The following is a 900,612-nucleotide window of genomic DNA, read 5'->3' on the forward strand; positions in this document are numbered from 1 at the left end:
AAGTGTCTCTTGCCTCTAAAGCAAAGGATGAAGTAGAGGTGGATGGGAGTGGAGTGGGAGGGAGGGAAGCAGGGAGGGAAAGACAGTCACAAGATCTACTTACATTAGGCTTGTGTTTTATTATAGGCACACACACAAACTAATGAATATACTCCCCTATTTCACTTCCCCTCAACTTTTTAAGTCCTAAAATTTCCCAAAGCAATACTCAGCGATCCTCTTCAGCCACCAGCCATCTCTCAATGCTCCAATTGGAGATATTAGAAAAGAAAACAAAAATGGCCAGGAATCTTGGGAGGCCAGGTCCTGAAGACCTAGGTGGCTGCTTGCAGTGGTGGTAGCCTCATGCCTTTCAGCTTAAGAGCTGCTGGGTAACTCTCTTGAGCTTGGGCTAATCCTTCCATCACTGCAACCAGCCTCCTGATGTCAGCTCTGACCTCACTCAATTCCTCCATCACTCTCATCATCACCTGGCCAAAAGTTTGCTCATATATTGGCTCCTGGTCTAGAGTGGGTGCATTAGTCATTGAGGCAGGCTCTGAGCCAAGGGTTGCTCTGCAGAGGATGGTGGAGGTGTCGAGGGGTGGCATTGCCTCCCTTGCCCCGCAATGACTAGCCAGCCTCAGGATGTGTGTCCCAAGACAGAATAGGGAGGAGTCCCTACTGTGAATGGGGAGAGGGATGTGTGGTTGTGCAGGCCCAAGGCTTCCCCTATGGGAGACAGTGGCTGGACTGTCACTGCTGGGTTCACCATTAGTGGAGTTGGTGGTGCCTCCTGCTTTCCAGTGGTGGCCACAGCTGTGTCAACTGCAGGAGGGGGCCACATGTTTCGCTTCCTCATCTTCCTTCTCCTCATCTGAGTTGGAGAATTCTGTGAAGAGAGCAAAAAGCATGTATGTCATTCCATCAGCTGGTATACTCCAGGGTGTGATGTGCAGCAACATACAAGCAGTTAGAGGACATTCAATTAGTGGGAGAGATGGAGGCGATCGTAACTGCTCCTAGCAGTAGGTCACCCTGTCCTATAGGCGCTGGTAAGACCATAGATAGGTTCCTCGAGGAAAGGAAGCTTCAGTACAGTAGTGTTTTATAACATGGTGTTTAGCTAGTGAAAAGGGGCTAGGAAGTATTATTATTATTATTTTTAATTTACATTCTGTTTTTCAAAGTGAATTACATTCAAGTACTGAAGGTTTTTCCCTGTCTTCAGATGGCTCACAATCTGGCTTTTTGGTTCATTGCCCACTGCTTTAACCATAGGCTACTTCTCCCTCCTAGGCTCAGTGTCTGGGTACTTAAGTGGCCTAGATAGCAAAAATACCAAAATGCAGTATCTAGTGTATGGGTGTTTCTAGGATGGGGAGGGGGGCATTAACTTTCCAATCTTTGATTCTTAGGAGTCAATTCTCACACCCTCTTGAGTTCAATACTAGGCTTGTGGGTGCTTTACAAGTCATTCTTCATGACAGTACCGGCTGTGACCTAGAGGATAGACAAGGATAATAAAATTATTGTGCATAAGGGTTTCTTGAAGCTGTAGGTAGAGACAGGGTCTTGCAGAATGGCAGGGCAAAAGTGCAGCAGGTGATGGAAGCAGGAAATAGACAGATCATATTGACATCTCCCTAATGGGCATAATGAACTTACCTCTGGCCTCCTTCACCTTGCACACAGCCGATCTAGCCACTCCCCATGTCTGAGTCACAGCTCCCAAGCCTTTTTCATGAGGTCCTCAATCTACACAGAGAAATAGAAATACAAAGTTATTTGTTCAGTGTCTCTGGTTCTGTGACCTCCAGATTCTTTTATTTCAATATTTCAACTGAAATCCTGAGTTGATAGCATGGCTCTTTGCTCTCCCTTCATGCAGCTAGATTTGGTGTCCTGACATCTGCCCAAAACAATACACCAGAAAAGGGACATTCCCTGAAGTGCCAAGGTACCTAGTTTCTTGAGAGAGCTAGCAGGCAAGTTCAGCCATTCAGAAAACCCCATTCGGATACATCGTCATTTAAAAGGGATAACTCTGGGACCACAGATAGCACCCATCTTTGGGGTGTAAGTTTAACTGTATGACTGGCCCAATTTTCTCCCTTCTGGAAGAGGACAGTGCCATAGGGAGCAGCAGTATAACTTGAAACATATCCCTGAGGATGTTCTTTCTCTTATTTGGATGTTTACTATAATTATGAATTTTGGCAAAAGTTGTGCCTTGTTAGCCTAGCCTAATATTTAACCCTTTCAGTATAATAAATTAGGAACACATATACATTGATCATGCCATTAATTATATATAAACTAGTCACAGAATCAATATATGCCTGTTGCCTCTTAACCTGCCAGAAAGCCACATTGGCCCCCATTACACCCCTGCAACTTTACTCCATCCCAAAAGCCCCAATTGCCCCCCTATTGCCCCCAACCTTTCCCTAATATCTCCACCCAATTGCCCTCCATTGCCCTCTAACCCACCTACCCTACCCATATTCCTAGTTCCCACAATGTACTTACCCTTCAGGGGTAAGGTGCATCTCTGTTATATTGGCCTGGAGGCCCCTCCAGGCTTTGTCTCATCCACTACCAATTTCTCCGGACCCCAGCAATGGCGAACAGCAACTTCTCGTTTCTCACCACAAGGGACACCAGCCGTGCCATGCCCCTAGCGATGAGGTTGGGCTGTCTTGCTTGGGGGCATCTTGAAATGAGTCTGTCCTGGAGGAACCAGTTCACGTGCATCGCAAAAAAGCACATGTGCATATGTGCCATATATGCAAACATACGCATAAATATTTACACATGTAGTGCACATATGCACGTGCTTGATATAAAAGGTACAAATATTTTATAATCTGCGCATACATATGCATGCAGATTATAAAATAAGAGTGTACATGCAGTTGCGTGGACAATCACTAAGGAAAGAGCTCATGTCAGGAAGATGACGGGAAAGGACTTTGCACAGAAAGTGCAGGGATGTGGAATGAACTGCCAGGAGAGATAATGACAGCAAAGACTGTAAAGGAATTTATTCAAAGATAACTGCACAAATAGTTATGAGGATAAAATGTAATCGTTGAGTGCCTAGGCAGGTCACACAGTGGGGGAGTTGACCAGATGGGTTGCTCAGCCTCCGTGACTTTTTATCCTTAAGATATTATTTAAGTGCATGGATAATTAACACTGGGAAAAAAAGATTTTATACTAACCAATTTAAATTTTCTCTTCTTTTCCCTTCTCATGGTCAGCACCAGAAAATAGAGGGACTTGGAAAGAAAGAAAAGGCTGCTGTACTGACATAATTTTGAAAAACAATGTCCTCGGGACCGTCCATAAATGAGGTCACATGCCCCATTAGAACCAGCCTATAAGTCTTCTTCAGCTTTCATTTGCAACTACTTGGAGGGGAGATTCCCCATCTTTAGCCTCTCCTGTCTCCCTGCTAATGCAGCCATTACAGCAACAGTCCTCAGCCAGGGGCCACAGATCACAACTCCCTCCAGAAGCCAGTATGTGTAATCTACAGATCTGGCCCCAGCTGTCACCCTTATGTGATGGCTGGGACTCTCACCTCCCACTCCCCAGTGGCTTCACAGCTTCTTCATCCCAGACTGGTTTCAGACTTGAACCCAGATCTCCCGCATGGCAGCGCATATGGCCAGCCCTGGGCGGGGTTTTCTTGATCACAGTCATGGATGAAAAATGAATGAGGACAATTTTCACAGTCATTTATTTGTGTGGGTAAAAACCATCTGAAAATTGCCCTCCCTCATCAGGCAGTCTTCTAACCACTTTTAGAGGAAGTGTTCCTAGGGAGTTAGGGGTGGGATGTGGGTGAAAGCATATTTAGTTGGGGGGAGGAAAATAACACACATAGATTGGATTTTCAGATCTACACATTATTTTCAAGGAAAAAAGAACCCGCACAAAAAATAAAGGGGGGGAGGGGGGGTGGGCAAGTGACTGTGTATATTCTGTAGCCATGGCAAGTTTCAAAATAAAAATACATAAGGGCTTTCACTTTGAATACTGGTGCAAAGTTCATGGGCAAGAAAAGCAGATAATCTGAAACTTGCTCCCCAATAATTTAGGAGAGTGGCTCCCAAACCTGCCCCAGCCAGTTGGGTTTTTCAGGATATCCGCAATGAATATGCATGAGATAAATTTGCATGCAATGGAGGCAGTGCATGTAAATCTATCTCATGCATATTCATTGCGGATATCCTGAAAACCCGACTGGCTGTGGGTCCCCCAAGTCAGGTTTGGGAGCTACTAATGTAGGAAAATCACAAGGAAAGTTAAAAAGTCTCAGATCCAATCAGGGACTTACCAAAATTCTCTGCTATTTCTCCAGATCATTTTATTTAAGTATAAACATTTAATAATCAAATTAAACATCTTCATCTTTTATTATTTATGGAAATGCTTTACATTTTCTCTTTCTCTACCTCAGTGTTTCCCAAACCTGTCCTGGAGGACCCCCCAGCCAGTTCGATTTTCAGGATATCTATAATGAATATGCATGCTATAGAGGCAGTGCATGCAAATTTATCTTATGCATATTCATTGTGGACTGGTTGGGAGTCCTCCAGAACAGGTTTAGGAACCTCTGCTCTACCTTGTTTCAGGTATGAGGTCTTCCTATGGTTATCTTACATGTGAGGAAGCACAATGCATCTGATTGGCTGATTGATCTTTTCTTGAAATATATAATGTAGCAAGATGGTCTGGGAAAAAATGTTGTCTCTGTATCTGACTGAACATTTCACTATTGCATAAGTCCTCATAAGAGTAAAGGGACTTTCCCCCCCCCCCCCCCCCCCCCCCAAAAAAAAAAAAAGAAAATGTGCCCCTTACTAGTAGAGTTGCCCAAAACCTTATGGCCACAGTAGTGTGACAGTAGTGTAGGATTTGTGGTCTTGACAGACCCTGACTTTCAGTAAGTGGGAGTGTGTTAGGAGGTTTGACACTCACCAGTGAGAGGGGGTCTTAGTTTAAATTTATTTATATTTATATATTGCCTTCTCTTCAAAAACATCCAAGCCGTTCACAACAGCAATTCCAAAACAATATACAATAAAACAAATTAAGATTATATATACTTAATTGATCACAAATATACAATAAAACAAATTAAAATAATAAAACCAAATATCAAAAACAGCCTACTCATAAAAATATTTTCATAATGCAGCTAATACTCTCCAACCTAATCTTCCCATCAGTTATAAAATGACTTAAAATGCCAAGTTTTTGAGCCTTTCCTAAATAATCTTGCTGTATTTGCAATTTGACCAGGAGACTGCTCTATTACTCAGGAGCAATTACATAAAACGCACATTCTGAAGTGTGATTCAAGCAGACTTCCTTTTTTCCTGGAATTAAAAATAATTTCTACTGTAAAGACCAAATCTGACAATTCAGTCTATTTTTGATCAATTTCTAGTGTAAATACAATGGCTCTAACCCATGAAGAGCTAATAACCTGAAATAAAATCCTAGCTTTAATCGGAAGTCAATGAAGACTTTTAAAAGCTTGAACGTCAGAATCTCTGGTTCTCAATCCAGCAATTATCCCTGCTGCTGTATTTTGAATTATTTGTAATCATTTCAACATTTTTTTTAGGTAAATTAATCAAAAGTGAATTACAATAATAAATCCTTGGCATAAGAAGAAATATTTTATTTTTGACAAATCAGAATGTAAAAAATATGGCTGCAATTGATGAATCAATTTTAGAGTGCCATATGTAGATCTGGTTATTGACCCTGCCAAGGTTAATTTAGAATCTAATAAAACCCCTAAATTCTTTGCTACATGACAGATTTATAGATTCATACAAGCCTAAGTAGCCTGTACTCGTGTATATGCTACTTTACAGACACTGCAAGTACCCACATTATTTTCAGTTTCACGCACACATTTACTTGCCTGAAAAAGAGGAGGTCTTGGGACATTCTAGGGTGGGGCCAAGAAGTATGCATGCAAATTGCCATTTTAAATGAGATTTATGCAAATATATTAGGCAACTTATTTGCATATTTTACACTTCTTATCTAGCTCAATTGATATTAGACTTGTCTGTTGTCTGCTATTTTTCAGTGGGAAGTCTGGGTGAATTGGGGGGAGTTTAGGATTAAATACTAGGAGGGTCTCCATTAACTGGAATGGACTGGGTGAACTACTGGAGGTGTCGGCAAACTGGTGATTTCAAGTACGTGCACATATTTTAAAATAAACCTACTTCCATATATACATCAGGGTTTTACGCAAACAAAATTATATTTTTTTCATGTGTAAAATATACGTGTATGATTATAAATAGGTAGAAAAAGTATGCATTTTCAGTGCATTGCTGATATTCACACAAAAACATACATGCGTATGTTGGGGGTGGAAATATGCAGAGATCAACCATAGTATTTTATAACCTGTGCATATCTGGTCCATGCAGGTTATATGCATTTGTCCCGTACACGCAAATATCAGCATTGCGGGGTCTGTTCTTGGCCGTGAGCTTCCCCATGAGTCCCTGTGCCCAGGCCAGGCTTATTGGTGTTCTGTGTGTGTGGACTGGGCAGATAAACAGAAGAACCCCAGTGAGGTAAACCCTAAGGGACTTGAAAGAGACTTCTTTCTCCCTTATGCTGGGCCTCCTCTTGGCTGTGAGCCTCCCCATGAGCTCCTTTGCCCAGGACCAGATTGGGGCAGTGGCTACACAAGAATGTAATCTGAAGGTTTTCTAAGGCACTGAAGACATCTTATACCTCTCAATTCACCAACATTACAAAAGCGACATGCTTATAAAAGGACAATTTCTCTCTTAACTACATCACTCATCTAAATAGACTTCAGTGATATCACCTTCCAGACAACTTCATTCACCTCCATAATCTTTGATAACATCCCACTCCAAACCAGTACAAGACACTGATGAGGGCTTGAACTGGGCCCACCCTTGAGGGTAGTTCTAATTAGTAGACTAGCTAGCAATGTAGAGTGAGTCACAGCAAAACAGAAAAAGACTGCAGTGAACAGCCCTTATTGCCAGAGCCCACAATATCAGGATTGTGGTGGACCCAGTTAAAAGGGGTTGCTGGGAACCAGGAAGTTCTCAGCAACCAAGACTATTCATCCTGCTTGCCACTGAAACTTCTGCTGCAAAGACCTTGCTGCCAAGTTTTCTGCTTTCAGATTCTTTGTTGCAAGTTTCTGCTCTCTATCTGGGTGCTATCAAGCTAGGGCCAAAGTACACTGCAAAAATCTCATCTTTGTGTACCTTTCCACATTCCAAATCATATAATATGTTCACTGATGTGTACTGTGCTGTTCGTACCTCTGACTGTGTATGTAAAACTGGCTTCCAAACCCTAGACCACCACCAAAACCTCTCCTCGAGTTTTAGTTGACCCTCCTACAGTAATATAAATAGTTGCCTAATATAAATGACACCCCAGAGGCTCTCTCTCTCTACTCCACTCTTCCCTCTCCAGCCCAAAACAGGATTTACAATAAATATCACAAATCCTGTTTTGGGAATATCACACAGCTTAACACCAAGAAAAAAGGTGTAGTTATTTCCAGCGTTAAAATGTGCAATTACATATGTTATACTATCACATGCAATGTTAAACACCCCTCATTTTCATAAACCCCATCCAAACTCCTCCCCTTTGAATAAATTTTCAAAATTTGCATTTGTAACCCACTTTAGTAAAAAAGACAATGACACCGAAGAACTGCCAATTGAGTGCTGTCTCTTTAAGAGCTGTAAGCACACAGCCAAGCTGTAGTCAGTTTGGGACATGTGCAAACAGATCATTGCTTCCTGAGCAAGAAGGAGGAAGTTCTCTGCTCTGCCCTGAAACTAAAGAAATTTGTCTGTTTTAATTAATGATCCATGCTGTGAAGGATTAGTCATTTGAATTGCCAGAGACTGAGGGTTCCCTTTGTAAGGAAGGTTCAGCCTTTAGGACCAGAAGAAGCCCTGACTTCATCTCCCGCCCTTCAGCATTCAAACCACTTCACAGTAGGACACAAGCTGGGACTTTGAACTAAATGCAAAGACTGTGTAAAGATTGGAGATAGCTGCTGAATTATCACCAGTTGAAATCTTTGAGCAGTATTTCATGTCTAAGCTACTACAGTGTGCATGTGTTGCGGAGTGAGCAGAAACATATAGAAACATAGAAATGATGGCAGAAAAAGACCAAATGGCCCATCCAGTCTGCCCAGCAAGCTTATCTGTTACTCTGACCACTGAGGTCAGGGCCTTTATTGGTAACTTTTTGGTTCCAATTTCCTTCCACCCCCGCCATTGATGTAGAGAGCAGTGCCGGAGCTGCATCAATGTGAAGTATCAAGCCTAAATGGCCAGGGGTAGCAACCACCGCAATAAGCAAGCTACTCCCACACCTATTTGTTTACCCAGCCTGTGCAATTTAGTCCTTGTTGGTTGTTGTCTGAATATAAATCATCTTTTCTTCATTCCCTCCTGCCATTGAAGCAGTGAGCTGCGCTGTATATGTATTCAAAGTGAAGTACCAGGTTGATTGGTTCAGGGTTGTAACCGCTGCAACAAGCAAGCTACTCCCATCTGCTATTTATTCAATAAAGTTTAATGCTGTTATATGCTAATGTGGTGTGTAACTTCATTATTGGTGTTGGGCTATCAGTTGAACTGCAGATCTCTACACCCTTAACCTTGTATAGTCTGGTTAACCCTGAAATAATAAACTACAAGAAACCAGTTTCACACATATATTACAAGGTTACACATTCACATCACGAGATGTGAAAAATAACACATGCGTTACACCCACGATAATGCCATAACACGATTTGAAAAATGACCCTGTTACGATGTCTCGCAGTTAAGCAGGTTACAAATTTTATAAATAATTCAAAACAAAACTGTAACTATTTCAGAAAAGTCCCAGGTTATTCATCCTCTCTGCATCAAGGACTATCTACTGGGGTTAGATTTAAATTTGGCCATAAATATGCACAGCTGCTTTTATGATTAAACGATTGCATGAGCAAAACACACAACCCGGGCTGTATGGACACTTCTACACCCTGGGTACATTGGGAAACAACTAGTACAAACGTGCTCATTTACAATTTCGCCAAACCCCACAGAAATCCTCAATCCCCTGCGCCTTACCCCCCCCCCTCTAGAAATCCCCCCCATCATCCCCCTTTCGTCATGGGTTCACGTCTAATAGCTGCTTTTAAAAGGTCTCGTCAACTTAGCTAAGTTGAAATATTACATGAGGATGTCCAGTATAAAAACGATTTCTAGGGCTGGCTCGGTGGCATTCCTGGCTAGAAAGGCGATGAAATGTGTCACTATCAAACATGAGATGGGAGACCAAGAAAGGATACTTAATTAGTGACTAGGTAATAAGTAATGAAACAGTTATAAGGTGCTAGGTGCATTACGATGGGCAAGATGAATGGATCGATAATGAAATGCTACAGATGGTAACATCCAGAAGAGCCTGCAAAGGCTGCCCTTACAGAATTACGCGGTGTGACGTCAGGTAAAGAAAAGCTAACAGAAAAAGTTCATCAATAATTGTAATAAATCACGCAGCATCGCACAAGAGGACACGGTTTGTGCTTTCAGACGTCTTTCCTTAAGCACTTCCATTTACGCTAGCTCCGGGGCTACTGCGCATGTGCAAAATCCGGGTTCCTGCCGACGGGCCTGTCGGAAGCTTGTTGCGGACGTGGCAGAAGCGCGCGGGGCTGACGGGAAGCTTGCGTGAGACGGGAGAGCAGCCCTTTCTCTGCGCTCTACTTCCGGTAGGAACTAGACGCCAGTTTGGAATTTGGAAGGGGTGTCGCGGGTGGGCTGGAACCGGAAACCGGGACGTCAAGCAAACAGGGTGAGTGCTTCAGCGGTGCCGGCATTAGAGGCGCCCGGTAAGTTGTCTTTCGAGGACCAGCCTGCCTGGGCAGAGTTTTTCCCGGGTGGTAGCCTCGCCCGCGGCCTTGTCTGGGAGATGCAGTGGGAAGGGAAGAGTTTATCCCTGCGTCTGGGCCTCGGATGGGGGATTCAGGGTTCCTGTGCTGTTTGCTAGGCTATTCAAGGAGGATTCTGTACCTGAGAGCACTTTATTTATATGTGTAAAGTCTCTTATAGGGGTTCAACGTGGTACACTGTAGGACTGTGATAGAAGATTTACACATTATGGTCATAGCTGCATTGTAGAGAATTCATCGTAAGAGTTGACCTCTGCACTGAAGGGATGCTGGAGGTAGTCACGTGATGCACTGTACATATAGGGTTCTGTCTTCCCATAGGTTGTTCAAGTTCTATGATTGATTAGCTTGATGAAAGACCATATTTCTGTTAGGTCCAGCTCTCATTGTACTTCTCTATGAATATCTAGAGGATAGTGAAAATATACTACAAGCCTGTAATCGTCAGCTGAACAGTATAAAACAAGGAAGAAATAATATTCATAATGTGTGTTTATTTAAAAGACTTCTGGGCCACTACCAGCTTTGCAATTCACAATGTCCAGAATAGAAACTTGTTGTATAGGTAATATATCTGCACCATTACTTGAGGTTTCCACCCCTCCTTCCATCTAAAAATGTTTGTTTTCGAGTGGTAGCTGTGCTGAACTCCACTGACAACATCAGCTCTCTTTGAAAAATACTTTCTTGTGGAATTAGTGATAGACTATTTTCTTTTAGACTTCATGGGGAGAAATCTTTTTCATTGGTTGCTTTTTCTGTGGTTAAAAAAATCCTCTACAAGATCCTTGTACAATCCATCACTGTATTTGTATAGTATGATAAAACTATCTATAGCTTTTTTTTTCAAAGCAGATAACTCCAATTGAGAAAGTTACCAGCGTATATCAGCTCTTGCTTCTCCATGATTGCTTTAATAATCCTTTTCACTTTTTTTTCTACATTTGAGTACATTTGGAGGATAAATGCTCAATACTGAATCCCATAGTTCAAATATGGCCTTGCTTCTAATTCTATAGTTGAAGAATTGCATATTTATTGCTTCCATATTCCTGCCCTGGTCCTTGCTAAATGCATCAACGTATGCTTAGCTTAGTATGCTACTTTGAGTTGTGCATTCCTTACCAGCTTATCATGTTAAAGGGGCTCTTATGGAAGATAAGGCCATTGCAGAAAGACTAAATGAATTCTTTGCTTCTGTGTTTACTACTGAGGATGTTGACCGTACTGATAGCCCGGTGGCAACGGCAGCAGGGAAGGAAGAGCAGCGGGAGAGACCGGGAGCATGCGACACACCTGCTGGTGCTTGGCAACACACCGGTGTGTCGCGACACACTGGTTGTGAAGCGCTGTCCTAGGGTACTGAAGGAACTCAAATAAAATTTCTGATCTGTTAGCTAAAATTTGTAACCTATCATTAAAATCATCCATTGTACCTGAAGACTGAAGGGTGGGCAATGTAACCCCAATATTTAAAAAAGGCTCCAGGGGCGATCCAGGTAACTATAGACCAGTGAGCCTGACTTCAGTGCTGGGAAAAATAGTGGAAACTATTCACAAGATCAAAATTGTAGAGCATATAGAAAGACATGATTTAATGGAACATAGTCAACATGGATTTACCCAAGGGAAGTCTTGCCTAACAAATCTGCTTCATTTTTTAGAAGGGGTTAATAAACATGTGGATAAAGGTGAACCAGTAGATGTAGTGTATTTGGATTTTCAGAAGGCGTTTGACAAAGTCCCTCATGAGAGGCTTCTAAGAAAACTAAAAAGTCATGGGATAGGAGGTGATGTCCTTTCATGGATTACAAACTGGTTAAAAAACAGGAAACAGAGAGTAGGATTAAATGGTCAATTTTCTCAGTGGAAAAGGGTAAACAATGGAGTGCCTCAGGGATCTGTACTTGGACCGGTGCTTTTCAATATATTTATAAATGATCTGGAAAGGAATACATCGAGTGAGGTAATCAAATTTGCGGATGATACAAATTTATTCAGAGTAGTTAAATCACGAGCGGATTGTTATACATTACAGGAGGACCTTGCAAGACTGGAAGATTGGGCATCCAAATGGCAGATGAAATTTAATGTGGACAAGTGCAAGGTGTTGCATATAGGGAAAAATAACCCTTGCTGTAGTTACACGATGTTAGGTTCCATATTAGGAGCTACCACCCAGGAAAAAGATCTAGACATCGTAGTGGATAATACTTTAAAATCGTCGGCTCAGTGTGCTGCAGCAGTCAAAAAAGCAAACAGAATGTTAGGAATTATTAGGAAGGGAATGGTTAATAAAACGGAAAATGTCATAATGCCTCTATAACGCTCCATGGTGAGACCGCACCTTGAATACTGTGTACAATTCTGGTCGCCGCATCTCAAAAAAGATATAGTTGTGATGGAGAAGGTACAGAGAAGGGCAACCAAAATGATAAAGGGGATGGAACAGCTCCCCTATGAGGAAAGGCTGAAGAGGTTAGGGCAGCTTGGAGAAGAGTCGACTGAGGGGGGATATGATAGATGTCTTTAAGATCATAAGAGGTCTTGAACGAGTAGATGTGAATTGGTTATTTACACTTTCAAATAATAGAAGGACTAGGGGGCATTCCATGAAGTTAGCAAGTAGCACATTTAAGACTAATTGGAGAAAATTCTTTTTCACTCAACGCACAATAATGCTCTAGAATTTGTTGCCAGAGGATGTGGTTAGTGTAATTAGTGTAGCTGGGTTCAAAAAAGGTTTGGATACGTTCTTGGAGGAGAAGACCATTAACGGCTATTAATCAAGTTTACTTAGGGAATAGCCACTGTTAATTAATTGCATCAGTAGCATGGGATCTTCTTAGTGTTTGGGTAATTGCCAGGTTCTTGTGGCCTGGTTTGGCCTCTGTTGGAAACAGGATGCTAGTCTGACCCTTGGTCTGACCCAGCATGGCAATTTCTTATGTTCTTATGCCTGGATTTATTGTATGTAGTATTTATCCTTTTGGCTAGGCATTCATTCATTTCTTGTCCACATTGAACCTGGTGTGACACCAGGGTATCTAGATCCCTATGTGGATTGTTGGACATCTGTATAAAGCATAGTGCCCTAGATGAATGTCACACAAGTCTTATAGTTTCGTTATGCACAATAGGATCTTTAAGGACCAGACCTTTAGGAAACCTATTTAATCTATTGGATGTAGTTTCTTGATGGATACTTCTCTATTTTAGAATCATTTTGGAACAACAACCAGGAGGCTGTTATACGTGGAGATATATTGATCTCTGCAGGTAGAATCTACATTAGAACCTGCCTTTGTGACTCCCACAGCCAGTTGGAGTCTAAGAATATTTATGATGAATACACATTAAATAAATCCCCTAAATTGGGGTCCCATAGTATGCAAATTCCTCTTGAATTCTGTTTATCCTGAAAACCAGGTAGATCACTAGCACAGGTTAAGGAAATCCTGATTTTTGCTGAATGGTCTTCATTTGTGTTAATGTAGATATTTTTTTAAATATCTAGTTTTAACCATAATGCAGTAAATAACTAGAAATAAGTCAGTCTAGGTTTCAGAGTTGTGTGGAAAAGCTAAACTTGTATTCTGAATCAGGCAAATCTTTTAAAGGTAGATGTGTAGATGATTTTTGCATTTTAAAGAAGGTACAAGTGAATCAAATCACATTAGAAGAGCAGAAATGAAAAGTTATGATAGTCTGCTTGTAATCTATATTCCATTTAATACTGGAAGTCGGGAAACACATTGTAAAAGAAAAGTAAAGCACACCTCAAAATTTGTATTTGGCTACAGAACTGTTAAACAAGGGATAGAAGTATAATGTTTGCCCTGTCTTGTTTTATAAGGCAACAAAAGAAAATTACTCCCTCTGTTTTGTCTTTTCAAAGTAAAACTTGGCCCATGGTACACCTTTTTTAAGAATATCATTAACATTTCTACTAGTTTTGGAGATTAAGGGAATACTTGCGTTGATCTTGAAAATATTTGAAGATTGTTCAATTATGGCTTGCAATAATTTCTTTGACATGGTGTATGAAAGATGTACTTACAATCTGTCTGCTTTGCTTTTGTTTATGTCAATAAAAATATTTGAACTAAAATATTTTAAGATGTTAGTATTTGTTGTAGTTGAACTAGATGCTCCGGAAACTCCTGAAACTTTTTTTTTTTTAAAGGAAGTACTATATGTAATTATGTATTATGAATCTTGTTGTTTTATAGGGATTACAGATTATACCTTACAACCAATTTGCTCCATAATGAGTTCAGTTTCCTTAGCCATTGAGCTGACTTCTGGTCTAGGGCTTCCAGAATCCTGTTTTCCTAAGCAGAGGAAGATCTGTGTTGGAAGAAACTTAACTTTTTTTTTTTTTTTTGCATGGTGGGGATATGGAAGGGGGAGAGTGATAATATTTTAATATTTCTAAATATGCTAGAATAGGGTCTCTTTCCCATCTGCCTAATGGTAAATATCAGCTTTCAGTGATCCTGAAATTTATGGAAGCAATGAAAAATTTTGAGCAGATAATTTGAGCGCCTACCACATAAAAGGAAGATTTTTTACTTTTTAAACCAGCGGTTCTCAACCTGTGGGTCGCGACCCCGGCGGGGGTCGAACGACCGAAACACAGGGGTCGCCTAAAGCAGGTCCCCAACCACCGGTCCGCGGACCAGTACCGGGCCGTTGGGGTTTTTTGCCGGTCCGTGGCGCCGCGGCTGCTGCGGGGAGGCGGGGCGAAGCTGGAGACCTGCCTCCTCCAACCCCAAAAGGGAAGAGACCAGTGGCGTAGCCACGGGTGGGCCTGGGTAGGTAGGTGCCCACCCAACTGGTAGGTGCCCACCCAACTGGCGGGGATGGGATCCCCGCGACAGCGAACAAGAGAACCCACGCCTCGCGCACCATCACGGCACACATGGGGAAGCGCTGCTGCGGCCGTATGGCCAACCGGTCTTCCTGTTCGGGGGAGAGCGGAAGCGCCGCGCGCAGCTTCCGCTTCCTCCCCCCAATGCAGGAAGATCAGCTGCCTCTCCTGCTGCCACCCGTTCTCCTGCTATCTTCGGGCCAAACGGCCGCCGATTTTCCTGTTTGGGGGAGCGGAAGCGCCGCGCACAGCTTCCGCTTTCTCCCCAAAGCAGGAAGATCAGCTGCCTCTCCTGCTGCCACCGGCCTCCTGCTATCTTCGGGCGTCGGGCGGTATGGCCCGCCGATCTTCCTGCTTGGGGGGGGGGGGGAGGAAGCGTACGTTGTGCGCTGCGCTTCCGCTCCCCCCCCCCGACAGGAAGTTCGGCGGGCCATACCGCCCGACGCCCGAAGATAGCAGGAGTCCGGTGGCAGCAGGAGAGGCAGCTGATCTTCCTGTTCTGGGGGAGAAAGCGGAAGCTGTGCACATGCTTGAATGTGTATGTGTGGATGAGAATGGGAGTGTGTGTGTGTGAAAACTGGAGCCTGGGTGTGTATGTGGGTGAGAATGGAAGCTTGAATATGTGGGTGAATGGGAGCTCGAATGTGTGTTTGTGTGGTTGAGAATGGGAGCCTGGGTTTGTGGGTGGGTGAGAATGGGAGCTTGAATGTGTGTATATATGGGTGAGAATGAGAGCCTGGGTTTGTGTGGGTGGGTGAGAATGGAAGCTTGAATATGTGGATAAGAATGGGTGCTTGAATGTGTGTATGTGTGGGTGAGAATAGGACCTTAAATGTGTATATGTATGGATGAGAATGGGAGCTTGAATATGTGTGGGTGAGACTGGGAGCATGGGTTTGTGGGTGAGAATGGGAGTCTGGGTTTATGTGTGTGGGTGAGAATGGGTGCCTGGATGTGCGTCTGTGTGTGCATAAGAATATAAGCTTGGGGAGGGGTGAGAAAGTGAGAACTTGTATGTGTGTCTGCAGAGAATGTGAGCTTGTTGGGGGGGGGGGGGGGGGGGGAGAGCATATGAGAGTGACAGCTTGAGTGTGTGAGAGGGAGTCTGTGAGAGAAAGCGTGTATGTGTGTGTGTGTGGAAGGGAAGAAGACAGTAATAGAAGAAAGACACTGAAAAGGAATTAGGAAATGAGCTATAAGGGAAAAAATGGAAAAAGAGACCAGGACCAACTGATTAGAAAAATACAAAGATCAGACAACAAAGGTAAAAATATATATCTATATTTTGAGATGTTAGCAATTTAAATATAAGCAACACAACCTCTCTCTCAAAATTTATGGACAGGTAGGAGCCATGTATAAAATCGTAATAATAAGAAGGCTAAAGTACCACAAATCACCGTGAATTATGTTTGTATCATTAAGTAAACCTCATACTTAGGTGTAGATGTGAATGCTATGCTGCATAATTTGGCATTATTTATCAGTAAAAAAAAACAACTAGTAGACCTGCATGCCTACAGCCTACTCTTGTTAACCTTGTGCCCACCCAAAAAATCAATTCTGGCTACGCCACTGGAAGAGACATGGCCCAAAAAGCTAGCGCGTCGCAGTAAAGTATGTGGCTGGAGCCGCGCAGGCAGGAAGGAGGTGTATCAGCCACTGCAGGTGCTCCTCCTACTTCCTTCCTGCCCGCCCTGCCTCGGAAGACAAATGTTGCCGGAGCCACACGGGCAGGAAGGAGGAGGTGCGTCAGCCGCGTGGGTAGAAGAGGTGCTTCAGCCGCGTGCAGAAGAGGAGCAGCGGGGCCGGGAAGACTAGGGCCGCTGCAGAGCCCATCCTGTGGCAACCCGTAAAGAAGAGGCCCAGAGGTGAGAGAGAGGTGTGTGCGAGTATGAGATGAGTTGAGAGATTGTGTGTGAGAGTGAGTTGAGAGACTGTGTGTTTGCAGAGATAGCATGTGAGAGCCTCTGTGTGTGTGAAAGAGACAGCATGTTAGAGTGAGAGCCTGTGCTTGAGCAAGGCAGCATGTGAGGGTGTGAGAGAGCTTGTGTGTGAGACTCAGACAGCCTGTGCCAGTGAGAGACTGTGTGTATGAATAATTGCATGAGAGAGAGAGCATGTGACAGTGAGAGCCTGTGTGTGTATGTGTGTGTGAGAGAGAAATGCACGTGAGAATGAGAACCTGACTGTGTGTTTGAGGGAAGAAGACAGGTGGAGAGAAAAGAAATAGAAAAAAAGGCAATATAAAAGAAAATGGCAAAAAAATAAGAAAGGGAAGCAGATGTAAAAAAAAAATAAATTACTTTTTACTGATTGGTACATGTAATCTTTGGGAATGTGCAAGAGTAGCACTTTCTCTATGGCGGATCTCACAATGTATGAGATCAGCATGGAGGAAGTGGAAACCCACGGGGCCTGCACAGAGGAGGCAGCAGAATGGGCTTCAGTGCCAATAGCAGCAATCAGCGCCTCCCCAATAGCCACGTGGCAGTAATTAGATTAATTGTTTGACTCAGCTGGAGGTGACAAAGTATGAAGTGGGATGTGAAATCAGCTTGATCTGGTGGAGAATTAGGATTGCTGTTACACATGAACTGTATTTGGCAAACATTAAGGGAGCCAGGATAATCAATTGAAGCCTGCAGCTGAGGACTGATTCATTATGACTCATGTAGAAATTAGTGCATTTTCCAGATTAGTCTGCATAACACAATTCTCAACATTCAGCATTATTTCTGCTGCATAGAGTTTTATCTGAGAGGCTCTGAGGTTGTGAGGGAGCCAGTAAGAGTGAGAGCATGAGTGTGTATGAGAAAATCCAGGGGAGTAAGAGTGTGTGTGAGTGGGGGGGGGGGGGGGGAGAGTGTCTTACACCCTGAGAGTGTATCAGTGTCTGTGAGAGTGAGAGGTTATGGTGGGTATAAGAGCATGAATGTGTATGTATGTGACAGTGTATGTGTGAGAGAGAATGGACATGTGAGTATGTGTGAGAGAGAGAGGATAACCTCCTAATCCTCGACAATATCAGGGTGACTGGAAATCAAGAGCTCCCATGTATGGACAGCAGGGGCTTTTTAAAATCCTTATTAGTTTTAATTATTGTGTGTTATTTGATATATGTGCTGTTTTGAAATATTTTATTGGTGTTTGGGAAATTATAAAATGTATATGATTTTAATTAATAGAAATTCTGTTTATCAGTAATTTTAAAATATTCTTTTATTAGTATGGTTTTACTATTATAACTGATGCTTTATGTTTAATTTTATTGTTTTATGAGGAATGGTGGTTCTGTTTATAAATGTCATAATAAATAAGTATGCACTAAAATCCAACCCCATCCATAACCCCGCCCCCATATGACCAAAGCCCCGCCCTCGCGGGGCGAGGGCAGGGCGAGGGGTCACCGCAACATGAGGAACTGTATTGCGGGGTCACGGCATTAGAAAGGTTGAGAACCACTGTTTTAAACCAATTTATGGATGATAGATCAATCTTGGGGATCTTATCCCAGGTAGAGTCCGTCTGTAAATCTTAATTGTTAGAAGTTGGAATGATATGAGAGCAGATGGACAATACTATGCATGCTTTTCTCTTATATGCTTCCTCTAAGCTAGGGCTTTCTCCAACCTGTGCAGGTGGCCCTTGATGTGGGTCAAGTTTGGATATCTGTGGTGAATATGCATGAAAAATTTGCAAATACTGGGTTTTCAAGGTCTACAAATTTATCTTGTGCATATTCATTCATGGGTGAGTTGGATGAGATTGCTTCAGTGGGAACGGCACTTAGTTTGAGAAGGCATTGCATGTACAAAATCCAGAGTTCTAGGAATCCAGCTGATTACTTGAGGGAAAACATTAGATCTGTTGGAACATTACTGAGCTCTGTACAATCAATATCAGTGGAGAGTATGTCTGTTAGTCCAGGCAGCCACTATGATAGTATTGCCCTTTTTCGCACACCCCTGCCCTCACAACCATTCAGCAGAAAAGCAGGGACATCATTTAGACCACACCTTTGTTCTTTGGGTGTAATGGTCACAGCCAACTTAATTATATAATTTTCAACATAAACAAAAATTGCTAACCTATTGTACCCGAGTTTACACCTCCACCGATCATCAAGTTGCCCTCCTTGCCACCTGCTGTGGCTCCCAGCAAGGTGGTGGGTGTTTGTTTTTTTTTATTTTACTGCTTCCCCCCCCCCCCCCCCCATGATGCCAAGCAATCTAACTAACATGGAAATCTCTCTGCACTCGATGTGTTGGGGCTAACTAACATTTGGGCTGATACAGTACAGTGCGCTCTGACGGAGCGCACTGTTAGCCGGCATTTGGACACATGTTTTGTATGCGCTAGCTTTACCCGTTATTCAGTAAGGGGTAATAGCGCGTCCAAAACGTGCGTCCACCCCCCCCCCCCCCCCCCCCCCGAAACTAATAGCGCCCGCAACATGCAAATGCATGTTGATGGCCCTATTAGGTATTCCCGCGTGGTTCAGTAAGCAAAATGTGCAGCCAAGCTGCACATTTTGCTTTCAGAAATTAGCGCCTACCCAAAGGTAGGCGCTAATTTCTCTGGGCACTGGGAAAGTGCACAGATAAGCAGTAAAAACTGCTTTTCTGGGCACCCTCCGACTTAATATCAGGGCAAGTCGGAGGTCCCGAGTGTTTAAAGTAAAAAATTAAAAAAAAAAAGTTAAAATGGGCCGGCGGCTGTCAGGTCGAAGACCGGATGCTCAATTTTGCCGGCGTCCGGTTTCCAAGCCCGTGGCTGTCAGCGGGCTCGAGAACCGATGCCGGCAAAATTGAGCATTGGCTGTCAAACTCACTGACAGCCGCCGCTCCGGGTCAAAAGGAGGCGCTAGGGACGCGCTAGTGTCCCTAGGGCCTCTTTTTACCGCCGGGCCTAATTTAAATAAATTAAGATACTGAATCGCGCGCACAGGAGAGTGGCCTGTGTGCACGCCGGCCCTCTCCCGCGTTTTTACTGTATTGGCCCGATTAAGAGCTCTCTAAGCTTGTCCTAATAACATGCCTGATCAGTTATGACGACATTAGCTAGGGATCACCCACAAATAAATCGCCCCATGCACCCCACCCACCAGTCAATGTCACGAAAAATTGTCCTGCCTTATTTTTATTTTTTTTTATTGGTTTTGCGTAACTGTGGACATGGGGGTGGGGCGGTCTGAGGCATGGTGAAAGAGGAAGCGCTAGAATCAGCACGGGGATTTAAATCCCCTTTTTCATCATCCCCAAGCGACACTGTCAGCCCCCTCCTGCCAGACTCATCACACAGGGAAATAGGGGGGGCAGGATGTACGAACCCACAACCGCATTGGGCTAGGGGCGGCCAGGCATGCTCTGCAGTGACTAGCTAAAAGCGGGCTCTGGGCACCTGACACAGGCCCGTTCACTAGTCCGGGCAGCTTCTATGATAGCATTGCCCTTTTTCTCCCCCCCCACCTCCCCTCACAGCAGAAAAACAGGGGCATCATTTAGACAACACCTTTGTTCTTCGGTTTAACAGCCGCAGCCGGCTTTATTATTTCATTTTCACCTCCACCCATCACTGCCCCTCTTTCCCATCCTTTTGTGGATCTCAACAAGGTGGTGATGTTAGTATGTCTGTATACATTGGGTTCTAAAAAATCAGCTTATTAATAGTCAAAGATCATGATTCAAATAGGCAGAGTAAGATGCAATTGTTTGCTGGTGAATTCTCCTCTTTGGAGTACATTTCTTTTGGTATGGGGATTCTGCGATTAAATTTATCTTGGTTGTATCTGGGGCTTGGTTTAATTTAGCATAAAAGTGCAGTGGCATCCTTACACACTCAGGTTTAAAATAAAGACACCTAAAAAATCAGGTATTCGTTTTCAGTCTCATCTGAACCATTATCTGTCTCAAACCATACTTTTATAAAAATAATTAGTAGTAAAGCCTGTCCAAGGATGGGGAAATACTGTTAAGTGTAAGAAATGCGTAATTGAGATGTGTGGTAATTAGAGTGCAGACTGAACTCGGGTATACTGTATGGTAGTAGAGAGGGATTTGGACATTTTCAGAGGGTGGGGTTGGGGGCAGAGCTGGAGAGAGGGACCAAACTCAGTTCCCATATGTGGTAGGAGAAAGTGGGTTGGACAATATATAGAGATTGGGGTGGAGCTAGAGACTACAGGGCGAGAAGAGTGGAGTTCAGTATTCATGTAGAAAGAGAAGGGTGGAGATGAGTACAGGGAGAGAGAGGGGAGGAGATTAATTTGTGGGACAACTTTCCTGTTTGTTATAGTTAAACTCTAACGTCACAAGTATAATGAGAAGTTCCACCAAGAATTAATTCAGCCAGCCTTCAGCAGTCTGCAGGTTTATATGGAGCTGAAAAAAACTACACCACCAAGAATTCTTCTGCCCTCCTGCCATATTTTCCGTGTCGATAGGACAGCAAACAGAAAAATTAAGGAACATGCTCAGTGAGTTCATAAGCCGCCTTTCCTTTCGGAAAGTAGGGTAAGAATTAATGGGCAAAGTGAAAAAACTCCAAATACTTTCTGAAAAATCACAGTCCAAGCTGTTTAACCCGAGCAGCGGTATGCGGAAAACAAACCTCAACACAGTCCATGTTTCATTACACCATACATTCTTCCATTCAATGCTTTTATGGCAAGAAAAAGATGTTATGACGCTCTTGGAGCTCCTTGATGCAGAGAGCAACTGAAATATGAATTATGTTGGGGTTTGCTTTCCATATAATGCTGCTTCGTGGGAGATAGCTTGGAATGTATCATTTTGGTAAAGTTTGGTTTGTTTTTTTTTGTTTTGTTTTTTTTTTAATTTGCAGTTTAAATATTCCAACAATTCTTCTTATGACATTACTCAAGTAGTATTTCAGCACATACAGTACAGTTTGTTAGTAGAAAACTGTTCTAAAAATATTTACGCTAATTGTACTGTTAAAAAGCCTGACAATTCAGAAGAACTGAAAGCAAGTTTCAGAGCATGCGAAGTAAAAGCCATGTTGCTCACATTGGCACACTGCGTGCCATCTAGGCTCTCAAGACCTTTATTAAGAGTGGACACACAGTGAGTGTTCAGTTTAGTGTGTGAGATCCTAGCCAGGAAAGGCCTTTTAGGTTAACACCAGAATCCTGAAATGGCTTATGAATTCTAGAAACAGCCAGCATTGCAGGTGGACTTATGGGGTTTTTTTTTAACATGTAAGAATCATGACTGGGGGTTGAAAAGGAGGCAGTCTTAATATTTACCATGCTCATTTCTTTTAGATTATGAGCCTAGATTTGTGAGGGGAAGTAGGGCACAGTTGAAAAACCTATGATAACTTAAACTAAATACAACAGATCAAGAAGTAAATAAATTCATGCCCAGCAAGATAGCACACATGCAGTGGTATTCTTACACTCTCAAGTATAAAGATAAAGGAACATGCATAGAAAGGCAGGAGGGTACTATTTCACAGTCTCATCTGCACCAGTATCAGCAGCTATCCCAAACCATATTTTTATATAAATATTTATTTGCTTACCACCACCATGAGCTTCATGAGTATGAAAAAGAAAATTGGACATATAGTTAAAATGAGTGCAATACCTTTCTTTGGAGCAAAACTTGAAAGTATTTAATCTCAGAATCTGCTTGTCCTTGGAAACCTGTTCTAAATCTGCACTCATCTGCTATCAACTTATCACTACGGTGATGTGGTTTATTGAATAATAATGCAGCTTGCTGATTATTTTTGTATTCAGCTGTGAAAGTGGCAGAATCCCAAGCATTGTGCCTTTCTGCCATTCTGCTTGCTGTGATTAACGCATGTGAATAGACCAGCGTGGTAACGATGCAGTAGGAATAAAAAGAACTTCTAGATAATTGAATTGGTGGTTATTCTTCTTTTTTTTTTCTTGTTTTGTTTCTGCTTAATATTGTAGCTACAGGGTTGTTTTATTTTTATTTCAAAGCTCCTCCTGTATAAAGACAGTCTTCTTGCTATGACGTTTTATAATTTGGGGACTATGGTGTTGACTTTCGTAAGAAGCCCAGGGAGGCAGTACAGAAATACATGTAAAGTCTGACTGAATGCAGCACAAACAGCTGAACAATGGGCTCTGGAAAAGAAATGTCTAAAAATGCAGTGCACATAATAGTCTATATCTTTTACTCCAAAAGTGTTTAAATGTAAGACTTTATTAGGACAAAATTAAATGTAGACTAGGGTTAATATTGGAAAAGGGAAAAAGTTGTGCAAAATATTAAGTTGGTATTTAGAGGAATCTAGCTAGTATTGCTGCTTTAAACATAGCTAATGTTTCCCGTACCATTGGACACGGGTTGGACTAAATTTAGTACAGTGCTACTTGGCATGTAGTATTTCAGTAGTTATGAAATATCAGAAAGTCCAAAGTACTGGGTTGCACATTTTGGTCTTCAGTTTGCATGGGTCACACAAGATTTATGATGTAATAAGTATCATGAAAGCTGCTTAATAACTGAAATGGTATATAAATGAGTACATGACTACGGTAATTTGTAGATGATTAACAGAATGTGTATAATGTAGTGTGTGTGTGTGTTCTGTGCTCCACAATGCGGAGTGATTTCAGAAAGTTTAGTAATGTAACACAACTTGGGATATATTAATGCCATTGAAATGAGGGTGGGGCAGAGGTACTGGGGAGTTTTGCTTCTGAGGTGTGATTTTTATGTCATACTTTCACATCTTGTTTATGAAGTCACAAAACAGCTTGTGTATCCAGTCAAATTGCAACCCATTTCACACGCCAATCCAGTGATTCCATTGCTTCCAATCATTTTACAGTCTTAAAAAGAAGACTGGCACACAGCTGGATGCAAGGCTACAATTATAGTTCTTAACTTGACACTAGATTAAATTATATCTTGTAATAGTCAATTGCCTATTAATTATTCTGTATTGTAAATTGTACTCTTCAGACTAAAGTATCCTATGGTCTTGGGCAATGTTTGATTGGTGCATTGTGTCCATAGCAGTATTGCAGCGTACTTTGTGAAGGTGTTTATGGTACATACAGCCGGTAGGGAGGAGAGGACAGTGCTATGTTCAGCAAAGTGGCACTAATGTTTAATGTCTCATACTGCCCTTAGGGAAAAAGATTAGCCAAGTTTGTCTTTTAGCATTAGAAAAATTAAGCTATACTTCTATTGTACATAGACACTATGTACTTTTTATGATACGTTTGCAATAAGGTGACTAGTAACAAAAGTACACACATACTTTCCAGCCCTTTCACTACCTGCATGATTTGTGTTTGAAGATTAGAATTGCTATGCAGATAACTTAAATGTATACATGTACATTTTTTCTTGGATTGACGGTGCAGAATACATTTGTGTGCATTACATCTCTAAAGTGTAATGTATGCACGTAATTTTCTCCCTCATCCAAGCTGCATTCCCCCAGAACACCCCTTTTAGTGTGGCTAAACATACATATGTAGTGAAAGCTCATGCATACTTTGTTTTTAGGTGGCTGGAAATCCGCTTGGGCAGCTTAAGCCATTCTTTGTAGCCCCAGTTTTTTACCCATATAGATCCTTGCCAAACCTTTGAAAATGTATCCTTTTTTATTCAGTGGCAGATTTGACTACTTTTAGAAATGGCGAACCAGCAGGCTTACGGGTGGGAGAGGTCTGTCTTCCAAGACGCAGCCGACCTGGGGGAAAGAGTGCCCCTGCAATGATGCAGCTGATGTTGGTGGAAGTAATCTTATGGTGCCAAAATAGTCAAAGCACCGAACTTCCTGGGTGGCCACCCCCACATTTATTACTAAGTTGCCTTTGTCTGGAACTGTGGTCTCATGCTTAGGGTAATAAACTATAGGAATTGAACTGTATTTTGTGGAAATGTATGCCCATATCATGAATATTCATTATGGCTACCCTGAGGGGTGAGGCAAACAAAAACAAAATTAAAAAAAAATATATCTATAATCATTTGTCTAGTACAGTACTGTCCATGTGACACTTTCTAACAGTATTTCCTCCCTTACAGGTGAGAGAGTTCGGGGATGTACACAAAATGAATGTCAATCAGCAAGCTCATCTGGGTGCTCATTATGGGCAGCCTCAGCCGGGATATCAAGGATACCAACAGCCTGGTTATGGAGGGCAGCCAGTGCCAGAGGTTCCTCCCACTCATTATGGGACATATAATGGTCCAGTGCCAGGATATCCACAGATGGCCCCACCACAAGGTATTGTCTATGTACGATGAAGCATGTTTGTCTCTGTTTGCTTATAACTTGAACAACCAGTCCTATTTATTTATATTTTGTATACCGATATTCTGTACTCAATCATACCAGTTCATAAATATCAAAAATAAATACAATACAAAAATACATAATAAAACTCATGCAATATACAAAAATCTAAAATTAGAATAAAACATGTCATAACAATTAATAGTTAAATTGAAAATATGAAACAGATAATAAGAATAGAAATAAAAGTATAAAATAACATTGATAAAACATAATGAAAATAAAATAAAAGCAGTAGTAGTCTCTCCATATGTTCACAACACAGCCTCAGATAAAAGTCTAAAATATAACACACTCACTTAATCTCTTCTCCAAAAGCCTTTGTAAAGAGCCAGGTCTTAGGATCTTTTTTTAAAAGTTTGATAATTAGGTTGAAGTCTCAATTCACTAGGACGAGAATTCCATAAGCCTGGGCCTGCTATAGACACTGCTTGCTCTCTAACTTTAGTCAGATGGGCGGATTTTACCCATGGAATTAGCAAACCCTTATTTGCTGATCTTAAATTTCTCTGAGGTGTGTGAATTCATAAGGATGCATTCAACCATTCGGTATTAGTATTATTGATGGATTTATGTATAAGGCAAAGCACTTTATAATCAATTCTGTTTTTTATAGGTAACCAGTGTAACTCTTTTAGCGTGAGAATAATATGATCAAATTTCTTTACGCCAGTTAAAACCCTGGCGGCAGCATTTAGTGTATGTAATATCAGGGAGACCTAAAAGCAAGGCATTACAATAATCCAATTTAGAAGAAAAGTAGTGCCTGTAAAACTGTTCTAAAATCATTAAAATGCAAAAGTGGTCTCAGTTTTTTAAAAATGTCTTTGATCACATTACTAATATTTGTTCTCATGTTTAATTCTGAGTCCAACGCCACTCCTAGATCTCGAGCTGAATTCACTATAGTCAGAGTTGCAGAATCCATATATGATGACATTGTTAGTTACTGGTCTGTTGGTTAAATACATTAGTTCGGTTTTTTTATTTAATACTAATTTCATATGTGAAAATAATTGCTGAATGGAAGCTAGATATATACCCCAGCGTTTTAAGGTATTTTCAATAGAGTTGTTTATAGGAAGAAGAATCCGGACATCATCCAAATAAATATAAAAAGTTAAGCCTAAGCCTGCTAATAGTTTACAGAGTGGAAACATATAAACATTAAACAATGTAGCAGACAGTGACGAACCTTGTGGGATTCCCGATGTAAGGGAAATATTATCGGACTTGGATGTTCCAAGCTTAACACGATAAGAGCGGTCACAAAGAAAAGATTTAAACCAGATACTCCAATTTCTGTAAGTCTGTCAATTTAATATATTATGATTAACAGTATCAAATGCTGCGGATATATCTAGCATAATAGGATTGACCTGAGTCCATACCTCTAAGAACAGTATCTGTCAGTGCAATTAAGTGTTTCAGTACTAAAACATTTTCTAAAAGCAAATCGGGATGGCTATAAAACATTGTTTTCATCAATAAAATCTGCTAACTGCTTCTGAGCTACTTTTTCAGTGCACTTGGCTAAAAAAAAAAAAAGAGGTTTGATTATAGGTCTGCATTCTTGTTTTTTTTAAATTGGTTTTACAACTGCAGATTTTAGGCTGTTTGGGAATTTTCCTTCTTCAAGAGAGAGATTTACAATATCAGCAATAGGTTTGGCAATATTTGATACCATTTTTAATTGTTTAATCGGGATTGCATCTAGTGAATGACAGTTTGTTGTATTACTGAAACTTGGTTGAAAAACTCTGATCTAGTGTTGATCAATCAGATGCCATCACACAAATATGATATTTTCTCCCTTTCCAGACCAAAAAATAGAGGAGGTGGCCTAATGGTAAATCTAAGAATTAAAACTAACTAAAGTCCAAATAGAAATTGCTCCCTCCTTTTGAGATTGGCCTATTTAAAAATAATCTCTTTCAATTAGTGCTAGTTTACTGCCCTCCAGGTCTTCTACAGCATAACTGTTCACCTTTAGTGGACTTTTTATTGAATATCATCACTATTGACATTCCAGCTGTAGTTTTAGGTGATTTCATCTTACATGTAGATAGTTTCCCACACTCAATGGCCTGTGAGACATTTATTGATATTCTATCAGCAATAGGTTTAAAATTGATAGTTGTTAAACCCACTCATAAAACTGGCCACATTTTGGACTTAATTTTTATTTTATCAGTTTTTTGAAGCCTCTCACCAGTGACATACCAGCCAATCCCATGATCTGACCATTATCTGATACATGCCACCTTGTCGATCAAAGAGCCTATAACAAGCAATCCAGAAAATAATAAGGTGGTTTGATTTTCGCAACATTATTAATTTAGATAATTTAATTGAACATCTTCCAGAAACTTTAGCTAATATAGAATTAATCAACTCTGATAAAGCAGTAACTTACAGAAGCTTGCAGATAAACTTAGCCCCGTAATATAAAAATAAAAAATTAACAAGAAACAACCTCAAAGATCTAAAACTAGAGCTTAAGGAACATGCTTGGCAGAGAAATTCCTCGATACACTCACTCTCTGAATATCGTGTATTACTTGCCAGATATAGAAATCAAATTACAATAGCCAAACTCGACTATTATGCTAAAAAAATTCATGATTTCAGTTTTAACCCTAAGGTGCTCTTCTCTTTTGTTCAGGATCTCATTAAACCAGAAAATTCAAATTTTGGACATGAAAACACAAAAGCTAAATGTGACGAGCTTGCCTCGTTTTTTTAATAACAAGGTGCAAAAACGAATAACCACCATTCCCCCAGACATCAGATCAGTCCTACACACTGTACTTGATTGGATGTTGGGACTTTGCTCTGTCCTGGGTTTCTTCTTAACTTTCTCACTTTTACCTTATCCTCTCTTGGTTCTTCCTCCATTGCTATTGGTCGGTGTAACTTAAGGCTCTCCCCTAGGCCCTATTCTCTTTTCTATCTATATTTCTTCCCTCGGTGCTTTGATATATTCCCATGGCTTTCAGTACCACTTTTCGGCTGATGACTCCCAGATCTACTCCACCACAAATCCAGTCCCAAATTTTACCCTGCTTATCTGACGTTGCTGCCTGGATGTTCTCCCATCACCTTAAATTTAACATGGCCATGTTAGAACTCCTTGTTTTCCTTTTCAAATCCACTATCCCTCATCCTTCTCTTTATGTGGATGGCATTCTTATCCTCCTGGTTCTCTCGGCCCATGACCTTGAGGTTCTCTTTGATGCCTCTCCTTTAAGCACATTGAAAACACTGCTATTGTGAGTCTATTCTTCCTCTAACTTTGCTAAAGTCTGTTCCTTCCTTTCTGAGCATTCTACTAAAACAATCATCCATTCTCTTATCCTCTTCTGCTTAAACTACTGCATCTTGTGTTTTTGTAACCTCCCGCTGAACTGCAATCTATTCAGAATTCAGCTGCATGACTTTCTATCTTCAACATTTCTATGCTCATGTGAACCCACTTCTCAAGTTGCTACTCTGGCACCTTTTCTACTTGTGCATACAGTTCAAGCTTTTCTTTCTCGCCTGTAAATACATTCGTGCTGCAGCTCCTCATTAGCTGTCTTTTCTTCTCTTGCCGTACTCCTTCCCTTGTGAACTCTGTTCACCCCGTAAGTTGCTCTTATCTGTGCCTTCTCCACTGCCAGCTCCTGACTACGTGCTTTCCAAATTACTGTGCTGTGCTTGAAATAAACTTTGTGAGACCATGTCTCATGCTCTCTTTCTGGCCTTGTTCAAAGCCAGTTTTAAAACTCACTTTTTTTTTAAGCTGATTTTAAATCTTAAATACTTCTGTACAATAAATACACTTCTCACAGACTCTTGTCTGTCAGGTATGTTTGTCGACTAGATTGTAAACTGGAGCAGGGACTCTCCTCTGTATCTGTACAGTGCGGCGTTTGTATAGTAGCACTTTAGAATCATATAGGAATATGCAGCCAAAACATGTTTCATGTCATTTTTAGCATTTTTCCAGTTTCTTTTGTTAATTTTTAGTGTACACTAAATCAAAATAGTACGAACTATTTTGATATAGTGCGTGCTAAAATGAAAGTGTGCATTAATTTTATCAAAACAAAAAAACTACCGCATTTATAAATAGTAGAATGAAGTATATCTGCTTATAACTCAAAACCAACCAGTTCTATCTGCTGTAAAAGAAATTACGTCATGCTACCTGAAGAGAATTTTAGCTCTGTTATTTTTGATTGGACCTTTTTTGGGGCTTCTGTTGGCTAGCTGGGTTGCTAGTGGAGTGTGGAGAGGCAAGCAGGTTTACCCTCTGTTCCTGGGGGGGGGGCCAGATGGGAATGGAGGGAGGCAGGCTGGCCGACTGATTATAACTTCTTACAATCACTTAAAAAAAAAAAAGTTAGGTTCCTGGATATAATGAGCAGGAATATAAAACAAATTGCAAGCTATCACTATTTGTTTTATATTAATGGTTTTAACCCTCGGGACTCTTGGGGTTGAACTCTAAACCACATGAAGAACAGGCATAATTACTAGTGAATTGCATCTGAGATCAGTAAGTATCCCAGGTAGGGATCAAATTTTCTCATGGCTGCTTGTCCCCACAATCATGATAGGAGTTCTTTTACAAACATCTCCAACGTATAGGCAGAACCTGGACTAACTTCATACATCTCTGACTAGTTTTTGAGTTATCACAGACCTGATGAAGAGAGGATTACATTTAAAACTAGTCGCAGACATGCTTTTTTAATGGACTAAACTTAATTATCACCTGAACTTGTATATTGACCCTTAATGCTACATAACTAGGAACCTTGGTTTTTAGATTTTATTTTTCCTGGACATTTTATTAGTGTTTGCTATAACAAACACAAATGGAAGAAAGAGTGAAAGACTCATTTTTTTCCGCTGATTTTCTTCCGTTTCTGTGCATTTATTATAAACACTGATAAATTCCAGGGAAAAATAAAATAACTGAAAATGAAGGTGCCTATACATATCCAGGTGGATTAACATAGCAACCATAATAGTTTCAGAATCTTCTAACAAAGCTTTCTCGTCACTAATATTACTATTTAGTTATTCAAGGACCCTTTTTTTTTTTATAGCAATTGGGTTTGCAAGAAAGGTGTAGTGGAGATAAATGAGAATATTTCAGTAAAAATAAATAAAATGCATCTTGGCAAGACATAAAAACACACATTGCTGTGTGCCACACACAATATAATAGGTATTGGAGCCTCAACAAAATTTGCTTCTCAAAAACCCTGGTTTCTTTCAACATGTATGTACGACGCTCTGTCATTGTTTTTGTTTCCTGTAAACCGACGCGATATCCTTGGATGAACGACTGTATATAAAAACCTATAAATAAATAAATAAATGTCTGCTGTACCCACAAGAAAAGACTGTGACTTATGTAATCTCAAACTTCGCTATTGATTTTTGTGAAAGCTTGTATCCCCATTCCTCTTGACTGCTCATATCTTATGCAAAGGGAAAACAAATGTTGCTATTAAGCAGCTTTGTCCGAAAGTAAGGTGATTATTATGTGCGTAACCAGATTGACTTGGGCAGGTTTGAGTTTCCTTCGTGGCACTTCTGCTGTTTTATTGAAACATGAGAGTTGTGGAGATGGACAGCATGGTGAAGCAGTAGTGCTTTGTGACTTCATTCAGGGAGCTTGATCTTGTATCCTGAGCCTCAGGCAGGATGGGACCAAAGCAGAATCTTTACATCCAGTCTACTTATACGTCTTATTTAATTGTGATCTTTTTCTCTTTCCCTTTCCCTTCCATTAAGGACCTTTTGTGTCTATCCCCATGTTTGAATTCTGCCACTTTTGGCTCCTACCACCCTAGCCTGTTCCAGGTGTCATGTTTTTGGTAAAAAAAAAAGTATTCTCTCTAGAAACATAGAACATGACCAGCAGATACAGCCCATATAGCCTATCCAATCTGACCATCCACATCTCTTGCTTAGATTCTGTAGTCCCTTCCTCTCCCTCTCCTGTGCACTCAAATTCTGATACTGTCCTCATATCCATCACCTCCGCAGAGAGCTGTTCGTGTATCTTTCACCCTTTCTGTAAAGAAATATTTCCTTAGATTACTCATGAGTTTATCCCCTTTAACACTCATACCATGTCCCTTTTGTTCCATAATCTCCTTTTCATAGAAAAGTCCCCCTCTTGTGCATTTATTCCTTAGAAGTATTTAAATGTTTTTATCATACCTCCCCTTTCCTCCAAGGTATGTGTGTTCAGATCTTTGTCAGTCTCTCTCAGCCTTATTATGAAGACTGTTGTCCATTTTAGGAGCTGTGCTGTGGACCAGCTTTGGTTTATATCCTTTTTGAAGGTATGGTCTCCAGAACTGTACACAGTACTCGAAATGAGGTCTCACCAAAAACAGAGACAATATCGCCTCCACTTTCCTGCTGACTATGCCTCTCCCTATGCACCCAAGCATCCTTCTGGCTTTTGATGTAACCTTATCTGCCAGTTTGGCTACCTTAAGAGAATCAGATATCACCCCCAGATCCCACTCTGTTTTGTGCACAGATGATCTTCAACCCCCTGCCCCATTACTGTACTGCTCCCTTGGGCTTTTGTAAACTAAATGTATGACCCTGCATTTTTTTTTTTTTTAGCATTAAATCTTTGCTGACAGACTGTAGCCCAGTAGTTCCCAAACTTGTCCTGGGGGACCCCCAGCAAGTTTGGTTTTCAGGATATCTGCAGTAAATATGCATGAAATCTGTATGCAATGTAGGCAGTGTATGCAAATCTCTCATGCATATTCATTATGGATATCCTGGAAACCTGACTGGCTGGTGGAGGTCCCCCTGGGTCAGATTTGGGAACTACTGTTCTAGACCATTCCTCAAGCTTCACTAGATCCCTCCTCATGTTTTCCATACCTTCCATGACATGGGATGGAATGGGTTAAATAGGGAATTCACCTTTTGGTATTATCTGCAAAAAGAACAGACTTTTCCCAGTATTGCTTAAGAAAATGTTATAAATCACAACAAATTGGCCCAAACACAGTGTACTCCAGAAATCTTAAGTACAAGTACAAAATATCAAAAACGGTTTGCTGGTAACTCCTTATATCAATACAATTGGCCACACCAATATTAATTAAATGTAATACATTTTGTAGTTTTGTAGGACCAATACGCAAAGAGTCTGTATGTCAATCAGACCCACCATGGAATGGTCACATTACTTTATTTTATATTTAAACTATTTTTATAATTTTTTTGTATATTATGTCTTAAAATGTTCCATACTGCCACAGGAGACTCAGTGCAAAACAGACTAATAAGCCATTTTGGTCAAATAATCCAGACATCAAAACAACCCTAATAAAATATCCATTCAAAAGAACACAGTCACAGTACTTAACTCAAGGTAAGATCCCGACGCATTCGCATTTCAAACCAATGGTTCTGCTTCAGGGGAAACACCAAATGTACGTCATCTTCAAAGAAATCATCACATTTTGCAGAAACAATCTTCTCTCAGTGGCATAGACAGTGGCTTTGGCTGCTTAAGTCCTTCCTCAGCTGTCTGCTTTCAGACCTGCAAACTTAGAAAACATGGTGAACTAACAGGGCTTTTATACCTCCTCCAGATGTGACATCAAGCTGACCATCCAATTAGATCATCTCATCTCCCAACTCTTAGTAAGTTTTCAATCAGGTAGCCTCGAGTCTTATGCATGTGATGAGTTCTCAATGTGAGGTCATTTGTGCACCCATCAGATAATGAGAGAAAGAGACCTACTAACACTTGTAGTCTTCAACCAGGTCCGTATAGAGGGTCCGTTAGGTAGTCTCATCTCCCAACTCTTAGTAAGTCTTCAATCAGGTAGTCTAAAGTCCTATAGTAAGTGCTCAATCAGATCGTCTGAATGCCCATAAGATGATATATAGAAAGAGATTATTTGACCAAAATAGCTTATAAGTCTGTTTTGCACTGAGTCTCCTGTGGCAGTATGGAACATTTTAAGAATAATATACAAAAAATTCTAAAAATAGTTTAAATATAAAATAATGTGACCATTCCATGGTGGGTCTGATTGACATACAGACTCTTTGCGTATTGGTCCTACAAAACTACAAAATGTATTACATTTAATTAATATTGGTGTGGCCAATTGTATTGATATAAGGAGTTACCAGCAAACCGTTTTTGATATTAAGAAAATGTTAAACAGAACCAGACTATGGACCGATCCCTGTGGCATCCCACTAGTTAATCCTCTTTTCCTTGGCATCAACTCCATTTATCACCATCATTTGTGACTCTCACTCTGCCAGTTTCTAACCCAGAGCTTCCAAAATCTGTCCTGGGGGACCAGTCAGGTTTTCAGGACATCCAAAATAAATATGCATGAGATACATTTGCATATACTGAGTCTCTGTGATCTGCAAATTTATCTCATGCATATTCATTCTCAATATTCTAAAAACCCAACTGGCTGTGGGGGATCCCCATGACAGGTTTGAGAAGCCCTGTTCTAACCCATTCAGTAACTTCAGGACCTATACATGATGCTCAGTTTGTAAGTCATCTATGTGGAGCCATATCAGAGGCCCTATTGAACTGAAGTACTCTGCATCTGGCGCTTTCCCCTGATCTCTCTGGCCACACAGTCAAAGAACTTGATCAGGTTCATCTGACAAGACCTACCTCTGGTAAAACCAGAATGTAATGGACTCCAAAAACTGTCTTAGCAACAACTCCATTAATTTCCTTGCTGCCGAGGTCAGACTGTAGTTTTCAGACAACTACTTGCTTCCACTTTTGTAAAGAAGAATTACCTCTGTTTCCAGTTCTTTGGAATCACTCTTGACTCTTTAAAACAAAAAAAAGCATTGAAAAGGTCAGACAGAATGTTGCTGCCAGAACTTCCCTAAGTTCCCTTAATACCCTCTGATGAATCCCGCCCGGATCCATTATTTTTCCAACTTTGTTTTACTGGTGCCTTGCATGCACAGTATTATGAAAATTGTTTGAGGTCTAATTTGCTTCCATTCCTAATTGTGGCAGTTTTCTGTGGTCTTACTCCAAGTTCTTCTTCAGTAAATACTGAATCCTGTTGCTTAACTATCTCGACCAGTTTATAACTGTTTTTCTGATTCGCAGACTGGCTGGCTTGTTCATCAGTCTTCTGTGTGGAACAGTGTGAAAGGTCTTACTGAACTCCAGATAGTCCCCATCTACTGCAGTCCCCTGCCACTGGTCAGCAGAGAAGAGAGACTGGAGGGGATGGATAAAAAGTGATAGGAGAGATTGGAGGACATTAGGAGCAAAATTTAAACGGGGGAAAAAAAAGGCAATGAAGAGTGGGAGGAAAAAAACATTTCAAAAAACTATAATTTTTTTTTTCCCCTGGCTCCTAAACATTTGGGCTAATGTCCACATTTTCTAAAACTTTCTCCACTACTGCATATCAGTCTTTCACTATGGTGACTTCTCAGCTAATAATTTTATTAAACTACAAGCATTTGTACATGTGACTTTACAGGTTGTTCTGCCTTCCTGTCTGTAGAAAAACTGCTCAAATATACGGTATATAAAAGGTCTAAGAATATAAGTGCCATGCTGGCTCAGATCAAGGTATATGAAACCCAGCATCCTATCTCTTGACAGTGATGAGTCCGGGACACCAGTACCTGGCAGATCCTCAATAGTTAATCTATTTCTCGTTTCTCATGCCCAAGGCTTCCTAGCCAATACCTGTTTATGGATTTTTCGTTCAGGAACTTATCCAGTCCTCTTTTGAACTTCACTATGTTAAGTTGACTTGACCATATTCTTCAGCAGCAGATTCCATAGCTTGATTGTGCGCCGAGTGGAAAAAATACTTCCTACGATTTTGTTTTACATCTGCTGATTGCTAGTTTCATGAAGTGTCCCCTAGTCCTCGTTTTGTTTGAAAGGGTAAATAACCATTCCCTATTTAACCTGTTCCATTTACTCATGATTTTATACATTTCCATTATATTCCCTGTGTTGTCTCTTTTCCAAGCTAAAGAGTGTAATCTGTTCAGCCTTTCTCCTTAAGGGAGCTTTGTCCATCCCTTTTATCATTTGTCACCCTTCTCTGTACCTTTTCTATAAGTCTGCCTTTTTTGAAATGGGATGACCAGAACTGCATATCCTTTGTTCGGTACAAGACAGTGTTGTGTTGAGGATTTTATCAGAATTCAAGCGAGCATGGGACAAGTACAGAGAGGAAGGGACTATAAAGCTGAGCAATAGATGTGGGGGCAGTATGGTCTTTATCTGCTGTCATGTTCTGCTTCTGTGTTTAATTCTGATATGACAAATTTTATGTTTGTCAAGAGAATAAGATTTCCTTTATTTTCTTTTCTTACTACATGCATTTTATGGGGGGGGGGGATTGTTTCTGAATTGTTATACCTGTATTTGGTTATGAATTTCTTGTTTTATCTATCCTTCCTACTGCCTATTTATTTTACCCCCCCGCCCAGTTACATTCTCCTTGTTGAAATGTATTTTCCAAGCTTTAAGTTATTATGTGAACCGGTATGATGTACCCACTAATGCCGGTATATAAAAGTTTCTAAAATAAATAAAAAAATAAATAAAAGTGACAGATGGCACTGGGCTTTTCTTGAGTCAGAGATATTGCTTCTTTAGTAATTATGCCTAAATGATATAGGGTTAACAAAGTGTAAATTGGTTTTACTGACTAATCTATGTTTATAGGGAGGGTAGTTTGACCAAATCCTGAAAAAGCAGAAATTAATTCAAACTGAAAATGTTAATTTAATTTTGGCCCAACACTTGATGCAAATGTTTCTTAGCAATAGCATCTCCCTTCCTGATTATTAAAAGCTGAGGCATAGGTTTACAATAAATTATAGACAGATATTTAGAGAGAGAATCTAATAAACCAAAACGTAAGAGCAATGTAGAGCCATGCACTGTTTATGGCAATTGCTCTTTTGGTGCATCCCTTGGGGCTCAATGCAAAAAGCTGAGCATTGAAATTCACAAGCTAATTTTTTTATTTTTATTTTTTTAACAGTAAGCTAATAGTATGCTAATACATCAGGAGTTTAAAAAAGTGCACAAAAAAGATTTTATGCATAGCAAAAACATGTTTTATGTGCAGAAATTGTTTTCCACGCATAAAGTGTAATTTATGTGCACAACAAATGTTCTGTGCATAATTAGGAGCAGAGTTGGGAGTATAGCCATTGAGTTCTTAACTTGGGTGCCAGGACCTGTTCTTTGGGATTTATGCACAGAAAATATGCTTTGTGCACACAAACTGTGTTCAGCGCAGAAAGCTTTTTCTGTGTGCATAACGTAGCAGTTCAAGCAATCTTAAGGGTAGGGAAACATCCTGCTGCGAGTCTGAGGCCAATCAGAATCTGCTTCTTAGACTAAATATATGCAAGCAATGCAAAGTAATATTTGAGACCATAGATCAAGACCAATTAAGAAATGCCCCACTAAGGATATATCCAGAAGCCTGAGCACTAGTAAGATATTGGTTTTTCTGCCATTCTGGGTAGATGAGCATCCATTGCTCGCCTTCTTCCCCTTCCCTCTGCTTTGTAATATTCTAAACCAGCTCCAAAACAAGGGCTTGGTTTACTAAGATTTTTCTCCTGTTATCTATAGGAAAAATGCTTAGTAAATAGGGCCCACATTGAGACGTTTTCTTCCTTAATATTCATCTACTTAGGTCCCCATAGTAATACAGTGAATGACAGCAGATAAAGACTGAAATGGCCCATCCGGTCTCCCAGCAGTGATTTTTTTTTTTTTTTTTTTTTTTTTTAAAGATATGTTAGTGATAGAAGGAAATGCAAGAGAGGCATTGTGAAACTCTGAGGTGAAGGGGAGTAATATGTAGAGGCTGATGAGGAAAAAGCAAAATTGCTTAACAGATATTTGTTTGGTGTTCACTTTGGAAGGTGCAGTAGCAGGACCACACAAATAAGATTGCATGTGAGATGAACTTCAATTGATTTTCAGAACAGTGTGTTCATGAGGAGCTAACTAAACTTATAGATAAGGTGTTGGGGCTGGATGGGATACATCCGAGGGTATTGAGGAAACTTTAAAAAAGAAAAAAAATAGTACCTGCAGCTCCACTGGTTGAACTTTTCAATGCTTCTTTAGAGTCTGGATGTGGTTCTTATTCATAAAAGTGGCGATAAGGAGGCTAGGAACTACAAGCCACTTAATCTGACTTCTGTGATGAGCAGATTAATGGAATCGCTGCTAAAACAGAGGGTACTGCAGTTTTTTGGAATCCAATGGATGCATGATTCGAGGCTGCATGGTTTTACTAGATGTACATTTTGTTAGATGAATCTGATCAATTTCTTTGAGTCGGTGACCAGAGGAAGACCGCTAGACATAGTGTACTTGGATTGCATGAAGACCTTTGACACGGTTCTGCACAGAAGACATAAATTGTGCGTCCTTGGAATGGAACCTAGAGTGACTGGGTTAGAAAATGACTGAGCGCGAGGTGACAAAGGTGACAAACATCCCCCTCTAAGGAGGGGGATGTTACTATTGGTGTGCCTCCGTGATCAGTCCTGAAACCAGTTCAGTTCCTTTCAACATTTTTGTGTGTAATATTAGGAAAAGATTTGTCTATTTGTCGATAATACCAAAATTTGCAATCTGTTAGACAGCCAGGAAGGTTGGAAAACATGAGTAGAGATCTAGGGAAGCTCAAAGAATGGTCTAGAGGCGAGCAGCTAAGACTTTAATGCTAAAAAAAATACAAAATATGAATTTAGGGTGCAAAAACTCGAGGTAGAGTATTGGAAGTGAAATTCTTCTAAGAAGCGTGGGATCTGGGGGTGATTGTATGTGAAGATAAGGTGGCCAAACAGGTGAATAAAGCAATAGCAAAAGCCAGAAGAATGTTTGGCTGCATAGAAAGAGGAATGGTCAGCAGAAAAAGGGAGCTGATATTGCCCCTGTATGGATCCCTGATGAGACCTCATTTGGAATGCGAGGTATATAACTTAGCGATGGTATAGAAAAGATTTTAAATAAACAATTATGAAGATCTCACCTTCAAAAGGATATAAACCAGTTTGAGTCGGTCCAGAGGATGGCTACTAAAGTGATCAGTGTCTTTGTTCTAAAGCATATGAGGATAGATTGAAAGATCTAGAGCAGAGGTTCTAAAACCTGTCCTGGGGGGATCCCCAGCCAGTCAGGTTTTCAGAATATCCACAACAAATGTGTATGAGGGAAAATCTGCATGCTATGGGAGGCATTGCAAGCAGATTTCTCATGCATATTCATTATGCATATCCTGAAAACCCAGTTGGCTGGGGGTACTCCAGGACAGGTTTGGGAACCACTGCTCTAAAGGAAAAGGAAGATTAAAATATCTCAAAGGTTTCAATGCATAGGGAGATGAGTCTCTTTCAGTGGAGAAGGATTTTTTTCTTTTTCTTTTTTTTTTTTTTTACAGAGAGGTCATAATGGTCTTGAGTCTGGGATCCGTATACCAGGGTTCCTTCTGAAACCTTGCAGTCATGGACTCTAAGGGCCAGATTTTTAAAGGCCTACGTGCGCCGGGCCTATTGTCAAAGGCCCGGCCACATGCGTAAAGCCTCGGGACTTCAGGGAGGGGGCAGTCCGGGGGGGCAGGGTGGGGCGTGGCTAAAGGCCCCCGGCACAGTGGCCATTTGCCGCTGTGCCGGGGGATTGCATGCCAGCAGGGTGCCGGCAGGCGCAACCTGCGCCTGCCCTGAGGCAGGCGCAAAAGGTAAGATAAAGTTTTGGGGGGACTAGGTTAGGTTAGGGGAAGGGAGGTTAGTGTAGGGGGTTGGGAAGTTCCCTCTCAGTCCGCTCCGAAATTGGAGCGGACTGAGAGGGAACTGAGGAAAGGCTGCAGGTGACGGCGCACGCAGAATGCACAAGTGTGCACCCCCTTGCGTGCGCCGACCCCCGATTTTATAACATGCTCGCATCTGCACACGCATGTTATAGAATCGGGCGTCCATGTATGCGCGCAGGGTAGTGCACACTTCTTTGAAAATCTACCCCTATATCTGGCCACTAGATGTCGCCCTTATTGATGACCACAACTTTCCCACCCTCTTCCTTGGGCTGTGGACACTGCCTCTGTAGCACCTCCAGCTATCTGTGGGTGCAGAAGATCTAATCCAGGAATTGAAACTGGGTTACCTTATGGCCAGCACAGCCAATCAGTTTTCATGGTTACCGTTGATTTCCTGGCCACTAGCTTTCTCCCATATTGGTCAAGGAGAAGCTGTTGCGGTTCTCTCATTTGGATGGCTACTATAGGTTAGGCCATGAGGGAAGGAGGAAAAAAGTACAGACTAATCTGTTTAGTTGCAGTACATGGGCCTGTTTTTCTTTTCTTTTTTTTTTTTTAACCTAATGAAAACCTATTGATAACATTTTTAAAAAGTTACAACATTTACTTTAAATAATGTCCTCACATGTAATTTAGATAAAACAGTGTATGATGCTTCCAAGAATGGATGGCCTTGCTTCATTGTCTGTCGTGGCCTGCGCATTAATGTGGTGACACAGCCATTTCTGTCACCACCTTCCCTGATTGCTTTTTCTCATTCTTCACTTAGCTGTTTGTTCTGTCTTTTCCAGCTTACTTCCCTCCTTCAGGATTCCCTATCAAGGACTCACCTGATTCTTTCACTCCTGACACTTCCCCCTCTGTCACTCCTAATTATATAGGTAAATGGTATTATTTTTTTCTCTGTGTCTGTGTGTGGCCATGTCTGTGACTATAAAAGCATATGACAAAGGTAATCAGTCATTAGCCTCTAAGTCCCACTCAATCTGAATTTAAGTATCCATTCATATGGCTAGACCTGCTTTAGTTAATAATTACAAGTTCTTGCCGTTTTCCCATACCTTTTCTCCTTGATTTTAAATTATTTTTAAGCATCTAGTTCCCCCTTTAATCTGCTGTAAAGAGGCTGTGAATGTTTGTGAATTTTTTTCATGTCTGTTTAGCACTGTTTTGGTCTGCCAGCTTAACAGGCTAATTATAGGATGGTGCTTGTATAGTCCACTCCAGTGAATTATGGAATGATTTTCAATCAGAAACCTTCCTATCATGCACTGGAGCTGACCCAACTGACCGACTTTAAACAGGTGGGTGACAGTGGAAATAGTGCGTGTGGGAAATGTCAATGGAAGTAAAATTTCTTTTGGTATCTCATGTCTTTCCTTTAAAAAAAAAAAAAAAAAAGAGGAAGCCATTGTGGAGGACGTGTGCAAGGAACTTATGCATCTGGCAGTTTGCTGGGATTCTGAGAGAGAGACAGTGTTGTGTTCTTGTACCTCTCCTTAGCTCCTGTAACTTAACACTTGGAGGATATGGAGGCAGTGTATTATTTCTCAGCTTGCTCTTAAGCTGCTTGCTATCTCCCTTGCCAAGTTCAACATATTGTGTTACTGCACTGCAGGATTCAGATTTTTCTGGAACTATTTCTGCTGCTGCTGATTGACCAGGCAACTGGTTTTTGTTTTTTTTTTAAAGGGGTATGTGTCTTGTTTCATCACCAGCCCTTCAAGGAGTAAGAGCCTCTGCTGGGAGATGAACTTGTGTGTTGCATATGATGGTGCAGATTACTATCTGCTGCCAGAAATTCTTGCCCTCTGTGAGTTGCTCTCCAGGCAACTGAGTGTGCATACAGTAAATGACACCTAAAGATGTGAACGTTGTATATAATACCATCTTTGTATATGAAATAATTTGACAATATTGTCATGGGAACATTTAGAAATGGTAAAACATTTATCAATTTTTATTTCTATTTCATCAGGCCCAGTAAGAGCACCACCCACATCAGCGGCACTTTCAAGTACAGCACCTACCATTCCTACAGGACGTCCAGTATATAGTCAGTATGGACAGGGAGATATGCAGAATGGACCTGCAGCTCCAGCTAGTCAGCTGCAGAGGTAAGTGTACTTCTAGACATAAGAACACAAGGCTTGCTATACTGGGTCAGACCAAGGGTCCATCAAGCCCAGTATCCTGTTCCAACAGTGGCCAAGCTAGGTCACAAGTACCTGGCTAGATTCCAAGAATAAGCAGTGGATTTCTGACAGAGCCAGAGTAGCAGAGACTTTGGTTATCTTGGGGGAAAATTCTCTTTCAGGGTAGTTGTAGCAACAGCAACTGCAGTCTTTTATATTGCTGTGCATGGCTTTGTGTCTTGAGCTTAGCTCTTGCTTTGGCTGACTGAAGTGGGAGAGCTGCTTTGGCTGACTCAATCATTTTATGTATGCCATGCTGCTGCTACTCGCTGCGTGCCATGACCTGAAGCGGGGACTAGAATAGTGGTTCCCCATTCTGCTTAAATCTCTTTGACGGGCTAGATTTTGCCAAGCCGCAGCCACTCTTCCTCTTGACCCACCATCTGTCTTGCTTGTGAACAACACGAGCGCCACAGTGGCTACCTGGTATGCAAGTCATGTATTTATACACTATATCAAATAGCTAGTAACCCAAGAGATACAGACAAATTACACCGTGAAATACTGAATTTTTGTTCATTCAAAGACCTCATAGAAAGGCATACTTAAAGTATGCCTTTCTATGAGGTCTTTGAATGAACAAAAATGTTTTCCTGGCTATTACCCACCTGTTAACAAAAGTTTTGAGAGAATAGAATTAGCAGTCCTGTATTTATGGCATGTAGCTATAATAGTGATGGTTGCATTGTGTCTGGTGTTCTGTTTATGAGCACTGTCTTTGCAGCCTCCCCAGCCCAAGAAAGGACACTTATGGGGAGACAAGCTGAAAAGTTCAAAGCAGAACCAAAGAGTTGGTAGCAAATAGAACTGGCATATAACCATATTTATCTTTTCAAACTCTTCAGATTTGCATTCTAGAAACCCTAGAGTGTCCTTTAAGTTGTGTTGAACTCTTGTTTTCTTGATGGCATAAAACATGGACATGGTTATCGTCAGGGCTGAAAACATCCCAGGTGCCAGGTCACCCAAGAGCCTACATTTTGGTTCCTAATGCTTGTCCCCCCAGCATGAAAGAGCTGCTGCAGCTGAGGAGTTACTGCTGGGGCTGTACAGACACTGCCGCAGCTAGTGTGCGAGAGAGAGCTGCACCAGAGCTGGGCTGAAGAGCTGCTACTGCAGGATCACATTAGAAGAGAAGCTGAAGCTGGAGTAGGGATAGAAAGGAAGGGGAGAGAAGAGAAAGCCCATGCTTAAAAAAGCTAGAAAGTGCTATAGAAAAAAGAGTCTTTCCCCCCCCCCCCCCCCCCTTAAGAATTTTATCTGGCTCCAAGGTTTTCAAAAAAATGTTCCACTCCTAGTTATCAGGCTGGCCAAAGAGTCATAGGTTTTATGCATAGGTTTTGGCTGAGAGGCAGAAAATTATAGTATTTTCAAGTCAGAGATCCTGTAAATCAAAAGGACATCGCATTAGTGACACCTGACTTTCTTTGTGATTCAGTTGAAACGAAAAAGTTTATATATGTGTTGAATTGTTAAAAACAGCTTGTGATATGTAAAAACACAAAAAATGTTCCTTTGCCATTCACATAATAGGGCAAAAACTGTTATCATATTTTTCTATTACAGTTAAACATTCCCTTAAATCACTCATAAAACTTTATAAGTGAGCTTTTCCTTTCTCTTCTCTAAATGTTCACTGAATGTTTTTTGGAATTCTCCAAGGAGAAGCAGGATGGTAGTCCTCACACATGAGTGACATCATGGGACGGGTGACATCATCAGATGGAGCCCAGCACGGAAATCTTTTGTCAAAGTTTCTAGAAACTTTGGTACATTGAGCATGCCGCAAACCACATGTTCACATGGGGTTCCTCTTCAGTCTCTTTCTTTCTGCGAAGCTGCTGCCTCGCTGTCATCGAGCTCGCGCTTCTTTTTGCAGTTTTTTTTTTCTCTTCCTGCATCGCGAAGGATCCCTCATATTTTTTTGGGGTCCTCTGTCTGCGATCTGGTAAGTCCATCAAGCTTTTGCAATTGATCGCAGACAGCTTCATCACCCTATGTCTGCTGACAATCGACCATGCGCCATGTACTTTTTGCGATGTCCATCTCAGACCCCCCACAAGGTCTGCGTCCTCTGCCTGGGGGCGTCCAATGATGTTCTCGGTTGCGACCTCTGTTCCCAGATGACCCCCTAAGGGCCGTCGGGCATGTCTTGATGAGATGGAAAAGTCATTCAGGTCCAAAAGATCGTATCTGTCATCGACTTTGGGGACCTCTACCCCACTCGGGAAGGAGGTTTGTCTCGACTCTGTCGGGATCGCCCCCCCACAACCGTTCCCCAGCCCCGAGTTAGGAGCTGGGGACCAACTGCAGTCTTTGTCGTCCTGTTCCTGGTTGGATTCCTCGCCATTGCCATCTGTTCCGGGCAAAGACCTTGGTGACCATCGAGATAGATCGAAGAAACATAGGCATCAGTCATTGTCTTCTAAGCCAGACCATGGCTAGGCATCAGCATCGGTGCCTCCTCTGAAGCGGCCTTGCTTGGAGGAAACTATTCTCTCCGACCCTTCTGAAGCCTCCACGTGGCCTTCACCAACATAAGTGGAGGGCTCTGTGTCCCCCAGTGCTCTAAGGGACATCCCAATTCCACCTCCTCAAGCCATTTTGTCCTTGGCTGCCTTTGAGGAGGAGTTGGAGAGGCGCGTGTGGTTGGCGGTCGACTGGGCCTTGCAGCGCTTCGATCCTCTGGTTCCACCGGGACCACCACCACCGACTCCACTGGTGCTTTCGCCTTTATTGGAACGGCTCGATTTGCTGCTCCGTGATCTACTGACGCAGCTGGCACTGATGCCCCAAGCCCCTTCGCTGCCACCGGCCCCCATCCCGGTGAGTGACTTCTCAGAGGTGGAAGGGCCATCTGGTTCAGTGGCATCTCAGGGACACATGGCACTCTGCCACCTCCCAGCTATACCAGGGCTATCTGGCTCGGTGCTGTCGGTGCCTTTGGTTCCCCCAATTCCCCCTCTTCCCCCCCCCCCCCCCCCCCCCGACACAGTTGGACCCGTCGGTGCTTCTATGGCCTTGAGGTCCGCCGTTGCCTTCTGTTCCTTCTTCGGTGCCTACGAGGCACGTGCTTCGAGCGCTCATAGGCGATCGACCACCCCCCCCCCATTGCATTCCCGGAAGGGCACAGTGAAGGGGAGGCCCCTTATGACCCCTGGGAAGGGGAGGCATCCATGTCCTCCACTGAGGAATCGAAGGATCTGCCTTCAGAGCCCTCTCCACCGGAGGAGCAGCGGAAATCTCCCCCGGAGAATCTTTCCTTCGCTGGGTTCGTAAAGGCCATGGTAGAATTGGTGCCAAGGCTTAGGATGCTTGAGATTCTGTAATTCAAGGATGCTCCGAAAGAGGTAGTGGCAGTACTGGTCCATGACATCTTCAAGGAGCTGGTGGCCCGCCTTTTGGAGCACCCCATCTCTGTGCCACCAGTGAACCGTAAGACAGACGCCATCTACCTAGTCCAGCCTGCCACTGGTTTTGAGCGCCAACAACTACCCCCATCAGTAGGTGATGGTAGAATCAACCTTGAAAAAGGCAAAGAGGATCTGCAACCATGCCTCAGGCCCCCTGGGGCGGGAGCATAGTGCCCTTGATGCCCTTGGATGCCGGATTTTTCAGGGCACAACGTTAACTACCCGAATTGCTTGTTACTAATTATATTTGGGTCAGTACTCCCGGAACCTGTGGAAACAGGCCCTTGAGTTTAGTGAACACCTACCACAGCAATTCCAGGAGGATTTCAAAAAATTTGTTCAGCATGGCCTTGAGTGCAATAAGCATGAAGTCCGCTCTGCTTATGTCTTCTAGACTGCAATGAGAGCTGCTGCGGTGGGCATCGGGGGTCGGCGGATGGCCTGGCTATGTGCCTCAGATCTATGCTCTGAATTATCAGGAGACCCTTCAGCAATTGTCAACTAGTACCTCTGACACCCAACTGCCCAAGAAGCCCCCTCTGCAATACCCGAAGAGGCCTTTTTACGGACCACGCAAATACTACCCACCAGCATCGAGGGCCAGGCCTCAATGGCCTCCTCCCAGAGCAAGGCCAAAACAACCTCTGATGCCCTGGACAACCACCATTCCACTGCTGAACCCTGCCACGGGGTTTTGACTGATGGCCAGGGAGCATGAGCCAGCCTCTCAGCGGGGCACTGATTTCCCCCCCCCCCCTCCCTCCCGGGGGGGTCAGCTCCAGCTGTTCACAGAACAATGGACCTCGATCACATCGGACCTCTGGGTCCTGCCCATCGTGAAACAGGATTAGAAGTTGCATTTCCAGCAAGTTCAACCCTGCTCACCTCTGTGACCCCGGTGGAAAGCAACAGAGGATTTACAGATACTTCAGGTAGAGCTCTCTGCCCTCGTACTGGCTCGAGCGGTTGAATGCGTTCCGCCCAGTCAGCATGGCGAGGGTTTCTACTCCAGGTATTTTCTAATTCCCAAGAAAACCGGTGATCTCTGGACCTGAGGGCCTTAAACCGCTTTTGGTAAAGAAAAAGTTCAAAATGGTCTCGTTGGGCACTTTTGATTCCCTTTCTTAAAGCAGGAGACTGGCTCTGCTTCCTCAGTCTAAAAGATGCATACTCCCATATCCCCATCTTTCAGATGGGTTGGCAGTACCTGTGATTCCTTGTCGACGGGAACTACTATCAGTATCACGTTCTGCCCTTTGGCCTGGCGACTGCGCCCCGTGTCTTTACCAAGTGTCTGGCAGTTGTTGGAACCTATCTTCAAAGGCACTGTATTCATGTTTTTCCATACCTCAACGATTGGCTTATCAAGAGCAACTCCAGACAAGGGGCAAAGAGTGCTCTGTGCCTCATGGTCCAAATTTTGGAAACTGGGATTTCTGACAAACGATCTAAAATCCCTTCTCCAACCATCCTTGCAGCTGGACTTTATTGGAGCTCGACTGGACACTGTCCAGCCAAAGGCTTTTCTCCTTCGGGATAGGACAGACACCGCACTAGTGGTCTCCAATTGCTCCTATATCTCGGCACACCAGTTTCTCTGCTTGTTGAGCCACATGGCAGTGATGGTGCATGTCACCCCCTTCGCTTGACTGCACATGCGCAGAGCACAGTGGATGTTGCATTCCCAATGGTGTCAGGCTTCCCAAGACTTGCATACGCGTGTCCTAATCACCACACTGTTACGACAATTCCTCCAGTGGTGGGCAACCCCCCTCAAATCTGGAGTGGGCACTCCTCTTTTGGAGCCCTCAAGTCCAGGCTACCCTCACCACAGATGCATCTTGGACTGGGTGGAGAGCAGATGTTGCAGGTCTCCACACCCAGGGGCTTTGGTCTGCGCAGGAATCCCAATCCTAGATCAACTTCTTGGAGTTGCGAGCAATTCAGTATGCCCTACAGGGTTTCTGAGAGCAGCTCCTGAACAAGGTGGTTCTTGTTCAGACTGACAATCAAGTAGTTATGTGGTATCTGAACAAACGGGGGAATGGGGTCTTTCGCCCTCTGTCAGGAAACAATCCACATTTGGTCATGGGCCATCAACAGTGGCATCCTCCTCAGGGCAGTGTACCTCCCAGGGGTGGCCAACACCCTAGCGGACTCCTTTAGCAGTGCCTTCCAACCTCATGAGTGGTCCCTCAGTCAACAGATAGTGAACCGGATCTTTGCTCATGGGGGACCCCTGACATAGACCTCTTCATTTCCTTGGAGATCAGGAAGATGGAATGCTTCTGCTTCCTAGGCCGGAGGAGTAGCGGATCGATGGTGGATGCTTTTTCGATTCACTGGGGCACTGAGCTGCTGTACACTTACCCATCCCTTCCTCTTATCTCGAAGACACTCCAGAAGCTTTAGCAGTATCAGGGCTCCATGATCCTGATCGCCCCTTTTTGGCGACATCAGGTCTGATTTCCGACCCTGCGGGACCTGACCTCATGCCCCCCAATACAGTTGGGGATGGCTCTGGGGCAGGCTGTCACCCCAACCTCCAGGCCCTGGCTCTCATGGCTTGGATGTTGACTGGGTGATTGTGCAGGCTCTTGGCCTTTCGGGAAGGCGTATCGTGTATTATCCTGGATACAAGAAAACCCTGCACCAGGAAATCTTACAATCTGAAGTGGAAGCGGTTTTCAACTTGGTGCAAGGGACTCATTCTGGATCCCTTCTCTTGCTCCCCACCCATGCTCTGACTACCTGTTGTTCCTCTCTGAATCTGGCCTGCAGACCACATTGGTGAAGGTTCACCTGAGTGCCATTGGGGGCATACCATCGGGGTATGGATGGCATGGCGATCTCTTCTCATCCGCTTGTGGGGCGATTTATGAGGGGCTTATTACAACTAAAGTCCCCCACTTGCCTTCTGGTGGTTCCCTGTGTTCTCAACATCGTCCTGTCACAAGAAATCTCCGTTTGAACCATTGCAATCTTTTGATCTGAAGCACCTTTCTTGGAAGGTTATCTTCTTGGTTGCGGTTACATCATCTCGCAGAGTCAAATGAACTGCAGGCTCTGGTGTCGTACCCACCTCATACAAAATTTTGTCATGACAAGGTGGTCCTGCGAACACACCCAAAGTTCCTTCCCAAGATGGTTTCAGAGTTCCATCTCAACCAGTCCATTGTGTTGCCTCTTTTTCCCCCAAGGTCTCACGCTCACCAGGGTGAGCGGGCTCTGCACACACTAGATTGCAAGAGAGTGCTGGCTTTTTACTTGGAACAGACAGCACGTCACTGCTTCTCTACCCAACTTTTTGTCTCCTTTGACAAAAACAGGTTAGGGGTCGCTGTCTCTAAGCAGACCTTATCCCATTGGCTTGCGGACTGCATTGCCTCCTGCTACACACAGAACTAACGCAGTATTTCTTAGCATACAGATAGGTGGATCCAGAGCAAGTGGGTTATGCACCTCTGGAGACGGAGCAAAGCTGACATCATGGTATATATATCCCTGCACTGACTTCAGCCCGCCAGTATTCTCTGTCCCATCAGATGGTGGATGTGCATCTCCCTATTGGGATTGCTGAAAGCTTTAAAAGGAGAAAAGAAGGAAATTTATTCGCCCCACTGTCCTGTGATGATACCTTATGGACTCTCCCTCAGTTGAAAATTCCTGAGGTGATATCTTGTATCCCTCCTTCAGATGAATGCCTTGGTTCAGTAATTGGTTTTCAGCTGGCATGGGCTTAGCTGTTTAAAAAAACAAAAAAAAAAACCAACCTATGAAAGGCAAGCAGCCTTTCCCTGCAGCCAGAGACTAACTCTGTACTCGGCCAGGATGGGCTGAGCTTAGGTAAGGAGTTAAAAAAAAAAAAAGTAAATAAATAAAAATAAATAAATAAAGAGGGGAAGTTTGTAGGGATTCCTCCGATTTTTGTGCTCTGCGCGCTGATCCAACGTTCATTCCCTCCTCTGGGGAGCTTAGGGACGTGGGCAGTTTGGCGGGTTGAGCAACCTTTTTGGCTAGGCCCTGCTCTCAGGCTTTTCTTGTTCACCGCTTGGTAGGCCACAGCAGCCTTTTGCCAGTTTTTTAGGCTGCCCTCTTCAGTTCAGTCAGTTCGTGCTAGTGTGCCTAGTTAGCTTGGGGCATCTATCTGGGCGTTCACACGCACATACTTTTCTACGCATGCAATTTGAGCAGCCTTGTGGGAGCTCAGTTTTTGGACGCTTATCGAGGCACAGTGTTGAGCGCCTAGTTTTGCTTTTTGTTTTTGCGGTGCAAATACAGCTGAACACACGCTTCTCAGACACTTCTTAGAGTGTACTGACGGACTAATGGCACCTATAGCAAAAATCCCTAAGGTCCTTACCCTCTATGCTACTTGTCATATTCGGGCATCTCAGTCTGGCATTCCCTTTAACTTGTGTCAGCACTGTTTGGAGGCTCAGGGGGAATTGCCTTTGTCTGATTTTACCAAGCCTGGTTCTTCCCAGCGGGACTGGGAAACATGCTGCCAGAAGGCTCGCCCGACTTTGGAGCTTCCCTAACTGGTTCATCAGCAAGGAAAGGTAGTTCAGGGAGTACAGGACAGATGCCCCTTGGGTTTGGCATGGATCCCTCTGCCTATCTTGGGTAGAATTTTTTCAAGGACTGCAGTCTTTTCTTCACGCCCTTTCCTTTGCCAATCTTAACAGGTCAGGGTGCAGGCAGCAGAATCCTGCTAGACCCAGATGGCACACTTGAAGCCGATGCTTATTCTCTTGAGGATGGGGAAATTCCTCTGCGATTGGAGCCATATAGAACTATGTTGTGGTTCTTTCATAGAGATGAGTTACCAGTTCTGATTTCCCAGACATTGCTGGGAGTACCTGGGGCTCAATCCATGTCTGAGCCAAAGAAAGATACCATTTTTATTTCTTTGCGTAAAGCCTCATGTTTCTTCCCTATTATGGAGGCCATTCAAGAATTGATTGATCTTGAGTGGTGTCCCCCAGAAGCTAATTTCAAAGGGAGACTAGCCTTGGAAGGACTGTACCCCCTGGATCCAGCTGCAAGAGAGCAATTGTGCTTTCTGAAAGTGGATGCATTTGTGGGTGCTGTTACCAAGGATGCACAGGATAGGAGAATTGAGGCCATCCTTAAGCAGGCCTTTAAAGCAATGGCAATGAATTTGCAGATAGCTTCTAATTATTCCCTGGTGGCTTGCTTTTGTTTACTTCTCTCTCAAGAGATCGATGAATCTGATGTGAATTCCAGGGCAGTGATGGAATCAGCAGCCGCCTTTTTGGTAGATGCGAGCTGCGATTTGGTCTGCATTTCGGCAAGAGGGGTGACTTTGGTAATAGTGGCTAGGTGTCCGTTATGGCTGAGAAATTGGTTGGCTGATGCAACCTCCAAGTCTTACCTTATGAAATTGCAATTTAAAGGCTCGCTCTTGTTTGGGAGTGAGCTGGAGAAAATGGCCAATAAGTGGAGTGAGCCCCAGGTTTCTCAGTTGCCAGAGGATAAGAAATAGACACCACACTTTTTTGCCATAAGAGGTCTTACTAGGAGATCCAAACATTTTTGTAGAGAAGAGCGGCCTTTCAGAGGGCTCGACATTTGGGTGGGTCTCAGTCCTTTCATCCCAGCAGCCCACACAGGGCACAGGCTCAGGTAGTGGAGCCACCTGAGCCTCCCAATGAAGGTGTGCAGACCCACCCCAGGAACAGGAGATAGGGGATCACCTCTCTCTTTTATCAGAAGTGGATTGAAATCACGTCAGACCAGTAGGTTCTGGAGGTGATACGAGATGGTTATGTGCTGGAGTTTCGTAGTGTTCCTCGGGACATGTTCATGATGTCTCCCTGCAACTCTCAGCAGAAGAGACAGGCAGTGGAGTGTACATTATCAAGACTCCTCAGTCTGCGGGCTGTGGTACCAGTGCCCATGACTTCAGAAAAGATGGGCTAATATTCCTTTTATTTCATTGTGCTCAAGAAAGAGGGCTCTTTTCGCCCCATCCCGATTAGGCAGGTTAGGGTTCATTCCACTAGGGCTCAAGCAGTGTCATGGGTGGAGGTTAGATTGTTGTCTCCCAACGATATTTGCCAAGCTGTAAATTGGTCCTCTTTACACACCTTTTCGAGGTATTATTGCCTGGATGTGCAGGCCCAGGAGTACAGAAACTGTGTGCGGTGTTGATCAGAACATCGGCAGCTTCCCGCCCTGTTCGGGAGTGGCATTGGTACATTCCACTTCTTCTGGATCCACCTGTCTGTATGCTAAGAAAGGAGAAATTGCTACTTACCTGATAATTTCCTTTTTCCTAGCGTGTAGCCAGATGGGCTCAGGACCAATGGATATAGTGTACTCCTGATAGCAGATGGAAGACTGAGTCAGATTTCAAAGCTGAAGTCAGCCTACATATACCCGTGCAGGAAGCTTAGCTCTTCAGTATTTCTCAGTCTCTTAAGCAGATTCATTTATTTTAGTTATTTAAAAGTTTTTATATACCGCACCGTGGGGTAGAAGTCTATCCGTCTAAGCGGTTTACAATAAGACATACACAGTATCATAACATACATCATTTAAAATCCATCACATTTACATTAAATTATTAATCGAGCAAACACCGTAAGGTTCAGAGTAGAAAAGTTCGTTAAGGTATATTATAAGCACATGTGAAAAGGTAGGTTTTTAGCATTTTTTAAAATTCTTTATGATTTGCTTTTAAATGGATATATTCTGAAAGAGAGTTCCATAAAATCAGACCTGCAACTGAGAGAGCTCATTTTCGGGTTAATGCTAAGCTGACAGTTCTTACTGAGGGAATTTCCAGTATGCATTTATCTAAGGAGCGGAGTTGTCTGGTGGGTCTGTATATTCTCAGTAATGAGCACAGCCAGAATGAGTTGGAGATATATAGTAAATTGTGAATAATAGACAGAATTTATATGTAATGCGGTGCAGTATTGGAAGCCAATGTAGCTGCTGTAATGTAGGTGTAATGTGTTCTTTGCGAGGCACATTAAGTAACATTCTTGCTGTGGCATTTTGAACTAGTTGCAACGGTTGTATTGTAGATAGGGCTAATCCAAGATATAAGGAATTGCAGTAATCTAGGGTTGTGAGAATCAGAGCTTGTGTAACTAAACGAAAGTCAGATGGTAGTAGTAACGGTTGAGGTTTTTTTTTAACATATGTATTTTGAAGAAGGATTTTTTTTACTATTCCTGATATATTGTGAGTCGTTGATAGTCTAGAGTCAATGATCACGCCTAAATTCTTTGCATGGGATTTTATAGGTAATCATTGCTTCTCAAATGTGAGGTTTGAGGCGGCTGATAGTTTGAGTCCGTTGATAGATAAACACCACCAAAACAGAGTTTAATTTTAGCCTGTTATGAGAACCATATTTTTTGTTAGGTAGAGTTATAATAAAGTTTTGGACCAGAATTCAGCAAAAGGAATGGTAAACTGTATGTCATCTGCATAGATTTTAAAGTTTAAGCTTAATCCAGCTAGGAGACGGCATAGGGGTAAAAGGTATATGTTAAACAGGGCTGAAAGTGCCGAGCCTTGCAGTACGCCTGTTTTTGTAGTGTACCAATCAGATTTAGATTTACCCATTGTAATTCTTTGTGGGCGATTTGCGATGGACAAGAACCATTGTAGTACTGTACCATTAATGCCGATCTGAGATAAGTGTAGTGTCCCTATCTAAAACCATGCTGGTTTTAGATAGGGACACTACACACACTAGAATAGTGATAGAAACTTTAAACCAAAGAAGAGAGAAAACTTACCTCTAGAAGACGAGCCTCGCTCTCCTGCTGTGATACCTAATGATCGAGAATTCCTGAGGTGATTTCCGAGATCCCTCAGAGGCAAGCCTCAGTTCGGTAGCCGGCTCCTGGCATGGACTTAGCCCCCAGGGCGGCTGAGAGGCAGCGGGTGTAGAATCGAGCACGGCGGTGAAGGTAATTCCCTCTCCCCCCACAGCCAGAGACCGCCCGGCACAAGACCGGGAAATGCTGAGACCAGGTAAAGTAGAAACCTCTCAAGTCTCCGGTCTCCGAGGCTCGAATAGCTGCACAGATCGTCCCTTCTGGCGTCTGTTAAATCGGGTTGAGCAGCCCCGTCCGGGCTAGATCCTGATCCGGTGCGAGGGTCCACACTCGCGGAGACCCTCCGGGGGGGGGGGGGGGGGGGTTCGCCATCTTGTCCGCATGGTCGTGGGTGCCATTTCCCTGCCTTGACGCCGTATTGCCCACTCAACTGAGTGGCGTGCACGATAGCCTGCGCGCACATCTTGCGCATCCAGCACGCACATCATCGATGCAACCGGAGCACACAACTAGGCCTCCTTGCGCACGTAAGAACGCGCACAGATGAGTTTTGAATCACTCCACGTGCACAAATCATGGTACCGCCGACCAAGATAGCCAAGGGACAAGCCCCCTCTGCCCCACCTGAGAGCTGCGCAACCTGAAATGGCGTCCGCTTCATGCCAGCAGTGTGAAGAGGCTCAGGGGGAATTTAAGCAAGGCCCCCCGCAGCCATTAGAGGGATCCGGATCCACTAATGATAGTACCCCAGACCTCTGTATCTCCAACTCGGCACCTACACAGGAGGGCACCTCGGGGGGCCTCCACCATAACCCCACCTGGATTCAGTTTGGACCCAGGAACCTTTTCCTGGGTGGAATTCTTCAAAGAGCGGCAAACCTTTGTTCAGGCGCAATTGGTACCACCTGTGACACAGTCCCAGTCTCCACCAGAAGCACAAGACCTTCCAAGCACCTCTTGGACCTCTCGAGACGTGCCCCATCTAAGCAAGAGCCTCCTCTCAGGGGATACAGACACCTCGGAGGACAAGACTGACTCCCTGGAGGAAGGGGAAATAACCCCAGGGATGGAACCATGCTGCGATTCTTCTCCAAAGACAAGTTTCCAGCTCTCGTGTCTCTGACCCTGAAGACGCTGGCCATTCCAGGCATGAGTACCACGTGTCCCTCTGCCAGGCCTCATGCTATTTCCCAATGTTGCAGGCCGTACAACAATTGCTTGACCTGGAATGGAATGCCCCGGAGGCCAGCTTCAAAGGAGGACAGGCCTTAGAAGCCTATACCCCCTGGAACCCACGGCCAAGGAACTCCTACGGTTCCCAAAAGTAGACGCCATGGTCTGCATAATCTCAAAGCGCACGACCATCCCAGTCTAAGGAGGAGCGGCACTCGAGGATGCCCAGGACAGACGTCAGGAATCCATCCTTAAACAGTCCTTTGTAGCAGCTATGACCCTGCAGATCGCTTCGTGCTGCACCGTAGTGACACGTGCCTGCTTGCTTCTCTCCAGAGATGCAACCATGTCCGCTGAAATGTTGGAACCGGCGATATCCTTCCTTATGGATGCGACCTCAGACCTAGTGCGCACCTCAGCCATGGGCGTCTCCTCCATAGTGGCATCCAGAAGACAACTATGGTTCCGAAATTGGTCAGCTGACGCGACCTCCAAAGCGAACCTCACAAGATTGCCATTTAAAGGATCCCTCTTGTTCGGAAGCGAATTGGAGAAGTTAGCCAACAAATGGGGCAAATTTCCAGTACCTCATCTACCGGAAGAGAGGAACAAAAGGAAACCAGTGCTCCTCCCCCCAAAGAACCAAGGGCAGAGGGAGCCCAGCGCTTTACACTGTACAAGAATACATACTACCAAGCACCTCGCCCCGCAGGCAGGGCCGAGTCCTTTCGGAACAGACATAACAAGAGGGGAGCAGGCTCAGGTACAGGCTCCGGCCGCACCCCACAAGGAGAATCAACAGACCCATCCACAGGAAGAAGCCATAGGGGGTAGACTTACCCTCTTCTACCAAAGATGGGTCGAGATAACGTCGGACAAGTGGGTCCTAACCATCATTTGAGAAAGATACTATCTGGACTTCCACAGCATCCCTCCAGACAAATTTGTGAGATCACCGTGCCACTCCCTCTCCAAGAGGACGACAGTTGAAATCACACTGACAAAGCCACTCAGCCTAAAGGCGATAACCCCGGTGCCCATGCACCAACAAAATACTGGTCACTATTCCATCTATTTTATCGTTCCGACCCATCCTGGACCTCAAGACAGTCAATTGTTACCTGAGGGTACCACACTTCCATATGGAAACCCTACGCTCAGTTATAAGGGCAGTACAGCCGGGAGAATTCCTGACTTCACTGGACCTATCCGAAGCCTATCTCCACATCCCGGTCCATCACGACCATCAACGCTTCCTACACTTTGCGATACTGGATCATTACCAGTTCCGGGTGCTACCCTTCGGACTAGCTACTGCTCTTCGGACGTTCACCAAATTCATGGCAGTAGTGGCAGCAACACTGAGGAAAGAAGGAATCCTCGTACATCCGTATCTGAACGATTGGCTGATCAGGGCAAAATCTCCAGAGGAAAGTTACCAGGCGACCACCAGAGTCAAGAATCTATTGCAGAATCTCGAGTGGATCGTCAACACAGCCAAGAGCTGCCTGCAGCCCTCCCAATCGCTAGAGTACCTGGGAGTCCGGTTCGACACCAAACAAAACAGGGTTATTCTTCCCCCTACAAGGAGAAGGAAACTGATGGACCAATTGCAAAAACTGTTGAACTATGCTCGCCCCAAGGTATGGGACTACCTCCAAGTTCTCTGTCTCATGACATCAACCCTAGAAGTCGTCCCATGGGCAAGGGCCCACATGCACCCACTACAAATTTCCCTTCTGTCACGATGGAACCTGATGTCCCAGAACTACTCCATTCGCTTCCAGCTACCGGCAGACCCAGCTCCAATGGTGGCTACAGGAAGACTATCTGAGCAAGGGAGTAAGACTATCCACACCGACCTGGATCTTGCTCACCATGGATGCGAGCCTGCGAGGGTGGGGAGCCCACTTCCAGGAACTGAAGGCCCAGGGGCAATGGGACAAGGAAGAGTCGGGATGGAACATCAACCGACTGGAAGCTCGAGCTGTCAGACTTGCCTGCCTGCAATTCAGTCACAGACTCCGGGGCGAATCTCTGAGTCATGTCGGACAATGCCACAACAGTTACCTACATCAACCGCCAGGGAGGAACCAGAAGCCAACAGGTGTCCCTGGAAATAGATCCCCTAATGGCATGGGCGAAAGCAAACCTACAAGGGATCTCAGCCGCCCACATCACAGGAAAAGACAATGTCACTGCAGTCTACCTCAGCAGAGAGAGCCTAGACCCAGGGGAATGGACGCTGTCAACCACAGCCTTCCAGTTGATCGTAAACCGCTGGGGAACCCCAACCATGGATCTCCTGGCAACCCGGTCCAACGCCCAAGTTCCCAATTTCTTCAGCCGCAGAGAAGAACTGCAATCCCGGGGAATCGATGCCCTCGTCCAGACCTGGCCACAGGAAGTCCTGCTGTACGCCTTTCCCCCATGGCCACTATTGGGCGGGATCACACGCAAGATAGACCACCACAGGGGGCTAGTACTTCTAATGGCCCCAGACTGGCCAAGAAGGCCATGGTACGCAGACATGTGAAGACTTCTTTCAGGGAACCCCCCTATGCCTACCTCCACACAGGGACCGATCTTCCACGAAGACCCAAACTCTATTCTCTCTTACGGTATGGCCATTGAGAGGACTCTCCTGAAGAAAAGCGGATACTATAAGGCAGTGATTGACAGCTTGCTCTGAGCACGCAAGTTTTCCATGTCTCTAACTTACATATGATTATTCGAAGCCTGGTGTGAGGACTATGAGATCCTTCCGCTGATAGTCAAAATCCCCATGATCCTGGAATTTCTGCAGGACGGCTTGAAGAAGGGGTTGTCTCTCAACTCCCTCAAGGTTCAGATGGCCACGCTGGCCTACTTCAGAGCCAAAGTGGACGGCATCAGTCTATCAACCCATCCAGATGTTCCCGCTTCCTGAGAGGGGTCAAACAAATCCGACCACCCTTAAAGTGGCCGGTGCCCCTATGGAATCTCAGTCTAGTACTAGACTTCCTAGCGGGAGCTTCCTTCAGACCTACTCGCGGTCTGTCACTACGGCTACTGACCTTGAAGACCTCATTCCTAGTGGCAAAATGTTCAGCCCGTTGCATCTCCGAGCTTCAAGCCCTATACTGTCGAGAACCGTTCCTCGGGTTCACTCTGGGATCCATTCAACTAAGCACGGTCCCCTCTTTCCTTCCGAAGGTGGTTTCTCAATTTCATCTTAACCAAACCATATCTCTACCATCTCCAGATGAACATAAGGACTCTGAAGACTCACGCCGTCTTCGCCACCTAAACGTCGAAAGACTCCTAGTCTGATACCTGGAAAGATAGGAATCCGTACGAAAGACGGACCACCTATTCGTCCTTCACAGCGGGAAGAAACAAGGGGAAGTGGCCTCGCGGGCAACCATAGCCCGCTGGATCAAAGAAGTAATCAAGGCGGCCTACGTAGAGGCAGGGAAGCCTCCGCCTCTACAAGTCAAGGCTCATTCTACAAGGGCCCAGGCAGTGTCCTGGGCAGAAATGAAGATGCTGTCACCCGCCGAGATCTGTCAGTTGGCAACGTGGTCCTCCATACAAACATTCTCCAGGTTCTACCGCCTGGATGTCCAGACCCGGGAGGACACATCATTTGCAAGGGCAGTACTAAGTGGGCCACGGGCAGCCTCCCACCCGATTCGGGAGTAGCATTTGTACATCCCATTGGTCCTGAGTCCATCTGCTACATACTAGGAAATGGAAAAATTACTTACCTGATAATTTCATTTTCCTTAGTGTAGACTCAGCATCCCACCCATGGCTGCCCCAAAATCAGGAAACCTCGGGGTGACAATCCCTGAGAGCAAGACAAACACGGGTAAACCAGATATTACCCCTAGTTCAAGATGCCCATAGTTGCTGGGTGTTGGCGTTATTTGGTTGTGCACTGGTGGTCTCCAATTTGGAAATCAGTTGAACCAGTCCTAATTAATCAAGTTAACCAAGTTAATCAAGTTCTTAGAGCACACATATATTCACAATTGCTTTTCGAGGAGAATACTGAAGAGCTAAACTTCCTGCACGGGTATATGTAGGCTGATGTCAGCTTGAAATCTGACTCTGTCTCCCAACTGCTATCAGGAGTACACTATACCATTGGTCCTGAGTCCATCTGTCTACATTAAGGAAAACAAAATTATCAGGTAAGTAATTTCTCCATTTGTTTCTGTTCAGTTTAATAGCATACATATTTTGCTATTAAAATAACGAGTTTAATAACGTCTTTTCCAGTTTTATTATGCCTGGATCTACTAATAAACCTTCTATAAGTATTGCTTTACTTATCTGAAGGATTTTCAAATATGTTTGACTTAAGTCTAGGACCTCTCTCTAAAATCACTGTATCTTTGGACAGTCCCAGAAATGGTGCCTAAGGGTATCTGCACCAAACACATTTTAAACAAAAACTGAGACAGGCGTGCAGTGGAGGAAGTGGGAATATATACATGTGGCTGGAGAGGATACAATGTATTGGGATCTTGTACTAGTGCTGCCTAAGTGGCTAGAGCAGGGGTCAGGAACCTTTTTGGCTGAGAGAGCCATAAACGCCACATATTTTAAAATGTAATTCCATGAGAGCCATACAATATGTTTAAAACTAAATACAAGTAAATGTGTGCATTTTATGTAAGATCACACTTTTAAAGTACAATAAGTCTCTGAAAATATTACACCAGGCCTTAAGACACCAATACATCTCCTATTAGGAAAACGGACCAAGTCAGGCTGCTATAGAGTCCTACACAGAAACTACACGCCAGCAGAAAACCTCACCTGAATCACGTGCTGTCCCTCACCTAACATAGAATAAAGAGACCAAAACGCATAACAAGAAGCATGCAGACAAAAACTGAATTGGAAACTGCAACAAGCCAGAGTCTCTGTATGCAGTGTAACAAAGGAAAAAAGAAACATCACACATCCTTATAAAACAAATCAAGAAATATAAAATCATCAGCAGTAAAACTGTACTAACAAAAAGAACATATTTCGAAACAGCTGATGAGTGGAATATCCAATAATTAAAAACTCATATAAAACATTTCCAGATACCAACAAAATATTTCAAAATAGCAGACACAAAGATCCAGTAATGAAAAATAATAAGGATACAAAAATTTTTTTGCTCTGCATACCTGGGAACGTTTGATATCCAGGTGTCCTGAGATTGTTCTGAATTAGCAGGAGGTGGGGTGGTTTGCTTGGAACTTTCTCCTCTCTCAGTCACATACCAGCGCTCTCTCTCACACTGGCTCTCAATGACACACCTATACACACATGCTCTCAGTCACTCACATATACAAATGTTTTTTCTCTCTCACTTATATAGGCTCTTAATTACACATTTACACACATGCTGTCTATCTTTTCACGCTTACACACACACAGGCTTTCAATCACATAAATACATGCTGTCTTTTTCTCTCACACACAGACTCTCATTCACATGCTTACAAACATGTCCTCTCTTTCTCTCATTTACACACAGGCTCTCAATCACATACTCACATGCTCCCTCACCTAAATCAGCTCTCAATCACACACATACACACATGGTCTCTCTCTCTCATTTAAACACAGGCTCTCAATCACATACTCACATGCTCCCTCACCTAAATCAGCTCTCAATCACACAGACACACATGGTCTCTCTCTCTCATTTAAACACAGGCTCTCAATCACATACTCACATGCTCCATCACCTAAACCAGCTGTCAATCAGACACAGACACACATGATCTCTCTCTTACTTATACACACAGGCTCTTAATCATACATACACATGATCTCTCTCACACACAAAGGATCTCAATCATACACACATACTCTTTCAAACAAACAGGTTTTCAATTACAAACTTACACATACAGGTTCCCAATGGTAACTTACATTCATGCTCTCTCTCTCACAGGCAGGATCTCAATCACAGACATACTCTCTTTCACATATACAGGCTCTCAATCATTCACATACATGCAATCTCTCACTCACACACACAGGATCTCAAACACACATGCTTGCTCGCTCATTCATTCACTCTCTCTCTCCCCCTTCCCCCCCCCCCCCCCCCCCCGGGAACTCGCGGGCAGCAGCAGCCACCTCCCAACGCTAACCTCCTTCATTTTCAGCCCTCGCGGAGGCGAAGGCGGAGTCCCATCGGCCGCGGTTGAAGATTTTCATTTTCCTCCGAGCCGCGCTGCAGTCTTCTTCCTGTCGGACACTAGCGTGCCTGCGCGGGAAGAAGAGAGCACCGGCGTGCTCTCTTCTTCCCGCGGCCCGGAAGAGGAAGTGGAGAGCATCGGGTGCCTGCGCGGGAAGACCCGCGCAGGCACCCGATGACTCCAGCGCTGGCACCCGGCTGACACCCGATGACTCCCGCGCAGGCACCCGGATGACTCCAGTCGGCGTGCTCTCTTCTCCTCCCCCCCGCGGCCCGGAAGAGGAAGTGGTGAGCATCGGGTGCCTGCGCGGAAGAAGAGACCACGCTAGTGTGGTCTCTTCTTCCCGCGCAGGCACCCGATGCTCTCCACTTCCTCTTCCGGGCCGCGGGGGGGGGGGGGGAGGAGAAGAGAGCACGCCGGTGCCGCTGACTCCAGCTGTCCTGCCGCGTTCCGTCCGGGCTGACAGCATTTTAAGCCCGGGCGGCGGAGGACCGGGGAGCAGCTGGGTCAGCGGGGAACCGCGAAGTATGGCGACACGTGTCTGCGAGCCAGATGCAGCCCTCAAAAGAGCCATATCTGGCTCGCGAGCCATGGGTTCCCGACCCCTGGGCTAGAGGGACAGAGTTGGCATCTAGGTTTGTGGCAGGGACTGATCCCTGTGTTAGTGTCACTGTTATATGGTTGAAGTTAGGGTACTGTCGATAAATCAAGATGGGGCTATCACCTGTAAAGCTTGTAAGAAGGTGATGACATTGTATAGGATGGGTTCTAGATCCTTCACATATTTGAGTGGTTTTACAAGAGAGCTGTAGGTGACAAGAGGTGTTCTGTCTTTTTTTTTTTTTTTTTTTTTTGGTATGTTGTTTTGAGGTGTTTGTTTTTTTTCCTGCATTGGGTGGATATTGCAGGTTCAGAAATGTATGTTTGTAGCTCCTTGAAATACAAGTACCTCTCAGAGGGGATGATGTTTTAATCAAGTGTTTAAAATAAACCCCCTGAATTGCGATAGGTATCACTTATGTATACATTTAAATTGGACTTCTTGAAGGTGTGTGGTTATACCTCCTTTTATTCAGCGTCGTATATCTTTCTGTTTAATCTCTTCTGAAACTTTTGACCACTGATGTGCTAGTTGAGTTTGAATCATTTTTATTTCTTTGGTGTTGGTAAATTTTATAATTTCATGATGTATGTCCTACATGCTCTGCCACTCCTTAAGTTCTCAGTCTCTCCCTGAGGCCTCCAATGTTGTCCTGTCCCCCCCCCCCCCCCCCCCCCCCCCTTCTTACCCACATTCAGGTCAATACAGTAAAGTGCGGCTGCGGTTACCCCGCTCCTAACCCGCTTTCTACTCACTTTCCGGCGGCGTTAGCCCTTTCTGCGATACACAATCCCCTTTAACCGATTCTTACTGCCTCTTTAAATCACCGGGTAACCCCTTCCGCCCGCGGCATGTATATTACATGTAAACGATTGAATTAGCTATTCCCTACCATACAGTATCATGCGCCCCGACTATCGCTTTTTTACCCTGCCATTTTGCCGCGCGTTTAACCTGCTAACTTACCACCTACCCTTACCCCTGCATTAGAGGCAGTGGTAAGGGTAGGCGGCAAACTTACCCCCAGTCCCCCCTCACCTGCCCTGGCTGCGCCAATGGGTGCTGGTCTCCGGGGCAGCCCCAGTCCTCTCCCCCCTCCTCCCGAAGCAACAAAAGCGGAAAAAATAGAAAAAATAGAAAAAGCCAAAAAAAAAAAAAAAAAGTAGCAACGAAGTGGACGGTTCTCCTACGCTCGGGATTGCCATTCCTCTCTCCCCCTCCTCCTGAAGCAAGGCGCGTAAAGCAGCCTTGCTTCGGGAGGAGGGGAGAGAGGAATGGCAGTGTAAAGCAACGACTTACTTTTTTCGCAGCCCTCCTTCGGAGACGGACATCGGCGGAGACGGATCGCGGCTCCCCTGCCTCCCGGAGGCGAAGATGGATGCCTGCACGGGCGAAATTTGAGCGGCCCAATTGCACGCACAGGGGCCGCTTTCGCCCGTGCAGGCATCCATCTTCGACGGGAGGCAGGGGAGCCGCGATCCGTCTCCGCCGATGTCCGTCTCCGAAGGAGGGCTGCGAGAAAAGTAAGTCGTTGCTTTACACTGTCAGTCCTCTCTCCCCTCCTCCCGAAGCAAGGCTTCTTTTCGCGCCTTGCTTCGGGAGGAGAGGAGAGAAGACTGGCAATCTCGAGCGTAGGAGAACCGTCCACTTCCTGGTACCTGTCATTTCAAATGTCATTTGAAATGACAGATACCAGCGTGTCCGTGAAGCGTTAGGCCAGCGCACCCAGGATACTGTATAGCGCTCTATACAGTAAAATGGGTTGCACGGGCCTAACGCTTCATGGATGCTTCTTGGACGCGGCTTGCATTTGCAAGCAATTTAAATACAGTATCAAGCGGTAGGTGAGCCGGACTGTGCGTGCGGCAACCACGGGTGCACCCGGCACTAACGCAGCTCTTCCTACCGCTCCTTACTGTATCGGCCTGCTTGTCAGCAGCATCTGGCTTGTGAGTCTGCTCCAAGCATAGTGGTGGCTCCTGTTCAGTGCAGGACTGCGGTAGCCTCATGCCACTAAAGCTCTTCCCACTTGACTCTGTTTTTAAGAGCAGTGGTTCTCTGGGCTCAGGACCACAGAAGTTGATGCAGCAGGCAGAGTTTTACGGGCTAGCCACAGGGGCACATCAAGAGCGTGCACTTCTTTTCCCTGCAGCAGCAGCAGCTTCTCTCTTGTGTATGCACATCCTGTTTAGAAAGGCATCCGTAGAGAAGCAGCTGCGAACTGCAGTAAAATGTGTTCTCACTGTGTCCCTTTGACACTGGGCTGTTGACTGTCTCTGCCTGTTTTTACAGCTCTGTGTTCTGCGGGCTTGTCCAAGGGTTGGACTATTGTACTGACTCACTTGGAAATTTCCCAGTGCCCTGATGTTTAAATCCAACCATGCACTGAAATCTTTAACAGCTCTGCAATATTTTTCCTCACTGCTTGTGCATGTACCATTTGATCCCCAGTAACTTGCCATTATATCCACTATTTACTTTCTCGTCCATTTTTTTTTTTTTTTTGCTTGTGTGACAAACTTATTTTTTGATAATTCTACAAGTTCTGATCTTTAATAAAGCTCCTTAATACTATCTCTTCTCCTCTGTATGACAATAAATGTCTTACAATGGTATCTTACACACATATTGCTAGTGGACTCTGCATTGTATGTATAGATAAATGTGTATCATGGGGATAACCTGTATGATGCAGCAGAATGCATGGGGGTAACCTGTTCGGTGCGACAGTTATTTATTTATTTATTTATTTTTGGTTTTTATATACCGGAAGTTCCTGTATACAATACATATCACTCCGGTTCACATTTAACATGGATAACTATCGCCGGGGAGGCGGTTTACATGGAACATATTGTGAATAATGAACGGGATAATAATGAATAATAGTTACTGCTATAAGCCACTTGCTGGGCAGACTGGATGGATCATTTGGTCTTTATCTACTGTCATTGCAATGTTACTATGATTACCTTATGAAAAATTTTTATTGTGCTCACTCAGCAGGGAAACAGTGTAATTTTGTTCCACTTTTTCTCAAACAGGCCCACTGTTTCCCAGCCTTATGTGCAGCCAGGCACAGCACCTCCAGGAGCTAGCCAACCAGCTACCTTCCACCAGTATGGTCCCCCACCAACTAGCACTCCTCAGCAGCAAATGACCACTCAGATGGCAGGAATGCAGATTAGCAATGTGACAGCATCTGCTCCTCCTCCAGCTGGGATGGGTTATGGTAAGTTCTCACTTGCATATGTAGGTTGTAGGCTTCTCATCTACAATGTTAAAGTAGGAGGGAGTTTCAATATTATGTTGATCTATTGTGAAAGTGCCTTTCTCCAACAATGTTCATTGCGGGTATGTTACCACGTTAATATTAGCTTTTGCTGGTTAGCTGCTCTTAGAATGTCAAACAAAAGGTATGTCTCCAGTGTGTAAAAAAAAAACAAAACAAAACGACTTTATGCTAATATTTTGGCTGAGGGTCCCTAACCCAAGACATTTCATGTAAGCTTTCTTGGATAGTGATTGAATCATTGCTACAACCATGCTTAAAACCACATAAACCCCACCCCATATTTAGCATACAAAATTACCTAGGTAAAATAAGTGTTAATGTTATCATAACCACCTGATTGAAAAGAAGTCAATTTTTATATTTAAAGAGTCCCACCTATGAGAATGGACCCCATAAATATGCCATTCTTTTCTTCCTGCTAAGACCAGTCTATATCAGAGGGATTTCCTGTTCTACAGCTGTCTGAGAGAGGACACACACTCCTCCTCCCCCCCCCCCCCCCCCCCATTATGACCTCATCACTGATTAAAAGGGAGGCCAAGTTTTAATGCAGTTGCCAGTAGTCTCTGTCTCCAGCAGTTGTGGACACAAGAATGTGCAAAAAAGTCTCCCAGTACCAAGGTTAGGCCTTGGCCTGTGTGAGTAACCAGTGCTCTTGGGCAATAATCCTGCAGGGCTGATTTTCCCAGGGGAGCTTGCCTCCCAGGTAAGCCGTGGTTGCAGGCATCCTCTGTGTTGATCCTAGTTCCCCCTAAGGGACTGGTTGATCATCCGTAAAGGTAGATTTCCAGGTCTGTGGACTTGTGTAACCAGATAGGTCAACCCTGTTCTTGGGTCAGAGGGTGCTCAAACCCTTTGCCACGCCTGACTTTTTTTTTTTTTTTTAAAGGGAGCCATTAGAAGAGAGCTCCTCCTGGGAGGCAGGACTAAACACCAAAGCAAAGCAGGCCTTTTGAGCCCCAATGGGGGCATTGGGAAGAGGGGAAAGGAGGCTGCAACACTCACGCAAGTGGTGGCAGTAAGATCTTCTGGACAGTAAAGCTGCTGGTAAAATTAATCTTGTCCCTAGCTTTGCAGCCTTTAGCACCAAATGATTTGCGATCACAATCTCAGGCCAGCATCCCTGAGCATCATAGAAGCCGCTTCCTTCCTGGATCATGTGGAGCCTACTGGAGACCTTGCGATCTAAGCCCCAGATGAGCCCAAAGCAGATGCACAGACCCAGGTTGCCATAATCTTTACATCTCATCCCTTGGAGGCATCTTCTGTGGACAAACAGGTTATAAAGCCCCTCATGCTTGAGGCAGTGGCACTAGAGCCACAGATGGAAGGCCTATCGGGCTGTCATGAGTTTTTGCCAGATTTTATGGTAATTGCATACCAGGCCTTCTGTGTAATGTGGAGGTAGGTGATAGAGGCTCTCTTCCTTATTCCTGGACCAGGGCACCCATGGATTGGAGAGAGCTGACTGCTAAAGACTGAGGACTGGCCTAAGGGCTTCAGGGTATTGTGCTATTACAGCCACACTAAAGTCTAGTGAAACTTCAGGTCATACCACACTGATGAATTTTGAGAAGAAGGGGGAATATTCCTCTGAAGAGGCAGAATCAGCTAGGAGAAGAGACTACTGAGGCGGAATATGATATTGGTCTATAAAAATCATGAAAGGAATTAAACAGGTAAATGTGAATCAGTTACTTATTCTTTCAAATAATACAAGGACTAGGGGGCATTCCGTGAAGTTAGCAAGTAGCACAATTAAAACAAATAGAAGAACATTCTTTTTCGCTCAACATATAATTAAGCTGTGGAATTCATTGCCAGAGGCTGTGGTTAAGGCAGTTAGTATGGCTGGGTTCAAAATAGGTTTGGATAAGTTCCTGGAGGAGAAGCCCATAAACTGCTATTAATCAAGCTGAATTAGAGAATAGCCACTGCTTATTACTGGTTTTAGTAGCATGGGATGTATTTAATATTTGGGTACTTGCCAGGTATTTGTGGCCTCTGGATTTTGGTCACTGTTGGAAACAGGATGCTGGGCTTGATGGACCCTTGGTCTGACCCAGTATGGTAACTTCTTATGTTCTTAATCTACGGTAATAAGGATGTTTTTGATGAATTCTGATGTCTTGGCTGCTTTCGAATAACCAGGGTTAAGACAGATGATCCATTGGAGGGAGAGTGTATGCTAGGCATACGTAAGCCCCAGAAGTACTTCCCCTTGTATGAGGCTCTCAAGAACATGGTTTTAGCTGACTGGGACAACCTTCTAGGGAAGCTCAGAGGAGACAGTCTTAAGCAGGTGTATACCTTATCATTAGAGCATAAATATGACCTCTTAAGTAAATATGTAAAATAAATTTCTAGGGTGGACCCCTAAAATTGGCAATAACTTGGGCAACCATTCCAGTGGAGTGTGGGACAGTCTTCAAAGAAAATTGAAGCAATCCTGAAATAGGTCTTTACCACTATTGCTATGGCAATACAAGCCTCGTAAATGCAGGGGATATGTTGCCTGAGCAGTATTATGCTGGATTCAGCAGCTTCCAGAGAGTGCAGAAACAATGCATTTAGAATCCAGGATGGCATTACTAGTGGACACCTTGTTACAACCTAGTCAGGATGTTCTCCCGAGGGGTAGCAGCAAGGAGGTAGACCCTGTGTCTAAGGCCCGCCTCTGGAACCTTCTCTTCAGGGTAGGTCTGTTATTTGGAGAAGACCTGGAAATATTGTCTGATATTTTTGTAGATTCAGACCAGCCAAGAGTTCCCCCACCCCTCAGCAGACCTCTTAAGTCTCTGAAGCTCATTCCTTTCACGGGACAAAGAAAAGCTAAAAGTGACTCCACCACGGGGGAATCCAAGATGGCTGCACGCTAACCTGTGGTGTTTCGGACTCTCCTTACTCCCTTAAATTTCTTCTCACTATATACGACTTGAAGTACCTGTAATGTAGGGAAGAGGAAAGGAAGGGCCAGAGCGTTCCTCGAAGTCTCGGAGGGTTTGCCGTTTTCAGGCCTGATGGACCAGCATATTATCTGGAGCCAGGAGCTTACATTGGGCTCCATGGAGCCATCCTTGGGAGGTCAGCCGAGTGATGTTCCATCGCTGTCGACCCCCGGATCCTGAATCCTTTTCGCTGGAGTCGTGTCTGGCTGCTCCTCAACTGGGTCCCCCCGCGGGAGAAGCTGACGTGATCAGCTTGCTCCCGTCGCACTTTGATGATGAGATCAGCTGGCAGCAACAGCGTCGGGTGGAGCCAGCATGGAGGAGCAAGCAGGAGGAGCAGTTTGCCGGTTAAATAATGGAAGCAAATCTCTGCCGAATATTTTCCCGATACTATTGATGGCTGGGCAACCTATAGCATTTGCATCGAGGTAATAACTGTTCCTTTAATAAAACCTCCTAATATCACTTTAGATATAATTTGGGAAGCTATTGCAAATCTTTCGAATCAAGTTTCTCAATTTGTTTCTCAACAATGTGAACTGGCTAGTACATTTAATTCTCCTCAATCCCAAATTTTGGAAATTAAGCTCAAGTTGAAGCCTTGGAGTCCAAGGGGACAATTATGCAAAATTCAGTGGATACTATCTCGGCTGGTCATTTGTTTTTAGAAAACAAAATGGAAAATCTGGAGAATAATATTTGACGATGCAATCGCAGGGTCCTAAACTTTCCTGCGAAAGTTTTATAACACCAGTTGAGATGCTTTGTAGATATTTCTTAGAAGTATTATTCATTAAAGAAAATTTGCTTCCACCTATTTCAAAAGCTTATTATTTGCAAGATAAGATATCATCTCAGTCGAATAATAGGCCTGCAGATATTGCTCCAACTGATATGTCTTATTTATCCTCTTTCCTTGAGAGTTCAACAGAAGAGGGAATTACATCTTCAACTTTAATTGTCACTCTTGCCTTGGACTCAGATCGGGACTTTGTATTTAAAATGTTTTTTTCGAAAGAGACACACATTGTTCTTAGGATATAAGATTCGCATGTTTCCGGATGTTGCTAAAGTAACACAATTGAAAAGAAAAAGTTTCTTGATAATGTGCCCTGCAGTAGTTAGTTTGGGCGCTATTTTTTGGCTATATTTTCCCTGTAAATATGTTTTTAAGCATTCTGGGGTCAAATACTCCTTTGTTGATGCATTAGTTCTTTAGCTCATGCATTACTCATGTTTATGCCCATCAACACTGTTCTCTGTTACCTGTATATCCCAATTTAGCCTACCCTCTTTTTTAGCTATTCCTTACATTTATTCACGTTATTTTGACGAGTTATTGTTGTCTATTTAATATTTAATATTTATGTTCTTATGTTCAGAAACTGTTTAATGTAACGCCTTAACCGTGACAGTTTTGTTCTATGGAAACCGACCTGATTTGATATTTGTATCGAATGTTGGTATATAAAAATCCTAAATAAATAAATAAATATGTTTTCTTTGACCCATCCCAGCTTAATTCCTTTTTGAATGATAAAATAAGACAGGATTCATCCTCCATTATGACTAGCTCTTAAATAATGTGTTCTGACATTAGGAATTAGCTTAACACTTTTAGTGTGGTGAGGCCTTTTTCTTAAATTTGTTTATTTTGCTTCACATATTTTCCATTGGAATATAAGATCATAAGAAATTGCCATGCTGGGTCAGACCCCAAGGGTCCATCAAGCCCAGCATCCTGTTTCCAACAGAGGCCAAACCAGGCCATTACCTGGCAATTACCCAAACACTATGAAGATCCCATGTTACTGATGCAATTAATAGCAGTGGCTTTCCCTAAGTAAACTTGATTAATAGCCAATTATGGACTTCTCCTCCAAGAACTTATCCAAATCTTTTTTTGAACCCAGCTACACTAACTGCACTAACCACATCTTCTGGCAACAAATTCCAGAGCTTTATTATGCGTTGAGTGAAAAAGAATTTTCTCCGATTAGTCTTAAATGTGCTACTTGCTAACTTCATGGAATGCCCCCTAGTCCTTTCACATCTACTCGTTCAAGACCTCTCATGATCTTAAAGACCTCTATCATATTCCCCCTTATGGTGGTCTAACAGGGTATTATTGAGATCTATGTAATTCTGATATTTTTTTCTTCTAATTTGTTTGGTCTCTCTATACCATTTCTTGTCAAGTTGTTTAACTTGTTAACTGTCTTAAAATTATAAATAAAGAGTTTAAAAAAAAAAAAAGTGACTCCACCACAGTAATGGCTAGAAACCGCCAGCCCCATTCACGCTTAGTGGTCCTCTCCAATGTTAATACCTGTAGATGCTCCTGTGTTAGTTTAATCAGGAATGGGCCCATATCACCACAGACCAGTGGATATTGGATATTTGTACAGAGAGGATTCTCCATGGAGTTGGCCATGCCCTTCCCGGGTGCCTTAATGATCTCCCCATACATTTCACTCAGCATTTCCGCCACCAAAAGAGAGGCTATAAATACTATCCTTTTTGACACTGCAGAATCTGCAAGCTATCATCCCATTGCCACCTCAAGAATGGGGCCAAGGGGCGTATTCAATTTATTTTGTAGTTCCAAAGAAAGGTGGATCCTTTTGGCCTGTCTTAGGAATGGAAACTCTGAAGCAGAGTATGTGGAATTCTCTGCAGTAAGAAAGGGAGAATTCCTCATTTCCCTAGATCTGTCAGAAACTTATTTTAGCGTTTCTATCTGGAGACCCTATCAGAAACTCTTTCAATTCTGCATACTAGGCAAACACTTTCAGTTCCAGGCACTATCCTGGGCATGCAACCGCTCCAAGGATATTCACCAAGGTGATTGTAGAAGCGGTGGTGCTACACAAGCAGGAAATAATGGTTCACCCTTACCTGAACATTTTGGCTCATGAGAGCCAACTGCTTTCAGGAGAATCACCTGGCGTCAGCCATTGTCGGCCAGCTCCTGGAACTTCTAGGGTTAGTTGTAAATTATACAAAGCAACGGAATGCCCTCTCAGCTCCTAAAATTACTAGAGGTGCTGTTCAATACCAAGGTCAGTCACGTTACCTTAACCTATAAGAGGTTTGCCAAATTGACCACCTATTCTTTCAAGTACAAAGAATACCCACAGTGTGGCACTACCTCCAGTTGTTGGGTCTTATGACATCTACCTTGAGTTTAGTCCTATGGGCCGGGGTAAACATGTACCCACTATAATGGTCTCTCCTTATTCACTGATCTCCCATCTCACAGGACTACAAATCCCACCTCTTGCTATATCTAGAGGTAGGGAAAATTCTGGATTGGTGGTTAAACCCTGCAAATCTCAGAAAGGGGTAGAGCTAGAACTACCCACGTGGATTATCATCATCTCGGACACCAGCATACACAGATGGAGAGCTCACTACCAGGGCCACATTACCTTGGAAGGCAAACGTCTCATGTATCCTGAACTTGCATCAGAAAGGGCTAGACAAGGGCATAGCCATCTTTTCTCTGAAGGCATAAGTGGCAGCCAAATCCTGTTATAGGTGGACAGTTAAGGTTTTCAGGTAGCCACACATCCAGACATAGTTCTGCATTTATGTGGGGTGAAATGCATCCACCTTCTGTTTAGGCCAGTGTTCCCTCTGTGAGATCTCAATGTAGTGGACCTTCCCTTTCAACCATTAAAATGGGTATCCACGAAGGATCTCTTCCTGAAGACTGTGCCTTTCTCAGGCTATCCATTCTGCTAGATGTATTTCAGAAATATAAGCTATTTTGTGTAGGGACTCCTATTTGGTTTTTTTCCTCCAGATGCAGTCATCTTTATTTTTATTAGGATTTATGAATCGCCTATACCAGTACTCTAGGTGATGTACAAATAAAACAATCACAACAAATACAAATAAAATAATTAAAAAAACAAAAGACTTCTAATCATAAAAATTCACAAGAGTAACATAAATGTCCATAATCCAGAAAATGAATTACCTTCCAACCAGTTATATTTTTCCTGCCCAAGATGTGGTTTTTTTTTCAGTTAAATCAGCCTCTCTCCCTCCCAGCCTTTAGAGACAGCGAGGATCGGAAGGATGGCAGGAAAGCTCCATCTCAGAGATGCACAACAAAATACTATTAAGATATCTGAAGTTTACTAACTGCTTCTGAGAAACAGACAGGCAATTTGTATTGTATGGAGGCTCCTGGAAAGGAGAAGCAGCTTCCAAGGTCACACTGGCCAGATGTGTCAAGGAAGAGATTTCTTCAATCTAGTTACTCAACAGATTGTTCCACATGCATTTCACAAGGGCAGAGGCTTCTTAAATACCCCAGCTGAAATTTGTAATGTGGCCACTTGGATGTCCTCACATTCCTTTGAGATTCTGTAACCTAGACATGAGGGCCAAGGCTGATTCCGACTTATGGGGCAGGAGTTCACTTCCTCCCACCTGACAAGTACTTCTGGGTACCTCCCTCTGGTATAGACTGGTTTAGCAGGAGGAAAAGGAATGTAATATTTAACCTTTACCTGTTAATTTCCTTTCCTTGACTCCTGCTAGACCATTTGAGGCCCCAGCTTAGAACACAGTGGATGCCAGGAAGTAAATGTGTCCTTGAGATAGGAGTCGTCATTTCTCCCTTTTTTTTTTTTTTTCTTCCTTCTCCCATCATCTGTGAAAGGGGGAGGGAGGTTAGAATCTCAAACTCAGTCTGTGGCCTCAAAAAAAAGTGACAAACAGGCTCAGGGGAAAGTTCCCCCCTTTTGTATTTCTTTCAGTTGCTTAGAATAGGATTTGGTGGTTGTCTCACTACTCTGGCAACTTTCTTCTACCACACCTCACTTATAGCCAGCGATGTGGTCATAAGGAAAAATAGGGGTGTCCTGTCTTCAGCAGCTATGGGAAATCCCTCTGGTATAAACTGGTCTACCAGTTTTCTCTCGTTGACCAGGAGTCCATGAGAGAAAATTAACTGGCAAGATCAAATTTTACATTACATTTTCAATGCATCTTTAATACTAAACAATACCCACCCTTCCTTATAAATTTAATTCCAAAATGAACTGTATCACACTTATCAAAGTATGATAAAAATATCATTTAATAGTATCTAAACAAAATTAACAATAGTTCTAGAAAAAGTATTGATTGGCAATAAGTAACAAACTGATTCAAAATAGATTTTTCTTTTTTTAATAATCAATTAAAATTCCCAGTTATAAAAAGGACTAAATCACTTACTGTGAATAATAAAATTTACTTTTCAGTCCCTTTCTCTTTTGGGTTTTGAGATCAGATAATTGTTTGCTGGTAACCTTTCATGCAGAGAAAAAGATCCCACCATTTTAATACCCCACCTTGGATTTCTGATTTCTCAGGGAGGTTTCATGGCAGGAATGAGTATTTGGAGGCAATTTCAGAATGAAATTTTCAGAGCAAGTCAGCCTAAATGACTCAAAAGAAAAATTGAAATGCTTTACCATATATTTGTATAGTGTTAAAACCTATTGCTTTCTCTGAAGATGTGCAATAAATGGAGCTATAATGATCGTTTAATGCTCATATAGCTTAAAAAGCAGACATGTTTTCATATGTGTGTGTTTGGTCTTTTTTTGGTTCTCTAACAGGTTCTTCCACATCCCTACCTCCGGCTTCAAGCATGTTTGCTACTACAGGCCCAAGTCCATACACACCCTACTCATCAAGCCAGAGCCCTTCTTCTGCTAATCTACCCCAAGGATTATCTGCTACCAGCATGCCACAAGGTCTCAGCACAACACAGCCTGCTTTTTCTGGTCTACCACCCTCTCAGCACCTGCCCACTCCACATATCTCCACTTTCCCTGCAACTCCATCTTCAGTAGGGTATCCTCCTGCCCGTTTTCCCCCTCCTTCTGGACCCCCACAGCCAACTGCAGTGCAGGGGCCACCACTGCCTGGACACGCCCTTTCTGGACCCTTAGTATCCCAGCCTAACCATGTCTCTCCTGCACCAACTCAGCCAGCCATGGCAGGATTTCCGCCCGCCCCTTCAATGTCGGGCCACCAAGGACCACCACCTCCCTCGCAGCTGGGCCACCCCCTGCAGCAGAATGGTGAGTCTTTGCCAGGCTCCTCTGCATGAACTGCTCTCCCTCCTGAGTCTTGACAGTGAGCTAAGACAGTCCATTCAGCATCTCTAATTTTCATAGCCTAAAAAAGCAGTGGAAAGAAGCAGCAGACTAGACTTGATGCTTAGAAGAAGGATTTTTTGTTTAGAAGGTGTATTTTAATAATCATATGAATCTGATTTATGAAAAGTATTTTGATGGGTACAGAATGAAAGAAAGCTTTATATAAAGCCATTTCGATGTAACTATATAGAAAATGCAGAGAAACGCAATGTTGCATGTGAAATGTTTTGTGGCTGCTAAGATTGTATGACAGATTGAAATAAGAGGCTGTGTAAATGCACCTCACTGTTAGATTAGATTATCTCTCTTTTTTTTTTTCCCTTTACAAGTAAGGGGGGGCTCAGAAAATGTGGTAGCAGATGCAGACTTTAATTTTTTTTATTTTGAGTAGCTCTGTCATGCCTCGTGCATCATAATTACAAACGTGCCGATACAGTAAGGGGTGGTAGAAAGAGGTGCATTAGTGCCCGGCGCACCCGCATTTGCCGCACGCACAGTTCGGATCACCTACCGCTCGATACTGTATTTAAATGGCATGCAAATGCAAGCCGCGTCCATGAAGCGCAATCCATTTTACTGTATAGGCGCTATACAGCGCCTTTACAGTATCCTGGGTGCGCTGGTACCTATCATTTCAAATGTCATTTCAAATGACGTTTGAAATGACAGGTACCAGGAAGTGGATGGCTCTCCTACAGTCCTAAACCAACCCAATCCAAGCCCCAGCAGAGAAACGAAATTTAGCCGCCCAGTCCCATACCAACCCAATCCACAGAAAAAAAAATGCTTCTCGCACTTAGCCGCCCAGTCCCAAACCAAACCAATCCAAGCCCAAGCCCCAGCAGAGAAAGACGAAATTTCACAGTCCCAAACTTTCCCCCAGTCCCCGCTCACCTGCCCTGGCCGCGGCCACGCAAGCCCCCAGCAGCAGCAGTAGAAGGGCGGCGAGAGAGAGCGGCTTCAGCAGCCCCGCCGGCGAAGATGAATACGTGCACCCCTGTAGGTCCAATATGGGTGCTCAAGGCAGCAAAGGCACATGCGCACACGCCGTGACCGGCTGGATGTCTGAGGTCACAGCGTGTGCGCGTGCGCCTTTGCTGCCTTGAGCGCCCATATTGGACCTACAGGCGTGCACGTATTCATCTTCGCCGGCGGGGCTGCTGAAGCCGCTCTCTCTCGCCGCCCTTCTACTTCTACAGCTGCTGCTGGGGGCTTGCGTGGCTGCGGCCAGGGCAGGTGAGCGGGGACTGGGGGAAAGTTTGGGACTGTGAAATTTCGTCTCTCTCTCTGCTTTGGCTTGGATTGGTTTGGTTTGGGACTGGGCGGCTAAGTGCGAGAAGCATTTTTTTTTCTGTGGATTGGGTTGGTTTGGGACCGGGCGGCTAAGTGCGAGAAGCATTTTTTTTTCTGTGGATTGGGTTGGTTTGGGACTGGGCGGCTTTTGGTGGTAGAATCAGATAATTACATTCTTGTGAATACAGACAGTGCAATGGAATGTATGGGATCATGCTGAGCCTTAAATACCAAGGTTAAAGCTTTAAATTGAATATGCTGAGCAACCAGTGAACCACACTAATGCAAGGGTCATGGTAGGCGGTAAATTAGTAGGTTAAAGATGCGGCATGATAGCAGGTTAAAAAGGCGATAGTCGGGGCGCACTTTACTGTATGGGAGGGAATAGCTAATCGGATCGTTTACATACATATACATGCCGCAGGCGGAAAGGGATACGCGTCGAGTTAAAGAAGCGGTAAGGATCGGTAAAAGCAGATAGTGAATCGCGGGTTAGACTTACGCGGCGAAATTGTGAGTACACAGCAGGTTAGAAACGGGGTAACTGCGGCCGCGCTTTACTGTATCGGCCTGTCAATTTGTAGGGCAAATGAAGTACTATTACTGGAGCTGATTTTCCACAGTTTCTGAAAAGAAAGTGTAATGTATTACTTTCTATTTTTAATAAATATACATTTTCTTTTGGCCTGGAAATTTTCACTTCCTTTTTTGGACCTCGAGCTCAGCTGGAAATGGCTTCCTTTGGTGGCGCCATGAGACTTTATTCACAACTATCCGGGTCCCCCCCCCCCTCCCCCCCCCCCCCCCAGTTATGTCACCTCCCACCTCTGCCCAACCATTGCAACAATGGTCTTCAGTGAGGGACAGCAGATTTCAGCTTCCTTGAACACAGTAACATGGATCCAGAGTCTGGCCTCAAGGTGTGACCATTGTACAATGAGAGGGATACCGCCATCTCCCTCTTCTCCTCCACTCCTCAATCCCTGTGCATGCTGCTTCCAGAGCATTATCAGTCCCAGTTGGCCCTGGGAGCAGAGTTGCACTGGGAATCAAAACCAAGTCACCAGGCCAGCCAGAAATTCTAAAGAATTCTACAAATATGACTCTTGTCTCTATTTCCCTTACCTGAACTTGATGTTATCTATTTGCTCCTCTCTTGTAGAAGTTAGTCTAGCGTTGCAGGTGTCTCCTTTGTAAATGAGGGTGGACCCTCGGTTAAGTATCTGTCCTCATGTGCAACATAAGGTGTTTCTCCTTGTGACCTTGCTAGGTGTGGAGCAGGGAAACTGATGTGCATGGAAAGATTAGTCCTGGGGGAATTCTGCATTACTGCGGAGTGCCATATTTGTGCAGAATTGCCATTTTCTGCGCAGAATTGCAAAATTCTGCGTAGAAAATAGCAGACCCTGGCATGCCGCGAACGGAGCACGCGAAGACGAAGGCCCCGCGTGTGCCTTGGGACATGCTCCGCTTGCGGTGAAGATAAAGGCCCCGGTGACAGAGAATGTGTGTGTGAGAGGGGAGGGTGAGAGAGAGCATGGGAGGTAAGAGAGCGGGGTGGGGATCCTTGAATGTGGGGTTCAGAGAGAGGGAGACTGTATGAGGATATTGTGAAGTAGTGTGTATATGTAAGAGATTGGGAGCTCGTGTGTATATGAGGGTGCTAGCCTGTGTGAAGGGATTGTGTATGTGTGAGACAGAGCCTATGTGAAGGGGTGCATGAGAGAGAGATATAGGTAGCCTGTGTGAGGGTTGTATGTGTGAGAGAGAAAGGGAGCTTGTATGGATGTGTATGCAAGAGAGAGGGCCCTGTCTGAGGGGGTGTATGGGTGTGTGTGAGAGTGAGTGAGGGAGCCTGTATGAGGGTCTGTGTATGTGTACTAGAGAGAGGGAGGGACAGAGAGCCTGTGTGAGGGGCAGTACTGAGAACGGGGTCAAACTCTGGGATTGGCGATAGAGCGGAAGGGGGTTGAGCCTAGAGGTGGAGGGGAGAGATACTGGCAGGTGGAGGAGTTGGGGCCTGAGAGGGCAAAGTGGCCAGGGGAGTAGGGAGAGCGAGTGGAAGGGGACACTCTTACAGTGAATTTCTAGGGAAATTATGCTCAAAATATTTAAAATTCTGCATCTTTAAGAAATAACTTTTTTCTGTATTAATTTAAAATGTAATTTCTTAGCGTGTAGCCAGATGGACTCAGGACCAATGGGTATTGTGCTCTCCTGATAGCAGATGGTAGACAGAGTCAGATGTCAAAGCTGACGTCAGCCTACATATACCCATGCAGCATGCTTAGCTCTTCAGTATTTCTCAGTCTCCCATAGCAGATGCGGACACTATCCAAAAGTGTAACATTTACAAAAAAGAAGAAAATTTACCTTTAAGAAGAGAGCCCTGCTTCTCCTGTGGTGAAACCTAACGGACCCCAGTCCTGAGGTCGATTCCATAAGGCTCAGAGGTGAGCCTTAGTCCGCCGGCCGATTCCCGGCGTGGCCGTTGCCCCCAGGGTGGCTGAAATGTAGCGGGTGCAGATTCGAGCGCAGCGGTGAAGGTATTTTCCTCTCTCTCCCCCCCCCCCCCCCCTTCCCCGCATCTGGAGACTGCCAGGCACGTGACGAGTAAGCGCCGAGACCAGGTAAGGTAGAAACCTTTTCCTCTTAAGTCTCCGGTCTCCAAGGCTCGAACAGCCGTACCAACCTTCCTCTGAGGTTTAAATCGGGTTGAGTAGCCTTCCTCTGGCTTAAGCCCCGATCTGGTCGAGGGTCCACACATGTGTAGATCCTCCGGGGGGATCCCCATCTTGTTGCCGGGGTCGTTGGCGCCATCTTCCCCCCTCACCGTCAGTACACGCGGAGCAGACCAAAGGCCCGAGGCGCCTAACTTGACCGTGTCTGTAGGAATACACACTTAACTGCGCGCACATCTGGGTTGTGCACTCAGCGGCGTGCACAACTAGGCCGCATGCACAACTGTGCGCATAACTGCCACGCGCACAAAATCCACCTGCACGCATAACTTGTGTGTATGTACTGCGCATAACTTCTGCGCTCCCGACATGCACAACTAAGAGCATCCACGCACATAACTCTCGCACGGACAAATCTTTAAGCCCTACACGCGCACAAATAATGGCACCACCATCCAAGAAGGCCAAGGGACCCTTCCTTTGCCCAGCCTACCACTTGAGAGCTGCGCAGCCTGAATTAGAATCCCTGCTGTGCCAGCAGTGCAAACAGAACCAGAGAGAGCCCAATCAAGACCTCCCACAACCAGGAGTGGGATCCGGAACCACTGATGATGGCACCCCGGACTTAACTATGTCCAACACGGCGCCCCCACAGGAAAGTTCCTCCGGGGCTACCACTACAATCCCTCCTGGCATCAACATGGACCCAGGAACCTTCTCCTGGGTGGAATTTTTCAAAGGGCTGCAAACCTTTGTCCAGGCGCAACCAGCCCCGGCTGTCCACTTGCCTCAAACTCTGACAGCACAAGCACTTCCCAGCACCTCCTGAGGATCTCGAGACATGCCTCTCCTATCCAAGATCATCCCAGATGGGGAGCCAGACACCTCAGAGGAGGAAACAGACTCCCTGGAAGAAGAGAAAATCCCCCTCAGGGATGGAGTCATACTGGACCATGCTCCGATTCTTCCACAAAGACGAATTACCAGCCCTCATGTCCCAAACTATGAAGACACTGGGTCTCTCCCATGTTGGTGTACCTCCATAAAGCCTCATGCTATTTTCCTATGTTGGAGCCCATCAAGGAACTGATTGACCTGGAATGGAATGCTCCAGAGGCCAGTTTTAAAGGGGGATGGGCACTAGAAGCCCTGTACCCGCTGGAACCCACGGCCAAGGAACTTCTACGCTTCCCTAAAGTGGACGCTATGATCTGCGGTGTCTCAAAACGCACCACAATCCCTGTGGAGGGAGGAGCAGCACTGAAGGACGGCCAAGACAGAAGGCTGGAAGCCATCCTTAAGCAGTCCTTTGATGCCTTAGCAATGACGCTACAAATTGCCTCCTGCTGCGCCTTGGTGGCACGTTCCTATTTGATCCTCTCCAGGAACGCTACAAAGCACGGAGAAGCGATGGAACCTGCGGTCTCCTTCCTCACCGATGCTACCGCTGACCTCGTGCGCACATCATTCAGGGGAGTTGCCGCCGCAGTGGCGGCCAGAAGACAATTATGGCTCTGAAACTGGTCGGCTGACGCGACTTCCAAGGTGAATCTCACAAAAATGCCTTTTAAAGGATCTCTTCTGTTTGGAAGCGAACTGGAGAAGTTAGCCAACAAATGGGGTGAATCCCCAGTACCCCGATTACCTGAAGACAGGAACAAAAGAACATAGCACTCCCCCCCCCCCCCCCCCCCCCCCCCCCCCGAAGAACCAAGGGTAGAGGATTGCAGCGTTTTAAACCTTACAGGAACACACAGTCCCAAGCACCTCGTACTTTAGGAAGGTTTCAGTCCTTTCGGAACAAGCACATTAAGAGAGAAGCAAGCTCAGGGGCAGGCTCCGGCCATGCCCCACAATGAGAAGACACAGACCCATCCACAGGAAGAAGACACAGGGGGCAGACTTACTTCGACCCATCTTTGGTAGTAGAGGGTAACATCGAGCTATCATTCGAGAGGGGTACGCCCTGGAATTCCAAAGCATCCCCCCAGACAAATTTATGAGATCACCGTGCCACTCCCACTCCAAGAGACTGGCAGTGGAAACCACGCTAGCAAGACTACTCAGCCTGAAGGCAATAACTCCAGTGCCTACGTCTCAACAAAATACTGGTCATTATTCCATCTATTTTATCGTTCCCAAGAAAGTAGGAACATTCCGACCCATCCTGGAACTCAAGGCCGTCAACCGTTACCTGAAGGTACCACACTTCCGCATGGAAACCCTACTCTCCGTTATGGCAGTGCAACCAGTAGAATTCTTAACCTCCCTGGACCTATCCAAAGTCTACCTTCACATCCCTGTCCATCAGGACCACCAGCACTTCCTGCACTTTGCGATTCTGGGCAATCATTACCAATTTCGAGCGCTACCCTTCGGACTAGCCACCTCTCCCAGAACCTTCACCAAAATTGTGGTGGTAGCGGCTGCACCGAGGAAAGAAGGAGTTCTGGTACATCCTTACTTGGACGATTGGCTGATCAGAGCAAAGTCGTCGGAAGAGAGTCGCCATGCGACCACCAGAGTCAAGAACTTACTTCAAGAACTCGGGTGGGTCGTGAACACAGCCAAGAGCTGCCTACAGCCCTCCCAGTCACTAGAATACCTGGGAGTCCGGTTCGATACCAAGCTGGACAAGGTCTACCTTCCCTCTCCAAGGAGAAGGAAACTGGTGGGTCAACTGCAAAACCTGTTGAACTCAGTTTGCCCCAAGGTTTGGGACTACCTTTAAGTCCTCGGCCTCATGACATCAACTCTGGAAGTTGTTCCATGGGTAAGGGCCCATTTGTGACCACTACAACGCTCCCTATTGTCACGATGGAACCCAGTGTCCCAGAACTAATCAATTCGCCTCCAGCTACTGACAGAGGTTCGGCATCAGCTTCAATGGTGGCTACCTAAGCAGAGGCATAAACCTACCCGCACCGAAGTGGATCTTGCTCACCACTGACACGAGTCTGCGAGGGTGGGGAGCCCACTGTCAGGAACTAACAGCCCAGGGACAATGGAACAAAGAAGAGGCAGAATGGAATATAAACTGCCTGGAAGCTTGAGCAGTTAGACTAGTCAGCCTGCGATTCAGCCACAGACTCCGAGGCGAGTCTGTTAGTCATGTCGGACAACACCACAACCATGGCCTACATCAACCGCCAGGGAGGAGCCAGCAGGTGTCTCTGGAAATAGACCCTCTCATGGAGTGGGCAGAAATAAATCTGCAAGGGATTTCGGCCTCCCACATCGCGGGAAAAGACAACATCTCAATGGATTATCTCAGCAGAGAGAGCCTAGACCCGGGGGGAATGGTCAATAGCGGACCCAGCCTTCCAGATCATAGTGAATAGATGGGGTCACTCCGCCATGGACCTCCCTAGCAATTTGTCACAATGCCCAAGTCCCCAGATTCTTCAGTCGCAGATGAGAACCACAGTCTCGAGGAATCGACGCTCTCGTCCAGAACTGGCTAGAGGAAGACCTCCTGTATGCCTTCCCACCCTAGCCACTACTGGGCAGGGTCATTCACAAGATAGAGCACCACAGGGGACTAGTCCTACTAGTTGCCCCGGATTGGCCAAGAAGGCCATGGTAGCGGACATGCGAAGACTATTGGCGGGGTATCCTGTGCCTCTACTGCCATACAGGGACCGATCTCCCACGAAGACCCGGCTCGATTCTCTCTTACGGTATGGCCCTTGAGAGGACTAACCTAAAGAAGCGCAGCTACTCAAAAGGAGTGATTGACACCCTGCTCCGAGCACACAAGTTCTCCACATCTCTGTCTTACATATGGATCTGGAGAGTATTTGAAGCCTGGTGTGAAGACCGCGCCCTCCTTCTGAGGACAGCCAAGATTCCTACAGGACGGCATGCAGAAGGGGTTGGCTCTCAACTCCCTCAAGGTTCAAGTCGCTGTACTGGCCTGTTTCAGGTCCGAAGCGGACGGCATCAGAGTATTAACTCATCCTGATGTCTCTCGCTTCCTGAAAGGAGTTAAACAACTCTGGCCACCTCTAAAGTGGCCGGTGCCCCTATGGAACCTCAACCTAGTACTAGACTTCCTAGCAGGGGGGAGTCCTTCAGACCAACAAGCAGCCTGTCCCTATGCCTCTTGACCTTAAAGATTGCATTCTTGATTGCAATATGCTCAGCTCAGCGCATCTCCGAACTTCAAGCATTATCCTGCCAAGAACCATTCCTCAGGTTCACCCCAGGCAGCATGCAGCTGCGTACAGTACCATCCTTCCTTCTGAAAGTAGTTTCCCAGTTCCATATGAACAAGACCATATCCTTATCACCAGATGAACACAGAGATTCGGAAAACTCACGCCTCCTTCGCCACCTGAATGTCAGCAGAATCCTAGTCCGATACATCAAAAGATCGGAATCCTTGCGCAAAACTGATCACCTGTTCATTCTTCACAGCAGAAAGAAACAAGGGGAAGCAGCATCATGGGCGATCATAGCCTGCTGGATCAAAGAAGTCAGGTGGCGGCATGGTCCTCCCTACACGCCTTCTCCAGATTCTACCGCCTGGATGTCCAGGCCAGGGAGGATACAGCCTTCACAAGGGCAGCACTAAGTGGGCCAGGGGCAGCCTTCCACCTGGTAGGGGAGTAGGTTTTGTACATCCCATTGGTCCTGAATCCATCTGGCTACACGCCTGGAAATGGAGAAATTACTTACCTGATAATTTCGTTTTCCTTAGTGTAGACAGATGGACTCAGCATCCCGCCCATGGCTGCTCCAGAAATAGAGAACCTCGGATATCAATCTCGAGACTGTACGGGTAAGCCTCAGCCTACCTTTATGTTAAGACACCTGCAGTTACCTACGTGTCGGCATTTGTTTCAGTGCACTGGCGGTCTCCAGTGCCAAAAGTTTTTATATATACACTTGCTATGCTATTATCCCTGTAGCCACAGGGGTCTCCCTTCAGTCTCTTTTTTTCCGCGCTGCAGTTTGCCTCGCAGTTAGGAGCTCTGTGAGAATTCTCTCACTATATTTCCTCACGGAAAAACTTAGTTTACTTCACAAAAAAAGTTCCCTCATAGGGGTCTCCCATCGCGACATTGTTTTTCATCACTCAATGAGTAAATTCCACCGTCTTCAGTTGGTTCCTGCTACCCTGTCCTCAGTGTTCGCAGGCCATCGCCTATTTTTGCGGCCCCTTTTTACCATCATGGCAACGGGTTTTAGAAAATTCCCAGAGTGTCCCCGTACCATGTCGATTACCGACCCGCATGATGTCTGTGCTGTGCCTTGGCTCATCACACAACGTTCGTCGATGCCCAAGCTGTACTCAAATGACCCCAGAGGGCAGGCGGGCCTGCCTAGGCAAGATGGAGTCCCTTTTCAAAATCAAGACAACTCCATCGACATCCACCCAGTTGTCACCGGCAGGAACATTGAAAAAATCCATTGACAAACCTCGCTGGGAGCACCCAGGCAGTGGTGACCATCCGTCACCGACAACATCTAAGACATTGGCATAGTCTTCCTCTGTGCTAGAGAAAGACCAGACCGAGCACAGAGGGAAACATAGTCACCAGCACCCATGCGATTCCACTCCCGGTGCTGGCACAGACACCGCATCGGCCTTGATGGCTATCAAGCTGACTGTGAAAAGGACATGGGTAGAGGAGCCTCCAACCTCCTCTTCACCCGAAATACCAAGGCGATCCCCACTGATATCTGTGCCAGGTACTGAGCCCCCACAAACTCCTGTGGAGGTGCCAGTAACGCCTAGCCTGCCTCCCCCTGTAGCTGTGTAACCAATACCAGCTTCCAGGGAGGAGCTGGACATACTTGTCCGACAGGCGGTCCTCAATGCCCTCTGGGACCTACAGCCACCATCGATGCCGGCCCCCATACCGACACTGGAATCATCGATATTTACACCGCTGCTTGACCGCCTGGACACACTCATCGGTGCCCTTCCGACCCAGCCTGGGCCACCAATGCCAAAACAACCTATTGAGCCTCTGAAAACACCAATACCCATTCCAGGGCCCTTGGAAGATGAAGGCACGGACTCCAGTCCTCTTCCAGCACCGCTTCAACGCGGTGCTGGAAGAGATGCTCATGATTTCCCTTGATGCCATCAATGCTACCGCAATCTTCATCGGTGCCACCGCATCCTCCATCGAGGGATCCATCGATGCCAACACGTCCTGCAGTACCAGCTTTTTTCCCTCCCTCGGGATCTCAGCCAGAGACCCTGTATGACCCATGGGAGGATGTTGACACAGACACTTTCTACGAAGGACATACTATTAGAACCATCTCCTTCGGAAGAAAGGAGACTGTCTCCCCCAGAAGACCTCTCCTTTGCTAATTTTGTAAAGGAAATGTCAGAGACAATCCCTTTTGACCTGGTCACAGAGGAAGACACGTCATAAAACATTGGAAGTCTTCCAATTTGTTGATGCTCCCAAAGAAATTAAGGCTATTCCCGTCTACAGGTACTCTTGGATCTCCAACATCATCTATGGGAGAACCCTTGCACTGTCCCACCAGTAAATAGGAAGACAGATGCAACTTATCTGGTCCAGCATACTCCAGATTCCAAAAGCCACAACTACCCCACCAATCAGCGGTAGTTGAATCCGCACAGAAAAAGGCCAGGAGACCTCGCCCTCACTCTTCATCTCCCCTTGGAAAAGACTAAAAATTCCTGGATATTTTGGGTCTCAAAATCGTTCAGGGCTCTATGCTAGTGTCACGCATAGCTGCATATCAACTATACATGACACAATATCAGAGGAATCTCTGGAAGCAAGTTCAGGGAATAGTTGACGCTCTTCCCCCAACAACAACAAGATAACCTCAACACCATACTACACAAAGGCCTTGAGGCTGGAAAGCATGAAGTAAGGGCTGCTTACGATTCCTTTGAGACTACTTCTTTCTTATCAGCGATGGGAATCAGCAGCAGAAGGTGGACCTGGCTTAAGACATCTGACTTGCGAACTGAAGTCCAAGACAAGCTCGCTGATCTGCCAGGTACCGGAGAAAAACTATTTGGCAACAAGATACAGGATGCAGTGGCTCAACTAAAAAACCATCACGAGACTGTGCGTCAACTGTCCACAGTTACTACAGAGGCTTCCTCTTCTGCAAGAAGGACCACGAGAAGGGACACCAGAAGACAGTTTTATTGCTCACGCAGGAACTACCCACTTACATTTTGCGTGAGACCAACCAAACCACCTCAGAAAGGACATCCACGACAGCCCAAGCCATCCAGGCCTCAGCCTGCCCAGCAAACCAGCCAAGCCTCTGGATTTTGAAATCTATCCCGAGAACAGCAGCCACTCCACAAATCCAAAACCAGACTTGCCAGTAGGAGGTCGGATTCACCACTTCATAACCAACTGGCTCAGCATTACCACAGACCAATGGGTTATATTCATCATAACCCAGGGATACCATCTCATCTTACTCATGGTACCCCTGGATTCACCACACAACCCTTCTAGAGTCTTCTGAGTGCAAGGGCTGTGGAAGGTGTTCCCCGGGCAGAGGGTTCTACTCCACTATTTTCTCATTCCAAAGAAATCAGGCGGCCTCTGCCGCTCCGCAATCTCAAATTTCTGCAGAAAGAGAAATTCAGAATGGTGTCCCTGGGGCACCATGCTTCTCCTTCTGCAAAAAGAAGATTGGCTCTCTTCTCTGGATCTTCAAGACGCTTATGCTCACATTCCAATATCCCCACAGCACCGCAAATACCTGCGCTTTATAGTGGGACATCAACATTTTTAGTACTGGGTGCCTTTCGGACTTGCCTCGGTACCCCGTGTATTTACAAAGTGCCTAGCAGTGGCTGCAGCCCATCTATGCAAGAACAGCATACACTTGTTTCCTTACCTGGACAACTGGCTAATCAAGAGCCAATCCAAGCAAGGAGCGCTCAAGCTCACTATCAATCTGTTACACTCGTTGGGATTTCCCATCAACTACCAAAAATCCCACCTGACTCCATCTCACTTCCTTATTTTCATCGGAGCAGATTGTGACACCACAATCACAAAGGCCTTCCTGCCCAATGACCGCACACACACACTCTCCAAGCTAACTTCGTCTCTGTGTACAAAAGAAACAGCCTCAGCCCATCAATTCCTAATGTTGCTGGGCCACATGGCTTCCATGGTCCACGTCACTCCTATGGCCAGACTGGCCATGAGAATAACTAAATGGACTTTGAAATCTCAATGGCTCCAAACCACTCAACCTCTTTCATCCCAGATTCATGTAACCCACCAGCTACGTCTATCGCTTCTCTGGTGGACAAACAAAGCCAACTTGCTGACAGGTCTACCCTTCCAGCAACCAATTCCACAAGTGACCTTAACCACAGACGCATCCAACTTGGGTTGGGGAGCTCGTGTGAATAATCTTCAAACTCAAGTACTTGGACACAGCTCGAAGTAACATTTCAGATCAACTTCCTAGAGCTTCGAGCTATACGTTATGCTCTATATGCGTTCAAGGACTGCCTTTCACACAAGACTGTTCTCATACAAACGGACAACACAGTTGCAATGTGGCACTTAAACAAGCATGGCGGCACAGGCTTTTATCTTCTCTGCCAAGAAGCTGCGCAGATCTGGGCCGGGGCCCTTGCACACTCCATGTATCTACGGGCCACTTATCTAGCAGGCATACAGAATGTAGTAGCAGATTGCCTCGTCGACAGTTCCATTCTCATGAATGTTCTCTGGATCCTGTGATAACGAGGAGAATCTTCCAGCGTTGGGGTCAACCAACAATTGACCTCTTTGCATCCGAACTGAATCACAAAGTGGACAAATTCTGCTCCCTGCACAAGCAGCAAAACACATTAGCCATGAACACCTTCGCTTGCCCCTGGAACACAGGCCTCCTATACACGTATCCCATGATACCGCTGATAGCCAAAACTCTTGTGAAGCTACAACAGGACGAAGGGTCAATGATACTCATAGCCCCGTATTGGCCTCGACAAGTATGGTTTCCCATGCTTCTCGACCTCTCGATCAGAGAACCCATTTGCCTGGGCACAGCACCCACTCTCATAACTCAGAACCAAGGCATGTTACACCATCCGAACCTTCAGACTCTATCCCTCACAGCCTTGATGTTGAAAGCTTGATCTGCAACCGCTCAACCTTTCAACTGATGCCTCTCAAGTGCTTGTAGCTTCATGTAAGCCTTCCACACGAAAATCTTATTGTTCTAAGTAGAATAGATTTACCATATGGTGCACGCAAAAAGGTATCGACCCTTTTTCCTGCCCCACTCCATCTCTTTTAGACTATCTCTGGCACCTTTCAGACTCTGGTCTCCAGACTTCCTCGGTGAGGGTACACCTGAGTGCCATCTCAGCTTACCATAAGGGAGTAGGGGATGCTCTGGTAACAGCGCAACCCCTTGTGAGTCGGTTTATGAGGGGCCTACTACAACTTAAGCCCCCTCTATGGCCACCAGTCACTGAATGGGACCTAAATGTAATGCTTACAAGGCTCATGCGCTCTCCATTTGAGCCTTTGCACTCCTGCAATGTTAAATTTCTTACATGGAAAGTTCTCTTCCTAGTAGCCATTACATCTGCTTGAAGGGTTAGTGAGTTATAAGCACTTGTCACATACTTACCCTATACAAGGTTCCTACATGACAGAGTGGTCCTCCTTACTCACCCTAAATTCCTTCCAAAGGTAGTAACCGACTTTCACTTGAATCAGTCTATAGTCTTGTCCACCTTTTTCCCAAGGCCTCACTCTCACCAGGGTGAGAGGGTTTTATTTATTTATTTATTTAAGGTTTTTTTTATCTACCGACATTCGTAGGAACATCATGCCGGTTTACATAGAACAGTATTAATAGGAAAGAGAAATTACATGAAACAGGGACTTTGATAACAAGTGAGTTGAGGGAACTCAAGAGAGAAAATAAGTGCATAAGGATAAAAATGTAACTAAAAAAAAAAAAGATAACAATGTAACTCTACAAAGTAGCAATAATATCACAAAAAAGGATGACAATTTAATTCAAGAGATATAGTAACGAACAATATATCACTTTGAGCGCAAAAAAGAAAAAAAAACTGTGATGTTACGGGACACTTAAAGTAGGCATTGAGTATAATATTGAGAATGAAAACAGATTAAGGGTAAGCTTGTTTGAACAGCTTGTTTTACACACCTTGGACTGTAAACATGCACTTGCATTTTACCTAGACCGCACTGCAGTCCATAGGAAATCCACCCAACTCTGTTTGTTTCTTTTGACCAAAAACAAACTAGGAGTTGCAGTGGGCAAACAAACTTTCTCCAACTGGCTAGCAGACTGTATCGAATTCTACTATGACAAATTAGGCCTTCCTCTCCAGGGACAAGTGAAGGTGCACTCAGTAAGAGCTATGGCAACCTCAGTAGCACACTATTGTTCAGTACCAATTGCTGAGATCTGTAAAACTGTAACATGGAGCTCTCTCCACACATTTGCAGCACATTACTGCCTGGACAAGGAAGGACGTCAAGACTCTGCCTTTGGCCAATCCGTCTTGAAGAACTTATTTCCAGTGTGATCCCAACTCCTTCCACATCCATCTGCTGTGATTTTCAGGCTGCCTCATTTTTCCCAGCAGTGCACCAGTTGTTGTGCCTGTTGCACAAGTTGTAGGCTGTTGGTCCAAATAAATATGTCAGCCTGTAGCTTGCTAATCACCCACATGTGAGGACTACCATCCTGCTTGCCCTGGGAGAAAGAGTTGCTTAACTTTAACAGGTGTTCTCCCAGGACAGCAGGATGTAGTCCTCATGAAACCTACCTGCCACCCCGCAGAGTTGGGTCCGAAATAGTTTTATTTTATTTTTTGCTCGTACCTTTTGCTACAAATGAGACTGAAGGGAGACCCCTGTGGCTACAGGGATAATGGCATGCTGGGCATGCTCAGTGTGCCAGTCAAACGTTCTAGAAACTTTGACAGAAAAGTTTTCCTTGATAGGGCTCTGTGTGCTGACGTCACTCATGTGTGAGACCTATATCCTGCTGTCCTGGGAGAATACCTGTTAAAGGTAAGCAACTCTGCTTTCTGTATAAGCTAAGAACAGTTATTTTTTAATAAGCACTGTAAATTTCGTGCACTGAATGCTCAGTGATTTCTCTTTGTACTGCCATAGGTGATGTAGTCAACATAGGCCAGTCTAGCACCAATGTGTGTGTGTGTGTATAGCCCTGCTGCGATTTAAGCAGCATATAAATACAATTTGATAGGATCCTAATATTGTGGGATCTCTAATTTCTGTAAAATGATAATCTTAATAGGACCAGAGAGAGATAATAATAGATCTCTATCTATATCTAGGGATGTGTGTGTGTGTGTGTATTTATGTATGTGTATATATATATAATGTAGAGTTATTTTAATTTAGTTTAGTGGCTATAACAAGTCTACATCCTCTTCCAAAATGTTCATCTTGTGTTGCCTTATAGCCCAGAAGTAAAGTACATTAAACCAGGGTTTGTTTCATGTATCCACACATCCTGCCCCACAACTGCCAAGAGGAAAATATATTCCAGAATTCCTGTTGGTTCTCTCTGCTGGGTAGTGCATTTCAGAGCAAAAACCCAACTGTGAGAACCAAAGAGTTGCCAAAAGAACTCCTGGACACATTCGTGGAAAGGCACAAACTTGGGGATGGGTATAAAAGAATTGCAAAGTTCTTGAATATCTCTTGAAGCACAGTTTAGACAATTATTAAGAAGTGTGCAAGGTGATGTCACCACTAAGATCCTGCATAGATCAGGCCATCTCTCCAAAGGGAATGACTGAGCAAGGAGACGGATTAGAGAGACAACCAAAAGTCCAATGGCAACTTTGAAAGAGCCACAGGCTTCCATGCCCAAGACTGGTGAAAGTGTGCATGTGACGATATTCTAAGCACTCCACAGATCTGGCCTGTATGGTAGGCAGCACAAGAGAGAAAATCTTTTTAGAATCTGCCCCCACCCTCTGGAACTCCCTGCCACTGGACATCAGGCTTGTGCCTGACCTCACCTCCAGGAAAACACTAAAGAGATGGCTGTTTGTAGAAGGATTTGGCCCATAGCTGAAACTATCCTGACAGTTCCCCTCCTCTTAAACTGCATGGCTTGCAACACTGGCTCTACTGTATTGCTGCCCTATTTGTTTTTCCTGTTCTTGCCTCATTGTGTTAGGCCAGCACCCCTCTGCTAAAATTCAAAATCTACCTCAACCTTTCCAACTGCGCTGTGCATGCAGCCTTAAACTCCTTCCTCCCCCATTATTCTCTATAAATTACATCCTTAGTTCCTACTACCTCACCTATCCTGCTTGAAGTATAGTTTGGTTTGATGCTATTTATTGATGTACTTTATGCCTGTTGCTACATGCTTGCTGTCCCTTTGCGGTAGTACTTTATGATCATTGTAACCGTGTCATCTTGATTGCTACCATGAGTTTTTCACGGATGTATACTACTGTCTATTTTTGACCTTTCCATTCTGTAATGCACTCTGACTTCAACTGTTGGAAGAGCATGAAACAAATTATCAAGAGAGCCTCCCTTGAATCTCATTTTGAAGTGTGCAAAGGAACACTCAGATACTGTAGCCATGTGGCAGACATTGTGGTATGAAGGTCCTAAATGCAAAGTGATACATTTTGGCTCAAACTCAGCACAGCATATTACCTAGAGAATACCATCCCTACTGTGAAGCATGGTGGCGGCGGCAACATGTTATGAGGATTTTTCTCATTAGTAGGGACTGGGGCACTTGAAAGGATAGAAGAGACAATCTATGGAGGAAAGTCCTTGGGTAAAACCTGCTGCTAAAACTGGGAAGAAGTTCACCTTTAAGCATGACCATGGGACTGAAAGCACGCAGTCAGAACCACATTGAAGTGGCTAAGGAAGAAAAGGGTAAATGTCCTGGCATGACCTCAGTCCAATTGAGAATCTGTGGCCTGACTTGAAAATTACTGTCCATCAGCGCTCCCCAAGGAACTTGACAAAGCTTGAATGGTTTTGTAAGGAAGAATTGTCAAATATTGACAAAGCTGGTGGAGATCAGTCCCAAAAGTCTCATAAGCTGCAAGTGCTGCCAAAGATGTTTCTACCAAATATTCTCTCAGGGAATAGCCTCTGCTATAATTGACATCAGTAGCATGGATTCCACTTAATTTTTGGGTACTTGCCAGGTTCTTATGGCCTGGATTGACCACTGTTGGAAACAGGATGCTGGGCTTGATGGACCCTTGGTCTGACCCAGTATGGCAATTTCTTATGTTTTTATGACTAATCTAATTGTGGATTTCAGTTTTGTTTTTTGGATACATATATACTTTGTTTCCTAATAAAATGTTTTAGTCTTGAAAGCTGTGGAGGATGGTGTATTCATGAGTAGAAAATCCTCATTTAAATGCATGGAAGTCTGAGTTTGACAACAAAATGTGAAAAATGTTCAAAAGGGTGTAGACTTCTGATAGCTACTGCATGTGTGTGTGTGTGTGTAATCTTCTTGTAATCATAATTTTGTAGAAATTGTGAATCCCAAAGTATTGGGCCCCTTCCATAATATCTAGTGATACAATGGATTAGTGGACTGTGGAGGGGATCGGCAGAAAGTGGGGAATTTGGAGGTTTGCTGGGGATGGGGGGGGGGGGGGGGAGTGCTGTAATTTCCTGCTACTGGATGTTTGGCCTGCAATTTAGGAATATGTATGTATATCTGTGTGCTTGTATGCACACACAGAGCAAGAGATAATGCAACAAATCCTGTGGCAAAACCACAATTCTTTGATAGAAATTAAAGGAGAAAATGTATTAACGACAGTGCAATGCCAAAACCATATAATCTGCAATGCTATCTTTTTGTATTCTATCTAATAATTAACTCTGACAAACACTGTTTAAGAACCTCAGTTTAAACAATGCGGGTAGAAAAGGGAACATAGCATTAGTCTGTAACCTCCATGGTAATCCTATTTTTTTTCTGTGTAGGAGGATCATTGGATAGGACCTGAAGTTGTGCATAGTGTTGATATAATTGTTTTAAAGGACTTGCTTTCTGACTTGCTAGGATAGGCTCCTTTATAATATCAAAACAAACATTGAAATCTTGTGCTTTTGAAACTTATGAGGATGGTGATCTTCTTAAACTTAAGTCATTTAAACTGGGAGGCTTCTTTGTAAGAAGATAATTTATAAATTGATAAGCTTAGCAGGAAAGTGCCCAGGGCTGGGAAACTAGTACTGTATTTGGTGCCACTTCAAATCGTTTCATGATGGCGTCTTTGTTTCACAGGATCCTTTGGACAGTTCAGGGGCCCACAGCCAGGCTATGGAGGCGCATACCCTGGAGCCCCTAACTATGGAAGTCAGCCTAGCCCTGCTAGTCAACAACCACCAGCTCCTCCTCCTCCTCCTGCACAGAAACGCCTTGACCCTGATTCCATCCCTAGCCCTGTAAGTAGCTGCCTGGCCCTAGCAACAACTTGATCTTTCTCACTTGAAATGAGTTTTGAAAGAAACGGGCTGATAATTAAACTGAATAAGGTATCTTACTTGGTTTAATTTTTCAGTTTAATTATTCAGGTATCAATTAATATTACAATTCATTCTTACTATACATTTTAGATGAACGAGTTTTAAAATTAATTAAAAGCAAAAAATTCAGATTTGGTATGTTATATAACATAGGGGATTTTTTTTTACCTAGTGTACGCATTTAATTCTTTAAGTTGTATTTCTTGCTTCTCCAGTTCATTAAATTTTATACAGTGAGGAACACCTCCCATCTAGCAATACTGTATAGCATGTTTGAGAATGATGTAGGTTATGTGATTATGTATCAGTATGTTAATATAATTTTATGAATCTCCGTGACTGAATGCATTTTCTGAAATAGCGCTGGATTCTGGCTGTCCTGCACTCATACTCATAACATAAAATATTCCATGCTGGGTCAGCCCAAACACTCATTGAGCCTAGCATCTTACCTTCTGACAGTGGCCAATCCAGGTCACAAGTATCCGTCAGATCCAAAATCCTTGTTGCTCACTTGCAGAGATAAGCAGTGGCTTTCCCGAGTCTACCTGGCTAATAGTGGTTTATGAACTTTTCTTCCAGGAATTTCTCTAGATTCCTTTTAAACCTAGCTGTGCTGGATACCTGTTCTACTCCAGTCATCTCGCCAGCTGCTCGACACTGTAGCGTTTATACATTTAGTGATGCTTTTAGGCCTTTCAAATGATCTGTACTCCCAGCTTTGAGAACTAGGTGCCTCCATTTCCTAAATATAAATGCTTCCCCATGGATCTCCTAAATGTGTAGTGCCTACTTTTACGGTGACTAAATTTAGGCACCTTAAAAGTGGGTGGGGCAAGGTTCAGAGACAGGGGAATGATGTTATGCACTTAGAGCTGGTTTCTGGTGCTAGGCACCTAATTTAGGAAAGGAAATAATTGTCCTAAATTTAGAAGTCTTGGTTTAGGCTCCAAAAGTTAGTAAAGTGCCTATTTTCAGCCCAAATCATAGGTGCCTAAGATTAGTTGAAAATAGGCATCTAATCTAGGCACCTAAGTTGAGGTGGTCACTCTCGTGCCCTATGGCTCTGTTAATGTGTCCCAGACTCACATTTGGTCTGAAATTGCTCCTCCAGTCCAATCCACTTGCCTTGCTTGATTTTCAGAAATCCTTCCTTTGGTAGTGTCCCATGTGATCAGTTTCTTCATGCTATACAATTTTGTACAATTCAGAGTTGTGATCCCAGTCTTTTTCTGGAACTAGGGTGTTGTAGTTTTTACTCAGGTGAGCTATGCCTTACTGTATACATGTCCCACCCAACCACCAGATAGCACAAAAGTGGAGAGAGTTTCCTGTGTGATCTGCATTTCTGTCTTTGGTTTTTTGGGGGGTTTTTTGTTTGTTTTTTTTACTTTTTCTGGGTTTGATGTAAACCATTTGGTGCATTGTCATTATCTTGTGCTATTATCGACCTCTTGCCTAAGCTTACGTTCACCTCTTTTTAGCTATTCATATGGCAAGTCTTAGTCTGCATATAGTCGCTGAAGTAACTCTGCAAAAGAGGGGAGAGGTGCTAGATGGGTAAAAGATGAACTGAAATGGAAGGTACCAAGGAAGCAGGAAAAAAGTAGCTTCCAAAAATAAGCCAAAAAAAAAAGGGAAAATCACATTTTTCTCTGCTCCTCACAATTTTTGCCTGGCAATCAAGTTTTAAAACATTTCCACCCACTGCTAGTGACTAGCGGATATGTGAAAGATGCATATCAGCTGCAGTAAGATTCAGCCAATGGAGCTGAAATGCTGGTAGGGTATATATTGCCAAACTAATGTGCTGTTCTTCTGAAACTGAAGGACAAACTTTAGTAATTTTTCTCCCCTCCTCTCCTGAAGTGTGCCCATGCCTCTGTTCTGGAACTGTGTGCGGTCTCAGTTGGGGGTTGGGGCTGCCTTCATAGTGCTGCCATCTCCTGCAAATAAAGCTTGAACAGTTCCTGGTAGGTTTGTGGTAGAATTCTTGAGCGTTGCTTAAAGTGGCTATAGAAAGTACACCTTTGAACATTTTTCACATTTTGTTGTCCATGCATCAGACTTGCATGCATTTAAATAAGAATTTTTTTCCAGCAATCAATATACTCTACAGTTTTCAGAGCTAAGATTAAAAATGTCATGGAGTATGGCATTTATCATGTAAATATAGTTCCATATTTACCATTGCAGAATGTGCTAATCGAATACTATCAGAAACAGCAAGAGTAATACTGTTAATATCAGCCTCTAGTTTTGTGGTGAAGCAGTAAGTATTGCTGCTTGTATAAGAAATTTTAATGACAAATAACAAAGAAAAATCATCAGAAGTATGGACTGGCAAGAGGCAATCTGTAGGATACTTCAGTCTGTTTGGATGTCTTGTATACAGTTGTGCTCATAAGTTTACACACTCCTGGCAGACTTTGTAAGATGTGTAACATTTTAAGAAAACATGAGTGATCAGACAAAACACATCTGTTATTTTTAATGTTTCAGATTGTGCTATTCTGTGAAGCATAATAGATTCATCATTAAACCATAACAATAAGAGGAATAATAAAATGCTCCTGCTCAAAGTTTGCATACCCTTAGTTCTTAATATCATGTATTGGCTCCTTGCATCAATGATGGCTTGCAGTCTTTGCAGATAGTTGTGAATGAGGCCCTTTATTTTCTCATGTGGTAAAGCTGCTCATTCCTCTTGGCAAAGAGCCTCCAGGTCCTGTAAATTCTTTGGTTGTCTGGCATGATCCGCATGTTTGAGTTCCCCCTAAAGTGGCTCAATGATGAGGTCAGGAGACTGTGATGGCCACTCAAGAGCCTTCACTTTCTTCTTCTGCAGCCACCGAAGTCCTTATGTTTTGGATCTTTGTCATGTTGGAAAGTCCAAGTGCAATCCATTCACAGCTTCCTGACTAATGAGTGCAAATTCCCTGTACGTACCCGGATCGGTCCAAACTCCCTGGGTTTTACTGCCCCCCAGCAGATGGAGACAGAGCAGTTATCAAAACAAACTCCGGCTATATATAGGATGGTGCCACCTACAGTCCGGCAATATTCCTGTCTCCAGCAGATGGTGGAGGTGCAAAGTTGGTTTCTTCTGCTTAGTTAGTTTAAGGGATTTTTTTGTCTTTTGTTTCTGACTTATTTCAGCTTTATTTAAAAAAAATAATAATAATAATAAGATAAGGAGCTTGTGGCAGCACAGTGATCGGTAGCCTCCCAGGGGGTCGTTAGGTTCTGAGAGAACCATCCCCCACTGGTCTGAGGCAGCTGCTTCACAGCTGCCTCAGACCAGTGGGGGATGGTTCGAGGGCCCTACTTATCTATTTAGCAGCTTGGATGCGACACTGGGGAGCCCGGTTCACGCCACCCGATGGGATCAGCACTTGGACCACTGCCAGGCAAGTTTTTGAACTTCAAAACTTTTCTTTTTTTTTTTTTTTTGTTTTTCCTTGGTCATGCGGCTCTCCCTCTCTCAGAGCAGCATTATTTGATTATTTGCAGATTTAATTTAATTTCATTCAGTTTAATTTAATTTAGTTTCTCTTCGTTTTTTCTCTCACGATGCTGCGTTCTTCATTTTGTCGCTCGTGTGGGTCAGCCCGTGCGCATCTCTCCCGGGAGGGCCTTTGCTCAGATTGCATCCGGGGGGGGATGTGTTCGGGAGCCGTAAACAATGTAGAAAATGTCTGCCTGAGTCCCGGTGGGGACAGCTGCTGCAATTCAGGCTGAGACTGATCCGATCCCACTCAGCTCAGCGCGGGAACGGAAGCCATTTTAAAATCGTTTAGAGATGCGATTCCTGCAGCGCTGGGGGAAGGGTGTTTTACCACCTCCCCTTTCTCCTCAGCAGGTTTTTTTCAAGGCACAGGAAACCTTTACTACCTGATTCCCCTGCAACGGAGGTTAGCCCGAGGGGGTTTCTGACTCCTCCTCTTCTTCCTCTTTCTCCTCACAATTTGTATTGTTGCTCCATAAGGCTTACAAGGAGAGAAAGCTAGGAAAGCATCAATCTGGTAAAAAATGTGCTTCTCTGGGGTCTAAGCCCACTGCTATGAAGTGGTCCAGGTCAAGGGGGGCTACGGAGCCCTCTCGGCCTAAGCGTCTCCGTTGGACAGGGCTCCCTCAGCCTGATACGGACACTTCTGGACAGGATACTGATCCGGAGGACCCTGATCTTCAGCCCAAGCCTCCACAAGGAGTGGATGCGGACCCTGATTTACAGTCCCTTGGCACTTTGAGAGGTGCGCAGGTTAAAAAGGGGATGACCCTAAAGTGATTCGCCTCTTTAGGAAGGAAGAGTTGGGTCCTCTTATTCCTTCTATTTTGGCTGAGCTGGGCATTGAAGGTCCCCCAGAGGAATTCAAATTGGGAGCTATGGATCTGGTATTGCTGGATCTGAGAGGCCCTGCTTCTTTTCCCTTTCATTTCTCGGCTATGAACTTGCTTTTCCAGGAATGGGATACCCCGGACCTGGGCTTGAAAGTGAGTAAAGCCATGGATAAGCTATATCCTCTGCCAGAGGATGCTTTAGAGCTGCTGTGAGTGCCCAAGGTAGATGCGGTAGTGTCTGCAGTTACCAAAAAGACCACGGTTCCTGTTACTGGGGCTACAGCACTCAAGGACCTGCAAGACAGGAAGTAGGATATTTGAAGTTTCAGCACTGGGAGTGCGAGCGGCTATATGCAGCAATTTTGCCTTGCGAGCGGGACTCCGCTGGGTTCAGCAGTTACAAGCCAATGTCTGTGGAGGAGGCGGCCCATGCAGGATGTCTGGAAGCTTCTGTGGCCTACAGTGCAGATGCACTACATGACTTATTGCGGACATTGGCCAGATCCATGGTTTCGGAAGTCTCTGCTCATAGACTCCTGGTTGAGAAACTGGTCAGCAGACGTCTCCTCCAAGTCACAGATGGGGTCTTTGCCTTTCAAGGGCAAATTACTTTTGGTAAGGACCTGGAAGATATGATCCATTCTCTGGGAGAGAATAAGGTTCATAGGTTACCGGAGGTTAGACCAAAGTCCAGAGGCTCCTTTTCGTTCCAGGCTAGATTCCAAGGAAATCGAAGATTTCGCCCATCTAGAGCGCCCACGGCCTCTTTTCAGCAAGCTCCTAACAGGCATCAGACCTAGTCCCAGTCCTTTCGGGGCTGCCGATTCAGCAGGCCTGGTAACTCCCAATCTGCTTCTGGAGCTAATCATCACAATGAAGGGGCGCCGGTCCATTCCTCGGTGCCGGAGATAGGGGCAGACTGTTCTTGTTTTTCGAGGAATGGACCAAAGTAACGACAGACCAGTGGGTCCTTACCGTGATAAGAGAAGGCTACAGTTTAGATTTTGCACGGCGTCCTCGGGACCGATTTCTCATCTCTCCCTGCAGTTATGAAACCAAGTGAAGAGTGATGCAGGACACTTTATGGTGTTTTCTGCAACTAGGGGCCATCATCTCAGTGCCTCCAGAGGCAAGAATGAAAGGTCATTACTCCATTTACTTCATAGTGCCAAAAAAAGAGGGATCCTTTCGGCCCATTCTGGATCTGAAAAGAGTAAACAGATGTCTCCGGGTCCCACGGTTTCGCATGGAGACGCTCCGGTCAGTCATTGCCTCGGTGCGCAAGGGAGAGTTTCTAGCATCCTTATGCCTCACGGAAGCGTATCTTCATATAGGCACTCGTTCAGACCACCAGAGCTTTCTTCGGTTTTTGGTACTGGGTCAGCATTTTCAGTTTCGGGCTTTGCCCTTCAGTCTGGCCACAGAGAGGGTTTGCTGGTGCATCCTTACTTGAACGATTGGCTGATTCGTGCGAAATCGAAAGCGCTTGCCCAGGAGGCAATTCAGAGAGTACTTCAGCTCCTGCAGTCGCTGGGCTGGGTGGTCAATCTCACCAAGAGCCAACTGGACCCCACTCAGTCGTTGGAATATTTGGGTGCTCTATTCGACACTTAGCAGGGCAGAGTATTTCTTACCACAGAACGCATCTCCAAACTGCAAGTCCAAGTAAGAGGTTTAATGCTCAAGCACCCACCCAGAGTCGGAGATTATTTACAGGTTCTCGGGTCGATGACTTCAACATTAGAACTGGTACCCTGGGCCTTTGCTCATTTGAGGCCTTTACAGTCCGCCTTGCTTTCCTGATGGAACCCAGTCTCCGAGCTTTTTCATCTACCTTTGTCGCTTACGGAGGCAGCGCGATCCAGTCTTGATTGGTGGTTGGTGACGGACAATTTAACCCAAGGAGTACCCCTGGAAGTGCCCAACTGGACAGTGGTCACCACGGATGCCAGTCTCTCTGGTTGGGGGGCAATATGCCAAGGGAAATCGGTGCAAGGACTTTGGTCTCCCGTTGAATTGCTCTGGTCGATCAATCGGCTGGAAACCAGGGCAGTATGGTTGGAGTTGCAAGCATTCCATCCTCTCCTCCATGGCAAGTCGGTCAGAATTCTCTCAGACGATTTATTTATTTAAAAGTTTTTCTATACCGTCATTAAGTTATTTACCATCATAACGGTTTACAATAGGGCACAAATAGATAAAATAGTAAGAAAAAACTTTACAATGAAGGTGCCATTAATAATCGGTAACAATTGAATCGCTAGAACTATTTGAATTCTGACGTAAGATGTCTATTGGTACCTGTCTCGTGGGTGGGTACCTACGGTTTTAATTTTTAAAACCTTAACAGTGAGGACCACGGGTGGCGTACATCAATCACCAAGGAGGAACCAGAAGTCAACCAGTGGTGATGGAAACTCACCAATTGATCAGCTGGGCAGAGCAAAACATAGAAACATAGAAACATAGAAATGACGGCAGAAGAAGACCAAACGGCCCATCCAGTCTGCCCAGCAAGCTTCACACATTTTTTCTCTCATACTTATCTGTTTCTTTTAGCTCTTGGTTCTATTTCCCTTCCTCCCCCACCATTAATGTAGAGAGCAGTGATGGAGCTGCATCCAAGTGAAATATCTAGCTTGATTAGTTAGGGGGTAGTAGGGGTAGTAACCGCCGCAATAAGCAAGCTACACCCATGCTTATTTGTTTTAACCCAGACTATGTTATACAGCCCTTATTGGTTGTTTTTCTTCTCCCCTGCCGTTGAAGCAGAGAGCTATGCTGGATATGCATCTAAAGTGAAGTATCAGGCACATTTGGTTTGGGGTAGTAACCGCCGTAACAAGCCAGCTACTCCCGGCTTTGTGAGTGCAAATCCTTTTTTCCACATTTCCTCTTGCTGTTGAAGCTTAGAGTGATGTTGGAGTCACAGTAACCAGGTGTATGTTTATTGAATAAGGGTATTGTGTCCAGGCAGTAGCCATCATTCTGGCGAGTCACCCACTCTTCATTGGCGGCCTCTTGACTTTATGGATCCACAGTGTTTATCCCACGCCCCTTTGAAGTCCTTCACAGTTCTGGTCTTCACCACTTCCTCCGGAAGGGCATTCCAGGCATCCACCACCCTCTCCGTGAAGAAATACTTCCTGACATTGGTTCTGAATCTTCCTCCCTGGAGCTTCAAATCGTGACCCCTGGTTCTGCTAATTTTTTTCTTATGGTAAAGGTTTGTCGTTGCCTTTGGATCATTAAAACCTTTCAAGTATCTGAAAGTCTGTATCATATCTCCTCTGCTCCTCCTTTCCTCCAGGGTGTACATATTTAGATTCTTCAATCTCTCCTCGTACGTCATCCGATGAAGATCCTCCACCTTCCTGATCGCCCTTCTCTGTACCATTTCCATCTTGTCTTTGTCTTTTTGTAGATACGGTCTCCAGAACTGAACACAGTACTCCAGGTGAGGCCTCACCAAGGACCTGTACAAGGGAATAATCACTTCCCTTTTCTTACTTGATATTCCTCTCTCTATGCAGCCCAGCATTCTTCTGGCTTTTGCTATCGCCTTGTCGCATTGTTTCGCAGACTTCATATCATTAGACACTATCACCCCAAGGTCCCTCTCCTGCTCCGTGCACATCAGCCTTTCCCCCCCCATCGAATACAGTTCATTCGGATTTCCACTCCCCATATGCATGACTTTGCACTTCTTGGCATTGAATCTCAGCTGCCATATCTTCGACCACTCTTCCAGTTTCCTTAGATCCCGTCTCATTCTCTCCACTCCTTCCAGCGTGTCCACTCTGTTGCAGATCTTAGTGTCATCCGCAAAAAGACAAACCTTACCTTCTATCCCGTCCGCAATGTCGCTCACAAAGATATTGAACAGGACCGGTCCCAACACCGATCCTTGCGGTACACCACTTAAAACCGCTCTCTCTTCAGAGAAGGTTCCATTTACCATCACACATTGTCTTCTGTCCGTCAACCAATTTGCAATCCAGGTCACCACCTCGGCACTCACTCCCAAGCTTTTTTATTGACCAGTCTCCTGTGCGGAACCGTATCAAAAGCTTTGCTGAAATCCAAGTATATGATATCGAGTGCTCTTCCTCGATCCAATTCCTTGGTTACCCAGTCAAAAAAGTCAATCAGATTTGTTTGACAGGATCTTCCCCTGGTGAATCCATGTTGCCTCTGGTCCATCAATTCTCCAGACTGTAGATAGTTCACTATTCTCTCTTTCAGCAGTGACTCCATTACTTTTCCCACCGCTGAAGTGAGGCTAACCGGTCTGTAGTTGCCAGCCTCCTCCCTGTTCCCGCTCTTGTGAAGCGGGACCACCACCGCTCTTCTCCAATCACTCGGCATCACTCCCGTTTCAAGGGATCTATTGAACAGGTCACACAGCGGACCCGCCAGAACATCTCTGAGCTCCCTCAATATCCTTGGATGAATCCCATCAGGCCCCATGGCTTTGTCCACTTTCAGGTTCTTTAGCTCTTCCCACACATTTTCTACTGTAAAAGGATTTTCATCTATTCCATTTCCTTCCAGTTTCTTAGTAAGCATAGCAGCGTCTCACATCGCCAGCATGGACAATGTGCAGGCAGACTTTCTCAGCCATCACCGCCTAGATCCCAGGGAATGGGCACTAGCGGAGACCGCATTTCATCTCATATGCGAGGCATGGGGCACTCCCAGCATGGACCTAATGGCAACTTTTTGGAATTGCAAAGCACCGCAGTTCTATGCTCGTCACAGAGAGTCGAGAGCAGAAGGGGTAGATGTCCTAGTGCTGCCCTGGCCCACCAAGGTTCTGCTGTATGTCTTCCCGCCTTGGCCATTGATCAGCAAAGTGCTCAGGTGGATAGAGATCCATCCAACGGAGGTCATCCTGGTAGCTCCGGAATGGCCAAGACGTCCCTGGTTTGTGGACTTTCTCAATTTCATGGTGGAGGGGCCCCTGCAGTTTCCAGTTCTCCCAGACCTGCTGCATCAAGGGCCCGTTTGGAAGAAGTCGATCGCTTCTGTCTAGTAGTATGGCTTTTGAAAGGCAAAGGTTAAGTCGCAAGGGCTGTTCTCCGGCCGTAGTAGCTACGCTTCTCCGATCACATAAGACGTCTACCAGTCTCACATATGTTAGAGTATGGAAGGTTTTTGAGACTTGGTGTCTGGACCGAGAGGTCATGCCTACCAGGGCCTCGGTGTCGGATATTCTGTGTTTTCTACAATCCGGTCTTTCCAAGGGTTTATCATGTAGTTCCCTCAGAGTGCAGATGGCGGCGCTTGGTTGTTTGCATGGCTCCGTCCAGGGCATAGTGTTAGCGGCACATCCGGATGTAGTTTGTTTCCTTAAGGGAGCAAAGCACTTGCGTCCTCCAATTTGGCATCCTTTTCCGTCCTGGAGTCTGAATTTAGTTCTCACTGCTGTTTGGTCGGTGCTTTTTGAACTTTTGAAGAGAGAGACTCTAAAAGATCTTACCTTGAAGGTGACTTTTCTGGTGGCCATTAAATCGGCTCATAGGGTGTCGGAACTCCAGGCGCTTTCCTGTAGGGAACCCTTTTTGCGGATTTCGGATTCAGGCGTTTCTTTAAGGACTGTCCTGTCTTGCCTGCCGAAAGTGGTTTCCTCCTTTCATGTCAGCCAATTGGTGGAGCTGCCGGCCTTCACGGAGTTAGACCTTTCGGAACCTTTGGCTGGCGACTTGCGGAAGCTCGACGTTTGCAGAGCTTTGCTTTGTTACCTAGAGTTACCAATGAGTTTCGTGTGACGGACCATCTTTTTGTGCTGTGGAGCAGTCCTAAACGAGGACGGCAGGCGTCCAAAGCTACTTTAGCTCATTGGCTAAAGGAGGCTATTTGCTTCTCCTATCTCCTTCGTGATAGATCCCTTCCTACGGGTCTGTGTGCCCACTCTACTCATTCGCAAGCGGCGTCTTGGGCAGAGTGTCAGATGGTTTCACCACAGGAGATTTGCAGGGCGGCTACATGGAAATCCCTGCATACTTTTGCGAGACATTACAGACTGGATGCCCAGGCTCCAGTTTCAGGAGGATTTGGAGAGGGAGTGCTTCGAGCGGGCCTCTCCAGATCCCATCCCAGGTAAGAAAGCTCTGGTACATCCCAGGAGTCTGGACTGATCCGGGTACGTACAGGGAAAGGAAAATTAGTTTCTTACCTGATAATTTTCGTTCCTGTAGTACCACGGATCAGTCCAGAATCCCGCCTGTCAGAGACATGGAAGGAGGAGAATCCGCTCGATTCTTATGTATTTTGTTTTCAGATTGGCAGAGATTTGAATTCTTTGTTCTCAAGTGATTCTCAAGGTTCAAGTCCAGGTCCCAGGAGGGTTCAGTGGACCGGTTTGTTGCTTTTATTGTATATAGTTATGATGGTTTTGAAAGTTCCATTCTGCTTTGACATTGAGTTATACTGCCAGGCTGTAAGTGGCACCATCCTATATATAGGTGGAGTTTGTTTTGATAACTGCTCTGTCTCCATCTGCTAGAGGGGGGGGGGCGGCGGCAAAACCCAGGAGTCTGGACTGATCCGTGGTACTACAAGGACAAAAATGATCAGGTAAGAAACTAATTTTCCTTTCTTTTCCAATATTTTCTGATAAGATGCATTCATCCTGCCATCAATTTTGACTAAATTCCTTGTGTCACTATAGCTCACACACCCCAAAACAGCAGAGATCCACCTCCATGCTTCATGATAGGGATGGTGCGCTTCTCTTCATAGCGTTTATGATTGACAATAAAGTTCAATTTAGGTCTGATCACGCCAAATTATTTTGTTCCAGAAGTTTTGAAACTTCTCTAGGTGCTGTTTGGCATATTGTAAGCCAGCATTGGTGCAGAAATGGCTTTTTTTTTTTTCTGGTAACTCTACTATGCAGCCCATTTTTGTTCAATTATCACCTGATTGTGCATGCTGAAACTCCCACGCCACTTTGTTTGAGAAGCCTGTATTTCTGTAGAAGTTGCTTGTGGGTTTTTCTTTGCGTCCCGACAAATTGTCCTGGCAGTTGTCTCTGAAATCTTTCTTGGTCTACCTTGGTATTAACAGAACCCATAATTTTCCACTTCTTGATCAGAATTTGAACAGTACTGATTGGCATTTTCAAATCATTGAATATCTTTTTATATCCTTTTCCTTATTTTTAAAGTTGAATTACTTTTGCTCGGAGATCCTTTGACAGTTCTTTTGCTTTCCCCATGCATCAGTAACCACCAAAGTCTGTGCAGCCCTGGATGAAATGAGCTAAGAAACTCATTGACTATTTATAGATAGACACTTATCCACACCTGTGCCTTATTTGATTGTAATATCTACCCTTCATTGCCATCTCAACCTGTGTGTATCAACTTGAGTGAACATAATTGGGATTTAAGATTTCTCCTATGTCCGTCCCCTTTACGCTCCATTTGATTTGCTATCACATTTACACTTGTTTTCTCATATTTATACTTGTTCACTTGTTCTCATATTTATTCTCATATTTATACTTTATTAGACCCTATGTTTTAATATAACGCTTTAGCTGCTACTGTTATGTTGTTCTATATACTCTATTAGAAGCTTTGTTTTATTGTAACGCCTTAGCTGCGATTGTTTTGTTATATTGTAAACCGATATGATTTGTTAATTGTACAAGAATGTCGGTATATAAGAATTCTAAATAAATAAATATATTATCAGCCTAAACATTCAAGAGTGTATAAACTTTTGAACAGGACCATTTTAATATTTCCCTTATGGTTTGTAGATTGTGCTTTTCTGTGATGCATAATTGTTTTAATTTGAAACATATTAAAAATAGATGTATTTTGTCTGATCACTCATGTTTTCTTACAAATTCTGCCAGGAGTATGTAAACTTATAAGCACAACTGTATGCCTGAATTCTAAGCATATCAGCAGAAATTAGATGCTAAGTGCAAATCTACAATCTTCATTCGTTGTAAAAACGGGAAAGGATTTTGTTTGTACAAAACCAAAATGAAAAAGTTTCTGACAAGCAAAGATCCAAAGTTTCTTGAGAAAAGGAGCTGAAAATGGAGGTGAAGCTTTGAGGAAATATGATCAAATTGCATGTTATGATTATAGTTGGTTCTGTCTAACAGAACTTATTTTGCCCCCTTCTGTGCATATTGCAGGAATAAAATTTCTGTTCGGCATACACACACTATTCTACAGGCACACCAAAGAATCATTTGAAATTTAAAGTTTAATGTCATTGGAAAACACATATGATTTGAGTTAAAAAAAAAAATCAGCACACTTCGTTCAGCCGATCATATCACTGGATGAATCCTATCTGCCTGTTGTGTTCTCATGCAGAAGGATGTCAGCAGACTGTGCCCCTGCTCTAAAGTGGACCAGAATCCATCAGCATATTGAACATGTGAAAACTGATAAACCTAGTATAGAAACAGAGAATATGATAGCAGCTCAGGCCCATCTAGTCTGCCCAATTTACTTCCTGTTACAATGTCTGTGTCAAACCAGCCCTGAACTTGAATCAAAAACTGAAGCAAACCTTTATCTTTGTTTCTGAACCAGAACAGAACGTAAACCATTATATGAAAATCTCTAACTCTGAACTGAAACAGACCTGCAAAAAACTTCAAATTGCTGGTTCAGGATAGGGTTTCAATTAAAAAAAATAATAATAATAAAGAGGGGGGCTCCAAACTAGAATGAATTGGAATGAGCACATAAAATCAATGTGTGGGAAGATCTGCATTTTGCATTTGACAATACAGTAAGCATTTCAAATATATCTGTTTTGTTTTATGCATGCTTCATAGTACTTTTGTCTGACACCAGTTTTAACAGATTTACATCTTTTACTTTGCTCTTTCTTTACTTTGTAAATGATCTATATAATGTATACTGTATTCAAATTTTCTCATTGAGCTAGAACTGAGCTGGTTGGTTAATATGTGTCGAACTAGTTCCTGAATTTTTGAATTGTCCTGAATTGAAACCAAATCACCAAAACCTCAGCTGCAACTGACCCTGAATTGGAACCAAACCAAAAATGTAATGGTTTTGACTCCCTGGTCTTAGAGCCTAGTTTAGGGTTTCCCTTCACTTCTTCACAGCTAAGGATTCTTGTGCTTCTCCAATGTTTGCTTTAATTCTATTACTTTTTTTTGCCTCCAGGGCTTCACCTGGTAGTCTGTTCCATGCACCTACCACCGTTCTGTGAAAGAATGTTTTCTAGATAAGGCACCTATGAGTGTAAAATACATCACCTTTTGAAACACAGATGCCTGTTTGCGCAGTTTTCTGCCATGTATGAGCACTCTATCACTTCCTCACCAGCAAGCAAAGGAAGCCAATGGCATTCTATACTGATTAAATGCAAATCTCCCAAGTATGAGCAAACATTTTTGTAGTTTGCAGCTTAGTCAGAATCGTAGCTGCTGCCTGTGTTGGGGATATTTTTCCCCTATGAATTAATGTTTGTAAAAAGTACCAGATGTTGTTAGGACTGAAAACCAAAGTCTTCCGTTTTATCTATAGAGCAGATACAGCTTAGTCCGTGTCCGTGCAAGTTTCCCCACACAGTTTTGCCAGTGTGCAACAAATTTTCTCTGGAGGGCCCGTTTCTGAGGCCGAAAGACTGATTCTGTTTCCATGCGTCTGTGATCTTCAGCTTCTCTGAGGCTGTAAATAGGTGCTAAATTGCCATTCTTTTTTTAAACTATGTCCACTGGCATTTTACCACAACCAACAATTCATTTCACATGGAGAACATAAGAAACATGGCAATAACTTTCGCTGCCAGTGTGAGTTGGATTTGAATTGGTAATCTAATGACAAATTTTGTATGCCTTTGCTGGCTTTTTTGAGTTATCCAGTCCCCTTAGAAATGCTTCATTTTGTTAATACTTTCTTTTGAAATGATAATTATGGTAAATGCAACTGGTAAACACCCAATTCTAACAGTCATCTAGACAAATATACTGTTGGTTAATTGGTATTCACTGCTTCTAAATTAACTCTGAACTTAACTGCTTAGTCACAGCAGCTAAACTGTGGACTTTTAACAAATAAGCAGAGTACTATAGTCTGAAAGATTTTGAAGTTTCATGTCTGCTCGATCTCTTAGGTCATTAGCTTTTTCTAGATTCTTGTAGGTATTTCTTTGAACTGTTTTCTTGATGTCTTTGCATTTTCTGTCTATGTTCATATGTGGTTCCTTTTCAACCAGCCAGGCCAGTCCAGTCGGATTAGTTATGCCTTCCAGCTAGCAGATGGATTCAGACTAACAGGTTTGCTATCACCACCAGACTCCCATGCTGACCTCAGCCTGCCAATATTCTGTCTCCAGCAGATAGAGGGCAAGCATCCTTTGCTGTGAGCTGAGGTCTGGTGAAGAAGATTGAAATTTGGATGGAAGCTCCATGGTGTGACAGTCTTGTACTCCCTCCCTTGACTGAGCACAGCCAGTGGACCAAGGACATTCCAGTTATTGGAAAAGGTTTTCCCAGCTGTGGGCTGCTGGAATTACCCCTCTTCCCCCTTCCCTCCCCATGCTTGTTCTCTCCTCTTCTGCAGCTTCTCCTACCCTTAGAGGGCAAAAGAAAGGCTCCCTTCTGGTTTTTTCCTCCCTTCTCCTGAGCCCAATGGCTGTGCCTGTTCCTGCTTGTTAAAGCTGTTTAAAAAAAAAAAAAAAAGGCAGAAGACTGGTTTGCCATCTAAGGGGTCTATAGGCTAAGGCAGGAGAGACAAAGGAAGAAGCAATGGCATCTCTTCAGGTGTGCAGGAATCACTCAGTAGTTTGCAGTATGTGTGGTTTGTGCTATTAGGCACTCTGAGATGGAAGCTTCTATAAATCTTGTGTGGAGGAGAGGGGGAGTCATCTGCCCTGGGAGGGCTGCATCGACTGGGTAGTCTGCAGCCCATTCCCACTAGCGTGTTTGCTGCTGCAGTGGCAACAGTGGCTATACTGAAATTGGAAGAAGGTAGTAACTTAGAGCAGCATGTAAAAGGGCTCTCCACTGCTCTTATTGTGGGAGTAGAGAATGTACAAGTGGACTTCCTTGATCATGACAGGCTGGACCTTTGAGGATAGAGTATCTCAAGAAGCATTTTCCCAGATTGTGCCCAAATGGGAAGAACCAGTGATGGATTTGACAGCCAGCAGGTGTGAATATTTTTGACCAAATGAAAGGAAAGAGATCAATCTGGTTTGGATGCCCTAATTAAAACTGGCCAGTTCAGGGTTCCCTAAGTGGCCTTTGGTAGGTGGTGTTTTGTAGAATATTTCTGGGAATCAGAAGCTAGAGATATTGATTGCTCCCAATTGGCCAAGATGTCCTTTAGTATGCAAATATGGTGAAGATTCTAGAGAGGATCTGCTATTGTTGCCTTGAGACAAGTGTCCACTGTTCAGGGGCCAGTATTTCAGGAAGATCTGTCTGTTTTGTCTTTCAGCTTGGCCCTTGTCAGAGAAGGGACCTTCTCAGAAGGTTTTAAATACCCTTTCTTGGTACAAGAAAGTTCACATCCTTGGCATATGTGGGAGTCTGGAAGTTTGTGGATTGGTACTTGATTAAGAAGATCTGAGCTAGAGGAACTTCACTGCTGGTTATCTTAGAATTCTAGCAGGGAGGATTGGATAGGGGTTGGCCCTTAGCTCCCTAAAGTGCAAGTAGTAGCTATTTCCTGTTTCGGAAACCAGTTGATGGGCAGACCTGTGTCTCATCCAAATATCTTTCCTTCAAGAAGTGAATCCTGTTCAGCCTTCACTAAGAGAATTGGTACCTCCCTGGAATTGGAATTCGGAGGTAGTGTCATACCTGATTGGTCATTCTTTTGCGAGGCATCGCTTAAGCTGCTTACTCTTAAACTGATGTTTTCTGGTACCAATCTGTTTCACCAGATAAATTTTGGAGCCGCTGGCTCTGTATAGAGATCTATTTAGGGGTCTTTGGATGAGACAGCGTAGATCCTCATGGTTCCTTCCTTCCTTCTTTCCTAAGATGGTCTCACTTTTTCTTTTTTTTATCTTAACCAGATGTTATGTCTCCTTTTCTTCCCAAGGGACTCTTGGAGAAGAGTATGATCAGTTTAGTCATTTAGATGTTGGCATCTTCTTTTGTAATTAAAAGTCACAAAGTTTCATAACCTTGGAGTATCATTTCTTCGGTTTAGAAGAGTTGTAACAAAGCATAAGAACATACTGAGTCGGACCAAAGGTCCATCAAGCCCAGTATCCTATTTCAAACAGTGGCTAGGCCAGGTCACAAGTACCTGGCAGGATCCCAAGGGGTAGATGGACTCCCAGCTGCTTATCCCAAGAATAAGCAATGGATTTCTGCAACTCTACCTTTGTATAAAAAAGTTGTTAAATAAAATAAATAAGGTAACCATTACTGACATTCGTGGGTACATCTTATCAGTTTACAAGGAACTAAGAGAAATACAGCGAACAGGATGAACTTTTCCTCCAGGAAAAAGTATCGATAGCTGTTGGAGTAAAGAAGGGATAGGGGAGGCTTACATATTCAAAAGATTGCCACTTCGCAAGAAATTGAGGAAGGGCATAAGTGGCTTCATGGGCAGAACTTCACTTGGTGTTGCATTGGAGATTTACAGAGTGGTGACCTGGTCTTCCTTACTTGCTTATTATTCTTGAGCTTCGAGTCAGGGAAGAGGCTTCCTTTTGGTTTGGAAATCCTGAGAGCGGGTTCTGCAGTGTTCCACCAAGTAGAAGGATAGCATCTGGACTGGATGACGAGGAAGGAAAAATTAATTCTTATCTGATTTCCTTTTCTTGAGTCCAGCCAGACCAGTCTAGGACCATCCCTGTTCTGCCAAGTGTATTATTCTCCTGATTCATTTTCAGTATAACTGCTTGTGTGCATTTGCTGGATGTTAAGCTAATAACCTGCGTTTCTTGATGAGGGTTATGTATGTCTAGTTTCTTGTTTGTTTCTCCCTTGGAAGCCCTCTGTTTTTGGGGTGTTTTGTTTTGTTTTTTTTGAATGGCAGGTGAGGGAGAGTTTAGTGTATTAAAGATATTAAAAATATTTCTTAGCTTGTTACATAGAATACTGGCAGGCTGAGGTCAGCATAGGAAGCCTATAAGGGGTGTTGTCAGCAAATCTGTTAATCTCTGTCTCCATCTGCTGGTTGGGAGGCATAACCTAATCATCTGGACTGGTCTGGTTGACTCTAGGAAAGGAAATTTATTAGGCAAGAATTAATTTCTCCTTTTTGTTTGGCCTTTATGAAGAGTTGCTAGCCTTGAATAGTTTCAACTTCTTTGATGAAACCAGGGGTCATTCAATGAGATTCTACAGAAGTAGGTTTAAATAATTCAGTGCAAAGCATTCTTTCTGCTGAATAGATTGAGAGACATGTTTTGAAATAGTTTGGATGAGTGCCCAGATGTTAGCAATATAACTCTACAGCCACACTTTTCAAGAGACTGGTTGATAAGCACCAATCCAGAAAGTTGCTCAGATCCGGAAGAATTATTTTTAACTGTGAAGTAAGTGGACTTGATACCAAAGCGTTATCTTCCTATGGTTTACCAAAAACAAATATGAAGAAAGGGTAAACTCAGTTGACAGTGTTTTCTTTCAAGCAAATTTAATACTATAAATTTAACTCCTTACTATCAGGCCGATACAGTACGGTGCGCTAGGCTGAGCTCACCGTTTAGCATGCGTTTGGCCACGTGTTTTCGATGCATGTCTATTACCCCTTATACTGTAAGGGGTAATAGTGCATCGAAAACATGCGGCCAACCCCCCAAAAACTAATAGTGCTCATCACATGCAGATGCAAGTTGATGAGCCTATTAGTTAGTCGCCCAGGATACTGAAAGTAAAATGTGCGGCCAAGCCACACATTTTACTCTCAGAATTTAATGCCTGCCCTTAAATTCTGAGCAACCCAGAAAAGTGTACAGAAAAACAGAAAATATTGCTTTTCTGTACACCCTCCGACTTAGTATCCTAGCAATATTAAGTTGGAAGAACCAAAACTTAAAAAAAAAAAAATTTTTTTAAAATCTGCCCGCCGGTCAGTGGTTAGCAAAACAGATGCTCAATTTTACCGGCGTCCGTTTTCTTAACCCGTGGTTGTCAGCAGGTTCGAAAACCGACACCAGTAAAATTGAGCATTGGTTGTCGGACTCGCTGACAGCCACCTCTACTGCTAATAAGGAGATGCTAGGGACGCGCTATTGTCTCTAGCGCCTCCTTATTAGCACTACCTAATTTAAATACAGAATTGCGCGCCCAGGAGAGGCGCCTGGGCGTGCGTCAGGAGAGCAGGCGCTCAAACCGGAGCACCCACTCTCCTGCATTTCTTACTGTATCGGCTGTAGTCTTCATTTTTAATTTTGGGGAGACACTGATGCTTCTGTTTAATTAAAAGCATGCTTAAGTACAGCAGCAACCTATGGGAGAGTATGTATCAATGTTAGTGCAAAAAGTTTAACACATTTTACTTTTTGCGGTCTGGGATAGTGACATTTTTTTATTTTATATTCCGCTTTTGACATGACAGATCTATAGAATAACAAGTTTGTGGCATAATTCTACCACAGAAAAAAAATCTTTGTGAGGACTTATATAAAGTTTCATATTCAGTAAACCAGGGAGCCAGATAACTTGTCCTGCTAAATATAATCGTTAAAAGTTACGAGGTTAACTATACCTGGATAACTTTGGCTGTGGCGCTGAATATATCTGGGTAAAGTAATCCAGGTAAGTTGATCTGGACAACTTTAGAGGTTAGAGTCTTTGCCTGAAAGCAGCACTTTAGTAGCGTATAGTGCAGTGTTAGAGGATGCCACAGGAGTGTGGCCACATATGCTACCCACTCCTGGCGTAGTCTGGGAATTATGAGAGGTTTGTGGGAAAGGATGGAGATAGGTGTGCAAGGAGGAGGGAGCCTAGAGCTACTTTTTTAAATTTAAATCTTAGGCCGGGGTGGGAGGATGGTTGGGGGTTGGTGGCATCAGGCTGCTATTGCCCACAATGTTTTTTTAAATTCTTTTTTGGGATGTGGTGGAGTGGGCATGTGGGATCGAGTGTTTATGCCCCCGCATAAGGGGTGGTGGGGCATTGAGCTCGCTGGTCGTGGGTGTGTAGGTTTTTTGTGCTTAACTGGCTAATATAATCGGTAAAGTTCTGAGTTTTCTGGGTATGACCAGATTTGTCTGGCTAAACTTAGCCAGATAATACTAAATATAGGCACTACCTGGCTATGCTTAAACCCTGCTCCTAGAATGCCCCTACGCTGCCTCATTTTAATCTGGCTAAATTTTAGCTGGGTACTGATTTACCTGGTTACAACTTAGCCAGTCAGCAGGGGAAATGTTAATGTTAGTCTGGCTATGTCCCCCTACTTAGTTTTTAAGATAGTTTTGTTATGGCAGAATTTGAAGTCTGTATTGTAGATTTATTTTGTCTGATGAATTTCAGGTTATGATCAAGATTTTTATTAGGGTTTGTTGCAAATATAGGGACCACTTTTTAGTTTTAGCTAATGCGTTGCATTCTTGGTAGACTCTGAGTTCTCTAAGCATCCACGTTAAAAAAAATAAAAATAAAAAAATAAAAAATAAAAATGGTGGGTCTTGCATGGCTTCAGAAGGGTAGGGATGTAAAACCATAAGAAAACATTGAATGAGAGGCACTCCCAAAAACAAAAGTATAGTTAAAAGCCCCATTGTCCCTCATGCATGGGGAATAGCTGTGCCAGTTAATCAAGTAACCTGGTTATCTGAAAGCCCTCTGCTTCCTGCTCCAGGCAGCAGCAGAACAGGAAGGGAAGGAGTGAAGCTGGCATGGACAGCACAGCAGAAAAAAGCTGCTTTGCTCCCTAATCTAACCCCCTTCCACCTCCTTTTCTTTGCAGGGAAGGGAAATGGCAGAACAGAGAAACTATTCTGCTGCTTAATCCAAATCTCCTGTCATTTTCCCCTCCAAATTCCTGGTGTTACTTGAGCATTCTGGATAGTTAAATGCTGATAATGGGGCTTTTACTCTGTCATTTTGGAAAGTACTTAGTGTCTAAAAATATATGGTGGAATAGCTTATTTTCTCTATGAAAAAAATATAGTTTACAGCAAGTAACTGAAGTTGGGTTTAGCAAGAGATCTGCATACTCTAGTGTTAGCAATAGTAGTCTGTACAGTCAAATTCTAATTTTTTTTCTTTTTCAAGGTTTTAAAAGTTAGATTTGGTTATCTAGTTCAACAGACAGATATGGTGTGGTGTTGCTTCAATATGTATGAGCCTGTTTGAGATATTAAGTTACTAATATATCTGATCAAGCAAACTTGTTGAATTATTTTAAAGATTATTTAAAAACGAAATCTCATTTTATAAAGCTAGAAGTCTGAAAAATAGATAATTGCTTCTTAGAAATTTATAAATGTGGAGCACAGACAGAATGGTAGGAGGAAATGGGCTTATTTCAGTGAGTTTATACTGGTAGAATATGTGGCATTTACATCCCTAGAAAACAAATCTCACCATGACACTATACTCTAGACTTTTGTAAAATTTACAAAACAGAAAAATGTTTCAGTGCATAACTTTTAGTGTTGGCCCCTCAGCCTACATGATTACAAACTGATGTTGCGTGTGCCGGCCGCGGCCAGGCCCTCTTACCCCCTGCTGCCTACTCCAGCGTCTGGCTCCACTACCCTTGTGGCTGTGGGCCACCATCTTCGTCCTCAGACTGTCCCCGATGCTCCTGCTTCCACCACGGGCTCCTGTGCTCTGTGGAGAGATGTCTCCATCCAGCGCCGCATGCATCTCAGTTCCTTATGAAGTTCCCGCAGCAGGAATCTAGCCGCGGCCCCAGATGATGATGTCATTGAAGCTCCGGTATAAAAGGCCGGACTCAGCTCCTGTTAGTCGCCTTTGCAACAGGTCTCCACGCTGGACGTGTACTTCGTTGCTTCCTGGTGATTCCCTTGTGTTCCTGGTTCCTGTTCCCTTCGAGTTCCTGTTCCTGGTTTCGTCTTCTCCGTTCCTGTGCTTTGTGCTACTCAGCTTATCCCTATGGACTGATCTCCTGGACACGACCACTGCTTTGTCTGACTACGCTATTGATCTTCTCCTAGACCCGACCACTGCCTTGCCTGACTACGCCACCTACCTCCAGCCGGCCCTGGTACCCAAAGGCTCAACCCGCGGGGAATGAGGGCTGGTATTGGTGAAGCCCCAGCCGGCCTCCATCAGTAAACCCACTCTGCCTGCCGAAGGTGGGGTCCCGTAGGGCCTCACCTACAGGTAGCATCAATCCCACCTCTGCCCAAGGGTCCACCTCCCGCGCAACAGGTTGCAAAGGCCATGGACTTGGCGGAGCCATATGCCCTCCAGGCTATATTCCTGTCCTGGCTTCAAAGGTACAAGAGCAGCAATGATTTCTTGAGGCATTGGCCGACTCCCATTGAGCGTGTGCACACCCGGCTTGATGCCCAATCCGGTCATCCAGTTCCAGCACAGCACTGGTTTCCTCCAACTAACAGTTGTCTCCCTCTACCCCAGGGCCTTGCTGGCCCTACTTGCTCTGCCTCGTTTTAATGGTGACTCTAAACTCTGCAGAGGGTTTAGCAACCAATGCTACATGCAGTTTGCTCTGCAGCCCTCCATCTTCCAAGATGAACTTACGAAGGTTACCTTAATCTTGTCTCGTTTGGAGGGGAAGGCGTTGGCCTGGGCCTCGCTCTTATGGGAGTGCTCAGATTCACTCCTGCAAGAACTGTCTCGCTTTGTGACCGTATTTCATTGGACCTTCTTCGACCCCGTGCGGCACACTGTGGCAAGTGCTAACCTTCTCCACCTAAGGAGCCTGTTTAGCTACACGATTGAATTTCGGACTTTAGCTACCAGGCTCTCTTGGCAAGAAGATTGCCTACGAGCTATCTACCTGGATGGACTATCTCCTCTCCTCAGCTGAAGGACAAGTTGGCAGCTCGGGAGCTCCCTTCCTTGCTTGAGGATCTTATTGATTTGACTGGCCGAATCGACCATCGTCTCCAAGAAAGCCATTGGGAAAATTGGATGCCCAGGAGGTCTACTCGGGAATGCTCCCGCTCACCACCGACCACCAGCCCTGCCGGTGGTAGGGTTTCTCCAGTGGCCAAAGCAGAAGAACCCATGCAGTTGGGCCATGAGCGGCTGTCCCCGGAAGAGCGCCTCCGCCGGAGACAATCAGACCTATATCTGTAATGTTGAGCATCTGGCCATCGTCTTCAGACATGCCCAGTCCATCCGGGAAACATCCGGGCCTAAGTTCAGTAAGGAGTCCTGAACCTGCCCCTCAGTTGTCCCTACCAGTTACACTGACCTGGGACTCCCAGTCTTCCCAGTCCTTGCTCTGATTCCGGAGTAGGGGGAAATTTTATTCTCAAGGACCTAGTTCAGCTATTGGGTATTGAAACCCGTCCTTTGGAAACCTCCTTCTGTATTGCTTTGATCTATGGTGAGCCACTACCTGGCCGGATCTCCTTGATTACAGAGCCAGTTCGCCTCCTCACCGGCGCCCACCATGTAGAAGAGATCGAACTCCTTGTCCTAAAAAAATCAAAACATCCGGTAGTCCTAGGACTACCTTGGCTCCAATGTCATTCACCCCAGTTTGACTGGGGGTCTCTCCAGCAGATTGAATGGATTCCACCTTGCCACCAGATTTGCTTGAAAATGTGGTACCACCTACTACAGTTCCTCTGGCAACCACCTCCTCTGGCATTCCGGTGCCTTATGCAGACTTTGAAGATGTCTTCTCAAAGCAGAAGGCAGATATCCTTCCACCTCTTCGGAGGTTTGATTGTCCCATCGAGCTCTTGCTTGGAATGACGCCTCCTCGAGGGCGGACCTCTCCTCTGTCACTGCCGGAGAATAAAGCTATGATGGAGTATATCCGAGAGAACCTAGCCAAAGGGTTCATTCAACCATAGACATCTCCTGCCGGAATGGGATTTTTCTTCGTCACGAAGAAAACGGATCCCTAAGGCCGTGTATCGATTACCGCGGCTTGAATGCCATCACTCGTAAAGACAAGTATCCATTGCCGTTGATCTCAGAACTGTTCGACCGCTTACAAGGAGCCTCCATTTTCACCAAATTAGATCTACACAGAGCCTAAAGCTTGGTACGCATCCGTCCTGAAGGTATCTGGAAAACAGCCTTTAACACCAGGGACGGGCATTACGAATATCTGGTGATGCCCTTCAGCCTTTGTAATGCTCCGGTAGTATTTCAGCGGATGATCAATGAGATCTTCAGAGACCTCTTGCACGTTAAGGTTGTAGCATACCTTGATATCCTTGTCTTTTCTAAGGATCTCGCTACACACCACGCGGATGTGCACATGGTCCTCCGACGTCTCCGCTTGAATCATTTCTTTGCAAAGTTGGACAAGTGCCTCTTTGAACAGTCTAGTTTGCCATTCCTGGGATACATAATCTCGCAACAAGAGTTCTCCATGGACCCAGAAAAACTTATGGGAATCCAAGACTGGCCTTGGCCTTTGGGCTTCCGAGCTTTGCAACGATTTCTCGGATTTACAAACTATTACCGCCACTTCATTTCCAATTATTCGACCTTGGCAGCTCCTCTCACTGCGATGACCCGTAAGGGCCGAGATACTCTGAGTTGGACCCTGGAAGCCCTTAGTCTTTCAGTACCTCAGAGGCCTTCCTTGCTGGACCATGCCTTCGTCATCCAGATCCAAACCACCCCTTCCTGGTCGAAGTGGATGCCTCAGCTATTGGGGTTGGGGCGGTTCTGAGCCAACATTCATCATCCGGGTCCCTGGTCCCTTGTTCTTTCTTTTCTCATAAGTTCTCCCCTGCAGAACAAAACTATAGTATTGGAGACCAAGAATTATTCACTATTAAACTAGCCTTGTGGAATGGTGCCTTTGGTTAGAGGGCACTCAGCACAAATTTACGATTTTCACCGATCATAAGAACCTTGAACACTTGAGTCATGCCCAGCATCTCAACACCGTCAAGCCCGATGGGCCTTGTTCTTCTCTAGGTTCAATTTTGAACTCCGGTATCGCCCAGCTGAAAAGAATCTCTGGGCGGATGCCCTATCTCGTTCTTTCGAACCCGGAGATGTTCCTGAAGAACCCGGTCATATCATTGATCCAGCCTGTATCTGCTTGCCTGCGACTCACCCAGTTCCAGCTGGGAAAACTGTTGTGCCCCGTCGCCTCCGTGAAAGAGTTCTCCGATGGGCACACAATTCTAAGTTTGGCCACCCAGGACGAGCACGAACCCTTGCTCTGCTCTAGTGATTCTTCTGGTGGCTCACTATGGTCTCTGATGCTAGAGTGTACGTCGATTCCTGCAATACCTGCGCTCAACAAAAACCTCCGGTCGGTTGACCTTGAGGTTTACTCCAACCACTTTGAGCTCCCGAAGAACTGTGGATGCATCTTTCCACGTATTTCATTGTGGACTTGCCGCCATTTAAGGGTGTCACAGTTACATTGGCCACCCTCCAGTCTTCAGATACAATGGATGATTTTAATGATAGGTTACAAATTTTAACTAATAGATCAGAAATTTCATTTTTTAGTTCCTTCAGTATCCTAGGATGCATACCATCCAGTCCAGATGATTTGCTACTCTTTAGTTTGTCAATCTGGCCTACTACATCTTCCAGGTTCACAGTGATTTCGTTCAGTTCGTCTGACTCATCACCCCTGAAAACCATCTCCGGAACTGGTATCTTCCCAATATCCTCATTAGTAAACATGGAAGCAAAGAATTCATTTAGTCTTTCTGCAATGGCCTTATCTTCCCTAAGAGCCCCTTTAACCCCTCTGTCATCTAATGGTCCAACCGACTCCCTCACAGGTTTCTTGCTTCGGATATATTTTAAAAAGTTTTTATTAAGAGTTTTTGCCTCTATGGCCAACTTCATTTCAAATTCTTTCTTCACCTGTCTTATCAATGTTTTACACTTAACTTGACAATGCTTATGTTTTATCCTATTTTCTTCAGATGGATCCTTCTTCCAATTTTTGAAGGATGTTTTTTTGGCTAAAATAGCCTCTTTCACCTCACCTTTTAACCATGACGGTAATTGTTTTGCCTTCTTTCCATCTTTCTTAATGTGTGGAATACATATGGACTGCGCCTCTAGGATTGTATTTTTAAACAATGTCCAAGCCTGTTGAACACTTTTAACCTTTGCAGATGCACCTTTCAGTTTTTTTCTAACTATTTTCCTCATTTTATCAAAGTTTCCCTTTTGAAAGTTTAGTGTTAAGGCTGCATATTTACTTATTGTCCCCCTTCCAGTTATTAGTTTAAATTTGATCATGTTATGATCACTGTTGCCAAGTGGCCCCACCACCGTTACCTCTCTCACCAAATCCTGCATTCCACTAAGAATTAAATCAAAAATAGCTCCCCTCTTGTTGGTTCCTGAACCAATTGCTCCATGAAGCAATCATTTATTACATCCAGGAACTTTGTCTCTAGCAAGTCCTGATGTTACATTTACCCAGTCAGTATTGGGGTAATTGAAATCACCTATTATTATTGCACTGCCAAATTGGTTTGCTTCCCTGATTTCTCTTAGCATTTCATCATCTGTCTGACCATTTTGTCCAGGTGGATGGTAGTATACTCCTATCACTATACTCTTACCCAACACACATGGGATTTCTACCCATGTAGATTCTACTGAGCATTTAGTCTCTTGTATGATCTTTATCCTGATGGACTCTATGCCCTCCCAGACATAAAGTGCCACATCCCCACCAAATTGATCCTCCCTATCATTGTGATATAATTTGTACCCTGATATAGCACTGTCCCATTGGTTATCCTCCTTCCACAAGTCTCTGTGATGCCAATTATGTCAATCTCTTCATTTGCTGCTATACAGCAAATTGGAAATAGCCTAGTGGTTAGAGCAATGGGCTATGAACCAGGAGACCAGGGTTCAAGTCCCACTGTTGCTCCTTGTGACCTTGGGCAAGTCACTTTACCCTCCATTGTCTCAGGTACAAACTTAGATTGTAAGCCCTCTGGGGATAGGGACATACCTACAGTACCTGAATGTAAACCGATGTGATATCTCAGATCAAATGTCGGTATATAATAAATAAATAAAAAAAATTACTCTCCCATCTTACTTCTTAGACTTCTGGCATTGGCATACAGACATTTCAAAGTGTGTTTTTTGTTTATTTTAACAACCTGCTTTTCAATTGTTTGGGATAATTCGGAAATCATTAGCTTTGGTGATTTTTTACATATAGGCATATGGACTGTTTGCTTTTAATGGAACCTCTCTGTTGGGATGCCCTAACTCTCCTGTTTCATTAGTATCCTTCATGGATACATTTCTCCGAACCATGCACTGCTGAGTGTCTGCTTTCCCCCTTGTTCTAGTTTAAAAGCTGCTCTATCTCCTTTTTGAAAGTTAGTGCCAGCAGCTTGGTTCCACTCTAAGAACATAAGAAAATGCCATACTGGGTCAGACCAAGGGTCCATCAAGCCCAGCATCCTGTTTCCAACAGTGGCCAATCCAGGCCATAAGAACCTGGCAAGTACCCAAAAACTGTCTATTCCATGTTACCATTGCTAATGGCAGTGGCTATTCTCTAAGTGAATTTAATAGCAGGTAATGGACTTCTCCGCCAAGAACTTATCCAATCCTTTTTTAAACACAGCTATACTAACTGCACTAACCACATCCTCTGGCAACAAATTCCAGAGTTTAATTGTGCATTGAGTGAAAAAGAACTTTCTCCGATTAGTTTTAAATGTGCCACATGCTAACTTCATGGAGTGTCCCCTAGTCTTTCTATTATCCGAAAGAGTAAATAACAGATTCACTCTGGTTAAGGTGGAGCGCATCCTTTTGGAAAAGTCTCCCCAAAAGATTCCCCAATTCCTTACAAAGCTGAATCCCTCTTCCCTGCACCATCGTCTCATCCACGCATTGAAACTCTGGATCTCTGCCTGCCTTTTGGGGACCTGCACGTGGAACAGGAAGCATTTCAGAGAATGCCACCCTGGAGGTTCTGGATTTTAGCTTCCTACCTAAAATCCTAAATTTGGCTTCTAGAACCTCTCTCCCACATTTTCCTATGTCGTTGGTGCCCACATGTACCACGACAGCCTGCTCCTCCCCAGCACGGTCTATAATCCTATCTAGGTGACGCGTGAGGTCTGCCATCTTCGCACCAATGGGTATGAAGTAAATTGCGTTAATGGCTGCTTCCTTGTCTTCAGGGAAATGTAAAAGGGGCAAGCTTGAATCACTGGGATTTTTTGTTGTATTAATTGATCCAGGGTGAATACGTCTCCCTGCTGAATATACTTTTTGCAATACTGCCCAGTATATAGACGTTTTCAGTTGTTACAGGCTACTTGGTACTACTTGCTGTTTGACTTGGAAAATGTTGACCATGTGCACAGAGTACAGCTTGCTTTTTTTTAAAGCAAAATTAGGACCATAGGATAGTGTAGTTTTAGTAGTCATATTGATCTTGGAGGAATTGGAGTCCTTAGTAGGATATATATGATACCTTGTAAAGGACCAACCAAAAAGATGATATAAGCACAAGAGTTTTGATGGACTGCGGTTTGTTGCTTCTTCACTGGTGTACTTCAGAATTATAAAGTCAGTGTACTTAATCTTTCTACATTTTTTTGGTTGCATATGGAGGAATTCAGACATGAAAAGGGACCTTTAGTCAGAACCAGGAGGCTCATTTAGGAGTGTTGTATGCTTCTATCTGTTGGCTTTTCTGTACCTCCTGCTCAGCATCAGGCAAATATGAAAAACTGTTTTATGCAACATGGTTTGCTGTTGTCACAGATTGATTCTCTTCCCCGCCCCATTACCAGGACAATGCTAAAAATGAGCACAGTGTTGGCTCTTTACAGTGGTGCTTCATGAAGGTGTGAACAGAGCAATTAAACAATGGGCAAATAATCTTAACTTCTAATTTAAACAGATGTTTGTGTGTTGCATCTTGTTGCATGAGATGTGGTCCAAATGTATTTATCTGCTGTAACGCAGAAGATAATACAGGTTTGGGCAAGTGGAAGTAACAGTTACTTTTGTTCTTTCTCTTTCAAACTTTTTTTGTGGCACACTGCTTTTTTTTTTTTTTTTTTCTATTTTTTAAAGCAACTAAATGAGCTGCCACCCCAGCAGAAAACAAGACACAGAATAGACCCAGATGCAATTCCTAGTCCAGTAAGTGCAGTGTGTCTGTCTCTCCTGTTGTGTTTGTATCAGTGACAGTAGTGCATGCCTACACCTTGGACTCCACCTTACTAATCCATTCTAACCTCATTGTTGTGTGTCTCCCTCTACCCTGATTGCTCATCTTCTCCAGTCTCAGTAACTACCACCAGAAGCACCACATAGTATCGGCCTTGGGGTACTAGGAATTTAGTGGCATGGTCACTTTTTTTTTTTAAACAGATCAACAAGAATGTTTCTCCTAAGACGGATTGCCCTAAAAATAAAAGTAGTATACCAATAGCAAGAACTACTTGTATGCATATTGCTTGAAAAGTTGTAAGAGGTTTAGTTCGTGTGGAAGGTGTATGAGATGGATATAGCCAGATTGCACTGTCACACACATCCTTCAATTACATAGTCTTGAGAAAGTCACATGACTGTGCAGAAGATTCTAATGTGCTCAAAAAAATCCTTTCTGCATCAAAAGTTAATATTCTGTTTTCATGGTAACCAACTCCTCCCCCTTAAACACCAGCCTGTATTTCTTAAAAGCATTGTAAATGGTGATAAACTGTACAGTGTTTTGAGTAAGTTATTTATTTCTAATTCAGATTTGACCATCTTTCAGAAGCATAGGTCATAAAGGAATAGAGTTAATGTATTTTTCCATTCTGTTATAAGATTTCATGAAAACTTATGTGGACTAGACTTCTGTAGTTCAAAGGGGAAATGTGATTTTAAGATGTGACTTCTTGGAAATATTGTCCAGATTTCCTATTCATCACTGCTTTCTCAATATGGTAGTAACCTTACACTGTCACACTGCAACCCATTCCATATTTGTGTGTATTGTCAGATGTTTTTCTTTATTCATGTGCCCAAATGTAGCACATCACATTTATATGCAGTACAATAGCTGTGTGTTTGACAGTATTCCGTAATGCAGGGCAATAGTCAATATTTTGCTGTTTGGGATGCTTGTTGCTAGGACATTCATTCTTGAACTGAGTTCCTAGAAGGGAGTCGTGTACCATATTATATAGAAGAGAAGGGAGTGTATGAACATTCAGTATTCTGTAATACATTTATTGTGTGCTGTCCTTTACCCAGAGGAGGAACCAAGCTCAAGGGAGCCTGGCATTCTTGCATTATCTGCATTCCTGCTATGCTACTGATTTTAAATTGAACATTGGTAATCATTTTCATAATTTGAAGGTATATATATAAAGAATGTGATTGCTTTAAAATATGTATATGCCTTGTAAAATGCTTGAGGGGAAAATTAGTTTTCTCTGAGGACAGAGCTTAATCTGTTACCCCTCTGAATATCCTTTCCATTGGAAATCAGCTGAAGCTAGGTGTATGATTTTTGTTGGTCGTCATTAACTCCAGCTGATGCAGCAGTGTTAGGAGGTGCTACAGTGCTCTGGAAAGGATCTTTCTAAATCTGTAATGCAATTCCTAAGCATTTTCCTGAGTCCATCTGTGGGCATGAGCCTGGGGTGGGGGAGTGTAGTAGACCACTGTAAGTGTCTCTGGGAATGCTGAGTGTATGTACTGTATGTTATTTGGTGAAAGCAGGCCAGCAGCCTTGATGTGGGAGGCTTTATTTTAGTTTACATTGCCACACACCCTACGTATGCAGCGTAACCTGTACTTAAGAATACCTGGTTACTGAGACTGTCAACTAATTGCACCAAATTCCCTATCACAGATGCTGAATGTTCAGTGTGTATAATAAGAGCATCTATCTGTTAAGAGGAGGAGCTGACTTTTGTTTCTCTGTATGATTATAAATTTATACTTTGATCTGCCTTATAATTCAGTCTTTGATGTTTACCCTATGTCTGTGGCACCTCATAGTGAAATATCACAACCTCCTGAGTAGTTTTGTTTGTGTTGCGAGCTTATCATCAATGGATTTAAATACCTAAATTACCTCCTGAAAGGACCACTTTTTACAAATATTTTTAAGTAGTTTGTCTTCATTCTTCCCTGGAAAATATTGGAATGTTGGTTTGTAGCCATAAGCCTTTCACATCCATCTGCCATCCCATTGCTCCATTAAGGAGATGCCTATAGTAGTAATCATATTTGCCTCTATCTTGTGTACTATGAGGATGAAAATTCATCTTTGAAGCTATAGAGTGCACAGGGATATTACAGAACAGTGCAAAGGGTTGGGAAAGTGAATATGAAAGAGAAGAACAGAAAGCATTCCACCTTATTCCATTGATGATAATAAAACCATCCTGCATCATTTCCGAAAGTTTTTAAGCCACCCTCATTAAATTAGTGAGCCTTGAGCTTTTACCACTTGTTAGCTTTTCCTGGAGATATATTTGTATCCATCATAACTGTGCTAGAAATTCAAACTCTCTTCTATTCTAGATTCAGGTGATTGAAGATGACAGAAACAATCGTGGATCAGATCCGTTTGTCACTGGAGTGAGAGGACAAGTCCCACCATTGGTTACCACCACCTTCCAGGTCAAAGATCAAGGTAAAAATGTGTGACCTAGCTAACTGATTTTTTTTTTCCCAGCATTGCAGGTTCCAGTGATGGCCCAATATACTAAAAGGTTTTCCCATTTTGTGTGTATGAGAAAAATGTTTTGTACTGAGGGTCCATTTAAGCAGTATTGTAACTAATCTGAGAAGGCTACCAGGAGGGGGGAATTTGAGATAAAGATTTTTTATGAGCTAACTCTATCTGTAATAGCATTAGTAGATGATGGCAGCAGGAGATCCAGCCCAACCTATCCAGTCTGCCCAGTTCTTTCTGTCCATACTGCCAAGGATATATCCCAGGAAAAACTTCAGGGAAAATATCAGACCGCATATTACAAAAAATGAAGTAGCATTGTAAGCCTTCTGGGAACAGGGAAATACCTACTATTCCTGAATGTAACTCAGCATGAGTTAAATTAATTTAATAAATCATAAAATAAGGCACATGTTTTTGAGAAATTAAAAAGTACAATAATGTGGAAGGAGACAAATGTGTGAAAAAACAACAACCTGCGACTATCAGATTTAATGACTTTTTGTACTTTTTTTTTTTTTAATTTCTGTGGAGAGTTGTATCCTTATTATATGGATATCATTGAAAGAGATGGACTTTCAGCAAGTGCATATATCTATAATCAAATATCACAAATTTAGTCTTATTGCATCTCACTCAAAGTTCTCCCCTATCCTGACTGTGTCTGGTCCGTTGTCCTATTGAGCCCAGCCTCCGAGGGGAAGGGAAAAGATGGGTACAAATTTGCATAAAGCATGTATTCTACCATGTAGTTTTTCCATTTGCTGTTTGTAGTTTAAGGGAGTAGCTGTATATGAATACTAGCTTAGCATGGGATGCTGTTTTTTTTTTTAGGGGTTTTTTTTATTTATCAATTTCCACATTATAAGTCAAGAATAAAATTGGTTTTGAAAAAGCACCAAAGGAAATTCCATAATATGTCAGTCCACAATATACAGGAGGCATGCGGTAAACAAAGCTAATTTGAGGAGAAAAAAAGAAACAAACAGAAATGGTCATTTATTACATTCGTTGCGAGAGAAAAATCCTTCAAGTTGACAATAGAGGGGAAGGTGTTGAAGTAGGATCTCCAGCTAATCCTCTCCTGACACCCAAGAAGGTAGTAAACTGGGGAAGGTAAAAACAAATAGTAGTTTGGACCTCAATATTTAACCCCATACTTGCAAAGGTGGTGGTGGTTCCAGGGAGAAAGTGACTCCAAGCTGCAAAACCTGAGGATGCATAAAAAGAAATTGCTTTCTTTTCCTCCAAGTAATTTTAGCTACTACTGGGAAAACAAACTTTTGAATTAAAAAAAACAGAATATCTTTATAACGGGAAAAAAATTTCAAAACCCATTCCTTATCTGGTACCAACACAAATGTAAGTGCAGAGAATTCTAACAAACAAAGAGCTTCGGTGCGAACATGTATATCAAAACAGCACAGTCACAAATGGTATCGCTTGTACACATCCACAAGTGCTCTTCACCAACCAACAAAATTATTGTATAAGCTGAGACCACATCAGCAAGCTTTCGACGTGCTTAGTGTCAAGCTAAGCCGTCCGGTCTTCTCTATCATTTGTGGTCCGGCAAGGAAAATATGATTAGCTCTATCCAGTGTTCACAAAATATTCAAATCTTTTGTCTATGCCCGTGTTACTTCTATTACTGCTTGATGCTTATAAATCTCCAGATGTCAATTTAAAGTTGACTCGACAGCGGCCGTGTTTCGCAACATAGTTGCTTCATCAGGAGCCAATGTAATATAAAGTCTATAAACAAAGAACAGAGGCATATCAATATACTTTTCATTTTCCAAAACAATATAAGAGTACTAAGCTTTTTGATTGGTGTTGCAACCTTATTGAGAGGAACGCTGAGTCTCCATCAATCACTAACTGTGTCGGGCTAGAGACCGCATCAAACTAGTCAGGAAAGTTAAATAGCCCACTATTTTAGGGCGTGATGACATCATCAGGAGTCGCATCTCCTTGGTTACTAGACGCCATGATTGCAGCGGCAAAGCTACTAAGTGAAGAAAAGGTCAGAAAACAGATGGGCTTTGCAAAAAAACATTCAATTCAAGCATATTATTCAAACCAGCTGGGTGGACTGTGTCTAAGGTATGTATCCATTTGTGAACACTGGATAGTGCTAATCATACTTTCCTTGCCGGACCGCAAATGATAGAGAAGACCGGACGGCTTAGCTTGACACTAAGCACGTCGTCGAAGGCTTGCTGATGTGGTCTCGGCTTATACAATAATTTTGTTGGCTGGTGAAGAGCACTTGTGGATGTGTACAAGCGATACTTTTTGTGACTGTGCAGTGCAGAAAATTCAACAGCTTCAGTTTCCTTGTTCTCCAAGGCTTTGGACACATCTAAAAAGTCAAAGGAAGTTTAAGGTCCCCAACTTGGCCCTCATAACCATCTTGTTTAACTGGTAGAACAAGATAATAAGCTTAAAGGCACCCGCTGCTCTTCCCCCCCCCCCCCCCCCCTTCTCCCTTCACCTCAGCGAGACAAACACTGCTGCCGTTCCTGCCCGGGCTATCAGCACATTCAAGCCCCGAGAGGAACAGCAGCTTTGTTTGTGGAAGCTGGCAACAGGAACATGACCTTTTCTTCTTCCCGCCCCTGTGGCCTGAAGAGGAAGTGATGTTTACCGGGCACGCGGGAAGAAGAAAAGGCCATGCGTGTGTGCTGCTGCTGCAGAAATTGCATCCCAAGGCTCTCCTGGGCCCCGCTACACTCAGCAGTTTGCCTGTGCTGCGATCATCGCGGCACAGAGCAGTCGGCTGAGAATGTGGCCGCTGGGATTTCCTGCTGTGCAGCTGTTGGGGAAAGCAGTCCATCATCCGCCCGGACCCGAAGATCGATGCTGGCTGGTCACTTTGCCAGGGACTGCAGGAGTATGGTGCCGCTGCCCCCCTCCCCCCGTCCTGGCTCTGACCTCCCCTTCTCTCACCAGTGTAACACCAGCAAGAAAACATAAAAAAAATAATCAAATTGCAAAAAAATAAAAGGCTGAGGTGGGGAGAAGAAAAAGCATAGAATTACATTCTAGGATGACTGCTCTGTGCCGTGATAGCAGCTGAGTGCTGCCTTCTTACCACTGCGGGGCGGGGAGGTCATTCCTGCTGCAGTTTCTAGCCTGTCAGGACTCTGCTTTTAATAGCAGCATACCGGCTACCTTGTGCTATAGCTGCCATGTGTGCTGTGGGTGGGGGTGGGGGTGTGAGACAGTGAGCCAGCATGTGTGTAAGTGTATGAGAGAATGTGTGTAAGAGAGAAAATGTGTGAGAGCAAGATACTGCTCAGGAAAGTCACTGATGTGTGTGAGAGAAAGAGACATTGGTCAAGGAGGTGACTGTATGTGTGTGAGAGAGAGAAAGTGTGTGTGTGTGAAATAGACTAGTCATGGGCTCTAAGGAAGAAGAACATGAGGACAGAGCTTCAGCAGCCCTTGCTGCTTCTGATATATGCTATTGGCCTACAAGGGAAAGGAATAGGAGAGTTACTGGAGAGGGTAGTAAAGGTGGCTTTTTAAGCTTATCTTTCTTGATTGACTGCCATTTTTAATTATTGGTGTTTGGAGAATTTGTAATAATTTTGAAAATGTTTAATGATTGGATGTTGTTCCATTTATCAGTTGTTTTGAAACATTTATTATATTCTAGTTTTAGAATTATTTTATATTTCTCGAGGAATGTATACGAAGAAATGTGGAGACAAAAACTGAACTGGAAACAGCAAGAAGCCAAACTCTGTATGCAGTGCAACAACACAAAAACAGCTTTATGGTCACTTTATTCTGTATTTGGTGAGGGTCTGTGTGTTCTGCGTGTGTGACCCAGCTAAGGGTGTTCTGCGAGCTTGTAGTTTCTTGGTAGGGATCTATAGCAGCTTGACTTGTTCTGTTTTCCTAATAGGAGGTATATTGGGTGTTTAGGGCCTGGTGTAATTTTTGCAGTGCTGCCTTTTCATAGGTGGGGTTATTACTGTTTGAGTTCCATAATGCAGGTGTAATTTTCTGCGCATTAATTTATGTACATTATTGCAGGTCCTGGAAGTCTGTTAGGTGCTATATTTCTGTTTTGCACAGAATGCAGAGTGGCTTTTTTGTGTTTCCATTCCAGTTTCTGTTTCCATATTTGTAATTTGTGGTCTTTCTGTACTTGGTGAAGATCAATTCTGTGTGTGTGACAGAGGTGAAATATTTTACTAGCATGTAGGCATTTGTATCAATATTATTTGTTGTGTTTTCTCAATAGAACATGCATTGATGGTAAATTACTATTTTTTCATAAGGAGGGCTATTGCACCTGGTAGGAGAGAGTGTTTATGTTGCTGTTATTGAGATGACACCAGAAATATGAGCGGGGAATGTCCTAGTTCTGTAGCCATTGTTAGGGGGTCAGGGTGGATCCTGTAGATACAGAGTATATGTTTATATTTAGCCCCGTGATGATCATGTGTTCAGTGTGTCATGCATGTGAGACCCATCTGTCAGAAAAAAGGTTGAGAACCACTGCGCTATAGGACCGTCAATGTGCGCAGTGCATCCAAATTGTGCGCTCTACCTATTTCACTCCCAAATCAGACTCCCAGGCTTGCAGGTGTTTAGCTATATAACAATTATCCTTATTTATTTATTTTTTATCATTTGTAATTTATTAGAAGCAAAAGTAACAGTAAGTTGAAAAAACATCATGAACATCCACCACAGTGGTAATCGTCAAATAAACAATTCTGTACATAAAGACACCTCCGCCATTGAAGTACAATTGCTCCCTTTTCAAACCTGGTTCCCCCCCCCCCCCCCCCCCCCCCCCCCGTCCCTCCCCATGCTCTTGACTGATATTCAGATACAAAAACCAATGCAAAACGTATATGTGTTCATTATGGAGTAGCAATAATCAATACACCTATGCGATAGGGCCAAAGTTCCCTCCGCAACTTCAGCATTGCAGACTGTTGCGAGCACTACTGGGCCTTAGGGCGTTGGATGATCATGTTCCTGTCGTCTTCCAAGCTTCGTAGGCCGCCCATGTCTTATGAAATTGGGGAAGACGTTTGTGTTTGCATGCCGTTATTTTCCCCAAAATATAGATGACAGACCACCCTATTTTGGACTTCCGAGACATGCGGTACAGTGGTGGTCTTCCAATATTTGGCCAGTGTGCAGCGGGCTGCAACAAATATATAATATTCCAAATGACCAACTGGAAGAAGATCAGAACAATTATCCTTATTTAATATAGAATATATTTTAGAGATCATGCCTGTGATTTTACGGGCATGTGTACAGTACCCTTCAAAAAGAGAGCAGTCCTTCAGAAGGTCCCTTTTGACTTCTGCCAACACTACAAAATGTTTCAATTGTGCATACCCCAAGAAGTCAGATTGCAGCACCCCAAAATTATCCCTTAAGTGCTGAAAACCAGCTCTCTCCTTTCCAGACCATACCTAACCTAATCTGCATAGCCCTCCTTTCTCCCAGTTACTAAAAATCTTGTGGTCCTGTCCCACTGGGAAGGAAGGGTTACATCTAATAGGAGTCATGTAATATACTCCATTTTCCTAGTTATTCTACTTCTCCACTCTTGTCAAATCATTAGAGTACAGGACAAACATGGCCATTTCCATATCACTTCCCTTATCCCACCCCGACCTAACCAAAACACATATTGTATCGGTATTGAGCCTATTAACTCTTGCTCAATATCAACCCATTGTTTCCTATTTCTTTTCAATATGACTTTCTATTATCGATAGCAGTTGTGAGGCCAAGTAATATTTCACTATATATGGGACTCCCAATCCCCAATATATGTTAGATTTGTATAAAACCCCCCTTTTGCCACCCTGGGGGGGGGGGGGAGGGAGGGATTCACCTTCTCCAAATAAAAGTGAAGATCTTCTGCATATTCTTAAAATGGGAATCAGGAATAATACATGGAAGAGTCTGAAAAAGGTAACAAATTCTGGGTAAAAAATTCGTTTTCATAGTGATCACCCTACCTAACCAAGAAATTGTGTATCTATTCCGCTTTTCTAAATCCTGAGGTAAAGATTGTAATAAGGAAACATAATTACATGTAAACAAATATTTAAAGTCAGTGCTAATATTTAGTCCTATATATCTAAGCTGCTTCTTGCTCCACTTGAAATGATGATCTTTCAGACATTGAGACCTAACATTAGTAGCATGAAGTGGTAATAGCTCAGATTTATCTATGTTTATCTTGAACCCGGAGACTAATCCAAGTTTCAACTATTCTTTTACCACTGCCTTTAGAGAAGTTACCAGATTGCCAATGTGAACGTATCATCTGCATATAATATCTTACAAAGCCTTTTCCCAGATTGTATACCTGAGATATTTGGAGATCTACGAATAACTGCTGCTGATGGTTCAACACTTATTGCTAATAATAAAGGTGAAAAAGGACACCCTTGCCTCGTACCTCTCTTCACTAGAAATGTTTTTTTTGAGTATCCTCCAATTATTTTTAAAGAAGCTTCAGGATTTTTATGTAGCTTTTTTATCCATGTCAAGAAATGCCTACCCAGCCCCATCTTCTTCAGAACAAAAAATAGAAAAGGCCAATGGACTCTATCAATTGCTTTCTTTGCATCAACAGCTAAAAACACCCCATACCTATACCCCACCATACCTATTCCCAGGAGAACAAGATGCAAAATACTGGTATGGAAATGCTCTAGATCAGTGGTTCTCAATCTTTTTTTCAGTCATGACACACCTGACAGATGATGCTCATGTGTGTAACACATTGCACACTTATTTATTTATTTAAGGCTTTATATACCGACTTTCTTGATACAGATCAAATCAACTCGGTTTACATCGAACGAAGCAGAACTATAACCAACCATATAACAAGTGACAGTTTGAGGGAGCATAAAAGTTACATTCTAACAAGGTTGCCTTAACTTGGAGAAGGAAAATAAGAGGGGGAGAACGAAGATAGATTACTATATACAATAAATAAAATACTATTTACAATGGCGAATGGGAGGGAGGCACTAGGGATGTGCAGCAGGGACGGATTCGTCCCATTTGGGATTTGGATTTGTAGGGGCCCAAATCCGTTGCATCCGTTCTCGGGGGGGGGGGCCCCCGATCCATTCATATGTCAAAAATACATTTGTTCCCCCAAAAAAACCCCATCCCAACTCTTTAAAGTTATTTAACTACAACCCTCTTGACCCCCCCCCCCCCCCCCCCCAAGACTTGCCAAAAGTACCTGGTGGTCCAGCGGGGTTCCTGGAGCCGATCTCCTGCACTCAGGCTGTCGGCTGCCGGTATTCAAAATGGCGCCGATAGCCCCTGTGACATAGTAAGGGCAAAGGTGGGGGGGTCAGGAGACCCCCAAGACTTGCCAAAAGTCCCTGGTGGTCCAGCGGGGGTCCTGGAGCGATATCCTGCACGCGGGTCGTCGGCTGCCGGTATTCAAAATGGCGCCGATAGCCTTTGTCCTTACTAAGTCACAGGGGCTATCGGCGCCATTTTGAATACAGACAGCCCGAGTGCAGGAGATCGTTCCAGGAACCCCGCTGGACCACCAGGTACTTTTGGCAAGTCTTGGGGGGGGGGGGGTAGGAGGGTGGGGGCCTATTCGTTGGTGATCCGTTGTATTCGTGGGGGTTCACCATATATTTCGGAACCCCCACGAATACAATGAATATGGCATATACGTTGCGGATTCACAATACGTCAAAAACGAATGCACACCCCTATTGCACACTACATTTAACAGCTATACTAAAAACAAATCATCTGTTTTATTGTTGAAAATGATGGAGAAATATAACATACTCTATAATTACAATAACTGCTTATAAAATATTATGAAATGTTATTTTTTTCACAAAAAATGTAATCTTGTCTTACTGCATCAGTGAGACATCTGGGACTGATATGCATATACAGCACACAGTTTTTCATTACAGACAAACTCTCATGCATTTCATTGTCAACCTCAGAAAGTTCTGACCTCTTCTGGAGCAGAGTTAAGAAATTTCCCCTTTCAACTCACCATACAAAATATATATTCAAATTCTGATATCCCCTGCCAGCCATTTTGCGAAATAGCTTGAAAATCTGCTAAATAGACATTTATAAATTATATAGCATACCAAAAAAGTACTAATACCCAGGACTTGAACAGCAACAATCTTACCTATGAAAAAGCAAGACTGCAAATATAGAACACAGTACACTTATTGTAAAAACAAAGAAAGCCAGACTGCTCTAGATTCCTACACTGAATCTACACCCTAGTTAGCAGAATCTCTCACATCTGTCAAACATGCAGCATGCAGACTGACTCATATCTAATACAGAATAAAAGAACATAAATTATAAACAAGCATACAGAGAAACTGAAACTTCAAGAAGCAGGGGAGAGGGGTAGGTGTGGCAGGATGGCAGGGCAGGATACAGCATGCCTGCAAAATGTCTGGTTTGGATTGGTGGAGGCAGTGATTGACAGGGTTGAGGGAAAAGCAGATACAGGGAGCAGTGATGTGGAATTTTAAGCACCAGCTCCTTACTCAGCACTCTCCTCAAGCAGCAAGCACATGTGGCTGTTAAAGCATAGGCTTGCTATGTCAAATTTTTTTTTGTAAATGGCATTTTATTGAAATTGTCTGACATCTTTATAACGGCTATGTCAAATATTTGGTGACACACCTTCCATCCCTTGGTGACACTCCAGTGAGTCCCGACACACTGGTTTAGAACCACTGCTCTAGATGATAGTAAACATTCATCCCTCTAAGTGAGTTTCTTGTATGAATGCCACAGTAGTATTAAGCCTGGTTAAATCCAAGAAAACATAATTTGGTGCTTAAAAGGAGAGTTCAATCCCTTAACATTGAGTCACAAACTTAATATGCATAGCCATTACCACTCTCCCCGTACCTCTGCTCCAAATATCCATTGGGATCCCTCACTGTCTCAGTTGTCCGCTCACTCCAGGCAACATTTCTTTGTATTTTCTTACCCTCTATACCTATATCAGACCTCATCTTATATTTCAAACCCACCCCCACCCCCTTCCATCTCACTACCCAACATTCCCTAGTCTACTAACACCTAGTAGACTCCTCTACTCAGAGGAATGAGCATTCCACACCCAACCCTTCCACCATCAGGTATAATATTATATGAAGAACTTCACCCGATAATACATTAAAGCTAAACAGATAACCTCAGCACTTACATATGATCTCACCATGAATGAAAATGATTAACAATATTTTGTTTAACCCCACTCATACTCTCTAGCAAATGGACAGCAATTACCATTCTTATGGCATTATAATACCTGCCTGGATCATGTAGAAAGGAGTATTTGCTTTTTTTGAGCAAGCGTAGAAGCTTGTGTGAATGAATCCCCCGAATTCCTCCTTAATTGTCAACCCCCTTTGCCGACACGCTGCCATTTTGGTGGTTCCATTGCCATCTTACTTCCGCCTGCCTTTACTTCTGACGGGACTGAAATACTCGAAGCTTGCAATATTAAATAAGCTGCTTCTACTTTTTTTATTCAGAAAATCACCGCACTTATTGTAATCGTCATACCGCAGGGATACAGCCACTTATAACGGATATTTTCACGTCGCAAAATCAGTCACATCATGCAGATCCCTCCTTCGCTTCAACATGGCAGGAGAAAGGTCATTATAGATAGCAATTGAGTGGCCTTCCCATGATATAGTCCCCATCTTGTGAGCTGCCTGCTTTACTTCCTCCTTTAATAAGTAGCTGTGCAGCCAAGCAATAATATCTCGTGGGTAATTTTGAGGAGAAGAGCCTAGCGCTCTGTGCGCCCATTCTGTCACAGTGTCAGAATCTCCACACTTCTCACTCGACTCTGTATTTGCAGAATTTTCTCCGATTAGTTTTAAATGTGCTTCATGCTAACTTCATGGAGTGCCCCTAGTCCTTCTATTATCCGAAAGAGTAAATAACATTCACATTTACCCTTTCTAGACCTCTCATTATTTTAAACACTTCATTATTTTAAATGGCCCCGTAGATTTTACCCATACCTGCGTTGCATTTGCAAAATCTTCTGATTCTGGCAATCCTCTTAAGCTATTAGACCGTCGTGAGTGGTTTTCCAGATCCTAGAGTTTAGTACTCAAATCCTCATTTGTTTTTTTTCAACTCCACCACTTCTTTTTGCAAATGCTTCACTTGGGTGGATTGCGCCTCAATCTGCACTTCTATGACTTCCACCCGCTTGCCAAAAGCATTCAAGTCTGCTTTAAATTCAGAGATTGTCTCTCAGAGCTCATCCTTAAAGGAGCGAATGTCAGTCTGGATCTCTTCAAACCATTTTTTAAAATCATTCTTGGTAAATATATCACCTTTACCCGCATCTGTGTAAAGGCTACTATTGGCAATACCCATGTCTGCCTCTTTCTCCATATTCTCAGGCGCTGTACAAGGCCCAGAATCTAGATCCATTACCATTGTAGGAAAACTGTTTTAAATCCAGTTTTTTTGCGGCTCGATATGGCTTTCACAGATTCCTTCTCTTCGCTTCACTTTAGCTGATGTACCTTAGTGAAGCAAGGACAATAAACGCTAAAATTGTGGGGAAGGTTGAAGAGCTCTGGATTTAGACATCCATCTTGCTTGGATGACATCACTCTCCCCCCCCCCCCCCCCCCCATGGGATACTTTTTATAGGGAAAAAAATTTTCACTAACTCATTGAACCTGTGAGTTGACGTGGCTTGCACTCAAACATACCACAATTAGCAGAGATACTGCATTTTTACTTTTTTTTTTTTTATTGTTTGCAGTTTTATTTTTTGTATGTTCATTTTTGTTGGTTTTTTTTTTTAATTGAAAGTTTTATTGTTTTGGATGTCAATGATACATAAACACAATGTGCTCACAGGCACAAACTTCTCAAAATTGCAAACTACGTTACAATGTAATGTTGGCAAAATTCTCCATGCTTTTTACTTCTCTGTTTCTCCTTCTAGGAAATGCAAGTCCCCGATACATAAGATGTACATCCTACAATATCCCTTCTAGCTCAGATATGGCAAAGCAATCTCAGGTTCCACTGGCTGCTGTCATCAAGCCGCTGGCCACGCTGCCACCAGATGAGGTGAGAAGTATCCTAATGCTAGAATCTTCAAACTGTCAGGAGTCCTCGGGTAGCTGATGGGAAGGTTTTTCTGCCTTTCCCCCACAGGGTTGCAATTTTGCAGGATAAGTGTGTCTGTCCTTCCCAGAATCTTACCTAGCTGGCGCAGATAAGGAGGGGCAGAGGGAACCGGTAGGTTAGAATTGGCTGCAGAGTGGGAGCCAGGACAGAGCTAAGGGACTTCAGTGCCATCTCTCAGGCAGGGGTGGAGGTGCTGCTGGAACCTGTGGCAGTAAAGTTACAAAAGATTTGGCAGGGGAATCTGGAATACTTGCTATCCATAGTACCCTTGACTGCAACTTCAATTTCAAAAAATGTATTAGCTCCACCCTGAAAGACTGTTATTACAAACCCCATGTCATTAAAAAAAACTTCAACCCCTCCTTCACATAAACGATTTCCGCACTGTTCTCCAAGCAGTAATCTTCTCCAAGATCGATTACTGCAATGCACTCCTTCTTGGCCTTCCTGCCTCTCTCAAACCTCTGCAGATGCTCCAAAACTCCACTGCCCGTATTCTCACTAACTCTCGAAAATGCGATCACATCACTCCCATCCTAAAAGACCTACATTGGCTCCCCATCTCTTCTAGAATTCTATACAAGACCCTCACCTTAATCCACAAAACCCTCTACAACCCAGACATGCAATGGCTAAACAAATCCTTATACTTCCACACTCCCACCAGACTCGGCAGATCCTCTTGCACCGGCATACTATTCATTCCCCCCGCCAAACACACACACCTCAACTCCACTAAAAACCGTGCTTTATCCATTGCTGGCCCCCATCACTGGAACTTGATGCCCCCTGATATTCGACTTGAGCTTTGCACCCAGACCTTTCCAAGGCAGAATTTCTGATTATCAAGCATTCCAACAGTGGTGATGTTCCTGCCAGCATAGTTTTGAACAGCATTCAATTTTCTATGTCACCCCATGTTAAAAGTTTTTGGTGTATGGCTGGATTCAAATTTATCATTTCATCAGCACATTAAAAGCATAATCAAAAATGTTTGGGGGTTTTTTTTTTCCAAACTTGAGGATACTGCATGGCCTGAAAAATCTACTTGAATTAAGTGACTTCAGGTTGGTGGTTCAGGCATCAGTGCTTCCTATCATTGATTATTGTAATGCCATATACCTTTGATTTCCTGAGTCAACTCTAAAACCTCTTCAACTCCTTCTCAATTCAACTGCAAGTTTAATTGGTGTAGTGAAACAGCTCTGATCATATTACTCCTACTCTGATTCTTCTTCAGTGGCTTCCAGTGCATTTTAGAGTACATTCAAAGATATCGCTTATGACCCATAAACTACTCAGAACTGTCTTCCCTGGGCAAACGCACTGTTACACATTTACCACCCCACGAGCAATCTTGGATCTCAGGAAAGAGAGCTTCTTGAGGTGCCTTCAATAAAAACAGCTAGATTAGCATCCACAAGAGACTGTGCCTTTTCTGTAGCTGCTCCTAATTTATGGAACTCCATACCTGCATCCCCAAGACTTGAAGAATGTCCAAAGAAATTTAAAACAGCTTTAAAGGTTTTCCTGCTGAAGCAAGTGTTTAAGTAGACCCTATATATATTTGGTAGCGTCTCCTGCATTATGAGGTCCCATTCCCATGCTTTGTAGCCACGGCGGGTACTTAGGAACAGATTAGCAGTTCCATAGGCTGTCCTGATTTGGTGAGCAACGTTTCTTGTTTTAGGCTGGTCAGGATTGTCTATCTGTGATTTTGATTTTGTTTTATGTTTATATTATTTAATTGTATTCATTATTACGTATGTATGAATGTAAATTGAAAAGAGCCCACCAACAAAAGTGATCAAGAAATGTTAAACAAACTTATGTATTTTAACCGTGAGATCTATTTTCTTCATCCTATGCCTCTGGAGGAAGCTAGCATAGCTGATTATCCTCCCTCTCAGATAAACCTTGAATGCCTCCCATTTTAATGCAGGCTCATAATCACACACTGGATTGTATTCGTTATATTAAGCAATAGCATCTTTCATCAAACTATGAAAGTGCTTGTCCCCCAACAGTGAAGTGATTAACCTCCAGGAAAAGGATTAAGAGCTATTGTCCCTAAATAAAAATGGCAATTGAACAGGGTAGCGATCAGAAACTTTTCTGGGTAATATATCACAGCTATGGACATGAGGTAAAATTCAGAAAGCAGAGGTAATAGTCTGTTTTACTATACATACCATGCCTCTGTGAGAAAGAAGTGTAATCCCTGACCCCCGTGTGCTGATCTCTCCACACGTCTACCAAGTGCAGCATTTCAATTAAATCCGCAGGTCCCAGGATATTTTATACTATATCATTAATATTCTCTATCAGGCTGTACAGGTTTCTAACCTTTGCTGTCTGGCTTAATTTTCTGTCTTCTTTTTTTCCTATTTCTGATGTTCCCTGTTCCTTTATTTTCTGTCTGTTTGGCATCCATCCTTTTTTCTTTTCTCTTTCAGTTATGAGTTCTTTCATTGTCTACCTTTTCTTCAGCAGTGGGTATTTTTTATACTTTCTTCCTTCTATCCCCCTTTTTTCTCTTTCTCCTTGTCTCATCTCCCTATTTTTCCCTGCCTGCTTTTTTTTTCTATTCCTCCTTCACCTATGCTTTCTGCTCCATTCCTCATATTCCTCCTCTGTTATCTCCCCAAAATCTATGGTCACCTCACCCACCATCCTTGGATCTCTTTCTCCTTGCTGCTTCCCTCCAGGTCCCTTTTCCCTCACTCCCCCCAATCTTGGGTCTTTTCCCCTCCTCTGATCCGTAGTAGGATCTGGCCTCCCTTCTCCCTAATATGCTCTGTCTCCTGCCCCCCTCCATGCTCCAGCTGGCACAAGGAGCAGCACTTAATATCTCGTTGGCTTCCTCTTCCACGTGGAGCCAGTCTCATGTTATGAGCCATGCGGATCTCTGTAGATCTCCTGGCTCAAAGAACAAGACTGGCCCGGTCAGCAGGAGAAGCTGATGCTGTGTTAAGCACTTCTGTTCCTGCTGATCAGGGTGGAGAGACAAGTACGCGATAAAGAGACAATCTGCCCTGGGGATTGGGTGGAGGACACGGCAGAATGTTGTACCAGGATCGAGAGAATGGGGGAAGAAGTTATGTGTGTCTTGCCTACTGGAATTGGGGACAAGAGTTGCTCCTGCCTGGATTTGGTACACTATTTGGTGGAGTCGGGACATAGGCCCTGTGAGCCAGTGCTTTGTGACATCCCTAATCAAGAACCAGCAATATATACAAATGCATCGCTTAACCTTGTATATAACGAATGTTTCGCTAAACTTTGTACATAACCTTTCCCTTTGTGTCATTGTTTTTACTCCTTCCCTGCCCCCTACCTATGTCACTCCTAGTTGAATCACTCCTTCTAATTTATCTAGTTTTTGCTTTGTTACTGCGTTCTATTGTTTTCTGTTCTTTGTAAAGGCAATGCCTATATATACATTGGTTGTAAGTTACATGTAAACCGACACGATGTGCAAACGGTTGTCGGTATATAAAACTGTTTGTATAAATAAATAAATAAATCCCTGCCAAAGATTAAAAAACTGCTGGAAAAGCACTGTAGCCAGTGTATTTTAGTTCTTCTACTTCTCCCTACTCTCTTTCTACTCTGGCAGTTAGTGAAGAAGTAAGCTATTTTATTTTATTAAATTTGTTTCATGCCTGATCAAATGAATGCTCCAGCAATCACAATAACATAAAACAATAATTAACACTCAAACAAAACATTGTGCAATACAGCAGACTATCTGCTAAGTTGTTACTAGCATCATAGTCAGTAAAACAGACCATAGAGGAGGAGATGATCTCAGATTCAATAAAGACCTGAAACCAATTAACATATTCTCTTAAAATATAAAACCTAATTAAATACTACAAAATTCAGCAAACAAAATTGTAGAAGACCAAAGCTTGTCCTACTCTCTTCATACCTAAGAAAAGGCCTGAGTGAAGCTTAGGACTTTAATCCCTTCTAGATTGAAAGGTAAGAATCCAGATTCCTCATATCCATAGCGTGCTTATTCCCTAGTGAAGGACCGGCTCTGCCATGTGTAACAGCTAGTCTCTCATCCTTGATTGATGGTTCCAATAAAAGAATACTCTGAACATCTCTGTAGTTGCACAGGAATATAGCCTTTATCTGTTTTAAATACAATGATCCCTGTCTCAGAAAAGTTTTATATACAAGGTTCAGAAGTTTAAATCATGCCCTGTGTTCCAGGCTTTTCAGGACTGGAGTTGTATGCTCCTTTATGAAACAACCTGTTACAGTTTGGGCAGTAACATTAAGTCTGACGATTTCAGTATCTGATTCAGAAGCTGAAACTCAAAAATATATATGTATTTTTATTTTTACATGTCTTTATACTACCTCCTCTTTCAATTAGAAATTCCCAAAGCTGCATACAACATTAAAAATAAAAGTCAAAACAATCAAAACACACAAAAACCAAAACCAGTTTCCTTGTATGCGTTCTGCAGGCTGATTCAGTAGCACTCCTATATTCTGGGTCAGGGTTTCTGCTTTCCTAGCCGGCCAAGGCTACAATTGCTTGGAAGCAGCATTACCAGCCCCTGGAGGAGAGAATCTATCATCATGCAGTGATTTGGCATCGATGGTTTGTGACTCCCAGCTAAAGACTGCAGCAACTAAGCTGAGTTGGAGGGAGAAAATATAAAACAAGTGCAATCTTGGTTATTTCTCTTTTGATGTGTCTTTGATTCTATCTGATTTGCAGGCTTTATTTTAGTTCAGCTTTAATAATTGCTTGACTGCGTTTGTGTTTTATGATGGTACAGTGTCTTATATTTTCTTTCTCTTTGTATATTATATTTTTATTTAGATTGTAAACTTGCTTTGGGCATGATTGTCTGGAAAAGCTGTTTATAAATCAAAATAAAATAAGGATGGGAAACTTATGGAATCATAACCAGAAGAGGCTGCTTGTCATTGATCTGAAAATCCAAAGGCACAGAAAATGCTGAGCCATAAGTCTGTGTGTATATGTTTGCATGCCCTTTTTTCTGTTTTTTAGGACATTTTGTATAATGTGAATAAGGAGCTTGTTTACGAGGCCAGCCATTAACATAGTTGTGACTTGGGTTCTCTTGCTGGTTGAGAGATGGAGGAGAAATCTGTTGCATAAGGAATTTTGATTTTTCCTGTAGTTGCTCTTCCTGAAGTTCATGATATTCTTGTCGGTTCAGTGTGCTGCGGCAGTCAAAAAAGCAAACAGAATGTTGGGAATTATTAGAAAGGGAATGGTGAATAAAACAGAAAATGTCATAATGCCTCTGTATCGCTCCATGGTGAGACCGCACCTTGAATACTGTGTACAATTCTGGTCGCCGCATCTCAAAAAAGATATAGTTGCGATGGAGAAGGTACAGAGAAGGGCAACCAAAATAATAAGGGGAATGGAACAGCTCCCCTATGAGGAAAGATTAAAGAGGTTAGGACTTTTCAGCTTGGAGAAGAGATGGCTGAGGGGGGATATGATAGAGGTGTTTAAAATTATGAGAGGTCTAGAACTGGTAGATGTGAATCGGTTATTTACTCTTTCGGATAATAGACTAGGGGGCACTCCATGAAGTTAGCATGGGGCACATTTAAAACTAATCGGAGAAAGTTCTTTTTTACTCAACGCACAATTAAACTCTGGAATTTGTTGCCAGAGGATGTGGTTAGTGCAGTTAGTATAGCTGTGTTTAAAAAAGGTTTTGATAAGTTCTTGGAGAAGTCCATTACCTGCTATTAAGTTCACTTAGAGAATAGCCACTGCCATTAGCAGTGGTAACATGGAATAGACTTAGTTTTTGGGTACTTGCCAGGTTCTTATGGCCTGGATTGGCCACTGTTGGAAACAGGATGCTGGGCTTGATGGGCCCTTGGTCTGACCCAGTATGGCATGTTCTTATGTTCTTTTGTTCTGTGATGCACCCCATCCCTGCCAGACAGGAGGTTCAAATCTAAGTCTCTTGTATCAGTATTATGGCTAAACCAGATGGTTTGCCCAAAATATCACTTTTGCAAATATTTAAAATGCACACTATTTTGTCCTTTTAAAAAGTAAATTAAATCTTTTCTTAAATATCAGTTTTCAGTATAATTTTTATGCTCATTTCCTCTTGTTTTCTACTTTTCATTTGTGTACTTACTAGAAAGCACAAATTATTAGAGCAGTAAATATGTGATGCTCTGATGGACATGCATGTTATAGTGAAAATGTATAAAGTGAATGATGTTACGGGGATCAAAAATGGATTTTAAAATGTGCAGATTTTGCGTATTACATCTAGACCAATTTGCAATCTTTGAAGGGTATGTCGTGTTCAGATTTAGTCTATTTCCCATCTCCTTTGTTCCCTGCTGCCAGCAGAAAGTAGTCAAGCTTAGAGGTGCCATTGGGATGAACTCATTGTGATGCCATGATTGTTTTGTGGGGTGGAGAAGTGTAAGCTTCCCTCCACAGGCAACTGATAGCTGAGCCTGCAGTCATGCAGCTGCTCTGAGGAATTGGAGCCTGTAAATGAAACTGGTAGTATTGTACTGTGCACATAGGAGGGAAGAGAGAGTTGTTCTGCCAGAGCTCAAATGTTAAGACTCTGCACCTGCTAGAGAGTCTGAGCAGAGAGCAGTGTTCTAAACATAAAACCAGCATCACTTTTTTTGGGATTCTCTCAGCTCCATGGTGTGATAAGTGGGGGGATTGTAGATTTGAGGGGCTGAGGATCAAGTACCTTTTTTGGGGTCTAGTCTTGGTACAGGAAGAGTGGGTAATTTGTGTTATTTTCTCTTGCATTTAACTAAATGGGAGAGTGTTGTGAGGAAGCAAAATGCATCTGAGTCTGTCATTTATTGGCTTAATGGATTAGATTACAGTGCTGATGGCAAGAGAGGTGTAGAGCATGATTGCTTTCCATTAGTATTTGCTTGCAGTCATGGATACTGGCTGTGATGTATAAAGGAAGATGGTCTGACACACAATAGGACAAGAGCAATGGGAAGCCTCTTTTACTAGAATTAAAGTAAGTGTGTGGTCACCAAATTATTTTTTTTCAGCTAATCTGAACTTTAAGAAAAAAGTGTTATAGTACTGCTATAAAAAGATTTTAAGAAGAAAAAAAAAAGTTTTCTTTTTTTTTAATCTGACTCACTTTCCTTGACACCTAAGTTTCCAGTTTAGATGGAATATGCTCCGTTCTCTGAGGACAAGCAGGATGGCAATCCTCACACATGGGTGACCTCATTTGATGGAGCCTAGCATGGAAAACTTATGTCAAAAATTCTAGAGCTTTGTGTCTCTCTGGGGCATGCTCGTGCATGCCTATACCACACATCCGTACAGGGTCCCTTCAGTGTTTCATTTTCTGCGAATCCCTCTCATCATGGTTTTGTGCCTCGCGCTCCTGTTCTGGGCTTTTGGAAGTTTTTTGTTAGAATCGCAGCATCATTCATTGTGGTTCCCATGGTTTTCTTCCTTGTTTTCCCTAGGTAAGATTTTTCAAATGTTTCTTTGTCTTCATTAGATTCCCTTAATTGCATTACAGTGGTGTGTAATCTGTGCTCGCTGGCCATTGAGCCACCATCACCATAGAGTTTGATTTTTGCCTCACTTTTGTTTTGGCTGAGCATGAATAGTGGGTTCCAGTCATACTTCCAGTGTGCGAGGATTATATGTTACAGACCCCCATGATAGATGTATACTGTATTTGCAGGTTTGATTTCCGCGAATGTTGCAAATATGCAATCATGACTCTGAAAGGGCACCAGTCCTGACTGGAGCTCATGGAGAAGCAGTTTGGGCACTAGAAGATAGATAATCGACATCAAAGGACCTCTGAGCTGCATCAGGAGGACAGTCTGTTCCCTTACTGCCATCAGCTGATAGGGAACCTGGAGGCAGACCTTCATCTGACTCTTCCGGATTGGCGGCAGGTTCTGCCTCTTTGATACCAGCATTAAGGAGTTCCAATGCTGGGCATCGAGGGAATCCAAAGAAGCATCAGTCTCAATTGGTGCCCAATGCTGAGAGCAAGGACGGTCTGGCATATGCCAAGAATTCCCCTAAGCGATCCTGTGGTGAGCTCATCTAAGCAGGCTATGGATTCACAACAGCTTCCACTGTTCCAGGTGTCAGCCCAACTTCTCAGTTCCTAGAAGGATGTGGTCACCCCTCATGCCTCTCATTTGGTACTGGCATCAGCAGTTGTCAAGGAGGAGTTGGATAAAAAGATTAACAAACATTGGAGAAAGTGTTACAGGGCCTTTGTGCCCACGGCTTCATTACTCTTCAAGAATCTGCTCAATTCCTTTTGATTCCCGCTCCAATGCTGATACCTGGAGGAATATCTGAGTCAGTGATGGTTGCCCTACCGATGATTTCCAGCTCCTCTAAGTAGGAAGTTTCCCCATACTGTCTAAGCTCCTTGGGATCCTGGCCAAAACTGCCAAGAGCACTGGTCTTTGAGAATTTGGCTGATGATTGAGCATGGAAGGATCACCACTGGCAGACCAGAGTGAGTCTGACTCTGAATATTCTTCAGGGTGTGTCTATGACTCTGCAAATGCTTCTGAAGAGATGTCAATTCCTTTCCTCTACCAGTGAGAAGGAAGACCATCTTGATCTCCCCCTCACAAGTTTTGTTAGGAAAATGGCTAGGCCATTCCATTTACGTTGCAGATGGAAGATGAGTCCAGGAGTAAGATGCTTGATATTCTCTGTGGTTCCTGTCAACAAGAAGGCAGATGCAGTTTATCTCGTCCAAAAAGCTTCCACCTTCAAGGAGAGACAGTTGCTACACCAGTCTGTGATAGTTGAATCCTCTCTCAAAAAGACCAAGAGGTCCAGAACTCATTCCTTTGTGCCCCCGGAGAAGGAGTCTAGAACCCTTGATGCCCTTGGGAGGAAAGTTTTATCATGATGCTATTTTCAACCCCTGCATAGCGTCCTACCAGCACTTTTTATGGTCAGCATATGTGGGATGTGCTGAAGCAAATGCAGAGGGTGGCGAAGCAGCTTCCTCTAAAAGCAGCAAGGCGCCCACCAGTCACTGAGGGACAAAAAGTTAGTGTGTGGAAACCACATGGTTCGTTTGATGTTTTCAAGACTGCATTGAGAGTCTTAGTTTTAAGGATTAGAACCCGCAGACTCACCTGAGTGTGGGCTTTAGATCTCCAGAAGTGCAGGATAGACTTGCTCATATCCTTCAATCAATCTTCAGAGTTAAGAGTGAAAGATGTGGTAGCAGAGATCACTGCATAGCGGTCCAGCAGCTTTCCACTGACACTCAAGACTGGCCTCCTTCAGGAGGTATGCAAGAACTGGGCAGAAGAGGCACTTTTCCAGCTGAGAAGGCTGCCCCCCTCAGCCCTTCCAAGGTAGCACAGGGTACCTAAAACCCCAGACAGCAACCAAGTCAACACCTGAGAATAGGGTTTTGACTGGGTCGCAGAGAACATAGCCAGTATCTTGGTAACTGTGCTGGAGAGCCTTCCAGTTGGAGGAAGCTTGCAGTTTTATAAACCACAGCATAATCAGAAAAGGGTACAAATTAAACCTATTGGGTCTCCTGCCAAATCAGCCCCTGGATCCCAGTTGAGGTCACTTGCTGCATCAGGAACTGATTTGTATGGCCAATGCTGTCGAGCCTGTTCCACCAAGGCAGAAAAAGCAGGGATTTTACTCCAAGTATTTCCTGATTCCAGAGAAAATAGGGGGGACTACATCCCATCCTAGTCCTAAGGGACTTGAACAAATTCGTCAAAAGAGAAAAAGTTCAAAATGGCTTCCTTGGACACCTTAATCCTCTTTCTTCAAAAAGGGGTCTAGCTGTGCTCTCTCGAATAAAGAATGCTTACAATCACACAGAGATTTTTCCCTAGTCACAGGAAATATATCATTCATAGCGGGAGACTGTTCCCTCCAGTATCGCATTCTGCCTTTTGGGCTAGCATCTGCCCCACATGTTTTCATAAAATACCTGGCCATGGTGGTGGTGCACTTACACAAATTGAGGGTGCACTTGTATCCATATCTGGATAATTGTCTTGAGCAGGAGCCGAGGAATTGATGCGTATGACCATCCAGATGTTGGAGTTACTAGGGTTTGTTGTCAACTATCCCAAGTCTCGTTTCAGCCCATCACCTCGGAGTTTATCAGAGCTTTGTTAGAAATGTTTTGTGGCCTTCCTTCCACAACAAAGGGTTGTCGCCTTCATGTCTACAGCAGGAGAGATGCAAAAGTATAGGACTTGTTAAGGCTGTTAGGCCTAATTTCGCTTCTATGGCACGTTTCCACATGAGAACCCAATGGATCTTGAAGTCTCAATGGCTGCAAGCAACTCGAGACCTCTGAGACTGCATCCAGATCACAAGATTGCTCGGGGACTCCCTGTCCTGGAGATGGAACAATTCCAATTGGATTGGGGAATCCTTTTTCAGCTTTCTTCAGTACAGATTTTCTTCATGACAGATGTGTCCAGCATAAATTGGAGAGCTCATGTAGATGATCTCTGCATTATGGTACTGTTGTCAGTTCAGGAAACAACTCATCAGATTTCCTGGAAACTTCGGGCAGTCTGGTACACTCTAAAGGCTTTCAGGTATTGGCTATACAATAGTTATCCTTGTCCAGATGGACAACCAAGTTGCAATGGCCTACATCAGCAAGCAGGGAGGTATGGGATCATATCTCCTGTGTCAGGAGGCTGTCTCAGAGGATGTGGAGAATGACCTTGTGAATAGACTGAGCCAGATCTTGGAACCCCAAGAGTGGTCCCTGAACCAAGGGGGTAGTGAGTCAGACATTCCACCACTGGGGCACACTGGTGGTGGATCTGTTTGCATCCCTTTGAAACAGGAAGGTCCCACTTTTTTGTTCCTGAAAATGAGCACATTGCAAACTAGCTTCAAACCTCGCCCTGAATCAGGGCATGGAGTATGGGAGAGGTGTATGCATATCTTCCAGCTCCACTAGTGGCAAAATCTCTTGGAGCTCAAAGAAGACAGAGGAACCATGATTCTCATAGGCTCCTTTGACAAAGACATCTGGTTCCTGCTCCTTCGAGAGCTATGTGTCAGGGAGCTTGTCAGATCTCATAACTCAGGATCAGAGCAGGCTAAGCCATCCCAACATCAAGTCCATGGTGAGCAACTCACCACTTGGATATTGAGAAGTTAATTTTGCAACCTCTTGTTTTAGTCTACTGGAAGGATTCCACTAGGAGATGTGTGGTGGAGCAAAAGACCCTAGATCCTCTCTCCTCTTCTACACAAAAACTGCTTGATTACCGTCTACTGTCTTACTCTGTAAGAGTTAACCTTAGTGCTATTGATACCTCCCATCACCATGTAGAAGGTAAGCTTATCTGTGTGCAGCCTTTATTTGTCCGGTTTATGCAGGGCCTGCTTTATTTGAAGCCTCCCGTCAGGCCTCCTGCTGAGTCTTGAGATCTTAACATAGTTCTGTCCCAGATGAGAAAGCTCCCTTTAAGCCACTGCACTCCTGTGACCCCACAGTACCAGACCTGGAAAGTTGTGTTTTTGGTGGTGGTCACTTGGGTGCACAGGGTCGGTGAGCTCCAGGTTCTAGTAACTTATTTGCCTTATACCAAATTTTATTATACTTGGGTGGTCTTATACACACATCATAAGTTTCTGCCTAAGGTGGTGTCAGAATTCCATCTTAACCAATCAATCGTTCTTACATTTTTTACCAGGCCACATGTCCACCAAGGTGAACAATCATTGTACAGTTTGCACTGCAAGAGAGCCTTGGCCGCCTACCCAGAGCGGACTGAATCCCATAGAAAATCCACCCAACTTTCCGTTTCTTTTTAGACAAACGGACTGGGGATTTCAATTGCAAAAAGACTGTACCTAATTGGCTAGCAGATTGTATCTCCTATTATGCCCAGGCAGATCTGAGTCTGGTGGACTGTCAAGGCTTATTTTGTCCGAGGCATGACAGCGTTGGTGGCTCACTTGCGATCAATCCCCATGAAGGAGATTTGTAAGACTGCAACATGGATTTCTGTCCACTCATTCTCATCTCTCTACTGTTTGGTTGGTGCAGTAGTAGGTTTAACCAGTATGCTCTCTGGAACTTGTTTGAGGTGTAGAACCCAACTCTTTTCCCTTCTAGTCACATTTTTGTTCTAGGCTGTCCCTCATAGGTTAAGTATAAAAATGGAAAAAAAGTTTGTTGCCAAAAGTACTGTTGTGCCCGTTGGCACTTGTTGTTTTCCCCTTTTTCCCTTGGGGGCAACCTGTAGCCAGGGATTCCCCAACTGTGAGGACTGCCATCCTGCTTGTCCTTGGAGAAACAGTTGTTTACCTGTTATAGGTGTTCTCAGAGGACAGCAGGATGTCAATCCTCATGAAACATGCCCACCTCCACCCCTTGGAGTTGGTTTTACTGTACATATTTTTAATTGCTAAATATGAGATTAAAGTGACCCCATGTATATGTGAAATGTAATGGCAAGTGTGGGCATGATCAGTGAAGTACAATCAAAGGTCTAGGAATTTTGACCCAAGTTTTCCATGTCAGTCTCCCCCCCACACACACACCCAAGTGATCAAAAATAAAAGTAGCAGGACACAGTGATCAGCGTGCACCTCCTTCACCCCCATCCCTACTGAAGTTTACAAAATGTGCTCTGTGGCTGAGCCCTTCCCCCCCCCTGCCCTTCTTCAAAAAAGTGGGACGACACCTCGCCCTCTCCCCAAGTTCCAGAAGTATCCTTGTACCTCTGCAGGAAAAGCAGCTTTTACCTTCTCCTACGGGATGAATAAGCAGCAGTGTAGCTAACAGGTATCAGCATGTTGATGTTCACTTATTCACGTCGCCTAAGCCAGTACTGGTCAGCTTCACTGACAGCTATTCAGAACCAAGCGGGTACAGGAATACTTTTGGGGCTTAGGGGGATGGCGCCCTCCTTTTTTTTTTTTTTTTTTTGGAGAACGCAAATGGGGGGGGGGGAATTGGTTGTGAGGCATCTTTTTTTTTTTTTTTTTTTTTTTTAAATTGTGGGAGGGGCCTCAGGCTGCTATGGCCCACCTTTTTTTTTTTTTTTTTTTTTGTTGTTTTGGTGGGGGTGGGTCACTATGGCTCATTTTGTTTTAAATAAAATATTCAGTAAGCCAGAGAGCAGCAAAGTTCCCCAGGTAACTTTATCTGGGTATCTGTAGCCAAGTGAATTCAGTGGGAGACGCTTCCTGGTGAATATTTTTGGATAAAGTTATCTGGATAACTTTACCTGGATAATTTTGCTTGCTGAATTATTGAATATGGATCTATTAATAGATACTAATGCTGTAGGCTAGGTGGCCTCTGTCAAAGAAGAGGGAAATTATTTTTCTTTGTCTGCTGACAGTACTACTCTCAGATATAGAGAATTAACTTTAAAAGAAACGCACATGACTGTGAAGGTTTAAAAATGTTTAAAAACTGCCACGTTAGCAGCAAGATAGATCTGGCTTGTGCCATTGACTACTTCTCAAGGCCCCTGTATGATGTTGTGAGTCAGAGGCAGTGGTAGCATTGCAGTAGGAGGTGAGCAGATTAGTCTTTATCTGCCCATCCCATGCAACTCTGTGCTGTTACAGTACGAGGCTCATTTCTGCTGGTTGATGTCCCTTTTGTTCCCTCCTAAAGGTTCCGCCATATGTGGTAGACCATGGAGAAACGGGACCCGTACGCTGCAATAGATGCAAAGCTTACATGTGCCCTTTTATGCAGTTTATCGAAGGTGGAAGAAGATTCCAGTGCTGCTTCTGCAGCTGTGTCACAGAAGGTAAGCTAAATAAAAACAAAACAAAAAAGTCTCCAGAGTCCCTCTACCAACATTTCCCTGTAGTTCATAATCCATATAGCTATTCATGTTTCATTATATATATATATATATATATATCTAACTAGATAAACGACGCTTGACCGACGTGCCGCAAATGCGCAGTAGAGAGCAGCTCTACTGCGCATGTGCGGGCGAGCACGTCAGTCTTAGGAAAAAAAAAACATGGTGGCGGGCGGCGGCGGTAGCGGCGGTGGCGGGCGGCAGCGGCCAGTAGCGAGGGAGGGAGGAGAGAGAGAGAGGGAGGGACGGACTGAGTGGGAGGGACGGAGAGAGAGAGTGGGAGGGAGTGACTGAGTGGGAGGGAGTGACTGAGTGGGAGGGAGTGACTGAGTGGGGGGGAGGGAGGGAGGAGTGGGTGAGTGTGTGGGAGGGAGGTAGGGGGTGGGGAAGAGTGAGGGGAGAGGGAGAATGAGGGAGAGGTGAGAGTCAGGGATGTAAGGGGGAGAGGGATGTAAGGGGGAGAGGGAGCTTAACGGCTTGTATATATATATACAAGCCGTTAAGCCCGTTAAAACGGGCTACATTAACATTTTTTTTTATCATTTATTTATTTATTTATTTAAGGTTTTTATATACCGGCAATCATGAGAACATATCTTGCTGGTTTACATGAACGGGAGTGCATTAAATACATCAAACTAGAACTGAGGTGACCGAAGGTACAGTTACAATTAACAAGGGTAGCAAAACTTGGTGAAGAGGAAGAAATAGGAAAGAATAAAATGGTTAAACGATATACAAGTCAAATTACAAGTTATGTGCAAATGCATGATTAATGGCTGAATGTTTTAGAGGAGTCCTTGGATTGTGTCCTTGGATTGTGTCATTAAATTGTGTCTGGGAAAGCTTGCTTGAATAACCAAGTCTTAAGTCTTTTCCTAAAAGTTAGGAGGCAGGGTTCTAGTCTGAGATCTGTGGGTAAGGAATTCCACAGAAGGGGGCCAGCTGTAGAGGTGGCGCGATCTCTTAGGGTAATGTGTCTAGTCGTTTTCGCAGGGGGAACTTGGAGTGTGCCTCTATAAACATCTCTGGTAGGTCTTGTCGAGTTGTATACTTGGAGAGGGAATTGAAGATCGAGGGAAGTGCATTGATGTATAGTTTTGAAAATGATACATATGGCTTTGTACATGATACGGAAGTATACGGGTAGCCAATGTAGCTCTTTCAGGATGGGTGATATGTGGTCTCTTTTTCTTGTGCCTGTTAGTAGTCGGGCTGCTGAATTTTGCACCATCTGTAATGGTTTGGAATAGGAAGAAGGCAGACCTAGCAATAGGGAATTGCAATAGTCTAATTTTGAAAAAATGACTGCCTGGATGATCGTTCTGAAGTCTTGAGCATGGAAGAGAGGTCTTATCCTTTTCAAAACCTGGAGTTTAAAGAAGCAGTCTTTGGTTGTTTTGTTGATGTGTGCCTTGAAGTTTAGCCGGTTGTCCAATAACACTCCTAAGTCTCTAACTTGTGTTAGAGACTTAGGAGTGTTATTGGTAGGAAGAGCAATGTTAGGTGTATTGTTCTCAGGAGAGATGAGTAGGATTTCTGTCTTGGAGGAATTTAAGATGAGGTGAAGGCTGTTGAGTAGTTGTTTGATTTTTTGGTGGCATGATTCCCAGTAGTCAAGAGTTTTAGAGTATGAGTCTTTGATGGGGATGATGATTTGAATATCATCTGCGTATAGGAAGTACTTTAGATTGAGGTCAGTGAGAAGTTGGCAGAGAGGAAGCAGGTAAATATTGAATAGAGTCGGAGATAATGAAGAACCTTGTGGGACTCCTATGGCCGAGTCAAATCTTGAGGATTCCTTGTTTTGGAGTTTAACTTTGTAGCCTCTGTTATTGAGAGAGGTTTTGAACCAAGATAGGACGGTGCCGCAGATTCCTATGGACGACAACTGGTTTAGGAGGATGGCGTGGTTGACAGTGTCGAACGCTGCGGATAGGTCTAACAAGATCAATAGGAAAGAGTTTCCTTTGTCAAGGCCCAGTAAGATATGGTCTGTCAGCGAGGTGAGGAGGGATTCTGTGCCTCGATTTTTTCGGAAGCCGTGTTGTGGGGTGAAGAGAAGAGTGTTGTCTTCGATGAAATCTGAGAGTTGAGAGTTCACTAGTTTTTCCATGATCTTGGCGATGAATGGGAGGTTAGCTATGGGGCGGAAATTGTTAGGGTCCTTCGGGTCTAGGTTAGGTTTCTTTAGGAGCGGTGAGATTGAGGCCATTTTGAGATCATCTGGGAAGGTTCCTTGGGCTAGAGAGCAGTTGATGATATTTTTCAATGAGGTGGCTATTGTGTCTGGAACAGATAGAAGTAGTTTGGAGGGGATGTGGTCTGCAGGATGAGACGAAGGTTTCATTCTTCTCAGGATGGTTTGTATTTCCGTGGAAGAGACGGGTTCAAAGGTGTTTAAGCTGACGTTTTTGTGGGCAGGTTGTTGATATGTCTGGAGGTCGGCTGTATTGGAAGGCAGTTGTGTTAGGAGATTGGTGATTTTATCTTGGAAAAACTGAGCGAGTTCTTCCGCTTTGGGTTGTGCCATGTTGCCGGGGATTTCTCGCGGAATGGTTTGAGTGAGGCTGGAGACATAAGCGAAGAGGGCTTTGGCGTCAAAGACCAGGTTGTGAATCTTAGAAGCATAATAGTCTTTTTTTGATTTTGAAGTGAGGGATTTGTACTGGTATAGTGTGGATTTGTATGAAAAGATGGTGATGTCACAAGGGGTTTGCGCCAAGTCGCTTCTTTTTTCTTAAACTTTGTTTTAGTTTTCTGAGTTCATTAGTGAACCAAGGTTGTCTGTTGGATGCATTGGTGTGAGATTTTTTTGTAGTTGAAGGACAGAGCTTGTTGGCTATGTTTTCTGTTATGTTGTTCCAGGAGCGAATGGCAGTGTTCGGGTCGGTGAGGTCTAATAGGGGGAGCTGTGAGACCAATTGGTTGTTAAGGTCTTCTGGTGAGCATCGCCTCTTGTAGTGGAATGAAGGAGAGGGGATGTAGGGAGTGTTGGATTTTTTCAGCGTGAATGAAGTAGAGATGAGAGTGTGGTCTGACCATGGAACCTTTTTGTTCTTCAGATTGGATGTAGTCGTAATGCCTTGTTGACGAAAATCAAGTCCAGAGTGTGACCCGCTTTGTGTGTGGGTTCGTTGACTAGTTGTTGGAATCCCATAGCAGACAGGGCTGTGATGAGTGTTACGCAGCTGTTAGATGGTGAGGGATTGTCTATGTGCAGATTGAAATCTCCTAAAATGATTGCTGGAGTATCCAGGTTGATGAGCATGGTGGTGATTTCAAGGATGGGGGAGACATGGATTCTAGGAGTCCCGGGGGTGCGTAGACAAGAAGGATTTGAAGATGTTGTGAGGTGAAGAAGCCGACTTCCAGTTTAGAGTTAGAGCTGAAAGGATGTTGGGAGAAGTTGAGGCTTTTTTTGGTAGCCAGAAGGATACCACCTCCTCTTTTTTTCAGTCTCGGGAGTGAAAAGAAATCATAGGTTTGTGTAGGTAGTTGGTTTATTAAAGCTGTATCTGAGGGCTTAAGCCATGTTTCGGTAACTGCACAGATATCTGGCTTGGCGTCGGTGAGATAATCATTGAAAATTAGGGATTTCTTCGTTAGAGATTGTGCATTGAAAAGAGAGAGTGAGAAGAGGGAGAGGCCTAGAAGCTGGGTGATTGGTGTAATCAAGATAGGGGTGAGGGTTTTTAAGTTATTGTGAAGGGCTCGTCTGGTAGATGTTCTTTTAGGTAGGAGGCGGTATTGTAGAGTTGGTATTGGAAGAGCAAGAGACATTGTGGATGGTTAGCTGGCTGGCGCAGAGTGTAGGCGGAAGGCAGATGGGAGGATAGGCTGGGATTAGGAGATAAATAATTGGTTGGTTAGTGCTCTGGAAGAACGCTGGAAGGTTGCTTGCTGAATGGGCGCAGACTGGTTGCTTGCTGAATGGGCGCAGACTGGTTGGTTGCTGAATGGGTGCAGACTGGTTGCTTGCTGAGAGGGCGCAGACTGGTTGCTTGCTGAGAGGGCGCAGACTGGATGCTTGCTGAGAGGGTGCAGACTGGATGCTTGCTGAGAGGGTGCAGACTGGATGCTTGCTGAGTGCTTGCTGAGAGGGTGCAGGATGGTTGCTTGCTGAGAGGGCGCAGACTGGTTGCTTGCTGAGTGCTTGCTGAGAGGGCGCAGACTGGTTGCTTGCTGAGAGGGCGCAGACTGGTTGCTTGCTGAGTGCTTGCTGAGAGGGCGCAGGATGGTTGATTACTTAGAGGGCGCTATATGGGCGCTGGATGGTTGCTTGGCGGAAGAGAGCTGGAAGGACGTGAGCATGTTGGATGCTGGTTGAGCTCTAGTGCGGTATTGGTGTGAAAACTGCTCGGGGAAGCGAGGGTCGAAACGAAGGGGCAAAACAAAGGGACAGGCCCCTTTGTCGTGCTCCTTCGTGCGCGCGACGCCAGGGAGAATGGTGGTTTAAATACCCCGCCGGTCGCACCTGTGACGTCACCGCCGCGACGTTTTTTGTGGGCGGTTCGGGGCGAAGGCTCGCGGCTCGGCTCGGGGCGTACTGGCAGCGTGGGCTCGTGGTCCGGGTCGAGGCCGGCTGGAGGCGAGGGTTCGCGGCTCCGATCAAGGCCGGCTGGAGGCGGAGGATCGCGGCCTTTCAGGTAAGTAAGCAGCTGGAGAGAAGGGCCGGCGATCGGCGAGGGAGCCCGATCGGGGTGAGCGGAACAGGAGGATCATTTCCTTCCCCCTCATTCTCCCTCCCACCTCCACCACTCTCTCCCCTCAGTCACTCCTCTCTCTCCCCCCCTCCCTCCTCCCCTCAGTCACTCCCCCCTCCTCCCTCCCTCAGTCACTCCTATCTCCCCCTCCCCCAGTCACTCCCCTCAGTCACTCCCCCCTCCTCCCCTCAGTCACTCCCCCCTCCCCTCCCTCCTCCCCTGAGTCACTCCTCCCTCCCCCCTCCCCTCAGTCACTCCCCCCTCCCCTCAGTCACTCCCCCCTCCCCTCAGTCAGTCACTCCCCCCTCCCTCCCTCCTCCCCTGAGCCACTCCTCTCTCCCCCCTCCCCTGAGTCAACTCTCTCTCCCCCCTCCCTCCTCCCCTCAGTCCCTCCCCCCTTCCCCTCCTCCTCTCTCCCCCCAGTCACTCCTCTCTCCCTCCTCCCTTCAGTCGATCTCCGCCGAAGACCCGGAGCGGCGGCGGCATGTGCGCGAGGGAGGGACAGACTTCCTGGAAGTCTGTCCCTCCCTCGCCCGCATGCCGCCGCCGCTCCGGGTCTTCGGGCCGCCGCTCCGGGCCGCCGCTGCTCCTGCCCGGGTCTTCGGGCCGGGGCCGCCGCTCCGGGTCTTCGGGCCGCCGCTCCTGCCGCTCCGGGGCTTCGGGCCGGTGCCGCCGCCGCTCCGGGTCTTCGGGCCGCCGCTCCGGGTCTTCGGGCCGGTGCCGCCGCTCCGGGTCTTCGGGCCGCTGCTCCTGCCGCTCCGGGTCTTCGGGCCGCCGCTCCGGGTCTTCGGGCCGCCGCTCCCGCCGCTCCGGGTCTTCGGGCCGCCGCTCCCGCCGCTCCGGGTCTTCGGGCCGCCGCTCCTGCTGCTCCGGGTCTTTGGGCCGCCGCTCCTTCAGCGCCATTTTTATTTTTAAGAGGCACACTGTGACCGACGTGCTCGCATGCGCGGTAGAGCTGCTCTCTACTGCGCATTTGCGGCACGTCGGTCAAGCTTCGTTTATTAGGTAGGATAAGACTTATGTTATTGTATTAGATACTATCGGGCCGATACAGTACAGTGCGCTCTGGTGGAGCGCACTGTTAGCCCAGGTTTGGCCGCGCGTTTTCGACGTGCTAGCTTTACCCCTTATACAGTAAGGGGTAATAGCGCGTCGAAAACACGCGGCCAACCCCCCCCCCCGAAACTAATAGGGCCCTTAACATGCAAATGCATGTTAAGGGCCCTATTAGTTATTCCCGTGCGATCCAGAAAGCGAAATGTGCAACGAAGCAGCACAATTTACTTTCAAAAATTAACGCCTGCCGGCGCCAGGGAAGTGTACAGAAAAGCAGAAAAAACTGCTTTTCTGTACACCCTCCAACTTAATATCATAGCGATATTAAGTCGGAAGCCCCAAAAATTAAAAAAAAAAAAAATTTAAAATCGGCCCGCGGGTCGGAATACGGAAGCTCAATAATGCCGGCGTCCGTTTTCCGAACCTGTGGCTGTCAGCGGGTTTGAGAACCAACACCAGCAAAATTGAGCATCGGCTGTCAAACCCGCTGACAGCCACCGTTCCTGTCAAAAAGGAGGCGCTAGGGATGCACTAGAGTCCCTAGCGCTTTTTTTACTGCAGGCCCTAATTTGCATAGGCCACCCTCCTGAATTGCGCTCGCCGGCTCTCCCGTGCATTTTTCTGTATCGGCCTGTATGTAATCTATGATGTGCTTGCATAATTGACCCCCAGTTTATAGGTGCAGCACTGCCTTTATCAAAATGTAATTGCTTAAATGCAAAACACCCTAAGCGAGGTACAAAATGTAAACTGTGTTGCTGGAATGTTGATTTTTATTGTAATGGAGTAATTATTGTTAATGACTATTCCAGAATAAAAAATTTGGGAAAATAAATGTAACATGCATAATTTAACATTGATGAATAAACTGTCATTGCAATAAATGATTTAAATAATCAAAATGCTAGGTTATTACCAGCTCAGAAATAGGCCTGTTTGAAAAGACAATTTTTTAGCAAGACCTTAAATGTTTTTAAACAAACTGACAAGCCCATTGCCTCTGAAAAAGAGATCCACAATATAGGAGCTGCCACAGAAAAAACACATTTTCTAATTTCAATGAGGTGAGCATGTCTTATTGAAGGGGCATCAAGTAAGCCTCTCTGCGAAGATCTTAAGGATCATGGAGGTCATTAGGTCCTAGAAGAGTCAGAATTGCTTAATTTGAACACCATTATCCCTACTTTATATTCAATGTGCTGCTGAATTGATTGCCACTGTAGATCCATTAAAACTGGAGTAATATACTCTCTAAGACTAATTCCAGATATGACACACGCCACTCATATAGGTACATAGATACGTGTACATGTTCTATATTAGTGTATATATTGTATAAATATTTTCACAATATTGCCTTGCTGGTGTATAATATATATATATAGCACAAACAAAGTGATACATAAATAAAATGAACATGCTGTCAGTACTTTTCATCTAGTGCAGCTGTTCCTCTGCTGAATCGTTTGGTTAAATAGCAGTACAGTATGAGACACTGCCTTCAAAATACCACCCTGCTCTGTCCTCCATCTGTTAGTCTTGGATCTTTCTTTTTGGAGGGTAGTGAGGAGAGAGGGTGTGGTAAACTATTTTATCATTGATATTTAATATAAATAAAATTGTGTAATCTCGAATATGATGGCATCAGAGCAACTTTCATGGTAGAGGATGGGGGAGATACTTGTTGCATAACAGCCATAAAGTGTAAATCTGCCCCTGAAGCTTTTTCATTAATGTTAGGTTGCATCTTTCCTACATTTCTTCCATTCACTTTCTCTACTGTTTATGCCACAGCTGAGGTCAAAAGCATGATAGTAATGTAGAATGCACACCACCTGCACCAAAAAGGGTCTGACCTGGCAATTCAAGTCCCTCACATGGCCAAGGACTAAATAAACTTTTTTTTTGTTTTCTGTTTGTAAATACTGTCACTTTTCCCCAGCAGCTTCCTCCTGATCCTTGTGGAGCTATGGTCACGAGCCTTTATTTACAGTTACTCTGTCCCATTCCTCTCCCCTCCTATCTAGCCCAACCATTCCATCATCAGTCCTGTGGCTGAGAGGCACAGGATGTAGTTCCCTCCAGAGCATGGCACAGGTATGCTTTTAAACAATGACTGAGACTTCCTCTGTCCTCAGAGCTATCGTCCGAATTTTAAATCAGCCACGCGTGCAAATACCGGCACTTAAACGCGTGGCCGGGCCCTGCGCGTGCCACACGTGTAAGCGCTGATACGCGCACAAGTGCTGGGCCCTGAAAAAGGGGCGGGCCAGGGGGGCATGGTCTGGGCAGGGCGGGACAGAGGCCGGCCAGGACAGCGGCCATTAGCCACTGTCCCGGGGAAGCGCGCGCTGGCAGATTACTTCTGCTCCAGAGTAGCAGTAGGTAAGAAAACAAAAAAAAAAAAGTAAATTTCAACAAAGAAATTAGGGGGTGGGGAGGAGAGGGTAGGGAACGGGGGAAGGCCTGATTGCGTCGCCGCGCATAACTTACTAAAATTCACCCCACCAACCATGCGTGCACCGCCCGCACATGCAGATTTTTAAATCCGCCGCACATGTGCGCGCGGCCCACGGATTTTATAACATGCGCGCGCATGTTATAAAATCCGCCAGTCCATGTGCACACGCCGGGAGCCACGCACACCTTTTTTAAATCTACTCCTATGATTGCTGACCCAAGGAGTAGAAATCTTGTCTGAGAGTTAACTGGAAACATAAATCTTATTCTATTTGATTTATGTTCTGCCTTTCAGGCACTTCAAAGCAGCTTACATTCAGGTACTGTACATATGATGACAGATAAGGACTATAAGGTCCATGTAGTCTGCCCAGTTTACTTCCTAGTACAATGCTGTAGTTCCCAGTTGACCCTCGCGTTTTTGCAAGTAGAGCATCCTCTGTGCTGGCACGCTTTCTTGCAGTCCCATTACTACTTTTGCTTCCATCACTTCCCCTGGAAAGCCATTCCATATCCTCCACTCTTTCCGTGAAGAAGAAATGTTTCCAGATTTTACTACTGAATCTGCCCCTTGTAGCCTTATGTCATTCCTTTTTGTTCTAGAACTACCTTTTGGCTAAAAAAAGGTTTGTTTCTTGTGCATTATTTCTACCATTAAGGATTTTAAAATCTCTCTTATCATTTCTCCTATAACTCTCCTCTCCTCTCTAGTCTATAGATATTTAGATCCTTAACCTTTGCACCATTTTCTAGCCCTTTTTTTTGTCTGCCTCTGTCTATATCCTTTAGGAATTAAGGCCTCCAGAGCTGAACTTGCTCTTCCAGGTGAGGTCTCACAAACAATCTATACAGACATTGGTTCCCTTTTTCTCATAGTTATTCATCTCCCTATGTACCCTAGAATTATTCTTGCTTTGGTCACCGCCTTGTCACACAGTTTCACTACCATGATCATCAGATCAAATCACTCCAAGGTCTCTTTCCTGGGCTAGCCCAGTGGCAGAACTGTACATTGCTATGTGGAAGGTGCCCAGTTTGATCTTCCAGTCAAGGCTTTCACTCCCCGGGTTGGCTGGGAGGATGCTGTGGAGGCAGCATTCACAGCTCCCAGGGAGGGAAGGTGTTGCGGTTATTGCTTAAGTGTGACATCTGTGGCTGGATTCAGAGCCCATGGTTGCAAGGTTCTGGAAGAAGTCTTGATGCATGGCCCCTGGCCTAGGAGACCATTGCTGCAATGAGCAGACTGGGTATATTGGGAGAATATAAAATAGGGGAAAATTCCCAGGGTAGTTGCAAATGAAATCTCTGGTTTTGATTTGAGGTGGCAGAAACTGCAGGATTAAAGTGTTTCTTGCTTGGTAGACATCTGTATATCACCCCCGACACTCACCATCACCACCACCACCATGTAATGCCATCCTTAGTCTTCTGTATCCCAATGCATGACCGTGCACTTATTTTGCATTGAAACTTAGCTGCCCAATCAGCCACTTGTTAAACTTTTAGATTTCTCCTCATCCTGTCTATTCCCTCAGGAGTGTCCATGTTTTTCAATCTTAGCATCATTTGTAAAGAAAAATACCTCTTGGTACTAAGATATTAAACAGAACCAGACCTAGGAGAGATCATAAGAACATAAGTTGCTATACCTGGTCAGACTGAGGGTCCATCAAGCCCAGCATCCTGTTTCCAACAGTGGCCAATCCAGGCTACAACTACCTGGCAAGTACCCAAACACTAAGTTGACCATAAAGGCAAAAACTCACAATATAAACTTTTTAAAATATGTCTGAAGCAGAAAGCCTGCAAGGGAGTCAGTTGGACTGTTGGATGATCAAGGGGTTAAAGGACACTTAGTGAAGATAAGGCCATCGCGGAAAAATTAAACTATTTCTTTGCTTCAGTGTTTACTGAAGAGGATGTTGGAGAGAGACCCGTTCTGGAGAAGGTTTTCATGGGTGATTATTCAGATCAACTGAACCAAATCACTGTGAACCTGGAAGATGTGGTAGGCCTGATTGACAAACTGAAGAGTAGTAAATCACCTGGACCAGATGGTATACACCCCAGGGTTCTTTTCTGAAAGAACTAAAAAATGAAATTTCAGAACTATTAGTAAACATTTGTAACCTAAGGGGCATAGAACAGCTGAGGTGGGATACGATAGACATCTACAAAATTATGAAAGGACTTGAACAAGTTAATGTAAATCTGTTATTTACTCTCTCAAATAATAGAAGGACCAGGGGGCACTCCATGAAGTTAGCAAGTAGCTCATTTAAAACAAATTGAAGAAAATTATTTTTCAGTTAGCGCATAGTTAAGCTCTGGAATTCATTGCCAGAGGATGTGGTTACAGCAATTGGTGTAACTGGGTTTAAAAAAGGTTTGGATAAGTTCCTAGAGGATAAGTCCATAAACTGCTATGATGGTAATTAATAAGCAGTAGTAGCTTGTGATCTATCTAATGTTTGGGTACTTGCTAGGTACTTGTGACTTGGATTAGCCACTATTGGAAACAGGATACTGGGCTTGATGGACCCTTGGTCTGACCCAGTATGGCATTTATGTTCTTATGTAGATCCCATGCTACTAATGCCAGAAATAGTAGTGGCTATTCCCTAAGTCAACTCGTTTAATAGTAGTTTAAAAATTCTCCCCTCTCTCCCATATCTTCCAGTACCTCCTCATTACTTCCAGCATTTGGATCACACAGGGAAGCGAGTGGACTATTATGAGATCCCTGAAGCACTCCACTCATCACCCTTATTTCAGTTTATTTGTGAGTTTCCTGTGCAGGAAAGTATCAAAAGCTTTACTGTAATCAAAGTACATCACATGCTCTTGATCTCAAAAGATTACCTTCTTCATCTGAGTCAATCTGCCTCGGAGCCTGCTCTCTGCTGGGGTCAAGTTATTTTTATTATTCTTTTCTTTCGCTTATTATCTATTTATTTTTCCAGCACTATGACTGAGATTCCCTCCTTCCCCAGGGCTGTGGGGGATTGCTGTCCACAAAATTATCCTCACTCTCCTGGCCCAGGGAGCAGGAGACATGCCTGGGAATTGAATCTATCAGACTACTCCCAGTGCATTGATTTTAAATTTGTAGTTTATTTGGTTTTCCTATAACAATCTTCCTCATTGTGGATGCATACCAAGAGTGCATTATAACTCTTGGTATATACATGTTTGCCTTTTGTTGGTTTTCCTTAAGTTTTTACTTAGGGAATAGCCACTGCTATTAATTGCATCAGTAGCATGGGTTCTTCTTAGTGTTTGAATAATTGCCAGGTTCTTGTGGCCTGGTTTTGGCCTCTGTTGGAAACAGGATGCTGGGCTTGATGGACCCTTGGTCTGACCCAGCATGGCATGTTCTTATGTTCCCCCTTTGTCCCAGATGGCATGTGCCTATGGTTTTTGGGACCCTCACCAGTTGGAGGAGTGCCTCTCCTCTGGGCAGTTTCAGCACCACTCATTGAGTGGCAGGGGCAATCTGCGTAGTGACAGCCAGCTTCTCTCGTTTGCTGGGCGCCCTACCTGGTCTAACCTAGTCCCAATGCTACAGTTCACTCACTTAGTAAAAGTGTTATGATCTGACATTTTCTTTTTTGAATGTGAGATATTGCAAATACAAGTTCTTGTTTTTCAAGTACTTTATGAAATATATTTTCTAAAACAACAAAAAGGTCATTTTAGATATGTACATTTCCAAATGCATATTAGTCTTCGTGCTTTTTAAAGGTAAAGGAGGTAGTTGGCTATTAGAGTAAACAAAAGCTTTTATTGCCCCAGTTAAATTTGCAATTTGTATTTCATTCTGGAAACAAAATAAGTTTTTAAAAATGTTAGACTGCAGGGTCCACATGATTTGGGCGCTGAAAAGAATGCTGTCAGTTATCAGAAGAATGCACGTATTCTATACTGATACATCCAAAATATGGACAGCTGAATAGTAACTTCAGAGGAAAAAGATTTTTAAGCATTAAACCCAATTTGAGCAAAAAAACAAGAAATGAGAATCCAGAGTAAGACCAATGAGAAGTAACATGGGAAGGAAACGAGAAGACTGTGATAGTACTGCAGATTTATAAAATGACTTCATTAATGCAAGCAGTTAGTAACAGAAAGCTAGCATATTCATTTATATCCTAAGCTTTTGCGCATCAGTTTGATCTGGTCTCCTGTGCATAGTGTGTTGGGTTTGGGGATTTGGATTTCACAGCAGTCATAGTATCCATGAGTTTTAGAGAATGCAGTATAACCCTTAGAAAATCTGTTTGTGAAAGGCTAACCTTTGCCGAACACCTAAACTTGCTTGTATAGGATTCACTACAACTTTCTGTAACACTCATGTTTCTATTTTTACTCCTCCTCAGTATGACCTGCAGACATCAGAGATTTACACCTGGATGTAATTGCTGATAAGATGTTTGGAATTTTTTCTTCCAGTACCTTCTCATTACTTCCAGCATTTGGATCACACGGGGAAGCGAGTGGACTATTATGAGAGGCCTGAACTGTCTTTAGGATCTTATGAATTCTTGGCAACTGTTGATTACTGTAAGGTAAGACAGTGAGATCTCTGATGCAATGTCTTCATATCAGGATTGTGGTGCACCTATGAGGTAAACTTCAGTGAAAGCAATCAAGAATGAAGAGGAAAATGCATCCTTCTGGTTCCCGAAAAGCAATGGTTAGGTTTTGAGTTCCCTAAAACACTGGCCACTACCGAGTAGTGTGGTGTAGTCTGCTGTAGCATTTTCTCTGTTCCGAATCCTTAGACCAGAGCAAGGATCTTGCTCATACTCCATGATGGCCTGCGCCAAATATGCATACTTTGGCGTTATAAATGTGATATGCCCTACTGGATTCTTCTATACCTAGAAAATTAAGGAACATGAGTGTAGCTGTAGTTATTTCTGAGATTTATTTTTTTTTTAAAAGCTGTGCAAATGCTTCACAGAATGGTTTGACCTAGGTGGGGCAGGATGCTAGCTTTGGATATTTTATTCTTTTTATGGTTTGTTTGTTTTTTTGTTTTTGTTTTTTGGGTCTGGAAGTTGCCTGCTCCTAGGCTTCCAGCTCAGTCTGGCAACATGAGCCTTCATTCACAGCTACTCGAATTGTTTCCCTATTTTATAGTCCCTCCCATCTTACTGTTTGTCCGATCATTGCAGCAGCAGTCCTGGGCTGAAGGGCCATGCACCAGGACCTGCTAGCCTAAATTCAGCCAGTGACTCCCAGGGTCTGCGAATGCTGCCTCCACAGCATCCTTGGTCCCAGCTGACCCAGGAAGCGGAAGACCCGATGCAGAAATTGAGCCCATGTCCTCTGCATAACAGTGGGCAGTACTGGCACTGGGCCAGCCCTATGTATTTGTTTTGTTTATGGAAATTTCAGTAAGAGGCTCATGGAATGCCCTGGCTTTATGGAGCTTCTTGTGTAGCCGCCTTGTGATTGCTTGCTTGCTTGCTTGCTGTGCTCCCAGTCTGAGTTGATTATGAGAGATAGTAAATGAACTCCATGGGGAATTCAGCGCACGCAGTGGAGAAGAAGATAACCTCCATAAGCTTTCACCTGGAGTTTTGCCTGGCTGTTTGCTTGTAGGATTCAAAAAAAAAAAAATCTCACCTGCAGGCTCTTCCTTGTTGCTCATAGCAAATAAAGTACCTGCTCTTGTGCAGATGCATTTTGGACCCTTTTAGCTATGTTTAGGGTATATGGAGTAAAAAAAAAGAAAAGTTTTGTGTGTGTATGCAAAAGGCGATGGAGATGGGAGCACTAAAAAAAAGAATAGGACAGACTAACGTGTCTGCCTGAAACAGGCTTACCTGTGCTGTGTAACTGAAGTGCAATATATTAGCAGGAATGTCTTCACTATACTTCCTCAATATGCTAGTGAATATCACAGCTATGATTTTTTAGTAATATGTTCAAAGGCATTGGCCCAATCAATTTACTGAGTCTGAGAATTTTGAAGGAAATATTTTATTTTACTTGACAAAGATGCTTTTAATCCCAGAACTATCAGTTGAAAATCCTTTTTCTTCCAGTTTTTAGTATTCAGTTTATTTGCCAGTTGTGTCGCTCCTGTAATATGGATTTGCAGATGACCCACCTGCTCCCCCCCCCCCCACACACACACACACACACACAGTTCAGTCTCTCTAGGAGGGATACATGGGTGCTGTATGTGTACAGAGCCTTAGAGCTCTGAAATCATTCATGAAAAATGATCACTGAAACACAAATTTTAGTCCTAAAATGACTTATCCCAGATTTTAGTCTTTAAAAAGAAATTCACATGAAGCTTGTTAAATGCTCCCACCCCAACACACGTTTGCTATATATTAGTACACTGCATGAAGATCCATCTGTTACTGTATTGTATGTTTTGTAAATATTGTTGCCTGAATAAATACAAGCATTAACCCTTTTTGCTGTCCCTTTGGAGGTGGTTTTGATATGGAGCAAAAGTGTCAGTTATCTGGCCACAAAGGCCATTACGAGAAAACATTTCACTTGGTGGGCCTCAGTTGACTTCCCTCTGCCCTGGCTCCCAGACCTACTCTCTCTCATAAAGCAGCCCAAATCTTTCTGGTTTTTGATCTACAGAGCCCTCCGTTCGGAAGCTGCTTAAGTGCTTTAACAGTTACTGTTCACAGGCACAAAAAATATATACATTAGAGCAGGGGTTCCCAACTGTTTGGGGATCATGGACCCCTTTTCAACCTCCAAAAATTTTCATGGTCTCCCACATGCTTCTCAATTTTTGCATGGCATTTAGAGAGGTTAGTGTAATAACAAAAAAAAATAATTGTATGTATACCAGACTCATTCATAATATATAAAACTTATTAAATAATGCTTACTGATTATAAACAGAATACATATAATTGCAGAGCACAGCAGTAAATGTGCAAGAATGTACTTGTATTCAGTAACTTACATAATGTAACTACTGGCGGCCACACAGCTGGATCTGTCTGGAGCAACTGGGGGAATGGACTGTTTTGGGGGGGGGGGGGGAGAAAGAGAGAGACTGGCAAGGATGGATTGTGGAGGGAAAGAGACAAACTAGCAGAAATGGATTATTAGAGGGGGATGAGAGAGAGATGGATTGCTGGAGGGAAGAGCGTGAGAGATGATTGGGGAAAGGGAAGGAGGTATGTTTGAGACAAACCCACATCACTAAAAGGGAGAGGTGGAGAGAGGTTTGTACATATTTTCTTCCCAAACCCCCCGCCTCCCCATGGTATCTCTCTTTCTTAAGAAAATAACCTGTAATGGGGAAACCACCTTGATAGTTTGATCAGTGTGGGAATCCACTGGCTCTCTCCACACCTGCCTCTTTCCAAATTCCATACATACAGAGACAAGAAACCCCTGGCAAGTTTCAAACATCTAGTAAAGCTACCACTAAAATTATTCAAGAGCATCAATCCAAAAAATCTTCTATATGGGAATGAAGTCTGTAGTCAATACAGGATAGAACAGAATCCCAATATAAAACCCTGCACCTCAAGTTCCTCAATAACCTGTGTTCACAGAGACTCCCTCAACAAATGATGCAGAGCAGAACAAGGACATTTCCCCTTACCACTCACCAGAGAAAAATAATATTCAAATTCTGGTATCACCTCAGAAACAGCAACTCAAACTCCCTCCACTACAAGGATCATTGTATAATACAAAATCCTGCAAAAATATTCTTAGAACCTATAGGAAACTAGCCATACCATTATACCCTAACTGCCAGACTCAAGCAGGAAGGACCAGGCTCTAAAACACAGATATGCCTCCTATTAAAAAAATAGGCTGATATAGATCCCTATACAGAAACTACAGGCTAGCTGAATACTTTACCTCATGCACATGCAGAACACAGACAGACCGTCCCCAAATATAGAAGAAAGAGATCACAAAGTAGAAATACAAATATGAAGACAAAAACTGAACTGGAAAGCACAAGAAGCCAGACTCTGTGTACAGCAATGGAAAAACAGAAACATTACTATTTTTCATAAAACATCAAACAATACAATCAATAAATATAAAACATCAATCATAATAGTAATACCAATCTAATAAGAATAAATATTTCAAAACAGCTGATAAATAGAATAACATCCAACTGCGGGTTATACAGTGTGCTTTGCTGAGCGCACTATATTGCATCGAACCCCTTAAAGAGGATTATCACGAAGAGGTAGAAAACCTGAATTCTTGTCTCCACCAAAGAGTGCAAAGGATGCTCCAATTTTCTGAACATACATTTTTTTGGTATGGAAATAAAGCTGGCAAATTACTAGCAAATGCTGTAAGGGTTTGGAAGAGGAAGACCTACATAGAAAAACTGAGAACAGTGCATGGAACATGGGCTACTAACAGAACAGAGATATTTGAGACTTTGCGAAAGTTTTATAAGTCTTTATATTCTGAAGATAGGTGGGAGGGGAAAAGGAGGACGTTTTTTCCAAAACATTTCTATCCCAAAAATAACTAGCACAACAGCTAGATTTTAACAGGCCTATACAGACTTATGAAATATTAAATGTGATAAGTATGAGCAAGCAGGGGAAAGTATGAGACCCAGATGGGTTTTCTTATGACTATTATAAAATCTTAAAAGAGCAAGTAGTGGGTCCTATGAGTAAATTCTATGATGATGCTTTAGAGAAAGGAAAACTCCCAAGGGAGTTTAACACAGCATACATAACAGTGCTAGCTACATCAGGGAAAGTCCTAGCTTCCCCTTCCTCTTACAGGCCTATCACTGCTAAATTGTGACCTGAAAATCTATACCAAAATTCTAGCAGATAGATTAAGCCTAGTGTACTCCTCCATCATTACAGCTAGTCAGATATGTTTTGTAAAAGGAAGAACAGCAACTACTCATATTACTAAGTTAATCACAGCAATGGTCTATTGCAAAATCAGCAAATCCCAGCTATGGCTGATTTCATAAAGGCCTTTGATCGAGTATCCTGGCCTTATATGTTTTCAATGTTATCTAGATTTCCAGGGCAATATCATAAAGTATCCTACTTTAATATGATAATCCAATATCACACATTCTAGCCAGTGGGGCCAGATCCTCTGCTTTTCAGAAAAGTAGAGGGGTTAGACAAGGATGCCTGCTATCTCCTCTGTTATACATACTATCTATAGACCCACTTCAAAGGAAAATTGAGGAAGCTAGGTCAATAACAGGGTTAGAAGTCTGAAGCACCTCCTTTAAAGTGGCAGCATTTTCTGACAACATTCTGATTTACCTTACAAATCCACAAGTGTCATTGTATAGGGTACTTAAATATCAATCCCAGTTTAGAAATTTTGTGGGGTTAAAGATAAATCAAGACAAATCTGAAGCACTGAAGACTTTCGGCAATTTAAAGCAGCACTTCTCAACCGGTGTGTTGCGACACACATGGTTATGACTTCGTTTTTGGGTACTTGCCAGGTTCTTATGGCCTGGATTGGCCACTGTTGGAAACAGGATGCTGGGCTTGATGGACCCTTGGTCTGACCCAGTATGGCATATTCTTATGTTCTTATGTGTGTCGCCAAGCACCGGCAGGTGTGTCGCGTGCTCCTGGTCTCTCCCGCTGCTCTTCCTTCCCTGCTGCCGTTGCCACTGGGCTATCAGTACGTTCAAGCCCAGTGGGAACGGCAGCGGTGGTAGAAGAAGCAGTGGCACCTGCGGCTGGCCTTTTCTTCTTCCCGTGACCCCCCCCCCCCCCCCGTGACCCGGAACAGGAAGTGATACGCGGTGTGTGGGAAGGAGAAAGAGCCGTGCCGCGTGGAAAAATAGCAGCAGCAGCCCCCGAGCAATCGAAACAGCCGGGTAATCGGGAAAGGTGACAGCAGCATGAGCCTCCTGCGGCCAATGGGATTCTTCTTTCTTGGGCTGGAGGAGGAGGCTGCAGCAGCTACCATTTGTGCTCGGGGAGGGGCGAGGAAGTGAGTGAGAGAGAGAGAAGCAGCCAGCCAGCCTGTGTGTGATTGAGAGAAACTGGTCAGAGAGCTGATGTGTGTGTATATGTGAGAGACAATGAAAGTGACTGCTCAGGGAGATGACTGATGTGTATGTGAGAGTATGAGACATTAGTCAGGGAGCTGACTGGTGTGTGTGTGTGTGTGAGAGAGAGAAAAAGCATGGAAGTGAGAAAGCATGGGCGTAAGAAGCCTGGTGTTGTGGTGGGGGGGGTGTGAAAGAAAACATGGGAGTGAGAAGCCTGATTATGTGAGAGAGAGCATGGGAGTGGGAAGCCTGTGTGTGTGCATGCATGAGAGAGAGAGACTGGTTGGTAAGGTGACTGTGTGTGTGTGAGAGAATGTGATTCAGGGAATGAGAAGCCTGTGCACGTGGAGAGCGAGCATGGAAATGAGAGAGAGACTGGTGTGTGTGTGTAACAGAGAGAAAGTGATTATGGGAATGAGAAGCCTGTGCGTGTGTGTGAGACACAGCATGGGAGGGAGAAGCCTATATATCTGAAAGAGAACATTGGAGTGGGAAGCCTGTGTGTGTGTGTGTATGCATGAGAGAGGTCAGGTGACGTGTGTGTGTGTGAGAGAGAGAGAGAGAGAAAGAAAGTGATTATGGGAATGAGAAGCATGTGGAGTACAAACCTTATCCTCTCTCTGTCATATACATACATTCTGTAACACACAAATATTCATTCTCTCGCGCACACACCTGCTCATTCCCACATCCTTTTTCTCTCTCAAACGTACACAGGCTTCCTCAAACTCGCACATATGCTCTCAATCCCACAGGCTCACTCATGCACACACACATACACACACACACATATATTTATTTATTTTATTTTATTTGCTTTTATATACCGATATTCAGCAATGCCATCACGTTGGTTTACATATAAAATATATATGTGTGTTTTCACTCCCACCGGCTACTTATTCATAAACACATACTGTCACACATACTCCTACAGGTTCTCTTTCACACACACAGTCTTCCACATATATCTTACATACACACATTCTCTCTTACACACACTCTGCCTCGTACACATTCAGGTTCTCATTCTCAGAGGCTCCCTCACACACAGATGCTTACTCCCTTACACACACCATACATAAGCTCTCACTCTGAGCCTCCCTCTGTCTTCTGGACCTCTTCTTCAGCTACCACAGGAGGGGGTTTGCAGCATCCTGTCAGGCCTCTCCTTCAGCCGCTGCAGCTGCATTTCCTGTGGACACCCTGTTATGGTTTGGCGGACACCCCCCTAGGGATTCATGGACCACTGCGCTAGAGGCATTTTGAATACAAGACTTGAGCAGAAATTAATCAAGCTAGCTAATTCAAAGACTAATTTTGAATGGAAAATAGGACTAGGGGCATTCCATGAAATTAGCATGTAGCACATTTAAAACTAATCACAGAAAATTATTTTTCTCTCAGTGTACAATTAAGCTCTGGCATTTGTTGCTAGATGATGGGATTAGTGTAGTTAGTGTAGCTTGATTAAAAAAGGTTGGATAAGTTCTTGGAGGAAAAGTCCTTTAACTCTAATTAATCAAGTTGACTTAGTGAATAGCCACTGCTATTACTGGCATCAGTTGCATGGGATATACTTAGTTTTTGGGTACTTGCCAGGTACTTGTAGCCTGGATTGGCCACCGTTGGAAACAGGATGCTGGGCTTGATGGACTCTTGGTCTGACCCAGTATGGCAATGTCTTATGTTCTTATCTTTTAAAAAAACAATCCCACCTTTTAGCAACATACAAATAGCAATGTACAGATGATACCTTTTTAAAATCATTTGAACAAATCTAAAGAAGAGAAATTAGTCTAAAAAGGTTTGCTGTCAGTACTTTCAAATCTGACAATATTTGAACCGTTTGGGTTGGTACAGTTAATACAACTTGCACATTTAATGAAAAAGGTATATATAGAATGTTTTAAATTAAGTTGTTTGTACATTATATTTCCTGATTAAAAAGACTGACACAGAACTTGCAGAAAAATGGGAAAGAAATAGGAATGCATGATTCAGATGGAAAATTAAATATAATATAACTAGTTAAAAATGTTAGTACAATACACTAGAAATGAAATCAATGTATAAAGAGAATATACTATACCCCTCAGAGAGAACATGAAGATGGAATGTGTCTTAGGGGTGCAGTAGGACTCCTGGTAGATTAATACTTATGTTTTGGGAGTATGCAACAATTTTAGATTTTATTTTTTTTTAGAGGACTTTTGCTTACTGTTATCAGGCCCAAGTCTTTGCAAGAGAAAAGTGTTCTGCTAATTTTGTATACATGGCTTTAATCACAGCAAACAAATGCGTTCACCCAAACTGGAAGGTACAATTGGCAGCCTTCAAAACATGTGCTAGAGTCTCCTTTTAACAATTGAGAAGGCAGCGTACTATTTCAGAAGCAAGCCAGATCTTATTTTAGCATGGGAGCCATTATTGGCCTATTTTGACATGTACTGGTCATGCTGGGAGCAAGTAAAACTGGATTTCTATATTTTCTGTCCAGGTATGTTTTCCCAGTAACTATCTTAGGAACAGGGTATTTTTTAATACCCTTCTCATCCAAGATCAATGTTTGTATTGAACAAGTGTTGGCTTGTATAGTTGTTGTGTATGTCTTTCAAAAGTAATAAGAGATTTCTTCAAAAATATGCAGCAGTTATTACCCTTAACAGAAACATGGGAGTAGCCTACATGGAATGGCAGTTACTACCTTAACATAAGGCTTGCGGGTAATCTGCGTGGAGCAGGAGTTATAAGTCAGCTCGCTGGGCAGACTGGATGGACCATTTGGTCTCTTTCTGCCATCATTACTATGTTACTATATATATGTTAAATAAAAGTAATGGGAAAATCCCAAGAAATGTCCTTGCACAAAATGTAGCTAAAGTTTTATATTTTATGATTAAAAATAATTAATTGGTTAAACATTTAGACAAGCCAAGTAATTAGTTATGTTGGTTTAACGGAAAAAAATAGCCATTGTTCCTGTTAACTTCATTCATGATCGTGCTTATTAATTGTGGATATTATGCTTTCTCAACTCTTTCATGCTGCTTTAGCAATTTAACTGATGATATCAGCACTAACAGATATCAAAGACATGGGAAAACCTAGGGCCACATCTCACCCAGAGGATTTCAGAAAGCAAAAAAGAAAAACACAACACTTGCTCTTCAAAAGAAATTCGGGGCGACACTGAACCTGATATTTCCATCCCTACTCTTTGCCTGGTTACCTGACTAATGTCTGCATTCTTTTTATAGGGTTCTTTCTGCCATACCACTTCATTGATGGCCAGGTTCCAGCCCCTAAATTATAGTGGGCTGGGCAGAAAGTATCCCTGAAACAGCCTGTCAGTGCATTTGTACGTTTCTTGGCACTGAAAGTTAAAGAAAAAACAAATTGCTATAGAGCTCCTCCTGAGTTTAAAAGGGAGAAAGGTACTGTGAGAACAAAATATGGATTGGATGTACCCAACAGATGCAGATCAATATTAGATATACCTTTAAAAAAAAAATACAAATTTAGCTTGGGAGCAAGATGGTCCTCTGCTGAGACCACGTGTGGGCATAGTACTGAAATCCTTTGAAAGTTGTTTGCTTTTTTTTTTTTTCTTTTCTTGAAATGGTCAAGCATAAAAGCAAAACCAGTGTTGATCTGACTGAACATCCAGGCCTATTTGACTCTTTCAGTGTGCAGCCTAGTGCTTCATCTGTTCATGGTGGGAGCTCACTAGGAATTATGGCAGCAACAAGCAAACCACTGCTCCCTTGAGCTGGATGCTTCCTTGTCCTCCCGAAATAAGGTCCGGCCCTGTGGATCCAGCGAATGGTTTCATCGTGGAGCACACGCCCGCCCTCCCCTCCATATAGTGTGCCCAGCAATGATGTCAGAGAGCCAATGGGAGGGGGTCTTTCACTTGGCTTGCTCAGGGTTATCATCTGAACTTTCTCTCCATTCCACCGGGCTCCCCACCTCTACAGACATGAACATCCGATCACTCCATCCTTCTGGAACAGGAGGTCTCCCTCCTCCTCCAGTCCAAGGCAATAGAACCAGTACCTTACTCTCAGCATGGCCTAGGGTTCTATTCCCGGTATTTCTAATCCCCAAAAAATCGGGGGGGGTTCATCCAATTCTGGACCTACGTGCCCTCAACAAGTACCTCCAGCGAGAGAAGTTCAAAATGGTAACCTTGAGATCTTCTACAAAGAGGAGACTGGCTCTGCTCTCTAGATCTCCAGGACACATACACTCATATTGCGATAATTCCATCTCATCGCAAATACCTGAGATTTCTAGTAGGCCCAAGCACTATCAGTACCGAGTGCTTCCATTTGGCCTTGCGTCTGCACCACGAGTCTTCACAAAATGCCTCGTCGTAGTTGCAGCCTTCCTCAAGACTCAAGTTGTCCACGTCTACCCCTATCTAGACAATTGGTTAATCAGTGCTCCCACTCAGCAAGCTGCTCTGTCGTCCCTGCATCTTATTTTACACACTCTAATTTCACTCGGATTTCTCGTCAACTACGACAAATCCTACTTAGTACCATCTCAAACCTTATCGTTCATTGGGGCAGACTTGGACACCTTGCAGGCAAAGGCTTTTCTGCCTTAACAGCGAGCTCTCACTCTCGTGTCTTTTGCACACCAGCTGCAGTCTCAGTGCTCCACGATTGCACGCCACTTTCTCATCCTCCTGGGACACATGGTGTCCTCAGTTCAGGTCACACCAATGGTCCGCTTGGCCATGAGAGTCATACAATGGACTCAATCCATTCAGCCCCTGTCGACAATGGTCCACATAACCGACTCACTCTCTCAGTCTCTAGCCTGGTGGAGAAATCAGGTCAATCTCCTCCAGGGCTTGCCCTTCCAGGCTCCAGATGCTCAAATTACTCTCACCACTGATGCTTCCAACCTGGGCGGGGAGCCCATGTGGTCGATCTGCAGACACAAGGATCTTGATCTCCAGAGGAAGCCAAACACCAAATATATTTCCTGGAGCTACAAGCAATCAGATATGCTCTCAGGGTATTTCAGGATCACCTCTCCAATCAAGTCATCCTGATCCAGACGGACAGCCAGGTGGCCATGTGGTACATCAACAAACAGGGAGGGACGGGCTCCTACCTTCTGTGTCAGGAAGCTGCACAGATATGGGCGGAGGCCCTCTCCCACTCGATGTACCTCAGGGCCATCTATTTGCCGGGAGTGGACAATGTGTTGGCAGGCAAGCTAAGTCGCACCTTTCAACCGCACTAGTGGTCTCTCAACCCCTCAGTAGCGAACTTGATTTTCCACCAATGGGGTTATCCTCAAATAGACCTCTTTGCGTCTCCTCAAAATCTCAAAGTAGACAAATTCTGCTCTCTTACTCGTGGCCAATACTGTCAGCCAAGAAACGCGTTCTCCCTATCATGGGCAACAGGTCTCCTATATGCATTCCCTCCATTTCCACTTCTCTCGAAGACTCTCGTGAAGTTACGTCAGGACAAGGGAACTATGATCCTGATAGCACCCCACTGGCCGCGCCAAGTGTGGTTTCCAGTACTTCAGGATCTCTCCATTCGCAGGCACATTCCCTTGGGAAAGGACCCGCTTCTCATCACTCAAAATGACGGGTGCCTACGCCACCTCAATCTTCAAGCCTTGTCCCTGACGGCATGGATGTTGAAAGGTTAATCCTTCAGCCACTTAACCTTTCTGAACCAGTTTCCCGTGTCCTGATTGCTTCATGGAAACCTTCCACGAGAAAATCGTATTCTTACAAATGGACCAGGTTTACGTCATGGTGCTCTTCTCCGTGCCTTGACCCCTTTACCTGTCCAATTACGAAGTTTCTGGATTGTCTCTGGCACTTGTCAGTCAGGTCCAAAATCTTCCTCCATCAGGATGCATGTCAGTGCGGTAGCCGCCTTCCATAAAGGTGTCGGGGATGTTCCCATATCTGTACAACCCTGTTTTTTGAAAGACTTACTTCACCTCAAGCCTCCTCTGCGTCCTCTGGCCCCTTCTTGGGACCTCAACCTAGTTTTGAGTCGGCTCATGAAACCACCATTCGAGCCTCTTCATTCCTGTGAGCTTCGATATCGCACATGGAAAGTGATTTTCCTTTTGGCAATCACTTTCACTCGCAGAGTTAGTGAATTATAGGCTCTAGTTACCTACCCACCTTACACTAAACCTCTGCAGGATCACGAGGTACTCTGCACTCACCCTAAATTCTTACCTAAGGTAGTTTCGGAGTTTCATCTCAATCAATCCATTATACTACCTACCTTCTTTCCCAGGCCCCATTCCAATCCAGGAGAAGAGGCTCTGCATACCCTTGACTGCAAACGGGCTCTAGCGTTCTACCTAGACCGTACAGCTGCCCACAGGAAAAGCACTCAATTGTTTGTCTCTTTCCATCCTAACAAACTGGGGCAGCCTGTGGGTAAGCAGACTCTCTCTTCTTGGTTGGCAGACTGCATATCCTTTTGCTATCAGCAAGCGAGCATTCCACTTCAAGATTGTGTTAAAGCACACTCTGTGAGGGCCATGGCAACTTTAGTAGCACACCTACACTCGGTGCCGCTTCCTGACATTTGCAGGGCTGCCACCTGGAGTTCTCTCCATATCTTTACAGCCCATTATTGCTTAGACAAAGCCAGAAGACAAGATTCTATCTTTGGCCAGTCTGTCTTGCGCAACCTATTTACAACGTGACATACCAACACCCTTCCGCCTGCCTGGTGGGGTTCAGGATGCCCTCGGCCAAATTTTATCCCAGGCCTAATGCCTTGCCATGCCTGAGTACATTTGGTGCATACCCGACATCCTCAGCTCGGTACTCACCCATATGTGAGGACTACCATCTTGCTTGTCCTGTGAGAAAGCAAATGTTGCTTACCTGTAACAGGTGTTCTCACAGGACAGCAGGATGTTAGTCCTCATGAATCCCGCCCGCCGCCCCGCGGTGTTGGGTTCGTAACGTTTTCTTTTATTTTTCGGCACTACCTGTAGTTTGTTTTTTTTAACAAGACTGAAGGGGGACCCCTGCTGGCTGCAGGGTTAGTGCCATGCTGGGCATGCCCAGGAGGGCCAGTCAAAGTTCTGGAAACTTTGACAGAAGTGTTCCGTGATTGGGCTCCATCCTGTGATGTCACCCATATGTGAGGACTAACATCCTGCTGTCCTGTGAGAACACCTGTTACAGGTAAGCAACATATGCTTTATAAAATAGGCTGAGCGTGTGTACAAGTGGGCACGCGCATGTGCACACATATCCCACTTCTGCCATGTGAGACGGGGATTTTAAAAAGGGCACATGTCCACATTGTTGCCAGTTTCATCAGTTTATTCCCAGTTCACCCAGGCAAGGGGTGGGACTTCCAACCCCCCCCCCCCCCCTCCTAGTTTAAAAACCTCCCTTTCCCCTGCTAACCCCAACTCGTAAAACCCTGCTGACATAGCTAGATTTTTTTGTTTTATGGCTTACACATCATCCATAGCAGAAGTAAGTATTTATGAGCTCATTTCATTCAGAAATCCGGGGACGCCTGGATCACACCAATGTCCCACCTTTTTTTTTTTTTTGGAACTTTTCATTTGTTGCCAGCGGGAGATTTTTGCACTTATACGGGTGGCTTTTAAAATCCAGTTGGCACTCGCCAGCCCAACATATTCACATATCTCCTCGTTTTGGTGCGCATCGGGCTTTTAAAATTTGCCTTTAAGCAATTAAATGTGGTTAAGGAGAAAGTAAAGAAAATTGAGCATCAGGAAGAATGTTGGTTGGGGGCAATGTTTTTCTTAATATAAGTGAGGGATTGCAAAATATTAGGCATCATATGTTCACTAATTTTCTGAAAATACCAATGGCGACTCTCACAGAATTGTTCAGATGATATATATCTAACGTTTTTAAAACTTTCTCCAGTCCCTTCCTCCTCTGTCTTGAATCTGTCTCCCTCTCTTTGTAAAGACTGATGAGGGACAATCTCGAACTTTATAAGTATAGTTTTGTTTTTGTTTTGTTTTTTTTTAATGTTGGGAAACAACTGCAAAATCAGTCTTCCTAGATGTAGCTAAATCCACTCAGTAAAAGTGTTGGCAATTTCTTTTGTTAAGAAAGAGTCCTTAACATTGGACAGATAGAAATATCTGTCACATTTTAATGAGCTTGCTCATTTAGTGGCAATTTTGAGTAATAAATGGGCTCAGGACCCACTTGCTGCTGATTCTCCCGTTTCAGCTCTATAGCGGCCCTGATAAGATCCTGATGGCAGATAGCAAGCCAGTTTTTTTTTTTCTTCCTTTTTTTTCTTAGTGACTTTGCTCTCATATTAACTTGGAATTGTATACTTACCTCTTAATTTGGTGGACTAGTTGCACCGATGAAATAACGTCTTTTATAAAAATATTGTATTGTACTTTATTGAATTACATTAATGCTGTTATGAAGATGTTTTACTTGGTATGTAAAAGTGATGGTGATAAAAACAAGTTTAACTGTTTCCTAATAGCATTGTTGTCCACCTACAACTGGTATACAGGCTTATAAAAGGACAATATTGGTGATTTGCTGTTTCTTGAAGGACAAGTTTTGCTTTAATCATTTACAGGTGAATTTTCAGATGTTGCACATGTAAAAAATTAGCACTTGCATAAAATAGCATATACGCAAATGCATACTATTTTCAAAATTGCAACTTATACACGTAAATTGAGGTCCATGAGTAACTTTGCGCGTGTGTAAGTAAGGGGTGTGCCGGGGCGTTCTGAGGAGGAGCCAGCATCTATGTGCATAAGTTGCTATTTTAAAACCTGCCAAAGTGATGAGTATATATCTCTTACCTGCGTATATTTAAGTCTGCTCAGTATCTGATACAAATGATTGTAAACGTCCAAGTGGGTAGAGGATCTGGGTGAAGTTGGGGGATTTCAGGATGAATATCCAGGAGGGTTTTCATGACCTGCAGATGGACTGGGCAAACTGGTAGACTAAATAATGAAACTGGTTATTTCATTGCTGCACATGTGTTATAAAATATCCTGGTTTAGGTGTGTAAAAGCCTATTTACTGGGGCTAAAAATTTCAAATTAACGCAATAAAAATCTACATGTGTATCCTTGTAAAATTGGAAGTACAAATATGGGGGAATGTAAGTTGCCCATACTTATATAGCTAATTTCCAGCTTAGGCCTGGATTTATCAAAATGCACTAAATATCACATGCGATAGGAAAAGGGGTGTGTTTTATGGTAATAGGCAGTTTATCACAATTTGCACTAACACCTATGCGAAGCGCTATCTTAGCAATAACTTTTTCACACTTTGCGATAAGTGCCAGAATTGATGTAGTTCTTCCATACAACCACTGGGGGGACCATGTTTAAGCTCCTGGAGAGCCAGCCTAGCTGGAGGGGAGAGAGAGAGAGAGAGAGATTAGCCATAATGCCCTCACAATAGATCGGTATTTATATCTCTATGGGAGGCCTACCTAGTAACTCGAGGTGAGGTTTAGGTATTAGCGTAGGGGTTAGGGGCCACTTTGACATTCAAAGTGAGACGTACGAACAGCACAGTGCTCTCTTGTGAAGATTTGATGACCTTCGAAGTGAGGAAATGTTCTCTCAACCTAGCTTGATGTTACCTAGGTTGAGAGAACATTGCATAAATCTCATCTTTGGCTGAGTTTCCTCACTCCGAAGGTCATCAAATCTTCACAAGAGAGCACTGTTCTGTTCATATGTTTCACTTTGAATGTCAAAGTGGCCCCTAACCCCTACACTAATACCTAAACCTCACCTCAAGTTACTAGGTGGGCCTCCCATAGAGAGATAGGTATTTATCTAGTGTGAGGGTATTATGGCTAGTCTCTCCCCCTCCCTCTCCCTCCTCCCTCCCTCTCCCCCTCTCGCCTTAACGCATGCGAAAACGCCATATAGCACTTTGATAATGACCCCCTTAGCTAAGTAGTATCTTTCCCACCACTTATGATGGACAAATTTGAACTTAATTTGAATAAGTAGTGATACTTATCCAGCTTTATTTCGATTTATCCATCTAATCAGCAAGCCTACATAGCAAAATAAGTCTGAAAAGCGCTACTTGTTTGTCTAAGTAGCACTTTTTGGACTTATCCAACTATTTGCCGCCACTTAGCTAGATAAACCAGCATTTATCTGGATAAGTCCAAACTTGTGCAGCTCGTGGTCTTTACATACATGAGCATTTGCGCATATGCACTCGTATTTTATAACCTGCGCAGGTTATAAAATACAGTATCAACTTTGCTTGCATCCATACTAGGGATGTGAATCGGGCTTCGGACGATTGAAAATATCGTCGATATTTTCAAAATCGTCAGAAATCGGGGGCTCTTCAAAACGATAGGAAAACCCCACGATATTGATCGTGGGGGTTCCCTTATCGTTTTGGGGGAGGGCGGGAAAAACGGCACACAAAAATAACCCCTAAACCCACCCCGATCCTTTAAAACTAACCCCTTGGCTTCCCCCACCCTCCCGATGCCCCAAAAACTTTTTACAGGTACCTGGTGGTCCAGTGGGGGTCCCGGGAGCGATCTCCCGCTCCGGGCCGTCTGCTGCCACTAATCAAAATGGTGCCGATGGCCCTTTGCCCTTACCATGTGACAGGGTATCCGTGCCATTGGCCGGCGCCATCACAAGATGGCGTCGGCCATCCAGTGCTCCTACCATGTGACAGGGTCCGGCCAATGGCACAGATACCCTGTCACATGGTAAGGGCAAAGGGCCATCGGCGCCATTTTGATTAGTGGCAGCCGACGGCCCAGGAGTGGGAGATCACTCCAGGGACCCCCACTGGACCACCAGGTACCTGTAAAAAGTTTTTTTGGGGGGTTGGGAGGGTGGGGGAAGCTAAGGGGTTAGTTTTGAAGGGTCGGGGTGGGTTTTTTGTTTATTGGCTCGGGCGCAGCCGATAAACAAAACCGCGATCGGGCCCGATGCAAAAAAAAACCCACATGTGAATCGGAACCGGAATCCGAACCGATTCCGGTTCCGATTCACATCTCTAATCCATACACATGCGTAAATGGGTGGACACATATGGTTTCGAAAGTTGGGCCCTTAAGTTTTAATATTTTCTTTTTTTTTTTTTTTCACCCTTGCAGAATAATAAAATTCCTAACACGCCTGCTTTTATCTTCATGATTGATGTATCGTACAATGCTGTGAAGAGTGGTTTGGTCATGCTGATCTGTGAAGAGTTGAAGTTGCTTCTAGATTACCTACCCAAGTAATTATGCCCTTTTAGTGTTTATATTTCTCTAGGCCATAGCAACACAGAGTCCTGGAAACGGCACCAGTTCGGGATGGAGGTACATTGGCATAGACATGTTGGCACCCATTACTGGTACAATAAGGGTGGCTATTGGTCATGATTTTGTGATGTTATCTGGGACCTGAGCAGTATTAATGGGTTTATTCCAGGGGTCCCTGAGGCCACAGCTCAGTATTGGTTTTCAAGATTTTCACAACGAATATGCATGATCTATTTGCATACAATGGAGACAATACATGCAAATCCCATATGTATTCATTATTGAAATCCTGAAAAAACAACTGGTGATCTTCATTGTTTGGCACAACTGTCGGGGAGAGGAGATAGATAGAGAATAGTAAACTGCCAGCAACTCTGAAGCTTATCAAGGAAGTTCAGCAGTGCATTCAGTACAGTTCAGAGCTTCCACTGTTGAGTGGTGAACTCTTTGTGTCATGTAATTTTAAACAAACTTACCCATTCAATTCATGCACTGACCACAGTGTCCTTTCAAGTGATAGTTGCAAAAAGGGAAATTAGTTTAAAGTTCTGAGTCATTCTTATAGAAGCTGTACAATTGTCTACATTGGGCATTTAGTGGGAGGGAAGGAAAATTAAAGGAAAAGTTTGTGTTCCTTTATTTTTAAGTTTAAATTTCTCTCTGTCAAGGGTAACAGCATCTCCATTTTTTACACGGAAACAGATGCAATATCAGAGTTAGCTTTTTGATCCTTGTTTTTACTGTGGCCCTTGATCGTTTCTCCAGGGAAGGTAACATGGAAGAGACTGTGATCCGAGTTGGCTTTGTTACCTACAACAAAGTGCTTCACTTCTACAACGTGAAGAGCTCACTGGCCCAGCCGCAGATGATGGTTGTGTCTGATGTGGCAGACATGTTTGTGCCGTTGCTGGATGGCTTCCTAGTGAATGTGAATGAATCCAGGGCGGTTATCACCAGGTAACCCAGTCTGTGGATCCTTGGTTGACACCTTCTGCCAATATCTTATCCTATAGTCCCTGGGGAACCTGCATTAACAGCTATGATGCTATATCATTTTGGACTTGTAGAGCATCTTTCATTGAAGCAGGAGTCCACTACCCTTTAAATACTTTAGAAACATACATGCAGCCACTTCTGGGATGGATGTCACAGAAGTTTTTCAACTCAGGAGTTCCATATATCTTTTGAGTTTTTGAGAAATAAAGTGATCCTTCACAACTAGTTACAGCTGAATAAAATTGCATCACAGGGAAGTAAAAGACAATTACTAAACACCAGCATGCTGTTAATCTGTGATGCTCATTAAAAAGTGTTTAGTAGCTTTCGTTCTTCCTGGGCCTCTCTGTTTTCAGTCTTTAGCTACACTTGAAGCAGATGGGCAGACACTCCATTGAGGAGTGATGATGGTGTTTAACATTTGAGGATTAAAGTGTTCAGTAATTCAGCCCTCTACGGTCTTTAATGGAATGTTTGACAATGGCAGTTTGTCACTTTTAATGCAAGACGAGTCCTAGCTGTGCAGAACTGAATTAGCCTCCTCTGTTCAGGTATCTGAGGAATGTGTAGGTTAGTTACCTTTTCATGGACAGAGAAGGAAATGCCAAAGGACGGAAGTTTTAAATCAGCAGGTTCATTTGGAATGGAAGAAACTAGCACAAGACAGTCAAATTGTGAACCTTGTGTTAAATTTATATGAGACTGTCCCATATTTTTTTATAAGACTGTCCTGAGGACTCAAGACCCATACTGCTGCTTTTTTAAATTAACATCTATAGTATATCTGAATTCCTTAAAGGAAAAAAGTACAAGTTCCTAGAGGCCAAGTTCATTAGCATTTATTAGTCAGACGGATTTGAGTGTTCTCGCCTCTTTATTCTGGGAATGGACAACATGGGAATAAACTTTCTTATTAGGATCTGCTGGGTACTTCTAGTGATCCAGATTGACCACTGTCTGAGATGGGATACTGAACTCAATGGACCACTGATCTGACCCAGCATGGGACTTAAGTACTCAGCTATTTGAAATCCAAACACACATTACCCCTCTGTATTTTGTCTGTAAAGCAATTGAGAGACCAAAATTAATCTACATTACCAAGTATATTGACATATTAAAACAGCACAGACCTTTGTGGGAAATAAGAGAATTGAACTGCCTGCAGGTACACTGACCTACTGCATTTGATTGGTGCAGTAGGGACATTTTGTAGCCTAGCATTGCATTCTCAAAGGCTTTCCCAAAAGGTAAACTTATATTTGTTCAAATAGTAAAATTTGTGAGCAGGAGTTGCAGCCTCTGAGTGGGTAACCATATGCTCATCTTTTTAGTTCTAAAAACTAATCTTTTTGTTTTCCATCCTGTGCTAGCTGTTGATTTTCTGCTTTCTTTGGGAAACTCAGCTTAGTGTTCTCTTCTAATCCCCCCACAGTTTGCTGGACCAGATACCTGAGATGTTTGCAGATACAAGGGAAACAGAAACTGTCTTTGCTCCTGTGATTCAGGCAGGCTTGGAAGCACTTAAGGTGAGAGATTGAACTAGTTCTGCTTCTATAGAAATTCAACATGGCTGATCTCATGTCCCTTTCCATTTCTATACTCATTTGGTACTGTATAGTAATTTATTAATTTAGACATAATTTTCTCTCTATATATGTTTACTTGTTCCAAGCATATTTTTTGCCTGATTCTCAATCTATTGACAAGCATAAATTGGCCATAAAGTATAGGCGATGTCATCTGATGGTGCCAGCAGGGATCGAGCTCTTAGAATTCAGATAGTTTTGTGCACAGTTACTGCCTCCTGAGTCCCTCAGTTTTTCTTCAAGCTATTACACAGATGTATATCCCAGTCTCTCTTCTAAAATTGTTGGCCTTGTTTTTGCCTTGATTTTGAATTGGCAAATCCTTTTTTTTATCGCTGCCTCGGCCTAACAACTTTTCAGTTTTACTAAAAAATAAATAAATAAATAAATTTCAAAACTAACCTTTTTTTTTTTTTTTTAATTTAAATTAAAAACAAAATTGAGAAACCAAAAAAAGCCTATGGTTAGCGGGTTTAAAGCCTTAGGGGTTGATGTTGCATATCCATTAGACACCCATGCTGTCTACTCCTGGGCCCAGATACTTTCCAACTGTCCCAGTTGTGTTTGGATGTCCCCAGGGCAGTGCCTTACCATGCCTGGAAGATGGGAGGCCCTGTGGAAGGCACCATTAGTTAAGATCCCCTAAGCCTTTGCACAAGGGCGGGTTGTGAAACTTCTCCTCTTGGATCAAGGCGTCTTCAGACTCTGCACCACAAGAAGTGGCAGTTGAGACTAGACTTCCTCTGTCTCCTGCAAGGGAAGGCACCTGTAACTGCAAAGAGCAGAAGATGGCACCAAAAGAAGTGCCAAGAAGAGCTCCTAAATGACACCAGGGATCTCCTTCAGGGCGGTGCTGAAAAAGGCACTGCTGTTAGGGGCTTCACTGGGGTAGATCGCTCCTTGATGCTGAGAGTTTCCTCAGCACAGTTATCCTCATCCTTCTTGGCACAGAAGATCCCAATGGTGCCAAGCAAATTGTTTTACCCAGACCAGCACTATCTAGAGTGCTGACTTTCTCATCAGCGTGGAGCATATTTGCATATTCCAGAACACAGTCCTCCCTCTTGGCACGGGATTCCACAGTGCCTTTGATCTCATTGGAATGGAGCGCTTCGGCACACAGGGGCAGGCATCCTTCAACCTTGGAATGTAGGGCATTGGCACAGAGTGGCTCTACCACAATGATGAGCAAACTGGCACTGGTCAGGTCACATCAGCACAAGTTGCACAAAGTGCATCAGAATTTGCTGCTTCTGTAGTTGCAGTCTCTGCGCCCCCAAGCTCCTATTCAGTGTTGCCTGTGGCATGTTTCTCCTCTGACTCCTGGTGAAGAATTTTTGTCTCAAGTTATGAAGACCAGAGAGGACAGTTAGTCTGTCCTATCCAGGATGCAGGAGCTTTTCCTGCAGAGACTACAGGAAGTTCAAACTGGTACTCAGGAATCGCTAGTGGTAGGAGTGAGTCATTTTCTTGACCTTTTCTTCCCTTAATAGACTGGAAGAGGAAAAAGTGGGATTAGCTCATTCAGACTCTTTCTTGGATCAGCAGATGTCTCCTCCTCAGTTTCCTTCATCTGGGTCTTGGCTGAGTGTCCATCCATGGTCAGGTGAGGCAGAATGTGGGGTATTCCTAATGGACTTGCCTCAGCATATGTCTCCTCTGGAAGACCTCAACTATTCTTGCTTTCTGAGCAAATTTCTGAAGATGTTTGTTAATATGAAGAAAGAGCAGATCCTGAGAAGTATTTGACTTGTTGCAGACTCTGCATCCATTCTGATGCAAAGGCTTCTCAAAGATCTGCAAATGAGGATGTGGCAAAGACTCCGATATCTTATCTTCTGGTAGCCTGACAAACTGATTTGAAGTATAAGAACATAAGAAAATGCCATACTGGGTCAGACCAAGGGTCCATCAAGCCCAGCATCCTGCTTCCAACAGTGGCCAATCCAGGCCACAAGAACCTGGCAAGTACCCAAAAACTAAGTCTATTCCATGTTACCATTGCTAATGGCAGTGGCTATTCTCTAGGTGAACTTAATAGCAGGTAATGGACTTCTCCTCCAAGAACTTATCCAATCCTTTTTTAAACACAGCTATACTAACTGCACTAACCACATCCTCTGGCAACAAATTCCAGAGTTTAATTGTGCATTGAGTAAAAAAGAACTTTCTCCGATTAGTTTTAAATGTGCCCCATGCTAACTTCATGGAGTGCCCCCTAGTCTTTCTACTATCCGAAAGAGTAAATAACCGATTCACATCTACCCGTTCTAGACCTCTCATGATTTTAAACACCTCTATCATATCCCCCCTCAGTCGTCTCTTCTCCAAGCTGAAAAGTCCTAACCTCTTTAGCCTTTCCTCATAGGGGAGTTGTTCCATTCCCCTTATCATTTTGGTAGCCCTTCTCTGTACCTTCTCCATCACAATTATATCTTTTTTGAGATGCGGCGACCAGAATTGTACACAGTATTCAAGGTGCAGTCTCACCATGGAGCGATACAGAGGCATTATGACATTTTCCGTTTTATTCACCATTCCCTTTCTAATAATTCCCAACATTCTGTTTGCTTTTTTGACTGCCGCAGCACACTGAACTGACGATTTCAATGTGTTATCCACTATGACACCTAGATCTCTTTCTGGGGTTGTAGCACCTAATATGGAACCCAGCATTGTGTAATTATAGCATGGGTTATTTTTCCCTATATGCATCACCTTGCACTTATCCACATTACATTTCATCTGCCATTTGGATGCCCAATTTTCCAGTCTCACAAGGTCTTCCTGCAATTTATCACAATCTGCTTGTGATTTAACTACGCTGAACAATTTTGTGTCATCTGCAAATTTGATTATCTCACTCGTCGTATTTCTTTCCAGATCATTTATAAATATATTGAAAAGTAAGGATCCAGGCTTCCCTAAGGTTTAACATAGTCCAGCTCCAGCACCACTCTGTTATGGTAAAGTTGGCATTTAAGCAAGTGAGGTGCATGCAGGATCACTACAGTGCACATCTTCGGAAGGATCTATAGGCACTGGACACATTTAGGAAGGTCTTCCAGGGATCCATGCTTACCCCTCAGATTTCAGCTCACCAGTTGTTTATGGTAGAGGATTTACAGCAGTATGTGCACAAACTGAAACCTTTAATTGAATCATCAGATCCTGGGCAAGCAGAATTTCTCTGAGCTGAGAAGGAGCATAAAACGCATTTCTTATGCTCTGCATATGTGGCCTTCAACACCGCAGCCAGAAATTTTGCAGTCTCTCTAAGAACCAGGAATCTTGCATGGTTGCGAGCAAGTAACCTCAATGAAAATGTACATGAAATACCTGGCAGGTATGCTTTGTTCATGGAAAAATTATTCAGGGACAAGATAAAATAGATGCTGGCTCTGATTAAGAAATATCAATCCACTCTGTAGTCACCGTCTGCGGTTTCAGGAGACCAGCCACATCCTACCAGAGGTAAGAATTTCACCTACAAATGCCCATTTTTCTAGAGGTGCTAATCCTAATTGAGCTCTTTCTACTCTGCTGCAGTAGCTGCCCATTAGAAGATTGCAGAGGGAGAGGCATCAGCTTAAGCCAGGGACCAGTTTTTTGATATCCCTGAGGTTCATTTCCCTGCCGCCTCTGGTGGAGTGGGGAGGAAGATCCAATCCTTCCTTCTGAAGTGGGACTGCATTGCCAAGGAAAATTAAGTCCTAAAAATTGTAGAGTATGTCTGCTGCTTGCACTTCTCAGGCACAACAAGATCAGTCTTCAGTTCTGAACCCTCTCAGTTTGCTCAACTGAAGGTGGAAGTAGCCTTTCTTCAACAGATCAAGCTTGTCCCACCACAGGAATCTGGCCAGGTGTTCTATTCTTGGCATTTCCTAATCTTCGAGAAGTTAGGGGAGGGGGGTTGTTTGAGGTGGTCCTGAATTTATGGAAGCTGAAGACATGGTTGGTCTGGAGACGTTCAAAATGAACTCCCTCCAACAATGTTTGCCTTTCATTCAACCGAGGGATTGACTAGAGCCAAAAGATGCTAATGTGCACATTCCCATTCACCTCACCCATCGCAAATTCCTCAGATTAGTGGTGAAGGACATGTACCAGTACAAGATGCTACTTTTTGACTTTTTACAAAAAGACGTATTTGCCAAAAAACATTTGTAATCTTAAGGGACCTTCATACAAACCCCTCACTGATATCTTTTAGAGCCTTACATTATGCTCTATCAATAAATCAAAGGGGTAATCCTTTAATCATTGGTCTACGTTTTTAACTATTTTTTTGACAATTTTTTTGAAACACTTTTAAATATTTAAAAAGTGCACTACTTCCCCGTTTTGTTTTGAGAATAATTCATGCCCAACACGGTACCATGTTTTGCAAAATGCTGCTTCAGGGGCTAAAATCAGCATACATTCAGTCCAAGGTATTCCTTCTTTTAAGTCCCACTTTACTCTTATTTAATGAAGGGACTAATTATTGGGAATTATTCTCAAAACAAAACAGGGAGGTAGTGCACTTTTTAAATATTTAAAAATGTTTCAAAAAATTGTCAAAAAAATCATTAAAAACTTGGACCAATGATTAAAGGATTACCCCTTTGATTTATCGATAGAGCATAACGTAAGACTCTAAAAGATATCAGTGAGGGGTTTGTATGAAGGTCCCTTAAGATTACAAATTATTTTTTTGACAAATACGTCTTTTTGTAATTTGATTATTAAATCGTATTGCCTGTTAAGGCTTTTTTCCTATATTACTGTTTGACTTCTTGGCAGTTCCAAGAGTTCACAAAATGTCTTTCATAGATTCCCTGCCAACAAAGCTATGCAACTTAGTGTTCCCATAGCTGGATGATTGGCAGGTGACATGCTCTAGTCCCTCAGCATGACCATCATGCTTCTCCAGTTCCCTGAGGTTCCTGGTCAATTTCTCAAATACTAATTTGGTCTTGTCCCAAAGGATACCGTTCATAGAAGCCTGAATAGACTCTGTTCAGGAAAAGATGTTTCTTTCTGATGAAAGTGCTACACTTATGGGACTGGTTCAATTCATTGTAGAAGGAACTTCACAATAGCAAGGTCGATCCTTGTTCTCTTAGGTCACATGGCTGCGGAGGTGCACATTGTTCCTCTGACTCGTCTGCATATGTGGGATCTTCAGTGGGTCCTCTGAGGCCAGTGAGATCAATTGTTCCAGCCATTATCCCACCAGATCTCTATCTCTCAAGATGCAAATGTCCCTCCAATGATAGATGAACCCAACATTTTTGACAATGAGTTTGCCACTGTTTTAGCTCAAGTGACCCTGTCCACCAGTGCCTCTACCAGAGAGTGGGGAGCGTACACTGTAGCTTTTCGGATCTGCTTGGACACAGGGAAAAGGTCCCTAGTGGAGAGCCACCTGAAAATCAATCTTTTGGGGTTATGAGCCATCCATTATGCACTAAGAATTTTCTCCCATCTGCTGTCAGATGATAGAATCTTGATCCAGATAGACAACCAGATGGCCATATTCTATGTAAACAAGCAAGGGGACATGGGTTCATATGCACTCTGCGAGGAGGCCTTCCAAACCTGCTCATAGGCCAGTCATCACAATGCTCATATCCAGGAAACCTACCTACTAGGAATTCAGAATACATCAACTGACGATCTCAGACAGTTTATTTATTTAAAGTGTTTTATATACCGTTTTAACAAAGCAATTTGACCAAAATGGTTTACAATATTGATAATAAAAAATAAAATTAAAATTATAATTAAAATAAAACCACTGTTTCATAATCCTTAAATGTTTAGAAATAATTTAAAGTAGAATAAATAAAATAAAAATGCAGTTGGAGAAAAATACAATAATTCGTAATTATTTATTTATTTAAAGTGATCCTTGGATCAAGAGGTCACAAACAACTTGTTCAATTGTTAGGGAACACCTGTGATCGACCTGTTTGCCTTGGAGGACAGCAGGAAGGTTGAGAAGTTCTACTTCATGTATCCAAGCAATTATAGATTAGCTCCTAAAGATTTTGAGCTAGACTGGAGTGATGAAAAAAAAACAAAAAAACTTGCCATACTGGGTCAGACCAAGGGTCCAACAAGCCCAGTATACTGCTTCCAACAGTGGCCAATCCAGGTCACAAGTATCTGGCAGGATCCCAAGGGGTATAGATTCCAAGCTGCTTATCCCAAGAATAAGCAGTGGATTTCTGCAACTCCACCTTAATAATTTATGAAGTTTTCCTCCAGGAATTGGTCCAAACTGTTTTTAAATGCAACTACACTAATAGCTTTCACCACTCCTCTGGCAACAAATTCCAGAGCTTAATTATGCGTTGAGAAAAAAATATTCTCTCTTATTAAGTTTTAAATGTATTACCTAGTAACTTCATTGTGTCCTCCTAGTCTCTGTACTTTTTGAAAGAGTCAACAACTGATTAACGTTTACTCGTTCCACTCCACTCATTTTATAAACCTCTATCATATCTCCCCTCAGCCGCTGATTCTCAATCCTAATCTCTTTAGCCTTTCCAAATAGGGGAATTGTTCCATCCCCTTTATCATTTTGGTCGTCCTTCTCTATACCTTTTTTAATTCTGCTATTTCTTTGTTTGAGATGTGACCAGAACTACACACAGTACTCAAGATGAGGTTGCATTATGATATTCTCTGTTTTATTCTCCATTCCTTTCCTAATAATCCCTAACATTCTGTTTGCTTTCTTGGCTGCTGCTGCACATTGAGCAAAAGATTTCAACATATTTTAAACAATGACACCTACCCCCTTCCCCAAAATGATGCCCAGGTCCTAACAAATTTAAAACCCTCTTCCCTGCACCATTCTCATCCATGCATTGAGACTCTGGAGTTCTGCCTGCCTCTGGGATCCTGCATGTGGAATGAGGAGCACTTTTGAGAATGCTCCCCTGGAGTTTCTGGATTTCAACTTTCTACATAAAATCCTAAATTTGGTTTCCAGAACCTTCCTCCTCCATTTTCCTATGTTACTGGTATCCACATGTACCAAGACAGCCAACTTCTTCCCAGCACTTTCTAAAATCCTATCTGTGATGCATGAGGTCTGCCATCTTTGCATCAGGCAGGCGAGTTACCAAGTGATCCTCACGTCTAGCAGCCACCCAGCTATTAACCTTCCTAACAATCGAATCACCAGTACAACAGCCGTCCTAACCCTTCCCTCCTGAACATGTGCCCCTAGAGACTATGCTCAGTGTGAGAGAATACTATATCACCTTGAGGGATAGGTTCAAGCTACAGGCTTGCTTCCTGCTTCATCAAAGTGATGCTCTCCTTTCAGGTGAATTTTCTCCTCCAAGGCAGCACAGGGGCTGCCAGATTGGAGATGGGACTTCTCTACTATTTCCCTAAAGGTCTCCTCTATATAGCTATCTGTCTCCCTTAGGTCCTCCAGGTCTGCCACTCTTGCCTCCAGAGATAAGACTTGTTCTCTGAGGGCTAGGAGCTCTCTGTACCTGGTGCACACATACCTCTCACCAGCTGGGAGATAATTATTCATTGGTACTTGGTGCAAATGACTGGAAAGCCTCCCTCTTGCTGCTGGACTACTTTCTTCATCTTACTTTAGTTGAGTGTTTGGTCTATGCTATGTGTACTCTCCAGTTCTTATTGCCAGAACTGTCCAGAAGGTCCTTCAGGACAAGGCGAGGGTAATACTTGTAGCACTGGCCTGGCCATGGCAAATGTGGTGTTCATCTGGCCATTCGCTATCCGATTCCTTGAGGATGTCTCGCTCTAATCACACAAGAAGATGGCAGTCTCTGCCAGCCAAACCTGCCATTGCTGGCCCTCATGGTATGGATGTTGAATATGGAGTAGTCTTCTCCTTATTCCTTCCTAGGAAGGTGGAGGATGTGCTGATTTCAGCCAGAAAGCCTTCAAGCGCAAAATCCTAGTTTCAAGTGGAAAAGGTTCTCGACATGGTGGGGAATCAGCTAACTAGATCCCTTCTGTAGCCTGAGGAACTTGCTTCAATATCTGTTCTTCATCTCATCTTCAGGATTCAGCACCTCTTTGGTTAAGATTTATATCAGAACCAGAGAAGCATATCACCAGCAAGTGGAAGAAGCTCCAATCTCTCTCCATCTTTTAATGTCAAAGTTCATGAAAGGTCTGTCATTCTAAGCATCTGGTCAGTAAACCCTCCAGTTCTTTGGGAGCTCAACTCCCAAAGAACTGGAGGGTTTAAAAGCTCTCAAGTTAGCAGACTTGAAGTTTCTCACATGGAAAGTGCTTCTTGTTGTCACTTTGACACGAAGAGTAAGTGAATTACAAGCTCTGGTTTCATATCCACTATACCTGATTTTTGTTTTCTTCACTCCGTGCACTACAAGAGAGCCATGGAATATTACTGAAGCGTACTCCACCTCCCTTTCAAATGTCTCAACTATTTGTGTCCTTTGAACCCAATAGATTGAGAAGGGCAGTTGCCAAATGAACTCTGGCTAGTAGACTTTATAGCTCACTATTGTGTACTGGTTGACTTACCAATTCTGTCAAGACTCATCAAATGAGAACCATGGTGACTTTTAGTGGCTCATCTTGAGGCCATGTCAATTGAAAACGTATGCAAAACTGCTACTTGGTCATCTATTCACACCTCTGCCCCACTACTGTCTAGATGACATGTCCGGGAGACTAAATTTGGACAAGCAGTTTTGTGCAGCCTGTTCATTCTGTAGTCCTCGTGCCTCCTGGATTTGGCCTGGTTGTCTAAGTAGTTGCTTCACAAGGGAACTTTAGCATGGGACTTCCATGCATCATGGCTGATTTGTACTTACTTGACAATGGAGAAAACAAGTTTGCTTACCAGTACACCTGGTTCTCTCTAGACACCTGATGAATCACCTATACTTAACACCTGCTTGCCCCATTGGAGAGTCAACTACCTCACTAAAGTTTAAACTCAGGAAGAAACTGAGGGACAGACAAGGCAGCGACTGCATACAGAAACTCCCACACATGCTCAAATGCTTTATCTGAGCTCTGAGAGCTGGATCCATGGAGAAACCCTATTGACAGGCAGGCAAACTTGCTTTCATTGTTTCCTGAAAGCAAAGGGAATGCCAAGGTCCATTTCACTTGTACAGTCTTCAGCAACATGAAACTAAGACTCATCCTCTGTCAGGATTTGGAAATTTTCCACCTATTTACATAAGAACAGCTAGCTAATGAGTATAGGCTAATCAGGACTTCCACTTTTGTTTTTCAAATTGGTCAGACTGTGCATGCTTTGCTGCCTCTCACATTTTTAGACATAAAATAACGTGAAATCCAATATAAGGATTGAAACAGCTTTCAAGGAGAAAGCAGGCAAGCTGCCCATAAAAGGACATGGCTGAGGGCCAGTTCCAAGTTGGTTCTTCCACTCCCTGCATTGACTTGGGCTGGAATGCTGTGGAGGCAACATTCACAACTTTCAGTGGGAAGGATATCTTGGTAACTGTTCAAGGATGACGTATCTGCTGGATTCAGAGCCCATGATTGCAGGGTTGCAGAAGGAGTCCTGGTGTGTCTGGCCCAGGACCGTCACTGCAATGACCAGACCAGGTATATGTTGGGTGGGGGGAGTGAATGAAAGCTTATGTCGCCAGGATCCCAGCCATAGTTCTGTTTGAACTAGAAGTAAAAAGGAACATGAGGAAACAGCTGGGTTAAAAGAAAAATGCTTTAAAAAAATTGTTTTGGAAGTAGCAGAATTAGAGTTCCCTTTCAATGTAACTTGACTTGAAGAAAAAAAATCAAGTTACATTGTGTGCTATTCCTTTTTTTCTTGAATCTAAAGTATACTCACATGAGAATATCACTTCAGGACAGGAATTCTCACTTATGGCTTTAAAGATAGCAAGAGCTATTGATACTATGGAAAAAACAATTTTAAACATTTTGTTCCCTTTATAACATGTCGAGTACATAGTGACAGATATGGGAAAATCACCTTCTGAGAGCTGTCATTTCTCAAAAATGTGCTGCTTGCCTACAAATTTCTGAAGCTGAAGTGTTTTGTGTGAAATAGGACTTTATTTAATTTATATTCCTCATTCAAATTATTATTCTAGGCTAATTACATGTAATTGCAAAACAATTTATATTAAAATACACATACATTAAATACAAACACTAATCATATTATGAACAAAATAAAACAAAATAGACATTTAAAATTATTTAAAACAGATTCATAAAGTGTAAAATCTCTCACTTTAATCACACCCTCTGATACCTTTGTACTCATCTCTCTCTCTCTCTCTTTCTCTCTCTCAATACGCCCATTTAGATCTGATCCTGTAATTTCAATATCACTTCCTTCTAGTCTCTGCAATGCTAGACCTTTCTTGGAACTTTTTTCTCTTGAACACTACATCCCAAGTTCCAGGGCCAGACTTTCTGTCATTATCCTGCTTCTTACTTTTTGTCAGTCATTTTGGTTTTCATTTTCTTGTCCAGCACAATGACAGTTCCAGTTCTTTTTGTGGTGGTGCAATATTTTAAAACCTCCTCTAATCTCTTGCTCAGTTACCTTTCCATCTGATCTCTCTCCCCAGCTTATCCATGAGCTCCTGGATATTTTTAGTTATTGTTCTAATGTTCTGTTGCTATTGGGCTCTTCTGTAATTTTTTTTTTTACCTAAGTCTGCATTCTGCAGTGGCAAAAAAAATAAAACCAGGATTCTTTGCACCCTGTATGTACTAAAAAAAATGGGGGACTGAGAGCCATTTTGCTAGGCAGGGTAATAGTAAAGGTTTTTGTTTGTTTTTTTTTATTAGTCTTATCACCTAACACCAGACCCTCCACCCCCTTTATCCTGGCATGCATAGGCAAAGGTACTACCATAATAGGGTTATGCTCTTGTTGAGTTGACAATGTGATTCCTATTTTTTAAACGCTGATTCAAATTAAGTTGAAAATGAAACTGCAACACAGTTATTACCAACTAACACTATATTACCAACTTGGTACATGTCAAGTCATTTTGTCCTCAGTGAGTTGCTAAGCAGAGGCCACAAGGTCCATGGCCAGGTTCTATTTAGTAGAGCCCCAAGTACCACTAACTATGAGCCTCTGTGCCTTTTAAGGGAGCAGGTCTTACAGGGTGCTGCCACTTGGCCGAATGTTGGAAAGAAGGGTGCTCTTTCATTGCAATGCATCTGCTATCCATTCCTGAGACCCAAATCTTTTAAGGGGCTTCCAGTAGCTCTGCTTGTCCTGTATTATAAGTCACTTATAATTGCTTTGCAATATTTGTTTTATAGGCAGCTTAGGAGAATGTTGTTTCTGTGTGCCCCTGATGCAAGCAGTCAGCCGAAACGTGGCATATCTGTTCTGTAATCACATTTTGAGTTAATCTGTTTGTTATATTTTGTTATATAACGCTGGGTGCCATTACATGTTAATTTGTTTTTTACAGTGATATTTCATTTTCTTTTTTAGTTTTTTGTTATCATTTTGGACATATTTTAGACTATCTTCCTTGTGTACCATTGTAGTTCGCTACCTATTTAATTATGGTTGCTTTTGGCCTCATTTTCCTTTTCAGGTTTCATGTCAGCAACTATAACTATTTGATTGGTTAACAAGCCCTCTGAGCTCTACAGCTGAGACTCACGTGCTGCTCTTCACTTTTCCCCCCTGTAGGCTGCAGACTGCGCTGGCAAGCTCTTCATTTTCCATACCTCACTGCCCATTGCTGAAGCCCCTGGGAAGCTAAAGAACAGAGATGACAAAAAGCTGATCAATACTGATAAGGAGAAGGTAAGAGAGATGGATTCAAGAAGCCACCTCCAAAAAAAAAAAAAAAAAAAAAAAAAAAAAAAAAGCTTGAAAGGAGAAAAAGATGTATCTGGACAGCAAAGCTGATATAGCTGCACAGCCTCCTGTCTTGGGTCAGCTCTTTCTCATGCACCCACGTGTCAGATGGTTTCAGACCTCTCTTCCATCCAGGACTTGTTCTTGTGGTAATGATGGCTATGTGTTTGGCACTACCTGCTGTGGACTAACAAGTGATTGTCACTAGTCCCTGAAACCGTATAGTTAACGCTGGTGTAGCCAAGAGATATGTGACAAAACATTGATAGGAAAAGCAAACGTTGTTCATTTGGATGCCAGAGGATGCACTCCTGCGTGTCGACATGTTCCTCGGATAACATGCCTGCTGGCAGGTTGGGAAGAATAACCACACTGACAGGCCGATACAGTAAGGAGCGGTAGGAAGAGCTGCGTTAGTGCCGGGCGCACCCGCGTTTGCCGCACGCACAGTCCAGCTCACCTACTGCTCGATACTGTATTTAAATAGCTTGCAAATGCAAGCCGCGTCCAAGAAGCGTCCGGGAAGAGTTAGGCCCGCGCAACCCATTTTACTGTATAGGTGCTTTATACAGCGCCTATACAGTATCCTGGGTGCGCTGGTACCTGTCATTTCAATTTGGGCGCTCAAGCCAATGGCTAGAGCCAGCGAAGCGCATGACGTCACGGCGTATGCTTCGCTGGCTAGAGCGAAGCGTACACCGTGACGTCATGCGCTTCGCTGGCTCTAGCCATTGGCTTGAGCGCCCAAATTGACGGGCGTTCAAGCCAATGAAAGCACATGAACGCACGTGCGTGACGTCACGGCGTACGTCACGCACGCCCGTCCATGTGCTTTCATTGGTTTGAGCACCTGTGCACTACGGGCGTGCGTTCGTCCGTCTTCGCCGGCAGGGGCCGCTGGAAGCCGCTTTCGCCGCCGGCAGAGAAAGCTGAAAGAGCTGAAAAAGAAACAAAAAGTAAGTTGGTTACACTTATTCACATATTTAACATGTCTAGTCGCTTCGGGAGGAGGGGGTTTTAGGTTTTACATATTTTACATGTCGAGTCGCTTTGGGAGGAGGGGATTTTAGGTTTTCTTTTGGGGGAAAGTTTGCAGTCTACCCTTACCCTGCCTCTAACGCAGGGGTAGGGGTAGGCGGTAAATTAGCAGGTTAAATGCGCGGCTAAACTGCAGGTTAAAAAGGCGATAGTCGGGGGGGCGCGCTACTGAATGGGGGGGAATAGCTAATCCAATCGTTTACATCTCATATACATGCCGTGGGCGGAAGGGGTTACTCGTTGATTTAAAGAGGCGGTAAAAATGGGTTAAAGGGGATAGTGATCGCGGGTTGGACTAACGCGGCCAAATTGTGAGTAGAAGGCGGGTTAGAAGCAGGGTAACTGCGGCCGTACTTTACTGTATTGACCTGTGAGAGAGCACAAATACAATGTTTGTTTAAAAAAATAAGTATGGTTCCTTTTAAAGCCCTTCCCACTTAATCATTTTTAGGGAAAAGAAGAGTCTGTTTTAGGGTTAGGCCATTAGATAGGTCTTATTATCTAACCATAATATTCAGTTCTGTTTACCTATGTGCATGGGGGTAATTTTTAAAAGGAGTTAATTGTGTAAATGTAACTACTATTGTGGCCATTTTCAAAAGCTATTTTTCTCAAGTAAAACACAGTTTTTAAAATCAGGCCCATGGTGTATACCTTAGACAGAAGCACCACAAAGTACTTTACTTAACAAAAGAATAAAACAATATTTACAGTTGCAAACAAATATAATACAATTACAGTCAAACAATACCAGTTAATAAAAGTTAAAGTAACTTGTGTCCCTTCAGTCTCTGAGCTAAGCATATCCGTGTTCCCAGTAGATCTCAGATTTTTCTTTTTCTGTTGCTAATCTCAGGTGGCTCTCAGCACACATGGGCACTACTGAGAGCTGACTGCTTCTAAAGAAAAAAAATGTTAGAAATTTTGCTCATTAGAAGAAAGCTGCATAACCAAATTGGATTTCTATGCTATTTTGGGATACTGGGGTGGATAAGCAGACAGGCCTGAAAACTGTTCAAAGAAAGGCTTTATTTCGGCAGTCTCAAGACAACAGAAAACAAATAGCAGTAAGCAAACTACCACCATGCTGTAGCTTCACTTGAGCTTCAGTGTCTCTTTCACACTTATGATACTGGTTATTTTCAAAAGTACTACAGGAGTCCATAAAAATATAGGAAAATAAATAGTTATCTGTTCTGTAGTAATACTTATTTTTATTGCTCTGTTGGATGGATGCAACACTGTACAATGGTGATAAGTATTTAGGCAGGGGTAAGTCTCTGCCATAAAGGGCTTATAATCTAAACTGGAGTTTGACTGGCACACTGAGCATGCCTAGCAATCCACTATCCACGCAGTGTCTCTCTTCAGTCTCTTCTTTTCCGTGGAGCTGTCGCCTTGTGGTGGTGGAGCTCATGCTCGTTTTTGCAGGAAACGTTCCACGAAGTGGTTTTTTTCACTTCCCTTTTTCCTGCGCTGGGTCTCTCCTCTCCATTCCCCGGTTGTTTTCTCATTGGTCGGGAAGTTTTTCCTCTCCTTCAGTGTCCATCTGTCTTCAAGCCTTTGCGGTCTTCTGTGCACCTTATGGCGGCGTCAGGCTTCCGTCTGTGCCCCCAGACTATGTCCTTAACAGATCCACATGAAGTGTGCATCCTGTGCCTGGGGGCATTGCACAAGGTTTGAGGCTGCGACTTGTGTGCTCAAATGACCCCAAAAGGCCGTCTCACCAGGCTGGTCAAGATGGAGAATGTCTTCGGATTGAGTAATTCTGATCCTTCCACTCCGGCATCGATGCCATCAATGCCCGTGGGGAACCATTCATCCTTGATCCCTCGGGGCTACTCCTCCCCCGGGGTGAGAAGGGCGCCAGGGATCGGCCTATGTTTGTCTTCTCCAAGTTGCAGACTTCTGGATCCTCATCCTCTGCGCTGGGGAAAGACCAGGCCGAGCATCGTGGGAAGTCTCGGAAGCGCCGTCACCGGTCTTCGTCCTCGCACAGTGCTGGGCTCAGGCTGGCCATGGCACTTGCCCCTGAAGCAGCCCCAACGAGAGGAGGCCCCATCCTCCCTCGAGTCCAGTAGCCCGAGGCTGTCCACACCGATTCCGGTATCTGGTGCAGACCCTCCTCGGCATCCTGAGGAGGGACTGACCTCGCCTCTTCCCTCTCAGCCTGCCCTTTCATCAGAGGCTTTTGAGGTGGAGCTTGAGCATCAGATGCGCTTGGTGATGGAACACGCTTTGTGTGGTGGGGAGCCAGTGCTCCCGTTGATGCCAGTGCCTTGGTTAGAACCGTTATTGGACCAACTCGATGTCCACCTGATGCAGCTGTTGCCAGCACCCTGCGATCCCTTGGTGACCCGTCGGGCACAGAAGCGTGGGGCGTTCAAGCTAGTCCTTGCTGGCAACTCTTTTGGGGATGAGGGCCTGTTGGTGCCTTCTGCACCCCTGGGGCCCCACCATGTCCTGGCCGAGCTGCCTGGGCCAGTGCCTGGACTCTCGGGTCCCCTGCTACTCACAGGTCTTCCGGTGCCTCTACCCCAGGATGCTCCCAGCGCTCCCTGGGTGGTCTCAGCGAGCCTGAGTCCCCTTGTGACCCTTGGTGAGGTGATACCTCCAGTGACTCATCAGTGGATTCCGATGTCTTCCTTCTGATCCATCTCCATCGGAAGAGCGGTGTCGATCTCCACCGAGGACCTAACCTTCACGGGGTTCGTCCAGGCTATGGCTGAAGCCATACCTTTTCAGCTTAAGACTGAAGAAGATGCCCGCCATAAGATGCTGGAGATCCTCCAGTTTGTGGATGCCCCGAAAGAAATAGTGGCGGTCCCTGTTCATGAGATCTTCCGAGAGCTGCTTCTCCGGCTATGGGAACACTCCCTCTTCATTGCCCTGTTGAACCAGAAGGCCGATGGGGTGTATCTGGTGCAGCAGGCCACAGGCTTTGAGAAGCATCAGCTTCCCCACCAGTCAGTGGTGGTGGAGTCTGCGCTGAAGAAGGTGAAGATGTCAAAGACTCATGCCTCTGCTCCCCCTGGCAAGGAGCGCAGAGCGTGGAATGCTGTGGGTAGGGGAGTGTTTTGAGGCTTCATGTTGGTAGCCCGTATCGTCTCCTACCTTTTATACGTGACCCAATACGCCTGTAACCTCTGTAAGCAAGTCCAGGATGTTGCGGATGGCCTGGCCCAGCAGCTCCAGGAGGCTCTTATGTCCATTGTGCAGCAGGGCCTTGAATGTGGGAAGCACGAGGTACGTGCTACCTATGATGTCTTTGAGACGGGTTGCAGCTGTCTGTATTCCTGCAAGGAGTCTCACTTGGCTCCACGCCTTGGACCTTTGTCTTGAGGTTCAGGAGCAGCAAGCTGATTTACTCTGCACCGGGGATAACCTGATGTAGTCACACAGCTGAAAATCACCATGAGACCCTCCAGCATCTGTCGGCAGCCATCTCTGCCTCCCCATCCTCCTCTAAGAGGTCCTCCCGACCAGAGCCAAAGAGGCCTTTCTAAAGGCCAAGGAAGTACTGCCCTCCTGCCCCTTACTCCTGCCCACAGTAGGCAAGCCCCAAAGGGACAGGTCCCAACAGCAGTGGGGCCCCAAGCCTCAGCCAGTGCCCCAGGCTAGCTTGGCTACAGAGTTTTGACTGGTTGCGAGGGAACGTAAGCCAGTGGTCTCTACAGTGCCAGAGGACCCACTGGTCGGAAGCCGTCTCCAGTTCCTTGTGGACCGGTGGCTGTCCGTGACTTCATATCAGTAGGTCCTGGCCATAATCCATCATGGGTACAGGCTGAATCTTATGACTGTTCCATCAGATTAGCCCCCGTGTCCACGTTGGGGTACCATCTCACATCCAGAACTGCTCCTAGCGGAGCTCTCTGCCCTTCTAATGGCCAGGGCAGTGGAGCCCGTTCCTTGGGCAGCAGGGATGGGGGTTTTACTCCTATTACAACTTGATTCCAAAGAGAACAGGAGGCCTCCATCCCATCCTTGATCTGTGAGACTTGAACAGATTTCTAAAAAGAGAAGTTCAAGATGGTATTCTTGGCCAACTTGATTCCCCTCTTGCAGAGATGGGACTGGCTTTGTTCCCTCAACCTGAAAGACACCTGCACCCACATTGAGATCCTCCCAAGTCACAGGAAGTATCTCCATTTTGTAGTGGGCTGTCAGCATTTTCAGTACTGCGTGCTCCCATTCGCCCTGGCCTCCACACCATGGGTCTTCACAAACTGTTTGGCTGTGATGGGAACCTATCTACGCCAACAGGGGATCCAGGATTTTCCATACCTAGATGACTAGCTGGCCAAGAGCAGCACCTAGGCGGGAGCTACGCTGGACCATTTGGGTTTTGGAGTCCCTCGGGTACTTGATCAGTTACCCCGAAGTCCCTTCTCCATTCCATCATTAAGGCTGGATTTCATGGGAGCCATGTTGGATGTGACCCAGGTGAAGGCCTTTTTGCCCTATGACAGGGTACACACGCTCATGTCCCTGGCGGAGGAAGTACAGCAACACCAGCCGGTGTCTGTGTGATGTATGCTGCAGCTTCTTGGACACATTTCTGCGACCGTCCCTGTCACCCCCTTCACCTGTCTGCATATGTTTCAGGCCCAGTGGTCCCTGCGATCCTAGTGGCGCCAGGCCACCCAAGGCCTTCAAGTCTAAATCCAGGTTTCCCCCTCTCTCAGGGCTTTTCCTGTCTTTGTGGAGAACCCCTTCAAATCTGGAAATGGGCGTACTTATTCAGGCTTCTCCTGCCCAAATTGTGCTTACCACGGATGCATCCCACCTGGGTTGGGGTGACCATGTAGTTGGCCTCCACACCCAGGGTCTCTGGACCACCCGAGAAGCTCTGTGTCAGATAAACTTCTTGGAGCTGCAGGTGATCTGGTACGCTCTGTGGGCCTTCTGGAATTGGCTATCCAACAAGGTGGTTTTCATCCGGACCGATAGGTAGCCATGTGGTATATCAACAAGCGGGGTGGGGGGGCACCAGATCCTTCCTCCTTTGTCAGGAGGCAGTGCAGATCTGGGCTTGGGTGCTGACACAGCGGATGTTGCTCCGGGCCATGTATTTGGCTGGTGCAAAGAACGCCCTGGTGGACAGGCTAAGCCGAACTTTCAGGCCCCATGAGTGGTCCCTGAAGGAGAAGGTGGAAGATCGGATCTTCTGTCTCTGGGGAACTCTGGACGTGGATCTATTTGCCTCCCCCCCTCTAACAGGAAAGCTCCTCTGTACTGCTCCCTGTCCAGGTTGGACGGCAAGCCAGCCACGGATGCCTTTGCCCTTCACTGGGAGACAGGCTGCCTGAACGCATATCCTCCACTCCCGTTGGTAACAAAGACCCTCTTGAAGCTTCATCAGGATGGGGGGGGGACTATGATCCTCATAGGCCCCCATTGGCCGAGACAGGTTTGGGTCCCACTCCTGCAGGATCTCTCCCGGCGGGACCCGATCCATCTGGGGACTGCCCCAGACCACCTCATGCAGGATCAGGGCAGGCTGTGCCATCCCAACCTCCAGCCTGGATATTGAGTGGTTGATCTTGTGGCCTCTTGACCTCTTGGAGGGAAGTGTCTCGAGTCCTAGTGGCTTCGTGAAAGCTTTCCACCAGGAAGTCTTATGCTTTGAAGTGGAGGAGGTTTACTGTCTGTTGTGAGCAGAAGGGTCTCTACCCCTTCTCCTGCTCTTCCCAGCAACTCCTGGATTACCTGCTGCACATCTCAGAGGCTGGGCTTAAAACCAACTCCGTTCAGGTACATCTGAGTGCCATAGGCACTTACCACCAGGTTACCACCATGGTTTGCTGATCTTAGGTACATCTGAGTGCCATAGGCACTTACCACCAGGTTACCACCATGGTTTGCTGATCTTAGGTACATCTGAGTGCCATAGGCACTTACCACCAGGTTACCACCATGGTTCGCTGATCTCAGTGCAGCCCATAGTAGGGCGATTCATGCGTGGGTTGCTTCATCTGAGGCCTACTCTGATGCCGCCCACAGTTTCCTGGGATCTTAATGTGGTGTTGGCCCAGCTGATGAAGCCACCGTTTGAACCGCTATGCTCCTCCACTCTCAAGTATTTGACCTGGAAGGTTATAATCTTGGTAGCGATCACATCAGCACGCAAGGTCAGTGAACTGCAGGCCTTGATGACTTACCCACCCCACACAAGCTTTTTCCATGACATGGTGGTTCTGTGCACGCACCATAAGTTCCTGCCAAAGGTGGTGACAGATTTCCATCTTAACCAATCCATCGTCCTGCCTACTTTCTTCCCTAGACCTCATTCCAACTAAGGGGAAAGGGCGCTGCACACACTCGATTGTAAGAGGGCCTTAGCAGTCTACCTGTACCAGATGGCAAGGCACAGACGATCCTCTCTGCTCTTTCTCTCTTTTGATTCTAATAGGCTGGGAGTGGCTGTTGCTAAGCAGACTCTCTTCACCTGGCTAGCAGACTACAGTTCCTTCTGCTATGTCCAGGCGCGACTGCAACTGGGGGCCACGTCATGGTTTATTCTGTTAGAGCCATGGTGACTTCTGTGGCTCACCTGCATGCAGATCCAATAGGGAAGATCTGCAAGGCTATGACATGGAGTTCTCTCCACACTTTCACAGCTCATTATTGTCTGGACAGGGACGGCCGCCGAGATAGCATATTCGGCCAGTTTGACCTCAGGAATCTTTCAGCTGTGAACCCAAGCTCTCTTCCTGCCTAAGACCCCTGGTTTGAGTTCAGACTGTCCCCACTGTTACCACCAGCACCTCTGTTGTTTTGCCTATTGGCACCTGATTTGGTGTCTGCTGGTCCCATTGTTTTTCGGGTCCAGTCTGTAGCTAGGGATTCACCCACTTGTGTGAGGACTACCATTCTGCTTGTCCTAGGAGAAAGCGAAGTTGCTTCCCTGTAACAGGTGTTCTCCTGGGACAGCAGGATGTTAGTTCTCAGGAAACCTATCCACAACTACTCACGAGACTGAAGAGAGACCCCGTGTGGATAGTGGCATGCTGGGCATGCTCAGAAATTTTCTGTGCCAGGCTCCATCTGATGTCACCCACTTGTGAGGACTAACATCCTGCTGTCCTAGGAGAACACCTGTTACAGGGAAGCAACTTCGCTTTACCTGGCTATATTCAGTCTTTATCTGACTAGATTCTACCTGGCTAATAAGTTAGGAAGCTAGAATTTAGCCGGATAAGTTAGGGGCAGTCCAGGGGCATAACTAGGAGGAGTTTTTAATCTGGATAAGTTAACCGGCTAACTCCGATATTCAAAGTTAACCAGATGGCTTAGCTGGCTAAGTCTGGTTGTGTCAAAAGAGCTGTCCAAAGGTTAGCCGGCTAACTATAGTTGGCTAATTAAGATAACCAGCTATATTTAGTAGTGTGGCTGCACTGTTGAATATGCCTCCAAGGTTAGCCAGATAAGTTTATTTTCCAGACTGTGTGTGAATATTCACCTCGGTAGTTGCAAAACTTTAAGTTGCCCAGTTCCCTGATTACTGCCTCCTCAGGTTCAGAAAGTTTTCTAATGGTCATGACTCCTTATTTTTGAGATACAGAAATCCTGTTTTGAAAGTTTTTTTTTTTTATTTTTATTTATTTAGCTCACCCCTTTTCATTAGTAGCTCAAAGCGACTTACATTCAGGTACTGTAGATATTTCCCTGTCCCCTGAGGCGGTGGAAAATGAAGGGGCTTGTGCTAGGTCACAAGAAACAGCCCTTGCCAGCGGTAAGGTGAACCAGAGGGAAACTGGGAGTCTAAATTGAGGAAAGCTGATTTTGAAAAAGTGAGTCTTTAACAGAGATTGTAAAGTAAGATGAGACGGTGAATCCTAATTCTTGGGCCACACGTACATTGAAAATCCTAAGTGGAGCACAGAGAAGGAAGTAGGCTTTCTTAATATTGCACAGTCTGAGTAGCAAAGATCCTGTTTGAGCCCTCGCTATACAGGAGTATAAATATTCAACTAAAAAAAACCAATTTGTCCTCTTTAGCTTTCTCTTCATCTATGTTCTGCTGCCAATCCCTCTATTCTATCTTGTCGTCCTCTCTGCAGACTTTATTCCAGCCTCAGACAAGCTTCTACAATAACCTGGCCAAGGAGTGTGTGACTCAGGGTTGCTGTGTGGACCTGTTCCTATTCCCCAACCAGTATTTGGATTTGGCAACATTGGGTGTCGTTCCTCATCAAACAGGAGGGTCTATTTATAAGTACACCTTTTTCCAGGTAAGCACTTGGTTTGGTGGCCAAGACATGGGTTTCTGAGCAGGCATGTCACGTCTGTTTTTGTATTTTTTAAAGGAGTCCTTCACCTGACAACTTTTTACTAAAGCACTGGTTGACAAGTGCCTTTTTAATGTGTTGCATCAGAATATACATTATTGTATAGGATAATTTATATGATCGCAGTATCCATTTCCCAGAGAGTTTACAACTGCAGCACAGTGAGCCTAATGTGGTATCCCACTGATTAAGATGGTACACTCTCATTCTACCAGCACTCTTTCTAGGCCGCATGTCTGTAAGATAGAAGCAGCCCTTCATATGCTGGATTGCAAAAGAGCTGCTGCCCTTCTACCTGGAGCAGACTAAAGCCCTTAGAAACTGCAATGTTTTTTTTAATTTTTTTTCCGATCCCAGTACAACCTTTCCATTTGGGTAGCAGACTGCTTCTTCTGATATGTCCAGGCAGGATTGATTTTAAAGGGGCATGCCATTAAACCACCATCTTAGAGCCATGGCACTACCAATGCAGTCTTCCTCCCTTGAGGAGATCTGCAAGGCTGTGACATGGAGTTCACACATTCACATCACATCATCTGAACCCAGCCTCCTTTTGGGATGCTGGGTTTGAATTGTCCATCATTAATGGCCTAAGGAGGAAAGGAAGAGTCCAACTTCCTTTCCTCCTTAGGGCTCAGTTTTAAGGTTTGGGGTTCTGTTTAAAAAAAAAAATAGAAAAAAATGAATCTTACTAACAAAAACCATAGGGGTTTTTTTGCCTATTGACAATTAATCTTCTTCTCCCCTTTTTATTGAAGACTACCCTTTTAATTAGAGAATCCCAGTTATGTAATAGGTGAACTTTTGTCTTCAGAGAAAACAGAGTTGCTTACTTTTTAACAGGTATCCTCTGAAGACAGCAGTTCACGAGTTGCACAAATCCACATAATTCCCCCTTTAAGTTGCCTCTTCCCTGTCTTGGCTAAATGGTAACTGAAAGCAGCTGCAGGGCCTCCACATTGCGAGAAGTCTCTACATGCTTAATCAGGCCTTTCAGTCTTTCTGGAAGATACATTCCACTCAGTTTCACAAAACATGACGGCAGAAAAAGACCGTATGGCCCATTCAATCTGCCCATCCTTCCAGTCAAGTTAGCATTATAATTCCCATCACTTCCTTAGAGATCCCCTGTATTTATCCCATGCTTACTTGAATTCAGATATTGTTTTTGTTTCCACCACCTCCACTGGGAGGCTGTTCCATGCATTCACCCCCTCTCTGTAAAGAAATATTTCCCAAGATTACTCCTGAGTCTACCCTCTTTCAACCTCATCTCATGACCCCCCTTGTTCTAGAGCCTCCTTTCCATTGAAAAAAGGCTCACCTCCTGTGCATGCAAACCTTTGAGATATTTAAATGTCTCTATCATATCTCCCCTATCTCGCCTTTCCTCTAGGGCATACATGCTTTGATCTTTAAGTCTATCCCCATATACTTTAGAACGAAGACCACTGTCCATTTTAGTAGCCACCCTCTGAACCAAATTTCCAGAACTGTACGTAGTATTTCAAGAAAAGTCTCACCAGGGACCTATAGAGGTGCAATATCACCTCCCTTTTTCTGCTGATTATTCCTCTCCCTATGCAGGCAAGCATCTTTCTGGCTTTTACTGTCACTTTATCCATCTATTTGTCCAACTTATTATTTAATTATTTATTTTTTAAAACTTCTTAACAGTTTATCAACATTAAGTGGTTTCCAAATAAAACATCCATAAATATAACAAATATGAGCTTAAGATCATCAGATACAATTACCCCCAGATCCTGCTCTTCCTTTGTGCTTAGAATTTCACCTAAATACTTACCTTTCACTTAGGTTTTTGCTTCCTAAATGCATTACTCTGCATTTTTTACTATTAAACCTTATGTAGCTTCCAGACCTTTGACTATTCCTCAAGCTTCACTGGATCCCTCCTCATGTTTTCCATTTCTTCCTTGCTGTCTACCCTGTTACAGATTTTAATATCATTAGCAAAAAGACAAACCTTTCCCAACAACTCTTCCATTATGTCGCTCACAAAAATGTTGAACTGAAATGCTGTTTTCAGAGAACATCTGTTACAGGTAAGCAGCTTTGCTTTCTCAGGTAACAGCAGCTCAGCTAAGACACACAACTTATCCTCTGCTGTTTAGAGGATTTTCAGTCTTTGCTAAGCAATTAAACCAAGTGTTATTTGATTAGTCATTGTGTGGGTCCCTTATTGTACATGCCAAGAAGCTTTTTCTAGAAATCTCTACAGCTGTTCCAATAACATGCAATGAAGGTTATGTGGTTATATATCTGGCTCAATAAAGCTGTTGTCATCTGAGAATGAATATTACATGTAAGTAATTTTACTCTTTACCATGAACTCGATTAGAATCCATCAACTTTTTTTTTTTAAAGGGCGACATAGAGAATATTCAATTGTAAATTTTAATAAATGCCAACAAATCTGAGTTGTTCTTGTAATTTATCAGCAGTTCTGTTCATACCCCAGATTAGTCCAGACAAGTGGGTTTTGCATCCCTTCCAGCACATGGAGGCAGAGAACAAAACATTGGGACACTGCTACATAACCGACGGTGCCACCGGCAGTCCCTCAGTATTTCTCTATCTTTAGCAGATGGTAGAGGTGTGGAAACCTGCAGTTCTGACTTTGGAGCAGCTCCTCGAGGTGTTAGCTTCTTTTGTGGGCCATCCCTTGAGTGGAGCCGGGTGAACGGGGGGAGTTGGACCCCCCCAGGCTGTGCTAGCCCCCATGGTACTGGAGACTTTGATAGCCAGGGTACTGTCTCCCTCTGAGTCTCTGTGGTCTCCTGTCAGCTGCTGTCTTGATAAAGGGAAGTATCCTTTTTGTTCTTCTGATTACCTTTGTTTTTAAGTTTGTTTAAAAAAATAAAAAAGAGAGAGAAGCGGACATGAGAGAGTGTCAGCGGTGCGTGTCAGCCAGGAAATTTGGTCAGCGGTGCAGAATGGGACGGTTGGACAGCAGGAGCTGTTGAGGACCGCAGGAGGAGGAGGGGCAAATGCCACGATTTGTGTGGTTTTTTTTCTCCCCGATGGGGAAACCTGTGGCTGTGCGACTTGATTTTTGGCATGTTCCTTGGCCCGCCTTGGCTCATACTTGCGACATTTGCGAGCACGCAGTACTGAAGGGGCTCCCTCTTCATGCGGCCTGTTTTGGTAGTGGCGTGTTTTTGGCTTTGCGGACGTACGACCGCATGGCGCCATGGTGGAGAAACCGCGTGTGGCGGCGTGCGGGGCCTGCGGGCTCTGGTCGGGCCGATTCTATTCCTGCTCTCTCTGCACAGGCTGTGCTTTGGGAGTGGAGGGATCCTCACTGTGGGGAGGGATTCGAAGTTGTTGAAGGCTTCCCGCGGCTCAGGAGCTGCAACGGTATTGCAGGGGGGGGGGGGGAACATCTTCTCTAGCCAGGCCTGCAGAGGATCATAGTCTGGGGGTTTTCTGGGCCAGGGCATCGGCCATTCTCCTCCTTCTCTCTCCTGCGGTGCAGGATGCTGAGGGTGACCATGAGGGAAGCAGATTCAGGGGTCAGCCTCCTCCCACAGGAGGCAGGCAATCCAGAGAATTTCTCCCCCCAGAGTTTGTCCTGCTACTCCACAGGGCCTTCCTGGTTAGGAAGGATGCGGGAGTCAAGGGATCCAGGGTGCATTGTTCCGGCTTGCCCAAAAGACAGAGGATGGCATCGGTGGGCGGTTCTGGGGATTCATTGAAGCGCCCAGGACTGCACCATGCCGGAGCGGACGAACACTCAAGGTACCTGGATGATTCGGTTGAGACACCGGATCCTGCTTCGTCGCAGGGGGCAGATCCAGCAGGGAACCCAGTGGGGGTCAGCTGCCGGATCCTGATTTGAATAAGGATGATCCGGATCGCGATGAGACCATACCGGAGGGGGATGACCCTCGGGTGATCCGGCTATTTAAGAAAGAGGAGCTGCGGCCTCTCATTCCTCAGGTGTTGGAGGAATTGGGGGTTAAGCGAACTCAGGAGGAGTGAATCCGGTCCTGGATGGACTGTGGGGTGTGCCTATGGCTTTTCCATTGCTTAAGATACAGAAGCTGATCAGCCAGGAGTGGAATTTCCTGGAGGCAGGCTTAAAGGTTGGTAGGGCTATGGTGAAGTTCTATTCTTGGATGGAGGAACATTTGGAGTGCCTAAATATGCCAAAGGTAGTTGTGGCGGTCTCTGCAGTGACCAAGAAAACCACAATTCCAGTTGCGGGTTCGGCTACGCTTGAGGATGTTCAGGACCGCAAGTTGGAGATTCAGTTGAAGCGCGTGTTTGAGGCGTCTGCTTTAAGCCTTCGAGCCGTGCTGTGTGCCAGTATGATGTAGCAGACCTGCTTATGCTGGATTCAAAAGGCACAGGAGCAGGCGTCTAGCAGGATGATCAGTCCCGTCCAGTTGGCTCAGCTGGAAGCTGGTGTGGCTGATGCACTTTACTATTTGGTGCATTACCTCCACCAGGGGTGTGGTCTCAGCAGTGTCAGCGCGCTGGCTTCTGTGGTTATGCAATTGGTCGGCGGACACGTCGTGCAAGGCCCAGCTGTGCAATCTCCCCTTCAAAGGGAAATTACTGCTTGGGGAGGAGCTGGATCAGCTGATGAAGTCCCTCAGGGAGTCCAAGGGAAACAGGCTGCTCGAGGATAAGAAGAGCTCTAAGAAAGTATTTCCTCCCCAATCCTGGTTTCGGGATTCAAGGAGGCTTCGTCCCAGAAGAGGAGCTGCAACCTCTGGGTCGAAGCAATTGTCAGATCGTCAGCAGCCCTTTCGGTTCACCGGCAGATCCTCCAGAGGCGGCTCTGGTCAGAGGACCGGAGGAGTAAGTCCTCGCAATGAAGCCAGGCCCGTCCACTCCTCACTGGAAGTGGTAGGGGGCAGGTTGTCACGTTTTTACGAGGAGTGGACCAAGATCACTGTGGACCAGTGGGTGCTGGAGATCTTGAGAGGGTTATGCCTTAGAATTTTCACACCCAGTCAGAGAGGCCTTTCTGGAGTCCCACTGCTCATCTCACAGCAAAAGGGGCACAGTAGAACAGACTCTACAAAGGTTGCTAAGTTTAGAGACCATCTCTCCAGTTCTGCTGAGCGAACAGGGATGGGGGAAGTACTCCATTTATTTCGTGCTTCCAAAGAAGGAGGGCACTTTCCAACCCATTTTGGATTTGCAAAAGATAAATGTAGTCTTGCGTGTACCACATGGTACACGCAAGACTACAGATGGAGACACTGCGTACCGTAATAGCGGTCTGCAAAGGAGAATTCCTCATGTCCCTGGATCTGGCTTCAACCCTTGGTTTGACATTTGTCCTGGGAAGACGGGATAGTTGCGTTTCACTCTAGTTTGGCTTGGGTACAGGTCAATACTGAGGGACTGCAGGTGGCACTCGGTTATATTAGCAGTGCCTCAAAGTTTTTATTTTCTGCCTCCATCTGCTGGTAGGGATGAAAAACCCACTTGTCTGGACTGATCTGTGGCACTTCAGGAACGAAAAATGAGCAGGTAAGAACCAATTTTCCTATATCTCAGTAAAGCAGACCACAAAAGCATCCTGACATCGATGTTTCCCCTCTGTGTTTGTATCATGTGAAACCATTAAATTTACTGATGGTGTTTACTTGCATGAACTCCCTACAGCAGAAGAGCAGCTCAGACTAGTGCTAATGCTGAGCATGTGGTGGATCAGGGATGGACATTTGTTTGACTGAACATGTTCCCTTTTGCCATATTTTCTGTAGTTTTTTTCATTCCTGTAACCTCTGAAGGGGTTCTTAGCTCTCTGCACATAAAGATAAATTTGAATAAAAGTGCTTAGCAAAACAGCTTGATGCTATCTAAGATATCTTTCTAAATGACATCCATAGTTACTTTCCTGCTACATCTCAACAATTTGATAACAGGTAAACTACCCTAGTGCTTAATAAAGAGAGAAATTAAAATCAGAATGTATTTTTTGGGAACGGTGGCGTGGCGCATTGAAGGTTCTCCATTTGTAGGCAAGAACCCTGGAAATATGTGCAAACTGATCATGAGGTGTGATCACAGAACAGGATTGATGAGCTGATGTCATGGAAAGCTTTTTATTAACTATTAACCCAAAATAATTATACCATGAGCATTTTTCTAAATGGAGAGAGCTGAAAAGAAAATTGGTAGTGTCTGTCTGGTTTTAAATAGGAAGTGATTGGCGGTGTTCTCATTAGATCCGCCACCCAGATATTAACATGCAAATCATGAACACTCAGAGCAGACTTGGTTATACCTCGATATTTCTGACCAAAATAGTTTTTTAAACATTGTGTGATGATGTGTGTTTTCTTTTATATGTTCATAGGTGGAGACAGACAGGGAGCGATTCTTGAATGACCTGCGGAGAGACGTCCAAAAAGAGGTTGGATTTGATGCAGTGATGAGAGTCCGGACAAGCACAGGTGTGTGGCATTCCTAGAAGAGTGAGTGAGTGAGGCAGAGTTAACCTAACTTTATTATCTGAACTAAAACTTTTACATCTTCATCAGTGATAAAATCCCGTATTTTCAGTGGAGACAAATACTGATGTAGAACTGAAGTATAAATTTAACAAATCTGCCTCACTTTCTCAATGCCTGATACTAATTTTTATATTCCATTTTCAATTGCTTAATCTGGTTGGTAGATTTGGTCTTTTCTGATTTAAATTTCCTATGCTTTTTTAGAAATTGTGTTTCATGTAATAGACAAATGTAAACATGTTTACAATATATAATATGAAAGGACTATTTGAGAGATGATTCACACTCAGATGTTCACATTTTCTGTAACAAAGATACAAAATATGTAGTGAATTTAAAAACTTTTGTTTGTCATTTCCCTGTTAGGTGCCCGATAGTACTTTCACAGAAAGTACTATCGGGTAACATTCACAGAAATGTTCACAGAAAATTCACATAGTAACATTCACAGAAAAAGTACAACTTGTGCAGTGACAGTGCAGGCATCTCCCACACTGTGTTCCCCTTTTCTCTTTCAGAGGAGCCACCTCTTGGGCAGAAAAGGGAATTACATGTTCATGTCCATTTTAGTCTTGGTCTTCTTTCCTGAGAGGTACTAACAAAGGTGCCAGTCAGTTTGTTTGTGCTGGTGATCAGTTCACTGAGCCATCAGGTTTCCCCCAACCTGCCTGTGCATAGATATGTATCAGATCAACATGTTTTGAATCTAGTCTCCCCACCCTATCTCAGCTCCCTGCTAGAGTGCCCCAGTGACTGTTTTAGTCACCAATCTGTTTACCAAGTTATTTAAGTTATATAAGATATTATATTCGTATTTGTATAAGTTACCAATTGGTCACCACTATGTATAAGTTGTTTATCCTGTAAACCGGAGTGAAGGCATCCCGCTATACTTCGGTATAAAAAAAGCCTCGAAATAAATAAATAAATAAATAGTCTCAAATCTTAATGAGTGTCATTTCTAGGGATCCGAGCAACTGATTTTTTTGGCGCATTCTACATGAGCAATACGACAGATGTGGAGCTGGCGGGGCTGGATTCAGAGAAAACTGTCACAGTAGAGTTCAAGCATGATGATAAGCTGAGTGAAGACAGTGGGGCTCTCCTGCAGGTAAGACTGACCAGCGGGACCAATGGTCCATAGTGCTTACAAGTAAAACAAACAGGGTCTGGGGTAGATCTGTAAACCCACTAGGTCTCAATGGTGCCTTCATTCTCTTTTATTTCAGAATAGGTGCAGCCCTAGATATGTTTATCTAGTTTAGTCTTTAAAGGAGGTCCATGTGAAGTTCAGATGGGCTTCCATTTCATGTTATCACTGTATTTAAAGAAAAATTGCTTTTCCCTGAACGTACCCAAATTGCTTATAAATAACTGGTGTCTTTGGACAGCAGGACAGTTAGTCACACTTGTAGAGTGATATCATCTGATAGTACCAAGAGCAGAAGTAAATAGCTCTAAAACAGGGGTGGGAAAACTTATTTATTGTACACAGGGCTCTCGCACCAGGGGCCAAGGATTTCCCCACGCATGGAGCTCCTGTTAACTAGTGGAGAGTGGGGGCATCTTAATAAAAAAAAATATATATATATATATGTGTGTGTGTGTTTATTTATTTTTAAAAACATGTTTTGAAAAATCACACACACTACTGGATAGTCAATGCAGAGCAAAGGTGAGACAGGATGGAATACAGCCTGGGTCTGCAGCTATAAGGGTTTCTAAGATCTGCCAACCTAAGCTGAATTCCACCTTCTGAGTCAACTCTACTCCACACTGACTGGCCAGTAGTTAGTTTTGGGCTTCATTAATACTTTTATCCCTGACCAGTCTCCCTGTCTCTCAGTACCCCCACCCAGCCCTTATGCAGACTTTTTCTTACCACCCTGTTTGACTTTTCTCTCAACCCTCCCTGTCCCCAGCATTCTCTGTCTGTCTTCCTCTCCAGGCTCCTCCATACTGTCTTCTTAACCTTCTTTGCCCCTGTTCTTCCTCGCTAAGAACATAAAATATGTCATACTGGATCAGACCAAGGGTCCATCAAGCCCAATATCCTATTGCCAAGTACTTGTTTCTTGGTTGGCCACTGTTGGAAAGTACCTAAACATTAAATGAATAAATCCAAACTGCTAATTCTTATTCACTAATAATAGTTTATGCTCTAGGAACTTATCCAAACCTTTTTTTTAAACCCAGTTACACTAACTGCTGTAACCACATTCTTTGGCAATTAATTCCAGAGCTTAATTATGCATTGAGTGAGAGAATTTTCTCCAATTTGTTTTAAATGAACTATTTGCTAACTTCATGAAGTGCCCCCTAGTTCTTGTATTATCTGAAAGAATAAATCACAGATTTGCATTTAATCGTTCAAGTCCTTTCATGATTTTAAAGACCTCTATCATATCCTCCCTCAGCCATCTTTTCTCCAAGCTGAATGCCCTAACATCTTTAGCCTATCCTCATAGGGGAGCCATTCCATCCCCTTTATCATTTTGGTCACCCTTCTCTGTACTTTCTCTAGTGCAACTACATATTTTTTGAGATGCGGCAACCAGAATTGCACACAGTATTCAAGGTGCAGTCTCGCTATAGAGTAAGAACATAAGAAAATGCCATACTGGGTCAGACCAAGGGTCCAGCAAGCCCAGCATCCTGTTTCCAACAGTGGCCAATCCAGGCCATAAGAACCTGGCAAGTACCCAAAAGCTAAGTCCATTCCATGTTTCCATTGCTAATGGCAGTGGCTATTCTCTAAGTGAACTTAATAGCAGGTAATGGATTTCTCCTCCAAGAACTTATCCAATCCTTTTTTAAACACAGCTACACTAACTGCACTAACCACATCCTCTGGCAACAAATTCCAGAGATTAATTGTGCGTTGAGTAAAAAAGAACTTTCTCCGATTAGTTTTAAATGTGCCCCATGCTAACTTCATGGAGTGCCCCCTAGTCTTTCTATTATCCGAAAGAGTAAATAACCAATTCACATCTACCCATTCTAGACCTCTCATAATTTTAAACATCTCTATCATATCCCCCCTCAGCTGTCGCTTCTCCAAGCTGAAAAGTCCTAACCTCTTTAGTCTTTCCTCATAGGGGAGCTGTTCCATTCCCCTTATCATTTTGGTAGCCTTCTCTGTACCTTCTCCATCTCAATTATATCTTTTTTGAGATGCAGTGACCAGAATTGTACACAGTATTCAAGGTGCGGTCTCACCATGGAGCGATACAGAGGCATTATGACATTTTCCGTTTTATTCACCATTCCCTTTCTAATAATTCCCAAATTCTGTTTGCTTTTTTGACTGCCGCAGCACACTGAACCGACGATTTCAATGTGTTATCCACTATGACGCCTAGATCTCTTTCTTGGGTTGTAGCACCTAATATGGAACCCAACACTGTGTAATTATAGCATGGGTTATTTTTCCCTATATGCATCACCTTGCACTTATCCACATTAAATTTCATCTGCCATTTGGATGCCCAATTTTCCAGTCTCACAAGGTCTTCCTGCAATTTATAAGAACATAAGAACATAAGAAATTGCCATGCTGGGTCAGACCAAGGGTCCATCAAGCCCAGCATCCTGTTTCCAACAGAGGCCAAACCAGGCCACAAGAACCTGGCAATTACCCAAACACCTAGAAGATCCCATGCTACTGATGCAATTAATAGCAGTGACTATTCCCTAAGTAAACTTGATTAATAGCAGTTAATGGACTTCTCTTCCAAGACCTTATCCAAACCTTTTTTGAACCCAGCTACACTAACTGCACTAACCACATCCTCTGGCAACAAATTCCAGAGATTTATTGTGCGTTGAGTGAAAAAGAATTTTCTCCGATTAGTCTTAAATGTGCTACTTGCTAACTTCATGGAATGCCCCCTAGTCCTTCTATTATTCGAAAGTGTAAATAACCGAGTCACATCTACTCGTTCAAGACCTCTCATGATCTTAAAGACCTCTATGATATCCCCCCTCAGCCGTCTCTTCTCCAAGCTGAACAGCCCTAACCTCTTCAGCCTTTCCTCATAGGGGAGCTGTTCCATCCCCTTTATCATTTTGGTTGCCCTTCTCTGTACCTTCTCCATTGCAACTATATCTTTTTTGAGATACGGCGACCAGAATTGTACACAGTATTCAAGGTGTGGTCTCACCATGGAGCGATATAGAGGCATTATGACATTTTCCGTTTTATTAACCATTCCCTTCCTAATAATTCCTAACATTTTATTTGCTTTTTTGACTGCTGCAGCACACTGAGCTGACGATTTCAATGTATTATCTACTATGACGCCTAGATCTCTTTCTTGGGTGGTAGCTCCTAATATGGAACCTAACATCGTGTAACTACAGCTAGGGTTATTTTTCCCTATATGCAACACCTTGCACTTGTCCACATTAAATTTCATCTGCCATTTGGATGCCCAATCTTCCAGTCTTGCAAGGTCCTCCTGTAATGTATCACAGTCTGCTTGTGATTTAACTACTCTGAATAATTTTGTATCATCTGCAAATTTGATAACGTCACTCATCGTATTCCTTTCCAGATCATTGATATATATATTGAAAAGCACCGGTCCAAGTACAGATCCCTGAGGCACTCCACTGTTTACCCTTTTCCACTGAGAAAATTGACCATTTAGTCCTACTCTCTGTTTCCTGTCTTTTAACCAGTTTGTAATCCACGAAAGGACATCGCCTCCTATCCCATGACTTTTTAGTTTTCGTAGAAGCCTCTCATGAGGGACTTTGTCAAACGCCTTCTGAAAATCCAAATACACTACATCTACCGGTTCACCTTTATCCACATGTTTATTAACCCCTTCAAAAAAATGAAGCAGGTTTGTTAGGCAAGACTTCCCTTGGGTAAATCCATGTTGACTGTGTCCCATTAAATCATGTCTTTCTATATGCTCTACAATTTTGATCTTGAGGATAGTTTCCACTATTTTTCCCGGCACTGAAGTTAGGCTCACTGGTCTATAGTTACCCGGATCACCCCTGGAGCCTTTTTTAAATATTGGGGTTACATTGGCCACCCTCCAGTCTTCAGGTACAATGGATGATTTTAATGATAGGTTACAAATTTTAACTAATAGGTCAGAAATTTCATTTTTGAGTTCCTTTAGTACCCTGGGATGCATACCATCCGGTCCAGGTGACTTGCTACTCTTTAGTTTGTCAATCTGGCCTACTACATCTTCCAGGTTGACAGTGATTTCGTTCAGTTCGTCTGACTCATCACCCCTGAAAACCAACTCCGGAACTGGTATCTTCTGAAAATCCAAATATCACAATCTGCTTGTGATTTAACTACTCTGAACAATTTTGTGTCATCTGCAAATTTGATTATCTCACTCGTCGTATTTCTTTCCAGATCATTTATAAATATATTGAAAAGTAAGGGTCCCAATACAGATCCCTGAGGCACTCCACTGCCCACTCCCTTCCACTAAGAAAATTGTCCATTTAATCCTACTCTCTGTTTCCTGTCTTTTAGCCAGTTTGTAATCCACAAAAGGACATCGCCACCTATCCCATGACTTTTTACTTTTCCTAGAAGCCTCTCATGAGGAACTTTGTCAAACGCCTTCTGAAAATCCAAGTATACTACATCTACCGGTTCACCTTTATCCACATGTTTATTAACTCCTTCAAAAAAGTGAAGCAGATTTGTGAGGCAAGACTTGCCTTGGGTAAAGCCATGCCTCTGTATTTGCCATTCCCTTTCCCTTCCTAAAAATGCCTAACATTCTGTTTGCTTTTTTGACCACCATAGCACACTGAGAAGACTATTTCAATGTATTATCACTATGACAGCTAGATCTCTTTCCTGGGTGGTAACTCCTTATGTGGAACCTAAAATCGAGTAACCACAGCAAGGGCTATTTTTCCCTATATTCATCACCTTGCACTTGTTCACATTAAATTTCGTCTGCCATTCTTCTAGTCTTGCAAGGTCCTCCTGTAATTTATCACAATCCACTTGAGATTTAACTACTCTGCATAATTTTGTGTCATCCGCAAATTTAATCCCTCACTCCTATCCCATGACTTTTTAGTTTTCTTAGAAGCTTCTCATGAGGGACTTTGTCGAATGCCTTCTGAAAATCCAAATACACCACATCTACCAGTTCACCTGTATCCACATTTTTATTCACCCCTTCATAAAAATATAGATTTGTGAGGCAAGACTTCCCTTGGGTAAATCCATAATAGCCGTGTCCCATTAAACCATGTCTATCTAAATGTTCTGTGATTTTATTCTTTAAAACAGTTTCCATGATTTTTCCCAGCACTAAAGTCAGGCTCACTGGTCTATAGTTTCCCGGATCTCCCCTGGAGCCCTTTTTAAATATCAGGGTTACATTGGCCACCCTCCGGTCTTCAGGTATAATGGATGACTTTAATGATAGGTTACAAATTTTTACTAATGGATCTGAAATTTCATTTTTGCGTTCTTTCAGAACCCTGAGATGTATACCATCTGTCCAAGCGATTTACTACAGTTTGTCAGTCTGGCTTATTACATCTTCCAGGTCCACTATAATTTGGTTCAGTTCTTCTCCACATTCCTTTCCCTGCTCCTCCTGCCTCCCCACTACCCTCTCTTGCCCTTCCACCCTCTACACTGCACCAGTATCCCTTACCCAACCCCCCTTTATCTTCCCCCCTTTCTATTGACGCTGAACATACCTCCTCCTGTCTGATAGGCTCCCCAAAACTCTCTTCTCCTTCCAGTCCCATAGATGCTTCCATATAGAGAAAAATCCTCTCCCTTTCTAGTTCCTCTTCTAGAACTCTGAGTTTGTCTCAGGCAGCGGCCAGGTTGGGGAAATTCAGGACTGAAGGGGAGAGGAGGAGTTCAGTGATAGTGACAGATTCAGGGCTGCTACAGATGGCTTTCAGCAAGCATGGAACAAACACTCCCACCCCCACGCCTGCTCCACTGCTCCTCCTGCTTCTGAAGAGATGCTTTGCAGGCTGCAGTTAAGAAAAAAGGCATCAGCCGGAAGAGGATATCAGCTGACGCAGCTGGACCTGCCATGTACACATCATTGAAGGCTGAGGAGATTCTCTTGACATTGAGCCTTAGTGATGATGTTGCTAAGGAAACTCTGAAGTTCCTATTCATACCCCAGATCAGTCCAGACAAATGGGTTTTGCATCCTTACCAGCAGATGGAGGCAGAGAACTAAAAAGCTTTCAGGCACTGCTACTTAACTGATGGTGCCACTTGCAGTCCCTTAGTATTTCTCTGTCTCCAGCAGATAGTAGAGATGCAAACCTGCAGTCTAGTTTAAAAAAAAAAAAAAAGTGAGTCAATAGAAATCAGATAAAAGAAGATTAGAAAAGCTCCCTGAGATGCTAGGTTCCTTCATGGGCCATCATTCAGGTCGAGCGGGGGGTTGATTTAGGAAAGCCAGGGGTCCTGGTTCCCTCCTTCTGAAGTCTTCTCCCCCAAGGATTCAGTCAGCAGCCTGCAGCAGGTATTTCTTTTTGGTCTCCTTTTCCCAGCTGACTGTGTCTTTAAAAAAATAAAAAAATTTGCAGTCTAAGCCTGCTGGACTTTGGCATTGTAAGCTGCTGCTAGGTGAAGGGGAGAAAAGTTGTGTGCCGGGCTGCCTGTATTGGCGACGCTAGCTGACATGATTCGAGCCATGGCCAATAGCAGGCAGGCCATGCTGCGTGTTCTCCTTAATGGCACCGACTTCGGAATGCACTAAACTGTCAGGCCTGTGGCGCCTGCTCGTGGCTTAATTCGACTGCGTGTTACACAGATTGTGCCGCGGGAGGGAGGGAGCATCTTTGGGACCATTAGCCGACAGGAGGGCTACCTGATCCCAGGGTCCTGTAAGAGAGGCTGCCAGGGGAGATTTTGCCATGACAGGCAGGAGGGCTACACATGGCAGGAAACAAGCGCCTGCTCGGAAGCCTCAAGATTCCCATCCCCCTTTGTCTCTGGTGGTGCAGGCCGGGGTTGAGGATCAAAAGGAGGAAATCCTGGAAGTGCCTGATTGTGAGGACAGTGATGGAGAGGAATTCACCATGGATTTTGTTTTACTCATGCTTACTTGGCCAGGAAAGGTGCAGGGAGTAAACTGTCCCTGAGTCACAAATTGCAGCAGAACCCAAAGAGGTCGAAAGGGTCCCAGGGGACCTTCTCCGCCAGTTGGGTCTTAACCATCCTGATGTGAATGGTGATTCTGAGGATTTGCAGGATGATCCAGGGGATGATCTAGCAGGTGTGGATACTGCAGACAAACCTAGGGATGATGCAATCTCAGGTTACCCGACTGTTACGTATGCCAGGGCCTGGGATTACCAGCAGGTTCTGGGTTTTAAGGCATCTATGCTAGATTTAGTACCATGGGCCTTTGCTCACATGCATCCGCTTCAAAGGGTGCTTCTGTCTCGTTGGGATCTGTTGGGGGAGTTTCCTCAGCCCTTACCACTACAAAGGGTCTCCAGATCCAATCTGTCATGGTGGCTGTTGTGATCCAGTTTGGAGAAGAGGGTGAATTTGGAGATTCTGGACTGAGTGGTTGTGATCATGGATGCCAGGCTCAGAGGTTGGGGGGGGATGGTCTGCCAAGGGCAGACAGCCCAAGAGTGGTGGTCGCCAGTAGAGATGACCTGGTCTATCAACTGTTAGGAAACTAAGGTGGTTCGCAAGGCTCTGGGGATGTTCCTCAGGTTCTGGGTCGAATGGTGAGTGTTTTCAGACAATACAACGATGGTGACATATGTCAATCGCCAAGGTGGGATGAAGAGTTGAGGAGTGGCTCTGGAGGCCCAGGAATTTTGTCTGGGCGAAGCAGTACCTATGGGGGATTGCAGCATCTCGTGTTGCAGGAGTAGACAATGTTCAAGCAGATTTTCTCAGGAGGCAGCAGTTGGATCCAGGAGAATGGGAGTTGTCGATGGAGGCCTTTGATCTCATATGGGCCAGTTGGGGCAAGCCCCAGCTGGATTTGTTGGCTTTGTGCAGCAATGTCAAAGCAAGGAGATTCTTCAGTTGCAGAAGAGAGTCAGGATCCAAAGGGATCGACTCTCTAGTTCTACCATGGGCAACAGGGATTCTGCTGTACGTGTTTCCTCCGTGGCCTCTTGTAGGGTGAGTCTTACGGCGCATTGAGTTATATCCAGGTAGGGTGGTATTGGTGGCACCAGAGTGGCTACAGTGTCTGTGGTTTATGGGTCTAATTCATCTCACCGTAGATGGGCCCATCAGGTTGGCTCATCTGCAAGGTCTGCTTAGACAAGAACCTGTCTTCTCGGATTGGGTGGATCACTATTGAGAAGTTTAAGATCAAGAGGTTACTCAGAATCTGTTATAACTATGATGCTTCAAGCACGAAGACCTTCTACATCGCTTGCTTATGTTACTGTGTGGAGAGTGTTTGAGTCCTGGTGTGTTGAGAAGAGTTACATTCCGCACATTCTAGCCTTTTTACAGCAGGGCTTGACTAAGGGCCTTGCCTATAATTCGCTTTGTATACAGGTGGCAGCCTTGGGATGCTTCGTGGAAAGTTGCAAGGGGAGGCTGTTGTCATCTCACCCAGATATCTTATGGTTTTCTCAAGGGAACCAAACATCTGTGACCTCCAATACGGAAGATGTTTCCCTCTTGGACGGGTCATTAAAGGACCTGACCTTAAAAGAGTGTTTCTTGGTAGCAATTTGTTTAGTTGGAAGTATTTCTGAGCTGCAGGCTTTGTCCTGTAGGGAGCAGTTTCTATGGATTTCGGACTATGGAGTGTCTCTGCAAATGGTACCCTCCCTTTTGCCATAGGTTGTTTCGTCTTTTCATCTCAACTAGACGGTAGAATTTGTGGCTTTTCCGAATTTAGTGGGGGAGAGGCGGCTTGTAAGGGAACTGCATTTCCTGGATGTTCGTCTGACAGTGAGCAATATCTTAAGGCTACAAAAGGTTTCTGGTGGTTGGATCACCTTTTCGTCTTGTTTGGAGGTGCAAAGAAAGAAGCCAAGGCTTCTAAAGCCACGATTGCTCATTGGTTGAAGGAGACCATTTTTTTCAACCTGTCTCTATAAGGACCTGACTGCCCCGGTGGGATTACAGGCACATTCGACTAGAGCGCAGGCAACTTCCTGAGCGGAGTTTGTTGGTATCGCCACAGGAGATTTGTAGAGTGGCCACATGGTCAACACTTTCACTAAGCATTATCACCTAGATATGCAGGCGCTGGAGGAGGCGAGTTTTGGTGAGTGTGTTCTGCGAGTAGGTCTTTTGGGTTCCTGCCCAGTATCGAGGAGCTTGGGTACATCCTACTTGTCTGGACTGATCTAAGATATGAACAGGAAAGGAAAATTGGTTCTTACCTGCTAATTTTCGTTCCTGGAATACCACAGATCAATCCAGAGACCCATCCCTAGATTCCGAAAGATTGTATTGTTGGAGTTAGTTCCGTAGAGCAGAGAATTTGTATAAAGTTGGAACCTTGGACCTAATGGTACTTGTTTTTTTCGGTATCCTTGGATGTGAGGGCTTCGGTTCAGGGGGCTCTAATCTGTGTTTCTATGTTTGCCCTAGGAGGGAAATCTTTGAGGTAATTGATGGCTCTACATTGGCTTGAGTCCAGGTCAATACTGAGGAACTGCAGGTGGTACTCTCGGTTATGTAGCAGTGCCTGAAAAACATTTTAGTTCTCTGCCTCCATCTGTTGGTAGGGATGCAAAACCCACTTGTCTGGACTGATCTGTAGTATTCCAGGAACGAAAGTTAGCAGGTAAGAACCAATTTTTCTTTAGTGAGCAGGCTGGACCTTGCATTAACTTAATTAATATTCTTCATGGACAAGCAGGAAAATTAGTCATATTTTTGGGGACTCCCAAGCTGCAGTAACTAATATTCCACTCTCCCCAGAATCCCATTGAATATGTGTTTATGGGAAGAATTATCGCAAACTTTATTATTTATTCATTTTATTTTTTTACATTTTGAAAAGATTTTTCAGTCCTGATTGGCCAAAGTTACTGTTCCTTCAGGAGTCAGTATTTAGGGCAATAGTGGGAGGTAAAGGTGTGTATAGAACTTCAAGTGGCCGATCTTCAATAGAGGCTGATTCCAGGTGAGTCATCAAGGTGGCCACGGTGCCAACAGTATGGGCATGACGTGGCCTTGCACAGATAAGCCTGCTTTGTCATACAAAATAGATATACAAACAGAGATTGTATAGCATTAGTGTGTTTAGTTACCTCAGTCCAAGTCTGTTGGAGTCATAAGACTTGGAATTGTGAAGTTTTGAGAGGTCAATATTCATCCTCTATCCATCTGAGCAAGTTAGCCAGATAAACACATCTGGTTAACTAGACATGTATTATATAGTCTATACTCCAAACAAACTTTTAAACAGTATATTTCTTTCTTTAAAAATTCTTCAATAATTTAAGAACTATGTAACCTCATCCCCGTAGGTACAATTTGACACTTAATTGTCAGAGCCTGTGCAGTATCAATGTTTTCATTTTAATCATAGGTCACATATATGGATCTTGTCCAAAACTTAAAACTTTGCAGTGGCAACACTGATTTTTTTAGCACAATGTACAATCCTTTTTATAAATGTATCTCTTTTATAAAAATGCCACAGAAAATTTACCTTGGTCTCATTAATTCATCATCTTTTCTTAAAGCTGCTCCCAGGAAATTATTAACCAGCTAACCCAGTTTTTTGTGGCATTTTTATAAGAGACTGTGAAAGATTATATTTATAGGTTTTGCCAGTTAAGTGTCAGGTTGTACTTATGGGGATGAGGTCATTTGGTTCTTAAATTATTAAAGAAGTATAACCAATTCAATGGTTCCCTTCTCCATCCCAACCTTCAATGACTAGCCCTTACAGCCTGGATATTGAAAGCAAAGTAGCGATGGCTATGCTACTTCTTCCAAAGGTTAAAAAAGTTATGCTGGAAGCAAAAGGACACGCCGCCAGATGCTCACATAATTGCAAATGGAAAAGATTTTCTATTTGGTGCTTTGTTCAAAATGAAGATCCCTATACATATACAGAATCAACATTACTTCAATATCTCCTGTGCCTCTCCAGTTCACATTTGAAAACAAATTATCAGAATTCATTTGAGTACAATTGCAGCCTATTATCATTGAGAAGTCCTGCCTATAGCCATCACCCTATGGTTTCTAAATTAAGGAATTATGTCATCTAAAACCTCTAGTCAAAGTACCCCTTCTTCATGGGACCTTAATATTGTTCTTTCTCAGTTGATCAAACCACCGTTTGGCTATTGCAGAATTAAAATGGATTTCCTTAAATTGTTTGTTATAGCTATAACATTAGCATATAGAATTAGCTCACCAGGCTATAGTAGTATATGCTCCATGCACTCAAATTTTCCTCAGTAGTTATTCGGAGGGATCTCTCAATTCCATTTAAACATGTCTATTAATATACCGATATTCTTTCCAAAGCCTCATTCAGCCTCGGCAGAACAAACACTTCATACATCAGATTGCAGAAGAGCCTTGCTATTATATTTGGAACAAACAAAACCTTTCAGAAAGTCATCTGTTAACTATGTCTTAGGAGATAAATAAGCAAGGATATTCAGTAAAAAAGCAAACACTTTCATTGTGGCTATCTCAATGTATTTCCTTCTGCTTCTCTAAAGCAGAAATTGTGGCTGCCTCAAAAACTGGCCTGATGTTAAAATAGAAATCCAGTCCTCAAGGATCCCAAATCAGTTTGGGGCAGTATAGCTATGTACATTACCCCGTTTTGTAGACTAAATGTATGTAGCTATATCTAATGAATATTCATTATGGATATCCTGAAAAATAGACCTAGTTATGGCCCTTAAGGACAGGAGTTATGCACCTGTTGTGTTCATTGACTTCTGTTATCAGGGAATCACTTAAAACCCTTTGCAAGTCCCAGCTAAAAACTCACTTGATGGGTTTGCCTATACTGGCATTATGGCACCAAAGAGTCACAGTAGCAAATGATTTATTATGCAATATTAACAAGCATGATGAGAAGAAATACATCATGGTCTTTACCATCGGCCCCCCGATGCAGTTATTGAAACATGGCCAATGTCTGAGCATCTTGCTGGACTTATAGATGGACTTCTAAGAAGTTTTAATTGCATAAAAAAACATTTTAGAAAGTGTTCTTTCAAAAAAGCTGTACCATAGACTATGATTATATATAAGACAAGACATTATCCTGCCAATGACTGGCTAATAGTACACCTGATTTGTTTTGAGAGGAGGGGTTTATGTCTGTATTTTCCGATTTTTTTTTTTTTGTCCCTCAATTGACGCATCTTTAACGTATTTGCCTATACTGAGACATAATCCCTCCAATCTCTTTTCTTTTCATTTTTTACTTGGTTCCATTGTATCTTTGTAAATCGCATAGTTCAGTTTCCTAACACAGTCTTTGAAGCACACCTAGCCGCTCTGGTTTTCTGGATAGCTACAATGAATATGCATGAGAAATCTGCATAGACTGGGTTTCCTCCTCTGTGATATCTCCTGCGTATTCTTTCTGAAAACCAGAGTGGTTAGGTGTGCTTCCAGGACAGGACTGAGAGCCACTGGCAATTTTTCCAGAGCAATGAGATTGTGAATTATCCTTGCTAGGGTGCAACCAAATGAACACTGTAATTTTAAAGCCACCAAAATTGACTTGAAGTTAGAATGATCATAAAGCTGAAACCAAATACCTTTATCCAGGCCAGACTGAATTTATTGCCTTAAAGTATGGTTTTCTAAATAAAACTCTTGAACTCCTCAGTGTTGCCCAGGACAGGTGCACTTGAAGATGCAGAAGAAGATGGTGTTTAACTGAATATTTCTAGGCACTCCAGGTCACAGTTTAGAAGGATTTTCTTACTTATTGTCTCAGCCATCGTTTCTTTGTGCTCTTTACTGTAGTGCGCTGTTCTGTACACAAGCTGTGGAGGACATCGACGGCTCCGCATTCATAATCTCTCCCTGAACTGCTGTACTCAACTTGCTGATCTTTACCGCAACTGTGAGACTGACACACTCATCAATTTTTTTACTCCAAGTTTGGTAAGAAAGTAATGCTGCAATAAGTAGATTTGTAATATTCTGTTGTCTTATCATTTATATCCTACACACCATTTGTTTTCATTTTCTTGAAAGAACTGTTACTGAAAAATTGTTAGATTGGCATTCAGGATGAAGAAATGTGAATACTAAAACCATACATCATGTAATATTTACTAGTTATAATCTGGCCCAGTGGCAGTGCATGTTTGCATGTGCGTATTCGAGGATTCTTGCTGCTTTCTGATTTTTGGGTCTGTTTACTCATGGGGAAATTCTGCACCATGTGAAATTTGTACTAAATTATCCTCCCATGCAGAACTTTAACATTTCCCACAGAATTTGTCCTGGAGACAGGAGGCAGTAATAACAGCATAGGCCCTGCGGCTGAAAGGAGACTGTGCAGCAGTGCACATGTGGGAAACTGGGATATAGTGTCCTAAGAGATGGGTATTGGAATAACAAACTTGATGCTATTAGAGAAACTTCAGTGTGAGGTCTCTGTCACTATTGCATCCTGCCATACAGGTTCATCCAGTAGGTCCCTAGCATTTGCAAGTGTTGGTTCATCACACCTGGTGGACAGAGGTTGCCTGGGAAAGGAAACTAATCTAATGGATGAAAATTGAGGGAAAATGCGTGTCAAAATGACATTCAGTTTGGCTGACCTTTCAATTTTCCCTGTGTTTTCTAGACTGATTGTGTTGTCCTTAATAACATCTTATGTCAAACCTTGTGTCTTTAGATGGTCTATGAAAAAGGTAGAGAATAGTAAAAACAAATTTGGTCATTTCAAAAACAGCTTTTCTTTTCAGTTTCAATATAACATGGACCCACCCCATTGCTTGGGCTGCAGTGTTATATACTGTGGCATGGGAAATTTAGGCTTAAATCCTTTGTCTGTGTGCGCTGTGAGGGTGGTGCATTCATACCCAGGGAGAGAGGGGAGATGCCTTCTGTAGCAGTTTCTGCCAACTAAGGAGTGGTGTTTCTGTGCTTTTTGAAGGAAGCACCCCTCCAGCCCTTTGGGCAGCAAGATTTCATAAAGCCATCCAGAAAAATGAAAGGCTAAAAAGAAAATAACATTACAGCCAGACCATATCTTATGTTATCTTTTCTTCTCTCACTTCCCCTCTTCGCCCTTTCTATATTTCTGTGGATAAAGCAGTCATCCTCCAATCCCCTCAGCCCATAGCCTTGGGATACTCTTAGATTCTCTCTCCTCCTATAACTTCACCAATATTCATCCCTTCCTTTCTGAACACACTACCAGATCCCTTGTCCACTTATAACTTTCTATTTAGACTACTGCAACCTACTTCTCACAGTGAACCATCTATCCACTACAATCTCTCTAAAATTCAACTACATGATGTATCTTTTGTGAGTCGCTACAGCCATATAACGCTGCTTCTCATTGGCTCCTTAATGTCTGCATATGGTTCAAGCTTTTCTTACCTAGAAGTTTATCTTGCAGATCCTCACTACTTCTCCTGTCTTCTTTTCCTACACCCTTCCTTGTGAACTCCACTCATTGGGCAACTCACTGTCTTTGCCCTTCTCCATCTGCTGCACCTTGTGCGTGGAATAGACTTCCTGAGTTGCTGCATCATGTTCCCTCTAGCCCTATTTAAATCCAGCCTAAAAACACACCTTCTTTTAGAAGCTGCTTTTAAATCTTAACCCTTGATTATCCTGCTTACAGTCATATTGATTTTAATTGTTTTCTTTATAAATGAAATTCACAATGTTTCATGTCCTGTATGCTGCTTGATTAGTTTGTAAGCTATACTGAGAAGGGGCTTGTGTTTTTGTACAGTGCTGCACCATACTAATAGCACCATAGTAGTGATTACTAGTAGTTAATACGACAGTTGCTCTACATTTTCAAAATGTGTTTTTGTGAGGATTGCTGCTCACAATTCGGAGTTTACATCCACAAACCTGAATACTTAAGAGATCTTCTTTTTCCTTTTCTTGCTCAGCTTATCGTGGCGTTCTGAACAATCCAACAAAGACTGTCCGAGACACACTTATCAATCAGTGTGCACAAATCCTGGCCTGCTATCGGAAGAACTGTGCAAGCCCCTCCTCTGCTGGCCAGGTAGCAGCTTGTTCATGTTTCCTGCTGTTTGGTTTCATTACAGAAGTCCTTTTTATATGCGATATTTATGGTTCTGTGTGTGCAAAACTTCAGTTAAAACTCCCTACCCCCTTCCCTTGCAAGAATCCTCAGAATAGTCAGAACATAGAAACAAAGAATATAACAGCAAATAAGGGCTTTCCTGTTCGTACCCCGGATCAGTCCAGAAAAGTGGGTTTATTCATCCCTACCAGCAGATGGAGGCAGAGGAACAAAATTTTGAGGCTCTGCTATATAATCGAGAGTGCCACCTGCAGTCCCTCAGTATTTTCTTTGTCTCCAGCAGATGGTAGAGGTGCAAACCTGCAGTCTGGAATTTTCAACAAAAAAAACCAAACAAAACCCAAAACAGAATTCAGCTCCCCAAGGTTTTAGGTTCCTTCATAGGCCATCCCTCGGGTAGTGCAGGGCGAGCAGGAAGTTGGAGATCCTGGTTAAGCTCAGCCCTTGTCTAGGGGGGGAGGGTTCATCACACCTAGTGGACAGAGGTTGCCTGGGAAAAGAAACTTATCTAATGGATGAAGATTGGTTCCTTCACCCCCTCGGGTCCCTGGCACCCTCAGCGCTCAGCCTCCTTCAGAAGCAGGGAAGTATTGTTTTCTTCCCTTCCTTGGCCCTGTGTGTATGTGTTTGTAAAGTTTGTTGGAGGGGAAAACAAAAAAGGTTAAACGGAGCAAGTTCTGAGGCAGTGTGAGCAGAGGCAGGGTAAGGGTGCGTGAAGGAGGGAGAGCGAATTTGCTTCTCGGTCGAGCCTGGGGGACAGTGCCCGATTTCCCCCCCCCCCCCCTTACATCAGGGCTATTTTTAGGCCTGATGGGGGTCAGCATTGCCGCCTCCCGCGCAGCAAAATTTGTCGCAGCTGTGGTTTTTGTCGTGGGGGCCTCAATTCAGCCGCGTTTTGCTGTGAATTTGTTTCTGGGGGACTGGGACCTCCAGGGGGCATCAGGAGCACAAGGTTGGCTGGACCAGCTCCAGAGGCCCTGTGGGGGGTTAGAGGAGCTGGTGGCCATTTTCTCTGCATGTGCTGGGAAGCCAGGCTGCTGTTTCAGAGCCTTGGGGACTCCCCTCCCATGTTGTTTCCCACGGAAGAGGACTTTGCTGATGTCAGGGGGAAGGAAACAGGTGCAGGGTGACACAGACCTGGACTTTTCTTCTTCCGATCCAGGAAGCTTTTTCAGTGGGTTTTGTCCTGCTGCTCCATGAGGCCTATTTGGCTAGGAAGGGAGCGGGGACCAAGAGGCCTTTATCCAGGAAGTCCCAGGCAGCCAAGAAGCAAAGGCAAGCAGAGTCCGGAGGGAGCCTGCGGTCCTTGGGGTCTCAAGAGGTCCGCAGTGGAAGAAGACACGTCAGAGGAGATGGATGATCCAGATCCGATACAGGGAGAACCAATGGATCTGGGCAGGGACCCTTTGAGCACCTTGGTGGATCCAATGCAGTACCCGGACGAGGTACTGATTGCGACGGACCGGGAAGATCCTCTGATGGTCTATCTGTTCCATAGGTATGAGTTGGGCCTGCAAATTCCCCAGGTTCTGGATGAGCTGGGGATTAAGGTCACTCAGGAAGATTCAGATAATGAAGGGGTAAACCCAGTCCTGGAAGAATTACGGGTGCCCCCTGAGGCTTTTCTGTTGCCTAAGATGGTGAAGAAGTTGGTGGATTGGGAGTGAGAATCTACCGAAGCGGGCTTGAAAGTAGTCAGGGCTATGGCTAAATTATATCCCTTGCCGGAGCAGACGTTGGAGTCATGGAAGGGTTCTGAAGGTGGATGCTGCAGTTTCCCCAGTTAACAAAAAAACAACCATCCCAGTGACCGGTGCTGCTGCTTTGAAGGATATTCAGGATCGGAAACTGGAAAACCTTGTTAGGAGGCTGTTTGAGGTTTCAGCTCTGAACCTTTGTGCAGTGATCTGCAGAAGTCTGATGTAGAGGGCCTGCTTATGCTGGGTGCAGAAAACGCACGATAAGCGGTCAGGAATGACCATGGAGGCAGCTCAGGCTGCCCGCTTGGAAGCGGGAGTAGCCTATGTGGTGGATGCACTGTATGACATGATCCACAAGTATGGTCTCGACTGTAGCGGCGAGGAGACTACTATGGCTAGGGAATTGGTCAGCAGATGTGTGGTCTAAGGCCCAGTTGTCTAGCCTCCCCTTCAAGGGAAAGCTGCTGTTTGGAGAGGGTTTTGAGCAGCTCATGAAGCACTTGGGGGAGTTGAAGGGTAATAAGTTGCCTGAGGACAAGAAGACCCTCAAGAAGTTTTTTCCTCTGTGAGCTCGATTCCGAGAAGTGAGGAGGTTTGACGCTGGCAGGAGCCCTAGGCCGGCGATGCAAAAACAGAGTTTGGGCAGACAGTCCTTTCAAGCTCAATGAAGGCCTCCGAGGGATGGTGAACCCCAAAGGGGAGGTGGAAGTAAGATTGGTCAATGAAGGTGGGCTGGTCCACTCCTCTCCAGAAGCTGTTGGAGGGAGGCTGTCCCTCTTTTACGAGAAGTTGACCAAGATCACGTCAGACCAGTAGGTCTTGGAGGTGGTGAGAGATGGCTACAAATTTCTCGTCCGCTTGGGGACACCTTTGTAATCTCCCGCTGCGGTCTCCACAGGCAAGCAAGAGGCGGTGCGGGAGACATTGCAAAGACTACAGTTCCTGCGCGCCACAGTTCCAGTGCCCCTCTGGAGAGGGGACAAGATCGGAACTCCATGTACTTCGTGATGCTAAAGAAGGAGGGGACTTTTCGGCCCATTTCAGTCTGCAGAGGGTCAATGCTACCATCCGGGTGCAGCGGTTTTGGATGGAGACATTGCACACGGTGATAGCAGCAGTGCGTAAAGGGGAGTTTCTGGCATCGTTAGACTTGACGGAAGCCTATCTACATATCCCCATTCGAGCCAAACACCAGAAGTTCCTGACGTTCATGGTTCTGGGGGAACATTTTCCAGTTTCTGGCCCTTCCCTTTGAGTTAGCAACAGCACCACGCTCATTCACAAAGGTGATGGTGTAGTGGCAGCGGCGGCACTCAGGAAGGAAGGAATCCTGGTGCACCCGTACTTGGACTATTGACTAGTACATGCAAAATCGGAAATGGAGTGTGGTCGCTTAGTTCAGCGGGTCCTGCAACTCATGGATTCATTGGGTTGGGTGACGAACCTGGCAAAGAGTCATTTAAAGCCGTCACAGTTGTTGGAATATCTGGAGGCACACTTCGATACCCGGATAGGGAAAGTGTTTCTGACTACAGAAAGGGTAGTCAAATTGCAGAATCAGATTCTTCAGCTGCTGCAGCTGTCTGTTCCCAGGGTCTGGGATTATTTACAGGTCCTGGGTTCTATAGCTTCTATGCTAGAATTGGTCCTATAGGCCTTTGTTCACATGCGTCCTCTGCAGAGGGCTCTGTTGTCCTGTTGGAATCCACTTTCGGAGGAATTTCAGCTTCCGGTGCCATTGCCAGAGGAGGGCCAGGTCCAGTCTCTCGTGGTGGCTGACTCGGCACAATTTGGAGAAAGGAATGTACCTAGAAGTGCCTGACTGGGTAGTGGTCACCATGGATGCCAGACTGTCGGGCTTGGGGGCAATTTGCAGGAAAAATCTGCCCAAGGTCAGTAGTCATTAAGAGGCGAACTGGTCCATCAATTAGCTGGATACCAGGGCAGTGCACGAAGCCTTACTGGCATTTCTCCCACTCATTCAAGTCAAGTCGGTACGAGTGTTCTCAGACAGTGCAATGACAGTAGCATACATCAACCATCAGGGTGGAACGAAGAGTCATCTAGTAGCGCTGGAGGCACAAGAACTGTTTGTGTGGGTGGAGAAACATCTAGTAAGGATAGCTGCTTCCCATGTGGCTGGAGTGGACAAACGTGCAGGCAGACTTCCTCAGCAGACAGCATCTGGACCCAGGAGAATGAGAGTTGTCAGCGGAAGCCTTCACCTTGCTGCAGGCAAGGTGGGGCAGACCAGCGGTAGACCTCATGGCGACCGAGAAATTAAAAAATCTTCTTTCCCTTCACTTCTTTGAAATTAAGGATTCTCTGAGTGGAAAAACAGGTGTAATCATAAATAAACTAATGGGGGGAACCATAAGACAATTAAGGAAATCCTCAGGATTACTTGTGGTCTGATTATAATTGAAAAAAATTGAACATGGAATAAGATTGAAAAATGGCAGCCCTACTGCACTCAAAGTGCCACCTTCTCTAAAATAATCCTAAATTAAAAATATATAACTAAAAGACTACACAGTATTAGGCTTGGCAGCTAAAGAAGACATCTAGTTTTGCTAGATAGAATGGAATGGAATTCACAGGAAGTAGAAAACCCCAATGCTATTCCAGGTAGAAATGTGATCTTATAATCTGAGTACTGGCCTGCAATCCATAGCACTATTTGTATGCCAGTTTAGATCCTCTTTTCCACTAACTCTGATCGTGGGGAATTTACTGGATCTCCCTGTGCCCTAGTTTACCAAATTGTAAGTAGTTGATTCTTTCCTTTTCCCTTTGGAAGGTTATTTGCTGTCTGGGCATAATAGATATATGGCCATGCCGTTCACTCCATGGATGGATGGATGTACTATGAAGGGCAATTCTATGTTCCTGGGCATCCACTACTAGTGTAGGAGTCACAATAGTAAAGGGTTCCACATTTTGAGGAAGCTGCTGGGCCAGCTTGATAAATCAAAAAGGCACTTAGAGGGACATGGCCCTTAATCCAGTGCAAACTGCAAAATGAAATCCAATGCAGAGTAATAAAAGCATGCACATAAGAGAGAGAAGTGAACCATGTATGAGCAATAAGGCAACCAGAGCCATGGCTACAAATATGGTGATGGTAAAAGTTACTATGTACGTTTGTGTTAGCATTGGGTCCTTGTTCCCTTTGATTTCTAGTAACATATTTCTTGTTAGTCTAAAGTGGTATGTGTATTATTAGTGTGGGGACAGTTTGCAGAGCACCTTAGACATCAAACTCTGTTCCGAGATAACTATTTGGAAGCCTTAAGCTTGCCTGTGGCAATAAGACTTGTTACCAGAATGGCCATCATGTGTGAAATTTAAACTTTGGAAACAAAAGCATAACTTTTCATTTGGGGGTTTCTTTGTGTTTTTATTTTCATCAAACTGCTTTGGTTGTATATTTCCAGAGTTGATTTTGCAACTGATTGGTGGGCAAAGGGCTCATACTGTTTGGCTGTCCTTAGATAAATTTCTGTCCAACGTACTTTTGCCAAATAGGAAGCAGAATGTCTTGGCATAGTATTCAGACTGTAGGGGGACAGGGTGGAGACATTGTTTTTGTGGCATTCACAAACTTAGATTAATGCATCTGTTCTTCTAGCTAATCCTCCCCGAGTGCATGAAGCTTCTCCCTGTCTACCTGAACTGTGTACTAAAGAGTGATGTGCTGCAGTCTGGTCCAGAGGTAACCACAGATGACCGTGCCTACATCCGTCAGCTGATCTCCTCTATGGATGTGACGGAAACCAATGTATTCTTCTATCCCCGGCTTCTGCCCCTGGTAAGTGCCTTCTGCTCTTAGTAAACCTAATGTTTAACTGTTCAGAGTTACTACACTACTTTTGATTATGGTCTAATGGATATTCCCCCCCCCCCCCCCCCCAGAAGTTTATTGTATAGTTTTTTTTAAATTTCATTTGAGAATCCAACTCTTTATACATTTTAACCACACTTGCTTCCTCCTGTCTCACATGTACTGTTCTCGCTCTTACTTATTTCTTATTTTCACACAGTTTTCCATTACATTTTTGTGTTCAGTCGTGTCTTCCCCTCACATTTCTTACCAGCTCTTGTTGGGCACTTACTCATGCTGACATTGTCTCCTTTGTGGGCACAATTGTGGAGCCAAATAGAAGCTGCTTCCTCTAGTTGTTTTTAATGAGTGCCTTTGATACTGAAATTGCTTGATATAATATGAAAGCATGTTCTATGTTGAGCTGGGATTTTTTTAAAACTTTCAACAGAGCAAAGTGGACCTTGACAGTGACTCATTACCTGTGGCTATCCGTTGCTCAGAGGAGCGTCTGTCTAAGGGTGAGGTGTACCTGTTGGAAAATGGACTCAATCTGTTTGTATGGGTGGGAGAAAAATGTGCAACAAGCCCTGATCCAGAACCTCTTTGGGGTGTCATCCTTCAGTCAGATCGATTCTAGCATGGTGAGTGAAATAAGAGATGGGGTGAGACTCGCAAAAGAAATGTTTTACTAATCTACAATAAATAATGAAGAATGTAAAACTACACAAAATCCTGTATTCTTCAAATGCATTGCCATGGAAAGATTCTGATTTAATAAAGATTTTAGCCTCATTGCTACAACCCTGACATAGCGAATTCATGAGTGTATAATTCTTATATATCCATGCCTTTTTCTTTGTCTGTACTGCCAAGGCTCACAGTTTTCCCTCTAATCTGATGGCTACTTATTCTTGCTATTTTCTCTAGCCATTCTGTCCATTGAACAGAAAAGTGGAAGGAGCCATGAATGCAAATTCAGCTGTTACAGAGGCTGAGAGGGGGTAATAACTGAGGGCAATCTCTGTGGGTGCTACCATGCACAGATTTAGAAAAGTTACTTGTCGTCATTCTTTGTGAGAATGAGTTCGATGGAGCCTCCTTAAATGGATAAAGATTGAGACAGCTCATTCTCGCATCCAAATGCATAAAAGTAATGTGTTGGGGATTCACTTTAAAAATGTGCAGTTGCTTCATAGCTTCAATGTCTCCATCAGAAAAAGTTTCTTGCCAATTTGCAAGGGTAATGGAGGCCTAATTTATTTATTTTTATCTGTAGAGTTTACTGCCGGTGCTGGATAATCCTGTGTCTAAAAAGATGCGTGGTATAATTGATACATTCCGTGCACAGAGACCACGCTTCATGAAGGTAACAAATCCATTTCCAGCTTGTAAAACTCTAGGTTTCTCCAATCTCGCCTCTGACAGAATATACTCCTAGCTGAGATAGATTTACTGAGCTATTTGAGGAGCTCATTATTAGAGGTGCAAGGTGCACTGCTGGTCAGGATTGCAGTGTATTGGCAGAACTGTGTGGGAGGGCATTTGGTGTTAACCGGCAGCATCCTTTGCTATTCTATAGAGGTTTATTTGCAAGACTATTTGCAAACTCAGTATTAGAATAGGTCAGTGTTGAAACGCATATTGGGTGCTCAGCATTGCAATAATACTTGTTAATTATAGGTCAGCAGTGAGATGTTGGCAGAATCGCACAAGGAACTCCTTGCCTGAATCTTTGCACAACACCTAGTTTTGAATGTGACTATTACCATTGAGTGAGTGCCCAAACTCTCTTCGTAGCAACATTAATAACCGTAAATTGCTTGGAAAAGTAAAAGATAATGGACATGTGATGTGCCATACTTGGTCAAACCAAAGTCCATCAAGCCCTGCATCCTGTCTCTGACAGTGGCCGGGCTGGGTCACAGTAGTTGATCAGTTTCTTGTATTTCACTCCTAGCGATAAGCGCAGGGCTTTCCCAGCCTTCCTGGCTAAGAAATGTTCTTCAGGAAATTGTCCAATCCTCTTTTGAACCCCTCTGTTAGTTGCCTTGATCACATCCTCTGGCAACATATTCTATAGCTTGATTGTGTGCTGAGTGAAAAAGTACTTCCTATGATTTGTTTTAAATCTGTTTGTTGCGAATTTTGTGGCATGTCTCCTAGTCCTAGTGATTGAAAATATAAATAACCATTCCCTATTTACTGATTCCACATCACTCTTTTTTTTTTTAATTTATATTCCGCTTTTTCAAGCACTTCAAAGCAGATTATATTCAGGTACTATAGGTGTATCTTTATCCCCAAAGAGCTTATAATGTAAATTTGTACCTGGGGCAATAGAGGGTGAAGTGACTTGCCCAAGATCACAATGAGCAGTAGCGGGTTTGCAGCCCTCTTTTCTAACCTCTATGCTACTCCTCCACTCTGCTTATAAATCTCAGTCCTGTGCCCTTTGTAATCTTTTTTTCCAAGCTAAAGAGCCCTAATCTGTTTAGCCTTTCTCCACAAGGGAACTTTTTTCCTCCCCCTTCGTTTTTGTTGCTCTTCTCTGTACCTTTACCATGTCCAATATGTCTTTTTTTAAGATGAGGTTGACCAGTTTTTATTGATTAGCAGAACTGGTGGTATAGCAAATTCTCCAAGGACAAGCAGGATGGTAGCCCTCACGCATGGGTAACATCAGTAGATGGAGCCCCAATGTGGAAAACTTGTGTCAGAGTTTCTAGAACTTTGACTAGGCACACTGAGCATGCCCAGCAGGCCCTATACCAGGCATTCACGCTGGATCCCTCTCCAAACGTTTTCCACAGAGCTCGGTATGACTGAGCTTACTTTTGGCTGTTTTTGGCCTTGTGGAAAACTGTCCTTTTTCTCGCGTTTTCACATTTTTTTCCATGCTATTCCGTCACCGGGTCCCTCTCGATGTCATTCCTGTAGTGCTCCTAGTCAGGGTTTTCGACAATTTGGGTAAGTTTCCTTTTGCGGTTGATTCTCTATGGCAGCAGTGCATCGCTGCCCACCAGCCATCATAGCCCCACTGCCCTCCTTTTCAGTTCGTGCCCCTTTTCTTTTATCTGACATGGCCAAGTTCGGTTTTCGGCAATGCCCCCAATGCCCGGGGGCATCGCATGACATCCGGTGTTGCCGCTTATGTGCCCAGATGACCCTGAAGGGACGTCTGCTTTGACTCGACAAGGTGGAATAGCTCTTCAGGTCGAAGAAGTCTGAGTCGTCGGCATCAGCATTTGGCAGCATCTGCATCAAAGGGCCAGGACCACATTGATAGACACGGAGCCATCGATATCGGCAGGACTGTTGGTTCTGTCTGCAATCATCAGACAGTGGCACCAGAGACCAACCATCCTCTATCTCCTCCAGGCTGAGGACGTCAGGCTCCTTGTCATTGGCCTCTGCACTGGGGAAGGACCAAAGAAAGCTGAAGAAGCATCAGCACCGGTCCCCATCAATGCACAGTGCCCGGGCACAGAGATGGCTTTTGCCATGATGCCCCTGAAGCGATCTCACAGCAAGGCATGCCAGTCTTCCATTGGTTCCAGGGGTCCACGACAGTCTCCACCGGTCTTGATGTCAGTCATCAATTCACCTTGTGGGTCCGAAGAGAATCTGGCCTCCCTTCCTTCCTCCTAGTCGATGTTGGCATCGGCAATGTTTGAGGAGGAGTTGGAGCGCCAAGTCCAGCTAGTGGTCAACTGGGTGCCACAGGGGTGTCCTGTGGCACCGACACCAGACTTAGTGCTGCCCATCCTTGTACCACTTCTGGAGAAGCTCATGGGATTCATCCATGGTGTGAGGACTACCATCCTGCTTGTTCTCTGAGAAAACAGAGTTGCTTACCTTTAACATGGGTTCTCAGAGGACAGCAGGATGTTAATCCTCATGAATCCCGCCCGCCACCCTGCGGAGTTGGGTTTCTCCTATTTTTTATTTCAATTATAATTCTATGATACAACACTGGAGAAGGACCCCATATGGAAGCGTGGTATAGGGCATGCTGGGCATGTTCAGTGTGCCTGGTCAGTTTTAGAAACTTTGACATAAGTTTTCCGCATTGGGACTCAGACTGATGTCACCTATGTGTGAGGATTTAACATCCTTCTGTCGTCGAACACCTGTTACAGGTAAACAACTCTGCTTTATCCAATGGAAATTTAAAACATACAAAAGCATTTGTATAAATTAGGTGTATAGACTATAACAATGTTTCCCAATTTTTCCAAGCCCAAGGCACAAGATTCAAATAACTTTATTGGCATAACAATTTGTGTTGTCAAAATAACATAACAGAATAATAAACTAAAAGGGTAGGAATAGAAGGTAAAAATTACAAAATGATTATCTATCAAATAAAGGTACATGTTACAGAAACTACAACTTCAGGGACATCTACATTAATAAAAATATTGGTGTGGCACACCATCCTCCACAGAGTAGACAGTGCAGACAAGGAGAGGACTTATGGGCAAAAGAAGAGCTAGGGAAGCACTCCACCAGTCTCTCTTCCAAATTCTAAAACAAAGGAGAACGAGGGCAGAGATACACATGAAACTGTTGGAATGGACCAGCTCCTTCTGCATATAAATGTAGTAGAAAGGAGAAGTCTGTGTGGTCTGGGCAACTGGCTCTGATAGTTACCTTGGTTGCCACATATAGCTGCCATATCTCTTCCATTGCTGCTGCTTGCAACACTCAAAGTAAATTTATTCACTGTTCAGTGCACACTCTTCAGGTCTGACTTAGCCTGGGGGTAAAACAGAGACTGGAAGGACTCAAAGGAAGGGGGAAAAAGAGGAGGTGTTGTGAACAATGTGTGTCCTGCACAAAGCAGGGTCCAGTATGTTGCCCATTAATTCCTACACTCCAAGGTTCATGCTGTTGCTAGGAAGGAGAGAAATCTGTGGACTACACATTTTCTTGGTATGGAGCTTCTGCACATTTAAGAACATAAGATAAGCCATACTGGATCAGACCAAGGGTCCATCAAACCCAGTATCCCACTTCCAACAGTGGCCAATCCAAGTCACAAATACCTAGTAAGTACTCAAATATTAGATAAATCACAAGCTACTATTGCTTATTAATCACCGTAATAGCAGTTTATGGATTTTTCATCTAGAAACTTATCCAAACATTTTTTTAAACCCAGTTACACTAACTGCTGTAACCACATCTCTGGGCTGAGGATGCAGCAGAGGTAGCATTCACAGTCTCTTCGGGGGGCATCATAGTTATGATGCAATGATAAAACAGAGTAGTTGCATTTAAGGCATTGATTACAGAGCTCTGCGAAGAGCCCCCAATAGACAACTGTTGCTGCAAGGACTGGATTAAAGAAAGTTAAGCAGAGATATAGAATAGGGAGCAAATCTCCAGTAGCCGCAAATGAAGGCTCATAACACTGGATCCCATTGAACTGGCCATCCAAAGTAGCAAAAGGAAAACCCCTTTAAGCACACTTCAAAAATAAAACAAAATTCTAACAAAATAAGCAAGCAGGATGGTAGTCCTCACATATGGGTGACATCATCAGGATGGAGCCCAATCACAGAACACTTTTTTTTCAAAGTTTCTAGAATTTTGACTGGCACCTACTGGGCATGCCCAGCATGGCACCAATCCTGCATCCAGCAGAGGTCCCCCTCTTCAGTCTCTTTTTTTTTTTCCCACGTAGCAGTAGCCACGCAGGTTAAGGAGCTCTCTAGAGATTCCTGACAGGAATTTTTCTCACGGAATTTCTTTCCAAAATTTCAAAATATTCTACCCCATACGGGTCCCCCTATCAATTCCATAGTCCGCGGTCGTAAGGTAAGGCTTTACCCTCATTTGCGGTCGATTCCCGTCGAGTTTTCCCTTCGGGGCCTACTGGCCATCAGCAGCACCGCGGCTAAATTTTTGTTGCAGCCATGGTGTCGGGTTTTCGTCGGTGCCCCGATTGTCCTTGGACAATGTCCATCACAGACCTGCATAGGGTTTGTGTGTTGTGTTTGGGATCGGACCATGATGTCTTAACTTGCACCAAATGTGCCCAAATGACACCAAAGGGCCGTAAAGCCCACTCAGAGAAGATGGAGTTTTTTTTTCAGGCAAAACCACTGACTCCATCGAGCGCTTCAACATCATCTGAGCCGGTGCCAACGACCTCTGCCTGCAGCGGGTCACCGGTGCTGCCCACCCGACATCAACTACTCCGAAGGTGTAGACTTCTTCCTCTTCGGCTCTGAAGAAGGACCAAGGAGAACATCGTGAAAAACGTCGACACCGTCATCGGAAGGCTCCAATCCACTGATCCAGGCAAGCCCTCTGCATCGGCGTCAACAGAGCCACCGACAAAGAAATCCCGTCCAGAGAAGGCCCCATCCTCCTCTGCGACTGGGTCACCGAGGTGTTCCCCCACCTTCATTGTGCCAGGAGCCACAACTCCACTTTCACCGGTGGACCCTCTGGCTACGCCAGTGCTGCCTCCTACTCCGGAGCTGGGGTTGCACGCCCCAGGCTTCCACGAGGAATTGGATCGGATGATCCAAGAGGCCATCAGAAAGGCACTGCAGGGCTTCCAACCTCCATTGTCGCTGGCACCGATGCCAGCCCCAGTTGCCAACCCAATTCCCATGGCGCTCGCACCGCTACTTACTTCGGCCGGCTGGATGCGTTGATCAGTGGCCCTTCCACCCGGTGGGACAGAGGATAACAGTATGTTCCAAACACCTTCCACCCCAATTCCTTTGTCATCAGAGGACGAAGAAAGAAACACAGAGGCCGGAACCTATGCCCGGGCCGTCTGGGATCTTACCACTGACTCGCCCATCGGTGTCACCGATTCCATCGGTACCTATCCTGCTATCGATACCGCATCGTCTTCAGTCGGTGCCACCATCAAAGCCGTCTGTGCCTCCTCCGATGCCGTCGGTGCCTAGGCCTGATCCTTCAGGAATAGCACCATTACTTCCCTCTGGAGATACTATGGCAGCCGGTGATCAACCTTACAATCCTTGGACCGATGATTCTTCCCAGGATACTGATGATCTACCTTCAGAGCCATCTCCCCCTTTGTAGAGAAGACATTCTCCTCCAGAGGACCTGTCCTTTATTAATTTTATAAAGGAAATGTCTGAAGCCATACCATTCCAACTTCAGACAGAAGAGGACTCCAGGCACAAGATGCTGGAAGTCCTCCAATTCATAGATGCATCCAAGGAGATCATGTCCATACCTGTTCATGAAGTCCTCCTGGACTTGCTGAAGTGGAATTGGGATCATCCAGGCTCTGTACCACCGGTGAATCGAAAAACAAATGCCACCTACCTGGTACAAACAGCCCCTGGTTTCCAAAACCACAGCTGGTTCACCATTCTGTGGTTGTAGAGTCAGCCCAGAGAAAAGGCATGACGTTCTAAGCCTCAATTCTTTCCATACCTCCAGGGAAAGAACAGAGGTCCCTGGATGCATTTGGCTGTGGTGTTTTCCATGGCTCAATGCTTATTTCTCGCATTGCTTCCTACCAGTAATACATGACCTAGCATAACAGAGCCCTATTTAAGAAAATCCAAGATTTCTCTGAGTCTTTACCCGACCAGCTTCAGGATCAACTCAATGCCCTGGCTCAGAAGGGTCTAGATGCTGGCAAGCATGAGGTCTGCGCTGCCTATGACATTTTTGACACTGCTTCTAGGGTGTCCGCAGCGGGGATTAGTGCATGAAGATGGGCCTGGCTGACGTCCTCTGACTTAAGACCAGAAGTCAGGACCGGTTGGCTGACCTGCCCTGCGCTGGAGATAATCTCTTTGGGGACAAAATCCAGGAGACTGTAGCACAGCTCAAAGACCACCACGAGACGCTATGCCAGCTTTCGTCGGTGCCTTCTGATTTCCCGTCCACCTCTAAAAGGACATTCCGAAGAGAGACTAAGCGGCCGTCCTTCAAGCCATGGAGATATTATCCTCCTGCTACTCGAGGTCGCCCCTCCAGACCTTACCAGAAAGGTCAGGCCAGACAATCCCGCCCTCAGAAAACTCAGCCAGCCCCTCCACCGGGCCCAGCTGCTGGATTTTGACTCCTCGCTGGAGAGCATAAGCCAACCTCCTCTACCGTCCATACCCGTCGGTGGTCGGTTATGCCACTTCACCAACATATGGCACACAATCACTTCAGATCAATGGGTACTCACTGTATTGACTCAAGGTTACCACCTCAACTTCCTGACTGTACCGGCGGACCCCCCACCTCGGCTGACGTGGGGATCATCCGACCTCTCTTCTGGAGAAGGAGGTTTCAACCCTCCTGACGTCCCGGGCGATAGAGCCAGTGCCCCTCTCCCAGCAGGGGCAGGGTTCTATTCCTGGTATTTCCTCATTCCAAAAAAAGTCAGGGGGCATTCATCCAGTCCTGGACCTGCGTGCTTTAAACAAGTATCTTCAGAAGGAAAATTTCAGGATGGTAACCTTGGGCTCTCTACTTCCTCTTCTGCAAAGAGGAGATTAGCTTTGCTGTCCGGATCTTCAGGATACATACACACATCTCGATCACTCCGTCGCACCGCAAATTCCTTCGATTCCTAGTCAGCCCCCGGCACTTCCAGTACCGAGTACTGCCGTTCGGCCTAGCATCTGCACCTCGAGTCTTTACCAAGTGCCTCATAGTGGTTGCGGCCTACCTGAGGTGTCAAGGCATCCATGTCTACCCTTATCACGACGATTGGCTGATAAGGGCTCCAACTCAAAGGGACACACTAGCCTCCTTACGTCTAATTCTCCATACATTGCTGTGTCTCGGGTTTCTGATCAACCAACCCAAGTCCAGTCTAGTTCCATCTCAAGCCCTATCCTTCATAAGAGCCGACCTGGACACCGTACAGGCAAAAGCATTCCTCCCTCAGGATCGAGCTCGAACTCTCATGTCACTAGCGCAATGCTTCCAGGATCAACATTACACAACAGCTCATCATTTTGCTGGGTCACATGGCATCCTCTGTACAGGTCATTCCAATGGCACGCCTCGCCATGAGTCATGCAATGGACTGAAGTCCCAGTGGGCTCAGGCTTATCATCCAGTGTCCAGCATTGTTCACGTTACCAAGCAGCTCCTGGCCTGGTGGATGCGGCTCTCCAATCTCCTTCAAGGCCTTCCCTTTCAAGTTCCAGAGCATCAAATTATCCTGACAACGGGTGCTCATGTTGACAGCCTGCAGACCCAGGAAACCTGGTCTCCAGAGGAAGCCAAACATCAGATAAATTTCCTGGATCTTCGGGCGATCAGATATGCCCTCAGAGTCTTTCAGGATTGCCTCTCAAACAAGACCATCCTGATTCAAACCAACAATCAGGTGGCGATGAGGTACATCAACAAGCAAGGGGGAATGGGCTCCTACCTTCTGCACAGATATGGGCGTGGGCTCTTTCCCACTCGATGTACCTCAGAGCAACCTACTTGGCGGGTGAGGACAATGTTCTGGCGGACAGGTTGAGCCGGACATTTCATCCGCACGAATGGTCTCTCAACCTTCGGTAGCGGACACACTCTTCCAACCTTGGGGTTATCCACAAATAGACCTCTTTGCATCCATCCACAACCGCAAAGTAGAGAACTTCTGCTTGCTCACTCGCAGCCGCCACTCAGCCGAAGGACGCTTTTGCCCTCTCGTGGTCCAACGGTCTCCTCTATGCATACCCTCCACTTCCACTCATATCGAAGACTCTCGTGAAGTTACAAAGGGACAAGGGCTTATTGATTCTGATAGCCCCGCACTGGCCACACCAAGTCTGGTTCCCAATCCTCCGGGACCTATCAGTTCACCGGCGCATCCCTCTAGGGGAGGATCCGCTTCTGATAACTCAGAACGACGGGTGCCTATGCCACCCCAACCTCCAGGCCCTGTCCCTCACAACCTGGATGTTGAAAGGTTAATACTCCAACCCTTTTACCTTTGGAGTCTGTATCCCGAGTCCTGGTAGCTTCATGAAAGCCTTCCACGAGACGCTCTTATCGTTCTAAATGGAAAAGGTTTACGGTCTGGTGCACGTCCATGTCCATAGACCCCTTCACTTGTTCCACTGCGAAGTTTCTGGACTATCTCTGACATCTGTCAGTCAGGCCTGAAAACTTTCTCTATAAGGGTGCACGTCAGTGCGGTAGCCGCTTTCCACAACGGCGTGGGAGATGTCTCTTATTTCGACACAACCCTTAGTCACACGCTTCATGAGAGGTTTGCTCCACCTGAAACCTCCATTGCGCCCTCCGGCCCTCGCTTGGGACCTTAACATGGTCTTAGGACGGCTCATGAAACCTCCATTTGAGCCTCTCCACTCCTGCGATCTCCGCTATCTCACCTGGAAAGTGATTTTTCTTCTCGCTATAACATCCACTCGCAGAGTTAGTGAGTTACAGGCATATTAATCACCTACCCGCCTTACACTAAAATTCTATATGACAGAGTGGTCCTCCGTACACACCCTAAGTTTTTACCAAAGGTAGTGTCGGAATTTCATCTTAATCAATCCATCATCTTACCTACTTTCTTTCCAAGGCCCCATTCAAACCCAGGAGAACAGGCTCTACAATCCCTGGACTGCAAACGTGCTCTAGCCTTTTATCTGGAGCGCACGTCAGCCCACAGGAAGTCTACTCAATTATTTGTTTCTTTCAATAACATCAAATTGGGAAATCCAGTAGGGAAAACAGACCCTTTCCTCCTGGTTGGGTGACTGTATCTCCTTTTGCTACCAGCAAGCAGGCATCCCCACTACAAGACCGTGTAAAAGCACACTCTGTTAGGGCCATGGCAACCTCAGTGGCACACTTTCATTCGGTGCCACTTATTGACATTTGTAAGGCTGCGAGCTGGAGCTCTCTCCATACCTTCGCAGCCCATTATTGCTTAGATAAGGTTGGCAGACAAGATTCCATTTTTGGCCAGTCTATTCTACACAACTTATTCTCAGCTTAATTACCCAACATCCTACCAGCAACCCATTTAGGGTTTTCAGGATGCCAGGGAAAACAGACCCTTTCCTCCTGGTTGGGTGACTGTATCTCCTTTTGCTACCAGCAAGCAGGCATCCCACTACAAGACCGTGTAAAAGCACACTCTGTTAGGGCCATGGCAACCTCAGTGGCACACTTTCATTCGGTGCCACTTATTGACATTTGTAAGGCTGCGAGCTGGAGCTCTCTCCATACCTTCGCAGCCCATTATTGCTTAGATAAGGTTGGCAGACAAGATTCCATTTTTGGCCAGTCTATTCTACACAACTTATTCTCAGCTTAATTACCAACATCCCTACCAGCAACCCATTTAGGGTTTTCAGGATGCCATCCTACCCAAATCCACCCCTGTTGTTGTGCCTGTTGCATGGCTTTGGGTGCATTTGGTGCATTGCTTGGGCATCCTCAGCTTGCTACTCACCCATATGTGAGGACTACCATCCTGCTTGTCTTGTGAGAAAGCAGAGTTGCTTACCTGTAACGGGTGTTCTCACAGGACAGCAGGATGTTAGTCCTCACGGAACCCGCCCGCCACCCCGCGGAGTTGGGTTCGCTTGCGATTTATTTTATTTTTCGCACGTACTTCTTGCTATACACAAGCCTGAAGGGGGACCCCTGCTGGATGCAGGGTTGGTGCCATGCTGGGCATGCCCAGTAGGTGCCAGTCAAAGTTCTAGAAACTTTGACAAAAGTGTTCTGTGATTGGGCTCCATCCTGATGTCACCCATATGTGAGGACTAACATCCTGCTGTCCTGTGAGAACAGGTAAGCAACTCTGCTTTATGCTTATGCTAGAACTAATAACTGAATTATTCATAAAAGCCAAATATATGTAAACACTGCCGAGATTTAGAACTATGTAAATGTCTTCTGTAGGAAATCACACTAATACAGAGAACTAAATTAAAATTATTGCGTTTCAACTTACTCATAAGGTATCATTCTCTCCCATCACGTCAGTTAGTATCTACAAACCCACCCACCTATTTATTAACAACCCCCCCCCCCCCTTGCTTAACTTTCCTGGCTCCTCCTAGCTTCACTGCTGGACTTCTCACTTTTATGCACACAATTCATAGTCTACCCATAAAAGACAAAATATAAATAAAAGAATATGATTATTGTTAAGAGCCACTACTGAGTATCTTTTTCCTGCAAGGTACAGAGAATAATGCCTAGGTTGGGATAGGCAACTCCAGTCCTGGAGGTCCACAAACAGGTCTGGTTTTCAGGATATCCACAATGAATATGCATGAGAGATTAGCATGCACTTATTTCATTGTATGCTAATATATCTCTTGTATATTCATTGTGGATATCCTGAAAATTAGACATGTTTTTGTGGCACCTGAGGGCTGGAGTTGCCTCCTATGGCCTACGTGGTGGTCTGGATCTGAGCATCAGGCAGTGGTGACTTTTCCTTGGCACACCTGATCAGGTCTGATGGAACACCAGTTGGAAAACAATGAGCTATAATAGGGTTGATACTAAAGAGGGGATGGGATCTTGCATGTTCAGCTATCCAGTGCAGTGGGGGAAGATGACAAATACTGTCTTGGATAAAGAGTGATATCCTGCAGGTGGTCATGCTGTATGGCTGAGAGATGGGATATATCCTTGACAGTGTGGACAGGAAATACTAGACAAATTGGATGAGTCAGTTGGCAGTTTTCTAACATTAACTATGTTACTGGGATATTGAATCATAATTCTGAGGTGGATATTTTATGCACTTTACAAAATGTATACATTTGGAAGGCAGAGTTTAGAACAGGGTGCAAAAAGGGATCTATGTAACTCAAAGGCTCATGTCCAGTAGCTCCTTTGGAGATGTCACATGTTGAGCCAATAAAAGGTATCACAGCCTGCAAAGAATACAAGTTTTTAAGTGAGCCATACATAGTTGTGTAAGACTTTTCAAGATACAGGGAACTAGTAAAACCAAAGCATTGGTTATAACTGTTCTCAGTTGGCAAGCATGGCTGAATTAACCATGACTGATGGGTGATATCATCTGATGATGCCAACCAGATCAATCTCTCTGAGCTCATTAGAGTTTTTATTCTACTGAGCATGTGCAGGAGTTCCCCTGTGTGCACTCTGCCTCATGAGCCCCACAGTCATCTTTTTTTTCCCAAGCTTCTGCATAGATGTGCACTTGGCTCGCTTTCGCCCTCTATTTTCTGCCTTTTGGCACTTTCTCTTTTTCAACACTGCCTCAGTAGCCCCTCAAACATCACTCTACTAAAAAAAAATAAAAATAAAAATGTGCGTGTAATATTTTTGGTTTGTTTTTTTTTAAGATCCAAGAAGGCCATGTTCAGTGGCCAAAGACTCTTTTCTAGAATGGGGCTTCCTCAATGCCTCCATACCAAGTTGAACATAACTCCACCACTGAAACAGTGAACTATAGATATAATCAATCACACTGGGACTATATTGTCCCATCCCTGTACTGTATTATATTCTCTAAAATTATTTTTACAGAAGATATTTTTTTGTTATATATGTGTAAATTTTAAGGATAACATCCACTGTGTTGTCACCATAAGAAAACTTTAAAACATTCTTTAGTGAAATTTCAAAAAGAAAATATATTTAGAAGTCGGTTGAGGTTGGAAGTTGATGATTATACCCACCTTCAGGTGGGTATAATCATCAACTTCCAACCTCCTCCTTATTTTACTTTAACTTTTTTTTCCTTTTTTTTACTTGCTGATGTCCCAAAAGAAACACTTTAAAGGCATCCATTCTTCTATAATTTACCGACAAATTTTTTTTGCCTTTACTAGAGTCTTTAAGAGTATAATCCCATCAACCCTGTTAATAATCCTGGATAGATGTAAAAAGTCTGAAAGACCTGGATAGATGTAAAAAGACTGAAGAAAGAAGCATCAAGACTGGTCTGTGTGCTGAAAAAAACTACAGCGGTGGAAGCCATAATATCAGCTATTAAGAAACACTGGCATGTGTTAGCACTTCATGAATGTCTTAAAGAATTACCTCTGTTTGCTACAACGCGGAGGATGAATATTAGAGACAAAGTAGTGCATTCACAATTACCACAAGATAGTCCTTCGGTGGAAATTGTAGGTCATGTGACATGTGGACATTGTATTTGGTGTCAGCAGTCTATCACGGGTAAAGAGTGGGTTGAACTAGTTACAGGCTACAGAATTTGGAGAAAGTCGAATACAGACTGCAATTCTATGAATGTCATTTACGCTGTGATTTGTCCTTGTCCTAAAATTTATGTAGGACACACTACTCAACCTGTGAAAGTGAAATTAGGGGAACACAAATCCCGGTTTAATACAGCTAAATTGACAGCCCCCATGGTCCAACATTTAACGGATGCTGGACATGACTTTTCTGATATGAAGTGGATGATTTTAGAACAAGTTAGTCTCATTGCGGGGCGGCGATCCTAATACCAGACTAAATTATCATGAGGCTTTTTGGATATTCATTTAAAGTCTTCTCCTCCCCATGGGATGAATGACTAATTGAATTTGGCAATGCTATTGTAAGTTGCAAGGTATGTTTGCAGCAGAGTCTATGATTGGCTCTCCCTTGGCTGGTTCATGATCGGTTTATATTCATCAGGTTTTCCTGGATTGGTTGAATGAAACATCCAGAGTGATGTATAAAAGATGCGACTTGTGCAGGATCAGTTCACATCCCCGGCGTCTTCTTTGAAGAAAGAAGGTATATCAAGTTTGGCTGTTTGAAGGAATGCAGGAATATGGCAAGGACCCGTTTTTGCAGCACTTACAGAGATTACATCCGCTGAGGAAGGACGGTTTGTTTGAAACATGTACATGTTGGGACTTTTTACATGGTAGGAGCAATGGACAGACGGCGCCATCTTGTGCTCCTACCATGTGACAGGGGCCAACCAATGGCACCGGTAGCCCCTGTGACACAGTAAGGGCAAAGGCTATCGGCGCCATTTTGAATACCAGCAGCCGACGGCCCGCGTGCAGGAAATCGCTCCAGGACCCCCGCTGGACCACCAGGGACTTATGGGATGGGGGGGGTTTGTTTTTCCAACTTTAATGGAAAACGAATCCCGAATGCCACTAATGGACGAATCTGGTTTCCCCCTATGAAAACGGATGCAACGGATTTGGGTCCCGGCACAACAAATACCGAATAGCAACATATCTTTTCCCTCTACACATCCCTACCAATATTACTACCTTTTACGATGGCGCTATTGGGTGCAAAAGCCGGCAGCGATAACACCACGGTGGTGCGATCACTGCCGGCTTTCGCAGGCCCGCCCCTCGCTTCGCCCCCCGTTACCGTGGAATTCAAAAACCTGTGCGCCGTAGGAAAATCCAGCCCTATGTGAACAAACAAGGATGCACAGGTTCCTCTGCAGGAACTTATGAATATTTGGAAGTGGGGTTGCAGTCAGAATTTTCTCCAAGCAGCTTACCTTCCTGAGATCTCCAAGATACTGGTGTTTTTTGCCACCTTCACTAGTGGTTCTTGTATCAGGATGTCAAGACAGGCTATTCGGCCTTTGGGGTTGCCCATCAGTGGGCTGGTTTGATTCAGAAAGCAACAGAAAAGTTGTCAAATTCTGCTCCATTCTTTAAAGCAAGTTCAGATCTGCTTCAGAATTTTTCTGCTCAAATGGGATACAGATCTGTATGCATTTCCCCTACTTCTGTTGGTGAAGAGGACATTGTATAATGTACTTAAAGGCCAGGCATTTATTCTTAGTACACTAGCTTGGCTCAGATGAATGTGGTTCTCTTATCAGGTGATAAGTCCACCCACCAGTCTCCTTGCGATAAGGTCTGGCTTTATTAACTTAAGAGGAGGGTCATCCAAGCTTACCCTCCTTCAACTTGATTGCATGAATGTTGAGCACTCAATAGTCGTCTTTTCATTAAGGAGGTTGAGGATATTGTGATTTCAGCCAGGAAGTCTAGCAAAAGGGTGCATGTCTTTAACTAGAAATATTTCTCATATTGGAATCCAGCAGGCTTCCTGAAACCATTTAACTGTACTCGGGGCTTAATTTGTAGGGATGTGCATTCGTTTGCAACGAAATAGGAAATAAAGACAATATTTCCTATTTTGTTGCATTTTGGGGGGTGGGAGGGGCTGATGAACTGAGGAAAACCCACAATTTTGTGTGGTTTTCTTATTGGGTTTTTTTTTTTTGGGGGGGGTGGAGAAAGGGCACAGTAAAAAAAAAAAAAAAAAAAAAAAAAACCCACACCCCAACCCTTCAAATTTATTTAATTGCAACCCCCCCCCCCCCAAAAAAAAAACTTGCCAAAAGTCCCTGGTAGTCCAGCAGAGTCCCGGGAGCGATCTCCCCCTCTTGGGCCTTCGGCTGCTCTAATCAAAATTTTTTAAGATGGTGCTGGCAATCCATTGCTCCTTCCATGTGACAGAGGCCGACCAATGGCACCGATAGCCCCTGTCACATGGTAAGGGCAAAGGGCCATCGGCACCATTTTGATTACTGGCAGCCGACAGCCTGAGAGTGGGAGATTGCTCCCGGGACCCCTCTGGACCATCAGGGACTTTCGGCAAGTTTTGGGGGGGTCGGGAGGGTCGGGGATTTTAATTAATTGCATTTGAAAGGTTGGGGTGGGTTTGGGTTTTTCATTTTGGGGCAGCCGAAAAAAAATCTGCCCGAACCATGGGAAAACAAAATTTCCCTCGGCGGGCTGATAACGAACCGAATCACATCTCTATTAATTTGTGGAGGAACGGCCTGGAACGCAATTCCACCACTTCTTTTCAGACTTAAGAGGCAGAGTAGTAGGTGTGTTCTGTTCCAGCTTCTCCCCTTCAGGCAGCCTGCAGGAAAGGAGAGAAGAGGGAAGCCTGGAGCAGAAAGAGCAGAGAAAGCCACTTTACTCCCTAACCCAGCCCCTTGCCGCTTGGTTTTTTTTCCCTCCCGTCTTCTACAAGGAACAGGAGGAGAAGGGCTGAAACTGAAGTAGATACTGCAGAGTAAAACAGACCCAAAAAGGGGTTGAATTAACTCAGGTTTGAAGCTTATCAGCAATAATGCCAGTTATCAAAGCCTTAACCAAGTTTCAAACATGTACTAATTGAACACCTTTTTGGGTCTGTTACCAGGGCTTAATTTCTGGCAGAACAACAAAGAATGGTGTTCTGCTACCATTTTTCTGGCAGTAAATCCGTTCTGGCTCTCCCCCAGAAACAGAGCAGAGCCTCCTCCCCCCAAGCTTCAGAGAAAGCAGAGCAGAGACTGCTGGAGCTGCTTACCCTGAGACAAGAGCAGCCATATGGCCTTGATTTTTGTGCAATTTTCAAGCGCAGTTGGAAGGCCATGAGAGAGGAGGGGAAGGGATGAAGAGACACAAAGTGAATTCCCATCAGTCCTACCACTGCTGCTACTGGGTAGGTGGGAGGGGGGGGGGTGGGGTGTGAGAGAAAGCTCATAGCCAGCACCTCCTCCAGCTCACACCCAGCCCTGGCTCCACTCCCACTTTGCTTCTCCTATCCCCACCCCCATCTGCTCTACAATTCCACTTCATTTTTTGTCAACAAATTGTCTGCCTGTACTCCCAAAGATCTGTGTTATTACTTGTTCACTCTCTCCTTATCGGATCTCAATGCATCATCAGTCAAGGTGCATCTTAGTGTCATCGCTGTTTATCGCCCTCAGGTGGATAGGAATCCAATCTCTATTCATCCTCTGGTATCAAAATTCAGGAAGGGCTTGTGACATATGAAGAATTTGCTTGCAAAACTACATGTTCCATGGGATCTCAATGTCATCTTAGCACAACTGATGCATCCTCTCTAAGAGCTGTTGGAATAATTTTCCTTCAAATTTCTCACATGGAAAGTGGTATTCCTAGTCACCATCATTTCAACTAGAATACTCAGTAAGCTACAAGCATTGGTTTCTTACTCTCCATGCCTACGGTTTTCCACAATAGGCTAGTACTCCACCTTCATCCTAAGTTTCTGCCTAGTGGTTTCTGCATTCTATTTGAATCAAGCCATTGTTCTGTCTACATTATTTGCAAGATCTCATGCACATAAAAGGGAGAAGGACTTCCATTCACTGGGCTGAAAAAAGGGGCCTTAGTCTATTATCTGAAGAGCATTCAACCATATAGCAAGGCTCCTAAACTTTTCATCTCTTGTGATCCCAGTGGACTAAACATGGATGTTGCCAAACTCATGTTGTCTAACTGGCTAGTAGACTCTTGTGCATTTCTATGATCTAGCTGATTTTCAGATAAGACTCTGTCAGGGCTTATCAAGTGAGAGCGATGGCTACCTCAGTGGCTCATCTAAGAGCTATATCTATCAAAGACATTTGCAAAGCTGCAACTTGTTCATCAGTTTACACCTTCACATCTGATTGCTGTCTGGACAATATATACAGAAGTGACAGTAAATTTGGACAAGGGTTTGCGCGGCCTGTTCACACAATAATTCACTTTCCATGGAAAGGTCGGACTGCTTTATTCAGAAAGTGCTCCACTACAAAACCCTCAGCTTGGGACTCTCCACATGTCATGGTTAATTCAACACTGCCTGTTGAAAGAGAAAGCAAGTTTGCTTTCCATAAACGGGATTCTCTGTAGACAGAATGAATTAGCCATGCTTAATAACTTAATACCAGTGAGTTGACCACCCAGCTAATGAGGCAGTGTGTGCGCAGGAACTCTGACATGCTCAGTAGAATAAAAGCTCTAATGAGCTCAGAGATGGGTCTGTTCTATGCCATCAGATAATTTCATTCACATGTCACGGCTAATTCATCTTGCTGTCTCCAGAGAACCCCGTTTATGGTAAGCAAACTTGCTTTCATGGATAAAGTTTCTTTAAAATCAAAGAGAAATATATAATTTTTCTTAGCTCTACTACTAGGACTCTGACAAAGTCTATTATTGGATCTAAACAAAGCATCTCGAAATAATTTAAAAATAAACATAACCACAGTTGTTGTTAATTTCGTAATAGGAGGAATGTATGCAAACTGGTATCTAGGACACTGAAAAGACAACTAAACATGAAGGAGATTATTATTCATTCTGAAAACTATTGTCTTGCTAATATCTCTGGAAAAAATGTGTATTCATCTAATTTTGTAAAGCTATCTGTATGTTTTCATTCTTTTCCCCCTACATATCACTCCCAGCCCTCCAGAAGTATATCTAAATTACTTTTATGTTCAGACACTAAGGGCCCTATATACGAATCCTTTCTCCCAGTCACAAAATGGGAAAACTTAGTACATAAGCCCTTAGGAGTCCTTTGGAAATGTTCCAAATTTTAATTATGTAATACAGCCTTTTTCTCCTCGATCTGAACTTGTGGAAAAAAAAAAGGGTTGAATAAAATAGTGATTTTTTTTTTTTTTTTTGTTTGTTTGTTAACAGCTGCTGATTGTGAAACAGGAAGATAAAATGGAGCTTCTGTTTAAACACTTCTTGGTGGAAGACAAGAATCTGAATGGTGGTGCTTCATATGTAGACTTCCTCTGTCACATGCACAAGGAAATCCGGCAGCTATTAAGCTAGAGACGGCCATAGTGGTGGACTCCTGCAGTGACATTTCAGTTTCCTCCACTAACAACCTGGACATATCGGCTGAGCTCCCTCAGCTAGGACAGCAGCAAAATTCCACGGTTTTTAATAAAACAATACATCCACGAAATTACTCTTTCAAACCCCTCCAAGAAAGACAGAAAGCACCCCAAAGTGTGTAAACTTGTGGTGGGGAATGCTGCCATTCTCAGGTTGTTCAGTTGTCCCTGGGGTCTTCAGGATCGCCTCACCCATCCCCAGTGTTTGCTAATCCTGTTTGTAATGAATGTAGTGTCTCAGTTCAGAGTATATGATTCAGGAAAAAAAAAGATCATTTTAAAATAAAAATACAATGACAATTGCTGTGTGTATGTGTGTGAGAGGAGGGAAAGCCAGGTGCAAAGGAGAGAGGGTGTGTGGGTGGGTGTGTGTGTGTGTGTGTGTGTGTGTGTGTGTGTGTGTGTGTATATGGCTCTGTATCAGTTGTGTGAAAAGAACACGAGGAAGGCAGTTTTGACCTTTCCTAGTCTAATATATTCTTTTTAGAGGACAAAGAACAAACTGCACTGTGGGGGGAGGGGGGGGGGGCAGGGGGTTGTGCTGTAGCGAAGGTTGGTTCTTTGTTTTCCCCATTTTACTTTGACATGAGAACTAGGACAATAGATGAATTCTCCCTCTAGATTCTTTGTACTAGAGTCTTTATAATGCAATATATAATATAATAAAGGCCATTCAAAATGATGTCCAGAAAACAGCTGTGGAGTGTGAATAGAATCTTTTTGTTTTCATCTTAATGTTCATTTTGTAGTATCCTCTAATTTGTCAGCTTCTTCCAAGAACAATATTTTGAGGGCATGACAAACTTTTTACATAATGTTACCCCCTCCATTATGGGATTTTTTTTTCCTGGCCTGCTTTTGGCCTTGGTCCAACCCATTTTATAATATGTGATTTACTGCCCATCACGAGTTAAGTATCCATATTTATAGTCTAATAAAGCTAGACTATGCATATTAGTTTCAGTATGCTAGTAGCAAGGCCTAGTAAGAGAAAATTGGGTCAGACTGGCTTGGAGAATTCCGGGCTGGTGGTTTTAACTTAGAACACAAATGCATGAGCAGTCAGGACCAGGCTGTGGGGTGATGGGGACAAATTTATATTACTGACTGGTCTCCAACAGAAGTGTTTATCTCATGCCACATATCAGAACTTCTGAAGATCTGAGCCATGGCAAAAGAAGTGCAAGGGCTACAGGATATTTGTTTCTGCACTTTCCCTGCCCAATGCAGCTGAAGATGAAACACCCCTTCTTTACTCTGTTCTGTAACCCTCAATCCTTCAGCAGACAAAAACTGTAATTTAATTCATTTCTGACAGCCCTGACCAATGTTTTCTCCCAAGGAAGCATGATGGCAGTAACAGAACTGTTGGCATTAGGGATTATGAGTTTTGGGAATTCTTAATTTGTAAGATGCAGAGCTCAGTGGGACCTCTGAGCCACTGCCAGTGCTGACTCTCTTTTGCTATCAGCAAATCTGTTTCCACAGTTGGCAGACCAGTTTGAGCCTTGCAAAATAGAAATTCACAAAACCAGAAGCCCTACTTGTAAACATACTGGTAAAGGCTTTTAAATGTTAAGCACAGAATCAGATGTTTTTATTATTCAAATGTTTAGGGATCAAGAGTTCTGAAAAAGAGGTTAACATGCTGTTCTAATGTGTCAGGTCTGTTGGTGTAAGATATCCTTTGTTAAGGGAAGGGTAGAACAGAGTAATATTAGCTCAGAATAGCTTGATACAACAATTATAGTTTGATGGCCCTAATTGGGCCATCACTGTAAGATTTATCTGTTATGAGAGCCACCAGGGATCATCCACCAGTAAGATTTTCTGTTAAATCTGCTGTTGTCCTTCCTTCCTCCTCTGTGTTTTTATCTGTTTTTTGTTTGTTTGTTTTTTTTATGTTGTGCATTTGCTTTTTGCTATGAGGAAAGGACAATGATTTCTGGGACCTGTACAATTACCTCAGATGGAGAACCTTCTTCATTCAGCACTTCTGGACATCACTGCATTCTTGCCAGACTCCGGAAAACAATTTCATAGCTGGCTGTCAGTATTCTCTCCCTTAGAAATCCAGGCATCCTCCCTCTTAACAAGCAAAGAAGACTCCTACAGACTACTCACAACAAAAGGGGCTGGCAGCCCCTCGGACTTCCAGAATACTAATGCCTAGTATTAATTGTTTTACAGGTTGAACAGGGAAAATATATAAATACATATAATCAAACCTTTCATTTTCTTCACATTTTTCAAATGCATCTTTTAATTTGTAAAGAAATAAATGAAATAAATTAAGATGTATTTTAGTTGTTATCAAATGAATCCTGATTTCTTTTCAAGTGCTGGGGAGGTGAATGGTTGATCAAGGGGTCCAGTTGCAGAGATATATATCTCTTGAGTGCAAGACTGTATGCAAATGTTTCCTTTATTGGCTTATCTGTCTTCTCTGTGTGCTTCATATTCAGTGCTTGTCAGATTTATACTGTTTAATTTTTAAAGTTTTTGAGGAGTTAATAGAAGCAGCAATACTAGAGGCAAAATAAGCTATTGCAGATGGCTGTTAGCACAAATTAAATCACAAAGGATAGATTAGCATTTAAAATTTCAAAAGTTCCACATTAGCCAATCCCTCCATTTTGTATCTAAGTAGATTGGGCTGTGTTTATTTAACAGAACCTTGAGTAGGTATCATGCTAATATATATAAGCATATAAATATAGTGCCAGCTTTTGAAGACTAGAGTTGAGGAAGTGTGTGGCATAGTCAAAAAGCAAATGAAATGTTAGGAATTATTTGGAAAGGAATGGAGAACAAAACAGAGAATATCATAATGCTTGTGTATAGATCCATGCTGAGACTGCACCTTGAGTATTGTGTGATGTTCTGGTCACCCCATCTCAAAAGACAACAAAATGATAAAGGGGATGGAAAAGCTCCCTTACGGGGAAAGGCTAAATAGATTAGAGCTCTTTAGCTTGGAAAACAGACTACAGGGGAGCTATGATTGAAATTTATAAAAGCATGAGTGGGGTGGAACAGGTAAATGGGGAACAGTTATTCACCCTTTCAAAGAACACTGGGATGAGAGGAAATGCCATGAAGCTAGCAACCTGAAGATTTAAAAATTAAAGTATTATTTTTCACTCTGCATACAATCAAGCTATGGAATATATTGCCAACTAACAGTGGGGTTCAAAGGAGTATTGGACAAGTGCTGAAGGAAAAGTCCATAAACAGTTATTAGCCAGGTAGACTTGGGCAGGTTAGTGCATTTGCGTGGGCATGATATAAGAAGTAGATCAACTATTGGGGATCTGCAAAGTCTTTGTAACCTGGACCAGCCATTGTCTGAAACAGAATGCCGGGCTTGATGGACCTTGGTCTGACCCAGCCTGGCACTTATGTTCTTATAGGTCTCTTCAGGGGAAGTTAAATATCAAATCCCACTCCAATTATGGGTTTGAAGGGGATACATGCTTGGGTAAGTACTACTTCAGCATTTAGGTATAATGAATAGGTTCCTGAGGCAGTATTGCCAGAGGGAAAAATAGAGGGAACTCTCAGTCCCTCTGACCATAGTTATGAACAAGACGTCCCCTAGGTAGTATTCTTAGAGAAAGGTTAAAAGTTTGCATGAAGTGTGGGCATTGTTTAAAAATACCATATTGAAAGTCCAGATCAAAAATATTCCATACATTAAAAAAGGTCAATGAAAGACCAAACTGCCAGCATGGTTAAATGGTGAGATGAAAGAGGCAGTTGAAGTCAAAAGGATATCTTTCAAAAAATGGAAAGCAATCCAAATGAGGAAAATAGGCAACAGCATAAGTACTGGCAAATGTAAAATGAAGCAGATGACGAATGTGTAAAGAAGCTTACCATAAAGACAATAACCATGACTAATCACTTTTTCAAGTACATTTGATGCAAGAAACTTGTGAGGGAGTCAGTTGGATCATGAAGATTACCAAGGGGCAAAAGGAGTATTCACGGATAACAAGGTCATAGAAAAACTAAATGAATTCTTTGCTTCAGTCTTTACTGAGGAGGATGCTGGGGAGATACCCACATGACAGATGTTCTTTGATGATGGTTCCAAAGAAATAAAGTAATCACTGTGAAAATGGAAGATGTAATTGAGCAAATTGACAAACTAAAGAGTAACAAATTACCAGGGTTGGATAGTCTTCATTCCAGAATTGTGAAAAAAAATCAAATATGAAATTGCAGATAAATTACAGATTACTAGTGACAGATCAGTAAAGCAGTCCTGAATGGAGGGGGGCCAGTGTAATGCCAACTTTTAAAAAGAATTCTAGGGGAAGATCTGGGAAATTATAGATTGGTGAGCTTGATGTTGGTGCCTGGCAAAATAGTAGAAGCTGTTCCTAAAAACAAAATTGCTGGCCATAGGAAACGTGGTATATAAAAGGAAAGTAGATAGCCAAAGCACACAGAAATCCTACAACACTGTCAAAATTCACAGCAGAAAGTTCCTTGTGCTGGGAGACTTGTTATCAGAGACACTAATCAGGTAAATCATTTTAAGGGGAACATAATAGTTAAATGCCTTCCTGGATCCTCAGCTGGTAGAAATGTAAGCTAGAGAGTTAATGTGATTAATGAAGAAAGTAAAGATTAAAACTGATATCCATTTGAGGACCAATGACCTTGCTAGAAAGAGCATCCACACAGTTTAGAGAGATTTCAAGACTGGAGAAATGGACTGAGCCCATGACCAAAATTGTCTTTTCAAAAGTGTTACCTGGTCATGGAAAGGGAAAGGCTAAGCCTGGGCCATATCAACAACTTCTATACATGGCTCAAAACATGGTGCACGGAAGAAGGTTTTGAATATGTTGGGGGCTGGGCCCAGGTATGGAACAATAAAAGATTATAGCTTACATGTGTCAGTGACAGGAAAAAGGACCATAAGGGAGAAATTCAAATCATATAGCATTAGGCATTTACTGTAAACTAGACGATGGGGTGGCAGAAGGAAGTTGGAATGTCATCTCCAACATATACATGAATTAATGATAATTAGCAGAAATTAATAATAATCAGCTTAGTATAGCCAATAAGGTGAGCAGGAAAAGCAGCAAGCTGGGGGAGAAAAGCTGGAATGCTATGAGTACAAATGCTCATAGTCTGGGCAATAAAATTCCAGATCTGCAAGCCCTAATGATGGAAGCAAACTTAGGTATTATTGCTATTACAGAAACATGGTTCTGTGAGACTCATCAATGGATATAGCCATCCCAGGCTACCACCTATTCAGAAAGAACAGAAAAGACAGAAACGGGGGAGGAGTAGCTCTTTATGTTAAACAATATTCGAGCATCTGAAATACAGGGACATGTGGGTTGTCTTGAAAAAAAAAAAGAAGATGGCGCTTCCATTTACAAAAGTATGGTCTATCGTCCTCCAAATTAGACCAAAGAACTGGACAAAGATTTAGCAGAAGGCATCAAAAAGGTGGGAAAGAAGGGAGAGGTGTTGCTTGTAGGAGATTTTAATCTACCTGATGTGGATTGGAGTATCCCTGCTGCAGGTTCGACAAGAAGTTGAGAGATAGTGGATGCCCCTCAAGGGGCTATGCTCAAACAGATGGTGATGGTACCCACAAGGGGGAAAGAGATACTCAACCTAGTGCTAACAAATGGGGATAATAACTGATGTCCAGGTAGGAGCACTAATGATCATCAGATGATATGGTTTGATGAGGAGTAGCCTAGTGGTTAGAGTAGTGGACTATGAACCAGGAGCCCTGGGTTTGAGTCCTGCTGTTGCTCCTTGTGACCTTGGGCAAGTCTTTTCTCAACTGCCATCTCTTAACTCTCTCATCATCTCAACTGCCATCTTTTCTCAAGGTCCATCTCAACTGCCATCTCTCCAAGGAACTAACTCAGCTCGACCTTTCAAACGCAGATGCAGTCATCACTTCTTGGATTAATATCACCACAAAAGTTGCAGATCAAACTTATCCTACCTCCACCAAAGTCCTACACCCTTTGTCTGACAACAGAAAACCTTGGTTCACCCCAGAACTAAAGGCCCTCAAACAAGACCTCAGAAGAAAAGAAAGCTGGCGAAAAAAACCGTCCACCTCGTCATTAGCTGCCTACAAATCCCTACTTAACGCCTATAGGATCGCCATCCTCGGATTGAAGAAAGATTTCTTAGCTAAGAAAATCCACCACTTCATCTTTGATTCGAAAGACCTCTTCGCATATGTCTCAGTGCTCACCAAACCATCTCCCCCCACCATTCCGGATGACCTAGCTCTCAACAAAACCACAGAACTGGCAAAATACTTTGAGAAAAAAAATCACAAACCTAACTGCCTCGCTCTCCACTTCCTTTGCAATGCCTCCTCTCACCCTCCCTTCTTCGCCGCAACAAAATTCAATGCTCTAAGCTTTTGAGCCAACATCTTCCCTGGAGATAGAAAATATCCTCAAAAAACTTAAACCAGCTTTGCATCCTTCAGACCCAATACCTCCTAACCTTCTTTTCAACATCCCAAACACCAACTCAAAGCCAATCTTGGAAATCATTAACCTCTCCTTAATGCAAGGCCAAGTACCAGACCAACTAAAGCTCGCCATTCTCAAACCTATTTTAAAAAAACCTAACTTGTCTCCAACAGACCCAGCCAACTTCCGCCCAATAGCTAACCTTCCCATGATTGTTAACTATTTTTTCCATGATTTTTGCAAACAGCTTTCGGAATACCTGGAGGAACATAACATTCTCTCCCCCTCTCAATATGGATTTCGTAAAACATTAAGCACAGAAACACTTCTTATATCCCTTGCAGACACCATCCTAATAAACATGGAAAAAGGACAAACCTACCTACTTGCACTCCTCTATCTATCTGCCACTTTTGATACGGTGAACCATGCCATCCTCTTAGAACTTCTAACTGACATAGGCATCAAGGGATCTGCTCTCAGTTGGTTCAGATCCTTCCTGTCCAACAGGTGCTTTAAAGTCAGGATAAACAATAAAGAATCTCTCCCCGTCCACTCCAACCTGGGTGTTCCCAAAGGATCTTCCCTCTCACCCACACTTTTCAATATCTACCTTCTACCACTCTGCCCACCTACTTACTAAGCTAAAACTATCCCACTACCTGTATGCGGATGACGTCCAAATACTCATCCCGATCACAGAATCTCTACAAAAAACTCTTAACCACTGGAACAAATGCCTTCAATCAACCAACCACCTTCTTTCCACTCTCAACCTGGTCCTGAACACCAACAAGAAGAGATTCTTATCATCTCTCAAGAAGACCTCGCCACGCTTCCTATCTCACCGTCCTCTTCCCAATCAGCCAACTCAATCATAAATCACTCTCCATTTGTTAGGGACTTAGGCGTTATCCTGGATAACCAACTCAACCTTAAGAAATGTGTGAACACCACCACTAAGGAGTGCTTCTTCAAACTGCAAGTCCTCAGAAAGCTAAAACCACTCCTTCACTTACAGGACTTCAGATTGGTACTGCAATCCACCATCCTGTCGAAACTGGACTACTGCAATTCCCTTCTTCTTGGTCTCCCGGCCAACTCTATCAAACCTCTTCAAATGGTTCAGAACTCAGCTGCCAGGATTCTCACCAATACCAAAAAAAGGGAACATATCACCCCCACCCTTCAGAACCTCCACTGGCTACCCGTTAAATCCAGAATCCTCTTCAAAGTTCTCACGATCATACATAAAGTTAAACACAACCTCGCATCTCTCAATACATCTATACAACTAAGACCACATACCTCATCTAGAAGAATCAGAAGTGCCTACAAAGACACGCTGTATGCCCCCCAAGCGAAAACATCCTTAAGAAAGCGCTCCATATCGACAGCAGGACCCCATCAATGGAATGCGTTGCCTCCTGACCTCCGGCAAGAGCCTTGCCCATCTACATTAAAAAAAACAAACCTTAAAACATGGCTATTCAGCCAAGCCTTCCCGGACACTTAATATTTCCTCACTTTCAGCTTGACACTTTCAAGCTGACATTCCACTCGGACACTACAGTCTAGCTCTGATTCTGTGGGTTTTTTTTTTTCCCAGTTATCAACTCATTTGTTTTGTTAATCTGTTATGACCCTGTTCCACGGTTAATTGCCCCCCCCCCCCCTGTTCTATGTATCGCCCCTGAGCGAATGTTGCAGTTGCATTATAAACTGATGTAATATTTATCTTTTACAGGAACGTCGGTATAGAAAAGTTAAAAATAAATAAATGAGTCACTTTACCCTCCCTTGCCTCAGGTACAAATTTAGATTGTAAGCCCTCTGGGGACAGGGAAATACCTACAGTACCTGAATGTAATCCACTTTGAAGCACTGAAAAAAGAGTGAAAAGTAGAATATAAATAAAATAAAAATAAATAGCAGCCAGGAGAGAAAGAAGTCAAAGATCCAAGGTTTGGATTTCAAAACTACAGAATTTGGTAAAATGGGAATGTAATGGAGTGAGCCTGTTTTCCCCCTGTTGCATGTGCAGGACCAAGCTAGATGCCTGGTCCACCTTAAATCCCTCAGAGAGAGAGCTCTGTGGGTGGGACCAGCTGGGTTCAGGAGGCCCCTACCTCTCCAGGAGAGGCAGCTCCTGTAAATCCATGCTGATCCAAAGCCCAGGGACTGGGAAATGTACTGCAGAGGTAGGCAGTCATTCTTCTGTTGAAGTGCTGTTACTTTGAATAAAGTAAAAGTGCATTTGAAAAAAGGCTGGAGACAGTGTGGGTTTGTGCCTTCAGCCAGGGAAATGCCACTCAGTCTCCCACAAGGGACATACCTTGAGCAGAAACTGGGAAAAGATGGGAGAGGTGGATCAACAGTGGAACAAATTAAAAGGAGCTATTTAGCCCCATTGGAGAGGAGGAGAAAGGAGCCCTTTTCTCACCGGGGGAATTATCCTTGATGCCTACAGACCCCAGGACACCGCTGCAGGCTTCTCCACTGACTGTGGCAGCGGTAGCTGAGATGCCAATGGGAGAAGTCACCGAGCGGGCTCAGACGGGAGGCGCCGTTGGCAATGGAGCAGAGGGAGGAGTCAACCAAGCCCTTGCTGAGTCCCCAGAGAGAGGTTTGGAGGAAGAGGGACTCAGATTCTCGGCAACACCGAGCGGCAGATACGCCGGAGAAGGGCAACGGTTTGGCTCATTTACCCCGAGGAGAATTGTGAAACCAGCAGTGGTAACACTCGAGACCCTTTGGGACTTGGTTGCAGGGAATGAGACGAAACTTGATGAACAAGCCTTTAGGCTGGAGATAGTTACAAGACGAATGGATAAACTTGAATTAGACCACAACCAAGAGAAAATGGATCAAACGAATGCTATGGAGAAGGTAACCAAAGAGGTTAAAAAATTGCAAGATTTAAGTGTGGTTATAGTGAATAAAAGACTTTCGTCAATGAGAAGACTTGAGTCTGTTGAAAATTATTTAAGACACTTAAATCTGAGAATTCTTAATTTTCCAAAGGTGATGGAAGAGCTACCGTTTCAGACTTTTAAAACTTATATAATTGAGATCCTAAAATTGCCTCTAGATAAAGTTCCTTCATTAAAAAAAATATTATTCCTACCTCAAAAAAGCACCCCTATATTACCCAGTTTAGGGATAGATATGTCTAATCTGTCCAATTTTCTTGAAACTTCTGGGGTTGAAGTAATTGAGAGGTCTGCTTTTTTTGTTACCTTTTTCTCTGAAAATGTTCTTGGGTTCATTATGAAGAATTATTTTAAGAATATTAAGTGTTTATTCTTGGGTGGTCAGGTTCGGATTTTTCCGGATTTAGCAAAATCCATGCAAATGCACAGGAAAAGATTTATTGCCATGCGCTCAGAAGTTTTGGTATTAGGGGGTATCTATGTTTTAAGGTATCCCTGTAAATGCATTATAAAACTTTCCTGGGAAAAATATATATTTTTTAGCCCGGAACAACTACAGGCTTTTCTTGAGGCTCGGGTGCAACAACATGCAAGATATAGATGGGGGTCTATAATTTAAAATACATGAAGTTCTAGGCAGCTTTATGCTAATGTGTTAATTGTTTTCCTAATGTTCTCCTTAATTTCTTTCCTCTCCATTTTACCTACGTAAGAAGAGATACTGGATAGGATTAAGACTCATATTTTGTTTTGTTTGAATTGAAATGTGAATGATGTAATTATGAAACACTATCAATGTTAATCTCTTGAATTTCTGTGCAAAGGTTTTCTTTTGTATAAATTCATAAATCTTGATAAATTAAAAAAAGGAGCTATTACTAATGCAGCAAATCTCTATACAAGAAAAGTAAGCAAAAGTAAGAGGAAAAATAAACCTATTTGGTTCTCAAAGGAGATGGCTAAAAATAAAAGCTAAAAGATCAGCATTCAAAAGATACAAAGGAACCCAAAAAGAGAGTAGGGGAAGACTATCTGGTTAAATTGAAAGAGACGAGGAAAGAAATCAGGAAAGCAAAACATCAAGCGGAAAAAAGCATTGCGAAAGAGGTTAAATGAGGAGACAAAACTTTTTTCAGATCTATCAGCGAGAGGAGGAAGGCCAGAAGCGGTATTGTAAAATGGAAAGGAGGCAAGGAGTGATGTGTGGATGGAGATGAAGAATAACAGAAATATTAAACATACTTCTGTTTGAACTTTACTAAAGAAAACCCTGGACAAGGACCATTGCTACTTGACAAAAGCACAAATGCAAATGGGGTAGAGGCATCCCCATTTACAGAAGAGAATGTATGGGAAAAGCTAGGAAGACTGAAAGTGGACAAGGCCATTGGGCCAATTGCAGTACATCCTAGGATACTAAGATCTCAGAGGTGTGCTGGTGGGTCCACTGAAAGACATGTTCAATAGAACCCTGGCAATGGGAATAGTGCCACAAGACTGGAGAAAAGCAATTGTGGTCCTGCTTCACAAAGGTGGTAGCAGGGAGACTGGAAACTACAGGCCAGTTAGCTTTATCGCAGTGATGGGAAAATTAATGGAGACTCTGCAGAAAGATAAGACAGTGAACTATCTACAATTTGGGGAATTGTTTGACCCATAGCAACATTATTTCAGTGGAGCAAGGTCCTGTCATTCAAATCTAAATGCTTTTTTTGATTGGGTGACTAGAGAATTAGATCAAGGAAGAGCACTTGATGTGGTTTACTTGGATTTTAGCAAAGCTTTTGATACAGTCCCTCATAGGAAGCTCATGAATAATATGAGAAGCTTAGGAGTGGGTGCTAATGTGGTGGAATGGATTACTAATTGGGTGATTGACAAGAAACAGCGAATAATAGTAAATGGAATCTAGTCTGAAGAGACAACTGTGTTAATGGAATCCCTCAAGGATCGGTTTTGGACTTGTTCTGTTCAATGTCTTCATGAGTGATATTGCAAAGGGATTAGAGGGAAAAGTTTGTCTTTTTGCAGATGATACTAAGATCTGTAAAAGAATGGATACACCTGAAGAAGTAGAGAGAATGCAACACGATTTAAGAAAGCTTGAAGAGTGTTTGAAGGTTTGGCATCTAGGTTTCAATGCCAAGAAGTGCACAATCAAGCACCTGGGTTGCAGTAATCCAATTGAACCATATGCAATAATGAATGGAATATTTATATGCATGGACCATGAAAGGGACCTTTGGGTGATTGTGTCTGGAGATCTAAAGGCATCGAATAGCAGGTAATGGACTTCTCAAAAAATGTATCCAAACCTTTTGTAAACTCAGCTACACTAATTGCACTAACCACATCCTCTGCCAACAAATTTCAGACCTTAATTGTGCATTGAGTGAAAAAGAATTTTCTCCAATTAGTTTTGAATGTGCTACTTGCTGACTTCATGGAGTGCCCCCCTTCTATTATCCAAAAGAGTAAATAATAGATTCACATTTACCCATGATTTTAAAGACCTCTAACATATACCCACTAGCTGGCTCTTCTCCAAGCTGAACAGCCTTTCTCATAGAGGAGCTGTCCATCCTCTTTATCATTTGGTTGCCCTTCTCTGTACCTTCTCCCATCGCAATTATATCTTTTTTGAGATGTGGCGAGCAGAATTGTACACAGTACTCAAGGTGCAGTCTCACCATGGAGCGATACAGAGGCATTATGACATTTTCCATTTTATTCACCATTCCATTCCATTTGGAAGTCTTCAAAGTGTTCTCTGTCCAGTTCTTCCGTTTGAGTTGGTGGCCTGTAGATCGCACCAATAAAAATAGAAGCACCATCTTCTTTTTTTAGGATGGGCCATAAATGTTTCTTCTGTACCCCACACCCCTTGCAATTTAGTTGCTTGGATATTGTTTTTGATATAAAGAGCTACTTCTCCCCCTTTTCTGTCCTCTCTGTCCTTTTTTATGGGCCGATACAGTACAGTGTGCTCCCACGGAACACACTGTTAGCCGGCTTTTGGATGCGCTAGCTTTACCCCTTATTCAGTAAGGTAGGTGCTAATTTCTCTGTGCACCCTTCGACTTCATATCATAGCGATATTAAGTCGGAGGCCCCAAAAGTTTAAAAAAGTAAAAAATTAAAAAAAAAAAATTTCAATGGGCTGGCGGCTGTCGGGTCGAAAACCGGGACGCTCAATTTTGCTGGCGTCCGGTTTCCGAGCCTGGCAGCTGTCAGCGGGCTTGAGGACCGACGCCAGCAAACTTGAGTGTCGGCTGTCAAACCCACTGACAGCTGCCGCTCGGGATGCGCTAGTGTCCCTAGCGCCTCTTTTTACCGCTGGGCCTAATTTAAATAAATTAAGATACTGAATCGCGCGCACAGGAGAGTGCCCTATGCGCTCGCTGGGAGAGCAGGCGTTCACCTGCTCTCCCGCGTTTTTACTGTATCGGCCCGTTAGCAAGTTATAGCTGTATCCCAATCATGAGAATCAGTGAATCATGTCTCAACAGCATCCCACCCAACATGACTTACACATACACTTGGCACTAATCCCTTCTATCTCAAACACATGAACTCTGCCCCCTAGCCTTGTTCCCCTCTCTCTCTCTCACTCAGAGACTGACATAGGAGCCAATTCTCCTCTCATCCCCCAGCCTTTCTTCCCACCCTCCAATTATCTCTACTCTGCTCCTCCTAATCTCCCCAAAAGGATCTATTTTTGCTCTGTCTGCTGCAGGCTCACTCCCCCTCCTCTCCTGTTCCCTGAATACTAGCTGGGAGGGGAAGATCCGAAGTAGGAAGCAGAGGACTGTTCTCTGCCGAGTGAGATTCAACACCGCTGAAAGGCAGCAAATCTTCGGCCAGCCTGCTGCCCTAGCCACAGGCCTACTGTGCTTTTTGACAAATCCAGGCCTGGATACACACACACTAGGGAAAAAGCACAGGACTACGTCTACTGCCAAGTCCAAAAGCAAAGCATGTTCAAGCAGCATTATCTGAATTATCAGGAAGGCTGCTCACCCTGTAAAAATGTTGCTAGCAGTAATTTTGTTATGGGTTTGACAGTTACTTGGTTTTGATTGGAGAGGAACCAGCGTGACATTTCCGACCCCTAACAGAAACATGGGAGTAACCTACTGGCGTGGCAGTTACTACCATAAGGAAACTTGCTGGGCAGACTGGATGGACAATTTGGTCTTTTTCTGCCGTCATTACTATGTTACATGGCCTAATTAGGAAGGGCTAGCATAGATGCAGCAATGGGAAATCTTGCCTTACCACTCTAATGGATCTTTTTCAAGGTGTTAGTAAAGATGTGAGTAATGAAAAATCTGTGGCAATAGTGTATCTGGCTTTTTGGAAAGCATTTGACAAAGCCTCTCATCAGCAGTCTTGGGGTAATTGGCAATGTCTTATAGTGGATTGGTAACTGGTTAAAAGAGAGGAAACAGACTAACACAAAAGGTCAGTTTTCCCAATGATATGCTGCAGATATGTTTTTTTCTTACCGTTCCTTATTGTTTATTCCTTTCATTTCTCGCTCTTTTGCCCTTTCCCTCCTGATGCTCTTGCCCCCGCCCCCCTCTTCCGTGTTCATTGTAATTTCTGCCTGCTTTAGTTATTTGTAAACCGGCGTGATGTGTCCTACGAATGTCGGTATATTAAAAGTTCTTAAATAAATAAATAAATGAAGAAAAGTAAATAGTGGAGTGCCTCAAGAATCTATACTGTTTAACAGATCTGATTTTCCACTGATATAAAATTAGCCAAAATTGTTAAAACAGAAGTGGACTGTGAGGAACTGCAGAACTCTACACCCCCTTGAATATTTTTCATGTTTTTGTTGTGTCAGTGCAGCAGATTTGCAGGCTTTTAAATGAGGATTTTGTTTCCACTCTTGAACACCCCACAGTTCACATTTTTCATGGCCAAAAATGTTTTATTGGGTGACAAAGCATAAACGTATCCAAAAAACAAAATTGAAATCCAATTGGATAAGGCTCCCAGCCACCCCCATCACTATTTGGTAGAAGCATCTTTGGCAGCAATTGCAACTGTGAGCCTTTTGGGACAGGTCTCCCCCACCTCTGCACACCTCCATTTGTCAATATTCAACCATTCTTCTTTACAAAACTGTTCAAGCTCCGTCAAGTTCATTGGAGAGCAGTGATAGACCATAATCTTTGTTATTCTACACATTTTCAACTGAATTGAGACTGGGATTCTGCCTGGGTCATGCCAGTTCCTTAGCCATGTCCATGAAGTGTTGGCTGTGCGCTTCCGGTTATCGTGCTGCTGAAAGGTGAACTTCTGTTAAGAACATGAAAAGTGCCATGGTGGGACAGATCAAGGTCTTTCAAACCCAGTATCCTGTCTCAACAGTGGCCAGTCTGGGGCACAAGAACCCGTCAGATCCCCAATAGCTGATCTATTTCTTGTATCTCACTCCCAGCGATAAGCACAGGTTTTCCCAAGTCTACCTGGCTAAGAACTGTTTATGGACTTCTAAACCTCCACCACCTCTGTGAGAGGCCACATAAATAACATTACCTCTCCATTGTGTGATGTATAATAAGCCCACACAACTAAAAGGCTAGGGAGGAGAGGCTGAAGCAGAAAATAAAACCAACATACAATAAAATAAAATGTACAATTGCAAGTAATACAAACAAAATCAGTGCATGAACATTTACATGTCAAATTAAGATTCTTTATAGGAAACAGAAGCACATGATTTTAGAATTAAAAAAAATGTAACATTGGAACATAAATAAAATCAGCTTTTTGTAAGTTATAACAGAAAACCACTAACCCTGCTCTGAAGCTCAGTTCAGTCACAAAAAGTCACAGTTACCATCAAAATTGGGGCCAGACTATAGCAACATAGACTTGACAGCAGAAGACGACCAAACGGCCCATCCAGTCTGCCCAGCAAGCTTTCACACTTATTTTTTTCTCATACTTATCTGTTACTCTTGGCCCTTAGTAACTTTTTGGTTCTATTTCACTTCCACCCCCACCATTGCTGTAAAGAGTAGTGCTGGAGCTGCATCTAAGTGAAGTATCTAGCTTAACTGGTTAGGGGTATTAACTGCCACAATAAGCAAGTTACTCCCACGCTTATTTGTTTACCCAGCCTGTGCGATTCAGTCCTTGTTGGTTGTCTGAGTATAATTCCACTTTACTTCATTCTCCCCTGCCGTTGAAGCAGTGAGCTCCGCTGGATATGTATTCCAAGTGAAGTATCATGCTTAATTGATTTGGGGTAGTAACTGCCGTAACAAGCAAGCTACACCCATGCTTATTTGCTTATCCAGACTATGTAAGTCAGTCCTTGTTGGTTGTTGTCTGAATATAAATCATCTTTTCTTCATTCCCCCCTGCCGTTGAAGCAGTGAGCTATGCTGGATATGCAGTGAAAGTGAAGTATCAGGCATTATTTGGTTTGGGGTAGTAACCGCCATAACAAGCAAGCTACTCCCCTCTTTTTTGTGAATGCAAATCCTAATTTTTCACATTTCCTCTTGCCGCTGAAGCATAGAGCAATGTTGGAGTCGCATTTACAGTGTGTATGTTTATTGAATAAAGGTATTATCTCAAGGTAGTAGCTGTCATTCCAACAAGCCACCCCCATATTAGCATAAATTAGCATTTTAGCATAAATTCTGTTAAATCTCACATGATCCAATCCTTTAGACAAAACTTCTCCACAATCCCGATGGGTGATGAAGCAGAAGCTGATGCATGAGAAGATTTGATTTTAGTGCTTCAGTGGGTCTGGTGATCAACTTGCCTCATGGAGACACACTCACAAAAAAAAAAAATTCCCTCTCTACTCTAAATAAAATCTCAACAAATCTTCCAAAGCTTCTCTAGAACTAAATTAGCCTCATACTAAATATGTGCAGGTAGTATTCTTAATGAGGTCATCTAAAAAAAACCAATCAGAATATCTGTAAATCACTTTCCTTTCCCTCACTACAAAATAAATGGCTCTCTCAATACTAAGTAATTTTCTTCAGATGACTACAAGAAAACTTCCAACTACCTCAACTTTTTTTCTTTGTTGTCAGCAGCCAGCAAACTGGAAGCTGGAATTAAAGCTTCACTTCATGCTACATCTTTCTATCTCTCCCGCTAAAACAAAAGACAACTATCTTTTATACCTCATTAAAAAGGCTGATTAATATTTAATCCCTTGCCACTCACTGGCTCCAGGCAGATATTGCCCACCCAAGCTCTGATGCAAGGATCTCTCATTCAACTGTTCAAGATTAATTTAGCATTTCATGGAAAATTAATTACAATAAATTCTATTGTCCTTTTTTTCCAGTCATGTCCACTGGGTGTCAGTGTAATCTAACAGCTAATACAGCACTAGCTTTCAGTCAAAGGTCCCCCTTGCTGTGCCACAGAAAGTTTTCCCAAGGACATCATGAAGGTAATAAAACATCACAAGTAAGCAGGAACCCCAGTCTCCTACGATTCTGTGACTACAGTAAGGGCTGCAAAATTTGGCACTGGCTGTGGAATTGGCCAGTCCTGACTAAACTGCCATGGGAGTCCAGGGGCCCTCCTGGAAGAGAAGCATTGAGTGGCAGTGGGACAGCACATGACTCCTCTAAGAGCCCCTCTCCCTCCCTGGAAGAAAAGCAGTGATGGCAGCGGGACAGTGCACTCTCTCTCAGAGGACAAGCAGGTTGGCAGTTCTCGCACATATTTATTCATTCCTTCAAAGACTTGTAGAAAATCAGTGAGGCAGCTGGAGGAAGAAGAAGTTCATCCTTATCAGAGGAATAGATTTCTGCCAAATCAGGAAGTTAAATGGCTACTGTGATCCACATCTTGCAGAAATCCAAAGCAGGAGCAGAAAGAAGGGAAGTAGCTGGGAACCAAGTACTGGAAGAGGAAGTCGGCAAAAGCAATGATGTTTTCTGATATATGTCACCTTTGTCTGATAAAAGGTACCAGGAACTTCAGTGCATGGATGAAGAGCTTGTGTTAAGCGTGATTTACATTTATTCATTAGAGTGGCATAGTGGAAGCAAGGTTCAAATCCCGCTTCTCTCATGCCCTTATGACATTGAGAAAGTCTCTTTGCCCACCATTGCCCCAGCTACCAACTCAGACCACCATAAGTCCTTTCTAATATGATAGAAATGTATAAAATCTTGGTGGGGTAGAACTGGTAAAGAGAGAACATTTATTTATCTTTTCAAATAATTCTAAAAATAAGGAGACACTCCATGAAAATAACCAGCAGATTTAAAACAAATCATAGAAAGAACTTTTTCACTTGGCGAACAATGAAACTGTGGAATCTGTTGCCACAGAATGTGGCCAAGGAAATTAGCATAGTGGGGTTTAAATGAGGTTTGGACATATTCCTGGAGAAAAAGTCCATAAACAATTAGCCAAGTAGACTAGGAAAATCCCTGAAGATAAACAAGAAATATATCTAGTCCTTGGGACCTGTTGGGCACTTGTGAACACCATAATTACTTGACTATACTACAACGTTACTATCTGTAAAACATCTTGAACTCCCTAGCTGGAAGGTGTGCCCTAAATAAACGATAATGATAAACTGGGCTCAATGAACCTTGGTCTCAGCCATGGCATTTCTGATGTTCTGGAGCAGGGACCTACCTAGTGCACCTGAATTGTAATTTGCTTTGAGCATGGATTTGGAAAGTTGAGTATTTAAGTCCAAATTCAACCTGGAGGGATAAAAGACTTCATAAACTGGGATGGCCTGTACCTGTCTCAAAGGGGAATGATTGTCCTACATAAAAAGAGTTTAAATTAACTGATGGGGTGGCAGATGGAAGCATGCTTGCCACCCTCAACAAATAAATGAGGTAAGTGAAGCAGAAGGTGGTTCAGTTAGGTCTTACCTGCTAATTGGCTTTCCTCAAGTCCTGACAGACCAGTAACTTGTGGGATTCTCCCTCTCACCAGCAGATTGGGGCAGAGTGCGAAAGCTTTCTCTCTGACGTCATCACCATAATGGCCGGCCCAGCAGAGGGGAAGTCTTTTGCCAAAGTGTGGCTTGTTGCTTGAATTCTTTTATCCCCACCCACCCCCTTTTTTTTTTTTTTTTTAATTTAAGCAGACTTATCAGCTCGTTACCTGGCTTGCTCCCGTCTGTCTTGTCCTCCCCAGGGTGGCATTTTCCCTAATACTATAGGACACTGGTTGCCTAGTTTCTGCAATAAGGGATCCAGGACACATCACAAAACAAAAGAAAATGGTAAGTGGAGAACAGCAGCCTTTGCATTCAGCTGTGCTCCCTTGTTCATTATTCACGTGCCTGTTTATTCTTTTCTTACAGGCAGGATCTAGACTGGTCTGTCAGGACTCTAGGAAAGCCAATTAGCAGGCAAGACCTAATTGAACCTTCCTCTTCATCCTGCCAGACCAGTAACCTGTGGGATGTACCTAAGCTGTACTTGCCCCTGCTGGGATTTCTAGTGCTGCTTCCAAGACCCCAATGCCAAAACTCATCTCCATTTCTTGAAGATGTAATCTACAGTGTTTTGTAAAATGTGGACAGGTGACCATGTGACCGCCCTGCAAATGTCCTTAGGCATAACTGCTCTGTATTCTGCCCAACATGCTGATTGTGCTCCCATGGAATGCGCCCTTAGCACTTCCGGCACTGGTTTGTTCTTCGTTATACAGGCTGTTGCTATTGTCTCCTTAATCTATCTCGCGATTGGGGCTTTGGACACTGCCTGCCCTTTGCTAGGTCCTGTGAACAAAATAATTAGTCTCTTTGACTTCCTAAAGCCATTGGTCATGTCCAGGTTCTTTAAGAGGCATCTGCGAACATGTAGGGACCTCAAATCTCTGTTTCCCTACACATTCCGCCTTCTTAAATCCAGGAAGCAAGATGGGCTGATTGAGATGAAATTCTGATACCACCTTGGGTAGAAAGGTGGGTACCAGTCTGTCACTTTTTCCTTGGAAAAGGATAAGTACGGATCCCTGCATACAGTGCTTGCAAATCAGAGATCCTTCTGGCCGAACACAGGGCCACTAACATCGCTGACTTTGGTTCAGGTCCCATGGTGGTACTACAACCTTCCAAGGAGGTCTCACTTGCTTTACTCCCCTGTATTCCTCTGCAAGGCCCCCTGAGACACACACTCACTCCCACCTGCACCCTCAATGTGTTAACCGCTAGGAAATAAATGGAGTATACCTCCAAGCCTTCCCGACCAGGCGTTACTGGAATAATGGCTTGCAGTTGAACCAACCTGTCTTAACAACTGCATGACTGCGTCTCCCCTGATCGCCTTATATGGGGGAGAAAACAAAAATCTTCTAAGGGGAATCTTAATTCTGGGTGATATCCAGGACCCACTGGTCCTTTGTTATTTTGGCCCACTCCTGATAAAAGATCTGCAATCTGCCCCCTACCTGGGAAACCTAAGGGGCCTCGTGGGTTCCCTTCCTTTGGAAATCTATTCCCATGAAAGGGCTGAGATCTGCCCGGGATCCTGACTGGGCGAGAGATCTGGCCTCTACCACCCCTCTCTGTCTGTACTCCCTACGCCACTGTTTCCAGTTGCCTCCCCTCACAAAGCCTCTGGACTTTTCTTCAGTAACCTTTGAGGCCTTGATCCTCCCCAGTCTTTGACCATCTTCTCTAGATCTTCTCCAAACAGGAACCTCCCCTTAAAGGGTAGCTTTCCTAATCTGGTCTTGGATGCTAAATCTGATGCCCAATTCCTTAACCATAAAAGCCACCTAGCCATGACCTCTGTTGCTCCTAACTTCACTGAAACTCTAATAAGGTTATAGATAGCTAATTCCACTAGGGCCGGCCCCACCCTATCCTCTGAGGGTGCTGCATTTTGGGCCCCTGGATCTCTTGTTGAGACCAGATTAGAAGGGCCCTGGCTACATAACCTCCACAAATAGCTGACTGGAGGGCCAGGGATGAAAGCTCAAAACCTCTTTAGTAATGTTTCCACTTTGCTGTCCCGAGGGTCTTTCAGAGCTGCTCCACTTTCTACTGGTACAGTGGTTTTCTTTGCTATTGCTTAGAGCACTGCATCTGCTCTAGGCAGATCTAGAAGCCTATCCTTATCCTGCTGTTCTATTAGATATTAGACACAGCCTCTGCTTAGTTCTATGGCTTCTAAGCCTAGACTCCGGGATCTCCCGCTCGGCCGTCAGCATATCCTGGATTGCTGAATGCATGGGAAAGGCTTTGCAAGGTTTCCTAATCCCTTTCAGAATAGGATCTCTCTTCATTCTAGCCTTGGGCATTTCCTCTTTCAGACTTAGGATCTGCGAGGCTGTGCAAGGTGGTTGTGTGGAGGTATATTTTATATTATGTCATAGAACACACAGAAACAAGTATTGCAAAAAACAAAAAACTTAGTTTACTAAATTTTGTAAATATATGGATAATAAATTAGCAAAGTAATATCAACATTGAATACAGTATCACAGTAAGCTGTACATAAATCAATACAGGTAAATAGGAGTCAGACAGAAATAAAGATAGAACATTAATCAAAGAATAATAAAAAAACAAAAGAACAAACACCTCCCTTATATGCTCTCCTCATATAAGCCAGCATTCATAGGAAATCCAGATTACTTTTACGGGCCCGGAGACTCTGAAAAGAACCAGCTATTCGCTCTCTGTTCCCTCAGCTCATCTAATTAGAATAAGCAAATGCTATGCTTTATATATTTCTCTGCAAGTTAAGTATTTCAAAGGCATTTCAGTACCAGTCCTTTGATCTCCCATTTGGTAAAAGACATCAACTGTTTAAGTTATCAGCTCATTGGTATGGGTACTAGTCTATAGAATTTGATCTTCCCAGGTGATAAATACCAAGGGGTAGATTTTAAAAAATAGCGCGATCGCGTACTTTTGTTCGCGCACCAGGCGCAAACCAAACTACGCTGGATTTTATAAGATACGTGCGTAGCCGCACGTCTCTCATAAAATCCGGGATTGGCGCACGCAAGGCTGCCGATTTTGGGCAGCCTGCGTGCGCCGAGCCGCGCGGCCTGCCTCCGTTCCCTCAGAGGCCGCTCCGAAATCGGAGCGGCCTCAGAGGGAACTTTCTTTCACCCTCCCCTCACCTTCCCCTACCTAACCCACCCCCCAGCCCTATCTAAACCCCCCCCACCTTTATCCATGGATTTACACCTACTGGAGGCAGACGTAAATCCACGCGTGCCAGCGGGCCGCTGGCGTGCCAAGACCCGACCCGGGGGCTGTTCTGGAGGGCACGGCCCCCCAAACGCCGCGTCACACCCCTGAAACGCCGCGTCATTTGGCAACGCCCCCGACACACCCCTTTTTAAAAGCCCCGGGACTTACGCGCGTCCCGGGGCTCTGCGCACGCTGGCGGCCTATGCAAAATAGACACGCCAGCACACGAGGGCCCTGCTCGCGTAAATCCGAGCGGATTTACGCAGGCAGGGCATTTAAAATCCGCCCGCAAATGTCTTAGTCTTTGATGTCCCAAGAGATACCAGCTCTTTATCAGCTCATTGTTGCCAGAATGTTTCAGGAATGCAGGAAACAAATGGTGATAGTGTTATGCCTTTGAACAATCCCTGCACTCAAATCATATGCAATATATTGATTCATACTCATCAATTATTGGAACCTGTTCTGATCCATAGCTGTTTGTTCACAGTACAAGGTCTTCCAGAGATCTAGCTAACGTGCCTAAAATTATCTTTCCACAGAGGCTTTTGTAATTAGGGCCCCCAGCTCAGGCCCTAGCCTTTGGTTCTTCCTCACCTAAACAGACCCATGCAATATCAGGTGCTCAGGTCAGCACGCTGCCTAACACATGGTTGGACATGCTAAAATAACCCCTGATGCAATACTGGGATTAGCGTGTCCAAAACGCAATGTCCAGTCGAGCACATAGCTAATAACACTCATCACATGCAAATTCCATGTAGATGAGGCTATAAGCTATTACCCTGCAATGCAAAAAGTTGCCATATGGCCATGGCACCTATTTTAGCACTGCAAATTAATGCCTGCCCGAGAGCAAGCATTAAAGCATGTGGCACTCAAGGGCTGACAAAAAAAAAAAATCCTGCTTTCCTCATGCTCTTTATCATTTTGGTTGCCTTTCTCTGTACCTTCTCCAATGCAAGTACATCTTTTTTGAGATGCCGCAACTAGAACTGCACAAAGTATTCAAGGTGCGGTTTCACCATGGTGTGTTAGAGGCATTAGGACATTCTTTTATTCACCATTCCCTTCCTAATAATTCCTAACATCATTTGCTTTTTCAACAGCTGCAGCACACAGCTGAAAACTTCAATGTATTATTCACCGTTGGGCCAATACAGTACAGTGCGCTCCAACGGAGTGCACTGTTAACTCGCCATTGGACGCGCGTTTGACGCACTAGCGTTACCCCTTATTCAGTAAGGGGCCGAAAACGCACATCCAACCCCCCCGAACCTAATAGCACCCGCAACATGCAAATGCATTTGATGGCCCTATTAGGTATTCCCGTGCGATTCAGAAAACAAAATGTGCAGCCAAGCCCAAAGGCAGGCGCTAATTTCTTCGGGCACCGGGAAACTGCACAGAAAAGCAGTAAAAATTGCTTTTCTGTGCACCCTCCGACTTAATATCATGGCGATATTAAGTCAGAGGTCCTGAAGTTTCCAAAAGTAAAAAAAATAAATAAATTTTGAAGTCGGCTCACGGCTGTCGGGTCGAAAACTGGACCCTAAATTTTGCCAGCGTCCGGTTTCCGAGCCCATGGCTGTCAGCGGGCTCGAGAACCGACACCGGCAAAATTGAGCGTCTGCTGTCAAACCCACTGACAGCTGCCACTCCAGTCCAAAAGGAGGCGCTAGGGATGCGCTAGTGTCCCTAGCGCCTCTTTTTGCCTGTTCTTACCACTAGGCCTCATTTGAATAGTGAATCGCACGCACAGGAGTGGCCTGTGTGCGTGCCGGGAGAGCGGGCGTTACTGTATCGGCCCGCATGACACCTAAATCTCTTTCATGGGTGGTAGCTCCTAATATGGAACCTAACATAGTGTATTCACAGCAAAGGTTATTTTTCCCAGTTTCACAAGGTTCTCCTGCAATTTATCACAATCTATTTGTGATTTAACTACTCTGATTAATGTTGTGTCCTCTGCAAATTTAATCACCTCACTTGTCCTTACCCCTTTCCAAATTATTTATAAATATATTAAAAAGTACTGGTCCAAGTACAGATCGCTGAGGCACTGTTTTACCTTTTTGCACTGAAAAAGCATGACCATTTAATCCTACTCTTTATTTAACCAGTTTGCAATCCACAGGACGATTGTGGAGATATAAGGGAGCACAGAAAGAGGATACAGAAAAAGTATTTATAAAAAATGGAGAGGGAAGATTAGACAGCACAGGTAAGGAAGGGAAAAAAAAAAACATGCGGTAAATCAAAGTGCCAGAAGAAAGTACCAAAGTGGGATTGTAGGTTGAGAAGGGAACACGAAGCTGGTGTGGAAGGTGACAAAGAAAAGCAGAAATGTTAATCAAATACTCTTGTAAGTACTTATTGAAGAAGGGGAGTAGTGAAAGCCCCGGGTGGAGAGATGAGTGCATTTACAGGGGGGGGTTTTGCATGGAACTAGCAACAGGAAAGAGGCCAAGGCATTGGAGCCGAGCAGCACAGCAAGCCAGCAGCGCAGGGAGGGGAGCCGGACCCCGACCCCGACTGGGGAGGGATTGGTCACCGCGCACCCTTTCCTGCTCCTCCTCATCCGGTTTCAGGCTGAGCAGAGCCCGGCGCGAGATGCCCTGCTCCCCGCTCTGGTCCGTCCTGGCCCTGGCTCTCCTGTCCGCGGCGGCGGGACAGGAGAAGCCGGAGGAGGAGGAGGAGGGGCTGCTCCCCGAGCCCTGGGACGACGACGACGTCGCCGCCGCCTTCCAGACCAGTAGCGTCTTATCCGGGCTGGAATCCGGGGCCGCCGCCGCCTCCTACCGGGGCCCCGGCAACAGCGACCGCCGCAGCAACAAGGAGCTGCCCATCCTGCTATGGTGGAGCGAGAGCCTCTTCCCCCACTTCCCCGGCGAGACGGAGCGCATCGACTGCCCGCGCAGCTCCTGCCTGGCCACCAAGGACAAGCGGGCGAGGGGCCACGGGAGGACCGCCGCCCTCCTCTTCTACGGCACCGACTTCCGGGCTTACGAAGCGCCCCTGCCCCGGCTGCCCCACCAGAGCTGGGCGCTCTTCCACGAGGAGTCGCCCATGAACAACTTCCTGCTCTCGCACGCGCCCGGCATCCGCCTCTTCAACTACACCGCCACCTTCCGCAGGCAGTCGCACTACCCGCTCTCCCTGCAGTGGCTGCCCAGCCTGGGCTACCTGCGGAGGCCGCCGCCGGCGACCCTGGCGGAGAAGCGCGCCTGGCGCGGCGCCGGCCACGCGCCGGTGCTGTACGTGCAGTCCCACTGCGACGTGCCCTCCGACAGGGACAGATACGTGCGGGAGCTCATGAAGTACATCCAAGTAAGTGGCGGGGGGGACGGGGCGCCCAGCGCGCTACTGCTTTTCCAATAAAACAAAACCGCTCCAGGGCGGCTTTTCTGTCCCTCGCTAGCACGCAGCCGGCCTCTTCGGTGACGCCTTGCACGGGCACCTCCCAGCTTTGTTTGTCAGCCACGCCCCTTCTTACTGTACCTGAAGGAAAAGCCTCGGCGTTTACGTCACAGCGCGGGTTTTGGCCTTTTTTTGCCGATTACGTCATCGCACTGGAGGCAGGGCCCTGCCTGATGATGTCAGGACGTAGAGACTAGGGTTTGAGGCCAACAATAGGGACATGAGTAGTGGAAAAAGTGACTTGTGTAGTTTGAAAAAGTAAGTGGCAAGTCATAAGTACATAAGATTTGCTGTACTGACTCAGATCAAAGGTCCATCAAGCCCAGAATCCTTTTTCCAACAGTGACCAATCCAGGTCATAAGTACCTGGCAGGAGTACTTAGATAGATTCATGTTCTTTATCCCAGGGATAATAAGTAGATTTATGCAACTCCTCCAGGAACTTGTCCAAACCTTTTTTAAATGCAGCTACACTAATAACCTTCACCACATCTTCTGGCAATGAATTCCAGAGCTTAATTATGAGTTGAATAAAAAAAAAAAATTTCTCTTGCTAGTTTTAAGTGCATCACCTAGTAACTTCATTGTGTGTCCCCTAGTCTTCATATTCTTTGAAAGCGTAAACAACCATTCCATTCCACTCACTACTTTATAGAGTTCGCTTAAATCTCCCCTCATCCACTTCTTCTCAGTCTTAACCTCTTTAGTCTTTCCTCACAGGGGAATAGTTCCACCCTCTTTATCATTTTGGTTGCCCTTCTCTATACCTTTTCTAATTCAGCTATATCTTTTTTTGAGATATGGTGACCAGAACTGCACACAATACTCAAGGTGCGGTTGCACCATGGAGCAATACAGAGGCATTATGATATTCTCTGTTTTATTCTCCATTCCTTTCCTAATAATTCCTAGCATTCTATTTGCTTTCTTGGTTGCTGCTGCACACTGGGCAGAAGATTTCAATGTATCATCAATGATGACACCTTGATTCTTTTCCTGGTGACTCCTAATATTGAACCTTGCATTGTGTAGCTATAATGTCGGTAATTTGTCCCTAAGTTCATCACTTTGCACTTGTTCACATTAAATTTCATTTTCCATTTGCATGTCCAGTTTTGCAAGGTCCTCTTGCAATTTCTCACAAATCTGTGATTTAACAACTTTGAATAAATGTGTGTCATTGGCAAATTTGATCACCTCACTCGTTATACCCATTTCCAGGTCATTTATAAATATATTAAAAAGCAGTGGTCCCAGAATGGATCCCTGGGGCACTCCACTATTCACCTTTCTCCATTAGGAAAATTTACCTTTTAGACATAGTCTGTTTTCTATCTTTTAACTAGTTCTCAGTTCACAATAGGACACTGCACCCTATCTCATGACTTTTTAATTCCCTAAGAAGTCACTCATGAGGTACTTAGACAAATGCTTTCAGAAAATCTAGATATATTACATCAACTAGCTCAGCCTTACATTTTTTGAGGGTGTAAATAAACATGTGGGTAACAGATTGATGAGGCAAGACTTCCCTTGGCTAAATCCATTAAACTATACCTATCCATATGTTCAGCAATTTTGTTCTTTATGATAGTTTCTACCATTTTGCCTAGCACAGACATCAAACTCGCTGATCTGTAGTTTCCTGGATCATCCATTGATCCCTTTCTAAAAGTTGGCATTACATTGGCAATCCTCCAGTCTTCAGGTACCATAGACAATTTTAATGATTAGTTTACAAATTACTAATAGCAGGTCCACAATATAATGTTTCAGTTCTTTCAACACTCCGGGATGTATACCATCTGGTCCAGGTGATTTGCTACTCTTTAATTTGTCAAATTGCCCTATTACAGTGAAGACTGAAGCAAAAAAATCATTTAGTCTCTCTGCTATGGCTTTGTCATCCCTAAATATCTCTTTTATCCTTTGATCATCTAATGATCAAACTGACTTCCTTGCAGGCTTTTTACCTCAAATGTACCTGAAAAAGTTTTTATTATGACTTTTTGCCTCCCTTCTTTTCAAATTCTCTTTGCCTTTCATATCAATGCTTTGCATGTAACTTGCCCTTGCTTATGCTGTTTCCTGTTTTCTTCATTTGGTTCTCCCTTTCATTTCTTGAAAGAAGTTGTTGTAGCTATTATAGCCGCTCTCACCTCACCTTTTAACATTGCCGGTAGTCGTTTAGCCTTTTCTAATGTGTGGGCTATATCTTGGCTGGGCTTCCAAGATGGTATTTTTAAACAATGTCCATGCCTGATGTAAATTCTTAACTTTTCCAGCTGCTGCTTTCTGTTTTTTTCCTAACCATTTTCCTTATTTTATCATAATCACCTTTCTGAAAGTTACATGCTATCGCAGTAGATTTCTTTAACATCCTCCCTCCATTTGTTAAGTCGCATTTGATCATGTGATCATTATTGCCAACATTGTTACCTCTCGCCCAAGTCACTGACGTATTTCACAATCCCAGTGCAAAAAGTTTCAGTGACTTCCATCTCCAGGCAGGGATGTGTATTGTCCTTTTAATTGTTTGGTTGCTTCTGGGGTTTTAGCCTACTTTCCTATAGTGAAACTGGCCTTCTAAAATCATGCTATTTGTGTCTGTCTGTTTCCCTCAAATAACTTTTGAACTGCTCATCCAGTTTCATTCACATTTTCTGCCACAGATAGTAAAGCACCCAGTGACCCTTTTCATATTTATTTATTTGCAGTTTTTATATACCGACATTTGTTTACTAACCTCACATTGGTTCACAATTAACAGAAACATTGCAGCTGTGCCAACTAGAACGAACATGTGCAACAGTGCTTTACAATAAACAATAAACTTTACAATAAACTTGTCTTCAAGTCTTCAGAGTCCTCTTCATTGTAGAGGCCCAGATTTCTGAGTTCCTGGTCTTTGAGGAACTTTTTCCAGCCTGTCATATGCCTCCCAAATCCCCTCCACTAGAATTTCTGGGTTTCTTTCCTTAAGTTTCCTGTACCACTCAGGTGGGTTCAGTTTAGTTGTGTTCTCTGGTAGGACAGAGCACACTGTGATGTCATGGAGGATTTTGAAAGCTGCCCTGCTGCTATTTAGTAATCATAACCATATGCAAATTTAAGTCCCAAAGAAGGAAACAAGACATCATGAAGTGTTCACACATCTCCTTGTTTTGTTTCAGGTCAATCCAGTAAAGTGTGGCCGCGTTTACCCCGCTCCTAACCCGCTTTCTACTCACTTTCCAGCCGCGTTAGCCCTTCCTGCGATCCACAATCCCCTTTAACCTACTCTTACCGCGTCCTTAAATCCCCGGGTAACCCCTTCCGCACGCAGCATGTATATTACATGTAAACGATCAAATTAGCTATTCCCTACCATCCAGTAACGCGTGCCCCGACTATCGCTTTTTTACCCTGCCGTTTTGCCGCGCGTTTAACCTGCTAACTTACCGTCTACCCTTACCCCTGCGTTAGAGGCAGGGGTAAGGGTAGGCGGCAAACTTTCCCCCAGCCCCCGCTCACCTGCCCTGGCCGCGTCCATGGGTGCTGGTCTCCGGGGCAGCCCCAGTCCTCTCCCCTCCTCCCAAAGCAACAAAAGTGAAATAAAGCGAAAAAGCGAAAAAAAGAGTTGCAAGGGAGAGAGGACGGGCAATCCTACGCTCGGGATTGCCCGTCCTCTCTCCCCTCCTCCCGAGGCAAGGCGCGAAAAGCAGCCTTGCTCCGGGAGGAGGGGAGAGAGGACTGGCAGTGTAAAGCGACGAAGCGACTTACTTTTTTTGAAGCCCCCCTCCGGAGACGGACATCGGCGAGGAAGACCGCAGCTCCCCTGCCTCCAGCTGCCTGTGAAGATGGATGCCTGCACGGGCGAAAGCGGCCCCTGTTCGTGCAATTGGGCCGCTCAAGGTGTGACGTCACGACGTTTGGCGTCACAGCGTGTCCATGAAGCATTAGGCCCGCGCACCCAGGTTACTGTATAGGCGCTGTATAGCGCTCTAAACAGTAAAATGGGTTGCGCGGGCCTAACGCTTCATGGACGCTTCTTAGACGCAGCTTGCATTTGCAAGCTATACAAGATCGAGCGGTAGGTGAGCTGGACTGTGCGTGCGGCAACCGCGGGTGCGCCGGGCACTAACGCAGCTCTTTTTACCACTCGTTACTGGATTGACCTGTTTATTTGTTTTAACATTCAGCCTGGAACTTGGTTCAGAGGATTACTTTCTGTTTTCCTGCTGACTTCCGTTTGTGGCCTGTTGAATGTCAGTAGGAGCACATCTCACAGTACCTAAGTGCATAAAATGCGGCAACTTCAAGCCAGTGAAGAAAACAAGTACTGTAGGAATCTGGAGGCCACAGTTCATTGCATATATCTGGTCTGCAAAGGTAATCTTATTTTTCTTCAGAGAAACCAGGAAGGAGTGCTGTGCTGTGCTCTAATTAACTGGATCACTTTCCATACTGACCTGTGTTTTCAGGTCTGCTGAATAGCTAACTCCTATTTTTTTTTCTCTCTCTCTATTCTAAACCTAGAGAGCAATTTATGTTGACAGATCATCATTGTCATCATCTGAGTCTTTAGACTTTTTTAAAGCATCAGTACCATGTAGGCTCTTCAAAATCTCATCTACGGCTGTTTTTAAAATGTTTTTTTAATCTTGATTTTATTTGGAATAAATGGTGTGCTCCTTTTCTTAGGTCTTGCCATCCGGCTTTCTGTTTTTTTGTAAGCCTCCCTCCTCCTTTGCTCTGTGCTGTGGATCAGTGTGATGCCTGCACGAGCACACCAGCATCCAAAAAAAAATAATTTACTTTGATTCATAACACCGCGAGCGACTCATTAAGAGCTTTCAAAAACACAAAACCTCAATATTGCCTCACTACAGATCAGAATGCCAAAGAGGGATCTTAATGATATTATTTTAACTGAATTATGTAAGGATTGTGGTTTGCAAGAGCCGCTGCTTTAAAATACAGTTTTAATATAGAGGACCAATAAGATAGCTATGCTGACACCATTCCTTGGAGATGGATAGCACGGAATTGTGGTACATTTCTTTTCTGGGTCTCTCCTGGGAAAAGATGGGGTGTCAGAGAACAACCAGGAGACCACAAAAGGAAATGAGGAGCAGCCTAGTGGTTAGAGCAGTGGGCTATGAACCAGGAGACCAGGGTTCAGGTCCTCCTTGTGGCCTTGGGCAAGTCACTTTACCCTCCATTGCCTCAGGTACAAAAACTTAGATTGTAAGCCCTCTGGGGATAGGGAAATACCTACAGTACCTGAATGTAAACTGCTTTGATGTGCTGAAAAAAGTGTGAAAAGCAGAATGCTGCATTTTAGTACTGTACCCTCACTGGGAAGAATTTAAGCCAAGCTGACTGTTGATGCCCTGGATGAAATACTGCGTGCTTTCCTATACAGAGTAAAAAAAAAATTAATAAGGGAATAAAGTAGCTGGCTGGTGTTTTTCATATCCAGGATCTCAAATGCATTTCAGTGGCAAAATAGCAAATACAAGGACTTCCCAGTGTGTCTTAGAATAGGCCCAGTCTGCAAGAAAGATGGTTCTGTTAATCTCCATTGGTGTGTATGTTTTTATACAAAGCACCAAGCCTGCCCAGGAGCTATCCTGAAACTCCCTCCTGATCCACGGACTCCTGCCATGCACTTGGAAAATCCCAAGGGCCCGATCCATCCAGGCCTCTTCCCACAGACAGAACCGGAGAAAAGCTTTAGTGCATGGGCCCTGAGAGTAGTAACTGTAAACCTTTTGTAGTAGAATGCATGCACGCGTTTGGGGATCATACACTTAGGGGTGTATGTGCTAAAGCACAATATTTCTGTAACCATTTTTGAGTAACTTTTTGGCAATCTGTGCGCGCGAGTTGTCAGGCCAATAAAAGTTTCCTGACCGAATGGGGGGGGTGTGTGTGAAATGATGAAAGATGGAGTGGGAGCTGCCCCCCTCCACAATTTATTTCCGGGGGGAGGGGGGGTTCTGCGGGTTTGGCTCCCCATCCCATCCATCGCTGAAGCGGGTACCAGGGCCTCTGTTTCTGCTCTGCGAGGTTAGACCGAGGGCAGCAGACCTGCTCCTATTTGCTATGCCACTTGTCACTTCTAGAGCGATACAGAATCGGGTGGATTTTAAAAGCCCTGCTTGCGTAAATCCGCCTGTATTTACGCGAGCAGGGCCTTGCGCGCCTATTTTCCATAGGCCTGCCGGCATGCACAGAACCCCGGGACTCGTGTAAGTCCCGGGGTTTTTTGTCGGGGGCGTGTCGGGGGCGGGGCCGATCGACGTGGCGTTTTGGGGGCGGGACGTGGCGTTTTGGGGGCGGGCCCGGGGCGTGGTTTTGGCCCGGGGCGGTCCGGGGGCGTGGCCGCGCCCTCCGGAACCGCCCCCGGGTTACGCGCGTATCTACTAAAATCCAGCGTACTTTTGTTTGCGACTGGTGCACCAACAAAAGTACGCGAACGCGCATTTTTTAAAAATCTACCACAATGTGTGCCTGCTCCATCCAGCTTTCCATCGAGACAAGCCACATAGACATTTATCATAGACCACCCAGTTAAAAAAAAATTTTGTAACACCTTTATCTGGGAGAGCCAGGACCTAAGGTTTAAAAGCACCCTCTGAAAGCTGGGATTTTAGGCTGTACTATGCACATAGTCAGAGGGGAGCATGATAGTTCGGGACAGCTGTCCAGGCATAGGGCACTGCAACGTGGTAGGCGCAGCATGGCCATTGCTCTCGTTATGATTCCTAAATGGAGGAGCCCCCCCTAATACCTCTGGCTGTTGGGTGATGCACGGACGGTTGCTGACCCGTTTTGGCATAGCTGAGGGATCTGTGCTATTAAGGTGCTGCCTAAAACCTAGTACAGTTAGTGTACAGGGTGAAGATTGTGTGTACTTATCAAAGTTATAAAGGAGCTTGTTCTTGAAGCCACAAATGTAACGGAGACACATTCAGAGTAAATCATAATAGAAAGAGCCATGGCTTGTGCACTGTTCTGGAAAAATCTTTATTTAAAAATTGTGCATACAGTGCAAATCAGCCAAAGCCACCAGGCCAGTTCACAATAATACATAATAGCTGTAATAAGACAACTGTTTGAGATCCTGCCAGGTACTTGTGACCTGGATTGACCTCTGTTGGAAACAGGATACTGGGCTTGATGAAGTCTTGGTCTGACCCAGGGTAGCAAGTCTTATGTTCTTATGCTCTAAATAATTATATGAAAAAATGCAGCAGCGTACCAAATCCTGCACCTCATCCCTCTCACACAGGCCGATACAGTAAAGCGCGGCCGCGGTTACCTTGTTTCTAACCCGCTTTGTACGCACAATTTGGACGCGTATGTCTAACCCGCGATTCAGTATCCGGTTTTACGCGTCCTTACCACTTCTTGGAATCAACGAATATCCCTTTCCGCCCGCGGCATGTATATGATATGTTAATGATTGTATTAGCTATTCCCTCCGATACAGTAACATGCACCCAGATTATCGCCTTTTTAACCAGCTATTTTGCCGCATCTTTAACCTGCAAATTTACCGCCTACCCTGACCCTGGCATTAGTATGGTGAACTTAGCCGCCCAGTCCCAAACCAACCCAATCCACAGAAAAAAATGCTTCTCGCACAAGGGGGAAAAATTATTACAAAAAATAAAGCAAGGCGCAGGGCAAAAATCATTTCTGTATTACGCTCGGGCATTGGGGATTGCCAGCTTGACAAGCGTCAGGCAAGCCCCAGCAGCCGGCGATCAGTGGCAGGGAGCACAACAAAACACCTGTGCGTGCAGCTCCGATTTTCCGCCTCCTTCGGACGGGCAGGAGAGAGACGAAATTTCACGGGCAAACTTTCCCCCAGCCCCCACTCACCTGCCCTGGCCGCGGCCATGCAAGCCCCCAGCAGCAGCAGCAGAAGGGCGTCCATGGGTGCCGGTCTCCCGTGCGGGCGCGCTGACAGCTCCGGAGCAGCCCCAGTCCTCTCTCCCCTCCTCCCGAGGCGCGCACCGCGGCTCCCCTGCCTCCCGGGGGAAGCCGGCGGCGAGAGCGGCTTCAGCAGCCCGGGGCGGATCGGGCGCTCCCCATACGAGGCGGCTTCCAGCAGCCCCTGCTGGCGAAGGTGCATGAACGCATGCCTGTACGCCCAATTTGGGAGCTCAAGGCAGCGAAGGTGCATGAACGCAAGCCGTGACCTCGGACGTCCAGCCAGGCGCTCAGCTTGTTCCCTTCACACCATCCTTCCCTCCCCAAAGCGCTAGAAGCTAAATGCACGCCTGGAGATTTAGTTTCAAATGTTCTTCAGCAATGCAGCTAAGGTAAATTTAACTCGCGTGTTGTAATGAGGTCATTATCAGCATATTTTGAAAAGACAGGAACATTACAGATGAACGTGGCTGTGTAATTTGTAACATTGCTGTGTTAGTACATCAGCATTAACCGATGCACATTAGCTGTAACACTTGCCGCTTCTCACTACTTAGATCCCAGCAGAGTCAGCGCTCTACAAAAGCCATTGGCAAAGAGGTCTGGTATTCTGAGGCTGCTAGCCGACAGGCAAGGGCCAGACTTAAAATCAGAAATCAGCTGTTGGCAGCAGTGCTGCTATACAAGTTCCCAGTTCCAGCAGCTCCCCTATCAATAGTGGGCTCCTTATGTGTTGTAACCTATTTTAGCAGAGCCCCAAAATGTTTGGATGACTGGATACGCTTTTTAGAGTGACTAGATTATATTTCATCCCAGAAAATAGAAACATGTTTCTAAAAGGCACCTGGAGCTAGTAAAACCAAAATGCTAACAAAAAAACAATCACTGAACGAGTATATTACATGCAGGGGTGGAAAAATAGTTAGAAAACCAGGGTGTCAGTCAAAGTTTTTAGGAGCAAGGAAAAGGAGGGGGGGGGAATTTCCCCTTATTAACGTTTCTAGTTTTGCTTGCAATTTTTTTTTGTAGCTTTATTTTTGCTCTTTTGTTTTTCTTTGCTTTCCCTTTCCTTCCTCCCTGTTCCTCTCTGCCTCCCCCCAGCCTCTCTTCTTCTGTGTGGCCTGTCGGTGGTAGGGAGCAGCCCTGAGCCACGGTAGTGGAGGTGCCTCGCCTCCGCAGCCTGGGACAGTGGCCGCGGCTCTGACCGCATGCGCTGGTGGCTTTCCTAGCAGTGGCAGTGGCTCCTCTTCTCACAGGCTGCAGGGCCAGTGGAAGGCACCACATAACTAAAGTTAGATGCCTAGGATTTCCCCGCCCCCCCCCCTGGTGTATATGGTTGCCTTTAATAGCGTGAGGTAGAGAGCTTTTCTCCGGGAAGCAGTACTGTCTGCTTTACCCTTCTGGGGACCTTCTTTCCTCTTTTAGTTGTAATCCTAGATGTCCTAATATTTATTTAATATACCTTTTTAGAAAAAGATGTCTACCTTATATTATGGCCACATCTCTCTATATTTATTTATTTATTTTTAATCTTCATCCTTGAATTCACTTTTCAACTCTTCACCAGAACTTTGTGCTGTAGTATAAGTCCAATGAGTTGAGACTTAAGGAGCTAAACTTTGTATATCCTGAGGGAGAGGCATTAACAATGCTCAAGAGGCAAGCATTTTTTAGTGAATGGAAAGCTGTACAACAAGAAGCCGTGATCTAAGGTGGGAATCACACAGAGGAGGACATCGTTAATGGAAAGAGTAGGTGCAAACAAAGCACGGGCCATGAACGGAAGCAGCGGGGATGACAGCAGACTGGCGGTACAAGAAAGCGAGAGAGAATTGCAGAGCAGCAGGCGGAGGGGTGAGGTAGTGGAGATGAAGGAAAGTCCCTGCTTCTACAATAGGGAGAGTAAATGGCGGACAAGATGGGGCCTGGTGAGATAGTAACCGAGAACCTGACAGCAGGTAAGGACAATGAAAGCCATCCAGCCTGCTCAATGTGCTTCCTGTCACAGTGACCTAGGCCTCGGCTGAGCTCCGACTTTTGCCTCTGCAAGTAAGGCTCCTCTGTGCTTCTTCCAGGCCTTCTTGAACTCTGCTGCTATTTTCTATTTTGGCCTCCTTTACCTCCCCGGAAGGCTGTTCCATGCATCTTCTAGCAGTGCTCTTGAGTCTTTGAGGCTCACATCACAACCCCCTTCGTGTGCCATCGACTACTGTGTAACTAACTGTGGATCTGCTTTAGGGAGTAAACTAGCCAGAAGACAAGAGTGATGATGATAACCCCACTAGGATTCAAATGAAAAAGAAAGATTAAAAAGTACATATTAAAATAATCACATTATTTCTCCCACACATTAATATTGTTAGAGAAAGGTTAGAAGATAAAGAAGGCAACGTGTGGGAGGAATCATTTGAGTGCATTAGGTTATTTGAAGTGAGTCTTTTGTTTTAAAGTGCTGGTACCATGGTGCTGCTCACATCCAAGAGAGAGGTTTTCTTTGACAAAAAAATATGTGCTGCTGCTTTATCAAAGGGCTGCTTCAGCAGTGCTTCTGGTATCTGCTTGCTGGAACATCTGATGGGGAAGGAGGCTCTTTGGAAACTACCCGTCCTGTGTGTGGTTGTCTGGGAGTGCTGGTAAAAGTGTGCATTTCATGCCATAAGGGGCACGCTTTGACCACATGTTGTGGGGGCAGGGTGGAGATTGTATTTTCAAAAAGCACAGGTTTTAGTCGAGGAGAAAAAGTACTCGTAGAAAAAGGAGAAACATGTACTGCAGGCAGGTTTTTCCTTGGAAGTTTTCAAGGGAAAGGCCCTGCAGACTTTGCAATATGAATATTGTCCTCTAGGTATAGCAATGCATATACTGCGTTCTCCCCATATGCAAATATATCTCATGCATATTCACTGTGATATCCTGAAAGCTTGTTGGGCTCTGGAGTCCTGAGACCAGGTTCGGGAATTGGCATGCTAGGGCTTGGGAAGCGTAGAGAGAGCCTGACATCCAGTCCTCAGATCAGTGTGGCTCTTTTCATGTGCAACAAAGATTTGAAAATATGCAACATTTTGAGAAATGCTCTCTGTCTCTCTCTTTGCCCTGTTTTCCCCTTCTTTTCTCTTTCTTAAGCATGGGATACGTGTTAGACCATAGCACTGGAGAGCGTACGAATTTCTCTTATGCCAGTTTCTAATCCTGCCCGTAACCTGCTCTCCACACATCAGTCCAGATGTTGGACATTAATAACAGTCAAGTGTTCTGAAATAGATGGACTAATAAATATGAGAGAGAAGGAAAGATGATTGGGTTTAGGAATAAAAAGAAGGTCCCTGCCCTAATGTTTGAGATCGCTTGCTATGAAAACCAAATGAAGAAGAATGTTTGCCATTATAGTACATAAGTATATTTTGGGGTTTTTTAGGTGGATTCTTATGGCAAATGCCTGACTAACCGGGAGCTTCCAAACAAGAGGCTGGAAGACACATTCAACTGCCACTAGCGAAGATCCGGCATTCATGGCCTTTGTGTCCCGCTACAAGTTCCATCTGGCCATGGAGAATGCCATCTGCCCGGACTACATGACAGAGAAACTGTGGCGGCCTATGCACCTGGGGCGCCATCCCCATTTAACCGGGGGCTCCGCCATCTGTGCGCGACTGGATGCCCAACAACCTCCTCAATCATTCTGGTGGATGACTTTGACTCCCCAAAAGCACTGGCAGAGTTCATAGAGTCTTTAGACAGAGATGATGCTGGGTACCTGAAGTACTTGGAGTACAAGAAGCCAGGGGCATTACCAACCAGTTCCTCTTGGAGAGCATGGAGCAGCGGGAAATGGGGAGTGAATGACATGAGCAGACCCAACTACCTGAAACGGCTTTGAGTGGCTTTGTATGTGACAGGAGAACAAGCGAGTTGCTGCAGAGAGGATCCACAGGAGGTCCCCGCAAAAGACGCCATCCCCAGAACCCCACATAGCAGACCCCAGCCACATGGGATGCCCCATGCCAGTCCCTGGGTTTGGAAATTCTGAGGAGCTCCCTGAAAATGACAGGTATTAGATGTTAAAAACCTGCATGTCTCTCATGCTAGTGTAAATCAGCACTGCTTCATTGGGTACAGAGAGCAGGGCTAGATAATCTCCCTGATGGAGCTAGATCAGCTATTTTCTGCTTTCTTGCCCCCAGATTGATATTTTTCCTTTAATCGATTTTATATTATATAAATATACACACATTAGATAAACAGGTAAAGCCACTTTACCTGTTTATCTAATGTGTGTTCATTAGATATGTGAACACACATTAGATATGTGAACACACATATATATTAGAAATGTGTTCATTCAATACATTTTTTCTCTCAGTACCTCAGGCCATGCTATTTGACATTAATCCTGGTTAATTTGTATCTGTTTCTCTTGATTAAGTACTTGCTTACTACAGTTGTGTGCAAAGGTTTAGGTAGCCCTGGTCAAATTGTATATTTCAATGAATCTCCAAGTCAACAGAAGCTGTCATAACCTCTATATAGTACCAAGTTAAATGTGACATCTTTCTGCAATTTTTAATGCATAATTACTGTTTATTGCTGATTTTAACAGATTGAAAATAATAAAACAGTGAATATGGTAGGTGCAAAATGTGGACACCCTTCCAGTTGATTCATTTCTCTTTTTTAAGTTGTTTAAACAGTGCTTTGTAACTTCCATTTCTTAACAATCTCCTCCTCAAGAAGGGAGGAGTTAGCAATCTGTTATGCTTCGACTCCTGAGGAAGGGAGGAATTAACAATCTGTTATGAATCTGCTCCTGTGGAAGGAGGAGTTAGCAATCTTGTTATGAAACTGCTCCTGAAGAAAGAGGAGTAACAATCTGATATGCTCAGCTCCTGTAGGGGAAGTAGTAAACAATCTGTTAGGGTTAGACTGTGGAGTAGCAATCTGTATAAATCTGTTGCTGAAGACTCCTGATAGAGAGGGAGTAGCAAACTGTTACCAGCGGAGTGCTTGGAGAGGGCACTTAGCTGTAGAGGAATGTAGATAGGTGGATCCTTGGGCCAATGGCAGATGACTGCGCCCCGGGAGGATATCCTGAGAGGGACCACTGGCTAGGCTTTACGGAGACAGACACAGATAATTCTTTTATTAGACAGGTCAATAGAACCACCAGAGGTGGCAGTAGTGAGCTGATATGCCCGGCAGGGCTGAAGTCCCTCAGGTACTGGAACAACGATCCCAGGGTTGCTGAGCTGTAGAGAAACTATAGATAGTGAGTAGACAGGGTATGCAGTATACATAGCCGGAACTAGATGACAAAACTCACATAAGGTCTTTAGGAAGCTCAGTAGCTGGAAAGGGTTAGGCCCTCGAGTAGCAAGTACCTGGTTCCAGGGAAAGCTCTGAGAGAGCGATGGTAACTCACAAATGTCTGTATCTGTGATAGCTTCCAGGCAGTAGAGAATCTTCAGAGTGTTGAGGAACATGGGCCCTCGAGGAGCGAGTACCGGTTCCTATCTGCAATCTGAAAGTAAAGAAAAGAGCGAGGCCCCCGAGGAGCGGTATCTCCGGTAAGTCCGAGGAGGCAGAGTAGCTTGGACGAATCCTTAGCGAATCCTTGCTAACTAGTTAGCGAATACTGAGACCTTTTATATTGGAAGCGGGTGACGTCATCTCAGGGGACACCCCCGAGGTTCGCGCCCTTGCTGGTACATCATTCGGAGACATGCACCCTACGTCATCAGGAACATGGCGGATCCGTAGCGTCGAGCCAGTCCCAGGGATGCCGGAGGGAGACGGCATGAAGACGCCATGGCAGCTAACCATCCATCAGACCCAGAGGGAGTCGCCACAGAGGTAAAGAGGGCGGAGTGAGGGCGTCGAGCAGCAATGGACGCAACAACGTTTCTGACAGTTAAAAATGCTAGCTGAAAGCATTTAGAGAGCTTTTTAATAGCCCTCCCCTGCTTTGTAAAAGTGAATTATCTTCATTTTCAACTGCCCAGACAGCTGCTTAGAGGAGCCCATGGTTGTTGAAAGTAGACAGATGATAAAATCAGATCCTGAGACATTAGAAGGGTCAGAATAAATGTTTAGTTAATCAGGGTGAAAACAATTCCATGGTTGAAGGTCTAAAAAAAATCAATCAATTTTTTGGGCTTTATTGACAATTGGAAGGGTGTCCAAACTTATGCACATGCCATATTCACTGCTTTTTATTATTTTTAGTCTGTTAAAATTAGCAAATAAATTGTAATTTTTGCATTACAAATTGAATAAAGATGTCCTGTTTAACTGTTATCATGAATCAGCTTTTGCTCTCTTAGTGATTCATTGAAACACAATTTGACCAGGGCTGCCTAAACCTTTGCACACAGCTGTATCTGAAGTGGCTTTATCAAGAGGAGTATAAGTAATGAGAGCCAGGAGTGCCTGCTCCTGTTTGGGAGTTTTTGTTCAGGCACCAAGTTCTAATTTAGATAGCACTGTCGTCGTACACAGTGTGACACAAATGATGGGAGATACAAACACACTCATAGTCTTTGATTTTAAGTTCCATTTCTTAAAAATCAGACAAATAACACCTCTTAGTGGGATACTAGTAGAATAAAGATGGAAATTGTTTACTGTGGGGAGGTCAAAAAGCTGGGTGAAGACTGCTGAGAAAAAGCAGAGGGCATCAGTTTTTTGTCCTATAAGGTCCCCAAACTCAGTCTAGTCTTGCAGGGATATTTCCTCTCTTATTTATTTACAGTTGTGCTTATAAGTTTACATACTCCTTGCAGAATTTGTAAGATGTGTAGCCTTTTTAAAAAACATGAATGATCAGACAAAACACACGTGTGTTATTTCTAATGTGTTTAAAAAATTGTGCTATTCTGTGAATCATAATAGTTTATATAATCCTTAAACAATCATAGCAATAAGGGAAATAATAGAATTGTCCTGTTCAAAAGTTGCATACCCTTTAATGTTTGGGCTGATAATATATGCTCAACCTGTGTTATGCACAGGTAGTGATAACCATTGTTATGCACAACCTGTGATACCACAGGTTGTGCATAACAATGAAGGATAGGTATCCACAACCTGTGCCTTGTTTGATTGTAATTAGTGTCTGTGTATAAATAGTCAATAAGTTTCTTAGTTCTTGAGAAACCCTTGGTGCATGTCATCCAGGGCTGCACAGACTTTGGTGGTTTCTGAAGCATGGGGAAAGCAAAAGACTGTCAAAGGATCTGCGAGCAAAAGTAATTTGAATTTATAAATCAGGAAAAGGATATAAAAAGATATCCAAAGATTTTAAAATGCCAATCAGTACACTTCAAACTCTGATCAAGAAGTGGAAAATTATGGGTTTTCTTAATATAAAGCCACACAGGTCTATCCAGTACCGAGCGGTAGGAAGAGCTGCGTTAGTGCCTGCGGCACCCGCGGTTGCCGCACGCACAGTGCAGCTCACCTACCGCTCGGTACTGAACACTAATTTTATTTAAATGTGAACCGCATCCGTGAAGCCTTAGGCCCGCGCAACCCATTTTACTGGATAGAGCGCCTATACAGTATCCTGGGTGCGCGGGCCTAAGGCTTCACGGACACGCTGGTATCTGTCAATTTCAAAGTGTCATTTGAAATGACAGATACTAGGAAGTCGGGTCCGATCGGATGCAAAAGTAAGTTGCTTTGCCGCTGTCATCTCTCTCCCCTCCTCCCGCAGCAGGGCGCGAAAAGCAGCCTTGCTCCGGGAGGAGGGGAGAGAGATGACAGTGGCGAAGCAACTTACTTTGGAATCCGATCGGACCCGACAGCGGCGAAGCCAAAAAAAAAGCGAAAAAAACAAAAGGTAACCCTGACCCGACCCGACCAGGACCCGACCCGACTTACTTTTGCAGCCGTCCGGCCATCTGTAGAAGATATCGTTGCTCCCCTACCTCCCCGGGAAGATGGCTGCCAGCACGGGGGAAAGCGGCCCCTGTGCATTCAATTGGCTGCTCAAGACGTGACGTCACGATGTTTGACGTCACGTCTTGAGCAGCCAATTGAATGCACAGAGGCCGCTTTCCCCCGTGCTGGCAGCCATCTTCCCGGGAGGTAGGGGAGCAACGATATCTTCTACAGATGGCCGGACGGCTGCAAAAGTAAGTCGGGTCGGGTCACCTTTTGGTTTTTTCGCTTTTTTTTTGGCTTCGCCGCTGTCGGGTCCGATCGGATGCAAAAGTAAGTTGCTTCGCCGCTGTCATCTCTCCTCCTGGAGCAGGCTGCTTTTCGCGCCCTGCTCCGGGAGGAGGGAAGAGTGAAGCGGCGAAGCGACTTACTTTTTGCTTTTAAGTTTTTTTTTTGCGCTTCGGGAGGAGGGGAGAGGACTGGGGCTGCCCCGGAGACCGGCACCCATGATCGCGGCCGGGGCAGGTGAGCGGGGGCTGGGGGAAAGCTTGCCACCTACCCTTACCCCTGCCTCTACCGCAGGGGTCAGGGTAGGCGGTAAGTTTGCAGGTTAAACGCGCGACAAACGGCAGGGAAAACTAGCGATAGTCGGGGCGCGGGTTACGGGATGCTAGGGAATAGCTAATTCGCTCGTTTGCATGCAATATGCATGCCGCGTGCGGAAGGGGTTGCCCGGGGAATTTAGGACGCGGTAGGAATAGGTTAAAGGGGATTCGGGATCGCAGGAAGGGCTAACGCGGCCGGAAAGTGAGTAGAGAGCCGGTTAGGGACGGGGAAACTGCGGACGCACTTTACAGGATAGACCTGACAGTCAGGTAGACCAAGAAATAAACTGCCAGGAAAATTTGTCGAGATGCAACTTCTAGTGAAATACAGGCTTCTTGAAAACAAAGTGGTGTGGGTGTTTCTGCACATACAATAAGGAGATACTTGAAGAAAAATGGGCTGCATGGTAGAGTTGCCAGAAAAAAAGCAATTGCTGCACCAATGGCACAAAACAGCCTACTTACAATATGCCAAACAGCACCTAGAGAAGCCTCAAAACTTCTGGAACAAAATAATTTGACGTGATCAGACCTAAATTGAACTTTATGGTCACAACCATAAACGCTATGAAGAGAAGCATACCATCCCTACCGTGAAGCATGGAGGTGGATCTCTGCTGTTTTTGGAGGGGTGTGAGTGACAGCAGCACAGGGAATTTAGTTAAAATTGATGGCTGGATGAATTCAGCACCTTATCAGAAACTATTGGAGTTCAATTTACATTCATTAGTAAGGAAGCTGTGCATGGATTGCACTTGGACTTTCCAACATGACAATGATCTGAAACGTAAGGCCAAGCCGACCCTTCAGTAACTGCAGCAGAAGAAAGTGAAGGTTCTGGAGTGGTCATCACAGTTCCTGACCTCAACATCATTGAGCCACTTTGGGGAGAACTCGAACATGCAGTTCATGTGAGACAACCCAAGAATTTACAGAATCTGGAGGATTTTTGCCAAGAGGAATGAGCAGCTTTACCAGATGAGAGAATAAAGGGCCTCATTCACAACTATCACAAAAGACTGCAAGCCATCATTGATGCAAAAGGGGCCAATACATGATATTAAGAACTAAGGGTATGTAAACTTTTGAGCAGAACCATTTTATTATTTCCCTTATTACTATGGTTTATTTAATGATTGTGCTATTCTGTGATGCTTAATAGTTTAAATTGAAAAAAATTAAAAATAAGAGACGTATTTTGTCTGATCACTCATTTTCTTAAAATGCTACACATCTTACAAAATCTGCCAGGGGTAGGTAAACTTATGAGCACAACTGTGTATTCCACATTTCAGCCCTTCAAAGCAGATTACATTCAGGTACTGTAGGTATTTCCCTAACACCTGATGGCCTACATTCAAAGTTTGTGCCTGAGGCATTGAAAAGTGAGTTGACTTGTGAGCAATAGTGTGAAATACAGTAGAACAGCAAGGATAGCTGATAACCACAGGCTGCCTCGGTCTCCTACATCTTCTGGAAGACTCCCAAACTACCTACCCTTTTCTTCGGTCCTTTACTTTTTTATTTATTATTTTAGATAGTGCCACTGGACTTGCACAACACTGTAAAATGGTGATAAGTATTCAGATACAGTAAGTCCATTCCCCGAAGAGCTTACAGTCTAAGGGAATACCTGAGGCAATGGGAGATAAAGTGAGTGCTGGCGGGTCTTTGAACCCTGACTTTCCCGATTCTCAGCCCATGGCTCTAATCACCAGGCTACTCTTCCAGCTGGCCTAAGACATGAAGGGTCTGCCAGCGGACACTCGGGTTCCCCACCCGCTTCTGGACAAGCATATGGGCAGCATAGTAATGGAGAACTCACGTTTACTGTCGCCTCAGCGCCTTTTCTTTTCATGCTTTCTTTCTAAACACGGGGGCAGATGCAATATCGAGCACGAAAAAAACATGCATGCAAACCCGGATGCACATTTTTTTCAATGCGCGCACATCCCCCTCTCCTGGTGCCCAGTGCTATAGGCAAATGAGCTGCCGCGCTAAAAAGGAGGCCTTAGAAAAAAACATTGTGTGTCCCTAGCGCGTCCACGGTATCGAGCACCCAGGAGGTGTGGCTGTGTGTGGGCTAGCAAAACGGATGCTCAATTAACAAGCCAAGGGTTAGGAAACAGATACTGGTAAATTGAACGTCTGTTTTCCTAACCTGACTGCCGGGAAGATTATTTTCTCTCATGCTGTTTCCTGTGATTCCTCCTTTTTAGTATTGGGATGATACTAAGTAGGAGGAACCACAGAAAAGCAGTCATTTCTGATTTTTTTGAGCCCTTGATGCGCATCAAGATTTAAATGCCAACTCGGGGGCTGGCATTAATTCTTGCATGTAAAAACGTGCATGTTCACTGCACAGTTATTTTTTGTATTGGGGGCATTTACATGTGATGAGCGCTATTAACTATGAGCATGTTTAGCCATGCATTTTGGACACGCTAATTCCCTTTTTTTTTTTTTTTGCATCGAGTGTTAGCCTAGCGTGTCCAAAACTCGTGTCCAGTCACGGACTAACTTGTGTGCCAGCTTGAGCACACGATATTGCATCAACCCCAGAGAGGGCAATAAAGAAAAGCATTTTCCTGGGCAAAATGCATTATCGCCCACCCTCCATGCAATGTAAAAATTCCCTGCAGGGTTTGCATCAGTGCTGGGTACTCTATTTCCCCCGAAGTGCATACAGTGGGAGAGGAGAGAGGATACCAACAGTGCTCACGCACGCTCTAGCGCTCTGCAGCTAGCGCTGGCAGCAGCCTGCTCTGGTCGGTCCCGAGATGGGAGGAAGAGATGGAAGGGTGATAGCAGTAATGGGCGAGGGAAGTCAGAGGAGTAAAGTGGCAGCGAGAGCTGGAGGGGGTCAGTAGTGGAGAAGGAGGGGAGGGCAAAATGGAGAGGAGCCAGCGAAAAAGAGGTGGTGACGGAAAGAGGAGAGACACAGGAAAGAGAAATGAAAAAGGTACGAAGAAAGCCAGAGGGGCAGGTGAAAAAAGAAAGAGCCACACAGGAGAGGAAACATGGAAAGGAGAATTATGGAAAAGAAGGCAATGGAAGACAGACAAGAAGAGAAGGGCCACAGCACAAAGGGGATAAAGCTCAGAAAACAACTTAGATTTTAGCTTATGTGAGTTTTACCTTTTTAGGTTGCATGTACAATAATTAAATATTTGTATTAAGTGATAAGGGATCCCATTTTACTCTTTTGGGGACACACGGAAGCCGATTCACTAAGTCGTATAAAGTTTGCAAGGTGACCCCCTGGTTAACTTGCAAACGGGCCGATATAGTAAAAATAGCGGGAGAGCGGGCGAGCGACTGCTCTCCCGGTGCGTGCACAGGGCACTCTCCTGTGTGCGCGATACAGTAAATTAATTTATTTAAATTAGGGTCCGAAGTAAAAAGAGGCGCTAGGGACACTAGCGCGTCCCTAGCGCCTCTTTTTGGACAGGAGTGGCGGCTGTCAGCGGGTTTGAAGGCCAACGCTCAATTTTGCCGGCGTCGGTTCTCGAGCCCGCTGACAGCCATGGGCTCAGAAACCGGACACTGGCAAAATTGAGCGTCCGGTTTTCAAGCCGTGGGCCCATTTTAATTTTTTTTTTTTTACTTTTTTAACTTTTGGGGCCTCCGACTTAATATCGCCATGATATTAAGTCAGAGGGTGCACAGAAAAGCAGTTTTTACTGCTTTTCTGTGCACTTCCCTGGCGCCGGCAGAAATTAACGCCTACCTTTGGGTAGGCGTTACTTTAAGAAATTAAAATGTGCGGCTTGGCTGCACATTTTACTTTCTGTATTGCGCAGGAATGACTAATAGCGCCCGCAACATGCATTTGCATGTTGCGGGCGCTATTAGTCTCGGGGGGGGGGGGGGGGGGGGGGGGCCGGGGGGGGGGGTGGGTTGGACGCGTGCTGTACTGAATCGGCCTGTATGTGAGCTCACAGAAAAAAAATGCCCAGGCGCCCGAGAGTGCAAAATGCCCTGTGCCTGTTTGTAGTCTCTCGGTTCCACCGCAGTAACCAGCCTAAAGTGACAGGGTCAGAAGCACAGGGCAGGGAAGAAATATTACAGAAGCCCCCTCCCCCTGCTTCCAGCTCACCCAAAAGCTCCCTGGTAATTGTCTCTTCTTTCAGTTGGAAACAGATGTGGCTTCAGGATTACTGGCAGAGCCTGGACCAGAGTGAGGCCCTCACTGCAATGATCCACCGAAACGAGTCAAACCTGGGCAAGTTTTGGGATTACATGCATGAAATCTTCATGAAAAGGAACAGGCTGCTCTGAACGTCGTACGGCGCGTGCCACCCGTGGGTCTCCTTACCGGCCCTGCAAAAACCCTATAGCTACCACATTTTAATGAGGGATTTTTCTCTGCATTGTCCCATCGATGGGGCTCCAGCGCTGACCTCCTAGAAACTTCACTTCCCCTGTTGCTGAAATGGCCGGTTAACTCGTGCGCTTGCCTGGGCTGCGGTGAAAACCGTACATTGGCCTGACCTGGAAGAACAGCCATCTCCAGGAGTGAGTGGTAAATTCAGTTCTTTGCATTGGTTCTGATCCTGTACTTGGGGGCTGCTTCCACCGCAAATGAACTGCAGCCTAAAACCTGGAGGGCTGACCTGCTGCTGGCTGATGGGGGAATGTCTGTCTCGTGCTTACTTTTCCTAGTCCTCTTCATGGACTGCAGCCCAGACCCCATGCACAGAGAAATCACATTCTCTTCTGAGGTGAGGGGAAAATGTAGTCCTCCTGTCTTTCAGGTCCTGGGCTTCATCGTAGGTTGACGTTCAACCCTTACACAGAAGCACCCACCCCTAGGGCAAGAAGCGGATTCAGGGGTTCTTTTCACTCAGGTAAATCAGGGCCTTTGGACTAAAAGTGTCAAATGACTTTACACCTGGAGCGTAGCTGGAAACCTTAAAGGATATTTCTGAAATGTTTACCAAGTACAGTATTATTCTATGAAAGATATATTTTCACTAGCTGCTGCTTGTCGGGCTCGTATTAAACACAAATTGTGAATAAGGACTTCACACAGAGAATAGGACAGGGGAAAAGGACCGTAAGGCCCTTCCAGTCTGCCCTATTTGCTCCCTGTTGCATTGCCGTAGCTCACAGTTCTCTCTCTAAGCTGAGCACGTGAGCGATTTGCTCGTACATTTCGGAGCATCGCTCGCAGGTTTTACATGGTTGCTCACGTACATTTTTCTTGTGTTATTTACAGAAATGCAATGGTACTCCTGGCACTGAAAATGATTTAAAAAAAAAAAAAATTGTTCCTCACATGAAAAAAAAATTGTGCACACACCTCGTCACTCCTTGAGAGGAAATATTGCTGCTGCCCCCACTGCACCGTCCTTGGGTGCGTGCGCCTCAGGCCAGCATTTAAAGGGCCCCCGTGGTGGGGAAAACAGGAGCGGCGCTCATCAGTGTCGTCAGCACGAGTCGGGGATTTAAACCCAGCCCCAGTGGCGTAGCCAGGGTCTCTGGCACCCAGGGTCTAATGCATTTGTGTTGCCTCCCCCGCACCCCTCCTTCCCATCATCACCGCCACTATCCTCCTTGTAGAAATGCTTAAGGTCACAGAAACAGCAGACGTTTCAGATAACACCCTCTTCTCACCTTCAATCTGTGTGCGGCTGAAAAAAAAAATGTGAAAAGGGCGCCCCCTACAGCCTGGCGACCTGGGGGTTCTGAACCTTCCTGCCCCCCTCCCTCGCTATGCCCCTGCCCGGCCCGTGCCCCCAGCTGGTGCCTCGGCAATAGGTCTCCTGCGAGCCTTGCCTGCAGCGTGCATTGCTTCTCCAGTCCCGTTCCCCCGCCTTGTCTTGTCTTCTGCCTCTCATCGTTGCCTTTTTCTCTCTCACTCGGATTGCCTCTCGGACCTTGTTTTGGATACTGATGTTGGCTGACCTCTGCCTGTCCTGACCTGACCTGGTTCCTACTCCGGCTGACCGCTCTCCTTGGGAACCCTCACCTAAGTCCTGCCAGCCTCAGAACCCAAGGGCTCAACCTGCAGAAGAGGCTGGTAAACTTGAAACCTAGCGCTTGTCCCAGCCTGAGCGAGTCTGCCTACTGTTGGTGGGGGCCCAGCTGGTTCACTAGTCGGGAATGGCCAATCTCACCTCAGCTCAAGGGCTCACACTCCAGGAAAATAAGAAAAGTGGTATGAATTTTAAAAAAAAGTAAAGAAAACAATACTATCTATTCATAACACTAAAGTCCTCCAAAAAGCGAGGGTCAGAGCTAAAAGAACACAAGAAAATTTGATCTGGATATCTATCTATAAGAAAAAAAGCTGGATTTGCCTGAAGTTGCACAACACAGGTCAAGAAGAAGCAGGAGCACACAAATCCATTGCCACCCCTACGAAGAAACCAGAGGATCGGGAGCTTGCTTAGTACCCGTAAACAAAGATAACTGAGAAAGGTCAGAGATAAACATAGGGGGTGCTTTGATAGTTAGCAATGCATTTGCAAGGAAATTTTAAGACAGAACAAAATGCAAAACTTTAAGATGAAATAACAAGAACTGCCTTCTTCCTCCTTTTTGTGTGGCTTTTGCCACATCAGGAAAAAAATCCTGATTTTGAGACCTAAAAAGGATGTCTGTGTTTAAAGGAAAATCTCAAGATCCAGTCTTGATCAGCTTCAAGCAGGAAAGTTTCTCTCAGAGTGGCTGAAGTACCAAGAGACATAGAGGAACTTTTCTCAAGAACGCTCAGAGAGTAACATTCGACGGTTCCAAAACCAGTTCCAGATTTCCTCCAGAAGTCTCTCCTTCAGGCAAAGGCAGATAAATAAAAAAAATCATTAACCAGCAGAGGCATTGCTTTCACTTTCATTTTTAATATATCTACCAGATATGTTTTAAAGATTTCAACCACAGAAATTTTCAGACTTTGGAAAATGAATTTACCTCTCGTTTCTGTATTTAATAACATTCTCAAAACTCTGTAACTTATTTTGCAAATCAAAGTTATCATTAATAAGAGAATATTCTTCTTATTACAAATGCTGAATTTTAGATTCCAGGTCCTCCGTTTTTTAGTATTAATTGATGAAGCTGATCCCCGAGTACTTAATCTAGTTGCAAAAGAGGATATTTGCTGAGGTAGTGAAAAAAAAAATTGCCCAGACAACATCTTCCCCAACCCTTCAGTGGCCAGCCACAATGATTCCATAGAAATAGAGAGATCTGACAACTGTGATGGGTAGCAGACTGTTCTTCCATCGCCAAGCTTAGCACCACTCCCGATTCAGATGTGCTTCTCTTCGGGTTGAAGAACAGCTTCGCAACGGCGCCAAAGGTGGTAAACGCTGCTGCGGCCCTGGTTCCATCCAGGACACCTCCTGCTACACCGTCAATGAAGCGTGACAGCATCGCGGCTTGTTCAACACTGTCAGCAATGGAAAGTCTAGAGGGGAGATCCCTTACTCCTCAGGACTCTATGCCTATTTGGCCTGGGAAGCCCACAAGTAACGTGATCCCATCTTCCAAAGACCCCACACTGAAGAGATTAATTGTCAATTGCTCCTGCTGCATAAAGCGATCCATCGGGCCAGAAACCAACCCTCTTCTCCACGAGGTAAGGTTCCAACAGGGTAGTAACAAGAAAAGCAGCAACAGGAGGAACTCAAGGCTAATCCACCATCTTGCTTCACCCTCACCTTTCAAATATTTAAATGTCTTTCTCGTTCTCTCCTCCGAGGCCGCTCCAAAATTGGAGCAGCCTCGGAGGAAACTTTCCATTCACCCCCCCCCCCCCACACCTTCCCCTCCCTTCCCCTACCTAACCCATTCCCTACCTTTATCTTAATAGTTACGCCTGCCAGAGGGCTGCTGGCGCGCGATACCCCGGCCCGGGAGCCGTTTCGGAGGCCTCGGCCATGCCCCTGAAACGCCCCCAGGCCAGAAACATGCCCCCGGACATGCCCCGAAACGCCGCGTCACTCCCGACACGCCCCCGACACACGTCCCTTTTAAAATCCGGCCCAGAGAGCTCCTCAAGTCTCAGCACATAGGACTTTTGATACAGACCTTGCTTTGTCATGTGCTTGGGCCTTCTCTTTACTGATTCTGTTCTGTCTGTCTCCTTTTGGTGGTTTGGCCTCCGGTACTCCAGGAGAGGTCTCACCAATGAGCTGTACAGAGACATTAGCACTTCATCCTTTCTACTCATTATTGGCCAAATTTTAAATTCCCCCTGTGCGCAAAAAACGGGGATTATGCGTGTGGCCGGGCTTTGTGCGCACCACACACATCTTCAAAGGGACTCGGCCACACGCATAACCCCTGTTACATGCTGAAGTGCCAGGCCCAGATAAAGGGGCGGGGAAGGGCGGGGCTGGAGGTGGCCGGTACAGCAGCCATTTGCCACTGTACTGGAGAAGGGCATCCTGGCGCAGGCAAGTTGCTACTGCTCCATTGGAGCAGTAAGCAACAAAACAAAAAATAAGAGAGGTAAGAGAAAGGGTTTAGGGGGTGGGAAGTGGAAGGGAGGTTAGGGTAGGGGGTAGAGAACTGGGGAAAGCCTCGATGCGTCGTGACACGGAAATTGCAATTATCTACACCCTTGCGCGTGCTGCACGCATATACGCACATGGATCACAAAATCCACTGCGGATATGCGCGTGCCGCTCATATTTTATAACGTGCATGTTATAAAATACGCACTTCCATTTCTTTAAAGACACGCTCTCAGGGCCATCGACTGCGCTAATAAAAATGGCGCCAGCCATCCAGTGCTCCTACCATGTGACAGGGGCCGGCCAATGGCATGGATACCCTGTCACATGGTAAGGGCCATCGGCGCCATTTTATTAGCGCAGTCGATGGCCTGAGAGCGGGAGATCGCTCCCCGTGCCCCCACTGGACCACCAGGTAATTTTAAAACGTTTTTGGGGGGGGTCGGGAGGGTGGGGGAAGCTAAGGGGTCGGTTTTTAAGGGTCGGGGTGGGTTTTTTGTTTATCGGAACGAGCGCAGCCGATAAACAAAAACCCAATCTGGCTGGACAATAAAAATTTTAAGATTTGAATCGGAACCGGAACCGATCAGATTCCGGTTCCGATTCACATCTCTAATTTCTACTGGCAGAAGATCCCGGAAAGCTTTTAACTTTAGTGTTTCCCTCGAAGAGAGTTCCCATGTTAGTGCCTCTGATTATGGAGTCACCCAGCACTATGAGCTTTTTCTTATGGTTATTGATTTTATTATGGAATTTCTGCGTGCATTGGGTTTCTTCTTTCTTTTCAGATACTACTTCAGTCTGCATTGCTAGAGCTTCTTCATTATTTAATACAGAGAAGGTATTTCGTACTTTGTGTCACTCAACCAGTTTCTCTTTTTTTTTTTTTTGACCTGGCAGTTTCCTCCTGCTTCTTGTTACTTCTGGGATCCTGGCACTATGAGCTTCAGTCACTACTACCCGGGGGATATTGCCCCTACTTTATATTCCTCTCCTCACACTGATACTTGGCCTGGTTCATTGCTGCAATGGTCCTGCTCTGGCGGCCATGCACTAGGGTTTCTTGTGGAATTCTGCAGTCATGGGCTCTGAATCTGGCCATTAGGTGCCACCCTTAAGTGATTATCATGATTCCTTCCACAGCATCCCCAGCTCCAGCCATCTCGGGGATCTTCCATACAACACTACCACTGGACCGGCCCACTCAACCAATTTCTAATCCAGTCAATCATGTTGCAGCCCATTCACTGTTCATCTTATTTAGGAGCCTCCTAAGTGAGACAGTAGCAAAAGCTTTGCTGAAATCCCTCATTCAGCACATGCTCTGAGCTAATATTCTGGTACCCATTCAAAGACAATTGATCAGATTTGTTTGACCTGATTTTCCATTGGTAAAAGCATGCTCCCTCAGATCCTGCAATTCACCATACTTCATTATCCTTCCTTTTAGTACAGTCTCCATAATTTTCATACAGAGGTAAGATTAACTGGCCTGTAGGTTCCATCCTCTTCCCTATTATCACACATGAACAAAAATTGTTCCAGGGTTAGTCATATCCTAGATCTGCACCTGAGAAGAACACCAAGGCTATGGAAGTGAGAGATAGAAAGGCCAGGGTAAATGACCTTTAATACATACAGTGTTTGATTACAAGCTGTAATCCACAGTGGAGTGGATTTAGCTTCTGTCTACTTGGAAAATCTCTCTTAAATGTTGAGATGGAGGGAGTCATAAAGTTTACATGTGTTGCAGCATGTCTACATTTTGTCTTTCAGCCTTGCATTCACATCTGAAGGAACCCTATATGGGCCCTCAAAAGCTCATATACTAAACACCTTTTATTTATTCCTAGTTTTGCTGTGAAAATTTACACACGCATTTTTTTTTAAATCAAAACTATGCATCTATATGAAAAGCCTGCCCCCTGGCAGGCCTCTCCCGAATGTGGGTAAAAGGTCTTATTCATGCATTTTTTATAAAAGGACAATTCCATGGGTAAAGCACTGGAACTGCCTTTTAAAATTACACTCTCTGTGTCCCTGGAGAAAAAAAAGCTTAGTATTAAGGTGCGATGCAATAATTTTTATTCATGCAAAGTGCTTAATAATTTTGTTGACCAAAGACCCTTGTTGCAAGAAGTATGTTTGTATGCTTTATGCTAATCACTATCTGCATTTGCTTCACAACAGATTCTGGTCTGCACGGTTGTGCTTCATTATTGATCCCTGCACATACACTACGATCACATCCTGTGCTCATTACATTGTATGCATGCTAGAAACATAGACACGTGATAGGCCATATGGTCTTTTTCTGCCATCTAGTCTGCTTATCCACATCCACTAATTAAACTTTATAATCCCTACCGCTCTCTCAGAGATCCCCCTATGCTATAGCCCTGTTCCTGCCACAGCACTCTGTGTGTAGTATGGTCTACATTACAGGCTGTATCCATACCATTCAGTAGGGATGAAAAAGTCCTGTCCTCCGAAGTAACTAAAATTTTATTTCTGGTACCTTCAGAGGAAAAAATGCTGCTGCAGGCCCTGCCATTCCGCTCAATAGGAAGAGATGTCTGCATGCACCGGGCAAAAGAAGAGCAAGCGATTGTTGGCACAGGTCCGGTTACGGCCTAGGGAAGATTAAGGAGAGTGTTGTAGGTACGACCTGAAGAAGACAGGAGATGTGGGAAGCAATGCACATAGCTCTAAAGGAGTGAGAGGGTTAACATTTTAAAACATGAACTGTTTTTAAATGACTAAAGTGAGGGAGGACACTTTTATAACAGCCCGGTTAAGGCTGCAGTCTGCGTGTAGAAACTGCACTCAGAATTCAGCCTGAAGTTTTAAAGCAGACTTGCACATTTAAGTCCACTTTAAAAATGATGGGATGCATGTAGTACCCTGCATGGCTAACATGTTCGGGAGCAAGTGCAAATGGATATTCGGACCTTAATGCTCAGACTTTTTTTGAAAATTGAAAGTATGTCTGTAAACCGGCGCGTCCATTAGACGAACTTCGGCGATCGCCTAGGGCACCGAGACGTAGGGGGCGCTGAAAAACAGCCACGTGGTGCCGCAAGCGGGGCCTATCCCGCTCGTGGCAAACAGAAATAGAGACTGTGTGCTTCTCAGGGCAGCTCGCGGCCCTGAGAAGCACGCAGTGTTGCACCCCCCCCCCCCCCCCCCCCCCCTCTGTTTCGGCTCCGACTGTTTCTATTTCTCTTTGCCGTGAGAAGGATAGGCCCCGCTTGCGGCATCACGTGGCTGCTCTTCGGAGCCCCCTACAGCTCGGCACCCTGGGAAGCACAAAGTCGGCGCCAAAACAGGTAGGGGGCCCGGCAGCGCAAGGGTCGCCTAGGGTGCCCAATACCCTTGCACCGGCCCTGCTGGTAACACCTCTTTCTAGCATGCGTCAAACTACGTGTGAAATTGCATTTGTGCTTACTTTTACATTTATAACTGCCTGGGAAATTTCCAAAGGCTGATGGCCGTGTGTAAAACCAGGCGTTATGCACATAGATCCTTTTGAACATTCGGCCCAAAGTGGGTCAACCGTTTAACAGAGAGCAGGAAGGTGAGAGGCAGGCAATCTGACAGGAGCATCCACCTGGGACTCCCAGCCTGAAAGGCAGTGTTGAGCTGGTCTCTGGCAATGTGGAAGGAGCCTCATGCGAGAAGTCGGCATGACCTCACATGAGCCGCACGATCTGGACCAAGACGTGGAATGCACAACGGGGTCCCACAGGCAAGAAGTGGCAAAATCAACCCTGGGCCTGACTCAGTCCCACCGGGCCCTGCAGCAGCTTATATTAAATGGAAGACTAAACTGTGAAACTTCCTACCTACCAGTTAATTGTTAATTATTTTACATTCCTCTTAACTAAATTACAAAATTACTGAAACAGCCAGAGTAAATTGCATGTAAAGTTCAATCCTTAAGGTGGAAACAATTTCTCTGGTCACAGAAGCATCATTCTGGTATCTGAGAAGGTTCTAGCTTTAGATTGTATATTGTAGCACAGTCCTTTCGCTGCGATGTAGCTCTTATGTTATGTAATGCTCCTGGGAAAAAAGTAAGATGAGCGCAGTTTAGTGGAGGAGAAAATGGCTGCCACTGTTCTTGCATTGTGGGAAGCTTGGGCTAATGGCTTAAGAAAACTAAACAGCAAATTAGGAGATGGAATTGGCAGAGTTACCAAGCAACACGTTAATGTGGAAATGGTGGAGGAGAAACATGTGAGCTAAGCAACGAAGAACCTCCCCCAGCCCCCCACCCCCAACGCAGAGAAGGAGAACCCGATAGAGAAAGAAATCTGTAATCATGAAACTTGTGGGCTCGACTAGGCCTCAGCCTGAGTCCAAGCATTTTATTAAGACTGAGCATGAAAACGAAGCAACTAGAAAACCAATGAACACCTTACATTTTGTATTTTATCCTCCCCAAAGCTGTGCTGGACTGGCCAACCAGTGCACTGTGCAATAAAGACAAATATTTTTTTCAACAAAACCGAGGGGCTCCTGAGGCGTTTGGTATCATTCCTGTGCCACTGCTAGAGTACAGCACCACACAAAGAGGTTTCTTGAATCCAATGAGCCTATGCCACAGGGGGAGGGGGGGGGGGGGAATGTCAGCACAGGAATAGGAGGTATAAAAGAAAAAAAATGCCATAAATATCCCTCGTTCATAAAAATAGTGCAAAAAAATGCTAGAATGCACACAAAAGTAGTCAAGAACAATAAAAAGTTCAGCACATAGAAGGAATGTTTTCTTTATAATTTTCCAGGCTCCTAAAAGTTTTGACTGGTATTTATCTTTTTTATGGACTGTTTCTAGCCCAGCCAGTCACTATGCAGCAGGCTACCATAATGTGTCTTTGGGTGGTGTTTTACACAGAGACATCCTCTTTAGCCTCATGTATTGTCAGGACCTTTTATATGCACTTTTTTTTTTTTTTTTTTAACAGGAAATTATATTTGTAACACCTGTTTTCATGACTTTCCATTTTTTTAAATAAATAATTTTCTAGACTTTTTTCCCTGAGTTTACTTTGTATGTGTTGGAGAATTCAGTTTATTGTTGTTCTAAATTTAAAAAACAAAATTTCTGCATATGAAACACATTTTATCCACTCAGAGCATACTTTCATCACAAAAAAACCCCCCTCATTATACAGCCCTTCTGGCAGTCTCACCCACCTTCCTCCTCCCCCTTTGTAAATTTCCCATATGGTCAGGGATCTTACCCGCTAAGAGAAGTAACTGCTTATAAGGTTACCCAGAAACCTCTGCTTCCTTTTTCATGTACTTATTCCTGTATCCTAATCAATTTGCAGCTAATTCAATTTTTCTATTTTTACTGAAAACATTTCCCGCAAACCTTAAGGGGCTTATAGCATACACCAATTATTTGTGTCAGTTTTATCCTCCTCATTTCCATCCATATAGCTCCCACATTCTCATCTGTTTCTTGTCCCTTAGGATAGAATATTATTCAGGCCTAATATAAAAGCCCACTCAGGGTCCAAAAGTTGAGTAATTCTATTCTGATATTTCTATTCTGCCTTCTTCAAAGAGATCCAAAGCATTTTACAAGATCTGAAACAATACAGCATAATACCTCAGCAACAGTTACAATGCAATGTAATACAGTAGCTGTGAAATGTAGCATAATGCAATAGCAATAAATACAACATAATGTAATAGCAACATATATCAATTCTACTCCCCCTTTTCCAGCAGTGCCTGTTAATCCTGCTGGCATTGGTACAGAATGGCATGGGCCTTAATCCTTTTGGATCTGGTCCTCTGGTTCCTGTGGTGCCGATGGGCCATGTCTGGTTCCTCCCACTGATGTGGAGCAAGGCTTGCTCCTCTGGCCCTGGGCCTGTACTTCCTGCTGGCTTGCCCTCACAGAACCAAGATAGTGGGTCTCTGTTTATATAGCCCATTATCTTTAAACTGCATTATCATTTAATACTTGAAAATGTGTTTGCAGCCACCTCTGGAGTGCAAGAGTGACAAGAGACAGCAAAGTGGCAAGGACAGAAGAACAAGTGTTGTTATCACTATAACCCAATTAGAGTGGTCCTCACAGAGGCATGGGAAGGTCATAGAGCCCCATCTGTTATGCTTTTGTGTATTTTACTGAGTTTTAGATTTGTCACAAGCTGCCTTGGTAGCTCAGCATTTTTTATTTTTTTTAAATAAAGTACTCTTCAGCGAAATGTCCAGCTCTTGCAAATCATGCCATTCATAAAGGGTCTGCTATACCCAGGCTGTGGAACAGACACATACTACTGCAGATGATTTAATTGGTGCTATACACTGGCCTGCTTTCTTTTGACAAAAAAAAAACAATTTGCCCCTCTGGGTACCCCCTTCTATCTTCCAATTAACTCCATAGTGCCCAAAGATTTCCAGTCAAATAATCCTGTTTCTGACACCCATGCTCACACTTGTTCTGAAGAAAAAACACAATGGGAAAATGGAGGAATCCTGTACTGCCAAGGAGGGAATTATCCTAATAAAACAAAGACACAGGAAAAAAAAAATTGCTATCCATCCAAGAATGAAGTAATTGCAGAGCAGGACCAGACAGGCATGACAATAAGGTAAGAAAGGGTGAGGCGGCTCGCTGCAGCCTGATTCATTCCAGACTTATAAAAACACACACACAAAGTGGAATAGTCTGATCCATCCGCCTGGAGAATGGCTTCCTTAAAGGGAGGGGAAAAGGCAATGTGTGAGTTGACCGAATGCACCTCTTGCAGGATGTGAGAGGGGTTAATTGCATCGGAAGCCAGTTAGCTAAGGACTTTATTGCTTGGGCCAGCTGGGCCCAGCACTCCTTTCTCCCCCCCCCCCCCCCCTGGTCTCAGCAGACGCCCCTCCCCACAAAAACACTGCTAATAAATAGGTCTGCTCTGCTCTTCGGAGGTTAAAAGCAGCCTACGCCTGGAGTGATGGATTGCTCTCCTGAGCCCCGAGCAAACGTATCCTCTCTGAAAGGCCCTTCAGGGAGGGGTGGGCCTTATCTCAGGCTTGAGCAGGCCACAGACTCATCTTGCAAGTGCCAGCAGTGACTCATTCTTGGACGCCGGCTTAATACCCGATGCACGCAATTACAGCAGCGAGCCGCTGTCTCCGAGGACGGGATAAAGATGATCGATTTTCTCTTACACTTAAATGCATGATGTCAGTGCTTCAGCGTAGCCTGCAGTCCATCACTTTTACAACTTCTTTGCTGAGGAAATCAAGCAGGGAACTGGCACGAGTCGGAAAGAAACGTCAGCCAGCTGCTTTTAGTGAAAACTGTTTATCTGAGTGACCCAATACGTTTAAGGGCCAACTATGGACAACGTTAGACTCCAGCAGGTTAGTGCAAAAACATTTGTGACTGAGCAATTCGTGGTCCCTGTTCAGAAACCAGGGAATTTAGATTTCAGCACCATGCATCTATAAATACAGGAATATAGCAGGGCTCCACTGAGAGAGAGACTGGGCAGGTCCAAGAGAAAATACGAGATTACACCCACATAATAGAGCATATATCTTAAGAGAGGCTCCTAGAAACATCAATTTGAGTCATAAAAAGAAGGCGATAAGTTAATCTCCAAAAAAAAGTCATTGAACTAAGCAAACTGGAAAGAGAAAAGAGAACATATGCTCATTTTAAGGCCAAACAGAGGCTCCCTCCTACAGAAAGAGATCTGGCATATTGCAAAGGTGACCTTTGGAGATCTTGCCAATAAGAGACCAGCGCATTCTCCTCGGTGTCTATTTTGCCAAAGATTTGCAAAAGATTATTTCAGTGTTTCCTGGAGGACATGCAAGTGGGCTTCTGCTCCGTGTGGTAGCCAGAATATTTTACGGATGTAACATCAAATCGATGTGGTTGTAAGGAAATATGATGAACTTCTTAGGACACTGTCAGGTCATAGCTCTGAAGTAGACTGTGCCCCCTCATTCCCCATCCTAACTACGTCCCTACTACCCATACCTTGGACAGATATGTACAGGACTGGCCATGGATCAAGTGTTGCCCTGTGCGGGAGGATTCCCTCTCCAAATCCAGTTTTATTTATTTTCCACTTTTCTATAGTGCTCAGACTGGCTCACAAAGACGTGATGGAGAGGACAGTCAGTCCAACGTTCCTGCTAAAAAAATTTTGTGGGCTGTGTGTGCAACATTTTAAAAGCAGTGTACATATGTGTGCGCAGTGTTCTTTGACACGGTATTCCTAATTTCCTTTTCTCGTGCACGCTGTGTGTTTCCCATGTGCTTGTTTCATGCCTTGGGTGGTGCACAGCAGCCCTAGGAATCACCCTGCAAAGGTGGGAGAGGGGCTCTCTCCTCCCCTTACCTCATTTGGCCGATGCTGAGCCCAGCAGCTGCCAGTCTTCAGATGGGAGTGATCAGGGGAGCCAGAATCTGGGCCAAAGATCTTCAGGTGGAGCCACGCTTGAAACAGGAGGGAAAGTTAGCCCGGGGTCTGTGATCCGGGCCTGTGCCTTGTATAGGTTTCCTTGGGAACAGGAAGCTCATGTGGGTGAGGTTGCTGCAGGGCTTGTAAGCATGCACTGGCTCATGGGCACCTGCGCCGATCTTCCTTCTTATTGCTGCTGCATGGCCCCTTGGACATCTCGGCTGTTCCTGGGCGAGCTGCCAGTCATGTTTTACTATGAAATGCCTTATGTGCCTGCCAGTGTTTGTCAATGTTATTTTTTGACTTACACATGTAACATTCCTTGCAACAGAAAATTATGTGCCAAAGTTGTCAAGATGGCCTCCCCCCACCTCCCAGGTATGATCTTCCTAATTGTCCCCCCTCCCCCATCCCAGCACAATCCTTCCTCCCTCCCTTGCACCGGCGGAAGGAAAACAGTGCTTCTTACCTGTATCTACAGCTTCCTTTGCTGGCTTCAACCTGAAGTCTGTACTGTGCAGGACCCCCGTAGTCTCACAGGCCCTGCTGGCACTGCCTGGTTCAAATATCAGAGTGAAGGCAGATATAGATAGGAGGCCCTGCTCTTCTCCTGCCAGCTGGATGGAAGGGAAGGGGATCATTCTGGGAAAAGGAGAGAAGGGCATGGGTGTGTTGGTGTGGGAGAGGAGAGGAAAGGGGGGGGGGGGGCGGGAAGGCTGATTGGTTGATGCAGTTATTCCCTTTTCTCATGTGCTTACAGAGCAGTCTGAAGAATGACACCAGTGGGGATGCTCACAGTTCAAGGCACACATCCGAAGTCTTTCAGGGTAGAGGTTTTGAGTAAACTAGCATGGTTGTCATATGAGTACAGCTGGATACATAGGAAAAAAAAGTCAATAAAAGTTGTAGGGGAGACTAAATACATTTAAAACAAGCTTTCAAGAGCTAGTAAGTCACTACTATATTATATTACTCTAGTAAAAAGTATCACCTATAACTTATTTGTTATCCTTTCTGGCTAGGGTGTAACTTTTAAAATTGAACAGTTTCTACAATCTCTGTTCATGACAAGGCAGAGAAATAAGGGTAAGGAGATGAGTGCTCCTTTAACTGAGCCCTACAGTCATTTTTGGAACAAAGCATTGCAAACTCTCAGATCCTGAGATTCTTGGTTGGAACATTCAGTCAGAGCACTTCTGAGAGTGCAGAATCTTTCAGCCAATCTGCATATTGAAACAGGAGATGGACCAATGAATGAAACTTTGTAAGTCTATTGCAGTTCCTGATTTGAGGGTCCCTATGTAAGGCTAAAGATAAGAGTCTCTGCATCCACTGCTGCCATTCCAAGGGAATAATGATATGAGGTTAGAAGTACTCAGTCAGAACCTCACCCTACCTCTCTCCTCAGCCAACTCGGGGGCTTGTTGTCAGTAACAAAACAGAGTCCTTCATGCCCTACCATCTTACTGCTAATGAGTAAGACATAACAAGTCTGCAGTGCACTAAAAATGAAATTCACTCTTCTCTAAAATACATTTTCACTGGTATCATTTGATGAAGGCAGAAGAGCTTCCCTCAGTCTATATACATAACACAACAGGTACATGCTGTGTCTAAGCAAGAACGTACAACTACATTTACATTGCTTATATCCTATATTCAATTAGGCAGTTATGAACAGGAACGTTTTTGCATTTGAAACAGGGACAGATGGCAGAGGTTTACAGTGATGTCATTGTGATATTTAATGACAAATAAAGAACCTTCAAACTCGCCTTTTTTGTGCATGATCACACAGTGAGCCAAAAACTGAAGAATCTCGGAATTTACTTCTGAGCTTGCAACATGATATTCATATACAACATTATTAGAAATTACATTTTTTATTTTTGTGGCACATCATGCAAACACAATGATATCACTGCAGTCACTGAAACAGGCCTGAAAGTAGTTAAATGTACATGGGAATCCACTGCGACAAGATGTGTGTTTCAGCAATATACTGGAAGGAAATAGGATGTAAGGAAAGATTTGCTATTATGTAGAAGGCGTTGAATCCTGGCTTTAGCTGACAGGGCATAAGGATGCTGTGGTGGGAGGCTATCGCGGTGGGATTTCGGGTCGGTGTATGTATACTGGGTTCTCAAAGGAGCTGTGGTCTGGGCCTCCTTACTGGGAGCTGGCTTGGAGAGGAAGGGGGGAGGAGAGCACACGTGACTGTGAATGAAGGGTCATGTTCCCTGAGATTTAGACCTTCTGTCACAAATGGCTGTGGGATGGGGTTGGGATACATTCCAACTGATCTACAAATTCAGATGTGAAGGAAGGAGAAAACAAAACAAAAACACCAATTCCCTCCCCTGCAAAAGTCAGCCTGGCAGACCCGTTTCTTACATCGGAAAACCCCCTCTGGAGCTAGTTTGACAACCTAGCTCCAGGTCATAAGGAATGGATGGATCGGGTTTTGACCCTGCAGCTCCTATTTCTAAACATTCTTCCTGAGCCTCTGAAGCAGGAGATGAAAAACCAGGACCGATTCAGCTCTTCTTTATGACCTGAGGGAGATGGTCTCCTGATCCGGAGTTGCCACGGCCCTTCATACTGCTACGGTACTATGACTACCACTTCTCATTTCTCTAGCACCACCAGACCCATGCAGTGCTGCACAGATATACATTTACATACACAGTAGTACTTTTGCTTCCCCTGAAAATATATGAAGATCTTGTCTTGGGGAAGGAACTACATTTTAATCTACTTGCATGCCCTTCTTACACAAGCACCAGACAGAGTTACTACACTATCACCTCCCCTGACTCCAGCCCCTGGGAGGAAGGAATGGGGTTACTGACCTTTACCTGCCATCATTTAATACGTGGGAATAAAGGTTAACAAATAAAACCAAAAAATATATAAGGTGATACCTTTTTATAGATTCTATTCTGACCTGAGGAAGGAAGTATTAGTTTCTGAAAGCTAGTCAAGAAATGTGTTATGTTAGTCCAATAAAAAAGGTATCACCGTTTATATTTTTTTTGTTTTTATTTGTTAAGTTTTATTTCCATGTATTCAAGTGGCCTATCATGCCAATCACACTTTATTTCATTTTGTTACTAAAAAAAAATCTTTCATGTACATGGTGCCTGTCATTCAAATTGATTCGCTTAGGATTATTAATATCTATTTACAGCTGGATAATGTATGCACAGAAAGAGAATGTTTATAGCTGCCAAGTCACTCAGTTCCTGGAGGGAGATTTTAGGCCAGTTAGGGTTTTGACAAACACCATCCTGAAGCATTCTGGTAAATACTGCACTAATTTCAAAGAGCAGACGCAGAGACTATAAATACCAACATACAATGATTTGCAAGTTCGAAAAATCAGAAATCGTCTAGATTCCCTGCAGGAGAACTGGGAGCTCTGCATTTCATTTTCACTTGCAACTCCAGATCCTCAACAGCCGAGTGAACCCTGTCCTGTCCACTCCAGTCCAAGTTTTACACAGATTGCTTTGAAACAGGCCTTGAAAAACCCAGGGCTAGCTCAGCCTGAAGTCAGGCCTTATCAAATTTTTCCTTCCCCTGACAGTGATTCTGTATTATAAAGAGGTTAAAAGTGAAATGTTTGTTTGTTTTTATATCACCCCATTATGTTCCTTCATATATAAGTGCCTTATCAGTCATTATTATTAGTTATTTGACTAGCACATATCAGATGTACAGAGACACATAACGAACAGTCCCTGCTCCTTGGAGCTTACAGGCTGTTCAAGACAGATAAGCAAGACACAGCAAAAACAGTAGAGGTTTTGAGTTAAGAGAGCAAGGCCATGACTGAGAAGATTTAAGGTACGTGAGCTTAATTAGTAAGAAGCTTTAAGTAAAGTAGTAAAGAATCAACTTTTTTTTTTTTTTAGTTCAATAATTTTTGATTTAGTAAACAAAATAAACAAAACAAAAATGCACAAAAAAGAAATGGTGAGTACAGAAACATTAGTCTTCAGGAGAAACATTATTGATATAGAGGAGGCCAAATTTTCTTCACACGAACTAGTCGATTCATTTTTTTCTGCCATGCCCAGTTCATATTTATGAAATTGCGATATAACATTCCACCACATGTTAAAATGGAATACTGTAGTGTTTTCCCAATGAGTCATAATTAAATTTAAAGCAATTGAAACAGAAAATCCAAGAGCAAACTATGGCTAGCATTCATTGATTCTGTCAAACCTAGCAATTTCCAGATAATTATACGATATGACAATTCTTCATGAATTGGGAGAATGGAACAGACCCGGTCCCAACAGAGGCCCAAAAAGCCTGCAATTCACACAATAAAATGACATATGGGAAAGGGCTCCTCGGTCCACTTTACAAGTCCAGCACTGAGGAATAAGAACAATAAGTTGTTCTTATTCCTCAGGCTCTAATGAGAAAGTACTAATACATTGTAAACCTCTAGCCCTAAAAATCACAGAAGTCTTCTTATCATTGACAAACAAAAGACTTCCTAAATTACACCAAGTAGCACACAGATATCAAGCACTGTGATGGGTGTGCTCTCAGGATGCAGGAAGAGAATACACATTAAGGAGATGAACCATATAAGGATGTAGGAATGTAATAGAGATGGGAACAGGTATATAACTGTGGCTGGAACAGGAATCATTTGTCTGGTATTCACTTCTGCTAACTTTTTGGCTGAACAGCATAGCAGATTGGATATTTATTTATTTAGTGATTTTTTTATATACCGCGGCACGTTAATAACATCACCTCGGTTTACAATAAACAATTAGCAACAAGCTTTACAGACAATATTAACTAATGTGAACATATCATATATCATAACACATCATATATAAATTAAACACAAGTTAAGAACAAAGAACAATTAAACTAAAGATAATAAATTCTAAAGTTAATGGCAATTTTAAATGATAATTGGGAGTTAAGAGATCGGTAAAGTAAAAATTAGCAGCGGTATAAAGTCAATGGGCGGTGATTACTAGGCGAGTAAATATGGATCAAAGAAAACAGGGTTAAGTAATAGGCATTTCATAGGATATTAGTCCCTACAGAATCTTATCTTGTACTTTATTTGCCTGATTGATTTTATTTAGTTTTAATATAACATTCTGTAGTGCTTTCTTACATCTCTCGCTAATAAAGCGTTTGGCTTAAGTTTAAAAGGCTGCCTGAACTGTTTATTTAAGAAACGGGATTAACAGCACCTGTCCCCCTCTTGAGACTGGATTTTCCCCACTTCCACAGGGGTCCACACTGCATGATGTGCTATGAAAAAAAGAGACCGAGTAACTGAAACAGACAAGGAAACACGCATGGAATTGCTCCCAAAAAGAGACCATTGCTCTTCCTCCAATTCGCAGGATAATTCATGCTCCCATACTTTTTCCGTACACTAGCATCTTTCTACTCAGTTTTACAAACCGATGAAGAAAGAACCAGCATCTTATCGAATTGGCAAGTCAGCTAAAAATGTAATCTCTTCTCCAGAAGCAATCTATGTAAGAAAAGCAGAAGATGGGGTGAGGAGCGAGGGAAGTAAGTTTGCAAAGTAGACCAGATTGGAATTTGAAAAAGCTTTTTTTAACTACTAAAAAAACAACTTTCTTATACAAGCTCAAACAATCCACTACCATGAGACAGTCTCCAGGAACCTTGGTGTTTGACAGACATGGGGACTGTGGGAACAAGAGAAGAGGTGAGAGGCTGGAGAGCGCAGGACAAGTAAGAAACCTAATGCTCTGCTCCTTCACGAGCACCTCCCCATCTGTGTCCTACAGACTGACTGAGAGAGAGGGGCTCAGCCCTGGGGTCTCCATGTCTTGCTGGTACTGTGTACCTGATGTGCATCTGCTTATTGGCAGCACTGCTAAGCACACTAACCACTTCTCACTCTACAGCACTTTAAGAAAAGATCAATGTGGCCTTGAAAGCTCATCTAGTGTAACCTTTGTGAATCTAACCTTTTCTCCAGCTCCAACAATCTGACTGGCAGATCTCTGCAGTATCAACTCCTGCACAGACATAGCTGTGTCTCCCTGACTGTCAGAGGTTTCAATTCAGAGTACATGCTTTGGACTGATCAACAAGCTGCTTAGAAGTGCTGTAAAACTTCAGTTCTCCATGCCTTTCTGAAGGGAAAGGTTTAGGAGGTCGCTCTGTGTGTGTCTGTCCCTCTAATAACTGTTGGTGTCTTACCCACACCAAATATTCAGGACATGTCAGGGGGGGCGGGGACATGAGGACTCTGACAGGGATTTTTTTTTTTTTTTCAGATCCATGCATATCCAAGGTCCAGGATGCTCACCTGTGCAGCCTGGAAAGTAGGCCTCTTTAGTTCTGGGTGGATCCTCTTGTAGTTTGTATAGGTTCATTTGGCTGGCAAAAGTTTCAAACAGACTGTGCCTGGAAACTGCTGCCATTAGCTAATGGTGTCTGGATTAAAAGCCATCCATTTACCAGGTAGGATGCCATATTCAGGACAATACAGTAGAAATGGCAGACCATGTCGCCTGCAACACAGGAAGTACAATTAATAGAATGAGAGCGGTTCAATACTCAAAGACCTGCCGGGAAAGGTACACAGGGAATAACTTGACGGGTTATAACCCTCCTCCAGAATTTACCACGGAGTCACAGGGAGTTTCCTTCCCAAGGGAAGAAATACGTTTCCTAAATACGTGCTAATATTTACAACTTCCAAGGGCTGGAAGAGTTTTTACAAGGGGGAATGTTACCATTTCATGTCTGGCTCCAATCACAAGTAACCAGGTTTCAAAACTGAAGCGCAGAAAAGCAGAGCTGATCCTGTCCAAGTCTTTTACAAGACAATTTCTCTGGGCTCTTTTGCACTACCAACAATGTACCTTAGCTTGCGGTGTTAGAAACCTAGAAATCTCAGCTTTCAAAGAGCATAAATTATTTCACTGTTGTATAAAACTAGCCTGGAATGAGTAGCTATGGGCTAGCAATGGCCCCAAAGATGCCCTATACCTGCTAAAAAGATAAGTAATAGTAACTATCTCGACCATATTGCAAAGGGCATGCATTTTTGTATTCTTTTTTTGTTACAAAGAAGGGGGAGAACAGTTGCCTTTACAAAATGGCTGGTGAAAGTAGATGCCCAGTTTGAAACCAATCAGCTATTATTATTTATGCTTCCAGAAATAAGGAGGATGGAGAGCACTTTACCAAAGGACAATGCTAAAACAGATTAGATCGTAAGCTCCATGCAGCATGGGCAATCTCTTAAGTGCATCTGCACAGAAACTGTGTATGTCTAATAGTGCTATAAAAATGGTAAATAGTAGCATCCATTGCATGAGGATCAGCCTTACACTGGAGCTGAAACCTTATCTGACAGACTGAACAGAGTCATGAGATAAACCCAACTATATTTACACTTTCTGATCAGACAAACTTGCCATTGAAAGTGCACATTTAGCTGAGGGGGTGAGGGTCGTTTTGGCCTGGAAGTTTCTTTCTTCTCCGTTGGGCTTGCTTCCAACTACTGGGGGAGAGAGGGGGAATTTCCCCATTTTTAATCCTTTTCTTGTTAGCCCAGCCATCATAGCCATAGTCCTCAGCCAGCAACCTCTCAAACCCAGTATGCATTCATCCCAACTCTGACCACTAGATGTCACCATTGTGTGATGACTGAGATTCCCTTAGCCCTGGAGATGTGACACGTTTCCACAGAATCCCTAGCCATGGCCATCACGAAGGACTAAAACCAAGCTCAGGAATGAAACCCAGGTTTCCAGCATGGCAGTGTGTGTGGCTCCACCATGGAGTCATCACGTCAACCCCATAGTCAAAGCTTTCCATGAATTTTAGTATTTGAGAGTCCAAGTTTACAAATTTACAGATTTATTAGTAAATTGTGATAATTAAGATGATGCTAATCTCTGTATAATGAATTTTGTGGTATAATATAATAAACCTAGTCACTTTAGGTAACTAGAAAGAAAGATAAAGGGAAATTAAATGAAACTCACTTTCATCATAGTTGTGCTCCCTCTTAAGTTAGTCCTAGAAATATTATACAATTATTTAAATATCTTCCTAGAATTTATTTGAACTTTAATTTCATGCTAGTCCTATCTAGGGCATTAAATGTATTATTGCACTCACACACTCTGATCCTAGCTGGTAGGGTCACCATTTAACATTTAGAAAGGCCACATTACGGTTTTTCCAAAATATCTATGTCTTACACTTATAAAATCACTCCTCCAACAAGTGCTTTGGGTGCATACAGAAACAAATTATACAAGCGATTTTTAAAAAATCTGTTTATTGGTGAGTAACATAAAAAAAAATAACATGTCCAAAGCTTGACAACTTGCATAACAATTATACAAGCAATTTAAATATATGCACAACAACATGTATAGGGACCTACATTTTTCTAGGTAAATATCAGTTTGTTTGGGAGGACAGAGACCAGAAATATATTGCAGGTTAGGACCCTAGAGAATGGATTCTCAAACTTTTAATGAACAGGTCCACATACCTTCAAAATCACCGACAGGTCTGCATGAACTTTTTAATAACCTCTTCTCCCACTTCTCTCAATCCTTTTCCTCTTCTTTCCACCTTTCCCCTTCTGCGTTCTTGCTAGCATTTCACCTCTCTCACCCAGTGTCTTACGTCTTCCTTCCTTCCTTCTCCCCTCCCAACATCTTTTTTTTCTTCTTCACTCCTCCCAGTGTCCCCCTTCTCACTTGTCCCCTCCTCCCAGCAGGACACAGTTGACTGTGCTGCCCTTCCAGGTGGGGGTTCTAGTGTCAGCTCTGATTTTTCTTTCGAAGGCAACACTGGGCCTCCCTCCACCACAGCTCCATTAGTGACTCTGGGCCTCCCTCCACCACAGCTCCATTAGTGACTCTGGGCCTCCCTCCACCACAGCTCCATTAGTGACTCTGGGCCTCCCTCCACCACAGCTCCATTAGTGACTCTGGCCTCCCTTGCCGGTGGTGGCTGTAGCCTTCCTCCTCCAGTAAAATTCCAGCAGTGACTCCAGCTTTCATGATGGATCTGACATCCCTCCTCCACCAGTGACTTCTTTCTCTGGTATAGGCCTTCAGCTATGCTTTTAAAATTAGGGTGAAAATCAGAGTTGGATCAAAGGAGAGCGCTAGGCATAGTGTACTTTGATTTCAGCAAGGCCTTTGACACGGTTCCGCACAAAGAACTTATAAATAAATTGTGCGCCCTTGGTATGGATCCTAGAGTGACTGACTGGGTTAGAAACTGGCTGAGTGGGAGGCGACAAAAGGTAGTGTTAAACAGAATTTTCTCTGAGGAGGGGGTTGTTACTAGTGGTGTGCGAAAGGGATTGGTCCTTGGACCAGTTCTTTTCAACAATTTTGTAAGCGACATAACAGAAGGGTTGTCAGGAAAGGTTTGCCTTTTTGCCAATACCAAAATCTGTAACAGGGTAGACAGCCAGGAAGGAGTGAGAAAACATAAGGAGGAATCTAGCGAAGTTCGAAGAATGGTCTAAGGTCTGGCAGCTAAGATTTAATGCTAAAAAATGCAGAGAAATGCATTTAGGATTCAAAAGCCCAAGGGAAAGTTACAGTATTGGAGGTGAAATTCTTCTAAGCACAAAGGAACTGCAGAATCTAGGGGTGATTGTATCTGATGATCTTAAGGTGGCCAAACAGGTGGATAAAGCAATGGTAAAAGCCAGAAAGTTGCTTGGCTGCATAGGGAGAGGAATGGTCAGCAGAAAAAGGGAAGTGATATTGCCCCCTGTATAGGTTCCTGGTGAGACCTCACTTAGAGTACTGTGAACAATTCTGGAGACTGCATCGTCAAAAGGATACAGACAGGATGGAGTTGGTCCAGAGGGTGGCTACTAAAATGGTCAATGGACTTCAATCTAAAGTACATAGGGATAGACTTAAAGATCTAAACGTGCATACCATAGAGGAAAGGTGAGATGGGGAGTTATAATAAGAGACATTCAAATATCTCAAAGGTATATTCATGCACAGGAGGAGGTGCGTCTTTTTTAATGGAAAGGAGGCTGTAGAACAGTGATGGCAAACTTCAGTCCTCGAGTGCCACAAGCAGGCCAGGTTTTCAGGATATCCATAATGAATATGCATGAGAGAGATTTGCATACAATGGAGGCAATGCATACAAATCTTTCTCATGCATAGTCATTTTAGATATCCTGAAAACTTGGCCTGTTTGTGGCATTCGAGGACTGGAGTTCACCATCACTGTTCTAGAATGAAGTTTAAAAGGGGTAGACTCAGGAATAATCTTACAGAGAGGGTGGAGGATGCATAGAAGGATCTCCCAGTGGAAGTGGTGGAAACAAAAACAGTATGTGAATTCAATAAAGTATGGGATAAATACAGGGGAACTCTTAAGAAGTGAAGGGAATTATACTGCTAAATAAATTGGACAGATGAGCAGACTGGGTGAGCCATACGGTCTTTTTCTGCCATCATGTTTCTATGGGCCCAGATGTGCCATGGAAAAGGCATAAGTACATAAGATTTGCCATACCGGGTCAGACCAAAAGGTCCATCAAGCCCAGTATCCTGTGTCCAACAGGGGTCAATCCGGGTCACAAGTACATGGCAGAATCGCAAGAGGTAGATAGATTCAAAGCTGTTTATGTCAAGGATAAGTGGATTTCTGTAACTCTGCCTTCCTGATTATTTATGGACTTCTTCTTCTCCAAAAACTTATGCAAACCTTTTTTATACCCAGTTACACTAAAAATAGCTGTGCTTTGGAGGAGGACCTATAGAACTAGACAAGTACTCCATGTTAACAGAAAAGCCGCCAGCAGGTGGGCAAAAATCCCTTCTGATTTAACATAGCATCCTGTGCCTGCCTATATATTTTGTTTTACAATGGATACTTTGAAGAACACTATGCAATCTATTATTTTAGACGGGAAACATTCGTCTAGTTAAACCTGGCAGACACAATTGAAAGAATCATATTAGCTGTAACTTTAACTTTATGCTATGAAAAACAATAACCCCTCCCTTACTCTGCTCTCCTCCCCAATACCTCATAGTGCTCTAACTTCAATTAAGGGAGAGTCTACTACAACCTGCTACACAAAACAGCTAACTAAGACTTCACTGAAGGACGGTCAGCCTCCCGCCTGGCCCCGGCCAAAATTCCCCGCAGCGAAAACCAAACTTTACCTCGCAGCTGCCTTGGGCTTCTCTGTCTCCTCAGATCTATTTGAAATCACTGCCTGATACTCAGATCACTGTCTCCTCAGATCTATTTGAAATCACTGCCTGATGCTCAGATCACTATCTTCTCAGATCTATTTGAAATCACTGCCTGATGCTCAGATCACTGTCTCCTCAGATCTATTTGAAATCACTGCCTGATGCTCAGATCACTGTCTCCTCAGATCTATTTGAAATCACTGCCTGATGCTCAGATCACTATCTTCTCAGATCTATTTGAAATTACTGCCTGATGCTCAGATCACTGTCTCCTTAGATCTATTTGAAATCACTGCCTCCTGTTAGTAATCTGTTGCAAGGAGTTAGAAATCTGTTATTATTTAGGAGGGTTGTGAGTGGATCCTTGGACCGGTGGCAGATGACCACGCCCCCAGGGGGATGATCCCGAGAGGGACCACCAGTCAGGCTCAGAGTAGGAGACAGACACACACTAGTTCTTTTATTAGACAGTATACTGAACCACCAGAGATGGCAGTAGTGAGCTGCAATGCCCGGCTGGGCTGTAGTCCCTCAGATACTGGAACAGCGATCCCTGGAGGCTGAGCTGGAGAGAAACTGAAATATAGTGAGTAGGCAGGGTATGCAGAGTTCATGGACAGAACCTGATGGTAACACTCACACAATGTCTCATAGAAGCCCAGGAGCTGGAATGAAGTAGGCCCTTGAGAAGCGAGTACCTGGTTCCAGGGAAAGCTCTGAGAGTGCGATGGTAACTCACAGATGTAGTAGGCAGCGATGACTTCCAGGCAGAAGTGAATTCCAAAGAAGTCCTGGAACGAGGGCCCTCGAGGAGCGAGTACCGGTTCCAGACTGCAACCTACAAAGTAAGAGAGAGAGCGAGGCCCCCGAGGATCGGGTACCCATGGTAAGGCCGAGGAGGCAGAGTAGCTTGGAAAGACGTAGCGAGTCCATTGCCATTCCTTGCTAACTCGAGTTGTCAGCAATTCAGAGACCTTTAAATATCTGAAGCAGATGACGTCATCTCAGGGGGACACCCCCGAGGTTCGCACCACTCCCGGTACTTGAGGCGGGGCTGCGCGTGCGCCCTCAGGCATCAGGTCAACATGGCGGTTTGCAGCGTCGGGCCGGTCCGGGGACGCCGGACGAGGATGACAGGGAGACGCTGCGGCAGCCAGCCTTCCATTAACCCCGGAGGGAGTCGCCAATGCGATAAGGTGGGCAGAGTGGAGACGTCGGGCAGCGACGGTCGCAACACCTCCTCAGATCTATTTGAAATCACTGCCTGATACTCAGATTACTGTCTCTTCAGATCTATTTGAAATCACTGCCTGATGCTCAGATTAGTCTCTTCAGATCTATTTGAAATCACTGCCTCCTCAGATCTATTTGAAATCACTGCCTGATGCTCAGATCACTGCCTCCTCAGATCTATTTGAAATCACTGCCTAATACTCAAATCACTGCCTCCTCAGATCTATTTGAAATCACTGCCTGATGCTTAGATCCAGGCCAGCACTTAGGCTCTAACCCTCAGCATCTTGCAGCAAAAAGAAACGCCAGCGGTGGCTCTTAAATGTGCAGAAGCTCCTTACTGAGAACATATGTAGTCACACATGCTTCTCTCCTTCTTAGCTACAGCATAAACCACAGAGAGTGGGAATTAATGGGCAGCAAGCAGGACACAAATAACTGAGACCTGCTTTATGCAACACACACAATGCTCACATCAGCTGCTCCTCTTCCCCCTCCGAGTACTTCCAGCCTCTATCATATCTACAGGCTAATTAGGGGAGAGTATGCACTGAGCACTGGACGAGACTTCACTCTGAATGGTGGGAGCATCAGCAGCTCTGGCAGCCACAAGTGACAGCCAAGTTAACTAACTGAGCCAGGTGCCTGCACCACACCGATTTCTCTCTTCTCCTGCACTTGTATGTACAGTGAACTGATCTATTCCAATGGATTCATGTGTGTCTGTCCTCTCTTCCTTTTGGGAGAGAGACTGGCAGAGCTTTCAGTACTTCCATAGCTCTTCCTTTGGCCATATGAATCCTCTCCTTGTCTGTAGTGCCTGCTCTGTGGAGCTTGGTGTACCACACAACATTTTTGCTAATGTAGGTGTGCCTTGGGCTCAAAAAGGTTTGGAAACACTGAAATAAAATAAATATACTGGAGATCAGTAGGACCACAGACAGTTCAGTGCACACATACCTCCACCAAGCTATACCAATTTTTATTGGAGCGGAAGAGTAGCCTAGTCTAGTGTTTAGAGCAGCAGGCTACAAACCAAGGAAGCAAGGTTTGAATCCCCACTGTTACTCTTTGTGAGCTTAGGCAAGTCACTTTACCCTCCATTGCCACTGGTACAAATGGGTGGATGGACAGGGATGTGGGCCTCCAGGCATAAGGGCCAGTGGCAACTAACCCCTTATCTGAGGTTAAGGGAGAGTGCTATGGGTCTTCCAGCACTGCCCTGTTGTATGAATGATCAGTCCGCCCCAAGGTACAAACTTAAATTATAAGCCCTCTAGAGATTGGGAAATACATAAGGTTTGAAGGTTTAAGGTTTGTTTATTTGTATACTATCATATCGGTAAAACCATCATAACGGTGAACAATAAATTAAAGCATGAAAAATACAATAGTAAAATGATCAAAACATAAAACAAGTAATAAAATAATCCATAATCAATAAAGCATCATAAAATCATAAATACACTACCTGAAATGTCATGAAAGGTAAAATATAAATTATAAAAGAAATATAAATTATAAAAGATTTCAGGGTGACCAGAACTCAAAAGTGCCCTAGTATGTGTAAGGGACCTTTGATTTCCCATTACTATAGGAGTGTACCATTAAGCTGGGGAGGTTCTGTGTGGCAGTGAATGGGATAGGTTTGGGTTTTGCTCCCCCATATGGGAACGTGCAGATAGTGTGCCCGGGCTGTTTATCATCCCACAGAACCTGCCATCCTCAAGGGTTTTGTTAGAGTAGGAGCTCTCTGTCTTCTATGTTTTTCCTTCTGAGTTATGGGAAAGGAGTAAGGAAGTTCCTATTTAGGGGTCAGCCTCCTGTTGACTCATCTACCTGCCTTTAAAGATTGTTTTAGACCCTTAAGCCAATTTTGAGATTTCCCTGTGAGAGCGAATCCCCCTTGTTGCAGTGGATTGGGGCATCCCTGTATTCAAGGCTGGATGTGGGGGTAAGGAAGACCTGCTTGTGATGCGTCTCCTAACGAGCATTCACAGTGACAGTGACCTGCTGCAGAGGAAGAATATTTTTACATTAACTGTTTTGAGCTCTCTCTTATGTTGGAGGCACAGAAGCTTTATTCCACCCTTCCTGCGTCTTGTTTAAGTTTTCCCCTTTTGAATAATATTTTTTCCACTTGGAGCTGATAATCCATGTCACCTGGGAGTCAGCAGACCAAACCTTTGGAAGAGGGAAGTCTTACATCTAGGAAGATGCAGAGGAGTTACAAATTCCGTCTAAAGCAAGAGATCCCAGTAAAGTGCACTGATAGGAGAAACAAAGAAGAGACAACATAAAGGTAACAAGAACTGTGTTGCTATTGGGGGGAAGGTTACTTAAAAGTGTGAGAAGTGCCCATCTGGTACTGCCTAAGGATTTGGCTGCAGGGAGTTAAAAGTATTCAAAGAGAATTTCTGGAAAAGGTATGAAATCTGGGACTAAGTTCTGATTAAATATTGGGACAATATTATATATTCTGACCATTTCCAGTGGGAAGAGCAAGAAGGAACTAAACTGGAAGGTAAAAGAAAATTAAACTAACTTTAATCTGTAGAACTGAGGGAAGTAAGGAATTGGATGCTAGGAGTTATTCTGTGTAAATATAGGGCTTCCACTAGAAGTAGAGACTTCACTAGAAGAGGTGAGTCACAAGATTATTCTATCTATCTGCTGCCTTATTATTTATTGCTGCTAATCAATCAAATGAGAGAAAAGTGGAAGGAAGGTCAAATGATTGCCGGCACGGCTAAAACGTGAGGCAAAAGATTTTAGCCAAAAGATCTTCATTCAAAAAATCGAAGAAGGATCCATCAGAAGAAAATAGGATAAAGCATAAGCATTGGCAAGTTAAATGTAAGACATTGATAACACAGGCTAAGAAAGAATTTGAAAAGAAGTTGGCCATAAAGGCAAAAACTCATAATAAAAACATTTTAAAAATGTATCCAAAGCAGAAAGCCTGTAAGGGAGTCAGTTGGACCAGTAGATGATCGAAGGGTTAAAGGATCACTTAGGGAAGATAAGACCATCGCGGAAAGACTTGAAATCTACCTAATGTTTGGGTACTTGCCATGTACTTTAACTGGGATTGGCCACTGTTGGTAACAGGATGCTGGGCTTGATGAACCTTTGGTCTGACCCAGTATGGCATATTTTATAATCTTATGTTATTAAACAAATTCTTTGCTTTGGTGTTTACTGAATAGGATGTTGGGGAGATACCCGTTCCAGAGAAGATGAACTGAACCAAATCACGGTGAACCTGGAAGATGTGGTAGGCCAGAGTGACAAACTGAAAGGCAGTAAATCACCTGGACCAAATGGTATACACCCCAAGGTTCTGAAAGAAATTTCAGACCTATTACAATTAGGGCCAGAGTTTTTAACTTATGCCCGGGTGTAGATTTGTTTGCGCACCCCGGCGCGAACAAATCTACGCCCGATTTTATAACATGCGCACGCAGCCACGCGCATGTTATAAACTCCGGGGTCGGCACGCGCAAGGGGGGTGCACAGTTGTGCATCTTGCGTGCGCCGAGCCCAAGGGGAGCCCAGATGGCTTTCCCCGTTCCCTCCAAGGCCGCTCCGAAATCGGAGCGGCCTTGGAGGGAACTTTTTTTACGATCCCCCCCCCCCCCACCTCCCCCTTACCTTTTGTTTCCGAAGTTACGCCTGCCCAAGGCAGGTGTAACTTGCATGTGCCGGCTCGCCATCCCTGGCACAGGCAGCTGTGCTAGTGGACTTGGGACTGCTCCCCGGACCGCCCCCGAAACCCTGCCACGCCCCCTTCCCGCCCCTTTTTCGAAGCCCCGGGACACATGCGTGTCCTGGGGCTGGCCCGCACCACCAAGCCTATGCAAGATAGGCTCAGAGCACGCAGAGGCAGCTTGGGGCAGCTTTTCAGGGGTTACGCACATATTTTACCCTTTGAAAATCTGCCCCTTATTTTGTAACCTATCATTAAAATCATCCATTGTACCTGAAGACTGGAAGGTGGCCAACATAACTCAATATTTAAAAAGGGCTCCAGGGGTGATCTGGGAAACTATATGCCAGTAAGTCTGACTTCATGCTGGGAAAAATTGTGAAAACTGTTATAAAGAATAAAATCACAAAACATTTAGATAGACATGGTTTAATGAGACACAGCCAGCATGGATTTACCCAAGGGAAATCTTGCCTCACAAATCTACATTTTTTTTAAAGGAGTGAATAAACACTTATTTTCTAGGGTCTTCATGGACGCATAGCAATTGGAAGACTAAGCTGAATGGCTGATAATGTATAGCAGTTAGCAGCAGGTAACAACAGTTAGCAGTTGAAAGATCAAGCTGATTAGTGGGCTACCAGTATTTTATTTATTTACGAATTTTTAATATACCGACATTCGTAGAACACATCACGCCGGTTTACAATTAACTCAAAGAAAGGAAAATTAAATTGAACGAGGAGCGGGGAGAGGGGAGCAGACAAGAAAAGGGGAAGAAGAAATGGGACGTGAGTGAGAGAGACTGAGGGACAGCATAAAGTAGCATAAAATTTAAGTAGTATTACTTTTTATGTTTTATTTTTTTTACTTTTGATTTTATTAGTCTAATTTTTGTTTGTTATTGTCATTGATTTATGAGTCTATTTTGTATGTTACTTTTGTTAAACTGCATAGAAATTTTGATTCACGGTTTACAAATATTTTAAATAAATAAATAAATGTGGATAAAAGTGAACAAGCAGATGTGGTGTATTTGGATTTTCAGAAAGCATTCCTAAGTCCCTCCTGAGAGGCTTCTAAGAAAACTAAAAAGTCATGGGATAGAAGGTGATGTCCTTTTGGATTGCAAGCTGGTTAAAAGACAGGAAACAGAGAGTTGGATTAAATGGTCTGTTTTCACAGTGGAGTGCCTCAGGGATCTGTACTTGGTGTTATGAACCCTCCTGTAGAGGTGCTACGGGAGCTCCTTACCTCTTCCTGGAGGCTGCTCTAAGCCAGGGTCTCGCCTGCGAACTGTCCAGGATTTGCTCCAGGGCCTGGGAGGCCTCGTTGTCCTTGGGGCCTGCCTGAGGCTGCTTGTGTTTGCATGGACTTCCTGGTTTGAGCCACGCTCTTCCCTAGGGGCCGGCCCGCAGCACTTCTCCGTAGTTATAGGGCCAGCTAGGTGTGGGCCTGCCAAACTCCTCCCAGGGAGTCGCCGGTCTGCAGCCATATAAAAGGACTTCAACTTCATTCTGTCTTTGCCTTGCATCATCGTGACTTCCCTCTGGAGGCTCCTGCCTGCCAGAGCCTTTTAAGGGCTTCTGTTCTTCGTGGAGCTCCTCATCTCGTCTGCATTTATACTACGTCTTCGTGTCTTGATGTTTTGCCTAAGGTCCCTGACCATGTCCTGATGTTCCGCCATGATCTTCCTCATCCTTTTGTGTCTGCCTGCCAGGATGTTCTTCCCTGCGTCTTCTTCATGAGCTCCGGGCCTTCTGACCTGTTGGGCCTAGGAGTGGCCAACAGGTGGGACCCGTCCCTGCGCCCTGGAGCGTCTGTTCCTGCCAGCCTTGGGGGAAGCTTCGGATGACACCGGCTTCGTCACTGGAGTTTCTCCTTGCCTGGGTCTGCCTTGCACTCGTCCCGTTCCCAGTAGTGGGACAGAGTGGTCCGTGACCAGCCCATTGGGTCCACCCGTGAAGGTGGGCTGTGTAGGGCGCCCTGAGAGACAGTGCCAATGTCCTCCTGCCTTGTCTCATCCTGTTTGGATCAAGTTCCTCGTCATGCTGGTGATGCCGTTGCATCAGTCCAGTCTTGTCTGAGATGCAGTCGCATCAGTCATAGTCCTGTCTACGTGTCAAGGCCTCTGTCCGCCCTCAACTTCAGGCCAGGCCTGCTGCTCCAATGCCGATCAAGCGGCAGGTCCGAAAGGGCTCGGAACAGTCGGAGGACCGTTCCCCCTACCAACATCACATGTTGTTGGCTCTGGGAGCTTGCAGGCCTGGCAGAGGGTAAGACTGTGTTTAGCCATGCTGGAGCATGCCGTCAACCCTCGGCTCGGCCCTGGATTCGTCTGGGGTCGGGTTGAGGCCCAAGGGCACACTAAACACCCCCGTTCACAACAGAATGCAAGGCCTTTCGAGGCCGCTCTCAACACTTGGACCAATGCTTTTTAATATATTTATAAATGATCTGGTTAGGGGTACGACAAATGAGGTGATTAAATTTGCGGATGACACAAAATTATGCAGAGTAGTTAAATTTCAAGCAGATTGTGATAAATTGCAGGAAGACCTTGTGAGACTGGAAAATTGGGCATCCAAATGGCAGATGAAATTTAATGTGGATAAGTGCAAGGTGATGCATATAGGGAAAAATAACCCATGCTATAGTTACACAATGTTGGGTTCCATATTAGGTGCTACTACCCAAGAAAGAGATCTAGGTGTCATAGTGGATAACACATTGAAATCGTCGGTTCAGTATGCTGCGGCAGTCAAAAAAGCAAACAGAATATTGGGAATTATTAGAAAGGGAATGATGAATAAAACGGAAAATGTCATAATGCCTCTGTATCGCTCCATGGTGAGATCGCACCTTGAATACTGTGTACAATTCTGGTCGCCGCATCTCAAAAAAGATATAATTGCGATGGAGAAGGTACAGAGAAGGGCGACCAAAATGATAAGGGGAATGGAACAATTCCCCTATGAGGAAAGACTAAAGAGGTTAGGACTTTTTAGCTTGGAGAAGAGACGACTGAGGGGGGATATGATAGAGGTGTTTAAAATCATGAGAGGTCTAGAACGGGTAGATGTGAATCGGTTATTTACTCTTTCGGATAGTAGAAAGACTAGGGGGGCACTCCATGAAGTTAGCATGGGGCACATTTAAAACTAATCGGAGAAAGTTCTTTTTTACTCAACGCACAATTAAACTCTGGAATTTGTTGCCAGAGGATGTGGTTAGTGCAGTTTGTATAGCTGTGTTTAAAAAAGGATTGGATAAGTTCTTGGAGGAGAAGTCCATTACCTGCTATTAAGTTCACTTAGGGGCAGGGCCCTCGCGGCGCGCCTATTTTGCATAGGCCGCCGGCGCGCATAAGTCCCGGGGCTTTCGAAAAGGGGCGGGAGGGGGCATGTGCGGGGGCGTCCCCGAAACGACGTGGCGTTTAGGGGAGCGTGGCGCCGGCCCGGGGGCATGGTCGAGGCCTCTGGACCAGCCCCCGGGACCGGAGGACGGAGCGGGGCTGCCGGCAACGCGCGCAAAGTTAGTGGGGGGAGTTTAGATAGGGCCGGGGGGGTGGGTTAGGTAGGGGAAGGGAGGGGAAGGTGGGGGCAGTGCGAAGAAAAGTTCCCTCCGAGGCCGCTCCGAAATCGGAGCGGCCTCGGAGGGAACAGGCAGGCCGCGCTGGGCTCCGCGCGCGCAGGTTGCACAAATGTGCACCCCCTTGCGCGCGCCGACCCCGGATTTTATAAGATACGCGCGGCTACGTGCGTATCTTATAAAATCCAGCGTACTTTTGTTCGTGCCTGCTGCACGAACAAAAGTACGCACTCGCGCAAGTATTTAAAATCTGCCCCTTAGAGAATAGCCACTGCCATTAGCAATGGTAACATGGAATAGACTTAGTTTTTGGGTACTTGCCAGGTTCTTATGGCCTGGATTGGCCACTGTTGGAAACAGGATGCTGGGCTTGATGGACCCTTGATCTGACCCAGTATGGCATTTTCTTATGTTCTTAGGACCTTGTGAGACTGGAATATTGGGCTTTCAAATGGCAGATGAAATTTAATGTGGACAAGCTCAAGGTGATGCATATATGGAAAAATAACCCTTGCTCTAGTTACACAATGTTAAGTTCTATCTTACCACTCAGGAAAGAGATCTAGGCATCATAGTGGATAATACATTGAAATCGTCAGCTCAGTGTGCTGTAGAGGTCAAAAAAGCACACAAAGTGTTAGGAATTATTAGGAAGGAAATGGCGAATAAAACGCTGAATATCATAATGCCTCTGTCGCTCCATGGTGAGACCACACCTTGAATACTGTGTGCAATTCTGGTCACCACATCTCCAAAAAAATATATAGTTGCACTGGAGAAAGTGCAGAGAAGAGCGACCAAAATGATAAAGGGCATAGAATGGCTCCCCTATGAGGAAAGGCTAAAGAGATTAGGGCTGTTCAGTTTGGAGACGACTGGTGGGGATATGAGGTCTACAAATCATGAAAGGACTTGAACAGGTTAATTTAAATTGGTTATTTACTCTCCCAGATAATAGAACTAGGGGGCACTCCATGAAGTTAGGAAGTAGCTCATTTAAAACAAATTGAAAAAAATTATTTTTCACTCTGCACATAGTTAAGCTCTGGAATTCATTGCCAGAGAATGTGGTTATGGCAGTTTGTGCAACTGGGTTTAAAAAAAGGTTTGGATAAGTTCCTAATCAGTAAAGAATAGTAGCTTAAGATCTATTTAATGTTGGGATACTTGCCAGGTATTTGTGACTGGGATTGGCCACTGCTGGAAACAGGATGATTGGCTTAATGTGCCCTTGGTCTGACCCAGCATGGCATTTCTTATATTCTTATGTACATGTAAATATTCTTTACTATCAGTAAAGAAGTTGGAAACCATAATTCCTCTGCTGTGTGTTATTGGATGCTGAGGCTGTTTAATTATTGATGCTGGGAATTAAGGTCAGAAACAGGGCTTAATTGCAAAGAAGCAGGATATAAATCTTGGACTCAGATGAAAACAATCCGGTAGGGAGGAGATGAATAGAGACTTGGCGCAGTGGCACGGAAAGGGGCAGTCTCCTATATTTCTTTCTATGTGTCCCTGGGTGCCAAGCAAAAGATCTGTCCCGCCCAGAGGTTACATATGAGCAGTGGCGTAGCTGCCCACCCAGTTTGGACCCAGGCCCACCCAACTGGAACCGGAAGTGGAGCACCAGACCTGCAAGGCTGTCACTGGATCCCATCTCCGCGCGGCGAAGAGGAGGACCCAGGGCCGGCGCACCATTCCGTGCATTTGCAGGGCACACATGGGGAAGCGATCCTGCGGCGAATGGCCCACCGATCTTCCAATTTTTTGGGGGGAGGGAGCAGAAGCGCAGCACTCAGCTTCCGCTTCCTTCCCATCCCCCCCCCAAAGCAGGAAGATCGGTGGGCCATACGGCCAAAAGATAGCAGGAGGCCGGTGGCAGCAGGAGAGGCCAACTGATCTTCCTGCTTGGGAGGGGGAGGAAGCGGAAGCTGTGCGCGGGCTTGAATGTGTATGTGGGGGTGAGAATGGGAGCTTGGGTGTGTGTGTGTGTTTGTGAGAATGGGAGCTTGAATGTAAGTATGTGTGGGTGAGAACAGAAGCCTGGGTTTGTGTGTGAGTGAGAATGGAAGCTTGAATATGTAGGTGAGAATTGGAGCCTGGGTTTGTGTGTGGGTGAGAATGGGAGCTTGAGTGTGGGTGTATATATGGGTAAGAATGGGAGCCTGGGTTTGTGTATGGGTGAGAATGGAAGCTTGAATATGTGGGTAAGAATGGGTGCTTGAATGTGTGTATGTGTGGGTGAGAATGGGAGTCTGGGTTTGTGAGAGGGTGCGAATGGGAGCTTGAATATGTGTATGTGTGGGTGTGAATGGGAGTCTGGGTTTGTGTGTGTGGGTGAGAATGGATGCTTGAATGTGTGTATGTGTGGGTGAGAATAGAATAGGAGCTTAAATATGTGTATGTGTGGGTGAGAATGGGAGTCTGGGTGAAAATGGGAGTCTGGGTTTGTGTGTGTGGGTGAGAATGAATGCTTGAATGTGTGTATGTGTGGGTGTGAATGGGAACTTGAATATGTGTATGAGTGGGTGAGAATAGGTGCCTGGATGTGCGTCTTTGTGTGCATAAGAATGTAAGCCTGGGGAGGGGTGAGAAAGTGAGAGCTTGTAGGTGTGTCTGCAGAGAATATGAGCTTGTGTTTGGGGGGGGGGGGGAAAGCATATGAGAGTGAGAGCTTGAGTGTGTGAGGGAGTCTGTGAGAGAAAGCGTGTATGTGTGTGTAAGGAAAGAAGACAGTAGTAGAAGAAAGACACTGAAAAGGAAGTAGGAAATGAGCGACAAGGAAAAAATAGGAAAAATAGACCAGGACCAACTGATTAGAAAAATACAAAGATCAGATAACAAAAGTTTAAAAAAAAAATTATTTTGAGATGTTAGATATGCCATCTTTGGGAATGTGCATTTCTGCTACTGTGTAATTTCTCTGTAGTAGTAGTCCAGCTTGTTCTGTTATTCCCGTAGGTGATGTATTAATGTTTTAGGGCCTGGTGTAGTATTTGCATTGCTGCTTTTTCATAAGGTTGCTGTTATTTAAATCCTGAGAGTCAGTGCTGTGACTGTATGGAAAGGTTCTAGATGCCTCTTTCTTTGCAAGAGTGTGTGTAGCTTCACAAAATAGCAGTGCAGGGTTATTTTTTGCTGAGATGACACCAGAATTTGAATTTTTTTTTTCATGTTAGTTGTAATGTGAATTGCCCTAGCTCTGCGCTGCACCTGTTCTGATGATTAATTTATATTTTATTGTATTTATGAAGATTTCTGGTGTTCTGCAAAGATGATTCATGAAAGAATACATTAATTTTTGTTACATGATTGGATGTGATTTTTTTGTACTTGTGCATTTATAAACTGCAATAAATATAAAAAATTCTGATTAATAAGGAATTTTTAATGCTGGTAAGTGCTTGAAATAATTGAGGTAAAATGTTTTAAAGTTTCATGCATGATGCATAAAGGCTGTTGCAAATTACTTAGAAAGCCATTCTAGGATGCAATATATGGTATTATTTATCAATAAGCAAACAACCAGTAGGTCTCAGACCTGCATGTCTACAGCCCACTCAAAAAATCAATTCTGGCTACGCCACTGCATATGAGTAGTAAGAGCCTGCTGGGACAAATACAACAGAATGGCCTGCTAGCAGGAAAAAAAAGTTTTAGTATTTTACCCCTTCTTGTCTCTGGAAGCAAAGGAAAATTGGCCCGAAAACTACCAGGTAACCAACACGGGACAAGGCTGTAAGTAAGGGAAGGGCCAGGAAACGTGCAGCTCTTACGTCGGCCGCATCACCTCTCTGCCCCACCCCCTCACCTCACTCTGAGCCCAGCGCCCGCGCTAGTCCCGCCCCCTCGCGGACACGTGACTCCACGACGGCCTCTGGACCCCGCCCCCTGCCGTTTGCCTCCGTCTAATCGCTGCTTTGTGCTTCCTCCTGTGCCGGTTCCCGCGGTGGTCGTAGTTCTTGCGGTTTCGCGCCGGCAATGGCGAAGTCGGGTGCCGAGCTGCAGGCTTATCTCTACTGCCTGGTTAGTCGGCGGCTGGGAAAGCCCGTGCTGAGGCCTAGCCGGCCGCTGGTCCTGGCGGACAAGGTGGCGAACCGGAAAGCGCGGCTGGGAGGTGAGAGCCCTTTCCGTTCATCCTGACTCTGGAGCAGGCTTGGACCTTATTGCACACAAAGTCTTTCCCTGGGGCGGCTCCGGTTTTTGTTCCTGAGGCCTCTGAAGTCGTGCAAGCCGCGTAGGCTGTAGTTGGGCTGGATTTCATTTTCAGTTGTTGAAACGCAGCCCCTATCGGTGCTAATGTGGTGACTCTAAGATGCATTGTTTTTATTCCATACCTTTCCTCTCATTTAAAATATATTCTTGCTTGGAACTTTGGATCTATGATGAAAACAATGTGGGTCTGACACTGATTTTGACACCAGTAATTTTATGATGGCCCTTTTTATCATTCTTTTCATTACATGAACCTCAGTTTCTCGAAAAGCAATTTTTTTTTTCTTCAGTAAAAGATAACATTCTCATTTGTAAATCAACAGGTCGGAAGGTCTGGCGAGATGAGGGGCTAGGTAGCTGATACAGGGGAGGGATAGTGGAATTGAAGGGAGGGAAGGGGTTCCAGGGCTGAGAGCTCAAGTGGTGAGCCTGAGAAAAGAGACAGGAAAGGGAGATTGGGGCTGAGAGGTCGGGTGGGGAACTGAGAGGAGAACTTATAGTAGCAGTTGTTCCCAAACTGCGGGTCATGACCCTAAATGGGGTGGCTAAATTAGTTGCTGGAGTAAAGAGAAACAGGACTGCACCCCTCCCAGAGTCGACTTCCATTCCAACCCACAACTAGAGCTGCAGTGAATGTGAGTCAGAGGAATGTGACCCCCATCCCCCAACATAAACACACAGGCTTCCTGTTAGATTGGACACTTGTGCAGGGCATCTGGGGCCTATCCACATGGGATGGTTGTTGGGGGGGAGGAAGGGATGGGGAGATTGGAGGTCTGTTATTTTGTTTTGGTCATTGATTGGGGTTGTGAATTTTCAAGTGTTAAAATAGGGTCATTTTGTATGGGGAAACTGGTTTACAGTGAAGGGAGGTGGGTTGTGAAGAGAGATTAGTAGAGGGGTCTGGGATAGAGGAGAAAGCTCGGGGATGGGTAGGTGAGTTTGGGGGAGTGCAGTGGAAGTTCTGAGAAGAGAGTGTAAGAGAGGGGAGAACATGGAGTAAAAATCTTTATATTGCTTGGGGAGGGTGGGTAACTGAGAATGAAAAGTGACAGGCTGATGCAGTATTGGCTTGTGAAAAATGGGCGCTCATGATTGAGCGCCTGCTTTCCTAATGCGTGCCCACCTACCTCTCCTGGGCATGCGATGCAATAGGGTAATGAGCTGCCGCATGAAAAAGGAGACGCTAGGGGAAACTGTGCATCCCTAGCGCCTCCTCAGCATTGGGTGCCCAGGAGATGTGGCAGTTAGCATCCGTTTTCTCCAGCTGCTGGCACAATATACACGCATGATATAAACGGCCTGGACCATGTATATTGTGCTTCCAGAATTTTTTTTTTTTCCCAAGACTTTATTTTTGGCACGATGCTACTTTCTGTGGATCCTCCATCTTTGTATCGCAACAATATGAATAGGAGGAACCACAGAAAGCAGGATTTTTGTTTTTTTGGTTGAGCCCTTGACCGTGGCATGTCTTATTGCCAGCTCTCGGGCCGGAGTTAAATTTGCCACATTACAATGGGTGCATTGGCCGCGTGGGAATAGCTAATAGCCTCATCTACATGGAATTTACATGTGATGAGCGCCATTAGCTATGCACTGGTTTGGATGCGAGGTTTGGACGTGCTGATCCCGGTATTGCATCGGGCATAAGTCTTGCTCATCCAACCGCACATTTAGCGATGCGTTGACCTGACCTGACCTGCGTTGACCTGAGTGCCAGTGTTCAGAGTAGTTAAATCACAAGCAGATTGTGATAAATTGCAGGAAGACCTTGTGAGACTGGAAAATTGGGCATCCAAATGGCAGATGAAATTTAATGTGGATAAGTGCAAGGTGATGCATATAGGGAAAAATAACCCTTGCTGTAGTTACACAATGTTGGGTTCCATATTAGGTGCTACAACCCAAGAAAGAGATCTAGGCATCATAGTGGATAACACATTGAAATCGTCGGTTCAGTGTGCTGCGGCAGTCAAAAAAGCAAACAATGTTGGGAATTATTAGAAAGGGAATGGTGAATAAAACGGAAAATGTCATAATGCCTCTGTATCGCTCCATGGTGAGACCGCACCTTGAATACTGTGTACAATTCTGGTCGCCGCATCTCAAAAAAGATATAATTGCGATGGAGAAGATACAGAGAAGGGCTACCAAAATGATAAGGGGAATGGAACAACTCCCCTATGAGGAAAGACTAAAGAGGTTAGGACTTTTCAGCTTGGAGAAGAGATGACTGAGGGGGGTGGGGGGATATGATAGAGGTGTTTAAAATCATGAGAGGTCTAGAACGGGTAGATGTGAATCAGTTATTTACTCTTTCGGATAGTAGAAAGACTAGGGGGCACTCCATGAAGTTAGCATGGGGCACATTTAAAACTAATCGGAGAAAGTTCTTTTTTACTCAACGCACAATTAAACTCTGGAATTTGTTGCCAGAGGATGTGGTTAGTGCAGTTAGTATAGCTGTGTTTAAAAAAGGGTTGGATAAGTTATTGGAGGAGAAGTCCATTACCTGCTATTAAGTTCACTTAGAGAATAGCCACTGCCATTAGCAATGGTAACATGGAATAGACTTAGTTTTTGGGTACTTGCCAGGTTCTTATGGCCTGGATTGGCCACTGTTGGAAACAGGATGCTGGGCTTGATGGACCCTTGGTCTGACCCAGTATGGCATGTTCTTATGTTCTTAATGCATCGGACTGTGAGAGGGAGCCACGTTGGGAGTAAGTAGAGCTATTAGCTGGTTACATTTTTCAGGACAGGCTGATCTAGTCCTGCATTTATCCCATTGCATGCATTAAGCATTTTCCTTAAGAAAAATAGATGTTCAAGTCCCTGCATGATATGTTAAATAATAAATAAATATTCATTAAGTAAAACCAGGATAGCGATGTGTCCTGGAAAAATCAGCCAGTTGGTAACCCTGGATATGAGGCTAAGAAGCTCAGCAGGTTGTTGACCGCCATATTTCTTTTTCAGAGGCTACATGTCTCACTGAAATGTCACTGATGATGGCATGCTGGAAGCAGAACAATTTCAGCGATGCAGCTTGTGTCAAAGAAATCCAGTCTTTCTTTGATTGTAATGCTAAAGCCCAGGTAATGAAGACATCTTTGGTAATCTTTCATATGAACTGGAGAGAAAAAATTATGAAAGGGACCCTGTCGGGATTGGTGAAATAGGAATTTGTAGATTTTTAAGAAGTTAATCATTATCCTTGTTGTATTGGTTGCATCTAGTTAATTATGCATACATTTGTTTTTATATCTGAAGCCTTGTTTTATTTTTAACTCTGTAAACTGTAAATTTCAGTACTCTGTTGCACACAGTTTACAACCACACAGGCCAATACAGTAAAGTGCGGCCGCGGTTACCCTGCTTCTAACCCCTTATACTCACAATTTGGCCGCGTTAGTCCAACCCGCGATTCACTATCCCTTTTAACCCATTCTTACCGCCTCTTTAAATCAACGAGTAACCCCTTCCACCCGCGGCATGTATATGAGATGTAAATGATCGGATTAGCTATTCCCTCCCATACAGTAACGCGCGCCCCGACTATCGCCTTTTTAACCTGCAGTTTAGCCGCGCGTTTAACCTGCTAATTTACCACCTTACCCCTGCGTTAGAGGCAGGGGTAAGGGTAGGCGGCAAACTTTCCCCCAGTCCTCGCTCACCTGCCCTGGCCGCGTCCATGGGTGCCGGTCTCCGGGGCAGTCCTCTTTACCCTCCTCCTGAAGCAACGAAAAGCGAAAAAAGCAAAATTTGGGCGCTCAAGCAGCCGGCAGCGATCCCCTCGCGACACGACAGCAAAGTTAAACTTACTTTTCCCCGCAGCCCTCCCCCGGAGACGGACCGCGGCCCCCCTGCCTCCCAGGGGCAGCCGGCGGCGAAGACGGATGCCACGATCGCTCCCGGGTGGCTTCCTTACCAAAGCGCGGCCTCTCCTCTGCAGCTTCTCCGCCCTTCCGCCGTGACGTCCATTCGGGCCAGCAAAGCGCCGAACGGACGCTTTGCTGGCCCGTGACGTGACGGGCGCACGTCACGGCGTACGCCCGTTCGTGCGCTTTGCTGGCTTGGGGGCCCGAATGGACGTCATTTGAAATGACATTTGAAATGACAGGTACCAGCGCACCCAGGATACTGTATAGGCGCTGTATAAAGCACCTATACAGTAAAATGGGTTGCGCAGGCCTAACGCCTCACGGACGCTTCTTGGACGCGGCTTGCATTTACAAGCTATTTAAATACAGTATCGAGCGGTAGGTGAGCCGGACTGTGCGTGCGGCAAACGTGGGTACGCACGGCACTAATGCAGCTCTTCCTACCGCTCTTTACTGTATCGGCCCGACAATGAGGAAGAAAATATATCTACATTATCAAAGTAAGGAGATTGGCCTATTGTGCTGCACCAGTTCTTTAAAACTGCTGCAGAATCTGTTGATTTAAATTCCATATCTTTGTTGCTGCACCAGGGTTATATACACATGCTACTGAGCATACTCTGGCTCTTAATGGCTCTTAAAATGCTGACCAATCGATATAATTTATTTAATGACGTCATGTGATTTAGAAAGAAACATGATACTCGTGGTTGCCTAATGTTGGGTTTTCAGGATATACACATTGAATATGGATGAGATTTGCACACAATCTCATGCATATTCATTGTGGATATCCTGAAAAACAGGCCTGCTTGTGGCTATCCCGTCAATAGCATGGCTGAATTAGCCATGCTGTCTGGGAGCGTCGATGCGACCGGGAAGTAGGCGGAGTTTCGTAGATAGCAGAATGAATTAGCCATGCGATCCCTCCCACCTCCCTAGAACTACTCTACACCTTTATTGCCATACATCTCGCTTGGTTACGAAGAGACTGAGGAGAGAAACGGATTTGCGCGGGAAGACGACTGCGCAGTCGCATAGAGTTAAAAACTCTGTCACTACCTGAGAGAAAATCCACCTACTTCCTGGTCGCGTCGACACTCTCAGACAGCATGGCTAATTCATCCTGCTATCTACGGAAACCCCGTTTTACGGTAAGCAAACTTGCTTTTTTGAGGATTGGAGTTGGCCACCCCTGTTTTGCTATCTAGTTTGAATACTTTCCTGTAACTAGAGGAAATTATTTGCATAGAGCACGGGTGCTCAGACTGGCCCTCTGGTCACTCCTCTTGTAATTTCTCAGAGGCACAACTGAAAAGGAGCATTCCTATCAAGTTTTGTTTCTCGCGCGAATCAGTTTCTCTCCTCGGTCTCTTCTTTCCTTTTTTTTTTTTTTTTTAGGGGGGAGGAGTGGGTGTCATTTTCTCCTTTTGGTGTTCTGCTGGTCCCTCTCGCCTCCTTAGGCAGCATCCCAGGTGACTTAAGGAGCCATGTACCTTCAGCATTGTAATGTAGTGGCAGCTGTCCTCTCTCGCGATTTGTGATAAATGGACAAAAAGCAAAGGAAATCGAGAAATAACACCAGAAGAAAGAACAAATGATCATAGAAAAGTATTTTGAACCATACAGATAGCAGAATTTAAAGTTAAGCAGGGCTTGGTAGCCTATAGCAACATTTTTATGTAGGCCTAGTCTGTGTGTGCGCCATTGGCCCAGTGACCAACAATGTTTATACTGAAGAAGTGGGGCCATGCGTGAATGGTGCCCATGCTATGGTTAAAGAGGGCTTAGAACTGTAGTATTACTTTCAGTAATAGCGTTTTGTGGGTTGAGCAGCATTTTTTTTTTTTTTTTTAATTTATTTGGATTTTAGGTGAAATCCAGCACCGGTTTGGTAATTTTGTTTCTAGAATGTTCTTGTAGTATGCTGTAATAGCTGAGTAAATCACTCTTAATGTTACATTAGAAACTATTATGTGTCTTCGTTGTTTCTTTCAGGCAGAGCACAGGGCTACAAGATTAAGTGAGTCAGGACGCCTACCACCAAAACAAGTTAACAAACTGCTGAAGATGTTTCCAAACATCCGCCATGAGATTTAAAGAAGCAATGTGATTGTTCTGCAGGCACGTCCTGGACATGTTTGGAAAGTAGCAGGAGACGAAGTGCTACAGCAGACTGTGGCTTAAGTATTGCTGCAGACTGCCCCCATAATGCTGCTGGGCCTGTCTCTGCAGCTATTTCAGAGAAACTGACTTGTTAAGAAAATATAATGGGAAAGAAAGGGTGTTTACTGAAGAATTTCAGTCCTATGGGACAAGATGTAATAGCTTGGCTTCTTCTGGGAACAGTAATGTCTCCTACTAAAATTCTGTTTGCCACTTATTTTGAAGAAGAAATCTTGAATCCTAACAAAGAAATCTCCCTTTCTTTCTTTTGTTCTGGCTTGAATGACAGATTCTTGAATCATCACTTCGGTTCCTCCCCCTGACAGATGTGATGTAGGAAGTGTACTAGAAAACAAAACTCACAGATGTGTGAGGGTAGTACAGCCTTGTCTGATGGGTAGCAAGCCCAAATCAATATCTCTTCTGAGCTGAGTGGTATAGAGTTTGGGAGTGAGCATTTTAATTCTGTGCGTGCTTTTACTTAATGACAAATGGTAGGATGTGGCTTTTGCTCTTATTGTCTCTTACCTCTAAGCTGCATGGGGGGTCTGCAAAACACCTGTCCATCTGCTGGGAACATTCCAGCCATTTTATGGTTTGAATCGCATGGGGCCCTTTGCAATTCAGACCGCAAGACAGCTGGAGTGGGCCCAGAGGTGAGATGGGTGTCGGCAGGCCGCTGCACAGTTTAAAGGGACCATTCATGTTACTTGCATAGGCTTATTCTGGCCATTTATATGTGACATCTCAAAGTCAGACATCTTAGGTCTCATCCTGTTGTAGTGAAACTGTTACAGATTAATGATGAGCATTTGAAAGCCATCTGAGGGGTTTCAACACCAGGAATAAATGTATTTTAAGTTGATAGAATGTTGATTGGGTACCTAAGAGATAATGATAAAAGTAAAAACCTTGAGATGGGTTCCTTTTTGTTTCGTAAAGACTCGAGAAAATGTTTCGAGCCATATAAAAAATAAAGCAAGAATAGATGTGAGAGTTTGAGATCTTGCAGAAGCTGATGCCAGTGTAACCCCGCTTGTAAAGAGAAGGCCATAACATGAGACAAGGTAGAGGATGAATTAGGAGAAAATGTGCCGAGAGGATTTTCAGTTGTAGCTCTAGACCAGGAATTGCAAGATACAATGAGATGAGGCAGTAGATTCAGCAGTCATTACCTTGAGGAAGAGGTGGAACAATAGTTGATCTGCTGTTTCACATGAACTTTTAAAGGCTTGAGAGAACATAATGGGAAACCAGTGAGGAAACATTGGAAAAGTCTAATCAATAAAGAAACTGAGCAAGGTTTTGAAGGTCAGCTACCTGTGGATTTGTAAGATATGTGAAATCAAATCAATATGTTTCATCAGTGGTGCAACATCAAAAAAGACAAGCTAATGTCCAGAATAACTCCTAGATTGTAGATATAAACAAGGGAGCAGCATTACTGATGAAATGAGAGCTTTTTTTTTTTTTTTAGTATCTTATTATATTGGGAATGCCATATATGTGATGTGATGATACGTAAAGGGGATTCATAGCATGTGCCAAAAATACAGGCCTGACTTACATGCACAAACCATTTTCTCTACAGTTAACCTCATACAAACTCAATAATAATTCTGCTGATGGTAACATTGTCATAGCCATCATAATTTAAGGATGGAGGAGCAGTGAAGTGTTAGATGTGGGGTTTGGGATCATTTACTTAGTAACCGGATAGAGACATGTCCAGTTGCTGTGCTGAGCAGGGTGTCTAAATGTTTTCTAGGGTGCTGCTCCTTAGCTAGGCTGAAGAACTTTGTAATGTCCTTCCCATCACCAAGTTCTGCTGTAGGTTTTCTCCATAAGTAGGGTTTCTAAAATAAGCTCATTTTTATTTTTTATTGTAAATGAGTTTCAGGTTGTAGGTGCTCATCCTCTCTGAGAGAAAGCCACTCAGGCAGAAAACCTATCAAGCCCAGGCAATCTAAAATAGATTTCCAAGATGTGCACTGAAATCCAAAAATATATACCACCATACATTTTACAGTGCTACAGAATTTGCATAGAAAATGGAGAATCCACCAAAAGCCTTAGTGGCAATGTGTTCCCAAGCCCAGCTTCCGCTCCTCAGGCTGGCTAGGTGATTGCAGAGGCAGAATTCTAATGCAGGGGTGGAAAATCCTGGTCCCTGACAGCCACAAACTGGTTGGGATTTCAGATGAGAGGGGTAACGGTGGTGGGGGCCGCTTGGCAATAGTGATCATAATATGATCAAATTTGAATTAATGTCTGGAAGGGGGATAGTACATAAATCCACGGCTCTACCGCTAAACTTTCAAAAGGGAAATTTTGACAAAATGAGAAAAATAGAAAAAAAACTGAAAGGTGCAGCTACAAAGATAAAAAGTGTGCAACAGGCAAGGACATTGTTAAAAAAAACAAAACAAAAAAAAAACCATCCTTAAAGCACAGATCAGGTTTATTCCATGCATTAAGAAAGATGGAATGAAGGCAAAACGATTACTGGCATGGTTAAAAGGTGAGGTGAGAGGCTATTTTAGCTAAAATCTTCATTCAAAAATTGGAAGAAGGATCCATCAGAAGAAAATAGGATAAAGCATAAGCGTTGGCAAGTTAAATTTAAGACACTGATACGACAGGCTAAGAAAAAATTTGAAAATAAGTTTGCCACAGAGGCAAAAACTCACAAAAACTTTTAAAATATGTCCGAAGCAGAAAGCCTGTAAGGGAGTCAGTTGGACCGTTGGATGATCAAAGGGTTAAAGGGGCACTTAGAGAAGATAAGGCCATTGTAGAAAGATTAAATGATTTCTTTGCTTCAGTGTTTACTGAAGAGGATATTGGAAATATACCCGTTCCGGAGAAGGTTGATTCAGATCAACTGAACCAAATCACAGTGAACCTGGAAGATGTGATAGGCCTGATTGACAAACTAAAGAGTTGTAAATCACCTGGACCAGGTGGTATACACCCCAGGGTTCTGAAAACTAAAAAATGAAATTTCAGACCTATTAGTAAAAATTTGTAAACTATCATTAAAATCATCCAATGTACCTGAAGATTGGAAGATGGCCAATGTTATCCCGATATTTAAAAAGGGACCCAGGGGTGATCCAGGAAATTATAGACTGGTGCGCCTGACTTCAGTGCTGGGAAAAATCGTGGAAACTGTTATAAAAAATAAAATCACAAAACATCCAGATAGACACGTTTGATGGGACACACCCAGCATGGATTTACCCAAGGGAAGTCTTGCCTCACAAATTTCCTAAATTTTTTTGAAGGGGTGAATAAATATGTTGACAAAGGTGAACCAGTAGATGTGTTGTATTTGGATTTTCAGAAGGCGTTCGACAAAGTCCCGCATGAGAGGCTTCTAAGAGAACTAAAAAGTCATGGGATAGGAGGCGATGTCTTTTGTGGATTGCAAGCTGGTTAAGAGTAGGATTAAATGATCAGTTTTCACAGTGGAAAAAGGTAAACAGTTGTAGATGGGGAGTGCCTCAGGGATCTGTACTTGGACCTGTGCTTTTTAATATATTTATAAATGATATGACGGGGGGCAGAGCAAGATGGCCGCTACACACTAGGTCGGTGAGGAACGCCAAGGCAAGGCTGGTCGTTTTCTTCTTCTTAAATTGCCTAATATGCCCCATACGAAAAGAAAAGGGAGACTGAGGGGGGTGGACGATAGCTTACCCCCCTTAGAGCCCTCACAGCCGCGAATCGACGGTTTCTTCGCCGGGTCCACAGCCTCGACGCCGGTGAGACAGGTCGCTGGAACGGAGACGCTGGAGCAAGCGCACTCACCCTTGACCCTGGATATCTCGCTAAGTCCCGGCGAGCCGAAGCGGCTCGCACCCTCAAACAACAACGGTGTGGTACCGAGCAGTCCGGTCGCAGCAGAGGCTCCCCAGATGGTGAATCTGGGTGGAACAAGTGGGGCGACTCGAGGTGGTGAGGACATCGGAGCAGGAAAGGAGAAGGCCAGCCTGGGGAAAACTACAGAGGCGGCTGCTTCCAGCCCGATGGAAGGTCGACATCTGGGAGAGGAGATCTCCTTACTGCAAGGAGCCACCAGGAGGGAGCAAGGTAATATGGAGGAGGGAGAAAACCATTTGAGGGCAATGACTGCTGGTCTTGGGATACCTACATCAACAAATATAACATTGGAAGGGATATGGGCAGCTCTGAAATCAATAGAAACATCTATTAAATCTCTCTCCCAAATAACTTTGGATACAAGAGAACAAACTGTTACTAATAATAATTTGATAAGATCATTTAATGAAAAAATGGACGGTGTGGAAAGGAGAGTGGAGTCCATAGAGAAAATTCAACAGAAGCTGATAACTTCTGAAAAGATTGCAAATAAAAGATTAGAGGGAATAGAGAACTCTTTAAGAGCTCACAATTTGAGAGTTCTTAACTTTCCTGTTCAATATCTAACATCCCTTCTTGATATGTTTAAGATTTATATGCATCGCATATTAAAGATTCCAGAAGCAGCAACTCCTGCTATCGTAAAGGCTTACTACTTACAGCAAAGGGAAACTACAGAGCAAGCCGTAGCTGGGCCTCTAATGGAAAATCTGGACTTAACAAATTTTTTGGAAACTTCATTGGACTCTGAGATCAAAATAAGGAACCCTCTTCTTATTTCATTTGCTTTCCTGTCTGAAAGAAATTATGTTCTAAAATTATTTCTAAGAAATAGGCAGGTATCCTTTTTTGGTCATCCTATTTGGATTTACCCTGATGTTATTAAAGTAACTCAGGTGAGACGTAAGGAATTTTTACAAATGAGATCTGAGGTATTACAACTTGGAGCGAGCTTTGTGTTAAAATATCCAGCAAAATGCTGTATAAGATATAGGAACGTACAATATGTATATTTAGAACCAGACCAGCTCAGAACCTTTTTACGGTCATTATCCCTGGAGAATCCTATTACTGCTTCTGCGTAATAGAAATAAGGTTGTGTACTAGTGTGTAGCCACCAGATTTGTAACATTGAATTTGCTTATATGATGCTCCCTTTTTTCTTTCCTCCGTCCCCCTTAAAATTCTTATAATTTTGTTGTTGGTCATTATGTACTTAATTCTTATATTTCATTTATCTTGAATTATAAACCTTGTATGACAACTTCTTTACTGTACAAGTTTGATGTCTTGGGTATATTTTCAAAAATTTGGAAAATAAATGATATGGAAAGAGGTACTATGAGTGAAGTGAACAGATTTGCAGATGACACAAAATTATGCAAAGTAGTTAAATCTCAAGCGGATTGTGATGAATTGCGGGAGGATCTTGCGAAACTGGAAGATTGGGCTTCCAAATGGCAGATGAAATTTAACATAGGCAAGTGCAAAGTGATGCATATAGGGGAAAAAATCCTTGCTGTAGTTACACAATATTAGGTTCTTCTTTAGGAGTTATCCAGGAAAGAGTTCTAGGCGTCGTAGTGGATAATACATTGAAATTGTCTGCCCAGTGTGCTGTGGCGATCAAAAAAGCAAAAAATGTTAGGAATTATTAGGAAGGAAATGGAAAATAAACAGAGGATGTCATAATGCCTCTATCGCTCCATGGTGAGACCGCACCTTGAATACTGTGTGCAGTTCTGGTCACCGCATCTCAAAAAGGATATAGCTGCACTGGAGAAAGTGCAGAGAAGGGTGACCAAAATAAGGGGCATGGAACGGCTGTCTTATGAGGGAAGGCTAAAGAAGTTAAGGCTGTTCAGTTTGGAGAAGAGACAATTGACAAGAAAGTTGGTATATTAAAGCCTTAAATAAATAAAATAAATAAATATGATAGAAGTCTACAAAATCTTGAAAGGACTTGAACAAGTTAATGTAAATCGGTTATTTACTCTCAGATGATAGAAGGATCAGGGGGCACTCCATGTAGTTAGCAAGTAGCTCATTTAAAACAAATTGAAGAAACTTATTTTTTATTCAGCACATGCATGTTGATGGCCCTATTAGGTATGCGCGTGGGATACAGAAAGTAAAATGTGCAGCCAAGCCGCACATTTTACTTTAAGAAATTAGCGCCCAAAGGTCGGCACTAATTTCTTCTGGCGCTGGGAAAGTGCACAGAAAAGCAGTAAAAACTGCTTTTCTGTCCCAAAAAGTAAAAAAAAAAATTTGAATTCAGCCCGCGGCTGTCGGGCCGAAAACCGGACGCTCAATTTTGCCGGCGTCCGGTTTCCGAGCCCGTGGCTGTCAGCAGGCTCGAGAACTGACACCGGCAAAATTGAGCGTCGGCTGTCAAACCCGCTGACAACCGCCGCTCCTGTCAAAAAGGAGGCGCTAGGGACGCGCTAGTGTCCCTAGTGCCTCCTTTTACCCGGATCTACCGCGTCACCTAATTTAAATAGAGAATCGTGTGCACCGGCAAAGGGCCGGTGCGCGCGCTGGGAGAGCAGGCGTTCGTCCGCTCTCCCGCAGACTTTACTGTATGGGCCCGATAGTTAAGCTCTGGAATTCATAGCTAGAGGTGTGGTTACAGCAGTTAGTGTAACTGGGTTTAAAAAAGGTTTGGATAAGTTCCTAGAGGATAAATCCATAAACTGTTATAATGGTAATTAATAAGCAATAGTAGCTTGTAATCAGTCTAATGATTGAGTAATTGCCAGGTACTTGTGATTTGAATTGGCCACTGTTGGAAACAGGATGCTGGGCTTGACGGACCCTTGGTCTGAGCCAGTATGGCATGTTCTTATAATATGCCTTTGACTATACATTAGAGATTTGCATGCATACTGCCTCATTTATATGTAGGGTTGTCCTGAAAACCTGACTGGTTTATGGCCCTTGAGCGCTTGAGTTACTCACCTCCATTTGGGTAACAAATGGTTCCTCAGAGATTGTGAGTTAAGATACTTTTCATACAGCAGCAGACTAACCAGATGTTCTTGTATCTCCTCGGATAGACCACGTCTGCTAAAAATGATGAAAGTGAAGAAAATCCTGTAAAATGAAAAAAATACTTTGAAAAAATGTTTTCTTTCAGGCAGTTGGCTTTCAAAAATGACTGCTGTGAGTTTCTTCATTTTGCTTTTACCAGACAAAGGTTTTTCTTCATAAATGCATGGATAGGAGGGAAAGTGATCAATGAAAATAAAGTTGTAAAGATTTATGTGCACAGCCAGGAACTGCAATTAGAAAAGACCTTCGGTCCTTCCCATTTGTAGAAAGAATTTTCTTACAACCACGCTATGTTGTCTGACAAATCAGTGTTGGATTTTTTTAACTGTAAGATTATTTGAACTAATTCTCACCTAAGGCTGTTTTGAATGTTCAGATTTAATCCAACATGATTCTGTGCCAGATTTCTCAATATAGGAAGTATTTAATAATGCCAAGTCCCCCTCACAAACCTGACTGTTTGGCACCAGGGCTCTTAATCAGTGTCTGTGTGATGCTGGAGCAGAGGGTACGTTCCTTCATTACACAGCATGGCATTGTGTGTTTGAAGCTTCACAGACTTGCACTTGGTTGCTTATAAGTACAGTCTGTGGCAAGGTGGGGTTTCTAGGCTTAACTCAACCTTTTAGACTTCCAAGGTAGGTAAATGAAAAATATATTAGAACTGAGGTGCAAGAGCTGTTCAATGTGTTTATAAAAGGTTTCTAGTAGATGTGAATCTGTTATTTACTCTTTCTGATAATAGAAAAACTAGGGGGCACTCCATGAAGTTAGCATGTGGCACATTTAAAACTAATTGGAGAAAGTTCTTCTTCACTCAGCGCACAATTAAACTCTGGAATTTGTTGCCAGAGGATGTGGTTAGTGCAGTTAGTACAGCTGTGTTTAAAAAAGGATTGGATAAGTTCTTGGAGGAGAAGTCCATTACCTGCTATTAATTAAGTTAACTTAGAAATTAGCCATTGCTATTACTAGCAACAGTTACATGGAATAGACTTAGTTTTTGGGTACTTGCCAGGTTCTTATGGCCTGGATTGGCCACTGTTGGAAACAGGATGCTGGGCTTGATGGACCCTTGGTCTGACCCAGTATGGCATGCTCTTAAATATTAGATTATTCCTGATGAGGATTGCACAGCTAACGGTCTGGATCTCTGGGCACTGAAATTGATTAATAAACATGATCCACTTTTCTTATGTTGGAGAACTGAGCCCCGATTCTATAGTTATCTGCCACAATGATATTTTATAACTGAGCTAAAGAAAACAAAGCATAATAAATTACTGCATATTCCTGTTCATACCCAGATCAGTCCAGACACATTTTTTTTGCATCCCTACCACCAGATGGAGGCAGAGAACAAAACTTTGAGGCACTGCTACATAACCGTGAATGCCACCTGCAGTCCCTCAGTATTTCTTTGTCTCCAGTAGATGCTAGAGATGCAAACCTGCAGTCCAAAGATTAAAAAAAGACGTTTTAGTCGTGGAGGCTCCCTAAGATGTTAGGCTCCTTTTGTGGAACATCCCTCCCAGGTGGAGCTGGGCAACTGGGAGGTTGGAAACCCCTGTCTGGTGTTTGCCCACGGCATTCCAGAGGACCTGAAAGCCAGGGAACTGGCTCCCTTGAGGCCTCTGAGGTCTCCACTGCGAGCCGGTGGCCTGTCCAGGGAAGTACCCCCTTTATTTTGTCTAAGTTAAAAAAAAAATCAGACAAAAGGAAACAGGAAGTGAGTCCAGGATATGGCAGTGAGGGAGCCTGGGACGGCGGGAGCTGTTGGCACTGGTAGGTAGGGAGAGTATGGTGCTTGTTTGCCCTTTTGCCCGGGGAACGAAGGGAGGTTCTTTTTTTTTTTTTGGGGGGGGGAGCAGTATGTCAGCCGTGGTGCAGCCTTAGGATTCTCGTGTTTCTCTGATCGGGGCCGGGGCACAGCACTGCCAGTTCAGCTGCAGGTGCGGCCTGCCTGATGATTTTCCCACGTACCGGGCGGCGTGGCTGCCACATGGGCAGCCCACTTGAGTTTGTGCACTGCGCAAAGGCCAGCTGTGTTTTCGGGTGACCGTGTGCATTATGGCGCCAAAGTCGCGCATGGCATGCAGGGTGTGTGGCCTTTGGTCTGCTCAGTTAAATCCATGGTCCCTGTGCTCAGTCTGCACATCAGGGGACGAAGGTTCCTCTGCGAGGGCAGCCTTGGAGAAAAGAGCCCTCCGATCTTTGGGGCCATGGCTGCGGTCCAGGGGAGCCTTCGGGGTATAGACATGGTCTTGGGGGAGCATGGGCAGGAGTCCTCGGACTCCGGGGATTCTGAAGGCAGCCTGCTAGAGCAGGGCACTGAAGATACAGAGGATTTTTTCTCCGGAGTTCGTTATTCTGCATAAGGCCTTCCTGTCGAGGAAAGGGGCGGGGGGAAGCGTCCGGGAGTTGAGGCCTCCTCGTCCCTCTTCAAAGAGGCATAGGGTGGCTTCGGATCTACTGCAATGCCTAGGTTTGGAGGTTGATGCAAAGGATTTGGGAGGTTCGGATGATCCACAGGAGGACCTTCTGGATCAGCATGGTGTGAATCCGGACGTGGCTCTGAATATGGACCCGGATGCTAACAAGGATGATCCTGATCTTGATGTTTGCCATCTCGGAGGGGGATGATCCTCAGGTGGTCCACTTGTTTAAGGAAGAGGGGTTGCGTCCCCTTATTCCTCAGGTGTTGGGAGGTTAAGGTGGCTCAAGAAGAGTCAGATAATGAGGGTGTGAATCCGGTCCTAGATGGTCTGCATGATCCTCAGAGTGCCTTTCCCTTGCCTAAAATGATTCGGAAGTTGGTTAGCTGGGAGTAGGACTTCCGGAGGCGGGCCTGAGAGTCGACAGGGCTATAGCTAAACTTTACCCCCTGATGGAAGACGCACTGGAGTTCCTATGAGTGTCTAAGGTGGATGCGGCAGTTTTAGCGGTTACCAAGAAGACGATCATACCGGTAGCGGGTGCTACCACTCGGAAGGATTTTCAGGACAGCAAGTTGGAGATTCAGTTGAAATGGATGTTTGAGGTTTTCGCCTTGAGCCTCTGGGTCGTGATCTGTGGCAGTATAATGCAGAGGGCCTGCTTGTGCTGGGTGCATAAAGCGCAAGACCAAGCCTCAGCCGGAGATGTCTGCGTGCTTGGAAACTGGAGTGGCTTATGTCGCGGATGCGCTTTATGACTTGGTTCACACTTCGGCCAGGAGCAAGCCCACAGGTTTTTGAGGTTGCGCAATTGGTTGTCAGACGTGGTCCAAGGCACAGTTGTGTAATCTCCCCTTTAAAGGGAAGCTCCTTTTTAGGGAGGATTTGGATCAGCTGATGAAGATGAGGATTTGGAGCAGGTTGCTGGAGAATAAGAAATCTGGAAGAAGATTTTCCCGTCTCGCTCACATTTTCGAGAGTTACGTAGGTTCCACTCAGGCAAACCTTCCTCCAGCTTGAGAGTGAAGCAGTCATTGGGGCGTCAGCAGTCCTTTCGAGGTCCCCAAAGATCTTCCAGGAATGATAACGGTCAAAGGGCCAGTGGTGGAAGTCAGCGCAATGAAGCCAGGCTCACCCATTGCTCTGTAGAAGTGGTGGGGGGCAAATAAGAACATAAGTTATGCCATACTGAGTCAGACCAAGGGTCCATCAAGCCCAGTATCCTCTTTCCAACAGTGGTCAATCCAAGTCACAAGTACCTGGCAAGTACCCAAACATTAGATAAATCACGAGCTGCTATTGCTTATTAATTAAACGTAGTCTATGGCTTTTTCCTCTAGGAACTTTTCCAAACCTTTTTTAAACCCAGTTACACCAACTGCTATAACCACATCCGCTGGCAATGAATTCCAGAACTTAATTATGTACTGAGCAAAAAATAATTTTCTTCAATTTGTCCAGCTTTTATGAGGAGTGGGCCAAGATTACCTCAAACCGTTGGGTTCTTGAGGGATGAAAGACGGCTATGTTCTAGAATTTTTCGCGCCCTGTCAGGGAGGCCTTTCTGGAGTCCCATGTGGTTTCTTGAAGTAAGCGAGAAGCAGAAGACTGCAAAGGTTACTAGAATTACACACAGGAAGAGCAGGGACAGGAGAGGAACTCCATTTATTTTGTGGTTCCCAAGAAGGAGGACACTTTCGCAGCCCATTCTCAATTTGCAGAACGTGAACAGAGCTCTGCAGGTTCCGCATTTTTGAATGGAGACATTGCACGCTGTTATAGCAGCAGTCTGCAGAGGAGAGTTCTTGGCATTGGACCTGATAGGTGTACCTGCATCTTCCAATTGGAAAGTACCATCAGAAGTTTCTTCGGTTAATGGTGCTGGGGCAGCACTTCCAATTCTGGACTCTTCCTTTTGGCTTAGCCACAGTGCCACAGATGTTCACCAAAGTGATGGTCACGGTGGCGGCAACCCTACAATGAGAAGGGATTTTAGTACATCTATATCTGGACGATTGGCTCATTTGTGTGAAGATGGGTGCGTGCGGTCTCTTCAGCGAGTTATGGACACCTAGCCTTCGCTAGGTTGGGTCATAAATGTGGCGAAGAGTCACCTGGTACCGACTCAATCTTTGGATTATCTGGATGCTCATTTTGATACCCAGAAGGGCAGGGTGTTCAAAGTTATGAGCGCAGGTGATGTGCCTGCTTCGTCTTGCAGTGCCAAAAGTTTGGGATTATTTGCAGGCCCTGAGGTCCATGGCTTCCACATTGAATTTGGTTCCGTGGGCCTTTGCACACATGAGACCACTTCAGAGGGCGCTATTGTCCAGGTGGAGTCTTATGTCTGAAGAGTATCATCTGCTTTTCCTCTTCTACGAGAATCCAGGTCCAGTCTCTCATGGTGGCTGTCACGTCACAATCTGGAAAAGGGCCCATGGATGCCAGTCTCACGGGTTGGGGGGCGGTGTGCCTGGGACAAGCTGTCCAAGGGCTTTGGTCGCCAGTGGAGAAGTCCTGGTCCATCAATCATCTGGAAACAAGGGTGATCCAACGGGCCCTGGAAGCTTTCCTTCCTTGTGTCAGAGGCCGGATGGTATGCGTGTTCTTGGACAAAGCAACAACCGTGGCAAACATTAGCAAGGGGGGGGGATGAAGAGTCACGTGGTAACTCTAGAAGCTCAGCAGTTTGGGCGGAACACTATCTCGAGGGAATAGCAGGGTCCCATGTCACAGACACGGACAATGTGCAGTCAGATTTCCTCAGCAGACAGCAAATGGATCCATGGGAATGGAAGTTGTCCCCAGAAGCTTTGGATCGTATCTGTGCCACATGGGGTGTTCCCCCAACTGGATCTCATGGAGATGTATGCCAATGCAAAGATGGCAAGGTTTTTCAGTCGCAGAAAGGAGGTCAGCGTGGTGGGCCTAGATGCTCTGGTGTGCCCTTGGCTAGTAAGGATTCTACTCTATGCGTTTACTCTGTGGCCACTTGTTGGTCGAGTTCTGCGGCATATAGCGGCACATCTCGGGACGGTAGTGCTAGTGGCTCCAGATTGGCCATGGGTCGTGGATCTGGTTCATCTCGCAATAGAGGGATCCCTCAGGTTAGCTTACCTGACAAGGTTGCTTCGACAGGGTCCCATATTTTCAGATCGGGAGGTCTTTTGTCTCAAGGCTTGGCTTTTGAGAGGCAGTGGTTGCACATGAAAGTCTATTTGGAACCAGTTATTTCCATGCTCCTCCAGGCTCAAGAGACCCACTACGTCCCTGGCGTATATCAGGGTCTGGAGGGTTTTTGAGTCATGGTGTCTGCAACAACATTTGGACCCCCTCTCCATGGGCATTTCTCATTTCTTAGCCTTTGTGCAGCAAGGATTGTCGAAGGGACTGGCCTATAGTTCTTTTCACGTGCAGGTGTCTGCTTTGGTTTCCCTTGGGGGCCGATTGCAGAGGAGATCTTTGTCTTCTCATCCTAATGTGGTTTGATTTCTGAAGGGGGTTAAGCATTTGTGTCCTCCGGTTTGGAAGTTATGTCCGGATTGGAATGTCAATTTAGTTCTGCAAGTGCTGTGTGGCACCCCTTTTGAACCTTTGAAAAGAGTGACTTTGAAGGATCTGACTTTGAAGACATTGTTTCTGGTAGCCATATGTTCTGCCAGACGGATTTCTTAATTACAGGCGCTGTCTTGCAGGGATCCATTTTTACAGATTTCTAATGATGGGGTCGCACTGAGAGCAGTCCCCATCTTCTTACCAAAGGTGGTGACCTCTTTTCATGTTAATCAGACAGTGGATTTCCTGGCCTTTCCGGAGTGGTCTAAGGATTCCCCTCGGGATCAGGAGCTGCGTCTTTTGGATTTAAGATGGATTCTGTTGCGATAGCTGGAGGTCACGAATGGTTTTCGGCAGTTGGATCACCTTTTTGTGTTGTATGGTGGTGCGAAGAAAAGGGATAAGACTTCTAAGGCCACGATTTCTTGTTGGCTGAAGGAGGCTATTTGCTTGACTTATATTTGTAAAGGTTGCAGAATTCCAGTGGGACTGAAAGTGCATTCCACAAGAGCGCAGGCAGCTTCCTGGGCAGAGTGTCAGCTTTTGTCATCCCAGGAGATTTGCAGAAAGTATGGTGTGGTCCTCACTTCATACTTTCACCAGACTCTACTGGTTGGATGTGAGGGCACAGGAAGATGCGTCCTTTGTGAGAGTGTTCTTCATGTGGGTCTTTCGGGTTCCCACCCAGGTTAGGGGAGCTTGGGTACATCCCACTTCTCTGGACTGATGTGGGTATGAACAGGAAAGGAAAATTGGTCCTTATCTGCTAATTTTCATTCCTGTAATATCACAGATCTGTCCAGAGATCCACCCTGTCACTGCCGAAAGACTGAATTTCCTGATAGTCGATGTACAATTTTTCAAGGACTCTTGTACAGTTTGTACATACGTTGAGTTCAGATTGGGGTTTTTTTCTGGATGGGCTAGAGGTTCTAGTTCAGGGGATTCCAATCCTAAGTTCCCTGTTCACCTGGGAGAGTGTGTTAAGGTTTTCATTTTTGGCTTGGGTACAGTTCAATACTGAGGGACTGCAGGTGGCACTCGCAATTATGTAGCAGTGCCTCAAAGTTTTGTTCTCTGCCTCCATCTGCTGGTAGGTATGCAAAAACCACCTGTCTGGACTGATCTGTGGTATTACAGGAATGAAAATTAGTAGGTAAGAGCCAATTTTCCTATTTCTAACCTTAAGAACATTTTACATCTATCAAGCTGGGCTTTCTTTGGGGGTAAGTTAATACTGGTAAGTATCATCCAATCATGTTCATTGTATACACTGATGCCTACAACGGTCAAGAAGCTTTCTAAATTCATCATAAAAATTGTAATTCTGCAAATTAGTCACTTTAGCTGGAAACATTCAAGAGTTTGGCAATCCTTGTGATAAACTCTTTTTTGACAGATGGAATTAAAAATAAATGTTTTTATGTAAATTATTTCTATTTATATCCACCTCTTCAAAAATGTCCTAGGCAGATTACATAGAACATCAACTACATCCCTAAAACAAATACAGAATTTCAAAACATACAAATAATATAAAACATTTGTAAAAATTAAAATATAACCAAATAAGCAATTTAAACATATAGGAAGATAGTATTATAAAAATATAAAACATCTAAAACAGTTTATTAAAATCAACAAGCTAAAATTTAATTTAAAATTGACAAAAAGCTGCTAAACTTGAATATAATAAGGATAAAGTTGGTTATTTAATTAAAAGTTGATAAAAACAGCCATGACGTTGCTAATTCCCTAAACTTAAGATCATCTCCAACAACATGAGCTTCTTTTCAGAGGCTGTTCAACAATTTTTTTGGGAGGGACTGGGGGGGGGGGGGGGGGAAGAGTGAGTGGCCACACAGAAAAAGGCTTTCGTCCATGCTCTTGTAATTTTTCCCATGCAAGTGTAGGGACCTGGGAGAGAGGTTTCCTGATTTGACCTGTGTAAAATGAGATGATTCTTCAGGTAAGTTACATTTCCTGTAACTTCTGGATGCATATCTAGAAAACCTATGTAGAGCAAATTCTAATAGTCTAACCACATGGTTATTACAGTATGAATAAGTTGCTAAATTCTTCTGTGTTAGAAAGGGGTGTAGAAGATGAACGTTCATATCTGCAAATAAGACACAGTGAAACCACAGCAATCTGAGGATCATATTTAAATTAGCATCACCCATGATCCCTAAAATACAAACTTGTGCATTTAGAGGTATCATACCATCCAATGACAGTGAAGTGTTTGTCTCTATAAAAGCTGATTTATGAATCCATAAAACTTCTGTTTCGCATGGGTTTAATTTCAATTTATTAACTTGCATTCAGTCTGATATTTAGGTTAAACCTATAGGTCTTCTGCTCAGTCTTCCCTCAATAGTGAATACAAATGAAAGTCAGCATAAATTTGGAACTTTATACCTGACTCAGATTACATTTCCTAATGACTGAATATGAATATTAAAAAGAATGGCCAAGAAGATAGCACCCCAGATTACTTCAAAAAGGTAATTTGCTAGACTGAATTTGAATATGGCCAGAGCGGGAGCATGAGGCATTGACATGAAGTTTATTCCATGCATAAGGTGCAGCAAAGTGGAACGCACAGGTTTGGGAATCGCTGGTGGTGGAGCAGCTTTGAACACTGAGTATAATAAATACACATTTATTCCCTGCCTCACATTATGCTTACAAATTACCACGTTAAGACTTGCAAACTAAATTAGCACGAAACCAAAAGCAACGCTTGTGAAATCTTCCTCACCAGCTCATGAGTTGCTAGTCCATATCTCCTAGATAGGGGATGCTTATGGGTTTTCCTTCATTGATTGATTCCCTCTTCTTTTTGCCTCTCTTTCTGGTTTGAAGTCTGTTCTAGTCAATTGTAAAGTAAAGATTTGCTTTCCTGATTTGGCATTCTTGTTTACCAAGAGGTCAGTGTTCAAAATAATTTGGCTAACATTGGGATTTAGCTGGAAACCTGGGCTTTAAATATGTCCTCCCACTGACTGGCTAAGTTTTAGCCGGGTAAGTCATTACGCCAGATAAATAAAAGAGAGAGTGTGAGGGTATTCTTGGGGCAGGGCTTCAATGTAGCTGGAGAGTGCTGGCCAGCTAAATCTGATTGTGGTGGAGACTTGCCTAATCTAGAACTTAACATATAGCTGGTTAAGCCAGAAACAAACCTCAGCCAGCAGGCTCTATCCCTCCCCCCCCCCTTCCTGAAAAATGTGGGGGTGTAGCACCTGATCCTGCCCCTCCCACCCCTCCCCAAAATAAACACTCATGGGCCATAGCAGTCCAATTCCACCCCCCCCCCCCCCCCCATTCTGTCCTCCTGCCACACCTACCCCCTCCCCCCCCAAACCCCTCAGGTCAGGCCGGGAGCCACGGCTCTATCAGCAATGCTAGTAATGTGATGTGGACCCTGATGGCAGTGTCTGTAGCATATACTACTAGCATTGCTGTTGGAGCACCACTGGCTCCCAGCGCAGCCTGCAAGGTTTGGGGAAGGGGTTGCAGGTCAGGTAGGGGGTAACAGGAGCGCAAGGTCGCTTTTAAATTTGAATTTCTGGTGGGAGGGGGACATCAGGCCACTATAGCTGTTTAATTTTTTTTTTTTTGGGGGGGGGGGGAGTGTAGGGAGACTGGATTAGAATATTATGCCTCCACTTGTTTTTCATTCTTGTGGAGGGGGAGAGGCCCTAATGGCTGAGGGGTTTTGGGTTTTTTTGTGTGTGTTTAACCAGCTACCATACAGGCCGATACAGTAAAGTCTGCGGGAGAGCAGGCATTCGCCTGCTCTCCCGGCGCGCGCACAGGCCACTCTCCTGTGCGTACGATTCACTATCAAATTAGGCCCAGTGGTAAAAACAGGCAAAAGGAGGCACTAGGGACACTAGCGCGTCCCTAGTGCCTCCTTTTGGACCGGAGCGGCAGCTGTCAGTGGGTTTGACAGCTGACGCTCAATTTTTGCCGGCGTCGGTTCTCGAGCCCGCTGACAGCCACGGGCTCGGAAACACCGGCAAAATTGAGCGTCCGATTTTCGACCCGACAGTCGCGGGCCTACTTCAATTTTTTTTTTTTTTTAACTTTTGGAAACTTTTGGGACCTCCGACTTAATATCGCCATGATATTAAGTCGGAGGGTGCACAGAAAAGTAGTTTTTACTACTTTTCTGTGCACGTTCCCGGTGCCTGAAGAAATTAGCGCCTACCTTTGGGTAGGCGCTAATTTCTGAAAGCAAAATGTGAGGCTTGGCTGCACATTTTGTTTTCTGAATCGCGCGGGAATTCCTAATAGGGCCATCAACATGCATTTGCATGTTGCGGGCGCCATTAGGTTCGGGCAGTTGGACATGCGTTTTCGGCCCCTTACTGAATAAGGGGTAACGCTAGCATGTTGAGAATGTGTGTCCAATAGAGCAGTGGTTCTCAACCGGTGTGTTGCCACACTTCCCAGTCTCCTGCTGACCCAGCTGCTCCCCGGTCCTCCTCTGCCCGGGCGGAATGCGGCAGATTAGGTGGCGTCAGCAGCACCGGCATGGTCTCTTCTTCCCGCCCCCCATGGCCCGGAAGAGGAAGTGGTGAGCAGCGGCTGTGTGTGTGGGAAGAAGAGACCATGCGAGTTTGGTCAGCATCGGCCCGAAGAACAGAAGAGAGACGCGGCCGGAGGAATGAGCAGCGTGGCTCAGAGAAAAAAGATGAAGAACGTCAACCCCCGCGGCCCATGGGGCTCCTTTCTCCGCGCGAGGACTGAAAATGAAGGAGGTTAGGGTTGGGAGGAGGCTGCTGCTGCCGCTAGTTCCGGGAAGGGAGGGAAGGAGAGAGAGTGAATGAGCAAGCAAGCATGCGTGTTTGAGATCCTGTGTGTGTGTGATTGAGAGCCTGTATATGTGAAAGAGAGTATATTTGTGATTGAGAGCCTGCCTGTGAGAGAGAGACCATGTGTGTCTGTGTGTGATTGAGAGCTGGTTTAGGTGAGGGAGCATGTGAGTATGTGATTGAGAGCCTGTGTGTAAATGAGAGAAAAAGAGAGAGCATGTTTGTAAGCATGTGAATGAGAGTCTGTGTGTGAGAGAAAAAGACAGCATGTATGTGTGTGATTGAAAGCCTGTGTGTGTAAGCCTGAAAAGATAGACAGCATATGTGTAATTAAGAGCCTATATAAGTGAGAGAAAAAGTATGTGAGTGACTGAGAGCATGTGTGTATAGGTGTGTAATTGAGAGCCAGTGTGACAGAGAGCGCTGGTATGTGACAGAGAGAGGAGAAAGTTCCAAGCAAACCACCCCTCCTCCTGCTAATTCAAAACAATCTCAGGAGACCTGGATATCAAACGTTCCCAGGTATGCAGAGCAAAAACATTTTTGTATCCTTATTTTTCATTACTGGGTCTTTGTGTCTGCTATTTTGAAATATTTTATTGGCATCTAGAAATTTGTTATGAGTTATTAATTATTGGATATTCCACTCATCAGTGTTTCGAAATAATCTGTTCTTTTTGTTAGTATGGTTTTACTGCTACTGATTTTATATTTCTTGATTTGTTTTATAAGGATGGGTGATGTTTCTTTTTTCCTTTATTACACTGCATACAGAGACTCTGGCTTGTTGCAGTTTCCAATTCAGTTTTTGTCTGCAAGCTTCTAGTTATGCATTTTGGTCTCTTTATTCTTTGTAAGGTGAGGGTCAGCACATGTGATTCAGATGAGGTTTTCTGCCTGCGTGTAGTTTCTGTGTAGGGCTCTATAGCAGCCTGACTTGGTCCGTTTTCCTAATAGGAGGTGTATTGGTGTCTTAAGGCCTGGTGTAATATTTTCAGTGTTGCCTTTTCTTAGGTAAGGTGGTTACTGTTTAAGTGCTGGAAATTGGTGCTGTTTTGGTGTGGGAAGTTTACTATTTATGTAATTTCTGTTCAGACAGAATACGTATCTTTTCCTTGTGTCATTTTAAACAAAAATAATTACCGGACCTTTACTTTTTATTTCCGCCGTGAATTGTAATGAGCAGTGTGTCACACATGTGAGCGTGGCCTGTCAGGTGTGTCACGATGGGAAAAAGGTTGAGAACCACTGCAATAGAGGGTTAACAGTGTGCTCCGTTGGTGCACACTGTACTGTATCGGCCTGTTAATACTTAATAGAGCTGGTAACATTCTTATGCTGTATAGGTAAAGGTACCCAGATACCTTTGGCTGAATATATGCAGCAGACGTGTCCTGCTGAATAGCTGTGACAATTTAGCCGGGCTAATTTTCTTCCATGACTTAACTTACCAGGGAAGAAATGTACTTGGCATATGAAGTGCCTCTCGCCCTTCAGTCCTCACATTCTCCTTCCTAATCATCTCCCTCCCCCCCCCCCCCCCCCTTTTCCATGGCCTGTCCTCCATCATACCACTTTTGTCTCTTTGCAATTACACACATTTCATTAACCTTAGCTGGGCAGGTTTTTGCTAATTCGTTCAGCTGTAATTTGGGAGCACCCAGGTCAGATTGCCCCCGTTTGGTTCCATAAAGATGTACTTTAGCAGCATCTGCCTAGCACCAGCTGACTCAAAGGATGGCAGCCTTATTACAATCCCAACAGCAGCAGATAACCCCATAGCCGATCTCAGGTCATCGCCAGCGAGCATGCAGCTCCAGTATGCAAGGAATGACAGCAAGCAACAGCAGCAGCTGATAAGATGAGATTGCAAACAGAGCAGGCTCTCTTGGACAGAGGTCAGAAGAGCCACAGGCAATCTGCAGATGCCTAAATTGCTTTTGTCCAGATGTCAGATGCTACAGAACCAGCCTCCAGAAGTGGGGTTATTGCAATCAGGCTGAAAGTTCAAAATGCATTTGCAGTAAAAAAAAAAAAAAAAGCAGCCTGTCCTTCCCCTGCTCCAGTACTGTTACTGACAGGGTCAGGACCTGTGCCTACAATTGGACATTGCTGATGGAACTATGATGTCAGAAGAATTGACAATGATGGCTACCTGCCAAAAGTACAAGAGCTGATCAAGTTTTCTCTTCTAAAGGAGGCTAATAGCAATAAATTCCATGCAAAATAATGGCATGCTATTAATAAAATTCACTTACACCCTCCAAAGTAACAGTCAAGCTCCTTCCTGAAAGATGTGCTATAATACTGATCAATACACCTAGTCTGAAGTAACCCCAGATGAGGATATTTCCTGCCCATAAGTTATTGAGAAAGTTCTCTGCTTTAAAAGACCCCTTAAACTGGACATTCTTTGTCAACTAAAAGATTGATTACGGTATATTCTTTCCTTTTAAAAAAAAAAAAAAAAAAAAAAAAAAAGCTTATATTAGCCATTATTTATTTATTTATCAGCATTTCTTATCCGTCATACAAACAGTAACAATAGCCAGCACTTCTTCCCATCACTTCAGCTCAAACTGAATCTTAAATTGAAGCGTTATTGCCGTTAAACATAAGCCAGGTTTTTAATTTCTTATGAAATTTTAACAAATCACCCTGGTTACACTGTTGAGGTACTGTATCAGAGAACCCTTACCACAAACTGAGGCCCTTTTAAAAGAACCAGTTTATGGGCCAGAGATAGGCATTGGGCTTTTCCCTGGCTCCTTTCATCGTTGTTATAGAAACCGGGGCTTGCCCTCGGGAAGTGCTTTTCTCCGAGGCCAAGCAGGACGGCTGTTGGCGCACACGAGATGACATCATCCAATGGAGCCCGGCAAGGAAAACGTATGTGGGCATGCCTCATTGGGCATGCCCACATGTTCCATTCTACCACGCGTCCACACGGGGACCCTTCAGTCTCCCTCTTTTTCTGCCGAGCTCTTGTGTCACAGTTTTGGTGACTCGTGCCCTTGTTCTGGGCTTTTTCAGGTTTTTGTCACATTGGCAGGATCATTTATCATGAGGTCCCATGTTATGTTTTTTTTTACACTCCTTTTTAGCATCCTAGGTTTTTTTAGTCGTTACTCTTAAGTTTGTTTCTTTCATACTTGGTTCCATGGCAGTGCACCATTGGTGCCTGCTAGCCTTCGAGTAACCGCCACCATCAAGTTCAACTTTGCGTCCCTTTTATTTCGACAATCATGTCTAGCGGGTTCCGGTGATGCCCTCGATGCACAATGATTATATCTATCATGGACTATTGGGAATGAGAGAGTAAGGTACTCTGACACAATATCTATGACATCATTTATTAATGTGACATCATGGTAATATACGTTATTTACAGAAAGTTATTTACATACCACATGATTGCATATGCCATCCAGAACCCTTCGTGTCATCAGCCTTGTATCGAGGAGTCGTCAGGTCAGCAAAGGCGAGAAGGGGGTTTTCAGTGTCCAGCACTCTATACGTCTATAGAGGCAATATCTCCTACTCCCGCCGGACACTGGAAAGTCCTGCTCTTTTATACTGTGCCGTAAACAAGTGTGCGCGCGAGAGAGAAATGATTTATCATTATCCCCCCATGTTATGTGTCAACAGTTGCTACTGCCCAGTCGGACTCGTCCTGTCCCTGGCATGTAGGCGGTTAATCAGACCGCCTTATTCCTGACAGGGAGCCAGAAAGCTGAGCTGCACAACCTGTTTAACAAGAACATGTTTATCCTACATGGACCCTCATAATAGATGTACCCTGGCCTGGGGGCATCGGATGTCTGATCTGGCACCAGCACCACTTAGCGGTGTTTCAGGCATGTACTGGACCATTCTTTGAATACTAGGCATAGTGTCTTAGATGGACATTAGGGGGGGGGGGGCATTGCCTTCCCCATCCCACCAGTTTCCTTATTTTTCCCACTCAGTCCAATGTGTGCCAGCAGAATAAGTTTTGCATCCACCTGCAGCAGTGCTGCCAAGGCCTTTCAGACCCGAGAACAGTGTGGATGCAAAGGGATTTACAGCAAAGCCAAGGTAATGGTGGTTATTAAAGCAGAAAGGTGAGAGTTCAAAGGATAAATACTACAGTGTACTGGAAATTTGTTTCTTCCATGACTGAGGCTGGCAGAGGAAAGAAAAGGAAGGTGATCCATAAGAGCCAGGGTATAACTCTGGGAAAAAATGCAGAGTTTCAGAGGAAAGGTACCAGTTCAGGTTCTGTTAGAGATGAAGGCAGAATGATAGACAAGGTCTGCTAATATATGGAAAGGGTAGATGCAAAGTGATTCCTTTTTGACTGTTTTACTGGCAGGACCTGATATGTACTGGCATAGGCAGTGGAATGGGGTGAATCACCTGGGCTATGAATCGACCAAGTTTTGGCAGGGAAGCATAACTAGGATTTAAATAATATGTTTACAATGTCTGTTTCCAACAGTAATCAAACACTGCAATCTCCGGTCTAGCGGTGGGGCATGCAGCCATTGCCACTCACAAATTGGGAGACAGTGCAACTCCCAAATTCTTATTTATGTACCTGTTCTTTTGGCAGCGCAGGTACAGAAGAAGAACATGGAACCAGAAGCAAACTGCATGCAGGAGGATCTGTGCCTGTTACCTGCATGAAGCTGCTACTTCTTGCTGCTGCTGTCCTGTTGTCTCACCACTATCTCCCACCCACTGCTGCACAGTTTTTGCCTGTGGTCCCAAGTGAGTCCTGCAGCGGCCTCTGGTGGTGGTCCCCTTTCACAGCCGAGTCTCCCACTGTGCTTGCTGCTATCTTGCACTCCCTACTTTACAATCTGCCTACTGCCGTGGTGCTGCCAGCCCCATGAAATCTCAGAAAGAGACACCGAGGGTAAAGGGAGGCAGATCTGAGCAGAGGATGGGGGGAGGGATGACAGAGAAAGAAAGAAATAGAAAGAGGACTGGGGGCAGAAAGAGAGAGAGGAGATGGGAGCAGGGGGCATCAGTGGATATTGGTATTGGGCAGATGAGGGCTGGAGAGAAAAGTGAGGGGTTCAGGGGGGTTGCTGGGCAGACGGTGGGGAAAGAGAGAGAGAAGGGGGCAAAGCAATTCAAGGAGTGGGGTAAGAGGTATTATGCATGAGTTGCAGATCCCTTGTCTTGTTATGTAGCATAACACCTCCCATTCCCTGCAAGAACCACTATGGCAGCTTAGTGGCCCCAACAGAAGTGATGCTGGGGCCACTGAGCTCCTGTGGCCTGTTTCCTTCTCTTCTTACAGTAGCCGTATGCACCACTACATGTGTGGCTGAAAACATATGTCAACAAGGAGACGACTTGTAACAAGCAATGCCTACTGTGCTTTCAGAGTTCCCGTGGCTATGCACATGCATAAGAAGGCAACTTGATTATCAGTGGTATACCAACCTCAATCTGCTGCCTCTGGGAGGGAAAGCCTCAGCATAATGTATGAGATGAGTGTAAAAAAGAAAGGGAGGGGAAGAGATCAAACTAGAGAGGGGGAGGGAGAGAAGTAACGACCAGCCAGGATAACTGAGGTGGGGTATTACCTGCTTCTCTTGCACATAGTCAATCTAATGTGCCAAACATACTGACGAGGGATGCTCCCATCTCCGTGTTAATGCCGTATGTTGGAGTGATGCAGCGAGACCAACTGCTCGGGGTTTCCAGAATGCACGGGAGTGTCCACCTCAGGGCAAGTCCTTACTCCGTGTTAATGCACGATACACCCCACCAGGGGAGTCCTGGAGTGTTAATGCAGCCTCCACTGTAAGAGAAACCACCTCTGAGTGCTCCTGCAGCGATTCTCTACAGGGAAGTCATCTTTCTGTACTGAAGCAGCAGTGTGCACTGATTATATAATTAGGGAACATGGTACTGACACTCCATCAACTGAAGAGCTCAGGAGGAGACTGATGTTAGGTAGGTGCAAGGCCCTCTTCTTTCTCGTTCTATTGCAGCCCGTTGCAGTATTGCAATGGGTCTCCTACGTGCACACTAGAAGATGCGAATCGGTACTGAGAGAGGACTTCTGCAGTGCACACGACGGTTTCTGGGGGTTGCAGGTGTGTGTGTGTGTGTGTGTGTGTGTGTGTGTGTGTGTGTGTGTGTGTGTGTGCTGTTGCTGGAAGCTTTGCGGCTTGCCCTTGATTAGCTGATGACGATTTGGACAGATGTTCTGACCTCATCCCCCGCTGTGGCCAGTCACAGGGACGCATTTATAAGGGCTGCAGGAGCAAAGCTTGCAGGTTTGTGCAGGACCTTATTGCGGGGGATGGGATGATGTCCATGCAGGAATGCCATGCCTGCGGTGACTTTCGAAATCAGGTTTCAACCATCACAGCACCAGGTTACAAATAGGAAAGACTAGTTCACGGCTCTTTTTCTTCCCCCTGCTACATTTGTTACAACTAGACGCAGGCTTAAAAAAAGACTTTGTGACATCCATGGAGGATTGAGAGGATGAGATTAACTCCTGGGCGGGGGGGAAAATGAGAGATTTGAAAATATAGCCCAAGTATAGAGAGAAGGGAAAGAAGAAACCCATCACATCAATCAAAAGACATTTAGAAAAGAAGAGCGGGGGAGGGGTCGGAGTGCCAAAGGAGACAGATATAGAGAAGCTGAGATAGAGCCAGACTGAAAGAAGCATTCATGCCAGAGGAGGGAGCGGAGAGAAGTGCAGAGAGAGAGAGAGAGAGGGTGGGACAAGGAAAAAAAAAGGGAGGCGACAAATAGGCGGAGGGACCCAGAGAGAGAGAGAGGAAGAGGCGGCAATAAGGTGTGCTAGAAGTCCGGGAAGCTTTAAGCCTGCCGCCTGCTTTTTGCCCTTCTGGATCCAAATTCTAATCCTCCTCCAGGATAAGAGGGAGGGGGGAGGGGGAAGGATCAATGTGATGCTGCAGTTGTGAACTTCTCCCCCTCTTTCCTTGCCTTCTGAAGCGGTGCTGGAGGGCTGGTGCCGCTGCTGCCTGGCGGTTCCCTGAAGAAAGGAGCAGGGTGAGAGGAGGGAAGCAGCAGTTTGCCGCTGACGAGGTGTGGAGAAAGGAGGAAGCATGGAGCTCCTGCCAGCCCAAGGACTCCTGCGTGTGTTCGTAAGCCTGCTGCTGTTACCCTGGTGTGGCGGTACTAAGGTAGGAGAATTCATTGTACACTGCTGCTAACCGCCTGTATAGATCACATCTGTGCAAGTGCATTTTGTGCCTGCAGTCAACAGATACTCGGACCTGCAGCATCCCTGTGGCTCGGACATCTCTCTCTCTCTCTCACTCATGCAACATTTTTTTTGGCGGGGGGGGGGGGGGGGTTGGTTTTTTTTTTTAAATACGATGTCATTAAAAACTGAAATGCATTGCAGATTAATTTGCAAGTGGCTTCAGTTTTCCTGCTTGCTGCTACCACTGCGGGCCACTTCCTTGGCGCTGCAGCGATTCTCTGCCTCGCTAATCACTACTTTGTCTTGGGATGCAGGTAAGATGAGTGCACCCCAAGGGGAGGAGATGGGTACCTTTCTCTCGCTGAAACCTGCGCTCTTTCCTTTTTACCACCTTTTTCCCTGAAGAGAAAAATTGCTTGTGCATTCGTTTCCTCTCTCCTGTTTTTGTCTGTAGACGCATTATCTCCCGGGCCACTCGACCTACAGCAACCACCTTTTCAGGATAGGTCCCGTTTATAGGTATATAAAAGCCGGAAACCGAAATAGCCTCTTCCCCATGAAACTTACCGCTCTAGCCCAAAACTGGAAAAAAAAAATGTTAAGAAAAAAGTGCTCCTCCGAATGGCTCTGCGATGCTTTTCTTACTTGCGGGATGTGTTCTGGGTCAGCCAGAGCAGCTAAGGTTTGGGGAAGGACTCTCTTCCCTGGACAGGTTGTCAGAATGAAGTGATCACCCCCTCCACCCCCTCCACCCCCCGCCGTCTGTGCATCGCTGTCAGTGCGAAGCTCTCCCTCCAACGCACACGCGCTGCTGCTGCCGCCGCCGCTGCTTCTGGCATTTGAGAAATCCTTTCACTGATTCATCTTGAACTGAACACTTTCCGAGTTCAGCTTTCTAGGGTTTGTTTTCGGGTTTTTTTGTTTGTTTGTTGGTTTTTTTGTTTTGTTTTTTTTTTACATCATCGACTATATGTGCAATTTGCCCAGACGAGGACGATCAATTTGAATACACAATTTAATAACTGGATCTCCTCTTTATTCGGTCTGTTTAGAAAGGGAAAGGGCATTCGAGAAAGGAAAAAGAAAAACTACCTATTTTATGGGAATCATAACAGAAACTGAAATATACCCACTTCACTTTAGCAAACTGAAGACAAGATGGGTGTAGTTTCCTGGGTGTAGTTATTAAGTTCTCTGGAAATGCTTTTCAACAGAATCAGATTTTTACCATCCTATCCATGGGAATATATGTACTCGTAGAGGTTTCTGGGGGTAGGATGGGGCAGTCTTAAGACTCCCATTCCCAACTGTCCCCTTCAGCCCTGCTACATCAGTACCTTTTTAATATAAATGGGGCATCTGCAGATGAACATGCACATTTAGGGCATGGCCTCTAAACCAGGGGCTAGCCTGTTATAGTCTGAGGCTGCTAACACACACACACACACACACACACGCACACACACACACACCAAATTTCAGAATCTGATGTTCTGAACCTGATACCAAACTCTTACTGCCTGCTCAGAAATACTGCAACAGAGCGTCAAGTGATCCAAGTCCACCGGGCCCTGTCTCGTGCAATGCAATTACTTAGAATGAACAGATTTACTTCCAGAATGAGATGCTGCAAAAACAGGCCACCAGCTTTGAATAGTGAGAGGCTGCATGGTCCGGAGGTACCAGAGACATGATAATTAGTGGTAGTGCCTGCCTCCTGCTCTTCAGGTCAGCCAGAGCTGGGGATGCTGCAAGCTTCTGGGAATGAGTCCCAGCCATTGTGCAATAGCGACACCTACTGGCCAGGCTCAGGGTGCTGGGTCCAGGAGGGAACGGCAGGCTGTGGCCTCTTGTCAAAAAATATGTTTTTGCTGTGATGGCTGAGCCAGATGAGAGAGAAAAAAGTAAACCGCAGCCAGGCTTCAGAAAGGCTCATGATGTTGTAGGCGTAGCCCCAGTAGATTTCAGATCTGACGGAGCTAGGAGGAAGCTGTTGGACCTAATTAAGCAAAAACTGGAATTAAGTCATTCCATCCCACTATGGCTGCATGCATGTTCCTGGAATATTAATGGGTACCTGGTTCCTGCTTGAATGAAACATATATAAATACAACAGTTTCCTCTTCTGCAGGAACAGAAAATTGAGTTCAGTTTCTTTAACTCAGTGTGATGTATGCATTGCTGCTGCTGCTGTTGTTGTTGCTAGTTTTCAATTTTCATACCAGGGCTGCAGAATGAGCTAACACCGAAATGTCATCCACATGCTTATATTTCTTCATGATTCTGTAGAAAACTGAGCAGAACTCTCTATCACTTACAGCAGGGACGAGCAAAGCGGGGGCAGGCTTCCCAGTGGGGGGATGGGGCTTGAACAATCCTGGAGGGGACCCACTGGTTGCCAAATCAGGAAAGACAAAATGGCTACCCTGTTGAGTCTTAGTGCACTGGAGGCACTGCAGACTCAGGAAAGAGAGAGCTGCCAGAGCGTAGTGACATCATTGTAAGCATGCCATGGCTTAGCCATGCGTCTTTTTCAGTGGGCCAGGGAGAGGAGCTGCTTGTGCTCAGGCGAGCCTAGGTGGGGAGCTGCTTACTCTTTGGCAGAACTGGATATGGGAACCCAGGAAGAGCTGCCGCCCTCAGCCCTCAGCCCAGGAGGAGTTCTGCTGCTGCCGGGTTTCTCCCCAGGGAGAATGGTTATAGCTGTTGCCCGCCAGAGGAAAAGAAGTGGTGATGTTGTGGAGGGGAATGGGCAAAGAGGGCAGAGAGAATGAGGAAGGGAAGGGGGGCGGGGGAGAGGGAGGAGATGGGGAAAGAAGAATAAAAGCAAAGAGTATAAAAAAGTAAACTAAATCAAAACATGAGAAAATAAAAAGAGATGAACAAATTAAGAAAAATGAGAGAAAAATAGGAAAACATTTGTGAAAACATTAAAAATGCAAAAAAAAAAAAAAAAAAAAGGTTGCGTAGGGTGGAATGGAGTTTTTTTCATCTTTTAAAAAATGTTGGCTGGTACCAGCCCTTACCACTGTGGTGTGTGGCCTGTCTGCCCGTGTCTCTCTCTGTGTCTAGGGTTGCCAACTGGCTCTAGATCTTCAGTACAAGTTGATCCAGTCCTGGTTTTACTCCCCTGCATACAGGGACTTTCAGTCTTGCTTTCCTGTAACAGGGAAATCAGAATAAGTCCCAGCATGCGAAGGGGTAAAACCAGGACTGGTTCAACCTGTCCTGAAAATCTGGAGCCAGTTTGCATGCGATGCAACCCTAAGTGTGTGGGTGTGGTGTGCCTGCCTGTGTTTGTCTGTCTAGATATATTGTGTCCATGCCTCTTTGTGACTGTCTGTGGTGTGTTTGTGTGTCTGTCTTCTGTCTGAGAGTGGTGCATCTGTCTGTGTTTTTCTGTCTAGGTGTGGTATGCCTGTATCTCTTTGCCTGTCGGGCTGATGGGTTTCTGCCTCTCTGTGGGGTGTCTGTGTCTATGTTTGGAGTGTCTGTCTTTCTGTGTCTATGTTTGGGTATGAGGTAACTGTGTATGTCTCTGTGTGGGGGTCTTTGCAGGGCCAGCAGAAGCATTAGGCGGGGTAAGCGGTGGCCTAGGGCGCCAGAAGTGGGTGGAGCAGCAGGGTAACCAGTAAGGGTGGCAGTTTTGAAAGGAGGGAGGAGATGAGAAGTGGTGCGGGTGAGGCAAGGAGCTGGAGGGGCATTTTACGTTTTGGGGTATGTATTTCTTTGAGGAACTGGGGCCGTTTGTCGTGTGCGATTTGAGAGAGAGAGATCACGTGATGACAGTACCACCTAGGGCGGCTGGACAACCTTCTACCAGCACTGGGTTTCTGTGTCATTCTGGGTATCTGTTTCGCTCTCTGTCAGTCTGGGTGTGGGATGTCAGTGTTTGTCTACGTATGAGGTATCTGTTTCTCTCTGGCTGGCTGGCTGGGTACATGCCCATGTGTGTGTGCCTACTTCTTTCAGTAACTTGAAGAGAAACAAAATGGGGGATTTGAGCCACTGGTTGACAGTGTGGCTGCCTGGTGAATAGCCGTCAGGTATATATGTGTGTGTGTGTGGGTGTGTAGGTATACACATATTATAATGACCTATAAATTATAGTCACGGGATGGAGAAAAATTATAAGATATAATCACAAAACTCCTAAAAATGTGTCAAAATTAATAGTATCACCAACCTTGAACATTCAACATATAAAAATATAATGCTGTGAATGTGTAGCAAATTAATCATAATTAGTCAGGACCCTCATATTGAGGGGCAGCGTGTCTTGCAATTAGCTACATAGAAACATAGAGACATAGAAATGACGGCAGAAGAAGACCAAATGGCCCATCCAGTCTGCCCAGCAAGCTTTCGTACTTATTTTTCTCATACTTATCTGTTACTCTGACCGCTGAGGTCAGAGCCCTTATTGGTAGCTTTTTGGTTCTAATTTCCTTCCACCCCCGCCATTGAAGTAGAGAGCAGTGCTGGAGCTGCATCAATGTGAAGTATCAAGCCTAAATGGTTAGGGGTAGTAACCGCTGCAATAAGCAAGCTACTCCCATGCCTATTTGTTTACCCAGCCTGTGCAATTTAGTCCTTGTTGGTTGTTGTCTGAATATAAATCCTCTTTTCTTCATTCCCTCCTGTCGTTGAAGCAGTGAGCTATGCTGTATATGTATTCAAAGTGAAGTATCAGGCTTGATTGATAGCAACTTCTGTCTCTTGCCCTTACATCTAATCATTCGTCTGCCTTACCTTACAAACTTTTTGAAAACTTTTTAAATCTTTTTTTTTTCATAGCGCTGGAAACGTAACTCCAACTCTAACCAGGGGTTAAGTTTCTGTGCCAAAAAAAGGCCTGCCTGCCAGAGGAAGTCTCTCTGCATCAGGGGTGTGGCGGGAATGCTTAATGCCCTCGTTTGCATGGGATTTCCATCCAAGGGTGCTAAGTAGCAGTCCCGTTTGGAAACATGTTCTCTGCTCGCAAAACTCCTTGCTGCATTGTCAGTAAGTTTTGCCCACAGAAAACGCGCGCTGAAGGGCGTGCAGAAAGGTGCGTTCACTTGCACCTTTCTGCATTGGCTTGAAGGTGTTTTGCAAGAGATGGACAGGTTTGGCTGCCAGCAGATAAGATTATCATGCTGTACTATTATTGATTGCTGCTGCCCTCTGACTGTAGTGTGCTGGCCCAGGACCAAAATGATGACCAGGGAGGAGGGGTGTTGGGCGAGAACCTAAGTGGAGACTCACTGAGAAAGAGGGAGGAGGTGATGCCAATATTTGACTGGTAGGTGGCAAGTCTTCCTGGTTTTTCAGGGGCACAAAATGTGCTAATCATCCTAAATTTCATGCCTCTGTTTCCTGCTGTAGTCCACAGAGGTTGCTTGTGGAATTAGCTCGGTGCATGAGTATTCAACGCCCTAGGCATACCTTCAATCATGCACCCCACTTCCCCCAAGCTCCAGCACATGGTGATAATGGCTCTGGGACAGCGCCCCTCTGGGCTTCGCACTGGCTGGACTTTGCCATCCCCCAAACTTTGGTGCTCTAGGCAACCACCTAGCTTGACTAATGGAAGCGCCGGCCCTGTGAGTGCCACTTATGCTTGCACCCTGTTACACATTGACAGATTTATCCAGAATGGAAAGGGGATTGACTGAATGAGCTGGTACGTTACAGGCTGTTTCCTTCATCCTGCACTTAACCATACAGAGTAATGCCAGGTAGGATTTGGGCACAATTTCCAACAATACAGCAAATCAGAAGGATAGGGATGTGCTGATTGGGACATTTTCTTGAGAAAAATGACTATATGTAGCATTGAGGAAATGTTTGTTTATTGGGTGGGATTGTTTCACCTTTATGTGTTATTATTTTCTCTTTCCCCCCTCCTCAGGGTCTCCATGGATCCCAGGCCAGACAGAATCACTTGCAAGATACAGGTAAAAACATACTTCCGTCAATTCAGTCTTCATGAGCTCTGTCTCGTACTGTATCATTGAGCTAGGAATTACTCTGCTGCCTAGGAATTTGCATCTTCTCTACCTCAAACTTTCATTCTCACTTTCTCTAGCTCATTTGGACCAGTTTTATTTTGTCTCCCTGCTTTGTTATTCTAAAACATCTATTTCTCATAGATGTTGCAAACCATCACATTTTAAGCATGTAGAAGTGCCTGTAAGCAGAGCTCTAAGGATTCCTTTGTACCAACAGCAAAGGTCTGCCTGCTTGGTACAGATCCTTATTTATTTATTTGTTTGTTTGTTTGTTTGTTTGCTTATTTATTTATATTTTCTTACATACCCAATCCCAACAAAATTCCGGACAAGTCACAAAATCCAGTCTCTGCCAAAGGCACAACATGGGTTACAACATAATTATACAAATACAAATTCCATATATTTCATAACATCAACATTAAAATACCCACAATTGAAGCCCACTCCAATACCCATCACTAATACCCCACCATAAACCCCGATGCATCCCAACCCCCACCAGCTGCCCCAAGATGAATGCAGAACGCCAGGAATCTGAAACACGTCGTCTTTCTGTGCCGCCTGCCTTGTGGATTCTGGGGCAGATCATTAGCTCTCAAGCTGACAGACTTGGAGCAGGGATTGATGTGTTTCTTACTGTGAATGGTGTCTATTACTTAAGTTTCATGCTTCAGCATTTCTGGCTATAATCACAGGAATTAATTTATGCTGTTTATGAGAAGAAATGATAAAAGAATCACTATGTTTGATGATTTGTAATCTACTAGAAGTTATTGAACGTCAGCCTCAATGTTGGAAAGGGAGAGCATGCCTCACCAGAGGTTTGTGACCCTGGGCCATCTTTTGGCTACTGACATGTAGATGTGACCTTTTCCAAGGACAATATTGCAGTGATGGTTTATGCTAGTGGGCCAAAAAGAGCAACTATTGTATTACTAAAACAGTAATGCATAACACGGCATATAGTGACATGATGGCAGAAAGAGACTTCTCAGCCCATCCAGTCTGCCCCGCCATTTTTGTCCGCATCAATAAGGATATATCCCAGCTATCAGCCATAGAGTGTGACTGCTTGTAAGATCTCTCTCCTTATCCTGGACAGTTTTTATTTTCTCCCTCCATAGTGCTGCACTATTTTGGGTAGATGAACATACAAGAGCCCCTACTTAGTTCACATTCAGTACAACTCCCAATTCTAAACCAACATCTGACCTCCTAGGTCCCCCTGCCACCGCATGGCCTTCCAGACAAACCCAGCTACAGGAGTATCTGCGTTTCCACAAGGACTTCAAGTTATTACTGTAACTGCAGCCTGCCAGACAGACCTAGCAGTTAATTTAATTCTGTTATCAAAGTCTCTGTCTGCATCCTTTGCTCATCTCCCTAAACAAGTTTAGATACCTTCCAATTTTCCTGTTAATTTCACAACTCTGCCTCCTTCATGATAATTTTGTTTCTCCATGCTCTCCTAGGCATGATATCTGACCAGGCAGTTATAGCGCAGAGGAATAAAACTGCTATCCAAGTCTTTCCTCTTTCATTATTATGAGCCTGATTCCCTTCCAGACCACAAGGTTGGTGCCTCCTAGAAGAATCAGCATGAAAGGCTGAAGAGGCATGGTTCTCCCCTTGTATATTAAACTTACGATCAGTCGATCCCATTTTGATCCACATATTCGCAACCAGTGCATGTGCACTCCTTTTGGTGCTAATCCTAAATGCTCTCACCATCAACTTTCTACAGCTTGCTTCCTGGCCTAAAACACATAGGATCCAAACTAACTTCCACTGGTCTGCTGTGTCCTGCTCGGTCCCAGCCTTCCACTCTCAGGCAGTGCCCCGCCACCACCAACCTGTCTCTGGGATATTTAGCCTGCTGGTATCAGCTTAGCTACCCCCATGGACAGCGGTATCACTAGGTCATGCTTCCTCTGTCTTTTCACTTATTTTACAATTAAGAGTCTGCTAGTGTTTTCACCTCCACCACCTACTCCAGGAGGGTGTTCCACATATCTACCACCCTTTGTGAGAAAACGTATTTCCAGAAATTGTTCTTGAGTCTACCCCCTTGGATCTTCCCTTCTACAGCTACATACTGCAAATGAGTGGCCAGATATCTGGCCAAAGGATGAGTAACTTTCAGCCCCTGAGAATTACAAATTTAGCACAACTGCAAACTCTGGAGGATATTGTTGCTGTTGTACAATGGATCCATGTTTTAAATATGTGTTTTTCTATACTGGTCTCTATAAGTGCTCTGTCAGTGCAAAAATGAGACCTTTAGGTTGGCCCTGTGTGGCTGCTCTGTAATGTTATGTGAATAGCTGCTTTCCCTACTGTTGAAATGACTGATTGCTTGTTTAGTTTCTGCTTGGTGACAGTGGATTACATAGTGAAGAATGCGTTCCCCAGGAGCCGACAGCATTAAGACAGTGACCATCCTGTTGTCAGATGAAGTCAGCTCCTGGAGAGATCAGCCTGATTATCACTGAAAGGGCCTTTTAAAAGATCTGAGTTTCCAAAGTGATGCTCCTGGAGATGACATTTTCAACACCATGGACATGGACATATATCTGCACCTACCCTGTCACGTTTAAATATTTTATCTTCCAGTGGTACCCAAGTCATAGCATTTTTATTGAGCTAGATAAAGTTTCTCTCTCCCTTTACCTGCCTGGGGATGTGTATCATGGTGTTTTCGAGGCAGGGTATCATTTTCATATGTCTGGCACTCCCACCTTCATTCTGCCTGTCAAAGGGTGCCCCACATCATGCTATTGCAAAGATATGTATCAGTAAAATGGTTGAAATGATAATGAGAAGCAGTATTGCAGGTCATGTAGGAATATTCATTCTTCCTCTTTATTATTAGATGTTTTTTTGGGGGGAGAGGTTCTGAAATCTCTCTGTATTCAGTGTTCTTTTTCCTGCACCTAGGCATCTACAGTGTTCAGCATCTGATGTCCAGAAGCTTAATGCAAATATGTATGATAGACTTAAAGAGCTAAACATGTATACCCTAGAGGAAAGGCGAGATAGGGGAGAGGCTCTAAAACAAAGAGATGAGGATGAAAGGGGGTAAACTCAGGAGTAGTCTTGGGAAATATTTCTTTACAGAGAGGGTGGTGGATATGTGGAACAGCTTCCCAGTGGAGGTGGTGGAAACAAAAATACTATCTGAATTCAATAAAGCATGGGATAAATACAGGGGATCTCTAAGGAAGTGATGAGAATTATAAAGCTAAATTAATTGGATGGATGGGCAGACTGGATGGGTCATGTGGTTTTTTTCTGTTTTCGTTCTTATATATGGGCTGGACTAGTGGTTCACAGGCAATCTTTTAATTGCATCAGTAGCATGGGATCTTCTTAGTGTTTGGATAATTGCCAGGTTCTTGTGGCCTGGTTTTGGCTTCTGTTGGAAACAGGATGCTGGGCTTGATGGGCCCTTAGTCTGCCCCAGCATGGCAATTTTTTATGTTCTTATGTTCTTATCTTCCGCCATGCCTGATACTCAGGTATGAATCTTGTTCCTGACTCCTGCTCCTTGGGGTAGTCAGGTTGGAGGGTTCTGCAGAGGTGGCACTTTTGTAGCCCTTTGGAGGCAGAGACACTCTGGATCTGTTCATTCTCCAATACTTGCTATATCTAACCTTAGTGGAGCACTGGGGGTAACTGCAAGGGGCTGTCATAACTATAGAGTTGTAGAATGAGAGGAGGTCAGAAAAACACACATGGTCAAAACCCTTCTTTAGGCTATGGAAGAATACTCCAAACTGTCTGCCAGCAGAGGTAACTGGGTCATTCCTCCCTCTCCTCCACCAGACTGATAGGAGCCGCGTGGAGTATCTAAAGATAAATCATGGCAGGAGATTACAGAGATGAATGAATGAAAACCCTTGTAAATGTGTCGTGTATTGGCTGCTCTGTGTTTCAGGCTATTGCACTGTACACTTTGACACAAAAGACTCTCAATCAGATCTCTGACAGTGCCAATAGGGGCTTGGCCGCATCTTGGAAATGTAATGTACCGGGGCCATGGGTGGGAGTGAAAGCAACTGCCTCTGCAGTGTTAACCCCGCTAGCTGAAGAGCTGCATGGAGGGTTTCAGGCTCAGCTGGTGAGGGAAGCGGAAGTTACCTGGGCAAGCTGTCTGGGAAGAGAGTGTTAAAAATGCGAGGAAAAGACCAGGTTGGTGACAGTGTCGGTGCTGTGCCCTGCCATGTGGAGAGACCTGGGAGGCAGAATACATAGGCCCTGGTGGAGGGTGGGGAGAATCATAGTCATTGTACAGTGGTGGCCGGAAATAGGACCTCCAATATTGCAAGCTTCTGGAAGGAGCCTTGGTGCATGGCACTGTCACTGCAATGGGTGTATTAAGTAGGGTTGGGCGAAGATCTAAAAGAGGGGAAAAATCCCTGGGAAGTTGTGAATGAAGGCTCACGGCACCAGGATCCCAGCCCAAAGGAGCAGGAGGAAACTGCGGGGTCATAAAACAATGAAGGAGGAAAGTATCTACAGCAGTGTTCAGAGAGAGTTTTACAAAAATGTTTAAAAACTTGCTAAGCAGTAAATTTCAGAAGTTGAACCAGGTTGGCCAGCGCAATCCTCTAAATGTTATTTATTGACAATATAATTTGATTGTGTTACCCTTTTGGAAACAAGTTTCCTTGTCCTGACTAGATCTCCCAGTAATAAAGCTGAACAGTAACTGGTCTATGGGGAGGGAAGGAACAAGGTAAATTTGGGTCAGTAGTGAAAGCCGGAAAGATGCATTCCACTGTGACATCCGACTAATACTGATCAAGCAGAATCCTGCCCCCTGCTGCATTCAATGGGAAGGTGTAGCTCCACTTCATATCATTGTACTGGAGCAGGAATGCATCATTAATCCCTTCAGGAGAGTCAGCTCATCATTTTTAATGTTACAGTCTCAGGACATCTAACCTGGTGTATTTCAAAGCCAGGTTCACCAATTCCATAGGAAAAGCCTGTGATCGTGCTATTTAAACATGCGCTGTTCTGTCTTCTGTGTCCAGCTAATGGTGGCTTGTGTTCAGACGGCGTAGCATCTCTGGGGTATTACAACGGTTCGCTGTCGGTGACCGAGTCCGGCTCTGATTGTTTGAACTGGGCTGAGTTTCCGGATTACATCCAGCAATACCCGGATAAGGGCCTGGGTGACCACAATTACTGCAGAACTCCAGACGGCGGGACCAGGCCATGGTGCTTCTACAGGCATTACTCGGGGGCAGTAGGCTGGGCCCTTTGTGACTGCAGCCAGGGTAAGTGCCATACAAAGCCTTGTTTATAAGGTCTAGGTACTTAGGGAAAGGAGTGCAAAGCATGGTAGGGGGAGGGAGGTTCTCAGTATTTGCATAAAAGAGGGAGCAAAAGGAGCCATGGCTAGGGTAATGCTTTGTGTAAAAAGCAAGGTTAAAGTTGAAATCTGCAGGTGTCATGGTTTGGTGAACAGAGGGAGAAGAAGTTCCAGTGAAAATGAGCAAAGGAGAATGCCTGGAGATGGGAGGAACCCGATATAACAAACGGGCCGATACAGTACAGTGCGATATTAAGTCGGAGGTACCGAAAGTTAAAAAAAGTAAAAAAAAAAATTGAAATAGGCCCGCAGCTTGCGGGTTGAAAACCGGACGTTCAATTTTGCCGGCGTCCGGTTTCCGAACCCATGGCTGTGAGCGGGCTCGAGAACCGACGCCAGCAAAATTGAGCGTTGGCTGCCAAACCCGTTGACAGCCGCCACTCCTGTCAAAAAAGAGACGCTAGGGACGCGCTAGTGTCCCTAGCGCCTCTTTATACCGCCGGCCCTAATTTTAATAAATTAAAATACTGTATCGCGTGCACAGGAGAGTGGCCTGTGCGTTTTGGACACGCTAGCTTTACCCCTTATTCAGGACCGGTGCTTTTCAATATATATATAAATGATCTGGAAAGGAATACGACAAGTGAGGTTATCAAATTTGCAGATGATACAAAATTATTCAGAGTAGTTAAATCACAAGCAGACTGTGATACATTACAGAAGGACCTTGCAATACTGGAAGATTGGGCATCCAAATGGCAGATGAAATTTAATGTGGACAAGTGCAAGGTGTTGCATATAGGGAAAAATAACCCTTGCTGTAGTTACACAATGTTGGGTTCTATATTAGGAGCTACTACCCAGGAAAAAGATCTAGGCATCATAGTGGATAATACTTTAAAATCGTCGGCTCAGTGTGCTGCAGCAGTCAAAAAAGCAAACAGAATGTTAGGAATTATTAGGAAGGGAATGGTTAATAAAACAGAAAATGTCATAATGCCTCTATATCGCTCCATGGTGAGACCACATCTTGAATACTGTGTACAATTCTGGTCGCCACATCTCAAAAAAGATATAGTTGCATTGGAGAAGGTACAGAGAAGGGCAACCAAAATGATAAAGGGAATGGAACAGCTCCCCTATGAGGAAAGGCTGAAGAGGTTAGGGCTGTTCAGCTTGGAGAAGAGACGGCTGAGGGGGGATATGATAGAGATCTTTAGGATCATGAGAGGTCTTGAACGAGTAGATGTGACTCGGTTATTTACACTTTCGAATAATAGAAGGACTAGGGGGCATTCCATGAAGTTAGCAAGTAGCACATTTAAGACTAATCGGAGAAAATTCTTTTTCACTCAACGCACAATAAAGCTCTGGAATTTGTTGCCAGAGGATGTGGTTAGTGCAGTTAGTGTAGCTGGGTTCAAAAAAGGTTTGGATAAGTTCTTGGAGGAGAAGTCCATTAACTGCTATTAATCGAGTTGACTTAGGGAATAGCCACTGCTATTAATTGCATCAGTAGCATGGGTTCTTCTTGGTGTTTAGGTACTTGCCAGGTTCTTATGGCCTGGATTGGCCTCTGTTGGAAACAGGATGCTGGGCTTGATGGATCCTTGGTCTGACCTAGCATGGCAATTTCCTATGTTCTTATGTTCAAAACGTGCGTCCAACCCCCCCAAACCTAATAGCGCCCGCAACATGCAAATGCATGTTGATGGCCCTATTAGGTATTCCTGCGCAATACAGAAAGTAAAATGTGCAGCCAAGCCGCACATTTTACTTTCAGAAATTAGCGCCTACCTTTGGGTAGGCGCTAATTTCTCCAGGTACCGGGAAAATGCTCAGAAAAGCAGTAAAAACTGCTTTTCTGTGCACCCTCCGACTTAATATCATGGCGATATTAAGTCGAAGGTCCTGAAAGTTAAAAAAAGAAAAAAAAATTTGAAATAGGCCCGCAGCTTGCGGGTCAAAAACCGGGCGCTCAATTTTGCCGGCGTCCGGTTTTCGAACTCGTGGCTGACAGCGGGCTCGAGAACCGACGCCTGCAAAATTGAGCGTCGGCTGTCAAACCCGCTGACAGCTGCCACTCCTGTCAAAAAAGAGGCGCTAGGGACGCGCTAGTGTCCCTAGCGCCTCTTTTTACCGCTGGCCCTAATTTTAATAAATTAAAATACTGTATCGCGCGCACAGGAGAGTAGCCTGTGCGCGCGCTGGGAGAGCGGGTGCTCGCCCGCTCTCCCGCGATTTTACTGTATCGGCCCAAAAGAGAGCTGAGAGGAGCAAGGCTCCTACAGAGGACGCAGAGAGTGACATCACAACCATGCCTCAGGCACCTGTGCTCATACAATGCTCCAGTGCAGATGTAAGGGGCCCAAATGTATTAAAGCATGCTGACCTTAGCACAGGCTTTAACCCATGTTTTAGAATACATTTTTTCTGTGAAAATTTAACCCTGCTGTTTATCAGGGTTTTGCATGGAAAAAACATGTGCTACAATGAGGGTTAAAGCCCATGCTAGGATTAACATGTGTAAATGCTAATTTCCTGTAAATGAATTGGTCAGCTATTATTGTACAATACAGGGAGACATGCTAAAGACTAACTGTTTTGCTACATATTTTTTGTCATGTGAAATTTAACTCCTGAGTGAGAGCAGGAGTTAAAGTTCACTGCAGGATTCAGCTGCTGATTGGAAGCCTGGCACTGACTATAGTCTATGTGAAGGATAGCACTTTCACCAGTTCTTTCATATCTGCCCCCTCGTGGCTTCACTGTTTCATCACCGGCAAGAAAGTCAGAATTTGGCCATAATCACTCAGCAAATGTCAAAAGTGTACACTGATTTCACTTAGGGGGTAGGGTGAGATCACGCTGGATGGACCTACGGAGGATATGAATTTGGCTCTGGAGCAGATTGAGATGATGGTGAAAGACCACAAATTCCAGAGACATCTCATCAGCAAGAGCGATATTAACTGCAACGAGATTAAGGAACTGTACAAGGTATCTATGACAATCCCACGATAATGAGAGGGGCGACCTAGTCCCTATTGAGGGGGATCCTCAGGGGATACAGCTGGCAAGAAAAGAGATGCTGGGGTGCCTTTCATGTATGGAGAAGGAACACACACCACTGTGTGTGGACAGAAGGGCGAGCGAATCCAGGATGTCAGAGATACATTCACTTATCATCAACTTCCCTAATTTGGCACATAAAAGCTTCAAGGCAGAGGCAAGGCCAGAACTGAAGTTTTTTGGGGATTTTTTTAGGGTGGGGGAAGGGGGGGGGGGGTGAATACTGTGGTCAGCCCTTTGCCTTGTCCCTATCCTATGTGGGTCTTCATGGCAGTGGTTACAAAACCCTTTCAATTTCTGGCAACACTCTGAATCTCCTGTCTTTTCACTGTCTCCCTGACCTGACTCTGCTGTTTCTCACTCTGATTTATACAAGTGTTAATCTCAAAGGCTGCTGAACAGCAATTATGCAAACAGGCTTCCACCCAGCTCAGGCATTTGTAAACTTTGAAGGGGCTGAGAGGAGGAGGTATAAATAATTACCTGCCAAAAGTAAACAAAGACTTTGAGGGCCTCAAACTTGTACATATCTAGCCTAAGGGCAATGGTGTTTCCCATTCAAGTTAGCTTCCTTAAAGGCACGGGGATCATGGGCTGGCAGTGATTCCAATGCCTCCAGACCTTCTAACTCCTGCACCTTTAAGGGCATGACTCCGATGGGATGTGTCCCTGCTGCTAGGCTTGGGGGCTTGAGCCGAAAGTGAGGAGAAACAGGTCTCTGAGGTCCACCTGTGCTACACCTCTGTTTTGAGGGCCCAAGTATGAGGTGGAGAAATGTACCAATTTCCTGCAGAAGATGGTGGTGGATCTGGTGGAAAACATCTATTCCGTTTCTCCACCCATAAGAACATCATTGGAAATGGAGGCATCAACTTTAAAAAGAACCGAGAAGAATGTAACACCAGAATTAACCTCCTAACGGCGAATAGCAACTCTGAGATGATCATCAACACTGGCAGGAGAGCAGACCTTCAGGCTGCTCAGGATTGCATCTTGGCTGGCAAATGTTGCACACCTCGCTCACAGGTGCCAAGGGCCGTTTCATAGACACATTCATAGAGCCACTTTTTACTGTGGATTTGCAGTTCAATAGCAGGTAAATGGCTCATGATTAAAAAAAAAGAAAAAAAAAAAAAGAATGCTTTTTCTATTTAGTGTACTTTTTTTTAACCTATGGGACATTGCATGCCAAACTCCTGTGGGGTTTGCTAGTTCTGAGTAAAATAAACCTCGAGCTAAAATTTTGCTCTGATTATAGCACAGGTTTTATTACATCATCCTCAAGGAGTGGAAACTCTACCTGACAGAGATAACTTAATATCTGTTGCACGCCACAAAATGAGAGAGCTGATCCCTCTACATAGCTCTAAGGCATCAGCCCCAGAAAAAGAGGATCTTGTGGGAATGAGCAGGCCAGCACAGGTTAGAAGGAGCAGTTGAGTCAGCTTTGGATTTTCATCTGCCATTGCAAAGTTTCACACTCTTCAAATAAACCAGTTTGACAGGCACCCTGCCTGATTTTGGGCCCTAATGCTGAGCACTAGACCCCTTCTATATATTTTGGATGTTTTGTGGATCAGTAAGTAAATTTAGCAAGCGCTGGAACTTAGCATCATTACAGAATATTTCAATATAGTGCTGGTACTCTACAAGTGCTCTGCTGCCATTCTCATAATCATCCAACAGTGATGGACATGAGATTTTTCAAGACTTTTTGTTGGAGACTCGGGTGCATTTAATGAGTTGTTAGTACTGAAAACACTGGAAAATCTAGCAAAATGTGGAAAGGAGGGAGAAAACTTCCAGGAGGTTCCAGCAAATTGGGGAATGGAGGGGACAGAAGGAAATGCTGGAGAATACAAGTAAAAGCAGAGTGTGTTTAGCTAGTTTATTCTTCTGTTTGTTATACATTTTATTGTCCTATATGTTTTATTCACTCTGTAGCCCCCTTAGCATAGGATTTTGTTATAAATGGAATATAAATCTTCTTAATATAAATTAAGGGAGGAAAATACAGGACACTCCAGTAGAACAGAGGGAAATGCTGGAGAATTCTACGAAAAGTAGGAAGGGAGGGATATAGGGAAATGCTGAAAACTCCAGCAGATTAGAGGAAGAAAATGCATTTATTTATTTATAATTTACATTTTATACTGCCCCTCTTTAACAGCTCTAAGCAATGTACACTAAGTAGCATCAATATCAAAAGATGAAAAACAAAAACAAACACCACATTAACACAACATTATAAACACTTACAATAACATAATAGATCAAGCAATAAAACCATAGCATTCAGAAAAACAACCATGTCTTACAGTGCTTTCTAGAACAACAAATACTCCTAAATTAACCCCAGCTCTTTAGGCATAACTTTTCAAAGTGTTGGACTTACAGCAGAAAAAGATCTCGTCCTGGTTTCAGCTAAACTCTGTTATGGAAGAGAGTTGTAATGAGAGATCTTGGTTCCAATGCAGCATTCTCCTAGGTGTATAAGCAGTCACTCTCTCAGCTAAACAAGAAGGTGTTTTCAGATAAATAGCCTTATAAGCCAAAACCAATTCAGGACACTCCAGTAGAACAAAGGGAGAAAAATGCTGGAGACTTGAAAGGTGTGACTTCGCTAACTTTCCTGACAATCTGCTTAAAAATGTTTTTCTAAAATGCACCAAATTATACTAATTGTGCCTACCCTAGTCAGTCTTCTGCCCAAGGCATTTGCTTATATCACTACTTCACTTAATCTAACTAAGTTGTATTTATTGGGGGGGGGGGGGGGGGTCTTTTGTTTGAGAGTATGAAGTTTTTCTTAAGAAATTTCCAGAATGCATTGAAACAGATGTTGAAAGAGCAGAACTGGCTCAACTCATTCTTATGACCTGGGGTCAGGTGGTCACCTTAAGCGCAAGAATAGGACAAGAGAGAAACCTTAAGATAGAGCTAACCTTAAGCAAGTGACCACTTATTCCTGCAAATACTATTGTCTAGTCTTGAGGTGAGGTAAGCCGGATCGTGGAGATCCACAAATAGGTCTGATTTTCAAAACTGGATCGATTCCTAATGCAGGAGATTCTCATGAGATTTAGGAGACTCAGCATGCATGGAACATTTTGCTGTTTATCTGTTTCTTGCTTTGCTAAGTACAAACTCTCAGAGGTGAGGGATTTTTGGGTATATGATTGATTTATTTATTTTGGAAGGTGCTGTCCGGCTGACTGGAGGGCATTCTCACCTCAGTGGCAGAGTGGAGCTTTATTATAATGGAATCTGGGGCACGATCTGTGATGAAGAATGGACAGACTGGGATGCCAGCGTGATCTGCAGGCAGCTTGGCCTAAGGTAAGAACATGAAGCATGGTTTGATAAATTAGAAGTGCTGCAGTCAAGGAGTTACAACAGCAATGTAGCCACTCATCTTCTTTGACACTGCAGATGGTGGTAGGGTGAAGGAGAATTTGTCCGTGGGTATCCTGTTTGTCCCTTTTTCCACTATATATATTTTTCAAAGGATGCAATGACAAATTGTGAAAGCCAATAGGCATGCATCTTTAAAAGGTAGCTCCACATTTTATGTACTCAATCTAAAGTTGCCTCTAAATAATATAGAACTATGCAATCTTTTTTTAATGTTATCTTTCTTTATGCAATTTTCAATTTAACACATTTCAAGGGGCATGGTATTCAGCTGGCAGATAACTTATCCAGCTAAGTAGTGATTTTTAGATTTAACTGGATAAGTTGTCTTTCTAAGTTAGACCTGCTCTACTTCTACGCAGATATTTAGTGGCATGGCCGTGCTGCTGAATATCCATGTAACTTAGCCATTTAGGCTTTAATATCTACCTCAAGAAATTTAATCCTCTTGAAGGAAATCCTGTATACCAGCATACATGAGAGAAAGGAGAAAGGTCTGAAGTTGTATAGTGAAATTGAAAGGTGACAAAGATCAATGTGTGCAGAGCAATGAAGAAATGGCAGAAATATTAAACAAATACTTCAGTTCGGTATTCACTAAAGAAGACCCTGGAGAAGGACCGCCACTGGTTGACAAGACTGTAGATGGGGTGGAGTAGATGACATTTCGTTTACAGAAGAGAATATATAGGAGAAGCTAGGAAAATTGAAAGTAGACAAGGCCATGGGGCTGGATGAGGTACATCACAGGATACTGAGGGAGCTCAGATGTGCTGGTGGGTCTGCTGAAAGACCTGTTCAATAGATCTCTGGAAACGGGAAAGGTGCCACAGGATTTGAGAATAGTGGTGGTGGTCCTGCTTCACAAGAGTGGGAGCAGAGAAGAGGCTGGAAACTACAGTTCAGTTAGCCTCATGTCGGTGGTGGGAAAATTAATGGAGATGCTTCTGAAGGAAAGGATAGTGATTGACAGTGGATTGCTCGACCCAAGGCAGCATGGATTCACCAGGGGAAGGTCCTGTCAGACAAATGATTGATTTTTTTGATTGGGTGACTAGAGAATTGGATCAGAGAAGAGCTCTTGATATGATTTACTTGAATTTTAGCAAAGCTTTCGATATGGTCTCACTTAGGAGACTCTTGAACAAAATGAGAAGCTTAGACATGGGCGCCAAGGTAGTGGCGTGGATTGCAAACTGGTTGACTAACAGAAGACAGCATATAATGATAAATGGAACCTACTCTGAAGAAAGAATGGTGTTAAGTAGAGTGCCACAGGGATCGGTTTTGGGACCGGTTTTGTTCAATATCTTTGTGAGCGACTTTGCGGAAGGGATAGAATGTAAAATTTGTCTATTTGCAGATGATACTAAGATTTGCAACAGAGTAGACATGCCTGAAGGAGTAGAGAAAATGAAAAGTAAGTTAAGAAAGCTTGAGGCTTGCTCAAGGATTTGGCAGCTGGGATTCAATGACCACACCAAAAACTCACAAAGCCCAACAGGTCCTCTCTTAAACTAATCAACAGAAGGCACTATATTTTTTCTTTATGTACACTGATGTTCGGTATTTTTCATTAGGCTAAAACATAGATTGTTACAGCCTTACTAGTAAATATACCGTTTAAAAATTTTTTTTTATTTTTCTTCCATAATTTAAAATTCTCTAATCTTAGTTATTGACCATCCATAAATGGTATCCCTCAACCAATAGCGTTTTAATGATATGCTTAAATCAGCTCTCTCGTATACGGTCTCCATCAATTGCCTATGTTGACAATAGTTTATATTTAGATGTTTGAGTGGGAGGTTTCCTCTCCTTGTAAAGTCCATTCATTATTGCAAAGTTGGAACCGTCAGCCAGACACTGGCAGTGTTTTGACCATCCCATCTTCATTAGGGACTAAGAGAGCTATATAAAACAAATTCTATTAATATCTACATAACTTCAAATCACGAAACTATCTTTCGCCCGTGTACATAAACAAATCAAAACTCACATTTTGGTTGACTTGAACCTTTTCAAAACGCCATGTTGCTATCGGACAACAGGTATGGGATACTATGCATTATTTAAATGAAAAAAGGACCAATGACCTATGACCGTTTCAGTGCGAGGCTATTGGCAAGTTGCTAATTCACTAGACCTATCTTGTGTTATTAGTTCTCCATCATGTCCCTGACAGACTGCTCCCCCTATGGGAACCCATTGCTGGAGACCGATATAGTTCTCTTTCACGTCCTTTTTGCATCGCTGAACAAAATAGATCCCCTGAGGTATTCACTTTTGCGTCCGCTTCCGCCTGCTTCTGCATAGAATGAGTGACCCATGTTGATTTTTGGAGTGCAAGTAAGATTAGAGAACTTTAAATTATGGAAGAAAAATTTAAAAAATTAAAAACAATATATTTACTAGTAAGGCTGTCACCAATCTATGGTTTAGCCTAATGAAAAATACCGAACATCAGTGTACATAAAGAAAAAATATAGTGTCCTCTGTTTGTTACGTTTTGATTAGCTGGGATTCAATGCCAAGAAGTGCAGAGTCATGCATCTGGGATGCAGAAATCCAAAAGGGCTGTATGTGATGGTCGGTGAAAGACTAATATGCATGGATTGGGAGCGGGACCTTGGGGTGATAGTGTCTGGTCATCTGAAGATGGCAAAGCAATGGGAGAAGGTGATAGCTAAAGCTAGAAGAATGCTGGAATGCATAGAGAGAGGAATGACCAGTAAGAAAAAGGAGGTGGTGTTGCCTTTGTACAGGTCCTTGGTGCGGCTTCACCTTGTGTATTGCATTTAGTACTGGAGCCTGTATCTCAAAAAGGATAGAGACAGAATGAAGGCGGTCCAACAACAGCAGTGTCCTGCTGCACGGCTTCCCAGTGGCACCCACTATGCAATGGAGAGGCAAGGTCGGCCCAGCCGGGGAAAGTGAGAATGGTGTTTTATGGGATAGCCCGCAGACTGCCAAACACAACAAATAGAAAGAATTAAATTAAGCAAAAGCTAAATAGCAGCAGAAACAACCAGGACAGACAAACACAAAATGCCCTAAGCCAGAGAATGTACAGTTCCCCATTGGTCTTCGCAGGTCTTCAGACACTGAACCTCATCCTCCTGATGCTGGCCAGCCTTTTGAAGGTGGCCGTGATGATGTCAGTGGAAGGGGGTGGGACTAAATAAATAATGAAAGGGTAAAATTAAGGATATGCAGAGGAAAGATTTTCATTTTGGTTTGTTTATTTGTTTCATAGATCACTCCATTTGTTTCATTAGTTTCAGATGAAAAAACAATTTCATGTATTTGTTTTATTTATTTCCCATTAAAGTCAATGGGGGAAGCAATGCAGCCTATTTTGAGCTTCAAAATTGTGGCTTTCTAATTAATTCTAATGAAACTTGTGGGGAGACAACATCAAAAGGAGGAAGAGAACTCCAGTTACCAAGACTGTGGCAAAGTGGTATAAAAGTGGCATGAAAATCCTAAGACATCATGAAGAGGGAGCAAAGGTGCATAAAAAAACCCTAGGCCCTGATAGAGGGACAAAGTAGCACAAATAGTGACATGAGAAATGCAAAGTAACCACCCACAGTGGCAAGAACACCCCAATGTGTAGAGTCTGGGGCATGGCATCAAGGCAGAGTGGCAGAAAAAACCCCAAATGTGTAGCATAAGTGATATAGTAGCAAGACACCAAAAGTGTAGCATAAGGGGTATAGCGGCAAGGAAGAGTGGTAGCAAAATTCCCAAGGTGTAGCATCAGGGGCATGGATGACAGCAAGGCAGAATGGAAACAAGATACCCAAAGTGTAGCATCTGTAGCAGGACAGCAAGGCAGAGTGGCAGCAAAACCCCTAAGGTGTAGAGTCTAGGGTATGGCAGCAAGGCCAAGTGGTTCAAAGACCCCTAAGGTATTATATCAGGTATATGGCAGCAAGGTATAGTGGTAGCAAGATGCCAAAAGTGTAGCATATGTGGTAAAGAAGCAATAAAGAGTGGCAGCAAGACTACCAAGGAGTAGCATAAGGGGTAAAGCAGCAACACAAAGTAGCATCAAGACTGTTAATATGTAGAATCTGGGGTATGGCAGCAAGGCTAAATGGTAGCAAGACCGCCAAGGTGTATGATCAGGAACAAGGCAGTTTCACCTTGATTAATTCCTCCATACTGTCTACTTTCCCTCTTCTCCCACCTTTGTTGGTCTTGGCTACTCAGAATTTCTTGGTTGCTATACTTACTAGTCTCATTGCAGCACTTTTCAATGGGCCACAGACTTGAATGGTAAACATAAACAAATAAAACTAAAATTTTTGTTTAATTAATGGGCACCCTTCAATTGTTTTGAGGTCCTCGAATGAATAAAAAATGGTCTCATTCATTGCATTTTATCCATTCATTTCAAATGAATGCACATCACTAGTAAAAACAGAGTGAACAAATATAGAACGTGTACTGCTAACAGTATACATGTGGGAGTGACATTCTCAGGGGCGGCTCAAGGCAATGTGCTGCCTGATGCAGGGACCACATGCCGCCGCCCCCCAAATTTAAATAAAGTAACCCCCCCCCCACAAAGACTCACAAAACCCCTGGTGGTCCAGCAGGATGCCAAGGAGTGATCTGCTGCTCCTGGGCCATCAGCTGCCCCTAACCAAAATGGCGCAAGTGGCCTTTAGCCACCATATGACAGGGCCATTCCCCTAAAAGACTCCAGTCTAAGTGATAAGAAAAGAAGAAATGGCAGAGATATGGGGAAAGGAGGGAGGGTGAAGAAGGTGGGGAGTACTAATCTCAAGAGAGATGTTGTAGTGGACTTTATGGAAACTAGATTATGTACATACTAGTATCTAACACTATGTAAATTTATGCAGTATTACCGTCAGTATAGGCCAATCAGACATAGCCTGTGCGATGTCTTTGTGATGTCATTATTGCCAGCATTGTGGTGCCCAGGTGAGAAAAGGATTTGCCCCTAGAATGTAAAATAGAAGTAAAAGATTTTCAATTTTCTACTGGAAATGTATGCTTTGAACTTCTAAATCACAACCTGACAATGCAAAGAGTGGAATTTTCTTCAAAATGAAATAGAGAGCACAATGCAATCACCTTACCCAAATCCCTGTAAAAAATCTGTGTTTATTTGCCTTCTCTCTTTCCCTCCTCTTTGTCTGTGCTCTGTCTCCTCTCTGGGAGTCAGTGAGATTGGCATGGCAGTGAAAAATATCAGCTCTTCCTCTCAACTGGCCCTCACCCATCTACACACCGTGACCTGTCGTGGGGATGAGAACATGCTGCTGCAGTGCAGCTACAGCAAGGCCGTGACCAGAGGCTGTAACCATGGAAACGCAGCGGCAGTGACGTGCACACCTCCAGAAGGTAAATCCACAGGGTATGGGTCTGATTCAGGGACAGCTTCCTAAAGGCAAGGTTACAGAGCTGAGAGCTCCTGGAAGTATCAGTGATGTCTCCGTAATCTTGGCCCCCTGCAGTGCTTAGGGGGCCATCTTTTTCTCTGTAGTTCTCCACTTCCTGAGAAATTGCCTCATCATGTCCCTTGGGCTTAGTTCAATCATAGGAGGCATAACAGAAAGAAAAGATGAGGAAAGCAGCTATAAGGGCAGCTCCCAAATGGTATCAGGCTCTTCCTGGGGAGATGGGCTCAAATCCCACTGTTGCACCTTATGACCTTGGGCAAGTGACTTTACCCTCTTTTGTTTCAGGTCCAAAATTAGATTGCAAGCCCTGTGAGGATATAGAAATACCTATAGTACCTGAATGTAATCCTCTTTGATGTACACTTTGAAGTGCTAAAAACTGGAATATAAAAATCTAAATATCCCAACTCTTGAGGTTAGTGTATTACAAAAGGGGGACACTTCCTTGGTGTATCTCTGTTTGCTTTAATTAATAAATTCCTCAATCAATCAATCAACCAATAAATAAATAAATAAATAAATAAATAAATAGATTAAAAAGTATTTCTTATGCACCTATCTACAAATCTATTGCTTTTGTTTTGGATTTTAGATTCAAAGAGGCCAATATTCAAAGGCATTTAGCTGGATAACTCACAAGCTAACTCCAATATTATCCAGCTAACTCCAAATATTAGGAGACAGCCAAATAAGTTTTTCAGCTAACTCTAGGCACCCCAGGATCAGGTCTAAAGTTACCTGTGAATGTATCCCTGGATAACTTTAGACTTAACCGGTGATAGTCTTTAAAAAAAAAAAAAGTATCAATTCCCAGCCCCCGATCAATGTGTAAAAATGTACCTTGCTGGATCAAGAACACCACCCCCTCAAATCACCCCAAGTACTGTTTAAAAAGAAAAGTAGGACAGGTCATCGCCAGCCTCCCCAATTAGACAAAATCTGAAATCAATGCCCCACCTTCTCCTTCCCTCCCTCCCTCCCGCCTCCCCCAACCCTAATCTTCCCCCTCACCTGGTGCCTTTATGTTATGGTTAATGGTGTGTATGTGGATCCTTGGACACTGTGGCAGCTGACCTCGCCCACGGGGGGCAGTCCCGTGAGGGACCACAGTGTCAGGCTAACCTCCGGACAGACAAACACAGATTTGAATCTTTTATTAAACAGTTTATGGAACCACCAGAGGTGGCAGTAGTGAGTAGTGGTTGTAGAACCCGGCTGGGCGCGTCTCTCACAGAACGCTGGAACAGCGGATCCTCTGTAGAGCAGTGCTGTAGTGGAAAGAGACTGAGAGTTATGAGCACACAATAAGATTAGCATTCAGAGTCCCAAGTAGAAATAGGAGAGCTCCGAGACAGGAAGAGCAGGCCCTCGAGGAGCGAGTACCTGATCCCTTAGAGCAGAGAGACTCAGTAGCATTGTACTCACTAGCAGTAGCAGAGATTCCACTAGACGAGAGGTCTGGCACCGGAGCAGAAAGCAGGCCCTCGAGGAGCGAGTACCTGATCCCTTAGAGCAGAGAGACTCAGTGGTGTTGTACTCACTAGCAGTAGCAGAGATTCCACTAGACGAGAGGTCTGGCACCGGAGCAGAGAGCAGGCCCTCGAGGAGAGAGTTCCTGATTCCGGCAAAGCAGTACTATAGAGAGAGATGTTATCTGTACTCACTGATGGTGACTGTAAGTTAGTTTTTCCAAGTAGAAGGGTAGAAGTAGCAGACAGCGACACAGGGAACATGGGCCCTCGAGGAGCAAGTACTGGTTTCCTGATAGCACCTGAAAGAAGCAGAAAGGCCCCCGAGGAGCGGGTACCCCATTAGCAACCCCGAAGGGTAGTAAGAGTTCCAGGGAGAGGTGAAGTGGCAGAGTAGCTTAGGAACGGAGAACGAATCCCATCCGTACGAATCCTGTTGCTAACTCAACGAGCTAGCAAATACTGTAGGCAGATATACCCTGAAGTCGTGATGACAGAACAGGGGGATGCCCCTGAGGTTCGCGCCAACGTGAAGATAAAGATGAGGGCGGCATGCGCACGCCCTAGAGGTACCTTGAAGGAGAATGGCGGGAGGCAGCACCAAAGCCGGTCTGGGGACGCCGGAGAGAACGGCAAGCAGACGCTATGGCGGCCATCAGTCCAAGGTGAGCGTGAGGAGCCGCAAGTAGAGAGAGGTAGGCGGGGCGAAGCCGTCGAAGACCAACGGAAGCAACACTTTAAAACCCCCTTTCTTCTACTGGGATCACAGTATGCTCATAGCACAAGTCCAGCGCCTTTCGGTCGTCCCACTGAATATCTAGGATATTATCTGGCTAACTTTAGCCATTTGAGGCTTTTTTTGAATATTGGGCTCAAAGTGTTTTTGTAGAATGGCGAGGGAATGCTGGCATATCTGGAAACTTGAATGTTTTTGCTCACTCTGAAAACTAGGAGTGACCAAGCATTTAATACCTAGGGTGAGGGAACTGCTTTCACACAAAAAAGTAGAAAGTATTAATTTCAATATATGCAGTTTCCCAAATCCTGTAAATACATTTTTCAGATCTGACAAAATTATGGTTTCTTCTTAATTAATAAGTAACAGTTTTGTACAACAGTCTCATGATATACTACAATCCTGCTCCTTATTGCAATCCTCTTTACAATATCTCCCAGATAATACCATAAGTCCTGGATTTGGAGTTGACCCCTCTGGCAGCTGGTGCTGCTGCTGTCCGCCTCTTGGATCCACCTTCATAATAGTGGCAACCATGCCATCAGTCCCTTGCTGTTCCTAACAGAATCCAGTTCACACAGACTATAGTGCAGTGGAGATTGGTTACTTAGCCAGATACCACCAAACTCCTCATGACAGCAAGTATTCAAAGTAAATAACTATGAGGTTTATTAAAGGGTATACAGAAACTAAAAGAAACATCAATAGGTTATATTGCAAATATTCAGAAACTAATAAAGAAATCAAAGCATAGTGCACTATAGTGTTTTACCACTAGAGGTCACTGAAAAAAGCAATGCAGAGTACAATATACTATTTTATCACTATGGGTCACTAGCACTCACTTGCTCAACCCCAAGCTCAGGGAAACACAGGAAAACCATGTCTTTCCCTGCAGATGAATCTTCCACATGAAATCTCAAGTGTAGCGTATGCTGTTTCAGGTGTTAACCGCAGCAGTTCAGTTAATCAAAAGTATAATGTGTGCACTGCAAATTTAAATTCCACAGTCCAGGAGTCTCAATAATATCTCCTGGACTTTGAGACACAATTCTCTAGAGAAATAAATAATTTGCCGAGCTTTTAAACATGATTCCTAGAGAAATAATATCCTCTGGACCCTATCTATCCTATATAATAATATGCAGTGTTTGCTGTTTTGAGAAACACTCATGTACTTGTGGCATCTGGCCATGGTACATGCTTGTACGCTCAGCCTGTGGGGCTGTGTCAAGTGAATGGCCAAAAACATGATTGATGCTGACATGCTCCAAACCAGGGTCAGCAGCAGAGACAGACTGGGTAAGTGGGGAGAGAGACACTAGTGAGGGTATGAGGCAGAGGGATTAGTGGAGATGAGAATGGAGAAAGAGACTGATGGTGAGAGAGACTGGCAGGAATGGGATGAAAAGAGACAATGAGCGTGGTGGGATCAGAGTGGAGGAGAGACTGGAGGAAGATAGACTTGGGAGAGACAGAGGTAGAGGGAGAGACTGGTTGGGATGAAGGAGGGGTGGGAAAGCTCAGCATTAAGCAATAAGAATACCCAGGTCTCAGTTAGCGCACACCATAATACACAATAACACACAGCACATGAGCACACTCATTATGCCTTGGGTCTGCCAACATTTTGATGTTGGCAGACCCAAGTACAGGATCATTCTTGCCCTTTTTGGATAGGTTAAGTTGGGGGATGTGGGATAAGTTGGGGGCACAGGTGGAGAGCTTTTTTAAAGTTAGGGGAAAGGGTTCATTGGCAGGGGATGGAAATTTGCTTGTTTCTTTATAGTGTGTGCTACTGCAAAAATAAAACAATATTTTGAGGTCCATATTCAGGCACAGTCCGGGTAGCAACGTTAGCCGGATAAACTATCTGGCTAACTTTGAAGGTATATTCAATAGTGCAGCCGCACCATTAAATATAGCCAGCTAACTTTAGGACAGCTCTTTGACCCGACCCGACTTAACCAGCTAAGCCATCTGGCTAGCTCTGAATATCAGAATTAGGTGGCTAACTCAGCCGGCTAACTCAGCTCCTCCCAGTTACACCCCTGGAACGCCCCTGACTTATTTGACTAAAATCTAGCTGCCTAATTTATTAGCCGGCTTGAATTTAGCTGGATCAGTGCCCAAATATTAATTTAGCCAGTAAATGCTTTAGAGTATGGACCTCTTTGTTTATCCATCCTCAAAAGCATTATCTTGTCTTGTTTTGTTGACATTTCTTATGTTAACTGAAACAACTGCACATCCCTCATGTGCTCTTGAGAGTGGCGAGAGATAGCCTGTCCCTTCTGAGCCCACTGCTGGAAGCACACGAGGCAGCTTGCCCCTTATGCCCCTATTCGATGGTCTGGAGTAGTAGTTTACGTTGACTGCATGAGCCAGATCTGTTACAAGCCGGTAAGTGACAGACATGGCGGCTTGGGTCCCTTTGTTTTTCAGTCTAACAGAGCTCTTCTCTTCCTTTTTTTGAAGAGCAGGTTTAGAGGCCCCTCTTCGGCTGGTGGGAGGCAAGGAGCTCTTCGAAGGCCGAGTGGAGGTCTTCCATGATGGCAGGTGGGGAACCGTCTGTGATGATCGCTGGGACGACAGTGATGCGGAGGTGGTCTGCAGGCAGCTGGGTCTCAGGTAACCTTTAGGCTTTACAAACTAAAAATGAACCAATGCATTCTTAGCTTCAGTCACCGGAAGTGTGGGAGAAGAAGGGCTAAAGGGTAAATGAACTGCAGTACTCATTCTTTGTTTTTATCGGTTTATTCATATAAGCCCTGTTGGCTGAATTTGCTGTTATCTGGAAACCAATGTAATGTCTCGTGCGAATGTCGGTATAGAAAAATGTTAAATAAATAAATAAATAAATAAATTTTAAAAGGGTTACGCGCGCCAGGCCTATTTTAAAAAGGCCCGGAGATGCGCATAAAGCCCCAGGACACATGTAAGTCCCGGGGCTTTACTAAAGGGGAGGCCTGGGGCGGGGTCGGGGAAGTCTGGGGGCGGGGCCAGAGGCATCTGACAGAGCGGCCATTGCCACTGTGTTGGAGGATCGCGTGCTGGCAAGCTGTTGGTGCACACAACTTGCGCCTGCCCAGAGGTAGGCGCAAAAGGTAAGATAATAATTTTGGGGGGGTTAGAGTAGGGCTGGAGGGGGGAAGGTTAGGGGAAGGGGTGGGAAGCTTAGGTTAGGGGGAAGGGAACGGGGAAAGGCAGCGCGGCTTGGCACGCAGAAGGTGCATAATTGTGTACCCCCATGCGCGCGCCGACCCTGGATTTTATAACATGCGCCTGCCTGCACGTGCATGTTATAAAATTGGACATACATGTACGCGCACATGTAGGCCGCGCACGCTTCTTTTAAAATCTACCCCATAATCCCTTTTTCCAGATTCACACTTGGAAAGGGGCGCACCCTTGGGTGCGGCTGAGGCCGGGCAAAACTCAGAAAAGCCCCAGGGTTTTTCAGTCTGGAGGGAAGCAACTGTTCCTTGAGGGATCTGGGTTTTCACTCTCGCTCCTCACACACTTGTTGAATGTTCTAACCAAAAATAAACTTTAGTAAAGTCAGTGTTAATTTGCAGTGTAATGATTCACAATAATAGAACAAAACAAGCTCCACACTAGAATCCAATAAAGAGAGCTGTGAAATAATCACCAGTACAGCTGTTTAAACTGTTCCCTGGATTTCCCTTGTAAGATGAGGATTTCCTGGGAAAGGCTATGGGAGTGCCACACATTTTTTTTTCTCATACTTATCTGTTACTCTTGGCCCTTATTAGTAACATTTTGGTTCTAGTTTTACCTTCCACCACCGCCATTGATGTAGAGAGCAGTGCTGGAGCTGCATCTAAGTGAAGTATCTAGCTTACGGGCCGATACAGTAAAGTTAGCGGGAGAGCAGGTGAACATCCGCTCTCCCGGCGCTCGCACAGGCCACTCTCCTGTGCGCGCGATTCAGTATTCAAATTAGGATCGGCAGTAAAAATAGGTAAAAATAGGTGCTAGGGACACTAGCGCGTCCCTAGCGCCTCTTTTTTGAACAGGAGCGGTGGCTGTCAGCGGGTTTTGACAGCCAACGCTCAATTTTGCCGGCGTCAGTTCTCAAACCCACTGACAGCCACGGGTTCGGAAACCGGACGCCGGCAAAATTGAGTGTCTGGTTTTCAACCCGCAAGCCGCAGGCTGACTTCAAATTTTATTTTATTTTTTTTAACTTTTTGTAACTTTCGGGACCTCCGACTTAATATCGCCATGATATTAAGTCGGAGGGTGCACAGAAAAGCAGTTTTTTCTACTTTTCTGTGCACTTTCCCGGTGCCCGGAGAAATTAGCGCCAACTTTGGGTAGGCACTAATTTCTGAAAGTAAAATGTGCGGCTTGGCTGCACATTTTCCTTTCTGAATCGCGCGGGAATACCTAATAGGGCCATCAACATGCATTTGCATGTTGCGGGCACTATTAGGTTCGGGGGGGGGGGGGTTGGACGCACGTTTTCGACCCCTTACTGAATAAGGGGTAACGCTAGCGCATCAAAAACGCGCGGCCTGTTAATTGGTTAGGGGTAGTAACTGCTGCAATAAGCAAGCTATTCCCATGCTTATTTGTTTACCCAGCCTGTGCCATTCAGTCCTTGTTGGTTGTTGTTTGAATATAATTCCTCTTTTCTTTATTCCCCCCTGCTGTTGAAGCAGTGAGTTGCGCTGGATATGTATTCCAAGTGAAGTATCAGGCTTAATTGATTCGGGGTAGTAACCGCCGTAACAAGCAAGCTACACCCATAATTATTTGTTTACCCAGACTATGTAATTCAGTCCTTGTTGGTTGTTGCCTGAATATAAATTACTCCATTTGAAAGGAAAGTTTCCAAAACCTGAGACCTACAACCCAGTCAAATTTCCATTGGCCTCTGGCCTACAACTATCGCATGGCAGTACAGCTCTGCTGACTCCGGGGATCTGTGGAGGACTGAGAAAACTCCACCTTTCTGCTTGCAATATGCAACTATTCGATCTGTAGTTTCTTCAGATCCTGTGTATTGCCCTTAAGTATGGCTGCTATAAAGCAACAGCATCCAACTGAGCATGCTCTATGCCCTTCTCTCTCTCTCAAAGCTTCTTAAAGAGAAACTCACTGTGAAAACACACTTCATGTATTGTGGGAGGGGGGGGGGGGGGTTACCCTGACACATGAACTGCCCTGATGGTTTCTCCCTGAAGAAGACTCGTTTTAACATTCCTTTCCAACTTTAGGTTAGCAATTGGACCTGAACTGTCTAAGGCAATTTTTCCTGGGAGATGGAAAAGGGCAAACATAGGGGTAAACAAATTTTGAACTAAAAATTGTCTAGTAATGAAACCATTCCAAAAGAAAGATTAGGAATGTATTTGGTGTTACTTCACTGAAAATAGACTGTAAGACTAGATATTATATCGTGGCGATGTGTTGAGCATGGAGGATTCAATTACAATGAGCTGATCATTGATAGATCATGAACGGTCAACCCAAAGCTTGTGCTGAGTAATCCATGGTCACTAAGAAGGTCAAAAAATTACTTTAGAGGGCCGGCCCAGATGCTTAGTAGCAGTGCTGCAGAGAGGGGAGTAGGTTTAATTCTTGATTCTGATTTTCTGCTTCCCAAGCAAGCAGGGGCTAGGGATGCTGCGGAAGTGGTGTTCACAACCCCTAGGGGGAAGAGAGTCACAGGCATTGTACAATGGCTCATGATGATTGTAGGATTTTAGAAGGAGTCTTGGCGCATGATCCCCAGCCACAGGATAATTCTAGTGGGAGTGCAAGGCCAGGACCAATTATGCCAGACTGGGCCCCCACTCAACAGTGAAGAAGGGGGGGGGGGGGGCCTGTCCAGACCATCTGCCACTGTACCTGAAGCCTCCACCAATGCTGCAATTCCTGACCCACCAGTGCTCAGGAACAGGAAGTGATGTCAGGGGCAGGACTACCGTAGAATGCAGCAGCCTCCAAAGTGCAGGGCCCAGGTCACTTGACCTTGTTTTCCTCTCCCGTCTCCCCAAAGGATGGCTCTGTCCAGCCAAGGACTGCTCCTGCTGCTGCAAAGGTTGTACTAAAATAATTGGGAGGTAATACAAAGTGGGTATAAAAATCCTTGGGTGTTTGTATGCCGAGCTGGAAAGCCAAAGGAGCAGAAGGAAACGGCCAGGTTGAAAAATGTTAGAAACCAGAGCAGGTCATACATGGAATTCAAGCACCTCTTTTACCTTCACTGGAGGTTTAGTGAGACATGGGGCTCTCTCTGACTTCTGATGATCTGATCTTGGGCATTCATGAGCTGGGGGAGGGGCACATTATTAATTTCTTATTCTGCCTGTATTGTTTGCAGTGGGAAGCCGAAAGCCTGGGTGTGGGCTCACTATGGACAGGGCTCTGGCCCAATTCTGCTGGACGAGGTGGAATGCTTGGGGCGTGAACTGTCACTGGACCAGTGCAGGAAGAGTAACTGGGGTGACCACAACTGTGACCACATTGAAGATGCGGGGGTATCCTGTGACCCCTTCACAGGTATTCATTAACCATAGCAGTGCCGGCGATAAAGCAGCGAGAAGCTAGGCCTTCACTAGTAAGGTCCAGATACTGAGAAAATCAGACCCCCAAACTAACCGGTGTGCCGAAAATATGTTAGAATGTGCTTGACCTTCACACAAGTGACTAAAAATAACTGCCCGATCCTGCTCACACCATCCTTTCTCCAGGAACTACACAGCAGTGCATCGTAGATGAGTAGCAGAGATTTTAAGCTCGGGGAAACTCAAATGAGTAAGATCCCTTCCTTATTATGATCATCAAATGGCCATCATTCATTTATTTATAGATTGTTCTTTATTTTTTTTTTTTTCCCACATTGCTCACCTGCCTCTCGAGCCTCCTGCTTCTAGGCTGTGCAGCCCTGCTGGCTGTTTTTAGACAGGGGAAGTCTGAGAAGGAGCAGCCCTGAGCCCCCAGGATCTGCCTCCTGATAAATCCCACCCTGCTTCAGGCAGTTCCAGCGGCCGTCCTCCAGCTGAGGAGCAGGGATCGGGGCTCCCGCTGCAGCATGCTACCACAGCTGGAAGATCTCGCCTCCAACTGGCCCGGGGCAATTTACTCCTGCTGGGCCCCACATAGTGTCCATCCCCTCACCCAGCTCCCTGTTCTTCTGGTCCTGCCTTCTAGCTCACCACCTCTTCTCAGGCCCCCCACCCCAATCCCATCCTATCTCTCTCCATCTCCCCCGTCTGCCTTCCCTTATCACGACCTCCCCCCCCCCATCTCCTCTTCTGTCTCCTCCTTCTCCCTGTTCCCCCTCTCTCTCACCACCCCCCTCTCACCCTTCTGTCACTCCCTCCGATCTCCCTCCTCTCCTCCACTTCCAGACGGCTTAAATTTAACCTGTACACTTCAGAGAGTAAAGGAGAGAGGAGAAGAGAGAAGAAAACAAAACAGCATGGCCCTACCCACCCCCTCAAAAACAAAAAATGCCAATAGTATCATTTTCTAAATAGATCAGAAGTTAGAAGCAGCATGAGCAGAGCAGTGCTACATGTTAGTTACAAATGTAAATACATAATTCACCACTTTCAAAAGTCCCATATTACAATATTTAAATTGAAAATAGACTTTTTTTCTACCATTGTCAGTATTTTTTTCTCATTGACTGTTTTCATTCTCCCCTTTGTTTCCTTTTGTTTTTTCACCTGGCAGTTTATTTCTGCTCCGTTGGGGCTTCCAGCTCACTCGGAGCTAGGGCTGGGATCTAGGAGCTATTATTCACATCTACACAGGGAGATTTTTCCCCGTTTTACATCCAGGGCCAGTGCTAGCTTTTTCGCTGCTCTGTGCAAACAATTACTGTGTTGCCCTCCCCCCCCCCCACCCTGATTTATGTACTCACTGACCCAAGCCTGTCCAAAAAAGCCCAGCTCCCACCAGCAATCTATGGGGCGGATTTTAAATGCCCTGCGCGCGTAAATCCGGCTGGATTTACGTGCGCAGCGCCCTCACGCACCGGTGGCCTATTTTGCATAGGCCACCGGTGTGCGCAGAGCCCCGGGACACGCGTAAGTCCCGGGGCTTCGTAAAAGGGGCGGGGAGGGGGCGTGTCGGGGGCGTTCCTGAAATGACGTGGCATTTCGGGGGCGTGATGCGGCGTTTCGAGGGCGGGCCTGGGGGCGTGGCGCCGGCCCGGGGGCATGGTCGAGGCTGGCTGGCGCGCGCAGATTTACGTCTGCTTTTAGCAGGCGTAAATCTGCCAACAAAGGTAAGGGGGGGGGTTAGATAGGGCCGGGGGGTGGGTTAGGTAGGGGAAGGGAGACGAAGGTGGGGGGAAGGCGAAGGAAAGTTCCCTCCGAGGCCGCTCCGAAATCGGAGCGGCCTCGGAAGGGACAGGCAGCGCGCGCTGGGCTCAGCACGTGCAGGTTGCATAAATGTGCACCCCCTTGTGCCTGGTGCGTGAACAAAAGTACGCAATCGCGCAAATGTTTTAAATCTACCCCTATATTTTTAAAAACTGGCACCTGCCGCACTTTCCCCTGAAGGAAGCCATGGATGGGGGAAGGGTATTAGGTACCCTAGGAAAACCTTACAGCCTTGCACACATGCCCCCCTCCATTCTCAAGAAACAAAGAGGAAGACGGTCTAACAAAGCTGTGAGGAATCAAAACAAGGAATAGCCGAAAGTCCTTCAAAAATCTTTTTATTAATTGCCCGACTCTAGGCCTGAGTTTCGCCCATCAGGGCTATAAAAGAAATATATAATAAATAATTAAATAAAAAACTTAAATTCAAAAATCAAAACAATTAAAATACAGTTAAAAACACAGACGCAAAATCAGCTCAACATAAACAATTCAACTTCATAATAAAAGGACAATTAGAGAATTAATCATATTCTAAAAAACAAGATACAGGAGAACATAAGTTAAAATTACAGCAAGATAAAGATGCAGAAAAAATTAGTTATATCAACTAGAACAATGAAATACAATATTAAAAATTGATTTTTCACTATAATAAAAAAATCTATAAAAACATACCTTATTTAAATCAAGATTGGCTTATTCATAAGTATGTTCTGTCCATGGAGGTTCATCAAAACTTAAATGTAAATAATATTATTAATATAAAAAATGATATTAATAATTTCAAAAAATTAAATATAATGAAAGTAATAATAATATTATAAGCCATGGTTACCTCACAAAAGCGCAATTAATGAGCCTTCATGTTCACACTGTCCAATTGACTGCACAAATGGTTTGTATTCATCCACCAACGGAAGTTCTCAATTTTAATTAGAGCAACTTCTAACTTCAACAAAAAAATGCATACAAATTACAACTGATGTTCTGAAATAAATGACCCAATAAGGAATAAAAAAATAAAAACAAAAATAAAAACAAAAAACAATTGTATTACATTAATTCAATAACTAATGTGCATAAGTTAGTATATCCTGTAAATGTGTACTGGCTGTCTATCTATTTAAACTAGCCACAATTATGCAAATGATGATTAAGCTATTTCATTTAAATGATTTTGTAGGAGAGGAATTTAAGATTGGACCCCTTTTTTTAAAAAAAAACAAAACAAAATGAATGACCAATAAATGCAGAACGCGATATCATTGAAGACAACGGTATCGCTTTCTGCATCTATTGTTTTCCCGGGCCATATATTTTTTACACACATCGCCTCAATAAATTGTAATTAGAATGTGCAGTAGTATTTAAAGGCAATAGCACAGCATGTTTTATAATTTTGAATTAATGCCGGTAGTATATGGGTTGTTCATGTATCGTTTTCTCTGTATGGTTATAAGATTGATAACATTGGTCATTCATTTTGTTTTGTTTTTTTTAAAAAAAGGGGTCCAATCTTAAAGTCCTCTCCTACAAAATCATTTAAATGAAATAGCTTCACCATCACTTGCATAATTGTGGCTAGTTTAAATAGATAGACAGCCAGTGCACATTTACAGGATATACTAATGTATGCACATTAGTTATTTAATTAATATAATACAATTGTTTTTTGTTTTTATTTATTTATTTATTTATTTTATTCCTTATTGGGTCATTTATTTCAGAACATCAGTTGTAATTTGTATGCATTTTTTTGTTGAAGTTAGAAGTTGCTCTAATTAAAATTGTTTTGATTTTTGAATTTAAGTTTTTTATTTAATTATTTATTATATATTTCTTTTATAGCCCCTGAAGCAGCCCCTTGATGGGCGAAACTCAGGCCTAGAGTCGGGCAATTAATAAAAAGATTTTTGAAGGACTTTCGGCTATTCCTTGTTTTGATCCCCCTCCATTCTCTACACACACACACACAAATTAGGCATTTATAACAAATTTTACATGAAAAAGACCATTCAAAAGTACAGTCTTCTGAGGCAAACATATCACTTACAACGAGCATATTATATTTACATGCACTGCTGCAGTGCTAACCAGAAAACTGCAAAAACAACATTTGGAACTCCTATGGAATTAGAGATTTTGTAATGCTTGTTGGGTGTAGGCTTGGCCCTCAGAAAGGCATGAATAAACAGAATTACCAGTATAATACTGTATAGTAAAACTCCCATACCAAACACCCCTAACTGTTAGCACTCAAACAATAATAACCTTATCTATGAAAAGGCAACACTGCACATATTACAAGGATAGAACACCAATACACCTCCTAGTAGGAAAACAGATCGTTTTAGACTACTATAGATCCCTTCACAGAAACTACATGCCAGCAAAATACCTCATCTTGGTCACATATGCAGAACACAGGCAGTCCCTGACCAAATACAGGATAAAGAGTCCAAAAACTATAAACTGAAATGTGCAGAGAAGAACTAGACTAGAACCCACAACAAGCCAGTCGCTATATGCAGAGCAACAATGGAAAAACAGAAACAGTACCATTCTTCATAAAACATTAAACAAAATCAAGAAATATAAAACATCAATTATAATAGTAAAACTATATTCATAAAAAGAATAAATATTTCAAACTAGTTAATGAATAGAATATTCAAAATTTCCCAAACACCAATAAAATATTTCAAAACAGCAGACACATCAAACACTAAGCAATAATTATAACAAATAAGGATTTAAAAATCCCTCTTTTCATACCTGGGGACTTTTTATTTCCAAATGCCTGAGATTAATATAGATTAATGGGGGAGAGGAGGGGAGAGGAGGGGAAAGGCTCTCTCTCTCACACACACACACAAAACACAACACAAGCAGGCTCACATTTACACACACACACACACACACACACACATTCAAAGCAGGCTCACATTCACACATACTCATACACAAATCCCAGACATGTTCCCACTCATATACACACACACAACCCAGACAGGATCCTATTCACCAACACCCACACAACGCAGACAGATTCCCATTCACCCACACCCACATACACAACGCAGACTGATTCCCATTTACTCACACACACCCCAGGCCTACTTCCATTCACATACATACATATCCCCAAGGCAGACTTCCATACACATACATAGAGGCAGGCTTCCTTTCTCTCACACACACATCAACAGAGGCAGGCTTCTTTTCTCTCACACACACATCAACATAGGCAGGCTTCCTCTCTCACACACATATGCAGGCTTCCTCTCTCTCACATACATACATACATACATACATACATACACAGGCACACATGCTTCTTTCTCCCATACACAGGCAGGAAGGCTTCCTCTCCCACACACACATACAGACAGGCTTCTTTCTCTCATACACATACACATACATATACACACACACAGAGGCAGGCTTCCTCTTACATCGACAGACACACACATTTTCAGGCAGGCTTCCTCTTTCACACAAACATACACACAAGCAGGCAAGCTTCCTCTTTCACACACACAGACGCACACACAGCTATTCCATGGTTTTTCAGTGGTGGCATGGACTATCTTCTTCTTTGGCCGCCATTAAGTTGGGCACTGCCAGCTACTCTACTGCCTGTACTCTTTTTCAGCTGCTAGCAGGCTGGGCTTTGCTGGCAGCCCCATGGCCTCTCCTGCTGCCACTGTCTCCTAAGTATTCCACTATGTGCAAATGTACAGCATGCACACCCGGTCATACCAAGCCTGTTTACATCCCCTCCCAACTCACCTCCACCAGTCATTCTAGTGACAGTCCTCAGGTCAGGGCCATGAAAAGAGCCTCCTCCTGGAACCCTGCAGTCAAGGATCTTGAATCTGGCCACTAGGTGACACTGTTGCACAATAACTGAGACTCTGGATCAATCCATGTTGCAACTACAGCTTGAGGACTGTGTTCAGTTTTGGTCACCACTTCTCAAAAAAGATATAGCAGAATTAGAAAATGTATAGAGAAGGGCAAAAAAAAAAAAGATAAAGAGGACTGAATGGCTCCCCTAAGAAGAGAGGGAAAACAGATTAGAATTCTTCAACTTGGAAAAGAGATGGCTGAAAGGGGACATGATGGAAGTTTATAAATCATGGTTAAAGTGGAACAAGCAAAAAGAAGATGGTTATTTACCCTTTCAAATACTAAAACAAAGGGACAGAGAAGGAGAGAAAAATGCTGAGAAATGATAGGAAAAAGATAATATAGATGAAAAGAACAAAATTGCTGAACATATAGAAAGGCATAATTTAATGGGACAAAGCCAACATGGCTTTAGTTAGCCAAGGGAAGTCTTGCCTCACAAATTTGCTACATTTTTTTGAAGGTATAAATAAACATGTGGATAATGGTGAGCCAGTTGATATAGTGTATCTGGATTTCTAGAAAGCATTTGACAAAGTCCCTCATGAGAGACTTCGTAGAAAATTAGAAAGTCATGGGATAGGTGGCAGTACCCTATTTTGGATTGAGAACTGGTTAAAAGATAAAAAACAGAGAGTAGGACTAAATGGTAAATTTTCCCAATGGAAAAAGATGAATAGTGGAGTGCCCCAGGGATCTGTTCTGGGACCGATGCTTTTTAATATATTTATATATGACCTGGAAATGGGAACAAGTGAGATAATCATATTTGCTGATGATGCAAAATTATTCAAAGTTGTTAAATCACAAGAGAATTGTGAGAAATTGCAAGAGGACATTGCAAAACTGTGAGACTAGACATGCAAATGGAAAATGAAATTTAATAAGTGAAAAGTGATGCACTTAGGGAAGAGTAACCCAAATTATACAATGCATGGTTCCACATTAGGAGACACCACTCAGGAAAAGGATCTAGGTGACATTGTTGAAAATACTTTGAAATCTTTTGCTCAGTGTGCAGCAGCAGCCAAGAAAGCAAATAGAATGCTAGGGATTATTAGGAAAGGAATGGAGAATAAAACAGAATATCACAATGCCTCTGTATCGCTGCATGGTGTAACCTGTTCTTGAGTATTGTGTGCAGTTCTGGTCACCACATCTCAAAAAAGATATAGCAGAATTAGAAAAGGTACAGAGAAGGGCGACCAAAATGATAAAAGGGATGAAACAATTCCCCTATGAAGAAAGGCTAAAGAGATTAGGACTGAGGGAGAATGATAGAGGTCTATAAAATAATGAGTGGACTGGAACGCATAAACGTTAATGAGTTGTTTACTCTTTCTAAAAATAAAAAGACCAGGGGACACTCAATGAAGTTACTAGCTAATACATTTAAAATTAATAGAAAATATTTTTTTATTCAGCACATAATTAAGCTCTTGAATTCATTGCCAAGTGATGTGGTGAAAGCTATTAGTGTAGCTGAGTTTAAAAAAGATTTGGACAAGTTCCTGAAGGAAAAGTCCATTAACCGTTATTAAGGTAGAGTTGCATAAATCCACTGCTTATTCTTGGGAAAAGCAGCTTGGAATCTCATCTACCCCTTGGGATCCTGCCAGGTACTTGTGACCTGGATTGGCCACTGTTGGAAACAGGATACTGGGCTTGATGGACTTAGGTCTGACCCAGAATGGCATTTCTTATGTTCTTATCTAAGCTCTCTATGCTGTGGTACAATTATGCAACTTAAGCGTTATTAGTTTAATGGAGTGTCCCTTTGTTTAGTATTTGAAAGGGTAAATAACCATCTTTTACTTACTCATTCCAATCTAATCATGATTTATAAACTTCCATCATGTCCCCTTTCAGCCATCTCTTTTCCAAGTTGAAGAGCTCTAATCTGTTTCACCTCTCTTCGTAGGGGTGCCATTCAGTCCTCTTTATCATTTTTGTGGCTCTTCTCTGTACCTTTTCTAGTTCTGCTATATCTTTTTTGAGAGGCAGTGACCAAAACTGCACACATTCGTCAAGGTGTAGTTGCAACATGGATTGATACAGAGCCAGTAGGATATTCTCTATTTATCTTCCATTCCTTTCCAAATAATTCCTAATGTTCTATTTGCTTTTTTGACTGCTGCCACAATCTGAGCTGAACATTTCAATGTATTGTCCACAGAGGTTCTTTTCCTGGATGGTGATTCTTAATTCGAAACCAGGCTCTGTGTTTCTGTAGTTGGAATTATTTTTCCCTATGTATATCGCTTTGTTCTTGTCCACAATGAATTTAATCTGCCATTCAGATGCCCAGTCTTCCAAGGTCCTTTAACAACTTTGAATTATGTTGTGTCATCCACAATAGGACACTGTCTCCTATTTCATGACTTTTTAATTTCCAGAGGAGTCTTTCAAGAGGGACTTTATCAGGTGCCTTCTGAAATGCCAAATACATTTTATCAGGGGGTCCCAATCTCTTTGGGAGCGTGGACCCCTTTTCCACTTCCAAAATGTTCACAGCCCTCCACATGCTTCTCTTTTTTTATCTGCAGTTATGTGCCATACATAGAAAAATCTATTAATGTAATAACAAAGAAATAATTATATACCCACCGGACTCATTCATAATACATAAAACTTATTAAATAATGCTTACTGATATAAACGGAATACATATGATTGCAAGGCACAGCAGTAAATGTGGAAGAATGTACTCATATTCAGTAACTTATGCAGTGTAACTACAGGCGGCCACACAGCTGGATCTGGAGTGACTGGGGGGAGGGATTGGTAAGGATGGACTAGTAAGGATGGACTGGTAAGGATGGACTAGTGGAGGGAGAGAGACAGACAGCCTGGCAGGGATGGACTGGTGGAGGATGAAAGAGAGAGACAGACTGGCAGGGATGGGCTGGTGGACAGAGAGAGAGAGAGCTACTGGTGGGATGGACTGGTGGAGGGTGAGAAAGCGAGTGACTGGTGGGGATGGGCTGGTGGGGGGATAGAAGGGGACTGGTTGGGATGAATTGTAGAGCAAAGACAGAGAGAGAGAGAGAGAGAATGATTGGGAAAGGTGAAGGAGGGATGTGTGAGAGATGTTTGTGCACATATTTCCCTCCCAGCCCCCACCCTCAATATGGCATTTTTTTGAAAATTATTATTGCTGTTTTTAAAGAAAATCACTTGTGGCAAGGAAACCACCCTGTTGGTTTGATCTTGGCAGGGATCAGTGGCTCTCTCCACACTGCCTGCTATCAAATTTCATACATGCGGAGATAGGACATCCCTGCTCATAAAGCAAGAGGCACTGCTACAAATATTTTGCACCATTATTGCAAGGTGCTGGGCATGCATGTCGGTGGCATCTCTAGACAGAAGAACCTTCTAAGTAACAAAAAAGAACCTGGCCAATTTCAATCATTAAATAAAACTACTACTAAAATTATTCAAGAGCATCAATCAAAACTTCTTCTATATAGAAGTGGGACAAATCCTAATATAAAACCTGCATCTCACTTTCTACAATACCCTGCGTTCACAGAAACTCCTCCAACAAAGGGTGCAAAGCAGAACATTAAAAAAAAATATCCAAATTCTATTGTTACCTCAGTAACAGCAAATTAAACTCCCTCCACTATCAGAATCATTGTATAATACACAATGATGCAAAAAATGTACTCAGAATCTATAGGAAGCCTGCCATACCCTAACTATCAGATTCAAATAGTAACTTCCTTACCTATGAAAAGGCAACACTGCAAATATTACAACAGGCCCTAAAACACCAATACACCTATTAGAAAAACAGAACAAGTCGGGCTACTATAGATCCCTATATAGAAATTACTGCTAGCAGAATATCTTACCTAAGTCACACATGCAGAACACAGACAGACTCTTGCAAAATGCAGAATACAGAGACCAAAAGTATAAATATAAATGTGCAGACGAAGACTGAATTGGAAATCGCAAGAAGCCAGACTCTATACGCATTGCAATAATGTAGAAAAAGAAACATCACTGTTACTCAGAAAACATCAAATAATAATAATACAATCAAGAAATATAAAATATCAAAAATAATAAAAACATACTAATAAAAAGAATATTTCAAAACAACTGAGATATAGAGCATCCAAAAATGTAAAACTTTTATAAATTATTTTTAAATTTCACAAACAACAATAACATATTTCAAAACATTAGACACATCAAATAACAGACAATAATTAAAACTAATAAAGATTTTAAAATCCCCCATTCTCCATACCTGGGAACTTTAAAATAACTAACTTACTAACTAACTAACTAACTAACTAAATTTCCAGTCACCCTGATATTGCCATAGATTAGTAGGGGTGGGAAGAAAGGTTCACCAACTTTCTCCACTCTTTCATACACACACGCACGCACACTCCCTCTCTCTCACACACGTTCACACAAACACGGACCCTCTCATACACGCATCCTCTCTCTCTCACACACACACACTTCCTCCCTCTCATACACACATGCTCTCTCACACCCACACATGCTCTCTCATTCACACCCACACACACACTCCCTCTCACACAAACATGCTCCCTATCTCTCATAACACGTGCTCTCACACATACAAACATGCCCTCCCTCTCAAACACACATGCTCTCTTTCATACATATGATCTCTCTCTCTCTTATGTATACATGCTCTCTCTCTCATTCACTCCCTTTTGCTCATATACACCTACTCACAAGCTCCCTCGCTGTCTTTCATATAGGTTCTCTCTCACACACATGTTCATACATCCTCTCTCTCACCCAGGCCTCTCCTTATCTTTTTTCCTGGAGTCTGCAGTCCTGCTTGTCAGTATCTCATGCTGGCAATTCACACTTTCCTTCAATATATCTTTGTTTGATATCTAAAGCAGTTAAACTCAGGTGTTTCTTACTCACTCATTCCAACCCTTCCCATCAGTTTCCTGCTTTTGCTTCTAACTTCTGAGATAGTTATTTAGAGCAGCAATCCAGAATGGGGAATAAACCTCACTTTACAAAACCTCTCTTATCCATAAAATACTCACAAGGGTGTTTCTTGCACAAATTCTGATTTCATAAAAAAAAAGAAGCAAATACTTTTTTCAGTGTAAAAATATTACATGCAGCATTTGTCTTTTTATTTATATTATTTATTTATATTCCTAAACCTGCATGGCGAATTCTGCTTCACCTTCTCAGATAGTCATCCCGAAGCAAATGAAGCCACTATTATGGCTTGCAGTGTCACTTGCAGCCCCATTGGTACTATTAGAGAGACTTAGTTGCTGTGGTTCTCTTTTCTCTCTGCTTTTTCCCTTGCAGATGGCACAGTGAGGCTCACTGGTGGGAGCAGCCCTAGTGAAGGAAGGGTGGAGGTTTATTACAGTGGAGATTGGGGTACAGTGTGTGACGACGGCTGGACAGAACTCAGTGCCCAGGTGGTTTGCAGACAACTGGGATTCAGGTACAAGAAGGAAGAAACACCTAAGTACAACTCTTATGGAAGCCCTTGAACAGAAAGGGGTTTGATAGACAGAGAATGTAAATGAAGAAGAAAATAGTTTCCAGGGAGTTGAAAAAATGTGCACAGCTACCCCTCCCTCCCCTGCAAATCCCAGAGTGAGCAGAACCCAAAAGTTCCCAACTTACAGAAGAACCGGTTTCTCCACACTTATCATCAGGGTCAGTGCTATGGGGGGGGGGGTGTATGGGATAGAATCAGGGTACTTCCCTCTGCTGACATGTCACAGGGGGCATTGTGGGCCTGCCTGGAGGTGAAAGAAACAGTTCTGGGCTGGGCAGCCACTAGTAGTCTTCACAGAATGGCAACAGGAAGGTAATCAGCACAGAGTATATGAGCTGCCATGTGTTTAAAGGTCCAACAGCTGCCCAAACCCCTTTCTCCCACATGGGTTTCTTGTTTACAAGGAAACTTTGAGGGGTGGTGGAGGCACTGAAAGATCTATGAGAATGTGCTGGCTCACAGACCCCATGCAATTTTTCCCTCCTACTGTTGCTTCTCTGTGGATCTCTACCTGACTGGCCAGCCAGCTAAAACAGGTGAAGTGAAGTAGGAGGTAGGAAGGAGATGATCTAGCAAAGGATAATTGTGTGTGTGTGTGTGTGGGGGGGGGGGGCTTTTAGAAAGGAGAGGACCTGGGAAAAGTCCATGGTGAGGGGAGGAGAGAGAGTATCTGAGAAGGAGCCATGGGCATACTTGGGAACTTTGAGTTCTGGTTACTGTTACAGGTTTAGTGTGTTTGAGTGGAAAGATACAAAGCCAGTATTCCCTGGTGAGATTTGCTACTCCAAGACACAAAATACTCTGAGTCACTACAATTATGGATTCTAGAAATAAGTTTATTTTGTATCCGGTTATGCTTCAAAAAGCAATGCAGCAGAGATAATACATAGATATAGCAAAGACAATTTTTATAATAATAATACAGTTCAGTAATTTCCTATACTGTTGTAATAAGGACTCAGGAAAACAGCAGTGCTCTATCACTTCTGGAGTCTCTCTCTCTCTCTCTCTCTCTCCTAAGCCTCTGTTAGTTATACACTTTTTGTCTGCAAATCTGAAAACATGTTTTGAGAGACACATGCAATCTCCCAAAACATAGCCAGAGTGAAAAATAGTTTGTTTTATTTTGGACTTTAACTCCCTCACCATATAGCCTGTACATCTGTTGTTTACCTCTCCCTTTCCCAGACTTGTTTTATAGTCACATGATGAATGGTGAGTGAGAGAATATTCAAGCCTATTTTCTGAAATCATCCTTAGCCAAGCTTGTCAGATTTAGGATAAATACTTTTTCTTCCATTCCCTCCCCTGAGATTCCCTCACACATACTCTCTCACACAAACACCCTTTTCACTCAGACACACTCTTTCTCATTCTCTACCCCAACCCAGCACTTTTTCCTAACCCTCAGGCCAGACCTCAGCACGTTTCTTCTTCCCCCCTTGCCTGAGGGAACTCAAGCACTTTCTCCTTTCTCCCAAATCCAGACCCCAGCACTTCCCCCTTAAGCCAGACCCTGGCACTTTCCCTTCCTCCAGCCCAAGATTCCCTCTCATCCCTTTTTCTCTCTACCTCTCACCAGGTGAGTCCTTCTACCCCTTCCCAGGCTTGAACCAAGCACTTGTCCCTTCTCCCCATCCCTCCCCAGTGTGCAGAGTCCACTTCTATTTTACCAGTACGCTAGACACCTAAGGAGATAGTGGCCTAGGGTGAAGGATCTAATCAGCTTGTGGACCTTTGGGTTAATAATTTAGCAGGGTGGGCAGAGGGGCAAAGAAGACCCGGCTGAAACCTACACTCTCACCAGCCTCTAACCCACTCTGAAGATAGCATGTGACTGGCTTTCCTGAGTGATTCAAACCCTGTTGCCACTTCCTCCAGCCTACCTAGCCCAACTCAATTCCTTTCACTATTCCTTTGGCTTGCATAGGCCAATTCAGTCCCCGCTGCTTCTTCTTCTTCCTTCTTCTAGCCTATGTGGGCTAACTCCAACTTCCTTCCAGGCCATACTGCCTACAACGTCCTTTTGGCCCAAACGTCCTTCTGTGTAGGCTGATAACATCAACCTCTTTCTGGCCACAGGAGCTGTTGATTCTGCCCTCTTTCTAGCCTGCACAGGTTGCTGTTTCTGCCTTCCTCTGCCAGCACATCCATTTTCCTCAGTTTCTCCCTTCAGTCAGATGCAGGGCAGTATCCCGGAATTTCCCTGATGTCTCCAGAGATCTAGAGATTTTTCTGAAATTCTGAAGTCTCCAGGTGAAATCCAGAGAGCTTAGGGATGGGAGGGTAATAGGAGGGAGAAGAACCAGAAAAGGAGTCATGCTGAAATTAGGAATTTTAGAGGACAGACAAGTATATTTGTGCCCATAGTCTCCCCCTACCCTCATCCTCACATTTTTCTCCCTCCATTCTGATCCCAGTTCTCTTTTTCCCCAACCTGGAGGGTAGAAGGAGAGCTGGACATTTCTTTTATAATCTGCTGCTGGCCCACACTTGGATTTTGATAATTTTTCTATCCCCAAGGAACTTTTCACCCTAATCAACAGCCTCTCTTTCGTACCCCTAGTTACAACCTTGCATGGAGGAAAAGGGGTAGGAGCAGGAGGGAGAGGAGCCAGGGTCAACAAGGAGTTAGGAAAGGGTGGAGCTGGGGAGAGGGGGAAGAGGTAGGAGGAATAAGGGAGAATGTGAGGGGGAACCAGGAAGGCACCATAGGGGATGGAAGAGAGGATACAAAGGGGAGTAGGAAGGAGAGCAGCCAGAAAGGTACCATGGGGTAGATGGCAAAGGAAGACGATGTAGCGGATCCAGGGGGGAGGGAACCTGGGATTGTGGACCTTTTCTCAAATTTCCGTCCTGGTCCCCAGAATGTCTGAAACAGCGTTGATTATCATTTTAAAAGAACTTTGCTAGATCCTACACAAGTATCATAACATTTTCACTTACCACACATGGCGCCTTCCTTCCAAGCATACCTCATTCTCACATTTGCTCTCGCATATGAATACTGCCTGTAGCCACACTAAAATCATGTAGTCATACTCCCGCATTCAGATGTCTTAATCATACTCATACATCACTTAGCCAACAAGAAAAGCCAGCAGAACATCTTTATTTTTTAAATTTATTTTTATTGTTTATATGGTATTCTTTTCCAGGGTAATTTACAAGTAATTAAATGACAAAAAATAAGAATTTACTGGAAATCAATAATAAAAAAAAGTTCAGATTTACAACTTTTCCCTTTTTAGCTGTTTTTTCACGTGGCAAATCCCTCTTTGGGTCAGATGGGTCCCTATCATTGTCTTTTTGGTGAATGGAGATCGCCTTCCTCCCTTCTGAGGTGTCCTCTCCCTCCTTCAGTTATTCCTGGCAGCAAAGAAAGTTAATTTTTCAGGAATATTCAGTGGGATAAACATTCTGCTAAATATTCTTGTGTAAAGTTATCTGGCACTACGTACCCAGATAACCTTCAAAACTATCCAGCTATATTAAAATACAGCTAGTTAGGTTTGAAAGCTATCCGGTTATGTATTCCCGCTGAATGCCCCTGACAACTTATCTGCCTAACTTTAGCCGAATAAGTTGTTCACTTGCCACTTTTCTGAATATTGCCCTCACTGTACATAAATTCAATGAATTAACCAATTCTTTATTTCTTTTTTCCTTCAGTGGTTCTGCCAGCGTGGCATCGGACGGAGAGTTTGATGCCGGAGAAGGATTTATTCTTTTGGATGAGGTGGCGTGCTCTGGCTTGGAGGATTCTCTCTTGGACTGTCCTCACAGCAGCTGGGGGCAGCACGACTGCTCTCATGCGGAGGACGTGGGGGTCCGCTGCTCGAATGATAGCAATGATATCACCGACGTGCCTTCAGGTAAGCTGGCTGTTGAGCCTGAGAAACTGTGATGTCCTACCCAGTCTATGGATACTCAAACATGTAAAAAAAAAAAAAAAAGCCAAACCAAAAAAAAAATATAAATCCACCTCAAATTACAATTAGCTCAGTTAAGAAAAAATGAGACAATCCAGGTCATGCTATAACTGTTCGCTTCGTAAAGGAGAGTAGAGGTTGAGTGAACCTTTCTTAACCCTAAGTTCTATTTCAAACCGGTAACCCTGGCCTGAATCAACGAACCCCAAAAACAGACAAAATCCCTAACAGAACATCAGCTACCACCAGAACTAATTGGTAATATACAAGAATCTGCTTTATTAGTTCACATGTAAGTAAATGAGGGAAGGACAATTTGCAAAGGCAGTTACACAGGTAAATCCCTGGGGCTGAAAATTGCCTCCCCGCCCCCTTTTCCCTGTGACTAATGCTAGTTGCAGGAAAAAGGGACTGTTCCTGGGGGGAGGTCATGGGAAGAGAATTTGCAAATTCCCATATGGGCTTTGCCTGCTGGCAAAGCAGGTGCCAAGTTCACGGATATTTCTGTGCTCACGAATCTTGGTAAAGCTGATTTCCAAAGAAAAAGTACCTGCAAACCTTCAAATGAGCCGGGCTTTTGAACATATTGCCTCCTGTGCTTTTTATACAACTTTGTATTTTTTGGAAGTTAGCTATAAGATCCTTTTCAAAAAGCATGACTGGACCAGGAGGTGGCAATTTCATAAATAAGTCCCTCCCATAGAATGGAGCACCAACTCTTGCAGAATTCTTAAAGTGGAACTCTTGTCATAGAGGAGCAAATGGTCACACAGGTGATGACATCATAGCCTTGACCATTGGATATCTGACAGTGATGTCATCAGTGTGCAACCACTTCTATATTGGCAATTCGTTTTTATTATGATTTGTAAATCTAAGATATGATTCTGTACTCTATAAGAGAGTAAGAGGACAGAAAATTAGATTCTCTTTTGAAGTACTGCTGCGTGAAGCAGTGGGAGGGTTGTACCTAGGTGCATTGCAGAACACTTTAGGAAAGAAGAATGATACAAGCAGTAGCAGTGGAAGTGTTGTATTTCCCTCCAGCATCTCCCAGCACTAAGGTGAGAGCAGGAGAAGTGCACCAGTGTATTCTGAGAAAACTGCCCGGTATATTCCCAGAGCTCTCAACGGTGACATCACAGCTGATAACCGAGTTGTTCCACCTCTGGTTTCATATATTTTCTGATGCACCATGGGCATACGATTATGGTCAGTTGAGGCACTCCCGTGTTTCAATATGCAATTATTAGTGTCCTAATGTAATTTGAAGTAATATGGATTGAGAACGAAAAGGGACATCTGAGATTTGAATCGTGCGATTGATGGGTTAGGTACTGGACCACCCCGTCGATGCAGAGGAAGCCATGTCCTCAGCAGAGGTCCTCTCCAGGCATGGCTATCCTCAGTATCACTGGGAGAAGGAGTCTGTCCTTGGCACTGCTTATGCTGACTTTGCGCTGGTTATCCATGCTCTAGGACCCGCTGTGCGGCTGGTGAATGGAGAGAGCACCAAGGAAGGGCGGGTGGAACTTTTCCTAAATGGAGAATGGGGTAGTGTCTGCGACGATGGATGGACTGACAGGGATGCAGCTGTGGTTTGCAGACAGCTTGGATACAGGTAGAGTATTAATTGGTGCAACTTAGCAGTAAGAAATATGGGTGGGGATGGAGGCAGGGACCTCCCTGAGTCTTTGTGTTTGATTATTATAATCCTGCTCCCTTTGTAGTACAAGATGAATCTGTTCATGTCTCTATGTTTGCATATTAGTGCAATCCATTAGTAAGTGTGCATTTCAGCTTAGTTTGCAGATGTTGTGGTTTCTGCGCAAATATTTTGATTAGCAGTACAAATTGCTAATCAAAAAAAAAATATTAGTGGGGGTTGCTAATGAGATACCTCAAACAGTTTAATGCCTTGCTGGGTGTCTGTGCAGCTCTGCATTTGTATTGGACTGGGTATTTATATGCATTCATATGTTTGGATATGACTATATCTGGGAGATGTTTTCCAGCAGACTTTCATGTACATACAACATGAGAAATCGACAGAGGCAGACACCAAAATTGAAAAACACGTGTTCATCCAGTGCCTGCAGTGAGTTCCTCAGAGCTGGCAATCACATGAAACTTGCAAATTGCACAAAAAATGCATTCCCAACTCCTTCTGAGAACTTGACTCCATCACCACTGCCTGGAGCTTTCTAGATAAGTCTTTGTCCCAGCCTTGCTGCACAGGCCTGGCTGCCCTTTCTGTGGTTTTAACCCCTTCTGAGTGCTCTGACAGGTGTCTCAGCTGTTTTCATGGCCTGCCCAAGGCTTAGTTCTAACTCCATGACTTTGACTGGGTACTAAGATGGTATCTTGTGGCTGAATTGATGGGACAACACCTTCAGCCTCCTCAGAGATTCTGACCACCACAGTCTTCACCCCTCCTCTGAGTTCCTAGAACAGAGATGCACACTGGAAATGCAGGTTTTCTGCACACCAGCCAATGCAGTACTGCTACAGCATGGGCTCGCCCCCTACAAAAGATACCCAACAATGCACAGCTCAGTCTGAACTTTTCACTAGCCAGCAGTGCCACCAATGCTTACACATCCGGGCTACTGCGGTGACTAACCCGACCAAGTTGAGGACCATTTGCTTTATAAATAAACTGAAGAAAATGATATGTGGATATTCAAAATCAATTAATAGTCATCACTTTGAAGAAGCAAAACATATAGGGGTAGATTTTCAGACAAGCGCGAACAGCCTACTTTTGTTTGCGCTCCAGGCGCAAACAAAAGTACGCTGGATTTTAGTAGATACGCGCGTAGTCGCGCGTATCGGCTAAAATCCTGGATCGGCGCGCGCAAGGCTATCGATTTTGTATAGCCTGCGCGCGCCGAGCCGCGCTGCCTCCCCCCGTTCCCTCCAAGGCCGCTCCGAAATCGGAGCGGCCTCGGAGGGAACTTTCCTTTGCCCTCCCCTCACCTTACCCTCCCTTCCCCTACCTAACCCACCCACCCGGCCCTGTCTACACCCCCCCCTTACCTTTGTCGGGGGATTTACGCCTCCCGGAGGGAGACGTAAATCCCCGCGCGCCAGCGGGCCTGCTGCGCGCCGGGCCGCGACCTGGGGGCGGGTACGGAGGGCGCGGCCACGCCCCCGGGCCGTAGCCACGCCCCGTACCCGCCCCCAAAACGCTGCCGACACGCCCCCGGAACGCCGCGACGACCGGGCCCGCCCCCCGACACGCCCCCGACACGCCCCCCTCCGAGAACCCCGGGACTTACGCGAGTCCCGGGCTCTGCGCGCGCCGGGAGGCCTATGTAAAATAGGCTTCCCGGCGCGCAGGGCCCTGCTCGCGTAAATCCGCCCGGTTTTGGGCGGATTTACGCGAGCAGGGCTCTGAAAATCCGCCCCATATTTAAGGAAATAATCTACATGTAACAATAAATAAGGCCAACAAGATCATTAAAGATAATTTCCAAAGGCAAAATAACTTGGTTCAAAGACACACATATATTCATGACAAAATGTGAATGTTAAGCATAATGAGTAACAAACAGTAGAAAAAATGTGCATGTTACATAGCCACTGAGGGGCCGATGCAATACAGTGCACCTCTACAATGCACGTCCAACGCGGAGTGAGTCTAATAGCGCTTATCACATGCAAATTTTAGCGATCAGAAGTTAATGCCTGCCTTTAGCTGAGCGCTTCTAAAACTAGTACAGAAAAGCAGAAAAAACTGCTTTTCTGTATTACCTCCTACTTAATATCATTGTGATATTAAGTAGGAGGAAAAACTAAAGTAAATTAATTAAAAAAAAAAAAAAAAGTTTAAAAAAAAAGCGCCAGCAATCGGGTGCAGAAAACGGATGCTCAATTGAGAAGCTTCCATTTCCTGAACTCCTGGCTGTGCGGCGTTTTGGAAAATCAATGCCGATAAACTCGGCATCGGTTTTCCTAACCGGCGGACGGCTGACGCTTTCGGGCTTTTGTTAGCAAGGAGGCGCTAGTGGCACACAAGCGACCCTAGTGCCTCCTTGCTAACGTGACCCCCTAATTTAAATATTGCGAGGCACCCCCAGGATGGGCACCTGGGAGCGGGTGCTGACTGTTCAGCACCTGCTTTCTGCGTATAAATATATTGCAATGGCCCCAGAACAAATATGAAAAAGGCAATGAATTGAATACTAGGAAATAAACTATCCAATGCAGATTTTGGGCACACATTGAACTTGACATGCATTGGGGTAAAGTTGAAGGTCTTAAGCGCAAGAATCCTAATTGAATTGTATACTTTATTGGATACTTAGATAACTATTAATAGACTTACGAGTTTCTCAACCTCTTTTTGGTTAAGATCCAAGTGTAAGTCTGGGCTATGAATGGAGCATGGGGGCCTTCTTGGCCTTCTGGTTAAGACTGAAAACCTGTAAAATAGGGAAGGTTAACACCTTGCCACCCGGGGACATGAAACCATTGGATCTCTAAGCAAACTGGGAGGACTACCCCTTTACAAAACATCTGATTTTAAAACTCAAATATCCAACAAATTCTGTTTCTTCAGTAGATTTGTGATATATGTGATCTTCATTTTCTAAATGTCCCGAGGATAAAGGTAGCATTTGGTGGTGCTTTTACAAGAGTAATGGTCCTTTCCTTCTTGCTCATCCTTAATTCCAGTGGTCCAGCAAAAGCCAGGACAATGGCATATTTTGGGGAAGGGCAGGGACCAATCCATCTGGATAACGTGGAGTGCAATGGCACAGAGAGCACCCTGGAGGAGTGTAGGAAACAAGACAGTGGGATTCACAACTGTTGGCACAGTGAAGATGCGGGAGTGGTTTGCGACTACGTGGAAGAGAAGACCCAAGGATTCAAAAATACAGGTAGAAAAAGTTCTGAAACATTTGTCCTGTTACCCATAACAGTTTCAGCGGTGAGACAGTGGCACTGTGTTCCCCCCCCCCAGCCGGTGCTCTCCAGGTGCTGCTTGTGGAAGACTGGGACCAGGGGACTTGGGAGATGTGTCACTCACAGTCAGCGGTCCCTAGAGCAGGACTTCCCAAGCTTGTCCTGGGCAGCCTATAGGCAGTCAGGTTTTTCAGGATGTTAGCATAGACTGGGTTTCCAGTGTATGAAAAATTATCTCGTGCATATTCATTATGGTTGACTGTGTGGTCTCAGGACAGGTTTAGGAAGCCCTGTCCTAGACTATTCTCCTTCCCGGGGAGACTGGGTCTCATTACATCGAGGGCTCGTACACCCTTCATTACATGGACTCTTACTAGGAAGGGTAAAACTGACTTTTCCTGCATCCTATGTGCAATGACTACGTCAGGGAGAGAGTGTGGATGAAACTATGAACAAACCCATGCTCAGTGTTCTTATGCTAATTACTGTGAAGCAGAGGCATGAGCAGCCGTGAACTTCCCCGCAGTTAACACTCATGCACTGTTCTCTGCATCAGGGCCCAAATGGAAAAGCTGGAAATAGCTGTGAGGTCTTCCATGTGTAGGGCTTTAGCATCATTTGTCTTCTCTCACATCACCCTGATCTGAACCCCCTCCATTGCACTCCTAGAACATTTCCTAAGACGAGGGAGCAGTGAATTCTTGCACAGTCAGTATTCCTGCACTCTTTCTTGCTGCATATGGCTGCCAAATCCAAGGAAGAAAAAACACATCCACCCCACCCCCCCCTCCGTTCCACATTGCCTACTCTCCTCCACTTCCCCCAGCATCTTCGCACCACAGTGCCTCCACTTCAAAACCCTCCTGCTGGCCTCTTTCATACCCCCTTCACTGCCACCTCGGGCAACAGCAGAAGCAATCTATCAACCGGAAGTCTTAGGTTTTTTTCTCATTTATATTTCACCTTTTGTGACACTTCAAAGCAGATTACATTCAGGTACTGTAGGTATTTTCCTGTTCCCAGAGGGCTTACAAGATAAGGCTCTCCTTTACTAAGCATGTTTCCCATAGACTCAGTATGACAGAAAAGCCTTAGTAAAATCAGACCCTGCATTTGAGGTAATGAAGTGCAAAGTGACTTGCGCAAGGTTGCAAGGAGCATCAGCAAGATTTGAATCCTGGTTTCCCTGGTTCTCAGCCTGCTGCTCAAATCACTAGGCTTCTCCCCCACTTGCGAGGCGGTGCATGCTATGGTGGCTCCTCCTTAGGTTTTCTGTTTAGAATGGAAACCCAGGCCCAAGGAGTTGAAGGCGGCTGCAGAACTTTGAGCAGGAACTGTCCTCCAGTCCCCCTCTACTGTGTGGGTGAGAAGGTTGGCTCCTGGACCTGACCCTTTCCCATCCCCTACTTCTCTTACCTCCCTTCTCCTTGAAGGGTCCTGGCTTCTCCGTTCCCTCACCAATGCTGTCAGTCACTTTTTCCCAGCACAGATGCAGTGCCACAGCTTATCTTTCCAAGAGCAGCAGTACCAGACACCCTCAATGTGCCACCCTACCTCCTTTGCTATTTTTCTCACCACTTCTCCACTTTGTATTGTTTGCGCCTTCCCCTCCCTGTCTCCCCCTTCTTTTTTTATTGATCACCGCCACAATGTAAAAATCAATAGATATAATCGAAGCAGGACATAAATATGAAAACCTGTATAGGTAACACAGGCCCTCATAGTTTATATTTTCATACCAGTCCCAACCCTGCCCCCTCAAGTAATCATATTAAATGTAAAGGGACAAAATGTCTGCACAGGTCTAGAAGGAAGCAATGGCACAAGGAAAAAGTTTAATAAATGAAAGGAAATAATTACCAAATCTGACTTCCAGATCACACCACCTCTTGGGAATTCAATTTGATGGGGACACAAAGGTTAAATGCATTCCAGGATGTTCAACTAATAGAAATGCAAACTAGATGGTCAGTGCAATTATAGAAGAAAATAAGAACAGTGATATCAATGTTATCATCCATCTGGGAACCAATGACCTCACTATAAACGGTGTCCACAAGGTACAGGAAGATTTCCAAAATCTAGGGGAGAAGATTAGACACTTGTCAAAGACTATTGCTGACCTTCAAAAAAAACTTAAGACTTGGTTGTTTAGACAAGCCTTCCCCTAATCAAGTTTAGCACTGCCATAGCATAGCCTTGTCATAGTTCAGATGTAGGACTCTCTTAGTACCTACCATCTTTATAGTTCTATCAGTTTTTTTGAGCTCCTCCACCCTGCTTTTCCATCCTCCCAGTTTCATGCCCCTGTTTCATTGTAACTTTCTTGCTCCATTTCTGGTTATGGTTATCGTGTTTGTTAATGCCTCTGTTCCCTGTAAACCGATTTGATTTGATTTGTATCATGAAAGTCGGTATAGAAAAGCTTTAAATAAATAAAATAAATATTGCTTTTTCAGAAGTGCTACCAATTCATGAAAAGGAAAAGGAAAGGTTATAACATATAGATAATTTCAGTGTCTGGCTCAAAATCTGGTGTACGGAAATAGTTTTGGATACATTGGAAGCTGAGGCCATGTATGCAGCAATAAAAGATTATGTGGTAAGGATGGCCTACATTTGTCTGTGGCAGGAAAGAGGATGCTAAATGAAAAATTCAGATCATACATTAACAGGCATTTAAACTAGGAAGTGGGGGTGGCAGGAGGTGGCCAGTGAAATTGGAATGTCACCCCCCAAGCAATACAGGAAGTGGGAAGACAAAGTAACAAACTCAATTAGTTAAAAAAAACAGAAAAGGTGACTAGGAAGAGCAACTGGAAAGCTATGACCACAAATGCTCGTAGTTTGAGCAATAAAATTCCAGACCTGCAGGCCCTAATGGTCAAGGCGGTATTGGATATTGTTGCTGTTACGGAGACATGGTTCCCAGGCTATAACTTGTTAAAGAAGGAAAGAGAGGGCAAAAAATGGGGAGGAGTAGCTCTTTTTGTCATAAACAATATCCAAGCAACTGAATTGCAAGGACATGAGGTAAAGAAGATGCATTATGGACTATCCTAAAAAGAGAAGATGGTACTTCCATTTTTACTGGTGTGATCTACAGGCCTACAACCCAAATGGATGAACTGGACAGAGACCTGATTGAAGACATCCAAAAGTTGGGAAAGAAGGGAGAAGTGTTGCTTGTTCTAGATTTTAATATTCCAGATGTGGATTGGAGCATCCTTTCTGCGGAATCTACAAAAAGTAGAGAGATAATGGATGCCTTCAAGGTGCTTTGCTCAAACAAATGGCAATGGAACCCACAAGGGAGGGTGTGATCCTTGATCTAGTGCTCACTAATGTGGATAATATCTCTGATGTTCGGGTAAGGGCGCACCTGATCAGTAGGGATCATCAGACGGTATGGTTCGATATCGCAAATAGGATACAGAGAAGTCACACCAAGACCCAAGTTTGAATTTCATTTGTCAAAATGGGGATGTACCTGGAGAAAGAACTGGAAGACTGGGAGAAAATGGGTGAGGTGGATCAACAGTGGGCCAAATTAAAAGAAGCTATTATAAAGGCAACAATCTATATGTTAGGAAAGTAAAGAAGAGGAAGAGGAAAGAGAACCGATATGGTTCTCTAAGATGTTGGCTGAAAACATTAAGGCAAAAAGAACAGCATTTGAGAAGTATAAAGAATGTCAACAAGGAACAAGTCAACAAAGGAACACAAGGAAAAATATGTTAAAAATGAGGGAGACAAAGAAAGAAATCAAGAAAGCAAAAAGTGAAGCGGAAGAAAGAATTGCCAAAGAGGTAAAGAAGGAGAAAAACATTTTTCAGATATATCAGAGAAAGAAGGGAGGCCAGAAGTGGTATAGTGAAATTGAAAGGTGACAAGGAGCACTGTGTGGATAGAGATGAAGAAATAACAGAAATATTAAACAAATACTTCAGTTCGGTGTTCACTAAAGAAGACACTGGAGAAGGACCATTGCTGGTTGACAAGACTGTAGATGGAGATGGGTTAGATGAAACTCCGTTTACAGAAGAGAATGTATGGGAAGAGCTAGGAAAACTAAAGGTGTAGAAAGCCATGGGGCTGGATGAGGCTCATTGCAGGGATGCTCAGAGATGTGCTGGCAGGTCCACTGCATGACCTGTTCAATAGATCCCTGGAAACGGGAGTGCTGCCAAGTGATTTGAGAATAGTGGTGGTGGTCCTGCTTCACAAGAGTGGGAGCAGAGAGGAGGCTGGAAACTACAGGCCAGATAGCCTCAACTCATAAGGTGGGGAAATTAATGGAGACTCTGCTGAAGGAAAGGATAGTGAACTATCTACAGTCAGGAGGATTATTGGACCTGAGGCAGCATGAATTCACCAAGGGAAGGTCCTGTCAGACAAATCTAATTGATTTTTTTCAGTGGGAGACTAAAGAATTGGATCGAGGAAGAGCATGCTATGTGTTCTACTTGGATTTCAGCAAAGCTTTTGATACAGTCCCGCATAAGAGGCTTGTGAATAAAATGAGAAGCTTGGGCGTGAGCACCAAGGTAGTGGCCTGGATTACAAACTGGTTGGCGGATAGAAGACAGTGTGTAATCGTAAATGGACCCTACTCTGAAGAGAGAACAGTGTTAAGCAGAGAGTCACAAGGATCGATGTTGGGACTGGTTCTGTTCAATATCTTTGTGAGCAACATTGCGGAAGGGATAGAAGGTAAAGTTTGTCTATTGCAGATGATATCAAGATCTGCAAAAGAGTGGACATGCCAGAAGGAGTAGAGAGAATGAGATGTGATTTAAGGAAGCTTGAACAGTGGTTGAAGATATGGCAGCTGGAATTCAATGCCAAGAAGTGCAGAGTCATGCATCTGGGGTGCAGTAAATCAAAAGAGCTGTATGAGATGGGGGGTGAAGGGCTGTTGTGCACGGAGCAAGAGAAGGACCTTGGGGTGATAGTGTCTAGCAATCTGAAGACAGCAAAGCAATGTGACAAGGCGATAGCTAAAGCCAGAAGAATGCTGGGTGCATAGAGAGAGGAATAACCAGTAAGAAAAAGGAGGTGATAATCCTCTTGTACAGGTCCTTGGTGAGTCTCACTTGGAGTACTGTGTTCAATTCTGTAGACCGTATCTCAAAAGGGACAAAGTCTGGATGGAGGGGTGACCAAAGTGTTGGTGGATCTCCATCAAATGACTTATGAGGAGAGGTTGAAGGACCTAAATATGTATACCCTGGAGGAGAGGAGGTGCAGATCTTCAGATACCTGAAATCTTTTAATGATGCACAATTGACAAACCTTTTCTGTTGGAAAGAAATCAGTAGAACTAGGGGTCACATAATGACATTATTTAAAAATACAATCCTAGAGGCGCAGTCCAGATGTATTCCACGCATTAAGAAAGGTAGAAGGAAGGCAAAATGATTACCGTCATGGTTAAAAGGTGAGGTGAAGGAGGCTATTTTAGCCAAAAAAACATCCTTCAAAAATTGGAAGAAGGATCCATCTGAAGAAAATAGGATAAAACATAAGCATTGTCAAGTTAAGTGTAAAACATTGATAAGATAGGTGAAGAGAGAATTTGAAATGAAGTTGGCCATAGAGGCAAGAACTCATAATAAAATTTTTTTAAAATATATCTGAAGCAAGAAACCTGTGATGGAGTCGGTTGGACCACTAGATGACAGAGGGGTTAAAGAGGCTCTTAGGGAAGATAAGACCATTGCAGAAAGACTAAGGGGCGGATTTTCAGAGCCCTGCTCACCTAAATCCGCCCAAAACCGGGCGGATTTAGGCGAGCAGGGCCCTGCGCGCCGGTGAGCCTATTTTACATAGGCCTACCGGCGCGCGCAGAGCCCTGGGACTCGCTTAAGTCCTGGGGTTCTCCGAGAGGGGCGTGTCGGGGGCGTGTCGGGGGGGCGGGCCCGGTTGTCGCGGCGTTTCGGGGGCGTGTCGGCAGCGTTTTGGGGGCGGGTACGGGGGCGTGGCTACGGCCCAGGGTGGTCCGGGGGCGTGGCCGTGCCCTCCGTACCCGCCCCCAGGTCGCGGCCCGGCGCGCAGGAGGCCCGCTGGCGCACGGGGATTTACTTCTCCCTCCGGGAGGCGTAAATCCCCGGAGAAAGGTAAGGGGGGGTGTAGACAGGGCCGGGCGGGTGGGTTAGATAGAGGAAGGGAGGGGAAGATGAGGGGAGGGCGTTAGAGGATTCCCTCCAAGGCCGCTCCGATTTCGGAGCGGCCTTGGAGGGAACGGGGGTAGGCAGCGCGGCTCGGTGCGCGCCGGCTATACAGAATTCATAGCCTTGTGCGCGCCGATCCAGGATTTTAGTGGATACGCGCGGCTCCGCGCGTATCTACTAAAATCCCGCATACTTTTGTTTGCGCCTGGAGCGCCAACAAAAGTACGCCAACGCGCCTTGTTTGAAAATCTACCCCTATATGAATTCTTTGCTTCCGTGTTTACTAATGAGGATGTTGGGGAGATACCAGTTCCGGAGATGGTTTTCAAGGGTGATGAGTCAGACGAAATGAACCAAATCACTGTGAACCTGGAATATGTAGTATGCCAAATTGACAAACTAAAGAGTAGCAAATCACCTGGACCAGATGGTATGCATCCTAGGGTACTGAAGGAACTAAAAAAATGAAATTTCTGATCTATTAGTTAAAATTTGTAACCTATCATTAAAATCATCCAGTGTACCTGAAGACTGGAGGGTGGCTAATGTAACCCCAATATTTAAAAGTGGCTCCAGGGGCGATCCAGGTAACTATAGACCAGTGAGCCTAACTTCAGTACTGGAAAAAATAGTGGAAACTATTCTAAAGATCAAAATCATAGAGCATATAAAAAGACATGGTTTAATGGAACACAGTCAACATGGATTTACCCAAGGGAAGTCTTGCCTAACAAATCTGCTTCATTTTTTTGAAGGGGTTAATAAACATATGGATAAAGGTGAACCAGTAGATGTAGTGTATTTGGATTTTCAGAAGGTGTTTGACAAAGTCCCTCATGAGAGGCTTCTAAGAAAACTAAAAAGTCATGGGATAGGAGGCGTTGTCCTTTCATGGATTACAAACTGGTTAAAAGACAGGAAACGGAGAGTAGGATTCTCAGTGGAAAAGGGTAGACAGTGGAGTGCCTCAGGGATCTGTACTTGGACTGGTACTTTATATATATATATATATATATATATATATATATATATATATATGATCTGGAAAGGAATACGACAAGTGAGGTTATCAAATTTGCGGACGATACAAAATTATTCAGAGTAGTTAAATCACAAGCAGATTGTGATACATTCAGGACGACCTTGCAAGACTGGAAGATTGGGCATCCAAATGGCAGATGAAATTTAATGGGACAAGTACAAGGAGTTGCATATAGGGAAAAATAACCCTTGCTGTAGTTACACGATGTTAGGTTCCATATTAGGAGCTACCATTCAGTAAAAAGATCTAGGCATCATAGTGGATAATACTTTAAAATCGTCGGCTCAGGGTGCTGCAGCAGTCAAAAAAACAAACAGAATGTTAGGAATTATTAGGGAGGGAATGGATAATAAAACAGAAAATGTCATAATGCCTCTGTATCGCTCCATGGTGAGACCGCACTTTGAATACTGTGTATAATTCTGGTCGCCACATCTCAAAAAAGATATAGTTGCGATGTGGAAGGCACAGAGAAGGGCAACAAAAATGATAAAGGGGATGGAACAGCTCCCCTATGAGGAAAGGCTGAAGAAGTTAGGGCTGTTCAGCTAGGAGAAGAGACGGCTATGGGGGGGATATGATAGAGGTCTTTAAGATCATGAGAGGTCTTGAACGAGTAGATGTGAATTGGTTATTTATACTTTCGGATACTAGAAGGACTAAGGGGCATTTCATGAAGTTAGCAAGTAGCACATTTAAGACTGATCGGCGAAAATTCTTTTTCACTCAATGCACAATTAAGCTCTGGAATTTGTTGCCAGAGGATGTGGTTAGTGCAGTTAGTGTAGTTGGGTTCAAAAAAGTTTTGGATAAGTTCTTGGAGGAGAAATCCATTAACTTCTATTAATCAAGTTTACTTAGGGAATAGCCACTGTTATTAATTGCATCAGTAACAAGGGATCTTCTTGGTGTTTGGGTAATTGCCAGGTTCTTGTGGCCTGGAAACAGGATGCCAGGCTTGATGGATCCTTGATCTGACCCAGCATGGCAATTTCTTATGTTCTTATGTAACTCCAGGGAGGATGACTCAGAAGTAACATCAGGAAATATTTCTTCACAGAAAGGGTGGTGGATGCCTGAAATGCCCTTCCAGAGGAGATGGTGAAGACAAAAACAGAGAAAGATTTCAAAGGGGCATGGAATAAACACTGTGGATCCCTAAAGGCTAGATAATGGAAATGAAGAAAAGAGTGCATGGGGGTAACTTGCTGGTGTGGCGGTTGCTACCCTTAACCAATAAGCCTTCATACTGTTGATGCAACTCCATCATTGCTCTCTGCTTTAATGACAGGGGGAAAAGAGGAAAAGGGGAATTAGATTCAGACAACAACCAACAAGGATATTGAATTTTATGGTCTGGGAAAGCAAATAAGCATGGGGTAACTTACTGATGCAGCTCTTACTAACTTTAATCAAAGCCTGATACTTTTGATGTAACTCCAACATTGATTCTGCTTCAACGGCATGAGTTAATGGACAATTGGACTCAGACAGAAACCAACAAGGGCCCTGACTGTGATGATCTGGGAAAATAAGTATGGGGGTGACCTGTATGGCCAACAGATGCTACCATAAGCTAACTGGGCAGACTAGATGGACCATTTGGTCCTTTTCTGCCGTCATTTCTATGCTTCTATGTATGAAATGGCCTCCATATAGATTAAAATTGTAAGGGTCTGATACTGAGCTGCCATCTAGCTGCCTAACTTAGCCAGAAAAACTTATCTGGCTAACTTGGCTGAGATATTCAGTGGTGCAGCCATGCCACTGAAATACTCAGCTATATTAAAGTTAGCTGGATATGTTTATCTGGGCAATTTTAGGCCAACTGAATAGCAGTCCTAAACATATACGGCTAACTTAGCTGGATAATGCTGAATATCAGCATTTATCCAGCTAAAGTTAGAGGGACAAGTGGCCCATCCCACCCCTCACTCTGGGGCTGATGCAATACAGTGTGCTCAGTCAAGCGCACTGTATAACCCGCAGTCGGATTTGGATTAAATAGGCCCTAATCCACCCTAATGCAATAAGGGGATTAGCGCCTATTTAGCGCATTGCCGACGCGGAGTGAATGCTATAGCGCTCACCACATGCAATGCAAATGCATGTGAATGAGGCTATTACTCATTCACTCCGTATTAAAAAAAAAAAGAACGTGTGTCTCAGACGCACATTTAGCTGAGCACATTTAGCTGAGCGCATGTAAAAGAAGTGCAGAAAAGCAGAAAAAAACTGCTTTTCTGTACTTCTTAAGTAAAAGAAAAAAATAAACCTCGGCAGACGGCCGAGTTATGAAGACCGACGCCGGTAAACTCGGCATCGGTTTCCATAACCGGTCGTCTGCCAGTAATGAAAACGGATGCCGAATTTATCGGCGTCCGTTTATCGTCCAGACTTTTCAGCGCCCACTTTCCGCGCTATATATATATATTTTTTTTTTGCACCGGCCCCTCTGCTAGCTAACATTTTAGCTTGATAAAAGTTAGCTGGTGAAGTGAAAGCCGCTAACCACAGCTGGATATTCAAATGGCACCATTCAGCCAGCTAAGTCCAAACCTAGGGCCTCATTTACTAAGCATTTTCCCCATAGACCACAGAATGGGAGAAAAGCCTCGCTAAATGGCACTGAATATCAGGCCCTAGAAATCTCTTTACACAATCCACAGCCAACCAACCAGGGAATCCTTAGAAGGAAGATGAGTTTTCTTCCAGGCTGCCTCAATCTCACATTGAGCAGCCACTAAAAACTGGATAATTAAATTATCAAAGTTAGCTGCAGGTCTTGGTATGGGTGAACCCAGAAGAAATATTTTGTGCCGCCAAATTAGTTTAATCTTTTGTTATATAATAAACACAATACCTGTCTCTCCTTCTCCCCTTCACTCTCTGCCATCTCCTTGCTTGTGCTCTCTCTTTTTCTCCTCTTCGCTTTCTCCTTTTGCTGTCTCTCTCACCCTCTGCTCTCTCCCCGTTCTCCCCCCCATGAAGTCCCATCCTTTGAATTGTCCTCCTGCCGTCTCATCTTTGCGTTCCATCCTTTGTTTCCATCTTGTCCTTCTTCTTCTCCTCCCATGAACAATGTTGTGGATACTGAGCTGGTAGGTGGGAGGTGGACAAGTTTCCTCCTGCCAGCTCGGCTTTGGGAGGTTTGGAGAAGCAGGGCTCCAAATCACGTAGGCTATTACTTTTTTTTTTATTTTTTATTGTACACAGGAGGGAGGGGGGATCAGCAGTGGGGATCATGGAACATTGTTTAAAAGCCCTGCAGGCAAACGGAGGGGGAGATGGAAGAGATTTGGGGGCTTTAAAAAAAAAAAAATCATATAGGCAGCTGGAAGGGAATGCGGACAGAGGTTTGGGACTTAGGGAGGGTAAGCAATTGGACCACTTTCGGCCTGCTATTGCAGCATCTAGATTTGTCCGTTCAATTATAGCCGGCTAGCACTGAGTACCATCTAAATTTGAAGAACCAGCCTCTTGTTTTTTTTTCAGTCTGGCTATGTTTGTGCTCTCTATGAATTTGTCTCCACAAATTTAACCGGTTAAAGGGACCAAATTTTAAATGGGCCAGATTTACCCAGCTAAAATCCTATTTCAGCCAGGTAAATCCTTTTAAAATAATAACAGATAAGATCATTTGGCTCATCCAGTCCACCCGTTATTCTGGTCTACACGGCTAAGGATATATCCCAGCTGCCTCCTGTAGAAATGTGACTGTTTGTAGGATATTGCACCTTATCCAAGTTGGTTTTTCTTGTTTTTCTTTTTGGTTCTCTAGGGTAGATGAGCATACAAGCTCCCATACTTAATCCAACACCCAGCCCTACCACTAAGCTTTATAATAGCTACCAAAACTAGTGAATTTGTTGCCCGAATATGACTGTCTAGATCTCATGGCCTTGCTGGATGGTACCGGCCACCACTAACCTACCAGAATCAACCTGGTTGATTTCTGTGGCATTGTGACCTGTTAGTAGCAATCCGACTTCCTCATGACCTGCAGTGCCACTTAGGTTGTGCTTCTTTTTCTGCCGCTTGTTTTCCCCTCATCACCTCTCCCATTCACCTCTGCTTTTGAGGCAGTGAAAGGTGGGTGGTTTGCAATCCTGCAGCCTACCATCCAGATCCTAGTGCTACCCTCTATATCTGTCACAAGTATACCCAGATTCTGAGGCAGCACCGATTTCTACCATTTCTGATGGTAGATTATTCCAGGCATCTGCCACTCTCTCTGTAAAGAAGCATTTTTTACACGTTCTCTCTGAACCTCCTCCTATCAGCAGATTCCTCGCCTTACATGAATTATCTCGTACAGTGCTGTATATATGTGTGCATTCTAAGTGCTGTACTGTATGAATAATAATTTTCATAAGAACATCATTTGCATTTACTGTGGAAATTTTGGGAGTTTGAGGTCCTTCATTATAACTGACAGATTAAAGCTTACTTTAGAACATTTAAGAAGGAGAAATGGAATTGAAGCAGAAACAAAATAATGATAATTATATGCATATAAGATTTCTGTTCAAAGCTCTTAGCAGACAGATTACCCCCAAGCCCTCGCCACAGCGTACCACTTGGGAGCCGACATATCTGCTATACGGAGAAGGGGCAGTTCGTTTGTGTGACACCTAAAGATGCTGGATAACTTTGGGAAGCAAGGACTTGTGGTTCATGCTGTGCAGGGGATTCTTACTAAATGAGGCCAGCTTATTACCTAATTACACACGGTACTTCAGCATCCTGATTTCCTCCTTGAGTGGAGGATAGAACAGGCAGTGCTTTTCAGCAATGAAGACTTGTCAGTGTTTGACGTACTGGTTCAATGAAAACCAGGTTTGGACAGAGCTCCCAAGATGCCCCGGAGATTGATAGCAGCACCGACAGATTAACTTGTAACAGTATTACGATCAGAATTACGGCTGAAGTTGGGAAACAAGGGTGGTGGGGCAAAGGTGGCGGGGTGAAGGACAGGCATCCTTCTGTCGCCGTTCCTAGGGGTGAAGCCGCAGCATTGCACTCTGATCCTAGTCCATGGACCTGCAGCCTGTTTGCCTGGCTCGCTCATTTGGTGGACAATTTAATGCTTTCAGAATATTTGGCTTTCTTGAGCAATTGCATCTTTTGTTTTGTCAATGCGGTCTGCTTCTGAAGTGAAGGTGGCTGGTTCGATCTTTCAGGTGCTGCGTCTGCCGTGTGTGGGCTTCGCCTCTTGCGTCGTCGCAGGAAGAGAATCATCGGAGGAATCGAGTCAACCAGGTAGTGAGTGCCACCTCGGAGGTATGGAGGGCAGACCTTTTGGCAGTGGGCACTGCTCATTTATCCTGTGCTGGTGCTTTCTCACCTCTGAAAAGTAAAGGTACTGACAGTCTCTGAGCCCTGCATTGGATTTCCAACGTCTCCCAATGACTTCTTCTGCCAGATAGTATCCTAACTAATGTATGGCAGACCCTTGACTATGGGCTCTCCAGAATGATGCATTATGTGAAACATTTCTGCTCATAAGAACAGTGCTTGTTGGGTTACTGACATTTCTCCCTACAGAGGGTACAGAAGCCAGTCCATGGGTTTTCATGTAAGCTGTCAAGAACTGTTTGCTGCCTATGGAGGAATGACCTACCTGTTACATATTGTTGTTAACCTTCAAGTATCCTAGGGGCTTCCAAATTATGAAGATCCAGCAATAATTATTATTTATATTCTGCTTTTCAAAGCAGATTACATGCAAGTACTGTAGGTATTTCCCTATCCCCAGGGGGCTTACAATCTAAGGGGGTCATTTTCCAAGGAGGGCGGAGTTGGGGCGGAGCAAATGTAAAGTAGGGAGAATTTATTGTGTGCCGCAAAACAGCTGCAGCTCATAACTACACCTCTTTCATTTGTGTTACGTTGTGTGCTAGAGGCCAGTAAAGGTTTATTGCAGTTCATGATGTTTCCTAACAGGCCTGTTTCGGGGGGGGGGGGGGGGGGGTGGGGGGGGGAGAGAGAGAGAGAGAGAGAGAGAGAGAGAGAGAGAGGGAGAGAGAGAGAGAAAAAAAAAAAAAAAACCTTGCTATAGTGCCTCCTCCCTAGACAGGTATTTGTATCCCTATGGGAGGCCCACCTAGTAACTCGAGGTGGGGTTTAGGTATGAGTGTAGGGGGTTAGGGGCCACTTTGACATTCTACGTGAGATGTACGAACAGAACAGTGGTCTCTTGTGAAGATTTGCTGGCCTTCGGCATGAGGAAACTCACTCCAAGATGAGATTTGGGCAATGTTCTCTCCACCTAGCTTGATGGACACCAACAAGCTAGGTGGAGAGAACATTGCAGAAATCTCATCTTGGAGTGAGTTTCCTCACTCCGAAGGCCAGCAAATCTTCACAAGAGACCACTGTTCTGTTCGTACATCTCACGTAGAATGTCAAAGTGGCCCCTAACCCCCTACACTCATACCTAAACCCCACCTCGAGTTACTAGGTGGGCCTCCCATAGGGATACAAATACCTGTCTAGGGAGGAGGCACTATAGCAAGGCTCTCTCTCTCTCTCGCGAAACAGGCCTGTCAGGAAACATTGTGAACCACGATATATACTGGCAATGTAGCCCAAATTGGGCTAATAGTGCAACTTGCAATAAGAGCTTTTTGCATAGCTGATATCACAATTTGTGATACACATGCTTATTAGCATAAGGTACACCCCTTTTTGGTATCGCATGCGATACCAATGCGATATTGGAAAATGAGGCCCTAAATTTGCACCTGAGGTAACAGAGGGTAAGGAGCAGCAGTGAGATTTGAACCCTGGCTTCTCTGGTTTGTAGCCCTCTGCTCTAGCCACTGCTTAACTGAACCATGTCCAGTTTGTCCTGAGCATTCCTACTTGCAGAGGGCTTTCCTGAGCACTGACAGTCCTGCAAAGTGTTTAAAATCCCAATGTCAGTTGTCATTTGAAATCTGGTTGTGAGAATATTACACACACACACACACACACACACACACACACACAAAGACACCCAGAGTCTTACAGGGAGAATGTTCCCCCAGCTGGAGTGCAAACTGTTATGTTTACTGCACTTAAGAACTTAAGAATAAGCAGGTACATTGGTGCCATATACTTTGAATGTGCTAGTACTAGCAAGGAAATAGGCCTGCATATATGAATTGATAAACTGGGAATGAGTGCACAAAGCAAAGCAGCAACAGCAAACATTGGGTCCATGTTGTCCTCATTAAATGTGGGTGGAAGCAAGGAACAAAGATATTACTGTTCCTCAGTGTAAGGCAGAGCATCCAACCTCAAAACTATTTAAACATTAGAAGTACAGACAAGGGTCACTAAACTAATCAAGGGAACACAGACGTTTATGGGACCTTTTATTAAAGATTTATTTCATAGGAACAGAAAGAGGATAACTCCTGTGTGACTAAGGCCTTATGTGTGCTGAAAGGTTATCCAAACTGAGGGGTATTTAATTACACCATATAGATATGTCAGTGCATCTTACAGAGATCTCTGAGGTGATTTTTTTACTCATTGGAACAGCTAACAAAATAAGGGGGCATTTTCTTAGCTAAAGGTCAGACCAAGGGTCCATCAAGCCCAGTATAATGTTTCAAACAGTGGCCAAGCCAAGCACAGGTACCTGGCAGGAACCCAATGGGTAGATAGATTCCAAGCTGCTTATCCCAAGAATAAACAGTGGATTTCTGCAACTCCACCTTAATGGTTTATAGACTTTTCCTCCAGGAACTTGTCCAAATCATTTTTAAATGCAGCTACACTAATAGCTTTCACCACATCCTCAGGCAATTAATTCCAGAGCTTAATTATTTATTGAGTAAAAAAATATTTCTCTTATTAGTTTTAAAAGTAATACCTAGTAACTTCATTGTGTGTCCCCTAGTTTTTGTACTTTTTGAAAGAGTAAACAACTGATTAACGTTTACTGGTTACATTCCACTCATTATTATATAAACCTCTATCATATCTCCCACAGCCGCCTCTTCTCCAAGCTGAAGAGTCCTAACCTCTTTAGCCTTTCTTCATAGGGGAATTGTTCCATCTCCTTTATCATTTTGGTTGCCCTTCTCTGTACTTTTTCTTATTCTGCTATATCTTTTTTGAGATGTGGTGACCAGAACTGTACACAATACTCAAGATGAGGGTGCACAATGTAGCGATACAGAGGCATTATGATATTCTCTGTTTTATTCTTCATTCCTTTCCTAATATTCCCTACCATTCTATTTGCTTTCTTGGCTGCTGCTGCACACTGAGCAGAAGATTTCACTATATTATAATATAATTATAATTATCAATGATGATGCCTAGATCTTTTTCCTGAGTGGTGACTCCTAATGTGGAACATTGCATTGTGAAGCTATAATTTGGGTTACTCTTCTCTAAGTGCATCACTTTGCACTTGTCCACTTTAAATTTAATTTTCCATTTGCATGCCCAGTCTCCCAGTTTTGTAATGTCCTCTTGCAATTTCTCACAATCGTCTTGTGATTTAACAACTCTGAATAATTTTTTGTCATCGGAAAATTTGATCAGCTCACTTGTTCCCATTTCCAGGTCATTTATAAATATATTAAAAAGTGGTGGTTCCAAAACAGATCCCTGGGCATTCCACTATTCACCTTTCTGTATTGGGAAAATTTACCATTTAGTCCTACTCTCTGGTTTCTATCTTTTAACCAGTTGGCAATCCACAATAAAGCACTGCCCCATCCCATGCCTTTTAATTTCCTAAGAAGTCTCTCAGGAGGAGCTTTGTCAAATGCTTTCTGGAAATCCAGATACACTATATCAACTGGCTCACCTTTATCCAGATATTTATGTACACCCTCAAAAAATGTAGCAAAGACCTCCCTTGCCTAAATCTATATTAGCTTTGTCTCATTAAACTATACCGATCTATATGTTCAGCAGTTTTGTCCTTTATGATAGTTTCTATCATTTTACCTGGCACAGATGTCAGACTCACTGGTCTGTAGTTTCCTGAATTATCCCTTGATCCCTTTTTAAAAATTGGGGTTACATTGGCAACCCTCCAGTCTTCAAGTACCATAGATGATGATAATGATAATTTACAAATTTCCAATAGCAGGTTCACAATTTCATTTCTCAGTTCTTTCAACACTTTGATCCAAGTGATTTGCTACTCTTTAATATGTCAATGTAAATCCCAGTAAAGTGTGTAAAGACTTTTGAAAATAACCCCCTTAGAGTACTGTGTGCATTTCTGGCCATCATATTTCAAAAAAGATATAGTTGCATTGGAAAAGATACAGAGAAGAGAGACTAAAGTGATAAAGGGGATGGAATGGCTCCCCTACGAGGAAAGGCTATAGAGGTTGAATCTGTTCAGCTTGGAGAAGAGACAGCTGAGGGGGGATATGATAGAGGTCTACAAAATCATGAACGGAATATAATGGGTAATTGTAAATTGGCTATTTACTTTTTCAAAAACTACAGAGACTATGGGCACTCCATGATGTTAGTAAATAGCACATTTAAAACAAATCAAAGAAAATTTTATACAAGAATGTCGGTATATAGAAATTAAAAATAAATAAATAAATAAAAATTCTTTTTCACTCAGCACGCAATTGAACTCTGTGGTTAAGGCAGTTAGTGTAGTTGGTTTTAAAAAAGGTTTGGACAAATTCCTGGAGGAGAAGTCAATAAACTGTTATTAAGAACATAAGAAATTGCCATGCTGGGTCAGACCAAGGGTCCATCAAGCCCAGCATCCTGTTTCCAACAGAGGCCAAACCAGGCCACAAGAACCTGGCAAGTACCCAAACACCAAGAAGATCCCTTGCTACTGATGCCAGTAATAGCAGAGGCCATTCCCTAAGTCAACTTGAATAATAGCAGTTAATGGACTTCACCTCCAAGAACTTATCCAAACCTTTTTTGAACCCAGCTACACTAACTGCACTAACCACATCCTCTGACAACAAATTCCAGAGCTTAATTGTGCATTGAGTGAAAAATAATTTTTTCTGATTAGTCTTAAATGTGCTACTTGATAACTTCATGGCATGCCCCCTAGTCCTTCTATTATCCGAAAGTGTAAATAACCGATTCACATCTACTCATTCAAGACCTCTCATGATTTTAAAGACCTCTATCATATCCCCCCTCAGCCGTCTCTTCTCCAAGTTGAACAACCCTAACCTCTTCAGCCTTTCCTCATAGGGGAGCTGTTCCATCCCCTTTATCATTTTAGTTGCCCTTCTCTGTACCTTTTCCATCGCAACTAAATCTTTTTTGAGATGTGGTGACCAGAATTGTACACAGTATTCAAGGTACGGTCTCACCATGGAGCGATACAGAGGCATTATAACCAAGTTGACAAGAAATGGCCACTACTTATCACTGCATGATAGAAGCATGGGATCTATTTACTGCTTGGGTTCTTGACAGTTACTTGTGACCTGAACTGACCACTGTTGAAAACAGGATACTGGGTGGGCTTGAGAGAGTGAGAGACTGTGTGTTTGGGAGCCTGTGAGAGAAAGAGTGTGTGTGTGTGTGTGTGTGTGTGTGTGTAAGAGCCTGTGAGAAAGAAAAGGGAGAGGATGTGAGAATGGAAGCCTGTGTGTGAGAAAAGAGTTCAGGAGACAGAAGAAACAGAAAGAGAAAAGAGAGCCTGAAAAAAGAATTAGAAAAAGATAGACAAGTGAAAAGTGGAAAAAAGAGACCAGTAACAACTGATTAGAAAAAAAAAAGATCAGGCAACAAAGGTAAAAAAAAATTAAAGTTTTTAATGATTGGAATATGCCATCTTTGGGAACATGCAGATATTTCTTATATTTTTTTATTTTGCACTATCTTTAGAGTTTCAGTATTCAGAGTCTGGTTTCTTAGGTTTTCTATTTTGGTTTTATCTGCATGTTTCTATTTCTAATTTGTAGCTCCTTATATCTGTATTAGTTGGGTCTTTGTTCTGCCTATGTATGACTGAGGTGCAGTATTTCTGCTAGTGTGTATTTTCTCTGTGGGGATTTGTAGCAGTCCGGCTTGTTCTCTTTACCCAGAAGATGGTGTATTATTGTTCTAGGGCCTGGTGTAATATTTGTATTGTTGCCTTTTCATAAATAATGGTGCTGTTTGACTCCTGAGAGTTAGTACTAAGGAATTTTTAATGTTGGCAATTGCTTGAAATAATTAAATTAAAATATTTTAAAGTTTCACTCATGATGCATAACAGAAATTCTTTGTCAGGTGCCCTCTAAGCCATTATTTATGGATAAGGGTACAATTAGTGGGGCTCAGACCTCTATGTTTCCTGCCCACCCATGTTAACTTTGGGCCCCCCAAAAAAATCAGTTCTGGCTATGCCAGTGCAATTTGCCTTGTTATATCTTCCAGGTACACTGAGATTTGTTTCAATTCTGCTGAATCATCACCTTTGAATATCATTTCTGGCACTGGTATCTCTCTTGCATCTTCCTCAGTGAAGACCAAAGCAAAAAATTAATTTAGTCTCTCTGCTATGGTTTTGTCATCTCTAAGGCCCCCAAATTGTATGTGCATATAGCCAAAGTTTACAAAATATAATATAAATGTATTTATATTTAGCTTTTCAGAACTTCAGAGTTGATTTCATTCAGATACTATAGGTATTTCCGTATCCCAAAAGTGTTTACCAGGCCACAAGTGGGATTTTAACCCTGATTTCCCTTCTTTATAAACCACTATCTTACTCCTCCACCCTTCAGAGAAGAGATTCTCTACTTGGATAATGGTGAATTTATGGAACATAGCAACATAGTAGATGATGAAAGAAAAAGCTGAATTGCATCATCCAGTCTGCCTAGGAAGGATATGGTCTAGTAGTGGCTAGAAAAATGGGCTCATTTCTCCCACTGACATTACTTGTGAACTTGGGCAAGTTAGTTTATCTCTCATCTCCTCAGGTACCCAAATAGATTATAAGCTTTTTGGGGCAGAGATTTATAAAACCTGAAAAAAAATGTTCTGAACCACCTTGAGCTAAAATTGGGAAGGTGCTCTAGAAATATCACATTATTAGTATTGCCTTCCCCTACAGCCCCAGCACAGCCTACCCTCCTGCTCTAAGCCCCCAATACAAGCTTCTCTCCTCTCCTTCCTCTGCAGCCCCAGGAGCAACACAATCTGTCTCACCCCCTCTCCCCTCTCCCTTTCCCCCTAAGCCGCAGCCTAGGCTATCCATCCGAGCTCCAGCCCTAGTTGCAGCACAACCACCCATAAAAATCCGCTGGAGGATCTTATTTAGTACCCTTCCCCCCCAGTTCCAGCACAGCCCTCAGCCCCAGCATAGTCTGCCCTCATCCTCCCCGCCCCCAGCAGCCTCAACACAGCTTACACTTCCCCATCTCCAGAAGAGTCATTCCCCCCCTAGGCCAAGCTTCTCCTCCCAGCTCCAGCACAACCTGTTCCCCCCAGGCTGAGCCCCTCCCCTAGCCACACTTCAGCCTGCCCTCCTACCAGCCCGAGCTTCAGCCACTCCAGCCTCCAGATATGAGGCTCGTTCTTGAGGGCTAAGAGCACTTTTCACCAAGTGCACACATGCAACCTCTCACTAACTGCTAGCTAATCATACATGTGGCACTCGGTGCAAAAGACTGGATAACCCCCTCTCACTGCTGGACTACTGTCTGCATCTTAATTTTGTTCAGTAGTGAACCATTTACAATTTCTAAGGGAGTAGGCATGTTCAAACTAATCTAAAGTACTTTTAAATTAGTGGTTTATTTTATATGTGTATGTCAGTGATCCTCCAGAGTCTGTAATTAATTTACTTATAACTACTCGATTACATATGTTATTGACCCTTGTTTTGAACTAATTCCCTATTATTGTATCAAATAAATAAATCTGTTGTTGAAAATCCTTAGGAAGTGATATTTCAGCATATGCCCTCCCATCCTTTGCTGCTAGAAAGAAAGGGGATATGGAAGCTGGGCTGTGGGAGCTGAAGCCTAGATTGCTTATGGAGTTCTCTAGAGTCCTCTGCTGGGAGAAGTATGGTCTTTCAGGACCTCTGGTACTAGAAAGTGCAGGGACTATGAAAGCTGGAACCTAGATGGGTCATCATTTGCAGGGAAAAGTATGCAATTGAGCCCTGCAGTTTTTTGCAATTGGAATTAGTGTGGGGGCTGCAGGAACTGAAGCCTAGACACATCTTTGTGTCCTCTGCTGGGGCTGTTGAGAGAAATTTGCAAATATGCCTTCAGGTCTTCTTGTGCTAGAAAGATTATAGGGGCTGAGAAAGCTGCTTGGAAAAGTATGCAAATGAGCCTTCCAGTTTCCTGCAGTTGGAAACAGTGTGAGAGCTGTGGAAATTGAAGCCTAGACTGCTCACAGTGTCTTCTGGAGTCCTCTGCTGGGGCTGCTGGGAGAAGAATGCAGATGAGAATTCTAGTCCTCTGATGCAGACAGATACCACTTCCTCCTAAACACATAGGGGTAGATTTTAAGAGAAGCGCGCGCGGGGTACATTTGTGCGCGCTATGCGGCGCGCACAAATGTACACCTGATTTTATAACATGCGTGCACTGCAGCACGCATGTTATAAAATCCAGGGTCGGCACGCGCAAGGGGGTGCACACTTATGCACCTTGTGCGTGCCGAGCCCTAGGGGAGGCCCGATGGCTTTCCCCGTTCCCTCCAAGGCCGCTCCGAAATCCGAGCGGCCTTGGAGGGAACTTTTCTTCCGCTCCCCCACCTTCCCCTCCCTTCGACTATCTAACCCATCCCCCAGCCCTACCTAAATCCCCCCCTAACTTGATTAACATTTTATGCCTGCCTTTGTCAGGCGTATCTTGCGCGCGCCGGCCAGCTGCCGGCACACCATGTCACGGCACAACCACTGTGCCGGAGGCCTCGGTCCCGCCCCCGGACCACCCCCGGATTGGCACCACACCCACGACCCTGCCCCTTTTTCAAAGCCCCGGGACATGGCATGTGCGCGCCGCCGAGCCTATGCAAATAGGCTCGGCGCGCACAGGGGCAGGTTTTCGGGGTTACGCACAGGGGTAGGTTTTCGGGGTTATGCGTGTAACCCTTTGAAAATCTACCCCATAATATATATATAGAGAAATATTATACCTGCCCTCACTGATAAGAATATTTTTCAGCTACTAGTCATTGAAACTTGAGTGCTTGTGGGATATCACTTCTTATATAAGTCAGTTTTTGTTGTCTTTCTCCTTGGTTCTCTTCTATCCTGGGTAGGTGAGCATATAAACTTCCAATTTTAATCCAACACCTACCTTCCACCACTATCTTGATGTCTTACCATCAAACTTTGTAATAATATAAGCAAAGCTAATGAAGCTGTTGCCCAACCATCCAATATCCTAGGTGGTCACCACCAACCTACTGGCACTGACTCCATTAGATTCTGGTGACCTGTAATTTGCTGATGCCAGCTCAGCTACCCCAGGACCTGTGGTGGCATTAGATCATGCTTCTATTATCTGCCCCTTCTTTTCTCCTTATCACCTTACAGTACAGTACCTACTACCTAGCCTCTATTGATCTGCTAACAGCACACAGCTGATTTCTAGGGAATTGTAGCCTGCTAGTACTTAGGGATGTGCATTTTTTTGAAACAAAAGTGTAAAATGGGATAAATGGACCCATTTTTATTTTGTTTCAAACAAAAAACAATAAAAACAAATTTTTGTGACTTGTTCATTTTTGGAAAGTAGCATACATTGTAAACAAATAACATGCACTATTTCCCCAAGATGGAAAACCCTAAAAATGATAAACAACAAAAAATCTTTGAAAAACAAACAAACAAAAAAAATAGAACAAAATTGGAAAAAATTAGTGTGCATATCTTTAGTACCTACTTGGCTATCTCATGGCCTGCTGTGTTACTATGCATTGCTTCCTTTATTAACCCTTTGCTTTTTCCATATTATCTCTCCTTTGCCTCTGTTCCTACCACAGTCCTTTGTACCTGTCTCAATCATGCTTGAATTCTATCACCTCTGTGTAGGGTATACCAGACATCTACCATCATTCCAGTAAAGTAGTCCTTTCTCATTTTACCTCTGATCCTTCACTCTCCAAATTTATAGCATGACTCCCTTGTCCTTCTAATTCCTTTTCTATGGAAAATGTCTCCTTCTTGTGATTTCTGGAAGCCTATCAAATATCTGAAAGTTTGTATCATATCATCCTTTTCCCTCTTTCCCCAGCAAGTATATTTTTTGAGTATATCGAGCCTTTCTTTATAGATTGTGTGTCAGAGGACCTGTATCATTTTTGTAGCGCTTTTCTGAATTGCTTCCATGCTCTCAGTGTCTTTACAAATCTATGGCCTCCAGACCTCAGTACTATAAGGTGGAAGTGTAGCTCCCACTTTGGTGTTAGAACTGAACTGATGTAGGGGACACATTCAGTCACAAGCCTAAATCCCAGTTTTTCTAGCAACAGTCCTTTCAACCCCGGGGCATGGATTCTGCCAATGAGGGGGAGGCGTAACCTCCTGGCCCCAAGGCGTGCATGGGAATGGGAACCCACTTTTAGTCATTTTCACTCTCTCCCAGTTAGTACTCACTGTCTGTTGGCTCCCAGGCATGGTACCTTCCTTCTGGATAAAAGCAGGCAGGCCACTGGACGTGATGTTCAAATAACGTTTACTGTAACAAAAAATAACTGCATAGTCCATTCAAAAAAATAAAGTTTATGAATCTTTGCAATAACACAGATGTAGTCCAGATTGATAAACTAAAGAGTAGCAAATCACCTGGACTAGATGATATCATCCTAGGGTACTGAAGGAACTAAAAAATGAAATTTCTGATCTATTAGTTAAAATTTGTAACCTATCATTAAAATCATCCATTGTACCTGAAGACTGGAGGGTGGCCAATGTAACCCCAATATTTAAAAAAGGCTCCAGGGGTGATCCGTGTAATTATAGACCAGTGAGCCTGACTTCAGTGCCGGGAAAAATAGTGGAAACTATTCTCAAGATCAAAATCGTAGAGCATATAGAAAGACATGGTTTAATGGAACACAGTCAACATGGATTTACCCAAGGGAAGTCTTGCCTAACAAATCTGCTTCATTTTTTTGAAGGGGTTAATAAACATGTGGATGAAGGTGAACCTGTAGATGTAGTGTATTTGGATTTTCAGAAGGCGTTTGATAAAGTCCCTCATGAGAGACTTCCACGAAAACTAAAAAGTCATGGGATAGGTGGCGATGTCCTTTCGTGGATTACAAACTGGTTAAAAGACAGGAAACAGAGAGTAGGATTAAATGGTCAATTTTCTGAGTGGAAAAGGGTAAACAGTGGAGTGCCTCAGGGATCTGTACTTGGACCGGTGCTTTTCAATATATATATAAATGATCTGGAAAGGAATACAATGAGTGAGGTTATCAAATTTGCGGATGATACAAAATTATTCAGAGTAGTTAAATCACAAGCGGACTGTGATACATTACAGGAGGACCTTGCAAGACTGGAAGATTGGGCATCCAAATGGCAGATGAAATTTAATGTGGATAGGTGCAAGGTGTTGCATATAGGGAAAAATAACCCTTGCTGTAGTTACACGATGTTAGGTTCCAAATTAGGAGCTACCACCCAGGAAAATGATCTAGGCATCATAATGGATAATACTTTAAAATTGTTGGCTCAGTGTGCTGCAGCAGTCAAAAAAGCAAACAGTATTTTAGGAATTATTAGGAAGGGAATGGTTAATAAAACAGAAAATGTCATAATGCCTCTATATCGCTCCATGGTGAGACCACACCTTCAATACTGTGTACAATTCTGGTTGCCACATCTCTAAAAAGATATAGTTGCAATGGAGAAGGTACAGAGAAGGGCAACCAAAATGATAAAGCGGATGGAACAGCTCCCCTATGAGGAAAGGCTGAAGAGGTTAGGGCTCTTCAGCTTGGAGAAGAGATGGCTGAGGGGGGATATGATAGAGGTCTTTAAGATCATGAGAGGTCTTGAACGAGTAGATGTGACTCGGTTATTTACACTTTCGAATAATAGAAGGACTAGGGGGCATTCCATGAAGTTAGCAAGTAGCACATTTAAGACTAATTGGAGAAAATTCTTTTTCACTCAATGCACAATAAAGCTCTGGAATTTGTTGCCAGAGGATGTGGTTAGTGCAATTAGTGTAGCTGGGTTCAAAAAAGGTTTGGATAAGTTCTTGGAGGAGAAGTCCATTAACTGCTATTAATCGAGTTGACTTAGGGAATAGCCACTGCTATTAATTGCATCAGTAGCATGGGTTCTTCTTGGTGTTTAGGTACTTGCCAGGTTCTTATGGCCTGGATTGGCCACTATTGGAAACAGGGTGCTGGGCTTGATGGACCCTTGGTCTGACCCAGCATGGCAAGTTCTTATGTTCTTAAGTACACACTGACTGTTTTCCCTCTGCTGTTCTCTGAGCCAGTAATCTCTATGGAGTAGGGACTTTTGAAAAATCCACACTCCTCCGTGACTGAAAGTGGGCTCCTGGCAAAAAGGCCAGGTCTCAGTCTCTTTATTGGTAATCAAACTGCTTTTCTCAAAAGAACTTCTCCAGGCAGATGAAGAAGCCACCTCATTTCATCTGGACATAGGGCAAGCAAAGCACCCAGACTCCCTTAGGCTGGGGGGGGGGGGGGGGAGAGTTTCCCTCCAGAAATGGGATCAAGTCTAAAATCTTCTCTTCCAGAAAACTCTCTTCCCTTTTCTTTCTCCAGGCCAGGAGTGCCTAGCAAGGGACCTCTACAAAAATCTCTCCTCAGAGCATCGGCTCCAACACCCTCATACCCAATTTATAGGGTCAAGCTGACCAATCCCAGCCTTAGGAGAAGGAAACTTTTAGGGATGGTCTAAAAATTCCCTGTCTCTTAGTGCTGTTACAAAAAGGGGAAAACACTAGCTGGGATTGGAGTATCCCTTACAGAAGTCTCACTAGTGACTTACAGAAGTGCAATATTGCCTCTTTTTTCCTGTTGATGATACCCCTATTTTTACAACTGAGCAGACATCTAAAATGCTTACTCATACATATTTCTTGTTTAACAGTTTCTTGTTCTTGTGTTTATAAATGACAAATAGCTAGTGAATTTTTACACCTCAAATACAAGATTTTGAAATGTTAGCTCTGAAACTCATTTTTCAAAATCTTGACCAATGTTCCAGTTTTTCCAAGTTCCATTTTATTTTTCACATTTTTTGCTAGCACATTTGGTCATAGCTGTTGCAGAAGTGGACTCTTGGGCTGAGGTGAGGTTGGTGCTACCCACAGGGAGGAGCCCTGCAGGTCCTCACTGTTGGCATGCAGAGCTGGCTGGAGCAGAGACCCAACAGGAACTTCACCAATACCAGCCCATGTTCCCCTTAGGTTGAGCCTTTGGGAGCCAGGGCTGGCTGAACTTAGGCTCGGGCCTCTGTGCAGAGATGAATCCATGGACAAAGAGACAGTTGGCCAATAGGAAGGAAATAGGGTCAGTCCAAGCAGAGGTCATGGCTGGCAGCAGACAGCAAGACGAGAAGGAGGCCAAGGTCTGGGCAGGCAGCATTCAGAAAGACGAGAAGCAAGCAGAGGTCACAAGGCAAGTAGAGATACATGATGGTCAAGAAGAGGTCCAAAGTCAAGACAGGAATCCAATCCAAAGACAAAGCCAAGGGTACAAGCCGAGGTCAAGCCGAGGAGTCAATCCAAAGGAAGGAAGGAAGGCAGGATCGAGACAGCAGGAAGACAATGAAGACAGACAAGGGACTAAGAGACGAGGATTCAGGAACTCTGAAGATAAGGAACATAAAGGCAAAGGACTGGAACAGAAGCAGGAACCAGGAACGTCATGGCAAACAGCTACTCCAAGGAGTCTGACCTATTGCTGAGGCATCTGAGGCAGGGCAGAGCAGGCTTTATATAGTGGAAGGCCTGTGACATCATTCCAGGGCGCTGCGGTGAATTTTCCATCACGGGTCTTTTAAATGTGCACGAGCCACCGCGTGCCCATCTAGGGACACCCCGCTCAGCAGAGCGGCGTCCCTAGCATGATGCATCAGGCCTGCATGGCAACTGGCTACATCTCCGACTGGGGCGAGAGGGAAGAGTGGCCGATTGTGGGACGGGCCTGTGACCGGCCAAATGCAACAATAGCTATGACACTAATGGTGGAATTTTCAGACTTTTCAATCTGGGGCAAAATCAATGGGTATTTTTTACCTGTGGACTTTGCACCAAGTTTCTTGCAGCAGGTACAAAGTAAACATTGAAACATAAAAATATGGCGGCAGTAAAAGACCATATGGCCCATCTAGTCTGTCTAGCCATCTTATTTATGTAGCCCTTACAATTCCCTTCACTCCCTCAGAGATCCCCTGCATTTATCCCATGCTTTTTTAAATTCAGTTGCCATTTTTGCCTCCACCACCTCCACTAGGAGGCCGTTGCATGCATCCACCCCCTCTCTGTAAAGAAATATTTCCTAACATTACTCCTGAGTCTACCCCCTTTCACCCTCATCCCATGGCCCTTCATTCTACAGCCTCTTTTCCATTGAAAGAGACTAGCCTCCTGTGCATGGAAACCTTTGAAATATTTAAATGTTTCTATCATATCTCCCCTATCTTGCCTTCCCTCCAGGGTGTACATGTTTAGATCTTTGAATCTATCCCCATGTGCTTTAGAATGAAGACCACTGACCATTTTAGTAGCCACCCTCTAGACCAACTCCAACCAGTTTATATCCTTATGAAGGTGCAGTCTCCAGAATTGTACACAGTATTCCAAAATGGTCTCACCAGGGACCTCCACAAGGGCAATATCACCTCCCTTTTTCTGCTGACCATTCCTCTCCCTGTGCAGCTGAGCATTTTTCTGGCTTTTGCCATTGCTTTCTCTACCTGTTTGGCCACCTTAAAATCATCAGATACAATCACGCCCAGATCCCACTCCTCTTTTGTACTTAGAAGAATTTCACCTCTAAAACTGTAAATCTCCCTTGGTTTTTGCAGCCCAAATATATTGCTCTGTATGTTTTAGAATTAAATCTTAGCTGCCAGTCTCTAGACCATTCCTCAAGCTTTGCTAGATCCCTCCTCATGTTTTCCACACCTTCCTGGCTGCCTGCCCTGTTGCAGACCCATAGGTTTATTTTTACTTGCTTTTTTTGTGTTGATAGATTTTGCAAGGAAAATACAGTAATGCATTTAGACTTTAAAATAAAATTTACGTACATTATTTTCAATCTCACCCTAAACATGCTCCCAGGATCACCTTCCCTAAAAGCACCTAAAAGTGTGCATATTACAGATCACGTCAATTACTTTAGCCAGACTGAGAAAAGGCTTTTTGTGGGTAAGTCATTATTAACCAGATTAATTGGCTTTAAAAATTGTCCTCTAAATTTCAAAAGGTAGCAGAAAAATATCAGTGGCTATGTTAGACTCTAGGAAAAAGATTCATGAACTTAAACTCATCCACATGTTTGAGGTCAGGAAGGAATCATTTTTCATTGCTATACAATCAACTATAGAGTGTTTTATCTATTTATTTATTTATTTATTTATTTTTTGCTCTTCTGAGTTACACACATAGATAACTGTTAGGCAATTAGAAAAAGTCATGCTTCATGGACTTATGGCCTTTTGCCATCTAACCCGTTGTGTAAGTGTGTATACTGTCCTGCTATCTGACGGCGCTGGAGAGGAGTGAGTGGGGAAGGACGGATTATGAAACAGAGCACACAGAGCAGAAATCCGATGATTTCCTGCCACTTTTGCTGTTTCAGAGGTGGATGGCCTTGGCAGGCTTCGCTACGGCTGAAGGGATTCTACAGAGAAACTCGTTTACTGTGTGGAGCAACTCTGATCAGCAGCTGCTGGGTCCTGACAGCCGCCCATTGCTTCAAAAGGTAAATTAAGAGTTACCCAAAAGATGTGTCACCTAGTTTCATCCACCATGCGGGAGTGTTATTGAGGCTTAAATACAAAAGGAGATTGATCTTTACAGAATGAGATAGAGACATTGTCTTACTGAATAAGAACATGAGAAGTTGCCATTCTGGGTCAGGCCAAGGGTATATAGCTCTTATCACTAAAAATAAACATACACACCTCTACTTCTAAGTAAAATTACTGAGTAGCTGTAGGATTATTTCACAGGCTATAAACAATCCAGTTTATTATTCATCTAGCTTATCAGGGACAGGTTTAACCAGTCCTGGCTTTAAGCCACTTCATTTATGGACTTGTAAAGCAAAACTGCAGGTTCACGGATATAACTGACACAATACCTTTAGATATTTGTACCTCTAAGCCAGTGGTTTTCAGCAGATGTGTCGGGACACATTGGTGTGTTGCTGTTGTGAGGCCCTTGGAGGTGTGTCACAGGGCCAGCTGTCTCCTTATCAGCCCCGGTGGGAGTTGGGTTGACTTCTCTTATGTTGGGCCTGACAGGGAAGCTCCTCTCACTTCCTTCTCCTCTTTCTGGCCCAGTGGGAGGCTGTTTCTACTTTCATCCAGATCAGAGCGAGACATTGCCAGCTCCTGCTGTTCTGGGCCTGATGGGACACAAACTTTATCTTCCCCTGCTGAGTCTGGGAGTGAGGCTGCTGATGAGCTCTTCACCCTGTGGAGGGTGGGGAAAAGGAGGGAGGAAATTCTGGGCAGATAGAAGTGGAAGGGAGAGAAAGTGTGGGGGCTGCTGAGCAGGAAGGGATGAGAAACAGGGGGTCAGGGTAGCTGGGCAGGGAGGGGGTAGGAAGAGTCAAGCAGTGGAGGGATGGAGCGCAGGGAAGAGGATGTGGGGGGTCAGGAATGCTGGGCAGGGATGTGAGTGTGAGCAGATGATTGAAAGGGAGTAACTGGGAAAAGAGAAGGATGATGGAGACATGGAGGGAGAGTGATGGGTGCATCTTGGAGAATGTGCATTTCTTCTATCTTTGTAATTTGCTTAGTGTAGGAGGAAATGTATTTCTGTTTCTAGTTCTCCGGTTTTGCACTGCATGCAGAAAGGCTTTTTGAGGTTTCCATTCCAGTTTTTGTCTCCACATTTGTAATTTGTGGTCTTTTATTCTGTATTTGGTGAAGATTAGAACTGTATGTGTGAGTGAGGTGGGGTACTTTACTAGTATGTAGGCATTTGTATCAGTCTTATTTGTTGTGTTTTCTCATTCTCAATAGGACATGCACTGGTGGTGCACTGCTGCCTTTTCATAGGTAGGGATATTGCTGAGTTCTTGGAGTTAGTATTGCTATGGTAAGGCAGGTTTGCTACACATGTGCTGTTTTTTTAAGGTTTTATATTTTACAATGGGCCTGGTAGTAAGGGAGTTTGTGTTTCTGTTACTGAGAGAGCACCAGGATCAGAATATATTTTTATATGGTGAGTTGTATGGGGAAATCTCCTCTGCATCCATTGTTTGGGGACCTGGAGGGGGAAGGGGTTCCTATGGATGCAGAGTAAATATGTTTACATTTAGCCCCATGATGGTCAAGTGTTCAGTGTGTCATACATGTAAGCATTATCTGTCAGGTGTGTCCCAATAGAAAAAAAGGTTGAGAACCACTGCTCTAAGCCATTGACACTGAGAATTTTGTTTTAAACAGATTGGCATTAGCAGAGTAGAGCTATAAAGAACTTGCGCTTTGCTGTCCTGTCTGGTGATGTATTGTACATATGAATGCATAATGTATATGCCTATACCAGGGGTCTGGCCAAAACTTAATTTTTCTTAGGGGGTCAAGGTGGATGGGCACTGTGGCCAGGCCCCCTTCACTCCCACCTCCCATACCTTAGCCCCATCCTATGTGGGTTTTCAACATAGTGGCTACAAAACCATTTTACTTTCTGGCAAGACTCTGTATCAGTCTTTTCACTGCCTCTCTCTATTCTGTCTCTGTGGTCCTTCACTCTCCCTTTGTAGTTAAGGCAACTGCATTATACAAGTGCTACTCTCTCAGGCTGCTGAAAATCAGTTATGTAAATAGGCTTCCACCCAGCACAGACATTCTTAAACTTTGAAGAGACTGAGAGGAGGAAATATAAATTAATTACCTGCCAACATTAAAGAAAGACTTTGATGGCCTCAAACTTGTACATATCTAGCCCAAATGCAGTGATGTTTCCCATGCAAGTCAGTCTCCTTAAAGGCACAGGGTATCCTCTTCTGGTAGGGATTCCAATGCCCCTAGGCTTTCTAACTGCTGCACCTTTAAAGGGCTGACTCAGATGGGACAGGACCTTGCTTATAGAGGTGGGAGCCTAAGCCAAACCAGAGCTGGCACAGGCCTGCAAGGCCCACCTGTAGCCTTGCCTCTGGTATTTAGTCAATATATGCAATAAAAATGTGTGCTGTATCTGCAAATGCAGTCTATGTATGCATATATCTATATTCTATCTATATAGATATCTAAAATGTAAGAAATAAAAATTAATTCATTAATTAAATAAAACGCCCCAGGAGGATCCCCTCTTTTAGCCTAGCCAAATTTGGCTGCCTTCTGAATTTGCAGGGCAGTTCAACTTTAACAATACGTATATACCACACACGAACATACAGTTTGAAATCAAAGGACATTGTATACCAAAACATAAAACATGATTTATCAAATCTTAGCAGTATGGCCTTAAAGGGTAACATCGAGTGCCATACTGAAGAACATTAATATATACTAAACAGGCATCTGCAGTGTAACAAGCCTTGATTATAAGTAAAAACTGTTCTTGAAGGATTCGGTGTTTGAACTTGTTGCAGTATTCAGATTATTTCAAACAAGAAGGACATTTTTCCAGTGCTGTATGTGGCATAAACAGAAACTTTAAAATAAGGTTTTTCTTGCCAGTACTGATTAAAATCCTTGTGGTCAGCTGACACAGATTTAATAGGCAAACAGTTGGCTTGCTCTATATTCAGTAAGTGATGAATTGGCATTTTTTTCCCCTTGTACTAATTTAGAAATTATTAAATTGATATAACGTTGATAACAGAACAATGAGTGTGCTTATACCCACATTGTTCTGAGGCATTCCCGGGGCAGAGTTTGGTCAAGGGAGGAAACCGTGTGTGTTGTTCTGAAAAATTGAAATTCTGTGCGTTGATTCTGCTGGGACAATTACCAGCAGAGAGAAAGAAGTCACAATTCTCTGCGTTTCTGGGGCAATAGTCCAAGCAAAAAATGCCTCTTACTTTTGCTTTGATTATAAACTCCATGGGTAACAACTGACTGCAGGATTTAGAAAAGAGCAGGTAGTTTGATGGTTAATTTGTATGTACTGTTTATATTATAAGTATTCGAGGAGGATGAACCAGAAACAATAGACCTTAAGGGGCAGATTTTAATGCATACACGCGGGCGTACATTTGTGCGCTCAACCGATTTTATCACACGCGCGCGCAGCCGCACGCATGTTATAAAATCAGGGGTCGGCGCGTGCAAGGGGGTGCACACTAGTGCAAATTGCATGCGCCAAGCCCTCAGGGAGCCCCACTGGCTTTCCCCGTTCCCTCCAAGGCCGCTCCGAAATCGGAGCGCCTCGGAGGGAACTTTCCTTCCCCCCTCCCTTCCCCTCCCTGTCCCGCCCCCCAGCCCTAAAGAAACCCCCCCCCCCCCCGTACCTTTGTTTTGGAAGTTACGCCTGACTTAACTTGCGCACGCCGGCCAACTGCCGGCGCGTGATCCTCTTGTGCCGGAGTCGTCGGCCACGCCTCCCGGACCACCCAGCCATACCCCCGGACCATCTGCCCCACCCCATCCCGCCCCCTGCCCACCCATTCAGAAAAGCCCCGGGACATATGCACGTCCCGGGCCTTTACACGCGCCGCCGGGCCTTTTGAAAATAGGCCCGGCGGCGCGTAACCCCTCCTACGCACGTAAATCCTTGAAAATCTGCCCCTAAGTTTGTAATTAATAAATGGAGATGTGAGATTTATCCCCTGCCAAATCACATTGAATAAGCATCATCTTTCCTGTCTCTGATGTTTTTAATGGACAGGTTTGGCAGAGATGCCCGCCGCTATGCGCTGCGGGTGGGCGATTACCACACGGGCGTGGAGGACGAGTTTGAGAGAGAGTTACCTGTGGAGAAGATTGTTGTTCCCCGGAAGTACCATTCAAGCAGCAACGACCGTGACATCGCATTGGTCAGACTGCGGGGCAAAGAAGAGCAGTGCTTGGCCTTCAATCGTCATGTCCTACCTATCTGTCTTCCCGAGAGGGGGCAGAAATTCAGCAGCAGACAGGCCTGCTTCATCTCCGGCTGGGGTGACACAGGTGAGGGAACGCCGAACGTACTGCATCCTAGAAGTGCATCCACTGCAGGGCCATGTGCTCTTCAGCTACAGTAGGGCGGGAACTACTTTGCCTGCTGTAATATATGTGCTTTCTCCTTTCCCGTGCATGCTGGGGGGAAGGGGGGGGGTTTGCAATTAGTTTTGTCCCTGTTTTTCCCCTTCTTCAGGGAGGATATACTACTGAATGCTAGGCATGTTGCAGCAGCTGTATTTTGTGCCGAATCTTTAAGAGAAGCCCAGAGTAAAGGGCATTTATTTATTCTGGGAGGAGACAAGGATATTCCTGGGGAATTCTGCACAAAAAAATTTAAAATTCTGCGCACAAAAACTTAAAATTCTGCAAACTTTATATTGGTCAAAATAACACAATTTACATGACAGTCTAAGTAATTACATTTTAAATTAATACAGAAAAAGGTTGTTACTTAAAGATGCAGGATTTTAAATATTTTGAGCAGAATTTCCCTAGAAATTCACTGTAAGCGTGTCCCTTCCACTAGCTCTCCCTACTCCCCTGGCCACTTTGCCCTCTCAGCCCCCAACTCCTCCACCTGCCAGTATCTCTCCCCTCCACCTCTAGGCTCAACCCCTTCCACTCTATTACCAGTCCCAGAATTTGACCCCGTTCTCAGTATTGCCCCTCACACAGGCTCCCTCTGTCCCTCCCTCTCTCACACACACGCTCCCTTTCTCTAGTACACATACACAGACCCTCATACAGGCTCCCTCACTTTCTCGCACACACACACATCCCCTCATACAGGGCCCTCTCTCTTGCATACACACCCACACAAGTTCCCTTTCTCTCTCACATATACATCCTCACACAGGCTACCTATGTTTCTCTCTCATGCACCCCTTCACACAGGCTCTGTCTCACACATACACAATCCTTTCACAAAGACTAGCACCCTCACATACACAAGAGCTCCCAATCTCTCTCACACATACACACTCCTTCACAATCTCCTCATATAGGCTCCCTCTCTCTGAAACTCACACTCAAGCATCCCCCCCACCGTGCTCCCATGCTCTCTCACCCTCCCCTCCCCCACACCCCTCCCCTCATATAGGCTCCCTCTCTCTGATACCCACACTCAAGCATCCCCCCACTCCCCTCTCTTACCTCCAATGCTCTCTCACACCCTCCTGCTCTCTCTCACCCTTCCCTCCCCCACACCCCTCCCCTCTCTCACACACACATTCTCTCTCACCGGCATGCCACAAACGGAGCGCATCCTGTGAGTGCCGCGGGACGCGCTCCATGCGTGGCGAAGATGAAGGCCCGGGTGCACCGGCACAAGGGGGCCTTCCATCTTTGCCGTGAATGGCGCGTCTGGGCCTTCATCTTCATTCGCGGCATGCCAGGGTCTCCTCTGCTATTTTCTGTGCAGAAATTGGCAATTCTGCGCAGGGGGGGAATTCTGCACAAATTCTGCGCTCCACAGTAGCGCAGAATTCCCCCAGGACTAAAGGAGGCAGAAAAGCCTGAATCCCCATTGCCATAAACGTGATGGGAATTTGGTTACCTCACTTAACGTACCAAATTCAGAGAAATAACCGTTGAGGGCATTTTTCAAGGCCATTGACCAGGAAAAATTGGGCCTGTCTGAAAATTGCCGGTTTCTGCTGGCTAAAAGAGCATGCAGGCCTCCTCAGCATGTGCACTTTCAGCTGGACAAAAAGAAATGCTCCTGGGGTGTTTGTATCGGGAGAGGAAAACAACGTGTGTACATGAGATTTTCAAAAGTACCAGAATTATTTTACTCCCCTCCAACTACCTACACAAATAGCAGCTGTAGAGTATGCAGGCACTTTTTATGTGCGCACTGTACGCTTGCTAATTTTCACGGAGAAATTGGAAAAAAGGCTGCTGAGTGGCCTCTTGCTTCTCAAGGAAGCAAAATAAACCTCCTTTATTCATATTATAATACTGGCTCCTACTCTGGCCTGTAATACATGATCAGCTTCATTACAATATGCATGAGGCTCATTATTCCTTTCTGAATTTGGAAAATTGCTCTACTCATGTCAACATGTGGAAAAGAATGGAGGAAACATGCAGATCATGCATACACTGTTATATCAGCACAAGATAAAGATAAGAAGCTAAAAAAGCTTGCCCATATTTCACTCTCCACTCTGCCTCATTTAAATATGGTGTCAAACACTTACATGCCTCTGCTCCATAGGAAACAATGGGGGGAAAAGCAGCATGAAAACAGTCTTCCTATTCTTAAGACTGTGACACTAGCTGGTCATATGGCAAAGCATGCCTTTCTCTTACTCAGAAGATGCAATAATCAACACCTTCCTATATTTGCATGCCCTGACAGTTCACAAAAGTATTATGGACAGCAAAAGTAGGGATAGTAAGAAATGGAGTCCTACCTCACAATGGCTCCATCTTTCAAACCTATCCAGCATGTCTCTGTCCAAGGAAGACTCGCCATACCTGTATTTATGCAGGGGGCTTTGTCTTCATTTATCTTGCTCATGGCAAGACCCAGGAAATCTGGTCAATACATCTAGGAGACCCTGTCTACCTGGGATGCTTGTTAATCCAAGCCCTAGAGGGTGAGAACATTTTGGGATCCCATACTGAGGGGCGCTCACACACATAAAGGAGCATTTTGGAGAATAACTTTGGGACATGAATGTAACCAGAATTAAATGCAAATGGTGCCAAATGATTACCTTCGAAGATCTGCAGTAAAGTTTAACTTGGAACACCTATCTTGAGGATCCAATCTCTTTATTCTGGTGCCTACATCCATTCAGCAACATCCACCCAACAGAGAGTTTCCCATCTATACCTTGGACCCTGGAGGTCTATCCTCCCTCCTCCTTCAGAGAATCCATATCCCGAGGCTACACAGCTGTATTAAAAAGAGGCATTCTGAGGAGTGGTTGAACATTACATGTATACCTTTAATTTTTAAAAAATGGATATATTATATACAACTAACATGCAATCTTTATGCCAAGAGTGGCCAACTCCAGTCTTCGAGAGTCACAAATAGGCCTGGTTTTCAAGATATCCACCATGAACGTACATGAGATAAATTTGCATGCACTCCCATTGTATGCAAATCTATCTCATGCATATTCATTGTGGATATCCTGAAAACCTGGCCTGTTTGTGGCTCTCGAGGCCCGAAGTTGGCCACCCCTGCTTTTTGCCTTCTTTTGAGACTATTTTAAGTTCGCACATACTTTTTATCTACCTAACAACCAGATCTTGAAATACAAACTATGGCGGAAATTTTCAAAGGGGTTTCGTGTGTAAGCAGCATGTACTTATGTACATGCTGCTTACACACGAAATCGTTGTTTAGCCCTAATGCCATGCCAGGAGCAGTGAGTAGTCTGGGTTAAGTGGGGGGGAGTGCAGGCTGAAGGGTCCGGATGATCTTGAGATGGTCTGAGCAAAATGAGAATGTCCTTCACCTGAGCATCTTTTAAAATCCACTTACCTGCATGCGCTAAAGCCGACAAAATCCTAAGGAAGATATGTGAAGTACGTTTGCTCAGGTAGCCACTTAAAATTAAAAGCACGCTTATGTGCGGTAGGCGTATTTTAAATCACGCACGCACAATTGCGCGCGTGATTTAAAATCCCAGCATATGTTTGCTCCCGCGCCCCACATGCGCATGTACGGGCGCCCGCGTGCTTGTTTCAAAGTTACCGTCCCTGTTTGTCAGAAGAATTATTGAAAGTTTACCCAGGAATGCAAATCACTTATAACAATCAATGTTCATAGCAAAGATGGTGGGGGGATTAATACTTGAATAATTCAAATACATCTTTATAAACAATTTATATATCTAAAGCAGGTATGAGTCACTGCTAGAAATTTAAAAAGAAAGCTATAGAATCACACCCAGCCAACGCATGTTCTGCACTTTGTCTCTTTGGGATGAATTTTCAAAGCCATTACTGTGCACGGTTTTATGCACGTAAATGACTTGCTAGTGAACTTGCCAGGGTTTCAGTGCAAAAAGCATGCACATAATTCTGTTTCACAAGTATTTTCTGTATGCAATTGGGGGGGAGGGAATGGAGTTGGGATCTACTGTATGTGCATAGTTCAAAAGCATTTGCGCAAATCCACGTGTGTGAGTTACGCCATGCCAGGAGCAGGCATGGCGAAACTTGTACACGTGGACCTGCCAAGAACTTTCAGAGAGAAAGGATGCAGGCACTTTTGCTTTGAAAATGTGTGGCAAGCCAGCAAGGAAAAAGTACCCTGTGGCCTTCTCCATCTCTCAGAATCACCCTCCCTTGGTGGGCTGGCAAGTTTCAGGCTGCTCAGTATTGATGCTTTTTACCCACAGGCTTTGTGCCAGTTCTCAAAGGGAATGCACATTCATACTTTCCCTTCGAAAACTGTCCCAGGACAAGGGACCCGCTGAGGCTTCTGGGTACGTTAACCGCTTGGAAATTACATGCATAGATTTGAAAATGTAATCTCTGCTTAATTAGTTCCTCCCCCTGTCCTAAACGCACCCCTAGACCAGCCAACGTTTTCCCCCTGTTAGAAGTGCCCCACGCTGTTGATCTCCCACGTGTACCTTTGGCCAGGTAAGGGCTAGACAATGTTCGGTAAATTGGTATTTGTCCTCTTTAATACTTGGTGAGGGTTTGAAGTGCAAATAGCATTCCATGCAGACATCTGGATGTGTAAAGGAAACAACCCATGCCCCTCTGAGCCATCCGTTTGCAGGGCCGGCTTACATTTGTCAGGCATACAGGTGGGAGGTGTTTTGATCATTTGTAATGATTTTAAAAATCATAACTTCAGATACCCTTTGGAAAATATGAGGGGCGGTCAATAAAGAAGGTGTATTTAAGCATGGCATCTTTCTTGACACCCCCCCCCCCCCCATTAGACTCAAAAATGGGAGAAAACCAGTAAATCAGGCCCAGTGTTTTTCATATGTTGAGTTTTGTCTGTGCTTCTGTTTTGTTTTATTTTAGGAAAGACCTACTCCCGGACACTGCTGCAGGGGGCAGTCCCTCTTCTCCCAAAGGAGTCATGCGAGACTCGATACGGAGGAAAATTTACCAAACGCATGCTCTGCTCAGGCAACCTCTCTGAAGACAAGCGGGTGGACAGCTGCCAAGGGGACAGTGGGGGGCCACTCATGTGCCAAAGGTCAAGCGGCCACTGGGTCATTCTGGGAATCACTTCCTGGGGCTATGGGTGCGGTCAAAAGGACTTCCCCGGAGTCTACACAAAAGTCAGCAAATTCATACCCTGGATCAAGAAAGTGACCAAGCAACCATGAAAGTGCAGGACATTTTAATCTTTCCATTGAGCCCTACAGAAACTGTGCACATAGATGTTAACCGTAACTGTAAAACCTACAGGCCACAGTTCCTCATGTTCCAAACAGCTGCAGCTTCAGCCTTTTCCCAAGTAACATTCCCTTTTGTTCTGCTTTTGAGAAGACAAGGAGGAAAAGACTTGAAAACTAGAAACTCACAATTTTGTTGGACTCAAAAGGCCTTTGCAATGGGTAGCTGTCAAAATGTAAATCTTATCCCTTCGATTGGATCGTTGTGAATGAGGAGTGAGAACAATGCCCCCGGTGGGCCTGTGGTAGCACAGGATGTTTCCATGGAGAACACACTGGTTGGAACCCCCAATTGTGGCTTCTCACATCAGCTGCAGGGCTAGCACTTCCTGCCTCTGAAGAAAGGGGCTTCAGATGTCCCAGCTCCAGTTAATCTCTTCTCGTGTTGTGCTTGTGACAAAAAATGTAGAATACATCCAAGTGTTGTTTGGAAGATCTGAATTCCAAAACGTTATTTGCCCTGTAAAAATGCAAATATTTTATTTTGTTGACTTCCAAAATAATGGGAATACTTCCGAAAGCATCTTTTTTTTCCCTACTTCTTCAAAATAAAACTTAAGTGGCTTATTGGACACCTACTGTCACAGGAAAGCACTTGAGCTCCCCAAAATTCGTATGTTGCTTTTGGGTTCTTGATGCTCTTCAGCCCTGGTAGATGCTCCCAGGTTGCAGGACTCAGGATTGGCATAGGATATCTGAGCAGGGAGTAGGATATCCTATGGCAAAGAAAAGGATTAAGGGTGCTTTGAGTAGTCCTATGGTGCCTCACTCTTTGTCCTACCACCAGCACCCTATCTCCACCCATCATAAGGACAGGTCCCATTTAGGTCAGGAGGTGAAGGAGACTTTGGGGAGAAAAAAGGAAGACTGGGGGAAAAATCAAGCTGTGTTGAGCAGATGGGAGATGGATTTTGCCTAATTCCTAAAATTCTTCAGAATTGCAGGCCTGTTCACTATATGAGGTGAAGTAGAGGAGGCTTTTAAGATTCACAGTTGACTGGAACTATTGCATGGCTTAACATGTAAAATCATACATTTAGGAGTGAGAGAAAGGGAATGAAGGGAGAGAGAATCAGAACTAAGTAAAGAATGACACTTTTCAACAAAATAAAATAACACAAAAAAACCCAAATATGCCTGCTTGTTTTTGTGAATTAGCTGAAATCTCAGCACAGATCCTCACAGAGATGAGGGTGATGCTCGCTCTCTGAACTCACTGCATATTCTGGTAGGCACTTCTGATGTGTATTCCCTTGCTGTCGGCATACTGTGCATAGGTAAGGACGCTTGAGTGCCATCAGCAGGGCTGATAACCACAACCAAGCTTTGCAGACTTCTGGTCCCTGCCGGATTTGTTTGCTGAGCCCATGCAATATTTAAGGATGGAGCAATGGGTGGGGGAGAGCAGTAACTCTGAAAGCTCAAGGCATTCATAGGAATGTGCTGCAACAGACTAGCTCCAATATGAACAGTAGACTTTGAGCTTTAACTCTCTTTCTTGTGGTTCCACTTGCTGGGATTGTACTGCTTGGAACATGTTTTGCACTCAGACTTTCAGTCTGAAAGAAATCTTGACACCTGATTGACTTGAAGAGACATTCCAGTTGCTAACATTTTTTTTTTTCCTTTTCTCCTTCCATCGATCTCAATTGAGCCTCTTTAGGAGTTTAAGCCAGCCTCGAAGAGTGAATAAAGTAATACATTCATGCATTTCAATGGAGAATTAAGGCATGACCACAGAAAACAATGCTTACCTAGGCTTACCACATGGTCTGGGCAGGTCTGGGTTTGTAGGGGATTTGCAGTACAGAGTTTCTTTAGAAAAGCAGTGCTAGAAATGTATGGATACAGTGGGAAAAGGCTCTGAAAGACCTATACATGCAATGAGGGTAAGGGTCTGCAAGTTTGGGAGGGGGCGTGGAAATTGTTGTACAAGACTTTGTTTTACCCACTCGCAGGCACCAAGAATCCAGGAGGGAGAGAAAGCTGCACCACGGGACACAGTGGAGGTTCCTCTGTTTCTACTTTGCTTACAACCACCAAAAAGCCACAAAGAACTGCAAGGGTTTGGGGCAGGAAATGTACACAACATACCTGACAACTTTTGAAAAATCACAAGAGGGAAGATTCACCATTAGCACTTCTATTACCCTTCTCCTTACCTCCCCTCCCCCTGAAAAAAAAAATTTGGATTTTTAAAAATCCATATTTGATTTATTTTAAACAAAAATGCTGACTCACCTGTTATTTTTCATTTTCTATCATGACCTTCCTTCCTCCCCACTCCCCTCACTTTCAGCCCTAGGTGGATTTCTTTATTTCCTCTCCAGCACTTTGTCATGCAGCGCTCACTCTCACCGCCGCACATTCACTCTTACACCTTCACCTCTCACAGTCAGATCCCTGCTTCTTCACTCAGACACATCATCTTCCTTGCTCACACTCACTCGCAGCAGTTATATCAGTCTTTTCCTGTCTCTTACTCACACTTAGCACTCCCTCTCCTTTCTCCTGTGTGAAAGGCCATTAACCCTTCCCTTTACTATTACCTTTTCCTCCTGTGTTGCCTTGCTGTCTTTCTCTCTCTCTCTGCGACCCTTTTGCTCTCTCTGCCTTTGTTCTCTCTCTCTCCCACCTTTGCTCTTCCTCTTCTCCGACTTGTTCTTGCTCTCTGCTCCCATTTTCTTTCCGTTCCCTGCTTTGCTCTCTTTATTAAAAAAAAAAAATCTTTTTTTTTATTAGTCCCTTTATAAATTCTAGAATACATCAAAGATAACTAAACATCATTATTTGTTGTTTCATTAACCATGAGAACATAATGAAAAGAAAACCGGCTTGGACTACACAAAATATGATCAAATGATGGTAGTTCTCAGCTCAGGTGCAAATGCCAGCTGGCTCCATGTCATAAGGAATGAGCTAATCCGGTCCTGGTTGTACCATATTGCATGCAGGGACTTGTACTTCTGATTGTGCCACCTGGGACAATTGGAACTAGAGGTATAGCAGCAGAGGCGGAGAGTTGACCTGAGGGTTGACAGAACTCATCTCATGAAGTCCTAGGGTCACCCAATGGTAGTAGTTTTGTTCCCTTTTTGAGCTGGGGGAAGATCACTGAGCTTTTAGTCTATCAGGTGGAATCAATTGTTATTTTAGGGTTGTTTTTGTGGTCACCCCGTGGGATGATTGGTTGATACCCATGACAAGGGTTGCCTTGACAATTCCCTGCCACATTAATGATTGGGATCTGTTGTTGAAACAGATCCTGAGGCAAGTCCCAACAGCAGCTGCACATTCACCAAGTCCGTGAAATAATCAGAACTACAAGTCCCTGCATGCAGTTGGGTAAAACCAGGACTGGATTAGCCTGGTTTATGACAAAGAGCCAAGTGGTAACCCTAAGACCAGTCCTCAGGACCTATCTGGCCAGTCTCATTTTCAGAATATACATAATGAACATGGATGATGTATGGCTCCATAGAATCAAGGTGAGAAAATTAAAAATCCTAAATCTGAATAACATTTTTTTCCTATCCTTTGTTTTAGCAAAACCAAATATCTTGTCATGCTGACTGTTTAATTTTAATTTTAAAATATTTATATCCTGCCTATCCATAGCCTTAGGCAGGCTCCATAAAAACATACACAATTGAAATAAAAACAGAACAAAACCAAAAATATCATACAAATTACTAGTACAAGCCAGACACTAAACCAACATTACTGGGGAAGCTGCAATATCACTCATTAAGTGCTGGACTAGGGATGAATTTACATTAAGGAGTACATTTTAAAAAACAGCGCACAAGTGTACTTTTGTTCGCGCACCAGGCGCAAACAAAAGTACACTGGATTTTATAAGATACGCGCGTAGCCACGCGTATCTTATAAAATCCGGGGTCGGTGCGCACAAGGGGGTGCACATTTGTGCACCTTGCGCGCGCCAAGCCCTGCGCGCGCTGCCCGCTCCCTCCGAGGCCGCTCCGATTTCGGAGCGGCCTTGGAGGGAGCTTTCCTTCCACCCCCGCACCTTCCCCTCCCTAACCCACCCCCCCAGCCCTATCTAAACCCCCCCTTACTGTTATTGTAAAAGTTACACCTGCCTCTGGCAGGAGTAACTCGCGCGCGCCATCTCCCGACCCGGGGGCTGTTCCGGAGGCCTCGGCCGCGCCCCTGGAACACCCCGGGCTGGCACCACGCTCCCGACACGCCCCCAGAATGCCCCGAACGTCGCGCCACCCACCCGACACGCCCCCCTAGCGAAGCCCCGGGACTTACGCTCGTCCCGGGGCTTGCGCGCGCCGCTGAGCCTATGCAAAATAGGCTCGGCGCGCGCAAGGGCGTTTTAAAAGGGTTACGTGGGTACCTTATGTGCGTAACCCTTTTAAATTCTACCCCTAAGTGTCCCTATATGTTTACCTAAAGAAAAACTCTTTTAATCCATAAATCATCAGGCAATAGATTCCAGAGCACAGGACCAGGAACAGCAAAAGGTTGCTCCTTTGTTTCACAAAGTCTTATTTGGCAGTAAAAAAGGAATCTCAAGTAGGTTTCATCCTTGCAATTAAAGGTGATGCCCAGAATCTAAGAACATAAGAATTGCCATATTGGATCAGACCGAGGGTCCATCAAGGACAGTATCCTCTTTCCACTGTGGCCAATCCAGGATACAAATACCCAGCAGGATCTCAAATTGTAGATAGATTCCATGTTACTAACACCCAAGGATAATTAAGTATTGGCTTTCCCCAAATCTACCTGGTTAATAACAGTTTATAGACTTCTCTTTCAAGAACTTCTCCAAACCTTTTTTAAACCCAGTTACATTCACTACATTTATAACATCCTCTGGCAATGAATTCCAGAGCTTAATTGTGCATTGAGTGAAAAAGAATGTTCTCCAATTTGTTTAAATCTGCTACTTATTATATGGAATATCCCCTACTTTTTTAATTTTCTGATTCACATTTACCCATTCTATTCCACTTAGGATTCTATAGACCTCTAGTAAATCTCCCCTCAGCTGAATCTTCTCCAAGCTGAACAGCCTGAACTGCTTTATCTTTCATCATTGGAGAGCTGTTCCATCCCCTTTATCAATTTTAGTTGCCCTTCTCTGTATCACTGAACCAAGAATTTCAAAGTATTATCTATGATAATTCCCACTGCTTTTTCCTTGGTGGTAACTTCTAATATGGAATCTAATATTATGTAACTACAATGTGGGTTACTTTTCCCCATGTTAATCACTTTGCACTCGTCCATATTAAATTTCATCTGCCATTTGGATGCAAAATCCTCCTACAATTTCTCACAATCCACTTGTGATTTAACAACTTGGAATAATAAATGTTATCACCTCACTTGTCATACCCTTTTCCAGATCATTATTAATATATTAAAAAGCACCGATCCCAGTACAGATCCCTGAGGCACTCCATTATGTACATTTTTCCACTAAGAAAACTAACCCTTTAATCCTGCACTCTGTTTCCTATCTTTTTTTTAAATTTTATTTTTAATCATTTTAAATTATACAGCAAGTCATCCAACTTACTTACAGAAAATGAAATGCATTATACATCCGAAAAGAAAACAAATAACAAAGTATTACATTGCCCAAATTACAGTATAATGCATTCCCCTATTAAAGAAACTTTATAGGGGGCAGAAAATAGGAAGATTAAACAATTTAACATAATGCAAGTATTGGCTTTACATAGATTAATGACCATCATTCAGAAATATGATCCTTATTTTACGGCTTTAACCTGGTGGTAGCAATTACCCTCCTAGCATTTAAAAAAGATTTTAATTGCTCGGGGGTAAAAGAAAATATAACATTCCTTTGGGGATTTTACGACACACTTGCATGGGTATTTTAAAACAAAAGAGAAACCTAAAGCAAGCACTTGTGATCTCACTGTGAGGAATTCTCTTCTCCTGTCTTGGGTAATAGGAGCAAAATCAAGAAATGCACGAATCTGTGATCCCCTAAATTGGAGATCCGCATTTTTAAAATATCTTTTCATAATCTCAGTAATATCTTTCTCAGTTATAAATGATACTAATAACGTAGCACATTCGTAGTATTCGCAAGCTGAATCTTCTAGAAACCTAGTCAAATTGCCTTTATTCATATCAACAAGTTGTTGTGTTTCTCTATTTCTCGTGGATACAGGCAAAAAATATAGCTTGTTAACTGAAAGTGTTTCACCCTCTTTAAATTTCAACACTTCTGTGAAATATTTCATAGGGTAACATAGGGTAATTCCCCTACCATTTTCGGAAAATTGAGAAATCTTAAGTTTAAATGACGTGAATAATTTTCTAAGTATTCCAGTCTTTTAGATAATACATTTAGATCTTTTGTAATTTTCACATTACATTGTTGAGTTTTCCCCATTTCAGCTTCTACTGTTTCCAATCTCGGCTTGAATTCTTTTAATTGGGTATCGAAAATCTCCAAATTTTGTTCAACATTATCCAGATTATCTTGAAAATCCCCGATCGATTTTACTGTCCCAAATAGCTTCCAAAGTTATTTTATCCGGCTTACCAGGCATCTGAAAACGGGGTCTTAAAACTGACTCACCCGTTTTCTGCACCGGAGATAATCCTGCCAGTAAAACTTCTCGTCTGGGACCCGTCGACTCTCCTCCAGATCCCTCAGCTTCCCTCTCCGAAGTCGGGGTAGACGCCGGAGGCACCGAGGTTAATCCCTCGGCTCGCGCTGTCTCTGGACTCGCTGTGGACTGCGGTAGAGCATCGGCGTCCTTCGCCCTCTGGCCTCCTCCCACTGGAGTCGCGTCTGCTGCGTCACGGACATGCGACTCTGCTGCCTGAGGGCTCTCGGGAAGTGGAGTAATTTCGGGGCTATGAGGATCCGGGGGGGTGAGAGTGACTTCTCCTGGTAGAGCCAATGCTTCCTCAGTGGACTCCACAACGGAGCTTGCACCCCCCTTTTCAGTGGTCACTCCAGGTACGTATGATGTTATTAGGCGTTGAGTGGCCATAACCTCCGAATCTGAAGGAAAAATTTGGAGTTTGCCTTTCCTTTTCGCGGGCATGTTTGAAAAAATCTTAGCATGAATCAGAGCTCAGCGCGTACGTGTCTGGCTACGCCGCCATCTTGCCCCCCCCCCCCCCTCCTATCTTTTAACTAGTTTGCAATCCATAAAAGTACATTGCCTCCAATCCCATGACTTTTTAATTTTTTCAGGAGTCTCTCATGGGGGATCTTATCAAACGGCTTCTGAAAATCCAAATACAGTATACCCACAGGCTCACCATTATCCACATGTTTATTAACCCCTTCCAAAATGTAGCAGATTGGTGAGGCAAGACTTCCCTTGTGTCCCTTTAAACCTTGTCTTTTGTTAAACCTGTTCTGTGATTTGATGCTTCCTTATTGTTTGCCATAAAATACACTCTACCTCTTGATGGTTTTAATGCCCCAGTGCTGTTTGCAATACCCTGCACTAAGTCTTAGGGGTTTTGATGTCTCTGGGGTGGATTTTAAAAGGGTTCCGCACAAATATTACGCTCGTAACCCCGAAAATCCGCTCCTGCACATGCCTAGCCTATTTTGCATAGGCCTGGTGATGCGCGCAAGCCCCGGAACGTGCATATGTCCCGGGGCTTGAAAAAAGGGGTGGGGAGTGGGTGGGGTGGGGTGGTCCGGGGGCGTGGCGGGGCGGGGAACTAGGCCTCTGGCACAGTGGCCATGCCGGAGGATCGCGTGCCAGCACTTGGCCGGCACGCACAACCTACGACTGCCCAAAGGCAGGCGCAACTTATTCAACAAAGGTCGGGGGGTTTAGATAGGGCTGGGGGGAGGGTTAGGGAGGGGAAGGGAGGGAAAGGTGGGGGTGGGGGTGGAAGGAAATTTCCCTCCGAGGCCGCTCCGATTTCGGAGCGGCCTTGGAGGGAATGAGGAAAGCCATCGGGGCTCCCTTAGGGCTCAGCACGTGCAAGGTGCACAAGTGTGCACCCTCTTGCGCGCACCGACCCTGGATTTTATAACATGCGTGCGGCTGCACGCGCAAGTTATAAAATCGGGCATAGATTTGTGTGCGCCGGGTTGTGCACACAAATCTACGCCCTTGCATAGCTACTAAAATCTGGCCCTCTGTGTAGTTTGCAATAACTGTACTCTATGCCTTGTGTGTTTTGATGCCTCTGTACTGTTGCCATACCACATACACTGCCTTGCTACCATACCCCTGATGCTACACCTGGGGGTTTTGCTGACATTCTATCTTTTTCTCTATACCAGTAGTTCTCAACCGGTGTGTCGTGACACACCAGTGTGTTGCCAAGCACACGCAGGTGTGTCGCCACACTTCCCGGTTCCCTGCTGTCCCAGCTGCGCCCCCTACCCGAGCAAGATAGGTCCTCCACCTGGGCTTAAAACGCTGAAAGCCCGGACGGAACGCAGCAGGAGAGCTGGAGACAGCAGCATTGGCATGCTCACTTCTTCCCACGTCCCCCCCTGTAGCCTGGAAGAGGAAGTGGTGATCAGCGGGTGTGTGCGTGGGAAGAAGAAACCATGCTAGTGCAGGCAGCATCAGCCCAAAGAAAAGAGAGGCGCAGCCTGAGGAATGAGCAGCGTGGCTCAGAGAAAAACAAAGAACGTCATCAAACCCCACGGCCGATGGGATTCCTTGCTCTGCGAGGGTTGAAAATGAAGTAGGTTGCTGCTGCCTTTAGGGTTAGAAGTGGAAGAGGCTGCTGCTGCCGCTAGTTTGGGGGGGGGGGGGGGAGTGAGTGAATGAACAAGCATGTGTGTTTGAGATCCTGTGTGTGAGATAGCATGTATGTGAATGATTGAGAGATTGAACATGTGAAAGAGAGTATATGTGTGATTGAGAGCTGGTTTAGGTGAGGGAGCATGTGAGTATGTAAGTGAAAGCCTGTGTGTAAATGAGAGAAAGAGAGATAGCATGTGTGTCTGTGTCTGATTGAAAGCTGGTTTAGGTGAGGGAGCATGTGAGTATGTGATTGAGAGCCTGTACATGTGAAAGAGAGTATGTGTGTGATTGAGAGCTGGTTTAGGTGAGGGAGCATGTGAGTAATTGATTGAGAGTCTGTGTGTAAATGAGAGAAAGAGAGAGAGCATGTGTGCCTGTGTGTGACTGAAAGCTGGTTTAGGTGAGGGAGCATGTGAGTATGTGATTGAGAGCCTGTTTGTAAATGAAAGAGTGAGAGAGCATGTGTGTCTGTGTGTGATTGAGAGCTGGTTTAGGTGAAGGAGCATGTGAGTATGTAATTGAAAGCCTGTGTGTAAATGAGAGAAAGAGAGAGAGCATGTGTGTGTCTGATTGAAAGTTGGATTAGGTGAGGGAGCATGTGAGTATGTGATTGAGAGCCTGTTTGTAAATGAAAGAGTGAGAGAGCATGTGTGTCTGTGTGTGATTGAGAGCTGGTTTAGGTGAAGGAGCATGTGAGTATGTAATTGAAAGCCTGTGTGTAAATGAGAGAAAGAGAGAGAGCATGTGTGTGTCTGATTGAAAGCTGGTTTAGGTGAGGGAGCATGTATGTGATTGAGAGCCTGTACATGTGAAAAAGAGTATGTGTGTGATTGAGATCTGGTTTAGGTGAGGGAGCATGTGAGTGATTGATTATGAGCCTGTGTGTAAATGAGAGAAAGAGAGAGACCATGTGTGTCTGTGTGTGACTGAGAGCTGGTTTAGGTAGAGAGCATGTGAGTATGTGATTGAGAGCCTGTGAGAAAGTGAGAGAAAGAGAGACCATGTGTGTCTGTGTGTGATTGAGAGCTGGTTTAGGTGAGGGAGCATGTGAGTATGTGATTGAGAGCCTGTGTGTAAATCAGAGAAAGAGAGAGAGCATGTTTGTAAGTATGTGAATGAGAGTCTGTGTGTGAGAGAAAAGGACAGCATGTATATGTGTGATTGAAAGCCTGTGTGTGTAAGCCTGAAAAGATAGCATGTATGTAAATGTGTAATTAAGAGCCTATATAAGTGAGAGAGAAAAAGCACGTGTATGCGTGAATGACTGTGAGCCAGTGTGAGCGAGAGACAGAGAAAGAGGAGAACTACCCCTCCTCCTGCTAATTCAAAACAATCTCAGGGCACCTGGATATCAAACGTTCCCAGGTATGCAGAGCAAAACATTTTTTGTATCCTTATTATTTTTCATTACTGGGTCTTTGTGTCTGCTATTTTGAAATATTTTATTGGTATCTAGAAATTTTTGATATGTTTTTAATTATTGTTAGGGTTTGAGGTGTTGGAGTGGATTCTTGGGTACTGCGGAGATGGCCACTCCCACAGGGAGGAGCCCCTTGAGGAACTGCAGTACTAGGCTAGACTCTATACACGCAGACACAGAGAAGTTGTATTTATTGTACTGCTCGATGGTACTGCCCGGGGAGCAGGCAGCAGTGAACGTAATCCAGTGAAGTAGTCCAGGGGTCCTCAGCAGAGGAGACCAGTCTCACAGTCGAGTAGGTGATAGGCAGCGCAGCGTAGCAGGAACAAGTCTCAGATGTGGACACTGAGCGCTGAAGCTGAGACAGACTGTGAAAGGGTTAGTACTCATTGAAGCAGAAAGCTGTATTGTTGAAGGTCCTGGCAGGCAGAAGTAGTTCAGTGGCAGGCACCAGATTAGGGAGAGCAGGCCCTTGAGGAGCGAGTACCCGGTATCCCAAGATAGGTACCTGAAATAGAACAGAAGGGCCCCTGAGGAGCAGGTACCCAGGTTAGTGGAGAAATACCTCGAAGGGCCAAGAGAGCTTCCTGCGGCAGCTTATACCGGAGGCAATCCAATCCAATCCTTGCTAACTCAGTTTGTTAGTAAACGAAGGGCAGGCTAAATACCAGGATGCAATGATGACACTCGGAGGGGACACCCCCGAGGTTCCTGCCATGATGTGGATAAAGACGTGGGTGGTGTGCATGCGCGCACCCTAGGAGGCCCTCAGGAAAACACCATCGCCGTTGCCGATCCGGGGACACCGGAGAAAGCAGCATGAAGACGCGGCAGCAGCCATCTTCCCAAGGCTTGAGGAGAGAGAAGGAAGAAAGGTGAGGTACAGAGGTCGAAACCATCTGAGACCGACGGACGCAACAATACCCCCCTTCAAAGGGCCCCCTCCAGACCCCCTACCTGGTCTCGGTTTTTGAGGATGCGATCGATGAAATTGACGAAGCATCTCTTTGTCCATGATATTAGCTAAAGGCTCCCAAGAGTTTTCTTCTGGTCCATAGCCCTCCCATGACAGGAGGTATTCCCAAACTCTGCCTCTCTTTCTTACATCAAAGATGGTATCCATCTTATATTCGATGTCTTCTTCTGCATCAACAGGGGTAGGTTCAGGTGTCTTGGTGGAAAACTCGCTAAGGACAAGCGGTTTCAGCAGCGAAACATGGAATGCATTGTGAATCCTCATAGCTGGAGGAAGTTTCAGACTATAGGTGAATGAGCCCAACTGTCAGAGAATAGGAAAGGGTCCAAGAAAGCATGGAGCAAATCGAGCAGATGGAAGCTTAAGTCTCAGATGTTTAGTAGAAAGCCAAACTTTATCTCCAGGCTGGAATTCAGGAGCCTTGCTTCAGTGAGCATCATAGCCTTTCTTTGCACTTTGTCCTGCTTTTTGCAGCATCTAAAAAATATATAAAATATATAAAAAATATATAAAAAACCTGGACTTCCTTTCCAGCTACCCCTTTGTCAAGGAAATTTGGACCCATGGACTCCCAGGTGAGTCTAATGTAAGGGACGATCTAGAAGAGAATTCCCAGTTAGGGGTTTCCTTAAGTCCCAGGTCCTTACAACCCCCTTTACAACTGAATATAGAAACTGTTAATAGGAGCAATATGTTTAATGATGTAGTAAATTCTCCTGCTTTTGCCACCCCAATCCTAAATGGAAAAGGGAACGCAGCAGAAGGGAATACCCAGGTGAGATCAACTTTGCTGGGGGAAGGGGCAGCAGTGAGTAATACCTTGGTCCCATGTCCATCAATAATCTCTGATCTAAGTAATGAAGGTGAGGAAGGTAATGTGGAACCTGAAAATGTAACATTAGCAGATGTATGGAGGTTATCAGCAAAAATTGATAAAAAATTGTCTTGATTTGTATTTCAAGTACATACTTTCACTATTGAAGGTAGAGTTAAATTTGAGGATCTAGATTGTAGGACCAATATTATTTGGCCTTTAGCCCTTACCATGTGACAGGGGCTACCGCTGCCATTGGTTGGCCCCTGTCACATGGTAGGGGCTAAAGGCCACTGGCGCCATTTTGCTTAGTGGCAGCCAAGGCCCCAGGAGCAGCAGATCACTCCCGGGCCCCCACCTGGACTACCAGGTATTTTGTAAGTTTTCTTTTGGGGGGGAGGAGTCGGGGCTGCGACCAGGGGCAGGGCTGGGGGCAGCACGCAGGGGGGCGGCACAAGGCTGAAGGTGCCTAGAGCGCCCAATCCTCTTGCACCAGCCCTGGATTCAAGTCTTTCCGGATGTGTCTCGTGCAACTCAAACATGTAGAAAACATTTTCTTTCCTTTAAACAACAGGCCCTTGAAATGGGGACAAGTTTTTTCCTTAAATTTCCCTGCAAATGTCAGATAACGTATCAAAGTAATAAGTTTGTTTTTCTAGATCCCTCACACTTGGAACGTTTTATTAGGGATAAATCTCAAAATAATTGAGGATTGTAAAGGTGAAAGGTTATATAAGAATAAGTAGACACATAGTAGATTGGAACTCTCCTACTCTTCCTAGATGTAGGATAAATAACTGTTTAAATATATTTTGTAGATGGATTATTGGTATTATTTCTGGAATTCATGGATTATATCATTTTTGTTAATGTTATAACTCAATAAATAAATAAATAAATAAAATAGCGATACCGGGGCATGATCAGACCATGTAATATCATATATCTCAGCCTCTTGTACCCTATTTTGCAGTAATTTGTCTACTAACTCATTATAGTAAACACTTCCTTACCAATTCTCAATTTCAAAACAGCCCTCGTGCATCCACTATATGTGTAATATAATCAAAAGTAAGGCTTCGAGAAATGAGAATTCCTATGCCTGCATATTTCGTACCACATGTGCTAGCAGCTAGGTACTGGTGTGGATATTGCACAGATGATAGCACATACTCATGCCTACGCTTTACATGAGTTTCTTGTATAAGCACTATTGTAACTTTATGATGCTGTAAATCTCTAAAAAGGAGATTATGCTTTCTGTAAGTGTTCAGTCCCTTAACATTAAGGGACCACACCCGTATAGTCATGAGTATTTTAGTATGGATGGATATTGTAAAATAAAGAACCTAATAAGAATTGAGGTACCCCCCTTATCAAAAACATCTAAGAAATATGAGGTACATACACCCAACCCTCCCTTCCTGTCCCCCCCCCTAATAATCTGTTCACCTTGTCCCCACTGTGAACTACTCCCATCAATGGGGGTTAGCCACTCATAAGAGAAGCCCGTCCACTTGCATTGCTGTGCGCATGTTATAAAATACAATATCCGTGCGCATATGTACACCGGATTTTAACATCTGCACATGTATGTGCAGGCGGACCACGACGCGCGTGTGCAGGGGGGGGGGGGGAATTTTATAAAGTACGAACAGCGACACGAGTAGGCCTTCCCCGGGAGCAGACTGGGAGGGAACTTCCCTAACCCTAACCCTACCCTTCCTACCTTTTCCCCTCTCCTTCCTGACCCCTAACCTAATCTTACCTAGCCCTAATTTTTTATTTTAATACTTACCACTCCTGCCAATGCGTGCTTTCTTGTGACAGCAGCTAATGGCGCTGTCCCAGCCCGCTCCCCACCCCTCCCCTCCCCACCCAGACCACGGCCCCTCCGGGCTGCCCCTTTCAACAGGCTCGGCACTTCGGTGCGTAACAGGGGTTATGCGTGTGGCCAGGCCCTTTGTAAAATGCACGAGCAAGGCCTGGCCACGTATGTAACCCCTGAAATTTACGCACGTGGCCCTTTTAAAATCAGGCCTTTTGTGAGGATCTAATTACAATTTATGAAGGAAATCTTATAGTGAGTAGGGATTTTAATATCATTAGATCCCAATCACTACATAATTTGTCTGGATTGGGATTGATAAATAGGCATCATAGATTTAAGTTTAAAAAATTTGTTATTGACGCTGGAACTGACTGATGTCTGGCATTTCTTTAATCCCTCTAGACCTGGGGATTATACTTTCTTTTCTAAACATCATAACTCTTATTCCAGAATAGATTGTCTTTTGGTTGATAAAGCAATAAAATCTAGGGCAAGTAGAGCTGAGATAGGCACCATTACTTGATTAGACCACACGGCGGTCTGGCTAGATCTGCAGCCCACACAAAGAGACTTAGACAGATGCTTCTGGAGGCTTAATGAGAGTTTATTAAAAGACACTACAATCTGTCAACAATTGAAAAAGAATATTTTGGAATATCTGCAATTAAATGATGGCTATGAATCTTTTCCACAGATAGTTTGGGACTGCCTGTGGTGACTCAAGGAACTTAGGATGTGTTTTGGTCTATAGGACAATCTGTTCTGGGGTCTTGGCTTGGATGAAGGATATCCTATGCCAGTACAAACAGGTAATCAAGTATTATCACGGACCTAAAAGTCTGGGCTTACTGCTTCCCTTTTCCATCAGGATTCTAACTTAGCCTTTTTCACATACCCCTGAGGCTAGGACACTTTGTTCTCAGTGTCTCTTCCAGTATTTATAGCTATTCTCGCTCAGTCTTATTTGTAGACCTCTATTAAAGCCTAAGGATTGGTCTCCTTTCTTCCCTATATCCCCCTCAGTGAAACAGACTGAATGTGCTCATGGCTGGAGTTATACTGCACTCAGGGTTTGGAGTGAAGGACCGCTCAGCTGCTCTGCTTTTCGCCATCGTTGCTCAATTTGGGTTTAGTCTAACTCTCCTACCAAAAGAAATAAAACACTTTGAAACCATCTCCATTTTATAATCTTTTTTAATTCTTCAGTCACCAGTGCAGCTCACATTTAATTGGTAACCTTCAGACTCTTTAAGATTCACAATTAATGCATCTGATCAAGGTCAGCTTCAATTCCCCATACATTTCTATAAGAGCTCCCTAAACTATATACATTATGTCAGTTTTTTGACATAAAAAATGTAAGAAAACTAGCTGATATTTAATTGACAATAACAGCTCCAGTTCCCTGATGCTCCCTTTATATAATTCCCTATTTCAACTAAGTAGTAGAGAGGAGTCTGGTCTTTAACCAGTTATCACAGTTCAATATATTGGGAATAGAACACTGCTGATAATCAGGCCGATGCAATGTAGTGCGCTTGGCCGAGCGCACTGCTTAACACATGCTTGGACGCGCGTTTTGGATGCGTGTCCAAAACCCCAAGGGGGTTAGCGCGTCCAAAATGCACGTCCTAACAGGCATGTAGCTAGTAGCGCTTATCACATGTAAATTCATGTTGATGAGGATATTAGCTATTACTCCTGATGCAAAAAAAAAAAAAAATTCCCCCATGACGCGCACATTTTTACTCTCGAAAATTAACGCTTGCCCCGGAGCAGGCGTTAATGCTTGAAGAGCCCCTAAAGTTAACAGAAAAGCAGATATTAAGTTGGGGGAACAAATAAAAGGAGTAAGGAAAAATTTTTTTTAAAATAAAGTCGCCCATGGTCAGGTTAGGAAAACGGATGTTCAATTAACGAGTGTTCATTTTTCTATCCCGTAGCTGTGCACAGGTTAGCAAAACAAATGCTCACAAAATTGAGCATCCATTTTCCTAACCTGCACTGACAGCCACCTCTCCGGGGTGCCCGCTGACGAGGAGGTGCTAAGGGGGCACAATTTCCCCTAGTGCCTCCTTTTTACCATAGCAGCCCATTTAAATATTACATCAGGCACCCCGGAGAGGTGCGTCAGCGCACATTAGGAGAGCGGGCACTCAGTCATGAGCACCTGTTTTCTGCACACCGATATTGCATCAGCCTGAATGTCTCGCTGACAACTGCCTTTCTGAATGTTCTCCGGTTAATGCAAAAAGACAGAAAAAAAAAAAACCCTTCCCCTTTTAAATATTACTAGTATGGCTTATTTGGGAGAAACATATTACAGATTTTCATACCAGCTGTATCACCTGTATCTCTTAAGATAAGCACCCACTACCTGGTAGCTCTAATTTATGGGTTTCTCTGGGGAGTAGCTACATCTAACTGCTAGTTAATTTGGTACCTTGATAAACAAAACACAGTTTCTAAATTAGTGCCAATACTTAAGCTCCCCACATTTTCCCTTCAGTTAAGTCAGTGTTCACTCTTTCAAAAATCCCCACTGAATCAACTAGCCAACACTGCTTCAGCTAATTACATTCCAGGTCTCTATAAAGTAAAAATAAAGCTTTTATACAGATACCAGCAATTCAGTTCTTAAAAATCAAGGTATTGTTCAGCACAACTCAATTTTTACTTTTTTTTTTTTCCCTATGTGCTCTCCCACAGGATCTGTACCAAAACTATTTGTCTGTCTTTCTTAAGGTTCCCTTAATTATTGGAATAGTCTCTCTTACAGGCCGATACAGTACCGACGCGTAAAAAAAAGTGCGGCAGAGCCAAGCGCCCACGAGTTTCACACGCTCACATTTTAGTTCGCAAGCCGCTCAATTCAGTATTCAAATTAGATGCAAATCCAAGTGGCGGCAAAGGAGCGTCAAAAGCGCGCCTATGAAGCGGTAGGCGTTCGCAATCCATTTTACTGTATAGAGCGGTATACAGTGCCTATACAGTATCCAGGGTGCGCTGGCGCCATACCTGTCATTTCAAATGTCATTTCAAATGTCATTCCAGCAGGTAAGTGGATGATTCTTTTCTACAGACCCCGCAAGGACACCGGGGCCGCAGCCCTGAGCATCCGGACATCCTGGATCGGAGGCCACCCCCAACCTTCCACGTCCGGGTGCTTAAGGACATGCAAGGACGTCCGGGCATCTGTGAAGGTTGGGGCCTCCGAGCATGGACGCCCATGATCGGAGGCCCAGCTGCCTTCCAAATGTCCATAGCCGCTGCCTTGAGCGCCCGCCCGGACGTCCAAGGTCGGGGCTTCCATTCATGGACGATCCCGCCTATTTCCGGGCGTCCATGATCGGAGGGGAGGCCCCGCTGCCTTCCAACGTCCATGGCCGCTGCCTCGGGCGCCCAGCCGGACGTCCAAGGTCGGAGCTTCCGTTCATGGACGTTCCTGCCTCTTTCCCTGTTGGCCTCTCCAATCTGCCTTGTAGAATTCGCTTGCCGAGCATTTCTTATTCTGCTTCTCAACCGAATGAAAAAGATCGCCAGAGCCAATATATACATGTTGTCCATGATGCTGTCTGGTCCGAAGCTGACTGAACACCACACTAATGCCAGGGTCAGGGTAGGTGGTAAATATAGAGGTTAAAGAGGCGATAAATAAGCTGGTTAAAAACGCAATAATTTGGGCGCGCATTACTGTATTGGGGGGAATAGCTAATCCGATCATTAACATATCATATACATGCGGCGGGCAGAAATGGATACGCGTCTTTTTCGGTAAGCACTAAGGACGCATAAAAGCCGATACTGAATCGCGCGTCCATCTTATGTGCTCAAAACGTGCATCCAAAGCGGGTTAAAACCGTGCAACTGCGGCCGCGCTTTACTGTATCAGCCCCTTAGTGTTTTTCAGAAAAGGAGTCAAATGCTGAGAATGTCCTAGGGCTGGCTCTGGCTCTTCCTCCTCAGAGAACTGTAGGATAGGTGATTAAAAGATTTAACTGACAATCTGATGATACAAATTCAATAGTGTTAAGGGAGCAGTTGCTTACACTTTTTGTGAGGTAATCAATCAGTTTTATTGTAGCAGTATAAGTATACAAGATTTAATACGGTTTCTTTTATTTGTTTGTTTTTAAGTTTCTAAAGTTTACACAGCAAAGCACGGTTATGAAAAATGAGAATGACTCATGCGTTATCACCAAGTCAACTTACACTTGCCGAATATACAATGCCAAACTAACTAACCCAGCTGAAAGATTAATTAAGCCAGTTTATCTCACCCTCAGCATTGGTAGGTCACACTCCTGCAGTGAAGCGCAGCTCAGGAGTCCAGCAACCCAGCTAGCATATGACAGGAAAATAGAACCCAAAGGTCTCATATATGTCTCTATGAGGGATGCCAGCAGGAACAGGGCAAATAAGTCCTTGGCTTGCCAAAGTTCTTTCAGGGATTAAGTTAGCAAGGCACCTACTCTAGAATTAGTGGAGCAGACTATGCTGAGCACGGAACTCAGTCTTAGACTTGCTGGTTCACAGGTATAATGAACTGCAGCAGTCAAAGTTCTGGGGAAGAAAATCACCTGGGAAAATGTTTCTTGGGAAAAATTCCCTGGAAAAAGTCCACAGTCTGTATAGTTCAGAGTCTTTTTCTCTGCTTGGCACTTTATTGCATATTCAGTTCCATAGGATTCAACGTTGATCTTGATTAGATATCAGCATCATCTATAAATGCAGGATTGGTGGGATTCAAATGATATCATCTGAGTCCAGATGCATATGAATATTTTCATTCCTGGTAAACAGGTTAATCAGCGGACATTTGCTGAACAATTTGCTGAACAATACCCATTTCATAGCTGGTTTCATGGCTAGATACAAAGTTTTCCTCAAGGACATGCTCACAGTTCTTGTGTCATAAGAACATAAGAAATTGCCATGCTGGGTCAGTCAAGGGTCCATCAAGCCCAGCATCCTGTTTCCAACAGAGGCCCAACCAGGCCACAAGAACCTGGCAATTACCCAAACACCTGGGTGTTCTAGCACATTCTGAGGTGCAGACATGTCTGATAGGGAAGAACAATTGCAGTCTCTTCTCCTCTGTGTGATTTACAGTCTCATATGAAGTTGCCAAGATCATCACATGGCTGAAGACTCGATCTTTGTGTTGCTTAGGCCTGCACTTTTGTTCAGTCTGTGTGCATGGCAGCTACTTGCTGTGATTCTGACTCATTTTGATTCTCTTTCCTGATCAGCCTCTCTCAACACTAACTACATTGGAAGCTGGGAAATGTAGTCCCAATAGTGGCCATCTTAGTTTTTGTTAGCCCTATTTTATACCCAGTAGCTCTTGCCTTATGGTTTTATATTTTTTACCTTGCCTAGGGACTAACACAAATCCTACTACATCATCACATTACTTTAAGGTGGTCATTCAAGAAAAGCTGATTGTTTAGTCTGTTTGGAAAAAGAGAGATAAAAAGTGAATTGGTTCCAATTTAATGAACTCTTTTAGGTCTTTAGAGCAATTGCATAAACAGTCACCAAGTTGGAAACTGCTAGAACTAAATTATGCTTGCTTTTTGTTGCAAATATTACCCACCATTTGCACTTAACACAACAGCAATACTTTGAATATGGTATTAAGGTAAGTAGATTGTTAGGTTTAAAACTGAAGAAAAATTTAGCTCAAAACCAATTACCCAAACTAAAGATAGGCATGGGAACCAATAAGCCTTGATGTTTTTGATGCAACTGCAACATCACTCTCTGCTTTGACAGCGGAGGGAGGGGAGGAATGGAAAAGGGGAAATTGGATTCAGACGACAACCAACAAGGGTCCCAAATTTTATGGTCTGGGATACTGATACACATATAATTTATTTATTTAGACATTTTATATACCTTTGTTTATAACAGTTTACAAAAGTAACATTCATAGCTACAAATCAACAAATAGGGACAGGTTACAGAGGTAATATTCATAACAGGCACTAACGTCTATCAAATGTAATGTTCCAATATATTTGACCAAGAATCTGGGACATAGGCGAGGATTATAGACAGTACAAATAAAATAAAATAGAATAAAATAAAATAACAATTTTCGCATTTTAGTTGGTAAATTATATTGATTCTTGCATTCTCTCATTAAGTTTATTCCTCATGCTTCAATTATCATCTCCTGTCCTTCCTGTTATTGTAGTTCTCTCCATTCTGATGTTTCTAAGTTAGGTTTGTTGCACTGGAGGTGGACCCTTGGCCTGGTGCAAGATTGATACAGCCCTCCAGTCGGACCTGGAGAGCACCTGCCACCAGGAGGCGGATCACAGGAGGAAACAGAGGCTACTGGAGCTTCGCCAATAGCAACCTGGGGTTCCCTCAGATTGAGCCCTTGGTTACCCGGGCCGCCTGATCTTAGGTGGGCCTCGCAGGGTCTCCTAGAGAGGAAGCGCAGGGGAGTGCCCACCACAAACAGGGGTGCGCAGTCGATGTCCAAGCAAGAATGTCCATAGGTCGCAGGAGGCCAAAAGAGAGTGTCCGAGTGGATAGCGAGGATCAAGGCCAGAGTAATAGTCTAGAATGGTCAACCAAAGCAGGGGGGTCAGTACCTGTAGTCAATCTGGGAGTAGTCAGGTTAGGCAAAGGTCAAGTTCCAGGCAGCGGTCAGACAAGGTCAGTGGACAGGCAGAAGTCGGTTCCAGACAGCGGTCAGACGAGATCAGTAGACAGGCTGAGATCGGTTCCAGGCAGCGGTCAGGCATGGTCAGTGAACAAGCAGAGATCGGATCCAGGCAGCAGTCAGACAAGGTCAAGAGCAAGCAAAGTTCAGTACCGTGAGATCAGTCTGAAGGGTACTACCAGGGATGGAGAGACAAAAGAACAAGAGACACTGGAACAGGAGACACAGGAGAAGCTGGAACAAGAGACGTTGGAACAGGCAAACTAGAGAACACCGGAGTGTACGACCCAGTTGCCAAGGCAATGAGCTAGAGTCTGAGCCCTATCTTTATATGGGGCTCAGGTGACATCAGACTCGTGCGCCGCCTGAGGGTTTCCCACGCCTGGCCTTTAAGTTTGCTGGAGTTCTGCGCGCATGCGCTAAGGGGTGGGGCCAATGCTGAGGAGGACGCTGAGCCCCAGCGCGAGGAGCACTGCGAGGTGGATAGCCTGGGGATGCTCGTGGATGCCTCGGTCAAGCAGAGCTGGGATTGAGAGCGGAACTGGTAGAGGGTCGTGCCAGGTGAGCAGGCCCGGTCGCGGCACCAGCGCGGCCGGGAAGCACAACAAGGTTATAAGCATTTTTTTTTTAATTACATAAATTTCAATAAAAATTTATTTTTTCCCCCTGTCTCTCCCCAGTCTCACCACCCTGAAACCACCCGAGTCTCACCCCTCAACCCACCCATACCCCCCTCTCACCCCCCACACCCTCCCTCCCCTCACCCTTCCCTATACCCCCCGCCCACCTCTCACCTCATCGCCACCTATCTACCGTGCTCCACTGTATCTCCAGTTAAAACTCACAACCTTTATGTCTAAATCAAGATACCATTATTACCTGCTGTAACTGCTGTAAATAAGCTAATATTTTATATATATGTGTTTAATTGTTTAATAAGTTATCAATATAATCCACCATAACTGCAGTAATTAAGCTTTGATATATATCATTATATAATCTATTTATCCTTCATTAACCGCTGCAATAATCAACCATGTTCTAACCTCGTTAAGCAACCTCTCTTGTAAATACTGATACGTTCCTTGTACCTTTCTCAGCTGCTGTATTTCCTCCTTTACCTCTCTCCCCCCTCTCCCCCCCCCTTTTTCGCTCCTGCTCCACTCCCCCACTCCCTGTTTTTTGTAATTTCCTCCTTTCTCAAGTTTATTGTAAACCGGCGTGATGTGCTTGCACGAACACCGGTATATTAAAATAAAAAGCTGTTAAATAAATAAAAAAAGTTAACAGAAACAAGAACAATGTACTGTACAATAAGCACAACATTTGGATGAGTGTAAAGCATACAATCAATAAACCATATTTGACTCAAATTTCATGTGTTCAATTACATCACTGCAACCTACAGCAATGATACATTCAAAGCCACTTCTCGCCAGTTCCAATATGGATCCCAAATCTGCTTATAAGTATCCACTCTGTTCTGGAGCATATAGGTTAACCTCTCTAATACCACTATCTCGGTTAGTTTGGACCCAACAGCTTCGAGAAGGAATAATTTTCCATTGATGTGCAATCTGGAGATGTAGGTTCCCTAGAGTGGAATAATGTTTAATGTTTATATACCGCCTTTCCAATTCAAAGAATTAATCAAAACGGTTTACAGAAAACATACACAAATTTTCATAATTGAATTAAATTGAGCCGCCAAAAACAATCAATAAAAAATTAACAGCGTACAACATCAACACTTAAACAAATAATAAAACTATAAGATACATCAAATCAGTAAATTATTGAAATGTAAAGAGGTAACAGGATTGTATTATGATGGTAAGGAGAACAACAAAATAGTAATGATACCAGGGTTATGAAGTGGATAATGAGCTATAAGCTTTTTGAAATAGATACGTTTTTAACATTTTTTTGAATTGTGGAATAGAGGATGTGAGACGAATAGAGTCAGGGAGACCATTCCAAAGAATAGGGCCAGCCACTGAGAAGGCCCTCTTCCTGGTTAGTTCTAATCTAGCCAATTTAATAGTGGGTATGTCTAGTAAATTTTTTGAAAGAGACCTAAGCTGTCTGGCCGGTTTATAAATACGCAAATTTGAACAAAGCCATGTTGAGTTTGTGTTGTAAATTAACGCATGTATAATATTCAATACCTTATAATGAATACGGTATTTAATTGGCAACCAATGAAAAGAGAAGAGAATAGGGGTAATATGGGTTCTACGGGCAACTCCGGATAAAATCCGAGCTGCTGAATTTTGTATCAATTGTAAAGGAAAAATGGCCGAGTCTGATAGCCCCAAAAATAAAGCATTACATTAGTCTAAGCTGGAGAATATCAAAGACTGTAATACTGTCCGGAAGTCTTGAGAAAACAAATATGGCCGAATTCTTTTTAGTAGTTGTAATTTGAAAAAAGATTTTCTTGTGACACGAGAGATGTGATTTTGCATTGAAAGATCGGAGTTGATTATAACCCCTAAACTACTAGCAGAAATACCAATTGGGATGGAAATGCCCTTAAACAGTAATTGATGGGGTGGTCCTAGTGTTGAATTGGTAATAGATGATAGGTAAGTCAGAGTAGTTTTAGCAGGATTTAATTTTAATCGATTATGATCCATCCAGGAATTTATAGTAGTTAAATATAAGGAGATTAACGATAGTGTCTCTGACCAAGAAGATGTATAAGGAATTAGCAATTGAATATCATCTGCATAAATTCGCAAATATACATTTAAAGCTGCAAGAATATGACAAAGTGGAAGAAGATAGATATTGAAAAGCAATGGGGATAATGATGATCCTTGTGGAACGCTGGAAGAAGAAGAGTAGGGTTCAGATGCATGATTTTTTACTTTTATTTGTGAAAAACGATTTGTTAAGAAAGATTGAAACCAGGAAAGAATCGTAGCTTGAATTCCTAAAGACTTTAAACCTAACAAAGAGTATATGATGGTCCAAGGTGTCAAAAGCAGCTGATATATCTAAAGAGATAAGAATGTATTCTGTGTAAGATTCATGGGGGGTTCATGGGGGATTAGGAGTTCCTACCATCAAAGAGTAGTATGTGACTTTGCAATTGCAGGTTATTATTGATTGGCTAGTAAATTCAGATTTAAACAATAGGTTCAATTGAAGCAAACATTTTGGGGATCTACTCCATTAAAGACCTTTTTTGTAGATACCTAAGTGAGCATGTATCCCTGCTGTTATATACTGGAGGATATGGGATTCCTGGAAATCACGGTTGATTGGTAGAAAAATGTATTTGTTTTTGACTCCAATAGCAAATAAGCATTTTCCACTGGATTTGCAATCCAATGTATTTAGGACTTCAGACGATCTTGAATTTAGCCAATTAAACCACTTCTGGTAGCAGGGAAAATTTTTAACCATTGAGGCGTTGGCTGAGAAATACTGTTTCCCGGTAAGTGAAAAATATAGGTTCTCACATATGTAGGTAAGACATTTTATTTATGAGGAACAGGTTACAAGTGTGAAAGGGAAATCATTACTTTTAGGAATATGTGCTAAAACGAGTTTCTAAGGGACTCATTTCAAAATGTATTATTTGCTGAACAGAGAGTTGCCTATGAAACCTAAATGTGTCATAGTGTGGGAGAGAGATTTTGGTGAAACATGAAAGGGAGATCTATGGGATATTTGTTTTTTTAGACTTAAATGTTCAGTCTCTTCTCTTATTGTGGAAAATGGTTATAAACCTTTGTTTAGGTAGTATCTTACACCTGAAAGAAGAATTATCCCACTGAAGGAGATGGTTTCTGGAGAAAATGTAGTGGGGGTAGGTACCTTTTTATCATGTCCTGTATAGTGGGTATGTCCTGAGATCCAGAAATATTGGGATATGATGATAAATATGAATCATGAAATAACAACATGTAAAGTACTTAAAGATCTTAAAATATTTTTGGGGCTCCCTGATCGACATTTCCTCTAAAATGGTGAACTGTATTTCTAATGTGATTATAGCTGCAAGATGTGAACTTGCTGCCCCCTGGAAAAATGAGCTTTTGCTGAAGTTGGCTTCTCTACAATATTGTGTATGGAAGGTTTATGTTTTGAGCAAATTTACTGCATTAAAGAATGATTCTATTGATGCATTTTTTGCAGACCTTTTGAATAATGGTTTGACATTTGATTGGACTGATATTGCCAATATCTGATTTCTTCCCTTTTTCTCTTTTCTGGTTTCTTCCTGGGCTTAGATTATACATGGGCAGGGGTTGATAAGGGCGGGTGAGAGTTTGGTGGGGGTATATTGAAGAAAATAATTTAATCTGGTTATTGGCTGGATGACTGTAAGTCATTGTTTATTGTTGAAATATTTACAGCTGAATACAATTTAAATGACCAAGAGAGACTAATGACCAAGAGAGACTAATATGTAAAAGACCAAGAGAGGAAACAAAAGAAGCATGAAATAGGCAAATTGATAATTTTTTAAAGACTACAATGCTGATATTGTCCGTGTTGTGGCAGTACTGATCCAGGAAAAGAAACCAAACTATGCAAGATTCTGCCAGTAAAAAAAAGTTCAAGCACTGCATGCTAAGCCTGCCAGCTGATCCCATGTATGATTCTGATGCAATCCTTCAAAAATTGCCATCTCAACAAATTCTCGGATTTATAGTCAGAATTTCATGACAGGAAATGTAGGGTCAATCCCAGAATGGCTTAACTTGTGTTTTGCAAGACAAGAATTGCATCAAAATTAATTTGGCAAGTACATGTGTGTTGACTATAGTACACAATACTGTCTGGCAAAGAAGAAACCTTATCAGTGTTAGGATATGTGCGTATGTGGGCCCTGGGCCGAGGTGAGAGATGGTACTGCCCATGGGGAAGAGCCCCGTGAGCCTCATCGTCGGGAGGCAAGGTCTCAGCTAGGGGTGCGCAGAGCAACAGGTGCTGGAGAGAGAGAGGAGAGGGCAGAAGAGCTAGAGATGGTGACTCCAAGGGGTGGAGCCATGGAGCGTCAGCACGGGAAGCTGATGTCAGGTCTAGCTAGAATGTATTTAAGTCTTTATTAAAGAAACAGAGTGACACTGCCCGCGGAGCGGGGAGTGAAGCAGAAAGACTCACAGACATTGGGGTGCCACAGATCTGTGCAGTGGGGTATACCCACGGAGTAGTCCTCTGTAGAGATGAACAGTGATGGCCTGTAGAGCGGGGTACACTGATGAGGGTCCTCAGTAGCGTTAGTACGGCAGTGGTCCACAGAGCGGGATACACCAATGAGGGTCTGCAGAGCGTTGGTACAGCAAAGGTCTGCAGAGCGGGGTACTCACTGTAGTAGAGCGAAATTCCAGAGGAAGCCCCGGGGAACGGGGCAAGGAGTAATCCAAGAGGCAAGGCCCTCCAAGGAGTGGATAGCCAGAGACAAGGTAGGGTCCCCGAGGAGCAAGTACCCGGAATGTCTCTCATCAAGGAAGCAGGAGCTGGAACGCAGGTCCGAAGTGAGTGGATTCAGCAATGAGGGAACTCGTTGCCAAAACGTAGGCAGGCAGGGCCAGCCAGCTTAAATGTCCATGAGAAATGTCCATGAGAAATGATGTCATCCGGGGGGGAACCCCCCTGAGGTTCCTCCATGATGTGGATAAAACTTCCAGGGCAAGATGGCAGTCGGCAGCGTCCATGCTGTGCGGGAAGGCCCGGGAACTAGGGCGTGCAGGCCGTTGATAGCTGGCGGAGGCCGCCAATCTCCCCAGAGGAGTTGATGCTGGAAGGCATAAGGTGAGCAAAAGCGGTCGCAGCTGTCTGAGACCAACGGACGTAACAATCAGTACTCTCCTCCTCTCTTAATCCGCTGCTCTTCGACAAAGGGGTAGATTTTCAAAGGATTGTGCGCGTAAGATTACGGGCGCTACTCCTGAAAACCTACCCCTGCCTCCCCCTGCGTGGGCATTCCGTGGGCGGGGCGCAGGCCCGGAGGCAGGACCGAGGCCTCTGGAATAGTCACTGGGCCGGGGAATGGAGAGCCAGCGCGCGCAAGTTACGCCTGCCCAGAGGCAGGCGTAACTTCTTCAATAAAGGTCGGGGGGGGGGGGGGTGTTTAGTTAGGGCTGGGGGGCAGGTTAGATAGGAGAAGGGAGGGGAAGATGCGGGGGGCGGAAGGAAAGTTCCCTCCTAGGCCGCTCCGATTTCAGAGCGGCCTAGGAGGGAACAGAGGCAAGCTGCTCGGATCGCACAGGTTGCACAATTGTGCACCCCCCTGCGTGCACCGACCCTGGGTTTTATAACATGCGTGCGGCAGCGTGCGCATGTTATAAAATTGGGCGTAGATTTGTTCGCGCCGGGTTGCGCGAACAAATCTACGCCCGCGCGCATGTTATAAAATCTGGCCCATTGAAAGAAAATCAATTTCCTGGTCTGGCTTCTAGCTTCACTCGAGGTGGTGACCTTAGAAGACTACCTAAGCTTTGATCCTAAAGCATTAATCACTGTACATCTAGAGATCATATCACAATGGGTTCTTCCCACACCCTACCTCAACTGAAATCTCAGGGGAAGTCTTACACTTGTATAAACACTCCATGAATTGAATTAAAAAAAAATATTCAGGAAGACAGCAGTACAAAAAGGTGAGTGACTGCTTGAAAGTTTGAGGCTGGGCTTGGAAGCTGGTATGGCACACAATCGTGAATTTTGACAATAGGGCATGACCGGTACAATGGTATCTGGTGCCATAGGCAACCTTTGGCCTATTGCAATTCCCTCACCACCAAAGATGTTCCTACTGGTGCTAGCTCTCCACTCTTCTGCCACTGACAGGATGGGTTCTGCTGGCAGCCCCAGGCCTCCTCTCACAATTTTGCTGCATCCCACCCCCTTCCAAAGTGTGGCACACTAAGCAAGTTTGCTTAATTAAAACACCGGCCCTGCATCAGGGAACGTCTTTTAAAAATATGTTTCCATTTTCCACATTTCCTCCCCAGTCCCAACATCAATCCCCAACCCCATGACATGGATGTCAATAATTCAAGGATCTATGTTGGTCAAAAGCAGACAAGTATTCTCCACTTCAGGGACCTTTTACTGCTGGCAGAAACTGATCGCCCCCTACCCAGCACATCAGCTCTGCAGTATATTCAAACTTGGCTAGCTCTAAAGGAAGCAATATCTAGGCTGGTACCACAATGAAAGAACATCTTTTTAGCCTTTAGTTCATTAATAGACAGAATCAGTAGGATTCATGCAAGAAATCAAAAACTGATTAAACCCATGAATATGCATCTTCTGCGTCTAGGTATGCACCAACTCTTTATGCAGCAGCAACACTGCTCTAAACAGCCAGGGAAGAACTATTAAGAAAAGTCCAGTGAGCGAGCATGATCTAGAGAAAGTCATAATGAAAGGGTGATGGAAATATGATTTGATTCTGGAAGACTTGATGGATCTCAGGTTTCATGTCTCTAACCAACTATCTGCTCTTCTAGAACAACATGTAATCAGTACCACTAGGAATGGGACTACATTACAGCTGGGCTCCAGAGAAGGAAATGTCACTTTCTAGAATTGAGATGTTGAGGGCTATTCTATGACTTACAGGTCAGATCCTCTTTGTTTATGTGTTAAAAATCCATTTTTCACTGGATGGCCTGTGAAGTAGACAACAGTGCAACAGAGAGTGCGTGAAAGGATTCTTACTTTCAAGGCCAATATCCTACCTCTTCTGCACCGTGGAAATGGATGGAAATATTTCAGTGCCCTGGAGACTGGTATTGAATTTAGAAATTGCCCTAAGTCCAAGAACGCATCTTTTGGCTTTTAAAATTACAATTTCTTAAATGTTAATCCTTCTTTGAATTTTCTCTTTATTAATTTCAAAATCTTCACTAAAACATATGACCACAATAACAACAAGTATTAAGAACAAAACTAAACAGAAATTAAACCATAGTAGCTCACATCCCACCTGAAAAGTTGAAGTGCACAATAGAATGCGTGAACAAAAACTAGAGAAGATCAACATAGATAATCTTTTCTTTTTTTTAATTTTTTTTCACTGTCAGGTTAGAGCACTTTATAAAGCTGCCCTGACTTTGGTTATGCTTTACGGTTCCTGGACTGTGCATGGAAGGAGTTCCATACATGGCTGCAGAAGGCTGTGGGACATCACAATGCTTGGGTTTTCTCAACCGTTTTATGATCACTTGGTTTTCTTTCCACAGTTTGAGAGCTTCGTGTGATATTAAATCACTATCTAAAATGGACAAATAAATAGAATACAAAAATGCCACTTGAAGATATGCCTTTTTTTTTGGAAGCAGGGAATGTGATGACCACAAATATATTTCCCATGACCTACTTTTGTTCTCTGTTAGTCTTGTAACACCCGTCCCCCGCTTGTGTCCTCACTCTGCAGGGGGACGGGGGTAACTAGGTATAGTTTGTTCCTGAGCAGGGGGAAAATGTCATTTCTAGGCCTTAGGGTGCAATGATTTGGATTCAGGAAAAACAATCACCACACTCAAAGAGGTTTTCTTAAAATAGAAATTATTCAACACACAGGGCCGGATTTTAAAAGCCTACACATGTAAATCCAATGGATTTCCGTGCGAAGGTGGAGTTATCCGCACCAGGCCTATTTTAGAAAGGCCTGGCAATGCGCGTATGTCCCAGGGCTTCGAAAAAGGGGGCGGGGAGGGGGCGGTCCGGGGGCAGGGCGGGGTCAGAGGCTCCCAGTACAGTGGCCATTTGCCGCTGGGCTAGGGGATCGCATGCCGGCAGACTGCCGGTGCGCGCAACCTGCGCCTGCCCGGAGGCAGGCACAGAAGGTAGGACAAAAGTCCGGGGAGGGGGAGGAGAAAAGATAGCGGTCTAACATTGGCATTGCTCTGCTCGGCGCTTTTCCTCTAACTTTGTTTCTGCGATAATATCCTCAAAATGCCGGCGAAAAGAAAGGGGAAAGTAAAAATCTTTCCCTCGGAACCCCCTTTTTGTTCCGGGCAGCAAACGATTGTGCAATGCCTGGCAACGGCTTCACTTTTGGGTTCAGGAGTTCCGGCTGCTGAGGTGAGTGGAGGAGAGCTCACCACAGCCTCGGAGGAGGTGTTCCTGAGCCCGCTCGACATCAGACGCCCACCACAGGAGCGGGAGGGGCCACAGCAGCTTGTTGGGCAGAGTCCCGGTGTAGTTTGTCTTATTCCCAACACCAAGGGAGCCTCTGCGAGGAGCTTTTCCGCTCCAGAAGTGCTGGGAACTGCAACGGGAGGACCAGGACGGCTCTCCCTAGATGAAATACCTAATGCAGTAAGCGGTGGAGTAGAAGGTGAGAGGCTGTTGGAGCCAACAAAAACCTTTGTGTTGATCCAGAAACCAACCATAGTCAATTCAATCTGGGACCTTGTTATAAATATGGGCAATGCTATTTCTGATTGTTCTCTCAAGATTTCTACACTATCACAGCAGTTAGAAACAGTTTGAAAGAACAACCAGCTTCAAAACCAGGAAAAATGTAATCATATAGAAGAAGAGATGAAAGCAATTAAAGGAGTACAAAGCTCTTTAATTCAGGATGGTGATATTCTGAATAGAAGAATTGAGTACGTTGAAAACAGGCTGAGACATCTGAACCTGCATCTTCTAAATTTTCCAAGGGTGGTGGGGGAATTGCCACGTTTCATTCTAAGGAGATATTTCCTTGAAATCCTTGAATTTTCTTCGGAAGTGATCCCCCTCTTGGACAAAGTATTTTTTTACCATCTGGTTCAAGATCTCAAATACAGATACGGGCTGTTGATTTGAATAACCTTACTGATTATTTGGAGTCTTCCAACTATGAAGTAATAGAAAGAGCTACGCTACTGGTTAATTTCTTAACTGATAGTGACTTGAGTGCTGTGTATTTGTCTTTAAGAATCTTCCCAGACTTCTCCAAGACTACTCAAGAAAGAAGGAAGGGTTTCTTAGTCTTGAGGCAGGAAAGCCTGGCCTTAGGGGCGTCTTTTTTCTTAAGATACTCGTGCAAATGTCTGGTCAAGTTTAGGGGAGATAATTTTGTATTTCTCGCACCGGAACAGTTTAAAAAGTTTATTGAATCAAGGAAAATTATACCATCTGCTGGAATCAATGTTCTGACATAATTTTTTATGTAGCCGTGTTATACTATGTCATTTCATATATTTATTTCTTAGTATTCTCCTAGATTTAAGTCTGACTCCCCCCTAGATTGGGGTCTAATGGATACAATGATGTAAACTTAGGAAATAAATTTCTTTCTCCTGTGTTGTTCCTTTTCAAATAGTTGCTTCTTTGGTATATCATGTTTCTCTAGCAAAGAGGATTCTTTGTGAAATATATTTTGAAATTTCAATAAATAATAAACTTTAAAAAAAAGTCCGGGGGGGGGGGGGTCTAGATTAGAGCTAGGGGGCGGGAGGGTTAGGGGAAGGGGAAGGGGAAGGGAAGTTAGGTTAAGAGGTTGGGAAGTTCCCTCCCGATTTTGAAGCGACCTGGGAGGGAACGGGGGAAGGCCGCGGGCGTCGGCATACGCAGGTTGCACAATTGTGCTCCCCTTGTGCGCGTCGATCCCCGATTGTATAACATGCGCGCACCTGTGCAAGCATGTAATAAAATCGGGCATCCATGTGCGCGTGCTGGGTAGCGCGTAACTTTATAAAATCTTCCCTTTTGAGTCACAAACAATGATAGCATTTGATGCCTGTTTATTAGGGGCTAAGCATCAGTCTCCGTGAGTCCAAAAAAGAAAAATTATGGTTGAGTGAGCAGATGGTGTAGTGGACCTGGCACAGAGGCTGGAACTCAGAAACAGTGTGCAGGTAAGGCTGGAACTCAGGAACAATGGGGCCAATGCAATAAAACATGTGTAAACAAAATGCGTTCATTAGGTACACACATGTTTTGAACGTGTGCACAATCTGTCTTCGTTAAACCAGATGCAATATTTAAATTAATGAAAAATGCACGAAAAACGCGCGCATTGATCAAAACAGAGCATTTGTAGCACCATATATTTTATTGCATTGGACATCCAATATTGCATCCAAAGTGCGACCTGTGTATGTATATATCTGTCAAAAAGGCTTTTGTCAACTGTAATATAATAATAAAATGTTTTCAATTAAAAAAGTAACTATATTTTAAGTAAAAAAACAATATTTGAAACTGGCTTTGCTCCCCTAATGTAAATGACAGCATGTGCGTCATAATCCCATCTGCTGGGTATATAAATCACTGCCATGAGGCAAACTTTCCTTTTCTGCTGAGTTCAATTGGACCTGTGCTTGCGACAGACTGGTGTGAACTGGTCCCCTGAATTCACGCGATTTTGCATCAATTTCTTCATTTTCCAAAGGTAAGAGATGGTTGCTTTCTGTTTATTTGTATGTCCACAGACTTGTTCATTGTTTTTTTCATGTTATATTTTACTTTTTGTTGGCGTGGAGGAGTAATTGGATGTCCTTGAAGGTGTTACCGATGCTCAATTCTCTGACATCGATTGGTTCAAAATGTCCCAAAGCAAAGTCTTTTTTTATCGACATCAATTTCCTGCATGTCCACTTTAAAATATGAATGGTGGGCAGGCAGCCTCTGGGCACTAACATTCTTATCCAGCTTTTTTAATGTCCTTGTATTCTGACCCCTGGAAATCGCTTTAGCGATGCCCAGGTCTTGGAGGTTGATTTCAGGCCCAGGCCTTGGGTGTTGGTACTATACCCATTAAAGGACCCTACAGGCATATAAAAAATGGGTCATCTGTAAACAAGCCTTTTTTTAAAGGACGCCCAATTCATGTATGCCCAAGGGTTGGATTTTGGCACCATTAAAGCCTGATTTTTTCCTGCTTCCAGGGAAGCCATTGTAATTCCAATAATTGCCTGTGTTATGTTCTTATAAGTCCCTTTTTCTTATCGGTCCCTGCTCTCTGGGAGGCCTGTGTATTTGTCCTTCCTATGATAGTCTCTCTGGGAGGGCTGTGTCTTTGGTGCTCTTATAATATTCTCTTTTTCTATCTGTCCATGCTCTCTGGGAGGCCTTTTTCTTTCTGTCCATGTTCTCTTAGAGGTCTGTGACTTTGTTGTTCTTATGTTAGTCTGTTTTCCTATCTGTCTGTGCTCTCTGGGAGGTCTGTGTATATGTCTTTCCTATGATAGTCTCGTTTTCTATTTGTTCATGCTCTCTGGGAGTCCCGTGTCTTTGTTGTTCTTATGATAGGAAAACAGACTATCTGTCCTTTCTGTTTTCTCATGTATCATTGCTCTTTTTGAAATCACCAATAACAGGTATACAATACTTTTGTTCCCTGTCTCTGTTTTAGCAGCAAGCAAATGAAATGGAGAACAACGGTCATAAGCTGATGGCCAAGGTGACGGTCAGCTCAATGGAGGAAAATGAAAGTTGCCTCAGGACGACAGACAGGCAGCAGCACAGGAAGAGTAGGCAGGCCCCAAGTGGTCTCCAACATCCACTGAAGCGTGTACGTGATGTGCGCTTCTCTGATGTGGAGAAGGAGCAGCTGTGCTAGAGTGTGAGAATTACAGGGTGCTCTTCAAATCCAAGTCTTCCGCATCAACCAAGAAGCAAATCTGGGTGCGGATTGCACAAGAGATCAGTTTCCAGGGGATCAAGACACGGGATGTGAAGCAGATTCAGCACCGCTGGCGTGACACCCGCAAGGAGGTTAAAGAGAAGGTGGGCAAAATTGCAGCTTCACGAAAAAGGACAGGTGGTGGACCTGCTTGTTCTCTGACATTGACTTCCCTAGAGGAGCTGATCCTGTCAACTCTGCGCCCAGAGGTGGTGGATGGAGTGTCTGCACCCAACGGGTGTGATTCAGGATGACCAGAAGGTAAGATTTTCGAACTGACTACTGTGTTTGCATTGTTGATTTCTTTTTTTGGTGCTTGCGTGGTTAACATAACTAATTATTGACTGTCTTATCCTTTCCTGCAGCTGCACCATCGAACAACGTGACCACTCAGAATGTGGAGGATGTTTGGAAGGAGATTCAGACTCTCCTTTCATGCCGGAATTCATGTTCCTGGACATTTCAGATGAGCACCTCCCACTGAGAGCCAAGTGGTTGAGGAGAGCCAGCCCGAGGAAGGGTGGATACTAACTCTGCAGGAGGCCCCCCATGAAACACAGTCGGTGGAGACTACAGGGGCTCCAGTAGAACAGCAGGAGGAAGTGGTTGGCATGCCCATCATTTGCCTGGATGAGCTGGCTAACAACATGGTGACCAACACCAAGCGTGGGAAGCCTGCGAAGAAAAACACAGGAGATAGTGTCACAAGCTATCAAGGAGGAGCAAGTTTTCTCACCGTAAATGGTGTTTTCCATAGATAGCAGATGAATTAGCCATGCTGTATGGGATGTCCTCCATGCCATTAGGTGGTGGATCTCTCAAAGCTGAAAACTTATCTTTGACAGTGAGGCGCGCCTGCTTGTATGATTCCTCGCCGCCTCAAGTCTCCTCAGTCTGTATCAAAGCAGCTAAGTGAAAAACTGTCCGGGAAGGCAGGAGGGTCAGCATGGCTAATTCATCTATCTACAGAAAACACTGTTTACGGTGAGCAAACTTGATCTTTTCTCGTAGATATGCAGCATGAATTAACCATGCTGTATGGGAGTCCCCAGCTAATGTATTGAGCGCATAAAGCTGGTATAATGTACACCTGATGTAACCAGGAAAAAAATGCGCTCAAGGCGAAGACCATAGGCAGACAGTTTTATGAGGATACTGTCATAGTGGTTCAGATATGTGCAACTCGAGAACTGTGTCTGTTCCGTATATGTCAATCGCAGATGCTCGCAGCAGTAGCGGAAGGTTAACAGAATAGCAAGGACCCTGGGGTTGTGTTGCAAGTACTAGGGTAGGTTATTCATGGATATGGCCCAGTGAAGCAAGTACAGTGTGGACGTGGTGTGCGAAATAGGCTGTAAACAGGGTCTCTGAATTCTGTTGCCAAAAGAGAAAAGTAATTCGAGAGTCACATCAAGAGAGCGTCATTGAAGATAGGCGGTCTCGGGCATTCGGGTTAAAGGAAATGCAGAGCTGTGGGGCTCTGTAGTCAGAAGGATTGTGACGTTGTGAAAAAACGAATGTTTGGTTACAAATTAGAGTATGGAGGGTAAGCTCGCCCTGGTATACACTTCCCGTGCCCGGGGCACTGGATGAAGGTCAGATTTTGCACGTTCTTGACCATGCATTTTCCTTTTTTTTTTTTAAGGTCTACTTGATAGGAAGCCTGACGTCCTCAGGAGGGGGATGCTCCCAGCCTGGTTCCCACAGACAGCAACACCCAATTGTCGGGAATACTCTGTAGGATTCCAAACATCTGCTGTATGGGACATGGACTGCTCGAGTTCCCACGTTGAGACTGTTATAAAATCGGTGGTCGGCGCGTGCAAGAGGGTGCATATTTGTGCAACCTGTGCACGCCGACGCCCGCGGCCTTCCGCAGTTCCCTACCCCTATACTAACCTTCCTACCCCTTCCCCTAACCTTCCTACCACCCCCTAGCCCTATCCTAACCCTCTCCCAAATCCTTGTCTTACCATTTGCTCCTGCCTCAGGGCAGGAGCAAGTTGAGCATGCCGGCACCCTGCTAGTGCAGGATCCCCAGGAACAGCAGCAAATGGCCACTGTGCTGGGCAGCTCTAACCATGCCCCATCGCCTGGACTGCCCTGCCCCTTTCCTGAGGCCCCGTGGCCAGGCCTTTGAAAATTGGCCCAGCGTGCGAAGGTTTTGAAAATTTACCCCCTAATATATTCACTAATAATTTGAAAAACATAGAAAAAACATAGAAACTTTAACTAACCGCTCATCAATAATTTTACTCAAAAACTAAACTCATAACCAAAGCAAAAATACTTAGCTGAAACACAATAATATAAAATGCTGTTTGAATGCAGGGACAAGAGCCTGCGTCCAGTACCAATACCCAGTGTGTGATGTCATTGGTTACCCTATTCAAACATGGCTGCTCTCAGAGGAGCAGGAACCAGATAAAACATTTCAAAAGGAACAACTTTCAGCTAAAATGCGTTAGTGACACAGGGCATGTCAGACTGTCATGTGTGCTTTTGAATGGTTGCATGGTGCAGCGAGGGTATGGCTTTCTTTTATATACTTATTTCAAGACAAGATCAGCTATTAAAAAGACCAAACGTTCCAACCCAGTCTAAACCAGAAGCCATGGTGTAGGAGGCTCATTTACATTTTGTGTAGACGGGGCTCTCCCTTTAGAAGGGGGATGCTAGACTTTTATACAAGGGTAAGAGAAGCTGTGAATTCCTTTACAGGCAGCTGCTTCACTTTTCTTCAGACTGACAACTGTAGAGTTTCATGCAGCACCAAGCATCGTGATGGTTTTGTTAAAATGCTTTCTATTAGGCATTTTTGCTTCATGAATTTAGATATGAAGCTTCAACTTTATTTTAAAAGTTTTATTATTATTATTATTATTATTATTATTAGTGTCTGTTAATAGGTCATTATTTCTGAGTTTTATAGATTTTTCTACACAGGGACGATAACTTTTAAATGGGCGCACATGGTGCACGTGTTCGTCGGCCTGCGCCCAGGAATGCGGCCATTTTATAACATATGTGCGTATATGCGTGCATGTTATAAACTAACCTGAACGCATAGACATGTGCATTCAATTTTAAGTGAGCGTTCCCCTTATCTGCATGGACGTTCTTTTTCTCTGCAAATCCAGTGCTCCAAACACCATCATCTCAGGACTTCATTCAAATTAAAAAGCAAGTCTCGATTCTATATCTCAGATTTAGGCTCCTGGAAGTGGCTATTGGGGGCAAAACATGGACTACATCGGAGTTCTAAGAGGATGGTGTTTGTTAGGCATGTTGAATTTTCCTTCTTCCTAATAATTTTCTGTGTGAAGTTGATACCTGCAAGTTAAGTATTCATTTCAAAAGCTATTGGAGAAACAACTGTTTAATATGGAGTCCTGAGATGATGGTATTTGGAGCACTGAATTTGCCTTCTTAGTGGCAACACCTGTAAGTTTCGTACAAATTCTATGAGCAGTTAGAAAATTGAAAAAAATCTTCAATATTTGTTTATATCTTTTGCACTGATACTTGTAAGACAAGCATGAATTACAGCAGCAATTGAAAACATTTAAAAGTTCACTGGTATGAACATTGTTTTGGAAATATTAAAGGAAACGTTTTTGGGTTTTTTTTGGTATGTCATGATTATATTAAGGGCTTGGTTGCAGTCAACTATATTTATGGGAGGGTTTGACAAGAATACGGTATATGAACATTACCTTTTTCACTTTTCATTGCTTTTCAAGTATTTTGAACTTCAAATATTTTTTGGCATGGTTTGTATAAGATTATTTTGTTACATTGACTTAGTGGACTCTTTAGTTTACTTATTTATATATTGTGGTCTCTGTTAACCTTCTTGCCTTAGTATTTTTTTTGCAGACAACCAGTATTACCAGGTAGATGTCTCCTCGCCATCATCTCCATTGGAAGGCTGCTCTATGCATCCATCCTTTCTTGGAAGAAATAGTCCTTACTAGTGTAAGTGTCTGTACCAAAAATGACAGGAACATGTGTCCACTCGTGCCCCCAATCTCCCCCACCTCCGTTCCTCCCTTGTTCTCAGCATTTGAAAGTACACATGCTGTTACATGGCAAGTTTACTTTCACAGCAGACAGGCGAAAATGCGATGTAATGCAGCGCTTACAATTGGAAACAATTTTTAGCTATGAATAATGTGTAGAAATTTGCTGTCTTCACGCATCTCATGAGAAAACCATTTGGATTGTATTTTTGTGCTGATAAGTGTCAATCTTTGGTAGAACACTGAGTGTAGACTTTAAGGAAGCAAAAATCATATCGGTAAATGTCCTGAGAAGTCAGCACAAATATAGCACTGGAGTCCCCAACCACATGGCGCTTGGTGGCATAAATTCCGCCCAGGTAGCCCTTGTAGTTCAGGGAGGCCCAAGGTAGAAGGGGCCCACTTACAGCCACTCCCAGATCTTCTGGAATGGAATCCCTGCTATGGGGGTCCCTTAATTTAAATGTTTAACTCCATGTTCTTTCATTGATGGCACATACTTTCAGTCACACAGGAAGTGGCCCATATAGGTGCTGCAGTGGAAGGAGGAAACAGGCCACTGCAGGGTCAGGGCATGTCCTTTCTTCTACTGGTGAGCCAGTGTGAGCCTTCTCTTCTGTCTTGCACCAGCACTCCTGTTCTTGCCACAAGGTTACCAGATTTTTTGAAGATCAACTGGGGACATTTGTTCCCATGGTACTAATAGTGAGCAAACAGTTGGTAAATCTTTATACGGAAGCCACTCCCAGAAAATGATTTACCAACAGTCTCAAAACATGCAAAGTGCTGATACCTAAGAAACATTATTTAAATGTTCCTACTAACAAATACTAGTGACCCAATTTAACTCACCAAAAACAAGTAAACTCATTTTCTTAAATTCAGCTTTGCCCATACATAATTCCTCTCTATATGGGACATGCATGCAGATTGCAGACTATAATGCTTTGGAGTGGGTCCCAATATTCTTTATATTGATTAGTTAATGAATAAGTTCTTTCAGAAAATAAAATAGTTTCCCAACCTTTGGTACCTAGTTTTATTTAAGAACATAAGAACATAAGAAAATGCCATACTGGGTCAGACCAAGGGTCCATCAAGCCCAGCATCCTGTTTCCAACAGTGGCCAATCCAGGCCATAAGAACCTGGCAAGTACCCAAAAACTAAGTCTATTCCATGTTACCATTGCTAATGGCAGTGGCTATTCTCTAAGTGAACTTAATAGCAGGTAATGGACTTCTCCTCCAAGAACTTATCCAATCCTTTTTTAAACACAGCTATACTAACTGCACTAACCACATCCTCTGGCAACAAATTCCAGAGTTTAATTGTGCGTTGAGTAAAAAAGAACTTTCTCCGATTAGTTTTAAATGTGTCCCATGCTAACTTCATGGAGTGCCCCCTAGTCTTTCTATTATCCGAAAGAGTAAATAACAGATTCACATCTACCCATTCTAGACCTCTCATAATTTTAAACACCTCTATCATATCCCCCCTCAGTCGTCTCTTCTCCAAGCTGAACAGCTCTAATCTCTTTAGTCTTTCCTCATAGGGGAGCTGTTCCATTCCCCTTATCATTTTGGTCGCCTTCTCTGTACCTTCTCCATTGCAATTATATCTTTTTTGAGATGCGGTGACCAGAATTGTACACAGTATTCAAGGTGCGGTCTCACCATGGAGCGATACAGAGGCATTATGACATTTTCCGTTTTATTCACCATTCCCTTTCTAATAATTCCCTGTTCTGCTTCTCTCCATTTTTTCTTATTCTTTGTTCCACTTCTCCAGCGATGACAAGGGTAATCAGGCCTACATGGAGAACATGGGCATTCCAACTCACAAAGAATTCTTGTACAATATCAGAAATGGACCACAAATATTACTAATAAAAAGCTGGGAGAGCTCATTCCTGCAGTAGGAGCACCTAGATCTTCTGTCCTCACTGCCCGGGGAGGCCCAGCCCCTTGCCCAGGATACTTAAACTTCTCCTAGTAGACCTTGTCTACTTCTGGCTCTGCTCCTCACAAACTGACAGCCATTTCTGGTCAGCGAATCACTTTTGATCTCCACAGTCAATCACAGCAGATCAGCAAAGCATGCAGTATCAATCACAGCTTGGTCTCTCAGGAATGTTCAGCCTGCAGCACATGATCAGAGCTCAGAGCTGTTGGTGTTGTTCAATCACAGAGCAATCGTCTGGCCCGATGCAAAAAGCTGAACGTTAAAACTGTGCACTGAAATTCAGTGGTTTCTTAACGCACAAACAAAATTTTTTTTTTAGCTCCTAATGCAGTGAGCTAATGGTATGCTAATACCTCGGGAGTGAAAAAATGTGCAGAACAGAAAACGGGTGCAAAAGCTTAATGCACAGAAAATATGATTTATCTGCACAACTCATATTTTATGCACAGAAATCATATTTTCACATATAAAATATGGTTTATGTGCACAAAAAATTTTTTCATTGGAAAAAATAGTTTTTTGTGTGTGCAAATCATATTTTATGTGTGGAAAACATGCTATTTATTCACAAAGAAAGATTTCTGCTCATTAAATACTGAGTATAGGTCCTGGCACCAGAGCTCCAGCTCCCAGACTACCATTATTAGCTCTGGAAGCTTCACCTTGGGCTAGAAGTTAAGTTTCCAGCGCTAAGAAAACAAGAGGTAAGCCAACATACCTCTCTGCATCAAGGGGGTAATAGATAATGCCATCGTTAGTATGGAATTTCCATGCGAAGGCACTAACTTAAACATGCATAGTTGTGTGCATATTTTTGTGTGCATAAAACTCCATGCTGCATCGCCAATAAAGTTTGCGCACAACTGCTGGTTAAACTGTGCCGATTAGACCTTATAGTATTGGTCCCTTCCTGAGCAGTGCCTGCCCTCCAGGGTTAGTGCCAGGGGCGGATTGGCCTATCGGGGGATCGGGCATTCCCCGGTGGGCTGGTCGCTCCAGTCACGTGGTCTGCCATGCGCGGCCGTGACGGAGCCACGCTCGGCAGACCATGTGATATGTCCTGGGCCGGCCTGGGTGGCGAATCCCCGGGCCGGTCTTCCTCGGGAATCCGCCGCTGGTTAGTGCCATGCTTTCCAGGGTGATGCAGAGTTCTGGATGTGCTGGGTAAGCGGGAGCTTATTTATTCAGTCCCCGAGGCATCTGATGCCTCAGAGGAGGAGCTCACTGCATGGGAGCCTGCAACAGCCTCCAATTGCTGGAGACTCATCCTTAATGCAACAAGACTTGTCATGCGTTTTCCTCTGCCTGTTTTTTTCTCTCTGGTATCTCTGTTCTCTTTCCTTTTTGTTTTCCATTTCAGTTGTTTTTTTTTTAATTTTCTTCAGTGAATTCTTTATTCCTTTCCCTCCATCTCTTCTCCTGCCTCTCTTCTTGTATTATCACTCTCCTTTCCTCTCACTCTCCACGCTTTCTCCAAGAGCAGCAACAGCAGTCCTCCAACAACTACAGCATGTAACAGAAACTGTATCTAGTCTGCCCATCCACACCAACTAATTCAATTTATGATTACTACCACTCCCTCAGATATCCCCTGTATTTATCCCATGCTTTCTTGAAATCATATCTCCACCACCTCCACTGGGAAGCTGTTGCATGCATCCACAATCGTCTTGGTAAAGAAATATTTTCTTAGATAATGCCTGAGTCTACCCCCCTTTCACCCTCATCTCATGACCCCTCATTCTAGTGCCTCCCGTTGAAAGAGGCTCACTGCCTGTGAATGGAAACCTTACAGGTTATTTAAATCTCTTTAGCATATCTCCCCTATCTTTAAGTCTATCCCCATATGCTTTAGAACGAAGACCACTGACCATTTTAGTAGCCACCCTCTGCACCAACTCCATTCTGTTTATAGCCTTTTGAAGGTGCAGTCTCCAGAATTGTTCACAGTATTCCAAGTGAGGTCTCACCGAGGACCTATATCAGGGCAATATCACCTCCCTTTTTCTGCTGACCATTCCTCTCCCTATGTAGCAAAGCATCTTTCCAGTTTTTGCAGTCACTTTATTCACCTGCTTGGCTACCTTAACATCATTAGAAACAAACAATCATCTCCAGATACCATTCTTCTTTTGTATTTAGAAGAATTACACCCCATACACTTATCCTTGGGTTTTTGCATCCTAAATGTATAATTCTTGGCACTTTTTAGCATTAAATCTTAACTGCCAGACCCTAGACCATTCCTTGAGCTTTTCTGGATCCCTCCTCATGATTTCCATACCTTCCTGGCTGTCTACCCCATTGCAGTTTTTGGTATCATCAGCAAAAACAAACCTTTCCCAACAATCCTGGCAATCTCACTCACGAAAATGTTGAAAAGAACCGGCCCAAGGACCGCACCCTGCTGCACACTGCTAGTAACGTCCCCTCCTCAGAGTAAATACCATTTACTGCTACTCTTGGGCACTTCCTACTCAACCAGTTTCTAACCCATTCAACCACTTTAGGGCACTCAATTTATTAATAACTTACCTATGCGGAACAGTGTCAAAGATTACTGAACATAGAGACATAGTAAATCCAAGTACACTACATCTAACACTCTCCTCTGATCCAATGCTCCAGTCACCCAATCAAAGAAATTGATCAACTTTGTCTGACAAGATCTACCTCTGGGAAAACCATGCTTCCTCTGATCTTGCAATCCATCGGATTCCAGAAACAACACTATTCTCTGTTTTAGCAACAATTCCATTCATTTTCCCACTTCAGAGGTCAGACTAACTGGCCGCCTCTGTACTTAAAAATCACGTTGCATCTATCCTATGCACATATAAACAGCCCTTGACTCACTTTGTATTTCTCTTCTAAGCTGGCTACCTAGGACCTCTGCACCGACTCCAGGGCTGAGGGAGTCAGGTTAAATTCCCGCTGGAAAGATAGAGCATAGAAACTTATAACGGGGGGGGGCCACTATGCGCCACTCTTCTTCTCTTTGAAACATTGTTTGCTGTGAGTCCCTAATTGCCATCCTGCCCCCCTCCCCCCAAATACACACACTCTCTTGTTTCTGAAAGAATGTCAGCTGCTCAATCAGGAACAATTTTATCCTGCCAGCAGGAGGGGGGTGGGGCAGCAAGGAATTGGGGAGAAGGGGGATGGGTGGCACAGACTCAAACATTTTGATGTCCTCTTGTCAACCTCTAACGTCTGTATCCTTTTGGAGATGGACACAGTGTTCTAAATGAGTTCTTAGCCATAATTTATACAAAGGTATTACCATCTTTCTTTTTTCCTGCTGCTTATCTCTCTCCCAAAGAACACCCGCATCCCACTGGTATTGTTTGACAACTCTGAAGTCATCAAATATGCTCAGTATTTCTAGATCCCGCGCCTTGCATGCATATCAGGCACTACGCAGCTACGTTCCTGCACTATTCAGCACCTTTTACAGTGCATCTCGATTTCCAAGCACTTGCCCACTCTTCTGTTCCACCATGGCTCTCTTTTCTTTTTACACTTCCTCTGGTATGGATCTTTATCCCATCGTATCACATCAATATATGTAAAGCATAAATGTGACATGAAGAGCTGAAGAATGGTCTCAAGAAAGATTTTTAACAAGGAATGTTGGATTTAATCAAGATTGCATGCTGTAGGGAATAAAATATTTGCTATTTAAAGCAAAGACCTAGGAATCAAACCCAAAAAGAGTAAGTAAGAGAGGCAAGAAAACGGCAGCTTGCTACTTTGAAAAATCCCAGGCAGTAGTGCTGCATTAACCTTCCCTTTGTCCTGTACATACCAGAGAGCATGATGTAGCATGGAAAGTGTGAGAATTGCTCACTGAATTCTGCGCGCAGTTTCTTGACACGCACACTACAAATGTGCTTTTGTAACTCCTCCAATGCAGTAAGTTAATGGTATGCTAATGTTGTGGGGGTTAAACAGCGTACTGACTTGCATAATGTGCACACAAACCAGAGTTAAAATGTGAGCTCAGCCTTTTGCGTGGGCTGAATGCACATTCACTCGGGTGGCTCTACAATGCACACATTTAAAATTAAAAAAAAAAATAAAAAGCCCAATTGGGTTTTGTGTACAGAAAATATGATCTAAGTGCACAAAACAGTAGCCAATCCAAGACACAAGAACCTGGCAAGTACCCCAACATTAGATAAATCACAAGCTACTATTGCTTATTAATTACTGAAATAGCAGTTTATGGATTTTTCCTCTACAAACTTATCCAAATCTTTTTAAAACCCAGTTATACTAACTGCTGTAACCACATCCTCTGGCAATGAATTCCCTTTATCATTTTGGTTGCCCTTCTCTGTACCTTTTCCATCGCAACTATATCTTTTTTGAGATGCGGCGACCAGAATTGTACACAGTATTCAAGGTGTGGTCTCACCATGGAGCGATATAGAGGCATTATGACATTTTCCGTTCTATTAACCATTCCCTTCCTAATAATTCCTAACATTCTATTTGCTTTTTTGACTGCTGCAGCACACTGAGCTGACGATTTTAAAGTATTATCCACTATGATGCCTAGATCTTTTTCCTGGGTGGTAGCTCCTAATATGCAACCTAACATCGTGTAACTACAGCAACGGTTATTTTTCCCTATATGCAACACCTTGCACTTGTCCACATTAAATTTCATCTGCCATTTGGATGCCCAATCTTCAAGTCTTGCAAGGTCCTCCTGCAATGTATCACAGTCTGCTTGTGATTTAACTACTCTGAATAATTTTGTATCATCTGCAAATTTGATAACCTCACTCGTCGTATTCATTTCCAGATCATTTATATATATATATTGAAAAGCACCGGTCCAAGTACAGATCCCTGAGGCACTCCACTGTTTACCCTTTTCCACTGAGAAAATTGACCATTTAATCCTACTCTCTGTTTCCAGTCTGTTCTTGTTGTTCCAAAACTAGGTTAAGATCCAAAGGGGTCACCGGCGGTCTCAGTCTCAACATCCCTTTCATGAAGCATGAAATCAGGGAATGGTTCGATATTGGAAGTCCATTGTGTGGGTGATGATATGCAGCAATATCACTCACATGAACCGAAGCTGTTGCCAAGCCCAACTGGTAAAGAGTGTGAAGGTACTCTAGCAAGGTTTCCAGTGAGCAGGAGAATGGATTTATATCCTTTGCTTGGCACAAAGTTGAATAATGGTACCACTTTCCTCGATAATTTCTCCTTATAGAAGACTTTCATGATAATATGAGGATGACCTCAACCCCTGTTGATAAGTGCAGATGGTTTAATACTGTCCTTTCAATTTCCAAGCTGTGAGATGAAGTGAAGAATGCATGGGGTGCAGCAATATTCCCCTTTCCTTTGGGGGACAGGACAAATCTTTTGGAGATTTGTCCTGTCCCCCAACAAGATAGGAGGAGCGATGGACAGTCAAACTAGATAGGCATACCAAGGTTATCTCAGTACGCTGGAGCAATGAGTATCAGATCTGCGACATCCCCAATGCATTTCTGTATAGTACGAGAGATGAGAGGGATTGGAAGGAAAGCGTATAGAATACCCCCTGTCCACGGGATGAGGAACGCATCCTGCTCGAATCGTTCTCAGCTGGGATAAACTGAGCAGAATGCTGGAACCATTCTGTTGTGCACCGTGGCAAAGAGATCTATGCAGGGGAGACCCCATCTCTCGAAGAGGTCATCCGCCATGCTTTGGTTTAGAGTCTATTCACGTGGGTGGAACACCCTGCTTAGTCGGTCTGCTGCATAGATGGCCACCCCTGGAAGGTAGGTTGCTTGCAGGGAGATGGAGTAAGTCTCTGCCCATTTGAGGATCTGGATCACCTCCTTGCAAAGAGGCCATGAATCTGACCATCCTTTTTTATGCAGAACATAGCTATTTGATTGTCTGTGTGGATCATGACACGCTTTAGTTTGACCTGATTTGAGAAAGAGAGAAGAGCATTTCGAATCGCTCTGAGCTCCAGCAGATTTATTTGGCAATTGGTCTCTGACGGGGACCACACCCCCTGCATCTTTAGCCATCCCAAGTGTGCTCCCCATCACTTTGTTGGAGCGTCTGTGATCTGAACTAGCTGATGTGTCAGGCTCTGGAATAATGCTCCTATGGAGAGGGTGGGCGGGGATAGCCATCATGCTATATCCTTGAGCATGGCCTTTGTTAACAGCAACTTGGTGTGTAACGGTTGAGTGAACTTAGTTCACTGAGACTTTAACCCCCATTGTAGGTGCCGCATATGGAGTCTGGTGTGTGGTACTATATATATTGTGCTGCCATGTGGCCCAGTAGGATTAAAATCTGGCAGGCTAAGGGGTGAGTTGTACTATGCAGTTGAAGTCTTAATGACGGAATGGTTTGCATTCTGTTCTTCGGGAGATAAGCTCTTCCCCCGACTATGTTGATCTTGGATCCAATGAACTGCAGAAACTGCGTTGGCTGGAGGTTGGACTTCTCATAGTTTATTACGAAGCCTAGCGCTTCCAAGCAATTGAATGTCTCTTGTAAGTGAGCCCGCAGAAAATTTTAATCGTCCAGATAAGGGCATAGCTGGATCCCTTTCCACCTGAGGTGGGCCACTGCTACCTCCATGCACTTGGTAAAGACTCTCGGGGTAGACGATAGACCAAAAGGGAGCACTTTGTACTTGTAGTGGCGTCCATTGATTTGAAAACGTAGGTAACATCAGGAGGATCGGTGCATCGGAATTTGAGAGTGTGCATCCTGTAACCGTTGCCGCTCATGGGACCCAACCCGCGAGCAGCCCTTCACCTCTGTGCTGCTGCAGTGCCAGTCAGCCTGGTGCCCGACTGCCTTTCCTCCCCCTTCGCGGCCGCAACCGCCATGGCTTCCCTCTGCTGCGTGGAGCCGTCACCACCGCCGCCGTAGGAAGGGCCGCTGCAGTCTTCATTCTTTGCGGCATGGAGCCGCTGCCGGAACATTGCCTCCTCGCGGCAGAAAGCTGCTGCTGTCGCTCCTTTCTTCTCGACCCTGGTGCTGCCGTCGCTGTGCCTCACCTTGCAGCAGGAACGCCGCTGACGTTGCCTCTCTGTTCCTGCCTGTCCCGGGCCCTGCATAGGTGCACGTGCACCTCTTCATTATATTTAAAGGGCCAGCGGTGGGAAAAGCCCCGCGGCCCCATCAGATGATGTCATCAGCCTGTTTCTTCACTAGCCCTATAAAAGGCCCTGCTTCCTCTCCTCAGAGCCTTCGCATCGGATCTTCATGGACACCCATGCTTCTTCTGTCTGGTCAAGGTCCTCCATGGTCTGCCTTTGTCTAGATGGTTCTGTGTTCCATGTTAGATATTCCTGGTCTCTGTGGATGTTCCTGTTCTTCGTTGGAGCTCCTTCGTCATCTCTTCGGTGTCCTGATGTTCTTTGTTCCTGATATTCCAGCCCTGGCCCTGATGTTCCCATCTCCAGCTCTTCGTCCTGCTTCCAGGTTTCCTGCTTGTCCACCTTTCCTGGTGTGCCAAAGTCATGGTCTGTGACCAGCCCATGGGGGTTGTGTAGAGCACATCGTGACACGAGGCCTGTCTTCACATCTGCAGCGCAAGTCTCCGGAAAGCCCTTGCTTTTAATGCTGAGGTCTGTTCTTGAATCCAGAGTCTTGAATTCTGTTCCTGGTCTTTAGAGTTCCTTGATCCTGCGTCCGTCCATGTCCTAGACTCAAGCCAGAAACTGTTCCGCTTCAGCGTGGTCCGCGACCAGCCACAGGCAGCTGTGTAGGGTGCACTTCGGTGCAGGCCTCTCCTGAATCTTTGTCATGTTACTAGTTCCAAGTCTTCACCTTCTCATCTGGAGTCTGATTCGCTTCCAGAGTGGTCCACGACCAGCCATGGGCGGCTGTGTAGAGCGCGCTGCGGTGCAATACTCAACCTGTACTAGTGTCTGAATCTTCCGAGTATCCAGAATCCTTGTCTGAGTCTTCCAAGTTCCTGAGTTCCATGTCTCGTCTTGTTCCTGCCCTCAGCCTCTGTTTGGCCTCATGCACTCGTCATTCCCAAGTGGCAGGTCCAGAAAGGCTACCGAGTGAACAGAGAGCTACCTTTGAGACCAGCATTGCGTTGCTGGGTCTCACCTTTGCATGCAGGTCCAGTGGAGGTCTGAGCCTGCCTTGTTCCAGTTCCTCGATGTTCCATGTCTCAATCCTGGTCCAGCCTTTTTCCAGCTCCAGCCCATGCTTGGACGCTCTCACCTTCCACAGTGTGTGTCTTGGGGCTCCTCCCTGAGCTGCGCTGTGGTCCAAGGGCTCACATCCCTCTAACGCAAGCGACCGCACCCCCGAGTTCGCATCAGGATGCGAAGGCGGTCATTACACATCTTTTAGATCTATCGAGCACATCCAGTCGTTGGGTTTTAGAAAAGGCAGGAAGGACTTCAAGGAGGTCATCTTGAACTTCTCCCTTGGAATAAACTTGTTGAGGGCTCTTAAATCCAGGATTGGGTGGAAACCCCCAAATTTCTTTGATATGAGGAAGTATTGGGAGTAGAACCCAAAGTTGTGTTTGCAAACGGGCACCACTTGGATGGCATGCTGTTGAGGAAGAGAGGACACTTCTCCTGTAGAAGTGGTGCCTGGGTGCAGTTTTGCAGAAAAGGCATAAGATGTGGAAGTGGTGGGGATCTTCTTGAATTTTAACTGTTAGCCCTCGCAAATGATGTTCAAAACCCAACGGTATGATTTGATTGCTGCCTAAGAGTCGTAAATTGAGCTATCCGGCCTCCTACATATGGCAGCAGTAGTGGCTTGGCTATCCTCAAAAACTCTGAGGTGGCTTCTGGGGCACAGTCGACAGCTGTCTCTGTTGGTGCTGTGCTCTACATCTATTCCTGGGGAGCGCCGGCTGCGCTTGTGGTCTGGGCTGTGGAAAAGCCTGTGTCCAATAAGGGGTAAACTGCCGATACGGACATCTGTGGTAGCCTAGCTTTTGGTAGCTCGGATAATACCTCCTGGAAGCAGATGGTTGTTCCAAGGGGTGAGCCAGGGACAGAACTGCCACATTCTGATCCTTTAGCTGTGAGACTGCCTCCCGCAGCTTGTCCCCAAAGAGATTATCACCTTTACATGGAAGATCGGCCAACTGCTTGTGAACATCTTCCTGGATGGCGCTCGCTCTCAACCAGGCCATCCTGTGGGCCCCTATAGCCATCACCGACGTACGGGCTGATGTCTTGAAGGCTTCTTATATCATCCAGAAGAGGTGACAAAACTTCCTCCATGTCCATGAAGGGTTGAGGTAGCACCGCATTCATGGAGTCGCCCCGAAAATGGGGCCCTGATCGATTGCAAACGCTCTTAGAGATACTGAGTAATGTAAAACTGATGTTGCTTGATTTTCACAATCAGCATGGCTGCTTGGAAGGCCTTCCTCCCGAACTCATCCAGGTAGCGGTTGTCCCTTCCCAGCAGTGTGCTGGAATGGAGCCTGGATTTCTTTGCCTTCTTCATGGCCGATTCAACCACAATGGAGGCATGCGGTAACTGCACCGCATTATAGTACAGCAGCTTCCTCATCCAAAACTTCAGGTCTGTTTTCTGGATGTCGGAAGTCCCGAGAAGGGGGACTCCCAGGTTTTCTTCATGACCATGTCCAGGACTGCATGGGACAGAAGCACTGTAGGCTTGGATAGGACCTCAAAGATTTTTAGGATGTAGAGGACTTCTGCTGTAGGGCCTTTGTCTCTAGGGACTTTGAGCAGAGATCCCACATTCTCTATAAACAGAGTAAGAGAGGTCTTCAGGTGGCGAGGATGGCTCTTGGGGTTCCTCAGGTGGGTCGGACAGAATGCCCGTAGAAGATCCCAACGAAGAAGGTAGGGAATCAGGCAGTTCCGAGCTTGGCTGTGGTGATGATGGTGGGTGAGATGCTCTTTCTTCCTGGGGGCTATGTGGTCAAGGTGAGGATTCATCCCATGGGGACAACTCCTCCAACGAAATGCTTGGAGGCGGACGCAGTCCCTGATTCCAGAGAGGTGAAGAAATTGCTGAGAATTTCTGTGATCTAGGACATCACCTGAGAGGCTAGGCCACCTTCTGTGGTAATATTCTGCTCCTTTATCGTGGTAGCTGCAGTGGTAGAATGATGATACTTGCCCTGGGCTGACTGAGTTCTCTTGGCCCCTGTCAGTACCGCAGCCATGAGGATGCTTGATGCAGCCCCTCGTTTATGATGAGTTGCAGGTTCCAACACACTAGACGGCCTGTACCTCTTCGACAGAGGCTCCTCAAGCTGGGGTGAACGTCTTTTCCTTCAGGAGATGGACGATAGATTGGAGTATACTCTCTGCAAAGATATGGAGGAGACCTCTGACAAGGGAGAGTCTGGGGGCATTTCCACATCGGAAAACCCCATTTCATGTAGCTCCTCTGTCGTGAAGACACACTGAGGGGCTAGTCTCAGTTTTTCCCATCGACACAGGCTTAGTTTGAGAAGGTTTGCATTGTGGGCCCGCATTGCCACTGACCTCAGCGAGCAGGTGCGTCAATGCATGCTTCCACGCATTAGTATGTCATGCATCAAGATCGGTTGACTTCACCGCCCATGCCAGACCTTTATGGTGAGGATCGTCAGTCTTGCTCAATTGCGACGCGTTCTTCGACGTAGCCATGTTAACGTCGTGACCGTTTGTCAACGCTGTCTTTGGCATCTGGCCAGAAGGCGCCTATCCCGATGCCTGGTGCTTTTGCGAGTTGTGGAAGGCAGAAAGTGTCGGGGGCATCAGACCCAGTTGGCTCTGCTTACCCTGAGGCTCCAGGGAGGAAGCCCTTTTCTTCTTTGTCGGTCTGTCCATCTTTGGTCCCGGGGAGGAATGAGAAGAATGGCAATCCGACAGTGGAGCGTAGGACACAGCATCTTCTTCCCGCAGACGAGCGATTTTTTGAGCGAGCTGCCTCTGGTAAAAGTACTGTCCATCGTACTGATAGTACTTGAAGCCAGGTGGTTTAGGTGCCATGTTAGCACTGAAACGTGCTGGGTTTTTTTTTTTGTTTAAAAAGAAACTCCGAGGCGGAGAAAGAAATCTCCGTGTGTGTCTTGTAGCGTGGAAAAAAACAGATTGAGGGGAAGATGATGATCGTGTGGGGGGATACGCGTAGAGAAGCTGTGCTAGAGGCTCCAGAGGATGTCCCAGGCAGTATGGCTAATTCAGCCCTGCTATCGACGGGAAAAACTTGAGTTAAGCCAAGGCACCTTACTGCATTGGGAGGTAATAAATAGCTAATGCTTTTGTAACATGGGATTTCCATGCAAGGCTGCTGAACAGTGTGTACGGTTTTATGTGCAGTTTTGTTTGTTCGCAAAACTCCTTGCTGCGGGGGAAGTGACGTCATCCTAGCTGATGGCAGCATGGCTTTCAAGCTCTCCCTTTACCCGCGATATAAACAGCATAAATCATCTACTCCGATTCAACTTTTTCTCTTAAACTGAGCTTAAGAACACCACACATCTGTCGCAATGGCTGGGAAGAAAAAAAAAAAAATCGGTGGACTTCCAGCACTTTGCCTATCATAAACTGTCTGAGGCCGGTTCACAGGGGAATGGTGGGCATGAGGAGCTCGGCCATGATGGTGAAACAAGAGAAGAATATGATGAATTTAATATAGCTGTGGAGGAAGCACCAACTCGCGCAGATTTCCGAAATTGATTCTGTGCCATTCGCCAAGATCTAAAAAGCTATAAAATGGAAATACATGGAATGTTGGATGACTTTCGCAAGGAACTTTCTACTATAGGCAACAGAGTAGATGAACTGGATAATCGAATGGAGGGTCAAGTGGAACTAACTAAAGGAATGCACGATAACCTCCAGGAAATTCAGGAAGAGAATAGAGTCATGTGATCTAAACTCGTGGACTTAGAAAATCGAGCAAGGAGGGGAAACCGTCGGTTTCGAGGAATTCATGAAAAAGCAGAGAATGCGGACTGTGAAAACACTGTACGCCAATTTTGTCAATTCTTATTGACTCCTGAAGGGAGCGAAGCGAATTCTATCACACCGCATATAAAAATAGATCGAGTGAATCGGGTTTTGAGACCAGCAAGGGTGAATGTAACAAGAGATATAATTGTATGCTTCATGACTTTGCCCAAAAAGAACTCATTGCTAATGCAGCCAGAAAGCAATCGCGGTGGATGTGGGAGAACCAGGAGGTTTCAGTGTTTGCTGACTTATCCCAGGCGACTCTTCAAAACCGCATGGAGCTCAGAGAAATTACCCAATTTTTACGCACAGAAAATGTGAAGTATCGGTGGTTGCACTCACTCGGGCTTCTTTTTACCTGGGATGGCGTATCAACTCAGATTCGCTCTGTGCACGAGGTGGTGGCCATTTTACGAGACAGGGGATTCAAACCCATGACCGACTTGGGCCAGGGAAGCAAGAAGAACAGCACTAAAGATCAGAATCCCCGATGGCAGAGAGTTGGAGCTCGCAATAGCAGGCTCAAGCGAAGTTCGGATTCCTCTACAAGAGCTGCAACAGGCACATGACGTTTCTCTATTTTACTAAGTTATCAAAATGCTAAATTGCAGGTGTGCACTAAGAAGTACGTAGTGCTGTGCGGTGCACTTTTTTCTCAAGTTTAAAGTTTCACAATTGTTTCTTTACTCTGTTTTATGTTATTCTTATGCTTCATCATGTTAGTTGAACTAGAAGACGGGTTGGTATACTGTATTCTAGACTGGGTGGGGGGGGGGGGCGTATTGGTAGCTACTTTCTTCCTCCAGAGAGGTAGGAGAATGGATCTGCAAGGAGGTGCAGGCAGATCATTAAGGGGATGGGGAGGGGGAACAGGGGATTCTAATGGAAACCAACTAATGATAGGTAATCTATGTAAGTGGTTTAATTGTGGGACTGATAAGTATTTCGTGATGAGACCTTCAACACTAATCCGGTTCACTATATTGCAGGAGGAGAGGCACCCCCAGGCGGTGTTTTGCTGTGCTATAGTAATGAAGGTCCTCAGACACACTAGCTGATCATGGCTCCCATACGTATTGGCTCTATTAATGTTAAGGGGCTAAATACCCCGTTTAAACGAAGGCTATTTTTTAAAGAACTCACACTTCAAAATCTAGACATTGTTTTCACATTAGAGACTCACCTAAAGGCGAGACATGAAAGTCTACATAAGAACATAAGAAAATGCCATACTGGGTCAGACCAAGGGTCCATCAAGCCCAGCATCCTGTTTCCAACAGTGGCCAATCCAGGCCATAAGAACCTGGCAAGTACCCAAAAACTAAGTCTATTCCATGTTACCATGCTAATGGCAGTGGCTATTCTCTGAGGGGCGGATTTTAAAAGGCGCGCGAATAGCCTACTTTTGTTTGCGCTCCAGGCGCAAACAAAAGTACGCTGGATTTTAGTAGATACGCGCGGAGCCGCGCGTATCTGCTAAAAACCTGGATCGGCGCGCGCAAGGCTATGGATTTTGTATAGCCGGCACGCGCCGAGCCGCTCAGCCTACCCCCGTTCCCTCCGAGGCCGCTCCGAAATCGGAGCGGCCTCGGAGGGAACTTTCCTTTGCCCTCCCCTCACCTTCCCCTCCCTTCCCCTACCTAACCCACCCGCCCGGCCCTGTCTAAACCCCCCCCTTACCTTTGTCGGGGGATTTACGCCTCCCAGAGGGAGGCGTAAATCCCCGCGCGCAAGCGGGCCTCCTGCGCGCCGGGCCGCGACCTGGGGGCGGATACGGAGGGCGTGGCCACGCCCCCGGACCGCCCCGGGCCGTAGCCACGCCCCCGTACCCGCCCCCAAAACGCTGCCGACACGCCCCCGAAACGCTGCAACGACCGGGCCCGCCCCCGACACGCCCCTGACACGCCCCCTCGGAGAAACCCGGGACTTACGCGAGTCCTGGGGCTCTGCGCGCGCCGGGAGGCCTATGTAAAATAGGCTTCCCGGCGCGCAGGGCCCTGCTCGCGTAAATGCGCCCGGTTTTGGGCGGATTTACGCGAGCAGGGCTCTGAAAATCCGCCCCTAAGTGAACTTAATAGCAGGTAATGGACTTCTCCTCCAAGAACTTATCCAACCCTTTTTTAAACACAGCTATACTAACTGCACTAACCACATCCTCTGGCAACAAATTCCAGAGTTTAATTGTGCGTTGAGTAAAAAAGAACTTTCTCCGATTAGTTTTAAATTGTGCCCCATGCTAACTTCATGGAGTGCCCCCTAGTCTTTCTATTATCCGAAAGAGTAAATAATCAATTCACATCTACCCGTTCTAGACCTCTCATAATTTTAAACATCTCTATCATATCCCCCTCAGCAGTCTCTTCTCCAAGCTGAAAAGTCCTAACCTCTTTAGTCTTTCCTCATAGGGGAGCTGTTCCATTCCCCTTATCATTTTGGTAGCCCTTCTCTGTACCTTCTCCATCGCAATTATATCTTTTTTGAGATGCGGCGACCAGAATTGTACACGGTATTCAAGGTGCGGTCTCACCATGGAGCGATACAGAGGCATTATGACATTTTCCGTTTTATTCACCATTCCCTTTCTAATAATTCCCAACATTCTGTTTGCTTTTTTGACTGCCGCAGCACATTGAACCGACGATTTCAACGTGTTATCCACTATGACGCCTAGATCTCTTTCTTGGGTTGTAGCACCTAATATGGAACCCAACATTGTGAATTATAGCATGGGTTATTTTTCCCTACATGCATCACCTTGCACTTATCCACATTAAATTTCATCTGCCATTTGGATGCCCAATTTTCCAGTCTCCCAAGGTCTTCCTGCAATTTATCACTATCTGCTTGTGATTTAACTACTCTGAACAATTTTGTGTCATTGCAAATGTGATTATCTCACTCGTCGTATTTCTTTCCAGATCATTTATAAATATATTGAAAAGTAAGGGTCCCAATACAGATCCCTGAGGCACTTCACTGTCCATTTCCTTCCACTGAGTAAATTGTCCATTTAATCCTACTCTCTGTTTCCTGTCTTTTAGCCAGTTTGCAATCCACGAAAGGACATCGCCACCTATCCCATGACTTTTTACTTTTCCTAGAAGCCTCTCATGAGGAACTTTGTCAAACGCCTTCTGAAAATCCAAGTATACTACATCTACCGGTACACCTTTATCCACATGTTTATTAACTCCTTCAAAAAAGTGAAGCAGATTTGTGAGGCAAGACTTGCCCTGGGTAAAGCCATGCTGACTTTGTTCCATTAAACCATGTCTTTCTATATGTTCTGTGATTTTGATGTTTAGAACACTTTCCACTATTTTTCCTGGCACTGAAGTCAGGCTAACCGGTCTGTAGTTTCCCGGATCGCCCCTGGAGCCCTTTTTAAATATTGAGGTTACATTTGCTATCCTCCAGTCTTCAGGTACAATGGATGATTTTAATGATAGGTTACAAATTTTTACTAATAGGTCTGAAATTTCATTTTTTAGTTCCTTCAGAACTCTGGGGTGTATACCATCCGGTCCAGGTGATTTACTACTCTTCAGTTTGTCAATCAGGCCTACCACATCTTCTAGGTTCACCGTGATTTGATTCAGTCCATCTGAATCATTACCCTAATCAATACTATACCCCCTGTGCTAAAGGGGCTAAATATACAGGAGTGGGGATCTTATTTGCCTCACAGTTTATTTTTGAATGTATGCAGTTTATTAAAGACCCAGCAGGTAGATATTTATTATTGGGAATTCTCGTAGATGGGAGGGCATACACCCTCTTAAATATTTATGCCCCCAATACCAGTCAAGGCGCCCTTTATGATCAAATATCCAGCTTAATACTGACACATAGTGCAGGTCTATTGTTAGTGGGAGGAGATTTTAACTTGGTTAGATCACCAATGATAGATGCCTCTAAGGGGCATGTATCGGCGCCCCTAGCTTACAGAAGTAAACTGCAGGGATTAATTGACACCTGGCAATTACTGGAATCGTGGAGGATGAGATTCCCGCATACCAGATCCTATACTTACTATTCGGCGGTCCATAAATCATATTCACGGATAGACTATTTCTTGACGGACAAACGGCTGTTTAATCAGATCTCCAAGGCTGATATTGTACCCCTTGCATGATCAGATCATGCTCTAATTAGCTTGGAGATCCAGCTGGATAGCTACGACGCTGGTATAAGATTTTGGAGACTCAACGAGTCCTTATTACTGGATAAAGAATTCAACCAGAATTTAATCTCTAATATTCAAGACTTTTTTAGCAGAAATGATACAGGTGAAGTCTCTTCTCCAAGAGTATGGGAGGCATTTAAGGCTTATCTCCGAGGGATTCTAATCTCCAGGGGAACTTTTATTAAGAAACGGAATAATAGGGAGGCCCAGGTATTGCGGGACACTATCACTGCCCTAGCACGACAACATCAAGCCACAGGCAATACCAAGATACTAACCCAATTATCTCGGGTGAGGGAAGATCTCCTAAGGATGGAAACATCTAAAATGGCACACTGGATGCAGCTGTCCAATCAATCTTATTTTGAAGGAGGAAACAGGGCGGGGAAAGTGTTAGCTAATAAATTAAAAAAGATTCAATACCAGAATATTATCGCTAAAATTAAGGGGAATGGAGACAAAATACTAATAACACGGATATTCGGAACAGATTCCTCGATTTTTATGCTACATTATATAGCTCTAATAATTCTATTTCCCAGAATAATGTTACAACATATTTAGACAACCTTACTGTTCCGACTTTAAGTGATGAGGCCAGAATGGAGCTAGAGGCGGAGATTACAACTCCGGAGATCCTATACACAATCAAGTCCCTTAAGGTGGGAAAATCACCAGGACCTGACGGCCTTACAGCCAAATTCTATAAACAAATTGGTCCTTATATTGTTACGCAGCTGCAAAAAGTGTATAACTCCCTGAGGGAAGAAGGGTGTCTGCCCGGGGACGCTAACTTAGCAGGAATCACGATCTTGCCGAAACCGGGTCGGGATCCAATTAATTGCGGGTCGTATCGACCAATATCTCTGATTAACTTAGACTTGAAAATCTTGGCCAAAATATTGGCTGGGCGCATCAATAAATATATTACACAGCTTATACATCAAGACCAGGCGGGATTCATACCAGGGAGGCTTGCAGGGGATAACATACGCAAACTGCTGAACCTGATGTGGATGGCACACTCTAGTAAATTGGAAACTCTCTTTCTCTCCATCGATGCTGAAAAGGCATTCGATATGGTCCATTGGCCGTTTTTGTTTGGTGTCTTAAAAAAGATGGGATTTGGGTTGAGATTTTGTAGTTGGCTTAATAAGCTTTATGATAACCCCAGAGCCTGCTTAAACGGGGGATATTCTAGCTCTTTTAATGTTGAGAGAGGGATTAGTCAAGGGTGTCCATTATCTCCAGCCCTTTTTGCCCTCTTTTTGGAACCCCTGGCTATTAACATCCGCAGGAATAACCTGACACAAGGTTTTGAGGTAGGCGTAGACACTTATAACTATGTATTTTCGCCGATGACATTATGTTTACAATCAAATCAAAATCAAAAAATGGGACCACATCACCCCCATTCTGAAGATCCTCCACTGGCTCCCTATCAATTTCAGAATACTGTTCAAAGTTCTAACCATCACCCACAAAGCAATTTTCAACATCACACCTTTGGATCTCAAGTTCCCCCTCAGACTGCACTTACCATCCAGGCCGGTAAGAGCAGCATATAAAGACACCCTCCAAGTTCCCTTTCAAAAAACAACTTCAGGAATGAGAGCCCTCTCAGCGTCTGGTCCAAAACACTGGAATTCTCTCCCTCCAGACCTACGGCTAGAACACTGCCCGGTTACTTTTAAGAAAAGACTCAAAACCTGGTTGTTCAATCAGGCCTTTTCCCATTCAGATAATCCTCTGAATTAAATTCCTCCCCGTTCCTCAGCAGTATTTACACTTTTCCTATTCATTTATATCTCCTTAGTCAAAAATTTCATGTTCAGATTTGCTCCTCTACTTAGCTCCTGTTGCCTTCACTACGGTTCACATACCTAATCCTCACTCCACTAGCCGTTTATTATATTTGTACAGTGACTCCCTTATGCCCCTCTGTTCCAAGATTTCAGTTTGGTGCTATACCTTAGCGTCAACCCCTAGTTTTCTGTTGCTTAGTCCAAGACCTAAGCCTCTGCGATCACATATGTATTATATTTACGCTCTTTGAGACATTGTTTTCTGTACAAATGTTAAATGTTATTCTGCTTGTTTTTGGTTAATAAGATATTTTATTTTAGTTCTTTGTAATTGTTTCACATTTGAAGCTCTGTCAATGTTCAATGTAATTGCTTTCATTTACTGAAGCACTGTTTCTGTTCAATGTAAACCGAACTGATTTGTAAACCCTTACAAGAATTTCGGTATATAAAACTGTTAAATAAATAAATAAATCCCCCAATATTTTCTTGATGGCGATCGAGAAGGAAATCCAGCAATTTAGTGAGGCCTCCAGATTTAAAGTAAACTGGGAGAAATCAGAGATTCTCAATATTACTTGCTCCCCAGAAACAGTGGATGCTATGCGGCATGCCCACCCCTTCAAATGGGCTTCTCACAAGCTTAAATATTTAGGTGTTCAATTCTTAAGTCATCCTGGTGATTTTTTTAAATTAAATTATCCACCACTAATACACAGACTATACAGGGACTTGGATGTATGGAATGGACTGCCCTTGTCGTGGTTAGGATGAATAGCCACAGTAAAAATGAGTGTGCTCCCGAAATTACTGTACTTGTTCCACTCTATACCTGTTGTGATACCTAACAACATTCTCCAGAGATGGCAATGCAAAATCTTTAGCTTCATATGGAAGCGTAGACCACCCCGGGTGAAAAGACAAGTACTATATCTATCTAAGTTAGCGGGAGGCCTAGGAGTACCAAACCTTATTTGGTATTATGTAGCCTCCCAATTGAGACCCCTTGTAGTATGGCACAATTCACAAGACCCTAAACATTGGGCTCTAATGGAACAATACTACATGGCGGATATGCCACTAGCTGCAATACCTTGGCAGCCACGGAAAACATGTAGAGATTGCCCCAACATGCTGCAAACCACTAGAATTACTATGCAGATTTGGGATAGATGGAAGGCGTGAATTGTGGGAAAAAGGGACTATTTTCACCTTACTAATCTTTTCCACAATAAGACATTTCTACCAGGGATTCCCAACCACTCCTTTTCTGCATGGAAAGCTAGCGGGCTGACTCACTTAGAACACATTTGGAGTGTGTGTACACTGACTCCTTTTCCAACTCTTTGTAGTGATAATGGCCTCACGTATTGAGATAATTTGTCTTACCAACAAGTGACCCACTTTTACAGACGCCTGAATGTGGTCAATGTGTTGACATCTGGAAAAACACAGTTCGAGGGGTTTTGTTCCGCATCTAATGATACAAAAAAACTAATATCCAAGATCTATCAGATTCTCAATGCACCGCTTACTACTCAGGCCTCCTTTCTTAAACAATGGGAGGTCAATTTACCTTATGTACTGGCGGACGAAGCTTGGTCAACGATTTACCTCCAGATTAGCAAGGCCTCGGTCTCCTCAGCTATAGTTGAAAATGGTTATAAAATGCTTTATAGGTGGTATTATACACCAGACTCTGTAAGATGTTAATTCTTAAATCTGATAAGTGCTGGAGGGGTTGTGAGGAGGTTGGGACCTTTATACATATGTGGTGGTCTGGGGCTTGTATTGCTTCAATGTGGTTACGTTTGCAAACATGGATTTCAGACATACTAGAGGAACAATTTGAGCTTTCTATGGACTTTGCATTACTTCATTATATGGACAGCGAAGACTCGAAGGAGACTCAGTTCGGTTTGCAAGTCTGCATAGCCATGCGCATGGAGATTGCCAGTTCCTGGAGGTCGTCACAAGGGCCTTAATTTACAGCCTTTTTGCGCAGGTTGGACAATGTTTGTACAATGAGCAAATTCACAGAGCCTAAAAGACACAATTTCCATTCGTTTCATCACACATGGGATGTATACCTCAAATGGTGCACATCTGGCTCTGGCTGAGGATTTTCTGATGATCGGATGTGACAGTCTCAGGCTATTATAACCCACAGACTCATATTAGACACTACTAGTTGGTTGGGAAGGGGGGGGAGGGGGGAGGGGATTTAAATTTGGGTTAATAATGAAACGTGTGGTGCTGTCTTGTTCGCCGTTTGTTGGCATTGCATTGTTATTTTATTCATCAATAAACATATAATTACAAAAAAAAACCCTCCTTGCTGCATCTGGAGTAAAGTTTGTGCAGAAAAAAAAGTGCACGCAACTGAGGTTAAAACCGCACAGAGTCTGTTGAGGTCCGTATTACATTGGGTGAGATAGATTCTAAGCCAGAGACTCACAATATCTGCTATAAAAGCATGTTGGCAGCTGGTTAAGTCTCAATGAGAAATTCAAAGTTATGCTTTTAGAGTTTACTTACTGGATGCATTTCACCTCAAGCTGTTTTACAAATCCTGCAGGGTAAGAGATATACAGAGGACCCTCATGTCATGGTACCTGAGCATCACAAACTGGAAACATTTTGGTGCAAGGGATATTGTTGATGTGGTGTGAATTGCCTTGTATGGCACTGTGCAAACCAATTCATGTAATTACATTTTTCATTTCTATTCCACCTTTCATGACTGGACAGCCACGTCAAAACAGATTATAACAAGATGAGACTTTAAATAAATATTGATATTGATGTGTTTGTTTTAATTGATATTTATCATGCAGTGAATGGAATTTTAGATATTGTTATAATATATTTGTAGGTTTTATGTACATTTTTTTTTATTAGTTGCTTCTTACCTTGGGCATTTTAGCTTGGAAAGGTATATGCTAAATCTTAAAAAAAGAAAATAAATATCCCAACCATCCCAATGCACTCAGTTTAGACACGAATAACACAATACACCTAAACCTCCATTACCCCTTCATCACAGTTAACTTTCCTGTGGATATCTTCTACTTGTTGTCTGTTCAGTTTAAGCCTTGATGTAGCTGCATTAAAACAGAGCTACCAAGTGACCCACTTTCTGGATGGAGACTTTTGGGGTTGTTGTGGTTTTCCACATATCTTCCCCAGATGCACGGTGGTTTCTACAATATTAATTTCAAAAGAAAACAGCAAGGCCACAAATACTACAATGCATTTGGAAATAAGTTCAGCTGTGAGGAATGGACAAAAATCTCCCTTCAGAAACTGGGTGATTTGGCAGTCCCGATTTCAACAAACTGAAATTATTTCGACTTGTATAGATTTTTATATGCATATTCAAGCAACATCATCCTTCACTTATCTGAGGAAGACAGTATAGCTCTCCAAAGCTAGGCACAAATGTATTTAGTTACTAAAAAAATATAAGCTACAACTTTGTTTCTCAACCTTGGACTTATAGGAAATGGATTCCCTGGTCAAACTGCTTTCAGGGTTGCTTCCACCTGAGTACATTGAAAAGTGATCCCTTGCAAACTTCTCTCTGCCCAATTGAAGGCCACATTTTCTCCTGAATTTTAAACTTCCCATAATAAATAAAATCACAAATATTTCATCGGCAGACTAACCTCTTATGATGGAACCAGTGCTGAGATCCTGGCACCAGGAACCCTTTTTCACAACTATCTGGGGAATTTTTTCCCCTACTGTAATAGACCTCTTCCCGACCCAGCTGGTCCTAATGTAGTCACTGTTGCAACGGTCCTGAGGCCATGCACCTGTGCGCTTTCAGGAACCCTCTATCATGGGTTCTACATCTGGACACCAGCTGTCACTCTTGTTGATGCCCATGACTCCCTTCCAGGGGGTATGAATACTGGTTTAACAAAAGACCTGATCTGGGAATCAAACCAGGGACTATCCACAGAGCAATGCATAGTGCTGCTACTGAGCCATCAAGCCAGCCCTGATCTTTCAATTCATGTTTCAACATTTTTCATAATGAAAAAAATCCCAGAATGCTCTGAAACAGGTGTTGAAGCATAAGATCTGATCAGTAAGTCAACTATAACTTGAGGACAGCAGGCCAGATCAATCAGGGCCTTTGCAAGGGTATTAGGATTCCTAGGCAAACCTTACTGCCTTATGCCCTCCCTAGCCCCGCTCCCCCCCCCCCCCCACAGTCCTCTCCCACACACAATTAAAATGTATATATTTATAATAAAAGCAAATTTGCTTACCGTAAATGGTGTTTCCGTAAATAGCAGGATAATTTAGTCATGCTGTTTGGGTGACACCATCCGGTCAGAGGGACGGAGCTGACTCTCTAAGCTTGCAAAACTTTGGATGGTATGCCTGCGCAGCTCTTCCCATGCATTGCTCTGTGGTTATTTCAGTTAATGATAAAGCTTCCTGTTGCGGAGCAATAGATGGCTCTCCAGGGAGGAGGGCAGGTTCGCATGCCAAAATCATCCTATCTACGGAAAACACCGTTTATGGTAAGCAAACTTGCTTTTTTCCATTGATAAGTAGGTCTATTTAGCCACGCTGTCTGGAAGTCACAAGCTGAAGGTTGCATGTGCCATTATTCATGAAAGGCAACCCAAGCCTCCTATGGATAGCCCTTAAGTTCTTTGCAAGTGATGCAACACTGCTGATGCCAGCGCATTGTCAGCCGCTGACAGTCGGTCGAGAAAGTAATGGGAATGTGAAAGTATGAATTGTTGACCAAGTTGCTGCTTTACAGTTGTCCTGAATTGGAACATTATATAGGTGCGCTAACGAAGTTGCTTTCACTCTCACTTGATGCGCCTTAAGAACATTTGGCAGTGTGTGTGAATGTGATGCATAACAGAGCTGAATACACTGTGTTATCCAATTCGATAATGGTCTCTTTGGTACAGCTCTTCCCAGATCGTTTGGGTTAAAGGAAACAAAAAGGTAAGATGTACGTTAAATGCTTGAGTTCTTTTCTTGTAATAGGCCAAGGCCCTCTTACGGTCTATTGTGTGAGAAATGGTCTGATTTAGATGGAACGCAGATACCAACTTTGGCAAGAAGGATGAATGTGTACACAGTAAGACCTTGTCATGGTGGAATTGCAAGTATGGAGACTAGATCACTAAGGCCTGTAGCTCACTTACTCTCTGTGTTGATGTTACTGCGACCAGGAAGAGTTCTTTCCATGTTAGATATTTCAAGGATGTTGATTCCAGAGGTTCGAAGGGAGGGCCAAGACAACTGTCCAAGACAACATTTATGTCCCATGGAACAGGAGGTTTCTGCAGTGGTGGGCGAATATGTATTAGCCCCTTCATAAAGCGTGAGATTAGGGGATGCGACGATACGGAGGGATTGTTCCCCATTGTATGATATGCTGCTATTTAAGAACATAAGAAATTGCCAGGCTGGGTCAGACCAAGGGTCCATCAAGCCCAGCATCCTGTTTCCAACAGAGGCCAAAACCAGGCCACAAGAACCTGGCAATTACCCAAACACTAAGAAGAACCCATGCTACTGATGCAATTAATAGCAGTGGCTATTCCCTAAGTATAATTGATTAATAGCCATTAATGGACTTCTCCTCCAAGAACTTATCCAAACCTTTTTTGAACCCAGCTACACTAACTGCACTAACCACCTCCTCTGGCAACAAATTCCAGAGCTTTATTGTGAGTTGAGTGAAAAAGAAGTTTCTCCGATTAGTCTTAAATGTGTTACTTGCTAACTTCATGGAATGCCCCCTAGTCCTTCTATTATTCGAAAGTGTAAATAACCGAGTCACATCTACTCGTTCAAGACCTCTCATGATCTTAAAGAACTCTATCATATCCCCCCTCAGCCGTCTCTTCTCCAAGCTGAACAGCCATAACCTCTTCAGCCTTTCCTCATAGGGGAGCTGTTCCATCCCCTTTATCATTTTGGTTGCCCTTCTCTGTACCTTCTCCATCGCAACTATATCTTTTTTGAGATGCGGCGACCAGAACTGTACACAGTATTCAAGGTGCGGTCTCACCATGGAGCGATACAGAGGCATTATGACATTTTCCGTTCTATTAACCATTCCCTTCCTAATATTTCCTAACATTCTATTTGCTTTTTTGACTGCTGCAGCACACTGAGCCGACGATTTTAAAGTATTATCAACTATGATGCCTAGATCTTTTTCCTGGGTGGTAGCTCCTAATATGGAACCTAACATTGTGTAACTACAGCAAGGGTTATTTTTCCCTATATGCAACACCTTGCACTTGTCCACATTAAATTTCATCTGCCATTTGGATGCCCAATCTTCCAGTCTTGCAAGGTCCTCCTGTAATGTATCACAGTCTGCTTGTGATTTAACTACTCTGAATAATTTTGTATCATCCGCAAATTTGATAACCTCACTCGTCGTATTCCTTTCCAGATCATTTATATATATATTGAAAAGCACCGGTCCAAGTACAGATCGCTGAGGCACTCCACTGTTTACCCTTTTCCACTGAGAAAATTGACCATTTAATCCTACTCTCTGTTTCCTGTCTTTTAACCAGTTTGTAATCCACGAAAGGACATCGTCTCCTATCCCATGACTTTTTAGTTTTCGTAGAAGCCTCTCATGAGGGACTTTGTCAAACGCCTTCTGAAAATCCAAATACACTACATCTACCGGTTCACCTTTATCCACATGTTTATTAACCCCTTCAAAAAATGAAGCAGATTTGTTAGGCAAGACTTCCCTTGGGTAAATCCATGTTGACTGTGTCCCATTAAATCATGTCTTTCTATATGCTCTACGATTTTGATCTTGAGAATAGTTTCCACTATTTTTCCCGGCACTGAAGTCAGGCTCACTGGTCTATAGTTACACGGATCGCCCCGGAGCCTTTTTTAAATATTGGGGTTACATTGGCCACCCTCCAGTCTTCAGGTACAATGGATGATTTTAATGATAGGTTACAAATTTTAACTAATAGATCAGAAATTTCATTTTTGAGTTCCTTCAGAACCCTAGGATGCATACCATCCGGTCCAGGTGATTTGCTACTCTTTAGTTTGTCAATCTGGCCTACTACATCTTCCAGGTTCACAGTGATTTCTTTCAGTTCGTCTGAGTCATCACCCCTGAAAACCATCTCTGGAACTGGTATCTCCCCAACATCCTCATTAGTAAACATGGAGGCAAAGAATTAATTTAGTCTTTCTGCAATGGCCTTATCTTCCCTAAGAGCCCCTTTAACCCCTCTGTCATCTAATGGTCCAACCGACTCCCTCACAGGTTTCTTACATAAGAACATAAGAACATAAGAAATTGCCATGCTGGGTCAGACCAAGGGTCCATCAAGCCCAGCATCCTGTTTCCAACAGAGGCCAAACCAGGCCACAAGAACCTGGCAATTACCCAAACACCTAGAAGATCCCATGCTACTGATGCAATTAATAGCAGTGACTATTCCCTAAGTAAACTTGATTAATAGCAGTTAATGGACTTCTCTTCCAAGAACTTATCCAAACCTTTTTTGAACCCAGCTACACTAACTGCACTAACCACATCCTCTGGCAACAAATTCCAGAGATTTATTGTGCGTTGAGTGAAAAAGAATTTTCTCCGATTAGTCTTAAATGTGCTACTTGCTAACTTCATGGAATGCCCCCTAGTCCTTCTATTATTCGAAAGTGTAAATAACCGAGTCACATCTACTCGTTCAAGACCTCTCATGATCTTAAAGACCTCTATGATATCCCCCCTCAGCCGTCTCTTCTCCAAGCTGAACAGCCCTAACCTCTTCAGTCTTTCCTCATAGGGGAGCTGTTCCATCCCCTTTATCATTTTGGTTGCCCTTCTCTGTACCTTCTCCATTGCAACTATATCTTTTTTGAGATACGGCGACCAGAATTGTACACAGTATTCAAGGTGTGGTCTCACCATGGAGCGATATAGAGGCATTATGACATTTTCCGTTTTATTAACCATTCCCTTCCTAATAATTCCTAACATTTTATTTGCTTTTTTGACTGCTGCAGCACACTGAGCTGACGATTTCAATGTATTATCTACTATGACGCCTAGATCTCTTTCTTGGGTGGTAGCTCCTAATATGGAACCTAACATCGTGTAACTACAGCTAGGGTTATTTTTCCCTATATGCAACACCTTGCACTTGTCCACATTAAATTTCATCTGCCATTTGGATGCCCAATCTTCCAGTCTTGCAAGGTCCTCCTGTAATGTATCACAGTCTGCTTGTGATTTAACTACTCTGAATAATTTTGTATCATCTGCAAATTTGATAACGTCACTCATCGTATTCCTTTCCAGATCATTGATATATATATTGAAAAGCACCGGTCCAAGTACAGATCCCTGAGGCACTCCACTGTTTACCCTTTTCCACTGAGAAAATTGACCATTTAGTCCTACTCTCTGTTTCCTGTCTTTTAACCAGTTTGTAATCCACGAAAGGACATCGCCTCCTATCCCATGACTTTTTAGTTTTCGTAGAAGCCTCTCATGAGGGACTTTGTCAAACGCCTTCTGAAAATCCAAATACACTACATCTACCGGTTCACCTTTATCCACATGTTTATTAACCCCTTCAAAAAAATGAAGCAGGTTTGTTAGGCAAGACTTCCCTTGGGTAAATCCATGTTGACTGTGTCCCATTAAATCATGTCTTTCTATATGCTCTACAATTTTGATCTTGAGGATAGTTTCCACTATTTTTCCCGGCACTGAAGTTAGGCTCACTGGTCTATAGTTACCCGGATCACCCCTGGAGCCTTTTTTAAATATTGGGGTTACATTGGCCACCCTCCAGTCTTCAGGTACAATGGATGATTTTAATGATAGGTTACAAATTTTAACTAATAGGTCTTGCTTTGGATATATTTTAAAAAGTTTTTATTATGAGTTTTTGCCTCTATGGCCAACTTCATTTCAAATTCTCTCTTTGCCTGTCTTATCAATGTTTTACACTTACCTTGACAATGCTTATGTTTTATCCTATTTTCTTCAGATGGATCCTTCTTCCAATTTTTGAAGGATTTTTTTTGGCTAAAATAGCATCTTTCACCTCACCTTTTAACCATGACGGTAATCGTTTTGCCTTCCTTCCACCTTTCTTAATGCGCGGAATACATATGGACTGCGCCTCTAGGATTGTACTTTTAAACAATGTCCAAGCCTGTTGAACACTTTTAACCTTTGCAGTTGCACCTTTCAGTTTTTTTCTATTTTCCTCATTTTATCAAAGTTTCCCTTTTTAAAATTTAGTGTTAGAGCTGCAGATTTACTTATTGTCCCCCTTCCAGTTATTAGTTTAAATTTGATCATGTTATGATCACTGTTGCCAAGTGGCCCCACCACCGTTACTTCTTTCACCAAATCTTGTGTTCCACTAAGAATTAAATCTAAAATAGCTCCCTCTCTTGTTGGTTCCTGAACCAATTGCTCCATGAAGCAATCATTTATTACATCCAGGAACTTTATGTCTCTAGCAAGTCCTGACGTTACATTTACCCAGTCAATATTCGGTAATTGAAATCTCCCATTATTATTGCACTGCCAAATTGGTTTGCTTCCCTGATTTCTCTTAGCATTTCATCATCTGTCTGACCATTTTGTCCAGGTGGACGGTAGTATACTCCTATCACTATACTCTTACCCAACACACATGGGATTCCTACCCATATAGATTCTACTGAGCATTTACTCTCTTGTATGATCTTTATCCTGTTGGACTCTATACCCTCCCAGACATAAAGTGCCACACCCCCACCAAGTTGATCCTTCCTATCATTGCGATATAATTTGTACCCTGATATAGCACTGTCCCATTGGTTATCTTCCTTCCACCAAGTCTCTGTGATACCAATTATGTCAATCTCATCATTTGCTGTACTCATATAGATGTTATCACTAATCCGGAGGTGGAAAGCAAGTGCAGGAAGTCTACCAAGCTTTCAGGTGAACAAGTGAAGGGGTCAATTCCTTGAGCGTTGCACCAGTCAATTCCTGGAGCGTTGCACCAGTTCGAATATCTTCTTCACTTGAAGGCATAGGTTTTTCTTGTGGACAACTTTCTAGATGCTATCAGAACCTCATTAATGTGAGAAGGTAGGTGGAAATGTTTTAGCACTGCCCATTCAATCTCCATGCCATGAGTTGGAGGAAGGAATGCATTGGATGAATGAGTGTCCTGTCTTTCTGTGGTAGGAGTTGTGCGCTATCCGCCAGAAATATTCGTGGATGACTTGAAAGTTTTAGCCACAACGGAGATATGAATATCGTGTTCGCTTTGTCGAAAATGCACTTTTGTACCATCCAAGATATTAAGGGAATCAATGGGTATAAGAACATAAGAAATTGCCATACTGGATCAGACCAAGGGTCCATCAAGCCCAACATCCTGTTTCCAACAGTGGCCAATCCAGGCTTCAAGTACCTGGCAAGTACCCAAACACTAAGTAGATCCTGTGCTACTGATGCCTGTAATCGCAGTGGCTATTTTCTAAGATACTTGATTAATACTGCTTATAGTAAATAATATAATTCTTTATTTATTACCAGTTAAACTATTAGTTTTATTTATTTTTCACTATGTTAAATTGTCATCCATTTATACTGTTCCATATGTTCTACGGTTCCATGTAAAGCTCCACTCTCTGTTGAGCAGTTCTTTGTTTTATGTAAACCGGAGTGATTTGTAGTCCCTACAAGAACTTCGGTATATAAAAATTAAAAATAAAAAAATAAAATAATAGCAGTTAATTTTATTTATGTATTTAAAATCTTTTCTATACCATCGTTAAGCGGGTGCCATCACAACGGTTCACAATAAGGCACAAAAACTATGTTGTATAAAGTGTCTACAATTCTAACTCTTAAATAGGTGCCATCAAAAATACTGTAACATAATATCATAATAAATACTATTTGGTGAGTGTTATAAGTCATGTCTAGTTTTTTCTAACTCCGCTATAAGATTGGTGTTACTTAACTCTAGTACTTTGTTGTTTAAAATAAAAAGAAGAATTTAGAATATAGGAGAGAAGACACACTTTAAGAAGAAAGGTGTGTGTGTGTGTGTGTGGGAGTTTGCTTGACCGCAACTAACATTTCCCTGGGTTCTACTCTCGATTCTCTTTGTGATATGCTTGCTTAAATAGCCATATTTTTAAATTTTTTCTGAAAGTTTTGATGTCTCTTTCCAATCTGATTTCTACCGGCATGGTGTTCCATATTATAGGTCCTGCTAGGGATAGGGCACTGTCCCTTACTTGTGTTAATGGACTTCTCCTCCATGATCTTATCCAAACCTTTTTTAAACCTAGCTACTGTACATGGATGGGCAGTATATTGTATTTCCTGACCTTATTGGCAACCTATTCCGCCACCATGTGCTTTGGCAAGTCCAGCACCAGGAAGAAGCCGACTCCCCAGAGACAGTACCTGATTGAACTAAAAGCAACGATCCCCATTGGTCACCGGAAGTAGAAAACACACCCAGGATGCGTGTCAGACCATTCCTATTGGACATTGTAAAAAGTTTAAAAGTCACGGACACACAGCTCCGCTCTGAGAAGCAGCACTGAAAACCCCGTTGTAACTTGCCTGCTCCTCCGTGGAGCAACAACTTCCTCAATTTCTTGTTCCGCTTTTCTTTGTCTTTGTCTTTCTCTTAAATAAAACTTGCTTTTTAGATCAAATAGCTGCCTGAAGTTGCCTTCCTGAGTCCCGCTTACAAACACTACACTAACTGCACTATCCACATTCTCTGGCAACAAATTCCAGAGCTTAATTGTGCGTTGAACGAAAAATAATTTTCTCCAATTAGTTTTAAAGATGCTACTTGCTAACTTCATGGAGTGCCCCCTAGGCCTTTTATTATCCGAAAGAGTAAATAACTAATTCACACTTACCCATTCTAGTCCTCTCATGATTTTAAAGACCTCTATCATATCCCCTCTCCAAGGTGAACAGCCCTAACCTCTTTAGCCTTTCCTCATAGGGGAGCTGTTCCAGCCCCTTTATCATTTTGGTCACCTTTCTCTGTACCTTCTCCATCGCAACTATATCTTTTTTGAGATGCGGCAACCAGAACTGTACACAGTACCCAAGGTGCAGTCTCACCATGGAGCGATACAGAGGCATTATTACATTTTCCATTTTATTCACCATTCCCTTCCTAATAATTCCTAACATTCTGTTTGCTTTGTTGACTGCTGTAGCACACCGAGTGACGATTTCAATGTATTATCCACTATGACACCTAGATCTTTTTCCTGGGTGGTAGCTCCTAATATGGAACCAAACATCGTGTAACTACAGCATGGATTATTTTTCTCTATATGCATCACCTTGCACTTGTCCACATTAAATTTCATCTGCCATTTGGATGCCCAATCTTCCAGTCTCGCAAGGTCCTCCTGCAATTTATCACAATCCGCTTGTAATTTAAAGTACTCTGAATAATTTTGTATCATCTGAAAATTTGATTACCTCACTCGTCGTATTCCTTTCCAAATAATTTATAAATATATTAAAAAGCACCAGTCCCTGAGGCACTCCACTGTTTATGCTTTTCCACTGAGAAAAGTGACCATTTAATCCTACTCTCTGTTTCCTGTCTTTCAACCAGTTTGTAATCCACGACAGAACACCGCCTCCTATCCCATGACTTTTTAGTTTCCTTAGAAGCCTCTCATAAGGGACTTTGTCAAATGCCTTCCGAAAATCCAAATATACTACATCTACTGGCTCACCTTTATCCTCATGTTTATTATCCCCTTCAAAAAAATGAAGATTAGTGAGGCAAGACTTGCCTTGGGTAAATCCATACTGACTGTGTTCCATTAAACCATGTCTTTCTATATGCTCTGTGATCTTGATCTTTAGAATAGTTTCCACTATTTTTCCCAGCACTGAAGTCAGGCTCATTGGTCTATAGTTACCTGGATCACACCTGGAGCCCTTTTTTAATATTGGGGTTACATGGGCCACCCTCCGGTCTTCAGGTACAATGGATGATTTTAATGATAGGTTACAAATTTTAACTAATAGATCTGAAATGTTATTTTTTAGTTCTTTCAGAACCCTGGGATGTATACCATCTGGTTTAGGTGATTTGCTAGTCTTTATCTTGTTAATCTGGCCTACTACATCTTCCAGGTTCACAGTGATTTGGTTCAGTCATCTGACTCATCACCCTTGAAAACCATCTCTGAAACTGGTATCTCCCCAACATCCTCATTAGTAAACACAGAAGCAAAGAATTCATTTAGTCTTCCCTAAGTGCCCCTTTAACTCCTTGGTCATCTAACGGTCCAACCGACTACCTCACAGGTGTCTTACTTTGGACATAGTTTAAAATGTTTTTATTATGAGATTTTGCCTCTACGGCCAACTTCATTTCAAATTCTCTCTTAGCCTGCCTTATCGATGTTTTTCACTTAACTTGACAATGCTTATTCCTATTTTTTTCAGACGGATCCTTCTTCCAATTTTTGACGGATTTGTTTTTGGCTAAAATAGCCTCTTTCACCTCACCTTTTAACCATGCCAGTAATCATTTTGCCTTCCTCTCACCTTTCTTAATGCATGGAATACATCTGGTCTGCACTTCTAAGATTGTATTTTTAAACAATGTCCATGCCTGTTGTACACTTTTAACCTTTGCAGCTGCACCTTTTAGTTTCTTTCTATTTTCCATTGCCCAAGAGATCAGGAAATAATTCCGAGATATTCTCTGTTTGCTGGGAAGGACTGAGCAAAACATGCTTAGTTTTGCGTTGCTCTCTGACGTGAACAGATCTTTACACGGAAGACTCCAGCACTTGAAGAGAGTATCTGCTACACCCTGGTTTAGAGACCATTTGTGAGGATGAAAGATTCTACTTGTTGCATTCGTGCCTCTTCTCACCCCTCGCTCCACCCTCTCTACCTTGGAAGAGACTTCCTTCGGCTCTGATGGACAGATGCAACCGCAGCTTCTCTCCGCCTCTTGGTCCCGGTGTCCCCGGGCTGGCTTGACGCTATAGATCCGCCATGTTCCTGATGACGTAAGGGTGCACACGTGCTCCAGACTTTGTACCAGCAAGGGCGTGAACCTCAGTAGTCATAGCGGTTGCCATAGGTGGCGCTCTTCATCTACAATGTCTTCTTGGATTACAAATTGAGAATACTGCTACATTCTATCTACTTGGAAGTCGTGCTGAAGGACTACAGCACTGTTTGATTCCAAAGTAAAGTCATCTCTACCTCTCAGTTTTGTGTTGATCCATTCGGAGGTCATGCTGGAGGTTTAGAGAATTGCTGATTCGGAGGAAGAAGACATCACTAGCTACCAGTATTTCGATTGGCCTACTCGGAAGTCGTGCTGGGTACAGCATTGTTTGATTCTGAAGAAGAAGATATCTCCATTCATCGACTTTACTTAAGGATTACTCGGAAGTCGTGCCCATAACCTATGGTACTGGTTGATTCCGAGGAAAGAAGAAGAGGTTCTACTCATCAACTTCGTTGGATCATTCGGAAGTCGTGCTGGGGGTTTACAGCACTGTTTGATTCCGAGGATGAAGAATTATACATCCATCAGCCTGTTCGTTTTGCTGGTATTATCAACATCTCTCTTCCAGCATCCTGCGGAAGAGCGACATCAGAAGTGGATATTGGACCAATTTCTACATCACCACTTCCACTGAAACCTCAGTGATGTCCACAGCAGCCCATCTCATTGCTGCTGACGTCATTATACATTCTACTAGATTCTTCAAAATCTCATCATCATCTACATCTATCTGTGTTATATGAACTTGAACTCAAGACTTTGAGACCTTGTATGTTTGAAAAGAGACTGAACTTTGTTGGCCTGAAAAGGCTTCGACCCCAAAACCATCTTTGGGATCCTTAGACCTATTGGATAAGAGATGCTCATCAGTTCCACCTCGCGCATCTCTGGTACTTAATTTGGTACCCAAAGAGGAGATCGCTCTTTGAAGGGGGGTACTGTTGCGTTCGTGCCTCTTCTCGCCCCTCGCTCCACCCTCTCTACCTTGGAAGCAACTCCCTTCGGCTCTGACAGACAGATGCAGCCGCGGCTTCTCTCCGACTCTTGGTCCTGGTGTCCCCGGGCTGGCTTGACGCTATAGATCCGCCATGTTCCTGATGACGTAAGGGTGCACACGTGATCCAGACTTTATACGAGCAAGGGCGTAAACCTCGGGGGCATCCCCCCGTAGTGACGTCATCCATTCGCACTTTAAAGGGTCTTTGTTTGCTAACCTCTAACGAGTTAGCAAGGAACTCCAACAGGACTTGCTTCGGCAGTCCACGATACTTGCAACAACGATCCAAGTCAGCGAGGGGAATCCTTCCTCACTGCTTGGCCTTTTCAAACTTACCAGGAGTACCCGCTCCATGGGGGCTCCGCTCTCTCTTCTTGATTTCAGATTGCCAGAACACTCAGAAGACTCCTCATTGCCTGGAAGTGATCGTGGATGTGAACACAGTGAGTTCTATTACATAGGAATCGGTATTCGCTCCATGAAGGCCTACATTCCTATAGCTCTGAAGACTCCCTTCCGTCCAAGACTTTATCGCAGGTACGGAGATCAAGAGTTACATTGGCAAGATTGCAGATAGGAACCGGTACTCGCTCCATGAGGACCCATGTTCCTAGAATCCTTTTCAGACTTTCTTCTACTCTAGAAGCCATTTCATATACAGCAATTGTGAGTTCTTATTACAGACTGTTTGTGGGAACCAGTGCTCGCCTACGACTCCTGTTCCTGTACGTAATGAAGACTCTCTGTGGCATAGAGACCATTAAAGACATCTACTATTGTGAGTGTACCATCTTGTATCCAGTATACCCTGTCTACTCACTACTTCTAGTCTCTCTCTACAGCTCAGCGACCCAGAGATTATATTTCAGTATCAGAAGGACTTCAGCCTTGCCGAACACAGCGACTCACTACTGCCACCCCTGGTGATCTAGCTTCCAGTCTAATAAAGAACTATTTGTGTTTATCTCATATTCTAGCCTAGCCGGTGGTTCCTCTCAGGATCTCCTCCTGGGGGCGCTGTCATCTGCCATCGGCCCAGGGATTCACCATTTCCTCCAACTGGTCATTCCTTTCACTACTGTCACTCTGTGGGAATCAACCACTACAGACCACTAACTCCGCTCACAGAAGTATTATATGGACAGCTACTCCTCTTTCTTGCAGCATATATATATATATATATATTTTTTTATATATACAGATTGCTACTCCGTAGCGGAGGCATGATAGATTGCTATCTCAGTAGCGAAGTACAATATACCTATTGTTCTCTCCTCTCCTCAGAAGAGTATCATTATACAGATTGCCAACTCCTCTTCCTTGGAGAGTTGATCCATGACAGATTGCTACCTCCTTTCCTTACAGGAGCATCTTACAGCAGTTCGCTAACAGATCTACAGATAGCTAACTCCTCCCGTCTGGAGGAGCAGATCATGTTATATCGCTACTCCTTCCCCTTTCAGGAGAACAACAGAACAGATTGCTAACTCCGCCCTCCTGGAGGAGGAGGGCATACCAGATTGCTGACTCCTCCCCCCTGGAGGAGGAGAGCGTAACACTGCTTAATCTGTCTGCTTCCGTGTTTGCCAGTCCTGGTAAGTAGGATGCATGTAGGGTGATCCTTTCTGCCCATTCTCAAATCTGTACTGCCTCCTTGCCCAGAGTCCTGGAACCTGACCCTCCTTCTTTATTTATATTGTTCATTGCTACCTGATTGTCCTTGGAATCATCACACACATTCCTTGAAGCGTTGATGCAAATGTATGCATTGCATTATTTATCGCTCTTAGTTCCAAAAGATTTATCTGACATTGGCCTTCTGTTGGGGTCCATAGGCCCTGTATTTTCAAATGAAGTAGATGGGCTCCCCAACCCTTCGTTGAGGTGTCTGTTGCGAGAATTAACTGATGAGTGAGATTCCTGAAAGGAGCCCTTTCTGTCACGACTAAAGGGGTCAGCCACCAAGATATGTCTTTTAGGGACACAGAGGTCAGTCACCAAGATATGTTTCTTAGGGACACATGGCAGGAATCCTTGCTCCTATGAACTGAAGAGTCTGACAAGGGTTGAGATGGGACTTTTTGTAATTTATGATAAATCCCAGGTATTCTAGGCAACGAATTGTCTCCAGCAAGTGATCTTGTAGGGTTTGTGATTCGGAAAGACAATGAGCCAATCATCGAGATACAGGAAAATCCAGGTTCCCTGTTTTCATAAGTGAGCCACAACCACTACAAGACATTTTATGAAGACTCTTGGGGTAGAAGAGAGTCCAAAAGGAAGGACTTTGTACTGGCAGTGCTGATTGCCCACCTGAAAACAGAGGTAGCGCCAACAAGAACTGTGGATGGGAATGTGGGTATAAGCATCCTTCAGATCCAGAGAACACATCCAATCATTGGGTTGTAGAAAGGGAAGGATCGATTTCAGAAAAGTCATTTTGAATTTGTCTTTTGATATATTTGTTGAGAGAACACAGATCCAAAATTAGGCGAAGACCCCCAGTTTTATTGGGAATGAGGAAGTATTGGGAGCAGTATCTCTTGTTGACTGAGAGGGTGGGAGAGTGCGGCTTGCTCGCTGACATAGCAGAACCTGCGATTCCTGTTGTAACAAGAGAATTTGGGAAGGGTCCCATGGGGGCACTACCAGATGAGGCATTAGTGGACACTGAATGAAGTCCATTTTGTAGCCCTGAGAAATGATATTCAGCACTCATTGATCTGTTGTGACTGTGGACCAGGCCTGTGAAAAAAAAAGTTATTCTGCCCCCAACATGTGATGGGTGATGTGTGTGAGCATATCTCAAAAACCCTAATGAGGCTTTTGGGGTTGTGGTTGTTGCGGTTTTTGGGGTATTTCACTTCTTTGCCAGTCCTTTTGCTGCAGCTGCTGGCTTTTAGGCTTTGGCTGCTGATATGGTGGCACTCTGTAAAGCTGGTACTGCCTGCAGCACTTTCGTTGATAGGATCTTTTAGATGGCGAAAACTACTTTGTGGTGGTAGAAAGATGATCTCCAGGTGACATTAGTGATTGTACTGCCACATTCTGTTCTTTAATCTGAGAAACCATTTCCCTCAGTTTCTCACCAAAAAGGTTGTCTTCCTTACAAGGCAGGTCTGCCAGCTTGCCACGGACATGTTTGTGAATTGCGCTGGAGTCCAACCAAGCTATGCGTCTCACAGCAATGGAAGCTGCTGAGATCCAAGCCGAAGTGTCAAAGGCCTCACAGACAGTTCTAAGGAGGTGTCTTAAACCTTCTTCCAAGTCTCTTAAAGGCTGAGGTGTTCTTTGATCCCCCTCGCCCTTTGATATAAAGGGTTTCAAATTTTGGACACATTCATAATGATACTGCATAATATAAAATTGGTGTTGTTGTATATGCACATTTAGCATGGATCCCTGAAACATTTTTCATACAAAATCATCCAATACCTTGTTGTCTTTGCCAGGGGGTGTATTAGAATGTAATCTTGACTTCATTGCCTTCTTCATGGCTGATTCAACGACAACAGAGTCATGTGGGATCTGTACCGTGCCATAGTGAGTCAACTTCTGCATCCTGAATTTGAGATCCAACTTCCTTGATGCCCTGACCATGGTATGAGGGGACTTGCATGCTCTATCCACAACCAAATCCAACAGCTTATGTGACAGAAGAGCTGTTGATTCCGATGGTACTTGAAAGATCTTTAAAATAGCCATCATCTCTGCTCTAGGATTGGGAATTATGTGAATTTACACATTTAGGAGTGTGCCAACTTTCTCCATAAATCTGGAGTATGTGAGGTCCTCTGGTAGTGAAGAAGGTTCTGGGGGTTCCTCTGGCGGGTCTGAGGGGATACCTGTGGAGCTCCCTGATGAGGCTGATGGTGACTCATGAGGCTGATCATCTGGCTGAGGAGAAAAACGTGGGCTCATGTGAAGCTCCTGACTGATCTCCTCTTCTATAGGGGATGGGGATATTCTGATAGCGGAGAAGGATTCTCTTCAGATGGAATTGGAGAATGAGGTGATCGGGGATGATAATCTGTAGGGAGGATCGTGAAAAAGGACTTAAAAATGGAGGTGTGATCTGAGACACTGAATGGGAAGTTGACATAGCTGGAGTCCTTGGAGATGTTTCACCCTTTTGTGATGCCTCCTCTCCAGATAGGCTGTGAGATGAGTGAGATTTTGTATCCCTGCCCCCTGGTGGGGGTATTGTTACCTTAAGATGTCTGCATCTGGAACCCTGGGTCTGGGCACCGGAGGTTCTTTCAATGGAAGTCTGGGTATCTTCTGTACAGAATCTTGGACAGGAGAATGGTGGCATCTATGTCTCTGGAGGAGAGGCAGGAATGGACTCTTTGTCCAAGTGGGATAACAGAGAGGAGACATATGAGGATCTTAGAACTAGAAACCTTTCTCCTTTCTCCAGGTCCGAAAGATTAAGGAACTCCTCTGATATCTTGAATGGCTGCTCCCCTTGGATGGTATGCCTCGATGAAGTGTCGAGGGTTTTTTTGTGGCCAACTAAAGCATTAATGCACTGTGTGGATATCGCCCAGAGTATCCATGTGCGTTATCTGCATTGGTTTCCTTGATGCTTTTGTTATCTTGTCTTGCGTTGTAGTATGCAACGTTTTGAGATGTGTCAATCTCTCCAACGCTATCTCTTGCGTCAACTTCCAACACTTTCCTTTCGTCAACTTCTCCAGTGCCTTGGTCTGCGTTGATTGGTTTGATGCCTTAACTTGCATCAACCACACCGATGCCTTCTCTTGCCTTGAGTGCTCAGATGCTTTCCCGTGCATCGCTCGCTCCTTGGGGACCTCCGGTACTTGCATCGGGGCTCTCTTTACTGATGCATCCTTTGATGGATTTGATTTTTTGGATGGTTGTGGCATGCTGGGAACTTTCCCTACCTGGCTACTTTTGACTTCCATTGGTTCCATGGATGCTGATCACCTTACCAGGCTTGGCTTCTGCTGGGACTTTGGCCCTGGGGATGAGTGGGCAGAGTGGCCTTCAGCTGATGAAGACAGAGCATAGCTGCCTGAAGATTCTTGCCGGAGCCTTGAAATTTTGGCAGCGCTTTGGCGTTGAGAGTGGGGGGTGACATGTGCTCGCAGTGCTTGCAGGCTGATTGATCATGTTTGGGATCAAGGCACAGATAACAATAATTGTACCCGGTCACAGACAAGATTTTACTGCTAGGCGCTTTCGGCACTGTAGCATTTAAAAGTACTTTTGTTCAAGAACCTTTGAAAAATAAATTTTCCTGAAGAAAAAAATTAGAGAGACAGTAGACTGCGCTGCCATGAGAGAGGAAAAAAAAGAAACTGAAGTAACCGCAGAGCAACACGCGGGAAGAGTCACGCAGGAGTACCATTCAAAGCTCTACGAGCTTAGAAAGAGAGTATTGTCCTGTGACGACTGGATGATGTCACTCAGACAGCATGGCTAAATAAGCCTGCTTATCGAAGGAAAATATATATTTTACATTAAAAAGGACAAAATATAGTCACTTACAACAACATGTATATTATATTTCCATGCACTACTGTGGTACCAACCAGAAAAACTTGCTAAAAAGCAAAAAAGATATTTGCATTAGGTAGGCTTGGCTCTCAGAAAGCCATGAGAAAAGTGAATTACAATTATAATATAGTAAATCTTCCATTCCAAAACAGCACTAACTGCCAGCCTCTCAAACAGTAACAACCCATACTCATGAAAAGGCAACACTGCAGATATTACATCAGGTTCTAAAAGACCAATACACCGCTTATTAGGAAAATAGAACAAGCCAGGCTGCCTTGGATCCCTATAGAAACTACACACTAGCAGAATACTTCACCTCAGTCACACAAGCAGAATATAGACAGACGTTAACCAAATACAGAATAAAAGAGACCATAGAAACATGCAAACAAAAACTGAACTGAAAACCCCAAGCAGCCAGACTCTGTATGCAGTGCAATAACAGAAAAACAGAAATATCATCATTCCTCATAAAACATCAAACAATAAAATTAAGAAATATAAAACAATCATAGAAGTCAAACCATACCAATAAAACTACATAATCCAAATCAGCTGATGAATAAAACATCCAATAATTAAATTAATAATTATTTGATTATTAGGTACTGTTTTAAAAAAAATTAAGATCCTCCTTTTATTTCATTTCTTAAACAATATTAGTAAAGTTGTTGAAAGCCTTGTCTACTCAGCTGTTCTCGCCCTGTAACTAAATTGGGTGATCCTGACAAGAACCCCAGGCAAGCATAACATTGATATATGTAAAGCCCAACTACAACACAAACTGCTGAACAATGAATGAAGGATTGTTTTTTAAAGGGGGGGTGTAAGCATACATAATAAGGATGCATGCTTGTTATTTTCAGGGCTAGAATTCGTCACGGGCAACATAGGTACCTAGGTTGCCAAATTCTGAAAGTGCCCCCAAACTGGGATTTCCCCCGGTTGCTCTCAGATTCGAAGGGATCAAAACCCAATCCTCTGTCTATGAGCTAAATAATCTTAAATCAGGCTCTAGTTATTAAAAAAAAAGGAAATGTATCAAACTTACTAAGTCTGTCTCTTACATCAGGAGTCAATTTCCCACGGTCAACCCTAACAGAAAGAAAACCGCTTCTGGCATTAACTACTTGTGGTCTATGGTGACAGCTTTGTCAGCTCTCTGACTGCCTTAGGGAGGGAGGCAGGGCAACTGAGATAAGGAGCAATTCGGGGTGTGAGGGCTAGAGAGTGAAATTTCTCTGCTCAACTGTCCCTCCAGCTCACAAATTTCAGGCAACAAAAAATGTCACCCTTAGCATTTTTGAAACAGATGATCATAGGTAGAGGGCCATACAAACACTGACAATAAATAAACGGAAGAAATAAAATAAGACAAAAAAAAAAAAGAAAAAGCGATCTAAAAAGAAACGGGATCCCACAACAAGAAGATTAATCACATCCAAACTCTTCCACACAGCGTCCATTTCGGACTGCCCTAACCTTTCACACCCACCATATAACCATAGAGCAGTTCAGGGCGGAGCTTCTACTCTATGGTCTTTCGGGTGGCCGGGGGGGGAGGAGGAAGGCGGAAGTAGCAGAAAGCGGAAGCCGGGATCAGCTGATGGAGGAGCTCCAGGTGAAGCTGAGAAGGGGGGGGTGGGGGACGAGAGCCATCTTTATACGGAGAGGGAGCTGGGCAGTGGGGGGAGGGGAGGTGGGAGTCCTTGCTGCTGGCTAGTGCCAGCGAGCGAGAGGAGGGGAAGGGGAGCGGTGCTGGAGAAGAAGGGAATAAGTTCAGCCGTTGGCTGGAAGGAGGGGGGATCAGTCAGGAGGTGAGAGGGGTGGGGGAGGTTCTCGTCCGGGGGCGCTCATTCCGAAGGGAGGGGGGAGAGCGGTGGAGCGGGGGTTGAGCGCCGGAGGCGGCTTTTCTTTGTGAGAAAGGAGGGGGGAGAGCCGGCTGAGACTGCAAGGACGAGAGTCGGTCCCCTGACAGGAAAGAAGGACCGGGGCTCCCTGCTCCTTGCCAGGGGGCTTCCTCCTCCAATTTTAATTTTTCTTTGGGGGGGGGAGGTGGTGGTTTTTCTTTCTTTCGGGGGTGAAAAGCCAAGTGTCTGGAGCCCGAAACCAAGCACGAAACAATTAAAGCTGGCACAGGAATTTTTTTACACATTTTTTTCTAACTTTTCCCTTCAGTATTATTAGTATTCTGCCAAAGGCGAAGCAGTTCCTCTTTGATCCTGACTCCAGGAAGGCTGGATTTTAATGCCCCGGCGCTCTGAGCAGAGAGGAGACATGGAGCAGAATGGGGCTGCAGGAGATCTTCGGCCGCCTGCTTCACGTTAGGCAGGAGAATCCTCCTTCATGGGCCAAGAGAAGCCTTTTCCGAAGGGAGAGGGCTGCACCCCCTTATAGCCCTAAGATTGAAGCGCCCCTCATGGTCGGCTGTCACACATGAGGCCGAGGGCACCACGAAGCTGACCCAGGAGGGACGTTTCCAGGACGAAAGGGGTGCGAAGAATTTTGTCATAAAGATTCCCTACTCTGTGGTTTTTTTTTGTTTTTTTTTTAATTTTGAGGCTTTTTTACAAAGTAAACTTTCATTCCGGAACAGGAAGTCGGACAACAACGAGATTTTCATTTCACCCCTTTTGTTATCCGGATTAAGAAAACAAGACCAGATCTCTACTGGCTGCTGAGCTGGAAGTAAAACAAAATACCCTCAAAACTGCTAAAAGAATAAAGAGAGAGCCAAAGAAGTCTCTGGGAATAAAAACCTTTTTTTTTTTTTTTTTTAATGGTGCAAGACTAAACTCTTACAAGAAGGTTTAGTCATTCCATTGAAGATTTCCTTGGTTCATGATTTCCTACGTCTGGGGTTCTGATCCAGGTGAAGTAGTTCAGCACCAGAACTGTCACTACTTGTTGTTTGAAAAGTTAGGTTGAAACCTCGGGGGGAAGTTTAAAAATACTAGCTGTCTTCACAATGAATTGTATGTGTTAATTTATTTTTAAAGCCCATCTTGTATCCTGCCTTACTTCATTGACACTTGCTTTGTTTGAAAGTGGATTCCAACTCAAAAAGCCAAAAGCTAAAGTTCATAAAAATATTTTGCCTGTGTCCTGGAGCAAGTGCACTTTTAGGATTTTTTTTTCCTTTTCAATGGATCCCCATGTTTCTCTCAATTTAACTTAGGCAGCATTTCTCAATTTTATGCTCCTCCATATTAACAAGCATGACTGTCAAAGCCTTTACAATATTTGCAGTTTGTATATATATTTGTCATTTTATTTAACTACTACCCCTTTCTTGAACTCTCTAATTTCATTATTTTCCTTCACAAAATGTTTTCAAATCATTGGACAGCAGAGAACTTACATTTTGTAAATTAACACTTCCTTGTGAGGGGTGAAAGAAATCTCCTGTGTTGCAGAATGTTTTCAGTGGTTACAGTATTTGAGAAAAAAGCACAATTTCAGGAATCCTGAAGTAAGAGGTTTTTTGTTTGTTGGTTTTTTTTTTTCCAATGAGTGAACTAAATCTTTGGACAGAAATATAATCATTTATAAACTAAAAGACTAAAAACAAGCAAACTTTCCTTGAAAAAAAAAATGCATCATTGTCTGTTAGGCAGTAGCAAGTTTCTATGGAATGGCAAAAGTAAATAAGTTAGGCACATTTGGAGGACACAGTTTGTACAGCTTTTAAGGTGTTTTGTTTTGCTTTCCCATATTTTTTGGGGGTATTTTTCCTCATGTATGTTTTTTGTTCCTTTTCCCTTATAGTTTGGAGACCCACTAGCACTAGTTTTTTGTACACTTCTCCCCCTCTCCTCCCAATTCAGCAGTGTACGGTTTGGGGATTCTAGTGGGTTTGTCTGCCATCCCTTTTTTCCCCCCTCCTTTGTCTTTATATGTGATGGAACTCATGTTTGCTGAGTGGGAGGACGGTGAGAGGTTTTCATTTGAAGACTCGGACCGCTTTGAGGAAGACTCTCTCTGCTCCTTCATCTCTGAGGCTGAAAGCCTGTGCCAGAATTGGAGAGGATGGAGGAAACAATCTGCTGGCCCCAATTCTCCCACTGTCAAAATGAAAGGTGAGGACTGTTGTGTGTATACAGGGTCAACTTGAATGTTTGTTTGTAAATGAGATCTTTTATATTTAGGAATAGTGTATTTTACACAGTGCATAGTATTTCCCTTCTCCTGGCCACTCACATTCTCTGTACTTCCCTTTGTACACTACATCCTCTTTACAAGACTGCTTCTATAGCCATTATGTAAAAATCTGAAGAAAAGCAGATTGATGTATTTTTTTGGATATTTTAACTTGCCCCAGGATTTGGGTAGCATATGGGTACCCAGAAGGAATTCTTTGGCGTCCTGTAACAGCAGTCAAGAATCCAAAGTTAGCCTGACTTCTGAAGTGGTAATTTCATGTACTTTGATATCAGCCCTGGACATTGGAATGAGTGTTCAGATAAGAGGGCTTGTGAAAGGTTAATATCTGGAAATGTCTCCCCCCCCCCCCCCCCAAAAAATAAAAAATTAGAAGCTTAGTTATAAAGGAAAAGCAAGGCATATCAATCTTTTAGACAAATGCAACAAGATAATGAGGTTCAATTAACTTATTTATTTATTTTGCATTTTTATATACCGACATTCTTGTATCAGATACAAATCTTACCGGTTTACATTAAAAACAGAGTATGCAGGAAAATAGGTTTCCTAAGTCAAATACATTGAACATATTTAATAAACAAAGGATTACTAAACACTATGAAAAAGGTTAATTAACAAAAGAAATGACCATCTACAAGTGTGTTTCAGTAACAGGATGGATATAACTGAAAATGTGGTTTTGTGAGAAACATAATATAAGTTCTTGAGGCACATGTATGTATATGCCCCAAACATGGGCTTACAAAGCACTCCTAATCCCATCAAACACATGTATCAAATGTTCTGTAACTAGAGGCTCTTACCTGCATAATTTTTGGAATTCTCAAATAGTGGATTTTTTGGACTATCTTGGAAAAATCTTTTGTCTATTTCCGCTTTCTATATGGTTGTGCTTGTTTGACATTTTTGAGGATTTAGAAACAGGTCTAACAAAGAGGAAATGGATGTTTTTACAAAAGGCATTTTATATTGCAAAAAAGACTATTTTGAGCTGTTGGATAATTGCGGAAAGGCCTACTCCTCAATGGAAGTTCAGGCTTCATTTGCTTTTGATCTTTGAACATTTGAAAGGTTTATCTTCAAAAATAGTGACTGTCTTGGAAGTATGGTGTGAATGTATTCTTTCCTTGTCTCCCAAAGGGAGAAGTTTGTTTAATACTCAGAGGAGTGCTTCCCTGTTTGTTTATGCAATGCAGTGATACCATTGATGTGTTGCTTGATTTTGCAGATGAATGCATTTATCTATAATTTGCCACATGTACAATGGAAAGGGTGGTTTATTCTTCTAGGTGTGTAGGGGAGAGGGATGTAATTAGGACTCTCTTGATGTTAGTTGGGAGTGTGGTTTTTTTTTCTTTAGAAAAATTAATAAAGAATAGTTTGTTTAAAAAAAAAAAAAAAAGCCTGCAAGAGGAGGAGGCATCCTAGTAGTCTTGTTTACAAAGACTTATTTGCCCAGATGCGCATGTGCCTTTTGCTCATTTCCAGGATCCCTCAGATCTGAATGCATGTATTCTATTCAAGATGGAAATAACTCTGGTCAGGATGCTTCAACAGCCTCAGATCCCATTTATTCCTATGGATGTAGGCTGTCCTTTTTTTATTTAAAAAAACAAAACATTTTTATTCTGACTTTTCATAAAACTTTACTTGTAGCACAACATTTCGGTAATTTCTTATTGTATAAAAGTCCTCCCCCCCCCCCCCCCCCCCCCAATTTCATAAAATATGTATTCATTTTTAAAATCCCTGTAGTGGTCTGCTCATGCTTTCCACTTACCAAGATATCATTTGATCAATTCTTTATTAGTATTGGTGAACTGTAAAAATAAGTGCTTATTGCATGGACCCAAAACCTGCAAAAAAAAAAAAAAAAGCGAGAGATCTGGAAAATTTTCAGACAAGGATATATATTAGGCAAATCCATCTGTGCATCATCAGTACACAGTCGTCATATTCTGGACTAGAAATATCTCCTCTGCCTACCTAGTGCCCATATTTAAAGAAATGTCTCAAGATCCCATATCCCACTCAAAGAACAGTAGGCAAATGCTAAGGATGTCCACACACCATGCCACCCACAGTCATTCAGCATCAAATACAATACAGGTCTTCATTCCACTCATGGCAGTTCTGTAGTGATGGACAACCGCTCTTAAATTAGTTAATTAGTGGCAGGAAGATGAGCGTCTCTGCTGGAAAAAGTAGAAAAGTTCTAGTGACCTGTGAGTTGAACAAAGTTGGGAACATATGAGGAGAAGTGCTGGGTTTGAACAAGGAGGCTTGTCCTTCCTTTCAGTTACAACTTTTGAACCTATCCACCAAAGCCTTTGGATCTTCCAGATGACGTAGGATCTAGAGGGCAGATGTGAACCAAAGAAGGCGTGGGGAGGCAGGCATAGTTCTCTTAACATTGGCGTGTGGACCTCAGTTTACAGGGAACCTGCCCATCTGTAAGGAAACATCTGTATCTCCAGTAACCACTATTCTCCAAGCTGAAATGCTTATGTGCATGGCCCTGCACAACTGGAACCCTTTCATGTATAGCCGCTATCTGCCCATGCATTTCTAAGGCACTATTAGCATTTTTAAAACTTGTGTGCCCACACTTCTTGGCTGCTGGTCTTTTGCAGAGCTGCTGGCTTTCTGTGGTAAATTTGCATAGTTTTGCATAGTTTCACACCAATGTGTGAAAAAAATCAAATTTTTTAATTAAAAACCATTCATACTGTTTGTTTTTTTTAAACAAACTATATACAAATAAAAATGTATCAAGTACAAAAATCAAAGGTTTATCGATTTTAAGACTTATAAGTGAAATGTCACTTTTGTTTTGAATTGTATATGTTCTTGAGAAAGTCCTTGCCTTTTTTTCTGAGTATGTGAGCTGCTTATTCTGAAAATGCCCTCAGTATCAGCAGTTTATTATGCTGTTAATCACGCAGAAAGATATGCGCATGTATATTGGACACAGAATGAAAGATTAAAACTTCTGTTAATTCAACCCATTTTTGTAACTCCTCAGCAGAGGTGTCGGGCATCAAGGCTTTTATGAATTGAAATTAATGCCCCCTCCCTCATTTGTGAGACACCAGCAGTTGCAGACTTCCAAAACACATCCAGGTCTTTGTAAATGGTGTATGACTGGTCACATATGCAGGTGCAAGGACCTTGTATAAAGAAATCCTTCTATAGGGACCTCACTCCATCCAGGAGTTTTATCAAAATTATCTTTGTTTTGATAAAGATTTAAGTGATCTTTGAGGGATCAAACATTGACTGCTTTTCTCTGTCCACTCCAATTTCATCCCTTCCCCTCCTTCACTCAGGACAAGAGGGGGTGGGGGGTTTGGGGGAACAGAAGAAGGTTTCCTGCATGCTGTTTGCTGGAGCTGAGACTGAAGGCAAGCAGGCTCCCTGCAGCTTTGTTCAGAGGATTGAATTAAAAGGTGTTAAAGCTTTCAGGAATGTTGATTCTGTGGCAGAAAGACAATTATGCAGGTTCTACTGCTATGGCAAAATCGCAGGAGGCTAGGGGCACTGGTCTTGTTCATCATGAGATTAGCAACCAGTAAGGTCGCAAGTTAAAAAAAAAAAAAAAAAAGCTCATAGTGGTGCTGTCACAGACAAGTGATTGGCAGAGTGATTTCAATTAAGGGTCCCTACCTCTCATTAGTGCAGTCAATCTTTCTCCACTCCCATTGGTGCAGTGCTCACCACTGCATGTGCCAGGGGTCCTTCCTCCTGATGTGGTTGACAGTGAGGCCTCTTTCATTGCCATGCTGTCTGATTGACCTGCTGCCCCTGTAGCAATTGGGAGCCACCTCTTTTGCTCTGCTTGTGGTCCTTTAATGACCCTGTTGCAGGTGCAGCCTGTCAACCAGACTTCCAGCCCCTGAAGCTGCAGCCTAACATGGGCTCTGCCCTTCCTTGCAGGATTGGCACTGGGATAAAAATAAACAGGCCAGTAGGCCTGCAGTTCTGCTGTTGACCTGAAGTCAAACTTTAAAGAGTGCCACAACATTAGGTCCATACATACACAAACAATGTCTAAGCTCCAGGCTCACAAATAGTTAAAATAATCTGTCAAGTACTGGCAGCAAAGGGGGAGGTGGGCAGAAACATCACCTAATGGGAATCCATTTCTCCCCCAGCCACCCCCCCCCCTTTCTCCATAACCCCCTCTGTACTCCCTGGCAAAATGATGTGCTCAACAGTGGTGTACACTCCCACAGAAAACTATCAGGAACATTGTCGGTAACCCTTCTTCCTGACCTGTCTGTATCCTGCCTGTAAGGGTACCTGATGATAGCTGGTAGCATGACTCCACAGATGCTGTTTTCATGTACATTCTTCAGATGCTCTGTATGGAAGTTGGCTGCTGACAAGTATGGAATGACTTTTTTTTTTTTTTTTTAAATTTCCCTGGCATGATATAGCTCGCATCTGATGTGTGGAAGCAAGCTTCTTGCAGGTCTTGATTAGAATGCATCTCAGCTCTATATTTGACCTGCTGATTCTGTTGCAGTGTCATAAAAAAAACCATATGTACTGCTTCAGCTTGTTGGTTCTGATGAGCCTGAAAATGTTCCTTTTAGTCTTTTGTCAAGATCCAGTAATGCTGCATGTTTTTTTTTGCAGAAAGACAGACAACTTGCAGAACTTTTCTTTGGCCTGTCTCCATTTAGATAAACTGAGGATGTTACAACAGGAAATGAGAGATGGGAGTAAAGAGAGGGGTTTTCTCTCATCCAGAGTACTTTTTTTAAGTCTACTTCCAGAGGTAGTGCAGTGAGAAGGGATTTGATTCTGAGCTTGCCTGGAGAGTGGAGGGCATTGAAGTATTTGCAATAAAAGGTCTTCACTGGCTTCATAGTGAACACCCACCCCTGGGTCAGAGACTTGGATATCCATGTCCTCTAGAAATAAAGCATGACCAGACTTGATTGTTCTGTTCAATTATGTGCCATCATTTGGCTCCTTTGAATTAACATTGGTTACTTTTTATCCAGTAGGACTTTAGCAGTGTTCCACTGGTATCAGTAAAAATATCTTCTTATTGGGGAAAGCTTACTTCCAGGACTCGGGCAGGGAGTGATATTGCTCTCTGTCTACAGATGAAATATTTGCATGGTATCTTTTGGTCCTGTGGTTCCTCCTTGGAGCACTGGTGTGGATATTGGATAAGGTAAAATCAGAGAGAAAGAGTTCATTATGTAGAATGAAAATTTTGTTTTGTCTTGGAGGGAATCCTTCAGCTTAGTATCACTGTCTAGTCTGTTCTGTTTCTTAATCTTTGAGAAGGTTGTGCAAGATTTAGAAAATTCAGTCTGGATGTGTAGTATACAAAGGAGATAATCTTAAAGTTTCTTTGGTTAGAAAAGGACTTTATTACCTTCAGTACCCAAAGTACCTCAATGTAAATCTGCTTTGGAGTGCTTGAAAAAGCAGATTATAAATCAAATAAATTAGACTGATACAGCTATACTGTGATGCAAAGCAGTGGCTATTTTTCCTGCATAGCTATCTTGATTTCCTACAGCTTTTACATAGTGGTTTCTGTGTGTTTGTGTTAGACTATTTCACAAATGACAATATTCTTGTGGGCCACAAACGAACATTTGTTGCAGTCATTTTTTGCGGAATGTGGGAGGAAAGTGGTGTAAACAGGATTTTTGTTGCTAGGATCTTGAGACTTTCTGCAGTGGTAGAAATGTTCTGTGGTGGTATGATATCATATGTGATCTATGTAATCCCTTGATATTTCGGGGTATTGGTTAAAAACAATCTTAAGTCCAAATTGTTACAGTATTAAATGCTCATATTACATGCAAACTTGTATTTTAGTCTCCCCCCCCCCCCCCCCCCCCCCCCCCCCGGTCTTTCTGCTCTTTATATTCTTATGACTGTTCCAAACAGGAGGGTCCCCAGCTCAAGCATGGGGCAAATGTGGTCTTCCCAAGTTACAAATGGGTCTGCTTTTCAGGGTCTCCATAGAGAATACTCGTCAGATTTGGTCTAAGAGCCCACTTAATTTATACCTGTTCACCTGAAAACTGGAAGTATTTCTAGCTCTAAAGGACCAGAATTGCCTGCACCACCCCAGTTCCAGCTGGCTAAAGGTTGGAAGGGAAAGCCGCCTCTGTGTTCCCTTTAGTATCCTGCTCTGCTGGATTACTTGCCAGTATTGTGCTACCAGTTGTCTTCCTCCAGAGCTTGAATGTGTCACCTTCAATGTCCTTGAGCCCTTCCTGGCTCATCCGGTAGCCAGTGTGCAACTCTGTTGCCAAACCAAAAGGTCTTTAGATTTCTGGGCCCATTTACTGTACATACTGAATGTTATCCCAGTGTCAATGTTGTGGACAGCTGATTATTGGCTATTTATCTGTTTCAGGATGTGGGATTGGCTTATGGTTTGTTTCTTTGTTTTAGAATGATGATTGAACTGGGTTAGGTATATTTAGGGTTGCAAACTGGCTCCAGATTTTCAGGACAAGGTTGATCCAGTCCTGGTTTTACCCCATTGCATGCTGGGGCTTATTCTGATTTCCCTGTTACATTTCCTAAGGAAAGCAAGACTATAAGTACCTGCATGCAGTTGGCAACCCTAGGTATGTTGAGTATAATTTTTTTTTTTTAATTTGGCGCAACATACTTTAATGATGAATCACTATTTGTTTATTTGAAGGAACAGTCACAAAACTGTGCATGGAGAATACAGAAGTTTCTTGGAAACAATAGCTGTAATATAGTCCTGTAAGGTTAAGAAGTAGATTTTCACTGTGACTGGATAGTATTTTTTTTTTTTGTGGTAAAATTACGGAATGATCTGGTGCTCAAGGAAATATTGATTATAGTACTAGCTTTAGAAATTAGTTGAACACATTTTTAGAAAGAAAAGATATTGGTGGTGTAGTTAACCAGCACTCAGTTTTCCTAATGTTTATCCTAATTGGAGGGAATTTTACTGCTGAAGTTGGTTCCAGGTGCATACTGTTTGGATTATATGCAGAGATCTAGACTGCATGTAGAGATGCACTTGGGGTGTAGAAATCCAAAGGAGCTATATGAGATGGTGAATGAGAAGTTGAGGTACACCAACCAGGAGAGAGACCTGGGAGTGATTAATGTCCTATCTGAAGTGAAACAGCGTGACAAGGCAGTGGCTAGAGTCAGAAGAGTGCTGGGATGTATAGAGAGAGGCATAACCAGCAGAAAAAATGTGATCGTGCTACCGTACAGGTCATTGGTGAGGTGTCACCTGGAATACTGTGTTCAGTTCTGGAGACCTCATTTCAAAAAGGATGGAGGCAGGCTAGAGAGAGCCAACTAAAATGGTGAGGGGTCTGCATCAGAAGCCATATGAGATGAGACTTGGGGATCTAAAAATCTATATGGGAAAAGTAAGTTCTAGAGCTAGGGGACGTAATACGAAGCTCAAAAGGGGTAGATTCAGGACCACTGACAGAAATTATTTCTTCATGGAAAGGATGGTGGATACCTGGAATGCCCTTCCAGTGGAGGCAGTAGAGAAAAAATACTGTACAGGAGTTCAGAAAGGTATGGGATAAACACAGTCCCTAGGATGGTAATAAAGCACAGGGGTAGCAGGCATGGAGCAGTTAAAAGCCTAAAAAAATCCTTACTGAGCAAACTAGCTGAACCATTTGTTTTTTTTTGTTTTTTTTTTTCTGCTGTCATTTTACTATCTGGCCGATACAGTACAGTGCGCTCCGACGAAGCGCATTGTTAACCCTCTATTGTATGTGCATTTTCAACGCGCCAGCGTTAACCCTTATTCAGTAAGGGGCCGAAAACGTGTGTCCAATCCCCCGAACCTAATAGCGCCCGCAACATGCAAATGCATGTTGATGGCCCTATTAGGTATTCCCGCGCGATTCAGAAAGCAAAATGTGCAGCCAAGCCGCACATTTTGCTTTCAGAAATTAGCGGTAGGTGCTAACTGCTTTTCTGTGCACCCTCCGACTTAATATCATGGCGATATTAAGTCGGAGATCCCGAAAGTTACCAAAAGTAAAAAAAAAAAAAAAATAAATAAATTTTGAAGTCAGCTCGCGGGTCAAAAACCGGACTCTCATTTTGCCGGCGTCCGGTTTCCGAACCCGTGGCTGTCAGCGGGCTCTAGAACCGATGCCAGCAAGATTGAGCGTCGGCTGTCAAACCTGCTAACAGCCGCCGTTCTGGTCCAAAAGGAGGTGCTAGGGACGCGCTAGTGTCCCTAGCGCCTCCTTTTGCCTGTTTTTTTACCGCCGAGCCTAATTTGCATAGCGAATCGCACGCATAGGAGAGTGGCCTGTGAGCGCACCAGACTTTACTGTATCGGCCCGTATGTTGGATGACTGATAGGCCATGATTAGGTTGCTTTATGGATCCTAAGACGTTTTTTCATCCTTAGCAGCTTTGTAAATGATGCAACACGCTTAAAAGTCACTTAGCTATATTTCCCCAAGGTTTCATGCTTTTAAATATTTGAAGGGCGATTCCTGATGGATGGAGACCTTGAGCGGGCACTGGATGCTGCAGAAAGCATTGTTGGAGGCACTGTTCACTGAGCCATTACTGAACCAATGCTCCGATTTGGCATGAAGGGCATGGTTACTAATGCTGCCATGTTTTTCACATGGGATGTTAAACTGAAAAACCTCTTGCTCTCCAGATATTAAATATCCCCATGATATTCTGATGCTGATCTTGATATATAGCTGCATTCTGTCAGTTATACAGTCTGGTCTGCTAAAATTTTCTATAAGAAACAGTCTGTTTATATATCCTTTAGTAGTGTACCTTTCTCCCCAATTAATGTTACGAGTGAAGTGATCAATTTTCCAGATGATATAATTGTTTTGAGTCACTAAAATGGCAGTGGATCGTGAAGAACTGCAGAAGGACCTTGGGGAAACTGGGTTTCTGAATGGCAGGTGCTATTTAATGTGGACAAATGCTCAGTAATGCACATAGGGAAAAGTAATCCCGACCACAAGTACATGATGCTGGGTTCTGTGTTAGGACTCCCACCCAGGAAGAGGACCTCCAAGTCCTTGTGGATAATATTTTGAAATCTTTGGTTGGTGTGCGGCAGCGGTCAAAAAGACAAATCAAATTTTAAGAAATATTTGTAAAGGAATAAAGAACAAAATTGAAAAGATCATAATGCCCCTTGTATAGATCCGTTGTGCGATCGCACCTTGAATATTAAGAACATAAATGCCATACTGGGTCAGACCAAGGGTCCATCAAGCCCAGCATCCTGTTTCCATCAGAGGCCAAGTCACATGTACCCAATGTTAGATCACCAGCTACTGTTGCTTATTAATTACTATAATAGTTTATAGATTTAACCTCTAGGAACTTATCCAAATCTTTTTTAAACCCAGTAACACTAACTGCTGTAACCACACCTTCTAGAAATAAATTCCAGAGCTTAACTGTATGTGCTGAGTGAAAAAGAATTTACTTCGATTTGTTTTAAATGAGCTACTTGCTAACGTCATGGAGTGCCCCCGGTCCTTCTATTATCTGAGAGAGTAAATAACCGATTTACATTAACTTGTTCGAGTCCTTTCATGATTTTGTAGACTTCTGAGTGCATCTCAAAAAAGCTATAGTGGACATAAGGAATCTCCAGAGAAGTGTAACAAAAATAAAGAATGGAAAAACCTTATGGAGAGGGGCTAAACAGATTAGGGCTTTTTAGCTTGGAAAAGATCGAGAAAGGGCTGTGATTGGGATGTATAGAGTCATGAGTGGGGTGGAAGTAGAATAGATAAATAGGGAAAAGTTATTTACCCTTTAAGAAACACAAGGACTAGGGGACACTCCGTGCAACTGGCAGATTCCTAATAATTCATAGGAAATATTGTTTTCACGCCGTGTACAATCAATCTGTGAAATCTGTTGCTGGAGGACATGGTCAAGGCAGCTAGCATAGTGGGGCTCAAAAGAGAATTGGACAAGTTCCTGAAGGAAAAGTCCATAAACAGGTATTAGCCAGTACTTATCCCTGGGAGTGAGATACATGAAATAGATCAACTGTTGGGGATCTGCCCAGGTGGAGTGGAGGAGTAGCCTAGTGGTTAGAGCAGGGTTCAAATCCCGTTGCCTCAGGAACAAAATTAGATTGTAAACCATTCAGAACCTGAATGTAATCCGCTTTGATGTACACTTTGAAAGTGTCAAAAAGCAGAATATAAAATTCTAAATAAAAAATACTTGTGATCTGGACTTGATGGACCTTGCTCTGACCTAGCATGTCTTATGTTGTGGTGTTTCTGTGGGTTTTTTTTTTTTTTTTCTTTTTAAGAATGAGTGTACCTGTTCTGTTTTTAAAGTGTTACTAAGTTTCAGCTTTATATATTTTTTCATTTTTTAATAAAAAGTGAAAAAATACCCCTGAATAATCCAACAATTTAAACCTTACTATTTCCTCCTCTTTTCTGCATCCTCTTCCTGATTTTCTTTCCATTTTACCTGTCTCTTCTCTTTCCACCTCTTTTCCCATGATTTTCTTTTATCTTCCTTCTCATTTTGCTGTTTTCCACCAGGTCCTTTCTGTTGTCCAGCATCTTTTCATTTCTCCCACATGTCATTCATTGTTTCACAAACTTCTAACTTCCAGCTGTCTTCTCCTACTCCTTCCATTCCTCCCTTAATTTTTTCCATCTCAATATTTTTTTTTTAAATTTATAGTCCACTTTTGGCAGAATGAATTACATTCAGGTACTGTAGGTATTTCCCTAACTCCAGAGAGTTTGCAATCTAACAGGGTCACTTTTCAGCACGAGGTAATGACCACATTGTGGTGATAAAATGTAAATGAGGGGAAGGGTTTGGGTGGGATTTAAAAATTTTGGGCCTGGTGGCGCTGTGGGTGGTGATTCACACTTTTTATGGCCAGCAGTAGCGCCGGGAATAACTACACCTTTGCAGGGGCACTATGGGGGTGATAGTGGGCACTGCAGCAAGCGAAAACACACACCGCCATGATGTGGCCGGGTGCACACTATCGCCCCCCCCCCCCCCCCCCCCCCTGGCCTTGCTCTGGCTCTTCATTCCACTATATTTATAGAGGGATGAAAAATCTAGGCCCATGTTTGTTCCTGAGGCAGTGAAGGGTAAAGTGACTTGCCCAAAGGCATAGGGGAGTGGCAGTGGGATTTGACCCCTGGCTTCCCTGTTTTGGTAGCCTGCTGCTCTAATAACTAGGCTACTCCTCCACACATTCTCCATCTTACTTGCCTTTTCACCTCTCTCCATCTCTGGATCTTAACTGCATCTAAGCCATCTATCTTCTCTGTCTCAGTAAATTGCAATCCATCTTCCCCCTGTTTGATTCATCTTTTCAGTCTTTCTTAATCTCTCTCCCCAGTGCTGAGCCCCCCTCCCAACATTGTTTGGCAGACTGAGTAGTAAGGATTTTGAAAGCCACCACAGTGGTCCTCTGGAGCGGATTTACAATTTTGGCATCCATCAACAGAGTGCCATGGCAGTAGCATCCCTTTGAAGCTCTGCTGGCACGTGGCCCTAAAGCGGGCCTGGATATTTGGCGCCCTATGTTTAAATCCAGGCCTGATGGTCCTGCCATTGTCGTTTTCTGCTCACAGCACCTCTGCTGGTTTTCAAAGGCAGCGCTGCGAGTAATGTTGGTGGTAGGATCCCCCCTCAGGGACAATGCACGTGTTCTCCTGCAGTGTACACTATTGGCTCAGGAAATGGGGACTAGAGGTTACTGCTTCCACAGTGGGACTCGGCACCAGCTCATTCTGCAGGAGGAAAGGCCTATCGCATGGAGAGTGGTAATTTGAGGGAGAGAGAGATGTTCTATGCATATTCCTATGAACTTTTCAAATAATGTTAAGAACATAAGAAATTGCCATGTTGGGTCAGACCAAGGGTCCATCAAGCCCAGCATTCTGTTTCCAACAGAGGCCAAAACCAGGCCACAAGAACCTGGCAATTACTCAAACACTAAGAAATTCCCATGCTACTGATGTAATTAATAGCAGTGGCTATTCCCTAAGTAAAATTGATTAATAGCCATTAATGGTGGTACACACCACTGGTTGAAAAACTCTGTATTCTATATATTGTTAGGATTTAAAAAAAAAAAAAAAAAAAAAAAAAAAAAAGGTGGCTGTTTAGTAATTTCTTTTTTCACATATTTTTCTAGTGTGTTTGGTTGTATGAACCTTGTTGAACTTCATTTAAAGGCATTTCTGGGTTTCTCTGCTATGAACGCTGCCTCCAGAGCATCCTTAGACCTAGCTGGCCCAGATATGAAAGACCTTACCTGAGAATTGAAACCAGTGTTGCATGGCACTGCATAGCATCCATCACCAGTGAGCAACAAAATTAGCCCCTTGTTTTGTCATGTTAATAGTTCTCAGAGTAGGGGTGTGTGTGTTAATAGTGTGTCAGGATAGTTCAACTTGGCTTTATAGTTTTCTGACCTTACTGCATGCTAGATAATGTTTTCGTGTTAAGAACCTTGCTGGAGTCTTTTATATATTACATTGGAGCATCTCCTAACCAAGGTGTTTAAGGCCGTCAGCAGCTTGATTTAGGACTTTGCTATGTTTTGATTTCTGGCTGTAACTTTGTGCTAATCCATTAGTGTCATGCCTTTTAGTATGAGACTGAAAAAAGTGCAGACCTTTTGTTCCTTAATAGGTAGAGCGATGATTTGGGAAGGGGGCAACAGGAACTCGGATATTGACTTGCCTCATTTTTGTCTCTCCCTCAAAACTACATTTGCGCACTTTAGGCTTTTCCACTTATTCTATAATTTCAGCTTCCTTCCAAGGGTTAGGCTTTGACTTGAGTTTTCGAGGTTTGGGAAAAGGGCAGTTTCTTAATTATTTTTCTGAATATTCTTTGTCTGGAGACCCAAATGATTTCAATCAATTTCAATTAAAAAAAAAAAAAAATCTTCAGAAAGCAGGCCCTGTGGCTTTGTGATTATGCTTTATATACAAAGGACAGAAACACCCCTTTCGTACTCACCAGGTCTCGTAAGAATTGTTCTAATGGTTACAGTAAAATCCTATTGAGTGGGAGGGGAGAAAGGTCAGATCAGACTGCTTTGCACAGTAAGCGTTAAAAGGGTTGCACTGTGGGCAGTACTGGAGTAAGAATAGACAGAAACAGCTCAGAAAATAGACCACTGTGGGGGGTGAGATGGGGCACCATGAATGCTACAGGCTATTTTAAGCTGAGCTGCAGGCGAGCACAATGTGCCTCATTGATTAGGATTTCTCTCTCCTCCCCCTGAGAGAAACGAGGGTGGCATAGACAGGGGGGGAGAGAATCTATCAACCAGGGGAGAATAAAAGATGCTTTAGCCCCCTCCAAAGAGATCTTTGGGTGTTTCTCTTCGGACTGAATAAACAGGAGTTTTGCTGTCAGCCTCTCTTTGGCTAGCATCCAAATGTAGGGTGTGACTTACGAGCTGAACATGGCTCTTTACCTTCTGTCTAAGACTGAGAATCTGTACAATATGGGGGTTAATACCCAGACTCTCACTGGGGATATGATGAGGTAACAACCATTGTCAGGGTGGTATTTAAGCCACATGCAAAAAAATTAGAATCTTTTATTTGAATTTGATGTATTACTTAGTGTTTGTTGATCTAGCATTGTTAATGCATAAGACTTGGTTCTGAATCATTTGTTAGCCCATCACACTGTCCTGCATTACTTTAACTGATTGATCAGATGGCCACCTTCCTCCTCTCCAAACACTTGAAATATTGAGTAACCTTTGTCTAGACTCTGGTGTGAAGATTAACTCTGGTCCTTGAGGGTCACAAGCATGGTTTCAGAAGAGTTAATTTTTGCAAAATAACTTTGTTCTTGGATCAGGTATGTACTTAGATATATATGTATATTCATTGTGAACATCCTGAAAACCAGGCCTCTCTGCAACCTTGAGGATCGAGGGTTAGAATCCCTTTTCTAGTGGGTCAGAGATTGACCCCATTTAAAGCACTTTGGCTAATTTCCCTGTTAATTATACTTGATGACCAGATGCTAGTTTCTCAATCACATGAAAACCAAACTTCTGCTGACTGGTCAAACATTGGTCTCCTCTACCCTTCCCCCTTTCCTTGTGCTAACTAATCAGATACCAACTCCTGTGAAAGGGGAAAATGGCTTTTGAGTAGGTAGCTCCAAACTTGAGTTAAGGTGTGGGCATGATGTCCAGGAACTACCATTTCTGGAATGTGAACTCAGATCTGTTGGGAGTGTAAGCAAGAAACAGGTTGAGTAGGGTATGTGAGAACAGGCAAACTTAGAATTGGCATAATGTTCTCCGGCAAGCAGCTTTGGCAAGGTTTGTTGTTGATGTGCAGAGCAGCTGATTATGGTTTCTGAGCAAGGGGTCTTGCTTTGGGTTATGTAGATAGAAAGCCAGAATCATCTATTCTGTAGTACATATAGCTATGAAGTGCATGGGTAAGCCAGCCTACTGGCAATGTCAGATGTGACGGTCTAGTGTTGATGTACTTTGGCCTGACAGGTTGTCAGCAGGCAGTGCTGGATTAGTTGGAGCACATATGTGCAGACACACACACAAGTTACATACCATTTTTTTAAACTTTGACACACTGGGTTAGATGCATTTTAAGCATTTTTCTCTTGGGCACAAAATGAGAAATATCAAGTCCATCTGGCCCTAAATCTGTTAATATAAGCAATTTTATATTGCTTCGTGCAATGCTTTTGTTAGACTTGTTCTCGGTAAATAAATGTAATAAGTACATTGGCTAGTGAACATCTAGAAATTTGAGAATTCAGCTTTTTTTTTTTTTTCAGGGCGTATGCCACAGTGTATAGTTATACTAGCCAAATGTTGTTGTACAGCAGCAATACGCATTATTCTCACCTTCCGTGCTGTCCAAGTATAAATTGAACCTGGGGTTAGCCATTACAAGAGGTACTGAGCATGGAATACATTGACCTTGTGTGTGGGGTTTTGGGTTTTTTTTTCCCCATACAATAATGGTAAGGTGGGTTTGTTTGGTTTTTTTTTTTTTTTTCCTTCTCACAAGGGTCAGAACAATTTTTTGCCTTCATGTTATGGGTGGTGGGGCTTGGTTCTAGTTTCCACATTGGTTACCTGTATACATTTTACTCTGGAAGATATTCTGTTTCAGACCAGTGGGAAAAGTTAGTTTTCTAGTCTCATTACTTGCTCTTGAGATTTTATTTTTATTTAGCATGTCTTTTTCTTATAATCCACAGTCTCCAAAAAAAAAAAAGATCACAAAACAGTGGAGTGCCTCAGGGATCTGTACTTGGACCGGTGCTTTTCAATATATATATCAATGATCTGGAAAGGAATACAATGAGTGACGTTATCAAATTTGCAGATGATACAAAATTATTCAGAGTAGTTAAATCACAAGCAGACTGTGATACATTACAGGAGGACCTTGCAAGACTGGAAGATTGGGCATCCAAATGGCAGATGAAATTTAATGTGGACAAGTGCAAGGTGTTGCATATAGGGAAAAATAACCCTAGCTGTAGTTACACGATGTTAGGTTCCATATTAGGAACTACCACCCAAGAAAGAGATCTAGGCGTCATAGTAGATAATACATTGAAATCGTCAGCTCAGTGTGCTGCAGCAGTCAAAAAAGCAAATAAAATGTTAGGAATTATTAGGAAGGGAATGGTTAATAAAACGGAAAATGTCATAATGCCTCTATATCGCTCCATGGTGAGACCACACCTTGAATACTGTGTACAATTCTGGTCGCCGTATCTCAAAAAAGATATAGTTGCAATGGAGAAGGTACAGAGAAGGGCAACCAAAATGATAAAGGGGATGGAACAGCTCCCCTATGAGGAAAGGCTGAAGAGGTTAGGGCTGTTCAGCTTGGAGAAGAGACGGCTGAGGGGGGATATCATAGAGGTCTTTAAGATCATGAGAGGTCTTGAACGAGTAGATGTGACTCGGTTATTTACACTTTCGAATAATAGAAGGACTAGGGGGCATTCCATGAAGTTAGCAAGTAGCACATTTAAGACTAATCGGAGAAAATTCTTTTTCACTCAACGCACAATAAATCTCTGGAATTTGTTGCCAGAGGATGTGGTTAGTGCAGTTAGTGTAGCTGGGTTCAAAAAAGGTTTGGATAAGTTCTTGGAAGAGAAGTCCATTAACTGCTATTAATCAAGTTTACTTAGGGAATAGTCACTGCTATTAATTGCATCAGTAGCATGGGATCTTCTAGGTGTTTGGGTAATTGCCAGGTTCTTGTGGCCTGGTTTGGCCTCTGTTGGAAACAGGATGCTGGGCTTGATGGACCCTTGGTTTGACCCAGCATGGCAATTTCTTATGTTCTTATGTTCTTATGTAAACACACAAACAATGCACAGATATACCTACATAAACTCCTCACCGCTTTTTTTTTGCACTGTCTTTTGTTACATCCTCCTCAGATGGGCTGGTGATCCCCTTGGTGGAGCTGTCAGCGAAGCAGGTGGCTTTTCACATTCCATTTGAGGTGGTGGAGAAGGTTTATCCCCCTGTGCCAGAGCAGTTGCAGCTTCGCATTGCCTTCTGGAGCTTCCCAGAGAATGAAGAGGACATCAGGTACCAGATGATATGTCTGTATTGTAGATAAGGGTAATAAAATGGTGGGTTTTTTTTTTTAAACGTTCTTGGGGTAAAAGAGGAGCATTCATATTAAAAATAGTATTATTGTAGGGAAAAACTATACCCTGGGAGAGTTAGTAGTGATTGGGTGAAAGGCCATGCTGCCTTTTTTTTTTTTTTGTCATGTCTTAACTTCTGCAGTGCTGGTCTACCTGGGGAGCATCAAGTTTGCATTAATTTTACTTTGCACATCATGTAACATAGCATATAAGATTCAGAAAATGCATATTTTACTGTTCAGAGTTGCACAAATACATGTTGATGCAGGAGTTATATAGACTCTGTTCTAAATGTCTTAGTCAACATTTAATCATCATGCCTAAATATTATTAGTACTTGTTTTATCTATATTTGGGAAGGATGAAAGAATTAGTTCACATGAATATTAGTTTTGATGATAATTCTATATGAAGCACTACCCATGGTTCATTACTGACGAAATTCAAATTATCTTGATGCAGATGTTTGAGCAAGATGCCCTCAGTGTGAGCAGAAAACCCATCAAGGCATACAAGTTCTGGGGGAAACTTTTTATTGCAGGGTCCTGGGGTTTTCTGGTCCCCCCCCCCCCCCCCCCCCCCCCGTGTGACTTGTTTTACCAGATGAGTACTTTTGACATGGATGTGAATCCTCTCTGCTCTTTCATTTGTCCTGAGGCTTGATAGGTCCAGGGTTACTGAGAATGTCTGTTGATCATAATAACTATGAAGTCAGACAGCTCAATTCATTCTGTCTTAATTTCTTTAAATCTTGTTAAGTGGGAGTACATAATCTGCTCCTCATGCTGTCTGGTTCCACTGAATCAAGTTTTCTGGGCTGAATGCAGCTCAGGTGCCCATTTGAAATGGAGATGCAAGGGGAGAGAGGAGAACGAGAGTCACAAATGACAGGGCAAGGGGGGAGGGGGGAGAATAAGTTGCACAAAGCAGGCTCTTTTCTGAATAGCTAATCAACTTGTCTAATTTTGTTGGAGATTTTCAAGTAGTATTCCACTAGTCTGGAATGCTTATAGCTATTAGACACCTAGGGTTTTTCTTTATTTTTATCTGTCAGTGAATGAGACCTCGGCTTCAGGCTACCCTAGAGAGCGGGAGAAGAATAATTCAGCTTCTTACTACAGTCTCCATGGACATAACCCCCTCCAAGTTTGGGCTCTTCTCATTCTTGGTGTGAGAGATTTAAGAGTCTGTGTTCTGATGCTGCTAAAACTGGACTAGCAACAAGGAAACTGATAGCAGAGAAATGCTTGAGTTCATCCAGTCTGCCTGCTGCAGTATTGCAAAGCGTACTTGGTCTCTTGCTTTCCCACTACTGTGGATCTGTTCCTGTCCCATATCTTTCTGATATGCCTCTCTGCTAGGAGGCTGTTCCATGCATCAAGCCTTTCTGTGAAGAAATGACCCTTTCATATTTTTTTTTTAAACCACAAAACAGCTGCTTTCCTTTTAGGTACTTTTATTTTTATTTAACCCTTTTTTTTTATATACCTTTTTGTCAAAAAAAAAAGTCAAAGCAGTTTACAAGCTAAAAATCTAAAAAATACAATTAATAAAAATTGCATACAATAAAACTGCAACATAAGAGAAACCCCTGCCAGATTATCCTACTTTTACACATCACACTAAACCAAGTAACATACCACATTATGCCACTTTTGTAATCATACACCTTCCTAAAATGCCAATATGCTGTACCAGGCCCACCTATTTTTTTCTTTTATTGGCCTCCACTCCTTAACAGCCATTCACCTCAGGAAAATTCCATGTTTTTTTCTCGCTTTACAAAAACACAGGTAACTTATTTCTTGGTGAATAGCTGGTAGCTTATTCCAGAGGGGAGGGATCCATCACAGAGAAAGCTCTTACCCTTCTTTGTATACTCTTCACTGCCTTAAATGTGGGTTCTTTCAACAGTTGCTCTTGACTTTAATCACAAGCTCCTCCTTGGCTAATAACCACTTTTTTAATGCAAATATCCAGGGCATTCTCCTAATTTAAATATCAAAACACTGATCTTAAACTGGCTTTGCCTTAGCTGGGAGCCAGTTTGAGATGCCAAGTATCTTATTTACTGATACTCTCCTGAAGCACAATTCTGGCTGCCACATTTTAAGCAATTTGCAACCTGGGTATCAAATGTAGTAATCCTATTAACAATCCATAGCAATAATCTAAATGTGAGACAACCAGTTTTAACATTTTTCCCTCTTTTTTTTTTTTTTTTTTTAAAAGAAAGTTGGTTTCCTTACCAATTTTATTTCCTCTATACCAGATGAATTGTTTGTCACCTATGCCTCGCCCTCAAATCCAAATATAGCCCCAAATCTCTCAAGTTCTCCACAGTCAACACTCTAGAGGCCCATACCATATGTATTGCATACCTTTGTGGTATGTAAATGTCTTTTTAATGTCCCCCCTTTCCTTCAGGCATACAGATCTAGGTCCTTAAGGCGCATTTCATAGAACTTATGGCACATGGTGATACGAATCTTAGGCTGTTTTAATAACACCCTCTTAGGGGAATGCAGAAAGATGTGTTCAGCGGAATGTACAGTTTTACCCATAGCTGGGTGCATATTTTCTTCAGGTAAACCTTACTGCCACTACAGCAAGGAATTGTACCCATAGAAAATGTGCATGTAAAACTGTGCGTTTGTATGGAAATCCCATGCAAATGAGGGCATTAGCTATTCCCTCCCAATGCAGGGAGGTGGGCTGGAAATTTTAATTCCTGGTCAGAGGTGGAGTAAACTTTCCAATGCTAGGATAATGTCACAGTTTCTCTAGAGTTTGGCTACAGTGTAGAAAGCGGAAGGGGGGTGGGGGGTCAGAGCATCCCTCTCCCCTCCGCTCCTAAACTCATCCGCATGAGGCAGAACGAGAAGAGGATGCTGCAAATAGTAACATTTGTTGTGGCAATGTGTGTCTGTGTGTGGTGGGGATGAGATGCTTATCCCTTCTGTCATTCAATCCTGGCTGCGGCCAAGTCTCTGAGAGGGCTGCCTTTCCCCTTCTGAAGAGAGGTGTGGAGCGGGAGGGAGATTTCCCTGAGCCTCCCAGAGATGGGGACACCTTGCACCCGCAAGGCTTCACCTTCTGTCCGAGTGGCACCCGGTGGATTCCCCTTCAGATCATGGCTCCTCCATTGAACCCCATCTCTTTGCCTTTCCTCACTACCAGTTGGTACGGTCCAGCCCGTTCCTGGACCTGCTCTGTGATTCTTCTTTCTCACTCCCGCTTCCGTCCTCTCCTCGTTCCTTTGTTCTGAAGCGGAGGGTGCCCGCATGAGCCCCTCTTGTCGGCAGAATGAAGGCACCAAAAGCTGATAGTCTGTTTCTTCCTCCTTTTCCAAATTCTTTTGCTTGCTGCTTCCTTTTTTTATTTTTGGTTGGATCTAATCCCAGAAATCTCAGAATAGCCTCTTTCAGCACTGCAGTTCTCGACCTCCCTCATCTCTAAGCCTCCCTCCTTACACAGTGCTTGCTTCCCCCGCACCCCCGGCAAGTTAAAATGTGCACTTGGCCTATGCTGACTGTCTACATGTTGGTGTTTTTTTGTTTTTTTTTAAATTCCTGATGTATTAGCATATCAGCTTACTGCAATGGGCGTTAAAAAAAAAAAAAAAAAAAAAAATTCAGCACACAACTTCTTAATGTACAGATTATTGCACCGGCCTGTCTGTTTTTGACACTTTGTAGCTTTTCCTTAGAAACTCCTCTTCAGGTTGCTTTGCTGCTTCAGCAGCCTCACAAAACACTTTTCAGTGCTACTACAAAATAAAAAGAAGATAAAGAATATCCGGCTCCAAGAAGGCCACCTCAAATGTTTGTTTAGGATTTTGTGTGTGGTTGCAAGATGTCCAGTATAGAGTGCCCCAATATTTATTTTATAAATTCCTGCACCCAGACCACGGTGCAGCTGATTGCTATGACTGTGGCTGGATGTCACAGAGATCCCAGATGAACATAGCCTGGAAGATGGAAGAATTTTGCAGGTCGGTGATAAGTCAGTTGTTTTTCCTCTTGAAGCAGGGCCTTCTCCATGCTGAGTCGAGCAGGAGCTCCTTGATCAAAGTTCTCCCATTAGTGTCATCGGTTCCTAGATCCACCATAATGCAGGGGTCGAGCAAGACGCAAAAGTGTCATGATCAAGGATCAGTGAGCCCCTTAGTGCATGCCCTCCAGGGCTTATCTGTGCACAAGAAGAAAAAGCGCCATGTATTGGAGCCATTGGTGTCACCAAAATGTAAGTTGGGATTGGTGCTGTTGACATATCTGGTCGCGACTCCTGCATCTGCCAGCGTGCTGGGCCTTGATTCAACTGCTGTAGCCAGTTGCTTCATCAATACATCTAGATTTGACATTGACGACTCTTCAACCTACAGAACCACTGATGTTTGTGCACTGATGCAATCAGCAGACCAGCTCCCTGCCCCATTAGTGCATTTAATGCACTTGCAGTGGAAACATTCTTTGAGGGGGCCCTGAAGGTGATTTATTGTGCTTACCTACCTTCATTTTGATGTCGTCCTCTCTATCCCATCTCCTCAATTTTAGACTTCCTTTGGAGTCTCCGGATCAGATATGCTGTTGTGCCTCTGGTCTCCATGCAGCCACCAGTGCAGTTAACGCAGGAGGGGGCTTCGTAGATGGATGATCCCATCAAAGGAGGATACCTCTTTCCCAAGTCCCAGGTTAGAGGGGACAACATCCCTTAGACCAGGTAGCTGAATTGGTGAAGCCTTTTTTTTTTTTTTTTGCCTTACTGGCAATTAGTGATAAGGAGGGCACCCTTCAATCTTTCCAGGATGGTGAATTTGTTCCCTCAAGGGGGGGGTTCCTCTCGTCTTCACTCCTTGGGAGGGCTTGGTAATGAGCCCTAGCGCAACCATTTCTCTCTGTGGAGAAATCTAGCTTGTCTGAGGAGGGAGCATGGGACACCATTGTCCGGATCATGCCCTAGGAAGATTCCTCTGAGACAATAGATGACATGACCACCCCCAATCACATTAATCATCACTAGAAATGGTAGCCCCCCCCCCCCCCACACACACACTTCTGTACAAGATCAGACAATCGCAGACTGCCTCAGAGAATGGTCTGTCCCTCTAGTTGAAATACTAGGATAAGGGACTAAGGCCATCTAGTGGGGTCCCCACAAACCATATGGTTGGACAAATGTACTTTAGATATTTGAAACAGATCACAATTCACATACCAAGCATGTTTTGTAAGCCCACTGCACTATTTGTGGAGGATTTCAGCAATGAATAAGCTGCTCACAGAGGATATCCAGCATTATATTTAAAATCCTCCTCATAGTGTAAACCAGTCTTAAATGAAAAAATTGTCTAACTGGAATATTTGCTTTTAGATGTGGAGGATGAACATTGTTATAATGGAGTAAGTTATTTCTATCAGTTGGCTTCATAAATAAAGTGGTTGAAAAAACCCTAGTGTCATACCATACCCATGTGTCTAAAAATGGCACCTGATACCTATGCAGGGTTTTTTGTAAAGCATGAATTGGGAACCCAGTTTTTTTTTTTTTTTTTTTTTGTCATCAAATTCCAGGAAACCTTCCTGTAAACGCTTCAGATCATAAATATATCATTGATGTACCTTAACTAGAGGGGAATAAAACCTCCAAAAAGGATAGATCACGCTGTCTTCAAAAGCAGAAATATAAAGACAAGTTAAATCGGGGCCTGTTTGATTTGCTTATGCAATGTACCTCCCCAGTCAAAGTACTTTTCTGTATATTAGTTAGTTACCAAAAATGAGGTGGGAACCCCGTACAACATCAAGAGCTTCATGCTGAGAAATATTGGAATATAAAGACTGTCGAGAATAGCTAACCACACATCCATAGTCCTTGTAAATGGATACCACTCAATAACTCGGTGAAATGAGAGGAATCCTCACATAAAATTGAACCATGGGGTCAAAGGATTGAAGAAATGTAACCATAAATTTTGATAGTTCTAATACAGAACCCAAACTGGAAATAATTGGGCATCCAGGGGATGGCACCAACTTTTGTGTATTTTTGGCAACAAAAACAAGGAATGCAAGTATGTTCTTCATTAGGAAAGCTGCTTCCTTGTTAATAATGTTGTCTATAGATAAAGCATTACATACAAGACCTTCATTCGATCCAAAATAGGATCAATCAACAATTGTTCATAATATACAGAATCTGAAAGCTGTCCAAGAGCCTCCCACTGATAGTCCATGGAGTTCATGACTACCACACATCTGCTCTTCTTGGCAGGTTTAATTACAATGTTGTAATAGTTAGCCAAGTTATTCAAAGCTGCTTGTTCTGCTCTTGACAAATTACTTTTACCGCATCATAGTCCAGAAACTCTAAAGCGCATACATCATGCTCTACCATACATTCAAATGCCTGGATCATAGGATCACCTGAATGTGGAGGACACCAGGTGGAAGATCTAGATACCACCAAGACATCACTATCCAGAAGTATATTCTGAAAAAATAGCTTCAAATGTAGCAACCTAAAAAAAAAATCTACTCTCAATAATCTATGATATTTTCTGTCCGTTATCCACTTTGGTTTTTTTTCTTATTTTATCTAGATTCTCTTCTGAGCATGGATCAAGGTCCATCTTCTATTTATTTATGCTTTTGTTGCTTCTTTGTAGACGAGCAGGCATAAATAAGCCATAACACATTGGGTGACATCTGAAGGCGCCAACATGGACACAGCTCTTAAAGCTCAGATAAAGCCTTTCTGAGCATGTGTGGGAGTAAACTCCTTATTCTATTTTTGTCTGAGCTATTGCATGGATATATTCTGTGTTTGGTTTTCTTCTTGCCTCAGGTTTTATGAGTTTGCAAGACTCTTCTCATTGCTGCCTTAGCACCTCAACAGAATTTTTAAGTTGTACAAAAAAAAAACAACTGTAGAAACTGAAGGCTAAAAAGCCCCTGGTGAATGGGTTTAAGGTGTGAGCATCGCATCTCCATCACAGATACCCACATAATTTGTTATTGCTGCTTGGGTCTATATGATGATGCTCCCAACTGTCCCAGTTGTGCCAAATGTCCCTGAGAGTGCAGCAGTTCTGTACCTGAAAGATGGAAGCACTACAGAAGGCACCATCAGGTAAAACCCCAAAGACTTGGACCAAATGCAGGCAGCACAGCTGCTCCACGACCTGGAATGGTCCATGACACTGTGCTAGAACCTTGCTCCACGACACTGTGGCTAGAACCATGACACATTTTTCTTAGGAGCTAGGAGGCTTGTGTAGTTACAAGCAAATGGGCTCCAAGAAGATATTCACATCCACCTGTACGGATGCGAACTTGTTCGGTGACACACTGTCTCTTGGACTTTATCTGATCAAGGAGCCTCAATTCACTTTGCTATTACTGTTTGCGGTGACAGAAAACCAACCTGGACCAGTCAGATAAATCAGCACTTCATACAAACATCCATTTTTTCCAGAGACAGCCCTTCTGTCCTTTTCAATATCATTGACCTCTTCCTGCACTGCTGTAACAACTGCGCGCCAGAGGTTGATGGAAATAGTGGGCAACTGAAAGCCCAGCATCAGTCACAGTCTAAGCCAGAGACCAATTTTTAATGTTCCTGAGATCCACCACGTCTGGTGCAGTCCTTTCTGCCAGAATGAATTTGCATCACAAAGGACAAGTGGGTCCTGAGAATTATGGAGTATACCTACTACTTGTGCTTTTCGCATGCACTTCTGATCTACTGAAGATAGTTTTCAATTCTGACCTCTCCCAATCTGCTCAGCTGCCAGCTGGGAGTAGCCCCTCTCTCTTTCAGCAGAAGGCCATAGAGCTTGTTCTTTCTCAGGTGGTGACAAAGGGTTCTGTTACCAGTACTTCTTGATCTCCCAAGAAGTTAGGGGCACTGAGGCCCATTTTGGATATGTGTTAATTTGGGAGAGGTTCAAGATCTATTCCCTCCAGACAATTCTGCCCTTCCTTCAAATGAAGGGTTAGATGTATGCTCTGGATCTGAAAGACCTTTCTGCGCACATTCCTATTCACCCTACCCATTGGCAGTTCCTCAGGTTCATGGCGTGCACTAACAGTACAAAGTGATCCTGTTTGGTCTCCTCGCTGGTCTTAGTGGTATACGAAATGTCTGAGTTGTGGCTGCACCGCTTCATAGGCAGAGATTCCATGTGTTCCCATACCTGGACGATTGGTTGTTGATGGACCTGTCTCCAGCAGGCATGATCAAGTCCTTATGTATGATGGTCCAGTTTCTCCAAACCTGAGATTCCTGGTCAATTTTTTAAAGTCTAACTTGATCGTTTTCCAGAGGAACCAGTTCATAGGAGCATGGATAGACTCATTTCAAAAGGTTTTTTTATCTGCTGAAAGGGACTTTTTGAGGTTCCTCCTATAATAAAACCAAAAGTCGGCAAGGTCAATCCTTGTCTTTTTGGGTCACATGGGTGTGGCGGTTCATAAGGGTGTTCTGACTCACCTGCATATATGGGGTCTTCAATGGGCCCTCTACAGGTAGGTTCAGATGTTTCAGCCTTTATTTCACCTAGTCATTGGTAACCTCTGAGATGTGAGCATCCCTCCAGTGGTGGATAAACCTGGAAGTTCTGGCACTAAGTCTGTCACTGCACATCTCTATGCATCTCTTGACTGTGTCTACCAGTGATTCCACAAGAGGTTGGGGAGTGCACACCAGTTCTGCATTGACCCAAGGAATATAGACCCAAATGGAAAGTCCACCGGCAAATCAACCTTCTGCTTTTGCAGGTCATTTGATATGCATTAAGGGCTCTTTCTCACTTGCTGTCGGGCAAATACCTAAGGTACCTGAATGTAATCCTCTTTGAAGTGCCTAAAAAAAGTGGAATATAAATCAAATAAAAGAATCTTTATACAGACAATTAGGTAGCTTTTGTTCTATATAAATAAGGGACACAGGCCCATATGCCCTCTAAATCTGATTGTAAGCCTGTCTTCACAACTCATCTCCTGGTGACCAGGCATTTAGGACAGTTTCCCAACTAGTGTGCCTTCAGACCTGATCAGGTGTGCCATGAAAAAGTCGCCGCTGCTTGATACTCTGATACTTTAATCCAGGCCAGCACCTAGTGTCTGCTCTTAACACCTTGGGAGCACCACCGGTGTCTCTTCTTGCTAAACATTTAATAGCTCCTTTCTGAGCACATGTAATCATGCATACCTTCTCTTCCCAGCTACAGCATAAGCCCTCAATTGTGGGACTTAATGGGCAGCATGCAGGGCATAGATAGCTTGGCACTGCTTTCTCTTGTTATCCTTTCTTTGAGTCCTTCCAGTCTCTATCTCCTTTCCCAAGTTGAATGAGATGGGGAAGGGAATGTGTATAAGTGCTGGGAGGAACAACAGTGGAGAAGATCTGGCAGCCATGCAGCAGCCAGGGTAATTGAGTTGGCTGCCTGTACCACAATAACTCTTATTCTGTGCTTGTATGAAATGGGAGTTGGTCCATGTTTTTTTGCCCCTCCCCCCCCCCTCTCTTTGTGGGGCTGTTAGTGTATCTCTAGCTGCTGTTTTGGCAATGTGACTGAGCACTCCCTGCTCTTTCTAGGCTAGTGTGCATAAAACATTTTTGTTAAGTGTGCCTTGGGCTTGAAAAGGTTGGAAAGTGCTGATGCTGTTGGACAGTCATGTTAGTTCTACAGTTGCTCGCATAATCCATGATTCAGGAGGTTGCAAACGATTTGTTAGGTTGTAGGGGAAGTCCATTAATTGACCTGTTCATCTCAAAGCACAATGGAAGGTAAAGAAGTTCTGTTCCATATATCCAAGTGATTGCAGATTAGCTCCTGATGCTTTTGTGCTAAGCTGGCACATCAGTCTACTGTATAAATGCCTGCCAGTTTTTCTCATTGCCAGGAATGTCCATAAGGTCCTTCAGGATAAAAGGCTCGGCCTGTCCATGTCAAGTGTGGCATCCATACCTCCTCTGTCTGTCAGTTCAACCTTAGGTACTCTTGGGGGGGGGGGGGGGGGGGAATTCCATCTCTCATAACTCAGTTGGGCAATTGATTCTGCCATCACTGATCTTTACTGCGTGTTCAACATCCATGCCATGGTCACCTCCTTACATCTTCCTAAGAAGGTGAAGTGTGTGCTTATTTCAGCCAGGAAGCCTTAAACCAGAAAATCCTATAGTTTCAAATAGAAGAGGTTCTCTACATGGGGGTGAGACCAGCCTCCAGGATGCCGCCTTCTGTGGCCTTTTTGTCCTCAGGCCTCAGCATCTTTTCAGTTAAAGTACATCTCTCTACCATCATAGTATAGCATCAGCAAGTAGACTGGGCTTCAGTCTTTTTCCACTCTTTAGAATCTAAATTCACGTTGGGACTGTGGAGTTCCAGTCAGTAAACATCTGGTGCCTTGGAACTTCAATGTGGTTTTGATTCAGCTCATCAAACCACCTTTCAAACATCTAGAATCAGTGGATTTGAAGTTTCTCATCTGGAAACTTTTTTGTGGCTGTCCCTTTGGCATGAAGAACAAGCAAATTACATGCGCTGGTCTCTTATTCCCCATACCTGCGTTTTTTTTTTCACAAGAGTTGTACAAACTCAAAATTTCTTCCAAAAGTGATGTCTTGATTCTACAGTAATCAAGCTATTGTGCTGCCAGTATTCTTTCCAAGACCATGTGCACAAAGGAAAACTGCTGTCCATGCCCAGGACAGCAAGAGAGCCCAAGTATATTACCCGAAGAACACTCAACCTTATAGTGTTAAGTTTCTCAACTGTTCATGTCCTTTGATCCCAACTGATTGGGAAAGGAAGCTGCCAAAAGAACTCTAATTGACTAGTGGACTGTGTGGAGCACTCTTACATTCTGGCTAGCTTATTCTTTAGCTTCAGGGAAGAGCCTGATGCTTACCTTGTAAGAATCAAGGAAGGAGAGTCCTTCAGATTTCTGCAAAATGAGATCTACTGCTACAGGGTCTGGTCATGTGCAAGGATCAGCTCCTTTTTGTCTTATTGCATGGCCATTGAGATGTTGCTTCTTGAGAGGAAAGGATGTTCTGAGAGGGTTTCCATGCTTTTACAGGCCTGCAAGAGATCTGCCTCTCTAGCTTATGTGAAGAACTGCACATGCGCAGACACTGAACTTGAGAGCTGTTTTGGGTTGGTGCTGTTGTATGACACAACCTTGCGTGCTATGACTGATTTATCTTGTCTGTGGAGAACGTTGTTTACAAGTGAGCAAACATGCTTTATCTGCAGTTCTTCCCTAATCAATTCTTCCTGTAACTGCTGCACAAAAATGTGTTCAGAAAAAAAATTCCAAATATTGTGCTGGTTTCCCTACACACATTCTTACCCTTCATTTTTGTCCCATAATTCCATGTCTGCACTTCCCCAATCACTAACATAACTTAAATGTCTTGTTTCCCTGTCTTGTTGCCTTAGATATCTTTTTCTAGTTGTACTTTAGTTTGCCCTATTGCCTTTCTTGCTCTCCAGTGGTATTTTGTTTTTCATGGTATTCATCAGTATCATTACTTCCCATTTCTACATAGCTTTCTGAACAAGGAATAGTCTAAAATAGCTATATCGGTCATAATTCTGATAGCACTGTGTACATAATAGTGACAGTATGCAGGCCAGCTTCTTCCAGGAGAGTCTCCAGATCTGGGATTTTTTAAAAATTGTTTGAGCATTCATACATATTGCATTTTTCAAAGTTTGTGTGTTCCCCTTCCTGTAGCTTTGCAACTACTTTGTCCTACTTGTCATTTTTTGGTGTACTTAATGGTTCCATACCTTTTGGACATTTCTCTGCTCATAACATTCACTTTCGTTGAACAGCTTAAGTTTCCTGTTTGTGTGCCATTACCCTTAGTTTAAAATCTTATCAGTATAGGATCTGTTAATACAGGATTTTGGACTCTTGGATGCCCCAGCCCCGAATGAAGCTGAGTCTTTGCTTTGCATCAGCTCTTCAACCATTAAAGTTTAAGTACATATTTCCTAGCGTGTAGCAGATGGACTCAGGACCAATGGGTATAGTGTACTCCTGATAGCAGTTGGAGACGGATCAGATTTCAATCTGACGTCAGCCCTAGTACATATACCTCTGCAGGAAGTGCAGCTCTTCAGTATTTTCCATCTCCATAGCAGTTAGGGACTCTATGCATGCTAACACAGTGTTAAGAGTAAAATTTACCAAAGAAACCCAAATTAAGAAGAAATCTTACCTCTACAGACGAGCCTTGCTCTTCTGCGGTGACACCCGTTGGGTCCCTCTCCCAGTCAAGATTCCCGAGGTGATTTCCGTGATCCCTTGGAGGTAAGCCTCGGTCTGGCGGCTGATCCTCGGCGGGGACCTAGCCCCCGGCATCAGGTGAGGCTGAGAGGCAGCGGGTGCAACCTTGAGCGTGGCGGTGAAGGTATTCCCCCGCCCCCCCCCCCTCCCGGGCAGCCGGAGACCACCCAGAACAAAACTGGGAAGCGCCTAGACAAGGTAAGGTAAAAATCTATTTGAAAGTCTCTGAAGCTCGAGGAGACGCACAGGTCGCCAGCCAGGACCAGTGCCACCGGGTTGATCTGCCCAAGCAGGGCTAGACCCCGGTCAGATCAGAGGGCCCTCCCAAGTGGAGACCCTCCAAGGTGGTTGCCATATTGTCCGCGAGGTCGCAGTCACCATTTTGGTCCCGTTCGCCACTCTGTCCGCCATCTCGATCCGTGCGCGCAAATACTTTTGCGCACAACGTCGCGTGCACAAGCGAAGCGCATAGCCACGCGCCCACTGTGCCGGGCGCGTAATTTCGACCCGCGCGCACCAAACCCACGCGTGCAACTTCGCACACCCGAGCGCACAACTGTATTGTACGCGCACAAATCATGGCACCACCTGAAAATAAGCTCAAAGCTCAGGGCCTTTGCCCAGCATGTCACATTAGAGCGACACAGCATGAGGAGGCCATGGCCCTGTGCATACAGTGCGAAGAGGCCCTAGGGGACCCAACTCATGGCCATCAGCCATGAGTTGGGTCCCCTAGGGCCTGGAATCTATCCCCAGCCTTTCGAGCAGTTCGCCAGACCTAGCATCACACAGCGGGACTCCCCCCCCCCTTTTCAAACGGGGCTCCCCAGGGACACAGCACCCCCTAGTCTAGACCCAGCTTCTATCTCCTGGGTGGAATTCTTCAAAAGTCTGCATGCAACCTGGGCCTTCTACGATTCGGTCACAGGCCCCACCAGAGGACCTCAACATGCCAGGACCCTCTGTGCCCAGGGAAGTGATCCCACTGCCCAGAAGCCCCACCCTCGGGGACACAGACATCTCAGATGAGGGTCAGAACCCCTGGAGGAAGGGGAACTCCCTCCGGGGGCAGAACCCCATCGAGCCATGAGATGCTTCTTCACCAAGGATGAGCTTCCAGACCTGGTCACACACAGCTTAAAAGAGCTTGCCATCCCAGGCACAAATGCCTCTGGGGAACCTAAGACGAACCCATTTTTGGAGGGTCTCTGTCAGACCTCCTGCCATTTCCCACTATTACAAGCAGTCTAGCAACTAATTGACCTGGAATGGATGCCTCAAACGACGTTCAAAGGGGGCCGGGCTCTGGCAGCCATGTACCCTATGGACCCTGCCGCCAAAGAGCTCCTGGCATGTCCGAAAGTGGATGCCATGGTCTGTGCGGTCTCGAAGCGCACTACTATCCCGGTGGAGGGAGGGGCAGCACTCAAGGATGCTCAAGACAGACGTCTGGAATCTATCCTCAAACAGTCCTTTGATGTCTCCACTATGTCTTTACAGATAGCGGTCTGCTGTGCCGTGGTGACACGCGCCTGCTTAGCACAGACCAGGAACAACACTCCTGGGGAAGCCATAGAGCCAGCTGTTTCATTCCTCGCGAATGCCATTTTGGATCTGGTACGCCCAGCAGCTAGGGGAGTCTCATCCGCCGTGGCATCCAGAAGACAAATCTGGCTCCGAAACTAGTCAGCCGACGCATCCTCCAAAACGAGACTCACAAGGATGCCTTTCAAGGGAACGGTCCTGTTCGGAAGCGAACTAGAGAAATTATCCAACAAGGGGGGTGAGTCCCCACTGCCATGGCTACCGGAGGACAGGAATAAGAGAAACCAGTGATCCTTCCCCTGGACCTCCAGGGGCAGAGGATCACAGTGCTTCAACACATTCCTATCCATCAAGAGCATCAGCGTTTTCTACGCTTCTTGATCCTGGACCATCACTACCAGTTCCGGGCACTGCCTTTCGGGTTAGCCACTGCACCCCGGACGTTCACCAAGATCATAGTAATGGTGGCAGCAACACTGAGGAAGGAAGGAATCCGCGTGCACCATTATCTAGACGATTGGCTGATCAGAGCAAAATCCCCAGAGGAAAGCCACCAGGCAACCAACAGAGTCAAAACTCTACTGGAGAGCCTCGGGTGGGTGGTCAACACAAACAAGAGCTGCCTGCAGCCTTCCCAATCTCTAGAATACTTGGGAGTCTGATTCAACACCAAACAAGACAAGGTCATCCTGACACTGACAAGGAGATCAAAACTGATGACCCAGTTAAGAACCCTATTGAGCGAACTTCACCCCACAGCATGGGATTACCTACAAGTTCTCGGCCTCATGGCATCCACACTGGAAGTAGTCCTATGGGCACAGGCTCTCATGACCCCTGCAACGCTCACTACTATCACGATGGAATCCACTGTCCCAGAACTACACTGTACGGCTTCAGTTCCCGGACAGAGTTCGGGCCCAACTACGATGGTGGCTACAAGAAGCCCATCTGAGCCAGGGAACCAGACTATCCTCCCCAACCTGGATCCTACTCGCCATGGATGCTAGCTACGAGGATGGGGAGCATGCGGTCAGGAGCTAACCGCCCAAGAGCAATGGAACAAAGAAGAGTCGGGTTGGAATATCAAATCGCCTAGAAGCCCGTGCAGTCAGACTAGCCTGCCTAAGGTGCGGTCAGAGTAATGTCGGATAACGCCACAACAGTGGCCTACATCATCTGTCAGGGAGGAACCAGAAGCCAACAGGTGTCTCTGGAAATAGACCCCCTAATGTCATGGGCGGAAGTGAATCTTCAAGAGATCTCTGCCATCCACATTGCCGAGAAAGACAATGTCGCAGCGGACTACCTCAGCAGAGAAAGTCTAGATCCATGAGAATGGAAACTGTCAACCACAGCATTCCAATTGATAATAAACCATTGGGGAACACCGACCATGGACCTCCTGGCAAACTGGTCCAACGCCCAGATACCCAGTTTCTTCAGCCGCAGGTGGGAACCCCAGTCCGAGGGAATCAATGCCCTGGTACAAACCTGGCCACAGGAGACTGTTATACGCCTTCCCACCGTGGCCCCTATTGGGCACATCATCCACAAGATAGAACACCACAGGGGGCCAGTACTTCTAGTGGCCCCGGACTGGCCAAGAAGACCGTGGTACTCAGACATGCGAAGACTGCTGGCAGGGAACCCCCTGCTGCTACCTCCACACAGAGACCTGCTCCAACAGGGGCCGATCCTCCATGAGGATCCAGCTCTATTCTCTTACAGTCTGGCCATTGAGAGGGCTCGCCTAAGGAGGAGAGGATCCTCGGGGGCAGTAATTGACACCCTACTCCGAGCATGCAAGTTCTCCACATCCCTAATATACATAAGGATTTGGAGAGTATTCGAAGCCTGGTGCGAGGACCACAACATCATACCACGCTCAGTCAAAATTCCTGTGATTTTGGAATTCCTACAGAACGGGCTACAGAAGGGATTGTTCCTCAACTCCATCAAGGTACAGGTGGCTGCCTGGTCATGCTACGGAACCAAGAGCGAGAGCAGCAGCATAACCTCTCACCCGGATGTCTCCCGCTTCCTGAAAGGAGTCAAGCACATCCGACCACCCCTAAAGTGGCCGGTGCCTCTTTGGAACCTTAACCTGGTCCTAGACTTCCTAGCAGGAACCTCATTCAGACCTTTCTGCAGCCTGTCTCTCAGACTATTAACATTGAAGACAGCCTTCCTGCTGGCAGTCTGTTCAGCCTGTCGTATATCCGAGCTACAAGCACTGTCCTGCCGAGAGTCGTTCCTCAGACTCGCCCTAAGATCCATCCAGTTACGCACAGTTCCGTCGTTCCTCCCCAAAGTGGTGTCTCACTTCCATCTCAACCAAACCATCTCACTACCATCGCCAGATGAGCATAAGAATTCGGAAGAGGCTTGAAGCCTACGCCATCTCAACGTCTGCAGACTCCTAGCCCGATACCTGGAAAGGTCGGAATCCATACGAAAGACGGACCATCTATTCGTCCTTCACAGGGGGAAGAAGCAGGGGGAAGCGGCCTCGCGAGCAACCATAGCCCGCTGGATCAAAGAAATCATGAAGGCGGCCTACATGGAAGCAGGCAAGCCACTGCCTTTACAAATCAAGGCCCATTCTACTAGAGCCCAGGCAGTGTCCTGGGCGGAAACCAAGATGCTGTCACCTGCCGAAATCTGCAGGGCGGCAACATGGTCCTCTATCCACACCTTCACCAGGTGTGGATAGAGGACTACTCGCCATGGATGCTAGCCTACGAGGATGGGGAGCAATGAGACTACTCCATTACCGCATGGATGTTCAGGCTCTGGAGGACACAGTATTTGCAAGGACAGTACTAAGTGGGTCACGGGCAGCCTCCCACCCGGTTCGGGAGTAGCTTTTATACATCCCATTGGTCCTGAGTCCCTCTGCTACACGCTAGGAAATGGAGAAATTACTTACCTGATAATTTCGTTTTCCTTAGTGTAGACGGATGGATTCAGCATCTCACCCACGGCTGCCGTTACTCATGGAATTCTCGGGGGATATCCCCGGGAGCGAGTGATTCATGGGTAAGCCATGCTTTCCTTGATCTACGACACCCAGCCTACCGGGTGTCGACGTTTCTCAGTTGAGGGCATTAGCTGTCTCCAGCTATAGCCAATTCAACCAGATCAAGTCAACCAAGTTATAAAGTTAATCAAGTTATTCAAATATTCAGTCATACATATATCCACAATGCTTTTTGAGGAAAATACTGAAGAGCTGCACTTCCTGCAGGGGTATATGTACTAGGGCTGACATCAGATTGAAATCTGATCCGTCTCCAACTGCTAACAGGAGTACACTATACCCTTTGGTCCTGAGTCCATCTGTCTACACTAAGGAAAACGAAATTATCAGGTAAGTAATTTCTCCTTCCACTGTCAGAGAGGCATTACTCTCTGCAAAAGTTATGGATTGAGTCAATTAGGAATTTTCAGAAGGGTCTTACGCAATTTATGGAGTATCATGTCAAATTCTTACCCATACTGTTTTCCTCTTGGAAAATGACATCAATTTTTTCCTGCTGTTCCTTTAGATTCCTCTGAATAGTTAGCATAGGTCAGGGATGGTGAACTCCAGTCCTAGAGTACAGGCCATGTTTTCAAGATATCTACAATGAATATGCATGAGAGATTTGCATGCACTAGCATGCATATTCATTGTAGATATCCTGAAAACCTGGCCTGTTTGTGGCACTTGAGGGCTGGAGTTTGCCATCCGTGGCATAGGTAAATGCCTACCTCCTTTTTCAGACACTAAATCTATTTCTCTTTGTGGTCTCCACATCAATCCTGTATCTTTATTTTCTGTACAAGTGCCAACGGGGTTTTCTGTTTATGGCCGTGAAAGAACTATATATAGTGGAATTGACCACTGGAGGAATGAGGTTTACCCCTTGTCCTTCCTCAGTCCACTTTAGTCTGTCTATTTCACATCCTTCATTCCTCTGAGGCAGCAGGATAGATTTTTGTCAATCCTGGATAGAGGATGAGGCCTCTGAAATAAAGTAAATTGGCTTTCAGTCTAGGCATATGCCTGCATCTGATCATGTTTTCCAAAGAGTGTGTTTGAAGCTTGCTGCCTCACAGACATTGCACTTCCAGTTTATTTTCTGTTTTGGATTGATTCAAATGCTATAGTATATCCCTTTGTTAGCCCCCTCCTATCCTGTTCAGTCCTTGCTCAGTGGACGTGTCTATACTACTTTATCCTCTTTGTATTATCATCATATGTCATTCTGTCATATCTTGGTGCACAGCTAGTTTAGTTTTTGGCTAATAGGTTTCTGTGCCACTTGTTAAATGAGTTCTGAGCAAGAAAATGTTAAGTGTTGTGACATTCCACCACAAATTCAAGAGACTTTGTACAACAATTTAAGTTCTTTCCTCCCAGTTTAAATCTGTGAAAAAAACATATTTGAGTAAGGACCTAAGAGGTCTGTTTGCTACATTGTTGCAAGCATTTAATGAATAGGTTCCATTAGAAAGAAATAATGGGAAAAATGGTAAATACTGTATGTTCTACCTTAAGTAGAGATCAAGTATTCCCTGTACATACCGGATCAGTCCAGACTCCTGGGTTTTGCCTCCGCACCAGCAGATGGAGACAGAGCAAAACTTGACAGGCTGTGCCATAAATACCAGGGTGCCACCCACAGCCTGTTGGTATTACTCTGTCTCCAGCAGATGGTCCGGGTGTACTTCCCACAGTCTGATTTGATTTAAAAAAAAAAAAAAAAAAAAAGATTTACAGGGATTTTAGTTAGTAAGGGTGTTTTTTGTGGCTTTCTTCCTTTCAATTAAGTTTAAAAAAAAAAAAAAAAAAAGAGAGAATTGAGGAAGACGTTCATAGTGCCGGTCCTTGTCTCCCAGGGGGTTGTCAGGCCCTGAGTGGATCATCCCCCCCTGGTCGAGTAGATTGCTGGGACTAAGGGTCGAGGACCCTGGGTTATCTTACAGCCTAGCCGGGGTGATACCGGGGAGCCCGGCTCACTCACCCCAGCTGGACCGCTTCAGAACCCGATGAGGGACAGCTCAGAGGTTTAAAAAAAAAAAAATAGCAGTTTTTATTTAGCGGCGGCTTCTGGACTCTAGTGCGGTGGTGGCCGATTCGACATTCTCTCTCCTCCTCTCCCCTCCTCCTCCCGTGGGTTTAGTTAGGGTGAGTTTTCTCGTTAGCGCCGAGCATGCCACGGGGGTCGGCCTGCTTGGCTCGTGGCTCGGATGGTGTGCGCCTCTCTCGGGACTGGCTGTGTTCAGCCTGCTTACCCAGAGGTGAGGGTCCCTCAGGATCATCTCGGGGAGTGGTAGTGAGGCGGCGGATGGTCGGAGCGCTCAGCAGCACCCCCCCCCCCCCCCCCAAGCAATTGGCAAAAATCACGGGAAAACCCGCCATCTTGGCGCCGGCTCCCCTCGCGGCACTGTTCGCGGCGGGGCCCAGAGATTCCCCGCACCGCCCGGCCCCATGGCCTGTTTTGCCAGAGGGGGCAGCGAGGGGGGGGGGCACAGGCACAGATTCTGAAGACTCCGATGCTTCTTTTTCCTCGGGATTTATTTTGGCAATGCATAGGGCCTTTAAAGCCTGCAAAGCCTATAAGAGGCACTCACCTCAGTCAGGGGGCCTTTAGGGCCCATACCCCACGGACAGGGCTCATCCCTGCTTGGAGAGCACGGAGGGGCGGCCCAAATCAAAACGTCCGTTGCGGGCTCTTCCCCCTAGGGAGGACACAGAGTCCCCCTTCAGCTTGATGGATCAGGAGATTCAGGAGGAGCCCTCCCTGCCCCCAAGGGGGGGGGGCAGAGGGAGATGGCAAACAGGCGCAGGGAGCGGCAAGGCAGAGCCAGGCTTCGGAGGGTGATGACCCGAGAGTGATCTGCCTTTTCCGAAGGGACGAGCTGGCTCCACTGATTCCCGCCATTCTGGGGGAGTTAGGGATCGCTACGCCGCCCGAGGAGTCTCTGCTTGGTTCAATGGATCCAGTGTTGATGGGTCTGAGTGGCCCTTCTACAACATTTCCTTTTCACTTCTCAGCGACGGATTTTCTCTTTCGAAAATGGGATACCCCAGACTTGGGTCTGAAGGTCACGAAGGCTATGGATAAACTTTATCCCTTGCCGGAGGATGCTCTGGAAGTCCTGCGGGTGCCGAAGGTGGATGCCGCAGTCTTGGGGTAACGCAGAGGACCATTCCGGTCTCGGGAGCCACGGCATTGAAGGATCTTCAGGATCGCAAGTTGGAGATTCAGCTGAAGAAGATTTTCGAAGTCTCCGCTCTGGGGGCCCGAGCGGTAATTTGTAGTAACTTCACGTTACGGGCCGGTCTACGTTGGGTGTAACAAGTGCTCGCCAACGAGGGGATTTCAGAGGAAGAAGCCAGACAAGCGGGTCGCCTTGAAGCGGTCGTGGCTTATAGTGCGGATGCCCTGTATGACCTCCTTAGAACTTCGGCTCGTTCCATGGTTTCGGCCATCTTGGCCAGACGCCTATTGTGATTGCGGAACTGGTCTGTGGACGGAGCCTCCAAGTCTCGCCTGGGATCCTTACCATTTAAGGGCAAGCTCCTGTTCGGTAAGGAATTGGAAGACATGATCCAGTTGCTGGGCGAAAATAAAGGGTACAGACTCCTGGAGGACAGGTCGCGTTCCAAGGGGTCCTTCTCGTCCAGATCCAGATTTTGGGGAAATCGTAAGGCTCGTGCTCCTCGTCCTAGTACCCCTTCATCCTCCTTTCGTTCTGGAGGGGGTAGGCAGCAGTCCCAGTCCTTTCGAGGAAGACTATTTGGTAGACCCACTTACGCCGCTTCGACTCCCTGCGGTAAGTCAGCATAATGATGTCCCACCGGTCCACCCCTCCATGCTGAAGGTAGGGGGCAGACTGTCTCTTTTACGAGGTATGGACCACAATCACAACAGACCAGTGGGTACTCTCTGTGATAAAACACGGCTATACCTTAGATTTTGTTTGCCTTCCCAATCCAAGATTTTTCCCATCCCTGTGCGGTCACGCGGAAAAGTGGCATGCGGTTCAGCAGACTTTGGTCCGGTTGTTGGATCTGGGGGCAATTGTCCCAGTTCCCGCATTGGAGCAACGAAAAGGACACTACGCCATATACTTCATCGTTCCAAAAAAAGAAGGAACCTTCTGGCCCATACTAGATCTAAAGTACGTCAACAGATGTCTCCGGATACCATGCTTTTGCATGGAGACCCTGAGGTCCAAGAATGCTTCCGTGAGGCTGGGAGAGTTCCTGGCTTTGCTGGATCTCACGGAGGCATATCTGCACATTGGAATCTGGAAAGATCATCAGAGGCTCCTCAGGTTCTACATGTTGGGGAATCATTACCAGTTTCAAGTGTTACCTTTGGGTCTTGCGACGGCTCCCAGGACTTTCACCAAGATCATGGTGGTGGTTGCAGCGCAGTTGCATCGGGAGGGGCTGTTAATCCATCCGTATCTGGACGATTGGTTGATCCGAGCAAAGTCCGAGGCGCTTTGTCGTTCAGCGATTCAGCAGGTTCTACAGTTGTTGCGCTCCCTCGGCTGGGTGGTCAATACATCCAAGAGTCACCTCAATCCCTCTGTCACTGGAATTTTTGGGAGCTTTATTCATGCAAGGCAAGGTTTTTCTTTCCATCGAGCACAGTCACAAATTACAAGACCAGGTCAGGGCCTTGCTGCAGAAACAGACACTGACGGTTTGGGACTATCTGCAGTTGATAGGTTCCATGGCATCGACACTGGAATTGGTACTGTGGGCTTTCGCACACATGCGACCCTTACAATCGGCATTGTTTTCCCGCTGGAGTCCGGTGTCCGAGGCGGTGCATCTGGCTCTCCAGGCCTTCCTACCCCTGATTCAGGGAAAGTCTGTCAGGGTACTGTCCGACAATGCGACAACGGTGGCCTATATCAATCGTCAGGGGGGGGGTGGGGAACCAGGAGTCTTCCGGTGGCGTTAGAAGCTCGGCTGTTAATTCAGTGGGCGGAATGGCACCTTATCAGCATTGCCGTGTCTCACATAGCAGGGGTAGACAACATTCACGTAGACTGAGTCTGCATCAACTAGACCCGGAGAATGGGAGCTTGCGGATCGTGTGTTCCAGCTAATTTGCGACAGCCGGCCATGGATCTGATGGCAACCTTTCAGAATGCCAAGGCTCCACGCTTCTTTGCCCGCCGCAGGGAACCGGGGGCAGAGGGGGTGGCCGACATCGATCCGTCTGTGTGTTTTTCCCCCCTGGCCTCTGATCGGCAAGGTCCTTCGCTGAATAGAGTCAACCTACGGAGGTAATTATGGTGGCTCCTGAGTGGCCACGGCGCCCGTGGTTTGCAGACCTTCTCAATCTAGCATTAGAGGAATCACTGCGTCTTCTGGAGTTACCGAATGTACTTCATCAGGGGCCTGTTTGTTTCGATCAGGTAGATCGCTTTTGTCTAGCAGCTTGGCGTTTGAGAGGCGCCGTTTAAGAGGTAAAGGTTATTCTGATGGAGTGGTCTCCACTCTCCTACAGTCGCGCAAGACCTCGACTTCCTTATCATATGTGCGAGTTTGGAAGGTTTTCGAATCATGGTGTGTTGCACGGGCGATTCGGGCTACTCTGGCATCTGTTTCTGATATTTTAGCCTTTCTTCAAGGATTGGCCAAGGGCCTGTCCTGTAGTTCATTACGTGTGCAGGTGATTGCCCTCAGTTGCTTACGTGGTTCTGTGGAAGGGGGGACGCTGGCGTCACATCCAGATGTTGCCCATTTTCTTAAGGGGGCAAAGCATTTACATCCACCGCTGCTTGTTCCTTGTCCCTCCTGGAACTTAAACGTGGTGCTAAACGCCTTGTGTGCCCCACCGTTTCAACCACTGAAGAGGGCGACATTGAAGGATCTTACGTTGAAGGTAGTATTTTTGGTGGCAATCGCTTCGGCTAGACAAGTTTCTGAACTTCAGGTGTTATCCTGTAGGGAACCTTTCTTGCGGATCTCTGAGTCCAGAATTAGTCTTCGGACGGTTCCCTCGTTTTTGCCAAAATTAGTTTCTTCTTTTCAATTGAACCAGTCGGTGGAGCTTCCTGCGTTTTCGCAACTCGACAGGTCGGATCCCTTTTCCAAGGACTTGAAGAAGCTGGATGTGCGTAGGGTCCTTCTACGCTATATGGCAGTTACTAATGACTTCGGGTGTCGGATCATCTTTTCATCCTCTGGTAGGGTCTCAAAAAGGGTAATATGGTGTCAAAGACCACCATCTCACAGTGGTTGAAGGAGGCCATAAATTCCGCATATCTTTTAGGTGGTCGGCCCTTGCCTTTGGGTCTGAAGGCACATGCTACATGTTCCCAGGCGGCTTCCTGGGTGGAGTGTCATCAGATCTCCCCACAAGAGATCTGCAGAGCAGAGACTTGGAAATCGTTGCATACGTTTGCACGTCATTATCGGCTGGATGTCCAGAATCCCAGGGAGGGCAATTTTGGAGCAGGCGTATTGAGAGCGGGCTTCTCCGGGTCCCATCCCAAGTAGTTTAAGCTCTGGTACATCCCAGGAGTCTGGACTGATCCGGTATGTACAGGGAAAAGAAAATTAGGTCTTACCTTCGATAATTTTCATTCCTGTAGTACCAAGGATCAGTCCAGAGTCCTGCCCACTTCTGCATTAAGTCGGAGAGTCCGCTGTTTCTAATTCTGCTCTAATTCATTTGGTCTGTGAAGATTCTTATACCTGTCTATTTCTGTTTTCGGGTCAGGTTCCTTGTTGGAGCTAGTGACCTTCATAATACCCCACGGCAACTCAGATTGCTTTCTGATTGTTTGGGGGTTTTTTTGTTTGTTTTTTTTTTTTACTGCTATTGGGGGTCACATATAATTATTGGTCCAGAGGTATATTGTGTGTGTGTGTGTGGTGTTTGGTCTCTCTTTTTTTTTTTTTTTTAAATTTTAAAATTTCAAAATGGCTGACTAAGGAAAACACCAAGCGCAGAAGGAACCCCTTGCAAAATCAAATGCTGGTGTGGTATAAATAAAATGCCCCTGAAGCAGAGGTAAACAAAATGTGATAACTCATCAGGCTGAAGACCTCTGAAAGGACTATTTTAAGAGAAGTTATACCCTGTTTTTAAGAGTATAAATTTTTCTTTAAAAAAACAAAACAAAATGCAATATACTTTTGGACTAAGGATTAAATGAGACCCCCAAACAGTGGTAAAAAATCAGAAAGCAATCTGAGTTGCCATAAGGTGTTAGGAAGGTCCTGCTAACAAAAATATAATTTTGGTATTCTTTGATAAGATATGCCAGTAATTAACTAAAAAGAAATGTGTGTATGCTGTGTGGCCATAGGATTGACTTGTATGGCTGAAATTTTCTCTTCAGAGAACACATGTTGCAGATTAGCAACTTTGCTTTTTGTGGTGAATACATCCCTTACATAAAAGCTGTATTATAGACTTCAGAAATCAAATGTGCGCACTATTTTTTTTTCTTTTTTTAAGGAAGGAAGATTGTTTTTTTTTTTTGTTTTTTTTTTAAAGAGTATAAAAGTGAAATACATGGAACAGAAAATACCACACCAGAGGAAAAGAATATGGCAATGAACCCTTAGAATGGAAATAGTAGTAACATATAGCTGAAAAGTTGCGAGAATGGATTGTACTGCCTTCAAAAGAAGTTCACTTGACTTCTAACTCTTGCTTTCCATTAGAAACCTCCTCTGTACTGAATATTGCATTTGTTAGACTTTGAAGTAGAAGCTCACAGAGAAATCCTAATGTAAGTGAAAGCCTCTTTGCTTTCTGCTTTTTCTGTAGGTTGTACTCCTGCTTGGCGAATGGCAGTGCAGACGAGTTCCAGCGAGGGGAGCAGCTCTTCCGGTTGAGAGCAGTGAAGGATCCTCTCCAGATAGGTGTGTGGAAGCTTGACTTGAGTTTCTCATGAGTCCTGCACCTGTTAAAATGTACTTTCCCAGGCTCAGAAAAAGGTAGAAGAGAAGGATTTAAACTCTGAAATTTTCTTTGAAGCCTTATATTTTAAAGCTCATTTGGAGTCTGGAAGAGTGGCAGCCTATAAACTGAAATTATCTGCATATTGCTGATATTGGTGAACCCATAGTAAAACTTGAGTATAAAATTATCTATTTATACTCCTCCTGGAATAAATGTAATAGAGCAGGGCTTCCCAAACCTGCTCTGGTGACTCCACAGTCAGGTTTTTAGGATCTCCACAAAGATTATGCAGGGTTTCCAATGTTTGTAGATTTCTCTCTTGCATAGTCATTGTGGGATAGTCTGAAAATCAAATTGGCTGTGGGGACACCAGAACAGGTTTGGGAACCCTGTAATAGAGTAAAAAAGGTTCCATATGAAGACCACATTGTAAAATTATTTTATTTATTTAGACATTTATAAATGTCTCTTCCCGTTTTAAGAATCGCTCAAAGCGATGTACAAACAATATTATGCACATCAGCTAAAATAAAACTAAAACAGAACAAAAATATGCACATACAATTAAAATATCTCAATATTTTAATTATTTTCAAGTATCTGCTGTATACCTTGCCTAACAACCTAACTTTACCCTTTCAATATACTTTTACTGCTACTGATCAACCTGTTATAGCCCCTTCCATACACTTAAATTACTGTTCCCTTTACATACCCAGATCAGGCCAGACTCCTGGGTTTTGCCTCCCTGCCAGAAGATCAAGACAGAAAAAGTTTCACTGAAACTGTACATAACCCAGTGTGCCACATGTAGTCTCTCAGTATTTCTCTGTCTCCAGTAGATGGTGTAAAACCTGCAGTCTGAAGAGAGAGAGAGAGAAAAAAGATTAAAAGATTTCTGGATCCTCCCAGGGGGTTGTGAGGTGCTGGTGGGGCTATTCCCCCCCCCCCCCCCCTGGTTTGAGGTGGAGGAGCCAGGGGGTTGGTGACCCTTCTGATAGCTCGGTCCAGAGGTCTGCCGGGTGGACATCTGGTGGTCCCCCACAAGACAGTGGTGGAACCTACTGGCAGTTCTGCGCTGCAAGCCCGGTGGAGCAGGGAAGTATCCCTTTTATACAGTTTGCCCTGGGCTGGGTCGCTAAAATTTGCAGAAAGGACACCAATGCCGCGTCCCAGTTTAAATCTGTGAAAAAAACATATTTGAGTAAGGACCTAAGAGGCCGCCTAGAGCCAAAGTTCAGGAGAGCTAGGTGCTGGGGACAAACAGGTCCAAGTGCCTTTCTATCTGTGAGGCTTACTGTCTGATAGTAATTCAGTCCTTGTTCTCCATTTGTGTCAGCGCTGTTTAGATGCTCAAAGCGATTTGACTACTTCAGCTTTTGCCCATGTTGGAACATCCCTTTGGCCTATAGTATCTTGGAAGGGATTGGAGTGAGAGGTGAAGCGATGGTCAGTTCTCTTCCTCCCGTGTTCCTGAGGGCAGAAGCTTCTGCACGCGAGAGGTTGGAGAGATCATGTTTGGGCCTATGGACTCCAGTATAGATCCATCCTCATTTTCAGGGCCTGCAGACCTTATGCAGGGGTGCCCAGCGAAGGCAAAGCAAGCTACTTTGTAGGAATCGCATGCTCGGGCCTCCCATTTGTCAGTCACGGCGGGCAAATGCCGCAGGAAGGCTGGTAATGTTCAAGGGGTGTAGATCGTGAGACATCTGAGGATTCTGATGGGGAATTGGCTTTCTCACCTCTAGAAGTGCGAGAAATTGCATATGATTGAGAGCCGCTTCAGACTCTGCTCAGATTTTTTTCTTTCTTTTTTTTCACAGAGATGTCTTGCTGAATCTGTTGGCTCAGACCCTGACCATGCTCGGCATGGTCAGGGTCTGAGCCAACAGATTCAGCACTTACTGTGCACTTACTGTGGCTGGATGTCAATTTTTAAGTTGTCCTGTTTCTTTTTCCCCCCATACCCAATTCAAGAGATATTGGATTTAAAGAAGGTAAATGCAGCTTTCAAGGTTGCCCATTTCTGCATGGAAACTCTGAAGTCCAACTAAAGTCTGTCATAGCAACGGCACGCAAGGGAGATGCCTTGATAGAGGTGTATCTGCACATAGCCATCAGGCCAGAGCACCAGAGATTCCAGAGGTTCATGGTCCTAAGGGAACATTTTCAGTTTTGAGCCCTTTCCTTTTGGCTGGCAACGGCTCCACATACCTTCACCAAAGTGATGGTGGTAGGTGCGGCTGCATTGCAAAAGGAGGGTGGGTTGGTGATTTATTTAGTTATTTTATATGTTTATTTCCAAATAAAGATCACAATGGTTTACAACAACAAACATTTTATGGCAAGACTTATACAATGACTTGTTATAATCACATAACATACATAATATGTATGTTATGTGATTATAACAATGTTATAATGATGTTATGTTATGTGGCTTGTGTGCGGCGTAGGCCTCAAAGGGCCTACGCCGCACACAAGCCACGCAAGCAACCACAGCCCGCAATCAGCTACAGCAACCGCTCATCAAACCAACACATACACAGCAGCGCTCGAAACTCTTGAACCCACGTCCACCCTAGAAATAGCGAACATCCTTAGGAAGATAAAACCGTCCTCTCACCCCTTAGACCATATACCATCAAACCTGCTGAGTTCAATCCCTGACATCATTGCCAAGCCAGTTGCAGATATCATTAACTGCTCCCTCGCCCAAGGCCAAGTTCCGGACCAACTCAAGTTAGCATTGCTCAAACCTCTCCTCAAAAAACCCAACCTTCCCACCACAGACCCGGCTAACTACAGACCTATAGCTAACCTCCCCATTCTAGCTAAAATCATGGAGAAAATTGCTAACAGACAACTTTCTGAATTCCTTGACGACAACCATATCCTCACCACTAACCAATATGGATTCCGGAAGAAAAAGAGCACCGAATCCTTATTATCCACACTAACGGACACCATTATCTTCAATCTCGAAAAAGGCCAACCTTGTCTCCTCGCGCTTCTGGATCTTTCCTCAGCGTTCGACACCGTGAACCACTCTAGCCTACTACAACGTCTTACAGACATCGGCATCACAGGAACAGCTTTCAATTGGTTTAAGTCCTTCCTAGAGAACAGAACATACAAAGTTAAGATAAACAACAAGGAATCTCACCCCATCCAAGCCAAGATGGGGGTACCACAAGGATCATCACTCTCCCCCACCCTCTTCAACATTTACCTTCTCCCACTCTGTCATCTACTTACTAACCTCAAGCTCACCCATTTCTTATACGCGGATGATATACAAATTCTCATCCCTATCACGGAGACCATACACAAAACCATGGACTACTGGAAAAAATGTCTCTCATCCATCAACGATCTTCTAACCAGCCTCAACCTGGTTCTAAACACCAACAAAACGGAAATACTCATAATAGCACCGGATCAACCTGCCCCGCCAACATCCAGCAACTCTCCAGACACCTCAGGATATGCCACCGCACCTCAAGTCAGAGATCTGGGAGTACTACTAGACAACAGACTCAGCCTCAATAAATTCATAAATAACACTACAAAAGAATGCTTCTTTAAATTACAAGTGCTAAAGAAACTAAAGCCTCTTCTACTCTATAGGGATTTCCGCACAGTACTCCAAGCCATCATTCTCCCTAAACTAGATTACTGCAATTCACTCCTGCAGGGCCTTCCAGCATGCACCACCAAACCACTCCAGATGGTACTGAATGCCACTGCAAGGATACTTACAAACGCCAAAAAAAGGGACCATATCACCCCAATCCTCCAGCATCTCCATTGGCTGCCCATCAAATATAGGATTCAGTTCAAAACCTGCATGATGATTCATAAGGCCCTACATAACATCTCTCCACTCAACTTAACCTTCCAGCTTCAACTACACTCCTCTAAAAAACCAACCAGAAGGGCATACCAGAACAGAATGATCACCCAACCTGCAAAATCTACCCTGAGGAAACGTGCTCTATCTACAGCGGGCCCGTCTCTCTGGAACTCCCTACCACCGGACCTCCGCATTGAGCCGTGCCATACTACTTTTAAAGTGAAACTCAAGACTTGGCTCTTCCGTCAAGCTTTCCCAGAGAGCTAAAAGCAAGAAGAACAACAACCATCCTTGCCTTACAGCAATAATCTAATGTTTATATTACTTCAGTTATATGTTTCCAAGTTGTGTTCTAAGTTGATCTTAGTTGTTTTTCCCAATAGATTGTACTTTATTATATATTATCCGTTCATTAATTCGATATGTTCCATGTAAACCGCCTCCCCGGCGATAGTTATTTCTGTTAAATGTGAACCGGAGTGATATGTATTGTATACAGGAACTTCCGGTATATAAAAACCAAAAATAAATAAATAAATAAATAATATACATAGGCATGAACATTGACTTAATGTAATCAGGTGTGAGAGAGATCTATGGGGTGTTCTAGAGTTTTAACTAAAGGTACTGGGATAAGAGGTTAGTGGTTTATAAGATATGTTTCATATTTTTTATTTTGACGTCATTTGGGGTATGATGGGCTGTTCGTTTCTTTGACCTTATTGGTGCTTGTTCTGAGCACAGGTAGTTTTAAGTTGTCTTTATCGGTGTTTGCTCTGATTTCAGGTACGTTTTAAGGTAGGTGTTAGGTATTTTTAAATAACTATGTTTTCAGTTCACTTTTGACTTTCTTTCTGGGGTCAGTCATAGTGTCTCGGGCAGTAGGTTCCATAATATTGGGCCAGCAATGGAGAACACACGGTCTCTTATTTTTGTTAGATAAGTATTCAGTAATGTTGGCACAGCTAATAATCCTTTTATTCTGAGGTCTTGGAGATCTCTGTGGTTTTGTATGGTTGTAGTCCTATGGCTGCCAGACCTAGGTTATTATAATGGATAGTTGTATCTATTAGTGTTAATACTTTGTAGTGAATTCGAGATCGTACAGGTAGCCAATATAGAGCTATCAGTGAGTGCATGATAATATCAGATTTTCTTAATCCTGTTAAGAGCCTTGCTGCAGCATTTTGTAGAAGTTGTTGTAGCTTTATTAGATAGGTACTCCTAGTAAAAGAGAGTTACAGTAGTCTGTTAAGATGTTTAGGGTTTGCAGGACCGAGCGGAAGTCTTCGTGAGTCAGCAATGGTTTGAGTTTATGTAGTAGGCATAGTTTCCCATAGCCTATTTTAATTAATTTGTGCTTTTCCATTGTTAGGAATGCAGATAGATGAAAGCCTAAGTCTCATGCTTGTTCAGAGGGTGTAATTTTAAAGTTACCCATGTTTAGTGGATGGGGTGTAACTATGGGTGGGTTTCTTCTTAGCAGTATGATTTCAGTTTATTTTTTTTTTGTTTAGGGTTAGTTTGAGTTGGGATAGTTAATATTGTATTGCTTTCATTTGCGTCAAGATTGTCAGTGCTGTATTTTCAGCAGATTTGGTGCACGGTATGTAGAACTGGATGTTGTCAGCGTATAGGTAGAAGGTGATTCTTAGATCTGATAGTAATTTGCATAGAGGAAGCATGTAGATGTTGAATAGAATTGCCGAGACTGTTGAACCCTGGAGGACACCTGTGTTGTCTGACACCTTCCAGATCATATAGTTGCACAGTTGGAAAGTCCTTTTTGATAGGAAGGAGGTGAGCCACTTAACATTGGCACCAATCCTGCTTTTTATTCAGCTGATGGCATAGGAGGGTGTGGTCAACAGTGTTGAAGGCTGCTGTTGTGTCAATTAACACCAGGAAATATAATTCATCATTGTTAAATCCCCATAATAAGGGGTCCATTAAGGATATGAGTTAAGTTTCGGTTGAGCAATTTTTCCTGAACCCGAATTGGTTTGGATGATGTATGTCATGGTTGTCTAGAGACAGTCTTAAAGATGAGAGAGAACAGCTTTTTCAAGGACTTTTGAGAGGAAGGCCAGGTTGGATATTGGATGGTCCCAATCATTAGAACTGCCGGTTTTATTTTTTAGAATAGGTTTTATCACTGCTTGTTTCACCCTGTATGGGCCTATTCCTTCAGAGAGTGATTGATTATGGATGTGATTGCTGGAGTGATAATGTGTATTAGTTTTAAGGAGCTAGCTAGAATTGGGTCATGAGGGTGGCTTGCAGGTTTTATTTTAGAAATGATTTCACCACTGAATCTGGATGACTGCCTCATTTGTGCAAAATCAGAGAACTTCTGTCGATACTCAGTACAAAAGGTATTGATGTGCTTGTAGTCTCTATGATAGGTGGTGAACCTAGCAACGCTTAGCAGAGAGAGATTGCTGAAATTGCAGAATCAGATTAGGCTTCTGCTAGAGCTTTCGGTTCCCAGGGTCTGGGACTATTTACAGGTCCTGGGTTCTATGGCATTGACATTGGAATTAATGCTTTGGGCGTTTGCACATACATGGCCTCTGCAGGGGGCTCTTCTTTCCTGCCAGAATCTATTATTGGAAGAGTTTCATCTTCCTCTTCCTTAGAAGGGGAAGCCAGGGACAGTCTTTCATGGTGGGTTACTTGCACCAGTCTTGAGCATGGTGCGGAAGTGGGGGTTCCGAATTGGGTAATAGTCACCACTGATGCAAGCCTCTCCGGATGGAGGGCGGTATGACAAGACCAGTCTGCACAGGGCCAGTAGTCGAAACAGGAAGCCTTGTGGTCTATCAATCAGATGAGCGGTGCATTTCGTGTTGCTTGCCTGTCCGCCAAGGTTACACAGCCATCCAGTACAGATACTATCAGACAATGCAATGATGATGGCCTACATCAACCGTCAAGGTAGAACCAAGAATCAGGCAGTGGCTCGAGAGCCCCATGAATTGATTCTCTGGGCAGAGCAGTACTTGGAGCAGCTGGTAGCAACTCACCTTGCCGGAGTGAACAATGTTAAGGCGGATTTTATCAGTTGCAGAAAGTAAAACCCCCAGGGAATGGGAGCTGTCGGAGGCAGCGATGAGCCTCATTCACAGAAGACGGGGGTATTTCGATTAAAGAGAACACCAAGGCATCAGTTTTACAGCTGTTGAATAGAACACGGTACAGAGGGAATCGGAGCTCTGGTGCTGCTGTGGACTTGAGGGATACTTCTTTGTGTTTCCTCCCATGGCATTTGGTATACAAGGGATTACAGTGGATAGAGAAACATCCGGACAACGTGATCCTGATAGCTTCAGAGTGGCCACATCATCCATGCTTCCCAGACCTGATCTGAACCTTAGGGGCCATAGATGGGCCTCTGAGGTTCAGACATCAGTTGAATCTTTTCCACCAGGGCTTTATATTTTCAGGTCAGGCAGCTCACTTCTATCTTGCAGCTTTACTTCTGAGAGGAGACGTTTGAGATGGAGGGGATATTCCAAAGCAGTTATTTTCACCTTTTTGCAGGCTAGGTGACCTTCGACATCCTTGACATATGTGCAAGGATGTAGAAGGAGGATCTTTGAGTCCTGGTCTACTGTTGATGGATGCAGTCTCAACTTGTTCATGCTATGGTTTTGCATGTTTTGGCTTTTCTACAGAGGTCTCCGGGGTAAGATGTAAGGGTCCGCACATCCGAATGTTCTATGGTTTCTTCAGGGAGCTAAGACCTTGCGTCCTCAGGTGCAGAACATTTTGTCTATCTTGGAATCCAAATTTAGTCATTAAAGGATTGTGTGAGGCTCTGTTTCAATCACTAAAGAGAGCTAAGGTTAAGGACTTGACTCTTAAACTGGTTTTCTTGGTGGCTATTTGTTCAGCTAGGAGAATCTTGGAGCTCCAAGCACTGTTGTATAGAGATTCCTTCCTAGAGATGTCTGATTTGGAGGTACCTTTATACATGGTGCCCTCCTTTTCTCCATCTTAGACAGTGGAGCTTCCATCTTTTAATGGATTTGGATCCCTCTACGCCTCATGCAGAGGAGTTTAGGCTCTTAGATGGGAGGCATGCATTACTGAGGTATCTAAAGGTCACTTATGATTTACATAGATTGTATCACCTTTTTGTAAAATGGAGTGGGCCAAATATGTCATCTAAGGCTACAATTGTACAGTGGCCGAAGGAAGTGATCAAGTCAACTTACATTTTTAAAGGGTGCCCGCTGCTGGGGGGTTTAGGGGTACACTCAATGTATTTGTAGGCTACTTTCTGGGCTGAGTCACAACAGGGTCTCCACATGAAATTTGCTGGGCGGCTACTGGAAAGTCATTGCATACTTTTGCTAGGCATTATCACTTGGATGTCGGGGCTCTGGTTGGTAAGGGGAGCTTAGGTACATCCCAGGAGTCTGGACTGATCTGGGCACATACACGGAAAGGAAAATTGGTTCTTACCTGCTAATTTTCATTCCTGTAGTACCATGGATCAGTCCAGAGACCCGCCCATTTATTGGGGGAGAGTCCACCACTCATACTGTTGCTTTGTATATAGTGCGGAGTTGTTGGAGGTTTTCAGTGCTGATTGCTTATGTTTAAAATTTGGGAAATGAGCTTTCCATTATCTTTTTGGGCAACTTCACCTTCTGGCTCATTGGAGTAGGGGAGCAAGTTTGCTTAGAATTGTATGGTTGTTGCTGTCATCTTGGCTTGGGAACAGGACAATACTGAGGGACTACAGGTGGCACACTGGGTTATGTACCTTGTCAGTGAAATTTTCTGTCTCTCAATCTGCTGGCAGGGAGGCAAAACCCAGGAGTCTGGATTGATCTGTGGTACCTCAGGAACAAAAATTAGCAGGTAAGAACCAATTTTCCTTTACTGCTCATTAGCCATATTTTCAGCACTTTGAAATTTCAATAGATCTTGTTCTTCTCTTAGACACCCATGAAACTCATTCCACATCTTCAGAATTGCTATAGTAAAATCTTTTTTTGTAACCACATTTTTCTAAAAGCTTTTACTGGTGGTAGGTGCAGCTGTGATTTTTGATTCAATCTCCGTTCCCTCTCTCTGATACACCACTGAATTCGGCTTTTTAATTGCAGCAGTCCCAAGTAATGTAGCTTTTAAAAAAGCTACATGGCTTGGGATTTTTAAAAACGCACCTCTTGTGCGACCAGCATCCAATATAAATTTATCACTGACAGGTATGCTGGAACACTTCTTGTGCACCCCAGTACTACCTGTGCTGCCACATGTTGGACCACTTGCAACTTTCTTGTTAACCTGTTTCTCCAAAGATTATTGACTCCAATTTTAACTCTTCTGCCGATAGTAACCTCACCCCTTTTTAAAGAAGGATGAGAATTCTAGTCCTGTACCTAATTTCAACAATTCAGTTGTACTAGAATTCAACACCAATCCATTTTCTCTTAACCAATAAGCCACTGATAATAGACGTTCATTCAGTTGTAATACAACTAATGATTCGTTTCTTCCCAGCAGGGTCAATATCTGGATATCATCCACATAAATAAATGGGATGCACCCAAAAGATCTCAACTTCCCCATTGAAACCAGAAACAAATTAAATAGGAGTGGCAACAGAGTGGCCCGCCTTGCACAACTTCTCTACAAATTAGCTTTTACGACAAAACCCTTAGCTTAATTTTCTTTTTTTCTTTTTTTTTGACATATTCTCATTTCTGTTACTTTAAAACTTGTCTTGGAGCCTAACCAGTAACAACACTGAAGATTTTAATATGCAGGCTTGTGTGTGATGGCATAATGTGCTATTAAGGCAAATAAGCACAGTTGTGTGGAACAGTATTCTGTTGCATCCTATTCTGTATTAGCAGCATAGTACGCTGTCTTCATAACAAGCAGGCTAGTAGAGTTTGTGCTCAAAGCTGATACTATACAAACATTTTTTGAGCATCAAGACTTTGCTTGTTTTTTTTAACTTTTTTTTTACAAAGCAGGACCTTTGCAGTTGTAAAGACCTGAAATGTTTTCCATTTAGTTTCCAGTTTTATTCAACGGGAATAATTGAAATTAGCTGTCGTAACTTTGTGAAAATGTTGAGGAGCTCAGGATGTCTCAAAGGATTTGGCACAAATTCATAGACCCTTTCACATCAAATGAAGGATTTCAAATCTAGCTAAGGTCTGTAGTGACCAAAATATCTTATTGTCTGAAACCTGGAATGAGCTGGTGGTTTCTGTTCAGTTTGTATCACAAAAACTATTTTATAAAAATTTGGTACAGTTGTTAGTTTCGGCAGAGAGGGCAAAGATTGCATAGGCAGCCTGAATTATCCCCTCTCTAGACTGCTATATGTTGTGAGTGAAGCAGTTTGTGTGTGTTTGTAAAGCTTGCATTGCTGCTACCTATGAGAAATCTGTTGCTTGGTGCTGCTGTGCATATAAAGCTTGTACTGCTGTTGCTCATGTTGTACCTGTTTTTGTGGTAGGGCTGTCTTTTGTGTATGTATGTGTGTTTTGTAAAGTGTGCACTACTCCTTTCTGCAGCTTTCCTGCACTGTATTTGTGAGAAGTTTGCAGTTACCTATATTGTTCCTGCCCTGAGATGGGGCAGAGTGTGTAAAACACTGCTGCTACCTTTACTGTACCTGATCTGAGATGGGATAGTGTATAAGGCAGGAGTGAGAAACCTTTACCTCTGGTGTTAGGGGGAAGACATGCACTGCTTCTACCTGTGCTATTGTTCTGGGGTGGGGAAGCATGTGAGGGAAGCTTGCACTGCTGCTGCCTGTGCTGTACCTGCTATGTGGATAAATGGAGCATAACAGTTTGCAAAGCTGTCAACCCAGCACCTTTGTTAAGCTTTCGATTGCATTATGAAAATGCCCTTTTTTGTAGAAATATTGATTCCCTTAAGTTTTGCGCAGTTAACTGTATAGGCTTCATCTAAAGATTTATATATGAGCTTACTGTAATTCTGAAGGTTTTTGATGACACATTTTGCAAATTGGCTGTAAAGTGGAGAAACGTTAGATTACAATTGATGGACATATTTTTCCTACTGATGAAGTGAGATTATTAGGAGTCAAATTGAATTAATCATGGTCTATGGAGAGTCATATTTGTTCTCTTCTATGCATGGCTTAAAGTTGATTGTGTTTAGTGAGACAAAAACATGTTTAACCTTTACTGCATTGAAATCTGTGGTAGATGCGCTTGTCATTGCTTTCTTAGACTGATGCAGTGCAGTTTATTGGGGGTCTCCTAGTATGTCTGATCAGAAAGCTGCAAATGGTTCAGAATATGATGCAAGGATAGTAATGGGCTGCTCCCTTACTACTGAAATTACACTGGTTCCTAGTAAGACTTAGATATAAATTTATTGGTCTTTACTTTTTTTTTTTTTTTTCCCCAAACTTATTTATTGAAGTTTTGGAAACAGTGAGTTACAGAAAGCAAGAAGAAGAAACATAAGCTAATCATAAAGATCTAGAAAATATTGCCAACAATACATATTTCCAAAGACGTGAACATTCAACTCAATGCTTCACCTATATTCCCCCCCCCCCTCTGTTTAGAGTAGCTTTATCTTCTTAGCTTTCAATTCTTTTCTATATCTTTTAGTACATCATCTGTTTCTTGGCATATGAACCTATATAGTTCAAAGCAACCAATGGTCATGCATGAAACAGAGCCCAAACAGATTCTTGAATGGATGGGTCCTTTGTGAATAGGCTGCAGTTAACTAATTAAACTACATTTATTAAATTTGTGAAAAGCATTTCTAAACTCTATCTTTTTATAAATTAAGGATTGTACTCCTCGTTTCTGTAGGCAAGGAAAATAAAATTTCCCAGATTTGCAACCATTCATAGCAGATAGATATTCGAAAGTGAGAAGTTTAACCATACATGATTTCCACTGAGAGAAAGTAGGCACATTTTTTCCAACCCATGAAAATAAAATATTCTTCTTCACTATCAATAAGCTTCTAGCTAGGAAAAGGCATTGGTGTTTAGAAAGGGAATCCGCGAGGTCGCTGAAAACACCAAAAAGACACATTTTTGGTTGGTGGTAAAGAAATTTGAGAGATTCGCTGAATACTCTTAACTTTTCCCAGAATAGACATACTTTTTTGACAGATCCAGAAACTGCGTATGTAATCTCCTCAAGCTACTTCACATTTTAAGCATATAAAAGATGAACATAATTTTGCATGAAATGCTCTGTCCTGTGAGATGAAGGCTTGGTGTAAAAACTTAGTGTCTTTCTCAATACTACATTTTCAGTGATTTTATTAATGTATTGAAAGCATTTCTCAAATTCCTGTAGTGTCAGGTACAAATCTGGACAATTTTTCCAATTTTCGAAAGCAGCGTTCAAACTGCCATCTTTTTAGCTACTGATTGTAACACATTATTGAATCGAGCAGACAAGGATTTCTTTTTTTTATTACCAATTAAGATATCCTCCAGTGACCTGTGATATTGTAATCCTGGGTTATGTTTGAGATTTTCAGCCACATGGTGTCTGATTTGTAAATAGGCATAAAAATCACTTTGTAGCAACTAGAATTGGTTTTGGAGATCCTGAAAGCTGTGTAGAGTATTAGAATTCCCTATGAATAACTGTTGGAGTTGTATGAGCCCCTTCATTTTCCAAGTTTTAAAAAAACTGGATTTTCAATCCCTGGGCTAACTGCGGATTACCCTGTATGGAAATGTGGTCAATCTACTCTGTAATCGAGCTAATTTACACAACAAGGCACATGCCTTTTGACATGATTTTACAATTAACAGATCATTTACATCTCCAGGGATATCATGATCTTCGATCTGAAGCATGGCATTTACCCCTCCTAGTTTGACAGGTTTCATCAAGACTTCCAAAGAGATTTTGGCTTTTTTCCCATTCCATAAAAACAAAGTAACATGTTTATTTTATCTAAGATCCTTGCTATGTATCCACATTGGAAGCATTTGTAGCATATAAAGCCAACTGGGGAGAGAGTGTTTTCAAGATGGCGGCGTGAATGGTTGTGTTGATCCTGCTCTCTTTGAGATTTCCTGAATTACCTGGTTCAATAATCGGGTGTTTCTTCATTCTTTTGATATGCCACATAAACGCAAGGGGATGGTTCGGGTATACTCAGCAGAACCCGTTACCACCCCAGAGCAGAGGTTAATTTCTCAATTCGCCTTGCCGATACAAATGACGCCGGGGCTAAGCCCCATTGATGGAGCAAGGAGAGGAGACTTATTTTCGTCGGGGGATGTTTCGCTGTCCCCGCCGGACCCCAGACCACCTCCATTAGCTTCTTCACCGGGAGTGTCGGTAGCTGAGGCGGGAGACGGTTTGCCCGTCGGACACCTTTAGTCGGCTGGGATCTCCGAGGTTGAACTGGAAGCAATTGCAGTTTTGGGAGACTCGGCACTCTGGGATCCCATGAGTGGAGGGGCGGCTGGAAGCCCTGAACCCACCGTGGAGGAGGAAGGAGCACAGGGAGATCTCCCCAGAGCATCAAGAGTGCAGTGTGAAGATTTTCCTAAACCTGAGATGGTGACTATGGACTCCCTATGGGAGTTCATGGCAGGTATGTCGAAACTGCTACAGGAACAGACACTTTGGGTAGGAAATGTTGAGAAGAAATTAGACTTAATGATAAAAGAAGTGTTTAGCTTTACAACAGCAGACACAAACTGTGGAAGCAATTAAACAAGATGTTAAGAATATACAGGAGACTACTGGGGGCCTTGCCCACAAAAATTCCATCTTATTGCGAAGACTGGAAGTGGTCGAAAACTACTTAAGACATTTGAATATTAGAATTCTGAATTTTCCGAAGATAATGGGAGAATTACCTTTGCTTACATTGAAAAGATATCTTAAAAAGGTTTTAAAACTCCAAGAAGAAAAAATTCCATCATTCAAGAAGATAAACTGTCTCAGCTGTTACCATTCAAGAGAGGAAAGAGATAAAACCAGATTTTCTTAACCTGACCCAATATCTTGAAAATTCGGACTTGGAGGTAGTGGATAGAGCAGTATTGTTTGTGTCATGTTACTCAGAACAGGATTTTGCCTTCATTATGAAAGCATATTTCAAAAATTTAAGTGCTCTGTTCCATGGTCAAACAGTTCGACTGTTTCCGGATTTGGCCAGACCCACTCAAATAAGGCGAAAAGAGTTTTTGCTACTAAAACCCGAAGTAACAGCGATAGGGGCAAAGTTTTTACTCAGTTATCCATGTCGTTGTATTATAAAGATGTCTAATAATACCTTTGTTTTCTTTATTCCGGAACACTTGAAGCAGTTCTTAGTAAGCAGAAGGCAGAACAGCGCCACAAATTAATAATGGGGTGTGTAGGCTAATGTATCAGTCCGCCTATCTGTGATATTGTTCTTTTAATTATTGATGTAACGAGTTCCTCTAAAGATAGAAATTACTCTCTCCAAAATTTTTTTCAAGGTTTAAATAGTAATGTTAAGGGGGTCATGAAAATGTATCTCCTTTAAAAAATATATTTATTGTCACTATTGTAACCATATTTAATACAAAGTGTATTCTTTGTTTAGTTATTGTAAAACTTAGAAATAAATAAAAAAAACCAACTGGGGATGATCATCATTTTTAGCAGTTGAACTTTGCCCAACAAAGATAAAGGAAGGGTACTCTATTTACTTAAAGAGCGAACCATATTCTGTAATAATAATGGTGAAACATTAACCTCGTAGATCCAGTCAATTTTCTTAAGGATTTTAATCCCTAATTACCTCATTTCACCTTCAACCCATCTCAGTGGAAACTACATGTCCCAGTCAGCTTTTAAGCTATCACTAACTTCTAAAACTTCAGATATGTCCTGATTAATTTTTAGCCCTGCAAACCCACCAAATTTACTTTGATGTCATCAGCAAATGCAGCTATTTTAAAAGAATGGAGCTTTCCCACAAAACCTCAAACTGCAATATCATCTATCTTCCTTAACAGGAGATCTATAGACAAGATATAAATTAGAGGAAAGAAAGGACAACCTTGGTGGACCCCTCTATTCACTTGAAAATCAGAAGATTTATATCCATTAGAGATGATGATGATAGGTGATGGAGATCTATAGAGTATGGAAATGTAGGTAATCATATCGCCTATGAATCCGTATCTCTTCAAAACAGAAAACATGTAAGGGCAAAGGGACCCTGTCGAAAGCTTTTTTGGAATTGAAGCCACTGTTAGAATGTGACTGTTTACAAAGGAAATAGCTGTTACCAATTTAATGATATGTGAACTCGCTGCCCTGCCTTTAACAAACCCCATTGAATCCTAGAGATAATCGATGGGAAAACCAGGCCTAATCTGTAGTGAGAATTTTTGCAATTATCTTTAAATCACAATTTAAGAGAGATTGGCCTGAATGAAGTAGGTAGTGTTTGGTCTTTCCCTGGCTTGGCTAATACTGAGATGAAGGCTTTATTAAAAGCTGTGGGAAAGGATTCTTGCTTTAATGTTTCAAGGATGACATTTTTAAGGGTCTTTATGACTTGTGGACTTAAAATCTTAAAGTAATCATAGGTACACCCATCAGGTCCTGGGGCTTTGCAAGATTGTGCAGGTTGTCTAGTAAATCTTGTAGGCCTGAATAGGTCTGTTCAAAAATTCCAATTGCTGCTCAGTGACTTGTGGCAGTTGAAGATCACTAAAGAAATTCTTCTTCTTGACCACCTTCTATCCTCTGAATATAGAGCTTTGTAAAAATTCCACAGCATTTCACAAATGTCTACACTTCTCATGACTAGTTCTCCAGAACTACTTAACCATTCAGTGAACGTTTTCCTCCTCCATACCTTCACTGCATTTGCTAGAAGTTTCCCCCCTTTATTTCCAAAGCGAAAAAAATTGTGCTCTGAAAACTGTAGAGAATACTGAGCCTTCTGATGTAAATATGTTAGGATCCGGTAGTATTTTTACATAATACTCCTTACTTTGCTTAGTGGGAAACATTCTTAACTTTTCCTTTGCAATTTTAAGTTTAGTTTCCAACTGGAGAATAGTTTTATTCAGTCTAGCATTTCTCCCGAAGACGCATGAAATTATTTCTTCTCTTAGAACTACTTTACTTGTTTCCAAAAAAAGCATCTTTGTTTTTGATTGTTACTGTCTACAAAATTTGCCCAGGCATAAAAATGCCTGGAACTCAATATCCCCTTTCAGATAACTCAGAAATTTCCAGATTCTTTCTCTCCTTCCTTCTTCTGATACTTTAAAATCCAGCCAGATTATGGAGTGATACGATATTATTGGGAGGTCTATCTCCACCCTTAAAACTTGTGGGGAAAAAAAGTTTGGGAAACTAAGATGTAGTCTAACCTTGACGAAGAAGTTTGGGGTCTAGAGATGTGTGTGTATTCCTTTATTTCAGGATTCAAAACTCCAAACATCACACAAATACAATTCCTTGCAAAGATATATATAATTCCCTTCTCTTTAGATTTCCTTAAATAACTTGTGGCGACTTGTCCAGCAGAGTTTCATGTATACAGTTGTATTCTCCAACCATAAATAAAGTACCTCGTAAGTTAAAGAAGTAAATTAGCTAAATTGGTGAAAAAACAGTGGTCCTATTCATTGGGAGCATAGAGATTCCAAATGGTAGTGTCTCTTCCATGAACTTTCCCAACAATGATAATATATCTACCATCTGTATCATGAATCTTCTGTACACATTGAAAATAGACATTTTTATACTGAAGTATGGCTACTCCTGCTTTCTTCCCTTTTGCTTCTGGAAAAATAACATAATTTAGCCCATTCTCTAACTAGTTTCTTACTTTCTATGGCAGAGAGGTGCATTTCTTGTAAACAGGCTATTGAGACTATGCCTGTTCAAAATTTGCAAAACCTTCTTCCTCTTAACTGGAGAGCCTAACCCATTGACATTCCAGGAAGTAAGACAGAATTAGCCATTTACCTGGAAAGAATGTTTAGTGTTAAAGATAAGTAGTAATATAAAGTTGCAGGGCTCCCAGCCTAGCCCCACAACCCAGAAAAAGTTAAATGGATATCCAATACGACTTCACCTAGACAAATAATGTCCCATAAATCATTTTTTATTAATAGAAATGCAAGTTAAATTTAAGCAGCTTATTTTCCGATTAAACTAAACTTACCCTTCTTTGTCCCTTTTAACCCCTTTCTCTCTCCTACTTTGGCTAATGCTTGCTGCCCACTAGCAAGAATGAGGAACCTGTTGTGAACGAGTACCATCCCCCTATCTACTCAGTTTAGTATCAGCCCTGTGAATGCACCAATTAAAGTAAAAACTCGATCAAGAGGTTCTGAGGTGCATACCACTTCATACTTTCCTCAGTATCAACAAAAAAAATAAGGGTAATCATTGCATCCTTAAGAGATGAAAATTAACTTGCTTGGTTAAGAACAAGTAAACAAACCACCGCTCTGAAGCAGGACCAGTGAAACTTTGCTTTTAATAAAGGCAGCATAAAACAATCAGCAAAAGAAAAGAAACTAAGTGCTCCCAATTCAGTGCGCTTCAAATAAGTGCCATCTATTGCAGCCTCAGTCAAACAATCAGAGCTTGAAGATAATCTGAGCTCTATAAGAGCCGTCGCCGGTATGACCCTTATAAGTTGTCATTGCAGATTCGAAACTCCTTGCATTGGATACAGGGTGCACTACGCACTGAAAAAAGTAAAGGCTGTGTCCTCTAAGTAGTGTTTCCATTAAACTTCAGACCAGACCATGTTCGCTATATTGTCTTGTAAAATTAACCTGCTTGGAACGAGCAGTTGTGTAACCTTTCTTTGTTTACCTTCTGCAGCCCTCCTCTGTTTATACTCATTGCCAGAAGAAGTTCCATAGAGTGAGGTGTCCGGGATGTGGCTTTGTTCCTCCTCCTCCTCCCTTCTGTAGTTTTAATGATTGTTTGTTTATGCCAAGAGAACATTATGCTCCAGAGTTCCCTCAAAATAAGGCTTCTGGATCTTGTGAATAGCAATAACTTTATTGATCAAACTTCAATAACAGTTGAAACTCCTTCCAAATAAGATTGTAAAGAATGAGCCTCTTCAAGGCAAAATCAGGACAGCTTAGCAAGAAAGTCTTTTGCCACACTCACTTTATCGAAAAGCTGAAAGGAGCCCACATGCCAGATTCAGGCGAGCAGGGTACTGCAGCACACGCTTTTTTTTCCTGCTTTGTAAACAGCTCTGTGCAAAGTGGAACGAATTCCTTAGGTTGAAGAATAACTCTTGCCGAATAATCTTGAAAAATATGCACTGGTTTATCTAGATAGGCAATAGAGGGGACTTTGTGGTGAGCTTGTAAAAGTGGTTGTTCATGAAATTAAGTACCTTAGCTATGGTGATCCTTGGCTGATCATCCCCATAGCACTTATTTCCCAGTTGGTTTGCGCGTTTGATCCTAAGTTCTTCTGTCAAGTCGGGCAAATTCAGTACTTCAGGTAGCCATTTTTCCAGGAATGTAGCCATAGTTTGGTCTTCTATCGATTCAGCTAGTCCGATTAGTCTTATTTCGCCTAGACCTGTTCTCCAGATCTTCAGTTTATACTCCTCTTCCTTTCGCTTTTCAAGGGCATGTAGTTTGTTTGAAATCTATAGTAAGTCATCCTTTACTAAAGATATTCTTCCCTCTGCATTGTCAAGCCGATGTCTGTAATCGAAACTTTTTCAAATCAGATATTTGTTTGGAAATAGAATCCAGCTTGGTGTGTAAGGCTGCTACTACTGCTGCTGAGATTTCAGCAAAGGCTTCATTTCCCAGTGCAGATCTACTCACACTCTCTCTTGATCAGCAGCCATTTTTTCTGGGACCTCTTTGGTTTTTCTCGTTCCTTCTTACCTCCATTTAGGGGCATAATTGGCAATGTTTTCTGCATATATCTTGTCAATAGACATCTATTTAACCCTCCGGAAAGAGAATTCACTATTTGAGCCATGGATTGGTGGCGTTTGATTTTAGGAGGATGGCACCCGGAGCCCTCAATCACACGTCTGCCCAGGTTCACCACATCATGTGACCTTCTTGGTCCTTACTTTTAAGATTTTTACATGGATACGGCCCGCCTCATATGTTTTCTCATCTCTGGAAATCATCAACCAGGGCTTCATGTTCACAGCATAGTCATCAGCTTCAGATTCCATCGCCAACAATTTTTCGGCACATGAAAATACAAAAAAATGTTCCTATGACTATGCCCATGCTGTGAAAAGAACACCCAGTGCATTGAAGGGAGGAAACTGATCATCTACGATTTCGCTGTAATCTGAAGACCTGGTTGATCTCAGATTTATAAATGAATTTATCTTGACTGGCAACAGTGGCTCATGACTATTTTGTGTTATTTTATTGTAATGTATTGTAAATTGCTATGAAATCTTATGATAAGATCTATAATAATGATTCATACATTTTATAAATAAAAAAATAAATACATTGAGAACTTACTGAATTGACTTAAAATGATTTCCATTTTAAATATAATGGAGTGCGTAAGTATTTCTGTATGTGCCTGTCTCTCTAGAACAAATTTATGTGTTGAGAAATTGATTCTGTACTAGAAATTATTGTAAATAATTGAAAAACTAATAAAAATTAAGTCTGTTAAACTATTTCAAATGTCTAAAAAAAAAATGTATGGGGTGGAAAAATATTTATAATACTTGGAAACTAGCCAAACATTTTTATTCCCCCCCCCCCCCCCCCCCCCCTTATTTTATTTTATTTTTTTGCTTATTTTACTGCAGCTTTTTTTGGGAAGGGCAGTATTTGGCTTTTTTTTTTTTTTTTGCTGTTTATATATTTTGTCTATTTTTTGTATCTTTTCCTTTATTTCTTGCTTTCCTTGGGTTGTCCCTTTCCCTGTCCTCCAGGCACACACTCGCTACTCCCTTGTGCTGCTGCTTCCCCTCCCTCCAGCCTTTGTCCTTCTACATGAAGGAGCCCTAGGCTGTGGTGGTGGTGGTGGTTCTTGGACTCAGCCAGCAGTGGCATCTTTCCCTGGACCTGGCAGCTCTTCCCAGTTCAGTGCAGCACACCAAATTTTCCAGCCTAATAATGCATGTTACAACTATACGCTCCATTTTTCTTTTTTTTAATCCTTTCCATGAGATGCCTTCTACCACTGGCATGTTGTATCGCACACTAAAATAAGCAACTAAAGCTGGGTTTGATTTATAAAACTTTGTTTTTATGATAGTGGAACCTACTTTACTTTTGTAAGCAAAAAAAGCACTTCTGAGTTCTTTAAAAGGCTTCACATATATGTTCCTCTTCCTAATACAGGTCTATATTTGTATGGCATGGTATGCAGTAATACACACACTATGTAAGCAAGCAGTTAAGCAAAGTGTGCTCTCTCTTCCCAAACAGGATTCCATCTGAGTGCGACAGTGGTGCCCCCGCAGATAGTGCCTCCAAAAGGTGCCTATAACGTGGCCGTGATGTTTGACCGCTGTAGAATCACCTCATGCAGCTGCACCTGTGGAGCTGGTGCCAAGTGGTGTGCCCATGTGGTGGCCCTCTGCCTCTTCAGGATACACAATGTAGGTATTCATGCACCAGCAATAGCTAATAAGCGACTGTTGCTGACAGTTTGCAAGGGCTTTTTAAAGAATTCATGGGCCACCCATAGTTTGGCCCGAATGCTGCCGTGCAGGAGAGATGGGTCTGAGTCTCCTGGGCGTATCCTGCAAGATGCAGAATGCAGTACAGGGATGATCCATTTCATCCCCTGTAACGAAAAGGGGGCCAGGGCGGAGGGGGTAATCACTGCAGGTGCAGGAGCAGCTCTGAATGGTTCAGCATTTGAGGAGCTTCTCCTTCCAGCCCTCAGTTAGCATGGGGACCTGAATCACTTGCATTGTTGTCCTGGGAAGACCATGGATGTATATTCATTCTTCATCTGTCGGGTAAAGTGGTTTTGTAGTCTAATGCAACCGCTGTGCTCTTTTTCCTGTCCTGGCAGTCTTTGGTACATGAACTGAAGAGAGAAAGTGGCACTTAATTTTTGCCTATTGATTTAGACAACAGTTTACATTGCCCACAGGTCTTGCCAGATGTCCTAAATGACAGCAAAATACACACAGTTTAAAGCATCTAATAGCTCTAGGGCCATACTTTATTTATATAAAGTTTACTGCAGTGTGGATATCTGTTTCAGGGTATTAAAGCCCAAATGTGTGAGATTGGGGCTGGATTAGTGGCAATGGTGCACACCTGCTGTGCGGAGGTCAGGTCTTCCGCTGGTGGGAGTCCCAGTTGTTGTGCACCGGCACCATCTGATGGCTGGATATAACGTTCATGACTGCAGAATTCCAGAAGGAACCCTGCCAAGGACCTTTATGACTGATCTTAAATGAGTTGAGAAGGGATAGGGGGAAAAGTTCCAGGATGCTTGCTTATGGTGCAGGAACTTCCGCCTTGAGCAGGAAGAAACTACTGCACTTCTATTCACTCATCTCCTCACTATAGATAGTCCCATGGTTCCCTGGTGTGAAGTGCAGAAATAATTATAGAAAACTTCCCTTCCTAGCAGTAACTCCTTGGGCTTTTGTTTTTCTCCTTTTGTTCCTCCATGGCAACAGGCAGAATGGAGTTGTGCTTCACTGGTACCAATATTTATTTCTTTATTTAAAATCTTTTCTATACAGTCATTTAGTCCTGCACCATCACAACGGTTTACAGAGAGGCACATATATTTAAGTTTGGGTAATATTTTCTAACAAAGTGCCAATAAAGTTTGTTACATGTTTTAATAATATAAGCTATATGATAGGTGACATGGATCTTGTCCATTTATATGGACATACAGGTATAGTACTTTAAACTGAATTTATCTAGCATTAGTAGTTAAGTAATAGAGAAAAAATAATAAAATATGCAAATACGCATCTAGGTGACTTTGTGCTGTGTGTTGATGTTCTGTTGCCTGTTAGTGACTCCATAGGCTTTTATGCCTATGGCATCAAACTGGCTAAAAGACAGGAAACAGAGTAGGATTAAATGGACAATTTTCTCAGTGCAAGGGAGTGGGCAGTGGAGTGCCTCAGGGATCTGTATTGGGACCCTTACTTTTCAATATATTTATAAATGATCTGGAAAGAAATACGACGAGTGAGATAATCAAATTTGCAGATGACACAAAATTGATCAGAGTAGTTAAATCACAAGCAGATTGTGATAAATTGCAGGAAGACCTTGTGAGACTGGAAAATTGGGCATCGAAATGGCAGATGAAATTTAATGTGGATAAGTGCAAGGTGATGCTTGTAGGGAAAAATAACCCATGCTATAGTTACACAATGTTAGGTTCCATATTAGGTGCTACAACCCAAGAAAGAGATCTAGGCGTCATAGTGGATAACACATTGAAATCGTCGGTTCAGTGTGCTGCGGCAGTCAACAAAGCAAACAGAATGTTGGGAATTATTAGAAGAGGAATGGTGAATAAAACGGAAAATGTCATAATGCCTCTGTATCGCTCCATGGTGAGACTCCACCTTGAATACTGTGTACAATTCTGGTCGCCGCATCTCAAAACAGATATATTTCCTAGCGTGTAGCAGATGGACTCAAAACAAGTGGGTATAGTGTGCTCGTGCTAGCAGTTGGAGACGGATCTGACGTCAGCACGGGGTACATATACCCCCACAGGAAGTGCAGCAACTCAGTAATTTCTGTCTCCAAAGCAGTTTGGAGCTACCTTACGCTCGCTGAGCGTTTTTTCAAATTATAACGACTAAATTCTTAGCAGAAATCCTACCTGAAGACGAGCCCCGCACTCCTGCGGTGATACCCTCGGGTTCCTCCCCTAGTTGAGTTTCCCGAGGTGATTTCCGTGGTCCCTCGGAGGTAAGCGCCTGGGTCCGGTGGCCGGATCGTGGCAGGGGCCTAGCCCCCGAGTGAGAAGGGCTCGGGCGCGGCATAGAGGCAGCCTCGGTCCCGGTGAAGACTTAGCCCCCGAGCAAGACGAGTTCGGGCGCGGCTTAGAGGCAGCGGGTGCACTTCCTCGAGCGCGGCAGTGACGGTACTTACTCTCTCCCCCCGCAGCCGGAGACCGCCTGGGTCGCAGCCGGGAAGTGCCGAAGATCAGGTAAGGCATACATCTTTACTTGGTTTCCGAAGAGCGAGGACTAGCAGGGTCTGCATACGTGGCAGCCCGCCAAGGAGGTCACCATTTTGCCTGCCTGCTCGCCGTCGCCATCTGCCCTGGTTTGCCGCCTCGATCTAAGCGGGGCGACGGGCATGTATGTTAGGCGCCCGGGAATACTTGTGCGCCCATTGCTTGATAAGGCGCACGCTGATAGGCGCTCATTGATAGGAGATCAGACGCGATGGAGCTTATGAAAGCTCCTGTGGCCGCAGAGCCGGCACCTCCAGAATCAGGCATAAGAGCTCTAGGCCTCTGTTCAGCATGCCACCTCAGAGCCACACAGAGCGAGGAAGCAGACTCCCTATGTGCCCAATGTGAGGAGGCCCTGGGAGTTCCAGGCCAGGGCCGGTCTCAGCCCAGTTTAACTGCCAGTTCCTCAGGGAACACCCCGAACCTAGCAGGCCGCGGTGAGCAGCCAGGGATCCCCACAGACCTGGTGCCCCTAGGGCTAGAAGCTCATTCGCTCTCCTGGGTGGAATTATTCAAGGGGATTCATGCCTTCGTCAAGATACAGTCTGATCCCCGACTGGACCCATACGTACCGGATGACCCTGCCCCGGGACCCTCAAGACCTACGCAGATGACACAAAATTATGCAGAGTAGTTAAATCTCAAGCAGATTGTGATGAATTGCAGGAGGACCTTACGAGACAAAGATTGGGCTTCCAAATGGTAGATGAAATTTTAATGTGGACAAGTACAAGGTGTTGCATAAAGGGAAAAATAACCCTTGCTATAGTTACACGACGTTAGGTTCCATATTAGGAGCTACCACCCAGGAAAAAGATCTAGGCATCATAGAGGATAATAAATTGAAATTGTCAGTTCAGTGTGCTGTGGTAGTCAAAAAATCAAACAGAATGTTAGGAATTATTAGGAAGGGAATGGTTAATAAAACAGAAAATGTCATCATGCCTCTATTACTCCATGGTGAGACCGCACCTTGAATACTGTGTACAATTCTGGTCGCCGCATCTCAAGAAAAGATGTAGTTGCGATGGAGAAAGTACAGGAAAGGGCAGCCAAAATGATAAAGGAGATGGAACAGCTCCCCTTTGAGGAAAGGCTGAAGAGGTTAGGGCTGTTCAGCTTGAAGAAGAGACGGCTGAGGGGGGATATGATTGAGGTCTTTAAGATCATGAGAAGTCTTGAACGAGTAGATGTGAATCGGTTATTTACGCTTTTGGATAATAGAAGGACCAGGGGGCATTCCATGTAGTTAGTAAATAGCACATTTAAGACTAATCGGAGAAAATTCTTTTTCACTCAACGCACAATTAGGCTCTGGAATTTGCTGCCAGAGGATGTGGTTAGAGCAATTAGTGTAGTTGGGTGCAAAAAAGGTTTGGATAAGTTCTTGGAGGAGAAATCCATTAACTGCTATTAATCAAGTTGACATAGGGAATGGCCTCTGCTATTTCTGGCATCAGTAGCATGGGAGCTTCTTGCTGTTTGGGTACTTGCCAGGTTCTTGTGGCCTGGTTTGGCCTCTGTTGGAAACAGGATGCTGGGCTTGATTGACCCTTGTTCTGACACAGCATGGCAATTTCTTATGTTCTTATATTCTTAAATTGTGTTCAGTGTGTGAGAGTCTGGCCCATTGTATTCCTTTCTCTTCTCAAGTGTGAGACTTGAAGGATCTGTTAGCTTATTCTTCCACATTTAACATACCCCACAACTAGAAACCCTTAGAGAACAGCAAGAAGATTTGGTTTTATTGATAAAGGGATGGTAAAAGTTTGCATTTAGTTTTGCAAGCTGAAAAGAAAAAATGAATGAAAACGCACACACTCTAGAGAAATTGAGGTCAAATGTTGCCTGTTTGACCCTTTTGAATTGGGACAACCCAGGACCAACAGTCTGACTAAATATTTACTTTGCACCATTTGTGCTGACACAGACTTTTATTCGAAATGTGGTCACATTGGGCTGTGCATTTTCAAGTAGTGTTCTTAAATGTTTGGGAATGAGGTGAGCTATGATTTTTAATCCTATGATATTAAAGTTAGCACCTTTTATGGTCACTCAGATGTGTAAAATTGTATTGGGTCTATATGTACATGCCTGATTTTATAAAATAAATAAATAAAAATCATAGCAGAAGAATGAGATCAGCTGGCAGGGATTAGCACAGGTAACATGGAGTCATTTTCAGCTCTGCCCCTCCCCTACTTTCTTTCTACACCTGTGATATTACAAGTCATGTAACCCTAGTTCAGTGATATTCCCTTCCAGTCCTTGTGGGTTGTAAACAGGTTGGAATTCAAGATATCCCCAATGAATATGCATGAGAGAGGTTTGCATGCAGATTGCCTCAGTTGTATATAAATCTCAAATTCTGAAAATGCATCCTATTTGTGGTCCTCTGACTGGAAGTGAATACCACTACAAGTGCCATTTATGTTGTGTATCTCACTCAATATAGCTCTGCTGTCTTTCCTTTCTTTTAAAAATCAAAATGGATTATGCTCATATGCCAAAAAATGGCAGCAATCTTTTTAGATGTGTAGCACCTGGAAATACCTCTGTGTGAAAAACATAAACTTCACCATTAAAACTTAGTAGAACCATTCTTTACAGGAATGGTTATAAGTACTGAGTAAAGCAGCTATTTTAGGAGGGAGGGGTGGGGCTTCTTACATGTGATTTGTAGTCAGGTGTATATTTCCTTCTCCAGCTGTTGGTAGTACTGTGACAGGTACTGAACTCTCTCACCTGGCTGTTTCTGGCAGATTTTCCTTCTTTCGCGCCAACCCCAGCCTGTCCTTTCTGTGATTCTTAGATGAGACCTGATATACTAAAGGTTGTGGGGTTTTTTTTTTCTCATTTTGTATCTACAGGGAAAAATGCTTAGTAGATCCACCCATAGTTTGTATTGTGTGAGAGCTTTATATTTGAGCTGCCATGTTGTCTAGCTTACAGATGATATCTGTCCAGCTCTCAGGAAGCCTATCTTTCTCTTGCTTCAGGTATTGCTCTGTTAGGCCCTATGGCTATGGGTGGACAACTTCTTCCTGCCAGGGAAAGCTGCTGGGCAGCAGTTTGGGGAGTTCTGCAGAATCCATTGCTATTCTGTTCCTTAGTCAGAGCAGGTGGGAAACAGGTTCCAGCAACCAACTATTGTACTTAACCTGTGTCTATCTCTGCAGCAGCAGCAGCACACTGCCTCTTTGCACTATATGCTTCCAAACAGTAGCAGCCGTGGTTACAGGGAGTGTGGCACTTTATCCGTCCCTGAATGCACATAGCAGGGCCAGCTCCATATCTTCAGCAGTGAGCAGGCTGGGCTGTCCCAGCCATGTTTATAACAACTTAGTCTTCTGTGTTCAAGAGACTTCATGGAATGTAGATGAGAATAGGGCTCTAATGCATGTCTCACACTTCAAGCAAGAGACTGGCTTTACTAAAGCTTTCTTCCTTTGACTATGGAGAAAGAACTTACATTATTTTCTTTTAATTTAAAATATTTTAATTTTTTTTTTAAAAAATTCTATATTGCCAAGTCAGAAGATTCAAGATGGATTACAGAAGTAAAAATATTCATAATTAAAAGTTGATGAATTGGGCCCAAAGTGAGAGTACCTGGCTATTAAATTACATTTCCTTATTTGCACAAATAAGTCGCTTTCAATTATAAATAGGATGTGAGCAAATGAAGTTGACTGTTTTCTCTCTAATAGAAGAGACATTTGAGAAACTGGGAGGAAAGGTTAAATTAAAATTTCTCCACTCCAAAAATATGGCATATTTTGTGACCACTGAATTTTTCTCACATTAGATATAAAGGTCAATGAGCAGGTTGTAGGTGAAATGTTTTTCATGTCCTGAATAAACACATTTTTTACTTAATTTTCAAGAGAGATGCCTTGATGCCCTGCATCAGCCTGATGAAGGAAGGAAGAATATTACCTAAGCATACATCATGCATAGTTTATTTTGTATTCTTGATATGTTGTATGCCATCTTGTAGGCTCTGTAGAATAGGAGGATTATAAATTCGGAAATAAAATAAATACCAGATAAAGGGAGCATAGCTCTCAAAAGTTACTTACAAATGTATGAAGTTAGTCCTGTTAAACTAACAAAAGGTATCACCTATAACTTATCTTTTTCTATGTATGTTTGTTATATAACCATGCTACTTTTCACATTAGGCTAATTTATTGGGCTAATCCTGTGCAGGACTGCTGGGTTTGAATTGTTAGGCTCGTGGGTGTCAATAGAAATAGTTTGCTGTGGGCCTGCGCAATAGGTAGGATGATTTTCTGAAGACCATCAGTCACCATGTTGCACAAGAGGGGGGATTGTGACCATTCATGATGCCAAAAGGAACAAAATTTCAATACTTTCTGGAAAATGCAAATACAATTTCTATGACGCAAAAAGCCTTGAACAAATTCTTGATGAGGGAACAGATTCTCACACACTGAGGGAAGAATAATTATGCTGGGTTACATAATTCACCTTCTAAACAAAGGAGACTGCCTATATTCTTTGGCTCTAAAGGAAGCCTACACCCACTTAGAGCTGCATCCCAGTCATGGGAAGTATCTCAAATTTGTAGTAGGGACATTATGCACTGCTTTTTGCCTTATCCTCAGCAGTGTGGATATTGCTGCAACAAAGGCAAGACAATTTTTCATTTCTATGCAAGCTGGGGGGTTTGTGTGTTTCTATACTTGAACAATTTGCCTTTGGTCCAATCCCCCATCTCGGTGAATCCTTACAGGTATTAAAGGACTGAAAAGTTCCCTGCCACAAAAGTCAAAATGAAAAGTGTGCTAAGACTTTAATCATAAGCCCAATCCCTGCCCTCCCCAGTCAGACCTCCCAATGTGCTCAGCATGACCAGGAGCTTAGAACTAGTGTCTTTCCTGGTGCATCCAGTGTCACTCTGACGCAAGTTCTGAAATCCAGTTGCAGTGAGCACATGGGTATGGTTTGGCTGTTTTTTCTTTAGTCGTGGCTTCCTTTATGCAACCCTCCCACACAGGCCATGTTTGTGGAGTAATCTTGAAATTGTTGAACAACCAACAATTTCCCCAGTCTTGTCAAAGACCTCTAGTTCTTTTAAAATAATCTTAAGTATCTTGGTCACCTTCTGTATCAGTTTCCTTAATCCACACTACTGACTTTGAAGGAATGACCTGGTCATGGCAGTGTCTTGGAGGTGCTAAATTGTTTCCACTTTACAGTGATGGACCTGAGAGTTTACCAAGTAATATTCAAACAAATTGACTTTTTTTTTTAATAACCTTCCCAAATTTCTCTCTTTCCTAGTGTGTAGACAGATGGACTCAAGACCAGTGGGTTTATGCTCCCCTGCCAGCAGATGGAGATGGAGCAAGCTGATGTCATAGTATATATAATCCTACAGTGACCCCAGCCTGTCAGCATTCTCCGTCTCCACCAAGTGGTGGAAGTGCATCTCCCTATGGGGATTGCTTTGAGCTTTTTGAAAGGAGAAACTTGAAATTCTAAATTCAGGAAAAGAAAGCCCTGCTCTCCTGCGGTGATATCTAAAGGTCCCTCCCTCAGTTGAGAATTCCTGAGGCGATTTCCATGGTCCCTCTGAGGTGTGCCTTCGTCTGGTAACTGGGTTTCCCGGCGTGGACTTAGCTGCTAGTTCAGCTGAAAGGCAGCAGGTGCAGTAGCCGAGCACGGCGGTGACAGCAGATGCCCTCTTCCCCTGTGGCCAGAGGGGGTTTCAGGACTTCCTCTGGTCTCCATTCTTGGTGCGCCGTACCAATGTTCGTTCCAGCTCCCATTGGGATTGGGGAACTGGGAAGCCTGGTGGGTTCAGCGGCCCCCGGTGGGTAAGACCCTGCACTTAGGCCTTTTTCTTGCACACTGCGTGGTAGGCAGCAGCAGCCGTTTTCACGTGCTCTTGTGCATGTTCTGCTGCCCTCTATAGACCGTCAGTATGTGCAGTGTCGGCTCTCCGCACATGTTATGCGCCCTGTTTTGGGGGGCACTTTTTAGGTGCACAAACTTTTATTTATTTTTTTTTTTTTGCATGTGCCTTGCCTTGCTTTCTTCTAGGCACTTATTTTTGGGCACATTTCATTTTTGAGCGCAAGCTGTTCAGACACGTTTACCGCAGTGATGACACCGGTAAGCAAGAAGCCTAAGTGTCTTCCTATTTGTGTTGCCTGTCATATTAGGGCTTCTCAGCCTGACCTGGCTTCTAACCTGTGTCAGCGCTGCTCAGACGCTCAGGGCGAGTTGTCTTCCTCTGATTTTTGCTAAGCTTGGCTCTTCCAATTCTGGTGATGGGTTGGTCATGGCCTTGACTGGGAGGACACCAGATCTTGGTTCTTCTCTTGCGAGGGAGGTTCTGTAGGACCAGTTTCAGTTTATTCTGGGCTTGGTCTGGACCTGGCTGCTTTTTCTTGAGTAGAATTTTTTTCAAGGCTTTTTTCAGGCACATTCCTCCACCTCTCCCCCATTTCTGTCTGGTTAGACCCTCAGCTGGTGGCTCCTTCCTCTTCCAGTCCTATGCTTAAGTGCTAGTACTCACCTCTGCTCCCTGTGTGTGTTCCCGACAGGAATCTGGATGGCACTGATGGTGAGGTCAATCCTGATTCCCTGGAAGATGGGGAATTTCTCCAGGGCTGGAACCGTATCGTACCATGTTGCGGTTCTTTCATAGAGATGAACTGCTGGCCCTGATTTCCTAGACCTTGAAACAGCTGGGTGTCTCTGGTTTGGATGCTATGTCTGAGCTGAGGAAGAATCCCATTTTGGTTTCCTTACGTAAAGCCTCTTGTTTTTTACCTGTGATGGATGCCATTCAGGAATTGATTGATCTGGAATGGAATGCCCCAGACGCAAATTTTAAAAGGGAAGACCTGTACTCCCTGGATCCAGCTGTGAGAGAGCATTTGCGGTTTACCAAAGTGGATGCTCTGTTATGTCCTGTTTCCAAATGGATGACTATCCCCGTAGAGGACAGATTGGCCTTGAAGGATGTATATGATAGGATTGAGGCTATTCTTAAGCAAGCCTTTGAGGCAATGCCGATGAATTTACAGATTGCCTCCTGTTGTGCCCTAGTGCTTCTCTCTCAGGAGGTTGATGAGTCTGGAGGGAATTCGAGTGGTCATGGAGCCTGCTGCTGCCTTTTTAGCAGACGTAGGCTGTGACTTGCGAACTTGGTCAGCTGATGCTTCCAAAGCCAATCTTACCAAGATGCCCTTTAAAGGCTCGCTCTTGTTTGAGAGCGAGTTGGAGAAACTGGCCAGTAAGTGGAGCGAGTTTTCGGTGCCTCAGTTGCCAGCGCCCCTTTTGGTATGGGGGTCGTTTCTGGGGTTCCAGGCATTTTCATCCCTACAGAGGGACAGCCTTTTAGCGGACCTTGCCTTTCAGTAGGACTCAGTCCTTTCATCCTTGACAGCTCAAGAGAGGAGTGGGCTCAGGTGGTGGACCTTCCCGAGCTTCCCAATGAAGGTTTGCTGACCCACCTTCTGGAACAGGAAATAGGGGGATTCTTTCTCTCTCTTATCGGAAATGGGTCGATTGTCAGACCAGTGGATCTTGGAGGTGATACGCGGAGGGTATGCACTGGAATTTCGCAGTATTTCTCAGGACGTGTTCATGGTGTTCCCTTGCCACTCCCCACAGAAGAAGCAGGCAGTGGAGTTCATGCTTCAAAGGCTCCTCAGACTGAGGGCTGTGGTTCCGGTGCGCACATCTCAAAGTATGGGGTGATATTCCATTTATTTTGTTGATACCAAGAAGGAGGGCTCCTTTTGTCCTGTCCTGGATCTCAAGAGGGTCAACAGTCACTTGAAGGTGACTCATTTTTGAATGGAAACCTTACACTCTATAATGGTGATGCAGTCGGGGGAATTTCTGATCTCCTTGGATCTGTCAGAGGCTTACCTTCATTCGGTTGGAACACCAACGCTTTCTACGCTTTGCGATGTTGGGGCGCCATTATCAGTTTCAGGTGCTGCCTTTTGGTGTAGTCAATGCTCCCAGAACATTTTCCAAGATTACGGTGGTGATAGCAGGGGCCTTGCGAAAAGAAGGAATCCTGGTGCCACACATTTGGATGACTGGCTGATTCGAGCCAAGTCTCAGGAAGAGAGCTGCCTGGTGACACACAAGGTGATCTCCTTATTGCAGGAGCTGGGTTGGGTGGCTAGTCGTCAGACTGGTCTGGGTTCTTGAGTTTCTTAGGCATGCTGTCTGTGTTGATTGTGAATATATTAAAAATGAGGGGAACAATTTGGAGATGATGGGGGGGGGGGGGAACCACAACAAATTTGTGAAAGTGATTTTTCCCCCCCCCCATTTTCCCTTAGGAAGATTCATTAGCAAAAATGACTTGGTTTTCTGAGTGAAACTAAACGAGTACAAGCTTTGTAATTCTGGCATATGTTTTTGGGTGGGAAGCCCTGAGGGAATGATGGTGACTGTGTGAGCATGGTTCTTTACTCTGATCTCTGTATCACTGGAGTTTGGGAGGAGTTACTCATGAGCTGAGGGACATGTTAAAACCACATCAAGGATCAGGTGGAGGACTTTGGTTAGATTCAAAGAAGAAAAAAGAGAGCCTGTGTTTGAAATGAGAAAAGCTGCACCATGCTGGGACTGCTTAGCATTGTATTACATGAGGCTTACATAAGAGTTCATTGACACAGCAACATTCAGACCCTGAACACTGGGGAATCATTAAAAGGAAATGTAAGGATGGGCAAAGACATCACCTGGGGTTTAACGGTGCTGAAAAGAGAACGATGCCCATCTTGTATAATGGTTCAAATGTTCCCTTGGAAAATAGTAATGGAATATGTGCCAAATATTCCTGCTTGTAATGTGAATTGAATAATATGAAACCAGGTAATGGAGGAAAAATGACTTTATTTTTTTATTTTGGTTCCCTGAATTACTATAAACCACCGTAACCAGATTAGCGTGGGCGTTTAGTTTACGCATTGGTTGTGGTAGTATCTGCCCTGTATCAACTAAACATTTTATTTTTAAGTTCTCTTGCTTCCGGTTCTTGAAATGCTGCCTTCCCAGTTTTCTGGAGCTCCTATTGGAAGCAGGGTCACCAGCGACCTTGCACTCACTGGACTTGATAGGTTTATGCTGTATGTAAAGGCATTTGGGGACAGTCTTCTCATTCCGTGTGAGGGCATTTGTGGCACTCTTCCAAACATTCTCAGCTGTTCATGAGAGTGGCAGATAAGCAACTTAGAAAAAAAAAAACCTGACAACTCGTAAGGTTCAATTTTCAGCAGGGCACCTAACGTAAAAAGATATACTTGCAGTTTTTGGGGAGGGGAGGCTGACAGTTTCCTTTGGCTTCTTTTGATCTTCCCACTTAGACCTGAGGCTGAGATCCAGTGCCATGAACCTTTTTTCGCAAATACCTGGTGATCTCCTCTTCTAGCCCAGTCGCCATAGTGATTAGTCCTTGGCATCTTCCAGGACCCTGCAATCATGATCCTTAAAATCAGCCGCTAGGCAGTGCCATTGAAAGGGGAGCAGAAGCCCTGGACTGGAAATCAAACTTGGGTCCTCTGCATGGTGATGCACAGTGCTGCTGCTGCCACTAAACCACTGGGTGGCCTGGATGTCTTAAACCTGCACAATTCAACCTGATAACTGAATGCAAAATACCTGCATAATTTGAATATAGGACTGTTGTGCAGATACAAAGTATGTGTGCACCTTAAGCTGTTTTTAAATGAAGGTGTCTGTTTATGAAGCTCAGAAGTGGTTTTATAAATGTACCCACATGATGCCTTTCTTTGATTTGGCTTAAAGTACATGCGTTATAAGTGCGTGCTTTCAGGTGACTGGAAATCCACTTTTGCAGCTTCAGACAGTCTGCCCATGTAATCCTTCTATTGGGCCCATAGATCCCACTTTAAAAACATACACCGAAATGTTGTTTACTGGGCATATTGGTTTCTTTGCAGTGATGCAGGGAGTTTAACTAGCATACATTGGGCAGCTTTCAAAGTCCCTGGCCTCATTTTACCCCACAGTCTTTGATCCTGTCTTCAAAATAAAAGTACTCGTGTATCTTCACTATAGGGCCGATACAGTACAGTGCGCTCCAGCGGAGCACGCGATTGGACGCGTGTTTTCCCTTACCCCTTATTCAGTAAGGGGCGGAAAACGCGCGTCCAACCCGCCGAACCTAATAGCGCCCTCAACATGCATGTTGAGGGCCCTATTAGGTATTTGCGCACGATTCAGAAAGTAAAATGTGCAGCCAAGCTGCACATTTTACTTTCAGAAACTAGCGCCTACCCAAAGGTAGGCACTAATTTCTTTCGGCACTAGGAAAGTGCACAGAAAAGTAGTAAAAACTGCTTTTCTGTGCACCCTCCGACTTAATATCATAGGGATATTAAGTTGGAGGTCCCGAAGAGTAAAAAAAAATAAAAAATTGGAAGTCGGCCGGCAGCTGTCGGGTCGAAAACCGGATACTCAATTTTGCCAGCGTCCGGTTTCCGAGCCCGTGGCTGTCAGCGGGTCTGAGAATCGATTCTGGCAAAATTGAGCGTCGGCTGTCAAACCCACTGACAGCTGCTGTTCCTGTCAAAAAGGAGGCGCTAGGGAAGCGCTAGTGTCCCTAGGGCCTCCTTTTGCCCGTTTCTACCGCTGGGCCTCATTTAAATACTGTATCACGTGCACAGGCGAGTGGCCTGTGCGCGCACTGGGAGAGTGGGTGGTCGCCCGCTCTCCCGCGGACTTTACTGAATCGGCCTGTATGAAAATTATCATGGGGAAAAGTACGTGCCTGCACTTGCACCTGCTTTTTCTATACTTCGGTGGGCAATAACGTGCCTGGGTTTGAAAATTCAATCTCCACCCATTCTTTCTCGTCCAGGCTGAACATACTGCCAGAAACACCACCACCTGAAAGTGTGCATGCGCTGGGACCTGAGGGTACTCTTAGCCTGGTTAAGAGTGGGAAAATTTCAGCAGCACTTTTACTCGGGCAATTGCTTTTTAAGATTGCCTTCATTCTCTCATTACATTGGTTTACCTGTATGTTGAAGATACAAATTTAGAATCTGTGGTTATTTTACATAAACTTCTATATGCTGAGATGGGTTGTACAGTGGTACAACAGTTATGTTGGTATGTCCCAGCTTGAGATTTGAGGTCTGCAGGTACACATTTACTTAGGCTACCAGCAGCAGAGATCTATAAATTAGAGCTTGTGTAAGTGAGCCTTTTTTTACACAGGTCCCAAATTATGAAATGATCTCCCAATAAAAATAAGATCTTGGAGAGATATTAAAGTTTTTAGGAAGATGGTCAAGGCACACTATTTTAAGATGACATTTGAATAAATATGGTTTTATTAGTTTTGTTTGTATTTTGATTATATTTGCTGTTTATATTGTTTGGTGATTTTCTGAATGTATTTTACATAATCTGCATTGGATTTATGAATGGAAGCTGTGGAATAGAAAAATGTATAATTTAACTATTGCATATTTCTGAATGCATAATGGTTTGTTAGACCTACTAGCAACATCCTACTTCTTTGCAAAAGCAAATCTGGTTTCTTGCCTGCTGACCTGTTCTATCTCAGAGACAGTTTGTTTGCTGCAGTATTACTTGTACTTTATACAGCAGTAGTTCTAAGCTCCTACTTCTTTATCGTTAAATCTAGTTGATTTATATACTTCCCCCTCCAAGATAGAAATAGAATTTAAAAAATCATGTACTCAAGAGGATTTAATTACCACCTTACCCAATGCTTTAGAAAGCCTAGACACCTCCACTGCTGAAAATGCAGTTTTTTCTTGGAATAAGATCATGTCAGAGTTGGCTGTCATCTTATGCCCCCACGCTTAAGAAATGTATCACCCCATTTTCTAAAAACAAAGCACCATGGTTTAATTCTGAGTTAAACAGTATGAAAAGAGAATTGCATCACCTGGAAAGAAAATGGCATAAACATCCTAATCCTTCGTCCATAGCTTGTTATAGAAGTAAGCTTACCAAATACAGATCCAAAAATAAATTCATCTAAAGGAGACTTTTATGCTACAAAAATTCACAAATTTTAATTTAATCCTTGGATGCTCTTTTCATATGTCTCGGAACTGATGAATGTCAAACAGAAGATCATAATAGGCAATACGAAAAACAAAGCAAATGAATTTGCTAACATTTCAGTGAGATAATTCAAAAACTAATTAGCAATTTAGCCTGTCCTAGTCATAAGAACATAAGAAAATGCCATACTGGGTCAGACCAAGGGTCCATCAAGCCCAGCATCCTGTTTCCAACAGTGGCCAATCCAGGCCATAAGAACCTGGCAAGTACCCAAAAACTAAGTCTATTCCATGTTACCATTGCTAGTAATTTCTCTGCCCATTAATCCATGTCCTAAATGGTCAGTTTTTGACACTGTTTCATCAGAAACTGCAAATTTATTTAAAAAAAAATTAATCCCGCTGCCCATCCCATTGACTCCATCCCTATAAAAGCCCTTCAATCCGTCAATGATATCTGCCAGAGAGCTGGCTAAAAAATCAGGAACTCCTCTCTGGACGAAGGTAAAATTCCAGATTCATTAAAATGTGGGATGATCAAACCTATTCCAAAAAATGCATAGTTAAATACAGATACACTATCCAGTTTTCGACCAATTTCCACTCTCCCTCTCGGGCCGATACAGTACCCGCCATTGGATGCGCGTTTTTCCTTACCCCTTATTCAGTAGGGGCTGAAAACGCGCGTCCAACCCGCCGAACCTAATAGCGCCCTCAACATGCAAATGCATGTTGATGGCCCTATTAGGTATTCCCGCGCGATTCAGAAAACAAAATGTGCAGCCAAGCCGCACATTTTGCTTTCAGAAATTAGCGCCTACCCAAAGGTAGGCGCTAATTTCTTCGGGCACCGGGAAAGTGCACAGAAAAGCAGTAAAAACTGCTTTTCTGAGCACCCTCCGACTTAATATCATGAGGTCCCGAAGGGTAAAAAAAAGTAAAAGAAAAAAAAAATTTGAAGTCGCCCGCAGCTGTCAGGTCGAAAACCGGACGCTCAATTTTGCCAGCGTCCGGTTTCCGAGTCCGTGGCTGTCAGTGGGCTCGAGAACAGATGCCGGCAAAATTGAGCGTTGGCTGTCAAACCCGCTGACAGCTGCCGCTCTGGGCTAAAACGAGGCGCTAGGGACACGCTAGTGTCCCTAGCGCCTCCTTTTGCCTGTTTCTACCGCCGGCCTCATTTAAATACTGAATCGCGCGCACAGGCGAGTGGCTTGTGCACGCGCCGGGAGAGCAGGCATTCGCCCGCTCTCCCGCAGACTTTACTGAATCGGCCCGTCTGTTAGCAAAATTGATTGAGAAAGTGGTCAATCAACAGTTGATGGAACATTTAGATAATAATCACCTTCTCTATCCCGCTCAATTTGGCTTCCGTAAGTCTTTTAATACTGAAACATTACTGACGTCATTTCTGATATAATAAGGGGTCTGGACAGTGGTAAAGCATATTTTTTAAATTTTATTAGATATTTCTTTGGCTTTCGACAGTGTCAACCATGAAACTCTGATAAAGAGATTAGAAGAAATAAGTATAGCAGACACTGTCCTGGCATGGTTTAGATCCTTTCTGGCCAATACAGCATATAAAGTTAGACTAGATGGTACAGAATCAGATATAATTCAGCTTAGTTCTGGAGTCCCTCAAGGCCTCATCCCTTTCGCCTACTCTTTTTAATATTTATATGGCACTCCTTTGTAAATTTTTAGCAGGTATAGATTTAGTACATTTTATATCGCAGATGACGTGCAAATTTTACTTCCGATGGAAGGCTCTTTTGATTCCACACTAAAACTCTGGAATATGTATTTTAAGTCCATTCAGCGTTTACTCAATTAGATGCATTTGTCATTAAATCACTCAAAAACAGAAATTCTATTAATTTGTAATAAAATAAACGAAAGGGTATTAACAAACTAAAGCACTAAACAATTTCCAAATCATTACTAACTAGGTAAGAGATTTAGGTTTTATTCTAGACAAGGAATTCAATTTTAAGGGGGCTACAAATAAAATGATGAAGGAAGGTTTTTATAAATTACAAATTAAAAAAATAAATAAATTAAAACCACTATTACACATGAATGATTTTAGAACGGTCCTTCAGGCCCTGCTATTTTCCAAGCTAGATTATTGCAACACCCTACTATTGGGCCTTCCGGCTTCAACGATTCGTCCTCTACAGCTCTTGCAAAATGCAGCAGCACGGCTGTTAACAGGAAGTAAAAAGCATGACCATATTACCTCAATCCTAAAAGAACTTCATTGGCTCCCCATTTTCTATAGAACCCAGTTTAAATGCTTAACAATAATTCATAAATCAATGTATGGGGAAAAAATAGATGGTTAAACGCGGCTTTGCACATCCATACGCCTCAACGTAACCTACAATCCTCAGGTAAGGTCCTACTGTCCATCCCATCGCCCAGCCTGGCACACTTAAATATGGTTCGCGACAGGGCGCTGTCTCTCACAGGCCCAAGAATATGGAACGCACTACCAGCTGACCTGAGGCTGGAATCTCATCCATATACTTTAAAAAAACAAACAAAAAAACAAACAAACCTCAAAACATGGCTGTTCGAACAGGCTTTTTAACACTGAAGTCACTCTCTCTCCTTTCCCCCCTTCCCTTCCTGCCCTCATCTCAATTATTGATAAGTTATGTTAGTTGTTTAGAAATTTGGTATATTTTAATGATTGTATTTTAAAGTGATGATGTATTTTAGAAGCTGTTTGTTTTTATTTAAAATAATGTTTTACATTTTGGTTTGAATGTCTTAAATTGTAAACAGATATGAAGTTTTTTACGAATACCGGTATAAAAAAGTGTATAAAAAAATAAAAAGTTGCTATATAGTTATAGAAAGCCTTGGATCCAAAAATGTCATTAGTGGAGATTTAGCACCCCTGGTCACAGTGTCAATTGCATCATGGAAGTCCTGGGTGACTGTTTCACTTATTTTGGGTAGATTTTAGGAGTTTACATAGGAACAACTTGACTTTTAGTGTCTTATGTCTTTTCATTGCATTTTAAAATTTGTTACATGCATAAACTGCATTTTATATGCGTTAATTTAATTTTACACACAAGTTAATGCATATAAACAAACAAAATTTAATGCATATACCTACCGGTAGTAGATTCTCCCACAGTCCTGACTATACATAATAGTGTTGGTGACACAAAAATATTTCCAGTAATAATTTATCTAGAAAGGCTGAAGTGGAGATTAGAAACCATAGATGTATATATGTGCAGAGGTTAAATGATGATTTGCCAGTGCTATGATAGTCTGCCTCCTAGGAGGCAGCAGTATGTGCTGCTCGTATACCATCATCTGGTGAGAGAGAGAGTGTCTCTTTGAGCAGGCTGTCTGCACTTCAAGCCACAAAGGGATATGCTCTCTGCAGATGCAAAATTGGGAAAAACTGCAAATGCTTAAATTCAAGATCCTTCAGGCATGCTCCCTTGCTATCCCACACGTCTGCGTATATCTGTCTGCTGGAAGAACTTTGTCAGGGCCCTTCCATCCGCTAGGTTTAACATGCAGTGACATGGGAAGTTGGAAGAATATTCACTGGAGTTGAGCAGGGCTCCCCAATCTTGTCCTGGTAACTCTAAAACTAGCTGGGTTTTCATGATGTCTACAGTGAATATGCTTGAGTGGTCTTCATATACTGGATTTCATGCATATTCATTGTGGATATCTGGGAAAACTCAACTGGCTGTGGAGTCACCAGTATAGCTTTAGGAAGTTTTGGGATAGAGAATAGAAAGCCAGAGGTGAGGAGACTTTCTAGCAAATTGTGTAATAATAAAGCTATTGGATCATATCTTAGTTCATATTGTGAGAAGCCAGGAAAATTTGTTTTGAAGACAGTATGTTTTCACATTGTAGAAACTGAGTGTGTAAAAGAATGATTTAGCTAATAAACTTCTTTCATAATGAAAGAAATACATTCAAGCCAAAGACCATGCTCTTAGGGAGTGACTTTTAGCAATGGATGGACTTTTTGTCAATATGCATCTTCAGTCTCTCCCTCTTGGACTTTCCAGGAAATTATGATCCTTTGCATTAGAACAATGAGATGTTCTGCAATAGAGTACAGGAAAGGAAGTGGTTCAGTTGTCAAGGTTTCTGAGCTGGTACGCAGGCAACAGCTTCACTAATTTTGGTGGGTGTGTGATAAGACATAGCAGAGGAAATGGATGTTTAAGTACTAGCATGATTTAGCTTTTGTGGACTTGTATACACAGAGCTCAGCTCTCCTTTTTTGTTTCTTCTCAGGCATCTGCAGTTTGTTTGCGAGCACCAGTGTCTGAATCTCTGTCCAGATTGCAGAGAGACCAGTTACAGAAGTTTGCTCAGTACCTCATCAGTGAACTCCCGCAACAGGTAAAGGAAGATAGTACTATCTTGATACCCACTTCTTGCCACAAAAAAGGCCTTGGTTAGGTGGAATCTCAGATCAGATGTAAGTTTTCTCTTGTCCTTTTGGTGCTCCAAGCTGGTCACTACTGGGTTTACATCCCCATGAACTTGAATACAGTATGCAGCTACCCGAGATTATTCCCTTTTTGAATCCTTGATGTCTTTCTCATGTAACCTAATCAATGCAACTGACAGTCCTGGGCCAACATCACAGGCTGCACTCCACAAGCATCTTGAACCTGGCAAATAAGTGATCAGCTATGATAGTGAAGACTACCTCCCAGGAACTGCAAGTGCTGGCTCTATAGCATTCCTGCCCCTGTTGGTCCAAGGAGCAGGAAACAGGTTCAGGAAATGAACCTGGATCTCTTGCCTGGTAGTGGGCAGTACAGTACTGCTGCTGATCCCTCTGGTTGACCCTCTCCACTGCTGTTCTTAAAAAGATGTTGGGAATGGATATTATAAGCAGGGTGGATGATTTGCAAGAGAATATCTAAAATGGCTAGTTCTCACAGGACAAGCAGGATGGTAGTCCTCACAAATGGGTGACATCGAGGATGGAGCCCTGTACGGAAAACTTTTCTGTCAAAGTTTCAACAAGCTTTGACTGACACTGGCACACTGGGTGCACTGAGCATGCCCAGCCTGCAATTATCCCTGTGAGCCACAGGTGTCTCCCTCAGTCTTCTTTTTTCCGCTCTGCAGTCAGCATAGCGGTTGGAGCTCTGTGAGGATTTTTTAACTAATTACCTCATGGAAACACTTAACTTTTCACTTCAAAAAACACTTTTCCCTGCACAGGTCTCCCTCCGCGTACGTTTTTACGACGCTCGGTGAGTACTAATTCTTATTTTTCGGTCGGTTTCTGTCACTATCTTAAGGCTGTTAACTGACTGAAGCCTTCCCTTCCCCCATTTTTCAGTTAACTTTAAACAGCTTGCGAGTGTCTCTGTGACACTCTGCTTGCTTATGCTAGTGGGGTAGGGATTTTTTCCTTAACTTTAGGACCTCTGTAGCTTCAAGTCCTTCGTTCCCTGGTACCCTCACGCAGTCGATACCTATCACTACACGGGTACCCTCCTAAACCGCCCTGGGCTTTTATATGTCATCAGCGCCCCTCCCCCCACGGTGCCCTGATGCCTTTATCCATGTTTTTTGCTTTTCAGTGCTACCAGGCTTTTTTCCTCCTACGCACTGTTTTTTTCCCTTGGGCTTCCTCGGTGCCGTCCCTACTCGGATGCATGCCATTGACGCACACGCTGTTAGTCACTGCCATGCATACTCGGGTCGCCGCCACCGTTGCCCGAGACACTTTTTAACGATCCCAGGGTCACTTCATCGATGCCACCCCCTTTTTGGGGATGCCATCGATGCCCCATCCTCCCCACCGATGTCCGGCCCTTTTCCGTCGGTGGGCATCGGTGCCACATCGATTTCGTCGGTGGGCATCGATGCCGGATGGTCCCCTTCAGTGGACATCAGTGCCGGATGGTCCCCATCGATGGACATCGGTGCCGGATGATTTGTCCGTCGATGGCATCGGTGCCGGATGGCTTGTCCGTCTGGCATCGGTGCCAGGTCCTTTTGCATTGATGGACACCGATGCCCAGGTGTTTCATCCATGGGCATCTATGTTAGAATGCATCCATCGAGGGCAGTCGATGCCAGGCTGCTCCCATCTGTGAAATTCGATGCCCAGGTGGGTCCCATCGGTGGGTATCCATGCCGGCTCGATTCCGTGGATGGGCGTTGATGCCAATGCCAGCCTTATGGCTGGCATCGATGCCCATGCCGATTCCAGGACTGGCGTTGATGCCGGGATGGAATTCATCGACTGGGAGATCCATGCCATCGATTCCATACATGTCCATATCGATGCCACCGACACACGTGTCTGGGGCACCGATGCCATGTACACTTGGAAATCTGAGTCTGTCCAAATCGATACCGTCAACGTCTGTGGCCCTATAGTTGATGCCCGTGGCCATGCCACAAACGGCATAAATGCCCGCCTCCATGCATCGATGCCCTCGACACCTCCGTTTTCCTTTGGTGTCCTTGACGCCCTATTGATTCGACTTTGACTCAGTCGATGCCGGTATCTTTTTCAATAACGGCAATGTTTTTCGATTATTCGATTCCACATCGTTTCAAAGATACCTATGCCACTGCTGTCAGTGCCCGTCACTGTCATCATTCTCCTGGCCAGTCATCGACGATTTTTCATACCCATTTTGATGATATCCTCGAAGCCCCTTATGTTGCCTTCAATATCGTCAATACCGACATAGCACCGCCACATAATACCCTCGCCTCCTCACATTGCTCCACGCTTTGGGTTTTTTTTTAAGCCCCGTATTAGCTTAAGACACTCCATTGTGTCAGGAGCAGAGCAGGCGTGCTGACAGTTCATCATCGATCGCCTTCCAGGACGACGAGGGCTTCCATCTCGGCGCTGGGGAAAGACCGGGCCGAGCACCGTGGCACCCATCATCGCCGACATCGTGATCGTCCGCCGCTGACGCCATCCAGCACATCGGTGCCATCCTTCTCCAGGCTGGACAACGCTCGGGCAGAGCGACATCACCACTGCCATCAGCACTGTTCCTACAGTTTTGGAAGTCCTTGGTGATCCAGAACTTCCGGATCCAGGTCCGACGGCTTCTGCATTGGCGTCACGACACATCGAGCCGCTGTGACGAGGGAAGGGAACATGAGTTCCGTTAGGGCTCCTCTGTTCCTGGCGTGCCCCACCGTCAAGTGGTGTGGGACTATGGCCATCTGTTACACTTAGCAGTCTAAACGCCACTCACGCCTGGCCTGTCTCCTCTGTACCTGTGCCACCATACCGGGTTTCAGAGCGAGATGGACGTTTACGTCCCCGGCCTTACCCTCGAGGACTCCGGAGACAGTCTGAGTCAACAATCTTCACCGGCTTGTCTTGCGGCGATCCACGTCGGATGGTAAGTACCCGCTTCGGCGGCATTCCCATAGAGTTGTGTTCTCCCATTCGGACCGTGGTTCGAAAAGTTCTGGGTCATGTGCCTTTTAGAACTGTATTAGTGTCACATATCGCTATGTTAGCTATGTTAGCCACAATATCAGGAGAACCCCTCTATCTTCTTGGGATTGCAGCAGGGCTTCTTCTCTTGTCAGTAACAAGTCCCTGTGCCGACCAATGCTCTGACTCTTGGTTCCCTCCCAACCAAGGACCAGCTGCATTGGCTGATCTGCTAAACATGAGATTCAGCAACCATTGCCCCATGTACAAGTCCACCTTGAGGCCTGGCCACAGGTCTCAGTGTCTCCTTGTACAGCATACAGAAATGCGGGTACCACTTACCGCTCACACACCTGCAGGAGCCTACATGATATCCTCCATTGGGACACCTCCTGGTCTCCCATCTGGTCAGATATCAGAGCGGCCACCCCACCTTGTACCAAAGTCCCGGTACACTCCCCCAGGCGCTACGAAGTGCAGAGGGGAGAAGGGAGGGGGGTTGGGGAGTTTTAATTGCACTATTCTTTCTTTTAACAGAAAATAGTTACTCTCCGCACATCCTGGACCTAAGAAAATCCAACTTTCTTTAGACGTCACAGGTACAATGGTATCTTTGGTTACCATCACTCCATACTGCAGTAAGTACATTATTTTAATGTTTCTATGTGCTTTATGGTGAGTCAACATTACAACCCCAAGCTCTGCCGCTGGCACCAGCTTCGGTAAGTGAACTGTCTCTTGCATCACTGTTGGTGAATGCTGTTTTCTCTGCGGAGTGTAACATCATTCACTTTCCTTGCATAGACTACTGCTAACCACTTTCAGTACATGCAAGGAGCTCTCACTTTTTTCAGGACTCACTATACATTTACTAACTGGGATTACTGTCACTGCCATAAATCCCTTCTGTAACACTTCTGGACACCACAGTCTTAAGACCCTCTTGTCCAGCATGCGCACAGACATTCTGATACATTGTTATATGTCCCTGCGCATATTTTCCATAACCTCAGCCTTTCAACTTTTCATGGTTGGGCTATGGGGTTTCTTCCCACTATGCATTTTTCTCATAATTCAAAACTGCTATGGGTTATATTCAGTGACATTCTATACTCAATGGACCTAAGTGGTTTCATTGCTTTCGTCCCTGATTCTTATCCCAGTTCGAACTAGGACCTAGTCTCCTTCGACTCATGCTCGCAATTCCTTAGGGTTATAAAGTTTCTCCTGAAAGCTTTCAACCCATTATGCATCTATTGCACTCCAGCATAGTTTCTCATAAACTTCCTGGACGTTGCACCCATGAGTTATGCCCTTATGCCTTCCAATACTGCTTTTGCAACAATTCTTTGTGCATACAGACAGACAGCATAGGGACAATGTGCTTTCCAACTCATAAGCATGCATTACCTCTTAGCTGCTCTGCTAGACAGCTGCGCAGCTCTACCCTTGGCCCTTGTTCACTTCATGCGACCTTGGGCCACATATCTAAGAGATTTAATGAACGCTCTATCAGACCACCTCCACGTAGGTTCTATCCTCTCGAATGGTCTCAATTACATGTGTACAGGGCAAATCTTTTAACGCTGAGTTTAACTAAACTTTCCTCGGCGTCTGCATCATTCCATACGATGCACAGGTTCTGCTCCCTGCACATGTTTCCTATGCGTTCCCTTAGATGCCTTTTCTTCCATCAAAGGCCTCTTCAATATATCTCTTCTGCTGCCTCTCGTAGCCAGCATTCTTCTAATGTTGAACTGGGATGGGGTTCAGTATTCTTTTCCCCACTCCCTGACTGAGATCAGTATGCTTCCCATACTTCTCAATCCATCATATCAGTAACCTTTTATTCCCTCACCAGTCAGTCCCAAATCATAGACTTACTGATGTTCTTAGGTTCTGGTAGCGTCACATAACCTTCTAAACATAAATCTTGCCGTTTAATATGGCAGGCTTTACCTCCTGACGCTTAAAAAAAAAAAAAAAAAAAAAAAAAAAAAAAAAAAAAAAAAGAGGTATTACCCCTTTTACTTTTCCACCATTTTTTCTTACTCCCTCGGATTCTGTTCTCCAGACATCCTCCACATAGATACACCTTTCTCTTAGGAGGTGTATCGTTTTGGGAATTGGGTTCCCGTTTTCGGTAATCCTATCTGAGTCGGCTTACCATGGATTATCCACTGATCAAGCCGCCTCTATTTCTCTAATCACGGAATGAACATATATATTCTCCTTATAAGTCTCATACATTCTACGTTTGAGCCTTTCCATTCCTCTCTTCCACAGTTTGGCAAGGGAACTTCTTTCCCTCTTAATGTCATTCCTGCCAGCAGGGTCCGTGAGTTATGCACTCTTTCCATACTCACCTGACTCCATTCCTCTGCCACTGAGTAGTTCTACGCATTCAACTTTCTATCCTTTTCAGGTAGATGTTGTATCTCCTTTCCTCAGGAAATACTCTATTAATTTTTCCTAACCTCTCTCTCTCGCCCTAGGGAGAGAGTGGGTTTTCCACATTCCTGGACAGTAATGCTGTGCTTACATTCTATCTACATTGCACTGCATTCCATGTGAATTCCACTTGACTCTTTCCTTCATGCAAGGGTCAAGCTGCTACTTCCAGTGGCCACACAGACCTAATCCTTCTGATTAAGTGGTCTATATTTCCTTTCCTACCAACAAGCAGACATTTCACTACAACACTGTGGGTATCCACATACTGTTGTGTCCGTCTTAGCCTTAACAGCTTCCCTTTGGTTACTGCTGCTTGTACTTTTTTATCAGGTTGCAGCCTGGAGTCCTCTCCATACCTTCGCAGCCTATTATTGCTTACATTTGACTAGCCGGCATGCTCCATGTTTGGCCAGTCCGCCTACTCTTACTTTTTTCAATTCACTACCCAACATCCTTCCACGAACCCATTATGGTGTTGCGGATGCCCTCCGTTCCCATTTCCACCTCAGTCGTTACGCCTTTGCGCATCTGCGGTGTATCTGGTGCATTCCCGGGCATCCTCAGCTCGGTACTCACCCATTTGTGAGGACTACCATCCTGCTTGTCCTGTGAGAAAGCAAATGTTGCTTACCTGATGTAACAGGTGTTCTCACGGGACAGCAGGATGTTAGTCCTCACGAAACCCGCCCGCCACCCCGCGGAATTGTGTCTGTATACTTTTATTTTAGTTTCGCTTGCGCTTTTTAGCTATAAGACGAGACTGAGGGAGACACCTGTGGCTCACAGGGATAATTGCAGGCTGGGCATGCTCAGTGCACCCAGTGTGCCAGTGTCAGTCAAAGCTTGTTGAAACTTTGACAGAAAAGTTTTCCGTACAGGGCTCCATCCTCGATGTCACCCATTTGTGAGGACTAACATCCTGCTGTCCCATGAGAACACCTGTTACATCAGGTAAGCAACATTTGCTTTCCTGTATGTACCCGGATCAGTCCAAACACCTGGGTTTTGCCTCCCTTCCAGCAGATGGAGACAGAGTTTAAGGCTCCACCTTATAGCCTGGTGTTCCAACTGTGACTCTTCAGTATTTGTCTCCAGCAGATGGAAGTCGTGCAAAACCTGTGATTCTGTACCTGATCCAAAAAAAAAGATAGACAGATATTCTGGGAAGAGAAGAATAGTCTCCCAGGGGGTCAGGAGGTCCTAGTGGGACTATCTGCCCTGGTTGTAGGCAGAAACAAGCAGGGTTTGGTAACCCCAAAAGTGTGCTGCATGGTGTGCTGGGGGTGATAGCTGGGGGACCAGTTCCCCCCTCCCCCTCCCCCCCCCCCAACCTTTGCAGCCTCTGCCAGCCCTCAGGGAAGGGATTTCCCCTTGTTTCCCTTCACTGCTGCTACTAACTGTGAGTAAAAAAAAAAAAATGCGGACAGTAGAAGGACACAAGCACTAGTCGCTGCATGACTGTTTTTCTTTTTCATGGCCGGGGGGGGGGGGGGCTCATCCATGGAAGGGATCTCTTGTGCGGTGAGTGTTGGGTTGAGATTTGCACTCCACCCCCCCCTGATGTCGGTCGGCACTTCTAGTCCGCCTTGCTGCACTTCTCCGATGCCCTGCAGCAGCCATTGCTCCGCGTGTGAGGAGAGACTCCCTAGCAGCGCCGCAGTGTGAATTTGCCACGCCTGCCGCCACAGAGGAGAAGGATCCTCCGGTGCTCCTATGGCAGTCCCCGGCTCACAAGCCTCTTCAGGCCTGTTGCCGGCTGCATTGGAGCCTCGGGCCAACCCATTCTCGCTCCATCTTGGGAGCTTTTCATGTGGAGGAGGAAGCAGCTAAAGGGGGAGTGGAATCCCCCCCCCCTTCACCCCGAGCTTTTTCCTGCAGATTCAAGTCCCAATAGGGCCCAGGGGGCCTCGGGAGAGGTTTCTGATGAGGACCAGGACCCAGTAGTTGGACCTGCTATGGGGGGCCTCGGGATTTTCCTCAGAATTCATCCTGCTTATGCATCAAGCCTTTTTGGCCAACGGTGCCCGCAAGAGAGGGGGTCGGGAGCGTGATGCATTGGTGGACCCCTCTCAGAAGCTCCCTAAGAAACCGGAAGTGGCATTGGCTGTTCATATCTGCAGGATGCATTCCCCCGGGTCCCGGACACAGTCGCTAGTGGATACCTTGAAGGGCTCAGATCCAGCTAGGAGACGGACTCATCTTTCTCCTCCCCCTGCGGGGGTGCAGGGGACGGATGATGATGGGATGCCCCTGGAGGGGGATGACCCTAAGATGATGCACGTATTCCAGAGGGATGAACTTGCTCCATTGATTCCTCATGTCCTGGTGGAGCTGGGCATTGAACCCACGGTGGCAGATCCCAGCCCGAAGACCCGTGGATCCAGTTTTGGTTGGCTTACGGGGTCCGCCTGTGACTTTTCCCCTACATGAATTGATGAAACAGCTTATGATAGGGGAGTGGGACTTCCCGGAGGAGGGCCTCAAGGTTAGCAGGGTGATGGACAAGATCTATCCGTTGCCAGAAGATATGTTGGAGCTCCTGAAGGTTCCGAAAGTCGACTCCTCTGTTTCGGCGGTCACGAAGCGGACCACCATTCCCGTCACCAGAGGTACAGCTTTGAAAGATCTGCAGGATCTGGAAGCTGGAGGTCCTCCTCAAACGAATATTCGAGGTCTCTGCTATCGGCATTCGAGCGGCCATCTGCAGCAGTTATATTCTATGGGCGAGCCTCCGGTGGGTGCAACAGTTACAGAATACCCAGGATCTCTTACCCCAGATGCACAGCAGGCAGAGAGATTGGAGGCAGCCATGGCTTACGGCGCCAATGTCCTGTATGATCTTTGCACTTCCTCCAGGACTATGGCCTCAGCGGTATCTGCTCGGAGACTTTTGTGGTTCCATAATTGGGCGGCTGACATGTCGTCAAAGGCACAACTCTGGGCCCTTCTGTTCAAAGGGATGCTCCTTTTTGGAGAGGTCCTGGAGCAGCTGATTAAGAATCTGGGGGATAAGGTACATAAGCTCCCGGAGGACAAACCATGAGCTCTCAAGAGTTTCCCGACTCGTCCTCGCTACCGGAGTCAGCAATGTTTTCGTCAGAGTAGGGCTCCAGCCTCTGGTCACCGCCAGCCCTCGGGAAGGATGCCATCTTGGTCTCAGTCCTTTCGTGGCCACAGACCACCCAGGGAGGGCTCCTCCCAAGGAGACAGCAGACTTAAGTCTGCACAATGAGATACCGCGGGCCCACTCCTCGGTTCCACACATCGGGGGCCAATTGGCTCTTTTCTACCAGGAGTGGGTCCACATCATGTCAGACCAGTGGGTTTTAAGCGTGATCAGACAAGGTTATGCGTTAGTTTGCTTGCCCACTAAGAGACCTGTTCCTGAGGTTGCCCTGTGGTTCCCCTGCAAAGCAACAAGTTGTATAACAGACTCTGCAAAGGCTTCAGGAGCTTGGGGCCCTTGAGCCAGTTCCTGTCCAGGAGCAGGGTCAAGGGATCTACTCAATTTATTTTGTGGTTCCGAAGAAGGAAGGAAGCTTCAGACCTATCCTGGACTTGAAACAGGTCAACCGAGCCCTGAGGGTGCCCCGGTTTCGTATGGAAGCCCTGCCCTTTGACCTGGCCACAGCCCTGAGGACTTTCACCAAAGTAATGGTTGTGGTGGCAGCGGCTCTGAGGAAGGACGGTATCTTAGTCCATCCCTACTTGGACGACTGGCCGATTCGGGCAAAATCAGAACAGCAATGCTCTCAGGTGGTGGCGTCGGTGCTCCTGCGACTGCGCTCTCTGAGTTAGGTTGTCAACCTAGCCAAGAGTCACCTGTCTCTGTCTCAAATTCTGGAGTTTCAGGGGGCCTGATTCGATACTCGCCTGGGCAATGTTTTCCTTTTGGAAGAAAGGGGCCGCACGTTGTGTGCCCAAGTGCGGCTCCTGTTGCAAACCAGAGTGCCCAGGGTCTGGAACTATCTCCAGGTTCTCAACTCCATGGCTTCGACCTTGGAGCTGGTGCCATGGGCGTTTGCTCACATGAGGCCCCTGCAGAGTGCCTTGCTCACCTGCTGGAAACCGTTGTCAGAACAATTTCATCTCCAGCTCCTGCTTCCAGATGTTGCCAGATCCAGCTTAAAGTGGTGGTTGACTCTGGGCCACTTGGAATGTGGGATGGACCTCGAAGTCCCACAGTGGATGCTGGTGACCACCGATGCCAGTCTCTCCAGGTGGGGAGCGGTATGCCAGTCGTAAGTGGCTCAAGGTTGTTGGTCAGCGGAGGAGGCAACTTGGTCGATCAATTGTCTGGAGGCTCGAGCGGTTTCTCCCACTCCTGCACAACAAAGCGGTCCGAGTTCTGTCGGACAATGTGAGGACAGTGGCCTACATCAATCGGCAGGGCCGGTACCAAGAGCCAGCTAGTGGCTTTCGAAGCGCACATGCTGATGATCTGGGCAGAACGTCACTTGAAGATACTGGCTGCAACGCATATAGCAGGGACCACCAATATGCAGGCGGATTTCCTCAGCTATCGCCAATTGTACCCTGGAGAATGGGGAGCTGGTGGACAGTGCGATGGAATTGATCTCCTGCAGGTTGGGGGTCCCTGACATAGATCTGATGGGTGTCTTGCTTGAACACCATGGGACAGCGATTCTTCAGCCACAGAAGAGCACGGAGCAGAAGCCGTGGACGTGCCAATGGTTCCCTGGCCTCAACGAGTCCTCCTATATGTGTTCCCACTGTGGCCCCTCATAGGGAAGGTGATCAAGAGAATAGAGGCTCACCCAGACCCTGTAATCCCTGGTGGCTCCGGAGTGGCCGCATTTCCCATAGTTTGCAGATCTAATCAACCTGGTGGTCAACGGGCCTCTGCGGTTCAACAATCTACCGAATCTCCTTCATCAAGGTCCTATATTTTTTGATCAGGCGGATCACTTTTGTCTAGCGGCTTGGCTTTTGAGAGGAGGCAACTGAGGAAGCAAGGCTATCCAGAGTCTGTCATCTCTACCCTCTTGAAGGCATGTAAGCCCTCCACCTCCATGGCATACAGTCGCGTCTGGCGGATCTTAGAGTCCTGGTGCAGGCCACAGGGTCTTGACCCTCGCCGGGATTCGGTGTCTTCGGTTCTCTCCTTCTTGCAAGATAGGCTAACGAAAGGTTTATCGTTCAACTCCTTGCAAGTCCAGGTGGCAGCACTGGGGTGTCTGAGGGGCCACATTCCCGGTTCCACTCGCCGCTCATCCTGATGTGATCCATTTCCTCAGAGGAGCTAAAAAAACACACCGGAAACCGGTCCAGTGTTGCAGTAGCAACCAAGAAAAAAGAACCGGTAAACACCACGGATTCTTAATTCTTTATTAAGCATCAGGACAGCCCAACTCAGGCCGAGTTTAGCTCAAAAGAGCTGCGTTAGGGGCTATTAAAAACACACACAAAACATTTATAAACATATAAATACATATAAAAACATTTAAGACGTATGGAGCCATATATACCAACAAGAACTAAGATAATAATAAATAATAAATTAAGACATACTGTAATGTAGCCGTATACATAAAAACACAAAAAATACAATGATTTACATACTCTTTATGTGTAAATATGTATGAGTTCAATCCCATCGTACGTACGGGACTCCTCACATATGATTACCATGTTACAAACTTTGCCAAAGTTCACTAATGACATTATTTTAGTCACTTTAGACGTTGACGCTTTGTATACCAACAGGAGGGAGCAATGCATATCATAGAAGATCAATTACAAAATAGAACCCTACACAAAAGAATACCCACCCATTCATTATGGATATTGCAATGATTGCTTTATATAATAATTTTTTTGCTTTTGACAAACAATTTTATATTCAGACAAAAGGAGTAGCAATGGGCTCATCTATGGCCCCTTCGATCGCAAATCTGTACATGGCCAAATTTGAACAGACGTTTTTAGATGATCAGGAGTTTAAAGACTACATTTTAATTTGGAAGAGATATATAGATGAGTCTGGCTGTCCTGATGCAAGAATCCGTGGTGTTTACCGGTTCTTTTTTCTCAGAGGAGCTAAGCATTTGCGCCCTCCAGTTCAGAGTTTGTCCTTCCTGGAACTTGAACCTAGTCCTTAGGGCCCTGTGCGAACCACTTTTTGAGCCCCTCAGGAAAGTTTCCTTAAAGGACTTCACGCTGAAGGTGGTTGTCGTAGTGGCCATTTGCTCAGCTCAAAGGGTTTCAGAGCTTCAGGCATTGTCCTGCAGGGAACCGTTCCTGCGAATTTCGGACTCAGGGTTGTCTTTGAGAATGGGTCCGTCATTCTTGCCCAAGGTAGTCTCTGCTTTTCACGTGAGCCAGTCCGTGGAACTCCCTGCCTTTACATCCTCACAGGCTAGGGATTTGAGACACCTGGATGTCAGGAGGGCTATCCTGCAGTATCTGGAGGTTACTAATAGTTTTTGCTTGTCAGATCATCTTTTTGTTCTGTGGCATGGCCCGAGGAAGGGGCACCAAGCTTCAAAAGCATCCATAGCGAGGGTGGTTCAAGGAGGCTATCACATCTTCTTATAGCGGCCATAGTCGCGCGGTTCCAGAAGGTTTGCAGGCTCATTCTACACGTTCCCAGTCAGCTTCCTGGGCTGAATTGCCAGCTGGTCTCCCTGCAGGAAATTTGCAGGGCAGCCACCTGGAAATCCTTACCACCTTTGCTAGACACTACTGGTTGGACGTCCAGGCTCCAGGCGTCAGTCATTTTGGGAAGAGTGTGCTTCGAGCAGGACTCTCCATGTCTCATCCTTTAGGGGAAGCTTGAGTACATCCCAGGTGTCTGGACTGATCCGGGTACGTACAGGGAAAAGAAAATTGGGTCTTACCTGCTAATTTTCGTTCCTGTAGTACCACAGATCAGTCCAGACGCCCACCCGTATAGGAGGCATCTTTGGAGAGTCTGCTCAATTTCTGATGTTGGTCTCTCTCTTCATTGAGGCTTGGCATAGGTGTTGCAGATAATTAGACAACCAGTTGCTCCTTTTGTTCAATTGTTCCTACTCCCCTGCTCATTCGGGAGGAAAAGAGTTTAGCGTTCAATTTGGTTTGTTTTTCAATGTTGTTAGGCTTGGGTACTGATCAATATTGAAGAGTCACAGGTGGCCCATCAGGCTATAAGGTGGAGCCTCTGAAACTTTCTCTGTCTCCATCTGCTGGAAGGGAGGCAAAACCCAGGTGTCTGGACTGATCCGTGGTACTACAGGATTGAAAATTAGCAGGTAAGACCCAGTTTTCTTATTTCATACTTTGCAAAGTTCTCCTTATTTCTAGTCTGGCATTGATGGAGTCATCACAGTTGACAAAGTATTTAGCTCTTCTACCATTTCATATCCCAGGTATATATTAATTTTGTGTAGTGATCAAGAACCCAGGATGCAGGTTCCTTCAGAATTACTTCCAATGCTGCTGTTTGGTGGGTCAGCAGATGTCATGTTAATAGTTGTTTGGAGTATGTTTACTGACAACATGGCTGCACACAACTAGTGACAGGGTTACAAGGTCCTTGCCACAAAGATCATAGAAGTCTGTAAGCAGAAAACACTGTACAGATTCTCACTTATTCTGTAAGTTTCTCTGAAAACTCTGAAGGTCCGTGCAGCTTTGAGAAATAGTAGGCTGCACTGTATAGGTTACGTGCGTTGGTGGTAAGGTCAGGGCTGGTGTAATCCATAGAATATGCTTTAGCCCCTGACAGCAGCACATTGTGATGGTTTTGTTCAAGGGCTACAAGTACTACTCTATTCCTAGCAAGTCTAAGAAGAGTATGCCGTAGTTGGAGGATTAATTTGTATCTTCCTCATAGGGCAGATTGCTTATTGAATCCTGGTCTTTCCCATCTGTTAAATGCATTGGCTTTGGTTCAAGAGCTAGGAAAAGTAGTCTGAGCCAATGTTCAGTTGAGTGCAGAAGTTTAGGCACCCCGGGGTCAAATTGTATGAGTCTCTAAGTGAAAAGAAACTGCTAGAAACTACCGGTCAGATGCCATGATGGTCAAAACACATGAATGCATTGCTAAAAATTATACCCTGAGGAAGAATTAATTTAGTTTGAAATGCGGTCCCGTGTCGGACCGACTTTCATTCTAGGACTTTCATTCGTAGTGGATTTTTGATGTTGTACAAGCCAGACAAGTGACTTTAATTTTTCAAAACAGTGCCTTTAACTTTCACATGTGGTGTTTTATTTACAATCACAAAAAAAAAGGGGGTTTAACGTTATATGACTAATGATTATGTATAAGACGGAGTATCACATGTGAAAACATATCAATGATGCTTGTTATGAAGGTCATTTTCTAATGCATCAGAATTGTTTGTGTATCCTATTAATTACAATACTGAGAAGCATAGACCAGGAGGACTATTGCATAATTTTGTTTCCACTTGTCTTACAACAAATTTGCTAGCGGTGAGCAGTATTTGTCTGAGAAACTACTGGTATACATGGTACAAAGATAAGCACATCTTTCTGCAGTTTTTAATGCAAAATGACTTTCTTCTGGTTTTTACAGATTGGAAATAATAAAAGTGAACATCACTTGTGCAAAAGTTTGTGCACTCATTCAGTCAGTACTTTAGTACCTCCTTTGGCAAAAACAAGTTTCCAGATGTTTCCTGTAGCCAGCTAAGAGTCGTTCTATTCTTGCTTTTGGAATTTTTTTCCCCACTTTTCTCGTAGAACCTTTTTTTTTTTTTTAGTTCAGAAATATTCTAGTCACTGTACGTTTGATTTTTAATAACAATAAAGTCTGGGAACTGTGAAGGCAATGTTTTTCTTTACTGCTTGTTCATGATAAAAATGGTTGATTTTGAGGTATGATCATTGTCTTGCTAAAATAGCCAACCTCTTTTCAGCATCAGTTTTTTCACTGTCTAGGAAGACATTAGCTTTTAGGATATGCTGATATTTAGTTGAATCTATTCTTCCTCTTATCTGCACAATATTTCCTGTACCACTTGCTGCCACACAACCTCAAAGAATTATAGATTTATCCATAGTTGGCAAGGTGTTCTTTTATTCAAATGTTTCACCTTGCTTTCCCCAAATGTATGTTATCTTGTCTGATTGTGACTGAACAGTTCAACTTTCATATCATCGGTCCAAAGCACTTTGCTCCAAAACGTTTTAGGCTTATCAAGGTTTTCTTTTGCATAATAGACTGACTTTTGTGATGGAGTCATAGAAAAGGTTTCATAAGAACATAAGTTGCCATAATGCCAGGCTCTATCAAGCCCAGTATCCTATTTTCAAAAGTGGCCACTCCAGTTACAAGTACCTGGCAAGTACGCAAACATTAAATAGATACCATGATTCTAAAGCCGGTAATAAGCAGTGGCTATTTCGCAAATCAACTTAAGTTTATGGACTTCTGCTTCAGGAACTTACCCAAATCTTTTTTTAAAACCAGGTACACTAACTACCTTAACCACATCCTCTGGCAATGAATTCCAGAACTTAATTGTCATGGAGTGAGAATTTTCTCAGATTTTTTAAAATGTGCTATCTTCTAACTTCAGGAAGTATCCCCTACTCCTTGTATTACCTGAAAGAGTAAATAGATTCACATTTACCTGTTCTAGTCCCCTCATGATTTTATAGAACTATCATGTCCCCCTCAGCCCTCTCTTCTCCAAGCTGAACAGCCCTAACCTTTTTAATCTTTCCTCATAGGGGAGCTGTTCCATCCCCTTTTTCATTTTGGTCCCCATTCTCAATACCTTCTTCAGTGCAACTAAAACTTTTTTTTTTTTTTTTTGGAGATATGGCGACCAGAATTGCATACGGTATTCAAGGTGTGGTCTCACCAAGGAGCGATAGAGGCATTATGAAATTCTCCATTTTCACCATTCCCTTTCATTGTTTGATTTTTTTTTTTATCGCCACAGCACACTGAGCTGACAATTATAATGTATTATCCACAATGACTCCTAGATCTTTTTCCTGGGTAGTAACTCCTAATATGGAACCTAATATCATGTAAATACAGCATAGATTATTTTTCCCTGTATGCATCACCTTGCAATTGGAATGATAACAAGGAGATGCTGAAAGTGGAGAGAGCACATCTGACTGCAGTTTAAACGAGATAGCTTATCATGCTCTATATGAAGAAAATCATCATCAAGTGTGATCTTGGCCTCATCAAGATCTTGTCTCTGCAAGGAAGATACATAGAGTTGTAATTGCAGACTTCCCGCTGTTGGTGCACACATTTTATATTATGTGTTCTGGAGCCGCTCTGAAAGAAGGAACTTTAAGCGCGCACATTATCGTGAGCCTAAGAGCTTGTTAATTAACCAATACAGAATAAGCACACCAACAAGATTGTGAAAAATCTGCTACTCTCATTGATGTCATACTAAATGATCCCCTGAAGCAGCCCTTCATTGGGCGAAACTCGGGCCTAGAGTCGGGCATTCACGGATTAATTGTTTCTTAATAAAGATTTTTGAGGACTTTCGGCATCTCCTTGTTTTCATTCCTCACGGCTTTGTTTGACAGACTTCCTTCTTGTTTTTGGGCCTGTCACCTTGCACTTGTCCACATTAAATTTCATCTGTCATTTGGACACCCAATCTTCCAATCTCACAAGGTTCTCCTGCAATTTATCACAATCCTCTTGTGATTTTTAAGTCCGCTGAATTAATTTTGATCACATCACTCATCACACTCCTTTCCAGATCATTTATAAATATATTAAAAAGCACTGGTCCAAATACAGATCACTGAGGTATTCAGTTTACCTTTTTTCACTGAGAAAACTGACCATTTAATCCTACTGTTTCCTGTCTTTTAACCAGTTTGAAATCCAGAAACGGGACATTGCCTCATATCCCATGACTTTTTAGTTTTCTTAGTTTCTCATAAGAGATTTTATCAAATATCTTCTGAAAATCCAAATACATCTACTGGCTCATCTTTATCCACATGTTTATTAACTCCTTCAAAAAAAAATATAGTGCAGAGGTTCCCATGCATGCAAATTTATCTCCTACATATTCATTGTGGATATCCTGAAAACCTCCAGGACAGGCTTGGGAATCACTGATGTAGCAGAATTGTGAGGCAAGACTTACCTGGGTAAATCCATGCTGGCTGTGTCCCATTAAACCATATCTATCTATATGTTCTACGATTTTGTTCTTTAGTTTCCATGATTTTCCCGGCACTGAAGTCAGGCTCACTGGTCTATAGTTTCTTGGATCAGCCCTGGAGCCCTTTTTAATATTGGCCACCCTCCAGTCTTCAAGTACATTGGCTGATTTTAATAATTATTAGTTATAGGTCTGAAATTTCATTTTTTAGTTCTTTCAGAACCCTATATACCATCTGGTCCAAGTGATTTGCTTCTCTTCAGTTTGTCAGTCTGGCCTATTATATCTTCCAGGTTCACAGTGATTTGATTCAGTTCATCTGAATCATCACCCTTGAAAACCATCTCCTGAACAGGTATCTCACCAACATCCTCATTAGTAAACACTGAAGCAAATTATTCATTTAGTCTTTACATGATGGCCTTATCTTCCCTAAGTGCCCCTTTATCTCCTTGATCATCTAACGATCCAACTGATTCCCTCAAGGTTCCTGCTTTGGATATATTTTAAAACATTTTATGATTTCTTTTTTGCCTGTACGGCCAACTCCTTTTCAAATTCTCCTAGCCTGTCTCATCAATGTTTTACATTTAACTTGTCAATGCTTATATTTTTTTCCTGTTTTCTTCAGATGGATCCTCCTTCCAATTTTTTTGTTTTGAAGGAAGTTCTTTTGGCTAAAATAGCCTCTTTCACCTCACTTTTTAACCATGCTGGCAATCATTTGGCCTTCCATCCACTTTTCCTAATGCATCCAAAATGGTATTTTTAAACAATGTCCATGCATGTTGTATATGCTTGACGTTTTGTAGCTGCATCTTTCAGTTTTTTCTAATTATTTTCCTCATTTTTATCAAAGTTTCCCTTTTGAAAATTTATTACTAAAGCTGTAGATTTACTTATCCCTCTTTCCTTCTGACAGATCTACCATGTACTTTTAAGTAATGCTGTACTGTGGACAACTACTCCAATGTCTGCTAAATGTTTCAGCAGATTTTTTTTAGTGATCTATGGGTTCTGTTTTATAGATCTGATTAGATTTTTCTTGGTCTTCAGATCTTGTCTTGACCACAGCATGCAACTTCCATTTCTTAACAATGCTTTTGACAGTTGAAATTGCTAGCTAGAAGTGTGTTGGAGATTTTTTTATTTTTTATTTTTTTAATAATTTACTCTTACAAAGCTAGGGAAAACTATCTTCATTTTCAGATTCTCAGCCAGCTGTTTTGTGGAGCACATAGTTGTTGAAAGTAGAACAGTAATTACAACTTGTTTAAAAGGTTGAGTATTTGTTTAATCCTGGAATTGTCTTTTACTTGACTAATTGAAGCCTAATAATCAACGTTTTTGGACTTTTTAAAAAGATGTAATGAAGCAACTGAGAGGGTGTTCAAACTTTTATACTTGCCATGTTCACTTTATTTTGAATCTGTTAATGAAAATTACTATTTGCTGATTTTAAAAATTACAGAAAGATAGTGGTTAACTTTGTCCACACAAAAAACAAAGGGGATGTAACAGAAATAAGGCACCAATATGAAATAATTAAATTGAAATAAAAGTGGTATTGGAGAGCTGGAAAAAACAGCATGTTAAAAATGGTAAGGCATGCTGTTTGTGCAATAATTTACTCTACCTGAAAGAATAGATAACAATGTTCTTAAGTATTTTTTAAGGGCTTTTTATATGCAAATTAAAACACTTATGGAAGTTGATATTTAATAAAGGTCCAGCAATAGGATGCATATTGTACCAATCTCAACTTCTTCCAGCGTTTTGGCAGACTGTGCTTTGGGGAATAAAGTGAAAATATAAATGCTTCACACCATTTAGTGCTCTTGACAGGTCACAGTTAGTCTAATAGAATGTTGGTGAATGCGGAGCCCAACTATTAGACTATAACAAGCCTTTTAAACAAAAGAAATGGATGATGATGATCGCTACATGGCGTAATGTGCTGACAGAATCTCAAATGTTGAAGCAGCAAGCTTTCAAAGACTGAGCATCAACTGAAAAATAAAACAAAATTTAACCAGTGCAAAGGTTCAGTTGGAAAATCTTAACTCATATAAAAAAACATGATTCATTGAAGCACATCAAAAAAAGACACTCAAAACTTCACAGAAAATGATAAATCTTGATCCATGACCTGATGAAAATGTGCCTAATCTGTGGATCCAATGCTGTTCATGCTAAAGAAAGGTCTTGGAGGTATCACCCCCACGTGAATTTTGGATGACCCATTTGATTAAACAAAATTACAGATCATTGAAATTGTTGTAAATCCTGATAGCAAAAATTAGAGGTTTAGCAACTTTATACCATGTAGAGGTTGTCTGCTTCTATTCACTTTGAGATTCATTGGCTTATATCATTTTAACCAAAGGTACCTAAACCTTTGTACACAAATGTATTTCTGGTTTACAATTATGGAAAACAAAAGCAGTAAGAAAAAAAATTTATTGTATACAAATGATTTTTTTTTTCTATTTAAGGGCTGGATTTACTAAGGTTTTTCTCCCCATCTGTAATCTATGGGAAAAATGCTTTGTAAAAGATCCTCTAAGTTTGATCACCTATGACTTGATTAATGTTACACAATGGATTGTGGATAGGGACTGTCCAGGTTGATAGCTCCATTCTCTGGGCACTGTGCTATACTACCAACCCAGTATGTTTTTCATTGCATTTCTCATTTATAAGCAGTCCTATTTGAAAAAATACAACCCAAAGCAGTTTACAATTAGCTCTTAAAAGTGGATGTAAAAAAACCCCCCAAAATGAAATAAACGTTTGTTCACTGGGAAAGCTAGATTAAGGCAAATTTGGGTGAGTCACTATCTCCCAGTGCCTCAGATATCCACTTAGATTGTAAGTTCTTTTGGGCAGGTACTTATACCTGAATTCAGCTAAAGCTGTAAGCTCCCTTGAGCATCATTTGGGAAGGTGGGCTAAAAATCCAAATAAGTGGCGGAGGTATATTATGGCCTAGGACTTTTCCTAAATTATAGTCTGCTCTAACCACCAAGCAAACCCCCTTCCTAAATATAAATAAGCAGGAACACTGACAAAGGTTCAGTTATATCATATATACACACACACCTTTGGTATCAGGAGCAAAATGTGGCTCAGCCTCATGTTCTCTAGGGTGCCTTGATTCTTCCAAGATGGTCTCATTCAGTTTATAAAACCTCACCAAATGCACATTTTCCAAATAAAAACAATCAAACTTTTTTGTCTTGGCATAAGAGTTTATTTTTAAATTCATTATATTGAAATCAACATTTTAATTGTTTTGTCAAGCCATAGTTCCATTAAAAGCACATGGATTTAAGTAAAATGAAAGCTATTTGAGAGCAACGGTGCTGAGCAAATACTGAAAGCTTAAAATTAGCACAGTGCAGGTCCAAATCATTCTGTCTCCTTCAGTGTACAAAAAGTAGTGTTCTGGCAGCCTTACTAAAACTGAATTCTTTGCAGGTTGTGATGCCTTTTATCTTATATCTTAAGAATCCTGTAAAGGGGAAGGTGATGGCTGTGATTTTTTGAGACCACACAGGCCCTCGCTTCAGAAGAGACCTGAAGTTCAAATTATCACATTTAAAGATGAGACCCATGTAGTCTGGAAAGCTCGTACATGATCTCTGGGTGATTTGAATATTGATTCAATTAAAGTTGTCACAATCTGCTAAGAATCCATTTAGAAAAAGCAGGATTTAAAATTGGGATGGGAAAGGTAGACATTTTACTGCTTGTTTGAAAACCCACTGGCACTTACAGCTTGAAAACATCTTTTTTTCTTAAGTCGTTCTTTAGAGAAGTGCTGTTGAATTCCTGAAATAGATGGTGGTTTCCATTCATGTCCTTTTTCCAACGAGTATGTAACTTTCCTGGAAATGTAACTTTCCTGGAAAGGTGCGTATTATATCAAATGCAGGAAGATGGTCAATCACATACTCCAGTAGTATTAATGTGTGATGCAAGCAATAATTGTAAGTCAGAGTAGCAGATTTGGAAATTTGCAATCAATGTAAAGAATACCTTTGGAAATTTTGTGTGCTCCATGGAATACACCTTTCCAATCTTGTTTATAAGTATGTTATTCTCAACAGCTATTTTTAGGTGCTTTTCAGAACTAATGAAGCTATCTCTTTGTCTCTGGAGTTTCTCAGGCCATCTGGCTGTGTATGTATTTTGGGCACATTTGCATACAGACAGATGGACAGATACAGGTGCAGTGGTTGGGGAGTTAGCACCACATACTACTGAACAGTACATGCCGAAGTGGCCCTGGGCCATATTGAAATGTGCCTAATTTTGTGCTAAGCAGCGAGCATGCTTTTCCCCAACTTATTTACACTAGTCTTTGGATTTCTCAGCAAAAGAAATATAACGCATCACTGGAGCTTCAGTAACAAACTACGGTACAGCATTTTCTGATCTGATGTCCATGCATGGATGGTCAGAAAGCTTTTGACTAGTGACTTGTCTTGTAAAGCATTTTCAGGCCTGTTTTATAATATATTTACTATTGCTCTGTTTCTTTGCACATTAATTTCTATGGTATAATAAGTGTCACCACAGAGCATGTGTTTTCTCTGAGGATAAGCAGGATGGTAGTCCTCACACATGGGTGACATCAGATGGAGCCCAGACATGGAAAACTTTGTCAAAGTTTCTAGGACTTTGACTTGTCACACTGAGCATGCCCGATACCATGCATCCATGTGAGGTCCCTCTCTAGTCTTTTTCCGCAGAGCTACAGCATCGTGGTTTGTGAGCTCTAATCTGGGCTTTTTTGGCCTAGTTTGGAAAAACTTCTCTCTTCTCTCTTCACTTTTTTGCTTTTTTTTTTTTTTTTTCTTGACATTCGCCAGGTACCTCTTGGTCTATCCCTGATTAATGACGAAAACCCTGACTAGGAACACTATTCAGTAAGTTTCTTTTCACGGCAGATTCCACCATGGTGGCAGTGCCTCAATGCCCGCTGGCCATTGACGCCTGCCACCATCTATTTTGATTTTGTGTTCCTTTTTATTTCATCCTGTCATGGCCATTTCTGGTTTTCGGCAATGCCCTTGGTGCCAGAGGACTATGTCCATTATGGACCCCCTTGAGATGTCCAGGGTTGCCACTTATGCGCATAAATGACCCCAAAAGGACCTGGTCTTTGATTTGATAAGATGGAACGGGTCAAGGAAGGACAGAACCACTGGCATCGGCATTGATGGATTTATAAGCTGTACCGTTGGACACCACACCATCTATATTGGCGGGGACCGTTGGTTCCATCGGTGGATAGAGGCACCGGAGTCTGACAGTCTGTCTCTTCCAGGCTAAGGACATTGGTTTCCTCATCATTGGCCTCTGCACCAAGGAAGGACCGGGTTGAGCATTAAGGGAAGCCAAAGAAGTATTGGCACTGGTCCCTTTTGATGCACGGTGCAGGGCACAGGGATGCACCAGTACATGCTGTGAAGCTCCCGAAGAGACCCTGTGGTGAGGAGCACCAGTCTTCAACAGTCTTCACTGGTCCTGATGCCAGTCACCGATTCACCTTGCGGTCTGAAGAGGATCTGGCCATCTCTCATTCCTCCCAGTCAGTGTTGGCATCAGCAACGTTCGAGGAGGACCTGGGATGGGGAGTCCAGCTAGCTGTGGAATGGGTGATGCAGAGCCTCTGTCCTGTGGTACTGACAGCACCGGAGCCAGTACCATCTGTCCTGGAACTGCTGCTGGAGAAGCTCCAAGTGCTCATTGAGTTACCGACACAGTTGACATCTGTTCCCAGGATGGCATTGGCACCCATCAGGGCATCACAGCCTCCCCCTACAGATACAGTCAGTGGTCCTTGGCAGTTTGGAGGAGGAAGCTCCACCCAGGCCAGCAGAGATGCCAAGGTCTGTAGCCCCTCCCCCCTGGCAAAGTTTGCCTGAGGGGGGGAGGGGCTACAGACCATGCCCCACCTGCACCTAGGGTGCTATCCCCTGTTGCTTACAATGAGGATGAAGGTCCCTATGACTGCTGGGGGCATGACTCCACGGAGTACTCCTTCGAGGGCTCTGAGGGTCTCCCATCCAGATCCTTCTCCTTCAGAAGAGTGAAGGAAATCTCTGCCCGAGGAGTTAACATTTGCAGGATTTGTGAGGGTGATGGTGGAAACCATCCCATTTCAGTTACTGACTGAGGATGCCAGGCACAAAATGCTTGAGATCCTCCATTTTGTGGAGCCTCCTAAGGAGATCATGGCAGTCCCAGTATACTGTATCCTTAAGGAGTTGTTGCTGAAGATATGAGAGCACCCTCTCATAGTGCCTCCCATTAACAAGAAGGCTGATGGGGGCATACTTTATCCAGAAGGCTGCCAGATTCAATAAGGATCAGCTGCCCACCAGTCTGGGGTGGTCAGATCTTTTCTCAAATGATTCAAGCATGCTAGGAACCATTCCTCAGTACCCCTGGGGAAGGACCACAGAGCAGTGGATGCTCTTGGGAGGAAAGTGTTTCAGGGGGCCATGCTCATTGCCACATAGCATCCTATCAACTCTACATGAGCGAGTACTAGTGGGACATCTGGAAGCAGGTGCAGAAGGTGGCCGAGTAGCTGCCTCAACAGTAGCAGGACCACCCTCATATCGCTGTTGCATAAGGACCTGGAGTGCAGAAAACATGAGGTCCAAGCGACCTATGTTTTCAAAATTACATCAAGGGTCTCTGCAGCGGGAATCGGTATGCCTATGGGCCTTTGATCTCTGACTGGAGGTACAGGAAACACTCTACGTGCAGTGTACTGGGGAAAATCTCTTTAGAGATATGTTTAGAGATGTGATGGCCCAGCTCCGAGACCACCATGAAACTCTCAAACAACCCTCCGCCAGCCCTCTGGACCAGTCATTTTCCTCTAGGAGGTCAGTGAGATTGGGGCAGAGGAACTACTATCCTCTGCCCCCTCGCTCCCGTCAACAGCATCAAAGCTCCTGTGGCTGTCCCAGGCAGCAGAGAGCCCCCAAACCCCAACTGGCACCTCTGTCAACTCCAAGGAAGAAGTTTTGATTGGGTTATAGGGAGTGTAGGTCAGTCACCGGTACCCTGGATGTTGGACCCTCCAGTCGGGGCAGGCTGTGGTTCTTTGTGAGGCAGTGGCCCAGTATAACCTTGGACCAGTGGGTTCTTTCCATTGTCCGTCAAGGGTACCAATTTAATCTATTGGGTGTTCTGCCACATTGCCCTCCAAACTGTTTTGGGGGCCGGTAGCACATCAGGAGATACTGTTGACAGAACTCTCCTCCCTCTTAACGGCCAGAATGGTTGAGCCTGTCCAACCAGGGTAAAGAGGGCGGGGATTTTAGTCCAGCTACTTCCTGATTCCAAAGAAAGCATGAGAACTCTGTTCCATCCTAGACCTAAGAGCTTTGAACAAATTTCTCAAAAAAGAAAAGTTTAAGATGGTCTTCCTGGTCACCTTAATCCCCCTTTTTTTGCAAAAAGGGGACTAGCTATGCTCCCTCGATCTAAAGGACTTGTACACTCACATTGAGATTTGCCCCTGTCACAGGAAGTATCTCCAGTTTGTGGTGAGAAAACAGCACTTCCAGTACCTGATGTTGCCATTCGAGTTAGCATTAGCCCCATGAGTCTTCACAAAATGCCTGGTTGTGATGGCAGCGCACCTCCGCAGGCTAAGGGTGCAAGGGCCATCAGGTCAGGCAGGGTTTTGGAGTTACTAGGGTTAGTCTTAAACTAACCAAAGACCCATCTTGGCCCATCACCTTAATTGAACGTCATAGGAGCCCTGCTAGACAAGGCTCAGGCCAAGGCCTTCCTACCTTGTCAAAGGGCCATCACTTTGACGACCATTGCGGCAGAGATTCAGCAGTGCTAGCAGGTATCAGCCTGGCACATGTTGAGACTGTTGGGCCAAATAGCCACAACTGTCCATATCAATCCCTTGGCACAGTTACACATGCGCAGAGCCCAATGGACTCTGAGGTCGCAGTGGTGTCAGGCTATGCAGAACCTCTGGGATTGCATCAGAGTTACCCCATCCCTCCGGGACCTGTTGTCCTGGTGACGGGTCTTTCAAATCTGGGCTCTCTTTTCGAAGTTCTCCTACCCAAATCTGGGCTCTCGTCAAAGTTCTCCTACCCAAACTGGCCTTACCATGGAGGTGTCCATCCTGGCTGGGGTGCTCATGTAGATAGGCTCAGCACCCAGGGTCTCTGGTCTGCTCAGGAAAGCTGTTGTTAAATCAACTTACTGGAGTTTCAGGTGATCATGTACGTGCTATGGGTTTTCAGAGATCGGCTGTCCAACAAAGTTGTTCTGCTCCACACCGAAACCAGGTAGCAACGTGGTATGTTAGCAAGCAGGGAGGTACAGGATTGTACCTCCTGTGTCGGCAGGAAGTGATTCAGATCTGGTCATGGGCCCTGTCCCATGGGATGGTGCTTAGGGCCATGTATCTGGTCAGGATGGAGAATGTGGTAGTGGACAGGCTGAGTTGTGCCTTCAAACACCATGAGTGGTCCCTGGACCCGGGGGTGGCGAATCAGATATTCCGCCTCTGGGGGAGCCTGGATATAGATCTGTTCGCATCCCCTTGCAACAGAAAGATGCCTCTGTTCTTCTCCCTGTACAGGTCAGACTGTAAACCAGCTTCGGCACCCTTGTCTGTCATTGGGGCAAGGGTCTTCTGTACGCATATCCTTAGATTCCCTTATTGGCGAAGACTCTCTTGAAGCTTCATGAGGACAAGGGAGACTATGATCCTTATAGCCCCTTATTAGCCGAGACAGATCTGGTTTCCACTCCTACGGGGGAGTTGTCTATCCCGAGACCGATTTTAGTCTGGGGATTTCCCCAGATCTCATCATGCACAATCGAGGCAGGTTGTGACATCCCAATCTCTAGGCCCTGTCGCTCACAGCCTGGATTTTGAGAGGTTAATTCTGTAACCACTCGATTTGAGGATGTGCCTTGGGTCCTGGTGGCTTCTAGAAATCCTTCCACTAGAAAGTGGACATGGAGGAGGTTTTCAGTGTGGTGTGGTGTGAGCAAAAGGCCCTAGATCCATTCTCCTGCCCCACACAAAAACTGCTTGATTTAAAAACCAACTCGGAGTTCATCTCAGCGCAATTGGCACATACCACCATGGTGTAAATGAAATGCCCATCTCTGTACAGCCTATAGTTGTACGAATCATGTGCGGCCTACTTTAAATGAAGCCTCTCGCTGTGTCTTGTACCTTATCATGGTGTTAGCTTGGCTGATGAAAGCTCTTTTTGAGCCACTGTCATCTATGACCTGAGGTACCTGATCTGGAAGGTCATATTTTTGGTGGCTGTCACCTCAGTGTGCAGAGTCAGCGAGCTCCAGGCCTTAGTGACTTATCTACCTTACACTAAGTTTTATCATGACAGGGTGGTCTTATGTACGCACCCTAAGTTCCTGCCTAAGTTGGTGACGGACCTCTGTCTTAACCAGTCCACACCAGTTCATCAGTCTGCCAACATTCTCAGGCCCCATGCGCACCAAGGTGAATAAGCACTGCACAGTTTGGACTGCAAGTGAGCCTTAGCTTTCGACTTGGAGCGGACAGAAGCCCATAGTCAGTCCACCCAACTTTTTATTTCTTTTGATAGGAATTGGTTGGGCGTTGCCATTGCCAAACGGTCACTATCCATTTGTCTAGGAGATTGTATCTTCTTCTGTTATGCCCAGGCGGGACTGCATCTTGGGAGTCATGTCAAGGCTCATTCTGTCAGAGCCATGGCAATTTCGGTGGCCCACTTATGAGGAGATCTGCAAGCCTGCGATGTGGAGTCCTCTCCACACATTTACATCTCACTATTGCTTGGATAGGGATGGCCAACATAACAGTAGGTTTGGCCAATCTGTCCTTTGGAATCCTTTTGAGGTGTAGAACCTAACCCTCTCCCGCTTAGGGCTTGTTTGGGTTCAGGCTGTCTCTCAGTCTTGTAGCCAGCACCATTGTTGTTGTGCCCATTGGCCCCTGGTTGGGTGTCTGTCAGTCCCCTTTTATGTTGGGGAGCAGCCTGTAGCTAGGGATTCACCCATGTGTCAGAACTACTATCCTGCTTGTCCTCTGAGAAAGCAGATTTGCTTACCTGTAACAAGTGTTCTCTGAGGACAGCAGGATGTTAGTCCTCACGAAACATGCCAGGTAAATATAAGACTGGAGAACGCGTGGATGCATGTTATAGGGCATGCTGGGTATGCTCAGTGTGGCAAATGAAAGTTCTAGAAACTTTAATATAAGTTTTCTGTGTCGGGGCACCATCTTATGTTGTCACCTATGTGTGAAGGCTAACATCCTGCTGTCCTCTGAGAATACCTGTTTTAGGTAAGCAACTCTGTTTTACCTTATTACACACTTTTCCCAAAAGTAAACCATAATACTTTTGTTTAGATCCTACCCACGGCTCAGCGCCTCTTGGATGAGCTGCTGTCTTCTCAGTCCACTGCCATCAACACTGTGTGCGGAGCCCCAGGTAATGTCTATTTTTTTTTATTTTTTTTTGTAAAGTGTGTGGGGAGGTGCAGAAACAATCACTTAAATAGTACAGTGGTATGATACCTTTTAGAGGATTACCATCTACCCTAAAGTGCGTAAGATATGAAATCTTCATTTAATTCTTCTGAAGAATCTTTTGATGTGAAAGCAGATGAGTATATACTGGCCCAGAAAAGACATGCCAACTAAATTATTTTCCTCCTATCTTTCCTCTCAAGTTGTCTCATCTGTACTTCTAAAACTACTAGTCAAGTGCCTGGACCTCCCCATATCCTCCTACTTTATCTTGTTTTCAGTCTACTAGTTTTTTCCTCTGGCATTTATACTGTTGCTTTCAAATCTGCAATCTGTCCTATATTCAAAACTTGTGTTGGCCCACATTTCCTGTTACTGTCCTATTTATCTTCTCCCCTTCCAGTTACAAAATAATAGAATCCTCTGCCTATTGACGTTTTTCTGGAGTTCTTGCTGTCCACCTTCTATAAACACGTTATTAATGAACATTTGATAATCTGCCTCTTCTCAATGTTGGTCTCAAGGCAGATTGCAATAAAAGTAAATGAACAGAGAAAATAGAACAGCTTACAGTCAAATCAGAATTTGCAAATAATGAAGCATTGGAATCCAGTATAGGAAATCCCATTTGTAAATAGTTTCAAGACCCAGTTGTGTATAACACAGTTCTTCATCGAGGATTCAGGAAGTTGGGTCAAAGATGTGGATCTTCAGGGAAGGCCTGGCTGCTTTTAAACCATCCCATTTGACTGAAACTGTTCTCCACCCTTTTGTTCAATATTCTCTATTTAGATAGACTTTCTGTCCCGTCTTGGATCTTTCTGCTGTGTTAGATACCACTGATCACATCATCCTCCTTTGCACACTTTCATTGCTAAACATCTCCAGTACTGCCCTTTTGGTTCTCTTACCTTTGTGGCTAAACCTTTCAGGTTTTTGCCCTTAATTGGGCGTCTGACCTTTCATCTCCTCCCTTTTTGTTCTTCAAAACTCTGTGGGTGGTCTTGATCTTTTTTATATACATTCACATCCTTGGTACAGTTTTCTCTTTTGGCTGCCCTCTATGTTCTATGCATAAATCTTCCTTCATCTCTCAGCTGCCTTCCTCAGAATCATCCTCTGTCCATTGTCTTGTACTGAACACTTCCAAAACCAAACTTGTTTTTTTTTTCCCCACCCTACCAATTGGGTATTGCATCCTCTCCTTGGGTTTCTCTCCATCCAATCCATCTTTCCTTCTGTGACTAGGCTATAAAACATGGAGTAATATTTGATGACACATTCTCCCTGCTGTCTCTCACCTCTAATATTTTCATTTCATTGGGCTTTCTGCAAAACCTGCCCCTTTCTTTCCTTTAACATCTCATGTCACCTCCATCAAGCACTCTTAATCTTGTATCTTGACAACTGTATCTGCATCCTGGCTGAGCTCCATGTTGCCTCACTATATCCTTTCCAGTGCTGTTAGCATTTTGTTGCATGCCTGCTCTTTCAAACACCCTTTTATTTTTTTTTTGTCAGTCTCCTGGCCTTCCTCCACTAGCTACCCATTCAATACCATTGCAAGTGTAAGTTATAAGTATTTATGTTGAAGAGCATGCATGACCTGACAGTTCTTTCTATCCCTTGGCCCTTATTTCCTGCTGCTCCTCCCATCGCCTCTATGCTTTAAACTTCCTCACGCTAATCAAGGATCTTTATAGTTCCATGCCTTCTCTTATTTACTTTTTACTTCTGGAATAATCTCTTATCTGAGGTTCAGATCTCCTTCTTTTGTTCATGTTTTGCCCCTACTTTAACAATCTTATTTTTCTAATTAGCTTTTGCATAATCAATCCAGCTGGTTCTTCCTCTCCATTACAGTCAGATAATTTATCTGTGCTATTCATTACCTTATTTGCTTATGTTGGTGCATCATGAGCCATGTAAGGTGTTTTTAGTAATATGCCAGATTGTCTTGCCAACCTCCTCCGGATTACTCACGAATACATTCTGGCATATAATCCTGGTTTTTTTTCTTGCTAAATAGGACTGTGAACAGTGTCATACCAGATCATGAAATCTTTGTTAGCTTTGAAAATTCTCTTCTAAATTTATTTCCTCAGGTTAAAACAGCTTGGGCTGAAAATTGCCCGGCTTAAAAGTACATGGGAGGGCTTCCATAGTGCAGAATACTTCTTTTTGGCTACAAAGAAGCTTTTCCATGTTTGGGTGGTGGGAGTAAAACTGTGCGCACATATTCAGTTTTCCATGTGTGTGCATGCTCCTTCACCTTTGCCACTTGCACAAATAGCAGGTGCGTACTTTGACTGCTAATTTTCAAAGGGAAACTATGCTGGTGGTTCCCCTTTGAGCAATGACTGCAGTGTGCACAGGATAAAGGTGCCCTTATTCTTTGGAAACAATGCAGACTATGCAAAATTGCCTCCATGATATCTTAGTGACTCCCAGCAAAGATGTTTTGGTTTTTTTTTTTGGTCATTCTTGACTCCTGATGGGGAGGAGTGCAGTGGGTCTTCATTTGTGTTAGCTGGGATTCCCCCACCACCACCTTCCATTTCAGTTTTGTATCACTCATCTTTTACATCACACTGGCTAATTGAAATTTGAAGCACAGGACATATTTGTATTTTTTAAATGTTCTCTGTACCCTGCTCAGAGTATCTCTATAGTGGAGCGTGCCACAAATAATTTTAATAAATAAATGTGCATTTTAAGCTATCCAGGAGAGCACCAAATAGATGTCGACTTCCCCTCCCCTACTCCCTGAGAGTTATGAATGCTCCTTGTGCTGTCTGATCTGAGGGGAAGAAGTTGAGTCCAGGAATTTGTCTGATATTTTTACATGCAGCATTGCTGTTGGACTTACAAAGATTGTTTGTTTCCAAAGGCCATTATGGCTGTCCTACTTGACCAGTATTTTTCCACTATAAACTAACTTGTCTGTATTTGTTCTTTATGAAACTGTCTTAAAAGAGAGAGGGGAAAGAAAATAATCATCACATTAACCATACATTGTAATTGTCAACTTTAGAAAGCAGGAGTTCGTACTATAGTTGTCCTTTCTGAAGCAGTCAAATCTTGCTTCAAAGGTAACATTTCATAAATGTTAATGGTCCTCCATGTACACTTTCTTACAGCTGACAATGCCAGCTTTCTATTCTGCCCTACCTTAGATATATATATATAGAGGTAAGAGGGCTCCTTATTTGTTTTATAGAGGTAGGCTGTTGAAATCTGTCATAACTCCATCAAAAGATGATGTATACAAAAAAGGAAAACCAGGTAGAATAAAAAAAAAAAGGGCTTGTTTGAATGTTTGTGAATGGAAAAGGCACCAAAAAGGCATATATAATTTTTTTTTTTTTTTAACGTCTCTAGATCCCACTGCTGGTCCCTCTGCCTCTGATCAAAGCACCTGGTACCTTGATGAATCTACTTTGAGTGACAACATAAAAAAAACTCTCCACAAATTCTGTGGCCCCTCTCCTGTTGTGTTCAGGTGAGCTGCTTCTCTTTTGGGTTTGCATTCTCCAGCATGTCACACAGAGCCCTGATTCACACACCACCACGACGATGCTCTTGTACCTTGTGGCAGTATAAATCCAAATGAATGGTTTTGCTCTTATGTACACCTTACCAATGATCCCTGCAGGTCCTGGACTCTTTGGATGGTGTCCGAAGATGTGGGTGTTTGTCTCTGTAGAACTACTAAGCAGCACTATGATGTCCTATGCTGACTCTGGTAACTCCTAGTCAGTCTCCGTGCCTATTGCTCACTCCTTTCATATATAGACAGAAGAAGCTTTGATCTTGAGTAGTGAATGCTCTACTCCTCTCTGAAAGTGGCCCAAGTTTGAGAATGATTTCAAGTGTCCATGCTGAGGCACTGGGAATAATATGGAGGCAGCTGTCCTGCTGTGAAGGATTAGGAAGAGGGAAATGGGCAAATTGTTGGCTACATGAGCGTAATACATGACTTTTATTCAGAGAGCAGGGATGATGTCTTGAAGAGGATATTTTTGTTTACATAATAAGCTTATACTTGTGTCATAAGTACCAAAATGGCTAGTGCAGTAGCTGGAGCAAATATCCCATGTGACATGCTTGCTGTACTTTTGAACCCTATTTTGTAGCAAATGAGCGCACTTTTTTTTTCCTGTGAGTGAGTCTGCATCTATGCTTGGCCTGATGGCCCCTTGCTTTAAGCTAGCCAGTACCTAGTATTATGTTTTGTTGCTTGAACTTGAAATAATTTACTGGCTGGTGTAAGATTGAAAAAGCCAACCAACTCTCCAGCCTGTGAAAATAGTATTTTATTAATTCCAGCATTGGAAAGTATTTTAAAGTGTATACTCATCATACTGCTATGGAGAATGCTGGGATTTGGGAAGGAGAGAGATTAATAGCTCATGTTGTTCCAGCCCTATCAGCACAATATTCCCTTTATCCCATTTTCTCATGTTTGTGGGGTTTTATCTTTATTTGTTCATTTCTGCTTGCTTTTTTTTTTCTCTCTCACTGTCGTTACAAAAAGTGATGTGAACTCTATGTACCTGTCCTCTACTGAGCCCCCGGCTGCAGCAGAATGGGCTTGCCTCCTGCGTCCTCTAAGAGGAAGGGAGCCTGAGGGCATCTGGAACCTTCTTTCCATCGTTCGGGAGATGTTTAAGAGGCGGGACAGCAATGCAGCTCCTCTCTTGGAGATCCTGACTGACCAGTGTCTGACTTACGAACAGGTAGATTATAAGTGACTGGAAAACAACAGATATGTTAGTTCAGCCTCGGTCATGGAAAAAATATCCTGCAGAGAGGTCTGGTGCCTCTCACACTCCTTTCTGTGTGTGTGTGTGTGTGTGTGTTAATATAAAATCACCTTTTGAAACAAATAGGAATCAATGAATTAATTGTAAGAACAGGGTTTTACCATATGTATTTTTATAATACTAGGCATAAATTGGGGGAACAGGACTTTCTCCTAGGAAAAGCAGAATGGTAGTCCTCACGCATGGCTGATATCATCCGATGGAGTCCGACATGGAAAACTTATGTCAAAGTTTCTAGAACTTTGACTGAGCCTCTCTAGTATGCTAATGCTTGCATTATACCACACATCCACGTGAGGTTCTCTCAATCTCTTTTCTGCGGAGCCATGTTTCTCACAGCAAATGGAGTCTGTCTCTCTCTCTCTTCATTTCTTCTAACAGATGTTTTTGGTGTGTCTTCAGTTTTTTTCCTGAAAACAGGATGCACATTCGACACAGGGTTCCCCTAGTTCTCCCCTTATCGCCGTAGCCAGGGTTTTTGGTGGTTTTGGTAAGTTTAATTTTATGGTTGATCCCCTGGTGGTTTGGTGCCTGCCAGCCATTGAAGGCCACCACTGTTGATATAGAGTCCCTTTTCTTTCACGATGGCATGTTCTTGTTGGGGGTTTAAGCGATGTCCTGTGCACGAGGACCATGTCTATCACAGATCCCCATGATAGATGTGTCCTCTGCCTGGGGGTGTCGCATAACATTTGGGGTTGCAGCAAGTGAGCCAAGATGACCCCGAAAGGGCATAAGAGCTGGCTCGATAAGATGGAATGACTCTCTGGGCTGGACAAGAAAGATCTTTCGGCATCGGAGGCATTTGCATCCAGGGACCTCAGATGGCCAGTTATGTTGGAAGGGCCATCGATTCTGTTTGCATCCATGGTTTCCAGGGACTCCAGAGACACAGGCCATTCCCTGCCTCTTCCAGGCCAATGACATTGGGTTCATAGGTTTTGGCCTTGGCATCCAGTACCGTGTTCTGCCATTTGGGCTAGCGTCGGCTCCATGTTTCTTCATGAAATGCTTAATGGCGCACCTTTGCAAACTGGGATTCCAGGTTTACCCCCATCTGGAGAATTGGTTAGTCAAGCGCACCTCTCAGGCAGGGGCCAAAGTGTCCATATGCTCAACCATTCAGGTGCTGGAGTCACTAGGGTTCGTTATCAACTACCTCAAGTCCCATCTCAGCCTGATACCGCAATTGGATTTTTTTTTTTTAATTTATTCTTTATTTGATTTCTCATACATTTTACAATGAAAAAGAAAATAAGCAATTTTGGATTCTATTACATCGAATTCAAAATAAGAAAATAATATCTATTTCACATTTCCAATAATTAAGTCCACATAATGGGGAGCTAACTTAAAAGATAATTAGTTATAAGAAATAATCATAATTTTATGAACTTCAGGAGAATATATACTTTTTTACCAGTTTACAATATATCCATATTAACCAATTATAATACCCTCAGCTACCTTTATCTGTAAGAAAAACTTCTAGATGAGAAGGCTCAAGGAAAACAAACTTATTTTTGTGTAATGTAATATTGCACTTACATGGAAATTTGAGAAAGAAGGCGGCCCCTAGGGCCAACACTCTGTCTCATCAAAATAAATTGTTTCCTTCTCATCTGAGTGTTCCTCTACATCAGGGAAGACCTGGACTAACTTACCACAGAACATAAAACTTTTATTTTTGAAATATTTTTGCAGGACTAGATTTTTGTCCTGCTCCAAAGCAAAGGTAACTATCAAAGTTGCCCTTGTTGGGATATCATCTTCAGAAGCCTCTAAAAAAGATGTTAAATTTGGACTATTAGCAACTAACACATCAATTCCACCTTCTGGGGCTATACCTTCTCTCCTAGAATTAGATAAATAATATATCTTGGAAATAAGCACTTCAGATGAAATACTCAATATCTCTTTAACATATTTTTTTAAAATAATTCTTGCGCAGATAACATTCTCGTAAAGGGAAAATTTAAAAAACGTAAAGTTTTCCTCCGCATATCATTTTCCAATCCTTCCATATTTTTATATATCATCAGGGTATCTTTAATAAAGGTAGTCCCGGTTGTTTGTAAAGCTGTTATCTGAGAGTTCAATACTGTGTTTGTGGCTTCAATCTGATCTATTCTTTTTCCATGGTCGTCCAGTTTCCCTTTTATCTCATTGGAAAAAACTGTAGCTTGGCCATGGATTGGGATAACCTCCTCTCCATGTTTATAATCGCTTTCCAGATGTCTACTAGAGATATATTCTTTGGATCTGGCACAGACATTCCCCCCTCCACTCCTTCAACACTGGCTGCAGCCTGATCCAAGAGTTTCTCATCTCTGACTTCAGATGTTACCACCTCACCTAGGTTAGGGGTATCTAAAACATTTACCCCTACACTTCCTGAGGTGCTAATGGATAACTGGTCCTGGGCAGGACTAGCTGTAGCCCCAGACAAGAGAGATAGATCTTGAGGAGCCTCCTTGAAGGTTTGACTCACCCTTCTCGCTAAGTGCAAGTCCATTGGACCTCTTAGTTCTTTTGCCACCGGTGTCGATGTTATCACCTTCATTTTTTGTTTCTTCCCCATCTAAAATGGAGGACTCTTCCTTTTCAAAATGTTCTCCAGGGGCGCGCGGCTTTGGCAGTGCGCCGGCGGCTACGCGCCGCTGTACTGCTCTTTAAATGCAGTCAGCTGGCGTTGGGTGTTGATGACATCAGGAGGGGCGGGAGACTGCTTTCATAGCTCACCAGCTTGATCCCGTTTGCCCTCGCTCCCTTTCAGGTGCGGTTCTCCTCAGTAAGGCTCCCAAATTCTGCCACTGTACTGCTCTTTAAAAGCAGTCAGCTGACGTCTGGTGTTGATGACGTCGGGAGGGGCGGGAGACTGCTTTCATAGCTCACCAGCTCGGTCCCGTTTGCCCTCGCTCCCTTTCAGGTGCGGTTCTCCTCAGTAAGGCTCCCCGCAATTGGACTTAATTGGCACCCTGCTAGACACTACGCAGGCCAAGACCTTCCTGCCCCAGCAATGGGACATCAATCTGATGTCCATCATGGCTGAGATTCAAGTGAGCCAGCAGGTTTCAGCATGGCATATGTTGAGGCTGCTGGGCCACATGGCTGCAACAGTACATGTCACTCCCTTGGCACATTTACACATGCAAAAAGCCCAGTGGACCCTTAGGTCCCAGTGGTGACGAGCCTCTCAGGCTCTCAGTCTGGAACAAGAGGGTATCCTTCCAAAGTCCTCTGGTCCAAAGTGTACTAATGATGGATACGTCCACCCTGGGCTGGGGGGCTCATCTCGATGGGCTCAGCACCTAGTGTCTGTGGTCCGCCCAGAAATAACTGTGTCAAATCAATTTCCTGGAACTCTGGGGGATAAGGTACACGCTGTGGGCTTTCAGAGATCTGCTGTCCAACAAAATTGTGCTGATACAGATCGACCACTAAGTGACAATGTGGCATGTTAACAAGCAGTGAGGTATGGGGTTGTACCTCCTGTCAGGAAGCAGTCCAGATATGGTCATGGACCCTTTCCCACAGGATGATGCTCAGGGCCATGTATCTGGCCAGAATCGAGAATGTGACTGCCGACAGACTAAGACACTTCTTCAAACCCTTTGAATGGTCTCGGGATCAAAGGGTTGCAAATTGGATCTTCTGCATTTGTGGAAGTCCAGTGGCTGATCTATTCACAGCACCTTGGAACATGAAGGTTCTGCTCCCTATATAGGGCGCATGGCATATCAGCCTCAGATACTTTCACTCTCCATTGCGGCGAGGGTCTCCTGTATGCATATCCTCCAGCTCCACTGGTAGTGAAGACGTTTGAAGCTTTGAGATGACAAAGGGATCATGATTCTGATAGCCCCTCATTGGCCAAGACAGGTTTGGTTTCCACTCCTCAAGGAGATGTCCGTCCGGTGTTACGACTGTCGCTGCCAGACGTCTCCACTCCACCCTCCTTATCTCTCTGGCGACTCCTCCCACAATTGACGGACGTTTGGCTGCCGCGGCTTCTGCCTGCCATCCTCTCCGGCATCCCCGGTCCGGCTTTGGCGCTGCCTCCCACCATGCTGTCCAACTGCCTTAGGGTGCATGCGCCATGCTGCCCTGCTTCAAATACTTTCTTTGGCGCGAACCTCAGGGGCGTCCCCCGATGATGATGTCACGCATCCCGGATACAAAAAGCCTACACTACTGCTAGCTAATCGAGTTAGCAAGGGACGGAACTCCTTACGGATGGGATTTGCTCTCCGTACCTAGCTACTCTGCCTCTCCATTATTGGACTTACTCTATTTGGGATACCCGCTCCTCGGGGCCTCTCTTCTCTTTTAGGTCGTTGTCTGGAACCGGTACTTGCTCCTTGAGGGCCCATGTTCCCTGACTTGCTGCCTGGACTTCACTTCTGCCTGGAAGATACCGCATACACCATCAGTGAGTTACCATCTACTTCTCTCAGAGCTGTTCCCTGGAACCAGGTACTCGCTCCTCGAGGGCCTGTCTTTATTTCAGCTCCTGTGTTTCCTACCGAGAGAAACCACTGTGTGAGTACTCAACCAAAGAGGCTCTAATCCAGAACCCTGCATATACTTCATTGTACTCACTATCTCAGTTTCTCTTCACTACAGCACAGCCATTGTGGGATCGCTGTTCCAGAGCCCTGAGGGGACTACAAGCCCAGCCGGGCTTCAACTCTGATCACTACTGCCACCTCTGGTGGCTCCTCAATACTGTTAATAAAAGATCTATCTGTGTTGTGTGTCCTAAAGCTGAGCCTGACCTGTGGCCCCTCACGGGACTTCCCCCGTGGGCGTGGTCAGCAGCCACAGTGTCAAAGGGTCCACCCAAAACCTTACAAACAATAACATCCGGAAACCGATCAGGTTGGGGACTACTTCAAATATCATCACCTAGGATCAGAGGAAGTTGTGCCATCCCAATCTTCAGGCCCTGTCACTCACAGCCTGGATGCTGAGAGGCTGATCCTGCAACCACTTGATCTGTCAGAAGGTGTGTCTCTCTTCCCTGTAGCTTCCAGAAAACCTTCCATAAGAAAGTCCTTTGGAGTGAAATGGAGAAGGTTTTCCATATGGTGTGAGCAAAAGGCCTAGATCCTTTCTCATGCTCACCACAAATCTGCTGTACTACCTTCTATGCCTTTTAGAAGCTGGTCTGATGACCATCTGTTGGGATTTATGAGTGTGATTGGTGCACATTGCCATGGGCTAGATGGTAATTCCACCTTTCACTGCCTATGGTTATACATTTTATGCAAGGTCTGCTTCAATTGAAGCCTCCCCTAAGGCCTCCCGCTGTGTCTTGCGATCTCAATGTGGTGTTGGCTCAGCTGATAAACTCTTTTTAAGCCACTGCACTCCTGTGTCCTGAAATACCTGACCTGAAAGGTCATATTTTTGGTGGCGGTCAGTGAGCTCCAGGCCTTACACTAAGTTTTTCATGATAGGGTGGTCTTGTAAATGCACCCTAAGTTCTTGCCTAAGGTGGTGTTTAACTTCTATCCTAACCAGTCCATTGACCTGCCATCATTCTTTCCCAGGCCCCATTTGCCCCAAAGTGAACAAGCCTGCACAGTTTGGACTGCAAGAGAACCTTGGTCTTCTATCTGGAGCCCATAAACAGTCTACCCAGCTTTTTGTTTCTTTTGACTAGTTGGAGATCGCTGTTGTCAAGCAGATAATTTCTAAGTGGCTGGCTAGCATTCTCTATCTCCTTCTGTTATGCCCAGGCGGGATTGCATCTTGAGGGCTATGTTAAGGCTCACACTGTTCAAGCCATGCATGTCCATGGCCCACTTGCAAGCAGTCCCAGTGGAGGAGATCTGCAGAGCTCTGACATGGCGTTCCATCTACTCATTCACATCTCATTACTGTCTGGATATGGATGGCCAACGTGACGTCAAATTTGGCCAATCTGTCCTTCGGGACTTGTTTTGAGGTATATAACCAACTCTATTCCTGCTTAGGGCCCATTCTTCCTGTTCAGGGTGTCCCCCCTCCTGTTACTAAGTTGTGCCTATTGGCAGTTGTTTTGGTGTTTGTTGGTCCCCTTTTTTGTTTGAGGAGCTGCCTGTAGCTAGAGATTCACCCATGTGTGAGGATTGCCATCCTGCTTGTCCTCTGAGAAAGCAGAGTTGCTTACCTGAAACAGGTGTTCTCCAAGGATAGCAGGATGTCAGTCCGCCCGCTTCCCCGTCAAGTTGAATTTGCACTTTGTGGGTTGTTCTTGTTGTTGTTGTTGTTATTATTTATTATTATTATTATTATTATTATTTGAATTCTGTTATAAGACTGAGGGAATCCTGCATGGATGCATGGTATAATGCATGTGTGACCATGCTCAGAGAGGTTTAGTAAAGTTCTAGAAAGTTTGACATACGTTTTCCGTGCCGGGCTGCATTGGATGATGTCACCTAGGTGTGAAGACTGACATTATTCTGTCCTCAGAGAACACCTGTTACAGGTAAGCAACTCTGCTTTATTTTCATAACCAGGAGTTATAAAGGGGTCAGGATCCATTGTAACTCAAAACTTGGTGGTAAGACCCAGGCGGTGCTGTGAGTGTTGGATTAAATATAGGACTTGAAAGAACTGAAAAGGAAGAGATGAAAAAGACCTGAAATGGCCTCTACCACCTTCACTGGTAGGCTAACACTGGCAAGCTGTTATTACGTGATCTCATCATCTCCCTTGGGAATATAGTTCAGGGCTGGTATATCTTTAAATTTTGAAAGTTCCTCTAATGTCTGCATAAATCTCCTCTGCTGTAATTGAATTGCCATTAATTTTCATCTTTTTTTCCCCACTGGAGAGGTAGGACAACTGTCATCCTTACAGTAAATGCTCATTCTGCTGTTTGAAGACTACCATTTCTGCCCCTTAGTTCTCTCTCTTAGGTTCTTCTACCCAGCTTCTTCCACTTATCCCTCATAGATCATATGTAACAAAATACCACAAATACAGGGAAACTATTTTCTATTAAAAGTAACTTATTTCCTCCAAAGTTTACATAGAACAGTATAGTAGTCCTCAACCAGAGGGAAATGTAAAATAACTCTGATCTGCTCTATTTTTGCAATGAGCAACCTTTTGAGGCTCTGATGAAGGTGATGAAAGGGTGTCCAGCATAGCATGACTTTTTTTTTTTTTTCTCTGTATTCCTTTCTTCAGGATACAGAATGAAAGCAGAAGAGTTTGAAATTCCTCCCTACCCTACACTGCATGCTCTATTCATGGTACCCTTTATTTCTGCAGATTACTGGTTGGTGGTATAGTGTTCGCACATCTGCATCCCACAGCAGTGCCAGTGGACACACTGGACGCAGTAATGGCCAGTCTGAAGTGGCTGCTCATGCCTGCGCCAGTATGTGTGATGAGATGGTTGTTCTTTGGAGGCTGGCTGTCCTGGATCCCACCATCAGCCCTCAGAGGTGAGTTCAAAGTGCAATAGTGTGGAAGACAAAGGTACTATTTGCAAAAACATATGGAAATAAAATGAACAATTTGAAATTTGTTTTGAGCATGTCCTACCCAACAATTTTGATGTGTATTAGTGCTCAAAGTGGAAGACATCACTCTGGTTGTAGTTGGCCATACTGTGGGGAATTTTGAATAACCCGTGGTTATGGTTGCTGTGTAATTGGGCATATAGTCCATGTGTACTGCAACTGGATTATCAAAGGGAAAATTACCTGTATTATTTACCATTGAAAAATAGAGGCCACAAGGTATGTGTGCTCAAAGCAGCCGTGCTTTGCACCTCCTGTCTATACAGGTGGCAGAGTTGAAGCAAAATGGTGTGCATACGTTTGAAATAAAATTTTGGCCTGATGTTTTTCTCTCCCCAACCTAAACAATGCATGGGAATACCTCTATTTTTTTTAACCTGCCTAAAAGCTTATGTGCTATGAAAGTCCACGCATAGTTTTAACTGTACAGAAGGCGGCAGTTTTGAGCCTACCCATTTTACATGGGTGTAAAGAGTTTTTTGAAAATTTGTTTTCAATGAGAGCAGTGATGTGATTCTCCAGAGACGAGCAATATGTAATAGTCCTCATAGGTGAGTGACATCTAACTGAGCCTGATGGGTGAAGATTTTATACAAAGCTTCTAGAAGCTTTGACATGCTCCATTGAGCAAGTTCATGTTATCCTATATCATGGACATCGTACAGGACTCCTAGTTTTTCTGAACAGTTTAACTGTCACAGTTCTGTCCTCGCAGAGGAAAATATTTCATGAGTTTTTGTTGCAGGGCCTACTGGTTCATCTTCCACCCCTGTTAGGATTGAATTGATATTCTTTGTTTTTTGTTGTCTGCCTGGTGCATTGAGATCAGTGTATTGAGTTGTATCAGTGTTTTTGTAAAACTGAGTTGTTGGTTATTTGCCTTGCTAATTTTTTGGCTGATGTCCAAAAAGCAGAAGGTGGACAGCTGCTTCAATAAATGCCCTCTGAGTAAACATAAGAACATGCCATACTGGGTCAGACCAAGGGTCCATCAAGCCCAGCATCCTGTTTCCAACAGTGGCCAATCCAGGCCACAAGAACCTGGCAATTACCCAAAAACTAAGTCTATTCCATGTTACTGTTGCTAGTAATAGCAGTGGCTATTTTCTAAGTCATCTTAATTAATAGCAGGTAATGGACTTCTCCTCCTCCAAAAACTTATCCAATCCTTTTTTAAACACAGCTATACTAACTGCACTAACCACATCCTCTGGCAACAAATTCCAGAATTTAATTGTGCGTTGAGTGAAGAAGAACTTTCTCCGATTAGTTTTAAATATGCCACATGCTAACTTCATGCAGTGCCCCCTAGTCTTTCTGTTATCTGAAAGACTAAATAACCGATTCACATCTACCCGTTCTAGACCTCTCATGATTTTAAACACCTCTATCATATCCCTCCCTCAGCCGTCTCTTCTCCAAGCTGAAAAGTCCTAACCTCTTTAGTCGCCCTTCTCTGTACCTTCTCCATCGCAATTATATCTTTTTTTAGATGCGGTGACCAGAATTGTACACAGTATTCAAGGTGGGGTCTCACCATGAAGTGATACAGAGGAATTATGACATTTTCCATTTTATTCACCATTCCTTTCCTAATAATTCCCAACATTGTTTGCTTTTTTGACTGCCGCAGCACACTGAACCGACAATTTCAATGTGTTATCCACTATGACGCCTAGAATCTTTCTTGGGTGGTAGCACTTAATATGGAACCTAACATTGTGTAACTATAGCATGGGTTATTTTTCCCTATATGCATCACCTTGCACTTATCCACATTAAATTTCATCTGCCATTTCAATGCCCAATTTTCCAGTCTCACAAGGTCGTCTTGCAATTTATCACAATCTGCTTGTGATTTAACTACTCTGAACAATTTTGTATCATCTGCAAATTTGATTATCTCACTCGTATTTCTTTCCAGATCATTTATAAATATATTGAAAAGTAAGGGTCCCAATACAGATCCCTGAGGCACTCCACTGTCCACTCCCTTCCACTGAGAAAATTGTCCATTTAATCCTACTCTCTGTTTCCTGCCTTTTAGCCAGTTTGCAATCCACGAAAGGACATCACCACCTATCCCATGACTTTTTACTTTTCCTAGAAGCCTCTCATGAGGAACTTTATCAAATGCCTTCTGAAAATCCAAGTACACTACATCTACAGGTTCACCTTTATCCACATGTTTATTAACTCCTTCAAAAAAGTGAAGCAGATTTGTGAGGCAAGACTTGCCCTGGATAAAGCCATGCTGACTTTGTTCCATTAAACCATGTCTTTCTATATGTTCTGTGATTTTGATGCTTAGAACACTTTCCACTATTTTTCCTGGTACTGAAGTCAGGCTAACCGGTCTGTTCCTGGATCGCCCCTGGAGCCCTTTTTAAATATTGGGGTTACATTTGCTATCCTCCAGTCTTCAGGTACAATGGATGATTTTAATGATAGGTTACAAATTTTTACTAATAGGTCTGAAATTTCATTTTTTAGTTCCTTCAGAACTCTGGGGTGTATACCATTCAGTCCAGTTGATTTACTACTCTTCAATTTATCAATCAGGCCTACCACATCTTCTAGGTTCACCATGATTTGATTCAGTCCATCTGAATCATTACCCATGAAAACCTTCTCCAGTACGGGTACCTCCCCAACATATTATTTAGTAAACTCCAAAGCAAAGAAATCGTTTAATCTTTCCGTGATGGCCTTACCTTCTCTTAATGCCCCTTTAACCCCTCGATCATCTAATGGTCCAACTGACTCCCTCACAGGCTTTCTGCTTTAGATATATTTTAAAAAGTTTTTACTGTGAGTTTTTGCCTCTACGGCCAACTTCTTTTCAAATTCTCTCAGCCTGTCTTATCAATGTCTTACATTTAAATTGCCAATGCTTATGCATTATCCTATTTTCTTCTGATGGATCCTTCTTCCAATTTTTGAATAAAGATCTTTTGGCTAAAATAGCTTCTTTCACCTCCCCTTTTAACCATGCCGGTAATCGTTTTGCCTTCTTTCCACCTTTATTACTTTACATAATCAACATACTATGCCTTGGGTTAAGATAGGCTCAACTTTACCATTATATATGCAAGTCAAACCCAATAAAAAAATAATGTACCTCCAGTTCTGAAAATATATAATTGGTGACTATAGACACCCCCCTCTAATAATGGAGGCAGAAAAGGATATTTTCCCCCTATACCTCACCCTACAAAAAAATTCTGGTGTCATCTAAGTAACAGCACAAATTTCCTTTACTACCAGACACATTGTGAAATACAAAATCCTGGAAAAAAAATCAGTTGGGGCATATGTAGCAAATGTGCCATATTAGAGCAGCACAGCTCACAAGACTCCAAAAACATCAACTCTACCTATGATTAGGCAGCACTGCAAATATTATACCTGTCCCTAGAACGCCAATACTTCTCCTGCTGGGAAAACACAATGAAACCAGAAGTATGCAAACAAAAAGAACGGTAATGTCAAGAAGCCAGACTTTGCATATAATGCTACACCGGAGCACCAGAGACAGACATGCATTTCCTCCTAGACCAAACCAGGCCCCAGTCATTCTTGGGGGGGACTGGGGCTAGTATTTCACACACACACCACACACACCACACACACACACACCACACACACACACACACACACCACCACCACACACACACACACCACACCACCACCACACCCCCCCCCACACACACACACCACCACCACCACCACCCCCCCCCCACACACACACCACACCACCACCACCCCCACACACACACACACACCACCACCACTACCACCACCCCCCACACACACACACCACCACACTACCACCACCCCACACACACCCACACACACCACACCACCACCCCCCCACACACACACACACACCACCACCACCCACCCCCCCCCACACACACCCCCAAGAAAAATGACAAAGGCTTGGTAGCACCCGCATAATATGGTATGTTGGGGCTTCTGAGTCTTTGTCATTTTTCTTATGGGAGGTGGATAAGAGTGGGAGCAGAAAAAAGAAGAGAGCAAAAGGTGGGAGTGAGAACAGGAAGAGGAGGTGGGATGGCTCAAGGGGTGAGAGCATGAGAGAGTGGTGATGGGGAAGGGATGTGATGTGTTGAAGGGGAGAGAAGGGAGGGTTGGGGAGAGATGCAGGATTCTGAAGAGGGAGTTGGAGAGCAAAAAAGGATGGGGAAAGGTAGGATGCTGAAAGAGAAGGGGGGTGAGGATATAAGTTGGGTACGGAAGAGAAAAAGGAGGGGGCTAATGGGGAGGCAGAAGAAAAAAATGAGGTGTGGATGCCAGGAAGACAGGTCTGCCCCAAGAAAAACAATGAAGACTCTTTGGCCCCTCAATATAATATGGTACTATGTTGTTTTTTTGGGGGGAGAGAGGGGGGGTTTGGGATGGGGTATGCGGAAAGATGGAGTGGTGGCAGGAGGGGGAAGAAAAAAACAATTCCCTCACTCACCTCCTTCATCCCATCTCTCCACAATCCTTTCATTCTCTCCCCTCACTCACCTCTTTCACTCCCACCTTCCACAATCTCTTCACCTATGTCCTTCACTCCCACCCTGTACCATAATCCTTCATCCATGTTATGCCTTCATTTCCTTTCTTATCCCTTATGACTAACAGCCCTTTATTTCACTCTTCCCCAGTATCTGCTTTCCTGTCACTTTCCCATTTTCTCAGCTGATTGCAATTTGAATTGCATGGTTGGAATAGTAGGTTAGACGTACTGGTGGCACAGTCACTGTTTTCCTGTTGCTGATGAAAGAGGGAGATTGGGGTGGCAGCAGATGCGTGGAGCCGGGGGCATTTGTTTCATCACCCCCCTCCCTGCAATATATAATTTCCATTTCCAGCCAGACTATTAATATTTTTTGTTGAGTACACAAGTGTCTGGTATTATCTGGACCATTATTTTGAGTATATATAATTGTGAGCCAGCCTAGTGGCTCAAGTTTGTTTTTTTTTTTTTTTTTTAATTTTACCTGGCTGCTGCCCCTTTAAAATGCAGTTCTGGGGGTGGTGGGGGACCCAGCCTGGCCCACTATTATTTTTAGGACAATTGGACCAAATCAACTGGTGGGGAGAGAAAGAAATCAGACATGCATCCTACATCTTTTTATCTGTGCAGGCACCACAAACAGGTACCAAACTCACCAAGAGATCAGCTTACAGGAAGTGCTCCAGCAAGTTTTGAACCTGTTCTCAATGCCAGAAATGATGGAAAAGAATAAACAGCAGTGGCAGCTGAAGGACAAGGTTCTACTGCAGTTTTTGCTCTCCTAGCAGGGTTGGATCCTGTTTATGAGGCACATTGTGGGCAGCCACTTGAGCAGTGCTGAGCAACTATGTGCGTGTGCAGCTGCAGTGGGGAAAACTAGTCCGGGAGAGCACAGTTGCAGCCTAAGACAATTTGCCATTACTGGTGTAAATTTTGGTGGGGCCATGGCCCCAGCTACCTCACTCCGTTCTGATGCCTATGAGTAGGATAAAAGTTTTTCAGGAAATAAACTGCACTCTGAAATTCCAAGGGTAAAAGGGAAGAGTATAGTAATTGGGATATATTATTGCCCACCTAGCCAGGATGAGGATGCAGACTGTAAAATGCTAACAGATTAGACTGGCTAGTAAAATGGGCAACACAATAACAATGGAAGACTTCAATTCATAAGAACATAAGAAAATGCCATACTGGGTCAGACCAAGGGTCCATCAAGCCCAGCATCCTGTTTCCAACAGTGGCCAATCCAGGCCATAAGAACCTGGCAAGTTCCCAAAAACTAAGTCTATTCCATGTAACCATTGCTAATGGCAGTGGCTATTCTCTAAGTGAACTTAATATTCCTCGAATATTGTTTGGGTAAATGTCAGACAAGGACATGCAAGGGAAGTAAAGCTCCTAGATGCCGTCAATGATGCTTCATGCAGCAATTGGTCTTGGAACAAACGAGAGGGGGAATTATATTAGATCTAGTTCTCAGTGATGCATGAGGTCAAGGTGGTGGATCCACTTGGCAGCAGTGATCATAATATAATTAAACTTGGAACAATTTAAAAGTTTAAAACTTGCAGGAGGCATGAGCTTTGTTTAAAATTACCATCCCTGAGGCTCATACAAAATGTATTTCTTGTACACTGTCTAATGGCCTAGCAGGGACCATAAGGTAGAAGGCACCCAAGGCTAGTTTTCCTTGAGTCCCTCTTCTGGGCCAGAAGTTCAAGAAATTTCTGATCAGAAGAGATGCAAACATATCTACCACAGATGTTCCCCACTTGCAGAATATTTGACTTGCATTTCCTCTGTCCAAGGACCATTTGTGAGGTTCCAGGAAACCAACTCAAAGGTCAATACAGTAAAGTGCGGCCGTGGTTACCCTGCTCCTAACCCACTTTCTACTCACTTTTCGGCCGCGTTAGTCCAACCCGCGATACACTATCCCCTTTCACCCATTCTTACCGCCTCTTTAAATCACCGGGTAACCCCTTCCGCCCGCGGCATGTATATTAGATGTAAACGAGCGAATTAGCTATTCCCTCCCATACAGTAACACACGCCCCGACTATCGCTTTTTTAATCTGCTGTTTTGCCGCGCGTTTAACCTGCTAACTTACCGCCTACTCTTTCCCCTGCGTTAGAGGCAGGGGTAAGGGTAGGCGGCAAACTTTCCCCCAGCCCCCGCTCACCTGCCCTGGCCGCGTCCATGGGTGCTGGTCTCCGGGGCAGCCCCAGTCCTCTCCCCTCCTCCTGAAGCAACGAAAGGGGAAAAAAGCGAAAAAAAAAAAGCGAAAACGAAAAAAAAAAGTAGCAACGAAGTGGACGATTCTCCTACACTCGGGATTGCCAGTCCTCTCTCCCCTCCTCCCGAAGCAAGGCGCTTAAAGCAGCCTTGCATTGGGAGGAGGGGAGAGAGAGGACTGGCAGTGTAAAGCAACGAAGCGACTTACTCTTCTTGCAGCCCCCCTCCGGAGACGGACATCGGCGGAGACGGACCGCGGCTCCCCTGCCTCCAGCTGCCGGCAAAGATGGATGCCTGCACAGGGGAAAGCGACCCCTGTGTAGGCATCCATCTTTGCCGGCAGCTGGAGGCAGGGGAGCCGCAGTACATCTCCGCCGATGTCCGTCTCCGGAGGGGGGCTGCAAGAAGAGTAAGTCGCTTCGTTGCTTTACACTGCCAGTCCTCTCTCTCCCCTCCTCCCGAAGCAAGGCTGCTTTAAGCGCCTTGCTTCGGGAGGAGGGGAGAGAGGACTGGCAATCCCGAGCGTAGAAGAACCGTCCACTTCCTGGTACCTGTCATTTCAAATGTCATTTGAAATGACAGATACAAGCGTGTCCGTGAAGCGTTAGGCCAGCCCACCCGGGATACTGTATAGCGCTCTATACAGTAAAATGGGTTGCGCGGGCCTAACGCTTCTTGGACGCAGCTTGCATTTGCAAGCTATTTACATACAGTATCGAGCAGTAGGTGAGCCAGACTGTGCGTGCGGCAACTGCGGGTGCGCCCGGCACTAACGCAGCTCTTCCTACCACTCCTTACTGTATCGGCCTGTCAGTTTGTCAGCCAGGACATTCTCTTAGCCTTTGAGGTACATGGCCCTTAGGACCATCCCTTGATAGATGGCCCAGGCTGACATCTGGACAGCTTCCTGATACAGGATGTTTGATCTTGTGCGTCCCTGCTTGTTCACATAGAATATTATTACCTAATTGTTCTCATCTAGACAATTTTGCTGGCCATCTAATCTCTGAAAGCCTTGTCCATAATTTCTGGACTCAGGGCCAGGGCAACAAGAACACTCAGACTCAGTACAATGGTACAAAGTAAAATTTATTTGGCTTTACCAAGTGTTCCAGGGAGATGAGGTATGCTAAATGCCCTCTATCTTTCAAAATAACTAGCATCTCATCTCATACAGGAAGAGAACCTTCTTTTATAGTTAAAATATACAGTATTGCCGAAACTTCCAGAATGGCGTGACTGTCCAAAGACTTATTTACAAAGATACATTATGCTGTTGTCATGACAATCTATCATGTATAGGAAATGCTTGTGAGGATCACTCCCCCCAACTGAGAATTCTTCTAAACCTGTTCATTCTCCCACCATAAAAGTTCCTTTATCAACATGGCTTTGATGGCCTTTGTTCTTCTGTTCTTCTCTTGATATTCTTTGTTGTGTAAACAGATAGCAAGTCTATGGCCTGAATAGGAAGCTCGGCATGAATTCCGTTTTCTGGAGCCAGGACTTAATTAAAACTGTACCCTCAGGTGCATCTTCATTCACCTGGCTCCTGTCCGTTGAGGTAGGCATCTGCAAGACAAAAGCCTGCATCCTGGACCCAGCTACCCTGTATTGTGGTGCAAACATTGTCATTGATGCCTTCCTGGCCTTTAATTATATGCTTTGCAGAGCTTACAAGTTTCCTAAATCTTCCACATCCTTCGAATCTGTGATAGTCAGAAAGTCACTATATTTCAGCAGTTGTCAGTATGAATCAGCCCTCAGAGGATTCTGGGAATGGCTGAATAAGCCATAATTCTGAACCAGAATTATGAATTATATCAGCCTTTAGAGAAGGGGTAGGCAACTCTATTTGACTGTCACAGGTATCGTTTTAGGATATCCACAATGAAGATACATGAGCTATATTTGCATACAATGGAGGTAGTGCATACAAATATACTTAATATTCATTGTGGATAGCCTGAAAACAAGATCTATTTGTGGCACTTCAGGACCAGACTTGTCTATTCCTGCTGTAGAGCATATCATAGTACCCTTAACTCTAGGGCAGGGGTCCTCACACTTTTTGAGAAGGGTCACATAGGACATTTTTTTTTCAGAATGAAGACTTTTCTAGTACTGGGAGGTTTGGGAGGTGTCTGTGTAATAGTGATAGGAGGGTTCTTCTTCTAAAGGGAATGGGCACAAACTGGTAGTATATAAGGTGCCTCCATCAAGCACTGAGGGGAGTCTGAGAGAAGATGAAGAATTTGATTTTGTTTTATTTCCTGGGAGACAGATAAAAGCAGCAGATAGCTGTGCCCCTGTTCAGGGGTTCTAGCAGTGGATTGTGGAAGAGGGAAAACATTTCTGTAAGATGGGGAGTGGACCTGGGAACTTGCAACCACTAGATGCAAGTGGGAAGATTTGTCTTGGTGCCATCCTGTTAGTACTTTATTAAGTCCTTCCTGAAACTTCTCACTTTCCCTTGGGTTCAGAAGTGACAAGTTTTTTGGTAGAAAGTAAGGGGTGTCTTGGAGATATTGGGACTTAAGAATCATAAGAATTTTGCCTGCAGCAGTGGGTTTAGAAAATCTGCAAAAACAGTAAGCTGTTTTCTGGAATTTGTATTTATTTTTTTGTTGTTTTTGTTTGGGACTTTGCCAGTTTTTCCAGTAAACTTTTCTTTTGTTTGGAGCATATGTTGTGTTTGGGTTTTTTATGCCTTTTGAACCCTGGTAGCCTTGCCCCCATTCCATGGGATCCAATTGTCTTTTTCCCAGGGTTCTGCAGGATTGGGAAGTGTGCTCCTCCCCTCCCCCTCGGGCAGAGAGTCTTCTGTATGCTTAGCCTCCACTCTCTCTAGTGGTGAAAACTTGCCAAAACTCAGGAGAGACTGGGGTCCATGGTTCTCATAAATTCCATTGGCTGAGGAAAGTTTGGTTTAACTTCCTCCAGAACCAGTCAGGTTGGGGAATTCTCACTCTTATCACTCAGAACCAGGGAACACTAGGTCTTCTCAACATCTGGTCCTTAGCCTTCACAACCTGGATATTGAGAGGGTAACATTAAATCCCTTAACTTATCTGAAGATGTTTCTCAGATTCTTCTGGCCTATTGTACATTTTGCAGTCTGGGCTGAAAACTATATCTTTCTATTAGAGTTCATATCTGAGTAATTGGCACTTATCAGCATGTAAAAGGTAAACCCATTTCTTTACAGCCTTTGGTTCTCAGGTTCATGCAGAGCTTCATTTGAAGCCTCCCATTAAGACTCACACTGTGTCTTGGAACCTCAACATGGTACTCTCAGCTGATGAAGGCTCTCTTTGAACCATTAGACTCCTGTGAGCTGAAGTATCTGACCTGGTGGTGATCACTTTGGCATGCAGAGTTAATGAGTTCCAGGCACTGGTGACTTATTTATTTTTTTAAGGCTTTTCTATACCGGCATTCATGATACAATCATATCATGCTGGTTTACAGATAACAGGGGAGTGAAAACTTTGTTCATTTAACCAGTGCAGAAGAAGCAAAAAAGTTACAATATAACAAGGTCGTTGAAACTGGGGAATGAAGGAGAATAAGAATAGATAGGAATAAATATAAACTTTACAGAGGTAGATTATTTACATTGTGCAGTAATGTCTCTTTGTGGTTAGTATTTACATTGTCCCGTTAGGTCTCAATGGGTGGAAGACTTATCCATCTTATACTAAGTTTTTTGTCATAATAGGTTGGCTGTGCACAAACGTCCTAAGTTCTTGCATAAGATAATGTCAGATTTTCACTTTAACCAGTCAATTGTCCTTCCAACATTTTTCCCCAGGCCACATGTCCATGAGAGTAAATGAGCCATGTACAGTTTGTTTGGCAAAAGAGCCTTGATCTTCTGTGTGGAGCGGACTGAAGTCCTTAGAATGTCCATCCAGCTTTTTGTTTCCTTTGACCCTCAACAAACCTGGAATTGCCATAACTAAGCGCATCTCCTTTCTTAATGGATAATGGATTGCATCAGGCAGGTCTGACTCTAGATGGGCAAATTAAGGCTCAAAGTATGAACCATGTATGGCCCACCTGAGATTGCAGGGCTGTGATGTGAAGATCAGTCCACACATATATATCCCATTACTGTTTTAAGACTCCTAACATGACAGTCTTCCTGAGGAGTATATTTGAGGTTTAGAATCAAAGCCATCACAACATGGCCCATCATTGTTATTTCCAGGTTGCTTCTGTATAATAAAGAAAAAAAAAAAGGCTCCTTGCCACCAAACACTTCTGCCCATTGGCAAGGTTTTCTGGTGGTTCTTTCTCTTTTTTTTTTTTCAATGGGGCAACTTATAGTTTGGGATTCCTCACCTGTGAGGACTGCTGATTCCTGCTTGTCTTTGGAGAAAATGAACATTGCTTACCTGCATCAGGTGTTCTCTGAGAGAGGCAGGATATAAGTCCTTACAAATCCACCCACCTTCACTTGGAGTTGGATCCTGTGCTCGGTGTTAGCTATTTTATGAACTGAGAGAGCCCTGCTTGACATTTTTGATGTGGGTCAGAGTGCACATGCTTAGTGAAGCACATCAAAGCCTCTAGAAGCTTTGTAGTAATTTTCACTGGCTGGTTTCTATCAGATGTCACCCACCTTTGAGGACTTACATCCTGCTGTCCTCTGAGAAGAATCCCTGTTACAGGTAAGCAGCTTTCGCTTTCCCAGATCTTGAACATGTCTCAGCATTTGGAAGGTTGTATGTCTGCTTACTCCACTACTAAAATCCTGATACTACACTTATATGTCCAACAGCATTCTCTTCTGTTTCAGGCCTGAACTATTGCATAGCTTTACAAATGTATTTCATACCTCATCTGTAGTATCCTCTGAGCAGGGTTATGACATACTGATAGTGTGTATTAATCTTGACTTGATATGTCAAGCAAGTACTGGAATGCCACATATCTCTGCCAGTACATCTAGGTTCTGGCCTGTAGCATTCTTTCTTTTTCCATTATTGAGCTCCTCAAAGTCTGCTACTGCAAATCATTCTTGAACCTTCAGCACCCCTTTCTGTTATTATTACTCCAATTATAATCATGACCTGTTAGTTGACAAGAGATGTGGATTTGTGGTTCCAAAAGACTTTGTGTGTAGTTTCAACAGTATCCTGTATCAGTTTAAAACATTGTTTGCTTTGTTCTATTGCTATTTAGGCGCAGAGATTTGTGTGCTCAACTCAGACAGTGGCAGCTGAAGGTCATTGACAATGTCAAGAGGGGACAGCACAAGAAATCTCTGGACAAACTCTTCCAAGGGTTCAAGCCAGCTGTGGAGGCTTCCTACTTCAATTGGGAGGAAGCATACCCCATCCCTGGTATCACATACAATAGCTCAGACAAGAAAAACTCTTTCTGCTGGGTGAAGGCTATCCAACAGCGGAACTGCCGTTTTCAATGTTCTGAAACCACCTGTGAGGCTGGTAGGTTGAACAATCATGAAACATGTATGCATCATGGGGAAAGATCTCGTCCATCCTCCCAGGAGTTGTCTGTCCGGCCCAAAGAACTCATTGTGAAGCGCAAAGTGTCTTCTGATGCTTCCCAGAGGGTTTTGAGACGTCTATCAGCAGGAGACGACAAACTGACTTACAAATCGGCTGTTAGCAAGACCAAATTAACATCAGGGAAGTGCTTAGCTGGGAAACATAGCAGCAAACGCCGGATGAGCAGTGAAGACAGCTCGCTGGAGCCGGACTTGGCAGAGCTGAGTCTAGATGACAGCAGCCTGGCACTGGGGGCAGAAGCTTGTAATACCTTCATCTTTACAGAGTCTCCTCTCAGCAGGAGTTACAGGGACAATTTTGAAGATGAAGGAGGAGTGTACTTCTCGGAGGGGCCTGAACCCAGTGCAAGTAATAGCCCTTCTGCCAAAAATTCAGCAAAGGACCCAGTGGTAGAGGCAGGTGGAAGTGGTGAAGAGGATCATGGCTCTGCTGAGGACAATGGTGGAAAAAGTTTAAAGCCAGAGGAGATTGGAGAGAATGGAGCAGTAGGGGGAGATGGAGAAGGAGGAAGAGACAGAAGAGAGGAAGATGATGACTACCAGGCATATTATTTGAACCCCCAAGAAGCAGTAAAAGAAGAGGAGAAAACAGAGGGAGGACCTGAAGAGGAGCAGGACATTTTTGCTGGGATAAAGCCCCTGGAGCAGGAGAACAGGATGGAGGTGAGGTCCTTATTAGTGTAATATCTATTGCATTGCCTTATTGGGAAGTGATTCAGTTATGGTGTGATGGGGATAACTTGATGCATGTCTTTAATCTTGATAGAATGGAGAAAAGGGGTTGATCCATGATTGCATGGGGAGATTTTAATGCATGGTGGGGTGGGCAGGGTGTAAGTCATGACAGGATTTGGAAGGTGGTTTTTAGCTGTTTTACTATGCATACGGAAGGGAGAATTTACATATCTAAATAGGTGCTTAGGTTGAAAAAGGTTTATCAGGGCCAACCATTTCCTAACATCAGAAGAAAGCAAAGAAAATAGCATCTGTAGGAATTCATAACTGTTAATATGATAATTTGGCACTTTTCTCTTACTTTAACTACAAGCCTACTGTTTTTTTTCTTCTAAAATCTTGTCTAATTTACATTTTAAATTTAGTGTGTTAACTATGGCAAAAATATGGAATATTTTTGAACCCAGTGAAATATTTTTCCCATTATTAATGAACCCTTTCCTCTGAAGGTGCTGAAATCATTTCCCCTTGACTTTAGAGCATGTCCCCTTGTTTGTTTTGCTCCTCAGGTGAGGAGATCATCTGAGATCCCTGTATTGATCTATTTGCACACTGATTAGTTTACTCTTCAATGCCTTTACTATAAGGTAAAATTACTCCAGTTCGCCAATTTTTCAGTAAGTGCAAGTTTTTGTGGCCTCTTGTTAGTAGTCATGTTTGTACCTTTTCTAACATTTTGATCTCCTTTTTGAGGATGAGACCATAAAACTGAGCTCTGCTCTCCAAATATGACCAAACACCTTATATGGTGGAAGGATAACATTCTCCCAGGACAAGCAGCATGGTAGTCCTCACATGTGGGTGACGTCACTGAACGGAGCCCTATCACAGAAAACTTTTCTGTCAAAGTTTCTAGAACTTTTGACTGGCACACTGAGCATGCCCAGCATGCCATAATCCCTGTAGCCACAGGGGTCTCCCTTCAGTCTCTTTTGTTTCCGCGCTGCAGTTTGCCTCACGGTTAGGAGCTCTGTGAGAACTCTCTCTCAAAAATTTTCCTTACAGAAAAAAACTTGAAGATTACTTTTTTAAAAAGTTCCCTCATAGGGGTCTCCCATCGCGATACTGTTTTCATCACTTGGTGAGTAAAGAATCACCATCTCCGGTTGGTTCCTGCCCACCTCTTTTTTTTTTTTTTTTTTTTTTTTTTTTTTTCGGTGTCCGCAGGCCATTTATCATTTTGGACCTCAACCTCTGCCATCATGGCAACAGGTTTCCGAAAATGTCTGGAGTGCCCTCATACCATGTCGACTCCATCGATGTCCACTCAATCATCACCGGAGGAGCATTGAAGAATCTGGTCATCAAACCTCGTCGGGAGCACCAGGGCAGCGTGACCGCCAGTCATAGACTCCATCTAGGGCATCCATATCACCTTCCTCAGTGCCGGAGAAAGACTGGACCGAGCATCGAGGGAAGCACCGGCACCGACGCGCGTTTACTCCCGGTGCCGGCACCGACAACACATCGGCCTCGACGGCTATTGAGCCAATTGCGAAGAGGACACAGGTAGAGGAGCCGTTAACCCCCTCTCCACCTGAGAAACCAAGGCAATCCCCACTGATATCGGTGCTGGGTACTGAGCCCCCACAAGTTCCTGTGGAGGTGCCAGTAGCGCCTAGCCTGCCTCCCTCTGTAGCCGAGATATCTACACCAGGGAGGAACTGGACGGTTTCATCTGCCAGGCAGTGCTCGATGCTCTCCGAGACTTACAGCCATCGATGCCGACACAGACACCAGAGCCATAGATATTTGCACCGTTGCTAACCCGATTGGATATACCCATTGGTGCCCTTCTAACACAACCTGGGCCACCGATGCCAAAGCAACCCGCAGAGCCTCTGAAAGCCCTGATTCCCATTCTGGGGTCCTCCAGAAGACGAAGGCACGGACTCCAGTCCACTTTCAACACCGATTCCACCGATGCCGGAACCGATGCCTGGTCCATCAGGGCTCTCGGGGTCAAGAGGCCCTTCGTTTTCCCTCAATGCCTTCGGTGCCGCCGAAGTCCAAATCTGTGCCACCGCATCTTCCATCAAGGCAATCAAAGGATCCATCTGTGCCAAAGCATCCTACAGTACCAACCTTCTTCCCTACCTCAGGATCTCGACTAGAGACCCTTTCTGACACATGGGAAGATGTTGACACAGACACATCTATGGAGGATATCTTATCAGAACAATCTCCTCCGGAAGAAAGGAGAAAATCTCCCCCAGAAGACCACCTTTACTAATTTTGTAAGGGAGATGTCAGAGCAATCCCCTTTGACCTGATTACAGAGGAGGACACACGCCATAAAACATTGTAAGTTCTCCAATTTCATGCTCCGAAAGAAATTATGGCTATCCCTGTCCACGAAGTGCTAGTGGATCTCTAGCATCATCTCTAGGAGCATCCTTGTACTGTCCAGCCAGTGAATAAGAGATCAGATGCAACTTATCTGGTACAACATATTCCTGGATTCCAAAAGCCACAATTACCCCATCAGTCCATGGTAGTTGAGTCCGCACAGAAGAAGGCTAGAAGACTGTGCCCTCACTCTTCAACACCTCCTGGCAAAGACCAAAAATTCCTTGACATTTTAGGTCGCAAGATGTTTCAGGGCTCTATGCTAGTGTCACGCATAGCTGCATACCAACTTTACATAACACAGTATCAAAGGAATCTCTGGAAGCAGGTTCAGGGAATAGCCGACTCTCTCTTCCCCAACAACAGCAAGATAGCCTCAATGCCATACTACAGAAAGGCCTTGAGGCTGGGAAGCATGAGGTTCATGCTGCTTACTACTCCTTTGAAACAGCTTCTCGCTTGTCGGCGACTGGCATCAGTGCCAGGAGGTGGGCCTGGCTGAAAGCATCTGACTTGAGACCTGATTTGCCATGTACCGGTGAAAACCTATTCTGAGACAAGATACAAGACGCAGTGGCTCGACTTAAAGACCATAATGAGACCCTGCGGCAATTATCCACAGTTACTGCCGAGGCCCCTTCCTCTGCAAGAAGATCCATGAGAAGGGACCCTAGAAAACCATTTTATCGCCCACGCAGATACTACCCATCTACATCTCACGTGAGGCCAACCAGGCTGTCTCAGAGAGCACATCCTCAACAGCCCAAAACATCCAGGCCTCAGCCACCACCTCAAACAGGCCAAGCCTCTGGATTTTGAAACCTATCCAGAGAACAGCAGCCGCTCCACAAATCCAAATCCAGATTTGCCAGTAGGAGGTCGAATTCACCACTTCATAACAAACTGGCTCAACATTACCACAGAAAACAACAAGGCAGGCAATCTAAAAAAGCCATGAGGAACAACAAAGGAATAGATGCCCAAATAGTCTTTTCCAAATACTTTAATGGGTGGAGAACCAATTGATAAAATTTGCCTGACTCAGGCCAAGTTTCGCCACCTTTTAGTGGCTGCCTCAGGGGCTCAAAATGACTTCTCGAATTGGAGAATTGAATTGCAATGGATCACATATGAAATGATATACATTCACATGAGTAGAGACTATACATGCTGACCTGCAGTCAATACGTATGCGGCACCATTGGTTGAATGGAACCGTCAGTTTTAAGTGTAGTCTGCTTCATTAAAGTTACATTGGCACTGTGGATGATTTTGAATACACATTTCATATGTGATCCATTGCAGTTCAATTCTCCAATTCAAGAAGTCATTTTGAGCCCCTGAGGCAGCCACTAAAAGGTGGCGAAACTTGGCCTGAGTCGGGCGAATTTTATCAATCGGTTTACATGTCTCCACCCATTAAAGTATTTGGAAAAAACTATTCGCGCATCTATTTCTTTGTTGTTCCTCAACATTACCACAGACCAATGGGTTCTATCCATCATTACCCAGGGATACCATCTAAACTTCCTCATGGTACCCCCGGATTCACCACCCAATCCAGTGTGGATGCAAAAAGATCACACAACCCTTCTAGAGTCAGAACTGTCCACCCTTCTGGGCACCAGGGCTGTGGAACCCGTTCTACTCCCGCTATTTTCTCATTCCAAAGAAATCAGGCGGCCTCTGCCCCATCTTAGACCTCCATAATCTCAACACATTTCTACGGAAAGAAAAATTCAGGATGGTGTCCTTGGGCACCATGCTTCCCCTTCTACAAAACTGAGATTGGCTGTGTTCTATGGATCTTCAAGACGCGTACGCTCACATTCCAATATTCCTGCATCACCACAAATACCTGCATTTCCTAGTGGGACATCACCATTATCAGTACCAGATTCTGCCTTTCGGTCTTATCTCGACACCCCATGTATTTACAAAGTGCCTAGCAGTTGCTGCGGACCATCTATGCAAGAAAAGCATACACTTCTTTCCTTACCTGGACGACTGGCTCATCAAGAGTCAATCCAAGCAAGCTCTTGACGCTCTCAAGCTCGCTGTCAATCTGCTACACTCGTTGGGATTTCTCATCAACTACCAAAAATTCCATCTGACTCAATCTCACCTCCTAACTTTCATCGGAGCAGATTTGGACCCACAGTGGCAAAGGCCTTCCTGTCCAACGACCGCGCAGACGCATTTTCCAAGCTAACTACGTCTCTGCGCACAAGACACTCGGCTTTAGCTCAACAATTCCTAACGTTACTGGGCCACATAGCTTCCACGGTCCACATCACTCCTATGACCAGATTTGCCATGAGTAAAACCCAATGGACTTTGAAATCTCAGTGGATCCAAGCCACTCAACCTCTGTCAACCCAGATTCATGTAACCCACCAGCTACGTCAATCACTTCTCTGGTGGACAAACAAAGCCAACTTGCTGACAGGTTTACCCTTCCAGCAACCAGTTACACAAGTGACCTTAACCATGGACGCCTCCAACTTGGGTTGGGGAGCTCGTGTGAACAATCTTCAAACTCAAGGTACTTGGATGAAACTCATAGCAACATTTCAGATCAACTTCCTAGAGCTTCGAGCTATACGTTATACCCTATATGCATTCAAGGACTGCCTTTCACACAAGACCTTTCTCATACAGACAACACAGTTGTAATGTAGTATCTGAACAAACAGGGCGGCACAGGTTCTTTTCTTCTCTACCAAGAGGCTGCACAAATCTGGTCCTGGGCCTTTGTACACTCAATACATCTACAGGCCATTTATCTACCAGGCATACAGAACGTACTAGCAGATCGCCTCAGTCGACAGTTCCATCCCCACGCGTGGTCTCTGGATCTTGTGGTAATGGACAGAATCTTCCAACACTGGGGTCACCCAATAATAGACCTCCTTTGCATCCAAACTGAATCACAAAGTGGACAGATTCTGCTCCCTGCACAAGCAAAAAAACAAGCTAGCCATGGATGCCTTCGTTTGCCCCTGGAACACAGGCCTCCTGTATGCATATCCCCCGATACCGCTGATAGCAAAAACTCTCGTGAAACTACAACAGGACAAAGGGTCAATGATACTCATAGCCCTGTATTGGCCTTGACAAGTTTGGTTTCCCATGCTTCTCGACCTCTCTATCAGAGAACCCATTCGCCTGGGCACAGCGCCTACTCTCATAACTTAGAACCAAGGCATGTTACGCCATCCGAACCTTCAGACCCTATCCCTCACAGCCTGGACATTGAAAGCTTGATCCTGCAACTGCTCAACCTTTCATCCAATGTCTCACAAGTGCTTGTAGCTGCACGAAAGCCTTCCACACGAAAATCCTATCATTCTAAGTGGAATAGATTTTACCATATGGTGCACGCAAAAATGTATCTACCTTTTTTCCTGCCCCACTCTCTCTATTAGACTACCTGTGGCACCTTTCAGACTCTGGTCTCCAGACTTCTTCGGTGAGGGTACACCTGAGTGCCATCTCAGCGTACCACAAGGAAATTGGGGATGCCCCGGTAATAGCGCAACCCCTTGTGAGCCGGTTTGAGGGGCCTTCTACAACTTAAACCCCCTCTACGGCCACCAGTCACTGAATGGGACCTAAATGTAGTATTTATACAAGGCTCATGCACTCCCTGTTTGAGCCTTTGCACTCCTGCGATGTTAAATTTCTTACATGGAAAGTTCTCTTCCTAGTAGCCATTACATCTGCGTGAAGGGTTAGTGAGTTACAAGCACTTGTCACCCTATACACGGTTCTTACATGACCAAGTGGTCCTCCTTACTCGCCCTAAATTCCTTCCAAAGGTGGTAACCGACTTTCACCTGAATCAGTCTATAGGCTTACTCACCTTTTTCCCAAGACCTCACTCTCAGCAGGGCGAGAGGGTTTTACACACCTTGGACTGTAAGTGTGCACTTGCATTTTACCTAGACCGCACTGCAGTCCATAGGAAATCCACCCAACTCTTTATTTCTTTCGATTAAAAACAAACTAGGATTTGCAGTGGGCAAACAAACACTCTCCAATTGGCTAGCAGACCGTATTGAATTCTGCTATGAGAAAGCAGACCTTCCTCTCCAGGGACAAGTGAAGGTGCACTCAGTGAGAGCCATGGCAACCTCAGTAGCACACTATTGTTCGGTACCGATTGCTGAGATCTGCAAAGCTGCAACATGGATCTCTCTTCACACATTTGCAGCACGTTACTGCCTAGACAAGGAAGGACGTCAAGACTCTGCCTTTGGACAATCTGTCTTGAAGAATTTATTTCCAGTATAATCCCAACTCCAGGGAGAACAAAATGGCGTCGTGAGACAAAGACACGGCGAAACAGTGCTCCTGACTCGTTTAAGGTTTTTTTGCCTTTTTGAAGAAATGCCGCATACAAAAAGGCACCCTGAAATTTCCCCCTACTAAAGCTTCACGCCTCTCGATGACCAAAGACAGAGCTTTTTCGATAGCTGGCCCATCTATCTGGAATAGCATCCCTTCAAGTCTCAGAGTGGAGCCTTGCCTGTTAACTTTTAGAAAAAGACTTAAAACCTGGCTCTTTCACCAAGCCTTCACCGACCCACCAGACAATCACTAGTTGTCCTTCACGCTTACCCGTTATGATGATTATACTCACGAATGGACTCTGACTCTCCCAGGTTAAAGCACCATTAAGCTTTAACCCGTACGCCCTATGGCATCACTTCATATTTATTTCCTGCCTTTATCTTCTTTCCAGCTTGTTGCAAGCTTCCAAGTTCTCTTCCCTGTTGATTGTAACTTTTTGACTCATTCCTACTTACTGTTTATCTTTCGTTTACTTGAATAGTTACCCCAGTTTTTTATTCTTGTTAATTGTAAACCGATCCGATATGGTTATTTACTATGAAGGTCAGTATATAAAACTGTTAAATAAATAAATAAAAAGAAAAGATAAGGTAGGGTACCTCGCCCCCCCCCCCCTCCCCAGAAGCCTACCTTACACCAAAGGAAGATACAGGAGTTCTATGCCGCAGCGGCAACAGCTCCGGGAGAGTCGGCTGCAGCGCCAGAGGAGAAGCAAGCTCAGATGCTGCTCCGCGAAACACCTCTCAGCCCCAGAGCGCCGGCTACTCCTTCACCTCCTGCCCATTCCAGCGCGACATGACCGGCCTTTACCCTCGGACGGATGGCATTTGGAGGGGAAATGGCCTTCGAGGGAGGTCTACTCACAGGTCTGACGGGGCAGCCTCAGGGCAGAGAAGTTTTAACCACCTTGAGGCACCTTGAGTAGTGCTGGTGCAAATTTGCCAGCACAGCCTGTACAAATATGGAGTCAGACAGATCTCTCTAAGGAACCCACTGAACAGCAAGAAGGTTTGGCTAATATTACTTCAAAATTACTTGTTAAACTTCCAGTAGTGACTCTGGAAGTGGTGTGGAATGCATTAACACTGCTAGAAAACTCGATTGTTTCACTAACAATTGTGATTTAAGGATTTGCAACCACAGCTTAATGCTGTGAATCCAGTGGTATTAGCCCACTCAAATAAAATTCAAGAAATGGATTCACAAATTCAGCAGATTCAGTCTGTTCAAGCAAGTTTAATTCAGGGAGACTCTAAAATAGAAAAGAGGATGGAGAATTTAGAAAACAGTGCACAATATAATAATTTGAGTCCTGAACTTTCCAAAATGCAAACTAATCTCCCCTAAGGAGCAATTTAAAAAATACTTGCAGGATGTACTGTCTTGGCCTAGTGGAGAATTACCAAATATTTTGAAAATTTATTTCCTCAATAACAGGCAACAGGAATGTGAACACTCAAATAGAACATCTAGAGACAGTATCCCCATTAATGGATTTATCTGGTTTCCTTGAAACAACACAGAAAAGAACAAGTGGAAAAAAGAGGGACTTTAATTATTAAGTTTGTTGCCAGCAGAGAGAGAGTATTAAGATCCTTTCTCCGCAATCGTAATGCACTTAGATGAAAAGATTTGGGTCTACCCCGATATAGTAAGAGCCACGCAATTATGCCGTGTCCCGGAGCTCGCCAGCTAGGTGCTTCAATAACTATAAGATTTCCTAGTAAATGTATAATGAAAATAAATGATGTGCGTTTATGTTTTTATGGAACCTGATCAGTTAGAGATATATTTGAATTCATGTGGAGACAATAGGGAGGAATCTGTTAGGAATGCCAGTGTGTAGGAATATTACCCGCCATTTCTCTCTTTCTCAATGTATAATGATACGTAATTGCTTAAGATTAGTTTGCTCCAGTTTTGGTTTTGTTCTCTTTTTTTGCATAGTAAATACAGGGTTAGGGCAAATACACTTTTTTTTTTTCCTTTGGTTCAATGTTGTTTTTGTTCCTCCTAATTGGAGATGGGCATTGTAAAGCCCTTCCTGGAAAATCTAAGACATGTTACTTTCTTGTAATTATTATAAAACTTTAATAAAGATTAAATTTAAAATAAATAAATAAATAAATAATCCCAACTCCTTCCACATCCATCTGCTGTGATTTTCAGGCTGCCTCATTTTTCCCAGCAGTGCACCAGTTATTGTGCGTGTTGCACAAGTTGTAGGCTATTGGTCCAAACAAATGAGTCTGCATGTAGCTTGATAATCACCCTCATGTGAGGACTGTCATCCTGCTTGTCCTGGGAGAAAGCAGAGTTGCTTACCTGTAACAGGTGTTCTCCCAGGACAGCAGGATGTAGTCCTCACGGGCTATCCCTGCTCTCCCAGCACCCTTTATCCTGGCAGATTCCCAGGGCAAATAGTAAATCCAGGTTGGTTATAGGAAAAACGGTTGCTGAGGATGATTTCTCAGGCTCAGAGGATTCTCTGAAAGATTTTAAGAAATTCCTTCATGGTAATTCTGAGGGGAGTTAGAGGAAGGTGAAGTTCCTCCTGAAAGGGAGGATCACACTTCCATGCTGCATCTCTTTTGTAGATATGAGGTGTGACGTCTTTTGATTTCTCAGTTCCTGTGCACATTGCAAATTGTGGATGACAAAAAGGAGCCCTCTGCTCCCAAGGAGGACCCTATTATGGTCAATTTAAAGAAGTCTTGGAGATTCATCCCCCTTTCACCAGGCAGTGCAAGATTGAAAAGATTTGGACAAGGAGGCTCTGAAGGCTAATTTTAAGGTGGGGGGGATCATTTCCTCACTAAACTGTATCTGCAAAATATTGTTTTCCCAGAGTAGATTCCTTGTTATGTTTGAATAAGCACACCATCATCCCTGTAGAGGCTGGGGCAGTGCTTAAGGATGCTCAGGACAGGAAAATAGTCCATGCTTAAGCAGGCCTTTGGTGCCTGTTGTATTGTGGCAAGATCTGTGCTGCCTCTGACGCAGGATGCTCAGGAGCTAGAGGGTTCTTCACCGGTTAGGTTGGAACCAGGAGCAGCTTACTTGGCAGATGCTGGTTATGATTTGGTCTTCTCCTGTACCATGGGATATGTGTCCATAATAATGGCTTGGAAACCAATCTGGAGGTTTTCCTCCCACAGTAGGTTTCGTGACTCCAGGAGGTTCAGACAAGGTTAGAGCTCTTTGGGGCAGAGGTCCAGGCCTTATTCTCGGTTCCAGTCCTTTTGATTCAAGAAGGGAGGTAAAGAAAAAGCCACAGGAGCAGGCTCCTCTAGAGCATTGCAGTGAGTGCTTGGGGGCTTTATCTCCAAATTCCAGAGATAGGCAGCTGCCGGACACTGTTTTATCAGAGGTAGGCCCAAATCGCAACAGACCAATGGGTCCTAGAAATTGTGAAAAATGGATTTGCTCTGAGTTCGCTCACTTGGTTTCCGATGCTTTTATGGTTTTCCTTTATTCCAAAAAAAGAGGCTGTAATTGCAGAGACTTCTCAATTTACATGTTGTAATCCCAGTGCCAGAAGGACAGGAAGATGTGAGCCACTATTTCATTTATTTTGTGGTTCCAAAGAAAGAGGAAACCTTTCACCCCCATTTTGGACCTGAAGCACATCAATGATTTCTTGAAGGTGGTTCATTTCAGGATGGAAACCTTGTGATTTATGGCAGTACAGAAAGGAGAATTTCTGATGTTTCTGGATTTGATGGAAGCTTAAATTCACATTCCAGTCTGGAAGAATCATCAGTGCTTCCTTCGATTCACAGTGCTGGGTTGGCATTTTCAGTTTCAAGTGCTGCTCTTTGTGCTGGCAACCGCTCCAAGAACCTTTTTGAAGGTGGTGGTGATAGCCACAACTCTGTGCAAAGAAGGTGTTTTGGTTCATCTTTATCAGGACTAGTGGTTGATAAGAGTGTATCAGCCACTTGGTGGGTGATACAATTTGGAGTGGATTGACAATTTCCCCAAGAGCAATCTCCAACAGTCTCAGACACTGGAGTATCTGGGGACTCAGTTTGATACAAAGGTCATGTTCGTCTAACTGGCTAGAGAATGCAGAAGTTGTGTGGCAAACTCCGGGTGTGCGGATTGACCAGGAATGTGGGCCTACTTTTCAGATTCTCTGTTCCATGGTGGCAGCTTTGGATCGAGTACCATGGGTGAGAGCGTGCATGCATCTTCAAAGAGCTTTGCTCTCCAGGTGGAATCCCCAGTTGCAGGACTGTTCCAGGTGTCTGAAGCTGCTGGAGTCGGTGAGATTGAGTTTGCAGTGGTGGTTGGACCACAAGCATTTGAATAGGGAGTAGACTTGGTGACCCCAATGTGGATCTTAGTAACAAAGGATGCCAGTCTGTAGGGCTAGGGAATGCACAGTCAGGAACTGTTTGCTCAAGGACAGTGGATGTCAGAGGAAGTGAGCTTGCTCTATCAACCAATTGGAGGCCAGGGCGATTCGACTGTCTTTCTTGGAATTTTCGCCTCAGGTAGTGGGGCAGGCAGTCAGGATAATGTCTAACACTACCACAGTTGTAGCTTACATAAACCATCAAGGAGGGATGCGAAATCTGAGAGTATCGTTGGAGATAGATCTACTTCTGAAGTGAGTGGAAGTAAATTTGGAAACCCTTTTTGTGTCTCACGTAGCAAGTATGGACAGTGTACTGGCTGACTACCTCAGTCATGTAGTGTTCCCAAGAGAATGGTCCTTCTCTCGAAGAGTATTTTGATCCAATCATTGACAGATTGGTTGTACCAGATCTAGACCTGATGGAGACCAGCAAGAATGCAAAGACATGCAAGTTTTTCAGTAGAAAGAAGAACATTGTCATCCAGGCTCGATGCCATAGTACAAAATCAGCCGCATTATTGTCTGTATTTCCTCCTTGGCCCATGATAAGCAATTGTCTGAAGTACCCTGTCTATCAGGGTCTAGTGGTGCTGGTGGCTTCAGAATAGCCATTTTGACCATGTTATGTGGACCTCAAGCATCTCCATTGCAGTCATCCCCTAAGATTGCTGTCTCACAGGGCGTTACTGTCCCAGGGTCCAATGTTTCAAGAGGTTCCTGATCGATTTTGTTGTATGGTCTGACCTTTGAGAGGGCCTGTTTGATGAAGAAAGGGTATTCTCAAGCAGTGGTAGTTACATTCCTGGAAAGCTAGGAAATGTTCCTCGTCCCTGGCCTATCTCCGTATCTGGAGAGAGTTTGAGGATTGGTGCTCTGGTTGTCACAGTGCTCCTGGGAGCATGTTGGTACGATTGATTTTGGAGTGTTGTGTTTTTTTTTAGGAAAGCCTCTCTAAGGGCGCATCTCTTAAAGCTTTGAAGGTGCAGATGGCAGCATTCTTGCCATAGGGGCCGTATTCAAGGTAAACCACTGTCTTCTCATCCAGGTATCTCGTTTCTTGAGATGTGAAGCATAGTCTGCCTCTACTCCAGATTCCAGTCCTAACCTGGAATCTGAACTTGGTTTTGTATTTTTTTTTTTTGGCAGGATGTTTGTTCCTTTTAAGTTGATTTCTCTGCATCTGCTTGCCTTGAAGATGATCTTCCTGGTTACTGTTGTTCCACTTGGAGGATTTAGGAGTTTCAAGCATTTTCTTGTATTGAATCTTTTCTACTGATTACAAAGGGTAGGGTTAAAATTTTGTACAGTTCCCTCCTGAAAGTTGTTTTGGAATTCTATCTCAATCAGGCAATCTCCTTGCCTGCATTCCATGTCTGGATTCAGAGGATTATGCTTTTCTTCATCCCCTGGATTTGCGGAGACATCTTTTAAGATATTTCAAGATGACAACCATTCTCAGAAAGTTGGATCATCTTTGTCCTGTATAGTGAAGGACATAAAAGGGAAGCGGCCTCTAGGGCTACAATTGCGTGTTGGATTAAGGAGGTAATTAATATAGTTAACATAGTATTGTTGGCAAAAAAGGTCCAAATGGTCCATCCAGTCTGCCCAGCAAGCTTCTTAATGGTGGCAACTTCTGATCCATGTAGGTTATCCCCATGTGTCAGTTAAGGGTAGTAATTGTTGCTCCGTGCAGGTTACCCCCTGTGCCTTATGTTGAGGATAGTAATATTTACAATCAAAACCAAGCAACTGTGAAACCCATAACAATTTACTGCTAGCTACATTCCCCCCGGTAGTCAAAGCGGAGATCAATGTTGCAGTTGCATCAAAAGATTCAAGGCTAATTGGTTAAGGGTAGTAATCCCCATGCTTTCTGTTAAGGGTAGTAACTGCCGCTTCATGCAGGTTACTCCCATGCACCCTTTTCTTCATTTCCATACCCTTTTGAATTAACTTACTCTTTTCATCCTTGCCACCTCTTCTGGGAAGGTCATTCCAGGCATCCACCAACTTCTCCGTGAAGAAATATTTCCATATGTTGGTTCTGAGTCTTCCCTTTTAGAGTTTCATTTCATGACCCCTAGTTCTACTGTTTCCTTTCCAATGGAAAAGGTTTGATGTTCATGCATCATTAAAATCTTTCAGGTATCTGAAGGTCTGTATCGTATCTCCCCTGCACCTCCTCTCTTCAGATCCTTCAGCCTCTTCTCATAAGACTTCCGATACAGACCACACACCATTTTGGTCGCCCTTCTTTGGACCGTCTCTATCCTTTTTGAGATATGGGCTCCAGTACTGAACAAAGTACTCCAGTTGAGGCTTCACCAAGGACCAATACAAGAGCATTATCTACTCCTTTTTCTTACTGGTTATTCCTCTATGCAGTCTAGCATTCTTCTGCCTTTAGCTATCACCTTGTCACATTGCCTTCAGATCACCAGACACTATCACCCCGAGGTTCCTCTCCCAGTCCATGCACATCAATCTTCCTTCCCCCCCCCCCCTCCCCCCCCTTTTGCTTACAGTTCTTTTGGATTACCACACACCAGATGCATGACTTTGCACCTCTTGGCAGTAAATTGCAGCTGCCAAATCCTCAACTAGTCTTGATGCTTTCTTAAATCACTTTTCATTCTCTCTACTCCTTCAACTCTGTTGCATATCTTTGTATCATCCACAAATAGACAAACTTTACCTTCTATCCCTTCTGCGGCTTACATGGATTTTGGTATTCCGACGTCAAAGCAAGTAAGGGCTCACTCCAGAAGGGCTCAGGCGACCATGAGGAAGAGTTGCACTTGGTTTCTCATTTGGAGATATGTAAAGCGATCATGTTGTCGTCTTTATATATATTTTTCCTAAGAATTACCACCTGAATGTCGGGGCTAGAGAAAAGGCCTTCACCTCCGTGGTTTTGCAAGGGGCTTGGGCCACATCCTACACTGCGAGGGAGAAGCTTGGGTACATCCCGATTGTCTGGATTGGTCTGATTGTATTCAAGGACAGGGAATTATCAGGTGAGAAGTAATTTCTTCTTATGTAGTCACAAATGTTATAACAAAATACTATCATCTTAATTGACTTGAAAATCAACTTTTTATAGGCTACCATATCAAAATCTTTAGTAAAGTCCAGTTTCCCTGTATCATTCATATTTGCAGTATCATGATTATGGCTAACCAGGTAATCATGTACCCACCTGTCTACGCTCACCCTCTTTCCCCTGTCCCCCCCCACTACCACTGAACGTTTGGTTTTCAGAGCCTGAAGCTTCTGAACCCTTGCTGATCATTTCCATCCCCTCCAAGTCTGCAACACTGCTTTTTTTTTTTTTTTTTTGGATTGATAGAATTTTATAAAGTACACACAAATCCTTGACATAAATATAGCATATATGGCTATACAAAGTTTATCCACTTTTAATATTGTTCCTAGTGAATTTCTATAATAAATGGTGTACCTTTACTAATGCATGTAATATAATGAGGCTTCCTGGTATGTTAAGTTATGGATTATAGCATAAGAAAGTGAAGTACCTAATTTTTTTTCTCTATAAACAACTATTTCTTTTTTGACTACTTCCATTCCACATGACAGGAAATCTGGGACTTGATTTGTTCTGGGGGGGGGGGGGGGGGTGCGGTTGGGTGGTTGGATAACGATAGGAGGAAGGATTAAGAGCAAATGGTGAGATTAGTGGAGTTTGAGTTTTAACAGAAAATGGAATTGAATTGGGCCATGGAAGGGCGACCTTGAGCTTTGGAAGAAGTGCACAGAGGAACATGAAATGTTGAAGGCATTGGAAAGGTTTAATTACCTGGGGACAGGAAGACCTGAGTCTTAATTAGACTGGGAATTGATGGACTGAGAAGTTTGACTGTGATGATATGGGAGAAAGGAAATGTTGGCTATGCAGGGATGAGGTGGTTGAAACCTTGTGGTATGGTGTTAGAGTCCACAGTCTGTCAAGTTGCAGGATGAATGAGACTTGACGATTCAACACTGACATGCTGGCTGTGTTTGATTTTCCTTCTTCCAGATCCTCTTTGCCTGTGCTGAAGCTCTGTATGCACATGGTTACAGTAATGAGTCGTGTTGTCTGACTGTTGAGCTAGCTAAAGACCTGCTTGCCAACCCGCCAGACCTGAAGGTGGAACAGCCTCCAACCAAGGTACAATAAGTTCACGTTCATGCACCAAGAACTTCTATCTCTTATTGCTTGCAGCCCTAGATTTTTTTTTTTTTTTTTTTAACTTTATGCTGCTAATGCTGAGCAAGTGCTTCTGTTTTTTATTTCTCAACCTTGATTTGCTGGAAAGATGATGGTGGAAATTACACCTTGGGTAAAAGCTTTAGAAATGTTAAGGTCTTGCAAATAGGACTTTAAACTTAAGAGCAGTGTGTTTTGTATTCTGATAAGTGTTGCAGTACCCTCTTCTACCACCCTTAGGTCAGGAAGGACTGGCGCGGCAGCATTCTGTCTGAATCCTACTATGGGGAGGAGGAGGAGGGTGGATACTACCAGAAACCAAAATTATGTAAAGGGACACTATCCCTGTACATGATGTAAAAGTTTCACCTTTCCATTTTATGCTTTCAAACTTGCATCCCTTGGGACACCAGTGGAAGAAAAAACCTTTATCCTCATGAAAAAAAAAATATAGTCAGACTTGAGTGTTCATAAAGTAATGACAAAAAGGCAGTAATTGTTCGCTTTAACCATTTCAGTTCAAGTAATCATTACAATTAGACATTTGGTGTTACTTGTAAATATGATTAAAAAAAAAAAAGAATCCGATTGAATTTCATTTACTTTTAATATGATGGGTAAGGCCTCCCTTTTCCTGATCTCCTTCCAATCTAGATCACAAGATAAATGTTACTTGCATACCAGGTCTGCTGTTGAGATTTTCTCTGCCTTGTTTCAGTGCTCTCTCATTCGCTTCCCCCTCCCCATTTCCTCTGGCTCTCTTATGTTTTTTCTAGCTGGCCAGCTGGCTTCTCTTTTCCCCAGGCCCCGCTCATTCACCCCTAGTCATCCTGCTTGGCTGTCAGGTTCCTCTCCCCCCCTCCCCTCTCACACACTTCTGGCTAGCTTATTCTCCCCCTCTCCCTCCCCACCTCACTCCTATTGGCTGGTTTGCTTCTCATCCCTGCCTTGTTCCCTCCCCACTCTGTACTGACAACTCATAACTCCACATGGCTATAGGTGACATTCAGGAGCAAGGCACCCTTACTTCTGTGCTAGTTTGCTATTATTGCAAGAACATGTTCAGACTTTACTGAGAGCTACGCAGAGTCATAATTCAGCAGTGTAATGTTGCAGCAAATGCAGCACTTCTCCCATCCTCTGCAGAATGGCTTTGCAGTGGGGGCAGGATCAGAGCCACAGCAGCCACTGGTTCGTGATCCCAATTCTGAAAAGTAGTATTTTTGCCCTGATGGGGTGGGGGTTTTTTGTTTTTTTTTGTTTTTCTTAGGTTATGCTTAGAAATGAATCCTTTGCTAATGGTCTTCTTTTGAAATGCATGTTCAGTTGACACTTTACTCGTTAACTTTGTTAGACTTTTTCTTTTCTTCTTTTCTTTTTTCCAAAATGTAAATTGAGCGCATGCCTAGATACGTGGTATTTTTGTTCTATAGAAGAAATGAGCTTTGGTCCTCTTTCTTCATGCCATTTCTCCTAAATTATCTTTATTACAACACATTTGTTCTAATTTAACCCACATTTTACTATTCCTACTGTGCCACCATTCAAATAGTGCTTTCAATTGTCATATAGTATAATTACGCTGGAGACTCCCAGTCCACCCTTCAGCTTATCCTTGAATAGGATTTCCTGGGGACCTTAATCACTTTCCAGTCAAATAAAACCATGGCACTTCTACATTTTTTCTAACAAATGTATAGGCAGAGTTATTAGGCTGGGGTAATGCTGTGTGATAAGAGGGAATATGTGAGATCCATGAATGATGGCAGAATGTTTTTTTAATTGCATTTATTTTTATTCTGCAATATCCTGGAAAATGGCACTTGCCACATTTCTCTCTCAGAAACCAAGGAACTGAAATTTATACTTGTTTCTTATGGAAATTTATCTCAAAAGGTGGTGTGATAAGTAATATACGCTAATTAAAATGTTGGTGGTGGTCTGGATGGAAAAACATTTTTAAAAATGATACTTCCTCAGTTGGAGGTGGATCAAATTGCTGCAGTGTGAAAACATACCATTTAATTCTACTGTTTCCAGTCTTTTAACCAGTTTGCAATCCACAAAAGGACATAGCCTATCCCATGACTTCTTTTGTTTTTGTACAAACTTCTCATGAGGGACTTTGTCGAACACCTTCTGAAAATCCAAATTCACCACATCTACTGGTTCACCTTTGTCCACATGTTTGTTCAACTCTTTAAAAAAAAAAAAAAAAAAAAAAAAGCAAATTTGTGAGGCAAGACTTCTGCTGAGTAAATCCATGCTGGCTGTGTCCCATTAAACCATGTCTATCTAAATGTTTGTTAAGTTTTCTATACCATCATAACAGTTTACAATACATAAAATTTGAGTAAAAACAGATATAATCCAGACAATTTTTAAATAACATTTTAAAATAGCTAAAATGATATACTAGTTCCTAATATATCTTAGTATATTCAGGTAAAATTGGAAAAAACCAGTAACAAATACTAAAATAGAGACTAATGCTGCACGTTAAAAGACCTTAAAAAGCATAAAATAGGTTAAAAAGTTATAAAATAGGTAATAAAAGGTGTCTTTCACTTCGTATATGCTGTGCCAAATAGCCAGGTTTTGAGATCGTTTAAACCTTTTAAAATTCATTTCAAGCCTCAATTCCTGTGGTAATGTGTCCCAAAGTTTCGGTCCTGTTAGAGATTCTGCTCTCCTTAACTCTATTTAAATGTGCTGACTGGACTGATGGTAAAGAAAGGAGGCCTTTGTTGGCAGACCGCAAATTTCTTTGCAGAACATGAAACCTGATGGCAGTGTTCAGCCAGTCTACCTGCTTCCCCATATATTAATTTGTGAAGAATACATAATGTTTTAAATTTAATTCTTGATTCGATGGGTAACCAATGTAGTTCAATTAGAATAGGGGTAATGTGATCCCTCTTTCTGCTGCCCGTTATCAAGGTTCACTATTGCTTGTGAAATATCCTACAGACTTATTGCAGCAAGTTTCTGAGGAGACTGACAGATCTTTCAAGTGATCTGCCACCCCCAAAGCGTATGCCACACTGACTTCTTGCCCCAAGGAAGGACGCGATAGCTAAAGCCAGAAGAATGCTAGGCTGCATAGACAGAGGAATAACTAGTAAGAAAAAGAAGTGATAATCCCCCTTGTACTTCCTTGGTGAGGACTCACCTGGAATACTGTGTTCATTTCTGGAGACCATATCTCAAAAGGGACACTGACAGGATGGAGGCAGTCTAGAGAAGGGTGACCAAATTGGTGGGTGGTCTCCATCAAAGGACTTATGAGGAATGGTTGAAGGAGCTTAATATGTGTACCCGAGAGGAGGTGCAGGAGGGATATGATACAGACCTTCAGATACCTGAAAGGTTTTAATGATGCACAATCAACAACAAATCTTTTCCGTTGGAAAGAAATCAATAGAACTAGGGGTCACAAAATGAAACTCCAGGGAGGATGACTCAGAACCAACGTCAGGAAATTTCTTCATGGAGAGAGTGGTGGGTGCCTGGAATGCTCTTCCGGAGGAAGTGGTAAGGACAAAAACAGTGTGAGAATTCAAAGGGGCATGGGATAAACACTGTGGATCCCTAAAGGCTAGATCATGGGAGTAACTTGCTGGTGTGGCGATTAACTACCCTTAATCAATAGGCCTTCATACTGTTGATGCTACTCCATCAGTGCTCTCTACTTTAACGGCAGGGGAAAAGAGGAAAAAGGGAATTAGAATGACAGCAAACAACAAGGACATTGAATTTTGTGGTCAGGGAAAACAAATAAGCATAGGGGTAACTTGCTTATGCAGCTCTTACTACCCTTAACCAATAAGCCTGAACCTCTTGATGCAACTCAGCATTGATCTATGCTTCAATGGCAGGAAGTAACTGGAAATTGGACTGAAACAGAAACCAACAAGGGCCCTGACTTGTACAGTCTGGGAAACCAAGTACAGAAACTACAATAATCTTACTAGGCAGACTAGATGGACCATTGGCCCTCTTCTGCTGTCATTTCTGTGTTTCTATGAAGATAGTAAAATGTCTTCCCTAGGGACTGGTGCCACAGATGGAAAATGGTAGTCAGGGCTCAATGATGTTTTATCCTGTGGCTGGTGAATGTCTGACCCTCCGACAGCACCAGCAACGAGGGAATCCCCTGACAGAGTAAACTCCAAGGCTTCAGCAAGCATCTGCGGAATAGTTCTTTGAGATAGAGGGGCTGATGAAACACGATATACCCCTTCTTTCCGCTTACCTATAGACAAGAGAAGAAAAAGTGATTTCCCTTCAAACAGCAGTGAATGCAAAGCCAGGAGGCCACAGTTGTAATCTTTAAAAAAAAAAACAAAAAAAACACAAACAAACCCAATTTTTAGCTCAAAGGTGCACTGGTGGTGGCGTGCTGCAGGGCACCGCGTTTTAAAGGGAACTTGGGCACAGGAGGATGGTGTCGGAGGCCTGCACGTCAAGGGTCCCAAGCAGCTGCAGATGGTCTGGGAGAGCAGGCAAAGGAATCAGATGGCAGTAGTCCTCAATCTGTTCAGAGAGAGGCAGTTTTTGACATAACACAGATGATTTTATTTATTTTTTTAACCCTGTAGACGTTTACAATCATCACAGTTGGAATATCACTACCTCCCTGTGTGTCTGTGTTTAATCTCGAGGGGGTTTTGTGTTTGAATTTGTGTTATGAATATACTTATCTTTTTTTGTGGCACACAGTTTTTTTCAGCATTTGTCATGCATATTTAGTAAGATTCATTTTGGAATATAAAATATATGGAATTGTAATATGGATATTTTTGATATAGATAGATGGATCTAAATGTTTAATATTAATACACATGTTTTGCTGCAGATTTTTTCTCCTGACCATTTTTTTTTTTGTAAGCTAGTGTACCTGCAGAGATCCAGCACCAGAAGGATGTAATATTTTTCCTACTTCTATTACAATGGAATAATATTGCTGGGTATGATAGCAAGGCTTGGCAACTACAGTAATTGAGGCATGTGTTCCGTTGACCCTGATATAGCCTGTGGCTATGCCCTGTACTTTTATTATTTTCTATTTGGGATTCTTTGATGTAAATACTGGAGAGATAATGGTATTTCTTGTGCAAAGCAAAAGGCAGCTGCAATCAGTGCTTATATAGTACCAGGCACGTTTTACCATCAGTATGTTCACATGGAGAGTATCCTAAAGCACAATATTTCTTTTTTCTTTTTTGATTTGCTATAGGTAAAGAAGAGTGTGCCAGCAAGCAGCAAATGTAGGCAGACAGTGACGGCCTGCTTGCAACATTGCTTATGGCATTAGCACGAATACTATTCTTGCAATTGGCAAAATAAGTGTTAATAGGAAGAAAAAAATCCAGTGTTTTGGTAAAGGCTATAGGTTCCATAAAAGGACTAAATTATATTTGGCATATTCATAGCTGCTAGTCTAGCAGCAGGCAGTTCCCCACAGACCTACATTTTTCCCTAAATTATCATTATTACAACAGGCTCCATCTGTCATATGCAGCAAACCTGTCCCTCCCGCCAAGACGACACACAGCAAAAAAAAAAAAGAAGGCAGTTGGAATGAAGCTAGTAGTACTTCCATCTTCTCACACCCACAAAAAATAAAATGGTCCAACTTAATGGCACTGGAAAGCATTTTCATTTCTTTTTTAGCCAAGTGATGTTATTGCTGCCTGCTTTAGAAAGCAGATCCTCCTGCCCATCTGCAGAGCAGCCTGAGGGGAAACTCACTAGTCTGACAGTCCTAGCATAGGGAGGTTTTTGGAGATTTATGGAACAGCAGGATCCTGTTGTAGACACAGCCAGTGCAATTAGGAAAAGATCATCTATAATGAAACAGATAAAAGAAAGTGAAGAAGTCAGGGTTGTCATCTAGAATTGCAATTTTTTTGATAGTGGTGGTAATTGCAATTCAAGTAATCTTAAATGGCAGGAGTACTCAGGAGAAAAAGCGAAAAAATCCATTACTAAAGCTAAAAATAATTCAAAAAACAAAACTCTTGAAAGCTTTTTTTTTTTTTTTTTTTTCCAACAGATTGCTGTAGATTTTTAAATCCTTGCCCAAGTGTACTGTGTAATAACATTTGCCTCAAACATGTACACCGGAACTAACTTTTTACCAGTATTTGAGACATTTGAGTGAAATTCATCCACTGTGTAAAACGACATTTTTTTTCTTCTGATGCTACCGCTACTTCTGCTGTGTACCAGTTGCAAAAATCCTCCTCCTATGAGATTATTTAATGTGTGATAGTCATGTAACAACAAAACATATTTTGGTTTGAGGCATGAGGAAGATAAATAGATGTATAGCAACCATAACTGAAATGGGCACCACTATTTTGGCTGAGAGTTGTTTAAGGAATTTAGCATCCAAGACATATCCTTTTTGTACTGGCAAGAGAAGAACACCATCTCACTAGCCTTCTGTGTGTAAGGTGGCTAAATGCTATGGATGTTCATCAACCAATTCTGAATTTTGACAGAGGTATATAGGCGCATAGCTGGCTGATCTTACTGACCCTAAGAACTGCAGATACCTGCTATCCAAAAATGTAGACTAACTTATGTTTGCATATAACCTGGGTACACTTTGGCAGTTTATTTTGGTTAAGCTTCATTTTGAATGGGTACAATTCAAAAGAAGCAATACATTGCATGCATGTTACATATATTCTGTTACATAAATTTTGAGGTCATAAAACAGAAGAACTTTGAACATTATAAAAGACAAACTCTGTTTTCAGCTTTACACAACCTGGTTCAGTAGGCTACTTGGCCTACCCATAGTACAGTTCATCTGACCTAAGTTCGTCTAAACAGGCCTGAGCTATTGCAGTTAAACTTATTATATCATTTATTAGACCTAAAATGATGCAGTAGAGGGAATTAACCTTACTCAGATGAAACAACTTGGGTTTCTTAGCTTCTCATCACCATGGAATTAGGATGAGAGGAGTTGGAGTAGGAATTTTTTTTTCAAGACACTATTCCCTCTAGTGGTGATACTCCAGAACATAAAAGGATGAAAGGAACAACATTTTTTTTTCCAAATTAAGGGGGAGAGGATGAAATTAGGATTTTATTGTATTGTGTGCACCAAAAAAGATGTATCTTATCTTTAATGGAATCGACTATTGATGTTTCTTTTAAATATTAGTTTGTTGATTTCAAGGTGCATGACTGTATTAGATTCGTATTTGCTTCAGGAATTTTTAGACTTCATGACTTCTTTGGGCTGTACGCAGATGGTGAGTGGTCCTACCCATCAGGATTGGGCATATGTTTGATATCATTTTCCAGGCTAAAAAGATTATACATGGTCTTTGGATGGATATTACTATTTTGCCTGCCCTTTGGACAAATTATGTAATTGTTTAAAATGTTTTGCCCCTTTGATATATACAGGTTGTATCTAGCTAAAACAATTTTATGTTTGAAAATCTTAGATTCTCAGTTTTTTGCATAATTAATCTTGACAGAGTAGTGAAAAATAAACCTGAGGATGTGGTGGGGTTATGGAACTCAGAAATAGGGAAATCATTACTTCTCATTTAGGGTCTCCCATATCTTGCCTTGCAACTCTAATCAGCTGCCTGCACAGAAGAGAAAACCACATGGATTAGAAACATTGCGGTATAGGAATTCAAGTGATGAGGATAGGCTGTTTCAAATAGTAAGATCTCTTTTCCAACCAGCTAATTTTTTCTACCTTAGATGCCTCTGAACGCTGTAAAATTTTATCTAGTGTTTCATTTCTAATGGGGTCAATTTTCTTAAGCGATCATAAGAGTAAATGAAATTGAGCCAGCAGAAATATCTATTTATAATGCTAATTCAGAAACCCAAAGAGTGGAGTGAGTTAGATGCATTCTATAAGGTGGATGAAAGAGAAATTGATTTGTCACCATGAATATCTCAACTAGTCCTCATTACCCCTCCACTATGGCTGAAGTGAGGGCAGATTTAAGGAAAGAATTAATGCTTTCCTAGAAGGGAGAATGTCTTCCTTCAGAGTTGAAATCAATCAAAATTCAACCATATATATAAAAGAATGAAACCTTGATCATGAGAAGTATAACTCTCACTGGTGTCTAATAATATATATACCTTTTCTCAATAAAATTGTTGAGAAAAGTGTTAATATTCAATTACAGGACTATTTGAAGAGACAATCTTTTTGATCTGTACCAGTCTGGATATAGAAGAGATTATAGAATGGAAACTACCTTCATTGCATTGGATTTTGATCTATGAATAGAACTGTAAAGATGAGATAGTAAAGGTATACTAATAAACTATCCTCAGCATTCAGTTCTATAGATCATGAAATTATGCTTGCTCATTTAAGGATACTAGAGATTGGGGGTTCTCCTTTGAGGTGGTTTGCCACTTTTATGAAGGGAATTATTTTCTCTAAGACTCAATTTATAACATCAAGGATCCTACAAGGTTCATTACTCTTGCAAATTCAAGCTTTCCTAGATGGTCCTGCCTCCTAGATGGAGTCAGGACCAATGGGTTATGCCCCTCTGACAGCAGATGAAGTCTGAGTAAGGTTTCAAAGCTGACATCACCCTACATACACCCTTGCAGTGACATCAGCCCTTCAGTATTTCTCTGCCTCCAGCAGATAGTGGACATGCTTTCCCTATGGGGAGCGCTGTATCTTTTGGAAGAAGAAATTCTACTTTTAAATTGGAGAAAAGATTGAGCCCTGCTGTCCTGCGGTGATACCTAAAGGTTCCTCCCCCAGTTGAAAATTCCTGAGGTGATTTCCGAGATCCCATAGAGTTTTGCCTTGGTCCGGTAGCCAGCTCCCGGCATGGATTTTGCTGCTTAAGCAGCTGAAAGGCAGCAGGTGCAGGAAGCAGAGCGGTGATGGCCAAAGCCCTCTTCCCCTGCAGCTGGAGACAGTCTCTGTACTCAACCAGTAAGTGCTCAGACCAGATAAGTTTAAAAAAAACCAAAGAGGATTCCTCCTGATTCAGAGATGTTTCGGTAAGACTTCCTCCAGTCTCCTTGCTCTGTGTGCCTTACTGACAACGTTCCCGATCCTGTTGGGGGAAGTGGGCTTCTGAGTAGGTTGAACAGTCTCCCGGTGGGCTAGGCCCTGCTTTAGGCTTGGTCGGCACACCACATGGTAACGTGGTAGGCCGGGGTAGCGGCACCTTTTTGTGCGTGCTATATTGCCCACCATAGAGCATCGATACGCCCGGTATGTGTTGGCTCTGCGCACACTGTGCGCATAACACCACACACATACATATTCACACAACTTACTAGGCGCAGAATACAAGTAAAGCTGAGCACACAGCATGTGCCTTGCCTCAGCCCACATAGGCACCCAAAATCTATTCATACAAAAATGTTAAGCGAGAGCTGACTAAACACGCATTTACTGTTGCCAATGGCTCCGGCAGCAACGAAACATAAGCACCTTTCTCGCTGCACTGCTTTTCATATTAGGGCTGCACAGTCTGACCTGGATTCTTGCTTATGTCAGCACTGTGAGGAAGCCCAGGGAGAGTTGTCCTCCCCGGACATTGCTAAGCCCGGCTCCTCCCATTTAGAGGATGGGTCAGCCGCAGCCTTAACTGGAAGTACTCCCCCCCCCCCCCCCCCCCTCGGAACTGAGTTATCCATAGGATAGGGAAATTCAACTGTTCCTAACCCAGTACCTCCTGGGCTAGGCATGGACCTGGCTGCCTTCTCTTGGGTGGAATTTTTTCAAGGCCTTCAAGCCTTCGTACAGTCTGCTACCTCACTTGCCCCTGTCTGGACAGAACCTTAGCCGGTAAGCCCTCCCTCTCCCAGTCCTATCAGCAGACCTAGAGGCATGCCTCCCCTCGCCAAGGGTGTCTCTGGTAGGTACCCGGATGGCACAGATGAAGAGGAAGATACAGATTACTTGGAAGATGGGGAAATTCCCCCTGGTTTAGTACTGTATCTGATGTAATGGTTTTTCCATAAAGACAAATTGCTGGCCCTGGATTCCCAGACCCTGAAGATGCTGGGAGTTCTTGAGGCGGAATCTATGACTGAACCAAAGAAGTATCCCATTCTGATTTCCTTATAAACCTCTTGCTACTTTCCAGTGCTGGAAGCCATCCAGGAGTTGATTGACCTGGAATGGGATGCCCCAGAAACAAGTTTTAAAGGTGGACTAGCATTAGAAGCTCTGTACCCACTGGATCTGGAGGCGAGAAAAACTGTTTCCCTAAAGTTGATGCGCTAGTCTATACTGTCTCTGAGCGAACAACTATTCCAGTGGAGCGGCCTTAAAGGATGCGCACGATAGGCGGATGGAGTCCATCCTTACGGACCTTTTACGAAATAGCAATGTCCTTAGATTGCTTCTTGTTGTGCCTTAGTAGCTCATTCATGCCTGCTCCTCTCTCGGGAAGTGGATGACTCAGGGCAAATTAAAGAGCAGTTATAGAATCCGCCTCTGCCTTTTTAGCTGACACGAGCTTGGATCTAGTCCATACCTCTGCCGTAGGAGTGGCCTCGGTGTCAGCCATAAGACAGCTATGGCTGCGGAATTGGGCAGGAGACGCAATCTCCAAGGCAAATCTCACAAAGATGCCCTTTAAAGGATCACTTCCCCTTGGAAGTGAATTGGAAAAGCTGGTCAGTAAATGGGGCAAATCTCCAGTTCCCCAGCTACCAGAAGATAAGAGAATGCAGTTACAGCGCCCCTTGCCTATGAGGGGTCGATCCAAGGGCTCCCAATGCTTTTGCCCCTACAGAAACATGACATTTCAAAGGTCTTAGTCCTTTCAGAGCAGACAGCCCAAGAGAGGTTCAGGTTCGACTCGAACCCCCTAATGAAATTTTGTCAACCCACCCTCGGAACGTGGAAATACGGGGTCAACTGTCCCTCTTCTACCAATGGTGGGTCGCAATCACTTCGGACAAATTAGGTACTGGAGGTCATACGAGAAGGATATGCGCCGGAATTTCACAGCACTCCTCGGGATACGTTTATATCTTCTTGCCACTCCCAGCAAAAGAAGCAGGCAGTGGAGACTACTCTGTTAAGGCTCCTCAGGATGAGGGCTATAATCCCAGTACTTGCGCCACAGGAAAATACGCCGCAGGAAAATATGGGGCGTTATTCAATCTATTTCATTGTGCCCAAGCAGGAAGGTTCCTTTTGCCCCCTTCCTGGACTTCAAGAGCATCAACCAACATCTACGAATTATTTTCTGCATGGAAACCCTACGCTCCGTGATGATGGCCGTACAATCAGGAGAGTTGTTAACCTCTCTGGAGCTATCTGAGGCCTACCTACATATTCCATTCCATCAAAAAGATTGTTTCCTATGCTTTTGCAGTACTGGGTCTCCATTATCTGTTTCGGGTGCTGCCGTTTGACCTGGCCACTGCCCCCAGAACATTTTCCAAGATAATGGTGGTCATAGCGGCAACATTGAGAAAAGAGGGAATCCTGGTGCACCCGTACTTTGATGACTGATTGATCTGGGTAAAGTCCATGGAAGAGAGTCTCCAGGTGTCCAACAGGGTGACCTCCTTGCTTCAGGAACCAGGTTGGGTCGTAAAGCTGGACAAAAGCAGTCTCAAACCCTCTGTCCTTGGAATATCTGGGAGTCTGATTCGACACCAAGCAGGGCAAGGTCTTCCCTCCGACTACGTAGATAAGGAAGTTGATGTCCCAAGTGCATTTGTTGATGAGCGCAATACATCAGACGGTATCTTCAAGTTTTTGGTTTGATGGTGCAACCCTGGAAGTAGTGCCATGGGCAAGGACACATGTAACCACTTCAATGCTCCCTACTGTCATGATGGAACCCGCAGTCTCAAGACTATTCGACTCACCTCCACTTACCAATGGAAGTATGCTTTCAGCTCCAATGGTGGCTGCAGGAAACTTATCTGGGCAAGGGTGGTGTGTACCCCTGTCCTCTCCGAACTGGCTGGTCCTCACAACACACACGAGCCTCTAGGTCTGGGGAGCTCGCTGTCAGGAACTGACGGCCCAGGAACGTTGGACCAAAGAAGAGGCCCTTTGGAACATTACACTTCCTGGAAGCCCAGGCAGTCAGATTGGCGTGTCTACAATTCAGCCACATACTCCTGGGTCAAGTGGTCCATGTAATGTCAGACAACACAACAACGGTAGCCTACATCCGCTTCCAGGGTGGAACCAAAAGCCAGCAATTGTCACAAGAGAGAACCTCCTTATGGAATGGGCAGAAATACATCTACAGCCTCCCACATTGCAGGAAAAGACAACGTCAGAGCAGACTTTCTAAGCAGGGAGAGTCTGGACCCAGGAGAGTGGGCGTTGTTGGCCAAGGCCTTTCAGCTGGTGGTAGATCGCTGGGGTTGCCCATCCATCGACCTGCTGGCCGCATCTCACAATGCGAAGGTTCTCCAATTCTTCAGTCGCAGAAGAAATCAGTGGTCCCTGGGAATCGATGCTCTTGTTCGAACCTGGCCGGAAGAGGAGTTGCTATACGCCTTCCTTCTGTGGCCCCTGCTGGGCAGGGTCATTCACAGAATTGAGCACCACAGGGGATTAGTCCCACTAATAACTCCAGATTGGCCCAGGCATCTGTGGTTTACAGACATGCAGAGACTCCTGGTGGAGACCCCCCAGTGCCTCCCACCGCACAGGGTCCTGCTACAGCAGGGACCGGCCCTTCTCAAGGATCGGACTCTATTCTGTTACGGTCTGGCCCTTGAGCAGGCTCTGCTGATGAAGCAAGGATATTCAGCAGAAGTAATTGCCACCTTACTCTGCGCATGGACGTTCTCTATGTCCCTAGTGTATGAGAGTCTGGAGAGTATTTGAGGCCTGGTGGGAGGAATGTGGTATTTGTCTTCGGATGGTCAAAATCCCATTAACTGTAGAATTTTTGCAGTATGGCTTGAATAAAGGTTGACCCTTAACTCCTTGAAGGTCCAGGTAGTGGCTATCTTCTGTTTCAGGGGCGAGGTGCACGGAACCCGCCTTTCGGCTCATCTAGACATGGCCTGTTTTCTGAAAGGGTGAAGCACCTCCAGCCATCCCTACAGTGGCTGATTTTCCTTGTGGAATCTTAATCTAGTATTGGAGTTTTTGGCAGGTCCCTCCTTTCCGCCACTGCGCAGACTTTTCTTGCATTTATTAATTTTGAAAACTGTGTTCCTGGTGACTATATGCTCGACATGTCGCATCTCTGAACTACAGGCCTTGTCATGTCGGGAACCGTTCCTTCGGATGACTCCAGGAGCGTTACAGCTTTGTACTGTTCCATCCTTCTTGCCCCAGGGTAATCTTTGACTTTTGTTTGAATCAGTTCATTTCGTTACCATCCCTAGATAAGCTCAAGGACGTGGAAGAATACCGCTTTCTCCATCATTTGAATGTCAGCAAGCTTTTGGTGCGGTATCTGGAAGTTTCAGAACCAGACCAGAGGCAGCATGGATTCACCAGAGGAAGATCCTGTCAGACAAATCTGATTGACTTTTTTGACTGGGTAACCAAGGAATTGGATCAAGGAAGAGCGCTCGATGTCATCTACTTGGATTTCAGCAAAGCTTTTGATACGGTTCCGCACAGGAGACTGGTGAATAAAACGAGAAGCTTAGGAGTGAGTGCTGAGGTGGTGACCTGGATTGAAAACTGGTTGACGGACAGAAAACAATGCGTGATGGTAAATGGAACTTTCTCTGAAGAGAGAGAGGTTTTAAGTGGCAAGGATCGGTGTTGGGACCGGTCCTGTTCAATATCTTTGTGAGCGACATTGCGGACGGGATAGAAGGTAAGGTTTGTCTTTTTGCGGATGACACTAAGATCTGCAACAGAGTGGACATGCCAGAAGGAGTGGAGAGAATGAGACGGGATTTAAGGAAACTGGAAGAGTGGTCGAAGATATGGCAGCTGAGATTCAATGCCAAGAAGTGCAAAGTCATGCATATGGGGAGTGGAAATCCGAATGAACTGTATTCGATGGGGGGGGAAAGGCTGATGTGCATGGAGCAGGAGAGGGACCTTGGGGTGATAGTGTCTAATGATATGAAGTCTGCGAAACAATGCGACAAGGCGATAGCAAAAGCCAGAAGAATGCTGGGCTGCATAGAGAGAGGAATATCGAGTAAGAAAAGGGAAGTGATTATCGCCTTGTACAGATCCTTGGTGCGGCCACACCTGGAGTACTGTGTTCAGTTCTGGAGACCGTATCTACAAAGAGACAAGGACAAGATGGAAGCGGTACAGAGAAGGGCGACCAGGAAGGTGGAGGATCTTCATAGGATGACATACGAGGAGAGATTGAAGAATCTAAATATGTACTCCCTGGAGGAAAGGAGAAGCAGGGGTGATATGATTCAGACTTTCAGATACTTGAAAAACTTTAATGATCCAAAGACAACGACAAACCTTTTCCGTCAGAAAAAAATCAGCAGAACCAGAGGTCACGAGCTGAGGCTCCAGGGAGGAAGACTAAGAACCAATGTCAGGAAGTATTTCTTCACAGAAAGGGTGGTGGATGCCTGGAATGCCCTTCCGGAGGAGGTGGTGAAGTCTAAAACTGTGAACGACTTCAAAGGGGCGTGGGATAAACACTGTGGATCCATCAAGTCTAGAGGGCGTGAATAAAATGGAGGCATTCAAACACTGCACGGAGCGGCAGTAGCCACAGAGGCATTCAAACACTGCACGGAGCGGCAGTAGCCACAGAGGCATTCACGGAGCGGGATGCCAGTGGCCAGTAGTTGGTGTTCCACCTTCACGGAGCAGAAGGATGGAGGGCTGCTATTTCCAAAAAAAAAAAATAAAAATAAAAACAGGGGTGGGTAAGAGTATGGGGCAAGGGGGTGGCCTGCTTGTTACAGCAGTTGCTACCCCCAATTGAGCTGGATGTCACTTGGATGCAGATTCAAAGCTGCTCTCCCTGTATTTGCCTGTTAGACTTGATATCCTACAATAAAGGATCCATGCCTAACTTACAAGCAGCGGAGAAAGTGGACATCTCTGCCTCATGCCCTGGTGTAAATATAAACTCCAGAGAAAAATCCCCATTAATCAAAATTCTCGCCTGTGGCTTTTTCTATAGAACATTTAAAATTTGCAAGAACAGCCCATCAAACCCCAGGTATTTCAGAGAAGCAAACAAATCCCAATCCGCCCCATCAGAAACCTTTTCGGCATCAAAACTGAGTAACAAGTGTTTTTTGCCTAACCATCTGATCCAGAGACATCTTCCTTACATTCATTATGGGAACCCCACCTGCTCCAAACTTACCAACCTGTCTAGAAAGGATACTAATCTGTCTGCCATAATTTTAGCTAAACGCTTAACATCATAATTGAGCAAAGATATTGGATGGTATGCCCCTGGTGGCATCTCTACCAGGTTTAGGCAGCACAATAATTGTTGCCCTGTTAGATTTGAAGGGCATTTCTTCTACCTCTGAAAGGGCCCGAAAAGCTTTCTCCAGTGGATTACAAACCTCATCTATCAATATTTTGTACCATTCTCCTGCAAGCCCATCAGGCCCTGGAGACTTAAAGATTTTAGAATGGAATATGGCTCCCCAAATCTCCCAAGACTATGGGCGCATTCAGTACTTGTAATTACTCAGATGTCAATGTTGGCAAGGATATCACCTCAAAATAGCTCTGGATATCTGCCATTTCCTTATCCTCAGCTTTATATAAATCCTTATAATATTCATAAAAGATATTACTAATCTGTTTCATGGAGTGAGTTAATCTCCCTACAGAGTTCCTCATTGCAGTAATGTAATGCGGTTCCAATCTGCCCTTCATTAAGTTCCCTATCATTCAACCAGATAATGGAAAAAATTAGTTTATAAAACAGGAGACCTTTTTTGGTTTTCTGATGTATGCGTTTTCAGCCTTATCTGTGTGGCAAGATATTGCATCTTAGTTTCCTTTGTGTAGTTCCTATCCATTATTTGTTTATCCTTTTTCAACTGTAGCTCCAACCTCAAAATTTCTTGAGCCAATACTAGTCTTTTTTTGTGCTGCGTAGGCAGTAATGTCCCCTTGCAGAACAGCTTTAGGTGTTTCCCAAAACAATATTGGGTCTGCATGATGCTGTTGATTAAAATCCTTCCGTTTCCTTTTTACATACTCTCGGAGCTGCAGATCATTATACAAATATCCGAGAAATCACCATAATTGTACAGTGGTTTGGGAACCAAACCATTCCAAATCCATCCATACCGGTGCTTGGTCTGAGATTTCTATAGGACCCACCTTTGCTCCCCACACTTGTGAAAAAACTAGTGAGCAATTTAAAAAAAAAAAAAAAAAAGTCTAACCTGGCTTGAGAATCATGCACCCTTGAAATGTGCATGTAATCTCTCTCCATCTGATGAAGATTACATCACACATTTAAGAGATTCAGAGAATTACATAAATATGGAAGCCCCTTCCAGATGAGAAATTGAAAGTGAAGAATTAATGGGGTGTCTATCCATTGCCATATTGTATGTAACATTGAAATCTCCTCCCAGTACTTATAGGTATGTTGGAGTATTGCACAAGGAGATTGATTAAATTGACAAAAATGAAGTACACAAATGTTTGGAGCAGAGACATTTCCCAATACTCAGGCTGATGCAGTACAGTACGCTCAGCCGAACACAACTGTTTACCCTTGGTTGGATGCGTGTCCGCAACCCCTTTTGTTGTAAGGGGGTTAGCGTGTCCAGCTCTCCGCGAAGCTAGTTGCACTTATCACATGCAAATGAATGTTGATCAAGCTATTAGCTATTCTCTCAGATTCAAAAAAAAAAAAAAAGTGCGCCCATTGCGCACATTTTTACCCTCAGAAATTATCGCCTGCCCGGAGCAGCCCAAAAAGTGTATTGCTCCTGCAAGAGTGGTTTTCTAGGTCTTCCATCTTGTCCTCATGCTCCTTTATTTTCTTTGAGTGCCGCAAACTTTCTAGACAACATCACTGTGTTGTCCTCAACCATAGATATCCTGCCCTCCACCTGGTCTGTATGTGGTCTTAGTTCAGCAAAGGAATTATTTACATTGGCAATCTGTTCTAATACCTCATTTAATTGCTTCTTCAAGGCATTAGCCACCACCAGGATTTGGTGATTATCCCACTAGAAAGAGTAGATCCTGCCACCATTTTGTCCTCCACCCCTTTGACTTTCTTTGTCATGTTTTCACGTTTTTAGGGTTATAGTTCCTGGAGATTTATACATGTATTTGTCCTGCTCATGCCTTTGTTTCTAGATGATTATCCCCAAGGATGGTGGCAATTCGGAGGAATTTCAGGGGGGCGGCACCTGGAGCTCAAAAACTTGCATCCGTCTGAGCTCACTATATCACGTGACTCTGATCTCCTTCACACCTGCTCAAGGACTTGTAGCTACCTCTGTGGTTTCCAGGAGGCTGTTTTGTTAGATTTTTTCCTCTAAGATTGATTAGATCCTCTTTGGCTCACAAACAAGCCTTTTCCTTTGCATTTTTTTTTGGATGGAAGAAACTGCCACTTGTGGTCAGGCAAGTAAATGAGTTTTGGACCTTTTAGGTACCTTTTGAAAATGTACTCATTTAGAACTGAGTAAAGTATAGTTTTGTTCTTATGTAAGTGATTTTGTGTGTTTTTTTTATATTGTTTGGCTGTTGGCATTGTCTTTCAGTGTTGTGGTATTAGATGTTTGTCTTAGCTGGGTTATCATTTTGGATTTGTATATTTCATGTTATACACTGTTTCTCTTTTACTTATAGTTAGCATGCAATTATGTGTGCATATTTGTGCATACAATTGTATTCCTGATTTAACAAGGAGTTTTAGGGCACATAATGTCCAAACATGAGTAAAACTGTGCATAAATTAGTGCTCCTCCATGAAAATTCCATGTTAAAGCATTAGCTATTACTCCCAATTGCATAGGCTTAACTCATTTTTTTTAATGATGGAAATTTAACACCTGGCCGGAGATGGAGTAAAGTTTTTGGAGTTCATGGTGCGAGCATCCTGTACTCGGTTTATGTGCATAAAATACTTTTTCTGTAGACAGCCAGTATAATGATCAGCCGTACAAGTAGGCGACATTATCTGATGGCACTGATACAGAAAAGCTGTCTGGGCTCAGAGACCGAGAAGGTCTTTCTGAGCATGCATGTGTGGTCTGTGCAGTTGCTGCCACATGACTCTCCTTAGTCTTTTTTTTTTTTCTTCTAAAGCAAAAAAGTGCTTTTTTTTTTTTTTTTTGCTGTCATTAGCTGCTCATCAGAAATTTTTTGCTTTTAGTTAGCTATTCCTTTATTTACTGATAGTATTTTGTTTTGTTTGTTTTTTTCATAAGTTTCCAAAAAAACCCAAAAACTTGTTAGTTTCTTAAAACGTCTGGTCAACACTGAATTAGACTTAGCCTTGGCTCTGTTCCCAATAGTGGAAGTCAAACTGGGCTTCAGAAGTTGCCCCAGCTGCTCATGCTAAATGTCCTTATCAGACCAAGATAATTGTTGTTTGCTGCTTGGCTATGGCCCATGATGTTCCTATCGGTGCTACCTGCACCAAATTGTCACCCAGAGTAAGAAGATTGAGAAGTTGCACACACATTCTAGAAAGAGAATCATCACCAGGTGAGGGACCATTACTTTAAAAAAATAAATAAAATAAAGGCAGAGTTCTTTCATGCTATGCACCATGACTCAGTTTCAGCACAGGTGCTATTCCCCCTCCTTTAAAGAAGGAGAAAGATTATACTCTTCAGCACCAAAACACTTGGAGCCAAGGTAGGACTTGTATGCACGGATAAAATGGTACATAAAAAGCCATTGGTGCCATCGCTCATCAGTGCACAATTTTCATTGGCACTATCAAATAAGCATATCACAACCTTGTTGGTCCATCAACTTTTCGACGGTGAGATTCAAATATAAACGCTGATCAGCAAAGGAGGCCAAGTTATACTGAATCCTCCTACAAAACAGTCTATGCCTATTTTGGTTCATGATCTATAGCTCATTTACTGGAATCCCTCCTTCAAGCAAGAGCATCATCCCTTTGTGTTGAAGATGTTGTTTGTTTGTTTATAAAATTTTTATATACCACGGCACGTTAAAAACATCACCTCGGTTTACAATAAACAATAATTCAGCAACTAGCTTTACATTCTAATGATCATAGAACAAAACAAATACAAGAAATTCAAAGAATGAGAGAAACATATATAATACAAGTTAAACAAGCCTAAAATGGGTAGTAATATAGAAGGTAAGAATAATTCTCTAGGGATATTCAAACAATAGTAGTCAGGAGAATCCAAAATTGCATTCTGTTTGGCTAGACTTCGTCAAAACCGTTTCACCAATATTCCAGAATTTCATCCTCCATTGCATTTTGAATTCATATCTTCCATTTTAGAGTCTGTGGCTCCAAAGTCAGAAACATAATCCTCTGTTGCCATATCCAGCTGCTCAAGAAATCTTGCCCATATCTATCTCTGCTGATCTGCTTTTCATTTAATCACATGCACAGCTTCTCTGTAATACAAACTTGTACAAAGTTTATTTCAGAGAGAAAATATTCTTTATTGTACAAACACCTACCTGTGTCTTATTCTACTACATCCACTATCCCTGGAAAGAGGACCTGGGATCGGCTAAAGTTTGACTTCTACCTCACATCCAGTGATAGAAGTATGAAGACTTCCAGTGAATCCAGAATCAGACAGGATCAGAGCTTTTCTGATTGTGTAATAGCAATTGCTCAGGCCTGTTTAGGTCAGTAGGACTATATTATGGATAAGCCACGTAGCCTGCTGAACAATGTTGTACAACTATCACAAGAGTGACCGCACTCAGGCCGATACAGTACAGGCGCTAATTTCTGCCGGCGTCGGGGAAGTGTACATAAAAGCAGTAAAAACTGCTTTTCTGTACACCCTCCGACTTAATATCATGGCGATATTAAGTCGGAGGGCCTAAAAGTTTAAAATAATTAAAAAATAAAAAAATAAAATCGGCTCGCGGGTTGAAAACCGGACGCTCAATTTTGCCAGCATCCGGTTTCCGAACCTGTGGCTGTCAGCGGGTTTGAGAACAGATGCTGGCAAAATTGAACGTCGGCTGTCAAACTTGCTGACAGCCACCGCTCCTGTCCGAAAAGAGGCGCCAGGGATGCGCTAGTGTCCCTAGCGCCTCTTTTTTTTTTTTTTTTTTTTTTTTTTTTTTACACCACCGGGCCTAATTTTAATAAATTAAAATACTGTATCGCGCGCACAGGAGAGTGGGCGCTCACCTGCTCTCCTGCGTTTTTACTGTATCGGCCCGATAGGTATCACTATTCAACAAACACTGCACATCAGTTTGGAGTAGAACAGATTTCATTAGTGATGAACTTCTAGTTGATAATATGAACAGCAGTAGCTCTGATTACCATTATAGTGTTGATACTTTTAATACTGCTCATGCTCATGGCACTGTTGCAAGTGAGGAATGAGCAGCCTCCTCTCCAGATTCCAAAATCTTTTCTTGTCTAATCCTGTAATGCATTGCCTGAAATGTTCTTACTGACCATTTTTTTTTTGTTAAGTCTTTATTGCAATTGAACAAAGAGAAAAAGTATACAAACGGGTACAATTAGGTCCTCTAATTTGAGGGCACAATCATCAAACTAACAATTTCAATTTTCCAATTGTACAACTTGTTCAAAAGATATACAATACAATATTTCTTATCTCTTATCCCCTCTCTCCCTCCCCCCTCCCCTCTTCTCGGTTCCTAAAAAAGCACAACTCTTAAAGGAAGGTAAAGAGAGAAAGTTATCCAGTCTTAGGCTACAATTGTGAACTCACATTACAGATAGCTATGGTTGTCTCCGAAGGTGGCATCTCCAGTGAACATTCAAACAAGATGTACCATGGTCTTAATTTATCGAGGAAAGAGATTATTTATTTTATTTGTTTATTTGTTTGTTTTTCTATGCCGATGTTCATCGTACTTATCACACTGGTTTACATAGTAATAGAGGGGTCTATCGATGTAGACTTCCTATTTTACATTGGAGCTTCGCGAGCTTATTGCGCTTTGTAACATTATTTCATTATACATTGTACAATAGACTAGGTAGCTTTTTACATTGAGAATAGTAACTTTTTACAATGAAGTTAGTAACTTTTTGCAGGGACTTTTATGTCCTTTAGCAAAGGATCTTTGTGGTTGTCTGATGATAGGTCTATGTGGAACTATGTATGTGGTATAATGAGGTGGTTTCGATTGTAGGGGTTGACCGCAATGAGGGCTCATGTGGTTCTGTGGGGGGTGTTGTGGGATGAAGTGGGCAGAGGGGGGGGATTTAGTTTGTGTGTGGGGTGGTTGTTGGATATGCCTTAACCTTCAGGAGAGATACCTAACATAGGCGGACCAGGTTGCGTTAAAAGAGGAAACTCAGTCATTTTTAACAGCAGTCAAGGAAGACAAGCAGTATAATCGATGTATATTATCTAGGACTTGAGAGAATGGTGGTGTCCGTTCATGTTTCCAATGGGCAACTACAACCAGTCTAGCCACGAGGAAAACCTGCACACTGAGCTTTCGCTGATGTTTGGTTAAGCCTGGTAGGAGGTGGTTAATCAACACTGAAGCAGTGGCTAGTTGGCGGGGGGAGGGGGGGGGGTGTCAGTTTCCCCAACCAATCAAACACTAGTTTCCAGAAGTCAGTTATCTTGTCACATTGCCACCATATATGTAAAAAAGAACCTAATTCTCCACATTGTCTCCAGTATGTTTATGAGAGGCGTGAGTAGATTTTGTGTAGTCTCTCTGGGGTTAAGTACCAGCGGTATATCATCTTATAACACTGCTCTTGGAGGCGTGCAGATACAGAGCATTTACCAGCAAGCAAATGAAGCCCTGTCCAAACTTTAGGCTCTAAAGCGTAGCCCATCCAGTTGTGTGATGAGGGGGCCTTGTTGGGGGCCAATAGAAGGATACTGTAGATTTTTGATATACTGCCCTTCATGGAATCGCTATTCAAAAAATAATTTTCAGATAAAGATCTTCCTTCATGTAAGGTTTGGGCCCTCTTCAGGGAAACTATAAAATTCTGAACTTGCGCATAAGCCCAAAAGTTGCTAGATCCCATAGTGTAAGATTGCTCCAACTCCTCCTTCGACATCACCCTTCCTAGCTTAAGCATGTGTCCTACCATGAGGACCCCCAACCTCTTTCCAAGGGTTGAACAAGGGGGAGTTATATTCAGGGAATTTTATGTTAGAAAATAGCGCTGATTGATAATAGTGTCCCACCAATTGTTTTTTCCACATATTCCAAACTATGAGTGGTACCAGAGGGTCCAAGGTATGTTACATGTGGATAGCCAAGTTATCCTAGGCTGCCATGGCATATCTTTTAAGGGCATATCTTCAGCTATTGCCTGTTCCAATAGTGTCCATTGTTTTATAGTAAAAATTCATCCCAAGTCTAGCACCACTCTAAACTGGGAGGCTGCATAGTACCAAGCTAAATTAGGCACCTCGAGCTCTCCTGCTTTTTTTGCTTGTATGAGCACCCTCTTTGCTACCCTTGGGGGGGGTCGTTTCCTCCAGAGAAAGTCTAATATCTTCTGCCAGCTTCTAAGTATGGCAGATGTGAGAAATATTGGGAGGGTGGTAAATAGATATAGGAATTTTGGTAATATTGACATCTTAATAATTGCTTTCCTCCCAGATACTGACCATTCTTTAATACCACTTCTGTATCTTTTTATTTCTGCCTGATAACATCAAAGTTTTTATGATAGAAACAGAGTAAAAGAAACCCCTTGATAAACTGGACCATTATGTAAAAAAGGAAGTAAATTTTAAGGAACTCCAACTCTGGAAAGATGTCACTGCTGTCTTCTTTAAGCAAGTCATTGCTTTAGTCATTGGTTCTTGACTGTTTTAAAGGATAGCAAGTTGAGGGTGGCCCCCACCCTTTTTTTTTTTGTCACACGTGTGTGTGAGAGGATAGAGATATCTATATTTCTATCCATATTTCTATATCTATACATACACACACACCCATGTATGTATATGAACCACTCGGAGAACAATATGTGGAACTTTATGAACTGTCTTCATTGGCATTCTCTACTAGCCAGCTTCAGGAATAGTGAAGGGAGTGCTCTCCTCCCACCCCAGGAGAGGCTGAAAGAATTCCCCACTGTAAAACCAATAATTTATTTATTTCCACAGGGCAAGAAAAACAAAGTTTCCACCAGCAAGCAGACATGGGTAGCAACTAACACCCTTTCCAAAGTGGCCTTCCTGCTTATGGTGCTGAGCGAGCGACTGGAGTACCACAATCTAGCTTTCCGCATCGGTATATTTGCATTGGAATTGCAGAGGCCCCCTGCTTCCACCAAGGCCTTGGAGGTACAAGTCTTATTTTAAATGTGTGTTAAAGGTACAAACGGCGAGTTTGTCTATTATGTTGATAATAGACCTCCTGTAGTATGAAAGTATGACTGTTGGATGCTGTGCCCTTTGTTTCTTCCCATACTGGATATTGAAGTCTCATTGGGGACCAGTGTTTAAAATCTGCCTAAGTGAAAATTCCTTCCACTTTCCCCTGCTAAGTGCCTGAGCTTAGGTAACAAAGTCACAAGGTTCCTAAATGTATGTTCCTAAAAACTGAGTGAGCATGGAGGCTGTTAGAATGGGGAATATTTAGGCACCTAGTATTGATCTTCAGCACCAGGTGCAGGGATAGCCATCCTAAATCTAGGTACTATCCCTGTGCCCAGAGCCAGTGATCACTCCCCCTCCCTCTCGCCACCCAACATAATAAAGATCTTTGGAAGCATCCTACACCAGGAAGATCCAGCTGCCACCACCCATGCAAAATCTCCACTTAAATTTCAGAGGGCCTTTGCTGGCAGCATGTACTCATGGTCTAGATGAGGTGCTCAGCCTTGGCTGAAAATTGGCCTGATTATATCTGAGGCGCAATGGATGGTAGAGATTGTTAGCTGGTATACTCTAGAATACTGGCATATCTGCTTTTCTTACATGGGATTCTTGGACCTAAAGTTGGCTTGTTCTGGGAATGTCTGTTAGAACACTGAGCTGAAAAATTTGGAGTCCCCTTGACACATTGTGTGACTTTTATTTAAAGCAGGATTCTCATTATAATGAATCTACTTTTTCTTAGAAAAGAGATTTCATGGCTTCAAGAAAACTTTTCTGAAGTCTCCAGTATTTCTTTAAATTTAATAGGATTTATTTTAACTTCATTGCTGTCTCACCAGAAGGTTTGTTTACATGTGATAATGCAGTATAGTCAGTCTGTAGCAGCATAGGGTGATATGCATGTTTGTATTTATAACAATTCTTGTCTCAGCCCTCTTATTCTTCCCATACATCTCTGAGAAACCAAGTTAAAAAAAAACATAAAATGACACTTACAATTACTGAATGGATTGCTAGACCAATCCCACACTACTGAGGTTTTAATGGTGTTTGTCTTAGAACTTTCCTAGTTTAGTTGGTTTATGCAATATAAATTGGAACAGAGGAAAACGATAACAGATCTTCTAGTCCACCTGTTTAATTTGTTCCCTTTCTGCAGAATGCTATTTATCACTACCATAAGTATTTAAAAGAACCAATGTTTTCTATATTCTGTGCACGTAATCAAAATATAATACATGGAAACAAGTTAAACAATTAAGGGCAATAGAAAATTAACTACTTGAAGTATGCAGTTTAAAACTTTCCAATCTGCCAAGCCAAATCATGCTGAAAAAAACAGCTGTTAGCACTGGTAAATAATTTTTAATCTCTGGTCCAGCTAATGGAGGCAGACCCTATGGTCATCCCTGTCCCTCCTGATGCAACTATTTGCGATACATGGCCCGTATTGGAGGATTTATTGTGGAATACAAATTGAACTTTTTGAGTTATATTCAGATGTTTACATGCTTTGCTGGCTTCACATGAGACTGGATTGCTTGTCAAATCTTCATTAAACTACTGTTTGAGTATCATTGGATTGGAGTCCCTTTGCAAATCATAATTTTACTATGCAGCACATCTTTCCCTTGACTGTCCTTTTTTTTAATTTTATAATCTCACTACTACATACGTGACACAGCCAGTATAGCCTATATTCTTTGCTTCCTACTGATGCTTTCTTTCCATTTTCCATAGTCTAAGGTTTTGAAGTTTATGCTCCTAACTGGTTTGGATTATATATTAAATTAAAAAAAAAAAATAGAAAGCTAAAAGCTATATTTGTTAGAAATAAACAGAGCCTCCAGGTAACCCAAAATAATAAATATAAAACAGGGAAACCAAAATATAAGTTCAACAAAAATGGATCATTCAAAATGTAATGAACTTCAAAATAAGGTGTCAGCAACATTTTTTAAATTTGATATCTTTTTATTTTTTATAAGGTGTCAGCAAGCCTGAAGGCGTGTTCAAGAATTAGGAGCCGCCCGGTCATTTCCGTCATCCACCTTGACAATGTGCTGATGTGCGAATATGGTGGAAAAGTACTTAATTTTTTAAAACAGAGGAAACCTTATTTAAACAATATTAAGTGCATTCAAACAGTCCTGATGACAGGGATCCAAAGGGAAAAGCCCAACACGGCCGGTGTTTCACTTAAGAAAGCTGCTTCAGGGGTAAAAGCGGTAATCCAAAGTATAACATTAGAAACATCGATTCGGAGCAGCAGGTCTCAGCGTTTCAGTATTTAAGGCCATACTCATGTAAATGTTTACTGTGTAGCCTTAATTTCTCTTACTTCCTCTTTTGAGAGATATCAGGTAGAGGTTTTCTATTCTGTAATAAGGAGAAGGCAGATCCTTTGGGAAAATGTACTTCCTGCCTTAAAACAAATTAAGGGGCTACACTCTAGATCTAGCCTGCAATAATTTAATTTAATTGGTTTATATATCTACTCTTGGCAAAGGTAAGTACATAAACAGAAGGAAAACGGGATTTAAAGTTTTACATCTTTAATATTTCTTTCAATGGCTGAAAAAAACCACTACTGTGCTACTTGTGGCAGCAAACAGCTGAGGCTGCTTGGCTTGTCTCCACGGTAACATTGAAACTGAGGAAGTTGCTAAAACCTCAGTCTGTTAAGAAAAATGCAGCTAAGCCTGGGTCAAGTTCACAAGCGAAGCATGAGATATTTTTGTTATCCCAAAATTGTTGATGCCTCTAAAACTGTAGTTGATAGTGATGTAGCTATTTTGAAATCTGCTTGTGCATGTCCCAGTATGCCACAGCAGCAAACTTTTTTTTTTTTTTTTTAAAGTTTGAGCCCCTCATTTTAAATTCCAAAGGAAAGACGACAGATAAGGTCCATTTATGATATCCATACTCGTTCAACAAGCGATTATTCCCAAAACTTAAGTCTTATATTGTGATTTTTGTGCATTACAAAATTAAGGAGAGATATTGGAGACACATGCTCAGGCAGCACCAAAGTCCCAGATAATTTTTCTGTTCTTTCAAACAAATCCTGAAACAGAAAAACGTTTTCATCAGAATCTTCAGAGAAATTTTCCTGTAATGTTTTGTCTTTTAATATAGACATAGAGAAGACTGTGGGAGGGAGTAGTTGATTCCCTTGAGGAGGGAGAAAATATACTCTGACGTTGGTTCTGTAATTTGCCTATTCCATAAAGAGGAGATTTCAGTGTTCAAATCCCAGGTTAATTCAACTTTAAGGTTGTCAGCAAGCAAGATTAAGGAGACCCCCAGCCCGGAATCCAATTATAAAGGATATACACAAGTCACCTACAGCATTTCCCCTTTGTCCAGAAATGTAAAAAATGGTGATATCTGAATAGGAGTTGCTAGAAGCTGGCTATCAACAGATTATATATTAATATAATATACCCTTTGCCATTAGATGCATAAGAGCTCTTATTCCAGCAGCCCCAAGTTGATGCTACGGGTTCAGCTGTAACAAAGAAAACCATCCTTGTGGAAGATGATCCTGCTCTAAAAATCCTTTAGCACAGGAAAATTGAGCTTATATTAAAGCAGCTATTCTCAGTCAATGCCTTTTCTTTTCAAGTAGCTATTTGCACATTTTATGTTGCTAGAGCTCTCCTCTTGTGGATTTAAGTTTGCTGATTATGAGGAGATGGCTAGATTAGAATTATCAGATGGTCTATATGATCTAATTAAGGTTACTTCAAGATCTTTTGCTTTGTCCATAGCAGCTAGAAGACTTCTTTGGCTCCATCATTTGGCGGCAGACTCATGGTCCAAGACATGCCCATGTAAATTACCTTTTAAAGGAAAGCTTTTTAGAGAGGAAATAGAAAAATTGATTAGAAACCTAGGGAAACTAAACCTTAATCTACCAAGCTTAGATTCGGGTGAAATTATCAATTCTATAGAGCCATGACCAATGCAGAGACTCCAGATGTTGCCCTGGTAGACAATTTTCATTCTCAAACACTGAAATCCAAAGGAAAGTCACAGTCTTTACGAGGGGCCAGAATCCACAAGAACAACCACAGTAATTCATAATTCTGCAGATCTTTGATATAACCAATAGGTGGACGTCTAGAGTAACTTTTCAAAGCATGGATCCACATAACAGACCCTTGGATCTTGGATATTAACCAACATAGCTATACATTGGAGCTGGCATATCTAGTAGACGAGACTTTAATGGTGACTCCATGTACTTCATCAACAAAGACGTCTGCCGTATGTCAACCTTAAGAAAATTAATAATGTTAAGAGCAATGTATTCTGTTCCAATGCAGGAACAGCAACAAAGTTTTTGGTTCAGTATATTTTCTAATATCACAAAAGGATGGCTCTTTCAGACCAATTCTGGATTTAAAAGGGGTGAACAAAAGATCAATGGTCCCTTATTTTTGAATAGAGACACTTTGTTTAGTCATACCATGTCTGGAAAGGCAAGTATCTGAAATCACTGGATCTTACAGAGGCATATTTTCACATCCCTATAAGAGAGAACCATCAGAATTATCTCCGATTTTGCATAACCGGGAAACATTTTCTTTCTGTAGCACTCCCTTTTGGTCTGACAACTGCTCCCAGAACATTTACCAAAGTAATGGCTGTTGTAGCTGCATTTCTAGGAAAAGAAGAGAGATTGGTATACTCATATCTGGACAATTGATTGTTCAGAGCCATATCTCATTCAGAAAGAATCCTAGTGTTAGGGTTTCTGGAGTTAGGGACCCCCACTTGAGTGGCACGGAGACAGCAAAGTAATCTTACAGCCAAGTCTCAGCCCTATGTAACCCAGCCTTGCCAGCGGTCTTCTGCCTAGCCAGCCCCCTCCCTCTCAGGTTGAGCCCTTGGGTTCTGGGGGCCAGTAGGTCTTTGCATTGGCAGTACATGGTAGTGAGTCTGTACAGGCTGGAACCAGACTAGGCAAGGCTTGGGCCAAGGCAAGGATGAAGTCAAGGTAAGACTGGGTAGGACCTGGAACTAGACAAGACACAGGCTGAGGCAAGGACAGGACTGGTATAGGTAAGACTGAACAGAAAACTTAGAACAAATAGGACTGGCAAGGTATGACAAGACTATCAAGGGACAAGGCAGATTAAGGCAGGACTTTAGACAAAACAGACAAGGATAACACCAGCAGAGAACATATGAGCCTGAAGGCAACAAGGCAGGAGCCTGAAGACACTAGGCTACAGGATGGTCTGGATAGGCCCCAAGGCAGGATACTAGACAGAGCAGGCCTGAAGGCCTCAAGAAAAGGCACAGCAAGGCAAGAAGGCCCATAGGCCACAAGGCAAGGAACAAGGGGTCTGGTCATGGAGCCAAGAGTGACACCATGAGAAGATGATACACTGGCAAGGCTGGGTTACATAGGGCTGAGACTTGGGCATGGCAAGTGCATCGAGGAGGAGCTTAGAAGGCTAGTGGTGAGGCTTACTGAGGGGGGCCTCTGCTGATAGGGGAGTGTCATTACAAAAGGCAGCAAAGTTGAATGTGGCTGCGTTGCAGGTGAAATCCTAACACCTAGTTTTGAACTGAGTGGTAAAATTACTAGAAAGTTTAGGTTGAATAGTCCACTTAGGAAAAGCAGTCTCCAGCCAACCCAGTCAATAGAATATCTGGGAGCACAGTTTATTATCAGAGGGTTATGTCAGTCTCATTTCCAAAAGAATCATAAGGATTGTGAATCTTTATTTTATCGACTGCTCTGCTAGCACCAAGAGCTTGGGATTAACTTTAATTACTAGGAACCATGGCAAAAACCATAAGCCTAGTACTATGGTCCAGAGCCCTCATGAGACCTCTTCAGTTTGTGCTTCTGTCATAATGGAAATTTTAAATTCAAAATTGAGCATCAGCTCCCCCTTCCAATTTTGGTAAGAAAATCTTATTTGGTCAAAACAAGCAAATCTAGAGAAAGGGATCATGCTGTTACCTCTAACATGGATATTAATAACCACAGATACAAGTTTAGTGGGTTGGGGAGCACACAACCAGAATCTGTATGTTCAAGGCCTGTGGACTCATGCGGAAACATTTTGGGCAATAAACCATCTAGAGACAAGAATAAGATTGCCATTACTTTACTTTCTTCCTGTCCTAAAAGGAAGGCTGTAAGATTACTTTGCAACAATATGACAGTGGCATGCATAGAAAAACGAGGAAGAACTCTGAGTCGAGGGATATTTGAGGAGATAATCTTCTTTTCAAATGGGTAGAAAGAAATCTTTTGTGGATATCTGTAATTCATACAGCAGGTCAAGACAACACATAAGCCGATAATCTCAGCAGGAGTACCCTGGATCCAGCAGAGTGGTAGCTTAGCCAGAAGGCATATCGGGGAAATAGATTGAAGGGTCAACCATCAAATAGATCTAATGGCAATTTGCAAAAATGCAAAGGTAAAAATTTTACAGCAAACGAGTTAGACAGCAAAGTAATAGATGTTCTAGTACAACCGTGGCCAAAGTGGAGTTAATGTGTGGTTTTTCTCCATAACCATTGTTAGGACACACTCTAAGGAAAATAGAGGAGAAAGCAAAGTAGTGCTAATGGCTCCAGATTGGCCCATGAGACCATGGTATGCAGATCTAATAAGATTATCAGTCAATGAAACCCTACGTTTACCAGGAGTCAAAAGATTTCTATATCTGGGACCGATACTAATGAATGCCCCATCACCATTTTCCCTTATGGCATGGCTTCAAAAAGCCAGGAAAAATTCCACATCTTTGGCATGTGTTCATTTGTTGCATTCCTTTGAGTCACATTGTAAACTTAATTTATTAGTACCTTGCCAGGCAGAAATTTTAGATATTTTCTTTCTTTTAGAAAGGTTTAGCGCTTAATTCATTAGAGGTACAAGTAGCAGCAATTTCTTGTTTCAGAAGCAGAATTAAAGGGCTTTCAGTAGCTGCTCATGCAGATGTTTCCCAATTCTTAAAGTATCCTGGATAGGCCCCAAGGCAGGATACTAGACAGAGCAGGCCTTGGGGCCTGCCCTTTTAGAGCAGTAATTCCATAATGGAATTTAAATCTATTATTAAGCTCCTTTTGAACCAATAAAGCAGATTTCATTAAAGATTTAACTTTGAAAAGTCGTCTTAGTATCAATAACATCAGCAAAACGTACAAGCAGAAATTCAGGCATTAGCTTGTAGACATCAATTTTTCAAATTTACTGCAGATTCAATAATGATTATTCCACTACCATAATTTTTACCAAAAATAATTTCTGCCTATCATCTAAATCAGACAATTGTTCTGCCAGCATTCACAAAAGTCGAATATAAGAGAAGATAGTTTCTTAAAATACTAAGTTGTATAATGAAGCCTTATATAATATTTAGAGATCACAAATCCTTTTTGAAAATCAGATTGTTCATATTTGGAGGTCCATGTAATGGTGAGGCTCTTTCCAGAGCTACCATAGCAAGATGGATAAAGGAAACAATTTCTTCAGCCTTTATGTTGCAAGATGGACATGCTCCAGAAATAATCAGAAGCCCATTCAACAAGAGCACAGTCATCTTGAGGCAGAAGTAGGTGCAGTAAGCCCTACAGATATTTGTAAAGTGGCCATGGACCAACATGGAAATTCATTTACTAAGCATTACAGACTGGATGTTCTCACAAGACAGGATGCTGCTTTTTGGTGCTAGTGTCCTTAAATTGGGTTTAACATCCTCCCACTCACAGCAGTTGGGCTTTGATACTTCCCAATCATTCTGAACTGGTGTAGCAGAAAAGAAAGGAGAAATTTTGATCTTAACCTGATAATTTCCTTTTCTTTATTTCTGTTACACCAGAAACCTACCTAGGAAGATGATTAAAAAAAAAAAAAAAAAAAAAAAATCGAGAGGTCAATAAGAGTATATTCTTTGGGAAAAATATTTTTATGAAGGAACTTCTTAATAAATTTTTTAACATTTTAATTTCTAAGCTATTTCAGTATTTTTGCATTTATTATTTAGTTTTCAGTTTGCTTTATCAGAAGAATGCTGGCTATACTGCTTGTATATGTCACGTTTGTATTAGTGATATATAAAAAAAAAATAAAAAGCAATCTCTGCCTCTGTCAGCTGGAAGAGGGATTTTGTATTAACAGCTTAGATGGAACAGGCTTTTATGGGACAAGGGTGAGCCTTCCTTCACAACTTCTTGGGCTGTTTTCCCCTATTATATAGTGATGCACCAAGATTTTGAAATGTAGTTTGTGCCCTGGGAGCTTTGAGCTGCTATTGCTGTATTGTACCAGGTGCAGTTGCTGCCCGAGATACTTTCTCCTTGCAGAGCTGCACCATAGGATGCAGGGCAATTTGCTCATTTTTTTAAAATCTCATGATCCAATTAGATATGGATCATGAGACTTTCTATTCATGGATCATAAGTTTTCTATTCACTTCTTCACAACTAAAAATCTTCTGCACTTATCCTATGCTGCTTGTATTCTGCAATTGTTTATACCATCACTTCCACTGGGAGATTGTTTCATGAACATAAACTGTGCCATGCTAGATCAGATGTCTATGGAGCCCAGCAACTCATTCCCAGAAGTAAGTGGAGGCTAATAATGTTAGGTCAGTTATTAGCCAGATAGTCTATCTTCCAGAAACTTGTCCAGAAATGTTTTAATCCCAATTATAATAACTTGACCACATTTTTTGGCAACAAATTCCACAGCTTTATTGTATGTTGACTGAAAGTGCTGTCCTAAATTTATTTTAAATCTACCAGTTAGTTTCATGGAATGTTCCCCTAGTCCTATTTGCAAGGGTAAATAAGTGTTCCATATTGACGTGTTCCAGGCCACTCATAATTTTATAAACTTCGATCATATCCCCTCTGTCGCCTCTTCAAGCTGAAGAGCCCTAATCTATTTAGCTTTTCTTCATAAGGAGCCATTCAGTCCCCTTTATATTTTTGTTCCCCTTCTTTGTACCTTTTTAAGATTTGCTATATATTTTTTGAGATGGGACAACAGGAGCTGCACACAATATTTGAGGTGCAATCACACCATAGATTTATAAGGAGGCAATATAATATTCTTAGTGTTGTTTTCCATTCCTTTCCAGTATGTTCACAATGATGCAAGATCCTTTTCCTCAGTAGTAATTTCTGATATGAACCTCAGCATTGTGTACATATAGTTAAGATTATTTTGTGTATAATTTTTTTTGTACTGGTTCATGTTCAGTTTCATCAGTTATTTAGATGTCCAATTCTCCAGTCTTTCAAGGTGGGCCTGCAATTCCTTAGTATGCTCCTGTATTAACTACTTTGAATAATTTTATATCATCCCCATGTTTGATCACATCACTCATTGCTCCTCTTTCTAAATCATTTATGAATGTTAAGCATCCCTAAAAAAGTTTGAGAAACTTTTATTCAGTCCCATCCCCACAATTGTGTACTTGGACATCAGCCCCATACGTGAAGTAGCTTCATATGGTCATAAAATAAGAGTATAAGAAATGTCATGAAGGATCAGACCAAGGTCCATCAAGCCCACCATCCTGTCTTTCACAGTAGCCTGTCAGGGTTACAAATACTCAATAGATTCCAAAAAATAGATCTATTTCTTGTTACTCCCAGGGATACCTGGCTAATACTTTATGGACTTCTTCCAGCACCTTGTCCAAATCTCTCTTAAATTCAGCTATGCTAGTTGCCTTGACTCCACAGCTTGATTTGTGCTGAGTGAAACAATTACTTTCTGTGCATTATTTTAAATTTAATTAAATTATAAACAGTGTTTGGATCCTGTGTGGATGAAAAGCTGTATGCACTGAAATGTTCTGCATGCTTTAATAAATGCAACCTGTTATTGAGTTAAGACAATTGATGGTGGCTTGAGTGTTTTGATAATGGTGGCATGGTACCATTTCCCCCTGTGTAGGTGAAACTGGCTTACCAGGAATCTGAGGTGGTCTCTCTTTTGAAGAAGATCCCATTGGGCTGTAATGAGATGAACACCATTCGTGGGAGGGCAGAAGAGCTAAGGGATGGAACGCTATGTGACTACCGGCCTGTGCTGCCTCTTATGCTGGCGAGCTTCATCTTTGATGTCTTGTGTACCCCAGGTAACCATACTATGTGCTGTAGAGAGCTCTTGTTTTTATTAGAAGTCATAATTTCCAAGGCAGGCCTTATATTCCCCTAATCATTGATGCACTGTGACCTTAAGCTAGTCTCGCTATCTCATGGTCCTCCATGTACTCAACTACAATTGGCTCATTGTTCCTGTTCTTGTCCCTTTCACAGAGTGCCATATAGACCAGTCATTATATCAGGTCTTTTACCCCAGAAGCTGTGGCATGCGTATTTCTAAAGTGTTAGGATGCAGTGCACTTTGACATTATTTCTTTGTCAGTCTTTTGTAATTCTGACCTCATTCATCTTTGCTTCTGTCATCTCCCATGCATCCTCCTACAACTTGTTCCTTGTTAATCTGACTGAATAAGTGTTTCATCCTGGCCCCGCACTGGTTAAGCATACAAACTTAAATGTATGTGAAAGGACAGTAAGTGTGTATTCCTGGCATTTTGGACTCAAAGCAAAGAATATGTGCACATTGAATGCATACATGGCATGTCACACTTTGGAGGAGGGGGAGTGTGTGCGAATACTTGATGCTCTCATGTCTTGCACAAGTAGGGAATGTGAGTGATCGTATCAATCCTATATTCTTTTCATATGCTCAGGTTTACTCTGTTGACTGCGTAGAAGGGCACTGACATTTCCTTGCCTTCATCCTATTGATCCTGACTTGCTTCCTTTCTGAGACTTGGCCTCTGTTGCTGTGACTGGATAGCAAGGACTGGACAAAGGTCTTTGACATACCTCTGCTGAAAATCCCAGGCTGAAGAATACATTCAGAAATCGGGGCTTAAGATGTGATTTCCCTTTCTGTCCTCTGATTGTGGAGTGCACCAGTTGCTAAGGATGGTGTGATTTATAATGGAGAACATTTTATCCACTCCTTTAGGTTTTATATGGATAATTAGGATTTGAGTTTGTTTAAAAGATATATTTACTCCGTCAAACCTCAGCAGAGCTGCAGTCCCCTCAGGAGACTGAGCTACTGTATTGCAGTGATGGTAAAAATGATAAAGCATTTAATAGTCCTCAGCCAGCCAGAACTTTTGATTAAGAAAAAAAAGTTTGAGGCTCTTTTTAGACAAGATTTGTAAACGTTTTTTTAATCTGAGAGTAAGGGTGGTGGTTAGCCTAATGATATAACTGTTAGTGCCATGTCAGTGATTGCCAGTCTGCAGCAAGGAAAATGCAGGAAGCTAGGATATCACTTCTTGTCCTGTCCTGGTTATTTGAATCTGTCCCATTGCATTGTGGTATTTATAGTCCTCCTACTTCCATTTACAATTGCAACTGTATCTCCGTGCACAGAAAGGGATATCAAAACGTCAGGATAGGCCTAAAGTGTTCCTACAGAAACTGGGTCACACATTCCTAGGTAAGCCATTAAGTCTAAATTATTGCTTAAAGAAATCTATATTGGTAAAGCTGGTAAGATAAGCATGGAAAACTTCTAAGCTAGTCCTTCATTTAAATCCAAATGCCATGTTTTTGCCTCTTTGTGATAATTTATAGGTCAATTCATCTATTTTGTCACTAGAAAGCAGCCAGAGGTGAACAGCTATTTGGGAAAGCCAGCAAATAAAAATGTTTGCTATTCAGACTTGGAGTGGAGATTTTGCAGGATGTCAAATAGCAGTAAATAGGAACATTTAATGAAGCATTTCAGGCCCACCTATCTTCAAGGCACATAGTGTATTAGCTACCTCATCCCTTTTCTGATACGCAAAGTTGTTCTGGTGACATTAGTTATCTTTGGAAGGCAGAGAAACCACATTGAGTATTCTTCGACTGTGATGTCAGCATGATCTAGTGGCAAAATGTCTAAAAATACATGACCACACTGCATCATCTGTGTTCTCACTGAAATGGTGGAAGCTATGAATATATCACTAGCACCACAGAATACATAGGGAGAGGTTAGAATAAAGTGACCAGATTTATGGTGTTCAAATTTGGGACACCATTTGGGGGAGGAGTGGTTATCTGGTGGATTCTCCCCATGGAAATTTCTAGTAATCTGCTCAAAATATGCCTGAAAAGCATACACTTTGAATTTTGAAACCACTAAATATTTCAACCCTAATACAAAGCCTTGGTGCCGGCAGCTTTGTCCTACATACCCCCTTGATACCTTTCTTCTCTCCTGCTTATTACAGAAAAAATAGTTGTAGTCAGATACATAAGGAAGCATGGCCTCTGGCAAAGAACTGATATATCTGGAGACAGAATTGTCTGTTTCCTGCTACCCTCTGGGAGGAGCCAGTTGCCAGAGTACACACAGCGGTCATTGCTTTCATCTCAGCAAACAAACTGAGGGTGGACTATATTAGAGGCCATTGGGCCACACAACATCCTCACAGAGCTGAGAGATGAGCACTCTGGTGCGCTGCCGGCGTCCATTTTCCGAACCCGTGGCTATCAGCGGGTTTGAGAACCGACGCCGGCAAAATTGAGCGTTGGCTGTCAAACTCGCTGACAGCCGCTGCTCCTGTCAAAAAAGAGGCACTAGGGACGCAGTCACTGGAGTATCTCTGTGTTGGTTTGACATGAAGCAGGGCAGGGTGTTCCTGCCGGAGAGCCATACTCAGAAGCTGATGGCGCAGGTGCGTCTATTGACTAACACGATACAACAGCCAGCGTGGTCTTTTCTACAGATACTCTGAATAATGGCAGCGACTCTAGAGGTGGTGCTGTAGGTGAGGGCACATATGCATCCTCTTCAGCGCACTCTGCTGTCTCGTTGGAGCCCACAGTCTCAGGCCTGTTCAATTCGGTTCCATCTGCTGATGGAGATCTGCATGCACTTGCAGTGGTGGTTGCAAGTGGATCATCTAAGAAAGGGGGTTTCCCTAAGGTCACCGGACTGGCTAGTACTCTCATCAGATGCAAGACTCCAGGGTTGGGGAACACATTGTCAGGAGGTGGCAGTGCAAGGGCACTGGAATGCAGAAGTGTTTCTCCGGAGCATCAGTCAGCTGGAAGCCCGTGCCATCCATTTGGCATGCTTGTGATTCGGCGACAGATTGCAAGGTCAAGCGATTCGAATAATGTTGGATAATGCAATGACAGTGGCTTACATCAATCTCCAGGGAGGAACCAAGAGCCAGCAAGTGTCGCAGGAGATAGCCCAACTGATGGAATGGGCAGAAGTTCATCTTCAGGAGATCTCAGCATTACACATTGTGGGAAAAGACAATGTAAGAGCCAACTTTTTCAGCAGACAGTCTGGATCCAGAAGAAAGTGAATTGTCAAACTAGGCATACCAGCTCATAATGGATCACTGGGGCCTTCCATTTATGGACCTGCTGGCAGCTTCTCACAATGTGAAGGTTCCTTGCTTTTTCAGTCGCAGGAGAGGTCTCAGAGAGATCAAAAGTCCTTGGACATCAATGCCCTCATGCAGGAGTGGCTGGAGGGTAAGCTACTGTATGCCCTTTCCCCATGACCTATGTTGGGAAGAATGATTCGGAGGATCGAGAGTCACACAGGGGTGATGCTCCTGGTGTCACCAGATTGGCCCAGGAGACCGTGGTATGCAGATTTGTTGAAGACTCCTGATGGACTCTACCCTCCAGTTTCTGGCTCACAGGAATCTGCTATGGCAGGGGTCTGTTCTTCATCAGGATCAGACTCTATTTTGTCTTACGGTATGGCCTTGAGAGGGCTTGGTGGCTGAAGCGTAGATATTCTGCTGTGGTGATTGCCACCTTGCTATGAGCAAGAAAGTTCTCCAATTCCTTAGCCTATGTGCAGGTTTGGCGAGTGTTTGAGGGGTTCCTCTTCGTTCAGTTAAGATCCCACTCATTTTGGAATCTTTGCAGGCTGGATTGAGTAAAGGATTAGCCCTTAGTTCATTAAAGGAACAGGTGGCGGCCCTTGCTTGTTTTTGAGGTCCAATGAATGGTGGACCCTTGTCAGCTCATCCAATCATGGCCTGTTTCTTAAAAGAAGTGAAGCACTTTTATCTTTCCTTGTAGTTACCAGTGCCTTTTTGGAATCTTAATCTGGTTTTGGATTGTTTGGCTTTTCGACCAATGCATAGTTTTTTCCTTGATGTTACTGACCTTGAAAAAGGTGTTTCTTATGGCAGTTCAGTACATAAGGTTTCCGAACTGCAGGCCTTGTCTTGCCGGGAGCCCTTTCTGCAGGTGACTCCAGGGGGCGATGCAGCTGCATACTGTTCCTTCATTTTTGCCAAAAGTGGTCTCAGATTTTCACTTGAATCAGTCAATTTCCCTGCCTTCTCTGGACAGGGAAAAAGATGTGGAAGAATATCGCTTGTTACAGCCCTTGGATGTCAAGAGGTATTGGAGGTTTCTAAAACTCTTGGAAGACAGATTTCCTTTTTGTTCTCCATGGGGGGAGTAAACAGGGCTAAAGTAGCCCACTGGATTAAAAAAGGTAGTCACAGCCACGTATGTGGATGCTGAGCAGCCATTGCCTAGTCATGTTAGGGCTCATTCCACTAGGGCTCAGGCAGTGTCATGGGCGGAGGTTAGATTGTTGTCTCCCATCGACATTTACCAAGCTGCAACGTGGTCCTCCTTATTATGCACCTTTTCCAGGCATTACTGACTAGATGTGCAGGCCCGGGAAGAGACCACCTTTGCGCGTACGGTGTTGATCAAATCGCGGGCAGCCTCTCGCCCTGTTTAGGAGGAGCTTTGGTACATCCCACTGGTTCTGGATCCACCTCTCCTTATGCTAAGGAAGGAGAAATTACTACTTACCCAATAATTTCCTTTTCTTTAATAAGGACAGGTAGATCCATCTTCTCATCCTTGTTTGCCAGATGGTTCTGTTATGGTCCTCTTGTGTGATTGTGTGTTCCTGGGTTTAGTGTTATTCCAGTCCCTAGACTAGTGTAATGACACTCCTCGTCTGAGCTCAGTGTTGTCCTGTTGGCTGAGTGCTAGAATGGTTATCTGTTAATAATCAAGTTTTGTTAGTTTCTCCACAGTTGGCTTATGCAGAGAATACTGTCAGACTGTCATTGCAGGGGTATATATACCATGATGTCAGCTTTGTTCTGTCTCCATCTGCTGATAAGAGGTACATAACTCACTGTTTCTGGATCCACCTGTCCTTTTTAAAGGAAAAAGAAATTATCAGGTAAGTAGTAATTTCTCCTTTTCTAGTATTATGTTTGACCTTTGTTGTTATAATGGCATCTTCAATTAAACTACTTGCACACATTGGTCACAATGTGTTGTCCCTCCAACAAGTCAAAGATAATTGAGGTTTCGCAAAGCTGTTTTGTTTTTATCTGCAGTCAAGACTCTACTTAAATTCTCTATTATAAAGAAATATTGGTACATTGTTAGAATCATCCTTTGACATTGCTATTAGAAATTAATGTAGAGTTGGGATATCCTTGTCATTCCTATAGATTTGTGCGATACTCATACAGAAGACACATTTGTCAACTTAGTGACGTAAGTTGCAAAATAACTCAAGAGTGCACTCTAGGGATTTGTTTTGTTTTTTTGTTTGTTTTTCACCTGGCAGTTTCTTCCTGCATCTTTGTAATTCTAGCTAAATTGGAACTAGGGCTTGGGTCTGGCACCATGAGCCTTCATTCACAACCTTCTGGAGATGTTTCTCCCATTTTTTTTTTTATTATCTTCTTTTTAACCCTAATGTACCTAGCTGAATCATTGCAGTGTGACAGTCTTCAGCTGGGGGGGTCTCCCTTCAGAATCCTGCAATTATGAGCCCTGAAGAATGGTATTGCATTTAACAGAACTCCCTTTGGAGCCCTCTCCACAACAGGCAGAAATCATTCTTGTAGACCTTTCCTTCCCAGAATCTGTTCAGGGAATGGCTATGGCCATTCCCTTTGATTTAGAGGGTATAGAAGAATTCAAGCTTCCTTGTATTGGGTTCCTCAAGTATCTCTAAGGCAGTTGGTGTCAGTATCTGTCCAGCCTCTTCTACAGGATGTACATAAAATGATGGGGACAATTCCAGCTGTGCTCCCAATTCTAAAGAGGGGAGCTGGCTGTTTTCTCTGGATTTGAAGAGATATATTCAAGTCACAGGAAAATAGATTTGTAGTAGGGATAAGGTACTTCCAATACTGTGTTCTGCTTTTTCGTTTAGCCTGGACTCTATGGGTGTTCACAAAATGCTGAGGCATATTTGTTTCCCTACTCTGATAGTTGACTGATCAAGACCACATCTCATGCAGAACAGATGGGGGGGTCTGAGGTGTGGTAGAGAGCTTCCCCCTGCCTGCCAGTTAGTCTGGGGGATGAGAGAGTTTCCTTCCTTGCCAATCTGTGCATGGTGGTGGGGGGAGGGAGGGGGGAGAGGGAGAAAGTACACTCTGCATTCCAATCTGGGGAGGGGGGGGGGGAGAGTTTACACACGTGAAGCCTTATCTTATTGTGACCAGAATTCAAAAGTTTCCACGTATGTCACTGAGTGGTCTCTGGAACAGGGCATGATGAACACAATCTTCCTAGAGCGGTGCCTACCCAAAGTGGATCAATTTGTGACGATTATGAACAGAAATGTACCAGTCTTCTCCAGGAGGAAATCAGAAGGCAGGCTAGCAACAGATGCCTTCTCCCTTCATTGAATGGCAAAAATGATGAAGGGGGATGGAACGGCTCCCCTATGAGGAAAAGCTAAAGAGGGTTAGGGCTGTTCAGCTTGGAGAAGAGATGGCTGAGGGAGGGGGTGGGGGATATGATAGAGGACTAAAAAAGCGGGAGAGGACTAGAATGGGTAAATGTGAATCTGTTATTTATGTGCTCAGATAATACAAGGACTGGGGGGCACTCCATGAAGTTAACAAGTACCATATTTAAAACAAATCGAAGAAGATTTTTTCACTCTGTGCACAGTTAAGTTCTGGAGTTCATTGGCAGAGCATGTGGTTAAGGCAGTTAGTGTAGCTGGTTTTAAAAAAGGTTTGGTTAAGTTCCTGGAGAAGTCCATAAACTTCTATTAATCAAATTGACTTGGGGAATAGCCACTGCTTTTACTGGTATTAGTAGCATGGGATTTATTTACCATTTGGATATTTGTGAGGTACTCGTACACTAGATTGGCCACTGTAGGAAACAGGATGCTGGGTTTGATTGATCTTCAATCTGACCCTGTTTGGCAACTTCTTATGTTCTTATGAGGTCAGGTCTCATGTTCATGTATCCTCCAATACACCAGTAACGAGACCCTTGGTAAAATTCAGAAGGGGCCAGGAAACTGATTCTCTTACCTTCGTTTTGGCCAAGATAGATTTGGCTGCTTTTTTTTTTTTTTTTTTAATCCAGAATTTCCTCCTTTATCCTTTTCTTCCAGCTCCCATCAGAACCAGGTCTGGGATCTGGCACCATGAACCTTCATTTTCAATTGAGGGATTTTCCCCCCAAACTTACTCAGTCCTGTCATTGCAGTGACCGTCTTTAGCTGGGGCCATATACCAGATGTCCTCCTGAGATCAGGGGCTTTAAATCCAGCCTCTAGGTATCACCATTTTGTGATATACTATGAATTCTTTTCCCCACAGCATCCCCAGTCCTACTGACATGGAATGGCAATCAACCCCAAGATTGATTGCCAGAGCCAATGGGCCCTGGCTTCCTTCTTTTCAGGAGTTATCCCTTGGTAAATCAATCAAACTGGGAGTTTCCTCAGCAATGATCATGGCAGTAATAGGGATCACTGATGCACTCAACATCCAGTCTGTAGCCCTCAGCCTGGATTTTGAGGAAAATGATTGGATTCTTTGGTTCCTCCAATAGTTTCCAGACTGGAATCCAGTATAAGGTCCTATGATTTCAAATGGAGATTTGCCATCTCTAGGGACCTTCGTTTTCAGTTTTTATTTTATTTTTTCCTGGGAATGTAACACTGTTTGTTATAATGAGAACAAAAATATTTACCTAGTGAAATGACATTTTTTCCACCAATTTCTCCTGTCTTTGTCTTTATTATAATAGACACAGATAAATTCCCAGGAAAAATAAAAACTGAAAATTAGGATCCTTCCCTTATACCAGATGGCCAGGGACCTTCGATAGTTTTTCCAATTAATTATCTAAACTAAACTACCTGACAGCTGTATCTGGTAAATGGCAGCTTGGCAGTTTCCCTATAATTCCAGTTGTACATAGGGTCTCAGTTTTACTGTTTATTATTTTGCTCAGTTATGTTTTTATTTGAACTCTTCATATAATTTACATAGCCTAAAAATAAATACGTTAGAAGTTTTGAGCCAAAAAATGAAACTAAGAGCCATGTTTCTGACTTTCATTTATCCTCTGAAAGAACCGAGTAACCTCAGTTTGCCGTGGTTTTCCCCAAACCCATCTGGTTCACACCTCCAAGAAACCAAATAAACTTTGTGGCTAGAAATTCATTTTGGAATGCAGCCTGCACACACACAGTCCAATGTGATCATTCTGTCTAGCAATGAGTAGAATATATGCAAGCCTTGAAGTACTTTTTAGAGTGCATAGCGTGATTCTGTTAGTTACATTTAGTGCTTTATATACAGTAAGCTAAGCATATAAACTTTATGAACCGGTTTGTGTTTATCTGGTCTGATTATGCACATTAGACCAAGGCAGCAGACGAGGGAGGGGGCCCTCAGTCATGCTGATACCCTGTATCTGTTGAGAAAGGTCAAGGTTTGCCAAGATATTTTGAGACTATGTACCTAAATTTCTTGCCTTATATTTTGTAGTGGTGTCCCCGACAGGATCCAGACCGCCAAGCCGTAACCGAAACAATGAAATGCCTGGAGATGAAGAGCTTGGCTTTGAGGCAGCTGTTGCTGCTCTTGGTAAGAGCGTCTCTGCACCCTTTTTCTCTCTCTCCCTCTGTGATGTCTTCTTTCTTTATTTATTTTTACCTTTGTATGTCTCTCCACAATTTCTTCTTGTCTTCCTTTCTTGTCCTATACAAAAGGAATATTTAGTGATGTATATGCCTATATTATTTGACAGAAAACAAAGCAGATATTTAAACTTTCTTTAAAGTGGTTTCCATTAAAAAAAAAAACAACCAAAAAAAAAACCTGCTGTGCTTGCCAGTGATTCTTCATTATAACAGGTGTCATTTTCTGTAACTAGGTTTTACTCTTTGATTGTAACTGCATAAATCAGAATTGGATTTTAAAGAATGAGTGACAATCGTTTATGAAGCATTTCTATTTCAGCTTTTTGGTGTAGTGTTGCAGGGAATGACTATAAAGAAAAATATCGCTGTGATCCAGCATTACGTACAGTGACGGGCTATATTGAAAACAATTGTATTGGTGGGCTGCGTTATGTGATAACCACGATGAGGTATTGCTGTGACCAGCTATGTGGAAGGTTATCTGTAGGATTCAAAAATTCACACCTGCTTTTTCTGTGGGTACTTCTTCCCCTTCAAAACAAAGGATGTAGATTTGAAAATCTAATTGACACGCATTGCTTCCCTACCCTGATCTAACCACATCCCCAAGCCTGACTAACTTTTGCCCAGCTAAAGATATGTATGGTGTTAATCCTTGTGCATACTTTTAGCTGGATAAGGGAATGACTATTTTCAGACAATGTTTTCAGTAAATATGTTCTGAAAATTGCCCCTCTATAATGTAGAACATTTAAAAAGGAAATAAAACAGTTTTTAAGCTAATCATGGGGGAAAGCTAGTAGCCATTCAGAGAGAGGAATCTTCAAAGGATACTAGCATAACAGGGAGAATATCCCAATAGACAGAGGATGTGGTAAAGAATGAAGTAGCCCAAACTGATTTAAATAAAGAGCACATAGATATGAATGACTCCAAACTGCCTGTAAATATAAATAGTGACTGATGGGTAGGGTGAAACAGGCCAAAGTGAACCTGAGCTCTACCACACCATAGTTATTCCTGAGCAGTTGCATTTACTGCTGACTGATTGGTCATCTCACCAATGGATGAAGGAAATATGGTGTAGTGTTTACAGTAATGCAGTATGGAGACCTTCTGAGACTCGTGAGTTCAATTCCTGCTTCCATACTGATTCCTTGGACAATTAGGAAAGTCAATTTAGCTCCTCTGTGGTGGGTTGGTTGTTTTTTTTGGGGGGTGGGGGTTGTTTTATTATTTTTTTTACAGGTAGGAGTAGCTTAGTACTTTCCTCTTCTTCTTCTATACTTCTCGCTCAGACGGAAGTAGGATCTGACACAATGAACCATCATTTGCAACTACCTGGGGTATTTTACCCTTATTTGTATCTCTCTCCCTAATGCTTAGGTCAGCCATTGTGGCATGGTCTTCAGCCAAGGGTAACCATACTTCCTTTGGTTGACAGTTGTGATCTATGTGATTACCTAAAGGCAGATTGGCCAAAGAGCAATGGCCGATTTTATTTCCCGAGAGATGAGGTCACTGCCTCTGCAACATCCTCAGCCAGCTCTGGGCTAGCTGCATGATAGCACATAATACTGCTGAACCACCAGGCAGGCTTTTTTCCTCTTTCATTTGACCAAACTGTAGTTGGAAAATAATTGTTCTTTCTCATCTCATTTCTTTTGTAATCTGATACATAGATTAGACAGAACCAAGTAATGTTTACCTCTAGAATACTTAAACATGTATGTAAAGTGCATTCTCTGAGGTCAAGCAGAGTACTATGTCCTTACATCTGGGTGATGTCACTGGAACCCAGTATTGAAGCTGTATTACAAGTTCTTCAAAGTTCTCTGAAAATGCTCCATTGAGCATGTGTGGGAGTTATCAGCTGCCGTGTGCTAGTGGAAATCCCCTTTTAGATCTGTTTTTCCCACATAGCTCAGTGTTCATATTCTTTGCTCTTTTCCTCTTGCTGATGTATTGAAGCTTGTATTTTATATATATATATATATATATATATATATATATATATATATATAACGTTTATACTGAAGCTGATGGTATTGCAAGTTTGTTTTTTATATATATATATATATATATATATATATATATATATAACGTTTAATTTTGGCCTCTTTTAGTCACATAGGTCAGCCTATGATGATTTTGAGACAGCATTGAGAGAGTCTACTATTAAGATTGGTACCCATAGGCTCTCATAGCTGTGCGCTTTAGATCTATATTTCCCTGTACGTACCCAGATAAGTCCAGACTCCTGGGTTTTGCATCCCTGCCAGCAGATAGAGACAGAGTTTTACTGACTCTACCAGAATAGCATGTATGCCACCTGCAGTTCCTCGGTATTTCTCTGTCTCCAGCAGATGGTGCAAAACCTGCAGTTCTGTAGTCAGGAGATTTTGGATTTATGAGCCTTCCTCCCATGGGGTTTTTGGGTCCTAATAGATCCTTCCCTGTCTGGTTGAAATGGATGAGCTATTTGTCACTGGCCCTTTTGTATGCTCGTTCTTTTATCCTGTGGGGTATAAGTCTGGTGGTCCAGATCCCTCCCCTTCATGAGGCTGCTGAGGCGGCTGTATGCTCAGGATGGCTGGGGTTTTTTCCTTAGTCTGTCCCCTTTTTGACTTTGGCTAATCTTCCTGTGTGGTGCTGGACAGCTGTGTTCCATTCTAAGGAGAAGTTGGTTTAAGTTTTGTGCAAAAAAAAGGAAATAAGGAATTGAGCTGGAAGAGGACTTGGGAAGCCTCGGTGAGTTGAAGGGAAGACTCTCTGCCTTTGCTGTGTTGGTGGATGAGGGAGGTTGGTTTTCTACCTCTACTGTGGTGTTGGTTTTCTGCTTCTCCTGTGGTGTTGGCTGCGTCGATGGGCTCAGTTTGAATTGTGAGGGTTTTTCCTGCTGAGAAGGTTATGGTACGCAGCTAGACTCCTGTGTCCTTGAGCTGTGTTGGTTTGTGTTCTGCCTGTGTTTCAGGTGGTGAGGGGCTGTCAGATGGCCCGGTTGCAGCAAAAAAAAAAAAAAAAAAAAGAGTAGACTGACTCCTGCGGCGGTTGTCCCTGCGTGCCGGGGATCGGAGCAAGCCGCGTCCTTGGTCTCCATCGACGTGGGAACGACAGCTATTTTGAGTTATCATGCGGTGCTTGCTGCACTGACAGGGGGATTTTCCCCCGAGACTGTGCCCGGCCTCCTCGAGCCCTTTGGAGGAGCAGGGGAGGGCAGATGGGTTCCCAATCTGTCTGTTTCTGGGTCCTCTGTCACTGGGTCTTCTCAGCATTTGTCTGCTGCCTCCTGGCCTTTTTCAGCAGATTTTGCCCTGCTGTTGCATAAGGCTTATTTAGCTCAGCAGGCAGGGCTGGAGACTCTGTCCCAACTTTCCAAGGGTCTGGAGTTAGGTTCCAGACCATGGCAGTCTTGGAGTAAGCAGCTTTAGCTGGTAAAGCGTTTGGGTCCTAATTCGTCTGGTGATGAGTCAGATGATTCAGAGGGGGCCTCAAGGATCCAGAGGCATCTCCGTTGCAGGAACGGGGTTGATCCGGATGTGACCCGCACAGCTGCAGGAGATGATGCGGAGGAGATCCTGGTATCTGAGGGGGATGACCCTAAGGTGGTTCATTTGTTCTGTAAAGAGGAGTTTGGGGACTTTGATTCCTCGGGTTCTGGAGGAGCTTGGGCTGAAGATTCTACAAGAATACTCTGGCAAGGAAGGGGCGGACACTGTCCTGGATGGGCTTAGGGGGTCCTGTGAGAACCTTCCCATATAAGTCAGTGAAGAAGTTGGTGGAACTGGAGTGGGGAGCTCCTGGCACAGACTTGAGTGGGGAGGGCGATGGTGAAGCTTTATCCTTTGCTTGAGCAGACGGATCTGTTTTCCCTTCCAAAGGTGGATGCTGCAGTGTCTGTGGTGACAAGACGACTATTCCGATCACAGGGTCCATGGCTTTGAAGAATGTGCAGGATCAGAAACTGGAGGTTCACCTCAAAAGAAAATTTGGTGTCTGCCCTGAGTTTACGGGCAGCCATCTGTTCCAGTTTTATTCAGAGGGCTTGTCTGCATTGGGTGCAGCAGCTTCAGTATGGTCAGGCGAAGTCTGGCAACGAAGCAGTTAAGGCTAACCGCTTAGAGGCGACAGTGGCATACGTTGCAGATGCTCTGTATGACCTGGTGAGAACAACTACTCTGATTATGGGGTCCGCTGTCAGCCCAACGGTTGTATGGTTGCGTAACTGGGCAGTGGATGTGTTGTCTAAGTCCCAGTTGGATTCTCTGCCCTTCAAGGGCCGGCTTTTGTTTGGGGAGGACCTGGAGCAGCTGATGAAAGATCTGGGTGAGAATAAGGTGCATAGGTTGCTGGAGGATAAGCCTAAGGGCAAGAAGTTTTTTTCAGGCTCAGTCCCATTTTTGTGACAGTAGGAGATCTCGCTCGGTGAGAGAAGCCCCAGGTCTGCAGAAGTAGTTCTCTCTCGGGTCAGTCCTTTCGAGGAGGCTGAAAGCCTTTCAGAGCCTCCACGTTCCTTTTATATAGAGGGTCACTTAACATGGTTTTACAGGGAGTGGGCCAACATTACTCAGGATCAGTGGGTCCTCAACATAATAAGAGATAGCTACGCATTAGAATTTGCTCGGCCCATCCACGATTTGTTCCTAGTCTCCCCCTGTAGGTCTTTAGACAAGCAACTTGTGGTACGAGAGATGCTGGACCGGTCGCGGATGTTAGTGGTGGTGATTCCAGTCTCCAGGAGCGAACAAGGGGTCCCAAAGAAGGAAGGCACTTTTCGCCCGATTCTGGAATTGAAGCGGGTAAATGTAGCCCTCAAGGTCCCGATGTTCTGGATGGGAGACCCTGAGGTCAGTAAAAGCAGCAGTGTGCAAGGACGAGTCCCTGGCTTCTGTGGATTTGATGGAGGCGTACCTGCACATTCCCATTCGGCCGGATCATCAGCAGTTTCTGTGGTTCATGGTGCTGGGTCATTTCAATTTCAGGTCCTTCCCTTTGGGTTGGCCACAGTGCCACACACCTTCACCAAGGTTATGGTGGTGGTGGTAGCGGCATTACATTGCGAAGGAGTGTTGGTACACCCCTATCTGGAAGACAGGCTCGTCAGGGCAAAGTTGGAGGATGTGTGATGCCAGTCTGTGCAGAAGGTGATCAGTACTCTGGAGTCACTCGGCTGGGTGGTGAATTTAGCGGTCACATGGTGCCTGTACAGTCCCTCAAGTATCTGGGAGCTCGGTTCGACATGCAGAGGGGCAAGGTTTTTTCTCATGGAGGAGTGTGTTCTGAAGCTACAGGGTCAAATTTGGCGCTTATTGGAATTGCTGGTGCCCAGAGTCTGGGATTATTTGCAGGTTCTGGGTTTGATTGCTTCCACCCTGGAGTTAGTGCCGAGGGCCTTTGTGCATATGAAACCTCTGCAAAGAGCTCTGTTGGCTCAATGGAATCCTGTCTCGGAGGAATTTCATCTTTTTATTTATTTTATTTAAAGCTTTTCTATACTGGCATTCATGATACAATCATATCATGCCGGTTTACAGGTATCAGGGGGTGTAATAACCTTAAGCAAATAACAAGTGGTAAGGAACAAAAAGTTACAATAAAACAGGGTAGTTGGAACTGGAGAAGGAATGAAACAAGAGTAGGAGTAACTTACAGTAATTTTACAGTAAAACTATTTACATAGGGCTGAAAAGTCTCTTAATAGTTGCTGTTGTTGTGGAGAGTCAGTTAGAATCGGGAAAGGCTTGTTTAGCCAAGTTTTAAGCCTTTTTCTAAAAGTTAGTAAACAAGGTTCTAGTCTGAGATCAGGGAGTAAGGTGTTCCATAGATATGGTCCCGCTGTGGAAAAGGCCCGATTTCTGAAAGCAAGATGGTGAGTAGATTTAGATGGGGGAACAATCAAGGAACCTTTGTAGGCCTCTCTGATAGGTCTTGATGAAGTGTGAAGTCTGAGGGGGATTTGGAGATCAAGAGGGGCTTGGGAGTGGATGGTTTTATGGGTGATGGTGATGGACTTGTGTAGAATTCTGAAGTGTATTGGTAGCCAGTGTAAATTTCTGAGAATAGGGGAGATGTGGTCTCTTCTTCTGGAGTTTGTCAGGATTCTGGCTGCTGCATTCTGGAGCATCTGAAGAGGTTTGATGGATGAGGAAGGGAGACCTAGCAAGATAGATTATTGCAATTCTATCTTGGAGAATATTATGGCTTGGAGGACTGTTCTGAAGTCTTGAAAGTGGAGGAGAGGTTTAATTCTTTTTAGAACCTGCAGCTTATAGAAGCAGTTCTTGGTTGTGGTGTTAATGAATGTTTTTAAATCCAGGCGGTTGTCTATTACTCCTAGGTCTCTTGCTTGGTTAACAATGGTGTTGGTTGGTGCACTTTGTGGGGTCGTACTGTTTTCCGGGGAGATGAGAAGGAGTTCAGTCTTAGCAGAGTTTAGTATCAGGTTTAAGTTTGTGAGAAGTCGGTTGATCTCTTGGAGGCAGTTTTCCCAGTGTTTAAGTGTTTTAGTGATAGATTCTTTGATGGGGATCAATATTTGTACGTCACCAGCATATAGGAAATGTTTTAGTTGAAGGTTAGTTAAGAGTTGGCAAAGAGGAAGGAGGTAAATGTTGAAGAGAGTTGGGGACAGGGAGGAACCTTGAGGAACTCCTAGTGAAGAACTGAAGCGAAGGGATTCTTTATTATTGATTTTGACTTTGTAACCTCTGTTACAGAGGAATGTTTTGAACCATGTGAATGCCGTGCCTGTTATTCCAATGTCCGATAGACGGTTGAGGAGGATGGAGTGATTAACCGTGCCGAAGGCTGCTGACAGGTCAAGGAGAATTAGTAAAAAAGATTGTCCTTTGTCCAAGCCCATGATGAGGTGGTCTGTTAGCGAAAGGAGTAAGGATTCAGTACTTAATGCCTTGCGGAACCCGTATTGGGTGGGGTTCAGTATATTGTGATCTTTGGGGTAATCAGAGAGTTGTGAATTGACTAGTTTTTCCATAATCTTGGCTACAAATGGAAGGTTAGAAATAGGGCGAAAGTTGTTTGGATTGTTAGGATCCAGATCCGGTTTCTTTAGGAGGGGTTTGAGGGAAGCAAGTTTTAGGGCGTCTGGGAAAATTCCCTGTGTTAAAGAACAGTTTATGATATCTGCCAGTGGTTTGGCGATGGTTTCAGGTATTAGGAGGAGAAGTTTTGATGGGATTTGATCGAGGGGATGGGAGGAAGGTTTCATCTTCTTTAGTAGAGATTGAATCTCTAGGGCGGTGGTGGGTTCAAATGATTCCAGAGAGATTCTTTTATTTAGGAGGTGGTAGGAGCTAATAGGTGAGGTGGTGGTAGGGGGAAAGAGTTAAGAGATTGGAAATTTTGCTTTGGAAGAACATAGCCAGTTCATCAGCTTTGGATTGTGCTTGGTCGAGAGGGATAGAGAGTGTGTTGGGTAGAGTAAGTTCGGATAAATAGGAGAAAAAGGCTTTTGCATTATAGACAAGGTCATGAATCTTGTGGGTGTAGAAATCCCCTTTTGACCTTAAAGTAAAGTTCCTGTAGTGGTGGAGGGTGGATTTGTACGTGGATAGTGTGCTGGGGCAAGGTGTTTTGCGCCATTTGTTTTCTTTCTTTCTGAGGTTTGTTTGAGTTTTCGAAGGTCATGTGTGAACCAAGGTTGTCTCTTTGGGGCTTTTGGGTTGAGTTTTTTTGTTGACAGAGGACATAATTTGTTTGCTATTTTCTCTGTGATATTGCTCCATGATGCTAGGACTGAGTTGGGGTCTGAAAGGTTTGTGTGGAAGTTCATTAGACAGCTGGGTGGTTGCTGAGGTCATCGGTGGAGCAAGCTCTTCTGTAGAGAAACGAGGATTGCAGGGGGTGTGTTATAGGTTTCTGATATTGAGAAGGTAGCGGAGATTACTGAGTGGTCCGACCAAGGGACCGGTGTGCATACAAGGGGGGATGAGTGCGTGATACCTGAGTTTATGAAAATGAGGTCCAGGGTGTGGCCAGCTTTATGGGTGGGCTTGTTGATGATCTGCTGGAAGCCCATGGCTGTAAGTGTGGAGAGCAAGGCCTCACTGTTGGTTGAGAGTGTGGTGTTGTCGACATGGAGGTTGAAGTCTCCTAGGATCAAGGCAGGGGAGTCCAGATTCATGTGTTTTGCAATTATTTCTACAATGGGGGAGACATCTGTGTCGAAGTCCTGGTGGAGCGTAAACTAAGAGGATTTGGAGTTGGTCAGTTGTAAGAGGCCAACTTCTAGTTTTGAGTCAGATTTTACTGGGAGTTGGGTGACTCTCAACTCTTTTTTTGGCTGCTAAAAGGATGCCCCGCCCCTTTTCTTTAGTCGGGGGAGGGAAAAGAAGTCGTAGAGCTGCATGGGGAGTTGGTTTATTAGTGCTATATCTGTTGGTTTAAGCCATGTTTCTGTTATGGCGCATATGTCTGGTTTTGCGTCTAGGAGATAGTCATTGAGGATCAGAGATTTCTTAGTGATTGTGCATTGAATAGTGTCAGGGAGAATAGTGCGAGACCTAGGAGGTTGAGTAAGGGGTGAAATCATGATTGGAATGAGGGTTTTAGTGGTGCGTGGTCGATATTGCATTGTTGCTTTTCCTGTATTGAGGAGACTGAGCTGAAGAATGGGGATTGGGAATCCAGGTAGCATTATGATCTAGTTGTACAGGAAAGGATGGGTTGATTGTTGGATGAATGCTGGATGAAAGCTGGAAGAGTGCTGGGAGAGGCTGGATGAGAGCTGGAAGAGGCTGGAAGAATGCTGGATGAGTGCTTGAGGAGGCTGGATGAGAGTTGGAAGCGACTGAATGCTGGATGAGTGCTTGAGGAAGCTGGATGAGAGTTGGAAGCGACTGAATGCTGGATGAGTGCTTGAGGAAGCTGGACGAATGGTGGAAGAGGCTGGACGAGAGCTGGAAGTGTGCTTGAGGAAGCTGGATGAATGACGGAAGAGGCTGGATGAGAGCTGGAAGCGACTGGATGAATGCTGGATGAGTGCTTGAGGAAGCTGGATGGTTGTTGGAGGAGGGTCGCAAGTGGCAGTGCTGGGAGAGGCTGCCTTCCAAGGGGGTGCCTCAGAAGGTCTCACAAAGGGGCGCACTAAGGGGCAGGCTCCTTGGGTCGCGCTCCTTCAGGCGCACGGTGCCGCTGAAGGGAGCCCAAATTTAAAGGGCTGAATGGGCTGGCCTCCCAGGCACCTGCATGGACGCAGCTCCTGCCCCTTGATTGGAGGCTGGGGAGCTCAGGGAGGGTTCGCGGGCGGCCCTGCGTTCTATTAGTTTTTAGTTTTGGTTTCTTACTTTTTGGAGGAGGACGACCCCTCCCCTCGCGTTCTCCCGGCGTCTCTCTCTTATTTACTTTTTCTTCCCTTACCGCTTGAGGGTACTGCACAGGACAGCCTGTCTTGGTGGCTGCTGACTTCATCTGGTTTGTGATGTCGACCTGGAGGTCCCAGATTGGGTAATTCTTACTACCAATGCCAGTCTGTCTGGATGGGGAGTGTGTGTCAGCAGCAATCTACTCAGGGAAGTTTGTCTGCGAAGGAAGCTTCCTTGTCTATCAATTGGTTAGAGACTAGAGTAGTGCGTTTAGCTTTATTTGCGTTTCTGCCATTGGTGCGAGGTCTGTCAGTGAGGGTCTTAGACAATGTGACGACCCTAGCCTACATCAGTTGGCAGAGAGGAACCAAGAGTCTAGCAGTGGCCCAGGAGGCTCAAGAGCTGATTCTTTGGGCGGTACAACACCTGGAGCGGATAGCGGCATTGCACATCACAGGGGTAGAAAACATCCAAGTGGACTATCTAAGTCGCAGATTATTAGATCCGGTAGAGTGGGAGCTGTCCGAGTCAGAGATTCAGCTCATTCACGAGAGGTGAGGCTGTCCTCATGTGGATCTAATGGGAACTCGTCTCAATGCAAAAGTGGCTTGGTTTCTCAGTCAGAGAAGAGAGCACAGGGCCGAGGGCATCGACTGGTGCTGGCTTGGCCTCAGGAGGTTCTGCTTTACGTGTTTCCTCCTTGGCCTCTACTAGGCAAGGTGTTGCGGATAGAGACATCTGGACGAAGTGCTGTTAGCTCCAGAGTGGCCATGGCCATGGTTTGCAACTAGTCAACTTAGCTGTGGACGGTCAGTTACGCTTCAGCCATCTTCCGAGCCTTCTTAGGCAGGGTGCTATATTTTCAGCCAGGCTGCTCACTTTTGTCTAGCGACTTGGCTTTTGAGAGGCGGTGAATGAGACGCAGGGGCTACTCAGAAGCGGTTATTGCTACTCTCCTAAAGGCTAGATGAAAGTCTGCTTCTTTTTTGTATGTGAGGGTCTGGAAGGATTTTGAGTCCTGGTATATCGCTAATGGAGTGCAAGCTTTACAGTCTTCAGTGTCTCAGATCTTGTTCTTTCTTCAGGAGGGTTTGGTCAAGGGGTTGGCTTTCAACTCTCTTGGGGTCCAGGTGGCTGCTCTTGTTGCCTACGAGGTAAAGGAGAGGGTTCCTCTGTCTTCTCATCCTGATGTGGTGAGGTTTCTTCGGGATGGGCTAAGAATTTGCACCCGCTGGTTAGAGTTTAACCATCCTGGAATCTTAATCTTGTCCTCAGGTTTGTGTGAGGCACCTATTGAGCCTCTTCGAAGAGCAACGCTTAAGAATTTGATCCTCAGTCATTTTTCTAGTGGCCATTTATTTAGCTAGGAGAATCTCAGAGTTACAGGCTTTGTCTTGCTGTGATCCGTTCCTGCAGATTTCGGACTCAGGAGTGTCATTGTGGACAGTACCCTTTTTTTTTTTTTTTTTTTAACTGAAGGTGGTATCAGCATTTCATGTGATTCAAACGGTGGAGCTTGTTGGCAGAAGTAAAAAAAAAAAAAAAAGCAGCCATATGTTAAGTATGTTGAGCCTTATGTTCAAAGTAGCCTTGGGTGTGTTCTCCCTAAACTGAGGAGAGTGAGTCACCTGTATGCACACCATCAGACTCCTCTGGTAGCAAAGACTTTGCTAAAACAGAGAAACTGTGGCACCATGATTTCATAGCCCCTTAGCTGAGACAGGTTTTGTTTCCCACTCCTTTGGGAATCTCTTAGGAAATCAGTTATCCAACAACCTTCATCACACAGAACCAGGGACCATGGCTTTACCCTAACATGTCCCTAGTCCTCACAGCTGGGATATTAAAAGGGTAGTACTGGATTCTCTAAACCTATCATAGTCTGTTATATTCTTCTAGATTTTAGAAAGGCTTCGTCAGTTCAGTGTGCTGCGGCAGTCAAAAAAGCAAACAATGTTGGGAATTATTAGAAAGGGAATGGTGAATAAAACAGAAAATGTCATAATGCCTCTGTATCGCTCCATGGTGAGGCCGCACCTTGAATACTGTGTACAATTCTGGTCGCCGCATCTCAAAAAAGATATAATTGCGATGGAGAAGGTACAGAGAAGGGCTACCAATATAAGGGGAATGGAACAGCTCCCCTATGAGGAAAGACTAAAGAGGTTAGGACTTTTCAGCTTGGAGAAGAGACGGCTGAGGGGGGATATGATAGAGATGTTTAAAATCATGAGAGGTCTAGAACGGGTAGATGTGAATCGGTTATTTACTCTTTCAGATAATAGACTAGGGGGCACTCCATGAAGTTAGCATGGGGCACATTTAAAACTAATTGGAGAAAGTTCTTTTTTACTCAAAGCACAATTAAACTCTGGAATTTGGGATCACATGATGTGGTGGGCTCGGTAGGAAGCAATCACACCGAGCTCCGGCCGCCACCCCAGCTGCATCCTTTAACATCATACCGATCCCGCTGAATTCACGGCTATATCGCAGCAAATTTTGAACTTCATCTCCGGGGCGTTCTGAATAGGGATTCAAATAAACACATGGCGACTCGTCTAACAAAAAAGGACAAGGAAAACGTAAAACCCGCGGATAGCAAAATGGCCGCCACCCTGCCCGAGGCCGAAATGCCGAGCGACGAAACTATAGAAGATAAAATCTCCCACGCTGTGGTAACTGCATTAGATATGCGACTGCATCAGATTTCTGAGCAGATCGCAGACGTTCGAGCTTCCCTGAACGAATTTGACACCTGGGTGGAGAGAGTCGAGGGGCAGGTAGCGCTAACGGAAGACGACATCGGGGCACTGGAACGACGTGTACATGCCCTGGAACAGCAAGCTAAGTCCAGCAGTGACAAGTTGGACGACTTGGAAAATCGTTCCCGGCGCAATAATGTGCGATTTGTTGGGTTACCCGAAACCATATCAGATGCTGATCTACCGCGTGTCCTGGAAGCATGGCTGCTAAGCATAGTGCCCACCCTCGCTCGCCTCTCTGTCCGGTTTACTGGAGTGAGCTCACAGATTGGGAAGGAAGAAAGAAGAGGACTCTAATCGGTGACCACGTGTGGTTATTACTCGTTTCCTGCATTTTGCACACAAAACTTTGGTGCTACAGCATTATAGGAAGGCGAGAGAGATCCGCTATGAATCGCATAAAGTCATGGCGTTTCAAGATTTTTCTCCACGTGTTACTTTGCAGAGAAAAGAATTTACAGGAATCTGTATGGAACTTTACAATAAAAATATCCGTTTTGCTCTGTTTCCTGCCCGGCTGAAAATTTATCACCAAGGAGCGGTCAAAATTTTTTTGGAGGCTTCTGAAGCACGGGCCTTTGTGCAAGGCCTGCAAGGAAGCACGGAGTCCGGACCCAGCTGAATCGCAAAGTGAAGCTGTATCTGCCGTTGTAATTGGCAATTTGCTGCATGCATAAGGTTGGGTTTTTTTCTCTCTGGAAAATTTTCCTTTTCTTTTAACCTGGACCGAACATTTTTGTTTACAGACATTTTGGCTAATAACCAAGATATCGGTGGAGCCTAGCATATTAACAGCAATAGGCGAAACTGATTTTCAATAACATTGAACTCTTGCCGATGGGCATGCCTCAAAAGTTACTAGTGTTGCTAGACTCTACAGTTCAGTTATTTTATGCTATTAAGGTTTTTTCTGACTACTTATACAACTGTGAGATGAGAGTTCTCAGAATTTGTCAAGCGGGCTGAGGAACCCTGGGGTGGTGGCTGAGCACCTCTTTTCCATCTACGTGCTCTCAATCCCTACCTAGAGATTAAGGTTTCTTTGGGGGATTAAGAAGGATTTCAACAGGGCTGAATGGTTACCAGGCCGTGTTGGAGGGGGAGGAGGGGGGACGGGGTACTTAAAGGATCTCCTATTCACCATACATATGCGATTACATAGCAATGGGATAGGGTTGCCTTTTTTTTAAGACCGTTTATATCTGCGTGGTCGCACAAGGGGTCTGAAGTTCATATACACTTCCACTTGCCAGAGTTATGGCGTTAGAAATCGTAACTTGGAATGTTGCTGGTCTCGGCACCCCAATAAAAAGGGAAAAGATTTTTGGCGTGCCTGAATAGACTGCAAACTAAGGTGGGGTTCATACAGGATACGCACATGCCAGCCGAGGAAGCAGTAAAAATGAGGAAAAAATGGGTTGGACAAGTATTTTATGCCACAGGTACCTCTAAGAGTAGAGGAGTGGCAATCCTTATACATAAATCAGTATCTTTTAAACACCAAGAATCTATTGTAGATCCCAATGGGGAGATATGTCATAATTAAAGGGCTTATGATGGGATCGCCGCTAATAATGGCCTCTGTATATGCATCCAATCAGTATGAGCATTTGTTTTATACAACCTTATTTACGCATTTCACCAAGCTGGGCGATTACCCTATCATTTTAGGGGGGGGATCTAAATTTTGCAATAGACCCGCATTTAGATAGACAACCTCCGAGGGGAGGACATGAAATCAGTGACCACAAAGGACCAAATTTTCTTAGCAGGCAGCTCAAACTGCTGGATTTGTGGCGGGTTCTCCTTCCAGGGGAGCAAGAATTCACGCACATTGCGAGAGCGCACAACACCCGCTCCAGGATTGACTATTTATTGATCTCTGAGGCCCTGTTCACCAGATTCTCTAAATCTTGCATTAAGACTTTATCGGTCTCAGACCATTGTCCTTTAGTAGGAACATATGGGTATCATGATGGCTTTTCCCCGACCTACTGGAGACTCCCCTCGCATTTGGCTAAGGACCCCAAATTCCCTGAATACCTACATAAAAAATGGCAAGAATACTTACAATTCAATATGCAACATAGTTCACAACCGATACTCTTGTGGGAAGCGGCTAAAACAGTACTCAGAGGGGATATAATCAGTTACGCTAGTTATAAAAAAAAAACAAAACAGATGGATAGGGATATAATTTCCATGGAAAAACAAATGAGGGCACTGAAGCGCCAGATTAACCAACAAGGGGAACAAGCCTTAATAGCCCAGTTTAAAGTGCTTCAGGTAGCTCTTAATGAGCTGCTACATTCTAGGGCGGCTAGAACGCTACGCCATAAACAATTCAATTTTTTCCAATTTGGTAACAAAGCGGGCAGGCTTCTAGCAAACTTAAGGTCTCAGGAAGCTTCCAAATTTATTGCAAATATTAAAACACCTCAAGGACAGGTGAAATCCTTCACGACTGAAATTGCGAGTATATTTTCTGAATACTTCCGCAATTTATACTCTGCTAATCCGGTCAATGAAGGGGCAATAGCTGAGTTTTTACAAGCATTGCCACTCCCAACATTGACGGAAGCCCAACAGTCTAAATTGCAACAACCCATAAATGACACTGAAGTACTGGACGCGATACGGTCTCTTCCCGATCACAAAGCACCTGGTCCTGATGGCATGACAGACACTTTATATAAGACACTGGCTGAAACTGTAGCCCCAGTATTTGAAAGTATGACAGATCAAAAACAGATGCCAGCTACCATGAGAGCGGCCACTATAGTGGTTCTTCCAAAAGCTGGTAGAGACCCTTTAATGCCTTCATCTTACCGGCCGATATCTTTATTAAACTTGGACATAAAGATATACACCAAGATTATAGCAACTAGGTTAAAACCTATTATGCTGTCGCTTATATCACCGGATCAAGTGGGCTTTGTAGCGGGCAGTCGGTCCACTGTCAATATACACAAAGTGTTGAATGCTTTGGAGATGTGCCACATGCTATCTCTTCCGGAACCATTATTGGTAACTGTGATGCTGAAAAAGCATTTGATAGGGTTGCGTGGCCATTTTTAAAGTAGGTGCTTGTAAAGTTGGGTTTCGTCGGAAGGATTTATGACTATATTACACTACTTTATACTAACCCCACGGCGAGAATTTTGGTGAACTGCACGCTCTCTGAGGAATTCCATTTGAAGCGGGGCACTCGACAAGGATGCCCATTATCTCCTTTGCTGTTTATAATGACTGTAGAACCTCTGGTATGTAGACTAAAACACACTCCTGGTATTATAGGTATCCCAGTTGGCAAATAGACTTACTTAACCCTATTGTTTGCAGATGATATCCTACTATTATTAACGCATGCTTGCACCACACTTCCAAATGCACTCCAAGTGTTCACCAAATATCAAAATATCTCTGGTTTCAAGCTCAATTTAGATAAAACGGAGGCTCTGGATATTATGGGGAATTTGAGACCCCGGTGGTCGAACTTCCCAGTAAAATGGGCGGACTCTATGATCAAGTATTTGGGTATTATTATTCATCCACTTCCAAGCAAGTGGTAGGAGGTAAATATACCTCCAGTGATAGACAAGGTATCTAAAAAACTGACTTGCTGTCAAGGTTTACCTCTATCTATCCAGGGGCGTATTGCAGTTATAAAAATGGTAATTGTGCCACAGATTATGTTCAAATTTATGATGCTTCCATTTCTCCTATTGCCTAAAGATAACAGGAAACTACACCAATTAATGCGTAAGTTCCTTTGGCAAGGAAAAAAGGCCAGGGTGTCTTTTGTAATCCTGATGGTGCCAAAGGAACATGGGGGTTATGGCGTGCCAAACCTTTTGGTTTATTCATGGGCTGCCAATCTACGTATACTGGGAGATTGGATGCTGGATACTTCAGAATTTTCAGACCCCCAATTTATTAGAGCTATTAGTGCCCCTTATGAACCTAGTTATATCTTACATGCTCCAGACAAGGAACTTCCAAATTCCTATTTAATGTTCACTTTAATTAAAACCATAAGGAAGATCTGGGGTATCACCCGGAAGCTATTGCAACTGCCGGTGCATGTGTCATTATATTATCCAATGAGGGGCTCGAGTTTGCTTTCCCTGTCTTTACTACCAGAGAGCCATAAATACTGCATAGCTTCAAACTGGCCACTCAGAGACTTAATAGATCCCACAACGGGGACAATATATACATTTGATAAATGTCGGGAGGTCTTAGGATTACTCACAGGTGATTTTTTATTATATGGGTATCTGAAGGCCAATTATCAGACTTTGACAAATGGGATAGCGATAAACATGGATAATGAAAGCCACGAAGCATTGTTTGAATGTTTTAAAGCTAGAAAGGGAAACTTGTCTACTCTATATGCCTTCTATCTGTCTGTTCAGCGGTATAATGTATTTTCGGATCTACCTAAATGGTCCAGAGACTGTAAGGAGACAATAGAGGTGACTATGCTCAAACACTCATACATCTCCATAACAAATATTACTCCCAATGTGGCCTTGCGAGAGCTACAACAACGAATCTTTCACCGGGTTATATACTCACCAATGCGAGCATACCAAATGAAATTGATTCCGCAAAGCTCCTGCCTTAAATGTGACACGGCTGATGCTAGTTTGATCCATTGTCTCTGGGAGTGTGTAGTGATTCAAACGTTCTGGGGGGATATCCGAAGTACAATTTCTGATATTCTCAATTCCGATATTCAGTGGTCGTGCTCATTTTGTATTCTGAATAATGATAGCGGGGATACTAGTATCAATATTGATAATGTGGGCTTTATGTCTAAAGCATGCTTAATTGCCAAAAAAAGTATACTGCTCCGATGGATTGACCCAACTCTACCTACCGTGGCTATGTGGACCAACCTGATGACAGAGCTCTATCAGCTGGAGTACGGATCAATGTATAAGAATTTCTCACCATGTAAACGAGGCCTGTTCACTGAGATATGGGAAGCATACTACCACTCTCTATCGAGCCAAATACAAGCTCTGGCACCTATGGAACTTTCCAGTGGAGGAGGCTCGCAGAGGAGCTAAAGGATTCTGGTTAGTTAAGGACTCCATGATTTAGCACCAAACCAAAGATGTACATAAGGTTAGCTACTATGAACCCTTATTGCAGTTACTTAGCATTTGTGTGATAATTTTCTACCGAAGCCTATATCTTTGTATATGTAAAGAGATCCTAGGAAGGGGAGGGAAGGGTTACGGGAAGGTATGGGGCAAAAGGGAGGGGATGAAAAATTGTTAAAAAATCTTGGGGTGAGAAGATTGTACTTTTATCTTTCAAGAAGTTGTGTTAATGTATATCTGCCTCAATAAAAGAAATTAAATAAAAAAAAACAAAAAACTCTGGAATTTGTTGCCAGAGGATGTGGTTAGTGCAGTTAGTATAGCTGTGTTTTAAAAAAGGATTGGATAAGTTCTTGGAGGAAAAGTCCATTACCTGCTATTAAGTTCACTTAGAGAATAGCCACTGCCATTAGCAATGGTAACATGGAATAGACTTAGTTTTTGGGTACTTGCCAGGTTCTTATGGCCTGGATTGGCCACTATTGGAAACAGGATGCTGGGCTTGATGGACCCTTGGTCTGACCCAGTATGGCATGTTCTTATGTTCTTAAAAGCTGAGGATTTACAGCCTGCAGTAAGCTGCTTTATTTTCCATATTTGTGATGGTTGTATGTGACTTAAATTAAAAAAAAAGTTTAAGTTTTCCACTGGAAGGTCTTATGGCTTTCAGTGAAGGAGGCTTGTTCTGTGGAGTGAGAGGATCTAGGGCCTTTCTTGCAAAAACACTTTTGAATACATTCTACATCTTTCTGAGTCTGTTCTATAAAACTGTTAAGGTCCACCTTAGTGTGATCGGTATTTACCATCACCATGTGGAAGGTAAATACACAAAATTCCTGTGGGACTTGTTTATTTTGAAGTCTTCCCATCAAGCCCTGTCATGGAACCTCGACATGCTCCTGATCCAGCTGATGGACTCCCTTTGAGCCAGTAGACTTCTGTAAGCTGAAGTACCTGACCTGGACGGTCATTTTTTTGATGGCAGTCCCTTCAGCATGCAGTCAATGAGTGCCAGGTCCTACTACAGGGGCAGCCAATTTCAGTCTTCAAAGGTAGCAAAAAAGTCTGGTTTTCAGGATTTCTGCACTGAATATGCATGAGATAGATTTGTCTACAATAGTAGGCAGTGTATGCATGTCTATCTGATGCATATTTATTGTGGATATCCCGAAAACCAGACTTGTGGCTCATGAGGTCTGGTGTTGGCCACCCCTACCCAATTGACTTTTCCACTCTTTTCTGTACTAGGGTGGTTCTGTGCACGCATCCTAAGTTCCTGCCTAAGATAGTGTTGGATTTTCACATTTATCAGATTAATTGGCCTTTCAATATTTTCCCTAAGCTACGTGTGCACACAGGTGAACAAGATTTTTACAGTTTGGATTGCAACAGAGCATTGACTTTTTCTATCTAGAATAAACTGGAAGCCCTTAGAAAGTCCAAACAGCTTTTTGATTGTTTTGACCCCCAACAAATATGCATTTGCTGTGGCCAAATGCACACTGTCTAATTGGATAGCTTATTACACTTCCTCTCAGGCAGGTCTGACGCTGTGTGCGCATGTCAGAGCTACGGCAGCCTCTGCCCCACTTAAGTTCAGTCTCAGTGGAAGAGATTGGCAAGGCTGTGACATGGAGATCTTTCCCTGCATCACATTACTTTTTAAATAGGGATTCCTGATGTGATTTTTCCAGTCTGTTGTGCATGTTCTATTTGAAATCTAGAATCTAACTCCATTCCCCCCCCCCCCCCCCGGGCCATTCTTATTTTGAGGTTGCCTTCCAAAAAAAAAAGACCATTTTGTTGCCCATTAGCATTTTTTCCATTTTTTGTTTGAAGGCAAACTTAGGATTCCCAGATGTGAGGACATGTTATCTTGCTTGTCCTAGAAGAAAGCAGAGTTTCTTACCTGTAATGTATTCCCCGAAGACAGCAGGATGTTAGTCCTCTCAAAACCTGACCACCTCTTTGAATTTGGGTCTCTGAGTTCTGAGCTATTTCATAGTCTGAAGGGGCACGTGGATGTATATCAGGCTGCACGTTTATTTATTTAAAATATTTCTAATGGATAGGAGTAAATTAAGGATAGTGGCTTATTATCTCTGAGAACAAGAGGTAGAGGGAATTTATCCCCCTAGATTTCTTTTTTTGTATTATGTTTTTCCCTTGTTGATATCGCTCAATACATTATTTTCTCCTGGATTACTTTTGTGACAATAGATATTGATTGATAATATATGAAAATAAGTAATTCATGTACAATTATGCATTCAATACGTATGTATTATAATGTTTGTCATATGTGAAAATTCATAAAGAGAAAATAAAAAAAAATATATTTCTAAACCGCCTATCAACATTACTGGGCAGTAGTGTACATAAAAACAGATATAGCAGGCAGCAAAAGGTTGCATCCTGTTAGCAGGCCAGAAAAGTAATTCAGCCAGAGACAATACAGACCACAGCAAAACCTGGTAATTTTCCTTATCCTTTCTGTACTCTAATGTTACTATTTTCACTAATTTTTTTTCCTTTTAACCACTTTATGTATTACTATGGTAATGTATGTACAAATTATGCCAATAAAGTTATCTTAATTTGTATTCCACTAGAATTCCTGTAGGCTTCAGAAATTTGGGACAGCATTAAATGAAGCAATGGCTTGTATCTGGTCAGGATAATCTAGCTGTCAATGGGACTGAAGGGAAGCCAAAGTCTGAACAATAATGTGACACTCCCTACAAGGTCCTCCTCCATCCCATCCCTTGGATGGAGGAGAACCTGTCAATTATTCAATGACTAATTTAGGAACCGATACAGTTGGGCGCGTGTTTTGGACGCGCTAGCTTTACCCCTTATTCAGTAAGGGGTAATAGCGCATGCAAAACCCCCCCCCCGAACCTAATAGCGTCCGCAACATTCAAATGCATGTTGATGGCCCTATTAGGTATTCCCGCGCGATACAGAAAGTAAAATGTTCAGCCAGCCGCACATTTTACTTTCAGAAATTAGCGCCTACCCAAAGGTAGGCGCTAATTTCTCCGGACACCGGGAAAGTGCACAGAAAAGCAGTAAAAACTGCTTTTCTGTGCACCCTCCGACTTAATATCATGGCCATATTAAGTCGGAGGTCCTGAAAGTTTAAAAAAAAAAAATATATATAGAAAAAAAAATTTTGAAATAGGCCTGCGGGTCGAAAACCGGATGCTCAATTTTGCCGGTTTCCGAGCCCGTGGCTGTCAGCGGGTTTGAGAACAGACACCGGCAAAATTGAGCGTCGGCTGTCAAAAAAGAGGTGCTAGGGATGCGCTAGTGTCCCTAGCACCTCTTTTTACCGCCGAGCCTAATTTAAACTAAAATACTGTATCGCGCGCACAGGAGAGTGGCCTGTGCGCACACCGGGAGAGCGGGTGCTCTCCCGTGATTTTACTGTATCAGTCTGCTACTTAACATGAGTCACAGGACTGATTTATGCACTGCTAAAGGAAGCAGGCAGGTTAAGGTCCTCTGACTTAATGAAGTCTGTAATTATTTTAAGAATAGGAGGGAATGGGGCAGTAATATTATTGGAACTTTTGTCATTCTTCCTAAGTTATCCTGTTACTTTCTGAGGAGCTGAAATTTGCAGCTTTTGCTTGAAGCCAGGCTGCATAAGTTACCTTATTTTGCCATTTTTGGCGGTGTCTTAGCCACAGGTTGAACATGTTGCACAGCAAAATTCCATATTGCTTCCCCGCTTGCTGAAAATCTGTCTGTGTTCAGAGATCACTGGCTACTATCCTCTGTGGCATAGTAAGACTAATCGGAGAAAGTTCTTTTTTACTCAACGCACAATTAAACTCTGGAATTTGTTGCCAGAGGATGTGGTTAGTGCAGTTAGTACAGCTGTGTTTAAAAAAGGATTGGATAAGTTCTTGGAGAAGTCCATTACCTGCTATTAATTCAGTTGACTTAGAAAATAGCCACTGCTATTACTAACAAATGTAACATGGAATAGACTTAGTTTTTGGGTACTTGCCAGGTTCTTATGGCCTGGATTGGCCCCTGTTGGAAACAGGATGCTGGGCTTGATGGACCCTTGGTCTGACCCAGTATGGCATGTTCTTATGGAGGGCCTAAGCTCAGTCCTTCTTATTGGGGCCTCTGATTATTTACTCCCCTTCCCTGTCATCCTTCCAGCTCTCATCCGTATCTTCATCCATTGTTCGCTTTCCTTACTTCCGTCTTCGGTACCTTTCTTCTCTCCTTTACATTTGATTCTCTTCTATGTCTTTATTTTGCATTATCCCAATATCAGTGTGTCTCCCCTTCTTCCATCTTCTCTTCACCATCTTTTCCCTATGTTCCTCTTTCTGCCCCCTCCCTCCCCATCCTTCCACCATGTTCCTCTTTCCTATCTCCATATCCACGACTAGCCCAAATCCTGCCTGGGGCAACACTTAAATCTACTCCCATCTCTCCCCGTTGTATACCTTGTTCTCTGCCACACCTGCAGCCTCTATTCCCTCTTCCCCTTTATCTCCCCTGCAAGTCTTCATCTCTTCTCTCTATATCTCCCTCATTCTTTTGTAACCTTTCCCCTAGTAATGTTTTGGGTCAACTTTCTCTTCTCCAAAAACCCAGCAAGTGAAATGACAAAACCTCTTGCCCTTTAGCTTCTTAGGGCTTAGATGATTTAAGTTTGGCCTGTTTTATTGAGAGAACTGTGGCTCCTGATCTTTCAGGGATTTAGGTTATAGGATGCTGGCCTTGTGCTAATGGATTTATGAATAATAAAATTGTTTTCCCCCTTCTGAGCACTGGAATGATATTGTTCTAAGCCTCTTTCTTCTGGGGGTTTTGGAATAGTGGTGATCTAGTCTTTCATCCTCCTAGGTTTAGAAGATGGAGCTGTAGTCCATATCTGTTTGAGATTTGGGAGGATGTGGCTAGTGTGTTTCTCACCGATTTGGGATGATGAGAGCTAGCCCTTCATCCTGCTGCACTTAGATGCCATCACTTGCATCCATCCCATACTAAAGTATGATAACAGTGCTTAAGGACTTTGCATTGCTGAGATTTGGGATAGTAAATAAAGACCTCAGGAATGAAATGCAGACATTTACTGTTAAGTCATCTGAATTCTCATATTTTGCCTCCTCTCCCTAGGTATGAAGACAACTGTGAGTGAGGCAGAGCACCCTCTCCTGTGTGAGGGCACTCGAAGGGAGAAGGGAGATCTGGCCCTTGCTTTGATGATTACTTACAAGGATGACCAGTCAAAGCTGAAAAAGGTAACATACAAAAGCCAACACCTGATCTACACAATAGAACAGTGATGATCACTCTCAGCCCTCAAGGGTCACCAACAGGTTGGGTTGTAGGATATCCCTAATGAATATGTGTAAGAGATTTACATGTATCTGCCTCCATTGTATGCAGATCTATCTCATGCATATTCATTAAGGATATCTTGAAACCCTGACCTGTTGGCAACCCTTGAGGGCTGGGACTGAATACCACTTCAATAGAACAACTTTGAAAAATAGCTCGGGGTATAGTATTTGACAGCAGAAAAAGCCATATGGCCTATCTAGTCTGCCAATTCACCTAACTAATTTAGCTTTGATTCCTATCACTCAATCAGAGATCTCCTGCATTTATCCCATGCTTTCTTGAAATCAGAATGTAAAGGGCCATTATATAATGCATAGTATATGTAGTCACTGGACTTTAAGTATTTGTGCAGTTCTGGTTGCCTATCTCAACAAAGATAGTGGAACTAGAAAAGTATAGAGAAGGGCAATATAAATATAAAGGATGGAATGTTTCCCCTTTAAAAAAAAAAAAGTTAACTCTTATTAAATCATGATATCCTAAGGGGCAATTCAACCTATTTTGGTTGCCAGAGAAAAGTAATGAAAAGTTGTCAGTTGTCACTAACTTCTGCAGCATTAGATAGGTGGAATTCCATCTGGTGCCTATATCTTGAATAAATACTAATGAGAATTAACCCATGAGTAAAAAATATCAAAAGTAAAGAATTCTATTTAAAAATGTTGCGCAACAATAGTGAACAAAAATATTCATATAGAAATGACGGCAGAAAAAGACCAATCAGCCCATCCAGTCTGCCCAGCAAGCTCCCTCACTTGTTTTCCCATACTTATCTGTTTCACTGACCACCAAGTTCAGGGCCCTTGTTGCTAACTGTTTGATTCAAATTTCCTGCCATCCCCTGCTGTTGATGCAGAGAGTAATGTTGAAGTTGCATCAAAGGTGAACATAAGGCTTAATGGTTAAGGGTAGTAACCGCCGCATCAAGCAAGTTACCCTGATGCTTGTTTACCCAGAGTGCACAGATCAATGCCTTGTTGGATGTTGTCTGAATGTAAATCCTCTTTTCCACATTTCCCCCTGCCGTTGAAGCAGAGAGCAACGCTGTATATGCCATAATACACACACCAATGGACTGCGTTAATTGTTTGAATATCTTAGGTCCTATTGGGCGTGAGGTTTAATCAGTCATAGGGTCTTTGCTTTTTTAGGTTGTATCATTTTAAAAAATTTTTTAATATGCACAAAATAGTTCAATAATGTTATGATATGCTATATTATATTTAGCACTTATCTGAAAATTCCAGATTTTTGGAATATGAACAGTGAGGACAAAATCAATGAAAGGTGATCTGGAGTTATTTGTAGACTCAGAATATTGTAAGCGCAGTCCAGTATCCTTAGATCCAAATATTATAAGAGCAATCTAAGGATACTGGACTGCGCTTACAATATTCTGAGTCTACAAATAACTCCAGATCACCTTTCGATTTTGTCCTCACTGTTCATATTCCAAAAATCTGGAATTTTCAGATAAGTGCTAAATATGATATAGCATATCATAAGACTATTGAACTATTTTATGTACATATTAAAAATTAAAAAAAAAGCGACACAGCCTAAGAAACCAGACACTTTGACACTCACGCCCAATAGGACCTAAGACAGTCAAACAATTAGTTCAGTTCATTGGCGTGTATCTCATGGCTATATGAAAATATCTTTATTAAGCCAGAGCAGAAGCACCCCCAATGCTTCTTGCTTCTCACTGACATGCTCCCCATCTTTCATACTCTGGTGAAAATGCTGTTATTTTCATGCACAGCTCTATCAGTTCATTCGGGACTAAGATACTGTATTCCTTGTCTCCTAGTCTCTTACTGTCAGGTGAAGCAAGTATGCAAAGCATTGAATCTCCTGATAGGCTCCATCTTCCACAGTCTTTTTCATGTTGTTGCCACTATCTAAAGCAAAAAAAAAAAAGGTCGTGTTTACAGCCTAAATGCCAGCTCTCCATCACCATTGCCATTGATATGGGCTGAAGTATGACTTGCATCCATCACAAAGGTGTGCAGCACAACCCCCTTGTATCCTGCTGGCCCTCCCCAGTAGAGCTGCTGTGGTCTCCTGCCTTGTCCAGCTGTCACTAGAGTGCCATCAGGGAAAGGAAGGCATGTGTAGCATTCTGGCTGGTTCCTATGTTACTGGTAAAATGGATGCTACTGCTGCTTCACTTGGCCTTAGCCATCTGTGTCTGCCTGCAAGTATGACACAGAGTGTACAGGATGGGATCACATGCCTACTCAATGTTGTCCTAGAGAGCACTTTGTAATTGGGAGCTAAGAGCTACAATGTAATTGGGAGCTAAGAGCTACTTAAATCCCATGTTCGCCACCAGCTGCATGGGCTGGTCATCCAGGATAATAATTTTTCCAGTGCACCATGTTGCTACCTTTGATGCCGCATGCTGCTTCCTTCAGGACAATGATATGGAAATCACTCCATTTGTGCCGTGGTGGCTTGCCACTGGCTTGGATGTGGAGGCTGCTTGACTGCCACCTCACTTGAGGGAGGGGGAGGCCTGCTTCAGAGAGAGATTTTCCCTTTTCTCTGGTCTTTCTGCTTTGAGCAAAAGACAGCATCCCAGACTAGTACCGGTGGCCTCTCCTGTAACTAGCACTAATCAGGGATGTTTTGTAAATGATTCCACGGTATCTTCCCTCTACTGATGGCCTTCTGGAAGTGAATGCATTCAACAAAATGCTGGTCCTGCACATTGTAAAGTGCCTCTATACTTGGATGTATTGCAGGATCCCCTCTCCCTCTCTCTTTCCTTGGATGCTTCTGCTGGAGCTGGAGTTGAGGTCAGACTAGAAAGGAAAAGGCCAGGGGGCATCTCTCATGTTCCTTACTACCTGCTTTTTCTGGGTGGTGATCTTGTCCCTGGCAAAATCACTTGCTGCTACCTCTGGCTGCTTATCAGTAGTTAACACACTATTGGTAACCGAACTCTCCAAATCTTCATGAGGATAGTAGATCTTCAATGTCCTATGACTCTAAAAATACCAGACATGATTTATCCAAACTCTGCCAACAAACTCTGCTCTATCTCCAGACGTGACCTGGCCTCAGCGTGTTCAAAAGGAGATTGTTGTGGTATCAGCCTCAGTTAGGCCTTCATTGGGGGTTTGAAACCTATATACTTTAAAAATGAAACTTTTTTTTTTTTTTTTTAATTGTAATATAGCGGCGTGGGGAACCTTTGGCTTCCTTACCAGAAGGACTGAACCAAACATCTGGGGTGGTACAGAGAGTAGTGAAGCAGAGGTTTGGGTATTGCTTCCCCATATGGGAAAAGCAGATGGTGTGCTCGGACCCTTCATAAAGCCCTATCACCATCTTAGTGTGGATTTTGGGTTGGGTTTTTAGTTGAAAGCTTGTTACCCTTTTAAGGGATAGCATATCCTACGCTGTACCATTTTGATTATTTTCTGGGTCAGGCTGCTGGAGAGTCTCTACATAGACACTTGGGACAAGAATGGAGGCAAGAGTCCCCTATCCCTATATGTTTTGTCCATGTTTTTTGGTAACTCTTAGTTGCCAGGGGAAGATGTTTTTTGTTTTTTTTTTTCCCTCACCCTTCCTGCTGCTGCTTGGGTTGTTTTTGTGAGTAAGCTTTTTGTGTGTTGCTGAGTACCCCAGGCCCAGGAGCTCAGATGCTGCTGGTTTGAGGAAAGGTGCCTTTCCTTTGAAAGGACTGGGAGAAGTGGTGTCCTCCAGGAATAATGGCTTCCTGTGGTAGGATTTGGAGAGTGAAGTACTAAGGGACGAGAAATAAAAAGTTAAATCATTCAAAGAATTGACTGAAGAAATTGGAGAACTAGTTGTCTTTATCTTTATTAAGGTTTATGTATTGTTGAAAAAAGTATAGTCACAAATTAAGTTTCATTTGTGAAGAGTAATTGGATATTTTCAAATCTGAGTTGTTAAAAACTATCAATTCACTTTTATAACCCACCCAGTCTCCAGCAGCATCATTGATGCTGTCTGTGTTGGGAGATCATCAGTCAAGAACTGGGGGGAGAGTGGGAATTACAGAGGGATTTATGAGGAACTAATGCAAAAGGGTCTTGAAGGCAAGCTTCCCGTGGTTTGTGGTGAGAACTGTGCAGTTTGGATCTACACTTTGAGATATGAGCCTTTGAGTATAATAATGGATTTCCCGCCCAGGGGTTGCAGAAATGTAAATGAGTTAAATACCATGAGAATGTCCTTTGAAGAACTCACTTCTCTGTATTCTGTATCTTTTGTATTTGGGGGAGTGAGGTTTAATATTTCTCTGCCTTTTCCATTCTCTGCATCCTCTTAGCCTGCTCTGCTCCTCTCCTCTCCTCTGCAGGCTTAATTCATCCATCCTCTCAATGCTCCCCACTCCTCAGCCCTCCTCGGTGCTTTAGGCTTCCCTTCATTGGCAAGCTCAGCTCACCTCACCTCTCCATTTAGGATTCTTCCTCCTCCTCCACAGTCTTGGATCTCTTCCCTGATCTGCCCTCCCTGAGCCCAGGCACATCTCTTTTCTAAAGCTGCTTTTGCCTCTCCATACCTGCAGCACTTCTGGCAGTCGCAAATGCCAGATAAGAGCAAGTCCTAAGCTTGCAGAGTCCACATAAGACACCTCACCTGCATGCCCTGGCAGCTGAACAGTCAGCATCTCCCCAGCTCCAGGGCCCCAGCAGCATGGGGTGCTTCTTGCCCTCAGCTTGGAAACATCAGGGATTCCTGCAGGATATGACAGGGGAGTATTGTTTTGTTTTTTAATGTTTATGAATAAAGGGAGTGATGTTCCCCCCCCCCCCCTCCATTCCCCCTCAGTTCAATCCCTGCCTATAGCCCCCTTTCAATAAAATGTTAGATTTCCCAGACCAAGCAGAAGCAATAGCATTTGAGGCTGATTGTGTACAAAAATGGGCAGAAGAAGCTTCAGAAAGAATGTCCATTGTGTGTTTTTCTCAGTGCAATTGTTTCTTCCAGATGAAGGCATAATCCTACTGGATGTCGCAAGACGAAAGGAATATATCATAAACTTATTTTTCCTACTTCTTTTTAAAAATGTGTTCTTTTAATGTTTAAGATTTTAGACAAATTGTTGGACCGGGAGAGCCAAACTCACAAGCCGCAGACTCTGAGTTCCTTCTACTCCAGCAAACCCACAGCAGCCACCCAGAAATCTCCTTCCAAACATGCTTCCCAGTCCACCACAGCCATCCAGCAAGTAGCGGGAACCTCCGGCCCCCAGCAGCAGCAGCAGCCTGGAGTGACCGCTCCCATCCAGGGCAGTCCAGCTGAAAGCTTTGCAGAGAAGAATGCCCAGGGTATGGGAGAGTAGCTCTTGCTCCTGGAGACAGGAGGGCACTGTTTGAATGTAGAGAAAAGTTGGAGGTCTGTGGGAGTTGTGTATGTCTTCCTGGAGCACGCTGGGACTGTGCAGTTCATGTATAGTCACTTAATTTCCTCCTCTTTCACATTCAGAGAGTTCCCAGAGATCCCCCTGTGAACCCCAGGGGGAGTCCAGTATCTTTAAGCAGGAGGGGAAGGTTCCTAGCCGACTGGCTCTTGGAAACCGAGGGGGATACAATGGGAGATGTTGGGGGTCCCCAGTGCGTCAGAAGAAGAAGCACACAGGTACACAGTTCTTTTTCCATTTCATCTGGATGTTTTTCCTGGGGTGTTTGTAAAGATGAAAGGGGGACTGAAAAAGAATTGGGGGGTGGGGGAGGGGGGGGGAATGTGCGGGAGATTTGACCTTCATTTATTGAGTGAGGCTTGGAAGGCATCTTCCTGACAGACCAAACCCCACAATGCTATTACCGCCAGCAGGAGTTGCCCTTAGAGCTACAATTGCTGGTACATCTGCACCCTGCTAATTGTTGAACAGAGGAGTCATTTCCGTCTGTGTATTCTTCATATTTCTCAGGGGCTGTATTTAGTCAGGGCCACAAGTGGGAGGATCTGTGTGTTTATATTTTTATTAGTTAGGTCTTTTGTGAGTGTGTGTGTTATTTGTTTTTAGTAAAAGCCATTAATGAATCAAAACCATTGCTGGTCATTCTGTGCTTGTTAGCTATTCAAGAGCAGTTTATATGGGTAAATAGCAGTCTACCCATGTAAATTGGCTGAAAATCACCCTCCCTCAATGGGGCTGAAAGCATGCACGTGACTTTTAGCCATATTGAGAGGAGGTGTTCCTGTTGGGGGGAGGGGTGGTGTTTAACATTCATAGATTGCATTTTCAAAAATCAGTGCATTTATTTTCCATGGAAAAAGTACCCAAAAATAAAGTGTTTAAGAAATATCTAGTAGGTTTCAAAATGAAAGTACACACATACTTTTTGAAATTTAGGGCAAAGTCTGCAGGTGAAAAGTATCCATTGACTTTGTTCTAGTGCAGCCATTTTGAAATATGCTCCCTTCATGAACACATTGACGCCAATTCTTATTTCTTAGATTTTTAATAAGGAACCACAAAATTCTCCCCATTGCCCCTTTTCTTCTTTCCACGTGATTCAGTACTTTTACTGTTGTGAATTTTCTCACATGCCATGTTGAAAGATGTGACTTTGATGCTATTGGAGTAGAGCAAAATACTGTTTTCCCTGCTTGGGGTAGTGTCCTCTTGTAAGTCTTGCTGCTAGATATGCATAGATCCTTTGAGCGACTGGTTTGGCAAATTGTTTGTTTTTCCTTTCTATCTGGTTTATATCAGAGAATTGAGTTGCATGGTCTCCGTTTCTGGTTTTTTCCCTCCTATATTCCATTGCAGCTCAGATCAAGTATTAAATCTGCTGTGATTGAAGCAGGAGCAACACTCATCAGAGTTACTTAATTTGTCACTCTAAGAACAGTTCTTTGCTTGTTCTTTTCCTCAGATGTTGTGATGGTTATTCCAGACCCAAGCCAGGCACTCAAATTGAATCCAATTTTTATATTTGGCAGCACAGACTTCTAGCCACTTGACTATTTGATTAATCACTCTTTGTTAATATGATTCAAGGATATAGAGGAGCACTTATCAAGATTTTTACTTGATGCAATTTGTATATGGTACTATAGGCATGGCCAGCATTGACAGCAGTGCTCCTGAGACCACTTCAGACAGTAGTCCTACCCTCAGCCGACGACCATTGCGTGGGGGATGGGCAGCAACCTCCTGGGGTCGAGGTCAAGACAGCGACAGCATCAGCAGCTCCTCCAGTGACTCACTAGGGTCCTCGTCTTCCAGTGGCAGCAGGAGAGCCAGTGGTGGTGCCCGAGCCAAGACAGTGGAAGTGGGCAGGTAAGAAACACAGGTGCTGTTTTCCTTATAGATTGTGTTTGAATTGCTGCTGAGTTTCTGCAGACTGATCCTGTGCCAAAGAATGCTTTCTGGTTATATAGTGAATGGGGATGTACACAAGCAGAGGTGTAGAACTCCTTAAGATAGGGCTGGTCTGAGTAGACACCTGCTCTTTCCAACCTCCTCCTTGCTGCTCCTTACCATCCTACTTGCTGATTAGTGGTTGGCTAAATAGCCACTAGGATGACTCATAAGGATATACTGTAAGCCATGGATTTTAGTAAGCATTGATGATTGCATAATGCTGGAGAGCAGTGGAGATGGGAGGTTAGAAACTCATTGCATATTCTCCATAAGTAACATTCACCTCACTACCATGCAGACACAAAAGCCAATCTGTAGTATATTAATTTAATTAAAATTTATTAAATGCTTTCCAAGTGTAGACCATAACACTTGGTGGTAGGAGATAGGTGGAGATGCTTTTTGTGAACACTATTACTAAACATAAGTTATGCAGTTAATGATTAAGTCTGAAAGAATTTGAAAAAGCAACTCTTGACAATATCACTTTTCAGTACGTAAAAGATTCTTTGTACTTTTGACTGTCCTCTTCTACACTAACCTTACTAAATCACAGAACTGTCTATACAATCTCAACCTTCCTATGATGTTGAATGGTGTATTGTGCTGGCTAACACTGGACTTTGATACCAAAGAAGACTTGCATGAAGTGTCTCATTTTTCTTTTGGTGGCTTTGTCTTGGGTCTTCAGTAATATATGTTCCCTTTATGTACCCAGATCAGTCCAAACTCCTGGGTTTTACCTCCCTTCCAGCAGATGGAGACGGAGAAAAACTTCGCAGGCACTGCCTCTTAACCCAGAGTGCCACCTGCAGCTCCTCAGTATTTCTCTGTTTCCAGCTGATGGAGAAGGTGCAAACCTGCAGTTCTGTACCTAAGGAAAACAAAATAAAATGAAGACGAAATAGAGGATAGATTAGGTGAAATTCCCTCCCAGGAGGTTGGCAGGTCCTGGTGGGACGATCCCTTCTGGTTTTTCAGAGGAGGACGAGCAGGGGTTGGGGACCCTTCATAGCTTGCTGATCCATGCCGAAGGTGACAGCTAGTGATCTGGTTCTCTTCTCTTAGGAGAATTGGGAGAAACTTCTGCCAACTTCAGATAAGGCTATTACTTGCTGTTTCTCGCTGTTTCCTTTCTGTCTTTTCTGAAGTTTTATTTTTTTTTTTAAAAAAAGGGTGGCAGAAGGGCTCTGGGTGAGCAGGGTTATCCCTTTGTGGTTCCCAGTGTGTCTCCTTTTCGGCATTTGCCACGCAGTCGTTTACAGTGTCGGGCCTTGCTGCGTGGCTCCCGCTGCATCGCATGAAGAGAGACTGCCGTGTGCCTCTCTAGAGCCGGCTGCTGCGACCGCTGCCTCCCTGGTGGGGGCGGATCCATCAGGGGAGACAGTGTCGGCATTGACTTTGCAGCAAGGAACCGGTGGGCCTAAAGCTGCAGCACGGGAGGCTGTTCATCCGTTCCTGCTGAGTGTGGGAACGGTGGCCATTTTGGACTCCTTCACACACAAGCTGCAATAGGGGGAGGGAATCTTCCGCCTGTGCTTTCTCCAGCAGATCACTTAACGGCAGAGACCCGGGGAGCCCCAGGGGACCTGTCAGGGGAGGAGCTGGATCCGCTGGAGGAGGATGTGGAGGGTTCCTCCCCTTTTTCACCAGAGTTTTTTTTTTTTATTGCTGTATAAAGCATATCTGGCCTGTAAGGCTGCGGAGTGGCCCTCTTCTAAGTGGAGGATAACAGATCTTCCCCCCAGGAAGAAGGCCAGATTTTCGGGGGTTTCAAGGGCCACTAGGATTTGGAGGATGCTGGATTCTTCTGGGACAGGGACAATGAGGAGGGTTCCTTGGAAGAGTTGGATCGGGGATTGCCATCTGTGGATGGTTCACTCTGTGCAAGGGCCAGAGGATGATATGGGAAGGGTCCCATCAATGGAGGGTGACTATCTTAAGGTGGTTTGCCTTTTTCAAAGGGAGGAACTCAGACCCCTGATCTCGCCGGTCCTGGCAGAACTGGTAATATCGGTTCCACAGGAGCAGGCTGATCTGGAGGAAGTGGATCCACTCATGTTAGGCTTGAGGGGTCCAGCTAAGACTTTCCCTTTTCACAGGTCAGTGAAAGAGCTGATGGTCCGAGAGTGGGACACTCCAGAGACTAGCTTTAAGGTGAGCAGAGCCATGGATAGGCTTTACCCTTTGCCCAAGAATGCTCTGGAGCTCTTGAAGGTGCTCAAGGTGGATTCATCGGTTTCGGCTGTTATGAAGGGGACTACTTCTGGTAGCTGGGGCAGCAACTCTGAAGGATCTGCAGGACAGGAAGCTCGAGGTGCATCTTAAAAAGATTTTTGAGGTGTCTGCGCTGGGCATCCGGTCGGCTGTCTGCATTAGCTTTATGCTCCAGGCTAGTTTGCGATGGGTGCAACAGTTGCAGAGTCACAGGAATATGACACCCCAGGAGTCTGAACAGGCAGAGCGATTGGAAGCAGCAGTTGTTTATGGGGCGGATGCTTTGTATGACCTTGTTCGCATGTCTTCTCGAATGATGATGTCGGTGGTCTCAGCTAGGAGACTTGGTTGCAGAACTGGTCAGCAGATGTCTCGTCCAAAGCTCAGCTGGGAGCGTTGCCTTTTAAGGGCAAACTTCTGTACAGAGAGGACTTGGAGCAGATCATAAAGAATCTGGGAGATAAGGTCCAAAAGCTACTAGAGGACAAGCCAAGAGGTCCAAAGGTTTTCTCCTTGTGCACTCTCGTTTTCGGGGGGAAAAGGTGTTTCTGCCTTAGCAGAGTTCAGAGTGGTGGTCAAAGGCAGGCCTCAGGGAGGTCGCAGTACTTTAACCAGCCATTTCATGGGCGCAGACTGAACCATGACGGCTCTGAACAAGGTGTAGTGGTGGAGCCAAGTCTATGCAATGAGACTAGGCAGGCCCACTTCTCAGTTCCAGTCATCAGAGGTCGTTTGACTCATTTTTACGGAGTGGGTTAAAATCACAACTGACAAGTGGGTTCTAAGCATAATACGACAAGGCTATGCTTTAGAATTTGTTCGGCCACTCAAAAACCTTTTTATGGTGTCTCCTTGTGCCTCGGCGGAAAAGAAGATGATTGTTCAGCAGACCATACAGCGGCTGCAATTGTTGGTGGCCGTTGTCCCCGTTCTCGGGGACGAGAAGGGGCTGGGGCATTGTTTGATTTATTTTGTGGTGCCCAAGAAGGATGGAACTTTTCGACCAATTCTGGATTTAAAGAAGGTGAATCTAGCTCCTAGTTTCGCGTTTCCGGATGGAGACTACGGTCCATCATAGCAGCGGTGAGAACCGGGGAGTTCTTAGGCTTCCTTGGATCTGACAGAGGCATACCTACACATAAGGATTCATCCGGATCATCAAAGGTACCTCAGGTTTATGGTCCTGGGGAGGGAATTGTCAATTCTGTGCTCTCCCGTTCGGACTGGCAATGGCCCTGAGGACCTTCACCAAGGTGATGATGGTAGTAGCAGCAGCTCTCAGAAAGTAGGGTGTGCTGGTCCACCTGTATCTGGATGACTGGCTCATCCAGGCGAAGTCGGAAGTCCTTTGCTGAGGTGCGAGAGAAGTGGTATTGCAACGCCTGAGATCGCTGGGATGGATAGCAAATCTGTCCAAAAGCCACCTTTTGCCTTTGCAGGCGCTGGCGTTCTTGGGTGCATGCTTCAATACCTGATTGGGGAAGGTATTTGTCATGGAGGAGCGGATTGTCAAGCTACAGGCTCAAGTTCGGAACCTGTTGAAGGCCCGAGTGCCCAGGGTCTGGGATTACTTGCAGGTCCTCAGTTCCATGGCCTCTACCTTGGAGCTGGTCCCATGGGTGTTTGCTCAAATGCATCCTCTTCAGAAAGTATTACTAGCCCGGTGGGATCCGATGTCAGAGCAGTTTCATCTCCCACTACTGCTTAGAGTCCGCCAGGTCCAGTCTTTCGTAATGGCTTGGTCGGGACCATTTTGTGTCATGGAGTAGATCTTGAGGTTCTTCAATGGATGGTGGTGATTATTGACGCCAGTCTCTCTGGTTGGGGAGCTGTATGTCAGTCCCAGTCAGGGCAGGGCCATTGGACAGCGGAGGAAGCGACTTGGTCAGTCAGTCGCCTAGAGACGAGAGCGGTACCTATGGCTCTACAGGAGTTTCTTCCTCTTTTGCGCAACCGAGCAATCAGTTCTGTCAGACAATGTGACGACGATGGCCTACATCAATCACCAGAGAGATACCAAGGGTCGCGCAGTTGCTCAGGATGCAGAAATGCCAATGTCCTGGGTGGAACAGCATCTGGCCTTGATAGCGGCCTCGCACATAGCTGGGTCCGATAATATGCAAGTGGATTATCTCAGCTGACAACAGTTGGATCCCAGAGAATGGGAGCTATCGCAGGAAGCGATGACCCTCATTTCTCGCAGGTGGGGGCGTGCCTCACATGGATTTGACGGCAACCCGGAAGAATGCCAAGGCACAGCGTTTCTTCAGTCGCAGAAGAGAGCACAGAGCGGAAGGGGGTCGTTGCCCTTATGCTTCCTTGGCTGCACGGCATTCTGATCTGTGTTTTCTCCCTGGCCTCTTCCGGACATGGTTGTAAGGAGATTAGAGGTCCACCTAGGAAAGGTGATTCTCATGGCTCCAGAGTGGTCACGAAGGCCTTGATTTGTGGACCTGATCAGTCTAGCAGTGGATGGCCTCCTGAGACTGAGCCATCTTCCAAATCTTCTGCAACAAGGCCCTATATTTTCATATCAAGCAGATCTCTTTTATCTAGTGGCTTGGCTTTTGAAAGGAGGCAATTAAGAAAGAGAGGATATCCGGAGGATGTTATTTCTACTCTGCTGCGAGCTCACAAGACCTCTACTTGGTGTATGTCTGGGTTTGGAGAGTTTTTGAGTCTTGGTGTATAGAGCAGGGAGTTGATCCTTGCCAAGCATCAGTTGCACAGATACCAGCCTTTTTGCAGAGAAGCCTGATGAAAGGTTTGTCCTCTAGTTCCTTGAGGGTGCAGGTGTCGCCCTTGGGCTGCTTGCAGGGCAAGGCTCATGGGAACAACTCTGACTGCGCATCTGGATGTGGTACGTTTCCTCCGAAGGGCAAAGCATTTGCATCCCCTGGTTTGTAAGATGTCCTCCTTGGAGCTTTAACTTGGTCCTCAAGGGGTATGTGTGAAGTATTGTTTGAGCCTCTTGAGGGCCACCATAAAAGATCTGATTTTGAAGGTGGTTTTCTTGGTGGTGATTTGTTCAGCCAAAAGGGTTTCTGAATTTAAAGCCCTATCGTGTAGGGGAACCCCTTTTGAGGATTCTGGAGTCTGAGGACGGTTCTGTCTTTTCTGCTGAAGGTTGTTTTGGCATTCCACTTAAGTCAGACAGTGGAGCTTCCGGCCTTTTTAAATTTGGAGAGTGGGTATATCTCATGCAAGGGAATTAAAACGTCTGGATGTCAGAAGTGCCTTGTTGCAGTATCTTGAGGTCATGAACAGATTAAGGTTGTCTGATCACCTTTTTGTGCTATGGAGTGGTTCAAAAAAGGGTCAGAAAGCGTCAAAGGCCACTATATCACGTTGCTTGAAGGAAGCTGTTGGTTCCGCATAAATCTGTTGCGGTTGAACCTTCCTGGAGGGATTAAGGGCTCATTCTACTCGTTCCCAGGCAGCTTCCTGGGCAGAATGTCTTATAGTGTTGTCACAAGAGATTTTCAGGGTGGCTACTTGAAAGTCTTTGCATACCTTTGCCAGACACTACCGATTGGACATCCAGACTTCAGACTCTCACAGTCCCACTCTGGTTAGGGAAGCTTTGGTACATCCCAGGAGTCTGGAATGTACTCTCCAAACCTTGAAAAAATTGGTTCTTACCTGCTAATTTTCATTCCTGTAGTACTTCAGATCAGTCCAGAATCTCGCCCGGTGTGGAGGGAAGGTTTGGAGAGTACATTCCAGACTCCTGGGATGTACCAAAGCTTCCCTAACCAGAGTGGGACTGTGAGAGTCCGAAGTCTGGATGTCCAATCGGTAGTGTCTTTTCCCTGTATGTACCCAGGGTTTTCTTACATACAGGGAAAGGAAAATTGGTTCTTACCTGCTAATTTTCGTTCCTGTAGTACTTCAGATCAGTCCAGAATCTCACCCGGTATGGAGGGAAGGTTTGGAGAGTCCACTCTGTTTTGTTTACCATAATGATTCTGATGAATTTGAAGTGGCATTGGTTTCTCAGTAGTCTTTTCAAGAAAAGTTCCAAATTTGGTTTTCAATTTATGAATTTCCTCTTTTCCTCTGCTTGTTCTTGGGCATATTATAGAGTTGATTTATTAGAAGTTTTGTTAAATATTTTAGGCTTGGGTACTGAGTAATACTGAGGAGCTGCAGGTGGTACACTGGGTTAAGAGGCGGTGTCTGCAAAGTTTTTCTATATCTCCATCTGCTGGAAGGGAGGCAAAAACCCAGGAGTCTTGAATGATCTGTGGTACTACAGGAACAAAAGCTAGCAGGTAAGAACCAATTTTCCTTTTCTGGGCATATGTACCATACTGCACTAGGTAAACCACATTTAAATTGTAGTGTATAAAGAGAATCACAGCACATGAATCATGCGACTTGTTTAGGATGTTCCTAACTTGTACAATTCTGACTCTCCAAAGCAAAGGGAGGTATACTTTTTGTGCACTCTATATAAAATGCAGCAGTCTATGGCTCGGTAATAGAGAAGCAGCCAGTTTTGAGACCAAAACAGCATTAGAGCAGTTCTGAGTGGAGAGATGCAAAACTCTGGTGTCTTGTTTGTAAACAAAGGTATCATACTTGAAGACATCAATGTTTTGAACTTAATTCCGATCCAGGTATAAGGGAAGGCGGCCTGAGAGTCATGCACCACATGTCCCGAACCAGCCGTCTGAAGCGGCCGCTCACTTCTACTTTGAACTGGCCAAGACTGTCCTGATCAAGGCAGGTGGAAACAGCAGCACCTCCATCTTCACCCACCCATCCTCCAGTGGCGGGCACCAAGGGCCTCACCGCAACCTGCACCTCTGTGCCTTTGAGATTGGACTTTATGCGTTAGGACTTCATAACTTTGTATCCCCAAACTGGCTTTCCAGGACCTACTCTTCTCATGTTTCCTGGATCACAGGTACTGCTTGATAATTGAACTAAAGCTGTCCCTAAAGAAGGCATAGCAGCAAAAGTTGCAAATTACCTCTGTAGAGCAAATAAGCAGGAGCACTGGATTATGGTGACAGTTCTTTGTTGCCATATAGTTTGCAATAGAGATGAGGCCAGTGTTTGGACTGTGATCTAAATATGCAGGACCCTGTCCAAATGTTTTTCAGAGATCAAGCTGCTTTGCTTTTGTGTGGTGTGTAGGATTAATCTGTCACAGTCAAGTTTTAGCAATCTCTTAATTCAACTGTGGATCACAATCCAGGAAAAGAAAATGCCCTCAAAAATACCCAGAATTGGGGGCTGCAGTTTTTGGATTAATTTTGTGGTGAATGCATGGAATGGCCTTCCAGGGGAGGTGTGGTGGAGACAAAATGGTTACAGATACTTGTCTCCTTACTGGGGATAGGATTTTCACACAGATTGCTCTTTATCTGTGATATTATCACTTTGCCTTCTGGGTTGAGAATATCCTCAAGTTGTGGCTGGTGTTGATTTTGTATGTTGTGGTTTTGATGTGCTTTTCTCATTAAAGTCTTAGAATATGCTTAGTTTACTGCTGAACCTCTGCTTGTTCAGTGGCTAGAGCCTGTATACCCTTCATAGCTGTACTCTGTTTATGGCTATCCCTTGCATGTTCTCATTTCTCTTTGTCACTCACTCCTAGGGCAGGCTATGGAGATTGGCAGTGCAGCTTTAAACATTCTGGTGGAGTGCTGGGATGGACATCTGACCCCTCCAGAGGTGGCCTCTTTGGCTGACAGGGCCTCAAGGGCCAGAGACTCCAACATGGTGCGGGCAGCAGCAGAACTGGCGCTCAGTTGTCTGCCACATGCTCATGCATTGAACCCAAACGAGATCCAGCGGGCTCTGGTGCAGTGCAAGGAGCAGGTATGGGGCTTCATTTTTGTATAGCAGAGTATCACTTGTGATTTCACAGTCATGATTAAAGAAATTTTCTTCCCACAGGTGCCCTCAATTCTGGTCTATGTTACTATGAAGATTTTTCCTATTGTAGTTTCGTGTCCATTTTAGGAAACCTGTAATTTGAGTATTACTAGTATAACAGTCTGTTTAGGCCTCTACAACTGAAAGATCATGACATCAGTGTGGAAGAATAAGAGTGAAATTAATCAAGGGTTAATTTGATTACAATAGGCAGCCTTCTATGAGCAGTGAACATCTATTCAGAATCTCCTTCCTTCAGTAGATATTCTCCCACCACTTCCCTTCTGCCTTGGCCAAGACTAAGTAGTTTTTCTGAGTCAGGAGAAGCATTGCTCATTTTGAGAGATCTTGAAAGCATATTCTTTTAAATATATTGCTTGTGAAAAGTGTGTTTATAGCTCTCCTTTTGGGTATTTGAGTATGCAGACTGAAAACCTCCCAATGTACCTTCCTGGGTTATAAGAAGACACATTTTTTAGATATTTTCTAGTGAATTTAATGTGTATTTATTAGAGGAAAGCAGGAATAGGGAAAAAGGATAGAAACATTCAAATGTTTGACAGGCTTCAATTAAATATAGGAAGGTGATGTTTTCCACAGATAAGGACATTTCAGAACAAGGGGTCATAATATGAAGTTGAAAGGATGAATATTCATAGGGAAACACAAGGCAGCACCTCTTTATTGAGAAGGTGATGGATGCCTGGAATAGCTGAGGTGTTGTCACCCAAAACTGTAACAATTTAAACATGCTAAGGAAAGATAAGTTCCTGTTCATACCCAGATCAGTCAAGACAAGTGGGTTTGCATTCTTACCAGCAGATGGAGGCAGAGAATAAAAACCTTTCAGGCACTGCTACATGTGTGCCACCTGCAGTCCCTCAGTATTTCTCTGTCTCCAGCAGATGGTAGAGGTGCAAACCTGAAGTCTAGAGTTTTAAAAAACACAAGTTTTTTTTTGTTTTTTTTGTTAAAGAAAAGAGAAGAAAGCAGAGGCTCTCTGAAGTATTAGGTTCTTTCATGGGCCATCCCTCAGGTAGAGCAGGGCAAGCTGAGGATTGGTAATCCCTGATCTGCCTTTGCCCTCATCTTCCAGAGGGTGGGGAAACCAGGGGTCCAGGTTCCCTCACTCCCTCTGAGGTCCTCTCACCCCCAACTGTCAGCAGGAGTAACCAGAAGCAGGGAAGTATTCCTTTGTATTCCTTTCCCTCTTTTTGCTCACTGCCCCTTTAAATAGTTAAAAAAACAAAACAAAAACAAAACTCAGGAGTGAGTGGCCAGGAGTAGGGACTCGAGCTGTTTTTCCTTTCATTGGCAATCGCTGGGGGGGGGGGGTGAGTTAAGGGCAAGCTCTCCCACCACAACAGCAGCTCCAAGGGTCTGTATCAGCACCTGGAGGGACCCTAGAGGCGTGCGCGACTTGGGGCTATTTTTAGCATTCAGCCGCAGCTGCAGCATGGCGCCTCCCGTGAGACACGGGAGAGAGTGCAGGGCCTGTGGTGTGATGTGATTGTGCCTCAATTCAGCCACTTTGTGTGCCAGCTGTGTCTCCAGAGGGGAAGGCACCTCCGCGGGAGGCACAAGGAGTAAACGCTGCTTCCGATAGTCAGGACCTGTACAGGAGGCCGGGGGGGGTCCGAGGAGACTGAGACCATTTTGATTCCCCTCTCTCACTGTCCCTGGTGCAGCTGCACTCAGGAGGAAATATGGGGATCGGGAGCCAGAGAAGGATGGGATGGCCAAAGGATCCTCTAATTCGGAGGTGTTTTCCTCTGACTTTGTCCTTCTGCTCTACTGAGTTTGTAAGGCAAGGAAGGAGGCAAGTAAGCGGGTGATTTCCCAGAAGTCTCAGCACTCAGTTAGGAAGCTAAGGCAGACATGCAGCCAGGATTGGAGGAGTCCATTGCCTCCTTAGTCTGGGCCGCCAGGCTGGTGCAGATGTGGGAGTCTTTGGATGATTCCGATGGTGATCCTCCAGATGATATGGGCATTGATCCTGTGGTGGTAACATTGGTGGTGATCCTGATGTGGATGAGATTCCTGCTGTGGATGGAGACAAGCTTAGGGTGGTGACATTGTTCCATAAAGAGGAACGGTGCCCTATCTTTCCCCATGTGCAGGAGGAGCTCGGGATCTGTCACGCAGGAAGATTCCAACAATGAAGGGTTGCATCCTGTCTTGGATGGCTTGCGTGAACCATCTAAAGCTTTTTTTTTTTTTTTTTTGCCAAGGAAGGTGAAGAAGCTGATTGACCATGAGCGACATTCTCCAGAAACTGGTCTGAAGGTGGCTAGGGCCATGGTCAAGCTGTACACCTTGCATGATGAGATCTTAAAACTCTAGAAGCTTCCAAAGGTGGATTTGGCCCGGTCAGATGGTCAGCGGCGTTGAAGGACATCCAGGATTGAAAGTTGGAGAGTTTATTGAAGAGGCTGTTTGAGGTCTCAGCCTTGAGTCTTTGAGCAGCAGTCTGGGCTAGCCTGAGGCAAAGTGCTTGTCTGCGTTGGGTACTAAAGGCGCATGATGCAAAGTCCAGAGCTACGACCAACTCCAACCTAGTGGCTTGATTGGAAGCAGATGCCCAGTAAGATATGGTGTGGACGTCAGCCCGAAATATGGTTTCAGTGGTAGCGGCACGGAGGCTCCCATGGTTGCGCAATTGGTCAGCAGATGTGCAATCCAAGGCGCGACTCTGTAATCTCCCCTTCAAAGGCAAGCTGTTATTCGGTAAAGATCTGAAACGGTGAAGCATTTGGTGGCGTTAAAGGGAATGTTACCTTAAGATAAGCCCAACAAGAAGAACTTTCTGCCATGTTCAGTGGAAGGGAGCGGGCAGTAGAGTGCCTCAGGGATCTGTATTGGGACCCATACTTTTCAATGATCTGGAAAGAAATGCGACAAGTGAGGTAATCAAATTTGCAAATGATACAAAATTGTTCAGAGTTGTTAAATCACAAGCAGATTGTGATAAATTGCAGGAAGACCTTATGAGACTGGAAAATTGGGCATCCAAATGGCAGATAAAATTTAATGTGGATAAGTGCAAGGTGATGCATACAAGGAAAAATAACACAATGTTAGGTTCCATATTAGGAGCTACCACCCAAGAAAGAGATCTAGGCGTCATAGTGGATAACACATTAAAATCTTCGGTTCAGTGTGCTGTGACAGTTAAAGCAAACAGAATAGTTGGGAATTATTAGGGAATGGTTAATAGAACGGAAAATGTCATAATGCCTCTGTATCGCTCCATGGTGAGACTGCACCTTGAATACTGTGTACATGTCTGGTCGCCGCATCTCAAAAGAGATATAGTTGCGATGGAGAAGGTACAGAGAAGGGTGACCAAAATGATAAAGGGGATGGAACGGCTCCCCTATGAGGAAAGACTAAAGAGGTTAGGACTTTTAAGCTTGGAGAAGAGACGGCTGACGGGGGATATGATAGAGGTGTTTAAAATCATGAGAAGTCTAGAACGGGTAAATGTGAATCAGTTATTTACTCTTTCAGATAATAGACTAGGGGGCACTCCATGAAGTTAGCATGTGGCACATTTAAAACTAATAGGAGAAAGTTCTTCACTCAAAGCACAATTAAACTCTGGAATTTGTTGTCAGAGGATGTGGTTAGTGCAGTTAGTGTAGCTGTGTTTAAAAAAGGATTGGATAAGTTCTTGGAGGAGAAGTCCATTACCTGCTATTAAGTTGACTTAGAAAATAGCCACTGCTATTACTAGCAACAGTAGCATGGAATAGACTTAGTTTTTGGGTACTAGCCAGGTTCTTATGGCCTGGATTGGAAACAGGATGTTGAGCTTGATGGACCCTTGGTCTGACCCAGTACGGCATGTTCTAAAGTTGTTTTAAGAGCCAGTAGATCTTCGATCGCATCAAATCAGAAGCAAGGGACAGGAAGTCAGCACTCCTGTCATGGAGCCCGCAAGCCTTCCTGGGACACTTCTCAGAAAGCCAGTGGCGGCAGATTCTCTGTTTTACGAGGCGTGGACAAGGATCATGTCCAGTATCACACCCGATCAATGGGTTCTGGAAGTGATCAGAGATGGCTATGCTTTAGAATTTTCGCACCCAATCAGAGTCCTATGTGATGTCCCGTTGCGTTTCTCTACTCGAACGCAAGGTAGTATGAGAAGCATGGCAGCGATTGCAGCAATTGAACACCATTGTTCCGTTGGAGGAATGCAGCCTAGGGAGATACTCTGTGTACCTTGTGGTTCCCAAGAAAGAGGGTACCTTTCGGCTCATTCTCGAGCTGCAGGTCAATGCAGCGCTTCAGGTACCCCTTTGTTTGCATGGAGACTCTGTTGATGGTGATAGCGGCAGTTCGCAAAGGAGTTTCTTGTGTCCTTGGACCTTATGGAGACTTACCTCCACATTCCTATCCATGCAGATCATCAGAAATAATTTCGGTTCATTGTCTTGGGGAAGCATTTCAGTTTCAAGCCCTTTCAGTTTTGTGACAGCGCTGTGGACATTCATGAAAATGGTGGTGCTAGCTGCGGTTCTCAGAAGGGATCCTAGTACATCCCTACCTGAACGACTGGCTCATCCTTGCAAAGGCGGAAGGAGTACTGTCGGTCGGTCAGTCTTGTCATGGAGATGTGGCACTTTTGAGGCTGAATGATCATCCTGGCAAAGAGTTACCTGGAACAGTCTCAGTTGTTGGAGTATCTGGGGGTATGGTTCAATACATAAGACAGGGTTTTCCTGATCTTGGAGAGGGAAGAGAAGTTGCAAGCTCAAGTGCTTCGCCTACGGAGTTCTTTGGTACCAAGAGTCTGGGATTATTTCCAGGTTCTGGGATCTATAGCGTCTACACTGAAGTTGGTTCCGTGGGACTTTGATCACATGTGGTCTCTTCAGTGGGTGCTCGTCTCTGGATGGGATCCAGTATCGGAGGATTTTCAGCTTCCTTTACCACTTCAGGGGGGGTCCAGATCCAGTCTCTTGTGGTGGCTATTGCGACCCAATTTAGTGAAAGGGATGGATCTGGAGATTCTGGACCATGAATGCCAACCTCAGGGGGTGGTTTGTCAAGGGTAGTTGGCCCAAGGTCTGTTGCCAATGGAAGCGACCTGGTCACTAAACCGCCTAGAGACACAAGTAATTTGCAAGGTGTTAGTTGCTGCTTTTCCTCAAGTTCAGGGACGCTCCATGAGAGTGTGTTCTGATAATGCAGCGACGGTGGCATGTGTCTTTAGTCGGGGAGGAATGAAGAGTTGCTCGGTGGCTCTGGAGGCCCAGGAGTTTGTCTGGGCGGAAGTTCATCTGGAAGGAATAGGGGCCTGTCACGTGGCCAGTGTGTACAATGTGCAAGCAGACTTTCTCAGAAGACAGCAGCTGGTTCTGGGGGAGTGGGAATTGTCAGTGGAAGCCTTTGCCCTCATTTGGCAGAGGTAGGGAGAGCCCCATCTGGATCTCATGGTGTCTCAAGGAAATGCCAAGGTGGAAAGGTTTTTCAGTTGCAGGAGGGAAGTCTGTTCCAAAGGGATTAACACTCTAGAGCATTCTTGGCCATCAAGACTTCTGCTGCATGTTTTTCCCCTGTGGCCTTTCATAGGTTGAGCATTATGTCACATAAAACATCCAAGCAGGGTGATTCTGGTGACACCAGAGAGTAGTCATATCTGTGGTTTGTGGATCTTTCGCATGGCGGTGGACAAGCTCCTCGATTGGGTTACTGTGTCAGAGGCCTATCCTTTTGGAGCGGGCAGATTGCTTTTGTCTAGCAGTTTGGCTTTTGAGAGGTGTCAGTTTCACTTGAAGGGATATTTGGGACTGATATTTGACTTTGCTTCAAGTTAAGAGACCCTCCACTTCTCAGGCATATATATCCGGGTGTGTGAAGTGTTTGAGGCCTGATGCTTGGAGAATGGTATAGTTCTCAGGTCTTAGCCTGTTTGCAAAGTGGACTGGCCAAGGGTTTGGCTTATAACTCTGAGTGTAAGTGGCAGCTTTGGGTTGTTTGAGGCAAGATTTGTAGGAGACTGCTGGCGTCTCTTCCAGATATTGTTCACTTCCTCAAGGGGGCGAAGCTTTTGCATCCTTGCATTTGTAGGGTATGCCTGTTGTGGAGCCTTAATCTGGTGCTTCAAGTCCTCTGTGGATTCCGCTTTGAACCACTGAGAAGGGCGCCTTTAAAAAGTCTTTCCCTGAAGACAGTTTTTCTGGTGGCCATTTGTTCAGCTAGGCAGATTTTGGAGCTTTAAGCCTTGTTATGTTGGGAACCATTTTTGAGAATTTCGGACAACAGAGTGAGTCTGTCTGTACGGTTCTGTCCTTTTTGCCAGAGGTGGTATCTTCTTCCATCTCAACCAGACGGTGGAGTTGCCAGCGTTTCCGCATTTGGCACAAGATGTGCCCTATGTGAAGGAATTTCACTTATTGAACATTTGTCTGTCTCTGTTGTTTAAAAGTCACTAATGACTTTAGGAAGTCTCATCTGTTTTTTTTGTTCAGTAGACCAAAGAGAGGATGCAAGGTTTCTAAGAGCATGATTGCACGATGGCTGAGGGAAGTGATACTGTCTGTCTATATCTGTGAGGGACGGCCGCCTCCAGTGGGGTTGCAAGCGCATTCTACAAAGGCGCAGGCTGCTTCCTGGGCAGTGTGTCATCTTGTTTCTCCATAGGAGATTTTTCAGGCTGCAACTTGTTACTGCACACTTTTACCAAGCATAACCACCTGGATGGGTGGGCACCAGAGGAGGCCACGTTTGGGGAGATGTGCTACATGTGGGTCTTTCAGGTTCCTACCCTGTATTGAGGGGCTTAGGTACATCCCACTTGTCTGGACTGATCTGGGATATGAACAGGAAAACTGGTTCTTACCTGCTAATTTTCGTTCTTGGAATACCACAGATCAGTCCGGAAGCCCGGCCCCTGTCTTTGTCCAAAAGACCTTCCTCACTTCTGAATTCTGATTATACTGACACTATTGTAGTTGCACAGTTGCAAAATTTTTGTTAGATAGTTAAGGTTTGTTTTGTTTTCTCTTGTCTTGAGAAGAGGGGATCTCTGGTTTTTCAGGGAATTCAATTTCCTGCTATGCTCGACCAACCTAGATGGGAGTCATTTGGGGAGTTTTGATTTGGAAGAATTCATCTTGGCTTGGGGACAGGTCAATACTGAGGAACTGCAGGTGGCACACTCTGTTATGTAGCAGTGCCTGAAAAGTTTTTAATCTCTGCCTCTATCTGCTGGTAGGGATGCAAAATCCACTTGTCTGGACTGATCTGTGGTATTCCAGGAATAAAACTTTAGCAGGTAAGAACCAGTTTTCCTATAGGTGGGGTGGGGGATAACAGAAGAAATGAGGGATGGAGCTTGAGACTTTGCTTAGTGGTATGGATCTGTAGATGGCCAGAGAGAAGAGAATACAAGCCAATGGGTAGAGTCTGCCCATACAGCTGCACTGGGCTTCCAAAACGTCTGGGCGTAACTTGCATACAGTAACTATGGTATATCCCTAATTTCAGGGAAAATATAGTGGTCAGAATTTTCAAACTGTTTTGGTAGCTGTTTGGATTATTGCAAAGTTTGGTAGTAAAGTATGGTGAGGGAGGAGGGCTGGGTATTGGATTAAATATTGGATTTGTGTGAACCAAAGAAAGTGACAAGGCCAGTTATAGCTTACCAGTGGAGGCCAGCACTGTAATGGAATTTAAATGTGCTTGGGACAAGTAATGGAGGGTAGTGGTAGGTACAGGGTTGAGAGTTTGGATCAAAGATATAGAGGGTAAACTGAGTTTGGCTTATGTATGAGAATTTATATGTTTATCGCCACGGAGTGGTAGAGAACCAGAAAGGAAGACAATTGGGAAGATTCAGTTTGTCCCTTATCTGCTGTCATCTACTGTGTTCAGAAGTCCCATCATTGTAGCTACTTTGTCATCAGAGAAAGGGTAATTGCTTACTTGTACAGTGCCCTGCAAAAGCCTTCACATCTTTGTACATTTTTCAGTTTCTGCTGTCTAAATAATTCACTGATCTCCACAAAATACACTACATTTTCCTTTTGAAAATTATAGAAATATTTAGAATTAAGAACAAAAAAACAAAAATACAAAATCTTCATTGCATAACTCTTCACCCCCTGTTGATTCAATACTTTGATGGAATCCCTCTTTTGCAGCAAGAACAGCCATAAGTCATCAAGGATAAGTATCTACTAACTTTTCTCAGTGGGATGGTACAGTTTTTGTTCATTCCTCTTGGTAGAAGTACTTAATCTCTTTCAAGTTGGCAGAGGGTCATCTGTGGACTGCAGTTTTCAAGTCTTCAAAATTTTTTCTTTTTGAATTCGGGTCTGGGCTTTAACTGGGCCACTCCGACATTCGCTTTCTTATCGATGAGGCACTCCATTGTTGCTTTTGCTTTGTGCTTAGGATCATTGTCCTGCTGAAAGGTAAATCTTCTCCCCAATCCCAGGTCTGTGGCAGACTGGAACAGGTTTTCTCTGAGCATTAGCAGGATGGTAGTCCTTACACATGGACTTCTGCATCAGAGGACCTCGGAGCTGCACCAGTAGATACCATTCCATCGACATTGGAACCATCAGTTCCATTAAGGACGCCGGTGGATAAGGGTGCCGGAGACAGACTGTTGTCTATCTCCGGGTCGAGGACATGGGGTTCATTGTACTCGACCTCTGCACTGGAGAAAGACTGGGCTGAGTATCATGGGAAGACCAAGAAGCATCGGCACCTGTCACTGTCGATGCACGGGTATCCACCAGCTTTTGCTGCAATGCCCCCGAAGCAACCCCATGGCGAAGAGCGCCAAATCTCCATAGATGCCTGGGGTCTGCAACAGTCTCCACTGGTCCTAGTGCCAATCACCAATCCCTCTTGTGGATCTGAGGAAGATCTGGCCACCCCTCCTTCCTCCTGGTCATTGTTGTCATTGGCAATGTTTGAGGAGGAGCTGAAGCGTCAAGTCCAGCTGGTGGTGGAGCGGGTGCTGCAGGGTTTTGGTCCTGCAGCACCAACTGCCCATGCTCATACTGCTTCTGGAGAAGCTCAATGTGCTCATTGGTGCCTTACCGACCTAGCTGGCATAGGTTCCCAGGACGGCCTCCCTCTACCAATATGGTGGTCTTTGTAGTTCCTCTGAGGAGGAAGCTCCGCTGAGGCCAGTGGAGACACTGAGGCTGGCAGTTCCCCATCCAGTTCCATTGGTGCCTGCACCTCTGGAAGTCGGCTGAGCACTTAGGGCCCCATCCCCTGTGGTATACAGTGACGATGAGGGTCCCTACAACCCCTGGAGGGATGATTAGACAGAATCCTTCTCCAAGGATTTGGATGGTCTCCCATCAGACACTTTTTTCCTCCAGAATAGCGAAGGAAGTCACCGCTTGAGGACTTGACCTTCACAGGGTTTGTCAGGGTGATGGCGGAGACCATCTCATTCCAACTTTTGACTGAAGAAGACGCCAGGCACAAAATGCTTGAGGTTCTTCAGTTTATGGAGCCTCCTAAGGAGATCCGGGCGGTCTCAGTACACGAGATCCTTATGGAGTTGCTGAGGATTTGGGAACACCCCCTTATAGTGCCTCCTATGATGAATAAGAAGGTGGACTGGGTTTACCGCATCAAAAGGTTCTGGATTCAATAAGCAACAGCTGCCCCACTAATCGGTGGTGGTTCAATCTACCCTCAAGAGGGCCAAGCACTCTGACCCACTCCTCAGTGCCCCTGAGGAAGGACCAGAGAGCGTTGGATGTTCTTGGGAGGAAGGTGCTCCAAGGCGCCATGCTTATTGCCCTGCATCGCTGCCTACCAGCTCTATATGAGCCAGTACTCGTGGAACATCTGGAAGGAAGTTCATAGGTGACTGAGCAGCTGCCTCAATAGCAGCGAGACACCCTTGAGTTGCTGAAGCACAAGGGTTTGGAGTGTGGAAAACCCAAGGTCTATGCAATGTACGATGTTTTCAAAACCAGCATCGAAGGTGTCTGCAGCGGAAATCTGTGCCTGTAGACTGGCATGGCTGTAGGCCTCTGATCTCAGACCAGAGGTACAGGAATGACTCATTGACATGCTTTGCACTGGAGAGAATCTCTTCAGAGATAGAGTGAAGGATGCTGTGGCCCAACTCCAGCACCATTAAAACCCTCCAACAATTCTCCACCAGCACTCTAGATCTGTCGTCCTCATCCAGGAGGCCGTCAAGGCAGGGGCCCAGGAAGTACTATCCTCCCCCTCCTTGATTCCATACACATCATCCGAGCTCCTGCAGCCGTTCCAGTCAGCAGAGCATTCCCAAGCCTCAGCTAGCTGCTCAGTCAACTCCGGGAATGGTGTTTTGACTGGGCCTTAGGGAGCATAAGCCAGTTGCCCGTACCCAGGACAATGGACCCTCTAGTCAGGGACAGGCTGTGGTTCTTTGCTAACCGGTGTAACCTCAGACCAGTGGGTTTTGTCCATCTGCCAGGAGTACCAATTAATTGGGTGTCCCGCCAAATTGCCCTCTGTGCCTATTTTGGGGGCTGGTAGCGCATCAGGAGGTACTGCAAACGGATTCTGATTTTTGTAGACCTCTATCTTATCCTCCCTCAGTTGTCTCTTCTCCAACCTGAACAGCCTCAACCTCTTTATCCTTTCTTCATAGGGGAGCCTTTTCATGCTCTTTATTTTGGTAGCCCTTCGCTGCACTTTCTCCAGTGTTGCTATATCTTTTTTGAGATGCGGGACCAGAATTGCACAAAGTATTCAAGGTGCGGTCTCACCATGGAGCTATACAGAGGCATTATGACATTCCTGTTTTGTTTGCTATTCCCGTCCTAAAAATTCCTAATATTTTTGCGTTTTTGATCGCCGCAGCACACTGAGCCGACGATTTCAATGTATTATCCACTATAATGCCTAGATCTTTCCTGGGTCCTGAGCAGTTCAGGGCACCTAGATTGAGGGAAGAAAGGTACTTTCTAATTTTACTGGATATAGCATCAACCATAATCTGTTTCTTGGCTGTTCGAAGGCATTGGATATTTCCTCTACTGTTCACTCCTGATTTGCTTCTTTCCTCTCTAATCACCTTTATCAAGTGGTTATTGGTGATGCTTCATCTGTCTTACACTCTCTAAGCAGAGGTATGCTAAGGGTTCCCCTCTCTCCCCTACTCTCTTTAATATTAACTTTATTAAATATTAACATTAAATTTAATATTAACCTGACCCACTTCATATACACAGATGACATTCAAATATTAATCCAAATAACTCGTGGAAGAAACCTAAAAAAAAACAGCCACTTACCTAAACAAAATAAAACTACTAACCAACATGAAACTCACATTAAATTTCGATAAGACTGAAATAATCCTGGACAAAAAAAACACACCTCAACTACCACCACTCAACCTAATGAACCACAAAGTGGCTATCTCTCCGGTCAATCATGCACGCAACCTTGGAGTCATAATTGACAAAGAACTCTCCTTCAAGAACCACATCACAACTAAAATCAAAGAAGGCTATCACAAACTTCTTACACTACGTCAATTAAAACCTTTCCTCTCCCCCAATGACTTCAGATCAGACCTTCAATCACTCATCTTCTCCAACCTAGATTACTGCAATTCCCAACTATTCAGCTTACCCCTTAACACCATCCGACCACTCCAAATCCTACAAAATGCAACTGCAAGAATACTCACTGGATCGAAAAAACAAGTACAAGTATAAGTGTAGGAGTGATCACATCACATCACAAGTACAAGTATAAGTGTAGGAGTGATCACATCACTCCTACACTTATAGCACTTCACTGGTTCCGAATACAATTTAGGATTGAATATAAAATACTATCCATACTTCACAAAATAATATACGAAAAACAAACTGGCTAAGCTCATCCATAAAGCTGCATGCTCCAAACAGAAACCTCAGATCTGCAAATAAAGGTCTACTAAAGATTCCTCCTGCTCTCTCTAATCAACATGCCTCAACTCAAAAGAGAGCAATCTCATTAGGAAGCCCTAAACTCTGGAACATCCTACCAACAGAACTACGAACACAAAATTAAAAAACTTTCAAAAAAGATCTAAAAACCTGGATGTTTACCAAAGCCTACCAACTCACCTAATGACTCTAAATCACCACTCCACCCCATTAATACTAAGCTAAAATATTTTGCACCAATGTAAAAATAACATAATTTATCCGAAACATGTATAATCTATCCTACGAACTAAGTTCATAAAACTTTAATATCTTTGTAGATTGCATTTCTATGTTGACAACCATTGGAGAATGAACCTTTTTTTGAACTCTGTTAAACATCGAAACTTTGTAAACCGTTGTGATGGTGAAACCGAACGACGGTATATAAAACTCGACAAATATCTATCTTGCTCCTCTCTGTTCAGTCCTTTTGGACTTAGATGTGTCCTTTAAACTGTATGCAGATGACATCAGTTTTTTTTTTCCCCATTCTGTTGACATTTGCTTCTGCTTTAGAAAAAGTAACCACCTGTCTGACTAAAATCAAGGAGTAGATGTATGATGATATGTTGGCCCTTAGTGTTAAGAGAACTGAAATTGTGCTCCTTTCTTGAGTTCTGCCTAATGATACCCCTTAGAATTTTCTATTCGAAGGTCATGCCATTCCGATTCAATTGAAAGCTCACAATTTGTTGGTTCTCATTGACTCTTTGACTTTGCGGCCTTATTCATTGGTTCAATCCTTCTATTACAAACTCTGCTTATTGTGGTCCTTTGAAGCCATTTCTTTGCGATTCTGATTTTCAAACTGTCATTCGATCTCTCATTTTGTCCTCGGTGGATTACTGTAATCTGTTGCTTGGCTTGCCCAATTCTTACCTCCAGGCTCTTCAAGTAATACAAAACTCCACAGCTCGGCTAATCTCTGGTCCTCCCTTGCATAATCATATCTTTCCAGTACTAGTTGAATTGCATTGGTTGCCTGTCATCTGATGGGTACAATTTAACTCTCACCTAAATCTTTAAGGCCCTTCACAAGCTTGCCCTGCCCTGTTTGATTTCTTCATTTCAGAAATGCCACCTGTTTCCTAGTCTTCGCTTTTCCTTCCAACACCTACTAGAAATCCCCCCACCCCTTAAACAGTCATGGCTTGCTGAGTTCCGAAAATGTATTTTCTATATTGCTGGCCCTACCAGTCTTCCAGAGGGAATCAGAGCAGAGAGATTTGCTCCGCTTTAGGAAACTGCTTAAATCTCACCATTTTTCTTTGGCTTTTCCTGACTGACCTTGCCCAGCCTTGTGCTTGTATTTTATTTCTGCGTGTATGTTTTTGTTTTTTTAACTAGTAACATTTATTTACGCAGGACTTGACACGTTTGGCATACTACTGTGATTCTTTGCTTTACTGTTTGATTATATGACTTTATTGTGTATGTTCTTTCATAATCTGCAGAGACTTGTGGATCTGCGGAATATAAATTTGTAAAATAAAGGTGAAATTGTAGGTTTTGACAGTTAATATTGAAGGTGCCATTAATTCATCCAGTGAATCAATGGATTAAATCTGTGCTTCCCTTTTATACTTGTGCTTTTCTTCTCTTCTCCTAGGATAACCTGATGTTGGAGAAGGCCTGCATGGCAGTGGAGGAGGCTGCAAAGGGAGGTGGTGTGTACCCAGAAGTTCTGTTTGAAGTTGCCCATCAGTGGTACTGGCTGTATGAGCAGACAGTTGGTGGGACTCCAGCTCAGAGAGAAGGGGCCACTGGCTGCAGCACCAGTGGTGTCCGGTCTGTGTCTGAGGCTGTCCGTGGACTGACAGACAGCAGAGTAAACCCAGAGACAGCCACAGTGACAGTGGCTGCCGCGGTGACTGCAGCAGCCACCGTGGTGCCCGTTATTTCTGTGGGGTCCACTATATACCAGCAGCACACAGCAATGGCACATGCTCATACCCAGGGGCTGCACCCTTACACTACTCTGCAAACCCATATCCCTTCCGTCTGTACTCCCCAGTACATTGGACACCCTATTCAGCACGTGCCACGCCCAGCTGTGTTTCCAGTACCAGGAACAGCATACCCTCAGGTAACATTTATTTATTTAAAAAACTTATATTCTGGAAACTTCAACATTGTTGTATGTGGATTATATCTTAAAACATCAAAAAAAAAAATACACAAAACATACAAACTACATATACAGCGTAAGTTTAAACATCATCTGTTTTCTCTTATAGAGGCTTTCAGCCACTGGTGAGCTGCCTGGTTTTCATCAGAGAGCTATCATACCCAACCTGCAGCAGCCTCTCTAGTTTTTCCCAATTGAGGCCAGTTCTGGCAGTGGCTGTGACTGTTTTCTCCCTCCCGTGTTACACACTGACTAGCTTTTTAGGTGGTTGGTCCTTAACTTTTTCTTTCCTGATGGCTGAGGGCCCTATGGCACAATGCTTCCACTACAGGCTGTGTGCGTCAATACATTTGTAGTATGAATTCTGGTTTCTTTACTTCTCCTAACTGTAGTCACAGATTAGACTTCTTAAACAGGTGCCTGCTAAATACTGCATTTCATATTCAGTAATTGTGAGGTAATCATTAAGGAGGCATTTAAATCTAGGAATAGTCATGCTACCAGGACAAAAACATCTGTCTGCAATTTGCTTCCCCTTTCCTGTTTTTTCTTTGAACTTCACACATTAAAAAGACTGCCTTCCAAACTATTTTCTTCTGGACTTCATTGTGGTTCAGTCTTTATCCTTTTAAAATGTAGGTTCTGTCACAGTGCATGAGAGCAGGGAGTCTCAGCCACTGCTCAACATGACATGTAGTGGCCAGATACAAGGTCCACATTAGCTGTATTTCAGAGAGAGAGAGCTTGTAAAGACTGGCCAAGGTACTGTCAGTGCAATGGCTGGCTTGAGTTAGGGGTTATATAAAGATAGGGGTGGGGAATCCCAGTTAGTTGCAAATGAAGAGTCAAGGCACCATAGATAATGAGAAGCCAGATTTGTTTTTTCTTGGGGTTTTTTTTTTGTTTTGTTTTTGTTTACCTTGTTCCTCCCCTCTCCTTCCAGCTCAGTCAGGACCAGGGCTGGTATCTAGCACCAGGGAAGTCAGTTCTGAATAAGCTGGAAATCTAAAGGATCAGGAGAAAAGTGCAAGGCCAAAAATAAAAATTGTTTGGTAAAGTTTTTTTTGTTTTTTTTTTGGAGGGGGGGGGCGTGATTTTTGTGTTGTCAAGCCTCACTTTAAAAAAATAATCTTAAGTTCCATCAAGAAATTCCTCTGAATCTTGTAATGTCACATGCACCAGTGTTCACATCTCTGGGAAAGTGAGCAAATATAGATTTTCACTTTTATTTTCATATCAGTTTTTGGATTACCTATAACCAAATTTCTTATTTCAATATTTGAGGCCGATCTGCAGGTTGCTTGCAGGTTTAGGTGTGCATTACCATATTTACACAGGTATCATCCAGTTTTTTTGTTTCCAATTACTTCTCGTCCCTCTACCATGTTGGGTTTAATATCTCTTTATCTTAAAATTATGCAAACTTGGATGACTACTAACTGTTTAATATTAAAAGTTGGGAAAACCAAAATCATTAGATTGAGTCTTTTTAAATCATCCTCCTTTTCCAGTGAGTTAAAGTGTGATGGCGTTATCATCCCAATTGAGCAGGAGGTGAAGAATTTAGGTATCATTTTTGACCCTGAGCTCTTTTAAGAGCCATATTAAATCTGTTATTCAAAGTTAATTTTTTATGCTGCACATGTTAACTCAAACCCTTCTTGGATGGAAATAAGACTTTCATTCTGTGCTTCAGGCACTTTCGTTATCCTGTCTTGCCTTCTGTAATGCCATTTATTTGGGCAAATCTGCTCGATGCTGCATACGTTGTCACTGGTATGAGCATATCATTCCTATACTGCACTTCTTACCCAGGTTACCCATCGAGGCTCAAATTAATTTTAAAGTATTTTTGCTAATTCAGAAATCTTTGAATCATGAAGTACCCTGTTGCATCAACTCTTTATTAAAATTCTATAGACCACAAAGGAACTTACAGTTAGGCTGGCCAGTCTCTCTTAGATATTCCATCAGTTTGCCTAGTAAGGCTCGCTTAGTCACCTGAGAGATTGTTTGCAGTAGCAAATCCTTTATTATGGGCTAGTCTTCAAAATTATTTATGTAAACAGGCATGTTTTAAAGCGTTTAAGACTGTTTAAAAAGTTCTTTAATCTGGCTATTTGATTCCAGGATGATGCTTCTTGGTTGTATTGGCTGTCTTAGTTTTTAATCTGTGAGCCATTGTAGGCTTTGGTCATATGATGGTGTTTATTCTCAGTGTGTGTTGTAGGTTTTACTGTTTTTATACTGTCTTATTTTATTTGTTTTGCTTATATTGTTTTTATTATAGTTTTATAGTGTGCTTTTATTTTTATTATTGCTTTGAAGTGTGTGCGCTTTTTATTTATAACATGTTTCTTTTATGAATGTTTTTCTGTGAACCGTTTAGAATTATAGATGACACAGATAACATGGTATAGAAATGTTTTAATAAATTTTAAAAAGTGGGAAATGTGTACATCAGATGTACTGTATATACTCGGGTATAGGTCAACCTCATGTATAAGTTGATGGGCGATTTTTGAGACCAAAATCTATTGGCCCATGTATAAGTCGAAGTTTAAAATGAGCGATCAGGAAGATAATTAAAAAAAAAAACAAACACAAAAACCCACCCCAACTCTTCAAATTTCATTAAATATAAAGCCCCCCCCCCAAGACTCACCCAAAGTCCGTGGGGGTCCCAGGAGCAATCTCCCGCTCTCAGGCCATCAGCTGCTAGTAATCTAAATGGTGCCGGCCCTCTGCCCTTACCATGCCGCTGGCACCATTTTTTAAACAAGATTTTGTCAAAAAAATTCTGATCCAAAAATGAAACTGGCACAAAAAAATGTATACAACTATTGTATGCGTGTGTAAGTCAAGCCAGCTTTGTTGTGCTTATTTTCTGGCATAAATTTCTCGATTTATACACATGTATGTATTTAACTGCATAATTTATTGCTATTTTCACACATGCCTCTAATCCTTTAATGCCAGAATGGCAAACCTCTGATCCTCAAGGGCCACAAACTGGTCAGGTTTCTAGGTTATCCCTAATACATATGCATGAGAAATGTACATGCTTACTACCTTAGTTATATGCAAATCTATTTTATACTAGTCATTAATTTTACAAAATGTGAAGGCACTCTAGGCCAGTGGTTCCCAAACCAGTTTGCAGGGACTCCTAGACAGTCAGATTTTCAGGATGTCCACAGTGAATATGCATGAGATATATTTCCCTACATATTGTGGGTATTCATTAAAGCTGACCAGCTGAGAATCTTCTGTGGACAGGGTTTGAGAACCACAGATTTAGACTCATTGCTGTTTGTGTGCATGCTGGAGCAAATTCCACCATAATCCTGGCATAATGAACCTCTACCATGGAGGTGGTTTCATTTTTCTGTGAATAACCATTACTGAATTAAAGGAGGAGGTATGGAGTTTGGTATTTAAGGATTAAATGTAAACAATAAAAATAAATGTATCCATATTTAATCCCAGTGTGTACAGATTGAAACTAACCAATCCAGAACCGAGTACGGGAAAGGAAGCCTTTTTCATATACTGTATTCACACGGTACTGGTGACATGTGTGCCTCACAGAATACAGAAGTGGAACCTGCTGAGGCCTAAACTGATGCTGTTCAGTCCTGCTAAAAACCTCTGTATGGTGCCAGCCCAGTAGTGCATTAGCAGGGCTGCATGCTGCCACGTGAAGGACCAAAGTCCAAGGCCCGGCGCCAGACTTTCACTCCCTAAGACGGCCAGGGCTGGGGATGCTGCAGCGGCAGCATTCGTGTCCCTTTGGGAGGAGGGAGTCCGTCATGGTGCAACAGCAACGCCTAATGGCTGAACTTTGGACCCATGAGTTCAGGATTTCCTGAGAGCACTCAGGAGTATGGTCCTCTGCTGAGGACTTTTGCTTCATTGGTCAGATTGAAGTAAGTTGATAGAGAAACAATCCCCCCATAGTTGAAATTGAAAGCTCATGACATTGGAGCCCAACAGAGGTCAATTATAATTGATTTGGAAGCCCAAAGGAGCAGCAGGAAACTGCCAGGTCTAGAAAAAGTTTTTGATGTGGAAGTAAAACTTAAACAATTATCACTGTAAAATGTGACTATCCAACCAGCTTTGTGGCTGCATTGGTGCACATCGCGAACGTTTGACCTGCTTTTTCCTCCTCATTCCCCAAGTCTGTGAATGTTAAACCATTTCAAGTGAATCAGATACCTTCCTCTTTACAAGCAGTTTGTTGCTGTTCACAGGGTGTCCATCCAGCATTCATCGGAGCCCAGTATCCCTACTCTGTAACAACGCCGTCTCTGGCCGCCACGGCTGTCTCCTTCCCAGGGGTGCCAGTCCCGTCCATGACTCAGATTGCAGTGCACCCATACCACACGGAGACCGGCCTTTCACTCTCCTCAAATGTAGCAAGTAAGTCTTGATTACTGCAGGCATCAGCCCTGTGGGGGAGGGTGTAGTAGACATGACGGGGACGTTGTTTTTCCACACATGGGCATGCATGTTTAATTCCTCCCCACTCTTTCTACCAAAATCAAGGCAAAAATGATTTTCTAGGTTGCTATTGCCTCCCCTGTAGTAATTAACTTTTCAGTATTGCCACCGTTAATATTCAGACACTGTCATGCTAACCTTTCTTGAATGGAGTTCTTCCCTACAAGTAAAAACAAACACTTCAGAGTAATGAGTGGCATGGGTGTCTCATTTTCACTGCAGTGATGTGCTGTCTAAGACTTAGACTTTTTTTCCCCCCACTGTTCCAGATCTCCGCCACATCAAACATTGTTTCCAGTAACACACATTATGTTTTGGAGGCTGTGGAACAGTAGTGCTAGCTAGCCTGTTTCTTGACTGCTTTGCTTCCTTGTAGCCTATAGGTCTACATTTTTTTGCTGGTAATATTTTATTTTGTATGTGTTCACACTGTTCTACAATAAAAGATTTTTACTTTTTGCTGGCATGCTCTTCCGCTCTTGACAGTCTTTCTCTCAGTTCATGCTTTAACTGTGCCTGTACGTGAGCTTTGTGCACATCAGTGTGTTACCTGTATGGAGTTCAGATAAAGTATATCGGCATCCTCTTGATCTGTAATGCTGGGCTTTAAGTGTAACAGGAATTTTCAAAAACTCAGAATGTTGCTTCAGGAATACAATGTAAATAAAACTGGAGGTCTTAATGATTTAACTACCAACTGAGTTAAAGCAAATCTGCTAGAACTGATGCTTGCTTTTGAGTGCTCTGCGTTAGGAATTGTGAACACCCATTGCCGCTTGTACATGATCTGAGACTGTTGTATCTATGAAGTGCAGGTTTTACAGGTGCTGCTCTTGAGACCAATCTAGACTTTGCATTTAAGGTCAGCATGCAGTGTGGGAGAAACCTGTTTGAACATACCACTACAGCAGCCAGAACAAATGCAATTCACTTTGACACACAGTCAAACACTCTTGAGTCTTGGGGTACACCCACTGCCAAAGAAGCTGCTTTGTTTTTATTGTGTGCAGTGAGATGTGAATCCCCTGCTGGAGAGACATTACCTTTTGGCCTGGTTCCTTTTCTTCTACAGTGATTTTCCTTTTGTGTATTTACACTTCTCTGATTTTGGAAAAACTGCAAATATCCAAAATGATATACATCCTAAAGATTTAATTGGCTTATATCTATAGCCAATTATATGGTGTAATTGTTGCTTTGCTCTGTCATGAGTAATGCAGACCTTGAGCTGAATTTTGGTTTTGCTTTTCTGGTTGACTTTTTCTTGCTGCTACATTAAGGTAAAAGTATAAAGATTAATGTTGAATAGATTTTTGCATGCGCCAGCAAAAAAAAAATGTGCATACTACCGAACAAAAATTAGGTGATAAGTAAAACAACTGTGACATTGAATAATCTGCATGTTTAAAGAAAAGGGGAAAAAAGCAATTGTGTATTCCAGATCTCTGGCAAGAGTTATGTTTTTAAAATGAAAATATTCATCTAAAACATTGAGTTCTTTCTGTATCCCTGTACCCACTGATATCAGTGGCTATAGCATGTCTAGTTTATTTTCAAAATACCTGTCAAACTTACTTCATCCATTGAAGGTCCAAGGGTAGAACTTTCATATTCTATTCACCTGGAGTATACAACTTTCCCATCATTCAAAAGTGTGTCTTTCAGCTTTTTCCTTTTTGGGTTTGTATATTTTCAGTCCTCATCACCTAAATCTTGTACTGCTTTTATGAACAGAAACCCAAGACTTTATATGGTGACTCCTCCAAGAAATTAGGTGAACCTAAATGTCATACTATACGCCATGTTTTTAATCATTTTAGTTGTGGTGATCTTGAATTTTTTATTGGCATTTTTCAATTTTTTTTAAACTACACAGTGGTTCAAACCTATAAAAAGATGCACTATGCTGCTGCTCCTTTAGGCATGAGCGAATATGGATGTACTTTTATGAAAACTGATATGACAAAACTAGTATATTTTAAATATTAACATCATACATGGTAACTAAATATTCTTCCCTTCACCATTCAGTGTAGAACTTTATTATATTAACTGTGTACCTTATTGTTACAACTTCTCTTTGCTATTAAAATGAAAACTCAATGACTGTCTCCCTACATCTTGTTCTTCTAAAAACCTTATTTGATGATGATCTTACCACTGAAAGTAACCAATTGTGTGAAGGTCCTCCAAATAGTGTCTTCAGTTTATCTCCCTTAATTGGCAAAGATCTGTGTTCAGTTTCCAAAAAATAGACACAATCGCAGTCCATATCTAGAGGATTCTGTACTATCCGTTTTATCAGTGTAGCTTTCCTAGCAGCTAACAAAGGCCTAGATTCTTCAAAATACTATATTTATAGCAAAGATAGCGACCATGTTGGAAAAAGGGGAGTGGCTAAGCAAATTCGCAGCCTGCCACAGTGCATCAGAAAAACATGGAACCGCGGCGTTGACATCGACCGCTGCAATATCTGCCATGCTGCTAACTCTTCCCCTGTAGCGCCTTCAAAAAAAAAGTGTAGCTATTTCCAGCAATACTTCATTGCTCGCAGTGCTACCAGCTCCTAATTTACCTTAACCCCACCCTAAGTCTTCTACTTCACAAGAAATTTAAAATTTGCATATGCAATTTACAATGTGCTGATTATCGTCTGCGATAACACATGTAATAACGGCCTATGACAAATTGAAGAATGATCCTGAGAATTAGATATAGAATTTTGGAAAACCAGCTCACTCTTAAAATATTTCCCCCCTAACAATATGTCTTGTGAAATATGGTACCCCAAAATGTTGCTGTGCAATCATATTCCAAAATTTCTTAAAACCCACTCAGTAAAATTGTGAGAGAAAAGCAGTGTCTGTATTAGACTGCAACCATTCCATTGATCTAGAAAGCCTTTAGGAATAATTTTAAATTGCATATCTGCTAGTTTGGTGGCTATTGATCTCTACTTGCTTTAAGAATGTATTTATGAATATATTTATTCTTGGTCCTGATATGCTGTCTTTCCCAAAGGCCTGAGATGGCAGGAGGTATTTTAATATCTTCCTGGGTAAAATTTGTGTTCAACTGTAAATTCTATTTATTAAATAAACTTTCTGTCCCCGAGTACCCCTTCCCATTACTAACCAGCTTGTTAGCTGGAAAGCAAATTGTGCGCTTTAGCTGTCAATTTGACAATTCCATTTCAAGAAACATTTCTTGAACATTATACATTATTGTATTAACAAGGAGGACAATAACAAAAAGTGCTTTTCATGGGTAAAATAGAATGTTACCTGCGGAAATAGGGACTTTGTTTATTTCCAAGAGCACACATTTTTGCCCATGAACTTAACAGGTGGGCCAAGGGGCAGAGACACAGCAAAGATCAGAACTACAGGTGTAGTTTTGATTATACAAAACTCTGCGCATTGTTTCCAATTAAAAATTACTGCAGGGAAATCCAGTGCGAATCTCTGCTGATAATTGGGGTTTTTTTTTTATAATTTTATTTTTATTGCATTTCAATTTTAAACACAAACAAATTTATGGATACTTATGTTTTACACTTATTCCTAAGAAACATATTTACTCCACATAGTAACATGGCATCCAAAACATAGGAAATTTGAGAAGAAATTGGAGAACCTACAAACTAAGTTAACTTTGGAGCAAATAACAAGAAAAAATTTTTAAGATATTCTAGTCTCTTTTCCACAAAAAAAAAATTTAGTTCCCAATTAATACAGTGTCTAAGGGTGAGTGTCCAAATAATTTCGGAGCTGTTCTGGAGTATTAAAGATATACCTGTTATCTCAATGCTTTATAAAACATCTACACGGGTATTTTAGAGTGAATTGCGCCCTTCTATCTAATACTTCTTTTCTTAAAGCAATAAAATTTTTACGTCTCAATTGAGTTACTTGGGTAACATCAGGGAATATTCTTATAGGAGATCCATAGAAGTCCTGTTTTTGGCATTTAAAATGTTGTTTTAATACTGCATCCCTCTCTAAGAGAGATGTAAATTGAACCAATAGTGTTGCCCTATTATCAACATGTGCCTCATAAGACTTTTCCAGGAAGTCAGTTAAGTTCAAATTTCCCTGATTTTGTTGATCTTTTCCTTCTTGTGATTGTTGGAGATAATACATTTTTGATAATGTAGGAATAGTTATCAGAATATTTCAAGTTTTTCTTTAAATAACTATTAAATGCCGGATGTAGACTGGAGAATCCCTTCTGCAGAGTCTAACAGTAGTAGAGAGATAGTGGATGCCCTACAAGGGGCTCTGTTCAAACAAATGGAATGGAACCCACGAGAGAAGGAGCTATACTCGACTTAGTTCTCACTAATGGAGATAACGTCTCTAATGTCCAGGTAGATGCCCACCTCAGCACCAGTGATCATCATACAGTATGGTTTCATATCACAAATAGGATACGGAGAAGTAGCACGAAGACTCGTTTTGCAGTTCAAAAACACGGACTTTGATGAAATGGGGAAGTACCTGAAGGAAGAACTAGAAGGCTGGGAGAACGAGAGAGATGTGGAACAGTGGACCAAACTAAAAGGAGCAATCACCAAGGCAACTAATATATGTTAGAAAAGTAAAGAAAAACAAGAGAAAAATGAGACCTATCTGGTTCTCAAAGGAGGTGGCTGACAAAATAAAAGCTAAAAGAACAGCATTCAAGAAATATAAAGAATCCCAAAGAGAAGAACACAAGGAAGAATATCTAGTGGAACAGAGGGAGACAAAGAAAGCAATCAAGAAAGCGAAAATTCAAGCAGAAGAAAGGATTGCCAAAGAGGTAAAGCAAGGTGACAAACATTTTTCAGATAGATCAGTGAAAGGAGAAAAGTCCAAAGTGGAATACTGAAATTGAAAGGTGAAAAGGATCAATGGGTGGAGACAGATAAAGAAATGGCAGAATTATTAAACAAATACTTCAGTTCGGTGTTCACAAAAGAAGACCCTGGAGAAGGACCGTCGCTAGTTAACAAGAAAATAGAGGGGAATGGATTAGATGTAACTCCATTTACAGTAGAGAATGTATGGGAAGAGCTGGGGAAACTGAAAGTAGACAAAGCCATGGGGCCTGATGAGGTTCATCCCAGGATATTGAGGGAGCTCAGAGATGTGCTGGCGGGTCCGCTGTGTGACCTGTTCAATAGATCCTTAGAAACGGGAGTGGTGCCGAGTGATTGGAGAAGAGCAGTGGTGATCCCGCTTCACAAGAGTGGAAACAGAGAGGAGGCTGAAAACTACAGACCGGTTAGCCTCACCTCGGTGGTGGGAAAAGTAATGGAGTCGCTGTTAAAAGAAGGAATAGTGAACTATCTACAATCGGAAGAATTGCTGGACCGGAGGCAGCATGGATTCACCAAGGGAAGATCCTGTCAGACAAATCTGATTGACTCTTTTGACTGGGTAACCAAGGAAATGGATCAAGGAAGATCACTCGATGTCATCTACTTGGACTTCAGCAAGGCTTTTGATACGGTCCCGCACAGGAGACTGGTGAATAAAATAAGAAGCTTAGGAGTGAGTGCCAAGGTGGTGGCCTGGATTGCAAACTGGTTGACAGACAGAAGACAATGTGTGATGGTAAATGGAACTTACTCTGAAGAGAGAGCGGTGTTGAGCGGAGTGCCGCAGGGATCGGTGTTGGGACCGGTCCTGATCAATATCTTTGTAAGCGACATTGCGGAAGGGATAGAAGGTAAGGTTTGTATTTTTGCGGATGACACTAAAATCTGCAATAGAGTGGACACGCCGGAAGGAGTGGAGAGAATGAGACAGGATCTAAGGAAGCTAGAAGAGTGGTCAAAGACATGGCAGCTGAGATTCAATGCCAAGAAGTGCAGAGTCATGCATATGGGGTATGGAAATCCGAATGAGCTGTATTCGATGGGGGGAGAAGGGCTGATGTGCACAGAGCAGGAGAGAGACCTTGGGGTGATGGTGTCTAATGATCTGAAGTCGGTGAAACAATGTGACAAGGCAATAGCTAAAGCTAGAAGAATGCTGGGCTGCATAGAGAGAGGAATATCGAGTAAGAAAAGGGAAGTGATTATCCCCTTGTACAGGTACTTGGTGAGGCCTCAACTGGAGTACTGTGTTCAGTTCTGGAGACCGAATCTCCGAAGGGACAGAGACAGGATGGAGGCGGTCCAGAGAAGGGCGAACAAAAAGGTGGAGGGTCTTCATCGAATGACTTATGAGGAGAGATTGAAGAATCTAAATATGTACACCTTGGAGGAAAGGAGGAGCAGAGGTGATATGATACAGACTTTCAGATACTTAAAAGGTTTCAACGATCCAAAGACAATGACAAACCTTTTCCGTCGGAAAAAAATCAGCAGAACCCGGGTCACGAGTTGAAGCTCCAGGGAGGAAGACTCAGAACTAATGTCAGGAAGTATTTCTTCACGGAGAGGGTGGTGGATGCCTGGAATGCCCTTCCGGAGGAAGTGGTGAAGACCAGAACGGTGAAGGACTTCAAAGGGGTATGGGATAAACACTGTGGATTCATAAAGTCTAGAGGACATGAATGAAGAACGGGTGGCTCACGGGAATGACGGCTACTACCTGGAGATAATACCCTTATTCAATAAACATACACACGATTAATGCGACTCCAACATTGCTCCAAGCTTCAACGGCAAGAGGAAATGTAGAAAAAGATTTGCATTCACAAAAAGCGGGGAGTAGCTTGCTTGTTACGGCGGTTACTACCCCAAACCAAATAAGCTTGATACTTTACTTTCAATGCATAACCAGCATAGCTCTCTGCTACAACGGCAGGGGAGGAAGTCTGATACTACATGCATATCCAGCATAGCTCTCTGCTTCAACGGCAGGGGAGGAAGTCTGATACTACGTGCATATCCAGCATAGCTCTCTGCTTCTACGGCAGGGGAGGAAGTCTGATACTTCGTGCAAATCCAGCATAGCTCTCTGCTTCTACGGCAGGGGGAATGAAGAAAAGTGGATCTATATACAGACAACAACCAACAGGGACTGAGTCGCATAGTCTGGGTAGACAAATGGGCATGGGTGTAGCTTGCTTATTGCGGCAGTTACTACCCCTAACTAATTTAAGCTATATATTACACTTAGATGCAGCTCCAACACTGCTCCTTGCATTAATGGTGGGGGTGGAAGGGAAATAGAACCAAAGGGTTACTAAGAGCCAAGAGTAACAGATAAGTATGAGAGAAAAAAAGTGTGAAGCTTGCTGGGCAGACTGGATGGGCTGTTTGGTCTTCTTCTGCCGTCATTTCTATGTTTCTATATAAATAAATCCCCAGGTGAAGCTAGATGTATTTTTGGAAAATTTAAACACTCTCAAATTACATTTCCTATTCTGATTTTCCAAAAACTCAATTTTCCCTTCTGTTTCTACCACAGATTTAATCAGATTTGTTTGAACTTTCTGGATTTCTTCTATTTGTAAATCAGAAAAATTAATTTTCTTTTCTGTTTTTCCTTCAATAAAGGTATTATTCTTTAAGGCTTCCTGGACAGTCTTAGTGAGGTTATTTATTGACTGTTGAACATTCACCATCATTAATCCCAGTTCCTCAATGGAAAACTTTGTTGGAACTATAATAGGTACATCTTTAATTCCATACTGTTGTAAATCCCCTTTTGGCTGTTTTAATGTCCACTCTCTCCTTCTGTTGACAATAAAGAGCAGTCCTTTGATTCAGCATAAGAATGTTCTCCTATGCCATCAGAAGCTTTAATTTCATTCAATTCTTCGTTCTGAGAATTTATAAGTTCTTTCGATATAGATTGAGTTTCTATTGCCCTTATGGACGGAGGGACAGATTTTTCTGGGGCACCGGGTGTAAGAGATGTCTCATTGGCCAGATAGCTCTTCTCTTGCTCCTGAGCTATGCTATCAGCGTCCCCTTCCGGTGCAGGTATGGAAAAGACTTGAAAGCAATCCTTAATGCTAGGTTGAAGCATCTTATTCGGTGTAGATGTTAGAGGTTTCCCTCAATTTCGCTTTCCTCTTTGTATGAGGCATATCGAATTAATAATACATTAACTATCAAATTCCACAGAGTTAGCCCAGCCAGGATGCTTACAAGTTATACAATGAAAAAACAGTACTTAGCTTGATAGTGTTCTCCTTGGCCACAACCAACAGAACCCCGTTCCAACCCGGGCTAAGCTGGGCAAAGCCGCGCACCCCTTGGCCGCGCACGGCTTAGCCGTTGCGCCAGTATAGGCAGGTTTTATGGCCTATCCGGCTCCTCCTCCGAGTGCCGACGTCACCGGGTCCAACCCGGAAGCAGCAGGAAATCCACGGGTCTCTCGGCAGAGAAACCCTAGCAAAAGAAATTCTCGGGCCCTCTCAAAAGAAGACCCAAATGGTAAGAGTCTGGGTTGCAGCCTGATAATTGTTTCTTAGTTAAAAGTGCAACTACCCATGTAGTAAACCCCGTGGTAAACTCTATGATTTAAAATTGCCTATGGGGTTTGCCAAATGGCCCTGTGATGTCTACTGTGTACATTTACAAAGATTTATGGCATTGGAATTGACCATAACCAGATTTGTTGCTTTATATAAATAATTTATAGAATCCAGTGCCTCTTTCTGTGCCAGTGGTGGAAAAACTTAGTAAATCAAGCCCTTAGCATAATTCTTAACAATAAACTGAGAATATAATTAGATCTGGAATAAGTCTTGTGGAGATTGGCATAAAATTGAAATCTATCAGCTGTATTTGTTTCATAAAAACTTAACACCTGCCTTTTACGTTTGGCTGGAGGTGAGCAATTCAATAGAGCATCAACAAAAAAACATTACAATCTCCACCCACTACCGGACATTGTTTAAAGAACCAGGATAACTTAGCTATCAAAATTGAAAAAAAATATGTATTTTAGGAATATAGATATTACAGAATACCCAAGGCTCCTATAATGTACTCATCTTTATAACTCACTGGGGTTGCGTGCTTCAGCTCAGTGATACAGGCATTCCTGAGCAGGCTGCTTAGTCTGGGCCCTGAAAATCTAAAAAAAAATCATGCACAGATTAGACATAGATTTATCATGGAGATTGAGAGATTGACTAGTGACAGCCAAAGCCCTGGGAAGTTAAAATGGCAGCATAGTGGTTTATGCAGAGATGGAAGAACCTTCTAGAATATCAGAAGGTGTGCTGGCCTTCCTAGTTGAAAACTTTAAAACTGCAGAATACAATAGAGGAAATAAAAGCCAGAAAATTAAATCCAGTCTATAAAATCTTGATATAGGTAAAAATAGTAACTCAGAAAGATGCCAAGAAGAATTTATTGAAACACAAAAGTAATGGAAAAAAGGAAGGAGATCTTAGACTGAAGGATTTTGGAATAATATCCAATTAATTAGAATGCCAGATGTAGTAAAAGATGAAAACTTGTTTAAGCTTATGGAAATCTGGCTGCCAAGGGGATTGGGAAATTTTAACTGGAGAAGGAAGGATTCATTTTGAAAGAGTACATCATTTAGGAACAATGAGAGAAAATATAGTTCTCTGAGGACAAGCAGGATGTTAGTCCTCACACATGGGTGATATCAGATGGAGCCCCAATGTAGAAAACTTGTGTCAAAGTTTCTCGAACTTTGAGCAAGCACACTGAGCATGCCCAGCAGGCCCTATACCACGCATTCACAAGGGGTCCCTCTCCAGTCTCTCTTTCTGAGGAACTGTCAACCTCGCAGTGTGAGTGAGCTCACTTTGGCTGTTTTTTGGCCTTGTGGAAAACCTTTTTCCATCTTGGGTTTTTGCATCTTTTTCCATGCCATTCCATAGCAGGGTCCCTCTCTGTGCCCTCCCATAGTGCTCCTAGTTGGTTTTTTTGGCGATTCTGGTAAGTTTCTTTTCTCTGATTCCCCATGATGGCAGTGTATCGATGCCCACCGGCTGTCAAATCTCTGCCGCCATCATTTTCAATTTGTACTCCTTTTATTTCATCCGACATGGCCACGTCCTGTTTATGGCAATACACCCAGTGCCCCGAGGACCATGTTCATCACTGATCCACATGAGACGTCCCCTCTGCCTGAAGGTATTGCATGACATCCGGGGTTGCTGTTTATGCACCCAGATGACTCTGAAGAGACATCTGCTTCAACTTGACAAGATGGAGCAGCTTTTCGGATCGAAGACGTCTGAGACATCGGCATCAAAGGAGTAAGGAGCTGCACTGGACACTGAGCCATCAACATAGGCAAGACCATCTGTTCCATTGATACCATCGGCGGATGGGGTACTGAAGACTGACCACCATTGATCTCCTCCAGGCTGAGTATTTCTAGTTCCTTGGCCTCAGCACCAGGGAAGGACCGGGCCAAGCATCAAGGGAAACTGAAGAAGCATCTGCACCAGTCCCCATCAATGCACTGGCTCATACTGCAATGTCCTGAAGTGACCCCGCAGCAAGGAGTGTCAGCGGTCCATGATTGTCTCCACCAGTCCTGATGCCAGTCACCAATCCACCTTGAGGGTCCAAAGAAGATCTGGTCACCCTTCCTTCCTCCCAGTCGATGTTGACATCAACAACATTTGAGGAGGAGCTGGAATGCAGAGTTCAGTTAGCGGTGGACCGGACACTGCAGGGCTTAGATCCTGTGGCTCTGGCACCAGACCCAGTGCCGCCCGTCCTCGTACCACTTCTGGATAAGCTCAACATGCTCATCGGTGTGGTACTGACCCAGCTGGCATCTGTTCCAGACAGCATCTGTGCCCAGTGGGGCAACGAGCCTCTCCCTACCGATAAGGTGGTCATCACTGGTTCCTCCAAGAAGGAAGCTCCATAGAGGCCAGCAGAGATGCCGAGTCCTGCTGACCCCCCATATACCATCCAGTTTTACTGGTGCCTGCACCTCTGGACAAAGGCCAAGCACCTAGGGACTTAATCCCTGTTGCTTATAGTGAGGATGAGGAACCCCATGATCCCTGGATAATTCTTTGGAGTCCTCCTTCAAGAGTCTCCCATCAGAACCCCCTTCTCCAGAGAAGCGAAGGAAATCTCTGCCTGAGGACTTGACCTTCGTAGAGTTTGTGATAGTGATGGTAGAAGCCATCCCATTTCAGTTATTAACGGAGGAGGATGCCAGGCACAAAATGCTTGAGATTCTCCAGTTCGTGGGGCCTCCTAAGAAGACCGTAGTGGTCCCAGAACACGAGATCCTTAAACTGCTGCTGAGGATATGGGAACACCCCCTCACAGTGCCTCCTGTTAATAAGAAGGCTGCCAAATTTGATAAGCGTTAGCTGCCCCATAAGTCAGTGGTGGTCTAATCTGCCCTCAAGAGGTCCAAGCACACTCAGACTCATTCCTTGGCACCCCTGGGGAAGGATCATAGAGCAATGGATGCTCTTGGGAGGAAGGTATTTCAAGGCGCCATGCTCATTGCCCACCAGTACAGGGTTCTGAAAAAATCTCAAATATGAAATTGCAAACCAGGTACTAGTAATCCATAAAACAGCCACAGTACCTGAAGACTGGAGGGTAGCCAATGTAATACTAATTTTTAAAAAGGGCTCCAAAGATGATATAGGAAACTATAGACTGGTGAGCCTGATGCTGTTGAGCAAAATGATAGAAACTCTTCTTAGAAGCAAAATTACAGGTCACATAGACCTAATGGCTTAATAGGTTAGTCAGCATAGTTTTAGCAAAGTGAAGTCTTGATTTACCAATCTATTTGATTTTTTTTTAAGGTGTTAAGCATGTAGATAAAGGTGAGCCAGTTGATAGTGTATTTCAATTTTCAAAAGGCATTTGATAAAGTACCTTATGAGAGACTCCTCGGGAAATTAAAAAAACATGGAATAGGAGGCAGTGTACTATTGTGGATTGGTAACTGGTTAAGACTGGAAAAAGTGTAGGACTAAATGGTCAGTTTTCCAAATGGAGAAAGGTCAATAGAGTGCTCTAGGGATTTGTACTGGGACTGGAGCTGTTTAACATATTAATGATCTGGAAAAGGGAGCAACGAGTGAGGTGATCAAATTTACAAAGTTTTTCAAAGTTGTTAAAACAGTAGCAAATTGTGAATGATTGCAGAAGGATCTTGAAAAATTAGGAGACAGGGCACCATGGCAGATGAAAAGTAATGAGAACAAGAGTAAAGTGATACACATAGCGAATAATCCAACTACAGTATGCAATGCTAGATTCCCTATTAGAAAGCACCACCTAGGAAGAGGACCCTGGATACCTTGTGGACATTGCCTTTGAAATCCTTAGCTCGGTATGTGGCAGTGGTCAAAAATTCAAAAAGAACAGCGGTAGCCAACTCTGGTCAAGTCTTTGTTTTCAGAATATCCATAACAAATCTGCACAAGATAATTTGCATGCACTGCCTCTATTTTATGCAAATCTCATGCATATTCATATGAAGTTCCTGACAACCAAGATTGTTTGTGGCTCTTGAGGACGAGATAATCAGCCCTGAAATGGAATGTTAGGGATTATTTGGAGAGGAATGGAGAATAAAATAGAGAATATCATAATGCCTCTATCAATTCATGATGTGACCAAATCTTGAGTATTGTGTGCAGTTTTTGTCACCCCCATCTCAAAAAAGACACAAGTGAACTAGAAAGAGTAGAGAAGGGCAACAAAAATGATAAAGGGTTTGGAACTTTTCCCTTATGAAGAAAGGCTAAAGCCTTCAGCTTGGAGAAGAGATGACTGAGAAGGGATATAATTGAGTTTTATGAAATCATAAGTGGGGTGGAACAGATAAGAACATGCTGGGTCAGACTAAGGGTCCATCAAGCCCAGCATCCTGTTTCCAACAGTGGCCAAACCAGGCCACAAGAACTTGGCAAGTACCCAAACACCAAGAAAATCCCATGTTACTGATTCTAGTAATAGCAGTGGCTATTCCCTAAGTCATTTTGATTAATAGCAGTTAATGGACTTCTCCAAGAACTTATTCAAACCTTTTTTAAACCCAGCTACACTAACTGCACTAACCACATCCTGTGGCAACAAATTCCAGAGCTTAATTGTGCGTTGAGTGAGAGAATTTTCTCCGATTAGTCTTAAATGTGCTACTTGGTAACTTCATGGCGTGCCCCCTAGTCCTTCTATTATCCAAAAGTGTAAATAACCAATCACATCTACTCGTTCAAGACTTCTCATGATCTTAAAGACCTCTATCATATCCCCCCTCAGCTGTCTCTTCTCCAAGCTGAACAGTCTTAACCTATTCAGTTTTTCCTCATAGGGGAGTGTTCCATCCCTTTTATCATTTTGGTTGCCCTTCTTTGTACCTTCTCCATCACAACTATATCTCTTTTTTGAGATGCGGCGGCCAGAATTGTACACAGTTTTCAAGGTGCGGTCTCACCATGGAGCGATATAGAGGCATTATGACATTTTCTGTTTTATTAACCATTCCCTTCCTAATTCCAACATTCTGTTTGCTTTTTTGACTGCTGCAGCATTCTGAGCCGACGATTTCAAAGTATTATCCACTATGACTACATGGGTGATGGTTATTTCTTTGTGGGTAAGCAGGTACAAATACAGCCACACAAGTGGGTGGAAAAGTTGGTCATTTCTGCCAGTTTTTCTTTTGGTGTTTTGTAAAAGATTCAGAACAGAGTTACATTTATATTTTGAATTGTTTTATGTTTTAAACTGCTGGGTTTTTTTAAATGTACTCTGCCTTGATTTATTTGAGGAGTGCAGATGATAAATTTGAATAAATGTAAATCTGATGGACCCTTGACAGAACATTCTCTCATACTGAATAAGGGGTAAAGCTAGCACGTCAAACGCGCGTCCAAATGCGGGTTAAATGTGCTGTATCGGCCTGAAAATATGCCAGGCAAAGTAGAAATCAGTGCTATGCCCACCTATCCGTGCCTTGCATGCTGCCTGTTAATTTCTATATTCTGGGGTGCATGCTGTAACTAGGAAGGAGAGGTATATGTGACTACACAGACTATACATATGCTGAAAAAGCTCCTGCATGTTTAAGAACCATTTTTGGTGACATTTTTCTTGCTGCAAGATGGTGTTCTGGCCCTGAACAGAAGTCAGTGTGAATTTTTCCTGGTACACCTGATCAGGTTTTGTGGCACACCAGTATACCATGATACCCTTGTTGGGGAACACCTGCTATAAGCAAGCACCTACTTTTGTTTTGACACAAGTCATTAGTATCTACGCTAAGAGACTTTCAAATTTTGTATGGCATCAAAGTTGACAAGACTCAAATCAAAACGTTGTTGCTAATATGTTACTACTTGATAATCCAGAGGATTTAATTATAAAATTGATTAAACAATTTTGTAGTTTTTCAAGGTTAAAGTTTAATTTTGAAAAATGAGCTACTCATCCACGTAAGTGAGTTTAGAGTGGATAAAACATCTAGAATTGAAAATTCATAGGGATTTTACTTTATTATATACAATTATAATATGGCCCTTTTAATTGACCCTTTTAATATGACCCCGCTCCCATCACACTAACCTTCCCTCCCTCTCTCCTTAAGCCCCCTCCACCATTTCCATCGACCAACCCTAAACTCTGTATAAGCCCTCTCAACGATACCCATCGATTATCCTGCAACTCCACTTAATGACCGCATACTAACAATGTTTTTATCTAGCCACTACCATTGTCATTCTTTATTAACTGTTTTTTTCTATTGTTATCCCGAAGTTGCTAATGTTAATCAATGTTATAGTTTCTCCTCGGATTTAAGTGTATTTCGTTGTTATAAATGTAAACCGGAGTGAAGGCCAACACCAATACTTTGGTATATAAAAAAACTTACAAATAAATAAAAACAAATAATTGAAGACACTCGCACAAGGCTATCTGCATAGAACATTTTATCTCTTTATTGAAGAGCAATGCATTATTTAAAATGGTTATTTTACCTAAACGACTTCATCCTTTAAAAATGATACCAATTTGGTTTACAAGTTAGGTCTCATAAAAAGTTTTAAATAGGTTTTACAAAATTGATATTGCTATAAAGTGAGAGAGGCATTAAAATCTCAGACAGTGGTATTTATAACTTTGTCAAATGAAACATCTTTTTGATTGGCTCTCACAAACTAATAAATACAGAGCATGACTCCCTATCTCAGAGGACATATGACCCCTTATATCCTACAGTGGCTATTGCATGCATGCAGTTCTGATATAAAAGAAAATCTAAAGGAAACATTTGTAGCTGTGGAGAAAAAGTTGCAGATTTTGGAAGAGATAGCCAATCTGTTCTTACCTGTATTAGAAAACTCAAGTTTTATTCCAATGGTCTTTTTAAACTATAGTATGAAAAAAGTCTAAAAATAGTTCAATAGTTGAAGCAAATCATTGCGTAGTAACTTCAGCACATAGAAGAATTTAAAAAAATTCTCTTCTAAAACACTTCTTTATGTATTGCCAAATAAGACAGGTAGGGAAGAGAAATAACTCTTATTGATATAGTATAAATATTTTAGAAATTAGAAAATGATATAGCAGGACTTATTAGAGAGCAAAATAACAGGTTGAATTAACTGATTTCGGTAGATGGAAATTGAAACAACTCATTGGCTGCTGATAGGTGTTCAGTACAAGATTTGAACTGTTTGTTCATTTTAGTGTTCAAAATGGGATGGTTAGAATCCCAGGATTGTTTAAATGTGGTGAATTTTCAGGTTCTCACACACTTTCTGGATATGGTAGAATTGTATATTTCTGGAAATAAACTACATCTATTCTCAGCAATGTGATCAAAGTAATGATATCCTTTAAGGTTCTTCTATTGCTGTGAGAAAAAAAAAAGGTTTAGATGTGCATTGGTTTAATAAGATTTGTACTAATTGGCTTATTGGCTGAAAATAAAATAATTCTTAAATGGATAGATAAAGCTCTCCTGTTTCTTTATGGGTCTCATTGATAATTTTTTGGAATTTGCAATGTCTAGATATATGGACAGATATATGGACATTCCAAGTTGCATTTTATCCCTGTTTTATTGTAACTGCTACCTTATTCTTCTATCACATGTTAATGTTTTTAAGTTATTAAGTATTTATTCTGTTGTCACACCTTGTTATTTGTAAACCGGCATGATGCGACTCCCATCGCGAATGCCGGTATATAAGAAATTTAAATAAATAAAATAAATAAAATAAATAGTAATAAAAAAAAAAAAGCTGAATAATCTGTAGTAGTATGTGATAATTTGCAAACTAGCTTCCACCAGAGACAACGATAACTAGTTATTGAACATCTGTGAAAAATTATGGCTTCCATATGACATAAGATATTGTGTGTATGTGTGAGTACTGAATGAGTTTTGTTTACTGTTTATCAAAATATAAAACTTTGGGAATCTGTTAATTGTACTCTATGTGAACAAAGTGGTCACACTTGAAGGAAAAAGGTATGATCCACATATAGGTTAAAATAGCCACATTTTTAGAATTGTACCTGTGACTGTAGTGCAAATACATCAATAAACAGAAAGTGTCTCCCTTCCTGTTCTGTAATGACTTCACTTATTTCAGAAGGAAGTGACTTATGAAACAGAGTGCTAGCTGATAGAAAAATCCTTAGGTGAATAATCAGTGAGAAACTCAGTTGTACAAATTCACCATATTACATAGTAGACAATGTTATAACAGTTTGTATGACCCTCATACGTATGATCCACTTCTTGATGGAGTATAGATCAGTTTATTCAAGACCATGTCTATATTATAATCATAGGACATATTAAGTTTATTTTTCAAGAGTTATTTGTATGCAAATTAAAAACTTATCTTAATGAAAAGTCCTGTTTCACTAATAGCTTTAAGCGATGTGGTTATCTATATCTAGAGAAATCTCGATATGTATACAGCTGCTGGTTTTGTTCCTCCAGTTGTTAATCATAAGAACATAAGAAAATGCCATACTGGGTCAGACCAAGGGTCCATCAAGCCCAGCATCCTGTTTCCAACAGTGGCCAATCCAGGCCATAAGAACCTGGCAAGTACCCAAAAGCTAAGTCTATTCCATGTTACCATTGCTAATGCAGTGGCTATTCTCTAAGTGAACCTAATAGCAGGTAATGGACTTCTCCTCCAAGAACTTATCCAATCCTTTTTTAAACACAGCTATACTAACTGCACTAACCACATCCTCTGGCAACAAATTCCAGAGTTTAATTGTGCGTTGAGTAAAAAAGAACTTTCTCCGATTAGTTTTAAATGTGCCCCATGCTAACTTCATGGAGTGCCCCCTAGTCTTTCTATTATCCGAAAGAGTAAATAACCGATTCACATCTACCCGTTCTAGACCTCTCATAATTTTAAACATCTCTATCATATCCCCCCTCAGCCGTCTCTTCTCCAAGCTGAAAAGTCCTAACCTCTTTAGTCTTTCCTCATAGGGGAGCTGTTCCATTCCCCTTATCATTTTGGTAGCCCTTCTCTGTACCTTCTCCATCACAATTATATCTTTTTGAGATGCGGTGACCAGAATTGTACACAGTATTCAAGGTGCGGTCTCACCATGGAGCGATAGAGGCATTATGACATTTTCCGTTTTATTCACCATTCCCTTTCTAATAATTCCCAACATTGTTTGCTTTTTTGCCTGCCGCAGCACACTGAACCGACTATTTCAATGTGTTATCCGCTATGATGCCTAGATCTCTTTCTTGGGTTGTAGCACCTAATATGGAACCCAACATTGTGTAATTATAGCATGGATTATTTTCCCTATATGCATCACCTTGCACTTATCCACATTAAATTTCATCTGCTATTTGGATCCCCAATTTTCCAGTCTCACAAGGTCTTCCTGCAATTTATCACAATCTGCTTGTGATTTAACTACTCTGAACAATTTTGTGTCATCTGCGAATTTGATTATCTCACTCGTCGTGTTTCTTTCCAGATCATTTATAAATATATTGAAAAGTAAGGGTCCCAATACAGATCCCTGAGGCACTCCACTGTCCACTCCCTTCCACTGAGAAAATTGTCCATTTAATCCTACTCTCTGTTTCCTGTCTTTTAGCCAGTTTGCAATCCACAAAAGGACATCGCCACCTATCTCATGACTTTTTACTTTTTCTAGAAGCCTCTCATGAGGAACTTTGTCAAACGTCTTCTAAAAATCCAAGAATTCTACATCTACCGGTTCAACTTTATCCACATGTTTATTAACTCCTTCAAAAAAGTGAAGCAGATTTGTGAGGCAAGACTTGCCTTGGGTAAAGCCATGCTGACTTTGTTCCATTAAACCATGTCTTTCTATATGTTCTGTGATTTTGATGTTTAGAACACTTTCCACTATTTTCCCTGCACTGAAGTCAGGCTAACCGGTCTGTAGTTTCCCGGATCGCCCCTGGAGCCCTTTTTAAATATTGGGGTTACATTTGCTATCCTCCAATCTTCAGGTACAATGGATGATTTTAATGATAGGTTACAAATTTTTACTAATAGGTCTGAAATTTCATTTTTTAATTCCTTCAGAACTCTGGGGTGTATACCATCCGGTCCAGGTGATTTACTACTCTTCAGTTTGTCAATCAGGCCTACCACATCTTCCAGGTTCACCGTGATTTGATTCAGTCCATCTGGATCAATACCCATGAAAACCTTCTCCATTACGGGTACCTCCCCAACATCCTCTTCAGTAAACATGAATTCCCCCGCCACCATCTTGTCTCTTCTGGCACAGGAGGATGAAATCTAAGTTGCATTTGTGGGTTATCCATAGCGTCTGCACATTTTTAGTAGCACTCCAGTTTCACCCCTTTATTATGAATAGAGGAGGCTCATCTCCCTTCCTGCTGCTCTCGCTCTTAAGATAGACTTGTAGTCCACCTCCTCCAGTTCTTCACCCTTTTCCCCCTGCTCCTTCCATTCCCTCAGCTTTTCACCACAGATGGGCTCCGTCTCTGTCCCAGTTCCATGCCATGAAGAGACCTCCCAACTCTCAGGCTCCAGCTCTCTTTATAAGCAGGGCAAAGTAGAAATCTTATCTGTGCCCTGCATATTCCTGTTAATTCTTACACTTCTGGGAGAGACGCATGTGACTACATAGACTATGCATGTGCTGAAAAAGGAGCTCCCGAACTTTTGAGACACTGTTGGTGTCATTTTACTGGGAGGTGCTGAGAACAGAGCCCAAATTTTTAAAATATAGAAACATGTCTGAAAAAGATTGTATGGCCTATCTAATCTGCCCATCCACCCAACTAATTGAATTTTACAAGCTGAACCCAGGCATCAGACACTGGAAATGTATTTTTCTATGGCACACCAGTGTGCCCTATAACGTACTGTTTTGGAAATACTGTTAAGGACCCAATTTTCCAGCAGCCATTTTTTAATAATGGAAAAAGTTCTTTGTTCCCCACCGATTGAGGTAAACCTGTAAAGTGCAAATTATTATGCCTCCCACATTTTCCTTGATATCAATCCAATCTTCTGTAACTTTTTTTTTTCAATCAAATTATTATATTTTTCAGACTTTTCCTTCTCTTGCACAGTCATTCTATTTTCTGCTTCAATGATTCTGTTACACTGGGCACTCAGACTAGCTTTAATGTTGTCCATAGCCAATTGCATCTTACAAAATTTCTCTTCTACAGCTGTGACACTGTTTGTAACTTCTTTAGTAATTTTTTATGTTACTGAAACAGATTGTCTCCATCTCTGGTATTTTTCCTTCCGCCAATTTCAACTTCTTTTTAGTTAACCACTATCATTCCTGGTGCATTCCTCAATGCAAATTGATCCATTGTTTTCCTGCTCTTTAATAGTTTTGTGGCATTAACAATTGATTTTAACACCATTGAAAGATGAGCTCCTGAGCCAAACCCAAAACACATTCTCTCAGTGCTTCCCCCTCATGGGAAGTCTTTTATATAGGTAATCTCTTCAAGATGCTATACTGACCTTATACACAATTATTGATGCCAAATAGCAGATGATCCTCTTATGTACTCAGAAAACTGGGGAGCTTAATTAGGCATTCTGAGATTTGAACTTGTAGATAACCAGTTTAATGCAGATTTTGTAGGCAGCTGTCGAACAAAGCAAAGTGATGACTAACTAGTGTCTGTGATGCTTTAAATATTAATAAAAAAAATGGTATTGTCTTTCAATGAAAGTGTCTCCCAAAAATTAATATTCAAAACTATAGAGGTAACTTTCAAATGGACTTACAAATGTAAAGGAAGCATATACCATAGCAATGTTCAAAAGCCCATTTGTGTGTGTAAAACCTTTTGAAAATTACCTCCTATGGGTGCAGGCAGCTTTATGGGGATAATGTGTGCAGAGTTTTACAGATAGCAACAAACAAAATATGAGATATGCCCTACTAAGAACATAAAGGTCCATCATGCCTAGCATCCTTCTCTGACAGACAAACCAAGCACAAGAACTTGGTAGGATTCCAAACATTAGTTCCAATCCTTCTTGCTCATAACCAGGCATAAGTAATGGCTGCTATATTTATGGATAGTTCTTCTAAGAACTTTTCTAAACCCTTTTTAATCCCAGTTATGATAACTGCTTTCACCATATCCTCTGGCAACAAATTCCACAGTGAAATTGTGTGCTGAGTGAAAAAATACTTTCTCCAATATGTTCTAAAAATGCTGCCTATTAGCTTCATAGAATGTCCCTTAACCCCTCGTACTATTTGGGTAAATATCTGTTCCCCATGTGAAAACGTCTGATGGCAGAAAAAGACCATATGGCCTATCCAGTTTGCCCATCTACCTAACCAATTCAGCTTTACTATTCCTATCTCTCCCTCGGAGATTGCCTGTGTTTATCCCATGCTTTCTTGAATTCAGATACTGTTTTTGTCTTAACCACCTCCACTGGGAGGCTATTCTGTGCATTTACTCACTACCCTCTCTGTAAAGAAATATTTCCTAAAATTACTCCTGAATCTACCCCATTTCACCCTCTCCATGACCTTTTATTATAGAGCTTCCTTTCTGCTGAAAGAGGCTCGCTTCCTGTGCATGGTGATCTTGGAGGTATTTAAATGTTTTTCCTGTCTCCCTTATCTTGCTTTTCCTCTAGGCTATACATGTTTAGATCCTTAAGTCTGTTTCCTGTATGCTTTAGAACTAAGTCCACTGACCATATTAGTAGCCACCCTCTGGACAGACTCCAGCCAGTTTGTATCCTTTTAAAGGTGTGGTCTCTAGAATTATATCAATACTCCAAATGAGTTCTCACCAGGGACCCATACAAGGGCAATATTGCCTAACTTTTTTCTGCTGACTATTCCTCTCCCTATGCAGCCAAGCATCTGTATGGCTTTTACCATTGCTTTGTCCACCAGTTTGGGCAACTTGAGGTCATCATATATGATCATCGCCAGGTCCTGCTCTTTTTTGTGCTTAGAAGAATTTCAATACTGTCTCTCTCCCTTGGGTTTTTGCATCCTAAATATATAACTGACTATTTTAGCATTAAATTTTAGCTGCCAGGCCATAGGCCATTACTTGAGCTTCACTAGCTCCCTCCTCATATTTTCCACACCTTCTTGGCTATCTTTTCTGTTGAAGATTTTATCAGTAAAAAGACAAACCTTTCCTAACATAGAAACCATAGAAATGATGACAGAAGAAGACCAAATGGCCCATCCAGTCTGCCCAGCAAGCTTACACACTTTTCTTTTTTTTTTTCTCTCTCATACTTATCTGTTACTCTTGGTCTTTAGTAACCTTTTGGTTCTATTTCCCTTCCACCCCCGCCGTTAATGTAACCTTTTTGTTCTATTTCCCTTCCACCCCCGCCGTTAATGTAGAGAGCAGTGCTTGACTGCTTCTAAGTGAAGTATCTAGCTTAATTGGTTAGTAGTAACCGCCGCAATAAGCAAGCTACACCCATGCATATTTATTTACCCAGCCTGTGCAATTCAGTCCTTGTTGGTTGTTTATATGATTATAAATCCACTTTTCTTCATTTCCCCTGCCGTTGAAGCAGAGAGCTTCTCTGGATATGTATTGAAAGTGAAGTATCAGGCTTAATTGATTCGGGTAGTAACCGCCGTAGCAAGCAAGCTACACCCATGCTTATTTGTTTACCTAGACTGTGGAATTCAGTTCTTGTTGGTTGTTGTCGGAATATAAAAATCATCTTTTCTTCATTCCCTCTGCCGTTGAAGCAGAGAGCAACACTGAAAGTGAAGCATCAGGCTTGTTTGGTTTGGGGTAGTAACCACCATAACAAGGAAGCTACTCCCCGCATTTTTTGTGAATGCAAATCCTTTTTTTCACATTTCCTCTTGCCGTTGAAGCATAGAGCACTGTCGGAGTCTCATTTACCGTGTGTATGTCTATTGAATAAGGGTATTATCTCCAGGTAGAGCAATCTTTCCCGCAAGCCTCCCTCTCTTCCTTCACATTCTCTAGACTTTATGGATTCACAGTGTTTATCCCATGCCCCTTTGAAGTCCTTCACAGTTTGTCTTCACTTCCTCCGGAAGGGCGTTCCAGGCATCCACCACCCAATCTGTAAAGAAATACTTCCTGACATTGGTTCTGAGTCTTCCTCGGAGCTTCAAATCGTGACCCCTGGTTCTGCTGATTTTTTTTTTTCCCACGGAAAAGGTTTGTCGTCTTTGTATCATTAAAACCTTTCAAGTAACAGTCTGTATCATATCACCTCTGTGCCTCCTTTCCTCCAGGGTGTACATATTTAGATTCTTCAATCTCTCCTCATAAGTAATTCGATGAAGACCATCCACCTTTTTGGTCACCCTTCTCTGGACCGCCTCCATCCTATCTCTGTCCCTTCGGAGATACGGTCTCCAGAACTGAGCACAGTACTCCAGGTGAGGCCTCACCAAGGCCTTGTACAAGGGGATAATCACTTCCCTTTTTTTACTCTATATTCCTCTCTATGCAGCCCAGCATTCTTATGGCTTTAGCTATCGCCTTGTCATATTGTTTCCCCGACTTCAGATCGTTTGACACTATCACCCCAAGGGGTCTCTCCTGCTCCGTGCACATCAGCCCTTCACCCCCCATCGAATACAGTTCTTTTGGATTTCCACACCCCATATGCATGACTCTGCACTTCTTGGCATTGAATCTCAGCTGCCATATATTTGACCACTCTTTCAGCTTCTTTAAATCCCGTCTCATTCTCTCCACTCCTTCCAGCGTGTCCACTCTGTTGCAGATCTTAGCGTCATCCGCAAAAAAGACAAACCTTACCGTCTATCTCTTCCGCTATGTCGCTCACATAGATATTGAACAGGACCGGTCCCAACACCGATCCTTGCGGCACTCCGCTTAACACCGCTCTCTCTTCAGAGTAAGTTCCATTTACCATCACTCATTAAATGTTGAAAAGAACTGGTCCAAATACTGATCCCTGAGGCACACTACTAGTAATGCCCCTGTCCTCAGAGGGAGTGCCATTTACCTCTACCTTTTGTCACCTGTCACTCAACCAGTTTTTAACTGGTTGAGTGACAGGTGACAAAAGGTAGAGGTAAATGGCACTCCCTCTGAGGACAGGGGCATTACTAGTAGTGTGCCTCAGGGATCAGTATTTGGTGACAAAAGGTAGGACTCGCACCAAGGGTGCTGTATTTATAAGTCATCTATGCAGAACCATGTCAAAGGCTTTATTGAAATCCAAGTACACTATATCTAGTGCTCTCCCATGATCTACATCTCTGGTCAACCAATCGAAATTGATCTGATACATCTGACAGGACCTACTTCTGTTAAAACCATGCTGCCTCTGATCTTGCAATCCATTGGATTGCAGAAATTGTACAAACTGGAAGTGAGAGAAACATTAATCGATTTTCGGAAAAGTGCCTTCATGAAGAGCTAACTAAGTTTAAAATAAATACAGCAATGGAGCCAGATGAGATCCATCACCATATCAGCCCACTCATGATTTTATAGACTTCTAGCATATCTCTCTTCAGCTGTCTGTTTTCCAGACTGAAAAGCCCTAAACTGTTTAGCTTTTTCTCTAAAAAGAGCTGTTCCATCCCCTTTATCATTTATGTCCCCCTTCTCTGAACCTTTTCTAGTTTTGCTATATCTGTTTTGAGATAGGGTAACCCAAACTTGCATACACTATTCAAGGTATGGTCAAAACATGGATCGATAAAAAAGCATTATGGTATCTTCTATTTTATTTTCCATTCCTTTTCTTATAATACCTAACATTCTGTTTGCTTTTTTGAGTACTGTAGCACTCTGAGCTAAGGGTTTCAAAGTTTTGTCTACTATGATTCCAAGATCATTTTTCTGGGTGGTGATGTGTAATGTGGAATCCAGCATCGTATACTTAGTTTGGATTAATTTCCCTATATGTATCATAAGAACATAAGATTTGCCATATTGGGTCAGACCAAAGGTCCATCAAGCTCTGTATCCTGTTTCCAGCAGTGGCCGTAAAGGTCACAAGTACTGGCAGGATCCCAAAAGATTGATAGATCCCATGCTGCTTATCCCAAGGATAAGCAATTGATATCTCCACCTAAATAATGGTTTACGGACTTTTGGTCCAGGAACTTGATAGTCTTTTTAAAATCCAGCAACACTAACATTTTTTTCACATCCTCCATCAACAAATTCCAGGGTTTAATTTCTTAGATGTATTAGATTTCTACTACATGAATTTTATTCTGTACTCTTCAAATATTTAGCCCTACTGATGTATGACTACTGTTGCAAGTCTCTGTATATGTAACTTAAATCTTTTCTCTCTCACTGTGTAGCTTTAGTCATAACAGTACTCTGGTAGTGGAGCAAGTAGCACATAAATACCACGTCTCCGCCAGAATGGGAAAGCTTCTGGTTGCTAGGAAAGCATGATGGTGGCAGGTTGTCAGTGAATGCAGGGCTTATGAAAAGCCCCATATTTTACTGTACCAGACTCTGCTCAAGCCTTCTGTGTGAGGAAGGAACTTCTCAAAGACACTTAAATCCTAAAAAAAATCATCTTTTCAGGTAAGAATGGGAAATGAAGAATCAGAACCATCTCAGCAGATTGTCCTTCCCACATTCCTCCTTGTTGTGGCTAAATAAACAAAAAATATTTTGTTGAGATTCAAAGAGCTCAGCATCTATTTCTAATGAGGAACTGCCTCTGCATTATCTTATCTCTAGGGTTTGTGACAATTCTTCCAAAGCAAGCACACACTGTATTTCCTTCCCAGAAACATTAGATTTTTCATACTCAAGATGTCGAGCAATCATAATCTAACTGAAGATTTTAATGATTCTGATAGTTTTCTTACCAGATTCCTGCAGCATTATCTTCAATTTTATAAGCAGGTCCTTTTGTTCGGTTGTAGAGAAGATGGGTACATCCTGACCACAGTGGTATTTTACCTAAAACCTTCATTTAAAATTCTAAAACTTGAAAATGAAAATTCTAAGGCTCCTATTGTATATACTATTTCTGGTATTGTGGAAAGAAAGCCCTTCTATTCCTGTAGAAGGGATTATGCACTAAATGAAAATTTTCATTCAGCAGGATATTCAGCACATTTTTCCTGAGCTATGATCTGCTGGATTCAGAAACTGGAAGTTGAATTGGAAAAATGTTATGAATCGTTTTTTGGTGTTTGTTTTTTTTCATTCTCCAATTACCTGTTAAGCATTTTCGCTAGATATGTTGTAGATGTAGCCTATATAGTCCTCTTATTCTCTAAAACCATAGGGGAATGTACCACTCAAGACTCTGGATTGGCTTTGGTCTGATAATTTTAAAGGGCATTTGGACTGTATTCTGTTTGAGGAACAACAGTTATTTGGATCCTGGTGAGACAAACTGTCCAAGATATTGCGGTAGTATTTTTACCTACAATAAGCCAAAGCAACACGCTATCCTTTTAATTCCAACAGAGTTCAAAAAAACAAATTCTTCATCCCAAGAGAAGATCAGGAAACAAATTTTTCCCTATTTGTTATAATTCTCATAACACAGTTCTTTCACTAAGACTAGCAAATACTGATTATAAATGCTAAAGTGCAGAGGTACATTTTAGCAGGAAGATTACGATACCTAGAAATCTAACTTTCAGATAGATGGGTATTAGACATCTTATAATCTGGTTATCTTGTAGTTTCAAACCATTCCCAACCATTATTTCATCCAGTCTGTCTCCTTCAAAATTTGGTTCAACATCTATGTAACATTCAATCTATAAGACAGGTTCCTCTACATAAAAAGATTGTTAGGTGCTTTTAAAAATATCTTCATTGTTATAAAGAAGATTGCGGGAGGGAAAACAAGATGGCCACATGATCGAGACGCTGTAATCTGCTGTTTCTTCAATTTCCTCTTGCCATGGCTCACAATCTCAAAGGCAAGGTATGGGTATTTCTCACAGGACAAGCAGGATGGTTGTCCTCACAAATGGGTGACATCGAGGATGGAGCCCACCACGGAAAACTTCTGTCAAAGTTTAAACAGAACTTTGACTGGCCCCTACTGGGCATGCCCAGCAAGGCACTGACCCTGCAGCCAGCAGGGGTCTCCCTTCAGTCTTCTTTTTTCCGCGCAGCAGTTGCCACGCGGTGAAAGGAGCTCTCTTACCACGTTCCTGACAGGAATTCGGTATTTTTCTATCCGAAGAAAATTTGCCCCTCAGGGGTCTCCCTTCGACAAATTTTTGTCACTTTCGCGGAAACCGGTAAGTTTTTTCCCTTTTTTAATCGGCGGCCGTCGATTTTGGCCCTTGAGGCCTGTGGGAACTTACTGAGCCCGCGCCTAAATTTGGCCTTAAGCCATGGCGACGGGGTTCCGTCGATGTCCGGATTGTACCCGGACTATGTCCATCACTGACCCCCATAGGGTTTGTGTTTTATGTTTGGGTAGTGAGCATGATGTCCTGACTTGCACCAAATGTGCCTTAATGACACCTAAGGGTCGCAAGGCCAGGATGGAGAAGATGGGGCTCCTCTTCCATGCACCCACCCCAACGCCATCGATAGCATCGACGTCATCGGAACCGGCACCGTCGAAGTTGCACCACCATCGCCAACCCGCCGGTGACCGTCCACCATCGATGACTTCTCGGCCGTCGACTCCTGTCCCCTCCCCGGATGACCGAGGAGATCGGAAGGATAAGCATCGCCATCGACGGCACAAGTCTCGGCCCGTCGAGGATCCGCAACCATCGACCTCTGAACAGGCCGAGCCACCGAAGAAAAAGCCTCGGTCGGACCTGGCACCGTCCACGTCTCGTTCGCAGGCACCGAGGAAACCCTCACCCTCCCGGGGTGCGGGGGCCGTGATCCCACCGGTTACGGTGGTCCCTCCGGCCCTGCCTCAGCCTCCCTCTCCCGTCGAGCCGGGTATGCTTACCCCTGGTCTCCGGGCAGAACTGGACCAGCTGGTCCAGGAGGCCATCGAGAATGCGATGCGAAGATTCCAGCCTCCACCGGCACCGCCTCCGGCACCGATTCCGGCACCGCCTCAGGCACCGACCTCAGCACCGACTCTGCCACCGAGGATGGAACCGACCACCGAGCCTATAGTGGAAGCGTTGGCACCGATACTAAATCGTATGGAGGCACTTATGCGCGCCCTTCCATCGGTGATTTCATTAGCACCGACTACACCATCATCTCCGGAAGGACATTCATCGACAGGAGAAACACCGTTCCGGATTCCTCCGTCCGGTGTCGTTCCATCGGTGCCTTCACATACCTTTCCACCGATTTATCCTTCGGCTCCATCGATTCCAAGATCGGCACCGATTCCATCGGTGGCCCCGAAGCCCTCGATGCCGTTCACTGTTCCGCTTGCAGCACCGGTTCCATCGATGCCTTTGGATCCTCTACCAGGTCCTTCAGGACAGCAAACCTTACATGATCCTTATGATACCTGGGGTGATGATTCATCTTCAGATACAGATTTACCATCCCCACCATCTCCTACAGAGAGTAGAAAACGATCTCCTCCTGAAGATCTCTCCTTTATAAATTTTGTAAAGGAGATGTCAGAAGTTGTGCCTTTTCAGCTGCAATCTGAGACCGATGACAGGCACCAAATGATGGAGCTGCTCCAATTTCTGGATGCCTCCAAGATCATCGCTTCCATCCCCATTCACCAAGTATTTCTGGATCTTTTAAAGAAAAACTGGGAATCACCTTCATCTGTGTCACCAGTCAATAAAAAAGCTGACTCAACCTACCTCGTTCAGTCAGCACCAGGATTTCAGAAGTCTCAACTGGATCATCGCTCTGTTGTAGTTGAGTCTGCGCAAAAGAAAGCCAAGCGTTTAAAGCCACACTCTTCCACTCCCCCTATCAAGGACAACCAATTCTTGATAGTGTGGGAAGGAAAGTGTATCATGGGGCTATGTTGATATCTCGTATAGCTTCATACCAACTTTATATGACTCAGTACAACAGAGCTATCCTTAAACAAATGCAGGACTACGCTGACACCTTACCGGACCAATACCAGCCACAGCTTCAAGCCCTCCTTCACAAAGGATTTGAAGCTGGGAAGCACGAGATCCGAACGGCCTACGATATCTTCGATGCTTCCACGAAAGTCTCAGCTACTGCCATCTCAGCCAGACGTTGGGCTTGGTTAAAATCATCCAACCTTCGCCCAGAGGTTCAGGATCGTCTAGCCGATTTACCCTGCTTAGGGGATAATCTGTTCGGAGAACAGATTCAACAAATTGTGGCGGAATTGAAGGATCACCACGAGACGTTGAAACAACTTTCGTCTGTTCCATCTGAGGTATCCTCCAAACCACCACCTAAGAAGGACTCCAAAAAGTCATTCTTTCGGCCACGTCGTTATTACCCTCCGTCGACTAGGCCTCGTCCGGCTCGATCCTCCACCAGACCTCAGCCACGCCAACCTCGGAAACAAAGACCTGCTGTAGCCCCACCCCCCGGGCCTGCGGCAGGCCTTTGACTTCCCGACTCGGACCACATGCCATATCCCACTCCCCCACATCCCTGTAGGGGGTCGTCTGTGCCACTTTCTACAGCATTGGATACGGATTACCTCAGACCAGTGGGTGCTGGCGATTATCGCACAGGGTTACCGCCTCAATTTCATAACTCTTCCGGCAGACTCCCCGCCGCTTCAAGCGTGGAGTCTATCCAGCCATTTGGCTCAATTACAACAGGAAGTATCTCTTCTTCTGCAATCAAATGCTATAGAACTCGTTCCTCCCTCTCAACGAGGCAAGGGATTCTATTCCAGATACTTCCTAATTCCAAAGAAATCAGGAGGGCTACGTCCAATTTTAGACCTTCGAGCCCTCAACAAGTATCTGCAAAAAGAAAAGTTCAAGATGGTAACCCTGGGCACGTTACTCCCTCTGCTGCAGAAAGGGGATTGGCTATGCTCCCTCGACCTCAAGGAAGCTTATACCCATATTGCGATAACACAATCCCATCGCAAATATCTGCGGTTTCTCGTAGGCCGCGACCATTATCAATACCGAGTACTGCCTTTCGGTCTGGCATCTGCTCCACGGGTCTTCACCAAATGCCTCGTAGTTGTAGCAGCATTCCTCAGGAAGGAAGGTGTCCACGTATACCCCTATCTGGACGACTGGCTGATCAGGGCCTCCACCCCTCAGATTGCCCGGTCCTCCCTACAATTGACAATCAACACACTCCTTTCCTTAGGGTTTCTTGTCAATTACGAGAAATCTTGCTTCGTCCCATCTCAAACCTTATCTTTCATTGGGGCAGACTTGGACACCTTACAGGCAAAGGCCTACCTTCCGCTACAACGGGTCCAAACTCTCATGTCCCTAGCTCACCAGCTCCAGTCTCAAGACACTGCCACAGCTCGCCAATTCCTAGTTCTCCTAGGACACATGGCATCCTCGGTTCAAGTCACTCCCATGACCAGACTAGCCACGAGGGTAACACAATGGACTCTACGACAACAATGGATTCAAGCTTTTCCGCCTCTGTCCTCCATAATCACAGTCACACAAGCGCTGCGCCTATCCTTAACTTGGTGGACGACTCAGGTCAACCTCCTTCAGGGCTTACCCTTTCTTCCACCGGATCCGCAAGTTATCCTAACCACCGACGCTTCCCACATCGGTTGGGGGGCCCATGTGGACACTTTTCAAACCCAAGGGTTATGGTCCAACGAGGAAGCCGAACACCAGATCAATTTCCTGGAACTTCGAGCAATCCGCTATGCGCTCCGCACTTTCAAAGATCATCTCTTTCATCAGATAATCTTAATCCAGACGGACAACCAAGTGGCCATGTGGTACATAAACAAGCAGGGAGGCACAGGCTCCTTCCTTCTGTGTCAGGAAGCTGCGCAGATCTGGGCGGAAGCCCTCTCCCACTCTATGTACCTCAGGGCCACTTACCTGCCGGGAGTAGACAATGTATTGGCAGACCGGCTGAGCCGTGTCTTCCGACCGCACGAGTGGTCACTCGATCCTCTGATAGCGACCTCTCTGTTTCACAAGTGGGGTTCTCCCCGCATAGACCTCTTTGCGTCCCCTCAGAACCACAAAGTGGACGATTACTGCTCTCTCATTCGGAGCCAGAACTCTCGGCCGAGGGATGCATTCTCCCTCAAGTGGACAACCGGTCTGCTCTACGCATTCCCCCCACTTCCTCTTGTGTCAAAGACTCTCGTGAAGCTACGCCAGGACGGAGGAACCATGATCCTGATAGCACCTTACTGGCCACGCCAAGTATGGTTTCCAATACTCCAGGATCTCTCCATCCGCAGGCACATTCCTCTGGGAAAGGACCCGCATCTGCTCACTCAAAACGACGGATGCCTCCTCCATCCCAACCTCCAAGCCTTGTCCCTGACGGCATGGATGTTGAAAGGTTAGTCCTTCAGCCTTTCAACCTTTCAGATTCCGTTTCTCGAGTCCTGATAGCTTCACGAAAGCCTTCCACAAGAAAGTCTTACTCATACAAATGGAAAAGGTACACATCATGGTGCACTTCTCAGTCCCTTGATCCCCTTTCCTGTCCAATTTCCAAATTCTTGGACTATTTATGGCATCTCTCTGAATCAGGTCTTAAAACCTCTTCCATTAGGATGCATGTCAGTGCGGTAGCCGCCTTCCATAAAGGTGTACAGGGTGTCCCTATTTCAGTACAACCCCTAGTAACACGTTTTCTTAAAGGCTTGCTCCATCTGAAGCCACCCTTACGGCCTCCGGCCCCATCCTGGGACCTTAATCTGGTTCTTGGTCGTCTAATGAAACCTCCTTTCGAACCTCTGCACTCCTGTGAGTTAAAGTATCTCACATGGAAAGTGTTATTCCTTTTGGCTATCACTTCAGCTCGCAGGGTTAGTGAATTACAGGCCCTAGTTACCTATCCGCCTTACACTAAACTCCTGCAGGACCGGGCGGTACTCCGCACTCACCCTAAATTTTTACCTAAGGTAGTTTCTGAGTTTCATATCAATCAATCCATCATACTACCTATCTTTTTTCCCAGGCCCCACTCCAACTCTGGAGAACAGACCCTGCATACCCTAGACTGTAAACGAGCTCTAGCCTTTTACCTAGACCGTACAGTTTCTCACAGGAAGAGCACTCAATTATTCGTCTCTTTCCATCCTAACAAGTTAGGACAACCTGTGGGTAAGCAGGCTCTTTCCTCCTGGTTGGCGGACTGCATTTCTTTCTGCTATGAACAGGCTGGCATTCCTTTCCAAGACCGTGTCAAAGCACACTCTGTGAGGGCCATGGCTACGTCAGTGGCACACCTTCGATCGGTGCCGCTTCCTGACATCTGCAGGGCTGCAACCTGGAGTTCTCTCCATACCTTTGCAGCCCACTATTGTTTGGACAAAGCTGGAAGACAGGACTCCATCTTCGGCCAATCTGTCTTGCGTAACCTTTTTCCAACCTGATGTACCAATACCCTTCCACCTTCCCGGTAGGGTGCGGATGCCCTTTCCCAAATTCCACCCCACTTGTACTGCCTGTTGCACGTCGTTGGGTGCATTTGGTGCAAGTCAGGACATCCTCAGCTCGGTACTCACCCATTTGTGAGGACAACCATCCTGCTTGTCCTGTGAGAAAGCAAATGTTGCTTACCTGATGTAACAGGTGTTCTCACAGGACAGCAGGATGTTAGTCCTCACGAAACCCGCCCGCCACCCCGCGGTGTTGGGTTCGTTTTGTTTTTACTTTCTAGGCACTGCCTGTAGCTTTGAAAATCAGACTGAAGGGAGACCCCTGCTGGCTGCAGGGTCAGTGCCTTGCTGGGCATGCCCAGTAGGGGCCAGTCAAAGTTCTGTTTAAACTTTGACAGAAGTTTTCCGTGGTGGGCTCCATCCTCGATGTCACCCATTTGTGAGGACTAACATCCTGCTGTCCTGTGAGAACACCTGTTACATCAGGTAAGCAACATTTGCTATCCCTCTGAGACCACTTACCTCAAAGGGCAGCAGCTTCTTTGAGGTAAGTGGTCTCAGAGATAGACCCTCATTTGCATCTCCCGCTCCTGTTTTGAGTGATGGTGTTCCCGATGCGAGTGTTGATGGAGGAGTGCTGATTTTTCTCACAGGGACGAGGTTTCCCCACCGCTCCCACCAGCAAGCTTCACTGCTAGCACCCGGATGTGACTCCTCCTTCCTGTTGATCAAAGTGGCACAGAAAGACGATTTGTTGACCCCGCAGGAGGGGGGGGGGGGGGTCATCTGGCATTCCGTCTGGTGGAGGGCAGGATTTGTCTTGTCCGTTGGCAGTTTTTGTTTCATCGCTTTCTGTTACTGTTCCGGGGCCAGGGAAGCCTTTTACTTTCTCACTTGTCAGCCATCGTGGCAATTTCCACAGCCTTCCTAGAAGCCAACTGAGGTCACTGGATTTTCTTTGGGAGCAATGTCTCAATTTGGCCAGGCCCTTGCTGTATCAACTAGTAAGTTGGACTCTTTAGTGTCTAAGTTGGATCCCTTTATCAATTCACCTGAACTTAAGCTGGGTGACCATGATATTTCCTCTCTTCAGCAGGATTTGGCTAATGACTTCTGTCCAGACTAAATTAATCCAAGAGTGGAATACCATATCTAGAAGGCTGGAATTTCTTGAAAATTTCTTGTCTAAATCTTCATTTTTTTGAGTTTTCCCAAGGTTATGGAAGAACTTCCTATTATGACCTTAAGGAGATATTTCATGGATGTCTTGAAAATGTCCTCTGAATTTTTACCTCTCGTTAATAAGATTTCCTTTTTACCTTCCGCTTCGAACCCTGCTCCTTCTCTCTCTCCTTTAAATGTTACTCAACTCATAGAAATGTCTGGATATGAGATTATTGATAATGCCACCCTCCCTTTTTCTTTAATTACTGATGGGGACCTCAGCAAAGTAATGTCCTTATATTTTCGAAATCTTAATTTTTCCTTCCATGGCCAGGTCTTATGCATATTTCCTGATTTCTCAAGGAGTGGAGAAGAGGTTTTCTTCTCTTAAGGCAGGAGGTGCTACCTTTATACTCCTCTATCCCTGCAAATGCTGTGTTAGATATTGTTCTACTAGTTATATCTTCTTTTCTCCTGAGCAGTTTTGAGCTTTCATTGACGCTAGGAAAGTTTGACGACATCTCCAGCTCCTTCAGTGGTCCAGTAAAGCTTGCATGTAGTTATTGACAGGAGCCAATTTATTCATTGCTATGGCTTTTTCTTTTATTGTTACTTTGTAACTCCGCTTTTTACTTTGTTTCCCTCCCAATATCCTTATAGGAATAGTTAACCAATATAGTTGACTATGTATTGTATTCTCTGTTTTCATTGTTATTTCCAATCAATTGTTTTATGGATCATTGTGTAAGTGTTTGGTTAAAAATGTAATAAATTTAAAAATAAAAAAACTGTGGACTGTCATCCAGTGTTGGACCTAAAAAGACTAAATCTATAGTACCTGAATATAACCCACTTTGAAGTGTTGTGAAAAGGAGAATATAAATCATATAGAGTTTGCTAAACAAAGTTGTAGTTGCAAATAATTTCAGAATGGGATCTTTGAACCATAATTCAGATCACAAAAGCAGGCAACTTTCTTTGGTCTCTTGTAAATCTAGGACATAATCTACTGTGATCAAAATTTTCACAGGTTTTCCATAATAGATCGACATTACTTAGTATCAAGTCATTACATTTGAACTCTGCTCAGCACCCAGAGTGTTTCCCAGAGTTTTACTAAGGCAACAAAAAGTTTCTTTCCTTATTTAATAACATTCTAATAAGAGCACAGGTATGCCAACAGATAATTCTACACAGAAAGGCAGTAAAGTGAACGGTAGAATTGTATGCTTAGATTCTTATTGTAAACTAAAAGGTAGATTTTAAGACCCGCGCGTGGGCATCCATGTGCATGCGGCAATTTTATAACGTGCACGTTGACACACACATTTATAAAATCCACTACTCGCGCGCACAATTTTATATCGGTGGGGAGGGGGGGGTTACAGCCTGTGCGCAGCGACGCAATCAGCCCTGTTATCTCCTAATCTGTTCCTGTAAAGGAGCGGACTGGGAGGGAACTTCCTAAACCCCCTGCCTCCCTAAAACCCCGCTAACTACTCTACATATTTTTTGTTTTAAAACTTGCTCTCCAAAGCGGCAGCAGGAAGAGCGAGCTGGTCAGCTTCCAGCGTGCACTTCAGCGGGGACGGTACCTAATGGTGCTGTCCCGGCTTGCCCATGCTCTGCTCAGACCCTACCTCCAGCCCACCTCTTTCCCAAACCCGTTTTTCTGTGTGGCTGTGGGCGTTTGAAAATCCGTGCAGTGCGCACACATCTCAGTCACGTGCATGTCTCCCATTATAGGTGTGCATAGGCCTTTGAAAATTCAGTCTTAAGGGAATAAACCATTGTGATGGAATAAACTGTTTAAACCGTTATGATGGCTTCACCGAATGACAGTATATAAAACTCAACAAATAAATAAGAGTCCATTAGAAGCAGGGATTTGAAGTTTCCTCAGACTTGGGTTACCAAGAAAAAAATGTACTTGCCATACACCCCCCCCCCCCCAATGCAACTCACTATTTTCCCCCTCCCCCCAATTGTCCTGTTCCTCTTATTCCCATCAGCTAGCTCTGTGGTCCTGTTGCTGTTGCCACCCCCACTAATAGAAAGCCCAGCAGTCTTGCTAGTCTGGCTGCTGGCAGCAGAAAGTCCCATAGGGTTGCTACTGCTGCTTTCTGGATCCCAGTCATGGTGAAACTGCCATTCCCTTTCTCAGAATGAAGATGCCACCTCCACTTTTGCTCCTTATGTGCCAAGGATATGGTATTCCTTCACAGATGTGAACAGGCTGCTGCTGCTGCCGCCTCTCACGCCTAGTGATGACTGGATCGAAAAGGCAGTCATTTTCCCTTTCTGGTCCCTATTGAGTCAAAACTGTGGTCTAACCCTTTATTCTATACAGGTCTAGAGCATCACCTCAATAGATTTCAAGTGTCCCAGTGCAGTAGTTTAACTCTGCACGTCAGCTGTCTGACAAGTAGATTTTTGAAACCCTGCTTAAACACAGCCCCACATCATATTCACCTAGAGTTTGATTTTCCACTCTGGCAGAATCTTTTCCAAAGCAAGGGAGCTGTAGTCCTATGAGTTTTGCAACCCTAAATAAGGCAATCACCTTCTGAGACTTAAGGTCTCAGTTTCAGGTTTGATAGCATGAACAAAATTCAACTTTCAAACATTTCAAAACTGGTGTATGAGCATAGACACTGCCCAGAGTGTACCTCTCTTTTTTGACAAATTGTTGAAGGTAAAGGACTCTTCTATGATGAGAAAACATATCCATCTTATTAAAAGGGATTCCTTTTAATGACTCCTGCATGGGTTTACCTAACTACAGATGCAGTCCAAAAGCAATGGGAGGCCAATCTACAAGGCAGACTTGCTCAATGACACTGACTGGAACAAGAGAAATACCTTTCTGTGAAGGTTCTTGAAATGAAAGCTGTAATAAATGCTTTACAATATATCAAGCCTATTTCATGTCAGGTTACTGTAATATAATATAGTAATTGTATCAAAGGGGTACAAAGAATATAGTAATAACAGTAGTACTTATGGATGGGAAAAATATGATTACATACTTTATTGATGCATGTAGTGAGAAGACAATATTCACGTCAATAGACTCAGTAGATTCAACCTTCAGACAGAATAGGATTGGAAGTGAGGTTTTGCATGTAAATCAGCAATGGGGTTATTCAAGAAGAGATCTTATGGCCAGTTACAGTATACACAAAGAATAACTAGCTTTACCATCAGTTGCTCTTGCCCAAATATGGAGTCAAATTCTGCCCCTGTGATGCACTGTATCAAAGGTGGTAAAAGATTGCTAACTAGCAATAGTAATTCTCATAGATCCATACTGGTCACATAGACACTGGTTTCCAAGTCTGTTTGAAATGTCCATTGCCAACCAATTTCTTTTCCTCTTGTTTCTAACATGCCCTTTCAGGGTCCTCTTTGGCATCCAAATCCAACATCTCTGAGCTTGACAGCCTGGAAACTGAAAGAATATTGAAGAAAAAAATGTTATCCCAATAGAGTTGTAATATATTTACTAGTTGCTAGAAAACAGTCTACTATAAAGGTTCTCCCTATTCAGAAAAGATTTGCAAGCTGGTGGTATACGGTCAGTTCTGTTTGAAGACTGTATTCGATGTTCAAGAACTAGATATGGGACTGTGAGCAGACACCTTAAAATATCTTGCCACCATTTTAGCAGCAAGAGAATGTGTATATTTATTCTGAAGATATTTCATCTTACACAGATATCAGATTTTTGAAGGCTGCTAAGTTAGCAAGGTCTAAACATTATATATCACTTTCTATATGGGATTTAAATCAGGTTTTGAATAATATGCAACCTCTTTGAATTATTCAACACCAAAGGATAAGATATAATTATTAATACACTTTTACAGCTGATACGGATAAGAATGGACATGATTTATCACACCCACCAATTAGTATTTATTATGAAACTGTTACCGTATCTTGATGGCAACTGTTTAGTTGATATAATTTAATACATTTAGCAACATTCATTTATGTGCCTCATTGTGAACCATTGTGACAGCATCTTGCTTAACGATGGTATAGAAAAGATTTTAAATAGATTTTAATTTATTTATTTCAATCTTTATTTTTTGACTAGGAAAGTTATTTTCTTGGTTGCCATATGTTCAGAAAGAAGAGATAATGAATTAAGATCTTTTTCTTCAGTGTCTTTAATTATACAATTTTTTTTTAAAGTGTTGTGCTATGCATTATTTGTTACAAAAATGAATTGTTTTTCATGGTAAATCGAGATTGTTCTAACCCTGTGTCCTAATCCTGCTTTGACTGAAAATAAGGAATTTCATTCTTTAGCTATTGAGTACTTTTCAAAGTTTTATTTACAAATAACACCAAACTTAGAATATCTGAATAGTTTATTCTTTATGGAGGAAACGAGATTTATTAGCCTCAAATTATGTTTATCTCAATCCTTTTTATTGATAGTGCAAGACAAATTACATTTGGGTACAGCAGGGCTTGCAATCTAAGGGCCTCATTTACTGATTATTTTCCCCACAGAATGAGATAGAAGCCTTAATAAATCAGGCTGTTTGTACCTGAGGCAGTAGAGGTTGAAGGGACTTGCCCAAGGTCACAAGGAGCATCAGTGGGATTTGAACCCTGGCTTCCCTGGTTCTTAGTTTACTATTCAAACTACTAGGCTATTCCTCCACTCCTCTTTAGGTGATGTATTTCAGAAACACATAAAAGATCAAATAAACTTATTGCTTCATTTAATATCTCATTCTGCAAAATTAGCTATGCAGAAAAGGCACAAGTGTTTGCAGAAGAGAGATTCAGTGCTGCTAAGTATACATACCTTCAATAAACGCTACAGAAGAGATAAGTGATCATTATGGATGCCAAGTAGGGAAGAATGGTTCTTCAAGCTGCAAGCATCCTAACCCATTAAACTATTGCTTTAAGAACCCTTGATGCAGGCAGTGTGACTGAAATGTGATAGGAATTTGTCAGACCCTTTAATTACCATTCCATCAGCTTGTACATTCTGCACCATCCCTCCCAGATTCCAAAAATAATAGTCAGCTACTATAGATTTTGACACATTTATCAATATGGATGAATATTTTATTGTGATTATTCTATTTTCTTTACACCACCTTTAGACCAAACTGTTAATGAAGTACTCTTAACCAGTCGAAGCTTTGGTTAGCTTGATCTCACTGGCCAACAGTGCTTGAATCAACAGGTGGATGTGTTGAGCCCTAATTAAGGTCTCATGTTACCAAGATCTATATATCTGGTACTAATTGACAGAGAAAATTCCTGTTTTTGATATTAATTTGGTTTGTCTCCCTATTCTGTATTTTTAAATGCTTATTTATGGTACCCTTTTACTGAATGTGTCGTAAGTTTATTTGCTTATTCTCATCCCTCAGCATTATTTGTTTTACATTTCCACACACAATTGCTAACTGACCCATGCTTTTACTGACAGGCTTATTCAATCCTGGGTTTACCTGCACTACATACATGGACTGGGCATATTTTCCTTAGGATAAAGGTAGGCCACTCTGGTCCTCGAGTGCCACAAGCTGGTCAAGTTTTCAAGCTATCCACACTTGAATATTCATGAGATGTATTTGCATGCACCACTTCCATTGCATGTGATTGAATCTCATGCCTGTTCATTGTGGATATTCTGAAAACCTGACTGGCTTGCAGAACTCAAGGACTGGAGTTGCCTACCCCTACCTTAAGAAAACATAAAGTGTAGTCCATGTGTGCAGGTTAAAACCTATGAGAAAAAAAAAAACCAGAGCCAGCTGGCAGCCCCACTTGCAATATGCACCTGCTATCAAGCATGACACGCTTCCAGGAGGATGGAAAAGAACAATGTCTTAATTACCCATTTACAGGGTGTCTTGGAGCCCAGGAGATTTTCTGAACTATACTATAGTTAGGGCTTCTGCTTTTAGCTTTCAGCCGATAAACCCTGATAAAATGCCCTTGATGCAAAAAAAAAAAAAGTGTTTATTGGATCAACATTAGAAAATCACTGTCTCTCCCCTCCTTTGCCTACCCTGGATCCTCCACTTTGTTTTTGTCCCTTTTCCATGCTGACTCCTCAGCTGCACAAATGTATGTGTTTGATTCAACCAGAAACGGTATCAAAAAAATAGTTCCTGTGCTGCAAAAAACAGAGTTTTGGTACCTCCAAAGAACCCAGATTAGCTGGAAAATAAACCCCTAAATTTACAATTTATAAACACCTGAAATTAGAGGCCCTATGGCTCTATCCACTGGACATTGTTTTCCCAAATGAAGAAAGCATTATCAAATTCCTATAATAGAGCTAGAAATTAGCACCAACATGAAACCTAACCAAAGATAATTCTGCATTAACTTTTAAGAACTCTCAGGGCCCCTTCTGCTCACAACCGAAGAAGGGATCTATGTGTCTTCAAAGCTCATATACAGCAAAAGCTCTAGTAAAAAGTCGCAACCTGCAAGGAATGCAGCTGTTCCAGGAGCTCTGAGTAGTAGATATAGCTACAAATGAGTGTACAGGTATTGCAGGAAATGAGACTACTACTGTCTGTAATACAGCATATAGGGAAAAAAGATTAAAGGAGCAAGAGGGGAAGAAGTCGAAGTGAATTGCTTGAAGGAAAAAGATGAGAATTAATCTTGAATTTCTTCAGCGATACAGTAGAGAGGCCAGAAATCCTGTTTTTAAAAGAATTATTATCCTCTTAAACAGAGCAGGATGCACAATTGTCCTGTTTTTCAGTCTGGCCATACAAAGAAAGACATTTGACACGCACAGGCAGATCTAGGAATTTATAAAGAGGAGGGTGCAGATGGTATGAATCCTTCCCCTTCTCATCCTCCTTTCTGCCCTTCATTCCTTCTCGCCGCTTCTTTTAGGTTCCTCTACCCTACCTCCCCACATTTGTCTCCCCCTCCTCTTCTTCAGGTACTTCTCCATCTCCCACCTTTCTTACATTCACTTCCATCTCTCCCCTAAGTTGTGTTCCATCTCATTCTCACATGCCCATAGATTTCTCTACATCTCCTTCCTTCATCGGAATCCTCTTCGTCTCCTCCTAACTTGATTCCCATCTTTCCCTCCTCTCCTTTGCTTCTACATCTCTTCTCTCCCCCATTGCTCCCTTTTTCCTCAGATTTCTCTATCTCGCTACCTCCAGATTCCTCAGGGCAGAGTGCTGGCAGGTTGTGAGTGCTGAGTGTGTATTCCCCATTTCCCAAACTGCTTCCCTGACTCCACCCCCCATAACCAATGTTGTGCGCTTCCTTTTTGATTAGGAAGCATAGATAGAGTAGCCACATAAACCAGGAATGAATACTGTCGCAGCGCCTTCTGTCACTGTGGATCTGATTACCGAGGAGGTGGAGGAAGGCGGTCTTTCACCAGAGGATGCATCTGTGGCCACCCTAGAGAGAAAGTGATGGGACAACTTTGTGCTCTGCTCATGCAGTCAGCATGGCATTTATGCAGGCTTATTTGTTTTGCATTCATCTCATACTGCAGATGTTTCAAATGTTTAAACTACTTTAGATAATTTAACTTTACAGCTTCAGTCCTCACACCTCTTGTCTGTAATTCTGGTTTTGGGCTTTTTTTGGTTTATTTTTGTTCTCTTTTTATTTCAGGTTTGATATTTTAACTTTAAGTTTTCTTTTGCATATCTCATGTCTGTGTGGAAAGCTCAGAGTTAAAAAACAAAAAAAAAACCCCATATGTTACAGCAGCTAACATTCTGTCATATTCCGCATTGAAACCTGCAGGGCCATGCTACTGCCTTACACTTGCTATCCTAACTGTGTTCTTCCTTGTTTCCAGTAGGGAGTGTCCATGCAGGAACAACATTCCCAGCAATTCAGGGGGCTTCCTTGACCACGCTGACCACACAGCCTACTTCCCTGGTGACTGGGGGCTTTCCTTCGGAGGATGAGCAGCACAGTCATCCTGTGAGCCCCCAGGGTCTGCACTACCTCCACTCTGCTTACCGAGTTGGTAAGGATGAGTTTTGTTTTATTTTAAGGCAGTTCTTCTCCATGGTAGACAGAATGAAATAGCTCTGCTGGATGCCCTGAACCATAAGGAGAATGTTGGTATAGGCATAGGTTCACAATGGAAAGGTTGTGTTAGCTCTGCTGGATGCTTGGGCCATATTGGGGGGGGGGGGGGGGGAGTAGGTTGACATAGTTTTGCAAGGTGAGAGCAGCTTTCCCTGTACGTACCAGGATCAGTCCAGGACACCTGGGTTGTGACTCCGCACCAGTAGATGGAGACAGATTAAAACTTGTGGGCGGAGCCATATATAAGCCCCTGTGCCAGTCACAGCCCCTCAGTCTTACTCTGTCTCCAGTAGATGGTGCAGGTCCAGTCACAGCCCTTCCTGACCTGATTCTGGTGTTTGTCAGGTTTGGTTTTTTGAATTAGTTTTTTGTTAGGTCTATTTGTTCTGGGCTAAATTGGGTTTCTTTTTAATTCTTTCCCGGTTGCCCTGCCTCCCAGGGGAGTTGAGAGGTCCTGAGGGGACTACCCTCCCCCGGTCGAGGCCGCTGCCAGGGTTGAGGACCCGGCTGAGCTAGTGGCAGCGTCAGGGGTGACACCAGGGAGCCTGGTTCACTCACCCCTGCAGGAAATAGGGCTTTCAGAACCTGGGACAGCGCTTTTTTCTGTAAAAAAAAAAAAAAAAAAAAAAAAAAAAAAGTTTTACTTTTATTTTTTTGCGGCTCTCTGTTCCTTGGCGTTGCCGTTCCGTTTCGGTCGGTGGGGGGCGTCGCCTGAAGGGGGGAGGTCGCCGAATTGCGCCGTTTTGATTATTTTGAATTTTTTTCTTCTGAGGTGAATTTTCTGTTCGCGTCTCTGTTTTCCCGCGTTCGCCGGCATGCCTCGCGGTTCGCAGTGCAGGGCCTGCGGCTCGGCGCGTGCGCGTCTCTCCCGGGACAGCCTTTGTTCGGCTTGTGTCCCGGGTGATGAGGGCACCTCAGCAGCACCTCGGAGAGCTCGGTCCCGGGTCGCGCGATCGCCGCCGCGAGGTGGGGGCCCCTCTGTCACCCCTCAGGAGCTGTTCCCGCTTAGCGCGGGAGTGGCAGCCATTTTGGCCACGGGCCGGGAAATTTCCAGAGAGACAGTGGGGGCTTCGTCTCTACCTCCAGCGCTTTCCCCGCAGCGTGACAAAGCGAGGGAGGTCCCCTCGGAGGGGATTCGGTCCCCGGGGGACTCGAGTAGCGATTCAGCGGGTTCCGGAGAATTTTCTGAGGACTTTGCGCTGTTACTGCGCAAAGTCCTCAGATATAAGCGCAGCAAGCGCATACGGGGGGATGTCTCGCGTACTGCTATCCGCAAGTCCCCGCCTCGGAAAAAGAAGGCCAGGAAGGGTGCGGAGATCGCCCAGAGTTCGTCCCGAGGGAAGCGGCTTCCCCGGGGGCTGCCGCAGGATTCGGATTCCGAGGATTCCCCCGGGACGGATACGGAGGCCTCCGAAGAGCCCCTGATGGGGGCCGGGACGGCAGCACCGGATGCAACGGCACAGCCTAGTGCAGGGAAAGGTGCACAGGCCTTAGACGGGGATGACCCCAAGGTGGTGCGGCTATTCCGCAGAGAGGAACTGTCACCTCTCATCCCAGCCATTCTCCAGGAGCTGGGGATTGAGGCTCCCCCAGTGGTGGTCCGCCAGGAGGCGAACATGGATCCCGTTTTGCTCGGCCTCACAGGGCCGGCGGTCGCCTTCCCTTTTCATTTCTCATCCACGGATATCCTCTTCAAGGAATGGGATACTCCGGAGCTGGGTTTGAAAGTCAGCAAAGCCATGGATAAGCTCTACCCTTTACCGGAGGAGGCGTTGGAACTCCTCAGACTCCCGAAGGTGGATGCGGCGGTCTCCGCTGTCACGAAGAGGTCTACCATCCCGGTCACGGGAGCAACTGCCCTCCGGGATATTCAGGACCGAAAGTTGGAGGTTCAACTCAAAAAGATTTTTGAGGTTTCCGCCCTAGGAGTACGAGCTGCCATTTGCACGAACTTTGCTATGCGTGCTAGTCTGCGCTGGGCCCAAGTATTGCAGGCTAATGCGGATCTCTCTCCGGAGGAGGCTTCCCAAGCAGATAGGTTGGAAGCGGCTATTGCATATGGGGCTGATGCGCTCCATGATCTTTTACGCACTTCAGCTAGGTCCATGGTAGCAGCGGTGTCGGCACGCCGTCTTCTTTGGCTACGCAACTGGGCGGCGGATGGTTCGTCCAAGGCTCACCTCGGGGCGTTACCCTTTAAAGGGAAATTGCTGTTCGGAAAGGAGTTAGATGACTTAATGGTTTCTCTAGGTGAGAACCAAGCGTTTAAGCTGCCAGAGGATAGGGCCCGGGCGCGCTCTTCTTTTTCCAGCAGAGCTCGTTTCCGGGGATCCCGAAAGTCCAGGCCACAAAGATCCACCGGGTCCTCTTATAGACCGTCCTCTTCTCGGAACACTCACTGGCAGCAGTCCTTTCGAGGCAAACGTTTTGGCAGGCAAGGAGGAGCCCCGTCGGGTGCGGGGTCCAAGCCTTCGCAATGAAGTTCGGCCGGCCCATCCCTCCTTGCGTCCTCAGCACGTTGTCCCAAACGTGGGGGCGCGTCTATCCTTGTTCCTCGAGGAATGGGCCAGCATTACGTTGGATCAGTGGGTCCTCAATGTGATAAGACACGGTTACGAGTTAGATTTTGCTCGCATCCCAGTGGACAAATTCCTGGTCTCGCCCTGCAAAGATCCCAAGAAGAAAGCGGCGGTGCTAGATACCATTCGAAGACTAGAAAGCTTGGGGGCCATCTCTCCGGTTCCGGCCGATCAGTACGGCAAGGGCCGTTATTCCATTTACTTCATAGTTCCCAAGAAAGACGGCACTTTCCGACCCATTCTGGATCTCAAAGGAGTCAACAGATGCCTTCGGGTCCCTCACTTCAAGATGGAGACCATTCGTTCGGTGATTGCGTCAGTGCGGCCAGGAGAATTCCTTGCGTCACTAGATCTCACAGAAGCATACCTTCATGTGGGCATCCAACCAGCGTTCCAGCGGTTCCTACGGTTTTGCATTCTGGGAAGACACTTCCAGTTCCGGGCTCTTCCGTTCGGCCTGGCGACAGCGCTTCGGACATTCACGAAAGTGATGGTGGTGGTGGCGGCGCACTTACGTCGGGAAGGCCTCCTGGTTCACCCTTACCTCGACGATTGGCTGATTCGGGCGAAGTCAGAGAGCTTGTGTCGGCAGGCGGTAGCCAAGGTGCTTCAATTCTTGCAGTCCCTGGGCTGGGTGGTCAACTACAACAAGAGTCATCTGGAACCCACTCAGTCCTTGGAGTATCTAGGAGCCGTCTTCGACACAAAACGGGGCAGAGTGATTCTCTCTCAGGAACGGATATGCAAATTACAGTCTCAGGTGCGACTGCTTTTGTCTCAGCACCGTCCGCGAGTCTGCGATTACCTGACGGTTCTCGGATCTATGGCCTCCACGCTGGCGTTAGTCCCTTGGGCATTCGCTCACCTACGGCCGCTGCAGTTTTCATTGCTTTCCCGCTGGAAACCGATTTCAGAGGAATTTTATCTTCCACTGCATCTCGACAGTCAGGTGCGCTCCAGCCTGAGCTGGTGGCTGGACTCCAAACATCTCTCCTGTGGAGTATCTCTTCTCCTTCCCAACTGGACAGTGGTGACCACAGATGCCAGTCTTTCCGGTTGGGGTGCAGTCTGCCAAGGGAAATCGGTTCAAGGTCTGTGGTCAGAAGATCAGACCCGGTGGTCTATCAACCGCCTAGAGTCCAGGGCGGTCCGTCTGGCATTGCAAGCTTTTCTACCTCTCGTACGAGGAAAGGCGATCCGAGTATTGTCGGACAACGCTACCACCGTGGCTTACATCAATCGCCAGGGCGGGACGAAAAGCCCTCAAGTAGCGGAGGAAGCGCGTTCCTTGATGGCCTGGGCAGAGCGGCATCTCAGCGATCTCGCTGCGTCTCACATAGCAGGAGTCGACAATGTCCAGGCGGACTTCCTCAGCCGGCACCACCTGGATCCGGGAGAGTGGGAGCTGGCGGAAGAAGCGTTTCTTCTCATTTGCAGGACTTGGGGAACGCCCCACATGGACCTGATGGCCACGTGGCACAACTCAAAAGCTCCGAGATTTTTCAGTCGTCGACGAGAAAAGAGGAGCAGAAGGGGTCGACGCGTTAGCTCTTCCCTGGCCAGCGGAGGTGCTACTGTATGTGTTCCCACCGTGGCCCATGATCGGCAAAATCCTGCGGCGCATAGAATTGCACCCGTCCAACGTGATCATGGTGGCGCCGGAATGGCCGCGCCGTCCGTGGTTTGCGGATCTGATCCAATTGTCGGTGGCGCCGCCCCTTCGTCTACAGGGGTTTCCGGGGCTCCTTCGTCAGGGCCCCGTCTGTTTAGAGGATGCGGATCACTTCTGTCTCGCGGCATGGCTTTTGAGAGGAATCGTTTGAAGCGCAAAGGTTACTCAGATGCGGTAGTTGCCACATTGCTGAGATCCAGGAAGCAGTCTACATCTCTGGCCTATGTTAGAGTCTGGGTAGTTTTTGAAGAGTGGTGCGTAGAGCGGGGTCTGGATCCCACTTCCGCTACTATTCCTGATATTTTGGCTTTTCTCCAGGCTGGGCTGGCCAAAGGTTTAGCATGCAGTTCCCTACGGGTCCAAGTGTCGGCGCTTGGTTGTTTGCGTGGTAAAGTCAGGGGAGTCTCCCTGGCTCTCCACCCTGATATTTCCCGTTTTCTTAGGGGAGCGAAACACCTCCGTCCTCCTTTGCGGTTCCCTTGTCCATCTTGGAACCTCAACTAGGTGCTCTCGGCCTTATGCTCAGCTCCGTTTGAGCCTCTTAAGCGGTCTACGATCAAAGATCTCACGTTGAAGACTGTATTCCTGATAGCGATTGCGTCCGCTCGTCGAGTTTCCGAGTTGCAGGCTTTGTCCTGTAGGGAGCCCTTCTTGCGCATTTCCGATTCGGGGGTTTCCTTGCGGACCGTTCCATCTTTTCTGCCTAAGGTCGTATCGGCTTTTCATTTGAATCAATCAGTTGAACTTCCTTCTTTTGCGGTAGGGGAGTCTTCTGACCCGAAATCAAGGGACTTGAGAAAGCTAGATGTGCGGAGGTCTCTTGTTCGCTATCTAGAGGTCACAAATTCTTTTCGGTTGACGGATCATCTGTTTGTGTTGACATCGGGTCCAAAGAAAGGTTCTGCTGCGTCCCGCACGACGATCGCCCGTTGGCTCAAGGAGGCCATTGGTTCCGCGTACATTTTGCGCGGTAAATCACCGCCGGTGGGTCTTCGTGCTCATTCAACGAGGTCTCATGCTGCGTCTTGGGCGGAATTTTCTCAGGTATCGCCTCAAGAGATTTGTAGGGCGGCTACCTGGAAATCGTTGCATACATTCATTAAACATTACCGGTTGGATGTTCAGGCTGCTGATGCTGGGGGATTTGGAGAGAGGGTACTCCGAGCGGGACTCTCTGCTTCCCACCCTCGGTAACTTAGCTCTGGTACATCCCAGGTGTCCTGGACTGATCCTGGTACGTACAGGGAAAGGAAAATTAGTTTCTTACCTGATAATTTTCGTTCCTGTAGTACCAAGGATCAGTCCAGGATCCCGCCCGCAGTATTGCGCTATAGTAACGGAGAGTCCGCTCATTGTTGTTTTTTAATACGCTGACCCCTTGTTTTGTTCGCTCTCCCGGTTGGGGAGTCTGTTTTCCTGTAGGGGTGTTGTAGTTGTTTTTTGGTTTTCTTAGTGAATTTCTATAGTTAGTTATGTTGGCTTTTGGATTTTCTACTTTGACATTACGTATGACTGAGGGGCTGTGACTGGCACAGGGGCTTATATATGGCTCCGCCCACAAGTTTTAATCTGTCTCCATCTACTGGTGCGGAGTCACAACCCAGGTGTCCTGGACTGATCCTTGGTACTACAGGAACGAAAATTATCAGGTAAGAAACTAATTTTCCTATGGATAAGTCTAAATAGAAACCTTTTTTTTTTTCCAGTACCCTTTGCTCTCCCTTGTCTACATTAGCTTCACAGGAACAAGATTGTATTTGTATGAGGGTTAAGATAAACTGGAGTATTTTAGAGAGTCTATCAAGAAAATGGCAGATGCCACTGAACTGCTTTTTTTTTTGTTCATTCACGTGTTTGTTCATTTCCACACAGGACAATTTGGACTACATAAAATAGTCCAATTCTAACTAAAACAACAACTTAGCCTGTCACCCCCACCCCTACCCTTTCCCAAACCTCCCTGTACCATAAATCTCCACCAATTTGAAACAAGTGATGATTTGACCTATTGATCCTTCGAAAGTTGACTATTAGTGTCTTTGAATTTTCTCTTTTCCTACCATGCTCTTGTCTTGATGAACCACTGTTGAAAATATCACAGTTGTGAAACACATTCCTACACAGGTTTAGAAAGGGTAGGCCAGTAACCTTGCCAGACGCTCAAACTTCTGCTTACATCCAACTGACTTACTTTTTTTGCAGTCATATATTCAAATTGTAATGATTTTTACATAGAAACATAGAAATGACGGCAGAAGAAGACCAAACGGCCCATCTAGTCTGCCCAGCAAGCTACGCACTTTATCCATTTTTTCCCCCTTTTTTTCTCTCCCACCTGTTACTATTGGCTTCCAGTACCCTCCAGCCCTAATTCCCCTCCACCCCACCACCAATTTAGAGAGCAGCGCCGTATCTGCATCCAAGTGAATGTCCAGCTCAATTAGGGGTAGCAACTGCTGTAACAAGCAGGCCACACCCTTACCCCATACTCTTACCCACCCCTGTTTTTGTTTTTTTGTTTTTTTTGGAGATAGCAGCCCTCCATCCTTCCGCTCCGTGAAGGTGGAACACCAACTGCTGGCCACTGGCATCCCGCTCTGTGAATGCCTCTGTGGCTACTGCCGCTCCGTGAATGCCTCTGTGGCTACTGCCGCTCCATGCAGTGTTAGACTTGATGGATCCACAGTGTTTATCCCACGCCCCTTTGAAGTCGTTCACAGTTTTAGACTTTACCACTTTAGAGCCAAGTTTTCCACTGTGCCATAGTCTGTTCATCTGTAGAAATCCAGACTACCAAGATAGTTTGAACAGCTAATAAAAGATTTTCTGGGGAACCATTTTTTAGATTCAGTTAAGTCTTCAAATGAGTTATCAAAAAATCCAAGCAAGCATACCCGAGCATTGCTTGGAATATAGTTCGATCCATCATTTGGCCTAGATCTGTTAGAATCCCAGACCAAAACAAGAATATCTTCATACACTCCCAAATACAATGGAAGAAAGAACCTTTTTCTGCAAGACACTTCAAACATTTATCAATATCACAACTGGGCCACAAATGACCATGTACATACAATGCAGCAGTTTGTATGCTGTTTCCCTTATATTTACATGTTCAGAAACATTCTTGTAATTCTGTAAAATTATCAACACTTCCGATCTAGCTATTGTTAAAGCAGCCTGCTTTTCCATTTTTCCACAATAATATCCAATATTTTATCATTATGTATATTTTGGAGAGCCTCACTAAAGGATGAACAGGAATTAATCTTCCCACCATTCCATAAGAACACTGCCTTCACATCCATAAAGCTATGAAACAATCTATTGTTTTGACGCAAGGACTGCACATAATGCCATCCTTGTAAGAAGTCATATAAAAGTCCTTAGTCTAATTTGTAACTGTCTTGCAGTTCCAAAAAACTTTTTATTACATTAGTTTTTCTGAGGAAGAATTGTTGAACACTTACAATACCTTTATTTTCCCATCTCAGGAACACTTTGTTCTCTAAACCTGGTGGGAATTGCAGGATTCCTCTCAATATCAGGAATGGGGTATCGGTCTAATTTTATGCAATTTTTGCTTGCATAAATGGCTCCATGCTTTCCTCCTGGACTGTATTAAGACTTTGTTTTACAGTGTACAGGAACCTCTGAAGGTTTTACCTGAGTAATATTTCCTGGCCAGTAAGAAACAACCATTTTTTTAAAATAAAATCACATGGAGAGAAATAGCTAGTACCAAATAACCAATCTTTTATGTGCTGCAATACACAGGCTAAGTTATAATCTCACCATTTAGAATAGTTCATACCCCCTTGTCTCTTGTCAGTCATTAAAGTAATTAAAGGAACTCTAGCTCTGTGCCTACCCTGCAAAAATGTCCACAGAATTTGATGAATTAGAGTTAGATCTGACTTGCTCAATCAAAATGGAAGTTGTTGCATAACAAAGCCATCTCGGTAATGTCATAATTTTTATCAAATATATTCGCCCAGACAGGGATAAGGGCAAAGAAGACCAATTATTCAATTTCCATTTCATGTTTTTAAGCAACGTTACAACATTCACCTCATATAATTTATCTATCTTTTTGGGAAGCATGATCCCCAGGTATCTCATCTCCCTTTCCACCCACTTTAATGGGAATTGACCTTTCCAAGTTACCTTTAGGTCACCAAAAATTTCGAAAGCCTCAGATTTGTCTACATTAATTTTCAATCCAGAAAAAGCCCCAAACACTAACTGACTTCGCAAGAATCCTTCTAACGATTTTTGCGTACAACATAACAACATGAAGACATCATCCGTGAAAGCTGCCACCTTAAATTCTTGGGTTCCTATGCTAAAGCCCTTCACAAAATTGTCATAGGAAATTGTCATGCTGGGTCAGACCAAAGGTCCATCAAGCCCAGCATCCTGTTTCCAACAGAGGCCAAATCGGGCCACAAGAACCTGGCAAGTATCCAAACACTAAGAATATCCCATGCTACTGATGTCAGTAATAGCAGAGGCCATTCCCTAAGTCAATAGCAGTTAAAGGACTTCTCCAAGAACTTCTCCAAACCTTTTTTAAACCCAGCTACGCTAACTGCACTAACTACATTCTCTGGCAACAAATTCCAGAGCTTAATTGTGCATTGAGTGAAAAGAAATTTCTTCGATTTAGTCTTAAATGTGCTACTTGCTAACTTCATGGAGTGCCCCCTGGTCCTTCTGTTATCACATCTACTCGTTCAAGACCTTTCATGATTTTAAAGGCTTCTATCATATCCCTCTCAGCCGTCTCTTCTCCAAGCTGAACAGCCCTCACCTCTTCAGCCTTTCCTCATAGGGGAGCTGTTCCATCCCCTTTAGCATTAGGTCGCCCTTCTCTGTACCATCTCCATCGCAACTATATCTTTTTTGAGATGCGGCGACCAGAATTGCACACAGTATTCAAGGTACGATCTCACCATGGAGCAATACAGAGGCATTATGACATTTTCCGTTTTGTTAACCATTCCCTCCTTAATAATTCCTAACATTGTTTGCTTTTTTGACTACTGCAGCACACTGAGCTGATGATTTCAAAGCATTATCCACTATGATGCCTAGATCATTTTCCTGGGTGATAACTCCTAATGTGAAACCTAACATGTAACTACAGCAAGGGTTATTTTTCCCTATATGCAACACCTTGCACTTGTCCACATTAAATTTCATCTGCCATTAGATGCCCAATCTTCCAGTCTTGCAAGGTCCTCCTGCAGTGTATCACTATCTGCTTGTGATTTAACTACTCTGAATAATTTTATATCATCTGCAAATTTGATGACCTCACTCGTCGTATTCCTTTCCAGATCATTTATAAATATATTGAAAAGCACTGATCCAAGTACAGATCCCTGAGGCACATAAGAAAATGCCATACTGGGTCAGACCAAGGGTCCATTGAGCCCAGCATCCTGTTTCCAATAGTGGCCAATCCAGGCCATAAGAACCTGGCAAGTACCCAAAAACAGTCTATTCCATGTTACCATTGCTAATGGCAGTGGCTATTCTCTAAGTGAACTTAATAGCAGGTAATGGACTTCTCCAAGAACTTATCCAATCCTTTTTTAAACACAGCTATACTAACTGCACTAACCACATCCTCTGGCAACAAATTCCAGAGTTTAATTGTGCGTTTGAGTAAAAAAGAACTTTCTCCGATTAGTATTAAATGGCCCCATGCTAACTTCATGGAGTTGCCCCCTAGTCTTTCTACTATCTGAAAGAGTAAATAACCGATTCACATCTACCAGTTCTAGACCTCTCATGATTTTAAACATCTCTATCATATACCCCCTCAGCCGTCTCTTCTCCAAGCTGAAAAGTCCTAACCTCTTTAGTCTTTCCTCATAGGGGAGCTGTTCCATTCCCCTTATCATTTTGGTAGCCCTTCTCTGTACCTTCTCCATCTCACGCCACTGTTTACCCTTTTCCACTGAGAAAATTGACCATTTAATCCTTCTCTCCATTTCATGTCTTTTAACCAGTTTGTAATTCATGAAAGGACATCGCCTCCTATCCCATGACTTTTTACTTTTTTTTAGAAACCTCTCATGAGGGACTTTGTCAAATGCCTTCTGAAAATCCAAATACACTACATCTACCGGTTCACCTTTATCCACATGTTTATTAACCCCTTCAAAAAAATGAAGCAGATTTGTGAGGCAAGACTTCCCTTGGGTAAATCCATGTTGATTGTGTTCAATTAAACTGTCTTTCTATATGATCTGTGATTTTGATCTTTAGAATAGTTTCTACTATTTTTCCCGGCACTGAAGTCAGGCTCACTGGTCTATAGTTTCCCGGATCACCCCTGGAGCCCTTTTTAAATATTGATGTTACATTGGCCACCCTCCAGACTCCAGGTACAATGGATGATTTTAATGATAGGTTACAAATTTTAACTAATAGATCTGAAATTTCATTTTTTAGTTGCTTCAGAATCCTAGGATGCATACCATCCAGTCCAGGTGATTTGCTATTCTTTAGTTTGTCAATCTGGCCTACTACATCTTCCAGGTTCACAGTGATTTGGTTCAGTTCATCTGACTCATCGCCCTCGAAAACCATCTCCGGAACTGGTATCTCCCCAACATCCTCATTAGTAAACACTTAGAAAATAGCCTCTGCTATTACTAGCAACGGTAACATGGAATAGACTTAGTTTTTGGGTACTTGCCAGGTTCTTATGGCCTGGATTGGCCACTGTTGGAAACAGAATGCTGGGCTTGATGGACCCTTGGTCTGACCCAGTATGGCATGTTCTGTGTTCTTAAGCAAAGAATTCATTTACTCTTTCTGCAATGGCCTTATCTTCTCTAAGAGCCCCTTTAACCCCTCGGTCATCTAACGGCCCAACCAACTCCCTCACAGGTTTCTTGCTTCGGATATATTTTAAATAGTTTTTATGAGCTTTTGCCTCTATGGCCATCTTCAATTCAGATTCAATTTTTCTTAATAAAGGGTCTATAGAAATTATATTGAGCAAAGGCAAGAGTGGACAGCCCTGCCATGTCTCACAATAAAGCGGGAAATCCTTGGAAATATCACCATTAGTTGTTATGGCAGATCTTGGTGTCTGGTATAATGATGAAATATTTTATACTATTTTTCCCTGAAGACCATATCTTCCCATGATTGAAAATAAATAAGGCCACAACACCCTGTCAAATGCCTTTTCTGAATTAAACCCGACCGTCATCACCAGGCACATTCTTTTCTAACATTCTTCTATTGCTATTATCAATTTTGTCATGTTTATACTAATCGAGCACCCCTTTACAATACTTGATTTTTAGAAATAATCGGAGGAACTATCTGGCTTAACATCTGCCAAATTTTTGCATACAGTTTTTAGCGTCATTGTTCAACAAAGATATGGGTCTATAGGAGGCAGGGTTAGTAGGATTCTTCCCCGTTTTTTTCCAAGACAGTAATATAAGCTCTAGTGAATCCCTCAGGAAATTCAATTTCTTTTCGGAGGCTCAAAAGAGGAATAAGGTATATTAAAACCTCATTCTTCATTAACAGTCAACCCTGGACCTCTTGCTCTGAGGGTAGATTGATGCCACATAAGCAACTGTGGGAGAACAACTCCCTCTGAGCAAGAGGTAGAAAGTCACACAGATCTCCAAAGGCAACATATTCCACAGCATGTCTCCTTATGTACCATCCTTATGATCTGTCATGATGCAGTAAAAACAAACTCTTCCTCTGAAAAAATGTTTCTCTTAACTGCTGGGCTCTTGTAATTGGCACAGTCATTTTGCCAATAATTCCTTCACTTGACTGGGAGACTTAAGTGTACCCTTTTCAATTTTTTCAAACCTTTAGTTTCTCTGGGAATAGCATGGCAAACCGGATGTTCCAATTGATTAACTCCCTGTAAATCATTGAAAAAGCATTACATTGAGCAGATACGGCAGACGAGAAATCCTGGAACCCCATCACCCTTTGTTCTTTATATTTAAGATCTTTGCGTTTATGTGCAGTAACCACTGCAGTTTTTTGTAAGGAGTTAAGAAACCAGGCAATAACTATTCTCTGGCATCCCTCCACATCCTGTTTAGGCCCAAGTCTGTACGCCCTCTCTATAAGCAGCTTCCCCTCTAATTCAGGCATTTTCAGTTCACTTGCGAGCCATTTCTCAAGCACAGCTCTCCCTCTGGAATATTCTCAGGCAAGCCCAGAACGCAAAAATTGTTTCTGCACAAGCGAGTCTCCAAATCTGCCAGCTTTGCCTCTCTTGCCACTAAAGGTATTTCCAGCACAGTAACACGTTGTAAGGGCTATATTGTCCCCTCCAACCGCCGAAATCCATCCTTCTGCTATGTCCATTCTTCTCCCCACCTCCGCCATCGATTTTTTCAGCTCAGAAAGAGTAGTATTTATTTCAAATTTGTGCTCCAGGGCCACCATGATCACTTACGTAAGTCTGCTCCTACATGTTAGCCATGCTGAGTGACTTGCGCTTGTCTGCCATTTTACTTTTTTCTTTTTCCCTTCAGATCGGTTTAGTAGACATGATGTCCACTTCCCCGATTGTATGAAAAGTATTCCTGCACCATTCAAACAGTGGATGTTCTCAAAATAGTTCAAAGATGGTATTTTTGTCCAAAAAATCACAAAAACCAAAGGGGTGGCACCGGGAGCTCTTGCACACGCGTCTGACTAGGCTCACCGCATCACGTGATCTCACCCACACTAACTTTTATAGTGAGCTTAACTAGCTTCTTACTTACCTAGTTTTATCTAAGAGCATCTTATTCATGTATGGTTTCTTAGGTTCATACTAATAGAGCCTAACGTGTGGTACAAACGTTTATCAGCCTAAAGCAGACTCCAGGAACATCACATTTCTATAGTGTTGCTATTTCCTTTCCCTTAATAAAAATGTTTGCAACACCTGCTTTTGTTAGAGAATGTGCTATTAGTCTGGCACTATCAGGGATAAGCCTATCCCCAGGATAGCTTTTATTGTCTGATAGTGCCAGACTGATAGCTTGGTTTGAGCCTAGCTTCTGGTATTAAGGTGAACCTGGAAAATACCATAAAAAGCATTATCAGATAAGTTTTATTCCATGGTGGGAAATTGATCTCTGACAGGTAGCCTCAATGGAAGCTTACATGGGTCATGTGGTCTGCACAGAGTGTTGGAGGAAGGTTTATAAATCTTTCTAGAGAAAGCTGCCAAGCGTATGCTGTTAGGGACCTATGCAACAACAACAAATTGCTCTGTAGTTTTGATTTTTTTTTTTTTGTCCATCTGAGAAAAAGTAGCTCTGGAACTCTGCCAATTATTTTGCACTGAAAAGAACTTTTGCTTTTTCTCATTCTTTGTTTTATCCCCTTTAGTGTCCTCAAGTATTTCAGCCATTTTTCAATTTTCTTCATGTTTTTGTTGTCAAATAGATCACACAGGGAGAAAGTATAACCAGTAGAAAAATGATAGTTTTAATGTGTCTGAACTGATTGTTGGTGAGACCTCATCCAGAATATTGTGTCAAGTTCTGGAGGCCATACTTCCAAAAGAATCTAGACAGGGTGGAGGTGGTCCAGAGACTACAAAAAATGGAACAGAGTTTATACCAAAATCTATATGAGATGAGACATCTGGTCTGCCCAGTTTAGTTTCTCTTCTCCCGGCTCGGCCAGCGAAGCATTTCTCTCCTTCATCTTCGACCGGACAGGCCTGCACGATCGGCGCCAGTGTCCCACCGGGGTAAGGCCTCTCAAACCACCACTCACCCAGGCAGGGCCGCCGCCAACCGCGAGGCAAGCCTAGCCTCTGAATCCGGGCCCGAACTCCTTCTTTCCGCGACTGAAGCCCGCCCCTCCACCGAACCGGCCAATCACGTGACTGCTGCAGGGCAGCCAATCAGCAGAGGCCCGGCTGGGCTTTAAATTTTAAACACCAGCTAGGCGCCGTGCACAGAGCGTCGCGCAACAAAGGGGCCTGCCCCTTTGTGCGCCCCTTCGTGCAGCCCCTAAGTGTGGAGAGATTTTTTGACTTAGAGTTGTTTTGGTCTATCTCTGCTCACCTACCTGTCCACCAACAACTTAACATCGGCAGGAGCAATTCATCCATACAACAGGAACTCTACTCCTCAACATATTGCCCCTCGTCTTCATCACAAAGATGCACCCCCTCGCTATACCCAAAATCTGGAACAAAGGCAGAATGCTTACAAAACCTACATCTCATCCCATTATAGGCTTATTCCTATAATGATATCTCCAATTACACAATTTCTGGGTCTCTCACTGTTTACACTAACTTTATTTAACGCACAGTCGCTCTCCAAAAAAACGCACATACTCAACGATTCACTTATAGAAGTGAACCCAGACATTTGTGCAATCACGGAAACATGGCTTAAACCTACCGACACAGTACTAATGAACCAGCTTCCCACGCAATTTTACGACCTCTTCTCAGTCCCCAGACCCAAAAAAAGAGGAGGAGGGCTCCTCTTGGTGGCGAAAAAAGGATTAGGCCTAACCTTACAACAAACAAATACTACAACCAAAATCGAATTCTCCCTCTTCAAATCGGAACAACTACAATTAGTCCTCATCTACGCCCCACCAGGAACTTAGAATCAGACCCCTCTCCTTTGATTGAGCTAATAGCCAAACACATTAACACCGATTAAACCTGCCATAATCTTAGGAGACTTCAACATGCATGTAGACGCTTACCCTTGATCCATCAACTGTGGAACGTTTCTCTCCTCGCTCAGTTATATGGGTTTCACTCAAATTGTCAACAGCCCCACCCATAAAGCAGGCCACACATTAGACCTCATCTTTATTAACAAAAGCTTCTCCATCCACTCCAACCCCACTTGCTCTCAAGTCCCGTGGTCGGACCACCGAGTCATCTACACAACACTTAAGATCAAAAATCCCCCACCTCAAGCCTCCACCTAAACCACCATCCATTTCAGGAAACCATGTTCACTAGACCTACTCAGTGAGCAGCTATCCAAAGAACTAAACCAACTAGACCTCGCAGATGTAACCACAGCCACCACCTCATGGATCAATATCACCAAGAAAATTGCGGATCAAATCTGCCCGACCACCACCAAAGTCCTACAACCCACGCTGGACAACAGAAAACCTTGGTTTACCCCTGAACTTAAGTCCCTTAAACAAAAACTAAGAAATAAAGAACATAGCTGGAGAAAAAAACCCTCCACTTCGTCACAAGCCAACTACAAATCCCTCCTCAACACCTACAGGAACGCTATCCTTAGAACAAAGAAAGATTTCTACGCAAAAAAAATCCACAACTTCATCTTTGATTCAAAGGCACTTTTTTCCTACGTCTCATCACTTACCATACCTTCACCTCCCACCATTCCAGACTACCAAGCACACAACAAAGCCAAGGAACTTGCCAATTACTTCAAGAAAAAAATCTCCAACCTAACCCCCACCCTCTTACAACTCTCAGCCTCCCTCCAATTCACCCTTTCATCATCCCGCCTCAGTAAAACATTAGTCTGGAATCCTTTGAGCCCATTTCTCTTGAGATAGAAAATACCCTCAAGAAAATCAAACCATCCTCCCACCCATCGGTTCGTCTACCGACAAACTTGCTCATCGCCATCCCGAATACTATCGCTAAACCAATAGCGGAAATTATAAATACCTCTTTATCTCAAGGCACGGTACCAAACCAGTTAAAATTAGCAATTCTTAAACCGCTCCTAAAAAAGCCAAACTCTTCTCCAACGGATCCTGCTAACTTCCGCCCCATTGCAAACTTACCACTGATAGCCAAACTGATGGAGAAAATCGTAAACAAGCAACTTTCAGAATACCTCGAAGATAACATACTCGCCCCAGCTCAATACGGCTTTCACAAATCTCTAAATACCGAGTCCCTACTTCTATCACTCACGGACACTATCCTCTTAAACCTGGATAATAAACAATTTTACCTCCTGGTTCTTCTAGATCTGTCTGCAGCATTCGACACGGTAAAACACACAATACTCTTAAATCAACTAGCGAACATAGGCATCAAAGGTGTTCAGCACTCAATTGGTTTAAGTCCTTCCTATGCAACAGGTTCTATAAAGTCAGGATAAACAATAAAGAATCTCATCCAGTCCTCTCAGACCAGGGAGTCCCTCAAGGATCCTTACTCTCACCCACTCTCTTCAATATTTACCTTCTCCCGCTCTGCCACTTACTCTCAAACCTTAAGCTAATTCATTACCTCTATGCGGGGACGACATACAAATTCTGATCCCGATCACAGAGTCCCTTCAAAAAACTATCTCCCACTGGAATGATTGCCTTCAGCCAATTAAGGACCTTCTCTCCAGCCTCAACCTAGTTCTTAATGCCAACAAAACGGAGATGCTCTATATCTCCCATGACAACAATTTCACCCCTATCAACCCAGTAAGCCCCTCTCAACCTACCAGCTTAAACATTAATCTCTCACCTGACGTCAGAAATCTAGGAGCCTGGCTCGATAACCATCTAAACCTAAAAAAAATTTATAAACACCACAAAGGATTGCTTTTACAAATTGCAAGTCCTCAAAAACCTAAAACCACTCCTTCACTTCAATGACTTCCGTTTGGTGTTACAATCCATCATCCTAACCAAGATCGACTATTGCATCTCCCTTCTACTCGGACTCCCTACCAGCTCCATCAAACCTCTACAGATGGGTCAGATCGCTGCCGCTAGAATTCTCACAAACTCCAACAAAAGACAGCACATCACCCCTATCCTTCGTAACCTACACTGGCTGCCTATCAAATACAGGATCCTCCTTAAAGTTCTCACAATTATTCACAAAGCGACACACAACCTCTCTCCCATAATGTTAAGCACACAACTCCGACTGCATACTTCAGCAAGACCCATCAGAAGTGCATACAAAGGGACACTGTATGCCCCTCCAGCTAATACATCACTAAGGAAGCGTGCACTATCTACAGCAGGCCCCCATCAATGGAATGCGCTCCCCCCAGATCTACGACTAGAACCAAGCCACCTGGAGTTAAAAAAAAAAAAAGCTAAAAACCTGGCTCTTCATCCAAGCTTACCCTGACACTTAAAACTGCCATGGTGTGAGTACAGACTTAAGTTCATCTTCCCATTGGTTATACGTTCCGTATTCTTTCACTGGTTAGATTTTTTCATTCACCGGCTATTATGTTCCATGTTCATTATACAGCTTTATGTATTCAGGCACTTGTTACATGTTCCCTATTCATTCTCTCTTGTTATATGCACCGTACTCATTCTCTCTTGTTATATGCACCGTACTCATTCTCTCTTGTTATATGCAAGTGTTTAACATATTAAACATATTCTACTGTTCTATGTACAGCCTCTGGCTAATGTACAGTTTTATGCACAGCCTTTGGCTAAGTTACAGTTTTATGTAAACCGGAGTGATTTGTATTTCATACAGGAACCTTGGTATATAAAAATTATAAATAAATAAATAAATAAATAAAATGTAGTATCACACACCCAGATGATCTCTGGCATTTCTCTCATTTTTTTGCAATTGGGGATCCTTTCTGCTTATCCCACACCACCTTGAATTCTGTTACCTCCTCCATCTTCAATGGGAGGGCGTTCTGTTGATCTACCACCCCTTTCTGTGAAGAAATATTTTCTAATGTTGCTCCTGAGTCTTCCCTCTCATATCTTGACTTCTCTTTCTAGAATATTCTCTCCTTTGGAAAAAGGTTTCCTCCTTGTGTATTATTTATACCTTTAAGGTATTTGAATGTGTCTGTCATATCTCCCCGTCTCTCCTCTCCTCTGATATACATATTTAGATTTCGAGTCTCATCTCATCTGACTTTTGGTGTTGGCAATTTATAATTTTGGTATCTCTTTTTTATCCAGAATGTTTCCAGCCTATATCCTTTCAGAAAGATGACCTCCAGAACTGGACATGATCTTTTAGATGAGGTCTCACTAATGCTCTGTGCAGAGGCATTATCACTACCTTTTTTGAACTGGTTATTTCTCCCCTCTGTGCGCACTCTGGTTTTGGCCTTATCGCCCTGTTTTGCTATTTTAACATCATCAGAATCGGTCACTCTAAGGTTTGGTGCACATCGGTATTTCACTCCATGTATTGTTCCCTCTGATTCATGCATTCTCGAATGAATAATTTTGTACTTTCTTGCACTGAAGCTTAGCTGCCAAGCATTTGACATTGCTCAAGTTTCTTAGATCACTTCTCATTCTATCTGCTCCTTCAGGAGTGTTCACTCTGTTACAAATATTGGTATCTGCACAAAGGCTAATTTTTCCTTCTCACCTTTCTGCAATATAGCTCACAAAGATAAATTGAATAGTAACAGACCCAGAATAGATCCTGGAGGCACTTGACTGATCAACTTTCTTTCCTCCACGTGAAATGTATTACTGTTGCCATCTGTTGTCTCATTCATCCAGTTTCTAATTCAATCTGGCACCTTAGGACCCATCCCAAAACTGGTCAGTTGATTTATAAGCCTGCTGTGTGGGACAATATCAAACGTTTTGCTGAAATGTAAAAAAAAAAACCAAAAAAACACACATCCAGTACACATCTTTGATCTAATTCTCTAGTCACCCAATCAAAAAATTGATCAGATTTGTTTGACACAATCTTGCTGTGGTAAAACCGTGTTGCCTTGGGTCCTGCAGCCTGATGGATTCCAGATACTACACTATCCTTTCCTTCAATAGTCTCCGTTAAGTCTCCCACCGCCAAGGTAAAACAAACCGGTCTGTAATTTCCTGCTGCCTTTCATCTCCAGTTTATTAAACTGTACTGACCACTGATTTATCTAGTATGAATTAGAGTTCACCTTTAGTGTTTTTGATCGTGAAACTTATCACAAGGCGTGCATTAGAGTGTGCAACCAATGCAGCCACACAAGTTCCTGCCATTTGAAAGGGGTTTAGATCTTGATCTAGAAGAACACCTCCTTCTACCTATACAGGATGCCACCAGTGCTAAGGCTGGCCTTGTCTGCTCCTTCCCCACCCTCTCATCTCTTTCCTAAATGCTGAAGTTGTACTAAACCAATGGTCATCAAAATGTTATTAGTACTGACAATCCAGTAATTATGTATTACCTTAAGCAAAGAGGGATGGAGTCTTGCCCTCTTTCATCAGGTTAAGGAGCTAGGAAATATCTTATTTAATAACCTAATTGTCTTCTCTCTTTCTGTCAAGACTTTTTTCCTTTCTCATTAAAGTCATTTGGGACATGTTGGACTCCCATAAAGTATCAAACAAAATATTTCTTGAGTAAGGCCATACCTGATGATGTGTATGTTTGTCAATCCTGAACAGAAAATTACTAGTTTGCGATATCCGGAAGAGATCAAAAAGAATAGCGGGGAAGGCTACTTCATATGAATCCTCTCGTCCCCAGGCAGTCACATTTTTAGAAAACATTAGGTTCTATGAAGCGCCTTGCACCGTAGTGACTGAGAATACATGTGGTTCTCCTTTTAGATGTTCGTTTGAGGAATCTCATCAAGCTAGGATCTTTGGCAAGTCTAAACTAAGGCACTCTTCCATCCCATAATCCAAACTTTATTCCTGATAGTTTGGATATTAAAGCTGTAGAGGTGTTGGGTTGGAGTATCTGAGGAAGTGTCTCAAGTCCTGGCTTCTAGGAAGGAGTCTATCAGGCGGGCTTGCTATTTAAAATGAAGAAGCGTTATCTTTAATGTGATGGCATGTCTCTAGATTTCTTGTTTCACTCAAAAGCCGAGTGACCATGTTTTACATGCTTTTGAGTCTGGCTTAAAAGAACTATTAAATTAGGATCCATTTTGTTGCAAGTAACCCTTACCATCAGTTTGATTTCCAGAGTTGTCTTGGTTGGTTTGTTTTTGGTCTGAAGTTTTATTTTCTTGAAATTCCCAAAAGCAGGTGGTTTCCAACACACGTTTATATATTTGTTTTTTTGTCATTCATTGGGATTGTCATCTCTTTTTTATATATTTCAAGATGCCTCTTGGCTAGCTAGTCCAATATATATCAGTTCATTGAGGCTATTTGTGATCAAATAAATTTAAATGAGTTACCTGTAATGTTTTGTTCTCCGGTAACAGCAGCTCAGTTGTCAGTCTATTCTCTTCCCACTTTTGGAAGGAGTGCTCTATCTTTGATTGTTAAACTGATGGCAGTTGATCCATTCTCACATAGGTCCCTGGCCACACATACTCTCAAGCTTTTTCCGGAATGCTGTAGATCAGGGGTGGCCAACTCTGGTCCTTGATCCACCAGCAGGTCTGATTTTCAGGATATCCACAATGAATATATATGAGATTTGTAAGCACTGCTTCCATTGTATACAAATAGATTTCATGCACATTCATTGTGGATATCCTGAAAATCAGGCTTGTTTGTGGCTCTTGAGGAGTTGGCCACCCCTGCTCTAGATGTTCCATCGATGCATATGCCAGTTTACACAACCCACATTTGATTCCATTGAGCTGCTGTCCTCTGCAAAAAAATGTTACAAGTTGGTAATTTCACTATGAGCTAATTTGTAGGATGGTCCTGCTTGCTGTTTTCTGACCATGTCTAGGTTATCTTCAAGATGCTGCCTTTCTCATAAATGAGAGCTGCATAGGGTGGCTGACCAAGGGTAGGGAGCATAAGCAGGGGTGAGTCCATGGATATTGACATAGTATCGTGCTTTATAGCATCCTGTAAATCCATTGATGGTTCAGATCAAACCTTGTCCTCTCTATGCCTTTAGCAGTCAGCTGCCCACTACACTTTAGTGAAGTCCTCTTGTGTGGACCTTAACCATCACAAGTTATTTGACTTTGAACTTTAATAAGAGGATTTGTAGCAACACACTGTCAGAATTTAATTGGAAGTGTTCGTGGGGTGGGTGATCTCTTGCTTGCTTGATGAGTTGTGATTCTTGTTATCAGGGTTGCTGCTTTCTTACAGGAATGCTGGCTTTGGAGATGCTTGGACGGAGAGCTCACAATGACCATCCCAACAATTTCTCCCGAAGTCCCCCATACACAGAGGATGTGAAATGGCTCCTGGGACTAGCCGCCAAATTGGGTAAGGGTCAATCTCTAATATGCATGCTTACACAGTGTGGATCATAGTGTTATAATTCTCTTTTTTACTTCTCTGGTGATCTAGTGATGCTAATTAGTACTATTGTTAAATTTACATGAACAAATGACTCATTTATCATAGCAAAAAAACATTAGACACTTAATGTGCTTCTACAGAATTTTCTTGTCATATGGAGTTAGTACAGACAGAGATCCCCCGTCATTTTCCAGTTATCTTGCGTTAATGTTCTCTATGGGCAAGTAGAACGGTAATCAGCCACAAGTGGGGTGATGACATCCAAGATGGAAAAGCTCTAGCAGAGCTCAAAAAGACCAAGATTGTCTTTCTGAACATGCACAAAGGTACCTGTGTGGCCACTGTGGCGCGAGTCTCCTGAATCTTTTTCTTCTACTTTGGCAAAAGTACATGATTTTGCGCTCTCCAAGTAACAGTCATCAATTTTCAGACAGTGTAGTTTTATTTTATTCGGTAGTCCTTTTAATGTTTTTCTTTTTTATTTTGTCTCCTAAAAAAAAATTTTTTTTTGTTTTCTCAAATTACAAAAATTGAGTTCAGCTTAGCTTTATCACTTTTTGCTATGGCAGACAAAAGGCAGGCTTCAAAAGGTGCCCCGAGTTTTCCTACAAAATGCCTTCATTGTTTGGGGCTAATCCATGAAATCCCCAATTGTGCTACTTTGTGTCTAAATGCCACCCAGGGCCTTGAGGTTCAGAAATTTGACACTTAACAAATATTCAAGTTCACCTCAAACTTCTACAACAGTGTAGAGGGAGCAAAGCCTAAAAAAAAAAAAGTGCAATCTCGTCTCATGTTAAGAACTATGACACTCATTGTCTGAGCAGTCACCACTCCTCCTCTGTAAAGGAAGGAGAGACTGCACTCCCTGGTGCCAAAACTGCTAGGCACTGAGATAGGCCCAATTCGTGTTAATGACTCTCTGGTCCTGGGAATAAAAACACCTAAGAAATCTATACCAATTCTGGTTCCGGAATCCGTGAATTCTTCCAGGAGGAACCCTCTTCCTCCTTTTCCTGCAGACTTCGTCAGAAATTATTTTACCAACTTACCTGGCTGGGCTTACCTCTTTTGCAATCCTTGGCCCCAAAGCCTACAATTCCACCATATGGAAGCAAACGATATCTTGCACCTTGACTCTCAGTTCAAATCACAAAGAACCCAAAAAATAGGCCAACATCAGAAGATCTGCCCATAATACTATCGGGCTCTCAGGAAGGCTTACAGTCATCGTACGATTATTTCTCATACCATTCTGATAACGAATTGACTGGTCTGCCATCAGACCCATCATCTCCCCTTTCAGAAGTGCATCTCTACCAGAGGACATCCAGCTTTTCTGCAAAAAAAAAAAAAAAAAAATTGGTAAAAGCTATCTGATTATTTTGCAAGGTGAAACAGATCCTAGAAAAGATTTGTTTTGGAGTACTAAAATATATCTAAGATCTTAATCAGGTGATGGTAGTACTAGTATATGTAGTACTGCAAGAATGCAATAAACACTTTACCTGTATATAGTAAGAAAGTTGGACCTTAAATACAAAGTACAGCCCTCTTCTGTTCATCAAAAAGTATAATTCCCACAAGAATTTATAGAAGTAAAATCAGCTCTAAAGAAAATAAAATGTTCCAAAACACATTCAAGTACTCCTCCTGGCAAAGATGTGAAACTGCTTTACAGTATGGCAAAAGATTTTTCAGTCAGCTATGCTAATATAAACTGTACATGGTCCAGTATGTTAAAAATTTGTTGCTGAAACTACAGAACATGACCCACCAGCTTCCTACAGATGCTATGGATTGTTTTACACCAATAATACAGAAACAAAGAATGTAGAAAGCATCAGATTCAGTCTAATTACAATGAATGTGATACCTCCTCCAAGACTTCTGCAGGAGCTAGTATGGCTTTGGGTTTGAAAGCTTCATGAGGATGTTCATGCATAAGTGGTGGATGCTCCATACACAGGAGATAATCTTTGTCTCCAAAGAGAAAATAAAAAAAAGTAGATCTCAGTAAAATTACTGTTCCACGCTCTTTACCCTGTCAGCAGATACAGCGGAGTAACCGTAAACAGAAAAAGTTAATCTAACATTACAGAAGGCAGTTTTTCTATTCCTGTAGCAGAAAACAAACTTTTCCTTACCAGTGGCCTCGTATGCAAAAACTGCAACAAAGAAGGCCTCATGCTAGAGAGAAGGCACAGTTCAAATCTCTCCAGCCAGCAAAGCCAAATTCTAATGCCAGACTTTGACTACAAAGTAAACACTCTGCAATTAGATTTCAGTGACTTTCTTGTGGGGGGATGGGGAAGGCTTCAACATTTCAGTCCACGATGGTCTTTAAAACCATTTGGTCTTAAAAATCATGCACCAGAGTTATTGTTAAAAATGTTAAGTCCCTGCCTCCAAACAAATCCCCCAAAGAATCATTCTATGAATATGGAAATGGTTCTACTACTGCAACAAGAGATCTCAACCCCCTCTGCAACAAATGCAGTGGAACTAGTTCCAATATCATAGAAGAGCCCAGGGTTCTGCTTCAGGTACTGCTTCATATTGAAGCAATCTGGTGGTCTGAGTCCCATTCTGGACCTCAAAGATCTCCAAAAGAACACCAAAAGAAGAAATTCAGGATGAACTCCCTAGAGACCATCTTTCCCTGTTTAGAATTTAACTGGCTCATTACTCTGGATCTCAGAAATGCCTACATGCATATTTCAATCCACAAGGATCATAGGAAATTCTTATGTTTCATTATAGCCAATGGCCATCACCAGTATCTTTTCCATTTTGGCCTCTTGGTGGCACCCAGGCTGTTCACAAAGTGCCTTGCTGTATTCACTACTCATTTAAGGAGGAACAGTGTCTGTTTCTCCCTACTTAGACAAATGGCTCATATCCAGCAATATCCTTTCAGGAAGTGCATGCATTCACTCTATATAGTGAACATTTTGTGTTCCATAGGATTCATCATCAGTTTTCCAAAATCCAGTCTGCAACACACAGATTTCATAGAGGCTTGTCTAAATATTATACAGGGGAAAGCATTTCTTCCCTCAGAGAATGCATGATCTAATCCATATAATACAAACTGACCAAGTACAGGAAAGTGTTGGCCCCCTTCTTCATGAAAAAGTTAGGCCACATAGCAACAACAGGTCTTGTTACATCATTTGTGCATCTATGCATGAGACAAGCTCAGTAGCACTTATGCTCAATAGCACTTAAAGTTCCAACTGCCGTCATACAACATATATATCTCCAAATCTATTGAGACCAATCTTTATCCAACCTCAGTTTCCGAAAACAAGAACCATATATACCTCCAGTCATGGATGGGAGAGCCCATCTGAACAATCTTTGTTCTCAGAGATCCTGGTCTCTACAGGAAAGATTGCTCCACATAAGCCAGGTGGAACCAAGAATAATCTTCAGTGCTTTAAAAGTATTTATTTGGTCCCAGGTTTAAAGGGAAATTGGATTCAATTCAGACAAACAACTGGGTAGCAATGTACTACTTCAACAAGCAGAAAGGAACAGGCTTTTTCCAACTATCAAGAGACCTGTCAGGTATGGAAATGGGTAATTAATGAATAAAATATGGAAATAGGCAATTTCTCAAAACATGCTACAACCACACAAATAGTCATTGGACCAAAGGATAGCCAAAGAACTGTTTCAACTTTGAGGAAACCCATATTAAAATATTTTTGGTTGTGGGTGATTTCAATTTACATTTTGATGTCTCTGTGTTTAACAGCTGTGAAGATTTTTTTTCTTCTATTGCTTCTTTAGGTTGACTGCAATTAATTCATCAACTTACACATAAACTTGGTCATAATCTTGACTTGGTGTCTGTAAGAGAGAGCTGGCCATTTTGTGATCAACTTGGATATGCTTGACCAGAGGGTCTAATTATTTTTTCATTTAAACAAAAGTGGTGATTCTTCAGATTCTGGAGAAGACTAGCTGGTCAAATCATATTTATAAACATGAACATGTTGAAATTGAACACTTAGGAGCCCTTTGGCTTCCTAAGCTTAATAATGTAGAGATTGTAGACTCTAATTCTGTTGTTCACTGGCAAGCAACTTAGCAAAATGTTTGAGAAGCAAGTGCACCTTTAAAATACGTTACTCCCTATAGAAATAGGAAGGCCCCATGGTTTACCACTAGTTTGGGTGAGGCTAAATGTAAACTGTTAGGCCAAACGTGCCTGGTGAAAATATATATCTACAGATACTTTTTCTTACCAGCACATTTTGAGAGAGAATATTATGTGTCTCATATTCGGGCATCAGTCAATAAGTCCTAAAACCTGTTTTATATTAAAATCATTGGCTCGTCAGCAAATAGGTAGGCATGATGAAAATGGAGGAGTTAGTTGTCAGAGAATCGCACACTTTTTTTCAGGATAAGGTTAAGGATTGACGACAAATCTGTCTAGTGATCCTATTCTGAATGATTTGTTTATTGAGCACAAAAATTGCAGTCATTTTAGTTTAGTTTATAATAAAGAAATCTCTCAAGTGGTTGCTAATTTGGAAGGTTTTTTTTCCTCTGAATTCCTATTCCCTTTTCTTTCACAAGTTGTTAATACCTCACTGACTGAAAGCATTTTTTGCCATATCCTTTCAAAGTTGCCTCAGTGCACCCTGTTTTAAAGAAAGGTAGTTGAATAATTTAATTTATTTTAGATTTTTATATTCTGCTTTTCGGTACTTCAAAGCAGATTACATTCAGGTACTGTAATTTATAGAAAATGGCCCTTTTTTGTACTGTATGTAGAATATTACAGCAATGATCCTATTCCTCTTATTTGGTAAAGAGTTGTTACTATTTTATTCTGTATTTCATGGATTAATAAAAAGATTTACATAGAAATATAGTTTAGACCTGTCAAATTGGAATAACTCTGGCCCTATCTTGTGACTACCATTTTTATTTAAGATAATTGAGAATGTAGTGAAAAACTGCAGGATTTTAATGATATCAGTCTCAACGACTTTTAATTTGGATTTCGCAAAGCTCACAGTACTTTTCAATATTTTTAGATGTGTTTTGACACTGGTATAGTTTTACTGGTTGTTTTTTCCATGTTTGATACTCTGGATAGTAATATTTTGTTAGTTTAAAATGTATTGGGATTACATCATATATAAAGGATCATTTTCAGGGAGTAGCTACGGGTGATCCCTATATTCAGGACACATTTGAAAGATAGTGCGCTACAAGGATCTGCACTTTTGGCTTTTTTATTCAATACTTACATTTTTTTCAGGTTGCCAGCTTTTAGCCAATGATCTGGGGGTTTTTTCGGGGGGGGGGGGTATTTGGGTTTTTTTTGGGGGGGTGCCTATCTTGACATCTTTTGATGATGATATTGAGGGTTTTTTTCTGTTAAGAATTGAATGACCTTCAATAGTCTTTATTGAAATATCAATAAAACTGAGATTTTCTTAGCAAAATTTCCATGGACAAATATTCCCCTTCTTTGTTATTTAATGGAGTTCCTATTCCTGTCAGGTTCGCAATCTGGGGATCCCAGGTTGATTCCACTCTATCCTTAAAAACCCAGATTTGTTAAGATTACTTTCTTTAAAGTTCAAATGTTGTGGCATCTGAAGCCATTTCTTTGAGTTGATGATTTACAACTTTGATGCATGCTTTAGGTACATTTTCTCTTTATATTGGTCCCCCACAGTCAACTCTGAGGGCTTTGCAATTGGTGCAAAATTCAGCCATGCGGGTTGTTTCTGGGGCTCAGATACGCAACCACATCACACCTGTTTAACTTACATTGCTTATTTATTCTCTGGCAAATCAAATTTAAGATTGTTGGTTTTTAAAACTGTACATAAGCTAGCCCTGCAATGTTTTAATTCATTGACGACGCTTCTGTCAAAAAGGAGGCGCTAGGGATGCGCTAGTGTCCCTAGCGCCTACTTTTACCGCGGGCCCTAATTTACATACCTGGGCTTTCTGAATCGCGCTCCCAGAAGAGTGGCCTGTGCGTGCGTCGGGAGAGCGGGCGCTTGCCGGTTCTCCCGCACGTTTTTCTGTATCAGCCTGTGTTTTAGGAGCATACCACCAGAATTCAGAAGACATTTCTAATACACATTCTACACTTGCAAGATTTCAAGAAGGCCTAAATTATCTTGTTCTCCAATTAGAGATTATCCTACTACATGTTATCTAAATATAGTTCTTGCTCAGCTCATGAAACCACATTTCAAGCCTCTGGCCACAGCAAAACAAACATTTGATTCTTAGAAAGTTTTATTTGTGATAGCTGTAACGTCTGCCCACAGAGGAAGTGAGCTACAAGTGCTAGTTTCATACTCTCCTTATACCCAAATTTTCAATAAAGAGAGTAATTTGAAAACGTATCCAAAATTTCTACCTAATCGGTCTGTTTCATTTGAACTAGTCCATCATGGTCTCAACATTTTAGGCAAGATCACGTGCCATTAAAGGCGAGAAAGCTCCTTCATACCTTGGACTAGAGAAAATCACTTTTGTTCTGTTTGAAGAGAACAAAGTCTTTACGGGAAGTCATCTCAACTATTTTTAATCTTCAACCCAAACAAGGCATTCAGTTAATAAGTAAACTCTTTCCATGTGGATTTCTAATTGCATTTCTTGTGTTATACTCAATCCGGACAACAGCTTCAATATCAAGTCAAAGCTCCTGCAGCTTCTTTAGCCCATCTTCACTCCACTTCCACAGAAAATATCTGCAACAGGCTGCCAGCTTGTCTTCTGTCCATACCTTCACTGCTCATTACTGTCTAGAAAATGTCATACCAAGGTAGTAGTTTTAAGCAAACAGTACTTAAAACATGTTTAACTAATTCCTTCAATTCTCCCACTAACCTCTAACAAATACCTGGGTTGCATGTTCTTCTGCTGATTACTTAGAATGTTTTTTTTTTTTGTTGGGTTTTTTTTCTTACTTGCAACCTTTAGTTTGGGAGTCCCCACATGTCTGATTACTGTCCCGCTGGGCCACAGAGAACAAGTGTCTGCTGTAGACAGCAATACAAATCAGCCACACAATCTCACCCTTCTCATCTATAGAGCTGAAGATTAGCTTGCTACAAAGACTGAGGAGATTTGCATGACTGCAGCTGCATGGAAACCCCTGCACATGCTCAGAAAGCTCTGTTTTGATACCAGTGGATGATGTCACCCTATTTATGTGGCTGATTTGTCCTGCTGTTTATAGAGAACACCTGTTACAGATAAGCAATTTTGGTTTTTGCAGTAGAAAAGGTAATCCCAGGTTTCACCCTGTATTATAAAGACAGCAGTGCATTCAAGCAAATGGTCAGTGACTTAGAGCCAGTACACATCCCTTATAAAATAACAGCTTTAATGTGCTTGATCTGCATTCTGCAAGTTTCACTATAACATTATTTTGAGAAACCTTCATTGTTTCTGATTTATATTTAAAATCTTGGGATTTTATATGTAACATCTTCATCTTGAATGCCACTGTATGCAGCATGTGCTCTGTACAGTAAGTTGCATCATGGTGATTGCGTCTGTGCATGGCTCCTGTTGCTCCATACACAGCTGGTAATATTTTGTCACCAGCTGGCATAACAAAACAAATTGATGTCCTTCATTAATCCAACACATTTAATAGCCGTTATGGCTTGAAAAGTTTCACTTGGGTTTTCAGCACTTATTCAATACTTAAACCAGGGCATTTTACCACTAATCACAAACATCTACAATGAATCCCTGACCCAGAGAGCTTACAGTCCAAATGGGGGTATATTATACACCAGTGCCAACTAAAAGGAATTTAAATAAATTCACAATCTGGATCGTTCTCTAAATAATGATACTTAAGGCACATGGTCCATAGATTCAAGCTGAGTGGCCTTGGACCTCAGCACACACACAGAGTGCTTCAGTGTGAGAGAACAAGTTATCCTCCCGTGTCCTGCTTTGGCCTTGATAAAGTCAAGGTGAGAACCAAAGATAAGAATAAACATGTTCATTTATTGTATTTTTTTTTTAACGATTTTGTTTTATCCTGCCCATCTGGTTTCATTCTGGTCAAGTTCTTCTATAGTTGAACTTCCTCTACTGATTTTCCTGACTAAAAATATTTTGCTTTTCCCTCCTTTACAACAGGTGTCAACTATGTACATCAGTTCTGTGTAGGGGCAGCAAAAGGTGTGCTAAGTCCATTTGTGCTGCAGGAGATCATCATGGAGGCACTACAGAGGCTCAACCCAGCCCATGTGCATAACCACCTACGAACTCCAGCCTTCCACCAGCTCGTCCAACGCTGCCAGCAGTCTTATATGCAGGTAACATGATGCCTGCAATCTGTTTGCATGCAAGTAATTAAGTACAGTTTCATGCTTGCATATCAGTAACACAATGCCCATAGTCTGTACATATTGCATGATTACCATAGTCTCCACTTATGTGTCAATAGCACAATGCCCAGACTAGGCAAATCATGCAGCTCATTTGATATTTGCAATCTGTTAGTATATCAAGTTAAGTGATGCCTGCATTCCCTGCAGCTCATGCGATGCCTCCAGTCCATACTTGTGTACAGATTATGTAATACGCACGGTCTATGCTTGAGGACATTGGTTGTGAAATATGTATACTGTTTGCTTTCAGATAGAGTTCATGTGATGCCTATGGCCTCTTGTGGCAGATTGCACAGGTCATGGACATAGCATTACATATGCCAGGTTATTTATAAAATATTGCATGTATGAATGCTTTATCAACCCAAAGCAGTATTTCCCGAGTATTGTGATTTATTTTCAGCAACCCTTAGCAAATATTAGTTTAGACTATATCTTTACTCCCAACCCTCCCACCTGCCTAGGCTGCACATTAATAATTATACTCTGAAAAGTGACAACTAAACTATATGCAGCAGACTAGAGTCATGGTTTCAGACATTAATTGAAACTCTAGCATATTGCACCCTTGGGTGACACAGCTCACCCCGTTAAATACTGCTTTGTCTGCAAATGTTGCCTATTTCCCACTTTTAGTCTGCAGGTCCCCTTATCGTACCTGATTAGGTGTTTGCACACAACAGGAGAGCAGATCATAATGGGAATTTGTTGCCTTACACCCAAATATACTTTATAATTCTAGAATTTCAAAAGTATACACAGCCACTTGTGCAATGCCGCTTCCAAAGTGGAAAGAAAAGAAACAATGGAAGTAGTAGTATAGAACCATGGATAAATGAGACCACAAATCAGTACATTACCAAATACAGTAACTTTATTTAAAAAAAAAACAAAAGATACTGCCATGCCATTCCTTGGGCATCACTAGGGCTGACTCTAAGGCGTGCAACGTGTGGAGCTCCTGCACCCTTAACCCCTGCTTTATATCACCAGCAGCTTTAATTCTGATATCTTCCAAGCATAGTCCTTCATCTTATCCAGTCTTCCATCTGATAACATTGTCTTTCTGATAGAAGGGAAGTAGCTGCGCTTCTTTCCTGCAATAGCCTGCTTCTTCCTTTGCTGGTTTCAGTATAAAATTTGATCCATGCAGACGCAGCATGGCCATAAGACTATGTTGTGCTCAAACCCATACAGGTCAATTCTCAAAGGAGTTAAGCATGTCAGTGTAACCTATTTTCCTGTGTTAATGTGGGTAAAACCTATTGACAATTCAATGGCATATATTGTAGCAATTTTCAAAAGCCCACTTACACAGGTAAAGTGCATTTACACATGTAAAATCCAGTTTTAAGCATGTTAATGTTTTTAAAAATCAGGTCCGTATTGAGCTGGCAGTCAAAGATAAAGTGCTGCCACTGCTTTTCTCCCGCCAGCTGGTGGTAAAGGACGTAGGGCAAAAAATGGATGGGGAAAGTGAGCAAGGGACTGGAGGGATGAGACAGCAAGGGTGGCTGAGGGATGGTAGAGTAAGCAGTGGGGGAAACAAGAGAAAAAGGAGGGCTGAGGTTGAGTGTAAGCAAGAGAGGCCAGAGGTTTGAGAGAATGAACAAGAGAGGATGGAAGAAAGTGAAAGAGTGAGCCTGGGAGGGGGGGAGGCTGAGTAAGAGACTGATCATTTGAGAGAGAGATCAGACATAATATGGGGGCAGTTCAGTACTTTCTTTTGATCCAGATGGACTATCAGGAACAAGCAGCCCCACCCATCACTTTAAAAGTAAGTGAAACAAGGTGAAACTTTTCTTACCTAACAATTTCTTTTCCTTGAATCCATTCAGACCAGTTTAGATGATTAGGTTATACATCCCTGCCAGTAGATGGAGAGAGGACAGCAGGTTCACTGATGTCACCCTATATAGGAGAAGTAAAGCTAAAAAGGAAAATAAAAATGTAAACTGAAAAAATATAGTCACCAGTATGTGGGACTTCACTGTTGTATTGTTTATTATACCCTGGGAGAGTGCATTGTTCAGTTGAGTGATTTATCAACTCTTATATAGGGTCTGATGTTACACTCAGCCTGCCAGTATTTTATGTAAACAAGCTAAGAAATATATGAATAAAATAATTTCAACTTCACACCAAGATTCAGATCCCAAAAGGTTGAATTAAAAGCAAAGTCTTTTACTCTTTTCCTAAATGATGATAAATATGTATCTGTAGTATCATGTCTAAAAGTGAGTTCCAAATGGTGGGACTAGCAACTGAAAACACCTGTTCCCTTGTTTCACATAACTATGCATGACCCAGCTAGCTGAGAAGAAGGTAGCATAAGGAACAGTAGACCAAGCCCTAGCCTCTCAGCACTGTAAAGAAACTGTATTGTGAACCTAATCTGTTCTAAATACCTGAACGCCTAATCTGTTCTGGCAGTCCAGGAGGGTCCTAGACTGGTCTGGATTGATTCAAGGAAAGGAAATTATCAGGTAAGAACAAATTTCATCTTCCTCTTCAGCCAGTCAGACCAGTCCAGTTGCATGGGAAGTAAAGCTGCTATTCTTGTAAGTGAGACACTGCCAGACCAATTCCATGACACCCAAGCTAAACACTGCTTCTTCATTGGCTCAGACATCCAGACAATAGTGCTTTGCTAAGAAATGTAAAGAGGACCACGTAGCTGCTCTGCACATCTCTGGAGACATCCAAGTGCAGCTCTGCCCACAATAAAGCCTGAGCTCTTATAGAATAAGCCCCTAAGTCCTTTGAGCAACAGCCAACCTCTAGCTATATAAGTTAAACCTATCGTCTCGTTAATCTATTGTGTTATGAATATTTTTGACTGTCTCCTCCTCTAGCACCGCTAAATAGCACAAAAATATGATCCAACTCCTGAAAATCATTTGTCATCTTAAGATATCTAAGAAGAACTCTAGGAACATCCAAACGATGTGACCATTCATAACAATCTGGATAGGACTTCCTCTGAAAGGAATATAATGCTATTGACTGATTAAGATGGAACCGCAACACTACCTTGGGAGAAACAAAGTAACCATATGAATCAAAACCACTTCATCTGAGAACTTCAAGGTTGGCTCTGCATGGCATTTGCCTGGCCAAACAAATGGTGACTAGAAAAGCTACCTTCGAGGTTAAGACCTTAAGTGATGCTTTTCTAATTGGTTCATTGGCCTGACCACCCCAACAGCTCAAGACCAAATTCAAATCCTATGAAGGCATTAACCCTTTTAGGAAGAATAATATACTTGACTCCATTACCCAAACCTTCAATAACTAGCCAGATAGCCTCAAGTGTAATTTCAGTAGGTCTTAGCAACTTGAAAGGAGAAATTATAGACTAAGCAAGAGAGGCATATGACTGCACATTAACTGAGGAATACTCCAACCCATCTCTACCTTCTTCTCTGCAACTGTCTCTCCTCTGGAAGCTCTGAGATATTTAATTCACAAATCATGTCTACAAGGCTTTCTTCCATGCTCCCTGCAATATGAGGTGCCACAATGACAGCATCGTCGACACATTCTAACACTTCTTATATTGGCATGTCAGCAACCTTGAATAGTTGTACAAGTCTGATCAGTGTAATTTCACAGTACAGTAATGATAGCTTCAAAGCATCCTAACAGTACCTGATGGGTACAGGTGGTGGATAATACTGGATGGTTGCTTCAGGCTCTCCTCTTGTGGCTTGTGCCACTTCATATGTGCACTGGATATGCATCCCACCTTCTCTAATACTTCCACTGTGCTGGCATTGACCCTTTTGAGTGGAGACAACCAAATGGGAAAATAAAACCAGTTTCCAAACAAAAGAAAAAGGAAGGGTGACAAAACTTCCTTTAAGCTTAAATTCTAAAAAAGGAAAAGTAATCTTTGACCTAAAAAAGATTAAAATAATTCAGAAAGTGACATTACTAAAATTGCTGATCCCACATAGTGGGGCCTAGGCTTTTTTCCAGTGAAAAAGGAACTGAAAAACAGTCCTCTTCCTTAGACTTTTAACTTTAAAATCCACAATTCCTCTAGAGGCCTCTGATTATAGATCCAAGAAACAACCATTGCAGCAGCTTCACCTGCATGTGCTGTGGCATAGATGGTATGTTCTCCTCTTCCTTAAATGATTAGCTTTTCTTCAAAGCCATACATTTTAAAATGGTTTACATGTAACATGAATGTATAATTTTACTCATTTGATGCAAAATGGTTATAGCTAGCCACTCCCTCCTCTCCCCATTTTCCTGGGAGTGGAGGTACCACTTTGGAGCTCACATAGGGCACCATTATCCCTAAAACAGGCCCTGGGCATTACCACCTAAGTCCTAGATTTAGATTACAAAACAAAAGCATGTCTAAAAAGTATAGAAAGCACCTACATTTACCAGAAGGGTCAAACTCTCCCTCCGTGGACTTCCTTGTGTAAGTGCCCTGACTTCTGCTACTATTCCATCATTTTAATATTAAGAAAACTGAAATTGTGCTTTTAATCCTGTGTTTAGCCAGAGGAATTTCCCTCACATTATTCTTTGAAGGACATGCAATTCCAATCCAATTAAGAGCACATAATTTTGGGGGCTGTTATTGACTCCTCTCTGTCGCTGCGACCTCCCATTGACATGCTAGTGCAGTCATCCTAATTCAGACTTCACTTACTCCCTTTAAAGCCACTTCTCAGCTACTTGGATTTCCATACTGTTACACAGTCCCTCGTTTTATCATCACTGGACTATTGTAATGCTAGGTCCTAGGGCTTTCTAATTCACTCACAGATACTTCAGCTTATACAAAACTCTATGGCTGGAACCCCATTGCGCAATCACATCTTTCAGTCCTAGTTAGTTTGCACTGGTTACCCATCCGCTGGCATGTAAAGTTTAAAATGATGATGTTGATCTTTAAGCCCTTCATGAACTCGTCCCTTCTTGTTTGGTGTCAACAATCCAGATGTATCAACCTGCCCATTGTCTCCACTCCTCTTCACAACACTTACTCGAGACCCCATCTTTCAGGCACATATGACTGAGTCTAGAACACATTTTTTTCCACATTTCGGCCCTACCCTAAGGAGTTGAGAAATGAAATGGATTTGCGCAGTTTCAGAAAGCTGCTTACATCACATTTTTTTTAATCTCTGCTTTTGCTGACTTTCTGTCTTAGATTTGGGGCTGGAATCTCTTCCCATTGGGTGCCTATCCATATATAAAGTGTGAAATAATTAAAGAAACAGTTATCTTTTGCTGTTAGTAGAATGCTGTTTGTTGAATATGTATGTTTTTCTGTAATCCACTGAGCCTGGAGGATCAACAGAATATTTCCTAAAAAAATAAACCTACCAGCCTTCTCATTCACTTTCCTTGTGTCCAACCATATACAGCTTACATGTCAGGCTTATATGCTACATACAGGTACTTTTTGTGTACGTTCTTAAACTTTGCAGTCCAGAGCACCCAAGACTCCTTTTCCTCACTGTGCAGGGTCTACTTGAGATTCTTCAAGGTCACACAGTGCTCTCAACTTGAGGCTTATCTGTTTTCAGTCACAAAAGTGCTTTGTAGTAGTATAGTATCAATATTGATAGTGCATATAGCATCCAAATGTGTGCTAGTCCTATGGAAACACATACGCTGTTTTGACAGCTTGCAAAAGGGGAGCTGTAAGAACAAACTGGTGTTACTGATATATAACAGCTTGGGTACAAGAGGGATATAAAAGGACTTGCATAGAGTGGCAGAGGCCAGATTAGAGCTCCTAGTGACCACTTCCTGTGCTTCTTTCACTCCACAGTACATCCACCACCGGTTAATCCACCTCACCCCAGCTGACTATGACGACTTTGTGAATGCCATCCGCAGTGCTCGGAGCGCCTTCTGTCTGACGCCTATGGGCATGATGCAGTTCAACGACATCCTGCAGAACCTGAAGCGGAGCAAGCAGACCAAGGACCTATGGCAGCGGGTCTCGCTGGAGATGGCCACCTTCTCTCCTTGACCCCTCCCTCCAGCTGAACCTGCTGAACATTTACTTCTAGTTTTTATCATCTTTCTGTAGGGGGTGGGGGGGAAGAGGGGTTGGTTCTGATTTCAGCTGAAGCTGGTGGAAACCACTGATTTGAAGTATCTGTACAGTGACATTCCTCCTCTGAAGAACAGCATTTTGCATTTCATTCGCTCGGGTCTCCTCTGCCAGTCCATCTGGCCAAGACTTTTTGCTTCTTTACACATCAGGAAATGATTAGAAACACAACTGGCCCATGAGTGTCCTTCCCACTGCCCTCCCTTCGCCTTTAACCTATGAAGTTTGTACAATGAGCAGTTTGCAGTGTGTGTGTGTGTGTGTCTCGGTATGTGTGTGTGTGTGTTTGGGCTCTGTCTTCAAAATATTTATTTTGGCATTTATAAATATATATTTTCTTTGTACGGGCTTCTGTATTAGCACATAGTGCATCTTTGTTAGATGCTGGGATGGGAAGACGTGTGCACTCACACACCCCTCTCCCCCCAGTCAGTGCTTGTGATGGGAGAGGCTAGGACTGCAGTTCTTAGAAGAGGCCTCTTTCCAGGACTACATTTTGCAGTTTTTTGGGTTTTGTTTTTTTTTGTTTGTTTTTTTTTTTTTTTTTTACCTGAATGAGTTTTGGGAAACACGAATCTGCAGGGTTCGACTTGGAGCTGCATTTAACTGATGCCAGAGGAAGCTTCTCCAGCAATCCTTCTCCTGTTGGGATTTTCCTGCATTGTGTAGCCCTTTTCCTTACACTGGGGTATAATTTTCCTGTATTTCATTTCTTATCCTTTTTATTTTGAGGGGTTTTTATTTCCTGATTAAACACTTGTTTTCTTTACCCTGGTCGTCTTTTGTGTATGTGTCAGAATGTACACTCTGCAGAAAATGTCCATACCCACTTGAGACATGAAGCACGGAGCGAGCTGTAAGTATAGACTTTTTTTTTGTAATTATTTTGATAAAATGTAAGTAAATTATTGTGCCATAATTAATGGAAGAGACTGTTATGTAGCTGACTTGTTTTCATACCACCAAAGAATGATTTCTTCAGTATACGTGAGACTACTTGCTTTGAGCTGGGGTACAAGGTGTCTCATGCCCAGCCTTTCAATTGTGCCAGGAAACTGCACAAAATTCAAGGCCATGTGGCTGCTCTTGTCTCGTGGTAAGCAGCTCCAGCACTCTCTGTATCTGCTTTCTCTATAGACTGAGGGCCCAGAAATGATCCTGCTGGAAGTGATTTATGCCACCAGCTCTGCTCAGTTTCCATGGGGGATCCAAAACTGATTTATTCTGCCAGCTCTACTGTTTCCTTGTTTCCAGGAAAACTCATGGCAGAATGCCATTTTTGGTTTTTCCACCAGAAATGAAGCTCTGGCTAAGAGAGACAAAAATTAGCACAAGTTTGAAACTTCTGAGCTGTAATGATTATCAAGACCAATATTGAAGCCTTGATGACTGGCACTGTTGTACATGTTTCACCCTTGTGCTAATTCAGTCTTTTTGTGTGTGCAGCATCTGCTTCAGTGTCACCTCTTCTCCCTGTAGGAGAGAGGGAACAGGAGCGAAAGGGCTGTATTAGAGTGTCTGTTTTCTGCTCTGTCTGTTCCAGTCTCACCATCTCTTCTCTTCTATGCAGGCTGCCTGAAGGGGAAGGGGCTTAGCAGAGCACCACTGCAGCTCTATCTCTTAGGTCTAAAAAGAAAACAAATGGTGGAACTGTATTCCAGACCATTCCTTCACAAATTAAACCCTGCTTGCTCCTCTCTGAGTTTTTGAATCCTCTTGGAAATTTTTTTTTTGGGGGGTGGAGATAAATACCTTTGGTCCTTGCCTTGTTGATAAAAGTTTAAAAAAAAAAAAAAGAGACCAGGTCAGACAGCGGTTTAAGAAGATGACTGTAGCAAGAAGAATTCTTCCAGTGGCAGCTATCTGGGTGAGTCAGCCTTTGATTTCTGGGATCCTGGTCACAGCAGTACTACTTAACCTGACCAAGGGAGCAGGGACAAACAAGTCTGCAGTGCCTGAACGAGGGAAAAGATCATGTTTGGCATTGACTGCAGTGTGTGTCGGCAGCCAGCTGGAGGGAACCCTAATCTTGCCGCAATTTCTTGGAGGAGACAGGAGCTGAGCAGTGGCGAAAGTCGACTGCGCCGGGGGACAGAGACTGCAGCAGTGAAGTTGGCAGTATTCTGAGCCTTCCAGTCTTCTGCATAATATGGAACAGACTGGCTCATATGGGTCCCCTGGACTCAAAGATTTCCTTCAGGGTGTTCCTGTGGGCTGCGGTTAAGTTCACTATCATTCTGTTGGATGGAGGGGTACACTCTCTTTTTCTTTTTTAAATCAGAGATAGGTCCAATTTACAAAATATCAATGGATCCTGAAGATTACAAAAAAAATAAATACCAGAATGATTACACTCTGAAATTCTCTCCTATTTCTTCTGTTTTTATGGTTTCCCTTTGTCATTCAGTCGAGAAACGAGAGGCTCTAAAGGCTACCCTGCAAAGACTTCTTGACTTGAAGGCTGTAATTCCAGTCCTGAAAGACCAGGAAGGGCTAGGATGCTACTCAATTTATTTTGTGTTTCCAAAAAAGGAAAGATCCTTTCACCCACATCCTGCACCTGAAGCAGGTCAATGACCTATTGAAAGTCTTTTTATCCCAATCTGCAGTGCTAGGTTACCATTTTTTAGTTTCAGGCACTGCCCTTTGGGTTGGCAACAGCCCCAAGCACCTTTTCGAAGGTGATGGTGGGGGTGGCAGCAGTGTTGCGCAAGGAAGGTATTTTGGGTGCATCTTTATCTGGATGATTGGCTGATAAGAACCCCTATTCAATACCCCATAGAACAACACAAAGAACTCCATAGATCATCACAAAGAATTCCCCAAAGAATTCTTCAACTTTAACTCCTTGGCAGCCCAAAAGTACAAAATGCAATTCCCAACCTCCTGACAGTCTTAAAAGCTATAATCAACCCCACACAGAAGTTATCTGCCTCTGCCTATATTAGGCTATGTATATTGTATTTCTTTGTTTAACCCATATATTCATTTCCAAGTTATTCTTCCTGTTCTCTGTAAGACATTTGCTTGTCACTGTTATTGTTCAAAATGTAAACCGAATTGATCAATAATTCTGTTATTGGAAAGTCGGTATAGAAAAAACTTTAAATAAATAAAATAAATAAATAAGAGCAAGGTCCTTTCAGAAGAGCATGTTCTCAGTGAGTGCTCCAGTTGTTTTAGGACTTAGGATGGATTGTCCATTTTTCCAAAAGCAGTCTTCAGCCCTCTCAGACCCTGGATTGTCTGGGATTTGGTTCAATACAAAAATAAGTTGTGTAAGTCTAAAGGAACAAAAAGTTCAAAAGTTGTGTGAGCAGATCTGAGCTTTGTAGGCAGCCAGGAATTTGATGGTGTGGTCTTACCTCCAGACTCTCAGATCCATGGCAGCATATGCATTCTTTTCAAAGGGCCTTGCTTTCCAGGCGGAATTCCCACTCCCAAGATTATGAGACTGTTGCTGCTGAAGTCGGCAAGGCAGAACTTGTAATGATGGCTGGACAGCAAGCAATTGGAATGAGGGAGTAAATTAAGTACCCAGCTTGGATTAGTGTCGACAGATGGCAATCTAATGGACTGGGGGAAGCATTGTTGGGAGCTGTGTGCAGAAAACGATGGACCCCCAAGGAAATGAGCTGGTCCATCAGCTGTTTGGAGACCAGGGCAATTTGCCTGGCTCTCCTCAGATTTGTGCCTCTGTTAGTGGGGCATGTTATCACCAAAGGGGGAAAGAGTCCTTGGGAGTAGTTAGAAATGGCTTGCATTTTTCTTAAGCCGAAATAACTTTGCAGGTCTTGTCAGCATCTCTCATAACAGGCATAGACAGTGTTCAGGTGGATTGCCTCAGTCGCAATGCTATAGACCCAGGGAAGAGTGTCTCTCTTTTTTAAAAGGGTCTTCAATCAGTTTGTTGCCTGAATGGGGTTGGCTGGACATGGCCATGATGGCAGCCAGCCAGAATGTGAGGACATGCAGATATTTTGCACAATAGACAGACACTTATTTGTTTGGGATTGGCCAACAAAGGAGATCCTATATGGGTTCCCTCACTGGCCCATAATTCGCAGATTACTTCAGAGGATTGCAGGTTATCCAGAACTAGTGCTTTTTATTTGATCCAGCCTGGCCTCTTCAGCTATGGTATTTGGATTTCAGTCTGTGTGGTAGTCCTCTAAAGCTTCTGCCTCTCAAAGAGTTGCCAAGCCAGGGTCTGATGTTTTCTTGAGGATTTTTTGTCTTATGGTTTGGCCCTTGTGAAGGCATGGTTAGTGATGAAAGACTATTCTATTATCAGGCCATGATAGTTGTGCTCCTGAAGGCTAGAAAATTCTCTACTTTCTTGGCTTATAGTGTGTATTTGTAGAGTCTTGAGGACTGGTGTTCTGGGTATCCTAGTGTTTCTAGGAGCATTTCAGTTTTATCGAGTCTGTTTATTTTTGCAAGAAAGTCTTGCTATGCAATTGACTCTTAATGCACTAAAGGTGTGAGTGGCATCTCTCTTGGTATAGAGGATATATTCAAGGCAGACCTTGTTCTCAATCAATTATCTCAATTTTTTTTTAAGAGGCATTCAATTTCTGGTTCTGGTTTGAGATCTGAGCTTAGTTTTGTCCTTGGCAAGATAAAGGTTTTCTCCTCTAGCTTTTTATTAAGGCTTCTTACTTGGCAGATAGTCTCCCTAGTTGCTATTTTCCTTCACTCGAGGAATATTGGAGTTGCAAGAGACTTTTCATAGAGAGCTTTTCTTCTTGATTTCAAAAGATATGGTTCAAATTCGTATGGTACTTTCTACTGATCTTCTTTTTATCCTGTTTAGCAGAGTGCAGAACACTGAGGCAGCCTCTAGATCACAGGGGCGCACTGGCTTAAGGAAGTTAGTTCTGGAGCTTATGTGGGCTCTGGTATTCCCTTGCTGAGGAGGTACAAGCTTATTCCATGAGGGTGCCATCTGCTTTGTGGACAGAGTTGCAATTGGAGATTGGTAACACAGCAACTTAGCCTTCTATGTGTGCTTTCACTAAGTATTGCCACCTAGATGTTGGGACTCGAGACTTCCTTCACCTTGGCAAATTTGTGAGGGGCCTGTGGAGCATCCTGCCCTATAAGGGAGTAGCTTGTGTACATCACATTTGTCTGGCCTGGTCAGAGGATGAAGAGGAAAGTAAAATTACTACTTAGTAGTAATTTCCTTTCCTTTAATACAGTTTCCTGTTTTTATTATTGGACAGTCTTTCATTTCTGCCTCCTCATTCTTCTGGAAGTCCATTGGTCAAAATAAGTTTTAAAAACAATGATAGACAACCGGTAGTAATGTTCAATTTTTCATTGTATTTTGTTGTCCCACAGCTTGTTACAGGAATACTGGCAGGCTGGTGCCCGCATGGAGATATATAAGGAGTGCCATCAGCCAGCCCGTTGATCTGTCTTTATCTTCTGGTTGACATGCATAAGCCCACTGGTATGGCCTGGTCTGACTATTAAAGAAAAGGAAATTTCACATTAATCCTTAATGCTGACCTTTAACATACTGGTTAACCTTTAGCATGCTTTTTAGCATTTCAACAGCTTTGCCCATTTCTACAGTCTGATCAGTTCATCTTATGCAGTTATCTTTTCTGCTTCTTCACTGCAACCAACTAGTCTTTCTTCACAAAGAACTCACGCACCATAGAGTAGGATTCAATCTTTTCAGTATGAGATAAAAGCACCTGAATCTCAAACTTGAGGTTTGCTCCATGTCACCCTGCCACCTTGCTCTCTCCTTCCCAGTTCAGCTCATTATTTTCATAGCTCAGGACCTAGCACCTGGGAACTGAATAGAGCCATCTTGGCCATGTCCTGCAGAGGATCCTAGATCATTGTAGACTCTTGAGACTCACTGACAGTCCCAAGCTATAAGGAATGGTTAAGTAGTGTCGAGCAATATATGAGACTAAGCTGATTTTTTTTCTTATGATCTGAATCTGTCTTTAAATATAGTCTCCCAGTCCATCCACTGATGCTGGCTAACTTTGGGAGAATTAAGGGACATAGGCTGAACTTGTAAAGCTGCTGATCATGAGTAGTGGTTTCCAGGGCAATGAATTAAACTTACTGCTGATGGAGAATTGATGTTTGACATTCTTGGGTTTTTTTCTACCAGTGGTCTTTTCTTGCTCATTTGGACTTTCAGTTCAATTGGTACTGACTTCTGCTGAACTACGACACCATGAGCCTTCATTTTATTTATTTATTTAAAACTTTTTTATACCGACCTTCATAGTAAAACCATATCGGATCGGTTTACAAAGAACAAGGGGATAACTAAGACAATAACTGAGGAAAATAACAATAGAGGTGAATAAGGCAAAGTTACAATTAACAAGGAGTAAAAAAACTTGGAAGCTTATCGCTGGAAGAAAGAACAGATAAGAAAAAAAAAAAAAATGTGTGGTTACTCAAGGATTTTTTTTTTTTAATATTTTATAGCCCACTGCCAAATCACTCAACCCAACCATTGCAGCGATAGTCTTCTGCTGGGTGTCAGGCACCAGGGCTCCTTTCAGAGGCCTATAATCATGTGTCCTAAATCCAAAAACTAGATGTCACCATTCTGCGATGACTGAGACTCCCCTATCACTCCCAGGGTTTGTGAATGTTATTTCCACATTCCCCCAGCCCATGGAGCACAAGACCTGACCTGGGATCCTTCCATGGGGCCGTGCACAGCAGGCCCTGGATTCTTGTTTTATTTTGTTTTATTTTCTTTAAATGTTGATTTTTATTTCCTTTGTCCTGATAGAGCATGTGACTACTGCTCAGCTTCTGCTAAAAATAAAACTATCAGGAGAACATCCTCCTTTAATCTAGCCTACATCTTAATTGACATTGGAGTGTCCTTGGAGATCCTAGTCTGCTGAAAGATTGTTCCTTATGACTGGGGTGTCCAAGGATGCAACTACAACTTTTCTTTTATGAAAAATTATTTCTTTTGATTTCACTTCTTGCTCTTCTAAGTCATTCCTTAAAGCTGGGGAAGACTATTGAACCACTATATGCTGTGACTTATCCCTGCAGTGGCTATTAAAGGGCTATGGCATTTCTGACCTTAGAATAATGGTGAAATATTCCAAACTTTGATGTACAAGGTGATGCTGCCCAATTTATTAGTTATTACTTGCTGTCCTTCAATATGCATATATGGTCTTGGCTGTATTTTTGGCAATTTTTCCTTAAGGTAGAGAACTGTTGTCCTTTTTTAGGTTTATATTCCACATCACCATAGGATTATACTCAAATAATTGTTCACACACAAAATTACAATACAAACAAATAAGATACAATAAAATACATACAATAAACCATAAAACTTCTTAAATAAGGAAGGGAGAACATACCCAATAAACAAAATGTTCCCTGTACGTACCTGGATCAGTCCAGACAGTGGGTTATATCCCCCGACCAGCAGATGGAGTCAGAACAGAGTTTGAGAGCGTCAGCATATAGAGTAGTGCACCCTCTGCTGGAGCTCAGTATTCTTCTGACTCCAGCAGATGTGAGTGGGGGATCTACTAGCTCCCCAGATTGACAGGGATTCTTCATTTTTTTTGTGGTTTCTTTATTTTTCTCCACAGTATTTCCCTGTCTTATGTTCTCCTTCATTTTGGATCCTTAAAATTAAAAAAAAAAAAAAAAGACTTTTCAATTTTGAGGAGGCGTGTGTCTGTGGCTCTGCCTTCTCTATTCTGTACTCCTTTCCTCTTCCGTTGGGGTAAGTGGAAGTTTTTTGAGTTTCTTTCTCCACAGGTTTGCTTCTTTTTGGTGGTGCCCCGTGGATGCCGGTGGTTCCGGCCGCTCCACACGTCGTTTGTGGGTCTCGCGGTTCGCAAGCTCCGCCCGCGGTGTGTGTGCTCAACTGAAAAGGGGGTTTTTCCCCCTCAGTTCCTGGACCCCTTCGGCAGGTTGTTAGGGCCATTCCAGGCCCCCCCGCGGCGCTAGCTCGTTTTTGGCCCCCCCCCCCCCCGGAGGCTTTTTTCCCGGTGCTGACATGCCGCGGTCCTCGAGGTGTGAGGCCTGCGGCAAACCGGTGAATCAATTTCTGAGGGAGGGGCTTTGTGAGCGGTGCTTCCCCGACGGGGAAGGCACCCTGCAGGTCCTCCGGTGCGATTTCGGACCTGCCTCCTCCTCAGCCCGGGCGGCGCGGGCCGGCCAATGACGCCGCCTTTGGCGGGAACGGCGCCATTTTAGGGGGGGACAGCGTGAGACGGACTCGCTCCCAGATGCAGACAGGATTGGTTGCACTGGCTCTCAACAGGCTTTGCCCCGGTGGGGGGTTTGCCCGACCGGGCTCCCAGGACGGTCCCCTCCCAGGGATTCCAATCAGCTCCCCGTTTTTTCTCACCTGATTTTATTCTGGCAATGCACATGGCTTATTTGCAGGGTATGGGAGCGCAGGCGCCGAATCCCCTGGGAGCCCCTCCCCCCAAGATTCCTAAACTTGCTGTTGGTCTCACCGCCTCGCCCGTTACGCCTGGATCCCTGCCTGGTCCCTCTCCCGTGCCACCCCGGCGTACCACGGGGGCGGCTTCGCCGGTGAGAGACGACCCCCCGGAACCCCCGGAGGCGCATCCGGATGGACATACGGAGGGGGACGACCCTCGAGCCCTACGGATTTTTCAAAAAGAAGAGCTGGATGAACTCATCCACCATATTATTCAGGAGCTGGACCTCGACCCACCTCCAGATCCGCCGATCCCTGTGGCTCTTGCCGTCGCCACCTCTTCTCGCAAAGGGGATCCAGTACTTGCTGCCCTCCGTCCTAGGGCAAGGGCTTTCCCTGTCCATGAGTCCTTCCTACAGCTTCTCACCAGGGAGTGGGACACTCCCGAGGCATCCTTGAAAGTCACACGAGCCATTGGAAAAGCTATACCCGCTCCCTGAGGATTTTTTGGATCTTATCAAGGTGCCCAAGGTGGATTCAGCGGTGTCGGCAGTGACCAAGAGGACGACCATCCCGGTCACAGGTGGAACGGCCCTGCGGGATACGCAGGACCGTAAACTAGAACCTTCCTCAAGAGGGTCTTCGAAGTCTCCGCCTAGGTATGTGGGCCATGATGTGCAGTTCACATCGCGCAAAGGGCCAGCTACTCTGGGTACAGCAGCTTCTCTCACCCCTCTCAGGAGTTGCCCCCCCACAGAGGCCGCCCAGGCGGACCGTCTGGAATCTGCCATAGCATACGGGGGCGGACGCCTTGTATGATCTCTTTCGCGTAATGGCGCGGGTCCATGGTTTCGGGTTGTAGCAGCCCGACGGCTCCTTGTGGCTTCGCAACTGGGCGGCGGATGCTTCCTCCAAGTCGAGCCTTGGCTCCCTCCCCTTTCGGGGGAAGTTTTATTGGAGAGGACCTGGATCAGATCATCAAGTCACTGGGGGAAAATTTGGTGCATCGGCTGCCGGAGGATAGACAGCGTTCCTTCAGGTCATTTTCTTCCGGTAGAACCAGGGCCAAGGCACAGCGACGTTATAGGTCTTACCGGCAGTCCAGTTCCCGGACACAGCCGACAAGATCCCAGCCTTGGTCTCGTTCCTTTCGTGGGCGGAGGCCCGCGAGAGAGGGTCCAGGGCAGGGAAATCCGCCCACAAAGTCCTCCCAATGATGCCAAAGGTGCCCACTTCTCACCTCCCCGGATCGGAGGCCGCCTCATGGACTTCTACGAGGAGTGGGCAGTTATCTCCACGGACCAGTGGGTGCTGGACACCATAAGAGACGGTTACGCCTTGGAGTTTGTCCGCCCCCCGAGGGACCGGTTCATCTTCTCCCCCTGCGGTTCGGATCTCAAGAGGATAGCGGTTCAACAAACACTAGACCGACTGCAGGAAATAAGGGCCATCGTTCCCGTCCCCTTCGAGGTGGGCTTGGGCCACTATTCCATTTACTTCATCGTTCCCAAAAAGGACGGTTCCTTTCGGCCCATCCTGGACTTGAAGGAGGTAAACAAGGCCCTCAGGGTCAGCCGGTTCCGCATGGAGACTCTTCGATCAGTGATTGCCGCAGTGCACAAGGGAGAATTCCTCGCTTCACTGGATCTCTCAGAAGCATACTTGCACATTCCCATCCTGCCGGCTCACCGGCGGTATCTTCGCTTCAAGATTCTCGGTCAACATTTTCAGTTCAAGGCGCTTCCCTTCGGTTTGGCGACCGCACCTCGGACCTTCACAAAGATCATGGTAGTGGGTGGCGGCGGCCCCTCCGCAAGGAGGGTATCCTAGTACATCCGTACCTAGATGACTGGCTGATTCGAGCGAAGTCCTTCTCACATGGTCAGACCTCAGTGGCCAGAGTAGTACAATTCCTACGCTCTCTGAGCTGGGTGGTGAACCTTCCAAAGAGTTCCCTTGTGCCCTCGCAACACCTGGATTTCTTAGGAGCGAGCTTCGATACCGGCGGGGGTATGGTGTTCCTGCGCCAGGACAAGGCGCAAGCCCTGAGGGAGCACGTGTCTCGGTTTTCGGCTTTGGAAGAAACACAACCGCCTGGAATTATCTGCAGCTCCTGGGAGTAATGGCCTCCACCATCGACATGGTACCCTGGGCGTTTGCACACCTGCGTCCACTGCAGGCGTCCCTGCTATCCCGTTGGAAACCAGCCTCCCAGGAGTATCAGGTGATCCTGCCGCTTCCACCATTAGCCAGGAAAAGCCTGGATTGGTGGCTTGTCCCCTCGCATCTGGCTCGGGGAGTCTCGCTCGAGGTTCCCAATTGGGAGGGTGGTGACCACCGATGCCAGCCTCTCGGGATGGGGCGCCGTCTGCGAAACAAGCGCCACGCAGGGGACTTGGACGCCAGAGGAGGCAAAGTGGCCGATCAATCGCCTGGAAACGAGAGCCGTGCGTTTCGCTCTCCAGCGTTTTCTTCCCCTGGTGCGACACAGAGAGGTGAGGATCCTCTCTGACAACGCCACCACCGTGGCCTACATCAATCGTCAAGGGGGGACAAGAAGCAAACATGTCTCCCTCGAGTCAACTCCCCTGATGGAGTGGGCGGAGAGCAATCTCGTCCGGATAGCGGCCTCTCACATTGCCGGGGTGGACAACGTTCAGGTGGACTTCCTGAGTCGTCAACAGCTAGACCCCGGCGAGTGGGCTCTCTCCGAGGCAATGCATCTCATCGTCCGTCGTTGGGGGACTCCACGCCTCGATCTAATGGCGACCTTTCTCAACACAAAGGCTCCACGCTTCTTCAGCCGCAGAAGAGAGCGCGGCGCGGAGGGGGTGGATGCCCTCGCCCTTCCGTGGTCGTCGGATCAACTGCTCTATGTGTTTCCTCCTTGGCCTCTGGTCGGCAAGGTTCTCCGCAGGTTGGAACATCATCGAGGGACTGTAATTCTTGTCGCCCCGGAATGGCCCCGTCGGCCATGGTTCGCAGATCTACTTCAGATGACTGTGGACGGCCTACTTCGCCTGTCCCATCTTCCTCATCTTCTGCGTCAGGGGCCGGTATTTTTCGAGCAGGCAGAACTCTTCTGTCTTGCGGCCTGGCTTTTGAACGGCGCCGTCTCCGCCACAGAGGCTACCCGGAGACAGTGATCTCAACGATGCTTCGTTCCCGCAAGCCTTCGACCTCTGTCGCTTACGTTCGAGTTTGGAAGGTCTTCAAAGCCTGGTGCTCCAACCGCGGGGTCCAAACCATGGAGGCGACTGTCCCGCTGATCCTTCATTTCCTACAGGATGGTCTGGATAAGGGTCTCGCCTATAATTCGCTCCGGGTTAAGGTGGTGGCCTTGAATGTCTTGGTACAGAAGGACTGCTCTCTACCCCTTCAGCCGGATATTGCACGTTTTCTGAAGGGTGCCAATCACCTACGGCCACCGGTCAGGGATCCTTTCCCTTCACTGTGGACAATACTTTTGAAGTCCTCACTTCAGTATGCAGTGGAAATCAAAAAAGCAAATAAAATATTAGGTGGTATGAGAAAAGGAACGAAAAGTAAAATGGAAGATATAATGCCTCTCCATGGTGCGTCTGCACCTTAAGTAAAATACTGGTCACCTCCCTCTTAATAAAGATATAGCAAAACTAGAAAAAGTACAGAGAAGGGTGACCAAAATAATAAAGGGGATGGAATGACTCTTCTATAAGAGAAGACTAAATAGGTTAGGGCTCTTTAGCCTTGAGAAGACAGCTGAGAAGAGGTATAAAGCTTTATAAAATCATGAGTGGGGTGGAATGAGCAAGTAGGGAATGGTTATTTACCCTTTCAAATAGTGCTAGGGGACACTCCATGAAGCTAACAAGTAGCACATTTAACACAGACTGGAGAAAGAATTTTTTTTCATTCAGTGCACAATTAAACTAGGGGCTTTGTTGCCAGTGGAGGTGGTGAAAGCTGTTAACATAGTTGGGAGAACTTGTTTATTTTAGTCCAGCTTTCCACACTTCAGAGCAGAATAAATTTGTACTGTAGGTATTTCCCTACAGTACCTGAGGGCTTGCAGTCTTAAATTTGTACCTGCGGCAATGGAAGATTGCAAGGAGTGGCAGTGGGCTTTGACCCCTGGCTTCTCTGGTTCACAGCCTGCTGCTCTAACCATTAGGCTGGTCCTCCACTCCCACTGGGTTTAAAAAGGGTTAGGACAAATTCCAAGGGGAAAAATCCATAAACCATTATTAGCCATGTGGGCTTGGGAAAGCCCCTGCTTATTCCTGGTTATGAGCAAGGAGAACTGAGTCTATTCTTTGGGATCCTCTCAGGTCTTTGTGACTTGGATTGGCCACTCACGGAGACAGGAAGCTAGGCTTGAACCTTTGGTCTGACCCAGTATACATTTCTTGTGTTTCTTAAAGCTGTAGATAAGCTGGGCTGGCTTTTGGGGTGTGGGACTGAAGAGGGCACAAAATGCAGAGACTGCCTTACCTTATGGTGTTGCAATCTGTAGTAAGGTTGCTTACAGCCTTTTCCACCCCCTAGCCCTCTGCCTCCCCTCCCCCATCAGAATCCCCTCCCACCACATGGAGGAAAAGAGCACCTTTTGCCTTGCAATGGCTACCAATAGAAGTGGCAACTGAAATTTAAAATAGTCATGTTTGTATATAAAATGCTTAGGATTCATTGCTGTGGATTACCTCGATGTTATGTAATTATAGCCCAACACCCGAGCTCTAAGATCCTCACAAAAAGGGGCTGTTGGATATTCCCTTGATTTGCTTGGCACACCTGGGGAGAGACCTAGGAAAGAGCATTCACAGTAGCTGGACCGATGCTGTGGAGGTTATTGCCTGACGTGCTGAGATTTACGTACAAAGACTTTTAAGAAAATGCTGAAGACATTTTTATTTCAGTAGGCATTTGTTGAGTGAAACTGGTCAGCAGGGCCGCTGTGTCCTATTAAGCGAACTAGGCAGTCGCCAGGGGCGCCAAAAAGCAGTCATATTGGGGGGGCCGCAAGCGGAGCTTATCCCGCTTGCGGCAAAGAGGAGTAGAGATTTGGTGGCCCGCAAGCAGTGCCCATGCTGCTCCCGGCCCAGAGAAGCACACACTCGGCGGGCACGAATGAGGTAGGAGTCGGAGCCGAGATGGGAGGGCGGCGACTGCAAGGCAGAAAGTTTGCCTAGGGCACCTAATAACCTTGCACCAGCCCTGCTGGTCAGATATTTTGATCATGATGACTTGCTGGATTGTGACCTGGCTCTGGATTTGGGAATGAAAATGTAGTCTTTACTGTTGTGTAATGGGGTGGGTGGGATGAATGTTTTGCTTGCCGCCCAGAGTGGTGGATGTAGGCAGCCTAGAAATGTTTGCAATAAACCTGAGACTGCCTTTGCTGGCTTCACTTTGAAGTCTGAACCGTACAGGTCCACAGAGTCTTCTGGGACCCACTAGACCTACGCAGTTCAAAATGAAACTCTCCGAGGAGAAGGAGGCTGCAGATGCAACTAAGAGAAGCATTGATTTCCTACTGGCAGGATGGGCGTGGGGAAGTTTTGAAGGGGTGGATGATTGTGTTTGGCGGGGGAGCGGGAGCCAGTTTACAGCTATCACAAAAAAATAAAAATTCTGTATTGAGCCCTGCTGCTTCTAAGGGCCCTCAGCAAGCTGGCTGTTCTTTAAACTAGGTTTTCTCAACCACAGAGTGTGGCAGGATGTAACTTCCTAGATTGCTTCTGCCTAATCACGGTTTTACTGCTGCTTTTGCCGTGCTGAAGACTTAAAATTAAAAAAAAAAAATGCTTCTCTGGATACCTTACTTCTGCCTTTCAGGGTTTAAAATAAAAAAGCTTGTTTTTGCTGCTCCAGAACAGCAGGATTCAACAACCATGGCCTCTCCATGAGAAGAGCGATGGCGTGCATTACAAGGTGAGGGAGGAGATTTACTGTTTGGGAACCAAAGGGGGGAGAGAGCACAGGAGTGGCTGAGAGCTGAGGCAGCAGCAGCCAAGTGAGGGATGAAATGTTCATTTTATTTGCAACACAATGTGGGGTGGCAGGGGGGGGATAGCAGAGTAGGGAAAGAATCATGCTGTGTATTCGATTGTGTCAATATATTCCTTCTAGATGCATCTTTGATTTTACCACAGATTCAGGTTTTATAGGAAATCATATGTAATCTAGCTCTATGACTGTGTATACAGGTGCTTCCAAGTCTGGTGTTGCATTGAACCCAAACACCAGCCCTTGGGTTGGGTGTTTGGGTTCAATGCAAGTCGTCATTTTTTGTCAGGAATATAATAGCGAGGATTTGAAATAAATACATGACTGAGCTAGATAGGAGCAGAGAAAAGCACGTGTAGTGGTGATTGAAGGTTCTGTGCAGGACCAATTTTAGCCCTATCGGTGCCCTCTGTGTGTGTTGGGGCAGGGGGCCTCTTCCCTCTAGATTCTGAATAGCAGGGGTTCCTCCAGAGTGCCACAACAGTTATCTCCTTTCTACCCATCTCCACCCCCATCCTCTGTAATCACTTTCTGACTCCTCACTCTCCTACTACCCCCATTTCCCATGGTCCCTACCTGGCTCCTCTTTCTCACAAGCAAACATAAGATGCATGCTCTCTCCACCCATTCAGAGGCATTCATCCATCCCCCTCGAACTGCAGCCAAAAATTGTCTAAGCCTGCCAGCATCACACACACAGTTTCAAAATTCATGGGTCGGCCTTGCTTGATCTTAGAATGCATAAGATCAGCAAAGCAAAGCCAGTCTGTGAGTTTAAGCCTAATAACACCAGGCAAAATTTTTTGACCGTTTTTGGTTGGCATGATTGGCTCTGCCAACTATCCTGGTCTTAAGAACATGCCATACTGGGTCAGACCAAGGGTCCATCAAGCCCAGCATCCTGTTTCCAACAGTGGTCAATCCAGGCCATAAGAACCTGGCAAGTACCCAAAAATTAAGTCTATCCTATGCTACTGTTGCTAGTAATAGCAGTGGCTATTTTCTAAGTCAACTTAATTAATAGCAGGTAATGGACTTCTCCTCCAAGAACTTTATCCAAGCCTTTTTTGAACCCAGCTACACTAACTGCACTAACCACATCCTCTGGCAACAAATTCTAGAGTTTGTGCATTGAGTGAAAAAGAACTTTCTCCGATTAGTTTTAAATGTGCCACATGCTAACTTCATGGAGTGCCCCTAGTCTTTCTATTATCCAAAAGAGTAAAGAATTGATTCACATTAACCTGTTCTAGACCTCTCATGATTTTAAATACCTCTATCATATCCCCCCTCAGCCGTCTCTTCTCTTTATTGTTGGTGAGATAAGCTCCACGCAGTCTCGAGAGTTGTGAGCCAGCACACACTGCCTGCAACAGTCCACCTCTCATGAATTTCTGTGGTAATAGGGAGCTTGTGTGGGAAATAGGGATAGAGCTACCGAGTGCGTTCTAGCTCACAGACAAAGTACTGATTTGTGTGTGTGTGTGCGCGCGCTTTTGCTGTTACTGGCATGGCCTGAAGATCCAATGGATAGCAAATCAGCCCTGATTTTGATGACCCTGGTCATGCCAGTATCTTGGGCAGGGGCACAGTTTGCACATCCCTGTGGCTAGAGTTGGTTAAGTACACTGTAGTCCAGTAAAGATTGGTTCCCATTGAGATGGAAGGTAAAAGGAGCAGAAAGAAACTATAAGTCCCAAATATATTAATTTAAATTGTATTTCTGGATGAAATGCTTCCTGTGAGCTCAGTTGATTGCATTTAAAGTTTGGGAGCTGCTGTATGAACTTGCCTGTCTGGATTGCAGAATGAAAATGCTGGTTATATATGAAAGAGAAAAATCAAGCTGGCATCCATTTTCAGAGCTAGCTGAGCAGGAACTCCTATAAAATGAGGCAGAAACTGCATTTTTTTTTAAACAAATGTGTTTTTGCATACATGCATTATGTGGTATTGATGAAATGTAGAAATTACATTTTGGCCTGGAATGGCAGCTGATTTCAATATGATTAACTATGTAGCTACCATTCTATTTTATTTTTTCAGTTCTACTATTTGCGGTCAGGATCTGTTGGTTGAGCTGTTGAAAAATGGTTTTGTAATGAAGCTTCCTTTCAAATGAGTCTCAATCATCATCCTACATGAATCGGTGCAGAAGTTATGGTTCACTGAGCCCCTAAGTCCCACTTCTGTTTGTCTGATATGCAATTTAGATATTAAGCACTCTATCCTTTCACAGATGTGCTTTTTTTTGGGGGGGGGGTGACATGGGGGAAGGGGGGTAGCCAATTTCTCCAGCTCAAATATAACCTGATCTGATACCTGGCACCATGAAGTTTCTTTCACAGCTACCCCAACCTTTTTCTCCTCTTTCAAATCCTCTCTCAGTGCAGTTGCCCTGGCTAACAACTCTGGGCTAAGAATAATCACAATTGTATCGACTGATCTAATTCTGAAGTTCTTTATGGATCTGAAATTAATCCAGCTTAGTTACAGGCCATCCCTTTTCAATTTATGCCATTATCTCTGTCAACTGTGTGAATGCAAATCTCATTGAAACATAATGGCAGGAAACGACTATTTTCCTGGCGTGTAGCCAGATGGACTCAGTACAAATGGGATAGTATCCGCGTGCTAGCAGTTGGAGACGGATCTGACGTCAGCACGGGGCGTATATATCCCCACAGGAAGCGTAGCTATTCAGTAATTTCCGTCTCCAAAGCAGTTTGGAGTGCCTGCACGCTAGTTGAGCGTGCTTTCCAAGACTACTTTAATTTTTCTCTTTTCTTCTCATTCTTGGCCCTTGAGAGGGCTAGATTGAAGAAGAGGGGTTACTCGGAGCCTGTGATTGATACCCTCCTCCGAGCTCGCAAGTTTTCCACATCCCTCACATACATCAGGATCTGGAGAGTATTTGAAGCCTGGTGCGACTCGCATGGCACCAATCCACATGCAACCACGATCCCTATTGTGTTGGATTTCCTGCAGGATGGCCTTCAGAAGGGTCTCTCCCTCAGCTCCATCAAAGTTCAGGTGGCTGCGCTGTCTTGTTATGGTCCCAGGAGGGCTGGCAAGACCATCGCTAAGCACCAGGATGTTTTCTCGCTTCCTGCAGGGGGTCAAGCATATTCGTCCGGCCACTGAAGTGGCCTGTGCCTTTGTGGAACCTCAACCTTGTTTTGGATTTCCTTGCGGGATCCACCTTTCGACCCCTTCAGGGCCTGTCTCTTCGTTCCCTCACTTTGAAGATGGTATTCTTGCTGGCTGTGTGTTCAGCCCGCCGCATCTTAGAGCTACAAGCATTGTCCTGCCGGGATCCATTTCTCAGGATCACTCCAGAGGCTATCCATCTTCGTACGGTTCCCTCCTTTCTCCCTAAGGTGGTTTCACGGTTTTCATCTTAATCAGACTATAACCTTGCCTACCACGGCGGGGCTGAGGAAATCTGAAGAAGGGCGTTTATTGCGCCATCTCGACATTGGCAGATTGCTGCCCAGATATTTGGAACTTACACAAGACCTACGAAAGACGGACCATCGTTCGTCTGCACAGCGGGAAGAAACAAGTGAAGCGGCCTCTCGGCCCACCATCGCCGCTGGATCAAGGAAGTTATCCGGGCAGCTTACGTAGAGGCTGGGAAAACCCGCCTCTACATGTCAAGGCTCATTCTACCCGAGCTCAAGCGGCATCCTGGGCGGAATCAGGATGCTATCGCTGCGGAAATCTGTAAAGCGGGGCGACATGGTCCTCCCTCCATACCTTTCCAGATTCTACCGCCTGGATGTCCAGGCCAGGGAGGACTCAGCATTTGCCAGGGCGGTGTTACATGGGCCTCAGGCAGCCTCCCGCCCAGGTGGGGAGTAAAGCTTTGTACATCCCATTTGTACTGAGTCCATCTGGCTACACGCCAGGAAATGTTGGGATTACTACCTGATAATCCCCTTTTCCTTAGTGTAGACAGATGGACTCAGCATCCCGCCCAGCTGCCTGCGTACATGGGTATCACCGATCCAGGTAAGCCATGTCATCTGTTTCCATGAGAGCGTACACTCTACCAGGTGTCCATGCCTTTCGGTTGGGAATGCTGGTGGTCTCCAGCTACTGTCAATCGGTCAGGGGAATCCTGTTTCACTTTTTAACTGTGCGTCAGTACACTATAACAGCTTTTGCAAGGAAGATTACTGAGTTGCTACGCTTCCTGTGGGGATATATACGCCCCCGTGCTGACGTCAGATCCATCTCCAACTGCTAGCACGCGGATACTATCCCATTTGTACTGAGTCCATTTGTCTACACTAAGGAAAAGGGGATTATCAGGTAGTAATCCCAACAATGTGGCTTATCTAGGCTGCTCATTCACACAACTCAGCTTCATCATTTCTATTCCTTCCCCAGACAGTATGTGTCCTTGTCTCCACCACCTCCACTGGGACCATGTTCTAAGGCATCTGTCAGATGAAGACATTTCCTGGTGGTTGCATTTGTCAAAACCCATGCTCTTTTCTTTATCACCTCCCTTTTCACCTTGCAGCCATCTGTAAAATGTACATGAAAGCTCTCCAGTGACCCAAGCGAAGTGATTCCTTCAGCAAACATTAAATAATTGATAATTTCTCAAGAAATCCTACCAGTTCCTTGCTAGGACACAATTTTTTATTTTTTTTTAAGTGCTGTCATCTTCCAGAATATTAAAGTGCTTATTTTGAACTAACATCACTATAGGTGTCCCTTAAGATGTCTGCTCATTCTGGTGCATGTTTATCTACATCAGTTTCAACATACTGTATTTATTGAATATGTTGGAATTCTCTTAAAATGTTTTCCCAGATGTTCTCAGATGTGGACACTAGTTGGTCATATCTTGTGACCTTACACTGGTGACATTCCTCATGATGAGAAGGTTCAATATGGCATATGGTCAACTGCATTTAGGTCATATTTTCCCCAGATGTATCATTGGGGGATGTCTTGATCTATTTCTGTTCATTTTCAATTTTCATCTCATTAAAAGCTTCTCTTGAGACTCCTCTTTGAGCTCCTTAGATATCTTCCAGAACACTAAAAATATCTGATAAGTGCAGTTTTTCCACCAGGACACCATCGAAGGAAATGGAGGGAGAGTAGAGTTGATTCTCATAAAAGAACTGATTCCAGTCTTACATAGAGGTGGGAGCACAAGCCCATATCAGACTTGGGCGCTTTTGATAGAAGTGATGTTTGTGGCTTTCTTGTGACAACCAACTAGTCAACTATTGTATCTAGGGTTGTGAGAATGAATAGAAATGTATGTGTCACTTCTGCTATAAAAATAATCATACTTTGAGGAAGAGCACCTGCTTCTCAAACAGATCAGATTACTTTTTTACTGGCCCAGCTATCATTTATCTGGTCAGTACCATGGGGCTTTAAAATAGAACAATGGCACCAGTGTTGCCTTTTACTCAAGCATTCTGTTCCTATGCTTGGCCAATTCCTATTCCAAAAAAAGGTTTGCTCAACTCTGCCACCACAAAGAAACCAGATTTGAATGCTTTATGGTCACCTGTAGGAATTGACTCACCTAAACCAGTGGCAAACTTGTGGAGTTAGTCTGATCAAAAGCAAAGAACTACAGCATCTAATGCTTAGTGTCTCAATATGGTCTGCTGATGTATGTGAGTGGATATGCAAACGCGTCAGAATTTGGAAATTGAGACAGGTGCTCCAGTATTTGAATGTGGATGGTGGTACTGCTTTTTTAAGCAGGTCAGCCACTTCTTCAGCCTGTTTCCAATATCAATTGGTACAGAACACCACCTGTGATCTGATGGGACCGGTCTTGTTCTAGTACCATGGGGTGTTTTATGTAAGATTCCACTCTCTCCGTTCTAGCAATGTTGGGCCTCACCAAGGTGTATGACAGTGATGGCTAATCTGACACGCCAAGACATTTTTGCTGACACACGCAGCATTTCGTGGACTATCAGGAAAATTTTTTTTTTTTTTATCGGCTGCGCTGAGCCGATAACCCAAAAACACAGCCTGACCCTTTAAAATTAGTTTTTTAGTATCCCCCCCCCCCCCCAACTCTCTGGACCCCTCCACCCCCGCCCCCATGCCTCCGGGCGCAGGGAGGCTCATGCGGCACAGCGACAGGCAGATGGGCAGGGCTGTGGTGAGGCTCACGTCACCATGGCCCGAAGAAAAAGATCGCGTTCAAACTCGCTGATGCTCCTCCTCCTCCTTGCCTGTGTGGCCCCGGAAGTAAACATTGCCAGAGCCGCGTGGGCAGGAAGGAGGAGGAGCATCAGCGCGTGCAGAAGAAGAGCAGTGCTTACGGGCTACCACGAATCCCAAGTCGCAGTAGCCCGAGAAGAGGAGGAGGCCCGGTAGCAGGGCCGCTGCGGCCCGAGAAGATCAAGGCCATTGCAGAGCCCATCCTGCGGTGACCCGCGAAGAGGAGGCCCACAGGTGAGAGAGAGGCTGAGGGTCTGTAGTGAGTGTGAGAGTGAGGACCTGAATGTTTGCAGAGACAGTATGTGAGAGCCTGTGTGTGTGAGACAGCATGTGACAGTAAGAGCCTGTGCTTGAGCAAGACAGCATGTGGGAGTGAGAGAGAGCCTGTGTGTGAGTCAGACAGTATGTACCAGTCAGAGACTGTGTGTGTGTGTGTGTGTGAGTGAGAAATGCATGTGAGAATGAGAACCTGACTGTGTGTTTGAGGGAAGAAGATAGAGAGAAAAGAAACAGAAAAAGACAATCTAAAAGGAATTGGCAAAAAAATGAGGGAAGGTGGAAAAAAAAAGCCTGTGACCAACCAATTAGAAAACTAAGATCAGACAGCAAAGGTAAAAAAAAAAAAAATTGTTTTAGTGATTGGCAGATGTAAGCTTTGGGAATGTGCAAGAATAGCACTTTCTCGATGCGGATCTCACAATGTACGAGATCAGCATGGAGAAAGTGGAAGCCCACGGGGCCTGCACAGAGGAGGCAGCAGAATAGGCTTCAGTGTTAGTAGTAGCAATCGGCACCTCCCCAAAAGCCATGCGGCATCAGTGACAGTGGCAGCAGAGGAATGAGAGAGGTTCCGAGGTTGCTGGCAAAAGAGAGGGGGGGGGGGGAGGGGTCCTGCCTTTAGTGTGTGCATGTGAATGCATGGGTGCCTGCCTGGGGGTCTGTGTGGGTGAGATTGAATTGGTGCCTGCCTGGAGGATGGAGCGGGAGTGGTATGAAAATGGATGGCAGCCTGCCTGGGGATCAGTGTATGTGTGTGAGAATGACTGGGAGCTTGCCTGGGTGTGTGTGTTTGTGTGTATGTGAGGGAGCCAGTGAGTGTGAGAGCATGAGTGTGTATGAGAAAATCCAGGGGAGTAAAAGTTTGTGTGTGGAGGGGGAGAGAGTGTCTTAGAGCCTGAGCGTGTGTCAGTGTCTGTGAGAGTGAGAGGTTATGGTGGGTATAAGAGCATGAATGTGTATGTATGTGACAGTGTATGTGTGAGAGAGAATGGACATGTGAGTATGTGTGAGAGAGAGAGGATAACCTCCTAATCCTCGACAATATCAGGGTGACTGGAAATCAAGAGCTCCTACAGAAGGGGACAGTAGGGGCTTTTTAAAATCCTTATTAGTTTTAATTGAAGATTTAGCCAATGAAATTCAGCAACAAAAAAGTCACTAAACAGGTATGGTAAAGAATTATTTTTTTGCTTTATTAATAAATACAGTACATATATTAAAATAACTTTGTTATTAATTAGAACTACAAATATCACAAAATTATGGATTTTTCTAGAAGTGAAACACCACCTGAGTTATGCTTGTTTTTTTTTTATGAATTTTGACACACTGAGCTCAAAAGGTTGGCCATCACTAGTGTATGACAATCTGCTTCCTGCCAGATATTTCCCTAAAACTTTCAAGAAGAAGTCCTGCTCAACTTATGAGCCAAACATGTATTTTCTTTTCACCATACTTTGCAGGCTAGTTTCACTGAATGGATTTTGCAACAGTGAATAGTGCTTCCCCTATGGAAATTACAGGTGCCAAGCACCTGTGGAATTGTGTGCGCTATGTGACATTGCTATGGATTCTGAATCTTTATGAAATAACAACATTCAAATTAATGAAAGGGGCATTGTTTTTCATGAGCAGCATGGAATGCAGACCAAGCTACATTTATTACATTGACCTCAAGTGTTCTGAGTAAGATCCTCATGATCTTGCCTCATTTTCATATCTGCACATAAGGCAGTTCAGGTTCTGTTTTAAATGCATAATTTGAGGAGCTTATAGTGAACTGTAGCATTTCATGACTCAGTTTGGAAGACAAAGATTCATACTTGATAACAGATTTCACTATTCCTGTAGTACATGGAGAGCAGGGTGTTAAAACAAAGATGTGCCGATTTCATGGAAAGAATGAGCTGCAGATGCACTATCCAAGTTATGATCAATACTTATTTATTTGGATAGAAATACTGTTCCTAAAATCATGGGGGAAACACAAAATCCTATGCTGAAGTAGTGAATAACCTAATCTTTAGAGTTGGAGTACACACCACCCTTTCTTCTTTTTAGTGCTTCACTGAAACACTGCCGAGAGAAGGCTTTAGAAGTTTATCACCAGAAAATGACATGCCTGCACTCATGAAGCTTATCTTCACCCTCTCAGTTGGTGAGATAAATGGGCAATGGCCTATCTCTGTCCTGACTCCTGATAGCATCCACTTGTTGTCTTGGCCCCTGACTGAATTTTGTATTCATGGTCAGTACTGAGCTGGCCCAGGCATGTTGCTGCTGTTGCAGTCATATAATAATATGTTTACCATGGATGGCAGCAATGGACAATTGCTCTTTAATGGCAGTTATTTGGGAATTCTCCATTAAATTAAAATGTACTGTTCAAAAGATCTGTATGAATGGTTTTAGTAGCCCTAGTAATTGCCACATGCAATATGAACTGAATTGCTGGTACCAATGGTAGACCAAGATATATTCATGTCTTGAGTGGTGTTATGAATGCCATGCATACCAACATATTTTCTCTTAAATTTGTTATATGTGGTTGAGGAATGCATTCAGATACTCCCTGCAGTAATGCCAGCTCCTGTCTGTGTGAAGAGTTAAAGGTTTACCATGACTCACATTTGAAGCGGGTGTCACTTTCTGCATTTCAATGCTTTTCTTCAATACAGTTCAGACTCTCAGAGAAAGCAATACCTTGAAGGACTGTAGACAAATCACATTGCACATCTTATTCAAACATTTCAGTTGATATTTGCACCTCTACTGCTAGAACATGATCACTTCTCCATATTTTTGTATTTTGCAAGCTTTTAACTGTTATGTATATTTCAGGTAATGAACAATAGTCCTTGTGAGGGAAGTCATATTTTTTCAATAACAATGTTAGCAAAATGGATATGCATAATCAGAAAAAAATCAAACCAGTGATGCAATAACCCAACTTAGGATACATCAGAAACGCATGAGGGAAAGAAAAAGGTTCAACAATTTAACTTGATTAAATCTATGCAGGGGACATGCTTATCAGTCTACGCTGAAAAACAGAGACCAATATCTGAACATTTTGAAACTTCATCATTCATCTAAAATGTCATCATAGTCCATCTCTCGCATGCAATGGTCTGAGACTCTAGGAGGAAGCATGCATCTCCATTTAGCAGCCACAACAGGAAAAAGGAGCCACCCCCTCCCATATTAAGTGGGGGAAGGACACAACTGGGTGGGTGTGCTGCGTCAAGGTGGGGTACAGAGGCTGTTGGGAGGACCAGTGAGCTCAGTTTAATCCAGGAACAGACCTCCCACCAGCCTCTTCTTTTGGTGGTTTTGGGTAAGGAGTTGTCTTGTTCCTTCTACCCGTTCTCTCCTTTATAGGAAGGGGGTCTTGGGTTCTAGGCCATGTGAACTTGCAGGCAGCCTCATTTGGCATGGCTGTGGCTTCCACGGGTGCTTGACATGTGCTCATTTGGTGTCCAGCTTACACGTGTGTGGTTTGTGAGCTCTGAGGAGGGATGGGCAACCCCCCCGGAAAGGAAGGGGGGGTCATGGTGGAGATCTGTTCCCAGTTTCTCTCGGGCTAGTGCATGTGTGTTGGGCCCGCAGACTGCAGCACACTGCTGTGGTACCATTTGCCCCCCCCCCCCCCCCGCACGCTTCCTTTGCAGCTTGTACAGGTCCAACGGGATCGAAGGGGAGGTCACTGCCACCTGCCCCCCCCCCAGGTGGCCAGTGCTCCAGTGAGTTTGTGCTTCCCCTTCTCTTGGCACTGCCTTAGCTGTCCTGCTGCTGGCTGCCACAGCACAGTGCATGTGGGGCCTGCTAGCTAAGGCACCCACAGGGTGTAATGGAACTTTGGCTTCCTGCCATGACTGGTGGAGATTGTGGGTCCCGCATGCAGGCCCATTGTGGGGCTGGATAGATGGGGTGCAGTGCTCCTACTCCCTTCCCAGGGCCATGCATTGGCCATGGTCTCAGCTCATGCGAAGGGAAGGTGGGACATCCTGCATTGATCGGTTTGGAAAAGAGAATGGGAAGGTGAATTGACAAGCTGGTGACTCCTGCTCCCTGTGGCAGTGTGGCCTTGTGTTCTCGATTGGGCTAGGATCATGCAATAGGAATGGCAGGTGCTGGAGCTGCTACTGGGACACCAGTGGCAGCAGAAGTGCTCCATCTGTCATGTCTACCCAACCTGCTTTATCCCAGTGCCGCCAAGGGAGAGCAAGACCTGGTTGGGTGACCATTCCCCCAAGCAAAGGAATTGAACAGCCATCTTGCGAGAGATGGGCTGGTGCCTTTCTTGTCAAATACCATTGCTTATGCCTACAGTGATTGTGTATCTGCTTGGGAACCAGGCAGCTGCTCTTTGTGAGCAATGGTGCTAACTAATGAGCCAGTATGGGAATGTCACGGTGGTAGTATGATGTAGTTGCCTTATGTTGGCTCCTTGGATGTGGGAGGTGTGTGAGAAGTAGTGTTGCAGCAGGTAGTGGTTTTTTTTTTTCTTTGCAGCAGGGTTGACCAATGCCCTAAGCATGCACAGCAAGTGCTACTTACTGTTGTTTTCAGAATACAAAGCAGCTACTCCTGCTGCTGTGTTGCATACAGCATGTGTGATATGAAAGCTGATCAGGTAGTGAATACCAAGTGGGTATCTCCTGCCACTGTGTTGTATGGGTGGATGACACTGTAGATGGTTTGCCTTTCTTCAGTTTTTCATGGCGGGGATTGGTGTGATCACCCCACACTACTCCTGCTGCATCCTGAACAAGTGAGTCCTGCTCTTGCTATGGACCAGGACATCATCAGAAGAGTGAGGCTTCACTGGCACTGTGTCTCCCCCTGCCAGAATATTGCATTAGCATGATCCATAATTCGGCTCTCTTATTCTAATTTCTCATCCCAGTTTTAAGACCCTGTTGTAATGTAACTTTTGTTCTCCTTGCACTTGTTTTTTTGTTTTTTGTTCTCACCCCTTGTTTTATGTAAACCGGCATGATGTGGTTTCTAATCATGAATGCCAGTATAGAAAAACGCTAAAGAAAGAAAGAAAGACTGACAATTTAGGTGAGGGCATAGTCATCCTATAAGGATTACATTGTGGTCTAGAGTTTAATTTTGTATGATTTGAACTATTTTGAATAATTGTGCCAGTTTTATTCAGTATAAAATTAACTGTAATTTGTGGTGGTGGGTGGGGGAAAGAGGGGAGGGTGGGGTTAGATAGATATGTGGGACTGAAAGGAGGTAGTGAGTTTGCACCTGACCCTTTTGTGGGTTAGGCTTCTTTGTTAGTGTTCACTTCATCTCCCTAAGTGGACTGTATCTTAGTATCAATAATGAAAAGGCCAATGTTCACCAACAGTTTTATGAATGTATTTATTTATTTAGGATTTTTATATACCGACCTTCTTAATACAAGTATCAAATCAGGTCGGTTTCCAAAGAACAAAACTGTCGCGGTTAAGGCGTTACAATAAACAGAGTTTCTGAACATAGGAACATACATACATACATACATGTATGTATGTACCTCAACATATACCTCCAGAAAGAGTGCATAAATACACAGTCGCACCAGCTTTGTTTAAAGGATCCCTTCTCCTTAGATGTGTCAAATATCTTGGCAAATTCTTTACAATGAACCTGATGCCAGCTAAGATTGAAAAATTATCTAGAATCTGGTGTCAATATGTGAGATGCAATTGGAGGCAAAACAAATGTTCTGCCATCTTGCTTCCTATTGAAATTAACTCCCACCATCTTTCCCATTTCATTGACTTGTTTTTTGTGTTCTATGCCCTTTGTTTTGGCACCTTGCAAGGGCTAACTGTGACCAGATGGCCTATCCCCAAAGAAATGCATGTTTGAAAATTGTGTTTCTGATCGCTTCTTCTTAAACTGCTGCCCATCGCCTCAGCCTCCATTTTGACCTTGGCAATCAGCTAAACTCCTGTGGTATTTGTGATGCTGAACGCTCTGGAATTGTTATTGAACTTCAGAGAGCAAGATTTATGCCACTTTGCATTGTCTTTAATGAAAACGGCAGTGGTGCTTGTGGCCTTCCTGCAACGAATGTTCCTTGGAAGTGCTTGAAGCTATTGAATGGCACAAGCTTCGTTGCCAGATGGTCATACCCAGGATCCTTGTCACTAAGCAGGACATACCAGCCTACCGCTTCCACTTTTTCTTGGCATACTGCACCCAGAGAGCAATGCAAACGTTCTTTCACTTGATCTGCACCTTCTGCCTTGTGTAAATTTTGTACATCTTTACAAGTCATTATAATTGTTGAACTTGCATCTCAGTGCAGTGGCTGAGCAGACTTGCCTTAATATCACTGAAAAATGCAAAGAATACAACACTATGTACAAAGTGCCTACTACACAAAATAAGTCAAACTATAAGTGCAACAAAGTAGAATGACTGAGCTCCCTGAAAATGCTCTGGAATATACACAGGCAATAATAAAACTCTATCACCCAATTATGTTAATGCTGAAGAGGTGAAACAAAACAAAAAAGTCACACTGAGCTTTTTTTTTCAATGTGAGAAGGACATGGTGTTGAAAATGTACATTATGTATTATGCAACGAGCAGTGTGACTTAGTGTGCAGAGAATCATAACTTCAGAGCAAAGTGATGCCTAAGACTTGTGTGGGGCTTATTTTAAAAGAAATTTCATTGCAAAACTTTAAAAAAAAAAAAGAAAAAAAGCTTAACTAATATATATGTACCACAGGTGCCTATATGGTTTAAAAAAAAAAAAAAAAAGGTAACTGTATAGGCAGCCATCTTAGAATCTGTAATCATTTTGGGCAGCCACAGTCAGCCTATAAACATTTTTATTTCAATAGTACCTCATTACCTCTGTGTATGCTTGTTTCATAAAACATCACTTTCCATGGGCGTTGGTGCTCATTTAAGAGATCATTGTGCAGGTTTTTTTAACGGAAGAAATGGCTGAAGAAACATGACTGGCAGTAGGGGGCACCGTTGTATAGCATGCACTGCTCACTGGTATCCCTCTATGGCTGGCTTGGTTTGTTTGATATCTAGCACAGTGCTTCATATTGCATTGTAGTAGTAGACCCAGCATGGTTCATCTCACCCTCTGCTGCCCCCCCCCCCCCCTCCCAAACTGCATCTGCCTCCTCCAAGTTCAGTCTGAATTCTGAATGCTCTCCTTTGCTCCATCTATCTTGCTGCCACCTTTCCTCTCTTATAATCACTTCTCTTCACTTTCCCCCATCTTTCTACATTTTGTATTATTTTTTGCACATTCATTTTTAACTTTCCATTTCATCTTCCCTTCTCCCAAAATGCTGTCTCACCCTTTGTGCTTTTCCTGTTCCTCAATATTCTTGTCAGCTCCTGCCTTTCTGCCACCTTTTCAAATCTTCTCCCCCCCCCGCCCCCCCCCCCCCCCCCGTCTCTGACTCCTATGCTCACCTGCTTTGTCCTGTTCCTCAGACTCCCAGCTCCCTCTCTAAGCCTGCTTCCTGCCCTCCTCTCTCTCATTCTATTCCATGATGGCAGCAGATGTAGGTGCTCTGGTGAAGAAATGCAGTGTAAGGAGGAGACACTCCCTGTCTTCATGACTGCGTGCCACTGCCACCTCATGCTCCATTTCCAATTCATGGCCCTGACGCTGTAGCAATGGGAGCAGAAGAAGGAAGGAATGGTGAAGCTACTGCTCTGTTGCCTGTTACCTCTCCTCACCCGGATTACCAGAGCCGTTGGCTATGCCTGCTCTAGTGAGAAAGCAAGACTGGACGAGAATGTTTTCTTCTGGTAATGCTTTTGGTACCTAATCCACATCCTTAATAACCATCCTAAAGCGAGCAATGATATTTGGTGTTCAGTTTCTAGAATAACCTTAGCCACTACAGAGCTGTCTAAGGTAAGGGGTTGAGTAACCATGTGATAGCTGGGTTTTCAGGATTACTACAATGACTAGGTATGAATACATTTGTATACACAGCCTCCACTGTATGAATATTTTATTTATTTAGAAACATTTATTACCTGTACCATTTTTGATGCAGTGTGGTTCATAAAACTGGAAGACATATTACATACAATTCCTGACACTGACATTCATCCACCTCTACTAGCTGATCTCTTCACTGGGTCATCTCCTAATCTTGATTCTAATTAACGGTCTATACTCCCCAACTCCTAATTCATGTCTCCATCCTTAAATCTATGCTTTAGTCCTGCTACTGTGAAAGCAGGCTCCTGTGCTTCATATAACTGCATCTAATGTAATGAGGGGACGTCTGCCAAGTTTCTCTCCCGGGATCTCAATGGATGCAGTGGATTGTAAATTTAGTATAGAAATGTTAGTAAAGGCACGTGGGCATGTACCTTCTTACGAATAAGTAACATCTTAAATGTCATCTGCCATGGAAGTGAGAGTTAGTGTAAGGTACACAGTATGTATTGCTTGCATATTTTTTGTGAATATCCTGAAAGCTTGACTGGCTAGAAGGTACTCAAAAACAGGGTTGAAACCCTGGTGTAAGCAGCCAGCCTGTTTACAGGGTACATGTGTTCTAAAGGTTTTGTAATTGTGAAAAAGTAGACTGTTCTGAAAACCGTACAGAGGTGTGAGCTTGTATTTTTCTCTTATAAGCTCTTTTCGGTAAAGATTTCTCTTCCCTTCTCTTCCAGTAAAAGTGGCATGAAACAAAAGTAGTTTCATGCAGTCAATTATTTACAGATCACAGATCTATGGCCTAAGGCCGGGGTCTACAACTCCAGTACTCAAGGTCTACAAGCCAGTCTTATGATGTCAACAATGAATATGTATGAGATACATTTACATACCTTACCTTCACTGTATACAAATGTATCTCATGTATATTCATTTTGGAAAATCAGCACTGTCTGTACTCTTTGTAGATCAGATTTGTGGACTGCTGGCCTAAGTCATCAAGTTATTCTAGTCATGCATGTGAGGGGTTAAATATAAGCTGCTGTAGCTCCATGAAGTGAGAAAATAACATCTACACCTATCCACTGATAAGCTGCTGCCCCTTATAGCAGCTGGCTGTCCGAGATGATTAAAATGGACCTGCCCTACAAGTGTGTTGGTGCTTGAGCTACCCTAGCCAGAGAGTTTGGATTCTTGCATAAAGATAGCCTAGCCCCTATTATTTTTGCAATTTTTTCCAGCTGTCTCCTTTTCTTTGTTTATATCTCAATTTCTTAATTACTTATGCTTGGCTTCCTAGGCAGGTACAGTGCTGAGATCCCCCTAGATTGGTTGTATTGTAGCACAATTTATATTCAAAACATTATTTGAGTCTAATCTAAACCCATGATAAGAAAGAAATAACTCTATTGAATTGATAATGCATACAAAAAAGAAAAAAACATATATGAATGCTTCAGTTAGTCACTGGTGGCACCTGCTTGAGCAGCAGTAACTTCAGCTGAACGTTTCCTCTAACTGTTGCTCAGATTCTCACATTGCCCATGAAGAATTTTGACCTATGTTTAAATACAGAACTTTCACCTCTGTGATATGTAAAGGCTTTCTTGCATAACTAGCTCCTATTAGGTCTTGCCACAACATTTTAATGGGCTTAGGTCAGGACTTTGACTTGGCCAAATAAGAACAAAATCTCTTCAGCCATTCTCTAGCTTTATTTGAAGGGATAGGTTTGTTGGCTTGCTGCATGACCCACTGTCAGCTCCGCTTTAGCTCACGGATCAATGACCTGATGCTCTCCTCTACAATTTTCTGATATAAAGCAGAAGGTGTGGTTACATCAATGAGGGCAAGCCATCCAGATCTTGATGTAGCAAAGCACTCCACACCATGATACCACCATAAGTCAAGATGCTTGAAAATCAAGATGACGTTCTTAAGCTGGAAGCCAGTATTTGATTTTTGCCAAACATAATATGGGCATCCAGGACCTCACTCTTTCACCACCACCCTTTCACATTCCAATAATTACAGTAAACATCAACTTGGGTAAATAAGGCCGCAGCTTTATAAACATGAAGGCCCGAGCCCAGGAAATAAACCATTAACAAATACAGTTTCAGCTTCCAACCCCCAACCATCCGCCGCGCCCTGACAGGATAGTCAATGCCAGCCACCCGGCTCGATGTTCCAGCACTTCCACATCGGGTTCAGACTCCCGCCGCCTGCCTGCAAGGAGCCAACCCGGGTGGACTCCTGCCACTAACCTGCAAGGAGTCTGGCCAGGAGTCTCCCGCCGCTTTCCAGCAAGGAGCCCATCACCGACAATAGCCCCCAGTTGTCAACCGCCATCAACTTCCCGCTGAAACCCCCGTTTAAGATAACCAATACATATAACTATTATGGCTCGGGCCATCCGCCAAAGTCCCCAACCCCCCCAACAGCTGCGACAACAAAACACATTTAACAAACAAAATTAACCACAAGGGCGGGTGGGAGGGAATCAGGAAACCGTTGCCCTGCCACCGCGCAGTCACCACCGCTTTCCCTGCCTGTCCGCGCGCTCACAGGGTCGTGTCCCCTTCCCAGCGCGTGCGGGCCCGGCGGCCAATCAGGGCCGGCCGTTGCTGTAGCAACGCGCCCTTTCCTCCTATCCCTGCTCGACTAGCCCAAAGCCCCCGCTTCCCCTCTCCGACCCCCTCCCTTCGCTCTCTGCCCTCGACCTGACCTCCCGTCATGCTCCTGCTCTCCCCCCCCCCCTTCTTACCGTGACCCGGGCTCGATCCCGTAGTGGGCCTGGGCCCACATTATCCTGCCCGACCGGACACGGGATCCGGTCAGGCTTCCAAAATATTTGTCATTGTGATCAAAAAGTTAAATTTTTTACTTCTCTGTCCCAAGAACATTCCAAAAATGTTGTGGATGTGCTTCTAGGACAGAGCTCATTGCTACCTGTCTCAGGTTTACCAATGTTCTTTTCAGAGCATAGTGCTTTCTTCCTTTGTTGCCCCAGATACTACTCCTCATCCAAAGTGTGCCCGGTGGATCAGAAGCAGGCAAGAGCCACTGAGTAGCCGGGGATGGTGGATGAGACATGGCGATACTGGGCAGTTGCTTGCTACTGTTTTCTAAAATGTGCAATGGTGGATTGGTGCTGCTACTGCTGCCTACTAATAATTTCTGTAGCCGTGCTAGACAGATGCAACAGTGCCTAGAGCAGAAGGGGAAAGCTGCCCATGGGAGCTGGTAGTGATCATTGAAATATCAATGCTTGAAGGAGCTGTAGCTGCAGAGTTAGCAGCAGATGGCGCACCTGTTATATGCCTAACTCCATTTTGTTACTGTTGGCAAAAGCCTGCTTACCAGTTCTAGACAAATTTTTTTTTGGGGGGGGGGGAATGGTGGCAGCTAGCAGCTTACTCTTCCTGAACAATCATGCTTGCCTGCCATCCACCCCCATGGAATCTCCTGTGAGATACTCACAATTTGTAATGGGGAGGTGGAGGTTGAAGACACTATCATCAGAGGATTAAATGCCTGCTAGGCAAAATCCATAAACATTTTCAATATTGCTGGATCAGAGGGAAGATGAGTTGATGTCATAGTTTACTCCTGCAGAAATTACATAGATAAGAACTAAGGCAGTATAGTACAAGAGGAGCTGGAGAAATGAGGGGAGGGTCTTAAACAAGTCAAGAATGGTGGCACTTTCTGAGGTATGACAAGGGGGCATCAGAAACAGTATATTGTTGAAGAGCTAGCATAAGAAAATGTAGTTTCATTGGGGGGGGGGGGGGGGGAGGGGTTGGTGTTCTATCTAAGGAATAATATATTTTCCAAAAATGGCCTATACCTCTGAGAAGGGAAATAAGATCCTTATATGAATAATTCAGCTCATACATTGTCAATATAAAAGGAGGAAGGGGGTGAAAGATGGAAGCTTGTAGGAAATATCCCAATTCTTGCTAACAGGGTCAAGCAACTAAGATGGACCCTCTGATGTCAGTGAAAATGGTCATTGGCCTATTTGGACTATGCACAGCTAAATGCAGAGAAAACAGACTTCGGCATTTGGCTGTTTACAGCCAAATGAGGACAGGAGAAAGCACTCATTGCTGTGTATGAGAGAAGCCGAAGAATTTATTAGGCAAGCTGGCTCAAAAATGGGGCCTCTTTATGGTCCTAATGTCTGTCCAGGATCAGAGTTTATCAGAGCTCTGCCAGACCTGTGAAACTGTTATTCCTCAGCACTGACTGCTTGTTGAACTCCAGAGCGAACAAGGAACTGGGAGAAAGAGTGGGAAGCTGCTAATAAAGGGGTAGATTTTAAAAGAAGCGCGATCAGCCTACTTTTGCTTGCGCATCAGACTCAAGCAAAAGTACGCTGGATTTTAGTAGATACGCGCGGAGCCGCGCGTATCCACTAAAATCCTGGATCGGCGCGCGCAAGGCCATCGATTTTGTATAGCCTGCGCGCGCCGAGCCGCGCTGCCTCCCCCCGTTCCCTCCAAGGCCGCTCCGAAATCGGAGCGGCCTCGGAGGGAACTTTCCTTTGCCCTCCCCTCACCTTACCCTCCCTTCCCCTACCTAACCCACCCACCCGGCCCTGTCTACACCCCCCCCTTACCTTTGTCGGGGGATTTACGCCTCCCGGAGGGAGACGTAAATCCCCGCGCGCCAGCGGGCCTGCTGCGCGCCGGGCCGCAACCTGGGGGCGGGTACGGAGGGCGCGGCCACGCCCCCGGGCCGTAGCCACGCCCCCGTACCCGCCCCCAAAACGCTGCCGACACGCCCCCGGAACGCCGCGACGACCGGGCCCGCCCCCCGACACGCCCCCCTCCGAGAACCCCGGGACTTACGCGAGTCCCGGGGCTCTGCGCGCGCCGGGAGGCCTATGTAAAATAGGCTTCCTGGCGCGCAGGGCCCTGCTCGCGTAAATCCGCCCGGTTTTGGGCGGATTTACGCGAGCAGGGCTCTGAAAATCCGCCCCATAATGCCTTAATTATGCATTCACCTGCCTATGCATGAGCTGCTGAATATGCATAGGTGAGCCTTTGAAAAGGGGAAAGTTAACAGCTCTCTGGCTCCACCGTCTGCCATCCATCGGGACCCCATCGTGACCCGTCTAAGTGCTGTGGTGATCCACCTCAGCTCTGCCAGGCATCCTGGGCCAAGGTGACTGGGGAGATGAGGTCTAAGAGACTTGAGAGTGAACAGTCTGTTACTGCAGTGGCCATGATTGCCCTCTCTGGCTCTGTGCTGGAGACCGGTGAAGGGAGGGACCTTCCCCGCCCAAGAACGAAGCTAGTACCTGTCACCTGGTATTGAATCTGGCTCTATTTCCTACCACAGGGGTTAGTAAGGTAGAGCTTATTAGCATGCAAAAGTAAGTCTTGGCTAAAGACAGGTGAGACCAGCAGAAATTAAGGGTAATTTGAGAAGCACTGCCTGTTCAATATGCTTTACTATTGTCTCTCTTATTGCCTGTGTATTTCCTGATGCCAAGTGTTAAGCTTAGCCCTGTGCAACCTATAAATAAAGATTTGTTTTTATTCAGACAGTTGTGCAATTTTCTAACAGGAGGGCACTGGTAAATAGAAATACATATAAAGGGAGGTGGAGTTAGAAAGCATAAGCTCTTCCACCTACAAGCTGGTTGAATCAGACTATCACCCCCCCCCCCCCCCATCATAAACAAATGAGGTAAGTGGAGAAGCACAAGTACAAGATGAGAAATGAAGACAGAGAAAGTTTAAAAGTGGCTAAGATTGCAGAGAAGATGAGAGGAATAAGGCTGATGTAAATAGGACCCATGGAAAGAAGAGATGAATTCCAACAACAGGAAGGAGCTGGAAATGCAGGTGGAGGAGGAAAGATTTAGAGTGGGACCAAAAACAATGGGAATCAATATTGTTCCTAAGAAAAGAGAGACCCAAAAAAACAACAATTATTGAAGTCTAGCAAAAGAATGAAAAATGTTTACTAGCTTACAAAATAATATACAAACATCAGCAATTGTGAGGGAGTACGGCTAGCAGATGCAGGATTGGCGAGTATTGGTGTACTGAGCTCAATATTTATTTATTTACTGTTAAATTTATATGCTGCATGATCAATTGAAAGTGGTTTACAAAATTAAACAATTATAAACATAAAATAAAATAAAACAATATTGAAATAGTTTGTCCAACTAAGATTAGGACTTAGCTTGACAAACTGCAGCTTTTAAATTTCCTGCCACTCTGAATGCCGTTGGAGGAATTCGGGGGGGGGGGGGGGGGGGTTCCAAATGGAGTTAAGTTAGCCAAATAACTTATCTGGCTGAGTTTAGTCATGTTGCCCTAAAGTCAGTTGCATACGTTTATCTGGGCAACTAGGCCTTTATCCAGTTGTATTCCATGGAGCACTAAATCAGCACTACTCTACTGAATATCTGTGACAATTTAACCAGCTAACTTTAGCGAGATAAATTGTCCATTCATCATGCTGTTGAATAAAGCTCATCTCAGAAATAGAGGGTTAAAGTTTATTCTGTATGTCTATAAAGTGTATTAAGGAAGGCAGAGGTTTACAGTTGTTCTTGGTGAGTGGTAGAAGTTTGTAAAAGTCAATTATTTTGCTGCAGAGAGGAGTGAGAGCTGTTTCTTGAAGAATCAATCAGCAGTGTTTGATGTTCCCATCTACCCCACATACATAGTTATATATATACAGTGCCATCCAAATTAGGTTAGGAGGGACACTATTACCAATAAGAGTTATGTAGGGAATTTCAGCAACATATGAGTAATTAACCCTGATCTTAGCATTGATTAACTATAGTCCTATTGCAGGTCATTGACAAAGAGATTAAAATAAAGTCCCTTAAATTTATTAAGAAAATAAGATATGCCATGCTGAGTCAGACCAATATCCATTGAGCTCAGCATCTTGTCTCAAACAGTGGCCAGTTCAGGTCACAGCTACTACATAGTTCCCAAAAGTAGATCTGTTTCTTGTTGCTCACTCCCAGAGATAAGCAATGGCTTCCCTAAGTCTACCTAGCTAATTGCTATTTATGGACTATTCTTCTAAGAACTTGCACAAATCTCTTTTAAACCCCTCTATCCTAGACACCTTGACCATGTCCCCTAGCAACAGATTCCACAGTTTGATTGTAGGGTGAGTGAAAAAGTACTTTCTAACATAGATGCTGGAATGGGGTGACCCCACTATCTTTGGGCAACCATTTGTGTGATCCTCCCACTATCATTTTGGTTGCCCTTCCCTGTTCATGTTCTAATTCTGCTATGAGATGGGGTGACAGAACTACAAGCAGTACTCAATGTGCAGTTGCACCAATGGATCACACAGATTAATTAAGATATTGTTTTATTCTCCATTCCTCTCCAAATAATTCCTGGCATTCTATTTGTATTTTTGACCGCTGATGCACACTGAGCTGAGGATTTCATAATATTGCCCACAAGGACTCTGAGGTCCTTTTCCTGAGTGGTGATTTCTAATAAGAATCCCAGCATTATGTACTGGTAGCTGGAATTATTTTTTTCTCTATGTGTATTACGTTGCACATGTCCATATTAAATTTCATCTGCTATTCAGACACCCAGTCTCCTAATCTCACAAGGTCCTTCTGTATTTATTTAAATTCTACTGCTGTTTTAACAATTTTGAATAAGTTTGGGTCATCCACAAATTTGATCAACATGCTCATTGTTCTCTTTTCCAGATCATTACTGAATATTTTCAGTTGTATTTTGCATTCCCACTCCTTTTACAACTGTAAAGCTGTCCAGAAGCAGGATGGGAGTTATCCAAGCTGTTGCACAGAGTGCCACATTTATGATGATGTAACTGTTGATGAAAGGTGGTATGTGCACCTGGTGCAAAGAGCTCCAAGATCTCAGAGACCAAGTCCAGAGATAGACCTGGAGGCAGATAGAAGTGTAGATAGAGGAGACTTTCAGAGATAGTAGAGCATAACCAGCTCCAGACTGGCAGCCCCTGTGCTGCTTTGAAGGAGCAAGCTCACCTGGGCAGTAGACCATCATATTTTCTGTGGCAGGAAGTGAACCTGTAGCAAGGACCTGCCTGTCGGGTGATGCATTATCTCACACCATGTGTCTCCAGGGGCATGTGTCTAGGAGGGAAGGATTAGGACTGCAATTGAAGTTGGAAATTTGATCATTAGGAATGTATATGGTTGAGGGCACAAGGATCACTTGGTAATTTGCCTGCAAAGTTAATGAACCTCTTGCATCAGCTAGATAGGATTTTAGAGAGCAGTGGAGTGGAGCTGCTGGTCATGGTACATGTGATTACCAATGACATAGATAGGTGCAGGAAGGAGGTTCTAGAAGCCAAATTTAGGGTTTTAGGTAGTAAAGTTAAATTCAGAACCTCCAGGGTTTCATTCTGAGAAATGCTCCCTGGTTCCACACCAAAGGCAGACTGAACACAGTCTCAATCGGTGGATAAGATGATGGTGCAGAAGAAAGGGATTTAGGTTTGTTAGAAACTGGGAAACATTTTGGGCAAGGGGAGCCTATTCCAATGAGCTGGGCTCCACCCTAACTAGGTTAAATGCTGACTGCTGGTACTAACATTTATAAAGGAGACAGAGAAAATTTTAAACAAAATCATGAGGGAAAGCCAGCAGTTACTCAGGAGTGCTTAGAGAGGTATCTTTTGAAGATACTGGCCTAACAGGAAATTTAGAATATCCCAATAGAGTGATTGTGGGAATGCAATAAAGAACTGACAAATATAAAGGGTTCCTAATTACTTTCATCATCTGCAATTAAGCCAGCTGTGAATAAAACTAAAAAAAATGTTATCTAAATTGTCTCTATGTGAATCCCAGAGCTCTAAAAATTAAGATTGGAGAGTTAGAATATTTGGCATTTAATGAAGATAACCAATGACATATTGTGATACCAGGGTACAAATTAAATTGACAGGGCAGCTTGAACTGGTGGAGGGGTGGCATTAAAGCTGGCAAGAGTCAAGCAGGAAAAACATCCTGCAGGAAACAAGGTACTGTGGAATTTTTATAAATAGAAATTCTGTGTGTGACCAGGCAGAGCATAGAAATGGCTCTAAACTACCATCCACTTAACCAGGGGACGATCAGACAGTGAAATGTTACAAGAAGTTGAAAAGACAAATAAATCTGACAACACAATAATAATAGGAGATTTAAATTACAAATACTCCAGTAATGACCGAGTGAATGCCTCATCAGAATATGCTAAGGCAGTAAAGTTTTAAGATAAAACAAATGATTGCTTCATGAAGCATCTGGTCCTGGAGGCTACTTTAGATCTAGTCTTCAGTGGAAGGAAGGAACCATTGCAAGGAGAAATGGTGGTGGGACTGCTTAGCAATAGTGCTCACAATGCAATCATATCTGACATAATCACTGGTGGGAGGACATTAGGTAAAACTACTGGCAAGATGTAGTTAATTTTAAAAAGGGAGGTAATGATGAAAAGAGGAAATTAGATAGAAAATGAAAAGGCATGGTTAGAAATTTGTATGAGCATATAGAATGTTTGAAAATACCATCTTAGAAGCCCAGATAAAATGTATTCCATGTACTAAAAAAGGTCAAAGGAAGACCAAATGACGGCCAGCAGAGTTAAGTGATGAGGCAAGTAAAATCAAAAGGACATCTTTCAGAAAATGGAATGCAGACCCCTATGAGGAAAATATGAACATGCATAAGCACTGGCAAGTTCAATGTAAAACATTAATGAGAGAGGTCATGAGAGAATTTTAAAAGAAGTTTGCCATAGAGGCAAAAAATGTATAATATGTTTTCAAGTACATTTTAAATAAGACACCGAGGGATTCCATTAGATTACAAATGAACTAAAAAGTAAAAGGAGCATTCAGGGATGTCAAGGTCATAGCAGAAAACCTAAACTATTTTTGTTGGTGCTTACTGAGGAGGATGGTGGGGAAGATAATCAAACTGCAAATGTTTTTCTTACAGTGAAGAAAATCATTGTGAAATGAATGATGAGACAGATCAAACTGACAGGCTCAAGAATAAATAATAAGATGAAAAAGTGGTATAAAACTATGCATAAACTATTTTATTACATTTTTTACAAAAAAAAAAAAGAGATCACTATCAGAGAACTGGTGCACTCGAGCTCATACACTGCTTTTATAGCAGAAAGGAAGCACATAGAACCGAATTATAGTGTCCTTTAGCTCATTATAGTTAACTGATGCCATTGAACAAAACTAATAAGATGCCAGGTTGTGAGCATTGCAGCCAAGTGGACACGCATTAGAGCATCTATCTGCTCATTTGCTGAATTTAAAAGAGAGCTTAGCAAGGAAAGGGTATATTTAAAATACTGAGTGACCAGATGGAAGAACAAAACAACTGATGCATGTTTCTTGCAAGAAGATCAGATGAGCTAAGAACAATCATTTCTCACTACTTGTAAGAAGAGAACTATTGTTTGAGATCTAAATCATTGAGCGATTGGGTGTGGAAGCAAAATCATTTATTCATATTCCTCACAAGACAACCAGGTGCCAAAAGAATAACTATTCTTCAATTCTTATAAGAAGCCTATCACTGATGTTTAAGAGAAGTTCTCCTGTTTCATACATCCCCTGATGAAGCTTTGGGTGGGTGAAACAAGAGGGCTTTTGGAGACTTAAGGAGGGAACTTAAAGGTGAATTTTAAAAGCCAGATGCAAAAACTGGGAAATGGGCGCACAGCTAGCACATGCAGGTATCCACCTGATTTTTATAAACTGCCCACATATGTGCACAAGTGCCGATGCGTGAAGATCTTGCATTGGGGGGAAAAAAAGGATGGAATGTGGGTGGGCTAGGGCCAAGAGATGTGTACCACACGCCTGGGCCAGCATCCAGGTTCATTGCAGGTGTAAGTCTGAATAAAATGATTTCTAGGCATCTATGAAATGCATAAGCGGTCTGGGTTAACTGGGGGGGGGAGAGGAGTGCTGGCTAAAGACCTATGCCCCGCTCTCGAGGACTTAGCTATAGACTGGCCAAACTGGTCATGTCCTGGATGCGTCCCTCACTTGCGCATGTCAAAGCTGACATTTCCCTGATGCGTGCATACATGCTCCCAGCCTTTTTCTTTTATTATTACATATGTGCGTAGCTCTGTGCAGGATATAAAATTACAGTGCATCTGGCCGAGCACCCCTATACACGTGTATATTGGTGCCTGTGTGCCCGTTTTAAAGTTACCAGCTTATTCTTTTAAGTATTGTGTAATACACATTGCTCTATGGTAAGATTTTTTTTGTAGTTTCAATTTTGCTAAAAATTAATACAAAGTTTTTTGAAAGACATCGATTAACTATGATGAGCTACAGAACACTATGATACTGTTCTATGTGATTCCTTTCTGCTATAAAAGCAGTGTATGAGCTTGAGTACACCAGACCTCTAAAATAGCGTTGATTCATTTTTCTCTAAAAATGTAATAAAATAGTTTATACATAGTTTTATATCACTTTGTTGTCTTATTTTCTGTTTCATAGTGGTATCTATTTTATACCATAGTAGTGTACCTTTTAGACTCAATAGTAACATCACTAGGACCAGATGGCATTCACCCCAGAGTTTTGTAAGAACTCAAATATGAAATTGCAAACCTGTTATTAGTAATCAGTAACCTACATAAGAGCATAAGACTTGCCATACTGGGCCAGACCAAAAGTCCAACAAGCCCAGCATCCTGTTTCCAACAGTGGCCAAGCCAAGTCACCAGAACCTGACAGGATCCCAAGGGATAAATAGATTCCAGGCTGCTGATCCCGCCAAGAATAAGCAGTGGATTTCTGCAAATCTACCTTAATAATGGTTAATGGACTTTTCCTTCAGGAACTTGTCCAAACCTTTTTTAAATGCAGCTACACTAATAGCTTTCACCACATCCTCTGACATTGAATTCCAGAGCTTAATTATGCGTTGAGTAAAAAAAAAAAAAAGCTCTCTTATTAGTTTTAAATGTTAGTAACTTCATTGTGTGTCCCCCTGGTCTGTGTACCTATCATTTAAAACAGCCACAGTACCTGAAGATTTGATGGTGGCCAATGTAATGACAGTTTTTTAAAAAAAGACTTGAGGAGAGCTATAGACTGATGAATCTGATGCCAATGCTGGGCAAAATGGCAGAAGATATTCTTAAAAACAAAATTACTGGCCATATGGATAGGCATAGCCTAATAGGAGCCAATATAGATTTAACAAAGAGAAATCTTGCTTACTGGATTTTTTAAAACAGCATTAATAAGTATGTAAGTAAGGGTGAGCTGCTTGGTATTGTATATCTAGATTTTTGGAAGGCATTTAGCAATGGGATAAGAGGCAATGGTTTGGAAATTGGTTAAAAAGACAGGAAACAGAGTAGGACTGAATAGTCAGTTTTAGAAATGGAGAAAGGTCAATAGGAGGAGTCCCACAGGTGACTGTACTGGGATTTATGCTGTTTAACATATTCATAAATGATCCGGAAAAGAGAGCAATGAATGAGGTGATCAAATTAGCAGAAGACAGAAAATTAACGAAAGTTGTTAAAACATGAGCAGATTGTGAGGAACTACAGGACCTTGTGAGGAACTGGGCATCTAAATGACAGATGAAATGTAATGTGGATATTAAGTGCAAGCTGATGAGGGGGGGGATCCTAACTACGAGTACATGATGGCTGCTAGGTTCCATATTAGAAGTCTCCACCCTAGAAAAGGACCTTGGAGTCCTTGTGGACAATACATTGAAATCCACCGCTCAGAATGCAGCAGCAGTCAAAAAAGCAAATCAAATGTTAGGAACGATCCAAATAGGAATGGAAAATAAAACTGAGAATATCATATCGTATCTCTGTGTTATTCCAAAGTGCAACCACGCCTTGAGAACTGCGTGCAGCTCTGGTTACCCCATCTCAAGAAAGCTAGAGCAGAACTAGAAACGGTATAGAGAAGGGCAAGAACAACAATAAAGGGAATGGATCGTCGATAACTAGGTTATATCTATGAAAAAGGACTAAACAGATTAGGGTTTTTGAGCTTGGAGCTGAGACAGCTGAGAAGGGAGAGTGGCCTGGAACAGGTAGGGAGGGGAGTAGTACGAGTAAATCTTGCACTTATTCACCCAAGGCTGGCTATGATTTGTTTTTAAGATCATGTGAACATTTTTTCATTTCAGGCATTCCCATATACAGTTAGGTAAATAT

At 43.8% G+C, this 900,612-nt stretch overlaps 5 protein-coding genes and 1 long non-coding RNA gene across 7 annotated transcripts; 5 read left to right on the plus strand and 1 right to left on the minus strand.

Annotated features, from left to right (window-relative positions):
* The first annotated feature begins 9,654 nt into the window (after positions 1-9,654).
* SEC24C (SEC24 homolog C, COPII coat complex component) lies at positions 9,655-250,994 on the plus strand. Its single transcript, XM_029608970.1, is given in 26 exon segments — positions 9,655-9,808; positions 24,908-25,109; positions 39,829-39,918; positions 41,016-41,154; positions 63,484-63,671; positions 72,304-72,771; positions 91,128-91,288; positions 122,322-122,433; positions 133,490-133,617; positions 147,342-147,480; positions 160,215-160,330; positions 176,931-177,055; positions 177,846-178,037; positions 179,512-179,605; positions 191,346-191,462; positions 200,618-200,788; positions 207,189-207,285; positions 208,311-208,456; positions 221,279-221,414; positions 221,955-221,957; positions 223,402-223,520; positions 228,894-229,073; positions 229,537-229,656; positions 229,658-229,729; positions 230,365-230,454; positions 248,483-250,994. Coding segments are annotated over 26 exon segments (3,675 nt in total). The 5' UTR covers positions 9,655-9,679; the 3' UTR covers positions 248,624-250,994.
* A 21,756-nt stretch (positions 250,995-272,750) lies between these two features.
* On the plus strand, positions 272,751-297,891 carry FUT11 (fucosyltransferase 11). Its single transcript, XM_029608971.1, is given in 7 exon segments — positions 272,751-273,614; positions 285,046-285,108; positions 285,110-285,232; positions 285,234-285,296; positions 285,298-285,495; positions 285,497-285,678; positions 294,244-297,891. Coding segments are annotated over 7 exon segments (1,494 nt in total). The 5' UTR covers positions 272,751-272,897; the 3' UTR covers positions 294,392-297,891.
* A 32,726-nt stretch (positions 297,892-330,617) lies between these two features.
* Positions 330,618-338,369, plus strand: CHCHD1 (coiled-coil-helix-coiled-coil-helix domain containing 1). The gene is made up of 3 exons (XM_029608973.1): positions 330,618-330,903; positions 333,984-334,102; positions 336,887-338,369. The coding sequence occupies exons 1-3, from the start codon at positions 330,768-330,770 to the stop codon at positions 336,986-336,988; spliced, it is 357 nt and encodes a 118-aa protein (XP_029464833.1). The 5' UTR covers positions 330,618-330,767; the 3' UTR covers positions 336,989-338,369.
* A 20,082-nt stretch (positions 338,370-358,451) lies between these two features.
* On the plus strand, positions 358,452-453,223 carry LOC115095397 (neurotrypsin-like). 2 transcript variants are annotated; one of them, XM_029608974.1, is made up of 16 exons: positions 358,452-359,558; positions 361,779-361,969; positions 367,886-367,931; positions 373,028-373,273; positions 379,581-379,719; positions 384,995-385,173; positions 389,921-390,068; positions 393,793-393,971; positions 405,053-405,194; positions 408,927-409,129; positions 410,666-410,807; positions 413,867-414,072; positions 426,496-426,574; positions 442,076-442,198; positions 446,281-446,558; positions 451,560-453,222. In XM_029608974.1, exons 2-16 carry the CDS (start codon positions 361,892-361,894, stop codon positions 451,868-451,870), a joined length of 2,499 nt encoding a protein of 832 aa, XP_029464834.1. In that variant the 5' UTR covers positions 358,452-359,558; positions 361,779-361,891; the 3' UTR covers positions 451,871-453,222. The 2 variants fall into 2 exon arrangements, with proteins under 2 accessions (XP_029464834.1, XP_029464835.1); XM_029608975.1 differs by lacking the exons at positions 358,452-359,558; positions 413,867-414,072; positions 426,496-426,574 and having other exon boundaries at positions 361,407-361,969; positions 451,560-453,223.
* Positions 452,318-531,000, minus strand: LOC115095398. The gene is made up of 3 exons (XR_003857760.1): positions 530,587-531,000; positions 454,489-454,646; positions 452,318-452,399 (listed from the first exon to the last, which is right to left on the minus strand). It is a non-coding gene; the product is annotated as an uncharacterized LOC115095398 (long non-coding RNA).
* An 88-nt stretch (positions 531,001-531,088) lies between these two features.
* Positions 531,089-859,305, plus strand: ZSWIM8 (zinc finger SWIM-type containing 8). The gene is made up of 27 exons (XM_029608976.1): positions 531,089-531,156; positions 531,714-533,614; positions 550,167-550,320; positions 575,035-575,129; positions 595,431-595,603; positions 614,538-614,645; positions 641,695-641,776; positions 645,196-645,316; positions 646,352-646,553; positions 653,910-654,085; positions 666,118-667,129; positions 682,312-682,443; positions 705,694-705,873; positions 715,856-716,039; positions 724,752-724,850; positions 747,257-747,381; positions 752,556-752,796; positions 752,954-753,106; positions 754,535-754,757; positions 761,681-761,970; positions 762,667-762,890; positions 776,517-776,993; positions 781,292-781,460; positions 822,400-822,573; positions 843,885-844,004; positions 852,192-852,370; positions 858,249-859,305. Exons 2-27 carry the CDS (start codon positions 533,437-533,439, stop codon positions 858,450-858,452), a joined length of 5,475 nt encoding a protein of 1,824 aa, XP_029464836.1. The 5' UTR covers positions 531,089-531,156; positions 531,714-533,436; the 3' UTR covers positions 858,453-859,305.
* Positions 859,306-900,612: the final 41,307 nt, after the last annotated feature.

The sequence above is a fragment of the Rhinatrema bivittatum genome, chromosome 7 (genome assembly GCF_901001135.1).
Source record: "Rhinatrema bivittatum chromosome 7, aRhiBiv1.1, whole genome shotgun sequence".
NCBI classification, from domain to species: Eukaryota; Metazoa; Chordata; class Amphibia; order Gymnophiona; family Rhinatrematidae; genus Rhinatrema; species Rhinatrema bivittatum.

What these genes read in the sequence shown, in the direction of transcription:
- LOC115095397 (XM_029608974.1), top strand. Translation starts at nt 361,892, where the DNA reads ATGGAGCTCCTGCCAGCCCAAGGACTCCTGCGTGTGTTCGTAAGCCTG. An exon ending in TGCAGGCAGCTTGGCCTAAG is followed by an intron (nt 379,720 to 384,994) that starts GTAAGAACATGA and finishes TCTGGGAGTCAG; the next exon opens with TGAGATTGGCATGGCAGTGA. An exon ending in CTCCGGCTGGGGTGACACAG is followed by an intron (nt 446,559 to 451,559) that starts GTGAGGGAACGC and finishes GTTTTATTTTAG; the next exon opens with GAAAGACCTACTCCCGGACA.
- CHCHD1 (XM_029608973.1), top strand. Translation starts at nt 330,768, where the DNA reads ATGGCGAAGTCGGGTGCCGAGCTGCAGGCTTATCTCTACTGCCTGGTT. An exon ending in CCGGAAAGCGCGGCTGGGAG is followed by an intron (nt 330,904 to 333,983) that starts GTGAGAGCCCTT and finishes TTTCTTTTTCAG; the next exon opens with AGGCTACATGTCTCACTGAA. An exon ending in ATTGTAATGCTAAAGCCCAG is followed by an intron (nt 334,103 to 336,886) that starts GTAATGAAGACA and finishes TGTTTCTTTCAG; the next exon opens with GCAGAGCACAGGGCTACAAG.
- ZSWIM8 (XM_029608976.1), top strand. Translation starts at nt 533,437, where the DNA reads ATGGAACTCATGTTTGCTGAGTGGGAGGACGGTGAGAGGTTTTCATTT. An exon ending in CCCACCATCAGCCCTCAGAG is followed by an intron (nt 654,086 to 666,117) that starts GTGAGTTCAAAG and finishes ATTGCTATTTAG; the next exon opens with GCGCAGAGATTTGTGTGCTC. An exon ending in ACTCTCCTCAAATGTAGCAA is followed by an intron (nt 781,461 to 822,399) that starts GTAAGTCTTGAT and finishes CCTTGTTTCCAG; the next exon opens with TAGGGAGTGTCCATGCAGGA.